Genomic DNA, 883,438 nt, shown 5'->3' with positions numbered 1-883,438 from the left:
AGGTATTTTGAAATTTTTAGAGCATCAAACTTACTACCTAAAAAACTGATGTGTGATAGGGGATGGACACGAGGTAGGTTTTATCTTATCACTCCAGTGAAGAATGGCAATCATTTAGCTACTCTGAGTGGGTAAGGACACATTCTTTGATAGAGCATGGTTCTTGGGTCACAGGTATACCACATAAATTCAAAAGATTACTCCTATATGTAAACCATATGATCACTAATATATAAGCTTATTTTTTTGTTTTCAACAGATAACTGGATTCTCTCAAACATTTATAAATGATAAGCACTGGTGAAGTGAAGACATCTTTTGGAACCCTTGTGAAACCCATTCAAAAAAATAGTCACTTCTCCTACTAAAGATAAATATAAAAGGTGCTGCAAGGATATATGAACATAAATTTTGAAAAGTTCTAATGAGAACGACTGGGGAGGTCAGACTAAAACTTTCTACTAGTCATAATATTGGTAAAATCAGTTACACTAAAACTTTCTATTGACTAGTCATAACATTAGTTATAATATTAGTAAAATATTAGTAAAATGTGAATGAACTCATATTTACGTTCAGGATTATTCAGAAATATTTCTGGCTGGCCTCTTATACTACATGTAACCTGAGCAGCTTTGTAAAGTAACTTAGTACCTATTACAACTGTTCTTGTTTTAATGTATTAGCATGAAGGGTCCCTCTACTGGATTAGATTTAACAACGCAAGAAGAATTCAAACATGACCACTGTTGTTCCCTACCACTGATGTTACACTTGTGAATGTTTCAAAGTACTTCACCATTAAAGACTAGCAGTTATAACTTTCCTAAGGAACACTCTTCTTATTCATTAACACAGGTAAGTAGAAATGGAGGCTGGGAATAAGCAACACACACATAAGCATAATACATTCCGGACCCTCATTTCCCGCATTGGCTTCTGAGTTCTTAATAAGCAGCAGAAAAGTGAAGGATTATAATATTCTCCTTTGCCAGAAACAAAGAAAGTAAAAGGTGGTTCTGGATTAACCAAAAACTGAATTATGTGGCTCTGAAGAATTTATTAAGAAATTATTAAATTTTTTCCAAATAAACATTTTAATATGCCTAACAATTTATTAGTTAAATACTGACTTGTAAAGTATATATACTTACTACTTTAAAATGGGAAGGGCCAAGAAGGGGTATACCTCTTTTTTTATATCAAGCTGAAATCAAAAAAGAAAACAATTCTGAAGTCAGTTCATCTTTAAGTCACTTTAAACTTTATTTCTCTGGAGCAGATTCAAATCATGAATATTAAGATCCTGGGTTGGAAATTACAGTCTTGAGTAATGTAGATTTTATCATCTGAGGAAAACAAAAATCTTCACTAGCAATTCTAATTTGTAGTTTCAAAAACTAGGAAAAAAGATTCTTCAGAATTTTTTTTTTAGCAACTTCCAAGTTATAGGCTACTTGTGTCATCCCTACATTAAAATAAGAAAAGTGCTATAATTTCATTAAATTGCTAAAGTAAGAATGTATTTAGACAACAGTATGTAAATGCCACCACTACTCTCATTAAACAAACAATTCTAGGACATTGTGTAAAATGCTCCTTTCAACTGTTGCTCAGTTTTCTGGCTTTATTCTCTGACCCTCCACCTCCCTTCCCGACGTCCACTCTGCCCAGACTATTTTTAAGTTTCGGGAGTGTAGTGGCCCTTGAACGGTTCCTTTTGCCATGAAAACCTTCCCTTACGTCATCTGTCTTTAGGAATCAGTTCAAATGAAACCTCCTGTGTTTAAGTCCCCCGGTTTCCCACAATGCTTTGTGCATCCATCGCAGCACCCATCAAAGTGCAGCAGTTCCGTGTTAACACGCTTGTCCTTCCCACACCCACACCCGGATACCTTCATCTGTGTGTTCTCAATATCTAAGTGCTCGGTGTTTGTAAAATTATGAAAATAAACGTTTTTGAGGCTATTCGTTTCCTCTTAAACCCATCTGTTAAAGATTTCTTTTAAAAATGTGAGTTGAAGGAAAACACTGCAATGTCTACACAGAGTATCTCACCTCTCACAACCCACGTGTATTAGACATTTGTTTTTCTAACATTAGTATAATTAATTAGATCAAGAAGCCCATTTCTGAGATCTAAGGACAAAGGGCTGTAACAATGCGCAAACCAAATACGGTTAAAAATCTGAAATATGTGGAATTTGCTTTAAAGTAGAAAAGAGCAAAGAAAAAAAAAACATGAACTGCCCTTGAAAGAATGATGGTATGTATGTTTATCAAACACTCAGCTTCATTTAGGCATTTAATTAAGCCGTTTATTGCTTCAAATGTGTCACCATGAACATTTTAATGTACACTTCATAGCAGTAAGGCCTCAATTTTCACCACCTATAAAAATGTGAACCCACATTTGGATTCTTTGTGTCACCAATTATTACATGAGTTTTGTACAACAAAGAGTCTGAATGTGTATTTTGTAATAGCAAAAATGCTTATCACACCCCTTGGCCTAAGCGTCTCAAAGTATATTAATAGTTGGCCACATTTTTCTTTTTTTTTTTTTTTTTGGAGGAGGTAGTTCCACGTTTGGCCCATTTATTCATATACATATATAAAATATCTTAGATACTAACTGGTTCCACCAATTGCTAAATAACCGAACAAAATTTTCATTTGCTTCTTTATAGATGCTTCATAAAATATTCAATGTTTGAGGTTAAGTTTTGTCAAAATGTTTTCTAAATGATTTGGTAACTAGTGGAATTCACACACTGAAAGGGGTTGCAGCAGCTGGAAATGGGGGATGTTCCTGACTCCGACAAGGAACTTTCTCTTAAAATAAGGCTGTACATAAGGCTTTTTCCTTTGACCAATTCCTGGAAAATGAGTAACTTGGAAAAGTCATTATATAGAATTAGGAGATTGAACAATACCACAGAGCATCTCCAGGCAACATGCTAATAAGCTAACTGAATGCTACGTTAATATATTATTTCTTAAAGGTTTATAATATCTCCATGAAAATACTGAGTGTTACGAAATCATGATACTTATGATATCGTGAAATCATGAATACCCACAAATGAACCTACTTTGTTTTAGGGGCTTTCCAGCTATAAAATCACTCTGCAACAGCTCAGAGTTGCTCAGAGTTGAGGATTCGTGAAGCTAAAAGAGACCTTTGAAATCCCCTACCTAATCCATACCCTTTGGGTAGCATTGCATAGATTTTATAGACTTCTGAAAAAGTTCTAAGAGGCTCATAAGTGGTTTTGATTAAAGCAGAAATCTAATGGGCCCATAAGTTTCAACATAAAAGAAATATGATGTAATAAGTACTTTTAAAGTTTTAAGGATTTTTCTACCAACCAGACTTGATATTATACCTGAAATAAAACCTCCACTATGCAAAATTTATAATTTAAATAGCACCTATAGAATAAAACCTTAGGAGTGCTTTACAGACATCCTGCAGCCAGCATCACCCTGGTTTAATAAGGCCCAGAGTGATTCAAAATTTGAATGAACTGTCATACCAATATGTGGTAGTATCCGAAATAGAACTGAATTTTAAGCTCCAATCCAGGAGGTCTCTTTATTTAAATTGGCCACACTGCCTAAAGTCAAAACATCTATAACCATTATTTCTATTTTATCTACTATAATTAGACTGTTTTCATGTCCCTTAGACTGAAGGAAAAGCCAGAGAGATGTTCTAGAAAAATACATTTGCATTTCAAATTTACATTAAAAATGTCTTTCCCTTATTTTTACGTCCCGAATTCCAAGCATTGTTTAAGAAATCACAGATTACATAGCATTCTGTGTCCTGGGCCTCTGTCCTTTTTAGATTAGGAAAACTGGAAGTTAATTGGAATTAAGAAATTTTCCTTATTGAGTGTGTAAAGTATAAATACAAGTAATTTTTTAAAAACTTTATTTTAACACCTAATACAATTCCAATTTTAAGGATTACTTGCACAAAAAAATAAACACATTTGGTATAAAAATGTATCACTTTAACACCCTTTGCCCTTCAGCCCCTCCCCCGCCCCCCCCTCCCCTCCCATGAACTGCACTCTATCTGGATGCAGAAACATATAAAGACTAATGGCACAGATTCGTTTTTACCTACAGGAGTTTCTGTTTATGTACCCAGGTACTCTAGAGGACACCAGCCCACTTTATCACATGAACCATTTCCTTCAGCCTGCTGAATTTAGTTTCACAAAGAAACAAAGCTTATTATAAAGGCATTTTAAAAACCATTATCTTAAATTCTTTTTAGAAGCACTGACTTTTTTTTTTTTTTTTGCAACCATTATATACAGTGTTACATAACAGCTCTGGAGTACAGTACATGCAGCAGAACATACCTGTTGAATATAAAATGCTTTTCTTAAAATCTTCATCGTTGGAATTCTCTGAAGTCTAAATTATAGAATGCCCATTACTTTGAGAAACTGGTTGAGGAGTACAAATGTCTGCATATGTTGGCCACTGAAAGAATCCAAGGCTAACTGGAATAATATTCGTAGCACACCAGGAGTGCATAAATAATTTACTTACATTATTAAAATACAACCCATAAAATTCAAGTTCAAGATCTTACAGGATTGTCTATGTAAATCCTTGAAGTGGTTGCCTGGAAATGCATTGTTTCTCTTTTCTCTTTTCTTCTGTTTTAAAGTCCCATATAAAACATTTAGTTGAAGTTTTTCCTTGCTCACATGAAATGACCACCTTTATTTGTGCCGACTGCCTCTCCTCTTCATAGCGGCGGTGCACTGCGGACAGTACCACTTTCCTTTTGGAGCTTCTGTCAACCCAACGCACCCATAATGGAACCACTCTATAGGGCACTGGAAGGCAAAATTGCAGAGAAATCGTTCAGACCTCTAAAGATTACAGAATACGCTGAAATATGCCCACTAGACTGCGTATTATTAGATTCATGGAAACGGAACTTTTAGATCAAGGAGCCGATTTACAGATCATTGAATCCAATTGGTTAAGTTTCAGAGATGAGGAAATGGAGGCACAGAAAAAGCATGCATCTTTGTTAACTCGGAGGTTTATATAATCCCTTTTCATAATCCCAAGTAACGAACAAAAATTCACTAATTCTCGTTAAACTGGAGGATACCAACTTTCAAGGACAAGAAGTGAGATGGGTCACAAAAAAGGCAAATATATTTTACGGATTTTATTTAATATTCAGCATTATTCACTGCCTTATAAAGTAGAATAAGCTGGTTGCAATGCAAAACATGAAGGGATACCCTGGATTTCCTCTCTGGGTAGATCTATGCCTAGACATGCAGAGGAGAAGTATTCTACTCTGCAGCACATTAGGCACTTGCAAACGGGCACAGGAGATCTGAGCACTCGAAGGGCACGCCTGGGAGTGAGAGGGATCAGAGAGTACAATGGGGCGGTCATGGAAATGCATCATCTTCACTAAGTGCCCCAGGACTTTACAACGCTGTTCTTGAAATGATCGGGCAATACTGTTCTACAATAATCACAAACAGCCCATAAGTGATTCTAAAGAGGGAAGGAGGACAGTCTGTCTCCATCTATGTGAACATGCTGTTGGGGTGACCCTGTCATGTCAGGAAAGTACAAACTTTAATGCACACCAAGCCAACCCTGTTCAATCTTCAGATTGTGTAAACTGTTGATTAACCTCAGGATTCTGACATTATGGATTAGTACTTCTTTAGAATTCAGGGTTCTGTTACCCCTCTGCAGGAAAAGATAAATGGAGGGGGACTGGGAGTTTGAGACAGTAAGGAGGGAATAAAATTACTAGAAGAAATATTCTCAGCATTCAATAAAAACAGATCTCTAACCAGAATTAAGCTTCCTAAAAAAGAAATAGGAATTCTTTTCTTTCAAACCTCTTTTACTTTTTATACCTGAAGTGGCTCTTATCAGCTGACAGCTGCAGAGTACAACAGGAAGTACTATACTGACAGGAGGAAAATATCTTCACATCACAGCCTCAACATTTCCACCCCAACCCCTGGCCGCGGGCTTCCTGACAGAATGCACTGTTTTAAAATTCTAGTTCTTCACCGTAATAGGTGAACTGGATTCTGGTAAACACTGTATTATTTAGCAAAGGGGGTGGAGACTGTTTCTAATTTTCATACAATATAACACTTTTTGAGAATTATAATCTGCACATGAAACCATAAAACTAGCTTTAAAAAAACTTAAATTGGGAACACATTAAGGGACATTACCTGTTTTGCAGGGAAATATTCTAGGATTAATATGTAATTAATATAACTGCAAACCTGTGTTCTTAAACTCAGTGACACAGTAAATAAGAAAAATAGTCAAGTAATAATAATTTGTTATTTTTTTCATTCCCAAACAGAAAAAACTTAATACTTACATCTTGGTTATCACAGCCCACCATCTCACCATAGGATACCTAGTTCAAATAAAAGTAAATATTTTTTATTATGACTTATGACAAGCATCTAAATCCAAATTAATGGTTTATGATACTGTTAGGAAATAGACGGAAATATACCATATACTCAATTGCACTAAAAAATAGGGTATATAACTTTTTTAATAAAGATTTTATATAATTTAGAGCTTTTTACTAAAAGATTTTGGGGGGGCAGAGGGACAGAGAGAAATACACAAATTATGTGCTCTTCGAACGTATGAAAGAACCTCGACAGACTATCTTTGTGAGTGCTTTCTTTTATAGAGTTTACATTTCTTTCTTGGTTACTTACTTAAGGTTTTTACTTTTCCTTGGGTCATTAGGTCATTTATATTTTTGCAGTCAACAGTCGAAACTTCTAAACTTATTATAAACTTACTATCTGCCCTTTCTCATTTTTCTTTTTGCTGTTCATCACCAGTACTTTATAATATAATTTCCTAATTCTTGAGTTAACTTATGTTCTCAATGGACCAAAACATTTTTTCAGACAGGGTTATAACTAGAGGGTATACTGATTCTCTGCACTAGTGAGAGTATCTGTATATGGTTGTACGCACATGAATGACTTCTCTGGGTAACAATTTTGGGGGGGCACCCAGATTTTTCCCTTAGAGCTCTACAGATATATTGCATCAACTTAACTAGTTTCCAGTGTTACAGATAGGCAATCTAGGGTGAATCTGATTTTGTTCTTTTGTAGGTAAGCTACTTTAACTGACAGGATTTTTACACAATTTTCTTTGTTTTATCACTGATATTAAAAAACATTCGGGGTGCCTGGGTGACTCAGTCAGTTAAGAGTCTGACTCTTGATTTTGGCTCAGGTCATGATCTCATGGTTTCGTGAGTTCAAGCCCCACATCAGGCTCTGCACTGACAGTGTGGAGCCTGCTTGGGATTCTGTCTCCCTCTCTCTCTGCCCCTCCCCTACTTGTGCTGTCTCCGTCTCTCTCAAAATTAATAAATAAACTTAAAAAAAAAGTTTGTCAGGTGACAGTACAAAAACTAAGAAACTCTTTAATGGCAAATTCTCAAAAATTAGATTGCCAACTCACACCATTAAACACAATAAATTGTAGATAGATTAAAGATTTAAATGTGAAGAAACTAAACTATATCAAGAGCTAGACAAAGCCATTTGCAAATAAGAAAAAATAAAAGACACATTTATAAGGGGAAAAAAAGCAAAAAGGCCTCCTAAGCATATAACCCATGGCTGACTTCATAAAGACTGAGTCATTACTACATAAAATTGGAATTTCAAAACTAAAAAAATAAATACATAAAAATAAAAAAAATAAAAAAAATAAACCGCAAAGCATTCTTAACGTACAAGACAAAAATGATAGAAAAATCGGCCAACACCATTAAGAGTCAATTCATAAAAGAAGAAATAAAAATGGCCAAAAAGGGTCCAATTTTACTACTAACGTAAATTGAAATGATTGTGTGATATAAAACTATCAAATTGGTACATGGTTTTCAAGACAGAATAATATCCAGTTTTGGACCGGGTTAAGGAAACAGGCATGCTCACCAATTTTTGGTAATGAATTCCAGAAGATAATTTGGTAGTCTATAACAAATATTTTAACTTTATTTCTAAAAGATTATCTTAGAAATACATGTATAAAATGGATAACATTTAAAAAATGTCTACCATAACGTTATTTGTAACTTCAAAAGAATTCAAGCCACTAAAAGACGTATAGCTAACCATTGGTTTAAAAAGTTACACACAGCCTAACAGATAACTGTGAGAAGATTAAAAAAATTACTTAAAAATGATGCTCAGTACATATGACTTAGTGAAAAAGTGTTACATAAAGAATATACTGTGACTCCAACTGGTCAAATTCACACACATATATACACATACACACAAACATATACATGCACATGCGTATCTGCACATCTGTGTGTACATATGTGTATGAGACTGAATGTTTGTGCCTCTCCCCTAAATTCTTGTGTTGTATCCCTTCCCCTCAACTGTATTTGGAGATAGGGTCTGTGAGGCAATGAAGGTGAAAATGAGGCCATATGCGTGGAATCTTAATCCAGTAGGGCTGGTGCCCTTATAGAAGAGGAAGAGACACCAGCGCTCCCTTCACCATGTGAGGCTACAACACGAAGGTGGCCCTTGGCAAGCGAGGAAAAGAGCCTTCACCAGGAATGGAATCGGTCAGCACTTTGACACTGGCCCAGCCCCCAGAACTGTGAGAAGATAGGGTTCTGCTGTTTAAACCGCCCCGTCTGTGGTATTTTGTCACGGCAGCCTGAGCAGACTAAGACAACATGCTTGTGGGGTGTATGGCAGTGATAAATCAAAATGTCTAATTACAGGCTGTATCCGGGGGCTGAGATTATGGGTGACTTACACATTCTATTACATTCCTTATACAAGAAAGCAAAAGTGTTTTAACTGGAGGAAAAGAAGAGCACTTAAAAAATTGAAATAGCTCCCTTTCTTCTATTTGATTCAGATTATGCTTTTACCTGATTACAAATGCAGTATCGTGGTTCATTTGGGTCGTAAGTCCAATCAACCTGACTGTTTGAATCGGATTCTGGTACCACTGTTGTCTGTTGAGACATCTCTTGGACGACGGCTGATGAAGAAGAACACGATGACAGAGAGGAGGAGGAGGAGGAGGAGGAGGAGGACTGCTGATTTGAAGACTTGTTGTTGTTTCTGAAAGAACGGTATCAGATCTATTTGCTCAGCATCCAAAAGAAATTACGTGAGAGTAACTCCTAAGTGAGTGGTATGACATGAAATCACATGAAATGTATAAATTAACATTTAACGCAAAGTTAAACTAACCTGATAAACATATTTGAAAGCATAATTGTTGAGAGCAACAAAGAGCAATTATCTTTCATAACCGTTTTCTTTTTTTTTTTAATATTTTTTTGTTTTCTGGAGAATAAAGGTATTAAAAAACTCAGCATATCTTGGTTTTTAAAATAATTTTTTAATCAGTTACTACGTAGCATTGACTTAAATTATAGGTAATAGTTTTAAGAATTAATATCAGTTATGGCTACCTTAGAGACATTCTTTGTATTTTTTTTTTAATTTTTTTTTTTAACGTTTATTTATTTTTGAGACAGAGAGAGATAGAGCATGAACGGGGGAGGGGCAGAGAGAGAGGGAGACACAGAATCTGAAACAGGCTCCGGGCTCTGAGCCATCAGCCCAGAGCCTGACGCGGGGCTCGAACTCCTGGACCGCGAGATCATGACCTGAGCCGAAGCTGGCCGCTTAACCGACTGAGCCACCCAGGCGCCCCATTCTTTGTATTTTTAAGCCAAGTGAATACTCTTCATCAAAATCTAAAATACAAATACACATCCCAAAAAGTGTCCTTCTTAATGCCCATCACCTGTTTAACCGCCCACCCCCCCCTCCCCTCCAGCAATCCCGTTTGCTCTCACTTTTTGGGATGAGCACTGGGTGGCATATATAAGAGATGAATCACTGGGTTCCACTCCTGAAGCCAGACTGCACTGTATGTTAACTAACTTGAATTTAAATTAAAAAATATATATACAAATACACAAAAGCATTTGATGAAAATGATCATGACTATCTGTCAATATGTGAATACTTACCTGTGTTAGAGAGGAAACAGAGTGTTAAAATTCACAGGCAATTTACTATTATTTATATGCTAAAATTAAATTTTAAAAATAGGGAAATCTATCATCGGCAGTTATAATAAATTTGGGTCACTAAGATGAATTATTTTTTAGGATATCTAGCACTTTTGTGTTGATTCTACATTGATCATTCTTTTAGAGATTTACCCACAGAAAATAGAATACATTTAAAAATAAATTATGATGCAATTACTAGGTAACCTATTCTTCTGGCCTACCATTCAGAACTTCCATGATGGCGGAACACCTACCAAACGCAGACACCTGGGACAGGTGGCGCTGAATGCTGTTAAGTTTTCATATTTAAAATTCAGACAATCTTCCTTAGAGTCTCATACACTCAATCTAGAGATATTTTCATAATTTCAGTTTTGGGGGCATAAGACCAAGAATGAAGGAAGATAATTTACTTTTAATAAAAGTGAATAATTTTATTCAAAAAAACTCCCAGGATAAAATTTGTGTCTTATGCATTAATTTACATTGAAACACATGATAAAATAAGGGATCATAGATGAAAAAAGTTCCATAAAATGGTTTATCCTAGGGAACAAAAGAAAGTAAACAGAAGTCATTTATACCCAATGTAAGACTTTAGAAAGATTAAAGACACTTAACGTCTTCTAAAGACTTTACTCCTCCAAAGTAGGGCAGTGTGGATGAAAATGTCATGTCTCCCCGCTTCCCTAAAGGTCACCCTGATCCTTTATATGCTACCTGTGTTTAATATACGGAAGCCCAGTTGGGTACCAAGTAGCCTGCATACTTAGTAAAGGCATGGGGCTACTGTAATGATCAAACTTACTTGCTCTTTCTCCCGCTCCGTGAGTCGGCTGCTGATGAACCGGCGTTCTGTGTTAATGTAGTCATGAGTGCTGAAGATGATGAATAGCCAGCTGTTTCTCTAGGCATTGAAAATTCTTTTCCCAGCTGAAAGTCATTATTCTTAAACGCTTCATAACTGGCTTTTAGACTTGATGTTCTTCGTCCCTCTTTCATCTTAAATAGACATTCATGGAGAATATTAATAAACATAAGTATGCAGACTTTCTTTTTCAGTCCTACTAGTTATAATATTATGTTGGTTATCCAGTATTATTTTGTTTAAGCCATTATTTTCATCACTGTAATTTAAGCTACTTTATGTAAAGATTTAAAATCAGTTTTTACACAGTTAGGAGGTGACTATAGAGTGGGCAACTTAATTTGGAATATATTAATTTGGCAATTCAAGTCCTGAGGCTATTGAAGAAACCCCGAAACCAGCAGAGAGAACAAAGTGCTCTCCTAGCAGGTGCTGTGGCTCACTGTCAAGACTATGCACATCATGAGCAATTACTGGGTGAAGGGCTCTGCATGAGATTGCACGAAACTATTTTTCACTTTTCATTATCAATCAGGTAAATTAATGCATATTCATTTCATTAAATATTCATATCAGATACCATAAAACCATGATTTAAAAATGGAACTACACAACGTAAAAAAACTCTTTCTGTTCACATCTAGTTGTTTCTATTCAAGTTTGCCAATGAGTCAGACAAAATGTACCTATTTCCAAACCTCTTCCTTTTTACCTGAGCTGTGGCTTGAACGGCTTGAGCTGCGGCCATGGTAATTGCCCCTGCACCAGTTCCTGAAGATAATGAGCCAATGTTATAGGATGCCAGAGGTTGGGAGGAATTCACGTTGTAAGCATTGTTGGAAGAGGCTGTAGAATTGTTATTTCGACACCCTATGTAGAATTAAAGAAGAAATAAGAATGGTTGGAGAGAACATAATGTTAGTGAGCTTAAAATACATTATTTCCCAGTACAGATATAATCGTTAAATTTAACATTTTCATGCCACTATAAAATTTTCATGTTCCATTTTTCCTTTTTCTTCTTTTCCCACATGTGGACTTTAACCAAGTAAAAAATCTGTAAGCTTCGTTAATCCCAAACGCTTTAATTTCCCCTTATTTTAACAGAAACAAAAAGCAAAATTCATATTTAAGATAATAAACTTACCTAGTGTATTTTCCTTAGATGCATCTGATGTAAGAGTAGATAGAAGAGCTTCAGATTTAAACTTCTTTTCAGGAATATGATCTGTTGTTGTATGGTGAGAAGTCAGATTATATTTCCTTTCTGAATATAAAGAAAGAATCTGTGTGTTTTTAAACTTTAAAGAACTATGGACAAGGCATAATACTTCCATCAAGTTATAAACAAGTACAGCTATGTTCTGAGTTCTTCACAGAATACACAACAGTCTGTTTTCTTAGAGGACAGGAAAAGAAGAACTCTCTGTGTCACCTATTTCATTAAGGGTGGACTTCTCACAAAAAAAAAAAAAAAAAAGAGGAGACTTCTCACACAAATCACAAAAAAACCCCACAAAACTTCAGTAGCAAAGTACTGCAGATAACCCACGATTCACCATGGTTTCACATATAACATGAGAGGAACTTTGTTTTCAAAACTCTACAATTTTGAACAGTTTTCAGTCAACCCTTCTTTCATTCAAATTGATCTGTCACAAAATGCACTGATACAGTCTTCTAGCAAGCTAACATCCAACCAAGCATTCATTTACTCACTAGCCCACCAATCATTTGAGACCTTCTTATGTGCCAAAGTAGGCTAAGCACTGGACAAGCAAGGATGAAAAACAAAACAAAACAACAAAAACAAAGAGCCTACCATCAAGTAGTTATCATTTGCCTTGGGTTTTAACACTCTCTAGAGAGAGTCAGGTGTCTGCATATGGAAGTATATACTGCTATTAATACCATACATTTGTCCTCCAAGTATTCCAGGAAAAGCAAACTCTCTACTCCCAAATCAAATATACTTTTTTCCCAAATGAAGAAGGTAAGTCCACCAGGAACTATAATGAAAAAGTAGATCTCACAAAAGAAAAGGAAGGGAATTTTTCCCCCCTCAACTGATGGCATAGAGCCAGTTAAAAAGAATATACAGGTAATATAATGAGTTTTTAATTTTAGCTGCCCTAAACCAAACTTACTTTCCACTGGAGTATGTGAATGAGCGTGGTGATTGTTCACTGGCTGTGAGGGAGTATCTAATTCCAAAGATCCTAAAAAAAAGGCACAGAGATACAACTCCATTAAATGTCAACGCAAAAATGTACAGGTCAGTCAACTAAAGGCACTATGTCAGTCAACTAAAGGCACTATGTACCCTTACCCAGCAAAGGACTGGCAAGTTCTATGCATATGCCTGTATCATTTTAGTTAAGCACATTAGAGAATCACCACTTCCAGTTTCACCCTGAGCCAATTTCATCCTCCCTCTAAACAATACATAATCCACTTCTTAATATTCACCTTAAGTACAAAACAGCTCAAGGCATGCTAATGTCTAATTGGGGAATTCAGGACAGTGGGTACCACATAAGTGGATGAATGGATATCATAAGTCCATTACCGATAAGATCTGAAAAACTCAAACTAATTATACTGGATAGAAGACCTTTCAATGGGAGATCCTACAGTATTAGGTGATGGGGCATTAGTACATGAAAGAAAATTCTTTGATCATTAAAATGACACATGATAGTAAAGACTTCCTGAAAGAAGTTAGGCACAGAATCTCTACTGCCAAGCATTAACATGCTTTTAAAGAAATATTCTGGGTTTATCTTGATCCCTTGAGATGAAATCATGGCAGGGCACAGGGTGGAGCAGATTTTAGAATTTGATCTGGTTTAGTTCCATATGTCTGTGTCCTTACAGAGGATGCATAATTAACCTTCCTGCAGTACTGAATAGGCATGAATTACTGTTATTCACAGCTACTGTCAGCATTTCAAAAAAAAATTAGAGCAGTTACATTTTATTTTGTCTCAAAATACAATTCTCAAATAGGATTTCCTTGGAATAAAAGTATCACAAATAAATCAGACGATCATCTAAAGTGACAGATCTACTTTTGAATACAAAAATGCACTACGGATACCAAGATGGATTCATGACTGGTTGTTTCCCTATTCTAGGGAGCATGTGTATGAAAGAGAGAGAGAGAGAGAGACAGAGAGAGAGAGAGAGTGAGAGTGTGTGTGTGTGTATAATATATATACATACATACATGTATACATACATACATATATAAACACATCACCTAATACCATAAATAAATTTTTCATCAGTGTGTAGAAATAGGTACATGTTCTTGCTGTTGAAATGAACCAAGAAAAAAAAAAAGTAATAAACAGGTAAATTATAGCAGGAGATCAAGTCGAACCTTGCAAAGAAATATTAAAATGGCTTCTTATGAATAAGAAAAAGTTTAAGAAGGACTTACTTGAGAAAGAGGAAGTGTTTTGGAACTAATTAAAATCTTTCTTACTGAGGGAAAAAACCTTAAGGCAGTTCTTAGGAAGAAAAAAGAAAAATTTTCCTCAAAGTTAAAGTGTATCCAATAGGCAGGGCAAAGTCAATACATTTAAAGATAGATGGTTAACCTGTATCTAGATGGTTCTATTTCTTTAAATCTTTGTTCTTACCCCTCAACTTACTAATATATATATGCATATTAAAAAATGGAATGACTTAATATGTGATTTTAATAAAGAGAGAGTGTATGATATCCTGTATCCTCTCTCTCAGCATCCATAACCCAATGTTCTAACTGCTAGAGTCCACGCCTGTCCGACCCAGGTGCCACCATCCACAGAAGCGCGGGATCTGAGAAGTCCCCGTGGGATAAGTGTCTCCTTAGTGATTCGCACATGGACTGTCCAACATTGATGGAAAACTGTAAATTTTACTTACGCCTCTCTAATATTTCTGTAATTCCAGCATTATCAGCTTCCAGCTCCATCTTAAACTTAGCCAGTTCTTGATCCAGCTTTCTCAAGTGTCGATCTACCTGTTTCAAAGAAGATCAAAGATAACCACCAAAATTTGGGACACTATTAAAGTGTCAGCTTAATGAGGAAAACTGAACCTTTTTTCTTTTAGTGAATCCGCTTAGTATCCTTGAGCAAGTCAATCAACCTACACCTCAGCTTTTTAATCTATGAAATGAGGGTGCTAGACAAAATAATCTCTCAAGTCTCCCTTAATAATGTGAAGTTTTAAGAAACTAAAATCACAATTTGTTAGAAAACATTCAGAAGAGGTGGGATATGAAACTAAAGCAAAACTGGTATTTGGGACTTGAGGGGAGAGGAAGTGCAGGAGGGTTGGTAACTTTTTATAGTATCCCCTGGGATTACTTTCAACCTAATCTCCCACTTATAATAAGGTCATCCACACTGCCATCCTATAATAACTGTTATTTAGAATGAAGAATGAAAGATCCTTGTCTATAAACAAAGACGCTCCTATATTCTATACATACATTTCTCGAAGGCAGAAAATTAAACCATTATACTTGTAAACATTGATGTAAAGGGTTGAAACAAAGGGAGTTTTTAGCCAGAAAACTCTATTCCCCAAAGAGCCTGGTTAAAATGGCTTTATTGTAATACTACTGTCCTTGTTAAGGTAGCAAATTTTTTCATTCACCTAGAGATCTTTTGACTGATTTCAGAAAACTATATGATACCTCCAACTAGCAGCAAGTCTTAATTTCTTAAGGTTAATATTAAAAATTTTTCAATACTTTTTCAAATTTACTACTTTGAAGTGAAACAAAGAAAACACAAATTTTTTGAAAAATGCTGTTATATTCTTGACAACACCTTTTTTCAAACTCCAGATTCCCAATGGATCATTGTTAAATAATTTAAGAGTGACTTTCTGACAAGTATCAAGAGGTCTATGATACATCATGAGGGCAAACAAATTAAATAAGAATGAAATAACGTGTACCTAAAATGAAGGAGATGGGGAGAAAAGTAGCAAAAGATAATTTGTTTGTGTCAGACGCCACATAACGTGCTTGGTGCATCAGATGCTCTTCTGTCTTTTCTAGCCCTTGCTCTGATCTTCTGACAGGTTTTTACTGTCTCCATTTCATAAGTGAAGAAACTAAGACTTAGAGGGTTTAAGTAAGATAGCCAAAGGCAACAGTTAATGCCTTATGGAAAAGGAACTTAACTCTGATCTATTTGTAATAAATTGTACTTCACCATCTATACCTAACATTGCCCTCTGAACTTCTGTATGCAGCACCCAACTGTTTATTAACTCAGAATAAGAGAATTCAATTAGAAAAATAAGAATATCTCCTTATTATTTATATTTTGTATATTAGCAGCACCCATTGGGGTATTGGTTAGTGACTTTTCAATATTTTAAAACCCAATTTTTCCCTCCATCTTCACACACAAGTCATTTTTCAGAGCCTGGTAGAGACTGTCCTCGCAATATTTAAAATCCTATAGAGTCTCATATTACAGACAGTTGCTCCTATTCAAAGAACATGCAGGTAATTGAGCATTCTTTAATGGAACCTCCCATCCAATAATAATGTGTGAACACAGACCTCAGTTATTCAAAAATACATCTTACGTTGTCAAAATGTAATCTTAAGGGAAGTCAGAAAAAATACTCATATTTAAATTCCAAGAACACTCAACGCAATGAAAATACTCCACCAACTTTATTAACTACAATCATACTACTAATGAATACTGCATTCCTATTATGTGCTTAGTTAGCACTGGGTTAAATGGCAGACACATGAAAAATGAGAGAGAATCCCTGCCTTCATAGGAATTACAATTTAGCTGACAAATCAAGATTTCTGTAAGATGTTTAACATAATAATGTTTTAAAATATGTATCTCCTAGATGTAGCAAATAAGCAAAAGCTGGAAAAGGATCAGAAGAAATACATTAAAAAAAAACCATATATATATAAAACACTGGGCTGTGGTAGACATAAAGGAGGTATAAATGAGTTAGAGGGTGAAGAATGTATCATCTTTGAAGGGATGGAAAGAATGAATAGACACAGAGAGACAAAGGATTCTAAGAAAAAAAAAAAGTAAAGAACAGTGTGGCCTGTAACAGGTATGTACAGTATAGACAGGTAGAATATTAGAATCTTGGCTGGGAAGATGGCGCCAGAGTGAGATGGCGACGCCATGGACCCTCCCCTAATTCCTTCCACCCCTGCATCTAATAACTGTTTTGATGCATTAAAGATAGTACTGATAAGGGTTATTATACATGAGAACATGGAAAATGATGGAATTTTCCAGTACTAGCAGCTCAGAAAAAGCAGCAGAATCCCACGATTTCATAATTCTAAAACCCAAATACATAATTAAAATAAACAAACACAGAAAAGCCTAAACCACATTGTAGTAGGCAGGCAGCTTTGGAAGATAACTTCCAATCATTCCTACCACCTGAAAGGTAAAAAAAGATTATGAACAGATGAATATTATAAGCAATCAGTAGGCAATGAGAATTAATTTGTCTCAGATTCACCGCTGATGTACTAAATCGAATTAAAGTTAGAAAGTTGACCACAGATTTAACTTAAGCTATAAAGCACCAGAGTACTTAAATAGCCACAGAAAGAACACCGAACTTGACTGAAAGCTGTGGACTGCATGTCCTCTACCCTCACGATTCTGCATGGGTAGAGCACCTGTTCTGGCAGATCACCATAATGGCCCCATAGGTATCAGGCAAAGCAAGAACCTAAATTACCCCACTCCTCCACACACATCTGGCCTCATAAGATTGATTTATAGTAGTAAAGAGGGTCCTACGCCAACTGAGAGACATTTTCCATTAACCACAGCTTTCTAACACAAGGCTGACCATGGAGTCTAATTATTTGATTTGCTCCCCATTTAATGTTAATAACAGCAGCAAAATCTTCCTTCCTATAGCCCAAATCATATCTGATAACCCCAAATATAATTCCTTTAATTTTAAATCAATTACCTTTTTTCTGACTTCTTGAGAGCCAAAGGAAATTCTGTCAACATTATTTGTTAACATATTGATGATCACAAAGATATTTAAGTCACACTTGGCCCCTCTGCATGAAACAAAAAAATCCTCATACTTGAACATTTTTGCATAGAACTGTAATCATTTATTCTTTCTCTTTTGACTCCCAGTTTTCCAATATTCAAATTTTAAGATGTGTCACTGATGGACCCAAACTGAACGAAATACAGCATTTTAAAAAGCTTCTGCGTGATTTATGGCTTCTAATACCATGCCATTCTAAAATTTAAATGTCTAGCTTGCCCTTTTAGAAAGAGCACAAGTTAGTATATAAAGTTCTAAGTTGAAATTCATGACAATGAGAGATAAATTTCTAACTGTGAAAAGATCTGGTAACAGTGAATAAAGAGGGTAAATTGGAGAAGAAAAAGGAGTCGTGATGGCAAATTATTTCTCTGACAAGTCATGAAAATGATTCTCCACATCTCTGAATTTTATTTAAAATAGGTGAAAATTTGACCCATCTTTAGGCTGAATCAAATATTTGAGGCCTAAGCACATAAACTACATCTAATCTTCCTTAAAGACAATGAGGATAGGAGACAAATCAAAAGGTCAAACTTACACAATATATTTCCTTAATTAGAGTATCAGATGAAGAATTCTCAAATTTATAGGTAAAATGTAGACCTGAAATATAATCATCTCAGGAACAGGCCAGGATATAAAAAAGAAGCAAGTTCAAGGGTACTGAGCAATGTTAAGAGACTGCTAAAATCATTCAAGCATTAACTAAAAGCTCAAATTCTATCAGAGTGTACACAAATCAACTTTATTAGGTATTGTAATGTAATACAGCCTTATGACAGTGACATCTGACTGAGAAACACAAATAAGTGTTTAATGACTATGAGCATCAGGATTCTAGAAGGAATTTATTTTAATAGGACAGCTTTTTGTTGTTGTTCATTTCACTAAGACAACTACTGAAATGAATTTTCAGTTTGTTCTACAGAACCTCTAATTCCACCAATCTCTTCATTTGTGGGTATTTATGCAGTCTCGTTTCTTTTCTTAATAAATGAAAGTAACAGTATAGGGCTACTTCTAGGTATTAAAAGTTTACTACTGACTTTAAAAGTAAATAAAGTATCTCAAAAATTAATAATACAATCAAATACCATGCTATATAAAACACTGAGGGGCAAATCAAATACAATTATATACTAAATTATTGTACATTAAAATCTGTAAATATACGCTTACTTGAAATTACCACAATAACACAATGTTTAAGCAAAGGCATGCAGACAATCTCCTCTAAGGTATACCTCACTCCTGTTTAAGGTGGCCTCCTGCTGCTTTCAGAAGAAAAAACACACAGCTTGCATTGGCTTACAGGAGGACCTTGCCTGTGGTGGCTCCTGCCTGCCTCCTCTGAATACCTTTCTTACATACACCAACTACACTGGCCTCTTTCTGACTGGACCGGCCAAGCCCTTTTCCCCCTCAGACTTGACGCGTGGTACATCATCTACATCATCTGCCCGAAATGTGCTTTCTGAAGCTCCCTTCCCATGGCTGGCTCCTTCTCGTTTTCCAAGTACTACCTCAAATGTCACCTACTAAGACTACACTCATCCTGGTGACATTCTTAACAGCCTCCCCTAGTAATTCATTCTTCATCCCTCTTTCCACGATGTTTATTTCCTTCACAGCACTTACCAAAATCTAATCTTTATTTGATACTATGCCTATATTCATTGCTTGTCTGTCATTACTGCCCACTATACCAATGACTGCTCATACAAAGCAGCTCTACAAATATTTGCTGAATGAATCAAAGTTACTCTCTCCCACTATGCAGAAGTGTATAAATAGAGGTACCTCTGTTTACTGGATAAATGATCTATGAATGAAAATTGCTGTAAGTTTACATTTATACTGTGCCCTATCCACTCACCTTTGAAGTATTTAGCTCCCTAAGCTCTCAAGTGTTAAATGTTATAGGAATTTAATTCCTCTTTCCTTTTTTTTTTTTTTCCCTCTTTCCTATTTGTAAAGACTTTCACCTGGATACTTACTGTTGATATTTTGGGGAATATAACCAATTTAAGATAGTAAATTCATTTAATAACTTCCCTATGAACAAGGCAATAATTCCCTTACGTTCAACTGCAATTACCTGCAAAAGTACACTTACCCTCAAGTGTAAAGTGCTCAAATTCCACACGCCACTCTGGCAAAGTGGTGTAGCAACACGGAGCACAAGTATTCCAAGGAGGCTATTGTTTTTTAACATTTTATAATGACTTATTTGTGGTAAGTGATACTCATTTTTTCATTTACATTAATAATATCAGATTACCAAATAAATTTTCCTCTTACACAAATTTCATTTTAAAATTTACTTAGTAAATAGATGTACAGATGATATGAACACTCTAAAAGCCTGGAGGGTAAGATGTGAATATTAAGGTCTGGGAAACACTGGATTAGATCACCTCGGAAGTCTTTGTCCTTGTGCTCACCATTCAACGAATCTATTGTGCCAGGCTCTGAGGGTAGAGAATGACTACAAACCTTATGTACCCTCAAGGGCCCTGGCTAGGAGATCTAATATTTTTTATTTTACGAAAATAATATTGTCATAATTTTCAACTGTCAAGGCCTAATAGTGTTTAATAAATGTTTTCATACTTTAAAAGGAATCTCTTTAAAAGCAAAGGTACTGAAAATAGTCAAAAATTATTAATGTACAACTATAAAGTGAAAGGTACTTAAATAAAACATGTACCTCATAATAAGTTTTTTATATTTTAAAAAAAATGCCCCTTTTGCTGAAGACATATCTATAAATCCTGTTATAGAACTTTCAAAATGAGCTTATGTATCAGAGATAGAAATCTATCTAAACTGAAGACACTAAAAAAATTGAGAGCAATTTAAAGAGAGGGATGCCAAAAAGATGTGAGCAAAAACATAGATCATGAGATTGAATGTGTGGTCTGCTAAACGATTCTATAAAGGAAACTAAACTCACTTGAATTATATTACTTTCATTTCTCTTGGTTTAAAGCCATACTTTGACAAGAGGTGGCTATTTGCCTACCCATGTTTGGCACAGCAGCCTGTGTTTGTCCGTCAAAACCAAGCCAAACTTAGCATATACTAAAATGTGACTCTGTTACCTTCTGAGAAAATGTCACTCAACTGCCGTATCTGATGCAACAAACTGAACACCACTAAACTCTAGCCACTAAACTCATAATGTGGGAGTCACGTTAGTGCCTCTTCGTCTCCATTAAATAATTTAGGCGATCTTGTTCAACAAATGTTTACTGAGAAATAACTACGCTAGAGTCTGAAAACACTAAAAGATTTTTTAAAGACATAGTTCTTGACATTTATAGTAGGGAAGACACACATACAAGTAAAAGGTAAATAAATAATTATTTAATTCAAGTAATAATAAAACCATGGGAATAACAATATTTAGAGGTCAGTATGATTCTGTTGAGGGTAAGGTAAGGCCCAAACTGTTAATTACCTACTCAATAGCCTCCTTCCTTACTGATAGAACCCCAATTGTACTCCAAGGGTCGCAATGTACCTTGTTAAGCAACATTTCTCAGCCTCCCTTGCAGCTAGAAGGAGTCAAGAAGATAAGCAGGAATCAGTAGGTAAGATTTCCAGGCTCCTTTAAAGGAGCTGACTGAATTGCAAAATATGCCCTTTTGAGTAACCCCCACAGCAATTCTTCTACCTGTCCAGAAAAGAGGAGGAACAGATCAGAAGCAGCCTGGGACAACAAAGATGTTGGGGTTGCCACACAGCCCCTGGCCTGCCTCCTCCAACAGTTATTTTACACGAGAGGAAAATAAATCTTTTGTTTAAATCACTCTTGTTGTGGGCTGCCTGGGTGGCTCAGTCAGTTGAGCGTCCGACTTCGGCTCAGGTCATGATCTCACGGTTCATGAGTTTGGGCCCCGCATCAGGCTCTGTGCTGCCCTCTCAGAGCCTGGAGCCTGCTTCGGATTCTGTGTCTCCCTCTCTCTCTGCTCCTCCCCCACACGCGCCCTCTCTCTGCCTCTCAAAAATAAAGAAAACTAATTAAAAAAAAAAATTTTTTTAATCACTCTTGTTGACTTTCCTAAGTGGTCAAATCTCATCTCCTAGATATAAATGACACAGATATCAATATTAAGGCGATTTTAATAAAGAGACTGCATGTGGAGGACTATGAAAGATGGAGAAAGTTTCCTAAGCAAAGACGAAAGGAAAAGCATGCCAGTCATTTGCTGTTGTTAAAGTTCTTGAATGACGGCAGGCTGTAGAACTGGAGAGGAAGGGGTAATGAGAGATGCTTAGAAAATAAAAACGAACACGACATAGCGATCAACTAAATGTGGGGAGGCCAGGGACGAGGAGGAGGCTAGGATAACTTTCGGTATTCCAATGTGAATAACTGGAAGATCAGTGGTTCTTCTGAGAGAAGTTGAAGGGGAGACTAAGAGTTAAGATTGAATACACTGAGCTCCAGGGCCTGGAATTCTCAGGTAAGATGACTAGGCTCAGAAGAGAAGTCTGAGCTTGGGGAATCATTCATGTATAATTGCTAAAACTAAGAGAACACACAGAAAATTAATGGAGAGATTTCTCAACTTGGGTTGTGTGTGGGGCAGGGGATAAAACTGGCATTTGAGAGATCAGTTCTTCACCATGTGTCATGTGGTCTTTCTGGCCTCTGGAGTTGGGCAGAAGGAGGGAAGAGAGTTACCTCTACGTGAGAACTACTTGAATACAGTAAGAAAGAATGCAGGTCAAGGACAGAGTCCTGAGGAACAGCAACCGTTATGAGTGACACCCATGGAGACTGAGGAAGGTCAGAAAGATGGAAGGATGATAATAGACGATTAAGTCTCAAAGAAGAATGGATTTTTATATTAGAGATGTCACAACAGCCTGAAACAGCAATTTAATATGGAGTGCTAAAATAGGAAGGAAGCAAAAGGGGGAGAGGAAAAGAAAAGTCACAAAAAGAAAAGGCAGAAGGAGGACAGAGAAAGGAAGGGGAGAGGAAGGAAAGAAAGAAGAAAAGACAAGACAAAAGGCAGTTCTGGAAATACTGGGAGACTGGAGAAAAACCAGGTGCAACTTGGCAGAACTGAAAGGGAAACAGTGGCTTCAAGAAAGTGCACAATTCCAGTTTGAGGAATAAGATGGAGTGAATCTTTAAAGAAGTGAGCGCCTACTATCTGCCCAGCTAACAGCATTTATATACATATGTGCAAATCTATCTGTAAGGCACAAATTAAGACTGCTATTTTACAGAACAGGAAACCAACGTTCTGGGATTAAATACTTTTTCCAAAGTCCCACTGTCAGTGAAGTGGCTGAACTCACGTCTGTATGGATCCATTATGGGCACTTGCTTTTTATTACATTTTGTTCAGTTTATCACATCACCTTCCATTACCTCACTCCCTACCCTAAATAATCTATCCCCCTCAAAGAATTTACTAGGTTTTATTTTCATTCTTTGTTTATCCATTATCTCTGAGTGAAATGCTTTCCCCTCAATACCACACCTAATCCAGGCCCCTCAGCCTCTGAATAAATTCTGTTCAACACTCATCTCATAACCTCTAAGAAATTAACAATAACTCTACTGTGAGTTAGTTCAGCCCTTTATCAGATATTTATCTTTAACTGCATTAATCTTTATTTGTTACACTGTTTCTATACAGGCTCTTCACTTTAGTTTGTGGGCACATCTTCCCAACTAGTTTACCAACACCTTGAGGACACAAGCCATTTACAGTATTTACTTTTTACTCCTTCGTTATAACCCCAGGTAAAACTCCATTATACGAAGCACAAGAGTAGATAAACAGTGTGGTTCATAAATAATATATAAATACATACACAGAAAAAGACACATATTTAAAAAGAACATATTTATATTATACATATTTTTCTAAGTGTATGAAGTATTTTTTAAACATACAAAAAGTACTAAAATAACAAAATATAAACCAAGAATACAGCCAAAGATCTATATGATTTAAAAAGAAGGTAGTCTCTAAATAAAGACTGACACATATAATCATTAAATATGAGGACGATGTTACTAAACAACTTCCTCTTGGATTCAAATATAAATGTCTTTTTCTATGTCTATATGTATATAATTCAAGACCAAAACAATTAAGAACCTTTTTTTTTTCAATTCCACAGTAAATCAAGCTACCATTTGTTCTACCTTTCTTTAGGCAGTATATCTTTCATGAAATTATTTTCAGAATTATTTTCAGAACTGTACGAACAAAAGAGCCTAGGTTATTTACACCAGTAAAACTTTCTACTATATGAGAACAACAAAACATTTTCTATAGCTTCACAGGACAAATGTTTGCTAGTTTTGCATAAACATTTACAATGTGCACCATGTGTGGTGTGTACCTTTTATCTTGTGTCTTGCTCACCAACAACATTGATGTTTACATACACTTGTTCAGTAATAAGATGGCATCCAGGTAAGATTACAAAAATACGGTGTGAAATCTATATGCTAAAGTAGACCATAAGTGACCACTTATTTCTTTTTAGCTTTAATTTGCTTTGAGGCAGAACCAGAAATGAGTATTTCCTAAAGGATGTATTTTAGAAGCTGCTTAACATAAAAGAGAGCACCATAATTATACCAGTTTGAGAAATACTGCTTCTGTCTTCTTAGTGATTTCAATCTTTCACAAGTGCTGCTACTGCAAAAAAGAACCTTTTTTTAAAGTTTAATTGAGTGTTTCCCATTTCTGCCACCTGAGCCAGTCGTTGAGTGCTATCTATTGACATCACTTAATAGATAGTTGAGGACTATCTGTTAACACTGACTTCAAATGATTCTCTTCTTCATTTAATCAGGCTACCAAAAAGTCTTGTCAGCACAGTAGTCTTACATGTATTTTACCACGGAAACAATCTCAAGAGGATTTACAGGGAAGTAAATACACTACCTTAAAATAAGGATTAGTAAAATAAATTTAAACATCAATTCTTGTTGAAAAAAAAAAAACAAGTTTAACATCGGATAAAACTTATAGCAAAGTAAATTCGGCTAAAATGTAAGGTTCTAGACCTGTTAACTAAAACTGCAGACTCTCTTTTCTGCAAAGAAACCAAAAATGGACACTAAAACCTCAAATTAAATGGGATCAAGAAAACAATACCTCAAATTTAGTCTGCTCTTCCTATTAACATTCAAGCCAATGAAACTTAAAACATAATCCATAATGTAAATACTATAGCACAGCATTCACATTAATTTTACTTACCAAGTCATATATCTGGTTTGCCAGCTGTACCTTCTCATCTGCATCTTCCAAAGCTTTATAGTAATCCTGAATAAAAACATTTTCATTTTAAGAACAAATTAATAACTTAAAAATATGTGCAGTTAGGACATAAAACTGCATTTTCATTATCATACCCTGTATTCAATGTCAGTCAACCTACATTAGCAATAAAAACCCAGTTAAGGATAGGATGGGGATGGGGTAGGATTAGAAATTTTATATAATGGTCAAGAATCAAAGGAAGATGCTAAGCATTCCTAAAAAAGATATAAGTAAAATTAAATACTATTCCAAGTCTAGCCTCTAAACTAGTAAAAGTTATGTGAACTAATGAATACTCTTTTTCTTTCAAAGAAAATGTTACAATTTATCTAATTTATACTCTCCATTTTTAAATTTTTTAAATAAAAGTATAAATATTGAAAATATTCTGACCTGCATGTCTCTATTTTCCAATTGTTCTGGAACTCTCAGGGGTTTTTTTGTTTGTTTTTAATTTGAGAGAGACAGTGAGAGCGCAAGAGTGGGGGAGAAGGGCAGAGGAAGAAAGAGAGACAATCTTAAGCAGCTCAGTGAGGAGCCTGACAAGGGGCTCGATCCCACGACCCTGGGATAATGACCTGAGCAGAAATAGAGAATAGGACACTTAACCGACTGAGCCACCCAGGTGTCTCAGAACTCTCTTAAGCTAAGTATTAATTCCTACAATTCCTACAATGTCAATCTATACTTTAGATTTTTCCTCATATAAAGCAAATCATTTAAAAACATAGAAACCATGGACTTTTAGACTTTTAAGGGTGTATCCAAGCTGCAGTGCACCAAAAACTTAATAGATTAAAGGAATAATAACTGACTTGGTGTTGCCCATTTGACCCTTGAACATGGCGAGGGCTGGGATGCCAACCCCCCTGCAGTTGAAAATCCACATAGAACTTCTGACTCCCCAAAAGCTTACCTACTAACAGTCAACTGTTGACTGGAAGCATTTACTGATAACATAAACAGGAGATTAATGCATGTTTTGCACAAGCATTATATTCTGTATTCCTACAATAAAGTAAACTAGAGGAAAAAATGTTATTCAGAATATACTTTTACGGTACTGTTCTGTATTTGTCAAAAAAAAAAAAAAATCCAGGTATAAAGTGGACCCATCGATACAAACCCATGTTGTTCAAGGGTCAACTGTATATGTGATGTCTATACTCATACACACCTGGGTCTCCAGGTATCCTCCCAGTCAGGACCAATTCTGTTACAGATTCTAATTTATTTTCTCCTAACAGAAATAATCTTCCTCCCATGTGGCAAAATAAATAACACAATACACGAAATTTGTAGCTTTCAAATTTCTTTCTCAGTTGATCTTTGATCAATTCTATGAAGGATGGGGATGAAGGAGCCATTATTATCAGAGATATTAAAGAACCTGTCCAATGTCACACAGCTAAACGGAGGTCACGACAAAACGTGGGTCTTTTATGTAGTTCTTCCAATGTATCCCAAATACACTAGGTCATACATTTAAAGCAAACCTTGGGAGGAGATCTGATACTCATTCTAATCTGGAACAGACCTGAGAGTACTATAAAATTAACAAAAACTCAACGAATTCTGTATTTCTAGGCCCAATTCATACAGAGTTTTAAATAAAAGATTTTTTAAGGATCTTCTCAACTCTTAAAATTCTGTTCTTCTGTGATTCCACCAACTCAGGTACCTAGCAATATGTAAAATATGCTTCAAGGTGTGCTATTTTTCATACCAGTTTGGGGCCAAAATTAGAAGAAAGTATTTTCATCTCTAAAGACAAGGTAACTTTAACTACCCGTGACCAGAATAAAACAAATTAAAAGAAAAAAACTGTACTTTTTATGATTCTGTAACTCTCTAAAAAAAGTTGCTAATTTTTATTGCCAAAAAGTTATTTAAAATTCCTACACCTAGGGGTGCCTGGGTGGCTCAGTCGGTTAAAGCATCTGACTTCGGCTCAGGTCATAATCTCGCAGTCCGTGAGTTGGAGCCCCGTGTCGGGCTCTGTGCTGACAGCTCAGAGCCTGGAGACTGCTTCGGATTCTGTGTCTCCCTCTCTCTCTGCCCCTCCCCTACTCATGCTCTGTCTCTCTCTGTCTCAAAAATAAATAAAAAAATTAAAAAAAAATTCATACACCTAAAGCTCTAAACCATAACAAAATATTTAAATTTTAAAGAGCCACTGGTAACTTTCCCTCATTCTGAGATCCAGAAAACTATTTCATTTTAAAATATCTTTCTCAGAGAGTCCCAATATTTACTGATAAATCATCCAGAGTGTTGAACATACTTTTTTGATGGATGCCATTTGTTCTTCTCTCCACTCCGGTTTATTTTTCTTTGCATTCATAAAGAATTCACTGACTCTTTGTTCTAGTTGATCCATTGCATCTATGACATAATAAAAACATTTCATATTTAGATGACCAAATTCATATACTGAATATACATGCTTTGATTTGGGGAAAGAAAAAAATATCTGACAACATACACTCTTTCACTTGGCCAATAACTTAAATATGTCATGCTTTGATTATGTAAATGCTTTACTTTAGAAAAAAATAACAATTTTCTCTACTGACAATTTATTTTTGTTATTTCAAAAATTTTCCAGTCATCAAAGGAGTCGACTACATAGATAAGTTCTGTACGACAGTATTTCAATAGTACAGCCTTTGGATCAAAAGCTAATGGCATTAAATCAGCCAAATGTGCCAAAACACAATTTCTCATCGTAAGTACCACTAGAGGGGTGCTCGGTGGGTCAGTCGGTTAACCGTCTGTCTTTGCCTCAGGTCACAACCTCACAGGTTTTTGGGTTCGAGCCTTGCGTCAGGCTCAGTGAGACAGCTCAGAGCCTGGAGCCTGTTTCAGGTTCTGTGTCTCCCTCTCTCTGCCCCTCTCCTGCCAGCACTCTCTCTCTCTCTCTCTCTCTCTCTCTCTCTCTCTCTCAAAAATAAACATTAAAAAAATTTTTTAAAAAGCACCAGTAGATAATCCTCCCATTTCTTACTTTCTTTTTAAGTTTATTTATTTTGAGAGAGAGCAAGTGTGTTGGGGAGGGGGGGGGGGAAGGGCAGAGAAAGAAAGAAAGAGAGAGAGAGAGAGAGAGAGAGAGAGAGTGAGTGAGTGTCTCAAGCAGGCCCCACACTGTCAGTGCAGAGCCCGACCAAAGTGGGGCTCGAACTCACAAACTGTGAGATCATAACCTGAGCCGAAACCAAGAGTTGGAGGCTTAACCAACTGAGCCCCCCAAACACCCCTACATTTCTTTTAATAAGAAAAAGTAATAAAAAGATTTTAAACTCTCACTATATGCATTAAGCCCCCGATTGTCTCACATCATTACTGAAATAGAGGGTACAATCATTTATTCACTTCATACACTATATTATTTATTCTAGATGTTTTTCTCTAAGCCTATGCCAAGAATGGTCATCTCATTCCATGTCTGCTAAAAAAGGAAAAGTTAAAAAAAAAAAAAAAGGGAGGGGTGGAATCTGTTGCTATGTAAGTTGAGGAAAACCTTCTGGAGATTTTCAGGGCATAATAGGTTTTTAAAGATTCTAAGAAGTCTTGCAGTTAATTTTTTAAAAGAATTTTCCTTTGTCTAAGTAAGCATTTTCTAACTTCAAGTTAAAATGAATTTTGTGAGCAAGCCAAAGAAATACACAATTCAGACTTCTACACTACAATCCACCAAATAAAAGAAAGCTTCCATATCTTATCACCTTGTATTAAGTGCGGCCACATGAAACTGACAAGAGGCTGAGAAAAGTATATTCATGAACAATGGTGCGGAAGGTGGAGAGGGGCAGAGAAACAAGCGAGGAAAAGTACAGGTCCTTAGCCTGTACTGTTGGTTCTCTGATCTCTTTCCACAATACCCCTTTTCTCCCAATCATATCCCAAAACCCAGGTCTTCCTTCACCTCTACTTTCAAAAAAACAAAAAACATGGGCAACATGAGAAACATTTCATGTGTATAGCCTAAACATCACTGGAATAAAAGGGATCAAGAAACCTATCTTTTGAGGATACACCCCATGAAGGCCAGCCGGCCATTATTATCACTTATACAATTTAATTAAGGAATAGCTGAATTTCTCCAAAGGGGGAGTAACATCCAGCTATAAAGGTACACCTAATTATATACTTTAATTAAGTAACATATAATTCATTTGGCATTCTTAATTTGCAATATAGTATGTCTACAAGATAGTTAGAACAGCTATATTATACGCATTTCATAAAAGGGGAAAGTTCATGAGGTTCATTCAGAGCATGGTGGACATAAATTTGTACTTAAGTGTAATGTTGCTCTAAGTATTTACCTTATCTCCAAAGACACTGATTCTTTACTTTCTTTGAATTGTAAACCCTTTTTTAGAAACTCCAGAGAAAAAAAAAATGATCATATAAACCACATACTGCTCTGTGAAAGAACAAGGTTAATTTTGGGAAAAAGTAACCAGACTACCAAGCTACCACTGATAGAAAAAAAGTCAAAATTTTTATTACAGCAGATAAGAAGCTTTACAGTAAAATCTTATTTCCCTCACTTTGAGAAAATATCATCCTGTTGACAATTGAGAATGTATCCTATAATGTGTAACTTTCCAAAATTTGACATTCCAAGTTCACCAGGGTCACTAAAGAACCACATTATCACCTATGCTTCTGTTTTCCGCTCTTGGAAATTTTTGAATAGAACGAACTTTAACAAAAGTATAAATGCTGAAATCTATGTTCCATACATAAGGGCTCAAGTCAAAATCTTCTCAACATTTACACCGATGTGCATTAAAACAGGTATCTACGTCCTCACTGAAGGTACAGAAGCTTTTATTGCAGAGTCTCGAATTCGAGAAGAAACAGATACACGTGCCCTAATGCCTCCTTCTCTTGTAAAAGCAAGGAGAAAAGTAGCGTGGAAAGCAAGAGGCAAGATTAGGCACTGCCTTTTCTTTTTCACAACTCCTTATCCACTAGCCAGTGAGCCGGAGGAGAGTCAAATAGCGGTGGCGATGAAGTCGATGGCAGGGAAGTCTGGACTGAACGCGCGCGGCGAAGAAGGGCAAACGCGCCGACTTACTCTGCACCTGCAGGTCCATCTCGCGCATCTCAGTGAAGCGGTCCCGCAGGTCCATTGGAAGCTGTTCAATCACTGTCAAAGGGAGAGTCCGTCAGAGGGGCGGGGCCAACGGCGAAAGTACGCGCTGACGTCAGTGCGTGCGTGCGTGCGTGCGGGGGGGTCGAAGGAGCCGGCAGCCCACAGCGAGGCTGCCAGTTACCGTGAGAAAGAAACATCCCCCGCCTCCCCCTCCCTCCCGCCATCCCGCCTGCCCGTCCACTCGCGCTCTTGCCCGCCCGCAGGTCCCATAGACAGCCCCTGCCAGCGCCGCCCACTCACTTTCCAGATAGTCCTCTAGGTACAACATCGCGGCCCTTAGAGCTGGGGGAACGAGGGGGTCCAGGGGTTTATTTGTGTCACTCGCTGTCGCCGGAGTTTTGTCCCTTCCAATATGGCGCCTCCGCTAGCAGCACCCGCTCAGCTTCGGCGGAAAAAAAAAAAAAAAAAGAAAAAAAAAAACCACTTTGGCGCCTGACGGCGCTTGCCTCACTGCCGCCCGGAGCTGTCATTGGTTGGCTGAAGCAATGACGTAAGCCGACCGGAGCCCGCCCCCGTGCCATTGTGGGAAGTGTAGTTTCATTCCCTCCCAGCAGTTATTAACGTGCTGGCAGTTCCTCATGTAGAAACTACAAAAACCAGGCGTCCTTGCGAATGGAGCGCAACAGAATCTGAAATGCGGTGCCTATGTTTATTTGTTGATTTTTTGCACAGGGGATGACGGGAGTTGTATGCGCCTGCAGAACACAACTAGGAACAACTTTTCACCTGTTCTTTACTGCTATGATTCCATACCCTAGCGTTTGTGAGTCATAGATTTCAGATAGTGCTAGGCAAATAGAAAATGTTCCAACGCTAGAATAATCAGCAAAGTTCGGGCGACTTGGATTGTTTAAAACAGAACTCTCTGTTGGAATTTATCCTTAGTATCCACTGCTAAAAATATAAATGGGACTTCTGGTTGGCTTCCATGTAACTAAAATAGTGTACACAAAGAATATGGGGTGAATATGAATTTCCCATATTAAAAGATGCAAAAATAGCCCTTTATAGTCTCCTACACATTTTATTTTGCGGTCTGTCTCACTGTCATGGTAATGTAATTGAACTATACATAGAACCTGCACCCACAGAAAAGAAGAAATAATGAACAGGTAGAAATAACGGATGAAAACTTAATATCTAAGGGGCTGTTCTAATAATCACTTTAGATTACGTTGAATAAACAGCCTGTATTAGATGTCTATAGTCCTGGGCGGTGTCTATTTCTACCTTTTGACTCCTCCCCGCACATGCTCCACCGTGATGTATTTAGTCTTTCACTGCTCAGTTTTCTTTTTCTTAAAAACGTTCGCACTCAATAAAGGTTGGATTTTGTTCTTTTCCACCTGTCTTAGCTCTATCTGTTTTTGAGGGAAATTTGTCTTTAGTTCATAATTTAATGTTCTATTTAAATATTTTTCAGATTGGAGTTGAAACTTTTTATGCATTTAAGTTTCCTGCTTTCCCCCTCCTTTACATTTTCTTATAGTCAAGATTTTCACCGCTCTTAATCAGGATACTTACCTATCATTTTGATGAATGTCAAAGGAAACTTACCTCAGTTCTAATAATTAACTAGTTTACTTTCTGTGCTTTTATCTAAAATCTGGTGCTTTCAGTCTTCCTCCCTCCCACATTCCTTTCCTTCCTTCCTTCCTTCCTTCCTTCCTTCCTTCCTTCCTTCCGGCTGCTTTTAAGATCTCTTAGATATTTTTGCAGATATTTTTGCAGTTTCTCAGGGGTGAATCTAGGTTTGTAGTTTCTTTCTTTCTTTCTTTCTTTCTTTCTTTCTTTCTTTCTTTCTTTCTTTTCTTCTTACCGTTCAAAAAAAATTTAAGCCGTGCTTAGGATTTGAAAGGATTGCTGAATCTCAAGATTAATGTCCTGTAATGATTGTAGAAAATTCTCAACCATTTTCTCTTATGTGTTGCTTGTTTTCCATGTTCTCCATTATCTTTTAGAACATCTATGAGACACCTCTAAGACTTTCTCACTTTATCCTCCATTTTTTGGTCTTTATTTTATATGGTTCATCTCAATATTTTCAGATAACTTTTAATTTTTACAAATTCTATTTGATTCTTTTGGAACCATTTTCTAATTTCTTATACATATTAAACATCACATGAACATCAAACAATCTATATTCTGTATCTGTTACATCCCAAACTGGACGTTTTATGGATCTTTTGTGCTGTTTCTTCTAGCTTTTGCTCATGGTGCCTATTTCTTTGTGGATTGTGATTTTGGATTCTGCACTCATGTTTCTAGGGTTGTAACTGTCAGAATTATCGGAGGCCAGAGTTAAAATTGAGCTTTCCTAGACAGTATTGGAATTTGCTTCTGCAAAAACCTAGGACCAGATTAAAATTTTCACTTAAAGTGTATTGGACTGCACAGATAGATTTCATTTGGCCTCAGGTCCAAATGGCTTGGATTTGATTCTCAGAGGACATTCCCAGAAGAGACTTTGTCTTTCTTTCCTGGATTCCAAGGTCAAGTCAGCCATCAGATTTCTGACAAGTCAGAAATCTGACTTATGCATCAGATTTCTTCCTCATTCACCCTTACACTGGGAATGTAGTCCTTTAGGGCTTCAGATATTTGCCCCTCCCCCCCACCGTTAGACTCCTCCTTTTAGATGGGTTCTTGGCTTTATTTCCTGACATTGGCATGCTGCACAGCTACAAAAGCAGGAGCTGTAGGGGTCCAGAATTTGACAGATAATCTCTTGACAAAATCCCACTTTGGCCCTCACTTATTTTTCAGGATACTCTCATTTTTCTTCTTTTTTTTTCTTTTGTTCCTTTCTGAGTATTCCTTCATTTCCTACCCGTTCATCAATGTATTTGATATATTTTTTTTTAACCTAGCAGTTTTCAGCAGGTGTTTTTTCAGAATAGCTAAAATAGCATGCTATGAGAAACAAGAGAAATAGAAACCGAAGTCTGTCATTTTAGTGAAAACTGAGCTTCTTCAGGGAGTTTTCCATTTTAGGGAAAAATTAAATAATAGGAGGATCCCAGTTCATTCAATATACATACATAATTCAGAAAAACCAAAACATAATAAAACTTACATGCTATGTATTTTAGTTAACGAATGTAATCCTCATTTATGGACCATGTATCACATGCAGAAAATTATACATGTACACACATACGATAGTTTCTTACGTCATTAGACTGTATAGTAGGTGCTACTTGGGGTGCCTGCCCACTCACAACCGCTACCGTGTTTTTTGGCAGTGCTCCTTATATACAGGGGTGACGGTATCAGGACTATGTTATTGTGCTCTCTGATCCTTGCTCATTAATTTACCAGGGATGGATCAAAGCTGGGCCTATTAGATGCACTCTCTTGGGATCTGAAATTGGGAATGAAGAGACTTGGAGACTGAAGGCATCGTGCCAGATCTGCAGCACAATAAATACATGGTCCACAAGCTTCTCCTGCTTCTCCTTGCTTTCTCCCCCCCTTTCTCTGTCACTATCTCACTAGTCACTGGTTGTATGACCTTGAGAAAATTATTTTAACACTCTGTCTCCAATTCCTCATTTGTAAATGGAAATAGCAATAGTAGCTAGTATTAGAGGGAAATAATACTGTCTATGCAAAGCACTTAGGTTGATGCCCAGTGAATGGTATGATGCAATAAATGTCAGCTTCTATCACCGTCCTCAATGAGTCCCCACCTAAGTTACTCAGGTTGTAGATGCTCCTTTGTGCTTCTCTGAATTTTGCCTCGTGCCCCTGTTTATTTTGTGGCTGGGCACCACCTAGAACTCTAGGATTATCTCATCTCCAACTGTTGTAATGCCACTGTCATGTGAAATTCAAAGGAGAAGTGATGTGGGGAGGGTTATATCAGAGTACTACTTAAAAATGGATGCAAGGGGCGCCTGGGTGGCGCAGTCGGTTAAGCGTCCGACTTCAGCCAGGTCACGATCTCGCGGTCCGTGGGTTCGAGCCCTGCGTCGGGCTCTGGGCTGATGGCTCAGAGCCTGGAGCCTGTTTCCGATTCTGTGTCTCCCTCTCTCTCTGCCCCTCCCCCGTTCATGCTCTGTCTCTCTCTGTCCCAAAAATAAATAAACGTTGAAAAAAAAATTTAAAAAAAAATGGATGCAAAATACGACTGTTACCGAGTCTAAGAGAAAGGAAATTTTAAAGCCTTCATATAGCATGTTTTCAGGCAGACCTTTGCCTTATGTCTTAAGATTCTGCTGCTTCTGTATCTTATAAAGAAAACTCCATCCTCAAATCTTCATAGTAAAACTTTGAAATAAAATATTTTCTTAGCTTTGGGCCAAGTAGTGTATCCTCTCTGACAGACTTCTGTAATATGGGAAGAAAGCAACTAAAATTCTGTCTTTACATGAATGACTCTAATTTTACATCTTTTAAAATCCATTGAGTCACTCACTGGATCAGTTATAAGCAGCAGGATAATAGCCTTCACTTTGAGTATCTCTGGATGTTTCCAGCCTTTCCTACTCAAAATACCCACTAAAAAAACTTCTAGGGAAGGTTCTAGTTTCCTGACCTTGCTTGTGGGTGTTTGCGATAGAGAATCTGGAGAAGAAGGGAGAAGGGAAGAAGACAACAGGGGATTAATGGGAGAGTGGGGGTTCAATGGATGGGAGAAGGAAGATATCGAACAGAGTGACGGAGAGATAGATATGAAGCTGTTATAAAACCATTCCCTCCAAACAAAGGGAAGTTTGAGATAAAAAATAAGAAAAAGCTTGAAACTAAGAGAATGAAATCCTCAGGTGCCAGAAGTGAAAAGTAAACTCAAAGTCGCAGTAGTGAACAGGAGTTGGAGCTGAAGGAGTAGAGGGTTTATAGGCCTTAACTGTTGGGTCTTGGGTTCTGACTATAGCAGAATGAAGACACTGCAAATTTTGAAATGAACTTCTAGACCCAGGGTGGAGCTGGGGTGCCATGTTAGCAAACTGAAACTCGGATGATAATTGTCACATCCCTGTAAATGTTGCACTTGATCAGAAATGCATTATCTTCCAATCAGCCAATCCCCAGATGCCAAGTTAATTCTAGGCCTTATACTTACTTTCTTATTCTTTCTCATGTGAAGGAAGGTTGACTCCTTCCTTCCTGAAGGAAGGTTGACTCCTTCCTTCCTGAAGGAAGGTGTGGCTCCAGCTACTCAGATATTTTTATTTTTTTCTTCCTTGTTCTTTATTCTTTATCCTATAAAATCTTCCTGCTTTCTACCCCATTTTGCAGTTCTCTGAAAGGAGACTGTCCACTTTGTTGAAGTGTTACAGTTTTTTTGCTTTTTGATTTTTGTTTTGTATCATCTAAATTACCTTCTTTAATCTTTTTGTAAACACAAGCCTGGGGTCGTATGCTTGAAGGGAAACTAAAGATATCCATCTTGCAAAAAGCCAGCAATCTCAACAGACTGCTTCAGTGAAACTGACTGGGGAAACATCAAAGAAGCCACCCACCCATCTAAAATCAAGGGAGAGAAGGCAGCCCAGAGGAATTTAGTCCCCAGACCTGCACCATGCCTGAATGTGGAGTCCAAATTCATACTCCTGACAAGGTACAGAGACCCTTTACCAAGATAGTAAACATGGGTCTGGCCCATTTGAACCATGAGGGGACCCATAGAGGAGACAAATACGATACCCATTAGGATTGTGCCTCAAGCTAGGACACAAAGAACAACAACTTGTGTTGGAAATAAGCACACGTTCAAATATTACAAACCACTTAGGAAACAAAGACTCTGAGAGACTTCAGCAGATAGAATAAACAGAGAATTCTAAATGTAAGTATCAGAAGTTATCATTGATGAAATCAACCCAGAAAGTAGAACAAACGAACAGAGAAAATCAAAAAGGTATAAAAATTGGAGAGTCAATCTTGAAGTTCCAATATCTGATTAATAGGAGTTCCTGAAAGAGAGAACCGAAAAAAAAAAATGGAGACACTAAAGACTATATGCTCTATCATGACATTGAGATGAAGTTTCTGAATAGATACATGGTGATAGAGGAGAGTGGCCACCTCTGGGGAAATCGGGTGCTTGACTAATCTTAGAACCCTTACTGACAAGAACTGTTTGTTATGCACTGCTCTATTAATAGCTTGCAGAAGGCCCTCAATTCTACTTGTTGCATGAATAAATAGAAGCAGGACTGGCTGGATGAAGCCTTTCAAATCAGACAAACCTGAGTTTGAACACCGTCTCTGTTGTTTGTTCATGTGACCTGAACCAAGTTACTTAATGTCCGTAACATAGTTTCCTCATCTGTGAAATGAGAGTAAGGAAGGGTAACTGGCACTGTCAGAATATGGGGAGGCTCAAAGAAAATAATGAATAAGAGTATCTAGCACCGTGACCTGTGCAGAAATGTAATCATGAAACAATGTTATTTGTAGAAGTGACAGCACCATTAGGTAAATGGTCTAGTAAGTGCCGGTCCAAGGGCATCGCGATGGGAATGTTTGCCCCAGAGCAGACAAATAAGGGAAATCGTTGTCTTTGGGATTTAAAAACAATAATAAAACTGACTTTTACAGTCTGCTTTTATTTTTACTATGTGCCAGCAATTCTAAATAATGTCAGTGATAAAATATTTCTCCCTGAAAAAAAATATTTTGTTGGTTTAAGTTCTAAACTATCTCTGAAGTTGTGGTTGAAGTTAATAAGTGGCACTACATATTCCTGTTAAATAATGGCTTGGACAGAAACGTTGAAAGCACAGTGATTATAAAGACAAAGACACGGAACTTGAGTTATTTCAATTATAGAATACTATATGATCACTTGTTGGAGTTTTTCTTTGTATTTAAAATTTAAAACAGTAAAACTGACTATAAACTACCAAGTATGATATTTTTGCTCATCAAATGCAAATTTTAGTTCATACATGAAACATATTAGTGAATTTAATATCTTGAAAATACAAAATGTATTATTTTCAAATTGTTATTCTTGTTTAACTGGTACTTAATTGCTATTATATTTTAATGTTATTAGTGCAACAAGCCCATATGTTTTTCCTTTTTCAAAAAAATGCTTGAATATAATTAAAAGGAACTAATCTATTACTTTTTTCTTTTTCACTGTAAAATTAATTAATTAATTATTCACTGTAAACATGATTATGTAATGAAGTTTAACAAAAGAAATTTTATACTGTCTGAGTTTCTTTTCTGGCCATTATCATCATTTATTTCATGTAATGATTATTTTTGAAAATAACTTTCTTGTTAAGGAAAGGGGTATATTGGGGCACCTGGGTGAGTCAATCGGTCGATTAACCCGCTCAACTTCAGCTCAGGTCATGATCTTACGGGTTTGTGAGTTCGAGCCCCATGTCATGTTCTGTGCTGACAGCTAGGAGCCTGGAGCCTGCTTCAGATTCTGTGTCTCACCCTCTCTATGCCCCTCCCCCACTCACATTCTGTCTCTTTCTCTCTCTCAAATAAACATTAAAAAAATTTTTTTAGAAGAGAAAAATTTAGAAAGAAGAAAAGGGGTATATTAGGGAAATGATTTGCTTCATGTGTCAGATATGTTAGGTATGCTTATTAAAGGCTTCACACAGAAAGCAAGTGTAAGTTTATTTGTACACAATGGTATCATTGTAACTATTTCCTGTGTTTGATATTGAAAGCCTTAGGCTCACTAACATCCATTTGCATGAGATTAGTAATTAAAGATAAATTATCTTTAAATAAAAAGATGAAAATATTAAAGATAAGTTATCTTCGTTTTGTGACAGGTATGAAAATATTTCAGTGAGTGGGAGGAATTTTAACATTGCTGGAAAACATTTAAAGATTCTTCTTTTCTTATTCTTTTCTCCTTTAATCAGTCAGGTGCTTGATGATATTGACAAGAAGTGGTATTTGGAAACTTCAAGCTTTTAAAAATTTGTATTTAAAACTTCGTTTTTAATAAATCCAAATCATTAAGGGCCGAGGAAGCTTTATTTTGCTAGTAGAGGTAAAGTGCTTTTCTAAACTTGGTTGAGGACATAAGAGTGTGAAAATATGACAATACAGTGCATTTTTACACTCTGTGTATAAATATCTTATGAGACTTACTACATTGTAGGATAGAACCTGCCTCCCCCATTAATTTGGAATTCTTCAAAGGTAGAGACTATGTTTTATTTATCTGTTGATCCACAGATCTGGCAGGTAATATGAGTTCAATAAAGATATAATGAATTATTGAATGAACGAATGCATGAACATCAAGCACATGTTCCTAAGTTTCCAAGTTCAGATCAGAGGGGGCAAGATGAAGTTATCCTGATTGTTAACTACTGAGCTCTGTGAATAAAATAGGTTTCCAGTGGTCATTCAAACAACTGGACTGGAATGCTGAGAAGAATTTTCTAAACAGAAGCCTTTGAAAAACTCTAAAATTCAGGAGTAGATTGACTTCCAAAGTGATTTTTAATTAGGCTTGCCTAGAGGAGGAAGCAGAGGGAAAATGAAAGTAATATGATAATTCATGGTAGTTTATATTTTAAAAAACCCTTTGAAAGTTAGATGTTAATCGAGGCCAATACATAGGCTCCTAGGGAACATGAGTAAGAATATTACTACAGTTCATTTCAGTAAACATTTATTGAACAGGACCTACCACCATTTCAAACATGAGCAAGACACAGTCCCTGTTCTTGCAGGATGCACAGCTTGGTAAGAGAAGCAGAGGTTAGGGATATTATTCAAATACAATGTAGTACGTGCTATATAAGGTGATCAAATTTTGAGGAAGGGACTAAGAGGAATTTATATAAATTTAATGAAGAAATGATGACTTCTTGGGGTGCCTGGGTGGGTCAGTCAGCGGAGTGTCCAACTTCGCTCGGGTCATGATCTCACCGCTCATGAGTCTGAACCCCACGTCGGGCTCTGTGCTGAGAGTTCAGACCCTGGAGCCTGCTTCAGATTCTGTGTCTCCTTCTCTCTCTGCGCCTCCCCTGCTGGCACTCTTTCTTTCTCTCAAAAATAAATAAACATAAAAAAAATGATGATTTCTTTGATGAAGAGTGAACTACAGATTAAACAAAAATATAAAGTGCTGGAGACCAATATAAAGATGCAGTGGATAAAATATCCACGTATGTAAGTACTTTGAAGCCATTAAATATTAGATTTTTGATGACTATCTGAGTAGATATTAAAGTACAACATATTCAGGAATTCTAAGCAGCTGACTTTCACTGATACAACCCTAATTGGTTATTTAAAAATTTAGATAATTTAGATAAAAATTTAGATATTTAAAAATTCGGATAAAATTTAGACACCCTATGTCATCAGGAAACATGGAAATTGAAAGGAGATACCACTACCTACCTGACAGAATGGCCACAATCTGAAACACTGAGAACACCAAATGCTGGCTGGGACGTGGAACAAGAACTCTCATTCGTTGTTGGTAATGCAGAACAATACAACCACTGTGGACAATGGAATATTACTCGGTGCTAAAAAGAAATGAACTATGAAGGCATAAAAAGACATGGAGGAACTTTAAATGCATATTACTAAGTGAAAGAAGCTGATCTGAAAAGACCGCATAGTTAACTCCAACTACATGTCGTTCTGGAAAAGCCAAAACTGTGGAGGCAATAACAAGACCAGTGGTTGCCAGGGGTGGGGAGGGGGATTGGAGGTATGTTAGAGCAGTGAGACTACTCTGTATGATGTTATAATGGTGGATTCATGTCATTATATATTAGTCCAAACCCACAGAGTGTACAACACCAAACACGAGCCATATTCTAACTATGGAGTTAGGGTGATTATGGTGTGTCAACCTAAGTTCATCAACTGTGACAAAAGTACCTATCGGTGGAGGGTACTGATAGTGGGAGAGGCTGTGCATGTGTGGAGGCAGGGATTATGGGGAATCTCTGATCTTCCCCCTCAATTTTACTTAACTGCTCTAAAAAATAAAGTCTTAATAAAAAATAAATAAAACAAAAACTGAGATACGTCCACTCGTTGGTATATAGAAGGTTCTCTGAGTAACCAGAGCGTCTCATACCACCCTGGCTTCCCTGGTCCTTTCTATGGGATTATCTGGGGCTCTTCCATTATGTAACTACTATGGAGTTGACACATAGCACCAGGATCCTGCTCCAGTAATGTCAGCCTCTGAGTTATTAGTTATTTTAAATATCGCTCCTGTATCCACTATAAAGTAAAAAAAAAAAAAAAAGATGACAAATACTGTGTGGAACATGATAGCACTTTGTAAAAAAAAAATGTGTGTGTGGATAGATACTTATTTACATACAGATACATTTCTACTTAGACTGGAATCTATGTAGAAAGTTAACCATAGTTACTTCTGAACGATCACAGAATTATAGGTGACTATATTTTCTTTACAAATTTCTATCTTTTCCAAGCTTCAAAATTATTTTACAATCAGAAATATATATGTAGAAACACAGAGAGAGAAAGAGAGAGACAGAGAATGAGAAATGAAAGCAATCATATTGGTAACCTATGTAGTGAGTTATGTCTGTGCCCCCAAACTGTTCCAAGTTCTACAAAACTGGGCAAATATGTCATAACTCTTCTTAGAATAATCAATTTTGTTCTCAAAAGTGTTTCATGCTGAGCTAATATTGCTGTCAGGATCAAAGTGGTGTCCAACTTTCAAAACACCAAGCCAAGTCATTAAGCAAAATAAGCATTCAGGATTCTAAGTCTCATTATCTAGTCCCATTACCGGCTGTGGGTCAGACACATAAAGGTCAGGATCTGGGGGAAGCAGATACACAAATAGGAAATGAGGTTAAGAACACAAGGAGGAAAGGATTATTTGCCAAGTTAAATCTCAGAACACAGGACAACATACAAAATGCTAAGTTGAGGTCAGCTGAGGTAGTAGAAATGACATGATTTGCATTTTTGGAGCTAAGTAATAAAAAGAGTCTGTTCTGAATGGCAACTTAAGTCCTGCTTCTGCACCTATTTTCACTGTGCTGATGGCTGGAGGTGAAGATACCAAGAGGAAAAGTACCATCAGCGTCATTGGGTTGCTTTCTCATCTAGCTCAACATGTGAGTGTGTTTTTAGGACGGAAATGATGGAGTAAACAAGTACGTCTACATGCCATCCAGACACAGGTTATAAGTGGATCCTTGAGAACAGGTAACATTCATCGTTCTGTACCTCGGGCCTTCATTACTAATCAGACCACATGACAGACATGATTGCTAACCTATGCACCAGTGGTTCTCAACCAGGAGCGATTTTTGCCCCCTTGGGGATATTTGGAAATAACTGGAGACATTTTTAGTAGTCACGACTTGAATACGTACTACTGGCATCTAGTGGATAGAAGCCAGGGCTGCCTTTAAACATCCTGAGATACTCAGGACAGCCCCCTGCAGCAAATAGTTATTGGGTCCAAAGTGTCAATAATGCCAAGGTTGAGAACACCTGCTGCAGACCGACGTTGTGGTTGAAGAGTATCCCAACATTCTTGGGTCAGTGTTCCATGCCTGTTAGTGACATTATCCCCCCTTAACGAAGTAGTATTGGCCTAAGAAAATTGTACAGCAGAGGGCAGTGATAGACACATTTTTAGGTTATATTATCATTTGTCCTCCAATGGTTTTCTTTCTTTTTCTACTTCTCTAATCCTGAAAACAAAAATAATAACAGAAGCAGAATGAAACCAAAGAAAATAAGTGTATTTTTTGAGAAAAAAAATCACCACATTTTATGCGAAGATGTACTAGAAATTTCAAAATAGAAGTTCCACAGAAACAAGAACCATGACTTTTAAATTTTCTTAGTGTATATCCTGAGCACTGAATCTGCAACTTTTACTCATTTAAAAAAATTACAGAGGCACCTGGGTGGCTCAGTCTGCTGAACATCTGACTCTTGATTTCTGCTCAGGTCACGACCTGCTCATGTCACAGTCCTGAGAGCGAGCTCTGCCCAGCATGGATTGTCTCCCCCCCAACCCCTCCCCTTCCCCAATCACGTTTGTGCTCTCTTTGTCTCAGTCTGAAAAATAATTAGCAAACGCATCTAAATATTAGTAAATAAAATATATCACCGAATACCATCGTATAATTGATTGTACTTTTTTTGGTAGACTATTCTATTATTTAATAACTCTTATTTTGTTGAACTACTAAACCAGTGCTCTTTACTATAAATATATGTTCTCTTATAGTTAATTTAATGAAACTCAGAGACATTTACTGTCCTTACATCAAACTCTACCTGCTCAAGAAACTTTCAAAATATATGCTTAGCTTTTTTCCAAACTAAATAAATAATCATGGGGATATAATGTACAGCATGTTGACCATAGTTAATAATACTGCATTGCATATTTGAAAGTTGCTAAGAGTAGATCTCAAAAGTTCTCATCACAAGAAAAAAAACCTGTAACTATGTGTGGTGACAAATGTTCACTACATTTATCATGATGACCATTTAGTGATACAAATATTGAATCATTATGTTGTATACCTGAAATTAATATAAGGCTATATGTCAATTATACTTCAGTAAGGAAAAAAGAAAAAGAAAACTACAGACCAATAAAACTCACGAACATAGACACTAAGAGCCCTTAAAATATTAGTAAATCAAATCTACCAATATATAAAAATTATTACTATAGTATAACCAGGTGAGGTTTATATCAGGAATGTAAAATTAGTTTAATCTTCAAAAATTAATCAGTGTAACTCACCGTTTATCAGAATACAGGAAAAAAATCATACCTAATATCACAGGTTTACATAAAACCTGCATAATAAATAAAATAAAATAAATATAAATAAATAAATAAATAAATAAATAAATAAAATAAAATCTGCAAAATTCAACACCAATTCAGGATTTTGAAAAACAACCTTCAACAAACTTGAATAAATAAAAGGGATCTTTCTCAATTGGATAAATGCTATTTTCAACAGTCTTATAGCTGTCATCATATTTAATGATGAACTATTGAACACTTTCTCCCTAGGACTAAGAATAAAACTGGAAAAATTTCCTTACTACCACTTTTCAACATTATTTTAGAGGTTCTACCCAGTGTAATTGGATACAAAATAGAAAAGAAGTGGTAAAATTGTCCATTTCAGTTTGCTAGGGCTTCTGTAACATAGCTCCACAGCAGAGAGGCTTAAACAATAGCTCTAGCCTTTTTTTTTTTTAATGTTTATTTATTTTTGAGAGAGAGAAAAAGACAGAGCACAAGCTTGGGAGGGGCAGAGACGGAGGGAGGCACAGAATGGAAAGCAGGCTCCAGGCTCTGAGCTGTTAGCACAGAGCCCAATGTGGGGTTCAAACTCAGGGACCTGAGCTTAAGTCAGACGCTTAACCGAATGAGCCACCAGGGCTCCCTGCTCTAGCTTTTGATTTAGCATTTTGGATGTTTTTCTGCTGACATATCAAATATAAGACATAATGTTTCCTGTGAGTACTCCCAGCTAAATTTTCTGCGTGGAAGAAACTGCTTTCTAGGTTGTCGTGAGGATTTTCTCTCTCCCATTCACAATGCTTTCTACTTTAAAGCCATGTAGTGTCATCTGGTAGAAAGAGTTCATGATGATCTATGTGTGTCCACAATGTTTAGAGCTATCTTTTCCTAGTTTATTTGTCATGACTTTGTTATTATTGTCAATATAATAAGTATTAGTATTATTACCAAGGGGAAGAATAATAGCACTGAATCTTGAAAAATGGCTCATCTCAAACTCTCTGACTTTTTTTATGTTGGTTTGGATTTTTGTTGACTTCTTACTTGACTGCCTTGTGGTCACATAATGTGTTCTGTGTTGTTTCTGTATTTTAGAATTTATTGAATTTTTGTGGCTTAATAGGTGATAAATTTTTGTAAGTGCTTACAGGGATTTTTAAAAAGTTGTTTTTGTTTTTGAGGATATTGAATTCAATATCTGTCTATAGGTTCTGAGGTGTTGTTATTTAGGGCCTTATAGCCTTACTTGTTTTTCTATCTACTTGATCTATCATGTGCTGACTTAGGTATTGTTGTTTTTCTATGTCTACTTGTATTTTCTGCAGCTTTGGTTTTTGGAATTTAGAGCTGTTATTTGGTGCATAAAAATCCTCGAGAGATATGATGAATTGCATTCTTAATTGTTTGAAAGTGTTCATTTTTTAACACCTTTTGCTTTGCCTTAATAGTTTTCTAGTTCTAATATTGCAAATCCTACTTTTTCCAACATGATTTGTATTTGTTTGCTCTTTTGCTTTCAACCTTCCTGTCTTTTTATTTCAAATAAGTTTTTCATATCTGGTTGGTTATTATTTTACAGCCAATCTAATAGATTAATGTATTCTATTACACTTAGAATTTGTTAGAAAAAGAGTTCATGATGATCTATATGTGTCCCTAATTTTTAGAACTATCTCTTCCTAGTTGTCTGTTTTTTTTAAGAGTCACTTGCTTAAATGAATCTTCCCTCCCATTCTTTTATTTATTTAAAATTTTTAAAATTGTTTATTTGTTTTTAAGAGAGAGAGAGAGGTGGGGAAAGGCAGAGAGAGAGAGAGAGGGAGGGAGACACAGAATCTGAAGCAGGCTCCAGGCTCTGAGCTGTCGATGCGGGGCTTGAACTCATGAACCGTGACATTATGATCTCAGCCATAGTCAGCTGTTTAACCAACTGAGCCACCCAGGCTCCCCACCTCCCACTCTTGTAAAGCTCAGAGCTTAAAGTCAAGGTTTATTGAATTATTTAGGAAAATCTTCACTTCTCTTAAGTCTTGCCGCTTACATAAACTTACCTCTAATGGGGACTGTGACTCTTTTTTTCTCTCCCCACATTCCCTTTCCAGTCTATGGTATAAACACACACTCATACACAACTTGGTTTTTAGGATTATGCAATCATACCTTCTTGCCTCAACAGTAAGCGTGAGTGTTATCCATCTTCATTATAAACTCTTAGAGATAGCGATGTCAGTAACTACCGTTTGATGATAATAAATACTGAATACATAGTGCTGTACCACAGACATGTCATTCTTGTGAAAAATTATTTTCTTTAAATTATTTGTATATTTTCAACTGAAGGAATAAATTTGGGGTAGGAACTTATCTATTTTAAGATCAAGATGATTAATTACTTGATTTATCAACAGGAAAATGGAATTTCCGTGTATCTTCAAACTTGACTTTTAGCCCAGATTTGGACAAATACATACCTTCTCTTTTTAGTTCATTTCATTTACAGCTGAATTAGTCACAGCTTCCTCACAGTCTGCAAAAACATCAGCAGCTATTAACCATTTTATTTCCATTTTGTCAAAAATTTGTTTGAATTAATTTGTGTCCTCATTACCTATTCCTCTGTCAGCACGAAGATCTCACATCTTTCAAAGTGATTAATCCTTAGACAAATGAAAGTTAAAAAATCTACTTTCACTTAACATTTTATTTGTGTGTGAAGTAAAAACTACAAGTTCTGAAGACCCATCTTTGTAATTGTTTTATATAAATTAAGATATACTAGAATTTTGAAAGGTTGCTTTTCGATCATTAAAACAGTGAAATATCTCTAAGACTGACTCTTATTCAAAGTGGTAGATTAGAGATGGCTTATTGCTTTTAATGCTACGGCAACATTAGAACATTTGTCAACATTAGTCAAAAATACATTTTGACTTTAATTTTTCTTAAACTTCTTATATTGCATTGTCTTAAAAATATACTGTGCTTTTCAAAAATTAATTGTTAATGTATTGATTAGTAGCATGTGCTTAGGAGTTGGACAGAATGGAATTAAATGCCTTCTTTATAACTCACTGCCTGTTATTTAAACTTTCCTTACCTTAGTTTACTTTATAAAATGAGGATAATAACACTTCCTACTTCATAAGGTTGTTGTAAAGATTAAAAGAGTAAATACATGTAAAGTTCTTAAACGAAGGCCTGACATTTATAAGCACTACAATAATGTTAGCTATATTTTTTTCCAACATATAGTTTAGTAATTAAAATCATGGGCACCGGAGCTGGGAAAACTTGGGGACCAATCCCAGTTTTACCACATGTCAGCATGACACTTATTTGTCTCTCTTTCAAGCTTGCATCTTGAGGGTAATAATACATACTTGCCACAGTAGAAGAAAGTGTAAGCATAATGCCTACCATGAGTTAAGCACTCAATTAATGGCCCAGAAATTCCCAATATGTGTTAGAAAGTCTTTCACATATTTTTTTTTTTTCTGACAGAAACCAAAGAGCATCTTTTAATGTTAAGGTAAAGAGAGGCCAAAAGAACAAAAAGAAAAAGATCAGGGAGGAAGAGAGAAAAGAAAAAAAAAAAAAAGACAGGAAAGGAAAAGAATGGAAAGGAAAGGAAAGGAAAGAGAAAAGAAAATAATAGAAACTTATATTCCATGCTATTTTTAGGTGTATAGAGAATATTATTCCCTTAGCTGCCAGTCTGTGGAAGCAGACAGAATGAAAATCCCTTTGACTCTAGTGAACATAACTCTGTGTTCCTCTTTCCTTATTCCAAAGCCCATTTAGCCTATGTCCTCGTTTATCCACATACAAATTCCGTGCTGATCCTGAGTTTTTGCAGGATTAACAAATGTCTATGTGGGGATGTGCAACATCCCCAAGGTAGTTTTTCAACAGACAAGCCACCATTGAGAGTATTGTTCTTTATAAAAATGCCTATTCCTTGGGAATTGTCCTAAAAGATTCTATTTTGTGAAATGGCTTACTTACTATCTTTTACAGCTAAGTGAGGAGTAGGGCACTATAGAATAAAGGTTGAATGAGGTACATGATGAAGACTATTTAAAAAACCCAGTTGATTTTCTGGAGGGTATGATCTGTTTAGCAGACCCTTGGAAGTTCAGAAAGTAACTACCTTTGAAGAATATTAGATGTAATTTTCTTTAAGTCTAAAATATAAAATAAAAATTATTGTTTTTGTAAATGCCTCTGTTTTGTAAGCACAGAAGAAACTCAATTAAACACTCCTTTAGAATTTTTGTCAATTTTTGTTAATTTATTGATCAAGAAATCATAACTTTAAAATAGTTCCCATTTTACAATGGCTAAAAATAACCTCTTGGGGAAAAAAGCCCAAATTCAGGACTAGAGGTCAGTACAAATAGGACCATGACTCACGGAAATCACATTAATGTTCCATCTGAAAAAACAAGAGGAATAATTTGTATTTATATTTATACTATGCACATATTAGATATAGTAAGACTAATTCAGAGCATTAGATTTCTTCTCTATCCAAAATTGGGCCACTTGTTTTTCAATCGTAGATTCCCTTCCCTGTAGTGCCTTAGTTGGAGTGCAGTCTATGTGGGACGTATTTAGGCATTTCTTTCTCAAAGGACTCGCTGCTAATCGAACTCTGACACTACTAAGCCACAGATCTGAGTCACTGTCATGGCAACCCTTGTGCTTTGAATATTGAATGTTCCTGATTTATTGTTATTGTTCTGCCTGCCTCTTTACTGTCTTAATAATGATTGCAGTATGAATTATATATCTGTTGTGTCACAACAAATTAAAACTTAGTGACTTAAAACACCAATAAACTTTTATCATCTCTCACAGTTTCCATGTTGGAATTTGGGAGCTGCATGGCTGGGCAGCAATCCTGACTCAAGGTCTCACAAAAGGATGTAGTCAAAATGCCTGCCAGGACTACAGTCATCTGAAGGCTTGACTGGGACCGGAATATCTGCTTCCCAGGCGGCTCTTTCATGAGGATGGTAAATCGGCACCAGCTTTTAGCAGCAAGCCTCCACTCCTCTCCACATAGATCTTTCCATAAACCTGCTTGAGTGTCCACACTGCACAGTGGCTAGCTTCCCTCAGCACAAGTAATCCAAGAGCAAAACAGAAGCCACAGGGCCTTTTATGACCCAACATCAGTCTTCACAATTTAGCTGATCTAGGACCCAAGAAATCCAAGTCCTACTAGATATACACTTCTCAAAATTAAATTATCCAGGCATTAGTAACCATTTTCACTCCCATCGAACCAGTAGCCAATAAACTCTGGGTATCTTTTCCCTTCCCTGGCTTAATAGCATTATACTAAGCAGGCTAAACCTTTTTTTCTTTTGTCAGCTGGAGTTTTACACAATTTCCTTCTCTTGAATAAAGTATGTATGGAAATAGTAGAAAGAATATTAACTTCATTGAAGCATGCATTGTCTGGTTAACCGTAAATATGGAACTTTTTGTTTTTCCTAACTGTACCACTGCACTTGTTTTCCTGAAAATTACTATTTGTTTGGATCATAGGTTGTGACTCTCTATCCCAAGTTTACTCTAGAGAATAAGATTTTCATGGAAGAAGTTATTGCTTGCTTTTATTAAATTTAAGTTTTCTAGTACCCATTGATTCAAATATAAGTTTTCTTGATAAGAAACAATTTTACCTAACACTAGAATGATTGATGACACATAGCTCTGTAAGTCAAGGCACTTATACAAGAATGTAGCAAAATGATAATCCTATAGCTGATTTCATCAGAGTGCCGTTATTACTGAAAGAATTCTATAAGCATAGAATTCTATAAAAGCAAAGATATTTATACAGAGAATTTGATAACTCATACACTACCATTAGAACAAAACATTGCTTTATTTTGTTTAAGTCTCTAAAATAAGAATTACAATGCAATGCAAGTTATGTAAACTAATTATATTGGATTTAGATTTACAGATTTATTGAGCAGATATTAAATTTTAAAACCTGATGAAAGAGTAATCAATGGCCTAAATTTTTTCTAAATGTATATTTTGGAATAAATGTGTGATAGCTAGTATAAGTTAATTGATTCTTATTATTAATTTTATTTACCGTAATTTCAACTAAAATTTATTACTACACATTATAATGTAGCAAAACAAATTTCTTTAGGAAGTAGTTCCTTGCTTTCAAGTTGGAATCCTTAGAAGATATTATTAAACTATATATCAGTGACACAGTGAAATTCACAGGAGACAGCATTTCCCATTAAAAATTCCTGAAACAGCTCATTGAGCAAGCTATATGAGTTAACTTCTGGTAATTTTTAGAAAGTATTCTTGAAGCTCATAGAATTAAAAATTGAAAATGCTGGGGGAAAGGAACTGAAATACTTTCCCCTTCACTTCCACTAGTCCTAAACTTTCAGTTTGCATCCTGCTGATCGTTTACCCATTTACCCTTTACAGTTAGGAAGGGATAAACAACAACAACAAAATCATATGAAAAGGTGAACAATAAAAGGAAGTGAAGAAGGAGAAGGCAAGAGGCTCTCTTAGAGTAATTAGGACCTGCTTAGAAGCCGTGCTATGGATTGAATGTTTGTGCCCCTCAAAATTCATATGTTGACATTTTATTCTCCAATGTGATATTTGGAGGTGAGGCTTTGGGGTGGTACTCAGATTTAGATGAGGTAATGAGAGTGGGGCCCCATGATAGGATTAATACCTTTATAAGAAGAGGAGACCAGAGGCTCCTAGATGGCTCAGTTGGTTAAGCATCTAATTTTGGCTCAGGTCATGATCTCACGGTTTGTGGGTTGGAGCCCTGGGTCAGGGCTCTCTGCTGTCAGCACAGAGACTGCTTTAGATCCTCGGTCTTCCTCTCTCTCTTCCCCTCCCCAACTCACGCTCGCTCTCTCTCTCTCTCCTCTCAAAAACAAACATTAAAAAAATACTTATATATATAAAAAAAGAAGAGACCAGAGCCTTGTTTCTCCACCATATGTGGACACAGTGAGAAAGTAACCATCTGCATATTAATAACAGAACTCTCACCAGACGCAGAATCTGTAGACACTGACCTCAGACCTCCTAGGCTCCAGAACTGTGAGAAAAAAAATGTTTGTTGTTTAAGATCCCCAGTCTATGGCATTTTTGATATAGTAGCCTAAACTGACTGATATAGGCAGATATCTCGAGGAAGAATGTTCTAGGCAGAGGGAACAAATAGTAAAAATCCCTGAGGGAAGAGCATGCCTGGTGTGTTACGAAACAGAAAGGAGCCTGGTACGAATATAACAGGGTAGAAAAAAGGAGGATACATCAACCAATAAGATATCCTTAAACTTAATCAACCAAAGTGGCATCATTTAATCTATTAAGCCTATTGGCTTAGCATAAACCTATAACCAAGCAAGGGTGTGGCTGTCACTCTGGCAGTAGGAGATTTGGGGATTATCAGGAAAACTCTATCCACACCATTCCAAGACACTTTCCCTAGAGGACATTATATCTTAATAACAACCACAGTAATTTTAACCTTAGAAGTTAATCTGTTTGTGTAATGTCCTCCTCATTCTGAGACTCAACCTACCCTCTTTTCTCTAGAAGAAGAAATCAATCTCCATAATAGTCCAAACAACATACCATGTATGTAGTTATGGGCTCAACAAACTAATAATATCCGTGTGCTTTACTTTCCCTGGACAGACATAATGTGGCCACTTTTAAAATACACTATCAGCACTCATTGGTATTCCTTTAAATAACTCCAAGTTGGCCAACCCATCACAAGTTAACATAAATGCCATGATCGGTTTGCTTTGTGACTTGATGTACCTAAAGTAAATCTCTTGATTGCTTCTTGAACATAAACTACACATCTAGCAAGTCCCATTAGGGAAGTGAGGTTTGTAGAGAGTCTAGTTGAACTTGTGCGTGTCTCTCTCATTCTTGCATCCTGTCAGTGACAAAGTCCAACTGTAAAATTTTAGTCTGTCATCTTATTTTCCCTGATAATTTGGTGAAGACTTGGGGGGATCATCAGATCCTGAGAGGAGCAGAGGAAACCTTAGGTCGAGGATCAGTGTGAAAAGTAAAACTCCCTGCTTTTTCACTTTCATTTCTACCTCCTAGCTTCCCCTTTACTACCCTGGGCTGTTGAAGCTATTTTCATCCAAGATCTGTTTCTTATTCGATTTAAAGTTTCTGAGCCAAAGCAGGTAAAGAAAAATGACAGAGAAGGAAATGCTCTTTTTTTAAATTATCAGATTTTTAAATATAATTTTATTTAAATCCAAGTTAGTTAACATACAGCGTAATAATAGTTTCAGGAGTAGAATTTAGTGATTCATCACTTACATATAACACCCAGAACTCATCCCAACAAATGGCCTCCTTAATGCCCATCACCCATTTTAGCCCATTGCCTCACCCAACACCCCTCCAGCAACCCTCTAGATTTTGTTAAAAGTTTATTTATTTATTTTGAGAGAGAGAGAGAGAGTATGCACATGCACATGCAAGTGGGGGAGGGGCAGAGACAGAAGGAGAGAGAATCCTGAGCTGTCTTTGTGCTGCCAACAGGGCTCAATCTTAAGAACTGTGAGATCATGACCTGAGCCAAAATCAAGAGTTGGAGGCTTAACTGACTGAGTCACCCAGGCACCCCTAGATTTTATTTTTTTATGTTTATTTATTTATTTGAGGGGGAGAGGCAGAGGGACAGGGAGAGAGAGAATCCCAAGCAGGCTCCATGTTGTCAGCATGAGATCATGACCTTAGCCAAAATCAAGAGCTGACACTTAACTGACTGAGCCACCCAAGCATCCAAGGAGGAAAAACTCTTTTGTTTTGTTTTGTTTGTCTGTTTGTTTATTAAATTTACACCCAAGTTAGTTAGCATATAGTGCAATAATGATTTTAGGAGTAGAATCCAGTGATTCATCCCCTATGTTTGGATTTCCACTCTAATCTTTATTATTTCTCATCTTATGCTGGTTTTGGGTTTTATTTCCTATTCTTTTTCCAGCTCTTTTAGGCTTAAGATTAGGTTGTATAACTGAGACCTTTCTTCCTTCTTTAGGAAGGCCTGGATTGCTATATACTTCCCTCTTATGACCACCTTAGCTGCGTCCCAGATTTTGGGCTGTGGCGTTATTATTTTCATTGGCTTCCATGTACTTTCTAATTTCCTCTTTAACTTCTTGGTTAACCCATTCATTCTTTAGTAGGATGTTCTTGTTGTCTTTACAAATTTTTTCTTGTGGTTGATTTTGAGTTTCATAGTGTTGTGGTCTGAAAATATGCACAGTATGATCTTGATTTTTTTGTAGCTGTTGAGGGCTGATATGTGTCCCAGTATGTGACCCCTTACATTCAAACTGAAACTGTCTTTAGATCTAAAATGGGTCTCTTGTAAACAGTATATGGATGGATCTTGTTTTTTTATCCATTCTGTTACCCTATGTCTTTGGTGCTTTTAGTCCACTGACATTTAGAGTGAATACTGAAAGATATGAACTTACTGCCATTGTGTTGCCTGTAGAGTTGGAGTTTCTGGTGGTGTTCTCTGGTCCTTCCTAGTATTTGCTGCTTTTGGGTTTTTTTTGTTTGTTTTTTTGTTTGTTTTTTTGTTTGTTTGTTTTTTTGTTTATTTCTCCCCTCAGAGAGAACCCTTAAGACTTTTTGCAGGACTGGTTTGGTGGTTATAAACTCCTTTAGTTTTTGTTTGCCTGGGAAATTCTTTATCTCTCCTTCTCTTTTGAATGACAGCCTTGCTGGATAAAGAATTATTGGCTGCATATTCATCCAATTCAGCACATTGAATATATGTTACCACTCCTTTCTGGCCTGCCAGGTTTCTGTGGATAGGTCTGCTGTGAACATGAGCTGTCCTCCCTTGTAGGTTAAGGACTCTTTTTCCCTTGCTGCTTTTGGAATTCTTTCCTTGTCTGTGTATTTTGTGAATTTGACTTTGATATGCCTGTTGATGGTCATTTTTTGTTGAATCTAATGGGAGTTTTCTGTGCTTCCTGGATTTTGATGTCTGTGTCTTTCTCCGGGTTAGGAAAGTTTTCTACTATGATTTGCTCATATAAACATTCTACTCCTTTTTCTCTCTTTTCTTCTGGGTCCCCTATGATTCGGATATTATTCCTTTTTAACGAGTCCCTGAGTTCTCTAATTCTTATATTGTGATCTTTTGCCTTAGTTTCCCTCTTTTGTCTACTTTGTTATTCTCTGTAAGTTTGTCTCTATACTGCTGAATCGCTGCTCTGCTTCATCCACCCTTGCCGCCATGGCATCATTTGAGATTGCATCTCGGTTATAGCATTTTTAATTTTGTCCCGACTAGATTTTACTTCTTTTATCTCTATAGAAAGGGATTCTATGCTTTTTCAACCCCAGATGGTATTCCTATTATCATGATCCTAAATTCTGCTTCAGACATCTTGCTTGTATCTGTGTTGATTAAGTCCCTGGCTGTTATTACTTTCTGTTATTTCTTTTGGGGTGAATTCCTTCATTTCATCATTTTGGAGGGAGAAAAACGATTAATAAAAAAATAAAATTAAAAAAATAATCAAATAAAGGAAGCTAGACTCTAGGTGTGTTTTGGTCTGGTTGTTTGAAGAAGCTTGATAGGATACAGAAAAAAGGAAAAGAAAAGAAAACTTAAAAAAGGAAACAAAAGTAGGAAAATGTTAAAAATTTTAAAAGATGTATACAATAAAATAGAATAAAACAAAATGAAGAAACTAAAATAGACTTAAAAATTTATAAAAAATAAATAGATAGTAGAAAAAATTAAAGAAAAATTTTTTTATAAAAAGGGAAGATAAAAATAAATTTTTTCTTGGGGTACTTGGGTGGCTCAGTTGATTAAGTGTCCAACTTTGGCTCAGGTCATGATCTCATGGTTTGTGAGTTCAAGCCCCGCGTTGGGCTCTGTGCTGACAGCTCAGAGCCTGGAGCCTGCTTCAGAATATGTGTCTCCCCCTCTCTCTGTCCCTCCAATGCTCATGCTCTGTTTCTCTCTCTCAATAATAAATAAACGTTAAAAAAATTAAAAAAATAATAATAATTTTTTTTCTTTTTGTATCCAAGAATAAGAAAAAGAAAAAAAATGAATAGATGGACCAGTGAGCAGAATGAAATCTGAATATTACATCCAGTTTCCCCTAGAAGTCAAACTAGGAAGCACTTTATAGTACATAAACTAAGCACTTTATAGTCTGTAAACTAAGAGACTTGTCATGGTCCTCTAGGACTTGATTAGTGTAGTTGGATGGGGATTGGTGTAATGGCTCTGTTATTTACTAGGTGGTGTTGTTTAGCTTACTGGGGCGGATTGTTGTGGTTCGTGAACACGTGTATGTGCATGTGCGGGAGAGGTGAAAATGGTGTCACTCAGCTTCCCAGTCTCTAGCATCAGAACTCTGTACTCTCGCCCAGCGCAATCAAGTGCCTCTTCTTTGTCTCTGGCTCTGTCCACTCCTTGCTTCTACACTGTCAGTGATCCAGGCTGTCAGCCTGCCGAGCGGCACCTCTCTCCTGAATTTTATCTCAGATGGGCCTGTGTTTCCAAATCCCTCACATCTTATTTTTTTTAAGTGCACTTTTTTTTTTGAGACAGAGAGAGAGAGAGACAGAGCTCAAGTGGGGGGAGGGCAGAGAGAGGGAGACACAGAATCCAAAGTAGGCTCCAGGCTCTGAACTGTCCGCACAGAGCCCAACACGGAGCTTGAACTCATGAACTACGAGATCATGACCTGAGCTGAAGTTGGACGTCTAACCAAATGAGCCATCCAGGCTCCCCCAAATCCCTCACTTCTGAGGGCCCTGTGGCGTGGACCTGCTCCAATCCTCTGGGGGAAAGTTTTGCAGAGCAACGGCAGGGTGCTGGCCTGCCCCAGGGGATGCCCATGCTACCACACTACTGCAGAGGCCCAGAAACTGTGGCCAGGTGCCAGTTTGCCCCAGAAAAATTTTGAGTGATCGTGTAGCAGCAGTGGTTCAAGGACTATGATAAATTACAACATGCATCTGGTGCCTTAGCGTCCTTATTCCAACACTAGCAAACGTAGCTGTAATCTGGGGTCCACTGGGACCTCTGCATTTGGGGAGGTTGCATAGCCTCTACCAAATGTCCCCCCAGAAAGGGAACTACTTTTCCCTTTGTGGCCCGAGGACCCCTCGGATCCTGCTGTCTGCTCCTGGGGATTCAGCTTTCCCACCAGAGCACTGCCAGCTTTCAACTCTGCAGAGTTTCTGACTCTGCATTCCCCTGTTTATAGAGTCTTAATGGTACTGAAACCCTCTCCTTTCTCCTTTCCCTTTTCTCCCTTTCTTGTTCAGTTCCTTATGGGTGTTTCCACTATTTCTCTTTCTCTTCAGCTGCTTCTGGGGTGGAGTGGTTTTCCCTCCTGTCTCCATCCTCCCTTCACAAAAAAATACAGCTTCCTACCCTCTGTGGCTTCTTTTTCCCTCAGGTAACCTCTCTGCAGTGTGTACCTGCTGAGTTCTGTGGCTCAAGTTATGCAGATTATTGTGTTAGTCCTCAGATAAATTTTCTAGGTGTTGAAAATGGTTTGGTGCTGATCTAGCTGCAATTCAAGAATGAGAGAAGCAGTGAACTTCCATGCCACTCTGCCATCTTGGCCCCACCTCAGGAGGAAAAACTCTTAAGTAGACTATCAACTATTAAATGTTGAAATAATGATGGAGTTTTAAAGTAACTTTAGCCACAATCAGTTCAGGCAAGAATCATCAAGTGGGTACAAGTGTAATGAGAACTAAGATACAGTATTTACCTAGTCTCAAAGTATCTCCCCCATAGTACTTATTAGTTAAAAGGGAAATATATAATTTTACAATGGAAAAATCTTGCAGATATTACCTAAACACAAGTGATTAATGTTAATATCAACAGAAATGGGGCAAACCAATATCACGTGTCTCCTGACCTGATGCTTTGTAAGAACTCAACATTAATTTTGTAGTATTCTTGCAAAAAATGTAGAACCTGAATCTAATCATGGAGGAATATCAGACAAGTCCAAATTAAGAGTATTCTACAAAATAACTGGCCTATAGTCTTCAAAAATTGTCTAGATCATGCAAGACAGAAGAAAAATAGCACAGAAATTGTTCCATATTAAAAAAGACTAATACATAAGAGCTACACACAACATATGATCCTTGATTATGTTTTTGACTGGAATTTTTTCCTTACAGATGTTATTAGGACAACTGGGAAACATGAAAAGGATCTTTTGATAATGTTATTGAATCATTGTTAATTTTCTGATTTTCATAATTGTACTGTAGACATGTAAGAGTGATGTTTTTTTTTCCGGAAAATAAAGATATCCTGAAGTATCTGGGGCAGAGGGATTCATATCTGTAACTACTTTTAAATTGTTCAAAAAGTATACATATGTATGGTAAGATGTTATCAAATATTAACAATTAGGAAGTCTGAGTGAAGGATAAACTTGAAATATTTCAAAATATAAAGTAATACACAGAAAGTTTGGCTGTCCTATTTTTATTCAAGGCAGAGGAAATTTATTGTCTTGTGGGACCTCTTCGAAGGCCCCAGAAAAGGCTCTTGTGCTGAAATGGTGTGCCATAACAAATTACCAAAATCTTGGTAACTTAAAACCAGAGAAATTTATTGTCTCACCGTCCTGGGGGCCAGAAGTCTGAAATCGAGGTGTTGGCAGGGCCACACTACCTCTGGAGCCTCTCGGGGAGAACGCTTCCTGCCTCTCTGGCTGCCGGTGGATGTCAGCTTCCTCTGCGGCTGCATCCTTCCAGTCTCTGCCTCTCTCTTCACATCATTTTCTTCTCTGTGTCTGGGTCTTCTCTACTCTTAGAAAGATGCTTGTCAGTTGTTTTAGGGCCCACCAGAGTAATCCAGGATGATCTCATCTCGAGATCCTTAATTACATCTGCAAAGACTCTTTTCCCCAGATGAGGTCATATTCACAAGTTTGGGGTTTAGGACACAGCTATATTTTTGGGGAGCCACTAGATGTGGTTACACATTTTTTTATAAAATTTGCAAAAAAAAAAGTTGTTTCAAATGCACTTGGTTAAGACTTATGTCTCTTCCATTTCAGTGTTTGTCATATTTTTTCATGTGTTAGGTGGCTTTGGAGTTGTAAGCAATTCAAGGATCTGATGGGAATTTGAGCTGGACATATATTTAATGTGAATCTAGGAGGATATATTTATGTATTTTGTCACTTTTTAAAAGTTTTTTTTATAATTTTTTGATGTTTTAGTTTATTTTTGAAGTGAGAGAGACAAAGGGCAAGTGGGGGAGGGGCAGAGAGGAGAGACACAGCACCCAAAGCAGGCTCCAGGCTCCAGAGCTGTCAGCACAGAGCCAGAAGCGCAGTTTGAACTCACAGACCCTGAGATCGTGACCCGAGCTAAAGTCAGATGCTTAACCGAGTGAGCCACCCAGGAGCCCCCTTTTGTCACTTGTAAGTACAGTTAAGTTATTGCAAGCATCCAGGTGTAAGGATGGCTTGTGGGAATTCTTTTGTGCCCACTATAGTGACTCACATAGTGTCATGGTACCAAGGTGCAGGGCCATAAGTATGTCATATATGAATGTGTCCGAGAGCAACCAGCACTGGAAGTATGTAAGTCAAGTAAAAGAGGTGGAGTCTTAAATTTGCGAAACAAGAAGTTAATATGTGGAAACTCCTTCCAATCATTGTAGGCAAAAGATTTAGCTCTCATCAAGGCCTTGTCAAAAACAATTTTTTTTACTATCAGGAATATACTTAATAATGCAAAGTTCAGAATTATAAATGCACAATGTATATTTTTCAACATGGAAATTAAGCTTTTACTTATCAGAATGCCTCTGTATTTAGAGCACCCAATTTTAGTAGTACTATATGTGAAGTTACCCATTTTATACTTTCCAACATATTAGATCGTGTTAAGTCACATTAAGTAAATGTGTGCAGTATTAGAGTAATTTGATTACATATTATATAGCTCTATACGTGGCAAGTTTAAAACATGCATTTCATTTAATTTCAGGTTAATTTTTTTTCCAGATTTATTGATTCAAGCAAAATTCAAATATGATTGCCAGGAAGTATTCTAGTTGAAGCAAAAAATATAAATAAATAAATGTAAATTGAAACAAAGAAGAATAGAAGTTTCAAAATGCTAAAAACTCTTTTATTGTCTTACAGTAAGAATCCTGATGGTAAATAAAGTGGATTAAGGGCACACTTATCTTGATGAGCACTGAGAAATTAACAGAATTGTTGAATCATTATCCAGTACACCTGAAATTAATACAACACTGTACATTAATGAACTGAAATAAAAAAAATCCTGATGTTTGAAATCACAAAGATAAGGAAAAGAATCAGAAAAATCCTAGAAAATATGGAAAATGAATAACATTGAAAAGACAAATGATGAGAAACAGTAAATGCTTAAATAGGAACTTAAAACATTGATTTGAGGAATAACGAAAAAGCTATTTGTATAAACATTAGTGGCAAACTGGTTAATGAGTATTGTCAGTATAAATAGCATTTAAGATTAGGAACTACACAGGAAAACGTGAACTTCCCTAAAATCATCAGCTCATTTATGAAATTATAAGCTTGACAGAGGTTTTCTCAAATTTTACAAAAATCCTAAACATTTATATGACATTAGAAATAAAGTGAAGCTATAAGATGTCTATCTATATTAATATTTAAAAAAATAAATTTTGATCAACTTTTCGAGAAGAGATGAAATTATCTTTCTCTTCTTTCTATGGAAACAATATTATAAAATTATCATCGTATAGGGGCGCCTGGGTGGCTCAGTCGGTTAAGCGGCAGACTTCGGCTCAGGTCATGATCTCGCGGTTCATGAGTTCAAGCCCCGCGTCGGGCTCTGTGCTGACAGCTCAGAGCCTGGAGCCTGTTTCAGATTCTGTTTCTCCCTCTCTCTCTGCCCCTCCCCTGCTCATGCTCTGTCTCTCTCTGTCTCAAAAATAAATAAACGTTAAAAAAAAAAAGTTAAAAAAAATTATCATCGTACAAAATGTCAATTAGAACCATATACAGCCAAAAATATAGAGAATAAAGAATAATTCAAAGACAGGTCAGACTAATCAATAGAACACATTAGCCCATCTTTTTGGATTTTGTAATATTTGTGATATTTGTCACTTTTTTAAGAATGTAAACTTAAGACTCTTTATTATGAATAAATACTGATTTTTGTATTGAATTTTTGTATTTCTATTATTTTTCTTAATGAGGGCCTCCAAACTGTATATACCAGCCCAACTACTCTCAGGGGTATTGAATAGCCACTGACATTTGAAGACGTATAAATGTTAGCGATTCTGGTTTAACACATAAAGTTATCTTTATTTTATAGATGCAGGACTTAATCTCTCAAAAGAGCACTCATACAGTATGATTCTTTTTTTTTTAATTTATTTTTTAATGTTTATTTTTGAGAGAGAGAGAGAGACAGAGAGAGAGAGAGAGAGACAACATGAGCAACGGAGGTGCAGAGAGAGAGAGGGAGACACAGAATCCAAAGCAGACTCCAGGCTCTGAGTTGTCAGCACAGACCACTTGATCATGACATGGCTCGAATTCACAGACCACAAGATCATGACATGGGCCAAAGTCAGCTGCTTAACTGACTGAACAACCCAGGAGCCCCCTGCACAGTATGATTCTTACACCATACTTTTTAAAATTAAAATGTTCAGAAATTTCGATTTCTCTAATTGTAATTAATTGAAAATGTGCTCTCCAATCAAGCAATTAAAAAGTACTTGATGTTTGGGATGCACGGGAGACTTAGTTAAACGTCCAACTCTTCATTTCAGCTGGGGTCATGATCTCACGGTGGTGGGATTAAGCCCTGTGTCCAAGCTGTGCTGGGCTTGGGGCCTGCTTGACATTCTCTCTCTCCCTCTCCCACTGCCCCTTCCCCAAGCATGCGCACAGGCACAGGCACGTGCTCTCCCTCTCTCTCAAAAAAAAAAAAAAAGTACTTGATTTAAAAAAAAATTTTTTTTTCAATGTTTATTTATTTTTGGGACAGAGAGAGACAGAGCATGAATGGGGGAGGGGCAGAGAGAGAGGGAGACACAGAATCGGAAACAGGCTCCAGGCTCTGAGCCATCAGCCCAGAGCCTGACGCGGGGCTCGAACTCACAGACCGCGAGAGCGTGACCTGGCTGAAGTCCGACGCTTAACCGACTGCGCCACCCAGGCGCCCCTGTACTTGATTTTTTAAAATGAAACACCTACTTGTAAAAATACAAAAAACTTGACTTTGAATTATTTTTCCTAAATGACCATATGTATACATTTATATGTAGTTAAAATATATATGAATTAAACAGTTTTGATTAAGAACCATATTTTCCAGCATAGTCTTAGCCTCAAAAATAAGATTTAATTTTTGGTTTGATTAAGAACAGGCCACAGGCTAAAGAATAAATGAGTAGCTTAATTATCACAAGTTTTTTTAATCCAAGTATTTTTTTTAAAAATGGCAGTTTTAAATCTTGCCTAATAGCAAAAGCTTTGTATATAAAACAGTAAAAATTATGGGCAGGAGGTTATTCAAACCAACCTTACACCCTTCTTTCCTGCTCCTCTTTATTTTACGTAACAGTTTGGATGCACTTAATGCTCCTAAATTGTACCCTTAAAAATGGTTAAAACAGTAAATTTCGGGTTATGGATATTTACCATAAAAATGCATGGTTAGTATGTAAATACTTCATTTTAAAAAGCTTAAGAGGTTTCTCCAAGTTTTTTATATGTTTGGAAAAATCTTTTCATAAGTCAGTATCAAAGATGGTGCCATGATCAACATGCTTTATGACATAAAATCCATCATCTTTTTGGTGGATATAAATCATAATCCTAGGAAAGCCAGTCAAAGAACCTCACTTTATAAGGCTGCCTCCTTATTCCTTCCTACTTGTAGCCGTAGTAAATGGCAAGGTCTTTTTTGAAATCTTACTGTGTGTGATTTCATTCTCCCTAATGTTTTGCTCCCATTACTTCTGTTACATGGATGTCTGCTTGTTTTTTTTTTTTTTTTTTTACTAACTGCAGCCTCTTTGTTGCATTCATATTCTCAAAAAAGGAGTCATATGATCACAGTTAGTCTCTTTCCAAATCGCAGCTTCTCTAATTAGTAGAGTTCTTAGAATTTGCTGGGCCACATGTCTCCTTTGGGTCAGGAAATGATCTATTCACCATCCAAAATGCTTTGAGCAGGTTTCCAGGCACATTTGACACATGCTATATGATTGAGCATTAAACAACCATTTTGGAAGGTTAGTGTAGTAGTATACGTTGGATACACAGATACATTGCATGTACTGAACTTTTTTATCAGCCACATTAAAATTAAGGCTATCACTAGACACATGCTCAGGCACACATTGTGAAATAATGCACTAACTGAAATAGTCAATCAAAATCCGGTGGGTTGGAAGACAGAGCAGTCTATGATATTGGCTAATATCATATGGCTATGATATTAGATTAGATTCCTAATCCAACTAAAGGCTTGAAGAACGGTGGCAAATTGTGGCCTATCGCATATTTGTGGGATCTCATCTGTCATAATGACTGTATCTTATTCTTAATATATTTCATCGCCATCAATTGGAGTCATACTTTATCTAAAATGACCAGATAATATCACCACTACCAAGACCCTGGACCATAGCCAGTCTTCTGGCGTTTCAGTGATCCTTGATGCAACCCAACACCACTGTGAACGGGATGTTGAAGCAGCTGTTACAGTAGAGCTGAAAGGGGGTATTTGCAATCATTGAGCAGAAAAAACACACAGCAAATTGTACAAAGCAAGTTCAAGTAATGCAATAATGCCTTGAACAAAACATAATCTTCTTGGGTAAGAGTTTGCTTGTAGAAGCTAAAGCAGAGTTGGAAATATAGTAGTCATTCCCCAATAAAAGTTCCTCCCTTGGTAAAATTAGAGAATTAGTTAATTTATGTATGTATACATTTGTGTCAAAAAGTACCCAACTCAGGATTTTAGCGCATGTGCTTTCTCAAAACACTCCTGTCGATTAAAGAGGAAAGAACTAAGCTTAGGAGTAGAAAAGGAAAGTAAATCAAGCAAGAGGGAGACCATTTTTCTTTCTTGGTTAAGGCTTGGAAAGATAAAGAATGTTAAAAGTAGGAAAACCTCATCCTTAGAAGAGGACTGAGTGAGCTGGGTCATGTACAAAATAAAGCTGATGGAGATGAACTGGGAAGATGAGGCATGAAAGCAGGGGGAGGGGTTGGCATGCAGATGTCAGCATCTATAAGTCATTAAATCAGAAAGGCGTTAAGCAAAAAATGTCTTCTGGATGTGAGATGGCAAATTTATTAAACACTGAATGGTGCTGGCTTTTCTCCTCCCCCTGATATACTAAAATAAATTCTGGCTTCATCTAGTCAGTTCCTCGCACCCCCACCCCCCATCCCCACTGATCTCCAAAAAAGGTCCTGTCTTGTTCCACTTGTCTTGGGGCTTTTGTGATGAACTATTAGACGAAGGAATGTGGACTGAATTTGAGTATAAAATGGTTTGAGGATTAAAACTTTCATGGAAGTTTTTCAGAGGAATTTTGAAAAGAGTAGCCCAGAATATGAGAGGAGCTGATGAGTGAGGAAAGAGTTCTAAATATTACATTAGAAATACGCCTCCCTCATGGACTTTAAGAAATACGTGTGAAGGACTTAAATTTTTAAAAATTATCTCTTTGGTTGCATTCTGATGATATCGTGGATCTGAGCCTGGACCTCATGGGCTATGACTCTAGAAACATCCAACAGCTGTGTATATGTCTTGTTAAGGCTGCAGCGAAGAGAAGGAGCCTCTATAGTGACTTAGGTGGTAAATCAAAAATAATAGTAGAGAACAAATTATTAATTGCTTTCATGAGTCAATATTGATCTTATCTTTAACGATAAGAGTTTATTTTCTGCTTTGTGTAGTGACCATAAAGGTGTAACAACTTTAATTGGTTAATTACTGACTTCAGTTATTCTATTCTATTTTTCTCAACTAAATTCTCCCCCACAGGAGTTTTCAAAGACATGACCTCTACAGTTAGGGAGCTACTCTTATAGTTTCAAACCTTTCATTTTTTATACGTTTTATTGCTTACCCAGCCATATAGCTTTGTCTCTCCTTCCACGCATAAATTTCAGATATACCATCAACAAACAAATAGACATGTATATAGATGTGCCTTCATGCCCCAGTCTCTCCCTTTCCCCCCACCACCATCTGTTTTTCTCTCTCTCTTACACACACACACTTCACTTATTTGTTGGCACAGCTATAAAGGTGGAAATAAGAAAGGATTAATAATGCATGTCCCTTGGCCAAAGTCAAATAATTGATGACAGTTCTGTAAGCCTCATAATTTTAGCCATTATAAAAAGCCTCCTGTGGTTTAAAATATAGTTAGTGAAGGCCTAGATGTCCTGGCAAGATGTGACTTGAATATTGCTGTAATCTGAGTTAAGTAAGTTTGACAAGACACCTAGCTATAGCTAAAGAGCCTAGCTTCCAATGCTCTATTTATGGCTACATGGATCTCAAATATATAAAGACGATAAATGCCATAAAATGCTGCCAGGGAACCACAGCATTGAGTTAGCATTGGCTGAGCCCTGCCAGAGAAGCAACCTTTTGGAGGAGCCTGATCAGGTTCGACCCAGAGTTATTTACAAATTCAATACCAACATCTAGTGTAAAACAGCCTTCTCATTAACTAGGTGGTCTTACCAGAGGTAGGATTGTCAAGGAAAAACCAGACTTGGACAATACTTACAGCAGTGAAAGCAGATTTTATTCAGAAAAATTATTGCAATAGGGGAAAGACCTCAGTATAGAACTAGGCTCAATTCTGAGTGTAACAAGAGAAAGCGAGAATTTTTACCCAAGGAGCCAGGCTGAGGGTTGATGCATGGATAATTACCAAAGGAAAGTATCAGGAGTAAGAGAATTTGGGCTAGACTGACCTAGTAGGGCTGTTGGTGAAGGCAGACCAGGGTGATCAGACGTCACTTGTGGAGTGGGTATCAGAGGATAAGGAAACTGATTAGATATTGAAGTCACATGATCAGATATCAAGGATGGGGGATTCTGGCTAAAACAACTTAACAGAAATCTTGCTAAAATTGGACAATGCAGAGATGAACACAAAAACCCAAAAGTCAAGGATGCGTTGAAAAAGGGCTCAGAAGAGCCTGACTGAGGTTTAGACAAGGGCAGAATCTTTCATCAGGATGAACTGGTTGGGTCGTCTGTATCTGCACCCATGTTCTGTGATTCAAGGGTTCAGAAAGGGTCAATATCAAGGGCAGCTTCAGAGCTTGCCCTTTCCATGGTCCCAGACATAATGTCAACCTCTATGAAGTTTTTTTTTAGCTTTTGATAATAGATATAAAATTTTACTCGTATTCTACCTCTAATATATTTATGAACATATAATTTGCTATTTTGAATTTTTGTTTCTTCAATCCTCTAATGAAACAGAACCTAACTGAAGATGGTGATTCTGATTGATTTTCACTATGAGAAGTACTAGGAAAACCTATTCCCCTCAAGTTTTTGTTTTTCTACAAGTGTAAACTAGTCAACTAAGATGAACTCTTTACTCTCCCTGACTATAGTCTTTCTTTACACTCAAATTCCTGCTTCTCCCTCGGAAGTCCTGTAGTAGCCTCCATCAGTAAGCCTCCCCGAGGAAACGCTACAAGTTCAGTTCAATTTTACTCTTCACACACCTTCAAAAATACAATCTTTCGCCTCAGCCTTATTCGTAATGAAAAATCACTTTCAGTAAGGGACATCTGGGTGGCTCAGTCAGTTGAGCGTCTGACTCTTGGTTTCAGCTCAGGTCATGATCTCACAGGTTCATGGGTTCCAGCTCCCCATGGGGCTCTGTCCTGACAGCACGGAACCTGCTTGGGATTCCCTCTCTCTGGTCCTCTTGCACTGGTGCCCTCTCCTCTCTCAAAATAAATGAATAAATACATTAAAAAATCCCTTTGAGGAGGATGATATTCTATCTTGAGAATAGGGACTAGTGGAATCACTTTAGACAGAGTTCTAGTTTTCCAGCCTTGGGCGGAGACACAGGACTGACCCCTGTAATGTGCTTGAAGTACCACTCCAGCACTGCCACAGCTTTGAAACCTTTGATGAGGAAGTGATAGAGTATCACAAATGCTCCTTTCCTTCCCTCCTAAGAGTACACAGTTCAAATCCTAGAGGCTTTAGTTTCTCCCAAAAAACCACTTGTTGCACTGTGTGCACCTTTGTCTAGCTAAACTAGAAGCATAATCTCTGATTCTTTGGTCATTTCTCTAAGAATGTGCGTGTGTCTGGCTTCCCTTCTGAAGGCCACTTCAGCTTTCCATCAGCCTTCTCATTTCCTTCTGTATGTGATATTTCTAGGAAGAAAAAGTAAATGCCACCATGACATTTAACTGTGACTCCCATACCTCCATCCATTAGGGAGCCATGCCACTCAGAGGTTCACAGTGTTATCTTACACTGAATTTTGCTGGCCCGCATCAGTATTCTCCAACTCTTGCAAGGATGCAAGGCCATGATATTCTACTTAAGTGGAGTGGGGCTGAAGTATGAGGGCTAAATCTGATGCATGTGTATCTTCCCTGCACCTCTTGTGTTGAGGCAAAGGCCTTCAGACTTTCTCTGCTGTATTAGGACTCCCAAACACTGAGACTGAGACATTCCATAGATCTTATCTCCTCAAGTGAGCCAGGAATTACTCAGGCCTAAATTTCAGTCACCACTGAGTAAGAGACTGTCTTTTCTGTGATTAACATGGCGTTGATGAGTCACTTACGTATATCCTGTTTTCACTACCGTTGTTAAAACAGTTGCGCAGAAAAGAATATCTGGATCAGCACATTCTCCACTGTCTCCTTAAGAATCATTTCTTAATATTTTACATACCATCCTGTCTTCTCTGCAAAGATTATTACTAAACAAAGATAACTGAATGTAGGCTCAAAAAGTCCTAAAATGAGAATTAACATTCTTTACAAATTTTTTTTAGAGAAACTGAAAATCTCATGAAGTAACTCAATTTATATAAGAAATTTTGTTTTATCACATAGGCTAGGATTTGGTGCAGTTCCCTTCCAATCAACTTGCTAATGGACAAACATTCATAATAATTTAACTTGATCTATATTTATTTGAAATGGAATATAAAATTTTTGATAAATCACAATCAGAAAAAATAAATAAATAAATAAATAAATAAATAAATAAATAAATAAATCTGCATGCCAGCAATATTTTATTTCATTTACCAAGTTAACTCATTGGTAAATTTTTTAAGAACATACACGGAAAAAAAAAAGATAAATGCATGCCTACATGAATATCACTATGAGAAGTTATTAAAGTATTTTTAAGGGTGCTTTGCTAGAAAAAGATTATGCGGGATAGAATTTGTTATTAACTGCTCTATATTTGTAAGGATCGAGGCCCTGGCTAGCAAGGGATCACACAATCAGTTTAAGAAGGAGAGTAACTAGTCAAAAATTCCAGAAATCTAGTGAATGTCTATTCTTGACAGCCTCCTTGTATGTTATCTCTTTTTTCTACAGTAATCCTTATATTTTCTTAACAGATTCATCGAACTGGTGCCTTTTATGTATATATCTTTTGCATCGTGTAGCAATTATTTGTATTTTATAATAATTTCTCCTGAAAGATTTATTTTTATGTCACTAAAATTGACATATATACTTATTTTAAAAACAATTTTTAATTAGTTCCCTTATTTTAAAAACCATGACACAACTTATCTTGGTCTTTCTAGTTTCAAAAATATCACTTAAACTAATGATTTAATGGGGTGCCTGGGTGGCTCAATTGGTTAAGCAGCCAACTTTGGCTCAGGTCATGATCTCATAGTTCGTGAGTTCGAGCCCCGTGTCAGGCTCTGTGCTGACAGCTCAGAGCCTGGAGCGTGCTTCGGATTCTCTGTCTCTCTCTGCCCCTCCCCACTCATGCTCTGTTTGTCTCTCTCTGAAAAATAAACATTAAAAAAATAATAATTATTTAATAAAACTGAAAACTTTTTGCTTCTTCTGACAAAAGAACAGATTTATTTCCCATGTACATCAAATAATGAAAACTGCACAAAAGCTAACAGCTGCAAAGCCATTAACTTTCTGCTTATGCCACACAAAACATACATTTTTAAAGAGGCAGACATATGTATATATAGGCATTTGTGAATTAAATGTCAAAGGAAGTTCTGTGCCAATCTATAGTCATCTCTTTCACCTCAGGGAAATCCATAGAAGTTAATGCATCAGGTTTTGTCAGTTATATATTTCTTTTAACCATAGTATGTTTGTAGTTACTAGAAAATATGTTCCTTTTTGTTAACGGTGGTATTTTTTAATTGATGTATAGTTTACATAGAATGCAAGTCATTCTTTCTGTATTTTGAAAAATGCACCACAATCAAGGTATAGTACAATTTCATTGATTCTCCCAAATTTACTTATGTCTCTTTTGTCATTATCCTTACTCCTACTCATTATCATACTCAGTCCCTGACAAACAAAACCCCTGACTGCATTGTTTCCCATCCTTATAGTTTGCCACTTTCACAAAGTCACACAAACAGAACTGGACACAATGTAACTCTTTGTGTTGGCTGAGCAAATTCTTTTTACTCAGCATAATGCATTTGAGATTCACCGGTGTTGCTGTGTGTATCAGCAGTGTGTTCCTTTGAATGGTTAAGTAGTATTCCACTGATGGATGTACAACTGAAGGTCATGTAACTTGTTCCAATTTTTGGCAATTAGATAAAACTGCTAAAAATAAAATTTTTATCTTATTCTTACTGTATTCTTAAATCCCATTTAAAGTGAGGATAAATTCATGGCAATGAATTACTTATGGAATGGTGTAACAATTCATTCCTATCAAAGCATTAAATATATTTTGGGGGAGATATTTTCCAGACAAAGCAATGTATTACCTTGGATCAAGGTATAGGTAAGCATTTCTTTGTCATCTAGGAATTTTTTCCACTGAGGTTTAGGCCTAGAGTGTAATCCTCATCCATTTCGGACTCTGTTGTCCTCAGATTACGTGTATATAAATTACTAAAATGTGAAGTAGTGTATCTTCCTTTATCCTTGTGTAATTTTTGCTTCAGTCAGTTGCTATCATTAGCATGTGTTAGTGTTCTAATTTATAGACATTTATCAAAATTAAGATCTTAAATTGTTCTCTGGGGAAATATCAGCTTACTATCCCTGCATCTATAGCTCTTCTCCCTGCAGCAAATTCATGATTAATCAAGCAAATGTTCTTAATAGCTGTCTGCCTTTGATAACTTAAGGATCCCCCCTACCTAAAGACACGGAATGAACTAGATGTCCTCTCATGTTCTTTTGACTCTGTGCATATACTTATGTTCATATATTTATTCATCCATACTCAATTATATAAAACTGTGTGACATATTTTAGCCCCCGAAATTGTTATCCCATATAACTCTTTCTCTGTAGCAATAGAGAATATTTTACAATGGAATCAAGTGAATGACAGATTTTCAAGATGTTTCAATTAGAAAAGTCTTACGAACTCATTTATGCACAAATTGAGAATCCTTCATACGTATGTGTATGCATGTATGTTCAAATACCAGAAATATATATATACAATTGAGGTAGAAATAAAGATGATGTGAGAAAATCACATTTTACCATCTTAAAATGCCGTTACCATTTTAAAGCAATATTGTTTGCTAATCTAGCAAGCCATATTTCTAACTATTCAATTGCTCTTTGATCTTATCATTCTGTTCTTTCGGTTATTACATGTAATATTTCCTTTCTACCTCAGAACTTCTAAAGGATTCTAAGCAGCCTCTTTACACTAAAAAATTAATGCTGAGGAAATTAATGGGTTGAGTAATGAATGTCTTCTCTTTCTTTCCTCCTCAGAATGGAATGAGAACAGAAGGCACTAGAGATAATTTTCCATAGCAGTTTTAATTAACTTAAATATGGAACGAAATTAAAATATACAAAGAAAGCTAGAGCTGTGTTCTTCTCTTCTCCATTGTACCAGGTGACCACAGCTATACAACAACAGCAAAAAATCTAGCATATCTTTCAACCATTTTCCCTTCCCAAACTGAGTTTGGAGAGGCAAGGATCAAATCTCTGTATTTCATAAATATTCCTAGTATACTGTCTTCTATACAACCATATTCAATAATCCGATAAATATGGGTTAAAATACCTCCTTGTAAATGTTTTCTGTAAATAATCCAAGAGTTTAATAAACGAATAATTGCTACTTGAGCCCCGAATGACAAAGAGAAAACAAAAGCACCCCCCTCTTCTTCCATTCTTTGATTTCCAGGAAATTTACTGAAACACATATTCTCTATATGTGATATTCTTATACGTACATGTGGGCAATCCATTCATTATGGAGGAATGTGGGATGTGGTCAGTTATTTAGTAGGGACTGAAGGATGGAGCTTGGCATATGAGAAATCAACATAGAACAATCCTGCTAATATACCTCTATAACCACACGACTTAGTAAATTACAGAATGACTTTATGGGCAACACCAATATTGTGATATGGGTACTAGGAATTGGTTAAGGGTGTGGACTTTGCAGCCAAACTTCTTAGGCACCTGCCCTGCTCCACTCATTAGTAGCTAGGGATGTTGATGAGTTAGTTCCTCTAAACTTGGCTTTATCATTCTTGATTGCAGTGTCTACTTCATAGGATCATGAAGATTACATAAAGCGTTGCTTGCCAAATGCTTAGCAAAGTGCCTGGCACATAGTCAGTAGTCTATATATGTTAATGATATTATTTTCTGGGCCATTTCTTGCATTCACAGAACCAGAAAAAAATATTTTCTTTGTATATTTCTGTTATGCTTTCATTTTCCAGGTACTGCAGTAAATTAAAAAAACAAACAAACAAATAAACAAAAACACTCAATATAGACCAAGATAAGAAAAACAGAAATGTAGCTATTCACAGACCAAGTAAGCCAAGGGAAATTGTGACACTGAAGTAAATGTAATGGAAAATACTCTTTGGAACTGCCATGGATCTTGGAAAGTACTTAAAAGTAACAGCATCAGAGGAAGACAATCCAGAGAAGACTACCTTTGCAGCTTCTGGAGGACAAAAATAGCAATTTCAGGTGATCTAACCAATCTTTAAATTCTTTCTTGAGGGGTGCCAGGGTGGCTCAGTAAGTTGAGTGTCTGACTCTTGATTTCGGCTCAGCTCATGACGCCAGGGTCAAGGGATCAAGCCCTGCGTGGGGCTCCATGCTGAGCCTGGAGCCTGCTTGAGATTCTCTCTCTCTCTCTCTCTCTCTCTCTCTGCCTGTCTCTCTGCCCGTCTCCCCTGTGCATGTGCTCTCTTTGTCTAAAATAAGAAAAAAAGTTCTCTTTCTTGATATTACCACTATGAGGAGTGTGGAAATTTTTATAAAATATATGTATATATTTTTACTTCTGCCTGTAATAGCTGGTTGCTGTGACCCAGGGAAAGAGGCAGGAGAGGTGAAAAGATAATAGGAAAGGATGGAAGGGATGAGGAGAAAACTATTACCTTATATTATTGTAAGCTTATGATAGCATGTTCACTTTTTTAAAAGTGGACAAGATTAGAGCAAAAGATAAGGAAAAGAACCAGCATTTATGAATCAACTGATATGTGCTAAGCACTCAGCTAGGTGTCTTATTTATATGATTTTACTTAATCCTTTCATTAATTTCACAGGGATATTCCGTCAGAACAGGAAACAACTGTGGTAACAACTCTCAGTGCTTAAAACAGCAAGATTTTATTTCTTTATCTTTTTAGTGCTTATTTATTTTTGAGAGAGAGACAGAACACGAGTGGGGGAGGGCAGAGAGAAAGAGAGAGACATAGAATCTGAAGCAGGCTCCAGGCTCTGAGCTGTCAGCACAGATGTGGGGCCCGAACTCACGAACCATGAGATCATGACCTGAGCTGAAGCCAGATGCTTAACTGACTGAGCCACCCAGGTTCCCCCCCCCCCGCCCCCCAAACAGCAAGATTTTAGATTTAACTAATTCTCAAAGGCAGCTCTTCTCCATGTGGTGGTTCAGACTTGCAACTCCATATCATATCCATACATATTTCCAAAATTGTCCCAGAAAAGAAATATACTTCTGTAAAGTCTCAGCATGTCAAACAATACTTTTTCCCAGAAGTGACATATTACTTCCCCTCATATTTCTTGGCCAAAGCAAGTTACAGCACCATGCATAATAACCTCAATGGGCGAGAGATTACAACTCCCTCTCGTGCCCCACAAAATTAGAGCCAGAAATTCTGGTGAGGAGCATTGATGTCTATCAAAAAAGAAGTCTTCTTATTTTGAAGATGAGGAATTTGAGGTTCAGAGAGATTAACAACATTGGCAAAATCACTCTGTTCTTATAATGGAGTATTAGAATGTAAGACTCTTAAATCTATATTCTTTCAACTGCATGATGTTGCTTCACATATATTCACATTCATATTTACATTAATATGACACACAGAACATATTTTCCACTTAAATCAATGTAGAAGTGAGCATTGTAAGTTATTAGATAGCCAGCTACATGCTAATTACTGCATCTATTATTATAAACTATAATCATGTACTTCGGAGTGAGTTATTTTTACCCACTGATAATGAAATAAAATAGTTTCAATTTTGCAGCGTTGGTATATTTTTTAGTTGTTTTGTTTTTTTGTTTTCTAAAGTATTTTAGCACTCATGTGTCCTGAAGAAACCTCTGTTGTGCACTTACAGCATAATAAAATCCATGGCACGCAGTTCAAAGAAAGTGCACCAATTAGGCTAAGAACATTTTCCAGATTCAAGGAAGCCTTCTCCACATTTGAGCATGGTCTATGGATCAGTGAAGATATTAGTTCAAAGGCACTAGTCAGTTTAGTAAAATAAGTACCTTGGTTACCCATTAAATTTGCCTTTGTAAATAAAGTACAGCGAGTTTCCCTTTGATCTAATGAAGATAGTTCAGCGTGCTATACATAGCACAGACATGAAACTAGACAAACCTGCTTTAAATGAAATATGCCACCGAGTGATATAAAGCTTTCAAACTCTTTTGAGCAGAAGCAGAAGTAATCCTGTAAGTAATGTCCTTTCTTTGCAATATTTTCTGAGGGCATTTGGCACTAATTTCAGGTTATTTTTGATAAATATGAATCAACAATAGGCACTGCATGGAAAATGTTACAAAACATTAGGCATAACTATGATCGGTGATTTATGATGGACTGCATGTATCTGTTTCCATTTCTTGAAAATTACATCTACCTCTCATATTATTTCATCAAGAATCCCTTGTCACTGTCCTCTCTGGCCAGAACATCAAATGTTTTAAATTTAATAAAAATGCCTCTATAACCTTATATTTTATTTTCCCCTGGCTGGTTGGTATGACTTGTCATTATTGATACAGGATGATGCATTTAAAAAATAGAAAATCGGAAAAGTTAGATTGTTGTATTTTCCATTTCAATGAGCCATTCCTAGTTTCTAGTGGAGTTCTGATGCACTTCCCTCTTCAAATGTCAAGTTTTACCCTAGTTTTTAACAAGCTGAGACCAAGATTTTTGCCAATATTTAGCTTATATTCTGAGAGCTGGCATTATAATAGAGGACTTGAACCCAAAGGAATAAATCCTTCCTGGAAGAATTTTCAGTAAAGGTCATAGATGAGGTGCAAAAAGAGGCCTGAATAGCGTGCAGTAAATGGCTCCCACTGGGATCCTTTTTTAATTTAATTTAATTTTTTATTTTTTTAAGAGATCTCTACAACTAATGTGGGGCTTGCACTCACAGCTCAGAGATCAAGAGTCATGAGCTCTACAGACTGAGCCAGCCAGGTTCCCCTCCCACTGACATTCTTGACACCTGTTTGGGAAGCTGACCCTGGTTGATGTATATATATATATATATATATATATATATATATATATATATGATAATTCCTACTCCTGCTTTGTGGCAGTCTGATTTTATAATCTTTTTAAAAACTTGTTGAAGATACCTTATTTTTTGAAACCCTAAATTATTTATAAGGTTTGGGCTTTCAGTATTTACACGACTGCATTTTTATTTGACAATTTGTAAATGTACCTATTTTTCAACTGAATCATTATCATAAACAATGTTTTCCAGTTTTTGTTCAGAAGTTATTTTCAAAAAATTGAAATCACATTCATATTTGACAATGTGTTTTTTGAAGATTAAAATGAATTTTCCTCTGTATTTTTTAGAGAAAAATTACATGTAGGCAAACACAGATTTGTATTTTTGTATCTTTAAGCCAGACATAGTAGGCGGAATAATAGCCACCCGAAGATGTTTCTGTCCTAATTCTTAGAACCTCTGAACATATTATCTTACATGAATAAAGAGACTTTGAAGATATGACTAATCTTAAAGACTTTGAAATGGGGAAATTAACCTAATCATAGGAGTCCTTAAAAGAACCCTCCCGGCGAAGGAGAGAATCAGAGGGAAGAATGGATAGAAGGGGGCCGTAAGCCTACAAGTATGGATGGCCTCTAGAAGCTGTGAAAGACAAACACACCATCCCCTAGAGGCTCTGGAAAGGAAGCAGTCCCGCAAGCCTCTTGATTTGAACCTAGGGAGACCCGTGCTGGACTTACGAGCTTCAGAACTGTGATAAATGTGTGCCGTTTTAAGTCGCTTCATTTGTGGTAATTTGTTACAGCAGCAATAGAAAAATAATGCTGATTTTGGTACCAGCAGTAAGGTTTGAACCCATGCAGCACACAGGATACTAGGTACCACCTTTCCATTAATTAGAGAAAAATAAGTGCATAGAAATGCAATTGAATAACGAGTTCAAAACACAAAGCTACATATACAATTTCATTTAATAACTTCTTGTGTGCAGCAGTTCTGTTTCTTTCTGGTTTTCAATGAAAATAGCTTTATTGATTTTTCTAATTACATTCATAACATAAGAACATTAATGCCGGAAAAAAAAAAAACCCTCAAACACAAACTAACCAAAACAATCTGAAATCTCATTATCTTGAGAAATCTTCCATTAACATTTTTATGATTGTCATTTCACACGTCTCTATTTTTATACATACATACACACGCATAAAATTTTACATAAATAGAATCATTACACTTGCCATTTTTATCATGGGTGAATTATTTTTTTCTCTGAAATGTATCACTTGTTTACAAACATATGAAGACACATAATTAATGTATATGTGGTAATAATAAACACCTGTGTCCTCACTACTCAGATTAAGGAATAGAACATTCATAGTCCTTAGAAAGGCCCTGTGCTCCTTCCCAATCGCATTTCCCTTCCTCTCTTCCCAGTAGGAACTTCACTTTTTACTTTTATACTAAGCTTCCCTTGCTGAAAAAATAGATGCAGCAACTGTGTATTCATTCTTAAGCAATTATTTGATAGTTTTGAAAAACTGAGCAGCAAACCAGACGTATCCGTAAAAAGAAATCAATTACTGCCATTAAGTGAAGGTTCCCGGGAGGATGTAAACAGAAGAGCATCTCTCCATCTCACAGAGTAGTGTTAGCTCCACAGAATCTATTATGACTTTCCCGGGGACTGGGTCATCCTTCATGAATTTGGAACAGAGAGAATTAAGATTGAGGAATAATGGATCATGGCAGAGACATGCAAAGAGTGTTTAGAAAGGCAGAATAGCTTCCAGGCCCATGGAACTTGACATCAACCTGATTTAATACGTTAACAGAATTTTAAAAACACACACACACACACACACACGCATACCACACCTACTCGCAAATGAGAAAAAGGATTGATCTGCAATGGAAGCAGAGGGAGATGAGAATTCCAGGAGCAGATCCTGGCAGTGCCTTTCTTGCCTCCAACAGGGGCTGAAGCGGTCCTGGTCCTCGTATGCAAACAACCCTTTCCTGGCACTGTGGCAGATCAGATCTCTCCTTCCTGCGGAGATGGTTATCACCAAGGCTCAGGGAGCATTCATTCATTCCCCAGTCTTTATGTGGAAGGATTCTCTAAGGGAAACACTCCCGGCCTCTCTTTCCCCAGTTTACCCCTTTTGGCAGAAGAGATGTCTTATCTAATAAGTGAAATGTGGAAGAGAGAGATGGCACTCTCTCAATCTCTCCCCTCTTTGGAAACCAGTCTTCCCACAGGATGCATGCATTTTGGTCTCTCTCCTCCCTGTAGTCAGGGGTCTGTCTATAAGGGTGACTGGGATTGAGCAGTTGTACTTGTGACAAAGTCAGTTGGTCTAATTCAGTGAAGAAATAGCGCCAAGTGCACTTCGTTGTGTAGCTAAAGCTGTGTCTCTAGCCTTCATTAGTAATAAAGCTGACATTTTGAGCTGTATCTGCTTGACTCCATATTTGCTTTTTAGTTAGTACCAAACTTCTGGGGCAGGAAAGGATGCTATCTATTATGCTCCTTCAAACCCTGGTAGGTAGAGATTATGTCATGCTGAAGTTGTTAATTATCCAAGTCATATTTTTAATTTCTCTTATTCTGATTCATACTCACCAGGCAATCTTCAGGTAATAACTCACCTCTTTATGAGCCTCGATTAAAGGAAGATAATGTGTGCACCAGAAGATATTAAGTGCCTGGCTTCCTTACCAGTCCTACTTCTCCTTGTAATTAACACATTGGCATTTTGTTTTGATAATTTATTTTTGTGAGCCTGGTTAGTGTGCATCTGCCCTTAAAAGATGGGTCTGTCAACAGAGTGATGTTAGAAGTTGTGAGCAAAATTGTCAGACAAAGCTCCAAGACATTTCAGAATTCAATCCAATACGGTTTTAATACCAGGAAGAGTTGGGTAGTTTGATTAGTGTGAGAAAATTCAGGACCTCCTTACATTCAAATGTCTGTATACCTAGAGGTGAATATATTTACTTGTCTTAAGAACTAAGGAAAGCAAAATCCAATTAAGAGGCATGGCCACCTGGGTAGGACTCTAACCTGACTTGAAAATTAGATAATGATGTGATTCATTTCTAATGGTTATGAGCCCCATGAAGTTTCCTTCTTTCACTTAAAGTCCTTATTATTGTCAGCTATATTCTAAAGGGTTCAGTATGTTCCATCCCTGTCAAAGACAGGATCCAGTCTTATCAGGGGACTGGTCTCAATTCATTGAGAAGCTAAGAAGGCAATTTCAAAAGTTGTATAGTGATATAACCCCTAAAATTTTGTGAGATGGTATATGTTTCCTCCGTGGAAAAGAATGTTACACATCTAGGAAGATTTAGAATTAATTGTAGAAATGTTTTAGAGATCCAGAAGCTATTATTAATCTTTTTACATTAATTAATGTATGCATACTTGCTTTATTAAATATTTGTAAAGTAGGGGCACCAGGGTGGCTCAGTTGGTTAAGTGGTAGACTCTTGATTTTGGCTCAGGTCATGATCTCATGGGTTCATGAGTTCCAGCTCTGCATTTGGTTCCTTGCACTGACAGTGTGGAGACTTCTTGGGATTCTCTCTCTCTCTCTCTCTCTCTCTCTCTCTCTCTTTCTCTTTCTCGAATTCTTTCTGCCCCTCCCATGCAATACTGTCTCAAAACAAATAAACTTTTAAAAAATCTGTAATGGGGGCACCTGGGTGGCTCAGTCGGTTAAGCATCCGACTTCGGCTCGGGTCATGATCTCACGGTTTGTGAGTTCGAGCCCTGCGTCGGGCTCTGTGCTGACAGCACAGAGCGTGGAGCCTGCTTCAGATTCTGTGTCTCCCTCTCTCTGACTCTCCCCTGTTCATGCTCTGTCTCTCCCTGTCTCAAAAATAAATAAAACATTAAAAAAAATCTGTAATGTATAGGACACTTTTACACCATTTTAAAATGGCTAATTAAAAACTGATTTGTAAATGTGCATCTAGACTGAATATAATTAATTTCATATACAGTATTTGAGCATTTAAGAGAACTTAAAGGAAACCATTTTCAAAGTTTTATTTGTTAATTTTCTAAGTATTGCTTAAATACTTGAAAAGTGTGTTAGATAATTTATGTATGTGTTGAAAGAATTTGAGTGTGTTAAACGTATTAATCCAGTTTACAATGTTAAAAGTAGTTTAATTAACAAGGTTTATAACCCTTTTTAGATAGTAATTAAAGGCCTCTTTTAAAGTGTGAAAATTTGCTAGCCCTGTACATGGGATAATAAGGTTTATAAAGTGAACTGACAACTGTAAAGAAGAACTAATCTTTTTTTTCCTTATAATGATAATAAATTGAATATTTAAAAAACTAACAACCTATTAATGATTTTTTTCCCCATGTAAAAACCAGTCTGGAGGAACAAAAACTCTCATTTAATAGAAATAACTTCTAGTATCAGACACAAATCAACCTCCTGATATCAAAAAGTTAAAGCCAGTGCCTCAGTTAGGCCATGGTAAATTCACTAGAGAAGGCCAACCTCAGATGTCCCTTTGGGAGATGGGCAACTGACCTCTCCCATACGGCATTCTGACCACATTATTGGTAATTCCTTTCCTTTTTTGAAACTTCAACAACTTTTGTAGTGCTTTATTAAAGTGAGTTATTTCTTTAGAATAATGAATATCTTTTTATTTATTTTTAATTTTTTAAATGTTTTATTTATTTTTGAGAGAGGGAACACAAGCAGGGGAAGGGCAGAGAGACAGGGGGACAAAGGATCCAAAGTGGGCTCCACGTTGACAGCAGTGGCCCAATGTGGGGCTCAAGCCCGCAAACCATGAAATCATGACCTGAGCCAAAGTCAGATGCTCAACCAACTGAGCCACCCAGATGCCCCTAGAATATGAGTATTTAAAATACAATGTATCATTGAGATTAAAGCACACACTTTAAAGTAAACACAGGTTCTTGTGGTTCTCAAGCAAGTCAGCTCTGATAATAAGGAAGATAGGCTTGTAATTTTAATAATAGAATTTACCTAACTTCTTAATGGTTTTTCATGACTTTTCACCTCAAAAAAGCTTTTGTTCTCTCTCCAGGTCCTCTCGTGATGCATGAATAGATCACTAGTTTTTAATGGAAAGAGGGTTTGGGAACCAGACAAATTTTGGTTTGAAATCAGTTAAGCCTTCCACTAGTTCTGAAAACTTGAGCAGATATTCAACCTCTAAGTTCTCATCTGTCCATTGGGAATAGTAATACCTACCTTAGAGGATTGTCGTGAAGCTTAGAGACATTACATGGGAAGAGTTGGCACACAACTGGCCCTCACTGAGTAAAACATGATTCTTATGGGTAGTGTGAAGTCAGGGTATGAATGTATTATTAGGTGAGAAAGGGTTAATTTCTGCAGTGGGTTGAGTGTGTGTGTGTGTGTGTGTGTGTGTGTCCACAGAGGACCAGCTGCCTCAAAAACATGCTGCTGCAGTGAATCATGGCTGGCTGCCAGAGGCTCCAAAGACCCTTGTACAATGTTAGGCAATGATCTTCTTAGTGTAAATGATACCCTGCAGGAACTCTAACTTCAGACTTCATGGGGTTGAAACTCTGGCCTCATACAATCTCCCAGAGATCACATATCCTATATCCATTGGAGTGAGAAGAATCCCTAGGCCCAACAATTACCATACACTAGATTTGGGGCTGCCTACTTAAGTCCTTAAGGTCTCCTACATTCACCAGCCAAATACCCTGGTGTTAGTTTTGTTCATCTAACCAATGGATGCTTGAGTTCTTCTTCTTCTTCTTCTTTTTTTAACCATGATTATTTGCTGCAAAATATGAGACTTTGAAACTCTTGTGGAAACTGTAAAAAACAGTTGTTGTCTACATACTGTTGTGGTTGATGAAATTCTGAAAGTGTCATTTTATATCAGGCACCAACGCTAAACAACATTAAAAGAATCAAATACAATGATCTAGGATTCAGAGAGAGAGAGCTTGCAAAGATGTTGACAATACTTGGATAACAAAAAGTGAGACTTTTTTAGAGAGCTGTATGAAAGGGAAACAATCCCCTCTATTTCAGCCTTTGCTGAAATTCATTATTCTTCAATGAAGTCTTTGTACATCTAAAGACACCTTCTAAATGGAATAACAGAGATGAGATCTAGTGAATTACAGAAGAAAACTGAGGACCAACTCCGTGAACTAAAGAACATTGAAATTAAATACTTTGCCATCATCTGTATACACTTTGTTGATATTTTCTCTTTGGTGTGCTAAGAGCCAAAATTTTCCAACTGACAAACTGTATCCTTAAACCCTTCCCAGTCTGGGAGAGGAAACTGAATCTTTTAGGCATTGAAATATATGTTGATTGACTAACTTTAAATTGCCTTCAAGAGTTAATTATCATGTAGATTTTGATTGGGTGAAACTATTTTTATTATACTATTTTAAAGATGTTCATTAATTTAATTTGAAAAAAAATGTTGATAAAATCCCTACAGACAATTTTTAGACACTGAGGAGATGAACGAGAGAGACTGCCTTTAAGGAGGTTACAATCTAGTGGAGAACATAGACTAACAGGTAATTACGACACACAAGTAATGTGTTAAAAGAAGTTTCACAGGCTGTTATGGAAGCGTCAATGAGGGGCACTTAATTCAGCCTGGAGCTGTCAACAAGTTCAGTTTTAGGTGTATGTTGTTGAAAATGCCAGAGTTGTCAATAGAAGATGGATGTACGATGTTGCAGCTTTGGACAAGTAAAGGTTATAGGTGGAACTCTTGGGACTATTCACAATTATAAAAACAATCAAAGGGCTCTAAGAAGCACTTGTATGTAAACGCTATGCTATTCCTTATGATTACTTCCAAGTGTACGTGAATATGCCTTTCACCTGTAAGTATTTAGAATGGCTTAAGAATTAAAAGAGAAAGACATTTGATGATAGATTTGGTCAGGAAAATACAGGAAGGAAGCAAAGTCTTAAAAAATTATAATTTCTCATTTCAATTGCAAAGAATCTTTTGACCAATCTGTACAATTTATAAAATTAATAAAAATTAATGAAGTCATAAAAGTATGAAAGTAATGAAAATTTGGTCACAAAGTTCATATAAACAGGTCAGATGTTTCAGTTTAATTTAGTTTACTTAAAATCTATATTTTAGCTATATCCAGACCTATTTAAAGCTTTATGGTGATTTTCTGATTATAACAGGTATATGTTATTAGTAGGAAATTTGGGACAATGTAGAAATAGAAAATCATGAAGAAAATTAAGTAATCACAATTTCACCTCTCTGTTACTCCCTTCTTAACATCTCTTAACGTTTTGATATTTTCTACAATATATGTATACACACACACACACACACACACACAGACACACACACATGTGACTTTCCTGGTCCATTTTAATTTGGGAGCCATAAAAAGGAGTCACTACTCCTTTAAATACAGAGGAACAGTATAACTTAGTAAAAAGAACCCAAATTTGAACTAGCTAGATCCAATTTGTAGTTATATGAAATTGAATAAATTGTTGAACCTTGAGCTGCTTCACCTGGCTTAAAATTCTAATGCTATCCTTCACTGCCATGTAAACTTGGCCAAATTTATTTACCATCAGAGACTTCAGTTTTCTTATTTGTAACAATAGGACAAGAATTCCTACTGTTTATGGAGAATGAATTGAGAGCAAATATTAATGTGACAAAAGCTGACAAAGCAGTTCAGTTGAGAGCTTGCCATTTTCTTGACTAGTTTGTTGGCGATGGAGACAGAGAATAAGATGGATTTGAGGTATATTTTGCAATAGAATTAATAGAACTTTCCATCAGAGTGAATGCAATATAGGGATAAGAGAGAAATTTGAATCAAGGATAAAATTTAGGTCTCTGGTTGAAAAATGAATGAATGGTGATTCCACTAATACTTATTGAGAAGTGGTATGGTGTTCCATCACTGGGAGCTCCATTTCGCACACATGAAGCTTGAGATATTCTGCAGCTGGTTGAATACTGGCATCTGGAGTTCCCAGTAGAGACCTGGGCTAGGGAGGTACTTTTAGGTGTCATCAAGGTATAAATGTAATTTAAAGCTTGAGAACTAATTGAGATTGTACATGAGAAGGGAGAGACTGTGGAGGGCAACAAAAGGCAGAGAAATAACTAGAAGGGACAGAATGGCTCAGGAAATGCAGCTGCTTCTCATTCCATCATCTCCCAGTGCCCTGCAGGGAGAAAGAGCTCTTGAAATGAATCCCACTGTCTCTTTCTCGGGTTAATTTGGCTGGGTAGGGAGGGGACAGTAAAGACATATATGAAAGTCTTAAATAGAAGCAGCTGTTGACTTTTCTGGGTAGTAATTTGATGACTATTTAGCTTCAGTGAAATAATTTTGTTGGGTAGATAAAACAGTTTAAAATATTCTTATGCTGATTGTATATACCTATATGTCTTACCAATTTTTTTTAATTGCACCAGTAGATTTACAGCAGGACATTCAGATGTTTTTAAGGTGCAAAAAACTTAGATATGCCATATGTTAAGTTTGAGTTAGCTGAATGAACAACATTTTTGCTAAAATTCTAAAGTACTACTTATCTGTTAATGAATGCTCATTTTTAGTTTTGCCTTCCACATTGTAATTACATAAAATGAAAATATATTGGCAATTTACAAATACCGTGTTGGTGATAGTAAGTGATTTTGGGTTCATATTTAATGAAAACTAGTAATTTAATAAGCCAAAGAGAGTTTAAAATTATTATTTTATGAACTAAGAAACTTTTCTTCATTGAACTTGTAAAATTGGGGACTTTTTCCTCCCCCTTTCTTTTTTTCCCCTGAGGAATGAAAGAGATGAAAATCTAAAGCATCCCTGTTATGGTTCACACCGAAGTTATTCAGGTAAAAAACAAGTTCAGCAAGTTTTAAAGAAAAGACCTGTTAGTTAAGTAGAAGGCAAATATTTTCATTAGTGCTGAGCGGAAAAGAGAAAGTTTCATGTGACACGTTCAATGTTCGATCACTTCTCACCTGAAGCCCTTTTAACTCTGAGAAAAGGCAGAAAACAAAATAATGAAGTTGAAACGAGGAGAGTTTACGTCAGCAAAATATTTTCTTCTCACAAAATGCAGAAAGAAGAGATGGTGCTCTTTTATTTAGCAATTCTGTAGTTTTTCACGTGAAATAGAAACACACAATTATTTTGGATATGTCTTTGACTAGCATGGAACAATTAAAGATAATAACTAAAAAGAAGATGTTAAATGTAGGAAGGAAGATTGGGAAAGGAAGGACATTCTTATAGCCCACTGTGTGTGTGTGTGTGTGTGTGTGTGTGTGTGTGTGTGTGGTGAAGATCCAGACAACATTTTATCTCACGAACCTCATCTCACACCAATGTGGCGCCCCGAAGGTTTCATTTACCTCCTGGAAGAGATGTGAAGTCTGGACATGCCAGCGCTGAAATAAGACTTTTGGGATGAGCCTCTAGAGCAGAGAGGGATTTCTCTCAACAGTGGTCCTAGTCCTGGGGAGCTCAATTTGAAAAAGAGAAAAGTAAAGGTGTTTCATTTTAGACCTGCGAATGTAATTATTAGTGAGAAGAGTTGATTTCTTTTGGTTGTGGTACCCACAACCCAGCTCCAAAGGAAGCTTGCCCCACAAAGATAAATCAAGAACTCGCATAAAAAATGTGTACAGGAAAAACCTGGGGTCCCAAACAACTGTGATCATGAACCTATTAAAAGATCTGTTATGCTGGCTGGAGAAAGACTAGCTCACTCCTCCACATACATATCCTTTTCCTCCTTCACCCAAGAGGGGAGTGGAAAAGACTGTGGGAGGAAAGGAGACACAATGGCAATGCAGTCATGCCATGATTTGCCTACATCTCTAGGGTAGAAATGGGTACTGAAATGGAGATCAACATTGGCAATGGAAGTTGAGCCACTGTATTGGCACCTGTGTCTGTAGAATAAAGTTCTAATGATATCTACAGACTGGGTGAAATAGGCCGGACCATTTCAAAGGAGAGAAGGGTATACAAGCTTACAGTTTAAAAACACAGTAAAAAAAAAAAAACAAAAAAACCCTATGGTAATTATATTACTCCTTCCCCCTGAAAACTTAATTCTCTCATTAGACAAAAACTGGCAACACACATTCCATTCAGAGGTTATATATAAAATATCGAATACCATTATGGTTCAGATACAAACAAAGTAGCATGGATGTTCTTTATAGCCTTGGGACAGAACCTAGAGAGCACATGCTTCCCCAACCTTAATGCTGTATTTTCTAGGCAGAGCAAAGATAATGAGAGGGTGGACAGGGTGGTTGGGGAGTCAAAGGCTCAGAGCTGCAGCTATTTACCAAGTAGTTCAGAGCTTTTAATATGTTAATGACCAGTATGGCCATATCAATGCTTTCCAGATGAATATAAGCTGATGAAATTAAATAACGGTTCTCAAAAGCTTCTCTCCTCTTAAAAACTTGAATCAATGGTATACAGCATATTTTTTGTTTTATTTCAGTGAATGAATCTGAGCATGCTTTCTTAATTATTCATCAAGTATTTATTCTAGTAAACATCAATTTTGATGATAGAAAAGATTTTAGAGCCACTTATTCTGAAACTTTCCTTATACATCAGATCTATAATCAAAGCTGAATATTACCAGATGGCTTTTATAGGCCCAAATCAAGATTTCACTCATGTACTGAAACGTTTTAATGTATACATGCATTTGAAATATCTCAGGACCATTACACATAAAGATTTGGGAAGAACTCATTTAGCACAGTCTTTCCAAGCATGGTTTTTAAAAATTTAATCAGCATAGTAAACAAGCTTTACTGATCATAAATTATAAAAGAAATTACTAGTAGGAAAGATGATTTTCTTTCTTCCATTGATACAAATAGGGGAAGAAAATGACTTGGATACAACTCAATCCTGCCAGCATGTCTAGATGGAGTGCTGCCTTGCCTATCCATAAAAAGGCATGCACATTAGGTTGCTTTCCATCACTGAACTGAAGTTTGTTCCTATCATCTTAGGAGCTCTCTGTTGATTAAGGGGGCAGCAAAAACTTGTGATCCTAAGAATCAAGACTGACTTGGTCCATTTAAGTGGCTGAAAGTTTCCTTGGTTATGGAAGAAATGGAAAAATGTTATTAGGGAACTTGGAGAATTTTCTTTTTTGGAGAATCATAGGCAGAATGTAGTCTTCTCTTCCTGTGCTTTTTCCCAGAGAAAGAAGGATTTTTTTTTTTTAAATCCATTGCCAAGGTAGAAGTGGATAGATAGATAGATAGATAGATAGATGATAGATGATAGGTAGGTAGGTAGATAGATAGATATATAGATAGATAGATAGATAGATAGATAGATAGACAGACAGGTAATTTTTAAAAATCACAATGTGATCACCAATGAGTGATGAGTTCAGTCTTTGCCTTCTTGCTTCTATTTCAGCCACCTCGGTAACCCTTCCTTTTCTGGTTCATCCTTCCTTCTTTATTTCAGTCTTCTCCTTCCCTCCCCTTTCCTGGTGTTCCTTCCTTTGTCAAAATCTCTCTTCCATCTTATCCCTTCCCTTTCCTGCTTTCTCCCCCACCTCATTCTTTCTGCTCCAACTCTAGCCACACAATGCTTCCTTAATCCTTCCCCTCCTCCTGTAGCCCTTCGGCACAAATAACCAAGCACAATGTTGGAAATTTGTCTGAGGAAGTTTTGTGGAGTGTACAAGAAACATTTTATGATGTGGATATTGTAAAAAGTTTAAAGTGGTAGGGTATTCAGCTTTTGTGTAGTTAAGATCCTTGGAACAAAGTATATAAAAAGGATACAGATTAAACTAAATGTGCCTTAGTGCTGCTAACTAATTAAACTAAGTGAATACTCATGATTTGTTTTATCATTTTTGCATTAAGAAAATTTCTCAAATGGAGGATAATTACAGCAAGAGCCTAATTAGATGCTAACAGACCATACTCTTCTGTTCTGATGCATTAATGATTTCTTTTGTGTTATAATTGTTGCATTCATCAGGGCGAGTGAAGTGTTTCTTTTTCAGTATTCATGTAGAGGATGCCTGGTGCAAAGTGGGGAGTCTGACTTCAGAACAAGCCAGTTATATGAAATGAGTTTGATATTTCTAGTCCAATTCACTGCAGTTTTATTATCTGCATTGCAAAAATTTCTAAAACACTTGGCACTACTGTTAGTTTTAGCAGAAAACATGTCTTTTGAAAACCACCTTTCCCCCCATTCTATTCAATTGAGAATCTCAACTGTACTTGTACTGAGCTATCACTGATTACTAATGTACTAATTATTTTGTGATGACTGTCAAGTCATAAAAATCATATCACATTGTCATTTTTTATCCTATACATGAAAGAATGGTAGGTTAAATGCATCATGATTTATGGTCTTGAATCTGAATTAACAGAGGAAATTAGTAGCTACCAATTAACACAGATTTATTAAGTACAATTACGTCTACTATGAATGTCCAATGAACAAAACGTTACAGGACTAAGTATGAATGTGGATACATAATACAACTGTATGGTTCAATCACAGCCATCTTCCAAGTTGAAAGACAAAAGAAGAATAAGAAAAAAAGCAAATTTAACACCCATAAAGCCTAAATACACCTAGAGGAGACGTATTTGGTTTATATAACACAAAGACTGTTTCTAAAGATCTCTTACAAACAGGAGATTATTTTTGTTTTTTTTTAATCAAAAATAGTATGTAAACTAATATCATAAACCTAACTTTGAACCTTAACAACTAGGATGCAATTTGTCATAATAATATCAAATTATGCAACAATTGCTGTCAATAGAATTGAGGGACATCCACCCATATCAGCACTTAGTGTTTAGGTTTAAGAAAGGGATGTAAGGTCATGAATGTTTTGCCTCTAAAAAATTTACTATGGGTAGTAACTTTTGTCAGAAGTAGGAAGGACAGAAATGTGGTTGAACTGTTCAAAGTTGGAACTATGACATTAAAATTAACTAGGTTAAATTTTTTCTTATCTCTCTAGATGGAGAACCATTAAACAACTCTAAGTTTCCTGGCTCAGGAAGAATCTGGATTTGAACCTCAGTCTTCTACTTCCCAGTTCAGTGGTCATTTCACCCACTACATAAGTGTGTAGTAAGCTCAGATACAAAATTAGACTCAGAAATATTGTAATCTGCTAAAAGTAAAATTCCCTTCACATATTTTCCCAGAGTCTTTTTTTTCCCCCAAAAGTTAATGTAGTAGTACTTTCATGACCAGAAGCCACTGATCTTAGAACCTTAACTGTACAGAACACAGATGAGTAAAAACATGAAAATACACAACCATATATACGATGCTTGCATTAAATCCTCATGCAAACACAGACATCACAAAATCCTTACACTTAAGCTCTCAGGGACTTTTCTAGAGTCTCATTGGAGTATATTTCCTCTGATTCTGAGTTCAGTTGCATCATTTTGGTTCTTCTGATTTTCTGCCCAGAGTAAATTAGAAAATTTGTTCCTTTGCTTTTGGTAAGAAAGAGAGCAGGGGATGGGCGGGGGGGAGGGAGGGCTATGCAGCTTGTTGCAGGCACACATTGACTAGCAAAAAATAACAAACGAACCAGCAAAAACCAGTCTGACAGTGAGGCGACAGGAAGTTATGTTACAAACTCACCTAGCAGAGAAGCTAATAACCTGCTTATTTACATAAGCTGTGACATCAGCGCTGAGGACACTTTAGTGCATTCACTGTTAAAAGTCAAAGGTGTTTAGGCAAAACAAATACAGACACAAAAACCATAGCAATCCCTACAGGCCAGTATAGGAAAGGGCTGAGACAGTGCCCCAGCTCTTGGACTTGAGGTACATGTCTGAAGGGTCAGGCAGGAAACTTGCTTCCTGCTGGTTTTTGTAACTAAGAAGCTCCAACATCTTGTGTGTGTGTGTGTGTGTGTGTGTGTGTGTGTGTGTGTGTGTGTGTGTGTCTAAGTATGGAGGGTGGTGGGGTGGGGCTGATGGTGCACAACATCAAGAAAACCCCAAGTTAAGCAGGATGTAACACTGTGATGGTTTAAGGGTCCGATCCCAACAGGTCCCAGAAAAGTAAGAAAGCAAATGAAACATAGGGAGCAAGATCTAGCCTCTGGAAGGAGAGGTTAAGAAGAGTACTAAGGCCTAACCAAGAAGATGGGGTTTGGGGAAGGATTTCTGATTCTAAATATAATTCTAAATTGCAATGTCAGGTAGGAAACGCAGAAGCCAGAACCCGTAGTTAGTACTGGAGCAATAGAGCCAATAAGGATAGGCTGCAACTGGGGGACAGAGGGACTCTTGGAAGCCCTGGCAGCAAATAGGCTCTCCTGTCTTGTTACGGCATCTGGATCGCAGTATCAGGGTTGTCTCTGCACCAGACTTGGGTTGAGCCTACAGAAGAGGGGCATCAGGCATATAGCGAGCATCTGCTAAAGAAGATAGGAGTTGGCATCATTGTCTTTGATGAGGCAGATGGGGAATTCTCTTCTCCCTCTCTCCTTCCCCCCTTCCCTCCCTTCTTCCTTCCTTCCTTCCTTCCTTCCTTCCTTCTTTCCTTCCCTCCTCCCTTTCTTTCTTTCTCTTCCTTTTTCTATTTTATATAATTATTACTTTATCACCTATAGTCATTTTTTGTAGCCCATTATAGCCTTGATCTTACCCACCTCCTTTGTGCTGTCATTGACCAGTATATTACAATTATATGACATTCTGTGTGTTCTAGGCCCAACAATACACTTTACACACATATAATTATACATACTGAATGGTTTTATATATATACATACATACATATAACTGTTTATATAAAATGCTCTTATAAATATAAATTGTGTTATTGGGTCTAGCACATACAGCAACATTGGGTTATTTTTTATAATTTGGATCTTTTTACTCATATTATCTATGTGATGTGATACCGCCATCATGCCTTCCTTTTCTTCTTCAGTCATACTTTCTTCGGTGCTGTGAACATATTCATAAGGTCTACTTTGAACTCTTTTTCTGTGAGATCCGGCATCAGGTCACTGTCAGGCAGCTGCTGTTGTCTGCTTTTTTTTCTGGTATGTGAGTCATACCTTCCGGTTTCTTTTCAGGCCTCAATTTTTTTGGTCGGAAACCAGACATTTTAGATAATATATTGGAGCAACTCTAGGTACCGGCTGCTCCGTCCCACTTTGGGGCATGTTATTGTTATTCGGTTGTTTATTTGTTTAGTGATCGGCTGGATTATTTTGGTGAAATCCCATTTCCCCCACTTGGTGTTAAGCCTCCGATATTATTCCTCAAGGAGGCACAGTGTGGGGTGTGCCACAGCCACCCTGGGGTGACTGTGGCACTGGTAGAGTTCTCTTCTACTCTTTCCCTGACCGCAGCCAGCTGGTAAATTCCACTAAGTGCCTGCCAGTTCTGGTATTGTTTTCAACAATGTCCCTGGGCATATATTCCTCTACAAAGTCATCCAACCAAAATGTGATTTCTTGAAAGGAATAGTTTCTGAGGTCAGTGTTTGATATTTGTTCCGATCCCAAAATGACTCCCCAAAACTGTCATCATCGCGGGTTTTCTTCTGAAAACTAGCTGTCCACAGTCCACTGTATCTTCATTAGATCCATGAATCTCTTCACACTTGCCTCACACCAGAATGTCGCTCAGGGAGAGAATTGTGTGAAAGCTGAGACGTCTGGGGCATAGTTTCAAAGTCGACTGTAAAACAAAATAGATAGCTTTCTCGTCTGCATGAGAAGTTACCAGGAATTTGAGGCTGGAGTATAAGCAGTGAGAGAGAAGAACAGGTAAGAGGAGTATCAGTCAACGTGAAAACTTCAGAGAAAGGCAACAAGGAACAAATAAGTGGTTCTAGAGTAACCAGACAATTGCTAATATTTGTTTTTGAGTTGTACGTGGTGCTCCTACAGAAATCCCTTCCCACTCTCTGAGACTTCAGTCAAAGGCAACTACGAGCGTAGGCTTGTGCTGGCCATACTTTGAGAGGGAAGGAATCTTTTCTTGAAGGCTGCCATCCTTCAGAGAAAAGAATAGCATGCATGGGATGACGAGATGATCCATAAATTGATTCAGAACTCTAGAAGAAGTGTGTCCCCTTCTTTTTCATCCAAATAATCCTCAGAGGGATTGCTCGAGGAGAACAAGTTTATCCACTGCATGTGGGAAGGAGGCTCAACCTGTTCTATTTAAACATCAAAGGACAGTGTGACCCCCGCTAAATTTAGGTCACTCACACCTTACATAATGCTCATGACCATTTTAAGAGGAAGGTACACAGATAAGGAAACTGAGGCTTATGGAGGTAAGGACATCTGCTCATTATCACATTACCAGCATACGGTGAAGGGAGCATTCAAATCCAGGGCTGACTTCAAAACCCCTGAGGTAGGTTCCTTCTGTTGTTCTTCTGCCCATATCAAAATACTTTTGTGGCTGTCATTGCTTCCGAATTAAGTGCAAACTCCTCTGCCCAGCATTTAGGATCTTCCTTAATCTGGAAACCACAAACTTTTCTAATCTTAACATGATGACTCTTAAAACTAGGAACTAGAGGCATTTCTCTGGGACTGTGGTTCTTGCTCTCGAATCTTGCGTTTCTAAGAACTGCATTCATCGGCCTGGACCAGCCTCCCTGCTGGGGCCTTGGCAGAGAAGGATTAAATCACCTTGACAGGGAGGGCAGCTTTCCTTGATTTTGTGAGGCTTTCCATGCTTTTTTGCTGCCCAACTCCTGTGCCCCTGACTTGCGTTTGTCTGCCAGGGCACCTGCCTCTTCCCATTTGCTGGGCTTCTCCGATGCTGCCATCTGTATTCCTGCTAGATTTCCACCTCACGCTTGCCAGCACATTCCCCTCATACTTAGTTCCGCTCGGCTGCCTGAATTTACATTGCCTTTTGATGGGGTCTTCACTCCAGTTCCAGTCACACCCTAATTGATTGCTCTAGTTTTTAGGTTCTGGCCATCCCTGCCCACTCCCATAACTGAATGAGGCACGTTTGTAAGACTGTGGATGTGTGACAAACATGATCAGTTCATGGGATAGCTGGCAACACTGGCCTGAATAGGGAGGTTGTGGAAGGGAGGGAAGAGGGGACGTGATTTATGATGCTGCTGGTATATGTGCAAGTTGGGAACAGTAAAAGAAAGTAAAGATCAAGAAACAGAGTACACCTAAGTAATGTAAGGTTTTGGCTGCTATGGACTCAGCTTTTACGTCTGATCCAAGGAATGGCTGTTGGGACCTAGTTAATTAAGTTAACATATGGTCACCCTTGCAACCTACGTTGGCTGCTGCTATGTTTTAGGCCACCTTCCCTGGAGAGGGAACCAACTTGTCTCCACTTTGGCAGACCTAGAAAGATTCTTCCCCATGACCCAGTGCTAATGTGATGGTGGATCATAAAACACCATCAATGTAAAACTTACACCAAAAAACCCCATATAATTTCATTCCTGCAAGTCATTTGGGAAAATACATGTAAGTTTGCTAAATCAAACATATTATCTTCCGAATCTTTTTTTTAAGTCAGTTGTGATGATAGACTAAGAAAGGCATTAAAATGATAGAGATGCTTGTATGTTTAAAAAACTAACTGTATACGTTATACATGGATGTTTTATGTCCCTGACATGGTATCTCTTCCTTTATTATTACCATGAATAGAAATCATTTAATACTGCTTCTTAAGAAAGAATACTGACAATGCAAATATAATAAAACATAATGGCAATTGTCAGTTCTTTGCAATGAACAAAATGGATCATCATCGAAGCGGAGATATTAGTTTTTTTTTATTATTCATTGGTCAATCCTCTATGCGTTCATGCTATTAAATATGAAATGAAAAATTACTACATCTCTAGTGTGCCATATACAGTTATACCCAATACACATGCATACAAATAATAACATAGGAATAGAAAGTCCTAGTTGCAGTGTAAACCTTTGTAAAAGCTGAATTCTAACCACAAAATCACCTTTTTTTTTTGGTTACATAAAATGGTTGGTCTATACATGGTAGGATGAGGTCATTAGTGAGTTTGGATTAGCTCATTATTTTAGAAAATAATTTCTAAAATTAAACATTTTTACCTCGTGTAAATAAATAAAGGTTTTATTAATGCACTTTTGGGCAAACCTGAAAGCTTTAAAGCACCGCCAGTGGATTAGAAGGGGCAGCAGATGAAGACAAATGTCTAATATTCATGGTAACTATCTTCCTCCTAGTTGTTACATTGTGGGCATTGCCAGGAGCTAATGTGGAACAATAGACTATTTCCTGGGGGATCTTTGTAAGAAAGGTAGGCTTTAGCAGCTGTTTGTAAATGGAACCTGTACAGCGTGTTTCAAAGAACTGTGAATTAAGACTTCTTGCAAAGGGAAAGAGTTCTTAAATTGTATAAATTCTGCTTTCTGAACAGGAAGTATGCTAATGAAGTTGTAAATTCTTTGAGAGTCAAAATTACATTAGGACTCCCATCAGAGTTCTCAGTTTGCAGTAACAATTCAATAAATATTTATCGAATAGGAATGGATTCTTTGCACCAATGCTGGCTGGTGAAATGTATCCAAATCTCTGAACTTTGTACAGAGGCTGGGTTTGGATAAACTTTCAGAGGAAAGTCTTCTAGGGGTTTTTATGAGGGTTCTGACTGAGGCAATCCTTTAATCAATAGTGTGGTGTACAAAGGCAAGTATGGGTGCAGGATGTAAGATTTCGTCATGAGATGGAAATGATGCGATGGAGTTTTCTTAAGATCCTTTGCCGTTGCCGATATGTTCCTGCTTCGGTGGTTCTCTCAGTAGCCAAGGGCTTTGCCGAGTAGTGCCAAGAAACAGTTGGCTGACAGCTGGGTTGTTTTAGTACTGAACAGGAAAGAAGATGGTAGCATCCATTCTTTTCTCCACTCAAAGTTCAGGCAGAAATCTGCCCCTGTTCAGTTATCTGTCCTCTGTTTGGCCATGTGCTTCAGAGAAGAGTTGCCCCAGACACAGGGAGTGCATTGCAACTGCTTTAAATCAGCCACAGCAGATTCATAGACCTTGCCAATAATTGATGTATACATGAGTATGACACGGGGTTCTAGGCAATGAATCACCAGGGATGACCTCCTACAAAATTTTTGGGAGAGGATTTCTTGATCCTAGGGGAGACCCATGGAACGGAATAGTTTCTTCCTCCTCTAGAAGAAGTAGTAACTGAATACAATCCCTGGATTTGCACAGCCATCTTGCAATCATGAGAAAAGGAAGCCAAAGGACAGGAGCTTACACCTTGCGTGGATCAGAAGAGCAAGGTGGAAAAAGAATTTATTCTTTGATATCATTGTCGGGTGGACGATGCTACTTTTGGTCTTACTGTTATGTGAAATAATGAATTTACTTATATCCTTACTCTTGTGGCACTTTTGGTTGAATTTTCTAGCTTGCAGAGGATTGCCAGTTAGCAAATAAAAATGTAGCTTGCAGAGTTAAGTTTGAATTTCAGATAAATGATGAATAATTTTTCAGTATATATATGCTTAATGTGGTATTTGTCCCATGCAATATTTGGGACATCCTTTGTCATGATTTGTTGTTTATCTGAAATTCTGATCTAACTGGACACCTTGTATTTTATTTGTCAACATTAAACTTGCTGCTGAGAGCAGTTTACCTGGTTTGGTGATGAAAGGCTTTCCTTGGGTCCTGTTGGCTATGCTCTTTCAGAGGTAAAAATGTGAAATAGAGTGACGAGTTATACTTTGAGTATACATATTTGGAATTCAGGCTCATATTCTCTAGAACTAGTAAAAGTATCTAAAATACTTTTTTCTTGAGTCTTGTCAATGAAACCTTACCATGATTTGAAATATTATTTTAATGCAGATTAACTGTAGAAAGAGATCCTAAAGTCTCCATTTCTTTACTTACCACCTATTTGGGGCAATAGAAATCTACCATCTGAGTTTCAGTATTTCAGTATGTAGTTATGAAGAATTAATATACATTTTGAGAAGCACCATTCATGTCAGGTACATATTACTTCAAACATATTAACTCTCTTTCTTGTATTGATTGCTAAGAACTCTCTTAGGTGCACTTGTAAGAATATTATACTAAGAAGCAATAGAAACTCATTCATCCAAACAAGTACTGATGCTGCTTCTTCCCTCTGCACAAACCTGAGCAGAGTGAGTGCAGTAAGATGTGGACAAATGAGATGCTTTGTGGTGTGAGAACCTTGTACTGTATGGGTGAGTGGTTTTCTTCAATATATTTTTTAAAAATTTTAATGTTTATTTTTGAGACAGATAGAGACAGACAGACAGACAGAATGTGAGCAGGGGAGAGACAGAGGGAGAAGGAGACAGAATCTGAAGCAGACTGCAAGCTCTGAGCTGTCAGCGCAGAGCCCAATGCGGGGCTCGAACCCACACATCCTGATATCATGACCTGAGCCAAAGTCGGACGCTTAACTGACTGAGCTACCAAGGTGCTGTTAAAATTCTTTTTAAATACTTGTGTTTCTTTTTTTTTGAGAGAGAGAGAGAGCGCGAGCACAAACGCGCGCGCGCGCACACACACACACGCAGGGGTGCGCGCAACTGGGAGAGGGGCAAAGAAAGAGGGAAACAGAGGATCTGAAGCAGGCTCTGTGCTGACAGCAGAGAGCCCAATGTGGGGCTCTAACTAATGCACTGTGAAATCATAACCTGGGCGGAAGTTGAAAGTCGGATGCTTAACAGACTGAGCCACCTAGCTGCCCCTAGCTGAGTTTTACTCCTGACTCTGAAACTGGCACATATTAGATTGTTCATAAATTATAGCTGTTGTTAGTACCTAAACTAAGAAGAATAATTTTGCCTTTCCTTGGAGGATAGAGACCCATCTCTTTTTTAGTATCTTCAGCATGTGGCACAGTGCATTCCACACACCCAAAAGGTATACAATGAGCATAAATGGCCACGGAATTGGGTTCCTACCTCATGGGCAATGCATAGACCATACAATCTTTCTAATGGGTTATTCTGTATTCAAGTCGTCATGCCATTTTGATACTTTTTCTATCTTCCTTTTCGTGCACAAAAGAAGTTATTCTCACAGAGAAAAATATAGAGCCCACAGAATGGCAGCTGTGATGTCCAGTCTTACCGTGCTCCTATAATCCTGATGAAGAAAATATTTGGAGAAGGAGGGAAGAGCCGCTGCCCTTAAGAAGCTGACGGCTGCCAGATGGGAGGACTGCTCATGCTGTGGACACTACAAAGCAGAACTAAAGTTGAGGGATATAAGATAAAGGGAGGTGGGGTCAGGTTTAAACAGTCAGAACTGCCTAGTACTGCAATGCCTCAAAGGTATTGAGGACTCCTCTCCTGAAGTATTGACTCCCAGACTGATGACCATTTACCAGGAATATTATAGCAGCTCTGTTTTCTACCTAACTTGAAAAATGGGGATATTAACCCCAATTTATCAGCTCACAGATGAGGGATTTGGTCCAACGAAACCTGAAGAGACTCCTTTGCTGGTTTTCAGGCATCTGTAAATCACTAGTCGCAATGGTTTTCAAACTTGACTGCAGAGTAAAATTAACTTGGGAACTTTGAAAAGTCTAGATGCTTAGGCCACATCTGCAGAGATTCTGATTTAATTGGTATGGGATAAGGCTTAAGCATTAAGGATTTTTTCAAAGCTCTCCAACTGATTCAAAGGTACAGCACTTTTGAGAATCGCTGAACTAGCGTGCTCAAAAATTATGATTCTGGATTGTAGTTTGGAATTTGATTTAGCCTGAGGTGTAACACTAAGCAGTTTCCTTCTCTTGGTTCCATATTCCTTATTTATCAAAAGGAGGTGGGGTGTATATACTTCTAAGTCACTGTCCTCCAAAATTTTATTATTCTAGGCCCTTAAAAGTTTATGAATTATGAAAAGGCAACCTTACTGCTTTCTCAAAATAGAGGGGGAGCTGTGTTCAGTGACATGGGAATTCTTTGCACTCCTTTTTGTTAGTTATAATGGCAGTCATAGACGCCCCTCAACGTGGGGATGGTTCTGCCTCTCCCAGGAACGTGTGACACCAACAGTGTTCAGATGGCAAGATTCTCAGTAGTCCCCTGCTGAGGACTGGGGTCCATCCTGATTTGCACAGAAACTGCTAGAGGATAAAAAAATAGGTTTCTTTCCTCTTATCCACGATTCCAGGAGATACTTTATTGCCAGAGTAGAGTCATCTGATGGACTACTGCATGTTTTTCTTGGTCTTTTATGTGGATGGCTATTTTGTGCTCTTTTGGGCTTGCTACCTTACATTTGGTTTAGTGACTTGCTTACCAAGAATTTTCCTGACCCTAACCTGGAACTCTCAGCTTCTCTTTTAGTCTTGATTTTACTGCTACCCAAATGAGAGCATGTGCCTCATCGTCACTCTGGTCATGTGGCTACTGACTCCAGACAGGAGATGATAGACACAGCACTGCAAACTTCTTCTTTTTCCCCTAAAGAAATTTAAGGAGGATTTCCTTTATGAGGTTTTCCCCAAAATGTTGCTTGTGTTTCATGGAGTTTGTATTTGTTAGTCTAGTTTTATTTGCCACACAATGTGCACAAAAGTAATCATAGAAATGTGAACTATCATGGGGCACAAAACATCAACGTTTTATATGGAAACTATGATTGAGTGATTTTTTTTTTTTTAAGTGTGAAACTTCTTACTTCCCAAAGGAAAGGTACTTTGGAAAGATAGTCTCCTATTATTACTTTAATACTTCCTGAATTTCTAGTTTAAAAACAAATTTAAAGACCCGTTACTCTGCACACAATTCAAGATAAATCACCCAGGGGCTCCTGGGTGGCTCAGTGGGTTAAGCATCCCACTTTAGCTCAGGTCATGATCTCACAGTCCATGGGTTCAAGCCCCGCATCGGGCTCTGTGCTGACAGCTCAGAGCCTGGATCCTGCTTCAGATTCTGTGTCTCCCTGTCTCTCTGCCCCTCCCCTGCTCATGCTCTGTTTCTCTCTGTCTCAACAATAAATAAAAACATTAAAAAAGTAAATAAAAAGATAAAACACCCGGTTAAAACTCAGACAATCTTATTGGGAGAAAATTTTGGAACCTTTGGCTTACTTGTGAAAGAGTTAAAAATGTTCTTTCTTTCTATTCTGGATATCAGATCCGGACACGTTTACTCTGGTGTTTACATAAATGCTGTCAGTGCACCATGGAAGTTGGAAAGAAGTCTTTTTATTTTTGTCAATTTTATTTTTATTTTTTAAATTTTAAATCAGGAGGGCAACAAAGCAATAAGAAGGATCATAGGGCACCATGTTAGTGACAAATCACAGGAGGTGGTTCCAGAAAGGTTGTGAAAACTAGTTTCTCATTGCAGGAATTGGGTTGGGCCACTCCTTCGCCCCCCCTTCTCAAACACAAATATTTTCATATAATAAAAGCCTGTTTCCCTATGGTTATAACCCAGCCTCCTCTCCTCGGACACCACCATTTTAAAGGGGGTTACTGCGCGGACTTCCCCGCAGTGCATAGGTTTTCTCTCTTTCTGGGCCGCGTCTCATAGAGGTGAGGCGTCCCTTCGAGGGGCTCACGCCGGGTGAAGGGACAAGAAACACCCACTCGGATCCAACCCGGGCAGCCAGCGGCCGGAGCATGCGCTGAGAGTTTGTGCAGCTGGCCCTGGCTGCCGCCGCTGCCTCGTCCGGACTTGGCGAGGACTTGGGAGGGACAGAGGCGCTGGGAGGTGGCTTAACAGAGACTTTCCAGCAACTGCTGCCCAGGACTCTTTTTTTTTTTTTTTTTTTTCTTTTTCCCAGGAGGCGGCGACGGCGGCGGCGGGGGAGAGGAAGAGAAGGAAGCGTCTCCTCCTTGAGCCAATGCAGCCCTCTGGCTCTCCGGGAGGAGCGTCCCTGCCCCGATGAGCCCCCGCAGTGCGTCCGCGACCGTCCCCCGGCGGGAGTGGGGCGCGGAGCCCAGCGCCGACGGTGAGTGGCCGCACGTCTCCCGTCTCCCCAGCCGGCCGTCCCGCCAGCCCGCCGGCGGCTGTCCCCGGCGCTGTGTGCTAAACTACTTAGAGGCTGGCGGTGGGGCTCCCCCGCCGCCGGCGCTCCCCCACCCCCCACCCGCGCCCTGCCGGGGGCGCGCGGACGCGGTGGCGGGGCGGGGGACCGCGCTCGGCTTTGTGCTGCTCCGGCGGCGCGGGGTCGCGGCCGCGGCCGGGGGAGGGGGCCGTGAGTGACTAACCCGGCGTCTGCACAGCTGCACCGGCCCTAATTCCCCCGCGCCCCTCCCCGCCCCCGCCCCCGGCTAATCCATCATTCCGGGCCGGAGCACCATTTCTCACGTTCTCCCCGAGAAACCCTAGTCGCGGGGCGGAATCCCAGCTCAGCGCCTCGCCCCCCCCCCCGCCCCAGTGCCCCCTGTTCACACTCGCGCGGCTGGGTGGGGTGGGGGGTGCGGAGAGCTGGGGGGCCCGGGAGCTGTCCTAATGCGGGGGACGCTCGCACCCGCGGACTCGCCGGCGGCGCCGGTGACGTCTCCCGGGGGTAGTGCGGTTTCCAACCTTCGGGACGGTTCCGAGCTGAGCTGTCCCCCCTGGGGAGGGGCGCTGACTGAGGGACGTTTTCCAGAGCGTCTCATCAGAATGCAGAGGACACCGCCGCGCGTCCCCCGAGAACGGGAGTTTACTGTGTGCCTTCATTCATCCGGGAGTCAATCTTTTCTCTTCTCAGCAGGTGTTATCTGAAGCCGGTTTGGAACTTTAGGGGAGTTGAGGTTACAGTTACAACTTTAACAAATGATTTTCGATGAAGCGATGTCTCAAATGACCTAGGCTTCGGGCCGGACTCGGGACCCAGCTGAGAGCTGCAGAGGAGGGGTGGGCTGCGGGGCGGGGGGGCGGGGGCGAGGAGCGCGGTGATGAGAAGTGCCCTGTTCTCCCCGCCCCCTGCAGACCGCAGCTACTTTGCCGGTGAGAGTAGGATGATGTGGTGAAAGGATGGGGCTTCTCCCATACGGGGCTCACAATGGCCAGAGAAGATTCCGTGAAGTGCCTGCGCTGCCTTCTCTATGCCCTCAATCTGCTCTTTTGGGTAAGTCAAACAGTTCCACTGCACCAACAGGTGGGGACGGCTGGACTCGGTCTCCTCCAGCCACCACCTAATGCGCCAAAGGGCATGGCTAAACATTAATTAATTGCAGAGGATCACACCCTCTATTTTTCAGAGAAGTCCATTTTGACCTTAAAATGCCTTTGATCTAGCTGAAGTGCCATTTGTAATTAGAAAAAAGAAATCGACGCCTGGATACTGGTGGCAGTAAAATTAGACTTGAAGTTAAGCTAGGGATATAAATAAATGCACGTGCTTGTGCTTGTAGATAAGAAAATTATGGCACACTACTTAGGGAACTGCTTGTTTTCAGGAATTTCAGATAACTGTCCAAGCTTTCCTTACGTCATCCTAGCCTATAAAAAATCTGGTTGGCGTAAAGCAGTCTTACTATGTTTTCGTGAGAATTCATACATAGATAGCCTATCGAAAGACTGGGTAGATTTTTCTACCGGTAGAGATTCCATCCAGGCTGAAAAGGTGGTTTTCATGTAACTATTTCTAAGTTGGCAAAGTTTTAAGGAATTTTGTGTATGCTTTTGGAAAATCCCATAACCATTTAAGGAAATAAAATACATAAAATTTAACAAGCTCATGGAAATCTTTATGCTGTATGAGCTAGTGACTTTCTATGCTTTGCGCCCAGGCATAAGTTTTCATTAAGTGTTATTAATAAATCACATTATTATTTATAAAATTTATGAGGAAAATATAAAAATTAAAACTTTTAATGTTGCTTCAAGAAGTTGTCATCCTTAAGCAAGTACATTTTTGCCAATTTTGTATTCTATTAATAACTTATATTCAAAATTTTCTGTTAGAAATTTTACATGGCTGGCTGGCATCGACGAGCCTCCTTTCATAAGGCTAGGGCAAGTGGTCTCTAGAGGATGACATTTTGGTTTCAACTAGTCCCTACGGGTGGCTCCATTTTGAAGTGACAAATTAAGCCTTCCTTCCGTGAGTAATCTGAAAAGATATCTAAATTGGCAACTTTTTTTTTTCTACATGAGAATTAAAAATCATTGCATAGTTAAATTCACCACTTGGGAACGTAAAATCACTAATTGATCTCATTGCAGATGTTAATTCTAAATATGTACGTTTTTTCAATGGATCATTAAATCACCTACTTAGCTATAAAGTTACTAAGATTTTGAACTTTGTGGTTTTTTTTTTAAATGTGTGGTAATTATCACTTCAATTTACTGGTTTTTCACTTTTCTACTTTATGCTTTTTAATTATAGAATCATCACACTTTTATAACTAAAAGGGAATTTAAAGATGACTTGGTTGAACTTCCTTACTTTGTGAATGAGAAAACTAAGTGTAGGTTAGTGACTGGTCAGAGGTCAGGTGGCCTGATGGTGACAGTTCCTGTAGCAGAACTCAGCTTTCTCGCTCCCGGAGAGTGCCTTTATGTGAATGACTACTGTGTTCTCAGTCTTGAAATTACTAGGACTTTTGTTGTTGTCCAAAGAACAATGATTTGGAAATTTTCTTAACAATCTGTATTATGTAGGAGGAAAAAAACCTCAATCATTGAACAAAAATATTGCTCTTCCGACTACTGAATTTGCTTCAAAAAACCTATTTCTTAAATTCCTCCAGGGCTCTTTCTAGCCCCCCAAAATGTAAAATGTCATGTCTTTGCTGTTATCTTGTACCTCATCCTTCTCATTTTATGTGGGTGTATTTTATTTATTTATTGAGATCCCTTCCCCCTTTCTCCAGCCCTCTTCTTCTGCCAACTTCCCCTCCAACAAAATAATTCGTGTTAACCTCTGTATCTTTTAAAATTTTGTACAAAGATGTATTTACTCATACCTGTCCGCATATACCCATTCGTGTACATTTATATGTATATTCACAATATTTTTTTGTTAAAATGGTTTTTTTCTCATGCGGGTTCAAGTGGCAGGAGTGGGATTGCTTTGTGGGAGGATATGCGATACGGTCGACAACAAAAGAGCTAATCTTTATACAGTTCTTCTTCCGTTTGCCAGTCACATTTAGTGCTTCAGTCTCCTAGCCTGTGAAATAGGAACGATAGTTCCTCTTGTCTAGCGTTGTCCTGAGGATTAGAGTTAATGTACACAAGGGGTTTGAACAGTGGTGCCTAAATGTGCTATCTATGTGGTGGCAGTAACAGTAGGTAGTAGTACTTGTGTTTGTTACCGCTGTTACTACAGTAATGACGCTCAAGTAGATTATCAGGAGGTGGAGTGCTCACTCAAAGGAACCCCTGTGGTGGTAATAGCAGCAATTGTTATTCCTGGGATTAATACTGCTATCACTACTACATTTCCTTGACCCAGAAATCCCGCCCGGGGAATTTGTTCCCTAGAAAGAAGAACACCGATACACCCCATTATATGCACACAAATATTTATTGCCATCTTGTTGGTGTTAGGGCACTTTGAAATTTTTGTCGGTTTGAAAGGTTTAAAGTGTTATTTTACTGTTGCTTTGTTTTTTATTTCCTCTCTTCTCCAATGAGCATGAGCATCATTTTCTTTAGACACGTATATATTTCATATATGTTATTTCATTTTATAATTCATATTCAGTAAGTATGTCATATTTACCATTTAGGTTTGTCTTATTGTTTGTCCATTGATTTCATTTATGCTGTTACTATACAACAGTTCAACAAATTTTTATAGGCTGTTTTAAATAAGATTTTATATACTCTTTCTTCTGTTCTTCTGTTCTTTCAAAGCACCTGCCTTTCTTGTTTTAGTCAGGGTTTCTTTTTCCCAGTGGACTTTAAGCTTATTTGATATAATTAAAATTATCTGTTGGGATTTTTGTTGCAATTGTATGCGATGTATATCAACTTTGGGAGAATCGGCATTATTCTTTCAATGCTAAAACAATGTTTGCAGATCTTGTGTTTTCTTACTGAGTCAGATGTAGTTTTCAGCCTTGTGCTGGGCACATTCCTGGGCATTCTTGCACTACTGTCTCATCTAATTCTCACAACGGCTTTGGAAAATTGTTTGTTTCTTTTTTTGGGTAGAGAGAGGCTGTTCAGAGAAGTTCAGTAACTTGCTAGTGAGCGGCAGAACAGGGACTCAGAGTTCAAACTTCTTCTCCAAGTGTGATAGAAGTTGTAGGACTGGACATGGGGGTGAATGTATTTGCAGTGGAGAGGTAAACACCCTCAGTAGGAAGGGATAAGCTATCCAACTCCTAACAAGTCCTCCAGAGCAGCGTTTCTCACCTGCGTGTGCCTACGAATCCCCCCGGCGTCTTGTTAGAATACAGAGTCTGATTGAGTGTGGCAGGGGCTTCACGTATTGAGGAGCAAGGCTTTAGTCCTTGTGTTCAGTGCTCATTGAGATTAGAAGCAGAACAAACCAGTGTAGCATATGAGCCCAACTTCTTACATCACACTTCACATCCTGAGTATGGAGAGGGGATTATTCTTGCCTCTAGTTTTGCAGGATTGAGAAACCTGCCCTCTTTACCTCTGGGCTCAAAGCTGAAGCCTTTTACTCCTCATTTTACATTTTAAATAGTCCCCCCACGCCCCACCTTCCCTATTTCTACTATGTTGCTACCATCTTTCCTTCTGTATCCAGAAGGATTTTAGGGAAAAGAAAACTAAAATCTTAACTGAGGACGTATAGAATTTTGCTTTGCTGTTCTGAGAGTTGGAAATCAGAGTGCTTTGTGTGTGTGTTTTTAAAGTACATCCTGAGTATTTTTCTAAATGTGAGGCAGAGATATGCCTAAGAGGAAACAATGCAAGATCACAAATGCACTGCTTCTCTCCATTGCCATGGATCCAGTGACTTTGATGTGTCATCTGTTGAGTGGCCCTTCCACATTCTGAAGAAGCGCAATCCCGGTATAGCTGTAGGGGAGCTGGCACACAGATATTGGACCTTCTAGGTTTGTCATGAGTGTTGTGGGTTTGTAATGGGAGAGGTCACATGGGACACGGTGCACGTGGGTGAACTGCCCCAAGAGCTCTTTTGAAACCATGATTCACATTCTGGCCACAAAGGAGCAAGGAAATGAGCTATTTTCACTTCAGTTTTATCCCACTTTTACTATTTAAATGGCATATTATTTGAGTAAATGAAAGCTTTCCTCCATTTTAAAGACAACTTCTGTGGCTTTATGATATGAATGCTTGCCATTCATAGATGATAATTTTCTGCTATTACAACTATGGATAAATATGGTTGTCTTTGGAAGTTCTTGAAGTTGGTGAGCACTTAACATTTATCAAGTATGTTTGCTTATTATTTTCTAAAAATATAATTTCCCATCTGTAGTTTTTAAGCCCCATTTCTCACTGGCAGATAAGAGCCATTGTTTTTCACCTACCATTACTAAAGATAGTAGCAACAGAAAGGAACTACTCTAGTGACCTAAGAAAAGAAACTTTTAAAAGAAAACCTTAAAAGTGGACAGGGAATCCAGTTCATACTTTTGGGATATATGCAGGGCAAATGAAATAACAGAAGGTTAATGTCCTGTTTCTTTTTCCTTGGCCATATGTAGTGAACCTTAGGTGTTTGACCCATGGCAGACCCTACAGAGATTCTTGGCAAGTAGACATTTGTATTCACGTGGCATTTATGTAGTCATATAAAAATACAACTTTTTAAATTGTTACCCCTAACTTTATACTCTGAAAGTCCTTGAAGTTTTCTTTAATTCTAGTGACTAGGGGAGAGCTTTCCGACAAACGTTAGTTCTTTTTAAAAATAAATATTAAATAAGCTTTAGTCTCAGGGGCAAAGCTGGTACATGTTTTTCATACAGTGTGGCCCCAACTGAGCAAAGATGAGCCATCGCATGGTTCATAAGGACCACGCTTTGGAGAGGGGTGTGGGGGATTTTTCGGGACATGTCCTTGTGGCAGAGCAGAATAGTACTGACCTTGGCCTGCCAGCATCCAAATAATCAAGACTTGATTTAACTTCATGTTTCAGTAAATAACTATTTCAAACCTTTTTTTAAGACTAAGGCAATTAAAAAAAAATTTAGTGTTTATTTATGTTTGAGAGAGAGAGAGAGAGAGAGAGAGAGAGAGAGAGAGAGACAGAGTGCAAGCAGGTGAGGGGCAGAGGGAAAGGAGACACAGAATCCGAAGCAGGCCCCAGGCTCCGAGCTGTCAGCACAGAGCCCAACACGGAACTTGAATCCACAAGCCGTGAGATTATGACCTGAGCTGAAGTTGGACACTTAACCCACCGGCTGAGCCACCCAGACGCCCCAAGACAAAGGGAATTTTAAAAGCACCTAGTTCAAGTCTCCATTTTCAGGATAAACAAAGGTTCCAGAAGTTTGAATTACTTGTCCAAGTTCTCTGCAGAGATAGAACTATAACTAAATTCCCCATCTCTCTCCTGCATTCTGCTCTTTGCTACCAGATTTGACATAAAAAGTAAAGTTAAGGTAGATGGTTTTAAACATCTGTCAGCCTTAAACTTCTGCAAGAGTGCCTTGAACTGCTCTCTTAAATGAGACTATAGATTATGGATGACAGACAGTTGAAGGAATTAGAAAGTCTGTCTTATGACTAGGCCCTTATTATTTGGTGGAAACCAAAGGCATACATTTCATAATAAGTTTAGGGACTCTGCATACATGTAAAATTCTGATTGAGAAAACAACTTGATTCAATACTTATTTTTACATAATTAGATTTGAACAAACCCAGAATATATCTCCAGCAATAGCAAATTTCATACGTACAAGTATTTGTTGAGAGCTAGCATTTTCTAAATGTTTTTCAAGACAGAATGTGGCAAATGTCCTGCTAAGTAGTAGATCAAGCATATTTCTCTAGAGTAATATTTGGGTTATTTTCTAAGCATTTTCTTCAACTACAAATGATATTTTGCAATATTGGAGAAAATGTAAGGAGCTATATGCCTAGTTACATATGATAATTATAGTGCTCCTAGGAATTTAATCATAATGAATGACAGTTGAAGAATTATTTTATTTTTATTTGGAAACCTAGTAGAAAATGCTGTTATTAGGAAGGGGTCCTGAATTGCTTGCACTATTTGTGCTTGTAGATTTAATAGCACGATTTGTATTGAGGTGACCTCATCTCCTTTTAGCTTTGTTCCTTGCTACAGCATGCACTCTGTGTTGTTCACTGCTATGATTTTCTCAACCCCAGTGAGTAAAATCACTCTTTGAGAATGAAACTGTTTCCAGACATTTAATGCAGCTAGAAATAATGTCATAATAAAAAGCAGTTTTATTCTCAGAGTTGCTTGTTCGCCATAAGATAGGGCTTTGTATTGATATTATTTATTTTGACTAATGTTCTGGGCACAGCTGCAATGCTTGGGTAACTACTGTGCAAAAGAACAGTAGAGTCAAGTAGAAGCTTGTAGTTTAAAGGACGCTTGAGAACACTTAAACCAGCTTCTGACCTGATATATAAATCTTTGATCTTGTAATTCAGCAGGCATCTCTCTACTGGAAAACTTCCAGTGGTAGAAAGCTTAGTTCTTCTTGAAGCATCTCCTAATTTTGCTTAGCTCATCTAGCAAGTTGAAATTGCCTCCCTTTAGTTTAATCATTGTCGCATTCATTTCATCTAATATCTGTTGGGCCTCACTGCTGGGCCTGGTACTCTGCTGTGTGGTTGGGCTCTAGGCAGTGGTCTGTGGAATGAGATGGGTGGGTGAAAATAGGAAACAATAGATAATTGCTCTGTGAAGCCTGTCCCAGAGGGTAAGGAGGGAGTTGGGAGAACATCTTTATATGCTAGCTGTTTGAGCTGGTCTCAAAGGGTAAGGTTGAGTTGCTCTGCTGGGGAGGTTGGGAAGGCTGGGGCAGGGTGCATTGGGAGGGAACTTCATGGGCAAAGACATAGAGGCTTGGGGGGATCTGCATGGTGCATTGCTGGAGAAGTACAGGCAGCTTTTTGTATCTGAGTACAGAATGTGTGTGGGAAGGAGCAGGCAGGGAACGGATTGAAGAGATCCTTTAAAGGTGACTGAAGAGGGCCTCTGTGCCCTGCTGAAGCGTTTAAACTTGACTTTCTAGGAAAGAGCTGGGGGTAGTGGAAGCCAGAGCTGGGAAGGCCCCCCTCAGGGCAGCTGTGGGAGCTGTATAAGCAGAAGAACTCAATCTGTGTTTCCTAAAGCTAACTGAAGGGTGAGTATGAGGTGGACTCTGTGAGCTGGAAAGTTCATTAGAAGGTGATTGTAATTACCTGGCAAGAGATTGAGGCCGTGAACTAGCCAGAAGTGGCAGGAAGGAGGAAGGAATTCACCAGCCGTGGTGCAGGAACTATCTGTAGGACTTGAAAATAATTAGATGGAGAACTGAGGAAGAGGGAGAGGTTCAGGCTGTCTGCCCAGTTGCCAGTTTATGTGATTGAAGCGTTGATTATACCATTTACTGAGATAGGAAACACAGTGGGAGGGACACGCAGGTTTCGAGAGGAATGGAAATGAGTACCTTCTCAGAGATGTCAAAACTGAGAATGGCCATGCAATGCAATAGATAGCTATATCACAGAGCTTTCTTCCTCATCCGTGTGCTAGACCTTCAAATATCTGAAGATTCCATTTCTGAACTCATCTAGGCGTTGCCTTTTCTCTTAAGCTGACTGAGAAAGATTAAGAGAAAGCCCTGAGGTCAAAAGTGACTTGAGATAGTAGTAGGTAATATATATAAGAATCCTAGTCTGTCTTTTCATTGCATAAATCCTCTGTGAAGTCGGTCTTATTTTCCTAGCAGTTTGTATGTGAGGAAATAGGCTTAGGAAAGATTCAGTGACACCCAAAGTCATATAACTGAAAAGGAGCACAGGTGGAATTCAAACCAAAGCTTTTTGATTCAATGGCTTCTTATAGCCATTATGGCCAAGACTATGTGCCTTAAATGGCCTCTGAGACCATGTATTCTGGTCCCTGCTTGGCTTTCCATTCTTACCACATGCCAGTTTCCCTTCCTTGAACATGTCGTGCAGCCTTCCATCCTGGGATCTTCGCTGTTCCTTCTGGCTGGAATGTACTTTCCAACTGCTCTTTCTGTAATGAACTTGTGTAATTCTCCTTCAGATCTCAGCTTTCTGAGAGAAGTCCCTTTGACTCCATGGAATAGGTCAGGCACTACAAATAGGATTCTTATAGCAACCAGTATTATTCCTTCCCAGAATTTATTACAGTTTGCAGCTACACATTTATGTCTTTGATGGGTTGATTAAGGTGTGTTCTCTTAGTAAATTTCACCACAGAATAGAGATGATGCCTTTTCCTGCCCATCCATGTGTCTCTACCACATCACAAAGGACCTGGCCAAGAGCAGTTGATCAATATGTATTTTTGAATGGAAGAATTACTTCAAAACCCATGCACTTAACCAAATCTACCCTGTTAGAAATGTTTTGGAATATGCCACTTAAAAGATATACACATTTTTTGTTATAAATGGAAGAATGTGTATGATGACAACCACTGATGATACACTATACCAAAATGAAGAATCTGATAATTTATTGACACCTGTCTCAGAGCTTAGATACTGAAAATTGGCTAAACAGCCAGTAAGAAATTCGAAGATGGAGAAACCAAGATCAGTTATTACTTTAAAGAATGATAGAGGAGAGAATTATTTGTAATTGCACAAGAATTTGATGTAAATAAACTATCACATTAATAGAATTTTCTGGCTCCCGTGAAATTTACAAGGTATTTAAAAGGCCACATACAAGTCAAGTAGAGGAAGAGCATGCAGCCTTAGATATGATCAAGTAGTCCATGGTGCCCTGCTAGCCCTGTGTGTTTTAATAGGTTCTATTATTATTTAGCTATGGAGAAGTCAAAAGATCAGATGACTACCACTGAAAAGATAGTTTATTATACTTACAGATCCTGAGAGAGTACATGCCTCATCACGAGGGCCAAGGGGGAAGTACTGGGGTCCATCACAAGGCAGAGAGAAAGGGACTGGGCAAGTACTTTCATTGTGGCTACATCAAGAAGAAATGGGCAAGACAAAGTAAGTAGGGTCTGGATTGGCTACTCTAATTTCAGCAGCCTCGGGAGTATAGGGGCTGTCCCTGGTTGTCTGGCACCTGGACCTTGGCATGTTTATGGCAGGTGTAGAGTGGCCCAGAGTGAGAGAGAGAGCAACAAAAGAGGTGTTTGGGGTGTGGGGTCTGGAATGGTTGGTTTTTATTTGAAAATGACAAGTGTGAACCTGGGAGAAGACCTCTTCTCAAGGGTGGTGGAGGGCAGGAGGCCAAGGCAAGGTGGCTCAGGCACATTATCAGTTTGTTCCGACCAAGGTGTGTCTGGCTTGAACATGTAGAACAGATGTTAAAGCATCAAATTCACAGAAGCTAGAAGCATGATTAATAAACTGTGGCTGACCCACGGGGTAACTTTTATTAGTTTTTACTTTTACAGTCTTTTTATTCCTAACAGAAAAGAGGATAGTAATAACTAGCCTCATTCTTTGCTGAGCTGTGGTCCCAGGATTCATAATCTGTTTTAGGCCATGACTCCTGAGACTCTATTCCCCAAAGGATATAGTTAAGACATTCAGACTTAGCCTGTCAAGTACAGACTGACCCCCATGTTATCCCTCCCTTTAAAAAAAAAGATCCCTGCATGCTGTGCAGGCTAGTCTCCTCACTGTGGAAATAGATACATTCATTTTTTAAATGTTTATTTATTTTTGAGAGAGAGAGAGAGAGAGAGTGAGCGCACACATGTGCACACGCACCAGTAAGGAAGGGGCAGAGAGAGAGAAGGAGACAGAGAATCTGAAGCAGCCTCAGGCTGGAACTCAAGAACCGTGAGATCATGACCTGAGCCTATTGGACGCTGAACCCACTGAGCCACCCGGGTGCCCTGATATGGTCATTTCTAAATTTGGAAGGCAGTTGGTGACTAAGCCTTAAGTTCCAAAGACCAATGGCCTGAATTTGAATCTTGGTTCTGCCACTGAGAACCTGTAAGACCTTGAACAGATTACTTCATTTTTCTGTGCTTCATGGTACTCTTTATAGTCTTTATTATCTGCTTTATCTGTTTATTCCTTGTGTCCCACAAGAAGCTTCACAAAGGCTGGGATCTCGCATCTCTTATTTATTGTGGGGTCTCTAAATCTAGCACAAATAGTATGAGGCAGATAGTAGGTATTGAGTCAGTGTTCAGTCACTGAATGTATTCAGTCACTTCAGTATTCAGTCACTGAATGAAGAATGAGCAAATTCACTACCTGATTTTCCGAGCAGGTACCCATACTTCCCTGTACCAGAGGTCATAGAGCTCTACATGTTCTGTTTGCCTTTGAGCCTTTATCCAGAAAGCATTTTCATGACCACTGCTTGACTCAGTCAGTACAGACTCATTCCTGTCTTGTATATTCATTATTTAATGAATTTAAAGCTAAATCTATGATGCATAATGGTAATCGATGTTCACTAAGATGACAGAAATTATTAAAAATCAAATTAAATTAATTTTCACTATATGGTGCTTAAGAACATAAGTAGAAGGCACACTTTAGAAAAATAAATCCATCTAAATAGGAGAGGGTTAGGCGTTAACCTTCAACTTTTTGAAAAGCTGAAGACTTTTCCTAGGAAGACTCGTTTTGAACATGTTCTATATAGTTACTTTAAAAAAAAACCTGTGGACAATTTAAAATATAGACAAAAGTCGAAAACACAATATAAGTAATCCTTAATTACCTATTACCCAATTGTCAACATAATCTCCACTTCCCAACTAAATCCTATGCATTATGATTATTTATTTAACTATTCAGCATATATCTCTAAAAGATAAGGATCCTTTAAAAAATCTTCAGACCACTGTCATATCTAAAACAATAATCTCTTAACATTTTCAAATATCCAGTCAGTGAAAATATCCCCAGCCATCTCATGGATGTCTCTCTGTGATTGTTTTGTTTCAATCAGGATCAGGTCAACATATTGCATTGGGTAATCCCTTAAATTTCTTTTAATTTATAATAGTTTCTCCTTCCTTCTTTTTTTCCACTTGGCCAGTTTTTTTTAATTGAAGAAATTGGATCATTTGTCCTGTGAAATTTCTCATATTCTCAATTTTGCTGATTGCATCCCCATGGTGGTGTTTAACAAATTTAAATCTAGTCCCTGTATTTCCTATAAACTGATAATTAGAGGTGGAGGCTGGGTTAGATTCAGGTTGACTTTTCGGTAAAAATACTTCAAAGTCATCTCTGTGTGCTTCCGATTGTATCACGTTGGGGGACACATTGTCTTTTCTTTATAGCACTAAAACTAAGCAGTGGGGTATGGCATTTTTTTCTTCCACTTGATTTCTTCTTTCTAGAAGCTAGCCTTTCACGTGTCACAGTTTGCACTCCTAACTACATATTAGAACATTTGTGGAACCTTACACATTTCTCGTGCCTCCGCCCCACTTTCAAGAATTTTTCCAGGGTGGTTCTGGGCTCAGTACTTTTTTTTTTTTTTTTTAAGAGTCTTAAGTGATTTTGATGTACAGACAGGACTGAGAACTACTAACCTGATGATTTGGGCAGTTGCTGAGGATCTTTGCCTAGAGATCCATTATTTCAGTGAGGTTGTTAAATAGTGATACTCTATTATGCTTTCTGCATGTATTAGCAGAAATTCTTCTATAAGAACTTTCATGAGGTCTTCAGTTCTTTCCTTTGTACAGGAAAGGTAGGATAAATGTTTAATTCTTACCAGTTTTCTGAATAATGAGTATCCACCATCCTTACAAAGGTGACAGGTGAGTTTTAAGTATTATATGAATTCATAGATTTTAGCATGTGATATTTCAAAGCATTGCATTTATCATTATCATCATCATCATCATTATTATTATTATTATTATTTTGGTGCTCCAATTGTTCGACTTTAGCTAATGGAAGCCCTTTCAAGTTAGCTCCTGTGACTTTCTTGGCAATATCAGTCGTATGGATTTCATTGCTTCCTTGCTATTGCATATGACGTGTTTTAGGCTCATCTTGTACATCTGATAGTTTAGTCATTCAGTGGCCTCTTTATCCTGCCTGTGCAAATCCTGTCTTGAACCCAGAATCAGCCATGTAGGGGAAAAAGCATAATGGTTGTGTAACAAAAAATCCTTAATTTTTAAAATTGTTAATCTTGCAGAGAATGTTGCATAAATCCTTGGTAACCAATTTGGTTTTTTTTTCTTTCCAGTTAATGTCCATCAGTGTGTTGGCAGTTTCTGCTTGGATGAGGGACTACCTAAATAATGTTCTGACGTTAACTGCAGAAACAAGGTAAGCTTTATAATTAATGATTGATTTCTTTCATCAGGTTTTCGTAGACCCTAGTTTCTAAGTAACTTTGCCCCTGTTTAGACGGTAGTACTCTTCCACAATCAATAAACTTTGTTACATCTTCTAGCATTCTCATTAAGGTATGCCACTTGTCCCAGAGAAAACTTCTGGGTATGCTAATATCAGTTTGCTGTCCTCTGGAGAGTGGGTCAGCTGTGTCACATTTGCATGAAAAGGACAGCGTGGCTATTTTCCTGTAGGAAAATCACTGCCAACACCTTCCTACCTTCATATCCCTCAGCTAAGGAAAACCAAACTCAGCATTGCCATTGTCTTCTCAAATTTCAAAAGGTTGATCCAGTAACGTCACAAAAAGCAAGTTACTTAACCTCTCCCAGTCTCCATTTCTTCATCTCTGAATGGGGACTGTCGCGTATACCACTCTGAAATGTCAGAAGGATTAACTGAGATAGATTTTGTGAAGTCCTAAACAAAGTGGAGCTCAGTATACAGTAATGTCTAATTTGTTGTTATTATTACTCTTACTAGTATGGTTCTAGTTAATGATTTTTTTCATAGCAATAAAGTTTTCTAGCAAAAATCATCTTCCTTCCTCTTTCTTTTAATATAGATTAATTTCCTTTTACATAGCAGTGTTTCACATTGGGGGGAAAGATTAGTTGCTGAGCAGAGAAAGTGCTGCATGTGGATTTCCAGATCAGAGAAGAGGAGGGAGATTCTTCTCAGTGGGGCCTGTGTGTTTTCCTCAGGCTAAAGCTTCAGAGCAAATAATAGATTGACTTCTTATTGGGGACCTCTTTTTTTTTTTTTTAAGTAGGCTTCATGCCCACTATAGAACCGAGCGCAAGACTTGAACTCATTACCCTGAGATCAAGACCTGAGCTGAGATCAAGAGTCAGATGCTTAACTGACTGAGCCAACCAAGTGCCCCTGGGGACCCCTATCTTATGTTTTAAATGAGTGGAGGTAGAAGTGCTACCACTTGTATAAAAAACTAAACAAAACATAACAAAAATAAGACAAGCAGGCAAGTCAGTGGTAGTGCAGTGATTTTGAAAATAGCGATACAGTCATCAGCTTTGAGACATGATGATTTAAAGGATTATTAACACGAATCTCAGTTGTGTCTTGTGCTATGTCTTGGGTGCATTTTGGTTCTATTTTATGTATAACGTGGCATTATTGTTCTTCTTTCAGGGTAGAGGAGGCTGTCATCTTGACTTATTTTCCTGTGGTTCATCCAGTCATGATTGCTGTTTGCTGTTTCCTTATCATTGTGGGGATGTTAGGATACTGTGGAACAGTGAAAAGAAATCTGTTACTTCTTGCATGGGTATGGTGTTTATATCTTCTCTTTATTATGGGTAAAAAGACCAACCAGGACTGCATTATTTTTTCATCAGTGTACAAGATTACGTGCTTAGGGAACCGTGATAGCAGTACTCTAATCTGTGGTAATTGTTTAACATCCTGTGAGAAAGGAAGCGTTCTTTCCATGGGGGATGACTTCAGCACAAGTATTTGTTGTCCTCAAATGATGAGGTATGGAAATATGGATGCTATTTAATTATTTCACTCAGGCTAGGTGTTGACATTTTTATTTGAAAGTACGAGTTTTTTTCTTGTGTCATGAGCCTTATTACCACCCAAACAGGCTCCTTGGGACTAGAATGAAGAAGACATGACAAAACTTTGTTTCTCTCTCTCTTCCTTTTTTAAAAACAAACCTGTCAAAAAACCTATGTGGAAATTCAGGTGATGAAGTAGCAGACAGATATTAAAATCCCAGCACTGCCTTTACAGAGGTTAGTGGATAAAAATGAGTCTTCGTTTCCATAATTTTAGTGGCTTTTGTTTTGTTTTGTTTTGATTCTGAAAGAGTTGGACTAGGTGACTTCTCAAATTCCCTTCAGCACGCAAAATCTATGATTCTAAAATCTATGATTAAACTTTTAATTCAAAAAATTAGTCAACTCTCTTTTAACATTAAAAATTTGAGTCAGTTTAAACTATAGCATATATATATATACACACACACACACACACACACATATATATATATATACACACACACATATATATATACACACACATACACACACACACACACACACACACACACAGCTTTTTTTTGAAGCACGTTGCATGTATAAAATATTGCTTGTTAGTGGCACTAGGTAGTGAGGCTGCTAACATGTAATTGCAGACATCTCAGATTTTGGAAGAATTAATTGATTGGATATATGCCCTTCTTTGCAGTAGGATTCAGTATTAGCTGTGCATTAATTTCTTGTAGGGAACTTAAAAAAAAAGTTTTAATGGTGTGTTGCTACGCCAGATATCTGAGGAGAAAAAAGTCCTGATTTGTAGCATTTGAAGATCTCCATGGGTTGAATACTTGCAGCATCGTGGATTTCAGGCCACCAGAGTGGTGTCCCTGAATGCAGAGAGGGGAGAGATGAGCACAAGTGGCTGTCAGGAGCCACTCCCGCACGCCAGGGCTCGACCGGATCCCATCCCAAGCCAATTAAAACAGAATCGTAGTGCAAAACTGAACTAAAGCTTTGAATTTCACAGGAACAACCTGTGTTGATGTGTTAGATAACTCTTGGCTTCATGGATTCTTCAGGTCCATGATTGGAAAACAGAAAATGCTGCAGAAAATAAATTACACTCAGAGAAGGGAAACATGCCCATTACCTTACTTTTCTCTCCTTTCGTATATAGTGAGGAGAATGGTAGAAGGGTTTGGAATCTTACTTTGTCATTTAAGACATTTGGACAATAGTTTAAACATAAATTCAAGGACTTACTTTATATGAAACCCATAGCTTAAAGGACGGAGGAGGTATTTTGAACTTAAAAAAAAAAATCTCAGAATCCTTTTTTAAAACCACAATCTTAGAATGATGTCCCATTACACAACAATTTAAGAATGACTAGTCTTCCCCCTGTCTCCAACTTGTGTGACTCTGGGTGGTCCCTGGACTGTGTGTTTGGGGAGGGTGGGATAGCATATTTCATGGAACCTCAAAGACTTTTAGGAACCCATTTTGAAAACCATTTATGCATTCCATTAGGCTGTTTGAGTGCTCATAAAGCAAGTTGACCAAGAACTAAGTAATTTGGTCGCTACTTGAGGCAGGATGAGTCACAGAGAATTGTGATGAGAGGCTGGAAAGAACCTTATGATGCAAAGGTGACACGGAGGACTGGAATCATAATAATGACAAAGATGCTGATGTTAAAGTAGTTAACATTTCTCAGGTGCTTACAGATGTTGTAGAGGTTTATGTGAATGTTTTTTACATGAAAAGTTTTACATGAATTAATCAATGTCGTCCTCTCCACAATTCTAATGAAATGGATACTGTTATTTCTATAATATGGATGAGGAAATGAGGCACAGATTGGCTGATTTGTCTAGGTTTGCATGGCTAGTAAATGGAGAATCTGCTATATTCAGACCATAGCTGTCCAGTATGACATATATGTGACAACTTCACTATATTACTCTGCTGCCTTTTCCTAAGTGCTTATAAATGTTTCTCACATTCTATAAAATACTTTCTCTATGATCTTTCACTTCTTCAACTTGACAACAATCGTCTAAGGTAGAGAATTATAAATGAGGTTCAGAGTCCAAAGTTACTCAACAATAATGGGTGTTTCTTTGATTCAAACCTCAATCTTTCTGGCTGCCAAGCCCATTCTCATTGGGTCTTTACCGATGTCTCTAGTAGATGTGTCTCAACCTTTGAAGCCCGGCACATTTACCTTATTATAAATTTCCTTGTTTTATAACCAGCCCAAACTACCAGACTACAAACAGCTTGATAATATGAACTGTTCACTTTGCCTATAGCTTCAGTAAATGTTTATCAAATTGAATAATGGACAGGACATTAGAACAGCGCAAGTAGGAGCGGTCAGCACCTCAGAAGGAAGATGGAACCAGGAAGACAATGAGGAGAGTGAGATTTTAAAGGAGGAGTCTGACCCACTAAACTGTAATGATGCTGGAATTTAATCAAAGCAGATCTTCATTTGGGGGCAGCAAATAAACTGCCATCCTCGCCACCTTATCTTTGGATGTTATTTGAACATCGGGGTTGATTCCAAGCAGGTTTATTGCTTAAACTTATATTGTGAAATTGGTAAAACACCATATAAAATGATCATCTTTAAAAAAACAATAATAAAATAAGATCAAATAAAGAAGGAGCCTATTGGATAGGATTCTACTACAAGGGAAATGGCTTCTTAAAGGAGGGGAGGGGTACTAATGCAAAATAGGACAGGATGTTAGGTCTTTGGCAAATATTTGCAAGGCAACTCTCATGTTTTCTTCCTTTGTGCCCTTTAGCTTTTTATCCTAATTAGTATTTAAAGAAGTTGAATGCATTCAACCCAACTCATTCATTTCCCTGTATTCAAAATCTTGTTTCACTTTTAAGAACTGTAAATGAGATTAGTAAGAAGAGGCTTATTTTTATTTATTTATTATTTATTTATTTTAAGACAACCAGTATCTCTGAGAGCTGCCATATCTTTTGAATGATTATCAAAAGAGAAACAAAAAACCAAAAACCAAAAAGAGCTGGCAACTGGGCTACGGTGCTGTTAAGCAAAAGTCAGAATGCCATTACTTATCAGACTGATCAAGAAAAAACGGGAGACTCTCAAAACAGGTCTTTATAACCAACCTGCCCTCTCCTTACACCACCCCCCCTAAAATACCAACAACTGGGCAGGCTAAGAGGCCACCCATAGGAAAACATTTCTGGTGAACTTTAGTCATGAATTTCACCCTTCTATTGAGTTATAGATACAAGTTGTTAAAATACCCTAATTTAGGGTTCCTATATAAAGTGTAGGGCAGCTAAGTAAATTTGGATTTCAGATAAGCAACAAATAATATTTTAGTATAAGTATGTCCCATGCAATATTTGGGATATACATCCACAAAGCATTATTCATTGTTTATCTGGAACTCAGATTTAAATGGGCATCCTGGAATTTCATTTGCTAAATCTGGCAACCCTACTCTAACTAGATTTGTTCTTAATACATGTGAGATTGTCATAGAACAGAAAATTTTATATCTTTGTAAGAATATATTTTGTATATTTATAAAAATAACTAAATTCTAATTACGTTAGGAAAACAAACCAAAAACGACTAGGAAAATAAACTTGCATATGCCATGACTTTCAAAGTGATTTTAGTAACAGAAATTCCTTCTCGTTTTTAAAGAGAAATTGCAGCTACATGGAAATTGGTTTTAAGCCTTAGATGGGTACTCCCAAGGCTTTTAGTTGTAGACTAAATGAAATTCGTTTGTTACTGCAATTCTACCTTGCTATTAACACAGGCATTAGGAAAGCCGTGGCCGCTCAGGGGAATGTAAACAGATTGAGCGGACATGTTTACAGTATCGACAACAGCTGAATGTCACCATCAGGAGATCGTCACTTGTCAGAGCATGATGCTAATATACATCCAACCACCAGCAAATCACAAGTAGTCAGGCACTGGTCAGAACTGAAGTTGGATGCACCTAACTAGTTCAAGACCAAGTACCTTGTGTTTCAAATGGAAGGTTTTCTTTTCTTTTCTTTTTTTTTTCCATTTTTATTACTCCAGAGAATTTGCATAAAGCTAGTGATTATATGGAAGCGCTTGTAAAGCTTTCTTAAAATATACAGTGATTGAACCGGATTTTTAATGATGCCCTTAATGGAAATCAAGTAAATTTCAATCGCCACAAGGTCATTAACCATCCTTGAGTATTTTGTTGGTTGAAATCATAATGCAAAACCAGAATATCTTAAATGGTAATTTTCTACAGACTCTCTGTTTAAGGCCTGCTTTCAAGCAGTTATAAATTTTATAATTATATAGCTAGTCATAAGCCATTAAGTTAAAATTAAACTATTGAGTTAAATATCTTTATTATTTTCTGTTTATGATTTTGGTTGGTAGCCTAGCATCTATGTTTCTCAGTTAAGGTCCATCATATTATTGACCACATATTCAGCATCTGCCCAGTGTTTTACTTTGTTTCCTCAGAAAATACAGCAACTTTTTGTGGTTTGATTTATTGTACAGATGAGGGAAGGAAGGGTGCCCAAAGATTCAGGGCTGCTAGTTGCCATCATTAGCCTTCAAATAGAGTCCTTGCTCAAGCCCATGCAGGGTTCACTAACTACACCACACTACTGTTACAATACATTAATTAATTATTGGCATTATTTCTCTAAGACTTAAATATGCTTCATTTATAATTCCAAGGCATTCAGTGGTCATTTAGCCTTTAAAAACATAATCTTTTAATACCCTTATCATAAAAATTCTACCATAGTTCCCTCTTCTTTTATCACAGAATCCAGCCATTTATCCTTTCCTCTCTCCTCCTTTCCTTCCCACTCCCTGTTTCTTTCCTTTTTCCCTCTTTAGACAGATGTCCTTTGACCAGCGTGTGGTAGACACTTGAGATACAAAGATGAAAGGGGGGAATAGAAAGAAAATAACAAAATTTAATACAATATTAAAGTTAGAAGTAAATAAGTGTGGGAACACAGAATAAGGAGCGACTGGAGACTTATGACAGGTTTCGAAAGAGGGTCTTTATTTGAGCTATTGAAAAGATATTGAATGCATCAGAGTTTTCTGGTGGAGAAGGGGAGGGAGGGGCTCTAGAACAACATGAAAAGTGTGCAAAGACACAGAGGAATAACTTAGAAATTTTGTGTGGCTGTAGTGTCACTGCACTGAGAAAAACACATGAAGTAGCCCAGTTGTGAAGGTCTTTGTAGGAGAGAGTCTGATGTCCCTTGGGCTATGAAGAGCCAGTGGATTTTTCTAGTACTTAGGGTTGGAGGCATTGGGAAGCCCCGTTAGTGATCACACAGTAGTCTTCAAAGCCATGGCTGGGGTCAGAACCAAGACTTTGGGGATGGAAGGTGGATGAATTCAGTAGACCTTGCTGAAGTGGAATTATGAATAAAGAATTGTACATGACAGTACAATTTGTATTACTTGACATCAGGAAATGAGGTTTTATTCTACACTGATGCACTTTTCATATGATCAAAACACATCTCTGCAATACAGGCATATTATTGTGACCTTTCAACTAGAACTCTTTAAAAGCTATAGTTTTCAAACTTAGTTGTTAAACTCACAAAGGGTCTCAGGTCTTTGGAGGAAACTGAAGATGATGTAGGCATTTCTGGATTCAGAGGCTCTCAGTTTGCACAACTTGCTTTTGTATGCACAAAAGCCCAGCACAGAGTTCCGTGACCTCTTCTGTTTCTTAAGTCATGTTGGTTTGACTACCTCTGATTATGCCCCAGAAAAGCACATAAGCAAATGTTTTTAAAAGTAAATGTGTCCAAGACAGGGGCTTGGGACAATTGTGTGATATTCATGCCCTTAGTGTTGGGTCTTTGTGACGGGAGTTTGAGTGCTCATTGGACTTTCTGCTTACTTTGGGGTTTGAAGTGTGAATAGTTTTTATATTTCTGACCTTTGCATAATTTAGGTGTACTCTATCATAGTAAACATTTTAAGCTTTATTGTGTGTTGTTTCTTAATATATATGATGAGATAGCTTTGGCTAAATATAAGCCATGTAAATCTATATCCATTAATTTGGTGAACGTCTTTAGTCTGCGTAGCATTTAAAGCCAGGTATTTCTCTGCCAGCATGTTCCATTGAAAGGTTCGTTCCAGCTGTGAATGCTGGTTACCGGTTCAGCAAATGCTCCCTTGAGGTCAGTTCAGCAATTGTGCTGTGGTTTTGCTTTGTCCTCTGCTTCCACATTGTCAGTCTGTTGGCTTCCTTTGGCAAATGTAAAACAGTAGGCATTTATGTAAAATCATATAGCTGTAAGACTGACTCAGGAATCAGTGTCCCTAGAGTACAGAGTTCAAGCAAGAGGGCAAATGACACACATAAAAGGTGAGAGAATTAAGTCATTTCAGCCATTGAGGAAATAGCTTTCAGATAAACTTGTTAGAAAATGATGCTTAGTATTTACTCTCTATGCAGTGTCTCATGAAGTTAATGATGAAATAATAGCTTATTGATTAAATTTAAGTTTTTTCCCATGAAATTTCATAAATTCAAAACCCTTTGTGATCCATAGAATTTTCCCTTTTTTCAGATAAAGGGTGATAACGGGTCCTGGTTATGTGCTCAGATTAAGATGAATCTTCTCAGTTCACCTGACAAACACTGCTTTAAATTTTGTTTGAAATGGGGCGCCTGGGTGGCGCAGTCGGTTAAGCGTCCGACTTCAGCCAGTTCACGATCTCTCGGTCCGTGAGTTCGAGCCCCGCGTCAGGCTCTGGGCTGATGGCTCAGAGCCTGGAACCTGTTTCTGATTCTGTGTCTCCCTCTCTCTCTGCCCCTCCCCCGTTCATGCTCTGTCTCTCTCTGTCCCAAAAATAAATAAACGTTGAAAAAAAAATTTTAAATTTTGTTTGAAATGTATAAGCATTGTTATATCACTATTTCTGTTGAGTAATATATTTGGGTTATTCTAAAATAAGTGGTTATCCCTGAATTTTCTTTAGATTACCATTCTTTTAGTTTTAGAACTTTAAAATTTTGAAACTACACGTTTCATCAAAGTGATCACAGCTATAAAGACATTGTAGAAATATTGTCCTTAAGAAGATAGCACTTATGAAATTATATTTGCCAGTGTAACAGTTACTTCTCATTAAGTACAAAGATGATTTTTTTTCAGCATCTCTTTGAGGAAACTAGCATTGAAAATATTTTTGGATTTCATGTTCTGTGCAGGCTTTACAAACTGAGTTGAAGGCATGGGCTGACGTTTGTCTTTTATAATTAGAATATTTTAATTCTGTACGTTTTCTCTTTGTGTTATTAAAGTACTTTTCTAAAAGAGCTCTAAGGAACAATAACCTTGTTCTGTTGAGACCGTTTAATACACGTTTAATACACGGACAGGAAAAGGAGATGATGGGAGAATCGGGGGCAGAGGTGGGAGGTGGCTTACAGAAAGGTCCTTGCTGGGGGGGAAGGTACTCTGGAGGAACTGAAAGGCTGGTGGATAGAGCAATTGTAGTTAAACATTTGGAAGCTCCTGGTGTGTGTGGAGAAGGGCATGTGTCAGTCATATGGGAAATGTGGGCCAGATATGCAGGGTAGAGAGGTGGCTCTGTGAGCTTTCAAGCCACATTATGGAGAGTCTTGAATGTTGTGTGTGCTTACTCTGCAGTTGGAAGTTCTGTGAGCCTAAGAGTCATGTGATCTATCTTTTGCAGTGTCCTTTCCTGCTTGCCCTGGGCTTTCTGCTCATTTACCCGGGAGAAAATAGTACCTGGTTTTGCCACTCTGGGATAAGGGGGCTTCACATTTTTTAATGATGAGCCTTCTTTTAATGATACAAGAGAGAATGGAAGACAAACTTTATTCTAACAATGTGCCTTTACTGATGAAGAAATGAAGGTACTGAGGTGGGGAAGTCTAATGTCTTAGAATTTTCTTTTCAGAAGTACATTATAAAAAAAGTTCTGTGAATCTGGGTGTGTTTAGTTCAGGTGTCACAGCAAAAATATGGTTATCAGGTTAAAGTAGTAACCAGGAAACTGGGTGCAGGGCTAAGGTGTTCTTAGGGAGACAAGCCAGGTTCAAGGACTCCTGTGGAAGGGTCAGAACAGTAGTTCTTTGAAGTGCTGCAGCAATTTTCCAGCCTCAGGGGGGAAAAAAAACAGTTCCATAAATAACTAACTGGTGTCAGAGGATTGTTGTAGAACTGCTTAACTTGTTGGAGAATAAACTTTCCAAGCGTGTTAGAAGCATTTACCCATAGATAATGGATATACTCCATTCAAATGATTGTTGGTCTGTTGATAAAAGCAGGTCTTGGAGGATTTCTACTTTTCAACATTGGTGTAGCTCAAATATTTGTTGTGACAAGGGTGCATTTCTTTAAAATAGTTCTGTAATTCATGCTGTTTAATTTTTTTTTTTAACGTTTATTTTTGACACACAGAGAGAGACAGAGCATGAATGGGGGGAGGGTCAGAGAGAGAGGGAGACACAGAATTTGAAACAGGCTCCAGGCTCTGAGCCATCAGCACAGAGCCTGATGTGGGGCTCGAACTCACGGACCGCAAGATCACGACCTGAGCCGAAGTCGGATGCTTAACCGACTGAGCCACCCAGACGCCCCTCATGCTGTTTAATTTACATGATTCCTTTATCACTTAGGCTGAAATATTGATGTTTGAACAACTTTGGTGAGAATTTAATGATTTTTCTCTCCCTGAACATTAAGCATGACTTTCTTCTTTTAAGGAAGAAAGTGCATTTTTGGCTTAGGAAGAATGTTTTTTTGCTTGAATAGATTTATCAAAACAAGAAAGAAAGAAAGAAAGAAAGAAAGAAAGAAAGAAAGAAAGAAAGAAAGAAAGAAAGAAAGAAAACAACCCTCTGTACTTATAATAAATATTTGTAGGTGTAGATGTGTACAATTGAAGGAAACATTTTATTATAATACTCTTTTTAACAAATAGGGTTTGTGGTGTTCTGGAGAATATACAAAAATAAGTTAAAGTGCATATCTTGTCTCAAAATAAGTGTCAAATAATTAAAATAATGTGATTTAGAAGAAGATAACTTTCGCAGACATAGAGTTACAAATAGGTTCAAAAGTTACTGACTGAGGTTAGAGTGTAAGTTCTCTTCCTGCCCAATGAAACATCTTTTAAAATTTCCAGTTTCTTAACCTGTTGTCTCATAAAAGATGCTGTCATAAAAGTGCCTGTGATAATGAACTCCTGCCCCTCGTATGTTCGGGAGGGATCTGACCACCTTTGGATGGGTCTATGTGAGAGGAGCCGTCTGGATGCGAAGCAGGTCTGGTGTTGTTTTGGCTATTGTTGCTTAGAATATTTCTAAAGCTCCTTCCTGTTTGCACTTTTCTGCCCGGGGTCTGGTGATGGGAACCCCTGTCTCAAATTCTGAGAAATGGCCCAATTATATGTAAAGATAGCCTCTTCAGAGACCAGTAACACCCTGTAAATCTTTGGAGATAGGGCTGAGCAGGCAGACTTTCGCTGACCTAGCTTACAAAGCAACAGAAGCCATATATGTGGTAACCTGTCTAGCATGTCCAGCTGCTTTATTGCCTCACCCTTAATGCTTTACTTCTCATGATATAGATCATTGACCCTGAGAACTCGTAGCCCTTGGCTAAGTCCCTCAGATTCTGGTGTAACACATTTCTCAAATAGTTTGAACAGCACATGAAGCAAACACGTACTAATTTGAACTTCACCAACATCCTTGATAAAGAAATCAGCCCAGCAATTACTGGAGAAGATAAAATTGAAAGGGAACATAAATTAAGATGTGCTATTAGAAATATTCCTCTATATTTATTCAAACATAAGCATGAACAAAGGACCATATATATCATGCTCATATTTTCTTACCTTACCCTGAACTTTTGTATGGGCTCAGGAGTTACAAGATTATGTTTCTTCAAAAATTATGTTTCTAAAAAATTATAGTTCTGGTTTTTTCCTAAATTAGACTGATCTCACTCATTTGTGATTCTTAAAAAAAAAAGGATATTTAACGTTGCCTTTTCTTTGAAGAATTTGTAGAGAGACATAGAATGTGGTGAATAATTAGCCGTCAGAAAGTACCAAGCCCATGACATGGTTTTGAGACTAGGCTAACACAGAGGCTTTGTCTGGGTGTATATTTTAAGCAGCAAGTACTCTTGGACTGTTAGTAGTTTAGTCCCAGTGGATTCTTAACAAAATGTCGGCTGTTCCATTATCTTGTACAAATATTTGGCACTGGAATTCTCTTATTTACTAACTATAAGTAATATAATATTTTTAAACCTCCAATCACCAGGAAAGGAAAAATAAACAACTGACATAGAGATACTTAGCACTGAAAGCTTGCAGAGTTTAGTATTTGACAGGGTAGAGACTGGAGTTTATCATTTATCATTTCATGAATGTAGGCTTTTAATCAAACTTTTTGTTTGTTATAAGTGCTGGATATGTAGTGTGTAGATAGGAGTCAGAAGGCACCGTGTTTTAAAAATATTAAGATGTCCAGTAAAGTATGTTATATTTTGAAATTGTTTTCATTTGCAGGGAGGTGAATCTCAGATTGTACTAATTTTCCAAGATAAGCGAATCTGACTTTTCTGGTTTTCAATATTTTGAATGTTTCTTAAGATAAAATGGCCTGAGTTTTTAGTTATAATTTTTTTTAGCTATAAATTAAGAGCATAGCAGGTTAAAATAATTTTTACAGTGTCTATAATTTTTACTTTTCTCTCAGTGAAATATATTCTTACTGAAAGTGTTCTGTGATACTTGGCTGATTATCTGCTTGCTTGCACAGAGAAACTTATATGACAGTGTTCAAGGAAAACATTAGAATTTTGTTTTAATGTAAAAGTTATTTTCTAGTTGGTACTTACGTAGAAAAACAGTTTGGAAAATAAGTGCCTGGTTTATTTGTGGTAGGTTGGATCTAGGGCTTTTGGTTTCCTTTAGATACTGTATATCTCAGAGTCTTCTCTTTAAAGCTGGAAGGAATGAAGATAGAAGTTTTGCAGTAATACAATATATTTTCTATAAGATGCTCTTAGTAATCAAAAATATTTTTTCCTGTATTTCTCAACTGCTTATAAAACTTAAAACTCCCCAGGGGTGCCTGGGTGGCTCAGTTGGTTGAGCGTCGACTTTGTCTCAGGTCATGATCTCGCGGTCTGTGAGTTCCAGCCCCGCGTCGGGCTCTGTGCTGACAGCTCAGAGCCTGGATGGAGCCTGCTTCGGATTCTGTGTCTCCCTCTCTCTCTGCCCCTCCCCCACTCATGCTCTGTCTCTCTCTGTCTCTCAAAAATAAATAAACGTTAGAATAAAATAAAATGTAATACTCTTCAAATTTAAACACTCAATACATTGATTGCTTTTATGTTTTCCTTAGACTGATCAAAGCTGGAAACAAAAATTTAAACATTACTCTCTTTTCCCAAAAGTGAAAATTATTTGATATTTTATACAAAAAATAAATACTACTTTCTTAGAAATTTTATTATTATTGATTGTTAACAGTAAAGAATTAAAGGTATAAAAAATCACTTTCATTTATTAGTGCTTTCATAAAAGTTCCATTTAATGAACAGTGAAGCACCCATTGCCTACATGACACCAGACTTCATTATAAAATTGTAAAATGTGAATAAGAATAAAAATTAATTTTACTATTGGAAAGAAGCTGACCTGACTGACTTAATAGAAGTCCAAAACATAAAAATAAGAGATGGAATTTCTGATATAACTTGTCAAGGATTTTACATAGCCAGTAAAACAGCATTTGTACCTTTAACTAGCCATTATAGATGGACAAAAAAAGGACATTTTTTTTTTTGCCATCTTTAAAATTTTGAAATTATTGGCAGTCTTTTTTTTTTCCAGCTAGGAAAGGTCAAAGATGGGAACATAAGGTTTTTAGGTCATTCCCTATCAGTTCAAAGATAAGAAAAGTTTTATATAAACATATGTGAACATGTCCCTGTGTGTATGTATGTTCATAAGTTGGGGGTCTATTAAATGGTAGATTGTGAGATATTGCTAACACCACCACCAATATCCCTAATATAATAACATGCTATGTGCCAGCCAGTATTGTATGTAAATTCTCCAAACCATACCATGAGGCTTCACTACTGTTATCCGCATTTTACAGATGAGGACATTGAGATCTAGAAAAGTGATTTGCCCAACTATTAAGTAGTAAAGCTGGGATCTGAATCTAGGATGTTTGACTTCAGAGCCTGGGCTCTGAAAAACTTAGTGTTCTATTGCCTCTCACTTATGTGAGAATGTGCCTAGCTCCATTTCCCTTTTTAAAAATAGCATAATGATGCTCTTGCAATATTTTTTGAGAAGTAAATTGTATAGTATAGCATTATATAATTGTATATTACATATTATATAATTATATAAATTATATAGCATGTAAATCTCTGGCACAGTAAATTATTTATGCATGCATATGTGTGTGTGTATGCACTCACATACACATATTTGCATAGCTATAGTAGTATACTTGATTTTTTTACATACATTTAATATACTTTTGTGCACTTACAATGTTATATACTCACGTGACTTGAGTATACAAATATATCTCTCTCCAGCAAGTTAACTAAAACCAGGCCCCTCTCATTGAATGAAATTGCCCACAAAATAGAATTCTAAGCTTCATAATTTTTTGACTGAAATGAAATATCATGGAAAATAATCCAACTCACACTAGTCTGAGAAGACTGTATGTGTGGTTTTAATGAGCAATGTTGCAGGAGAGATCCGAATTGCCCAACAGGATCTAGTAATACAGAGAGACCCCTGGGTTGGGTCTATAAATCACATTTAAGTATACACTTTTGTATTTTGTTGTAGCACTCCTATTTTAAGCTACTGAAGGTGCATTTAGCAAAAAGATGACAGCACCTGAGCATGAAGTTTCCATTTGCCACCCACCGCCTTTAGTTCCAGTAACCGTGAAGTATAATCGGGCCACTTAAAATTCGCAGCCTGTTTGAATAACGTTTTCTATGTAGAACATAGATAATCCTGTCTCCAAGCTTCTTCTCTTTGGTGTCAGGGCTTCAGGGGGACTATTGTTTGTTTTAATTTTGCTTTTATTTGTGTCAGAGTGCTTCATGCACATAATTTACAGTTAATTTCATTCTCAAGGCCTTATGATAAGAAATAGTAGTCTTACGCCATCTTCCACTCCTAAGTGGCAGCTGCTCTCAATTTTGTTTTCACAGATTCCCTTGGAATTTACTTCCCCATCTCTAAATCTCATATTTATGTAAATTCTCATTTTTAAAAATTTTTAGCTGTAAGCACTACCCACTGACTTCTTATGATGAAGAACTTATTAAGATGGAGAACTGGTGCCCTTTCCTGCCCTCATGCCCCAACCTTTCAGGCATACTTCCTATGATACCTCAACCCGGACGTGTCATAACTCTGGATAGATCAGTGCTTAGGATTAGGACTATGTAAATACTATTCACAGCTGGGCCAGGAAAGTACTGGGTTTAATTTTTCTTTCTGGAATAATACTTTGTTTTTCTTGGAATTAATAACTCTATTTTCTATGTATTTCTGTGTAATTCAACTCTAAACTCCCTCTGGTATAACTGTTCTCTTTATATGTCCAAATATTTGGGGCATTCTATCAAATTTTTTTTTTAAGAAATCTCTCTCAGAACATTCTAGACATGCTCCAGTCTAGGCCCACTGAAGCTTTTGCATCATGGGCTATCCCTTTACTACCATTCTGGGATTTACTTTGTCTCTCTCTTATTTTAGATCCCTGTTTTTTGGATTCCAAGTCATTGCCATTTTCTGTTCAGTCTCTCATTTTAGGAAGCACATCTTTCAGTTGTTTGCTGAAGAGGAGACAATTTTTTTGAAGCCTATATGGCTAAAAATGGCTTTATTTGCCTTTTCATGATAATTTTGATTGCTACGGAATTATAGGTTAGAAATCATTTTTTCCCTAGAATGTTGAGGACATTCCTCCACTGCCCTTTCGCTTCCAGTCTTCTACTGAGAAAGCCAATGCTTATTTTGGTTCGACTGGAGTTTTGAACCTTTGTGGAAAAGGTGTGTAAATTTGAACTTCAATTCTCTTTTTTAGTACGGTACTTTATCCTCTACTGTATCCAGTGTCCCTAGTCCTGACACTCTGTTTTACTGTCTCCAGAGAATGAATATCCCCAACTTCCGTATGGGTGGGGTTGGGTAGTCACCCAGCTACCTGGTGTGGGGAAAGGGACCTGAGGGGTCTCACTTCTTCCTAAACAGGTTTGCAACGAGTCATTCTTTAGCTCTACCTTCTTCCACTTTCAGTGGTATCCCAGCTGCCAATATCTGAGCATTTGGGGGACCCTGTTGTTTTCAAATTTCTCCACTAGGTTACGACTCAGCTTTTGGGGGACTGTTGATAAATTTGTACATTTCCAAACTATACTTGTTGCTATCTCCTTTTCCTTTACCTCTGGGAATATACCTTTTTTTAAAAAAATGCCCCCTCCCCCTTTTTTTTAGTGAAATTTCAGGAGGGAGAAGGGATAGGGACATGTATTTATTAATCTGCTTTCTTTAGGAGGAAATCCTGGGGTGGATGGTATCAGGGAACCAAATCATTTTTATAAATAAATGTTTTTTTAGGAAAGGACTTCCTTGAGATTTTACTATTTTGTCTGTATACATATAATGAGATGAAATAACCTTTAATGGGGAGGAATAAATCTCCTTTGTTTCTCTTGGGGGAGGCATTTAGCCACAAGTCACCAAGGGCTTAAATAGGAAGGTGGGATTTCATGTCCTTCTCTTGCTCCTCAAAAATTTCCAGTGGACAAAGGGAGTCGTTAACCCTATGCCATTCTTGCCATATTGTGGATATTGTGGCCAATCTTAGTTTAAAATAACAACTTGATTTCAGTCCTTTTTAAAGAGAAGTTGGGTTCCCCACCCACTACTTCCTCCTTGGCTTCCTAATAGAGATGTTTGGAAAAATACCAGCTATATTCACATTAGATAGGGATTTCAGTAAAGATTTTGTCAAATAGCTTGTAGGATTAGACGTCCTTTAGTGGGAGTGCCGCTGATAAAAGGAAATGAACCATGTTACTCACCATCCTCCTCTGATCCTAGCACATCTACTCAAGAAATAGGCCTTGAGTACGTGCACTATCCCAGTCAGTATGTTAAGTATTTAAGCCAGAATGATACGTCTTGTCCTCATTGAGTTTATACTCTACTAGGTGCTATGATACGGTTACTAATAGCTGCTATTTAGGGAGTGTTTACAACCCAAGAACACTTTACCTGATTGAATCCTTAGCACAACACCGCAAGGTTATTTTTAACATTCTCATTTTACAAATGAGGAAACTGAGGCTTAGTGGTTTGCCCACATTCATCCAATTGATACGTACATGAGCCAGAATCTGGACGCCAAGTCTATTTTATTTCAGATCCCATGTTCTTCTCATTTGTCTCGTTTAAAAAGAGTCAACAAAGCAACTTCACATACAGTGTTTTATTTGATCTTCTTTTATCTAACCTAGGGAGGGCTCTCAGTTCTTAGCTGACAGTAATTACCCTCAGCCTGAGAGACTTGGTTAAAAAAAGTCACTAATTAATTGCATATTTTGGGGTGTGTGTCCTATTGTCCGCTTGCCTTATTTGATGCAGTTTTTTTTCATGAACATATGCTTAGAGATAAAGCTTATCCATAGAACACAAATTTTGGTTGAGTTACAGTAGATGAGCTTAGCTATTTTAAGGAACTCTGTATTGGATCATGTTTAAAGCAAATAAAATAGTTTGTCATGCAAATGATCGCATTCTGAATTTTTTTTTTTTTTGTATAAACACACAGCTTCACATTCTTCATTTGTTGAAAATGTTCAGTTGTCGGTAGCTGAAGAAAGCTCCTTTCATTTAGCTTCATTAAATCGTCCCAATTGTTTAAAGGCACACCGGATTATCATATAGTAACCCACAAAAAAAGACAATAGTAACACAGAAAGGCAACATTTAAAATTTCTTTAAATGTTTAAGCAGAAGTCAAGGGGAGTCAAACGTCAATAGGAAACAGTTCGAATTGGAGAATCTCAAGGAAATCTGAAATTGGTCTTTTTCGTTGGTAAACTATTATTCCCACCAAACATTTATTGACTAGTTGCTGTGTGACAGGTACTGCTCAGGTAGGGGCACTTGGCTGACTCCGTCCATTAAGCGTCCAACGCTTGGTTTCTGCTCAGGTAATGATCTGAGGGTTCGTGGGTTCGAGCCCCATGTTGGGCTCCTTGCTGACAGTGCGGGGCCTGCTTGAGATTCTCTCTTTCCCTCTCTCTCAGTCCCTCACCTGCTTGTGCTCTATCTCCCTCTCAAAATAAACAAACTTAAAAAAACAAAAAAAGAACTAGATCCCTGCCAGGCAGAACCAATAATCAAATAGTTAATGAGCACTGTGTCTTAGGTGTGAAGCACCTCACTGGTTTAAAAGCCAAAGCCTCTGAGGCCTGATGTACCACAGTGGGAACCCTGCCATACATGGAGGGAAAGAGAAAAGCAAAGTGGTAAAGAACGAGAGAGGAAATGCTGGAGAACCATAATGAGGAAAAAAACGGGTCATGTTGTAGGTAATGCACTTCCTCTACGGCAAGGAAGGACAAGTCAATATCGGATTGCATTTCACACACTGGTTCAGAATAACATTTGTATAATGTCTTGCAAATTTAAAATTAAAAAATTTTTCAAACCACCCTCCCATCAACCTTGATGATAATAGCAAAGAAGGCTTTATTGCATCTTGACCATACAGATGAGCAAACTTGAAGCCAGGCCAGTTTAATGATTTGCCAGAGGTCACAGAGTGTGTTCAGATCTGGGTTTGAACTTCAGTCTTCTGACTCCAAATTCTGAGCTCTTCTCAAGTTTCAGGAAGGAGATGAGAGTAGCTGGTTGGTCTGCAAACTAGATTGGCACAGACCACCTCACCCAGGCGTGTGCAGGGGGATGGTAGATGTAGACGTGCAGGAGAGACACAGGCGAACGCCGTCAGGGGAGATATGCACACGTTCCCAATACTGTCGAGGACAATGGAGGGCTTTTTAGTGAAATGTGATACGTATGTGCACTTCATACCATAGCAAAGGTCAGCAGGAGCCATTGCTTTATTCTTTGCTAGCTTTGTTCTGTTGAACTTATGGATTAGCAGATGCCTCACTCAGGTCCAGCCCTTAAACAAAATACTGGCAGAGGGATTCTCTGGTCAATAGTCAATCTGAGGATGACCATCTAAGACCCAGAGCTCACTGAAAAAGAAAAAGTAGGAGTAAATGGGGTTGATCTCTCTTTGTTGTGTTCACAATGGATTTGGCATTTAACATTTTCCTTGGAATTAGAAGACTAGATGTGTGAGGCCAATACAATGACAACAAAGCAAAGGCATCTGACCATGAGACTGCAACATTGTTTGTAAAACAAACAAACAAACAAACATATATATATGTATAATTTGAATTAAATTTTATTTTTTTTTTAAATTTTTTTTTTTTTCAACATTTATTTATTTTTGGGACAGAGAGAGACAGAGCATGAACGGGGGAGGGGCAGAGAGAGAGGGAGACACAGAATCGGAAACAGGCTCCAGGCTCTGAGCCATCAGCCCAGAGCCTGACGCGGGGCTCGAACTCACGGACCGCGAGATCGTGACCTGGCTGAAGTCGGACGCTTAACCGACTGCGCCACCCAGGCGCCCCTTGAATTAAATTTTAGATTTAATTTAGTTCAAGGAGGTTTTACAATGTTGATGAAATGTGCGTTTTCAATCTGAAGCTGAAATAAATCTGTGCTCCCGAGTATAAGTAGAATAAAGACAGAAGTATTGTTTTATATGAAAGAACTTGCATCCAGTGACATCATTGGAAATCTGAAAAGATAAAATAATTTTAGAGTTTTCCCAGAGGTAAAGGAGTGTCCAACTTATGTGGACTTCATCCTTCTCATGATAGGTAATCTCAGTTTTGAGTTTTTAATAAGTGATTGTTTAAGTTCTATAGGCTTTATTTATGTATTCCTGGAGATGCTTAGGTCATGATGTTGCTAGCCCATTGTAATGCTCACCACAAGAAATCAGAGGTGCTGGCGTGTGAGTAGTTACTACACTGTTTGGATCCATAGGCCTGGCACAGTTACCCAGGTATTACAAGTATTGCTTACATCTGGGCACTTTGCCCTGGGTTCTGTGCTTGGGGCCCTTCTGCTGGCCCTTCACTGGCCAGTGACTCCAGGAGGCAAGAAACAAGAGAAGTGACTCAAGTGGAATTTAAAAGGATATAAAATCAATCCAGAAATCTGCCTGGTGATCCTCAAGGCAAAGTAAGGTTTTCTCCTGACAAGCAACAGTGTCCATGTCTATGTTTTATTTTAGAGATGTCTTGCTTTTCAGGGCTGCTTTGGTCTTCATTGTAACCTAACGTCAATTTTGAAAAGAATTTAGATTACGGATTTGAGAAAACAAAAATATCCCATGGTATAATTTTTCTCTAGAGTCTTACTCTCTTGCAGGGTCTTCTAAAATGTAGAAAAAATTGATCTAGTATACAATTATTGAATATTTGCTCTTTGTAACATAAGAGGGGAAATGTAGTATTGTTCATGTCTAGAAATCTCTTAAGTAAGCCGTGAAAGAGAATTTACAGAAAAACTGACTTAGAGTACTGTGTTCACAAACTTTCTTCTCATCATCATTGTAAGGCTAAAATCTTTAAAGTAAGGCAGTGAGATTTGAGTAGATTGATGCTGACCAGGAGTACTGCATATATTGAAAATAAAAGTGCTAAAATGGAATACCTTAAAAAATATCACTTTATCTTTTGAACCAATTCTTATTTTCAAACCATGTTATGATCTACGAGATTATGCAGCTACATATTCTTTATTTTTTTATATGAAAGAAGCAAATTAAAACTAGTAGCAGTGACTGATGTCTTTAAATAATAGGGCTATATCCTGGAAGTAGTAGAAAATCAGCTCAATTTTCTAGATTTCTTATTTCCTCCTCCCCTTTCAAGTTCAAGTTCAGTGTTCAAGTTTTGATGGCTCCCAATCCTGTATCAGCCCATTTCCCTGCTGCCATCCTAGCTCAGCAATTTTTTTATTTAGCAATTTTTTTTAATATCACACCTTTGCTTTCCTGCAGGTCGTTTTTTTACAAAACAGCCAGAATTATGTTTTTATGATGTACGTCAGATCTTGTCACATGCCGCTGGATTTTGATTACACTTTGAATAAAAGCCAAAATCCTTTTTACTGCCCATGAAGACCTGGCTCTTTAAACTCCTCATCGGGGCACCTGGGTGGCTCAGTCGGTTAAGCCTCCGACTTCGGCTCAGGTCACGATCTCTCGGTTCCTGAGTTCGGGCCCCACGTCGGGCTCTGTGCTGACGGCTCGGAGCCTGCAGGCTGCTTTGGATTCTGTGTACCCCCCTCTCTCTGCCCCTCCCTTGCCTGTGCTCTGTCTCTCTCTCAAAAATAAATAAACATTAAAAAAAATAAATAAACTCCTCATCGTGGTCTACTTATAGTCCCTGTACCCACCCTGCCTCCTTCTGTGCTCCAGTTACCAGGGAGTTCTTAACTAATTAGCATGCTCAGATAGGTGACCTTGCACTTAATAGTTCCCCTTCCTGGATTGCTTTTCCACGAATCTTATCAGCATTGCCTTCTCGTTGTCATTACTGACTCTTCCTAAAAATCACCTTCCTAGAGATCACCCAGTCCAAGGCAGCTCCCAGTCTCTTACAGTGATATCACTCTGCTTTGTTTTCATTTATTCTATTAGATAACAAATCTTTATTGAGCACCTTTTTTGTAACAAGGAACACAGTAAAGTTCCTGCCCGTAAAGGAAATGTCATTCCAGTAACGGGGGTTAATCACTAATCATCACTACTGGGGACCCCCACCCTGACCCAGTGCCGTAAAATGCAGAAAGCACTGGTATTGTTTTATTTCTGCTGGAATTTAGTGAAGAAAACTTTTAGAGAGCCCTTTCTTTCTGACACTTTTACCTCCTATTTCTGCAATGGTACCTCCACAATGGGAGAGGTGTGGAGGTATGGTTTAAGGGACACAACTGCGAGGGTCTTAGCCCTCCAGAATTCACTGTACACATTCTTGAGCAAATCGCACTGCCTACTTTCTGCATTAATTTTCTCACTTATAAAATGAGGTAGTCCAATCCATTTCACAAGGTGTTTGCGTGAATTCATCATGAAAGTACTTGATAATACAGAGCACCAGCCAAACGGCCCATGTACGTGAGTTGTTGGACGTTGTCTGCAGATTTCTCTAAATTTGCTGACACGTCTCCCATCTACTTCCAAGGGAGCTTCTTGACTAAATGCCTCTGTTTTCTTGTCCACTGGATAAACAATGCTGAATAATATTTAGCTTGTGTCTAATGACTGCATCTCGTTTTGATTCTATCCTAACAGCATTAACTGTTTGTTCTCCTACAGTACTTTGGAAGTTTGCTCGTCATTTTCTGTGTGGAACTGGCTTGCGGTGTTTGGACCTATGAACAGGAGATTATGGTGAGTTCAAAGTGGCATACAGTTACAATCTGGACAATCTCTAGTGCAGACTTCTAAATCACATACTTTGGAGTTATTTAGGCACATGATTATTAATTTGAATGTTTATACTATATGATAACAATAATGGTCCCAATACCTCTGAAAATTAACATTTTCTTGTCTGTGTCTAAAGCATAGTTCCAAATCATAATTTGTAATGTTTTATTTGTTGTACTATATGTCTTTAATTCCACAGGTTGCTTAAACATGGATACAACAGACTACAAATAATAGGTGTCCTAAAATAATTGTGCCAACTTTTGAGTGTGTAATAGGAAACATTTGTGTTTGCAACAGGATCTGGGAGAGCTTGAAAATCTACATGTAAGCCTCAGAAAATGCCCACTGCAGCTGTATGCTGATGAATAGGAAGCATGCATCTTCTATTCGCAACAAGCTGAGCCATCTTCTACTTTAAGAATTATATTTGAAGAGTTGCTGTGTGTTTACTTTAGCCTAGAAACACTCTGCTAGTTTGAGACTTGGCTACCTGAAAACAGCTCTGAAGCATTTTTTTTCTTTCATTTTATCAACTGAAATAAACTTTTATAGCTATGAATGAGAGAAGGAACAACGGTCAGAGTCTCTCAGTCTTAAGATTTTACCAGTCTTGCTTGGTTTATCACTTGCCCCTCACCCTTGCGCAACACTAGGCATTATTACTTTTTTAACGTTTGCCCACGTCATTGATGAAAATTGGTGCGTTTATCGCCAATGAGGTTGAACATCTCTGCATATTTGATTGCTGGCTGTTTTCATGGTGGCAGGCCAGATTTTTCCACTGCGAGCATCTTGGAGTAATTCTGTTTCAGGAAGATGATGTTTTTCAACAAGTAGTCCTTGGACTGTCTACAGCAGGAGTCACCCAGGGCAGTCTTTAAAATGCACATTATAGGGCACTAGGCCAGAATAGAGGGGAAAGCAGAAGAAGAAACGGCAGGCACCAGGCATCCACATTTGTGACAAGTTCCCCAGGTGAATCCTCAACATTTTAACATTTAAGAGCTTTTAAAAAGAGAGAGGTTATTTTGTATTTATTTCAGAGAGGCATTTCAGCAGTTGTGTAATAAAATAGAAGTGTTTTGGTACCGATACAGTTATTGAAGATTCTGTGGTGAATCTGTTACTGTCCTGTGAGACTGTTTTGAATCCTAAGCGGTAATTAGAGACTAATGGGTCCTTTGCATATGCTAATTTGCATGTAAACGATGCTTTGGCACAGCCACATCTCCGAACCCCTCCGAACAGTAGTGCTTCCCCTGTCTGACAGCTCTTAGTAAGAAGAGAGAATTTATGATGATTTTTTTTTTCTGTTAAAAATTGAAAAGTCAGGGCAGGTTATAACTAATTTTAAGAAAGTTAAAAACTTTCTTTAAAACGAAATCTCCTATTAAAATAGGAATGTTCTTGCTGTCTTTGAGAATCACGTTTTCACTCCATCCCTAGAAACATCGTATATTTAGGGGAGTGAAAGAGTAGTTCTTCCAGACTCAGTTTCTATGCTTTATTGATAAAGAGATGTTCTCTTCTAATTTTTTTCTTTCTTCCCAAGATACATATATCTTCTTGACATTCAAGCAATAGATAGTAGTTGTATAATTAACCTCTGATCCCGTCAGCTCAGCTTTTGATCATGTTCTTTTTGATAATTAGAGGTTTTTAGAAATAAGTTTGCTCTCTATGGATTTTAAAATGGTTTGTATAGTTTTTATGTCATACTGATATTTGATAAATCTCCCAAGTTATAACAAATATGAAGTGAATTAATTTAAGGTATGTGAAAGTAACTGTTTTGATTCTAATATAATCTAATTCTAGAAGATACTTTCTTCTGTTGTGTTAAGGGACAGTCGCCACATATCTTCTTGGTGTCATAGTGGTACTATATGGATGCACACTGCCATTTCAGTTGAGTGCGTACATCACTGTTTGCTTATACAAATCTTCCCCACTAAGTCATCAGGATAGAGCAAGGGCTGTTTGGGCTGTTTAAAAGTGAAACGTGGAAAATGGTTCTTTGGAAAAAAAGTTTGTCAGAATTTTTTTTTATTGCTTTTGCTCTAATAGCAGTGTGAAAGAAAAGTGCCATTAAAGTTTATTAGCTGCCAAATTTTGCAGAACCCAGCCTTTGCATAGAATGGGCTTTGTGCTCTTAGCTGTTCCATGCAAGGAGCCAATAACTGTGTTTTCCTTTATGGCCAAATCACAGTATTTTGTGCCAGAACCTCAGTGATCTCTGTTTCTTGCCATATTTGGTCTCAGATTGATTGTGGTCACAAGAGGGAAACAACTTATATTTATTTTGTAAAATAAAATTTAAAATAAGACTATTCTGATAACCAAATCAAGAGATTTGACGTCAGTCTGTTTCCTTGTTATTGCTGTTGCTTATACATAGTTACCTCCTATTCGTTCTTTCTCTAGAAAAATAAAAAATATTAACTGTTTCAGATTATAAATTTCTAGAGAATTTATTTCCTTTCTATGTATATTATGTTCAAAAGCATATGAAATAATAACTTATAGTGAGTAGCCCAAGTTTTGGTTTAGTTACCTGAACTTTGTCGAAACCGTGCGAACATGGAGTATACCTGGTCAGACCATTTTTCGGGGGGAACAAAGTTGTGTGCCCCAGTGTTGGCATGTTTCCTTTTATATGCACATTTCCAAGTATTAAAAAAGAAAAGTAACAAAGGAAAACAATGAAGAATTTCTGTGGTCAGGAATTTTGAAACTACTTCTATTGGTATTACTGTCTTTTCAAAATAAGATTTCAAAATAGTCCTAATCTTGAGTTAGCGTCAAGCTTGTTTGGCTAAGTTTGGTCCGTATTACCCGATAGATCGGATACGGATATCTGTCCAGTTCCCCAGTTACATATTGTAAACCTAATACCACATGTGTGGTGAGACTATGATGTGTATGCATCAGTTTCTCCCCTGGCATTGTAGATAAAGCACTGCATGATATGCTGACTAGGTTTCTGGCCAACTGTTGGGTTGTGTACCTGAAGCTGTCATGATTAAACACTCTGTTAAGGGAGACTGGGCTAGGTGACTGGGGGCAAGAAGCACAAAAGCGCTTTAATCTGAGAGGTTTTCTTTCTAAAATTCTAGCATGCACCCGAAACCCAATGTTTGGAAAGATATTTACACACTTAATCCGTAGTGAAGCTTGACTTGAGCTGAATTCTTTTCCTTCTTAATTCTTATCCCATTATTTTAGTGCTATAATCTGCAGTCACTTCAAAGACCAACTCCATAGCATTCTGAAATCAAATCAGAGGACTTTTCTGGGCAAAGATCATTTGTTATGAGGAGCTCTTTAGCTGGATCTGTCGGATATACAGTAAACTGCTTGTTTTGTGACTTTCTAATGCTTGATATTAGCATTAAATGATTTGGCTTTTTTTTCCTTTGCTTAATGTAAAGAACTTCCTCATTTACTGCAAACATCTACACATAGAGATTGTTTAATATGTAGCTAATAACCTTGAGCTTAATTTGGGCCACAAATATAAGTTTAAAATAGCATCTGTTAATTGCAGTACATTCCAAGTATGTGTATGAGTCTGTGAGTGATTGTATTTATGAATATGTGAACGTTTGTGTTCCTGTATGTGTGTGTTTGTGTATTCCAGCTGTTGATATTTTGTTTGTTATCTCCAGGTTCCAGTACAGTGGTCAGACATGGTCACTTTGAAAGCCAGAATGACAAATTATGGCTTACCTAGATACCGGTGGCTTACCCACGCTTGGAATTTTTTCCAGAGAGAGGTAAGTGCTATAGTGTCTGAGGCAGAAGGTATGGAATAAATGGCACACTTTCAAAACAAATGTTCAAAGCTTTGGCTTTGTCATTTTCTCTGTGCTGAAAAGTGAAGCCTATGATTCAGTTACCCTGGGTGGACTTCTTTACTGAGAAATACCTTAAGTAACTCCATGCCCTTCTTTTCTTCCTGTGTGTACCATTTTTCCCTTCATTTCACATGCTTCACATATATTTTAAGAATTTCTTAAGAGCCATGTTGCTAACCTACTGTGAAGTTTTATGAGAGTTTCTTGATGTATATCCAAGTTTTATTTGAATACATAATTTTTCACGACCTTTAGGGCTGTCTTTATTTTTAAACAGTTAATTTTTTAAAAAATAATGGTTCTTATTGGGGAATTAAGCATCAGTATATCATTGAGAACATAAGCTTTGGGGCACCTGGGTGGCTCAACCGGTTAATCGTCCGTCTCTTGATTTCAGCTCAGGTCATGATGTTGCAGTTCATGGGAAGGAGCCCTGTGTCAGGCTGTGTGCTGACAGCATGGAGTCTGCTTGGGATTCTCTCTCTCTCTCTCTCTCTCTCTCTCTCTCTCTCTCTCTCCCCCCCCCCCCTCCCTCATGCTCTCTCTCTCTCAAAATAAAGAAATAAACATTTTTTTTTAAGAAGCATGAGCTTTCTAGTCAGATCTTGGTTCAGATTCTGGCTCTGCTCCTTAATATTACATGAGCTTCTCTCATTTACTTAACGTCTTTAGCCTCAGTCTCCTCACCTGTAAAATAGGGATAATAAAATTACCTGCCTCCTTGGATTGTTGAGAAGAATAAATGGGATCTTAAGCTTGATCTCATTTAGCTTAAGGTTATTAACTATAGCATTACAAAGCACAGGCGCTTTCAGCTTTTCTTACCTAACTTCCATAAAGCCCCATGGATATCATCTTCTCAAACACAGCCTATATTTAGATGCTTAAAATTCGGTGACTTGAAGTTAACCGCTGATCTTGCTTCAAACCAAGCTCTCTGCCCAAGCAGTTTTCTTGTGATTGGAGATGCTGGGGTGACCAAGTATGCCTGTTTCCTTTCGTTTCCTTTAGAGCTGGGCCACAACTCATGTGAGAGGCAGCGTCTTCCATGATAGATATCCAGCTTTCTGCTCAGTTCCTCTGTCTGGAATATGGGCAGAGGTTCAAGTTACAGGATAATCTCCAAATTTGGCTCCTTGTGTTACAGTTGTCGAGATGGTGAAAATTATCATAGTGACACAGATTTCCTATTTATTTAAATGCTTCCTGACTTTGTTTGTTTACTGTTCATTTGTACTAAAGGCAACGTGAAGGGAAAAAAGGTGAGGCCTTAGGGAATTTATGGTAAGATGTGTTCAGCTACTGCCCTGGGTGGAAGCTGTCTAGAGCTCCTTATGTCCTGGGATTTCTGATGTAGACCATGATAAAACAGGCTAGAAAGCAAGGTGAGTTTTTTTCCAGTGGCACAAAGAGGGGCTTTACTTAGGTAGACGAAGTACAGCACTGCAAATGATAGTACATGTTTTTAGCCTCGTTGCCTGGTAAGTTCCCTCCTCTGTATCATAGGCCCAGTTCCCCCAAAAGGAGATGGCGAAGATCTCTGGGCACCCCAAAAGAGTCTTTTAAAGCCCCTATGTGTTAGTTTGCTAGGGCTATGGCCATAATAAGTTACCACTGGGGGCTTGAATAACAGAAATGCATTGTCTCACCGTTTGGAAGGCTAGAAGTCTGAGATCGAGGGGTGCAGGGGTGACTTCTTCTGAGGCCTCTCTCCCAGGCTTGTAGACAGCAGTCTTTTCCCTGTTTCTTCACGTCGTCTTCCTTCTGTATGTATCTGTGTTCAGATTTCTCCTTCTTAATATGGATGTAAGTCATATGGGAGTAGATCCCACCTTTATGACCTTCTTTTAATTTAATTACATCTGTAAAGGTCCTATCTCCAAATGTGGTCACATTTTGGGGTGAATTTTGGGAAGGGAGAACACATTTCAGCCCATAACACCCCTCTAGCAAAATAAACTGTAGAGCTAAAAGTGACCTGGTGGGGCCCCAGTTTTTCTGACCCTCATTCAGTGCAGTTCTATGCATGTACCTCCTTTTAGTGGACTCTCACTCAAGCCTTAGTGATCTTTATTTCATATATTTTTTAAAAACTCATTTTTAAAGGTGTATTTACTTATTTATTTTAACTTAATGGTTGGAGTACAGGCTTTGGAATAAATAGGCTCCTGCCACATACTGGTCTCTGCAAGTTACTTGGCCCGTCAGAACCTTTCTTTATATGTAAAGTTGTGGTGGTATTTTCCAGTTTCACAGGATGCTAGCAAGAGTGGCCCTCTCTCAATAATGTGGTTTTAAAGGTGGTGAGAAAACCGTGAGCAGAGGTAGACCACAGTCATGCCTAGTGTCGTGGAGGGACCACTTAGGGGAGTTCTCAGGGAAAATTTCATTACCGATTTAGTATCTCCTGTTGACAAAGAAAAACAACTATGTAAAAAGAAAAAAAATGACTCAGTGACTTATTAATATTAAAAAATATATCTGGCACTGAACATGGTATGCTTCAGTTATTTGGAAAAGTCATTTCTGTGGAGCACCTCATTTCCTGACCAGGCCAGATAAATGGGCTGTTCTATTGTGGATGGAGCTTGAGTTCCAAGAACTGTACTTCTGTCGTCAACATAGAAAAACACATGTCCTTAGGAAACGAGAGAAGTGGGTTTTCTCTGAGTGCAAGAATTGAAAAAGCCTGCCTTGGAAATATAGTAGTTTATGATTTTTAGAAAGTGAAGTCTTTTTACTACATATGTTTTTTATGGATACTCAAGGCCTTTTGTAAAATATATGATGTCAAATTATGTTTGACCTAATTTATGATGTTTATGGTATATCTGTAGCTTTTAGAACAAGTTTATAAAAGGCAAGTAGTAACAATATAAAAAATGTTTCTCAGAAAATTTTAGTATTACTCGTGGCATCAGTAATTCATCATTTACAATAGTCTGAAGATTTTTTTTTAATTAGTTACTTAGGCAAAAGGAAAAGTGTAAAATGGTTTTTAGTATTTTCCTTGTTTCATTTTACATGAGAAGTTCAGAATTCCTCATAGATGATTTTAGTTGGATTTTGAAATGGTGGATTGTGCTAGTTTATGATACGGTGTTAATCCTGCACACAGATTGGTCTGTTGGGCTACATAATTTGCAGAGCCAGTCACTCTTGGCAAAGTTCTTTTCAGTGATTGCCAGGAGTCCTTGTTTTTGACTGTAGGGAAGAGTAACTCCCTCTATCCAAGGGCAGAAAATTATCATAGTTAATTATTCTGAATCTAATCTACATATATCCTTAAGCAGTGTTTCTAAACTTTCACCAGAAAAAGTTTTTGCTAATCCTTGGTGAAATTAGATAAAAAGAAACAAAAGACAACAGTAATTTTCCTTAAATCCAATTTTATTAAAGCTAAAGGCATATCATTTCTTCTGAGATCATGGTGCTAGAATATGATACTTTATTTCAAGATTCTCATTCAATTAAATAAAAATTTGTTGGCCAAACCTGTGTTTATCTTTTGAAAAATTTTTGAAAATTTAGTGGTTAATCAATCCAAGTTGGGTAATCTTTGTGATGTGGACTTTTGGTCAACGACTCTTTCTACAGAGATAATGGAAACTTGTAATTTAATGTCTGAATTTATTAAGCAGTTATATTAGTTAAACTAGGTGATATGCAAATAGATGGATCAACTGTTCTTTAGTAGCTAAAGTTTTAATGGTAAATATAGGATTCTTGCTAATGATTTTGTTACTGTGAATGTTCAGTCTGCTGCTGAATGATCACTTACGGAGGACCATACAGTCGTGGAGAGATTCAGCTATGCCTGATCTGTTTGCATGTGTTATGAGCATTATTGTTCAGAAGTGTTCCATTATAGGGTCCTTGGCTGCATTTTTGTCGTCAACATAGAATGTACACACATCGTTAGGTAATGAGAGAGGTGAGTTTGGCTCTGGGTACAAAAATTTAAGAAATCTAACGTTTAATCTTCTGTAAGTTAAGAAAATATTTTTGTAGTTGCTGAACCTGACCAGTCATTCTTTTGCAGTTTAAATGCTGTGGGGTGGTGTACTTCACCGACTGGCTGGAAATGACAGAGATGGACTGGCCCCCAGATTCCTGTTGTGTTAGGGAATTCCCAGGATGTTCCAAACAGGCCCACCAGGAAGATCTCAGTGACCTTTATCAAGAGGTAAGGCCATACGTTGTGAACCTATCATGCATACAGGTTTTCTTATAATGACTTTTAGGTAAAGAATCAACAATTTGCCAATGAAATTTTCCTCTTCTATCTAAATATAAAGGCCCTTAAAATTCTCTAATTTGTGGAGAAACAGGATAGCACTAAAAATCAGTATAAAATCATCATGTGTTAACAAAGGAAATTGGTGGGGGGTAGGGGGTGCCTGGGTGGCTCAATCAGTTAAGTGTCCAACTTCGGCTCAGGTCATGATCTCGTGGTTTGTGAATTCAAGCCCTGCACCAGGCTCTGCGTTGACAGCTCAGAGCCTGGACCCAGCTTCAGATTCTGTGTCTTCCTCTCTCTCTGCCCCTCCCCTGCTCACACTCTGTCTCTCTCAAAAATAAATAAACGTTAAAAAAGAAGTTAAACAAAAAAGGAATTGGGGAAGACTAGATTTAGAATCAATTGGATTTTAAACTGTATTGTCTAGAACCAAGTTCTCTTGCCTCCTGGGGATTCTTTGGAAACAGGTGCATGCGGAGTGTATAAAGAACTCTGAATATTTCAGAAGACAAGGTTTGGAGTTCTTGAACAGACTATGTATTTTAGGGCCTCCACAGAGACGAAAACATATGTAGGAAAAAAAAATCCCACTCTCCAGGGAAAACGTTGTCCTCTACTCTTCAGTTCCCCCTACTGGCTAATGATCAGCGATGTTAGTTTTAGTTAGCTGATTTAAAGAAATTAGATGCTCACTGGGTTTAAAATCAATCCTCACATGCCCAAGAAAGTTGCCTATTCGCGTTTTCTGGGAAAAATTTTCAGAATAACCAGTTATTCCTTTGTTAGCAGAAGCTTTCCTATTCTTTCCTTTTTAGTGGTGATTTTCAAACTTTGTTAGCAGCAGAATCTAAATTCAAATTAAAATCTAGAACTATACCATCCAGTACAGTCACCAATAGCTACATGTGGCTATTAAAATTAAAATTAAATTAAATTAAAATTTCATTTCGTTAGTTCAAATAGCTACATTTCAAATGCTTAAAAGCCACTTGAGACTTGCAGCTTCAGTATTAGACAATGCAGATATGAGACATTTCCACATTACAGAAAATTTTATTGCAGTCTTGATCTAGAGTGGAAACTCAAAATGTAAATCAGATGACAGGGAGGGTGCTCAGGCTGAGGGGCTGGGATTATTTCCCAATAACATCTCCAGTCAAGCATCTGGGTATCCAAAAGCACCATTGAAAACCTCTGGCTTACCATAAAGCATGGTGATAAAGAGCAAAACTTTTTTTTAAAACAGAACATCCGGATTTATATATGTATTTATGTATTTCAAGACAGTAATCTTAAGAGGCTCTATGTCTTTCCCTAAAAATCCTATTGTTCAAAACATCTTTTAGGCTTCCAAAGTCAATTGTAGAGATGCACAAAAATCAGTTTCATTAGTTTATGGTGTAAATTAACTTATTTGAGAAAAATGGCGGATTACCTCCACAAATGATCCATTGTATTTATAGCTTACGTATAAGTAGCTTTTGGCTGTTAAAGAATTCATCTCAGAGGACAAGACTATGCCACATTAAGCATATCCAAAATAAAGTGCTTTGGGCCCTGAAGTGCCACAAAGAAGTGTGCCAAGGATTTTTTAAGGGATTTAGAATTGTATTTGTTTCCTAGGGCTGCTGTAATAAAGAACCTCAAAGTGAGTGGCTTAAACAGGAGATACTTATTGTTTCATGGTTCTGAAAGCTAGGAAGCTTGAGATCAAGGTGTCAGGAAGGTTGGTTCCTTCTGAGGGGTGTGAGGAAGAATCTGTTCTATGTCCTTCCCTCAGCTTCCGGCAGTTGGATGACAATCTTTTGTGTTCCTTGGTTGTAGAAGCATCACTCCAATCCCTGCCTTCATATTCACATGGAATTCTCCCTGTTTGTGTAGATCTCCAGATTTCACCTTGTTCATAAAGACACAAGTCATGTTGGAGTAGGGGCCCATCCTCTTTCAGTATGACTTCATCTTAACTAATTACATCGGCAATGACTCTATTTCAAAATAAGACCACATTTGAGGTTCTGGGGATTAGGACCTCAACATATGCTTTTGTGGGGAACACAACTCAACTCATAACAAGAATTGTTGAAACCACTGAATTACCTAGGTTGCCTCTTTTAAAAGATAATCAAAGAATCATTCGCTCAGTGTCTCTGAGTTCTTTAGTGATTATGCTACATCTTTTTTTTCCGGGTGAAAGTCTGAAATAAGGATGGCCAGCTAACAAGTTCAATAGTTAAGGTCCTGTTCATGCCATAGAACAGAAAACAATGCTTAATATTTCTAAGATATTATTAAATGCGAACATATTTGGATATTCAAATACATTATAACTTACCACTAGGCTTTAAAAACACAGATGATTACAGTATAGATATTAAGTGTATATGTGAGTTGAAACCTATCAACTTTCCTAGTGTGAACTTAATCCATTTGTTAGTTTTTAGGAGTGGCAAGTCAGTATGGGAAAATATTGGGCTACAGCACTATATATAATCTCTACCCTTTTTAGTGATTAATACTGATAATATGATTATAACCAATGTTGATCATAAGAATGACAAAACACAAATCAATTTGCCAGATCTTCCCATAAAGTCTGAATATGGACAGATTCACTGCACTTGTGCTTTGTTTAGTTGAAAAGCTTTCAATTAAACATTTGATAAGTTTTGTTGTTTTTTTTTTCTGCTGTAAGAATGCCATTCATTTTTACTAGTTTATCTTAGATTATTTCCGCTGGTAGTATTTATAATGGAATACCTTACATTCAGGCTGTCTATAATTACTTGTTCTATGGATTTTGAGATTGATAGAAGCCATATTATTGTGCATGTGCAAGTTGAGAAGCCAGATTATTTTAAAAGCTTTTTCATATTTTCATCAAAAGATTTTCAGTAGCAAGCCGACATTGCCAGTTACAAGATATTCTTTAGATAGACTTCCAGCAGAGATGGAGGTTCATTATATCAGAGTAGCTCTGCTTTTGCATTTTATAATTAATAACAGATGCTGGTATTGGTAATGATACAGTGCATAATTATATGCATAGTTGACTTACAAAAGTGGATCGCTTAGTAGCTTTATGGTACAAATACAATTAAACCCATCATTAAAAATAAGACTCAATTCCACTTTGCCCTGGAGAACATGTTTCCTAATTGAAGAGTGCCCAGAGACTATCCACCTGGAAGATGGAGGGGTCTAACAGGGAGGAACAAGTGAGAGACAGCTGGAGGTATTTATGTTACTTATTCTGAAGTAGCAGATACTAAGGGGGAGATATTTTAGATGTCTTCAAATATTTCAAAGTTCATCATTCAGAACAGGAACTAGACTTGCTCATTGTTGCTCCAAGGGCCAGACATTACAGGAAGGAAATTTTGAATCAATAGAAGGAAGACCTTGCTCATCAAAATCCGTCCAGTTGTGACACAGGTTCTCTTATAAAATAATGAGTGGCTCATCACTAAAAATATTAAAGTCAAGGTCAGATAACCATGTCATTGGCAGATAGAATGGGTTTTTAAATTAAGAGTGGATCTGGACTAGATGAACTTCAAGGTCCCTTTTATCTTTCATATTCTCTAAGCTCAGAGATAAGAACTGGCTTTCTTCCTGCAATCTTTCTTCAGGAGTCTGAAATCAAGGAAATAAATCATTCTCAACCATCTGGTGGCCTGCATGGTCCCTGACCCAATAATGTTTTATGACACGTTTGAAACCTGTGAAAAATGACAGAGCAGAAATAAAGCAACAATTGCACATTTTAGAAACATTCCCATCAGAAGTATTGTTGGATTTGGCACACAGCTCCTCCAATACCTGTAATGAGCTACGCACTTGTATAAAAGTATAGATGCAAAAATCACAGATGAAAATGTTTCTGACCATCAACCTGGTTCCATCACATTCATCAACTCACAATGTTTTGTGAGTGCCAGGTGCTATTGGAAATGCTGAGGATATAACAGAGAAAGTTGCAGACAAAATCTCTCCTCCTGTGTAACTTACATCTAGTTAGGTGTATAGACATTTAGCAAGAAAAAAGCAACAATAAAAATAATCTCAGGTAATGGTAAGCATTTTGAAGGCTCTTAAGTAGGGTTGTGTGCTGGAGAATGGCTTTATTGGTGAGGGAGCTACTTAGGATGGTTAGGAACCCACTCTTTTAGGAAGTGACATTTGAATGATGAGCAGTCGATGAGAAGGCTGCAGCCATGCAAAGATCCACTGAAGGGGCACCTGGGTGGCTCAGTCACTTAAGCATCCGATTCCTGATTTAGGCTCAAGTCTCGATCTCGCAATTCATGAGTTCGAGCCCCACATCAGGCTCCATGCTGACAGCGTGCACCTCGGACTCTGTGTTGACAGTGCAGTGCCTGCTTGGGATTCTCTCTCTCTGCCCCTACCCCATGCATGGAACACCCGTTCCCCGCCTCAAATAAATAAATAAATAAACTTAGAAAAAACAAAAAGATCCACTGGGACACCTGGATGGCTCAGTCGGTTGAGTGACTGACTTCAGCTCCGGTCATTATCTCACGGTTCGTGGGTTCAAGCCCCGCGTCGGGCTCTGTGCTGACAGCTCAGAACCTGGAGCCTGTTGCAGATTCCATCTCCCTCTCTCTCTGCCCCGACCCCACTTGTGCTCTGTATCTCTGTCTCTAAAATAAATAAACATTAAAAGAAAATTAAAAAAAAAAAAAAAGATCCACTGAAGAATTTTTTTTAGCCTGTGAAACTGTGAGTGCCAAAACTCACCCAGAGGTAGACTAGTCAGTGATTACTGACTGCTTACTACCCTGTTCTTTGGGATTATTTGTGTAACCACACTCTCTAAATACCAGGTGTTAGACTTGGCCTCAGCAGAACATCAGACTCAGGGTGTATGTTGGTAGAATACAGGACTGAAGTGTCTCTTCCTTCTCTCATCTGCTGAGTTTTCCACCATGTCATTACTAAAGTTCTCTGTCTAGACTTGATCTGGAGAAGAAAAACAGAGAGACTGAGAAAGAAAAAGCTAGCAAAGTGTGGACTGTCAATCTCTTGCCCGTGGACCTGTGCTCTTCTTGGATGGGCTTCAAGGGAAAGGTGATAGTGCTGAAATTGTTTTCAATATTTTATATGCATTTTTTTCAATGACTAGTATCCTTAGCTTTCATCAGCTTTTCTTGGGGTTTCATACCAAAAAGTGTGAAGAACCGCAGTTGTAGAGATAGTTGCAGTGTTTGCTACCCCTGTTATGAAATGAAGAATAAACATCTTTTCAGAGGGATTGGAATGCAATTTTCTTCCTCCGTACGCCGCCTCAAGAAAAATGAATGCAAGTAAACAAGTTCACAACAGGCCCTCCTTCAAATGGACCAACTCAAAATGTAAAACAAAGAGGAACAGAGAGTAAAGTAAAATGTACCTCCAAAGATACATGCCTTCGTTTTGTAGTTAGGAGAAAGACCACTGTTAAAAGATATTGTTGGCTTCTTCGGAAAAGTAGTATTCACAGCAGTTTATGTGAGGGCTGGATAGAGAGATGGTTTCCGCATGGCTGGGTGCCTTTGAAACACTTTCCCTCTATTTTACTTATCTTATTTATTTTTAATTTTTTTATGTTTATTTATTTTTGAGGGAGACAGAGTGAGAGCAGGTGAAGGGCAGAGAGAGAGAGGGAGACACAGAATCCTAAGCAAGCTCCAGGCTCTGAGCTGACAGTACAGAGCCTGATGTGAGCCTGACCCACAAGCCATGAGATCATGACCTGAGCTGAATTCAGAGCTTAACCGACTGAGCTACTCAGGCACCCTTATTTTTTTTTTTTTTAAGTTTATTTATTTATTTTGAAAGAGAGAGAGCAAGTAGGGGAGGGGCAGGGAGAGAGAGAGAGAGAGAGAGAGAGAGAGAGAGAGAGAATCCCAGGTAGGTCCCACACTGTTGGTGTAGAATCTGATGTGGGGCTCGAACTCACAAACCATGAGATCATGAGCTGAGCCAAAGTCAGACGCTTAACCGACTGAGCCACGCAGGTGCCCCTGGAATACTTTCCCTTTAGACCCTTAGTCTTTATATGTTCCATGTGATGTTGGGTTTGAATAGCAAATATTCTTTATAATTCCCCAAGGAATTTTGCCCCAAACCACTTCTGCCTCTGAGTAACAGAAAACTTGTATGGATAGGGTGATAGAGAAGGCCAGGAAGCATGGAAGTGAAGGGATGTGATCTCTCTGAGCCTCCGTTTACAGCACGAAGAACCCAGATGGTGACAAGCATCTAGAGGTCCATGGTACTCCCAGAAGGTACATGGACATATTAGGGATGCTTCCCCAGGTTAAAGGTGGGCCAGCTCATGATGAACCCATGTGGGATGGTTCGTTCTAAGTTTTTGTTCTCTCGTGTGTTCTCTTCCGTGTGAGCTGAGTCATGAACTCATGCTGTCGTCCCTCACAGATTGGAGGTCCTGTTCCTCCTTATCTCCTTTGTACCCTGTTGTGATCAGCAAATGGTATTTGCTTCATAATCTGTGCATATGTACTTTTCTGGGCAGCATCTTCGCCTTCAACACCTTTGACGAACACTCTTCTGTTAACAGTTAGAAAAGTGAGTCAACTCTGTATATAGTCTGCTTTGACTAATAGAAACAACTTTGATTTTATAATTTTCATACACAACATCCTAAACACAGAAATATTTCCTTAGCAATTCTTTGTGGTGGAGACACGACATACATTGTAGATCCAAAAGGAGATGGTAGGGAATAGGGGTATGACTTTCTGGCAAGTTCTACATAGTTATGAGATTGATTATTTTTCTCCCAGGTAACCCTGCTCTTAAATTACTAGTAATAGGATTCTTTAGGACCAAGTACATCACCACACAAAAAAAAAACAACATGAGGGGCTGATGTTGAAAGATAAGTGTAAGACCAGAAGCCCGAAGTAATAGTTTAGACCCCTGGCTAGGGACTGGCCAGTTGCATTAACATGAAGTTAACCAAGTCTGCATAGTAATGATCCTCATACCAGTGGTTATAATAAGAGATAGGAATTGGTGACTTTAAACTGGAGCACAAGAAGGATCCAGACATGGGTAGGTAATCTTTAATTACCATTTTTTTATATTTGTGAGATATGCATCGGGAACACAGAGGGGCTAGTCTTTCCCTGAGATAAGCAGGTGTTAGCCATGTGGAGAAAATATTTGGGTGGCACGGCCGGAAAGGGGCAAGCAAAGAGGCAATCATGCCAAGTTAGAGCTGGAGCCTGGGGCGAGAGGGCCTTCCTGGCTTGCTGGCCAGGGCAGGCGCTGGATTACGCTGGATTACGAAGAGCCCTGTAAATCCTGCTACCGCATGAATTTTATGCTAAAGTCTGTGAGTAGTTGCCAAGTAGAAAGGCAAGCACATTCACAAATTTGAGGCATTATTATGACAGGAAAGCTTAACGCTGAGTAGTCATGGGATTCTGATTTATTAATAATGAAGCTCCATTCTCAGATAAACACACACAGAACCTCCTGCACAGATAGTAATCGGTAGGCAGCTTTCAGGCTCAGTGGTTATTTAGATGGAATATCCCCAAGAAGTTCCATTCACAAGGTTCTTTTATATGAAGTCAAAGACTCTCCCTCCTGCCTCTCTGCTGACTTCATTATCTCCTCAGCAACTGCCCGCAGGGGTCAGGTTCACTCTGACTTGGGGTGATATCTGTTTTATCATTCAGAGCCCTGCAGGACCAGTTTGGGCTTGGTGGGGGGAACGTCCCTTTTATCTTCAGGCTTTGCTTTATCTAATGGGGCCTTGAACTGTTCTGCTGATTTTGCCTAAGGTATACAAATGCGTTCTTCTTTTCTTTCCCTCTCTTTCTGGCACAGTTCACTTGTAGGTTTCCCGTTACCTAGTCACCGTTCAAATGACTTTTCTTCTTTTGCTTTGTTAATGAAGACTTGCAAGGTTTACCTTTAGAATTTACTCATAAGAAAGCCATTTTAATATTTTGACCTGAAAGAAGTACTTCACAAAGTAACAATTTTAGATTTGTGCCTTGAAATTATTGTGTCGCCCTTGTGAAGAGGAGTGGAGCTAAGGACTAGGTCTTGAGGCCTGGAAGAGAGGTAGGAAACTGTTGCAGGTGATTCATGTGAGTGATGATAAGGGCTGGGATTCAGGTTGTGCCATTGAGGACAGAGGGAAGGGATGAATGTGAGTGATTTGAGGGGGAATAAACAAAATGATGAATTGGTTGTGCAGAGCGAATGACAGGGAAGCTGTAAGGACACTAGCCTTGGATCCTGGTTGGATAAAGAAGCCATTTACTGAGGAGATAGGTTGGATTTGACTGGGTCCTTCTTGGAAATGCTGGGTTTAAGGTTCCTGTCAAGTACTTGGTGTGCAGAAACCAGTAGAAAATATAAACTCAGTAGACCTAATTCAGTCAGAGATGGGGATTTTGTGCGGACCAATCAGGGAAAGAGCTAATTCCATATGCAATGAGTTGAATAAGGTGGGAGTCTATTTTTCTCCCATAAACCAGGCAGGTGGGCCAGACTGCCAGACAGCTCTGCTGCCTTCATCCAGGGACCCAGGATAGTGAGACAATTCCACCTTTTTTTAATACCTGCCTTCCAAAATTGCTCCTGTTTTTCTCCAATTCCGGTCAGAGGGAAGGAAGACATGGGAAGGAGAACATCCAGTGTGTGCAGCTCTACACTCATCACCTCTGCTCACATTCCATTGGCAAGGGCTCACTTGGCCCTGCTTAGTTGCAAGGGAGGCTGGGAAATGTGGCCTCTGGCTAGGAGACTGCATTTCCCATAGACAACACTGATTACTATAAAGAAGTAGAAAACAGCCTGGAGCAGGTGGGGGGGACTAACAGTTTACAGGTGTTATCAGTGTAGATGAGGCAATGAATGCATGGGGAGGAGATCAGGTCCCACAAAGAGATGGTGTGACATATGCGACAGAGGACAAAATTTAGGGAGTGGCACCACTTGGACAGAGGAGGAGCCCCACCTATTGAAGTCAAGGAAGGAGAGGGTTTTAGGAATGAGTTTTCTTGAGTGAGGAAGCATGGCTCAGAGGTGAAGATCAGGCTCTGAAGTCAGACTCTTGAGGTTAAATCTTCACTCTGTGCCTTACTAGCTGTGTGAGCGCGAGCAAGGTGTTCCTGTCTCTGTGTTTCATTCTTTTCTCCTACAAAATGCGGATAACCAAAGTACCCATCTCAGGGTTGTCTGGAGAGTGAATGAACATATTAAAGCCATTAGAACAGTGCCTGTTTGTAGTAAATCCTACCAGTCATAGCTAAGAGTTAAGGTAAATTAGGGATTGGAAAGTCCACCTAGGAATTTTTAAATAAGATACACATTTATATAGCTCTATAAACACGCATTACCTCATTAAAGCCCTAAAATAGTTCCATTAAGGTGCGGTATTATTATCTCCATTTTACAGATGAGAAAAGTGAGACACAAAGAGGCTAAGTGACGTAGTCCTGTGTCATAGCTAGTCAGTGACTGAGCTTAGATCTATTTGATTCCAAAGCCCAGATTTTAGACACTAAAATTTTGAGATATGGAATACATGGTGAGGAATAAGCTGAATGTTTGTAGATTTTTTTTCACTTGTAAACCTCAATGGCTTAATTTTTATAATGAGATAATAATACTACCTACCTCACTCTTGTATTACAAAGATAAATCAAGCTTTGTAATGAGAAACCCTTAGCAAACCACTTGGCATATAATAAACACAAATCTCCAATGCATGGCGGTAGCTAATGACAGTAATGACAATAATAACTGTTAATTTTTAACATTTATTAAAGTAAATAGAATAATTAAAGATCTATAATTAGATCTTTAGCCAAATTGCACCCGGTTTTGCTAGTTAAAGACAGGAAGGGTAAGCATTTTCTGGTTCTATATATCCGTGCTGGCTGAAGGTAGATTTTGAGGTCAAGATTTTGGGGCCTTCATGTGGTTTCTGACTTCACTTGTTTTAACACCTCCCTTCTTCTTATAGATGAAATTTAGGCGGCCAAAGGGCCCAATGAGAGATAACGTTTGAATGAGCAGCTTGTAAATGTGCTTCTGCTCAATCAGGGAGTGCCTGCTGCAGGAGCCGGCCTCACAAGGGAGAACAGCACTGTCTGGGTTTTCTGACTCTGTCGTCTCTTTACAACCACATCTTTCTGTAAAAATTGAAAAATATTCAGTAGATGCAGTCTTTTAAATTTGGTGATTCTGTCTATCCAATGGGGATATTGTGAGAATTAATAGAGATACCAGGGACCGTCATTAAGAAATAGGAAGACTTTTTCTACTGCATTTCCGATGCACGGGTTTGGTTAGCCTTACCCTTAACGAGAACAGAAAGTCCTATGGTGAATTTTATTACTTGCTATTTAATTTTTTTAAAGGAAGGATTCATTTCCCTGCAGCATTTATGATTATCAGTGGAGAACATTTGGTCCAACCTGTGTAAAGATCACAGACTCATGAAGCACATTCACTTTTTTAATTTTAGAAGAAATAAGGCCGAAGATTATATATTTGTACGTGATAATTAACACAGTCATTTCAAACTTGAGAGCCACGTTTATTACCAAACATCAATTAGAAAAATATCAATACTGGCATGTATTGGCACCTAGACTTAATTCGTACTTTATCTTCATAAGCTGATTAGAAGTCTGCCTAATTTTTTTCTCTGTTGCTTGTGAATATTGAATAACAAAAAGCCATGGGGTGCTTCCAATTTTAGAAAATCATTTTGGAGATAGATCAGAGCATAATTTCAAGTGTATCATTTCCTCAAGTAAAATGAGGCATCCTGACATGCCTTCCAATAGATTCTAGGAAACGTAGGGATTAGTGATTTTTTTCTCTAATAAAAAGTTAGTGTTATTATTTATAGTTAATAGTTGACCAGAATTTTAATACTGCAGCAAGTAAAGTAGGTTAGACCACATGCGTATTCATACCTTTGAGTTTTCTGAAGTTATTAATGTAGGACTAACATAGCTTTATGTAGGAAGAAAACACATTCAAGGTGAATAAACTTAGAGTATTTTATTTTGAGAAAAGCAAATAAGTGTAATTGAGTTCTTTCCAATTCTGAATAAAACACCCTTTGTGAAATGGAATGCGGGTTTGAACTCTAACATTTCTGTTTCCTCTTTGACTCACTCAACAGAAATGTTTGTTTATGCAACTAAATCTCTATGAATAGTACAATAGAGTGTACAGAGACACATCTGTATTTTTTTTTTCTTCTCTAGACTTGGTGTCTTGGTTTTCAGCAAAAGCGTCCAAGTCTGCACTGAAAAGTGTAAACCTTATGCATGATTATCTGACTGACTGAAAATAAGCTCACAACTTGTGTTCAGACTGATTTTATTCAATGGCACGGAATGGAAGAGAGCGGCTAAGGAGGACAATGCTTATATAGAAATCCAGAAAAATATTGTCCTCAAGAAGAGGACTATTCTTTTGGAAAATTAATCCTTAACTTTAAGTAGTTGTGTAAATGATTCACAAATATTCAGCACGATGCCTGATGTACTGCAAATTTCTACAATGCCCTCTGAATCATCAAAAAAACATCAAATTGTGTGCAGTATAGAGAGATTTGTATTTAATGAATTCTAATGACAAACTTAAGTATTAAAATTCTGTCTTGCTTGAGGGGTTATCTGTATGCCTTATAAACTAAATGAGGTAGTGATAAGGCTGACATATTGTTACATAAATTGAGGAATCTAAGACCTTTGCCTTGAATAAACAGCCCTTGCCCACCTTGACGTGGAAATAATCTTTAGCGTCCCCAAGATCCAGAAGGAGGCTGGGTCCTTACTATGTGTCATATGATACGATCCCATGTCCACACTTCTGGGGAACTTGACAAAGCTTTTTGCCCAGGATCCAAACTCATTCAAACAGTCTTGGTTGTCCTAATGTAGTATGAGTCACAGAGTCGGGACACCGAGGTTTTTCTTTCCAGGAAGCAGCTTTGTTCGTGTCAGCACGGGCTCAGAGGGCTAAGACCCGAAAGGCTGAGCCCTGGGCGCAGTAAGGGGTTGCCTCTTGTATAGTTTTTGCTCCTTTGTCTCCCATATATGGTAACATACAGTCTGAATGTGCAGTCTGTGTTACAGAGCCATGAGGAATGTCATGCATGCACACATAGCCAGGTTGCCTTCCCATGTCTCGAGATGTTCACCACATTCCTTAGGGAGGTGCTCTGCCACACTAATATTTTACTGCATTTTCTAGTTTTTAAAGTTAAAAATCAGTGTTATTTTCAAAGAAACATGGACCAAATCAGCACAATCCAAAAAGAGCTCAGTAGGCTGATGACATGTATATATCTGGAAAACTTGAGGGAATTGGGAATATTTAGTTTGGAGAAGAGAATAGTTCAAGGGAAAGTGATGGCTCTTCAAATATGACTCTTTACCTTATAGAAGAGTTTGAGAGCAGACCCAGGACCAATGCATCTTATTAAGAAGATAGGTTCCAATAAGGAAAAGCTTAAGTATTAATGTTGTTCAAGCGTGGACAAAACTGTCTAGTGGGGCAGTGAATTCCTCTCATTCGAAGTGCATTTTCGTTGAAGACTTTTTTTTGTTTGTATGGGAGTCATTCTTTCCTGTATCTTTGCACACCTTGTAATTTTTGTTATTGTTGTTGAGAACTGGACATTGTAAATAATATAATGTGGCAACTCTGGAAATCAGATTCTCCTCCCTCCCCAGAGTTTGTTGTTGCTTGTTTATTCATTAGTGACCTTCCTGAATCAATTCTGTAAAATCTTTATTCTTTGTCATGTGTGGCCACTAAAGTCTGCCCTGTTAACTTAGGGACAGTTAATGAATGATCAGAGATTTCCTTAAGATGCCTGGAACCAATAAGCCTCCCGGTCTTTGTCAAGGGTGCGCAGAGCCTCAAAGTTAGCCAGAGTTAAGATTGCAGGGCCTTCTTAGGTCTTCCCTTAGCATGCACACGGCCCTGAACATAAGCACTGCCCTGTTCTTGTGTGTAACTTTGGAAAGTTCCACAAGTATCCCAGAGCTTTGCCAAGGTCCCTGTGGACTTCTCATTCCCCCAGATTTTCTTTTTAAGCTTTTTGACCAGCTCATTGTGTGCAGTTATTATGCACTGCCTCAGGCAGCCTCAGTGTTCCTCTGGGTGCTTTTGACAAATACCCCCAGGGAAAAGGCTGTTGCCCGGTTGAGCTCCAACTCAGGTGCAAATAAAAACAACCTTGCAAATGTGGTCTTCCAGGGTACCGCCAGATAGGACAAATAATGACAGTTATCTGAGACTGGGGCTTTGAAGGAGCTCCAGTCATATTCTGTTGCCTCTGGCTTCCAGGCCACTGGTTTTCACCATAATTATGGGCTGTTGATTTTCAAGGCTGCTGCAGAGCTGGGGAGAGGGGATGGGAGAGGGCTAATTACAATGTGACAGAGCTTGCTGTTCTTACTGAGACTCAGGTACTTCTGAATAATGCTCCTCAGGTGGCTACAAGCTTTGGTTAATTTTCCGAGTTCTAAAAAAGTTGATTGTGACAATTTTTGCTAATGCTTTCATTACTTATGTGGAAGAGAAACTATATAGAGGTCCTTTCTCTGCCAGTTTTGTTGATGTTGTTCTGGAAGTGGTTTTTAGCCATATTTTTAAAGGTTAAAACTTGAACTTATTAACTTACAAGGTCTCCTCCCACTCTAGAACATTCAGTGTTAGCTAGTATATCACATCCCCCAAACCATCCCAGAGGATATAGTTTACTATACCTTTTTTACAAATGTGGTTGTTTAAAATATAATTAGAACAGACTTTCCCCAAAGCCAAAATGTGAAACACAATAGACTGTAGTTTGGTTATCAGTCTCTGCTTGATTTTACTCACTGATTTAAACAAGAAATGTTACTTTCCTGCACAGTTTTTCAAGTTAGAATGAGTTAGTCAAAAGGGGTGGGAGATCTTATGACAATAAGAACTATATATCATGATAATGCTACCCCATTCATAACATGGTGCCACAAAAGAAGAAGGAGAAGAAGAAGAACTATACAGGTAAAATTTAAGTACCAGTGACAACTGAAAAAGTAAAAATCAAATGATAATTGACTTATGGTATTTCACAGGATTGAATCATTAGCGTATGTATTTCTTGAATGGTTTACATTTAATTCTGAAGTTTATTTTAATTACTATTACCAAATTATTGATTTATCTATTCTAACTAATCCTTTATTTACTTATTAAACATCCATTTTTATTCTAAGTACTGATGAATATAGGTAAGGAATTAACTAAACATAATCCGCTGCCATTTTATATCCATTTCTTTTTTCTAAAGATGGATGTGGTGATCTGGTACTGCCTTACTTAGCAATGATGTTAAATAATGTATCTATATAAATTAATTTCCGGTTGTTTGAAGCTAAAGCTTTTAAATTTAACTATCTTTAATGTGACCCTTTCCAAACTATATAAAATGGCTTTTGGGGAGCCTGGGTGGCTCAGTTGGTTAAGCTTCCGATTCTCGGTTTCAGCTCAGGTCATGATCTCATGGTTCGCGGTTCGTGGGTTTGCGCCCCACATCGGGCTGTGCTGATGGTGCAGATCCTGCTTGGGATTCTCTCTGTTCCTTCTCCACTTGTGCATGCTCTCTCTCTCTCTCTCTCAAAAGAAATAAATAAACCAAAAAGAAATTAATACTTCTCTGCTCCATGAGAAAGCTAGTGATCTAATGTATCAGTGGCAAATAATCATTTTAGATAGTTACTTCACTGCCCTGAAAAACAGCATCAGCCACTTTGGCTCCTGTGAGCAAGGGCTGTTGCATCAATACTCAGAGATGGCACAATGCTGTGATTTGGTATTTTCATTCTCTTTTAAAAAATGTTGTACCTTCCTTGTACCTGTTTATTCATACTTGCTTTTTGTAGATTTTCTATCATTTTATTTTTTGATTTTTAATTAAATTTTAATTTAATTTAATTTATTTATTTTATTTTATTTTATTTTTTTTTGAGAAAGAGAGAGTGCCATTGGGGGAGTGCACAGAGAGAGGGAGACACAGAATTCTAAGCAGGCTCCAGGATCGAAGCTGTAAGCACAGAGCTCAACATGGGACTCCAACTCCCCAAACCGAGATCACGACCTGAGAAATGCTTAACTGACTGAGCCACCCAGGCGCCCTAATTTTTTATCTATTTTAATTTGAGCTTTCTAATCCTTAGTGGGCCTTGTGTGGGAAACAAAGACAGAAGGAAATGGCAGATAGAATTTAATTTCCTTATAACCTGCAGCCCATTGACAAATACTTGAGGCTGGCAGAGTAAAGTGTTTCTCCAGGAACTCCCTGCTGTCTTAATGTTAATGCTTTGCTAGAGGGAAAAACAACCTTAGCTTGACAATAGCTAGGCCTCCAGTATCCTAGGAGTCTTCTTTAGCATAGGAAAATCTCACTGGAAACTTCCTCTGGACTTTACTTCCCCCAACCCCATAGTGTAAAACCAGTCTCTCCTCATGGTCCCGGGTAGCTCTTTCTGCCCACCAGTCCTGTCCCCGTGCTTTAATAAAATCACCCTTTTGCACTGAAGACATCTTCAAGAATTCTTTCTTGGCCATTGGCTCCAGACCCCCACAATCACCCCAAAAAACCTCATCAGGTTAGATGAGAAAACTGAAGCACAGAGAGATTAAGTAACTTGTCCAAAGTCACATAGCTTGTAAGTGGAGCAGGGATATGAAACTCAGAATTCTGGCTCTGTGGTTCATGGTCTTAACTATTATTCTATACTGTGTCATGCAAGGATACTTGTTAGAATTACACATAAACATAAGGGTGAGAGGGCTCTGATGAACTAGCTCAATGAAATTCTTTGAAAAGTATTTGAACTTTGGTGAATTTTCTCTGTGACAGCTATTTTGGTTTCCCACAGACTGTGTGTGCATGTGTGTGCATACATGCATTTTGTGTGTGTATTAAAAAGGTAAGATGGCCGAAGAAGTGATTTTATTAAACCCATGTTAAGTAGTATTAAATTATAAATATATTAAGTTCATTTTTGGTGAAATTGATGAAGTTTAGCTAATCTTTTGCTGTTAATTTGCATTACATGATTTACCAGAAAAAGTTCTTGAAGCATGTCTAGGACCCATTTTACATGATTTTGTATTTCTTGAACATAATGACTTATTGGAGTAAAGTTACTGATCAATGCCTTTGGAAATCTAAGAATTATGTATTGTTCATTCTTCTTCTCCAACATAATGCACAGATTCACAACTGATTCAGTAGTCTTGCTTCCCTTGATTTAATTGAGTTCTTTGTGAAATCTAGAGAAGAAAACAAGGAGGCAATTTAAAAAAAATTTTTTGTTTTGTTTATTTTTGAGAGAGAGAAACAACACGAGCAGGGGAGGGACAGAGAGAGAGAGAGAGGGAGACACAGAATCTGAAGCAGGCTCCAGGTTCTGAGCTGTCAGCACAGAGCCCGATGTGGGGCTCGAACTCATGAACCATGAGATCATGACCCGAGCCGAAGTTGGATGCTTATCCAACTTATCCCCAAGGAGGAAATTTTCAATGTAATTATCAATTTCTTTTTATTCAAGTAGCTGCCTCAATAGGGTAAGCAGAATGAATCACTGCACAAACTCAGAACAAAAGTTTTGAAAAGTCAAGTTCTTCTTGTTAGGAGATAATTTCCCATGGGTCGCTTGCATTTCTTCATGTCTTATATGCAGAAGCAATGGATGCCTTTGTTCTGGACTATCTTTTCAAGGGCTTTTGCACAGAAACAGCCTTGAAGATAGAGATGGTGTCTCCCTTCAAAGAAAAGGGCAGGTTTATTTACTGTCCAGTATAATAAAGATGGTATCTTTCTCCGATGCAAAGGACATTTATACTTACTGCCCATTATGAAAGATTAGGGTTCCCTAAACGTCAGGTTTCTCTTTCATAATGCAGTCCACTATGTGCAGGTATCATCTGGTTGTCTCCATGTTGCACTTGGATCTCGAGGAACTGGCACATACTCTGGCTGTTGCTATTGCTATGAGTAATAAAGTCCTTGGCCTCTGTCTTCTGCCAAAGTCCACGAAACTGTGGCAGGCAAATTTGTTCTCTTCCAAGTAGAGCAGAGACTCAGAATCTTCCAAGTCCTTGAAATTTATTATTATAAAATTATTTCCTAGATTTTCACCTTCATTTAGAATCAGCTTCCCTTTGGAAGAGGGAATTATCATTTCTTTGTGGTGGATTCAATAGAGACTTGGCAGGTTCTCTCTGCTTTGTTCACTGGAGAAGTGACTTGGACAGTTGTTGGTTGCATTCTCCCTCCTTTCCTTTGCACCTCCTGCCCCCGCCATTATCTTTAGTCATAGTTTTTCTTTCCCCTTTTTCCCCTCTTCTCTTTTTCTTTCAAAATTCTCTTCTGTCTACCACAAGCACTCCTTAGCCTTTTATACTTAAAATTAAATACAAACAGAAACTTTGCTAATCCTTTCAAGTCAGGTGTCTTTAGCGTGTAGGGAAACTAAACATACTTTTCAAACCCTTACTTGGGGCACCCAGGTGGGTCAGTTAATTAAGCATCCAACTCTTGATTTTGGCTCAGATCAAGATCTCAAAATCGTGAGATTGAGGACTGTGTCGGGCTCCATGCTGGGTGTGGAGCCTGCTTAAGATTCCTTCTCTCCCTCTCCATCTTCTCCTCCCTGGTTTGCTCACGTATGCACTCTCTCTGTCCATAAATAAATAAATAAATAAATCCAACTAAGACTCGATGCCATGCCAGGAACCCCCCTCCCCCCATTTTGTATTTCTTCTCAGGCAGTGGACAGAAGTGTGTGATGGTAGGTGAAAGGGAATAGATTAATTTCCACCTATCAGCAAGTTTCAGCAGCAGACTGGGCAAACGTTCCTGATCCTTGGGGAAAAGTCTGTGACCAAATGAGCTGCCGGAGTCCAGCTCCAGCAGGTCCAGGGGTTCCCGAAGGATGAACGGCGTCGGCGAAAAAGTGAAAATAAAACAAAACAAAAATAAAAATGGACACAGACAACAGCAGTGTGTTGAACTGGCCGATTTATTGCAGTAAACGTGGCATTATATATGCTAGTGATTTCCTTGTAACATACGTTATCTATGTTTTTCTAACATTATCTAATTTTGAAAACGTTCCATTGTATAATTACCCCATAAGGAATAACATGATTGTTTTGCCATAACGTTCCCTCCTGCCCTTTGCTTATTGATTAATTTCTTTTATTGTTTTTATTATGTATCTATGTTTATCTATAATTTATAAAGCATTTGCTTTGCTGTTTTCACGAAAGGTCATTTATCTCTCAACACCTCAAGTGGAACAGTTTCAGGGACATGACCTCTTAGTTGTTTCCCTGAACCATTTGTGGTTTTGAAGAACAAAGTGTTCGCCTGGGTCCAAGGTGCCAGGAAGGGGCCAAGAGGGCCTTAGAAACCCATGCCTTATACATTCTCAGAGAGACAATGCACCTAGGAACCAATGAGCCATTCTGTAGCTTAACCGACTAGGTTCGTCATCATCTGGAATGCCTCCGGGGGCCAAGTGGGCCCAGGGGTCAGAGTGACCTGTGTCCATAGATACACTCCTTAGTTACCGGAGTGGGGCTTTCGGATCTATATGTCTCTCCTTCGTTGGCCGCCTTTGCTGGCAACTGCACGAGGCCATCCTTCCTGCAAGTAGAGGAGTCTCCATAGGGAATGGCAAGGGCTAAACGTAAGGCCGCACAATTTCTTGCGGAACCTTACCTTCTTCCCTAATGGTTCTTTTCCCAGGGGGCCTGCCGAGGGCAATTCCCCAACAGACAATACCCCAGGTACTTTTAAGGCCGAATTACCTAAAAGCAGGAGGACAAGAAGCTTCACTGTCGGCGGGCCACCCTGCAGTCACCAGTCTGTCCACAGCCCAGGCTCTGCCACTCAGGCTAGGTAGCTGGGCTTCCGGCAATGAGCTATAACCTAACAGTGAATACCAACAATAATAAGGAAACATTTTTGCAAAATCTGGATCAGTCTATATCAGCAGTCAGCAATCTATGGCCTGTGCCCCAAATGTGGCCTACTGCTTTTTTGGTTCATGAGGTTTCACTGAAAGGCAGCCAGCCATATGCATTCATTTCCATATTGTCTATGGTGGCTTGCTTGTTACAGTGGCAGAGATGAGTGATTGCAATAGAGACCATATGGCCGGCAAAGATTTGCTTCAAGATTTACTATCTGACCTTTTACAAACAAAGACACAAACAAAAGGTTACCAACCCTGCTCTAGTTGTGTTTTGTGCTGGTGATTCTCAATGTCAGGTGGTGAGGAAGACAGAAAAAGGAGTAAGCTCATCAGAATCACCTGGGCAGGCTTTTCAAAAAGTGCTCCTCTCCATCCCCCCTCCAGTTTCTCATAGGTGTTCCCTGCTGAGAGTCACTGTGTTAAACTGTTAAGATTCAAGTTGTTTGGTTCCATTAACTGGCACAGATTGTTTGTTTTCACTATTGTTTGGTTCCATTAACTGGCACAGATTGTTTGTTTTCACTATTTGACCCTCCGTGACATACCCAAAGTAATACTGACTGTGTTATTTCTTTTACAGGGTTGTGGGAAGAAAATGTATTCCTTTTTGAGGGGAACCAAACAACTGCAGGTGCTAAGGTTTCTGGGGATCTCCATTGGAGTGACACAGATCCTGGCCATGATTCTCACCATTACTCTGCTCTGGGCTCTCTACTATGATCGAAGGGAGCCTGGGACAGACCAAATGATGTCCCTGAAGAATGACACGACTCAGCACCTGTCATGTCACTCAGTAGAACTGTTGAAACCAAGCCTGTCGAGGATCTTTGAACACACATCTATGGCAAACAGCTTTACTACACACTTCGAGATGGAGGAATTATAGAGGATGTCAAAGAAGGAAACTACAAATTTATTTTATTGGACTCGTGCATTCTTGAGCACACACTTATCTGTTTCAGAAATGTGTAGAAGTAAAAATGTTGCCATAAGGAATGCCGGAGCATATAATTTTCTACCCTTTAAAGTGAAGAGGGAAAAATTCCATTTTGTAAGTTACCACCTGGACAACGGTTGATGCCCTTTATAATGCTGAGGACAGATCCAATACCCATTTTATAGCCTGTGTAAGATTTTTACTGAACACAGTTATTCTTTGAGGCTCATGCTTTGGCTTAGTTTGACCAGCATTTCCGCACCCATGTAAACAAGCCATGCTCTGGTGGCATTGGAGCCACAGTAAAGTTTGATTTATTTTCATAAACTTGCTAGTATATCAAGTACCAATGAACTGCTAACACAGGAAGTTAGGCAGTATTAATGAATTGTATTACTTGGTGACATAGTTTTTGGAGAGTGGGTTGATTATACATAAGAAAACTTTGAAGATTGGTTACTGTCTAAATGTGATTTTTTTTCTGGTTACTAAAATATTCTTGTTACTTAACAAGAGCAAATTAACACATTGTCTTAAACTGATCAGGGATCTATGTGTATATAAGAGTCTGTGGTAAGTCTGTATAATTCAGTAGATTTCAGTTCTTATAATGTTAAGAATAACAATTGTGAGTGGAAAGGATAAATTTGTCCTGTATAGCACCATTATTGTTAACCTTTCCTGTAATAGAGCTTTAAAAATCCGTCTTGGGCTTATATTACGTACATAACTGTTAATTTAAATACTTAACCACTAATTTTGAAAGATTGCCAGTGTGATGCATAGGAATCATTTTAAGTCAGAATGTCGTCTGGTCTCTAGGAAATATTCCAAGGAAGTTTGCACATAATGGTAGTTCATTTAGCAAAATCTTGGATGCTGCCTTTCTCCCAAACTAAGGCTCTTTTTGACACTCAACACTTTTTAAAACCTTTGTCTTCTCCAAACAATAGGCAATAGTCCACAAGTTTGAATACAGCTCCATAGAGAATACTGTCCCTTCTCTCCAGCAAAATGCCAAAAGAATCATTAAAATAAGTGACAATTTAGAGATTTTCTTTGCTTTATTTCACTGATTAAGATACTGTGGTGAATTACACAGATTATTAAATTTTTTACAAGAGTAAAATATATTTATTTGAAATGGGGAGAGTGCATTTTACTGTATTTTGTGTATAATGTTTATTAGAAAATGAAAAGAAAATTAAAATGTGTCAATAAATATTTTCTAGAGAGTAATAATTTGTCTGTGTCTAATTTTTATACACGATGAACACTTTTACCTCTCACGATGATTGGCAAGGGGAGAGAAATATAAGAAGAAATGATTAAGTAAAGTAACGATAATGATTGCCAAACTCTGGAACTAATCTATAAGAGGATGTATCCTCAGTGAGAAAAGACAAAAAGATGCCCACTTACTTTTCAGGTTCGTTTTTGAGCTAAATGATAAATAATGTAGTTGTTTGCTAGTACATAAAAATATGCACATTCCTGCTGATTCATCTTCTCAATGTTTTCACATCCCAGTTTCTTCAAGTAACTTTTAGAAGCAAATGAGTCTAAGAAATGCAACATTTGAAATTAACTGCCAGATTTTATCTCTCCCATAGATTCAAATAAAAACTGAGTAAATTCCTTGCTCAGTCAGAACCAAAAGTGTCCTTTTTTATAATTTCCTCAACATCCAGCTCCCCATAACTTCACCTAAAATGCCCATGGAATCGAGACAGCTATGACTATTATTTGAATTATTTGGATAATGGTCAAATTATCTAAATGGCTGCTTTTTGGTTGATGTGTCTCAGTCACAGGAAGAACAAGTACATATTGTGTTGACCTCAGTTGAAAATCTGCAAATTTTAAATAAAAGCCAATTTCCACATTTTTAGACTTTAGATTTTTTTGATATATTACCTGACTTAGTACTCCAGAGGAGTCAACATAAATTTAGACAGACATCTTATATATACTACACTTGCTTAATGGGAACAAATGACATTTATAGCCGTGGTCTACACGGGCCTCTTACGGTGGCAGTGCACCTGGAAAAATAAAACTGCAAGAGACTTTAAAAAGTGTACTTAATATGGTAGAGCTGAGGGAGTTCACTGCGTATACTGCAAAAAAAAAAAAAAAATTTCTTTGGAAGTTTTTAAAAGGTTTTCTTTTATAAAAAAAATCACCACTTTTGGTGAAAATTTAAGATTATTTTCAGCCTAGTTAATAGTCCATTCAAAGTGCCCTGGAGATTCAGAAATGACAGTAGGAGAGAGTCTGTCCTCAAGCACTGTAAAATGTGGTGGAGAGACCCTTGTGCCAGCCACAGATAAAACTCTTAGGAGAACATGCAGTGAGTGGGTTCATGCTGAGGAATGAGAGACTAAGGAGAGTGGAATTGAGGCAGCTACACCAAAAAAAAAAAAGGCCTTCAAGCTGAGTCAGGAAGGAAAGTAGAGTTTAGCTCACTCATGGAGAACATTCCGTGACTCTGAAGTTAATAAGTATGTATTATTTTGGGGGCAGAGCATGTCCTTTGATGTGGTTAGAGCACAGGATGCTGGAAGAGATACCATGAGAAAGGAAATGAGTGAAATTTAGGTTTTGAAATTCATTTTGTAAGCTAAATTGGAAGTCATTGAAGTACTCTCAGAAAGGATTTGCCTCTCAGAAACTTAACTGGATTAGCCAGTGAGCAGCGAGACAGGTATAGTTACTACACATCCTTGTGGGGCGGCCATTCTTTACCTCGTGTAGCTACCAGGTGTCCAGAGTTCTAGAACACTGGAGACTCTGACTCTGGAGGGGGGCTGGGTAGATTGCTGTTGCTGTGGTCCTGGAGAGAGAAGGATCCTCACTAGGGCAATGGAAGTAAATAATAATAATAATAATAATAACAAATAAGGAAAGCATAAAACAGATTACAACAGGGTGAATCCACAAAAATGGGCAGCAAATTGAGTGTGGGTTGAGAAGCAAAAGACCTGAAATGTCTAGAGTTTGTAGCTAGTAAATTGGCAATGGCATTAGCCTAGATAGAAGACTGGAGGGGGAGCTGGTGTGTGGGAGGGTAATCAGTTTGGTTTGGGACATACCAACTGGGCCAGGCCTGAAGGACGTGCAGAGGGAGATGTCTACAGGCAGCTGTAAACTCCAGTCTGGAGCTCAGACAGTTCACTGGGAGCCTGAGAATTTTTATGCATTGCTTTCCCATCTCAGGAGGCCTGACAGAAAATGGGCTGAGAACCAAATCTAATATGAGGAGAATCTTAAGTAGGATGCTACAAGAGCTTCCTTTTGTCTGAACTCCCACTCCTGTGGATGAGTCAAGCGAGGTAAAGAGAGGAGAAACGAATAAACCACTGAATCTTCTGTGGCAAAAGGAGCCACCCCTTTTAAAACAATACTGCCAAGCGCTATGTTGCTCATCCAACCCCACTTCCTGTTATCATCCTGTGATTTACAAGCGGATTCCTCTTTCCTATTAACCGAATTATTTCCTCGCCTCCACACACCTCCTAGAAACATGTTGGGGAGAGTCTCTCGTGCTATTCGATAGTCATTTATTTTCTCTTAGAATGTTACTGCAATCACTCATCTCGTGCATTCGTGGGTGCCCATGAGGTGCCAGGCCACAGGGTGCCAGGTGTATTACACATATTTTCTCTGCTTTCTACAACCGTTTTGCAATCCATAGGCATCATGATCCCTGTGATACAAATGAAGGAGAGAGACCCGGAGATATTGAAGAAATATATCTAACTAGGTAAAGTGGCAGTGCTCTACCCTCCCTGCCTCACCACTTTGTGACACGGTGTCTTCATCAGCCTGTGGTGAAGTGCAGCTGTTGTCTTACACAGAAAAGCCAAGTCCTCCTCCATGGCCATCAGTATCTCTAGGCCCAACTTGCCTCCAAATTCTGTTACTTCTTCCTTCAAAATGACCCTCTTTTCTGATTTCATTTGTCCTACGATTTCCCAGAGCAAGTTCAAATCATCTAAAACTTCGATTGAAGTGCTACATTTCTCTCTTCTCTCTTCTCCTATCTCTGGTCTCCTTCCACTGATCTACCTTGCACATATACACAGCCAAATTAATTTCTTTAATCAACTTTATTGAGGTGATAAACTATATATATTTGTAAGTATTAGTTTTGACAAATCTATAGACTCATGTAACTACAACCACAATCAAGATACAGAACGTTTCATCATCTCAAAAAGTTCCACTACATGCCTTTGCTGTAAATCCCTTACAATCCCCACTCCTAGCCCCAGGTGACACTGTTTACGTCACTCAATTTTTATAAAACACAATTCCTGTCATGTCATTTCTTCGTTCAAACCCTCCCAGGAGTTCTTGGCTTTGATTAAGACAGAGGTGCCCAGCTCATCTGTATATATGGCAATTATGTGGCACATTGGGATAAATGAAGCCAGAGGGGACTGGCCATCCTAGGTTTGCCCTAATAAGTGAGGGCTACAGGAAAGTGATAGCTCAGCACCCAGGTCTGGCTGCAGTCCAGGGCTTTAAACAAAATGGAAGTGATTTTATATTTCATAAAATGTACCTGTGTGAGTAGCCCAAGGTACAGCTGCCTGAAGGAGTCAGGGACTCAAGCCCTTTTCTCCTGCCGCTCTGCTGCATTAAGGCATTTCCCACCCTCACATGGCCCCAAATGGCACACTGTACTCTCACATATATGGCAGCAGGCGGGAGAAAGTGGAAAGTGGATGGGAGGAGATGTGCTTCTTCCCTTTCAGGGCATACCCAGAAACACACATAGCTTCCATTCACGTCTCACAGCTATAAGGGGGCTGGGGGAACAGTCTTTATTCCAGGCACCCATGTATCCAGTTGAACCAGGAAGTTCTATGACCATAGGAGGAGGGGAAACTGGTATAGGTGTCACTTAGCAATCTCTGCCACATTCCTCAGTACTTGCAGAATAAGATCTTCCGCATGAATTTATTTTTCCAAACCCGTCCCTTGCACTTTCCCACAGGTCAATACACACCAGCCACATAGGCCAACCATGGTCTACTAGTTGCCGCTAACATTGTGGGATATATCTGATGCCTCCTTGATTTTGCTCACATCAGGGTGTTCCTCTAATATACCTTCATGTCCACCAGCTCACCCTGCACTCGGCCTTTAAGTCCCGGCTCAGCAGCTACTTCCTATGTGCAGCTTCCCCTGACAACTCCAGCCCACAGAAAAGCTTCCCTCTGTGAGCTCAGCATTTGTTGCCATGATATCTAGTTTGGTCCTTGTATTTTCTGTTTTATAACACTAGTTTTCTTTTTTTTTTTTTTAATTTTTTAACGTTTATTTTTATTTTTGAGACAGAGAGAGACAGAGCATGAACGGGGCAGGGTCAGAGAGAGGGAGACACAGAATCTGAAACAGGCTCCAGTCTCTGAGCTGTCAGCACAGAGCCCGACGTGGGTCTCGAACCCACGGACCATGAGATCATGACCTCAGCCCAAGTCGGACGCTTAACCAACTGAGCCACCTAGGCGCCCCAACACTATTTTTCATTTATATTATTATTTTCTCTTTGTATGTCTGGTGTCTCTTGAGAACAAATATGCTCTTTTGTATCCCACTCAACACTGCCTAGGGCTGGGTAGTGTTTCTTAGGTATCAGTGCATATCTCTTCACTATGTGTATGAATTAATACATGCATGAATTATGAGTTAGTTTAATGAATCAAAAGCTATTATCCAAAATGATTTCAAGAAGGAGAAAGTACTCTAAAGGAGGCCATCTGTTCTTGACTGGGGTTGAGGACACTGGGTTCTCATGGGCTAAGTACTCATTTAGCTGTAAGTGGATGTAGATTAGATCTGTAGAATGCGGTTAGAGCTCAGTCAAAGTCTTATGAATGTCTGAGTGAACTATCAAGTTGTACTTGTGGTCTAATACAATAATAGAGTCTCACATTTATAAAATGCTTTTATGCCTACCCCCAAACCCTTTAACTTTTGAATCTACACTTGTTAAACTAGAAGTGTACACAGTAAAATCTGAGTTCACATTCATCACTGAGAAAAATCTCTGGAGAATTAAAGATTGTAGCAGATCACCACTAATTTTGCAATTTTCATGCAATTCTAGAAAGCAAATTAAAAAAATGTGTGGTGGGGGCACCTGGGCAGCTCAATTGGTTAAGTGACTCTTGATTTTGGCTCAGATCATGATCTCACAGTTCCTAAGATTGAGCCCAGAGTCGGGTTCTACACTAACAGTGCCTGCTTGGGATTCTCTCTTTCTCTCTCTCTCTCTCTCTCTCTCTCTGCCCCTCCCTTGCTTGTGCATGAGTGCACCCTCTCTACCTCTCTCTCAAAATAAATAAATATTTAAATAACATGTGGCATCCAAAAGTTCTGTGCTGAGTTCCTCAAATACAGTTTTCTATTTACTCTTCTCATAATACCAATGAAGTAGGTTTTATAATAAAGAAAATGTACCTATGGATCAGAGATCTTAAGGAACATACCCCAAATTACACAGTAAATAAGTGTGATTTTAACCAGGTTTGTCTAAATTCAAAGTCTTTGCTCTTAACTACTTTACAAGAGAGCTAGTATATTAACAGATTTCCTAGATTATTCTTAATTTCTTGGTCATGACATATTATTTTAATATATTGCTGAGTTTTGCTAATTAATGTTTCTTTAGGAATTTTTTTATATATTCACAAGTTATATTCATTTATTTTGTTAACTCATTTATCTTTGATAGATATTATATCAAGGACAAGCTAGAGCCTAATAAATGTATTTATTTTAAATTTCATTTTAGTCTAAGAATTTAGAAGGTTTAAATACTGTATTTAATTTGTGAGATAAAATTTTGTTTAATATATCTATTATCAACATTAAGAATGCAAAATGAGACTTCCACTTCCAGCCAAGATGGAATAATGGGGATCAAATGTATCTTTATGCCTGAAGTATAACAATAAGAAAAAAATGTTTGAAACAATGATTTTTGTTTAAGACACTGGATATTAGGCAGTAAAGACCATGATGTGTAAGAGGCTGGTAACAAATGAGGTGAGTCCAGTGGTTTCTCCAACTTCCTTAAGAGAGCTTCCAGTATGTGGTGAAGGAGGGAGAATCTAAGTAGAGCCTGGATTTCATTTTTAGAGGAGATTAAGCTCAGAATACAGGGATACCAAGGCAGTTGAGTTTGAGAATGATGGAGAAAAGAAATGCATGGATCAAGAGCTCAACAGATATGTAGAATGGGTATTCAGAAGAGTATTGATCAACACATTCAAAAGGACTAGAGCAAATGGTACCTAGTGTCCCTAGAGGGCTGGCAATAGTGCTATTCTCTCCAGCCAGACCAGAAAACCCATAATTCATAGGGCAGTGAGTGGAGTACAGAAAGTCCCACCTCAGTAGTGAGAAATAATTAATCTTTGAATAAATAGGGCTCTACTGGCACCAAACAAATCATAAAAGTAAGACCATAGATTATTATACTTCTTCCATGTAATATAACTGAATCCAGTACAAAACTGAAGAATATTTAATGATATAAAGAAATAACCAACCCCCAACAAGGGAAAATTTACAATGTTTGACAACCAATCAAAGATTACCAGTTATGCTAAAAAGCAAGAAAACATGACCCATAATGAGGAAAACATCAGTTGAAATACATCCAGAACTGGCACAGATACATTAGCAGACAAAGAATTAAAAGAGCAATTACCTTGGTATTCATGTGTTAGAAAAATTAAATGGAGATAGGGAAGAAATTTTGAAAACAATCAAATTGAAATTTGAGAGATACAAACTTCAAAGCATGACATGAAAAATATGCTGCTTATAACTAACAGCAAGTAAGCCATTGTGGAAGAAAAGATTAACAAGTTTCAAGACATAGCAATATCAATTATACAAAAGAAACCTGAAACAGAAAAATAAATTAGAACCAGTGAAAAATACATCACTGAACTGTGACAATGTCAAGTGGTCTAATACACATGTAATTAGAGTCCTCAAGCAAGAGCAGCAAAAGAAAGATTTGAATAAGTAATGTTAGAAAATTTTCCAAGCTTGATTTTCAAAAGTCCAGGAATATAAAAGGACCCCAACCACAAAAAACTTGAAGAAAATGACACCAAGTCACAGTCAAGTATAATCACTTGACTTAAAACCAGCAATATATAGGAAATCTTTAAAGCAGCCAGAGGGGGGTAGGGGGGAAAGTCATGTTATACAGACAAACAAGCATCAAGGTAACCACTGGAAATGGTTACTGGAAAAAGTAATGCATGCAAGATGACAGTGGGATAATATCTTGAACTGAAAGAAAAAAAAAGTGTCAAATTAGAATTTTCTACCCAGTGAAAATATCTTTTCAATGAAGGTAACATGAAGACTTTTCAAACATACAAAAGCTGAAAAGCACTCCTTGCCAGCAGATTACACTACAGGAAATGTTAAAGGAAAATGGAGGGTCTGCTACGTGGTTAAATATATAAGGCTTTTTTTCCCCCTCATCATATAAGGCAGGGAAAAGAAATAAAAGGCATCCAATCTGTCTGCCTGTCTTTTTTTGCAGAAAATCCAGTAGAATTTACAAAAGTACTACCAGAACTAGTAAGTGATTTTAGTAAAAATGAAAAATACAAAGTCAGTATGAAAAACAAATTGTTTTCTAGCAAAGAACAATCAGAAATTGAAATTACACAGCACCATTTACAATGACATTAAAAATACTAAATACTGAAGGATGTATCCAAGGGGAAAAAAGATGTGCAAGACCTATACATTGAAAATTATAAAATATGGCTGAGAGAGATTAAAGAATACCTAAGTAAATGAAGACTTACAGCATGTTCATGGATCAGAATACTTAATACTGTTAAAATGATAATTCACCCCAAATTGATCTTTGGGTTCAAATTCCAATCAAAATCCCAGCAGAAGTTTTTGTTGAAATTGGCAAGCTAATTCTAAAATTCATATGAAAATGCAAAAAACCTCTGGTAGTTTTAAAAAGCTGAAAAATAAGAACAAAGTCAGAGGGCTAACAATACTACTGGTTTTTAAGACTGTGTGGTACTGATTCAATAGAACAGAGAGTCCAGAAATAAACCTACATATATGGACAACTGATTTCTGACAAAGATGCAAAGACAATGCAGTGGTAAAAGGATAGTCTTTTCATCAAATAGTACTGGAACAATAAAATACCTATATGCAAAACCAAAAAAACAAAACAAAATAAAACCCCAAAACTTGTTCTATATTTTGCACCATTAAATAAATGGTACAAGACAATTACATGAAGATAAAATGGTGTAATCCAAAGTGAATCACAGGCCTAAATGTGGAACTAAAATAAACTTCTAGAAAAAAAAAAAAAGAAAATCTTGGGTTGCCTGGGTGGCTCAGTTGGTTAAGCATCCGACTTCAGCTCAGGTCATGATCTCATGGTTGGTGAGTTTGATCCTCGTGTAGGGCTCTGTGCTGACGGCTCAGAGCCTGAAACCTGCTTCGGATTCTGTGTCTTCCTCACTCTATGTCCCTTCCCTGCTCGTGCTCTGTCTCTCTCTGTCTCTCAAAAATAAATAAATGGTGAAAAAAAAAACCCAGAAAATCGTTACGACCTCAGATTAAACAAAGATTTCTTAGATATGATAGCAAAACATAATCTTCAAAATAATAAATTAATAAATTGGATTTGATCACAATTAAAAACACAGCTCATTGAAAGACACCATTAACAGAATAAAAAGACAAAGAACTGACTGGGAGAAAATATTTACAAAACATATATATGATAAAGATCTTGTATCCTGAATATATAAAAACTCTGAAAACTCAGTCATATGAAAACAAACTCCATTTAAAATGGGTAAAATATTCGAACATTCACTTCACAAAGAATATTTGCAGATGGAGAATAAGCATATGAAAAAAATACTAAATCACATTATTCATTAGGAAACTGTTAGTTAAAACCACAATGTATCACTTGCGAGAAAGGCTAAAATGAAAAGTTTGACAATACTAAGTGTTGTTGAAGATGTGGAGGAACTAGATCTCTCATACATTGAAGGTACAAATGTAAAATGGCAGAATCACAATAGGAAACAGTTTGACATGGGGCGCCTGAGTGGCTCAGTCAGTTGAGCTCCTGACTCTTGCTTTTGGCTCAGGTCATGATTCCAGGGTCAAGGAATCAAGACTCCTGTTGGACTCTGCGTTGAGCATGGAGCCTACTTAATATTCTTTCTCTTTCCCTCTGCCTCTCTCCCCTGCTTGCTTGCTCTGTCTCTCTCTTAAAAAACAAAAAAAAGGGGCGCCTGGGTGGCGCAGTCGGTTAAGCGTCTGACTTCAGCCAGGTCACGATCTCGCGGTCCGTGAGTTCGAGCCCCGCGTCAGGCTCTGGGCTGATGGCTCGGAGCCTGGAGCCTGTTTCTGATTCTGTGTCTCCCTCTCTCTCTGCCCCTCCCCCGTTCATGCTCTGTCTCTCTCTGTCCCAAAAATAAAAAATAAAACGTTGAAAAAAAAAATAAAAAAAAAAACAAAAAAACACATTAGTAAACAGTTTGACAGTTTCTTAAATTGCTAAACATACACTTAGTATATGACTTAGCTGTTCCTCTCCTAGGTACTTATTTATTGAAGAGAGAACAAAGCATATTTCTATACAAAGACTCACACATGAATGTTTATGGCAGCTTTATCAGCAATAGCCCCAAACTGGAAACAAGCCAAATGTCCGTGAGCAGGTGAATGGACAAATTGCATTAAACCCGTATAATAGAATATCACTCAATAATAATATAAAAAGAATGGTCTATTGATACCTGCAACAACATAGGTATATCACAAAGTAATTATGCTTAGAGAAGGGAACTTAGCCAAAAAAAAAAAAAAAAAAAAAAAAAGGAATGACCTATTGATATATACAACAACATGGGTAAAAATCAAAAGAAATGTGCTGAGAGAAGCCAAAGAATAAATAATGCATATTACATGATTCCATTTATATAAAACTCTAGAAAATTCAAATTAATTGACAGTGACAAAAGCAGATCGGTGGTTGCCTCAAGAAAGAAAGGAGGGAGAAAAAATTAAAATAGTCATGGAGATGATAAGTAATTGAAGATGTGTCCCAACCTATGAGCATGCAGAGGATTGGTTAGGTCCCTACTTGCCTATTGGGACTTTCGTCACCTCTGACCTTTCTCTTGCTTGGAGTTCTCAGGCCTGGCCTGAGCTTTGCTGATATCCATTCTTCACTAACCATTTGGGCAATTTACTAAATTTAGTGTTTAGTAGCTGATACTTTATGAGGATGTGGCTAAATTTCTCCTGTTTAGTGTAAGAAAATTTCACCCGGACAGAGATGAACACATTGAGTATTGAGCTCGCTCTTAAAAATGATCCTTTAGAGCCTTGTAACGATTCAGCAAGATAGGCAGTCAGATACAGCATATCTTCCGTTTCTCAGGGACTTCATTCTACTCCAACGCAGGGTATTGCTACTCTGCTTCCAGGACATATTTTTTTCCTATTCTTAAAAGAAGTTTTAACAAAATAGGCCTATAAATAATGACCTTTGATTGATCTAGCAACAAAGATGGAAGGCATCTGTTACTGAGGCAGGAGAGACTTCCCCTTGTTTTATAATTTGTTGTTCAAATGCTTGTCAAAGGGCAGGTTCCTGAAGCTAGAACAGTTAGACAGGGAAAAAAGTTGCATTTTCCAGAATTAAAAACCACACCTCAGACTATTACCTCTTATGGAGAAAGTGTGTGAGAATTTAACTGCCCTTGTGTTGTTAAGTCCTTCACACATGCAAAACTTAAAAATCTATTCCCCTCTGGAAAGCTGTGCTCTGGCAAAATCGGAGAAGAAAATTGTTGTGATGAAGGTATAATGTGCTATATGATTCTGTTTATGGTTCCGTATGAACCAATCTGACAATTGGATTTCTAATGATGGCTCCTAATTCCCTTCTATTCTCTCTTAATTTTCCTTGGAATTCATCTTACTTTCTCTTGCCAAGTTTGAGACCAATTCAATTCAACTTAGTAAGATTCATTGAACATCTGCTATGTAGAATAGGTTGGGCTGGACACTGTGAAGAGCAGCAAATAAATAAATAAGTAAATAAACTAAACTATAATCCCTGCCTCAAGAAACTCATAGTGTAATTGGAGAGATCAGGCAAGTGGACATGGAATAGTTAACCAGTGCCTGGTATAGTTTCTGGCAGCTGAAGGTACTCATTAATGTGTGAATTGAATCAACAACACTGAAAATTTGTATAATGCTGAATGCAAAAGTATGTGGTACAGATATGGGATTTCAGAGAAAGCAAGACATCAAAGCGGGCTGAAGTTTTGGCACATCATGGGAAAATTATACTTGTGGTGGGGCAGATTTTAATGAGAAAAAAATGAGAAGCATATTTCAGGTTAGGGTCATTATAAATAAGCCAAAGAGACAGGCATTAGCCGGGTGTGTGTTCACAGCAGGAAGGAGCCCGTTATGGTTGGAGAAGGTAGGACAGGGTCAGATAGAGGAGGGCTTTCTATGAATTTTGGACTTTATTCTGAGGCCGTGGAGAGCCCCACGTGGGTTTTTATCAGCAGGGCCATATTTTTGAAGTCTACATTTGCATAGCACGGAGAAGAGGCTGAACAATGAAAATACTTGAAGACAGAACTGAACATAGCAATATAAAGAACTGGATCATGACAACTTGAAGTACTATGTTTGCAGCATTGTTGGGAAGAAAGAAACCAAGCATGGAAGTTAAAAAAACAATGAGGTTCACAGATTACAAAGAGGAAATAAAGTCTGACTTCCTGATTTATAAGTCAGAAAGACCATTAAGAATACAGTGCCAGAGACAGAAGAGAAAACTAGAAAGGAGAACTGTTGTAAAGATTTTGTTTTGGATTCAAGTTTGAGATTATCATGGCAAATTCAGGATGCTATAAGTTTTTAAAGGAAAAGCTCAGGTTCAAGATAGTTGTTTGAAAACAGTTGGATTGTTTTCAGTCAACTCAGCAGTATTTTGTATCCTCACTGTCCTATGTTACTTAGGAAAAGAGTCCTCAGAATTTCCTTCTTATATGGTTTCAGGGTAGATCATTCCATTGAGAGCCACTTTCATAAGTTCAGAAGGCTCAGTCCTCACTTCTTCCTATAGCAGCTGTCATCTGGCTTCTCATTGGTGGCCTCACAACTGGGAGAAATCACTTGTAGATTTCTGGCCATCTCCCAGACTTCCTTCTGATTCTTCCAGCTCTAAGGATGTGTATGCTTGTAATTCCCTATATTTCAAAATTTCTACACTGGAGACCTCTTTCCTCATGAATCGTAACACAAAAGCATATTCTGGGTACAGAGATTATGGGCAATGACTTGACTGAGCTTTATTTGTGTGTGTGTTGAAGAAATAGAGTCAGTGAAAGACACAGAGAAGGAATGGTCAGAAAATTAAGAAAAAAAATGAGCACACCTTGTAAGAGAGGCTACATAAGGGAAAATTGAGACATGATTTTTTTTATCAGGTAAAGGGGCAAAACAAAGACAGTGAGATTGCACAAAGAGAAAAAGGTGTAACGTTTGTCAAGGTGAGGGGTGACGTGCAGAAATTCAGCTTCAGTGTAATAGTATTCCCACACATTTCATTCCAGGGTCAGCTGGGACTGTGCTACCAAAATAGTGGGCCAGCGTGATGTCTGGTGGGTTGGTAAGATGATGAAGATCCCTAGAACTTGGTTACCACAAAAGCCAGAGTCTTCAAAGCACAGGGTTAATACAGGGCATCTATAGTACTGCCCCTGCAACAGAAAAGCAAATTGTTTGCTAGTTGGTCTAGAGGAGAAAGTTTTGCCAGATTTAATGATGGCATACTATTAACCACAGCTTGAACAACCATGCAAGTGGCAATGCTACCTGATTACATTTATGATAATCCACATAAATCTACAAACCCATCTGTCCTTGGCATAGACTACATAGGTGAATTAATTGGGAGAGGTGACAGAAACACCCACCCCCCATCTTTGAAATTTGAAAGCGGCACAAATTTCTGAAGTATTATTGGTGATTTTCGATTTTTGAAGGGAGGGAGTATTCCAGCCATTTTCATTTGATCCTTCCTGCCTTATTGTCCTTACTACATAGATAAAAGAGCTGAAGTAGGTAAACTTCCTGTTGTTGAATGTATGATTTGTATTCAGAAACTATGTGTTAAGCACAAGTGAGTTGATAGACCCACTCAGTCCACTGTGAGATGGACTCTGATTTTCATTCCTTCCTCTGCATTATAAGAAAGAATTTCTGGCTTCTCAACTCCATTTAATGTAGGTCACTGACTTCTTGTGTCTTTATTCTGACTACCGGGCCACTGACTTAGAGAATTTCCCTGAATTTTTGTTAGCTCCTACTCAGTCCAATAGTCTGAAAAGTCTAAATATTTCACTTTCTCCACTACACAGCCACACTAGTAAATGATTGCTGGTGCCTTTGGGCAACTCAAGAAGATTTACACAACCTCTAATGGTACTGTGGCAGAAACATGCTAGCTAAACTGGAAGGAATCTGGTCCTTTCATTTAAGGAGCTCGTGTTTACAAACTGGCTCAAGAATGTGAGCCAGTTATGTGACACATTGTGGCTCCATTGAGTCAATTAAAGTCAAGACTGTTCATAAGAATTAAAGATTAATGTGTTTTCCTTAGAATGTAGACCGTGCAAATATATTTCTTTGAGGAGCACCATAATCAATTAGCTACTACCGAAGATCTCCTTAGGTTAAACTCTTTTGATTATGGCTCTAATCCTGCCGTCCACGTTGACAATCACCTCCAGCTGTGCCAAAGGACCCCAGCATCAGGGAGCTCATTTCAGAGGGAGCATCTCTCAACATCATTGAGGGCTTGAAGTACCTTGAGCTTTTTAGGATGTAGGTCCTAAATGTAGGTCCATTCTTTAACAGTGTATTTTTCAATGTAAAAGTGAAGGTAGTGCATTCTGGGTAATTCCTTAAGACAGAGTTCATGGGTGGGTGAGTGGGTCACACATGATAAAACCATTCCAAATTCCTGTCTCCCAGCCTTTGAATCCATTCTTCTACAATAAACCAAAGACATTCTGGTATCTCAACTTTATTTAATCTGCATACTCACATATATAGAACAATGATTAAAACACAAATGAACATTGTAAGGTTTAAATAAATCTCAGGGCAACGTTTGTGTATGGAAAAGCAAGGGTGGAATTGGAATCTGGAAAGTTTTACCTGTTATTTTAATTCTTCATTTTTAAAAATAGTAGAAATATCTGAAACAAACAAGTCAAAATATGAACATTTGTTGGATCTTAGTGGTGAGAATGTAGTGTTTGTTTATTTTTCCTACTTTTCAGTATTTTCAAAACATTTCATATTAAAAATATTTTAACATCTGAAACACTTGAGATGAAGCCAAAAGTGGCAAACAAACATGTTTGTAGTATAGATCGCATTGCAAAACATTTGCTAAAGTTCAGAAAAGTGATTCTTAAAATAAAGGCCCATAAAAAGAATTGATCACAAAAAAATTGACTTCTAAGAAGACAAAGACAAAAATAGATGAAATTTACCTTCTAATTTGAAATTTTTTAATGAAGAGATGCTAATTCTGTATGTTTCTTTGAGTGGTTGGGTAGATCAAACTTGTCAAACTTCTTCATTCACTCCTAGAGACCAGAAGTTTTCCCTAGGAATGCCCTTCTCCTTTATATTAAAGGCTAGGAAAGGCTAAAGCTAAAATAATAGTAATAACAATAAGTCTGATGCCACAGCTCCCTGAAGAACCAACTAGGAGCACATATATTTTGTTTATACACATTTCATCTGTGATGATTTTTCAGAGTGTAGGTTTTACTTATAAATGAACTTTAATATGATTATCTGCTTACATTCAACTGCCATGATTGGTGTGATTCTTTTTAATGATTTCAACTCAGAGAAATAAGTGTAGAAAATTGATGCTAAAAATGCCAGCTAATCCACAGCTATGCCCTGAGATTTTCTGTCTTTAATCTAGATAAAATAGCTCGTAAAGAATAATCAAAAAGGAGAAGGAATAAGCTCCTAATGACCACTTACAGAGGTAAAACAGGAGAATAGCTGAATAGAGTGTATAGGGCTATCTAGGGATACTTAGGTAGAATTGTGTGCTTTGGAGTAAAATGTGCTGAGCTCATACAACATATGAACAATTTGAGAAGAACATTCAAGGTCACCTGAATGTATTCTATCCTCAAACAAACCATTGTTCTCTATCCAGCTATTCCTATCCACATACCAATAGCAGAGGGAGTAGACAGGGATGGCCTGTGTGATCAACCTAAAACCTTGTCATTTAAAAAGTCTTTTCACGCATATTATTTTATTTAACTCTTCATCCGTCTGTGAAGTGGGCACAAGTTCGTTTTAGAGATGCAGACATGAGGCTCAAAAGGCTGGATACATTTCCAAAGCCCACAGCCAGGTGTGGGGAGAGCCTGGCCTTCTGTTCTTTCCTTTAGATCTCACTGACTCTTCATTCTCCTTACTCTCTGTATGTGGTCTTGACCTTTCAATTTCAGGGTGATTGGGGAGGGTTTAAAGTAATTCCTGTTGGGAATACTTTACAAAACCCATAGCATGTTGACACCAACCTCTAGAGATTGTGTTTCATTACCAGGAATACTATTGGAGGTAGACAATTCTTTGACCCAAATAGATGAATAGGGAAGATGTTAACCAGATGGGAGTCCATGCCACATGTTCTCACTTCTTTGTGGAGAAAAGATGATATCGACTCTGGTCTCTCCAAACACATTTAACATGTTTGATTTCTTTTTTTTCCCACTTAGGAGTAAAGTAACAAAACTATTGTAGGGGAAGCTTATTATTCAGAGTTATATAGCATTTGTTGTCTCCATTATGCTGATGAATTAATTATCTATTGCGTCTTAACATTTTACCCCAAAACTTGGTGGTTTAAAACAACAGACAATTATTATCTCATACTTTCTGAGAGCTGCTCTTCCGGGTGGTTCTGGCTCAGGTTCTCTCGTGAAGGCATGAGATGAGGCTTCGGTCATCTGGAGGTGTGACTGGCAACACAGGATCCGCTTCCCAGTTGGTTCTCTCACATGTCTGGCAAGTTGATACTAGCTTTTGACTGGAGTCTCAGTTCTTCTCTGGGCCACTTCGCAATGTGGTAGCCAGCTTGCCTCAGCAGCCGGTGATCCAAGAGAAAGTGAGAAAAAGCAAGAGAGAGCACCCAAGATTAAAGCTGCAAACTTTTTATAATCTCATCTTGAAGTGATAGCCCATCACCATCACGAATTCAATTAATTAGAAGTGAGTCATTAAATGCAGCCCACACACAAGGGGAGGGAAAGTCAGCCCCACTTTATAGAGAGAGAAGTATCAAAGAACTCATGGACACATCTTCAAAAACCACTGCAATGCCTCACTCTAATTCTTAGCTTTGCAGAAGAAAGCACATAAAATAGATTTATTTTTTTCAGCTGGTTCACATGCTGGTAAAACTGATATAAAACTCTCTTGCTATTTCTGACCCTTCAATGATAGTCTCTTCAATTTTCTTTGCTGCCCCTCATCCTCTGCCTGAAAATGTTGGCGAGTCCCAGCTGTTCACGTCTTCTTCATGTATGCGCTTACCTGCTAAGTACCATGGTGTATGAAGCACATTTTTCTGCAAACTTGATCTCTCTCTGCAATTCCAGGGATGCTCCTCGACATCTCCACATGGCTCACAGGCATTCAATATGCCGTGGCTAAGAGAATTTTGATTCCCTGCTTTACTCCTGGGCTTCTCTTTCTTAGTAAGTCCACTCAGTTGTCCAAGCTCTTCCTTGTCTTATGTCTAGTCCACCAGCAGGTCCTGTTGCACTTTCTTCATGATCTTTCCCGCACCTACGGAATTTTCTTCATCCCCTTTGTTAACCATCTAGGTCAGGCTATGTGTCTTCCCATCTGGACTGCTCCAATAGCTACTAATGGGTTTTCTTACCTTTTCTCTGCCCTTGAGAGTATTCTCTGCAGTACAGAGAATATATGGTGGCACTGTGAAAATGAAATCAGTTCCTGTCACTCTTCTGTTTAAAACTCACTGTGGCTTTCTATTTCATTTAGAATAATAAACCCAAACTCTTTGCTCTTATAATTTTTTACAGATTTCTGCCCCTGCCCACTAGCCAGGCACACTGATTACACACACACACTCACACACTCACACACACACACACACACACACACATACACTCAAACGCACTCACTCACATGTAATATATGATTTGGTTAAAAAAGCATGTAACTGGAAATTCTACCTTATTTCAATTGTAACTAAAAAGAACACATGGTTTGAGTAGTAATTATGGGAAAGAATTGAACGAAATAACCCAAAGTCAGGAGTATCACTACAAAAGTGAAAGGGATTTTCTATTTGTGCACGTTATATCAAAAAACCCAAAACCAAACAAAAACAAAAGAACCCTCCCGTCCTCCCAAGAAAAAAACCATGAGGAGGAAGATTGGGATCAGTAAGCTGGGCATACCAGTAGGAAGCTCTAATTCAGTGAATGATAAGCTGATAAAGATGGTAATATAAGGGTTATTAATAAAGGTATATTCCATATTAAAAATGCACAGTACTTAGGTATATTAACACACAATGTATGCACATGGGTAGATACAGTTTGAACGTGTGTGTGTATGTGCATGCTGTGTGGGTGTGTATAATGTACATGTGTCTCAGTGTGTTACTGTATTTGACTATATGCACATGTGTGTGTGTGTGCGGGCTTGTATGTGTATCTTGGTATGTCTCTGTGTAAGCAGGGACACCCTGATTGATAGGTAGATTGGGTAAAAGAGCGTTTTTGAGGGGCGCCTGGATGGCGCAGTCGGTTAAGCATCCGACTTCAGCCAGGTCCCGATCTCGCGGTCCGTGGGTTCGGGCCCCGCGTCGGGCTCTGGGCTGATGGCTCAGAGCCTGGAGCCTGCTTCCGATTCTGTGTCTCCCTCTGTCTCTGCCCCTCCCCCGTTCATGCTCTGTCTCTCTCTGTCCCAAAAATAAATAAACGTTGAAAAGAGCGTTTTTGAGAATACTCAGGGGCCACCGATATTGTCTCTCTCAATATGGATGTTTCTCCAGAGATTCATTAAGTTGAAGTGAGCTCTTTGCAATTGCAAATATCCTGGGAGTTGCATCTGTCATCTGTATCTTCCTACGAGTTATTGCAATTAGACTGTGTTCCTCCTAGCATAGACTGACAATAATCAGAGGTAGGAAGGAGTGCAAGGGGCTCCAAAAAGGAAACCCAGGGGGCACTGTGCTGTGTACACAGAGTTGTGTACAGCTGTATCTAACTGTATGCTTAAAGACCAAAGTGAGAGGTCCCTGGATGTTGAGATATCAGGCTTTGGAGTCAATACCTGGAGATCAATCCCAATTTTGCAACTTATTTGTTGAGTGACCCTATGTACGTTATGTAACGTTTCTGTGCCTCTGCTTCTTTATAAACTGGAGAAGCTGAGTATATATTTTATCGGGTTTTCCTGATGATAAATGAAATAATACATTTAAAGCACTTAAAAACTATGGCATATAGTCGGCATTTAATCAATATTTGCTAATTCTTCATATTGTTGTTATTTTCCCTCTCCTCTGGGATGATTCATGGACATGTTCAAGCAGAACATCTGATCTCCTTGGCAAATGACACTTTCCTCCACTCACCTTGTATCAGAAATTGACAGCTTTCCTAGAATTTTCTCATGCTGCTGTCAATCATTATCGAGTCTCCTAAACTTTAACTCTATGTTCTTTAGGTCATCCAGTCCTTTCAGGTGCCTCTCTCACTCAGCCATACCTTGTTGCTCACTTGAGTTACTGAAAAGGTTCCCTACTTGTTCTCCCAGCTTCCTTTTGTGCTTTTTTTCCAACTCATTAGTCAGCCTAAAGCAACTAGAGTGATTTTTTTTAAAGTTTATTTACTTATTTTGAGAGAGAGAGAGAGAGAGAGAGAGAGAGAGAGAGAATCCCAAGCAGGCTCTGTGCTTTCCACGCACAGCCCGACATGGGGCTCAATCACAAATTGTGAGATCATGACCTGAGCTGAACTCAAGAGTCAGGTGCTTAACTGAGCCACGCAGGCGTCCCTTAAGTAGGGTGATCTTTAAAAAAAATTTTTAACGTTTATTATTGAGAGACAGAGAGAGACAGACTGTGAGCAGGGGAGGGGCAGAGAGAGAGGGAGACACAGAATCTGAAGCAGGCTCCTGGCTCTGAGCTGTCAGCACAGAGCCCGAGGCAGGGCTCAAACCCACAAACTGAGAGATCATGACCTGAGCCAAAGTCGGACGCTTAACCGACTTAGCCACACAGGTGCCCCGAGTAGGATGATCTTTAAAAAGTGTAAGTTTCGGGGCACCTGGGTGGCTCAGTCGGTTGGGTGGCCGACTTCAGCTCAGGTCATGATCTCACGGTCCGTGAGTTCGAGCCCCGCGTCAGGCTCTGTGCTGACAGCTCAGATCCTGGAGCCTGTTTCAGATTCTGTGTCTCCCTCTCTCTGACCCTCCCCTGTTCCTGCCCTGTCTCTCCCTGTCTTAAAAATAAAATGTTAAAAAAAAAAGTTTAAAAAAATTGTAAATTTGATCATGTCACTCCTCTGCTCAAAATTCCTCATGGTTTCTCGTTGGACTGAGGACAAAATCCACAGCCCTTAAGTAGAAGGGTGTCTGAATTCATCCATATCTGCCACATCCATCTTCCCTCTGCAGTCACCCCACCACTCGCTCACCGGGGCTCAACCACTCAGGCCTTCTCACAGGTTTCCAAAAGCTGCAAGAGCTGTTTTATATTGTGGGATGCAATTTTGCTTCTAGGAATGTTTTTCTCCCCTTTGTAGATAATTCCCACTTCTCTGTTGGGCCCCCATAAATGTCACTTCCTCAAAGAGAACTTTGCTGAATTTTGAATCTTGACTGAGGACCTCTCTGTTAGCCCTTTTTTAGTGCCCCATTATTTCCCGTTGCGGCACTGATTTCAATGATCCCATATCTGTGTGTTTATTTGCTTAATGGTAGTCTTATCAACTAGATGCAAACACTGTAATGACAGGGATCATATTTGTCATCTCAGTGATGAAAACACAATAACACAAATGTAAGCAAGTCACAAGATGTTCCTAAACTTTTTACCTCGAAATCCAGAGTTGCATGCTATACTCAGATTTAGTACTATTCAATATTATTGTTGACAAATGGGAGATTCTGTTGGGCTAAATGCCCAGGCCTTGCAGTCAAACGTGGGTCTGAATTCCATCTTAATCGTTTACCAGTCCTGTGGCCTTGGGCAAGTTGCTTAACTTCCCTTGACCTACGTTTCCTCACTTGGAAAGTGGTTATCTTAATAACAACTCTAAAGTTGTTACAGAGAAATTGAAAGGAAGTGAATGGCTCGGCTTGTGTTGATTGCTTAATGAGTAAACGTTAGCGGTCATTTTCACAACAAGATGTTTATTCTGGCACTCAATTATGAAAGGGAAAGGAATAGGAATTAAGAGTGATAAACTGTTAATTTCTTTAAAATATCCAGAAAAATGTGGCCCCAAATCATATAGAGACCTGAGATAACAGAGACTAGAAGGGAAAAATTAAAACCCATGAAGTTTCCTGAAATCCAACTGGCTTTTTACATTCCCAGGGCAAATGTGCATGTGCTTCCCAGCCTGGAATGCTCTTCAAATTACTCTTCCTTCTGCAGGGTCACACATGTCTTTTCCTACAGACTCTTCCTTTACCATCATATTGAGCATTTCCCCTGCTCACCTACTCTATCATCACCATGTCTTTGCTGATCTGAACCCTGTATATTTTTTCCTAGAATACATGTCACTATGAGCTTCATATGCTTAATTATATTTCTACCTGTTTTGGAGTCCAAGTCAACAAGTAGACTATGAACACTTAAGGGTAGCAGAGCCCATCTCCCCAAAATACAGCTGTAGGAGTTCAGGACCCCCCAAATATGCCACTTTGGTATTTTGATTACTTTGAGCTGTAGGTATGTGAATAATAGCTAATGCAGAGAGCCTTCCTCTGATTTCCCCTTATGTGCCTAGAACATCCAGGCAAACTTTGTCACAAATGATCATACTTTCTATCTATTCTTCTTTCCTGAATATCATTTACTGTCTGCTAAGAGACCTATATCACCTTTCTTCTTTTCCTATAAGGTGGTTGTTGAGTCCTGAATTCTAGGCCACCTCGGATGGTTATTCACTTTCCCTGGTATCTCTCACCTATGTTTGAGGTATACATGTGAACGAACATGTTTGCTTTTCTCTTTGTAATCTGTTTTTGTTACGGGGGGGTCTCAGACAAGAACTCAGAAGAATAGAAAATGTTTCTTTCCTCCCTTACAGGACCACCAAGGGCAGGATTTTGTTTTCAGTTTGTCCCCAGCACCCAGCATTATATGCCTAGAGCATATAATGTGCTCACAAAGAAAATGAATGAGAAGAACGGCCATCTCCACAGCCCGAGTTTCATTATGCCCCTTTACAGTCCTGTTTTCATCATAGGCGAGGTATAATGCAAAATCATTCCTTAAAAATGTCTCTTATTAGAAGCTCTCTTGAAATTTGTGTAATCTTAAACTCTGGGCAGGTTGCCTGGGTGGCTCAGTCGGTTGAGCATCCGACTTTGGCTCAGGTCATGATCTTGCAGATCTTGAGTTCGAGCCCCACGTCGGGCTCTGTGCTGACAGCTCAGAGCCTGGAGCCTGCTTTGGATTCTGTGTCTCCCTCTCTCTCTGCCCCTCTCCTGCTTGTGTTCTGTCTCTCTCTCAAAAATATATAAACATTAAAACCAAACTGTGGACACTATTATACAGTCCATTAAGGGAGCTTCAAACAACTTTCTGGAATTGCAACACACTGTTTAATATTCAGGATGCATTAACATCCCCCTTGAATGAGAGAACTTGTTTCCTTCCTCTTGGTGTCCCCAGTTCTCCACAGAGCGTTACATACAATGATTAACATGACCCAGAGAACATAGGCATATGTATACTCTGTGATCCTTACAATTTACGGAATCCAGAGAAAGTGATTTAGCCGCTTAAAATGTAGGAGGAGACAGGGTAGAAGTTCACAGATACATCTTGAAAGCAAGAATTTCAAACTGTTGGTGTCCTTTCTAATGTCATGGCAATAAAATATGGTAGTTTTCCACAATTTCACTATTGGATATAATGACCTTCAAATTTAAAACAACTTTAGCCAAGAAATGGGTTACATTTTAAGGAAACCTGTGTATTGTTTACTTAAAAGTCACCTAAAAGGCACAGATCCTCCCTCCATACATTTGCAAATTTCACGTGTGCTCTCCAGCTCACCCCTAACTTATTTCTTCCCTGTGCTAACGCAGGTTCAGGCAATCACATTAAACTTTAAACAAAAGATAATGCTGTTTGGTAATCCTAAGAATGCTGGGTTTTTTTTTTTTTAAAGCTTATTTATTTACATTGAGAGACAGAGAGTGTGTGAGCACATGTGAGGAAGGGGCAGAGAGAGAGAGAGAGAGAGAGAGAATCTCAAGCTGACTCTGTGCCCGGTGCAGAGCCTGATGAGGGCCCCAAGCAAACAAATTGTGAGATCACATCCTGAGCCAAATCAAGAGTTGGAGGCTTAACCAACTGAGCCACCTGGACACCCCCTAAAAATGCTATTTTTGATCCCTCTTTTCAGAAAAAATTATTTAAAAGGCTAGATGGCTACATTATAATTTTCTACAGTGGAAGAAAAACAGGCCCCAGAAGATACAATGTTACTGGCAAGAAAGTGTCCTTTTAAGAAGTTCCTCTGTTTCATTAGGTAGTGACATAAATGGGACTCCACATTCTGCCTGTTTCCCTGGATGTGTACCCCACCCTCCAACATTTTTCTTCTGAGTTTTATCTGAGACATAAAAGACATTTCATAATAGAACCACTACATAAATTATAGAGTAATCTATGATTAAACACAGAAATGTACATACAAGACATTTCTTTTTTTTTTTTTTAATTTTTTTTTCAACTTTTTTTTTTTTTTTTTTTTTTTTTGGGACAGAGAGAGACAGAGCATGAACGGGGGAGGGTCAGAGAGAGAGGGAGACACAGAACCGGAAACAGGCTCCAGGCTCCGAGCCATCAGCCCAGGGCCCGACGCGGGGCTCGAACTCACGGACCGCAAGATCGTGACCTGGCTGAAGTCGGACGCTTAACCGACTGCGCCACCCAGGCGCCCCCATACAAGACATTTCTTAAGAAATATTTCTATTTTATAGTAGTATTTTATATTATTTTACGTGTTTCTATTATGAAGAATGCATTGGACGCTTACATTCACTTATTTGTTTGGCTTTCTCTCTCTCTTTTAAATGTATTTATTTTTATTTTTGAGAGAGAGAGAGAAAGAGAGAGAGAGAGACAGCACGAACAGGGGAGGAAAGTAAAGGGTGGGAGAGGGAGAGAATCTTAAGCAGGCTCCACATTTGGCACAGAGCCAAAACAGGCTCGCCCATGCCCCTGGGGTCATGACTTGAGCCCAAGTCAAGAGTTTGATGCTCAAAGGGCAACTGAGTCACCCAGGAGCCCATTGTTTGACTCTCTCTGATATTGTAAAAGCCATTTGTTGAGGCTATGCTATAACACATTTTGGACATCAAGTATTTTTTTCTGCTATAAGAAGGGAAATGCAACTACTTAAAAACAAACAATAGTACTTTTAAAGATCATCTGTATTTAAATTTTGACTAGAGTAAGGAATTGTTATAGAAATATATTTAATTAGAATCAGAGATACTCGGACACATAAACTGAGGCATTTATACCCTCACTTTTTGACTGATGGCCTTTACCTTATTCTCCTAAATTGAGTTTATTATAATCATTTTAGCATTCAGTCTAAACGTATGTTGAGATACTTATAATTGGAGGCTCTACGTGATGGGGGAAATGACTTGAATTAATTTCAGATAATCCTAGAAAATTCATAATCTATGTCTTATTAGACAGTAAATAACTGCGGTGTAATCGAACTAAATTCTCAGGATCTTTGCCAGGGAACTGAATAGTAGGTATGATAGCCAGAGAAACAGAGATGATGTTAAATTTGTCTGGTTTTTCAAACTCTGTATCTTCCAAACTCTGTATCAGGTTTCTCTGGTCACAAATGGATCCATTTCTTTTAGTCTCTCATTAATGGGCCCATATATCCTTGGATGAATAAAATATTTTGTTTTGGACACTAGTTGAGCCATCTGATATTATATATATGTCTCTTTTTCAAAATATACTGTGATTTTTTTTTTATATTAGGGTTTACCTGCTGTATATTCCTACTTTGGAAAAAAAACAGACGTGAGAATTTTTACCCTTCATTATCACCTTCACTAGGATTTGACCATGATTAACCATATGTAATATTAAATTTTCATTACATTTCTTTTTAATCATAATTTTGACTTAACTTTTCATGGAAAAGAATGGGCACAATGTTAATACTTATGATGACTAACACATTTACCTATGGAGAAGTAGGAAAGGAAAGAGTGAGATGGACGGTAAAGAGATATTATTAATAGCCCAATGTTATTTTGGAACATAAAACAAGCAAACGATGAAGCCCAAAGAAGAAGTTTTATGACAAGTAGTTATATCCCAAGTACCATTTTAAAAGGTACATTAAATTTTCTACAGTTCTATATAAATCAAATGTCTGTGTTTACACCTTTATTGAAGCTCTGTATTTTATTAGGAGCAAATAAAAACTATCAACGACCTGCAGAAAAATTTTGGAATTCTTTGTGAAGGTGTGAAACTCCAAGGATATTTTAAATTATATCATCTTAATTTGGGATACTGAATTATACAGTTATGTTGCCAATCCAAATCTCTCTGCACCTTATTTCACATGCCAATGGGCACTTCATAGCCATCCTCTGGGATTTTTGCCTACAAGAATCTGAGGAAAATATAAAAGATAATGAAAGATGGGAACTGTGGTTATTGACCTGAATTCCAAAACATTTCTGTTCCATTATTATATGCCTCCGGGAGATGAGTTATGGGCCAATGAGATGCCACAGTCATCACCACAGCCCTGATCAACAACCTTGAACATTTTGGCAGGCCTTGTTCAAAAAGGGAAGCAAGTGAGAGATAATGGATGTCCTAACACATCATTATTTTTGTTACTGGAAAATTATCTCAATGTGTATGCCACGCTATGGGGTTGTTGGAAAAATCTTTGTCAACTAGGACACTGATATATTTCCCAGCTAGGTTTCATTTTTATTTTAATTCACCAATAGTCAATCAGGATTAGCTATTAGTAGCATGCTTTTCAAGATAAGAGAAATTTAGAACAATGAAAATGGGAAGAAACAGTGATTGTCTTTGATAATGACATTGCAACCAACACAGCATGGTTATAACCAGGCTTCTTCCTGCCCCCATTTTCTTTAAGTTCTGTTTTACGCTAGAAAAACAAATGTCATCTATATTTCTACAAAAGGGAACTTTATCCAGAAATACATGATTTAATTCAAAAATTTATATTACCTGAATAGGAATTTTCAGAGCCATCATTTTTCAGTGTTAAAGTTTTCTCAACAGAAATTCGGATAATATAATTACTTAATGGACTGATACATATAAAGTCATGAGCATAGTGCCTGGTATATATTTAGAACACAGTAGAAGTTCGCAGTTATTATTACTGTTGTTATCTTTTCATGGTGGCTATAATCATAATTGTGTACTGTTCATTGTGAACTTACAGAAGAAAGAAACTGTGTATTGGAAAGGACACCTTCGGGTTTAACTTCTGTGGCTTGTCCATTGGTTCCTTACCAGGTGGCTGGGAATAAAAATAATGCTCATGAAGTCCAGATAAGTCGTATGGAAACCTGTGATGAGCATGACATTTTTACTTTTTAAAATTTTATATCCAGTGCCTCTGGTTTGGAAATTTAACAGATTCATCTTGCCAAGGTCAAGGTTCATGCTTTGGCTCTTTCAAATCTCTTTCCCATTTCTCAGTACCAGAATATAGAACTGGTACTACAGAACTGGCTCTTTTAGAGTTTTGTTCTCTGTTGTACAGGGAGCCCAGGAGATCTCTGAGCAATTTGTCTATGCCTGAATAGTAAAAACTGATAATAGATTAAGATAATACCTTTTGGTGTTATGATTTGTAGCTCTAACAAAGCTCTAACTTGATTAAAGTCAAAAAGGCTTTGAATTTAGAATCAAAGCCCAAAGATGCCTCTCTACCACCTTGTAGCCCGTGTCAACACCCACATCTTTGTTCTAGGGTTCCTCTAAATCTCTTTCCACATCTTTGATACTCTTCCTTCAATACCCTTCTTCAGCCCAGCTCATTCCTTGGAACTGACACAGACCACCTGGGCCCACCTTTTTGGTGAGTGCTGCTAATTACAGACTCACCTTCCTTTCTAGACCTGCTGCTCTTATTGTCAGAGTGTCTCTCAGATATTTCAAGGGGATTAAGCGGATGAATGAATTTGGGGAGGGGCAGTAGGATTCACAACAGTGTTATGTGAGACTCTTCCTGCAAAGCTATTTCAATAGTTTTCTTTATAATCTGGGGCGATGGTAGGAAGGGCAGAGTGCAAACTTGGGGAAGTCTAGTTTTTTACCATGCTCACATCATAAATGTGAAGTTCTGCCTCTTTTCTTGTTTTGTTTTGCCTTGCCTTGTTTTCTACTCTCTCTCCAAGCAGGCAGGTAGGGATTCATGTGCCCTTTCCTGCATCCCCATAGAAAGAGGACCATGGCCCACACAAAGATTTTAATCATATGATGGGAGGGTTTTAGAAAGTACTTTGAAGAACACTATCTCAATGTAGCCTCCTTCGAAGACATGTTTTCAGCAGATTGAAGCAGAAAAATGTTATGGCAGAAAGAAAAATACTTGCAGTATAAGACTATGCCTAGCAGCGTAAAGCAGAGAGCATGTTAAGCTGTTTTCCAGTATATATCTCCTTGAGGAGAGGATTTGGTTTGGATTTTTAATCTCTATTTCCCCAACACCTATCACAATGTCTGACCCATGTGATGCACTCAAGAATTTGAATTATATATAGAATGGGCAGTAGTTACCTAGTGGATTTCCATAGAAAAAAAACGGGAAAATGATTAGGGGAAGGGAGATAATCTAGTAAAAGAATGGCTTGAAGAGAAAGGAGGGAAAAGGTAAAGTGGACAGTAAAGAACAAAGAATTAGAAGATATTGATGTAATATTATTTCCACTAAAAACTTTTGCAATAAATACATTTTATAATTCTCTTAAGCAAATGCGCTGTTGTTCAAAAGTAATAATTCCTCACATGTAAAATATCTTACTCTTTTGAGAATGTTTTGCTACCCTAAACACAACCAGCTGATGTATATCCAACTTAAGCTCTTATTTTTTTTTAAAGTACAGTGTGCCTATGCAATTGTGCTGAAAATTCTGATGAAATTTACACAGTGCAGAACAATCATTTTTGTACCTGTGAGTTAATAAAACAAACACCTAATAACACTCCAGGGAAGAGGAGATGCCTTTCTTATGAAACTCTGAGGAGTCATGTATTTGATATGAAGAACCCTTTTTATTCTTTTGAGTAATGGTGCCGGCAGCCACTGATATAACTCCCTGGAGGCTATTTCCAAGCCAACACTGTAACTCAGTTGAAGGAATAGGGAGGTGTGTTAAACCTTTTTAACGCAGGATTGGCATCTCAATAAATCAAAGACTATAAAAGAAAAGAATTAACAGGAACAAAAAGAGACTATCCACCAAGAGCATCACTAGTTATCACTATTCAGAATCACTGTCTGTGATTTACTCCGAATTTTCCCCTCTTCTGACAATCTCTTAAAATTTCCTTGTTTTTTGTTGCCTCCTGAAGAGAAACCGTCAGATGTGCATTAAAAAAAAAGGAATAAAAATCTATGTGTAGGTATATGAATAAATACATATAAATATACATATACACACACATATAGCTAGACAAATATAACACTTTGTTTCCTAAATTGAAAAGAGTCTTTGGCTGGGAATCTGATTGAGTTCTCACCAATGTCATCAACTCAGAGCTTCACTTTGTTTAAGTAGTGATAGTCAAGAAGTATGTAAGGTTCAGGCACCAGCCTTACTTCTCTGTGGACCACGCTATCCAAGAGGCATGTGGGATGTAGGGTACTGGCTAATAAACTGGGCCATACCCTCACAATCGACGGGTTCTTTGAATTTGTACATGTTACAAGGTTCCCCCAAATATGAGTATGATGTAGCCTAGATTTTGGAAAGGGAGGAAGTGTAAGAAAAAAGAGCAACAGTCAACCATGTTGTCCTGTTCAAGCATGCACATGTTTTATTTAAGTATTCTCCAAAGGTCTATTTTTTTCCAGCATAATGCAGGTATTATGCTATCCTTTGAAATAAGATATATGAATTTCAAACAAAATTGCCAAAAACAATGACCTTGGTTACTCCATATGGTACACAGAAATAATTACATTTCACTTACGATACAGATGCACTTAACACAGTCATCAATAGTCATTCACCACCAACACAGTAGATTTTTAAATCACCTAAAACACCAAAAAGTTTTTTTTTCTTTTCCAAAAATCTAAAGAAATTAATAGTTTGGGATAAACGATAAGTTGAAAAGGAGGCAGAATTGTCAACTGAAATCATCTAACTTCGTTTTTTTAAATGTAGTATTAAGAACATGAAAATAGAACTTTTCATTGGGAATCAAAAGACCTAAGTATTCCTGATTGTGGTTTCCTTAGTCTACTTTTTAGGAAGTTTTTCAACCACTGCCATCAAAGAAGTTTCGCTATATATTTTCTCTAGAAGCATAAAGTGACATGAGGCAGGTGTTAATATAATTGTTAATATTCACGCTCCAGGAAGATTAGTAACTTTTTAAAAGACATACTAGGTATAAAGCCAGTTCTTCCCGAGAGATAGTAGAGTTTGCCTTACTTTTATGAAGCAAATGTTTATTAATATCTACTGTGTGCACAGCACTGTTCTAGAAGCTATTCTAGAAATGGGAAGCAAGAATTTCTGGCTTTACTCGAAAATGGTTGGATTAAGTCTTTTTTATGATAAATTATGATAAGCATTTTAAAATCTCTATAGTAGAGGGATAATTATTAATTCTTTCCATGTACAGAAGCTAAACTTTATTTCTTACAGTGGTGGTTTGGAATGAACGAAACTTTTCATTTGACATACAACTTTTTTACACTGTCACGTGCAGACATGTCTGCTGATATAGTTTAAAGGTGAAAAGGTATAAAGACTTTTCACTTCAATGTACATAGAGATCAACTTTGCATCATCAAACTCCTATCCTCCTGATTTAGTGGAGAAAATTGCTCCTTGCAGTCTACAGGAGCCCTTCTCAGATAAATTTGTGCTGCCTTCTCCAACGGCATAGAAAGCGTGCTTTCAACAAATATTGCTACATAAAGCACTCTAGTTTATCTCTGCATTTCAATTCACATTAGCTATTCTCAAAATGTATTTGAGATCTAAAGTAAAATAAATAATACATCAAGTGAGACTCTGGGATCACCGATTTTGTGATATTCATCCCAGCCTACTCTTTGCCTGTAACACAGAACGATATATCCAGTGTCTGGGCTTTTCCCTAACAGCAAAGAAGTTAGAGATCATTCATAGATGTCAACTCCTTTTTCCTAATTTTTGACAAGGGGATTGATGATGGTAATCTACTTACAAGCTAATATGTTGGGGAATACAAAAGTAGGAAAGTCATTTGAGCTACAAAACGTTAGTCCAGTTGATGACGATAAACCCACGAAAAGGTGCTATAGAAATACAAGAACAGATAATGCACTGTCACACGAATACAGAGGACCAAAGAATATTACTGAAAAACATTTATGGCACAATAGTTTTGGATTAAAAAGTTATCTAAAATCTGGCCACACCAGAAGTTTCTCTATGTATGTGGCTCTTACTGTATCTATGAGGATCTGGAAAGTACAACAACAACAAAAATCCTGATTCCTGATACAACAAGTGTACAATGAATTATTGCAGTTGTAACAGTATCTAGGTGCAAGGTAAAATGATAATTAATACTGAGCTATCCGAACGCTTTAGATTTACTAATGAGCATCCCCATGAGAAATACCGCAGCTCTGAAAGGAGTTAATTTGCACAGCCCACCATGGAACATGAGCAATCAGCTTGTTGTAAGTGCACAGAAAGTCCCCCTTTCTACAATTATAATTTATCATGCCTATTCTGAAGACAACATAAGGACACTGAGATCACTGCTCCAAAGAATTCTAGCATGCATTATGATGGTTTCCTTCAGTCAATACAAATGTGTTGTATGAGTTTTTTTTTAATATGTAATAATCTTCATCATAGCCAATGTTCATGGTTTTAACAGGAAAAATTTTTATCAAAATGTTTTCCATATTTTTTTGTTTTGCATTCAACTGGAACATTATGTTCAAAGATTTATTTTATTTATTTTATTAAAAAAGAGTTCAGATCATAAGAAGCATCGCTAGGCGGCATTTCATTGTGCTCAATCACAAAGTCAAAGGGTCACAGACTGCTTCTCTGTAGAACAGGTCAGACTCTGTCTAGAAATGCCATTTGGTGGTTTTATTTCCATCCTCAAGTTTGGAAGCTTTGTTTTTATTTCACTGCCAACCTTCTTGCCTTGCTGTTTTCATCTGCAAAAGGTTTATTGTTTCTTCTTTCTTCCACATTGGAATTCTTTCCACAGCCAGAGCTCAAATTCTCTTAGACCTGGTTCCAATTGTCTTACAAAGCAGATACTCTGACAATATTTCCTCCTGAGTACTCAGGAGATTCTGGCCTGTCATCTCCTTCGGGGGTGGTTACTGGAGGTGTTGGGATGCTTATTATTGCTGTAGTCACATAAGGTTGTTCACAGTTTAGTTTAACACACTCTTCCATTTTGGCATTTAAACTGGATCGGCTGATGAGGAGAAAATAGATTTAAAAAAGTAAGTTGTTTACTTAAAAAAAATTTCCCTGCAACTGAGGAATGTATTTTGTCAGTAACATTTCAAATATCTAATTACAGTCACCATGATTTTTAAAACATGAAGCCCTAAACCTTAATATATGTTGAAGTGAACATTGGTCAGGTCATTAATATTAAATGAGGGTCTAACAGCCAGCTCAATTTGGCTCAGGCAGTGTTTATCAAAGTGTTTTCTACGAAAATGCAAGAAAGAGACTCAGGCCAGTTTTGGAAAGCCAGGGTCAGGCAAAGTAAAATCGCTTTCTTTAAGACAGGACCTCTGAGAGCTTTGAGCTGCTCCTATGAAAGGGATGTACCTCAATTACCTGTGAATGTGTCTCAGTTCTTTTGACCACAGAATCATTTTACTATCTTGTCTCTTTGGGAAAGATGATGCCCTTTAAGCTCTCAAGTTACTGACAGCCAATGTTAAGAACCCTAAAATGTTAGCCATTACCAATAATTCAAGATTTTCCTAAGTAGTATTCTTGCACGACTTTTATACTCTATGTGGATAGAGGGAAAAGGAGAAAGGAACAAGAAGGGTATACATGATATACTTAAATCTAATTATTTTCATGGAAATCTTACTTAAAATGTTTATGTCCGAAAATTTTCTTTCTAAGTACTTCTCTGCTTTCTACTTAATTTTGCCACGCAGAGGTGGAACATTTAGAGACAGAAATCTTTCATTGTTCTAAAATTTAATATTCTGGTCCCAGAGACATCTGATTTATGTAAATCAACACAGCCTGAATTCAGAATCTCATCCAGGTTTTTCACAAAGATTGTTGAATGAGAACAAAGAAGCAGCCCTGAATTAATGGATTGTTAATATAAAAACATAGCTATTTAATTTGAAGAAGAAAGCAAAATTATTTTGGCAGGAATTGATCATTTTAATGAGTTGTATAGTTTAAATGGATTACTTTGTGTTGCACATACATATTTGTGGGAAAAACAGAAAGCAAATAAAGACAAGCAAAGGAAAATACCATCAGAAACATTTCACTTAAGTTGTCCATAAACTAACCACAGGTGAACAATTGTAGCATATCACTTATCTTTTTTTGTGTATTGGATTGATTTTTGTGCTTCTGGCAACTCAAAATATCTTTATGGTCAAAATTATATATTGGTTCAAGAGCCTTGTATAGGCATAGTTTTATTTTTCACTGCTACGTTGAAGGTGTCGATTTCTTTTAGGTGCTGCTGAGTCCTTTCCAATGATACCAGTGTCAATCTAATTGGTCTCCTTTAGTAAGTGTTGAACATCTAACATCTTACTAACATTTAGTAAGTGTTGAACATCATTTAAGGCTATTTGCATTTACATAAGGGGCTCCTGAGTATAAAGGTGTCTGCCGAAATAAGAAAAAGTTGTGGAGGTAAGGAGGGAGAAGTACACTTGTTTGTGCCTGACCATTTTGTCTTCTTTCTACTTTTCACACTGTACAACTGCTACTTTTGACTCAAATGAATATTACAGCATACTTATTACGGTATTAGTTTGTCTCATACTAAACCCTAGGAACTAGGATTTAGATGCCACAGTCCTTCTAAGGTGTATTTACTAAAAATAAGTAAATAAAAATTATTTGCTCCCCCACCACGCCCGCCCCAATACCAAAAAATGCCAAATACACCAAGATAGCGACATGCCTGCAGGTGGAGATACGCTCTGGGAACAGGCACAGGTGTGTGCACCCACACAGATTAACCTCGGGTACCTGTTAGACAGCGGGGTTCTCTCCACACATCTGATCTGGATCGTACTGAGTTCCTGCACACTGCCTCGGTGGCTTCCTGATACATTGGCATTAGGGATGCGGAAGGTTTTTTTGTGTCGTCGTGAACAGCAAGTGCTGGTGACTCCTTGTTGTGACGAGAGAGAAGGGCTGTGACTTGAAGGACGGTTTCCAGTCGCAACTTCCATGCAGCTTTCTTCAAAGACTTGCTCATCCACAAACTCGTGATTCTGTTCCGTAGTCATGAGAACATGCGAAAAAGGCAACAAACACATTGTGATTTTAAGAAAGGAAATGAATGGCTTTATTTTTAAAACCCAAATAGGCCCATACACTTAGACTATCCAGTGGGCAACTAGCCGCTTTCATAAATACTGGAATACCAAAGCCAGCTCACGCTGGCATTTGTGTGAAAATAAAATCTCCCTGTTAGACTTTGAGATGGACAACTGCAGGCTGATTTAGTGTCTCTTTATGGACTAACCTTATCCTGAAATATCATTTATTAATTTAAACATCATTTCTGGAAGTTAAGAGGCAAAGAAAAAAATGGTTGAAAATGCATATAAAATAGTACCCACAGTGAATGTGTAAATTCACATTGACTTTTATTTTTTAAACAGTTTGGAATTATGTTAAAGAGGCTATTTTAATAGAATGTCCCAAATTAGATTGTCTGTTTTACATTAGCAAATATTTTCACATGAGATTGAAAACATTTTTTAATTAGAAAATGAGATAGTTAAAATATTTTCTATTTCTCTTTTCTTTTCCTTTCTTTTTTCTTTCTCTTTCTTTCTTTTTCTTTCTTTCCTTCTTTCTTTGTCTTTCTTTCTTTCTTTCCTTCTTTCTCTTTCTTTCTTTCTCTCTCTCTTTTTCTTTCTTTCTCCTTCCTTCCTTCCTTCCTTCCTTTTTCTTTCTTTCTTCTTTCTTTCTTTCTTTCTTTCTTTCTTTCTGAGAGTGCCAGCAGAGGAGAGGGGCAGAGGGAGAGGGAGGCAGAGAATCTTAAACAGGCTCCACATTCAGTGATTCAGTGCAGAGCCTGATGTGGTGCTCAACTCGGGGCTTCATCTCATGACCCTGAGATCATGATCTGAACCAAAATCAAGAGTTAGACTCTTAACCGACTGAGCCATCCAGGTGCCTCTATACTTTCTGTTTCTTCAGATGTTCCTCTAAAATTTCCAAGTATAGAAAATGACCCATTAGTTAAATAAATAAAATACTGCAAAATGTGCCACTTTATGTTTGATTCAGAAGAGGTTAGCACTGAACTCTGAGGTCTCCTTTCTTTTGTGATACATCACTGGCTGTACTCCTCTTAGCTCTGCTTGTATTCATAGTTCTTCTGGCCAAGAGGCAAACAGTGATGGGCATCATTTTGTATGCCGCATTTTAGACAAAACACAGTGCAAATTTTGTGTTTATAGTATTTAATAAAGAATCGCTTCCTAAAATGCCTATGTAAGATTTTACCTCATAAATGTAAGAGAAAAAATTTTGGTCCGAACTGCTGGAGAATGACTTCAATTACTATTTTTTTTCATTGTGTAGGTGGGAATAATCTTATAATGGAAGGCTTTGCACATGCCAAGTTCCACATAACCATCTCTCATCCTAGAATATTAGTGAAACGATTGAAGCAATTCACTGGCCAATAGCAAATAGACTGTTTTAGTTACTCATTTTGTTATTTCTTTGCTGAGACAAGCATTTTGAGGTAACTGAAATTTAAGAATCTACTGTTTAAAGTCCAGAGAATAATATGACCAGATAAGATGGAATTTCATTAAGAAGTGAATTTCGATGTCAAATTTTATAGAAAAAATATAGCTCACAAAGGATTCACAATCTGTTTTTTTTTTCTTTTACCATGCACAATTCTCACACAAAATACAAGTTTATAATGCATGAGATTCTAATTTTTGACATCAGTGATTGGAAGTGAAGAAGTCATTCTGTTGCTGGTTATTTTTGTAGGTAGCTTGATTTAAACTATGTTAATTGGCGCTAGACAATTTTTATTTGAAAGGTAAAATAGTAAAAATAAAAGGTAAGATAGTAAAAAATGAAAATAAAAGAGAAGAGCATGGGGATAAATAGATTTGATTATTAACGTTACCTTTGAAAGGTACCTTTGAAAGAGTATCCTAACAGTTGTAGACCTTATCCTGTAAGTTATGGCTCTTCAGTTAAAAACGCAAATATAGGGGTGCCTAGGTGGCTCAGTAGGTTGAGCGGCTGACTTCAGCTCAGATCATGATTTCATGCTTCTTTGGATTCTCTATCTTCCTCTGTCTCTGTCCCTTCCTCTCTCGCTTACTCTCTTGCATATACATATGCAAATATAATCATGTAACTACCCTGTTTAAAGTCCTCAAGTAATTTTTCATTTATTATGAGATAAAGATCAAAATTACTCACATGCCTCCAAAGCCTCCATTATCTAGACTTTCTCTGTCTCTGCTTGAGTCTCTGTATGCTCTATCTTCTGATCACCCTCAAGTTCTTTCAGTTCCTCTTAGGCCAACTTCCAGCCGCCACCCCCCACCCTGTCCCCGGGTGCTCACATCACCCCTTAGCTCCTTCATTTCTTTGCCTAACTAGCTCCTAGGCATCCTGTGGGTCTCAATGCAAGTTCTTCCAGGAAAGCCCCTAGTGACTCTGCCCTCTGTGGCACTGCACTGTGGCCTTGTTTTTCCTCTGCAACTCATGACCCTTCTTCCGGTAACATCTGTGTTTTATCCCATATGTGGAAGCTTGATGGAGGCAGAAGCCACACCTGACTTCATGGTGTATCCAGGGTCTGGCTCACTGTCTGCCACATGATAGGCAAGTAATACAAATTTGTTGAATGATTGCATAAGGAAGTGAATAAATGAATGGGGAATATGTTGGAAATGAGAATACAAGTATGTACCTCTGGGGAGTGAGGGAGTAGACTTGATTCAAATATGGTGAGAGTTTTGTTTTGCCTTGTGGTCAAAGACTGTGACCCCTTTTGACAAGCCAGCTAGGGAAAGGGTACATTTGCTAAAGTGGAGATCCGAATGAAAGCTTCTAAGCGAAGAAGTGCTGGCTCAATCCTCAGTTCCAACGGGCTTCAGTGATTAAATGTGTCATTTTTCTTATGGGAACACATAGTTTTTATTACCCATCTTGTTTATTACAACTTGTTTATGGAAAGATGCTTATATTCAGTTACTCTCTTTTTTTTTGTTGTTATTGCTATTGTTTTTCCCTTTACCTAGATGTCAGTAATACATGAACTACATTGTTTTTTGTTTAATTAACATTTTAATTATCCGAGGAAAAATAATATTTTACAGGACCTGCAGTCAGCTGTTGGGAAACGACTTTCCATTGGCATCAAACTGATATTTTAGACTGGAGTTAAGATAATCTCTGAAGATAAAAACATTTTAAATAATTCTCTAAAATACTTTTCAAGTTGAAATGTCACTAGAGTCTTTCAAAGCAATTTCAAATATTGTGGGTTTCTTTCTTTCTTTTTTCATTTTTAGTATATTTTCCAGCAATGTAGACAGTGAAATCATACTTGGAAACGCTCAGTATCCACAAAAGCAAATGGTATTACTGTCTCCGTACAGGGGCGGACAGTCATGCCTTTTCCTTACCGTGGTTTTTTCCAGGCAGTGAAGCAGGTGGTGGTGCTGGGTTTCAAAGCTGGAGCCGGATTTGCTCATGAAGGTCTGCTCATCCTCTGAGGACTGTTAACACACAGAAGACAGAAGTGCTTTCTATTTCATTTGCAAACAATGAGAACCTCAGCTACACATTTCCAGAGAGAGAGCTAGCCTATTTCCCGAGATTAAATGGCAGCATTTTAATTTTCTTTTAACCAAAAAGGGACAAATGTGCAGTTGCTTTTAATTTTGGTAATCAGCATTTATATTTCTGTCAAATTAGCGGTCTGGGCTTTTAGACTTGCCTCCCTGAATTGAAAATTTAAATCGGTTTTACTCATTCAACTACCAGCTACCTTTGAAAGCCTGGGAGCTATTCTTTTTGGATAATAAATTTTAATCTAGTACTTAGATAATCCTGAAATCATGATCGTGCTCACCTACATAAAAGCTATTTTGATTGCAAGATGATTGGAATCCCAAATATTAAAGGAAAGTTTTGAGGTAAAAGTGAAGCTTCTCTTGTATTTGCTACTAGTGAGCTTTAGAACACTGAATGGTGTTCCCCTCCATTAAGAAGTAAAACAAGACATCATAACCCCACACAAATGAATTTTAAGGAACATAAATAATTTTGAAATAAAAATAGGTACTTGAGTCGTTGAGAATTTTTTACCTTTCCCATGTTTCAATAAGGCAGTGAAGAAATATTGCCCAATCGTGAACGGGAGTCATGATTCACTGGCAATATTTCATAGCCCAGGTTCTAATCTGCTACATACAGCCAATGAGACTGTACAGGGCAAGGTTATTTAAAAATGACACTTTTGTTGTTTCAGTAGCCATTTTCATAATTGCCCACAATAAAATTATATGGTTAAATAGAACTAAATCAATATTACACTAATAAATCGAACATTAAAAAAAGTGAAATGCTTGACTGTACCTGTAGTTGATTACTGAGTAAGCCATTCCGTTTGCTCTGCATGTAAGCATTAGCACTTCCGCTTTTGGCTGCCCGGATCCTGGCGAGTCTGGCTTTCTATAAGCCAGAAGAGAAATAAATGTTAATACTCATGAGTTGTTTTCTTAAAACAGCGAAGGCACTCTGGTGTAATGCTAATGTCCGCATATATATTTTTTTCGTGAACTTTTCCAGTGAGATCAATTAACTACTTTGGAGTCGGTGCATTTAAGATTTGTAATTAAGTCGTTTTAGTAAGATCAAGTTATTTCATTGTTGTTTCTGTCAATTGTGTTAAGAGAAAAATGACAGTATTCCTTTATTTATATTTTCACTTATCTCAATCTGAGTAACTTAATGAAATGAAGACTTAACATACGACCTTCCAAATCATTTTCATTTAAACTAATGTCTTTATAAATATTAGTAAATATATTCCAGGAACCAATGGCCTGCTTGCCTCTCTTCCTTTGTTTCTTCTCCTTCCCTCCTTCTTTCCTTCCTTACTTTTTAAAGTTTTTTTTTAAAAGGTTTTTATAAAAATGTATTTTAAAAATACATTTATGATTTGAATTAAACAATGGGGGGTAAATAATAATGCAGTGTATCTGCATTCTCAAATATCAAAAAGCATTTTTTGGAATTATTTTGTTAAATTGGGCAATGTAGACCCCATGCCGAATAACATGTAGTCTCAAAAAAAATCCCTAATTTATCCACTTTTTCTACTGACACTGGCCCATACTGCAGCATGCTTATCTGATTTCTATTTCTCTCTGGAATTTGTTGAGATGAGAACATAATGAGTCCCTCGAAGGAGCTTTATAAAATTATTTTTTAATTTTAAAACATTTATGTGTAGAGAATGTTCTCCAGTTTAGAGACTGAGGGTGGTTACTTCAATTGTTCAGTTACAGTGAGATCACCAAAGTACATTACTAAGCAAACTATTTAGCCAGATATCTGGTATTCCATTCTACTTTAGAACTGATGCTTGTGTATGGAATGAGTCATGGAATGAGTCTGGTTTTCACTTCCTGGAGGGCACTTTTTGATGAACATTCTGTTTGTAAGATGTGTATCTAGCAAGTGTATATAAGAAAGCAACTGGGATGGCTTCCTCAAGTTCTTATAAAATTACCCCATAAAGACTCCTTCTTTTCCCTTTCTAAACAACCCAGATCAATACTATCTGTAGTCTTTAACCCTGAGATTTTTTTAAAATAAAAATTTAAAAATTATCTAGCTTTTTAAAAATGAAAAATGAATACATACATATGACAAAGATTTTATTAATACAAAAGTACATCAAAAACAAGTAAGTCTCTCTGGACCCTGGAGCTACCCTACTGCTATGCTTCAGAGGCAACCACTGGTAATATTTCTAGTGAGTCTTGCCAGAAATTTTCTAGGGAGATAAAAGCGTGTGTGTGTGTGTGTGTGTTCATACATTTATACACACATATTTTTACTCATTTGGGACAATATGCCTCACACTCCTTTGCACTCAGCTGTTTCCATTTATTACATACTGGAACTCCTTCCATATCTAAATATATAGATCCACCTCATTCATTATAAATATATAATATACCAATGAATAAAGCACCATTTATTTAACCAGCCAACTACTATTAATTTTTTAAAGCATCTTTTGCTACTACAAGCAATGGGTCCTGCCTTGAACATCATGATGTGCTTTTCGGCAAGACGGTTTCTAGAAGCAGAAGTATTCCTAGATCAAAGGATGTCTGTGTGTGTGTGTTTTACCAAACTTCCCTCCAAAGTTGTACCAAGATGCCCTTTCACTCACAGCATTTAAGAGTAGCACTGAGACATCTGAAGCTCTCAAAATAGCATTAAGATATCATCTGGCTTCAACTCTACCCCTTCTCTCTTCCTCTCTGAATTTATTCTTCCTGTTTGTTGATTCCAACTTAAAATAATACTTTGTACAAAGATCATATTTATAAATGATGGGAAAAATAGACAAATTTCACTCTTTGTTGGCAGCATACTGTTTAGATCACTCAAAGCACTAGAGAATGAAGTGGGAAGGTAGGAAATTTTTAACTTCAAAAGCTGTGCTGCCCAGACAGGATTTCAGGCCAGAGTTGATAAAACAATGGGAAATGACAAGCATATTTGGAAATGACTTTGAATAGATGTAATAATTCAGAAATAACTAATTTAAATATACATTTGGTTTCCAGAAAGGGATTGTTGTGGAAATTTAAGTCCTAAAATCTCCTTGGTCTCCTGAAACAGTCAATGCCTTTTTTTTGGGGGGGGTATCCCTCTCCCCCCACCTTTTCTCCCTCCCTCCTCCTTCCCTCCCTCCTCCTTCCGCCCTCCCTTCTTTCTTACACCTCTCCTTCCTTCCTTCCTTCTGCAATTAATGCATGCGATTACATTGCCTGTATCTTAGTTCCTAGTCTCACATATGTTATTCTCCAAGCATTCAGCAGCAGTATTAGAAAACATTTTTTTTTTTCACAAATGAGACATTTATTTACATCAGCCAAAAATACTGTCCAGCAAAGGAAAATGACACATATTTTCCACATTGGGAAAACCTACATATGGTGGCATCCACTACTACAGAAGTAGTTCTAAGCTTAGGGGAAAAGAAGCAGTTGTTGCAGGGACAGAAGGGCCATTTTGCTAGGCCGCGTACTATGTTAGAAAAAGCCTCCCGTCTCAAATTTCAGTCACGACTTTTCTTTCATTTTACAACAATAGTATATGAGTTAATTGGTTTAATCGGTCTTGTGGAGCACCACACCAAATGCCTGTTGAATAATGCCAGCTTTTATGACCTGTGATTACATCTTTGCTTTCAGTAGGTAATTGAGGAAATTTCTTTTATGAAGATATTTTAGAAAATCACTTTACTTCTGACCCACTCAGTATGACGATCTTGGCAACTGTGGCTTTGTAGATGAGAGGTTAAAAGAAAATCACCGGCTGGTAAGAGGAAATGTATTCCTTGCAGTCCCCACCCCCATTTTGTAGGAAATACAACTTCTTGGCACAGTCAAGTACCAGCAAATATTATGGCGTGAAAGTAAAGTCTCACTAAATACTTTAGCCTATTTGGAAAATAGGAGGCTTTCAGATTTTTAATTAACCAAAAAGGTTTATATTGTCTATGTAAAAACAAACAAACATAGCTTTGAAGTTATTTTCAAATTCTTGAGAAACACCGATGGTGTTGGTAAAAATAAATTGTCTCATAAGCACATTTTCCCCCAAGCATCTCAATTCTTCATAAATTCAGTTTTCATCTAAATTCTCTAAATTCAGCAGGATTTCTCAAAGTTGGGGTCCAAGGAACTAGTAAGTGTTATGGGTAAAATCCAAACCAACCAAATGAACAAACAACAGGTTCTGTGGTCAAGAGAAGTTTGGAAATGCCCAGAAGTCAAATAGGTTTCTTTGCTGTTGGATTCCTTACAACATATTGTGGATGTTCACTGTGAAGTCAAAAGGGGGATATGGTATATAATTTTCCTCAAACTAATTTGACATGGAACCCTTTTATTGTAGAGTTTTCAGAGGCTAGAATGCAGTGGTTTTTACCAAGTGGATTGTTTTTTAATTGTATCAAATGACATTATATAAACTTTACAATGTATTCCCTGAAACAGCAGGGGACCCAATCAGAGATGGTATAAGCCAAAAACCACTGAGATAGCAATTTTCTTATATGTGATCTACCTTCTAAATGAAGTGGGAGGTAGATTGTGAGGAGTTATTGGACCATGTTGTTGTCGAGTCACAAAATGTTTTCAATACCTTTGAAAAATAAAGGTATCCTAGGTAGCTTTACAAGTCAGGTAGAGAAGACCTTTCTCCTTTGTAATGTGAGGCAATTCCTTACTCTTCAAATACCAGCCCGCATGCTGCATGTACCTTTTATTCTGGAAATTTTACTTAGACTTGTTTCTTTCATTTAAGGTTTAGTAAAATGCCTCATGCGGAGGTAGCAGAGTAAGCGTTAACAGCTTTTACAGATTTAAGGATTTATTGGAACCTTTCCATTTGTTAAGGTAAATAGCTCCCCTAGAAATGAGACAAGTTAGTGCGAAATACTAATAAAAAGAGAGAGAGAAGAAATCAGTTGAAGATAGTGCAAAACTGTCAGCTCTAGAGCTTGGTTAATCCCGGTAATTGCAGGGCTGGGCAGAAACAATGCCGGCAATTGGGTCAGTGGAAGGGACCCTGAAAGAAAGGGTCAGTGAAAGAGAGGGCCACGAGAGTTCTCTAGGTGGGAAGAGGTAAGAACTGAAAGAAGATGTGGGAGGGTACCAAAGACAAAACTCATGCTTCCCAATATTGTTTTCAACTGGCCCTAGGACTGTCCACCCAACCTTAGGAATGGAGGACACTGTCACGGTGAACAAGAGTTCACTGTTCATTCTTTCACTCATTTCACAAATTGTTAAGTGCCTATTTTAGGCTGGGCACCACACTCAGACAAATGGAGGAGAGGGAGAATATGTATACTACCTGATAGTAGAGTCCGCGTAATGTTGTAGAAGGGAAGATGGAGCGATTCATGGTGTCCACATCATTTAGAGAAATCTTCATAAAATGGGTAATGTTTGAGCTGAGTATTGCACCCTGAGTAGGGGTTTGCCAGGTGGTATGAAGATGGAATGGAGACTTAAGAGCAGAACTCAGTAATTCAATAAGACTGAAACATACAGTGGATATCAAGAAGTATGTAACCTCCAGACCCTTACATGTGTTGATAATGGGGGTTCTTAAACTATAGATAAACATCTAGTTATCCACAGAGATGTGGGGTAGGGCCTGAGTGATACTTTTTAATATTGGATAATCTAAGAGAGATCATACTCAGGCTGTATTTATTATTATCTATTTTATTTATTCTAGAATTCTATAAAAATTATTTGATTTGGACATTAATTAATGTACTAGACAATGGTTCTCAAAGTATGGTTTCCAGACCAACAGTATCGCCATCACTTAGGAAATTTTCAGACTGTAATCCCACACTATTGAATCAAATGCTACAGGGGTGGGTCTAACAATCTATATTTTATATTCTATTTCAGATGATTCCAATGAATCTAAAGTTTGGCAACCACCAGAGCAAAGTATGATAAAAGACTGAGTATTGGTAACTTCTTTCTGTATCAGTGCCAACATTTTTATGTGACAAGTAAAAAATTGTACTTACATTGTCCATTGGCTGTACATGGGCTCATTGATTCAAAACTTCTCACTGTATTTAGAGTTATCTATAGGAAAATCCCTAAAATACATAACTCTAATGATACCAGAATTTCTTTGTCTTAGACTTTAATCAGTAGGTGTGCATGCATAAGACAGTCATCTGTAAAATGGAAATAATAACACTTCTGTGTGAGTTGATTGTGAAAATAAAAATAACAGTTATAAAGAACCTGGGATATACTAGAAACTCTGGAGAGGGTTGTTGTTTTTGCTATTAGTACTATTAAATTATAATTATAATTATGATTACTATTATACATGAAAATTACTTACAATTAGCCTTGTAATCACACCTTGATTGACTGGTGTGATTTGTATCTTAAAGCAAGGTAGGCTCCCTACTTCAAAATATCAACCCTACCATCTGTCATTGTATCAATTTAGCTTTATTTTGGCAACTACTTTCTTTTTAAACAATTTTTATGTGTATTTGTTTATTTTGAGGGGGAGAGAAAGAGAGAAAGAGCTCATGCAGGAGAACAGGGGAGGGGCAGACAGAGAGGGAGAGAGAGAGAATCTCAAGCAGGCTCCATCTTGTCAGTGCAGAGCCCAACAGAAGGCTCAAACTCAGTAACCTCACGAACCATGAGATCATGACCTGAGCGGCAATCAAGAGACTGATGCTAACCGACAGAGCCACCCAGATGCCCTGGCAAATATTTTCTAATCAATAAATACCACTGGATAACTGAAATACTATTGAATAAATACATCTATTAAAATACAATTACTAGTGGAGCGCCTGGGTGGCGCAGTCGGTTAGGCGTCCGACTTCAGCCAGGTCACGATCTTGCGGTCCGTGAGTTCGAGCCCCGCGTCGGGCTCTGGGCTGATGGCTTAGAGCCTGGAGCCTGTTTCCGATTCTGTGTCTCCCTCTCTCTCTGCCCCTCCCCCGTTCATGCTCTGTCTCTCTCTGTCCCAAAAATTAAAAAAAAAACAAAAAAACCCCACAAAACGTTAAAATACAATTACTAGTGGTGGGGGTGAAAGGAGACATGCTCCAGTTTAAGTCTATATTGACCCACAGGTTGGTGTTTAGTTAAGAAATGATCAAGGATGGAGTGCCTGGGTGGCTCAGTCGGTTAAGTGACCAACTCTTCATTTTGGCTTAGGTCATGATCTCATTGTTCATGAGTTCAAGCCCTGAGTTGGGCTCCTCGCTGACAGTACAGAGCCTGCTTGGGATTCTTCTCTCCCCCTCTCTCTTTACCCCTCCTCCGTACTCTCTCTCTCTCAAAATAAATAAACTTAAAAAAAATGATCAAGGGTGGCTAGAAATGTGCATTTCTTTTAAGAGTGGAGATAGGTAGTGAAAGCAGGAAGAGTACTTCCTGGGGGGAAGAGCCTAGAAGAGGGAAAGTATCCCTGTGTGCCGAGGAGAGTGTTCTCAAATGTATATTTAAAATTTTTTTAATGTTTATTTTTTTTTAAGAGAGAGAGAGAGACAGTGTGAGCAAGGAGGGGCAGAGAGAGAAGGAGACAGAGAATCTGAAGCAGCCTCCAAGATCTGAGCTCTCAGCACAGAGCCTGACGTGGGGCCTGAACTCATGAATCGTGAGATCATGACCTGAGCTGAAGTCGGATGCTTAACTGATGGAGCCATCCAGGCACCCCTCAGATGCATATTGGATATATTTCACACTTTTGCTTGAGCTTAGAGTTGAAAAATGGACCAAACGCAGAAAAACATGGTCTAAAAAAGTGTTTTGTAATATTCCTTATTATTCAGCCTGACTGATGTTTTTACTAAATGGACTGTTTGCTTGACTGAATTAGTGGCTAATTTTTCATAACTTTGATACTTGTCAAATCACCTCATTCCAGATAAACCTAAACTGCCTTTAACTAAGGAATAAATTCTATATTTATTTATGCAAAAAGGCTTCTAAATTATTCTAAGATTTTCTTTACTGATCTGATTGTTGCAGATGACAAAGTTTGAAGAAAATACAGATATTTTGGTGTTCAATTTATCTGAAAATCAGATTTGTACTTCCTACGTTTTCCATATAGGTAGTTCCCCCCCCCCCCAACCTCCTCCACTGGGAAAATGAATTATAGGTAGCTCTTATGCTCTTATATCAAGGAAGGGATTTCTAGAATGAAGATGGATGAGTCCTGGGCATCTAAGATTTTTGTAGGATTTTTGTCATTTTAAACAATGTACATGTATGCCCAGTTAGAAGGATTGTAACTTGTGGGCAGAGCCACAGTTGTGAGCATGAAAGTCCTGGGGGAGGGGCCAATGGTGGTCACAATTTCTCCATCTCCAAAGATATACCTTATGTGAGACTACAAAACTGCTCAGAAGGTGCCTTTTGCTAGCCTCTGTTTATTGAATTATCAGTTCCAAAATTCATATTAATTGGACTACTCTATTCTTTACAATAATTAAAGGCTAGGTACCTGTCCAAACTTGGGGGAGTCTATAAAGCAAGAAAGGACAAGGCTGAAAAAGTGACTCTTTGCAAAAGGCAGAGGATCTGTGATGTTAGACTTGAACATGTTCTTTGGACAGTATGCTCTGTGACCACACTGATTACCCTGAACTTTCCCGAGAGTTACTTTTTGAGATTTTATACTCGACTAAAAGACCAACATTGTTCAAAAGAATACTTAAAATCCTGTTCTGGAATTAGCTACAAAGCCAGTAGCTTTGAACTGCACCCAGATGTCTCATGATAGTTTAGAGTTATACTACATTACCGGCATTGTGGATCCATTTTAGTCATGGTTGTGGATATTAAAAACTATCTATCCATAAAGGACAACGATGGAGTATCCATGAAGAATACTGGAAATCTAGTGCCATGGTCTTAAAGAAACTACACAAGAGATTTCCAAAATTCCTTCTTTTTTTTTAATGTTTTTATTTATTTTTGAGACAGAGAGAGAGCATGAGCAAGGGAGGGGCCAGAGAGAGAGGGAGACACAGAATCCGAAGCAGGCTCCAGGCTCTGAGCTGTCAGCACAGAGTCCAACGTGGGGCTCGAACCCATGGACTGTGAGATCATGACCTGAGCTGAAGTCGGACGCTCAACTGACTGAGCCACCCAGGCGTCCCTCCAAAATTATTTCTAAGCAGCAAGGGCCCTGACTCTAAAGGTGACTATTTTGACAAAAATTGGAGAAGGGAAGTGTGTTAACATTTAGTCGGATATTTTTGAGAGGCAGTCTACCATAATGTTTATGTGTATGAACCTGGGTGTCAGGTTGGCTTAGATTGAATTTCTCAATTTCTGCCTACTTTAGGATCCTTATCTAAAAAATAGGAATAATAATGTTGACTCACTCCTAGACTCATGAAAACAATATGAATTATTTAAAAAAAACCCACCAAACCAGTACCCGGCACATAGTAAAACCAGAAATAAATGTTAAATAGTTACTATTATGATATACTCATATAGATTTATATAAATTTTTGAGGTAGGTACATTTTCCCCATCTTACAGTTGTGTATACACCCTTACTCTTAGAGGGATTAATAACTGGCACGAAGTTCAGAGAAACAGTAAACTGGGCCAGGAATAAAACTCAGCTATTAATGATCAGATTTCTCCTACTTCCTGGGTCAACTATTTAAAATATCTGAGACATATCTTAGTTCCTTTTAATAGTCCTTGCTTACTGGAACCAGCTTGATCCCTGATGGGCAAAGACGAAATTAATTAGATCTAGAAATCTGATTCTGATAAAATTTGCCAAGAATCTATCTTTGATTTTACTACTATCATTAGTGCTGTTTACTAGATAATTCTTTCTCTCTGCCACTGATTGCACAGTAGGATTATATTCCCCTGCCCACTTTGAAGTTACACACGGCTATGTGACTTACTTTGGCTAGTGCAATAGAAATGGAAGTGACTTGGCCCACTTCCAGGAGGAGGTTTTAGGAGTCAGCGTGATTCATCATGTCCTGTTACCCCGGCTTGAATGATTGCAGAATACCTTGTCAAGATGGAGTTTCTATCACTGGACCAGCAATGGACCCGCAGCATGACTGAGGAATATTCCTTGTTGTTTTAAGCCACTGAGATATTAAGGTTCCTTTTTTACTGTAGTATAACCTAGCTTGTGCTGACTTATGCAACTATCGACCAAAACTGGAGCACTGAATAGCCAGTAAGGGATTTTTAAAGCTCACTATAAAAAGGGGGAGATGTTAAATCATGATTGCACAGAGCTGAATACACACCTTCTGTGCTCTCCGTTTGTCTGCTCGTTGATTTTGGTGGTAGATCCGACTGAAGTTAGATACGATCACTGGAACAGGTAGAGCAATGACCAAGACCCCACTCAGTGAACAGATGGAACCAAATATCTTCCCTGCTATGGTTTTTGGTACCATGTCACCATACCTGGGTTAGAGAAAAAAACATGGTTTTAAGTCACAGAAATTTATTTTCACCTGCTACAAATAGCTTTTTACCCGAAGTCAAATGATTTTTTAGACCAATCTATCTCTACTTCATGACTACCATATACATGGGTTAAGACCTTAATAAACCAGAAATTATGAATATCTGAATATGAAAAAATTATCTTTCAATATTGCAGGAATTGATTCCAATATTTAGATATCTCTTTGATTGGAAAATGTTTTAAGCCAGATGATATAATGATAGCTCTTCAGTTTGTCCTTTATATAATATGGCAAAATTCTTCACATTTACTTAAAAAAAATTTTTTTAATATTTATTTATTTTTGAAACAGAGGAGACAGAGCATGAATGTGGGAGAGTCAGAGAGAGAGAGAGACACAGAACCCAAAGCAGGCTCCAGGCTCTGAGCTGTCAGCACAGAGCCCAAAGCAGGGCTCGAACTCAGGGACCGTGAGATCATGAACTGAACCAAAGTCAGACACTTAACGGACTGAGTCACCCAGGCGCCCCTCTTTACATTTATTTATAGTTAGTATTTCCATGCTGAATTTCATAGTCTAGATAACATCTCTTTCCACTTAATTTTTTTAGCATTAGATTGGTTATGAAATTTAAGTAGAAAAAGTGTTATATCACATTCTTTTTATCAGATATAATCACTTAAAAAAAGCTTTCCAAGGTCTCATTAACTTCCACTTGTTAAATACAATGGTTATTTCTTCATGATGATCTTATTCAATCTCTCATTTGTACTTGATTAGTTTTCTCTCTTCTTGGAACACTTTCCATTGGCTTCAGTATTGGAAAATTCCCTTTGCGGTCCTCCTAACTCAATGGCTGTTCCTCTGTCTTCTTTTCTGGCTCCCCCCTGCCCCTTATCTGATTTTTAAATCTTGGAGTAATTTAGCTCTCAGACTCTTACTGTCTCCATATAAACCCTTTCCTATGTGATATCATCCAATCTCATAGCTTGCAGTTGTTGCTGATACCCTAATTTATGTTGACAACCCTGATGTCTACCTAGAAAATCAGACTCGTGTCTTCAGTGATCTAGTCTGATTTTTCCTACCCCTGGATTTTTAAGAACCAATTAAGAGCCAATTAAAACAAATTAGCCAACAAGGAACTTTTATTTCCCTAGCTTCCTCTGCCACCCTCAAATCTGTTCCTCCCACAGTCTATCACCTCCAATTCCATGGAACTGCAAAACACTCAATTGCTTGCATCAAAATTGAAAGAGTTACCTCAATTCTCAGTCACGCATCTCATTTTTGAGCTAGTCTTGTTATCTCTGACCAAACTGAATTATGTCCTATTATGGTCTCTTTCCTCAACCTCCATTTTACTACAACAACCCAAGCAATCATCATTTCTTGCCAGAGTGATGGATAGATATAGCTTCTTACCCTAACTCTCTCCTTCATATTTACCTCTTTACAATTCATGCCAACATAGCAGTCGGAGTTATGGTTTTAGAATGGAGAGTGCACTGGTGCCACTTTGCTTAAACCTTCTAATAGACTTGGAACTAAAATATATCCAAACTCTTCAGTTTTATCTCCAAGGGCCTATATCATTTAATTACCAGCTGTATCTCATACCACCTTGCACCAAGTCCACTGTCTTCCAGCTATGCGGGCCATCTGGCTTTTTGTCCACAATGTGCAGCCCCCAGATCATCATTATTCAGGTTGAGACTTAAATGTCTCCATTCCAGAAGTTATTTTCTGGCCACCTTATCCATAGTGGTCTTATTCTCTCCCCTAGTCATTCTCTTTAACATTTTCCCATTTAATGACCTTCACAGTACTATTAACACATGATATTTTATAACTTATTAACACATTTATTTTTTGACCACCCACCTGCCCTGCTGACATTAGAATATAACCTTGACAAAGCAAGATCTGCTCTATTTAGTCCGACTAGCACAAAGCTGCCTCAATAAATATTAGTCAAAGAATCCATTTTCTCTACCTTATTGATAAAGAGTTCTTCTAAGAATTCATTTCTGGAGAGGGGGCAAGAAGGATGTCTTTTGATCGTATTACTGCAGAGGCTGCCCGGCTGTGCCTGTAGAGCCCCAACCTCTCCATGTTCACTTGAGGGGTCTGGGGTGCTCAGCACTCTGAGAGGAGCTCAGGTTTTGGAATCCAGACTCAAGGAGGTTTAGGAGGACATGGGGATGCATTACATCTTGAACGGTGGCCCAGGAAATGATCACTCTGATTTTGTTTTGTGGGAAAACATTTGTGTGTCAATGTGGGAGAGGGAAGTTGCAGGGTAATTGGCCCAGGAAAGGCTGGTGGTGACAGCCTATTCGATAACCCATTCCAGGCTCTGGTCCCAGTTACTCATTCTTGTCAGTGTTTGTGGGTGATCAGCAGTTGAGCTAATTCACTGTAACTAAAATTCCCACAGGTTTTGGGATCAGAATGGCAGTATTAATTAATAGTGAGACAAACAGACAGACAAAAGAATAGAATAAATCCAGGAACTGGAATGCTGTGTCCATATGAAACAGGGTATTTTTCTGTAGTCCATCAGGGAAGTTAAGTTATAATCTGAAGTTTATGTTAGTAAGGAAACAGTCACACATAGAAGAATTTATAAGGTGAACGATCAAGTCTTGAGGACTTTTGTCCTATAGGGATCTGTCAGTGGAATTGGAAGATCAATGTTTTATACAATGCTGTGTGCACATGAGCCAATTTCTATGTTTGCCACAGTTTACATTGAGTGCCCAGCCATATTTTAAAGACATCTTTTTTCTCTTTGCACTGATTGTACAGTAGGTCCTGGATAAGTCTGAAACACACAAGCAGCTTTTCAAAAAAAAAAAAAAAGGGTGAGGGGTTGATTTTAATGTCTACCAATCAGGATCTAGAAAGATTTTCTAAAAGGGGAAAATAAATAAAACTCAACTATGTTTGTTGTGGCCAGAATAGATAAGCATTGAGTCCATGCAAATAAAATAAACCTTGTAAGATATAAATACATAAAATAAAATAAATAAAATAGCTAAATGAACACAAAATAAAGTTTTTCCTGTCTTTCTCTAAGAGATTTTTAAAAATTAGTATTTATCAGCTATTTTTGTATCCTAGGCTCACTATATAATAGAGTAGGCAAGGCTAGCACTCTTGTAATTATTAGAGGAAATTAAGGGCTAAACTGTGTGGTATGGACCCAAAGCTCAGTAAGACTTTAAGAAGACAGAAGGTTTGTAAGTTCAAGTAGCAGGCTGTGGTGGTGGCAGGGATGGAGGCTAATCATATGTTCAGAAAGACCTTACCTCAGAGAAGAGGAGAGAAAATAGACTCTGAGGGACTCAGTCAAAGGAATTCTGAGCCAATTGATAAAGCAGGTTTTCCTGGGAAAGCGATTTTTGACAAAGCGCCCAGGATTCAACTAGAGAAATAATCACTGCAAATCCTTTTGAATATAAACAGACATTATAATATAAATAAATACATAAAGCAGAAAGTGAACTTGGTACTCAGAGGGAAAAAAATGGGCAAAGTGAAATTTCTTGTACAGTTTGTAACAAAAGGGTAGAAAGTAAAGATATGAGCCAGCTTGCTGAAAGGCAGAAAATTCAGTCTAGAAGGATCCATAAGAAAAAAGAGATAACAGATAGAATAGGGGTACTTTAATGTCATGAAACTGTGCTAATCTGCATCAAATGCAGTAACATTTATTATTTACCTCCACCGTATTTGTTTTACAATCCAAATTTTCTTCACAATCAAAAGCAAAGGTGACCCTTGAGGTGACTGGCCAGGACTGCAGTGATCACGATGGGAAGCAGAAGGGACCACAAAGTGCTCGTTGGAGGGGGCAGCTTCTCCATCTTTTACTCTTGAGTCAAAGGACAGATCTTTCTCAAGATACAGAAAATGAGGATGGGCCCCAAGTCTCCGCTGTTGTGAAACTAGGGTAGAGGGAGATGGGAGGAGGGCACAGGGAGCAGAGAGGGCAGGGTGCTGCCGTTGGGGCCGGGGGGAGGTGCGGGCTGCCTCTGATTGCTTGCTAGGACACCCTCAGGCTGATTTGCCAAGAAGCACCTGCCATCTCCTTCCACAATCCCCTTGGAACTGTATCTATTGCCCTTTCTGCTCTTCTTCCTGTTCCCCACTTCTTTTCAAGATTGGACTGCTGTTGATATTTGCAATATTTTAAGCATATTTCACTTGTTTGAATATGCTGGAGAATCACCACAAATACACAGTGTGATTTGTATCTATTCTTACATTGTCCGTTGTGTCTCTCTTCTCACTTAGGATAACCTTGAGAATGGAAGTTTTATCTGCAAACTTATAATTGGGCACAGAATCTACTGGGGATAGGAAATAGCTCTCTGGCAAAACCATCTGCTTTCCTTTGTTTAACAAAAGATCTTTTAACTAGTATTCATACTTGTAGTAAGAAGCAAAATAGCATTATACACCTCAGGAATCATACCTCAAACTCGGCGGAGGAAAGGCTTAGAATAGAAAGCTTCATAATGAGAGGTGACACTCTAGCTAACTGATCATGTAGTTTAAGTATTGCCTACAATACTGCCATCTTTTAATGATTATTTCTATCCAAGGCAAGTTGTTTGCTGGTTGGTATTTTATCCTTTTTGTTCCATATAAAAGCACACCTCATTTTTCCTGATTCCCTACTCTTAAATTTATGCTAAGCCCAGCAATATTATATATTCTAGTCTTTCTGTTTTTCTTCAGAATTTAATATTATTTCTCCAGTCTTCAAAAATCCATTTCCCAAGAAGATTTACACTAAAACTTTATGTAGATGTGGTTTTGTTTTCATAGAGACATTTTTTCCTATATTTAAATAAAATTTATTAAAAGATTATAAGGGGCTTCTAAGGTCTGCTAAGATAAATATTGAATTCCTAAAAGATAGAAGAAAACAGGGGAGAAGATAGCATAATATGAAAGGAATCACTCTCCAAAAGTTTTGCATAATAAAAATAAGCAGACTTGAACTCTGTTCATTGAAAGGAAGCTTTCCCCACCTTTCTACTTTCTTCCATTTCTCACTTCCTTCCACTTGTTCCTACATTTACCATGTAGAGCCAGTCCTGTTTCATTCTGCTTTTTTTTTTTACCCTGGACATCTGCCAAACCTGATATTTACTGCTCCTTTCCCTCCTCATATCAGTTAAAAAGGTACAACATGGAATTGTTATTCATGTAAAAATATTAATTCTAAATTTTCACATACTGCCCCAAATACTTGTTTAAAATTATATCATTTGCCATGTGTTAAAGACCATATTGAATGGAAGACCAATTCCCCAGCAAAGATTCAGTTATTGGTTCTTGAACATTTTACTCTTAAATATCATTGAAAAGTTTCTGCAAAGTACTTAAATTGTGCCATGCACTCAATGGTAGAGAAGGGGCTAAATCAGGTTAATTCAGACAAACAGGTAGAATGCATATGTCTTCCATCCATCCATGCATCCATGCATCCACCCATCCATCCATCCATCTATGTATATTTAAACATAATATATTGCAAAGCAAATTTTATTAATTTCCACACAATTTTTCCCTTTTTGGCATTTGTCCAGAAATCCTATGGCTAAAGTGTGCTTGTCTTTAGATCTCAAGTGGAGAAGTAGTTCCTGGAATTTTCTTATGCAGTGTTCAAACACAATACTGTTAGCTTCCTAGTCCTATTCATATAGTTTCTATTTTTTCTTCTCTTTTTATTTGAAGAGTATAAATGTAGGCTCATTTTATAAAAGAGAAATGTTATATAAGCAAACCTCCCCAGCTAAGGAATGACTTTTCATCTGTTAAGCTATTTCCCATGGATACTAAGAAAGAAAACAAAAGCTGTGTGTTTTATAAACACTCATGAAGGTAGGAAAGATCTTCAAATAACAGGAAGGAAATACTTATTTAAATATAAACCTCAATGCTTACTGTAACTCAATCTCTCACTCTCCCTCTTTCTTTTTCACAATGAAAAGGTCTTAAATTGCTAGGTAGAAGGACTCGAGTGAATGGATCCTATGCAGCTGCACAGAACTCTGGGAGCACCCTGTACATTGGGTAGGGCAGGTGCTGGTTCAATAAAGCTGTGCTTCAACTACTACATTAGGGGGAAAAAAATCCCACAACTTCATAGGGGACATGAATCTGTATTTGGAAATGTAAGTATTCGAAAAATAGGTATCTGCCATTATATGTCTGAATGTATCTCCCCCAGATTCATACCTTGACATCCTAATGCTTAATATGATGGTATTAGGAGGTGGGGGTTTGGGGAGGTGATTAGATCATGAAAGCAGAGCCCAAACAAATGGCATTCTTATAAAAAGAGGCCCTACAGAGCTATCTAGCCCCTTTTACTGTGAGTTCACAGCAAGAAGGGCAGTCTATGAACCAGGAAACAACACCTCACCACCACACTGAATCTGTTGGTGACATAATCTTGAACTTCTCAGCCTCCAGAGCTGTGAGAAATACATGTTTGCTCTTTATAAAGTACCAAGTCTGTGGTATTTTGTTACAGCAGCCTGAATGGACTAAGACAGTATCCTTAAGAAATTAGATGAAAGTGATATGTATAATAATAACCTGGTAAAAGATATGAACTGTCCATGTGTGTGTGTGTGTGTGTGCGTGTGTGTGAGTGTATGTGCGTGTGTGTGTGTGTGTGTGTGTGTATTTTACCTACTGATTTTGTGTTTGAATTTTCTCCTAGACATGACCACTGGTCAGAGAAGTCTGTGAACTCCTTTCTTCTGACCTGAAATCTGGATCACTTCTCAACTAATCATTCTATCCTTTAGGGTCTTAGTGGCTAGTTATTTATGGATCTTCTGATATCAGTTTGGCATCCTAGAAGGATCATAGTTTGATGGCTAATTTTTTTTATAGTAGCTGCAATGTTTGCAAATAGCAAATGACTTTTCTTTAAGTGTTGCTATATAACACCTGCTTGTGGTATGCAAATTGTTTGCCAGAGAGGCCCTCATATTACTTTAACAATAGACAGATTTCTCTTCGACATTTTAAAAATCAATATTTGCCTAAAAAGCTGCTTTGATTTTGTTTCCACCTCCCTTGCCTGTAGGATTAATCCTACACTATCCTAGCTGTGTTGAAAACTTGAGAAGCTTTTGGATTATCTCAGGTATCTAGTTATTTAAGATATTCTGTGTTCTCTCCTATTTCTTTAAGTCTAAGCTGAATTTTTAGCTACTGTTCTTTTAAAAATGTATGTTTCCTTTTCCTGTTGTTCAAAACGTTAATAATTATAGCATCTACTAAAAAAAAGGGGGCAGCTAGAGGACACCTCAGCTTCATTAGAGGTTCTTAACCAGGAATCAATGGACTCTTAAGGAATTCATGGATAAAATTCAAGTGGGTTAGAGAACTCCATGACAGTGTGTCTTCATAGGCATTTTCCTAAAAGTTTTCAGAGCTTTTATTAAATTATCAAAAGTTTATGGCTCAAATAATGTTAAACACTTTAGTTTGACTATTTAAGGGCTTATCAGTCAATGTCCTATATTGTTGAGATAAATGTCTGAACACATATGGCACAAAGGAAATGCTGTAAAAATATTATTTTACAACTGCATAAATCCCAAATACCCACTAGAGGGCATAAAAACCTAAATGAAAGTTGGGAAGCCAACCAGGATCTTTTTTGGTTTTCCTAAGCTGAGAGAAAAGTATTTCCAGTAAATTGCCTGTACCAATTCCTTATCTTTGCCTACACGCATCCAATATTTAGGATGTATTTTGGGCATCTTATACCTCTGGAAATAGTTTAACAGGACAAAACCTCACCAATTTCATAGATTATCTATTTTCATGGTGTTTCCAAAAAGATGCAAAATAATTCTGACAGCTTTTTCTACTTCTTTCAGAGAGACAGGGACATTTCTGTAATGTGAGATATCACTAAAGCGTAATTTTAAACACGGAGCCCTTTAACCAAGACCCTCAGTGTGAAAATTAGGGTAAATTAAAGGATTGAGTTTGCATGTAGAAAAGGGGAAAATTGAGGAAAGGGCCAAAATGCTTTTAGCACATCTATGCACATTTATACTCTGAGCTCTCTCAACGTTAGATTTCAGTCGGGCTTGCTAACTGTGTGCCTCTGGCTTGTGCCTTTTTCTAAAGCAAATTCTTTTCTGACTCCTGATTTTTTTCTTTGCTTTTAGCCTATTATATGATCACATGAGGCTTTAAAGGTTATAAATGAAACATGATTATGACCGAATATCCTAATAAAGTGCTTTTTACCTAAATGAATTATCATCAGTAAAAGTCTTTATAGCCTCCTTTAAAGAGTGTTTTCTTATTTTCAAAGCATGCTAATCAGAGCCTAGATTTGTAACATTTACTTTATTCTTCATTTTTAACAAAGCTATAAAAATGCATGTACGACTGATTACTGTGAGGCACACATTATAGAAACACTGGGGGTTGGCTTCCCCAGCTGTAGGACCACCGGAAATGTATTCTCCCGCTTTGGGTTTTGAGTCTTTGTTGCCTGGAGCTATCCTGTCACCCTCACAGAGCTCAGAGTCTGATCCTGTCATTCTCTCTCATGAAAGCCTTCATTGTTGCTCTATCACCTGCAGGAAAAAGCTCCAGCTTTTTAGCATGACACACACAGCTCCTCATGACTTGCCCATCCCATCCTCCACTGCTCACCCACACACACCCTATGTTCCAGTTGGAACAAATCACTTCCAATTACTGGCATGACTTTCCATTCCTGTGTCTTTGTATATGTTGTTCTTTCTAGAATATTCTCCCCTCTCATAAATCCTTTGGGTAAACTCCTAACTTACAGTGATAAAACTCAAGGATCAATTCTTATTTGGAGAACTTCTTGACTACGTTACCTCTGTCCAACCAGAGTAATGTTTTCCCTCTCCAGTGCCTCCAATGCTGCCTGCAACTAATGGAGTACAATTAGTTTCGTACAAGTCTGTTTGCTCCTGCTAAACTAGGAGGTCCAGGAGGTCAAGGATCATGTCATCATTATAAACCCAAGTCTAGCACAGACCTTGTCCAGAGCTGAGCAAACAGTTGAAGCCCAATAAATGTTTATTGCTTAAATAAATCCTCCAGGGAGAGGTCTGATGGTAAACAATAAATATGGGAAGGAGTGAAGGGGAATACACATCCACTGCTCTTTTTCTTTTAACCAGAGTTCCTTTCTTTCTCCAAGCCTGGCACCATCTCATTTCCTCAATATGTCTAAATTCCTCTTTGGATACTTAGATGATATGCCCAGAATAACCTAGTTCTACACTGTCAATTAATCTCACTTTTTATACCCAGAGAAATCATTTTTAACCTACATGATTTTAAATGAACAGAAAAGCCGAGAGAACTGACAGTTTTCCAATGCCTACTTACTTTTCATTGTCACATGCTTAGCCAACACGTACCCTGCTAGAATTTCAAACTACAAATTCTCCCAAATTTGACAGATTTTGCAATCCTCAGATGCCCAGCAACTTGAAGGAACAGGACTTGTGGTTCTCTGAATCTCACATATCATTCTGGGAAATGGCTGGGTCTTCCCATTTCTCTCTAATCTGCTCAAAGATAATGCTAATCTTAGATAGTGAACACTAGCAATTCTCTGAAAATTCCATTGTTTGGTATCCATTTTCTTAACAAGATCCTTTCTGGTTATGCCTTGGTAGTTTATTGGAGGAGGTATGCTTGTCTTCCCTCAAATGAAAGTTAATTCATCAAGCATATCAAGGTCCCAGCAAATGTCTGGCCATGTTGGCTTTGGGCTGATTGCACCAGCTTCCAGAGGATGCCTATCTTGGTTTCACATCCCAGGGGTTTCCTCTTCATCACTATCAGAGCTGCTCTCACACCGGGGGCTTTCTTTAGTTAGCTGCTGCTGTTGCTTCCTCTCTTCCTGTCCTTTGAAAAGTAACTGTTTGAGGAAGCTCCCCACCCTGTGTGAGTCCGGGTCACTGCTTCTGCACTACAGGCGGTCACCCAAGGAGCCAAATCCCAGTGCCATTTAGACAGTTCTGTTTATAAGTTTGTTTTTTTAAAACCAGCCACCCAGCTCACTTGCTGATACCACCAAAATTATTCATTGCCTACGACCCATTCAAAGACTCTTAAGTGCCTTTGCCATGGGAAGAAGAGGGAGCTGGTCCCAAGGGTTACGCTTGCAGGGCCAGTCTTATGGGAGAATTCAGTTTGCAGCCGACAAGCATGAAGTGGAGATGTTTATCCTGCAAGTTTTCATTTCTTTCTACCTGAGTTTACACAGTCTCAAACCTATTAGCTATTATAGGCCTCATGACACCCTTAAGATGTCTTTAAGTATTTACCTATTTTCTTTTGGACTGCACTTTTAAAATTACTTATAGATTATCTAGTAATGACCTAACATGTCTCTTGTTTCTAATTCTGTCCAGGAAGGCCTGATAATTTTGCCACCTCTAGTCTACTTGAGCTTTACTGAAAAGAATGCACAAAATTCTAACTGTACTGGAGGTTAACACTTGACTCTCTATTAGGGCAGGGAATATGGCTCTGTTTTGATAGCGGCAGTGTCTGACTGAGACTCAAAAGCAGGTTGTGTCCCTCCTGCAGATCTGGAGATTGGGAAGTCCAAGGTTAAGGCATTGATAGAGTTAGTGTCTGATGAGAATTTACTTCCTAGTTCATACAGGGTTGTCTTTTCACTGCATTCGCACCTGGTGGCAAGGGGAGGAAGCTCTCCAGACATTAATCCCACTCATGAGGCCTCCACCTCATGACCTGATCACCCCCAAAGGCCCCATTTCCAAATATGATCACATTGAGTGTTAGGATTTAACGTAAGAATTTAGGGGAGATACAAACATTCAGTCTGTAGCATGATCTAATGGCATGAATGTCCCATGAATGTCCTAACACCCTTCACTCAACTGACCACCCTGGGCAGAACCTGGACTTTTCCTGTCTTGTGGTGGAGGTGAGGATCTGGTCTGTAACTCACTATCAAGGGCAGTTTCTCACAAGTCATACAGCCAGGTGGTAGACCTACCTTTTTCCTTCCTCATCTATGCATGGCTCTGCCCAGTCACTGACTAGGGACTTCTTTCCTGCTGAAAGTTCCAAAATTCTTTAGGCATAAATAATTTATTATGATTATCTTCATGTAAAGAATCACAGCTGTTTAAATACAAAAGGAAGGGAGAGCAGAGAAGCTGTGATTTAACTTCCCAAAGACAGCCAGGTATTTCTACTAAAATTCAAGTCTTCAATTTAACCTAGGAAGTTTCTATATCCTTAAACAAACTTTGTTTTTGATGAGAATTCAAGGGACTGTATTTACATTAGAGATGCTTTTGGAGAACAATTCTATTCTGTTCAATGTGAGACAAAGTTATTTCCTAAAATTAAATGAAGGTATTATATGCATTTTATATTTAGATTCTTTTGCCTTTTCTTAGGCAATTAAAACATTGATTGAATGGTCATTCTTTCTATGAACTATGTAAATTAGGGTGTATCCCAAATAAGCATAAATGAAGAGGGTCTTAAATGAATTCATATCTCTACCTCTATAGCTCTAACTGGCCAGATTTCTATATGAAAATGCTCCTGTGGTTGCATTCTGATTGTATCTAATTAAAATATAGTAATAATAAAATAAAATGAAATAAATGAAATAAATGAAATAAATGAAATAAAAAAGTCCATCTGGTTAAACATAAATGAACTGGGGCACCTGGGTGACTCAGTCAGTTAAGCGTCCAACTTTGGCGCAGGTCATGATCTCATGGTTCGTGAGTTCGAGCCCTGCATTAGGCTCTGTGCTAACAGCTCTGAGCCTGGGGCCTCCTTCAGATTCTGTCGCCTCTCTCTCTGCCCATCTCCAGTTTGTGCTGTGTGTCTCTCTCTCAAATATAACTAAACATTAAAAAAAATAAGCATAAATGAATTAAAAAGAACCTGCTATAAAAAATTATTTTGGGGGTGTCTGGCTGGCTCAGCCAGTAGACCATATGATTCTCGATCTCCAGGTTGTAAGTTTGAGCCTCACGTTGAGTGTAGAGATTACTTAAAAATTAAATTAAAAAAAACATTATTTTCCTGATGTATCATTTTAAGGAAAAAGAGGAAACATAGTACTTGAAAACAAGTTGAAAATTAGAAATTAAATTTAGAAAATTGCAGAATATATCCCACACTCCAAGCACATAAAATACATAATTTCTTACCTCTCTCTCTATGTTCCTATCTACCTGTAATTTTTCTGGAAGTGAGATTAGATTATAGAAACAATACCTCACTTTTAAAATAGTATTGTCTGAATTCAGGGTCTAAGCAGGAAAACAGAAAGCACCCCAATTATTTACAGCAGCATGAATTTAATGAAAGGAATGAAGGGGGCTTGGTGTGGTAATGGAGTTGCTGAGAAACCATCACAAGGCTAGAGATGAAGCAGGAGACGGTAGCCCCCACAACCACTGTGGGGCTGGAGAGGCAAAGGAGGAGACAGCTTTCTGAGCCCAAGGCAAAGTTCCAGGTAGAATCTGGATCTTTATCAGATCTTTAGGGAAGGAACTAGAGCCATCGAAGAGGGTCAGCTGCTGCCTTAGAAGATGCAAAGGAGGACAGATACCCTGGCTACTCCTTCCCACCCCTATCCTCCAATCTCCTGCCAATGATTCCATTGTCCAAACTGGCAGAAAATCAGATGACAGGCCAGCCTGGGAAACGCAGCCCATAACCAGACTGGGACCCAGGGTTTTCCCCCAAAGCTGGGCTCTAACTACCTCACTGTAGTTCATTGCTAAGATCCGTTCTGGCCTAAGATGTTATGACCTAGATTCAGAGCTGTTATTTTGTTGACTGACTCCAGTCCTCCCCCTAAAAGCAGAAAATTACATTTGATCAGAATTAGAATCCCAGTAGTGAGACTGATGGGTCCTCTCTGGGTGGCTGCACCGTGTGTCACGTCACCCTGTATTTTGAAACATCACAAGCATATCAACCTTCCTACCTTAAGGATGGAAGGAAAGTTGGATCTTCTTCTAGGGCAGGCTCAAGGCTTTTCAGTTTCTGTGCATTTCAATCCATTGTACATTGAAAATAAGTTAAAGAACCAAAATATCTGTTTTGTCAGAGTGAGGGAAAAATGCTAAATATGAAGCTACATTATAAAGATGTCCAATTAGATTCGATGATTGTAAAATGTTCCACTTGTATGAAATGGGCACAGAGTGTAATAAAAGCTGGTCCCTGGGGCTTCTAAGCCTCGTGGTAACTAAGTGCTAGCGAGAGGCTCTTAATTAGAATAAATCATTTCGGAGTTGTATCCTTCAACAGATCATTGAGAATACCATTAGTAATAAATTAAAGCATATTTTAAGGGCAGGTGAGTATATGTAAAACCAAGTTGCCTTTAAAAATGAACATGGCTCCACAATTAGTGCAGTTGCTCATGACCCTCTAGTTGCAGGAGTTTTTCTTTGTTTCTGTTTTTTGTTGTTGTTCTGTTCTTTGTTTTTTTATTACAGTAATGAAAGTCTATAGCTAAACATGTCGGAGCCTGGCTGCTAGTTATAAATTTAAATAAAGAAAAAAATTCTTATGTTTAAAGGGGAATATAAGATGGCAGATGAGGGTTTGGCAATAAAATGAAAATATACAATGTGTGCTTTGAATTAAACACAAGAAAGAACATAGTCATACCATTATGGATGTCATTAACATGGATAGTTAGACTACTCTTTTAAAATTTGTTTGACAACTTGATGTCCCTAGCACTAATGAGAGCTTATGATAATGGTGTATTTACAGTTGTAGGGTAAAGCCTTCACAACACAGTGTCTTACCCTCTGAGAGCAGTCACTATGGGATCAATGGGGGTTGGTTTTCATTATGAGAAAACAAGGCTTAGACGTGAAAGAGCCGAAGAAACATTCCTTGAAATATCCCTCAAAACATTTGCTGGTTTCATAAATAGAAATAAAATTGTCTGCAGGAATAAAGGTAAAGCCAGTGACAAAAGCTGAAAGCAAAAATTAGTCTTAAATACATTTTCCTTTCTTCTCATCTCCATTCCTTCTTTCTTTCCTCAAAATTTTATCTAGTTCTTCTATTGAGTGAGGTGGTTTCATACCGGGAGTAGATTTAATACTTGGTTCTTTTTTTCCTTCAAAAAGATCTCACAGTTAAGGAAGGAAGTTAGAGTAATAAAGAAATAACTGAACTCTCAGGATCTCAGGTTTCTATATATTTATGTATTTTTTCCCCCTATTTTCAAGATGCCTAAGGTTATCGCTTGTATTGTGCTTTATCTGATCTAACTGCTACTAGAAATAAGTGTTAATTCTCTTGGTCACACCTGTGCTATTCACACTAAGGAGGAACACACCAATGGCTTACTCTCTTCAACCATAAGTGAATCTCCTTTCCTCAGGCCTAATTCTTTCTGAACTATGTCCTAAATTATTTTAAATTTATATACTTTTGAGAGAGAAAGAGAGAGTGTGTGCGTGACAGAGAGCAAGCAGGGAAAGGGGCAGAGAGAGGGAGAGAGAGAATCCCAAGCAGGGTTTGTATTGTCAGCATGGAGCCAGAAGCAAGATTTAAACCCATGAACTGAGAGATCACAGCCTGAGATGAAACCAAGAATCTAATGCTCAACCGACTGAGCCACCCACACGGCCCTCTGAACTATTTTTTTAAGGAGATATAAACAATGTCATTGGGTTACCTTTGTTCCTAAAATGCTCATTTAGAGCACTCTTTTTTAAAAATTTTTAAATGTTTATTTATTTTTGAGAGACTGAGAGAGAACGAGCATGGACAGGGAGGAGGCAGAGAGAGAGGGAGTCAGAATCCAAAGCAGACTCCAGGCTCTGAGCTGTCAGCACAGAGCACCTACACAAGGCTCCAACTCAAAAACCTCGAGATCATGACTCAAGCCCAAGTCGGATGCTTAACCAACTGAGCCACCCAGATGCCCCCCCTTTTTAACATTTATTTATTTTGAGAGAGAGAGAACATGAGCAAGGGAGGGGTAGAGAGAGAGGGAGAGAGAGAATCCCAGGCACTGACAGCACAGAGCTGGATGCAGGGCTCAATCCCAGGAACTGTGAGATCATGACCTGACCTGAAATCAAAAGTTGGATGATTAACTGAGTGAGCCACCCAGGCGCCCCTAGAGCATTCTTTTTATAAAAGGCAAGATGGTAATATTTTAGGCTTTGCAGGCCATATGGCTTCTGGTACAACCACTCAACTTTGTTGTTGTAGTGTAAAAACAGCCCTAGATAATCCAAAATGAATAAAATGACTATAATCCCACAAAAATTCAGTGTTCATAAATAAATAAAAATTATTTATGGACACTGAAATTTGAATTTCATAGAATGTTATTTGTTGAGAAACATTCTTATTTTTTTTTTCCTAACCATTTGAACATGTAAATATTCTTTTAAGATCTCAAACAATATACAAACAGGAGATGCTGTATTTGACCTGTGGGTAATAGTTTGCCAGAGACCATTCAGAGGGACCATTCTTTGTGTAATCAACTCACAGTGTTAACCATTGTTTCCCTGTGGAAGAGTTTGAAGCCATTACCAACACTTTAAAAACAAAACATTACCTCAATACCGTTAAACATATTTCATCACACATTTTGTAATTCTTGACTGTGGGAAATGTACATCCTGGGAAAAAGAGAAGAGGGGAACCTCTGTATCCCAGCTCATCTACCTCTATTTCACTACTGTCCTCTCCACCATTACCAGTTGCCTGGTGTCAGTGGGCATCTAATAGATGGAAGGGGGAGTGAGTTGATTTCCCTGGTTATTGTCTACTATTTACATAATTTTGGAACAGGGGGTGGGGGAAGGATGTATAACATGCCAAACACTGTGCTAAATGTGGGAAGGCAGAGATTAAAGGCAGCGGTCCTTGCTCTTAGTGACTTCTAGGAGGGAGAGAGAAAACACAGGACATAACAATGAAGTGTTATAACTACCATGATAGATACGATTGTGGGATTCCTCGAGAGTTGAGTGTACTTGAGAAATAGTTCCAAAAGGAGGCAAGATTTGAACTGAATCTAGGAGATTAAAAAGGAGTTCACCAAACAATAAAGAGAAAGAATGTGTTGTGAGGAAGCTTTCAGGCAACTCCCAGCACAGAAGTGTTCTTACAAGTAGGTGGGGCCAAGTCCCTGTCTATGATGATATTGGAATAACTTTCTGATAAATGTCTCTCATGCTCTTTGAATGACTTAAATCCCACAATTAGAGGCTAATTCTGCCTAAGATTTCTTGTCTTTGCTAAAATACAACTATTCTTGAGAGTGATAACACATTAAGCCTTTGAACTCATGAGTATCTCTTTGGGATTGAATTTATACATCAAATTATTTTCTTGAAGGCAGGTTTTAATGGGGAGCGGTTGGCAAAGTCACATTCAAAGCAGGGAAGAGGGCCCAGAAATGAAGCCTGCAGCACTGAAATGAAAACTTGGACCGTTTAAAAGTTTTACTCAGGGCTAGGTTGTGCCTAGAAAAAGCTTTCCTCGTGAACTGACTTTTAAAAGGGCATTTGTTTGTCTAGCAAGAGTGAATGGAGCCAGCCATTATGCCTTAGAGACCCTGTATTGATCTTCACAGACAAGCCACTAAATAGGACTTGACTGCTACACCATGGAGGATTAATTCTCTTTTCCACAGAAGCCTACAGTGGGCATGTCAATGCGCATTTATGAAACCTTCCTCTGTGTGGAGAAGGGAGCACAGAATTTAATAAGCAAATTAATGTAGGGAAGTCAAAAGGGGAATGTGACCAACAGGTTTTGTTTTTCTTACATTAAACTCTATTAAATGAAATCAGAAGAAAAACAAGTTTTTATACAACTTTCTAACTTTATTCATTTTTTATTTACTGTGTATGCATAGTATGTTGCTAATTATTTTATATTTTAGAAAGAATAAAATGTAAAAAAAAACACTTTTTTTTGCCTGCGTGAGGCTTTCTTGTTGAAACATCTCAAAAGATTCTAGATTTGAAATGAGTGAATCATTTCAAATATGAGCTCTCTCTATCCTAGAAACATGTTAACTTTGAGTGGAAATTTGCTTAGTCTTACTAAAGTGAGAAAGTAAGAAATTTCTCTTAGCTACTTATTTTTCTGAATGAACACAAACAAATTTCACATTAAAAAAAAAGTAGAGCTTTTTTTTTTTTAAAAAAAACTAGACTGAACTGATTAGGTATGAATACAAGTTTAGCTCCCTAATTATTAATTAATGACAAAAGTCAAATGAATCTACAAGTGGTTTTTAGGAAAGATAGCAAGTAGAGAACATAGATAGAAAGTTACATGTTGAGGGGTGCCTGGGTGGCTCAGTTGGTTAAGCGTCTAACTTCAGCTCAGGTCATGATCTCACGGTTCCTGAGTTCGAGCCTTGCGTGGGGTTCTGTGCTGACCGCTCAGAGCCTGGAGCCTGCTTTGGATTCTGTGTCTCCCTCTCTCTCTACCCCTCCCCCACTTGCACTCTCTCTCTCAAAAATAAATGAACATTAAAAAAAGAAAGTTATATGTTGAATTTAATATAAAGTCAGAATATTTTGGTTCCTATGAAGCACTGTCACTCTACACCTACTGAAATATGGTGCCATTAATGAAAGAGGAGTTTAAGTCCTATCATCAGGGCGCCTGGGTGGCTCAGTCGGTTAAGCGTCGACCTCGGCTCAGGTCATGATCTTGCGGTCTGTGAGTTTGAGCCCCGCGTCGGGCTCTGTGCAGACAGCTCAGAGCCTGGAGCTTGTTTCAGATTCTGTGTCTCCCTCTCTCTCTGCCCCTCCCCTGCTCATGCTCTGTCTCTCTCTCTGTCTCAGAAATAAATAAACGCTAAAAAAAAAAAAAAAGTCCTATGATCATTATCATGATGTGTGCTGTGCTGTTTTAATTTGTTTTCCTTCTCAAAAGCAAAAGTAATCTTGCACTATAATTATAAATCTAGGGTACTAACATTGTAAGTAAGTGACTTTAAGGATAATTTAAGAAAGTTTGTTTTCGCTGTTTTGCACCTTTGTATATAGAACATCCACCCTTCACCTGGCAATGTCTTCTACTGAGAGCAGGAACATCTCACTCTCACAGAGTAAGGGACTCAGATAAGAAATGCAGCCAGCAGTTAAGGTTATTAACTGGAAGCAAAGACAGAAGTATAGAAATATTTTCTATGCTTTCATAACTTAGGTATGTAAAGTCTGAGTAGTTTTAAAGAAGCAAAATCACTCTTCAACAAGTTTGCCCGTTATACAATTATCATTTTTCTTATTTTTTTCAAAAGTAATCTTAACATCTCTAAAACAAAATAAAACAAACAAACCTTGGGGACATCAGAGATGATCTTATTTTAGGCATCCTGCCAAATCCCTGCCATGTGCAAGCCAAGAGATGTGTGTCACCCACAGCAACCCCTCTACCAACAAAGATCCTTTTTAATAAGTCAAGTTTGATCACCAATGATAGTGTCCTATCTCCAATGCCTCAGAGGATGAATGCCAAGGAAAGGCAGGGAAATGTATGGAGGTATATTGGGTATATTTGGTCTGCACTATCTTCAGGCTCTAAACTCTTGGTTCACAATGATCAATTGCTAGTATCTCAATAAGTCTCTAATTATCTCAAGGGCTATTTACTATTTCCAAAAAGCTTTTTCATGATCTAATTTATATTTAATTCACTTGAAAAGTATGTGTGTGTGTGTGTGTGTGTGTGTGTGTATACATATATATATATATGGAATTCTCCTCTCTAATTAAAAATGTGTGCATTTTTATAAAATCAAAACATGCATGCATTTTATAAAATCAAAACATGAAGAGAAGGACGTCTCAATTCCCAAAGGCTAGGGATGGCTACTGTAATGAGATTTTCCATTCTTAAGCTCTATTTCATTATGCCGTATTGCCCCCCATGGGAAGGTAAATGTCATAAATATTAAATGTGAGCAAACAGGATGATACAGAAAGAACAGACAAAATGTATCTGAACATTGCTAAATTCTTATGATACCAGATTAATATACAATTCTGGGAACAAGAGTTCAAAGATCAGAAATAACAACTGGTAAACGACACCCACGTGATCAGTTGTGTCTACAGATAGTTATTTGCAAGCACAATGTTGGCTCATCCTGTGTTGTAGTACAAACAAATCTATGAATTTTAGGCGAACACTTTTTATATGTTAATTACACTGCGTTCTATAACCAACATGTTTTTACTTACATAATCAGATAAAAACAGTAATTTATTTTCTTTGTCAGAACTTCCTTATCAGCTAAAGAAAGCTTTATCTTATCAACTTAAATGGTAAATTAAAATTCTCAATGATTGAACATGTTAGTACCATTCTCAATGGGAGCATGTATGGAAGGAAATGACTTTTTTTAAGGATGAGAACAAGTGAGCTTGTTTAGGGAAACTGAAGGATCATAGGGCTCAGAATTACATATTAAATGTTTCATTTTCTTGTGTTAATTACATATCTATTACCATTAGAGATTAAATAATAATTGATGTGCTCAAGAGAACAGTATAACAGATGTACCACCCCCCTAAATATGAACACAAACCTCTTTTTTATTCTATAGCTTTCCCGGAATAAGCTACTACACAGACAAAAATGCTTGCCATCGAGCCACTATTATTACTGCTATGTCAGAATTTGCTTCTGATTTTCCCAAAACACTAAACCAAACCCAAACAAGAATAGTATGTAACACAATCCAGACCTTCCGAAGTCCTTATCCTCACATTTAAAACTGTGCAGTTCAGATAATTAATAGCATGACAGCAAAACCTCCCAATGACAATGAGGTCTGCAAATCCCCGTGGCACATTAGTGGGTTTCAGAAAAAAAAAATTGATGCAACTAAATTTCAGATTAGCAAGAGATGACAGGACCATTTGAATGAGGGCTTTATGTGGAGGCACTTGTCACTACTCATGTCCATCTTTGATGGCACATTTGCCCAGATTTGTGACCTGCTTAAATAAAAAAAAGGCTACTGTTAGTGATTGTCAAATGCTAATGTATTATACCCCTTGTTCCTGTTTGCTGGTTGATGGCATAATATCTGCAGCAACATGATTGTGAGTTATTTCATTTTAATCTTGGCAAGACATGAAGTCAGAACACCTGCCGTCAAGTTCAGCTCTATGTCCTACCAGCCTTGTGATGTTGAGTAAAGAATCTAACCTGAGACTGTTTACTTATGTATCAAATATGGGATGAGCATAGCCATTCTTTCTACTTCCCAGTTTACCAGGGAGGTTTTTACTCCTAATTGTCTTATTCAGGTGGACTCCTTGCCGTTGAGATGAGTTGGTGCCTGGAGTCCCCTTAGACTCCCAAGGAACTTCCCTTACAAGGGTCTGAGTGTCCATGAGCCTGGTCATTTCTAGTCTACCTTGGCTGAAATAGTCAATTCATTTACTAGACACTATTGTAAGAAACTTATACGGAAAAACCCATTTATAGTGAGCTCATAACCCCACAATGAGGTAGATACCGTGACTCCATCTATTTTACAAATAGGAGAAAGGAGCCTTCATGGGACTAAGTGCCTGGGAGGACAATCACAGGAGAGGCAAGAAGGGCTAGGTGGGCCGAACCTCACATTCTTCAAAGGGTTCACACGTGGTCAAAAGATTTACAAATGATACTGTACAGACAGATGCTGTGCATGATTAACGTCAGAGCCAAAATCTGAGCCCAGGCATCCAGGGCCTTGCAGATGAAATACAAGTCTTCCAAAGAACAAACAGGGATCAATCCTCAATCTTTTCAGGAAATTTAGGTTCAGCCCTCACTTCAGGGACCTGTAGCTGGTTTTTGAACTTCCAATTTAAGATGACTATTTCTTTTAGTTTCCTTCTGTTTTAAAATCAAATTAAATTTATTTTCTTAGATGGAAATGCTTTCCTCTTTTCATTATGGACTTCTGGTAGCTATCCTTACCTAATACCTCTTTTATTCATTTATATTCTTCTTAGACTATAAAGCTAAGTTAAAAAATTCAGAAATCCAAAATTCAAAAGGAAACCACAAAACTGAAGTGTTAAAAAAATAAAAGGCCAAGAAGCATCAGCTGAGCCTGTTCACATCAACTTTTAATCTTTTAAATTGGGAGGAAGTATCTGAGATATCAACTATCACTCAGAGCATAGATACTCAGTCTTCTTAATTTTCCTTAACATTATTTAGAGTCTCTGTTACACAATAAGGTCTTTTACTGTCCACTTGTGTATTTTGATTTGTTCATTTATTGAGTTGCCTGATTATAACCTGGAACTTAAAGAGAATTATGATCCTAACCATAAATACAGACTTTGATGTACCCTCATATTAACATGAACCCAAATAAAAAATAATCTCACTCCTACAAATCTGTACCAGCTGCTTTTGCTGAGGAACCAAAGCCTCAAGGAATAAAACTAGAATATTCTCTGCGCTAACTTTGAACAGAATTTGTACAAAACATAAACACTGTTTGAAATCTTTTACTTATTCCAGAAATACAAAGAATTCATGTCAAATCCTCAGTGACAAGAATGGCTATTTCCTTGGGGCACCTGGGTGGCTCGGTCAGTTAAGTGTCCGACTTTGGCTCAGGTTATGATTTCACAGGTCATGAGTTTGAGCCCCATATTGGACTCTGCTGTCAGCACAGAGCTCACTTCATTTTGGATCCTCTGTCCCCCTCTCTCTGCCCTCCCCTTTCTCTTTCAAAATAAATAAATAAACTTAAAAAAAAAAGAATGGCTATTTCCTTAGTGTGGTCTAACTTAGGGAACCCTACTGGGCTCCTTTTCACGGCATGACCCTCTCTCCACAGCCTATCTGGCTCTGGTTGTTTTCATAAGAGAACATGATTTCCTTCAGTGCAGGTGTTTGATGCCTTTCAAGTTAAGTTTGACAAAGAACGTCTTCATAACCATCAGACATTGAACTGTTTTACGCATCCCAGTAAAGCGAATGCAAGTCCTTCAAATACAATGTTGAATTCACTGCTTTGCGTATACTAACCTTTGATTATATAGAGTAAGTAGTAAATGTTATACAGAATGTGGAACATAAACTTAGAGATCTAAATGTACCCTTGGCAATATAATGATGAGATCATTGTTTTTGAGTCTTTAATCAAATGCCAAAATCAGTCTTTTCTTTTTTTTTGTTTTTTAAAAAAAGTTTATTTATTTTGAGAGAGAGAGACAGCACACATGAGCTAGCAGGGGAGGGGCAGAGAGAGAAGGAGAAAATCCCAAGCAGGTTGGGCACTGTTAGCATGCAGCCTGACGTGGGGCTCGATCTCACAAACCCTTGAGATCATGACCTGAGCTGAAATCAAGAGTCAGATGTCGTAAGACTGAGCCACCCAGAAGTCCCTAAAATCAGTATTTTCGGTGAGAGGGTATGACATCTCTCACACAATTAAGGACTCTACTTTGTCATTTACATTGAATCATTTGTAAATCATATGTAATATGTATTAATGCATATAAATGTGCATATAAATGTGATATATATTCTACATTTTAATATATTTTTGTATGACATATATGAATGACTAAGGAAAAAGTTTAGTACAAAATTTTCGAATTGTAGTGAGGTTTAAGGAGATATGCTGTGTATTTATATCTTCAGATAAATAGTGGCAGAAATGTTTAAAAAAAATGTGCGAGAAACAGTGTAGACAGACAACAAATGTGTACCTCAGGGCATAAGAACGTAACAAAGCCAAGTGATGAATGTAAATGCAAACAGTCAGACAGAGTGGGGGAAAAGGATACAATAGCTCTAGCTCAGGAGAAGCACACAGGTATTATCATCCGGGTATCTCTGATTTTACTGAGCTTTCTGAGAATGAATGGGCTAAGAACGCATGCTCTGCTAGCCCTGGGTACAGATTCTAATGCTGCCATTTACTAGCTGTGTCAATTACTCGACTTTTCTGAGACTACATTTTCTCATCTGCTGAACAGATCAGATAACCTCAGTTTGTTAATTTTCTTGATACGGTCTGAATAATGGCTCCTTAATCCAGGGCAGTCTCAAGTCATGATGGCAAATATGAAAAACTGTCTTTGGTAGGGTTGCTAGAGCACATGGGGTCAGAGCTAGGGTTCATGGCAAGGAAAACTGGGAAAAAATGCAAAATCAGCCCAGACCCAAAGAACTGTGAGGATGGTTGACCTTGTCTGTAATTGGCTCTCTCTTCAACAAACGCTAAAGAGTACCATGTCCTCCTGGCTCAAATACTTGCAATTGCATTATTGTATAATTTAACTTTTATTCAATTTTAATAATGAAGCAGAGGAGAAAATATTGCTGCACTAAATTACCTGCTCCCTGCTCAGATTTGAATATTTAATAGCTCAGTCAATGGCAAAGCAATTATAAATGCCTGCAAATAAAAATAATTCCTTATTCCTGGTGTGCAAGCATATGTATCTGCCTCCTTTACTAGTTACAACAGAAGTCTGAAAAAGACTTGGGAGCTATTTGTCATCCTTCGTTGTCCTCACAGTGCACTGAAATCAGGTATCTTTACCTTATTATTATATGTTTCATTGCTGTAAATTTGGAGTTTGTACATGGCACCATCAGGTACAGAGCAGTGACACACAGTACATTAAGACAGTATACAGGGCGGCCTCATCAGAGTGTGACCTGTGCAGCAGCACAAGACCAAGTGCTCACCAGGGCCCCTTGCCTGTTTTAACGCTCTGCTACTTAAGTTCTCAATAATCCTGTCTTTGATTTTTGTTTTGCAAGTGGAATCCTGTGGGACAATGGTGCACGTGTGTGAGTGGAGGAGATGCACACAACATTTGGGTCAGCTGTTCCTTGCTGCTGCATTTGCATATGGCGCTCCACATGTCATCCGTGCACAGAATTCTGGGGGCTTCTCCATATGCAAGAATTCTGTATACAAGGTGAATGTTCATATTTGAATATAAGACTGTTATTACACCATGTAAAGATAACAGTAAAATTCATGGTAATAATTTAAAGTTTTAAGTTTTCTTTACTTAGAATCACATTCAATAGCAAATAAAAAATATGTCAAGTGAAAGGGAGCTGTGGAAGAAGGGCTAAAGCTTTACAGTTTAATACCATTAATGACACTTCCCTACTGCTTTTTAAATAAGGGATTGCATTAAAAAAATTGTTTGAGAAAGAGAGAGAGACCGAGTGAGAGGGGTAGAGGGAGAGGGAGGATCTCAAGCAGGCTCCCAGCTCAGCACAGAGCCCCATGTGGGGCTTGATCTCACTATGGTGAGATCAGTACCTGAGCCGAAATCAAGAGTCGGACGCTTAACTGACTGAGCCACCTACACCTAGGTGTCCCAGGGCTTGCATTTTAATTTTGCATTGAGCCCTGAAAATAATGCAGCCTGGCTGGCTGGATAGGGTAATGCATTGGTTCATTCCGAAGGCTTTGAAGGTCCTGAGAGCTTGATTGGAATCATATTCTGCTTCTTAGCCATGGCTCCACTTTTCTCATCATTTGGTTATATAGTCAACTTACATTCACTGAGCCCACTGCGTATACTCTGAGGATCACAACAGACTCTCTGCACCATCATGGACCTTACATGGTAAAGTGGAAGATGGAAAGTAAACCAATAAACACAAAATAATTGCATGATTCCACATTATGATAAGTGCTGTGAAGAAAGTCCAGGATATTTGGGGAAAAAAAAGTTGGGGAGGGTGTTGAGACAATGTATTTTGGGTGGTGAAATATTTAAGTGGAGACACAGAAGATGAGTAGGAGATAACTGGGAAGAGAATCGGGAACGGGAAGAAGTGAAAATACCTACCTCACAAGAAGTCTGTGAAGCCTACGTGATCCATATGGAAAACAGCACAGTCCTGGCTAATAATGAATGCGTGAGCAGCTTTTGTCATTACTAGAAGGCTGATATTAGTCAGTCGTAAAGTGAATTTTAGCCTTATCCTCACCATTGTTTCATATTAGGCAATGTGTGTGTAAATATTTTTCTAGAAGGTTCATTAGCAACAAAATCACTCATTTAATGATATTTAGCTGACCTTTAAGTACCTAATACAATTGCATTCTGTTAGTTCTCTTTCCTTGGAAGAGGTCCTTCGTAGACACATACATAAGTTTCTAATAAATTTACCTAGGAAGCCTGTAGTTCATGGTGTGAATGTATATGTTGTCAGACTCAGTCTTATTTCAGTGTATTGTGATCGCACACTTCCCCTTGGGCATAATAGCATTTCACTTAAAAAAGCTAATGAAGGTCTTTGCTTCTCATCTTTAGTTTTTTCTTACTTGTCATTGATTTTTAACAACTGTTATGAAAATGAAAAAAAAATGTCTTTCTTCTCTATGAGTTGTCACTTTCGTCTCTCCCTTTCTGCCAGTCATGGAATTGGTGTCTCCCATAGGCCTCTTTTCTCTGAAAACAGCCTCTTTTGTCATCTTAACTGATGGAATCCCAGGCCTGAGGTCAAGTTAACTAGTTTCTTTTTAGAGCAGAGGCATGTGGGAGATGCTAGCAAATGTAAATCGACCCCTGGGGAAAATACTGTAATCAGTGAAGTTGGTCTTTGCTGTAACTTCATCTACCTGGTCACGAGCTTTCTTACAGCCTTCTTTCCTTGAACACCCAGACCCCTTAAGGTGACTGAACAGTGTCCTTCTACATCAGCCTGGCTTGTTTTCTCCCAGTAGCATCCAAATGCTTGATAATCCCTTGTTTATCCTAACAAATCATCAACTTCAGGCGCTGAGAGGATGTCTGCTAATGTGTTCACAGAGTCATGCATATATATGTTTAATTCTCCAAAGTAAGATATTGTAACCAGTCCAGATTAATGCTGCTGTCTCTTTCCATTTCAACTTTCTCTCTTTCATACACACACACACACACACACACACACACACACACAATTCCACTCATCAGTGGACACTTGTGCTGCTTCTTTATCTTGGCTATTGTAAATATTGCTGCTATAAACATCAGGGTGCATGTATCTTTTTGAATTACTGTTTTTGTATTTTTGAGTAAATACCCAGTAGTGTGATTACTGGATCATAGGGTATTCTGGATTTAGTTCTATTTTTAACTTAATTTTTTTTAATGTTTATTTATTTTTGAGACAGAGAGAGAGAGAGAGAGAGCACAAGTGAGGGAGGGGCAGAGTGATAGGGAGACAGAAGCCGAAACAGGCTCCAGGCTCTGAGCTGTCAGCACAGAGCCTGACATGGGGCTTGAACCCACGAGCTGTGAGATCATGACTTGAGCTGAAGTCAGATGCTTAACCGAAGAACCCCCCAGGCGCCCCTATTTTTAACTTTTTGAGGAACTGCCATACTGTTTTTCACAGTGGCTGCACAAATTTGCATTCCCACCAACAGTGCAAGAAGGTTCCTTTTTCTCCACATCCTTGCCAACACTTGTTGTTTCTTGTAAATAATTATTATTGTTATAGCTTTCCTGGTGTAGGGACTATTTCCAAGAATACACCTACCACCCTCTGTGCCTGTCTCCCTGTACCTGACACAAAGGCACAAGGTTAGAATCTGTATCGATATATAAATGTGTTGGAAATCACCTGGCACTGGAGGTAGGTAGGTTTCTCCCAAACTAGTCAGAAGCTCGTCTGAGGAAAATTCTTGCAATCCTTATCTGTGTAAACTAGTAAGCAAAAAACTTCAGTTCTAATTAATGCCAGGTCAAAAGACAAATTCTCTCCTATCAGGGATAGAATTGATAATTCAGGGTTCACTGCATCATTCACTTTTAATAGAAAATTTAAAGTAGAATTAAACTTAAATACATTCTAGAAAGACAGAATACTTTGTCTTTTAGGAAACAAACCTGTAATTGCACAACAAAAAAATAAGTATGTCTGTTATATGCATCTCAACTATCAATGAGATAAAACCAAATTTCGGTCAACCTTGCAATAGGAAAACTGTTTACATTGTCTCTGAAGAAATGTTTCAAATGTTATTACACAAAGAAGTGATATAAGTAAGTATGCAACCTAAATATGTAGGGGAAAAGTACTAGATATGTGTGATAAGCAATGAATTCATAGAAATATCTTCTGAACTTTGTGACATCTTTGTTACTGTTCAACTTCCTTAAAGTGTATAATTTGTTGTACTTTCTTTTCTAATTCTAAAAAAATTACTTTTCGATACAATTTTGCATTCATAACTTTGCTTTTTTGTCTTAAAGACAGGCCTCATAATGATATTGGCTTCAGGATCCATAAAAGCTATACCCATCCCCAGCTCTAGCTGCGTACATCTTATCAGCAGAAAACAAATGTTAGGGTGGCAATAAGCATTTATGTTGTCCTTTGTGCTAGTGCTACGTTGGGGTACTAGCCTCTGCTATGTACCCATTCCAAAGGGTCTTCCTACAACCTAACTCTGTGAAGTGGACAGGGGACTACATGTCTCCACCCTCTGGTTGTAGCATCTGTCCTAGAGCTGAAAGCGAAGTAGAAGTTAGTAAATCAGGGACCCCGTGTGGGGATGAGAGAGATGGAGGGGGAAGTTCCAGGCAGCTGTGAGCATTAAAGCTGGAAAGAGAAAAATGATCTCCCAGAAGAATATACATCACATGAGCAGAGGGAACTTTATTTCTGTTTGATTCCCACTTCCACACCTTCTGTCTTGAGATCCATGGAACGATCTATAACCTTGTAACCCCATGATTCACATCTTTCATTTATTGGGATTTGAGTGACTCTCTATTCATGGCAATCAAAAATGTCCTGAAAAGTCAACATTACCAATGATGTTGCATTTTACTGGAGGATTCTGGAAAATAGCTATGATTAATTGAATGCTGGCCAAATTAACTGAATAGCTGCACCATCTCTAATCTTTACAACATTGCCAGCAGGTAGCTAACATCAACATTTTGTAAGTGAGAAGACAGCCTCAGTGAAGGTGAGTGGCTTACTAAAGGTCATGTAACTGGAAAACCAACCTGGATTGGAATTCAGTTTTGTCTGATTCCAAAATGTGCATTGTTTCTATTATACCATACTGCCTGCCAATGTCTAAAACCAAAGGAATTATTCTCTGCTGATGGAACTTTATACATGATTTTGAACACATGGTTGTTGGATGTTAGAAGCCGTACCGATAATCTAATCTAATCCCTCAGTTTTGCCTTAAGGTCACTAAGGTTTTATATGCGATGTCGTTCAAGGTTCCTGAGTTAAGTGTCCAAGCTGAACCAAGAACAGGAATCTTGTGGATTCCTTCCATTAAAATTGACCTATTCCAAAAATGAATGAGAATCCTATTCCAAAAATGAATGAGAATAGTCTAATACTATTTCTGCTTGAATAAAACTATTTGCCTTTGGTAGATTCACACCTAATAATTTACATTTTTTTTTATTTCAAAAAAGAACCCTAATAGGCAATATTAAAGGAACTGAAATACTAATTCCTTTAAAAAGGGTTTAAGTTTTATTCCACATGTTTATTCATATTGAAGGCTTTACTCTATATGTCATCTAGTTTATTTAAAAACTAGAACAATGACAATAATATTTGCTATCTATAGCACCTGCTGTATCAATACCTCATAGTGTAGTATTGTAATAAACTTAGATAAATTAACTAATACAGGGCCACCCAAATGGTAAGAGACAAAAGAGGATTTAACCCAGGTCTTAGTTGACTACAAATAACAAATATTTTACCGATTTGTTAAAGTTTAACATATATAAAATTAAAAATATGGGCATTTGGACATGGCTTATAGTATGCCCTTATTATTTTGTGTTTCTTTTCTTGCTATCTGTGAAATGATTATGGCTTGGCATTGAAATCAACGATCTGGTCAATGGCTTTTAAATATTCCTACCACAGAAACCTTGGTGCATAAATATTCAGGGCTGTGAATTTTCTCATTGAGCAGGAATAGCCTTTGCAAAAAAAGATACTTTATAAGAAAAATAACTCACCTGACCAGGGTTTTAAGATTTAAGAATCATTTCTATATTTTAAACTGAAGTTCAAGGATTTAGAAGATTTACTTAAGCCCCTTGAAAAAAATGTGTTGGGAATTCTACTGTCCTGCATAATGCAGCCTCCCAAAATAAATCAGAATTTATTATGAAATTCTGATATTTTAGAAATGCCTCTTCTAAAATTTGCTTCTTGGGTATGTTATGGGTGATTACACTGATATTGATTTTTGTTTTTCTTGAATAAACAGATAGAGGTTATGAAAGGTAATATTCCTTATGTAGACATTTTCACTCAGGATTCTATTAGAAGGAAAGTAGATAGAACTGGATAGTATTCGGCCAATAGCCATTATAATGTGAGATGAAATGAAAATAAATTTAGCATAGTGCCTGGCATACAGTAAAAGCTCAATAAGTGCTAGCTATTGCTATTTTTATTATCGGCTATAGAAAGATGCCAGGGAAACCATCAGAGATGTGGATGACTTCCTAAAATGAACATAGCATTTTGTCAAATGTTTCATGAGACATCTGAGTGTGCTAGGCTAGTGGTGAAATAAAGGGCTTTATGTAGCTACAAGATGGGATTTGGTTTGTACCTGGCTTTGTGCCAGCCACGTCAGAGCCCTTGTCGATTACTGTGGAAGTTTGACCTGACCTGCTGATGTGACATTGCTGACACCACAGTGCGGCCAGTGCCACCTGCAATGTATCAGCAATTTTCCTCCAGAAAGTGCCACAGACCTCTAATAAATATCCAATTTCCCAATTGGATATATTTCCCCAAAATTCCAATCTCCCTCTTCTTGAACTGAGGGCCCCCATTTCGGTTCTAACATGACAACTGTTCTGAACGTTACAGCAGATGAGCAGGCTCATGTCATTTTCCACATGTAGTTATATCAAAGGAGAAATTGGCAGCCAAATACACTCTGTCAACATAGCTCACAATTGCTCTCAACTGCTTTAACTATGAAGGGTGAAAAAATCAGTTCAACATCCAGGTAATTATTCACTACTAGGATTCACAACCTTTGACAAGCAGTTTGCCAAAGGTCTTGAATATCACCATCTGGAGGGTGATGGCTAAATGCTGACTCCTGTCATGAGAGGTAAGAATGGATGAGCACTGACCTTGGGTAATTCCTGAAGGAAGTTGCTAATGAAGGGTAGGGGAAGCTGTGATTTTGTTGTTAATTTAATAGGCAGTTAGTTGCAGCGATGTATCCAGTTGTAGTTGCATCCAGTTAACATGCCAGTGAAAATTGGCATGAGTGAAAATTTGACTCATGTTCAGATACCTTCTGTCTTTTGACAGCAGCCATTTAAGTGTTCCTCAATAATGCCAATTTAGCCCCCCCCCCATATCACTAGACAGATTAGGACATCTAGATTATATATTCCACATTTGAGGCTAAGTTTTCTACTCTTTTCATGGACATATTGGAGTTGTATAAATGGAGCGAAGACATTGAACAATCACGAAGTGAACTAATGCAACTTCCTAGGCAGCTGATTTAGGAAGATGAACAGTCCTTTCAGTCCCTTAGGACATGACCAATAAGTCATCCTAGTTTCCATCCTAAATTCATCTAGAACCTATTTCACTTCTTTTTCCATTCCCTACCAGGCAGAAAGGGAGCTTGGGAAACTTTAAATCTTCATGGTGAATGGAACCCTGTGGCGGAAATTGCTACCATATCTCATAAATTGCTATATACTTGATATAGCGAATATATGTTTTCCTTAGGATAGAACTAGAACCCTAATTTGTAGCTATACATTGCAGTCATCCATCTAGGTATTAATTCAGCTAGGTATTACCATGTGACTAAGATCTGGCCAGTGAAATATACACAGAAATGTTGGAAAGAACTTTGGGAACTTTCCTTAAAAAGGAAAGTTTATTTCCCCCCTTTCTACCATCCATTGCCTGGAACATAAATGTAGTAGGTGGAAGGAACTCTGTCAGCCTTCTTTGTCATGAAGAGAAGGGCCACATTCTAAGAATAGGAGAGCAATGATCTGGAAGGAGTCTAGGTCCCTCAACACTTTGTGAAATGTTCATATTTTAGAGAGAGAGCACGAGCAGGGGAGAAGGGCAGGGGGAGAGAGAGACAGAATCTTAAGCAAGGTCCATGCTCAGTGCAGAGCCTGACGCAGGGCTGGATCCCATGACTCTGGGATCATAACCTGATCTGAAATCAAGAGTTGGACACTCAACTGACTAAACCACCCAGGAACCCCTGTTGTCTTAACTTTTAAAACAAAAATTTTTCTATTTTAAGTGCTCAAAAGTTTGCATGTTGACAGGGATCATAATGTGTTAATTATGATTTATATCATGGTAGTAAGATCACATCTAAATGGAATAGTGACTTGATGTGAAGAAAAAAAACAAGAAACAGCTTATTTATCATGTCATAGTTTCATCTGATGGCCACAAATAAAAATGTGGCTTTGTAAATTGAATAGGCTATCACTCATTTTGAGATGATGTCTCATATAGCTTCAGTAAGGCACAGTGATACTAGATGGAAACTTAATATGGATACAGGTAACATTGCAAGTGTTCTTTTCTAAAGTGTAATTTGCCTTATATGAATTAGCCATTTCTTTTTTTTTTTTTTAAGTTTACTTATTTAGGGGGACATGGATGGCTCAATCGGTTAAGCGTCCAACTTTGGCTCAGGTCATGATCTCATGGTTGGTGGGGTTGGTGGGTTTGAGCCCTGCGTCAGCGCTGTCCGGACAGCTCAGAGCCTGGAGCCTGGAGCCTGGTTGGGATTCTGAGTCTCCCTCTCTCTCTGCAGCTCCTCCTCCCCCACCGTGTCTCTCTGTCTCTCTCTTTCAAGAATAAATAACATTAAAAAACTAAAAAAGAAGTGTACTTATTTATTTTAAAAGAGAGAGGAAATATGAGTGGGGGAGAGGAAAAGAGAGGGGTAAGAGAGGGAATCTCTGCACTGTCATTGCAGAGCCCAATGTGGCGCTCAAACTCACCAACCACAAGATCATGACCTGAGCTGAAATCAAGAGTCGGATGCTTCTATCCGGGTGCCCCAAAGTTTCTCCCTATCTACTGGCTCATTATCTGCAGGAAATATACATGATTAAATTATTTTCATTAAAAAATGACCTTCTTGTTATTAGCCAATATCTATCTATTTTACTGTCCTATTTATCTCCTTTTCTTTAGAGATAAACTTCAGGAAAGATTAGTCTAAACTCACTCTATATTCTCACTTTCATGAAGCTTTTCTGATCTGTTTTTTCTTGACCAACCTTTGGCATTTGCCACTGTTTCACACATCATCACTGAAACTGTCTTGATTCTCAGCTTCCATGGGATTTCTTGTCCTGGATCTCCCAGTTTAGTAGCCACCCCTCATTCTCATTCACTTGTGTCTTTTCTTCCACGATGCCTAAAATATTGGTGTTTTGTTTTCTGTTTTTTTTTAGGATTCTATCTTGAGTTTCTTTCTTTCTCACTTCAAATACCACCTATTTTCTGATGACTCATGAGTGTACATTTTATTTCCTGAAATTTAGAGTTGTATTTCTGTAATCGTTAAAAAGAAATCCACAAATCTAAGGCTGAATTCACCCACCTTAAATGTCAAGCTGTTGCCTCCACCTTCTCATCCAACAGTATTTTCTTTTGGATGATGGCATCATCGTTTTCTTTGTCTATCTCTCTTTGCCTTGGAAAGCTCATTCATCTTTTAAGATTAATTTCAAGTCTCATCTCTGCTTGGAAATTTCCCTGACCTTAATGAGAGTTTTTCCTCTTCTGTGTTCCTGCTCTTTGTCCCTGTAACACCAAGGTCTTGCTTCTGTTTAATATTTTCACCCTGAGTTGTCATTTTTTTTAAAAAAATTAATGTTTATTTATTTTTGAGAGAGAGACAGAGCGTGAGCAGGGGAGGGGCAGAGAGAGAAGAAGACACAGCATCCAAAGCAGGCTCCAGCCTCTGAGCTGTCCACACAGAGACCGATGTGGGGCTTGAACTCATGAGCCATGAGATCATAACGTGAGCAAAGTCGGATGCTTAACCGACTGAGCCACCCAGGTGCCCCTGAGTTGTCATTTTTAAATTACTTATAAATCAACCTCACTTCACTGTTAGTTCCTTTTGAGCTGAGCTTTGAGTTGTTTATCTCTGTGTCTTTAGGATCTACTATAGTGATTCACATAACGAGCTCAAAAATCCTTTTAAATAAATAAATGAATGTTTCCTCAACCTTTGCAAGTAGAGCCATAATTTGGATCCGTTATTCACGGATTTCATCCCATTTTTCATTTGTGAGACTTTAACCATCTCTCATCCCAACTAGTCTTCTTCTTTTTATAAATTAAGTTCTATTAATTTAGAGACATTTTTAAATAAAAAAATACCTATGTGTATAGGAAAGAACTTCAAAAGGATGATATTTGATTTTTTTTTCCTTCCTCATCTTTTGAACCCAGAGAACACGGCCATTTTCTTGGTCGTAAGGGAGAAATACATGTCAGATTCCAATCCCAAATTCCTTCTACAGGGTAATAATTGTGATTAGAAACCTGGCCTACTGATGGGGTCTGACATTGGGATTTACTCTAAACTCTTGTCAATCTATAGCCTGGTACTCACTAATATTTGTTGAATGATTTTATGCACAAATAACTTTATCCACTTTTCAAGTTGAGATATGATATGCACATGGGCTCATACTTCATGTTGATCACGAAAAGTTGACGTTTACTGAGAACACAATATGTGCCAGGCACTCTTTCTTACTGTTTTTTTTTTAATGTATTATCTCATTTAATCCTCATAACTGCCTTATTAGATAGATTTATTATTATTTTATCCTTTAATAAATTGGGAGAGTGAGCTACGGAAAGGTTTAGTAAATTGTTTAGAATATTACTGATAACAAATGGTGGAACTGAAACTAAGCCCAGCAGTGTGGTTGGTTCCAGCCTGCATGCTCTTAAGTATTCCGTAATAGCTGTTCTGCAATAGACAAAGGGGCTCCAAATATATATTTAAAGTAAATTTATATAGCCAGATATGCTTCCCTAAAATATGAGGATTATGGGTAATCTGCATAATTATTCCTTGACATTTTTTCAGGGTATAAATATAACGATATTTAAAAATCCACAACCACAATTGGGTGAACAATAAATAAAGGCTCCTTATTATTTTCTAAAATGTCCAGTAATTTTATTTGAGAGCAGCTGATGTAGGATGTTAAAAATATTTCTTCCATCTGAGGCCCTGCTGAGTGTATTTCATTGTTTAGTGGCAGGCTACTTTCACTTTAACTGTATTTCACAGCTTTGTTGATTGTTGTTCTTGCCATTATCCTGTCATTAGCCTCTCAGCTTCCAGTTTTCACTCTCTTACAGTTGGTCCACTGGGGTAAATCTACTGCTTCCTCACTCTTTTGAATTTTACATGCTCTCACGTTTTTATGAAACCTCTCTGAAGGATAATCTGTATATCCCTGCATGCATGACTTACATATTAGAGTATACAGAAAAATTTATACTCTGCAAAAGCTCTTAAAACCTGTTTAGCATATCAGACTGGGGACTCTTTATTATGAGGTATCTTGGTGTTCTTTTTAAATATCCTCAAGCTCTTCTTTAGCTTCAAAAACAAATAATTATAATAAAAAATTCCTCTCACACCCAGATAAATCTAAAAGGGAATTATTTTACCCATCTAAGCAAAAAAAATATTAACTTTTTAGGGGTTGGCATTCTAAAAATCAACACTAGAAAGATGCTTGGTTAAGTAATGCGAAAATTATCAGCTGCAGTATAAAAAGTTATCCACTGATTACTTTGCCTCTTACTAATCTCATTTGAAAGGAGAAAACACATAAACCATATCTGTAATTAGAATGCTAACTCACTCATTTATCAGGGTTTAGGGAAGACTGATCCCCACAATACACTCTCTTCTTTTTTTTTTTTTTTAATTTTTTTTCAACGTTTATTTATTTTTGGGACAGAGAGACAGCATGAACGGGGGAGGGGCAGAGAGAGAGGGAGACACAGAATCGGAAACAGGCTCCAGGCTCTGAGCCATCAGCCCAGAGCCCGACGCGGGGCTCGAACTCACGGACCGCGAGATCGTGACCTGGCTGAAGTCGGATGCTTAACCGACTGTGCCACCCAGGCGCCCCGCAATACACTCTCTTCTTATGTGAAAATGGTAACACTTTCACTGACTTAGCAGTTCAAAGCTGTATAAAATAGAACGTATTCAAGATTTTAAAAAGGATAATGTTATTTTCAAATGTATGTAACTCTAAGTTTTTCAAACATTTAAGCAATTATATTTGCTTGATAATCTGTAAGGATTTTACTTATTTGGTCAAACAAGGTAATTTAGGGTTTAGGTTCAATTCACACAGTGTTGTAATATGACCACTTAAATACAGAAAGATGACCCAAGAGGTCACAATATACTTCCATCAAAGTAATACATTTTGGGTGGGGTCCTAGCAGGCCACTCCTAATTAGTGATGGGAATGACTAAATTAAACTTGGCTCTGGCATTCTTACAAAATGCCAACGTGGCCTTCAGTTCAGCAAAAATGTTTTTCAGTTAAGAAAAAAATATATATAGTGAAATGATTTCCTTTTACCCATTCAGTACCAACAAAGAATATCTGTAACCTATATGTAAAATAACTTCATACTGGATTGTCCAGGAAAATAAAACCAGATTTTTCTCAAAGTAAATTACAATTGGAGTTAGGTAGCTTTACGCAACAGAAATGTTGCTTGGGATAATGACATTTCTGGCTGGTTGCCTTGTGTGATGCTCCCAGAAGTGGTTTCCATTGAGACTATTAAATAAAAGGATTGATGTGATATGGAACTCCAGTCAGTGGTGCCCCTTGTATGAGGATTAGTTGACTCTTTGATTTATTTTGGCATTTCATTTTACACCTCTTTTTGAAATCAACTCATGGCAGTGTGGCCAATCAATCAACTTCCATCTGCAAACTACTCAGTGTACTTCTACTTTGAGATACTTTATATGTATTCTGATTAGTCTTATATCATCTCAAACTTTACTAAAAATAAATGAATCAAGGGTTCTAAATGCAGAGGGGAAAAAGTGGAGGGTTGTGTGGGTAAGCAGAGGAAAATGAAATTTCCATTTCTACTGTTGTCATCATCATCATCATCAATAAATATATTTATTAAGTTCACACATGCACTTGCCATTTTCTGTTTTTTCTTCATTATAGTTTCACTTGAAGGCATACACATCTGAGAATTATTAAAACATGTTAATTTAGAGAGTGTCATCAATAAATGGCACTGGGAAAATTGGATATTCACATGCAGAAGAATGAAACAAGACCTCTATCTTTTACCACTCAACAAAAATTAACTGAAATGTAAGACCTGAAATCATAAAAACTCTAGAAAAAAACCTTGACAAGCATCTTGGCAGTGATCTTTTTGGATACGACACCTAAAGCATAAGTCACAAAATTAAAAAAAAAGAAACCAAAACAAGTGGGAGTACATAACATTGAAAGCTTCTGCACAGAAAAACAAATAATGGGCAAAATAAAGAGGCAGCGTATGGAATGAGAGAAAATATTTGCAAACTACACATCTCATAAGGGATTAATATCCAGAATATATAAGGAACTCTTACAACTCAATAGCTCAAAGACAAATAATGCAATTAAAAATGGGCAAAGGACCCGAATAGACATTTTTTTCCAAAAATGACAGTCAAATGGCTACCAGGTATATAAAAAGATGCTCAACATCACTAATCACTAAGGACATATAAATCAAAGCCACAAGCTATCACTTCATAACTGTGAGAATGGTTATCATCAAAAAGACAAGATAACAAGTGTTGGTGAAGATGAAGAGGAAACTCCTGTGCTGTGTTGGTTAGAAGGTAGATTGGTACAGCCACGATGGAAAATGGTATAGATGTTCCTCAAAAAACTCAAAATAGAACTATCATATGATCCATCAATTCCACTTCCGAGTGTATAGCCAAAGAAAAGTGAACTCACTATGTCCAAGAGATATCTGCACCCTCATGTTCACTATAGCATTATTTACAATACCCAGGGTATGGAAATAACTTAAGTGTCTATTTATGGATAAGTGGATAAAGAAAATGTTATATATATATATATATATATATATATATATAACACATATATGTACATATAACACATATATATACATATAACACATATATGTATATATATAACACATATATGTATATATGTATATATATACATATATATACACATATATATAACAAATATTATATTTATCATATATAATATTATAACATACAATGTTACTCATATCTATAGTTGAGTACTGTTCAGCCATAATAAAGAAGGAAATCCTGCCATTTGTGACAACATGGATGAAATGTGAGGGAATTATGCAAAATTAAACAAGTCAGAGAAAGACAAATATTGTATGATCTCATTACATGTGGAATCTAAAAAAACCTGAAACTCTTAGAAGCAGAGATCATATTGGTGGTTGCAAGAATCAGGGTATGTGTGTTGGGGATTTGGTTCCAGTTATAAGATAAATAATTTCAGGGATATATTGTACTGCATGATGATTATAGTTAACAACACTGTATTATATCTTTGAAAGTTACTAAGAGTAGATCTTAAAAGCTCTTATCACAACGATAACTTTTGGTAACTATGTGAGATGATGGACGTTAACTAAACTTATCGTGGTAATCATTTCACAATATATACCTATTATCAAATCATTATATTGTACACCTTAAATGTACACAAGGTCATATGTCAATTATATATCAAGAACTCTAGAAAAAGAATTGTTCTTTTTATTACAAATAACTTTAAATGTAAGTATTCAAGAGTATTGTATTTTACCCCTTCCCAGTTATTTCTACCTATAAATGAATATGTACTATCTTGACCAATTTTTATCACTCTGATATCACCAACTTTGAGAGATTTGGATTTCTAGGCAACATATTTTAATTAAACAATCTTCACTGGAAAAGAACGTGCTAATTTAAATCTAGCCTGATTTCTCTCCTAGTTAAGAAGTAGCAGATAGTGTGGTAGACGACACTGTCACTCTCTCATAAAAGATGTGACATAAAGTGGGAAATCTCATTGTCTCATCAACAAAGAAAATAAAAAAAACATTAAATTTAGCATGTTTTCTATTGTCAAATGTTCTTGTCTTTATAATTAGAGTGGAACATACTTTTTCTGCATATGCTTGCTGTTTCTTGAAATCAAAGTAAACCAATAAGGCAGAAAACTTCTAGGATATGTATGGTTTGAACTGATCTTTTTTTTCCCTGTTTTTATTGCTATAAAACAAAATTATGCTTTATCATGTGTTCAGCATCATGGCACTCAATAATAGGTTAAAACTAAATCCCTGAGGAATTTGTAAACACTGTTGAGAAGCAAGAATCTGGTCATCAACCCAGTTTACAATAAATGCTAAAATGTGTTGGGGAGACCAAAAGTGTTATAGAAAATTAGTGGAAAGAAATCAGATTTAGACTAGGCCTTGAAGGTTAAGTAGGGTTTGAGAATGATGACAGAGATCCTAAATGGTATTCTATCCTGGAGGAAAATCTTGAACAAAGGTAGAGAAACACAGTGGAACACAGGCCAGTTGGTATAATTGCAGAAACAGGTGGTTTCGGAGCATTGGTAATCTAGGTCATATATTAAAGCTGTATTTTGTAGAGACTTTCTTACTTGGAATAGTAAGTTATGTGACTTCAGAGCATGCCCAATACTGAGGATTAACTATATGTCATCAATTAACCAGCACAGGGCAAGGGCAGACATCTCAGAACATTGTAGCCATCACAGTGGATAGTAATACCAACATGAAATAGAATTGCAGTGGTACATTTAACTCAGTTTAGATTTAATATTTTTTTTATAATTGGAGACTGCACAACATGGTTAAGGAAAAATTACCCATAGTTCCATGGGAGCAGAGGGCAGCTGAATTTGAACTTGTCATTGTTTGAAAGAATTTGTCATTCTTCAGATAGTTGTCCTTGAGATAGTTGTCCTCCAACTTAAGTATGTATCTGGCCATTTCCAGTAGAAGAAAGGATTTCAAAGTCATACTTATTTACTTCTAGATTGTGCCTGACTTAACTAACCATAAACACCAGACTGTGTAGCCCATATGAACATGACAATGCTTTATAAAGGTCACTTGTGAGTAATAGATGTCCAACGTGAAGGGCTGTTCCCGAAAATAACAAGCTGGGATGGGCCTGCCCCACAAATGTGTAGAGATGGGAAATGGAGACAACGTTTTTAAAGTTTTGAGAAATGTAGACAATAACTGCATCAAGCTAGAGGCACTAGCACAAATGGGCTTGGGAAAGGAAGCGTCAACATGGGTGGCCAAGAGTTGGTTCTGAGTCTACATCCTAGAAAGAAAAATATTCTTCTTCTATTTTAAAATGTTTATATTTTTCATCTTCTTTCAGGCCTTTCTCCACCATAATTGCTACTCTTATTGTCCCAGCATAGTAGGAGGGAAAGGTACAGATACACTGGATATTCAGACTGGATGATGTTCTAGCTGCCATTTGCCAGTTGTATGACCTTAACCTCTCTGAGTGTCATTTTTTTCTCCTGTAAAATAGGAATGATAATACTTAGTTTTTTGGTGAGGATTAATTGAAACAGCAAATATGAAATAGCTACCACAGAGATAGACAGCACATAATCACATACTGGAAGTTATTTTAGTTCCCTACTTCTCTCCTTCATTCCCTCTTCCATTATCTCTCCTTCTCCCCATCCCTCCTTTTTTGCCTCCTTCCTCTCATTCTTTATTGAATATTTATTGAAAATATTTTAACCACTTTCCATTTGCTAAATATTATGTATGGCACCGAGGATAAGTTGGAAAACAATCCCTGTTCTCAGCTTACAATCTAATAAGAGAGACAAACATTAATCAAAGTAGGACATAGTGAATATAAAAAAATTTAACTGTATTAAACAGAAGTATATGGCGCTATGAGAGTGAATAATTGTAATGTTAGTATCTTTTCCTTTTCCCCTTCTACTAGGGGAGATTGGAACACAGAAAATGAATAGCTAATATAAATATCTAGATGTTGATGGATTGATCTTGAAAATGTATGACTGTTGGTACTTCTGTATTTTGATATTCTGGAATAAGGAAGGTAAATAAGAGAGAGCACGACCTAAAATATTTCTATTTCATGTTTGCATCTTATGCTTCTTTTGTTCTTTTTATTTTTGGATGAGTAGTTGTTTTAGTGAACTTCCATAGGTTTATTCTTCCTTTGATTAAATGAGTAGGAATTCCTTTGTTCTTAGGGAGAAAAATGAACTTTGGAATTCAAAACAGTGGGTTTCTCCAAAACTCTATGTTCAATCACATTACAACCACTCAATAGAAAAAAAAGCTTCTTTCCTCATAGGAGTTTGATCATAATGAATAGAGCTGAGACAGCTTCACAGTATGGAATGCCCTGTAGGGCTAAAGCCTCTCCCAAGCCCTGTGGCTTGGACAGAATAGAGAACTCAAAGTCCCCATCTACGTAAGAACTCTTGCCATGAAGAGACAAAAGTCAGCAGTCACAAACAGCAAGACACTCTCTTATTGGATAATAATTCTTTTTCTTGTTAATCCTAGAAGGGATGGGTTCTTTGCAGGGGGCCTTGGAGTCTGGGATAAAATTAACTTTTTATTAAAGGACTTTGCCTGGGAAATCTCCTTTCTTCTCTTGTCCTGCCTGCCAAGGCTGCAGAATTTGGGCCCTGTCAGTGTGTTTATGTCATATAAATATAATCTAGTGTAACATTTCCTGTCATTATAGTAAGTGACTATTTTATGGACAAAACTAGAAGAGAAAAATAGAAGATAGTTACCAACAGTCTGTAATAGAGAATTTGGAGTTAAATGATCCATGAAGTACCATAGTCAAGGACTGTCATTTCAGAAGTGCCAATCAGCGATGGTGATTGTTGCACTTGGAGATGGCCTTCATGTAATATACTACACCACCTGCACGTGCATGCACATGCATGTGCACACACACACACATACACACACACACTCTTGTTATTTCTCCTCCCACTACGCATCACCAAATAAATAAAAACTTTTGATTCCACTTCCTTCTCCAGCTACCTCCTCATTTCTTTCCTCTTCACAGCAACATTCCTCAAAAGAATTGCCATCTTGATCACCTTTCATTGTGTCTCTATCATGTTCCAATTGGAAACTTCACCAAAACTGCTGCTGTGAAGGGCCTCTAAATTGCTATATCTGAAGGTCAATTCACAGTGTTTATGTTACTTGACCCATTTGACATACCTGACAACAAGCTCCTCTTTTACAGATTTTCTTCACTTGGCTTTAGGATCCTGCCTTCCTTGGTGTTCCTCCTACCTAATTGGCCTCTGCTTCTTACTCTCCAGGTTACATCATCCCCTTTGCACTGGAGCCACCCAGTTCTCACTCCCTTGGTGATCATATTCAGTGACTGGCTTTCTAACATTTATACTCAGGTCACACCCAGATGTTTCGCTCCAGGCTAGATCTTTGCCTTGGATTTCAAATTCACATATCCAACTTCCCATGGGTCATGTCCATTCAATGTCTAGTAAGCATCTCAGCATTAACATCACCCAAACTCCACTCCTAATCCTCCCCTCCAGCTCTGTTGCCCCCTATCTCCCTGCAGTTTATTTAAGGGTTCATCATTCCTCAAGTTGTTCAGGCCAAAAACCTCTGAGCCATCATAGACTTCTTTCTCTTACATTCTCTGCCCAATCTGTCAGAAAACTGTATCAGCTCAACATCTGAGATATACTGTCTGTCCAATCTCTTGTCTACATTTCCTCTGCCAACACCATGGTTCCAGCCACAATCTTCTCCTCCTGGATTACTGTAATGGCTTTCTGATTCATATCCCTGCTTGTCTTTGTCCCTCACAGACCCATTTAGTCTAGTAAGAGATCCTAGTAAAGCAGACATTAGAAATGGGGTATAGTTGTTACTTCTTTGCTTAATATCCTGCGTTGGCTTCTAATATTACTGTGGATAAAACCATAGTCACTGAAATGGTCCACAAGGCCATGCACTATCTGATACCCAGCTAACTCCCTCACCTCATTCCATACTAGCACCAATCACAGGCCTCCTTGGTGCCCCTCACAGACCCAGACATGCTCCTGCCTCTGTGCTTTTGTACTTGCCTGGAGTTCTCTTTCCCAAGAAATTTCCCAAGACCTGTAGGTCTTCATTTAAATGTCATCTTCTCAGTGTGGAATTTCCTGATGCCACTACTTAACATTTCAACATCCACACTTCTTTCCAACACTCTTCATATTCATTCGTTTTCTTTTTCTCTATAGCCTGCACCATCCTTTAACATGCCTCATATTTTACTTATTTATTTTGCCTAGATCTGCCTTCACCACCCCCTCCTCCTACTAAAATGTAAGTTCCATGAAGGCAAAGGATTTTGTTTCTTGTATTCACTGCTGTATTCTCATTGCTTATAACAGTGCTTGACCAATACAAGTAGTCAACAAATATTTCTTAATTGGACGAATGTGATTGTCAGAAATAGGATTTATTATTTATGACTCTAAAATTCATCATCACCCTGTTTAATGTATTTGTACTTTCCTATTCTTATCTACTTCTCATGCACTGTTTCAATGACCGCACCCTCACTGGCTAGATGGGTAGGCAAAAGTGATGGTGTGAATGATGCAAACAGGATTATGTCACTGTATGGGGTAGTAGATCTGGTGTCTCTGCATGTCTGTGCAAGCACATGGTTCTCTCTACTACCCTGAGGCCACCTTTTCAATGATACCTGGAAACAATAAATGTTATGTGTCACAAATTCGAAAAGATACATGCATCCTTAGATTATTGGATCATTATTTACAACAGCCAAGATATGAAAGCAATCTGTGTCCATCAATAGATGAATGATAAGGAAAGTGTGAGACACACACACACACACACACACACACACACACTAGAATATTATACAGCCTTAAAAAGATGAGATCATGTCATTTGAGACAACATGGATGGACCTAGAGGGTATTATGCTAAGTGAAATAAGTCAGATTGAGAAACACAAATACCATCTGATTTCACTTATATGTGGAGCTAAAAAAAAGAACATGAATAAACAAACAAAAAGCAGAATCAGACCTATACAGACAGAGAACAAATTCCTGGTTGCCAGAGGGGAGGGAGTTGAGGAGATGGGAAAAATAGGTGAAGGGGAGAGAGAGATACAGACTTTTAGTTATGGAGTGAATAAATTAGGGCAGTAAAAGGCACAACATAAGGAATACAGTCAATGATACCTTAATAGTGATGTAATGGGATAGATGGTAGCTGTATTGTGGTGAACATAACATAGTGTATAAACTTGTCAAATCACTAAGCTGTACACCTGAAACTAATGTGACATTGTGTGTCAACTATACTCAAATATAAACAAATAAATAAATAAATGCTGAGTGTCAAGATCTCTCAAAGTTATTTGTGGATTTTTTTCCATTACAATAATTACTACATGCAAAGGTAATAGAAGTATCTTTGTGAGTATACATGACTTATTTTTATTTTTTACGTATTATTCATTTTTTGAAAGAGAGAGAGAGAGATAGAGTGCTAGTGGAGGAGGGGCAGAGAGAGAGGGAGACACAGAATCCAAAGCAGTCTCCAGGCTCTGAGCTTTCAGCACAGAGCCCGATGTGGGACTAAACCCACAAACCATGAGATCATGACCGGAATTGAAGTCAGATGCTTAACCGAATAAAAAAAGAATAAAAGGAATTTATTCTTTTTAAAAAAGAATAAATCATCTTTCAAAGTCATTTTATTTAAAAAAGAATAAAAAATCTTTCAAAGTCATTTTAAAGAAGGTCCATGCCTTATACCTGCATAATATATTAGCTCTTCATGGTCAAGTTCCAAGGCACATATTTGTTTATTGAATATCTATCACTGACATCATATTTCCATTTTTTACTGAAAAATTATCATTGGAAAAAGAAACCTTTTCTAATGCCAGAATCACATAGAAAGATTTGTGCTATAATTTTTTTTTGTGCTATAATTTATAAGGTGCCAAAGAGAAGATGAGGAAGTATCGAACAGTATTGTTGATTTGATTAGAACTACACACCCCATGGCAGATGGTTACAAGGGTTTAAGAGATGAGTACTCATAAATACCCTCTCAGCTCTCCCATTCTCCTCCACTGCTGCAGAGGCCCAATAACCCTGCTGGTAACCAGAGGATGCTCTGGGGTGTTATGTAATGGAGAATATTCCCAAGACACAAAGTTTTTTAGTCTCCTACCCTCATTTTATTTATTTGTCTCTGAGGAGAAAAAAATAGAATTGCAAAATGAAGTCGACCTACACAAACTCCATGCTACAAAGAAGCACATTATTGCAATTTTCAAGTGTATTATCCAAGTAGTTTTTGAAAGAAGCCTAGGGATGATTTATGACCAAGTTTTTATATAAATCATAATTACTAAAACAGAATATTGATCCAAAAATAAAATGAGGGACAATGTGCATCATAAATTTTATGATTTTGGATTTATTATATATATTTCAAGTAAATATTAGGTCCAAATGATACAGATGGTGACTTTAACTCACTTTTTTTTAAACTTACTCTTTATAAACAAAAATCTAGCAAACTACGAAATTGGATTACTGAGCTGGAAACATTTCAGTTCAAAGAAAAAATTAAACCCCTATTTCAATGTATGTATCTGAAGCATAAACATTTAAAAAATTATTTGCAGTATTATTCACTGTGACTCAAAATTGGTGACAAGAAAAAAGCAAAGAATGCCAATGTTTCCTGGTATTCTGAATGGTGCTTGTTCAGTATTTTACTTTTGTGTCCTGTGTTGCATTTTTCTCTCCCAGAAAGTGAAAATTCAGTGTGATATTGCAAGTTAGGCCATGAGTTAGGCCTACTACTGTGCATTTTTCAACCCATAGTATTATTTTTCATAAGACTGCAACATAGTGACACTATGTATGTATTGTAAGTATGATAAGGTTCTCTAAAACATCTCGAGGGATGGTGAAACAGAGGGGGGCACCAGTTGGAAGAGAGGATTGATTACGTGGAGTCTGCTTTTGGATACATTACTGAGTTATCCCATCTGCAAAAAAAAAAAAAAAACCAAAAAACTTCTTTTCCCCTTCATATTCAGAAGCTAGCTATTGGCATACAGGAGGTAAGACTTCCCTTTCTTGTGTTCAGTCATATATAAAAGATCTTTTTTGAGAGCAGTAACACTGGGAAATAGGGACAAAAGTATTTTCAGAGCAGTGCAGGTAGCTTTATTTTTAAAACCATAACAGGCCTGAGTCTTAGTCTTAAATTTTTTTTTTCAAGGATTATGTTCCAGAATCAAGATGGAGTCTTGAAACAAAGAATGAGGAAGAAAAACATGGTTTTCAGAAGCTCAAAGATGAGGACAATGAATTATTTATTGCTGTGTGTAGCATTTTCAGGATCTAGGAAGACCTCCATCTATACAGCAAGGTTGGGCAAATTGCAGCCCATGGGCAAATTTGGTCTGCCTCATGTTCTTGCCTAGCTTGGAAGCTAAGAATAACTCTTAAAGGTTTTAATGGCTGAAAAAATCAAAAGGATATTTTATGACACATAAAAATGGTATGAAATTCAAATTTCAGTACCTATAAAGAAAGTTTTATTGGAACTCACACATGTTCGTTTGTTTGTATATTTTCTGTGATCGCTTTCACATTACAACAGCAGAGCTGAATAGACAGCCCATGGACTGCAAAGCTGGAAATATTTACTCTCTGGTGCTTTACAGAAAAAGGCTTGTGGACTCCTAGTACAAGTTATACCACTCTTCCCTAAACTGACATGTAGATCATTTGCAATTTTTTACATTAGATATAAACTCAGGGATAAACATATCTGCTACATAGTATATAGCTTTAGTTTTTGCAGTCCTAACTGTTAAGAAAGCCACATTCATCCACATACTTGATTGAATCTGAGATCCAGGAACGTGTTCTCCAGATTACAGTAGGGCTTCAGATGCATAGTCCAGACTAGATGCCGAATGTGCTCCATACTTGCAATATTGCCTTGTCTACCCTTATCTTCCTATTAAAAGTAAAATGGAATAGCTGAACCTCAATAAAAAAAGAGATACTTTTGACAGAAATGAACTTTTTAAAAGGTAGAATGTTTTAAAAGGCAAATTTCAATCCCTATTTCACTAACTGTAAGGATTATGTATTTACGCACCCTTAATCTCATAGGAAACCTTGATTAGAATATGGCTAATTGTGATTCACCATTTAATCTTAATTTAGAATCAAGATATTCCTAAGTGGGGCTCCAGAAATGCAAGCATGTTTGATGTAAAGATCCTCCATATATCCCTCAGGGACCAATGTCCTGACATCTTCTAGAGTTTTCTAATTGCTTTCTGCTTAGTGTACAGAAGAGCATGTGGAGAGAAGGGGAATGATTAATCTTTTCAGTCTCTTGAATATGCTCCCTGAGACCTAGGAATTCTTGCTTCTTTTCCCTATAAAAGATTCAGTGGAGAAGCAGAAACAGATTCTAGTAAAACAACTCCTGATCACCAGGGGAGTGGGGGGAAGCACGAGGTTTTCGTCTCATCGGAATGCTATCAGTTTCTACTTTTTCTTAGTGAGAGAGACTTCTTTAAAAACTGCCTTGACCAGAATGTTCCTTTGAAACTGCTTTTTCAACGTTTATTTATTTTTGGGACAGCGAGAGACAGAGCATGAATGGGGGAGGGGCAGAGAGAGAGGGAGACACAGAATCGGAAACAGGCTCCAGGCTCCGAGCCATCAGCCCAGAGCCCGACGCGGGGCTCGAACTCCCGGACCGCGAGATCGTGACCTGGCTGAAGTCGGACGCTTAACCGACTGCGCCACCCAGGCGCCCTGAAACTGCTTTTTCAAAGAGCTTTCTCTCTTATGCAGAACAAAACCTACTTTATCAGGATTCAAACAAAGCTGTAGCGTAGAAATTTAACTGCTTTTGTGACAGCAGATATGGAGTTGACACTGAAATGCTGAATGGGAACTAGATTCAGCAATGACAAACGGCTCATAGAACAGGTGTTGGCTATGCTTGAATTCGGATATTTCTGTCTTCAGCTGTGTGATCCTGCATTTATCTCAGAATTCCAAATTCTGCCAACCGACACCGTGGCATCTGATATCATCCTATCAACTTGCTAGTAGCACCGTGTTCCTCACACATTGTCAGATGGTTGTCCCTATACAGGTATTCTGATGGAAAAGAAGTATTTGTGAGAACCTGGGCGGATTCCTGGGCCATGACAGGTCTAACAACTCTGTAGAATCCTTGGAGTTTATATGACCTTGGTGCTTAGATAACTACCAAGTCTGTAGGGGGAATCCTCTTTCTCCTAGTCTTGGTGGAGACATACACAGAGACACTACCTTTATGCACTCATCGTCGTCGCTACCTCTGGGCCTTGCTGTAAACTTCTTCTGACTCTGAAGGTCTGCCATATTGTCTATAGGAGTCTACCCAGAGTAATTGCCCTGGGGCACTTGGTCTAACCAGGGTGTGTAACTTCCTTTGTATCTGAAAATAGTCTTGGAGTGCAGACTGACTTAAAATACAAGCTGGTGAGAATAAGATGAACAATATTAACCAATCTGCCATAGTCCTTATTATCTAAGAAGAAATTCACATACCCTATTATCATATTCCAGGAGTGCTTCTTGTAATTTTTTTTTTTTTTATTATTAATCTTTGCCTCCTTGAAAATAACTTCTACTTACATGGAGTTGCTTAAGCCATGAGGCCTGAGGCATTGAAATGCAGTGTGCTAACTTGAACTTCATGAAATGTATTTTAGCAAAGATGAACTTGCTATTTTTGAAGGCCCCAGGTGTAAGGCTACTCCACGCTAGCATGCACACAGAGTTCAGTCCTTTGTACAAAATTAGGCCTTGTCTTGGGAGAGGCTTTCTAGTTGATCAGCAGCATCCCTTTTGCTTTCAGGTGATGATGAAGTACTCCATTTTCTTATTACACCTATTTTACTACATAAAGGCTCTATTTGGAGATGGCCCCTATTATCCCAATGGCTCATGTAGGAAGCCAGAAAAACATTAAAAAGAGAGAGAGAGAGCGAGAGAGAGCGAGAGAGAACAAGATGATTTTATACAAGCTTCAGTGGAATCATCTGTGTTTACTCCACCATACCTACCATTACTCTATCTGTATTTAAGCTCTCAGACCTCAAGTTTTCTGAGTCTCTGAAGCACTATTTCCACTTCTGATTTATTTTTCTCCTTAAGGAAAAATGAAAGGGATTTAACTTTTTGATTATATAGAATTCTCTTCCTCTATTTTACTTAAGTTTCTGAACTAGAACTTGCTTTTGTCATAACTATGCCAATCTGATCTGGTCATTGATTCTAGTGCTGTTTTCATTCTCCCTAATTTTCTTTTCTTCCTGAGCATGAAATTTCCTAATTGTGTTACAATATTCAAGTTGTACATATATTAAATTCTAGTGAAATATTATTTTAATAATTATTCCTTTTGCTAAATATCTTAGAAAATAGAACTTTCACATTTGTTTTGGGTGTTTGCTTCTTGCACTGACTATAAAGATGTGACCAATATCTTTCCAATTAGTTCTTTTGATGTTATCCTTTTTCACAGAGGATAAAGCATTTCTGAGTTTCACTGACAACTTCCAACACTGTACCCTACAGAGTCTCTAGGAAACTCATTATTAGTGTGTCCTCTTTCTGACTTGTTTAAGAAATGTCAACCAGTACGTCACTATGGACTAAAGTTCCTCCTCCATCTCTCCTCACAGTGTCACCATCAGAGAAAGCAAATCAATAATTGTAGGACTTCTTCATTTATTCATCAAACATGCACTGAATGACAGGCACCATGCTTGGTGCTTGGTATAGAGGTTGGCTCCGGTGGCTAGGAGGAGGAAATAATTAACTCTGGATGGCTTCTCTACTATCAGGATTGGTAAAAAGTCAGGATTTAACCAGATTGTTTTGGTGAAAAATTGCACTCCTATTAAATTTTGGGCGTAGTTATTGGTGTTTTCTTTACCCACAGTCATACTCCTTTCTTCTTTCCTAAAAGAAGTCCAATTTTGCTCAGGTGTGGGCTAGTGTTTTCCTCTGAAAAAAATAAGATCCACCCAGTGTTTTGTGAGATAAACCACATGTTGTCCAAGTCCATCATGGCAATCCCATTTGTCTTTGCCAAGGATTGGTTTGACAACGACTGGACATAATGAAGCAGTTTTTGCCAACAGGCCAGTTGGGTAGTCTGCAGGAAGTCCCTGACACAAGGGAAAGCTGACACTCCTTTATTCATTTGGAAGTCGTTCTATGAAGATATGATACAGCTGCTGTAGTCATCCTAAAGCCCAAAGTGGGGATATTACCAACACACCAAATGAAGACAGAGCAGAAAAAATGGAACAAACATTATTAAGCTACTGAATCAACCATGAAACTGCCTAACTCCAGATTTCTTGTTAAGAGAGATAATAAATGACTATTTCTCAAAGTACTTTTAGCTGAGCATTGTGTTATATATAGCTAAAGAATCTTAACTGATATATGTTACCACCATGTTTAGCATTCAAATAATCCAGAGTCATTGCTTCCTTTCTGAAGCCTTCCCTCAGCTTTAGCTGTGTAATGCTGTTATAATAGAGTGCTATGTCTTTCAATAATAATTAGAATGGCTGATCAGTAGGATGGGTTTTTAATACTATTAGTGAAGCCCTGGGGTAATTTTTGGCCGGTTCCATGGAGTCTTTGTGCTTTTTGGATATATTGGTGTCTTATGGAAAGAATAGCGCACCATATGAATCTTAACTCATTTTACATTCAATTTTAATTCACAGTCCTAGATTTTAATTTACTCTGTAGTCTATCAATTAGGAAAAGTGACCATTACTGAAAATGTATTGAAAAGATTGTTGATTTTAATTTTTAAATATTCCAATAATATAATTTATTGTGTGCATCAACAGATGTATTATTGCTCTAATATTTGTTAATATTACCTTTTATTCCTCCACATATCTCTGAGGGAAATAACTGATATAATGAAAACAACCTTCACTTAGAGAAAACATACAGAAATTTTGTGAAATTGTGTTTATGTCCTTAATTTGGAAAAAGGAAAACCAGGAAAGGTTACTATTGCATTGATGAAATGAATTGCTTGAAGTTATGATAACTTATGTTCTAGCAGAGTTTGAGATTGTGTTTTTGAAAATGAGACAATAAACTACAATTAAAGTTAATTTATATTCATTACATTATGTTGGATTTTATCATTTGCTTTTAAGCAGAGTCTTTTCTATTGCACTATTATCTACTTAAAGTTTAACTGTGCCTTTTTGGGAGTTTCATTTAATTATCTCTAAGTCAGTATTATCTGCTTAGTTATTCTAATTATGTTATTATGTGATAAATAACATGCTTGTATATGGACATTCAGCATAGGATATTTCTATGTATGCTATTAAAAATAACTCTCAATCTTTGATATGAAACCAGCATTCACATACTCTGTTTTTTCTTAGAAATATTGCTGACAAGTAGGTTTCTTGATATTCAACAATGAAAATATGAATAATTATGACCAAAAGATAGAGGGAAATTATGAAGCCCAAAACTCATTTATGTAGCCACTCTAGTTTGAATGCAAGTAAATGGAAAGAAGGTTTGTACCTTTCTACCAAAATCATAATGCTTACTCCTTCATTTTATAGAGATGGATATAGAAATTATTTGTTACTGATGCATTTTAAATATTTCTAACAGAAATGTCACCAGATGTCAGCGCAGGTGAAGAATGATGCTTGCAGAATGAATGTGTTTAGTTAGAACATGTTGGTCTTGTTTTTTCCTTCATCTTCCCCATTCCTCTCACTACCAAAACCTTCCTCACTGACGATCATAGAATCTGGAAGCATTACAGCTGGAAGGGATTTTATAATCCATGTACACCACCTCTATACCCCCCATACCTCTATCCAGGGAGGAAGAAACTGAGACACATAAATCCAAGGCTCCTAAATTATTTGGTAGCAGCAGAGGTCCTGAACTCCTAATTTCAGTCCAGTTCTCTGAAATAAATATTCTTGGGCAGTCTCAACTCCTTAGGGGCCATGTATCCCATCCAAATGCCGGTGTGAAATGTCTCTTTTGGATAATTGCTTGTTTATACAGCTTGAGACGCACTACGTATGAATTAGTTGTTCAAAACAACTCAGTGCTTGGATATGAACTATGGGATATCACCTGAAAACACTAATTAGCATGGTATTACGGATAGCCCAATAGCTACACCAACATGTAGTACCACATTAGCCTGTCAGTCAGGGCCCTCAGGACCATAGGAGACTTGCGCCTTTTGATCTGGTGTTGGGTGTTTATTAACTCTACCTGGATGACTTGTCAGTGCCTAAATCCTTTTTATCTAAAATTAAAGTCGTTACCATTTCCTACAACTGTGTTTCTTCATTTCTTTATTCAACAAGTATTTATTGAGTACTTCTTTGTGTTAGGTAGTGCTCTAAAATGAAGGATTTTCACAGCACTGAATAAAATAAACAAATTCCCTTTTCCTTCTTCCCTGGAGCTTACCTAATATTGGATTAGACTAAAAATAAATCAATATTTAATATAATAAAAGGTAGCAATAAAAACTTTGCCCATGAAGAAGTGTGAGTGGTCAGACAGGTGGTGGGCTAGGGAAAAATATGCACTGGGTGGCCAGAGAAGGCCTCTCTAGTATGACAGTTAATTGAAGATCCTATGTATGTGGCACTTGGCATGTGTTGTTTTGCCTTGTAATTTGTTTTATCCCTTCATTATTAGGTATCTTTTTGTTGTGAGGTGAGCTGCTTGGTATTACACTGGATGAAACAGTCACAGGTTGTTGAACTCACGGGGATCACACTCTAGAAACAGAGATATCACATGTGTACACAGGAATAGCTAAAACAAGGAAGATAATGGTAAATGAAGGAGATAAATATTGGTAAAGTGCCAGGGGGTTCAGAAGATGGAAAGAAAATGGAGAGAGTGCTTATTTGTATTAATCTTGTCTTCCCAAACACATATTAAGGAGGTGGGCATGATACATTTTTCTTCTTTTTACTTCACCTTCCTAGCACAGTACCTTCCCCGTTTGTCCTTTGTTTGGACTATAGAAGTTTGTTGTAGGTGATGAGTATCGTTTTAGTGGCTGCTCTCATTTAAATTGTCCTATAGGAGGCAAGTATTCACATGTAAATGAATCATGTCTAAAACGAAAGGCAGCTTTTTCTTTTAATTCTCTTATCTGAGTCTACCCAAATTTAAACCATCTCCTGACTTCTTCCTCTGTCTTAACCTATCAGTAGGTGCAGTGTGAAGAGACTTCTCTGTGTCCTGTCAATCTACGCAGGTATTAGGAGCATATGCGCAACACATGTATAAGTGAATAAATGAAAGGACTTCTTTTTGGGAATTGAGTTCGGCATTATTCAAATAACTTATAAAATGGACTTTTTATGACTGAAGGGAACAGAGAAATGGAGAAAATTTTAAGTCTAAAAAGAAGCTCTTAAAGGCGATACACAACTGGACTCCATGGTTATTTTTATTGGAGCAATAGACATCCGCTTCTAGTGTTTGATTAGGTCACCATTTTTTAAGCAGGTAAAATCATAATAATAATTAAAAGAACATAAGTAAGTATATGCATAAAATATGCTGCCTATGCATTTAAAGACAGCAGGACTGTCTCTTTTGTGATCTCTTTTGAATCCCAAGTGTCTCATTTTAAGAAGGATCATTTTAGTTCCTTTTTCAGTCAAAAAATTAAACCGTTTTAATTTTCTGAGGGAAGAAGCCCCCAAAGCCACATAGAAGTTTTTAATCCTGCCCTAATATAAGCTGAATTCTCCAAAATGCCTGCCTCTGAGGTAAACAGAATCCATTAAAAAGTAGTTATTAAGCCCTGTGAACAGAAAACAATATTAGAAGCCTAAAAATGATAGCTTTGGGGCAATGAAACTCATTGGAAGTAGAGTACAAAGGCAGGAACAGGAAAGGGAGAAGGATCCTTCAGTATAAAAAAAGATTATGATGAAAAATATAACTAATTTGCATTTTCATTGTTTCTTTCAATAAAAATCTCAAGAAACTTTACAGGACAAGTAGGGTGATAAAATGAAGCCTCAGGGTAGGCTACCAGATGGAATAATATAGACAGGAGGGAAATGTATACAAATCTGGAAACTTCACTGCTTATGTAAGCTATGTAACTGCTTAAGCATGTTTTCTGTCTATATTCCCTAGCACATTTAGTGCTTTTCAAGGGCTACTGTTTAACAACAATATACATATTTTAGAAAGAACTGTTACCTTAGAAGTGTAACTCAAAAGTCAAGTACAATTGGGTCAAGTTTCTATGTTGTGAACTAAAACTTACACACATACCAAAAGCTGGACTTTTGTTTCAGAGTATGTCCTTGTTGAGAGAAAATAGAAATATATATAAAATATATAAAATAAGTATGAGAAAATGAAATATATGTATTATACAAACACATACACATATGTGTGTGTGTCTTAAGAGCTCTAGGAAATAATATATATATATGTACACACATATATATATATACACACACACATATATATACACACACACATATATATATACACACACATATATATACACACACATATATACACATATATACACACATATATATATACACACACATATATATACACACACATATACACACACACACACACACATATATATACACACACACACACATATATACACGTTTTTTTTTTTGTGGTACTAAGTCCTATGCAATTGAATACAATACAGAATCAGAAATTCACAATGCTTATTTAGCTTCTGGTATAAATGTAGGTGATGTTCTTGCTAAGGTTAGATTCCCCTAACTGTCTTACGGTTAATATTCAGAAATCATAATGAAGTTAAATGTAACCCATGCTAACACAGTGCATGTGTTCTGTTCAGATAAGGCTTATTTTCAATAAATGGCATAAAGGATCAGCCTCAGTCTCAATTCATTAAAGCCCTCTATTGCACTGACAATTCAACAAAAATGGCTCATAAATTAATGATTATATTTCCAATAAAATATATAGATGGAACACAGATTAAGCTATATGGACTACTGATTAGTTTCATGAACCCTAAAATAACACTTGCTATACATATTCTTACTGACCCAGAAAATAAGCTTTAATCTCCTTTTAAAACATAAGCCAAACTTAGTCAACTTAGAAATTAAAGAACTCATTCATATTGCAATCTTTTTCTACTGAAACTAGTCTTTGGAGTATCTTAGCATTTAGAAAGCAAAAATGAAAGTACTAACATCACATCTAACAATCGGAGATGATGTTTCAAGGACTAAAGAACCTCATCTAATTTATGCTCTTAATGTCTCTGAAAGTAAGTGTCCAACATCCTATCTTCTAGATATTAAAATTTTTGTTACATTTAGATCAGCATTGGATCTTTTATATATACTTGGCCTTCTCACCACCAATTATAGATGGTCATGGAAGTTCAACTCAATAGCAGACCCACCTCTGTCCTTAACTATTTCACAAAAATTAGCTGAATAGGGAGTTTGGGGGACTGGCAAATGGTCTCTCTCATCTTATTTTCATTAGTCTTTCCTAGATCTTATGAGTTTCTTGGCTTATTGGCTTACTCTTCCCTGGAACTGATTCATTCCAAGGTGACTGACTACCACAGGCACTCTGATGTCACTCATGTAAATGTTGTATATTCCCATTTACTCACAGTATCTTTATGGTAGCTCTGTCTCTATTGCCATCAATTCTTAACAAAAGAATAGGCCCATTGGCTATAATTTCTGCCTTTAGTCAGTTTCAAGGGCTTTGTTATAGTCATCCTCTGATCCTGACAGTCTGATCGCTGCCAGGGTCTCCAAGATATGAATAACAGTTTTCACCTTACTGTGATCATGCACTTGTTTGATTTTTCCATAGTGACTGGCCACTGAATCAACAGAATGCTTATTTAATCAGGACCAAACTGCACTATTTATGATTTTATGATCTCAGGTTTCTGTCTTTCAACAACAGAGCAAATTTGATTGCTTCACGTAAGTCTTTTTAAAAAGATACTATTCTTAGTTCTTATGTAGACTGTAGTCGCCCAGATTTCTTTTCTCCTTTCTATCCTGAATCATCAAACAATTGGATTTGTAAGCATTTTAGTCATTGTATTTTGAAACAGCCAGAGACACAGGGGAAGAAATATTGTAAGAAAACTGGAAAATAAGTCTGGTACCATGGTAAATATATGTACAGTATTTCTCAAGAGAGATGTAAATCATTGATCAGGATTTTTGCTCACTTCTTAACTCATCTTTGTTATCTTGAAGTATATCTATCTTCAAATGAATCAGATTATAGTATTCAATGCATTATTAAAGAAATATGAGTTTGTGACCAATATAGAATTCCTGTATTCTAAAATGCATGAATGTAGTGGTAAACAAGAGACAGAAAATATTCCAGGTAATGCTACAACCCATACAATTTAAAGTCATCCAGAAACTAAAGTTAGTGCAGTTAAATTCAATGATGCAGAGCTGATCACAGTAGGACTACATGATGCCTAAACTGCAATTCAACAAAGTGAAATTCATTAAAAATGCATTTTCAGTTAATGATAAAATTCTCTTTAAGTGCGAAAAAGAAAGGGAAGCATTTTTAAAAAGACCACACACACACACACACACACACACACACACACACACACACACAGTCGTAGAAAATCCTTTCAATATTGGCAATTGAAATCTATCTAGCCAAAACAATTCAATACAACAACCATTTATTGAGCATCTCTAAGAGCTAGTGCTTTGGTGCTGGGAATAAAAAAAAAAAATGAGTCAGTGGATACAAACTAGCCAGGGGGTCAACAGCCATATAGCTCATTATTATACTATGATAAGTGAGATCATTGAGGAATAAGCAAAGTGTCATGAGAGCATAATAACATTTGGGGTCATTCTCATTCCTGACATCCACGTTCTGGCTGAATGCATATAGGCCTGAGATGGAAATAGGTATGTGGCAGATGGGTAGTCTCTCTACGATTCATTCTTATACATATTCCAGAAACTCAGACATATGCTGCACATAAGCATGCATTCACCATATAAAAACAGGGGAAACTCAATAAAGAATCATAAAGTTAAAAACCCAGAGTTACTAAACTTCAGTAGTGTGAACAAAGTTCAACAATTTGTATTGATTCTAAATAACTAGATAGATGAATAAGTTGTCATTTGATGAAAGGCTTATAGGAAAAACAGGTAAATAAAGCCATATTTCCAAAAAAAAAAGCTTCAGATAAGAAAAGTTTGTTTTGTTGTTTTTTTTTTAACTTTTTTAAAACAAATTTTATTTTTTTAAGTATTTTTAAAATATTTATTTATTTTTTAGAGAGACACAGAGTGCGAGCAGGGGAGAGGCAGAGAGAGAGGGAGACACAGAATCTGAAGCAGGCTCCAGGCTCTGAGCTGTCAGCACAGAACCCAACATGGGGCTTGAACCCACAAACAGTGAGATCATGACCTGAGCCAAAGTTGGACACTTAACCGACTGAGCCACCCAGGCACCCTGTTTTTTTTAACTTTTAATCAAGGCTGGGATAAGATGAAGTTTTAGTAAACGGTCATCATAAAAATTCTGTAAAAATCAAGGAATTACTTTATAAAGCAATGTATACTGAAGGTATATTTATTTTGAAATCAGTTTTGTTTTAAAGGCATACTTTACTATTTAACTTTTTTTGAGAAAAGAACACTCCCCCCACATATATACTCTGGGTGAAATACAAGTAGAATGCAGCAATATTAATTTGAGGGCCTTGGGCCTTATGGGCATATGTGGTTGACCATGAAGCCAGAAGGTTTACGAAACTGTAGAACTGGGAAGACATACCAATAAATTACTTTTAGAATGTGGCTCTAATTTTTTAATTGGAGAAGGGAAAGTTTAATAACTGGAAGGGTTAGGGTATTTATCTGAAAATATTTATCTACAAAAATTCTCAGACACATAGAATATAACCGGGTCTACTAATGGCTTCCCCTCAGGAAATTCTAGATACAATTTAACATGTCTAAACCTACACCCATTCCTCAATTTATTCTTCCATCAATTTACATTTATTGAACTCCTATGAGACCCTTAGGATGAAAAGACAAGGCTTTTCAAAGACGTTAAATCTAGTGCCTTAGATCCATAGGTAAAGCATCTATTATTGGACTAATGTATATAAAATGCTGTTGGAACTCATTAGAGGTGCACGTAGATTAGGCTGGCCTGCAGTAGGCCATTTAAGTAAGGCTTTTTACAAGGGTCATCTGTGTTGACTTTTGAAAAAAAAAACAGAGTTAGGTAGGTGAAGAAGGGACAACGGCATGGAAGGAGGAGCAGTTAACATGCAAACACTCCATGTTGTTTAGGAAGTCTGGAGTGCAGACTAGGGAGGCCAGTGATATTGATGTGTCCCTAGGTCATGGAGGGCATTTTACGCCATAATGAGAACTTGGATTTTATTTTGTAGGCTATGAGGAAGCATCAGAAGATTTATAGCAAGGTCACGATGTAATAAGATTTGCATATTGGTAAGCTCATTCTGGCTGCAGTGCAAAGGATTGATTAGAGCAGGGCAAGACCAGACAGGAGACCAGTTAAGAGTCTGCTGAAGCATTTAAGTGAAAAATAACGGCATGGATAAGGAGGATGGGCTTGACATCTGCAGGATTAACATGATCTGGTAACTGAATAGGAATGGTGGTGAAGAAACTGAATGTACCAAAGAAGACTCCCAGATTTCTGGTGCAGCAACTGGTTAGATGTAGATGCCTACCATCAGTGTGGGACTAAAAGAAGAGAAGCAGATTTTGAGAGAGATAAAGTGAATTTAATTTTAAACATGTTAGGTTTGGGGAAGTTATGAAGCATACAGTTTGAGATAACTAGAATGCTGTTATATTTATGGATCTGGAGCTGAAGAGAAGAATCTTGTACTAGTTTGCTAGGGTTACCATAATGAAATGCCACAGAGTGGATAATTTAAAGAACACAAATTTGTTTCTCGTAGTTCTGGAGGCTAGAAGTCCAAGATCAAGGGGTTGACAGATTTGGTTTCTTCTGAGGCCAATTCAGCCCATAACAGATCTGATCTACAGATAGATTTGAGACTCACTGACAATTGCTGCTAATTTAAGAACCATAACAATAGATGGATCACCCAGGGAGAATGTAAAAATTATATTTGGCTCTCAGGATTGACCTGGAAGATGAAGTCCAGGGAACTCTATATATAGATCTTGAAAAATGATACAATAGTCCGGATGGAAGAGCAAATTGGAAATTTTTACGTCAAAATGCAATTTTATCTATGACTTTCAAAGCTCCAGAGGCCTATGGCTCTACAGAAATCCTTATATACTATTAACCTATCTTCATTTTTATAGACAGTAGAGTCATCTTTTGAAACAAATTTCATTGAGGGTGTATGTGAACTTTTTCCTTCATATTTCATTATCGTTGCCGTTATTACATGTGTTAGTGTATATGAGACTGGTTACTATGGAAAAACAGATGATTAAAAGGAGACTTAGTATGGGATAAGTATGGGATAAGTTCTGAAAGGTTTCTCTTAGCTTCTTATTAGTGCTGTAGACTTCTTAACTCATGCAAGCCACTGGTGAAAAGACTTTGCTTCTGGCAGTTGCCATTTTTATATTCTAGTTAGAGAGGCTCAGGGTTTGGGAAATCGTGGAATTTTTTTTGGCCTTTTCAAGTTGGAGACAGCAGTCCTAGACAGCGTTCCAATGGGGTGTCTCATGGTATCTCTTTACCTATGCAGAAGCCTAGTAACCAAATGGACTCAAATTGCTTGTTTTCCTTTAGCTGGAGTTCTAAGTTAGCAAACTGTAGAAACAGTGTTTCATCATATCCATTATTTTCTCTTCTAGTTCTCTGAATTTATCTAAAGTCCATTGGCAATGACATTCTAGGAGGTTAGGAAAAAAATCACAGAGTTACTTCAGAAGCCAAATAAATGTAAGTTCTACACTCCTGTTTGTATGATACTTTGGGTGACCTTGGAAAAGGACATGGTTGAAACTCAAGAGATTTGTTTGTACCCTATATAGAATACTACTCTTGGATAATTCATTGCTATTTGGACCTCAGTTTTACACATGGGAGATAATGAGGCTAGACCATCATTATTTTTTTCCTCATGGAAATAAAACTCTGTTTATTAAATCCTGTTCACTTGGTTCTGCTAAGATCCATTTTCAACGTCTTAATATTTTACAATTATTATGGCTTCCCTAAAAGGAAAGAGATTTACCAATCCATTTATGCACTGAATTAGGAAGAATGGACTGTTAAAGTTCCCTGAGAACAGCTGTTTAGAAACAAGATCATCATAAAATACTTCTAGAAGAAACCAATCAAATTTGCAACTGGTCCTGGATAACAAAGAAAAACGTCAATGTAGTGAAAGATAAAAATGAAATGATTTGGTACCTCTATCATCATAAATATCAATGAGCACTGTAATTTTATGTTGCTGAAATTGGCACTAGGGCATTATTGATTTTCTGTATCATCTAATGGTTTCCTGCAAATATCTTTTATAAAAGTGCATTATATGTCTTCTTAATAATCTTTTCTTGAGTCATATACTATCAAATCTTGCAGAATACTATTCATTCAGCAGTAAGTTAAAGCCATCAAACACATTTCTATTAAAATTTTATTAGACTTGAACTAATACCCTGAAACTGATACAATGTAATTTTACTATTCATCCAGCCATCTTGATTATTTTATGTAAGAAACATTTTAAAAATCAGAAACACTTTTTAAAAGGACTATTCAAATTTATTATAATTTTACTTTTTGGCATTTTTAGTGCAGGGATAATTATCTTAAAGGCCTATTATGACACCTTTCTTTTCTCAGGAAAGCCCCCTTCTCTTCCCCCACCGCCCCCAGGGCTTTCACTTGGGCAAAAAAGATATTCTCAGATCATGACCAAAGTGAAATGTGTGTGTTAATTTTGTTCAATCCCCTGCTTTATATCTTGACATAGAAGAATCACTGCATCACACAATGTTAGAAATATAGAAGATAGAAGATAATTACTGAACTTTATGTTACCATTGATGTGTGAAATTTTTCAAGGAAGAAAATCCATTCATTTGGATAACAGGCACACTGGTTAAATGCACAACTTTCTCCCATGAAAAATTTATTCTTAACACTTTTTTTTTCTCTAGTAAGCCATTGTTTGAGAGTGCTTCAGTGAATTTTGATTTCATTTGGAGGATACGAGACATTCATATTTTAACATGTATATTTTTTCAGTCTCTCAGAAATGGTAATAAACTTTTTAGTTGCCGAAGTATTTAAAGGTGCCTTGTGCTTCTATTTGGGGCAGTCAGTGTGCAATCAGTTTACTCTGGTCTTACATGTCGTCTTTACCTTCTTACTCTTGGGAAGAGGATTTGCGTTACTTGTGAGGGAAAGAAGCTGAGGTCAAGTGGAGGGATGTGTCTGGCCCAGTTGTCTCTTTCTTCACTTTTTCTTTCTTTCTCCTTTTTCTGAAGTTCAAGAAAGAGACAAGTTTGGGTATATTCACGTCTGCTGAGTGGAGACAGAAATTGGATTACTAAGAGGAGGTTAGATATATTTAGTTGAAGAACTCTAATATTTTTAGATAAAATGAGAATCATGAGGTATTTCTCATGCTCTCCAGTTTTTCTTAAGACCACTCAGAAACTGAATATGGGGCTGCAGGCCCATTAATCTCATCCATTGTGTAGTTTCTTCCATTCTTATTACATACATGAGTTACTCTGGCCCAGAATATGTTGCTTCTTAGTTTTTGATCTACATACAGCATAAAGTTCACATTTTTCTTCGTCATTACTATAATTAACTAGCAATGCAACTAAGACAATGTGTTAACCCAAACTTGGATTTATGGATGGCTGCATGGATTCTGAGACCACCTTGAAGTTGTATGCAAACGACTTTGTATACATGCACAGAGCCTTTACTAGAATTTTAAATGTCTCCCAAAATTAAGAATCTTTGTAAATGGATCACACTGCTCTAACTAAAAGCCATGCCAGGTTTTCCTTATCAAATTTAAAATGAGAAATCATAGCCTATTCTCTTTGCTATAGTAAGTCTTGCTCTACTAGGGAGAAAGGAGTCTAAGTTTATAGTCTGCTGCTTTTTGCCTAAACCATAGATTGTAGATTGATGTCCAGTTTGCGATATATTTTCTTTTATACAGTCTTTTGTAGGACTTACATAGTCTTCTCTCTTTTTCTCTATTTCTTTCTGTTTTTTCCTCCCTCTCCTCCCACTCTTCTCTCACTTGTCCTTTGTCTCTTCTTCTGTGTAGCAGAAAAGGACAAATTAGAGAACTGAGACCTAGTGTGTAAAAATTTGGCCCTAAAATTTCTTTACTGCTAATGTCTTAAGTGTGGAGGGATTCCCCTCACCCCCTTGAATTGCCTAGAGAACTACCTGTCAGTGGTAGGTAAAAAGGGGCAGGTTGAAGCATTATCCTTTGCTGCAGTTTGGTTTTGGGTGTAGTGGAGGAACCTAGTGGTGAAGGCTAGGCTATCTGTGGTGACTTAGCTTAGCAAACTCTGGGGTGGGTCCAGATGGTATGCATTGGAGATGCTTCTACAAGAACTTACACATATCTCACAATTGGACAAAAAACAAGAAAATGGGGACGTTCTCACTTGCACATATGTTAATTTATCCTTGAATAAATACGGATGCAAAACTCCAATCTGAATTTCCTAAGAGTAACCTACGATAACACATACATTTCATGGCCTGGTTTTATCAGAATTGCACTATTCTAGTGTGTACTAGATTGTACATTCTTTAAGTCAAATAACTGCATCTTTTACAGTAGTATTTTTAGAAACTAGTTGGCGTGGGCACCTGGGTGGCTCAGTTGGTTAAGCATCCAACTCCTGATTTGTGCTCAGGTCATGATCTCGTGGTTCCTGAGTTTGAACCCCGCTGATCTCCCAGTTCATGATTTCGAGCCCCACATTGGGTTCTGCACTGACAGTGCAGAGCCTGCTTGGGATTCTCTTTCTTCTTTTCTCTCTGCCCCTCCCCTGCTTGCATGCATGTGTTCCCCCTCTCTCTCTCTATCTCTCTCTTTCTCAAAAATAAATAAATAAACTTAAAAAAGAAAAAACAAAAAGAAACTATTTGCATACCTGGCACATATTAGGTATTAAAAACTGACTACTTTCTTTTTTGTTTTAACTTTTTTATTAACACTTATTTTTTTGAGAGTCAGAGAGAGACAGAGCACAAGCAGGGGAGGTGCAGAGAGAGGGAGACAGAATTGGAAGCAGGCTCCAGGCTCTGAGCTGTCAGCACAGAGCCCGATGCGGGGCTTGAACCCACAAGCCGTGAGATCATGACCCAAGCCGAAGTCAGTCGCCCAAAGGACTGAGCCACCCAGGTGCCCCTACATTTCTTAATCCTATGTGGTAGGAATTCACTTTTTCTCCTTGCTGATTATGGTTTTTCTGTTCATTCCTGATTTTCAAGGTCATGAATCACAATGTTCTTTAAATCTCATTTGTCCCTCCCCTTTCCCCAAAACTGTTATACTTAGAAAAATGGCTGATAATTTATCAGATTGTTCCAATTAGAAATATTTTACAATATAATGTGGGATGGCATGATGAACTCACGTGTGAATACTTATCAAACCTGCTTGAGTTTTTATTTTTATTTTTTTAATGTTTATCTTTGAGAGAGAGAGGGAGAGAGAGAGAGAGAGAGCGAGCACGAATAGGGGAGGGGCTGAGAGAGAGGGAGACACGGAATCTGAAGCAGGCTCCAGGCTCTGAACTGTCAGCACAGAGCCCCTACACGAGGCTTCAACTCATAACCTGAGATCATGACTTAAGCTGAAGTTGGATGCTTAACTGACTGAGCCACCCAGGCGCCCCAAACCTGCTTGAATTTTTAAAATAAAATCCTTTCAAATGTCTGGAAGACTTGTACTCAATCATAGTTTTCTTAATAATTCTGTTCTCTCCTCCAATATTATCTTCTGATTGATTTGAAATTCTGTCCAATCAAGAACTTAACATTTAGTATGTGCAGGTATTCACAAAAATATGGACCATAATTGAAATACTACCTGTAATTACTAATGGAGCAATTGTAGATTTATCCTTGATTGGGTGTGCATGCTTATGGATAACTTTCCCATTTGTTATCTGAATAACTGTACTTGTAAAATAAAAGATACAACCACAGAAAGATCCAATCTAGTTTGATCATTGCAAAACTATTTGAAGAAAAAGTGATGGGTTGTGTGAGTCAATTATCGTAAAGAGAATGGAAAGTAAATGACTCCAGCGATTTCTTTTAGATTAGTAAAAGCAGTACAGAAAGCCTCCCAATTCCCCGTCTTCCTCCTTAACTAATTTTATGTTGGCTTTATTGCTAGCAAGTCCACAGGCATACACAACACCTCTCCTCCATACCCTGAAGGAATTAAAGCTGTTGACAATATTTGGAAGAAAATAGAGAACTTGAATCTCTTTTGGTGCTATACAGGCATGTGACTCAGTAAAATAAAACTAGCTAATGAGGAATTAACTCAATTTAAGATAATGAAAAGTGCACTGATATATCAAGGAAAGGTGTGCATGTAAAACACATTGAGCTTGGGATTGCCTAAGAGAGAAGTAGATGTGTCTAATTCAACTTAAATATCTGGTGTGTTTTTTAAATGCAGAGCTACAAAAAGACATAAATGATTATCAACTCGTCAACCAACTAACTCATAAAATCAGATTATTTCAGCAATTTCTCAATAGTTTGTTTTATAATGATGTTACACAAAGATTATTTCCCTCCACCTATCATCCCCTTAAATATCTACTTGTTTGCATTATAACCAAGTGGCAATAAGTAATTAAGTTTATAACCTGGAGTGCCACTGCCATCCACACAAAACTCAACTTTTCTGGAAATATTATCAGTATTTGAGTCCCTGGGTTTCAAAATATGGATAATTAAAACAAACATGGCTTCATGGATCTTGTAAAATAAAAAGTAATAATCCAGAACAAATTACATGAAATATTATATTCACTTTCTCTGTAGACAGATACCCTTTTATTTTTCTGGGTATGAGGCCTGGGACTGTAAGATGAAAATTTGGTAAATATTCTGATACTGTTTGGTTTGAAAGTTATGGCAGAGTTTACCTATTTCCAAATACCCTTTATGGGTATCAGATTCTAGTGTTGCTACTTATCTTTGAGGTTTTGTTTTCTATGTGTAAATCAACTCGATTCTGAATTCTACTTTCCTTGGGTACAACTCTCCAAACTTCGAATTTTTTATGACTTTTGACTCAGAATAACTAAGAAAAAAAATTGTCCTTTTCCCGAAGTCCTGCAAACTTACTGTGAATGACTTGATATAAACATCAGAGAAATTGCCACAATAACTCATGTTTAGACAATCTTCATGCTTGTTGCTATGTGGGCTACTCAGAGAATTTGCCTGAATCTTGATGATATTATCAGAGACATTCAAACCACAAAAGATGCTTCAACGCTGATATATAGAAATCTTCACTGGCTGCTCCCTGGGCTCAAAAACTAATTTATGACTTGTTCCAATAATTAACCATCCTTTCCTTCTGTTTTTGTAGAAATGCTTTATTAAATACTTGACTTCTTGTACAATAGAAGCCTAACTTGAAAGGCCAGGTTCATCACCACCTCCTAAAATAAGACACAACTTTTAACTGAACTGACCTATTTTCAAGACTAGCAGACTAATCAGTGAAATAATGGAGCAATCTACCAGCTCAGGTTTTACTATATGAAACTTCTAGGGAAGTTTCAAAGAAGGGAACTGATGGGGTTCAGAGCAGGCTGCCCCATTGCCTGACACTTTGGCATGTGGATTATTTTGAGCTGAAGATAATCAAGGCCAGAAAGACCCAGGAAGAGCTTTTCAGCTCCCCTTTAAGTGCCTAAAAGAATTTAGGTAAAGGGCCTGATCTTGGAAGAGAGCTATCACCAGAGACAGCTACAAACAGTAGGGGCTAGGTGTGGTAGTAAGCTGGGGGAGTTCAGCCTATTTATTCAAATTCCTCTCTGTGTCCAGTTGTCTCTGCATGGCATGCCAAACATTTGCTTACCAAACATTTGGTCTTCCCATTTCCCTGTGATTTATCCTCCTTCCTTTTGATGTCCCAGATTCCTACCTTCTTCTTAGCTCAAGATGGCATACACACTTCAATTGCCTGACTCAAATTTGCTTTTCTTTGGTTAATCTGTCCTATGTCAGTTTAATTAATAGACTAGCCAAAAGAACCTAAAAAGGTAGAGAAAAAATTTTTTCTCCCCTAATATGTAAACATTTTTTTGTGAGCATAGAAAAAAGTGAGGAAATATAAATAATACATAGATTAGTATCAGTTACATCAGGGAAATGAAACTGGAGAATGTTAGGGGTAAATGATTACATTGTTTTCTTTATTCTTTATTGTAATTTTATTGTTATAGCTAGCTGTTTTGCTCTTAGAATAAAAAAACTGAATAATAAAGTAAAAGTTTATAAAAATTTGCAGTCATTCTTAAAGTTTCATTCATCATAAATTAGCAAAATCATTATGAAATTGGAAGACTATCATGGAGTTGTCATCTTTTAAACTGTCCCATTATTTCATAAAATAAAAACATTAAAATATCAAGCATGTAGGGAAGGCATAAAATCACTTAATCAAAAATCACATTTTTATTTTGCACTTCTTATTGCTGATTGATGAAATCTGATCAAAAACTGACCTCGTTTGTATCCTCTCCTTTTTGTTAAAATGGTCAATGTGGACTGAAAGTGGATTCCAATATTAAGAAAAGTGATGTTATTATTTCCCTAAGACAAGTAGTTAGAAAGTTCTCTAAGAAATTAGAAGAGGAAATTAAATTACTTTCAACATACCGTGTACCATCATATGCACAAATTTATCTTCCCCAGTCATTTTACATATTAGGTATCCTGTAGAGGAACCTGCTCTTTCACAAACTGAGGCTAGGCCCAGATTGTTTGGAGCACTCCAAAAGATTTCTGATTACACTAAACCAGTTCTAGTTATATACCTGGGTAGTCATCCTTATAAACAAACAAAGCTGGGCCACATGTTAAAAGTTCTTCCTAGCCTAAAAGCATTCGGATAAATCAGTCAATGTGTTGGCAGTCGCTGCAAGCTAAAAGTCTTTGGAATCCACTGATGAAAATGAATAGGTGTCAGAAATCAGGATCAGGTTCAGATCTTTATTGTACCCTTATCTGCTGGTCTCATATCTTTTCTTGTGGGTCTTTTGTTTTAGTGGATCATCTGGCGCATAGGTGCATTTTATTTAGATGGTTGAGTTATTTGGAGCAGGAAGGTTAAGAGAATTTGAAGGATAATTTCATCTTCATTTAAGAACAAAATAAAAGAACACAGGGTGTCTGGGTGGCTCAGTTGGTTAAGCGTCCAACTCTTCATTTCAGCTCGGGTCATGATCTCACGGTTCATAAGATCAAGCTCTGTGCTAACACCATCTCTGAATTTTAGATTTTCCTAGAGCTCTCTCTCTGCCCTTCCCCTGCTTGTGCTCTCTCTCTCTCTCTCTCTTTGTCGCTCTATCTCAAATTTCTCAAAATAAGAAGTAAACGTTTTTTAAAAAAGAGAACAAAAGAACAAATATTTCTATTTTATATGTCAGCTCAGTTTGCCTCCACTGACATGTTATAAATAGCATCCTTTTTTTTGTAAAGCAATAGAAAAATCCAACAACAGTAAGAGAGAGAGAGAGAGAGAGAGAGAGAGAAAGAGAGAGAAAGAGAGAGAGAGGGAGAAGAAGCCATTACAAATTGTATTGTAAGGAAAGCAATATAATCAGGTCACTGAATCATTCTTTATTTGGGAAGTATGCTGGGATATAGATATAGCTTAGTTATACAGAATTTTCTGATACCCCGAATAATAATTGTTATAACAAGAGTTTTACATGACTAAAAGCAACACTCTTTAAAATGCTTAGAGGTATTTAGAAGATTATAATGCTTATTCGATTAAATTTAATGAAAACAATGTATGAAGTACCCACCAATTCTGTCTAGAGCAAACACTGTAGTAACACAGAATGAACACTCTATAGAAAGTGTCCAAACAACAGGCAAAAGCTTAAAGCCCAGTCATGGGATAGGTTGGCATCAAGAAGCCTTTCATCATATTATTTTACTTTCTCAGGTATCATTCATTATAATAATTGGAAGCGCCATCCACCAACAGCTTGTGTAGATCCATAGACCCTGCTTCCCTCTTTTCTTTTACTTTTCCTGCTTTGTGTTCTTCACTCCAAGCCTCAGCCCCCTGTGGCCATGAGTATCACTACTAATGGCACCTTAGAATATTGTGTGTTTAAAAGAATAACAAACTGCTTCTTGACAGCAAATGTTTAGACGCAAGAGAGGTTTATGCCTCGGCTTCTAGAAGCAGCACAGATGACTCATTTTGGGGTTTAGGAGAGTCAATCCCTCCCCAGTCTTACCATTCAGGTTCAGGTATTTTGAGCCCACTTGCGTTTATAAACTATATTAAGGTTAAAAAGCCTTATCTAAATATCATTTGAGAAAGTTTCCATATAAAATAGGATTTACAGAAAATGATACTCAACGCTCTCAGTTTCTAGGAAAAAGGCTTGTGGGATGGTTCCTTTTTAAATGCTGGGTGGAAAAAAGCTATATGATATGAATACATTTTTTTATAAATACATCATTAAATCAAACTCAAGAGCACTCTAAGTTCTTCATTGGAACTGTTACAACATACTCTTCCTAAAAATCTTTAATGACTATACTAATACCATTGACACTTTGGTATGCAAGCAAGCCTTAGTTCATATTATAACGATCTGTGTTTGCACATTTGCATATAATGGTTTTCCAAGGCCATGCTGGCAGTCTTATTCTAATCAATAATAATGGCACAGTTTGTGTTTTCATAGCAAATTAAGGTTAAACAAACTTAACATAACAGTTTTTTCCATTGAAATCCAACCAACTGGAAAGAAATAGGAGGTCATGATGTATAGGGAAAATAAATGATCCGTTCTTAATTGAAGATTCCTTTTTACATTTACTTTTGTTTTATTTCAGGAAAAGACATTTTTCTTGATTAGGAGCTTTCTTCACATGACCAGTCATTGTTTCCCTTTTGAAAACTAAAAAAAGAAAGGATGTGTACATTTTACTCAGAAGACTGAATGTACAATGGTCAGTGCTTTTAATTGGAAGAAAGACTTCTGAACTGATATCAAAACTTGCTTTCCTCTTGCATACCAGTTACCAAGTTTTTAAAAAGTTAATTGAATCTGAATAATATAAGAAAAGTTATGACATACTCATATGTTGCAGTAGGGGTAAGTATCTATAACAACAGGTTATATTCCTTATAACAGACCAACCACGACCACCCATAATATCTCACTCACATGTAAACCTACAGAATTCTGAAGGGTGGTAATTTTTCCTTGTGATCTCTGAAGGAACAAGAAAATCTCAAAGTAATCTTTCTTGCTATATTTGCCTTGTGGAAATTAGTTTTCTGTTTAAATATAAATGACTCATTGGATTGACGTGTAAGGACAGTTGCAAATTTACTTACTATTTTCTCCTCATGGTATGCAATCAAAACTACAACATCTTAATCAAAGAAAAGTTTCACAATTGCAATTTAAATATATGAGGCAACCATGCATTTGCCAGTCATTTTCCACCATTGTATATATAGAATTTAAATATGTCACATAATCCCACACACAAATACTTCTTTGCAGGTGGTGTCTTTGATATTATTGCCATGTGCGTTGGACTAAGGTCTCTGATCAAGGAAACCACGTGGTTATGTCATCTATATCAGTAGTTGTGACTCAGATTCAAGGTAGTATAGAGTTTTTAAGAGGGAGTTGGCTTGTATCAGCTCTAGTGTAGGATATATGGTAGTTCAGATCCACTCATGCTAGAACTATAGTCCAAAGATATACCATCTACATACCTTTGCACAGATGAAGACATGACAAATTCAGAGTGAAACTGTGAAATCTCTAAAATTTGAATGATCATTTTTCTTTGCTCCCCTCTCCTCCAGGTAGCATATTTTTTTCTCCCTTTCCACCATCTAAATTCACCATCTCTGAATTTTAGGTCTTTCTAGGGTTTTCCTGTTTTATAAAAATCCAATCCTGGTAAGAACTATTGCAAGAGGATGAATGTTTATGTCCGCCGAAAATTCATATGTGGAAACCTAATACCCCATGTGATGGATGGTATTTGGAAGTGGGGCCTGGATGGGGTGATTAGGTTATAAGGGTAAAATCCTCATGAATGGGATTAGTGTTATGACAGAAGACACCCCAGAGGGCTCCCCAGTCTCTTCTGCCATATATGGCAACAGGAAAAGATGGCCATCTATGAAAGAGGAAGGAGCTCTCAGCAGACACCAAATCTGCTGGTGCCTTGATCTTGGACATCTCAGCCTCCAGAACTGCAAGAAATAAATTTCTATTGTTTAGAAGCCATCCAGTTTACTGTATTTTTATTATAGCAGCCTAAATGGACTAAGACACTGCTCATTCTGTTAGTCACACATGTAGGATTTTCTCATACAAAGTCAGGAAGGTTTCAATCCATGCATATATTTTAACTCTCTTACTGGTATTTAGTTTGAAGGAAGGGTTCAGTTGTATTCATCTTTGTATTTTTCTAATACTCAACACATTCTTGCTGGGTCTTATAGACCCATCCCACAATGCCTATCAAGTGCTCTACAACTGTGGAAGGAATGTGTGTAAGAAGCATACCTTAAGTTAAAGCATTTTAGTGAGTAGTTGGACAGTATTTTAATGTGAAGCAGTAAAAAGATTATAATAATGATGAAAAAGAGTGAATACCAGAGCAAAGTCCCTGGGGCTAGGACCCTGTCAAGTAACCACTCTCTGTTTGGAGGTAAGAAATCAGGACTTTTTTTTTTTTTAATTTGAATATTGGGATGCATGATGGTGCTACTGATATGGATAAGGGCATCTTTTTTATACCATATTAGGAAATAAAGCCAAAGTTGAAAAACTCCCCAAAACAGGTCAAAATGAGGGGAAGAATAACACCAAGAAAACCTGAGATGCTTGTTGAAAATAATGCTAATTTCAATCACATATGTGATGAACTGTTTATTACTTATGCCTATCAGCCTGCAGACATTATGCATATGGTGAGTATTGGACAGATTAAATTTGTTTGAATAAAATAATAACATCACTTTTACGATGAGCACTGGGTGTTATATGTAAGTGATGAATCATTAAATTCTACTCCTGAAACCAATATTATACTACATGTTAACTAACTAGAATCTAAATAATAATTTGAAACAAACAAACAAACGCACAAAATAATGAAGTCACTCATATGGCTTCATGTTTCGGGGACCATTCTGCATAGTGGTTGCATCTAAACCATGAAAGAGGACAAATACAGGAAATATTCTAGATGTTGGGAATATAACAGGAACAGAACAGACTCAATTTCTGGCCTGTTTGGAGCTTACACATATCACTACTGATAACTCTTCCTCTTGAAAAAAATTTGTCCCTGTCTAAAATACCAAGAACACATGTGCAATTTCTTTGAGGTTGATTAGGGAGATTGATCCCATTCTGATGGAAATATGGATTAGGTATGAGGTTAACCAGTGTCCAGGCCAGTTATCTTTCTTAGTTCTATAACAAGCTTAAGCATGAATATTAGTAAAATCCTTCAGAATGTGTTTTACTGCTTAGGAGTAAACCCAAGTAACATAAGCCTACATAAATCTGTCCACTACTGAAAATCAGCCACAAGGCAAACACATGCCTGAAGAACATAAATTAAGAATAAAATCTTCCTACCTACCAAGTCAGCTATAGACTCAAATGAGGGACAATATCATAATAGCAGAGAAAATTTGATATATGTGTTTATCAACACCTGTTTGGTATCTGTTATGGGTAGAAACAATCTAATAACATAAGCTCAAATTATTTACTCTTTTTGATGGCAGCTTACTCAATTTTTTCAATGGCCTTTGTATATCAGAATTGGACAATCTTCCCAGAATTAGCACTAAGAATACATGGAATTGAACTCCATCCCTAAGCATATTTGGTCCAGAAAAAATAACTCTCTTGTCACATGGCTATAGCTGCTTATTTCTCTGACATGACAAACTCCCGGAAAACACAATGTTATTTCCCTCTGTGCAAGCTCTGTTAAAGAGCTATTTCCCTCTGCCTTTTTGGCAGAAAGTTTTCTTGGGATGTGAGTTTGCTGCATTTGCATGTGTGGCCCAGAGGTCCCATACAGTCTCAGCTGGATAGGTCCCTTGGAAAGGGAAATAGCTAACATATCACATTTTATGATGAGGCTGCCAGATTGTTGTTCCTCTGTATACACCTTCTAGTTGTTCTGCACGAGAGACTCCCTAGGGTGGATGGGAGAGATAAATGAGGTGTTGAGGGGAATAATAATTTTGCACAAGGTGAAAGGATAAAGGAAAAGTGAAAAACATTCCTGCTTAGCCACAGGATAAGTCATATTAATTAGTCTGCATAGGACACAACTCTACAAGTGGAAATGAAATTTATGAAAAGAGAACTATTAAATGGATACACCTCATAGATAAATATCACTTGAATGCTACACTTCACAGCTTTTCCACATTGTGTAAAATTACTTCATTATTCATGACCTTATTAAAACACATTATAGATACACTTGGATATGAATTCTAAATACTTAATCTCAGTATGCTCTGTGTATTTAAAAATATAATAAACGATCCATTTCTACCATTTCAGATTTAGACACTCGCTTTACAGTGACAAATTATGAAAGGAAATAGTTTTCTATGGTTCATTTGGTTAAATACCTATGAGTCAAGTCTAGTCCACAGTAATGTAAAGAGGCAGTGATGCGCATAATCTAAAAAGCACGAACACACATTTGCCTCTAGAATATACCCTTAAGTACTTTCTGCATGTTCACCTTCTGAATTTTGTTTGGCTTAGGATATTACTAAAATCTGTATTTATAAATGTACCTCAACTGATGACCAGGAAAGCCAGACCATGAAAAGAGATACAGGTTAGTATGGAATGCCATTTAGTATTAAATACATGATACAGATAATCCATAAGAATATTAAAAGTTCTCTTTCTTTATTAGCAAAAGCATGAACTAAATATAATTTTAAACAGAAAACCAAGAAAGTTTCTGGCTTTTAAAATTTTTTTTAATGTTTTTATTTATTTTTTGGCGGGGGGAGAGTGAACATGAGCGGGGGAAGGGCAGAGAGAGACGGAGACACAGAATCTGAAGCAGGCTCCAGCCTCTGAGCTTCAGCACAGAGCCTGACTCGGGGTTTGATCCCAAGGACCTGTAAGATCATGACCTGAGCTGAAGTCCAACACTTAACCGAAGGAGTCACCCAGGCAACCAGGAAAGTTTCAGATTTTAAGTATATGCAATCAAGACATAGCCTTGCTTCATTAATCTTGCTTTGTATAATTATATTGATTAGATTAGATTGACATACCTTTATAGATAACCCCAATTGTAATTGTAGGAAAATAATAATGCTTATGTTTTCAACTTTTTGTAAGTAGAATGTAGATAATTATTCACATTAAAGAGGCAGATTTTTCCTTGCCTTTTTCTTTCTCCTAACCCTCCATTAGTTATTTTTTTAATATTGTGGTTAAAAAACTAACATAAAATTTCCTATCTTAATCATTTTTAAGTGTATAGTTCAGTAGTGTCTTCTCCACTAGTTTGTAAGGAATGTTTGTAAGAAAGCTGATAGGTCATTAACAACCTAGAATTTATTATTAAATTGACTTTATTTATCCACATTTTTCTAGAAATACTTGAGTACAAGTTTACTGGAGATCTGAATGCTCCTTTAAGAGATGTGTTTGGCTATTAATATATTCCCCTTAAAATATTGTATATAAATAAATTTTTCAACAGACTAAAGTTATATTTCTTTAAGATGTGCCTATATCAGCATTGTTTCTCTTGTGTGATGAAAGGAGTAATCACTATAGTATAATAATTATCTTTTTTTTCCAAGCAGTAATTAGGAATGCAACCCTGAATAAGTAATGGTGTGTAAATTACGGCTGGTGTCCCAAGGATCCAGTAGCTCACACATTCTTCTTTTCAGAAGTTTTTTCTTTGATTATTATGCCTCATTTATGCTATTAAATATAGGATTCATCCCTTTTTTATAGCTGACGCTGCTTGTTTTGGAGTAAAGTAATTGAAGTTTATCGACTTCCTGGGGGGGAAAAGTAATTTAAAGATTTTAAAAAATATTCTCCTTCCAGAAAAAATTCAAACTTTCCTCTACATAAATATAAAAGTGGATTAACAAGTATAACTCTTGTGAATTTACAGAGAAAATTCCCAACATGACAGTTATTACAAACATGGTTTGAAGACCTTCTGTGTTTTAGGCATTTTTGTTAACTCATTTAATGCATTGTTAAAAATTGAGGGACAGCTGATGTACAATGTTCTCTTAATTTTCAGGTGTACAACATAGTGATTCAACAATTCTATACACTACACTATGCTCACCACGATTAAGTGTAGCTACCATCTGTCACCACATAACATCATCACAATACAATTAACTATGTTCCCTATGTTGTACTTCTCATCCCTGCGATCTATTTATTTTACAAATGGAAGTTTGTACTTCTTAATCCCCTTCACTTATTTTGCCCAGCCCTGCAACCCCCTCCCCTCTAGCAAGAACCGGTTTATTTTCTGTATGTATGAATGTTTCTGTTCGTTTGTTCATTGGCTTGTTTTATTTTTTAGATTTCACATGTAAGTGAAATCAAAGGATATTTGTCTTTCTCTAATTTGTTTTACTTAGCATAATACTGTTGGGTACTTTGGTTGCTTCCATATCTTAGATATTATAAATAATGCTGCGATAACATAGGGTTGCATGTATCTTTCCAAATTAGAGTTTTTATTTTCTTTGAGTAAATACTCAAAAATGGAACTATTGGGTTGTATGGTACTTATATTTTTAATGTTTTGAGGAACCTCCATACTGTTTTCCACAGTGGTTGCACCAATCTACGTTCTCACCAACGGTGCATGAGGGTTCGCTTTTCTCTACATCCTCACCAACACTTGTTATTTCTTGCCTTTTTGATACTAGCCATTCTGACAAGTGTAAGGTGATATCTCATTGTGGTTTTGATTTACTTTTCCCTGATGGTTAGTGATGTTGAGCATCTTTTCATGTGTCTTTGGCCTGTTTAGTATATTTTTAATAGGAATCCCACATAATATCATGTTCAAAAAGGACAAAGGTGTATGTAATAATAAGTGGATATTTCTATTTCACTCTTTCCTCTGTAACCATTGTGACTATTTCTTGTATATCCTCTTAGGAATATTCATACACAAGATTATATAAATGTATGTGTGTGTATCCATATCCACATCCGAAGCGACATTTATATTTACAACCATATACCTACCTCTTTTTGCACTAATGACTTTATACTACACTTATAATAGGGAACATGGCAGTTTTGCTTATTATATTAGTATATATCGTGCTGTCTCTTTCTTTTTAACCATTGCATAGTATTCCATTGTATAAAACTGAATATATATTACATACAATACCTGAAATTATCTAATAATTCATTAACGCAGTCCCTACTTTGTTGAACATTTATGTGGTTTCTGATATTTTGCTACTATAGCCACTACAGTAAAAATCCCTTTACATATGTCACTTCATAAATGGTCAATATGTCTGCAGAAAACATTCCTAGAATTAGTGTTGTTGAAATATAAATCATGATTGCTATTTTCAAGTCACTCTTCATATTAATTGTACCATTTAACATACCAACCAGCAAAGAATAGGAGTGTCTAATACTCCTCACATTCACTAACAGAGTGTTTTATGTTGGAAGTACAACAAATACCTTCTTAATTCAACATGAATATGATGTTTTGCATTCTGTAAAAAAACTTCTTTCTTATTAAAAATATCAAATATCTTGAATTCTTGGGGTGATCCTAAGATATGGAAGAAACAATCAAGCACAACTTACTATTGAACTCAATAGTAAGTTGAGTTCTGCCTTCTCTGCCTTCCCCTGCCTTCTTTGTAATACAACAATATAATTCAATGTAATGGAAAAGGAAATTAAAATAATTTTTAATAATAAACATCTGTTGAGCACTAACCATACAAGAAGTACTGTAAACAGAACCCAGACGTGGTCATGATCTGCATACACTTAAGCCACAATTTAAAGATGGGTAGAGAGAATGTATACAAAAACACGTCTTTCGTTTGTTTGCTTGCTTCAAGCTTTTATTTTAATTCCAGTTAGTTAACATGCAGTGTAAGATTAGTTTCAGGTGTGAATTTAGTTTTTGAACACTTACATGTGATACTCGGTGCTCATGACAACAAGTGCTCCCCTTAATCTTCCTCATCTATTTCCCCCATGTCCTACCCACCTCCCCTCTGGGAATCATCAATTTGTTCTCTATAGCTAAGAGTCTGTTTCTTGGTTCTCCTCTCTCTCTCTTTTTTTTTTTTTACCCTTTACAAAAACATGTCTTTTTAAAGTCTATTGCTGGGGCGCCTGGGTGGCTCAGTCGGTTAAGCGTCCGACTTCAGCTCAGGTCACGATCTCACGGTCCAGCGTCGGGCTCTGGGCTGATGGCTCAGAGCCTGGAGCCTGCTTCCAATTCTGTGTCTCCCTCTCTCTCTGCCTCTCTCCCATTCATGCTCTGTCTCTCTCTGTCTCAAAAATAAATAAAAACGTTAAAAAAAATTTAAAGTCTATTGCTTGTTAACTTTCCCCAAGCAAAGTTAATGGCTTCTTCTTCTATATTCTCATTGTGTTGTATTTATATGGCTCCTCTTCTCACTGTGTATTGATTGTATTTGTCCATTGACTTCTCAGCACCCTTTCTGGACTCTGAGACATTGAGGCCAGGAATGTGAGTTTTTGTGTATCCTCAATATTTTGCGTAACAGTTGGTACATAGCAGGCCTCTAACTATGGTTTGTTTTATGAGTACATAGACATTGAGCAACATCTCTTTTTATTCTCACAATAAATCTATGATATAAATAATATTCTTGTTTTAGACGAGCTAATTGACATCTATAAAGAATAGCTTGTTCTATGTTACATATTAGGTAGTTGCAAAGGCAGAACTCATGTCTTAAGACTTTCCAATACTAAATTCAGACTTTGGATGAAAGGTGAGATACAGCTTGCTCGGGAACAAATGAATTAATGAAGGCATCTCTTGGGCCAAATTTAGATCACTAAGTGGCCTGTTATTTAGGTTTTACAAAGTCACTGAGATTTGGTCTCAAATCTTTCCTCTAATGAGCTTTGGCTATTCCACTGTCCCTGGGGGTTCTTTTCTATGAAGGAGGATTGTAGAGAAAGTGAGTTTCTCCAGCCATCTCTGTTCTTGCTATCATCAAAAATACATCCTCTATATACTAAAAGTTTTCCTGCTTATCACCAAGAGATAAAAGATGGGGTAAACAACGTGATAACAAAATGAAGAAATTATGAAAGATCTGAAAACCTTAAAAGTTACTTTTCTTTTATGGTATCTAGATATCTCAGGTTCTTTTGTTCTCCAAACTCAACCCATGGCAGATTTCCTCTCTCCAACAGAAGGAACCAAAGTTAGAGCTATGATGGACAAAGGTTTTAAAGAGGTGAGCCTTCCAAGCATCAACTTAAGAGGTAGCTCATGGAACAACAGAGAGAAAGTTCATCTCCATTTACTGCCACCATAATCCATTTAAGATCATTTTCAGAAGTCTTCATAGTTTTCAAGGGCCATACTCCCAGACTACACAAGGAAACCTGAGCTTCTGATCAGTTATGTCCACTCTCACAGTCTCCGCGTTAAAGTTAATTATGGGTCCCTCCATTATTTTTTAGTTTTTACTTTTTTAAGCACTGAAACATACAGACAGCTGAAGTCAAGAAGCATGAAGGCATCTAAAGCAGAATCACATTCTTTCTTTTTTCATATTTTTTAAAATGTTTATTTGTTTTTGAGAGAGAGAGAAAGAGGGTGCGAGTGGGGGAGGGGCAGAGTGAGATGGAGACACAGACTCTGAAGCAGGCTCCAGGCTCTGAGCTGTCAGCACAGAGCTAGATGTGGGGCTCGAACCCACAGCAATGAGATCATTACCTGAACTGAAGTCGGATGCTTAACTGACTGAAACACCCAGGTGCCCCACATTGTCTTTCTACTCTTTTAGTTCTTCTTTTTTCTACTCTGACCCATGTCCCATTACATTTATTGTACTATCTGCGGTAGAGGGCTTTTGGATAATTTGGGCACAGCCAGGCAATTCCCCTTACACTAAAATGAACAGATTTCCATTAGCTTTGATAAGCTGGATTGAAACATATTATTCACCAAAAAATAGGTAGAATTGTTAGTATATTGATAAAGTCAGAAATGTGTAAGGTGTTCATGGGGGACTAAATGCTTTCCTTTTGGGAAGACAAACAAAGATATGCTTGTTTATTTTAAGGTGGAGGATAGTGTGCTTTGAATAATTATCTTAAAATGATTTATGAACTCAAATTTAAAATTTAGAAAAAGGAAATGGGATAACAATGAGAAGAATAATGATGTAAATTTATCACTCATTAATTCAACAAGAACTTTTTAAATACCTACAATGTGCCCAGCAGTTTGGTGGAGATATAGAAGTAATCAAATCAGACAAAAATTCCTGTCATCTTGGGATATATTTTCTTGAGGATGAAAGAAGATCTAAGCTAGGAATTAGGTTAACTGGGTTCTAATCATAACTTCAAGACAGACTCACTATATGAATTTAAGCAAATCACTTCACCTATGTCTAACCTAATTTTAAAACCTGAGATTTATTCTACTTGTCTCACACATTATTGTATAAAAATAGATAGTGAATGTGAAAGCACCATATAAAGCCTATCAAGCTATACCAAAGTAACTGAATGATACTTATTTCGTATTATTCATTATAGGCCTGTACATCACAGCACTATGAGATATTTGAATCAACTACTGATTTGGAATTCTTACCCACATTGGTAATCCATTTTGATCAAAATGTCTAGTTGAGTGACCATCAAAATAATCAAGAAGCCAGATCCACTATGAAATGGTGGTTTTCATCACTCTTTGTAAAATTCATACTCAATGTATGAAACCTTAGGTGTAGTTCTGGTGATCTATTTCTATTTGATTTTTACGAACTCATAAACATGAGACTTAATTCAATCTAAGTCCAGTGTTAATTAATTTCCTTTATTTCTCAATAAAATATTCTTGCCCTGTGGAGAAAAGATAGTTTATTAGGTCTCTCTCTCTCTCTCTCTCTCTCTCTCTCTCTCTTTCTCTCCCTGTCTCATTGTCTCTGTCTCTCTCCTCCTGCCACTTCTTTCTAACTATTTACTTTAAGCAGACATTCTTGAAATATTCTAGTTTTCATCCATGGAACATTATTGTTTTACTTATCTTAGAAAATTCTTTTTTCTTCTCTGTAATGAATTTCAATTTTTCACTATCTCCATATTATAAAAATATGCCGTAGGATTAAAAAAATTCTATCAGTGCTAATGTGCAAGTAATGATGCATTTCTTAGATAATAATATAGACCTACATGAAAAAAAAACCCCACAAGACTACAGGATTATAACTGGGAAAAGAACTGTTATTTTGAATTCTTGTCCATAATTCCGCCACTAATTACTTATATGTCCTTGGGAGTGTCCCTTAACAATTGTAGGCTCACATTCCTCAACATTTAAATGAGAGGTTAGGATTAGTCTATCTTTAAGATCTTTACTTCCAGTGTCAACCAGTCTATGAAATGACTTGCTTTTATAATAGGTGCATTTCAATTTGCTAAGCAAAACCTTCATTAATGTGATTAGATGGCTTATGAGTTTTTAATTACATTAATGTCATATAATAAAAATTGACTTCTGAGAAATCAGAATATAATTTGCAGTGACTTTGTAGTATTACTAAGAGTTATAAGTTATAAGAACTACAGTAACCATTTATAAGAAATGCTATTCCATTTGGAATACACGGAGTGAGTTATGTTTTGGGGGTTCCTTAGTAGACTGTATATACAGTCTGCATGGAAGTCTAATTCTTCAGGGTGTTCAAGTGTCTTGTTTTGTTTGTTTGTTTGTTTGTTTTTGAGAGAGAGAGAGAGAGGGGGTGGGGAGCGCTAGTGGAGGAGAGGCAGAAGGAGAGGGAGAGAGAGAATCTTCAGGCTCCACACTCAGCACTGAGCCTGATTCAGGGCTCAATTCCACGCCAGTGAGATCACAACCTGAGCCGAAATCAAGAATCGGACACTCAAGTGACTGAGCCATCCAGGGGCCCCAGGGTTATCAAGTCTTCTAATCTACATGGATTATTATTTTAAAAAGCTTAAGGAAAATTTAAATTTGAAATTCAAAATCGACCAAAATTCATTAATGCATATGGAGGCACAGAGCTAATACAGTGGTCCAGCTCACCTCCTCTTGCATTGAGATGTTCCTTCCATTTTCCCACTGTTCAGATCCCTCTCTGCCTATGTCTGCTTACCTGTGCTGCTGGGTCTTACCTGCTCTTTTCAGGATCCCTCTTCTTTCTCTCACATCTCGCTACAACTGTGCTCTTCCTTTTTACCTCCTTGTCTATCTTCTCATACTGTTATTCTCTAGTTTGATGTCTTTATATTAACATATATTCCTTCATTTTATTCTCTTTTTCTTCCATTTGCTTACCCTGCATTTACTTTTCACTTCCATTTCTATGACACCCCAGAGTTGGGCCCCTATTTTCCTATTACTATCTTTTTAAAACAATTTTTTTAAAGATTTATTTATTTTGAGAGAGAGACAGAGTGTGAGCAGGGGAAGAGCTGAGGGGAGAGAGACACAGAATCCGAAGCAGGCTCCATGCCCTGAGCTGTCAGCACAGAGCCCGACATGGGGCTTGAACCCACAAACTGTGAGATCATGACCTGAGCTGAAGTCAGATGCTTAACCAACTGAGCCACCCAGGCGCCCCCTATTACTATCTTTTTTTTAAAATTCTTCTTCTACTTTTTTTAAATTTGCACTACATAAAACTCATTCATCCCAATCTGTGATTATCATTACCTTTACTTATTCATTCGTTTACACAATTTTTTTCAATTTTAATTTTTTTTTTATTTTGTGAGACAGAGAGAGCAAGAGCAGAGAAAGAGTCTCAAGCAGGCTCCACACTGTGGAGCCCAATTCAGAGCTCCATCTCATGACTGAGAGATCATGACCTGAGCGGAAACCAAGAGTCAGACACTTAACTGAGGCACCACCGAGATGCTACCCAGGCACCTCTACTTACTCATTCTTTTAATGAAATACTTACTGGGTCTCTGCTATGTGCCGTTAGGCTTTTATGTCTCTCTCCATAGGACTAAATATTAGAGAATAAGACAAGTATTTGTGAGGAAAAAAGAGAGATTAAAAAAATCATATCCTTTGTTATAAGTATGAAACCATTCATCCACTTACTCATTCAATAAAAAATAAAAAGCAATTTCCATTGCTAATATTAAAGCTGAATATTCAAACAAGCGTGGATGTGACTTCATAAGCAAGGCAATACTTTTGTAAGCACCTATATATAAACACACACAAAAGAACCATATCCATATCTATGTGCATAGCTAAGTCTATAAATATACCATATATGCAACAATAAAATCTATATTTTCTGATCGATGTTATCACTAAATTTATTAAAAGTTGTGAGTATATTTCCACATTAAGTGAGCATAAAACTATGAATACCATATAGTGTACATACATACACATACACAAATAAACAAACATGAATGTCAAAACTAATGAAAACTTACAACAAAGTTAATCTGACAGATATTTAATGAAGTACATTAATGTATTATACTGAACAACAATTAGACATAAATGGTAAGCTATTCATGTAAACGAAATGGTTATCTTTCTGGGGCGTCTGAGTGGCTCAGTCAGTTAAGCAGCCGACGCTGGCTTATGTCATGATCTCACGGTTCATGAGTTGGAGCCCTGCATTGGGTTCTGTGCTGCCATTTCAGAGCCTGGAACCTGCTTTGGATTCTGTGTCTCCAGCTTTCTCTGCCCATCTCCTTCTCATGTTATGTCTGTCTCTCTCTCAAAAATAAACATTAAAAAAATTAAAAAGAAATAAAATGATTATCTTTTTTCCCTTACCCAAATCTGTCAACAGTTCTTGCCTTCTTAACTTGACTAGAAACAAAAAAAGTATATTTTCAAAGTGGCAATAAAATAATTACTTTCCTAAAACAATTAATGTGTTTATACAGGAAGAGAGGAAGATGAGAAGAATCTCAGAGTGTAGGATACACAGAAGACAAACGGTTTTATCAGCCATGAGATAAAAATAATGGCATGTGGTCACTGAGTTGTTGTAGAATAGTAGTATAGACAGGGGATGTCCATGGTGATGCATCCTCTACCTCTGCTAAAAGCCATGGCAGCTGTGACTTAACTCCTTGAAGGTACTATCCCCTTACCTCACCAGCCACAGACAGCTGTGTTTAAGGGCAGTCAGGCAGCCTGGGGCTGATCCAGTGAAAGTAAAGTCTATGCTCTGAAGGTTGATATGATGTTTAATGTAAGGCAAATGGTGATCACAAGTCTTTGATTTCGGAAATATTTGATCACTGGGGAGAGTCATTGTACACAAGGGTAGAGCTGAAAACAGAAGAAACTTAAATCACACTGGAAGCCAAGTTCAAGTTGCAGTAGTATAGAGACTATTCCTTCATAATGTTTCAGATGAAATAAATACTCTCAACCTAACATCTTTTTCAGTGAACGCTTTATCGTTTAGGCTGTCTCTTAAAACTTCGTGTATCTGAGAAAAGGAACTGAAACTTTAAGAAAAATATGGCCTTTTGAGTCATTTTTCCGTAAGATCAAACACACGCGTAAATGCAATCACAAGGAAATGTTCAAAAACCAAAGTGAGGCTTGTATTTTGGTTAACAGAAAGTGTATATTTCTTATCGCTGCCTTTTTAAAGGAATGTGAGTAGCCCTAATTCAGTATTGAATCTCTTTGCTAAGATGAAAACAAAATTACTTCTTTTCCCACTGGTAAGATATCTGTAAATTCCCCTGCATTTTGCTTAAAATAGCTTCTTTGTTTAGAAACTGAGCTCTAGGGTTTTTTTCCCTTTCTGCCCTCCCACCCCCCATAAAATGAAAGCTCTGTGGCTCTTTATATAATCTCGGAACGGGAAAGGTCTTTCACTGCATGTTGGTTTGGGCAGAAATCAGAAAGAAGACATCTGAGACATCTGACTACCTACAAAACAAAGGTAAAGATGAGAGTTGAGACAGAAAACAAATCACAAATAACAAGACTGCAAGGCAGATATCTAATTTGAGATAAATAACTATCAACAAAATCACTAACAGAATTTCTGTTTTTCAATGTCTTTGGGCATGATTATATCTAAGAGTAGAACAAGTCCAAGCTATGGGAAAGGGAAAAGAGGGAGCCATCGTCACTGGAAGGAGAGGAATAGACAGGAAACAGGCCCAGGGGAGATCAAGAATGCCAAGGCTGTAGCATGGCTTTTGGGAATGCTTTTCAAGTTTTTTCTCATTGCTCATTCAGAAGGAGTGAGCCACTTCCTGGCCTATGTTAAATGCATCACATATGGTTGGAGGAAGAAAACCTTGGGTCAGATCATCAGAGGGAAATGTCTGAATTGCAAAATAATTCCAGCAGATCTCAGTTCTTAATTTCCTAGTGTCACATTGTCATCCTTCTTAAGTGATCTCATGGTCCAGATCTGCACAAAACATAACAGAGCTACATCCTGGTGGTGGATGCTTACACGATGGTATCTATTTTCTCACCTCACTAAATGTGAAGGCTTCTAATTCTCCCTAAAAGAGAGGGAAAATGGAACTTCATGGCTTTATACAAATGAATGTTAAGATGTCTGGCCATTGGACACATAATCCTAGATTAGCATGCCATTTATCATGTGGCCATCCACTGGAAAGGTAACCCTCTGTAACGTGCCATTATCTCGTGGCCAGCTGATAGGCAGAATTTTATAGCAATGGAGCCCAAGGCTACAGTTCTGTACAATCTCTTCATTTAGTTGTGAGGACTAGAACTATTTCTAAACTTGTATCTGTTTTACTAAACCAATTTCCTGAGTCATTTAACAACATATAACAAATGCCCTACTGAATGGGGATCATTGCAGTAGGCACAAAGAAAGATTAAAGGCAGATAAAAGGACACATACAAAGTTTGCAGAAAGGCAGAACTTCACAGGAAAAAACCCCAGCAACACATTAAAAATAGAATATTTATTCATTGTCTATTACAGTTCAGATACTGTTAGCAGCCATCAGTAAATCATGGCCAAAATACAGTCTGATTCTAGCCTATACACTTAGACAGGATCCAATCCCAACCAGAAAACACAACTATGAGAGTTTGGAAGAATTACTAAGAAAGATTATTTTGAGTTTAGAAGATATTAGGAGAAGGGATAAATATTAAACACATACATAATTTCTGTAGAAGGCCTTGCTCTTAAGTAAAAGTGTTCTTAATTAACTTCCAAAGAGAGGACCCGGCTTCTGATAGTGTTGAGCATTCACCAATAAACAGAACTTAAAGTTATCATGAAATTATTAAGTGAATTTTTGTGATGTGCACTTCCTTATCTTTGTGGAAAAGACAGACATTTTCTACCCACGAGGAACATTTAATCTAGTTGAGATGAAACTGGATGCTGTCATCTTGACCAGAAATAAAATCTTTGCTAATGATTTCTTTGCTTTGATATATTTTATGCTAACATTATTTAGTATTATCGAAATTAAATATGGCCATTTCCTGGTACTCATTCTTTTCTAGAGGTTTGGAAATTGATTTTTAAATCATTTATCCTAGCTGTTTCCTTGGTAGAGTTAACAGGTCTATCATTTATAGTGTTTACCTCTCTAGAATCATCAGATTTTATTTGGTAATATTGTCTGGCTGGAATCTCTAGGCCTCAGAAATGGAACGAGGTTCAAGTATGTGGCTAATATATTTTCCAGTAGACTTGAAAATAGGAATGCCCCTGAAATGGATGGCTCTCCCAAATATAATGATTACTATTTGACACTCTTCTATTTTCTTTCTCTTTATGGAATATTCTGAAATTCCTGTCCTAGTCTTTAAATATTACCCTAAATTCTCAACTGTGGGAGGTTGCATCCCAATAGAGATTTCATTCAGTTTCTTAAGAACTAGGATGTTAACCTTTAAACATATTTCACTTTAAAAACATATATACTTTCACCAAAGTTCATTTTGAGAGGTTTTTTAGTGAGATAGCATGAGGAAATAAGTCTAGATTACTTGTAGTTTTTGGATGATCTGCCTTAAAATAGCTAATAATGAAATAACATATAAAGCTAATAACATTATATTAAAAACCATATAATTATTTTATTATAAATATCAAAATAAATTTTTTAAAAAAGATTATTATGATCCTTATTTGCCAGTCTCCAAGCAAAATTGGTCTTTAAAAGGACACTGGCGGGGCGCCTGGGTGGCACAGTCGGTTAAGCGTCCGACTTCAACCAGGTCACGATCTCGCGGTCTGTGAGTTCGAGCCCCGTGTCGGGCTCTGGGCTGATGGCTCAGAGCCTGGAACCTGTTTCCGATTCTGTGTCTCCCTCTCTCTCTGCCCCTCCCCCGTTCATGCTCTGTCTCTCTCTGTCCCAAAAATAAATAAAAAACGTTGAAAAAAAATAAAAAAAAAAATAAAAGGACACTGGCTTCCAAAGTATTGAAATGATTTCCCCAAAGTCTGAAATAGCGTTGAGTCATTTATTTTCCTAGAACCCCCCATGGAAATTAAAAATGAAACACTATATAGTTTGAGATATAAATATCTATAATTGTGATCAAATCATATGCACTTGGGGCACAGAATATGCTTTTACAATTGAGTATTATATATTTCTAAGTGAATGGTTTTGAGAAATATATGGAAGTTTCAATAGTGAGTGATAAAGTTAATTTCACAAATTAGAGTATTTCTTATTCTATGTTGACCCTCAACAACTGCAGCCTATCACAGGAAGTCTGCTTTTACATTTTATTCTTATTATGTTAATGTGACTCAAAAGATTAAAACTGCATTTCCCACGGCTAATATTCTTATTTCTTGACTTAAGCCAAAAAAAATATTTATATGTGGAATAAAGAATGGCTTTAGAAGACAGAACCTTACTCCATCAGAGATTTCATTATATGCTGGTCTGAATTTGTCATTCATTTAATTAGTGAACACTTTTTCATGTGTACTGTGTGCAAAGCTAGGTATAGTTGCATCTGGAAGAATTTTTGTGATCGATTTTATAGAATAACATGCTTTGGAAGTTGGAGAGTGCCATGCAATGGAAAGTATTATTATTGCAGAGTTGAAACTTTTTTTTAGAGAAATTCTGATCCATACTGTAGAAAAAAGCATGCGACTTTGGTATGACAACATGATTAAAATCCTAGTTATTTTGTTTTCTAGACATGTAATCTTAGCAAATAGCGTGAAGTACTAGTTTTTAAATCTACAATGACTAGTTCAGAGACAATGTTAGATTTAAATAGACAAAGTATGTGAAAATGTTTTGTAAACTCTGATGTAGTTTATAAATGTTCATTAATATGATAAAACATAGTTCTTGCCATAAAGAAGTGGACTTTCTACCGAAAGAGAAAAAAAGTCTGTTAAACTACACTGAAGCATCCTTATTCTTCTTTAAGGTATTTCATTATAGCTATGAGGTATATTTTATATAATAAGAAATGTATATAAAAGACACTTCATATATCGAATACATAGTAAAAATTTGTGTAAGTAACATTATATTTTTTATTATATAAAAAGGCAGACCTGGATATGGATTTCTCTTTGACGGCAAGGTCAATATCTTTGATCCTGAGATGTATTTGTGATATAAATAGGGAAAAGATAAAAAAAAAAATGTGGCGATAGCTCTCATAAGGACATAGAGAAAATGAAGCACCTTACAAAGAGAATCTCAATAGCAAACATCCAGAAATATTTTAATTATATTCTGATTCAATAATATTTTTATTGTCTAAACTTAAACTAGGTATCAAAATCCCAGCAACCGTGAGGTCAAAGGTGCTTATCTCATCAGGAAATGACAATGGCTGGTTTTTCAGGCTACCTGTTAGTAGGTGGGTATGAGAGTGCTGTGCTTTTCTTTCTTTTTCATTATCTTTTATCTTTATGCTCCATAACACAGAATACTGGTTACTATTCCCAGGAACTTTTTATGATTGGATTTTTAAGTATCAAATATGAAAAAAAGGAAGCTGCTCAGAAAAGTTTTAATAAGATTCTCACTTTAAAAGGAATATCCAATTGAGTGATGTAATAATGACATTAATAATGTCTTATTTCATTTCATGTCATTGCATGGATATTAAGCAGAGACACTTTGAAGTTTTATCCATCAGCCCATTGCATCTGGGGGGCATTTCTCCTGGGGTGCCCACGTAGAAGTCCAATTAAAGCCAGTGGGAGTCAGGTACCCAGAGGAAAAGAGAGGCAGGCACTTGGAGAAAATGTCCATTATCAGTGTGATTTACACAAGGTCATGGATTATTTTGGTCTCTAAAAGCATGCCAGTGGGGGGAAAGCTTGGCTGGAAATCTTCTTGCCTGCCTGTCTCCAGGGAATCTGGAGGGCACAGGGTGTTTTTGAGTAGCCATTCCAGAAAGACCATCTCGTTTCATTTTCCCCATGTGTTCTTCTTAGGTTCAACATTACAGGATTAGCTGGGGGCTGCCCAAATGACAGCCCCTGTATGAGCTGATGCCAGATCTACACGGAGTCTAGGTAATTGGAACTGCTGTGTTAACTAAGTAGCTAGCCTAGATGAAGCCCTGAGGACTTCAATCAGATTCCATTTTAATTCTCTGGATAATTAGCCCACACTGGTTTTGGAAATAGCATTCCTCAGCTATCTCTCTTTCCCTTGTCTTCCTTTGGTAATCCTCCTATGAGAAATGTATCCCATGTAGCAAAAAATGCAAATCATATCACCAACTTGGTCCTCAGCTAGATTTCTCCAACAGTTGAACAATATCTTTTGGAGCAAAAAACCAAATGAAGGATTTACACCACGAGCTATTGGTAATAACCAAATTCACGGAACAACTAACATAAAAATTTTCCTCTTATAAGACATTTTTGAAGAATTTGCATTATGATATCAGGCTGTTCTCAATGGAAATATACATTTATACAAATATAAATCATTTAAATATATGGAACTACATAATGCTGATAAAGGAGATTTACAATGCCTTATGTTTAGGATGTATTTTTATGCAACACAACCATTTAATGAAAGGGTTCAAAAAGCCTATTGACATTTACTTTTCTTCTTACCATATATTTATTAAGCCTGAATATAACATTCACATTAACATCAAACACACGTAAAATATGAAATTGCTGGAGAGGAATGATGACATATTTTAGCACTTTGATGGTGGTGCCAACATTTCATTTAGGATATTTATATGTGTCATCTAAAAAGGACAATAAATTTCAGTGAAGGCTCAATATATTACAAGACTTTTCATCAACACACGCCACAGGGTAGGCTAAAACCACAGAGGGAAAGAAGAAATACTGCTGAATAATCAATCTTTGAAAGCATTCGATGTTATTAAAAAAGCTACATTTAAACTATCCATAAGTCTAAAAAATGGATGTGTCGGAAGTAGTGTGATGCATGTGTGTGGATGTGAGGGTTGTAGGGAGCACCTACCTTCCTTTCTATTTTTCAGTATTAAGATTATTGGGTAAACGAAAATATTTTTTTTAATAAACGGGATATTGGTGATGCTAAGGCTTTGACACAAACCCCACCCTTGGGGGGTAGAAGAAATCTCTTTGTGTGAAGTGTTTGTCAGTTTCCAGCACCACCTGCGCTTCCTAGCTGGCACAGAACGATTCCCCACATGACCCAAACGCGTAACAAAACAAGGCAGACAAACTTCTCACTTTTAAGAACGGATGAGTTGGATCAGATACATTCATTACTTATATGTGCTGCCTACATTTTCTGTATCCTAAATTTGCACTGACTTTGTGACTAATATCCCAGTATGATAGGCAAGTACTGACAGGAATCCATAAAAATCCACTATGCCCATGCTGCGGTAAGTGACCAATAGCAATGGGAAGAATGGGAGAAATACAGCTTTTCTCCCCAAGGGTGGAGTTACACTGTTCCCTGCTGGAACTGGGAGTATCATATTTTAAAGTGAAGAAGAGGCCCGTGGGTGTGCCCCTCGTATCCTTTGGAAGGAATCATTTTACTCACTATAAAAAGACCAGCTTTACTGTTTCCTAGGCTTTATTCTCTGGTGCTTACAAATCTATCATACTGAAAGGAGAAATTCCCTAAAATCCCACAGCAAAGAAGACCTGATTTCTGTTCTCTCCTGGAGTTATTCTTTTTCACTTGTATTTGCTCTGTGAATAAAGTCTCAAAAGTTGATAAGATTTTCCCTCTTCTAATGCCAAGAAGATCTCTTCCCCATGATCTCTCCAATACTATCAGAGCTGTTGTAGTATGTCCTTCTCCAGGCTTTAGTCAGTAACACCAAAGTGTGTGTGCCTGCTAGCATCTGAAGCTCTCTCGGGCATATGTGAAGCACCAAAGGAAGACCATCCCAAAAGTCACTCAAGAGGAACCTGGCAAAGGGACAACCTACAAATTTTTGTTTTTCCCTTTTATAAGCCTCTCCCCCTCCACATGCACCCGTGCACGTGCAGGCACACACACACACACACACACACACACACACACACACACCCTCTCTCTCAATGATAGTATGATTTTAAACAATTTATGCATCTTCAACACTTTTAATGGTCTCTTTCATGTCTATACAAGCCCAAAGCATGTATGAAGCACCTGCTGGGCACAAACACACTTTTATGATTTCCAGAGAGCACTTTCCATTTTGAAGTAGAGGGAGGTATGTAAGCTTTCTCATCAGTATGACAGCACTATTTACAAATAGGACTTTTTATTCTCAAAATCTTAAAAAGGAAATTATTTGTCATCAAACTGAGAACCATACATATATCATTTCTACTCCTCTCCTACAGGGTAATATCATATTCTATTCAGAGGACTCTTTTAGGATGAAATTTAATACTCAAGAAAATAAACTTAAGAGTTGGTAAATATCTAGTTATTAGTTAGGTAGGGTATCTAAATCCCTCCCCCAAATCATCTCTTTTGCAACTTAGTTTTCTATGACATCTATTATGGTACTGGCTACATCCCTAGAGGTGCCCTTAGGGGTTCTCTTAAATTTATGATACTGAATATGTCTGTCCTTCAGTCAGATTGTGGTTCAATGTGTCTTACAGATGCCAAATCTCTTGAAGAGTGCTAGTCATGGAAAGCCCACACTGAAGATGTTTTACAACTCTCCATTACTTTGTATTGGGCTTCACACTGGGAAAGATAAAAACAGCTCATGAGCATGAAGGAAATAGCTTCTTTAGCAGCACACAGCTAAGAAATTCTGAGGGAAGACCCTGATCCAAATTTGCCTGCTAAACTTTTTGCTCTGGCCTTGAATTGACTGAAGCCACTTTCTTTCTCTTCTACTGTGTGAGCCAACACAATCTACTATCTCAATTTTGATGCATTTCTTTGGTTTATCTTTAATGTTTCCCATATCAGTTGTGTTTGTGTCTTTGAAGAATGATTATCTTCCAGTGTCTGCTTTTTATACTTTATTTTAGCTCTGAAGCAGACATTCCGCTGGGTCTTCATTTTCAAACTCTCAGCAAAAGCTACCCAGGAGCTAATCTCTTCGAACTGGGTCCGAGAACTCTGTGATGGCTATCGGACTCTTCAGACTATTGATAGGGATAAAACACTTCAAGCACTGCAATCATCTTAAGAAATTTGGAGAACATATTTCCCAACTCTGACTTCATAAAAATTCACCATAGATAGATTTCTTTTGCACTTAAACAGTGATTAAATCACATTAAGCTCCTTATCCACATACAAAATAAGCACTGGAATGGTGAGAGAAATTGTGGCCTTAGGTTAATGCTTATATCAGAAATGGAGAGAAATCGGATCTTCTCTGTGCTTATAGACTATTGTTGATGCTCAATTAAAGTATTACACTACTGTTGTTTCTTATTCCTTAAGTGGACAATTACCCTGAAATACACGAGAGATGCAAAACTTTTGAAGAAAAAATTAAGAAAGAATAGTACTTTCTCAATCCATTACCTATTTTGAGTCTAAGTACAACCTTTTGCCCTGGCAGGACAGGTATTATTATAATCCACGTAATCGGGACTCAAAGTTTTGGATTTATCCGGCAAGTAAGAAGCAGAGGATAAACGTGGTCTTCAGACTTAATGCTGGGATTCTTTTTCTTATGTTCACCAATTTATTTAATACTACTTTTCTTTAGAAGTCTATGAAAAAAAGCTAGATTCCAAGTTATAGATATTCGATTAGAGAACTCCTGAGACTCAAAATTTGGCAAACATTTATTGGCATTTATTACGTATTTTGAAATGTGATGTAACTATGACTCGAAATTAGTTACTCACTTAGTCTGGACTGTATGTTCCTCAAGGGCAGACACCACTTCTTACTCATCTTTGGCTCAGAGAGTAAAGTGCTGGCACAGAATGATACACAATGGATGGCTATTGAATGAAATTACACAGTGGACCTTGTGTTTGGATGAACTGCCTTCTCTCTCTGGTTGGTTTCCATGATGGAGCCACAAAGATGGACTTCGTAAGTTGCCAGTTTTCCTGCTTAGAGTTCTGCAAGTCCCTAACTGTAGAGTATTTGGTTGTCGATTTGTCAGAGGGGACATAGGCATAGGGTAGAAGGACTGAGCTATGATAGATTTGGTGGGTGGTGGAAAAAGAAGTTGCCAATTTAGGGATCCTGCAAAATGCTTATTCTTCTACGTGTGTTTTTAAACCTAAACGACAGTCTTAATAGTTTACTTCACAAGTCTTCATAGCCAGCTCCTCAGCACATGCTTGCATGTCACCAAGACATTTTGTTAAGACTCATCTCATTATATTATTATATGGGCGAAACTTCAGACATGAAGGGAGCTCCATTTCTTCATGGTGAAAAGAATGCAACTTCATTTAGCAAGGAGAATATTGGCAAACACAGAAAAAATCCTAGTTAATCACAAATTTTAACCACTATCTAGTTGACATGTGCCTGCTGTGCTAATTGCTTCATTACTTAATTATGCAAAAAATAATAACATCCACAGCAAATACAGTCCATGAAGCATTATTAAAATACAAAGAAACATGCTCTAGACTCTTTAGTGCAAACATAAATATTTTATAATAAGGAAGAGTGCTTATATAACAGTAATAAGAAATTTGAAGCTAATTTGAGTTCTTCCTTTCAGTAAACCTGAAATACTCTTATGCATTATGACTTCTGCTGTTTGTGGTTATAATTTTGGATCTTGCTTTGACTCCAACCTCACAAGGTAAAATTTTTTTTGACACTGTTAAATATTCCTTCTCTAACACATAATTTCTGATCACTGTGTATTTGTTAAATAAAAGAATAAATGAATACACAAGTGCATCAGTCAGCGAACAAATAAACCAATCAATCAAGAGAATAGCTGTGGAATTAGAGCTGAAGCCCAGGAAGCAGTTAACTCAGACACAAGGTAGTGGTTTCTAGAATAGGAAGGCCTCAACTGTGCTTTAGAGTTTAGCAATAGTGTTCTTGGTCTAGGGATTGTTTAAAAAAAAAAAAAAGCTAATTAATGTTGCCATTTGAGATCTCCCTAATCCATTGCTTTAAATGTTTTGGAAATTCTGGGGCTCTGGGTGGCTCAGTCAGTTGAGTGTCTGACTTCAGCTCAGGTCATGATTTCGTGGTTTGTGAGTTTGAGCCCCATGTCGGGCTCTGTGCTGACAGCTCAGAGCCTGGAGCCTGCTTCAGATTCTGTGTCTCTGCCCCTCCCATGTTCTCCCCCTTTCTCTGCCCCTCCCATGTTCATGCTCTGTCTCTCTCTGTCTCTCAATAATAAATAAAAAAAGTTAAAAAAAAGTAAATGTTTTGGAAATTCTTTAAGAATTTTTTCCTAGAGGGGGGCGCCTGGGTGGCGCAGTCGGTTAAGCGTCGACTTCAGCCAGGTCACGATCTCGCGGTCCGTGAGTTCGAGCCCCGCGTCGGGCTCTGGGCTGATGGCTCGGAGCCTGGAGCCTGTTTCCCTCTCTCTCTGCCCCTCCCCCGTTCATGCTCTGTCTCTCTCTGTCCCAAAAATAAATAAACGTTGAAAAAAAAATTAAAAAAAAATAAATTAAAAAAAAAAAAAGAATTTTTTCCTAGAGAGCTTAAAACTCATCCAAGAAATTTGGTTTCATTATTTTTCTACTTTTTCCCCTCAAACTCTACAACAATATTTTTTCCCTGCAATGATCCTTACCATATGTAGCTTTTAAATTTGGATGGCTTAAGAATTCAAAATTCAAAGGTACACTTGAAAGTCAAATATTTGCAATTGGTGAAGGCATTCCAAAGAAGTTTTATGACCCTGAATATAATTTTTAGGAAAGGATTATCACATATCATAAAGCACAGAGCACCCCCAGAATAAATATATGTGCTGCAAGGAGTCTGTTCTGAAGGAAGTAACAAACATTCATCTGATGACCTCTGTTGTATTTTCAATCTTCTACATTTTAGTAAACAAATTTCAGTCCTTCCCTTATAACTACTAACATTTGTGTAGTTCTTACCATGCTTTCATCATTTTTGCTAGGTCTCCAGGTGGAAAAAAAGTAGTAAGGTATTGTCCCTGCTCTCAAACTTTATACGAAACACTAAAATATTTAACAAGTTACAGTAGCAACCACAGCCAATGCTTAGTTCTACCAAGAGGTCTCAAGATGAAATAGATTCCTATCCTAGTCAACTGAATGGTCAGTACTGTTATTTTATTCATTCACTCACCAGTGACATCAGACAATTTTTGAACATCCATATATGTATGATGACCTGTTATAGATTCTAGGACTACAGCTGTGAAAAGGACAGACAAACTTCTAATATAAGAAACTTAAGTGTCATGACTGTTTTCAGAAGGAAAGTGAAAGGCATTAGATTCTCAGCAACAGGGCGATCGAACTTGGTGAGAAGAACTGGGAAAGGCCTTTTTAAGGAAGTGGTGTCAACAAGTAGATTTTGAGGATCAACAGGAATCACCCAAGGGAAGAAGGGCTAAAAATACTCCAGAAAAAAGGGAGCAGCATGTGATTGTGATATGAAGAAGAGATGGTATGAGATAGTTCCTCAGCAATTTCAAAATTGCTGATGTCTAGTCCTGTAAAGTAGGAGATAGGAGAGTAGCCTGAGAGGAGGATGGAGTAGAGGGAGGTAGAGTCACGCAGCACTTGGGCATTACCTTAAGGCTAATGAGAAGAAATTACGGGATCTTGGGTAGGGAGGTAACATAGTCACGTCTATAATTCTACAACTTTGGCCCCAGAGTGGAGAATAAAGAAGTGGTGGGCAAGAGAAAATGGGATGGGTCCTTCAGAAGTTACTGCAAGTGCCAGGTGAGAGATGACAGTGGCAGCAGTCATGGCAAGAAATGGGTGGCTTTGAGAGCTAACTGGGGTATAATTAACAGACCTGGTGATGGCCAGGATATGGCAGGTGAGTTGAGGGAGGTCACAAGTCTAACACCCAGGATTCTGGATTGAATATTGAGTGCATAGTAGCACCAATTCTTTTGCTAGGCAACACGGTGAATGGACCTAGCATTGGTCTTATTAAATATGAGACATATGCATGGAGACCACAGGGAGCAGGATCTGGAGTTGTCAAATGATACTATCTGATCCTTGGATAGAATTTTAATGTGCTCACAGCACGTTTTCTCACTTAAAACTATAAACCAAATGTTGATGTCAGAAGGTATTATATTAACTATCATTATTAAATTAATATTTGTTGCCTGTTGAATATCCCCGTTTTATGAATAAAGCGATTGAAGCTCAGAGAATTGCAAAGTATTTCTTGGCCAAGTTTGGGATACAAGCTTAGACTTTGTAGCTTCAAACTTTATAGACTATCTATTAGATCAATATTACACTGTCTAAAATGAAAAGATTTTACAAATGCAAGGATCAGGGTGATATTAGATAGTACTCAGCTGACTTTACTTTTATGACCATAGTTTTCACACATTTAACACAATTTGTTTTCTTGAACTCAAATAGCTTCAAAATACCTCCAAGATGTTCATATTTGAAATCCTTGCTATTTTATTGAATTTAAAACAGGATGTATTCGCTAAATGACATAAGGTCAGGCTTATGTATTTAGTTAAGTATAATGCAAAGGTTGCCATTTTGTGATAAGAAACTACTAATCTTTCTCATTTTATACCATGTGATGAATTCAGAGTGGCAAAATAGTTGAGAACATGGCTATGAAAATGAATTCTCTGAGTTCTCATGTTTGGTCCACAGTTTGCAAATAATTTTGATAAAGCTCCTAAACTTTCTTAACTCTAGCTTTCTCATCTGTAATATGGGAAATAAGAACACTCATGAGCCTTTTTTTTTAAGGAGAATTAAATGAAATAATCTTGATAAACATGTGTTTACTTAAGTTTGGCTCTCATTACGGTCTGGACGGGTCAGCATTGCCATAGGAAATGTTCTCTTTCTTCCAAATGTATTGTTCTTTCTTAACCATCCATCAAATTCCAGCATTAGGCTTGATTTCTCTCTCTACAATTCTATTGTAGATTCAGTTTGTGCCTCAATATTGTGATCCACATTTGAAAAGTGATTTTCTCTGTATTGATAAATAGCTACACCAAATGGACTAATCTCTTTGGACTCACCTGCTAAGCCTGCCCTAATGGAAACTTGATAACCAGTAGCACTGTTCTTCTTTAAACAGTTCTAGTGAAACGGTAACCGGTTGTAAAAGCAACATTGAACAAATAGACAATTAATTTAAAATGAAAGGCAGACATTGTTAACCCTACCTCCTCTCAATTCCTCTTTCCTCTGAGAAGGAAAAGAGACCTTTCTCTCAAGGTTCTATTTGTGTGTTTTACAATGGTTAATAAAACCTAGAACTGCGCTGTTACCAATGGAATTATTTTAGTTTGACTACCAGTGTGAGAATTGTTGCAGGGTTTAAAGTCTCTACTTATGCTAAGATTGGAGATTCCACCCTAATCTAGGTTCTTGGTGTCTCTTTGCAAATAGGCTATAGACAGCCAGGTAGATGTCGCCTAGATAACAGCGAGTCCTAAGTTCAAAGGCTATCTCTAATGGTAGCAGAGCAGGGTATTAACCCCAGCTCTTCGCTCTTCACTCTGGGGGCAGGCTGCTTCACCTCTCCAGGCCCATTTTCTCACCTGTGAAATGGTAAAGAACACCTCGTGATGTTTTAAGGATGTTGTGTTAATAATCTATGTAGTGTGTACAGCATTTAGTAAAACTCATGGTTATTATTATTTAGTAAAATCACATGAATAAAATAAAACAAATATAGTACGAGACATTGTGGTCAAGTATGTTTTTTTCTCATTTTGTAATGAAAAGGAAAGACCTCCATATATCAGTAGCAAAAGATATATTCCAAATGCTCTTCTCACAAGTCAAATAATTCCAGAGAGAGCCCTTCTCTTTTTCTGTATGCTGTGTACTACTCTTCTCCAAAGAAAGTAAACTGTCATTTACAGGTTGTAGTCTCTGGCTTTAAAAATTCTTTTCTTTTAACTACTTTCAATTTCTTAGATGTAAGGTGTATACAAATGTAAGACAGAATTACTTATTTTTTGGAAGCATGCCCTTGTTTTCCACTGTTCAGCATGTGTGCATATATACTGCTGAAATTACATCCTAATGATAGCAAATTGCAGAATTATGAGATATTCTGTACCATCTTTTTTTTAGAAATAGAAAATTGAGAGACTTTAATAGCAGATGCTGTATTATGAATACAATTTACTGGAATTGCTCTTCTCTAATCATATAGAAACCATGTTATGTCCCAGAGAGGTTATAAAAATATACAGATATCCATTTATCCTCCAAGAAAATCGGAGTCTTAGTTAGAGTAATGACAAGAACCTGAAATCGAGTTGGGAGCCCTGACATCATGAATTGAGACAGTGTCCTAATGATTTTATTTTGTGAAGCTACAACATACTGAATACATAAATAAAAATAAGGACAATTCTTACTACATAGGATATCGATCATGTTAATCTTTGTCTGTTGTTCCTTAGTAAGAATTTCTCCAACTAGAGTTTGTGCATTTGTACAATGAAGAGCTTATAATCCCCATTTCTAGGCTAAATTGAGAATAATGAAGTACTTGATGCTCTTATTATGGGCTGATAAAATAAATTATGCATACATAAAATTACTTTCCCATATTTTCTATTTATAGAAATAAAATCCAATCTATGCAATGTAATATGTGGCCCAAACAATACTCATTCCTTTCTTATATTGTACAACATTCTAACTCCATAAACTAGTTAAATATGCTGTTTTAGAAAGCATTGCATCAAGTAAACTATGCAATTTTATTTCCTACCAGAGGAAAACTCTAACGCTGATTTCTGTTTATCCTCCTAAAGAGTAAAAAATATCCATATAAAAGCTTGCATTTTTAATGTTGTCTTTTACATTAGTTTAAGTCTTTATTTTAAGCAAAGTAGTAAGTTTTAATAACTTTGGACACTAGTTTTGATTTTAAAAATCACTGAGTCTCAAATAGAAACGCTGTGACTATCTGAATACTGGGCTGCTTCATATGGCATATTCACTTTTTTTTAAAATTTCTAGACAAATACAGAAGCATCTCAGAAAAAAAGAGTTGGATAGGTAATGCCTTAATAGGTAAAGACTGTAAGAATATCATTTACACTTGCAAAACCTGTATTTCATGAAACCCTATGTTTCATTTAATGCCATATGAATTAAAAAAAGGATCAAAATATTACCTTGATAAAATTTTCAGACATTTCTCAAGATAATAGGCATTCATTTCCTTTTCTATCAACAGCTTCGGAAGCAGTTGTTAGAAATACATCTAAGCTCTTAAACTGCACTTCCTTAAGGCTGATGTGATCACTAAACCAATGATTTTCTAATTTACAGATTTACTTAGCAGATGTAGTTAGCACTATTCTCATAACATTAGCAGGCATATATACCTAATTTCAATTTCTTCCTTAAAATATTGTTGTAGTCTGCTTCTGGCAAAAATAATTTTCATATTAGCACAACAACAAATGAAAATGCAAAACTTTAACTAGGATGTTTTAAAACTCAAGTGATTTATCCTAGAAACCCATACTGTGAAAAGTACATATGACTTAATAGCCTTTAAGTGAGATGCCACAGTTATTCTTCTAGTAGCTCGGGAATTCCCTAAATGACATAAACAATAAAAAGAGATTTTGTTAGTATTGGATGAGTATTTTTATTTGCCATGTTTTCCCAACAGTTCATTTATAAAAATATTTATAAGTTGCTATGAACTAAAAAGATCTGAGCTTTTGTTATAACAGTTCCTACCATTCATGTCTGAAAGAATGGACTTGATGAGATCATGGTTAGATATTTCTATAAGTAGAATAATGGAAATAGACACCTAAAATTTTGGGTAGTTTGGAAAAAAAAACCCTTTCTGCACATGACAGAAATGCAATGGCAACTCTGACAATTTGTATCACTGTCTATGCACTAACATTTTGTCTCACATGTCTTTTTTTTTAAGATATTAGAGTGCCTTGATCATTTCCAAAATGTTAATGAATTTGTATTTGTCAGAGAGTAACTGTCCCGGTGTATTGAGGTCAATAATGCATGGGTCTGCCACATCCTAATGAAAGCGACTTGCTAATTGCCTATCTATGAGTGGTTCAATGCTGAGCGGTGCAAGAAAACTAGTTTAATGTCTCTTGAGTTCTTCCCCCTAATGAGAGAAATGCCAAGACTGTCTGCTCATCTTCTTTATTTTCCTTAAATGTCAGTGCTGGGACTTCTTTCCTTTGGCATATTCACTCTTAGGTCTTTAATTATGATATCTATACTAATGACTCCCAAATTTATAATGCCGGCCTCAACTTCTCCCCTAAACTCCAGTCTTGTATATATATCTGCCTAGTTAATATTTCCATTTAGATACTCCATTGGCATCTCAAACTTTGACCTCATTTGCTTCATGTCTTCTCTTTTAACTCAATTCATCCTGTTTTCCTTGCTTTCCCTCCACCAACCACCTGAAACTTCTTTCTGATACTTCTTGCCTTAGAGATCCTTAAACTTATTTTTCTGCCTTGACAATTCTTTTCACAGATATGCACATGGTTCTTTCTTTAGTTTATTTAAACCATTTCTGAAATGACACCTTATCAGACAACTCTTCCATAAGCTCCTGTATAACTCACTCCCTTACCCTGCCCATTTTTCTTAATAGCTTCATCAAATTATTCATCACATACTTGTTGTCTTCATCCTCTGATTAGAATATAAGCCCCTGAGCTCTGGATCTTTCTGTTTTCATAGTGGTTTCATCAGCACATAATAACAGCACAAAGCACAAAGTAGGAATGCAATAAAATTTATTGAATTAATTCAGAAAAGCTGCATGAAGTGATGCTGAGAAGAATGTGGTAAATATGGATTTAATTATAGAAGTTTCCTGGAATGCTATCCATTTATGTAGTGGTTGGAACTGGGCACTTGGGCTTAAAGAATATGCTCTTTCTATAGCCTTTAGAATTCCTAGGCACATAAGGGAAAAAATGTTTTCCCCCTAGAGGCACGGTTAGTGCTGTTTCATTAATGTATTTTTATTCATGACAGATCTCTGCCAAGGGAAATGGCATTCTTAGCCCGTTCAATTTACAGACCTGCAGGTGTACTTCGTCTCCAAATTTGACTTATTCACCTGAAGAAACTATCATTAAAATCTCCTCAGAGGAGATTTCCTGTGGGACAGTCACAGTCATTGGCAGCATCATAGTTAGCATTGCCTCAGTGTCTGGTAATGTACACATTCCTTTGATATTCGGACTGTGGAAAATTTACACTGCTTTGCCCACTCTGTGCTTGATGCGGTAACTAAGAGTACCTGGGCTCCACCTCTCAGGTGACCTTATTGCTGAGAAAATAGTGTAGATTTTGATTGGCAGATTTGTTTGGTCTTACACCTTTAGTTTTTTTTCATCATTGTTTATCATGGTTCCTTATGAAAGGAAACAATCCAGTCATCTTAATTATTTGGGGCCTTTATTTATTTCTTTATAATGAATCAATACCTTATAATCTGGCTTTTCTCCTTCCAATTATCTTGGTGCATTTGCTGCCTTCAGCTCTTCTTAGATTAAAAAGAAATGCTCCCATATTTCCTCAGTGCCAAAGATTCCTGGAACCACCTTGTGCATTTTTTATATCAAACTTCCTGTGCTAGCTTACTTTTTTAATTTCTTAAATTACTCATTATTACAGATTAATTGAAATCTTAACTTTGGATTCTTTAAGGCCTCCCTAGCAAAGGCAATAAAAACAGCATTTATTATGTGTCTGCAAATAATTAGATGCTTGCCCTACCTGTTTATAATAAATTAATATATAGTTTTTAATATCATATGTAATCTATTATAAATGTATCTGCACAGCGACTATGTACAAGTCTATAAGCACGAAAATCTTGGATTAAACTATATCAGCAAGGCTGTAATCTTCCCACTTTAAATGGTGAAATAGTCCAAAACATCACTTAAATTCAATAGAAGGGGTTAGCTCACCAAGAATATTATAAATTTCACTAGTAGTAGGACATTGACAAGAAAGTCAAATTATAGAACAATCCCTTTAGAACTGAAACAAACTATAGTGGGTAACATTTAGGATGAACTTTACTTTTCAAAACAGGTATTTATTTGAAAAATTGACATAAATCAACATTATGAATTGTATTGTAACTTCTTAAATAACCTCATTCCTAAAGTAAATAAAAATGTCTCAGTTATCCATTTTTAAACAATCATATTGAACGTAGGATGGCTATATTATATGTTCATTTGTCTTTCTCCTCAACTGGATGAAACTCCCTGGAAGGTTAGGAACTGTCTTCTCTCTGTTCCAGTGATGAGCACTATGCTGGACACATTGAAGATGCTTAATAAGGGTTTGTGGAAAAGTGAATTCATTTCCAGTTCCATCTAGGTTGCTGCTGTACTGGATACTTGAAGTTATATTGGAATATAATGGCCTTGTCGTGTGTGATGAAAATCGTACTATGCACAAACGGGAGTCAATGTTGACCAACTCTAGATAAAATATTACACAAACTCGACGAGACTGAGACTTTGGTGCGTGTCACAGCGCTGGAAGGGAACACGGGGATCATGAAAAAACAAGCATGATTTTCTTCAGGAGTTTCTTTGTAGCAATATTTCTTTAGTGTACTATGCTTTCCAGAGCATATTTTCTGTGAGCTTTATTTGGACTTCCAAATAACATTATGAGTTGCACTGGGCAGAACCAACATCTCCTTTTTAGAAAATAGGAAGAAAATCTTGCAAACAGAAAGGCGGTGATTTGCCCACCTGAGTCAGCTTTCAAATCTTGAATACAATTGCGTCTTAATGTATAGTGCAGGCTACTGTAACATTTATTTTCAGATAAGTTCCAGTATTCCAGAAGAGACTGGTACCATTAATTATGGACTGACTTAAGCATGTGCTATATATTTTTGTGTTACTACTGGTGGAATCAAATAGCATTGATTGATGATGGACTTAAACTACACCCACCCATCATGTATTCTATGCAAAACATTAACCTCAGGAATCACCTTGGTTAGCACCACCAATGATTACTCTTTTAACTCACATTTCATTAGAAATATATACACTAATTTACACAATGATAATTGGCATCTACTTTTATAAATCCTCGTTATATCTCAAATTGATTATATGATACTTGAAAAAAGAGGCCATGCCCTTTCCTTTACATATCCTCCACTATAATGCTTAATGGCAAAATGTGTTTTCAATAAATTTTTATTACATGTCTAGAACATTAACTTACTCTTCTTAGAGTCCAGTTTTCTATGTAGAAACAAAAATGAATCAGGCAAATTTATAAACTATTTATTTATGAAGCAATAAAACAGAAAATGCAAGAAAAGTAAGTGATTAAATATTAATGCAGATGACACATTCTTAGTACTGATATTAAATTTAAAATAAAAACTATAAGGAGTATAAACAGTGTTAGAACAACTGAAAATAGGTTCTCGTTTTGGATTGTAAAATGTCACAAATTTTAGAGTACCTTATCTACATATGAAGAATTATATTCTCCCAGAGCTATTTTATACAGGTAATTTAAAACTTCTCTTTTCCAACTTGCAAAGTTAGGACAAAATATTGATGATTTTATCATAATCAGTGATAGTAAACTGTAAAACTGGAATCACTAATGAATCCAAAAAGTTTTGTCTGAGACCATAATTCCCTCAACTTTTCCATAAGAAAGTTATTCTCGTGAATTTCTCATTCAGATTTCACAATTTGAAAAACTGACATATGCTTCTGAATATGCTTTATTACAATAATCTTTGGAGTTCTTCATGATTCCTATTGAGTGTCTCACAAGTAAAATAGGTTCTTCTACCTTATATACAGTATGAATTAATGGACCCTTACCTGAGGACTTTTCTTTCTGAATTAAATAAATTACTTTACCTCAGTTCAGAAGAGAGAGGGGAAACAAGAAATCAATCAAAATACTGATATTGGACATGGAATAAGACAACCTAAGTGTGAAACCTATAATAAAGTTCTAAAACCTATTTCTATTTTACATTTGAATTACAGTTACAATTATGTGATAGTAGATAATATTTTTGCAAAGCCAAGAGAAAAATTCAGAGATGTGAAAACTGAAATGGAGACTGCACGCAATGTCTTTAATGAGATCATTACATTTTTCTCTTAATGGCAGTTGCCTTGCTTTGCTATTTTACCATGGTTTTTCTTTTTTTCTGCCAATTACTTACTCTGCTTCATTGGTTCTAAGTGATACAACACACTAAATCACTTGATCTTAGACATCACTTATGAGGGCTACTCTTCGGTTAATTTTATGGCAGCCATATACTATAGTTAGATGTTAATACCATCCAAGATGGGCCAAGTCTCATTCTATTCCCCACCCCTCCCACCCCCCGGAAATGAATCACATAATAGGCAAAATTACAATTAGATGCTTTCAGATATACATTAGTGAGTGATTTTCTCAGCTGTGAACTTCAGAGATTTGATCAAAACTTGTGTTGATTCTTTTACAATATAATCAAAATTGCTTTCCAAAAACATGACTGTTGGCTCCTTCAATCATTAAATGTATTATTAGATAATTGCATATTCTATTTTTATATTTTAATTTTTAGGAAGGATAAATGATTGGCCTACTTCTTCCCTCATGGGTTATTAATAATTTCATGCATTAACTGTTTAATAGCAATATTACTAAATATGGGGAAATAATGACAATACATGCTAAATGCGAGTCTCCCAATAGAATGCAATAAGTTATTTTTGTGCTTTTTTTTCTTTCTGGTGGTAAAGTTGCTAGAGATCTCAAAAGTCTGGAGATGCTCAAATTCAGGAAAGCTGCACCATAATTAATGTGTTGTATTGGTAGAAGAATCCACGAAGCAAATTTATCTTGAGACCAAAATATACTCCTGTCTAACTGCTTTCAGGTTTAGTTAGAATATGATTTGACATAGCCACAGGAATTATATGTATGTTTGTTTTATATCTGATGTCAAATTAAAATCTTGGAAGCTTAACTGAATACACCGCCAGAAGCTAAAGTTAAGAGCTTATTGCGCCTCCCACCTTCTCTTCGCCATCAACCACTTTACACGCCACCACCCAGGATGACTTTCCTAAAACCAGAGTGATCACTTTGCAGATTGCTCAGAAATTCTATGTTTGTTCATTGCCTGTTAGACGCACATATGCATCAACTAACATTTTCTAACTTACTTGAGTCTTATGCTTTGGACACACCAGTTGTACTAATCCCTGAATATTCCTTATGTTTTGCTCTTTCCACAACTTGCCTCATGTTCTTCTACAAGTCTAGAATTGTTTGTCATCCACTCTGACCATTCACATCTTTGTAATTCTTCAGGACCTGAGTAAATTCTCACTTGCTCCCTAAAGTTTTCTGTAATTCCTTCCTCTGAACACCTTAAAAAATGATTGCTTTTGTATTTAATTTGACACTCTATGTGTTTCATGTTACCTTTTAAGCTCAAAAGATATTATTGAATGTATAAATGCTGTAGGGCCTTGATCAGAGGAACCAAAAGCGCTGTTGAAAATGCAGAATCTGAGAACCCTGCCTAGACCTTCTAAGGCAGGATTGAAACACTATGTAACGAGATCTCCAGGCAATTAAAGGTGGAAAAGCACTGCTGGGGAGGATACACACAGGAGCAAATCCTAATACTTGCCCTCGTACAGTTTACTAATAGCACAGCATTAAATAATCAGGGCAGAGTGAAAGTAAGGGTCAGGGGAGAAGCATAAACAAGGTTTCCAGAGCAGGGCGATACTGTAGGGAGAAAAGATCACAACCAAATACAATCATAACTATTAATGCCATGAAGTACTATTAATAATAATTAATACTTATTTGCTGACTCTAGGGTCCAATGCTAGGCTTTTAACATCCTCTGCTTCTCATCATAGTGATGATGTTACAGAGTTATTACACTCTCATTTCACATCTAAACAAAGGGTTCAAGAGATGTTATGCTAGCCAACTACTGTCTTGGTCAGGATTCCGATCCACGTCTATTTTCTCCGTTCTTTTGGGTTTTTTTTTTTGACATTTCCCTGCTTACACTTATTTATATCATTACTCATATTTTGCCTTTCAACTGAATATGTGTTATTTCCCACAGAATTGATTGCAAAGACTTTTAAGTCTTTGTTTATTTATTTATTTTGAGAGAGAGCACAAGCAGGTGAGGTCCAGAGAGAGTGGGACAGAGGATCTGAAGCCAGCTCCATGCTGACAGCAGAGAGCCCAATGAGGGGCTTGAATTCATGAACTGTGAGATCATGACCCAAGCCAAAGTGGACACTTAAATGACTGAGACACCCTGACACCCTTGAGTCTTCCTTATACTTCTTTGCTTCTATATAGTGATTAAAGGTACTGAATAAATATTTCATTGATATCTGAAAATAATTCTCACAAGGAAAATTTTTTTCAGTTTTGGTAATATAGGGTATATACTGGAATGGTTTGCCCAAAAGTGTCTAGATGTAAAGGAAGGAGGTCTACAGTGTGTGTGTGTGTGTGTGTGTGTGTTAGGAAAAGGAAGAGTTATTTTAAAGCCTGAGGGAATAAAATGGCAGTTGTGTGAGCGTCCCAACATTCTGTAAATCCCAGAATATGGTGGGAATTTAGGATATGTTTTATATATTTACTTACTTATTAACAGCAATGGTAAGACTGTATATGTAATAATTTTGTGTGGATGATTTTATTATTAATTAATTTTTTTAAGTTACCTAACAACCCTTGGTAAATAATCTTTGGGTAAAAGCTCCCCTTCCCCGACTCATAGAGAACCTGACATATCTATTTTTTTTTTAATTTTTTTTTTCAACGTTTATTTATTTTTGGGACAGAGAGAGACAGAGCATGAACGGGGGAGGGGCAGAGAGAGAAGGAGACACAGAATTGGAAACAGGCTCCAGGCTCTGAGCCATCAGCCCAGAGCCTGACGCGGGGCTCGAACTCCCGGACCGCGAGATAGTGACCTGGCTGAAGTCGGACGCTTAACCGACTGCGCCACCCAGGCGCCCCCTGACATATCTATTTTGAAGTAGCATCAGGCTTGCTTTCTTAAAAAAGAATCCTATAAACGCAAATATATTGGTCTTCATGAATCTCTAAACTTTGACGTTGATGTCTTAATAATTAAACCATTCTTCTAAGAAAGCTTAACATATGTTGAGCTTTCTTAAAACAAACTCAGACACATCAGTTCTAGGTTATTTAAAATCCAATATAACATGACAATAAGCCATTTGTGTAACTGGAGGATTATTTATTTTTGAGTGAGTGACATTTTTCTTTTGCTTATATTCCAGTACAACATAAATAGTGTGTTTGTTGTAAGACTTTTAGCGATCATTTCAATGGTTAAGTCATAATAAGTTAATGAAAAAAAAAGAACCTTGGAGAAAAGATTCATTGTTTCATTCCACACCCCAAAAAAGATATCCCTTCATTTTTAATATACTTGAATGCCATTGTTCACAGAAGTATCAAGAGTAGCTGGACTCTTTCAGAAATGATGCACAAAAGAGGAAAAAACCCTATTCACACCACTCCTAGGCTTTGTGCCTTCATCAGTCAATAGTGGTTGAAAATAAAGATACTAAAATCTACTCTTTTAATCTTGTTTTCTTCTTGCATTAGGCCATGCAGTGTTTTCCATTTTCTTCTTTTCATTCAGTCACAGAATGTGTTTTTCTATTACCAACTGTCTACCTGTTTTGAATTATTTGTACTTAGTGGCAGCAAAGTTTAGCAACTTCATTTTTTTATTAGGAAAAACAGCCTCACATTTAATATCACCAATATTTTATAAAAGAGATAACATTTTGTAATAAGGAGTAGATCTTAAAATTTAAAAAAAACATTTTAATGAAAAGCTCACTTCACCATCTGTATTATTTAATTTTGTCCCTGTGATAATTAAAGCAGTTATCATAGACTTCAGAATATATTGACCTGTATTTGGGAGTCTCTGAGTTAAATGATACAGGCAGGTGCATTGTCCCCAGAGTCACTGCAAAAATCAGCACCTCATCCTAAAATGTGTTTAACAGAAACACAAAGGTTAAGGGATAACTTGGAAGAACGGGAGAAAGGCCCAAGGTGACAAGATACCTTCAAGGTATGTTAAAAATCATTTTTTAAAAAAATTTTACCCAGGATGAGTCTGGGTTTTCCCAGGATCCAGACCTTTACACATTATGGTTTTTACTTGCCCAGTATCATCTAACTTATTTGGATCAAGACCTTACAACTTAGCAAATCAATTCTTGGTCTTCCTATCAGCAGGAAGAAGTAGATTAATTCTTAAAATTATGAGTTTTTACAAACTCCTGAACAATACGTTGATAAAAATTCACTTAGTTTCCCCAAGAAATCCAAAGTCCTTTGTATTAGGACATTACAGGAAAAAAAAAATGCCTGGTAGAACTGTTCCCATGCATTAAAAAGACAAATGACTTTATCATGTTTAGTTTTCCTGAATTTAGTTTTGTTCCTTCATTTATTCAAAATATAGGAACAAAACATATTAACTCCACTCCCCCTACTAGTACTATCACTAGGTATTGTGCTACAGATACAACAGTGAATAAGATTAACATGCTCCCTGCCCTCCACATTTACTCTGACTCCAAAGTCTACTCTTTCATGGACCACACGTTATGGATGTAAATGAATAAATGACGGGGGGCCCCTTAAGAGTAAGAGAGTTTTTCTGCAGTTAGAATTCTGCCAGTTTTCATATGAGAGACTGAATGACAGCATTTAAATGAAAATCTCACGATATTAATTTTTAAGTACTGCTTAATTGAGATTATTTATATTTTATAATTAACAAACCTATTCTGTATTTATGAAATCATTCTTAAGAACCTCATCATTTGAGTCAATGTAAATAGTTTTTCATAAGTAATTTTTCACGTAATAAGATAGAAAATGTTCATTTCTGAGACATTAGAAGGATACTCATATTGCCTGAATATTACCTATATGAATCAAGCTCCCACTTGATTAAATTTATTCACAAAACAAATCATTTTCAGCTTCCTCTTTACCACATACTATCTTGAATAGGGCAGATATAAATCCTGCCTTTGTCCTTCTGTTTCACAAATTCATAACTTGATGTTCAGTTTTCAAAAGATCAATAATAGGCCAAGAATAGTCATGACAATAAGAAAAATAAAATTAAGGCTTCCTGACTGGTGGGCTAATGCTTTTCAAGGAACCATATCATAAGACTATCTTCTGATTGTTTAGTTTCTGTTGCCATTGTTACAAATTCTATTTCATGCTTGTAAATTATATTTTCTAAGTTTGCATGCATAAAATACTATTTATTACACTGGTGGTTGTTTTCCTGGTTTCTTAAATTCACGCATAAACTGCTAGCTGTTTCATCTCAACTATTCACATTATATATATGAAGTTATGCATCTTAAACATTTATATTTTGAAGCTTGTTAGAGATGTTTACCTTCATGAAAGATCCATGTATATCTAGTCAATAGGCCAGGTAAATTAGAGCAAAAAGCTTAGTTATGTTTTTGTTTCATAATATGATAATTATTTCATTCCTCAGTAATTCAACAAATATTTAAGATAAGAGAAAGTAAATAATGACTTTCAACTTCTGCAATTCCTTTGGCAAATCTTCCTGAAGTCTCTAATGTGAGAACAGAGGACATCATAAAGACATACTTTGTTTATGTGTTTTTTTTAACTGATATGTCTAGCCATGTCCATATGTCTAACTATATTAAGTATTGATAAACTTCTATAATAAATAAGACATTTATAATTAGAGACCATAAAGTTAATGCAATTGTAATTCAGTTTAGAGACTCACTTAGAAACTCTCCATTTTAAAGAGACACTATTTGAGGAAGAAGACAATTAGATCAATTATCATTGAGCAGAGAATTTTGATAATTGTCTACATCATCTACAGATTTTGAGGCTTATGTGAATATAATCTTTGGTTTTTAAAATTCAAATAGAAAATGTTTTAAAGGCAGGATGAAATTGTCTTTTATACAAGAGTCACTTGACTCATGCAGGACCTGTATTTTGATTCTGGTTTTAAGGTAAGAAAATGGATACGTTGGCTTAAAGCAGTTTCATTATGGAAATCTGGAACACACACTTATTATAATTTCAGTATAAGACATCATGTGATAGCACAAAGCCTGGCATGGAATTGGTACTTTGGATATTTTCCAGAAGAATGTAATTACTAGAAGCACTTGACTCTACCTGTTTCATGTATAACATGCTCCAGGTCATAGCCAAAGGGCAGTATGACAACAAAACTCTGGAATATAAGTCATCCACATGGCACATCTGGAATTCAGATGCATACATCTTGTCTTCTGAACGTGACATTTATGTTGCTGGTGGGGTTAATATGCAATGATTAATGTGATCATCAGAGTTACTTAGTTCATTTTTTTAATGATTAACCCTGTGGTCTGTTGCATGTGCAAACATTGCTGTTGTGCCCAAATGTTTGGGAAACCAAGCAGACAAGGTAGAATTAAAACCAGAAAGGGCTGAGAATCAAAGACACTGGGTAGAACTAAAAACGGGAAGGGCTAAGGAGACAACGAGGCATTAGGTTCTGAAGGATGCTCAAGTGTGACCCATCTTGAGAAAGGTAAGTTACAGTATAACCTAACACACATATATGCACGAAATAAAGTTTCACAAAACTTCTACCTTTAATAACCCTAATTAAATGAGATGCAAGGTGTATTCAATTTTCTATTTTGTTCTATTCTTTTTGATTAAAAAACATTACCAGTCCCTACAAAACTAAGTAGATTTCACTTCACTAATAATGAGTTGTGATGTGTAGCTGGAGGGAAAAGTGACTAATTTTAGTGAATGGTTCTTAATATGCTGTACATGGATAGGTTTCAAGAGCTTACTTATTAAAGACATAAAATTATTCGAGGCGAGCGTCCATTTCCATCAAATTCTCAAATGGATTCATGATATCCTCTCAAGATAATAAATAAAAGCTAATATATATAGAGATATTTATAGTTCAAATAGTACATAATACACAAATATACTAACACCTTTGTATGTGTTATTTGGTCCTTACAAACAGCCTTTTAAACATTTTTGTTTTGTGTTGTATTTTGTTTGTTTTTTTTTTTTTTTTTTTTGAGAGAGAGAGAGAGAGAGCATGGGCATGGGAGAGGCAGAGGGAGAGGGAGAGAGAGAATCTTAGGCAGGCTCCACACTCAGTGGGGAGCCCAATGTGGGGCTCCATCCCATGACCTGACCTGACCTGAGCTGAAATCAAGAGCCAGATGCTTAACCAACTGAGCCACCCAGGCACCCCAAAAACAGCCTTTTTAGATTGGTACAAATTTGTATCTAGATTTTCTAGTTGAGGAAATTAATGCTTAATGGGAGAAAATAATTTTCCTTACATTATTAGTAAATGTCAAAGAGGACTTTAATACCATTACCATCAATTTGACTCCAGATCGTATATTTAAGCCTGTGAAATCCAGTAAATTTTCCTTCCTCCCTCCCACCCTCTTTCCCTCCTCCCTCCCTCCCTTCTTCTCTTCTCTTCTCTTCTCTTCTCTTCTCTTCTCTTCTCTTCTCTCCTCTCCTCTCCTCTCCCCTCCCCTCCTCTCCTCTTCCTTCTTTCCTTCCTTCCTTCCTTCCTTCCTTCCTTCCTTCCTTCCTACAAAAAGATTTATTTATGACTTGCTCTGTACCATACACTGAGAACATATAAGTAGTTGACTTCCCTGATACCCCTTATAGTCAAGTGAAAGATAAACAGAAGTCAAGTCTGAGGGACATTTTACACCTACAGTAAGAGACAGAAAAGCAGAAATAGACACAGGTTGACCATGAGATGAAGGCAATTTTTTCTTTAGACAAGAAGTTTTTTGTAAACTTCATGATAAAGCAGGAAATAAGGCTAGATTTGTCAGTTTCAAAATATGCAATCTATGAACCTGCCACATTTTTCTTATCTCAAAATTTTTGGTATTAGGCTGTACATGGCATGCTGGGTCACTCTGGACTGTTCTTGGTTGGGACTAAGGTTCATTCCTTGAGCATTCACATGTTCATTCTAGAGTTACTGCTTGCAGTAGTTGCAACCCATGCTGAAAACTGAACGAACAGTCACTGGTAGTTATCTTGGTTGTGGGGAAAGGGCTCAGGTGGTGAACTGCTGCAATTCTTTACGATGGAACTAGTTCTAACAAAGGTCAAGTTCTCCAGGTCTGAATGTAGCTTGTGAAATTCATAATGTGCCTGCTGACTTCTCTGACAATATGTTTAATATAGTTTCATAATTATGGCAAAACAGAGAACTCCACACAGAGCCATTCAAGGTTAAATTGCTTATTACAATGGACAAGAAAACTCAACCTATTAGCTAAAGACTTATCTTCCATTATCCATTTCCCATAAATTTAAATGGAAACATTTTTGCAGTAGACGGTGGTTAACACTGGTGGTAACTGTTAGGAACACATGGAATGTAGGTAAAGAATCTCACAGTAATTGATTCAAATTGGTGTTATCTGTTGAACATTTGGTGTGATTTTAAAGTTTTAAGATGGTAAGAAAATGTCCAATGTGAAAAATGTCCAATGTAGAAATTAAGAGTCAATTTGGGAAGCTACAACTAGTTTCAATCATTCTGTAATTATTCTTTAAGGATTATTTTTTTAGCCAGTGATGAGTCATATGGGAAAATACATCTACTTGGTTTATAGTCCCTCTGTAACCTTTGTCTAATTTTGATCCTCAATAAAATCACTATACTTTGCTTACTGAAAATTTGGTTAGTTATGAAAAATAATTAATCTTCAGGGAAGAAAACTTTTCATCATTTAAAAATATCCTATAAACTCTGGAAGGTAATTCCAAGAGAAGTTTCCAAAAGCACTGTCAATAAAGCTAGCATTTCTGGGGAAAATATGCAGTCTCCTAAGGGGATTGTTTTGAATGGAAAAAGCACTTGTTTGGACATGTAAGTTCTGATAATGTTGATAAAATTTCTGCTATGAAAACATTACAGTGTAAAAACACTTAACAGTAACAGTAACTTAAAGGAAAGAAAGAAACCTTCATACCCCTTGGGCTATATTCCTAATGCTTCTGTACTGTTCATTTTTGCAGAGTTGATATGACATTTAAAATAGTATCTAAACATCAAGTGGGACCCCAGGTGTGAACACTTCTCTCACACCGAACAGAGGAACAGAGAGAATTGTTTGGGTGAAGGTTTGGATGACTGTCTACCAACTCTGAGATTGGGATGGGATCTCTTAGCCCCTTGGTCATCACATGAGTGATGATGCTTCTCATACTATGGGTATCTTCAGACACCTCAAATTTGATATGGGCAAAGCATAATCTTATCTTTCCCATTCTTTTTCTTTTCAGTAAATATACCCAGTTGCTGAAGCCAGAAATCTGAGATTACTCCCTTTTTCTAACCATAGAACTCTGAATTGTCAGAAATTTCTCTATAAAATATAATCTTAAATCCAGAAATTTCTTTCCATGTCTATTTTTATCAGCCTACCTCAGATCATACATCAGTTACCTCCTAGCAATTTCTCCTTTTCCTTCTCCTTTCCACAAACCATTCTTTTTTTAATTTTTTTGTTTAACGTTTATTTATTTTTGAGACAGAGAGAGACAGAGCATGAACGGGGGAGGGTCAGAGAGAGAGAGGGAGACACAGAATCTGAAACAGGCTCCGGGCTCTGAGCTGTCAGCACAGAGCCCGACGCAGGGCTCGAACTCACGGAACGCGAGATCGTGACCTGAGCCGAAGTCGGCCGCCTAACCGACTGAGCCACCCAGGCGCCCCTTCCACAAACCATTCTTTACACAGCAAAAGGATCCTCTTAACAGAAAAATCTAAGCATGGGGTTCTCTTTCTGCTGAAGTTTATTTCACTCAGAACAAACTCTGGTCTTTGTCATGCCTTATATAGCTGTGAATGATTCTCTCCAACCCTCTCATCCCATTCTTGTTTTTCTCTCCACATCATTTGAGTCCCAATTGCACTGGTCTTCTCTGAGTTCTTTGAACAAGCAATGCTTCTTGATCCTTTGAATGTGCTCTTTTCATTGGTTGTGTTGAGATTCCCACTCTTCACTTTAGCTGAAATACCAACTTCTTAGAAAGCCCGTTCTTTACCAACCTATTGAAGGCATATTCTCCTAGGTTACCCTGTATCCTGTTTGTTTATTTTCTTTCCAGCATTTATTAGATTTTCTTTGTTATATATTCTTCAGGAGCAGAAAGTAAACTTCATTAGGACAAGCATCATACGAGTCTATTTTATCACGCTATAACCCAAACACAGAATCTGACATGATATCAGATCGGATACCAGTTGGATATGAAAATTGGATATTGAATGAATATCATTGTTTCTTGGTGATATTACTGTAGTGGCTAAATGTCCCCCTCTTCTGTGCTACTACAACCCCTCCACCCTTTTCCTGTCACCAGGCTCATCTTCATGAAGCCGACTAGAGAGTATTACAACTTTGTTTTCTCCAAAATATTTATGGTTCTCCTAACTTATAGAATAAAATCAGAGGTACTTAAATGAGAGTGACATTCAAGATTCTCCAAAATTCCCTGGGACTGTCTCCATTATATTGTATCTCCTCAACAATCACGCACCTTGTGTTCCAGCCCTACTGACCTACCTAACTCACTTGTTATCCAATATAATAATAATGTCCCAGATATTTCTCACCAGTAACCCTGAATGTGTGTTTATTGCAACTCAGTGGAAAATACAACCTACCTAATTGACGTAGAACCATATTCTATGAAATAAGAACTCCCTGGATTTTTCAAGTCAGTGTGATGCCAGTCATTCTAATATGTCATCACTGAACATCAAGTAGCTCCAAGGCAAAGCATTCAGTCTTGAAAGCAGGAGATGTTCCTTCAGAAAAGGAGCCCATACAGTTTGATGCAGTTCCAGATCATGTGTTGAAACTATAATATGAGGAAATCCAAGCCCTGGAGAAGCAATTATTTGTTACATTTTACTCTCTCCTATTTTCTAGTACAAATAGCAGGCAGTTAAAACAGTGATTTATATAGAACTAAATTCTGGTAACCACAGGCAGGATTTACAGGAGAAATGCTGAAGGAAACAGCAATAAACAACATGGAAGAGATCTTGACTATGGGGAAGAAACAGCAGCACTTTAACATCTTGTCACTCTGAGACAGGGTTGCCCCTTATCAAATAAGAATGCACCCAGGAAAGCTACAACAAGTGTCAGCCTCCAGGAAGACAATGGGCACATTACCTTGGAAGGGAGCATGTCTCTCATTATTTATTTGTCCTTTAAAAGAGTAACACATTGGACCTCTACACTAATATTACCTTCTCAGGATAGGCTAGCCAATTCTCTCCGCATAAGAACATCTTATAATGAGACCATTTGGCCTTCAGAAACTGAGCCCCTCTCAGTGGGGTTTGTAACCTTTCTGCCAACTCAAATTTTGTTCGTAAATAATCTTGGAGCCAGGCTCCAGGTGATGATTATCAATGGCAATGCCACTTTCTATCAATATTGTTGATTCTAGTAAGTCCTCCTTCTGTTTACAGATTTCTGAAGCAGAATCAGAGAACAATGAACATGTCCAAGTTTTTAGGGCCTCCAATTCTTCATGTGCACATGAAGTCTTATTTACATATCACACACGTTCTTTCTTGCTCTGAATTCTATGAGTCTATGGTCAAGCATCTAAATTTTTAGTGTGTGCCATTTGAAAAGAAAAAGTCAAGGTATAGCATAATAACCTAACACTTATTAAAGGTTTCTACTCTGTTTTCTCCTAGACAAAGAATGGTAAATATCTCCTTCTGAAAATGTCTTTGAAGTCCCTTGTTTCATCCTAAAAGTTATGCAACATTGTATTCTACTCCTACCTTATCCTTGTTCATTTTAATACAAAGTGATAAATATAAGTAGGAAAACATCAGGACAAAAACATTTGCACCATGCCTGTCTTGTGACATTGACTATCCCCTTGGCACACATCAGGTGAGCAAATGAAGTTTCAATCCAATGTTCATCACATTTTAATTGAGTTTAGCTGGGGAACATATAAATATAAGTGGGAAAGGAAGATGTGTGTATGGGGAGAGAGTGTTGGGAGGTGAAATCCAGATTTTTGGCAAAGGAATTGAATGAAGCAGTGTATTTCTACAAATGCAGATAAAACTGGAAGAGGTAAATTTTTAGATCTATAGACTTTATTACACATGAAGGGGCCCTGAGGTTCAAATCAAGCAAACCTCAAAATGATTCTCTATTGGGGCACTTTGTGCTGATTGTTTCTTTCGAGCACTGAGCTCTGCGTGTAATCTTTTCAAATGATTCCAAAAAAGGTTAAAATGCTTTATTAGAGATTTGTCTAAAAGGCATTTTATATACAAATGATATTTAGACTCCAACAACAACAAAAAAAGTAGCATACCTCTTATAGTTTAAATGTACTAGGATGTGAAATGTGGAATTCAATTTTGGTTAGTCTCTTGATAGGGATGTAGGAGGTGACTTTTAGGAATTTTAACCATCAAGAAAATGTAGTGAGGGCTGTAATTCTAGCCCTGAAAATGACAAAGGACCTCATAAGGAAAATGAAGGACCTCCTTCCTCAGCCAGAATTTCCCTTCCACACCAGGGATAAATTACACCATGGTATAACTCAAGGAACAATTCAAGGAGCAGGAATTTGTTCATTGTGGAGGAGAAAAAGAAACAAATGCTGAATCATAACTGTCTTTAATTATGTAAATGGTTGCAATCTTTCTCCTTGAGGTTTTTAGTCGTCCAGCTGTCTGCAGGCACAGAGTTAGACCAATTGACCTTTTGAGTGTCTGTAGTATGCTGTTTTTCTGAATCACTGTATAGTAGCTGGTAGATGTCCCCCAAACCCAGCCCATTCCAGAAAAAAAAAACCAAACATCCAGTTTTCTGCTGTACAGAGTGCTGAGTACCTCTCTCTACTTTTGTGGCTATCTTTGCACCTTTCCTAAATTCATATGCATACTATTCTATAATAAAGTTTATTTGAACAAGTTTTTACTTTATAATTTGAATTTATAAAATGATTTATGATACAAGATCTGAGAACAACATGCCATCCTTTTCAATTAATCAATTGGAATTCAGCTATTTTAATATGTTTCTTCAAATGCTTAAAAGAGTAACTGAATGACACCCATGTAATGGTAATACTCATGAGTTTATCAAACTTGTTATATATAAGAAAGGATAAGGGCTAGTTACTAGAATAATTAAGGATACAATAAGAAGGGCCTCATTCTTTTCAAAATTAACCTATAGGATCAAAATGCATGTTCTTTAGGTTTATAGATCACCCATGAACTACGGATGACTGGAATCTTGGTGAGTCCATACAGTAAATATTCTGAGTATTCACAGCCACACTATAAAAAAGGGCCAAACTTAGTTATTTGAAAAATAATGTGAAAAAATGTAAAAGAAATATGCATGTCTCCCATGAAATGCAGCAAAACAGACGTGGCTGTATTACTTTTCGACATATTCCACCACAATTTATTTAGTACCTTAGCAGCACACCTTATGTGTTATTACCTCCACTGCTGAATAATTCTTAATCACTTTATTTAATGGGAAACACTACTTTACACAAAATAAGTGTTGTGAGGGGACATAGCTATGGAACCAAAGTGCAACATTAGCACTTTATTTCGTGAACTAGAAGTTTAAGTGTTTGGGCAGAGGGGATTTGAAAGACGAGTTACATTTTTTTTTTCAGATACAGTTGCTTGTTCAAATTCAGCCTGAGATGTTTATCAATGCTTTATATACAAATTCAGGGACAAATTAGCAACTGTGCAACAGCTCTCTATCTGCTCATTAGTAGTAAACAATTCACGAAAGACACATCTTGGGTAGAGAGAGATGTTGGCTAAATGTGCTGTCGAGTGGATGGGGAAAGCCATAAGAACCAAGTTTCTGCATTCACTGTGAATAAGGCACATTTAAGAGTTTAGAGAACCCGGATTGGTTGTGCATAAACATACTTTTGCTGGTAAGAGAAAATTGCACAGAGCTATTACTGCACAGCTCTACCTATGGAGTCTAGAACCATGGGCCAAAGACTTCTTCCTATAAAACATCCTTTTTCTCTTCTAATCTCTTTTAATGGTCTTTCCCAAGGAAGCACAGGCAGCAGTCCTGTGATGATCCCAGGGTTTTGTGACCTTTGATGAAATTTTAAATATGATTACAAGGATGTCCAGAAAGGTCATTTGATCAGGAGACTTGCTTGGAACAGAGTCTGTTTTGCTTTTTGTTGTGGAGAACAGGAAACGAAATCTTTTTAGATTGGTATCTCTCAGGTTTTAGTCTCCACCTCCTTACTCATCTGTTTCTTTCTAATCGCACCAGCTCAATTAGGGTTTTCTGGACAGAGTAGAGCCGTAAGAACAATTCTCTCCCACTGCCCCTTTAACATCCTTTACCCCAACTCTAATCAAATTAATATCACAAAACCCACTCAGCTCCTTTCATCAAAAGTTCATTTCTGTGCTAACCTACACCCCCAGAAAACAGGGGGCACCAAATCACAAATCTTCTTATGGCTGGGCCAGAGGAAGTCTACAGCCTGCTGCGAGTTACCAGTGAGAGGTCATGTCCAATTATTGTAGCTTTCTTTAGGATTCTATTTCTTAATACAAACTTTTGCATTTATAACAGAACTGCTTTCAGCTTCACATTTTAGGAAAGCACAAGATATGATGACAAACGACATATATAATAATTAAGCACTATCTGCAAACTGTCCAGAGTTTGCTAAATAACAGCAAAGAGGAACCAGGCATTAGTCATCAGGGCGGTCTTGTCTATTACTAACTTTTATTTAATGGCCTGGTTCAGTACTTATAGAGGGCTGCTGTAGGCTGTAGGACATTGTATTTAGTAAGCAATTATCCTCCCTTAATGATGGAAGAAAGACTTAGATCATTTGTGACTTCTTTGGGGTAGCAAGATGGGCGTTTTCAGAACTGATGTGAGGGATGACTTTTGATAGATGCAAGGGTGGAGTTGTTCTAAGAACAACAGCTGAGTGGGTGAAGAGACTAAAAGGGCAGAGTAGTTCGTAATCCTGAAAATACACATTTGCCCACATAACCAAGTGATAAAACAAGGTCAGCAGATGAGCAGCACGCTGTTAATGTTCCCCTTCAGTATGAAGGTACATATTTTTTTAAGAAGAGAGAATGCACCTTCTTTAAAGATGATATAACCGTGGAATGACTATACAAAGCTCTGAAAGTAATTAGTTTCCTCATGAATAGTGATTACATAGTGTATCTATGCTGTGCTTATTTCAGGGCAGGTGATTGAATGTTTCCTCTAGAGCCTTGCCTCTCAAGCATGGTCTGCAGACCCGCAGTACAGGCGCCTCTCGAAACCTTGTTTGGAAATTCAGAATCTCTGGTCTTAACACACAGTGGAATCAGATTCTGCATTTTATTGAGCTCCTCAGTGATTCATGTGCATATTAGAGTAGGACAAACACTCATTCAGGAGATTCTTTACTTTTCCTTCATTTGCGGATGGAGGTGGTTAAACCCAGCTGCCCTGCATAAAACACTTGGCTCCAAGACTGTGAGCTTTTCAGTTATTGTGGAGGGATCTGGCTTCTTACTTTTAAAATGTTTCAAAGATGGTTCTGTAATCCTCAGGGAGCCCAAGAAGTGCAGCTGGTTCACCTAAGAGGTGGCTACTGAAGCCTGCCTCACTTACTTTCAATATTTCTGTACCTTCAAGTTAAAGGCATTACAGTTAGACCTCTGTAGTTTAATCACACATGCCATTGAGTATTTGGGGGTTTTATAAAGAGTAAATATGATAACATATCTGAAAGCACTCAGCACCTAGTAGGCACTGCAATAGATATGTGTTATTTGTGGGATAATACTATACTCTTTCCAAATTACTGCCAAATTGAATTGCATACTTAAATACTCAGTGTTTCTGCTTATATGAGCAGGATGTGAACTTCATTAAGTCCAAGAAGGATGACGTTCATACTGTTCTTCATTTATAGTTATTGAAAGAAGAGCGGCTCTCTGGAGGTGGGACCTGTGCACCTGTGCAGGGCCCTGTGCTTAGAAAAGCCCCACATGTCTTCTGCCCATTTCTTCACTGCATTATTTGTTTTTCGGGTGTGAAGTTTGGTGGGTACTTTATAGATTTTGGATACTAGCCCTTTGTCCGATATGTCATTTGCAAATATCTTTTCCTATTCCGTCGGTTGCCTTTTAGTTTTGTTGATTGTTTCCTTTGCAGTGCAGAAGCTTTTTATCTTCATGAGGTCCCAATAGTTCATTTTTGCTTTTACTTCCTTTGCCTTTGGAGATGTGTCAAGTAAGAAATTGCTGCGGCTGAGGTCAGAGAGGTTTTTTCCTGCTTTCTCCTCTAGGGTTTTGATGGTTTCCTGTCTCACATTCAGGTCCTTTATCCATTTTGAGTTTATTTTTGTGAATGGTGTAAGAAAGTGGTCTAGTTTCATTCTTCTGTATGTTACTGTCCAGTTTTCCCAGCACCATTTGTTAAAGAGACTGTCTTTTTTCCATTGGATATTCTTTCCTGCTTTGTCAAAGATTAGTTGGCCATACTTTTGTGGGTCCAATTCTGGAGTCTCTATTCTATTCCATTGGTCTATGTGTCTGTTTTTGTGCCAATACCATGCTGTCTTGAATAGACACTTCTCTAAAGAAGACATCCAGATGGCCAACAGGCACATGAAAAGATGCTCAACATCACTCCTCATCAGAGAAATACAAATCAAAACCACACTCAGATATCACCTCACATCAGTCAGAGTGACTAAAATGAACAAATCAGGAAACTATAGATGCTGGAGAGGATGTGGAGAAACGGGAACCCTCTTGCACTATTGGTGGGAATGCAAACTGGTGCAGTCACTCTGGAAAACAGTGTGGAGGTTCCTCAAAAAATTAAAAATAGATCTACCCTATGACCCAGCAATAGCACTGCTAGGAACTTACCCGAGGGAAACAGGAGTGCTGATGCATAGGGGCACTTGTACCCCAATGTTTATAGCAACCCTTTCAACAATAGCCAAGTTATGGAAAGAGCCTACATGTCCATCAACTGATGAATGGATAAAGAAGTTGTGGTTTATATATACAATGGAATACTATGTGGCAATGAGAAAGAATGAAATATGGCCTTTTGTAGCAACGTGGATGGAACTGGAGAGTGTTATGCTAAGTGAAATAAGTCATACAGAGAAAGACAGATGCCATATGTGTTCACTCTTATGTGGATCCTGAGAAACTTAACAGAAGACTATGGGGGAGGGGAAGGGGGAAAATGTTACAGAGAGGGAAGGAGCCAAACTATAAGAGACTCTTAAATACTGAGAATAAACTGAGGATTGATGGAGGGTGGGGGAGAGGGGAAAGTGGGTGATGGGCATTGAGGAGGCCACCTGTTGGGATGAGCACTGGGTGTTGTATGGAAACCAATTTGACAATAAATTTCGTACTAAACAAAAGAAAAAGAAAAGCCCCACAATTGGTTTAAAGCTCAACAGTAGGGGTGCCTGGGTGGCTTAGTCGGTTGAGTGTCTGACTTTGGCTCAGGTCATGATTTCACGGCTCGTGAGTTCAAGCCCCGCGTAGGGCTCTGTGCTGCCAGCTCAGAGCCTGGAGCCTACTTTGGACTCCATATCTGCCTCTCTCTCTGCCCCTCCCCCACTCTCCTCTCTCTCTCTCTCTCTCTCTCTCTCTCTCTCTCTCTTTAAAAGAAACAAACATTAAAAAAAATTAAGACTCAACTGTGGCGACCTTGAAATTTTCAAATAATTTTTGTAAAATGGGAACTGCATTTTCATTTTGAAAACTATGCAGCTAGACTTGTGTGGAAGAGAGCTAGTGGTAAGCAGAGCCAGCTTCTAAAATTCAAACCACATATTCTGTCCTTAAATTCTCTCGCTGCAAACACTTTAGATGGGAGTATTCTTCAAAAATGGTTTTTGTCCTACAAAATCAGCATCACCTTTAAGTTTCAAAAGTTCACAAAACTCAAACACAAAATGTTTTTTGTTTTCCATGACAATTGTAGGCAAATAGTGGGTAAGGTCAAAATATCCATACTACTTCTGACCTTGAACAATATGGATTTAAACTGTGTGGATCCACATAGATGCAGATTTGTTCAATAAATACAGTACTGTAACGTATTTTCTCTTATGATTTTCTTTTCTCTGACTTATTTATAAGAAGATAGTATGCAATACATATAATGTGCAGGATATGTGTTAATTGGTTGTTTTTATGTTGTTGGTAAGGCTTCTAGTCAACAGTAGGCTATTGGTAGTTAAGTTTTGGGGGATTCAAAAGTTATCTGTGGGTTTTTCACTGCGTGGTGGGTTGGTGACCCTCACCTCCACATTGTTCAAGGGTCAGCTGTATATGCACACGTCTCTAATTCACCATATATTGATGCATACACAGCAATGGATCAGTTTCTGGCCAAGTCTCAGTAACTCTTATTGCTAAGAAATATTTAGTCAGTGCCCAGGACTGCTTCAAAATAGTGTGAACAGTTATGTCAGAGTTGACAGAGTGCTATGCCACCCTCTCCCTCTCATCAACGAAGTGAAAAATGTTGGTTAGCAATTTCAGCCAATCTATGTTCTAAGATATCACAGGGGAAATGGAAGCTTTTTTAATTATACAATCTTAGTCTCCCTCAACTTAATAGGCTATGGACATTATCAAAGTTCTCAAGACAGTGATTTAGTAGCTGCTGCAGTATTGCATTCTTAACTGTGCAAGAAAAAAGTCCAGAATATTATGAACGGCCTGACACTACCAGTGCTGTGAAAGATGATTCACCTACTGAAAACCAAGGTCATATCCCAGCCTAAGTAGGAAACAAATCCCACAAAGACCCAGATGTTCTTTGTGTAACAGGCAACTGAGCCGTGTAAGTGTGACTCCTTAGAAGGCACCACATCTAAATGGTCAGTTACTTTTTTTTTTTTCCTTTTTGAAAGGAGGCAATTTGATCAAGAAAGCCAACCGGGCCTTTGGAAGTCTGGCAGATTGACTGTGCTGTATCAGCCACTAGTGCAAACTGGGAAGGATTTTCTCAACTTCAGGTGTTTTGAGGAATTGGTGGCCATATTTAACTTTAACTGTTAAAGATCACTAGTCCTCCCAATGCTGTGGTAGAGTGAAGAAGGTACTGGAAATCATGTAATTCTGGAGACTTGAGAGTAAAGAATAGATGACTGTGGGAAGCTCAAACAGGTGAAGTGAGACGACAGAGGAAAACAAAGAAAAAGGACTTTGAAGACTACAGTGAAGCTCAACTTTGAACTTCTGGAAACAGAACAAGGAGAGGCAAATTAGTCCACTGTGCTGGGATTAGAGGTATTAGAAGTTAGGCTTTAAAACCAGAAGGCACCATAACCAAGGACTCTGTGAATGAATAACATGGTAACACCATTAATAACCCTTTTATATACTTGCAAATGGAAGACATAGCTGGATAATTTTATGTCTGCCACGGTATCCTATTGCCTGGGACTTTCACTTGTGCTCGCACATGCAATATATGATTACTGGTGCTAAGAACCTCTGAAAAGCAAATAAATCTAAAACAAAAAAAGTCATAAAATAATCAGAAGGCTAAGGCCTTCATCCCTTCTTCATCCTGCATTCCATGCTATTGCTATTTTGGATTTCAATTTATAATTCTCCATCTTTTTTATACTGCTTTTACCCTGATGCTGGATTACATTGATCACAGTATATCCTTCAACTACATTTCTCAAATATTTATATGAAAATTAATTTTTCTGGAGTATAGGTCTAATCATGTGATCTTCAACAATTCTATGCCTCCTGCAGAAAAAAAAAAAACCATACCCACACTCATTAGACTGGCATTAAATGTACTCTTTAGTCTAGGCTTAATCTTTATGTAACCATTATTTGTCAATACTCTTTCAAGACAGTTACAGCAGAACAGACTTACTTCCCCCTTCCTTGTTAGAACTAGAGTTTTCTTCATATCCATGCCATTGTTTCTACTGTTTCCTCTGTCTGAAGCTCTCTTCCTCCATTTTGCATATTCCCAATCCTGCTCATGCTTTTCCCAAAACAAATGGGCCCAGACTCTGTGTAGCCTCTCACACTTAAGGAGAGCAATTATTCTCTAAAAATAGAGCAATATCCCTTTATTCTTTTTTTGAAAATTCATTATCTGTCTCTTTTTTTGTATATATCATGTTTAACATGTATTTTAGTTACACACATATCTTACTTTATCCCCCTGGGAATAATTTGTATTTGTTAATTTTGTATCCACTGAAAAGTTTATCACTGTGCCTTAAGCTTAGAAGGCACTGCATAAATATTTGAAGCAGTGAATATAATGAATGACTATTTGGCTGGGATAAAGGGATAAACAGAGGTAAATAGTAATATGAGAATAGATAGCACCAGAAAATAAAATTGAGAGTGTGTAGGTTCCTTTCCCTACAAATGCGTTAAACTGAATATTCAGGAGCATTCAGCGTCATCCTTAAGACTGCTTTAATGGACTGACGTCAGTGGAATGGCAAAGTAGGACCTCTGAAAACCTTATCTCCTTAAAAACAACAATTACACTGATACAAACTGTCAAAATACATTTTTCAAAAGTCTGGAAATTAAGCAAAGGCTTGCAACAACCTAGGAAGCATTTATTACAAAAATATGACTGAATCTCCATAAGAAAAGTGAGCTTTGTCATATTTTAACCAGCCCTATTCTCATTTCCTTCTTCCTGGCTCCATAGGACTCTTTAAAACCATTAGCTCTATAACCACAATGAAAGCTAACAGCCTGACAGGAATACAGGGTCAGTTTAATATCTGAAAACCAATCACTATAACACAATATTAATAAATAAGGGATAAAAACACATAATCATCTCAATATATGCAGAAAAACTTCTGACAAAATCCAACACTATTTCATGGTAAAAACACTCACCAAACCAGGAATAATAGAAGGGAATTTGCTCAGCTTAATAAAGGGAATTTATGAAAAACCCACAGCTCACATCATCCTTAATAGTAGAATATTGAAAGCTTCCTCCTAAGGTCAGGAAGAAGAGATTTTACTGGAGTTTCTAGCCAGGGCAATTAGATAGGAAAAAGAAATAAAAGACATCCAAGATTGGAAAGGAAGAAGCAAAGCTATCTCTATGTGCAGATGACATAATTCTGCATATGGAAAACCCTAAGTAATACACACACACACACACACACACACACACACACACACAATTAAAGCCAGTAAACAAGCTCAGTATGATCACAAAAAACAAAATCAATAGACAAAAATCAATTATATTCCTATATAATAACAGTAAACAATCCAAAACCAAAATTAAGAAAGCAATCTCATTTACAATAGCTTCAAAAAGAATAAAATGCTTAGGAATAAATTTAACAAAAGAAGTGCAAGCCTTGTATACTGAAAACTACAAAACATCATAGAAAGAAATTAAATACCTATGTGAATGGAAAAACCTCCTGTGTTTGAATAGCTATGGCCATACTTCCCAAATCTATAGATTCAACAAACTCTCTCTCAAAATCCCCACTGCCTTCTTTGCAGAAACTGACAAGATACCCTAAATTTCATCTGGAAATTCAAGAGACCTGGAATAGCCAAAAGAGTCTTGAAAATGAAAAACAAAGTAGTAGGACTCACACTTTCTGATTTCAAAGCTTACTACAAATCTACACTAATCAAGACAGTTTGATGCTGGCATAAAGATAAATATACATAGATCAATGGAATAGAATTAAGAGTTCAGAAATAAACCCTCACATTTACAGTCAATTGATTTTCTATAAGAATGCCACATGGCAATTCAACTGAAAAACAATAGTTTTTTCAACGAATAGTACTACTTTTCAAGTAGTAGTAATAGGACAGCTATGTATCCTATGCAAAGTTGGACCCTGTGCACATTACATACAAAACTTAACTCAATGTGCATAATATCTAAATGTAAGAGTTAGAAGTACAAAATTCACAGAAAAAAGATTTAAGTGTAGATCTTCATGATCTTAGATTAAGTAAAAGATTTTTCTAGATACAACACCAAAAGCACAGGCAATAACAACAATAGATAAATTAGATTTCATCAAAGTTAAAAATTTTTGTGCTTCACTGTCAAGAAAGTGAAAAGATAGCTATGTAATGGGAGAAAAAAATTACGTCATATATCTGAACAGGAACGTGCATCTAGAATATATGAAGAACTCTTACAAATACAAGACAAATAACTCAATTGACAATACACAAAGGATGTGTATAGACATTTCTTTGAGAAAGACACACAAATGGCCAGTAAGTATGTAAAAAAGATGCTCAACATCATTAACCATAGGAAAATGAAAATCAAAACCACAACACTACTTCACATCTACTAGGATGGGTATAATAAAAAAGATAAATAAATGTTGGAGAGGTTTTGTGGATTTGGAACTCTTACACATTGCTAGTAAAAATGTAAAATATTGCAGCCAGTTTGAAAAATAATTTGGCAGTCCCTCAAAAAGCTTAACATTAAGTTACCATATGACACATCAATTCTACTCCTAGTTAAATACCCAAGAGAACTGAAAGGATATGTTCACACAAAACCTTATATGTGAATATTAGTTAGTAGCAGAATTAATCATAAAAGCCAAAATGTGGAAACAAGCCAAATGTCTATCAACTGATGAATGGATAAACAGAATGTAGTATATCCACATAATAGAATATTATTCAGCCACAAAGCTGACTGATACATTAATATATGCTAAAATATGGATAAACCTTGAAAACATTATGCTCGTTGAAAGATGCTGGATACAAAAGGCCACATATGGTATGACTCCATTAACATGAAATGTCCAGGATAGGAAAATTCACAGAGACAGAAAGTAGAAGATTAGTTGCCAGGAACTTGGGGAAGGGAAGAGTAAGGAGTGACTACTAATGCATATGGGGTTTCTTTTGGGAGTGATGAAGATGTTCTGGAACTAGATAGTGTCACGGTTGTGTAACTGTTCCAGACACTGCCAAATATAGCGTGTGGATCAAATTTGCCCTACTGAGAACCACTGAACAGACCTATACATATTGTTGTGGAAAGATCTCAGAGTTGTGTTATTAAATAATTATAATAATAACAAATGTAAGACAACAAAAGACTGTATTAATGTTCATTTCAAAGTTAGATCGCACTTCAGGAAAGAAGCAAATTTCAACTGGATAGGATAGGGGTAATGTGAAAAATAATTTTCTTATATATATAATAGGTAGTAATATTCTGACCACATCAAAGGTATGCCATAATGATTAAGATGTCACATGTATGAGTATTTTTCTTTTTATAATTGTTAGATGAAAGATGATTGCATCATAAAAATATTTTTTCCTGTTACATTCTGTACCTAACACAGTTCTGCAAAATATTCAGTCTGTTTTCCACAATGATTAAAGTATAATTATATAAAGAAAAATAAATCAAGCATTTGCATATTTGAGACAAGAGAATGCAAGGAGCACCTGTTTTCAACTTTAATTGCCAGAGAGAACATTGACTCTAAATTGGCTTCTCTAAAAGAAGAGACATCACCTTAGTTTAAAAATACTAAGGCAAAAAGAGAGAAAACCCAGAGCTTCTTTATCAAAGTTGACCTAATAAGAATAATAATAGAGAATATAGGAATCACTAACACTGAATAGTGCAGAATAATAGTAATCATCTACATTTTAGAATTCATTGGAGGGCTTTGATCGTGTACTGCTTATATTAAATTACATTTAATTTCATGATCCTATTAAGTATGGCTCAAGGGATCATTCCCATTTTATAGCTAAGGACACTGAGGTTTAATAAGATTCAGGACACACAGGCAACAAGTGGCGAGACTGGGTCTTGAATTTCAAAGCCCCTATATTATACCAACCTCCCACTATTTTTTTAAAAAGATGTTCTTAAATCTTATGAAGAATTACTGAAGGGGATTGACAGTACACTTATCATGATGAGCACTGAGTAATTATAGAATTGTTGAATCACTATATTATACATCTGAAACTAATATAACACTGTAGACTAACTATACTGGAATTAGAAGAAGAAGAAGAAGAAGAAGAAGAAGAAGAAGAAGAGGAGGAGGAGGAGGAGAGGGGGAGGGGGAGGAGGAGGAGGGGGAGGGGGAGGAGAAGGAGAAGAATCATTAGTATAGGAAAAAGTATATAACTTATATTGCATTCTTATTACATAGAGCTGAATTTTCATGCTACCTTTGCCAGTAGAGATAAAAATCACTATGGTAAGCATCTTGCAAATATATTTTCATGAAACCAGGACCAAAGACAATTTCAACACAGGAATTGTGGTGGGCCCAGAGAAGCTCAATATGATAGCTGGCTCAATTCAAAGAGAGCAGGAAGTCAAAGCCAGAGATGCTTAATAAGTGTGGGGCCAAGATTGGAACCTATGTCTTTCTCACTACTGACCTTGTGCTCTTTCTGTAGCACCATGCTGCTTCCCATAATCCCGCAAAGCAGATAATACACATCAAACACAGGGCTCGGCACCAGCCCCAGACCCCAACTGTGCACACAGAGTACAGACAGAGAACTCAGCACCGCATTTACCAACTGCTCAGAAAAGCTGAAAGCCTCACTCCAGGAAATGATCTGGTCTGGGGCCCTGATACAGGTGCAGCCCACTTGGGACACTTGAGAAGTTACTCTTTGGAAGGAGGAATCATAGATTCCTTCTAGGTGGAGGAGTTATACACGGTGTGTCTATATTTATTATTATATTTGAGCTTTATGCCAACCCATTAAACAGTAATCAAGAGTCTATTATGGTTTTATTTTATATATGAAGGGATGGAGAGTCAGAGAATTTAAGTGACTTCTAGTAGGTCACATGTCAATGAATGGGGAAACATGCATCTTTTCATTCCATAGGTAGTGTTCTTTTTATTACACCAGGCTCCTTATGTAGTCCTCATAATTTTTTCCTAGAACATGTTTTGCTCGAATAAAGTATATCAGTCTAGGCTAATAATATGTGCATCCTTCACACAATTTGTGTTGAGTTCCTTCTTGTCTTTCTCTTAGGAGTAGAAAGGAACATTTCAATAGATTTCTAAAAGCAATATTTACTCTCACAAACTGCTTCTGAATTGGAGTCTTTATTTCTGTCTGCTCTACTCTATTTCGAGAATTCCTTTAAAATGTTTCCATAGAAACACCTGGAGAAGAAAATGATGAGCTATATAACATTCTCAGTGGATGTCTTTCTGAATTTGGACATTCATTCCTCAAGAGAGTTGAGGTGGGTTTTTTTGACGCAAAATACATTTCTAAAGGGGATTCTCTTCACATGTCTCCTGAACACTTTAGGTTATAGACTCATACTCTATCATTTTAATGAAGTATTCTAAAAGTTGAGAAACATTCAAGTTTTATTAGGGTAGCTGAAGGGGGTGACCTCACCCATGTTACCTGCATTAATGACTCTCTCTGCTTAGCATCTCCACAACTTCCTAACGACCCTTCCTAACAACCTTAGGGTTGGGTCATGGAGCACTGCAAAGCACGTAGCTCTGCCCAGGCCTATTGGACAGATGACTGCGGGAAGCCTATGCGGCTGAGCTGGATGACAAAGAAGAAAACAAACAAGAAAAATGTGCACTAGAGCTCAGTGGTGTACTTGTAGAAGAAAAGAAGAAACAGACAGATTAATCTTGATACTGGGAATTTTGCCACACTTACAAATCCTTGAGACCCAACATTTTCCCTTAATAACACATTTAACACCCAATGAATTCTCTAAAATGAGGAAATCTGATAAATGTAGAGGATTTGAAATTTCACTTATTGCTGTTTACATGACTTTATTATTTACATCTGTACCACAAAAGGCTTGAAGTGGAGGTCATAATTCTGTCAGTAGGTATGGAACTCTCAGCTTTTGTTCAGCGTATAGGGAAGAGCAATAACTAATGCTGTCTACTGCTGCATGTCCTAAATTATATGCTCTTATCTTCACTGGACAGTTTTATATTTGAAGATTTCCCTTATCCCCCTCTCGAGCTGATCAAATTGCAAAAATCACTGAATGGAATTCTATGTTGGCCTCTCACATGACTAGCAGACCTATAAATTAGCTAAGTGAGAAGGGGTTATGTATTCCAAGGGATACTATAGCTCGCTGTTGGTGAGAAGCTTTAACGCTTTTAGTCGTGGACTCTTACAGGGACTGTTGTGAAGAAAGGTAAAAAAGGACTGAACAGGGTGGTTTTGCAGCACAAAGGACTGTTCTACAACTCTTGAACTGCACATTACTAGCTTAACATGTTGCATGCTATACAACATAATGCAGAGTTAGATTTCTTTAGCTGTCACGTGTATTTCCTACAGAGAAATGGATCCTAAGCAAGACAGCTAAATCTCTGTTCCCTGTCCTTAGATTACCTCTTATTAACAAGAGCCAGTTTCTGCAACCATTGTACTACATGGTAGAGTCACCTGTGTCTTGGAAACCACTTTATCTAGCACCAGGGCACCTTTGCTTATGCTGTTCTGCTTTGAACTCTCTTTCTCCGTCCCTTCCTCTTCCCCTCCCCCTCTCCCTTCCTCCCTCCTTCCTTCCCTCCGTTCCATCCTCCTTCCCTCTATTCCTTCTTTCCTTCCTTCCTTCCTTCCTTCCTTCCTTCCTTCCTTCCTTCCTTCTTCTTTCTTTCTATGGGATTCAGTTCAAATGTCATCTCCTTAAACAGACTGCTCTAGGAAGAACTGGTCAGTGGATCCTCTGTGCCCCTTCCACATTTTTTTTAGAGTTCTACTACTGCGGTATCAGGCATGTAAATGCATCCTATGTGGCAAACATTGTTTTAACACAACGGCCACAAATATGAGTAAATACAATGTATTCCTTCTCTGGGATTCATAAGATTTGCATACTAGCTATGCATCTGATTCACCCAGTAGAATAGCATATAAAGTGGAGAAGGTAGACATTGTGTTTCATTGATGTTTGCAATCTCAGCACCTCACACAAGGATTTGCACAGGAAAAAAAATGTTTAAACTGCTTATTGACTGAATTTATAGTACTAAAAACATATATTTTATTTATCAGATAAAAGGTGAATCTTAATAAAAATGTACAAATACAAAAACTTAAAAAAAATTGAACCAAAATTAGGAAATTATACATGATAGACTATTTAAATTTTTAGTGAAAAATAATACATGACTCATTGATCCATTGATTCATTCAGTTGTTCAGTTAACTTTCATTGAGATAATACACAAACCACATTAAGATATTTTCCCATTTCTGCATATTATATTGAATTTGAAAATCACATAGTAAGTTTTTTAGAATTAGGAATAAAGAGAATTTAGAATCAATTTTCCCAAATGTCTAATAAATAATGGAAAATAATGTTTTAATATAAGCAATGGCACTCATCTGGTTATTAGACATATTATTATTGTTAGTCCCTTCTATTTTGAAAAATTAGTTTACAATTTACTTTCATAGTCTGTTGGTTTTCTTTTGAATGAACACTTAGTGGATTATATGAAATTAAAAGCTGATGAAATTTGAGCTCCACTTGCAAATGTTGGCATTCTTAAGTAGCTACCACTCTGTCCACAGAAGAACTCAGTAGAAGTGCCAATGGCCTGGGGTTGATGCATTCTTTCTGGAGGAAAATTAGCTTGTTGTTCTGGATGGGGCAGGGTGGGGCTAAATATTTTTGTGGAGGCAGTTTTTAGCATCTGTAAACAAATCTCCCACACCAAGTGCAGATGGTCCTCTGGACTAAAAGAAGAGTCCTCTAGAGACAGAGGCTGATGCTTTCTTACTTAAATCACAGTTTATGGCAATTTAGCACAGACTGTCTTCTAAGACAAAAAGGCAACTCATGAAACAAGAATGACCAGGCACTGACTCTCATCAAATTTAAAAGTATTTACATTTCCCAAATAGCCTTCTTCAGCATGCAAATGTAAAAGAAATAGAATGTTTAGCTTTGGAGATACTCTCCCAGGATCTTCAGGACAGAAACTGTTTATGTTGTCTCACTTTCCCAGAAGATGGTTCCCAGGTCTTTGTCAGTCAGGGTGTAATGAAAACTGCAAAGCTCTTTAAGGTCCAGAATGTGCTGCACCCCCAAGAGTGTAAGACCCCAGTAAGGAATGGACTTGACTGCGAGATGCGGTTTAATTAAGGGACACTAAACAACACGTGAGTCTTTTCATACATGATAAATAGCATTTTTATCAGCTGACTTTCCGCCATGAATGTTTTTTGAGTCATTTTTATTCCTAAGTCTTAACTGATTAGAAACCTTATTACACCTATGAAATCTCTTCCTTAAACTCAACATGTCAAAACTTAAACCCATTTCTCCTCCTCACAAATCTCTCTCGATTCTATATTTTCTACTTTTGTTAAAGATATATATCATTCTTCTCTTCATCTGGGCCAGAGCCCTTGATCTTTGACCCCTCCTTGTATCTTATCAACACTCCTCCTGCCTCCTCTACCTCTGATCAGGCATCAAGTGCCCTCTTTTCTCTCTATCAAGTATCTCCTGTGTACTTCCTTCCCAATTCCCCTGCTGCCATGCTAGTTCAGGTCCTTAACATCTTTCATGTGGATTACTGCAGTGACCTAACTGATCTCTCTTATTCCAGTCTCTCCTTCACTTTCTAACCTGAGAAAAATATAGAATAGTAATTAAATGTAAGAGTGCCAGAAATAGACTGCCTGATTTGAACTTCATTCCTGGATAAGTCACTTTGTGTCTCTAAGCTTCCACTTTTCGGGTTTCCTGTGAGGCTGACATATAATTGGTGCAGTTGCTAGACACAGGTTAACTATGACTATTTACCTCCTTTTCGGGTCTTAACACAAAATAGTATGATAGCTTGTGCACTGTTTTACCCTTCCGTGGAGGCCATGAACTTCTTTAGGGTGGATGTCAGATCCTACTGGGTTTTGATTAAGCAACAATTGCATGTGAGCTAACACACAGTAAACATAGTAGGATGGATTTTATTTATCAGGCATATGAAAATCCTGATCCAGATTATAATAATATTTACCTGAAAAGAATGTAAGCTTTGATGTCAAACACACTGAGTTCAAAATCTGACAACATACAGAGGCTTCTTGAAGATTCAGGACCTTTCTGTGCCTCCTTCTTTACGAGAAAAAAAAATGGCATGACATTCTCTGCAACATAGCTTTTTGTCATTTTTACTAACATAAAATGTTATTTTCTCTCTTAATATATAAATCCCTACTACAAATATGCATATAAATCCCTCATGTTTTAGGAACCAATGCATTTCTGCTTTTTTACTCTCTAAGCATATATTGGTTGGTATCATCATTTCCATACATGAACAGCAATCTGGCAATAGTTTGGCTAAATGCTTAATTCATTAAAAAGTCTAAAAATTAACATAATTATAAAAGAGTTCTCCAGGGAAAGGTGGATGGATACATGTTGCCTTGCATTCTTGAGAAATACAGCAAATCCAAGTAAATAAAACAGAGACATTGTTATACTTATGAAAAAAGAGACTATCTGGAAAAATTCACTGAACATCGTAATAATGAAGAGGGTAAAATATTTTACCTTCTCATTTCATAAAGGTTAGCAAAGGCAAATATATGTCTATGTTAACAAAAGCCATTCATTCATTCATTCATTCATACATTGACTTAACTTATTCCCTCTGTCCCTCAGCCCCTCCAACTCCCTGCCTCCTTTCTTTCCTTCCTCCCAGATTACATGATTTGAGTGCCTTTTATGTGTTAAAAATGCTATAAATACAAAGCTTTACCTTTTAAGGAACTCAGACTGTAGTTTTAAGGGAAACTTACTTGATCATTTTAAGTAACCTCTACACCCAACATGGGTTCCAACTTAAGACTCCAAGATCAAGAGTTGCATACTCTACTGGCTGAGCCAGTCTGATGCCCCTACATTTGATCATTTTAAAATTCAGTTCTTTTTACACTGTGGCCTCTCAAAAGTGGGATAAAGAAGTATCATTAATATTGTTTTTACTTAGCTATTTCCAAGACCAAATGTATTCTTTGAGATATTGGCAATGACAGGACAATTTCTTTAAGAGGCATTCTTTTAAGCACTGATTTCTATTACGGGTTTTAGTGGGGATTGAAGAGGGACTGTTACAGTTGGAATACAGGAGACTCAGGCAACATCTCTCTGAAGAGGGACACTGTATACTTCTGACATATGACCTCCTGTCTGTTACTGAATGTTAAAGGACCTCTTTAACTGTCTCTCTATGTTCAAAACAATGAAGTAGGTGTTCTACCACAGGAAGAGAAGGACTGTGGTGTAAGCTCTGATTTCTAAGTGCTAATCTGTGTATTAGGGTTCTATATCTGCCTAGGAAGTAATTCAATAACTATTTTTTGCACCTTTACTATATGCTCTTATTGTGGGGAACTTCTTGAAAGTACAGATTTCATGAGATCTACTCCTAGAACTTCACATTAGGTTGGTCAGAGATGATATCTCCAGGTAGGGTTTACCAGATAATTCTGATGTTCCATGAGGTTTGGGACTCCCTGAGAGGGTTTGTGGGTTCCACATACCTTTATGGACCAGAGCTGCCCGGTGTGGGCAGCCAGTTCAGAGGCAGCAGGCAATGGTGCCCAATGGAACATTCAAGTAAGGGGGCTGCACTGCTCTAATGATATGTGAGAAAATGTTCCCTTCTCTCTCCTTGAGGAATATTTGGTTTGAGAGGCAAGACTACAGGCAGGGTTTCATTTCCTTCCAATGAACTAGGCAAGGGATCAGAGAACCAACATTTGGTTTCTGTTGGTGTCACATTTTTCCTTTGGGTGTGGCTAATGGTCTGGTTACACCTTTGCTAACTTATGTCTGGTCATTTGTATATATTTCAGCATTCTTTTCTATTACTTTTCTATTACTATAACTCTATTGCTACAGAATACCATTAACATGGCCCATAAGAGAAAGATCTTTTGCTCCCAAAATTGTTTGGATGAATTTTTCCTACCTGGTTGTTGGTGAGGATATTTGTGACTAGGAAGTGGCTTTCTTATCACAATCAACTGCTTGGTCTGGTTGTGATAATAGTGAGAAGTGACAGGGAGTTTGTATTTGAAAAGATTCTGTGACATTCTGCTCAGTATATAAAAGGACAGTGCCTATGGACCTCATTTGGTAGAGAAATTTACTTAGCTCCTTGCTTGTGCATTTTAAGTTAATTCTGTTTGGAGAATCAATCAGAAGGTTGTTCTATCCCAAATCAAGTATTCCTTAGGAGCAATGAAGAGATAAATTAGTATGTGAATGGATCAGCTGTCAGGTATTACATCTTATGTGGGTTCCAGTGCATGCTCTGGGAAGGAATATTTGAGAGGTTTGAGTTCTTCTTTCATTTCATCTTAGTACTAAACTAAACAAGGTTTTCACAGGATTTTTTGAAACAATGTTATGTTTGTTCTTATACTGTCAAACTGTTTTTGCTGCTATTTGCGATGGTGAATTTTCTGTGAACATTTGAACAAAAACTGTTTGCTTGTAATGTCTGATATTTCTCGGTGCATACTGGCAACAAATAACTTCACTCTCCCAGAGAGTATGAGCATTAAGAGCGTTTATCAGGATCACGTTGTAATCCAAGCAGACATTTCCTTCTCCTTTTAAAATGCATAAATATATCTACAGCTGCATTGATAGGACATGGACTCTAGTGAATAAATTTTGAGTAGCCCTTCAAGGAGTCTAATGATTTTGCATCTTGATTTTCTTCAGATCAGATTGAACTTATTTTTATTAGACTTAGACTCACTAATATTTTCTAGTCATTGCAATTTGTATAATTGTTTCCAATTAGATTTAATGTATAATAAAGGGATTGTGAGCAAAGGCTGTGGCGCGCCTACTGAATCGGATGTTACCAACATGTCCTTGTGATTTTCCAAGGAAATTTGGTCACTCTCTCTGAAATTGCGTATGCAACTAAAACCGTAACACAGCATTCTATTCCGTTTGCTTCTGTAGGTAAGGAGGGGACTCTGGCACTGTTTCTGCAGGGCTGTGTTTTGTCAGAGATGTATACAGCTGGACTATGTGCTTGGGGACTGAACACACCTGACGGCACAATCATGTCAGCAGCTGCCTCATTAAAGTCCCTCCACTGTACCCATTGCCGTTAAACTAAAATTGGGTGACTGGGATACTCTGAACAGCAATTGTTAAATTAAAACTTTTTCCATTACATTTTAGTGCCTAAAATCTCATTAATTATTGTTTATAAAATCTCCTCAGTCACCAATTGCTGTAATAGGGAACAATTTACACATATATATCTTAGCTTAATAAAATGGGCTGAAATTTCATTTTGTAATGCCTACTAACTAAGGACAAAGCAAAGGAATTACATGTTAATAACAAGGGCTAATGTCTATTGAATTTCACATATAGTGCAAATACTGAACTAAAGGGTTTTACTGTATTATCTCATTTATTCCTTTTGACAACCTGCGAGAAGCCTGAGGAACAAGCACGCTCCAAAACTTGCCCAAGATCATGCAACGAATAGGTGGTGAAGGCAGACTAAATAACAGACTAAATAAATTTATGACTTGAAAATTTCATAGCCACAGGTTCAAAGTACAAGGTTGAGCATGGCTCCGACTCTTTATTAAGCAGGGTAGTTGGGGAAATCGACTTTTTCATTCTCTTTCTCTTTCACTCTCACTTCTCTCTCTGTGATCAGGGCTCCCTTCCCATCAGCAGCACCTGCAGCTCTTTTCTCCCCCAAATCATCTCTCTGCATTTCCTACCTTCCAGCTCTTTTCTTCCCCAAATCAACTCTCTGCAACTCCTACCCTCCATTGTATGACCATTTTTCTATCTCCACATGTGCAGTTTGTTCTCTCAGTCCTCAATTCGATTTCTTGGGTGTTCAGAGTGATTTGACATTTATCTAGCTGTGTTCCAGGGATGAGGCAAGCCTATGGTTCCCCTACTCTTCTGCCATCTTAACTCCTCTTATCTAAGTCAACTTTTTCAAAGTGTGGGTTTTGTCAATACTTCGTATTTCTATACCATTTTCCACTGTACTATTTACCCTAGCACCCCAATCTTATGAGGTATATAGGTATAGTAGTATTGTCTCCTACGTATGGAAAGGACTTCTGCCTGAAGCTGCTGAGTGTGGGCTAGAATCAATCTTCTAAGTCCATGAGTTGGGGAGGGGAGGGCCACTTTCTATTGAATCATATTGTCTCCCTCTGTAGGCCAATCCAGTCTTTTGCTAACTGTGACATTCAGTGGGCAATAATTCAGAAAAAAGCAAGCTACCAAGAGTACATTTTAATACCGCTACATGTTAACCCCAAATTTCCAAATATCTCATAAGCGTTCACTAAATTTATAAAGAAATGCCTTATTTGTAATCATAACCAAATGGGTGGAAATTTGAGATGTAACCTTTCAAAATTATTTTTTAATGTTTATTTCTTTATTTTGAGAGAGAGGGGGAGAGAGAGGGAATCCCAAGCAGGCCTGACATGTGGATGGGTGGTGTGGTGGTGAGGGGAACCCTCGAGATCATGTCATGAGCTGAAATCAAGAGTTGCACACTTAACCAACTGAGTCGCCCGGGCGTCTGAGATGTAACTTTACTGAAAGACACTGAACATGAGTGGTGGTATACACTGGGAAAAGTATGTTCGGTTTCTACTGCTTCAAATAAAATATGTGAGAAACCCAGATAAAGCAAAACCATCATAGCAAAACACTCAATCCATAGTAAAATTTTCTATGTATATGAATTGTCTATGAATTGCAGTATAGATATTCTAGCAGTCCAAAGAGAAAACGTTTACCTGTCTATAAGGTAAACACAACCCTTCAGAACTTTTCATGACACTAAGGTATAAGTAAAATTTATTTTGTCAAGTCCTCACAACAAGACTATTGGAAAACGTATTGTAAAGGTAGTGCTAGACAATGACCTACGGAAGAAACCAGATGGCAATGAAATGGTGCCAAAACTTCATTCAGTAAAAAATCCTACCACAAGGAACACCGCTACAGTTCCCATATACAATTTTACGAAGGCCTGAATTGATCTGAATATTAGAAGACTCAGAAAATCGTACCACAAATGTGTCTGTGGGGCCACCTATACTTTTGAGAATCAGATGACAGCTATGATTGGAAGTTCTCTCTCCTAAAACAGACACAAAATTACAGCTGCAATGTATTTAATGAAAAAAAAATTACATGTAGAACTAAACACTTAGTGGCATTCTTTATTCCCAGAAACCCATTCCTCACATCCCTCCAATAAATAAATGGAGAGTTTAATGTCCCATTAATATTTGCCACAAGCAGACTTTTGGTAAGAATTAATAAGGATTTGAAGGCTGAAGTCTGACAAAACTCTGTATTTTTTTGGTGACTGATCAAAGGGAGATAGAATCCACTGTGAAGGGGAAGAAGTTAAGAGCCTTTATGAAAATTAAGGAGCACAACCAACACATGAACTTTGGGCCTCTCTCAGACTACAAGTGTATGAAATGGCAGTAATAAGAAGAACAATAATACCATTATTGAACACTTAGATGCTCCCAACTCAGGTTTCCATTCAACTTCATAACATTAATTATTAGCTACTAACATATTCATTCTACATAGAAATAAACTGGAGAACAGTGAGGGCAAGTAACTCGCCCAAGGTCTGACTCCAGATATGATACCTGAATTAACACAATTCATTTTGAAAGATTTCACATCTACATTTAACAAAATGTGCATTTATTTTCCCTAGAGAACAAATTGTTTTAAAACAGATTGAACTCATAAAAGACAAACTTTTGTATTAAAATGGATGTCAAAATAAAAAAGTAACAATCATAAACTTTATTTTACTGCCTGCTGCCTTGTCCTACTACTCAAGGATTTTTAGGCTCAGTGAGCTGGAAAGCACTTCAATAGTGACTCTGTCCCCTTGCAAATGCTTTGACTTAGAGTAAATGGTTGTCAAACGTTCTTGGTCCCATGGTTTTAAAAAATCTATAGCCTAATCTCACAAAACAGTCTACCAAGTTCTTCAATATATTTATGTATATTGTATATTATATGTACATTTTGGTGACGGTGGTAATTAAAATTTAAAGTCTAAGTTTCTATTTATTCATGTGCTATGCATATTCATCATTCATGTCAGATACTTATTTTGTGCCATGAATTTATCATATCCTAGTGAGTATTCCAGTATGTACTTATAATTCTATTATTCATTATTTATGTTAAATAATTAAATTCTAATCTCAGAAAGAAGATTCTCTAACTATTGTGTGACTGAGTTCAGCTTTGTTCAAATAAGCATTGCCTGCACACCTGTGCTAGCTCCTAATTTTAGGGTTAAATAATATGTGTCAGTTTGGGCCTGTGTCCTCAGAAGAATGCTTCCGGGCTGGCTTATGAGAAGGTGTCTTTTGATGAATGTTTTATTGCCTTGCTTTATGATAGCACACATTTTGTTTTTCTTTAAGATAGCACACATTTCAATTTTGGTTTTTCAAAGTTAGCACAAGAGATAATGCTCTGAAACCCGAGGCATTGCTATGTGAAGCATTATTGAGTAAAATACTGCCAGACAGGCAGGTGGATAATTATGTCCCAAACCCAAAGAAATTAAATAAGGAAAATGTTAAAATATACATTAGGCAATGGTATAAAATTAATTCAGCCCTCTTCCTGTTCCTGTCTCTTTTGTCACTCCTTCCTCCACCCCCTTATAAAGTTTTCATTGTAATTGGTGAGCGAGTGCAGTTTTCTTCACAAGCTTGCGTTCCTGTCGCCCATGTTGTCAGGAGGAGGTGGGAGCAGATGCAGCTGTGAAACAGAATCAAGTCCCATCTTCCCCGATAAATAATGGGGTGAACAGTGCTCTGCTTTCTATAAGCAGCTTCCTTTTAGATTCAGTTTTAAGATAATGGGCCCAAACCAAGTTTCGATCCTGGATTCTAGTCTGAGGGACACGCTGAGGAGAAAGACGCTCATCATTGTTGCCACAAGGGCCCTGGGTATAAATCCTGGGGCATCCAAGAACTAAACTAGCCCCTGAGGACCTTTGCCTCTGGATGTAGAATCCAGTCCCTTGCCATACAGGCTTCATTTGGACCACTTTAGGTTTTTTTCATTTTTATTTTTCTTAATTTTTTTAAATTTATTTTTTGAGAGACGAAGCCACAGCATGAGCGGGAATGGGGCGGAGAGAGACACAGAATGGACCACTTTGTTTTTAACATACTGACAGATCAGGAATCAGAGGGCGCCATTCCCAACAACCCTGCTGTGTTCCCTCCTGGTCGTCTCCATCCATCCAAGGAAAATCACTGCCTGATTCCTAATCTCAAACATTCAAACCTGAAGTTAAAAAAAAAGTTTTTGAAACACATACATCAAGAAATCTGCATTTCTGCCATCTTTTGAGAATCAACTAGGGCAACTCTGAACACTGGGTGTGTGTTCTCTGGAGGCAGCAGCCGCTAAAGGTGGGGAGGCTGTCCCCTTGGAGAGGCCTGGACTCTCCTGGTCCACCTGCTCCACACCCTTATGTTGTCACCTGCCTGGCCCACTGGTAGAACATCTCCCAACATTTGCCTTTTTCCATCTTTCAATCCCAATTTCAATGTCTTTGTAGTTTTGGCCACTCTGAGCCTTCTGTACAAAAGGTGGTATTAGGTAAATAAATAAGGAAATCAAAAAGAAGAAAAATATAACACACACACACACACACACTTGCATAGTTATTTCCCTTTATTTTTATTCCTAGATGCAATAAAAATAAACTATCATTGTATATGCCCTTCAAAGGGATGCAATTCATTCATAACATTTTAATTCTGGTATTTAGGATTACAAAATGTGAGTTATAATGAGACAGGGACATTTAAATTACCTTCCATACACCTGTTAGAATATAATGAAATAATAGTAACATCACTTAAAGTCAGAAATGTCACTAATTCCTCACTTTACTTGGGTAAAAGTCTAATTAATTTTAATGTGAATTTTTATTACATAAAGAGCATAGGATCATGTAAATCATAACTGTATAAACATTCAGCTGAGCAGAGGGGAGCGTTGATAAATAAAAATAGATAGTTCTGCTATTTTACTGGGCAAAGAGGTGGAGAGGTTGTCCTTTCTCTGACTGACATTTTTGTACTCATAAATGAACAGGAGTACAAACATACATTGTAAAAGTATATGCCACATACCCTTAGCTTCTAAACACAGGTCTTGGCCTTCAGGATCTATCACAAAATCTATAGGAGGTATCTATAGATTAGCGTTTGTGAATCTTACTAAATTATTTTTCCTATTATTTGAAACACTAAAAAATTAAAGTGACAAGAATAAATGGGACCTGTAGTTTGGACCACATGCATAATTATAAAGGCAGGGTTATGCTTCATGAAAATGGGGCTTTGTGAAGATAGAAGCTGTATAAAATTGAAAGTGGTTGTTTTTCATCATTACATAGCAAGCACAGAGTGACTGATGTTACAAAAAGAAATGTTGAAAGAGAAAGGTTATCTCATCTCTGATTCACTTAATTTTCTTCCTTTCTCTCTTTCTTTCTTTCTCTTTCTTTCTTTCTTTCCTTTTCTTTCTTTCTTCCTTCCTTCCTTCCTTCCTTCCTTTCCTTTCCTTTCCTTTCCTTTCGATTCCTTTCCTTTCCTTTCCTTTCCTTTCTTTTTCTTTCTTTCATCCAAAAGACAGATATGTCTGTTAAGAAATCTGTTCACCTGGAAAAAAATCCTGTAAGTCATTAGAATATGCATTTCCTTGTCACTTATAACCACATGAATAAACCATTGTTACTGATCGTGAAACAGATCAAGAAGAATAGTATATAGCTGCCTTCAGGCTAAAATTTTGAAAAATTATGACACCTTTGAAAAAAAATTAGTATTCTTGGTGTCTACTTGGCTAGGTTAGAAATGGAATCTGGGAAAGATTTCTATTTCCGGTTTTCCCTTTCTGAATCTCTGACTCAATATATTTCTCAGCTAGATTTGGTGCATTTTAAAGAAATATCTGTGGCCTGAATTAGAGGTCTTGGAAACTTTAAGAAAAATACCATACTCATCACTAGTCTTTTAAAAGATGTTTGACTAAAATTGCAAAAATAGATGCCGGCTTCCTGTTTGCCCTTGTAGAAAATGTTTACAGCAGTCAGGCATCAAACATGCTTAATTTATAGAACTAAAATAGTGGATATATTATATATATATATATATGTACGCAGATAATATCCCTTATCTCCTGAAAAAAACTATTAATAATCCATGTTTGTATTTCAAGTAGAAATGTAAAGTTAATTTAATAATGTGGTATAATATTGGATCTATTCCAAAAACAAAGAAATCATCTATATTTAGTTACTTTGGGGGCCTGCTTAGGAAGTTGTGCCTGCTTCTTTAATGAAAACAGAGTGTTATTTCATCATGATAAAGATCTTGAAGAAACTTGAAAAGTAAGGGTAGGCCTAGTCTAAATGAAACCATTCAAGCAGGGCTATGAATGTGCCTTTGGCAGAGATTTATAACATCTACTTAAAATGCTACCCTGGTAGGAAATGAGAAGAAAAAGAAGAAAAAAAAATCCTCTGAAAGTCAGGAAACCATTGAGAAAGCACTGAAAATCTTAACAATAAAATACTGCAAATCACTAATAATTTATCTTTAGCTGTTTGACAGTTGGTCTGCAAAATGCACAATTGTGTATACTTTTACAGAATAGAAAAGAGAGAATTATTAAAAGTAACAGAGTAATTTTATGCCTTACAATTTCTGATATAGGTTCAGTTTATAGTAATTCTGATAATAACACTATATCTTACAAGTTCAATTATGGATAAGGATTTTGGTGAATGTCAAGTGTAACTAAAAATCTCTTTTGTCCTTTGACAAAAACAAAGGCCAAAAAAAATAATGGTGAGAATTTCAGGATTTAAATAGCAAAAATGAGAATTGAAAAGCCTTCAGTAAAAGATAATGAGGGTCCATATCACTAGTTTAACTTCAGAATATTTTTCTTTTAAAAAAATTTTACGTGATTATGGCTGACACAGAGATATTATATTCGTTTCAGGTATATAGCATAGTGATTCAACATCTTGATACATTAAGCTATGCTTACAAGTGTAGTTATCTACATGTGTGATTTTCATAGGAAATGGGTACAATGTCTTTATTTTGTAATTACCTGGATTTTATGCATGTGCACATACATGTTTGTATGTACTTGTTTATAGGCAGTGTAGGTTTTGTATTGTATGATATATAAAATACTTAGGATTCTGATAGTATAATACTTACAATGGAAAAATAATTTCATATAGACATCAAAAAGAATAGTCCTGGCATTTTTCTTAAGAAATGATTATAAGAGTGAGTTCAGAATTTATAGACTCAGCTGGACTGACCCATATGACTATTAAAAGATCAATCTTAAAACGCTACCAATTCAACCCAGTGAAACCTGAGTAATTTTCTCATTAATGTGGAAGAAATGAATAGACAGTGATGGCTCATAGACAACAGGAAAGATGATCTATTTTACCAGAGATGAATTTACAAGAGATTAAGACACATTCCTATTGCTTTCAAACATCACTTTTGGTACATGGGTCCAAATATAGCTTCATGTATCACTGACTATGTTTTGTCTATAGTCCCCTGATCCAGCTTCTTCATTCCCTGCCTTACTTCCTGTAATTCATTCTTTATCTACTTGTAAGGATGGCACCTGCCCTCTATTTGTTTCCTACCTTCCACTCTCCTCTTAGTCCCTAGTGTGTGATTTCTTCTCTCCTTAATATATGGTGCAAACAAATCCTCCTCCAGTCTACCTGAATTTCAGGCCTTGGCTTCCTCTACAAAGTCCTGACATGGTATATTTCTCTGCATTCTTTCCTCTATTTATTCTGTCTGCCCAAGACGTGCCTGCCAAGTGAACAAACTCACAAACTTCCACTTTCACATGTTTTAAGAGTTTCAGGGGTGCCTGGGTGACTCAGATGGTTAAGCATCCAACTCTTGGTTTTGGATCAGGTCCTGATCTCACGGTCATGAGATCGAGCCCTGACGCAGGCTCCACACTGGGCATAGAGCCTGCTTAACATTCTTTCTCTCCCCCTTCCACTCTGGCCCTCCTCTCCCTGTTGCTCCCTCTCTCTCTCAAAATAAATTAAAATTGGACCACATTAACCCCCGTGTTAACTATGATGCCTTTCTTTACCTTTCACCTGTTGTCCCCCCTTCTCTGCCTGTGCTCTTCCATCAATGTTTCCCTGTGAATCCAAGGGACAGATAGGTGAATTTTATACTACCATACTATTTCCCAGCATGTTTTCTTTTTTATGTCCCCACACTTCATGTACACAAAAAGCAAGCATTAGTAATGTCACTATTATACTTGGCCATTCCCAAGAAGGAGAGGCACACCATGTAGGTATCAGGAACTCAGAAGTAAATCTATAGTTTGACAAAGCCCTGTCTAACACAAATTTTCTCACTTGCTGTCATCCGAAAGAGGGTATGCTCACCTAGGTGAAAAAAGTCATTGCTCTCATTCATACAAATATACAAAAAAAAATCCTGTCTCCGTATAATTTCCTTCTTTTTCTACCATTGAATTTTTTTCATATCAGTGATGAGCATTACAATAAGTGTTTTTAACAAGCCCAATACAAATGCACGTTTTCAGCTTTTTCTTTGTTCATCTCTTGTAGCTAATATTTCATCTTTTACCCAAAGTGTGCATGTACATGTGCATGTTATACATGGAGATGTGCAAAAAAGTGAGTCCATGTACTTAGGATTCCCAGTAAGGGTTAGAATTGCTGAGAGTCATATTGTGTTTCTGTGATTTGGGGGAAACTGGGGGAGTGTCTTTCCAACACAAGGATGTTTTGCAGGCAGCTAATGTCTAAATGGGTCCCTTTATATTGCTCCCAATATACTTGTTTCAAATACTAACATGTTCAGTTTTTTTCACTGATAGTTTAGAATGGCACCAAACATAAAATCCATCTTAGTGGAGTGAATGCTTTTCTTCTTACTGTTAAGAGAGTCGGTTTGGAAAATTACAACATGAGTCATCTAAGAAATAACAGCAGGGATACCAGCAAGGAAACTTTAAAATGTGCTGAAAGAGCCACCAAAATGTGAGAGTAAAAATGATCAGTAAAAGCCATGACCGAACACAATCAATAAATGACCCAGGTCCAGGGACAGTTTTGGGAAATGGATCTGCATGGAATGCTAAACTAGTGATACACAAGGGCAGCATATGTGCTATGAGGTAATTCAAAATACAACTTATGCTCCCGAAGAGGATAGAAAGCTTATTTATATTATTAAAGCATGCACTCCATATGTCTCTGTCGATTGTGCATTCCAGATATTTACCTCAGTTTCACAAGAATTTCTCAAGGGAATAAAAATTGATATGATTAACACCTTCTGAAATTCTACTGGGTATATTAGCTACTTCCTTTTCCTTCCCAAGACAGTGTTGGATCCAACGACCTCCCTGATGTCCTGTGGTTTCTTCCCAGTTGAATTCTTCAGACATTAGCCTGAATGGTTAACTAAATTTTTGCATGGTTCTTTTTCTTCTGCAAAGCTTAATGTATTCCTATAGTTTCTTGTCTTTAGGAAGGTATTTTTTCGTGGTGGGAGGGGGGCGCCTGGGTGGCTCAGTTGTTTAAGTGTCCATCTTTGGCTCAGGTAATGATCTCCCAGTTCATGGGTTTGAGCCCCGCGTCGGTTGCTGTGCTGACAGCTCAGAACCTGGATGGAGCCTGCTTCGGATTCTGTGTCTCCCTATCTCTCTCTGCCCCTCCCCCATTCATGCTCGTGTCTCTCTGTCTCTCAAAAATGAATAAACATTAAAAAAATGTTAAGGTATTTTTTTTACTTGACTTTCTTTCACTACACACACACACACACACACACGGTGATTATGGACTGAACTCTATTCTCAGTATTTCAGAATGTGACCATTCGGAGATAGGGTCTATAAAAAAGTAATTCATTTAAAATGAAGCAATTATGGTGGGCCCTAATCCAATATGACTGTTGTCCTTATAAGAAGAAATCTGGACACAGTGAGGTACAAAAGGAAGACCATTTGAAAACATAGAAGAAGACAGTCACCTACAAGCCAAGGACAGAGACGTCAGAAAAAATTAACACTGCCAACACCTTGACCTTGGACTTCTAACCTCCAGAATTGTGAGAAAATAAATTTCTGGTGTTCAAGCCATTCAGTCTCTAGTACTTTGTTATGGTACAACTAGCAAAATTATACAATATATAACACACACATGTAACTGTGTGTGGGTTTGCTCCAAATCAACGATCTGTAGTTCAGTTTCAAAAATTAAATAACATTATTACATACTATAAAACTCATAAGGAAAAAAATATTTTTATTACATCTGTGGGAAATTCGTGAAAATAATCAAGAAGAAGAGAAAATGTTGGTGAACATGGAAAGGATTCTGCATTGTGGAGCACATTGGTCAGAGTAGGGTCTGAAATAAGGCAGGAAAATGTACACTATATTCCTTTATCCATGCTCCTAACATGGATTGAGTTCTTATCAATTACCATCATGATTACTAGTATCTATTCAACAGTGACTAGGGGTAAGTCACTCTTCTGGGTCTATAGGTTGTACTGCAAATATGTTATATGTTTTCTGCCTTGCAGCAGTATACAGTGAAGCTAGGAAGAAGATATGCACATGTTACACATGCACACAGATACAGAGAGAGCTCCAGCGATGGAAACCAGGTAAGAGAGATTAGAGTTAAAAGCTAAGAAAACTATAGGAAGCCATTTGAAAGTTCCCTGGGTTATATACTGGCTGAAAGCAAACTTGGAAAGGAAGGAAAGAAAATGAACACTATAGAGAACAAAACACTGCCAGGCCAGCACTGAGGCCAAAGATAAGACAAAAGTTGGCCAAAAGATGAAGAGATGTTTTCAGGGAAAAATTATTTACTTACATATATTTTTATTATTCTTTAAAGATTTGCCGGCCCATCAATTTAATCCTTGGGAGTCTGGAAGTGGATAGGATCTCTGAGGATGAAGGTGAAAGGGAAAAAATGAGGACAAAAGTAAAGATCTTGAGGGAAAAGCACACTTTATGGAAGGGGTAGGTAGAGAAATACTCATGAAAGAGACAGAGGAGAAGCAGTCTGAAAGCCTAGAAGAGAATCAAGACCTTGGGCATGACAGAGGAGCCTGGGTGGGCTCAGTCGATTGAGCATCTGACTTTGGTTGAAGTTGTGAACTCACAGTATATGAGTTCAAGCCCCATATCTGTTCATGAGTTTGAGCCCCTTATTGGTTTGTGAGTTCAATCCCTGTATCAGGCTCTTGTTGTCAGTGCAGAGCCCACTTTAGATCCTCTGTCCTCCCCTCGCCCATCTCTCTCTCTCTCAAAAAACAAACAAACAAACCATAAACGTTAAGGAAAAAAAAGACCTTGGATGTGACAGAATCTAAGGCATGGGAGAAGCCAGGAGTGGCTAAGAATAGAAAATGCAGTCAAAAGTGAAGGAAACCACAGACTACTTTAAGGAGCAGGTGATCACTTTAAGAGCAGATGATCATTTGTGACTTTAAAACAATATTAATACAGGATGAGGACAGAAACATAATTGCAGAATATTAGAATGTGGGGGTCAATGTGATAGCAAAAAAACAAAAGTTTAGGTCTGCTAGAATTAAAAAATGGAAGAGGAGCTATTAGGAGAAGGGTCACATGATTTTTTTTATCACAATGGAGAGGTGTTTGGATCTCTGAGGGGGTAGCCAGGAGGAAGTGATGAACACTAGTACTCTAGTACTGGGGCTAGAAGAGGTCATGGACAAAGGTTTCAAAAAATCCAATGAGAAAAGGTCAGGAGCAATGACACTGCATTTTCCAGATGAAGAGTGATGTATATTATCCTTAAATATTAAGAGGGTCAAGGGCTTTCTTTTCTTTTTCTGTTACATTTTGGTAAGTTGTAAAGATCTACCAATTTTGGATTCCAGGCCAATAGTTTGCTGCTTCTCCATCTTACCCACTCTCTGTTTCAGCAGAATACTAAAGTTACAGGCCACATTTTTCTTCTGTGAGGAAAAAATGTAGGTGGAGGATTGCTTCTCTCCACACAGAAAGGAACTGAATTGCTACTATTTCTGGTCCTTGTTGTATTTTATTCGTCTTTTATGGTCTAATTAGATCTCCATCAGGATACATTTTTTACTCCTTAGCAAAAAATAAGACATTTTAAGGTAGGATTGGATAAGGACTTTCTGTCTTAAGCTCTTCAATTCAATCCACACCCTTCTGTGTAGTACCTACTGGGTGCAAGGCACTGTCTGTGTTAAGGGCTGACTATGATAGAACTTTACAAGAGCCAGAAATTAAGTATTTTCTATGGGGCTTCTATAGGCAAGTGAGAAACAAACTATAAACTTGCTTTTAGAAAAAGGAACATTATACTGGCTCTAAAAACTACAATCTGCTGACACTGCCACTAACTTAGAAATCTGGTCAGAACAGAATGGATAAGTGAGTATTCCTTACTATTTCATTTTCTAATTAAGTATTACATTAGGAATCATTTAATCTTGAGTTCCCAGAAGTTTCAGTTTCAAATTCCAGTTCAGCAGACTTATAGTATATATTTTATTTATGTCATCTCAATAATTTGGGAAATAGTTGTCATATATGAATTCTTAGGGTTGAAATGCAATGTAGACATTATTTCATCCAGTCTTCTACTGAATTTAGGAATCCATGCTCAACCATCCTCACATGAAGGTCAATTCGCCTTTTGTGTGTGTGTGTGTGTGCGTTTAGAGATGGGGAGCTCACTACCTTTTCAGGTTGATCATTGTGTCAGAATAAAAACAAGCCCACATACTAGAGTGATACAAGTTATTTTGGGCTGCATATTACAAAGCAGAGAGTATAAGATATTAAAGTACTTTGTCAGACATAAAAAAAAATGGCTTCCTATTATTTGACCATGTCTTTCTCATTAGTAGAACACAAGTTGTAACAAAAGGTGAATTTTGTAAATGCGTTCAAGAATCAAAAGAAACCATTAGACATTTGAAACAGGGGTAGGTGTTCATCAACAACACAGGACGGTCTGCATAATTATCATTTTGGGGATTCAGTGTCCTAATTCTGATTAGTGGGTTCTGCTAGGTCCCAAGTTTGGGTCTGCTTTGCTGACTACATGGGGATCAGAAGGAAGGCGGGGGGAGGGGAAGGGGTAAAAAGGGTGATGCTGAGAAGGGACAGTTCATCGGTCTTCTGTATCATCTCACCCTGTCTTCCTTTTCTCTTTAGGTTTGCTTTGCCCTACTGAGAAGGGTTAAGCCCTATTGAAACACAAACCCTGATGGAGATAGTAGGACTGCCTAGTATCTGTGAGAAGTGGGATTTTCATGTGAAATGTTATCCATGGGCATGACTATAATCAAGGGAACACTGGCATATCTAAGACTCAGTCCTAAACCACATACTTCTCAGTATCCAAGATGGAGCCAGGGTGTCCAGCCTTAGGTCACCTTGCTGGCACAGCGCATATGTAGGTCCTCTCCTCCATTCTCTCAGTGATTAACTTGTCTTCAGCCTTAGCGTACTTAGCCACAGGGAAACTTGCCCAGTTTTATACTATACTCTTTCTATAGTTTATTTTTGGTATATAATGGTTAAAACAAATGCTTTTTATTTAACTTGAAGTAAAATTAGAAATATATGAACACTGTACATCTTTGGAAAAACATCTTTATTAAAGTGCTCATTTAGGAGTGGATCTCTAGGGGTAGTTTTCATTTTATAAGAAGAATAAATGTAGACTTTATAAACTTTATTTCTTGAGTGGTATATCTTATTACTCACCTTGTTCAGGATAGAAAATAATTATGAAGCAATTATTGGCTAACAGTAGGCCTGTGGGGCTACCATAAGTGATAAGATTTAATGTGTTAGATTATCATTTTTTATGGCAATATAAAACGTGTTGAATTTTAAGTTGGTGCTTCATTGCTTTGCAAGAGGATATTTTTTGAATGAATAAAATTTTAACTGGATTGTTTTTTTCTTAAAAATACCAATTTTTTTTTAAGTCCAGGAAGGCATAGTTAACTTAGTGTTGCTTAACACAGGTTGTAATGGCGGGCAGGTGGGTCTCCATTCTTATTTCTGCAGCCATGAGAAAGTCACTTAACGGAATTGTAGAAATGATGTATGTTCCAGGGAAGACATATTTCACAATTGGCACTTTCATAATAACTTATGAACAAAAAACTTGTATAAATCAAAAGGGAAAAATCTGATGACCTTCCAGCTTTACTATTTCTGCTCTTTTTTACCTTCTCAGGTTTATCATTTGGTTTTTCTTAAACTGCAAAATTGATCATTTAAGATCTCCAAATGTTAAAATAAAAAAAAACCATTCTTTTGTTTATTCTTCATAAGTATATTGGGACCAAAGCCCTTTAAGAAATAGTAAGACCTTATGCCATAAGCACATCTTTATTTGGCTGTAATCATCTGTGGTTTCTTCTCAGTTTCTACTGCTGGCCTGACTGGAGGAGACTATTTCTTGGGAGAATGAAGAAAACAGGTTTAGAAGTAAATCTTTCATTCATGTATACAATTGAACAAAAAAGTGATACCATTTTAGTGAGAGTGTGGCACCTAAGGCTCTTTCACGTGCTGTTAGAGGAAGTTTAAATTTATTAAAAAAAAAAACCCACAACCTGAAAACTAGTTTGGCAATATGAACAAAGAACTCCAAAATATTCATACTCTTTGAACTCGCAAACCCAAAACTCTAGCCCAAGGAAATAGTGAGAGGTAATTAAAGGCACACAGTTGTTTCTTATAACATTATTTATGGCTACAAAAGCATTGAAAGCAACTGAAATGTTTAAGAGTAGGGTAAGAACTAAATAAATTTATAAGATGGAACATTTTGCATTGGTTAAAATATAGTATAGTAAAAGTGCAGGGTACTGGAACATATTTTTGTTATAACTATTAAAGAAGAAAGAAGTCCTCAAAATATTTGGTTGTTAGTGGTAAGATTATTTGTGATTTATCAATTTCAGTCAATTTTTTAATGCAATCTTATATTATGAATATTAATTTTTGTACCTACAACTATATACACACACAATCTAGATAATTCTCTGAGAAATGATTGGACGCTCCTCATCAGGGAAATACAAATCAAAACCACACTCAGATACCACCTCACGCCAGTCAGAGTGCCCAAAATGAACAAATCAGGAGACTATAGATGCTGGAGAGGATGTGGAGAAACGGGAACCCTCTTGCACTGTTGGTGGGAATGCAAACTGGTGCAGCCACTCTGGAAAACAGTGTGGAGGTTCCTCAAAAAATTAAAAATAGATCTACCCTATGACCCAGCAGTAGCACTGCTAGGAATTTACCCAAGGGATACAGGAGTACTGATGCATAGGGGCACTTGTACCCCAATGTTTATAGCAGCACTCTCAACAATAGCCAAATCATGGAAAGAGCCTAAAGGTCCATCCACTGATGAATGGATAAAGAAATTGTGGTTTATATACACAATGGGGTACTACGTGACAATGAGAAAGAATGAAATATGGCCCTTTGTAGCAGCGTGGGTGAAATTGGACAGTATGATGCTAAGTGAAATAAGCCATACAGAGAAAGACAGATACCATATGTGTTCACTCTTATGTGGATCCTGAGAAACTTAACAGGAACCCATGGGGGAGGGGAAGGAAAAAAAAAAAGAGGTTAGAGTGGGAGAGAGCCAAAGCATAGGAGACTCTTAAAAACTGAGAACAAACTGAGGGTTGGTGGGGGGTGGGAGGGAGGGGAGGGTAGGCGATGGGCATTGAAGAGGGCATCTTTTGGGATGAGCACTGGGTGTTGTATGGAAACTAATTTGACAACAAATTTCATATATAAAAAAAAGAAAAATGATTGGAAAAGAGTATGCTAAAATGTTGGTGGTGAAACAAAATACATCATTGACTTTTTCCATAACTTTTTCTATTCTCCACAATGAGCATGATGTGTTCACCATCAGCCAAAGATGTGAAAAGAAAATGGAATGGACAATCTGAGCATTGTTAAAAACATTAATTCTGACTTTGTCAAAGCTCATTTATTTTAGAGATGAGAAACCTGAAGTAAGAGATGAAAAAATTCTTCTAAGGGCATGTGAATTAGAAGTGCACTTGCCCGTTTAGTGATGCCAGGGTCACCAGCTTGCTTCTGGTCCAACCAAACACAGCTTGAGAATCAGGGCTGGATAAAAGCAGCTTCTCCTGGTTTGTAAGCCTCCAAAAGTCTCAGCACCAGAGCCAGGTGTACAGACTCGAGGTAGCCAGAACCGTTTTGTAAGGAAACTATTATATGAGTAGTTATTTATTCATTTGTTTTTTTATGTTTATTATTTTTATTTTTTGAGAGAGAGAGACAGCAGTGTGAGTGGGAGAGTGGCAGAGACAGAGGGAGACACAGAACCCAAAGCAGGATCCAGGCTCCAGGCTGTCAGCACAGACCCCGACGCGGGGCCCAAATTCACAAACCGTGAGATCATGACCTGAGCCAAAGTCAGATGCTTAAGCGACTGAGCCACCCAGGGGTCCCTCCTTTGTTTAATATATCTCTTTGTAAAGAGCGAGAGTGGAATTCAAGTTCATAGTATGGGTCAGCTTTATTTATGGGTAAGGAAATTCTGGACACTTCAGAGGAAACAGCTACAGAAAACCATCATATAGTTCCCCCAAAGGCCAAACTACTGCTCTTTGTTTTGTTGAAGTCGCAATGGAACAGTCCAATCAGAACAATCTCTGAGAGTAGAATTCAGGCATTGGTATTTGTTATTTTTTTAAAGCTCCCCAGGTGATTTTAAATTTCAGCCAAGTTTGAGAACCGCCAGTCTAGTAGTTTCTGATAATGTCTTTCAATTCTTTGATACTTTGTCTTTTGCAGCAATAGCCTCTCACTAAACACCCAGGTTCTCTCTTTTAAACGTTTGGGTCCTTTGTCAGGTAGTGTAACCAAGGGCACATTTACTACTATTTTTACTTTCATTTGTTTCTCCTCAAGTATCGTCATTGCTGTTTTTAATCATTTTTTATTTTTATTTTCACATATGACATGTGGAACTTGACTAAGTGGCAAGAATTTCTGTTCGTATGCATGGTCACAAGACTCTTGACAGTGACTGAGTTCAAGCTACCCTGGTCAATTTATACCTAAAATCAACTCCTTTTGGAGGCAATTTAAAGGATGTCCTTCAGCTTTTCAAACTGAGTACATTTAACCACATTATTATAACTAACTGTCAGCAGTGTCATTTCTATTCACATTCCGGATTAAACTCTGTGATGGAAAAACACAAATACTATCTTCTTTTTGTGTGTGTGTGTGAAAGGGCAAAGACAGAGATCTTACACCTTAATGTTTCCTAGGATTCACTTAAGTTCATTCTATTATTTCTTCATTCTATAAAGATCTTTAACTTAACCTCTCTTCAAGTAACTAATACTAGCACAAGAATAAAAGTGCAGAGATTTTTAAGTGTTAAACAACATACATATATTTGTAATGCCCAAGTTTAAGTTCTTTGAAGATGAGAACGGTTTACAGAACAGTGAAGATAGACAGGACTTGCTACAGGATTCTAAATGCCAACTGATAATGCATTTTCCATTCCCTTTATTTCTTAGGAAAAATGTCGTTAGGTGCCTTGGAGTAGTAGGAGAAGCAGTCCACACATGGTGAGGAGAAGACAATAATTGGGAAATAAGCTGAAGGGGGAGAAAAGCAAGTTGCAGAACAATTGTTCCAGGAAAAACCTCGTTTCAGTTTGTAGTGCTGTGGTAACTTCAGATGGGCTAAATTTGGAACTGTGTTTCCGCATTTCTGGTAGAGATGTTCAACATTTTAGTCAAACCTTGAGGGCAATAATTGCTGATAGCTTCCAGTGTGCTCTGTACAACTGCATCTGAAGTCTGACTGATAATGTGTAACGAAGGACAAAAAAATGGAAAAAAGCGAAGCATTACAACACGAGTTACAGTTATTTTTCTCATATATGCAATGTAAGTGTTGTGAGAGATTAAAGCACTCCAGTTTTGCTGCTCTAGTAGAAATTTTTTTTTAACTTAAAAATTTTTTTTTAGTGTTTATTCATTTTTGAGAGACAGAGCATGAGTGGGGGAGGGATATAGAGAAAAGAGAGGGAGACACAGAATCCGAAACAGGCTCCAGGCTCTGAACTGTCAGCACAGAGCCCGACGAGGGGCTCAAACTCACTGACTGTGAGATCATGACCTGAGCTGGTCGGACGCTTAACCAACTGAGCCACCCAGAAGCCCCTTAATTTTTTTTAATGTTTATTTATTTTTGAGAGAGAGAGAGAGAGAGAGAGAGAGAGAGAATGAGTGGGGGAGGGGCAGAGAGAGAGGGAGACACAGAATCCCAAGCAGGCTCCAGGATCTGATCTGTCAGCACAGAGCCCGACTTGGGGCTTGAACCCATGAGCCATGATAGCATGACCTGAGTTGAAATCAGATGCTTAACCAACTGAGCCACCCAGGTGCCCCTCTAGTAGAGTTTTTAAAGGTAAAAGATAAAATTTAAAGAATTATAACTGAGAAGAAAATACCATAATATTTCAGATAGAATATTTTGACGGATGCATAATCTGAAAAGAATTCTTACAGTCTAATAAATTGTTTTGCATCAAAACCTGGAAGTATTTCATGTTAAACATGTAAATGTTTTATAAATCAAAAGGATAATAGTATTTTAAAAAACAAAAGACCTCGTGTGTTTGGTGTTTGTGTTTATGTGTTTATGTGAATGTGTATATGCTATATAATTGTTAATCTATGTCTCCTTAGTTCTCATTTGAGACTATTTTATTAGACTGGTTGCATAGATTATGTTCACATTTTCCTAAACTGCCAAACTGTAATAAACCATCTCAAAATGTCATACTGATTGAGGCAATGTATTACCTGATATATACATAAAGCGTTTGAGTAAGGAATAAACCATATAGAAATTATATATGTATACAAATTATGGAAAATTATATATTATAATATTATATATATAGAAAATTATATTCGGAGTACATGTATCTAACTTTGAGGAAGACCAGGCAGGTGAACCATATTATTGGCAAATCCTGGTTTAGTTTTTAATAGTATAATTGGTTTCATTTAGCCAGATGTTTAGTGATGTATATTGTACATGGTGGTTCATTGAGAAAGACTTACATAGTTTTTAAAGGGAAGACAGATGTTGAACATGTGAAGGGACCCTCAGGAGTAATTTCTTGCCATGATGTTTTAGCAAACCTAAATTGTTTCCTGCACATTTTTTAAGGACATAGTGAGAGAGGCATGAATATCTAGTCTATCCTCAGTCCAGGAACCAATTCCAAGAATAGCCAGGCTGTCTTAATTTTCACTGTTTTCTTTCTCTCCTTCTCTCCTTCCCTTCCACAAACCCACTATATAGAATAACTTTTGTGCAATACTTAGAGCTTAAAGACTGTGCCCAACTTAGGCCAAGATTCTTGGCATATTACTTTTTCTGATTTAAGTTTTAATTCATTTATTAAACCTAATAAGGTTTTCCTTATAAATCCTTTTCTTTTTCTCTCTTTTTTAAGTAGGCTTCATGCCAAGTGCAGATCCCATTGTGGAGGCTTGAACTCACGACCCTGAGATCAAGACCTGAGCTGAGATCAAGATAGACGCTTAACCCACTGAGGCACCCAAGTGCCCCTATCCTTTTTTCTCTTTTATTCATATTTCAGCTTCTCTCTTTAATTCAAATCTATAAAGCTAGCTACATATATTAATCACAAATAAAGGCTAAATATAGTAAATGCTGAGCTAGGAAAAAGATGGTTGGGGACACATAGTCCATATATCAACTATGTCATAAATACCTGAATGTGGGTAGCCTCGGAGAAGAACTCAGAAGCTCTGTTTTGGTGAATGGTGGGGTGCAGGCAGTGGTTATAAACACAGGAAAAGAAAAGAGGTAAAGATATGAAGAATATGGCCAAAGTCCTGTGAATTGACAAAATTGCAGTGGTATTTGTATCCTGGTGACACTTTTTATTTTTCAGACCTTCTTAACATGACCAATTTAGGACATATGTAAGAAATAACAACTGTTTACACCACTTCAGATATTAGCCGGGAAAGGAAAAACTACACTTAGTTTTAAGAACAAGACTGGTGTTGTTATATTTGTGAAAGAAATACTGCTTTGTGATTGGAATTTTAAGAAATGTGAAGATGAAGGTAACACTGGAAGAAAACTGTAATAGAAATAAAACTAAAATAAAAGAATGGTCAAATCCTTCATGATAAGCATCGTTAGTGAGAAAGGTAGTATTTATACATGGATATAGCAGAGAATAGCCAGAGAGTTAGTAAAAATTAACTGTTTTTGAGAGAACAAAAGAGAAAAATGCAAGGTTTACACAAAGATTACCTGAAATAGAAAAATTAAAGGAAAGGGGAATCTCAAATATCACTAGAATTCAATTGTTAATTTCCAAGAATCTAATTTCCTTATAGTATGCAGATATTCTGAAATAATGCTCTAACAAACACAGATTATTTACAAAATGTTAAGAGGTAAGAGGAACATCAATTAAAACAAGTAGTATTTACACAAACAGACTGACATTTCTGTAAATACCCTTAATGCATTACCTAACAGGGACAAGGCTCGGAGCATTTCAGGTATCTTTTTTCAACCATCATTAATTAGCATTTGTGAAATAAAAATCAATCCCCATCTGAAAGGTCCCCTGTCTCCATTACAGCTCAATCAACCTGTCACTCTTGTGGCCCTGTGAAGGCTGCTCTCCAATAACAAATCAACCTCAACTGTCCTCTATCTTAGAATCTCAATTTATAAACAAGGCTTCACAGAATCATCTTACAGAGATATTATACTATGTTTTACAGAAAAATAATTTAAGCTAAAAATTATTTTTCTATTTTCCAAACTAGATTTTCTTTAAGCAACACCTGCTAAGTATATAGTTGGCAGACATAGGGAAACTTTCCCTCATGACAATGCTTTATATTTATTGATGCAAAGTCAGTTTTGTTTTTTTAGAATATTGATTGGATTTCTTTTTGGTGATGCAAGAGCATTATGTGTGGGGGTGAGCGGGAAGGTGGCAGGCTGGCTTGTAATACAATAAGCAGAAGACCAAAGGCTTTTTTACTCCAGTCTGAGTTCTTAATTTTGTTCTTATTGAAGTATAGTTGACATACAATAATATATTAACTTCAGGCATACAATATAGTGAGTCAGCATTTATATAAATAATGAAATATTCACACTAAGTCTAGTTATCACCTGTCACCATACAAAGTTATTCCAGTATTATTGACTACATTCTCTAGTGCTGTATTTTACATCCCTTTGACTTACTTATTTTACAATTGGAAATTTGCACATTTTAATTCCTTTCACCTATTTTGCCCAGCCCCCAGCCCCCTCTGGCAACCACCTGTTTTTGTATTCGTGAACCTCCCTTTTATTTTGTCTGTTCATTTGTTTTGTTTCATAGATTCCACACATAAGTGAAATCAAAGGGTATTTGTCTTTCTCTTTCTGACTTACTTCATTTAGCATAATACCCTCTGGGGCCATCCATATTGTCACAAATAGGAAGATCTCATTCTTTTTCAATAGCTGGTTAATATTCTATTGTATATATATGTACATACATACATATATATACATAGAATGCACATCTATTCTATTGTATATATATATATATGCATGTATATATATATGCATATATATATATATATCATATTTTTATCTATTGATGGACATTTAGGTTGCTTCCATATCTTGGCCATTGTAAATAACACTGCAGTGAACATCATAAGGTGCAGATATCTTTTCAAGTTAGTGTTCTTGTTTTCTTCAGGCAAATATCCAGAAGTGGAATTACTGGGTAGTATGGTATTTTAATTTTTAATTTTTAATTTTTTGAGGAATCTCCATACTGTTTTCCACAGTGGTTGCACCCAATTTACATTCCCATCAACCGTGCATGATGGTTCTCTTTCTGTCACATCCTTGTTAACACTAGTTATTTCTTGTCTTTTTCACACTAGCCATCTGACAAGTGTAAGACAATATCTCATGGCGGTTTTGATTTGTATTTTTCTTTCTTTTTTTTTTTTAATTTTTTTTTCAACGTTTATTTATTTTTGGGACAGAGAGAGACAGAGCATGAACGGGGGAGGGGCAGAGAGAGAGGGAGACACAGAATCGGAAACAGGCTCCAGGCTCCGAGCCATCAGCCCAGAGCCCGACGCGGGGCTCGAACTCACGGACCGCGAGATCGTGACCTGGCTGAAGTCGGACGCTTAACCGACTGCGCCACCCAGGCGCCCCTGATTTGTATTTTTCTGATGATTAGTGTTAAGCATCTTTTCATGTGTCTGTGGCCCTCTGTATGTTTTCTTTGGAAAAATGTCTATTTGGGTTCTTTGCCCATTTTTAAATCAAGTTGTTGTTGTTGTTGTTGTTGGGTCTTAAGAGTTTTTTTTATAAATTTTGCATATTAACCCCTTATTAGATCTATCATTTGCAAGCATCTTCTCCCATTCAGTAAGCTGACTTTTGACTTTGTTGATGGTTTCCTTAGCTGATGGCAAATAAAAAAAAAAGTAGTCCAGTTTCAGTCTTTCTACATGTTTTTCCAATTTTTCTAACGACCATTTATTGAAGATACTGTCTTCCCCGCATTGTATATTCTTGTGTCCTTTGCTGTAGATTAATTGACCATATGAACTGTGAGTTTATTTCTGGGCTCACTGTTCCATTAATCTATGTGTCTGTTTTTGTAATTTGTACTAATAATAATATGCCCCAAAGTTAAATAAATAATTTGGGATATTAAGTTTTATTTATAAATAAGGGGTTGCAATCAGGAAATAATTAGGTAAATAATTCTCAGAGTGAACAATTAACAGTTAAAAATTGTGCTATTAGGAATATAGCACTTGAAGGGTATTTTCATTCTCTTATCATTAATTGAGGAATGAGATTAATCAAGGAATTAAGTCTGGACTTAGAGCATTCACTTATTGGTAAAGATTCTTTTGTAATGCTGTGGTTAAAAAGATACTACCTAGGACATACATACAGTATGGTCACCTCAGAAATATCTTTATGTAGATGGGATGAGCACAGCATCAGTAAATTGAAAAATAAATGTACGTATTAATGCAATCTTCCTTCTGGTTCAACTTGAAATCAGAACTACGCCCAAAGTTAACATTTTATTTGTTATACTACTCCTATGTGCTCTCCCTTTCCATCTGCTGGTGGTGCTAGTGAGAAATAGGGTGACTGCAAGTGAAAGATCTTCTACTTACTCAGCCAAAGTTATTAAGCGTTTATCTAGAAAGTGTGAGGGAAAACAATTTTAAAAATCAGATAGGTCCCACCCACGGATAGATGAATGCTCAATTCCAAAATACCAAATAATTCATAATGATCCTTATCATCTTTATCATAGCCAGCACTTTCACAGCCTGTACTAAATTAACTCATTTGGTCCTCATAAAAACCCTAAGAAGTGGATCCTCTTACTATCTTCATTTTACTGATTAGAGAACTGACGATACAGAGAGGTTTAGTAACAGTGCTGAAGGTAACAAAGAAATGTTAGAGACCAAGCAGTCTGGCCCAGAATCCATGCACTAATTTCTCTCTCAATACCAAGTGTAATCCTGATTGTTCTAATCCTGATCGTTAATTGTACTTCAAAATCATATTTCAATGATTGGAACATTTGCCACATAATCTTAAGGAACTCTTTTGAAAGTCCTGGGGTTTCATTTTAATAAAATTTTTGCCCTAGAGTAAGGCAGAAATGTGTTTTGAAAAGAAGTGTAATCCCTTAATTTTTCATTCATTTACAGTCATTTGAGTTATTTGAAGTTCAGTAAGCCTTTTTCTTTGATTAGTATTTTATCCCAATCCTGGGAATGTACATTTTGGTAACAATACATAGGAATCTGGTCAGTCTTGTTAGAAACTCACTAGCTCTAGAGTCAAATGATTTTTAATTCATCACAAAATATTTACAGAGATTTAGACCTGAGGTTTTTAGTTTAATATATAGCAGTCTTATGCAACCCCACTGAATTTTCTACATTAATCTTCAGGGTTAGAAAAGGGTTTATTTGCTGCCTGCCTCAAAGTCATTAAACCTTAGTTCCTCCACTTATGTTGAGAAAAAGACTTATGTAAATGCTCCTGGATATTTTTGCAATGCTTTAAATTGAAAACTGATTTGTGTCAACCATTTTTCTTGTAGGTCTATTACCAAAAACATACATAAGAAAGTGCTAAATTAATCCTTTATGCATATATTGGCTAAATTCAAAAGTACTCCATGCATCATTGATGCAACATACACGTAACTACAAAGGTACAAAAAAAAAAATAAGCGCTTACCTAGTTTAGTGCTACAGATTGTGATCTTCTCTACAAATATTTAATTTTATTCCCTAAACCTTGGTTTTCTTTACTAGCACGATGGCATGCATGATGTTGGGGTGCAAGATTTAAAATCTGCGGATTTTCTGCAGGCAGAAATATAAATCTTAATGAAAATGTTATACTGCATAAATATCATGTTGGGAAGCAATTATAAGCCAGGCTTTATATTGGGAAGAGAAAGTCATTTATTCATGTAGGATATTTGTGTTTCTCTGAAACTGTTCGCATATAAAAAAAAGTGATTGCAGAAGTTTATGAGATGTTCTCACCTTGGGAGCTGAAATTCTGCAAGTTCTCCACCATATTGCTCTCTGAAATAGAGAATTGGAGCTCAAGATTCCTAGGTATACCCGAGTGAGAATTAGCTTCTGAGTTCTAAAGCATGGCAGATGTATTTTCTTCTCAGATCCTGGGCTATTTTCAGATGACAGATACATGGATTTCAAAACAATGAATATACCTGAGGCAGTGATGTGTATCAAGTGGAGGGAATAATATAACAAATATAAACTGAATAACATTTGTATTGCAATTTTGGATTACCAGGGAATTATATTAAGTATACACAATTATATATGGCTGTTCATGAATTGAGTAGCTAGAGCAGAGCACAGTTATATTTATTATAGAATTTTTCAAAAGGAGAACATTCATATTGTATGCAAAATGTGGCAATCATTGCAGTTACTGAAGAGATAATAAAAGGTTTGATTCCTAGGTTTTTGAACCTAGTTCAGTACAACAGGAGCAAGAACATGGGGATTCTTTTGTAGGATATTTTCCCCATAGAAATAAGTCTGAAATGGGTGTTCTGATGAAAGATAATTTCTTATTTCTAAAAATGCAAAGCAGGTTTATATACGAACAAAATGGTATTGTTCAATGCTCTCTTTAGTAAGCATAATCATAAACTTTGTAAGTGAGCCAGCAACTTAGCTTATTGCTTAAGATTTAGGTATGAATGTAAATATATTTAAATTTATTTGGGGTGCCTGGGTGGCCAAGTTGGGCATTCCACCCTTGGTTTTGGCTGTCATGATCTTGCAGTTCATGAGTTTGAGCCTGGTGTCAGGTTCTGCACGGACAGTACAGAGCCTGCTTGGGATTGTCTCTCTCTCCTTCTCTCTCTGCCCCTCCCATGCTCCTGCTCTCGTGCTCTCTCTCTCAAGACAAAATGAAATGAAATTAAATTAAAAAAAATTTTTAAATAAGTATGTAAATAAATTTATTTCTATAAGGTTCTCTATGAAAATCATGTATGAAGAAAGATATAAACATTAAGAATAGGCACTGTCTTAATATATGTATATAAATATATATATATACATATATATATATACATATATATATACACACATATTCTGCTGTTATGCTGATTTTTTGGACTTCTATGAGCCTCATTATGTCTGATAAAATAGTAAATGGAAATTCTTGCTAAGGAGGTGACAAATAGTTTAAAGATATATTAATATCTAGACTATTTTACCTCAAGTTTCCCTTAGTTTTTCTCCTTTACCCTCATCTATGCATTGCTCTGCTCTTTCAGCATGGAAAAATACAAATGCGAAAGTGGCACTTTCAACATGCATGTCAGCAAGAAAAAACATGGTAAGTTCCTGAGCAAGAGCAACTTTTAATAGGACCAGAAATTCTCAGGGTCTCTTCCTATCCACAACAACCTTCTGTCATCCCCTATGGATAGCTGTTATGGTCTGCGCGCCCTCAGTATTAGGTCCCTTAAATTTGCTTTGATGAATGGGATGACGTGTACACTCAGGAATTAGAGAATAATTGTGTAATCTTTGTGTTAGATCACTGGGAAATAGACTAATCATCCTCATTTTCACGGAACTTCTGAAAGTTAAAATATTTGTCAACAATGCAGACTTTGATTTCCTAACTAGGACAGATGCAGAGTCTTGCAAATTTCCTCTCAGGTATTCTCCAAGGATAGACAGCTATAATTTTATCTCTCAAAGAAGAAACACTGTAGGAAGAGAATCCCAAACCTCTTTTTCCTGACATAACAGACCTATACTTCATTTTAAAAATCATGGAATCTCAGGAACCCTCATTCTTATCCAGAGAACCCTCTGTCACATCACACCTGTGCAGAATAATTTTTACAAACATAATTCCCTAAACCAACGGTGTTAGGACTTACTGGATGTGTAATGCAGCGGTACTTTTGAAAATATCCTATATTTCCTCCTGAAATTCCAATTAGCAACCACTCTCAGATGTAAAAAATTTGCTTCTGTAAATTAAAATGATTTAATATGCAAGAGAATGTCATAGCCTTCCATCTGGAAAGCATTTGGAGCAGTATTTAGTACAGGCTCCTTGCCCCAATATGGACCTCGATGTCTACAACCATTAGATATCCTGTCCGAGGTCGCAGAAGTGGCAGGACAGATCTCCTGAAGTCCACTGCAGATCTCTGCTCTCCATTTTCCAATATAATGCCAGTAATAAAAAATAGCCACATAGAAACAATATTATCTTTGTCTATTATGTGGGTACCTATTCATAATATATAGAGTCCTATTTAGAATGTAAGAGAAATATATTATTTATATTATTGTACTTGAGTATGAGTGAATACAAGATTTGAAAACGAGACTCACCCCCATTACAAACGTCTACAAATGTTACTTTATGTGAACAGACATGTTCAGTAATCTATTAAATATGATTTAAAAATACAGTATCTTTTGTAAGAAAATAAGAACGAAGACAGGCACATTTCGTAGAGAGGATTCTAAAGAGTGAACTGATTAAAACCTGTATCAGAATCATTTGAGGTTCTCATTAAAATGCAAATTCCTCAGCCCTGAACTAGAGTACTGAATCAGAATTTCCAGCAGTGGGAACATTAATTATATATTTTATTATCAGTCTTAGGTGAGAATTAGGCTCAGAAAAATTGCGAGTCAGATGTTTAAGGCTTGTATGACTACATAAGGATTATTAGAGAAATTCTTGACATTTCTCATGCTTCCCAGAAAACAAATTTGTTCCCTTGATTTTTATATATTTTTCTCGAGTGTATGTAAAACCTTCCAAGTTAAAACTTCTAACCCACTGTAATTCTATGGAGAAAACCCCAAAGAGTTAATGAATTCTCATGGTTTTGAGGTTAAGTCTGATTTTATTACACTCTTTTAAGAACTGTATTGCAGAAGTATATGCATTTATATCCTTGTTGAGTAATGTCTTTATTAACCAAACAGCTGTAATTTATTGAAGCAAATGCTTAGTAACCAGTCATTAATTCGTGGGCTACTATTGTGGTTTTCTCCAGGGAATCCTTTGACTGATAGATTGCCAAAATGTGGATGGGAGAGCCCAGATCTGCAGTATGGAGTTCTGCACAAGAAGAATAGAGCTGGATCAGGCTGCTTGAAAAGCGGCTGTATCTATGGCACCATTTCACAAGGAATCATGAACAAGAAAAAAACTACAACAATATAACATATATTATATATTTGCATCATTATTAATAGGTTCTAGCTTGCTTATCCCTTTTGATCTTTTCAGTAATCCTGTGCTTTTATGCATGACAAAATAGAGCATCACAGAAAGTTGTTTATCCAAATGTTTTGTGTATTATACACAAAGGTAAGGTTTTTCCCCATTTGTTTATTCATTTATTTTTTTTCCTTCTAGGTAACACACCTAACGTAAGGAAAGACACACTCTTGATCCTTAAGCAGCTTCAAATAGAAACATAGAGGCAATGTCAGTGTAGTCTTATAAATGTTCAGATGTGGTAAGTATAGGCTGTAATGTGTGCATATGATAGATGCCTAACTCATCTTCGGGCACTGCAGGGGGAGGCCTGAAGGAGAAGATACCTATGGAGACAAATTAAAGAGTAACAACCCGGTAAAAAAGTGGGAAAAACAAAGTTAGGGTATTCCAGGTGGAGTGAACACTGTATGTTCACTACGGCCTGGACGTAGTGGTGGAGAAAACCATGAGTCAGATCATTAAGGATCATGCACATCAGGTTGAGATATTTGGACTTCAATCTGCTGGTAAGCACAAGACATTGAAGATATTAGATTTACATTTTGGAATGATCCCTGTGAAATGTGGAAAAGGGACTGGGAAGGAGCAGAATTGAAAGCAATGTGACCAGTTTGAGGGCTTAAAAAATAACTCAAATCTAGGTAAGGACAGTGGGGCTACAGGTGACAGATAGGTTTAACATATAGAAAGGGAGTAGAATTGAAAGGGCTTAGTGATAGATGTGGGTGACAGGGAAATAAAGAGTACAGAAAGGTATCTCATATGCTGGGTGATTAAATGAACAGTTTTGAAATCTGAGATAGGAAATACAAGAGGAAAGGCTTTCATGGTAAGAATAAAGTCCTTCACTACTTCAATATTTTTCTTCTAAATTATTCTTGAACTTTGTATGTGCATATTCTTCCTAACAGTGGAAAAGGTGGAAAGTTTAATTCTATTTCTAAGGGTGATCTGACTGTAACATGTTATAGCATTCTTCAGCCAGCTCTTGATTGAAAGCATCGAACCAGACAAGCACTCCTTTTATTTCTTTATCACAACACATATATCCTTAAAGAATAATGTTCAACTTTTAAGAGATGGCATTTTCTTACAAAGGAGAGTGGTGTAACATCCTTTGGTTACTAGGGAAAATAGTTATATTGAGCCTTCTCATAGATACGCCAGGATTCTATTTTAGAAGAAACACTAATTACAACCTCTAATTATGGTAAACAATAAATGGTTTGATCGGGATCTAAGATAAACCAAGGATATAAAAATTTCGTATTGTTTGACATTTGAAATTCAAATTTGTTTGTATCACAGACAGTTGAAGGTTTTTCCTGAACATTATCATAGCTTTCAAATAACTCTACACAGATCTACTTTATCTCATAGAATTTATTAATGGCATAGAGTATCTTTCATTACTGTACATATTTGCTCATTACTGATGTACATATTTGCTCATTACTGATGTTTAGAGTGAAGTGTAGTTCATGGTATTAAGTACATTTACTATAATACATCTGAGTTTTATTTTATGCAATTATCTTGGTTTGCAGCACATTTTTTTATGTCTCAAATGATGGCAAAGTCGTCTTTTCAAAAACTATTTCATTTTGGGAAAGTAGCTCACCCTTTCTGGGTCTGTTTCCTCATCTGTCAAATAAAGATGGGACTAGTTCTACTTTATAGTGTTGGTTTGAGGGTAAATTTTTATAAATGTATATATATATAATTATATATGTATATTTATATATATAAATGTATATGTTTATATACAATACATAATATATACAATATTTATATATATACATTTATATATAAGTGATTATTCATCTTCACCCTCTCCACCTTCTCTTGTGTGCCTTAAATCCAGTCTTGCAATTTTATTAATTGTGTTTCCTATTCACCCTTCCTTTTGTCCATCTTCGTGTGTACTGCTATCCCTGAGAGCAAGGACATAGTGGCTTTTACTTCTTTACTTGCAGTGCCGTACCCATAGTAGGCTCTCAGTCACTATTAAGTAATAACTAAGTCAATGCATCTACGTTGTAAAATCTGACTCTGAACCAGGGGCCCCCAAACTCTTTTTGTCAATCACTGGACTGTTTGTAGATCCTCTTAAAGTAATAGCTTAGAAAGATTGATCATTTGGACATAAGCACATTGGCGTATTTGTTAATAGTCCCACCGTTTGTAAAACTGCTATGATGTCACAGTACTAATGGCCAGTTCACCGGCTAATCAACATCTAGGGTAGCAACTGAACATTTTGCTCCCTATTTCTGTGGCACTGGGCAAGTCACATACAGCTTCTCTTGAGTTCCATTTTCTTTTCCTCTAAAATTAGTAAGTTGGACTAGAATTATCTTAATGATCCTTTAACATTTATGATTTCAGTGGATTTGAGCAATTATTCAATATTTGAAATAGAAGACACTGAGAAAAACACATCATGTAGAACATTTCAGGCAGGGGGATATTAAACTAATGACCTTGATTTCTCAGCCTGTTGCTCAGTTCAATGAGACAGGCTGGTAGACAGGATTTTCTAAAAGACAGTTTTTAAATTTAATTATGCAAGATCTCCCCTGTCTTAGCATTCATTTACATCTCTTTCAAACACCAAACCCTTCTCTCCAAAAAGTGCAAAAGATTTTAGCTTAAGCTGGTTACCACATTAAAGTTTTGACCTTGAGCCCAGAAAGGGCTCTATAGAAACTGAATCCCTATCATTTAAGATTATATTGGCTCTTAAAAATGACTAGTTCCAATATTTTATTGTCACTTTTCTCCCCAATTATTTGATTGGAGGTTTTTCAAAAGACAAAATATTTTAAATCAAATTTAACTCATCATTCCACTTCAAGGAGCAAGTCTTAAATGTAGTCTTTAAAAACTACTGAATACCTAAAATTTCTTCTGCTGATTAATGTATGGGAAGCTTTCTGTGTAGGAAAAATGGACTGCAAAAATGGTTTCTGGGACCTGGGAAAAAGATTTTCCTAGGGAAACCAGCAGTGTTTATATCAATGTTGAATTATTTATGAGTCAGTCATATTAATGCTAAATTTTAACTGAGAACAACCCAACAATTTTGGCCCACATGCACTGTTTGCTTAAAATTGTTATTTTATGAAAGGCAGTCACGTTATGATTTCAGTAGAGAAATAAGAAAGTCATTCCAATTCTATCATGGTCCATAGAAAGTTGTTTTGAATGCACCATTAAATCATTAATTTTACGTGAGTGTTGTCCTTCATCTGACAACGTTCTGCTCCAAAGGACTGTGGATATTTCACAATGCATCCTGAGGAGATCAGCGTTACTATTTATTAAGGCCTTGATTAATCATCTGATGGCTATCATTAGGAAATTAATTTGTGAACTCATATTTTGATGTGAAAGATGAACATATCGAGTTTCATAAGCACACTTAACTAGAGCCCGATGCTGATGTAGGGCAGCTCAGCTGCATCATGGACCACACTGAATGGCATACTCTAAAACACAAGCTATATCACAGGGATAACTTTCCAACAGAATCTCAAGTTCAAACATACTGCCCTGCTTTCTCCTGAATATACTTTTTTTTTCCTATCAGACTGTTTGCCTAAATGTTTTCATTTAGAAAATGTTGCCATAACTAGATAGATAATAATTAAATGGTAATCTCTAGAGTAAATCTTTAAGGGTGGTGGCTAATATTTAGCCCTGTGTCCCTGGTCTTCCCCTTTCTACTTTGATGATCTTGAGACGATTCTGTTGTCTGCCTAAGCCTTTGTGCCCTCACTGTAAAATGGGAGAACTTGATTACTCTTCATTACTGCTTACCATTGGGATTGTTTGTCAGATCAAATGTGAGAAGGTATGTGCAGGATGCCTGGCAAGTAAAAAGCAGGCAGATAATTCTAGTTAATATCATTAGTAGTAGTACTACTATGGTTATTATCATGAAATTGAATTTAAAAATATCAGAAAATATGTAATTTTGTTAATGGTAGCACTATGGCTATCATTTAATCAAGGACTAAAGTTATGCAATTAAGGTTAATGATGTTCTCATAAAAGGTGACTCGATTTCTGAGGGATATATTAACATTTACAGTTTTAAACCAATATTTATGTCTACATGTCAGTAATGCAAAAAAAAATGTGTTTACTCTGTGAACTCTGGCTATCTCACTTATCAATCATTCATCTACTCAGAGAATTTATAAACCAAAGGGTCTTGGCATGATGTTTTGGACTACCTACCTCCTTCTGTCCTATTGTGCCCTGTTGGAATAATGATTTTCTAGATATTTGCATTTGTTTCTTGCCAGACTAGGCTGAGTCTACATAGACAAAAGGAATAGATATTTCGAGGGACCAGACAATTATAAAAAAAAATAGGAATTTAAGATCCAAATTATCCTGCAAATAAAGGATAAATTCATCCGCTCATCACTTGAAAAGCTCAGGGAACAGCTGACTCAATCTGTTTCACCATAGGACACAGACCATTATTTTCAATGAAAGAATCATTCAAGTGAAGATATTATAAGAAACAGGGTGGCTAATTAGTTGTTCACATATATCCTACAGATCCCATTTAGTTCTTCCCAGAATCCCAAGCTATGCACAGATAAAATTAAATAATTCTGAGCTGAAAAGAAGGTGTTAATGTCCCCCCTCTATCTCTGAGGGTGAGCAGTTACGGGGAGGGTGTGTCTGTGTGGGGGAGGAATAGGTTTCCAGAACTGTTAATGTCACCAAGTAAGCTATAGTTTAAGGGTGTGATGGTTGTCCTTCTCTGACTGTCTTATCCCAATACCTCTGATTGCAATGCCCCTCCTTTTGTGATTCATCAGGGCCATTTATATTCTCTCCCTTGTACAGTTTTCTAGCTACTGTTATTATTTAAGTCTGGAATAAAATCTTCCCTTATGAGAATCAGATCATAATTTTTTAGAGGTGTACCCTTTTGTTGAGTTCTAAACTATATGGAAACATAATTAAATATGCTTTGAAAATCTATGTGATAATTTTCTAAAGGCCTCTGGATATTTTGTAGAGTTACGAAAAGAAAATTAATAATAAAGGCATCAGGGGGAAACATTAGTAAAATTTTAAGAGGCCTATATTGTTAATTTTCTCAGCCAGTTCACAGGAAGTTAGCCAATTAAGGCAATTGTGAATATTCAAATCTTCTATTTCTTCAGTAGTTTGGTACTTGAAAACCACAATACAAGAATGATTCTTTTTTAATTGCTCATTATTTCTTAGGTGTCTCTACAACTGCCACAAAACTAGGATTAAGCTGGGCATTGATATGAAATTTAATACAAACGATTTTTACTGAGCACTTATTAAGTGTATTAATATTCATTAAGTGAAATTCAGGAACAATAGAAAACAAAATCCTGAACTTCTATGCAAACCAACTAAAATATGGATATGTTTTAGTAGGAAACCTGGAAGTATGTTATTAGTATACTAAGTGGGTTATTAGTCATAAAAATGTAGAAAAATTATAGAAAAAATGTAGGTGTTGAGGAGTTAGGAAGCACTACTTGGAAAAGGTGGGCTTCGTACTGGAAGAGGGAAATAAAGGGGTATTTCAGGTGGGCCCAACAGCATGATTAAAGGCATGGAAGAGAATCTGAGATATTACTTATACAAATTGTTTTTCACCATCATTTATTATGTTTTCAAGATATGTGTATACAATCTTTTTAAGGTGACACAAAATATTCTGGAAAGTATTTCTCATTGGTAGGAGCAAGCACTATGTTATCGTACATAGGCAAAAGGAAACACCAGCAGCCAGATGTCAAGATTCAGAAACGAAAGTCTGGATTACAAACCTCAAGAGGTGGGACCCCTTACAGATTAACACACTTGTTTTAACAATGTGCATGGTAACACCTGTAAAATGTTAGTGCAAAATGTCCACCTGGGATGAAGGTAATAGATTCCCTACCCATGATAACTCTGCGCTATGCAATGTTAATATGTCACAAATTCCTTAGAGTGATTTATATTACATGTCTATTATACAGGTAAATCTGTTTTATTAATATTGTAAGTCTAGGTCGTTTGCCAGCACATATTTTTTTTCAGGTAATACTGTTTCTCTGTGCATGTGTGCAATAAATCTTCTCTCTTCCAAATCTGGGCTTTAGTAGCAAGTCCTCATTCTGCATCCCAATAAAATGAAATGTCATAGTGAATAAAGCACTAAAGCTACATTTCTGATGAGATCCTAAAAGAACCTGCCAGAAAAAAAGACTTTGAAATAGTGATAAAAAAAAAAAAAAAGCAAATTCCTAGCTAGCGATCTGTCTGTTCTAAGGGGAGAAGCTTCAATGTGGAAACAGTGTCCACACAGTGGGACCTTGTGCTCTCCTTGAGCAGACTTCTGTGCTTCTTGAAGAGAGGATCCTCATTCTATTGTCTTCTTCTTTCTAGTGATACATACAGAATAGCTGGGTCACCTTAATCTGGTTGAAATCAGAGGCTCTCTGTATATGCACTCTGGGCAGTTAGGCTTGCAGTTGATTTAAAGATTATTCACTGTGAAGAAGATTCCTTCTCAATGGCTCACCAGAAGAATTTATCCATTTTAGTGTTCTTTATATCCTTCATTTTTGAAGCATTGAGGGATAGAAAGACAACAGTGTTGGAGGTTTTTGGGATTTTTTGTCATTGTTTTTCACTTAATACCAATCTTTTTTTTCTTTTAATGTTTTAAATGTTTATTTGAGAGAGAGAGAGAGAGAGAGACAGAGAGAGAGAGAGACAGAGAGAGAGTGAGAAAAAACGAGCTGGGGAGGGACAGAGAGAGAAGGAGACACAGAATTCTGAAGCAGGCTCCAGGCTCTGAGCTGTCAGCACAGAGCCTGACATGGGGCTCATACGCATGAACTGCGAGATCATGAACTGAGCCAAAGTCGGACACTTAAACGACCGAGTCACCCAGGTGCCCCTATCAATCTCTTTGGAGGCAGCTTCAAGATGATGGTGTAAAAGAGTTTGTATAAGTAATCAATACTCTACTGTATCTCATGCATGCTAATTCAAGTTTGCCTTTAATTCACAAATTGCTGAAGAGCCAGTAATTTCTAATACTGCTCTCAGTTTTAAACTCCCCCTTGTTTAAACATCAAGAACTACAATCCTTTAATACAGACAATATAGTATATTTAATGTATTTTAATCTATTTTCTTTGAATCATTTTGGTCTGTAAGGAAAAGCATCTCCGAATTTTGTTTATGGATATACTGATTTAGAAACTACATACTGTACTAAAGCCAGAAAGTTTTCTGGTGGATCTGCTCATATTCAGGGACATTGAGCAACTCAATTGGAAACTTAATCTGACTTAAAGGTTCCCTGAAATAACTGTCATTACCTTCGCATTTGATTTACACTGTATACCTGTTTAAATATATCTTTAAATTACAATTCTTTGGAACCACAGACAGCCTCCTTTACACCCAGATTTTAATCTCTACAGTTATAGGACACTAAATCCTGGGCAAACAGCTGGATTTGGTAGGGAGCTCTCTGTCTTAAATTTGTAAGAAGTTGGCCTGATAGATCTGATTTTCATGGAGAAGACTTTGCCAATCATTTTACTTTTTTTCCAAGAAAGTACAAAAGAGGAAAAAAATTGTATGTCTATGTTTGCCCCCCAATTTGAAAATGATGGTCAGTATGATGAATTATTCATTATTACCATCTCTCCAACCCTAAATTAGTTTACAGTTTGTAAAAATCGACATAGGAGTAGGGGATGGCATCTCGAGCCACTAGGGGTCAGCAGACACCAGGAATGTGTGGCATCATTGTCACTGTGAGGGAATCAGAAGATAAAGGACCTACAGATTTCTCGGTGGGGGTACAGCCATGTCCTTCCCTGGCACACACTTCAACTTTAATTCAGATAGATATAATGAAAGAAAGGTACCACACATCTTAATGTGGGATCTATCAGAACTTTATAGATTCTCAATGTTCCATCCTTAGATTCACTGCCTTTGATTATGTAAATGAATAAATGGAGGAAGAAGATTAGAAGAAATCAAGAAAACCAGGCAACTGCAAGAAAAGAAAGGTGGAACCTGCTATATTGGAAGCACAGCTAGCTACGTTTCATTCTGCGCCTAACTCCAAAGATCTATGGGATCTTCTTTTGTAATCCAGAGGATCTCAATGTATGGTACCAGGACCCGAAGCATCAGTATCTCCTGGATAGGTAAGAAATGTAAATTCTTGGCATCACCCCAAAAGTACTAAGCCAGAGACTGGGGGACTAAATACTGGCAATCTGTGATGAATGAGACCTCCAAGTGATTCTGTTGCCAGTTAATGTTCGAGAACCACGACTCAAATTTATAAGTTGAGATGATATGAAACTGGCCAGGAGTAGCAGGAAGGACATATCGTATTTACTTTAAAAGATCTAATTGAGTTGATTCTTTTAACTACTATGTGAGTGACTGCTTCTTGGGTCCTAAGTGACTCTTTACTATTTGATATGTACTTGTGGCCAAGATGGATATATGAATTATTTCCAGTTCAGCTGGAAAGTAGGCTAACCCTGTTGGGAGTAGTAACAAAACACTAGTCATTCCCACATGAAGCACATTAAATGTAAAGGCCTATGGGGATGTGAGCTGCTTATCAAGGTCAGTAAGTCACAGAATGAGATGGTCCCAGAAGACCTCCAGCTTTTGCCTAAGCAGTCTGCTTAATAATTTTTTTTTTTTCTTGAGGGAAGAGCAGAAAAATTAGCAATGCCCAGGATGGGAGCCTCAAGGATAGCAAGCCCAGGATGGTTCACACCTGTTCTGAACCACGTGACACAATCCAAAAAGCTGCCAGACTCTTGTTTTCTCCTGTACTTAATTCCAGCCCATCTCTTTAAAATCTCACTCTGGCCAATATGCCCAGTGATCTAATCTCTGTGCTCACAGGTTGGCCTAAAATCATCCCGAACAGATGCAGACCGTTTCTCTATTTAGAGATGGATCAAGATGATAATTTATCAACCTTATCATTAGCAGCTGTAGCAGCAGGAATGGCATACTGAATACCCAGTATGCGGAATATTTTGTATGAGTGCAGGGGCCAAAAAATTTAGGGACCTACTACAGAGTTGTAAAAGCAAAGCAGCACTTAAAAAAATTTACAGACAGCAGTGTAATGTGTTCAAAGGAATGGTAAATGGCAGGAATAGGTGGCATGAACTTGTAAAAAGTGTGGATTTTAACAATTTTCTCCTACCATGAGTTACTCCTTCACAGCCAATACATAAACAAACTGCCCGTTCTCTTAGTCCAATAGAAAGTAACTTCTGTGAATTCTTTTGGTCCAGTATAATTGGAATTTTAATACACTCGGATCTCACTGTAATTTACATATATGCTATTATAAGAAAACATTCCATTCTAGGATTTGCATATCCTTACAGGAAACTTTAATTTCTCTTGCGAGGGGACAGTTACTGCAATCTATAGTCTTAGAGTCTATATGCCATTTGGTTTCTGGTATCCTGTGTCTCAATCCCTGAAGAAGGTAGATGGCAATGCATTATAACCAGTACTACCATTCTGTCTCTGGCTATCCATTATCTTCCAGGAAGTGCTATAACTCGAGAGGCTACTTGAGCACAAGGCTTTTGTCTCATTCACCTTCATTTTTTCAGTACCTGAGAACACAGTGAGTGTCTGGCTCATAGTAATCCATGAATATTAGATGAATGAATGGATCCACAGATTATGCACAATGGCTATCATACATTGCTATCTTTTTTAGAGTAGACACAGTGTGATAGGAGGAAAAGTAAGAATGCCTTTAAAAATCTGGATTTCTTACAGTTTAGCTAATGAGGAATCATGTGGCTTTTACAAGAATATTCTGCAGCAAATTTTTTTTAAGTGTGAAAGCAAGCTAACTTTCAATAAAACAAATGTGATGGCATGTCCTTCTGTGCACTGAGAAGATGTGATGAGCTCTATCCAGTGAAAAACCTGACTCACAGGTACAATGTTATCACCAGATAGAAATGCAATTTCACCTTGCATCATCATTCCGCTTTCTATCTCCAACACCGAGTACTGTGCCTGGCACAGGAAGGTACATAATAACTATTGATGAATGAGTAAATATATATGAACAAATAAAGGAAACTCAGGAGGTATGTGCCCATGTGTTGAACATTTTTACTACTAGGGGCTCTCGGGAATCTGCCTTTAATAGATAAGAATGATTTATAATTATGTCGTAATTTATTTTAGCAGATTTTTTATATGCTTACAGACAGTGGGAATAAGTTTTTTCTTAAATTGTTCCAATATTTCCAAGTAACAATCTGTTCCCTTTCTTTCTTAGAGTCCATCTTTTAAAAATAGTATGAAGAAGAACTCTATTAGAGTCCTAAAAGTTTATTAAAAATTCTGAATGAATATAAGAGACACTTAGGAGCTTTCATTGTCCTTAAATGTTGATTGACATTTTTCAATTTTCGGTTCTCTACAATAAAGAATTGCAAAGTCTCTTTATTCTTTGCTCCTCTTTCCTTGTGGGTTTCCAACATAACACAATCCTCTTCTGGGGCTGGCCAACCCCGTGCTGATCATAATGCCCCAATTTAATCTTTTTAAATGAGGTATTTCCATTTGAGAACTGCAATGTAAAGTTTGCTCCTCCACCTCCATTCATATGTTTATTTGACCGGGAAAGTCCATAAGAAGATGATTTATTACTTTGCCTCTTTCCTCAAAATTTGTTCTCTCTCAAACTGATAGGAAGATTCCACAAACATCAAGGTAAATCGTTCTTACCCTAGAGGCAGGGAGTTAAGGCATGTTTTATCCTCAAAGGGCTCCCTGGAGACCTTGAAGAGCATGTGTGAATACAAACAGCACGAGCTTCCTGTGGTTGACTACAAAGTGCTTGGTTGCAAAACCATTTCCTGTTTCTTAACATAAAATGGAATCAAGTACAGTCAAGTACCATTTGGAAATTCTGCAGATACATCAGCCCACAGTGAGATTTGGTCAACTGAATATTATTTACTCTGTGTCTTTAGTTTGGCCACATCTTGCGGGTCTCCCAGTTTTAAGTAAAATATGAAATAGACTGATGAACCATTTCATTCTGATCACTGGGCTATGAGATAACAATCTCTGGTCAACGTGTCATTGAATCTCGTGTTACCTCATTTTTTTTTTCCATTTGTAAAACGGGAATAATAATCCTATTAGTTGTATGTCTTCACTAAATCATCTTGATAACATACTTTACTTTTTAGAGGTATTTACATTTTAAAGAAGAGAAAAAATTAACTCCAATTTTAATACATCCCCACCCAAAGGCAATAGAGCAAGCAGAAGCTGTGAACGCTGTGTCTGGGGGGCGCCGAGCAGACCTCAATTCCCTGCGCAGAGGCATCTTCTGACTCCAACTATGTGTGAGATTGGCTCTCACTCAGGGGAGATTGCTAAATTATCCATGCTTTGATCTATTCCTCCCAACTATCCTTTATTGTCTTTATGCCCTTTATTATAATCGCTTTTGATATGGCTAGCTTCATTTTGTTTTGCCAATACGATATGGAAAAAAACCCCAAACCTGACAGTACGACAAATGATGTGACACTAGGAATAGCTGAGGTTAAGAAAAGAATTCTCTCTGAAAGAAAATATTTCCCCCAAAAGCAGCCCGAGAAGATGATATTCGCACTACTTCATGGAGTACTTGTTCAGGCAACTCCCATTAATGATAATGGGAGCTAATCGGTGAGAGAATAAACACCTTATAACACATTACATTTAAAACTCAGCATGAACCGAAAAACAGCTATTTTACTCAGTTAGCAGGATGGATGCTTTTAGAGTAAAGGGAAAACCTGCTGTTGAGTTCACAATTCCTCTAGGTATCCAGGAAAGAAATTATTTTAAATGTTATTTGTATCTGTAACCCACAACAGCGCTCCAGCTATAATTTGCAGCAACACGTCAGTTAAGTAATAACAGATACACTATAACGCTGTTAATCAACACGCAAACACCAAATGTGCCAAGGCTGACGCCGCGGCAGGGGCACACCATTCCTGAGAGAAAACGACTCTATTCTCCATCTCTTTGCTTTCTCTTACGCCCTCTCCCCATTTAACTTTTCTCCACATCTCGCTGTGTCCTCAATAGAAGACGGCTAATTTCTTCTGCAAATCGTGACTGATCTGTAGAAGAGACAGGCATGTTTTATTCAATGACCTAGCAGGATAGAGGCTCCCTTTAAAATGGCATGCCTTCTGATTTCCACCCTTTCCCAATTACGGTGTAGTATGAAGATGCCCTCCTTTCTGGATCTCCATGTCTAAAGTTGACGTGCTGCTTCTGATTTCGCTTCAAAAGGACCACCCCTTGCTCTCTGGCTTTTTTGACCTCTTAATGGATGTCAGATCAGTTTTTCCTGAGATACTAACCTTGTTAAAGTTCAATGCCTGCAATTGAAGTATGTCTTTTGAGTCTAAAATCTAGTGAAAAGATCACATAAGAATTCCCCAACCGAACAAAAATGGTCACTGAAACAAAATGTTGCCCTAGGGTCCATGAACTCAAAGCCCTTTTGGGGCAGTGCTCTGCGGTGGATCCCTCACTTACCCTCCTGTCCTGTGCTCAACACGTCCCTTGCCAGCTTTTCCGGTTCCCCCTTTTTACAGTCTTCATCAGCAACATGTAGCCATGGAACTGGTACTGATATGATCCCCTGCTTCTTCCCCAACTCACTGCACCGTAACCTCTGTACCAGAGCACCTCCATCAGGCTCTGCTTCCTTCCTGAGGGAAAGCTACAAGAGCTCCATTCTTTCTTTTTAATCCATTCACTCAACACATATTTAATGAGCATGCACTGCTAAGGTACTGTTGTGGAACCTTCCTTACACACTAAGAGCTTTATGGAGGCAAGACCTCCCTTGTTTGATTGAGAAAAAAAAAAATGAGTCTCTTTGAGGGATATGGGCTTGCCAAGAGGAGAAAGAATCTGGAAGGGAAGTAATTTTAGAGGAAATAGGGCTTTCAGATTCTCCTAGTTCAACCCGCACAGACACTGAAGACACCATTTTAAACTAAGGAAAAATCCTGTTTACTGTCCTAGTAAAATAAAGGAAGCAGGGTTCAGCAGTACTTTTAATTAGTTCATTTAGTTATAGATAAAATTACCTCCTCCCTCCATTTCTTCTTCTCCACCTAACACTGTGATTTGGGCTGGTTTCATTCTGACACAATATAAGGCAGACTATGAAGACTTTACAAATGAGGCAGACTTCAACAAAAGTGAGAGCTTGGTTGTTCTGAATGAGTCTCCAGACTCCTCCTATGGTTCCTGAAGTGGGTCTTGATTACCCAGGTAAATGGGTGCTCTGTTGGAAATCCTGCCAGCTACTTCTTTCAGACAGTTCTCTGGAGCACCCAGTTCCTACTTAGGGAAACATTTTTTTTTCCCTTTATAGCACTGAGGGAACTACAAAATGCTTTAAGGTCATATAGTAGGAAAAACTGTTTCAATATACAAATGTGGAAACTGAGTCCCCAAGAGTTTAGATCTCTTAGTTGCTGTCACCTAACTTATTTGTGACAGAGTCTGAGGCCAAAGCTCTGTCTGAAATACTATTGCTTCCCTTCATCCTGGATAAGGCTGAATCTAAAAATCTCTAGGGCACATAAAGGTGAACAAAGCTGACTGCCTCACATTCTCAGTATATTACTCAAGTCCGAAGTCAGTATTAATGTAGCATCAATCATGTGATGATACTCTACACCACTGACAATGCAAACAGCATTCAGGAAGCACCTGTTAGTCCTCTTTGCACTTAAAATTAAACATGGAAGAACAGCATAATTCTTAGTTGCCTAGAGTTATTTTAAGTAAAGTACTTTTTTAAGATGAGTGAATAATTTATTCACATCCTCAGGCTGACTGTGAAATCCATATCACCCCTAGATGTACTGGACCCTTTAATAGTAACAACAGAGACAGCAGAGGTAACTGTGAGTTCTAATAGCTTCTACAGAACTGCAACAAACATATCCTTGAGTCTCTGCTTGTCATTTTGCCAGAGCAATAGGGGAAGAAAAAATTCTTTTGCAGTAAGAAATGAAAAGAAAATGGAGGCTCAGGGACAACATGACCCACAAAAATCCACTTCCCTAGAAAGGGAAATTGGAGGCAGAACTTCTTCAGTTACCATTAGAAATGGAGAATGATTTCAGTCACTGGCCTCTTATTGAAGGTCATGATGCAAGCCCAAGGGATTTGGGCCAAGTAATTCCAAGGCTGGCCAGACTTGAGTCATTCACAATTTGCCTGTCTTGGACATTCTAATAGTCATTTTAATTGAACAGAATGAAGACTCGTATATAAGTAACTAGTGGGGACTCAAGTGAATTTCTTGTAACTCTGTGTATACTATGTACTTTATTTTCAATTAATTGTTTTGATAATAGTGCCAGTGCTTATAGTTTATAGTTGGTAAAGGACAGTGATTCTAAGGTGGTTGTTAACATTTCCGATTTTGATAACAAAATCTAGATTTCGTGAGAAGAATGAGTTAGAGGATACAGATGGAAAAATATAAATATTATTTTATTTTGACTGAGAATCCATAACATGAAAGTGTGAACAATTAAAACATGATATTTACACTTAAGAGTACATCATAGATTGCATGAAATACATATTATACGAGATTCTAATGTACAGAAGGGATAATGTCTCTTAAGTGGTAAATGCAGCTTAAAATCTGTATTGCATTCCTAGCCACATAGACAATTACTTTTTGAGCATTCGATGAATTATTTATCGTTCAAGAGTTATCAACCCAACTCTCCCACTCATAATTTGGATTCATTTGTGGAAGATGTTTTCTAGGAAGCAGAATAATTTAAAACAAAAGGCCATTAACTTACAGTCAGAAGTTCTGGTGGATTCTAGCTTTGCTTCTCCGACTTAATAGTCATATGATTTGGAGAAAATCATTCGAATGTCGTGAGTTTTGGAATTATAATTTCAAAAACAGTAATAGATAGATCTTTTTTCTCTTAACTCACAGGGTCATTAGGAGGACTATGTAAAATAATAGGATATAAACCACTTTGAAAATTGCCATATAACATGATTTCTCTCAAATGGCTATGTAGATCCCTTCTCTGAAATTGAAAGAAAGATGAATGTTATTGTTGATGTCCTTATTCTACATATCTTCTCCTTTTCAACCCCCACACACTGTTGCATTGAAAGGGCTAGAACTGGATTCAATAAACAAGTATTGAGACCCACCAATAAATTTGATTTTCAAAATAGAGAAGATCATTACTTTGCTGAGTTATTGGGCCCCATTGGGCCAGAGACAGAGGTCAGATGATCACCATTTGATGTTTATCTCACCAAAATATTGGGAGGAAAATCAAACATTTACATTTATTGTGCATAAGCTATTATATATTTTTAGCTTTGCATGTTTTCCTTTAAATTTCTTAAGCAATTTCTCCTTGTAGACTATGATCTTCCCCTTTTGTTTTAGTATATTTCTTAGTATATGGTCAACTCGAAGTCAAGAAGCTAACCCTGGATTTGAATTCCATGATCTTTGAGCTCTAACAGCTTGCTAAGAAAGGTTTATTTCAAATTTGACTTTTACTTATTTTTTATTTTTTTTGATAAAAAGAGTTCCTGAATGAGAGGTTAGAACATGTTCATCATTTATTTTCAGGATGATATTTTTCTGTAACTCTGAGTATTTTTTTAAAACTGCTTTGACAACAATTATTTCTATCTTGTTTTCAAAGTCATGCTTGCTAAACCCTACATTTCATTTCATAGTGTATCAGTTCTATATTGGCTGTTGATCTATTATTTGCAAACTGCAGGTACAAAGAGACTCTACACAGCTTATATCTGAAGTTTAAATTAGATCAACGAGAAAAATTAAAAACAGAAAAACAAATTTCTGCCTAAAAGGTTAATTTATCATAGAAATTGTTCTGATTCTTTCCTTTAATAACTTTCAAAGATGACTTGGTAAATAGTAAAGAGTAAAGCTCTATGGAATCAGGAAAGGATGTTTTGCTCATGTAATTTACATAATTAAAGTCTTTCTGCAGGTATTTACTCCCCATTTTCTTATTTATGTAACACCTGTAAGACATAATTTAGTACTAAATGTGCAAATAATCTTATATTAATCCACTTTTTTCTATGAGACCTGGTTTATCTTCAGTGAAGGTAGATTAGGAAAATGGACATCTGCCTTGTTATTTGATTGTACTCATTCTCAGTGCCTAACTACTGCAGTGGTAGAAATGCAGAGACGTATGGGTGGGAAGTAAAAGTAATTTCCACATATAATGACAACATGAATCAAGTTACACTTGCAAGACATTTTTCCTTTCAAAGATATGTCTAGGACTAGAATCTAAATATTTAGTTTACACCTATGGCAATGTTTGGTTTGATATATATGGGAGGGAAGGACGGAATACGTTTATAGAAATATGAAAAGATCTCTAAAATAGGTTGCAAAGCCATGAAAGGACTACTAGTATTGACTATTTTAGGAGGCTTTCTCTTAAGTAGGAGTTATCTAGATTTTCTTACATTCAGGCTTGTTCTTATTTTCAAGGTAACTTATGGAATTCTCAGCAAACTTAGACCCAGTTGCTCTTATCTCTTATCACCTGACTTCCCAAGATAACTAGATGATTTTGAACTCCTACTTTGCTTAATGAATTAGCTTTAGCAGTTATTGAGGAATTAAGCGAAGGTCATTAAAAATGACTTTTTTGTGGGTACATGTATAATTCTTATTAAGGACAGAAATGCAGAAGAACAAAATCTCTCCTGAGGATCTGATCCTGCTATTGTTGAATTGATGTTTGCAGGTGCAGCCATGATTCCTAGATTTTTTTTTTTTTTTTTTTGGTAAGGATCAACCAATGGCAAAGCTAAAGTCAAGACACCACTGCTAACTTTAGGTTGATTGTAATCTTTCATGACATTGTTTCCAGAATCTTGTGAATGGTAACAAATTTTAAAATGTTTCCTTAGGTAAATTTCACTTTGGGATAAAACAAATAAGATATTTTAATGATGACCCTACTTTTTATAATTCTATCATTAAGAAAAATATTAAAGCATACATGTAAATTAAATTACATCATTGCTCTCAATTGTGCATGAGATAAGGTTTGTGCCTATATTATACAACAGAATCCAAGCATGAACCGTTTCTTACAATTCCTGCTAATCCTCCCAGCTGTATCCTGCTTTGTTTCCTACTGCTCATAACCTATTTTAATTTGCCTTAACATAGAACATTATACCTTTCATGAAATTGATTTTCCACAATATACTCTTGCCTCAATTAAAACCTACCTTTTTTGGGAGTAGCCAGTTCAGGGAGGAATAAACATTTCCATATGAATTCTAATCTTTTGTAACTGTCAAACCCATAATTCAAATTTGTCATGGAGTAGAAGCATGCTTTCTTGGGAGTCATGTGATCATCGCTTCCTTGTTTATACTTTGTCAGTTTCTCTGAATGACTGGTAACTGTGGTGGTCTATTCCAACTACACATTATAACCAGGAAGCTCCTATAAAGTGACACTTTTTTAAGGAGATTATAGTTGCCTAAAATGCAGGCGTCCATCAGAAATGGATAAGAGTTGGCTGCATTCAATATTATCTATCATTCAGAGGGCAGATTGGCTGAGAAAAAAAATTCCAAGCTTCTTTGCAAATTAGATGTTCAGATGGGCAATGCAACATTTGCTTAAAAAGAAAGATAAAATACAAGGGATAGATAGATTTTTGAGAAGCAATAGGAGTTTCAAATAAAAAGACACATCCTGTATGTAAGACAACTATGTTTGACTCTTAAATTTCACTGATTTAGATGTAATTTCTACCACAATAAGATGATGTTACATAGTGGGAAAAACACATAATTAAAAAAAATTAGCTACTTTATTCAAATGCTTATTAAAATACCCACTAATACTACTAAAATGGTTAGTAGTATTTTAACACATACTTAGTAGTATTTTAACTACGTAAGCACCTGAACAAGCTACCTCACCTATCAGAACCTCATTTTTAACTTCATTTTTCTTATCTGTGATATGGCAATGTGACAAAGAATTTTAGAAGAGAAGAGTTGCATCCTCTCCTTCTTCTCCCATCTTTGAAGCAGAAAGTTGCTAGTCCTTTGTTGAATTGGAAAGGGATAGGAAAGGCTTGCTCTCCTTGGGAAAACTGAGGAAATCCTGGAGGGTATGAAAGTGGACTGAGGAGGAGACGGTGGAAGCAGCCAGAGAGGGTAGTGGACAGAACAGAGCAAAGCCAGAGGGACTGATGCTGGAAAAATAAAGAAAGAGCCTGGAAGTTTTGGAGATAAAATTGGTTAGATTTTTTTTTAGAAGAATTTTTGTGACACAGTGCATTGGAAATATCTATAATCTGCACAAAAACTATAATAAACATCTACACTGTTTTTCAATACTTTTAGAGACCAGGATGAGTGGTGTGCATGTTTGTGTGTGTGTGTGTGTGTGTGTGCGCGCGCGCGCGCGCGTGCGCGCGCAAAAGCGTGGGTATATTATCTTTTATCAGATGCAAAATTGTCAAAGTTGACTTTGTGAGGTGCAAGTAGGATCAAATGGTCAATTAACAGGGATAACCCTTCCCTTGCAGGACTGTTATAACAACTAGAATTATTTATTACATTGCCTGACACATTGCAAGTGAGCAATAAATAGTAGCTATTTACTGCAACCGAATGCAAAGAGTTGTTACAACAGACATTTCAATATTAGTCATGCTTCTCAAGCCATGTGCTCAGGCTTCCAAATTGTATAGGATGCTATCAATAGACTATCAGAAAGGTCAAGATGTCACTCCTCTTATTTAGGAATACATCCCACTGGGTTTTGGAGGGGTCAGACACTTACAGGATGTATTTCATTAAACAACAACAACAAAAAAGGAAAGATGCTGAAGTGAAAAGAATAGAACATGGAGGAAATGGTTAGGGCATTTCAACTAGAACGATGTTAGCATTAGGTCTGATTCACTAAATGCCGTTGCTGTGCTGGAAGTTGGGACTCTTATCAGGGTAATTTTATTATTTTCCTCATACTATGCAGAAGCAGTCCCTTAGAAATCCTGTGTTATTTGGGAAGAAATAAAATGAGTAATTTCTTTTAAAACCGTGTTATCCTAATAACACAACATGATCATTAGCCAAGTGAACAGAGTCAAGTGCTGTGACGGTTTCTCCCAAAGCCAGTTATAAAACTGATTTTAAAACACTTAAAAGGTGTTGACCTTTGAAAATGAAATAAAATTACCCAGTGTATGGTAAGTGCTTACTGTAATGAATTTGAGTCTAATCCAATATATTGATATTGTTGTTTGATGGCTGAGACTGACACGGTTACCTTTCAAACTGGAGAGCAGAGTCTTGAGGATTTGAAATTTTGGGATCTATTTCTAGCTCCATTAATTCACCAAGTTGTATTAAGCAAATAATTACCCATGTTCCTGATACTAAAGCATTAAGAAAGTATTTAATAAATAGGTCATGGATACATTACATTGAACAAATAAATGATTGTAAAATGGTGTATGAGTTTAAGGACAACTTTATAATGATCTATTTCTTCATCATAAAGAAAGATGCTAAAAAAAAGACCTAATGTGACATTGATTATTAAATACTTTCTAAAGAATTTCTCTGGATGCATGTGGATTTATTTTCAATTATACACATGTACATAAAATTTTCATGATTAATGGTATAATATGGTCCATTTCTCTTTCTTCCTGACCAGAAGAATTATTACAAAATGTTTATGCAGCCCACTAAGGCCAAGATCCTCCTCCTGCTCTCATATCATCTCGTTCTTCCAGGCTTGTGGCCAAAGACAGCTGGAAAGTAAGTGGACAATGACCTGTCTTGGTGACCGCCAAATGAAAGGACTTATATGCTTAGATGATGCAAGCCTCATTCATGAGTGCAGAAAAAACTCTTCCAGACTGAGGATTCTGGAATTTGGACTTGTGAGCTCTGTGATCTTCCTATACTTCAAGAGGTATTATTGCAGCTACTTTTGGTGTGGGTAGATGATGCATTCCCCACCCTAGTCCATAAGGGAAATTATTCCAATCTCTTCTACCTTCTGAATAAATTTTCTCAGTCAGAATATCTCCTTCTTAGAAAGCTTCCCAGTGGTGATTCTGCTGTTCGGCCAGATTTGAGAACAATGAATCTACTCTCTATCAGTGGTACTCAAAGGAGCTAGGGTTCTCCCCTTCCCCTTCTCTTGCATTTAAGTTGAGAAAAGGATAGAAACGGAGATACAGGTTTAAACATTTAATAGCACTTTGATGAATGCTTTTATGATTATTGAATCTAATAATTGGTAGCATTCTAGATGTCTTTGTTTATTTTTCTAGTAATTTTTTCACTACGTTTAAAAACGTATTGGGGGAAAATACTGAAATAGAGCATAGGCCAGGGTAGAGAGAAGTTAAATGAACAATATTGTTGTAAGTTCTGCCATCCCAAATTATTTTAATAAAAATAATTTTCAATAAATTGGACATGTTACAAAGGAATAGTCGGACCAATTTGAAACTATCAAGTTAGTAAATTAACCATTTTTCTCCTACAGAATATTTTTGAGCTATGTGGACAGAGACTAACCCATTCAGCCATTCATCAGTGAAAGCTGTTAATGTTTCTTTTCTGGTGAAGCAGAACCAATCCCATTGAGGGAAATCATTCAAGAAACTCAACATATTCTTTTGATGACTTTGATCATTATTTTGACTGACTTATCTACTACAGTAGTTGAGAACCACTTGTGTAGGTAAGTCATCCTCCTAGAAGGCAGCTTTACTGGGTATAACTTCTTCTGTAGTTGGCCTACTTAAGAAGTGCGTGAAATTTGAGCATTATTCTGTATATGAGTATTTACCTAAGTCTTTGGCATCATTCAAATGTCTGAGACTCTAATTAAGAAAAATTGTGGGGCTCCTGGCTGGCTTAGTCAGTTAAGTGTCCGACTTTGGCTCAGGTCATGATCTCAGAGCTTGTGGGTTCGAGCCCCACATTGGGCTCTGTACTGACAGCTCAGAGCTTAGATCCCGCTTCAGATTCTGTGTCTCCCTCTCGCTCTCTGCGCCTCCCACACTCATTCTCTCTCTCTCTCTCTCTCTCTCTCTCTCAAATAAATAAACATGTTAAAAAATTAAAAAAATAAAAATTGTAATGTCACTCTTAAATTTTGACATGTTTTAAAACACAGTCAGAACTAGTGTTATCAACAAGGTATGACAAAAAGTTTCTATATATGGCTCTTTTCAAACCAGATAGAGAATATTTAAGTAACTATATTAGGACATGATACTAAGCCTATATGAAAAATATATCATAAATTTGTAGATCTATCAAGGTCTGTAAACTCATATTAAAATTTTGATAAAAATTTATACCGAAAGCCTTAAAGAGACTGACGATTTTGTATCACAAGGTAAGGTTAAATAGCATTTTACTTGTTACAGAACATCTACTACCTACTGCTAAAACATTTTAAAAGCACATCTTATTTTATTTGATGTCTTAGCTGTTTCATTTTCTAATTCTCATACTATCGGGTTCACCATGGTGAAGGCTTGCCCTTCTTGTAGAAGAAAATTTTCTTCAAGAAAGAAGCAACCTTTTCTTATTTTCATCTCTGTAGTGCTACATATCATTGCAGTTGTGATACTAAGACTTCAGAGTTAAAGGGATGTCTAGCTGCTTTAGATATTATCTCAGGTTAAGACTTAACACCCAAAGCTGGTTTCTATGTCTCCATCAGTGGGCTCCATTTTGGGTGATGCTTCAGTCATATCCTCAGGAAATACATGGGGGATACCACTTAGTGTCTCTAAGAGCCTCTTTTCCAATCTTCCTTCCATGGTTCTGCTGCCCTGTGCTCACTGTTTCTTAGCAAACTCAGAGTGAGCACCCTGCTTTTTTTTATCAAATGCACTGCAGACATTGATACCCCTGTGAGGAATCAGCAAACTGATCATAAGTCCCAAAGCTTTCTTCAGAGCTTTCTCTTCAGTGACTTCGGTTCCATGACTTTGAAAGCTTTTGGCAACCAAATCCAGAGAATTGTCATAAATGTCCCTGAACTCCTAAGGCAAATATGCAAATTAACTGAAACAGACAGTGATGCTAGGATTTAATTGCTTCTGAGGAAGACTAAAGATAAAAGTATATGTATAAGCATCTGTAATATATATCAATTGATAATCTATTTTACTTTTTGGTAATAATCTCCCCTTTTTTTCTTGCCTATAAGATATATTATGTATTGATTTATCTACCTATAATATATAACTAATATATATTATATTAATATATTAATATACAATGCATAATTAATATATATAATTATTTTCTGTTAAAAAATAATTTAAATGGATGACTACTTAACTAGTGACCACATTACCTGTAGGCTTCTAGCACAAAAATGAATAAAAGACAAGAATTCATAGACTATATTTTCTTTTCGATTATCTTTCAGCTGTGCCACACACACACACACACACACACACACACACACACATTCACCCACACATAAGTAATTCAGCACTACAGACCGTGCTGAAGGGCCTTGTGGGGATCATGGACTATCCTCCAGTTGGATCCCTTTATCCTGCTACAGATAGTACATTAATTTCCTTCTTACTATCATCCACAAATGATACAGTATAATTTTAAGATGGTTGCTCCATTTGTCAAAACATTAACACCAAATATTCTGTTGGAAATTATGAGAGTTAGAAATCCAAATAATTTTTCTGAAATCCAAAACATTGGGAAAATAATTCTTGTAAACACTACTTTGTGAGAAGTGTGTTAGATTAGTCAGAGTCAGGTGCCCAGGACCTACTTTGCAATTAATGTGTGCTCTTAGGTAAATGATTTAACTCTCTCTGCCTCAGTTTATTCCTTTGAAGAATGAAGATTTTGTAGCAAGTGAAGTCTACATTACCTTCCAGTTCCAAAATAAACTTCACTAGTAATAAAGAAAATGTTCTCATCTAGTTGTTGCACAAAACACTCATTAAATAAAAGTCTGTACGATAGTCTACAATAGTTTTTTTTTTCAAAAAGAAATCAGAAACTGTAATGTAACAGTAGAGAGGAAGATAATATTAAACAGTTGATGACTAAAAGTGTACAACTCAACAGAAGTAAACTTGCATTGTTGATCTGTGTACATCAAATGAGAAAAGCCCACAGAATGTGTATATATTGTTATTTGTGAAAGAGAATAATAACAGAAGTATGTCATACTTTAGCTACAGCAGAATGAAGACATCCAAAGGATATAGAATAGCCCATAATTCTCCAGAAGATTACTATAATAGTAAGGTTTTACTGAGATTCATCCACTTTCCCTCTTATTTATTGAGACATGTATTTCAACTGTATTTGTAGCAGTTACAGCTCTTTAAAACCAAAGACTATACATAAAACACAATCTTGCTGGAATGATAGAATGACTTTCTAGAATACATTCTTCTTTAACCAGCACACTGTTCATTTAAAGAATATTACATATCAAAGATCAAAAATTATTTCTTTTGCCACTCTATTTGATGTGGTATGTGGAGTATTTTTTATAAATGTTAAAATATTATTTTATACTGGACAGTATAAGAGACCTTTTAAACTTAAATAACGCTTAGATTTTGATTTAAAATAGATTTAGATTTATAGAAAGTTGCAATGATAGCACAGAGTTCCTATCTACCCCTTACCCAGTTTCTACTGTTGTTAACACCCTACATTACTATAGTACGTTGTTACAATTAAGAAACCAACCTTCGTGCGTCGCTAGTAACTAAAATCCACACCTTGTTCAGATATAATCAATTTTACCCTAATGTCTGTTTTATGTTCCAGAATATACCACCTCACATGTAGTCACCATGTATCCTTAGGCTCCTCCAGGCAGAAGCACGTTCTCAGATTTTCCTTGCTTGGATGACCTTGACAGTTTTCAGGAATATTAACTGAGTATTTAGTAGAGTGTCCCTCAATTTGGGTTTGTCTGTTGTTTTTCTTGTGGTTAGACTGAAGTTAGGGCTTTTGGGAATAAGACCACTGAGGTAAAATGCCATCCTTATCTCATCATAAAATGGCACATGCTATCGGTAGGACCTATATTGATGATGTTAACCTTGATCACATAGCCGAAGCAGTGTTTTTCAGGTTTCTCCGAATGTAGTTATTCCCTGCTTCTTCTGCTCCTTCCACAGTCTAGGCCAGATAATAGCTCATCAAACACAGCTACACTCAAGGAGTGGGAGTTATATTTCACTTTTTGTGTAGAGAGTGTCTACATAAATTATTTGGTCATCTTCTGTATAGGAGATTCATACAATAGACATTTATAATATCCATTTTCCAGACTACCATGAAATGCTATAAAACAAAACAAAGATTTATTTTCAAAATCCTTGAGCTATGGTTCACATAGTGAATCAGGGAGTTGGAGAATTTTTCTTGGTCTTATCATTCCACTTTTATTACCGGGGAACTGTCAATTCTTTAAACTGGTCACTTTCATTGCTTATTCTGTACCAATTATTATTCATCCAGAGTCGTATTATGTAATTGATATTCAAGGTATTAACTCCCGTTACTTACTGTGGCTAAAAGAGCACAAAGAGAGGTCTGTGAAAACATTTATATGTCAAGATGGAGGGAACCATGGACAGATCTTGGCAAGATGAAGTAGGAGTGGGATATTGTAGATCCAGTTATCCAATTCATATGAGCTATGCTAATTTTCCCACTAACCAACATATTTCTCATTAATCTGAGATTAAACATATACATGATTTAGTTGAACAGAAATTATTTTCAAATATTAGTAATGGATTTATGTTAGTTCATATATATGCCATCATTACTAAGAGCAATACCAAAATTTGTTAAGGACCTTTGTAGGTAGAGCTCTGAGTTAGATGCAGGGTATTTTCCATTTTTAAAACCATAGCTCTTATACTTAGGAAAAAAAATTACTGAAATTAAAAACTAGGCCAGAAATACTTTGTCAAAGTGTGAGATAACCAATACAGAAAGTGCGATGAGAATCTATGGAAAGAGAAATTTCCAAAAGGTAGGCTGATTTCAAAGACCTCCTGGAGGAAATAATATGTGAGCAGGACCCTGAGGGCTTTGGCTAAAGGTAAGAATGTGCACAGTGCCTAAATATCAGAAGGTAGACCTCTTTGGTTGGAATAGTTTTAAGAAAACAGAGAGGGCAGAAAAATGATTGAAAAGTTGGTAAGTGGAATAGACTTCAGAAGTTTTTAAATTCAAGGTGAAATAAATTGTAAAAGGGTTGGGACTAAAGGTTGTAAAGATAACTGGTGATTTATTTAAATAATATATTGACATTAACTTTTGCTGGTATTAAAATCAAGAATATTGACTGAAAAAAATATAAAAGATAGAGAAGCATGGAGAAGAGAGTAAAATCACTTGTCAATGTTCCATCACAGAACTACTGAAAACATTTACTTTATATCTTCCCAGGGGAGTGTGTGTGTATGCTGTGTGTGTTTACATATGCATATATTCTTAACACATTGTAATGTGACTATATAGTACTTTATCCTATGTCTTCGTTTTATATTGCCCTGTGAGCATTTCCTCTGTCATGACTTCTTATAATTAAAGTTATTTTGTCTTAAATAAGACTTGTGTAAAAGGTATATATTTTCAGTTGGGCATTTTATTCTATTTGTTTATTTCATAGCTGATATAGTCCATTTTACTTTGTCGTCTTGTTTTTTTCTATTCTACTGCATTTCTGTATCATTCCTCCATTAAGCTTTAGTACTTTTACTTACCTTTTGTTTTGCAGTGTATTAAGAGGAACATATGATTTTTTTTTTTATTTCAGGCTGGGTATACTTCATTTTCTGTAGTTAGTACTTAATCCTGATTTTCTCAAATCCTGATTTTCTCAAATGTCACAATTAACTTTGTGAATATCTTTTAAACTAAAATACAGGATTTTAGAATCAGGATATAACAATTTTAATACTATATCATTTATTTTATTAGAATATTAAAAACAACTATTTACCTTAGGTTTAAGTAATTTTGAGGTTTACTGCCTATACTTTAAAACTCGTTTAGCTGTGAACTTATTTATTGATTTATTTCTCTGTAGCCTTGTCACATGTTAACAGGTATTGATACTTGATATTTTTAAAGAATATTGGCATAGATTTAATTTTTAACTTAAAAGAAATAATGATGATGGATTCAAATCACAGGGAAAATTTCAGCATATAATCGATATGGTATAACCACTGCATACGTTTAACAAGAGTCAACTTTTTCTTTGATTTGGTTTTTAAAAATAAAATTTAAAATTATGACTTAATCCCCACACATCATACATACATCAAGAGTTCTGTTTGATATGCCTACTGGACAGCAGAGCAGAAGTCAGAGGAGAATTTGAAGCTGGAGGTCCGAACATTTATGCAATATTTAAAGCCATAAGACTGGATAAGATCACCTACAGAGTAAGTGTAGATTAAAGAGAGATGAGGACCAAGGTCATACAGCTGCAGAACTCCAACATTTCTTGGAAATAGGAAAAAAAAGAACCAAGAAACAAGATTAAAAGAGAAGCTATTCAAATAGAATGAAAACCGGAAAGGTGTTGTGGCATGGAAGCCATGTATAAAAAGTCTTCTGTAAAGAAGGTGGTAATTAACTGTGTCAAAAGGAGCCATCAAGTAAAATGGAGCTTGAGATTTGGCTACTAGAGTGAGCAGCCTTGATGTCACTGGTGACCCAGAGAAGAGACCTTTCAAGAGGATAGTGGGCTTGAAAGCCTGATTGTAAAAAACTGTCAAGAAAGAACGTGACAGAAACAACTCTTTTGACAAGTTTTTTTCCATAAAGGGTGACGGCTGGAGAGGAATATTTGATAAAGAGGTTTTTTTTTTTTTTCTAAGGTGGGGGTATTACAGAAAGTGTATATGCTGATGGGAATGATCAATCAGCACAGAAGAAAGATAAAATTAATTACAAGAGCAAGGACTGAGTGCATGAGAAAGGGTGGGATGCCATTTAAGTGACAATTAAATCAAGACAGCTGATCCATTGAAACAGGAGTAAAAAGAAGTATACGGGTAAAGGTAAAGTGGGTTGGTAGATTTGGTGGTGAAAGAATTAGAAAGTTATCATCTGATTTTTTTAAAAATCAAGGTAATCAGCCGAGAGAGTCAGGATGGGGGAGGAAACACTTCAAGTTCGAGGACATAAGAGAAGGTATCAAATAGTTATTTGAGTATGAGAGCATGAGTTGACCACAGAATTCCAGTAGGATTTCTGGGCAATGTGGAGTCAAAAATCTGTGGCCATAAATGTAACATCAGTCAGTATGACCGTTAGTTTCCTCCAACTTGGTCAGGGTTAGATGTAGGCTGGTAGTAGGAGGAGAGCTCAATTTGTAATCAAAGCTGGGGTCTGACAAGTGAGTTTGATAAGGGAAAAACAGGCAAAGGCCATGAAGAAGTATGCAAAGGAGTGATAATTATAATGATGAATCATGTAATCCAAGTTATGTAAAAGGGCAGTGACTGAGGTGAAATGGGGTGAGGGATAGTAAAAAAAATTGGTAGCATCCACGAATTGCAGGACCTGTGGAATCAAATAATATTTGAAATTGGGCTAGTGGAAGTGAGGTGGTGGGGTAAATAGGTGGTGATCAGACAATGGAATATTTGAAATTGAGATCTTAGAGATGTTGGCTCTGATGACAGGTATTGACCAGGTCTGGGGAGACCCTGGGAATGGGTGTAGAATGTGGGATGGAAGACAAGTTAGTTACAAGAGACGACTTAGTATCTAAGCATTAGATGGAAGACCTTCGTGGACTCACCAAGCATGATGAAAAAGTAGAGCAGGTATTAGCTTTTCAAAGAGCTGCCTTTGTAGGTGGAAACTATGTCACCTAGCTACCACACACCAGCGTGGTGGGTGTAATCATCAGCAACCACATGCTTGGAATAATGTGCTTCAGAAGAGAAAGGAATGCATTTCTGAGTGAAGCCGAAGTAATTGAGGATGTATGACATGGTAGATTTAGTCCTGATCACTTGTTAGGAATAGTCTCCTTTTGAGGCTAGTCTCCAGCAGTTCATAGTGCTGAATACAGTAGTGCTGGTCATACTGGAAGCAGAAGGAATCTGCTCCTTAACTGCTGCTGTGAACTGTGCCTGGTCCAAGGAGACAGGCGGGTCATTTAAACTGAGTTTCAATTTGAATTAAACACTGAATGCCTATGCACAAGAAAATGACTGTATTCATTAAAACTGACTATGAAATAATCCTGGTGGTAGGGTGTCTCTTCTCATATTGGGGGTTAGCAGTCTATTTATTTAGGAAAGGCACTTTTGCTACTAGCTTGATTTGCTCTTTGGGATTTTACTGACATAGTTGAAATTTAGCCAAGGTAATAGAGCATTTCAAATTCAACTGGAAGAAAAGCAGCTGGAGGGCTGCCATGAAAAGCTTTCTAGAATAGAAGAGGGTGAAGGTGAAATGGCCCAAGTTATATCTGAAATCCTGGCATCTTTTACATTCTAATAATTCAGATACTTAGTTTCATCGCTGAAAAAGCCACTAGGAGAGTATCTTTCTCATTTAAACTTAGACACTTGTCTAATGTCAAACCTTAATACAACTGGCATTATGGGAACCTAAGAGGGACAGGGAAGAAAGGAGGCAGGACCTTGGTTTCCAAATGGGTCCAGTTCTCCCAGCTAAGCATTCACCACACACATTTGCTGTATGCTACCTTCACTAGAGTTCCTTAGTAGTGAAAGATACCAACAACCACAGAGGAAAAATATAAAGCAGAAAAGTTTTCCAAATGTTTTTAGGAGACATCAACTCATAATATCTACCTTTCCTATATTGAATCCTGTATTAGTTGCTAGTAGAAAAAAATTATAGGAAGTAATTAGTTATAGAGGTTTATAAACAGGTTTGTTAATTTGGAAGTTCCCCAAATGCCACGGCTTTAGTGCCCCATAGGTAAATGCATTGGAGTTAAGAGACAGTGAAGCTGAGAACAGTGGTCAAATTGACTGGTGGTATGACTAGGAAAGAGTTAACTTCAGGATGGGGTTGAAAATTATTTTTTTAATTTCTAAAAATTTATGTATTTATTTTGATAGAGACAGCAAGTGGGGGAGGAGCAGAGAGAGAGGGAGAGAGAGAATTACACTAATAGTGTGGAACCTGACGTGGGGATCAAATTCAGAACTGTGAGATCATGAACTGAGCTGAAACCAAGAGTCGGACGCTTAACCAACTGAGCCACCCAGGTACTCCCGGAGTTGAAAAATATTGTGATACTATAACCATGGTTATAAAGACTGTAATCGTTGCAGTGAAGTTTGTCTCACCTTTGTGTTTCATTTACTTATTGTGGGTTATTTCTGTAAGTCAGTCAATTTCTGTCCCATGATCTGGAAGGTGCTGGCCAGTCCGTGTATATTAAGATGGAGAGAGTCCAAAACTATGGAAAATATTTTACCGCTGTCTTCATTTAGTTTACTTTAAATGATATATAATACCTTACATGACCATGAATTAACATTTTGTCTAAATTGTATATTTAATTAGATTGATTCAAGAACCTCAAACTAGAATAGCTCATTGCAAAGTGACCTTCTAAAATGTCATCAATTTAGTTTTTTTAAAATAATGAATCACTTTCAAAACCTCTTCTACACATGTAACAACTTCTCCTTTGCAATCTAACCTCTAAATCATTCCCCACAGCTAGGAAAAACTGAAAATTTAATTTTATATTGCAATTGAGAGTCTAAATTCTATGACTGCTGTCATTTTTAAAGAAGCTTTCTTGATCCAATTTAAAAGCAGTGTTTGTATAAACTACTGTGAAAATCATTCTTCTTTCCCTGAGGGTCTGAGAGTATCAGAACAATGTTTGTCTTAGTAGCAGAAAAGTAATAAAATCACAGGGAAAAAGTTAGTATATCAGAATTGTTGTAATACATTATTGTGTAGCACAATAACAAAAATCACAGCTACATTTAAAAAATGTATTTATCACTTTCCACAATTAGGTCACAGACACTCTTTGTGATCAAAACAGATGGATATCCCTACTCTACAACCTGTCTGCTCCTTAGGTATACATTCATCCATTAATTCACTTAATACATATTTCCTTATACTTCCTGTGTGCATATATTTCCATATAAAGATGGATTTCATTGTCCTGATCTTTAATTAAACAAGGGTTCAGTGTGGGGAAAAGACACATTATAAAAAATGCAGGCTACAATAAATGCTGTGTAGAAGTTTAAGCAAAGAACTATGCGAACACAAAGGAAAAAGTAAATATGACCTGGAGGAATATTAAAAAGTACCTTAGCAGCAGGTGACTGGCTTCCTAAACTGGGTCTTAAAGGATGCATAGAATCCTTTAAAGTTTTTATAGCTTATATTGATTATAAAGGTAATACAAGCTACTGGCTCAAGATGGCTGATTGAACATCTTTCCTCTCAAAATCTCTGAAGAGGCAGAAGAAATATAAAAGTAAGTCCATAGAAGAACTGTTATGGTTTATCTTTGTTGTGTTGGCTAATTTTTTCTTAATTTCTGTTAGGATGGGGAAGATGTGCTTTCAACAAGGGAGTCTGTGAGGGATTTCTGGAAGACAACATACCGGTGGGAAGAAATGGACTACTAAGTCCATCAGAGTTAAGAAACCTGCAGCTCCATACAGAGGAAAATCAAGACTCTCAACATTTTGAGTTCCCTTGAAGAAATTGAAGTTCATTGCCTGGAGGAGGGGGGTTGGGCGCCATTGACAGAAAAAGAAAGTGAATGGACTATGGGCTTTTTAAATGTGTTAAAATACTGAAGTAGGCTAATGCCAAGACAACCTCATTGCATACACGAAAAATGTCTGTTAAAAAATGTAAACTTAGGATAATCTATACTAGGGAATTATAGATAAATTATGTACAATCTTGGGATTAAAAAAATAATGAAACCACTCACCAAAAAACAGTGGTTAAATACATTAGTGTATTCATTCTAGGCCACAAAATGGCACTTTCATAAGAATGTGGTCTATATATCATTAAATTAAAAAAGACCCATCAGAATAGTAAGTATAATAGAATCCCAGAAAATGGTGAATACATATGTGGTGGCATAGAATATGTATACATTCTCTCTCTACATAAGTCAACAGACATATTTCTAGAAGAACACATAATAAACTGTAAACAGTAATTACCTGAGAGGGTAGAGTTGAAAAAGGAGGTTGGGGGAGTGTGGGAGCAGTGAAGACATTATATTTGAGTTTTTGCTTTGCTTAAAATGTGCATGAATTTATTTTGTAATGGCAATTAAAAACATACAGTTGTTTTAGAAGTTGATAAAATACGTAAATGTTTATTATTTAGGGAACACAAAAGGTTTCCGGAGTTTGACCACTCCGCATGCATTTCCTACCAATGATATGTTAAATTCACATCACTGGCTGTAAAGCTTTCTCAGGACCAAGTTAATATATAGGGCTAATGCATACGGAGCAACCTCATTAGAAATGTGATGTCCCTGAAGTCAGGAGTCTTCAGGTGTTTGGCAGTTTTAGGGATGCCCTTGAGCTGAGTCCAACTAACATGCAAGAAGTTATAAAAAATATGACCCTTCAAATGTTTTATTGATTTCCAGGAATGAGGTCCCTAATCACCACTATACTTCGCTTGCAACATGTTTTATAGATGTTTTTATTAAAGTTGATTTAATTTCCCTCAGTTCACGTGTTCTTGCTAATTGAATCATTTCCCTCAGTTCCCAGAAGACCATAAAATAGAGAATTTATTATATACTGTTCAACAATATACATTAGGGTAAATATATCGATGTGACTCCACAGCCAGCACATTGTACCGATCTGATAAAGTGCCACCATAATTACTCAGTGAATCTGATGTACTTCATTATATTATCATGAGCTCTATTGGTTGCAAAAGTTAAAATGATCCATTGTTGTTATTATTGAATTCAAGTCAAATATTTCATGTGCTCTCAGGTATAGGAAAGACATATTATCCTCTTCTCTGCTTATTTGGGGGTTCAGCTTATGGTCCTTCAGATAATGAATAAAATATCAATAGAAATTGCAAGATTGAAAAACATCAGAATTCTCTATATTGAAAACAGGTATATCCAGTATGAATATCCTGACATTTAAAAAATAAGTATTAGAACAATTACAAATTTTAGATAAATGTTTTATATCATGGGTAATTACCAAAACTTGATATTTAAGGATTAAATTAATTTCTCCCAATAAGTTTCATTTATCAGTTATTTTGTTGGATTTTTAGACACTTGATATGTGTCAAAAATGAACAAATCAACAAAATATCAGGCTCCAACGAATGCAGTCTGTTTTCTTTGGGGGTACATGGGTTACTGAGTACTATCTTTGAAGTTTTTGCTAGGTACAACTGAAACCAAAAAAGGTAATAAACTTCCTTAAGACATGTATTGTGGGGCGCCTGGGTGGCTCAGTCGGTTAAGCGGCCGACTTCGGCTCAGGTCATGATCTCGCAGTCCGTGAGTTCGAGCCCCGCGTTGGGCTCTGTGCTGACAGCTCAGAGCCTGGAGCCTGTTTCCGATTCTGTGTCTCCCTCTCTCTGACCCTCCCCTGTTCATGCTCTGTCTCTCCCTGTCTAAAAAATAAATAAAACATTAAAAAAAAAAAAGACATGTGTTGTAAGTAGCACTTACATCCTTACATTTTTACCTTCAAGTATAATCTTACTTCTCAATATAAGGAGACAACCTCAGGAAAGTTTAATGGAATTATTTTCCCCTAAAGCCACATAAATTTTCATACTTGGGTTTCATCCCAAACCATTTGATTTAAGATCCATTTCTCCTTCTTCTACACTCTACCATCTTTCCAAAATGTTCAATTAATATCGATTAGTTAAATTCTGAATTGAGTCAGGATCAAAAAGTAATGTCTGATGAATTGCACATAAAAATTCATAAAAGAGAATGTGCAGAACACTCTCCTATGTCAGCATGGTAAAAGAATGTGATTGGCAAGAATGCTTTGCATCAAAGTAAAAGGCAGTGACTTCCATCCTCCTGTAGAGAAGATTTTAGAGAAGGAGGGAAATCCCATGATTATGGAGGGAAATTATCATTTGTTAAAGGAAAAGAGAAACATGCTTGGCCAGACTGTGAGCATTAGAAATACACATTAAACATTTAGGCTACAATGAGGTTATTACTATGGGGAAATTGAATATATTTCTAAAGGAGAATTCAGACAGGACTGTGTGCATAGTAACAAATACAAGAAGTCCCAGTTTGGCCTTGCTGAGGTAGTGTGAGTCAACTGGGCATTTATGATAGGTTTTCTTTTTTCACTCATTAATTTTGCAAATGATTACTGAATGAATAAATAGCATTACAGAGGCATATGGTATTCCCTTGCATTGCTGAGTAAAAGACTGTATAATGTTAAATTTTGGAAAGTTATATGAAGGGTGTAGAAAGATTTGTGAGTCCTTTCCATTCTTGTAAAGGCATGAATTCACCAAGTATGTAGCCACCTGGGGAAAGACTGGGATTTCCTGCTAGATACTTTAATTGTGCCCTCAGAATAGTAAGCAGGAAGTCTGAATTTATTTCACTTACACCCGCTTCTATTATGCTGATTTAAGACTATACAGTCATAGCATTCTGAATATAAGTTAGTGCCCCAAAATAAAATAAAAACATTCCCAGAAAGCAGTAATGTAAGTATTCAGAAACTAAAATTCCAGAGACTCAGAGGGGGTACATTTCATGCCTCGGTACATTTTATGACTCAGGTTCAGAATCCAAAAATCTCAGTCTTCATTCTGGAGCTCTAAATTTTAAAACTTCTTCCTCAAATCATCGTTTGTAGATATAACTAAAAAAAATTTTTTCCAAGTGGTTGACACTTGAATTTGTACAGAATAGCAAAGCAACATTTGGGGAAAGAATGAGTGGACACCACAGACTCTGGGAATCTATCCTGAAACCAACAGTAATAATAACAGTAACTAATATAAGATAGAAGCCGTTTAGCCTAAAGCATAGTTCAAGATCAATTATAATACTTCATTAACTTGGAATGACTAAAGAAAGGAATCAGGAATAAATGAAGATTGTTAAGTATTTAAAAAGGAATACAACGTTCAAGTCACACTGTACAGGTAGAGTGCACAACAGCTTTGCTATCCTAATGTTGAATACACTCCCAAGAAAGTAAACCTTATTAATTATCCCTTAGGATAATTTGGTATTCTAAACTAGCTAACCCAAGCAATTTGTTGGCAAAAAAGCATCTCTTGTGAGTATTTTAAGTTTCACAGAATATGCATTAGGATATTGACTAGTCCCAGCATTATCAGAATAATTAAGAGCTAAACTAAAATTGTCAAAATAAATGAATAAAGTACATCCTGAGATAAAATATCCGTGACTTTTATTGTATTTGTTCACATACTTAGTAATTTGCAAAATTCAGCAATTGTCTCCCTGTCATTAGCGTGAATTAACAAAGCCCTACCGTAATAGCAGTTAGGATGGTAATTATGGAAAATGAAATTACATTTCTAAACAAATGAAGGTTATGTTCATATTTAGTACTGCCTGAAGACTAAGTGCCAAAGGAAAAGCATTTTAGGTTATATTTTAAAAGCTAGCATGAAATTAAAGCAAAAACTTTAAAAAGCAATGTAATAGTTGCACATTTTATTTTACTCTCAGGCTCTATTCCTACTTCTCAGCCCCTATTCCCTTCTTATTCTTAATACAAGTCATTAGTTCTTTCTGACTCTGGCCTTTTTAGGACATTAGTTGACTCTCAGGTTTGTAATTCAAGAAGTATTGATTTTCAGAAATTCTCTCATGAAATGTCTATACTTTTGATATTTCACTTCTCTTGATCCAGCACTTTTTGTTTTGTTTTGTTTTGTTTGTTTGTTTGTTTGGCTTGCCAAGAATTGCAATATTTCTACTTCTCATTGAGATATTACAAAATGCTGAATTGGTACATTCTGGCTTATGATTACTTTTGTGTACAAATCATGTCAACCCCAAAAAATTTGTTTTAATGTTTATTTACTTTTGAGAGAGACAGAGTGTGTGTGGGGGGGAGGGGCAGACAGAGAAGGAGACACAGAATCTGAAGCAGGGTCCAGGCTCTGACTTGTCAGAGGGGCTGGAACTCAAGAACCATGAGATCACGACCTGAGCCTCAGTCAGACGCTTAACTGACTGAGCCACCCAGGCACCCCGTATCACGTCAGCGTTAAAAAGAAATCCATGTAAACCCCAAGTTGCTTGTCCATGTAAAGACATACAAACATACACAGACTGCTACACATAAATAAAATCGTAAGCAGTGTAAATATTCATTTACTTTATGAAATGATAAAACTGAAAACTGAGAACTGAGGGTTGATGGGGGTGGGAGGGAGGGGTGGGTGGATGATGGGTATTGAGGAGGGCACCTGTTGGGATGGGCACCTGGGTGTTGTATGGAAACCAATTTGACAATAAATTTCATATTAAAAAATAAAATAAAATAAAATAAAACAAAATAAAATGATAAAACTAACTTGTTCTGCAATGTCTGGAAGTTTGCTTCATTATTTAGGGCACACATAGATTTTTGCCTCCATGGATTTTTATACAACACCTTTTCATGACAGGAAGCACAGTTAGAATAGAGTGGTCATGTTAAAGAACATATAGCTTCCAGTAATCGAAGGTAGAACCTAAATGTGGGTAGTAGAAACAACACAAGCACAATACTGTTTACCACACCTGAAATGTGAAGGTGCTCTACCACATCCTCTACCAACTGAGCCAGGCAGGTGCCCCACATTGCTTATCTTTTAATTATTAAACATTATTGGTGAGTCAAGATATAAAAGTCATGCATTGGTCACCTTTTTTAATTTTTGTTGTTTTTGGTTTTGTTTGTATTTTGTTTTCTTTTGTTTTGTTTTTTGGTCACTTTGAAAACAGAAAATTTGAGGCCAGATTTGATGCCATATAATTTTATGTTCTGGTTCTGTGTTCAGACCAGAATGTAATGTTTGGGCTCAGTTTGGATTAGTTACTCTTCCAAAATAATTCTTTCACTGAACACCTTAATTAGTTATATACTTACAATAGACCAAATACTTTTTTGAGAAAAAAAAAATGATCAGAACCTGCACACAATCCTGCAGGGCTGAGGCTTTCTTTCTCTGAATGTTGAAGAAAGGATTATGGAGAACTGCTCTTTCGGCTGAGATTTGGGCAGAGTTTTAGACATGAAGGAAATTGTCACACTTGTGGGTACTTCAAATAATTTAGCCTGGCTAATTTAGCTCAGTGTGGGTAGGAGGGCCTGATGGAAAGTGAGGCTGGAAACTGAGGCAATGGTCAAATCATGACAAGTCTGTGTAAGTGTAAAAACCATACATTCCAGTTTGCCTAGGACAATAGCTGTCTATGCCTATTGTCACAAAAGTAATTAGCAACATGCCTTACTTTAAAGGGTAAGATAATTACTCTGTCCTCTCTACTTAGTAGCTGTAGACTTGGTTGTTATCCTATATAGAGTAGGAAGCAAAATTCTGGTTTCTGAGTCAGAGATGAATAAATCATAACACTGAACTTTTAGAACCTTGTACACCAGTGGAAGATTAGATACATACACAATAACTGTAACAGGAAATGGGAAGTCGGTTGTTTCATAGGAGAATTATAGCAGTTCTAAGCAAGCCATTTCTTCCCCTGGATGAATCAGGGACATCTTTATTCGAGATCTGGCATTTGAGGTGATCTTCAATGAGAGCTAGGGGGTTAGACCTACAGTCTCTTTGTACCCAGGGGTGCAGCCAGGTCAAATTTACATATAGGGCTAACTTACTAATCCTCTTGGTTACTTATTATAAACGTTTAAATATCAGTATAAAGCTAGAAGGCATAGAGTGCATTAGTATCCTGAAAGATTTAAGAGCTGAAAATAAAGAAGACTTTAAAGCTACACTTTAACCATAGTATCCTTGATTAGACAGATCTGTGAAATCCACACATACCCAAATCACTTTCAGTGTCAAGACTTAGAAAAGTGCAGCTGTGTAGGCAGGGGAAGTAAATTAGCATAAATGATTAGGTTTATGATCCCCCCAACCTAGCTGATGAAGAGGGGAGAAACAGATAGTAGCAAACCTTCTGAACTGTGTATCTGTTGCAAGATTTACAAGTGTTCTTGACATCTCCAAGGTAATGAGGGGTTGTTCTCCACCCTTTGTACTGTCCCTGCCAATAAGTTATGTTTTCATAGTCCAGTCTGATATTGTATGTGAAAATGTTCCAGGTTTAGCTGATGGTTTGTAGCACCATGACTCTAAGGCTTGCCAGATCACGGTAGGGACAATTTGGCTTCCCTCAGCTTTGCATGTGGCTTTATGTTTTAAATTCATTTATGCACACAGCCTGCATTTAGAAAGCATTTCCTCATACTACAGAATCTGATGAATTGAAGACACTGTTACCTTCTTCCTCTGTTTCATTCATATACTCAGGCTCTGGGTTTGCTATCTCTGGCGCTACAATTTAGGAAGAATCCAGTGGAAAAAAAAGTCTATGAATTCAAAATAAGAGTAAAAAAGACAGGTATGTCTAAGTAAAAAGGGAAGAAGCATTATGGAAATTGGCAGAATACAAGGATTCCCTATGTTATTTAGTATTTCCATAAAATGAGCACTTTACAGAGATTTGCTTTATTATTCATGAAACCAGCACTAAATTTATCAGCTTTTGGAGACACAGAACCTGAGACCTGTCACATTGTGATTTTCCTAACATTATTAAAAAACTCTATCAAATTGAGTATTTAAAACATAAAGAATCTAAATATTCACAACTTTTATTTAGCCTTTCTGGTCTATCTGGGATGATTCTTAGTATTGTTGTTATAACATGCTGAAGGATCCTTTTCCCAGGATTTGTAGCAGTATTTGAAAGTGAACAACTCACCTGGCGATCATAACAAAGCATATTAGAATGGCTCATTTCTAAAAGCAAGGAGAGAACGTGAAGAAGTCTTGTTTATCCTTCTGCTTCCTTCCAAAGACCACTTTGCATATATTATCCCATTGATCTTTCAATATCTCTATCTTGGAGTGAGTAACTAATGTAATTCCCTTAGCTAAAGCCTGATGAGATTAAGCGCTTCACTCAGGGTCACGCCATAAGTCCTTGGTTGAGAAGTCAGTCTTTGTGTATCCCGTTTTAATGCTGTACTCTGTGTCCAACTGGGTAGATTAACTTAGATTTTTGAATAGTGCTTACACAAGGCCTTTTCTAGAAAGCCCAAATGAAAGCTAACATGGAGAACCACAGCAAAAAAAAAAAAAAAAAAAAAAAATTTCACTTCTCAACAAAAGGCTGAGGACAAGAAAGGCAAATGTAGGTATACAAGAGAATGATTAGGAAGAGAGGCAGGGAACATAAATGGAAGTGCAGAACCAAGGCTGAAGAAATAGAAGCTGAGACTAGAAAGGGTGAGTTGCAGCTTTGTGTGTGAAATGCAATTCCCTATCATTTTGATTGTACTTTTACACCAAATAATAGAGGTTGATGGCACCCTGAGAGATCACCGGGTGCAATACTTGCCTTTAGGCAACTACACAGCTGATGATACAGAACAGAGGGATGTCAAGACTCAGGAAAAAAAAAGGCCTTTCTTCCAATTTACCTAATAGATTCTTCTGCTAGTTTTCATTATAGGTATTTTTGGTATGCCTGTGGTATGTTTGTGTATGTATACAAACTCCACACACACACACACATGCACACGCACGCACACACACACACACACACACCAACACAGATGGATGACAGATAGATGTTGTATTTACAAAGCATTTTCTAAGTAAACCCTCTGCCCAGTGTGGGGTTCGAACTCATGACCCTGAGATCAAGAGTCACATGCTCTACTGACTCAGCCTGCCAGGTGTCTCTGAAGTATTTTTAATGTCCTAACAACTCGCATATCTTTTCCTTCATTTGAATCTTGCAACAAAAACCCTATGAGATAAGTAAGGTGTATATTGTTATTATGCTCAGTTTAGAAGTTGGAGAATAAATTCCCCCCAAGTGTTAACTGAATATACTTAAAAATTCAATTTTATCTATTCCTTTGCTAAATGTTACCCAGTATCCAGATTTAAATATTGTCAATGTTTAATCAAAACCAATGCATTGATGTTTTTGAAAGTCCACAGATGATAAAAATATTCTACATATTTAAGATGATCTGATTATGCTTATAAAATAAATCTGATACGGTAAAAGATGCTTGCTCAATTGATTTAGAAATGACTCCCTTGATTTGTAATTTAGAGTTACGAGTCAAAATTAAAAGAAACATTTGAGGGGCACCTGGGTGGTTCAGTCAGTTTAAGTGTCTGACTCTTGATTTTGGCTCAGGTCATGCACGATCTCACAGTTCATGAGATTGAGCCCTGCAGTGGGCTCTGTGCTGGTGGTACAGAACTGCTTTGGATTCTCTCTCTCTCTCTCTCTCTCTCTCTCTCTGCCCTTGCCCTGCTCTCTCTCTCTCTCAAAATAAATAAATAAACCTTAAAAAAACATAAGTGACTATCCATTGTTTGGAAATGACCGGTTGACCATCCTCAATAAGAAGGTGGTGTAAGTTACCTTTGTTCAGTAAATTTTTCACCAATTTATATAGGTAAATTCAGAAAACCCCAAAACTTAATTTTGTCACAATTTTGAAAGGGCCACACCTCTTAAGGTTATATTCACAGTAACTAACATATATTATACATATATATGTATATATACAATCAGAGTACTAACAGTAGCTTACATGATGAACTGCCAAACTAACAATTGAGAGCCAGCATATTCATATTTTTATAGCCATTACATTTTCTTCCTATAAACCTGGTCGCTTCAAAAGTTACCTTGGAATCAAAAGGTTTATTGAAAGAACATGAAAAGTAACAACTTGTTAATTCAAATATTTAATGGATTAGACTAAGGTAACCTGGTGAACCCAATTATGCAACAATGCTAACCCTACCAGTGAAGTCCATTAGTACCTCATTTGCCATATTGTACTAGGAATTTGATTTTTATATAAAGGAGCTTTTGTTTTATGTGTGAGTTAATTTATAGTATAACTTTCCTTCCCTTATTCACTCATTCATTCATCCAAAAATATTTATTAAATTCCTATGTTAGGTTGCTGTTGCAAGCACTAACACAGGTAACAAAGACAGAGCTGTCTTCCCAAGGTTTGCAATACATTAATTATCATGTTAATCAAATAATCACAAACATGAAAGTATAATTACAGACTGATTTAAATAAGTGCCCCTAAGGAATGAGCATTATGTGAGTGAATATACAACACAGTAGACCCTGAACTATAACGAAGGTGTCAAGCTGCTATCTGAAGGATAACTGGGTCCTAACGTGACAGATGCAGCAGTGGTGCAGAGAGAACAGCGAGAGCAACAGCATGTCATGTTCGGGACACTGATCGAAGGACGATGAAGCTGAAGAAAAGAGAGTGAGGATGTGAGAGCCCTGAAAAGCAGCTGGAAAGTCTGGTGGGGTATGTAGGTCATGCTCAACCTTGTTAGCCAAGTTAAGAATTTTATCCTCTAACCTCAGAGCTAAATAGAGCTATTAGAAGGTTTAAGCAAGGCAATGTGGGCAGATCTCCTACTGAAATCCGTCATTCTGACCACAGTGGGGTGTGAGGAATGGGCTGGAGGGAAAGGGGGTGACTGTTGCTGTCGTGCATAAGAGAACTGAAGCAGCTTGGATGAGCGCTGGTAAAATGAACTGCAGAGAATGGATCTCTTAGTGATTTCTATGAGCAAAATCTCAAAGGCGAGTGTGCTTTCTTCCTCACTTTCAAGTTTTTGTCTGTTTGTTTGTTTTTTATATTTTACTGTGAGCATAACGCAACACCTATTCCTGTCCAAGTTTAGACTCCATCAAGTTACTGAATTATGTGAGTTGAAAGACTATAATAAAAAAATTTTTTTAATGTTTATTATTTTTGAGAGAGAGAGAGAGAGAGAGAGAGAGAGAGAGAGACAGACAGAGACAGAGAGCAAGCAGGGGAGGGGCAGAGAGAGAGGGAGGTACAGAATCTGAAGCAGGATCCAGGCTCTGGGCTGTCAGCATAGTGCCCGACTCGAGGCTTGAACTCAAGAACCGTGAGATCATGACCTGAGCCAAAGTCAGACACTTAACTGACTGAGCCACCCAGGCACCCCAAAAGATGGCAATCAGACTTAAAGGGTTTAAGAAATAGTCATGATGATGAGATATTTATTTTTAATGCGTCTCAAATAAAATCATACAAATTATATAACTACAAATTATTTGAAGACACAAACAAAAGAGCAATCACCATAATTCCAATATTCAAAAGAACTATTCATATGTGTATATATTCTCTTCCTTTTCAAATCTTACATATTTAAAATAATTATAACCTTAATAAACTGTATTTTTATATATTTTCACTAAGATCATAATCTTATGAGTTGCTATACACTCCCAACAATCTTTTATGTAGGTGCATTATATTTTCTTGAGTCTGTATCCCAGGACTTGGGTAAGCATTTCCCTATTGTCTAGTTTATTTCAGTATTTTTGTTACCATACATGACACTGTAATGAATATCCTTATGCATAAGTTCTTCATATTCAGAAGTGTTTCATTCAAGTAGGTTCTCAGAATTAGGATTATTGAAATAACAATGTTCATTACATACCACATCCTCTGCTAATTCATATTATGCATAAATAACAGACAAAACTATTTAAAACAGGAAATTTTCCACCCATATTTTAATTATTTTTATTCTTATATGGTAATTATTATTTATTCATTAGAAAGAACTATTATTAATATATTCATTGTGGAAGTGTGCTCACTAAATTAATGAGAACAACCATTAGTTTTGAAAAAATAGTTTCACCATGCAAATATTGTGATCTTAAATAATTATGATAATTTGTAATTTATATTCATGGCTTACCTGATAAAATCATTATATGTCTTAACATTAACTTTGATTGCATAAATATTACATTAACTTCAATCACATAAGAATTTTAGAAACTATTTTAAATAAGTATGAAGGTAATGAGTCAGGCTTGAGTGTAAAAACCCTAACTATGCGAGTAGATTTTTTTTTTAAGTTTTATTTTGCCTGATGATTTTGTTAATGAAGTAACACTTTCATAAGAAAGAGAACTGAGGAAAGATACATACTCGTTTTCTATTGATTCCATTGTAAATTAGCATAAATTAAGTGGCTTAAAATAGCATAAGTGTATTATTTCAGTATTCTAGCTCAGAAGTCCCCGTAGAAGTTGCTGGTTTCTCTGCTCCTGGTCTCACAAAATTGAAATCAGAGTGTCAGTTGGTGGAGGTTCTTATGTGGGATCATGAAGTAAAATTCTCGAGAAGAAACCATTTCCAAGCTTATCCAGGTAATTGGCTCAATTTAATTCCTGGTTGCAGGGCTGAGGTCCCTCCTTCCTTGCTGGCTGTCGGCCAAGAGCCACACTCAGTTCCTTAAGGCCACCTGTATTCCTTGTCACCTTTTTTTGAGTATACATGCTACTAAAATGAACACTGTTTGTCACCTTATCTCTGTTTTCAAACTAGCATGTCCAGCCCTGGTCAGGCTTCAAATTTCTAAGACACTCTCTTCTGTGGCATTTCTTCTTCCAGTCAGAGAACGTTCTTTGCTTTAAAAAGGTCATGTGATTAAACTGGAACTACATGGAACATTCATGATATTTAATACTCCTACTCTTAATGACATCTGCAAAATCCCTTTTGCCAGGTTAAGAAATGTATTTACAAGTTCCAGGGATTAGAGCGCTGACATCTTTGGGAACCATTACCCATTCTATGGCAAAACGCTATCATATTGAAACAAATTGTTGTTTCAGTGCTTCAGTTCTCATCTATTTACTAATTTAGCTCAGATTCCATATTTCTTACCTATATAACAAATATAATGAAATTTAGATTCATTCCAAAAATATTTTCTACATCATTTCCACATGTTTATAGAATGAATTAATATAATCTGTGTATATGTCTTCATTTTTAAACTTTATTCTAGCAGATGGTTTAGTGTATTGATGAGTTTTAGGGATAAAATTGGATTCCAGTGAAGTTAAGAATTGTGATGGAGTGCCTGGGTGGCTTAGTCGGTTAAGCGTCTGACTTTGGCTCGGGTCATTATCTTGCAGTCTGTGAATTCGAGCTCTGTGTCGGCCTCTGTGCTAACAGCTCAGGTTCTGCTTCCGATTCTGTGTCTCCCTCCCTCTCTCTGCCCCTTTCCCTCTTGCACTCTGTCTTTCTCTCTCTCAAAAATAAGTAAACATTAAGAAAATTTGAGAAGAATTGTGATAATTTTCCAGATGACTCAAAGGGAAAAATCGTAAGAAGTTACTTGTTGATTTAATATATTATCCTTTGTCTGATACCTAAGATATTTGCTTCATTTTGTTCCTTAGTTTATTTTTTATGTTTATATATTCATTTTGAGAGAGAGAGAGAGAGAGAGAGTGCACAAGTAGGGGAGGGGCAGAGAGAGAGAATCCCAACCAGGTTCTGCACTGTCAATGTGGAGCCAGATGGGGGGCTTGAACTCATGAGCCACGTGACTATGACCTGAGCTGAAATCGAACGCTTAATTGACTGAGCCACCCAGGTGCCCCAGTTCTTTAGGTTATTTTAAAGTAGTGAACATTTGTCTCAACCTCTCAACTGAATTTTTTAAAAAATGTTTTTATAATGAAAACCATTGAGAGTTGACACTATATACTCAAATTTCTTTTGCTAGGAAAGACTCCTTAGATAGACAGAATAAGGATAGATTTGCCTTAGAAAAATGTTACAGCAGAATCTTTCTGACTATGAGGTCACACATAAAGGGTCAAGTATGTTACACAGGTGCAATTTCCCATCCATTTTTTTAAAATTTCCAGACCTGGTGCTTCTTTTTTATAGAAACAAAACCACAGATCCCTATTTAACACATCTTTCTTCAGGCACAGATGACTGTATAGTCTCTAGCCATGAAGAAGCTATAGAATATGCTGCTAATAAATGGCCGAAATTAGTATACCCCAGAGAAGAACTGTATAGGAGATGCAGGGGACAAAATGGTTTCTTGAGTCTTTTAAGAAGGCCTGTGGCAACAGTAGTGTAAAAAATTTAAATCTGTGCTATTTAACTAGCACAAGAGGTTTTAGATTAAGAGTAGTAGGAGATTGGAAACTGGTTATGATACGCAAGAGGATTTATATTTAAATGACTCCTGAAATGAATATACTTATAAGTTATTCACATTACATATATATCGAAGACAGATAGAAATGATTAAACTTGACAGGCATAGTGTATTCATAATAACTACCCTTCACTGAAGGTATGTGCTAAGCATTTGACCTCTTAGTTTTTTAATAGACATAACAAATTTAAGAGGTGGATATTAGTCTCCTAATTTTGTATACTGACAGGTTTGGATAAGTTAAATAATTTATCTAAGGTTACATGGCTAGTATGTTAAGGAGACCGTAATCTTTAACCCAAATCCTGTGCTTTTTTACTGTTAGGCTACACTGCTTCTTTTAGAAATCAGACACTGAATAATGACTGTGGTGACACTTCACAGCTTACTGATATTAATTATAACTTGAACTTCAGCTACGGATAGTATTAATAAGCAACAGTTACAAAAATAGTTACAGAAGATGCGATTCTGACTCAACAACTATACTGAGAATAACATTCTCCCTACTTTCTTCAAAAAGGATATTGAATACATCATTAACAAAGTCTAACTCTCATCAGTTTTAACTATGATTGTGCCTCATGCAATACAGATCAATTCACACACCAAAAATCATTACTTGTAAAATTGTGTGCAAATCCAATTTTGATAAGTGGAATTGCTTTTTAAATATGCAATGGGGTTACTTTAATAAAAGCAATCGTGTTGTCAATAACTTGTAAAATGAATAATCAATTCCTAGTTTACCTCTGTTTCATTGATTAGAACCTGACATGCTGTACATAAAATTATTTCACTGGAACAAATGATTTCCTTTGGAGCAAATGAAATTTTGACAACAAGTTATAATGCTGATTTCATACTTTTCAGAAAAATCTCTAGAGTTTTATTTAGAATTCTAGGCAACACTGTTTAGGGCCTATCCAAATTAGTTGTTGGAGAAAGACCACACTGTGAAACCTTTCCATCCATTAAAAAGTCTTCCTATAGCTCTGAAATGTAGCAAAAAAGGCCCTACCTGCTTGAATCTATACATGTGTATTTTGTATGTATGGCTATGTATTTGTGGGTCCCATCTTCTGTCAAGCTAAACACAGGCCATTTATATTAATGAAGTTCAGCTTATTCACCCTCATGAGCTCAACTTACAGCACTTGGAGAGTCAGGCAGTACATACACTGACTTATGCCAGTAAATCACTTCTGGATGTGAGCAGCATAAAGATCTTCATCCTGAACCTCAGTTTCTTCCCCAGCTTTTGCTTGCACTGGCCTACACAACTGCTTCCTTCAGGGGGCTCAGCTTTGGAATACCATCAGGGGCTCTTTTCTGGGATTCTGTTCTCACTTTCCCTTAGTGAAGAAAAGGGTAAACCTGGCTAAGAAATAATAAATCTTTAAAAAATTGAAGCAAAATTTGCATAATTATATAGACTACTAAAAGATTAATTTTAAGAACACTCTTCTGTGTGTATTTGTTTGGATACATGTGTTATCATAAGCATACTCAATAAAATCCCAGAAAAATTATTTGAAGTGTCAAGTAAAAGAGAAACTAATTTTCTAATGATCTTCTTTTATAATAAAATATTCAGTCCTTATAATTGAAAAGGAAAGGGCTTTGATTTGGGGGAACTTATATATTCATTTATTCAACAATATTAATTGAAATTTGGATCACATGAATCATATCCAGATATTATTCTCAAGGATCGTAGAGACTGATAGAGGATAAGATAATACAGAACACTACATTAGAAGGAAGAAAATGCTAAGTACCTGAAAAAGGCTTAATTAAAATGCCAAGGTGCTGGTTATTAAGTTATCATCTCTCAGCGTCGCACGCACCCTTCTATGGTGTTTTGCGATGCTGGAGTTGGCTTCTCTTCCGCCATCTGGCTCCCTCTTAGTTTTTGCCCACCAAAAGAGTAGACGGTTGAAGGAGAGAGAAGGCATGTGCCCCTCTACCGTTCTGCTTCTTGCTCCTATCAATGTCACCCCAGCAATGGACTCTTCACCTTCACGTCATCAGTTAGTTCCACCTGCCATTTCCCTCGCGGTGCCTGAAGCAGATAATAGCCCCAGAGAGCCTGGATGCCTCATTCTCAGAATTCCAAGTCCTCATTCTGTGGGGGGACCTCCTCTGGGTTCCTGCAGCAGCAGCACAGCGATGGGACATGTTCCTTTCTAGACGTGGAAATCCCAGCCCCACAGGGACCTTCCTCCGAGCTTCTAGGTTCTTATAATCCCAACCTCTTTCCTGGCTGTTCTCCCAGCCCTAGAGATAATATCTCCTTCCATGTGATTATTGTCTTCTTATAACCTCAAGGTTCCCCTCTCCTTTTGCCCTAATATACCTGTTTAATTCTTAATTAAATTCTCTCCGGTAAGCAAGTGGCCTGCGTTGTTGTTCTGACTGGATCCGGAGTGACACGGCCATAAAAACTCAGAAAGGAGGGGCGCCTGGGTGGCTCAGTCGGTTGAGCGGCCGACTTCGGCCCAGGTCATGATCTCACGGTCCGTGAGTTCGAGCCCCGCGTCAGGCTCTGTGCTGACAGCTCAGAGCCTGGAGCCTTGTTTCGGATTCTGTGTCTCCCTCTCTCTCTGACCCTCCCCCGTTCATGCTCTGTTTCTCTCTGTCTCAAAAATAAATAAACATTAAACAACAGAAATTTGTTAAAAAAAAAAAAAAACTCAGAAAGGAATATACACTTCGGGATGCAGCGATCAGGAGAGGCTTTACAAAAAATCTGCATTTCCACTGGGCTGTGACAGATAACTGATGTTTGCAGTGAGATTGAAGGTCAGGAAAATAGAAGAGGAGATGGCAGAGGCAGGAAAGCAGGAGTGCACAGAGGGACGATGAGCAGGTCAACCGGGCTGCGGGGAGGGTACATGAACAGGAAGAGTAAGAACAATTCAGAACTACTTGTGGTTTTACTTGTGTGCAAATAACACAAAGTACAGGTTGGAGACCTTTTCATCTTATAAAATAATACGAGAGAAGAATAGGTTTAAAAATGGAATAAAATAAAAATGCAATTTAAGTAGGAGTGAACTTCCTGATTTCCAAATTCATTCGGAAGTACACATTCCCTATCTAATTTGTTGCAATAAAAAAAAAAAAAAACAAAAAACAAAAACACTGTATAAATAAGTAAGAACAAAACAAAACAAAAAAAACAAAGAAAGCAAGAAAGAATAAACCCACAATTTTACATGATTGCATACTGGAATGTCCTGTTTAAATATACTTTATAAGCATTTATATTAGATAAGGATATACATTGTAATTGAATAAATGTGATGTTTGATTTAATCCATAAGAACTAGATATGAATCCTCTGGGCATAGTGTGACATGTATTTGTAGGGTGCTTATAACATGGGCGTTTGCAATTTATATACTGTCTTTGAAAAAACTGAACCATGACTTCTGCTTCACAACTGATTTCATGTCCTTTTGACAGTTTTTTCATATTTTTGACAGTTACAAAGCATTCTTTGCCTTCTGGGTTTTTGGTGTGGACAGGTAAGAATATGGGCAGGTCATCGGTCATGAGCTAAACCTTCAATCATACCAGTTTTTTAATGTGAGAATCAGATTTAACTTATATCATTTATATTTGCAACATCTTTTCCAGGAAACTGTAGGTATGAGTACACTGTAGATTAAAAAAATGAATCATTATGTCAATTGCCTAGTCCTTCCAGTGTATGTTTCATTGACCTAAATGGAAGCAACATGTACACATCCAAGGCCAGAATTTGGGCCATTACTGTTAACGAATTCACATTTAAATGCTCATTAATACGTTTAAATTCTTATTAATAACACATTGAATGTTAGTCTGTGTGTTTTGTTAAACATGGTTTAAATTCACACTGTCTTCAAAACAATTATTCAAGTATACAGTAGTTTTAAGACCTTTGGTTGGATATTTTAAATCACATTATTAGTTTCTTAAAATAAATCTTTTCATATTAAATGTGATCTTTATCTTAATGATATATTTTGCTACACTTACATATGCAAACAGATAAACAAATGATTGGCAATTAGGAAAAAAAATAACACCAAGTGTTACAACTATTTAAAATAGAACAAGGTTTTTCTGTATCTTTATCTGCATCTATTTACATGTATCTATCTAAACCAAAGCAACTGGTTAATTCCATTAATTTAATATAATGAGAAGATCACTTCAGTGAAAAATATCAGTCCAATAATTTGTTTCTAAAAATGGAGTACCTTAGTCAATGAAAATGTTAACCTCACACAGATACAACCTAAATCTGTATCATAAGTGGCAAAGAGAATTTAAAAGCTAAATGAATAGATAATAAAAAACAATTTTTTTGTGAAAAGAAAAGAAAAATAGTGATGTAACGTGACTATTGATTGCCTATATCAGTTGGCCTCAAAGTCTTAAGAGGTTAAACCTTACAAATGTACATTTCTCAAAAGATGCTTCAGAATGTGTGTGCAGTCATTAGAAATTTGTGAGTTGCTCAGGTTAATAGATTAAGATATCTCCATTGGGTTTCATTAGAAAATTGCTCTATTTACCCATTTTGAAGAAACTTCAAACACATCTCAAAATTGCAATTCTTAGTTGTTTTAGAAAGTCTCTATCTTTCCTCCCTTTATAAAAAAGGACAAAAAACCCCCCCTCTAATTTGTTATAATTGATCCTAACATGCATGTATTATATACAAATAACCTCATCAACATTCAGAAAGGACTATCTAGATGAACCTGTCTACATATTGCTCCTTATAATGAGACCCCACAAGACTAATGACTTATTAGTGTCATGGGCAATGAATGATTAATTAGTTGATTCTAAAAATATATCTAAAATTAGTTGATACTCTAAACAATTAGCAAATTGTTAAGAGTATAATTGCTACCTTTTCTTAATTTCTGAAGGCTAGAAGAAATTAATGTGATGCTAATAATATAGCCCAATAGATTCAATGAAATTTTTTATCAGCAAACTCAAAAAATGATTTGAAAAACTAACCCCAATATAATAAGAACTTTAATATTTATATTGAATTAATATTAATTAATAATGTTCAATATCTAGTATTTATTAAAAATAAAGTATATATTCAAAATATTTCTTACTATTGTACCAGTTATTTATTTTTAATATATATTTTTCATCAATATCATTATCAATTTTCAATGTAGATGTATTTTTGTACTTGCATTGTATTTTTTGAAATGGATTAATTCTTCTTTATTCTTTTGAAGGTTGGCAAATTCTGTGCTTTGAAAAGTGAATTGAACCACGGATTGTTGATCTTCCTAAACACAATCAACTCTCAATTATTCAATGTCAATGAAGGGAAGCATTGGTATGAATAAATAATACAGGTTGGTAATTCACAAAATCTGGACTCAGGCAAAGGCAATTTATCTCAGGTTGCTCGAATCATCTGAATGAAACAGAAGCGTAACTGGAGAAACTCCATTTCTGCCAGGCTTGGGAAGTGGTAGACAGGGGGGGTTGTTATCATATAATACAAATGGGCTGGTCTGGGATCCTATTCTGTCAGGGGCATGCATGCTCTCAGTGATGAAAGTTGTATATTAGCCTGACATTTCCTATAACTTTAATTTAATATCTTCAAGGTATTGCTCTTCACTGAAATCTGCAAGATATGTGTTATCATCCCCACGTTACAGTTGAGAACACAATCTCAAAAGGTAAAGAAAAAAAAAACACAACAAAACCCTCACACATAGTCCCACAGATAAAAAAAAAAAAAATGACACTATCAGAATTTAAAGCCAACTGCCTCTGCCGTGCACAAAATGAGATAGTAACAATTTACTGCATTCAAACAATGTAGAAATCCTTCTTGGGATGAATAAATTACCAAGGAAGAAAGGAAATATTATTGATAAATGTATCCCAGTACACACTGCATCCCACTACACACTTCATAAGTTATACAACACTTTTTAGATTCACTGATTCATTCAACAAATACCTATTGAATGCCTGTACTAAACCAAGTGCTAGAAATACGCAATAAACAAAACTCGTCTCTGCCCTCAAGAAGATCACATACTTGGGGAACAGGACACAGAAAAATTAAAGTACTAAGAGCATAATAATTTCAAATGGTGATACGTTTTTGAGGGGAAAACAAAGCATGGTAACAAGGGTTTGTGTTTATAGGGTCAAGGAAGATCGGTGAGGTATCCTTGATTAGGTGATTTTTTCAGAAGAGGTGTGGAAAAAGTGAGAATGAACCATTGGAGCGCTCCAGGTGAAAGCATGCTCCAGAGAGACTAACCGTAATGCTCTGAGTTGGAGTGTTCTTGACATGTTCATGGAATAGTAAGGAGACTACAGTAGGTGGGAACGAGCGTACAAGGGAGTCAGTAGTTAGAAAAGAATTCAGTGCTCATTAGGTATTTTCAAAACCTATGGAGGACTGTTAAAAGACACATGTCAAATAATTCCCACCCCCTAGACAATCTTCAGGAAATTGGAATCTAGAAAAATTGTACACATTTATTAATAACTTGAGATGCAGTGCCGCGAGGACTTCTGGCTAAAGGTGGGCTGGAACTTAAGTCTTCAAGTTCCCCAAGCAACGCTTTCCTTGATATGTTCACACATGGACAAGCTTCTGGGAAGCAATATGTGATGAGAATTTGGATCCACACTACCTGGATTCAAAACCTGGCCCCAACACTTAGTAGTCGGTTATCTTGGACAAGTGAATTAAAATTTCTGGCCTCAGTTTCCTCTTCTTTACAATCAAGTTAATAACAATGCTAGCCTCAGAGGGTTTGTTAAACATGAACTTTAATACTTGTAAAGTACTTATAACCTTAGCTGGATGCCTCTGACAACTAGAACATGCTGCATTTCATATGCTGCCATCAACCTGTTTCAGTGACAAGCGGTCTTTGAGGTTATTCTGAACATTAGTGCTGGCGATGCATGCACTAGGAAATTTGTGTCATGTAGGAAAAGCATAAACATTACTTTGAATACTAAAGCTCAAAACTCATAGGGTGAAAGGGACTGACTTCCCATAGGATTTAATGATTCGATGGTTCAACACAGGAGAGAGTATTTTCACTGCACCAGTTACCATAAAGCTCCTGTTATTTGGCAAGTGTTTGGCTAGAAAGAAGCAGCAAAATTTACCCTACATCAAGTCAAAACATTGAGTCCTAAGTATTTTATATCTTACTGATGGCATTGTGGGACTTACTTTCTTAATTAGAGGTAAAATCCATTCCAAGTATATGACCGTAAGTTGGCAAATATTTTTGCAACTAGATTGTTTTATGTCACATTGAAATAAACAATAAAATTATTGCCATTGTAGCGACCTGTCAGTACGTTAGGGTGCACTCTCCATTCCATGAACAGATAGAAGGAACATGAAAACATCAAGATGCCGTTGTGACTGTTAACAAGCTATCCGGTTCTTCTAGCACGTTGCCAAACGAGGTAGAAACCTTGATCTTTGTGAAGCTTGTGAACTGAAGTGACCATTCCAACCCTGGATAAGAGATTATTTATGAATATTTAACTCTGGGTAACAAATGTTAACGTATTTTTTTACATGTACTTTTCATTGTGGAACTGTTTTAAATCTCCAGAAAAACTTTAGAGACCATAGAATTCCCAAATACCCCATGCTCAATTTCCCCTGTTATTAATATCTTACATTAGTGTGGCACATTTGTTATAATTAATGAAGCAATATTGATACATTATTAACTAAAGTCCATCATTTATTCAGATTTCCGTAGTTTTATTTAATGTCCTTTTTCTGTTCCAGGATCCCATTTAGGATACCAATTTATATTAGGTAGTCATTTTTTCTTAGACTTTTCTCGGCTGTGACAGCTACCATAATATTTTTACATTAAAAATATAATTACCAGTAAAATAAAAATCTTAATTGATACATTCCGTATGCTGATTTGAAAACTTCTTGGCAGAAATATCGCTTCCCTGTTTGCCAGTTTATGTCACATGCATATTCACAAATGTGTTTTGTTTCTAATATTTTATCAGTGTGTTGTATTTCATCAGTATCCCGTATTTCATTTACGACTTAATCTGTGCCAGTCTCTGGAAAGAGTGGGGCTGGGGGCAAAGCCAGGGGAACTACTGAAGGAAAAAATAAACCATAAAAGGCAATTTCTAAACTGAGAGTGTGTATTTGGAGGAGGGTAAAGTAGATTCACCTATTTTGCTTCGGTGATAGATAACAAGTGGATGCCATAAGGTCAGCAGAAAAGATACATAATTCCTCTGACAGAATAGGATTTCTATCATTCAGAACAATGGCATGTACTGTTGGGGCCAATTTTTAAGGTGATTAATAGAATCTAGGGAACAGCGAAAATATGCATTTTTGAAACTTGCATTTGTGTTTTTTTTTGCATTGATTTGACTTTGGCTTCCTTTTAGACCGTTAGTGAAAGACCATTAGAAAAGGATTACTAGAGCAATCATTTTGGAAGACATAATTTAATTTTTAAAATGCCACTTGCTTTCTTTACACCCTGCTGTGAATAAGTAGTGTATTGTAGCCAGAGGGTAGAATGAGTGGAGGAATCATATTCACAGCTACCTTCCTTGAAACCATTTTCCTAGCCACTTCCTTTGAGCATGGAATCTTCAAAATCTCTCAGTCCATTTTGGACGTTATAAACAATAATAGAGTTCTTGTTTAGACTTTCAAATAATGTTTAAATACTCTTTTCTGACTGAAATTCTCAGATAACAGAAATATACTGAATTTTTTTAACAGTCCAGCTTTCTATGTAAAACTGGATATCAGCAGAGGACATGATAGTCATAACAGAGAAAGTGATTTTTAGATTATAAGTAACAATTTTTGATTTGTTCTAAAAATATTAAGAAATCAATTTTAAACAAAGAGGAAAAAAACCCAACCAATTCTTCCTGTTGATATTTTTTTAATGTTTATTTATTTTTCGGAGACAGAATCCGAGGCAGGCTCCAGGCTCCAACCTGTCAGCACAGAGCCGGACACAGGGCTCGAACCCATGAAGCACGGGATCACAACCTGGGCTGAAGTCAGACACTCAACCAACTGAGCCACCCAAGTGCCCCAGATAATTTTTGTTTTTTAATAAAAGATTAATTAAAATTTTGTAAATGTGCCTTAGTTTGAAATGGTGGCTAATAATGAACAAAACTCCAAATTTCATTCAAACGATCAAAGTGGCAATATAGACTCCTGATACCTCTTAACAACTCTAAAGAGAACAAGCTTATCATTAAACTAAGGACAATACAGTTTCAAAATACACTTTCAAATATTTCACATTTACCACCAGTGGGCTTATTTTTATGAAATGTTACCATGAAAATCAACTTACAGATATATAATCCTACTACCATGTCATATCAAATGTGCTTTTTTATATGTTGCTTAAGTATAATTTGGAATGCACATTAAAAGAATCTTAAGGGGCGCCTGGGTGGTGCAGTCGGTTAAGCGTCCGACTTCAGCCAGGTCAGGATCTCGCGGTCCGTGAGTTCGAGCCCCGCGTCAGGCTCTGGGCTGATGGCTCAGAGCCTGGAGCCTGTTTCCGATTCTGTGTCTCCCTCTCTCTCTGCCCCTCCCCCGTTCATGCTCTGTCTCTCTCTGTCCCAAAAATAAATAAACGTTGAAAAAAAAATTAAAAATAAAAGAATCTTAAAAAAAAACAGTGACTTATGTAAGATAAAAGCACATTTCTTTTTTATCAGAAAGTCCACAATTAAGAAGTATAGGGCTGATAGGAGTCCCAGGGTCTAAGGGACCCAGACACATTCTATCCTGATATTCCATAACACCTAGGCTCCCCTTCTCAAGGTCACTTCATATTTCAAGACAACTCATGAAGTGTTAGTCATCAGGTATGCATTCCAACCTACAGGGAAGAGGAAAGAGAATGAACATGCCCTCTCCTATAAGGGAAATTTCATATAAAATGCACACTCAAGAATTCTTACATCTTACATTCTTACATCTCACTGATGAATTCTTACATCAGACTTCATCTTTTGGTCACACTTAACTGCGAGAAAGGTTGAAAGACATAGTCTTTATCGTATGTGATCATATACCCAGCAAAAAAATTAGGGCAATAGCAGTAATGAAGAAGGAAAGGACAGATATCCTGAGGATAACTGGAAATTTCTGCTACATCTGTTAGTACAGAGAGATCAACAAATACCCCCATTCTCAACAAATTTGATAAGTGACCATAAATCCTGTTCATAAAAGATCTGTTATAGATACAACATCTCCATGCTGCTATCCTTTTCAAGTCCCTGTTCTTGAAGAACAAAACCAAGAAAAACTATTTTTCTAAAATGTTTAATATAATTGATTAAAAGATGAAGACAATGGTCTATGATCACATACGTGCTTACTAAATAATGTAAAATAACCAGTTTGGGGGCGCCTGGGTGGCTCAGTCAACTGAGCGTCCAACTTCGGCTCAGGTCATGATCACAAAGGTCCTGAGTTCGAGCCCTGCGTCAGGCTCTGTGCTGACAGCTCAGAGCCTGGAGCCTGCTTCGGATTCTGTGTCTCCCTTTCTCTCTGCCCCTAACCCACCTGTATTCTGTCTCTGTCTCTCTCAAAAATAAATAAACATTAAAAAAAATTTTTAAGTAACCAGTTTGGATGTTTAACTGAACCAATTAAATCAACTGGTTACTTTATCATTATAAAACAATGCATGTGCCATATATATTATAGATATAAATACATAAATGCAGCTTATGATATTTAGTCAGAAATGCGATCCTTAGTTTCTTGTTGTTTATTTCCCCAGAAAATGAATAAATAAAATGATGATTATGAATCTGACACCAATTAAAGACTTATGCAAATAACATAGCTAGTAATTAAATAAGAAACTTAAAGAGGACTTAACTGATAATTTTATGGTGGGAAATTTTGTCTACAGATAGTTCAGCTGCAACCAAGGAATCTCTCTACTGCACAAATTATTATCTTTGTATATTTGTGTCTTTTATTCTAAATTTAAATTCTATATTTAGAGCATGATATCTAATAAATGCATTAGGGACTTTATTAAATTTCCTTACTCTATTAAAATCATTTTACAGTTTTAAATATTTTCCACATTACTGAATTAATCAACAATTTTGTTTTCAATGAGTTTCATAGGCTTAATACAAATAAACTTTTTGAATGTTTGAATGATCTTATGAAATACAGTCTCAAAAAACCTTTTCCATTATCTTCCACTGAGTTTTTGTACTCTATAGACCTTTGCTGTATGCTCGTTCAAATTCCTTTTGGCAAGAGATAGAGTACAAATGCACAAACCCATGAAAGTATCTAATCTGTATGCAATCTATGGCTATAGAACAAAGACGAACTAATTGGTCCATAAGTGGAATCTATGATCTTGGCATCATTTAGTATGCTGCTCTAATCCAATTAACCAGGCACTGCCCTTGTCTATATGCAGCTCAAGGGTATGAATCATATTATTTTTGTGTACCCAGCATCTAGCACATCTCTTGGCACAAGAAGTGAAACTCAGTATTTATTAAATAAAACTGTAATGCCATACTATCCACTTTAAAAACTGTCTGCTGTTTTCACGTATTTCTTCTTATTTCCAAATTTTAGGTGGGGAGGAAATTAAAAAATAGAGAAGGCAAGATTGCCATTTTTCCTTGTGAGGGCATCAAATCAACAATTAGCTCACATTACTGAATGCAAATATAATGTAGAAATGACTTTTAAAATTCTTTTATTAATATCAAAGAATGAAAATATCAAAAATATTTTATTTGCTTTCCTTGATAGGAAGATAAATTCGAATGTCAGATGTGCTTTTTTTCATTACAAGATCAAACAAGGAGTTAGAGGTATGGGCAAGTAGCACCTAACTACTGAGCGGTGGGTAAAATCAGATGGGAGTAAGTAGGTCTGGTTCTTGTGACCCTACTGTTCTTTATCAGTTCTTTTGTCTCCTTTATCTTTTGTATGGACTCTGAGTGGAGAATTTTTCCCACTTCACTAGCTATTTGTGCATCATTCTAATATCTTTCTGGGTTTAGGTAAGCCCAGGGAGAGCTGCCAAAGCTAGAAAGTGTGTAAGCTGATATAGGTCCAGGGGCAAGAGACTTCACTGAAAGTTAGATTTTTGATTGACTTGATAAAATTTGATTTTAGAAAAAAAATATTGTTTTATTTGGTTATTTTATTATAAACATGCAGTTTCTCTGTACTTTCCTAATTTTTACTCTATAAGAATATTGCTCTTGGGGTGCCTGAGTAGCTCAGTCACTTAAGCCTCTGACTTTGGCTCAGGTCATGATCTCCCAGTCCATGAGTTAGAGCCCCACATCAGGCTCTGTGCTGACAGCTCAGAGCCTGGAGCCTGCTTCAGATTCTGTGTCTCCCCCTCTGTCTCTCTAACCCTCCCGCAGGCGCTCTCTCTCTCTCTCTCTCTCAAAAATAAATAAACATGAAGAAAAAAGAATATTGCTTTGCCATAACACTAAAATAAAAACAATTGATTTTGTTTTTTAGAGTTGTATTTGCAGCTGAAAGCTTTACTTTAGCAGATACAAAGTTCCATTTTTGTCTTGGTTTGTTTCTTTTGCTCTCTGCCCTGAGATTTGTTTTTGAAGATTCCTAAGATAGATGTCAAAGGGAAGAAGGAGAGAGAAGACAGGTCTTTTATTTCAAAAGGGTGCATAGTTTTTTTTGTTTTTGTTTTTGTTTTCTCTTTTGCCAGTTCACGCTCGTCTTTGCTTGACATATTTTTACTGAATTTCAAAAATAAAAGAATAAAAATAAGATAATGCTTAATGATGTTACTCAATGGTAGCTAGCAGAGCAGTTGTTTTATATTCTGTAGGAATGAATTTATGACTCTAAATACTGCCCAAGCATTTTTTATTATTTTTTAAATTGGGTAAAATGTTATCTTTAAGTGAAGAAAATATTAACCAGAATTTGGGCCCTTTATTTTAAAAGCTAAAGTGCTTTATATTGTGTAATAGGACAATATTTCTTAGCGTCTTATCCAATATCCAGATGTTAACAATATTTACCCACCAACTCACCTGCTAATAAAGAGTATATCAATATTCATGAGTGATCTAGAATTCTACCAGCAGAAGAAGCATTCATCAAAGTCCTACCACAGGTACACAATGTATACCTGTGTATTGTAATGGTATTTAGAAATTAGGCCTTTGGCTGAACTCAAACTTTAGTAATACTTTGCAGAGCCTTCCATAATTTATACAACCACCACCCATCCTTAATTCAAACGTGTATACCAATATTTTTCTAATTTTAATGACAATTGTACCACATGGTCTTTCAGTATGGCAGTTTGCCTAGAAACTGTTTCAGTAAATTACACACCAAGATGATCTACTCTTTGGATTGTCTCCAGAACAAAGACTATGATGTATAATGAAAACCAACTAACAATTAACTGTCATCAAAGATAACATGAGGGACAAGCATTATAAATTTAGTTATTTACAATAAGAACCAACATAAAGCCTTTCAATGAATGATAAAAGTAGATCCATATTCTTGAAGTTACAATTTTAAGGTTTATATAAAATAATAATGAAACAATAGAAAGCTACCGTTCCACATTTCATTGTGTTGAAGTAATTTTGTTAGCATAATAAGGAACTGTCTAAGAACTCAAAAATTATTCTATTTATTGCATGTTTTGAACTAAAGCATTATTTTAAGAGACATAGTAATATTACTTTGGCATCATTATTAGTTATATAAGTGCGAGGATGGTGAATGAGCCAAAATTCTGTTTTTGTACACTATAATATATCTGTGCATACCAAAAAGAGTTACTTAATTACTGTGATGTAGCTTTTATATTTAACACCCACTTAAGAATCAGATCTTGAAGATCTGAACTAACAAGCTTCTTTCATTATTTATTCTTATATAACCTAGGGGAAAGACATAGAGAAGCAGCTCTCTAATTATGACTGTTTTAGAAAGATAGAAGAGAGGAGTAAAACATTTTTCAAAGCTTTTTATATGTGGATGCAGAGGCGGATTTGCTGGGGAGCTCATGAAGCTTCAGTGCCCCTGTCTTGCAAGGGTCCCTTCCAAGGTCTTGAACTTAATTTTATATTCATTAGTTCGTATTCTATTTCTATTGCTTAACATGTCTTCCTCCCGTGCACCGCACTCTTCAAGTTGTATAAGGCTGCAGGCTTCATACCACGTGGACCCACCAGCATGTATGCATGAACAGCTGAAGGTCTTTTGCAGTCTTGAATCATTGGGGACCTCAGGATTGAGAAGGGACTAAATGCAGAAAATACTGAAGAATTAGGAGAATTTTTGGCAGGTTTTCATTGTTGTCAGAAAAAATAACGAAGAGGAACAAAGGAAAGAATGCAGGAAGTTGAAGGAAATGGAAGGAATGGTGGAGGAAAGGAAAGAGTAAGAGAGAGGATTTTCTGCAGAAAGAGCAGAAAATCTGACACACATATGTGAGTCTTGGGGACTAAGAGTCCCCAGTCTCACATGTAGTTCTTGTCCACAGCTTCCAGCTCTCTCACTTAAGACATGAATTTGTAATCTCCAGCTTTAAATCATAACCTTTGTACTATTTTTACATGGGTTATTGTTACTTTTATCCTGGATATGCCATTTGATTCTATTTCATAAATAAAATATGAATTGATGAGAAATCACACAGTATGCATTCAACATCTGACCCTCATCTTCCTCCTCCTTCTTTTTCTCTTTAAATTTCATCCATTTGAGGATGCTTGCAAAAAAAACTAAGTGACTGAAAAGAAGTAGATTAGATGAACTTTAACAAGATGTTAAAATAGAGTTCAGCCTACACCCTAAAGCAATAGGTAGCAGATAAGTAAGGGGGTATATACCCTGTAAGAATTTCAAAAAAATCAGCAGAACCTGAAAAACCAGCTTTGCCTTGCCTACTTTGAGCCTGCAATTTGGTTGGGAAAGTAGATAGGAAATGTGAGATTTGCACAGGAGATTTCCTTTTATAATTTTTTAAAATTTATTTACTTATGAGAGAGAGAGAGAGAGAGAGAGAGAGAGAGAGAGAGAGAGAGAGCATGTGCGTGCAAGTGGAGGAGGGGCAGAGAAAGGGAGAGAAAGAATCCCACGCAGGCTCTGAGCTGTCAGTACAGAGCCCAGCACAGGCCTTGATCCCAAGAGCTGGGAGATCACGACCTAAGCCTAAATCAAGAGTCAGATACTCAACTGATTGAGCCACCCAGGCACCCCAGCAGAGCAGATTTCTTGGAGACAGCTGTGCTGGGAGCCTTCCCGTTTCCACCTAGAGGGAAGGGAATGTGTTTCTACTGTACTGCATGTTGGGAGACAACATTTAATGGGACCACTTGGAAAACTTTTATACATTTCCCTGCTTTGGGAGACCCAGAGAACCAGAGTCCAACTTCTACTCAGGAAACCTAACAGGAATGAAGCTTGCTGTTTTGGTGCTGAACTGAAGGAGAGTGGCTGTTCTGTTGGGATTAGCTTGCATTCAAGAAAAAGAACAGAGTCCTGATTGATAAGGCCACCTGAGGGGGCAATGGACACTCAGCAGACCAAAACTGGAAGTGGACTGGTGAATTTCTAGTTCTGCTGAAGCAGTTAGTAACCAGCTAGGGTAAAGAAACTTTCATCCAGACTGAGGGAATTTTAGGTGACAGACCCTCATTAAGTGGCCCATGAGAGAGCTTAACTATCTGCTAGGCTCAGGAAGGCAAAGCCGTCCTAGCAGTTGGCGGTCCTTACTGTTTTCTCCGTGTGCCTCTCTTTATCTTTCTGCAAGTATTTGGGGTCGGAAATCTTAGCTCACATGATGATGGAAGAGGGGGTAAAAGCTTGGGACAGGGGAAAAAAGATAGGAAAGGCAATACCTAAATTATCTGAGTTAGTAGCCAGCCTTTTGCAGGCCCCAGCTCTGGAAGCTTTGGAAGCTTTGAAGGTGAAAAAATTGACCCTTAAATCAGAGTTTTGATTGTTATATGGAACGGAATGTTACATGGGACTGTTTGCTACTAAACAAGATAGCAGCTATGGTCTTCCTACATTTTTAACCCTTGGCTAGAGAACTACCACCCCCCATGAGGAAATTTTAAACGGGTTGTAGGGACAAAAATAAAAATGTTTTTGGATTACATCACATTTGTCCAGCTTATTTGGAGTACGGCTTACACTTTATAGTTTTACAGATTGTTTTCTGTGAATATGCTTTCCTTAATTTCCTTGATAAAAACATTTTTAAAGTATATGTTCCTGAAAAACTTTAACTTTGTCAAGACATTCTACTTCTAGCCACCCAAAAGCAAATGTTTAATGGCAAATTAAATCTTAAAAGTGAATGTTTTTTAAAAATCTGAAACACCTCAGGAAATACAGAAAGCCATGGAAGGAAATATATGGTCTCATGAACCAACAGTTGGGATTCTCTAAAGCAGAATTGTTAGTATAGGCTGAATTTCTCATGTTTGTGTGCCTACGTAGGTCTGCAATTCCCAGACTGGAAATATTTCAGAGAATGTGTTCAGTTTAGAATCTCAATAATTCAAGTAGATTTTTATTTAAATATATTCTTCACCTTTTCAATAATTACTTTCCTTCAAAATCATATGTATATGTATTTTTACATATATATATAAATATGTATATGTATGTATGTATGTATGTATGTATGTATGTATTTGCAAAGGTAATCCTCTGAAAAAGCAGAGGATATTTCCTTAAGTGGCATTTGTTTCTATTGCATGGGCAAATGCGCAGGTTTTAGCCTGGGCATGAAAGAAATATGATAATTAAGTTCATTGCTCAAGAACCTGAATCACAACTCGTTTCTTTTCTGTAGGCAGTTATTCTCTCCTACAATGTACAAAACCTTAAGGGACCTGTCATATAAATATTTCTAAAGATCAGTCAATACCTGCAGCATTGTCATCCATCATTGCTGAACAAGTTCTGTTTTACACAGTAATCACATAAATCGAGTTATAAGAGATTATAATTCTTTAAGACACACCTCTTGGTCCTTGGCAAGGTCATTACTGTGCTGTGGGTCTGTTCCCCAATATGACATGTGTCAAAGTATACACAATGGTGCAACTAAGTAACAAAGAGTATGAATTAACAGATTCTAGAGTCAGTAATCTACTTACAAACAAAACAAAACAAAACAAAAACAAAAACCAAAAAAACTCAAAACATAGCTTTAGGGTTTAAGCTAACACTCAATGAGTTCTTATAAAACCTAGTGAATTTAGCATTGCACAGCTCACACAAAGAGAACAAACTCTAGCCAGAAGTCAAATACAAGATTTAACCCATCATTTGTGGTACAACAGAATGGAAAGTGAATCAAACGTCATATTATTTATTCTCAGGCTTTGGCATTTGGCATTATAGGTAGAAAAATTATCAATAATGATACCTAAACCCATATCAATCATAACTGTGGAGGTATATGTGTTTTAGAAAAGCAACGTTTAGGGTGCTTGGGTGGTCCAGTCATCTCACCTAATTTTGGCTCAGGTTATGATCCCAGGGTTGTGGGATCCAGCCTGTATTAGGCTCTGCCCTGATGTGGAGCCTGCCTAAGTTTTTCCCCCATCTCTCTCCCTTTGCTCCCTCCCCCTTCTCACACACTCTCCCTCTCTAAAATAAATTTATAAAAAGAAAGAAAGAAAAGAAAAGTTTATCTCTGAAACAAGGGAAATATCAAGTTATGTAACTGGATGAAATTTTGCTTCCCTTTGGAAAGTTGCATAACATAAATAGTTTCAGGTTATTTTGCTGTTGTTATTGTTTGTTGGATTTGATGGTTTTGTTGGTGGTATTTATTTATTTTGGGGTTGAATTACCCCCCAGATATTGCAGTTTTAAACACTTGGTCCTGAAAGTGTTTATTTGGAAGAATTTCAAAAAGGTATAAGCACCTGGGACTTTGTAACATGGAGATTGTGAAGACCCTCACAAATTTTGTAAGAACGCTTCAATAGTGAGGGCTCAAGTTAGATGGCCTCAGGATACACAATGCACTTTATTATCAGATAGGAGAGAAAGTAATAAGCACTATTAAAATAGTTATGGAAATCCAAAGTGCTTAGGGGACAAGAAGCATTCACTTATGTTTAAGATGACTGGTGAAGACGGTGGAGACCGCACCTATCTGGGCCCTTCTGTGTGGGGGTTTAGTAAACCATAGAATTATCAGTCACTTCTCATCTCCAGATTGTGCCGTTGGTCCAAATAACATCTTCTTGACTCACACCAGAAGCTGCCAAAAATGCAAGTTAGAGACCTTTTCCGATCTCTGAGAGAAGTTTCTAATTTAGTAAAATGATTATAAGTGAACACAGTGCAAATCGGCTCTTTGGAACTAAGAAAGACCACTTGCAAAACATAATGTTATGAATATGCCAACATAATCTAGGATGTCTTTAAATGTTGCTCTCTTTTGTATCCATCACTTTTGCATTTTTTGAAGGTTCACTATGTGTTGGGTACCCTGTGCTACATGGGGGCCGTGGTGGTACGAAAATTAATCAGATGGGGGTTTGTGCTCAACAAGTAAGTCATCTAGTGCTGGAAATAAGATGAAGGCAAAGTACTGTGACAAAACAGTATGCACTGTATGGTATCAGAAAAGCACACGTGTAACGGAAAAGAGGAAGCCTTGGCTTCCAGATGGGGACAGCACCAAACATTTCTGTGACCGCGTGTAAGCTGGGTCTTGAAAGTTAAGTAAAATTTGCTCTAAAGAAGCATATGTGATGGGGAGGATACATGGGCAGAGGGGAGTGGAGCAAATTGATGAACCTTCTAGATAAAAAGAACAATACAATTAAAAGCACCACACCATTTATAAGATTTTCTGTGATGAAAATTATTTTTTTTTAATGGTTTTAAGTTCCTGGAAAGTAAGGCTGTACCTCTTTTAATGTGCTTTGTATAGATTCCAAATACAGCCTACAAAAATCAGAAACAAAATGTCTTTTTGCTACCAATGGTGAAAATAAGGAAATATGTGTAGTTTTTCCTTTATTTTGGAAATTTAAATATAAAACAAATGGGCTGATAAAGATTATTTTGTATTTGTTTTTTAGTTCAGTTATAATTTATTTACAATAAAATATACAAACATATTTTGAACACTCATTAATTTCCATAAGCCTGTAGAAGCTGGCTTTGTAAAATTTCCCTTATCAGAGAATCCATTTAAATACAGCTCAGTATATAATGAGGTTTTCTTCCCTTTGCTTCAGCTGAATATTTAGCAGTATAGAAACTTGACAGGTTAGGCAATTAGAATATAATTTATGATATAAGGCTCATGCGGATGAACTGTTTCCTGCCTATAATTTTGAATGCAAGGCAAATCACAGATTTCTTATGTTAGTCTCAAAGAAAAATTTTCCTATGAACTGAATTGTATAATATATTAATAGTTTTACTTATATCTTAAGTGACTATGCTGGAACAGTATCTAGTGCAATTCATTTGGCTTCTTTAAAAGAAATTAAAAAAAGATAAAAAATGTACACTAAGCCTCAGGCTAAGCCTCATGGACAACATTTATTTCCCATGGGTAGAGCTAATACGCTCAGGTTTCTACGGTGCTTTTTAATATCTTGTTCTCACTTGGTTTATCAAATGCTCTTCTAACAGCCCTTGTGAGCTACTGTGCCTTATGATGTGCCTATCTTGATGAAAGTGACATCTGACACTTAAAAATTGTTGGTAAATGGGGATCTGTTTGAAGAGAGATTAAATAAGGACCAGTACGGCAAATTGGAAAAATTATTAAGACCTTGTTTCTTCCTCTACTCTTGTTTCATTAATTTATTTCTCTAAATACCTCCATGGTGATCTGTATTGTTTTGTAGCAGAGGCTCATAGGCGTTTTCTAGTACCGATAATCCTCTTTATCTACCATAGAAAAACATCTGAGTTTTACCTGAGTACATATACTCATTTGAAGTAAAACTATTCTCCCAGGCTCTTTTAAGACTATGTGAGTAATTTAGGTCAATAAAATCCAACTAGAAATGTCCTATGCCTCTGGGCTTCTGGAACACTTCTTAAAAAACACTAGTGCTCTAACCTTTGCCATTTTTTCCATCATCGTGGATCTTGAATGTAATAGCTCCATTTGCCATCTTGGATCATGAGACCAATGGCTACATCCTTGGATGGTTGGAAGGTACCTGGGTCTCTGAGGACTTGTGAAGCAGAGCCACACTTACTTATGACATGAAGGAAATATAAATCTTTTTTAAAAAAAACTATTAACATAATCCTAATTTAAATAACATGTAAACCTAATCTTATAAATTACCACTTCTCTCTTATCTTTTTAAGCATTCTGAGAACTCACTTTCTTCAAAGGGTTTTCCAAGATTGAGGAAATTCACATACATGCCCTTATGAATATTTCACTTTCCATGTGGCTATACTGATTCTCCAAAGGATCTGTAAGGGCAAGATGAGCTCTTAAAATATATGTCACATGAAGGGGATCTGGGATCTTTCTGGCAACTGATAATAATACAATTAAAGAGCTCTTGGTAGCATTGGATGCTGGTACATGCTTGTTATTTTTATCTCTAAATGTTAGCAGCATCCTTTATTTTTCAGTCTAGTTAACAAAGAGAATGATTAATCAGTATTTTTACATGCTACACATAACACTTAGTAGAGAAAGGATATTATTATAGTCTCAGATATATGACAGTTCTTGTAAATTATCTTTATCTTAAAAAGAACCTAGACAAATTCAAATGCCATCATCATCATCATTAAGCCAGATTAATATCTTTTCATGGGGTTGGGTAATAAAATTTGTTCAGCTCAACAAGTGATTGTACTAGGGAGTACATGGTTTGTATACAAATTACCCATAAATCCAACTCTTAGGGAGGTTAGTCTCTTATAGGAAAAGTAAGACAAAAATAATTATTACACAAAGTAGAGCATGATACCTGCTGTAAATTACAACAGAGATATGTAAAAGAGAAAGGTCACAGCCAAAGAACAGGGATTAGGAAACGCATCAAGAAGCAGGTGGCGGTAACACATTGTGCAACTAGCTGCATGTCCATTTACAATAAAATACATGGCCTTCTCATCTGACACTAACTGTGGCCTCAACCAAAACCAACAGTGACACAAAAGGGCTACAGAAAGAGGTTAGAATCCACCAAGTCAGTCTGAGGCCTGGAGATCTAAGTTCTCCAACCTCAGAGTCTATCAAGGCAACTTCCTCAGGTGGAGTGATATAGGTTCATGGGACAGCTTTTGCCCAAGGAGATTTCAGAGCTAGAGCAGATCCCTTTTCCTGTTCTTAAACTTTTTCATCAAACAGCCACTGGTCTTGTCCCCTTGATTTCCATAACTTTTAATCATTAATTTTGAAGCTACCCGTCTACATCAACCTGTTTTTTATTTGATTTTGCCTGTTTCTTGTATTAATTCAACCTCCTTCTAGCATTTCTTGGCTATGTCACATGCCTGCTGCCTGCCACTGATATGCTTCCTGTTACCAATATGGTAAATGAATATTTTACTTTTCCAGAGCCTAAGAAATATTTATCCTTCTTTTTGCTTTAAAGACACAATTATTGTTGGAGCACGTGGGTTGCTCAGTCAGTTAAGTGTCCAACTTTTCATTTTGGCTCAGGTCATGATCTCATGGTTCCTGGGATCTAGTGCCACATCAGGCTCTGTGCTGACAACGTGGAGCCTGCTTGGATTCTCTCTCTCCCTCTCTCTCTGCTCCTCCCCAACTCGTGCTTGTTCTCTCTCTCTCTCTCTCTCTCTCTCTCTCTCTCAAAATAAATAAATAAACTTAAAAAAAATACAGAGTTACCATTTTAACACATTGCATTTACCTAAACTCAGAGATTAGCCCTAAGGTGTGCAGAATAGAGCATAGGTAGAACACTTTAATTATTGTCTTCACTTTTCTTTATAGTAATCCACTTTTCAGTCTTGACCTCCACCAGAATAAGTGAATTTAGTTTCTCTATAAATGACTTTTAGCGTATGAAATTTAGGAAAAAAGAATCTCAACTGAAGGTCTACATTTTCTTTGTTTTCTGGGTATGGGGAAAAGTTAATGGCATTAAAATGCATTAAGTTGATTGGCCATTATGCTAATATACAATCTACATAGTTCTGGGTCAATAAAACTACAGCCCCAACTATCTTGATTGAAAGGGACACAGTGACCTGGGCAAGTTGGTTTGACAGGCTTGTTTCTTATCACACAATGATAAAGTAGGTCTCATTGAAGAGCTGAATCAATTGAACTGGGTTCAAAAAAAAAGTTGTCATTCTATCCCGCTTTAAAATATCAAAGAGTGGGCTGCTGATATCTTTGGTTCTTTTTAATGAAATGTTTGATCTCATTAATCTTCAAAACAACACTAACACTGTGCTTAAAAACAACCCACATTATCTACTGCTTGTAGAATAGGTTTGAATGTTAGCTTTTATAAGCATAAACATGAAGGGTTTCCAGGTTAGTATGCTAGTGAGAAAAAATAAATTAAAAAGACTAACATGTTTCAAAGATTTGATTATATTTCCAAAGCATCTATTTATTTCAGCAGCTTTATTATTACTAATGCACATGATTTCAGGGGAGTAGAAAGAAGCTGAATTTAAATAACTACTTGTGGCAACACAGCACCAATTATACACTCCATGGCTATTTATGTCCTCTGGTGATCAACTAGCAGTGGGAAATAAAATTGACAACACACTGTTACAATCACAATTATGGGTCAAACTTCAACAAGCCTGTTTAAATGGTTCCATTAGGTCCTACTTGAAATACTGATTTACATATATTTTGACAATTTTCAGACATGTTATCCACTTTAACATGCAGTGATATAATCATTTCCTATAAGGATGCATTCGTCTAGAGCCCTGGAAAATAAAATAGCATGCCATGCACACAAATTTCTGTAGAACTTAAATTGTATTAGAATACATCCCCAACCATAGTTTAGAAGATTAAAATATCATTTGGAATCCACAGCAGGTCTATTTAGTAGGGGATTCGGATATCCTTAGAATTGTTTAAATGGGCTTTTTCTTAGAGCACAAATGTATTTCTAAGGTAAACAAAAACTGTCCAAAAGACAGGAGATGTCTTCTTATGAAGACACATGACTTACCTAATTTTTATTATCTTTTACATTAGTCTGATGTAAACATAGCTCTTCAAAGTGATTTTTTCCTCCATTACAAATGCAACTTCTCTGCAATGCTTTCTAAATATTGCTTTTTTATTTTTATTTATTTTTCTAAATGCCTGTTTATTTATTTTAAGAGAAAGAGAGAGTGCACGTGCAAGCAGGGAAGGGGCAGAGAGACGGGGAGAGAGAATTCGCAAGGAGGTTCCGTGCCCGTGCTGTCAGTGAAAACCCCGATGTGGGACTCGAACCCAGGAACTGTGAGATCATGACCTGAGCCCAACTCAAGAGCCGGATACTCAACTGACTGAGCCATCCAGGCGCCCCTTAATAGTGCTCTTTTAGAAACACGTTTTAATGTACCACAGATATCTTGATTATTTCCTTTTACATACAATGTCATAATATGTAGAAAAAAATACTGTTTTACATATGTACATTTGTATGTAATGCATACAAAATTTTATGCATAGAAAACTATAGGGAAAATGATGAAAGGTACAAAGTAAAACCCATTAATTAACTTCTTATCTAGATATCACTGCTATTGAAACTATCTGATTGCTCCTTCTGGATTCCAACTTTATTATTATTTTTTAAATGTTTATTTATTTCTGAGAAGGAGAGAGGCAGAGCATGAGTTGGGAAGGGGCAGAGAGAGAGGGAGACACAGAATCCAAAGCAGGCTCCAGGCTCTGGGCTGTCAGCTCAAAGCCCAACATGGGGTTTGAACTCAAGAACTGCAAGGTCATGGGGCGCCTGGGTGGCGCAGTCGGTTAAGCGTCCGACTTCAGCCAGGTCACGATCTCGCGCTCCGTGAGTTCGAGCCCCGCGTCGGGCTCTGGGCTAATGGCTCGGAGCCTGTTTCCGATTCTGTGTCTCCCTCTCTCTCTCTGCCCCTCCCCCGTTCATGCTCTGTCTCTCTCTGTCCCAAAAATAAATAAACGTTGAAAAAAAAAAAATTAAAAAAAAAAAATAAATAAAAAAAAAAGAACTGCAAGGTCATGACCTGAGCTGAAGTCAGACACTCAACCACTGAACCACCCAGGTGCCCCTGGATGCCATCTTCCATCTTACTCCACTCCCCAAAGAAACGTGCTAAGCTTTTCCTTATGATTTTATTTCTTTAAAATATAGTTTGTACCCCACATACATGTTTTCCTAATAGTATATTTTTCAGTTTGGCGATTTTAAAATTTTCTAAAAATGATATTGTTCTATATATAGTCAAATGACACTTTTTGCTTATTAACATTTTTACTATTTTATGATTCATTCATTTTGAATGTAATTACTTGTGGGTCAGTAATTTTTACTGCTTACTTAATATTCCAGTGTATTAACACATCATGATTTATTTACCAATTGGATATTTGAGATATTTCCAGTTTAACACTATTCTGGCTTGTGCTCCTGTGAACACTCTGGATCATTTCTCATGATACAAACACGCAAGAATTTTAAAAGTGTTGGTATCAATATCTACTCCCATGAGGAATATATGAATTTGCATTGTTTCACATCTTCACCAACACTTGGACTTGTTAAAATTCTTAATTTTTGCAAATATAGTGGGTGTGAAATGTTATCCTGTTACAGTTTTAATTTGTATTCTTATTACTTATAATATTGAGAATATTTTTATTATTTCTGGTGTTTTTGTGTTTGCTTTGCTCTGAAAAGGAAATGCCTATTTATATCCTTTATCAATTTTCTATTTGGCCATTTGCTTTTTTCTTTTGTATTTGCAAGAATTCTTTATGAAACCATACGTTGTTTCTTCAGATGTGTGTGCCCATTGATTAAACTTAAAATCCTGGAGGGGAAGGACTGCACCTTTTTTATTCTTATCTCTCCAGGGATCAGCATTGTGATTCAATTAGGTAGTTTTGTCTTTTGCAGATACTAACATGCTACTTTTGCTAAAAATTTCTTCTTAAATCATTAAGGAAAGAAGGAAAGTATTAATCATTGGTCTATAAGATACTTCTGAGATGATAGAATAGGACAGAGTTGTAGGAAGGAAACAAGTTTCATACACACACACACACACACACACACACACAATGATTCAGTGGAATGATAGCATCAAATGTTGGTGTAATAAAAAAGCTTGTCTACAAAGTGACTTCAAGAAATCCACCTACCTTAAGACTTTCTTTATATATCACACATTTTGTTACAGTTTTAGGTTACAGAGAATACATAATTTTTTTGTGTGTGCATCTTTTACTTTTTACTAGATTCTCATTCCACAAGAATGACTAGAGATGGGAATTGAAGTCTTCCAAGATCTAGGAAAATAAATTACTTCTTATTTGATTGATAGCTATGAAATAGTGTGGTCAGGAAAATTCTAATGTCTGGAATAAATTTATGAAGGCATAAAGAAGACATCTTTTCACTTGAAAACATGAAATTGTAACTGCTATTTTGCACAGTATTATTAATAAAAAGTGTGATTAGACATGATTTAAATGGCCAAAGATTTAAATTAAAATTTCTACTGTTACATGAAATCTTTCAACGTTATAGATATTTTATTAAAAGATAACAAATCATAATTGCTAGGTTGCAATTATTTACATTAATTACATAATTGCACTAATCACACAAATGGGTAGTAGTAGCACTTTCAAGCAGCCCCTAATTGCTTCTAAAATTTCAAATGCATGAAATGAGATTTAAAGCTAAAATGAAAATAAAGAGATGGAAGAATTCTGAGAATTTATTTTTTAAAAAGTAAGTTGATGTGTTTTCAGTTCTTAAAACAAATCCACACATATTTTGCTAAGATTGCTATTATTCCTACGTCATTAACACTGAAAGACATGCCTATTTCCTATGGATCTCTGCACAGAACTTGCTCTGCTATATACTAGGAATCTAGACTCCTATTCCCACCTGTCTTGGGTCAGACTTTTTACCATAGTTCCAAGAAACTTGAAAAATAGTTACCTTTAATTATGAATCACATGCTATCAAATATGTTTAAGGAAAGCCTTCCTATAGGAAGCCTTCAGTAGGAAGGAAAGCCTTTCTATACTATTAGAAAACCCTTCTTCGTGATTCCAGAATGTCTATAATCATACATCTGTTCTGTTGCTGTAGGAATGACACAGCGCCTCACCCATAGTGGGCACCCGGTAATGACTTGTCTCATTATTAACTGATATACGTAGATTTCAGGGAACATAGTCTTACCCAATAAAAAATTTTCTTTCTCCTCTGTGGTATCTTCAACCCAGCGAACTCAACGCAATGTACATGTTCATGTTTCTTAAATGCGATTTAGAATCTGATTGTGATAAAGCTGTATCATAAAAATTATCTGCTTATTTTTGAGTGTTGGGAGGTACTGCATCACTCCTGTATTAGAAGTACGAATGGTAGTCTTCTTTCCTATGTCTTATCAACGTGAAAGCCCAGGACAGGTTGCTTAGTCGTTTGGTCTCTAGCATTCATTAAGCATTCACTAAGTCCCTCATCTTGGCTTGTTTCTAAGTGTGGCCTGTGGGGCAGGTACTTTATCCAATCATCCTCTGAATTTCAGTATCATTTCAGCAATGAGATGACAGATTTACTTGCTTGAGCAGAAATTTTATACCAGATGGTGATGACTAATGCTGAATATGGAGAAAAATATTATTTTCCAAGCTATCCATATTTTTTTGGTAAAGAATTCTTTTGTTCAATCACTCCAAATCCCTTTGTGACTATTTAGCACTTTTGCAATGTCCCAGGGAGTGCTTGAATATAGACGAGAGCCACGCAGGCATGGCATAAAGATCACTCTACACCTTAGACTTGTAGTGTGATGCCGCTGCTTAACCTGTACTCTGCATCCTGATCATTCTTAGCAATTTATGTGTCGTGAGCTCCTTTGGCATTTTGGTGAAATATATGGATTCCTTTTCTGAATAGATTTCTAAAATGCATGAAATGAAATGTATAAGATTAAAATAAAAACCATTAACACTAAAGTTCAGTTAGAAATTTATTAAAAACCCAAATGATGATACCCTTTTTATCAAGAAATCATATAAAATAATAGCTAGGTTTGAGTCTAATAACTACTCAGTTCACAAAGCTATGACAAGTTGAAATGTATATGAGAGCAACTACTATAACACAATAAGATACCATGACAGGATAGTGGTATTACTTACTGGGTCTATTTCTTATATTCATCACTAAGAGAAAAGCTAAATAAATACCAGTGAGATTTGGGGGAAAATTAGGTTGTAATTTTGTTTCCTCCCAAGTTCACAGACACTAGATATTATTGAAATCTCTGATTCTTGTGAGTAATATGCTTCAGGCCAGGTCAGATTGCCCTCTGTCCAAGTGAGCTGAGGAAACAGTCATTCCCCTTGGTATCCACCCCCAGGGTTTTTAGTCTTCCAAGTCACCCTGGGAAAGCCTACATTTTACACCTAGCTTAACTTAAGTGCTTCTTTGTTTAGAGTGACATGACTCTCCTGGTTCTCCCTTTTCTCTTTGTTCATCTGGCTGACCCACCTGTGGGGGTGGGTTATGGACTGAGTTACCATCTGAAGTGTTTTCAGATAGCCTCTGTATTTCTGCCAAAATTATCATAGAGCACTCATAATAGAAATGTAGGTAATCTTTACTAATTTCTTAAATTTACAGGATCTACAGTATTTACTACTTCAGATCTCAGATGGTCCTTCTATGTCCCTTTGGGATGGGACATGAAGCCTAGTGCTTTCTTTAAGTACATAAAATGCCACTTCAAGATTAACACTGCTTCTGATAAGGCTGTGACTGAGTGAATAGTAGCAATTGAAATGAAAGCATTTTCATCTCTATTGGAATCACTGTGAATGTAACATGGAAAAATAACTGTAGAATATGCTTCCATCAGCATGTTGAATGATCCATCAGGGAGAGAGGGTGAGGAACTTTGTAATGGATGTGTAATTCTTGTGAAAATTATTTATTTAGAGAATATTATGATGACTTTTCTTTCAGTTGGAGGTTTGTAGCTTAAGTTGCATAACTGCGTCAGTTGAATGGATGTTTATCTTTCACCAGGAAAAAAGAGAAATTCACTAATCAAATAATAGAACTAATTTTCTATTAAAGTTACTTATATTTAATTTCTATACTATATATGTAAAATATGTACATTTATATCTGTACCTGACTCATTCACATACAGTTGAATAGAACTAACTTGCACAGAGTTATCATAATAACAGAATGATCTATAGATACATAGGTCATTTATATATGAATTAATTACTACTTATGCTAAATGTTTTAGATATGATGTATTAGTTACACAAACATAAACTATTCTAGATGGAAATATAGGATTATTTTGGCTTATGTTTAATATACAGAATATGAATATATACGTATAAAGATTGAATTTATTTCTAGCAGGGTGGTAATTTTAATCAGGATACTTGTTAACATTTAACTATAATTGTCAATTTATCTGAATGATCTAACATTCTATACTTTCAAATGGTAGAGGAAAATTGGACAGATTATTTAGAGGAGCTTATTGAATATGTGCTTATTTTTTTTAGTCTGGAAAATATACTTGCATTTAATCAGCATGCTAGATACTCAAAATAAATCACAACTCATTATGTTGGTTTTCCTATGTATATACTACTTCTATTTAAAGGATAATAATAAGGTTTTTAAAAATTTGTTTGTAAGTACAGATAAATGGACCAAGATGACAATTCATAAAAGGTGATACAAAATTCATGAATGAACATGAAATAAATTAAATAAAAACAATGAGACTAACATTTTTTCCAAGTAAAAGAATTTATTTTACATTAACAAATGTTATTTTAATTTTTAAGTAATATAAGTAAATGATAAAATATACTCTTAAAACTTCCCAGAAAATAAAGCCACTGGTATATTACTTTCCTGACTTCCCCTCCTTTTTCAATTGCATATCATTTGCATGGGGTTCCCAAAATCAATAATTTCCAACCTGTTTTTTACATCTTGTGTAAAATCTTGAGATTCTTTCTATATTATTTGAAATAAGGTCTTACATAAGGTGAAGTGTAGGCATTTGAGGTGAGGTGTGGTTCCAATATTTCATTGTTATGCCCTTCCAAGAAGTGATAGTGATGCTGTCCAAACATGGAGTCTTTCTACACAACCCCAAGGAAGGGGAGAGTTTGGAGAGACCACACACAGCGCTGCAATTGGCCCTTGTGGAAGTTCTTTGTAATTCACTGACTTTGGGGATAGTTGATGACATTCTTTTTTTTTCCCTCTCTCTTTTCTGTATTCTGCCTCACTGTTTCCACTTCCTTCATTTTCCCCAATATTCCATATTTTAAGTAGTGTTCAATTTCCTCTACCTTGGACTTCGGTGTGTAATTGTACCTAGAAGAGTGTCTTAGCTGTTTCTGATACTGAAAGCTAAATTGTTGCTTGCTCTAGTATTAAGGGCATCTTTTTTTTCTCCCCCTTTACTTAAAGAACATGCCTTATTTCTAGTAAAAGCTGTAAGCCTATTTGGCGAGAAAGCCAAACCTGTTGACATTTAATTTATAGAATTGTGATGCCAGGCGTTGGTGGGAGCCAGACTGGATCACTGGAGTGCTCCTGTGCTGTGCTTCTCACATTGGCTTCCAGTAGCTTAGCATATTGATTTTACAATTTATGGCTTTCAAAGCCATTTGCAGTCTTGATCCTTCTCATAGTTCCAATTTGCTTATGTCAGTCAAGAACACTGAAATTGTTCCGTGGCAGCATGTTTCCTTTGTAGCTCTGATTTTTTAATAGTTCAATTCATTTAAATTGGGATTGAAAGTTAACATTGATTTTCTTTTTTAATGTCTAGCATTCCTCAAGTTCTTGTCCCATATATTTCGGGCTTATTATATATATGCTTAAAAGGACAGCATTTGTAGGTAGTAGTATTTTACAAATTCCCTTTGCATTGTCTCAATTACTATAACTGACTCAGATAATTGGTGAGCTACACAAACCAGGATAAGGACAAAAAATAAATGAGCCAGACACAGGAAGAATCCCAGACTTTCTTACCATTCAGCATGGAAATTTTCACTCATTCTTTTTGTTTGAATTTTGATGCACTACCTGCATCCAGAATCCATGAATCCACATATGAGTTTTCTGGTTTTTTGTTTTTGTTTTTGTTTTATTTTGTTTTAAGTAGGCTCCATACCCAATGTAGGGCTTGGACTCACAATCTTGAGATCAAGAATCACATTCTCTACCAACTGAGGCAGCCAGGTGCCCCTTCATACTGCTTTTCTTATTCTACTTTTATAAAAAGCAAACCTCTGCCCCTTTCCTCATACCTTGGTTGGCTGGCTAACCACTCCCTATCTTAACCTGCTATCAATCTCCCTTACCTTCCCCATTCACCTTCAGAAAAATTTCGTCCCTGCAATTCCTAAGTGTTTCTAGAGTTCTGCAGCATTAATTACCATACATCCTCTTGGCTTCTATTCCTTGCAGGCTCAAGTTCCATTTTTTTCTGGTCTGCTAAGTCAATTACCACTCCTCCATTTGTTCTTCGTTTCCAAATTTTCTATGATATTCCTCATTCGGCATTTTTCCTATCACTAAAACTAATTTGAAAGGATATAGGTGCTTTTATATTTATTGCAGAATTATTTATAATAAGCCAGATATGGAATCAACCTAAGTGTCCATCAATAATAGATGAACGGTTAAAGATGTGTAGCACATCTATAAATGGAATATTACTCAGCCATAAAAAAGAATGAGATCTTTCTGTTTACAACAACATGGATAGAGTCAAGAGGATATTATGCTAAATGAAATAAGTCAGATAGAGAAAGACAAATATTGTGTGTTTTCACATTTATGTGGAACAAAAATGAGCAAGCAAACAAAAAAACAGAAACAGACTCATAAATACTAAGAACTGGTGGACAAAATGGACAAAACAAAATGGACAAACAAAATGGACAAAATATAGGTGAAGGGGATTAAGAGGTACAAATTTCCAGTTATAAAATAAAATCCACAGAGATGGAAAGTACAACATAGGGAATATAATCAATATTGCAATAATGTCATACAGTGAACATTAAGTAATGTATAGAATTGTTGAATCACTATGTTGTACACATGAAACTAATATAACATTGTTTGTCAACTATACTCCAATTTTTAAAAATACATTAATTCTTGAGTGAATGAGTTCTAATAGCTCAGTTCTGTTCATTAATTAATTTATGCATTAAAAATTATATATTGGACACATATATACATTAGGTGCTCATCATACATACAGGAATACCAACAAGCTCCTTTTTCTCACATAGCTTACTTTCTAGAAAAGGGAGATAGAAAATACAAAAACAAAAAAAGTACATGTGGTGTTAACAAATGCTAGGAAAAATAATAAAACATTGTAAAGGGTCTGCAAATTATTCTTTTTAAAAAAAAATTTAGGGGCCCCTGGGTGGCTCAGTCAGTTAAGCATCCAACTCTTGGTTTCAGCTTAGGTCATGATCTCATGGTTCATGGGTTCAAGCCCCACATCGAGCCCCACATTGGGCCCTGCACTGACAGTGAGTCCCTGCTTGGTATTCTCTCTCTCCCTCTCTCTCTGCCCATTCCCTGCTTGTGCTCTAAATAAATAAATAAATAAATAACCAAATATTATTGAGAAGTGGGCAGAGAGAACAGGGGAGAGAGAATCCCAAGCAGGCTCCGTGCTGCCAGTGCAGAGCCCAACACAGGGCTCAAACTCACAAACTGTGAGATCATGACCTGAACCAAAATCAAGTGAAACGTTTAACCAACTTAAACACCTAGGCACCCCTGCAAATTACTCTTTTAGAAAGAATGGTCAGGGCAGCCTCTAGGAGGAGGTAGCAATTGTTCTGAATTTTCTTTTATATTTCCTGTTTCACACAAAAAAATTCTCTAGTGTCTTCCACATATATAGTACATGGTTTTATCCATAGAGAATCCAGTGGATGTAGGACTTCTGTGAAACATCTCAAGGTCAATCTTTTTTTGAGCAAATCGAGGACTTCTGTTATCCTCTTTTGTGTTTTTCAAAAAGCTATGGTCATGTCTTTGTCCTTTTTCTTGGGCAGGCACTGTATTTCCATTCCCACACTTTGATATTTCATGTTGCCATGGAGTTAAGTCCTTCTTGCCATGATTTGAGGGGACAATAGAGATTTTCTTACCCTCGGATAATAAACTATTGGCATTCTAAGATTTGATATTTAGATGAGAGCTTTATAAGCTGAAGAAATAATGTCTAAAATACAACCTCGGTAATTTCATCATTAATATAATACCAACATACCAGTTAATGTTAATGGTTGTATTACATTAAATAAAAGATTACATTCTAGTTCAACCTAAGTTAAAAATAAGAACATTGACAAATTAGAAGTTTTCACAATATTGATTAAAATGCTAGTAAAACTTATGAAAAGATCCTCAATATCACTCATCATCAGGGAAATACAGATCAAAACCACAATGAGATACCACCTCATACCTCAGAATGGCTAAAATTAACAACTCAGGCAACAACAAATGTTGGCAAGGATGTGGAGAAAGAGTACTGCTTTTGCACTGCTGGTGGCAATGCAAACTGGTTCAGCCACTCTCGAATAAGTTATGGAGGTTCCTCAAAAAGTTAAAAATAGAACTGCTCTGTAACCCAGCAATTGCAGTACTAGGTATTTATCCAAAGGATACAAAAATGCTGATTTGAAGGGGCATATGTTTATAGCAGCACTATCAACAATAGCCAAAGTATGGAAAGAGCCCAAATGTCCATCGACTGATGAATGGATAAAGAAGATGTGGTATGTATGTGTGTGTGTATATATATATGTATGTGTATATATATATACACATACATATATATATACACACATATATATATACACATATATATACACATACACACATACATATATATATATATATATACACATACATACACACACACACACACACACAAACACACACACACATATATACACACACACACACACACACACTCAATGGAATACTACTCAGAGATCAAAAAGAATGAAATCTTGCCATTTGCAACAATATGGATGGAACTAGAGTGTATTATCCTAGGCAAATAAGTCAGTCGGAGAAAGACAAATATATGATTTCACTCATATGTGGAATTTCAGAAACAAAACAGATGAACATAGGGGAAGGTAAGCAAAAATAAGATAAAAACAGAGAGGAAGACAAACCATAAGACCCTCTTAAATACAGAAAACGGGCCCTGTGTTTCTGGTGGGGTGTTGAGTCTGGGGATGGGTTAAATGGGTGATGGGCATTAAGGAGTGCACTTGTTGGGATGAACACTTGGTGTTATATGTAAGTGATGAATCACTAAATTCTATTCCTGAAATTATTGTTACACTATATGTTAACTAACTTGGATTTAAATTTAAAAAAAATGTTAGTAAAACTTATTTTAATTTTTTGCATATATAAAAATATATATTATTGTATAAACATATGTGTGTGTATATATAATGCATATAAGCCTAGATCTTAGAAATAGGGTATGTATATGTGTGTGTATAATTTATTTTATTACAAAGAAAAAAAACCAAAGTTATAAAGCCCTCATCTTGGCAGATTTTTTTTGTTGAACACTAAAAACTTGATAAATTTTTAAAATAAAATGAAGGGTTTCATAAATGGTAGATTCCATCTCTTAATTGGAGGTTCTGCAAGAACTTTGTATTATATATTTGATATGTTACATAAATAGCAGTTAACAAAAATAAAAATACTCAGAATAGAAACAGTATTAAAAGGTATAATAAGCAAGTTTAAGTGGGAATGTCGAAAACAACCCTTTTAATCTTAGGAAAAAAATGTATTTGTTAAAATGTATTTCAGTGTTTGTTGAAATACATTCCATATGAGAAATTTGTTGCTTTTTGGAAATGGATATTCCTCCTCTTATCTGTGTAATGAAATAAATTCCATAGCTGCATAACAGAAAGTAGATGTAATGCCTTTATATAATTACAGAAAATAACTCCAAAATGGGAGACATCAAGAATCAAGAAGACAAGACACCTGTCCACCACCCTGAAATCTTGCGTTAGCTATTTCTGAAGCCCTTTCTAAACCTGGAAGAAGAAATGAAGGATTAGGTGACAGTAACAATAGCTACTCAATAGGAAATAGATTTGTTAGGGTCACATCAATGTGTCCTTCACACTTACTAACCCTGCTTCATTTCCTGTCTCCAAGGCAGTATTTCCTTCCCATTTCTAAAACTCATCTCTCCTGATGTTTACTAAAAGGTTTTCTTTTCCTATGTCTCTCTCCTAGGATCTTATTCTCATGAATCTCTTATTTGTCTTTATCTTCACGTTCCTTTTTTTTTTTTTTTGCCTAGTTTTATTTCTCTTCTGCTATCACATACTCAAGTTTTGCCACGTTAAATTTTATGAAGCAAAGCAAAACAACTACAAAAGAATCTTCTCTGATTCTTCCCACTCAGGTACATGCACATACCCATTCTCCCCTCCCCTGTCAAACTTCTAGAAACAATATTTTATACTCGGTGTGTCTAATTCTTCATCTCATATTTACTTATCAACCTAACACAGCCAGCCTTTCATTATGTTAGTTGTCTGAAATTGCTTTCTTCAGGGTTAGCATCCCTTTCTAATTTTCAATTTCTGGATCCTTGCCCTATCAAATATATCTGTAACATTTTTCTACTACTGCTTCTTTCTTCCGTTTCTAACTGTTGCTTGCCTTAACCCTGCAGGCTCCTGGTTTTCCTCTCTCACTGGGATGAATCTTCTCAATTACCACTGCTACATTCTTTATTTCCCCCTCTCACTAAATGCAGATATTTTCAAGAATCCTTCACTGGTCTTATTTTTTAGCTTCCCATTTCTCTTTGCAGATAATATCACCTATTTCTGTTTTACCTATCACTTCCATGCAAATAACTTGCAAATCTCTGTGTCTAGTTGTGCCTTTTTAAAAAGCTGAAGGATCCAGACCTGTGTTCCAGTTGTCTGTTGAGTATGTCCTCCTGGTTATCATACTGGCCTCTCAAACACAATAGTGCAAATTCTAAATCATCATATTTGCTTTTCTTGTGTTTCTCTCCTCAACACTCCCTTGGTTGAAAACCACACACCTTTCAAGACATGGTACTAATACTACATTCTTCTTAAACTCTCTGATAGTGTCGGTAGAAAAGGCTAATTAAGTATTTTTTTTTAATCAATCCTTAAGGTATACAGCCTTACAGCCCAGTGGTTAAGAATCTAAGCTTTCATATTAGGCAGTCCTAGGCTTGCATCTCAGGTCTACCTCTTAGTAACTGTGAACTTTCTCAAGCCCCTTAACCTTACCAACCCTTGTTGTTGTTGTTGTTGTTGTTTTTCACCTATTAAATGAAGATAACAAATATTCAATAAATGCTAACAAATATTATTATTATAAATAAAGTATAATTCTTATAGTATAGTATATGATCCTTGATGGCAGTTGGAGCTGGAGGCATCTGGTCTATCTTCTAAGCAGCAGGAAAAGAATAAAGAGAAGAGCACCCTCTCTCTCTTTAAAAATACTTCTTGGATGTTGCCTAACTTTTGTTTCTCAAAACACAGCTGCAAGGGAGTCTGTGAAAGGTATTCTTTACTTGGGTATAAGGCCATTGTGAATAAGGTAAGGAGAAAGAAGAATGGATTTTCAAGTAGGCAACTAGGCTTGACTGCCCCAAGGACTACGGTAGTTTCAAGTTTAGCAAGATTAACTGATTAGACTTAATTATACTAGCTGTATAGCATAATTAATGCAATTAATTTATCCAGTGATTACTTCTGGGAGAAGAGCAGTTACAGGTAAGTTTTTAGATAAACACGAAAGATATGATGAGAGTCTGATTTCAAGGCTCCCTAGCCTCACATTTGAACTAATTTGAGTAGAGTATGGACTGCAAGTTTGGACGCTGTGAGGAATGGGAAATGTATGTGAATGTGAAAAAAAAATCAATTTGGCCTTTAAAAGTAAGAAGAAAAGATTTTTCACCTTATAGATTTCTAAGAGCTTTCAAGACAATTTTTCAGGCATCTAAAAAATGTCACAAAAAGTTTATTTTAATGACCGGAAAGAACTCAAGACATATTTTCCTCATATAATTCTGGAGCTAGTAATATTAGAAATAGCACAGAGATAAGAGAATTAAATCTGATGTAAAATATGACAAATGCTTGCATGTTATCAATTTATGAATTTTAATGGCAACTTAGATCTTCTCAAAAAACTTTATTATGAAAAAAACTAAACATAGAAATGGAGAGAGAAAAATAAACCAAACCCTTCTAAAATCATCACATTCAACAGTTTTTATGATTTTGCCCCATTTGCTTTAACTACTCTCTCCCAATTTTTCTTAAGTATTTTATAGTAACCACTTAGATTCTTTTTTCTTTAATGATTATTTATTTTTGAGAGACGGAGAGAAAGAGTGCACATTCACGCATGCGTGCAAGTTGGGGAGGGGCACAGAGAGATGGAGACCAAGACTCCAAAGCTGGCTCCCACAGACAACAGACAGCAGACAGCAGGATGTGATGCGGGGCTCAAACTGAGGAGCTGAGCTATGAGATCATGACCTGAGCTGGACCAATTGAGCCACACAGGCGCCCCTGAAGTATTTTAAAACAAATTCCTAGATCATGTCATTTTACCAAAAGCTATCTTTTAAAAGAGCTATTCAATCATTATTCAATCATTCATTGACAAACAATGTGTTTCTACCCTATGCCTCTTAGAAGTTTGGCAACTTATGTCCAAAGTTCTCAAATGATGCCTTTATCAGAAAGGTAGAACATTTTGCATTTACAAATGCTTTGTAATCTCTATTATGTAGCTTTTCCTGTATTGCAGTTATCCACAGATCATGGTGTTAAAATACTATTTCTTCTGGACAGTGGAAGAAGAGAATTTAGCATATGCACAGACGCAGTTACAGTCAATATTCACTTATTCTAATTGCCATATGAAAGCTGATCTATATGGTCAAAGAAGAGTCTAATAGAAGATGTGCTAATTGTATCATTTTAAACCTTAAAGTCTTTTTTATGAATAAAACTCTTGATCACTGAACACAGAAGTTAATGTTTTTAAAAAGTTTTTTTTTCAATGTTTATTTCTTTTTGAGAGAAAGAGAGAGAGACAGCATGAGCAGGGGAGGGGTAGAGAGGGAGCGGGCACAGAATCCAAAGCAGGCTCCAGGCTCTGAGCTGTCAGCACACAGCCCAACCTGGCGCTCAAACCCACGAACTGGGAGATCATGACCTGAGCTGAAGTCGGACGCTTAACCAACTGAGCCACGCAGGCACCCCAGAAGTTTATGCTTTGAGCAGGTATCAGCCTTCATCACCATTCTGTCACTACCATGTAATAGTGGGATACATCCCTTCTATATTTGAGTATTCTGATTCTTTCTCCCTTTGGAGAAGTATTTAAACATATCAGATATAAAATACATGCTGTGAATTACCAGAATAAACATTTTAGAAATCTCTGGAAAAACACCAGAATGTATTTTTTAAATATTTCTTGAAATTTTTCTCCCATAAAAAGAAACTACTGTTGAAAATAATGATATATATTTTGAAGTTCATTACAGGTTCATTTTAAGGAGTACAATGTGGTTATAAACATTTCTTCTAGTCCTTTTGTAACTCCAAATGCTTACACTCCTTTCTTGTCTTTTCAGTTCACAAGTTAGTAAAAGTAAAAAGTATTTCAAAGTAAAGCTTTAAAACATAGTTTTTTCATTAGTTGATACAACAGAGATTTGGATGTCTGATAACATACCTCTTTTTAAAATATTAGGTTAGTCTTATTATACAAGAGAGCTGATATTTTATGAATACCCAGTATAATTTTTGCCTTCACCTTATTGTTATACAGATGATTATGATCAAAATATTCTATTCAAATACATATGTTGGTAAAATTTGAGTAGATCGACTAAATCTGTATTTAAAATTGAAGTATTACTTTATTTTACATCTGAGTATGTTCTGTGTTTGAAATGAAAACAAACAGGGATCTGTCACATATATCTGTCTCATAAACAAACACCAATATAGCTTCACGTTGGATGTAGCTTAAGCTTCTTAGAAAAAAGTTATGAGGTCTTGCTTTTCTTTTGTTTCTCCTTGATGAAATTGTATGCAAGAAACCTCACGACACATCTGCAACACTACAACCTTGAATTTTAAGTTGATATTGCCTGTAGTCAAGTGTGAGTCATGAATTTCAATACATTTGTTTCAATTGTTCCCTACAGCTAAAATGCAGAAAATACTTATTTCCCTGGTTAGTATCAAATTCAAATGAATTTTATCATTTGAACCATGGAGAAGACTCTAAGGTACTATCCTTCTTACAAAAAAATGCATAATGAGAAAGAAAAATATTAATGGTTTAATACATTATTAAATTAGAGAGGATCAAGTTTCCTTCTATTTTACTTGGATATAATTATAAAATCGCCAGTATGGTTATTTTCCCCGCTTGTCTGAGAAAGAGATAAAAGATTCTGTCTCTCGAGTCTGATAGAAAACATGATAGCCAGAGGCCAGTACAAGAAATTGTTACTGAGTCAGAAATATGAATTGTTAGTAATGCTTTTTTAATTCAGTTATTTTCTTACAGCTATAATTATACTATTCAAAAACATTTAAACCAATCTTCACCGAGATCATTAGAGAGTTAAATTTTTTTTAGCAGTTCTTTATTTTTCATATTACATCAGGAAAGTATATTTTTTTCATGATTCATTATCTAAGTTGAGGATAAATTAATTTCCACTCTTTCCATGGGCCTCTGGCATAAAGAAAAAATGAAGACAGTAGCAGAACTTGGTTCCAGTGACAACCTTATTGTAAAGTGAAAATGTTACTTCACTTGTTGGTAAGTTTTTTTTCCCCCTGAAAAATCATCAGAACTTATTGATATCAATGGGGGGTTGCTAGTGTGTCCCAGTGAGAATTTATGAGTGATGTAAGATCATTTAAATGTGTAACAGAGTGAAAATCCATGAGTGACAAGAGCACAGTTAAGAAGTGCCATATGGGCAAGCCCCAAGATGGAGGGCAGCTTCCGCCTTGCTGCTCAGGGCCCGCACCTGCTGACCCGGAAGCTGTTGACTTCCCCGCCACCCCGCTCTGCCTCTACCGCAGGAAGACTGTTAATCATTATGAAAATCCTAGAAATGTGGGGACTCTTGACAAGACATAAAAAATGTTGGCACTGGATTGGTGGGGGCTCCAGCTTGGGGTGACGTAATGAAATGCTGGGTTCAAGTGGATGGAAAGGAGAAGACTGTGGTTGCCAGGTTTAAAACTTTTTTTGTTTGTTTGTTTGTTTTGTTTTTTTTTTATGATTTGCCCAAAGTCATGTGGGCTTTTTTTTTTTAAGTTTATTTATTTTTGAGACAGAGAGACAGAGCATGAACGGGGGAGGGGCAGAGAGAGAGGGAGACACAGAATCAGAAGCAGGCTCCAGACTCTGAGCCATCAGCCCAGAGCCCGACGCCGCGGGGCTCGAACTCATGTATGGCGAGATCGTGACCTGAGCTGAAGTCGGATGCTTAACCGACTGAGCCACCCAAGCTAAAACATTTGGCTGTGGTTCTGCAAGTGCCTCTAGCTTGTTAGCCACTGGAACAACCATGGAGGAAACCTTGACCGTCAAGAACACACATATCGCCAAGGAAATTTGCCTCCGCCACCCCCGTGAAACTGCACTGCTCCATGCTGACTGAAGATGCAATCAAGGCCGCCCTGGCTGATTACAAACTGAAACAAGAACCCAAGAAAGAAGTAGGGAAGAAGACATGAAGCCTCTGCAAAGCGTCCAGCAGGCCATATCACTGTTTGCTCACTCGCCATCCAATCACCATAGATGTTTATTTAGAAGCTCCTCACACTACAATAAAAGAACTCTGAGACAAGCACAGCTTTTGTTGGTCACGTTGTGGCTCTAATGCAAGCAAAATACAATTTACTTGTTCCAAATCCCGTCCTTTCTTTCAGCCCACTTTTATCACCTTAACCCACTTGGTGTGTATGTTGAATTGTGTGCATGGCCTCCAGACTGAAATCAATAACGAAGTCTCAAGTGTGGTAGTCCACAAAGTGCACAAATATTTACTTTCACCTAATTCTATTTTGGGGAAGATTACAAGTAGAAAGCCCTGCTATGATTACTTGACAGAAGCAATTATTATATCATAAATAAAAGATAGGAAGACCAAAAAAAAAAAAAAAGCTATATGTAATAGGACTGTATCTTTTATGTTTGTAGCATGCTTTTTTTAATTTTAAAATTTTTATATTCTTAGAACATTTTTTAAAGTAATCTCTACACCCAACATGGTCCTCAAACTCACCATCCAGGGGTCAAGAATCACATGGGCTACTTACTAAGGCAGCCAGGCACCCCTGTAGCATCCTTTAAGTAGTACAAGTGCTTTAGGACATATTTTCCATTTGGGCTACATTTAAGGGTGATCCTAAGAGTTAGCATAAAGATTATAATGTAATTGACTTTATAAGGTCAGTTTCTTATTAATTTTTGCTATAAATTGTTGACAAATTAATGCGATGCATGATGAATGAGTGATTAAAAGATTATTATTATTATTATTATTATTATTATATTGTTAGCATATAAAAGAGAGTCCACTCTGAGCACTTGAAAGGAAATTCTGGTGATGTGAGATAAAATTGAGAGTTTTGTGACCTATATTTTGAAAAAGAAAGCAACTCATTAGTTTTAGCTCCAATTTGTGTGTCTTGTAATAATTATAGGTGTTCATGCTGATCTTAAAATATGGAATCCAAACATCCACCAACTGTTGCTGAATTATTCTGTTGGCCCTATATGACTCTAATTTACTCAACTCCATATAAACCCCCAATTTGTCTAGCATGCTTGACTACAATGCCTTACTCAGACCACCTGCCTTAGTAGACAGTTCTGTGCAATTCTATACTTCCTCTTAAAATTATATATTTCAGTGCTTCACTGTTCAAAATGCCCATCTCAGATTCTTAGTACATAGTAAGATTGTCAGCATATACGAAGCTAGGTAGCTTACAGTAAAGCGGCTATATATAATAAGAGCTCTTCTAAACAAATTTAAGCTATTCTGTTGCTGCTGTTACATCTGTATCTTAACTTCAGATACTTGATGCTAAGCCAGAGGGAGAAATATGCTAGGGTCATGGAACAATCTAACTACTTCTCAAAAATGTCCTGTGGTGATAGCTACCTAATTTAACACTTCAGTCATGAGATGAGGCCAGCCCTGCTGGTTGGCATTTGGAAAGGTTAAGGGCTGTGCAAAAATGTAGAGCCCCTTGTGATGCTCAAACCCAGCAATTACTCTTATGGTTTAGATATTGCTTTCTTTTCCTTTTATTGGTTGTAACTTTCTATCTCTATTTTATTAGGTTGTATTGTCCTCTAACAAGTCAGCACATACCTCTTTTGAAAAGAGAGAGGGTATAATGGATTTTTTGAAAGGTGTAAATATAAAATTAGTGAGGTCATGTACAAAAGCACTATTTCCTCCTACCCCCTCTCTTTCTTCCCACACATGCACATGCAAACACACCATATAGCAGAAAAACACAATTTAATATGAATAAGGACAGCTCAAGCCTAAAGTATTAATTGAGTTAGAGGGCTCATTAGATGGATAGAGTGAGGTGGGCTGGTTGGCTTCATGTTGTCTAGTTTGCTTATTTGGTTAAATAGTAAGTATTCAATTAGTTGACATGTATTTGAAAGTAGCTTTCTAGGTCAAGTGATGATATAGACTCTGGAATTATAATAGTGAAGAAAACAGACAAGAATCTCTTGTTTCAGGAGCTTACACTCTAGTAATGCTTGGAAATTTCTTTTTCCGTACCAGACACTGGGTAAGTTGGCCTATGTGTTTTAAGCCTCACAACAACCCCATCAGATAGGAACGATTTACACAGTGAGAAAACTGAGGTACTGAAGGTTAAGTGGCTTGCCTGTGGTCATGCAAGTGGGAAATGGTACTGGGATTTGAACTGGGTTATTATCTCCCCAGGGTCTGTGCAGTCATAGCCAAGGCCTCATGGAAGCTTTAAAAGGTTACCATTAATAAAGCAACTGTTTCCTCAAAATGAATACATTCTTCTCTAATGGAATGAAGAAGAGTTTCTTAGGATTGTTTACAATGATGAGCAATCACCTTTGAAACCTGGTGCACTTTCCATCTTCCCATTACCATTTTCTGGCAATTTTCAGTATATGATTTGAGGCACCGCGGTTTGATTTAGCGGGAACTTTATCATATTTTGTCTCTTTGTCCTTAATTTTAACCAAATTTAACTGAATCAGCCAGATTTCTGTTAACATAGCATTCAGCATTGTCACAGCTTACACAATTTACTGTAATGCTATGTGGCCAAATGATCATTGTTAACATGAGGAAACCCAGAAGAGTAGAGCATAGTGACATTTCCTCCATGCATGTTATTTGTCCCTTCACCATGCTTTTTTATTTGACCCTGTAGCCAGTCATTTGAGCTCTGGGAACCTCAGTTTCCACCTCTAAAATAGTTACTAATGACCTTCCTCCACAACAACAGGGCTGGTATGATGATCTGATATAGAAAATGTAAATAAAAAGGCTTTGTAATTTTGAAAAATTATGCAAATTTTAAGTTGCATTTAGCCTTCTGCATAGCAAGCATTATGCAAGATCATTATGAAGATCCTTATTTAAGGGAGGAGGAAATAAAATGATAAAGAGAAGTACTTTGCACATGGCAGTCACTCCACAACTGTTAGTTAACTTTATCTTTTCCCTTGATATAAACTGGAACATATTCCTATCTATTTATCTATCCCAACTTTAAGAGCTAAATTAAAGGAGAAAAATTGAGTTACCTCCTGATTCTTGAGGGTATAATGTTTAAAAATGTTAAATCCCCTTTTTCCTTTGCCTTTCTGAACGTAAGAGTTTCCTGAACAAAAATGTCTAAAAGGGATTGGCATTTATTATAGCAACAGTTCCCCTGAAGTGCAACGCACAATACTCAGTTTTGGTATCTAAATCTAGGTCCTCAATGGTCAGAAACAAAGGTCTTGAGGAGAACAGATAGATGATTGAGGTCCTGCTTCTCAAAGACTAGAATGAGAATATGGTGAGAAACACATGACCTCAACATCCTCTACCCTCCTTTCCTGGAGAAACTAGATGAAGATCATGGGTGTTGAGGTGGGGAGATGGTGGTCAGGGCGGTAGGACAGCTGAGGAAAGCAGCAAGGACACAGAACGCTTCTGTTTCTATTCCTCATCAAGGATTCTGAAAAGAAGTCACCATTCATGATCCCACGTGCACCTCTGATATCTTCCCATGAACTTGGCAGAGCAGAATGGCCAGGCACTGGGGAACTTGAGTTCCCATGTGGATGGAGTCCATGGCCCCCATCTAGAAGCTGTGGCTAGGAAATTTCTGAGAGGTGGTCACTACAGAAAAGAGTTGGGGTAGGTGGCTTTGTAAAAAGGATTGTGCATTGCTCAAGCTGACAAGAAAATGTGGCAATCATGGAGTGACACAGGATTAAGTAAGACACAGGCAAGGGACAGAATTAGGCCACATCACAAGTTATAGGACTTCAGATTTCAGTCAAGAAGAACAACGGGACAAGTAGCAACTGGTTGGATAAACAGTACTACCCTATACTCCCAAGGGGCAGAGGACACCTCCCAGGGATCCTGAATCTCCCTTCTCAGCAAAAGGTTGCACAGCCTCTTCCCTCCCCCAAGATACTAGGTGACTAACGTAGGGAGGGAAAGAAGATGAGAGGAAAATAGCTGAGAGAGTACACATTTCATCCATGGAAGCTAAATATTCCTCCACACTGTTAAAATTATTAAATTAAAAAAAAAACACTTTTGATTGGATTAAAAGTTTTCATTTTTTCTTGTTAACCAGTGCACAGAGTGTACACGAAGGAGGCTGGGCTAATTATAGACATAATAAAGAAGTTATTTTACCTCCAAGCATGAGTTGGTGTTTGAGTGACATGTGCTCTCCTGATACAAACATAACAGGGCAGAAGAAAGTAGAAGTACTGGATGGGTGATGGGAGGAGGCCTTTTGGAAGACATGGTACTTGAGCAGCATTCTCAACAATTAGAAAGACTCAGCCAAATGATCACAGTGGAAAGTCTTTCAGTCGGAAAATGTGCAGAGCCCCTGAGTGATGAAACCTGACCTGGATGCCTTCCCATAATGATGCTTTCTGTTGCTGTCACCAGACACTTTAGAGTGGCCATGTGCATTGAAGTTAAGTCCTTTAAATTAAGTATAACCCATGGTTGCCCTGGATCACATTCCATCAACCACCAGTGTGACCACAAGCTCCATACCCAGCTCTCTCACATGGACCTCAGAACCAGGGACACTTCCATCTCTGGGTACTGCAGCTGATCCTCAGCATTTCCTCCACACCTAACACTGTGGCTGTGCGCTGGCCCTGTGCAGGCTCCCAGGGCTGGTCATGACCAGAAGACTCCATATTCTGGGATTAGTCTGCAGCCATCCTGGCTATTAGTACACTCCTAACCATCACTGTCCATCACAGCTGGATTTCATGTTGGTTTTGTTTCTGAATCCTGATTTATTAACTATTCACAACTCTTTATCATCTCTTACCAACCTTTTTGTGGTTTTCAGCTTCGTGTGGATTTCCAGGTCCATGGCTACAGCTGTTCCTAAATATCTTCCCAAGTGTCACCACTTGTCCTTACAAATCTACCATTATTGTCAGTTTTTCCCCATTGTTCACAGCATTCTGTATCTGAGTAATTTCTGTTTTAAGAGTCTAGTTTACTGAGTCTAATTATGGCCACTCCAAAGCTTGAACTTTTCACAAGACTCCAGGTTCCCTCTATAAAGTTAAAAAACCAACTAACTAACTAATCAACCAATCTACCAACTAAAATAACCTCAAACAAATTGTGTGTGTGTGTGTGTGTGTGTGTGTGTGTGTGTGTGTGTGTGTGCACGTGCATGTGTTTGTAATTCAAGCCTCACAACAATCTTAGGAAAACAATATTGCATCACTATTTTACATGAACTTGAGGGTAGGTAAATTGCCATAATCATGAGCTGATGACAAGGATTTGGCACTAACACAATGTTATTTTAAAGCCCATGCGCTTTCCACCATGGTACAATAAAGGTTTCTACTCCAGCTACTCTTCCAGCATTTTCTTAGTTTGCTGTTCACTCATTCCAGAGTTTACACTATCTTGGCATATTCCTTGTAGTAAGCTCCCCCATGCCCTCATCACTTGGTAGCAATATAACCTCAGATAAATTGCATCATTTTCTTGAATTTTGTTTACCTTATATCTAATATGGAGATAATAACAGCAATAGTTATAGTGAGGTAATACTAGGCACATTAACAATGTTTACTTTTATAGTCTAGTTGTTGTTTTATCATTGGGCACATGTTCTTTGAAGATTTTACCATCCATGATGCCCCTACATCTCTAAAGGTATGTGATTCCTTTCCCTATTTGCTTTATTGAATGTTACCTTATTATTACAGTTCACTCCAACACTTTATGCTACTCAATAAGTACTGCAAAAAACAGTGGATGTTCACTCTGATATTTTGTAACTGAGGGTAGAATTGAGTGTCCTGTCCAACAGGGTTAATTTTCAAAGGAATAATGTTGTCTTGTTATCATCAGTCTCCTCATAACATAGATCCTGATGGCGGTGATTGTGAGGTGATAGCGAATTAAAGTCTTAGATTAAATAGCTTGACTATGAGTGAAGCAGATAGATAGTGACAGTAAAGGGGTCAAGTTTCTGGACACCCATTATGGGAATGCTACTCAAGTCAATAAAGGTATACTTTGCAGTATCAAATGTGAGTGATTCCAGATCCATGGTGTCAACATTTCATCATGTATTTTCTATTTAGAGATAATTTGGAGATATTTGTAAAATAATCTTTTCCTCAATTACACATTTGGAGGAATGTATAATTCTAGTCAAAATAACCATAAATTACTACTATTTATACATCTGTCACAATTATCTTTGTTTAAGGATTTATAATATGAAACCATTAATGACATCTTTAATTTGAGGACACATAGGCAATAAAGATAGTGACTTTACATTTGATTCTCAAGAAGTAATACTAATAAAAAAGAAGTGTAATCTATTCTGTCATATTAAAGCACAGTAGCTGACTCAAAAACATCCTTATTAACATTTTATATAATGGTTAGGTATGGTTTGCATATAATTTGGTGTGATGGCTGATTACATGGAATCTCAATCAACACGTTAACTCCAGTATCTTCCATGTCTATTAATGGTTCACTTATAATTTCTAGTGGTTTTAATATTACACACATACAAACACATTTTTTTTATTTTTTCTTATTTAAGTTAATGGGATGTGTATGGGGAATTATTAAGCTCTATGACCAATTCACACACTGGCTTAACTGTGGAGCCTTACCAAGAACATCATTCAATAAATGGGTATTGGATGCATTTGCCGATATTATATATTACATATATAATGTCAAATAATAATGCATGTATAATATTATGACAAATGTATTGAGTTACAGGGGGTATTTATCTAGTCCTCTCTATTCCCCTTTGTCTACTATGATAGTTCCCATTCTACGCCTTTCTAGACTGGTTTTAATTCTTACAGAATTATAAACTCTTTAAGCTTTGAAAGGGAAGTTAAAGGTCACCTAGTTCCTTCTCATTTAAATTTATCATTTTTTTCCTGAAAACAAAACCAACCAAATAACAACAGCAACAAAAGCATATCCTCTAGCTAACAAGTTTATGGAAATTGGATGAGGAATTGGGGGAGGGGAGTCTATGAAGGGAACAATAGCCTTTGCATGGTTACCTTTAAAAAATGTTATTAAGGTTTGTGATCTGGGACATAAAGCATCTGACCTGCATAAAAAAAAAGAGGTTGACATTAGCTGACCTAGAGAAGAGATAAATAGGCAGGGCACATATAATCACTTATGTTAAAGTGCTTGATGGTAGAGTGGAAGATGAAGTAGGAGTCTGCAGAAATACATGTCCCAGACTTACGGACATTACTAGTTGGAAAATAACAGTGCACAATTCATTTAACAAAGTGAGTACGTTTTATCCCTTTCTTCTGAACAGATACAGCTCATGGCTTTAGTAGTGGTGCCTGGTGTTCTGTAAAACTTGAACTTTCTTAATTTGTTATATCATCAGTGTTTCTTAGGAAGAGAGGTACTCTGTGTACTAATTTTCATACACAAATTTGGAAGAAATGTTAATATTGTTACTATTAAAAGGAAAACAATTTTAGATCTTATGCCACTCTAGAATTCTATGCTTAATATTAAGAATACGAAATGAAATTCTACTATATACCCCTACTATCGAAGGTAAATTACTAGCCACAATCTCAAATGTCAAAATATAACTCAAACAATATTCTTAATTTGTGTAAGGAACCAATAAACCAAGTGTGACATTTTATGCTACTAATAGGACTTTAAAGTTCAGTCTTCTTATTTTTTTTCCTTATGAACCAAAAGATAGATTTTGAGTCCCTAATTTGAGTAACACCAATGGTAGTATGATGTTGGGTAGTTTTCAACTGAGCAGACTCATACCAGATTTATAATTATTTCAATCAGAAAAACACTCACAATTGGTGTAACAGAAAAGATGGGGGAAATTTGTGCTGATCTGTATTTCACCCCTGTTCATGGCCAGAGTCCAGGGCTGCTAATTTGGCTTTTCACTCTGTCATATTCCACTTGAACCTTTCTGAGGGAATATCCTATGCATCTGGCAGATAAAAACAGACAGGGATGAAACTAGGACTTGAACTCCCAGTTCTCCACTACTGAAACAGAGCATTGGCTGATAATGACTTTCTAACAATATTAGTGTTGTTAGACTCTCCTGCATCCTTTTGTTGAAGTTTTCTGGCACCAGGGAGCTAAGAATGAACACACAGGACACATTTAATGCTAAAAAGCTATGCATCCACTAAAGATATTTAAAATTCCAAAATGGAATTATATGTTGCACTTCTCTGTGAAACAGAATTTAAATATGCCACTCATGGACAAAATCATGAATTCCATTTTACTTTCAAATACACATCTTTATAAAATTACATTCGGCTAATAACTAAACCTCTTCCATTACAGAGGTATGAAAAAGATGAAGTGCTGGGCTTCACAAATGAGAGGATCCAATTCATCTATGTTTTGTGAATTACTCATGCTTGACATTTGAGGAATTTATACCAATAAAATGCATAATGGATCAAAAGTTAGTAAGTTTTCAATTTAATTTTTAAATACAGGGGTTTTAAAGTGGGGAGTGGCACTTTGAGGATGAGAGGCATTCTGTGTGTGTGTGTGTGTGTGTGTGTGTGTGTGTGTGTGTGTGTCTATCTATATGTATTATATCCATAAAGATCTTTCTAGAATCTGCTATTATTATCCAGGACCATGCTTCCTTAGTAAGTTCTAACATGGAAACAAGCGGGATTTCACGGTCAGCAGTATCCCTGTTTTCAGTCAGGGATCAATGAAGAATAAGCCTGAAGCTGGGCCTATATCCTGTGCAATCTCATTATGACATGTTTCTAGGAAATCAATCTGTCTGCTGTTTATTGCACATTTCTCAGATAGATCACATTGAAATTCAGCCCTAAAGTTCTTCAACCCTCATTCCATAGAAAACAGCAACACTGGAACCAATTCCCTGTTAAAAAAAATACATAAATATGTAAATAAAACTGTAGCATATAGATAGGCTTGTTGTTGCTATGGATTCTAAAATATCCATAGAAGAATTCAATTTTCTAAAAATATCCTATAGAAAATTAAGTTCCTAACTAGAAGTCACTTTATTTTTTTCCAAAAAAGAATGTTACAAGTATAAATTTGGCAGGTTTTGTGCAAATTATCAGCAGAAAGAACCATTACTGCAGTACTGTCTGGAGGATGCCACAGATCTGTACTGTGGGTGACATAATGACATTAAGGACACTCCTTACGACAGTGTTCAGACAAAGCCATCCTCATTTCCCTATCTGCTTTAGACAAAATCATATTACAGCAAAGGGACTCCAATTGTTATTTACTTTAAAGCTGCAAATAATACTAATGCTCTATCTCTTATTCATATGTCTGTGAAATGAGAATGCAAGAGAGAGTTAAGTAAAGTATTTAGTTAATATTTACGAGGGATTTAAATGGAAAACAAAGAGAAAAGTCCTAATATATGAATGCTGTTTTCTGCACTTAAAATACTTAAAAATGTGGAATTAAAAATTTTCACATCCCATTTACTAAACCAGCTGCATGCATTCTCCCAGATACTGATTACTTTAGGGTGTGCTTTTTCTTTAACAGAGGCCTGAAGCTTCTAGAGCCTACCTTGATGAATGCAAGTTTGTATATATATGCATAATTGTCATTTATCAACACTAATGTTAACAGTGAACTTCGTAAGTGGCCATTAAAAATTCTCAGTAAGGCCTGATTTTTCATTGCAAAAATACTACCAAAGTACCTTTATGGATTTATGTTCCAGATGGTAGTACCATCTGGGAGCTAACTTTCATTGTCTAATAGTTTCTTGCTACATTTACATGTATTAGGCATCAACACCCACTTCTGGTTACAATTGTTTTCTTTCCTGAATCAGAGCTTAGTAGAATGTGTTGTGTATAGCTTATTATGCACTGATCTCAGGTGACAAAAAGAAGTAAACAGACTGGAAATTTCATACTGCTAATAATAGAATGCATAGCAATAAAGCGACCTCCATTGACCATTTCCAGACTTGAGATCAGTAGCATTTGTGCCTCACACATTTGCATGAAATGTGTATCCTTAGCAGGTTGGGTCTGCCACTCTGTTCCCTTGTGAATGTAGGCTTGCCAGATGGTTCTGGTGAAACTTTATTTTCTTGAGAGGCTGCATTTAAAGAACACCTGATGGCCTCCAAATGTACCAGAAATTAAACTGCTAGATTTTCTAGTAGATTGATAAAAACGAGAATAAAATGGAGTGAACAGGAACTACCACAGTGCATTACCCTTTTCTTAGGAACACTGACCCTATTCTAGTTCAGTCTCGAGAATTAAGGAACTGATGGGTAGGCCTAGCTCTCTTATTCCACGTATCATGACTAAAGTTTGACTTATTTTTAGTCAAAATGTCTATTAGATGTAATTTTTCCTCCCCGGTCCAATGGATCTAACTTCCATAATTCTCATCATATTGTCATAGTCTGCCTTTTACAATACTATGGTAGCCACCACCACCCCCCTCCCCCAAGAGATGTCCACATTGCATTCCTTGGAACCTCTTTTTTATGTTTATTTACTTATTTTGAGAGAGAGAGGGAGAGCGTGTGTGCACTAGTGGGGGAGGGGCAGAGAGAGAGAGAATCCCAAGCAGGCTCTATACTGTCAGCACAAAGCTGGACACAGGGCTCCATGCCACAAACTGTGAGAGTGAGATCATGGCCTGAGCCAAAATCAAGTGTCAGACACCTAACTGACTGAGTCACTTAGGTGCCCCTCCTTGGTACCTCTTCATTTGTTACGTTATATGGCAAACAGGAATTTGGAGATGTGATAGAGTAATCACAATGGTCATTCTAAGATGAAGACAAAAAAGTCAAAGTCATGAAAAGGAAACAGGATGATGGAAGCTGAAGTTGGAACTGTGTGCTTTAAAGATGGACAAGGGACCACGAGCCAAGGGGTGTGGGCAGACTCAAGAAGTTGGAAATGACAAGGGGATGGATTCTCTCCCGGAGCCTCAGAAGGAAAACAGTACTGCAGGCAGCTTGATTCCAGATACTTAAGAATCATTTGGGACTTCTGGCCTCTAGAACTGTGAGGCAGTAAGTTTGTGTTATTTTAAGCCCAAAGTTTGGGCTAATTTGTCACAACGGCAACAGGAAAGTAAGGCACATAACCTTAGAGTCTGTGGGCTTGAGCACTGTTTTCACAGAATTATTGAATCATTTTACTATAGGAATACTCTCTAGAGAGGGACAATTTGTTACTGAGGGAGAGTAAAGGGAACATTGCCAGAATAATAATCTTGGGAAAGTAAGAACGGCTGGGAGCCAGGACACAAGTGGGAGGACTGTATTCAGCTAGGAACAGAGACAGTTGGCTTCATTTTTTTTTATCTCTAATGATAAGAATATCATAGACTGTGATATCATTGGCTGACAAGCTCTCTTAGTTTTCTTCCAAGCCCTGAGAATGGTACTACTCTCCATCTTTTTCCTAGGTTCATTTTCCTCCATCTTTGAATGTTTCCTATTCCCAATGATCCCATCAACAGACTGCTTCTCCTTCCTCATTAGATGTCTCAATACTCAGTCTTACCCTCTTCTAATTGCAGTTACCTTTGTTGATTGCTTAATTAAAATGAACACCTTCTACAGCAGTGGTTCTCCACTGGGGACAATTCTGCCCCGCAGAAGGCATTGGGCAATGCTTGGAGACATTCTGGTTGTCACAGCTTGCGGGGGGCGAGGGGGGTGGGGGGTGGAAAGGAGGTGTGCTGCTGGCATCCAGTGGGTAGGACTCAGGGATGGCTGCTAAATATCTTATAATGCACAGAACAGTCCCCCAAGCAAAGAAGTATCCAGGCCCGAATGCTAATCATGCCACGGTTGGCTGTTGCAAAACCCTGTTTTAGACAATACACTATTCTTTATGCTATAGCGTGGATTTTCCTTTAAGTCAAGCTTCTGGAAAGGGTAGACTCCACGCATACTGTCTGCTCTCCTTACTTCCTATTGTCCCTTTACTATACCATACTGATTTCAACTGCTATATCCTTATGCTCTCATTTGGGACGACTTTTTCAAGCTCATGAGTTTAAAATATACTACCAATATGCAAATTAGGCTCACATCTTCTTATTTGTTCCAGTGTAACCTCCAAACCTTAGACAAATTGGTCTGTCTGACTGCTAGGCACCCCTACTTCTTTGTTTCAAACACCCTGATGGACGTACACAAACTGATCTCATCAGTTATCACTGAAACTTATTCTTCCTCCTGCATTTGCCACTTTCTTCCCCTCTAATTTTTTCAAGTATTTGACAGTGTTTTTCTTTTTGTGCTCCACTCATTGCCCCATTCAGTCACTTGCCAAATATGCTTATTCTTTAAAATTCTGTTCAAGTTTCTTTGTGTAAACCCCTCCTGACCTCTCCAATTACTAAGAGCTGAATCAGATATCTCTTCCTCTGCTCCTTCTTTATGGTCTTGTAGCATCCTCCTGTGATACATCATCTACACAATTTGCCATATGGTATTAGCAATTAGCCACACAGAAATAAAAAGTCTATGAAATTGCATAATATTTCCCCATAAGAACCCAAATTGGATATCTCTTGCTTGTTTTGATACAACCATGTGGGACTTCCCCAACTTCCTTCACAATGTGACCTAAACTTTAATGCCTCACTGTCTCTGTAACTTTATCTCCAAAATACTGAGGTTCAACCTTAGCTCTGTTAAAAACAAAAAACAAAAAACAAAACAAAACAAAAAACCTCCTTAAGTGTACTGTGTAAAATTCCAAAGAGACCCCTATGACCTTTGCTCCCTGGTGTTACTCCTGTGATCATGTTACCTTACTTAGCAAAAGGGATTTTGCAGCTGCAGTTAAGATTACTACTTAGTTAATTTTAAAATAAAAAGATTATCTAAGTAGACTTAATCTAATCATGTGAGCTCTTAAAAAGGGCCAAGTTTCCTCTGGCTGATAGCAGAAGGAGATGTCAGAGATGAAGCATGAGGGCTTCAAGTGCCATTGACGAAGGAGTGAGGAGGGACCAAGAGAAAGAAGGCAGGTGGCCTCTAAGAGAAGACAGCGGCCCCAGCCCCCAAGGAAACTGGGACCTCAGACCTATAGCCACAAAGAACTGGATTCTGCGAAGGACCTGGATGAGTGTGAAAGATTCTTCCCCAGAGCCTCTAGACAAGAACTGAACTTTGCTGACATCTTGATTTCAGCCTTGAGTGACCCAGTCAAATTCAGACTTCTGATCTAGAGAACTGTGAGATAATAAATGGTTGTTGCTGTAAATTGCTAATTTTGTGGTAATTTGATAGGCAGCACTGAAAAAAAAAAAAAACAAGGAAGGCCCGTCTCCATCCTCCTCTGCAAACGAATCAGTTCTTTTTCTACACTGTCGTTCAAATAGCTATTATGATCTTGACACAGACTTCTTCTTTAACCTCTAGCTTTTAAGTCCCCTAAAGGTAGGCAGTGTGTATTATTTACATAACATCTAAGGAATAAGTAAACAAATGAGATTAAAAGAATTCATGTGACAAATAATTAGTCATACTTTGGTTTGGCTCTCTGGATATAAATGTTTTATAACCTTTAGCAGTCAAATCAAACTATCCAACTAGCCTGCAAGAATGGACTCAGCCAGAGGCAGGACCCCTGACAACCTACTTTGATATAGCAGTATAGTCTAATTGGCAGCTAGGGGAAAACCAGGCAGTTCTATAATATGCCATGGGGTACATGCTCTTCTTGAAAGAAAAAAAATCTCAACTACAAGAGAAAGATGAGAAATGTTTGCCTTATCTAAAGCATTCAGTCAGGACATTCTACTGCAATATATGTACCAGAATTATTATCCTTCAAGAATGGACTGTATTGTTTTCTACATGCGAAGATTTTGCTTGCGTGGTAAAGAGCCCAATCCATGATCAGCAGTCCACTTCTAAGAGTAATATAATTTGCAGTGTCCCCTTCAGTTTTGATACCCCAGGATATAAATTGTAAAAGATGTAGGAATCAAAGATGCCTCCTTTATTTCTTTCTGCGTATCAAATACTCAGGCTACTAGTCAATTCAACCTGTAATTTACAACTCAATAGTGAAAACAAAAGACTAACAGCTGAATGATTTTGTTTTAACTACACAGATTCAGCACATTAAAGAATCTCTCATTTTACACTAGGTCATAGCAAAATGTGAAAGAACCAGATGGAGTGACCCAAGTGTACAGAAGAATTCTGCTTGACACAGTGTATTACTTGCAATTCTTTATATAATACAACGTGATTTGCAAAATAAAAATAAAAGCTTAATGTTCGGTTACACACCTATGTGTCTGACTCTATAGATTACAAACGTGAAAAACCAAACTTGGTAAAGTAACTTTAAAGGAAAGCACTGGGCACCTGGGTGGCGCAGTCGGTTAAGCGTCCAAATTCAGCCAGGTCACGAACTCGCGGTCCGAGAGTTCAAGCCCCCCCCCCCCCCCGTCAGGCTCTGGGCTGATGGCTCATAGCCTGGAGCCTGTTTCCGATTCTGTGTCTCCCTCTCTCTCTGCCCCTCCCCCATTCATGCTCTGTCTCTCTCTGTCCCAAAAATAAATAAACGTTGAAAAAAAAAAATTAAAAATAAATAAATAAATAAATAAAGGAAAGCACTTTAAGAATAGCATTGATTGCACTTACTTTGAGAGATTAATTATTATATTCTTCCAAATTATATGAGTAAAGTTGAAAGAGAAAGGCATAATTCCTCCATCTTGAAGGGTACAATCTATGTGCCAAAGTTTAAAGTTAACTCATGATTTAATTATCTTAGCCTATGTAAGAGGAAGATTACATTAAAAAAAAGTAGATATCACAACAAACCAGTAAGTTATGTGCTTCCTTTACCAATCTCCACAGGATTTCACAAGAGCATAAATAAGCTTATGTTGTGCTAAGCTTTGAGATTTGGTGATTTGTTACTTGTAGCAGCATGCTTGATCTAAAGATGGTTGAGAAAGTAATCATGAGTAAATAAGTAAACGAAAAAGAAGATTAAAGCAGAACAACAAACTAGTGCTCTCACTATTGCTCTTGTTTTTTATATTTGGTATTTGTGTACTCCATTGAAAATATGAAAATCAATGGCAGTGCTATGGTTTTGTCTCATGGTTCTTATTTGAAAAGTTCATTTCTTCATCTCTGGTGCCTTTCTAGTAGTTATATTCTTGTTTTATTTCTTTATGTAGAAACGGGATGTACCTCTTCTGATAAAATACTTAACAAATGACAAAGTAACAAAGTAGATGATTATTTTGGCTCAGGGCAGAGTGTACATTTTCTTTAAAGGCATATCTTCAAAACCATTTTAAGGGTTTATATACTTGTAAGTATTATTCTATTAAAAGAACATTATTTGAAATAGTAATATTTCTTCCTGGCCAGAGACCCATTACAATTTGGTCTTCACTCTTTAAAATGCTCACTTACCTGCTAATTGAATCTCAACAAGGCAAAGCTAAATGAATCTCAGAATCCAGAATTTAAACAAAAGAGTGGCAAATAAACCTTCTTTTAAATCTTCTTTTAAAAGGTTGATACTGGGGCACCTGGGTGGCACAGTCGGTTAAGCGTCCGACTTCAGCCAGGTCACGATCTCGCGGTCTGTGAGTTCGAGCCCCATGTCAGGCTCTGGGCTGATGGCTCAGAGCTTGGAGCCTGTTTCCGATTCTGTGTCTCCATCTCTCTCTGCCCCTCCCCCGTTCATGTTCTGTCTCTCTCTGTCCCAAAAATAAATAAACGTTGAAAAAAAAAAATAAAAGGTTGATACTCTATTTGCATTAGTTTTCTCAAGTTTAATAACCTTGTTTATTGGATGCTACTTCAGATATCGAGTTGTAAGTATCTGTGGAAGGCCCTAACTCTTTAGACTCTTTAGAAGGCATACCACCACCACCACCAACAACAAAAATCCATTTTTTTTTCCTTGGGCTTTGGACAATGCATTTTGAAGTCCACTAAGGAAACAACAATAAAATTACTTACATAGAGAGCAATCGATACTAAAAATCTTATACATCCTATGGTATTGTGAAAGTAATTTAACCTTATTTTCTTTCTGACATATCTTATATCTAAGCGACTTAATTCCCATTCAGATTGATGAAAATGATTGTCTTTTTGGTTATTTTTAAAGACGACACATGTTAAGGATTCAACTTTCTCGAGTATATTTTAAAATTCCTTGAATTTACTAAGCGTACCCACTGATTTGTTAGATCTGCAATGGAAAGCTACAAGTACAGGAGTGGGCAGATTATGATTTTAGAAAGGTGACAAAAGCAGAATTAAATGAGGGCAGAAATCTGTTTTATTTTTAAAGCAAAAATAGCATTATATATTGCAAAAATAACACAATTTCCATTAATCTACATACATATTTATAGTCTTCTTTGAAAAAGCATGCTGCACACACCTCTTAGAAAACTCTGACAGCAGAAGACTGTCAATTATGTAATTTCAAATAGCAGCTCAAATATTTTGCAACCTAAAGCCATACGCATGGTGAAAAGAATAACATGAATGAAAAGGAAACTAGAAAACAGAGCCATGGAGGTTTGAACAGGGCAGTGATGTAAGACTCTGTGGGTCTTCAAATCAAATTGGAGAGGGGGGCAAAATATGTGAAATAGTTGTATCCACCTGCTTGAAGACACATTAGTGATGGAAGAAATGTTTTGTTGATATGGGGAAGAAAAAAAAAGTAATTATAATTTGCTCTAGGAATCCTAGTGAAAACGTGCCTGCTTTTGTGAATATTTTCTATGAAGAGGACAGAAGCAGAGTGACCTCAGTGGCAGCCCTGACAAGTCACCAAGGCTAATTAGCTGCTATCCTGTCAGTAGGTACAAATCATAGCAGGAGCTGGGGGCTACAATAGAAAGTTCCTTCAGCCAGGTTGCCTGGGGCAGAAGGTGCTAATGACACCATAACCACATCCAAGGAGGCCTTCAAACAGCACATGGTCTCATGAGAATTTTGGCATCCAGGAACACGGAAGGTGCTGGGTGACAGCAGAATAAAAATTACACAGTAGGTTTAACAATAAAGCATGAAGTAGAAACAAGGGACACATTTTCCCTTTTGTCCAAGTCATATATCAAAGAAGCAGGGAAAAAAAGGCTTTCTTAACTATCTGGAAGGTATTCATTTTTTCTAATAGTCTATACGAAGAATTACTTATCTTGGTTGAATTTGTAAAGAAGAGTGTCAAGCCTCTTAAATTTCTTTTGTCTTCTATGTGCTTCTTTTTGTTTAGATTGAAAGAAAGTGGTCTTTCTTTGAAAGAGGCAATCACCCTAATTTGAGGGTTCAGCCTGCCCCTAGTTTCTCTTTAGCCTGTAAAATATAATCAGCATCAGCGTGTAAATGTCCCTGATACTCCCACAGACTTTTTAGATTGTTTTGTAACTTACCTCCTTATATGTGTTCAAAGTGGATAATATTTCTATGGTTTATATTCTAGATTCAAATTTCAAATGTTAAACAAAGGGGGAGGGGTCTTGGTGATGACACATTCTCTCAAGTTTTTTAGCAACTTAAGGAGCCTTAGGCGGCTGAGAACAAAACTGCAATGATGAAAGAGGAGACAGGATGCATGAAGAGGTATTTGCAATCAGGATGTAAGGAAGTGGAAGGAGAACCATTTTCAGAGTCAGGCCAATGTGAGTTTGGATACAAGTTCCTCCCCTAGACAGCTGAGTTTGGGCACATTGCCTATTTTTGTCCAGCTTCCATTTTCAAAACTGTAATGTGGGGTTAATAATTTAGATCTCTAATATTGTTTTTTGAATAAAATTACACTACAGCTTTGCAAGCTCCTACTGCCTGGACTACCGTACTCATTTGATAAAATTCTCTAAAGGGATCTCCACTTACTCTACAAAAGAGATAATAATGTTATGCTTAGTTATGGAGGAAGTTGGTGACCTAGGACACAGATAAGAAAAGAATTTTCTTCTTCCCGAGTTTGAACAAGGGAAATATTCCCTCCTAATTGGGAGCATTTATGTTTCTGCCTAGATTAAATTCTAAGATGAAACTCATTAGCAGAAAGAAGCAAAAGGAAGAAAGCATTGAGAAAGAAACACGTAGAAGATGCAGTTCAAGTTATTAAGATGCTCTTTCCTTGTTCTTTTTAAAGGACAAGAAAAACGTCTTTATGCTGGCATTTATTTGGGGGAGAAGGAGGATTCCTGGACTGTATTCACAAGAGTGATGATGAAAATAGGATGCTGAAATAATAGATTCTAAAATTAAATTACTAGGAAAATAAATTCTGAGGCACAAGGCGAAAAAGTAAGGCAGAAAAAGAAATCTCTATGTGTTTCTATCCTTCAGTTGGGGTTTTTATTCAAACATTTATTTGACAAAAATTTATTGAGTGTTTACTATATGGCAGGAACTGCTGTTTTAGGCACTGTGGATACAGCACTAACCAGAGAGATAAAAATTCTTGCTCAGATGGAGCTTACATCCTCAGGGAAGAGGGATACAAACAATGAATAAAATAAATAAACAAATGATATAAAATATCAGATAGTGATAACCGCTCTGAAAAAAATGTAAAGCAAGGAAGGGATGGGGAATGCCATGCTGGGGGTGGGAGCAATCATTGAAATTTTTAATAGAATGATCAGAGAAGGGTTCACTAATAAGGTACGGTTGAGTAAAGACTAAAGGAGGTGAAGGAACATGCTATGCAGATCATTTATGGGTGAACTTTCTAGGCAGGGGGAACAGACAACAAATTAAGATCAAGTACTGTAGACAGAAACACACCTCCTATGCTGGAAGAACAGACAAGAGGCAAGCTGTGGTCAGAGCAGTCAATGAAGATGGAAGTGGCCAGAGCAGTAGTGATGGAGGCGGAAGGCCAGGCCTTGTTGGGCTTTTAGGTCACTCTAAGTAGTTGGGCTTTTTTGTTGTTGTTATTTTGTTTTGTTTTGTTTCTGTGAGTAATTTAGAACTATTGGAAGGTTCTGAGACACATGCTCTGACTTCCATTTTAATTGGTTAATATTGGCTGCTTTGTTTTGCAGACAGTAGGAATTAGGAAGTAGTAATAATGATGATGATGATGATGATACTTTACTAGATACAAACTGAAGAAGAGTCAACAGGATTTGCTGGTGGATCAGATAGAGTTGTGAGAGAAAGAGAAGAGTCAACAAAATCCAAGGATTTTCTATGTAGGAAGAACATTCGATTCATTATCTTCATTTAAAGTTAATAACTAGACAGTTCTCCAATAATTATGGTATATATTTCATCCTCTCAATTTTATGTTCCCATACCTCCTATTACACAATTTCAAAATTTCATTTAACCATTACCCTAACTAGGCTTTGTTCTTCTTGAAAACAAAGAGTGTGAATTATTCATTTTCATTTTCTTGGGACCTGATACACACTGTGTGGTTATGGTAGACATAGAATCAATAACACTTTTATTCATTTTGCCCATCCACCATCTGAATCCATTTTTAGGTTGTTGGAATACTCTCATCTAATGAGTCCTGGTTGACCTCAGAGACTGTCTGACTTACAGAAGGTAGAAATGTTAAATATTTGTTTCCACAAACTCCGTTGTGTCTTGGGCCCAGACTCTTGTTCTGGGGTCCTCCTTACAGAGGTATCCACAAAGAGCATATCCCAGAGAGTCAGTGCACAAATGCAGGGAACGTTGGAATTTTCTTCTCTCAGCTGCCCTTTATCAGATTAATGGTGAGGTATGGTTTCAGGTGTAATTTTGGCTGCCTAGGCCAATGCTTGGTTCTCTAAAATTGTCATCTGTTCTGTGAATTACCTAATATCCTTTTATGAACTTCCTTTTTGCCTAAATAAGCCATACTTAGCTTTGTTACTTGGAATAAAGAACCATCACCAATGCAATGCTCAATAATCATTTAATGAAAGCATGAATATTACAATCTACTTTAAGAAATGCATTACCTTACCCTGAGATAGAACAGAATAAAGGGGCTGCAACCCCTACTTCTTTCTTCCTGTTTGTCATTTGCAAAATATGGAGGAATATACTGAAGAATAAAAACAGGTCAGGTGAGATTTGATAGGAAGCATATGAGAGGTAATAGAAACAGTTTCTGATTTTTGGGTCACTGACAATTGAGAACCTGCTAAATAGTATGGATTCTTTCCATATGAAATTGCACATAAGCAAAAACTCAGACATTTTTCATGAAATTTTAATGAGATCAAATGCTTTGGCATCTTCTCTCTGTGATACAATTTTATATAGTTTCCAATAACACATTCCAAAAGGTGATATACTACACTGAATGTATTCTTAATGTGCTACTTTACACGTTATTAACATGACTATAATTTCAAATTTGTAGCAAATACAATAATCAGTTTCATAATAATGAAATTGCCTTTACATATTGTGATATTCCTAGAGAGAAAGTAAGCCAGGAAAACAGAAACAGTTGAATTTCTCTGGGTACTATATGGATACAAAGATATTAATATTGTAAAAACCCAAAGATAAGCACAAAGTTTGAAGTGCTAAAGTAAGGCCAAATAATTAATACCAATTAAAAATGGATTTTAAGAATTATACAGATTATTAAAGATCATCCAAACCGATGTCATTATTTTATACAAGTGGGTTTCGGAGAACTTAGGTAGATTGCCCAATGTCACCACCTAGTCATTACTTACAGAGGAATATCCTTTCATCACATCAGTTGTTTTAAACCAGAAAGCATCATATTACTCGTTGTTCAGAATGAAATGTTTTAGCCAAACCCATGCCAATCTTCTCTAAGAGGAACATGGCTTGAAGCAGTCTTTTGTTATTAATCTGCAATAATAGATTTAACATTTTTTAATTTTATTTTTTGAGAGGGACAGAGTACAAGCAGGGGAGGGGCAGAGAGAGAGGAAGATAACAGGATCCAAAGTAGGCTGCAGGCTCTGAGCTGTCAGCACAGAGCCCGACGTGGAGCTTGAAGTCACAAACCTTGAGATCATGACCTGAGCTGAAGTCAGGGCTTAACCAACTGAGCCACCCAGGTGCCCCTGCAATAATAGATTTAAAAAATAGTCTCTATGTGTTCAGGTCTAAGTGTTTTCAGATACCTTTTCCCACTCAATCTTTCCATCGAGGCCCTGCTGAAAGTACTACTGAATAACTCTATTTTACAAAGGGACAAATCAAGGAGTGGAGCTGTAAGTAACTTGCACAAGAAAATAGAATGGCAGAGCCAGAACTTGAACCCAGAGATTTTTGACAACAAAGCTTGCATTCTAAGTCACTATACTCAAAAACCTTTCAATTTTAAAATGTTATATAGTTTAATAGATTTTATGCTCTATTCTATTTTCATATTTTTCTTGCCTCTTTTCTATAAAATGAGCTCTTAGATAAGAAGAAAGTGATTGAATTAAAAAGCCTTTTGTCAGTAAAACATCTTTTACTGACTTCTGTTATAGTTTGGTTAATCACAGACATAAATACTATGCAAACAGTTCACAAAACAGAAAAACTACTCAAGATGGCTGTCTTGACTTATCAGTACACATGGGCTTAGCCTGTGACTGGCTATTTAGAAAATTCATCTAAGCTACTGAGATTTCTAGAATTTTAAGTGACATGGAAGCATAGCAAATCAAGAGTTTAGATCCTTCTGGGGTTATGCTGGCATCAGAATGGTGAATAGACTTCATTTCTCTGGGTCAATGCAGATTGATTGGTTGTGATTGTGTTGTGCTTGATTAGCAAAGTCTAAAATGGGCACAGAAGGGGAGGTGACATCACCAGAGTCATGTGTTTACTATTATGTATAAACCTTGTGTCAGTCATTTGGGCTTTACCCGTCTACAGCAAAACTGTAGTCCTTATGTGGTAATAGGAACTTGTCAATCTGTAGTTTGAAGGTGTTTGAAATAATTGGTGTGATAAATGTATATAGCACATGGTACAGTACCTGACCTATAATAATATATTCGATGAATACCTATTATTATTTTCATTATTTTAATTTTTTAAGAAACATTTAAGTAAGGTATAAAACTTTATTGATTTCTAACTTTTTTATTGATTTCTTACTTTTTTATTGATTTCTTATTTCTACACTTCTTATATAACAAAAGTGTCTGCCATTCAAATTCCCCACTCTGTCCACAGAGGAGTACTAAATGTATTTTTTTTCTTAAGAACTGATGCTCCCCAGAATCTAGTGATTTATGGGACATTAAAGTAAGCCAAGCAGTTGACCAGTTTCCTCCTATAGATTCCAACCAATTGCAAGCAGACACAGAGCACCACATAACAATCTAGATACAGTATTGACTTTTTATTGGTACATGCAATAATGGAAAACTTGGGCCTCCTACCTCCATCCCCAAATGGACTACTGCAATGGAAAAGTTCTGTCTGAGCCACAGGCAGACAGGGAGCAAAGGGAAAGGCAATGCTTTGAGGAAGACGCAAGAGAGAGCAGGAAAGAGGGAATGAGAAAAGAGAGGGAATTAGAATGAGAATTATAGAGGACTACTTTTTTACTTTTAGTCAAAGGAAATTCCACTGATTTTGGGGGCCTGGCCCAGTGGTTGCCAGCTTCCTCCATATTGCCAACAAGTAGTAAATCCCTCTATCTCTCCTTCAGGGAATGCTAAGTAGTAGAATTATTAGTAACATTCACCTTAATATCATTCCCTTCTGGACAGTGGATGAAATGTCTCCTTCCCTTATGGAAATATGAGATGAAGGAAATGTGCTCTATCCCAAACATAGCCCACAGCCTACAACTTTAGATATCTGTATACTTACCCTAAGCCAAATCCTATTTCCTTAGTCTCTTCTCTTAATACCTCTAAATCAAATCACATGGCACAGACTACAGAATGCACACGGCAGCTGACCGAGAGTTCCAGTCTGTGTTCATGCGTCACTGCTGACTCCGCTTCCCATAAATCCACAAAGAGCTTTTCACCACTGTCTTTGGGAGCCTAGTCCTCCTTCTGTTGCTGTTTTTGCCTTTATTACTCTATCCCCTCTCCTTATGCACCACCCCCTCCTCAAGCATTCAAATCACCGAACTTTTATTGCACTCCCCATTACACACTTGGGTGGAGAATGGGTACTTTTCTTTACTTGAGTCAAACACGTGTATTTAAATAACACATGTAATAAGATCTTCAGAGGACATTAGAGGATGTCTCCCTGTAGGAATTCTTACTAATTTGGATGTTTTTTCGCAAAATTTTATATTATAGAGGGTGACTGTAGTGACATAACTAAACCTCTGAGTTTTGCTCAATGGTTTTATTTACAGAAGGCTGAAACTGGCACTTTGTCATTACAGATTCACATTCGAAATAGGCTGAGCAAGCTGTAGTGTTATGTGCTTTGACGTCACAGTTGTCAATGCACTGCAGGTAAATTATAGAGTGAATGGCAGCCTTAACTAAAAACTTTCTTTTTTTTTTTTTTTGCTTTCTCCCCAGGAAGTGATAGTCTTATCTTAATGGTTCAAAAATTATTTATTTGCTCCTATTAATGTAAATAAATCTACGTCTTCATTTCCTAGCTTATCACAATGAAATTAAAACTCAGCTTTTTTTTTTTTTTAATTTTTTTTTAGCGTTTATTTATTTTTGAGACAGAGAGAGACAGAGCATGAACAGGGGAGGGGCAGAGAGAGAGGGAGACCCAGAATCCAAAACAGGCTCCAGGCTCTGAGCTGTCAGCACAGAGCCCACGTGGGGCTCGAACTCACTGACCATGAGATCATGACTTGAGCCGAAGTCGGACGCTTAACCGACCAAGCCACCCAGGCGCCCCAAAACTCAGCTTTTAATAAAAACCAAAACTCTTAGCTTTAAATGAAGAGCATTTTTCCAATATTAAAAATGCTCAGTGCCTAATGAACCAATGTTTTATTAAAACAAAACAAAAAAATAAAACAACCTGGGAACATATACTCTCTTACGTAGAATCTAAAATCTCCTTAAAGGGTGGTTAATTCTCATCTTCAATCTGATGAGGGAAAAGCTAGTAGGACAATGTGGGCAAGTATGGTGCTGTTTGAAAACCCAGATTTTTAAATTTGGAGGAAAGATTTACATTTTCTCATGTATGATTGTTTAGGTGAGAAGGGGCTGGTGAAATCTGTATGACAGATGTACTGACATACTAACACAAATTTAAGTTTAATTTAAATATAAAACCGGTGGGGCATCTAGGTGGCTCAGTGTCCTTTAAGCCTCTGATTCTTGATTTCCACTCAGGTCGTGATCTCATGGTTTGTGAGTTCAAGCTCCATGTCAGGCTCTGTGCTAAGAGTGTGAGACTGCTTGGGTCTCTCTCTCTCTCTCTCTCTCTCTCTCTCTCTCTCTCTCTCTCTGCCCCTGCCCTGCTCGTGCTCTCTTTCTCTCTCTCTCCCTCAAAATAAATAAATAAACTTTAAAAAAATACAAAAAAGGGAATAAAATGGAAATGTACTTTCATTTGCCTGATTATTATATAAGAATGTCAAATAATTCAAATGGATCTATATTTTTAAAAATAAGGTTTTCTTTGTCAAATCTGCCAATGCAATTTATAACATATGCTGCAACTAACAATTCATGAATCAAAGTGGTGATCTAATCTAATAATTAGTGATGCTTATAAATATTCAATGGGAACACTAATTTTGCTAACTGGAAGAAGCAAAAGGTTATATTTTATGACAAGATATAAGAGTTGACTAAGTTTTAGAAGTTTATATTTTAGAAATTTTAGAAATTTATAAATATAAATTTATATTTTATATAAAAATAATTTATATATTTATAAACTTAGAAATTTATATATCAAAACCTATATATAAAATATATATATTTTATATATATATATATATAGGTTTTGAGCTATAGGTAACAATATCCAACAAAAAAGGTTAAGCAATAAAGATTATTATTCTCGAATAAAAAAAATGCATATAAAAGGAGGTACAGGGTCAGTCCAAAAGCTTAAAAATACACATCCTCTAAATAGTTTTTTCTGTAATTCTTTTGACTTTTTTTTTCTTTTTTCAGTTGCAAACTGGCTACAGAAGCTCCAAGCATCGCATCCTCACATATCAATATCTAAAATTAGGGACAAAACTGGGCCTCTTTTAATGCATCTTTCTATTTTTCCCCCCAGGGTACAAAATTAAAGACCCAGAATGCATTTCTGCTACTCCTGTTGGCCAGATCTAGACTGCGTCCTCCATCCTTTCCTTCAAGGAAACCAGGAAAACAACTGTTATGCAAACAGGCTCTCAGAAAGGAAATGGGTGTCAGGTTTATGCAAACTATGGGGTCCACCAGAGGTAAACTATGGTAGTTATGAATGTAGTCTGGTCAGACTTCCTGGGTTTGAATCTGGCTCATCCATTTCTAACCTGTATGATCTTGAGTAATTATTTAACTTCCTGGAATTTCAATTTCCTCACCTATATAAAATGGGGATAAAATATTGTCTCTTTCAATTAATGTGAACTATTACTTACAAAATATTTGGTGATAATTTATGTAGTAAAATCTACTCTACTAAAATTTTGAATCTCTTTAAGTGACTCTTTAGAGAATTAGAAAACGAAGTACACTAATTTTTTAGAAATGCAAAATACATTAAAATAGCAAGTGAAATTATATTGGTTGGTACTTAATGGTCTCCATAACTGATTAATAGCTGTGTTAGACTCAGGAAACTCCAAGGCATTTGCTCTGTCATCCTCCACCCCTTATAACAACAGAATCTGGATATAGGACCAACTGACTTAGTCTCCACTTGGCCTATGAGTACAAAGAAAATACGTACTCATTCAGTGTCCCTGAGTCAGAAGCTAGAATCCTGCCCCAATTTCCCAACTTCATATGATGTGTGTGTGTGTGTGTGTGTGTGTGTGTGTGTGTGTGACATACAACATGCAATATTACAGATCTTCCTTCAACATTGAAATAATTCCACTCCAACACTGGAACAAAAAGCAAATAATTAAAGTAGAGAGATTAATTCAGCAGGGAAAGAATCCTAGTGTGGGTGTTGGTAGTTATCAAATAATATTTATTTGTTGAGGGCCAACTGTGAGATGTTACCAAGAAGTATAAATTGACTTCTGCCCCCAAACTGCACCTGGTCTAGTTGAAGATTCAAATTTGATATGCAACTAAATCAATGTAGTGCTAAATTCTATTGTGCTGAATCTGGTTGCAGGAAGTTTGAGGAGGCAGAGATTAGGGTGAACTAGAAGCGCTGTACAGGAGGAGGTGAGGGAGCTCCAACTCTTTCTCAGATGGGAAAGACGAAAAGATCAAAGTCCCCAGAGCATGGTTAAGGATGGCTGGGTTCATTGGCTAGGTGGAGAAACAAAGTGGAATGTTTATTTTGAGAAAGGCTGGATTGAATTAATTTTTACTGAGTGCCTACTATGTGCCAAGACAGTGTTAGGTAATAAAGATGAAGGATCCAGTTGGAAATGGTCCCTCCTATCCTCAAGCAGGTAGACTGAATGGCTGTGTTGGAGTAAAGGAGGGGGGAGGAGGTAGATAAAAACATTTCATGGGGATTAGTGAGTAAGTCCTATCATTGCTTATTTATTGATATTTATGAATTAAGAGTCCTCTAAAATAGTTATAGAACATATGTGTTACATTTATATATTTTCCCCTAATATACAGTGAAACAGACTAATCAGAGCAAATATACTTTGAAAGAGCATCATAATAAAACCCACGTGATAATTGGCTTAGTTGATGTTTATTTTCCATTAGAATATCTATCATATTAATAATAAATGTCAATATGCTAATGAACATTTTTTTGTACATCACCATGTGCTAAGCACTCTCAAAAGTGATTTAGGGGTACCTGGGTGGTTCAGTGGGTTAAGCGTCCGACTTCAGCTCAGGCCATGACCTCATGGTTCGTGAGTTCGAGCCCCACATGTACAGAGCCTGCTTGGGATTCTCTTTCTCCCTCTCTCTCTGCCCCTCCCCACTTGTGTTACATGTTCTCTCTCTCTCTCTCTCTCTCTCTCTCTCAAAATAAATAAATAAGCTTACAAAAAAGTGATCTAAACTTATTATTTTAACTTTGCAAGAATTTTATGGAGTAGGAATTCCAGTACTTTTAATTAATCGATAAGGAAACTGAAGTTCGGCAATGTTATATAATTCACCTAAGGTGACAGAGCTGGTAAACAGTAGAACCAGTGTGTGAACAGTCTGGTTCCAGAGACTGTCCTTTTAACCACTACTCTGTTTTTGAGCTATAAAATTTATTTTTTCAAGTTCATTTACTTATTTAAGTAATCTCTACACGGAACATGAAGCTTGAACTATGACCCTGAGATCAAGAGTTGCATGCTCCTCCTATTGAGCCAGCCATGTGTCCCGGATCTATAACTTTAAAATGAACACACAATCCAAGTATTGCATCTTTTCTGATATATAGTTCATCCTGAAATTTTAGAGAACACAGTTAATACGTGACTGTTTTTCAATAATGTTTTTTCTCATTTGTTTAACTAAAATTTGTTTTTTTTTAATTTCACATTTTAAGATGTTTTATAAGTATGTCTATAACTTGTGTCCAAAATCTTATTTTCAAAGTGAGTATATATCAAAGTATATTGCAGTTTTTGCCTTCATTGGGTGATATCAAGGATAACAGAATCAATTTTACTGTAAATACAATGTGTGAAGAAAGATGTTCAACATCAATGCTCCAGTCATTCAGCCTGACATTTCTTTGTGAAGTGGGCAGAAAATTAAATTGCCTCAAATTAGAGAAGAAAATCACACACCATGAAGAGTAACATGTCCAATGACAGTTGAGGTCATGCTTCCACTGAAGTGTGTGTGAATTTTACCATATGAGTTTCATTGATGGTAATGGGAATTGTGCAATTGCCCTTCTTAATGTGCTCTGAATCATTACCCCTTAACATCCCCAAAATATCAAAAATTTCCTGGCATTTTATGTTGGTTTTATAGTATGACATTGTTATTATATATTTGTTTGAAAAACTGAAGTTGACCTCTTAAGTTTCGTTAGTTTTAATTTTTAAGCTATTCTCATCTAACCACCCCTACCCCCAAGCAATGTTCTGATATTCTAGATCTTGACTCTTTTGAACTCCTCTAGGTTTTAAAGTGAGCACTAAACATTGGAATACATTAGTCATTATTTTCACTATACAAATTTTCACAGCAAATATTTTTTGAGACCTATTTGAGAGCCCAGTGTACTCTGCTGGGGTACTTAGTAAAAAAGAAGATAAATTAGATGCCTTGACTTTAAGCAGTTACTAGTCTAGTATACAAGGTAAGAAATGTATGGCAAGTCTAGGAAATAACTAAGTCAATATATTGCCTTCATGAAAATTAATAAAAGGGCTTTGTACTTGGGATAGAAATAGGTGAATGCTCAAGGTCTAATAAGATTAGAGAATTTAGATTTCACCTCTAACTTGCCCTTTGGTGGGAGGAAGAGGGAAAAGGTAAATAAAGGTGGCCTTTGCAAACTCAGTAAGTTTCAATACCACTCACTATGAGCAAGGAAGCACAACGTTAACTGGAAAAAATACACGTAAAGCAAGTAACAAGACTGCCTGGCATGTGGTAGGTGCTTGATTATGAATTGCCTTGGGAATTTAGGAGGAAGGAGAAATCTCTTTGAACCAGAGATAGAGGTAATTTCATTAAGGCATCATAAGGTAGGATGTTAAGATATGAGGGAAAGACATTTCAAGTCAAGGAAGCAGAGTAATAAGGAATGAAGGCAGGAAAACAAGTAAAGTTCAAGAACAGATCTTGAACGGGAATACAGTATTACCACTGGGGGTTTAGAAATGGGTGCGGGCATTTTTGGTTGTCACAATGATGGAGAGGTGCCATTGGAGTTTTCTGTGCTAAAGTCAAGGATTCTATAATCAGTGTCATCACACGGAAAAATGTCACCCCTCCAAAAATGCTAAAAGCACTCTAGTTGAGAAAAAACTGGAGGATACAGTTTACAAAAGGAAGCAGTGATAAAGGAAGTTGGAAAAGTGGGCTCCAATATCACACTGGACATCAAATGCCATGCAAATAAATGTGTCTTAATAGGCAATGGGAAGTCTTTGAAAATTTTGGAATTGAAGAATGATATGATCAATCTTTGACAGTGTTGAGAATGAGTATTATGATTCAACAAAATAAATTCAGTATTCCTTGGCAAGGTGATTGAGTTGGGGGAAAACTGGCAATGGGGAGGGAGGGAGACCAGTCAGGAGGACTTTATAGACAGAACAGATAGGAGAGAAATGATGGCAATGTCAATTTCTCCATGGAAGGAGGCTGGGACCCCAATACTTTATTTATATTCTTTTCTTCTGTAGGACAACTCTTTTCTCTTTTCCTTGGAAATCATTAGCTAGTGAAACTTTCAAGTTTTTCTGAGGGTTTAGTGCCTGGGAAAAGTAGAAAATTCTATCTAATCTTTCAAAGCCAGAATTTCTTCTACCCCAGTCTTCAGTCTGTCACAGTAACATTGCCTTGGGGGAGATAGTGGGAAAGCAAGCATCAGAAATGTAATTTCAGCAGCACACCTCACCCTGATTATCAGTAAAAAGCAAGCACACTGAACTGCTTCTCTGGGTCTACCTACCTGAGGTTGTCCGTCAAAACTGACAACACTCCAGTTCATGATTATGAGCCGCTAGCCCAGAAATACTAGGAAGTGATAGAATGGCAAGCACACACACTCGCACACATATGCAAACATGCATGTACCCACACACCTACTCTTGTTACACCTGTCTTCCCCTAGAGCAAAATATAGGGAGGTAGCCGATTTATGATCTTGAGAACATTCAAAGATCTTATATTTCTTCTTTTATTTATCTTTAGGTAAAAACCCAAATAGATGAAGACTGTTTTTTTTTTTTTTCCTGAGCTTGCTTTAAAGCCAGAGCTGGAAATGATGGACACACATGGGCAACCACACTGGCCAGCTCTGTATAGAGGACACTGATGGCTATGCAGAGAGCATGCTGTCAGAACCAGTCACATAGCCATTTCACATTCTTGAAAATGCTGTTGTGTAACTTCTCAGATGGGTGTCTGTAAAAATCACTTGATGTGTGTCATGTTAAACACACTCAGCAATTAATTGCTGTCCAACTATGTAAATCACAATGTTCAATAGGTTAATTACACATTGTTTCAAAAAGGATTTGCTATTTTCTCTTTTCACTCTGCTAACTTTTAGGTCCCCACTTACTTTTGTGTGGCCTTTTGTCCTTTATAGAATTCTGTAGTCTCTACTTATTATTTTCCTTCTCAATTAAAGAAAGGCTGTTCTACATCAAAAGTTGCAGACTCAAATCGACAAACTTAAGATAACAGGTCACAGAGGAGGCTGTAGTATACTAGGCAGAGCATGCCTAACTAAAAATATTCACAATTTAACAATCTCCATTCTGGACACACACCATGTATGTGCTGACTGTACTGGGCCCACAGATTGCAAGCTTGAGATCCCAGACCATAATGCTTCCTTCAGTCCGTTACCTCTTAGGGAGACTCTCCACAGCACAGTCAATGGAGGGTTCTCTTTGTTGGTTATACATAGTGTCCCCTGATGCTGGAACTTCTAAACTTCTTTTGTAAATTGTGGGGGTGATATGGTTCTTATTTCAATAGGAAGGAAGCACATGCTGGTGTCCGTAGTACTTTTTACCAAGAACTGGGCTTTGTTCTGGATTCTGAATGGGCTTCCTTGTCTGTCAGATAACCAAAGGGAAAGAAAGGATAAGGAGTAGAGACTGGGGAAACTTCTTGCATATCAGCTGGCTGTCAACTTGCTGGCAGCTTACACAAACCCACAACAATAGCCAATGTGCTAGAAAGAAATTTACAGCCATGGGCAGAGTATGGTAACCATAATCTTGAGCACATACATTATTTTCTGATAAACTTATTCCCTGAAGCATAGTGATATTTCCCTTAATTAATTTTAGTTCCATATCTAGCCATTTGTTAAACTCATTCTGCAATTAGTTGTTGTCTAACTAGGTGTAGGAAAATCTTCTACAGGTTAATTACGTGTTGTATAAAAGAGGATTTTCTATGTCCCATTTTCTCTGGGTTGCCTGTTAGATACCCATTTATTTGACCAGTCATTTATTATTTTATAAACTATCATTAAGTGCATACTCATTCTTTACATAAAGAAAAAGTAAATAAAACCCACCCTGCCACTCATTCCCAGTATTAAGAATAATCTCTGACTTTGATAAACGAGGCTCAAAACCAAAGAGCTGTTTACTAAAGAGTAATAAGAATAGGATTGTGCCCACTTGCTGCTATACCACATAAAGAAAATATATATTAAAATCTTCCATGTGCCAGGTACTCCTCTATCTCTCATAAACTGCATAGTAATTCTCTTAACAACTTTTAGGCATATTTTCTTAATACAGGTGAACAAAATCTGTAACAGGGAAGTTATATAACTTCTGCAATTTTACAAAACTGCAAAGAAAAGACTCAAGACTAAAACACAGATCCCTCTGGTTCTACAGAACACTGTTCAGTTTCAAAATATCCATAAATTATGGATTCTCTCATTAACTAGTTTTGTCTTTCCAAAGCCAGGCAACTGGTCTGATCTACTTTGTCTTCCATGAAATTGCTGGTTGTAGTGTTATGACAGGTGCTCTTGTATTATTTTATTTCCATGTACCCATGCCATCAGCGTGGGTAACTGGAAATGGAATCAACAGCAAGAAGGCTCTGACTGCTTCTCACTCAACTGAATTATTGCTAAACACACAGAAAATGGTACCCTCACAATTTGAGCATTTTGGGTTATTTGCTTATTGAAAAACAACCTTGGTATTAAAGACATTCTTTCTGCAAGAATAGAATAATTGAAGATATATTCAGAGATGAGCAATCCTGGAAAGATAAAACCTAAGAATACACAAAAGCTCACCAAGATCAGAGACCCTGGGATTCAGAGCATCTGTATGGGCGCACTGCAGGAGGAGGTATATATAAGTACAATTCAGTGTGTCAGAGGTTGGTTCAGGTAGGGAGCTGGTTATGCACAGAAGTTCTGGAAGTGCCTCTCTGGGAGGGAAATGAATGGAATAAATGAGATACAGAAGTTCTAAGTACACATTTTTGGTCAACTACTCTTCTTTTAAAACAATTTGTTAGTATCTCATTACCTGACTTCATTCCCTCAGACAATTTCTGAACAGTGAAGTGAATTCACAAACTTAAAATAACTGAAGAAAATCTTGCTTTATATCTACATGAATAAAATGAAATAAATTCTTGCATTCTTGAAAACTGTTCATCATCCTTCATCTGAAAACGTTAGCCATCTGCTTTAATTTTGTAAACAACCTCATCTAAAAGTCAAAGATTAAATTATATTTCATTCCTGTTACTTTTCCTTCCCTAGAACATGAATATAAAATACAATATTTGTTTACACCAATTCTTTAAGGAGAGCTAACTGAGATCACGGAGCTAGCTTAAGAATTTCTTTACTGGGTCCTGATTAATATAATTCTATAATAAAAGTAAACACAATTCAAGAAATCCTAGACTTCACTTATAATCTAGTAGGGCTTATTTGATGATACATCAAATGTAATTAGTTACTATCTAATATCACTATATCTACAGGAGATTGAAAAATAATGTTTCATAATGATGAAGTCATCACTATAAAATCCTCTGTGCCTTCTGAATCTTCAAACATTGGATTATATTTAAAATAGCTTGAATTGTGACTGTTATTTATGACTTTCTAGCTTCTGGTTTTAGCAGACATTCTAAGAGGTAAATACAAGCATCTGACACGTACACAGGCAGCCATACGAGAGAACAGGAAAGAGGTTACTTAGGAACTAGGTACATTCGAATCTTATGACCAATTTTGTATTTTCTCTAAAACTCTATAATGTAGAAAATGCCTAATGAACCAATGATGCAGACAAATTTTTATGGTATAATTTCAGGAGAGAGATTGTGTGAAACACAGGCGCATATATAAACCAAAATTATAAATTCTGAAGAGAGGCCTTGTCATTTCAGTTTACTGCTGTACCCAGGCTTAATACCCTGAATGACACAGAATAAGGATTCAGTTAATATTTAGTATTTAGTGGTGATGAATACATGATTTAACTGATGCTGGAGAATGGGAATCCAAGTACTTCTCAGAGTTTTGGATTCATGCTTTTTATAGAGACAAGATGCCTCTGTGTTTAGAGCTCAATTATTCCTTCCAACACTACTATTTTGATTAAATATTTCAAAACAAAGTGCTAAGAGAAGATCCTTTGACCTAAAACCCATTTAAACTCTATTCTAATTGGTAGGCTCTAGAATCTGGAAAAAAATCCATTTCAATTATTTTCTTAAACATGGCACCTGCAACATATATTTGAAACACAGTGTACCCTAATTTCCCCTAAAATGCAATTCAAAGTTCAATTTATTTAAAAATATAATGTCTGCTTTCTTAATAAAGTGGAGGCTTGATTCTCCCAGTCTGATATTTCATTTATCGAGCAAAGGAACATCAGGCATGATATTCACTATTAACCTTCCCTAACTAAGACCTAGCCCAAATGAACAACAATACAGTTTCTAGAACAAGGTTCTGGCATGAATAAGAAGGTTGATATATAACTGTGAATTGAGGAGTACATGAATAGTATAGAAAAAATCTGTTTAAAACAATATAATGTGGCTTATAATTTCAATAACTATATATAAAATATATAATATATATATGAATTACAAATGAATAAAAGCAAGCTATGAGTCCAGCTGAATGAACACAATATCTGATTTACTTAGGGCTACAAGAATCAAAGCCGACAGAGAGATATTCTGGCAGACCACTTCCCATTCTCACTATATGTTTTTTAATGTTTGATGTTAGGATTTCAGATCATTTTAGATTTAATTGGACCATAGGAATTCTCTTTATGCATACTATATGGTTTTATTACTCTTATTATCATGAAGTAACTACAATAAAAACAAACCGGCTTTAGTGCCTATAAATGTCCTTCGTAAATATCTATATGCATCCATCTATCTATCTCTTTCTCTACCTAATTATTGTTGTTATGTTTGGAATACATTAAATTGACCTATATGAAATGATTCCATTTAAGGCTGAATGAAGTAAACACAATATTATAAAGTGGCTACACCAAGAATCTTACCAATGAGTATAAGATGTTCCAGGAGAGCAGCAGGAAATTATTCTATCACTGTGACCAACCCCTGATAACATCTGGATTGAATTTTTCTCAATTACTACTTTATCTATGAAGTGAGATTCTGGATACCAAATTAAGCACTTGATCAAATGCTGTTGCACATCCAAAATTGTTTTCTGGAGAAATGAGGCTGCCTATTGACACCCTTGTTTTGAGGTGGACTAGTCCTCTATAAAGTGTCTTCAGTTTCATGCTTGCCAAGCATGGCAGTTGTTCATCTGGTTTCCAAAGCATGTACCTTATCTTCTATGAGCAAAATGAAGGCCAAACCTTCTAGACTTTCATTATGTAGTACAATCCAGAATCTCTGCTCTTCAATTTCTAATTCTTCAAGTCAGAGAAGTGATTTTTAGGGAGCATTATCTAAGAGGCACACAGTCCCAGAAGCACTCAAAAATTTATTATCAGATAAAGTTGGATCACATTTGCTTAGCCATTCAGAATTTAACTACATAGAGCTGCATTCTAATGTGATAGCTTCAGTTTGTTTCCAATGGTTACTACAAGAAAAAAAAAGTTTCAAATCTAGAAATGTATTTGCTATAATTACTCAGTATCTGATATGGAAATAGGTAAAATAAATATATCACTATATTGTTACTATCATATATACAAATACGTAATATAGGATTAATTTTATTCGATAACTTGAAAATTATCTCTAGGAGGTTAGTATATTATTATATTACCAATGTGAATTCTGTGAGTAGTATTTTTTTTTTAATCTTATGCCTCTTCCCCTAACTCAGGTGGTTAGAATGTTCCATACTCATTGTATCAAGTAGTTACCGACATTAGAAATAAGATTTAGCTATTAGATTTTGAGTTTCAAAACCCAAAAGATATGGAAGATTGCACAATGAGTAAAAGAAATTGTTCTTCCTATCTCAGCTCCCTCTCCAGGGCAAAATTTCAAAGGGCTAGGAAGAGAAAGAAAAGTAGACACAAAAAGATGAATCTAAATGTTTTTGACATCATTGAGAAAGGGTGCTTGCTTTACGGATGCCCACAGAACAAGCCCCATTGTTGGGAGAGAATGACAAAATTTTCAGATGAATTGAGGATCTCTAAAAGCAAGATCTGACGGGGCATGTGGGCTGAGAGCAGCTCACAGAGTTCTCCTTAGCCTAAAGCAGTACAGGGAAAGCAAAATTCCTCCAGTGAAAAATTCACAGAGAGCCTGCAGGCTTAATGCGTCCTTGCCATGAGGACAAGGAGGCTGCAGTGACAACCTGCAGGGACCAGTGACCACAGACCAGACAGAAAGAAGGAAGTCTCTGTGGGTACCGGCAGGGATAGCTGATGACACTAAGGGCCAGATGGCCCCCCACCTGGCATTTTGTAGACATAGTCCTGGAGGAGAGTCGGTTAGGGCTGATTGAGATTGAGTTTCTGCCACTTGATGGAACTGGGGCCCCAAATACAAATTAAATTCAGCTAGAACAAAATGCAGAAAACTGGGTTTCTTGCATACTTGAATACCTGTGCTTAGACACTGAGATTTCTCTCTGCTGTGTGTCTACAAATGACATATAGGCCAATTCCTATTGATCAAATATTGCATTCTAACTACTGTATTTACATAATATACCTAATTATTTTAGTTACCTACTACTCTGTTTCTTAACTAAACTACACATCATAATTACTTTATTCATAGATTACCCTTCATTCCACAATCATGGTATATATTAAAATCTACTATGAGAATATTTGTCTACTCTATCCTGTGTTTCCTTTCTGCTTTTTTTTTTTTTCTTATCCTCCCCTTAAGCTTGTCAACAATGATGGCGAATTTTTACTGGAAATAATGTATTCTTTTTCTATATGATAACAGTAGTTTATCAATCTCAAAAGTATATTCAGTTAATGGCCTTCCCTTCTCTTACTGTTCGTGTGTCTCTTTATTTTGGTTTTAGTCACTATAATTCTCAAGTCTGTAGTTATATTGTAATTGATTCTGATCAACATTTCAGCCTTCCCAATCCACTCTTAGACCTATTTCTTAACATTTTTTATCTGATTAGACCAGATACCACATGGCTGCAGATTCTAAATTCTGAACCCTAATTTTCCTTAATATAGTGCAGAGTACCTTAATGGTGCAGCCAACTCTGCTGGGGGCAGGGGGGCAGGCCTAAGAAAACCTATCCATTGCCCAAATACTCAAACAAACAAACATATGGCAGTGGAAAGGAAAGAGAGGAAGAGCAGAGGATGGGCTGCAATGAGGCTGGCTATTCATACATACAATGGTTATATATGCCAGAACAAATTATAGTTCAGTTTAGTGGTTTAGATCCATTTTAAAATTATATAACAATTATTATTATCATTATAAATTATTATTAATGTTCAAACTGAGTTTTGATTAGTCCTAAATTGTATGAATGCATACTTAATTTTTAAGTAAGTTTCTTCATTTATTATAACCATCATTACATTATGCATTATACTATTTGCTATAAAAATGATGAGATAATTTCCTTACTTTGTATCTAGTTACTTTTAAATTTTAAGAAACATTGGCTTTCTAAAGCATAATGCAAACGAGAAGGAATGAGAGGGTTAGCTAGTCTAAAATTTATTTTTTCTATTCTACACATAAATTTTAATATTTGCAAGATAAATTATTCATGTTTCCCCCTACAGATTAGATGTGAATAGTTTTCTACCATGCAAATATATCACATTCCTTTAAAAAAAATAGTTTGTCAGTCCTGTGAGTCTTGAATAGAAGACAATGTGTCCTCTGACATCTACTAATGGACAATGATCACAGACTAGTGCAGGTGGGAAATGCTATTTCAGGGTAATAGCTCACACCTGGAAAGGTCTATTTTTTCTCTAAGATCTTTTTACACAGCAGTGAAAATAAACTAATTAGGTCAAAGCGTCACATTGGGACCCATGAGCTTTCATGGTCTCTCTCTGTTGTATCCCCACAAGAGGCAACTGTCCAAAGGCAAATAAGCAATAAATTGCAGCCAGAACAGGAGCTCTTGATTCAACCATTTCCCCTTTTAGTGTAGCCGCCACTGTGTTTCATTGCATTTGAATTCATGCATTTTTCACAAGGGAGAGAATAGGTATAGAGGAATAAAGAAGATGAGAGAAAGAAAAGAGAAATCAGGAAGCAATGGTGATTTCTACAACTATAGCCTCGGTTCAGAATCAAGTACCATGAGACCCTGCTTAGGAGAGAAGGTTTTCACAACCAGGGCTCAGGAGCTAGATTCTTTGGCTGCCCCAGGCATCTATGGAAACTATGCTCAAGGCAATGGGAAGTCCAGACGAGGACACACCTGCTTTTATTCCTTTGATAATTTCACCCACAGAACAAAAGGGAGGAAAAAAAAAAAAAAAAAGACCAGCAAGGACTTATCATCTTTCCTCTGGTAGATCCTTTCTGTGGTTTAGTCAGACTCTCCCTGGAGGCTCAGCCTCACAACCACCTACCCTTAGAATAGACCTGGGGGATCTGAGAGAGTTAAGACATCCAATAGTATTGGACTAATTTTTACATGTTTCACCAGTGCTTCTTAATGCAATGAAGCAAGTTAGGCTTTGATTCATTGAGGTCCCTTAACAAAATATTTTCTGGCTATTATTTCCCATACTTATAATTTAGGCACTTAAATTTTCCATTCACTTAACAGATGGGTTATTGATCATCTATGGCACACATACACTGTATAAAATGTAAGGAGATGCAAGATTGTAAGATGATTGATTGTAAGATGTAAGATTGTAAATGTAAGATTTAAGACATTCTATGCCCTCAACAGTGAGTAAATAGTAGGACACACACTTACCCTACATTTAACACAGGCTTAAAAATACATTTCTTTAAAAAATATTAAGTTAATAAAACATAATTTTAAAATTACATAGTCAATCTCATCACTCACTCTAACATGTCTTATATTCATGCTTCTTGACATATTTTACGTGTTTACAAAAACTATGCTCTTATATTTTAAACTTGTTATACTGCATAATTTCACATTTGCTCATGTGCTTAATACTGACCTTATTTTTGATGATTGTAAAAGTGCCATCATTCTTCTATTGTTTAGAAGTAGGTTAACTGTTTTTTATTAATCATCATTTCATTCAATAGTCATTTACTGAGCACTTAGTACATGTCAGGCAATAGTGCTGATTGTCAGGGATACATTGTGGTTTCTACTCCTAAGGAATAATCTAAGTAGGAGACAGACTTATAAACAAAGGATTAAGTACAGTGAGATGTGTGCTCATAGATCTACAAGTAAACCACAAGGAGTTTACTTAGGACTAAGAAGACCAAATAATAGCCTATTTGATATAGTTCAAACCAATATAATGTATATGGAGCCCCTGATGATAGGAGACAGGCAGGGCTGGAGAGAAGACATAATATTTGGGCAGAATTCTGAAAGAAGCTTTGGATTCATACAGTACATGGGCAAGGAGGGCAGTACTGCTCCACCTTTGTCTATTTTACTTCAACTAGGGTCATGATATCCTCTCAGCATTAACAATGACTCATCCCTGTAATCACACTCAATAAGTGGTCCCCACTCCCAATGAGGAAATGCGAACATCTCTAGGAAGGGGGAGGAAAACACTTTAATTTGAAGCCTCTAGATGATAGTGATCACTATCCCCTCCTCTTCCTACCCAAATCCCCTTTCTACTATCTCTGAAAAGTCACAGCTAGAGGTGGGAGACCTACTCATCTAGTGTGATTGAAGCCCAGAGCAGCAACATGGGGAGTGGTAGGAGACTGAAGTGGAAACACAGGTAGGATCCAGACTGGGAAGGGCAATGAGAGTCAGGTTAGGAGGTTTGGCCTTGCAATTGATGGGGGACCATAAAAGGTTTTCAAGTAGCATAGTGCAATGATTACATTTGTACTTAGAAGAGGACTGACAAGGAAGGGATTGCATATGAGACAAATAACTCTCCAACAGAGAGACAATGATGTTCAAGCTAAGGCAAGCGTAGAGGTGTTTTCCTTTGTTAAAATGATCAGGAATGGTGTTGCTTGGAAAAAAGTTATGACTATTTTCATTTCTCTTAAAATATATTTTCAATTTACTTACTTCAAGTGCTGTGAGTATAACACACATATATGTATGTGTACAATACACACATATAAAAGGTATGAATAGTACTCTATTTTATGACACGCCTCTCTAAAACCGAGTATTACCCATGCCATACTAGCCAAATAAGCCCACTGATATGATATATACACTGATAGGACGCTTTCTTAGGTTATCAAGAAAAATGTAGTGTCTATGTCAATAGTTCTAATGTACATATATAGTTGCAAACACATCTGAAAATGCAGTATGCAATTCTTGGCAGTCTTTATAGAGTCATTAGTATACCAGGATATATCTTGAGAGGAGCTATCAGGATGAGTGAAGTATGAAAATACCTTCTCACCTGGTAACAAGTTGGAAAAAATCCTGGTATTTATACTGGGGGACAAAATACTAAAGGAACAAGTATAGACTATCTTCAAATATTTGAGGGTCTGTCAGAGTGAAAATGTTAATGTTTGGTTGATTCATAAGACATATATAGGATGAATGAGCATACGTTTATTGCAGTTAAATGTAGATTCATCCTGAGGCCATGTATTTTAGGAATTAGAACTGAGCAACAGAGATTTATTCTGTTGTATGAAGTAATAACCCTCTTAACACTGCATATATCTAAGCTCTCAGGAACAGTTGGGAACAGAAGACTGTGTGTGTGTGTATGTGTGTGTGTGTGTGTGTGTGTGTGTGAGAGAGAGAGAGAGAGAGAGAGAGAGAGAGAGAGAGAGATTGTTAAAGTGATCTATCTTTGATATCTATCAACAGACATAATTCAAATGCAGTGCCAGATAACATCAAAGTACAAGTCCTGGTTATTTATGGTAAATATGAAACTTAGGGTTATGGGCAACAAAAATAATGATGAGGCAAAATAAGCCAGAAGGTTTCCTTCCCCCTAAGTCACTGGAGGACTCTTCTTTCTCATCTGAGATAAGGACTGGAAAATGATCCATTCCCTGATTTTGAAAAGGCAGAAAAGCTTCCTGTTCTTGCACTCATTCCTTGCCCACTGCAGTCCACTGACTATGTTCAACAAGTTCACCATAAGCAACCTCCTTGATGGAAGGGAGTACCTTTCTGTCCTTACCTAATTGGATCCTCTGCAGTCACTGACACTTACCACTCCCTTCTAAAAACTAGTTTCCCTGGATTTTCAAAAAAAGTTGTTTTTCCACTCTCTTCCACTGGACTCTAAGCTCAGTGAAGGCATGGGTCACGTTTATTTCGTTTATTTCTGTGTACCTAGCTTTCAGCATAGCATGGAACAAAAAGTAGGCTTTCCTTGTCATTCTCCTTTGTCAGTCCATCCTTCTCTATCTGGCCTATAAATACAGGTTTTCCTAAAGCTTGCTTTTTTTTTTTCTCTTAAATCAGATAGTGATTTCTTCTTATTTGTTCTTTGACTTGATGAATCATCTTCAGGATGAACACATATCCACATATCCACACATCCAATAATATATCCACATATCTAAACACATATCCAATATCCAAGCTGATATTCTAAAGCTTTAGATGTTAAACTTTTTGCTCTTTATAACCTTTTGGACACTTAAATGAATGAGGAACAAAGAGTTTTTATTTGTGTGTGTTGTATTTATTAATACTTAGTATATTAGCTATTAAGCCAGAAATTTAATTCCTTAAAAATAATAGTAAAAAATGTAATTGGTAATTGCCTATTTAAAAATGTTTTTATGATAAATATCTTAGAAAATAAAAAATTAGTGTAAGGTCGTGGTACACTTTTGTACATTGTTGTACATATTTGTAAATGTGTGGCTTAATAGAAGACAGATGGATACTCATACCCACATTCAACCTCTTATGATATGCTGTTTTGGTTGAAGTATATTAAGGAAATAGATGGGAAAGGGATTAATATTTCAATAACCTTAGTAGGAATTATGGATACTTGTCTTCGATATTACACTAAAATTTGGCAGGCAGTAGAGGACTAAAAGTTGATTTCAATGTGAAATCTGAAAACAGATTGTTATGGACTGAATTGTATCCTCCAAAATTCATATGTTGAAGCTCTAACCCTAACCCCCAATGGGACTGCCTTTGGAAACAGAGCTTTGAAAAGGCAATTAAGATTGAATGACTCACAAGGGCGCAGCCCTAATCTAACATGATTGGTGTCTTTATAAGAACAGGAAAGATACCAGGGTTGTATATGCACACAGAGAAAAGGCTGTGTGAAGACACAGTGGCTAATTGTAAGCCAGGGAAAGACGATTCAGGAGAAATCCTATCTGCCGGAACCTTGATCTTAAACTTCCAGCCTTTGGTTCTATGAGAAGATAAATTTCTGTTGTTTAAGCCATACAGCCTGTGGCATTTTTGTTATGACAGCACTATCAAACTAATACATAGATCAATGAAATTTTAGAACTCTGTAATGTTAAAACCCTTTCTATCTTTCTCTTTGAGTGGATCATATATCCATGCATAATTTTGAAAAATCATCCACAGGTCATTTGGAAAATATTGATTGAGATACAGATTTTCCAAATTTTGACATAATTCTTTATAATAAATCAAAAGTCATATTTTTTAAAATTATCATTATAATCTCATGAAGGCTGTCTTTATTGGATATCAAGCTTACAGTGGCAGATGCTAGTTTTCCAACTTTTTTACATTTATCTGAAAACTTGAATTTTACTATTGTCCACAAATGCTGTCACTGGTTTTCCTTGAAGTGAGGGACTGATTGCATTCAATTTCAACATGTCAGCCAGATAACGAGCAATCATGATTTGTCTAGTGGTTGTTCTCTCAGATAAAAATGGTGCACCTTGAAAAAATTGGCTAGTTCAGCTTGCAACTGAGATAATCACATAAGTATTTTTGTTTTCTTTTTTCCTGAATACAATCTGTATGTGTGGCAAGTTCTTTTTGTGTACTTCCCATTTGCTCACAAGATTATTAAAAAGATAAGTACCCAAGGATTGACATTTGACATTCAATAAAATTAGTATTTTATTGGCTTTTAGAAGTTTTGTTTTGTTTTGTTTTTCTTTTTGTAAGTGAAGAATATAATTACAACTGACTACAGCTAAACTGCCAAGAGTCGTCGCTGGCATGGCGTGTGCACTGTGAGCAAAAAGACCAATGCAGTGGAAAACAGAAAATAACACCTTAGTAATGTTATGAAATTAGAGTTGATCGTGTAGATTCTCAGAAACATTCTGGGAGCCTTAGAGGTCTGTGGACCACACCTTGAATTTGGTTCTTCCATAGAAATCCCACATTCAAAAGATCCAACATTGAGCTAATTTTCTTCCCACTTAGGTCTGAGCCTCTTATTCTCACCTTGTTGGTAGGTACTCCCACGTACCTATTTACTTAAGACTGTAATCTAGCATTGTCTCAATTCCCTATTCTGGGGTTTTGTGATGGGGAATCAGGATAAACAGAGGGTAACAACAGTAGAGGCAAATCAGAGGATTTATATTTAACTCCACCTAACTGTTCATTCTTTGTCATTTTCACATATACATCAAACTTTACGATAAAGCAAAATAAATATTCACTTTCTTAAGTATGCTATTCTTTCTCTTTAGATTCCTAGTCAATGCTTATGTTATCCTCTCTGAGTGAAGCATTCTTTTCTCCTCATATTCATTTCCCACTCCTGCCCTTTTCATGCTATGGTCTCACCATAGGTAACACTTCATCATTGTCTGATTCTGCTCCCATAGCATCTTTTATCACAGCATTTATTACAGTATATTGGAATTGACTGTTCCATTGTATGTGGCCTCTGTTGTATCTTAAGCAATATGAGGGCAAGTACTGTTAGAAGTTGTCACACAATCACCTAAGGCAGTTAGCTGTTGGTGTGGTTTTATAGAATTTTAATTGTAGAATAGATTTGTAAAAACTGAGTTGATATACATAATATAAAATGTCAAGTTGAGGATGATAAATATGCTTTGTTTTAATGCCCTTTGTTCAAGTGTTTATAGTATTCAAATTGAAAATATAGCTCTGAGAATTTAATAGGAGTTGTTTTATAATTACACTGTTTCCATTCCCTAAGCTTTCAAATAAGATATAAACCAATTAAAATACCTAAAGCTTGTCAGATCTACCTTATAATGTAGCTCATTGTTATACAAAATAGAAACAGGAACAATTTTATGATCATACAAAAGGATACTATTGCCACAGAAATGTATAGTCTTGAAAGACTTTCAGACATGTCAAGGAGTGAAAGGAGAGCTAGATATAGGGATCGTTCTCAATTATTAGATAACTGTGTTATCTCTGCTGAGAAAACAGTAGAAGCAGCAGTGGAGTAAAAGAATACTCTAGTAGCAAACAACAGTTGGATTTTTTAATTAAAATACATCAATATTATCTTTTTACTAGAGTTAAGCAATTACTTGATATAAACTTTCTTATAAATATGGATAAACATTTCTCACATTTTTTTTATATTCTTAGATTTTAATTTTTGTTTCTCATATCAAAATATACATTTGCTTTCAGCTTTCAATACTCCAGTCACAATTCACTGCACTTGATACCAGAGCTTTGGCATTGCCATAGTAGTAGGTGAGTCCTACTACTATGTCCTTCCCATTTGTAATGGTTAATGGTCTGAAGAGCTTTCTCATGTGGAGACCAAACGTGGTTAGTCCAAAGCTCAGGCTAAACTTCATCAAGAGGTCCTGGTGGGCTGAATTATACTTGAGTGTGCAGTGTGGTCCAAGGGGCAGACTGACGTGGCTCTGCTCACAGAAGGACATTTCTGAACATGGCAGGGGCTGTGAGAGAAGGGGTGGAGAAATGAATCATGTCCCATGCGTTAGGAACTCTGGATCCACATGGGGTTTAAATTTGTACGAAATATTGACAGATGCTGGTTGATGACCAAAACAGTAAAATGACACTGACTTAGGAAAAGGAAACAGGAAAGAAACTATTAGAAATACACTTGGGGATTTGCCCCAAGACCATTCTCTATGGCAGAGAGAGACTCTGAAGACTTGAAAAAAAAACATGATGAGCTTAATATACCAATCTGGGCTTTTTCCGTATCCTTTAGGTGCACTTGACAATGAAGACAATTCCTTTGAAGATTTTGTCACTGGCAGAAGTAATATGTAATAAAAATACAAGGAAGACTTGCAAACAAAGAGTAGACCACCCCTTACAATATTCTCTAAAGGGAGTCAGTCATGCATTCTAAAGTGGCAGGAAGTATGATGAAAGCATTTTAATTTAGCTTTGTTACTTTTTAAGAGTCAAACCCAAAACTGACCATCAGAATTTTAAACCATATTCCAATGTTATGTAAGTCTCTTAAAATACGGAGAAATCCTAAATTGTTTCTTCCATCTGATCTGTGTGAAATGAACATCTCTGTCTTTTAAACATAAGAGAATGTTATGAAAATTAAATTTGGACAGTATTTTATATTTTTGAGTTAAAATTTAAAAAAATACATTAAGTTTAAGGAAAGATATGTCTAGGCAACAGAATTTAATTTTTATTTCTTCCTTTTATTTAGTGAAGCATTATCATTGCACACAAATTTAAATATGTGCTCTGCTCCTTTCAGATGTAGGAGGTATCTTCTTATTCATTTTTTTAAAATATGGTTGATTTCTTTTCACCGTATCTAATGATTTATTGTTGCTTATAGTTCAGAAGATCACATTCAAAACAAAGTTCCTCATAAGAACCACACAGATTGGTCTGCAAGTAAAATATGATTTACACAAACAAAACCCACAAAAAACCCACACAGCTGGCTGTCCCAGAGAGGTGCAGAGATGGGACAGAGGCTGCAGGCTGCCACGGTTTCTGAAAAGAAGTAGGAGGAGGGCCCAGGTGGTGACTAAACCACAGACTTGTAACAAGCAGTTCAAGAGTGCCTCCAATATGATGCAGGGAGACCTGCAGGGTCGGGTGGTCCCTGTCCTCCTCCGGGATGCTCCGGGTATCCTTAAACTTACTGGTCAAGAGCAGGAACTGACCCAGCAAGTCACCGGACATCAAACTTGCAGAGTTTCCGAAACTCGTGATACACTTGCTGCATGCTGACCCCAGGCCATCTCCGGACACTGAAGAGGAGGACGAAAGGTTGGATCCTGGGGTAGTCTGGACCAGAAAAATTAATGTTAGGGACCCGGGCTCGGATAAGATTCACCTGGTTCACACAGGGAGCCAGCTCATGGATACAGCAGAAAGGAGACCTCAGTCATGGCACGAGCACCCTGCACCCTCCATAAGAGCAAGTGTGTCGCTTTCAAAAGAACTGATTCAAATCTATCGATCACAGCCTTACAGGGGTACTCAGTCTCAGTGTACAAGTTTCACACTTGCTTGCATGAATAATCATTGACCCAAAATTTTTGGTAGGATTCAAGTCATTGTTTAGGACTTCATAAACTTATAAAAGATTTGACACCCTTGGGAAATTCACTTCCTTCCATATATCCTTTGTCACATTGTCCATGTCGATGAGAACAGGTTGTGGATATTCAGCTTGAATTGATCACGTTGTGGTTTCCTCACTTTTCCCACTATTATTCCTTGGTCTCTCAGTCCTGTCCAGATGTCAGGGATGGCCTGCCTCAGCACCAGCTGGACCTCAAATGCCTGGAAGCCAGCAATACCAGGGAGAGTCATCCAGTCACCCTCCTCCACCAGGTCCAGCCACCATGTCACCTCATCAATCACCACCTTGATCCAGTCTTTATCCAGAGAATTGCAAACTCTCCAGTTCCCAATGAGGATGTTGTGTTTAATGTTCTTCTTCTGTTCTTCATTCATATAAGGGATCCCATTTTTGAGAAACTTGTAGTCGAAGCCATACTGATTTATATATAACAGTTATATATAAACAAAGAAGTTCACAAGTATTATTTTTAGGACATTCCCTTACTTCTAAAAGAAAATTGACAAGTTCTAAAATACACTAAGAGGACAGGAATGGAGAATGTAGAAGAGAGAGGAAAGTAGAAGTTGTTGAAATTTAGAGGAAATTTTTTAAAATTTTTTAAATTTTTAAAAAAGAAAAGTATCAGTTGAACTGATTGAGAAGATAAATCTGCCTATTCCCCCACAAACCAGGTATAAACATAATCTGGCATGGCACCAGGGCCAGGATTAATGTGCTTCCTGTATGTCTATGAAAAGAATAATGTAACTTTGGTGAGGATATAGTGTAGAAAGCATTCCCATTCTGGGATTTTGTAGCATGCTCCTGGCACAGTGTTGTTATGCTAAACAAGGGGAGAAGTTGAATAGAATTGCGTTACAGAGGAAACCCTGTGACAGAGCATCAGAATGGAAAATTGGCTCAGTATGAAGGTAGCTAGATGGACATCAGTGGTAGCTGCCTATTATATAGGTGATGTTGGCACTGGAGTCACCATGAAGGCAGGATTCATGTGTTTATTTCACTTAACCGACTGAGCCACCCAGGCGCCCCTTTCATGTGTTTATTTCAAATACTTCATCACTGAATGTCACATTCCTTAACATATTAATTCCTCAAAAATAGTTACTGATTGAATAATGTTGAGAAACACTGTCTCAGCCAAGCATCACATAATCTGTGGCTGTGGCAAGGTGTGTGTGTGTGTGTGTGTGTGTGTGTGTGTGTGTGTGTGTTATATCTTGTGTATTCATTCCAATATCCCTTTGCTAAGTGGCAAGATGTTCTGTATAATGGGAGTGAGTAGGGCAAGACATACTTCTAGTAACCTAGATAGAGGGGGCGAGCTAAGAAATTACTGTTTATTACTGCATTTTTTACTCCATTATATGCTCAGTTTGTACCTGTTATATAAATATAAAGATAGCAGAGAAGAACACAAATAAGAGGAAAAGGCATATACAGATTTGCAATACAAAAAAACCTAATTATGTAAACCTTTAAAAAACAACAGAGAGGGAGAAATGATTCTGAAGTTTCACTATAAAGATGGAATCAATTTGTTCCCCTTTTTAGTCAACTCTGCCTTGAAATATTTTTTTCAGGCCAAATCTGTGATAGCAGCAGATATTAACTGTGGAAATAAACTAGAAAAATGCATGTTGCACTAAAGGACAAATATAGCTTGCTCTGTCTCAAAGCTGTGGAGAAAAAATGTCCTTCACTAATTTGTCTCTAGATTAAGGGGTAGATTAAACTTGATTTCACATCTATTGTCAAGTAAGTTAGCAATTTAGTTGTAACTTCATTTATTTTTATGCCTTTTCTTATTTTCAGAATTTTTACATGGGGCTGATTTGTGGACTGTGCCCATTAAGTAGAAGATGAGGTCAAATCCATCTGTAGGAAGACATTATTTATTAGAAAAGGGATCTATTTCAGGAGACATTGTAGGAAACTGTATAGCTCCAGATTAAATATATCTTTCTTTCTATGGAGTCTCTTCTTGGCTTCCAGAACTTGGCTGATAGCCATTAATAGAAATGAATGTGACCAAAATACCTCACCACTTTAATTTGTTGTGATTGATCTGTATGGCAGTGCTGATAACACCATCTTAATTAGCTGCAGCAAATTGTATCTGACGAACCATTAGATAACATATTCATTCTTTCCATAGAGGTCTTAATGCTGAACCAGATTCTTTACATTCTTTATCTCATGTATTCTTCATTCAGTTTTGCCAAGTAGTAAATATTATCTGCAATGTGTGGATGATAACCTTAGAGAAATTATTGACATGCATGGGATCACAATCCCAGCAGTGGCAGTGTTGGGACTTGAATTCCAAGGATCTTTCTGAAGCTCCTCTTCTTAGCCACCAAGCTACAGATAGTCAAGTGTATGTTGAAATAATACCAATTTGTCATCAATATTAACATAAGCTGTAACAGTTTCTCACATCATAGCTAGAGCCAGAATTTAGAGGAAATAGAGTAATTAACCATTTGCTGAGTAGTCTATAACATAACATAGCTTTTCAGTATTTTTTTCAAGTGAGAAGAATTGGGGAAATGTTTTATAGTTAAGCCTAATACGAGCAGGCAAACTGGGTTTAAAAGGTTGTGAGAATTTATATATCCAAAATTGTTATATCTTATTTTGTTCAAGTTGGGTTAAAATGCTCTGGTAGGAATGAAGAGTAAAATCACTAAAAGAAGCAGTTTGGTTTTGATAGAAAGTCAAATTTTAAAATGCCAGCAATATGTACCAGAACAGGAAGGGTTAGTAAACAAGGCAATAAAATGTATCATTTTGTTATAAGAGCCAGTAATGCAGCCTGAGTGTAATAATGGGTTCTTCCAGAGAGAGAAATATTCCCTGCCTGTCATGGAGGGTAAAGGAAGACAAGTTAGCCCGGTTTCAACTGTGTCCCATCTTAAATAGGGTGATTCTTGTGTTCAGACCATGTGGAAAATCTACAAGCAGCATTATGGGAGAAATACAAACAAACCCAGGCATCAATTTCACTGTGATCTATGAGATTGATCTTTAGGAGGGTAGTATGTTCTTATTTTTGCGGTAAAGCTGAAGGTTTGGTCTGACAATCTACATCTGACATCTCCAAAGAACTGCCTACCCCAGAGCCTTGCATGAAATCCAATTTAAAAGGAAAACCTTTTAGATGGTACTGAGCCAATGAGTAAATCCTATTCACCTGCAACCCTCCCAGTGGTATGCCCCCATGTTAGAAAGAAGCACTCATAGGATAGTTGGAGGGGCCAATGAGACTGATAGGGAGAATTTTCTAAGACAGGAAGGTAAGTAAATGACTACCCTTCTGGTGGAGGGGAAGTACTTGGGGGCAGAGCAAGTCAGAAGTCAGACATCAAGGTCTCCATTTAGAATCAAAACAATAAGGTGGTGAAAACTGACCAGATGAGTTTGGGAAAGTCTCACTGCAAGGATTTGTTTCTTTCTTCTCCTCTAGGTGTAACCCATAATGACTGCAAGTTGCTGAGGGAAGTCCCATATTCAGCAGGGCTCGGACATTACGTGGCAGCAGTTTAGAAATGGGTGAGGAAAGTTATCAGTGCAGAATGGAGGCTGGGACAAAGACTGCCTTGCAGAGTGCTCTTTTGCAAACATGGAACATTCTGAGCAGAAGGAAAATAGCAATTAGGTGAATTTACTCTGATATTCTATCTTGACTCCTGACATAGAAGACATCCTCCAAATCTTGCAGAGTCCCAATAGGTATGGGGGAAAATCTGTGTTGAGAGCCAGATGACAGCCTTGGAGCTACCTTCAAAACAAACAGAGCAATGAAGTAGCCAAGACTATGAGCTAGAAAGCCCAAAGCAGGGGCCAAACAGAAGAAAGGTCTCAGCCTTAGGTTTTGCCTCATCTGTAAAAGAAGAGGTGAAATACAGAGAACTGGCTAGGAAGGATGGGAACATAATGATTCTCCCCTTGGTTAGTTTCAGCATTAGGGGCTGCAAACACAGAGTATTCAAGAACCAAAGCAGGGTCAAAAATGCATTAGCAGTTACCAACAGATGCCTACAGAAGAGATGAGACCCGCTGTACCACATGAGGGTGGGGCAGCATAAACCTAGGAGATAGCCCAAGCCAAATGGATCCTTCTCCAATCTCAAAGAATAATTGCATAAATGAAGGAGGGAGAACATGGGAAAATAGTTCTGAGGGTGACTTGGGATTTGAATTGATTGCATATTGCCTTGAGACTGTTTTGACAGGTTTTGAAGAAGAATAACAAAGGTTTTAAATAAGAAAAGTTTGAAAACCTTATATTCGTTTTCTACCAGCCAGAATGGTAAGGCTCATGAGGATATTTAGATCACTTATAGAACATAAAGAGAGTACAGATTTTGGCTTATCTGCATTAGAGTGCAAAATTTCAACCATGCTACATATGTCAGACCCAGATGAGAGGATCCACCCCTTCACTCTTTTTCCACATTTAGCATTTCATAAACTTAGTAATTTTCCTAAAGATTTTGTAAGGAAGATGCACTAAACAGCCTTCTGCTATTCTGCCATCCTGCTGGATCTCTACAGTAAATCTCCCAGCAGCCACGCCTCTGACATGTGGTCCCCCAACCATGCACAACTTTCGAAAAAGTGACCACCAGTCCACCAGCTCCCACTGCTTTTCCTGAGGGGAGCAGTTTTGTCAGTCTAGCTGGTACTAAGATTGTGGATAGAAAGGTTCTATCTTGCTATCTAAGCTTTAAGTACAATAGTCTACCATTTTGAAACTTGATACCTCGATAAAAGGACACAGCCTGAAATGATAACTTGCTATTTGTACAGCTGTCACTAAAAATGGAATGCTGTATGAACTGAGGTATAGGAATACAGGAGGTTGACTGGTTCGGGCCAGATTCATGTCAAATAGTGTTTCCAAATGATGAGCTTTCAATGTGGCTGAAAATTAACAATCACCCATGGATCTTTGGAAAAAACATTCCTAATGCCATCATAGAAATCTGGTCCAATAACATAGTAAAAGGTTTATAACACTTGCACATTGTTTTTCTCACAAAATAGCACTGGATGAACATGCTGAGGTCTCCATTATTCAAAACAGAAACTTGAGTTTCGAGGAGGTTGTCATGTATGCAGGTAGGTCACTTGACTGGAAATGCTGATGTATCCTAGCCACAGACAAGGGCTTTGTCCTGTACTTTTATTTCTAGGTAAACTGTCTAACCTTTCTGAGCCACAATTTTATCATCTCTAGGATAGAGGTAATTATCTACATTTAGAATTACCATGACAATAGTGATAACAGTGCTCAAGTCACATATAAAGGACATTGACATTATTGTTGTTGTTGAGGGATGATCATCACCTCTCAGCCATATCTGACATTAATGAAAATGGCAGGCACTTGAATTGCATAAGCTACAATTAGGATATCTAACAATGTCAAGTATAATCTCATAACTTAAAATGTATTTCGGTGACATATTCATTACTGTTATTGATAGTTTTCTGATAGGTTTGAATACCTGTCACATTATTAGTGATCATAATTATAATTGTAATTGTAACAATTATAATACACTGTTATTGTTATAGCAATATCACCCAGCACTCCAATTTGTTCTCATGTTTCTGCTCTTACATAGTTCATGATTTTATGTATGCCAAATGATACAGTAAATGCTTGATTCCTATGTTTTTAGTTTTCAGAGGTGTATATTTGCAGCAATCAGCTGGAACACGTTTTTCTCTTCCTTTGATTTTTATAGTTTTTTTTTTCAAATTGAATTCAATTTTTCCCCTCTTACCTATACTCAGGCAATGAAAATTTATCTGGTCTCCTTAGTCATCAAGAGACAAGGTGACAACATTATGGATTTTGCTTCACTGTCTACTGTGAAGGTTGACCAGATACCTCTTTGAGATACTACCCCTCTCTCCCTCTTCATTCCAGGTGGATATGTACCTCCTTTGCTCATATTGTAAGCATGCAGTGTCTCCCTGTTGTTCTGAGGTATGACTGTCTCCCAACTAGTTATCTGAAGCCAAACCCATAAAGTATCCTGGAAACTGCTGTTTCAAGAGGAACCACTGTCCACCTCTTCCTCTTTCCCCTCTTTAATTTCTCATTAATTCTGCAAATAATTGTTGAGCACCCACAACCTACCAGGCAATGTTATATTGAGTGTCTTCTATTTACCCACTAACTATAGGAGGTAGTAGGTTCTTGTTTATGAATTCTTTGTTTCTCTCCGTTTTCTGTAAGTTTTAACTTCTGAATAGATATAAAAATAAGATAGCTATAATATCTACTTATAAAAATATCTTTCTTGCAGTGCAGTATTAATCATTACTAATTACAGAGTAATTATTCTAAACTATGCACTAACTAAAGGCTTTGCATGAATTGATCATATATAGTTCTCCTAACAACACTAATGCATATCTTTTGCCATAATTTTTAGAAAAGAACCAGATTTAGAGAAATTAGTTAATTCCTTAAGGTCAAACTGTAAGAACCCAGTAAAAAACAGAAATCAAATTCAGAGAACTGGACTTTTAACTATTATGCAAAACTGATGGCTCTTCAGTTCTTGATGCTCTTCCCAGAGTTCAATTAGTAGCACTCAGGGAGAAGCAAAAAATAATAATAATAATAATAATAATAATAATGATAATAATAAAATTTAAAAAGCATGCTTCCATTTTTTTTCCTACAAGCAGTGAGAGGCACTGGGACTGAAGTCTATTTAAGCCAACAAAGTTTATTTTTCCCAATTCAGTTTCAAAAGCCTGATAATTAGTGAAATTAATTCTTAGGTTCTGACCATAGGTTGCAAACATCGGTTTTTGATGGTGTTTTTGGTTTTAACTTTTTCTGTGTCCTAATGGGAGAGGATCTATTGGGTTAGATAGACAGAAATACAGTCACAGGTATACACACATAATTCTATGCCTATATATGTGTATGTGCGTTCCCAGGCACATGAGCACACAGAATTGGCATAGGAGAGCATCTTCATCACTGCGGAGTTTTCCAAGTCCCACTCCTAGATACATTAAAATGCCACCTGATGACTAATGTACACATGGAATACCAGGCCTGTGTGTGTGTGTGTATGTGTATTATATATACTCATAAATCTCCCCCTACAGCCATTCCCCACATTGTCAATTAAGGTGCTCCAGTAGTTATGGACCCATTGTGGATTGGCTTCTAGAGCGGCTTCATATTGGATCCTCCTGCTAGTCAGCTGGATTCAAGGGAGATTCCTTTGTACATACAAATGCCTGTAACACGTTGCCAAGACAAATGGGATTTGTCTATATTCTAAATATACTTAAATCTCACAGAAATCATTTATAAAGGGTTTTCTTTTCTTTGACCATTTAAATTTTATTTCCTAAAAATTGCAGAAACCATGGGAGATTCACAGCGGCCCCTTCAGTAATGCATAGCAGATGGGAATCAGAAGCTTTAATAGATGCAGGAGGATAAAGTTGCCCCTCCCTAGTAGTAGACCTTTTATTTCAGGATAGACAGTGATCCAGGTTTAAAAATGACTTGTGGGTGATATATATAGGAAGTACAATATGTTCCAATTTGACAACAGGAACAGTACTTTTTTAGAAGAAAATATAATGCAGGGATTCACTCATATTCAATTATATATTTTTAAAAAGGCAGAGGGATTCAGTGGTACAGTGATGAATTATTTCACCAACGGAGGATTTGGGGAAGGGCTATCTGACTGAATATTCAGGAGAGAACAAGTGTCAATGTAGCCAAGCAAGTGATTTAACTCATGACTTTTTTCCCACTGAATTTCCTGCCTGCTGGAATAAGTTAATGCCTTATTTTAGCAATGGGTAGGATATTAAATCAATGGGATATGTTTAATGGAACAATTAAGTGAAAAAAAGAGTACAATCGCTGGTGGGGGGTGTGGGTGAGAGACCAGATGGCATTCTCAGTTAAGTTTCAGATTCTCTAGGCCACTGCTTTTACCTGAGTGCCCCTCCTCACTTAATTCATACAGTGGTGAGGTGGGGTCAAGCATCTAGCCAGGCTAAATATAAGCCTGGTTAAATGTAAGCATAGACTGGGGAACTAATAAAAAATACCCATGTCAGGGCCCATTCTAAGACCAATTTCAGCAGAAACTCAGTGGGGAGCAGGTGATGAATGGGTATTTCTAAAAGCCACTCTGTCCAGGGTGATGCTAATAAGTAGCATGGGTTGAGATCTGTTGGTGCACTGGATGTGAAGGTGGACCTTGGTTGCTGAAAGTTGTCTGTTCTTAAGCTACATTTTTCTAAATCACAAGCTAATCTCTCCTCAGCTTTTCTCATTTTCAGGTTGCAAAAATAATAAAACGTGCTTATAAATCTTACCAAACACTCCATTTTGTGAAATCATGGCAATTAATGTATGAGCCCCTTTTTTCATTATCACAATGAAGATATAACCTTCTGAAAGGCATCCTTGTTTATATCTCGACAAATGCTTGCTGAGATCTTGGCATTAAGATGATAAAGTTAAGCTTCTACTCTCTCTTAATAGGATTTAGAAAGAAATAGAGAGATTAATATCACAACTGAGATAGAAAGTAGAATTGACCTTTTGTATTAAATGAAGGGCAATCTAAAAAAGTTGTTCTATCTTAAAACAAGTAAAATACTTCATAATCCAACAAAAATAATTTCTTAGATCAGTTTTTACCAAGTGGCTTTTTAGTGGTTTCTTTGAAGTGAATATTTTATCATATTTCTGAAATTTGTGAAAGGCCATTAAAAGAAGTCTAGAATGCCCAGTGTTATATCTACACAGCAGGACCTAGATACCTGGTTCAAAGAAATTAAGTTTATATCCACCATAAGCCAGATCTTTTTCTCTCTTTGAACTTTGGATTCTGTGTTGTGCTATTCCCACTGACACCGTAAATTAAAGGATAAAATGGTGACTTTTCACTCTGCTTCCCATAATGATGTATTCTTAGCTGAGCTTAGGTGAGAAATTTGAATGTTTCAGAAAACCAGATTGCTTTCTTTCCTGCCTCAGGGACCAAACTGGCACAACACAGGATCATATATCATTCCAAAAAATTTATACTTGCTTACAGTATTAGATTTTGTTTTAGCCTTTTATTTCTTCTCAACAGATTTTTCACAGCCACAATACTGGAGGCTGTTTCTGAAAACTGCTAATTTTTAAAAATAGACCAGTCAACCAAATTAGCAGGATGACTGAGGGAGAACTTTATTAGGGAGTGAACAGCCGTAAGGTTTCAATAAATCTTTTCAGTCATCTGAAAAAATGAAAAGCTTGGAGGGAGGAGGGGGGTGGGGCATGATTAGCTCAGATTTATTTAAACAACCAAGAAAGTAAATGCATGATTTGGTATAAGTCCCTTTGAAATTTCATTTCCATAGACTATTTCTTGCCTGAGGGGCACAATCATTTTATGTGATACTATAGATTTAGCAAGTAGATGTCCAATCTATTAGGGATTATTTATTTTAAAATACTTATCAGGCTCACTCAACCTTTCCCTCATCTGCAAGCTTTCTAAACACCTGCATTATATATAGCTCATTGCGTTATAGTTTTTTAAAAGTTTTAAAAGTTTTCCTTGCTAGTTGAGTCCCTCCAGTACAGGGCTTATGTCTTTCCTTTATGCCTGGCATATGGTAGGGAATTGAAAAAACATTCACTCAATTGAAATAAGGGCTGCGTTACTCTTTGAAAGTACAATTTCGCTTATTTTTTTAATGTGGATGACTTCCTTGATAGATTGTGAGATTTTCAAGAGCATAGACTGAGTCTAGCATTATAGTAGGCACTCAGTAAATGCTTATTTCTCACAAAATTGTATCATTATTTTGATATATACTTCGAATTGTTAAACCAGCTTTTATGGGAAACATTTATAGGGTATTGTAAATTTATAGTATACTTCCAAAGTCAATTGCAGGAGACTAATCTTATTTGGAGTGTCAAGGGAGATTTCTTTGAAGAAGTGATATTTGAGCCAAGATCATAAAAACAGATCAGCAAGAGTGGTGGAGAGGGATGTATGTGTGTTGGAGGTGAGGAAGCACAGATGAAATAGAGGCAAGAGTATGTGCAAAGGTCCTGACGTAAATAGAAGGTTGACACATTAAAGAAACTGATAAAAGACAGTGTTGCTGGAGCACAAAGTAGGGAAGGATGGTTTTAAGCAAAAAAAGGTTAATAATAATACTTGCCTTTCCAACTCCATTATGTATACAAAGAGAGAGCCCTAAGAAAAGATGTGGCCAGATAGGACACTACTGAAGCAGTCCAGGCAAGAGAAAATGGTGGCTTAAACTTGGGTGTGATAATGGTGGTGATGTTGAGAAATGCAGTGCCTCAAACATAGTCGAAGGTAAAATCACCAAGGCTTGCTAACGAATTGAATTAAGCGTGAAAAGAAAGAAGATGGTCAGGATGTCTCCTCTTTCTGGCTTTGTAAACAGATGGATGGTTGTACTTTTCATTAAGGAATGAAACACAAGAGGAAGGCAGGAGTGCAATATTGTGAAACTCGGTACATATTGACATTGACATGCTTCTGAACTTCAAGTGGTAATATCTGGAAGACAAATGATGTACTTCTCCAGAGATGAGTAGAGAACTGGGCTAGAAATATAATCAGAGTCATTGGCATGAATGACTGGTTTTGAGCTGAAGCCATACACTGGGCTGAATGGCCTGGGATGAAGTATAGGATGGAAAGGAAAGGGGAGGCCTTTCACTGAGCCTGCACTACCCCAACACTTACCAGAAAGAGAAAAATGGGCAAGCAAAGAAAATTGAGAAGGTGGGTGCAGAGACGTAGGAGGAAAAGGATTAAAAAAAATTATGATGGTATAGGCAAAAGAACACTACAGTGCTGCAAGAAGGAAGGTGTGGTCAGCTAAGCAGAAGACCCAAAAACTTCAAGTATACTTAATAACATGCTGGGATAGAGTGGATGGTGCTGATGAGAAAGTCACTATTGAATAGCTCCCTATACCTGTTCACTTCTCTGTATCCCATGTCAAATAGAAAACTTTTACACGTAAGAGGATTTTGTTTTATCTTGCCTAGGTTAGGTTATGTATGGGGAATAAATGGAGGAAGAGGGAAGTTGGGGTTTTATAGAGAATAGAGAAGGCTTGAAATAATCTTTTCAGAGGGTGGGAGACACAAAATGTGGTGGCAATGATAGTCTAGCTGAGGTTAATAAATATATAATAATTACAGTGGCACTAATTTTATGTGCATTGTTATTGTGTCAAGCTGAGCCCAGCTGCACACATGCAGACCAGATAAAGCAAATAGTTGGCTTCATCAGTGGTTGATGATTTTCATGATCAAAAAGTCAAAGCCATTGGGGCAAGGGACTTTTGGATATTGACATAAACTTATTGACATAATGATCCATCCAATTTAAGCTGGTTAGAAGAAGATAAAAACAGAAGGAAAGAGCAGGAGCAGCTAATGAATAAGGTGAAGCCTATGATAGTGATATGAAGCTGCCTGATATCATGAGAGTATGGCAGAATGATCTTATGGGGAAACTTCAAACATCAATCTGATGAATAAAGAGAGGCCAATAATAGAGGTATCAAGGAAATGGAGGTCACAATGAAGTAGAAAAATAATCATATAGGGAATACTTCAACAATAAAAGTTAAACTCTTCAAAGTATGATGCTTAATTAGTGATTTCTGGAGGAGACAGATTTTGGGGGGACACCTGTAGAGCATGGCTGTGCAACTGGTTGCCCAAAGTGTAGCAAAGAATGTTACAGGATGTGAGGAGGTCAAAACGAACACTAAGCTCTAGTAACTAGAGTATTGAAGGGTCATCATATGAACGTGTGCCAATGAACATGGTAGGAAGGAGATTGCAGATGAAAATTGAAATAAGTACACTCAACACATCTTTTTTTAAAAACATTTTTTTAATGTTTATTTATTTTTGAGAGAGAGAGAGACAGAGCTTGAACAGGGGAGGGTCAGAGAGAGAGGGAGACACAGAATATGAAACAGGCTCTGGGCTCTGAGCTGTCAGCACAGAGCCCGACGCGGGGCTCGAACTCACGGACCGCGAGATCATGACCTGAGCCGAAGTCAGACGCTAAAACCGACTGAGCCACCCAGGCACTCCAACACATCTTAATTAAATGATCCATGATAGCAAAATAGTCAGGGTAAGGGTAATTGAAAAATTGGTAATTATTTTTTCAATATTCACTGGAGACTTTCTGGAATAATCCCAAATGGCTTTTCATCTAGGTGAACACAGAATCATCTGTTTAAACTATTAAAAAACATAATATCTTAAGTTCTCTGTCTCTGGAACCAAATTTTCTATATAAATTAGCTATTAAAGGGATTCTTTGTTATTATTATTTTTGAAAGCATAGTACAATTCTCAAAATAAAATTTTTGAAAATACCAGTAATGATAGAGGATGAGAAGTTTTCCTAATAGAGGCTTTTATTCTGTATTGTCTATTTCTTCTCTGGCAGAAAAGAATTATAACCTCATCATCAGATTTAGCACAAGAGGGAAAAATTGAACTTCAGTCTAATAGATTAACTTACTGTACATGTTCTAAAAAAAAAAAAGGAAATTGCTTTAGGAGATATCTGAAACATAATAAATCAGTTTGAGGAATAAAACAGTACTATATATTGTAATGCCAAAAAAACATCCTAGAAACATTGATTTGTCTAAGTCTTCCATAGTAAAAAGAAAAAGAAAAAGTAGCTAGCCAATGTCAATCACCTAACATGAAACATTTATTTAATATACTCAGATAGGAAATATCAAGTAACAGACAGTAACATGAATTTCTTTTCCTATCAACTTGAAGAAATTTTTTGGTATTTTATTATAAACCATCGTACAATGCTACTTCAGAATTCCAAGGATAACTTACATTAAACAGGATCAATTGCTACTAATATATAATTTTGATATGTTGTACATGACAGTTTGAAATTATTCTTTCTCTAGATGTGTGTGTGTGTGTGTGTGTGTGTGTGTGTGTGTGTTAGTGCTATATACATATTTTGGAAAATTGAATTAGTGATGACATTATATATCAAAGAAATGTCAAAAAGTAAGCACACATTCTTTTTCTTTCTTTCTTCTATGAGAGAGAGAGAGAGAGAGAGAGAGAGAGAGTTGGGGAGAGGGGCAGAGGGACAGAGAGAGAAAATCCCAACCAAGCTCCATGCTTATCACAGAGCCCCACGCAAAGCTCCATCCCACGACCCTGGGATCATGACCTGAGCTGAAATCAAGAGTTGGTCGCTCAACCAACAGAGCCATCCAGACACCCCACACATTTTTTTTTCTAAAATAATATGCAAGGGGCACCTGGGTGGCTCAGTCAGTTAAGCTTCTGACTTCGGCTCAGATCATGATCTCCTGCTTTGTGAGTTCGAGCCCCGAATCAGATTCTCCATTTTCAGTGCAGAGCCCGCTTGGGATCCTTTCTCCCTCTCTCTCTGCCCAACGCCCCCCCCCCCCCCCCCCCCGACTCTCTCTCTAAAAAACAAACATTAAAAAATATGCAAATGTAGACATATTTTTACAGACAAATTAACCCAGAAAAAAAATGATGGTTTATTTAGTACCTGATAACTCTTTTGCTCTTTGCTATTTTCCAATAGAAAAAATAATTTATCTAGGGATACCAGGGTGGCTGGGTCGGTTAAGGGTGTGACTCTTGATTTCAGCTCAGGTCATGATCTCACAATTTGTGGGATCCAGCCCTACATCAGGCTCTGTGCTGATGGCACAGAACCTGCTTAGGATTTTCTCTCCCTCTCTATACACCTCCCCAGCTTGTGCCTATGCTCATGCTCGCTCTCTCTCAAAATTAATAAATATTAAAAAAATAATAATAATTTAGGGGTGCCTGGGTGGCTCAGTTGGTTGGGCATCCAACTTCAGCTCAGGTCATGATCTCACAATTGGTGGGTTTGAGCCCTGAGTCAGGCTCTGTGCTGACAGCTCAGAGCCTGAAGCCTGCTTCAGATTCTGTGCCTCCTCCTCTCTCTGTCCCTCACATGCTCATGCTCTGTCTCACTGTGTCTCTTGATAATAAAATAAACGTTAAAAAATTAAAAAATAATAATAATTTATCTAAATAAAATATTAATGTTTGATGCTGTAGATAGCTTAACCAGAGTTAACCATATATATCGTTTCAGTAATTCTTGAAAATTTTATTAGGCTCAAATAGTACTTTACCATTTCATTGGATTGTTCAGCAGATTGCTCTTAATTACCCACTATCAACTACATCAATGTTGTGAATGTTGAATCTTCCATTAAATATCTTACATTTTAAATAAATATTCTTCATAATTATAGTAATGGGAGGTTGGTGCTAGTAATCACAATTCCTACTTTACCTGTATCACATCAAATTTCTTCCGCAGGCATTTTCATGCTTTTTCATTGGTTGAGATTTCATGGAACTAACAAAAAGCAGGGAATTTATGTTTAACATATGAATGCAGAACACATGATCTGGTGTAAAGAAATACTGGCAAAGCTTCTGGAGAAGTTGTAGATTTCAAAGGGCTGCTGTTTTAGTGTGACCTAAAGAATCTTAAGATAGAAGCATTAGGAGGTTGGGCTGACATTCCACGATATTATTTTCTGCCAGGAAGCTAAACTGATGGAGTTTTCTGAGAACACTCATTGTGTGTAGAAAGCACAATGAAATATATTTCAAACACTACAGCTTCAGTGAATGCATTGTTTTAGAGAAGACTAGCAACACAAAAAGGTTTGGTGAACACACAGGTGGAGACAGGGTGCAGAGCTCAGGGATAGAGCAACATGAGCCATATAATTATTTTAAGGCATAAAGGAGAAAACCAGAAACTATAGAGAAGGAAACTACGTAAGAGACAAGAGGGGTGGTGCAGGGCATATATCATATGTAAATTTTTTTAAAGGAGCAAGAAAAGATGAGAGACCCAAGGTGAATCCAAATAAGAAAGTAAAGCCTTGGTAACAGATTGACTGCAAACTATAAAGTATAGTGGGATTCATAAGCTCTATGCCACACATATGAAAAGGAAATGGTACACTAAGACTTTAAAAACAAACAAAAAAAAAACAGCAAGAGCAGAACTGGGAATAACCCAGTAAAAAAACAACTATTATTTATTTCCAAGAGAAAGAGATCCAGTATTAAAACTAAGCTCTTATTGGGGTGCCTGGGTGGCTCAGTCCTTTAAGTGCCCGACTTCAGCTCAAGTCATGGTTGCATGGTTAATAAATTCGAGCCCTGCATTGGGCTCTGTGCTGTCAGCTCAAAGCCTAGAGCCTGCTGCAGATTCTGTGTCTTCCTCTCTCTCTCTGCCCCTCCCCTGCTCATGCTTGCTCTCTCTCTCTCCCTCTCAAAAATAAATAAACATTAAACAAATTTAAAACTAAGCTCTTGCCAATTCAAGAATTCTGGATTTAATCATTTATTTGTTGAGCTAAATGTGTAACTTCTTAGTGATTCAATAATAAAGTTTAGCCATAATGAGATTAAGTATTCATAAGTCAATACATTTTCACTTGTCTCATGATTGAGCAATCTTACTGAAACATTCCTGCGAAGATCCTTGAGGACCACATAGAGCAAAATAAAAATAAAATATAGTATAATATTGTTAGAAGTAAAACACATTAATCCAGGTTTACCAAATAACTGTTTGGCTACTACATAGTACTCAGGCAGGGATAATTATGTCTATGTATATCTGTTCAAAGATGCAATTAGTTACATGATTTCAAAAAGCCTGTCTAGGTAACTTAGGAGGCAACCAGTAAATGAAAAAGAGATAGGAGTCACAAGGCCCAAGCAATGATACATCTTTTGCTACTTACTACTTCCATAACATTGGGAGAGATACTATATTTCTAATCCTCAATTTCTTCATCTTTAAAATAATAATTAATATAACCTGTATAATACATAATACAAAAATATTTAAAAACAAATATTAAATGTAATTTTCTTGCCAGTATATTTTCAAATACTGCCTAGATGTCTTGATTCTCTTCTTTATTTTTCTACAGGGACTTTTCTTTCTGTATACTTCACCCAACTTTTTTTTCTTACACATATACAGAGTCACACCCAAAAGTGGATCTGATGAGGCTCTCATTGCCTACTTTCCAATTTATTTTCCAAACTTGATAGAAAATTGTACTGATAACAGAAAGCTTTCTTATTTTTAACTTCTTTTAGTATTGTTAAATTTGAACTATAAAGCATGTGTTAAAGTCACCAATATCTGTGTCTGAGGAAAAGTTAGGAAAAGTTCTTGAAAACAGTGATGGCAAAAAGACAGGTTAAGCTAGTCAACAAATACCCAGGTTTCAAGTAAAACAAAAACCAAGAGATATGTGCTTTTCCCTATGGATATTGTCTTGACAGTCTTCAAGGATAATGGGCAACTAGAAATCTGAATTAAAAAATGCCACATAGAGGAGCCAAAATGGTGGAACACCATGGAAGTTTTTTTTTTGTGTGTTTTGCGTCCATGAAATAAATGCAGCCAGACCAACACTAAACCATCCTGCACACCTAGAAAACTGATTTGAGGATGGACACAACAATCTGCACAACCTAAACCACAGAACTCAGCAGGTACATGGCGCGGAGAGGTGAACTGGGGGAGACAGAAGCTGCAGAGGACAGGCAGCTGCTTTATCTTGGAGAGAGAGGATGGAGACAGGGGGAGAATTCAGGAAAACACCCCCCTGCCACCAAAAGCAGATGGAAAGAAAGTGGAAAAGTGGAAACAGCTGCAGGGACTGAGTGAAAAAGGGAGAAAGTAAAATGATGGGTTGAAATTCCACTAAGACTCTATAAACAGGGACAGCACAGAGTCTGAAACTCTGCAGCTTGATACCGGGTGGTGCTCTGGTGGGAAGGGCGTATCCCCAGGAGCAAAGTGAGGTCTGGAGGTCCATGGGCCACAGGAGAGAGGTGGTTCCCAGCTGGGAGGACATTTGGTAGCGGCCCTGTGGCCCCCCAACAGGCAAAGGTGCCAGCAGACAGCAGAGAATAACCATATTCGCTGGTGCTGGAACAACATAATTAAGGGTGAAGCCTGGAACCAGATGTGTGTTGAGATTTTCCATAATCCCTGAAACACTGCTGCTACATGATCGCATGAACTTTTTCTGGGTTGGGCTGGCACCCAGCTGCAGTCTCTGGTCATCAGCAGCAGCACGGTCCTGTGAACATTCCTGGGTGCGGCCAGGACCTGGCCATGACTCAGTGAGGACTTCTCCAGGAGGATGTGAGCAGGAAAAAGTCACAGTCTCTCAGAAGTGAAGGGTCTGGAAACACAGTCACATCTGAGATAAAACTCAGGAGGAAGGTACTGCCTGGCAACCTGATGGCTTGGTCACAGACAGTGTAAAAGAGGAGAGTAGACAGAAGCTGGAGACAAAAGACAGGTGCGTGATTGCTCATTGGGGAGAACAGAGTCCCAATACTAGAGACTGGTAAGTGGGAGACACTGTTTTCACCCCTCCAGCAAATGCACATACACACCTACAAGCGCCACGTCAATCCACCCCAGTAAGCTAAGCAGTGCCATTGAGTGGCAAATAGAGCCGTTATAGTAAGCCCTGCCCAACTGTGCAAACCTCACTCTTCAGGAACACAAATCCTCCGTCTGCTTAGTTTATGGACTATAAAGTGCTTCACAGTTTGACTTTTAGAGGCAAATGATGTAATTTCAATCATATTTCAGTCTGTTCGCTGGTCAAACTATTCAATATTCTTTTTTTCCCTCTTTTTCTTGAATACAAAAAGAAGAAAAACGTTATTTTTATTTTTAATTTTTATTAAAAATATTTAATTTTTCAATACTGTATTATTACTTTTTTGTGCATCTGTCAAATTCTATTTTACTTCCTTCATTTCATTTTATTCTATTTCATTGTATTCATATTTTCAACTTTTCAAACATTTTCTTTTTCCCTTTTTTTCTCTAATCTATCAAGCTCCTTTCAACAACCAGACCAAAACACGCCTAGCATCTAGCAACATTTATTTGATTCTTGTGTGTGTGTGTGTATGTTGATTTAATTCTTTAATTTTAATTTTTTTTTCTTATTAATTCCTTTTCTTCCTTCAAAATGACAAAACGAAGGAATTCACCCCAAAAGAAAAAGCAGGAAGAAATGAAAGCCAGGAACTTAATCAATACAGATACAAGCAAGATTTCTGAACCAGAATTTAGAATCACAATAATAAGAATACTAGCTGGGGCCGAAATAGATTAGAATCCCTCTCTGCAGAGATAAAAGAAGTAAAACCTAGTCAGGATGAAATAAAAAATGCTATAACTAAGCTGCAATCTCAAATGCAGGCCACGGCAGCAAGGATGGATGAGGAAGAGCAGTCAATCCGCAATACAGAAGACAAATGTATGGAGAATAATTAAGCAGAGAAAAAGAGGGAGACTAAGGCAAAAGAGCACGATTTAAGAATTAGAGAAATCAGTGACCCATTAAAAAGGAACAACATCAAAATCATAGGGGTCCCAGAGGATGAAGAGAGAGAAAAGGGGTAGAAGGGTTATATGAGCAAATCATAGCAGAAAACTTTCCTAACCTGGGGAAAGACACAGACATCAAAATCCAGGAAGCACAGAGGACTCCCATTAGTCTCAATAAAAACCAGGCATCAACAAAGCATATCATAGTCTAATTCACAGAATGCTCAGGCAAGTAGAGAATCATGAAAGCAACAAGGGAAAAAAAGTCCTTAACCTACAAGGGAAGACAAGACAGATCAGATTTGCAGCAGACCTATCCACAGAAACTTGGCAGGCCAGAAAGGAGTGGCAGGATATATCCAATGTGCTGAGTTGGAAAAATATGCAGCCAACAATTCTTTATCCAGTAAGGTTGTCATTCAAAAAGAAGGAGAGATTAAAAGATTCTCAGAACAAAAATTAAAGGAGTTCGTGACCACCAAACCAGCCCTGCAAGAAATATTAAGGGGGATTCTCTGAGGGGAGAAAAAACAAAAACAAACAAACAAACAAAAGCAACAAAGACTAGAAAGGACCAGAGAACACCACCAGAAATTCCAATTCTACAAGAAACATAATGCCAATAAATTCATACCTTTCAGTATTTACTCTAACCATCAATGGACTCAATGCTTGAATCAAAAGACATAGGGCAACAGAATGGATAAGAAAACAAGATCCATCTATATGCTGTTTACAAGAGACCCACTTTAGACCTAAAGACACCTTCAGATTGAAAGTAATGGGATGGAGAACCATCTATCATGCTAATGGTCAACAAAAGAAAGCTGGAGTAGCCATACTTATATCAGACAATCTAGACTTTAAAATAAAGACTGTATCAAGAGATGAAGAAGGGCATTATATCATAATTAAGGGGTCTATCCCAGGAAGACCTAACAATTGTAAACATTTATGTGCCAAATGTGAAAGCATCCAAATATATAAATCAATTAATCACAAACATAAAGAAACTCATTGATACTAATACCATAATAGTAGGAGACTTCAACACCCCACTGACAGCAATGGACAGATCATCTAATCAAAAAATCAACAAGGAAACAATGGATTTGAATGACACACTGGACCAGATGGATTCAACAGATATATTCAGAACATTTCATCCTAAAGCAGCAGAATCTTCATTCTTCTCCAGTGCACATAGAATATTCTCCAGATAGACCACATACTGGGACACAAATCAGCTCTCAGCAAGTACAAAAAGATCAAGATGATACCATGCATATTTTCAGACGACAATGCTATGAAACTTGAAATCAGCCGCAAGAAAAAATTTGGAAAGGTAACAAATACTTGGAGACTAAAGAACATCCTACTAAAGAATGAATGGGCTAACCAAGAAGTTAAAGAGGAAATTAAAAAGTATATGGAAGTCAATGAAAATGATAACATAACAACCCAAAACCTCTGGGACAGAGCAAAGACAGTCAAAAGAGGAAAGTATATAGCCATCCAGGCCTTCCTAAAGAAGGAAGAAAGATCTCAGATACACAATCTAACCTAATGGCTTAAAGAGCTAGACAAAGAACAGCAAATAAAACCCAAAGCCAGCAGAAGACAGGAAATAATAAAGATTAGAGCAGAAATTAATGCTATCAAAACCAAAAAAAAATGGTAGAACAGATCAATGAAACCAGAAGTTGGTTCTTTGAAAGATTTAACAAAATTGATAAACCACTAGCCAGTTTGATAAAAAAAAAAAAGAAAGGACCCAAATAAATAAAATCAAGAATGAAACAGGAGAGATCACAACCAACACAACAGAAATAAAAACAAAAATAAGAGAATATTATGAGCAATTAAATGCCAGTAAAAAGGACAATCTGGAAGAAACGGACAAATTCCTAGAAACATATACACTACCAAAACTGAAACAGCAAGAAATAGAACATTTGAACAGACCCATAACCAGTAAAGAAATCAAAATAGTAATCAAAAATCTCCCAAAAAACAAGAGTCCAGGGCCATATGGCTTTCCAGGGAAAATTCTACCAAACATTTAAGGAAGAATTAACACCTATTATCTTAAAGCTGTTTGAAAAAATAGATATGGAAGGAAAATTTCCAAATTCTTTCTATGAGGCCAGCATTACCTTGATTCCAAAACCAGACAGAGACCCCACTAAAAAGGAGAACTAGAGACCAATTTCCCTGATGAACATGGGTGCAAATATCCTCAACAAGATATTAGCTGACTAGATACAACAATACATTAAAAAAATTATTCACCATGACCAAGTCGGATTTATACCTGGGATGCAGGACTGGTTCAATATCCACAAAACAATTAACATGACTTATCACATCAATAAAAGAAAGGACAAGAACCATATGATCCTCTCAATAGATGCAGAGAAAGCATTTGACAAAATACAACATCCTTTCTTGAAAAAACCCCTCAAGAAAGTAGGGACAGAAGGATCATACCTCAAGATCATAAAAGTCATATATGAACAACCCAAAGTTAATAACATCCTCAATGGGGAAAAAACTGAGAGCTTTCCCCCTAAGGTCAGGAACAAGACAGGGATGACCACTCTTGCCACTGTTATTCAACATAGTATTGGAAGTTTTAGCCTCTGCAATTAGACAACACAAAGAAATAAAAGGCAAACAAATTGTCCAGGAGGAGGCCAAATTTTCACTCTTTGCAGATGACATGATAGTCTATATGGAAAACCCAAAAGTTCCACCAAAAACTGCTAGAACTGATTCATGAATTCAGCAAAGCTGCAGGATATAAAATCAATGCACTGCAATTGGTTGCATTCCTATTCACCAACAATGAAGCAACAGAAAGAGAAATCAAGGAATTGATCCCACTTACAATTGCACCAAAACCCATAAAATACCTAAGAATAAATCTAACCAAAGAGGTGAAAAATCTGTACACTGGAAACTATAGAAAGCTGATGAAAGAAATGGAAGAAGACACAAAAAAATGGAAAAAGATTCCATGCTCCTGGATAGGAAGAACAAATATTGTTAAAATGTTGATATTACCCAAAGCAATCTGTATATTCAATGTGATCCCTATCAAAGTAACACCAGCATTCTTCACAGAGCTAGAACAAATAATCCCAAAATTTGTATGGAACCAGAAAAGACCCCGAATAGCCAAAGCAATCTTGAAAAAGAAAACCAAAGCAGGAGGCATCACAATCCCGGACTTCAAGCTATACTACAAAGCTGTAATCATCAAGACAGTATGGTACTAGCACAAAAACAGGCAGATCAATGGGACAGAATAAAGAATCCAGAAATAGACCCACAAATGTATGGCCAACTAATCTTTGACAAAGCAGGAAAGAATATCCAATGGAATAAAGACAGTCTCTTCAGCAAGTGGTGCTGGGAAATCTGGACAGTGACATGCAGAAGAACGAACCTGGACCACTTTCTTACATTATACACAAACATAAACTCAAAATGCATTAAAGACCTCAATGTAAGACAGGAAGCCATCAAAATCCTCAAGGAGAAAGCAGGCAAAAACCTCTTTGATCTTGGCTGCAGCAACTTCTTACTCAACATGTCTCTGGAGGCAAGGGAAACAAAAGCAAAAATGAACTACTGGGACCTCATCAAAATAAAGAGCTCTGCACAGTGAAGGAAACAATCAGCAAAACTAAAAGGCAACCGACAGAATGGGAGAAGATATTTCCAAATGACATATAAGACAAAGGATTAATATCCAAAATCTATAAAGAACTTATCAAACTCAACACCCAAAAAACAAATAATCCAGTGAGGAATGTGCAAAAGATATGAATAGACACACTTCTCCAAAGAAGACATCCAGATGGCCAACCAACACATGAGAAAATGCTCAACATCACTCATCATCAGGGAAATACAAATCAATACCACAATGAAATACCACCTTACACCTGTCAGAAGGGCTAACATTAACAGCTCAGGCAACAACAGATGTTGGCGAGGATGTAGAGAAAGAGGACCTCTTTTGCATTGTTGGTGGCAATGCAAGCTGGTGCAGCCACTCTGGAAAACAGTATGGAGGTTCCTCAAAAAATTAAAAATAGAACTACCCTATGGCCCAGCAATTGCACTACTAGGTATTTATCCAAGGGATACAGGTGTGCTGTTTTGAAGGGACACATGCACCCCCATGTTTATAGCAGCACTATCAACAATAGCCAAAGTATGGAAAGAGCCCAAATGTCCATTGATGGATGAATGGATAAAGCAGATGTGGTATACATATATACAATGGAGTATTACTGGGCAATCAAAATAAGGAAATCTTGCCATTTGCAACTATGTGGATGCAACTATTGGTTATTATGCTATGTGAGATTAGTCAGAGAAAGACAAATATATGAATTCACTCATATGAGGACTTTAAGATACAAAAGAGATGAACATAAGGGAAGGGAAGCAAAAATAATATAAAAACAGGGAGGGGGACAAAATATAAGAGACTCTTTTTTTAAATTTTTTTTAAATGTTTATTTATTTTTGAGACAGAAAGAGAGCATAAACGGGGGACGGTCAAAGAGAGAGGGAGACACAGAATCCAAAACAGGCTCCAGGCCCTGAGCTGTCAGCACAGAGCCCAACCTGGGGCTCGAACTCACACACTGCGAGATCATGACCTGAGCCGAAGTCAGACATTTAACTGACTGAGCCACCCAGGAGCCCCCATAAGAGACTCTTAAATATGGAGGACAAATAGTGGGTTACTGTAGGAATTGTGGGAGGGGGGATGGGATAAACGGTAAGGGGCATTAAGGAATCTACTCCTGAAATCACTGTTGCACTATATGCTAACTAACTTGGATATAAATTTAAAAAAAAATTAATTAAAAAATGTCATATATGGTAGCATCTAAAACATGAAATGTATAAGAATAAACTTATCAAAATATGCTCAAGATATTTACATTGAAGAATATAGAATATTGCCAAGAGAAAGTAAAAATGACATAAATAAGTGTTGGGGTATACCATTTTCATGGACTGGAAAACATAGTATTGTGAAGATGCCAATATTCCCTAAATTGATCTATATAATTAATGCAATATCAAAACTTCAGAAGAAATTTTCATAAAAAGTGACAAACTTAATCTAACATTTACATGGAAATACAAAGGGTCTATAATAGGCAAAATAGTTTTCATGAACATTTTGAAAGAATTACATTATTTCATTTAAAAATATAACATAATGCTGTAGTATGAAAAACAGCATAATGATGGCATAAATACAGGCATATACATTAACGGAACAGAATAGGGAGTCTAAAAATGGACTGATAAACATTGGTCCATTGATTTTCAACAAAGAGCAAAAAAGATAATTCAATGAGAAAGGGTGGTATTTCCAACAAACAACACTATAACAGCCAGATATCCATATTCAAATAAATAAATAAACCTTGACTATTTACCTCATGCCATATAAAAATAACTAGAAATGGGGGCACCTGGGTGGCTCAGTTGGTTAAGCATCTGACACATGATTTAGGCTGAGGTCATGATCTCAGCGTTCATGAGATCAAACCCCATGTCAGAATCAGTGCTGACAACACATTGTTTGCTTGGAGTTCCCTCTCCCTCTCTCTCCACCCTTTTCCCCCCATGCTCTCTCTCTCAAAATAAATAAATAAACTTCAAAGAAAACTATAAATGGATATTAAACATAAGAGCCAAAAGCATAAAATTTCTATAAAAATATATGATATCTATGAGACTTCATGTTAGGCAAGTATTTCTAAAATAGGACAAAAGCAAAAGTTTTTATTTAAAATTTTTTTTAACTTTTAAAAAGTTTTTATTTATTTTTGAGAGAGAGAGAGAGGGAGAGAGCACAAGCTGGAGAGGGGAAGAAAGAAAAAGGGAGACACAGAATCTAAAGCAGGCTCCAAACTGCAAGCTGTTAGCATAGAGCCTGATGACCCGTGGGATCACGACCTGAGCTGAAGTTGGACACTCAAGTGACTGAGCCACCCAGGTGCCCCAAAAAGTAAAAGTTTTTAAAGAAAAAAATGATAAACTGTAGTTGATCAATATCTTAAAACTTTGCTCTTAGAAAGATTATTAAGAAGATAAAAAGGCAAGCACAGACTGAGAGAAAATATTTGCATACCATATATATGGTGAAAAAATAAGAAAACAAAACACAACAAAAAAACTTGTTTCTAGATTGTATAAAGAGTTCTTACAACTGAATAACTCGAAGACAAACGACCCAGTCAAATTAATGGGTAAAGATCAGAATGTCATTTCAACAAAATACAATATACATAGCTAACAAAAAAACAGAAACCAAACAAACTGTGATAAGATGCTTAAAATGGTGAGTCTTTACAGGGATGAAAATTAAAGCCACAGTGAAACACTACTTCACACCCATTAAAAAGAATACAATCACAAAGGTTGGCAATGCCAAGTTTGGTTAAGGGTAACTATGTTATAACAACTGGATCTTAATACACTGTTGGTAAATATGCAAAATGACAAAAAATTGGAAAAGTGGTTTGACAACTTCTTAGGCAGTTAAACATAAATTTATCATATCCAACAATCCTAAACTTAGATATTTTCTGAATGGAAGTGAAAACATGTGTTCACAAAAAATGTGTTTACACATGTTCATAGCAGTACAGTACGTTAGTATTGACAATCCAATGACTATCAGCTGGTGAATGAATAAACAAATTGTGGCATATCCATTCAATGGGAACAAACTATTGACACAACAGCATGAATATGTGTTAAAAACATTATTCTAAATTAGCGAAGCCAAACACAGATGATTACATACTGTATGATTCCATTTATATTAAATTCCAGAAAATTCTATAATGATAGAAAGCCAATCAGTGGTCACCTGGGTGTGGGTTTGGTGGAAGGAACACAAAGGAACTCTGGAAGATTATACAAATACTCTCTATCATGACTGTGGTAGTAGTTAAAAGACTATATACATTTGTCAAATCTCAACAAAGTTTATCCCTAAAATGAATGAATTTTACTGTTTTTACCTCAATAAAGTTGATTTCTTTCAAATCTACATAGCAGGATATAGAGCAGGAGGACTAATTATAAAAAGTTCTAGTGTTAGTCACCAGAAGAATTCCAGGTTAGTAGTTGCTCTAAAAATTTCAAAATTAAACATAATTGGAAATTACGTTTATTGAACACCTACTCAAAACTGGTAGTGTATAACTGTTTAAGTTACCATAAATTAAAAAAAAATTATTCATTTGATTTTAGCTTTTTTATGTTGTGGCACTGATAGGAAATAATATTTTATGTTCCAATAGGGTAAATGGATAAGGCTACTAAAACTAATTGTAACAGATTTGTGGACTATAGACCCCCTAGTCCCCACATGGATTAGCCCTAAAGCTTGGGAGTTCCTACCTCAGCATACCTATACCAATGACTACCACATACTATTGGGACAAGAATTACTTAATATAAGTCATCATAAGTTGGTTTTGTTTTTAATTTTTTTTAAAGTTTATTTATTTTTGAGAGTGAGCGAGAGAGACAGTACAAGTAGGGGAGTGACAGAGAGAGAGGGAGACACAGAATCTGAAACAGGCTCCAGGCTCTGAGCTGTCAGCACAGAGCCTGACACAGGATTCAAACTCAGGAATGGCAAGATCATGACCTGGGCTGAAGTCGGATGCTTAACCAACTGAGCCACCCAGGCGTCCCCATCATGGGTTTTTTTAAGTGCTTTCCCTATACTGTTTTATCATCCATATTATCCCATGAGGTAGCTTTTATTTTGTAAGATACTTCATATGAGAAAACAGAGACTCATAGAGGTTAAATATCTTGTTTCAAGTTCCTTCCCAAGAATGAGGCCACACTATAAATACAACTTAGACCTATCTAAACCCAACATTTCATTCCACTCTGTCACAGTACTTCCCAGCAGTAATATGTCTTCTAAATTGGACTAAGTCATGTATATTGCCTCAGTCTTGATTAAAATATGTAGCAATGATTCTCAGACATATGTAAAAAAAGGAGCAGATGTATTTGCTCTTAGCACGGTTTCCCAGGCTTTTCCCTCTCAGGAAACATGTATAAGGTAGGTCTGACATATCATTATCTTTTTTTCTTCCCCTAACACTTTCTTGCTCTTGTGTTTTTGGGCTCAGTTCATGTGATTTAAAGAATCCACTTAGTGTACATTAAAGGCAATGTGTTTTATGGACAGCAATCTTCAAATACGTATTAGGGAATTATTTGGGAAAAGAAACCCATAAAATAATGTCAGTAAGAGAAAAATAGAGCACTCTATACATGATTGTGCTTCTCAGTGAACAAGGACACCTAAGTTCCTATGTGTGTGCAGGCTAGGGGCAATGGTCACAACTAACTTGTGAAGAAATGAGAAAGCCCCATTTTGAGTAGAACAATGATAGGGTATGTACAACAATTTCTTTTTTTTTTTTAATGTTTTTATTTTTGAAAGAGAGACAGAGCATGAGCAGGGAAGGGCAAAGTGAGAGGGAGACACAGAATCCAAAGCAGGCTCCAGGCTCTGAGCTGTCAGCACAGAGCCCAACACATGGCTTGAACCCACTAACCGCGAGATCGTGACCTGAGCCGAAGTCGGACACTTAACCAACTGAGCCACCCAGGTGTCCCTTTATAACAATTTCTAACAACACATTTGGATAATGCTAATTTTGATATCTTTCTGTTGTATATTCATTATTTTTCCCAGATTATGTCCTTGGTGGTCCTTTGTTTTCACTATAAGGTCTGTGTAAGTGTTATCATTCCTCATGTCTTTGCATGCTATGTTGTTACATAGCAGTGAGTTTCAAACCTTTACCTCTAGATCAGATCTCTCTTCTGGGTTCCAGATATATGTTTAAGTGTCTTCTAGATATATCACTCTGTATGTACCTTTGGGATCTCAAACCCCAAACCACCACAGTTTGATTTCACTATTTGTCTTCTTGCACTATTCCTACCCCTTCCCCGTTTTGCCCTTCCTTTTGTTCCGTAAATTGATTAGTGATGTTGCTTTTCTCTCAGTTTCCATAGCTACATACTCATCATCCATTCTCGACTCCTTTTTATCACGTCAATCATCAAGAATTGAGGATTATATTTCTTTTTTTGTTTATTTTTGAGAGAGAGAGAGAGAGGGAGGGTGCACACAAGTAGGGGAGGGGCAGAGGGAGAGGGAGACACAGAATCTGAAGTAGGCTCTAGTCTCTGAGCAGTCAGCACAGGGCCTGACCTGGGGCTCAAACCCACGGATCACGAGATCATGACCTGAGCTGAAGTCAGAGGCTTATCCAACTGAGCCACCCAGGCACCCCAAGGATTATATTTCTTAAATATTTTTGAGGTAGACCTTTTTTGTCCATTTCTGCTGCCATTGCCTTGGTTCAGGCCCCCATTTCTTAAATGACAGATTACAGGAGTCTCTTGGATTGTCACTGGGATGACCTTTCAAAAATATAAATCTGAATATGACAACTTTCTTCCTGTAATTCCTGTAACCTTTCCTTGGCCTCCCATCACCTACACAATAAAAAATATGCACACACTGGAAAGTCTTCAGTATGACTCTCTAGCTTCATCTTTTATCTCTTACACCGTCATATAGTGTCCTTCAATAACATCAAATTACCTAAGCTTCTAGAATACACGAAGGTGTTTCATATACCTGTGCCTCTATCAGGCCTTCCTGGAAGGCCTTAGTCCTTATGCTTCTTTCTTTACCTTTCACTTCATGAACTTCTGCCTTTCCTTTCAAAGGTAGCTTGGACATCACTACTCTGTTAATGCTCTTACTTTATATGCTAACTATGAATATTTACATAGGACTTAATATGTACCAAGTACTCCCAAAATGCTTTATATACATTAGCACTTAATCTTAATCTTAGCTAGCTGAAGTTGGTTATTACTTTCTCCATTTTATGGATGAAAACATTTAGGTACAGGATGAGCAAGTACTTTATCCAAGGACACATAACTGGTTAGTAGTGAATCCAGAATTCAAAGCCTAAAGATTCAAATCCAAAGTCCATGTGCATAAACTCTATAGTCTTATTTTTGCATAATCTTATTATTGCATTCATCTGAAGGATGTTACACTAATTTTTGGATTTGTTTATGAATACACTCTGAGCTCTGTGAAGACAATGTCTATTTGTACTTATCTCTATATCCTTATGCTTCCAGCTAGTGTTGGTATACAGTAGAGTTGAATAAACTTTCAGTTAATCAAACATTTGTTTCCTTCCTATTCAACAGCAATCAACACTGGTGTTTCCTAAATTTTGTTCCATGTACATTTATGCTGTAGGATGCTCCACAGAACAAGTATTTTATAATCAAATGAACCTGGGGGCTCATCTAGCCTATATCCTCCTCTTGGGATTTCACAATGCATATTAATAGATTAAGGGCTCTATGAAGGCCTAGTATAAGGAAATTTGTTTGCTTTTTTTTAAATTAAGAATTTACCAAATATACTGAACTTCCAAATTTCACTCCTATCCTTACCTACCCCCAGGTATAGCTATCACATCTGCTGGAACTTTTTGAAGTTTTGAAGACCGGGTTCTGGGAAATACTGCTTTTAAAGAATAAAGTCAAAATCACTTAGCCAGACATTCAAAAGCCATTATACCCTGACTCTAAGCTGATCTAGTCAATCTACTCCCTACATATACCCTTCATATATCCATACTCACTCTTATCTAAGAAATCATTCTACTTTCTTATCTCTCCACCTTAGCTTTGGGCATTTCTTAAGCCTAGAATGACTCTCTGGCCCTAACTCCAGCTTTCATTACTTGGCTCAGTTCTAATCTTTGGATTAATATGTAGCTCATCTCTGCAGTGAAGTAATCTTCTCCTATATACTCTTTTAGCAATTATTCCCTAACCCATTAATTTTGCTATTAATCATGTACTACTTTGTCACATATTTCTATTTTTGATTAGAAAGTTATTTAAATTTTTAGCATGCATATGTTTTGGCTTCAAAATAAAATCTATAAACTCTAACCCATCCCTGAATTCTCTCCCTGTTCACTCAGTGCGGTACATATAAGCAGGCATATCATAAATGGTTGATCTTTTGCTACTGCTTCCAAACCAGCAGAAAAGATTGACTAAAATCATAAGTTTTATCATATGTTAATGCAGTGAAAGAGAACCTCAAATGATGGGGGTTTACATATTTTATATTGTACAAACTAAGTTGATTTTGAGATTCCTAGAAGAAATAATGTATATCTTAAAGATATCACTTTGAATTTTATTTGAAATGATTATCCTTTACCAGGAAAATAGAACTGTATTTAAGAAGTAAAAGTAAATTTCATCTATTATGATTAACTATTGATGCAATAGTTACTTCAGCAGATACCTTAAACCTCTCTGATTCACTGGAGAGAAAACAAATTACATTACAATATTCTGTCTGTGATTAGAACTGAATTCTAACGTAGCTCCTTTCTACCTCCTCCACAAGACAAATGTACCTACTAGAAAGCACATAGCTGAAAAATTAAAGCTACAAACAAATTTTCCTTCATTTTTATCACTGACCAATACCTACCATACCATGACAGAAACCAATAAACACTCAATGCAATTGGTAGTCTCAACTAGCATATGGTATTTTCCCAGGAACTTTCTGAATGTCTAAACCACTACCGTGAAAAATATCGACTACTCCTACTTCTATTCTACATTTAATATGTGTCATGATTCTGCCTTTAGGAAGACAAATTAGTCATATGATGACAAGTAGTTCAGTAACTACCTGACAAATCAGATGGCTTTTTAAAAAATTTTTTCTCTTAATTTTGATTCTGAGGTGACATTTAATGTTAGGAATCTGGCAGATATAACCTTATAAATGCATGCATGCATTTTGGTGCTTATTTTTTTATTTGAAATATTTATGTAAATATTATGGAAATGTGTTATTTCTTTAATCTCACATAAAATTATTATGTATTTTTGGTAAGTCAACAGAATAAGATGCCATCTTTAAGTGAGATGTATTTTCCATCACTCTCTCTTATTTCTAAACCTTAGTTATATCTGTATCAATCCACACCACTCTGTAAATCTGGACCTGCCCAGTGATCAGTCACTCTTGAGGAAATGTCAGGAGAAGACATTAGGGACTCACCTGGGATTCACCACGCTAGATATCTAGAGTGACAGGCTTTGTAAAGTTGGCTTGAGGTAGCGCATGGGAAATGTTAACTTCAAAATTGAAAATAACAAATGATATACTGGAATCACTTTTACACAATTTTATTACTTGCTTTGGCCTTTAAAATACAAAAGCTTTACTAGGTATTTTTATTTCCAGTCTTTTTGAAAAATGTGGATGCTTTGCTTTCTCAAGACGATTTATGAAATTTAGAGAGGTATTTAAATTCGAAAGCCAGCAGCTCTTCTTCAAAAGCTTTTTTAAGTGCATCTTTTTAACTGAAACTAAACAACATTCAGATTTTGTTAAATTCTTTCCCAAGGGGGTTTTCTATACAATCAAATATGTATTGGGAGTGAGTGAGTTCACTTACATAGAGTTACAATATTATCTCATCTTTACACATAGAGAATGAAATTCCTGATTGTATCTGCAGTTCCTATCACTATGCTTGGCATTTGTTACTTGCTCATTCAATGTTTTTGAGTAAGAAGGAAGGGAGGGAAGAAGGAAAGAAAGGAGGGGGATACAAGAGAGGAAACATTCAAAAAGGGTTCTGAGAAAATGAATGCTAATAAAAAAAGAATCCTAGAATTCTTTTCCTATACCACACATGTCAAAAATGAAACTAAGAAAGGTTAAGAGTAACACAAATTCTTATTGGCTGTGCTGTCTAGAACCCCAGCCTGAGTCACAGGTTCTTTCCCTTCCTCATCAGATATTGCTTCCCTAGGATATAAGGATTGACAGGGAACAAGTACTTCTTCCCATTCAATGTATTAGCATACTTTTTCTTTCTTTTTTTTCCCCCTACAAAGTCCATGAATTTTTCTCATTTTCCTTGCTTTACACTATTTCCTCATCTTTAAAACATGTTTAGAAAATTTTACAAGCTATAAACAATTTTTTTTTATTAAGAGATGCAACAAATGTAGAGATATTCAATGTGTGCTGTATTCTACCAGCAATGCTGTAAAGGTTAGAAAACTGACATGTGCTAATAAGACCCATGGCACTAATGAGAGGCTCTGGTGCCATCTAGTATCTTAAAATCCTCCCCAGGGTTCATTACTATGCCATGTTGATCATGTCATTTTTAGTAAATTCAAGAGTGACTCATTCCTGGCTGACAGGTAAGTGCAGATACTGTTATGCTACCTCTGAAGCCCTGTCAGTGAACCTGTCAGAAAATAAAGCAGAGCATACTTATTAGAAAAACATAAAGGTCCCAACTTTCTAGTTTTTTTGTCTTAAGATACTGAAATTTCCTGTATGCTCTGCTGAAATAAGTAATAATCAGGGTCTGAACAAACAAGCTTTACAGAAAAAAAAATTATCTTTGTAGCTTCACACAAAGGTTATATTATCTTTTTTGTTTATCTTGGAAATAGATATTTTTACTTTAGTTTCAAAGATATGCAAAAACATCTTAGAGACTCTTGTAAAAAGATACTGATGTTTTCATTTATTTGTAGAAGAAAAATTAAATTTTCTATTTTCCTAGACAGAAAACAATCATTGTTTATATCTGCACAAAACTATTCTAAAATGTCCCTTTGGTAAATAAAATCTGCAATGTAAGCATTGCTATGTAATTATTAAGCATAAGTTGATATGTAAAAGATGGTATTATTTTATGTTGCTTTCAGAAAATTAAAATTCTGCATATGGCATTGTTTTCTATCACAAATCTTACTTAAAAAATAATTTATTCCATGTTAGTGACTAGATTATTTGGGTAAATTTCTGAACCAATCTGTGGCTGTAATCTCTTGAGGCATCTTCTTACCTAGAAGCTAGAAGTATCCTCCACATACCCATGGCTACAAATCTCTCTCGCAGGGATGTGAAACTGGGATTCAGATATGATAGTTCAGTTTGGGTTAATCTCTGGAAGGAAAAGCTTGTAAACTCTTGGGTGTTTGGCTCAGCCATCTTGCCATATGGACAATGCAATAGACAAAGCCAATGGGTAGATAGAAAGAAACATGGAAAATGTGAAAGAGACAGAGATGAAAGAAGGGTGCACACCATTCCCTGAGCCCTGAGGTCCTGGCCACTTCCCAGTTGCTGCAAACAATCACAATGCCATTCTGTATGCCTTGCTTTTCTGAGATAGTTTATTTCTAATCAAAATTACTCCCCCCCCCTTTTTTTTTTTTGCTTTGCCTTGCTTTTCTACTTCAGCATTCTTGAATTAGTTTCTGTTACTTATAAATAGAGTCTTACTGGGTACTCAGGTCTCAATTGTTATTGGTGGTAAGGTGTGTGTTTACATGTGAAATAAGAATCAGTACCAATTAAGTTTTTGTTGTTATTGTTGTTTTTAAACAAATTTGACTGTCAGAAATGAGGGTCCAATAGAATGGGACAGACTACAGATTAGCAGATTAGATGAGCAGATCCAACAGGTTAGGCCTATCAGGGAAGATGTCTCCAGATGTCAGTGGATAAAATCCTGCAAGGTAGAATATTTATTCAGGGAGTTTTTTTTTTCAACGTTTATTTATTTTTGGGACAGAGAGAGACAGAGCATGAACGGGGGAGGGGAAGAGAGAGAGGGAGACACAGAATCGGAAACAGGCTCCAGGCTCTGAGCCATCAGCCCAGAGCCTGACGCGGGGCTCGAACTCCCGGACCGCGAGATCGTGACCTGGCTGAAGTCGGACGCTCAACCGACTGCGCCACCCAGGCGCCCCTATTCAGGGAGTTTTACACACAGCTGGTTCATGAAAAGAGAGGAGGAAGAGAGGATATTCTGCAATATCACAGCAGAGATCCTACCATGGTGATTAAGGTCTAGAGAAAATATAGTATTTAAATTTGGGGCTTCTCTGAGGTAATTTTTGGATACAATTGCAGGTATTTTAATAGGGGCTGTCAAAGTAAATCAAGCTACTCAAAGTCGGTTATAAAACAGAATCTTAGTTTCAAGAAAAAAGTTAAGTTCTCATGTACCGTAACCCAGTGTTCCCAATCAGAAGTGACTTTGCCCCACTGGAAACCATTTGGCAATATCTGGAAACCATTTGGCAATATCTGGAAACCATTTGGCAATATCTGAAAACTTTGGAGAATTGGAAAACATTTCAATTGGAGTAGGGGTTTGTTAATGACATCCAGTGGGCAGAGGCCATGGATACTTCTAAACATCCCGGACTTCACAGGACAGCCCCCCACGATAAAGAAAAATTTGGTCCTAATGTCAATAATGCCAAGGTTGAGAATCTCTGCTTAACCAGTAAATACGCTCAAAGTGGAATTTTTAGATACGTCATAGTGAATCTCCAAACTCCATGGATCTAGATCATCCATGGAATTAAATTAGTTTCAGATTAATGAATACAGGTTGTGGAAAGAGGAGCTTATCTCTGATTGAGTCAAGGTCAACGTCCCAACTGGCACATTCATTCACTGTAGTTATTTTTATAAACTATATTCTTGCCATGCATCTAGCCTACATATGTGGCACCCAACCTAACTGTACTTCAGTAGCCTCAGAAGCTTTTCAGGACTGTGCTTCTTGAAGGCTTAAAGCAATTTTACCATGACATACTAAGCCAAAATACAGGCTAGGCACCATGATCTGTTTAACTGTATGGCAGAGCAGAAGGACTAACATAGGAGCACCATATATACATTATAACAAGAATATTGCAGTAAAAGCAAAAGCTTGTAGGATTTCTAATTTGTTACCTAATAACATGTGAGGAGTGACTATAAACTGAAATAAGCAAATGGATCTATATAATTTCGCTTTTAAAAGGAAATGCAGGAAAACATTGCTATGTCAGTATAGAAGTATTTTATCTACCCTATCTCTGCATTAGGCCTCAGACTGGGTAGCTATTTATACTTCCCAACAATTCTGAATGATGCAAAGTTACAGAGAAGCACGCTTCCACACATTCACCCACATACGGGAATTCAGCAATGTTGTTTGACTGACTTTCTATGAAACATTGTAAGAATGCCTCTCTTTGACTCTAGTATTAACTGTTTCAGTTTCCTATTGCTGCTGTAGCAAATCACCAAAACATAGCTTAAAAAAACACCAATTTATCACCTCATACTTCTGAGAGTCAGAAATCTGAAATGAGTCTCATTGGGCTGCATTCCTTCCTGGGGCTCCAGGGAGAACCTGTTGTCTTTCACTTTCCAGATTCTAGAGGCTTCTCATAATCCATGACCCTCTTCTATTACCCAAACCAACAATGATGTGTCTTTCTCAGGATGCTATCTCTCTGTTTCTGATTCTTCTGCCTCCTCTTTCCCATGTAAGGACCATTGGTCCAACAGGATAATACATATAATCTCCTTATCTTAAGATCTTCTCTTTTCCGTGTAACAGAGCATACTCACAGATTTTGGAGATTGGAATATAGACATCTTTAGGGAACATTATTCTTTCCACTACACTGTCTAAAAGAGCATTTTACAAATAAGTAGATACAGCTTATTAAGCTGTATTAGTCACAGAATTGAGGTATGGCATTTGAAAGGGAATAATTACATTAGACATTTAAACAAAGATTGTAAGCAAAAACTTGAGGCTTTAGAAGAGTTTCATGAATCTTGTAGAAGATTCATTTATTAATAGAATCTATCTCCTAGAATATTCACAAAACCATCGAAATTGTAATTTAGGAATGAAGGAATCTCAAGATAACATTACAGTATCAAATAGCTATTAATTTTATTGTTATCATAAGATTAAGTGTGGGATTTCTAATTTTATTAATCTTTGGTATGTCACAAAATGCTCCCTACACTCCAGCTTGCCACTCTTAAGAATGCAATTCTCTATCAAAAACTGCAAAAGGTAAAAATACTCCTTCCTACATTGGGAACAAAATCAAAGCGAGGGCTCTAAAGGAGAGGGTGAATACTGTGATACTGTAGGTGATCCTTCATATTGGCAATGAAGAGTTCTGAGATTACATTTCAAAGATACGGACAAACTCAGGATCATCAATATCAATAATAAAGATGATCATTTTATAAATTGAAGTTACCCCTTGGAAGAAGCATGCCTTCGCCTTTGACCCACATATTAATTTATTAGTAATTTAGCAGAAAGTGCATAAAAAAAGCACCTAACTGCTTCACACATATTTAGGAGAAAAAATTAAAAATGGCCTAAGAGTAGGTCAGTAATGCATTTTTTCCACGAAACCAAGGGATTTCCATCATATCCATTCTATATTGACATTTTCATTTTGAGAATATCACAAACACTGATGCACATAACGATGCCTCTGAATAGATTAAAAACACAATTTATTTCTTTTAAGAAGTCAGAGAAATAAACCGCATATAAAAATGCTTATATCCTAAAATAACAAAATGATAATTAGGAATACAATGCATCTTTTATCCCTGAAAAGGATTTTCTTTTATTCACAGTACCTAGTTATTTTAGAGAACAAATATCAAACAAACAAAAACAAGTGAACAAATCTTCTCTGAGGTACAAAGAGCTCATGAATTTAAATAACAATTTAAAGCTACAGAACAGGCGATATTATATGGTATAAATAATTGTAAACTCAATTGTTAAAAAATAGGGAATGTGAGATGTGCATTATTGAAAAATAAATGCAATATATCTTATCTATGTATCCATATATATATAGGTGTCCTGTGTGTGTGTGTGTGTGTGTGTGTGTGTGTGTGTGTGTGTGTGTGTTTGTATTCCTGATCTAACCAAACGTACTTTGAGGTTTTGGAAGGCTGAGAGCATATCTACATTTCTTACATCCCTCACAATGCCCCAACAGTTACTTGATCTTTATAGCAAGCAACATGGTTTTCTGTTTACTGCATTCCCTAGTACTGAATATTGACATTATCAGATATAACAAAGTGATGAAAGGACAAAGAACTCTAACACAAATTTTTTAAGCTACAAATCCACTCCTATCTGAGTTAGGCATATTCTATATTTCAAGTAATGCTTCCCAACTTTATTTACACATTCATCTAATTAAACACTGTGGGCCTAGAGGAGTGAGCACTGATTCCCTAACTCAACAATCATATCCTAAGAAGATTTTACAAAGCACTTCAATGAGATTAAACCTCATCCACTGCAAGCTCATTAGTCTAATAATTTAAAATATGTACATTATATAAATAAACTCCTTGACAAAAGATAAAGTACCTAAAATTTTTTAAACTGCGGGTACATTGTGAGTCCCTGGGAGCATTAAAAAAAATGCTGAGATTTATTTATCGAAGTTTCCCTTTTAAGCAACAAAATGAATCATCTTTGGTTGAAAATGAACAATTTCACTCTCAGGTACAGTAGCATGTGACTAATAGCTTTAAAATAGCAACCAGCTTTGCAATAACCAAAGAAAGAAATTACTGCAGTATTAATTCACATAATGTAGCTGATTTGATACTGCCTTCTCCAATCTCTCACATCTTAACATAAAATCCACCATACCCTGTTACAATTGAGGGAATTGAGGGAAAAAGAAACTATTAATAAAACGAACCCTCAGTACATAGAAAATAAACATTCATGGTTCTTGAAAGCTGGACTGCATTAGGTTGCTAAGATCACCAGGCTGTCCTAGCTATTCCTTGCTTCCTGTGTTCTAGCAGCATCCATTTTGTGGGGATGGGATGCACTCGGGAAGCTTCCTTAATTTAGTTCCTTTCATCTGAAGATTTCAAAAGCTTTGCTGATGGCTATTATTTACAGTCGCTGAATAAATGGGAGCACTGAGCCAATGGGAGGCTATAACCATTCTATAAATGAATTACAAAGCAGTAGAATCTTGTTAAAACAAGTCGGGATGTAAAACATCTTAGGCTTTCTGCTCTATTCTGAACCCATCGTCCATTTTTTAAGGCAACTTTCTCAATTTTTTTTTAACTTTTCTCTTACATCCTTAGATGAATAATGACCTTGCTTGCTTATTCAGACACAGAGTCACAGGACCCTAATTATTTAAAAAATCTAGGCCTGCTGGTGTGCTACCTATGTGGGTATAGAGAAAAAGGTGGGAGGGATGTGCATGACACTATGACATGCAATTTGAATATGTGGTAGGGTATAAATTGTACAAAGGGGAAAAAAGAGAACAGAAAAATAAGTCTTTAGACTGAAAACTGACAGAAAGGGGAATAAAGGAAATCATTATAGTTAGAAAGTTAGACTATCTAAAGCAGCAAGTCTGTAACAAAATAATTTTGGACAGAAGGCTACTAAGAGACAGATGAGGAGAGATGTGTGCAAGAGGCAGAAACGTGTGGTTAAAGATGGGAACTGGGGAATATGGCTCCTTATAAATACAGTAACATTTTTCATTAATGAAATATCTATGAAGGCTTTTCAAAGTCATGGCTCCCATAACCAGGCCAATCATTTACATCCCCTAAAGAGCATTCATAAATCAACTCCCATTGTGTGCTTCCTCAGATACTGATTTATTCCATCTGGCTTTGATCAATCTAAACAATATTTTTCAAAGATTCTGTGCTGAATCTGAAAGTATAACTGCTTTAGAAGATCTAAACTTCCACCATGGCCAGTACCTAAAGAAGCAAATCCACTCTGGGAACAGAACATACTTTACTAGTTCCCATCCACTGACACTGAGAAAGTTACCTTTTTTTTTAAGTTTATTTATTTATTTTGAGAGAGGAAGAGAGAAAGCGCACATGCATGCAAGAGAGCACATAAGAGAGAGAGAGAGAGGGAGAGAGAGAATCCCATGCAGGCTCTGCACTCAGCACAGAGCCTGATGTGGGGCTCAAACGCATGAACTGCTAGATCATGACCTGAGCAGAAATCAAGAGTCAGATGCTTAACCAACTGAGCACAAAGGCGCCCTGAGAAAGCCAACTTAAAATAGGAACTGAGGAAGCAAAGGGTCTGTCCAGGTATCTGAAGTCACATTCAAGACTGTTTCTGCTGTCAGTGTGCCTGCATGGTCTGTATGTTGAGATGCCATTCCATTACTGGCCTAGATTTTGCCCCCTGCTTTTTTCTTGGTTTGAACTCTTGGAGTGTGAACCTAGTTGCAGCCCAGCTGGAACCCTGCATCCTTTATCTGTATCCTTAGGTTGTCCCATAGTCTGCCCACATTGCCAAGTTTGTCCTTCTATTAATATTGACCTCACGACTCTAACAGGCACAGAATCCGAAGAAGTTTGAGTAAAGCTTTCACCAGTATGTCTCAGGCTTTCTCTTACAGAGCCACCCTCCTCATTCACTCTGGCTCTGTCAACTCAGAACCAGTGAACAAAGGTTAGTGATGTTGCTGAAGTTTACATCAATCAAGAAGAATTCTTAATAACATTGATGACATTCTATTCATGTTTTTAAAGAATTATCTTTGCCCCTGAATCAGAAACACTGATGTCCTTGTTAAGACGCACATTCTCAGGTTGCATAACCTATTGAGTTAGAATCTATGTGTGTAGTAGTAGTAAGGGATCTGCATTTTAAAACTAAGTTCTGGAAGGTAATTATTATGCACATTCAAGTTTGAAAGTCATTGAAAAACACAGGGGCCATTTAATTAAATAATTATTTACTTAATTAATTGATTCCATAAACAGTTTATCACCTTACATGTGCTAGATACTCAATAGGCTCTGGGAGCATAGAGATGGTTTGAAAAAAATTATTTCATTCTATTTTTTTAATGTTTACTTATTTTGAGAGACAGAACAGGAGAAGGAGAGAGGCAGAGCCAGAGAGAGAGGGAGAAAGAGTTCCAAGCAGGGTCTGCACTCAAAGTGCAGAGTTGGATGCAGGGCTCAATCCCATGAACCATGAGATCACAACCTGAGCCTGAAACCAAGAGTAGGACACTCCACCGACTGAGCCACCCAGGTGCCCCAAGAATGTATTTCATTCTGATAGGAAAGACAGACAAGTCAGAAGATGATTGCAATAAAGCCTGATAGGTGCTATGATAAATAAACACAGGGCTCTCTAAACTCATGGAAGGGTTGCCCCACTTGGTTGTGGTGACTCTGGAAAGTTGTTGTTTGACAGCTGTGTGCTTGGATGACACAAGTTTGCTTGATTGAAGTGTCAGTTGCTTGCTGTGTGTTTTATAAAATGTTTCTTAAACACGGCCTTATTAAATTTTTAATTTATGTAATTACCTAGGGATAAATTACCCTAGTGGCAAAATACACACAAAAATTATTATGTGAATAAGAGGAATTATAAAAACCAAATCTTTGAACTATATATACACTGTTTGTTGCTAAGTTTTTCCAGATGTTGAGTTACATAAGGTTTTAGCAAATATGGGCTATTTTAATACAATACATACAACATTATACAAAGAGTTAGGTTTTATGTCATATCACATAAGTGACAAGACATCTAATATTTAAAGAGTAAAAGTAAAACCCAAGTTTTTTTTCAAGCGTCAGAAGCCCATAGTCATTGATTCAAATAATATATACATTTTTTATCCAATGTAAACACTATGAATATACCATAGACTCTGCCCTGAATCCACTGTGTTATAAGGGAGACAATATGGTGTGATAAGTGCTTGATAGTTACCACTGAACCAAACGTGCTATTAAAATATCAAATATCATGTGATATATAAATATTTAAAATATTGTGCTTGGGGCACGTGGGGTGCTCAAAGTGTCAGATCTTGATTTTGGCTCAGGTCATGATCTCACATTCTGTGGGTCTGAGCCCCAAGTCAGGCTCTGAGCTGAACTGTATAGAGCCTGCTTGGGATTTTTCTCCCTTTATCTCTCTCTCTCTCTCTCTCTCTCTCTCTCTCTCTCTGCCCCTCCCTCATGTGCTCTCTCTCTCTCTCTCTCTGCTCCTCCCTCATGTGCTCTCTCTCTCTCTCTCTCTCTCTCTCAAAATAAACAAATGAACCTAAAAAAGTTTAAAATATTGTGCTTATACTACTACATATAAAATGTAGTATAGCCAACACTAAAGGGAATACAAGATGAATACCCCTATGTTGAGGAAGCTGGATGAGACAAAAGCATTTGCATTATAATTTTGGTTAAAGTAAGGTAGATATCAAAAGGAAGTACAAACAAAGAGCTCAAAATCCAAAGACAATCCAAAGACTCACTTTGGATAGAGTCATAAGTGAAGGCATCATGGAGGGGAGGAGACTGAGATGACTTTATCACTGCCATTTATTAAATGTAACCATAATAACAACAATCTTCATTACTGCTATCACTTATTGAGTGCCTTCTATTAAGCAGCCATTTTACTAACCGCTGGGATAAGTTCTTATTTAATATCCCCGTATTTGAACTAGATGTTACTCTTCCTGTTTTACAAGTGAAGAAACTGAAGTTAAAAAAGTTTAAACAATTTCGCCAATTTTGCCACGTATTTTCTGCCATATTGCCCTGCAGCCCTGCCCTAAGGACTGGACCTCAGTACAGACAAATCTGTGAAAATAAAAAGCATATTCAGATAGATTATGGTTTTCAGATATTTGGTGTTATAATCTACTAAAAGGATCTAATGAAAGCATGTAGTCTTTCTCCCTAGAAAAGTGCTTATAAACATTATCGGCTTATAGTTTTTAAAAGTATCCAGGAATCTGAGATGACAATCTGCTGAAAACTATAGATCCTCATCTCTGAATTGTTGTCCATGAAATCAGGGCATTCATGGGTTCTCTGAGGTCTCTGGAATCTTTTTACCTCAGGATTGGGGTCTCAGCAGAGGACAGGACACTAGACACATAAAATCAATTGGGAAAGGAGGTTATTCTGTGATGTTTCTTTGCAACCTCAGACCTTTACCCTCCTCCTACCTCTTGAAGCAGCACATCCAGTGGACATGATTGTGCTCCTTTCCACGTCCACTGCCACTAAGACTTGGCTGATATCACGTGGCATATTTCGTTGTTTTCTTTCCACCAGTTTCTCTTTCACTCTGCTCCATACTCTACTCTGCCATAAAAGTATTTTTCTTACATAAGCAGTTTGCCGCTCCTTTATTTAAAAGCCTCTTCTGGGGTGCCTGGGTGGCTCAGTGGGTTGAGCGTCTGACTTCGGCTCAGGTCATGATCTCACGGTTCTTGAGCTCGAACCCCGTGTGGGCTCTGTGGAACCTGCTTTGGATTCTGTGTCTCCCTCTCCCTGTGCCCCTTCCCTGCTCATGCTCTGTCTTTCTCTCTCTCAAAATAAAGAAACATTAAAAAAAATGTTTTAATTAAAAATCTGTTTGATTTTTACACTAATTTCCAGCACTTCTTAACAAGGTATGGGTTCACTTCACATTCCATAAGATGGACCTCAACCTCACTTCTCTTTCATTTAAAAAACAAATAAGCAAATACCTGTTCATTGTCTTCATTATATAAATTTGTATTGCTTTATTTATATTTCTTCCCTCACTTTTCTATAAACTCCTGCTCATACTACTAGAGTTAGCTCAAGTATGATCTTCTCTGTGAAGCTCCACCAACTTCTCCACTGACTAACTCGTATAACACTTTGTTTAGGCATCTCTGGCGGTGACATTTGACAGAAATGGACCTCCTTTATGTAAGTATGTTCTGCACAGGTGCAAGGCTGAGGCCATGGCTCACTGACCCTTGTATCCCAGTCATCCAACACAGTGTCTAGAACATACTGTGTGTTCAGTAAACAAATTTTTACAAATGTGAATGACTGATGAATGAATGATCATAGAAGTTTCATATTACTTCTAGAACAGTTTTCACTGTATATGTTTTCTCCTTTGCTTTTACAAAAAATTATTAGTGTTCACTTTCAATAATCACTTCCATCATGTTACTGCAATTATTTTATTGTTAAAGGAATACACACACACATACACACACACACACACACATACACACAGTGTGTGGATATATATGTATATATACATACATATGTATATGTATATATGTATATAAGCTGTTCAACCTCTTGGAAGCAGCAGTTCAGTTTTTAGAAATTTGTCCATCATGAATAATTGTATTTAATTATTCAGCTCTAATATTGTTTAGTACAGCAATTTTTAAATAGATAAAGACTTAAGATATCTATAATTTCTAACCAGCATGACAATATAGAATACTTAATCATATGGGGAAATGTTAATTACACATGGTTAAGTGAACACTGAATTACAAAACGATATAGATACGAGGAATGACAGATATTTGACTAATATACACATTGTAAAGTCTAGGAAGACAGTCAAAAGGAAGTAACACTGGGGAAAAAATTAGAAAAATAAAAGAAAAATGAAGGAAATCTTTTAAAATTAAAATATATCACATAATTAAAACTGGTGTTAGATATCATTCATATATTTGATAATAAAATCAATTTAACATCACTTTAAGTAGATATTTTAAGGATACACAGAAGTGTAAGCACTAATATAAGATTTCCACTACATACAAAGCTCTTAGAAATAATGTCATGCTTCATGTTTTCCCTGATCTCAGCTGAATAATTTAATAATTTTAAAAAATGAAGGGTAAAAGTATCATTGTATTCCTTCCCATGTATCATATTTTAAGGTCAAAATATACCTAACAGCTTATAATGCAAGGACTGTCTGCAAATATTTAAGAATCATTACAATGTGTAATAAGTACGGGAAAGATGTAAAGGTGGCCCCTATGCTTGCCAAAATAGTTTCCTTTATATGTTCCAAAGCAAATCATGTTTTTTAATGTTAGAGATTTAAAATCGGTTATTATTTTCCCAAGCACAGTATATAAAATGTGTGTCTGTGTGTGAAAGTTTAATGAAAACATGCCCCACATGCTAACATGCTATAAAATAATTATCAACGTATGCTAAATGATTTTTATGAGAGCTCCCAGGCAACTTCAATTACTAATAAAAACACATTAATACCATTTTATTCATTCATTCTTCCATTTATTCATTCAGTAACGTGTGAATAAGGGCCTAATATGTGTCAATAATGTGCTAAGCTTGCTAGCGGCCAAGATACTTTCACTACCCTAAGGATCCCCAATTGTAGCTGATAAGCAGTGCCAAAGAAAATATAATCATATATATTTATAAGGTATTAAGGAAACTTATGTGGGTGGGAGGATGAGTTAGAGAACTTGAAATGAGCTGGACCTTAAATTTTGAATTAGGCTGAGCTGATGGAGAAGAAAACAAGTGGACCCAAAATAGGGAGCAAGAGCAGAGGCGGTAGATGCCAAGTAAATAGATCAACAGAAGTGATGACTTAGCTGTTGATGAGCACATTTTAAAGAAACTGAAGAGCACTGTTAAACTTGGCAAAATATAGAAACTACTTGCAATACTAGAGTTGAGAGCTTCAAAGTCCTTAATTTGGACAGGACCATTATAGAGGAGAAAGAGACACATCCTTCGGGATTTCTAATTTTTATTCTGTATTTTGTAGTTATGGTCCAAATACCTTAAATACAGCAGTGGAACAGGGAAGAAATACTGACTACTGACCGGGTAAATGGACAGTATGTTGAAAACACGTAGTCATATCTACCAGGGACAGTAATAATATTCTTGGATCTGTTTTGCATCTTATTAAAATGACATTTTCTACTTTGGTGAATAAGTTTAATAATAAAACTACAAATTCAACTTGACTTTGCCAATATTAGCTGTTAAATGGGCACTCATATTGGCTAAGGCGTATTCTCTCTCATGATAGTGCAGAGTTAAGGTGATACTTTGTTTTTTCTTCTATGGAGAATTAAATGTACATGTAGATATAAGGCCTTCATTCCTAGGAACATGTAGATAAACTAAGAAAGAAAATCAGATAAGCAATGCAGGAACAACTCAGGAAGATTAACTTAAAGGAAATTGAAAATAATTAAATGTCGATAGCTTGGATTTCCAAGCGCCTGGAGGGACATGCTAAATTCTGATAAAATAAGACAGTGAGGTCATTTAGCAAGACAAGTAACTCAGAAAAATAACAGCAACAATAGCCACTCATTTCTGATCTGCTGTATAATATGATCATGATATTCTATGGTATGTCGGACATGAACTTAGAGGGTTCTTGTGTTACCATTCTGCCTCCCTATGTATGACCAATGGCTCACATTTATTAAACATAAAGAAATCATTTAAAGAGTTCTATCAGGGGACGCACACACACACATGCGCGCATACACACACACATTAACTTAAACTACTAAACACTGAGTAGTATTAACTGAATTGGCTGTAAGTCACAAGTTTCCTGATGTTAACAAGAACTCACAAATGATAATCAACTAACTAGTTAAAAACACAAATGCAGTGAAAAATATAAACTCAACTCAGTTGACTATTGTTCTATTTAAATGAAATCATAGAATAAAGTCTTATTATTAATGCTAACATATAACTATTACATTCAGTCCAAAAAAGTAAATCATCTTGAGTTGTTCCAAGCCAAGTTAGTAGGGTGCCACGAGCATTAAATCTAAAATATGCTTCTTGACCCTGAGGATAAAAATCAGTAAACTGTTAGTTAAGGCACACCAGTTGATTCTGTGAAGCTTCACAGTCTCACATAATGTCCTCAACAATTAGGAGGAAAAAGCAATTGATCTTATGATTAATTTGAGCAACACAGAATGCACATTTAGGTTAAAGAGTGAATACTGGGTTTGACATTGACCAATTTAGCTATTTACATGGATCAAATTAAACAAGTAATTGCCAGCATGTGGATATCTCAGACTGTGGACTTCTATCTATTAATCTGACTTTATTTGGAAGTTCAGCAATTAAATTTCAGGAAAATATCTATTTTCCATTTTCCTCAATATATGGATAAAATTGTAGGATTTGCTTTGCTGGAAGTCCTAAGTGAACATAAAAGGTAGCTCAAAGTAAAAGGCAATTTACTTATATAGAGAGTGTGGTGAAGAAGGAAAAAGTGCAATTTCTATGTCATTGGAAAAATTGCTTATTCAATACTCCAAGTCAATGTCAATGTTTTTACCTTGAAAATGAAATAAAGAGTCAAAGAACTGGAACCATTTTACTAGTTAACATTTACTTACATTGAGTTGTATTGAGTTTGAAATTAAATATTAGAATAGTTACTGAAAACTGCTTCAAATATATTTACTATGTACAATGTAAAATTGTAACTAAAGAACATGGGGTAATCTTTTAGACTACATTAAAGATTTTTAAAGAATACAAAGAGTCATATTCTTTCAGAGATAATGTCTCCCTCATTGATATGTGAAACAAGAAGTCTCCAAGAATAAACTCATCAATAGCTAAATATGTAATATATAAAGATTTGAGGAGTTGCCCTAAAAGAGTTTCAACAATAAGGAATCTAAACTTAGCATCGTTAATTTGAATAGCAAAGAATAGCACCTTTCTGACAACCAAATAGCCAAAGAAGAATCTATCTGCTTCCAGCAACGTTAAAAGAAACTCCTTTTCTTCTCATTCAGCCAAAGGCAGGTAAAAGCAACATTAATCTTTGAACATATATGACCATTTATTTGATTTCGGTGGTTTAAGTGGTGACTTGACCACAGGAAGTTCAGATAATCACAAGTTCCTTCCATTTCCGATTATTTTTTCCTAATATAAATTCATTATAGCATAAACTTAGAATAATTATTTATGCTCTAATAATATAATGGATGATCTACCTATGTTAACATTACTTACTCTCTCTTACGAAGTCATATTTTTTGAGTAGTTTAAAAAAAGTTGCTTCCCTTCCAAAAATGTCACCACTTTGAAGTGTAGAGTGATTAGAGAATTTTATATCTTTGGTTATTAAACATAACAGAATTGCAAGAAATTTCTCAGAACAAATTTCAAAAAAATGTAAAAATAGAAAGTAATTGCCCTTAATTCAGCCAGGTTGCTTAATGGCTTTATCTGGAGATGTTTCAATGAGGTGCTGAGAAAATCATCACACGAAACAATTTGTAAGTAACCTAAGCACCAAAACAAAGTAATTGGCCTGAAATTTCTAAATCTTAAAACTTTATACATTTTCATAATCAAATATCATAGGATGTATGATGTTTAAACAAACTACAGTTTACTAAGAATACATTGGTACATGATAAAGAGGGAAGAAACTACACAAAACATTGCAGACAGCATGTAAAACTTTTTAACAATACATATGTGCATTTTGCCTGCTTAAAAAGGAATGAAAAGTCAATGCATTGCTAGAAGATACTAAGAAATTCTCTTTCTGAAGGTATCTAAGAGTTGAAGGTAAAGAATTTTGAATGACTTTTTGATGTCAAGTAGATAGAAGAAACTAATACAGTGTTTCTTCTGAGCCTGGCACTATGCTAGGCAATTAATAAATTGGTATCTGGTAAATAAATTTAGTAATGTCCCAATATACAAAGTCAATGTACAGAAATCCACTGCATTCTTATACACTAATAATGAAGCAAGAGAAAGAAAAATTAAGAAAGCAATCCCATTTACAACTGCATCAAAAATAATAAAGTACCTAGGAATGAACTTAACGAAGGAGGTGAAAGACCCCTACTCTGAAAACTATAACACACTGATGAAAGAAATTTAAAACAACACATACAAAGGGAAAAATATTCCATGCTCATGGACTGGAAGAACAAATATTGTTAAGATGTCCATACTACCCAAAACAACCTACAGATTTAATGCAAACCCTATCAAAACACCAAAAGCATTCTTCACAGAACTAGTACAAATAATTCTAAAATTTGTATGGAACCACAAAAGACCCTGAAGAGCCAAAACAATCTTGAAAAAGAAAAACAAAGCTGGAGATATCACAATTCCACATTTCAAGTTATATTACAAACTATAGTAATCAAAACAGTATGGTACTGACTCAAAAACAGATACACTGATCCAATAGAACAGTATAGAAAGCTCAGGAACAAACTCAAGATTATATGGTCAATTAAAAGAGACAAAAATATGCAATGGGAAAAAAACCAGTCTCTTCAACAAATGGTATTGGGAAAATTGGATGGTTCCATGCAAAAGAAGGAAACTGGACCACTTTCTTATGCCATACACAAAAAGAAACTCAAAATAGATTAAGGGCCTAAATGTGAGAACTGAAATCATAAAAAAGCTAAAAGAGAGCTATAGACAGTCATTTCCCTGACACTGGCTAAAGCAACATTTTTCTATATATGTCTCCTGGGCAAGAGAAATAAAAGCAAAAATAAACTATTGGGATTACATGAAAATAAAAAGCTTCTACACAACAAAGGAACCAATCAACAAAACTAAAAGACAACCTACTGAATTGGAGAAGATATCTGCCCATGATATATACAATAATGGATTGGTATCCAAAATATAAGAATAACTTGTAAAACACACAAACAAAAACAAATAATCCAGTTAAAAAATGGGCAGATGACATGAACAGATATTTCTCCAAAAAACACAGATAGATGGCCAAGAGACACATGAAAAGATGTTCGACTTCACTCATCATCAGGGAGATGCAAATCAAAACTACAATGAGATATCACTTCATACCTGTCTGAATGGCTAAAATCCAAAACACAAAAAACACCAAGTGTTGGCAAGAATATGGACAAAAAGGAAAGCTTGTGCACTGTTGGTGGGAATACAAACTGGTGCAGCCACTGTGGAAGGCAGTATGGAGGCTCCTCAGAAAATTAAAAACAAAAGTACCCTGTCACCTAGTAATTGTACCACTGGGTATTTACCCAAAGAATATGAAAACACTAATCCAAAAGGATATATACACCCCTATGTTTATTGCAGCATTATTTATAATAGCCAGATTATGCAAGTACTCCAAGTGTCCACTGATAGCTGAATGGATAAAGAAGAAGAGATATATGCATAATGGGATATTATTCAACCATAAAAAAAGAATGAAATCTTGCCATTTGCAACACCATGGATGGAGCTAGAGAATATAATGCTAAGTAAAATAAGTCAGTCAAAGAGAGACCATATGATTTCACTCATATGTAGAATCTAAGAAACAAACAAAAATGAACAAAGTAAAAAAAAAAGACACAAACTGAAAAGCAGACTCTTAAACTATAAGGAACAAATTTGTGGTACCAGAGGGGAGGTAAGTGGGGGTATAGGTGAAATAGGCGAGGGGATAAAGAGTCCACTTTTGATGAGCACTGAGTAATATATAGAATTGTTGAATCACTATATTATACACCTGAAACTAATATAATGCTGCATGTTAACAATACTGGAATTAAAATAAAAAGCTTAATAAAAAGTTTTAATAAATAACATGTTTTTTTTTCTGATTTATTTCTCCCAACAAGTTTTATAGTTGCATGCCATTATCCTGGTTTCTTAAATATATGTAGACTAAAGCTTATAGAAATTAAATATGGTGCAAGGGCACATAGTTAATAAATGCCATTAGGTGGGATAAGAACTCATTAATTCAAAAGGTCTATATATTTTGGGCAGTTCAGAAAACAAAGGAAGAGAAAATGAAGCTATCAAATTTATATCAACTTTTATTTTTCATATTGAGTGTCAAACATCCCCTTTACACTATTTGAGGAAAAAAAAAGTGAAAGCAATATAGTATGGCAATAAATATGTAATTTTATATGATAAGTGTTTGCTTTAAACATACATTCTGACCACTGGACTTTATATAGAACAAGAAAGTCTGTACGGCAAATAGTTTAGGATTAATAAGGTCTTGCTAAATTTTATGATATTGATATTTATCATTTTAGTATCCTAATACCACAGTTATGTTAAATAAAGACAATCTGCTCTGTGCCTATGAATTAACTGCTTGTAACACAAACACCACAAAAGCAAAAATGATGTTATGATATTCAGGTAGAGCCATTCTGGAATAGTGGAAGAACCACTTCAGTGAAGAAACAGTTTTGTAAGTCATTAATGCTTTGGTGAAAAATAACTTTTTACATAAAATAACCAAAGAAAAAGTTAGCAAATACAAGGACAAAATTACTCATAACATTCAAATAATGAATCTGGAACCTAACTATTAATAGGTCTGACTTTGAGGAGATTTCCTCTTTTAAAATATTGTGTCATAACCAAGGTTTCCATATTTGATATTTTGGATATTTCATATTTGGATGCATTTGGTGAAAAGGGAAGAAAAGCAAACCAACACCTTTCACTTCTAATCGACACAAATTTTGAATCTGGATTATCCAGGGAGTGATGAATGATACATAGATATCGTGCTTGTCTATTGTTGAATACTTTTAAAAAATTAACAAAGATATACTTATGTATTGATAAACATAATGAAGAAAACTAAAAATCATAATTATCTCTTGTGGTAACATTATTTAATACTATATCTTAAGCATAAATATACTTTAATCTAATTTTTTAAACAATGAACTCTTTTTTATTTGCGAGAGTGTGTGCGCAAGCAGGGTTGGGGCAGAGGGAGAGGGAAAGAGAATCTTAGGCAGGCTCCATGCTGATAGATCAGGGATCTACACAGGGAGGGATCCCACAATCCTGGGATCAAAAACTGAGCCGAAATTTAGAATCATACACTCAACTCACTGAGCCACCCAGAGGCCCTAATCTAACTTTTGAGGGGAAGTATACAGTACAGGAATTAAATGGAATCCGCATCCAGTTCCACTGTGTGAGAACTGTGTGACCTTAGAAGACTCTGTTTACTTGAATACTCAGTTTACTTATCTGTGAAACAGGAATAATAAGCAAACCTCTCTCATAGGGCTACTGTGAGGGTCAAGTCAGTTAACATGTGAGTGCCAACCACATACCACACGCCATATGACTGGCATGTGTCAAGTTCTATGTAAGTGACAGAAATCATCATTATCATCATGATTAGAATCATCATCCCAAAATTGATCCCCATAACCAGGGAGTGTGTCATTTTTAAACTAATTGAGTCTTATGCATTTTTATATTTCCATTAGTAGTTAATGTAACATCTTATATTTAGGAAACCAAGTAAAAGAAAAGCAACTCAGAAAGTATTTGGTTTAAGAAATTACTAAAAATATGTGTTTATTTTCCCCTCATTAGTTAATGTAACCTTAAAGATTCTAATAGAAAATAATAATTTCCACAAATTATCCAATAAGGACCATGAACATGAATTTATAATGAGATAAAAAGTCCCAACTAGCTCTCTTTCCTTAATAGCTGACCAAGGGAATTTCTCATGATTCCACTTCTTGAACTTGAGAAATGCCCAGAGCTCTAAATAAAGGTTTGAAAAGAGCTCTACATAAAGGCTGCAACAACCCAGAACAGGCTTGACTTATTTCTATATTGTATAACTGTATTTAAACATAAACATAAACATACGTTAAACACTCCTCGTGCTTACAATTGTGATAAACCTAAAGTAACTAAAATGCTACAGTTTAAATGCAACAAAACTATAAAGCCAATAAAAATCAGTTTAACATTCTAAATTAAATTAATATAAAGAATGATTTCTAAATGAAATGATCTTTAACAATTTAAAATGTGAGTAATTGCTAAATGATGACCTTTGGAATTCAGCAAGCCCATCCTAACAAATATGCTAAATGAAGATGATTCTCCCACTACTCTCCCTACTGGGCAATGTAAAATCTTTCAATGGTGTGGCTTAAAGAAATTTGGCATCTCTTTAGCGAAGATGCATTATTTGTGTATTGTGTACTTCTCTCTTTTCTCAGTAGCCCTAGACAATTAAATACAACATGGCACCAAAATGTTTATACATACAAATTCCAAAGCAAGAAGTAAAATCTTGCAGCAGAATATATACATATACAAAAAAAGAGGCTTATATTAACTTATTTCAGATGATCAGCAAAGATATCACTCATTGCAAAACAAAATTATTGTAGTGAATACACACATCCATGAGAATATACGCATGGAAAGCCCATACATATAGCTTTGTTCTAGTTCGTCTGGACTGGTTTCCATAGAAAAACCTTCACTGGGGTAGGAGTCTTGCTTTCAGTTCATTCTCATTGCTTTAAAGCTTTCTACTTGTCCTTTTATTTCCAAACTTCCTTGTTTGGGACTCTAGCTCTGGTTCCCTTTGGTCTCCTTCCTAAAACTACAAACCAGTATCATCCACACCCTTATTACACCCTCTTTGATCCCAGTGTGAGTCAGAGATCCAGGCCTCTGGCTGGCTGAGCAGAGACTTATGCACACGTTATTCATTCAGCATACACTTACTGGGAATCTACTTTGTACAGAACCACATGCTGGTGCTAGGGGAAGGCCAATGGATTACGCAGATACTGCTGGGCCCAAAGGTCTCCTACTAAACTCTCATTTGCATCAGCAGGTATATTTCCCCAATTACAGAGTACTCTACACAGTTGAATTTAAAAGTTGGCTTTTATTCAATTATAGAAAAATACTTCCCTGTGGGAAGAGGTTAATTTCTAAATCACCATAAAATTTTCTACATCGTCAATAATTTAAAATAGGTATCAGACACATTAAATTTCCATTTTTCCCAGAAATAATTAGTAAACACCCAAACTGTAACCTACTTAATGAAAATATTAAGTAGGGGCGCCTGGGTGGCTCAGTCAGTTGAGGGTCCGACTTCAGCTCAGGTCATGATCTCACAGGCCGTGAGTTTGAGCCCTACTCAGGATCTGTGCTGACAGCTCAGAGCTGGAGCCTGCTTCGGATTCTGTCTCCTTCTCTCTCTGCCCCTCCCCTGCTCATGCTCTCTCTCTGTCTCAAAAATAAATTCATGCTCTCTCTCTGTCTCAAAAATAAATTCATGCTCTCTCTCTGTCTCAAAAATAAATTAAAAAAAATTAAATATATCACAACTTTAAAAATTTAAACACATTTATGATAATCTATTTTTGTGGAAAACAGACAACAGTTAACACGTAACTATTAATACATCAGAATTCCATGAATATATGTTGGTGACTGATATTCATTTGTAATGATGACCAAGAGACACAGTAAAATTCATATTAATGTAAAAATAATAACCTTTTATCACCAGCATTTTATTAAGAAGGGGTACAGCACTAATTCAGAAGATGTTTAGTTTTGCACCGTAAAACTAAAACAAATAGAAGTTTCACTACTACTGAAAAAGTAAATCCTCAATTGTAAAAGAAAAACAGTTAAGAGAGAATATCCATTTAGTCCAACTGTCTGATGACCCAAGTTTTCCTATCTCTGTCATTCACAAAAAGACATTTGAAGAATTATTTTCCAAATCAATTAATAAAATACAATTTGGATTTCATGCTGCTTTCTTAATAGCTTCCATAATGAAAAGACACAGGAGTATAGCTATAAGGAGTACCATGTGCTTAGAAATTCACTGCAAAAGTCTCTATTTGGTTTATGGAATGACATATAGGTAATAATACAGCCACTCAAATGCAAAAAATGATTTAAAAAATACTCCTCATAAAACCATTTATTAGAATAGAAAAACAATTATAACTTTTGCCATTTGGGGCAATTTTTCCAAGTCATCATCTTTACTTCTTTTAACAGACAAAATGAAGTAACATAAAGTTCAATTTATACCAAAATATTTTGACAATAATTGAGAAAAATCTCATAAATAACATGGCATATTAAACAAATATCACATGTATATTCATTCACTATGTCACTTAACTGTTTGTTTAACACATTTATTAAGAGTCTGCTATGTGGCAGACATAATTTTACCACCTGGTGAGAATTCAGTAGTCATCAAAACAGATTAAAGTTCCTATCTTCAAGGAGCTTACCTTCGAATGGGGAAAGACAAATGATAAACAAGACAACAAAAAAAAGTACATAGTATGTTAGACAGTGAAAAATACCCAGAAGAAAAATAAAGCAAGTGATGATGGACACGGTGATTTAGTTAACTTAGTTAGAATGGCCTCAGCACTGAATTCAGCACTGAATAAAGAAATGAAGTTGATGAGGACAGAAACATCCTTTAATTATTGTCATAATTTGATTGTAGATGCTTATTAAAATCATGTATCAAAAAGTAATTCTTCAATATTTTCCCCTCCATTTCCTTCAAAACAAGACTTCTGGAGAGTAGCTGTAACATAAAGAATGTTAAGACAACATTGATAATATTAAGACAGGTCTCTTTATGAGGGGTGAAGAAAAATCAAATGTTTCATGGAACAGTGAAATATGTGCAACTGTCAGAAATTGCTGGTAGAATATAAATGTAAATGGTTTTTAGTTTTTACATTAAAAAGCTAAGAATGACATGATCCCATAAAGATTTCTAGTATAGAAGAATTTCTAAATATAGAAGAAAGGGATGTCAATTCTGACTCTTTGGGCTTTTGAAGAATTGCTAAATGATTACCAAAGAATATTGAGGGGCCCGGATGGCTCAGTCAGTTAGGCATACCACTGTGGCTTAGGTTATGATCTCACTGTCTGTGAGTTCAAGCCCCGTGGCAGGCTCTGGGCTGACAGTTCAGAACCTGGAACTTGCTTGGGATTCTGTGTCTCCCTCTCTCTCTCTCTCTCTCTCTCTCTCTCTCTCTCTCTCTCTGCCCCTCCCCCATTTGGCCTCTGTCTTTTTCTTTCTCTCTCAAAAATAAATAAACATTAAAAAAAAAAACACAACTCTATTTAACACTTTGTTTTGGCCATTCTCATGGACCCCTTCAGGGCTACTTCCTGTGGTTCCCATCCAGCACTGAAATACCTACTGACTTTCAACACAACCCTGTGTTTGAAAAGCCACTGAGGAGGAGGCAAGGAGATGGAAAACAGTCAGAGGAGAAAAGTGTGGGCAAAAGAAACTATTAACTTTGTGATGCATCAATTACACCTGATCATGTAAAACTGGTCTCACAAGTGGATATGGAATAAACATAAAAATAAATATAGTTTTTATTCTTGAGAAGTGTTTCCATACCCTGAAATATTCTACTGTCTTCTTCCAAGCTAAAATCGGAGTGGAGTGACTCCTGAGGTAAGCCCTGTACAAGTGCTTCTGACTTTGTCCAACCATCAAACCTACATTTTAATGGCTGTGTCATTCTGACAGACTCCTGAGGCTAGACAGAAAAGGTGAGGCTTGCACTGAATTCTTAGGATCAATACAAAGGAGTGTCAAACCAAAAATAATGTGTGCTCAGTCTTAGAATACAAAGAAGGCTAGATGGAATCAGTATCATCAGGTGGGCACTGAACTCATTTCCAGTTGAGACTGAAAATAACTATGTGCTGGAATGAAAATAGCTCAATGCAGAATGACTGGAAACCAGTGTATACGCCAACTGAGCTATAATTGTGAAGAAAAGGAGAAACATATGAAAACACTGGTATACGACTGATAAAACTGTGTATATCAAGAACATTTTTCTTTCCTCAAAATCTTTAATGTTGCCTTTGGCTAGGCATAGCTCACAGTTCAGCTATTTCTAGAACATTAATGAGTCTACAAATGAAAACATCATATCCTTTGGAACCGTGCATTTTTTTTGCTGCATAAATTATTGGCTTTGGTGGCTGTTCCTTAACTGACTAAGAATTTGGAAGAACTGAGTAATCTTTCCTGTGCCAAATAAGAAGTTAAAGTTGCCCCTTCTCAGTATTCATCTATTTGCTAATTCTCCTTGCTCTAGAGGTAAATATGATTGGTGATGACTTGGATATTTCAAAAGTTGGAAAATCTGTCCTATTAACATTTACTAAGTACCTACTTTTTTTTTGGCCAGGCACTGATCCCAGTATGGGATATTCAGAGACACATTAGGGGATTCTCAGGTTGAAGAAACTCATTATTAACAAAATGGTAAGATTCCTGCTTTAAGTAAAGTTGTGTATAAATGGCTTTGTTTACACAAAGAAAAGAGTAAACAGCCTGGGAAGGTATGAGAGGCGACTAGTTTTTCCTAAATATCCTTTCTTTCTTTTGTAAAAATCAGAGTTTGGGCTATATGTAAGTCCCCACACTTAAGGTACATTACCCACCATCTCTGCAGCGAGCTATGGCCACTCTGGCCATGTGATTAAATTCTGACTACCTGATTGTGATCCAGTCCTAATTTTGCTCTCAGAATGGCCGAGAGTGTTATTTTCAAGCTAAGATTCACTGAGCCTGTTACCTATATCCTTTCTAATATCTTTCAGACAGAAAAAGAAAAGATTTTGTGTGTCTCTGTAAAAGTGATTTAGATTAAGTCATCTAGAGGATGTAGGTTCCAGTGGTACATAGTATTCAGCATACCTGAACCAGTCTACCAGCCACATGAGTGCACCATCTTGGATGTGGCCTCTTTAGCCCCCAAGGGGAGATACCCCAGCTGGTGCAGCATGGAGTGGACCAGCTACACCCGCTGAATCCTGCCTGAACTGTACATCAATGAACAAAAGGAAGTGATTGTTGTTTTGAGCTATGAAGTTTTGGGGCAGTTTGTTATGTAGCAATAGACAACTGATAGACATGCCCAGTTTAAAAAACAACAGTCCCATAAAAATTAATTTAAAAACTTTAAAATGTATTATTCAGCCATATTCAGCAGTTTATAAAATGAAGGGTGAAGTGTACTTCATCTTAATAATTAAATATTATTTAATACTGTCAGAAATGTCCTTTTTATTAAGTTTTGCATTACGGTGTTTTTCTTATGAGTTGAGATATACAGGGGTAATATGGCACATACAGCAATGTGTGTGGGTGCATGTGTACACATACACGCATATATACAAGTAATGTATTTTATACACCACACATCAAATGTGGGGTCAAATGCTGCTTATCTATTTTTATATATTCAATAATGTACTGAAGTCAAGTCCTGTCACTTATTTTACCATTGTATATGAACAGGACTTGACGTTATATAAGATGTATATTGTTTGTATTTTTTATAGTTTGATATATATATTTGAATTTATATATATATTATAGTTGATATATAGATAGATATTTGAATTTTAGAGCATATCAGTGCTAAACTTTATGAGTGGACTGTGCATTTTCTCATACTTTTTTAAAGGCTCCCAACAGTTTACATAATTACTATTTGCTAAACAAAAAGAAGAAAACTTAACTTTAATATTATTCACAATGTTTATTTTCTTTAATTAAGTAAACTATTCAGGTAAATTAATGACCATAATGTGCTGCCACGATAGTAAGACAGTAAAGAATTAATGCAAGTATAGAAGCAATCTTTGTAGCTTGTATTCTGTTGGCTGATACAGAAGTAGATAAGACAGAAGGGAAATCTGGCTAGAGGGTAAAAAGAAAAGGAAGAAAGGAAAAGATAGAGAGGTAGTAGCTTAAATAATACATTGAGAATCCAAGGGAAAGTGACTTTATTGAAAGAACAGTGGTTAGATACCATTCAAAATTAATTTCAGAACAATTCTGTAATATCTAAACATTTAAACTCACTTAAAACATTTTCTTCAAGAGAAACAATAAAGTCAAATATATGCCTTAGAATCATGTGAGTCCCAGGTCAAAGTTGCAAACTTAGATGTGACTAAGGGTTCAAAGGGTTCAATGTCATGTAAGATAATAGGAATGGTGTGCTCAGCAAACACATCTACTGAGTGACACCATTAATTTTTAAACTCCGAACAGGAATAAAGAAGAAAGATCATGGGTAACATGCACTGCTTATCAAAACCAAAATATATTCTTTAATAACACAGAAAGATGATCTAAAACATAATTAAAGAGTAATCCTTAGCATTTCTCCTTAGGATTTCTTTTCAGGAAGGAGCCCCAAAGTCTTTGTAATATTGCAATAGAATTCAATTTGACTATTACTTAGCTGAGGCTACTTTTTAGTTACATGAAAGTTAGAATTCATAGATGAGAAAAATATACCCATGGACAGACACTTAAATTAATCTTTGCATGTTAATGCTGATCATTGACTCAGAGTAGCAAAAGGTAAGACGTTAACAGGAGTAATGAACACACGTTTCTGTTCCAAAGTGAAATTTCAGCAACATGTTGCAGTGGGACTTAAAAAACAATCACCAAGTCATTACCTTTGTATTTGAATTCTAATAAGGGTAAACATTATTAGTTCATTTGGGACCAAAAACATATGCATTATAATTATTTGAGGTTGAAAAGAATGCTTTCCTGTTTGCACTCTTCCAGTAGCTTAACAAAATTTACCATGTTCATGTTCCCAGCATGGAAATCTGTGCTATATAAATTTTTCATTTGTGCTTTTAAATGCCCTAATCAATATTTGACTAATTAGGATCTCCATCTTATATTCAGTCTTTAAACAATGAGAAGATTATGTGGGGAGAGTAAAAGAAATCCTATTTCAGATTCTGAACATTTCTCTGCTTTCTTGACTTAAAAAAGAAACAAAAAAACAATATACTTTCTACTAGTTGGAATATGCTTCATAATCAGCCACATATTCTTTGAACTCCTCAAGGAAAGATAAAAATATGTTCTGCATGACAAGGTTGACTGAACTCTAAATTACCTATAAAATCAAGTAAATAAATCACATAAAACTACAAACTATCCTAACTCTTAAATCTATAAATACAAAATGATTTGTCAAATGCATTTGACTTTTAAGTTTTATCATTGTTTGGACAGTTTTCTGTTTAACCTAATGAGAAATTACCAGTTCCCTTCTTTCTCTTTCTAAAAATTAAATGGCATAGTCATGCTTAAATATAAATTGTTTTTGCATACCTAAAAATACTTTTCACCAGAAATAAAATTTTAATCTAATTAAACCTTACAATAATACATCACAGAAACTTTTCACTCACAGTTTTGGCATACTTTGTTTCTTCATAATTTTTACCTTTTTTTTTGCTAATATTTGGGAAGATCCTATCTCTGAGGATAATTGAATCTTCCTCAGTTATACCTGAAATTATTAACAACATTTCTATGTATTATTCTATCCCATTAATTTACAACTTATTTTTCCATGTAGCACTAGAAAGGCCTCTTTCATCCCTCTCATTAGATGAAATTAAAAAGATAATGAAGAATTTGGCAGAATGTAGCAACAGATAAATCTGTCATGTTTTATTTTCGTCGTGTATCATATTATTATCAATAAAACTTGAAACCACTTCCCTTAAGCAAAAAACAATTATAATATATAATTACCTTTTACAAAATAAGATTTTTATTATGTGTAATATATTGTTATCTGATTTCTTTAACAATATACTGTAAAAATATTTCCTACTTTTAAGCTTTGTGTAAATAACACCTTGGAATTTTTGATGTGTTTGACACTCCTTAAGAAATCATTTTGTGAATTTAAAATAATTTATTTAACTCACAGTTGTTGGTAAGTTGTCACTGCTCTTGGGATAAATACATCTAAGATAATTTTTTTTTAATTTTTTTTTAACATTTATTTTTGAGACAGAGAGAGACAGAGCATGAACGGGGGAGGGTCACAGAGAGAGGGAGACACAGAATCTGAAACAGGCTCCAGGCTCTGAGCTGTCAGCACAGAGCCCAACGCGGGGCTCGAACCCACGGACTGTGAGATCATGACCTGAGCCGAAGTCGGATGCTTAACCGACCGAGCCACCCAGGTGCCCCTAAAATAACTTTTAAGAACATATAAATATGTATACTTAAATTCTGCAAAACTGATAATATAGCAGGATTCTGTCTCAGTTTAGGTTTGGGGAACGGGCTTATATCTATCTTTCTTTATCAGCGTTTTCTATATATTGTGGCCCATGATTTGTCCCTAAAATAGTCAATGTTTGCATAACGACTGGATAGTTTCCTTACAAAAATATTTAATGTGGTATCATTAGTAAGTTGGTAGCTCTAAAATTTGTTCATAACAAAACCACAAAAAACAGTAAAATTTATTAAATATTATCCATCTAATGATGATTTAGATTTGAAAATCTATTAACTATTTCAATTTCTATGTATTGTCCTTAACTTTTATTTTTTTATTTCCCAAAGTCATGCTACTTAGGAATTTGTGCTATGTCAGAAGCCATTGTAGGTCCTGAGCCATCAAGCTCCAATTCATCATCCACACACTCTCTGACCTAGACCCTACTTACTTCACAACAAATGCAGTGCTTTATAAATGGAAGAGGAAAGACACAGATGAATGGACAAAGACAATGCCATCCTACAACACACAGTCACATAAATGCAGTCCTGATTGGGTCTTTTTCTAGGATTATTAATGATGATATTGGTAAAACAATACTGGAAAGGTTTTATACTATTCCCATAAAAATACTTATGACCACAAATGTCCTTTTCTTTGTGCAGTAGGTACTTCTGAAAGTTTTCTACAATTTGAACTGGCACTATGATGTTTGCAATACTTCTATTTTCTATAAATTCATATTTTTGCATACTAGATATATTTAATGCAGTCATAGGTCCTTCAGGGAAAAAAAGAAAAAAGAAACAAAAATATACATCAGGACAGAATAGGTTATGTTATGCTGCCAAACCCCAAAGTTCAGTATCATATAATAACATTAGAATTAGTATCAATGAGAATTTAAACTTCATTGACATATAAAGTATTTTAGTGTCTGTAATACTCCAAGGCAGATACTGTGCATATGATACCCTCAGTGATCCAAGCCAACATGACTTTGTGTCTCTACCATCTGGACATGCGTCTCAGTTTGCAGCTACAGGGCAGAGAGAAACTGAATAACTAAGGTTATCTCCCTGACTCTGCCCACATGTCACATGTACTTCCCCAAATCACATTTGAATACTGAAATCACATTTCAACATAATGTAGTCTGATTAACTCAAGACATTTGGAAAGTCTCCTTTCATGTGTACTCAACAAAGACTACTAATGTTTTAGAAAAAATTCTTTTAGAACAATTTCCAGGCCACAGACAGAAATAGGCAGTGCAGGCATTTTAAGAATGACTTTATGAAAGGCAAATTTGAAATTTCCCTGGAAGTCACCCACAGACATTTGTGTATATTTTATTAAAATAAACAATGTTCAACATATCATTTCTCAAAGTAGTATAGTCAACAGGCAAGAAAGGTAGGGTCATGAAATTTAAGATGAAATTAATCAGCTGTGACCTTAAAGCATGACACATTATCTAATTTTTTTTGTGCCACCATTCCATCAACCAAAGTTTAGTAATAATAATTCAGTAATCATTTCTATTTCCCTGACATATGTTATTACATATGGATGAGGAACTTCTTCCATGGCTGCATGCCAATAACCAAAATATTATCAGTGGTATTTTCAAACTCAACTACATTACCAAGATTGGAAATTCCATGGTTCATAGAAGAAACACTGTCTTAGTTTCCTGGCTTATGCTATACGTCAGAATCATTTTATTCCATTCTTAAGAAAGAGTTAACCTTGAAGAAAAAACACACTGAACATTTTTTATATAAAAAACTTGCATGGGTAAAGATCTGTCTGCTTTTAAATAACTATTAAAATTTTCTGGCCGCTTATTCCAGTTTTATTGTATTTTCAGTTACAAATGAGTTCTCCTCTTAAACATGCATATAAATTCCCAGCATAGATTAAAGTAGAAGACACGAACCATTTGCTACTGAGAAAAGTAATATTACAACTAAGATTTTTATCACCCTCTCAGTCCCTAGAATAGTTCTATATATGAGGTTCTATATTTTTAAAAAGTAAGAGTCTTAAACAAAAAAGCAAATTATTCAAGGAAACTTTCTATTTCTTGATACATTTTTGAGATGTTGGCAGTTTTGAGCTATTACTTAACAAGGACCTCTTAAAATTATGTTGAAAGCAGAAATTATCCCTAAAGATTTATATGGATAGGTAATCCAGTACAAAAAAAAAATCACATTCTTGTGAGCCTGCTTTGCATGTAGTTTTGTCCTAAGAATATCTATTATTCTAAATCTTATAGAGCTAAAAAAAAGGGGCTTATATTTTATATAATTATTATATTGTATTATATTATATTCTGTTAAATTACTATACTCACTTAAAACTCTAGGTATTATGTGTCACTAGAGAAAATACATGGAAACTAAAGGAGTTCTTTAGCTTATTCTTAATTCCCACAAAATATTCCATGGAAAAAACCTTCCCTCCACTTTGTTTGGGTGAGTTTGCAGAAGAGATCTGCAAACCTTGCGACTACTGGTCTAAAGTCTGTACTCTAAATGTCTTTGCCAAGATTTATACCGATTGAAATAAAGCAATAGTTTAATTCTTAGATTTTGATATATTTTTGCACTTTTAATGAGTCAACTTTTTATCCCTTGAAATGTTAATTATGGCATGTGGCAATCATATGGTAAATTTTTAAATACTGCATATACAAATACCTTAAAAATCATTTTAAAATAAGGATTATATACTTATATATCATATATCATTTTATATGTATATAATTTTAACCACAGATACACAGCATATATATAAACTGCTCACGTATATGTTTTTTCCTTTTTTTTAATAATATATTTTTTTTGTTTTTATTTTAGAGAGAGTCTGTGCACAAGGAGGGGAGAGGTAGAGGGAGAGACAGAGAGAATCTCAAGCTGGCTCTAAGTTCTGCATGGAGCCCAAGATGGGGCTCCATCCAATGACGCTGGGATCATGACCTGAGCCAAAGTCAAGAGTCTGAGGCCTAACCGTCTGAGCCACTCAGGTGCCCCTGCTTTTTCTTTTTTTTAACAAAAGGGGAAAGAAAAGACAAAAGAACATTTTTGTTTGCCTTAAATGTTAGGCTTTGGTGTTTTCTATATTCATTCATTCACTAAGTAGGAAGCTAGTACTTGCTACGCATCACTCTCTTTCTTCTAAAAGCATGCCATCCAGTTGGGAAAGGATTAGCAAACAAAAAGCTGTAAATAATTTAATTGCTTCATTGGGAGTTACATTACAGATGTAGTGTAAACATATGAAGGGGGACACTTAAGCTGGTTGACTGTATCACAGAAGACATTATTAATGATATCCTACATTCCATGATAAAACTGAAAGGATGTACTGAAGTTTTCTAGGTGGATAGATTGCATAAGAGTATTCCAGGCAGAAAGGACAGCATGTGCAAAGCCATGGAAATATAATAAAACAACCTAAGTTCCTAGAATATTTGCCATAGTAAGGAACAGTACAAAATAAATATACTGGCTCCCACTCTTACAAAAAAGGCAGGGTTTAGGAATCTAAGTGACAAGGCTAAATATACATTTATGTCTGCCCAACCCCTTAAACAACTGTCTTGACACTATATCTTTTTTTTATTAGGATAAGGGGGTAGAGAATGACACATAAACAAAATTGGAATCTTTAAAAACTCCGTCATATTGAGGAAAACTACTACCACATTACTCATAGATTTTAAAAATAGAATATGCTTAAGAAAATTAGTCAATGGGGTGAGAGAATCAAATTTTAATAACCCTAGCATAAACTCTTTCTGGATTTGAGGGCTTGAGCCCACTACACTTCTAGTTGCTTGCCTTCTCTGCATGTAGTTTTCATGCCTTAAATTAAAAAGTAAACTCTAATATCCTGAGGCAAATGTTTCACCTATATATTATAATTTGCTTTTATTTTTTTATTTTTACTTTTAAACATTTTTAGAGAGAAAGAGCGTGCATGCAAGTGGGGGGAGAGGGGCCAAAGGGGAGAGACAGAGAGAGACAGAGAGACAGAGAGAGACAGAGAAAGAGACACAGAGAGAGAGACAGAGAGAGAGAGAGAGAGAGAGAGAGAGAGAGACAATTTTAAGTAGGCTCCAGGCTTAGCATGGAGCCAGACATGGGGCTCAATCCCACAACCCCAGGATCATGACCTGAGCCAAAATCAAGAGTCTGACACTCAACCGACTGAGCCACCGATGCAACCCCAAAATTTGCTTTTAAAATTAAATCTGTATCCTATAGTTCTCCGATCCCTCTAAAAAATTATCAGAGGGACCTAAGAATCAATAGTATTACTTTCAGTGGTAGGAAGACAAAGTTAACTTTTATAAAAGTTAAGTAACCTGTCTAAAATCATGCAGCTGTTATATGACTGAGCCAGAACTTGAACCCAATTTTTCAGATTTCCATATCAGCACTTTCTTCAATACCACATCTAATGTTAAACCAAAAATCCAATGCTTATTTGAAAATGTCCTATCTTCATTTGAGTCAAAACATTAGGAGACATTGTGTGAATAAAAGACCTACACAAAAAGCGTATCTCCTATGTGAGAGGAAAAACCTGAGCCATAGTTTCTGTCAATACAATATCAGAACAGCTGATCAAAAACAAATATTGGTGAGTCATATACATGCTTTACAAGAGATAATAAACATGTAGAAATTTGAAAAAGAAAAAAAAGCTCCGTATGGATAAAATTTTAATGCTGTCATTTTATTTTAAGTTTTATTTACTTATTTTGAGAAACAGAGAGGAAGGAGCAGAGGGAGAGAGAGAATTTTGAAGCACACCCACAATGTGAAGTTGGAGCCCTACACAGGGCTCAATCTCAGTAACCTGAGATCATGACCTGAACCAAAATTAAATGTTGGACCCTTAACCAACTGAGCCACCCAAGTGCCCCAATGCTGTCATTTTAATATCCAGTTGAGCCTAAGTTTTTTATGATTCTTGAAAGGTAGAACTAACGCGCTGAAATACAAGGAGTCAATGAGCAATGGCTAACTCAATATCATCATTCAGTTCAATACTTCAAAGAGGTAAGTTCAGGTCTAGGGATTCTAATAAAATGCACATATATATATATACACACATGATAATATTTTATATTTGTATTCATATTAAAAATTATTTTATATTTACATTTTATATTTAAATAAATTTATGTTATTTTTATGTAAAATAAAAATAAGAAAAAATCTTTAAAAATAAAAGTAGGGGTATATCAATTACTGTTAAGTGAAGATATGTAAGATCTTTCAATAACTTTATAATAAGGCAAAAAAAAATCTGGAGTTAGTTCTTTGAAAGTTGCTTAAAGGTTTTTGCAAGGATTATCTATTCCTAACTGGGTTATTGTCTCACAATGTAAATGTGGTCTCCCCCCACTCAACAGCACCCTTCTTATGATAACTGGAATTCATCTAAAATTTAACAGAATTTTAGGAAAGGGAGTAGAGTACAGATTAAAAGTCACTGGGAGTTTTTGATTTCCCTTTTTTTTTAGTTTGTTATTTGAGAAACAAGGAAGACGTATCAAATATTAATGTACTTCTACTTAAAGTAGAAATATACTAAGGGTGTGGTAGGGTCTGTGCTCGCTTGGGACTGGATAATTAAAAAATAAATAAATAGATAAATAAGTAAGTAAGTAAATAAATAAAATTTTAAGCCAAATATACAACTTGGATTCCAATAAGACATGTTTGCTATGATAAATAATTTTCCTTATAGAATTATTTTTCCCCTTAAAGCCCTACATATCTTACTTTGATTAAATGAATATGACTGTGTCTTTTTGTAGGTCGTGCTAGCCTTAAATGGGGGCAGAATGGGGTTATTTTAAAATGTTGAGAAATCATGTCATGATCATTACAACACCCACACAAACAGACTTAATTCATTTATAAACTTGAACTTCATCAGGAAAACACTATATTAACTGGCTTTTCAAATGCCAGAGAATGGTTCATTAGCTTTAACTGTAATATTATGATGACAATTCATGTAATATAATGGGGAACCACATCTTTTTATCTACATAAAAAAATGTAGTCTCTGATGAATTTAGGATTTCTGACAGTTCAGCCATCAAGCCTTGATATACATTCATGTAGCATATTGAAAAGGCATATTTCCACTGTTATGCTACATTTAAACTGACAAGGAATAGAACTGAACAATGATTCTTTGATTTAAAAGACTATTTATGGTATATAATAAGCATTAGGCCATGCATCATTTACATATAGGAGACTGAAAGGAATCTAAATTTCCAAGTATATTCTGATTAGAAGTGACATGGACAGAAGTTCTCAGTTAATAACTTTTTAAATAAGCTATTATTTTTAATAATGGTTCATGAAGAAAAGGGTAGGTATTTCACTTATTCTTTTAAAAATGTATGTTCCTCTGGAAACAAAACATATCTACACAAATCATAAACACCAGAGTCTAAGAGATTGCAGCGATTTAAAATCAGCCGTTGTGGAATACTCATTAAACGACTACAACAAAGTAAAAAAAAAGAGAGAGAAACAAAAACAAAACCACGTATTCTGTATCTAATAGGTTCCCGGCATGATGCAGACTGTAGGGCAGGAGGCAAGACGCTTCTCTTCTAAGCAAGCTCAGGTTCCAATGTGAGAGATGATTACAAGGCAGAGATACGGTGAGTTCCTTTTCAAGGAAGGCTCAAGAGATGTGTAAACACTGGAAAGAGAAGTATTTTGGCTTGAAGAGATGAACAGTGGTGAAGTTTATCAGAACAAATATGATCAGATTTACATCTTAAAGGACTATTAGTATAATAGGGAGGGTAGATGGTGAGATGCTCTAGTAGGAAAAAGTAAAGGTATGGATATGCCAAAAGGCAAAGTGTATTTGGGAAAAGTACTTTAGTAATTTACAACAAGCCCTACAGGCTTTGAGGATGGAAGAAAAGGTGGGGCCCTATAAGAAAGGACTAGATTTGTTCATTAAAGATTCTACATTTTTATCTTGAAAACAATGTGCAATCTTTAAAGAAAGTCTCTTAATTAAGATCAAAGTATATATTAAGAAGCTTAACTTGTTGGCAGTTTGGGAGATGGAATTGACATAGGACAAGGCAGAGAGAGACCTATATGGAGGAATTTACAGCCATTCAACTAATACTTATTTTAAAACAGGCATAGCAAATATAATTAATTCACCTAACCTTTAGCTCACACCTACCTGCTGTTTTGCCTCCTATAATAAACTGGATTATACAGGGATGTAAGCCAATTAAGAATTGTAAAATGTTCATTTAAAATCCTTGTCTTTGAGTGATTACCAATAAATACCTTTTAGTTCCCTTCAAATTTTTTAAAAATATTTTTTTACTTGCGTATCTACTAAGGGGTAAACCTTGTTAAAAAGAAAACCACAGGTCCAATATGGCCTCAGGCCAACTCATCCAACTGTACCCAATACCTTACTGATATGCAGTTCCAACCTACTCCAGAAATGTAGTCTTAATTGGTCAGTCAGAATTTTTCCAAGAAGCATCTATGAAGTAATCTGTCACAAGGGTCCTCTCCATTCCCCAAAGAAAAATGAGGTAATCTGAGTAAGATCCCCCTCCCCCGTGCCTCGCTAAAAGGGAAGGTGATCCTACCTGAAACAACCCTTTCTTTTCTTTTGCTAATAACTTCTTGCCCTAGTTACCTTCCTATAAGAACCTTCCATTTGCTACAGCACCTTGGAGCTCCCCTCTACTTGCTAGATGGGATGCTGCCTGATTCATGAATACCTTCCTAAAGCCAACTGGATTTTCAAATTTACTCCTTTGAACTTTTGTTTTTTAATAGCATTGTAGTGGGGCGCCTGGGTGGCTCAGTCAGTTAAACATACAACTTTGGCTCAGGTCATGATCTTGCAGTTCTTGAGTTCGAGCCTCCATTGGGCTCTGTGCTGATAGCCTGGTGCCTGCTTCGGATTCTGTACCTCCCTCTCGCTATGACCCTCCCCTGCTCTCTCTCTCTCTCTCTCAAAAATTAAAAAATATGGCACAAAAACAGACACATAGACAAATGGAATAGAATAGAAACCCCAGAACTAGACCCACAAACGTATGGCCAACTCATCTTTGACAAAGCAGGAAAGAACATCCAATGGAAAAAAGACAGTCTCTTTAACAAATGGTGCTGGGAGAACTGGACAGCAACATGCAGAAGGTTGAATCTAGACCACTTTCTCACACCATTCACAAAAATAAACTCAAAATGGATAAAGGACCTGAATGTGAGACAGGAAACAATCAAAACCTTAGAGGAGAAAGCAGGAAAAGACCTCTCTGACCTCAGCCGTAGCAATCTCTTACTTGACACATCCCCAAAGGCAAGGGAATTAAAAGCAAAAGTGAATTACTGGGACCTCATGAAGATAAAAAGCTTCTGCACAGCAAAGGAAACAACCAACAAAACTAAAAGGCAACCAACGGAATGGGAAAAGATATTTGCAAATGACATATCGGACAAAGGGCTAGTATCCAAAATCTATAAAGAGCTCACCAAACTCCACACCCAAAAAACAAATAACCCAGTGAAGAAATGCGCAGAAAACATGAATAGACACTTCTCTAAATAAGACATCTGGATGGCCAACAGGCACATGAAAAGATGTTCGATGTCACTCCTTATCAGGGAAATACAAATCAAAACCACACTCAGATATCACCTCACGCCAGTCAGAGTGGCCAAAATGAACAAATCAGGAGACTATAGATGCTGGAGAGGATGTGGAGAAACGGGAACCCTCTTGCACTGTTGGTGGGAATGCAAATTGGTACAGCCGCTCTGGAAAGCAGTGTGGAGGTTCCTCAGAAAATTAAAAATAGACCTACCCTATGACCCAGCAATAGCACTGCTAGGAATTTATCCAAGGGATACAGGAGTACTGATGCATAGGGGCACTTGTACCCCAATGTTCATAGCAGCACTCTCAACAATAGCCAAATTATGGAAAGAGCCTAAATGTCCATCAACTGATGAATGGATAAAGAAATTGTGGTTTATATACACAATGGAGTACTACGTGGCAATGAGAAAGAACGAAATATGGCCCTTTGTAGCAACATGGATGGAAGTGGAGAGTGTGATGCTAAGTGAAATAAGCCATAGAGAGAAAGACAGAAATAAGCCATACAGAGAAAGACAGATATGGTTTCACTCTTATGTGGATCCTGAGAAACTTAACAGAAACCCATGGGGGAGGGGAAGGAAAAAAAAAAAAAAGAGGTTAGAGTGGGAGAGAGCCAAAGCATAAGAGACTCTTAAAAACTGAGAACAAACTGAGGGTTGATGGGGGGTGGGAGGGAGGGGAGGGTGGGTGATGGGTATTGAGGAGGGCACCTTTTGGGATGAGCACTGGGTGTTTTATGGAAACCAATTTGACAATAAATTTCATATATTAAAAAAAATTAAAAAATAAAAAAGAATTTAACAGCATTGTAGTAAGGATGAACATATATAAAGGTTGAATAATTCCACGATAATCATGTGGATTAAATGCTAAAAATCACATTTAATCAAAATATGAGTAATCCAAATCTAGATTAAAATGAAGCTTCTTTTTAGGATAGATGAAATAAGGTAAAACTTATTGGAAAAAGGCAATCTTACACAATATTTTTAAGTACTTTCAATTTATACTTTAAAAAAATTATGCTAACTATAAAACCAACTTTTTCAAACAGAAATAAACTAGTAGTAGGATCAAATATTTCAATTGTTTAAATTTCTGGGTTTATTAACTAGCCAGAAAACATACAATTATAGAATATGAAATTACTGTCTATATTTTTCACGTGACTTCAAATCTTACTGAAAAAATCAGTATGGAGGGGCACCTGGGTAGTTCAGTTGGTTAAGCATACAACTCTTGATTTGGCTCAGATAGTGATCATGTGGAGGTGAGATCAAGTCCCATGCAGAGCCTGCTTAGGATTCTCTCTCCCTCTCTCTCTCTGCCTCTCCCCCACTTGAGTGCAAGCTCTCTCTCCCTCTCTCTCTTTCAAAATAAATAAATAAACTTTAAAAAAATCAGAATGGAAATAGAAAAACTTCAGAGTTGTTTAATTTAAATGACACTGCCTTAGTTCTTCAGCAGTGGATAGGAAAACTTGTCAGCAAATTTCCTGTGGTATTTTTCACAGCTCAAACATGATATTGAAGGGGAGCAGAATTTTCCACCCGAATATTTCTCTTTGGAAGAAGGATTATTGTGAACTGATTATTTTTAAGAAAGCAGATACAGGAGAAGCTCTGAAAACCCAGCAGAAGTTACCCTCCTGTAAGACACATTTACATTTATAAAAGAAATCTCCATTTGTAAGGGTCCTTTCTGCTTTGTCAGGAAGAGTAAGAAAACTAAATCCCTAGAAACCATTTTCAATTAATGGACACAGACTTAAATCTGCATAACAACCTTACCTTTGTTTACTCTGGTTTGCCTGATAACCTTCCATAACTGCCCCACCCTCACACATCTATTGTCTTTAGCTGGAGAAGGTATTTAAGGTGATGGTTTGAGCCAGTTCAGGGAGTTGCTCATTTTTCCTGGATATCTCAGATATACAGGAGGTACACATGCTACTAAACTTTTGTTTTTCTCCTGTTAACCTGTCTTTTATTACCTGAGTGGCTCAGCCAAGAACCTAGAAGGGTAGAAGAAAAAGTTGAAAAAGGAAATAGATGGTTAAGCTGGCCAAATAAATTTTGATAACAAATAGACTTTTAATTTTGTCTACTGCCTAATTTATCCATAGATCTAAATGTTGAAATGTTAAGTGTTTATATTCATGACCACTTTCTTCCCTGTGTGGAGATGGGTTTTTTTTACAAATTCCTAAAACTATGGAAGGTCCCTCCTTACAGTAGCACAGATATGCCAGAAGAACAAGTTCATCATTACTTTCAAAACTGAAAAAGCAACTCAAATCTGAGTCAATTCTAAGGAAGAGGCAAAGAGCTTTTCAGATTTGCATATGAATCACGTCTTATAAAAGAGTTTCCTGCTTTCTAAGGTGACATGATAAATGACACCAGTTATTCTGGATTGAAATGTGCCAGTTAATACAGGTTAGAGAGAAGGTGGGGCTTAGGTGCAGGTTCTGGTCCTCAACCCAAAAAGACCAGTTATTGTATTTGTCTACTTTCTTCATGGGAGAAAAAGGAAGTAAGTCAATGTCATAATTAAAACTCTAGTACTAGATCAGAGGAAAGCAAAAATAAGATGAAAACCTGCCAGTATAGAAATAATCTCTAAAAAAATTAAATAAATTACACCCAGAATTTTATAATTAGTTAGATACAGAAGGAAGAAAGTACTAGAGCATTGGCAACTAATATAAAAATTCTGATAGGACTCAGGGAGAAGTCACTGAAAGGTATCATTTTCCAGAGAATATTCTAGTGAAGTTATAGGAACCCTGAGGGGAAATGAAGCTAAGGGCACCTATCTGAAGTAAAACTTTATAAAGGGAATTCAATTGACAGACTTCTAACTTGGGTCCAAAAAGTCCAGGTTCATAAAGACTTGTAGTTGAAAGGCTGGTGGTAGGTATTCCATTTTGGAGACTGAGCAGAGAGCTTTGATCCTGGAGTATTTGACAGAGCTAAACTTAGTCTTGTTCCCCTATGGAAAAAGACACCTATCAGGAAAGAAGTTTATTAGTAAAATAAAAAGACAAATTTCTATTCATAGTTTTGACTATTTGGGCGGAAGTTCTAGAATTACAATTTCAAAAAAGGTAAAGAAATGAGACTTGTTATAAAATAAGCCTACATTTCAATAAGATGGTTTTTCCCTTGTGAAAAATTGAAACTCATTTAAAATTTTGTGATTTTGTGTGTGTGTGTGACATACAAAAGTTACGTGTTTTCATCTTAAAACAAAATGAAACCAAAAAAATAGTTCACATATATATTGAAGTAAATTATTTTGCAAAAATAAAATCAATTCAGATTTTAAAAACTGGCCTTTATGGTATAATGGAATAACAACACTAATGTTAAATTTTGAAAGCAACTATTCCTGACAGAATTCCATATTTTTCCCCTTTCAGATCAAATGATTTATAGCAAATTAAGATATACATGAAAGTCGTTGGGGGGACACGTAATTTAAACATAAATTAGATCCAATACTTCGGACACTGGAGAATCTTTAGCAAAGTGAGTACTTCAAGAAATAAATGGGGTAAATTACTCTCATAAAAGTATCATAAAATTATTTTAAATCTCAAAAGAATTTCTACTATACAGCTCGTAACTTATAAAACTTATAAAACAACTTATAAAACTTATAACTTATAATTATAATTCAAAAGAATTTCTACTATACAACTCGTAACTTATAAAACTTATAAAACTTATAAAACTTATAAAACAAAACTAGAGCCTCCTTGAGGAGTGAACTAAACAAAACAAACAAACAAAACTACATATTTTCTGACATATAAAAAAACTTCTCTTTTATGACATGCAAAACTTGCCACTTTCCACCAAACAGCCCATTCCTAGGAAGGCCTTGGAAAAAAATCATTTCCATTGATCCAATTTATCCATTTATAAAGATTTTCTAGAGTGAAGCAAAAAGAGCCAAAATTAAAGTATTAGAGTCACTGACATATACCACTTGCTTTCAGGACAACCTTGATTAAATGAAGTCAGCTGGTTTTGAGGTAGCTGTTCATTCATTCACTCACTTATTCATTCTGTGAGTTTTGACTGCTTTTCTTTCTTTCTTTTCTTTCTTTCTTTCTTTCTTTCTTTCTTTCTTTCTTTCTTTCTTCTTTCTTTCTTTCTTTCTCCCTTTTATATTCTATTTTTTAGGTCATCTCTACATCCAACATGAGGTTGAACTCACAAACCCGAGATCAAGGGTCACATGCTCTGCTGACTGAGCCAGCTAGGAACTCCTTGACTGCTTTCTATTTGCCAAACACTATGGTGAGTAGTAAAGAGAAAATGCTTAGAATACGTAGCCCTTGTTTTCAATTCTATGGGAGAAATGTGCAAAGTGATACAACTTTACAGATGTCCTCTAATAAAAGCAGAAAGGTATAATAGTGAAATAATAGTTTACTTAGGTCCTACCAATTCTCCCCTTCATGAGATACATACAGCTAGCTGAAGTTCAGATTACCCACCAATATTATAGAGTATGGCACTTTATTTTCCTTCAGAAGAAATGGGTTTCATGGAATGTTAGAATGCATTTGCTAAGAAAAATTCAGAGGAACACCCCTCCCCTTCATCTCCCCGCACTGGGCCCCAGTCAGAAAACCTATCAATCAAAATTTTGAAGGGTTCTCTGTCTTGGTACTAGGTGAGATAGTGTAAGCCATCTCCCAACTCAAGGAATGAATCAGCTATGCTGTGTGTTGCTTTATTTATAGGTGGTTCCAACCCAGGAAAATGCCAACAGATTAGCACCTGCAAAGTATGTAAGCATGAATGTAGTGTCATTGTGGTGGATTAGAATCTACTTACAATTTCATGTTCTTCTCTATGTGTGTATACCATGGCTGTGTTAAACAACAGTGGTCACATGACTTGCTTTGGCCAATTAAAGGTACACGGAGGCAATGTGTGTCTCTACTCAACAGAAGATTTAAGAGGCAGCCTATGGCTTGGCATATTCTCTTTCTCATTTATGATACAGACATGCCCCAGATAATGGTTGCTCCATTGGCCTGAGTTCCAGAATGAAGACAGTATGAAGTAACGTGCAGTTGGCTCTTGAGAGACTTGTGACACCAGGGAGAAATGAACCTTTGTCGACAGACTGTGGTCACTCTCCCAGCATAAACGTAAGATATTACTATCTGAGGTAATATAATCATTCCCCTTCAGCACTGTCAACATTTCCCATATTTATTATGTTTTCCTTATGAAGAAGTAAAAGAAGATTTATTCTAAGAGGTATCAGTTACTCTTTCTTATTTTGGATTTTTCCTATAAATAATTTTGGTTCACTGTATGAACTTTTCAGGTTATGAGCACATACTCTGAAATGCCCCAAATTAAATTCCACTCTGTCCCTTACAGCTGTGTGATCTTGGGCAAAGAACTTCATTTTCTGTGCCTCATATTCCTCTTCCATAAAATGGAAAAAGTAATAGTTTACCACCAAGAGGATGTTGTAAGGATTACCTGAGTTAGCACAGGCAAAACAGAGAAGTATCTGGCACATGGCAATGCTTTGGTTATTAATATCTACTATGAGTATTACTATTATTTGCCATAAATATTATTTGACAAGATATTTATGGTTTCCATAGGTAATACGTGCAGTTTTAAATTTTACATCTTTCTGAACTCAATTCTAATCCATTAAAAAATCCGGTTGACTCTACATTCAAAATGTATCCAGAGTCTAAAGAAACCAAATGATATCACTTCTGCACTCAAAATTTGCAGTGGCTTCCCAATATTCCCAGAGTAAACTGAGTCCTAACAACAGCCAATTATGCCCTCCAAGTTCTGCATAAGGCCAAAAGCCTCTGACCCATCTCTAATCTCATCTCCTGCAGCTACCTCTTCACTCAATCTACTCCAGACAACTGTCCTTCGCCTCTTCCTTAAACACTCCAGGAAATGCTTTTGCTCTTGAGTATTTGCTCTAGTACCTTCCTCTGCCTGGAACGCTCTTCTTCCAAGCATCTGCACTACCAAGTTCCTCACCTTCTCCACAGCTTTGTCCAAATGTCACCTTCTTAATAAGGCAAACAGATCATCGTTTTGAAATTGTTAACTCTCCTCCCCACACCCCAAAACACTTGACACTTGTGACTCCCCTTAATCTTGTTTACATTTTCTCTTTTTATTTTTGCTAAGGCGCCTATCACCTTCTGTCATACCATGTGATTTGCTTATGATACACATTTATAATTAATACCTTTTATTTCTATAAAAATGTAAGCTTCATTGGGTAGAGTCTGTAGGGGAGCAAAATTTGCCACCCCAAAATAGGTCTCTTTGGCGTGTGAATTATTGTAGGCCAATTATTTTTAAGAAACAGAAAACTCAAGAAGTTTTTCCTTTTGCTTCCCCACTAACTGCCTAAAAGAATTTAGACAGAGGATCTGTTCCAGGATAGGAGCTATCATCATAGATAACTACAGTATAAAACGAACTACCTGTGGTAGACAGAGAGAAACCTAGCAAAGTCCTCCCTCTGTGGCAGTTTCCTTATGGCCCAGCACACATTTGTTTACCAAACATTTGCTCTTTTCATATTCCTATGAATTGCGTTCCTCCTTTTTGAAGTCTCTGACTCCATCCTCTTCTGCCTAGCTCTAGACAGCATAGAAGCCTCAGCTGCCTGTGGGCCTCATATTCTTCTGGAGTACCTGCATGTACGTAATTAAATCCGATTTTCTCCTGTTAATCTGTCACATGTCATTTAATTCTTAGACCAGCCAAAAGAATCTTAAAGGCTGAATGAAAATCTTTCCTCTCCAACAGGTCCTTTGTTTTATTCACTGATTTCAAGCAATTAGAGTAGTGCCTGGCACATGATAGATGGTAAATAAATATTGTTAGTTGAGTGAACCCACAAGTTGAGCAAATGTGTAAATTTCCTTTTTACAAACAAAATGTTTATTTAGCAGTTAACTATGCCATCATAAAAAGTTAACTTCGAAGAAATTGTGCCTATTAAAAGAGATAAAGTGCTAACAAGTAAATAAAGCCCAAATGATGAGGTGTAGAGACAGAATGAGTGATTTTGTATTCATGCAGATTCTACATTTGGATTGAAGAAGGTCAGTTATTTCAGGCTAATAAGGAAATCATGCGCTCAGAAGCCCTGAGACTGTAGCACTGTTTAGATCTGTACTTTAATATTTAATTTCATATATTTCCTGAAGGAAACTGATTAATAATTGCAGCCAGTGAAGCATATACTTTAAAAGATTGACCCCCGCAAGCTGTTGTTTTTTGAAGATTAAAATAGTACCTTTTTTCTTATAAAACAAGTCACTGATGTGACATCTTTCTAACTTCACAGAACTGAAAATAAACGGAGGAAAATATGAAAGATAGCTAATTAGCCACATGCTTTGCAGCATTTTTTGTTTTTATTTTTGTTTTGAGACAGCAACAAAGTGGATTGGTGCACATTTGGAAACTTTGAGTTGATCTTATAAATATTAATGTGAAATTATTATGCTTTTCAAAATTCCTTTCTATTTTAACCAATTTGCCTCAACCCCAAGAACATTGTTAACTCTCAAACTCTAGCTCATATACATTTATCAAAGAAGAAGGATCGAGGATAATAAAACCAGCACCAAATACAGTTTCTACTGCGCAGCCCATCAGCATCCTCATATGTGTGTCCAATCAGTGGCTCCAGCTTAGTTTAGGAAATGAACAGCTGGAGGCTATCCACAGAAAGTATAATCTTTTAAGGACGATGAATAAATGAAATCTGATGCAGTAAATTGTTTGAGGAGAAACACAGTGGTTCTATTTCTCCTCAGTGCCCTTTTAATTTAAGCTTGTCCTTCATCTTCCATGAAAGCCTTCTGTGTCTTCGTTATAGCCCTCTTCCCTCTTCAATTTTTAAATTCTTAATGGAAACCAATAATTACTTCCAAGAGATTTGGCTTATAGTCAAATTTCCTATAAACACCTTCATATTATTAATCAAACTGCAAACGATAAAAGAGAATTAGTAGATATGAATGCTTCTGAAAAGTTAAATGGAATGTACAGAGGGCTTATGCACTTTGGGTTAGCTACATTTGTATGCTTTATTAGAAATAAAAATGCTGTCAAATATTCTTAAACTTACAATCAGATTTCTACTAGCAGGCAGAATTAACTGTTAGAATAAAAGAAAAAAGATAACTGGTCTTTTCCATGCTTACTGAGGGACACTTCAAATAGAATTTAAAAAATTTATATTAAGGATACTGAATTGTTTTCTTTCAATGTAGTAGTTTGGCTTCCACACAAAAAATACTCAAACTGTCCAAAAAAAAGTACCCTGAAACCCAAGAAACCTACACTGAAAATAAAAACTCTCTACCCTATTGACAACTTGCAATTAGCAGTTTCATCCTTAATGAGAAAAAATGTCTCTGGATCTGCAAGAAGAATCTGAAGAGGAATATAATAGAATTATCAAAGGTTAAGGAATTCTCAGGCTTTACATCAGGAAATTTCTTTCATTGGTGCCAGTGAGAGGTAAAATCTAGAGTTGAAATGCTTTGGATCAAATGAACCTTGACATAGTACTATAATCTGAGACCAATCACAGTAGAAGATGAGCAGTGCGTTCAGACATTTAGATGTGACACTCCTGGTTATGGCTTGCCCAGCTGAATTAGTATCAAATAAAACAACTATCCCAGGCCTTTTTACACTCTGGCAACAAAGATCCCAAAGGAACTTAAAGCTTTAAAGCAGATATTTGTCAGGGTTGATGCAGCCCTTCCCTAGTCACCTTGCTAGGACAATGAAAAAGAAAAAATTAGCTATTAACAGCTGTGTCCTGATTGCTACTTCTTCCTTTTGAAACAATTATGAATTGGGCACTATTTTCTGAAATTAATTGATACTACAGACTGAGTCTCCAGGCTTTCTTTTGAGAAGCAAACCCATAGCTATTTAGTAATTAGAATGACAGTTCTAAAATTTTGCAAGGAAATCCCTCTATCCCCCCATCCCCATTTTTAGTGCTTTAAATCACAGAATAGTTCTCACTGGGAGGAAGCCTGTTTAAAATAATCTGTGGGGCTTTTAAAAATTATGCATGTCCTGAAATTCCCCATATAGGTGCTTCCTCCTCAACACCTACTTTTTAACAATTATTAGAACTTCAGGATCCTAGTATGAGCTGTTACAGTGATGCAAATATTACAATGGAAAAGAAACACCATTCTCGAAATTATCTCCCAGGTCTACCCCACAGAAGTAGCTATTCAGACCCTTTCTTCAAAGGGAACATAAGAGTAGCCATTATATTCACTCAAAACAGAATAGGAAAACCCAGCTGCCTTACCCTTTTGGTTCACCTCATGGATCTGATTCTCTTAAAGCCACAGGAAATAAGCTTGACAGAATGGCATCAGGCAGGCCTGGGTTTGAATCCTAAATTCTGCTATTTAAGTTTTGACCTTTAACGTATCCCTTTACTTCCATGAATCCCAGGTTTCTCATCTGTAGCAAAGGTCTGACAACCACCTTGTCGGTTTACTATGTGTATGTGAGGCGACATATTAAAAACACACAGCACCATGCTTGGTGCAGAATGTGCATTCAATACCTGTTAACCTATACTCCCTTGGAAATTGAAATAATACCTCGCAGTTATATGCCACATTTTGAATTCCTGAAGTGTTTTCACAAGTGTTATCTCATTCACTTCTTAGAAGAAAGAAGGAAAGGAGGCAGTGATGGGTGAGGTTAACAACTACTATCCCACTTAAAGAAACAGTATGGAAAAGTTGGTAGGGTATCCAAGGTCACACAGAATCTGACAATGTTTCAGATTCTGGAAATAATTTGGCTCAACCTATTCTTTTAACAAATGAATAGATACAAGTTCAGAGAACTTCAGGAGAAAGTTAAAACCAAACTGTTCTGTTTTCTAGTACAGTTGTCTTCTAACTATACCCCTGTCTTTCCTCACATGTTGGGTTCCAGCCAGACAGCAAGGTTGGTAGGAGAAGACAGTGCATCTATTTCCCCCAGACCTTGGGAGAAAAAAAGTATTTACATTATTCTAGAATAGTCAGGAACTTCTCCCAAAATCCTGACCCTTGGCTACTTTCCATATCCACATCTGGGGTAGTATTATCAGCCTGAAAAATCAAAAAAGCGATAATATGAGTAAGCCCACATGTATAATTATGTTTTGTAATTCTATATTCTAAAATAGTATTAAGCCCTAAAATAAAATAAGGCTAAGAAGACCAACACAGTTAGAACTTTCCCCATGTTGACACTTTTAACATTTGCAAATTTAAAATGCAAAATTAATTTAATATATATTGTTTAATAATCTCTGCTTTACTGGTGTCCTAATCACTGGTGCCCAGTTGGCCAACTGGATAATCCAGCACTTTCTATACATTTGTCTTCAGCTCCTGAACACCCTGACTAGGGCTGAGTCCCTTCTCCAATCCTTTTTTTCTCCTTAGTCCCACTATTTGTTCCATGTATACCTTCTGCCTCGGATTCCATAGAGATAAGGACTCCCTGCCTTAGCAGCCCCAAGGCTAAATCCGGACTGATGAATTTGCTGTATCACTGAAAGAGCATTTTAAAAGATAATATCTTGATGGTATAAAGTTATCTATGGTGCATCAAAATACTGCAGCTGGAGGTAAACATTACATTGTAAATCCTCAGTCACAGAATTTAACTTTGGGACAGCAAGTGGCCTCTTGGTTTTGGAAGTCTGGATTCAGTGCAGAAAAATTACACGAGAAAGGAATATAAAAGCTAGTTAGATGGAGATAAATTTAATAGGTCATCATCCCTTTGCTTCCACCCCTCAAAAGTTGTAATGCAATCTAAATAAAAACCTCCTTGCTTCCTGGCCTGATGTTCCTCATACACATTACCCTGCCTGTGTTTGGTCATCAAACTCATAGATCTCTCATCTATCAAGATGAAGCTTACTTTTCCATTGGACTATTTGATTCACCATGATGCCCTCTGCTAACTGCAATCATTTCCACTTGTATTCATAATTATCTATAATTACTTACAAGTAAGGGTGCAGCCATTGGCCTCCTACAAGCTTTCCTTCTCTAAGCATTTTAAATTAATTTGGGGATAATAATTTTAAACTTCTATTAAACATTCTTAATTTATTCTTATTTAAATTAGCACAGGTTCTACCCCTTATGTTTTTAATCATATTTACAAGTTATTTTTAACATGATATATGATTCTTTACCTAAATATCCATTTATCATATTTCTGATTATTTACATTGATACTATAAATACAGTTCTATTTAGAACATGTGTGTCCTGTTCGAAAAAGCTCGTGTATCTTTTCTTACAGGTCCATTTTCCATTTCTTCCTTTTCTGTAGCCCTAACCATGTGCGTCAAAAAGTATTAAGTAATTGCACAATTGACATGCTGGTATTTTTCTCATCTCTGCGTTCATTCCCCACAGGCCCAGCACCTCTGCCCTCACCTTAATCAGGAGAAGGCAGGATTGTTTAGGGCACTGACTAAATCTCGGCTGCAATAAAGGCAAATACATTTCTGTCTTGAGTAAACACTGAAAAAGGAAATTGGAGCTCCAACAGAGACACCGACCTTTTGCCTAACTTGTGCCTGGACTTTCAGTCTCTCTAATCCTGCAGGTCGTCACCCCATATGCAACCTGCTGGATGGCTACTGTCTGACAAAATGCCCAGTCTTGTCTCCTCTACCCAGCCTTGAACTTTTGCTGCCCATATCTAAGAGTGATTGCTTGGCTCAAAACACATTTCCAAAGCAGACTTTTTCAATTAGTACACTTGAATTCCTTCCTTCCTTCCTTCCTTCCTTCCTTCCTTCCTTCCCTCCCTCCCTCCCTCCCTCCCTCCCTTCGTTTCCTTTTTCTCCATCCTATTTCAAAGCAAAATATAAAGAGATAAGTAACAGCTGTGAACTTCACCTTGACTATGTCATAACATCACCATCTTATATTTTTAAATGCTTCTTTTTTTTTTTAAACATTTTTTTTCAACGTTTATTTATCTTTGGGACAGAGAGAGACAGAGCATGAACGGGGAAGGAGCAGAGAGAGAGGGAGACACAGAATCGGAAACAGGCTCCAGGCTCTGAGCCATCAGCCCAGAGCCCGACGCGGGGCTCGAACTCACGGACCGTGAGATCGTGACCTGGCTGAAGTCGGATGCTTAACTGACTGCGCCACCCAGGCGCCCCTAAATGCTTCTTTCTAGACCTTTTTCTACAATATCAATTTCATATTCCAATATATCCTTTTTGCCATTTATAACTCTTCGTTTTGCTTCTTACAGTCTTTGTTCTCCTCCTGTCATCATCTTAGTTTATCTTGTCCTTAAGGCATGTCTCCTAGTCTGTGGATGGTTTTGCTTTGAAAGGTGACCTACTCACTTCACTGTTTTTCTCCAAAGAAACCTGGGTATCAAAAATGCCTCCATTTACTACACCAGGCTTTCTTCTGAAGAACACTTAGTACAGAGCTGTTGATAGCACATAGAACAATGGTAAGGTCCTCCTAAGAGTACTTGGCAAAATGAAATACAAAGCTGACGTCAGGGTTGAATTTATAAACTAGGCACACTATGAATGCGATTAGCAACTGAGCAAGCAAGACAAATCCCAGTGGGAGAAATATATCATCTAAGATTAATACAGTTGATTCTTGAACAACATGAGGGTTAGGGGCACCAATTCCCATACAGTTGAAATCTGCATATAATTTTTGACTTCCCCAAAACGTAGCTAGCCTAAAACAGTAGTAGCCTACTGGAAGTCTTGTCAATAACATACACAGTTCATTACCACATATTTTGTATGTTATATGTGCTATATATTATGTTCTTATAAAGAAGTGAGCTAGAGTAAAAAATGTTAATAAGAAAATCATAAAGAAGAGAAAATATATTTGCAGTGCTGTACTGTATTTATTGAAAACAATCTGCATATAAGTGAACCTGTGCAGTTCAAATCCTTATTGTTCAAGGGCCAACTGTACATTCAGCAAATATTTACTGAACAGTTGTTCAGTATGTGCTAGGCACTGTTCTAGATGCTTGGGATGCATCAGTGAACAAAACAGACAAAGGTACAGGATTCAATAACATGGTAATGCAAAAACCGGAAAAGGTGATGAAGTTAGCCAACTGGATATCTAGAAAAAAAGTGTTCCAAGTAAAGAAAAACAAAAACAAAAACAAAAAGGCAGTAAGAAGGAAGGTGGGGCTGGAGTGGAATGAGCAACACAAATGGTGCTGGGGATATATCAGAGGAGCTGAAAGGTAAGGAGATATCAGAGAAGAGTGTCAGGATGGGAAATCATAGAGGGCCATGTTGACTATTATAAAAACTTGGGGTTTCATTCTGTTTCAAATTCTAAACTACTGCACAACTCTGTGCAGAGAAGTAACACAACCAAACTCAGGTTTGGGCAGGATAACTCTGGCCACTGAAATGGCACAAGGATCAAGCAGGGATTCTGGTTAAGCAGCTGGTACCATGATGCAGGTGAGCGATGACAATGGCTTTGACCAGTGTGGCAGCAATGAGAAATGGTTGCCCTCTGACTACATTTTGAACATAAAGTCATAGATTACAGGTATGGGAGAAAGAGACTGAAATCAAGGATGACTCCAAGATGTTTCATCTGGAAACTGGAAGAATGTGCTTTTCATCATCTGAGCGAGTTAAGATATCTGAGACAGCCTAGAGGAGAGTGTGGGGGGAAGATAAGAAGTTTTATTTTGGGCATATGGACTTTGAAACTTTATTAGACATCCAAGAATTTAGACCATAGTCATCCTAAAAGACAAATCTCTCTCTTCTCCCCTTTAAGTCCTCCCTTTCCCAGTTACTGTTCCTCTCTAGGTCCAAGTTAGTAATTTCCTACAGAAAATACTCTGCTTGGAGCTTCCTGGTTTTGTTCATCCTTGGTCCAACCTATAGTCATGTTCAATAGAAAGGCAGGATATATTGTATGATTTCCAAGATAAAACATATTTCATTGTTGAACTGATTTTGCTAGTAAGCCATAATATATAGACTATGTCATGGAATTATAGGCTTTTAGGAATCTCAGGAGGAATCTACAGGAAGCTCCTTTTTTTACACTGAAAGAAGCTAAAGTCTGGCAAGGATAAATGACTTTGAAAGGGTCATTCATATAGTTATTACAGAGCTAGAGGTAGAACCCAGGAATCATGCAATCTACTTGAGCATATGGCCCCTTAGTTGATCACATGCTTTTGCTGTTATGCATATGCTACAATATTCACATTCTATCTCCATGTTTTTATTTGGAAATATAATTAAATGCCAGACTGTTAGCATAAGGTTACCACTTTCCTGGCCTTGAAAACCAAACTTTTTTCTTTTCCTTCCTTTTCTAACTAAATGCATTTTAGGATCTTTGGTTAACCTCAAGATGAATAGAAGTATAGATTGTAAAACGTCAAGTAGATAAATGATCTGCCCCAATAAGATGGTCTGGGATTTAAACCAGAGAAAATGTAACTTCTAACTTTTAAAGACATTTAAATGAGTAGAGCTGGGCTATATAAAAACCATGACATTACAATAGTTCCGAAAAATCATTTATGGAAACAGTGCCGGACTATTGCAATTTTGAAAAAGAATTTACAGCAGCATTTTTTTTTTCTACTACACATCTAGTTATAATTTCAGACTGAAAAGTTTCGGGTCAAATGAGAACAAATAATGGATTAAATCCCACCCAGTTAGGTAATACTGAATAGCTTTCATTATAACCATCTATAGTTACATGAAATGGAAGATTATTGGTTTGGTTATCATTTTTAAGCTCTACTTTCTGTATCTTCTTCAGGAAATCCTCATAAGGCCTGATGTTTATTGGACTCACAAAGAAGGCATTAGATTTATCGAGAACTGCAAATCCTTCTATTTAGCTCTGACAGTATAGAAATAGCCTAGACTTCTTTACAGTGATTAGTCAGCTGCACAATAATCTTTAAATAGAATTATAACTTACTTTGGAACTTCCTCTCAACCAGGTTCTCTCATTACATTAATGAGCCAAATAGGGATTAATGGCGATTATAGCAAATCAGTATGTGAAATTGTTGAAGCTGTGTTTTTAAGCACTTCCGCTTTTGCCTTTCTGCTTCTCAATCTTCAGTCGTGGCTCTCTCCTTTGCATGCAACGTGTTCAACATGCAACTCACTCACCAAGCCGTGTTGTTGCTCATTCTTCTCGCCTGCCCTGAACGCCTCAAATCACAATTCTCCATCCTCAAATCAATGACTTTTACAAATTATCCTTTTCAGCTCAGTAAAGTGATTTATTAAAAATTTAATGTAGGCAGATAATCTACTGAGAAATTAATTTGTTTTATTTCAAAGTTGTAGTCATTAAGGAAAAAAAAGAGGGAAAATTGTGTCTCTAAGACTACAACAAGAAATTATTCCTAAAGACAGAGCTCTGCTTAGAGCAAGAAGTGGGAAACAGAATTTTTGTGTGTGTTTCAGAACCAGCAAGGAGAATTTTTAGGCTGGGATGGGCTAAAGGCAATTCATTAAGCAGCCCTTGGTTTCAAGGCTTAGGTCATTGTATACATGGGTCACATAGTAACTTGCAGCTTGCAGAAATAGAGACTTTTGACAGTCAAAACAGAAGGGCCACTTCTGAGATTATGTAATCACCATCCAACTTGTGTGGAGGCAGAGAGAGGGGTTCTCTTGCAACAACAAATGACCAATACTGAAAGTCCTGCCATATGTGTGTCTGTAGGGAAAGGATGGGTGTTTGAGCTGAACTTAATTTGACTTAAACAAAGATATATGTTAGTGCCTGCACCAATGTTTTAAAAGAATCCTACTTGTTGTTTACAGATAATAGGCCCATAAATAACACAAAGTAGAAAAAGAAAAAACCAAAAATGATCACATCATTTTAAGTCTTTGATGAAGTAAAATGAGTCCAACACCTTTTCCATTTTTTGAACTTTGTGAATTTCTTAAAGGGTTCCAGTGTTTTCTTGTATCTAAAATTTTATTTTTGTTTAAATTGAAATGTATGTGATAATGGATCAAGATTTAGAGATAAAAACCAAATCACATTTCTATTAATAAAGAAAGGCTATAGAAAAAAGCGTCTGTGACAGGGAAAAATAAAATGTCACTGTGTCCCCAACCATCTAAACCAAATGCTTAATTAAAAACTTAGTTGGAGCCACTCAGCCCACTCATTCTGCTTTCCAAAGTGCATGTTATAGAGCCAAACAATATTGATACAAAGGCATCATCTTTGTACAGAATTTATATATATTTTGTTAAATTTTTGCAGCTTTTAAATTTGATAGTTTTCCAAAGCTTGCAGATCAAAGGCTGGAGTGTGATATGATGTATTAAGCATATTGCACGTGCAATAAGATGAAGGGTAGCAGAGAGAGTTTTGATAAGCTTTATCAATCACAGAGGGCTTTGGAAATCTTTGATCAGAAAAGTTATTAGGCCAAAAGATAACTCTATACAGCTACTTGAGATGAATACATGTACCTCTCTGCCCTCTCCCTGAAAAATATATCAGTCTTGGTACATAATAAAGGTCTAAAAATCTGTTGTACTGAATTATAGTGAAAATGAGTTGAAGTAATCATCAGCATCATTCTCAGTAGCCTAACTGCAATTCTGCATGAAGAGTTATCCTGCCCCCAAAGGAAAAGGCCATATTTATCTAATTTCCACACCTGTTAATTTTCTGGTTAAGAAGATACAGAAACTTGTTACCACATTAAAGCAATTTTCATTATCAAGGAGAAGTGTCTAAAGTCCACCTGCCTTGTTTATAATTGACCATTCCTTTTTGGAAAAGATAAGGGAACAAGGAGGAACAGAATTTATCTTATCATTTATAAAAAATACATAACTTTTTGTTTATTTCATTTTAGTTGTAGGTGTACTAAACATCGTGAAGACACCTAAGATCTTAAAATATCATGAGGTTTCATTTAAAATATCATGAGGTTTCATAATATCTGAAATGCTTAGAGGTCTAGCATTCTGTGGCCTATAAAAGTGTTGGTACAAACCACGGTATGTTCAAAAGGTCACCAGAGAGGCAAATATAAAACAGTTTCCCTTCCTTCCACATATTACCTTAATAATTTTTAATGTACAGAATGTGTCTTGTTATAGAGAGAAGGAATACCTTCACTGGCAGAACATTCAAGAAAATGTTTAAGCACATGACATAAGTTCTTTCCCAAAGTTGCCATTTATAAGCAGGCTTCAGAGAGAGCTCAATCTATTGCCATTAAAGGAAGCACTGAAAACCATAACCTGACTTATTCCAATCTGTAAAGTACCACTACTACTAGTCCCTCGTGAAGAACAGGAAGGATTAAACACTCAGGATCAATGAATGCCTCCTATGGCTTGTGAGGGTCTTTCTTTTTCTCTCTTTTAAAATATCTGGGGGTGCCTAGGTGGCTCAGTCAGTTAAGCATCCGACTTCGGCTCAGGTTATGATCTCATGGTTGGTGGGTTCGGGCCCCTCATCAGGCTCTGCGCTGATAGCTCAGAGCCTGGAGCCTGCTTCAGATTCTGTGTCTCCCTCACGGGGTGTCTCCCCTACTTGTGTGTGCACGCTCTCTCGCTCTCTGTCTCCCTCTCTCAAAAATAAATAAACATTAAAATAAAATAATAAAATAAAATAAAATAAAATAAAATAAAATAAAATAAAATAAAATAAAATGAGATTAAATTAAATTAAAATAAAATAAAATAATAAAATATCTGATCTATATGCTGCAGAATCGTCCCTGTTATTATAGTCAACAAAAGTTTACAATGTATCTATCATAATCCCACAATGCAATGTAGGAAGTAGCAAATAAAATCCCTAGCTTTAATCATGAAGACAAAATTTATCTGCACAAAATATCCAAAGATCTATGAAAGACAGCATATAATCAAATCCTTTACTGAAGAGTATAGTTTATAATTTAGATTAGTAAATTTACAGATAACAAACCTCAAGGAAGACTGACCCCTATAGAAACTAAACTTGAAGGTAGCCTTTCCAAAACAATTAATGAAGAAGGGTTGGATAGAGCACTTCAGACAAGATAAATCCATGAACAAATGCATAAGACTTTACATGTAGACTTACATGCAGGGTCTTACATTAGGGATACTGCTGTTATTGAGCTAGTAGAAATGGGTTAGGCCAGGAGAAAGGATGAGATAAGGTTGGATAGGCAAAACATAACAAACTGAAGGCATTAAATCACTAAAATGAAAAGTCTGAACGCAATGCAACAGACCATGGCAACTGTTTACCTCATGTACCAGCAAGAGATTGTTTTAGTTTTTATCAATCTGATTAAAATTTATGTATTGATTTTCAAGCCAACACAACACTTTTAAGTCTCTGTTAGATTCTGTTGTGGATAAAGAAGGAGGGAGGGAAACATTTCTAACTTCAAGGACTATCCTAATACCAACTTTGAGAGAATCTTTGAAAGCATCACTATTTGTAGTAACACAACTTGCCAACCTGTTATATACACCAGTTACACACACCTTGCTAATTCCTATACAAGTACCTTTGCTCTTAGTTTCCGTCATAAGAAATACTCTTTCTCTTGTGTCAAAATTTTTTCCAGATTACAGTCATCCATGAAGTTCTAGTTTACATCTCTTTTTCTCCAGCATATGTGTTAGAATCACTTCCAGCTATACTATACTCAACTCTCAAATTTGTAACACCTACAGTAACTTTTTTTTTTTTTTTACCTCACTGGAAATAATTGTCATATTTGCGGTCTATTATGCACTCAACTATGTCCTCCCAAAATTCATGTTGTAGCCCTTCCACCCTGTGTGACTATATTTAGAAATAGGATCTTTAAAAAGGTAACTGATGTTAAATGAGATCAAAAGGGTAAGGCCTTAATCCACAGCAGTGGTGTCCTCACACTAAGGCAAAGAAACACCAAGAGTACAAGCACAGAGAAAAGCCCATGTGAGGACACAGCAAGAAGGAAGCTATCTGTAAGTCAAGGAGAAACCCACCTGCACACACCCTGATCTTGGACTTCAGCCTCAATTACTATGAGGAATAATTTCTGTTGTTTAAGGCACCCAATTTGTGGTATTTTTTTGTGGGAGCTCTGAAAAACTAATATACCACTTGTATTTAATTAATACTTATCTCCCTGTGTTGACTGACATGGAGGACAGGAAATAAAATTATCTAATTAAAAAAAAAATCTCTCATAATGCTTGATATACTTATTTGTTGCAATAATATTATAAGATTATGTACCTGCATACATAAAGGAGTGAATTTCAGATTCTTACAGAGGAAAATACTTTTTAGGAAGATTTAAAATACTATAAGGATAGAAAAGTGAAAACACACTTAAGAATCCCAGGATAAAACAGGAAAAGCACATTGGAATGGAAATGATTTTGACGTGGGAGTCATAAAACCCTGACTTTGAATCCTGGCTCCTCAGTTAATAACTGTGCAGGCTGTTTTTCAGTTTCATCATTTTATAAATTGGATAATAATAATACTTAATTTCCAGTATTATTATAATTAGAAGAAACTGCTAGGTCTGGACTCTAATTTCTGACACTTGCTTAACAAATGTTGGCTGTTTTGACAATTTTACATAGTACAATTAGAAAGGATATAGATTAGGGAAAGAATAAATCTGGGAAAAGGGGTAAATGTATTACAAGAGCCATGAGAGGCGGCGATGAAGCACAGAGAACAGGAAAAGAAAAAGCTTACTTAAGGGCAGAACAGCACTGCCAAGTGCAGTGCAGTCTAAAACCCTAACTTTTTAAACATATCTATCCACAGGGTCATGCACTTTTTTCCAGCAATGCTAACTAGCCTGGAAATAACAAGAGAAGAGAATGGTTGGACTTACACTGAGTTTGAGATTAGTCTGCAGAATAAGACCAAAATCAAAGAATGTATAGAAAGGATGAGAGTCCTATGAAATATTAGATACTTAGTCCATGTTGGATAAGGAAATATGGCAAGACAAGAAGGAACATAGCAAGAGACAGCATGGACAGGGAAGACGTAATTCTTCCTGTTCCCATTTCAGTTGTTTCTGACTTCACTATGGCTTTTCAAAACTCCACACTTGATTACACCCAAACAGTGAATCAAACCAGGGTCCTCTACTCTGATCAATTATTTTCACAGCAATGGGATTTTGACTTTATGATCATCTTATTTCTTACCTATTGTCATGATACACAACAGTGAGACCTGTGGTCATTCAAAATATTCATCTACGATTTAAAATTCCCATTAAAATACTTTAGATTTTATGTGTATAAAGACAAAGCCTACTAATTGCTCTTATCCTTAAAGTAGCTATATTCTCAGCAGTGTAGAGTTTATATGATGTTAAATGCCTATGTAGGAAAGCACACATTATGTCATGACATTGTGAAAAATGTTCTAATTATACAATCACCAAGGATGGCATTCCATCTTCTCAGGGAGCATATAACATCCCAGTAGTTTTCCATTACAGCATCACTGATATGGGGTTGGCATAAAGAATTAGGTGCCCTCCCTTGATTCAAGGTTAACACACAGGAATCACAGAATTCATACTCCCATTGAGACTGGTTTGTCCTTTCTCATAACTTTTCCTCATCTAAATGAGTTATTTGATACCCTAGGAGCTCTTACCTTTAAATTATGACACCTTAAATATTCCTTTCTATAAGAATTTAGAAAAAACAGAAATACAATCAATGTTCTCTGTGTATCTAGGTAGAAGTTAATCATGCGAATTTGCTCAAGTGATTAGAGAGATTTTGATTTGTAAGAAATTTTCATGGAGGATTTAGAAATACTAAGTAAAAGTTCCACAGAAATGATAAATAATGATAAAAATGATGAATATGTGATTTCTGCTGCATGAATTTTCTACTAGAAGCATGTTCGCTAGCTAGTGAGGTTCAATAAAAAAGCAAGCAAGGGAGAGAAGGTCACTTCTTGCTTCTTTAGACTGATAATAGCTTAAGAAAGAAAAATGATGTTTACCAGGATATTGACTTGATGACTTCCTCATTCCTTGCAAAAACATGTGCCTTAATATTATTCAACTGAACATATTTTTTGGATACTTAACAAAACTGAAGAATATTATAATTTACATAATGAATATCTCACATGTAAAATGTTTGTGAAATTTTCTTTAGAGAATTTCTAACTGAACTTGCTAAAGTAAAATAAATAATCCCTCAAAGCATCTTTGCCTGTATCAAGTAAGGGTCTCCTTAGTCACATGATTCTTTATGTGCATGTATCCATTTATGCAATGGATGTCTCATATCAAAGACCACAAGATTAGTTAAAATAAATCTCAATGAATGCCAAATGGCTGAGACTTTTCCCTAGAACTGAGGCTGAAGCCACTTCCACATCAACTAACACAGTTTAATTTTTTTAATTTAAACTTTTTATTAATTACTTTAAAAAGAACAATATTAACCTCATTACTTGTTCACATAAATAACATCTTTATCATGAAAAATAACTATGTTTTCTAAAATAAATTAGAAAAGTGGCTTTTTTTTGCATTTTTAAAAAATCTCTTTAATGATTGGCTTGACAGAAGAGAGTGGGATTTTCATATCTGCTACTGTATTCATCTGTTGAGATATGCTATCTTGGCTGAAATATATGAAGACAATCCTGACTCACACAGATAAATATTTGGGAAGGAATGGTATATTTTAATAGCATTTTCAGATAACTGTGGATATTCTATTTTGATACTATACCAAATCTTGACAAGTGGCAGTTTCTAAAAGATTAGTTACAAGGTGGAATCTGAAACCATATCAATGAATTTTTCACTTTCTCTTACATTAATTGGGTTGAATGGGTTTTTTACCCATGCATAATTTTACAACCTCCTGCATTGGACATCTACACAATATTAGTTACCTGAGTTATATTCATTTTTCAAATGTTGATAGATTTCTACATGGCAGTACCATATTATATATATAAACATATGTACATATAGTACATACATAAAAAATGTTCAACACCACCACTAATCATATCAGAAAATTCTTCAAGTATTGGGAAGTTGTTAAACTCATAGTAGTGGTTATGACAGGCTCAGTTAATGAATTTTTGAGAAAACGTCTGCCAAACACCTGAATAACCACAGTTGGCATGTCAGTTGTTCTTTCAAAAAAAAAAAAAAGTATTGTATGAAAAAAGTGGCTACTTTAGTTTGCCACTTGAATAAGTGTACAAGTGTTTCTTCTTGAGACAGCCAGAGTGTTTTAAGAAATGCATATGCATATTTAGCATTTCATCACACAACATATTTAAATATTAAAAATTTCAAAAGTTCAGAGCTAATGAAATTAATAGCTTTTCACTGCTTCCACATTAAGAGAAACTGATTTTTAATTTTATTTTTTTAAATTTTTTAATGTTTGTTTTTTTGAGAGAGAGAGAGAGAGTCAGAGCACCAGTGGGGGAGGGGAAGAGAGAGAGGGAAACACAGAATCTGAAGCAGGCTCCAGATTTTGAGTTGTCAGCATAGAGCCTGATGTGGGGCTCAGACCCACTACCTGTGAGATCATGACCTGAGCCGAAATCAGATGCTTAACAGATTGAGCCACCCAGACGCCCAATGGTTTTTAATTTTAAACACCAAAATGTGGCAATGAGGAATATGACAATCTGGTGCCACTGCCTTCATTTGTGTTAAGGTACCTTTACTCACTGCTTTGGCAGCATCAGTGCAAATATCAATACAGTGAAAAAGGCAAATAATATCCTAGAATATTATTTAAATAGTTTGACTCTCTGAATTCCCCCAAAACATTTCAAAAACTCCCAGGGGTCTGTGGAGCACAATTTGAGTAGCTCTGTAATCAAAACTCTGTCTTGAGGTCTAGACCCAAATGTTCAATGGTCTATCAGATGTCCTATAGGCACTGCTATTTCAAGAATCTTAATTGATTAACGGTCATATGATCATTGTCATTCCTCTTACCCCAAGCTGTTCTTCTTTCACTTGCTATCTTAGGTAGCATCTTTATACAAGTCATTGAAGTCGGAAATCTAGGAGTCACTCTTGATTTTTCTTTCTCCTCAAACCCTTGCATCCAATTAGTCACTATGTCCCATCTCTTACATATATTCATTTCTGTCCAACACTATTAAGATTGGATTCGTTCAAGCTTTCAGCGCCTCAAAAAATTGTCCTGTATTTAGTTTTCTTTGCTCAATCTCCTTCTCCTCCTACTCATACTTCACTCATTTCTAAAGTTAGCTTCTGAAAAAGCAAATTTAAATGATGCAATATTGAGAGATGAGGCTTTTGTCACACAGCACTGGCCTTAATTCCTTACTCTCTCACTTCCCAGCTGGGCAACGTTAGCAGTTACTCAGGCTCTGTGTGTTATACTGCTTGCCTTTATAAGAAAAAAAAAAGTAAAGATATTATCATATATGGTTGCAAAGGTAGAGATAATTCCTATAAAGCATTATTTAGGTGAATACACAGAAAGTATTATCACATATCCTGATGTCTCCAAGCTGTTGATAAATGTTAACAATTATTGTCTGTTCTTTCCTTAAAATTCTTCTCACTGTGTTGTAAAAATTATCTGATTATGCTTTTCCCGCTCCTGGACTATGTCCTCCTTTAAATTGGAAACTTAACTTCTCCTCACTTTATGCCTAGGGCATGGCACATCATTTGAAACATAATTGGTACTTTTTAAATATCAGTTAATGAATCTAAGTTTTCTCTGAATTATCTACAATGGGACTTAGTTTATTACTATTTGAAATTTTTAAGTCTCAATTCTTTAAGATTCTACCTAATTACTAGAGGAAAATATATTGTAATATGTAAACACACACAGTAGCTAAATTATATACTAGGATTAATCTGCCAACATATTACCCCGATTGGCAAAGTCCTGAGCCATTTTTAAACACGTGTCTTCCAAAGACTTGGAAGGACAAAAGTCAACTTGTCCAAGGGTTGGCTGGAAGATACATGAATACTCTGTATACATTTGGTGGGGGGAAGAATGTCTATTGCTTTCTTCGTATTCTCAAAAGAGGTCTGTGACCCAGACAAGGCTAATAACCGTTGTTGTAGAAGATGGCAGAGAATATAATACCAGGAGTTGGCAGAGTCCATGACAAACTGATGTGTATGTTTTAGCATGCAAACATTTTGGAACATGTCAAATCACAAAGTGAAGACAATTACCTACTAGGTCTATATTTATTTGAACTTTGCAAATAAATCATAGGAAGTCCACAACGCTGAACCCAAGTACCTGACTGCTGAACAAGAGCCACTAAATAATATCATTAAATCACCATGCCAGTTTTATTGCACACTTCTTTACAGTGTATTTTGTATTTGTTGCCAACACTGCTGGGGGCTTGGAGAGACGCTGTGCTGATTATAACCTTGATTTTTTGTTTGTGTATATTCTCTTGGATTTTATAAGTGACCCGATATAAACAAATAAGTAAATTGAAAAACATATATATGATACATAATATATAACATATAATAGAATAGGTACTATGAATACACCTTACAATAAAACAACATATATAATATAAAATGTGAACTATAATACACAATATGAAGTATATGTGATATATAATGCATAATACGTAACAATGCTTTCAATAATTAAAGTCCATTATTTTTCTTATTATACTTAAATATCTTTACAACATTTAATAGGGATATATCAGCTAAAGGTCTATTTTTCTTTGGACTCATTTTTCTGTTATTACAGTTCATATGTGATTTATTGTTTAAATACACAAAGTGGACCTGAGTGTATATTGTTTAAATCAGTATTTATCAAAATACAAGTATGATTGGAACCATAATTTATAACTTGGTAATTAATTTTACTTGCAGTATATGTTAAAAGGTGTTCAATTACAGGCAAACATGTGAATAGAAATTGGCCCCTAAGTTCAATTTTTTTAGGTAGAAATACTATGGATATGTTATAAGCATTAACATCCTGAATCAAACACACTGATTAAAAATTCACAGGATTGCCTCTAAATTCACTAATGAAATAGTCATCATACTGAAATAATCATTATCAACTTTTCCACCTTTATTATCTGTGCTTGTCTGCTTCATAAAAATTAGAAAATTAAATGCAAAATCTTTCCATTAGTGCACTGTTAAAGCTGTAAATTTAAAAACAAATCAGAGAATATGAAAGTTAAGATCCTCTTAGTAACATTACCTTGTCCAACACTGATTATATATAATTCCTGAATTGCTGGTTAGTGTTCTAAATGTACACTTTATTACAAGGCATAAGAAATGTAAGGAAATTGATGTTGTTATGAAAACTCTAACTTTTTACTTTCTTGAGTTATGAAGGTTAAAATTTGCAATCCTAACATTGTATTAGCATGGGACTCTGTGATTTAATAAAATAAACTGGTTGAAAAAATGAACTATGCTCACTCGATAAAAATGATGTCTGTTTTCGTGAATGGAACACTCACAGCACCTGCATTTAAAGGCAACGGATGAAAACTTTAATAATTTACTAGTTTTTATAAACACTGATAAAGTTACTTCATAAAATGGTATTATTTTATATGCCTGCAAAATCCGCAAAACTTTATTTATGCAATGTTTTATAACATTATCAAAATTCTTAACCACTAATGTAGACAAATTCATAGAGTGTATATACATATGAAATATATAGTTAATGCAATTACTGTTTGTTACATTTGTAAAGGTACCAAAAAATACTATACGAAGAAACAGTAAATAAAATTAAGATTTCATTGTCATCATGATATTTGTAATGGACCACAGACTAAAAGGAGACAAGAAGGGAAAACAACATAAATGATAAATAAAAATAAAATTGAAGCCCCAATGGGGCCAGTCTTTGTATGTAAACGTTTGGTGATTAAAGTATCTAGAACATTATCTGGATAATAATATCTGCTTAAAAATATCTTTTGGGTAAATAAACTTGCATAGTATCTTCAATAATGTAAAAATTGGAAGCTTCCCTTTTAATCGATAGGTTCCCTGGAAAAGATTTAGCAGCATATGGCATACCCGAGGAACCAGCATAGGAGCTACACACTCCAGGAGGTTAGGGTGGGGGGAAGAAAAGCCCATCAAATATGTCTACAATGATCCACCTAAAGATATTATTTGAGACTTGTGGCTGTACATCAGGCCATTTTACTCAAGCTTATCTCACTAGGTTAAACAGCAAAGACAGATGCATTAATTCCAGAAAGACAGTATTAAAATGTCCACATTCCCTGGGAAAACATTGTGTGTGTGCATGCGCATGCTCGCACACTTGGGGTTGGGGGTGTAGCTTAGACGTGGTAGAGATGGTCGTGGTGATGGCCTTATGCTTCTCATACAACCTCAGATGTCCATCTAATTAGTCCCATGAGAGGCATCAGGAAAGCATGGTAGATCTTCCTTAATTGGATGAGGAAGAACAAGAGTAAATTTCTCTGGAGAATTGAGAAAGATACTATGACAAAAATGGGAGACATAGTGAGATATTAAAGAAGTGGAATGATACCCATTCTTGTATGGGTCAATTAAAATTATTCTTCAAAACTTATAGAGCAGATACATATGCCAACATGTTCCTTCACATATTCAACAAATAGTTATTGAGTATTAGGCAGGCTATTTATGTTCAAATCCTGCTGAGGGATATGCTGAGGAGGAAGGCATGACACCCTTCTTCCAAGCACATTATAATAATAAACTATAAGAACTAAGTAGTAACAGTAAAACAAGTGTATATATATATATATATATATATATATATATATACACATTTAGAAGTACACAATCTTATATTTCTAAAAAGCAGAGATATGAATAATCCCTAAACATATCTTTGATAATGGCTAAAGCAGCATTTCCTAAGGTGCAGCAGGATAAAACCTTTCTTTTTGGTCTCTCATGTCACTTGTTAGAGAAAATGCCTCATCTGAGAAAATGCACTTATTCACAGTAAGATTGTAGGTATGTCTCATGGAGGATAGAGCAGGCTGGCTCCTCTGATCTCGTTTCGTATCAGAGGAACTGCGTCTTAGCTACCTTGCAGGTACAAAATTAGTTAGTGCTAAAATCCTGCTTTGATAAGATCTGGGCTTTATCAAGGTATACATTATCTTGGCACATGGGCCACATTTGTTTGGTTCTAAATCAACTGCCTTTTCAATCTTTAAATATCGTTTGAGGGGCGCCTGGGTGGCGCAGTCGGTTAAGCGTCCGACTTCAGCCAGGTCACGATCTCGCGGTCCGTGAGTTCAAGCCCCGCGTCAGGCTCTGGGCTGATGGCTCAGAGCCTGGAGCCTGTTTCCGATTCTGTGTCTCCCTCTCTCTCTGCCCCTCCCCCGTTCATGCTCTGTCTCTCTCTGTCCCAAAAATAAACAAACGTTGAAAAAAAAATTAAAAAAAAATATCGTTTGAATGATAACATAATTATGAGAGGCTTTAATAACATGATCAGAAATGGCTTCTTAACGTTCTGTCAGAGAAAGGCCACCAAAGAAAGTCAGTGTCCCCAGAAGCCATGCCTCTATTAACCTTCTTAGGCAGATGTCTTAGTCTGTTTGGGCTTCTATAACAAAATACCATAGATTGGGTGGCTGATGATAACAAAATTTATTTCTCACAGTACTGGAGTCTGGGAAGTCCAAGATCAAGGCATAGCACATTCAGGGGCTGGTGAGGGCCTGCTTTCTGGTTCTCAGACAGCACCTTCCAGCTGTAATCTAGTACAGCAAAAGTGAGCCAGCTCCCTGGGGCCTTTTTTCACAAGGTCACTAATCTTGCAGACTATTGATGGAGATATAAAATGATGCAGCTGCTATAGAAAATAGTAAATCAGATTTTAGGTCGGAAGATGGCGGCATAGGAGGACGCTGGGCTCACTGTGCGTCCTGCTGATCACTTAGATTCCACCTACACCTGCCTAACTAACCCAAAAAACCACCAGAAGACTAGCAGAACGGAGTCTCCGGAGCCAAGCACAGACGAGAGGCCCACGGAAGAGGATGACATGATATTATACATGGAAAATCCGATAGACTCCACTAGAAGTCTGTTAGAACTGATACATGAATTTAGCAAAGTTGCAGGATACAAAATCAATGTACAGAAATCAGTTGCATTCTTATACACTAACAATGAAGCAACAGAAAGACAAATAAAGAAACTGATCCCATTCACAATTGCACCAAGAAGTATAAAATACCTAGGAATAAATCTAACCAAAGATGTAAAAGATCTGTATGCTGAAAACTATAGAAAGCTTATGAAGGAACTTGAAGAAGATATAAAGAAATGGAAAAACATTCCGTGCTCATGGATTGGAAGAATAAATATTGTCAAAATGTCAATACTACCCAAAGCTATCTACAAATTCAATGCAATCCCAATCAAAATTGCACCAGCATTCTTCTCGAAACTAGAACAAGCAATCCTAAAATTCATATGGAACCACAAAAGGCCCCGAATATCCAAAGTAATTTTGAAGATGAACACCAAAGCAGGAGGCATCACAATCCCAGACTTTAGCCTCTACTACAAAGCTGTCATCATCAAGACAGCATGGTATTGCAACAAAAACAGACACATAGACCAATGGAATAGAATAGAAACCCCAGAACTAGACCCACAAACGTATGGCCAACTCATCTTTGACAAAGCAGGAAAGAACATCCAATGGAAAAAAGACAGTCTCTTTAACAAATGGTGCTGGGAGAACTGGACAGAAACATGCAGAAGGTTGAATCTAGACCACTTTCTCACACCATTCACAAAAATAAACTCAAAATGGATAAAGGACCTGAATGTGAGACAGGAAACCATCAAAACCCTAGAGGAGAAAGCAGGAAAAGACCTCTCTGACCTCAGCTGTAGCAATCTCTTACTGGACACATCCCCAAAGGCAAGGGAATTAAAAGCAAAAATGAACTACTGGGACCTTATGAAGATAAAAAGCTTCTGCACAGCAAAGGAAACAACCAACAAAACTAAAAGGCAACCAACGGAATGGGAAAAGATATTTGCAAATGACATATTGGACAAAGGGCTAGTATCCAAAATCTATAAAGAGCTCACCAAACTCCACACCCAAAAAACAAATAACCCCGTGAAGAAATGCACAGAAAACATGAATAGACACTTCTCTAAAGAAGACACACGGATGGCCAACAGGCACATGAAAAGATGCTCAATGTCGCTCCTCATCAGGGAAATACAAATCAAAACCACACTCAGATATCACCTCACGCCAGTCAGAGTGGCCAAAATGAACAAATCAGGAGACTATAGATGCTGGAGAGGATGTGGAGAAACGGGAACCCTCTTGCACTGTTGGTGGGAATGCAAATTGGTGCAGCCACTCTGGAAAACACTGTGGAGGTTCCTCAGAAAATTAAAAATAGACCTACCCTATGACCCAGCAATAGCACTGCTAGGAATTTACCCAAGGGATACAGGAGTACTGATGCATAGGGCCACTTGTACCCCCAATGTTATAGCCGCACTCTCAACAATAGCCAAATTATGGAAAGAGCCTAAATGTCCATCCACTGATGAATGGATAAAGAAATTGTGGTTTATATACACAATGGAGTACTACATGGCAATGAGAAAGAACGAAATATGGCCGTTTGTAGCAACATGGATGGAAGTGGAGAGTGTGATGCTAAGTGAAATAAGCCATACAGAGAAAGACAGATACCATATGGTTTCACTCTTATGTGGATCCTGAGAAACTTAACAGAAACCCATGGGGGAGGGGAAGGAAAAAAAAAAAGAGGTTAGAGTGGGAGAGAGCCAAAGCATAAGAGACTCTTAAAAACTGAGAACAAACTGAGGGTTGATGGGGGGTGGGAGGGAGGGGAGGGTGGGTGATGGGTATTGAGGAGGGCACCTTTTGGGATGAGCACTGGGTGTTGTATGGAAACGAATTTGACAATAAATTTCATATATGAAAAAAAAAAGAAAATAGTCATTCCTCAAAAAATTAAACAGAATTACCATATGATCCAGCAATTCCACTTCTGGGAATATATATGCAAAAAAATTGAGAGCAGTGTCTCTAAGGGATAGTTGTATCCTCGTGTTCCTAGAAACATTATCACAATAATTAAAAGGTGGAAATGTCCATCAATGGATGAACAGTTAAATAAAAGGTGGTATATACATACAATAGAATATTATTCAGCCTTAAAAAGGAAGGAAATTCTGACACATGCTAAAACATACATAAACCGGGAGGACATTATGTTAAGTTAAATAAGGCAATCACAAAAAGACCATCACTGTACGACTGCACTTATTTAAGAGATCTATAGCAGTTAAATTCATAGAAACAGAAAATACAATGGTGGTTGCCAGGGGATGGAAGGAGGGGGAAATGAGGATTTGTTTAATGGGTATCAAGTTTCAGCTTTGCAAGATGACAAATTTCTGGAGATTGGCTGAACAATATAAACATATTTAGCAATACTGAACTATATATGTAAAATGGTTAAGAGAGTAAATTTTGTTGCGTGTATTTTGCCACAATTAAAAACAATCCAGACTTTGGTGTATAAAAAAATGAGATGTCTTCATCCTACTAGTTATGCTGTGGAAAAGCATACCACCAGGCGAAAAATTATTGATAATAATATGATCAATTATTTTCAAATAGGGTTGAAGCAATCAGCCAACAACTCATTCCTCAAATTTTAGCACTTTTCATCCAGATGGTTCTCCTAAATTTTAGGCATCTGAACTATATTGTTTTGGTTCTTCAAAGAAATTCTCTCTCAGATATCTGCATAAAACTATGCATTGCAGTTTTTTTTTTGAGATAAGAGAAAGTTCTGCTCATTTGTCTTTTAATCTTGACCTATTCATACTTTCAGATCAATTCAACATTTCTCCCCCTGTGAGGTCTTCTCTCTTTGACTGTGCTGACACTCTTTCCTTTGGGCTACCATTATGTCTTGCAAGTGACTCATTTATTGCATTTACTGCCCAATTAGATTTATACTAGCTGTGAGCTCCTTAAGGGTAAGGATGCTTCATATTCATCTGTGTGTCCCAAGAACTCAGCAGAGAGCCAAGCAAGAAATAGAAGTTCAGTATTTATTTATAGGTTGCTGCTGAAGCCATCTCTTGTAAAAACTGCCTTATTAAATAACTGTGAAATAAGTTCCTCTTAGAGATCAGGACTATGGCAGAATAAAAGCCCACCTGCTCTTTTTCACTAAATAATATATGATTTTAGCAAATAATATAATATAGCTCTGTTTTTCTTTTTTGACTTGGGTGCCAGGAAGCTAAATGCCAAACGTTTGTCCTAAATTAAAGTTTACCCCTAGCATTAGTAATCTAGTATGAGTAATCTGGTTTTATTCCACCACTACCCCGTCTTGTCTTGTCCTTACGTCTATGCTCTCGTAACATTATCTTGTTATAAACTGCCTCAAGTCTATTTTGGAAGAAAGTGAGATATGATTAAAATATGTAAAATATGCAATATGAGGCTAAATATGAAGGTGCTGTTTTAAAGCTGTTCTCTTTAGTTTCCTTTCTTTGTTCCATGAATAATGTTTCCTACATTTCAGTATAATCCTAAACAGCTGTGCTCTCATTACTGCAATATCTGTTCTTATACACTTTATGTTGTCTGGTTCAGTTCTGAGTAGGTGGTATAGTCTGTTCTCCACAATTTGTTTTCCAATGTATATCCACTTGTGTGTCATATTAGTTATTCTATTTTTCCTTAAACTATGGCTAAATTAAGCTCCTTTTCAAAGTAATAAGACAATCTAGTCAAGACCCTTTCTATGTAAAAAATGCACGCTTTAGTTGCTATAATTAAGAGAATAGGAAATATGATTTCCTTCATAGCAATCTTAAACCACAAAATTTATTAGACCTGTATCTAGATGTAGACTTAGGGTAACTGTGTCTCCTTAGAAAAGTCGTTTGACTACTTAGGATTAGAATACCTCAAAAGTTCTTTCAAACCCTAAAATCTCATGGGTCTATCAGTAATGTCCAGAATGATAGTTGAAGGGCTAAACCCTTACCTAGCACTAAGCATAAATACTCTATTGCTTGTGCACATGCATATGTTTATACATGGCTCTCTGTAAAAAGAAGCTACCCTGAATATAAGATAAGAATATTTCTCCACATTAATATAAAATAAAAAAGTCAAATTGTAGATCTCAATACTATACTTGAGTTTGTTAAAAACTTCTTACATAAATACACTGTCAACATCCTGTTTCTTATGGTTTAAAATAACATGGCAGCAAATGTAGCTTCTAAATAATCACACAGTCCCCATCTTGGTATCCACTATAGACTTCAGTATGGTCCAACTTATCTATCTTATCTATATATGAGAGTTTCTTATGCTTTAGTAATTAATGCCAATTTCCCACTCAGCCTAATTTCACCACTGAAATGTATTGCAAGTTCATTCCTACCCTCACTGCTATTCACTCCCTGAAAAACATATTCACCCAAATTTCCCATCTTGCAAGGCATACCATACCACAATAGTTCATCCCTCCTGTGAAATATCACTTGCCTATCTAGTACCCAGATAGCTTAAAATGATCCATCCATTTTCTACATTTTTATAATACCACAGAGTTCATACTTTGACAACTAGGAGTACATCAGCTCTGGAATAGACCAACTAGTTCATCTATAAGCACTTCTTCTCCTTGGTGCACATTTAGACTGCATTTCCCAGTCTCTTTGCATCTGGGTGTATCATTTGACTGGTTCTGGCCAGTGGCAAGTAGGCAAACATAATGTTCACCATCCTGAGGCTGACCTATAAAATGTTTTAAGTGCTTCATGCACTCTCCTTCTTTGTACTCTTCTACTGGCCACATGAAGAGGATTCAACAAGGACTACAAGATTCTAGGGAATGGCAGAGCTCCTGGGTGCCTCAATGACTGCATGGATGAAGCTTCACCCTCCACCCCTTGTTTTTCTTGGGTCATTTTTCACTTCCCTCATTGATCGTAAAAGACTAGAAATATATCTCAATGCTTTTTAAAATTCTCTATATAACCAACTACAATTATTTAATAACATTCTTTCAACATCAGTATATTTTTAAGAGAAGATACATACTGTCTTCCAACTTGTCACAGTATCATTCAATTATATGCATTTCAATACTCATAAAATATTCTAACCATTATTTAATATATGTATATGCTATCCAATGATAACGCTAATTATATATCCACATAATTTTAAAATGTAAAACAAAAAATTAATGCTTGCTTAGTATTCACTAAAAAGAAAATGATAATGTCCAGATTTTCTTCTTTTGACTGTTGTTCCCACTGGTGTTAAATAAGTAATATGAAGCCAGAAATTGAGAAAAAGAAACTCAAAGTCCACAAGCACAATCTTAAGTCACTGAAATAGCACACATTTGGTGTATGAATGAATTCATGAATCATTTATCATTGGTGATAGAAATAGACATTATTTACCTCAGAAGTCTATCTTTGTTGCAGTACCCTGTAAAGATGTTCAATATTTGAATCTCTCTTTTAAGGGAGGGAACTAACATTCATTGGATGCTTATTCTATGCCAGGTGCTTTACATACACCATTGTTCTTAGTCCTCACAACAACTGTGAAGTACTGTTTTCTCCCCATTGCAGAGATGAAACAGCTTAATGAAGAAGTCAGCTCATAAATGGCAGAGCAGTGAGTGGAACCCAACACCTGTCTTATTCTTTCATGTTTTTTTCTTTCTAACACACAACTCTCTCTAGCATTGCTCATTACATATGTTTTTGTGACACTTTTGTTTGAAGCACTTTGCTTCTCTATTTTAAATATCAACACTTAAGTCAATTAGCTATTATTATTTCATGAGTTTCTACATTATGTTAGCCATAATAAATTTTTAAAAACCACATAAGAGACTGCCTTTTATCAAAGTGGTCACATTAAAAGATGGCTGCTTCCATTCTTATGATTATTTCTATACTATTTTTCTTCCCTGTTCCCTATAAATTCTAGCTTTTACTCTACTGGAATCAGATTATATTGTTCATTACCTTCATTATTGCAGTCACTGGATGATCCTTCGTGTTTCTCAAGTATTTTAGCTCCTGTCTCTCTTTGCAACATGACTCTTGATTTAATGATAGACAATTTCAATATATGATCTTCCTTGAAATTTGGCCTTTTGATCGCTTGCTCTTTTTTCCCCTAAATACCTTGTCCTCCATGTTATTTCAACCAATCAATGCCCTGGTCATTTCTAGACCTATTCATTACAAGCAATGCCCAAACTTCCATAATCTCTGTTTCATGCATCCAGTTCTCTGATCATCATCTGCTATATTTTCAGCTCATTTGTTCTAGTGTCTCAACTCTAACAATCATTTGATCCCACTGGGACCTGTCATCAATTAAACTTAATAAACACCTCAATGCCCTTCAACAACCTTTTCTAGACCAAATTACAATCCTACTTAAATCTAACTCTTCGCCTCTTCAACACCTGCACTTGTGCAGCTAAATATGTGTGCAGAAATAAATAGCTCTGAAAGATCTCACTTTAAATTCAACTTGACAAACTGTTAGAGGACCCCTAAGGCTGCCGACAATCAACTATATTTCACTAGTTCATGAACTTTCTACTATCCTGGAGAACTATTTCATATCTTCTCCTTTCTTCGTAAATTTCTAACACCTCCATCCTAATACTCCAATTTGATGACTTTGCTTTTTTTTTCACTGAGAAAATTAAAGCAACTAGAAATTAATGCCACATATGTAAACCCACAACTGAACCCATATCTCAAATGCTCTCTCTCAAATTTCTGGAAATAAATGATACTTACTTCTTTCTAAAACCTACTTTTGTGCACTAAATACAATTCCCTATCACCTATCCAAGAACCACATAATGTAATTTATTCCCCTTTATCTGCATTGTTTTCTTATGTAGTAGGGATAAACACCACTAGCAAAAAAATGTTGTTTTTCACCCATCTTAAAATTAATCCTCATTTAAGCCTCATTTCACCTAAAAACTATAACTGATTATCTTTTCCCTTTTTCAGCAAAACATCTTATGATATTTGACTATACTCAGTAATACTGAATTCGATTACTCCTATTCTTCTTTAATCCTTGTCAATTAGATTTTCCTCCTGATTATTACACCAGAAATGTTCCTGTCAAGACCACCAACTATATCCAAACTCCTAAATTCAGTGGTCACTTTTCAGTTGTTATCACAGTTGACTTATCAACATCAAGTGTACTACCTGTGATATATTTTCTTTACTTGGCTTCCATCACCACACTGTTGTTTCTCTTGTAACAACATTTTTGTTCCATCTCAATCTCCTTTGTTGGTTTCTCTTCCTCTTCCAGACCTCTTAACATTGGGGTTTCCTAGATCTCAGTTCTTTATCCATTCCTCCCTTTTAGTTGCTTAGGCAAAATTCTTGACTTCATTCCAGATTTTTCTATTCTCATATTCATGTCCAATTTGTTGGGACTCCTGTTATACTATCTTAAAATATAGCCAGAACTCAGTCCTCAAAATTTCCATTGCTATTACCTTGATACTAACCATCGTTACTACTCCAATGATCACTATAATTATCTCTTGACTGGTTCTTACTTCAATCTATGTGCAAACTTTTGCAACACAACAGCCAGACTGACATTTGTAAAATCCAAATCAGATCAAATCTTTCCTCTACTTCAAACTGTCTACTAGTTCCTCTTTTCAGAGTAAAACTCAAGTCACAACAAGACACATCAAGATCAGGCTCCTCTTCCTTTCAGATCTAACCATTTACTCATTCATTCACCTCCAACCACCTGACTTTACTATCCAGTGAACAGAGTTGGCATATGTATGCTTTATAGGCTTGTGCAAGTATAACTCCTTCTTTAAATATTGTCCTCTGGATATATGATTATTCTCTTGAAGTATTTCAAGTCTTTGCCAGATGCTACGTTCTCAATGAAGCCAAAATTGACTGCCTAAGTAAAAAATGCAACCTGATTCCCTTTTCTTTTCCTCTGTTCTACATTTTCATTAGCACTTATAACCTTCTGCTGCCTAAATAATTTGTGTGTATATGTTCCCCTAATGTAACCCTAGTGCCTAGAACAGTGCCAGACACATGGTATTTGTCCAATAAATCTATAAAATAATAAATGTATAAAATAATATAGTGTAATCTTGGTCAAACCCACACGTGTGTGTGTGTGTGTGTGTGCGCGCGCGTGCACACGCACACAGCTCTAAAAAGAACTGGAAATTTGTCCTTGATAAGTGAAATATGATGATCCACATCTAAGGGATAATTAATAATTTTGTATATAAAACAATAGACTCTCAAAACTGTGAAGAACTTTAAAGGTTATATAATTCAGTCATGTGTGTAATGTTTATTTCTTCTACATGTTTTCCCATACTAATTTTCTAGTCTATTCTTGAATACTGCAGTAACAGGGGGCCTTTTACATGGTCTGCAGTGAGAAAATTGGAAAGTCAAGATTATTTAATGTTGCCTAAGATTACACAGCAATTAAAGAAAATAGCAATGTTAGAATCAGAAACCAGTTCTTTTGCCTGCTAGACTAGTACCCATCAGACCATATTCTATTGGGTACACAAAACCTTTAATGCATTTAAATATGTCTGCTGAATAAACCAAGTGACTATTTTAATCACTGATGATTTAAAAATATTAATACAACTAAAGTCAAATTTAAAACTTTATTAAGAGTTTGTATATGTAGACAAACCTCAAAAGAACTTGAAAAACATTCACTCATTTTGAAATTTAAATTATTTTGGAAGTTTTGTCATGATAAATCAATGACACTGATAAAATAGTACCAGCAAGAGATGCTATGCCTGAAGAAAGATAATTCATGAAAAATCTGAGGTAGAGAATTCCACTGGTAAGTTCAAAACACTATTATGCTATGCTCCAGTAAATCCACCTCACGTTGGAAAGATGAAAACAAGAAAAAAATAATGGACATAATTTAGGCGAAATAAAGACTTTGAAAAGTTTCCCTCCCAAAATAATTTAGGCAAAGACTGATTATGTCACTTAGAGAAATCACCGTAATTTCTACTACTAGAGGAGTTGAAAGAGGTACTAAAAAGAAAGAAAAGCTGAAATCTTGCCATTTGCAACTATGTGGATGGAACTGGAGGGTATTATGTTAAGTGAAAGTAGTCAGAGAAAGACAAAAATCATATGACTTCACTCATATGAGGACTTTAAGAGACAAAAGAGATGAACATAAAGGAAGGGAAACAAAAATAATATAAAAACAGGGAGGGGGACAAAACAGAAGAGACTCATAAATATGGAGAACAAACTGAGGGTCACTGGAGGGATTGTGGGAAGGGGGATGGACTAAATGGGTAAGGGGCATGAAGGAATCTACTCCTGAAATCATTGTTGCACTACATGCTTACTAATTTGGATGTAAATTTAAAAAAATAATAAATAAAATTAAAAAAGAAAGAAAGAAAAGCTAAACACCATGTCTGAATTATGAACGTTTCACATTTTAATTATGTTTTGTATTTCTGCTCAGTGTAGCACACTGTGATTCAAATAAGTTTAAAAGAAACTATAAAATTATAAGAGACAATGAAATATTCATAATTAGGATGCCTAAATACAACACAGAAATAAATAACAACTTGAAGTACTCAGTGATATCATTAAACTCTTCAAATTTCTAAAGATCTTCATACCAGAATTCTCTTGTGTAAAGATGTTATATTTAATGGATTAAAGGACAATTTTTATTACTGTGAAACTCTGAAATGTAAAACAGCTTGACATTTTTGATTCACCATGTCAGCTTATCATGTTCAAATAGACTTTATTCTGTGCAGCTCAATAAAAACTTTTAAAGCTTCAAACGAACAAAGTGTCTTAGAATCATTTCTCAGAGGAGCAAGTTCTTGACACTATGTCAGAAAATAGAAAAACTTTGTTTTCAAAACAACAAATACACCTCATTAAAATTTCTGTAAACTGATTCTCATGAGTACTTTTCCTCCAAAGACTTCCTAAACTTGTGTTCTTGTTTTATCATTATATATATATATATATATACTTTACGTGCATATGTTTGATTGAATGTACTTTTATACACACATGCATATTAGCTTCTTGAAACACGCAAGTTATGGAAATACAACTTAAGAATGGGAGGGAGGGCAGACTTCAAGCTATAATACAAAACTCTAATCATCAAGACAGTATGGTACTGGCACAAAAACAGACACTCAGATCAATGGAACAGAATAGAGAACCCAGAAATGAACCCACAAACGTATGGCCAACTAATCTCTGACAAAGCAGGAAAGAATATCCAATGGAATAAGAACAGTCTCTTCAGCAAGTGGTGCTGGGAAAACTGGACAGCGACATGCAGAAGAATGAACCTGGACCATTTTCTTACACCATACACAAACATAAACTCAAAATGGATGAAAGACCTCAGTGTAAGACAGGAAGCTGTCAAAATCCTCGAGGAGAAAGTAGGCCAAAACCTCTTTGATCTTGCCCGCAGCAACTTCTTACTCAACACGTCTCCAGAAGCAAGGGAAACAAAAGCAAAAATGAACTACTGGGACCTCATCAAAATAAAAAGCTTCTGCACAGTGAAGGAGAAACAATCAGCAAAACTAAAAGGCAACCGACAGAATGGAGGAAGATCGTTGCAAACGACATATCAGTATCCAAAATCTATAAAGAACTGATCAAACTCAACACCCAAAAAAACAATAATCCAGTGAAGAAATGGGCAAAAGACATGAATAGACACTTCTCCAAAGACGACATCCAGATGGCCAACTGACACATGAAAAAATGCTCAACATCATTCATCATCAGGGATATACAAATCAAAACCACAATGAGATACCACCTCACACCTGTCAGAATGGTTAACATTAACAACTCAGGCAACAACAGATGTTGGCGAGGATGTGGAGAAAGAGGATCTCTTTTGCACTGTTGGTGGGAATGCAAACTGGTGCTGCCACTCTGGAAGACAGCATGGAGGTTCCTCAAATATTAAAAAATAGAACTACCTTTGACCCAGCAATTGCACTACTAGGTATTTATCCAAGGGATACAGGTATGCTGTTTTGAAGGGACACATGAGTCCCAATGTTTATAGCAGTACTATCAACAATAGACAAAGTATAGAAACAGCCCAAATGTCCATCAATGGATGAATGGATAAAGATGTGGAATATATATACAATGGAGTATTACTCGGCAATCAAAAAGAACGAAACCTTGCCATTTGCAACTATGTGAATGGAACTGGAGGGTATTATGCTAAGCAAAATTAGTCAGTCAGAGAAAGACAAGTAACATATGACTTCATTCATATGAGGACTTTAAGATACAAAACAGAAGAATGAACATAAGGGAAAGGAAGCAAAAATAATATAAAAACAGGGAGGGTGACAAAACATAAGAGACTCTTAAATATGGAGAACTAACAGAGGGTTACTGGAGGCGTTGTGGAGCTGGGGGATGGGCTAAATGGGTAAGGGGCATTAAAGAATCTACTCCTGAAATCATTGTTGTACTATATGCTAACTAACTTGTATGTAAATTAAAAAAAAAAAAAAGAATGGGAGGTAGGGGTACATGAGTGGCTCAGTCAGTTAACCCTCGTACTTCAGCTCATGAGGTTATGGTCTCATGGTTCTTGAGTTCAAGCCCTGTGTAGGGCTCTGTGTTGACAGCTCCTACTTCCTGGGGCCTGCTTCCTATTCTGTGTCTTCTTCTCTCTCTGCCCCTCCCCCACTCACGCTCTGTCTCTCTGTCTCTCTCTCTCGAAAATAAGTAAACATTAAAAAAAGGAATAGGAAGGGAATTTACCAGGAATCTATTCAATCCTCCTAATTTTACTGATGGAGGAACAAAAATGAAAGATATTTAAAAAACCACTTCTCAACAGAATTCAGGTCTGCTTCATCTTACTGCAGTGTTCTTTCTAGTATTCCACATTGCTTCACTGTATACACTAAGCTGATAGAGTCTTGCTACAGAGTCTTTGCTAGACTCTGATATTTTTTTTTCAATGTTTATTTATTTTTGGGACAGAGAGAGGCAGAGCATGAATGGGGGAGGGGCAGAGAGAGAGGGAGACACAGAATCGGAAACAGGCTCCAGGCTCTGAGCCATCAGCCCAGAGCCTGACGCGGGGCTCGAACTCACGGACCGCGAGATCGTGACCTGGCTGAAATCGGACGCTTAACCGACTGTGCCACCCAGGCGCCCCTAGACTCTGATATTTTATGTCATATACACATTAAGTTTGATAACCTTTGCTTGAATAGATTTAAAATGACATCAACTTCAAGTGCAAAAATTGCTACCTGGACGAAAATTCATTCACAATATCCTTCATGTTTTAAGTTACCTGTATGCAAAAGCTAAATAAATGAAAGAACTGCAGCTGTTTTTCCAGGAGAAGGAAAATAATATTATATAGTTATTCTTGTTTCAAAACTAAAAAAACAATATTTCAAAGATATGGATCATATCATGCAGTGTGATAAATATAAATATGTGTAAAGTGTAAATGGACATCTATTATTTTTCTGTTTTCCATATATAAGTTCCACCAAGAAAAAAAGGGAGCTCAAACCAAATGCTTACTAAATACTTGCAATGCATAGTCAATCTTCTCATTTCAAGTGGGAACACAGAGTTTAGGGATGTTAACAAATCATCACTGGAGAGAAAAGAACTTCTTGAACCAGTGTTAATTTTAATTTTAATGACCCTTTGAAAATATATAGAACCTTTCAAAAAGACCTCAATATAATAAAGGCCATATATGAAAAACTCACAGCTAACATCATAATCATAGCAATCAAAGAAGAAAAAGGAAAAAAAGGTATCCAATTTGGTAAGGAAGGAGTAAAACTTTCACTATTTGCAGATGATGTAATACTATATATAGAAAACACTAAGATTCCACCAAAAAACTACTAAAACTGATAAATGAATTTAGCAAAGTGCTGGCTATAAAATTCATACACAGAAATCTGCTGCATATCTGTACACTAATAATGAAGTCACAGAAAGAGAAATTTAAAAAACAATTCCATTTAAAATTGCACCAAAAATAATAAAGTACCTAGGAAAAAACTTCATGAAGGAGGTGAAAGAGTTGTAGTCTGAAAACTATAAAATATTGGTGACAGAAATTACAAATGACACAAAGAAATGGGAAAAAAATGTCAAACTCATGGGTTTGAAGAACCAATATTGCTAAAAATGTCCATACCAGGGCGCCTGGATGGTTCAGTTGGTTAAACATCGACTCTTGGTTACAGATCAAGTCGTGATGTCACAGTTCTTGAGTTTGAGCCCTGCATTCACCTCTGTGCTGGCAGCAGGGAACTTGCTTAGGATTCTGTCTCTCCCCCCTCTCTCCCCCTCCCCTGCTTGCACACTTACTCTTTTTCTGTCTCAAAAATAAAGAAACAATTTTTTTAAATGTCCATACTACTCAAAGAAATCTACAAATTTAATGTAATTCCTATCAAAATATCAACAGCATTTTTCACAACCAGAATAATCTTAAAATTTGTATGCAAATGCAAATGACCCCCAAAAGTGAAAGTAATCTTGAGCTGGAGTTATCACAATCCCAAATTTCAAGACACACTACAAATCTGTAGTAATCAAAAGAGTCTGGAACCGGCACAAAAATAGACACATAGATCAATGGAACAGAATAGAAAGCCCAGAAATAAACCCACAATTGTGTGATCAATTAATCTTCCACAAAGGAGGCAAAACCTTCCCACCACTATACTGTAGCAGACACAATTCTGATTAAAACTCATTTATATAAAATTAAAATGATTGTATTTACATGACATTTTAAAATGAAAAGAATTTAAACATACTAACAAGACCTGAAATGCCAACAGATGTTTGGAAAATATTTTGGAGGGGCCCCTGGGTCGCTCAATCCGTTCGTGGGTCTAAGCCTCACATCAGGCTCTGCGCTGACAGTATGGAGCTTGTTTGGTATTCCGTCTCTCTCTCTCTCTCTCTCTCTCTCTCTCTCTCTCTGCCCCTTCCCCACTTGTGCGCGCGCGCGTGTGTGCGTGTGTGCGCGCGCGCACAAGCATTCTCCCACTCTCTCAAATTAAATAAAAAAACATTTTCTAAAAGTACTTAAAGTAGGGGCGCCTGGGTGGCTCAGTTGGTTGAGCATCAGACTTCAGCTCAGGTCATGATCTCCCCAGTCCATGAGTTTTAGCCCCCCATTGGGCTCTGTGCTGATAGCTCAGAGCCTGGGGCCTGCTTCAGATTTGTGTCTCCCTCTCTCTGCCCCTCTCCCACTCATGTTCTGTATCTCTCTCTCTCTCTCTCTCTCTCTCTCTCTCTCTCTCTCTAACATAGACATTAAAAAGATCTTTTAAAAAAAGTACTTAAAATATATTTTGGAAAATGGCCCTCAGAAATTGTCTAGACATGCATGAAATGAAATAGTAGTTTGGCAACAGTAATTCATTTTTATTAATGCTAATAGTTAATTCTACTGAATCTAGTACCAGTATTATTATGGATGAAATGGCTAGTTAGAGTATCTGTGTTGATCTAAATAAAAAAATTATAATATGATCAGTTAAAATTCAGAGAGCAAAAATTTGTATAATCAGTGGACTGTATTTTGGAAAAAAAAATATTTAGATTCTTCCCACAAATTTTTTTTCTTGTATTTTTCTTACCCTTCAAACTGTGCCATATGGCAAAGGTCCTAAAATGCTTTCTTGGAAACTGTCTGTTGGTTTAAGATTTGGGTTGCTTTTCAATAAATGGGGTAGAATTTCTAAGAATCTGTCTATGTTTTATCATCCATTTCTTCCAGGATTAACAGCAACCATCTTCAAGTGTAGAAAGAAACCAACCTTTCATGGGACCCAGCCAAGCAGTGAAGTCTCATTTGAATACAATTACATCAATTAATCTGTAGTTATAATCTTTTGTTTGTTTGGAAACAAATAATATTTCATGTATTACTTGCAATAAACCTATGAAAAAGTCAAGGAATAAATTATTAATCTCTTTTCCAGATAACTGAATCCTCCCCAGCCTCAATTTTCTTAACACATCAGAATTAACTTACATAAGGGACTCAAACAGAATCAGACCCAGTTCTCTATTCTTCTAGCCCCATGCACCTCCAATGGACAGAGGATACTGTATGGAATGCTTGTCATAAAGATTAATTTCAGAAGATATGGAAAACACTGAAGACTGTTCATAGCAACTGTGGATGAGTATATTGATTTACATAATTTAAAACAGTATGTGAAGTAAAGCAATTTTGAGTGTGTTAAAAAAGCTGTCTTTATTATCTTGGCTAAATTTTTGTTTGCTTAATTTCAAAAGACTGTGTACTTCTCTTTTTACTTAATAAAATGATCTTATGTGAAACTTTATATAAAATTTTCAACTATTTAGCCTCTATAACCTAAAGTAGGTCAGTGATTAATCCCATTTTTTTCTTGTAAAAAAGAAAGAGGGAAAGAGAAATTTTAAGCAACCAAGTAACACTAAGCTTTTATAATTTGTTTCTCTTTTGTACAACTCTCCATGTGGTCCTCTACAGCGGGTTTCTGTCCCAAGTTTTATGAAAGACTCCTTTAAAGGAAGCTACAAACTGGGATGCCAGAGTATTAAACATTCAGCGAAGCATTTAAGAAAAGTACGGGATATAATGACTTCAATAGCCATTCATTTGTACTGGAAACACGACTTGATTAAATGAAAACCTAACTGCATTTGGATTTCTTACTTTTAATAAAGAACCTTCCAAGAAATGTCAGCCACATGTACCTACTTTTTCTTACTTGACATAATTAGTACCCTCAATCCTGTTTCATAAACAGATTTATAAGCACAGATAAAATACATGTGACATATTGCTTTATGCCTTATATTTGACAATGTTGAAAATAAGCTTTAATATGCCACAATCGGAGCTGATAATTGGCTTAAAGTTAGGAGCATTTTATTTTACTATTTATTTATTTTTATTTTTTAATGTTTATTTATGTTTGAAAGACAGAGAGACAGAGTGCAAGCAGAGGAGGGGCAGAGAGAGAGGGAGACACAGAATCCAAAGCAGGATCCAGACGCCGAGCTGTCAGCACAGAGACTGATGTGGGGCTCAAACGCCTGAACTGTGAGATCATGACCTGAGCAGAAATCAGATGCTTAACTGAGCCATCCAGGCGCCCCAAAGTTAGGAGCATTTTGAAGATGATTCCACAAGTCGCTATCTGGTCTTGAGGAGTAACTATTTTATTATTGTTTCAATTAGGTGGAAGATGAAGATCTGCTTCTGTGTTTGCTTGCTTACTTTACATTCTACTAATAATCACCGCTGTGGATGTTGGAGATAATCAGTCATACCAACTTAAATTCAATGGGGCTACAGGTGGAGGAGGTGCTGGCATTTAAAATGTTAAAAGCAACAGAAAGATCAGGTAAGACGAGCATACAGAAGGCCTTCACAATATCCCTGCTTCCAAAGAGGACATGATTAATGGGATAAAATAACTGAAAGCAAAGAAGAATGGGACACAAGTGAAATTTTAAAAGGAGACACAAAAAGGTGGGAGGGGGGCCTCTGGCTAGAGAGAATGGGATAAAATAAAGGATATCTTACAATCTTAGAACTGAGATCCTTGGCTAACCAGTCAGTAGAGCATGCAACTCTTGATCTTGGGGTTGTGAGTTCAAGCTCCACACTGGATGTAGAGTTTACTTAAAAGAGAGAGAGAGAGAGAGAGAGAGAGAGAGAGAGAGAGAGAGAGAGAGAGAGAGAGAGAGAGAGAATCTTAGAATATTGTACTTAAATGCACAGTCAAAACATCAGGGTGACTTTTGAGAGTTCTTTGGATTCTTTCACTTACTTCAGAAGAGCTACAAGATAACTTATTATGGTTGTATTTTTCTTTTAATGACAAATACTTATATGTTGTTTCAGAAGATAAATTTAAGTATAGTTACTATGTTATATTCATTGTTAATTTCTTCAGTTACTTGTGGTGTTATGAAAGCTAAAACAAAGCAAAAACTCTTACCTGATTATTTCTATAAGTTAAATGCCAGTAAAATGCCTTTCTACACACATCTTCCTCTCTCTCAACTTCTTTCTTCCTTTCTTTTCCTCCTTCCCCATCTCCTTCCTTCCTTCCTTTCTTTTCCCTCTCCTTCCTCGTTCCCACTCTCCTTTTCCTCATTGTGTTTTCTCTGTCTCTCTCTCTTTCTCTCTGTCTCTCTCTTTCCCTCTTTCTGTCTTATGAAAATCACTCCCAGGATCCCAGGTCAAGGAAAAAATAATTTTGAAAACTACCAAAAGTTTATAACCATTAAAAACATAATATTTTTAAAGAATAAAAAAAAATGATCCTTTTTCATTACAAATTACAATCATTAAAAGATTAAATTATAATTAAATATATTAATTTATTGAATATTACTCTTTATTTCTACTAATAAAACTGAGGAAGTTCAATAAGACATATGATTAGAATTTAAATCTGGAAAAATGTAGTTTCCTTAAATGTTTCATGCTATTATGGCTGTTAAAGTCTAATAGTGTAAAAAGCTAAAACAGGAAAATAACACTGTTTAGAAATCTTAAAAAAATGATAAAGAAGAGAAAAGTCACAACGTGATTTTTGTTAGAAGGTTATTTTCAACTTAATTTTATCTTCAGATCAGTTGTAACCTGTTTCTTCCCTCATTTCAATTTCAGTTACATTAGTATGTGGATTTTACATAGTTACATTGATGCTTTATGCTTTATTTTTAAAATCCTTTCTGAGGTGTTGAAAGCATCATGCTTTATTTAGAAACAGTAGCATAAAAATAATGAAATACCCAAATATCTACATTTATTAATTTCTCTGCACCTGCACGATTGTTCTATCATTTTTCACATTCTAAAATGGAACTCATCCATCACTTTGATATAAGTGCACAAGTACAGCTTCTTGCGCCTTTTTCTAATTTCATCAGCTTTTGTGTTGGAGCTTGATAAAAAGAATTACTGGCTTTTTTTTTTCTTAATGTGCCAGGCACTTTTCTAAGTATTTAAAATAAATAGACTCGTTTTGTCCTTAAAACATCCATCTAGAGTAAGTATTTTATGATCTTAATTTTACAGAGGAAGAAACTGACACATGAAAAGTTTAAGTAGGGACACCTGGGTGGCTCAGTTGGTTAAGCATCTGACTCTCGATTTTGGCTCAGGTCATGATCTCACAGTTCATGGAATCAAACTCCCCACCCCTCCACTATCATCACAAAGCCTGCTTGGATTCTCACTCTCCCTCTCTGCCCCTCCCCTACTTGCACTCATGCCTTCTCTCAAAAGAAATAAATAAACTAAAAAAAAAAAAAGTTTAAGCAAACTTGCCCAAGTTTTACATATCTAGTGAATGGAAAGCTGGGTTCTAACCCAGGCTGTATAGTTCTAGAGACAGAATCAATACGCTCCCTCTATAGATCTTGTTTTTTTTAGAGCAAAACAAAATACAGATGAAAAATACTCCTAAATGGTGAATATTAATGGAGCACTCTATTAATCTACAGATATTCTACAGAAATACAATAAATTATAGTATATGCTACTTTTAAAATTATGAATAAACAGTGTGGGGCCTGGACAAATCTGCAGCATAATCAGCAAGCATTTTTCCCATTTTTATAAAATCAGAAATTCATTGGACTCTGTAAAACTCTTAATTGTGTGGATAATAGCAGAAGTAACTTCCTCCACTGCCTACACAGAATCAGTTATTTAACATGTAGAATGCTCAGTTTAAGGACAGTTTGGAAGATTTTTATCAAATCACTGCAAATACCAGAGCTCAGAATAGAGTTCATTCATTGTCAAAAAGGACTTGAGAAAGGCGTGCTAGCATTCAGAAAAGACAAAATGACCAGAAAAAGGTATGTGTCCTCATTTTATTGGCCAAGAATCCTCCATTTTCAATGCAGAAAAGCAAGAATTCTCTCATTTAAAATTCATTCAATTTTGTATTTTCATGAAAACAGCATCTGAATAAACTCTTGGGAGATGTAACTTAATTTTTGAAATGGCAAGGAAAATTCATATTAAGGTTCTGAATCAGAAACTATGCATGGGCAGAAAACCATAATAAGGTAGTTATATTTTCATTATCTTGTAGTGTCATCTTACCACATGATAATATTTTATTTCCATGAGAGTACATATCAGTAGCTGCCCATTAGCTTGGTTAAGGGGATTCATAACTGAATTAAGACAGGCCAAATAAGTAACCAATTGAACAATTTATAGTTAGATATTTTTATGGCATTTCCCAGATGACTTTAGTGAGATATAAACATAATATGTTAAAAAGCACTGAAAGCTGAGTTTTCACAAATATTAAATATATAAGTATTAAAATATCATCTGTTAACTAATATAATTTATATGATAAAGAACCTATCATTGCAACATTTGAATGTATATTAGACTCCTCATACTTCAGGGAAAATAAAGGCTATAGTATGCCTATGCTTCTCATACACAAGCTCAAAAAAATATTTGCTATTTTGAAGCTAAGAACCAAAATGTAAAAATCAAAGGTAAGCAACCTATGGATCAGAAAATATTCCCCATTTCGTGATACTACTTTCCTGACTTTCTTTAGTCTTGAGATATATTTTATGTACTAATTCACCCTCTCATTTATTCATTCATTAAGATAAAATATCTCCTCTTGAGGTTGTAATTCAACATATCTCTCTATTCATAGCACAGACCTTAAGCATGCTTAAACTGAAATAATCCTGGTTAGATTTTAAGCTTTACTATTTACCAGCTATATTGTCTATTGCCAAATTACTTTAGAACCACCAAGTTCTTCACTTAGAAAGTGAGAATAATAATAGTACCTACCCAGCAGGGTGGTTCTAAAAATTAAATGAGGTAAGGCAGAGAGTCTACTATGAAGTTAATACTCAATAAGTATTATCGGGGGCACCTGGGTGGCTCAGTTGGTTAAGCGCCTGACTTCAGCTCAGGTCATGATCTCATGGTTTCGTGGGTTCGAGCCCCACGTTCAGGCTCTGTGCTGACAGCTCAGAGCCTGGAGCCTGCTTCAGATTCTGTGTCCCCCTCTGTCTCTGCCCCACCCCTGCTTGTGCTCTGTCTCTCTCTGTCTTTCAAAAATGAGTAAACAGTAAAAAAAAAAACATTCAATAAGTATTATCAGATATTGAATAAAAAAAATTAATAATGAATTTGACTCACTGAAATGGGGAACAACACCATATCTGTAGACTCAGGGATACAATTGTAGTGGCACACTTTCAAACTCAACCAAAGAAGAAAGCACTCAGTGGGATATTAATCATATTATGTAACAGGTATTTTCACAAAGTTTTTTATGTAACTCAATTAAAAAATAAATCCCAAAAACTTTCAAATGATCTTGGGCAGTTTTTTTTTAAAAGAAGTTATGTTTAGGGGCACATGGGTGGCTCAGTCGGTTAAGCATCTGACTCTTGGTCTGTTCGGGTCTTCATCTCACATCTTGTGGGTTAGAGCCCAGTGTTGGGCTCTATGCTGACAGAGCAGATCCTGCTTAGGATTCTCTCTCTGCCCCTCTCCCACTCATGCACTCTCAAGATAAACAAACAAAACTTTAAAAAAATTGAAAAGGTTATGTTTATAAATGTCTAAAGGAAGTCACTTTCTACAGAGGGAGTGATTATCTCTGTGCTTCTTTCAAAAATCTGAGTTTGCATTTTTTCCATTCCTTCATGATGAAACAGGGTCGAGTAAATACAACAAAAACTACAATGGTGTCAAACAGTATATTATGGGTCTTATATTAGAATTTATTATTTCCTATAATTTTATTAATTTATAAGTTTCTTTAGTTGCTGAAACTGGGATTGATTTTAGCAAACAAAATTTTGTCTACAGTCTTGTGACGGTGAATCCTATTTAACTTTTCAGGAGAGTAACTCTTGATTCAGGAGGAGAGGGAGATAAAATTCTAAACATTCACTAGTTTATATGAGAAATGTTTTAGATAAATGTGGAAATGAAAACATTTACAAACACATTCTGAAGTTAGTGATCATTAAGGTTTCCTCCTACAGCTGTGTCTGACAACGCATGTTGGGACATCTACATCTTAAGGGTTTAATGGAGCTCCTGGGTAATACTACCTGTAATCTCTAAAGGCCTCTTACGCTAATAGGTCACCATAAGTAACTATATACAAATTCACACCCTTAATTCTGGAATATAAACTGCCAGGAATTCTTAGGCTACATTTTCTTTACCTTCCTCCTTTTGAGCTTAAACTTAAGTCATTTGGTGATCTTTATAGACTGCATATTTTATTGCAATGTGGAAGATTGATTACCAACCAACAGTAACATTTTCACATCTGAAAAAAAAATGTCATTGTTTTCCTACCTATCATGGTGCACAATTGTTATTAAATATTTATTGATGTAAGTATTTGATTTTTTATCCTACCCTCACCCTCTCAGCTAGACATTAAGATAGCAGGCTACACTTATTTTGGTCAACAGCATATATCTAACACACAGTTCAGTAATTGGCATTCATTCATTCATCAATGTTTATTGAATGCCTATGACTGTGTAGGCATAGCTCATAGTGCAGAGTATAAGGCAGTAATCAAGGCAGGCCATGTCACAGCTTTCTTGCAGTTTATATTCTTGTGGGTAAGAGAGAAGATTAACAAATAGGCTCTCTATACATATTTGCAAAACGTGAAAGAACGAATTGAATAAATATTTGATATATTTTTTTATATCTCTATTCTGGTAGGATTTGATTATCTGTATGACTTCCTTGAAGAGTTCTTGTAATTCTCCAATTTGAAGGCAAAATAAATTTCTGCTACAATAGTAGGCTACCATTTATTCTTCATTTTAGTTCCATATCCATAAATATACATCGATGTTTATGCACATTTATGCATATTATTGTCATTGAACAAGTCATTTAAAAGGTAGATTAATGCAAATATTATATGCAATCACTTTTCCTTTTGAAGCTTTTGGAGGTAAGTCAGAAATTTCCACTTTTTTTTTTTTTTTTTGGCCAGATGTCCATGATCAAAGTATAAAACAAATGTCATTTTTCTTTTCCACTCTGTCATAGGGTAATTAAACATTTATCATTGAGCTATATTAAAAAGGTTACATTCAATTTATGAGAGTGCTCTTCTCAGGCAACTCCAAAGAAAAGTAAGCAACATCAGTGTATACTGTTCTGTATCAGTCTTTCCCAATCAAGGAATTACACATTCAATACATTAATTGACAGCCATGTATTTACTCAACATAAATATTGAAATTTATATACAAATGATAGTCTAACAATATATTAACTTAAGAAAAATAGAATGTGCCCAGAGATGCTTTCATTTGTAAGTTTTCATGTGAGCCCAACCACACGTCATTTATCAAACTCGTGTTTTTAAAGAAATCAGTTTGTACAATTAAGAAAAACTTTAAAAACCAGGTTTCCTAATTTCACTGGTAATTGAACTATTATTCTCTTGCTTTCTTTTTGATGTCAGCTTTCTTTTCCTACTGTGAGTACTGGGAACCTTTACGACCAAAGGTCGACCACACGTTGAAGCACCTGTCAGCACCACTGCATCAATATTAACCTCCAAAGATCTCACAGCAAGCCGACAGTGTTATTTTCCAATGGCTGATTCTACTTGGAAATACTAACAAGTTTTCTTCCAGGTCATTATTTTAACCTATTAATGAAAGCCAATAGACTGACACATGACCTTGTTTAAGAATGGTTTTATTTTTTTATTACATATCAGAAATTTACCTTTATAGTAAAGGATTACTTTTGGTAATATCTAGAATTTAGTTTAAAATGGCCCTAGGGAGGGGCGCCTGGGTGGCTCAGTCGGTTAAGTGGCCGACTTCGGACCAGGTCACGATCTCGCGGTCCGTGAGTTCGAGCCCCGCATCGGGCTCTGTGCTGACAGCTCAGAGCCTGGAGCCTGTTTCAGATTCTGTGTCTCCCTCTCTCTGACCCTCCCCCGTTCATGCTTTGTCTCTCTCTGTCTCAAAAATAAATAAACACTAAAAAAAAAAAAATTAAAAAAAAATAATAAAATAAAATGGCCCTAGGGAAAACAAAAGCCATGTATTTATTGATCTAACACCTAAAAGCCATTTATGGGTACAAATTATCTGTTACCAAAAGACAAAGCTATTATGTGTCTTGCCAATAATGCTACTTTTACTCGTCATAGAAAATATTAATAACGAATGAGCTAACAAAGAGAGGATGCCATCTTTTACTCTCACAGTGACTGAATACCCAGGTACCAGGATATGAAAATTTTCTAAATGTTAGATTATGTCAGTGGCAAAATTAAAATATGTATTTCTTTCCTTAAATGGATAAATTGTTGGAATATACATAATATCTTATTTAACCTATGCAAGACTAGAATAACAATCTCAAGACAAGTTATGTTATAATAATTAAAAATCATTTTGTTTGCTTTATGAACTGTTTCCTTTAAAAACCTCTCAAGTTGGGGCACCTGGGTGGCTCAGTCCACCAGGTTGGGGCACCTGGGTGGCTCAGTTATGTGTCCAACTCTTGTCTTTGGCTCAGGTCATGATCTCACTGTTTGTGAGTTCGAGACCCATGTATGGCTCTGCATTGACAGTGCGGAGCTTGCCTGGGATTCTGTCCCCTTCTCTCTGCCCCTCCCCAGCTTGTTCTCTATCTCTCTCTCAAAATAAATAAAAAAACTAAATAAATAAATAAATAAATTACTCAAGTCTAACATATGACATACATATCAATGCTGCATAACAGAAAGAAATATGGATAAGGGCAGGGAGTTGGATTTTGTCCCTACCTCATAGGAAGCATTAAATATCCTTGGATCTCAGTTTCCTCATCTGCAAAATAAGGAATCTAGAACAACTGAACATTAAATTTCCTTACATTTCTAAAACTTATAAGCCTATTAAATAAAAATAACTTCTGATTGACATAAAATGTATTATGAATTAGACAATTTTATGTACTGAATTGATATCAATTTTTTGTTTGTTTGTTTTTTGTAAACTCTACCCCCAATATGGGTCTTGAACTCATGACCCCAAGTTCAAGAGTTTCATGCTCCACCAACTGAGCCGGCCAGGTGCTGGTATGTCAATTTTTTTAAAGTAATTTTTTCACAGAAATACTAATTTATTTCACCGGAAATTACATTTCTTTAACTTAGTCAAAAAAGTTAAACAAAGGCAAAATGGAGGTTTTAGACTGTTTCTCATGCAGGTTTGTTTACAATAAAACCTGAAGTTGGTTCTCAGAGAAGTCAAGCTTCTTTGTGACATTACTACGTTGAAAAATGTAAGAATGACCAAATAAATAATATAGGGACAATTAATCTCAGCTATCAACCTTAATTATGAACCTCCTCCTCTTGCTTCTAATTCCCTTTCAAGTAAATTATGACTTCACAGATACACTGGATGTTTCACGATAGCTTCTCTTTAGGACCTTATAGAAACTTCATGTAATGGAGTGGGTTCCAAAACTTTTAGAGTGTGGATTAAATCATTCTGTCAGTGTCTTCTTTTTTTGTTTTGTTTTATTATTCAAATTGCCTTTTTCCCACTATTTAATCGTTCACCCTATACTTGTAGCTTCGTCAGTTCAACAGATATTCTTAAAAGATTTCTTATACTCATTTTTTCAAAATCATCTTGTCATTTACATTTCTGAAAAAAATATATCTCACAAGAAGCATATTTGGCATGCCCCAAATGAAAATATAAAACTCCACAATTGTTCGTGCTGCTTGATGAATATTTGTTTTTTGCTTTGTTTTACTTTTACTCATTGATTCTTAGATCTATAGGCAGTGTGCACTTTACTAATCCCAGTATGTTTTCTAGTTTTAAAACATACATTTCAGTGACCACATCTACTTTAATTCATCTTCCACATTATTTAACACGCTGCTAGTAATTATCTTTCAATAATACTGATAACAATGAAAGACAAACAAACAAACATGGTTGTTAAAATAGACTTACTGACTTCTGGAGATAAATTAATCTCCCCATTCCTCTTTAGCAGATGTCCTAGTCTCAATACTCAATAATCATTTTCCACGAACACAGATAAGTACTAACCTGTCCCAATTCAGAATACTTTCCATAAAAGTTCTTGTTGTCAAATACCCTATATGCCTCCCTGTAAAACATACATATTCAATGTGCATTTTTTTGAAACTACACACAAGCACGTGTACACACACCACACATGAATAAAATAGAGGTTAATAATTCCATTAAATACTAAAATAACTATGTGCTAATATGTTCAACATCTCTTCTCTTCAGTTCATCATGTCTTATATGAAAAGAGGCAACTTTTTTTTAATGTTTATTTATTTTGAGAGAGAGAGAAAGAAAAAAAAAACAGAGAAAGAATGCTCTGCATGTGCAAGTGGAGGAAGGGCAGAGAGAGGGAGAGAGAATTCCAAGTAGGCTCTGTGCTGTCCACCCCACAGGGCACACTTTCTCATAAACCATGAGAACATGACCTGGGCAGAAATCAAGAGTTGGAGGCTTACCCGACTGAGCCACCACCCAGGTGCCCCAAAAAGTGGCACCTTTTAAAACTGTGTGCCCGTATCATTCTGTTTAAAATAATTGGCATCTCTGAATGTCTAACAAATAAACAAAACAAAAACAAAAACAAAATCCTTAAATTTCTTGCTATGACACAACAAACCCTTCACCATGGGACATGGTCACCTTTCTCAGCCTACATGACCTTTCTTCTATGTGTGCAGTTCTCTGTCCACACAGAACCATCTACCGCCTCCAATATACTTACCACTTTATGCCTATGAGTCTTTGAACTTCTTCTCTCTGCTTGTAATATTGTTACCCACCTTTAATGGGCATTTTTGAGCAATTTCATGCTCATATTTTCTCATTACTATAAATGTCACCTCTTCTGAGTTTCTGTAATGCACTTAAGGCATATGTTATATACCTCAGCATCTCCTGAATATTATAGCTTTGGGTACTCAATAAATGCTTATTGTGTAAATGATTAATAATGATAGGGATTGATGAGGACAGAAATAAATCCTAAATTTGGTTTCCTTCTCTCAAAGATTTAATGATGACGTATGGAACAGTGAGTGTGTTGGATATAACTAGACCATTAGACAACAGATGTGAGAGGGCTAAAAAGGAAAGTAAAAAACATGGAAAACAACGTGTTGATTGCATATTCTCTGCTAGGCACAAAGTAATGTACTTTCACATATGTAATCTCCATTTCTGAGATATTTTTCAATTTAAAGTATAACCACATTATTATAGTTTTAATAATGGACTACAAACAACAAATACCATTTAAATAGAAAATGTGAAGGACAAAATTTTCAATAAGCAAAGATTATTAATATCACAAAAATAAACACCTTAGACAAACTGTGGTTAAAATCATTAGTTTTCTAATAGACAAATATTCCAGTGATGTACACAGGAAAAGCATAGATAGAAATACAACTATGTAATAATTATCTAAATGTTTGTCCTAATAGTTATATAAATGCAAGTTAAACAATAAACTCCTGGTTTTGAATGCAGTCAATCTGCACTTACCACACAGTACTCTGATCGGTAGTTTACTTGTTAGTATTCTCTGCTAAGTTAAAACAGTGGAGGGGCACCTAGGTGGCTCAGTGAGTTAGTCAGTTGAGCCTCTGACTCTTGATTTTGGCTCAGGTCATGATCCGAGGGTCATAGAATGGAGACCCACACTGGGCTCCACTCTGAGTGTGGACTCTCTCTCTCTCTCCCTCTATCCCTCTCCTCCTGCCTCTCTCTCAAATAAATAAATAAATAAATAAATAAATAAAATAGTGGAATGTTGGATTGTGGTCTTTAATGATGCATCCTTGTGCCTACCTAGCAAAATCTACAAACATCTGCCGAATGAATTTACTAACGAATGCACGAATACATGAATGGAAATGATAGCACTGAAAGCTAGGAAAGTATCATGGATTGAGTACTCTGAAACAACGTACTTTGAACATGGATTCCAAGCATAGCAACATAGGCACACTGAATAATCTTTCGTTCATTCATAAAGTATTTTGTTGTAGGTCCAAACATCTCCACCTATATTAAGGTACTTTAGCCTTAATACAAAACAAAAAGGAACTCCTTTTCTTTAACAAAACTGCTGTTCTTGCATTCTCTGTCTTGTTCTACCCTGAGTCTATCAACCAGGTTAGAGAGAGCAATCACCTTCCTCCTGCCAACTCCCATTTTCAATAAGTCACTCTATCCTTTTGCTTCTACTTTCTAAAGGTGGCATCTCTCTCCTTTACTACATCTTCATTCGCATTTTCTTCCTTTTAAGCCATTACAATAAACTCTTAATTGGCTTTTCTACTTTCAATTTCAAACCACTTCAATCAATTTTCCAAAGTGCAGCCACATTGTTGCTTCTTGACTTGAAATTCCTTAGCCTGTCCCTGTCTTTGACAGGATAAAGTAAAGGTCCTTTTGTAGAATGACAGGCATTTCCTTAATTTGCCACCCACGTGGCTATGCGCGGGCTGAATGATAAACTTCACATTCACACTGAACCACAAAGACATACCAAATTCTCACACTTACAGGTTTTGCATCTGTTAGTCCCTGGACACTTTCCAATCTTGAACACCTGGCAGTGTCATATCCATTCTATCAGGGACCCTTCTTTTGTGAATGTTCCTTTAATTCCCCTCTGCAGATATGATCGCTCTTTCCCTTATAACACCCCTGTGCCACCATATAATGAATCAGTGCACAGCCCTACTCAGGGCTCAATCCCATGACATTGGGATCATGACCTGAGCCAAAAGTCAAGAGGCAGATGCCAACCGAGTCATCCAGGCACCACTGAAAGATATTTTTTAAATGAATCCAAAATGATTTGGACATGATTTTTCTGTTTCAATGTCTTAATGCATGAAGAAGACATAAAAACATGACACATCTTAGGCTAATTAACTATAGCATTATTTATTGTGACCTACCTTTAGAAGCAAGAAAGAATTTGATTCTATATTCCATTTTCCTTCTATTTCATAGCTCTGTTGATAAGCTTATCTACCTTATGAGGAAATTTAAATGCCCAGAACCTATGCCTAATGTTAATAAAAAAGTCTATTGTAATATATGAAGTATATGGAATAGAATAGTGAATGTAAAATCTGTGTCCTATTTTGGGGTTAGAGTTTTGTTTAAGAAAAGAGTAATTTGGTACAGTGTATTACTATTCTACAATTTCTCCTTTAAAAATAAAAAGCTCTACAGCTACTCCCCTGTTACTTCATGGCAATTTTGGAGGAATGCCTGAGATTATATTTAGAGCCCTGTAAGAAATAGGGAAAAAAATGAATAGCAAACTTAGGGTTCATTCAGAAGAAAGGTATTAGAATCATCTCTAATAACGAGGTTAATGGAAGGGAACCACGGCTCAGAAAATATAAAACTAAATGCTCTAATGCTTCCATGCAGTAATGCTATAAGGAAGGAGAGGGTGAAAAACAGTAGGAGAAAGGGAAACTGCTCATCTATTGAGCAGTGATGATAACAATAGCATAAATTGTCGTAAATTACAAGTGAATAATTTAAAAATGCAAATAATCTTTCTTTTATATGAAATTTATTGTCAGGTTGGTTTCCATACAACACCCAGTGCTCATCCCAACAGATGCCCTCCTCAATGCCCATCACCCACTTTCCCCTCCCTCCCAGCCCCCATCAACCCTCAGTTTATTCTCAGTTTTTAAGAGTCTCTTATGGTTTGGCTCCTTCCCTCTCTGTAACATTTTTCCCCCTTCTCCCTCCCCCATGGTCTTCTGTTAAGTTTCTCAGGATCCACATAAGAGTGAAAACATATGGTATCTGTCTTTCTCTGTATGACTTATTTCACTTAGCATAACACTCTCCAGTTCCATCCACGTTGCTACAAAGGGCCATATTTCATTCTTTCTCATTGCCACATGGTATTCCATTGTATATATAAACCACAACTTCTTTACCCATTCATCAGTTGATGGACATTTAGGTCCTTTCCATGATTTGGCTATTGTTGAAAGTGTTGCTGTAACATTGGGGTACAAGTGCCCCTATGCATCAGCACTCCATTTATCCCTTGGTAAATTCCTAGCAGTGCTATTCCTAGGTCATAGGGTAGACCTATTTTTAATTTTTTGAGGAAACTCCACACTGTTTTCCAGAGTGGCTGCACCAGTTTGCGTTCCCACCAACAGTGCAAGAGGGTTCCCATTTCTCCACACCCTCTCCAGCATCTATAGTCTCCTGATTTGTTCTAAAATGCAAATCATCTTTAAAAATTTGAAGTCCACTATATGCTGACATAGGGTTAGTTTGTTTAGTTTCTAGAATCCTATGAGATATATCAATGATCCTTTGTTTATTTATTTATAAATGTTTAAGGCATTGTCTCAGAGCAATACAAATTTGTTGAAAGCCATCTTTTGAATCTGGTATGCTAGCATTATCAGTGAATTTTATTTGTTTAGATTGACAAAATGTGTTTCCTCGTTCTTCACGATGTGAAGCCTGGAAGAGAGTCTTCAAGTGCTAAAAATGTTACCTATGCCATTGAAGGAAGAACTTTCTCATCAGCTTTTGTTTGGTTCCCAACCTCTGGATTTAATCACGAAGGAGTTATTTCAAGGTTTGTTCAAGGCCAAATGAGCTTAGTAAGCATTACCATTAGAGCAAACAGATATATTGCATATACATATAAAAGCTGTGTTGATGTTATGATTAAATGTAAAGTATTATAAAAAGTATTAATTCAGCACGTTTTCAGTCATTATGAATGACCTTAATCAACAGAGAATTCATCTTTCATATGGAATCAGTAAAAGTGATTGACATTATTTCTGAAAAAGCTGATGACTATGATCTAGATATAACAATGAGATCAAATTTTATATTTAATCATTCCTTGACTTTCCTTCCTATGTCATCACTGTGAATTTGTACGGTTACACTTTCCTATCTTTAGGCAACTCAACACGTACACTGAGCTCTTAGGTTCACTCGTTTTAATTGTGTTTTTTCTTGTATGTTCTAATTCGAGTACTGATGCTAATTTTAGATGTGAGAACTTAAACCATTCGTATTTTCTAGGTCTCAACAATAAGTAGGAAAATTGGACCAAGATCTACTCTAAAGTTCTTTCCAAATCTAACATCCCATAACTCCCCTACACCTTAGAGTACATGGTGGCAAATACACAGCAGGTGCTTAATGAATGCTTGTTTAATTAATATGGGATAGCTTTTATTACTTCATACTTCTAGGCCGACTGCAGGAATATTGTTTCTTAAAGTTTTTCACAAAACTAATGGTTGGAACATCTCAGAACCCTCTGCAACTGATTGATTTGAAATCATTGGGTTTATATTCTTCCCATAAAACTGCAGGTTTTTACAGCTTTATAGACAATAATGAGTACACTTAATTACATATGCACAGTAGCAATAATCTCCAAAGACAATTTAATTTCTGAAGCCCTATACTGTAATCTCAGCCAAATCACAGATTCACACAAATCAAACTGGGATGAAGTTTAAGAATGAAAACAATCTGTCTCACTAAACCTTTCTTTAAATCTTTGGTAACTTGTAACTTGTGACTCATATTAGGACCAACATGAGTATTTTTAATTAAAGTAAGATATTCTCAGTAAAAGACACATAACTCACAGGATGCACGGCCGCATTAAGAAAGCATAGCTTTTATGAGAGAAGAAAGTAATTATAGAAAGGACACAAACTTGGGATGCCTGGGTGGCTCAGTTGGCTGGGTGACCAACTTTGGCTCAGGTCATGATCTCGCAGTTTGTGAGTTCAAGCCCCGTGTCGGGCTCTGTGCTGACAGCTCGGAGCCTGGAGCCTGCTTCGGATTCTGTGTCTCCCTCTCTCCCTGCCTGCCCCTCCCCTGCTCCTGCTCTGTCTCTATCTGTCTCAAAAATAAATAAAACATTAAAAAGAAATTTAAAAAAAAAGGACACAAACTTACTAAGTGTTAGATACATATGACCTATGTACATTGTGGTTGAAATATCTTAAAAAATTAATGAAATATATTAATATAAAAACTATCTAGGGGTACCTGGGTGGTTCAGTCAGCTAAGGAGCCAACTCTTGGTTTTGGCTCAGATTGTGATCTCATGGTTCACGGGATCAAGCCCCACATCAGTCTTCATACTGACAATGTAGAGCCTGCTTGGGATTCTCTCTGTCCCTTTCTCTCTGCCCCTCCCCCACTCACACCCTTTGTCTTTCTCTCAAAATAAATAAATAAACTTTATCTAATTATCTAATCTGAATTATATAAATTATCTAATTTAAAATTAATGCATCATTTAGAGGATCTGATGCCATGTTTTGATGGTTTTATTTTTTCTAAGACCATTTATCATTCAGCATAACAGATTGGTATACAAAGTGTTCCTAATAGTTTCTTGAAGAAGTCTGAAATATATTTATGTTCAATAAAGCACTGAATACACAAATGATTTACAAAAAATGATCTGCAATTAATGTCATATTCTGATTTCTAAAAATCCTGAACATCAAATACAATAAATGAGTACAATAAAAAGCTGTACCATTTCATTGTCAAATGAAAAGCACTAGCCTTAGGCTGGTTTTGTTTTGTTTTGTTTTGTTTTGTTTTACCAACACTTAACGTGAAAGTTACCATCTTAACAAAACTTTTAAGTGTACATTAAAATTTTGTTAACTTTAGGCACCATGTTGTAAAGCAGATCTCCAGGAAATACTTACCTCATATGACTGAAACTTTGCTGTTTTGATGTTTGCTTAGTAACAGAATAAGTAGCCAATATGTCAACATGGCTTTAAAATAGCCTGTTAAATATAAATCTAAAATTTACATTAATAACTTTAGCTGTAGCTTAGTAAACCCATTGGAATAAAAAGAAAATCTTTGCACCAAACTTCAATACGTAGAAACAGGAACGCTACACAAGTGTGATGTTGAAAGCTTCAAAAGTCTAAGAGAAATAAGTTATTTCAAAAATGAGTTTTGATTTAAATGTAAGCTTGAGGTAGTTATGAAAAACATTAGGGGAAATTGGAAAGACCTTGTTAAAATAATTGAGCTTACAGCAGCAGTGATAAGAATGCAAATCTGAAAATTGCCTCTGCCTCACATAGCTAGCTAAATAATCCTAGAAGTGGAATCATTTTTCTTTCTCTCAAAGCAAAATTGGAACTTTAATAGGTGCAAAGAAAAGTGGTATGGAACCAGAAGCATCTGGATTTCCACCTCTTGTGAGACACGGTAAAGCAGATGAAAAATGGTTTTACCTTTTAAATTTCTAAAACTGGAGATACTTTTAGTTTTCTCTAATAGTGTATTATGACTTTACAACCACAGATATATTTAAATTTGGGGAATAAATAAAAAAATATTTCCAACTTTTCCCCCTTGGAACTACATAAACTCTTTGTTGATGGATTTATGCACTTTTTTCCTTCCTTATGTTTCAAGGTGTGCCTACTTCTTTCAGATGGCTGGAATTCGGATGCACCTACAAAAACTCCACTTTGGCAATGCCATCTAGTGATTTAATCATATACAATTTTCATCGGTCAGCAATAGATAAGTTTCTTCTTAGTGCGATGCTGAACAATTGATTGGACAGCCTGGTTCACCAACTATAATAATTGTGACAGCAATGGAAGAAGTGACACAAAAATATCAGTAAGGCTATGTGACATCTGCTAGGTTTCTTTGAATGCAGAAAGCCAACATAAACATTAAGTATTGCTCATAGGAGCTAGGTGAAAGCACTTAAGAAAAATAAACAGAGAGTAGTTGCTTAGAGTAGTTGATTAGAAAAGGACTCATGTCATCAAGCATGCATGCATCATGCATGAAGTAAATGACTACTAGTCTTAGAGGGGGGACCAGAATTCTGGACAGCTCTAGAAAAAAATGTGTTATTATTTTTCCCAAATCATTCTAGGAGGTGACATTAGCAGATTCTGTGCTATGTATTTGGTCTTCCCCACTTCCTATGATGAACCTGCTCAGAACTGAGTGAGCACCACACATTGTCTTCTGACTAATACTTTGCCAAGAGGTCTCACTGCTGCGGAGATCTGTTGGCATTCTTCATCCCATTACCTTCTTTGATTTTGCAGTCCTAGATCTTAATATTTCAGGTCTTGTTGAACCTATCTTAATTTGCAATATGTTGAGGAAAACTCTCAAAATCCATGCTAAATATGGCAAAATCCCAACATCTGCTAATCTGCCATCCCTCCAGAACTCTACATTAATATGTACAGTCTAGCAAACACTGCTGCCAGAATTCCCCTGAGGGAAACACCCACACCCCTCACCCCAGAGCTATATACAATTTTTAAGCATGAAATTAATTCACATAGTTCATTTTCTCCAACTATGAGTCATCAAAAGTCCATCTTTGCTATGGTCACTTCTCAGCAATGAATTGCTATGTAGTTCGGTCCAAATAAAAAGTAACAATGTCCTGAGCTCCATCTCACTTTTTGTAATCTTAAACTTCTTACAACATCAAAAGCCAAAAATCGATTAAAATTGTTGCCATTGTAAAAAGTCCAATGACATAGCATTAAGAGAAAGTAAATTTATCTTGTGTTTTATTTTTATTTATTTTTTACAGTTTGTTTATTTAGAGGCAGAGAGAGAATCCCACACAGGCTCCATGCTGTCAGAGCCGAGCCCAATGCGGCACTCAAACTCATGAACAGTGAGATCATGCCCTGGGCTGAAATTAAGAGGTGGACACTTAACCGACAGAGCCATCTAGGCACCCATCTTGTGTTTTAAAACTGTAATTGTCCTGATAACTTCTTTTTCCTAGTGGTTTGATTTCTACTTTTAGGGAAAGGAGTCATAGCTAAGAATATGTGTCAATATTATCTATCAACATACTCATTTTTCTTAGATATGAAAGCCCAGACAACAGTACCTAGGTTAGAATTCTGAAAATCTTTTTCTTCCAATTAATTAGGGAGAAAGTATCATGAAATTCATTGGTCACAGGAATTCCAATAAAATGAAATTACTTTAACTATAGCTCTTCATCAAAATTTGTTGTTTCTCAGTCACCTACAAATTAGAATAGGCTATGTTGGTGGTTATGAATGCCACTTAGTAATAGGGAAAAACTTTAAGAAGATGTAAGAATTCTCAGAGAGTCTGGAGACTAAAAAACTAGTTTAGATTGATAAATCCATTTGTTTTCCAGTTGTGTACTATATCACACAGATAAAAATTATAAACTTATTGCTATACTTCCTAAATTGTGGAGTGTTACATAGTCCACAAGCTACTTATGATTAAAAAAACCTAAGAATTATTATTTTGAAAGAAAGTTGAGGTTTTATTCATTCTTTTAGTGACTATTGAAACATAATTTTTAAGCATTCACTGAAGAGATCATTTTAACTTGGAAATTCACCCAAAATATTTTAAATTTGTTTTTTACCTAAAATACTTAATAAGATAATAATTATCTAATTTTTAAGGTGAATATAGGTATAATTTTAAATTTTAACTAATAATATATAATATGATAATGTATACCTAACAAGGTAATTCTTGTGAACATGTAAGGGGAAAAGAGAATTATAATTATTAAATATAGTCACTGCCATTTAAAATATTAAAATTACATATTATTGGATCTTCACAACTAGAAATACTTCTAGAGTTAAATACGATATGTGTAAAAAGTACATAACACATAAACAGAAGCCATTGGTTCAACACAAATTCAACATCTATGAGATGCCAAAGACTCATGGTTTATTGCATGTTTTCCTTTAATTTAAAGATCTGTGCATTCTAAAATATACAGCATCATTGCATTTCAGTTATCTGCTTACTCTCAAGTTGAAGCTAGTCATTAACCCTTAAAATTATTAAGTAGTAGAAAGAAAAAAAAAAGAAAAAACAGCACTCATGGAAAACCACAAGGCACTGCATGACTTGAGCTGCATGTTGCACTGCATGACTTTCCTTACCTTTTGCAACATGGGTTTAGGACAATGAAATTTACAACATGGTGATATAGGGAACATTATCAAAGCCAGAGTAACTCTTATATTGTGAGGCTTCAGGGATTATTCCATAAGAGTGCTGCCAGATTGTCAAATATTTCACTGACATTAAATATGTGATTTTCTATGTCTAGCAAAGGAATTTATGCTGAGAATCAGCATCCTACCTATTGTAGGAATAGATAATTTCAGGTATCATTTTGCTTCTGAGTCTTCCACTTCACTGCAGAAAACTCAGGTCCTACAGGCATCCGATGTTTCTGGTTCTGCCACGTCACCCTAAAATAACTTAGCAAGGTTGAAACTCCTAGAAACCCTGAGAGGCATCTACACTATGTATCCCCAGGACTTTTCAGATTAAAGGATAATTGTTAACTCAATTGCATTTCCTGTGAATGCACCAATTTCTACAGGAAATTCTGGGTCTGCTCAAACTCTGCTTTTGTGAGTGGGAGTCAAGGGTATATATGTGGTGGTGGTGGGGATGGCGGGAAGCAGCAGAGGCCCTAATGAAATACTGAGCAAGGTTCATTCTTTCAAGGTTGCATGGATACGAAATAAATCATATTAATAGGCGCTTTTTCCCACTCCCTTCACAAAGCAATTTACACTGTACTAAGCTTTAATCAATTGGTAAATTGATAATTTACTTCAATATATCTTTCAATAATTGTACCTTTCATATTCACAGATTATGTGTATCAGTACATGTATATTTGTATTTGTGTGTGTGTGTTCCATTAAAAGTCTCAGTGGTGATAACTTTCTTCAGCAAAGAAAAACCTCTATGACTTAATCTTCCAATGTAGCTAATGGGCATATGCTATTTAACACAACTGACATTTTATAATATGTCATTATTTTTTATATTTAATGTAGATTTCCCTGCTTGTATTCTATGTAGAGATTATTATGAATTTCAAGCCACATAACATATATCTTGGTTATTGGTTATAATTACATACTGGTTTGCATTGTAATATATACAGGCAACAAATTTGTAATTATTCAGGCATTCTTTATGACCCATTGCTCATGCCAGTCCTGATACGCATTAGATGAATGAATGGCCAGTCAAGCCTCTAAAGTCTGTTTCACTATGCATAAAATGGGATTTATAATTTCTTCTTTATGGTACTGAGGGATAGTCAGAATAAAATATATGAAATGCCAAAGAATTACTAAGGACTAATTTGATTATGCAATTTATTCTTCCATATTGCTTATAAATTATCTATTTTACCAATTAGTCTCTTAAACCAAGAGTTAGAGAAAAAGAAGTCCATATTGCCTTTGTCTTACTTGCTTGACCTTAAAGAATCAAATGAAACAACAAATGCATTTGGAAAATAAATACATACATGTCCCACATTACTTATAATCTGCTTTCATAAAAGTAATTTCAAAAAATATTAAGTTCACTCAATCTGAATAGTTCTCTTTCCACCTGCATTTGTTCTTTTTTAAATCCTCATATAGGGGTCTTTTTGAAGTGAGAAGAAGATCAAACTATGTTTTGTTTGTTTGTTTGTTTGTATTTATACAGAATAAATAAGAGTGTCCTACTGGAGGATTAAAATAGAGATTTAAATTCCCAAGATTACTTATTATTCAGCTTCCTGGACAGGGATGTGTAAACTGTTGGCTTATGTCTTACAGTATAATATCATAGGATTCTAGAAATATTGCATGTTTCTAAAGAAGGACACTTCTCTTTAAAATTACAAAAAAAAAACTTTGTAGACCTCTTGAGCAGAGTTTCTAAAATACAACAAATCTTATGCACTCCACCAGCAAGGGGAGTCCTAGAAGCAATCTGGAAGCTACCAGCAGAGCATGCTATGGGCATTCAACAAAGACCCAGCTGCTTACCACTTCACGAAGTCTTCCTATCTTTGCCATCTACATCTTGTAATTACTAATGAAAGGAAAAACAGAAGGGACAGAAAATGTCCAGCTAGAGCTATGCTTTATCTATTTAACACTATTGCAATGTGCTTTTAAACTTTTAGTAAGAAAACGTTTACTAACAAATGCTTTCCGTCCCTCAAAGTCCTCACCTTAACAATGAAACAGGCTGCCCACTATCTATTTAATTTTCATATATAAATTTATATGTGTACAATAGAAATAATGTATCTGTTAGGATATTAGCATGAACAGCTGTCTTTATTCAATTCATTTGCTTAAGATAATTTTCTCTAGTTAGCAGTAATAGAAGCTAAATTTCTATTCTACAAGCATCTCTATGTATCCTTCAATTCAACCTTCTACTGAATCAGATAAAGAATATTTCTGATGAAATTTTCATGAGATAACAAATTAAAGTGGAAGTATATAAGTAAGTAGACAGTTCTGGCCCAATGGATGCAGAAGCAATTAATAAAGTTCTAAATGGACCAACAAACTGTCACAAGTAAATTTCCTTTTTCAAACTTCGGCAATGGAAAAGTCTTCAGAAGATCTTTAATACCCTGTGTCATATTAGGTGCTTCCAGACCAGACATACTATCAGAGCTGAAAGCCTAAGGTTTGTGTGGACATGTTGGAAAGGATCTAATCAGACTTAAAAAAATAATAATAATAAAATAAAACAAAACCAAAACTCCTTTCTGATTCTATTGAAAAATTAGCAGAGAACTATCCATTCATACATCCATTTCCTCAACTTTATTCTGTGGTTATTATCCTATTATCAATTGTCACTATTATCACCATATCTATTTATTTGAGGATTTATTTTCTATAATCCCAATAATCATAATGCTTCCTCATGCTTATCCATTAAAAACTATGCTAGAAATATCATTGAATGAGTTAGGCACAGAACAACACCTGGGGAAATTAGTTAAAGAGTTTAAGTAGTCCTTTTGAGGCTGGACATGTGGATGTTTACTGCCATAGCCATGAAAGCAAGTTTTTGAATACCCACAACTAAATCAAGGATCTTCTACACAATCACTTTCTAGCTGCATGAACTTAGTAAGTACTTACACAATTTCACATCAGTTTACTTACCCAAAAAAATGTGCATAAAAGCATTATCTGTAGCTTAGTATTCTAAGAATATGAGGAGATAGTCCACTCAGGATAGTTACTGAAATACTGTAGGTGCTCAATAAATATTAGCCCTTGCTATTACTAAAAGGAGTTTAGAAACTTTGGATTTATTCCCAAGTCTTCCTCAAATTAAAATGTCACATTCTATCCCAATTGCCTCTACAATTAAAGTCTTCACTATCATTGGAATGGAAAAGTCTACCAGATATTTAAAATATTTATATTGTAGTTCCTGATTTTATCTTATAACAAAGGGCATTTGAATAATTATCTACAAAACCCTTCAAAAAAATCTTTAAAATATGCAGTCTTATTAAGATACCACTCAGCTTCTTGAGACTTCTATCAAGAAGTATGGGTAAGGGTGCCTGGGTGGCTCAGTTGGTTGAGCGTCGGACTTCGGCTCAGGTCATGATCTCACGGTTCCTGAGTTCGAGCCCCACGTCGGGCTCTGTGCTGACAGCTCGGGGCCTGGAGCCTGCCTCGGATTCTGCGTCACCCTCTCTGTTCCTCCCCTGCTCACACTCTGTCTCTCTCTCTCAAAAATAAATAAAGATTAAAAAAAATAAAAAGAAGTATGGGTATGTCAGCAAAAATTACCAAAGAGCACAGTTTTGCTTACAAGAGGATGTGGCACATGTCTAAGCTCTATTTGTCAGAAACCTAAATAAAAAAGTGGGGGGAAATTTGTACGTGCTGTGAAAGAATATAATGAGGCTAAGGTACCCACCAACTCAATGAAATATAAACTACAATATATATTTTAACTTCTTATAATATACATTAGCATTTCTTTAGTCACATTATTTAAACACTATTTTATTTACTAGTAATTCTATAGCAGAAAATAAAGGCACAGAAACAGACTCAATCCTCTGTGTCATTCTGCATATCTTAAGGCAGAAACTGATGTGAGCTCTTTGTAAATAATAGTTGACAGGTGTTAATTATCTATGGATAAGAAAAACGTTTCTTTTAAAGAAAAACATAATGCAGGATAAATCAAGTTAAATTGTTCTTCATTGTCCTTAAAAACTGTAAATACTATGTACCATGCTACTAAACTGAAAGAAAATTACAAGTTCCATAAATTTATTTGTTGAGATTACAAATATATATAATTTTTAAAATTTTAGCTTAACACAAGTGACTTAGTTTCTGATAAGTCATTTATTCTTTATTTACACATTTTAAAGCTCTTCTTAATCCTAAAATTAACATTGTGTGTTATTAATGGAACACTCTCTTTTTCTCCTTTTCCCTTCCTCTCCCCATACTATAATAGAAGAATGTTCCGTGAGCTCTGCAAACATGGTGAAAAACCAAGACAGTGGTTCCTCTTGGGAAGAAAGTCAGGAAAGGAGTCACAGGAGAAGTAACAATTGAAATAAGATTTAAAGAAACAGTAGAAAGTCTTCAAGGGGTAGATGTGTGAAGGCAAATACATGTGAGGGGATTTTTGCTGGTGGCAAAGAATTTCCCATGCCTGGTGTGCAGACAACAAAGAGTCTTTCTCATATACCAAAATAGAAAAGTTTGAATTTTTGTGTATAGAGAGTTGTTACTGAACTGTTTTAATCTAGAGAGTGAGAAGATCAGAGATTGGATTAAAGGGACGAGGGGAATCTGAAGGTAGGAGACCAATCAGTAACACCACCTCACATGGCCCTACCAGGAAGTCCATGAGCTACTATTTGAGAAGTACTTGGAACAGAGCCTCGCACACAATGATCTATGTAAGAGTTAAATACTTCATATTTCATTCTAACTATTCACTCCAGAAATTCTCCCATTCTTACGGACATTACTGTCTTCTTCCTCTAGGGATGTATCCAGTTACATATAAAATAGTATGTCAACCTTCTGTAAACACTCTTATTTTTAATATGATGCCTCACCTCTATTCTCTGTTGTACAAAGCTTCCCTTTCTTCAAAGGCTTTCTGGTTGAATTTCATGAAGAATAAATATCTTATTTTTTTGCCAGGGTCAGGAGAGTAGTTCTTTGGATGTACAGAGTGAAACACTGGGACTGAGTTCTAATCATTCTCCGTTAAAAACATTGAACTCATTCTCCACCCATATCTTCCAAAGCATCGAGTACTTCCACTTCCTGAGCCTTCATGGTTTCCTCCTGCACATACTGGCTTGTTTTCTGTTGGTGTTCCCTGTAGAAAACACTTAGGTCTTAGCCTATTTAATTTATTGAGTCATTTACCCCATCCACATATTTCCCATCTCTTAAACACTTATGAGAAACATTCATTTGTTATCACCTAGCTTTTGCTTTCAATTCAATGAGGTCTCAGAAAAGACTAGAGATAAATGTATCCAAGTTTACTTGTAAACTAGAAACTCCAATTTGATTTACTCAGGTAAGGAAACAGAGTCTCTCAGTCACATAACATACCATTTACACAAGGCAACTTTCTCCTACCTCCTATTTCTTAGGACAAAACAAATATGATTTCTTGATAAGGAAACCAAAATTATCATATCCAAGACATGTTTAGTAATCCGTAACAACTGAAAACAATACTTCAACCAACAAGTCATATCGACCAATATTAATTTGAGATCATTGTGACGATAAAACTACAGCTCCAGTGCCCCTTGAAACCTTAATTCTATTATTTTACCTTTACTTGAGTTTTTGTTCACTTAGTGTTAAAAAAATAATTGTAAATTTTGCTAAGCCCTGAAAGGACAAACAGAAAGAGCTCTCTTGCTGATAGCAGGAAGAATGGTAATGTATCATCTCGGCGTGGTACTGCTTGGAACTATTTCAGTAAACAGAATAAAGCTATGTTGGACTAGAAAAGCTGGTGCCCTCCTATCACCTTTATAGGCGCCACACAGTGATTATGAGAAGTATGGACATAAAACCACCTTTATAATCATAAAAGGTTTTACATCATTTTTAGCTGGACTATGGATAAGGCTAAAGGATCTTTTTTTCCCCCTCTCTTTAGTAAAGCCCTTCAGCAAGTGATATTCTAGGAAAAAGTACCAGAAGAAGTTCTGGGTTTAAGGTGGTTGCTTTTCAGCAGCTGCGATGTTAAACTGGTAATTGTTCACATAAACAACTCAAATATATCTGTTTACTTTACATGTGCTCATGGAAAAAGAAAAAAAAGAGGCTTGCATCATAAAATTCTAAAACCCACAAGTTTTAGCTCTTCTGTCACATCTCAGTGCATTTAATATCCTTCTGCCGTATTATTTACGACTTCACAAAGAAAGTAGTTATTTCCTATTATCTGTTCAATAAATAAGTAGAGAAATGCAGGCTGCAGAGATACAATTTGTTAATGAAATAGCCCAGAGAATCTTCACGGTGTCTAGTCGCGGAAGCTTGCGCAGCATCTATTAAAGCTTGCTTCGGTTTTAAAGAGTAACTGCAATTTTTACACATTGATATGTTCCGCTCAGATGGCTGAGGCATGCTTTCTCAGTAGATTATGCAACATGAGTAATGCATGCTGTGATACAACATATATCTGACCACACAGGCATGTTTAAATACTTTTCCCTACTTGTTCAACCTTTTTCTATTACTGGGAAGGCTGTCTCATTTCAGAAACAAGGTGGATGTAGAATTTCCAGTTCTTGGAATGATCTTCAAGAGACAGAAGTCTTGCTTGTTGTAGTTCATACCCCAGTATCATGGCACTATGAATGCTCTATGTTAAAGAGACAATACAAGTTACTGGAAGCCTATAAGGTAGGCATAGAGTACATAGGTACATCACTATTCCCTTATTTGTAAACTTTACCATCTTGTGAAACAACAAAAATTCTCATATGTTTCTAAAAGCATTCAACTTGTAGTGATAATCCCCTTTGATGAAAGAGGAAATAAAGACTAGGGAAAGAAAACAAATCTAGAGGAAAGAAACATAAAAGACACGAAAACTTCTAATCTTAAACACAACATGGATTTTAAAGGCAAACTTAAGAAAAATAGACTTTGATTTTAATCAAAACCTTAGAGTGACCAAACGTTGCTTAGGTCTGATACTCTTTCTTTTTCACTATTTAAAGTACAGCTTAATTTTGCCTAAAAATAAATATCTTTTGCTAGGGCTGGGGTAGAGTAGTGGCTCACCTTCACAATTTGCATGACAGACTACAGTGAAAACCTCTGGAGACATTCAGTACAAACACGTGTCACTAATCTTGATACTGAATATTATTTGTGAACTAATAATATTCCCTTGGAATTAATTTTTTTAATGTTTTTATTTTTTAATGTTTTTTAATGTTTTATTTTTAATGTTTTAATGTATTTATTTAATGTTATTAATGTTTTAATGCATTTTATTTTAATATTTTTATTGAATGTTTTAATGTATTTATTTAATTTTTTTTTAATGTTAAGAGAGACAGAGCATGAGTGGGGGAGGGGTAGGGGGAGAGAGAGAGAGAGGGACACAGAAGCTGAAGCTGGCTCCAGAGCCTGACGCAGGCCTTGAACACAAAGCCTGATGCAGGGCTCGAACCCACGAACTGCGAGATCATGACCTGAGCCAAAGTCGGATGCTTAACCTACTGAGCCACCTAGGCGTCCCTCCCTTGGATTTAAAACAAATACTCAATTGTATTAATATGTAGTTAGGTAATGTCCAAACCCCTAAAACAATTTTTCATCAATTATATAAGAAATACATACTTTATTTTAATGGCAGTAAACATAGACTTCAGCAATTGTGAAAATACATATTTCTTATCAGTGGATATATGATAATAGCCATTAACATAAAGATTGCCTTGACTAAGACTTTCATTAAGAGTGGTCATTAATATTTTTGTATAGTTTCTGTCCTAGAAATAGTAACATTTTACGTAACTTACTTTGAAATTCAGCTACTGATACACCTAATGATTTTGTATAGAATGGCTTATATATTACAACATGTTATTTTATGTTCTTCAGAGAGTCCCCAATTCATATTTAAATAATTGAGTTAAACACGATTAAATTCCCTTAATTCATTTTAAAAAGCACTTTTGAAACTTCCTTCACAAAATTCTCTTCTCTTTCAGATACTACCTCAGATAGCTAGAAATAACAAGAGCCATAAGTTCTTAGTTTGAAATAGAAATACCTGCGGGCTATTCCATGCCCAAGAATCACCGGGAACTTCTCCACTGTGCACTTATTTGGGAGGAAGATTTGTGTTTTTCATTGTGAGAGTTTGGTCTTCCCTATTTACTGGAGTTATTATCAATTTGACAGGAAAGACGAAGTTTCTAAAATATGATTGCTTAAAAAATACACACACATAGATACACACACACACACACACACACACACACACACACATATATATATATCCCTGATTTTAATAGTTGCTACTCATATATGACTTGTGATTTAATATTTTTATCAGTCTCTGTGCAATTCTCACTTTTAGTCACTTTTATTAATCTGTAGAATACTCTATGATAATACAATGCCCTGGAAGGTAAAGCATTCAGTTATCAATCTAAAGAGTGGTGTAAATATTCTCTATTTCTCTGCTTTACCCCATTCCTAGATTTATCTCTCCTTTTCTTTCCCCTGTCTGTAGCTATACCTGGAGATTTTTCATGGCTTGCCATACTTTTGAGTTACTGGAAATAAAACATATTTGGGCTGAAGGAGAGAAGAAATATGCAGAAGGTGTAGAAGTCAATATTTGAAAAAGTTCTATATGTGCAACATACACAAACCACCCCCACCACACACAAACACACACATAAACATGCAGTTTTACAGAGAAGGTTTTTAAGGAAACTAGCAATTATTAGGTGATGAAGAACATGGCCTCATAAAGTGAGAGAGTTTTTGCAAAAAAAAAATCTGTTTTCTACAATGGTAGGAAGAAACATAACTAATGACTGTACATTAAATATTGTTTATAGCACAGTGGGACAAGAAATTTTCTGTAGTATTTCAACTTGTCTTACAGTCTCCTAAATTGTATTGAATTTTTAAAATTTAAAACTAAATTCACCAAAGATTATTGAATATTTTTTATAAACAAGATATCATAAAGAGCTCAAAAACAATAACTAAACAACTGTTCAAAAATATTAATTTTTAACATAAAATCATGGATAGATTTAAGAAAAGAACATAATGGACAACCAATAAGTCATAAAAGATCTGTAAATTTTGTGAGGCCATGTCTAAGTGGTGTTTTATGGAGGAGGAGACATTGAAGACAGACCATAAAGCAATACGAGGTTTCCAAAGCTAAGGGAAGGTCCATAAAATTCTTGGAGGAACCAGTCTGGGCCCACTATCTGCTAGCCACTTTGCGTATACCATTGCAACAAATCCTCAAAACCTCTACCCTAAAGGTATTTTTGTCCACATATTAAGTTTAGTACCATCCTTACAGATGTTAAGAACCTTGCCAAAAGTGAAAGCCAGGTATATTTGAAGATTCTCACAAACTGCAGTGGTTGGGCCATTAAAACAAAACAAAACAAAACAAAACCTTCAAATTCAGAATTTAAAACATTGCTCATGAAGTCAAAATTAAATTAGCAGTAAAAAAAGAGCTTATACTAAGAGCTATTACTAAGAGCTTATAAGTCCTTTAACTCCACAGAAGGGTCCCAGAAAACGGCGTAGACTTGGGGCAGACAAGTTCGGCTTCATTTAGGGAGTAGTGGAGTTTAAAGACAGAAATACAGGGAGGAAATATTTCAAGGGGTGAACCTGTAGATCTGCAAAGTCACTGAGGATTTTGAGTTGGAAAATGCAAGTGGAACTGTGTCTTGAGAAAAATGAGTTCATGGTTAAAGGAAACTAACTAAAGACAGAAGCAGAAAACCAGGAAAGGCTTTATTGTGACTTTATTAAGATTTAAGAAAAAGTCTCTTACTGTCTCTGGATTGAAGGTATGTCACCTACTTAATTTCCTTTATTGCAGGTTGTCTACTTTTTTAACTTTACCTTAAATCGAGTCATCTCCTCATGAAGCCTTCAGGGTGAGATAAAATGTCATAGCACCATAGTAAGGGCCACAGAGGGGAGAAAAGAAGGAAGGAAGGAAGGAAGGAAGGAGAGAAAGAAAGAAAGAAAGAAAGAAAGAAAGAAAGAAAGAAAGAGAAAGAAAGAAAGAAAGAAAGAAAGAAAGAAAGAAAAGAAAGAAAGAAAGAAAGAAAGAAAGAAAGAAAGTGAATTTATGTCGGGCTTGGACACATTTTCAACTGAATAGTTTGAACCTACAGCCTCATAATTTTCATGCTCTTGAAAAAGACACTTGTAAAATTATTTTCTTGCTACTTTTCAAAGCTCTGGTTCAGAAAATTACTACCCTTTTGATGTGAAAGCTGATGTAACTAATTATAGCTAGGAAGACACAATTCCTCCTTTAATAATAAAGAAACAGCAATCTTTCACCTAGAATATAACACAGTGTCTGGATTTGAAGCATGAAAGATTAAATCAGTAAGCTTTGAAATTCTATTATATTCAAAGAGGCAATGTCTCCAATGACAATAATATCGACGATAGGAGGAGGTTTCTCAAGAGCATTTCTGCCTATTAGCAGACTGCCGTACAGCAGAAAGAATGCCGGGCTAAAGGCGAAGGAGACATGCATTCCTGTTCAGGCTCATCTAATAGTCAGTGAGTATTTAGGTCAAATTAGTCAACTTCTGTAGTTTAACAATAATGCAATGACTAGCTTCAACCACCAATTTCTAGCAGGAGGAACAGAAAGGGAAGGATGAAGAGAGAAAGAGGGATACGGAAGGAGAGAAAAAGAGATGGTGCAAAAGAGAAGGGAGACCCAAAGACAGGCAGTGAAGGAAGAAGAGAGCGAGACAGGTCAAGTTATGTATTAGTGGTTCTTAACTGTAACTGGCAACAGAATAAGTTGGAAGGCCCAGATTAATGGGCCCAACCCCAGAGCTTTTGATGCAGCCTAGGAGGGTGGGAGGAGGGGTGGGATGTGAGTTAGCATCTGTAAATTCCCAGGTGAGGCCGGGGCTGCTGGTGTGGGAGCCACACTTTCGGAATACTATGATAACTCTCCATCTATATGGAGTCGTGCCTAGAAAAAAACAGGTGTAGTTCAGTTCTTAAAATTTAAGAAACCTGTTCCAATTGCCACCTTTGTAAAAGTCATTATCATTTGTATAAGCTGTGTTATTTTGTTTCAAGACACTGAACTTCTCTTACCTAGGCATATGATAGAATCTTTACTTCTTATATTTGTGCTATGATTAAATGGATTTTATATTTCACTACATATCAGAGATGGGAGAAAAAACCCAAGGTAACAGTACACATTTATGCTGATGGGGTAGTGAGAGATCAAATGGGTGTTCTCATTCACTGTTGGTGCAAGTATAATTTGGCCTACTTGTTTCAGATTATCTTCTGGTGCCATGTGAAAAAAGCCTTATTAACTCAACAGCTAAAGGCACCACTGCAACCACCATTATTAACAACAGTAATTGAACATTACTCTGTGGGAGGCATCTGGTTAGTGTTTTTCACATGTTAACGACTGATATTTAACCCTCCCAAGAACCCTAAGGGGGAAAAATAAAAAAGAATCCCAGTACGTTTTTCTTAGATCAGTATTTTAGTTATTCATCAGTGCAGGCATTATTTTAAAAGTGACACTGACACAGAAAAAAATGGAGGTGTACACATAGTAAGAATGAGGGTAGAAAGGTACGTTCTCTATTTCACCCATCTAAGGATGCTCAGGAGGGCAGGAACTAAACTTATTTTCTCCTGCTCTGGATGAATATCCATGAACATAGTTCTCATTCTTGGAATGTCTAAAGTGATGTCAAAGTTGTAAGAGGGATTCCCCTAATCTGGCCAAAATCAAAACTTTGTCCCTGGCAGAACACTGAGGTGAAAAGAAAGGAAACTCATTTTTAAAGCTTTACTCTGCATGCTAAAAATGACTTAAGATGATGCATTTAAGAAAAAGCACAAATGCTATATCATGTCTTTTCTGAGTCTGCAAGGACAAGTATTTATCTTATTGTTAACATCTTAAACCTCCTATTCCAAAAAAAGGAAATAATAGATCTGTTTGCAAATGCACTTCTCTACTTCTTTGGGAAAAGATCACCAATTTTGTTTCATAATCTATAGACGTAAGACTAGCTGTGTTTTTCACAATTATAGGTGACTTTGATCATAGATCTCCAGGAATAAACCTCATTATCTGCTCTTTCTTGAAAACTGCAGTATCTCTCTTCATAAAGTAATTGTCTCATCTCTCCCTGCTGTAATCTATGAAAACTTTATTGCCAATTTTATTGACTTGACAGTTTTCAAGTCATTTTGACTTGTAATATCCATCTCCCATCTTTTCTTTATAACAAGTGTCTGCCAAAGTAAAACATATTAGCAATAGAACTTTGAATTGTATAACATGTAGCACAGGTAACAATGTGTATTATAAAGGATGGGAAAGAGGATTGAGGATCTAATATCTTGTTTTTACTTCTACTCCCTCTCTGCCTCTATATAGCTGCATGACCTTGTAAAGATCACTTCACCTTTATGCCTCTCATTTCTCTCGTATATAAAATGAGTGCATTAGACTAGGTAACTTTAAATTCAACTCAAGCTCTCCAAATTTATAATTTATTCTGGTAAACAGTAGTCCTGAGATGGTTACAGGTTAAAAGACGTTATGGATAACAAACAAAGTTCTTAGTTCAGAAATAGGCTTTTAAATAGTTTTGTCCATGAGTTCTAACAAGAAGACATTATATTCTCTGCTGGAAATGAAATTAATAAGCCCTTTTTATATTACTCTTTTAGATTCAAACATTCAGCCATACATAAAACATTTTTAGGACTCCTTTTATTTTTTAAATATTTTTTAATTTTTTTAATGTTTATTATTTATTTTTAAGAGAGAGAAAGACAGACGGTCTTTCTGTGAGTGGGGGAGGGTTAGAGAGAGAGGAAGACACAGATTTCGAAGCAGGCTCCAAGACTCTGAGGTGTCAGCACAGAGCCCAACGCAGCGCTTGAACTCACACACCGTGAGATCATGACCTGAGCTGAAGTTGGACGCTCAAATGACTGAGCCACCCAGGTACCCCTAGGACTCCTTTTATATAGTACCTTAGGGTACTGATTAATATTACTTAAAATACAGGGGCGCTGAGGTTGCTCAGTAGGTTGAGCGTCCGACTTTGGCTCAGGTCATGATCTCATGAACCCCCACATGGGGCTCTGTGCTGACAGCTCAGAGCCTGGAGCCTGCTTCAGATTCTGGGTCTCCCTCTCTCTCTGCCCCTCTCCCACTTGTGCTCTGTCTCTGTCTCTCAAAAATAAATAAATTAAAAAAAATTTTATATTACCTAAAGCACATAGTATATACAATAATTCACCCATTCGATTACAGTAAAAAACACAGCCAGTTAGGGAACTGGTTTGAATTTTTAGGGAGTCTTCACTAGTGATATCGGTTATTGCGGATGAATCAGCTAGGTAAATAGTTCTCTGTATCATACATATTGTATATATAAATACATAAGATACACAGAATCTTACAGCAACATATGAAAATAGTAACATATGTGTGGCTTGGTGTTCTAATTTCTAACAAGTAAACTAAAGCTATGTATCTAGACATGAAACACATGATGTAGAGACGTTGATATCAAACCTATGATTCTGGCAAAATGGGTCTTGGTAAAAAAAAAAAAATGTCATCTCGTTACCTACTTTAATTCTCTATGTTTTCTTCTTCAAGTAAGCATTATGGTTATGCAGCTACAGCCATGGCAATCCGATGGCAGCACATGTTTTTTATTATTTTTGTTAATTAATTAAAGACATATTCAATTTATGTTCTCTATTTTAATCTTAACTTACAGAAATGCTACCTTTACGTACATAACTCTAAGTGCATAACATAAGCAGGTACCTCTAAAATTTTTACATTGAAAAACTTAAATACTATTTCCAGCAAAGATAACATTGGCATAATAACATTTCAGAGGTGGCCATGTTTCATTCCTCTGAAGAACTGTGCTGCCATCGGATTGGACCCAGTGTGGTGGCAATTTTCATAGTACTCGTTATGAAGAAAGTTGGCGATTCCACAACTTAATAAGTTGGCAGAAATCATTCTTGCATTCCATTAAGCTTAGAAAAAACATCACCGACAAAAAATCCCGTAAAGCTTGTTAAAGCTTTTGGATGGCAATCCCCCCAAAATAAGATATCTGGTAAGTGTGGCCGCAGAAATTCAACATCACCCGATTCTAATTCCGCTGCACTGCTTTCCACTGAGGAGACAATGATCTAGCGCTTGCAGCATTTTCACGTTTACCGCTCAGAAGCAGGTATTTCCATGATCTCGCCTGGAAGTGGAAGATGGTAGAGACTCCCTAAGAGGGGAAGGATGATAATAATAATAATACTCGCCTCTAAAGTTTGTTGCAAGAATCAAATTAGTTAATTTACATAAAACACTAATGACAGCATTTGCTCCACAGGTACTAATACAGAAGTTTCCGGTACTGTTTGCTATACGATACTGTTTGATTATTACATGTAATTCAACATGCCAAACGGAGGTATTTGCTCAGATTCTTCTTTGGACATTCAGGGGTATACTACAAATTCTGTGGGCTCCAGAGACTTTTGCCTTTGTGGGCCTCTTCCTCCCCCCTCCAAAATTTTAAATTACATTTTATAACTGTGTTGGTGCAAATATAAATATATTAATAATAAATATTCATACACAATTATGAAGTTTACTTTTACTTCTTACTTTAAAAGTAAATAAGCCATTTTCATGGGCCCCCTAGAAGTAATGTGGGTCACAGGCACCGTGCCTACTGTGCTTCATACGAAGTTGGCTTACGTATCAGAATCTTAGTGAACTTGAGAGTGTGTGGAGGAAAATAGTTGTTAGTTAAGTTTTTAGATGATAATAAAGGCTTTCACTTAATTGCAATTATGTTTTTTTGCTTAAATTTATGAGAATATTTTATAATGCATCAGTAACTCCACAAATAACCTCATCAAAAAAGAAAATACAATTTTCGCACATATTCACCACTCAGTGTTGTTTCCTGAGTAGTACCCACATTCATTATATATTTTAAAGATAAACAATATGCTTCAGATGGTTCTGAAATGAAAACAACACATACCAGTATTCTTAAATAGCAATCTAAATGCTCTTAGTTGATTCTCTAAGTCTTTCTGCCAAGTCAGCAATCAGAATGCAAATCCAGTACTCAAGGACATCATATGAATTTATGATTTATTCTTGTGGAAACACCATTTAGTTCTTTCATCTATTTCTTGCAAGGAGTTCGCTATGAGTTTTCAGTTTTATCACCTGCCTCTTTTCTGGACAAGACACAATGGATTTATAAAATTATAAATAAATTTCCTATGAACATGAATTACTACATTCTTAGTTAAGTCAATCTAGTGAAGTGAGTCTTTTCCAAATTATTCTGTAAGAAGAGTTTGTCCTTGGGACACCTGGTTGAACGTCTGACTCTTAATTTCATCTCAGGCCGTGATCCCAGGATTGTGGGATCAAGCCCCGTGTAGTACTCTGTGCTCAGCATGTAGCCTTCTTGGGATTCTCTCCCTCTCTCTCCCTCTCTCCCTCTCTCTCTCCCTCTCTCCCTCTTCCCTCCTCTCCCTCTGCCCCTTTCTGCTACTCATGCACATGCTCTTTCTAAAAAAAAGAAAAAAATTAGTTAAAAAAATAAAAGAATAGTTTGTCCTTTATCAGGTATATTTTTTGATTAGGGCCTGGCCTCATTGTTTCCATCTATGGGACCAACCTTTTTACACTGGATATTTCTTAATGCTAACTTTGCTACAACCCAGCACATATATTCTTGGCCAGTTCTGTAGTTTTATTTGCAGAGCTTTGTATATATCATAAATAGTTCTAATATATGCCAAATAATAGTCTATTTCTACAGTAAGCCAGGAAAGTCATTCTAGTTCAACATTATTCTCCAAAAGGAAACATTACTGGGACCTAAATATTTCATCTCTTCTATCAAAAAAACCCCTGGATCAGCTACCTTACAGGGAGGCATGACCGTATTTAGACTTATGAACAAAAATTTTCACATAGAAACTACCCAGAAATCTCTTCAGAGACATGTAGCACAAGGATTTGCCCCTTTCTTTCCTTTTCTTCTCACTCTCCAGAATGCAGATGTGATATCTAAACCTCAATTAACTGTATTTATCATAAGGTAGAAGCTATGTGTTTAATTTGGTGGAGAACTTGATAAAAGAAGTCTGAATCTCTGATGCAGAATTAGCGAAAACAGCTTTGGAATACTGACGTTATTTATTTAGAAATAAAGACATTGTTCTCTTGTTTAAGCCATTTTAATTTCAAGTTTTCCCTTATTTATAGCTGAATCTAAGTCTAAACTTCATGTATGTGGCATTTGAAAATGCGTACTAGTTGGGACGCCTGGGTGGCTCAGTTGCTTAAGTGTCTGATGCTTGGTTTCACCTCAGGTCATGATCTCATGGTTCATGAGCTCAAGCCCCACATCAGGCTCTGTGCTGACAGTGTGGAATTAGTCCACACTGGAATTAGAGCCTACTTGGGATTCTCTCTCTCCCTCTCTCTCTGCCCCTCCCTTGCTCACTCTTTCTCTTTCAAAATAAATAAATTAATTAAAATAATTAAAAATGAGTATTAGTTAAATAGTAAGATAGTGAAAAACACAGACATCCAGGAGATTTTGACATGCAAAAGCTCATTTTCCCTCTCTCTCTCTCTCTCTCTCTCTCTCTCTCTCTCTCTCTCACACACACACACACACACACACACACACACACACACACACAGAATGTGAAACTGTGATAGCTATGACCAGTTCCCTCCTTATCAAGATCCTTGTGACTCATGTATTTAATGGCATTTGGTTTTTTCTTTTACCTATAGTACAAAATACCACTAAGAAAATAAGACAAAACAGAACCATCAGTAATAAAGTGAGGCTAAATGATATATCTTGCATCGACTAGCAAATGTGTCCTCCACTCTTTCACTTGCATGGGTAATTCATCAAGAGCCAATGGTTATATCAGATATAGCTTAAGAGCTACACTTTCTAACAATGGTGCTCAATCATTATTAACTTGTACAAGCAGAATAAAAATGGATCTTAATTCTGTGTGTGTTTTTTTCCAAGATTAGGCATTAAGAGGTACATTTCCTACTTCACTTCCTACATATTGTTTTGAATTCATTAAAGCAGAAACTAAAATCAAGGCTTACATCAACATCCTCATCTCAGAAAACCTTTTTGTGACTAGTTCTCAACACTTATTTTTAGAGCTTATTAGCAGGAGCACCAGAAATGTATGGCTGAATAGGAAGTGCTCTCAATCATCCATCGTCCAGATCATACTTAATATTCAATTTTAATCAGGAACTCATCAATCACTAAATAGCCAGACTGAAGAGGTATTAAGTGGCCAGAAAATTTTAGTCAGTGGCCTGGTATATTTCATATTTCTGGTTGTTCTGATTGTAAAAACATTTTAATTTTTTTTAAACATTTTAATTTTTTTATTTTATTTTTTTTTATTTTTTTTTTCAACGTTTATTTATTTGTGGGACAGAGAGAGACAGAGCATGAACGGGGGAGGGGCAGAGAGAGAGGGAGACACAGAATCGGAAACAGGCTCCAGGCTCTGAGCCATCCCAGAGCCTGACGCGGGGCTTGAACCCACGGACTGCGAGATCGTGACCTGGCTGAAGTCGGACGCTTAACCGACTGCGCCACCCAGGCGCCCCTAAACATTTTAATTTTTAATAGCACCACAGCACAATGACATGGCTGGGGTATTCTAGTTGAATGAGTTCCGTTTTTTGGTGGTTGTTCCAATTTTACAATGAAATTACCTGGGGACAGGATAGCCCACGTAGAAGCCTCCAATATGTATGTATATGGAGACCTTTCTTACAATTGCACGCATGTTGAAGTTACTATCCCAATGATGCATCTTTAGAAATACAGAACTTCACTAGCCACACAGTTAAAATACATTAACTACCACTGCTCTATCCAACAAGGTAGCTGCTAGCTGCATGTGACTATATAAATATTAAATAATTAATATTAAATGATATTAGAAATTAAATTTCCTCGTCACCCTGGCCATATTACAAGTGCTCAACATCCACAGGTAGCCAGTGGCCACTGTATTAAACATAACAGATACAGAACATTTCTATCATCACAGAATGTTCAATGGGATAATGCTGAACTAGAATTTCATGTATCAACACACTTTGAAAGAGTATTAACTTAAAACTGAAAAGTTAATGTGTTCACAGTGACTTTTACTCAAATGAACAAACTAAAATACCAAAACAGTCTCCAAGAGATTTCAGTTAGAGGCCAGGAGGCTTGAAACTCCATGAGAAATGACAGCTATTCATCAAACAGCCAAGAGTAGAAATGTTTAAAAAAGAGTTTCTAAAAAATAACAATGATACAGAGAAGCTATTTAAAAATAATCTGATTTAAAAGAGGCATCATGGAAATATAAATGCGAAGTAAGAGCTTTCAACTAATAAAAAGGACAATGGAATCATGTCTCCTTATCATATCAAAATTGCAATTCTTAAAAACCAATAGCTTAAAAAATTCTTAGAAAATAATTGCTAAACTGGATAAAAGGTTTATTGTTTGGGTATTCTAATTGTTCTTTCTTGGCTCCTTTTATTGATGTCTCATTTCCAAGTCTGGCTCTGGTTTCTTTCACCCTAGCCAACAAATCCAAAGACTATTTCAAATGTTTGATTCTTCATTTCTCTAAGTATTAGAAAACTGCTTCTCTCAGTAACTATGTATAGTACAGCAGTGCATTTAAATTATTATTCCAAATTTATGTAATGAGCACCACCCAGATAATTACAATAACTATAAAGAATTCATTCATAGTCTATTTTACTATGGACTAAAAGAGGCTTTTTCAAATAAACAATTAGTACTCCCGTATGATCACACTATAGGCACATCTTGAGTTCTGGTTTTGTAAAAATGAAGGATAATATGAAGCTAATTATTAGCACTAAGTCTTTCTCAGGAGAATTATTTGAAATAGGAAATTCACTTTAAGAGATTAAATTGAAATAGAGATTTCCTCTCTCCATGGTCCTAGGAATTAAACTTAATGAGATCCAGTACTTTGAATCCTTTTGAAAATTTGTGGGACAACAGTCACAATTAGAAGCATGACCTCAAACACTTCTTCAGTTAGAAGAACTGGTGTGTAAAACACAGCTTTCTAGAACTGGAAAAAAATGTCATCCTCAAATGCAACACTTACACTTTTTACATTGTACATGAATGCAAACCTGACCCTACCAAAATGAGACTGAATGACTATATATAAATCCTCCATCACTAGCAAGATATATGCCAACCTTTTCAATGTGTGAAAACAGAATTAAATCTTTAGTACTATACATTAGAGAAAAAAAATTGCTTAAGGTTATCCTTGAGTATTCAGTGTTTACCTCAAAAATCTCCATGAACCCTTGCTGTGGGGTTCCAGTCCAATTGTTGTGAATCTTTCCTTGGGGAATAGTTTATAGCTGCTCTAAATTATTGGGAATATCCCAACCCCAAATTCAAGAGTGTATAGGAAAGCTTAATAGCAGGGATTCTGAAGTCAGAGGCCTACATCTGAATCCATGCTTTCCTACAACTGGACTCTGAGTTTGCATTACATCATCTGCAAAGCAGTGATAAAAGTTGCACTTATCTAAAAGTTGTTGTAAGGCAAAAACAAGAGAATCCATGTCAAACCATCATCACACTTGCTAGTCCAAAGTAAATATTAAATCCATAATACCTAATATTTGTATTGTTGCTAAAATATTCCACTTATCCCTTTGTTTTTATTATTCCCTCAATCTGTAATGACCTTCCCAATCTCCATCCCAATATTTTTTGATACCCCATATGCATTCTTAAATATTGCATTCAAGACTCACCCTCAGCAAGCCTTCTATGAGATTCCCAGCTAGATTAGGTGTGTCTCTTTAGGGATTCCATAATTACCTGGTATAACCTTATTACTATACTCTTTGTACTTTAAGGTAGAATTTTGTGTGTTTGTGTATGTGTGTGTGAGTGTGTGTGTACATGTGCATAGGTGCATGTAAGACTACACTATGGCCATTGCCTTCAAAAGGCAGAAAGTATGTCTCATTAATTTTTATCCTTAACACTTAGCAAGAGCATGCCCAGAGAAGGTACTCAAATATTTGCTGAATAAATGAAAGAAAAGAATCTTGATATTTTCTAATAGCTCCTGAAACAGAACATTATAATATTCTTGCAGCCAAAGCTGAACTAAACTGATGTTTTATTGAGTTTGCTTCCTTGCCATCAATATGAATTCTTAGTGCTACATATTGAAAATCATTATCTCCAAGCCAATTTCCCTTTATAAATAGAATACTGCATATTTTTATCAAGACCAACATAACCGTCAGCAAAATAATATATTCAATGCCCAGAGTATTAGATCAAATTAAGTTAGATACAGGTCTTGACCTCCAAGAATTCATAATAGGAGAAAGAGAGTATGAAATGAATAAATATAGATATTTTCCAAATATATTTTGTATGTATTTGTGTGTATATATATCTACAAACCTATCTATGATATGCATATAATAGAAACTTAGATAATTTAATGTACAATAGGCCTGAGTGTTTACTTAAGAAGCATATCTTTCTTGCAATTTGCCACATTAATGTTAAAATATTATTTCATAAAAAATAAAATAAAAATAAAACATTATTTCATTATAGGAATGACTTTTAGTCAAGTCCTAATTAATTTTAGGTAAATTCTGACACCATTCTAAGATGCTTATTATATCCTATATATATGTCTTCTCTAAATTTTAAGTCAGATGAAAATGTCTTTAGAAGTATGTATTTTGTAATCACATCTTTTTATTTTCTAGGGCATTAATTATAATAAGATTTTGTAAATTAGAGATAATGCAAATAAATAAAATTACTTCCAGGAAGAAAAATGAAATTACGATTGTTAAAAATATTGCTTGTCTGTATATCAAGCTGACATCATTTTCTGACTTAATATACGCCCATTATTGCTGACCTGGCTTAAGTCAGATAAGGGTTCACAACTAACTTCTCCTTGTGTTCAATACAAACCTTATTTCGAAAGTTGTGACCTAATCAATCCTCTCTGCTATAATGAATGCATATTTGATCTGGTCATGTATTATTTCAAATATGCTGGGATGATGACTTCAGTTAGAAGATGATAGAAAACATATTAGAGAATTTATTCCTCCTGCATCAAGATAGCTCCACCACCTACCTACTTTTGAGTAAACTATTTTAGAATGGCTGTGTTGAGGACTGGGTTTCATCTTGAGTGACCTCAATTAGGAAACCCACAAATCACAAACCAACACATGCCCAGAATACTCTATTACCACAGTCTTGGTAAATATACTTTGAGAGTAGAAAATTTAGTTTTGTCATTGCTGGTCCTGACACACTTTGAACCAAGCCTTTTCTATAGCACTTCTACCTCCAGACGGACAGTTACATTCCTACTGCTATTTATTTAACATAACTTATGAGCCTACATGTTTCTGTGGACAATGCACATGTTTCAGAGACAGAATTGACACCAATTCTAAGTCACATTTTGCTTACCTATGAAGTAAAAGCAATGTCTTATGTTGTAGAATCACATGTGATAAGAGATAATGTATGTAAAGCATAGCTGAGCAGAGTGCCTGACCCAGGGTAATTACTCATTAAATGAGAGCTTCTGTCATGATGATGATGATGACTGCCATTTCATCCCTTGGAATGAATTTGATCAAATAAAAGGGAACAGGAAAGCTGCATGTGTCTGACCCTTTTCCTCTATCCATCCCAGTTGTCTTAATAGGCTCATTATTGATGATCCTCCTAGGGACTGAAGGGAAAAATCATCAGAAACCTGAATGAACCTCAGCCTCTGGTCAGACAGAATCAGAATATCCCATGGGTCCCCGAACAATTCAGTTAGGATTTTTAATATACTCTTTCTTTCTCTTCTCCCTCACCTACTGGATTTTAAATGTCTACATAGATGCACTCAGGTACAATGATCTAGATAAACACCTCCATTGATGAAAGGACTCCTTTATAGGTTTTCCAGAAGAACATCATCTATTATGTGTTCTGTTTCATTTTTATAACACAATTAAACAGACTCATAGAGAAGTTTGAGCCATGTAGCTAGGTAACACTCAAACAATGCATTTTTATTAGCTCATAGAATGAAATTTAACAAAGATTTTAAAAATCTGACAGAATTTATCCTTAAGTAGTAAATAGTATAAGTAAAGAGAAGAAAGAAAAGGTTTTATAGTATTTCAAGTAAAAATAAAAGACCTGTTATTTTACCACAAGATCGATAAAAGTCATTGCATTTAGGCCCTATTCAGAGATACATAGTGTTAGTGTCATGGCAGGTCATGATCTCAATGTACTTTCTTCCAATAGGATCAACTTCAGAGGATTTGAGATCAAGGCAATGAGGGGGGTCCAGAAAACACATTACATGGCAAAGTTTAAATGACTTAGGAAAGTTCACCCCAGCAGAGAAAAGCCCAAGGAGGGACATGATAGCTCTCTTCAAGTACAGTTCTAGAAAGGATGTGAAAAAGAAAATATATTGTGTTCAATCTCTAAAGCCTAATTTGGATAAATGGGTGATAGAGGAAGGTGTACTTGTCAGCATAATCTTTAAAAAAACTTTATAAAAATTTGATTCTTGCTGCAAAGAAATGGACTGTCTTAAACTTCCAATTACACAACATTCAAAAAGTTCATAGAAGGCCATATAAATATAGAGAATATACTAGAGTCTTTCAACTGGTAGAAGATTGAACTAGGTGACCTACGGGAAAACTGTTACTTTCAGGATTCTATGGTTGTAAGAATAGAAAGAACTACTGTTTGAAAAACCCCACCTAAATGTCTGTATCTATGAACATGCTGCTGAATTTATTTAAGTATCATGGTTATGATGGCATAAACGACCAAAACGAAATCAAAAGGGATTTGGATACCATTGCAAATGAGTGAAAATTGGGACACAGGGAGCAAAAGCACTAAGAAAATTGAGAAATAATATTTAATTTCTTTCTTGTCATAGAAATGTGTCTTTAAAAAAAACAACTAGAATAGGGAAGCCTGGCTGGCTCTGTCCATGGAGCATATGACTCTTTATCTTAGGGTTGTAAATTTGAGCCCCATATTAGGTGTAGAGATAACTTAAAAATAAAATCTTTTTTTTTAATGTTTATTTGTTAATTTGAGAGAGAGAGAGAGAGAGAGAGGCGCGAGCATGTGCAAGAGGGGGAGGGACAGAGAGAGAGGGAGAGGAAGAATCCCAAGCAGGCCAGGCACTGTCAGCATAGAGTCCCACATGGGGCTTGATCTCAACAAACCTTGAGACCATGAACTGAGCCGAAATCAAGAGTCGGATGCTTAACCAACTGAGCCACCCAGGAGCCCGGAAAAATAAAATCTTAAAAAAACAAACAAAAACCAAAATATACCTAGAACATTTACAATAAAGACTTGTTTCATGTGTTTCAAGGTAATTATCTCTGAAACAACATATTTCTATTAGAGAGCAAATATAACATTCTCAATAGTAACACTGCATCATTTATCCATTTGCTGTGCATCATTTAAAACTACAGTAGATATATATGATCTTAAACTATTTGGAAAAAAGCAAATATCAATTATGTTTAACCAACAAAAAATAAGAGAAAAACAACTGGTATAGTAATCAGCTCAAAAGTTAGCTTACATGCATGAATTTAAATAAAAACTTAAAAACAAAATAAATAAAAATTCATAATTAAAGGCTAAAATAAAAGCTTACATGCATCCATTTTTTCCTATTTACTAGGATGGGCCTAAAAGGAGGAAAGGAGGTACTGAAAGGACAAAAACCATGTTCAAATATCCTGGCAATTTCATATGCTCCATGGACTTTTAACTTCACTACAAGAATTGATGGCTGACTTTTGTTCCTTCCAACTCAGGCAAACGATCGCTCATTTCAGAGCATTAAAAAGTTCCTCACACATTTTATATCATACAAACACAAATATATTTTTAAACTGCATCCAGGCTCTGCAGAGTCAGCCAGTGAGAAGAGCCAGGATTTAAAATCCCAGCTTTGCACAGAACATACTCTCTCATACTTATATCGTTTCTTCATAGTGCCAAGTATATTTTCTGGCACATAGGAACAGTCAATAAGTTGAGTTAAATGAAATCTGGATTCTGTGTTTACTTGCTAGGTTTGTATATGACTGTGCATTTGTTTTTCTGTGTTTCTGGGTATCATATTTGTTTCTGTTAAACAACAGTGTTCTGGTATGTTAGACTGTGTGCAACATCTAATGTACATCAATTTCATAGATTATTACTAAATACCAATCTTAAGGTGATGGTGAGAGATAGTTACAGAGAACCTTATTATAGTGAGGTAAAGTAGGTAAATCTGTCATGTCACGGATTATTTGGGGGTCTCAAGTGTTAAGACCATAAAACAAGATTCAAATGTCATCTAAGTCAATCTCTGCTCCATCCTCCTGCTAAAATTATTTCTCCCATTTCATAAATACGAATCAAATTTTTATGTGCTCAGAAAGACATTTGTAACTTATTATTTCATGCATTCCATGGATAATTATTGATCACTTATGAAAGTAAAAACACATTAGAAAGGTAAAAGCACAAATACGAGTACAAATATAATTGTTAAGTGCAGAGATCATTATTTATGTTATAATGATTACTTTCAAATCCACTCATAGCAGAATTTATTAAGATTTAAAAAGTGACAAGTGACCCCAATTTTTGTTCGGTCAACATTCAACAGACATTTTAGTGCCAAATTAATCTACACACTGTGCCCAGAATATGCCCTGAATTTTTTTTGCCACTGAGACTTTGCTTAAGTCAGGTAAGGAAACTCTCCTCTATCCCCTACTATGACTGTCATCACTAATTGGTCACGGCACCCATTACTGGTGACCCTGGACATGCCTGAGAATTTTTCTCATCAGTCGCACAGGAAACATCCAAATTCTAACAGAGTTAGCATATAAGAAAAACTTCTAATATTTATATTTTCATAGTTCTTAATAATATGGGATAGTGAGCAATGTGCCAGCTAGACAATACTCTATGTCTAATGGTTTTGCATTAGATTTAGAAATATTCTCTATATGGCCATTACTTATGCTGATTGTCCATAAAAACTAAGGGCATAATATTTCCTGATGGCATAAATCAGGAAATTATTGTCTGAAGCTCGGAAGCATGGCCCAGGGTAGATATGTATAGCTATGAGCCAACAGCATAGAGGTGAAAGAAATAGCACAGAAATTTAGGGGAATTCTTTTAATGGTTAAGGAAAATGAATAAGGATTTGGAAAACAGTTTTATAGAGGAACCAATTAGCATATTTTGAAAAGTGTCTATGAATAAAAAAAAAGTATCAAAACTCTAATAGTTTATTTCACATATCATTTTTTTTAAATGTATGTTTGAGCTGAAGACTTTGCACTTGTGGAAATTTTACTTCTGTATGCAGATACTGTTGTGTCCAAGGATGTGTAATTGAGAGAGAAGTAGCTAGAAAGTACAGGTGACTCTTGAACAACATGGCTCTGAACTTTGAAGGTCCACTTAACATGGATTTTCTTTGATAAAAACAGTAGAGTATCTTAAATGCATTTTTTCTTCCAAATGGTTTTCTTAAAAACATTTTCTTTTCTCTAGCTTACTTTATTGTAAGAATATAGTATATAATACATACAACATACAAAATATGTGTTCACGGACTGTCCATGTGTTCATAGACTGCTCATGTTACTGGTAAGGCCTTCAGTCAACAGTAGGCTATTAGTAGTAGTTAAGTTTTAGAGGAGTCAAAAGTTATATGCAGATATTCAACTGTGCATGAGGGGGGCATCGGCACCCCTAAACCCCACATGGGGTTCAACGGTCAACTGTATTATGAATGATGTAAGTTCCCAAGATGAATTGGACCTTTAACTCTACAGTAAAAAGAAAAAAAAATAAAATAAATCTTTATTCAGCATCTGTGATCTACAAAGCAATGTTCTAGATATTGTTATAAACCTGTGGGGGAGAATTCAGCTCAAGTCTGAGGTTCTTGGAAGAGAGAACTTTTGTCAGCAGGCATATTGAGGCACTTTAAACACAAGTCTACAGGTAGAGCATTATAGATCCATGGATTTCTTTTTTTCCTTATTTGGCTCCTAGAGATACTACAAATAAACAGAAATACAATGCAAGCTATGCCTAGCTCTTCAGTAAAACCAATTCCTCTTAACTAAAATACAGATGAACAGGAATTATAGGTCCAATTAAAATGTATCTTGGATTGAAAGTGAAAACAAAACAAAACATTTGTTTCCAATATTCCAGATTCCACTAGCAGGTCACAACTTGCAAGCATGGTATGTGTGGCATTTGGCTGATGTTTAAGTCTGGCCTGAGGTGCAGGGAAGGGACAGCTAGTGCTGTTGGCCAATCCACTGATCTTTTCTGCAGGAAGATAAGAGAACTTATTTATTTTGTGGCTCAAGGCTCAAATCTTTGGTAGAAGCATAAAAGTTCTTTTACTGGGATACCTGATCAGGGACATTAATTTTCTGCTGAATCTTTTCTGATATTCTCCCAGAAGAACTTCATATATCAAAATTCAGACTTGTTTCTCAGAACATGTTCTATTATGTTTGGCTCTAGCTTTTTATTTTAGCTAAAAGGGTTTGCCTGATTTTTAAAAGTTACTTCTAGCTGTTTGAACTTAAACATGTTTTTACTAGAGTAGTCCAATTTTGGTGTCATGTCTTCCATTTTATTGGGTAATTATTTAGCATATTTTCATTTATGTCTTGCCAGTAGGGATCAAAATGTGGTAAAGCAAGGGAGACAGTTGATGCATGGTATGAAAAAATAATACTGTTTATGTCTATACATATGGTGTCTACCACAGAGTAGGGGCCCCCTTCCTTGCTCCATTGTAACAGTCAGATTATCTACTTACACATCTTTCTCCATTTCCCTCTCCCTCTCCATGAATATTCTGTTCAGGAAGAGGCATTACAGAGGGATTGTAAGACTTTCCCTCCTATTTATCTGATTTGGGATAAACATGCATCATCTAAATTATCTCACTGCAAACCAAAATTTCAAAATGTCATCTCAGACCTTCTTACCTTAATACTAAGCAACATCTGAATTTGCATGACATTATATTTATCAGAACTTTATAACTGAATTACAACTTTTGACTATAGTCTTCTTCTTTTTACGAATGATGATGACCAGAAATCCTGTAACCATAGCTAATCAGATGGCATCCTCCAAGGCAAAAAGTGAATTTCAATTCCTGGCCATATTAATCTTCAATCAGCCTTTCACAAGGTAGTTCTCTCTGCACCTAGGTCTTGTGAGAGAACACTTATTGCATACTTTCCTAGATCAACACAAAGTAGTTTTGGTCAGGCTAACATCATGAAGAGTCAATTAAAAAGCTCAACATCAAATCAGCCATTCAGTAGGTTTTTACATAAAATCTCCTTCTATGCTCCATTATGATCTAAGAATCCACCAGTAATTCGATTTCTATCTTTTTAAAAAATGTTTATTTATTTATTCTGTGAGAAAGAGAGAGAGAATATGCACAGGTGGGGATGGGGGCAGGGTGGGAATGCCAAGCAGGGCTTGAACTCACCAACTTTGAGATCATGATCAAGGGCTGGATGCTTAGTCCACTAAGCCACTCAGGTGCCCCTATTTTCTATCTTTAGACCCTCCAGGTTGAAATTTTTAGTATGTGATTAAAAATTATCCTCTTTGGAAAGAAAATCCTTGCAAATCAACTTTATGGTTATATATAAGGCAAAAGAGAAAAAAAGGGGAGAAAAAAGAACTTAACTGAAGAAAATCCTCATCTCATGAGATTTAGATTATCTTTATGAATGGTGTTGTTTTGTTCCTCATAAGCTCTTCCCTTCTTCTGAGTCTCTGATCCAAGACACCACATACTTTACTTTCATTATGATCAATTGGTCAGTTAACTTGGGCCTCCACTCATCCCTGCCAGTTAAGAAATCAATAACTTTAAAAGGTTACAACTTTAAATTCCCCAAAGGAAGCAGCTGTGTCTTCTTTATTCCAGTTGTTCTCCAGAATACTAGTACTAATGGTTATTATCCATGGAACCTTACTTCTTAGCACAAAATAAAACAGGGCTTTTGCAATAAATAGTTTATCACCTATATTGAAGATTATTGAATTTCTATCAATGTTTCTCTCGATACATGTCTATTAAGTAATACTGAAAACCATCACTTTAGCTACTTTGTCGGGAACATTATTTTACATGGTTTGTTTTTTTTACCTCATTTGAAAATTCTAACTCAAGGTCAGTAATATTCCAGGATGATAACAGTAGAGATAGGCTCAAGATACATTCTTCCAGATCAGTGGTTCTTAAAATTTGATGTGAGAAGCAAAAATCCAGTCATCATGGTTCCTATCCCCAGAGATGATTTGTTTTAGGTGAATGCTAACAATATGCATTTTTAATAAGTGACTGAGTTGATCCTAATTCTGGTGGCCTTTGGTCCACAGTAAGAAACATCACTCAAAATTTGCTCAGCTCTACATATGAATCTTGTTATGTGGAATTTATATACATTTTGATCATGTCATTTATATTTCCTATGGAAATGCCTTTATCTTCTTACAATATCATGTACCTTGCATAAAAAGGCCAAATCAAAAATAGTTCTAAATATTTTGTGAAAATATTGGTGCAGACACTGTTCACTAGGTTGGTAAATAACCAGCTTACAAGGATCCACATGACTGGATTATCTTAGACTCTACCTCTTCTAAAAAAATAAAAACAAAAACAAAAAACCTCATCAGGAAGTAAGATACTTTCTTTATTTGGATAAACAGAGCTGTGAAACATGCTACACTTTCCCTCTTTTCTTTGGCTGCCAGGAAATTCAGAGCTGATTTTATGCTCACTAATGCTTTATTTAACATAATTGCTTTTCCCCATCATTTCCGCTTCATCTTTAATACTTGGCACTTATTTAATCTTTTGGTTCATTTGACAGTAAATTGTTGCATACCCTCTCTGAAAATTGGCAGATATAAAATTAATAAAGGAATTATTAAGCATATAATTTTAAAACAAGTTTGCCAGAGATGTAAAATTTTTATCATTTGGTAACCCAAACTCATTAACTATTGAATTTTCAACAGCAACAAAAAGTTTTATAGGATGACTCAGAATTCCAGTTTCTAAATAGGAAATACCTTTTCACTTAAGGTGTATGTTCAGTCAGTATCTCTTCATTGTCAAAAATCTTCTCCTGCCTAATTGTCCATTGAGTGATCCACTAGGAACTTTTTTCCCTTCTATTCTTAGTTTCCTCCCTCTCTTCCTTCCTTCTTTCCTTCCTTCCTTCCAAGCTGTACATACTTAATGACTACAATTTGAGGAGTTTGGGGATAACTATACACCCATGAAACTATCACCACCATCAAGGCCACAGACATATCCATCACCTCCCAAAGTTTCTTCCTACTCCCTTACTACTTTGTCTTATGCAAAAAGAAAGAAAAAGTACTACATTTAATATTATCATATATTTAATAATAACAATGTAATAGTAATCCTTCATATAGCACCTATGTAGAAGGTACTGTTCTAACAAGTTTGCATATTTACATTTAATTTCCATTGATGTCCTATGAGATAGGTATTGTTAATCTATTTTTAAAAATAGGGAATCTCAAGTAAACAGAATTTTAAGTAATTTAACCAATATCATGGAGCTGGTATTTAAATCCAGGCCATTTCTAATATATTACCATCTATATTTAAGACCTTCTTGCATGAATCATCAAAAGGGTTATTGTAGGAGAAAAGATCTAATTTTAAGTAACATCTGGTAAGATTTTTATATAGAAAATATATGAAGGGAAAGGCCTCAAATGTCACCAAAGAGTCTTTTTTCAACAGAAGTTCTGTAGGCTATTGGAAAGAAAAAAAATACAAAAAGTTACAAAATGAAGTATAAAATTGTTGTTCCCCCACTTCATAAAAGTATTATCACCAATAGTTCATTTTGTGTCCTCCCAGAAAAATAAAAAGAAAGAGTATGTGTGTATCAACTTATGTACATGTATGTAATATTTATTTACATATTCATACATTTTGTAATCATGTATGTGTTTGTGCCTTTAAAAAGTATATCTGAGTATATATTATACATTAACACATATTTTAGTAATATTTAAAATAACAAATATAGATCCAGTAACTGGATGCTGTCTAATTGTGGAAAATAATGAAGAGACAGAAGTAAAATAATGTGAATTATGTAAAGTGACTTTTTAGTTTATTCAATGTTTGGCTTCAAATAGTATATTTCAGAACACATTGCTAAAATTTGCTACCTGACTAAAAAACAACTCTCTTTAATTTTGAAATAAAATAATCTTACTTTTCATTTAGGTGATTATGAAGGTATTTGGGCCTTTCACATGAAAATAATGAAGTTCTCTGTGAAATCAATAGGCACTTTAGTTTTTAGTGCTCTAAAACCATGCCAATCCTGAATAAAGAAAGTGTCTTTTTCCATAGAGAAGAGTTTATAGCCATTTTGTAAATCACATTCTTTTCTTTTTTATGAGAATATTTACTATTATCTTCTGACATTGTATATCAACTTCATGTAATTTTTAAAGCCAAAAGCACAAATACTACATTTTTTAAAAAGAAATGGGTCAACATATATACACTGTAAGTTATCTATGCATTTTCAAAACACTTGCCTTCTATTGCAAACAAAAAAATGCAAGGTCATCCATGAAGAACTGGAAATAATATTCATTTTAATTTCCATAATTAAGAATTTCCTGAAATGGAGGTAATTTCCTCTTGACATTTATTCATACATCCTGTTTCACAGTAATGTATCTCCTTCTAAATGTCTATGAGATGCCTTGAAATTAGCACAATTTTTTCTAACTGCAGTAATATTGTGATAAATTAGACAATATCAATGGAGAGATATGAATAGTTTCTTGATTGTACACACTTGTAGAAAGTTATATGTAACATTTTATAAGGTACTATGAAGTGTCAGAAAACCAACTGAATATCAATTTCAATCCTCATTCTTAATTTCAGATGAATGAGTAAGCCAAGCTTTGCAAGATATTTTCAGGTTTGATGTTTTCATAATACTGGCCTTGAGTTCAAACACAAAGTTGAAGTTAACCAAATTTTTTCACATTGTGAAAATATAAATGCAGTGTTGACCAAAGTAAATCTTTTTGGGTTGAAAGAAAAAGAAAAATCCAACTACAAACCATGGAGTTAAATACAGTGCAAGTTAGGATCACTACAATTATATTACATTCTCATTTCAAAGAGATCAAGGTAAAAATAGTGCCAATATAAAAACCATTCTTAATTTCTTCACAGTAACTTCTATCTAACCATATGCACTTCCTCTTCCCATTGCATCCCACTGCCTCATAAAAATCATCTTTTTCGAAATTCTCTGTATTTATTTGTAGCTCATGGAAGTGTCAACTGATGTCAACTTTGGGAAAACCGACTATATCTCCGAAGTTGAACATTCACACCTATGACCCACCAATTTCATTCCAGGTTATATATGTAAGAGAAACATTTGCACATGCCAACAATTTGCATATAAGCACTCTTCAAAAAAATCTAGAACCAACTTGAAAGTCATCATCAAGAGAGTGGCTGAATAAACTGTAGAATAATCACATAATGGAATGAGATATTATGTAGCAGCCAAAAAATAAATTACAATGCATAGAAACCTTGATGATGTATTATATGAAAGAGCCCAAAAGGCTGTGTACGCCATGATATACTTTCATAAGGTTAACAAAATCTCCCAATTAAAAGTATCATTTTAAGAATGATAAATATAGGATACAGGATGATGGTTATCTCCAGCAGAGAAAGACAGCGGGACACAACGGAAAAAGAGGTGCTAATGGTTAGCAACCACTGTAAGTTAATACCAATGATATAGCTTTAGTTTGGGGATAAGTTCACTTGTCCATATTACATTACCAAAATTTATTAAATAAAATGATAGAGGACTATGAATGAATGAATGATAGAAGTGTATTATGAAAAAGGATAATAATTAATTAAATTCTATGTATGTGGAATTAAACAAAAGCAACTTGGTTTACCTCTTTAAGCTCACAGTATCAAAGGCTTAGCTCTTTTAAATACACTCTATTGAAATGTAAGGTATTCTCTTATGATTTATCAATTAGGCTTCATCTTGAAGATTTCTCCTAAAGTACTGGAGGTATCTGCTTATTACCTAATTTTTTCAGAATATTAACTTGTTCAAAAATTCAAAGGAATTAAAGAAGGAATTGCTTTCCCTATAGTAATTCCATGGATATAAAAATGACATATAAATGTATATAAAAATGACATTTTATATGTTTTTCAAATTGGAAATGTATTATTGAAGCAAGCTTGAGACAATCTCCTCAAAATATATTCTTTATTATGGTGTTTAAATGAAAAATATTTTAAGATATTCTTTCATTTGAACCTTAACATGTCTTTTCATTTAATGAAGAAAACATAACGTGATCTTTGGGATCAAATTAGGAACACATCTGATATTCCAAAATTTGAATTCCAACTTTTCACACAAATGATTTGACACTGATTTCACACCCTGCTTTCAACACCACTGATAATAAAATTAACAAATCATAACTTTAGATAATTGTCTAAAACTCAGAGTTGAGGGGCGCCTAGGTGGCTCAGTTGGTTGTGTCTGACTCTTGATCTGGGTTCGGATCATGAATCCATGGCTTGTTAGTTCGAACCCCACATCAAGCCCTGCACTGACAGCACGGAGCCTGCTTGGGATTCTCTTTCACTTTCTCTCTCTGCCCCTCCCTTACTTGTGTGTCCTCTCTCTCTTTCAAAACAAACAAATAAACATTTTAAATAAATAAATAATAAAATAAAATTCAGAGTTGAAACTTCAATTTAATAAGTAATTCTCTTTAGTTTGAACAAGATTTAATAAGTAGCAGATGACCTAGGGAAAAATGACAGGATAAGATTGTATGAATTTATTAATCTGCATTACTAGCTCAAAGTCTCCATTAGACAATAAGTTTTATGTATATAATTTATTGTCTAATGGGGAGATTATATATATATATGTATATATACACACATATATATATATAAAAGGAGGACTACGACCTAGTTATATATACGTATATGTGCACTAGTTTTACTACTTTATTTTGTTTAATGATGAAAATAGGTTATACAATAAAGAAAGAAATATGGAGAAAAAAGATTTCCAGTGACTTGTGCTCTAAAGAGCATTAGACTTCAAAAGATCCCCCAGAAATCAAGCTTTTGTTTTTCCACTAACTAGCTCTGTGATTTTGTTTCCTAGCATTTTCCAAGCATAAATTGATAAGTTTCCACAAGATGATTTCTAAAGATCCTTGCAAATCAATATTCCATGATTTTAATACCTTTAGACTAAAACAAAAAATCAAATATTAGTGAAATCCATAAGATACATTCTTTTCTGATCCAGTAGTGTCCAATGTGCATTACTAAGTTGATCTAAGTTAAGAAGAATACAAATACATGTGTTTGCTTTTCATTCCCAAACACCACATTTGGGAAGAATTGAGAACAAAAGTTCCACAGTGTGATCTAAAACAACATGCATAAGGATTTTCCTTTTCCAAAATGTGTTAGAATGGTGTAGGGTTATATAGTTCCAACTTCCACAATGAGATGAAAACAAACTAGCTCCCCGTTCAAAAAAAAAAAAAAAAGTCTAGTAGTTTGACAATGTAATTGTCATTATCAACTTCACGTGCAAAGAACAGAGAATACCAGGACTTTTTCCTTTGTTATGACCCTCATGAATCCCAGCTTACAACCATCCGAAGTCAGGTCTCCAAATAGAAGTACTGGTCGGGATGCAGAATGATGTGTAGGACAGATGTTTTAATGGAAGCAGAATGCCACGGTGAGATGGCATGCTGAGTGCCCTTAGAGTCAGGTACTATTTCCATAAGTTGCTTGTCTAGGAAACACACTTTTTTTTTTTTTAATTTTTATGTTGGCGATCCAATTCTTGTTCTTCCAAACCCAAGTTCTCTCCATGATTATGTTTTATCTCCAGCGTGGTGACTCTTACCAAAGCACTGAAACTCTATAAGTTTCATTACGTATACACATCTGCTACATGCATGGTTCCAATTTGATTTGGGCTTAAAAATACATATCCTCTGGCAATTTTTAAGACGTGTAAACTATTTTTTCTTTCAAACTCACAACAAAACCCCTGAACATGGACACATGTACCTACTGCAAAGTGAGAAAAAAAGAAATGGAAATATTCTTGTAGTACCAATGCAGATATGATATTCTTGAAAATTAACATTAGAACTGATAATTGTAAGCCGGAAAATCTATATTCAAAATAAATAATACTCCCTAGTCACTTCCTAGATAGCTCCACATCTATTGAGAAACACTTTTGTCCTTTCAGCTCAAGTGTGGAATTCATTTTCTCATTTGAACTAGTTTTATTTTTGTCTGTTGGGAATACTTTAATCATGCATTCTTATAAAATACTTCATTTTTTCTGGAAAATCTCATGAGTAACGATATAAATTTTAACTTAAGGTAAGTATAATGAATCTAACTAAGGATGAGAATTTATGCATGTGAAGAAATTAATGTTAAAATGACCACTTAAAAAAATGTTAAATGTTTCGGAGCTTGTGCACATTTTAATACAAAAATCATATCCTATCTTTACCATACTCATAGTTCTCTAATGTGTCCCCGTTATGTCTTAAATAAAACCAGAAGTCTTTACTATGGTCTACAATGTCCTGAGCTATCTTGTCCCTACTACTTTTCAGACAGCCTTTACTACCAAGCCCCTCCCTCCCTTTGTTTTAATTACCATGGCCTTAGGTGGAATACAACAAGTCTCCTCCCTCCTTGAGGTCTTTTTACTTATTTCCTCTCTTCACCAAAAGCTCTTTATCCAGATATTCACAGAACTCACTCCATCCTTCCAGTTAGCCATTCCCTTTACAAAGGTCTTTGTCTCAAATATTCCCTTTACAAAGGTCTTTGTCTCTTATCCAGAACAATACATTTCTTAACCCATGCTTATTTTATTTGTAGCACCCACCAGTACTTGGTGTGGTTTTCTTTCTGCCTTTGTCACTAGAAAACACAATTCTTAAGGTTAGGAAATTGGCAGTTATGTTTACTGCTGTGGCCAGTGACAAGTAGTAAGTGATCAACAAAAGTCTATTAAATTGAAACCAACTCTATGAGTCATATTTTGATTTCCTGAGAGTATATGCTACTGGTAAAACTTTGGGTTTCCAAAAGCACTATTATTGTTATTCTTAAAAGCAAAGGGAATGAGGAAGATGGCAGAATCATGCCCACATGAGAGCAAAAAGACAAGACCTTTCACTTTTTAGAACAAAACCTTCCCATTCTATTTGACATTATTTCAACAGTCATCCTACTCTTTCAATGTTATTTTTTCTCATTAGCAACTTCTGATAATTCACTGCCTATTCTCCCCACACTTTATATAATTCAGATCTTCTTTACATAACAGACATGTCAAAATTCCCAATGCAAAATGCAGCCCACCATGCCAGAATGTGGATCCACATATATGTGTACATTTTACATATCTGCCTTTTAATCACTTCAAATAGGAACTTCTCTCTGATAGACTACATTTATTGTGTATTGTGTATGTCATTTATAAATAACACTTCACTATTTTTAAACATTTCCATTTTATGCATTAATGAGTGGGCTTAGATAAAGAAAAAAAAGGGCCAGCTCATGTTTACTGGGGGAACTGAGGTTGAAAGAGAAGGCAGTAAGTACATTTCTGTGCTGATTCATTTGCATTATAAGATATCTCCATATGCTTCCCAGAGGATTTTCAATTTACCAGCCTTCACCAGAAAGCACACTGATTAAGGAAATAACCATCGACAGCCATTAATTCTAACTTTTGAAGAAAATCAGTTACAGATCAAAGAGTGGAAGAGTCTCATAGCCCTCCCAAGTCCAAAAAGAAAAATAACAAAGGCAGATTATAGTACAAAGACAAAATGTTCAAATAAATAATAAATTCCAGTTTTCCCTAACATTGAACAAAGCAAAAGATTACATTAGTAGATGATGGCTGATGTCAAGATGGCACTGTTCCAAAATGAAGGAGCTCTCCATGGTGTGCAGGTATCACCTCACACCATGATTTTGCAAAGCCTTAATGTAGATTTTTCTACATTTAGACACTGCACTAATAGGTAATAAGTCCCCAAAAGGTATGGGCCCATACTAAAAGCCTTTCAATCTGGTTAGGAAGGCAAGAAGTAGAACTGTAACATATATAAAATAACATTACTAATGTCAAATGTAATTCCAACTATAGATGGTATAGGCATGGGAGGTCGAGAAGGCTTCATGGAGAAAATCACTGTAAAGATTGGTTCTCAAAGGAGAAAACTAAAGGGTAAAAATTCCAATGGAATCTACTGAAGCAAGAAGCAGTGTCAATGTGCACAGAAATGTAGAGATGCTATTGCAGTACTGGGTTTCTTTTCAATATCACACTATATCCCACATTGCCAAAACTAGCTGCTGAAGCCAGTGGTAGAACAATGGTGATACACACACACACACACACACACACACACACACACACCCATATATATGTAATCAGAAAACAGTATAAGACATATGGAGAATGGGGGGGGGGGAGTAAAATCATTATTATAGCTCTGAAGGATAAATAATACTTCCTTCTCAGTGAATATTCTTTTTACCATTCCTGCTCTTTCAATGAAATAGAAGTTAAATTGTATAGTTTTAACAACTCTCAGGCCAACTCTTTTTAGGTAATTCAAGCAAAATTATTTATTTTCTTCTTTATTAGGCCAGGTAAAATACTTACCACCATATAGTTTGCTTCCAAATGGGCTAAGAGTTCACTGAACAGGAACACATGGTTTTGTTATGTCAACTGGGCACCATCATGCTAAAACCCAGTACTATGTAAATAAATGCAGGACTAACAGCAATGCTGAGAAATGTACTGTGAGTCACAGAAAGCAGAACTAGGAGAGAAATAAAGAGAAAGTTTATTCCTTTTCTTACTCTGTAGTATCAGCAGTAATCTCCAGGTAGCTACTATTACATATTCCTAGATAATGTTTTATGGTCTTGAGAGAAAAAAAAAAAAGAGTGAAAAATGAAATAAAAAAAAATGCTGCTGCTAATTGTGTAACTATCAGTAAGCCCCCAAAAGTCTTACATGTAGAAAATGATGGACTGTAAATGAGTAACAGCTAAGTTTCTTTCCACCAGAAGTTTAGAAATTAGGTAATAAGACATTTGAAGTTCATTAACTCATTTTCAAAGATGAGTATTGGGACATGACATCAGAATTAAATGAAGTAACTCTACAAATAAAATAAGACCAAGCTAATCTGTAGTCTAAAGGGAAATCCTGAAAGGATAAAAAGTATCCGTATCATAACAGACCCACTGAAAATTAGAACACAATCCCACTCTAGTATGCTGTGCTGACAGAACACATATTATCTCTTCCCGACATACCTCTGTTTGGCAACCAAGTAAATACTTGTAAAAAAGAAAAGGAAAAATGCTAGGTAAATACACACGTTTAAAAGATACATCTGTATGTCATGTCAAATACTGTCTATATTTAAATGATGACTAAAACAAAATAAAGACAGTTAAAGTTTGGTGACCTTAATGCTAAAAGAAGAATACATATTACATGTCTACATTTCTTTAAAAGTTCATTTTCAACTCCCAACAATTAACACACTCTATAAAGAATTTAATAAGAATATATATCATGGTATGCTAAAATAAAAATGGATGTTACCCATAGTATGGCTCTTTCATTTGAAAGAGAAATATTTGGTACTTCCCACATTGTAAAGATATTTGATTAACATGATAGCAATATTTTGGGCAGAAGCTAGTGCAGGGGAAAATAATTCTACCCATTTTTAGTAATAACTGCGTAAATGAAAAGTTTCTATTTATTTAAATGATTCTGCAAGATATACTCCCAACATTCCCCAAAGCTATGTAGTCAGGATAGTGATGGCTAGCAGGAAAATATTTAAAAGCTCCTTCTTGGGGCGCCTGGGTGGCGCAGTCGGTTAAGCGTCCGACTTCAGCCAGGTCACGATCTCGCGGTCCGGGAGTTCGAGCCCCGCGTCAGGCTCTGGGCTGATGGCTCAGAGCCTGGAGCCTGTTTCCGATTCTGTGTCTCCCTCTCTCTCTGCCCCTCCCCCATTCATGCTCTGTCTCTCTCTGTCCCAAAAATGAATAAACGTTGAGAAAAAAAAAAAATTTTAAAAGCTCCTTCTTCTTTTTAATCATGTATACTTAACAACATATATGTGTTATGTAAGGTATATGTTCTATATTATATGATATATAAAATGTAATACTTTTAATATATTTATATATTGTATTTGACATATATAACACATTTGTATGCACATAAAATATAACATATGTGGCATATTTCTATATATAATCCCTCTCCAATCATGCCACTCCAAAAAGAGGATACACAGATACTGGCACAGTGTTAGGAAAACTGCAGTGAAAAAAACTATTTTGCTTCTTTGTTTCACAAAACAGCAATTTAGTAAACCTATTAAAATTGAAATATTATAGTGCTAGTTTTTTTAGAGTTATAAATGGACAACTACACTAAGTTTTCTGGGAGTACAGATGTAATTCTACCATATTTGTCTCTGATGACAGCACCCTTCTTGTTTTCCTAGATTGGTTCAGAAATCAGCATATAATTTATGTAGTTAAAATCATAAAGTTGCATGTTAAACAAAAACTTTACAGAAATGCCATGTAGTAGCTTTCTTTCCCAAGTGAAAACTTTGATAAAAGCAACTTTGTTTTAAAATTAAAGAAGTGGTGGACCACAGAAATTAAGAAATAAGAAATTTCTCAAGTTCTTAAGTTGTATGTCATGAGTAATACAATGTTTTTTTTTTTTTGTATTAAATGTATTTATTATTTGAGAGAGAGCGAGGGAGAGAACGCGTGCACACACAGGGGGAGGGCAGAAGGAGAGAGGGAGAAAGAGAATCCCAAGCAGCCTCCCCCAATACGGGGCTGGATCTCACTGAGATCATACCCTGAGCTAAAATCAAGTCACACGCTTAACTGACTGAGCCACCCAGGTGCCCCACAATCTGTTTAAAAACAAGGGTCTAAGTGGTTAGTGATCATGACCAAAAACGCAGGTGTTGCTACCATACAAGCTCCTCAGATTATTTAATGTGCCACCTGGTACCACTTCTAACTCACAAGTCATGAACCGGAGGTTCAATAAATGGTAAACTGATGCTGGACCTTGTTAAATATTGTTTTTACAAAATCTTTTTTGATCACTGATAAACATTTGAAAATTTCCTAAACTTGGTACCATTTGAGTACTACCACCTGGAAGAAACACCACTACTGGATGCTACCTGCCAAGGGTCATTAGGACAAAAGAGGAGTTCCAGGTTCTTTTTCTCCCAAGGCTGTTTAAGGCAGCAATTAGAGTTTACGTTATGGAAAGGAGGGAGGTGGGGGGAGTAAAAGGGCACTGAGGGCCAGTGAAGGCCTATGAATATGCTCCGAAGGAAAAGATGAAGTGAAAAAACAGATACACTTGACCACTCAATCTAAACACTTTTCTAAAAATTCTTTCTGATACTCTTTCTTTCACTGATTTTTTTAAATTGTGCTTTTAATGTTTCTTACTTTAATAGGAAATGGGTAGGCTTAAAATTATACTTCAAAGCATTAATTTTAGCAGCAAATAATTGGTTATGTAAAAGCATGGTTAAGTTATGGTATAGTGATATATTTGAGATTTCAGGGAGCATAAGAATGATTCGATGAACACACAACAGTTCTAAGACAGACCCACTCATTTCTTCAGCCCAAAACCGGACTGAAATTGTTTCAAAGGACCCGAGAAGTAGATAATTCTGTCAGTCCTAAATTACAAAGGTTTTGCCTTTACTTCTCATGTAGATAATGTTTATATGAGCTAGGTTTTCTATAACCACTGTTTAGGATTCTGTTTTCACTTCTATTATCATTAATTGATGAATATTAGCTCCATCAAAAATAACAGCCAAGTAAAAAGAGTTCAGAAAATGTACGGGGAAATTCTTGGTCATCTATCAGACACAGCTTGATCTTAACTCAGACTATTGCATATTTTCCAGAAAGTTTATACCTAACACTTCAGCCTGTAAGTATAAAACTAGAGTGAAAAAATAAATTCAGACAATGGCTTTTGCTGAATATTTTCTGTTCTTAAATAAAGCTGTTGAATCACAGTGCAACCACAGACACCAAACAGGCAGGATTTAAAACAAAATCTATTTCTCCAGGAAAATAAAATACATTATAAATATGTTTTGATGAGAAACTGAAGACATCTTTCTAAGAAGCTTTCTATATCATAAAGCATATACTTTCTTAAATGTTCATATACATTTTTCAATACATGGATTGTATTTTGATTGCATCCACATTTCTACATCTTAAAAGTATGACTGCTATATTTCATCAGGATCATTAACTTAATTTCTTGAAAATTAAAATTTTCAACTTCAGTGAAACTTAAGTCTTAAAAGTAACTTCCATTTTGCTTCCAAGTTTTGAGAAAGTATATATAATTAATTCTTCTAATCTACTTACATACAGAACATATGAACTAATAAATCCATGTCATAGATTTGACTCGGGCATTATGATTCAATTTCCTAAATGATTTCAAAAATATGCTTATAAGTATTTTATTTACATAATAAAGAAAATGTCATTAATGGTTAAAACTTCCTCTTTTTTCCCCTGAATTCAATAAAAATAAACTTCAAAAAAAAAGTCATTTCAGGAAACAAATTTTAAAATAATAGTAACTTCTCATGTCTAGAACTTATAGCCAGATGAAATTAGCATCTCATCAATATTCATTATAATAATAATACCGATATTCAACCATATAGACAGTATATGGTATTAAAATGATTCACTGATACTTCATGAAAAACACTACCATAGACACCAAGTTTTATATATATATGCATATATATGTATATATATATGTGTGTGTGCGTGTATATATATATATATATATATGTAACCTTTTAATGTTTCTTTAATTTCCTCTTAAAACAGAATTCTTTTTATTCATATACATTTCTGATTTGACGTCCTGATAGTGATTTGCACTATCCAGTTGTCCTTAACAAAGATTTCAAATGATAAAAAGACAATAAGCCCCCAAACCACACACATATATATAATTCTCTTTGATAAGAAATAAGCACCTTCACTGCTAAGGTATTCTGTTATCACCTTCAAAATTTGTCACAAAACTACCAACACGATAAAAAGGACATAGAAGCAGTAGGATATGGATTTTCACTGATTCATTTTTCTAGTGCACCAGCAGGTCTTAAAAAATATGTGAGACAAATCAAAATCATACTATGGTATTTTAGCTTAGTATAAATTCTTAATTAACTTCGCCAGAAATTCTTCACATATAAGATATTCCATTAGTTGGCCATATGACAACATGAGACTTTCTGCTGAACACAATATGGCTAATAAAATTAAGTTGACTTTTACCACATGGTCATTTAAAGAAGACAATTAGATTAGCCAGACACAAAACTTAAAAAAGCAGCCTTGGGAATAACTTTTTTCCTACAGCCATTACCAAAGCCTTATTGAACTGATTAACTATGCAAGAAAAGCAGCAAAGAAAAGCTGAAGAAAGGGCACTAACATCACTACTTGGCTTACCTAAGAACTCATAAAAGTAAAAGACTCTAACCATTTTATTTTATTAGGTCCTATAATATATAAATTCTACTACTTTTCTGCAGCTTGATTAACATTAATCATTTCATACTTTTCCTTTTTTGTACCATCTAAAGAAACCTTAATTCTAGCTTCATATTTATTTAAAAAAAAAACCACATTAATTTGGAATATGCCCATTGGGTTGCAAAACACCATTATCCCCAAATAAAAGAACACACAGAAGAATTCTAGAAGGAAATTACAATGCACAAAATTCTATAATACGATCAGCCCCTGATGACCATCAATCTCACCAGATAGTGTTCTACCTTCTAAGTATATTTAATGGTCATAGGCCCATTGCCTGATGGGATCTGTAGTTTCTAAAAACTGTGTGATAGTTACTGACTTTTTTCTAAAACTATGAACTTATAGTGTAAGATATGTTGCAAATATCATTCTACTTCATTTTGTAGGGTTGATCAGTTTCAGCCCTGATATTCTAAAACCGCATAACCTATCATCCAAAATGAAAATGCATGTATATGAATATGTATATATATATTACAAAATCCTTGGATAATGATACGTATAATCTGTGTTTTACAATGTTGTAAAATAAGAATTATGGTTCTTAGAAGGAAAATGCATGCCAAAAGTATCTATTTATATGAAAATAATACTTCAAATATACATGAAAACTTTTCATTTGAATACACTGGAACTCTCTCTAGGCACTTCAATATATATTATGCATATTCATACCTTTACTGGGCACCAATTTTGTGTTTTTCACTGTCATATCTTTATGTATTGATATATATATATATATTATCCTTCCCTATATTCAGGAATTCTAAAATTTCTTTGTGTATTTATCACCTTCAGGCATCCATACTCAACACCGGCCAGCAAATCCCTAAATGACTTCAACCTCTGTATCATACCCATTTCGTGGATAAAGAGTTACTCAGAGCCACTTGGATAATGCTTTCCTAAACCCACTTAGAAGAGAAAAAAGCATTTCCTCTGAACTGTAGAACCTTATTGGGTCCACGATCACCTCACAGATATCCAACCTCCACCCCATTTCCCTTGACGGCACCTACCCTAGTGTTGTCATGGTGACGATGGTATACCAGAAGGCAGCAGGGATGCTGGTGAACTTGCTGGCCGAAGACCCCTTCTCTGCGTAGAACATGACTGTAGCAAAAATGATGATAGCCATGGTGAGCGAGAAGAGCAAGAAGCCCAACTCTGAGGCACAGCTCTTCAGCGTGTACCCCAGGATGCGCAGGCCTTGAGAGTGGCGGGAAAACTTAAAGATCCGGAAGACCCGGAAGACCCGGAGCGTGACAAAGGCTCCACTGACATCCTCATTGTCTGTCATCACCAGCCCAATGTAGTAAGGCAGGATGGCCACCACGTCGATGATGCTCATGACACTACGCACAAAACGGTAACGACTGGGTGCCGCGGCCAGGCGAAGCAAGTACTCAACTGTGAAGATCATGACGCAGGCTGTATCCAAGCAAAAGAAGGCCACCGCATACCGCTCCCCGCAAGGCAGTTCTTTAATGTGCCCGGGACTAGAGCCGCAGGGCACTGTCTCTACCACGTTAGCGATGACTGAGACGGCAATGAAGAAGCCTGTCACGTAGTAGAACACCAGGGCCATTGTGCTGGTGTGGGGGTTCTCAAACGCCCGCCACACCCTCTGCCGGGCGGTCATAGTGGGCAGCGTGCTCTCTCCCGTGTTGTCGGTATCGGCGTCGTCCTGCAGACGCTCCGCGTTCTCCCGCCTGCGATCCTTGTACTCCTCGTAACAGCAGTCCCCGATAATCTCCGGGATGAGGCCAAAGAAGGCCAGTTCCTCATCATACGCAGAGATGCACTCATGGCGAGGGTAGTGCAGCTTCCCGGTGCGGTAGAAATTCAAGATATGGCGGAAGATGTCTGGGTCACGGTCAAAAAAGTACTGCTGAGTTTCCGGGTGGTAGAAAAAGTCCCTCTCCGAACTGCCCAGCAGAGTGTCCGGGTAGCGTTCCAGGGTGTCCTGCCACGTCTGGAAACGAGTGCCACTCACATTGAGCACAATCAGGGCATCTTGGGTCCTTTTTCTCTCCTGCCTTGGGGGAGCCGGCATGGGCCCCGAGGCCACGGGCATCCAGCCAATGGCTGCTGCCCTAGCAAAGGGCAGCCACGCGGCCACACCCGCCGCCATGGTTCCTCGAAGCGGAGGCACGAAGGGCGATCAGGCGTCTACAGCGGGTCACAGTCGCCACACTCACTCGCTTCCTGCCGTCGAACCCAATACTGAGAGCTGCGGTCTGGAGGTATCACTCCTACTCCAAGGCGGGGCTCCTGGTGAAGTCACAGTTCTCGGAAAGGTAAGTTTCCCTCCAACGCGGGGATTTGTAAGAAGAAAAAATATGTGTATATGTACAACGTCCTTACAATCACACCCAGCAGAACCTCACCAGATCTCTTCCAGCAGCTGGGCCAGGCCACTCCTGGCACGAATAAGTACACAGGTGACTTTAGGCGCAGCAATTTCTTCAGACAGGTGTCTGATTTCTCCCCTGACACAGTCCGGATAATGTAGGGCCAGTACGCGTCGTGTAGGACAGAGAAAACGAGGGACAGTCACTCAGTGGTGTTCTTCTGATGAATCGAGAACCCTACCACCTTCCCTTGCAGCTCTTCCAAACCTCCCCTTTCCAAGTGGCCCTTCCCGCCAAAGGAGTCTCAGAAAGGCGACCTGTTGTTGTAGCTTCCGAGATGCGGTCACAGCCGCTGCCCCATATCTCTTTGGGAGTCCGGTGGCCGCCTCCACTCCTCGGGCCGTATTTGCAGAGATGGAGGTGCTGTGGCGGTGGGCACGGTGGGGGGCGTGAAGACAGATCCGCCTCCCCCTCGTCTGCAAGCACCCCTTGTATCTGCCAAAAGCGTTCGCCCAATGGCCCCTTCACTCTCTTTTCAAGTTCAGCCCAGGTGCAGTGTGACAGTCACAGAAGCCGGGAGCTGGCAGCCGCCGCCGCCGCGGCGGCAGCAGCAGCAGCAGCAGCAGCAGCACCTGCCTCCGCGCAGAACGCGCCTCGCTCGCGGTACATACCTGGCAAAGTGCGCGCCGGGGCTGAGTTGCATAGAGACTTTCTCCTCGCCGTGCACCCGGAAAGGGAAAAGCCGAGAAAGCAGCTCCCGAGCAGCCGAATCCGATGCGCCCAGAGGGCATAAATAAAGCTCAGGCGAGCTCTTCTTCCCCTTCCCCCATTCCTCTGTGCTTCCCTCCTCCTTTTCACCTTCCAAAAGCCAGGCGCAGGCGAGCCGAGCAGCAGCAACAAGTTCAAAAGGTGCGGGGGAGGCGAGAACGGAGGGGACTCGCTCCTGCCAACTTACTGCGCCGCCGCGGTCGCCGGGGCCCGAGCGGGGCGGTGCGGGGCTGCGAGGCTGCGGGGCTGCGGGGCGGCCGGGCGGGCGGCGGCGGCGGCGGCGGCGGCGCGGCGGGGCCGGAGCCGGGGCCGGGGCCGGGGCCGGGGCCGGGGCCGGCGAGGGCAATCGCCGGAGCGCAGAGGCAGGAGGCGCTCGGCAGCGCGGGGGCGCGGGAGGGCGGCTGGCTGCTTCCCCGCCAGTGGGTGGTCCTGCATCTCCCCCGGCTCCCCGCGCCGCTCTGCTCGTGCGATCAATAAATAAGGAGAAAATAAATAAATAACCGCGCGCACGCCCCGCCACGCAGGTTATGAAAGGCGTCTCCTGCCTTTCCCTCGGCTTGACCTTTCTCCGCCCCCGCCCCCTCCGGCTCCTCTCGCTCCACCCCAGCCACCCACCAGCCCCGGCGCAAAATGTCACCGAGGGAGAGCATCCAGGTGGATCTGCCGGGGAGGAAAGCAGCCTGGATGAACAAAGGGAAGCTTCACGCGCTCTGCTGCGGTGGTTTGGTTGAGGAGAGGAGGAAGGGGACCGGTGCCTTGCTTCTGCCTCCCTGGGACTCGGTTCACGGCGAGCGTGGGAAAAAAAGGGAAAAAAAAAAAAGAGAGAGAGAGAGAGAGAGAGAAGGTGGGAAGGAGGGTGAGCGGAGCGGAACGCGCAGGAATTGGTTGTCTTCTGGGGGCTACTGGGTAGCAAGACCTGCAGAGCCCCGCGGCGGAATTTTTTAAGTGTTTTTCCCTCTTTCTTTCTCTTTTTATTTGTTCAAACCAGATGTGAACGTTGCAGGAGCTAATATGTCATCTGTCCAACTTGCTGAAAAGTCAGACAGTCTCCTCGCACTAGGTCTTGCCACAACTCCTTTTCCCGTCCTTTGAGAATGACAGGAAGGATTTAGAATCCTTTTCTAAATGTCAGCGTCAAGGGGCGTGAGGCTCTTGTGAGTGTGCGTCCCCTTCCTTCTCTCTGCGCATCTCAAAAATGGTTAAAGCAGTTAAAGGTGTCCGTGTGATGGCTAAATGATGGGGTGAGCGACTAGGAAATTGTCGCGGCCAACCGTTTTGTTTTTCGTGTACCCCGCCCCCCTCCCCCCCCCCCCCCCCCCCGCGTCATTAGGAATATTTCTTAAAACCAAACCTATACCACTTAAAACCACTAGATGGCGGGAATGGAGAGAAGTTAAATCTACACCTAAGGTTCAGATGCTTTGTAAAGGTGAAGGATCAAAATGAAGTGACCCAGCAGAAGAGCAGATCACAAAAACATCCTCAATCCCCCACTCTCCATCCACCTTTTTTAGTATTTATATGAGATATACTACTCAGGTTTGAGTCTGAATTTCCATGGCTATGGGAAGATGTGGAGAGTCCCCTGTTGAAATACCTTTGAAAATTAAACTTAGATTACTGAGTAACAGCGATTAATAAAGGCCCTTAGAAATAGTGAGGTTTTGGGGCGCCTGGGTGGCGCAGTCGGTTAAGCTTCCGACTTCAGCCAGGTTACGATCTCGCGGTCCGTGAGTTCGAGCCCCGCGTCGGGCTCTGGGCTGATGGCTCAGAGCCTGGAGCCTGTTTCTGATTCTGTGTCTCCCTCTCTCTCTGCCCCTCCCCCATTCATGCTCTGTCTCTCTCTGTCCCAAAAATAAATAAACGTTGAAAAAAAAAAAGAAATAGTGAGGTTTTATCTATACTGATTAGGGGAGAAGTCTAATTTTTACCTAAAAGTTACATTTTCAAGGCTTACTTTGTTCCTAGTTTGTAAAGTAAGAGGACTGTGATGTATAGTCTTGAATTGACTTTAAAGACTTAGAGTTCTTAGGGATGATGTGTTAACCTTAAAAATCTGAAATGGAATACCTCAAATAAAAGATATTAACAAGAAATAGAGGATACAGAAACTTACTAGAGAAGGAGAAAAACAAACCTTCTAATGTGCAGGGGTTTTTGTTTGTTTGCTTTTTTTTTTTTTTTTGTAGAGATGGAAAGGTATTTTTGTTTACTTATTTACTGGTATAGAGGTTTAGGGAATCCCATGTTAGTAGTTAATGAAGTCAGAGCCAATGCACCATGAAAGTTTGGAAACACAGAACTGAAAACACCTGCTGTTTATCTGTTTGTATTAGTTGCAGTGAAAGATGCTTGTTAACAAATCTGTATAGCCTACATACACGAAAAAAATGTTAACTGGAAAATAAAAAGGAGGGCACTACTTAACAATTACTATAAGAAAATTAACCCCGTTCTAATCCAGACAATAAGGTACAAGCATGACAGGTGTCTCTAGAGAATGAAGAGCCACGAATATTCAATTGATGCCAAACGGGCATGACCTCCCATAGAGATGGGGCAGGTGAACTAAACAGAGCCTTTAAAACTTCCCAGCAGGAAAGTGAACACTTGCAAATATAAACATAGACGTATAACTTTACAAAAACCCCTTAATTAGTAAGAATATAAAACCTGCAACTTCTTTTTTTTTTTTTTTAAAAGTAGTTTTCATGCCCAGCATGGAGCCGAGGCCAGGGCTTCAGCTCATGACCTGGAGAACAAGATCCAAGCAGAGATTAAGAGAAACTTAACAAACTGAGCCACCCAGGTGCCCCTAATATCCACAATTTTTAAGAAGACTTTGATATCTACTCTCCCCCACTCTCCACAAGCTTCTTGATACAGTAGAAAGAATGTGGCCTTAGAAGATAAACACATGGGGCGCCTGGGTGGCTCAGTCCGGTTGAGCGGTCCGGCTTCGGCTCAGGTCATGATCTCATGGTCTGTGAGTTCCAGCCCTGCGTTGGGCTCTGTGCTGACAGCTCAGAGACTGGAGCCTGTTTCGGATTCTGTGTCTGCCTATCTCTCTCTGCTCCTCCCCCACTCGTGCTCTGTCTCTCTCTCTCTCTCAAAAATAAAAACATTAAAAAAAAAAGAAGAAGATAAACACATCTCGGGCGCCTAGGTGGCTCATTTGGGTAAGCATCCAACTTCCACTCAGGTCATGGTCTCATGGTTCGTGGGTTTGGGCCCACATGGGGCTTCGCACTGACAGCTCAGAGCCTGTAGCCAACTTCAGATTCTGTGCCCCCTCCTCTCTCTGCCCCTCCTCCACTCACATTCTGTTTCTCTCTCTCTCTCTCCCTCAATCAAAAATAAACATTAAAAAAATAAGAAAAAAAGAAGATAAACACATCTAGAATTAAATTGTAGCCCAAGAAATTAGTCATAGGCTGTTTCATCTCGCAAATTACTTAACTTCTGTTCAGAAATTGCAGATAACAGGGGCACCTGGGTGGCTCAGTTGATTAAGCATCTGACTTTGACTCAGGTCATGTCTCATGATTCGTGGGTTTGGGGCCTGCATCGGGTTCTGTGCTGACATCTCAGAGCCTGGAGCCTGCTTTGGATACTGTGTGTGTCTCTCTCTCTCCCCCTCCCCTGCTCACGCTGTCTCTCTGTCTCTCTCTCTCTCTCGGAAACAAATAAACATTAAGAAGAATTAGAAATTGCAGATAAAATTTAACTTTTTAGGGCTATTGTGAGGATTACATGGGATAATACTTCTGAACACCAATGTAGAACGTAGTACACACAAATGGTACTCAGTATCAATTCCTTTTTGCTTTAATGTCTAATGGAAATGCAAATTATTTTATCCCTCCTGTATCTGATATTCTCACAGATAGTTTTGCTATGTTTACTCTTGCTTCTGAGTTCAAAAATTCCCTTGTTGTGATATACTGGTGACTCTGATATTTTAGTCTTCATTCATGTACTGAAACACTATGTGAGGAGTATAATATACAAAATCCAGCTGAACATTCTCACTCTAAGGTTTTCTTACCCAGGGATTCCTGTTCTTCCTTCTTGTATTCTCATTTTATATACTCTGCCTGGTTGATGGAAAACAAACTCAGCAAGATCAAAATTGAATTCACCACCTCTTTTTTTCTTTACTCAGGTAGAAACCTGATGGTCATTCACAGACCCTGTCCTGTTCTTCACTACTTCCCCTACCCCCCAAAAACACACACACTCATCCAGTGATCCAATAAGCTGGTATAGTCTACCCTCATTTCCCATCTATCTTTATACTGCAACAACAGTGATTTTTTTTTATTTTTTTATGTTTTATTTATTTTTGAGAGGCAGAATACGAATGCGGGGAGGGACAGAGAGAGAGAGACACAGAATCCAAAGAAGGCTCCAGGCTCTGAGCTGCCAGCACACAGCCTGACGTGGAGCTCGAACTCACAAACCGCAAGATCATGACCTGAGCTGAAGTCAGATGCTTAACAGACTGAGCTACCCAGGCACCCCATTTACAGTGATTTTTTAAAAACTATTTTAAGATAATTATTGATTCATGGGGTGCCTGGGTGGCTCAGCCAGTTAAGCGTCTGACTTCGGCTCAGGTCATGATCTCACGGTTTGTGAGTTCGAGCCCCGCGTCGGGCTCTGTGCTGACAGCTTGGAGCCTGCTTCAGATTGTGTCTCCCTCTTTCTCTGTCCCTCCCCCACTCACTCTCTCTCTTTCTCTCTCTCTCTCTCTCAAAAATAAATAAACATTTAAAAAAAAGATAATTATTGATTCACATGCAATTGTGAGAAATAAGAGATCCCTTATACTAATCACCTAGTTTCCCCCAGAGGTAACATTTTTCATATTACAGTACAATATCACAACCAGGAAGTTGACATTGATGCAATCCACTGACATTATTCGGATTTCACCAGTTTACATACACTAATTTTTGCATGTTTATATTTTGTTCTAATTTTATCACACATACAGATTTGTGCGACCACCATCACAGTAAACACATAGAAGATTTCCATCATAAGGGTCCTCTTTTATAGACACAACTGTCTCCCTCCCTCTTCCTTCCCTATTCCTTGTCAACCATCGATCTCTTCTCCTCTATAGTTTATCAATTCAAGAATATTGTGTAGAAGGAATCATGCAATATCAATTTTTGAGACTGTCTTATTTTACTCAGTAGAATTAGTTGAGATCCATCCACATTGTTGCATGTATCAACAATTCTTTTTTTTAATTGCTGACTAATACCACACTTTGATTAAGCATTCACCCCCTGAAGGACATTTGGAGAGGTTCCAGTTTTGGTCTTTTATTAATAAAGCTACTATAAGCATTCATGTACTGATTATTGGGTGAACGTAAATTTTCATTTCTTTTAGATAAATACCTAAGAGTGCAATTGGTAGGTTGTATGATAAGTGTATGTTTAGTTTTATGAGAAGCTGCAGTAATCTTTTCCGGAATGGCTATATATCCCACCAGTAAACTATATGTTATCTGGTTTCTCAGCATTTGTCAGTATCATTTTTTTTTATTCTGTGTTAGCCTTTTTGATAGTGTGTTGTGACTTCGCATGGTGGCTTTAATTAGTATTTCCCTAATGGCTACTTTTGTTGAACATATCTTTATGCACATATTTACCATCTGTATATTCTTCCGCAAAATACATGTTCCTATCTTTGATCATTTTTTAATTGAACTTGAGTTGTTTGTTTTTTCTTTACTGTTGACTTTTGAGAGCTCTTTATATATTCTAAATAATGGTCCTTTGTCAGATATGTCCATTGCAAATATTTTTTCCAAGTTTATAGCTTGTCTTTTCATCCTCCTCACAGGATTTTTTTTTGTAAAGTCAAAGGGTTTAATTCTGATGAGGTTCAATTTGTCAATTCTTCCTTTTATGGATCATGGTGTGGGTGTCAACTATAACAACTCTGCCTAGCTCTTTGTCCCAAAGATTTCGCCTGTTTTTTTTTCCTAAATGTTTTATAGTTTTACATTTTAAATATAAGTCCACGATCTATTTTAAGTTACTTTTTGTATAAGGTATGAGGCTTAGGTCAAAGTCCATTTTATATATATTTTTTGGCCTATGATATCCAGTTGCTTTAGCACCATTTGTGGAAAAGCCTAGCCCAGTTGTATTGAATTTTTTTGGCATCATTGTCAAAAATCAGTTGGGTATATTTTGGTGGTCTATTTTTAAGTTCTCTATTTTTTGTTTCAATAAAACCATAGTTTCTTGATTGCTGACGTTGTATAGTAACACTTAACATCAACTAAAGTTATTCCTTCTACTTTATTATTCTTTTTCAAAACCAATTTAGCTATTCTAGGTCCTTGTCTTTCTATATACATTTTAGAATAAGCATATCCATGTCTACAAAAAATCCTGCTGGGGTTTAAATAGACATTGCATTATACCTACAAATCAGTTTGGGGGGAATGGACATGTTTACTATGCAGAGTCTTTGAATCCATGATCACGTGATGGTCTCTCCATCTACTTAGCTCTTTTTTAAAAAATTATTTCATCAGCATTTTGCAATTTTCAGGATACAGATCCCATGCGTGTTTTGTTAGATGTATACTAAGTATTTCATTTTCTCTGGGGCAATTATAAATATATAGTATTTTGTGTTTTTCTAAAATCTCAGTTTCCGTATGTTCATATTCAAAATACAGAAATACAATTTGTTTTTGTGTATTGATCATGTACCTGCAATTTTGTTGAACCTCCTTATTAGTTCTTAGATTTTTCTATGCAGATAATCATGTCACTCAAAGACAGGGCTGGTTTTATTTCTTCCTTTGAAATCTGTATGCCTTTTATTTAGAGTGTGTTTTTAAAAAATGCACTTACAATCATATCACTACCCCTTTTGATAGTCTTACATCTTTTTCAGAAATCAGTCCTCAGCAGACCTTTCAGGATCTCAGTTCCCTCTACCCTTTAAGCCTCATCTCATGCTGTCTTGATATTAGCTTACTTCACTGTCTTATTCAACTATTTTTAGTTTGCAGAATTTGGTGTGTTTTATCTTGATTCAGGATCTTGGTTCACACACTTCTTTCTCAGGGCTCTCAGGCACTCAGCTTGAGTCCCAATCACTAGGAACCACTGCCTAACCTCTTCTAAATTACGTCCATCTCCCATGCTCCATCAGAAACCAGAATAGCTCAGAAGAGATGTGTGTGTTTTCATTTTCTTAGGCAATAGACTATAACCTCTTTGAAGAGAAGGCAATGGTCTTTTATCTGTATATCCTTGGGATCTACCATTGTAATTGGCACATAGTAGAAATAAAGTGAATATTTGTTAAAGGTCTGGATGCTCTTATTAGATAGTTAATATGCACTTTTTCCCCCATTATAGATTACTATTGCAACTCCAAAAGATTCACAGAGAATCAAGCTGATTTTTCTACCAAGATGTACAAGGGAAAACAAATTACCTTAACAATAAGACAAATGATCCACATTTATATAGCTGTGTAAAAATGCTTTCTCAATATACCTACTATAGTTGGCTCTCATTTTACCCAAAAAAGAACAAAATTTAAGAAGGTTAAAAGATTTCCCAAGATTATATCATATAACTAAGTTGCAGACAGATGCATCCCCTGTGGCACATCTCTGAGAGGTCTCTGGCCAGCACAGGAAATCAGACTGTGTCATACAGAAGGGGAGTACCTCATCTGTTCACCCCATATTTTAACCAATTATGCTAACTGCCCAGAGTGATAAACAAATTTTAATATCTCAATTATATATTTCATATAAGAGAAGTTTAGTATTTCTAACTACATTCTTAGAACCTCTTCTAAGACACTTCTTTCTAAAGGTCTGTATTAGGTTATTTCATTTTATTTTTACCTATTTTTTAATTTAGATATAATTGACATATAACACTGTATTAGTTTAGGTGTATAGATTAATGACTTGCTGTATGTGTACATTGCTAATTGATTACTACAATAAATTTAGTTAAAGCCCATCACCACACGTAATGACACATTTTTTTCTTGTGATGAGAACTTTTAAGATCTACATTCTTAATAATTCAGTATTGTATATTTGAAAGTTGCTACTGCTAGGAATTTACCCAAGGGATACAGGAGTGCTGATGCATAGGGGCACTTGTACCCCAATGTTTATAGCAGCACTCTCAACAATAACCAAATTATGGAAAAAGCCTAAATGTCCATCAACTGATGAAGGGAGAAAGAAATTGTGGTTTATATACACAATGGAGTACTACGTGGCAATTAGAAAGAATGAAATATGGCCCTTTGTAGCAACATGGATGGAAGTGGAGAGTGTGATGCTAAGTGAAATAAGCCATACAGAGAAAGACAGATACCATATGGTTTCACTCTTATGTGGATCCTGAGAAACTTAACAGAAACCCATGGGGGAGGGGAAGGAAAAAAAAAAGGGGGGGGGTTAGAGTGGAAGAGGGCCAAAGCATAAGAGACTCTTAAAAACTGAGAACAAACTGAGGGTTGATGGGGGTGGGAGGGAGGGGAGGGTGGGTGATGGGTATTGAGGAGGGCACCTTCTGGGATGAGCACTGGGTGTTGTATGGAAACCAATTTGACAATAAACTTCATATATTGAAAAAAAAAGAAAGTTGCTAACTATAATCATCATGTTATGCATTACATCCCCATAATTAGTATACCTCATAACTGGAAGTTTGTATCTTTTGAACACTTCAACCTATTTCCTAATAACTCTTTATTATGTTTTTTAAAACACAGTATCTTCTTTATTAAAGAAAAAAATTCCTACATTAAGAAAGAATTTAATCAACTTGTGAAATGAACAAAAGTTTTATCCAGTAATTGAAATTATATGTATTAAATCTTGATTAACTTCTAGCAACTTCAATTTTTTTGTAAAGTAACATATTTGCTTATACTGTTAAATATTCAGAAAAAAGATCAACATTTTTACCCTAGAATATTTGATCAAATTTCTGATCAATTTCAAATTATAAAGAAAGAAGTATATAGTTTATTTTTATTCACTTTCTAGGTTCCATATTATTTGAGTTTAGCAAATGTACTTTATCCAAAGGTAATTTTGGTTTGGTTTTGATTCTCTATTCATTAGAAAAAGTACACAGCTGTCCCATTTTTATTTATTTTGCTCCCCAGGGAAATAAAAATAAAACCTGACACACTAGTTAAGATATGGAGGACGTTAGAAAGTCATAGCATAGGTAAGGCTAGATAAATGCTTAAAACATACTTGAGATTTCAAATACCTCACAGTATCCCTAGAATATGGTCATCAGGGAAAGGGCAATGACCTGTGTCTTTTTTTGGACTACTATTAAAAAGATAGGTTGGCAACCTGCGCTTAACTTTTTTCTAACTTCTTTTTTTTCCTTTTATTAATACTGCAAAGTCCTTTTCAAAGTCCTCTTCAAAGGATCTTCCCTTTTTAAAGTTTCAGACCTTGAACATCTCCTATTAAAAATAACCCATTTTCAGGGACTTTATTCCTCATATCCAGAACATCTTAAATATATTTTATACAATGAAATGAACTTGACTTTCTAAGTTCCCACAATGCTGTTCTGAGCCCCTGTCCAATTCTGTGTGGTTGGAACTCTGTCAGCTAAACACATTTTGTAAATAGATGTACAAAATCTAACCATCACGTTACAACTCCAATCCTGCCTCATGGCATGGCTATCATTACGAAGAAGCAGAGTGGTTATTTTTAATATAAATAATATATTTTTGTTGTAAAAATTTTCATGAAATTACAGATGGTAATGCACATGTTGTTCCTATGATCTAACAAGGCAGGGGACAAATTAGAGGGAAAAATCAGTTTTGAACACACTGTTATTATCAACCACCTACAACATGCAAAGCATGAAGTTGGACATTAGCATGACCCAAGTTATTGAAGAACAGCGGCCCTCAGGGAATTTGACACCGGGGATGAAAATAAGAAAGAGCATGGTAATCTCTTTTAATCCAAAAGCAACCTTGCTTGTGAGTTTCACTTCAGAGTATCTTCCCTAAGTGTTTTGTCCTGAGGAACCATTTATTCGTTAGAAATGGAAAAAAGAGGGAAGATAAGAGGGAACATATAAATTTGCTTCTTAGACTCATTATCATATTTATAACTTTGGGATTAATTGCCGTGGAATAATTCCAGTGCCATAAACTGAGAATTGTAACCACAAACAGGAAAGCAGCAGCAAGAGTTCCAAAGAAATAAAATCCTGCTTTTTCTAAAACTGGAGAAAAGTAAATTCTTGCATATGTTACTGATGTTGGCAAAAAAGATAAATTACCCCAAATGGTTTATGGTCATTGAAAATCTTGAAGAAGTCTATAAAGTTTTCATCATTTAAAAAGCCACATTCTGTGTGAAAATTGGCAATTAATTTGCTTGTTTACTTTCTTTAAAACTGCTTGATATGCTCTAGCAAGCCACTTTGATACACAAGTATATTTGCGTCATTATTTCTATACATAATTATGTAGTTGACTTTAATAAATCACTCAAAATAGTGGAGTATACAGAAAAGCAGCATAATACAATACTTTAAAATATTTGGTTCATAGAAGATCCCTGCATTACCCCACTTTTAGAAATTGATATTATGTAAATCTTGCTTGTTTACAATTTAACCTGCATTGGATTTTAATTTAAATAAAGAAAATTATTTAATAGAGGGTTATTAAACAGGTTTTACATTGCAGCTGTTCCAGTCCCTCAGGTAAATACTTATTGAGAGAGCTTAATAAAGTTTGTTCTACTTATTTATGTTTAAATTATTTTTCTTCTCCTCTCATGTGAAACCTTTGTGGGCCAGAACTCCCACTGATTTTAAAAAGAGTCCTGTGCATATAGATTTGGGAAGAGTAACATGCTTGGAATGCTTACCAAGTGACTGCATTTGATGTTTTAGTCTATATGTGTCTAATTTTCTACATCATTTCTTTTTGGGAAACAGGAATTGTACTATGAATAAAGAAATTTGGAAACCTCAGCTTTTCTACCCTAACAAAGAATTCACAGTAAGAAGGGGGAATAAAGAATTATATAAACATTTTAAAGATACTTAAAACATTTTATAACATTTAATTATTTGTTTATTTATTCATTCATTCATTCATTTATGAGATGAGTGGGTGAAGGGCAGAGGGAGACGGAGAGAAAGAACCTTATTTAGTAGGCCCCACACCCAGCATGGAGCCTGATGCAGAGCTCGATCTCACAACCGTGAGATCACAACCTGAGCCAAAATCAATAGTGGGATGCTTAACTGACTGAGCCACCCAGGCATCCCTATAACATATAAACATTTAAAACATCTGAAACATGAAAAGACAAGTTTGGACAATGTGTGATATGAGGTGAAGCTAGCCTAGGTGGAGCAGCTATTGTATGTATGGAAAAATAAATTGTGAAGGTATAGGGGAGAGAAGTTGGAAACGGTACTCTAACACTGCTCTTACTCCCTCTCTATAACTGACTTAAAGAGGAAATAACAAATATGCTTTGTTTTGTGATAGCCATGTGTAGGAGAAAGCTAAAAGAGAAGAAACTGACAGGAAAAAAAGGCTACTCCAAATAAAGGTTATAATAAAAAAGCAAATGAAGGATGGACATAATAAGACAGCTTTTGAGGAAAAAAAAACAAAATTAGTATGTGTTATTATTTGACAGGGAAGTCTAAGGGAAAAAAAAAAGGCGGCACCAATTTTGAGCCCAGTGACTGAGAGTATGGATAAAAAACAGGAAAATCAAAGGAAACATTTAGAGAAAGAAGATGCTACCTTCCATACTGGTATGTTAAGATAGAGGTTACAGTAAGTTTTATATGCAGGAGATAGAATGGTTTAGTGGAATACCTGAGTTTACAGTTCCCCATCATCTGGAAATTTTTTTTGATATTAAACATTTGGATATTAGTATCTTGTTCCCAATCTGCAATTTCACTTCCAGTTCTCTTACATACAATAAATTAATCTTGAAAGGGTGAAAATGAAAACCTTTGAGAACTTGTTAGAGATCAAGAGAAATAATGTCTTTCACTGGTGCTCATATTCTATTTACTTAATAACTTTCCTCTTCCTAATGAAGGAATATATTTTTATCAAAATAACCAATGGACTATTTGGTTAGAGTATTTAAAATTATTTACAATTCTCTTATATATTAGGACCACTAAGAATAGCAACATATATGTAGCCTACTAAATTGTAAATATCTAGTTTAAATATTTATGCAAATATTTATCTATCTATCTACCTATCTATCTTTCTATGTCGGTTTATGTTTCTGTTTTCCTGTCTGTCTCTCTAAGAACCATGAGTTTACCCTTTACTCCCAACCCAACCTTATTATCTTCCTTTCCATAGTTGTAGTACCCTTCTGACAGTGAAAGTCCTGTTTCTAATTATCCTACACAAGTTCACTTAGTTTATTGATCTTCTTTTATCAACCAATCTCCCATGGCTGCCTCCAATACTTTCTGCAGGACACTGTCCACCACTGTGTGGTCACCCCACCTCCCTTCCCCAAAATCCAAAATCCTGCCTTTCCCTGTGTGGCTTCCCCCATTACCCTCTAGGCTCTGACACAACATGCTGGGTTGTCTTCCCGTAGGGATGCCTTCCTCATCATACTTGGGCTTCAACATCTTGTGCTATTCTACTCCTACCCTGTGCAGTTCTATTCCTACTTCCTTATCTCACATAGCTCTGAGACCCTGCCTTGGTCCACCACAACTCAACCTGCTTCCTTTCCACCTCATGTGTGAACACATACTTTGCTCTGCCTTATTTAATGATATTATGAATACATTGCTCAGGAAAGAAGAGATGGGAAAAGGGGTGAACTATATAGATTTTAAACCTTAAAGAAAAGGGACTTGATTCATTATTTAACTTTTTACAAGCTTTTTCTAAGTGCCTACTATTTTTCAAGTTTTCTTTCCTCTTTCTTTCTTTCTTTCTTTTTTTTTGGTGCAAAAAGGTGATTTTTTTAAAGCACGGGGACAGGACCCATGGGCAGGAAGAGCTGCACTGGGGTCCTGATGGGTAACTCATTTTTTTAAAAATATAATTTATTGCCAAGTTGGCTAACATACAGTGTATCCAAGTTTCATGTAAAAAACAGGAGTAATATGGGAGAGAAGCTAGATATACTGGTAATGGTACTCCAAAGTAGAAAGTACTATAAGATATATAGGCATGGGGTCACTGAAGATCAGTAGCTACCACTCCAGTAATCAAGAGACAGAGTCCTTAGGGGGCTGCTTTTTGTGCAGGGGGAAAAAAAGTTACCATAGCAGGCCTGAGACTGCTATCTATAAAAGGACCTGCTTGAACCATTGGCCCTTGGCTTCATCTGGAAACTTGGCCCCCAATACATAGTTAACTGATGAAGGTTCACTATGCCTAGACTGTGCAACCAATAAGCTTTATGCTAAACGCCTTCTTCCCTTCTCGAAGTCTGGAATTCATACATGCTAGGCAGAGGGTCCTGCATCATCTGCTCCCGGCTAGGTCCCTAATGGGCTTCCCTGGGCAGAAATGTTGCACACAGGTCACTGCATTTCATTACTGAAAGAACAGGACACCCTATGTGACACCTCATGGGATGGAGAGAGCATAAGAAAACCACCACATAAATTCTTCCAGACACTGCACCTCTTTTGCATATGATCCAGCCATGTGTCCTCATGACATCACTGTATAAGTCTTTGTGGTGAGTACACCTATGTGCTGACTCCTATGAGTTTTTCTAGCCTGTCTCTGAAAGTGGGAGTGGTCCTGGGGACATCAAACACACTCCTGAACTGAGTTTTAAGTCCACTGAACCAACTTTGTAAAGTGAAATGGCAATTTAGGGCATTTCTGGACAGAAGAAACACCTTAAACAAACCATAAGTGGGAATCAACACATCATTGAGCAGAGGGGGATCTGTAACCAATTCATTGTTACCTCAGCAATAAAGTTCAAGGAAAGCCTTGTCCAAAAATATAAGAGAAGGCAGATCTCAAAAGCTCTTCTATTAAATGTTACATCTTAATAGTTTAGGAAGTATTCAGAATGGGGAAGAACTAAAATTGAGTGTTTCAATGGATATCTTGGACAGAAAAGAATGATAGGTTTTTATCCTTATTATTCACACCTTTGACTAAAAATCTATGTGCTATTATCAGTAAATTATTAATACTCTGAAAAATTATTAACCAATTAGCTATTTTGTATTATATATTTTCAAAGACAGAATCACATAGAAGTTCTCTTCAACTTAATAACTTTCTTGCAATAGACTATGATACATTTTTCCCTTATTCATAAATTCTGATAAATATCAGAAGAGGCAATAAATTTGACATTCTTTACTCAGTGATATTACCATTTTGTTTTATATGTTTTGGGGTGTTTGTCAGTTTTAGAACCACCTTATAAGTTTCAAAATATAATACATCTACAAAATGAAATTTATCACTTATGTATTGTATGCAATATGAAATACTCTGTCAACAACTTAAAATACAGTGTCTGTAAAATATAGTGTCTGTATGGATGAGGCTGTTAAATGTTTGCCTTTGAAAAACAAGGCTGTTCATCTTCATTCTTTGCTAGACCACCTTGAGAAAAAACATTGAGAGCAGTCAGTTAGATCTAAATACATTTGTGGTAGGTTTTGGTGTTATTTTATTTAATTATTCTTAGTTTTTTTTTTTTTCATTTCAAGAATTTCTCATAGGAGATAATTTCAGAGTGAAACCGGACTAACTGCAATTTCACATTAACCATAGAGTATTTCTGGTTTTAAAAACACAGATCTTTTAATAGACTTTAAGGTATTTATTGCATTAGATAATTATTTGAATAAAATAAAACACAAAATATTATTTTAATGAAATTTTATATTATTTCATAAATATTTCTTTTTGTTTGACATAGCATTTCCATAAATAGGCCAGTATTATCATTTTTAATGTTTATTTATTTTTTAGAGAGAGAGAAAACATGTAGGGGAGGGGCAGAGAGAGACAGGGAGAGAGAGAGAGAGTCCCAAGCAGGCTCTACACTGTTAGCACAGAGCCCCATGTGGGGCTCAAACTCACAAACCATGAGATTGTGACCTGAGCTAAAATCAAGAGTTGAACGCTTGACCGACTGAGCCACTCAGGTGCCCCAATAGGGCAATATTCTGATAATTTAATAAATTTAAGTTTAAAAAAATTTAAATTACAGTTGAATTTACTGAGCCACTGATTATAAACGACAATAATCAATGGATGGTTTTGCTATTTTTTAGAACATATTTGAATATCTTTGTGGGAGGCTTCTCAGATTCATCTTAGATAATTTTCTAGTACAGACATAAAAAATGGCTAATAGTATCATATTCAGTGACTTTTTATCCCATAATTTTTCTCACACTGATTTTTATGTGCCTCTGCCTATTTAATGTTCCTCCTTGTCAATCACACTTGGAATGAGCTCTGCATCACAATGCAGAGTAAATAATAAAACATGTTTCTTAGTTATGGAATCTTTCCCCAAAGCCTTATGCATTGCTGAGAGAGAATATGCTTTGCTTCAAGTCGATAAGATGGAAAACACATGGCTGAATCTGAATCTCTGGATTGATATTGTCTGCAGGGACCTTTTCATCTAGGAGAAAACATTAAGACATGCCTAGTTTGCAGCCTACATTATAAATGAAGAAATCAGAAGGATCGTTGCTTTGGGGGAGATAACATAGCACATTTTAAATCAAAATTTCATGATATTTGAAACAACACATAAAAATACATTTTTGAGATATTTAAATCAATTCCTATATCTCAGGAACTAGTAAATAAATAAACCAAATACAGACTATTAAATCAAAACTTGGTATGTAAAACTCAGCAATATTGTTGAGGGTCAACATAAGTAATATATATTTGAAATGAAACATGAACTGAATGTGACATAATGGTATGCATTATATTTTGAGAGTCTCATAGCTTTAAATGTACAAAAATGGTTTTTGCTAATTCTTATGTATACTAACATTTTCATCAATTTGGGTAACGTTCTGAAAAATTTTAATTTGCAAGCACTTTTGATTGCATAAGTTTTTCAACGTTTATTTATTTTTGGGACAGAGAGAGACAGAGCATGAACGGGGGAGGGGCAGAGAGAGAGGGAGACACAGAATCGGAAGCAGGCTCCAGGCTCTGAGCCATCAGCCCAGAGCCCGACGCGGGGCTCGAACTCCCGGACCGCGAGATCGTGACCTGGCCGAAGTCGGACGCTTAACCGACTGCGCCACCCAGGAGCCCCTGCATAAGTTTTTCAAAAGATTTGATTATCATTTATATATATATGTATATGTATATGTGTATATATATATATATATATCATTATAAATTCATCATTACTTTATGTACTGAATACTATGGGCCACCCCCTGTACTAAGGACCAAAAAGACAGAAGGGAACCAAACAGCAGTGCTGCTGTTCTGGAGGTCACATTTGCATTATAAAGAAATACTCTATAATGCAAAATATATCTCTTATTAATGCTTTGTTTACTTTCGTCCAGGTTACTATTGCCTTTTACCAAACCACCTTGGGGTGCCTGGGTGGCTTAGTTGGTTAAGCGTCTGACTCTTGGTTTAGGCTCAGGTCATGATCTCATGGTTCATGATCAAGCCCCTTGTGCTGTGGTCTGTGCTAACAGTGCAGAGCCTGCTTGGGATTCTCTCTCTCCCTCCATCTCTCTCTGCCCCTGCCCTGCTTGCTCTCTATCTGTCTCTCTCTCAAAATAAATAACAACCTTAAAAAAATACACCTCAATACCACGAGGGCTCAAACAACAATCATTTCATTTTGCTTGTAAATGTGTAATATGGTTAAGGTTTGGCAGGGAAGGCTCACCTTTAAACTCACATAGCTGACAATTGGCGATAGTTGTTGGATGGAGGCTCAGACAGAACTGAGGGCATGTGGCCACAGTTCCTTTCTATGTAGAGCTCTCCACGTGGCCAAGGCTTCCTCACAGCATGATGGCATTCAGACTGAGAGCAAGACAGCTCTACCACTTACATGACTAACCTCAATCATCACAGAGTGCCACTTCTACTTCCTTATTGCCCCAAGAGGCCCACCCAAGATCAAGAGGAGTGGACGCAGACTTCGTCCTGTGATGGAGGAGAGGCAAGATTCTAGAAGATCACATAGGACTAGAAATATTGCTGTAGGCATTTTTTAAAAGTACACTCTATCACAACTACAATGAATGGGAAAATATTACCATGTATCTGAGGTATAAACTATCATATTTATGAAATAATGAATGACACATGCTAGAGACTTGATTTTTTTTTTTTTAAATAAAGGTCTCAAGTTAAAATAGCCTTTATAATCAAGGCATAGTTACAGTAAGTTCTCAGAACTCCATACTCAAAGCCTTATTAATAAACTATGGTACAATTAGGTATATACTTTTTTTCTAGTGTTCTGTCATTGACATGATGTTGTTTAAATGTAGTAATACTCTATATGACCAATAGTTTGCTCTTAGTAGCAATGATGACTTGAATAAGTCAGGTTAAATATTAGATATGATAAAACTCTTCATAATCAAAATTATAATAAAGTAAATATGAAAGACTTTACATGAAGATATTTGAGAACAAGAGAGAATTCTCACATTGATGAATGGGACTTAAAGGCATGATTATTTTTTGTATACAGATAGGATTAAAGATGAATAAAAATCATACACTAGGGATTCTGTGTTAGATTGTACCACAGATAAAACTTGGCAACTTCTTATCACTTGGAAATAACATTATGAAATAGGTTGAGTATGAATCAATTATTATTCTTTTCAGTAATATTTATCAAGTATTTACAATAAAAGATCTGTCACAGATTGTCAAACATGTCAGGGTCCCTACCCTTAAGGATCCTTTAAGATAGTAAATATAGCAAAGAAAACAAAAGCTAGAATAGAAGGTATAGGCAATATGGAACACGGGAGCAAAGAAGGAAAATAAATAAATTCTGACCTGGGTGGAATGATGAAGAGAATCAGAATGATGTATTAGGATATGTAAGTGATTTAACAATATGAGTCATTTTTGGATAATGAGGTAGAAAGTTTGGATGAGGAAAAAAAAAGTGGGACTTCTTCCCAAAGTAACAGTGTGACCCTTGGCTGTATAAGAAAAGTTTGATTGAATAGGGTAAAATAAGAATTTGAACTGAAATACTTGTAACATTTTCTGTGTTGAGTCAACAAAAAGTTTACAGACTACTTTTGTAAGTAAATGCAAAGTACTTTTAAAAAGATATAGGGGCACCTGGGTGGCTCAGTCTGTTAAGCATCTGACTCTTGATTTCATCTCAGGTCATGATCTCATGGTTTGTGGGTTTGAGCCCTGCATCTGTCTCTGTGCTGTCAGTGTGGAGCCTGCTTAGGATTCTTTCTCTCTCTACCTCTCTCTCTGCTCCTCCCCCACTTATACTGCCTCTGTCTCTCTCAAAATAAATAAATAAACTTAAAAAAAAGGTATAAAGTTACTCTCAAATCTGCCCATTCCTTTTCATTCCCATTCCTTCTGTAAACTCTCTTCCATGTGGTTTATGACCATAATCTCCTAACTAGCCTCCTGCAACAGGTTCTCTTTCTACCCAGGCAAGATCTACAGTGCAGAGTGATAGATTAGAAATTAAAAATTACACAAAAGGAAAACAGATTCACTTCATTCCTCTGCTGAATCTTGAAGAGCTTATAATTATCTGGAGCATAAAGTTACCATGCTCTCTGCAATGACCCCATTTCATTTCCTGCAATCTGCTCATCTCCCTCCCCTCCTCATACCCCCGAAATGGTTACTAACACATGCATACTGTAATATAGCCATGTCAGAATACTTGTAAATTTCAAGATTTTTCTATTTATGTCTTTTGGCATGTTGTGTCTGTATCCTCTGATTTAAATGCTATTTCTCCCCTTCTCTATCTGGCAACTTCTTACTCAAATACATCTTACTCTTTAAAATTTTTCTTCAAAGCCGTAAGTTGCATGGTTCCTCCTCTTTACTCCTATAGAACTTATGTCGTATAATGATATCTATCATGTTTTAAATTCTGCACAGATGGAATGGTATTCAATTATCTTCACATCTTGCTTGGCAAACCCATAGTTGGTGCTATCTTCTGACCCTAAATACAGTGAATTTTTTTTTACTGTTCCATTACACATTACTTCTTGAGAAAAGGAAACCATGAGAAGCATTTACCAAGTTACTAAACATAATTTAAAACACACTAAGTTATGAAAAGGTAATAAAACACCACCTTAAAAGAACTTTGACTCTATCCATCATTTTAGAGGCATGTTTATAGGCAGAGATATTAATGAGAGATTGCAGAATTGATTGAAGGAACTAAATAGCACCATAAAAATATTTACCAGTATAAATTTAAAGCTAACATTGCTTATATATGGATTTCTGCTATATAATTACCATATTAGTTGGAACTGGTATTAGGATTTAGGTACATGGTGATGCTATATTTTTCCAAATTCATTAAACTACATGTACCTCTCCTTCCTCAATGCTTTGGTGGCATTAATCCTATCAGTGAATAGAGTATTGTTAGTAGATTGCCACTCATAGTCAAGAAATGTATTTTATGAAAGAAAATAAAATTTGACTTCAAGTCACAAGCTGCAAAGTGTCTAGACTCTACACAGATCTATTCTCTCATCAATTTCAGTTTACAAAACATGCTCGTTGTTGAATTTTTATGTCTAGGCAAACTTTTATAATCTTTAGAAGGATTACATTAAGCTGTTGAGCCTATTCATATGTATAGTCAATAGGGATATCTCCATCCGCATGCGAGTTTATACTGATTTGAACAAAATAAAAAATCTGCAGGCAATTTATAATGTCCAAACGGCCATGTTAGAGTCTGAATAATTTAACACATATTATATGAGTCATAATGTAGATTTAAAAAATATGTGACAAGAAAATCATGATTAATGCTCAATTTATCAAAGATTTTTGAATTGGATATATAAACAGACACAGCAGATTACAAGCCAGCCAGTCCAACATGGTCTGTTTGGTCAGTTTAAGGTGTGCATCATGGTCACATGGTCAATTTAAGGTGTGCATCATTAAGCTGGGCATCACGAATAAACCGTCTGGATAACATATGAAAGAGTGAAGGTAGCCAGCACCACACACAATGTGGTTCTCACTTTTATTGGATGAAAAGCTGGATATGTTCTGCTTTCATTCCTGAATTATTTTCTGATGGAGTATCAGTGAAACATATCTGCATTTTGACTTTTACAATAATGTGAAAACATTTCTAATAAGAACAAACATGAGCATTAAAAAATACTATGGTGTCTTTAAATTGGTGGAAATAAGGTAAAAGTTATCGTATTCTATTGGAAATTGAATAATAATTATATGACTTGTCTAGTCTAGACTCTGTGGCCATAGTTACTGCCTCATGATTAATTCCATGTTTATGGACCCAGCAAAGGAGGTAATTTCTGGAAACAGAAAGAAGCAGGGTGGAGGGTGGGGAACATTTGGAAGTAATTCAAATTTAAATATATTTCTGATAGAATTTGCTTAAAAATCTCCATAAATCCCTTTAAAAATGTATTTCAGGTTGGACAGAATATAATCACTGATTACTTGTGGAGTTCTAAGCATTAACAATTTTTAAAAATATTCAAACAGATAATTATCATTTGAAATATAGTATAATGCATGAATAGCTTAAACAAAGTATACATTTTAAGTACAAACTTTAATATCATTAAATTTATTTCCAGAGGAGAAATGACAGCAGGATTATGGATATATGTACATAGATTTTTCCTCCACTAAGTTTGAGGTGTCCATTGTGAGGTATCTTGGAATCTTGGTAGAGACAAGGATATTGCTTATGAATGTTGGCTCAGATCTTCAGGGCTCACCTAGGTGAATTCATACCATAGAATATAAAAAGATGTGGTAATTTGGACATGATTAGTTGATTTCAATTAAGGTCATATGCAAAAAACAACACCTGAGATAAATGTGACATTGAATGTCACCTATATTTCAATTAAAAAACAAAAAACAAAAAAACCTCTAGGGGTGCCTGGGTGGTTCCATCGGTTAAGCATCCAACTTGGGCTCAGGTCATGATCTCATGGTTGGTAGGTTTCAGCCCCACATCATGCTCTCTGCTGTCAGCGCAGAGCACACATTGGATCCTCTGTCTCCCTCTCTCTGCTCCTCCCTTGCACTCTTTCTCAAAATAAATATTAAAAAAAATTTCCCTGAAACTTTTTGAAATAAAGTTCAGTTTGATTTACATACAATATAATGTCTCATTTAAATACACCTTATGAGTAGTGTATATTTTATTATTGTTTAAAGTTTATTTATTTATTTTGAGAGAGAGAAAGAAAGAGCACACGTGAAGGAGGGGCAAAGAGAGAGGGAGACAGAGAATCCCAAGCAGGCTCCATGCTGTCTGCTCAGAGCCTGATGTGGGGCTTAATCCCACAAACGGTGAGATCATGACATGAGCCAAATCAAGAGTTGGATGTTCAGCCAACTGAGCCACCCACCACCTCGAGTTAGTGTATATTTTAAATTTTTATTTTTGAGAGAGAGAGGGAGAGAGAGAGAGAGAATGAACGAGGGGGCAGAGAGAGAGGGGGGAAGAGGATCTGAACCAGGCTCTGCGTTGTCAGCACAGAGCCTGATGCGGGGCTCGAACCCACAAACCATAAGATCATGACCAGAGCTGAAGTTGGACACTTAACCTACTGAGCCACCTAGGTGCCCCGAGTAGTGTGTATTTTAATGAGTAGCCAAAAGCAAACTGGAATACCAGTATCACCCAAAAATATGCCCAATGTCCCTTCCCAGTCAATTTAAGCCCCTGCAATCAACCCCAGGCAATCACTCCTCAGTTTGTTTTCATTATGAATTTAGATTTCTCCCTTCTAGAGTTTCATATAAAAGCAATCATAGAATATATCCCTTATGTCTGCAAAAAGGTCCTAGAAAGATTTGTTTACAAGTCTTTCTGGGACATATACAATGCTTTGATTTCCCTAAGTAAATATCTAGGATTGAAACTTCTAGGTTTTATATATATATATAAATATATTTAGTTACTTAATAAATAGCTAAAAAAGTTTTGGAAGGTGGTTGTAGAATTTATATTACCCTCAGCAAGGAATCTCACCAATAGTCGGCATGGTCAATCATTACACATTTAGCTATTTTAATACCATGTGTGTAGCAATATCTAATTGTGAATTTACTTTACATTTCCCTGATATGTTGAGTATTTTCATATACATTTTGTTCACATATAAAACTTTTTTATAAGCCATCTGTTTAAATCTCTTGGCTATTTTGTATTAGGTTATTTACTTATTTTTGAGTCACAACTTTTAAAAAAATATTCATCACACAAATTCAAAGTTTGATACATGTAATGTGAATATTTTCTTTTGGTTAATGGCTTGCTTTTACATTTAATTATAGATTCTGTTGAATTTTAAATTTAGGTCTGTGACTCATTTTGAGTCAACCTGTACATATGACAAGAACTAAGGGTTGAAGTTGTTGGTTTTTTTCCCCCATATGAATATGTAGATTTTTCCCAGGACCATTTTATTAAAAACTTTTTTCTTCCATTGAAGCACCTTGGTAACTTTTGAAAAGTAATTTGAAAAGTACAAATGCAGGTGTATCCCTAGATTCTGTGTTCTGCTCCACTCATCCATAGCTGTATTTTTGGACTACAGTAGTAGCTTTATACTGGGTGACTTCATACGTTTTGAAAGCAGCTAGTCTACGTCCTCCTACTGTGTTCACATTTTCAAAATTGTTTTGCTTATGCCAGGCCTGTTGTATATCTATATAAACTGCAGAATCATTTTCTTAATTTCTACATAAAAAGCCTATGGAAGTTTTGTTGGAGCTGCAATAAATGTATAGATCAGTTGGTGATAATTGTCAATTTATGATGAGTAAAAATAGTATAGTCCTCCATTTATTTAGTTCTTTAATTTCACTCAGCAGTGTTTTTTTAATTGGCAGAGCATTTTGTGAATTCATACCTAATTACTTTGTATTTTTGAATGCTATTGTAAAGTATTTTTAAAGATTTTCCATTTCCAACTGTTCCTACCTAGGATATAGAAACACAATCATATTGGTATTGATCTTGTATTATGCAAACTTACTGACAAATCTAGTAGGTTTTTTTGTAGCTTGTTTGCTTGCTTTTTTCAGTGCACATGGGCCACAGTATACATATAAAGATAATATTAATTCTTTACAATTTATAAAACTTTGACTTATTTTTCAGGGGCTTGGGTCTCTAACACAATGTTTAATTGAAGTGGTGACAATGGGCATTCTTGCCATGTGGCTGATCTTAGAGAAAAAGCATTCAGTCTTTTATCCTTATGTACGATGTTAGTGGTATAGTTTTTCTAGATTACCATTACCAGGTTGAGGAAATTCCCTTTTATTCTTAAAATGTTGAGCATTCAAAAAAACTTTTTTAATGTTTATTTATTTTTGATGGGGATGGGGGGGTAGAGCCTGAGTGGGGGAGGGGCAGAAAGAGAGGGAGACAGAATCCGGAGGAGGCTCCAGGCTCTGAGCTGTCAGCGCAGAGCCTGATGCAGGGCTTGAACTCACGAGTTGTGAGATCATGTCCTGAGCTAAAGTTGGTTGCCCAACCCACTGAGCCACCCAGGTGCCCCAATATGTTGAGCATTTTTATCATGAATGGGTATTCAATTTGTGAAATTATTTTTCTGCATCTTTGAAATATTAAGATGTTTTTTTCTTTATACTCATAATATGGCAAAATACACTTTGATTTTTTAATATGAAACCAACATACCATGCCCAAATAAACTTGATGGTTTTACTTTTTACATGATGCTGGATTAGACTTGCTAATATTAGATTTGCTAATAAGGATTTATGCATCCATGACCAAAAAAAAAATGGTCTTCAACTTTCTTATAACTGTCTGGTTTTACTATCAAAGTAAACCTGGCCTAATAAAAATGAAGTTCCTCTTCATTTGTTTTCTATAAGAGTTGAATAAATTGATGAAGAAATAAATATTAAGATAACTTTTCTAAGGGATGCCTGGGTGGCTCAGTGGGTTAAGCATCTGACTTTAGCTCAGGTCATGATCTCGTGGTTCGTGGGTTCTGAGCCCCACATTGAGCTCTGTGCTGACAGCTCAGAGCCTGGAGCCTGCTTCAGATTCTGTCTGTCTGTCTCTCTCTCTCTCTCTGCCCGTCCCTCCCCTGCTGACACACTGACTCTCTCTCTCAAATAAATAAATAAATAAATAAACATTTAAAAACATGAAAAAAACAAGATAATTTTTCTAAGATTATACAATTTGTAAGTAGGTGGCAAAGCTGGATTGTTAAACCAGGAAGTCTGGCTCCAGAACCTATATTCTAAATTGTAGTCTACCCTAACTTAAGAGAGCTAGAAATACAATTCCATGTGAGTTCAGAAGAGACAAACCGGCTTCTGTGCTGACCTTAGAAGCAAAGGTCAAGACTTGCCAGAGACAATTAGGAAAGAATAGAGGCAGGGGAAATTATCCATTTGTCATTTTACTGACATATAACTTAGGAGCTGGAAAGAAACGTAGTTGTTATCTAGTGCAAGACACTCTTTTAAATTAAGAACATGGGACATAGGAATGATAATTGATTCTAAAAAGGTCACCCAGCTAATTAGAGAGAAGTCTGGGAATAGAACCTAGGTTTCCTGACTTCTGGTTCAGAGCTCTTTCTACAAAACCTCCTACTTTGCCTACATACTGAACACATTGTTCTAATATGTGCTATTTGCACAAGTCTTTCTTTTTTAACAGGGATATTCATCATTCTGAGGGCAGGGGCTACAGCATATAGAGCCTAGTTCCAAGCACAAATATAAATGATACCCAACAAAAACACAAGGAAATATTACCTTCATATATATATATATATATATTTATATATATATAAATATACCTTCATATATATATATATATTACCTTCATATATATATATATATATATTTTTTTTTTAAACTAACATGTATGGTATGATCACTTAAATTAATGAAATGTAATGTATTTCCAATAATATTTTAATAAGTATATAGTATTTTTTGGAAAGGTGATGGAAATATAAACTGTGAAAAGATAATTAAATATACAATTGATTAGACATGTCATCCTACCTCATTGTTTGATGAGTTTGCTTGGAATGCTCTCCCCCATAATATCCATACCATTGCAAATGTTTTCTCCTCCAAGCCATCCTTAACTACAAAACCCAGTTGGGTAGAGTTTAAAATTATACTCTTTTTATTCTCTACCCACTTTGTCCCCACCTCTATTACACCACTTAGCACACCATATCACATTCTGTTGTGTAAAATGTCGTTCCTATGAGACTTGGAAGACTTGGAAATCACATTCTAATTTCCTTATTCACATTTGTATCCTCATTCCAACAAAATCTGACCAAACTCCAACACAATAATTGACACATGGTAGGAACTATATAAACTAGACAATGTTGAATAAATAGTAATCTGCTTTTGCATTAAAGATAGATGGGCTTAATAATCAATTTGGAGAAAGTGTTTTCTAAAGTCCATATGAATTAAATCAACGATAATAAAAAGCTGACCATTTATTCACTTGGTTCTTATATCTCCTTCCACTTTCAGATATCAATAAATTATAATATTTACATAGAGTAAATTAATAGAAACTGGTTTTACCTTAATTTAAGTTTGAAACATTTCCAACATTCACTTCTGAAATTGATCATTAGGTGTGCAAGATCTCTCACTTGGATAATACAACACAAATTTATTGAATGCTCTCATATTTACTGATCTGGGATTTCAGTGACATACAGATGACCCAGAATAGAGTTACTAAGAAAGCCAAGAAAGTGAAAATCTTGAGAGATAATTTAAAGGAAGAAATAGTAAGACTGGCATACTGCATGAAGCAAAAAGATGAAGGAAACAGGAAAAATCTATGTCTAACCTCAGCAATAAGAATGCTTGTTTCTTAAAGGAAAATTGAGGGGTAGAGAAAAAATACATATCCTGGGGAGGAAAGGAGATTTTATGTATGGACATATTTATTTTGAAAAAGAAGAGAGGAAAAAATGGTCAACAAGATACTTTTTTTAAAAGTCCTAAAACTAAAGGAAATGTTGCCAAGCAGAAAGGTTATAAATACTCAGCGCCTAACAAGACAGATGAAACAAACTGAGGAAGACAAATCATTAAAAAAATTAAGTAAACAGGAAATCAAGAGAAAATTATACAAGTTTTCAAAGAGAGAAAAGCATAAAACACAGACACAAAGTCTCAATGAAGTCTGGCTTCAGACATCTAGGCAACACCGTTAGAATTTAGAAGGCAATAAAAGAAATGTCCTTAAAATTCAGAAGGGTAATTCTTCCCAACTAGAATTCTATTTCAGCCATGTGTGAAGTTAGGATATGTGAAGAAAGATCTAAGAGACCCTAATTGAAAAGAGGCAAGAAAAATACTCACAGTGTTGGTAAATGGAGATCCCAGAACATTACTACACATCAGGAGCAGATGACATGCCTGGAACAGGTCAGAAGGCTCAGGGAAGGTTACCCCAGGAAGATAAAATCTATGAAATTCATATGCTTCTGAATGTCTTGATAGGATATTTTACAGGTTTTTTTGGTTTGTTTTCTTTTTCATTTATTTTTAGAGACAGAGTGTGTGTGTGTGTGAGCAGGGGAGGGGAAGAGAGAGAGAGAGAGAGGTGGAGAGAGGGCAGAAGGGAGAGAGAGAGAAAGAGAGAGAGAGAGAGAGACAGAGAGAATCCTAAGCAGGCTCCATGCTGCCAGAGCACAGCCCAACACGGGGCTCGAACCCATGAACTATGAGATCATGACCTGAACTGAAACCAAGAGTCAGACCCTTAAATGACTGAGCCACCCAGGTGCCCGGATAGGATATTTTTTTAATTTATTTTTTTTTCAACGTTTATTTATTTTTGGGACAGAGAGAGACAGAGCATGAACGGGGGAGGGGCAGAGAGAGAGGGAGACACAGAATCGGAAACAGGCTCCAGGCTCTGAGCCATCAGCCCAGAGCCCGACGCGGGGCTCGAATTCACGGACCGCGAGATCGTGACCTGGCTGAAGTCGGACGCTTAACCGACTGCACCACCCAGGCGCCCCTAGGATATTTTTTTAAAATAGCAAACAGTTTGGGGTTAAAATAATATAATTGCATAGAAAACTAAGCAAAAACAATAGTTTTGCTAACTCTAGGGAAAGTGAAAAAATTTTCAGGATAAAGTGAAAGTAAATTTAGCACTCACTATGAATTGGTTTACATATGGTTAATAATGTGAACATTAAATATTGACTTAAGCATAGTAACTATAATGAATACATGAGAAGATGGAAAGCATGCTTGTGTGGTGCTACTGGGTAAATTACAAATAGCCTTTTATATCACCTTTCTAGTAAGATGTCAATAGACAATACCTATTTAGGGCTGGAATTGTGTCTGCTCAAAGTTCATACGTTGAACTCTTAATCTCTAGTACCTCAGAATGAGGCTATATCTGAGATTTGGCTTATAAAGAGGCAATTGGGGGCACCTGGATGGCTCAGTTGGTTAAGCATCTGACTTTGGCTCAAGGTCATGATCTCATGGCTTGTGGGTTCAAGCCCCACATCGGGCTCTGTGCTGACAGCTTGGAGCCTGCTTCAGATTCTGTGTCTCCCTCTCTCCATTACTCCCCTGCTTGTGCTCTCTCTCTCAAAAATAAACAGTAAAATAAAAAATACAAAAAACATAATAATAAAGAGGCAATTGGTAGAATGTGGTAACGTGGGTGGACCCTAACCCAATATGGCTGATGAGGTCACGATCTCATGGCTTGTGGATTCAAGCCCTGCTTTGGGTTCTGTGCTGATAGCTCAGAGCCTGCTTCGGATTCTGTGTCTCCCTCTCTCCACCATTCCCCTGCTCATGCTCTCTCTCTCTCTCTCTCTCTCTCTCTCTCTCTCTCAAAAATAAACAGTAAAAAAAATTTAAAAAAAATAATAAAGAGGCAATTGGTAGAATGGGGTAATTTGGGTGGACCCTAACCCAATATGGCTGATGTCCTTATGAGAAGAGGAAATGAGGACACAGACACACATGGCCTGAGAGGCAACCATGTGAGGACATGGTGAGAAGCTGGTTATGTGCAGGCCACGGAGAGAATCCCTAGAGGAAACCAAACCTAAAAACACCTTGGTCTTAGACTTGTAGCCTTCAGCCTTCAGCCTTTCTATGAGAAAATAAATTTGTGTTGTTGAAGCTACCTGGTCTGTGATATTTTGTTACGGCAGCCCTAGCACACTAATAAATACCTGAAACTGAACAATCAAGAAGTCACAATACAAGAATGTTATGAGCAAAAAAGATCAATTAATGCTAAAAGAGAGAGATAACCAAGGAGAGTAGAGGCGTGAACTATTATTTTCCACAACAAACCTTATATAACTGACTTGTTAAAACAGAAACATGAATAATTTTGACAGCAATTAAAACTAAACCTTGAAACTATGCACTTTTCTTGACTGGTTAAATAAATGCATCATGTAGAGCAAACATTTTTTTTTCTCTGACTTTACTTTTAAAAATCTAGAAGGCTTTGAATTAGTGAGCCCCCAGAAAGCTAAACCACTCTGGATACCATGTCACATTGAAGCAGATGAAAACACCATAAAAAGCTAGTATGAATGCTATAAAAAATACATGTAAATTGACCAAAGATCTACCCAAATGTAAACTGTTACTCTTATTGTTATTATCATTATATTTTTATATTCAAGTTGGACAAAAAGGCCTCCAATTATGTGGAATGTTTTCCTTTTGTCCCTCCAGGTACATGTTTCATCTTTTCGCTGGCCCTGTGCCCTGACAAACTGAACATATGGAATATGTCTATGAGCATCCATGCCTTCTCTATCAGATTGGATTTTGAAAATGGGCAACCGCTGTAAGAAATCAGAGGGAAGGAGGAGAGTGAGGTCAGGGTATTTTATGTGGCTTTACTCCTGCTAGGATGCCTTGGTTTGGCTACACCTCTCAAGTGAAGATTACTGTTCTTCCCAAGGCTTTTGATTCTCCAGGACTCTCTTCTCCCAGATTCTAGCAACAAATCTTTGTCCTTCTCCCTCTGATCTCCAGCTCACTAACTCCAGGTGATTGCACTATCCAAGGCTCCTCTACTCCTGGTCCATAAACAGTCCTTGAAGTATACCCTATTTTGAGTGTGCTAATGGATTTCTGTTGGGAATCTGACCGGTATAGTAAAATATGATTAAATATATCAGACATTAAACAACCACTTCCTTACCTTCTCATTTTATGGCTTATTTTTTTTATAAAGTTTATTTATATTTTGAGAGAGAGCAAGTGAGAGAGAGCATCGGGGAGGGTCAGGGAAGAGAGAGAGGGAGACAGAGAATCCCAAGGAGGCTTGCTTGGGACTGTCAGCACAGAGCCCAACACAGGGCTCGATCTCAAGAACTATGAGATAGTGACCTGAGCTGAACTCGAGAATCAGCAGCTGAACTGACTGAGTCACTCAGGCACCCCTTTATGGCTTATTTTAATACGGATAGTAATTTCAAAGCTACTTTGAACCTTAATGTGGTTATTCAAAGAACAAATACTATTTATTAGTATATCAAGATTTTCAACTAAACAATAAGCAAAGAAACTGTAATAATTAATTTCATGTAAGTCATGAGGTAAAGCAGGAAATGATCGGGCACTGTGATGAAGCTACTACAAAGTATCATTGCATAAAAAGCAGATGTATATAATTATCATGCATCATGTCCAATGCCTGCCCTTCCTCCCTCCCTCCCTCCCTCTCTCTCTCTCTCTTTCTCTCTTTCTTTCTGCCAATTGTTATAGAACCCAAGGGAATAGCTTTGTTTTTAACATAGCTGTATCACTTGGGCAAAATACAAAATAAAGGCAAAAACTAAAGTGGCTAAGTAATGTATCGCCTGATTTAAGTCCTTATTTCTTATTATATACCATGGTGTTGCTTTTAACTTCTTAATTGACAAAAAAATGCGACAAATACTCATTTCCGCTCTATTGGTAAACTAACACAGAAGGATTGGGAGGAGATTGAAGGAAGTAACATCAAGCCTTAGAAGCAATTTCTGCTTAAATTTGACCTAGTGTACTCGTGTGTAATTTGCAAATCCTAATGGGCTCCCCCCCCTTCTTTTTCAAGCAAATTTTATTCCCTGGAGAACAACTTTGCTAGCATTCATTTAGGAGGAATATTATTTACTTCAATTCACCTAGAGATTATAGAAATAATGCTCAAAAAAGAAACAACATTTCAAAAAATGCCTTTAAAATGTACACAGGAGATCTTGGGTAGGGCTTTACATCATTTAACTTGCGGTTTTCTTTTTTGCATTCTTTCTTGCTTACTTTTCCTTATTCTTGTCTTACTATAGCTCTTGTTTTCAGATTTAAAAATTATAAGATTGTATGAAAAATATGGAAAAGTATAAAAGAGAAATAAAATGCACACTAAATTGTATCATATTCTGGTTAATATCCAGTGATTATGTGTTTATAAATGAGGCCATGCTATACAGTTTATATATATATTTTTTTACATAATTTTATATAGCGATATTCATCTCATGCTGTTATGAACTTTAAAAAACAAAATGAAAAATGTATTCATTTTTAATAATGGCAGAGATCAAACTTATTCATAAATTATATGCACATTTAGTATTAACTAATCAGAACTTGATTACTTTTTTCAACCTCAGTACATAATTTGGAAGGAAAGGTAATGGGATGAGCATGGAAGAGTGGTAGTGCTAGAATGTGATGTCTAAGGAGATCAAGACCAATCCAGCTAAATATGGTGGATAGCCCATTGGACTAAACACCAAACATCATGTGTTACAGATCTGATGCTACAACGTACTAACCACAATTGGGTAAATCAGTCAACAACAACAAAAATTTAAATAGTTGCATGCTCATGCATCATGTATTTATTACATAGTTTGTATAATTAATTCCCTTATGATGGACATTTGGTTGATTTCAGTTTGTTAATATTAAAAAAAAATATGTGAATGTTGTTGTATACAAATGAGGCCCTAAAGTGCATTCTTGACCACCTATTCCTGAGAGACTATTTTTGCTGTTCTTCCTGTTTGTTCAGCCCTTTGATCTAGGAGCAAATATGAAAAGGTAGTGAATCTCAGTGGAAAGAAAAATGGTAAGTCAACAAGATCAAGATTGAAATTCTTAGTCTTCTTTCAAGGTATTTCGACATTGGAGATTTATTTAATTTTTCCTCAAAATAATTAGGAAAGCATTTGATGAGATTACAAATAGGTTTTTCACTCCTCTTCCCATGCACTGTTCCTGGACATATATATTCTACCCCCTGAGGATACAGCATGTTAAGAGCTGCTGGGAGGTGTGGTATCTGGCAAGATCACGGGCTTCAATGATCATGTGCCTCTTACTGCACCCCTTTGCTATATAATGGTTTCTTAGTCCAAAACAATGACAATGGTAAAAACAATGTCATGCTGGGTCTATCAGATGATTAAATACTTTCAAAGTTTTTAAACAGTGGTGCAGAAAAGGCAAACATATACCTCAAATATGAGTTCTTTCTGTTCAAAGTTAACTATTGACTGTTTCAGGGTAGAGGGAGTCAAATGTAATCAATGTGCCACCAAGTGGCTGATTTGTTTTCTTTAGTTAGGTAGGGTGCCATATCAGGACTGAAATGCTGATATTTATGGCTGGGAAGCTGGATGTTTAGCAACAGCAGTGGCTAAATCAGCTTTGTTGAGTGGGAGCTCATTTCCCATGTACATCTTCCATCCTTACTGCCTTACTTCCATCCTTATTGAGTCTTCCTGAATCTATTATGCCTGCAGTGGGGTGGACAATGACAGAAGCCAGCTGATCAAGTCAGAATTATTGTTCAAGTAATTCTATCTTCTTGGCTGTTTAGTGTATTTTTGTAGTGGATGCTTTTTGGTGAGGGTTAATAAGAAATACAAAGACCCTCATCCTTAGTGCCCATTTTGATAATGCTATCAGCATGCCTTTTTGTTGTACTTTCTTATCCCTGATCTTCAGAGTTTTCTCTTTCCAGGCCTGGACCAATTAGCCACGCCAACTGACCCTACATGTGTCTTTAAATATTCTTACCTTGGGCACTTCTCTTTTTGCATAAAGCAAGACTGAGCATGCCACCTGAAACTTTGCTCGCTGAAATAATTCCCCTTACTGTTCTCTTCATTGGGACAGAAGTACAGCAGTGGACCATTTCATCCTACATTCACAGAGCCAAACCATCTCTGAACAAAGTTTTCTCTTTTTCTTCCTCTGGCATCTAGTGATATAAGACTGCATTCCATCCCATGTGGCCATAGGTGAAAGGCAGAGAAAGGCATTAGTGAAACTGTAAATGCAGCAGGGATCTGGGCCACATGCTTCTGATGTGGTATTGCAGGTTTACTCCATCTAAGTACCAGCTATCTCCTTTAGTCAATGGGATCAGGGTCTGGAAATAGGCTCAGATCCATAAACTTGGTGCAGGATCATGACTGAGACAGTGGGCTTCCGTTTCCTGATAATTCTCTCCCTTTTCTCTCCTTGTTCCTTCTTTGCCCCCTCCTCTGCCTCTCTTCCTCTTCCCCTCTCTCTCCCTTCTACTCCTCCTCACCCCTTGGTTGTGCAAACTGAACAATGACCTCATTGGCTGACAACTGTCTTGACCCTAGAGATGCTGTGTTCTATTAACTATATCCATACCTCTTTGCAATCAAGCTTTCTTGGCTTTCATGACAACCTTGTCTCTCACTAGGATTATTGTAACTCTACTTGCTTCTGACAATGAAATGCTTCTACTTGGCCTCTATTCTGGGGATGGGGGAATGTGCAATCTCCATTGCTATCAGTGAGCTTAATTATAAAAAAATACCTATTATCATCAGCCCCTGTTTTAGAGGACAGTGACCATTGAGGTTTCCTGTAATATTAGTGTTCCTCTCATTAGTGTATTCTGTGCCATTTTGGGGTGCTCTTCATTGAGGTCCTTCTGCAGAACATAGCTAACTAGCAGACTTTTCAGTCTTACATAGTATATCCACCCTAAACTACTTCTCTGAGCCTTTTGATCTTTTCTTTAGGCATCTGCCATAGGTGTTTCTATTTAACATAGCATGGACCATTACTTTCTCCATATTTCCAAGAGCAGCGTGTTAATATTGTTTCCTGAGATCCTTGCCAGAGTGTTATATCCTGTATCATAAGAGAATGCCCAGAACTTCCCTGGGCATATTGTGACTTGGCTTTAGTAACTGGTGGTTGGCAATGAGGGCAGGTATGGGTTGATCCCAAAGGGTATACATGTTTCTTGAAAGGCAGAAGCTTCTGCTATAGCTTTTAGAAAGAAGGTAGCCTTACCCTCTAAGAGTAAGGAGTGGGCCACGTCTGCAGGTCCACAGAGAGTTCAGTGGAGTCTGGAGTCCCAAGGTTTTTGAGTGCAGCGGAACAGATATCCTCAAGCCAGGTATCAATATCCCACTCTTTTCAACCATGCTTGGCACAGCACATGTGGAACATGTAGAGGGAGCTAAGAATTAACCTTCTGTCAACTTTGCTACTCATATAATTAGGTCCTGGTCCAATTCATTAGATTTCTCTCTCCTCTCTCCCCTGGAAATCTACTACTCTTTCTAATTAAGTCACAGACTTCTTCCTTAGGTTTTTCTGCCCTCTGGCTGTAGGAGATGAGTCTCTTTTTATGCTGCCAAGGAAGACTTCTTCCTTAGACACTTACTTTCATTCAGTGATTAATCACCTTCTACTTGTAATGTCTTTCTCCAGTACATAAATGGCACCTAGCAAGAGTTATCAGAATACAATTGTTCTTATAATTTGCACTTCTAAGGAACTTTAAAAAATATTATACCACCAGTGCATATTTATCTTATCTCAAAAATATTAACTATTGGCAAAATTTCACAGTTGCAATGCAACTGCCTGCAACCAATGGGGTCTCATTTTGCACCTGGGTGTTACGTGGTCCAGTTCCAAAACCCTGTTTTAGAGTCTGCTTCCTTGGACCATTCTTGTAACAACAGTTTTATAATTGTTTGACTGGGAAAGAGATTATGCGGCAGAGATTTTTATGCCAAAAATTTATAAGGGACTACCCTCAGGGTCAACATCTGTAGAAGAATAAAGGAAAGAAGATTGGACAGACAGAAGAACCAAACTATTGATGTATTTGCACCAAAGGTCTCAGTCAATCTAATGGGGACTCTAGAGATGGGATAATGCTTTGGGATTGCTCCAGTTTGAGGCAAGAGTACCAAGTGTTTATATCTCAGTATCAGCTACTCATTGCATGCTGACCTCCACGAAGATGTGACCTCAGACAAGGGTATTCTTTTCAGCCAAAGACAATTTCCTGAGAGGGAATCAGCAAAGAGCTATTCGTAGCCAACACTCCCAGCAGCTGGGGAAAGGTGAGTCTCAATCTAGGAGGGGAATCTAAGTGGCACATGCCACCACTCTAGTAAATAAACACATATTTTAAGTCAGATTAATATAAATAAGATTTGTTTCACATACTTTGTCAATCTTTCTAGTAAATATTGCTAGTATTAGTATAAAATGTCACTAACAACAAGTGAATGCACCATTGTACATGGATACACACACACACACACACACACACACACACACACACATATAGCCAACATAAATTAGATGAGCCTTATACATTTATTTGTTTCAAATAGCCTAGAAATATACAGATAATTATGACAAACTGTTCTATTAAGTCATTAGTATGATCCTATAAAAATCTGAGTATGGTTCTATTTTCTATTATAATAAAAAACTGATATTGAAAGTAGAAAAAAAAGAAGGAAAGAAGAAACAACAAAGATATGTTGTATTATTTGTAGTTTTCAGTACAAGGGGGGAAAAAGCAGAAATAATTCATGGTAGCCAAAGGGTTTGAAGAGAATAGAATTTTACAAATACTTTGGAGAAAAGGGAGCATAAGATGTAAGGAAGGGGCATTAATAAATAAAGACTAGTAAGTTAATGATGATTCTGAAGGGTCTGAGCTATTGAGCTCATTTTTAAAAATTCATACTGGAAAGAAATAAAGGAATGGAAAGCTTTGGATTATTTAGCAATAATCAGATAGACCTTGGAGAATTATGGAATGAAAAGAAAATATGGTTTACAGAAGAAATTAGTGTTAACTTAAATAAAAATATTAATAACTGGCCTTAGGTTTCTCTCTTTCACTCTCTTAGTTTAAATAATTTATAAATTGATAGCCTCTACCTCTCATTTCCTCATTCTTTGGTCCTCGATTTTGATCCTTAGGCTGTTTCTTTTCAGCAGTGATTTCCACTCCTCTTCACTGGAGGGTACACTATTCTCCCCAGACAAGTGACTTCTTTCCTGTGGTAGGCAGTATAGCAGTTGACTCTTCCATTACAAAAATGTCAGAGATCCTCTCTCTCTCCAGTGACCTGTGTTTGTCCAGCCCTGGCACAGTCTTCAGACAGAGGTTGCAGGCAAATATAACACTAAGCTCTCTAGAACTATGACATGATATATATGTAAACAAAATAATCTTGATCTAGTAATTTTCTTTCCAGTAATCTTACCTGTTTGCAAGAGCTCTACATTTTATAAAGTAAATATCATCGCTGTAAGAGTTCAGTGTATTTTCTACTCTGAATTTGAAATTAAAGTAAAACAAATCCTTGCCTGAGGAAAAGGTGAAATAGTCATACTATCCTCAACTAATATTCTCAAGTGCACAGAATAAGTTCTTTCAGCTCTCCCTCACATCCTGGGTAGAATGACCAGTGCCTGCTTTAATATATATTACTGCTACCAGTGTTGAATATCACTGAGATATTTTACTATAAGATATATTTTTAAATTATTTTAAACCTATTTTTTATTAAAGAATATGACATGAACAAATTTCATTCATGACCATTCTTACTTGCTCACTCTCATTTGTCCAAGAAGTGCCCACTAGAGTTTTCCTTTACCAGAGTGACTCCGGGGCCATTTTTATACACATCACAATAAAGAGTAACAAGCAAAAGTTGTGAGACCAGCCAGCACACTGGAAAGAGTAGAGAGCCTCTAAAAAGAACAGAGAACATCTAGTAAATGGTAGCTACAGGACCAGTAAAGGTATTAAGGGCTGACTTGTGTCCCCTCCAAATTCAGATGTTGAATTCCTAACCCCTGTACCTTAGAATGTGACCATATTTGGAGCTAGGGCCTTTAAGGAGGCAATTAAGTTAAAATGAGATAATTAGGGTTGTTCCTAATCCCCCCAAGACTATCCAGAAAGTGGAGATTAGGATGTAGACACATACAGAGGAAATACCAAGTAAAGAAAGGTAGTAGACAGCCAACTCCAAGCCAGAAAAGAGGCCTCAGAAGAAACCAACACCTTGACTGATATTAGACTTCCAGCCTCCAGAATTGCGAGACGATAAACTTTTGCTGTTTAGGCTGCCCAGTTTGTGGTCCTTTGCTATAGTAGCTCTAGCAAACTAATACAAAAGGAAAAATTCAAGATGGCTTAATATAGGCTGTGTTCTGAGAGACAGCTTGTGGTAGTCTAGAAGGAGGAAGAACTGAAACTTTAGAGACAGCTGCCTTGTGGTTTAGAGTTTAGGACAGGGTTTACAAATGAAGACTGTAAAGCAATTTGACAGGTACTAGCTATGTGATCCCTACTGGACTCTTTTTTTTTTTTTTTTTTTTGAGAGGTTATAGCAAAACATACTTTCAAATTATTTTAATTTGCTTTTGTATATTGAATAAATTTGTTCTTTGAATTGGCAGAGTTTTAAAAAGCCACCAAGTGCTTGATTTTGTACGTATTACTAACCCTGATTAGCTATTGGGTACCTACTATGTGGCAAAGCTTTAAATACATTACTACCTCTAGTCATCACAAAAAAATGTTTCTAGGCCAATAGATGCGAAACAATTTGTCCAAATTAACCCAGAAATTATACTCAAGAGCTAGAATTTAACCTAGATTAATCCTATTGTAACAATCAAGGTCTTACTAAATTATACTGCACGGTTTCTCAAAACTCTTTTATGTAGGTTTTGGAAGCAAGTTGGTGGTTGTGGTAGGCTGTTGTTGCCTTACCAAGATCCCTTTACTGGTCTGAGGTCACCCATCTCCCAGTTTCTGAGAGTGGTGGCTGCTAAAAGCTGAGTTCCATTCCTCCTTATAATTACCCTCAGGGTATGGGAGATACTTTGCTTCAGGGTAGAATGGCTCTGTGGACATTCCTGTGCGAGAACTCCCCATGGGATCAGACTGAAGCTGGAGTTTTATCTATACACACAGGTTTACAAACCTTCCCCTCACCTATTTTTCTCCCTTATATGTTTCATCTGAGAATAGCACCTTAATAACTCACCGGCTCAAGAATCCCCATCCAGAAACTAAGCTTCTAGAGAATCTAAGATAAGGTTGTAATAACTAGCTAAATAGCAATATGATTCAAGTTCATTACAGGCTAACAACAACAAACAAACAAACAAACATAGTTTTTGACATATAAGTATGTATGTGTCACATCTCAGTGAAATGATAAATGAAAAGACACAATCTGGAAAAATTGCTTAGTAGGGTCTATAATACTATAAAGAAATTAAAGGCATTATTTTTTAGCATAGACCAGTGCAGTTTTTGCCAAAATATATTGCATAGTACATAAATTTCACAGGTTTTTATGTGTCAGGACTATTTTGGATGACCAGTGATACAATTTCAATTCAAATTAACTTAGTCCAAAAGAAAATTCATTGTCCTTTGTGTCTGTGGAACTCAAGGGTAAATTTCCTTTATAGTTGGACCTAAGGGTCCATCCTTCAAATTTATTTAACTTTATTCTTCATACATATAAAGATGCTTCTGTAAAGGTAAGTTTTCTTTCCTATTTCCCAGGAAAGATTCTAAGGAGCCATGCCCATAATTTTGAAATAATTTTTATTTTTTAAATTTTGAAATAATTACTGGGTCCTACAGTATGTGGGACTCTCATTGAACAACCAGGGTAGTGCATCTACCATTGCAATGGGAAAAGGCAGATACATAATTGATAATTACTGTGGCCATACACAGCAGGGAGTCCCCAGCGAAGCCATGAAAAGGGAAAAGTGAATGCCTAGTAGGCAGACAAAAAATACTTTTACAATAGTCTTCTAGCAATAGTGTATTAGTGGAACATGAAAAAGATAGTGAGGTCCAATAAGTTTGGAAAACGCTGGAGTAATCATGTTGGAATGCATTTATTACTATACAACTGTTAAGTTCCCTAAAATGCTACTGGGAACTTTGAATTTCTACGATAGATATATATTTCTACATTATTTTCAAAACTTATTTGACCTTGGGACCTATTTTTCATGATGTATTTTATGGAATCCAGGCTTGGGTTCAAAAATAGATGGCTCCATTTATTAGCTATATAGCTTTGGAAAATTAGTTAAATTCTCTGGGCCTCAGTTTCTTCAGCTGTAAAACTGGAATAACTGAATGTGCTTAAGAAGTTTATTATGAACATTAGGGAATATGCATTACAAATGCTTGACTTTATAAAATTAGTTTGTATTGGACCAGCTAGTATCAATTTAGAGACCTTGAATGACTCCCAAAAGTATTAAAATGTTCTCTTAAAATTAAGTACTTTTTGTTTTTGTTTTTCAAAAGCTGCTGACCAGAGAAGACGGTGTTTATGAGGATTAATTTATGGATTGGGTGTAGTTTGGATTGGGTTTGGGGTGACAAGAAAGAAAGGAGCCACCAGAGATATGGAGGACAGTCGAGAGGTTATTGTAATAAATTCTGAATTGATGGGTACCTGAACCAAGGGAACATAAGGCAATACTGTACAACTATTAAGAATAAACCATAAAAATGATTAGAAGACTTTCAGAATGACCCAATTCAGCAGTTTACCGTGAGAATTTTATTTTTCAAATAGTCTATTTAATTTAATAATGATGGGTGCTAAAAGATGTGCAAGGTGTCCTCTTCTCTCCAGGTTAATAAAATAATACCCTGTGAAACACAATAAAATTTCAGAAACTTAATCATCATCAGTAAAATCTTCCTTTATACACAATTACTTATTTTGTATAGTCCACATTTCTGTTAATAGAGTAAGATATAAAATAGGGATTTTACTTCATATGGTGATCATTTAAGAATAGTCCTATTTTAAAGTATGCACTTAGATAAAATGCCATATGCAATAATGATATTTGAGATAATGCTGTAAAATTAAGTAGTCTATTTTCAAATATGTTAGCTGAGTAATAACCATACAAAAACTCAAGCTTCGTCAAACATAGGAATGCAGTTCTAATCTAAGCAGTAGAAATTAAGAAAAGAAAAAAATTGAATTAAATATCTGAAAAACACTGCATTGATTTATTTAATAGGCTTTACAAAAATTTAATTTTACCTGCATTTAGATCATTTCTAATTGTTTTAAAAATACACTAGAAATTGGGCCCCTGGGTGGCTCAGTTGGTTGAGTGCCTGGCTTGGGCTCAGGTCATGATCTCGTGGCTCGTGGGTTCAAGCCCCGTGTGGGGCTCTGTGCTGATAGCTCAGAGCCTGGAGCCTGCTTCAAATTCTGTGTCTCCCTCACTCTGCTCCTTCCTCTTTCTCTCCCCAAAAATAAATAAATGTTAAAATTAAAAAAAATACACTAGAAACAAATAAAGAGTTTGTATTGCTTTCATAAATAGATTTTTAAGTTACTGCTCTCTTAAGTAAGATATTGTTGGTTTCAAAAGAGGAAAACCAAAAGCTTGACTTAAGCAATAAAAGAGAATGTCATGGAATCAAAGGAAATATCAAAAAATAAAGGTTTCATAATGGACAGAAAATGGGACAGTTTTATAGTTTATTGTGGCTATACTATCAATATGACAGCTTCCAGATATAACTTGCTGTACCTGGTTTTTACATGTGCAAAGTAATGAAACTAGCCCAACTTGGGTTAGATGCCAGTCTATTCAATTGGCTATGGCCAAGAATCTTGGTTCTGTCATCAAGGGATCCATGTTCCCTTCTCAACAAAGAGCTACTGAAGCTAGTGCAGAATTCTAGCAGGTTAATAGGACATTTGCTGTATCTAATCAATGAGTTTATAATTTTATCTTTAAACAAGGTTAACAGAGAAAAGATATACATAAATTGTTAGCTTAAAAACATCCTGACCTCGAGGTGCCTCATTGGCTCATTTGGTGAAGCGTCCGGCTCTTGATCTTGACTCAGTCATGATCTCATTTCATTTAATAGTGATGGGTGCTAAAAGATATGTGATGTGCCCTCTTCTCTCCAGGTCCAAGGCATAGGGCCTTCCTATGGGACTGTGCTGACAGAGTGGGGCCTGCTTGGGATTCTCTCCCTCTCTCTCTGCCCCTCCCCCACTCGGGCGTGCTTTCCCTCTCTCTCCAAATAAATAAATAAATAAATAAGCATTTAAAAATAAAACTGCTGAACTTATAATTCCTGTGCTTTTTAAGGCAAATTTAGAGCTGCCCCTTAGTGCAGCCAGCTGTTCATTAATCTTATTATCTAAAGGTCTTGAGTTCCAGGATGGTTGATGAGTGTACTTTGTACCTAGGAATCACTTTTAGTAGTCTCTATTTGGAAAAAAACAAAACATAGTACTATATTTTGTACTGAAAACCTATTGTTACTGTTGTTTAGTTATTGGAACTAGTTTTAAAATTGTTTTTTATTTATTTAAAAAAAATTTTTTAGTGTTTATTTTTGGGAGAGACAGACAGACAGACAGACAGAACACAAATGGGGGAAGGGCAGAGAGAGAGGGAGACACAGAATCTGAAGCAGGCTTCAGGCTCCAAACTGTCAGCACAGAGCCCTATGTGCGGCCTGAACTCATGAACCATGAGATCATGACCTGAATCAAAGTCGGATGCTCAACCGAGGCACCAAGGCACCCCAAAATTTTTCAAATGTAATCTTAACATCAAATCCCAATTTCAGTATCAATAAAAATGGGGTTGTTTTGAGGCAATAGCGTGGCTCAGTTAGTTAAGTATCTGACTCTTGATTTTAGCTCAGGTCATCATTTCCTGGCAGTGGGATGGAACCCTATGTCGGGCTCAGTGCTGATAGGGTGGAGCCTGTTTGGGATTCTCTCTCTCCCTCCCTATTTCCCTCTCTCTCTCTCTCTCTCTCTCTCTGCCCTAACCGTGTGTACACAGGCTCATGCATCCTCTCCTTCTCTCTCTCAAAAATAAATAAACATTTAAAAGGTAGTGTTGCTTTGACTGAAGTAAGAGGAGACATTGGATATTGGATATTGGATATTGGCATTCCTACTTGCTTTGATTCTATGCTTTCCCCTATAGTAATCCCAAAATTCATTTCCAGAGACCCATATCATTGCAAAATACAATCTGAAAATCACTATTGTAGTTTTAAAAAGAAAAGTAAAGAAAGAAAGAAAATGAGAAAACAAAGATATAAGATTTTGAATCATAGGATTGAAGTTTTATAAAATGCTGATTCTGGCACATATTACTTGAAGACAGACTAAATCACTTAAATTCTGCAAATCTTCATTTCTTCAGCTGTTAACTGTAAATAATACCTGTGCTATATAATTAACACCTGAATGAGACGTCACCCACAGGAAACCATGCAATGCTCTACACCATTGTACTTGACATTGATTTCCCTATATTCTGAGATAAGAATCCAGACTGCTAGTTCTTCTAAGGGTTTCCCTAGTCCCATTGACCACTACTCACAATTTCAACAGTTTCTTCTCCTTTTAAGTAATTATACTGGTTTCCAAGGATATACTACTCAGTGACATGTATATCCTAAGAGAACATCAATTATTCAATTATTTTGATATCATGTAGCTCCCTCCAAAATTTGCTACTGGTTATTTCTCTTCTTCTGTGGTCCTAGAAAAGTGGGAAGAATAAGCATGAGCAGAGAGAAGGCTGCTGAGTCATTGATTGGACCCCATCCCTGGAGCTCATGCAATCCAAATGTGAATAGCAAACTCAGTCACCCTCTAAGGTTCCTCTGGGGATTGTTCATGGGGATACAGAAAAGTACCTAGGGGAAATGGAGCCTGAGGAGATAAAAGTACCTTCTTAATAATATTCACTTGAGAATGATTCTAAACCAGGAGATGAGTGACAGACAAAAACTGCTTGAGTTGAGGCATACATTTTCACTCTATTTTGGATTCTGGTACTCTGACAATGTATTTTGAGCTCAGCATTTTTTTTTTTTAATTCTCATTCAGCTGTGTGAAAGCCATTCTTCTCAAGACCGAAGCTTTTCTGTAGTAATGTTGTCTGTTCATATTTGAAGTCACTAGGGCCCTGGCACATATGGCAAGAATACTCTATTTTTAAAGATATATTGTGTCTGTTAATACAAAGGTCATGATGTAGATTTTTGCACTTAGAATCAGCATGAGAAAGTGGGACTGTTCTTGCAGATCTTGGCTCCATCAGCAAATAAATTAAAATAAACTGGAGGCTTGAAATAGAAATAATCCTCCTTCCAAGTGTTTCATTTAGAGAATGACATCCTGTTTTCTTCAGAATATCATGGCAATTCTGCATATGAATGAATTTGGGAATAGAAAAGGCCCAGCAAATGAAGTACACGCAAAATAACTTTTAGAATTTCAGGCTCCAGTAATAAAAATAAGTGATGATGCTTTTCCGTTCAAAGTGTGAAGGGAAAAAGGAAACCTGAAACTTACGTAAGTTTTAGAATTTTATACCAACTTGTGATTGCATGGTAAGCTCAATTCTCCCTATAAGAGAATAGAGTACATCTTTAGTACAATTAACCATTTATCTTGTAAGGAAAATTTTGACACAGTTGCTTATTAACTTCTAATTAAAGAAGTCAGACAGCTTTCTGATTATAGTCATAACTGGAAAAGGTATATTTCAAAAATGACTGGACTCAAGCATCATTCACCTGAAAATACCTTGATTAGGCTCCCAACCGAGTCTGGAAGAGCTTTAACTGAAGTCCAAAATAACTATTGTTGAAGTTGTAGAAAACCTTAGTTGTCAATGAAACCTCATCACTATAAAAAAAAAAGTATTGTGACAAAATATATTAATTAAGAAATAAATTTGAATTTGTAACCTTAAATACAAATGTCTTCCATTATGTCACTACTAAAACTGACCCAGCAGTTGTAGCAATCTTGGCCCATGTCTATACCTCATGCCTTTATGTTTGATTTTATTACTATTCTCCATTTAAAAGGATAGGGAGATGAATCCCTGTCTTGAGTAAAGAAAAAGATTAAGAGGGTTATTATATATGTTTTCATTGCCTAGAATCAAACATGATATCTTTTCAAAAAATAGTATTAAAGCTTACACTGGAAATGGCATGGCAAGTTTTGTATCAGGATGATACTGACAATGGTAAACAATAAGTCTGTGGAAAAAGCTGAGTCTGTAAAACCCATGAGCTTATGTGAAATTTATGTAAAATGTTGGGCAGATGCTCACTAAACTTTTCCCCTTCTTGTGAGTGTAGTTAAACAGTTTTCTCATCCCTTTGATTATAGTTGGATTTGTATGACTGGTTGATACCAATGATATGTCACTTCTGGTATAAGGCAGTTAGAAGCTGCTTCGCAATCTCTTTTTACCCTGTTCTATTTAATGAATTTATTTGAAGCCATGTATTAGAAATGGCCAAGCTTTCATTATACTGGTGTTCTGAATTTCTCCACATAGAAGAACTTTTTCTCCCCATTCTTGGGGACCATGCTGTACTTTGACATCAATGAACAATAAACGTTTATATTGTTAATCTTCCGAGATTTGAGAGTAGTTTATTACTCAGCTAACATTATTTACCCTGACTGGTATCCTCAAAATCGAAAGAGATAATAAAAGGAAATCAAAAGTTATTGGGATATAAAAGTTGGGTATAAAAAAAGTAGGATGTAGGCAGGAATTAGTAAGCATGAAGAACAAACAATAATGTCAGGTATTTCAGAAGCAATCACACTTGTTACAGGGAAAGGAAGAACATGATAAGTAATGGTAATATCAGTTAGATAAGACAGATTATCCTGGGGCCCAACAGTTAATCAGCATTACTTGTCACAAACAATGAGCAAAGAGGGACATCTGGGTGGCTCAGTTGGTTGGGTGTCCAACTCCTGATTTTGGCATAGGTCATGATCTCACGGTTCATGAGATGAAGCTGACAGCATGGAGCCTGCTCAGGATTCTCTCTCTCTTTCTCTCTCTCTGCGCATCTCTGCTTGTGCATATGTGTGCACATGCAAGCATTTTCTCTATCTCTCAAAATAAATAAACATTAAAAAAAACAATGAGCAAAGAGAAAAAAAAAAGTTTAAATTTTGTGATTTAAGTGTTTTCTTGGCCAAATGTGTCAAAAAAAGAAGAATTGGTAGGGAAGACACAAGTCCTCATCTCCTAGGAGACACATTTTCTAAATGATACTATTAATTATAAAATACTAATGAGGCATGTATATTTATTTATTTATTTATTTATTTCATACATTTTTAATAGTGCTGGCAGGACAGGTCAAGATATCATGGTATTAAGGTAATGGATTTCATATTACTGGTAAAACAAAATTTCAAATAGATGGTATATGTTTTGAAACTCAAAGTAGGCTTTGAAAATAAAACTTCTATAAATCATTAAGCAAAAAGTGCCAATTAACAAATTAATACATTTAACAAATATGTGCTTGTTAATTGAGCACTCACTACTTTTCAGACTCTGCTCTCCAAGTTTGGGATATGGGTACCTACACCCTACATTTTAGTAAGTTTAACTGTTAAACGCTAAACTCAGCCTGATGGTGAGTATCTCACGTTCGAATCTCCAAAGTAAAATAATCCTAATCCTGTATTCAGACAAGAATCAGTAGAGGGATAACTCAAATCCCTAGCTAGTTTGATTTGGTATTCTTTTACCTTCACTTCTAGAATAATGTAAACTTCTTATAAAGTATCAAAGCTATATTACAAGAAGAATCATAAGGGATATCAAGCAATTAAAGCTGTAAGCAAAGTTATAAACAAAATATTAGATATAATGAACACATATACTTCCCATGATGGTTATATGTTAAGTGATATAATATTTTAAGTTTTTAATATTAGTTGTTTTTGAAATTGTTTACCTGCTGTTTAGGATGTTCAAAGGTACTGTAATGAAAAATTATATTCACTTTAAATTTAATCAATACAACCAATAGGTAATCTGTAAAATCTGTAGGTAATGCTTAAAGAGTTAAGGAAATTTGGTTTTCGGTGTTTCATTCATTTGGTCTGAACTCCAGGGAGATCTGGTTATATGATTCTGGATTTGCCTTCTTAAATTTTTTTAATTTTTTTAATTTTTGAGAGAGACAGAGAACGAGTCAGGGAGGGGCATAGAAAGAGAGGGAGACACAGAATCTGAAGCAGGCTCCAGGCTCTGAGCTTCCGCACAGAGGCTGACACAGGGCTAAACTCACCAACCCTGAGATCATGACCTAAGCTGAAGTCAGAAGCTTAACTGGCAGAGCCACCCAGGCGTCCCTGGATTTGCCTTCTTACAACTCTGCCTTCTGAAGAGTACTGAGTTAAGATAATGTGGAATGTTGATTAGTTCATGCGGTATCAAGTAGCTTGTATTCAGGTATCAGAAGTGTTCATTGTTAAACCTCTGATTGGTGGGTTCGGCTGCACTCAAGTGGCACTTTCTCCAAGAAGTGTAACTTGCAATAATGCAAAAGTTATTTGATGAATGATAGAGGCTCATAAACTGAAGTGGTCCATACATGCTTCAGTTTCATCTCTTGCAATAGAATGCCTCTTCTGAGGCAGAGGGCCTAGAATCTGCACCTGAGATGTTGCAAGAACTCCTGATACAATTGCTGTTTGTCTGAATGCTATATCACCTTGTTTGTGTATTTTGAATTTAAATAAACTGGGTATGTTTTGTGTCCTGGGAATCTTCTAATTCCTAAAGCAAGGCAAATTGAAATGGAGTCAATGACTGTATATCACACAGAGTTTACATTTAATGTATTTAACAAAGTAAAAATAATGCATGTATGAGTATATTATATATATCTATGAGTATATAATATATATATATTATGAGTAATATATATATAATATGAGTATTTCCTGTGGAAAATAATCATTGGCCATAACCAAATCCATATATAACTGTATGCTGTTTTCCCAATTAAAAGTAATCCCAAGGTTTCTACTATACTTGAGGTTAGCAATAAGAAACAAAGATAACTTATTCCTACTAACCCCTAGCCCATGATTGATTGTGGAAGCTGTGGTCTATGATGTTTGCACCTAACATTAAACTCTCCCTCTCCCTTCCCCTTTCTTTCTCTCCTTTTTGTCTCCTTCACCTTCTCCCTCTCACCTGTCTCCCTCAATCTGTCTTTCTTTTGTTTTCTCTTCTGTTTCTATCGAGGCCACCAGAAATAAAGGATTTAGCTGGACTCTTTTATCAAAGGCAAACTCTATTACATACCACCCCCTACTCATGTATAGATTCCTGGTAAATATTAACTGGACTACATTTCACTCTACAAAGAAATGCTAGTTCTATGGAATAGGAAAGTCCACCTCAGTAGTTTACACATAGTCCTCTAAATTAATTTTATAATTTAAATTCTTTCTGCTTCAACAATAGGGTTTGAGTTAACTTGAACTTCTATAATTGCAATAAAAAAATGTAAAATATGTGAAAGGGAAAGATCATATAAGGATTCTAGATGAATATGGTTTAAAATGAATATCTTTTTTCCCACATATCAAACTGAAAAAAGGATATAATCCTATTGCATGTTAAAGGAAGTATATATCCTTTTGTCGAGAGAGAAAAAAATTGCTACTATTCAATTATTGAAGAATCATGCATATCATTACATAAGGGCATGCCTATGCAATCTTCTTTATTACCCATTTCTTCTACTGAGCTATATAAGTATTGAAATACAGAAAAATGTCAGAGTGTTAAAATAATATGGTTCAGTTAGGAAGATAAAAACAGGAATAAAACTTAGGGAAGATAGAATAATATGTACTTATCCTTTTTTTTTATCTTTCTCAAATAATGATTATTTGAGTCAGTTTTTCACAAGAGCTGCTTATAGCACACTCAAAATTGGTGTCTTGGCTAATACTAATATTCTGAATGAATATTATTCATTATACATTATTTTGACTTTCTATTTTACAATAATCCAATGAAATAAAACAGCTTATTAGCCCCTTTTGTAAAAATCAAGGTATTGAGACACGGAGCAGTTATGCAATTTGCCCAGAGTAACGTAAACATGAAGGGGCAAAGCTGAGATTTGGTCTCAGGTAGTCTGACTCCAGCACTTTCACCTCAGATTACTGTGCTATCATGAACCATTAGGACCTGGGTAAGGGCATGTTCTGGTTACTGGTAGGTGATCCTGTGCTTTCACAGAACCACTATAAATTAAGTCATAAAAGAGTAAGCCAGCATCTGCTTCCCAGAATTGCCATCACCTCTCAATCTGAAGAACTATTTATAAGGAGGTCATAGGCTAGGCCAAAGCTGTCCTAAAAGGTATCTTTATATTTATTCAAATAATGGGCTGAAGCCCTCAATTTCAATGTCATAGATTGAAGAGATAATTTAGTATTTAAAATTTTAAAGTTAGGTATTAGACATTAGACACTTTAATTGAAATAGAAATTATTAAGCCTATCAACATAGGGCCTGTCACGAAATGTTAGCTATAAACAGTTCCACCCCCATTCCTAGGTTATTAAATAACTGACCTGTCTGAATGAAATTATTTAGCATACTCTTTTCCAAGACTGCAGTCAAAATTATTATGTGGAGTTTTGGTACAAGTGATAATGCTAGGCTATTTTTCCATTATTAATTTTCTTGTCAAGCAATTACATTAACCAATTATTATCTGTAATCGGCGCACAACCGAACAGAAATGGCTTTACTTTCTCCAATCACTGCCTTGTACTATGCTGGTGAATTTCCTTTTTTTTTTTTTCTTTTGTCGTTCCTAAATGATACCTCTGGAAAATCCAAAGATTTTAATCTCTTTTTCATAAACTTCAGTCTAGTCTATTTTTAAGTGGTTTTTAAAAATTGTTTGTTTGTTTTTCAGAAAGAGAGAGGGAAAGCCGGGGAGGGACAGAGAAAGAAGGAGAGAGAAATCCCAAACAGGCTCCACACTGTCAGCACAGAGCCCAATACAGGACTTGAACTCACAAACTGTGTGATGTTGACCGGAGCTGAAACCAAGAGTCAGATGCTTAACGGAGCCACCCAGGCACCCCTAGTCTAGTCTATTTAAAAGTTCCAATTCCATACCCAGTTTAAAGCTTTGTGACCTCTTCCTTTCTCATCCACACTAGTTTAGACTTATGCTCAAATGACCCAGAATGCAAAAAAGTCCTCCTGAAGTAGTTTAATGCCTTTTCTCCTTCCTCTTCTTGTAGTCTACTGCTCTAGCAGGCTGGGGTGAAGAAGGGGAATGGCAGAGAACATTATACTAACAATGGCTGTCTGACAACAGACTCTGTGGGGCAGCTTTCCAACTACTGAGCCATATATATGATTGCTATGGGAGCACAGCAGGGAACCTGCAACTGAACAATTCATTGTCCTTGAACATTATCTGTGATCAAACTTCTTCACCCTAAACTCCATACCCATCTCCCACTACCGCAGTTGCCTACACTTCACCCACAGGAAACTTGTATGTACTTGTCTTACCAGTGGGGGTACGGTAGACTGTTCTGTGGATGCCTCACTAACCCATTTTTCTCCCAGTCTCTTCAGACTTTGTTCAAATGAGTACAGAAGGCAAAGCACAATTTACTATATAAAAAGATGTCCAGCTATCAACTAAGACGGCACATTCCCTTTCATGTTCGCACCCCCACTCACTCCCCACCCATCAGTCCCTATGAGTGGTTCTCTTGGATTCTCTTTATTTTCCTTGAAAGGATCCCCTTTATTTGACTCATGTTTAGAAAGGGAAAAGATATTAGTCATCCTCTTCCTTAGTTAACATCTTCTTAGAGTCATGCACACATATATGAAAGGGAAGATAAAAAGGAGAAGGTTAGAAGAGTAATTTGAATTCATCCATATCCTTGTAAATTCTGTAAAACATGTTTGAGCCTCTTCTCTGCATTTACTATCCTGAATTAATTGGTATTTGATATTTTGACCTCATGGTATAGAAATGTAACTTATTTTTCTATGTTGATTTTTTTTACCCTGCAACTTTACTGAATTCATGTAGTAGTTCTAACAATTTGTTTTTGTGGAGTCTTTATGGTTATATATGTATATTATATATAATATACTTATATATATTATATGTATAATCATGTTATCTGCAAACAGAGACAAGTTTACGTCTTCCTTTGTATAGATATCAATTTGGATATCTTTTATTTATTTATTTTTTCCTAATTGCTCTGGCTAGGACTTCCAGTACTATGTTGAATACAAAAGGTGAAAGTAGCATCCTTCTCTTTTTCCTGATCTTAGAGGAAAAGCTTTCATCTTTTCACCACTACAAATGATGAGAGCTGTGGTCCTGTCATATATGCCCTTTATTATACTGAGATGCATTCCATTTATATCTAATCTGTTGAGTTTTATCATAAAAAGATGTTGTATTTGTCAAATGCTTTTTCTGCATCTATTGAGATGAGCATATAATTCTTATCCTTCATTTTGTTAGCATGGTGTGTGATATTTATTCATTTATGAATGTTGAACCATCTTTGCATTCCAGGAATAAATCTCACTTAATCCTGGTGTACAATTCTTTCAATATGCTGTTAAATTCAGCTTGCTAATATTTTGTTCAGGATTTTTGCATCTAAATTCATCAGGGATATTCTTATAGTGTTCTTGTCTGGTTTTCATATGAGGATAATGTTGGGCTAGTAAAATGTGTTTGGATGTGTTCCCTATTCTTAAAATTATTAGAAGAGTTTGAGAAAGAATGACATTAATTTTTCTTTAAATATTTGATAGAATTCACTAACAAAGCCATCTGGTCCTGGATTTTTCTTTGTTGGGAGTTGTTTGTTTGATGATTCAGTAGCCTTAGTCATAATTGGTCTTTTCATATTTTCTATTTCTTTATGACTTAGTCCTGGTAGGTTGTATAGTTCCAGAGATTTATTCTTCTTCTTCCTGAGAAATACCTATAATTTTTTACTTAGAAGTGTTTTTGTTGGTTTTTTTTGTTTTGTTTTGTTTTTGACATATCTATCCCATACAATCCTTGCATTTTATCTTCTTTTTCATTTTCCTTTTCATGCTACAGAAATCCACAAATTTGTTATCCATCATATTGATTAAAGCATCTCCCAATTCAATTAAAATTTTTGTTATTTACCTATCAATATCATTTACTTACAATGCAGATTTCAGATATAGTGTATAAAATAGCACATTGTGTGCAAATGTGTAGGAATGCGCATATTTGTGTATGTGTGTGCATATTTCAAATGGATGGCTATCTTTTACTCTAGCCAACATAGAGCTCTCTAGTCTAATATTAATCCAACTAAAGATCATCACCCAGTTTTATGTTGATATATAATTTGAATCTTGATAGCAGCAGCAGTCAGCAAGGAAGAACACTCATATATCCTTTTCGATAGCTACTTGACCATAGTAAGGTTTGTTCCTATGGTATTTTATGTTCCCTCTAAATTATCTATGAAGATTTAGCAAAAAGTCAAAGCACTCAGAATTAAAGATTAAATTCCAAACTACTGCCAGACTTTCAACAAAATTGCCATCTCATGTAATTGACATGGGAATTGCAATCTGGAGCTAATGTAGACTCATGTTAACTCCAAAAATATTGATTGCTAGCCAGACATCATATAAAACTGGAATCTGCTCAGCCTTCTGTTGCCCTAATGTTATACAATAGTAGTACACACATATCCTGTACAATTTCTTCTCTCTTGTACTCATTAAGATACACCATGCAGGGATACCAGGGCCTAAATAGCAAATCAAATTGCTTATAGAAAGGTCCCCAGAAAAGAAAATCACTGTACTGTCTTCTTTATCACAAGCGTCCAAAATGTGGTGAGGCTGTACAAAGGGCCAGGATGAAGTACAACCTAGAGGTGATAGATGGTTAGGCTCTTTCCTGAGTCTATTAACAATTAAGATGATAAAAACCATGTAAGCAGCATTAAATATGTTATTTTACATTATGGCAGGAGGGCAAACGTCCAGCACATTTAAAATATGTATATTAATTTAATTGCTTCGTAAAATAAGGCAAAGTGATAATTTAGCACTAAATTACACAATTTGAAATTGGAATTTCATTTATCAGGAACTATTTTCTCTTTATTCTTATGATGAAACAACACCAGAATACTGTATATAAAGGTAAGTCAATAACTTGATGTGTGAGTCATCTTATTTAACTAATAGATGTTCTTGGCCATTTAATCAAATGCTGTGACACTTAGATCGATAAATTATATATAATCTATATTTACAAATACTTAACCATATATACATAGAGTAGGGTAAAAGTTGTATATAAAGCTTTTTAACTCTCAATCTAAGAAACGGGATTTGTGGAATATCCTTGAGAAGAAAATAAAGCACAGTGTGTTGAATAAATATTAAACAACCTAAAGTGTCTACATTTTATTTATTTTTGTTTTACTTATTTTATTTTATTTATTTTATTTACTTCAATCATGATAAGTGTACTCTTTAATTCCCATCCCTTATTTCCCCCATCCTCCCCACCCAGTACCTGCTCTTATTTCTTGGTTGCCTCTCTCTTTTTTGTTTGTTTGTTTAATTCCACATATAAGTGAGATGGTATGGTATTTGTCTTTCTCTGATTGACTTATTTTGCTTGGCATTATACATCTAGCTCTATTTATGTTGTTGCAAATGGAAAGATTTCATTCTTTTCTTATGACTGAATAACATTCCATTGTATATATATGCCAAATCTTTATCCACTCATCAATGGATGGACAATTGATCTGCTTCAATAGTTTGGCTATTGTAAATAATGGTGCAATAAACATAGGAGTGCATGTTTCACTTTGAATTAGTGTTGGCTTTTTTTTTTTTGTAAATTCCCAGTAATGTGATTCCTGGGTCACAGGATAGTTCTATTTTTAATTTTGGGGGGAACATCCATAGTGTGTTCCACATTGGCTTCATGAATTTACACTCTTAAGAGTGCACCAACAGTGCAGGAGGATTCCTTTTTCTCCGCATCCTTGCCAGTACCTCTTGTTTTGATTTTAGCCATTCTAACAGGTATGAGGTGATATCTCATTGTAGTTTTGCTTTACATTTTCCTGATAATGAATGATGTTGAGTATCTTTTCATGTGTCTGTTGACCATCTGGATATCTTCTTGAAGAAATGTCTGTTAATGTCTTCTGCCAATTTTTTAATTGATTATTTGGGGGAGGGGTATTGAGTTGTATAAAACCCTCTGCAAAGTAGACCTAGAGGGAACACATCTCAATATAATAAAGGCTTTATATGAAAAACCCACAGCCAATATCATACTCAATATTGAAAAACTGGGAGCTTTTTCCCTAAGGTCAGGGACAAGACAAGGATGTACACTCTCACTACCTCTATCCAACACAGTACTGAAATCCTAGCCATAGCAATTAGACAACATAAAGAAATGAAACACATCCAAATTGGTAAGGGGGAGGTAAAACTGTCCCTATATGCAGATGACATGTTACTATAAAGTGTCTACATTTTAGAGAAATAGGGAGCTGCTTCTCTTGATAACTCTTCAAACAACTCTTTCATATTGATTCTAGAGTTACTGTAACTGAATGCTTAAGATTTAAACAAATTTGGGTCATATTTAAAAGTTGATTGTATATGTGTATTTTATTGCTTAGGGTTACAAAATTACAATTAGATGTTTCCAAAGGAACACTTTAGGAAAATAATTCTGGGTCTTTAAACACAGAGATATCTTCATCAGTGGAAAATTTTGCTCCTCCAATTCCTTTCTCTATATTAATTATATATTATTGTATTAATTATATATCAATTGATTCAATTGCCTTTCCATGGTTTCAACTGTACTAACTATATTTGTATTAGTACAAACATACAGCTACAAATATATTCTATTAATTATACATTGATATTAACTATAAAATTAATACACAATATCACAGCCAAAAATTCTTTACTTTAAAAAAATTTTTTTAACGTTTATTTATTTTTGAGAGACAGAAAAAGACAGAGCACGAGTGGGGAAGGGGCAGAAAGACGGGGAGACAGAGAATATGAAGCAGGCTCTGGGCTCTGAGCTGTCAGCACAGAGCCTAACGTGGGGCTTGAACCCACGAACCATGAGATCATGACCTGAGCCAAGTGGGCCGCTTAACATACTGACCCACACAGGTGCCCCTCAGCCAAAATTTCTTTTATGAAATCCAGTTTATTCTTGCTAAGTTACACATAAGATATTTAACATTAATAAGGTATCCTCTGACTTGGAGTCTACTTGCTGACATTTCCTGATTTTTAATAAATGGCCTATAAATATTTTAAGAAGAAATGTCCAGTATTAACAGTCATCTTAGGAAGGAAGGGGCAAGAGTTCCAGATGCTTAGCCATGGGGTAAAGAAAGCCAAATTCAGCCTGTCTTAATTCTATTCATGTAGTTAGTGAGGAAGCCTTTCTTGAAAGTAACCTTAGAGTAGAGTGACTGCTGACACTGAGTGCACATGTGCTTCCTTTTTGCCTTCTTAATGATCCTACCTCCTCATATAAACTTACACTAAAGGAGGAAAGAATACTGATAATTAAAGTAAATGTTTAAGGTGAGGTTTCACTTTTAATGACATAAAAGCAAATTTTTCATTATGAAGATATAAAGTGACTAATATTTGAACAGTCAACTGCAATAATTTCATGACTAATAATACTGAATTAGGAGTGAAACAAGTTTTCAAATACTCTTATGATTTGCTTTATTAATGCAGTGATATTGTAGATTTAAGGACAAAGGTTTGGAGAAGATGCAAGAGATTGTTATTACAATGTTGTTGCAAAGGCCACAGAAATGCATAAAGACTAAACAAGTTGAAATGATAGCACATGAGTATAGTTCGATACATTTTGCCCCAAATTTATGAGCATTGTTTTCTGTATGTCTCTTGGGTGGATTTCTTTCCTTTATAACACATAGATTAGAGAACTGAAAACACTCTCATCTGCAGAGGGGAGAATGGCACATCAACTCTATGTAAGGAGTCCATGGAGGTTGTATTTTGTACTGAGAATTCTAGGTATTACCTGTGTCTTCAGTGCATTAGAGGAGAACTTTCATTTTTTTTCCAAGAAAAAAAATGTAAAACATTTATTGTGCAAATATAATTTTTTGCCATCATATATTCTATGACACTTTCTGTAGTTTTCCAATTGTACTTTAAATTATTTAAATTTAGATTGAAGATGTTTCTTTTTTCAGTCACTACTAATACAGTGTCTTAAACTTATATAAAACACATAAAAATAATTAAAATATAATCTGTGAAAAAATTTAGGTTATAAGGTAACATTGGTGACATAGAAATGAATTATTTGGAATGGCATACTGTAAAGATGTGGGATAGATATCTCATCTCTCCTTTTTTGTTTGTCTTCTAAAGTATCCCAAGACTAGAGTAATTGGTCCAATAGTAAATCTAACAGGAATGGTTTTATAGATTGTGAAATTGAGGTCCAACAGTGTCAAGACAAAAGGTCATAGAACAAATCAATGGATCAGAAAGGACAAGAACTTGGTAATTTCTCTAACTCTCACTATTACTCAATGAAAACATGTTGAAAAATGAGGTTAAAAGCTGGAAGTTGTTTGATGAGTTAAGATTGTGCAGATGGTCAATATACAAAATTTTGGACATGCAGTACTTCCATCTTTTTGTTTTTTTAATTCGGCAGTTTCTCTTGATTATATATTTATATTTGGTTTCTATTTGACAATTTCCCATTTTCCTCAATTGTTTAAAAAAGCCTTAGGCTCACATATCTCTTTGAGTTGGACTTATCAAAAACAGAAATAAACAATAGGCAGAGGCAATTACAATGAAGCAGGAAAACAGGCCAATAAACAGAACTCAGTACCATATTTGTTGCAATTATCTGGAATTACTGGCATTTTATGTTTTAAAGAGAAAGAGTAAACTATTTCATGCTAAGTAATCACGTATCTCTTCAAAGAGTATAATAAAGAATCCTTTAGCTACCAAAGATACACACACACACACACACACACACACACATTTCCATGTGCATGTATATATTTATATGAATCTCCATATTTGTGTTTTGTTTCTATATTTCATTTCCCAGTACAGTTATAAAAAGTTAAACTTTGACACCATAAAAATGGGGGAAGTAATTGAAATCCCAGGTCTTCTTGCAAAGATTTCTACTTCTGAATGATTTGTTTCACCCTTTTACCTTAAAGCTTCTGGACACTCTCAGAACAAGATCAACTAACTAAATTGCCTACTCTTTAGTGAAGTCCATCCTGATACAACAAGTACACATCCAAACTTGGAATCAGAATGGAAAGCAATATTGGGTTCTAGAAGACAATGGAGTCATGACTTCAAGTTTCTGAAAGCATTTAATTTTCAACCTTGGATAGTAAATTGGAGACGGACAAAATTGACGATAAAGTATACTAAATAAATTCAACTTAACACAGTATTTTATAAGTATGCTAACAATATGAAAAAAAAAAAGATGGCTTGAATTTAAAAATGGAGCCCAAAGTACAGAGAGTAGGAAAAAAAACCAAACAGACCGATTCTGTTTAATACCAACTGTTATCTATAAGGTATTAAGAAAAAGAATGTACTGTTTCTCCACAAAGATTTTAAAGAGATACATAGTAAAACAAAACAAAACAAAACAAAAACAAACAAACAAAAAACTGTTGAAGCATGAAAAATACAGCCCAAACCTCAGTTCACTTGGTATATTATAATGGCATTATGTGTAAGCAGTCTGATTTGGGGCGGGGGGAGAAGTGAGCAGATCTGTGGCTCTACCCTGAGAAAGATATTGGGTGGAAAGTTAGGTGAGGTCAAAAGGTGGATCAAAAATAATTAGTTGTACAGTTAAATCCCAGCTTGTACTTTTGGGAACTTGTGGGTACTGTAGACCTTTTGTTTCTCTCATGGCATGGAGGATGATGAGCCTCTCTACATTGCTTTGTCTGCTACCTGTCTGTATTCCTTCAAGGACAGGACTTATGTGGGAAGGCATTGGGTTTCTTGCCTTTGGCGGTACTTGTCAGCTGAATCAAGACTATAGCTCTCAATGGCCCACTGTTCCCTATGGCCTCTGAAGAGGGAGAAAATCCACTGATTGTGGGGAGATAGATATCTATGGTTGGACAAATTTACTCAAATGAGAGGATACAATATAACATTTTTAAACACGCAAGGAATCAGAAAATAGTAATTCTTTTGTAATCCTTTTTAGAAGAGACTGGAGAATATGTTAAGGAAGAAACATAAACAAAAATAGATGACATTTGGGGCATCTGGGTGGCTCAGTTAAGCATCGGACTCTTCATTTCGGCCCAGGTCATGATCTCACAGTTCATGAGTTCCAGCCCCACACTGGGCTCTGCGCTGATGGTGTGGAGCCTGCTTGGGATTCTTTCTCTCTCCCTTACTCTCTGCCTCTCCCCCACTTGTGCTCTTTTCCTCTCTCCCTCTCTCCAAATAAATAAATAACATAAATAGATAAACTTAAAAAAAGAGAGATGACATTCATGAAACAATAGATTCCCAAATGTGAATGATGGAAGGCATTCCCAATAACAGCTGCACAGTCAAAATTAGCATAGGAAGATAGCTATGGAAGGGTGATGTGCAAGGAAAAAAAAGGAACCTGATGGCCTAGGTATTTAGAACAATTGTTGTGCTTTGATAGATCTGTTAGAGAAAATTAAAAATTCACTACAGATAACCAAAATAAGTAATTAATAAATCCAGGGGAAAGAATTTTACAAGAATGGAAACTTAATCCTAGCACATTACACAGTTAATAGTAATGCAACCATCCAACAATTTCAATATTGATGCAATGGGTAGAGTAGGGGGTTTGAGATTCAAGATGGAGCAAAAAGTTTGAAAGAGCTAAATAACTCATAATAGGATATCAATCTTTGAAAGTATGTGCTTATCTTATTAAACAAAATAATTTTTTAAAGTAAAACATGAATGATCTATATATCTTAAGGATGCATTTATTTCACAGTGCTTTCTTGTCCATCCTCAATTCTAGTAACTCAGTTATTAGTTCATAAGGTTTGGCAGCGTGTATCTCTTATCCAGTTTTCAGATAGGAGTCTGAGCATCGAAGAGGCTCAAATAAATAACTTGCCTAGGGTTACATTTTCATAAATGGTACAAGAAAAACCTGAGCCTTCGGAGTTAGTGTTCTATTGACATACACTGCTGCTAAGATGTTGGTTGCTAGTTTAATGTGGTTTCCACACAAGGGATATATTTTATTGGAAATGTCTATATACAATGTTTTATCTCCACTGTGAAGTACTTGTATAATATGATATGTCAAAACAGAGGAAAAAATTTATCCACTTAGCAATTCTTATTTAAATTGTCAAAAACACAGGGACTTTTGAGTGGGTCTAATCAAGTTTAATAAATTTATAAGTACTCTATATCAATTTTCAGCTGCGGAGAACTTAATCTTGATTTTTTAAAACATTGTGTTCTAGGAAAAATGTGTTTTATGGCAAGTTAGAAAACAAAAGAAAACAAAAAGAAAATGAGCTGTCCCTGTGGAGATCTGTACTGTGTACAAGGATAGATCTCTCTTGTCCTGTGGTGTTAACATCAAGGATGCTCTAGACACCTACTATATGTACTATCAACTGTGCTCAGCAGCTCCTAGAATTCAGTGTTTTCGAATTCAGTGAAGTTATGGAAACGAGTGGGCTTAACAAAAGACAATTTAGGTTCTTGGATTATATATCTGATTATGTCACAGTCCTTTTGTTCAAGCTTGATTTAAAGTGATAAATTGTGGGATGCAGAGCTGAGAGCTACTGCATATGTTCAATACATGAATGGAAGAGGGGATTTTTCTTTTTTACAGAAGAGCAAAACCAAGGAAATAAAAAGCACACACAGTAGATTTAGCTGATCTCTTCTCCCTGTTTTTGGTGTTGCGAGTTTTATTTTCTCTTGCCTGATGAGAAAACAGTTTTACCCACTACAGAGAGATGTGTTATGAAAGACACATTATTTAAAAAAAACTATTTAAGTATAAATATCAAGACAAAAAAATATATAACATATAGATATATCTGAAGGTGGAGTTGTGAAATTAATTACCAAACTAAGGGCATTAGGGATATTCTTTAAGAAGCCAGTTCCAAATCAGTTCACATTTTTCCAGGTAGATACTTGAATAACAGTAATATCATGACTACAAAGAATTCTGTACTTTGCACTTGTTTAAAGTTAAGATATTAATATGCAGAAACTTTATCAACTTATATTGGAATAGTTTTATTTTGCCATTCTTACTGTTATTGAGATTTTGGAGGTACTGGAAACAACTTCTATCTAAGTGCAGATACTTCTGGTAATAACTTCTCTTGTAACTGAGATGGGGCAATCTCAGAATTATTGTCTCAAATCATGCATCCCATTCTTACCTTGCCACTTTGGCAAGTATTCTTTCAAGAGGCAGTAGCTGTGAGTAAAAATGATGGAGTTTAGTTCTTTACCCATTTCATCACATTTATATGTTTTTTTGTATACATAAAAGGTCAGTGACATAGGACCCATATTTGCTCCAAATATTTTGCCAAAATTTTATTAAGACTTTCTACTAGTCAGCTTTTCTATACATATACTCTGAGTTTCAATGATGAATTCTGCCAATGCTTTGTTAAAGAATTTCTCCCCAAAACATAGCAACACTTGGAATATTCTGTGTTGAATGCTTGAGTTCAGCTATATAGGTGGGGGAAGAGCAGTCAAATGAGGCAATAGGCAAAATCAATTTAAAAATTGTGATTGGTAATTATTTTCGTTGTGATTTTGAGGAAATACAAATTCTAAAGTATCCTCTAAATTATTACAAGATATTTATTTCCAGTAGCACTGTGACAAGCAAATTATAACTTCTTTGTTAATTGACTTTTTCTTAGTTTCCTAGGATTGTCTACAAAATATTACAAATTTGGTGGCTTAAAATAACAGATATTTACCCTTTTAAGTTCTGGAGGCTAGAAGTCTGAAATCAAAACGTCAGAAGGGCCATGTTTCTTCTGAGAGTTGTAGGGAAAAATGGCTCCCTGCCTGTCCTGGCTTCTAGTGGTTGCTGGGAATCCTCAGATGCCTTGGCTTGTTGCTGCAACATTTCAGTCTCTTCCTCTGTTTCCATATGGTCTTCTTCCCTGTATGTGCACCTATGTCTCTGTGTCTTCACATGACCTTTGCATAAGGGCATTAGTCATTGTATTTAAGGCCAACTCTAATCCAGTATGAACTCATCTTAACTAATTATATCCGCAATAACTCTATTTCCAAACAAGGTCACATTCTGAAGTTCTGGGTGGACATGGATTTTTGTAGGAAACTATTCAATCCACTACATTATTTGTAGCTTAGAATACTAAATAGATGCTTCGTGTTAGTAGAAATTATCATTTATTAGAACAAGAAAAAGCTTTGAAATTAAAGACGTGGGTTGAAATTCCTTCCTTCCCATTTGACCTTGGGCCAGTGATCCACTGTTCTTTGTAAAATCTGGATAAGAGGTATCTCAGATGATTTCAGATAAACTAATTTATTTAAAGCCAAGATGGCGCCAAGTAGATGTCATCTCCTCCCTCCCTGTATCTGCATTTCCAAAGTAAGAGAGAATATAACAAAACTATCCAGAGATAAAGAAGTGATTCTTGTGCCAAATTGGGGAAGGTAATGCAGAGGTTAATTGGACTGAGTCCATACATTAAGAGAATGTAAATTTTTAATAGGGTAAATCATATTTAAGGAAATCCCTTACCTTTAAAGTGGGAGAATAATTGCTATGCAGAAAAGGCTTGTTCTCCTAAGCATTGGCCTAAGACCTGAAGTTGTCAGGACTCTGCTAAAAATCCCCATTGCTGAGACTTTGACCTCATCCTCCAGAGATGAATCAAGCATCAATAATGCAGTTAATATTCATTTTTTATTTGTCTGGAATGAGGACATGATGTAATATAGACAGGGATTTTTAGGGAAACTTCAAGTAACTTGCTAATGGACGACTCACCATTGCTTGTATGTCTCCTTGCAGTAATATCCTAGTGGACTTAACCTTATGTTGCTCTAAGTTATTACCCCATCCACTTTCTTTGACTTTTTTTTTTTAGCACTTCTTACCCCAAATGCCCCTGTCAATCCAGTCAGCCCCATCATACCAGATTGATGAGGATTCTCTGCCTATGCCCCTTGTCATCAGTTTAACCAATGATAAGAGCTATCTGATTTATACTTTTATTTCTGTATGCAACTTTTAAAATAACATTTTGTTTGACTTAATAGAAAAACTTTCTTCAATATTATCTTTACCTTTTCTTTTTTTTTTTTTTTTTAAATTTTTTTTTTCAACATTTATTTATTTTTGGGACAGAGAGAGACAGAGCATGAACGGGGGAGGGGCAGAGAGAGAGGGAGTCACAGAATCGGAAACAGGCTCCAGGCTCTGAGCCATCATCATCAGCCCAGAGCCCGACGCGGGGCTCGAACTCCCGGACCGCGAGATCGTGACCTGGCTGAAGTCGGACGCTTAACCGACTGCGCCACCCAGGCGCCCCATTACCTTTTAAAAAATTCCTATAACTTGACTTTATTGCCTAAGTTCTTTTTTTTCACAAGTCCAGTAAGATACACATGTTCACTGTCATCTGGGACAACATAAAGGGTGGGGCGAAGGGGCAAGAGTATGAATCTACCTTTTCCAATTCCTAAATTCCTTTCCTGGGGTGAGGGTGGGCTATAATACATGAAAATTTTAAAAATATTTAATGTCTTTTATTAAACTGGTCTTTTTTGCAAATATTTATATACATGGGAAATATACGATCACTAGGATATTCTATTTACCAAAATATATAATCAAATAAGCATTCATACCAAGAAATTATGTTTTTGGTAGGAAATTCAGGAGTTATAGCTTACATATTCATAATCAACTTTTTATTTGAAAAAGAGATCCTCATTTTTATATTTTTATATTTGTGTTTTCAGACTTAATTGATGATTTTGGTATCTGTAAGCAAGTAAAATACAACCCTTTACAAGAACTCATGCCTCAGTAATGCTACAACTCTTTCATATGGTGCTTTCAGTAATAAAACTCTTGAAAGCCATAAAAATATAATGCCAAATATACAAGTTTTGTATATTATGCCAGAACTAGTTTGGCCATGCTGAGGTCCCAATGTATGCATAATGAATATAAAATATATCTTCTTGAAATACTAGAAATGCATCCTAGTAAGGAGCACTTAAATGTGACATGATCAAGGTGAGAAGAGTTGCGTAGAAAAATCATACAGGGGCGCCTGGGTGGCGGAGTTGGTTAAGCGTCCGACTTCAGCCAGGTCACGATCTCGCAGTCCGTGAGTTCGAGCCCCGCGCCGGGCTCTGGGCTGATGGCTCAGAGCCTGGAGCCTGTTTCCGATTCTGTGTCTCCCTCTCTCTCTGCCCCTCCCCCGTTCATGCTCTGTCTCTCTCTGTCCCAAAAATAAATAAAAAACATTAATAAAAAAAAAATTAAAAAAAAAAGAAAAATCATACAATTTCATTTTTGTTATACACGATGTATTTGTGGCCCATGTGTTATTTTATTAATTGCTTTTTCTACTCATTCATGAAAGATGAATAAATGGAAAGCAGAAGCAGATCATCTACTATAACTTAGTTTAAGTTTATTGTTGGAATATCATTGTTTTTGGTGAGAATATTTAATTAAAAAGGTGAAGTTATGTAATCATTGTTGTAAAACCACTTTCATGTAAATAGTAAGTCATACTGTGTAAAATTAAAATATGGCATCTTTATTCTTTGCTCACATTACACTACTTGAAAATGATGTATTTAGATTACGTTAACTGTTTTACAGGGCCCTCAAATAGCAATGTCTATCATTTTTAACTACTTGGTGTAAGAAAATGTTCATGAAAAAGGATGCTTTTGCAATTTTTTTTAAACTCCCAATCAGATGGGATGTTTTAAACTCCCAATAAGATGGTACCTTAAATGTTCTTTCTATGATAGCTTATATTAAAAAAAAATTATAGGAACATCGTGTTTAATACTGGAAGGAGCTTACTAGAAATAAAACATTTATCTCATCTGGTCTGCTTTTCTTTGATAATTAATATTATATAATCTTTTATATTGTTCATTTTGTCTTGGCTGCCAAGAACCTCAGAAGAGTCACAGGAGTAGAATGATTAATTGTAAGAATTATTTTATCTTGGCTCTAGTATAGTTACTGTATTTGTTGTTGTTTTTTAATTTTTTTAAATGTTTATTTATTTTTGAGAGAGAAAGACAGAGCATGAGCAGGGAAGGGGCAGAGAGAGAGGCAGACACAGAATCTGAAGCAGGCTCCAGGCTCCAAACTGTCAGCACAGAGCCTGACACAGAGCTTGAAGCTTGAACCACAAGCTCATGACCTGAGCTGAATTTGAACCAAATGAACCACCCAGGCACCCCTGTATTTTTTTTAACCTAAATTATCATTTAATTACCCAGGTTGAATATGTAAAAAATATATTTTTAATTAAAAAAAATTACAGATAAAATATTATCCACAAAGCCTACACTAATCTCACATGGTGACCAAAGTTGTATCTTTAAGTTATCTTTCTCGAACTTACCTCTTGTTTCATTTGTACTAGTGTTTCTTTAATTTAGATTCTGAGATATGGAATCAAGTATTTTAAATGCCAATAACTGCTTCCAAATTGCCTTCAGAGTAACTGCAACAATATATATGGCAATATCCATGCATCTGCTAATTCAAATACATATATATATATATATATATATATATATATATTCATGTATTCTTCAGTGCTATACCAGTTATAACATCTTTTTTTGCTTTCCAGATACATCATATCTTTTGTGCCCTGTTCTCCGCTCCAGGAGGATCATCTATTTAACTGTAGGAATGGGCTTCTTTACTCTCTGGCCTCAAATTGGGTTCAGCCTCAAAGATGTGACAAAAAAAGGCAGAAGGAGGGAGGAAAGTAAAGTTAAGGCTCCCTTTCTGTTTGGCTTCCTTGAGATGAGTATGACTCTTGTCTTGTAAGGAATATACAGCTTCTCTCTTCCAAATTTCAGTAATCACTCTATTCTGTTTGATACTTTGGGTATGAATGTTAGCGCCACTAGACCTAGGCACTGAGATATTCCTTAGGATCCCCTCCTCTACCTTATCACACCTATTTTCCCTTCATTAAACATTCCTTGAATTATATTAGCCTAAATAGAGTATGCCATCTATTTCATGCTGAGACTCTAACTGATCCAAGAACATTTTAATTACAAAAGTCTACTTTAACTGCTGGAAATATAGTGGAGCATGGGGGCTGGGGGGTGGTGCATACACACACTCACACAGAATACATTCTCCCTCAAAGAACATCCCAGGGCCCATGGTGTCACTGGTGAATTCTACCAAATATTTAAAAATGAAAAAAAGAGAAAATATGAAAGACAAAGGTAGACAAGTAGAGAGATCATTTTATAGAAAACAGATGGTTTAAAAATAATTTATTTCATTTACAATTCTGAGTAAACTATTTGTGCTAGGCTCTGATGGGTGCTTTTTTTGGTCTTGGCTGAGCTCGCATATGTATTTTCAGTCAGCAACTGGCTGACTGAACTTGGGCTGGTCTCTGATGGGCTCAAGTGGGAAAGATCACTCTTTTCCATGTGGTGTCTCAATCCCCAACAGGCTAGCATGGACCCGTTTACATAGCAACCAGGCAAGATTACATACAAGTTTCCCAGATCCATGAGGTTGGAAATGGCATGTCATAATTATTCCACATTCTCCTGGCCAACGGAAGTCACAATACCAGCCCCTCTCAATGGGAGAAATTGTAAAGTCATATTGTACCAGTTGGCTCTCTGGTTGTTCTGGGTATGATACTCTATTGGGATCTCAGAGACAGTTGCTGATGTCAACATACTGGATGCTTAGGAGTGGTTGTATCCAGTTCAAACATGGTGAGAATTCCATGTTAAAGTGAAGTATAAACGGTAATTGTTATCATAGCTATTTGTTCATAAACCTATTGATCAACGTTGGTGTACCTGAATAAAAAAAATGGCTGATTGATATGAAGTGGATCATACTGTCCACATGAGACTCTTATTCAGAAGAAGATTTGGTGAGTTTTAAATAAGACACAGCATTTCTTGCAATATGAGCAATTTCCTTGCCTCTAATCCTTCAGTCATATTTCTTTCAATTTATGAACATCTGACCAACCTCTTAGCTATTGCCCATGAATTCATGCTTCTCTTTTTCTGGACTAAGTAGATTGTGAGGTAAACAAGTTGAATTTGTAACTATTGGTAGGATTTTCATTCTGCCCTACTCTTGAATAAAGTTGCCTAACTGCAGGACTATCAATCCAGGTGATCTAAGCATATTGCCAAGAACCTTTTGTCAAGCAAGACCCTATTTTTTCCTCCTTAATAACTTGGATATTGTAATAAGCAATACTCATGAGGCTGTACGTGTGATTTGAGGACAGTGTGGCAGAATAGCATGAATAAGTATACAGGAAGTATACAAATACAACTGTGTTTTTTGGTGGAGGGTGCTAAATGTCAGGATTTGTCATCCTATAAAATGATGTTATAAATAAAACATGGGAGATAGAATGCATTGGTTTGGGCATACTTACAAAGTATACATGACACACCAAGAAACCCTGGGAATTCACTTTTAGTTCAGGCTAACTATTGAGCCTATATACCAACCAACTAACAAAACCAGAAATTATATCACACACTTTTTTGAATTCAGAATCCCTGGCACATGTATCCAGATTAATAAATTTAGCCCTCCGGTCTATAATCTTAGAATACATTCCCACGCATTCCAAGGTTTTTCTCAATATTAATTAGCATATCTTGAGATGTGAGTTCATACCTTCTTGGGCTTAAACTTATATCTTCCTTTGGGGAATACTGGACTCTGACTCTAGAATTCTAGAAGGGTGTTTGCAAGTAAGTGATGAAAAAAAATTGTGTTTCCCTTTGCCAATAAATACCTTAGAGACATCATAGTAGTATCTTCTGGGAAGCTATCGAGACCCTCATAAAATAGGAGAAGAAAAACTTTTCCTGTTTCCAGTGGAGACCCTGATTTCTCTGTTATGCCTCCCCCTCACTTCATAGGCACTTTTCTTTTCACAGATGAGTCTGGTCATGACTCTGAATTTAGTTGATGTTGTAGTTTAGTAAACTATAGATTAAATGTTACGGCTACAATAAATTCTTTTACAAAACCAGAGAAACTTCATATGTGCTGGTTAGATTTTGAGCTGAGAATTTTGGATTTTAAGTTTAAAATTCACTTGCTTTAAAAAATTTCAGTGCAGTTAGAGACAATCAGCCCACTAACTTTTTCTTGAATTACTCATTGCCGTACATTAAAAAAATTTTTTTTTCGGGGCGCCTGGGTGGCTCAGTTGGCTAAGCGTCCGACTTCGGCTCAGGTCACGATCTCACAGCCCGTGAGTTCGAGCCCCGCGTCAGGCTCTGGGCTGATGGCTCAGAGCCTGGAGCCTGCTTCCGATTCTGTGTCTCCCTCTCTCTCTGCCCTTCCCCCGTTCATGCTCTGTCTCTCTGTGTCTCAAAAATAAATAAACGTTAAAAAAAATTTAAAAAAAAAAAAAAAATTTTTTTTCAATGTTTATTTTTGAGAGACAGAGAGAGACAGAGCATGAGTGGGGAAGGGGAAGAGAGAGAAGGAGACACAGAATCCAAAGCAGGCTCCAGGCTCTGAGCCATCAGCACAGAGCCTGATGCTGGCCTCAAACCCACAGACCGCAAAATCGTGACCTGAGCTGAAGTTGGATGCCCAACCGACTGAGCCACCCAGGTGCCCCTGTCACACATTTTTTAAAATATTGGCTTATTGGTCCTTCAAAGACTTGCTTTCAATAATCTCTTCATTCCAGATGGCCAAAGGTTATTTCTTACAATGCAGAGATGTAATGGAGGTCACATTCTCATTGTTAAAAACCAATAAACACATTTTACTATGAGGCAGGAATACATGAGATTTTGAGTTCAAAAGTAAGTAACTTGATTTAATTTTTAGGATGCTCATTCTAGACATTCTGCTAAGACTAGATGGTAGGAATAAAGATAAAAGCAGAGAAGCCTGTAAGGCATCTATTAGAATGATACACTGACAGTTAATCGTGAATTGTACAAGCTACAGTAGAGATAGATAAATTTGAAGGTAGAGTGAACAGGATTTGATGAGTAATTGTGGGTGGGATATGAGAGAGAAGAGTCAACAGAAAGGATATTGTTGCTATTTATTAATATGGAGAAGACTGGATGAGCAGCAAGATGAGAAAGGAGTAGGGGGATGGGAAGTTCCACTCTGACACATTAAGTTTGAGATATCTATCAGATATTCAAATTTAGATGTCAAGGAAGTGGTTGAATATTTGAGTCTAGAATCCAGGATGCGGTTTAGGCCGGATATACTTCTAAAAATTGACAGGATATAGATGCTGTCAATTCATTTCATCATTCATTCTTGATAAAATCATATGGGATCCCCTAAGAAATCACATAGACAAAGAACTTTAAGCACTAAATCTAGGAGCACTACAACCTTTATAGCTGCTAGCACGGGAAAGATTAATTGAAATGTTAAAAACTTGCAAGCCATAAAGGCAAAGAAAAATGGAAAGACATTGATGTCCTCTGAGAGGAAAGTAAGTCTTGCCAGGAGGAGGGTAATCTGAGTGTCAAATGCTAAAGATAAAGAAAATAAGATGCAGGCTGAGAAATGACCACTCGGTATGGTAACATGGAGTTCAGAAAAGCAGTTTCTGGAGAGCAGGATGAAGGACTGACTGTATCAACTTTAGGAGAGAAACACAGAGAGCGAACATAGCCATTCACAGTTTTGCTCTAAATGGGTATCAGAGATGTTGAAGTCATTCCTTTTTCTTTTTAAAACTCTGTTTCTTTTTTTAATAGTTAAGATATTATTTGTATAATAGTTCTATTAAAATATTTCTATACTAATTATTATTATTATTAACTCCCTGCTAGGAAAGATGAAATTATTTGCACTATAACTTTCACTGCAATGATTCCCTTCCTACAAATTCCGAGTTTTTAAAATAGATTTAATTAGTCAGAGTTTGTAGTAGTCACATTTCTGGTGTGTATCTACAATTCTCCTTATTTTAAAATCTTAGTTTTATATTTATAGGATTTCAATATACACCATCAGTCCTTCTAAATGGCATCTTCATTTCCAAAGTGTGTATTTTGACTATCGGTTAGCGAAATTTCAGTTCTTCCAAATAGTTTTTCCAAAAAGTACTAGGGAATGCTTCTTCTTTGAGGTTTTTCATAATTGAGTCTATCTTCCTTTTGTGTTTATACTTGAATGAAAATTAGGCTAAATATAATTTTCTTGGTAATAATATTTCCTCAGTCTTTTAAAATTTTGCTGAACTATTCTTGGTTTTGTGAATAAGTCTGAGTTCAGCTCAATTTTCCCTCTGCAGGTGACTCTCATATTCTACCTGGATGAACCAAGTACACTTTAAAGCGAGTCGACCTCTACAACATTCAGCATATAACTCAATGCTGATTTTTATCTTTTAATTCATTTTTGTATAATTGGCATAATTTAATCTACTTATGCAATTTTTCACTTCAGGGAAATTTTGCTGTGTCATTTCTCTGAATACATTTTTAAGGTTTCAATTGATGCATTCTCCATTTTAGGAAACCACTGTGAGGTCATCAGTCTCTTTGTACCTATTATCTCATTCTTATCACTTTAGTCTCTTTGTCCTTTTCCTCTGTGTCTTTCTTCCTTGCTGTTTCTGATTTATTAGATAAGCTATTGTACTGTTTCAGTGTGTAACTTGTTTCCTTTGCTCTGTAATCTTTTTCCATCACTGTTAAGCAAACAACACATATGCACCAATGGGTTTGCATTTCTGTACACGCTTGTGAAATTTTTAATATCAAAGTGGTTTTCTGAGAGCGTTTGTATCATAAGAGACTTTTTCCCTTTTAATCTAGTTGTGTGCCTTTCATCACTCAGTTTTGCTTTTTTTTTTTTTTACAAAAAAAGAAAAATCTCAGAAAAATCAGTTTAAGTTATTTTAGTCAATATGTAGATTGACATTAGAACCTGAGTCTCCTGGGGCACCTGGGTGGCTCAGTCGTTTGGACATCTGACTTCGGCTCAGGTCATGATCTCGTGGTCCATGAGTTGGAGCCCTGTGTGGGGGCTCTGTACTGACAGCTTGGACCCTAGAGTCTGGTTCAGATTCTGTGTCTCCCTCTCTCTGCCCCTCCCTTGCTTGTGCTCTCTCTCTCTCTCTCTCAAAAATAAAACATTTTAATTAAAAAAAAAAAGAAACACAGTCTCCTTCTTTTCCTAGTCTAGGTATTATTCTACGATTTTTATGCTCCTTTTTAAATTTTTTTTATTTTTTAATTTAATTTAATTTATTTTTTTATTTTTTTTATGCTCCTTTTTTAAAAAAAACTAATCTCTAAGCCCAACATGGGGCTCAAACTCACAACCCCAAGATCAACCTTGGTGCACCTATTATTTTATGTTCTTTTTAAAAAAATGTGTGTGTGTGTGTGTATGACACACACACACACACACGCACACACACATTTTTTTTTTTTTGAAAGAGAGAGAGAGTGAGAGAGAGAAAGAGAAAGAAGGAGGAGGGGAGGAGCAGAGAGAGAGAATCCCAAGCAGGCTCTGCACTGACAGCATGGAGCCTCACTCCGGGGATCTCAAGAACTGTGAGATCATGACTTGAGCCGAAATCAAAAGTTGGGTGCTCAACCGGTTGAATCACCCAGGCGCCCCTATTTTATGTTCTTATCAGAGCTTGGATCATTCAAAATGTATAAACTTTCAAAAATTATACCATTCCTCAAGTTTTGTCATTGTAGTCTGTGAAAAATAGCTAGATAGGCTAGGTAGGTTCAGCAGGTTACTACTTCTGTTTGAGGTATATGAGTTAAAGTTTCTTCTTTCTTCTTTTTGACCTGGTCTTCTCTATCATGTTTCAGAAGTCAAAGCGACTACAAGCCATGGGAAATACATTTAAATAAGCATTATCTGAACTCGGGTATTTCCTTACATAGTCTGACAAATTTATGATTAATCTGCCTAATTTCCATCTGCAGCATCTCCTAAGGGCTACTTCACGAACATGGATGGATGGATGAAAAATACATGTGGGAAGGAGGAATGAGGCCGGGGCAACAGAGATGGGTCAACTAGGAAGCTAGAAAACTTACATTGCAGGGCCCCTAGTTTGGCTGGATCTCTGCAGAAACAACAACAACAACAACAACAACAAAACCCCCATGTTTCATTTTTGAAAAAAAAATTTTTTTTTCAACGTTTATTTATTTTTGGACAGAGAGAGACAGAGCATGAACGGGGGAGGGGCAGAGAGAGAGGGAGACACAGAATCGGAAACAGGCTCCAGGCTCTGAGCCATCAGCCCAGAGCCTGACGCGGGGCTCGAACTCACGGACTGCGAGATCGTGACCTGGCTGAAGTCGGACGCTTCACCGACTGAGCCACCCAGGCGCCCCCCCATGTTTCATTTTTGTAACAACAGGAGTTCTAGCAATGTTTTCTTGGATCAGCTCCTTTTGTCAAGTTTTCAACTAGAAGATATGTGATCCTTAGTCGCCCCTCACAACTTACCAGTCTGGGTTCCCCTTGAGACTCCCTCTTGTCAAATGGCATCACAGTGGCTACTGAGATTTTTGGGGACGTGAGTTGGGGATATGTTTAGTTTGGATGTACATGAGATTTGTGATTGCATCTGTTTTTGCTAGGAAAAAACAATGATACTACTTATCTGCAACAATTTTATTAACTTTGAAGCTTCCACCCTAATGTGCTCACAGCCTGGTGTGGACTCAAGGGTTCATTTCCAGATCTTAGCCTCTCTTTGGCATTTGACCCAAGGTGAAGCAATTGTTTGCATTGATTAAACCAATCAATGCAGCTTATATTTTGCTTATTTATTTTGTTCCTCCTGGTGTTTATTTTTTCCCATAACCCAGAAATGCTATAAGAGGTATGCTTGTAGAAATTCAAAGCTATTAGCATTGTATATAGTCTTTAAGAATCAGAAGTCTCTTAGCATTTGATATTTTGCACACATATTTTAACCTATGTTGTCCAAGTATGTATAAAATTAATCAGTATCTATATTCTATGTCTCAGAAAAACAAACAACTAACACCTTTTTATTGTCTTAGATATCTTCAAACTGGTCAAGGAGAGAGTGCCATTTCCTTATCATCATCAGTGTTCACTTCCCCTAATGATTTTTTCTGGCAATTTATTTCCAGATTTATTAATTTTTTCCCATTTGTATGTACTTATATGTATAACATTTAGCATTTTGCTTTACAAATTTCATTGTTCCTACTATCTTCCTGAAACCTAATTCTTGGATTAAAGAACTGTTTACTCTAGAAATTCTTCCACTGGGAATTCACAGGTGATATACTCTCTTGAGAATTATCATGTTTGAATAATTTTTACCTCAACATCCTACCTGCTTAGGTATAGAATCTGTTAATTCTCCTTTGAAAATGCTATTCACTGTTTCCTAGATTCTATTTTGATGAGAAGTCTGATGTCTGTTTGATTCTGGTTTACTATAATTAATAATATGAGATTTTTTTGTTAATGTTATAAGTTTTGCCAGATATATATTTATTTATGTGTTTATTTTATTGATTGTATCTTATTATTTTATTTAATTTTTTCCCCTGTACCGTCACGTCTTTTTAATTTGTGTATGCCACTCCTTCTCAGTTTTGGAGGATATTTCTCCTTTTTTCTTTAAAGAGAACCTTTTTTCCAATCTCTTTTCTCTCCTTCATTCTCCATTAGATTTAGAATGTCTGCTTCAATTTCCTATTTCTCTTGTCTTTCTTTTCCATATTTTGCATTATCAACCCCTTTGTGCTGCATTTTGGAAAGATTCCATTGCTAGATCTTTTAGAAAAGTAATATTTTATTCAGCTTTAAAAAATAAACCCAGCATAACTACTCTTTTACTATTTAACATTTAAATATTTTAAAACAATTTCAACAACCACTTAAAATTTTCAACTGTATTTATCTACTTTTTCTTTGACGAGCTGTCTTGTTGATTTTATTTGCACTTAATTTAAAATTGCGTTCATTTTAGAATCCCATAGGTACTTCTCTTTCAGGCTTTAAAGTTACAAACAGTTATTTATTAAAAATCAAAATTTATCAGGGTGCCTGGTTGTCTTAGTTGGTTAAGCATCCAACTTCAACTTAATTCATGATCTCACGAGTTGTGGGTGTGAGCCCCCCATTGGGCTCTGTGCTGACACCTCAGGGCCTGGAGCCTGCTTCAGATTCTGTGTCTTCCTCTCTCTCTGCCCCTCTCGTACTTGTGCTCGGTTCTGTCTCTCAAAAATAAATAAAGGTTAAAAAAATTTTATTTTAATCAAAATTTATCTAAGCCCCTGGAGAGACCACGTAAATGCATGGATGCATTATTTTCTGGCCCTACTCCGGAAGTCAAACATATACATAGTATGAAAAAATAATAACAGTGAAGGAAAGTTCTAACATAGGGTCAACATAGAAGGTCTAAATTGAAACTTTGAGATTATAATATGTAGGGGTTGATTTAACTGTTTCCTCATGTTAGATTTTTATACTAGTTTATGCAATTATAATTACTTTCATTTGTCACTATTGGCCTTTTATGTTATTGGCTTTCCTCATATGTTTGTTGAGTCTCGATTGTACTTTCTTTGTATCTGAATTTTCTGTTCTATATGCTTTTGTGTCTGTTTCCACAGTTTATCTGTTTGGATAGTGCTACAAGTTATTGATGCTTTTTTTCTGCCTATCCTTCATGAGGAGAAGGGTAGGAAGTTATGCAGAGAGGCAAGATCTGCAGGTAACTTCTGGATGGGGTCTTCCTATTCCTCTTGTAAATTACCAGTCACTTGAGACACTGTTTTGGCTTGTTATTTGTAGGTGCATCCTGTACAGGAGGGAAGTGCTTCCAGACAGAAACTCCATGATGCCAAAAGGAATGAACAGCACCATAAGTGACAAATATGTAAGCAAATATGAAAAGTATTCTGAATAGGCAAAAAGAAAAAAAATTAACTATGGTGTGTGTTTTAAAAGAATTAAGTAAAACCTATAATAATAGCACAAAGTTGAGGAATGGGGTAGACAGCATTGAACTGTTGTAAGGTTCTCAAGTTGTTTGAGACATGTTAAGAGTGCTTATTTAAGGTAGACTATAAGCACCAAAAGTTGCATATTATAATCTCTACATTACTAACCAGTAAAAGAGTAATACAAAATAGCATAAATAATGTGTTCATAAAGGAGATAGAACCAAATAATAAAAGGTAATTATTCAAAGGGAGGCTAAAAAAGAATAAAGAAATAAATCATACATGGAATAATTATCAAATAAATAGCAAGATGGTGATTTAAATCTCCCTATATCAGTGGTTAAATTAAACATTAAAAAAATACCCCTCCTAATTAAATGAAAAGACCCGATTATTTTATTACAAAAGTCACACTGTAGATGAGAACATAAATAGATTTGAAGGAATGGTGACTGAAAAAAAAGATACTGTGAAATATGCAAATCTAACCAGAAAAATCATTTAATATAACTAATAATAATATAAAATACTTTAATGTAGGAAATATTATTAGGGGCAAGGAAAAACATTGTATCTGGGAAAATTGTCCTTATAAAAATGGAGGTATAACAATCCTAAGTCTGTTTCAAAATGCAAAAAGCCAAAATTTGAAGATATAAGAAAAATAGGTAAATTTATAATACAAATGAATATCTGAACACAAATGTTAGTAACTATTAGAAAAAACTGACACGAGGGAGCCTGTGTGGCTCAGTCAATTAAGCCTCCAACTTCAGTTCAGGTCGTGATCTTGTGGTTGGTGAGTTCCAGGGCCGTGTCAGGCTCTGTGCTGACAGCTCTGAGCCTGGAGTCTGCTTCAGATTCTGTGTCTCCCTCTCTCTCTGCCCCTCCCCCAGTTGTGCTCTGTCTCTCTCCCTCTCTCTCTCTCTCACTATAATTAAACAATATATTTTTTTTAATTTTAAGAAAAAGCTGACACAAATTTTAAAAATATATAATGTTTGAACAACACATTTATCCAACTTGTCCTATTTGACATTTATATAACCCTACACTCAAAGAGAAGTAGAATGCATATCATTTGTGATAAAGATGTGACAATTCTCAAAATAATTTCTAGACACTTAAGTATAAAGAAATTTCAAATTATTAAAATAATACATAAGACTTTTGATTAAAGTGGAATTAAATTGGAATTTACTCAGTGTAATAATAGAATAGTTATGAAATCCTCCAAAGGTTAGCCATTAACCATAAACTTCAAAACAACCCATGGGTCAAAAAAGAAATTGCAATGGCAATGATAAAATACTTGGAACTGAAAAACAAATAATATGGCTTATCAAAACTTGTGAGATGCAGCTGAAGCAGAGCATATGGAGACAATTACAGCTTTAAATGCATATGTTGGAAAAAGAAGAAAGAATGAAACATTTCAGGAAGATACAAGTTGAATAGTCATGAAATTTCCTGTGTTCCAGTCTCATTCCACATACAGAATAGTTACTCTCAGCAAGGATCATAGTTTTGTTTATAATTTATATATTTTCTATTGTCACAATGATTTCAACTGTCTTAAAATGAAGAAAATCTATACACACAGCAAGGAAAGTTAATCACTATTATGATAAACGTGTGATATGTATATAATATTAAAACTACATAAAAATTCATTTTTTTTCAGTGAAGATTATCTATTGTTTGTCAGCTCTAAATTAAACCTTCCCTAGTCTAGTCTGCTTGAGTCTCTTGGCGTTCATTTTGTTGTGAGCTGGCTTCAATTTAGGTTAGATAGTAGGCACTAGAGAAATCCTGGGAAGTAGGAGTTGTGGAGAAGGTATTTACTTCCTGTTTCCCATTTTTAGCTGTTGCCCTAGAAGCAGCAGCAGGCAAATCTCCATATTTCCATTATTTGTCATTTTCAGAGCCAACCTGACTGTGTTCCCCATAGGTTACAGAAGCATTGAGAAGTATCCCCTCCATAAAGACTTGAAAATCAGCTCTATTGGGTCCCTTCCTCAGTGCTACTAGGTTCTTATAACTCGACCTCCTCCTTTTTTCCCTTAGACTTAGAAGTGGTAGCTGCTTCCTACAATTGTTAATTTTTATTTTCTCTTAATCCCTTTTTCAACTCTTTATGTCATGCAACAAGCATGTAACCAATATTCCTTTTTAGAACGACAAGAGTGGTTTCCAATTTATTAATGGATCTTGACTGATTCAATTCCTGTTAAAAGAGGAAAATGAAGACTAATCTAAAATCTTCCCTACAAGTTTACAGAATTAATGCTAATATTTGCTGATGTCCATAAGTTTGCTACAGAGCAATAAGTAAGTATTCTCATCATATCTCATGGTATTAAATAAGGCCCACAGATGGGATGAATGAAAAAAAAAACAGTCTATAATTTGAGCTGGTGAAAGTTATAGCAAAATGGTGATAACACCGAAGGCAGATGCACAAGAGCAAATAACTAGGTGATTCTTCAGGCAACAGAGTTCTCTGAAAATATTTTGTGAACTGAGTTACAAAATATTAAGATGGCATCCTATGCCATGAGTTTTTATTCAACAATAACACATAAACTATAATGATTAATTTAAAATATTATTTATTAATATGATATACAATGTAGGTAAATAGAAAATGAATAAAGTGAATGGTTTTTGGATTGGATACTGTATGAAATCATGTCCAGAAAAGGCATCTGTTTTAACACTTTTTAAAAAATAAAGATGATGCAATTTATCCCAAGTAAAAGGAATTTACTATAATGATTAACATGCAGCAACTCTCCCCCCCCTATCTCCCCCCCCCCCCCAACACACACAAGTCAAATAACAGGACTTGAAGAGTAGAAAACATAGGCTGGAATTTTGCTATAGCTTTGATAATCACTGGACACGGGCATGACTCCATTGCTCTATGGTGATTTCTTTCTATCCTGTCACCACTGGTTTATTCTCTGCTCTAATATCTTTTCTCAGTTTCATAACAGTATATGCACATTTTCTGATTTGTGTTTTCACAAAACTTAGTTGAAAGAGAATACATTATGTCTGTCAAGTTTTTCTCTATATTGTGATTTTGCGGTTTTGTTTTGTTTATTTTAAAATTTATTTTGAGAGAGAGAGAGAGAGAGAGAGAGAGAGAGAGAGAGAGAGAGAATATCCCAAATAGGCTCTGCTCTGTCAGCACAGAACCCAGCGCTGGGCTCCATCTCACAAACAATGAGATCAGGACCTGAGCTGAAATCAAGAGTCGGATGCTTAACCGACTGAGCCACCCAGGCGCCCCCTGACTCTGTAGTTTTTGATCCTACTTGTACCTACTCACTCTTTTTGTGTTTTCTAGTTCCCATTATTAAGAGAACGATGTTTACTTTTTTTCTCTTAGATTACATTTCAGTCCACAATATTGGTTATCATTGGTGTTAATTCAGGTACCCAACATCGTTTCAATTAACAATGACTAGGGTGGGGGTTAGTTTTCAGTAGCTATTGGAGAGTAAAGTTTTAGACTCCAAGATGGATAATATTTAGCAAAACCTTGTTTGAGACAATATTTAACAAAAGCTCTATTTAAAAAAAAAAGTTTGATTCTAAACTTATAACAGTGTCTCCTAGGTAAGGTTCATGGATATTTGAGTCAGAATATTCTGTGGCTCTTGTTGAAGATACATATACTGGATTCTACTCCAGATCAATTTTATCTGTATTTTTGTGGCTAGAGTTGGAAAAGCATTTTTACCATTTTTATAGCAAAATTTAAGTACTGAAACACTCAGAAACACTTCTAAAAAAATAGTTAACAAAATGCTATTCTAGACCATTTTGAGTGCAATGTGTAACACCCACTCCAAATACTCTAAAAGGTCACCCCAATGAAAGATCTGTGTTTGGGTTCTTTTTGGGATAAAAACTGCACACCTAGTACTACAGATTCTTAAATATTTGAAATACAAACACAAATGTCAGACTGGCATCAAAGTAACAGTTTTCTTGGGGCGCCTCACTGGCCCGGTCAGTGAAGCATGCCGTTCTTGATCTTGGGGTTGTGAATTCCAGCCCCACGTTGGATGTACAGATTACTTAAAAATAAAATCTTAAAAAAAGTTTTAGTTATGGGAAAGACTAGATTAGACTAAAAGCTGCAAAAATAAAGATTTCTGCCACCTTTCCCAAAATCCAGATCTGTGACCCATGCATAAGGAAATTTGTCTGCAGTTGGGAAATTTACTCAGACAGCCTAAGATAAATCACTCTTGTATACTCATCTTGTCCTGAGAGTGGGGATAAAGTAGGCTGCAATTCAAACTTGCTTCTAAAAGGCAGACCCTAGACTTGTACCCAGATGTGCATATTTCATGAAACCTACATTCAGTGAAGAATGATCTATTGCCATAAGCTAGCCTAAAAGTGAAAAGAGAAAACAACATTGAAACAGTCATCTTTAACATCTCTGCCCTTCATAATAGAGAAAGGGATCCCACTAGCTGTGAGATTCTTGTCATTCTACAAATCAGAGAAATCACTCCACCTGAGTAACAATAATCACAAGAGTTAAAGGAGAGGAAGAAATAGCTTTCCTGATAATCCCCGAAGGGAGGAAGTTTCCATTATAATAATCCAAAGAATTTGAAAAAAAATTATTCACAGCCCAACCCTCCAAGTTGTCTATCCGGACGATATACTTTTGGAAACCTTCAAATTTGTTTTACTTAACTATATTTAAATATTATTTTTTTGACTATGTAGAAGAATATATAAGAAATGACCAAAGAAATTCGTTATGTTATTAATTACAAAGACATTGTTGAGAAAGTTGCTCAGTGTGTCATAACTGTCTTAAAGAAGACCATGGGGGAAAGTTCACTCTTTCCTTAGTTCCAGAAATCATTGTATTTCTCCCAAGCAGCCTCCAACCCCATTTGTCCAAAATGTAACTCTCTTCTCCTTCTTCCAAACATACTCCTCCCGCCTGTTTATTAATCTTGGAGAATGGTGCAATCAACTAAAGATGCGGATGCGGTACTATCCTTTCTTGGTTCCTCTTCTTTCTTCATATTCCATAAACAAGCAATGACTAAATTTTATAAATTCTACCTTTTTTATATCTTTCTCTTCCCACTGCAACTCCTCAGTTGACTGGATCACTTTGACAGCATTCCAACATGTTTCACTGCTTCCTATCTTGAACTATGATAGGCCACATGTTCAACCAATTTATCACAATATTTAGACAGTGGATTGAAATTGTCTCCATATTTGTCCAACAAATTAGATTGTAAGTACTAAGAAGGTAGGTATTATGTCATAGACCCTTTAATTAATATAATTATTGTCCCTTCTTATGGTAGACATTTGTGAACTCATCCTAATCTGTGTCAATTCTAACAATGATGGAAGACCTCATGTGTTATTTTAAGTAATAACATCTCCATAGATGTACCATATTTTGTCAACTTCTGGGTATAAGCTAAGCTATTTACTCAATTATTCCTCTTGAATGTATTTTAAGTCCAAATCACTTTTGGAATTATGCAGGATATAAATAAATTAAATACTTTAACATTAATTCAGCAGAGACACCTGGGCTGGCAGACAACCTGTGATGTCCTTGGGGACCACCAGTCTCCTGTAAATCACATTTGGAGAACTATAAATCCTGTCCAGTGCATGTCTGTGAGCTTCTATGTCCTTCTTACCAGTAGTCTCAGTGATAACATGCTTCAATCCAACTCTGCTCCTAACTGTAAGGTATTAATACATGTAGCCATAGAATGCTATATTACTTCATGCTTCACATGCTCTATGTTTTTGACCTTTTAAACATTATTAAAAAATGTCACAACTCTGTTTGACCTCATCCTCTTTAAGAGACACGTCTAAAAGCACTGCTGAGAGGCATAATATTGAACAAAAGAATTGGAAAAAAAAATGCTGCTGATGACCTATAGGCATACAAAAAAATGAAAAGTACTTTCTCAATTCTGTTACCCAGAATCTTTGGATTATTTGGAGATTATTGGGGGCTACTGTGAGAGAGGAAAGAGCAGATAATTGGCTAGTAGGGTATTTCTCCTTTCCTTGAGTTCCTGCTTCAGTCATAGTATTCCACTCTCTGGAAATTGGTGGTGGGGAGTTTTAAAAAAAAATGTTTTAAAAAGGACTAAAAATTTCAGATCTATTTAATTTTTAAAAGCATTTTTTGTTCATTTAACAAATTTACTGTTTGTATTTATTTTCCAAGTAAACATGCAACCTAAATTCATCTTCATAATGCTAACACAATGAAACAAAAGCATTTTTACTTAATCAAGGACTTCTCCCTCTTGGTTTTTCCTTAGAAATCTTACCCACATATACCCAACTCACTGACTGTAGTCTTTATTATTTTCATCTCCTCCCCAAGGCCCTCATTCAAAGTATGCTTATGTTTTAGTTAATTACAAATGGGCCTCAGTTTTTACTTAGTGTGTAGTAGGATGAATCACTCCATTCAAAAACATATCCATCATCTATATACCTGCAGAAGGGCCAGAATCTTGATATATAATTCTTTGAAAAAGCTATGGATTGGTCTTATATCACTGATTTTATATATGTTGAAGAGAATCACATCATATTAAAGCAAAGTTAAAGAGGGGAAATATTAAGTACACAAGAATTTGAAAAAGAAGGCATGAAAATGAACATTTTTTAGCAGTTAACTCTAATTCAATCTGTGTTGCAGATCAATCTGGAACTGAGAGGAGTATAAATTGCATTCTAAGTGCTTTTGATTCACTTAATCAGGAAAACTTCAAAAAGAAAATATCTCAGGATAAATTGCACTGGAGAACAGTTGTTACCAAGCATCTGGCAAAATACCTAAAGAGGATTATTCTCATTAACAAGATTTTTTTAATCTACATTTTAAGACCATTAAACGAACTTAATCTTAAACTGCATGATCACTACTACTCCATTATCTATTTAAGAAGATAAAATACAAGAACCAGTGTTTCCTAGATGAACCAGAACATTTCCAGAATGATGAAAAGTATTCCAGCCCACTGAGTATAAAATTAGATTGCTGAATGACTGTGGCTGGCTCAGATTCTGAGGTCATGATGACTCTTCCTTATGCTAAGCAGATGAAATGTCAGAATAAAATCATAGCCTGGCTTTAGTTATGAATCTTAAATTAAGTGAGATAAAAAACCTTTTGAAGTGTCATGTACTATGATTAAGTTTTATCTCTTGATTCTTATCCAGGGTATGGGAAACCTTATTATGTACCATGAAGACAACTTGCTAGCTAAAATGACTTTAAATGAGCTTGTACTCACCTTCTGAGACTAAGGCAGCATCTTCTCAGTGCAGTTAGTTTACAATCAAACGCAAGCTACTAGATTCACATCTTGTTTTACTTTCTTTGTTAATATCACAATTGGTAGGCAGCAAAACATTCAAAACCCAGAACATCATGTGGTACATAATCAACTACAGTTTTATTTCCTCCTTCCTGTCTCCCCCAGTGGCAATATACATTAAAGTACACTTTGCTTTTGTTTTAGGCACTCTTTGTTGACCAAGAGTCTCTAAATGTTTTAGTCAAGGCTACCCCCATTATACCCTCATTGTATTTGGATATAAGAAATTATTACTATCATGGAATCTCTAGTGTTGGTAAGATTTTCATAGATTGGTGTCCCACTGACATCTGTTACTGAGGCTTCTGAAATTTGCATATTAATATTTTAGCAGTACCGAACTTTCATTTTAAATTTTCCTTTATCCATGTCAACATTTGGGGACAAGTAGCACTCTCTGTAGGACTAAGAATTTCAGAGCTAAAAACAGGAACAGTGCCCTCCAGGTTTATCTCTTCCATTAAGCTTTGCCTGGAAGAAAATAAAAAACTAGGCTTTTCAAGCACACAGCTTCCTAACTTTCTCTTTTCTCTCTTTCTGCTTGTCTCTGCAAATATTATATTCTTTTCCCCTGATGGAAAAGTATGTATGTCAACATATAACTACAATATATGTGCACATACACATATATAGTACTTAAAACAATAAACAAAATTTATATCAAATATGAGGTTCAGTTTTGAGGTTTATTTCATCAAACACTCCAGGGTTCTACTCATATGTTTAGTGTTGTATTATATAGAGACAGATCAAGTGTACTCTGGGATCTGAATTAATTGTCTTTAAATTTTCTTTTTAGTTTATTTATTTTGAGAGAGCACAAGCATGGGAGCAGCAGAGAGAAAGGGAGAGAGAATCCCAGACAGGCTTTGCACTGTCATCACAAAGCCTGATGTGGGGCTCAATCTCACAAAGTGTGAGCTGAAATCAAGAGTCAGATGTTCAACTGATTGAGCTACCCAGGTGCCCCTGAATTAATTTTTATATTAATAGAATATTAAGAATATTAGCAAATAGAATATTAAGCAACTTTACTTTATATATCAAATTTTTTAACCCCCTAATTATATCTTCCTAATTATTTTTCATCATTTTTTACTATAGAATTCTAAATGTACTTGTGGGTATTCCCTTCCTGAATTGAATGGGTTGCTTCTATCATTTTAAATAAATTGATTAATACTTCCATGTATCATCTTTTGAAAGTCTTTCTAGAATTTTAACAGATACCTTGATTCCAGTCAAATGTGACCCAATATGCGACCTTAAGCCTGAGACAAATTGATGATAACCATAAGTTTGATTACAGTAGTCTATGGGACCAAATTATTAAAGAAATATAAAAAAATAGATCATAGTAACTGTTGTAAAATAAGTTAAGCTGTATGTTAGACATTAGAAGTAGAAAACAGAGAATAATGAATTGATAGCACCTCTCAAAAATAACGTTTATTTTCTAGAATATTAGTTTCCATAACCTGGTTGCACAACAGAATCACCAAGGGCAGTTTATAACAATACTGGTGTCTAGATCACAACATTTCTGAAAGGGAATCTCTAGAAATTTGTTTTTCTAAGAAGCTTCCTAAATGGTATTTTCATAGTCATTCTGATTTTTAAAAAATGTAAAAAAGCTAGGCCTTTGGAAACCACTAGTTAAGTATTTTATGCTTAAAAGCACTTAGTTACACTTTGAGGTTCATTTCTTAATTTAAAGAACTTAAAAGTCATCACATCATCCTTACAATAAGAACAAGATCGAAAAGTGAAAGTCAGCAATCCAGGACAAATCAGAGAATTGAGGGTACAGAGTTTCAAATCTGTAGAAACAGATGCAACCTGTCTAGCCAAGAGGTCTATTTACCTGAAGTAAGTGGCATGGGAACCATAAACTGGCAGGAATTACTTACCGTGTAATTTCAATGCATTGCTGAATGTGCACTAGTGCGAGAGGGAGAAAGTCCTCAGGACCACAGGCTTACCTCTAAAAAATCTCATTAATTTCTCACTGTGAGGATCCAAGAAAGATACCTTCATGTCTCTGGTAGAGAGAAGGAAAGAGTATCAGTATACAATATATTCAGAGCCTTCACCATAATAAAGGCATACTCTCAAGGAAAGAACTTAAGCACAATTCTGACCCTAATCTTAGCCCCATACAGCCTTCCTGTTTTAACTGAAGAGAGAAAAACAGAACCCGGAGGGCTCTAGAACACTGTAGCTAGAGAAGGAAATAGGTGGCTGGGGGATTGGTTGTGGGTGTGGTGGGGGCTATATCACTGAAGAAACAGATGTGAAGGTCATAGTTCTAAGAAATAAGCTCTTAAAATAATGAGATTTACGGGGCACCTGGGGGGTTCAGTTGGTTAAGCGTCTGACCTCAGCTCGGGTCATGATCTCACGGTTCACAAGTTCAAGCCCTGTGTCAGGGTCTGACAGCTCGGAGCCTGGAGTCTGTTTCAGATTTTGTGTTTCCCTCTCTCTCTGCCCCTCCCCTGCTCATACTCTGTCTCTCAAAAATAAATAAAACATTAACAATTTTTTTAAATAAAGAGATTTAATTGGAAGACTATTCTCACCCTCCTCACACCTCATTAACCTACTGAAATGAAATACAAAGAAAAAAAAAAGAATGAGGAAAGGTAGAACAGAGTATCTAAGAACTTCGGGACAATTTCAAAAGTATAAAATATGTGTAATGAATGACAGGAGAGAAAAGGGAGAAAGAATCAGGATTAAAAAAAAGTATTTGAAGTAGCAATGGTTAAGAAGTAGCCATTGATCCAAAAGTCCTGACAGATATGAAACAACAGAACCAGGAAGCTCAGACAACAGCAAACACAATGAATATTAAGACCAACATAAACAAACAAATAATAACAGAGTCTAAACTAAAACAAATAAACCTGCTAGAGCTAAATATATCATATTCCAATGGAAGACAAGACAAAGAGAAATTATAAAATAAGCCAAATGAAGGGTGCCTGGCTGGCTCAGTCAGTAGAGCATATGACATGTGACTCTTGATCTCAAGTTCGAGCCCACAGTGGGCGTAGAGATTACTTAAAAAATAAAATAGAATAAGCCAGATGAAAAAAATCACCTTACTCACTGAGGAACAAATATAAAATTGCAGTGGACTTCTTATAAGAAACCTTTGAAGAAAGAAGGTGAAATATTTAATAATATTTATATACATATTGAGACCTTGAAAAAAGAATGTATGTCTATTGAAACTATCCTTCAAAAGTGAAGGAAAAATAAAGATTTTTCTCATGAAAAACAAACTGAGGGATTCATTGCTAAACAGACTTGCCCTGCAACTCTTAAAATGTATGCTAAACACAGAAAGAAAAATGTATAGGCCAGAAACTTGAATCAATGTAAAGAGAAAGAACACGAAGAAAGGGTAAATGAAGGTGAAATACCTTATTTTAAAATTATTAATCTTAGAGGCAATTGCTTGCTTTAATATAGTAGCAATGTTTTGGGGATTCTATCATATGGATAAGTAAAATGAATGACAGTGACATTACAAGAAGTGAGAGAAAAAAATTAGGAATTCTCTATTTTAAGTACTTGTACTACTTGCAAAGCAGTATACTGTTATTTGAAGGTAGATTTAGAGTAGTTAAATGGGTTATTGAATATTCTAGAGAAAAAAAGAAATTTCTAGAGCAACAAATAAATTTTTTAAAAAAGCAGTATAATTGATGTGCTAAGAGAGATAATCTTATAAAATGTTCAAATAAAAAACAAACAAAAAAAGAAGGGGTGCGTGGGTAGCTCAGTCAGTTAAGTGTCTGATTTTTTATTTTTGCTCAAGTCATGATCTCATGGTTGTGAGATTGAGCCCCGTGTCGGGCTTCACACTGGGTATGGAACCTGCTTAGGATTCTCTCTCTCCCTCTCTCTCTCTCTCTCTGCCCCACCCCCCTCTTTCTACCTCAAAAACAAAACACAGTAAATGTAAAGAGGGGGAAATGAAACAAAGAACAAATGCAAAACATAGTTATAAATATGGTATATGGTATATATTTATTAAATTATATCAATAATTAAATATAAATTATATTAAATACATCAATTCAAAGATAAATTGTCAGACTTGATAAATATAAAACAAGCTCCTATGTTGTCTAAAAGTAACTCATATTTTATTTTGTTTTATTTTATTTTATTTTAGAGAGCAAGAAGGAGAACATGAGCAGGAGACAGGGGTAGAGGGAGAAATAGAGAGAGAGAGAGAGAGAGAGAAATAAAGAGAATGAGAGAGAGAATCTTAAGCAGGCATGGAGCCTGACAAGGGGCTCGATCCCAGAACCCTGGGACTATGACCTGATCCAAAATCAAGAGTCAGATGCTCTACTGACTGAGCACCCGGGCACCCCTAAAAGTAACTCATTTTAAATATGAGGAAACAGATATAAGGAAAGCAAAGAGATGGAGAAAAATATTTTATGCTCACACTAATCAAAATAAATCTGAATTAGCTATATCAATTACAGACAAAGCAGACATGAGCAAGGACAACTATCAAGGATAAAGAGGTGCATTGAATAATGATAAAAGGGCAATCCTCCAAGAAAATAAAACCCCCCAAATAATATAAACCCAACAGTAGGATGTCAAAACACATGAGAAAACAAACAAACAAACAAACAAACAAATAAACAAAATGGATAGAACTAAAAATAAAATAGGGGCACCTGGGTTGCTAAGTAGGTGAAGTGCCCAACTTTGGCTCAGGTTATGATCTTACAGCCAATGAGTTCACGCCCCACACTTTGGGCTCTGTGCTGACAGCTCAGAGCCTGGAGCCTGCTTCAGATTCTGTGTCTCCCTCTCTCTCTGCACCTCCCCCCCACCCCATGCTCTAGCTATCAAAAATATACAGAACATTTAAAATTTTTTTTAAAAAAGAACTAAAAGTAAAATAGATAAATTCACTATTTTAGTTGGAGGCTTTGGCACTTTTTATTCAGTAAGTGACAAGTCAAACAAAAAGAGTATCAGTAGGATATAGTTGACCAAAACATCAATATAAATATACTGTTCTAAGCGGCATTTATAGAATGCTCAATCTAACCACAGCAGAATATACAATATTTGCATTATTCTCAAGTTATATAAAATACTAACCAAGATTTACCACCTTTGGGGCCATAAAACATACTTTCATAAATTTAAAAACAGAAAGTATACAACTTTTATACAAATTATACAAATTGGAAATTATTCCAATCTGTTTGTTCTCAGAAGAAAGTGGAATTAAACTAGACTCAAAAACAGAGATAACTAGAAAACCTCCAAATAATTAGTAATTAATGAGTCAGAGAAAAATGTATAATACAAATTAAAATATTTTGACATAAGTGAATATAAAAATGCATTGTATAAAAATCCATGGGATGCAAGAGCAGTGGTTAAAAGAAAATTTATAGCATGAAACAAATATATTGGAAAAGAAGGTTGATCTAAAATTAGAAACCTAAGCTTTCACCTTAGGAAACCAGAGAAATAAGAATAATTTAAGCCTAAAACAAGTGGAAGAAAAGAAACATAAAAAAATAGCATATAAATCAATTAAATTTAAAACAAAAAAAATAAGAAAAAGAAATTTAACAAAGCCAAAAGCTAGTTGTCTGAAAATTACAATAAAATTGATAAACTAGCTAGGCTAACAAAAGTAATTTTCATCTAGAAAAGATTAATTTTAGAACATATTTAGATTTACAGAAAATTTGTGAAGATATTACAGTTTCCATATGCGCAAGCCATTTCCTCTATTACCAATATCTTACATTAGTAATATAAATTTATCAAAATTAATAAAATATTACAGACATGTTATTATTAACTAAAGTTCATACTTAACATTAATATTTTCTTAGTTTTTCCCTAAGACCTTTTGTTATTCCAGGATCCACTCCAGAATTCCACATTCATTTAACAAAAGCAATTAGGAACTATGTGATTGTTCTACCTCTGAAATTCACTGTCAACCTCAATTTTGATTAACAAACTTATTATTTTCTCATGTATACTTGTTTTAATGTTTTTTCTATACCATTTACTTAAAGAGCTTTCTTAGTTTATACTCTATTGTTAGTTTTAGATATTTTAAGCATATATGTTTATTTTATTAAAAATTGCACTTGAATTTATAATTCAATTTCTTTTGATTAAGGCACAATTATAAACTTAATTTAGGGGGCGCCTGGGTGGCTCAGTCTGTTGAGTGCCTGATTCTGGATTTTGGCTCAGGTTATGATCTCACAGTTCATTAGTTTGAGGCCCATGTCGGGGATCCCTACTTGGGATCCTCTCTCTCACCCTCTCTCTCTGCCCCTGCCCTGCTCACTCACTCTCTAAATAAATAAACTTAAAAAGAAACAAAACTTAATTTAGCACAGAGATTGTCCTTAGACATGACACTATAAGCTCCTTGTTTTAGAGATAGTAAGATTGAATGCATACTTAAGTGAACTGCCTTGCAAGGATATCAGACCGAGTAGTGGCAGAGACCAGACTAACACACAGATATCTGAACTCACTTCTGTGCTTTTTTCTCTTTCCAATATCGCTAATTTTCCATCTTCATTTCTGGTCTTGTTCTTCCATCCTCAGATATAAATTAGGACAATCCCTCCAGTTCCCATATAATGTTCCCATATAATGGAATAAATTATATTCCATTCCCATATAATGGAATAAATTAGAATAGCATCTGAGTAATCTCTAAATATAAATATATCTTTCTAAAAAATTTATGGCTGCAAAATATTTTTTGAAATATAATACTTTAAAAATGTTTGGAGATTAAATTTTTTCAAACATCTCACAAGTGATTTCTTCTTGAAAATGTATGCATTTTATTTTTATGGCATCTTTTATAGTAAATCATTGCAGTGCCAGCTTGATATTTTTATCTTTGAGATATTAAAAGCCATTTTAACCAACAGATGGCCCATACTTACACCTGTACTGACCTAATAGACAGTAATGACTCATTTGTAAGTTTTATAACCTAAGGGTTTAATATTTCACTGGAAAGACTCTAATAGGCTTTGGCAAGAGAAAAATCTATGGAGGAGTCAGATGACTCTTCATAGATTATTAAGTAAATAACAGTAATTTGAAACAATATACACTTCAGTACCAGGAGATTATGTAAATGTTACAGAGATCTTTTTCTTTTTTTTTCCTAACCAACTGCTTAAATTTCTACTACATTTAAAGTTTTCTATCACAGTTTTCATTTATAAGAGGTGGATATGCATATTATAAATGATTGTGGAGCACATTCGCTTAAGAGAAGGAACACTGAGATCATTTAAGCCCCGTTACATCATCACTGTCTCTATTTCATTTAAATTACATTCATTATAACAAATGTTTCATTATAAAACATAAAGTGGTGATTTCAAATATTGGTTTTTATAATTAGCATATAATAAAGTGTGTGCTTAATTCGAGTAATTTTTTTCTAATTATTCTGCCGCTCTGCAGTTTATCAACACATTTTATTGAACTTTTATTTTATACACTTAGCCCATAGTTACACTATTTATTCACAAATTTTTTGAAATATTTTTACTTTAAGATGTTTTTTAGAAAATTATTCCTATTAATGTCAAGCAATTTTTATGTAAGTGGCCCCACATAACAAAACTCTATGAAAGATCTGACTAACCACAGCATACTGACCTACTTATCATTGTGGATGTCAGACAATCCTGTAGAATCAACAGGATCTGCCATACTCAAAAGAGAGGAGTATTCTCTGAAAAACCCATCATATCTTATTTGAGACAACAGATACATGTGCATGGTCTGGAATGATTCCATTTAATTTCAAAAGATTATAAAGATAAGCAAAAGAGATAATGTTTATTGAGGAATTATATACATAAGCAATTTTGAGGGAATCAATCTCTCAATGAGGCAAGGAGGTAGGGGTGATGAAAGAGACAACAGGGTGAATAGCCATATAGTTGCTGATCTTCGTTGGTTCAAAGGAAGCAGAGAAGAAAACAACTCACTCAACTCATTCCTACAGGAAATTCTTGCTTTCTCAACACGACATTTATGGAAAGCTCCAACCAACAACAGCAAAGAACACATTATTCTCAAGTTCATATGGAATATCCACCATGATAGACCACATTCTGCACCATAAAACATAGTTCAATGAATTTAAAAGAAATGATACAAAGTATATTCTCAGAACACACTGGATTAAACTATAAATCAATAACAGAAAGATCACTGGAAAATTCCATAATATTTGGAGATTAAACAACATATTTCTAATAGAATACATGATTCAATGAAAAGTTCTCATAAAAATAAAGTATTTTGAATGTATTAAACATATAAAGGTAACTTATAAACCTTTGTGCAATGCAGCCAAAGCAGTGCTTAGAGGGAATTTTATATCATTGAATGTATATATGAAAAAAAAAGAAAGATCCAAAATCAATAACCTAAACCTTCCCCCTCAGGAAATTAGAGCAAAAGAGCAATTTTAAATCTAAAGTAAACAGAAGGAAAGATATAATAAAAATTATAGAAGTAATACATAAAATTGAAAACAAGAAAATGATGAAAATCAACAAAACCAAAGCTAGCTCTTTGAAAAGATTAATAAAATTGAAAAACCCATAGTCAATCTAACAAAGGTGAAGGAGAGAAGACATAAATCACAAATATCAGAAGTGAGAGAGTGTCACCACTTCTGATCTCATGGATCTTAAAAGGATTATAATAAAATAATACTAATAGCTCCATGACCTTAAATTTAATAATGTAGATGAAATAGAATAATTGAAAAGCACAAACTACCAAAACTCAAATAAGGAGATATCAATGATATGAATGGACCTATATGTATTAAATAATTTGATGAATAATTAATAACCAGAGTAGATAAATACATTACAAAATAGAAAAACTACAGGTCAATATCTTTCTTTAATATAGATGTAGAAGCTCTCAATAAAATATTATCAAATAAAATCCAATAAATGTTAAAGAATAATACTCTACAACTGAGTAGGACATTCTCGTTATGGAAGGCAGGTTTAATATTCAAAAATCAATTAATGTAATGTACCATGATAGGCTAAAGATAAAAAATCACATCTTGGTATCAATAGTTAAAAAAAAAACTTTTTACAATCACATGTAAATCTACAGTTGTCTTAACTACAAAAATACAAAACAAAAAAGACAAAAAATGGTATCCTGGGATACAAATTACATAAAAAATTTGAAAAACACGCCATGATTTTTGGTCAACTCCTTAACATCCTAAACAGTTTAATTTTTCATAAGTTTAGATATAAATTATATATAAGTTTTCTGTGGCTCAATAAAATACCAAAAAGCAATTTTTGGACTTAGAAACACACATATGGATATATATGCCAAGCCATTAAATAAACTTCAAAAAAAGAAGAGATTATGTGGCTTATCAGAGTTCAATATAAAATATAATGCCATTAAAATATGTTTAGAAGTATTTTATTGGTAAATAAATAGAGTAGAAAGGCCAAAAAAAATGCCACAATTTTGAATTTAGTATATTATGTCAGCGGAGAAATACTTGATAAATAATGTTGGGACAACATGAGTGTCATCATTAAAAGCAAAGTTCCATCCTCTTCTGCCACCTGATACATTTCAAATTTCCAAATTGATCTAAAATTTAAATATGAGAAATTAAACCAGAAAAGTTCCAAAAATATGGGATAATTTTATAATATTGGAGTAAATAAGTCTGACACAATATCTAGGCATCATAAAATAAAAGTGATACCTTCATATACTTTTTGAAGACCTGCATGAAGAAAGAAAGTGCATAAAAATGACAAGAGGAAAGATGAGAATATATTTGTAATTCATATCACATAAAAAGGGCTAAATTCTCTCATTGTTAAATGCATTTGAAAGGTGAACATGATATATCCATGAACACAATAAAAAACACAAAGGATATGAACAGAGAATTCAATTAAAAGCCAATACAAATAGCTTTCAAATATATAGAAGTGTTTGATCTTACTCATAATAAAAAAAAATCAAAATCACATTATGCCACTGCTCACAGTTTCATTAGGTATAATCATATTTTGATAACATACTTAGAGAAAGTAAGACGATAGGCACTGTTGTACTTGGATGTTTGGAATACAACTATAATGCAGTTAGAAATATTTATCAAAATTAATTTTGCATACCCTCTGATATAGTAATTGTATCATTTGACCTGTATTATTGTAAGATGTGATGATATTTAACCCTGATACAGCTATACACAGGTGTACATAAATATGCCTACAAGTGTAGCTGTTAAAAAGTATATAGAAGCTGCATACGTATTTACACAAAAATTTCAAGATATATCACTTATTAATAAATCAATGTATAGACTACTGTGTAGAGTGGGCTATATTTTGGTGTATAAAGGTGCCTATGTGTATAAATGTTTGTGCATATATGGCTATATGTACCTAAAATAATTTGAAACCTTCTTTGAAAGCACTACCAAGGACAGATAACAGTGGCTGCCTCTGGGAGAATAATAAAAAAAAGAACTAGAGGCAGTGTTAAGACAGAATTTTGTTTTTCTATATTGCATGTATTACTGTTGCCAATGGAAAAATAAATAAAATATTAAAAGAATTATACCCTTTTTTTGCTATCATTAGTAGAAAATCTATTTTATTTACTTTCAAATACAGTATTCCTGCTTTATTTTGGTTATCTCCTCCTAAACACAAAATGTATCTTTTTTTTTTAAGTTTACTTCTTTAAGAGAGAGAGAGAGAGAGACCATGCACACACATGAGCAAGGGAGGGGCAGAGAGAGAGAGAGGGAGAGAGAGAATCCCAAGCAGGTTCCATGCCATCAGCACAGAGCCTGATGCGGGGCTCCATTGAACGGTGAAGCCAAGAGTCAAACGTATAACTGACTAAGCCACGTGGTGACCCAAAATATATCTTAAAGGAGTTTCCTCTGTTTTATACTCTAGAAGTACTATTTATTTATTTATTTATTTGAGAGAGCTTGTGAGCATGAGTGGGGGAGGGGAAAAGGAGAGAGAGAGGGAGAGAGAGAGAGAAAGATAGGGAAGGAGAGAGAATCCCATGCTCAGCACAACACAAAGCCTGATGCAGGGCTAGATCCCACAATGGTGAGATCATGACCTGAGCCAAAATCAAGAGTCAGAAGGTTAACCAACCGAATCACCAAGGTGTCCTGAGAAATACATCTTTGAACTAACTACCTTTGTCCTGATTGTTCTTTCCTATTTCCATGTTAGCAGATCTAAATTTCACATTATTATGTAGCTATGAATTCATATGGTCTACTTTTATTCTTTTTCCTATTCTATATAAACATTTAGAAAATACAGCTGTAATTATTTCTGAAAGTTGGCAGTGTGATTTCCTGGACTCATTTACCTTTTGAACTTACTTTCCTGAGAACATTTCTATTTATTATCATTAGTAAAAATCAATCTCTTGAAGCTCGCTTCTTTAACGAAGTAATTTCCCCCGTTCTGTTTATATTTAGAGGGTCTTCATTCAAACTTGCCTCTCTCCACCCTTGAATAATGCCTTATATGCCTTTAATTAATCCCGTGTTATATATACAACTTCTACTCTATAGCTAATGTTTTTATCCTTATTTGATTCAAAAGAAATGGGTATCACTAGCCATTTCTAAACAATTTCTTTATTATTTATTATTCATGTAAAAAGTCAGGAGTGTATAAAGACATTGGCTTAGTAGTAAGGAAACAATTTGTTCTGTTTGAAGGCTTTTTTTTTCATCTGCCTCCTTGATAGCTGGAGGAAGATTTAGTTATATAAGCATAACACTCGATTCATAATTCTAAACTGAAAAGCAGGTATTTTCAAAGGACTAATTAAAAAAATCCTCTTTTTTAAAAATGGGGTGTCACCCTTATTGTGTTTCATTCCCATTATTTCTCAAGTTACCTTTCATATCTTGCATTTTTTACATATTTACCATAAAATAATTGGTTTCTTGAACATTCTTTTTGACTTATTTGAAATACTAGGATAGAGGCTACTGAATGGATAGTTTTTCTTTCTCATTATTAAATATAGTTCCTAACTGATATAGAAAATTATCATCCTAACTAATACAGAAAATGGCTTTTTGAAGCAGGATTCTGCCTTAGCAAAACCCAAAAATATGTGGCATTGACTTAACAGCTGCATGGCAAAAAGTGAGAAAACTAATATTGGAGATTTTAAAAAGAGTAATCCATGTTTGTAACAGCAAAAGATTTACTTAATCATCATCTGCGATAAGGAAGGAAAAAAACCCATGTATTTGCTGGGTCAGCTGCTCCAGGGGAGAAGCTAGAAACGGGACTTAGAATACCAAACCTTGTTAGGTTGTGTTGACTTCCTGTGGGCTGGATTTAAAACACTTGTCATTAGAGATGGGTTAACACATGAACAAACTGGCCAGTTGGCAGTCAGAGATGAAGGGATAAAGGGTCTTTCAAGCTGAAGCCACTGGTTCTAACTCCAAACAAAGGGATAGGAAAACCAAAGTTTTGGTAAAATATCTCTATTGAACAATGTGTAAGAAAGAGAGATAAGAGAGGCAGAGAGCACAAGGAAGTGCTCAAATTTGAGAAATTAGTTGAAGATGGGGCGCATGGAAGCAAAGTGGCAGAAAATAATGCAGATTTGAGACCTATGATTTTGAAAACCTTGGTGGGTGGTTAGTGACGAATGTGATACTAGTAAATCTGTAAGGGATATTATTAGTAAAATAACCGTAATGTTGAACTAAAATCACCACTGAATTTTAGAATCATTTAGATCCCTAGTCTTCCATGAGTAGTAGGCTTTAAAGAGGGTACAGTAACAAGGATGGAGTGCCCCAAATATTCATTCATGTCCACTGTGGTCAAAGAGCATAATGGATAAGGAGGAGTTTCTCAAACTGTAGAGCTAGGGCTCATGACAAACAATGGGCAAGACAGTTCCACCCAGAGAAAAGATTCAGGGTTTAATAAATGCTGGTGTTGATCTTTATTGTTACAGCCCAGTATGGGCTCTTGTTAGAAACCTGAGTTTTAATTATGGTCAAATTAAAAAACAGTTGACTTGATTCACTTAAATTTGAGAAGGGAAGTCATTTCAAAAATGAACCCAAAGGCCCATATCACTGTTATTTCTTTATCATTTGTACTCTAACAGAGCCTGGATTGTCTATACAAGGCATACCTTTCTCCCTCTCTTTTACTAATATGAATATGTTGACAAACTCACACATGCACATACCCATACATATTCATATTTAATTCTCTAAGAATATAGCTACAAATATAAGTGTTGAGGATTGTAACCTGTATGTGTACAAATACATACTGGTCTCCTTTGCATAAGTTAGTACCAGAATATTTTGTCTACCCCACATAGGCAGTGCTAAGTATGAAAAGAAAACTACTTTTAAGAATAAATAAGACTTTGGGAAACAATATTGGTGATTACACAGGGATGAGATGGGAATTTCTCAGTGAGGTGGAAATAAACATTTATATGATACTTATTATGTACTAGATACTCTGTTTTGTGTTAAGAAATTGTACTCCCAATTACTAAATGAGATATTATTATCCACATTTAAATGAGGAAATAAGGCACAAATGAATTTTTTCACTTTGCACAACTAATAGGTAACAGTTTGAGATTTATAGCTAATATTTTATAAGTGAAAGAGGAACTGAATTGACCCAATTTAAGGATGACACAAGAACAAAATCACCTTCAGGAAAATCAGTTTCTCAAAATGGATACATAAGTTATTTAGGGGTCATTTTACAAAAAAGAGTTGAAACAAGTAGGGAAGCTAAAGAGACTCCATTTTAGAAAGGCCCCATCTCTGCTGTTTTTCTGCAAGGCCTCATTGACTCTTGTTCCATATTTTGCCTCTGAATAAGCCAAAGAAGCTATGTTCCTACTTCAAAGGTGAAGCAAGAAAGCTAATGATTCTGTGAGTTTTGTCTTAGCCTCCCAATACCTGACAACACCTAACAAGAGTCAGATCCCAAACATGTTCCAGGACATCAGCTTCAAGCAAACCTTGGCTGACACTGGCATCAACACCCTTACCTTTGATTATTTGTGGAAGAACACCTGTTTTCACTTGAGGCTTGCCTCGATTGGACCCTACCCTGGATTCCTGGAGGAACACATACCCTCTCCTAATATAAACCCCTAGCCACAAGCAATGATGAGGCTCATTCTCCTTTCCTTTCTGAGTCTTCCAGACACAGCATCCAATGTTCTCTACCTGTCACTTAACACTATTCAATAACCTCTGTTTTCAGTTTCTCTGGCTCGTGTTTGATTTTTATCCTCAGTGAAGCCAAGGACCCTCTTGTTGGATTTTCCCCCAGGTTCTTGGACTCAGCTGGCCTGCATCAAAACTATTACTATATTCTCTTCTCCTTATTACCAACTTTGTGTGTGTGTGTGTGTGTGTGTGTGTGTGTGTAGCCTGAAATTTAGATCAAAATACTGCATATTAGCTACAAATACATTCATTTTTGAAATAAATTTACCTTTTAATCATCATGGAAATTATGATTTAGTATACAATGTTTTATTTGTTTGGAGAGTTATCGATGCATATAACTGATTGCAGTAGCTTTTAAAACCCTGTAATTTAAACCCTGTCTAAAATATGGACATTAGACAAATTATTGAAGGAATCTTTTATAGACAATGACTGATTTTGTGAATGATTTTGTAACTCATTAGTCCAAACTCTTTTAGACAGTGACTGCTAAAACATTGTCTCTAGGTAAATTATTGATGTGTGTCTTTAATGAGAATGTTATATGCAATTCAGACACCAGCTCATTTAGCAGAAATTATTTTTTTAAATTGGCTCAACCAATGATTGAAACCGACAATTAATTTTTTCTTTCAAGAATCTAAAATGAGGGGTGCCTGGATGGCTCAGTTGGTTAAGCATCAGACTCAATATTGGCTAAGGTTGTGATCTTGCAGTCAAGAGATCGAGCCCCATGTCGGGCTCCATTCTGAGCACGGAGCCTGCTTGAGATTCTCTCTCTCCCTCTCTCTCTGCCCCTCCCCTGTTAGTGGTCTATCTCAAAATAAATAAATAAACATTAAAAAAAATAATCTAGGGGTGCCTGGGTGGCTCAGTCGGTTAAGCGTCCGACTTTGGCCCAGGTCATGACCTCACAGTTTGTGAGTTCGAGCCCCGCATCAGGCTCTGTGCTGACAGTTTGGAGCCTGCTTCGGATTCTGTGTCTCCCTCTCTCCCTCTGCACCTCCCCAGCTCGTGCTCGCACTCTGTCTCTGTCAAAAGTAAATAAACTTAAAAAAAAATTAAAAAAGAATCTAGAGTGAAATCCCAGACATATCCATTAGGCAAATAATACTTAAAAAATATGTACTAATCTATTTGAAGATTCTAAAATATAGGCAGCAATGTAATACAAAATTATAAAAGGGTAAACATTTAGATGGATTACAGATACAGCCATTTCATTATACTGTACAATATTATCTTAGAAAAAAATATTTGTTTTCAAGATATTTTAATAACAAAATATTTCTGGCAAGAAAAGTGAAATTTTAATTATCTATATCTGCCATGCCATATATGTATAATAACTGACCTTGAAACACAATGAGTTACAGCAACAAATGTTTGTTAATCACTCACAGATCTATGTATGTTTGGCTGCTTACTGTGATTTGCTGAGATTATTTCTGCTAGATTTGTCTGTGATTGGCCACAGACTCAGTGTTAGGATTAGTCTGTGCCACATGTCTCCCCATTCTAGGACACAAATCGAAGGAGCCCGTCTCCTCTGGGACATGGAGTTTCATGAGAGAGGGAGAATGCAAGAGAAGTAAATAGAAACATGCAATGCCTTTTAATGTCTCTACTCACAATTCGCATAGATCACCTCAGCTCGAGATACCTCCTTGCCCTCATTCAGGAATTCATTGGGAGCATTTCTACCCTGAAGTTATTTCAGATTACAGTTTTATCAACTGTTGTTCCACTATTATACATGGGTTGAATATTTTCTGTCCTCAGTGGCTGACTACCGTGTATCTCCAATGCCAATGTCACACAGCTAAGGTTTTGTTACGGCGACATTCTACATCTGGTGTCCCCTTCTGTATTAGTATGGTTTTGTTATAATTATGCACAACATTCTACTGACAACTCTGATGTTTACAATGCTCTGAATTTATGTCTTACTTCAGTGTCTTAGAGTTTATTGTGACTGTTCAGAACTCTTCTGGGTTTATCTTTGGTGGACGTGGATGCAGGATGCAAGTTGGGTGAAACACTGCTGCATGTGTCTCCTTGCTTTGGGAACCATCTTTTTTTTTTTAACGTTTATTCATTTTTTGAGAGACAGAGACAGAGCGTGAGTGAGGGAAGGGCAGAGAGAGAGGGAGACACAGAATCCGAAGCAGGCTTCAGGCTCTGAGCTGTCAGCACAGAGCCCGACGTGGGGCTCGAACTCACAGACCGTGAGACCAAGACCTGAGCCAAAGTTGGATACTTAACCGACTGAGCCACCCAGGCACCCCGCTTTGGGAACCATCTTACGTGAGATGTGTTATCATGTGGAAGAGAAAAAAACCAGAGTGGTGAATGAAACACACAGTGTCTCTAAAAATCTCTCCTCAGTAGTGGCAAATTCTGTTCTATTCACATTCCACTGATCAAAAATAAAATCACCTGGCCAAGGAAAAAGTTAGTGGGAAAATAGATTTTTTTCCTACCCTAAACCATGGCAAAAGTGAGAAAGAGAGAAAGTATCATAAATAAATAATACAATCTACACATACAGTAAACTAGATAAACCTTTGCATTTTTATATCCTATTAGGTCTACTTTATTTCAGAAATAAGTACCATTGAAAAAGTATTTCATGAAGTTCGATAAAACCATTATGAAGTTGATTCATTTGACTTTCTGTTTTGTAAAATTAATGTTATAGTCTTGGATACAAATTATCCATTTTAAATATATAGTTTTCAGGGAACCTGGGTGGCTCAGATGGTTAAGACTTCAGTGCAGGTCATGCGTGAGTTCAAGCCCCATGTCGGGGTCTGTGCTGACAGCTCAGAGCCTGAAGCATCTTCCGATTTTGTGTCTCCCTCTCTCTCTGCCCTACCCCCGCTCATGCTCTGTCTCTGTCTCTCTACCTCTTAAAAAACAAATAAATAAAAACATTTAAAAAATAAAAAAATAAAAATATAGTTTTCAATCTCTATATAATAGAAGCTTGATATTTCTGAAACAAAAGACTAAGACAATTACTATTAATTTATTATAATTATAGTGGTAAATATTTAAAGTGTAAATATTTCCTAACTAGGTTGTGTGTTTGGATAACCAATTTCTCCGACGATATGTTAGGATGTGTTGGAAGATAAAATTACTGATATTTTCAGCTCTCTAAGGGGTTGGAATAGAAGGGGGTTTGAGGATTCTTTGTTTGCTATATTATTAAATTACACATAAGCTTACTGAAAATAAATGAAGGTGTCCTTGCCTACATGCTCAGCTTCATGAATTTTATCACCCAGGAAGAATGTGTACAATGATTGCTATTTCTATATTTCAGCTTTGACAAAAATCTAGCAATGTTATAACTTAAAATGATTCTGTAATAATTTTGAAATGAATCTATGCTCAAGCAGTTAGACATGACTACATGAGACATCTTGCTTCTAAACTTCTTTGAATGTGACAAGTTACTAATTGCTTTACATTAACATTTTATTAAAACATGTCATACACTAGATTTAATTTATATATTGGAAACTAAGTTCCTTGTTCATAAGACTAGTCAACATTTGTTAAGAAACACAGTGGGAATGAATACTACACATATTGCCTTTTAAACTTATGCCAATCTCAAGAATTCTAACATTACATGAAATTTTTTAAACCTATTAGTAACTAAGCCCTAATCATTTGCTTATGGAACAGTGAGTGGTCCCCCAAAATGTGTCTTTCCTTCTTTCTGGTAACATGGTAATAGTTTACTTCCCACTTCCTTGCAGTGAGGTGTGTCTATGTAAGTGATTATCAATGGAATGTGAACAGAAGTGATGTTTTCCACTTCTGTGTTTAGTCTTCAAGATAGTGGCCTTATTCTTTCCATTGACAGAACAGTCAGGACCCACAGTGATTCCGCTTTGAGAAAATGGAAATGCTTTATGGGATGTGGCTGCACCATGAAGTGGAGGATATTCAAGTTTTTGAATGTTCATGCAGAGCAAAATTGTCTTGTAAACACTGACTATTAATTTAGAACTATTACATAAAATGAAATAAACTTGTCTGTTTTTTCAAACACTGTAATTATGAGGCTTCTATAAACACCAAGGAACTCATTATGGTCATTTCATTTAGAAACAAAGCATAGTAATTTTAATACTACCTTCTTATATAGCACATGCACAAAGAGATGTTAAGATCGAATCCTCTCATCAAATATAGAGTCCCTCTCTTTTTTTTTTCACTTCTTCCTCACATGGTTTAACTAGTAATATGGTTTTGATAATGAAAAGCATAGATCTCATTTTACATTATTTGGCTAAATCACACAAAATAAATATGCCAAACATCAAAATAAATATGCCAATTATATGTATGTAACTTAGTAGTTACATACATATAAAAGCACATCAGTTTTGGTATTTCTCATTTTAAAAAAATTTTTAATGTTTATTTTATTTTTGAGAGAGAGAGACAGACAGCGTGAGTTGGGGAGGGGCAGAGAGAGAGGAAGACAGAATCCAAAGCAGGCTCCGGGCTCTGAGCTGTCAGCACAGAGCCTGATGCAGGGCTCCAACTTATGAACTCTGAGATCATGATCTGAGCTAAAGTCGGACGCTTAACCGACTGAGCCACCCACGTGCCCTTTGATATTTCTTATTTAAAGTTAAAGTAAGTTATTTCAAATTTCTTTTCAACTTCATTTTTAAAATTTATCTTTTCAAAATGAGGTGTTTTAAAATGGAATGTAGTAGAAAATTCACTAGAAAACAAGTAATATTCCAACTGACATTTGGAAGTATAAGGATTATACACAAAGTCTAAAAATTCTTATTGATAATATACAAAGAATTTTGTCCTTTTATGTTTTACCTACTTGCCTTGAAGTGTAATTCTTTAAGCTCTAGGGAAGATAATTGTTAAACATGAAATGAGATGATCTATGCTGTACAAAGGTTGGGTTCTTTTCTACAACTTAAATCTAGAAGGGTACTTAGGAGCAGCAGGGAGGTAGGCACTGACATAAAGCACAAGGATGAATACACACTTTTGCACAAGACATATTTGAAATCTATTAGTACTTTTAAAGTATTGACCCAGTTACTTTAATGAATAATTTTAATGGCTCCCAACTTTTTCTTTTTTCCCTAATGCTGATGCATAACAAAATAAATAAAGTTAATTTTTATGGACTTGGTCATTACCTTTAATATGATGAAATAATAAGCATTGATTGCCCAGAGGAAATATCATCATCGATGACTTTTAAGTCTCCATAGTTTGGGTTCTCCAAAGTGTAGTCCTGAGAAGCACAGGCAAAGAAGTGGGGAAAGTAGGACAGAGAAAAAGCTAACAGAGTGTATTAACGAGGAAGTTGCTCCTAAGAGCAACTATGGCTCAATCCTGCCTGGGTGCAGGACCCTCTGAGAAACATTGTGGAATCAACCTCAGGACTGTCTTATCAGAAGGCAGACAGGTTCTAGCACTTGTCTACTCACTCCCATCCTGCTTTGCTGGAGCATTGCCCTCAAGGGGGAGCACAGGATAGAATTGCATCAGATGGTGGGGAGTAAGCTCTCAAGCAGAGAAGGGAAACAGACGCAGGGCATCTAAATTAAGAAGCATTTACCAAGTTGGAAACTGTCTGTAGCTATAGGTGACCTCAGATAGCCCAAGGCAAATGTGCTGGTTCATCAATAGCATCTGCCACTCTCTATTATTATTACCTTGTATTTGTTTATTCATCAAATATTTATGGAACACCTTTTATTGGGAAAGAGATGTTCTAACTGCTCAGGAAACAATAGTCAACAAAACAAAATCCCCACCCAAGTGGAAATCACATTCCAGTGGGGAAGACAGAATTTAGAAAAAAATGAATATATAATTAAGTGGTATAGACAGAATTGTTAAGATTTTTTTTTAATTTTTAAAACATTTTATTTTTGAGAGAGACAGAGCACAAGCAGGGCAGGGGCACAGAGAGGGGGACAGAGGATCCAAAGTGGGCTCTGCACTGACAGCAGAGGCCAATGTGGGGATCAAACTCACGAACTGTGAGATCATGACCTGAGCCAAAGTTGGTTGCTTAACTGAGTCACTCAGGTGCCCCTAGAATTGTTAAGATTTAGATAGTAAAACTATCTATATACTCTTCCCCCACTCCTCCAAGCACCTGAGAAGGACACCCAGCAGGTTTGGGTTCATTACAAGTAAATATCTTGCTCTGCAGGTACCCAAAAACAATGAAACAGACTGCCTCTTGAATGAATTTTTTTTATTTTATTTTATTTTTTATTTATTTTTGGGACAGAGAGAGACAGAGCATGAACGGGGGAGGGGCAGAGAGAGAGGGAGACACAGAATCAGAAACAGGCTCCAGGCTCCGAGCCATCAGCCCAGAGCCTGACACAGGGCTCGAACTCCCGGACCGCGAGATCGTGACCTGGCTGAAGTCGGACGCCCAACTGACTGCGCCACCCAGGCACCCAATGAATTTTTATTCATCAAAGGTAACATAGAACAATTACTAGATTATATGAGATGTTTGATTAAATGATAAATTCTTTTATATCTTTGAGAGAAATAGTGATTTAATTTTAAAATTTGTTTAGATAATTGATTTAACCTGCAAAAATTCTTACTATGTTTCACAGTTAAAGAATGATATTTGAAATAGTTCATGTTACCAAAGAATATGCTTTGATTCAAGTTGGATATACCTTTTCTTGCAGGAAATCTCTTTAACTCTGTCCAGAGCATATACATTTACTATTAAATCTCCATCTCCCAGCATAGCACCTGACATGTAATACATGCTACATTATCTGTCCAAAGTACATATGCATGGACTTATTTTAAGCATCAATTTAAATATCTTGAAATTATTATTATATAAGCATTTTAATTTCCATATTTGTTATCAAGCTATGTCTGCATACATTTTTCTTCCGCAAATATTTAAATTTTGAAAGTTAGCAGCAAGAGTTGAAAGAGAAAAAAAATTATCCCAAAATTTAATTGAGAGTGTTCTGCAATAGAAACTGTTCAAGTAAACTTTTCATTACAGTGATATTTAATTTCTTTTGAAACTGGTGGTTGATAGTGAAAAGCATACCCCAAATACATAGTTCCTAAAATTTCCTATATAAAATGACTTTTACATGTAAATACTAGAAACTTTAGGAGAAGATTAGATTTATGAGATGCATATATAATAAGTTAAAGAAGTTGCTGTCTTCTTTTGATTATTTTTCTATGAACCAGAAAATAATATTAAAAAATCATAAGCCTCTAAATAAATAGTGGAGATTCTTGCCTCCAGGAATACTTTTAATAAAACAATAGTGCTATAAAAATATAGCCTCTCTTGTTTCTTCTTCTTTGAAAAATATGGTGTAGATTACCTTAAGTAAACATTTTAAACAACTGAGAAGGCACATATATTATAATGCTAATAAAGCTTCAGACATTCCAAGATACTTACTATATATACCACATATATACCCACATACACACATATGCACACATACACACACATTTAAACACATGATGCAGAGGCGTTAAGTTCTCCAGTAGTTAACAAAGTTTGTATAAAAGCACTATAATTCAATACTTTCAAATTAAGTTTTTCAAAATATTTACATATATATTATAATTGATATAATAAACTGACAAACAACTTCAAAATATGGTCATGGAAACATTAATTACTTTCCAGAAATCATTTCTATTAAATATAAAACTTTATAATAGTATTTGTCAAGCTACATTTTTTAGATTTGCATAAACCTTTGATATGTATGTTCTAAAAATTTATCTACATATATATTATATCATACATTATAAAAGAGAATTATTATAAAATTAGAGATTATATATTTCTTAATCTACATTCAGAAGGTATTCTTCGTGTTTAATTGAGGATTTCTTTGGATCTCCAATATAGCTCTGTGTAGATTTGTTTTTAATGACTTGAGATTCTGTGAATGGCCTTCCTTATGATGACATTTTCATTCCAGATTCCTAAAATAGAAGCCTGGAAGCAAGTCACATTTCTGCTACACAAATGGGTAGTGTCATGCTATTGGGCAATGGTGGCTTGGTGTTGAATAAGCCTTATGATGAATATGAGAAACTGTGCATTATGAGGAAAAAAGTCTAATTCTAAATAGAAGTGTGATGTTTACTGAACATATGTTAATACTTACCTACTTGTCTTAGACATATCCTCAACCACGTTTGCAATAATTTATCAAGAAAGTGAAAAAGGACCTTATGCCCATTCTCAAATATCTAATTATTTTAATAATTTTACTTTACTTAGATCATATCTACAAAGGTGATGTAATCTGGTACATTTAATATAAAAATAAAGCCAAACCATGCGATCCATTCATTATATCCCAATCTAGTCAAATGTTTATATTAAATTATCTTTTCTTTCATTTAGCTTGGGTTTAATATGTACACAGTTCCTAGCATTGTGTCAAATACTGAAAAGGAATGGGATAAGTAAATGAAACCAATAATTCTTCCCTTCTAGTAGTTAATAACAGCTTAACATGTTTTACCTGAGGATAGCCACCATGGCAATAAACCTTATTTTGTATTGATGGATACTTGGTAGGACACAATTTATTTGGGTTTGAGATAAAGAAAGTCACTAGAAGAAGTGTTTCCTTCCTCCACCTTTTTTTCATTATCTTTGCATTCTTCCTCTTCCTGCCTACCTCCCCCCAACATGTTTTCAGCTTTCCCCTTCTTGTCTCCTTCCTTGCTCACCTCCTTCCCTCCTTTTCTCCCTTGCCTAATTGCGTTCTATTATGGTCAGGAAAACAAATAAGAAAACCCTGCTATTTTTCTCTACACATTATGATCTATCACTTTCAATTTCACTAGCTCTGTCTTTGCTGTCTTTCCCACCAATGTGTTCTACAAAGGATAAAGCAGTTGATGGGCTCAAAGAGATTAGGCTTCAGTCCATCATCCACTGGCAATTTGTTTTTCATTTATAATTCCAAAATAACATTTGGTTAACCTACTTCTGAATACATGGTGCTTATGCCATATTGTTTCTTAGAGAGAAATTATCTTCTTCAACTTTTACCACATGATACTTAAATGTTTCGAAACTCAGGCTCGAATTCACTCTGTAACACAGACTGTATGAAGACAGAGGACAGGGGGAGAGACGTGCTTGCAAGCACACATACACAGAACAGGGAATATGTGGTCGCTGTATTAATATGTGAATTCCTGTCTGCCAAGTGCTGAAATTGAGCTGAAAACACAGATGGAACAGAAGTGAAGGATATTAAATATTCCATAAGTTGTTATTAAACACTGAATACATATTATTGAGTCCTAAAGTGTATAAAAGAATGCCACAAATTATTTAATTCTCCCTTAACTGAGAGTTGGAGTGTATTCTTATTCCTTTGAATCTGGGCTGGCTCAAAACCATTTTGACCAACAAAGGTGACAGTCTGTGTGTAAGCTCTAAAATATGCAGCAACTTCTAAGCCTTTTGGAATCTGAGTTACCATGAAAGATATCCAATTGCTTAGGTGGAGACATCATTTGGAAAGGCCCTTAACCTATATGGAAGAAGGGTCCAGCTGAGCTCAGCCTTCAGTCTTTCCTTCCCAAGGTGCCAGACAGATGAGTGAAGCCATCTTGAACCATCTAGATCAGTCTGCCAGCAAAATACTATCCCTGGGGCACTGCTGCCACATGAAAAAGAAAAATCACCCCATATTTATACCTTACAAAACAGTGAAGCATATTAAAGTGGTTGTTGTTTAAAGCATTTAGTAGTCTATGGCTCATCAATAAATATAAAGATCATGCCCTATGAACATGAGAGATATCTACTTAGGCTTCTTTTAGTTATTTATATGACTACTGCGTATCTTTCACATTATCAATAACATTTCATATCTATATATTGTAGTTGTGACTTGGACTGGGTATGAGTTGAGGAAAGAGGAGGGGATAGCACTGAATGGTTTCTTCCATCAAAAACCTTGATATATTCCCTTGTTCCCTTCCTTTGAGATTCCAGAAAAGGAACAGGCCTAGGGCAGGAGTGCACATGTAAAAATAGGACAACCTTACAAGAAAGGGTCAAAAGCTAGCAAGTTGTTGTCAACTAACTTTAGCACAGAACTAAAGGCTAGACACTTCCTCAACTAGGGTTCGAAGGTGTGTTTTAGTGAATGTATCACTGCTCATAACTCTCCCAAGAGTTACTGGAGAAGTCATGATCCATTCAGGCAGCTCACCATAAGTCTGAAAACATTTTCTATGTTTCAACAACTCCCAGCTCTGTGACACAGTTTCAAATTTTGCTTCAGTTTTCCTTTGAAGCTTTTTTTTTCTTTCTTTCTTTTTTGCCTAGTCTGCTGCTTATAAAGACCCTCTTTCAGCTTTTAAAAAAGATAAAAGGATTGCATGAAAGTCAATTATTTTCAAAAGAGTGATATGGAAAACAGTAATAGGAAGTGGGAAGTTGGGTGAGACGCAGTTTTATGACCTACTTAAAACAGGTCAAAACATTTGAGACTTCTTGATGTCAACTGTTCAAAATGAGTTTAATAACATGTAGTCTCCTAGTCCATGTACCATATAGAATTCTGTTCTGTAGTTACATTGCACTGGGAAAATATCACCGAAATAAAACACATTCTGTGGATATTCACATCATTATCTGTCGGCTTATGCTGGCTTACTACTGACTCATAACTATAGAGGACTGCTCCCCTGAACAGTGTGACAAAACGGTATTTCAAAAATATCTTCTGTACTGTGATCAAATAATTTGAAAACATATGGAAAGATTAGTTGGTTTATTTTGTGATCATGAAAAATAAAAAGTAAAAATCAGAATTTAAGATGTCACTAGACATTGCACTACCCAGTTTTCACAAAATATTTCAAATACCTGAGAAAATACTAAAGAGGACCCCAAATTTCTTCCTTTGTAAGAAAGGCAAACAGTCAATCTATTGCCAAAATCTTAGATGATTTTCTACTTTGTATTGGTTTGATAAAATATACAACAAAAATAAAGAAATTCTACTACAATTTGATATAATGACTTCTAGGAAGGGCTATTCAGTTCCAATTGAAATACCCATGAGAACACAGATAGAGATACAACATTGTAAAACTACTAAAAACTGAATCACTTGTCAAGAATTTTCCAGGTCCTAAAGAAACTGTCACTAATCATAGCACAAGTAAGGACCCTAATACAAAAATGAAAAATATTGAGAAGATGATGGCAGATTTCCATCCAATCACAGAGAAACGAATCTTCCAAGACTAGAAAGGAAAAAAAAAATCTAATCCTTTTTCTAGTTGAAACATACATGCATATACCTGACAGGAGTAGCCTTTGTTTGTTTGTGTGTTTGTTTGTTTGTTTTCCCCAAGAATGTGTCCCTCTAGTTCTCATCCACTTCCGTTTCAGAGCTGAGTTGAACATTCAATGACCTGTTGCAGTCTAGGATGTGAAATCCATCACAGGGAGGGCAAACATGGAAAAACCTGGAGTGTTGGTATGTGAGGGGCTACAGTGGCTCATGTACTGTTTCTGAAAAGGAAAGAACTGTAGCCTGCTTCAGATATTACAATAATAAATCCCTGTCATTGAAAAAAGGAAAGCCCTTTCATTTCAATAGAATGTTAGTTGAGGACACATTTTACAATCCAGATTCTTTTCTGACTCAAAGAATTAGAAAAGCAGAAACAATTTACCCGTTCTGTTTATGTCAAAACCTAAGCCAAGTCGGAGCTCTCTCCATTTAATAGTTGAGAAACAAAGAACTCCTGAATTCCTTACTAAAATCAATGAAAAAAGCCAGCATAAAAACTGAAATAGAAACAAAGGTAAATATGAAAAATATAATTGAGTATTCTTAAAAATTCAACAAAACGCTAACTATCTAAAATAGATAAAAGATGAGATGATAACAATTAATTCAAATGAAAAAGGTAAGTAATAGAAACAAAGCCCAGGGGAGTGGATAGGGAGAAAGGGTGGGAGAATATCACTGGGATATGAAAATATTATATGATAAATTTTTAAGTTAATAAAACTTGACCTATTTTTGAATGAAAACATCAAATTTAATGAGTGATGCAGATGAGAATCGCAAGGATGTCCTTTTAGTCCGGAGAATAAAGACACATAATTAGAATGGGAGAACATTAGTATATTAAGTATGGGGTGCTGATCATGCAACAATAACTGACACATAAAGGACAGGGAATAACATGCAACTAAAGGATAACATGGATCCTTGAAAAGAAAAGAAAAAATGACATAAATAATATAAACATGGATATGAGTAAGAAATGTAGCAAAAATAATTCCTGAGAGGGCCCAAACATAATAAAAGTATTCACTAACAATAATCTGGCTATAAAAGCTATCATTTTTATCAATTGAGTCAAACAGAAGGTAGAATCAAATGTATATATGTTAAAGCATTCCTAATCAAAACTCCAATGGTGATTTAAATTTGAAAGAATGAGGAAGAATAAATGAATAAGGATATCTAAGAACACATTTTTAAAAAAGACCATATGAGTACATTTTACACCAAAGATTAATATGTATTATAAAAATATAATAAATAACCTGATTTGAGTGAATGAAATAAAATAGGGGGTAACTGGATAAAAATCAGAATTTATCACTTAATTCCTGCTTGGCACTATCCTTAGTGTTTCACACAAATATACTCATTTAGCATGCATGATAATTTTTTCATGTATGCACTTGTGTTAGTCTTCTGTTGCTGCCATTTGGGGGAGCAAGAATTCCTGCCCCTTCAAAAGTCTTCCTACTGGAGTGAGCATCAAATTGACATGAGACAGATTAATAGGAGAAAATCAAATTTAACAGGTGTACTTACAGGGAGTCCACACAGACATGGAGATTCCAAAGACAATTAGGCAAAATGAGGTATATGTCATTCTGAATTAAGGAGAAGGGGAAAAGGGTCTGAGATTTCAGAGAGAGGAATACATTTCACAGGGTGATAAGAAGAACAGATGTCTGGTAATTAGATGTTTGCCCTACCATACAGATGGGTTACTCAGATAAAATTTATCTCTGTTAATAACCCTTATTCTAGGAAGGACCCCCAATTTAGATTCTTTTGTGCAGTTAAGGGAGGGACAGAAGTTTCTCTTGAGCCCACAGGGCCTCAAGTGCCTTCAACTCAAAATGATCTACATGCCAAAGCAGCACATTGGCAGGGTGGGCAGGGGAGCTTTCTTTAAACCCTTCACTGCCATGACAAATTACCTCAAATTTAGGGACTTAAAACAACAAACTTACTATTCATAGTTTCTGGAGGTTATTCATTCATAGTTTCTCGAGATGTTCAACAAGATTTCTGCCAGTCTAAAATCAAGGTGTTTCAGGGCTGTGTTCCTTATTGGTGGCTCTGGGGAAGAATCGACCTCCAAACTCATTTAGATTGATGTCTGAATTAACTTCCTGTGGTTGTAGAACTGAGGTCCCCATTTCCTTGCTAGCTCTCAGCCAAGTACCACTTCCAGCTTTTATTTTATTTATTTTATTTTATTATTTAATTTTAATTTTAATTTTATTAGAGTGAGCAAGTAAGGGGGAGGGAGAGAGGGAGAGGGAGAGAGAATCTTAAGCAGGCTCTATGTGGAGCCTGATGCAGAGCTGGATCTCATGACCATGAGATCATGACCTGAGCTGAAATCAAGAGTTGGATGCTTAACCAACTGAGCCACTCAGGTGCCCCACATTTCAGCTTTTAGAGGTTACCCACATTCCTTGACATGTTCAGAGCCAGCAACTGTGGGATGAGTCTTTCTTATATATGGAATCCCTCTCCTGCTTTCTACTTTAGCCAAATATCTCTGGCTGTGTTCTTCTTTCCTCTTCTGAATTGAAGGGCTTATGCAATTACATTGAGCCCACCTGGATAATTCAAGACACTTTCTCTATTTCATCTGCAAAGCCCTATGACAGTAGTACCTAGGTTTGCATTTGATGGAATAACCAGAAGGTGAGACTCTTGAAGGAACATCATTACAATATTTCCTGCCATAGTACTATTTTTACCTCAGTTTTACACATGAGTAAACTAGGCACTAAGTGGTTAAATATCCATCAAGGACATAAAGCCAAGGTAGAGAAGCTGGATCCTGAACGTGAGTATTCTGTCTCTGGAGTCTGCGATATCTGTCATTATATCATAAAGAATTGTGCCAAGGAACAAATCCTAGCATAACACCATGTTAGTGATAATTCTAATGACATCACAAATGAGGACAATTACTGGAGCCCTGTGACAAGGCATTCACTAACATTAATTCCAGAGGCATTAAATATTTAAGTATAAAAGATAATATTCCAAAAGTACTAGAAAAAAGTGCCAGTGAATTTGTAGGTCATCTTGAAATGAAAAAAATGCATAAATAACTAAAAGAAAAAAACACACAGAATAAAACATTGATATCTTTGACTATATTAAATTTGTATTACATTTCCTAACCTATAACAAAAGGAGAAATTCAATCCCTAGGGAAAAGCTTTTAATAAAATAAAAACATAAAGGCATTGCCTGTTTCTATAGAATCCTCCTAAAAATCTTACATCAGATTTCATACTTAAAGGTGAGATACAAGTAGCATTCTCTTTTAAGTCAGGCAGAAGGAAAGAATGCCTTTCATTACTGTATATACTGAACATTGTAAAGGAGGTTCTAGTGGGCACAGAAAGTAAAGAAGAAAAAGAGAAAGATTAATCAGAAACAAAACTTTCATAATTTGCTGGAAAAATAATTGTTTATATACAAAACCAAGCAGATTTTACAAAAAAAAAACCACATTATAATAAAAAAAGGAGTTCCACAAGTTTTCTGGAATAATACAAAAATCAATTTACAAAAATTATTTGTATTCCTAAACACCAGCATAAACAATTAGAAAAAGTTACAGATGAAAAAGGAATTTTCCTGTTGTCCATAAATTTTGTCTACGGCACAAGACAGAGGACAGCAATGTGCACCCATTGAACAAGATGGCCTTAACCTTCCCCTAGGTACAACTAAACTCTAGACAGGCTTCTTCCTGACTGGAGGCCCTGACCTCCCTTTGTTTAGAACATTTACTTTAGAAAAAAGTGTACTTGTAAATTCTTTCTCAGCCCTGTTGACATGTAAATCTTTTTAAAAGCCTCTTGCCAGTTTTACAACCTAAAATGTTATTCTAGAGGACCTGAGAGCCATCCTTTGAAATGTACTCATCAAGGAAGACAGAGCACCTATCAGGAACCAAACTTTGGTGGGAGCCTTGCTCCAAGTTGTAAAACTACTTCCTTCTGTGAAGAAAGAGAATGTCTACTTTTCCTATGGGCAAAGCCAATTACCAAACATAGATGGCCTAAGACCCACCCACTCCGGCTCTTAAAAACTCTCCAATCCTTTACTAAGCTCTGGCCACTCTGCCCTACTGCAACAGTCTTGAATAAATACTCCTTTCCTGTTCAACGTTGCTCACTGCCATCTTTTCTTTCACATCACACTTACATTAGAGAAGGAAGGGGAACCCAGAAGTTGTTGACTGGCTGGGGAAGGAATGAGGAAGGAAGAAAGAAGTTTCTACTCCAGGCATCCTGGGCTTAAGTTAGCCCTGAACCACGGAAAGGGAAAATCTATGAACTTGACTGGACATTTAAATTTTTAATTGGATTCTACACTGGAGCCATCATTTTAATACCTCAAAGTGAGTTATAATTACGGAGATAAAATTTGTTTCTATAACTAAAAGTGTTCCTGAAAGTGATGGCTTCTATCTTAGCAGTCATTTATGGCAGGGAAGAAAGATTAAACAATTTATTTAAAGGCACTTGTTAGATAAAAACAGAGATATTTCTTGAAGTACGTTTCTAATTTCAGTGCATTTAATCAGATATTTAAATTCCTTTTGAAAAAGTACACCATTTCCAGTATTAACACAGGAAATTAAGTACCTATAATAACTCTAGCAAAATATGTATAGGACTTTATTGGAAACAAAAAGTAAACTAAAATAAATGAAAAAAGTATACTCTAATTCATTATTAGAAGACAAAGTAAACTACAAACAAAAAAAGATAGTATGTGAATTCTCTCCAAATACATCTTTAATTTTTGAAATTCAAATTAGACTGCTCATGTTTTTCTACCTTTTACAATTTTTACTCCAAAATAATGCAATCCACATGGATTAATGGATTATATATAAAAAGTAAAATTTATAGGGGCACCTGGGTGTCTCAGTGGGTTAAGTGTCTGGCTCTTGGTTTTGGCTTAGGTCATGACCTCACGGTTCACTGAGTTTGAGCCTTATGTCAGGCTCTGCACTGTTAGTGCAGAGCCTGCTTGGGATTCTCTCTCTCTCTCCCCTGTGTACTTTCTCTCTCTCTCTCTCTCTCTCTCTCTCTCTCTCTCTCTCTCTCAAAATAAATAAATAAACTTTTAAAGAAAGTAAAACTTATAGAATAAAATATGAGGATTTATTTTAATCATTTCAAGTAAGGGAAGACTTGTTTCTTGGTTTTTTGGTTTTTAAGTAAGCTCCATGCCCAATGTGTGCCTTGAGATTGAGAGTGAAGAATTGCATGCTCTACTGACTGAGCCTGCCAGGTGCCCCGAGAGAAGACTTTTTAATGAAAGATATGAAAACTACAAAGCCTGTGGGAAAAAACTGGTGAAACTGACTATATCAAAAACTAGAATATTTGTTTAAGAAGTGTATGAAGTAGGTAAAACACGGATACATTTTATATACTAGGAAAATGGCAGTGAAAAAGACAGGTCTAGTCTGTGTGCTGGGGAATGTCAACATTGATGGAGCCTGGATTCAAGACTGTCTTCTTTAACACCAAGCTCATGTTTCTTCACTACACCAAAGTAAACATTTGTGCTTTATTTTTTTCCTTATAGGTCTCTGTTTGCCCTCTTATAAAGTAGTTCATCAAAATCTCCACCTTGCAAAAGAAACTCAAACTTCATATACTTTGCTAATAATCCAATTCAAATCTAAATTATCTGGATGAAATACTTCTCTTCTATGTATCAGTTAGCTGATGGCCACCTGTTTACACTGTACTTAGAAAGGTGCCAAACAAATCTATCCTTTCCACTTGGTAATAGGAAACAATTTCCAGGCCATCACCATCCACATTATGTTTTATCTTGGCATTAATTTTAATGAAATAATAATGTACTTGGCACCAGTATATCATCTACCATCCAAGGATCTCCAAGTATGTAACAAACATTAATTAAGTAGCACAATAGCTCTGTAAGAGAAAACATCATTATCACAATCCTGGAATTGAATAGATTGTTGAATGGGGAAATAACGATGAGGAACCCATTTTGAACTAATCAGAAGGGGGCACATTGCCAATCTGAATACTTTCAGTTCATTACCTTACTCAAAGAAATAGAAAAAAGGTTGGGGATGAGTGGGGCTGAGTTCATAAGACAAGGAAACCCAATTCTGACACTGAGGTTCCTCACATCTCACTCCTTCACTTAGTTAAGTATATGAATATCATGTAATAATTAATTTAAAAAGATACTCGGTTAACAATTTAAGAAACCTAAAAATTTTATGTTTAAAATCACAAGAAGCCCCTGATTGAAACCTAGTCCTTAAAAGATGGTTTGTAACTGAGGCAACTAGTTGAAAGCCAGGCTTATACAAATCAATTAGTTTAAAAAAAAAATCATTGAGGCTGATGAAAAGGACTCAAAATTCAGTCTTCTGAGATGAATTAAGAGATATTTGCTTAGGAAACACAACATATGTTTAAAACTAATGTATAAAGTTAACACTATTGTCAAGGGAAAACACTTATCTTTAAATGAAAAACGTTAAATTGAAGGGCTTTTTAAATAAAAATGTTCTATGTTATATGAGGCTTTTAATTGCTGGGTAAAGAAATCATTTGATCATTTTCCATTTGTCATGGTAACATGTGATTCCTCTGTATCCAAAGGCCAAAGATAGTCCCTATCCCAGAAGAAAGGGTCAAATAAGAATGTCACTAACATGTTATCTGCACCCAATAGATTTACTTATAAGAAAAGATGTCTCATTCTCTTTATCAAGCAGCTTTGTTGTATTTAACTCTATCTAACTTTAATGTTTGCTGGATTTGGGGGCACGTCCACTATAAAAAGATTTCACACATTTGGCTGATTTGTAATTGGTAGTACCTCTCAAAGGAAAAGCTGTGAATATCAGAGTTAAGGGGCTCATGTTTTGCTCAGGTAATATATTACATTTGCATTCCCTGTAGCTCTTGTAATTTGCAGAGGTGTTTTGTGTTTGTATGAAAGATGATCTTAGAATTACTTTCATCCTTTTAAGCACGAGGACTTGAAAAATGCTGAATGAAGATGAGATTGGTCATTAAGCTATGGAATATGCAGATGATGTTCGAATGCATTTCTGCATTTGGATTATGTCATCCATAAAAAAGTTTCTCAGTTATTTTGATTGCCTTTTCAAAAAATACTTGACAGCTGCATGCTGTTAATATATGAGTTCTTGGGAATATGTATGTTTGCTTAGTTATAATGTAATAAAGTTAAGATCACTCTATAAAATACTAATTAAATAGCTTATTGGGAATTCAAAACTGTTTAATATGAGTTAATTTAATCTCCTAAAAAGAGAACTGTTAATGTTTTAAGTGTCGCACTTAAAAACAGAAAGGTATGGCACAAGAACAGACACTCAGATCAATGGAACAGAGAACCCGGAAATGGACCCCCAAATGTATGGCCAACTAATCTTTGACAAAACAGGAAAGAATATCCAATGGAATAAACACAGTCTCTTCAGCAAGTGGTGCTGGGAAAACTGGACAGCGACATGCAGAAGAATGAACCTGAACCATTTTCTTACACCACACACAAAAACAAACTCAAAATAGATGAAAGACCTAAATGTAAGACAGGAAGCTATCAAAATCCTACAGGAGAAAGCAGCGAAAACCTCTTTGACCTTGGCCACAGCAAATTCTTACTCAACATGTCTCTGGAGGTGAAGAAAACAAAGGCAAAAATGAACTACTGGGACCTCATCAAAATAAAAAGCTTCTGCGCAGTGAAGGAGACAATCAGCAAAACTAAAAGGCAACCGACAGAATGGGAGAAGATATTTGCAAATGATATATCAGATAAAGGGTTAGTATCCAAAATCTATAAAGAACTTATCAAACTCAACACACAAAAAACAAATAATCCAGTGAAGAAATGGGTAAAAGACATTAATAGACATTTCTGCAAAGAAGACATCCAGATGGCCAACTGACACATGAAAATATGCTCCACATCACTCATCATCAGGGAAATACAAATCAAAACCACAGTGAGATACGACCTTACACCTGTCAGAATGGCTAACATTAACAACTCAGACAACAACAGATGTTGGCGAGGATGTGGAGAAAGAGGATCTCTTTTGCACTGCTGGTGGGAATGCAAACTTGTGCAGCCCCTCTGGAAAACAGTATGGAGGTTCCTCAAAAAATTGAAAATAGAACTACCCTACGACCCAGCAATTGCACTACTAGGCATTTACCCACGGGATACAGGTGTGCTGTTTCTAAGGGGCACATGCACCCCCATGTTTATAGCAGCACTATCAACAATAGCCAAAGTATGGAAAGAGCCCAAATGTCCATCGACGGATGAATGGATAAAGAAGATGTGATATATATATACAATGGAGTATTACTTGGCAATCAAAAAGAATGAAATCTTGCCATTTGCAACTATGTGGATGGAACTGGAGGGTATTATGCTAAGTGAAATTTAGTCAGTCAAGAAAGACAAGTATCAGTCAGTCAGAGAAAGACAAGTATCATATGACTTCACTCATATGAGGACTTTAAGAGACAAAACAGATGAACATAAGGGAAACAAAAAAATATATAAAAACAGGGAGGGGGACAAAACAGAAGAGCCTCTTAAATATGGAGAACAAACCGAGGGTTACTGGAGGAGTTGTGGGAGGGGGAATGGGCTAAATGGGTAAGGGGCACTAAGGAATATACTCCTGAAATCATTGTTGCACTATATGCTAACTAATTTGGCTGTAAATTTTAAAAAATAAAAAAATTAAATTAAAAAATAAAAAATAAAAAATAAAAATAGAAAGGTAAATTGATTCTTAAGAGTTAGATTACTGGATGCCTGGGTGGCTCAGTCAGTTGAGCATCCGACTTCGGCTCAGGTTGTGATCTCACAGGTCATGAGTTTGCACCCCACGTCAGGCTCTGTGCTGCCGGCTCAGAGCCTAGAACCTACTTCCAGTTCTGTGTCTCCCTCTTTCTCTGCCCCTTCCCCGCTCAGACTGTCTCTCTCTCAGATATAAACATTCAAAAAATTCAAAAAAAATTTTAAAAGAGTTACATTATTTAAAATACATCATAAGACTGCTTTTTGAGATCTTCTACCTGAAATTTACCTTACTATATTTATTGTTATTTCATCATCCTTAATTTAGCTAGAACAGTACACATATAAGCCTATTACTTTAAGAGACTATTACTTAGGAATCAGGAGTTTTGTGGAAAGAATATTGGGAAAAAGGAATTAATTTTTTTTGCTTAAAATATTAGTCATAATATGTACTGCCTATTAAACAAGCTTTTATTAGGCATGTGGCAAATGGTTTTTAAGCATTTGCTCATTTAGTCCTTATAGAATCTTGTGACATAAGCATTATACTATAGTTAACATTGTTTTATGTATGTATTTGGGTACTAGGCACAAAGTAGTGATGTAATTTATCCACAGCTACAACAAGTGGCAGATCTATACTTTGAGCACAATACTGTGTGTGTCTTGCTAAGTAAGTGGGATCCACAGGGGATTTCAGCCCCCTGTAGGATAGATTAGGGAGCATGGGTAGTTCTAGTTTCCTGAGATTTACGGATTGAAGTAGTGAAACAGGACTTTGGTTTTCAAAATTCGGTAAGAAAATCTTAAGTCTAGATTTTAAGGCACCAGCGATAGTGTCTATATCTGAAAGGGCTGATAAGTGTTGAAAACATTATGACTGGTATTTTGTATTAGTAATTATATTTTCCAATGTTATTTATACATTATTAAGCAAGTATCTCTTTCTGTTTCTATGTTCCCGGGAAGGAACATTTTCCAGAATTAGAGCATGAAATCTCTTTCTGTTCTTATAGATGATCACATATGTCTTCTATAAGCAGACCTGGATAAATGGATCCCTGTGACTGCTTGCGCTGAAATAACTGTAACTAGTAATCTCAACTACAAATTATGGTCACAATGACAATCTGCACAGTGTGAGGTAAAAAATTCTAGGCTACTGATGCTAAGTTTCAAGTATATTGCAACTCACTTTCAGGTTATAGCTATAATTCAATAGTCAAACGCCATGCAATACTTATGAACCTTACAGGAAAACTCTAGAGCATTTAAACTAGTAATAAATGCTTCCACAGAATAGTATTGTAAACTAAAGCAATATTGTGACAATCAGGGCAAATTGGACAACTTGCCTGTGTGTCAGCATATTGAGCAGAACTACTCTGCTATGATTGGTGCCCAAAGCTAGTGCATTCTGGTTGCAACAAAGTCTTTTAGTAGTTGCACACACCTTGTCACACATAATATTTTCTGGTTGGTACTTAGAGCGGCTTTTCTTGTTTGGGGCCTAACTCTTACCCCCGTTTTTCCTTTCTCTTATTTGAAAAAAAAAATGTTTTGCAAGTAGTATCTACAGGTTTGATTCATGTAGAGCAGATAGACATTTATTGGAAAAAACCTAAATTGCACAAAGCAAAATGTTGCTTGGCAATATAGTTTTCTTAATTTAATTGAGATACTGTCATTAAATATAATTAATATTTTTCAACATTGCTGCATTTGAAAGAGAGTAAGGACATAATTATGATAAAAAATCTTGGTCCTAAATTTTAGTTTCTATTGTTCATGTACCCAGCAGACAGGGTAGCTTTTTAAAAAGAATACAATCATGGTATTTAAACTTTGCCATATACAACCACTACTCAAGAGTGTAATCTAACAAAATAATATTGTATTAATTAACACATCAGTAAAGTTCTTATTTCACTGGTCAGTTTATTTCATAATTTCACAAATCATGTTCTGTTAATGCTTCCCACAATAAACAATGGTAATTATGCACAGCATTTCCTAAAATTAGGAAAATGAAAAAGAAAATAGGAGGATGAGGAGGTAAAGGAGAGGAATATTTTGTGATGTATCCTATATGAGATAGTTGCACAGAGAGGTATGTAATCACACAGGTAGTGGAACTGAGATCTGAACCCCCATGATCTGGCTTCAGGATGTATGTTCTTAACTACTATATTACACCACCCTTTCTATAACTTTGGAAAATGCTGTTTCCCTAATACTATGTAGTTCTGTGAACTGTTTTTGGACACAGGAATCTACTGATTCAGGGATGGAATATTGTTCTAAATTATTTTTTTTAATTATAGTGATGGAATCACATTGTCCATTCACATGCTTGTAATCACTTATGGTGAAAACATATACTAGCAAGATAATCTATGGTATCCCATAGCCTTGACTATATTTATAAGTACATATATATTTATATATATGATCTATATATAGACATACACACACACACACACACACACATATACATACACACATATTATGCTTGGCCCACTAAGATAAACAACATAGGAAACACCTCATTTTAGAATCAATCAGAATAACTTTAACTCTGAGGCCTATAGATTTTCTGAAATTAGCATTAGAAATGCTAAGGTTAAAATAAATTGCTTCAAGTATTTATATGTGAATGACTGCCTATAGTAAAGGTTGGATAATATATGCTATACATTGAAAAATATATATATATGTATTATTTTTTTCATCTGATAACTATTTTATTGGCAGCTACTGTTGCCACAGACTGTGTTCTGTTCTAAGCAATGCATTGCAGATACTCCTCTCTTTGTCCTCAGGGAGTTTACAATTTAATAGGGGAAGTCAATCATTTAACAGATCACTGTAAGTGTAGTGTCTGTCTAAATGGTAAAGTACAGATTGCTGAGGGAGCAATCTCTACTTGGGAGACCTAATTCAGTCTAGGATGCTCAGAAATCAAGAGCATTGAGATCTGAAGAGCACAATTATCGACTCAAAAGATTTGAGGGGATGGTAGGGGTAGAAAAAGGAGGAGAATGGTCCAAACAAGTGATACAATACTTTAAGGAATTGCAAAACAGAACAGCATGGAAGGAAGATTCTTCAAAATGTGTGAGGATTCTTGAATGATAATCCAGGACTAGATGGTTAACGGCTTGAGGGACTCTAACTGCTGTCAGTCAGAAGTCTTTGTGTTTCATTTACACTTATGCAAAGGATAGAGAAGCTTTTGCAGCAGGCCCTAAAGAAGGCCATGGTTGTAAGAGGGCAGAATTCTTCTTGCCTGTTTTACTCCGCCTTGGGCTCCAAACTCGCCAACAGAATTTCATTGTCCCAACTATTTGCCCTCATAAAGCACACCCTTTTTCATAAGAGGGGAGAGCTGCCAGAGCTGTGCCCACTTCTTACAGTACAAGTGACTTCCTCCTTCCCGCTGCCACATCTCCCACTCATAGGCACTCTCTGCCTCCATGTCTTTCCTTGGATGATGTAGTAGAGATGACTGTTCAAGGTAAAATCAAACCAGTACCTGGGGTCAGAAAGATTAGCTTTCAATTTCTTCTTTTTCTTCCAGTACAGAATCATTTTCTGTGTGTGTGTGTGTATGTGTGTGTGTGTGTGTGTGTGTGTGTGTGTGTGTGTCTGCGTCTGTGTCTATGTCTTTGTGTGTGTAAGAGAGCCATACGGCTGTGCTCTGCCTAGGTTATGTTGTAGAGTATTCTAAAAAGAAGGAACAGATCATGTTTATGAGGAAACCAGTCTCTTAAAATATTTAAGATCCTTGGACATAAAGAAAACAAACTTGAATCTAGAAATTAGTAATGTACACTGGCTTGCATGGCAAAAGCTACAAGCTATCTACCAAAATATTTTTTCTTGTTTTTCGCCCGGGCAATGTTTATTGCTGTCAGATATGGCTATAAAATTCAGCTATAATTGAAGTGATGTAAAGGGAGTGATACGTGCTAACTCTAGCACAGACACTTAAATTTTTCTATGTTCATTCCTCCATGATCTTTTCCCTTTTGTTGCCTAGAATTAGAGAAACTATATATGAAGATGGAAGAGTTCCTATCGGTCTGGGATTCTGAATGAATGCTTGGAGCAAGACTTCCCCACTCCTTGCCACTTCCCTAATCGCCACACACACACACACACACACACACACACACACTATTCTCACTGACCTGGAATACCAGCACTACACTATTAAGATTAGAGAGAAATATGTTTTTCTTTCTGTGAGTCTTTAACATTTTATATATTAGCCTCTGTAACTTAGCCTACCCTAACAGACACAGAATCTCTAAGTTCTCATTCTACATTTGTGAAGCATTCTATGTTGCAGATAAATAAAACTTTATAGCCTATTAATATGATTCACTTAACCTCTTTATCAATTAAACTCCTTTGATAATATAAAAAAATAGTTCTTTGTACATTTACTTTACTTTTACAGCTAATATTTTAAATTCATACAAGCAAAACCTAGAAAAGAACATTCTTCACCCAAGAAAAATATTTTAAAGGAAAGTTCTTTTATAGGACACTTTTTGTTTGAAGTGTCCTACTAGTCTTAATCACGTATTCCGAATATATGAAATTGAGTTCTTATAATGTTTCTCTATAACCATCAAAATAATGATTCTAAATGATAAAGCTTTACTTTGGATCTGAAATTTTCTCTCTTATATTTCAACACATATCATATAAGTGTGCTGGACTTTAGTGTGTTCTTCTGAAGCACAGTTATCAAAGTTTTTTTACATAAAAATTTAAACATTTTAAAAATGTAAAACCTATTAATAAGCCATAGTGCTGTATATTATTAAAATATCTTTGCACCTAATTGGAAAATTATTAATACTGGTCATGATTCTAAAGTTGCTAAAATTTCCCAAGATGTTCCAGAGGAGCTCTGATTTATCAAGCTGTACATATTATGCCATGAACATTGAAGGTCAAGGTCCCTGGCAGCCCTTGGTCTACAGCCATGCATATGAAGGAGTCCCATGGGCTTCCATTATATATGCCAAGGCAAATTTCTTCCCATTGCATTTATCTTACTTTTTGTACAGATAAGCAAAAACAAAACAAAGCAAAAAACCAAAAAGCAAAATAACACAAACAAACTCCCAAAAATCCCTTCTTTGGGTAGTCATGATCCAAATACTAAAATACCTACAAATATCTTTTACCAGGACTTTCATTAAGGCTCAGTTTCCTGGGGCAGGGGGTGGGGGGAAGACTTGTGCATTATTTAGCTTGAAATAAAATTTAAAAATTGGAACTTGGTTTTCATATTGAGTAAATTCATTGTTTCTTTTTTTCTCTTAAATCAGAGATTTCTTGTTTGTTTAGTGTTAACTTGTTATAACTTAGTTAAGTCGACTTTAATGCCATCCAGACAAGTTACCAGTTTCCTCTTGTATCCTGAACTGAAATTAGGAGAAGAAGTTTGTTGCCTATATATTCTTTCTGGGAGCCTGAAAAAAAGACTAAAGCAACCTTAAAATATATAAATGTATGACAGAGATGAGAAAGAAAATTAAAGATTTTTCTTACCCCAATAAACCGTAGGAGACTATTTTGATATATAAGTGCCTGAGAATGAGCAGTTAATTGCTGGTTCTTCAACTTGGCCACTCATTGGAATTACTTGGAAGTTTTATAGAAACTATGGACGCCTGGGTCCCATTTTCAGAGGCCAATTGGACGAGGGTATCACCTGGGCATCAGGAGTGTTGAATGCCTCACAGGTGAGGAACTGACAATTTGAGGAACCAACAATTAATCATTCTTGGTTGATCTGAAGCCAGAGGAATGAAACTCACTTACTTAAACTAAGATGGCTTTAGAAGCATTTGATGTATTTCAGATTGCTGAATAGATGCTGTTGACATAGATAAATGATTTAACACACAAACCATTAAAAGGTGGGTGTGAGGATCCATCTTTTAATGCTGCTTAACTAAATGATATGAGATTTGCTAAAGAAGCTACATTTCTTAAGATGAATGAAGATTACCACTTCTCCTCAATCAATAGATTTGTTCTCATTCTGTCTTAGCTCTCTCTTGTATTATCTTCTCTGACACAAAGATATTTATAGGGATATTAACTAAAACAGAGTATATGACTTTTTAGACACTTCTTCCAGATACACTGTTCTGAATCTCGTATCAGGACTGAAGTACAAAAATGGAACAGAAGAATACTTGCTGACCATGTCTGAAATGGTCCTCTGGTAACCAACCTCACACTAACATCCAAATATGACAGAGTTCTGGATGATGGTTGGGCATTCTCCCCAGAAACGCTATTAAGAAACAGTCCTCCAACTCCAGGGACCAGTTAACAATGAAGAGATACGTAGAAAAGCATGTTTGATGACCAACTCTTAATCTTCTCCAAGGGATGGGGGCTGATTCCAATTACTGAGCCAGAATGAGCCCTATTTTCGCTTGTTCTCTAGCCAACATTTCTGTGTGCCCAATCATAATGATTTATACCCATGATGGAAGGACTAAACTCACAGGGGTAAGATAATCTTATCATGTGAAAGCCAAATGCAGATAAGCTGATTATCATGGAGGGTTTGAAGCAAGAGAAACTGGATACAGAGCTCTAAACATTTCTTATTATCAGCAAATGTGCACAGCAGCTGCTGGTAATCACCAATCACAACAAGCAGATAAACAGAAAAGGGGAAAATATTGTGGATGCACCCAAATTCCAAATCTTGGCACCTAACTGAATTTAGCACAGAGCATCAGCATGAATTCAAATATGTGTGAATCACAGTAATCATGTGAAGTGCTAAATCATACATTTCATGATTTATCCAAGCTATCAAAAACATTATATTCCATGTACCACAAGTTCTAAGCTTTTAAGGGTCAAACTTCTAGAGTCACATCAAATACACACACACACACACACACACACTTTACAACATGATTTGTTATAGTATTATATAGAAATTATTACACAAAAGGAAACATTTGGACATATAAAACAGAAATACTGACTAGAACTGTAATCAAAATTAACCTAACAAAATACCAATTCAAAGAACTGTATATGCATATATATGTATACATACATATGTCTATCTATCCATCTATTCACATACACACACACAGCCATACACGTGTGTGTGTGTATGATCAGAAAATTTACTATTGAATATTGATTAAACTTACCAATTGGCCATATAAACTCATGGAGTTTATTATACAGGGAAAGTTAACAATAAAGGTCAAACTGAGAAATCCTTGCAGCAATAGGATTGTTCTGTTTTTTGCCCAGATGGCATTACACAAACTTACTTGTGTTAAAATTGCATAAAACTAAATACACACACACACATACAAAGTTCACATAAGTCTGAGTGGATCTAGGTAAGATCTTTAGATTATAACAATGTCAATATCCTGGTTGGGATACTGTGCTTTTACAAGATATTGCCACAGGGGGAAACTGGATAAAGGATACGTGGGATCTCTCTGTACTATCTCTTTCCACTGCATATGACTCTACAATGATCTCAAAACAAAAAGTTTAATTACAACTGAAATGCAAAGTGATAAGTGCAAAGATAAAAGAAAGCATGAGTTGTTACAGGGCACATAGTAGGGCTATAATAATCAAGACTGGCAGGTTAAAGAGTTTGAGTAGAAAGAAATTAGCCAATTAGCAAGTAAAATTAAAGCAGTCCAGGCTTAAAGATCAGTTTATGCAAACAATGTAGTTTAGTCTAGAACATACTATTTCTGAGTATTGTTAAGTAATTTTGAATATCCTCTAGGCAAGAAAAAAGATTCTGTTGGAGAAAGAGTTACTGGCCAATTCTTTAAGTAATATGTAATTCCACTCATGCTTATGGATCCAAACTTTAAAGGATATGTGAAGCCCTTTAAAATTCGTATCTAGATGCTGGAGAGGATGTGGAGAAATGGAACCCTCTTGCACTGTTGGTGGGAATGCAAACTGGTGCAGCCACTCTGGAAAACAGTGTGGAGGTTCCTCAAAAAATTAAAAATAGATCTACCTTATGACCCAGCAATAGCACTGTTAGGAATTTACCCAAGGGATAAATGGAGTGCTGCTGATGCATAGGGGCACTTGTACCCCAATGTTTATAGCAGCGCTTTCAACAACAGCCAAATTATGGAAAGAGCCTAAATGTCCATCAACTGACAAATGGATAAAGATGATGTGGTTTGTATACATAATGGAATACTACTTGGCAATGAGAAAGAATGAAATCTGGCCTTTTGTAGCAACGTAGATGGAACTGGAGAGCGTTATGCTAAGTGAAATGAATCATACAGAGAAAGACAGATACCATATGTTTTCACTCTTATGTGGATCCTGAGAGACTTGACAGAAGACCATGGGGGAGGGTAAGGGGGAAAAAAAAGTTAGAGGGGGGGGGAGCCAAACCATAAAAGACTCTTAAAAACTGAGAATAAACTGAGGGTTGATGGGGGGTGGGAGGGAGGGGAGGGTAGGTGATGGGCATTGAGGAGGGTACCTGTTGGGATGAGCACTGGGTGTTGTATGGAAACCAACTTGACAATAAATTTCATATTAAAAAAATTTGTATCTAGAGACGTTAAGTGATCTAATGGCTGTATAGCGAATGTTATGGATGAGGCTAATAAGATGGAGGCACGAGCAACATAAAATTGCAAAAATCAAGGTGAAATTCAAAACATAGTGCCTATCATAAACTGGGAACTGTACAAATATTTGCTAAATGAAAAGGAGACAGTGGTTGTAGAGATGGTAAGAAGGGGATGCATAGCCTTGCATATCCAAAGTAATCAAGATAACTCTGAGATTTCTCCTTGGGATAATTCAGAAGGAAATGATTCCAGGGTTACAGATATGCATCTTAAGTGTTTAATCATACCCTTTACCTCCATATAAACACAAGTGTTACCTCGTAACTCCTTTTCTCCTTTCTTTCTCCTTTCTCTAACAAAATGTTGTGATTCACCCTGTGTTGGACAAATTGAGTGGACATCAAAGATTACCAGGCAACAAGATAAGCAATTCAGTTCTTTGTGTTTAGAGTATCTCAAACCATGCTAAGCCCTCCAAACACTGTAAGGTTGCATTACATTTTTCGTTTCACTTTGGAAATAAGTGTATACTACACATTTTGTTCCAAGTATTCGAATGATATGTTCCTCCTGGAAATCAAAAGTGTAACAGTCACCTGGACTATATAAGCAATGACCCTCAGTAATTTGTAATGCTTTGAAAACTGCCAAATAGGTGGCAAAAACACTTATTTTAACTTCAAGATAACATATTGTATTTCTTTTATGATATCCCTGCAGTGGTGAAAATGGAAATTATTGACTCTGGGAACCAGGCCTACAGTGCTGTTAATCACTATATTGCTATTAATTGATTTCTTTAGGAGTAAGGCAGACCCAGGACATTACTTACTAGACCTCTCTCCCACTCATAATACAGCGATTTTGATATGGCTTACAGAGTTTTTAGAGGAAAATGTTTGGTTTCCAGAGCAGAGATGCCTTTGTATGAAACAAATAAGAACCAATCAATTTAAACTACACAGTAATGGGTTGACTCTTTGAATGAGACTTGAATTGTTCTTTCCTCTTTTTCAGTGTTATCACAAGTAAACCATTTGAGAGTATGCATTCAGTTCAGTTACCTTGCATGTGTGTGCACAAACCTCAAGACCTTTTGTTATTTTGAAATAACATCTGGGGACCTTGCTACTTTGTCCATGTATCTAGAGAAATCATTCCATTTTGTCAAACAAAGCACCCACATTTCCAAAAGCTAGCAGCTAAAAGCCACTACTTTATTTATTTTCTTTTTTTTCCCAAAATCCGTAACTGGCAATGGAAAGCATGAGATTAGATATAAACAAAACTATAATTCATAAGAATATATGATGGTATATTCAAAATAATAGAACGCCTATGCTAACATGAATATATTTATGGATGTATTTAAATAATGAACATATGTCTATCTTTACTGGGCAAAATGGGAGGACTATTATCCAACACATTAGAAAGTTTGATTGATTGATCATTTTGCCCTTATTCTTAATAGACTATTACAGTAGTAGACAAAGGAAGAAATAAAGTGCCCAGCCAATTGATCTGTATCATATTGGAAAGGTCAAAATCGAATTGTACATTATGACTGTCAGAAATACATAAAACATTAACATTTCCATACTATACTCTCATCACAGACATTATAATGGGGACTGAAAAAGACACAATATCTCTCCATTCCTATGATCAAAATAGCTATTAAGTTGAAAATAGAATGACATAAATCTAATGACAAGAAAGGTGCTGACTAGAAGAAAATACTATGGATTCATTCCTTTCTGAGATCTCATGCAAGCTATCCTACATGAACTTGGATATCTTTCCTACAAGAAACACGCAAATTGACACATGTGTAATCATGACCTCCAAAGTAACATCTCTGTTAGAATTAGTTCCAGGCATGGGGCACCTGGGTGGCTTAGTAGGTTAAGCATATGACTCCTGGTTTCAACTCAAGTCATGATCTCACGATTTGTGTGTTTGAGCCCCATGTCAGGCTCTGCGCTGATAGCACAGGGCCTTCTTGGTGCCCATCCCCTGCTTGTGTGCTCGTGCTCTCTCTCTCTTTCTCTGAAAATAAATAAACAAAAATAAAAAAAATAGGCCAAAGCATAACAAAATGCTAATAATAAATATAATAAATATGACAAAAATAAATATAATTAAATACGTCAGCTAAGAATTACATTTTGCATCTTAAAATGATGAAGTATAGGACCTTGAAAAGAACTATACATAAATGTAAATATTCTATAAATAGCTTCAAATCTAATAATGACATTTTGAAACATTCTTTGTAATTGTTAGCTACATAGTTGTGTTATTCACAAAGGATTGTATAAAATACAGTATTATTAAACTCTGTATTAACACAACATAGACTTTGTATTGTATTATGTGGGATTTCTTAAAAATAAGAGTGTCAGCATGAGTTGTACGCACATACACACATACATCAAACCATGAATTACATTACTTATTTAATATGCCTAGCAGGACAAAACTATTGGATTCACAGAGCATATTTTTTTAGAGATATGAATTCTAGGAAGTATTGAAAACTTGAGGTCCTTCTTAACTTGAAGGCAATTTGTATTCTTTTTCTGCCTCCTGGCAATTCAGTTTAAGCTGAAATTTATGTAGGAAACATCTTATCATAATTCCTACCTCTGAAGAAACTCAGTAATGATACCTGCACTGGAGGCCTCATTGTTATTTTAAAATACCCTTACTTTGAAAAAAAAATAGATATTACATTCTGGGTAACTGCTGAAGACACAATATTTATGAAAATGAAAACTTCCAGCAAAGGTTTTGTTTTAGAAAAAAAATTAACTTGAATATAAATATAAATCAGTAAATATTTGAATGCCTAGAAAGTACAGCACTAATGTATTATGAAATACACACATGATAAAAAATGGGGGGGGGATGTTCCCAAGGAGTTTATAATCTAGTACAGATAAAATAAAAAGGCTGAATACCATCAATGCTACAAAAGACATTAAAATATTCAGAAGGGAAAGTTTGAGGAAAAGAAGGTAATATGGGTGAATATATCAGAAAATGCTTCATGAAGGAAGTGAATAGGGCTTAACAAGCAGAAATGTCAGAGGAGAAAGCTTGAGGTAAAGAAAATGAAGAAATAAGAAAGTGTGCAAAATAAATGGGGCTAGTGTACGAAGTAACTGTGAGCAATCCAGGTACATTAGATGATGGTTTAAGCATCTAAAGAGGTACTGGAATATGGAAGCTGAAAAGTATGGTTGAGTCATATTGCTAATATCTTGAAAGTCAAGCTAAATGTGCCAGGTTTTACTTGATAGGAAATGGAGAAACTAAAACTGTTCAAATAAGGATAGGAAGAAGAAAGTTTAACACAGTAATTGTGTGTAGAATGAATTGCATGAGCCATTTGTCCAAGTCATTTATCTTTCAAAGGCTTTTATGTGGATTAAAGAATAATCCTCCCATATAGGAAAATGTATTCCTAAATCTGAGTTCATCATTTTACTCTTTCCATATCTATATATGCCTCATATGACACCTTGAATGCACTTATTTACAGATTTTGGTATAGCCTTTCACAACCAAAATAAATGCAAAACAGTGTTTGCTAATGATTGAGAATAAATTGTACAGAAATGATTAAAGTTGTTTGAAGACCACTATAATTCTCTAAACAACTAAAAGTTAAGGCATGATGGAGATAAGAGAACCCTCTTACACCGTTGGTGGGAGTGCAAACTCATGCTGTTCCTCAAAAAGTTAAAAACAGACCTACCCTACCATCCAGCAATTGCACTACTGGTATTTACTCAAAAGGTACAAAAATACTAATTTGAAGGGACACGTGCACCCTGATGTTTATAGCAGCACTATCAACAACAGCCAAATTATGGAAAGAGTCCAAATGTCCTTAGAGTGATGAGTGAACAAAGAAGATTTGGTATATACATAAAATGGAATATTACTCATACATAAAAAAGAATGAAATATTGCCATTTGCAATGACATGGATGGAGCTAAAGAGTATTTTGCTATGTGAAATAAGTCAGAGAATGACAAATACCATATTATTCCACTCATATGTGGAATTGAAGAAAGAAAACAAACAACAAACCTGGGGGCAGGGGGAAGAGAGGAAAAACAAGAAATAGACTCTTACCTATAGAGAACAATCTGATGGTTACCAGAGGGACAGTAGGTGGGGTAATGGGTTAAATAGGTGATGAGGATTAAGAAGGGCACTTGTGATGAGTTGTGTGTTAGTGATAAATCACTAAATTCTACACCTGAAACTAATATTACACTGTATGCTAACTAACTGGAATTTAAATTTAAAGCTTGGGGAAAAAATGAAATTAAGGCATGAAATAGGATAGGGCAGTGGTAATAAATACAAATACTGAAATTTAAGATAAAAAAAGGAAATCAAAGGTTTGATCCCAAGGGTTTGATCAGGAGGACTTAAAAGAATGGAAAACAAGTCATCAAAATACAAACTAAAACACTGTAAGAACAGTAGAGTCATTGGTGTTTCAGAACCTGCTAAATTCCAACTACACAGGAAAGACTGAGGGGAAGCTAAGTAGGATAAAGTTGTAATCAAAAGACAGGGTTTCTAGAAAAAGGAAATTTCTAGAAGTGAAGTTTTATTGATAGTCAACACTACAGAAATGATTGAAACAATGGAAGTAAATGCTACTCAAAGGATAGAAACTATAAAAAAGAAATTCAAAGATGTTACTGCTTAGAATGCCTAGTTTAAATGAAAGGGGGTAAGCAAAAGAAAGAAGCCAGGCTGAAGAACAAAGATATTGGACTGGTGATGCACAGAACTTAGATGATATTGCTGACAATGAAGATGGAGATCACATTACATGCTAACCATGGTGCCAGTTATTTCTTTTTGTGCCAATCATTTTTAAAGCTTTTTCAGATGTAACTCCCAGAACATATCTATGAGGTCTAGATTATTATTTTTCCTTTTTCTTTCTAAGTATTAAGGAAGCGATGTCCAGAGAGTTTAATGGAAGAAACAGCCTTAGGATTCACAATAAAGGGTATTTTTGAACATAAGGACCTTAGATCTTAACCTTAAAAATATTTCCTTTACGGGCACCTGGGTAGCACAGTTGGTTAAGCATCTGACTCTTGATTTCAGCTCAGGTCATGATCTCAGAGTTTTGGGATTGAGCCCCGCATTGGGCTCTGTGCTGACAGCATGGAGCCTGCTTGGGATTCTCTCTCTCTCTCTCTCTCTCTCTCTCTCTCTCTCTCTGCCGCTAGGGAGAGTGCACATGTGCGTGTGCTCTCTCTCTTCCAAAATAAATAAACACTTAAAATATTTCCTTTAATAGTAAGAAAATCAAAAAAAGGAAAAAAACAACAACAATAAACCTAAGGCTATACCATCACAAAACCAATCCTCAATGAAAGTAGGATAAACCTGCAAGCCCAGCACATAGTATTTAAATACATGAGACAGAAAAATGCATAATAAATGACTTAGGAAAGAGGAACAAGTCATACCTAATTGCTTTCAAGTTGGGGTAGAGGAGAAAAACCTAGCATAACCTTTGGAGAGCTTCAGGAACTGATGTATCAAGTGCTGTGAGAGTATGGGCAGCAGTACAGAAAATGAGAGCATGATGGGAAGTTGGCTAAACCAAAAAAGGCAGTTGAATTTTGTCCCTTATGTCCTATATGTGACACAGGTGCACAATATGGAAGTCTGCTTTTTGCATTAGGTCACTCTCTGCCTATCCACTCTTTTTCCTAAGCAGATCCAGAAAAGCAGCAGCCAGATTTATACCACACACGCAAGAGGTCTGATGGCCTTACAGTAAATTCAGTGCACATAGAGCTTCCAATCAATTTTTAGTGCCTCATTGGTAAATATAAATGGGCTGCCAACATTTAAGGATGAATGATCCAGACAGAAGCAAGCAAAGAGGAAAAATGGTGACAATGATGGAAGGGAAAAATATATCAGTGATATCTTCAGAGCTAGCGGAGAAGATACAGCAGCTATTAAACAATATTTTAAAAATCATTCCGAGAAAAAGAAAAGAAACTTTGGAAATTTCAAATAGCTGTAAAATTGTAAAATGGTTGGAAGAAAAGTCAAATCTTACCTCTCAGGGAAAGAAAAAAGATGATGATTTTCAGTAAGAGAAAATAGAAAAGGAAATTGGTATAGAAATTGAAGTAATCCAAAATCTGGCTAACAGAACTTCAACAAAAGGAGAAAAGTGAAACTAAAGGAAAGGAACTCTTGAAAGCAATCATTAAAGCAAACAAACTTGGAAGCAGGGGCAGGGGATTCCACAGAGACAGGGTCCAAAACATGCTCAGCGCAGAGAACGAGAAGTAGACCCTTATTTAAAGTGTATTATCATGCACTTACAGAACACAAAAAGTAAGGGGAAGGTCGCACATAGTGGAGAAGTCCTAAAATAAATAACATTTGCTTCCTTGACATTTGGTAGAACTGGGGTTGCCTCGAATGTCCTACAGTGCCAGTCCCTTCTCACCCCATTCTGCTGCTACACCCTTAACAAAGGGAGCAGGCACAGCTCCTGCTTATTCTTGAGTAGTGGGTTTCAGTTCATGGATTATTTAGGCCCATGGTGTTATTCAAACAAGATAATCACGTCCTTTAATAGGAATGAAGGGAACCCTAACCTCCTGGTCCTGAAAAGCCTGCCTCCCACAGCTTCTTGTCCTTTACTCTGTTCCAAAATGTACCCCTCTGTGGCCCTGCAGTACCCTCCTCCCCCTGCACTGTAAGCACATGTGCCTTATAAAATGCTGTGAATCTCCTCTGCTCACTGTCAGGTGCCACAAGTTCAGACATCCCTGTAACCACAGAGTGAGTCCTCCCCTCACTAATGGGGTGAATAAGGTGAACAACTGAAACACTAAAATATTTCAAAGAACAGAAAAGTCAAATAAAGGGGTGCCTGGATGGCTCAGTTGCTTATGTGACCGACTCTTGATTTCGGCTCAGGTCGGATCTCACAGTTCATGAAATTGAGCCCTGCAATCAGGCTTTGTGCTGACAGTGTGGGGCCTGCTTGGGATTCTCTCTCTCCCTCTCTCTCTTTGCCCCTCCCCAACTTGTGCACGTACACGCCTGCACACGCTCTCTCTCTCTCAAAATAACTGAATAAAAACTTTAAAACAGTCAAATACAAATGATGATAAATCAGAATATCAGATTTTTCAGATGCAGCAGTAGCAACAGGAAGAAGTTTGAGCCAGTTTTCCAAATTCTGAGGCAAAATATATTTACAACCTAAAATTCTTTTTCCATTAGATATTCTAACACATATCAGAGAATAAAAGTCCTTGAGACTTTCCAAGTATAGAACATTTGACTCTCTGTACCTTTTTAAAGGAAGCTATGTGAGGATGATTTCTGCCAAAGCAAGAAAATAAACCAACATAGAATTGTGATCCAGGGAACAGGGGACTCAACACAGTAGAGAGATGAAAAAAATTCCCGAGATCATAGCAAAAAGGAAGTATCCATGTGGTAGTTGTAGAGTAGGAGAAGAGTGCACAGGGTCATATTTTAGCAGGAAGTCAGACGTCTCCATTAGGCATGTGTTCAGCAAAATAAAGTATGCTTGAAAATGAGATGAAAGCTGTGACCATATGGAAAATTTTATAATGAGGCATTTTACAGACCTTTGGAGTGTTTGGAGTGACTTATTCATAAGTTCAAAGAAAACCAAATCAAAGCTGGGTGGGGGTTGTCAATTTTTAACTTCTGTAACAAAATCAATGTAGAGGAAGGAAATGTAATCAGAACACATTTCTTGTTCACAGTGAACAATATCTGAAAAGTCATCATGGAAATACAATGTTTTTAAGAAAAATTAAGGTATACTTATATTGAGAGGAAAATATAAGGTATAAGTGAGACAAAGACCTCAGCTGAAGTCAGACATCCAACCGACTAAGCCACCCAAGTGCCCCCCAAATAGTTCAGTATTAAATGTGTTTGCCTTTGAGGTATAGGAGAGGTCTTAAAGAGTCAAGGAAACTTTTGGGGATAGTAATCATTTTGGGGATAGTTAATTATTTTTTTAAGGTTTTTTTTCAAAGTTTATTTATTTATTTTGAGAAAGAGAGAAAGCATGAGTGGGGGAGGAACAGAGAAAGAGAGGGAGAGAATCCCAAGCAGGCTCAGATCTGTCAGTGCACAGCCCAATACCAGGTTCGATCCCACGAACCTTGAGACCATGGTCTGAGCTGAAATCAAGAGGTGGACACTCAACCAACTGAGCCACCCAGGGGCCCTGGGGATAGTTTACTTTAAACCCGTTTTATCTAATACATTTGTTGAAAATAAATTAATTTTTAAAACCAATCTGGCTTTTATTTCTGATTATTGAAAATGTGCCCCATAGTTATACCCACTGACAGATGACTTGGTGTTTTCCACTATTTTTTCTGGTGAAAATATAAGTGTAATTGCCTTCACCAAGACAATTTTTGTTATGTTAATTCTCCTTCTTCCCTCCCTCCTTTTCTTCCTTCCTTCCTTGTAGTGCTTCAATTTATTCCCTTGTAGCCACATGGTAAATTAACTGGAATCTTCTTAAGAATCATTACGATGCTCTCATTAAGATTACCCTTTTGGGGGGTTCCTGGGTGGCTCAGTTGATTAAGTTTCTGACTTCAGCTCAGGCATGTTCTCACAGTTCGTGAGTTCGAGCCCCGCGTCTAGCTCTGTGCTGACAGCTCAGAGCCTGGAGCCTGCTTCAGATTCTGTGTCTCCCTCTCTTCTGCCCCTCCCCCGTTCATGCTCTGTCTCACTCTCTCTCTCAAAAATAAACATTAAAAAAAAAACTAAGATTACCCTTTTGGGATCAAATTATGTTTAAAATAAAATGATTCTTGAGTTTTAATTTATCTCTAGTTTATGACAATTGGGAACCTAATTTATCTAATGATTATCACCCTGAATTGCTAGGCCATGGGTGGCAATGAGTGCCTAATCAGTTTTTAGGATATTTTATTTCTGAAGATTCTAGTTGTAACTTGAGATATAAAAAACCAAGTTGATGATTCATTAAAAATATATAGCAAAGTTACACTTACAAGCTACTCTTACAGAAAAGCCTTTTATTATTTTTTTGAGGTATAACTGACATACAACAATATATTATTTCAAGTGTAAAACAATGAATCCATATTGTATATACTGCAAAATGATCACCCTGATAAGTCTAGTTAATATTCTTTACCACATATGGTTGCTTATTTTTTCTTATGAAAAATTGTTAAGATTTACTTTATTAGGAACTTTCAAATATGCACTACATAATTATTAATTATAGTTGCCATGCTGTACCTTATATCCCCATGACTTATTTTATAACTGGACATTTGTACCTTTTGACCACCTTCACCCATTTTGCCCACCCCCTACCCTCTGCCTTTGGCAACCCCCAATCTGTTCTCTGTAACTATGAGTTTGTGTTTTTGTTTGTTTAAATTCCACATATAAATGAGATCACATGGTACTTGTCTTTTCTGACTTATTTCACTAGCATAATGTCCATTAAATTTCACTGTAGAAAGCTTTTTAAATGTCTGATAATTCACTTCAAGTCTAAGTGATAAAGTGATATAATGATATAATGAGAGGCCGTTATTAGACTTGAGTCTGTAAGTCTACATTTAGAAACTAAACATTACCTAGTATTACCCTGGATCCTAATGTGCATCCAAAAATTATATTCAAATCCTTTTTTTTTGGCTATTCAAAGATAATACTAATATTAAATATGGCTTTACTTGTCAAAAAAATCATCCTTATATTTTAAGAATATGTATATGCTGTTTGGTTCTAAAGTGATGGTCACATGAAGATCTACATAGAAGTGAGTTTAGTTATTGCGGTTACATTTAACAGAAATCTGCAATTTGCCACTGTGGTTAAGGAATGAGGGGGTCTCTATCTAACAGCACCTATACTCATAACTGTTGGTGGAATATAAGCCATGAGAAACTCCAGAGAGCTGTGCCCCACTTGAGAGTATAACAGAAAGAGGATATACTTCTTTAAGTGTATCAAGGGGTATGAAATAGGATTGCACACTTGAGGTGAGGCCAGGCCAGGGTAATGAACATGTCAAAAATGAATACTTAAATTCATGTCTTATTTTATGCAGAAAACTTTTTAATCTAATTTTTAAAAATTATCTTGTGAATTTAGATAAATCTAAAATATTTTATAATTTGAGAAAACTAACAATTTAGTAGTGAACACTTACATGTGAACTATAGAACAGTTCTTTGATTTTGAAATTAATATTTGCTAAGCTAAATGGATTGAATTTTTCTTTTACACTCACAAAATAGGCTATAGATAAAATATCAGATCTGAGAGGAACCTCCAGTAAAGTAAATTACATGAGTAAAACGAATACCTTAAATATTTAAGGTATTTGTTTCAGACTCATTTTACCCTTCAAATAAGGCAAACATCTAAAAAACAATGCCTGGATGGCTCAGTAGGTAGAGCATGTGACTCTTGGTCTCAGAGTTGGGAGTTTAAGCCCTACGTTGGGCCTAGAGCTTACTTAAAAAAAAAAAAAGTAGTTTAAAAAAGGGGGCGGGGCACCTGGGTGGCCCAGTCAGTTTAACATCCAACCTTTTGTTTCAGCTCAGGTCATGATCTCACAGTTTTGTGAGTTCCAGCCCCACATCTGGCTCTGCGCTGATAGTGAAGAACCTGCTTGGGATTCTCTCTCTTCTCTCTCTCTTTCTCTGCCCCTCCCCTGCTCATGCTGTCTCTCTCTCAAAATAAATAAACTTAAAAAAAAGGTAAAATAAATAAATAAACAGGATAAAAAAACAACAATTCTAGTGCTACCTCGTATACCAAACCAACTTACAGAAAAAATTGAAAAAAGTCATACGGATGCATACAATAACTTACATACATGTATGTAAATAATATTTATCTGGTATAATTGAATTATGATTCTACTTAAATATCAAAAAATACTACAATATCATATCAAGTACCAACAGAATAAAATACACATCAAATGATTCCAATTCCAAAATAGCCAATTAAAACTGACAAGGTATGGCAAAGAAATAGCACATGTATTTTACAGCTATTTCAAATTATTCCAAGATCTATAGGACCCAATAAACTAGTTTCAGGGGCTTCTGTAATCTAAATGGCAATTCTCATCACTTCAAATAAGATATCTAGGCACATAAATTTCGTTTTATAAATGGCTAGGAATATTTTTCTTAAAACCTAGTCATAATTATACGAATCATTACTTATGATTTTTCCTTGTTTAGCTTCATCTCTACCGAAGGTTTACTAAATTCTGACAAGCTATAGTACAAAATAATTGGCACTTTGTCATAACACATAGAAATAATATATACAGGGAAGACTGGTAATTTAAAATTGACAGCTGAAATCTGAAGTTAATATAGTAATCATCATAAAACCTATTGACTCTCAATCAAGGAATCTGATAGGAGTAATATCTCCTTTATGTTATCACGCCTATACTTCTGCAATGTGTGAACTGCCCAAGGACAGTGTCTCAGGGCATGGGAGTGTCCAAGTGTAAGGAAGAGTCAAGTCTTCCTGATAAAGAAAAAACAAATAAACAAAGCATACATATGGCATACAATGCTATATGTAACCAGAAAAAAATTAAGTGAAAAGTTGAAGTCCCTATCCAGATAACTTATTGATACTTATCATTGGAAACTGATAAAGGCACATGTAGCAGTCATGCTCCTTCTAGTGGTCCTCTGCTTTTTATTTGGGTTCTGGTGAGGCTTTAGAAAGTGAATTTTAACCCTCACATGTATAGGACTATGACTAACAGATGATGTGTCCCTTCCTTCAAAAAAAACCAAAAAACCAAAAAAAAAAAACAAACCGAGCTCATTCTTTATTTCTAAAACTGTAAAACTCCTTTCTCTGCTAGGGCTCATGCCCACACCGGCTGTCATCTCACTGCAGGAACAGGCCTGTTCGTCCCTGCCTGGAGGGATAAATAGAATACCTTGGTTTGTCCTTCTGATACATCAGTCACTATCACTCAGAAAACACCACAATAGCAAATTGACACATACTGGCATTGTGACACTCTGTCTTACACTAAAGCTTTCCCTCTGAAATTAAATATTAATTTTTTGTAGATGGGAAATTGTCTGCAAAATAATAATGCCTTGAATTATCATTCCACGAACAGATATGGAGTTTATTCATAGTTTCAATTGATGTGGTCTGAGAGGTTTTGCAAAATGAATAATAAAGGCCAAGGGTAGTGAGAGGACATTTGAGCATAACTCACAGAGTTGCCATGTTCATTTCAGACAAAGAGTCCATAGAAGTGGATTTCTGAAGACAGTGGTGGCTGGGCCCTTATGGAACACCTGACTATCCCTAGACAGGCAAGATTTTGAGCATAATGACATCCTCATAATGATGTGATTATTTTGTTTTACAATCGACTGCTACCAAAGAAGCTTTGACACTCTTCAGAAAACACTGGAGAGATGCCAAAAACAAGAAGAAGGGGAAACTTATATTATGAGTTAATGCGGGTTGAGGGGGGGGGGATTGGTAAACATAACCCAAAACCTGACATTCATCTTCAAGAAAATTTCATCATACCTATGCATTAAAATGTGTATAAACAACAGTTTTCCTTATAGTACAAAATCTCATTGTGCAACTATACTGAAAATTACTATGAGCTAAATTACTCTGTATTGTGTGTTACTAATTTAATAAGCACTTCAAGAGTAAAATTCTATCTTGGTAATGAATTGTACTAAATTAGTAGAGCTAAAGATGTAATCTATCCTTTTCCTAGTGATTCATGCTATCATTTTCTTGGGGAACCAAACCTAGAAGATTTATCTTATTGCTCAAAAATATGTAAATGTTCAGACCCCAAAGGGAACTTAAATATATTTAACTGAAATTTCTAATTTCTCAAATGAGGTAATTATAGCCCATATGGATGATGCTCATGCTCAATGGCATGGAACAAACCACTAACATCAAACTTCCTACTCGTACCTGACACTCTGTTCTGCTGTATCACATGTTGCCAGTGCTTGTGTGAAGCTGAGAAAATGTCTAATGTGATGTCATGTGATCTCATAATACTGGTTAATGAGCATTATGAAAGCTCAGTCCCATATTTAATTTCTTTTATTCCTTTTTTTTTTGAGAGAGAGAGAGAGAGAAAGAGAGAGACAGTATGTGTGTGCATGCATACACACACAGGGGAGGGGCAGAGGGGGAGAAAGAGAGAGAATCCCAAGCAGACTCCATGCTCAGTGTGGAGCCCCACATGGGGCTCAATCCCATGACCGTAGGATCATGACCTGAGGCGAAATCAAGAGTCAGACACTCAACCAACTGAGCCACCCAGGGGCCCCAGTTCCATATTTCATGTTGTCTGAATATCTGATGCTAGATACCTTTAAGTTTTTCCAAAGCAGAAATTAGTTCTTTATCAAATATGATATTCCTATTCTCATCCTAGTGATTTTGTTTACATGAAATGTTTGGGTGAAGAAGATAAAAAGGCCACCATTTCAAAACAGTACAGTAGGGAATTGTGATAAATAGCTTTTCAAAGACATGCTGACAGATGCCATTAAAAACCACAAGCTATTAAACCTAGAGTCTCATGTATGCTTTGTTCTTGATTTCTAAATTTATCCCAGGTTGTTTTCAGAACTTAAAACACAGTCATGGGAGGTTGGTGATTAGAGAAACTATTTGAAGTTTCACAATCAGAACAGCTGGTCCAGAGATGACAGAAGATGATGCTGAGTTGTATGAAGCAAATGCAAAATAGTAAGTGGAGGATGTTTTGGCAAGTAATGAGAGAAACCATCAGAGACTTATTGCAGGTGTCAAATCGCATTTAGGTTATATGTGTTTTCCAGACCTAGTGTTTCCATTGGCCCTCTTACCTCTAAATGAAAAAGCTTTATGATGATTTGAGAAATATAAAAGGAATAGAGTTTTGATTTCAAAAAAGCATAAAACAAATATATGGCATTAGTATTAAAAGGGCAAGTCACAAGTTCTAAGGGCATAAAATTGTCATCATCTCTCACCTAAACTACTATAATTACTCCCTAACTGGCCTCCCTAAATAAATCTTCCTCCCTTAGAGTTTAGTCTACATAGACAATACAGAGTGGCCAATTTTTGATTCAGGCCATCTAATTATTCTACCCCAAATCTCCCAAGGCCTTTCATCACATTTAGAATAAAATTCAAATCCTTTCCCTTTGCCTGCATAGCCCTGAGATTTGGCTCCTGACCAATCCTCTATCAGCCTATTTCTGTCCCATATGTAGAACACAGGGGACTCCTTGCTGTTTATCCAACTTGCCAATTACCAATCAATTTCAAAACCTTTGCTCTTGATGTTTCTTTCCTCTGGATTGGTCTTCCCCCAGGTTCTTGTATGCTTGGCTTTTAAACTTCACTCAAGTTCATGTTCTAATGTCACCTTCTCACCACCCTATCTGAAATAATTTCCATGGACTCCATCTCCTTTATCCTACTTTTCCTTCAAAGGATATAACATTACATGTATTTTGTTATGCATCTATTTGTTTTATGTACTCATTATCTGTCTTGTAAACTTGAATGTAAACTCCATTAGATCAGATTATTGTCTGTTTCATTTATCTTATATCCTTAGTGCCCCAAACAATGCCTTGCACACAATAGCATTCAATAAATATCCAACGGAGTAAAAATGAATAAAGACACTTTTATATTATATAAGGTTTCCAATGTATTCCACATGCTTCTAAAGTAGTTAAAGCTCAACTTAACCCAAATATAATAAGACTTTTAAAGGCTTGGGGAGGAGTCCCATTTTATTCCTCTTAGTATCATGATAGACTATACTTATGGCCTAGGATTTATCTTCTGACTTGGATGTGGCTCTGATATATTCATACTAATGTCTGTTATTAATGTCTTCTTTTGGACTATTACTTATTATCTTGGTATACCATTTGAAATTATATTCATTTCCCAGTGTTTCTTGTGGAAAATGATAGATTTCCAGTTGCCTCTCAAACATCATCTGTTTCAACAAGCAAAATATATACACTAGTCCTCCTTTCCCCAAAGCTTTCTCCTAATTTTTGTCCACACCACACCAGCCCTGCACCCTGATTTGGATAAAATCTGCAACTCTGACTGGTAAAGCAGAACTACCCCCAGCGGGATCACATCTCTGATTAGATCAGAAACAGGGCTATACCCTTCTAAGATATGCTCTAAAAAGCAGGAAATTATATTATTGTCATAATGTTTAATTTATTTAAAGTGACAACATGTATTACTACTTAGCAGTTAAAACATTTCTTACTCCCTTAAACCAATTTGTATGCTATCTCAAATTCATTGCATATTCTAAACAACATAATACTCAAATCAAAATTGATGAAGTCTATATGACACTTCTTTAAAAAGGAAGGCAGCTGCTACCATTCTGGCAGATATAGGCGGTTCCTATAGCTGCAGGAAGAAAGTTAGCCTGAGGATAACAATTGCCTCTCCCTAGGCATTTATGTTGCAAGATCTTGATCGGAGGTCATATTTTTGTTATCACATTGTGTTTCCTCAGGGTAAGTAGAAAAGTATGCTTAAATGGCCTAATTGAGTGTAAATCTATTTCACTAAGAGGCTAAGATATTTCTAAAGGTGGTTTGCCAAAAGGGCTGAATACAATTGAAAATATCAATGTTTTATATCTCGTTCAGTATCATCAATGTCCTCACTACCCTCTCTTTTACTGAGGCACTGGAATGCTCTCTCAAAGATGAAGAATTATTATATAGGCCAGTCAATTCTGAGGCTTAGTATTAAGGCCAAAACCCATTTTCCATGTTTGTATCTTTCTTCATCATATGTGAGCTACATTTATTTTGCCTGTCCTTCCAGATACATGTTCACTCTTCCCTATTCTGCTTTATGCCCTGGGAGATTGACCTCTATGGATTTCACTAATGGGATCCTTTGTGCTACAGTTAAGACTGGAGAATAAAGAGTACTAGTAGAAATACCAGAAGAGTTAGGAGAATAAGGTAAATCCTGGTTCTCTTCTGTAGGGTCTGCTTTGGCTGGCTATATCTCATGACTGACTCTCTCTCTCTCTCTCTCTCTCTCTCTCTCTCTCTGCATTATTCTGCGAATCCCTCTGCTCACCACTTAGGCTTCAGTCTATTGTTGGTGGACTACTGCTAGCACAAGGACAGTCCATTACTACCTGCATTTTCCTTATTTGGCTTCTTGCACATATTTTGGTAAAATAGTATATTTATTAAACTCTCTTGCAATTACTCAATATGAGGGTCATGTTGGAAACCTGACATCATCATCCAAGGCTAGTCATGGGGAAAAGACATTTGTCTTTGTAAAAGACAAATCCTCTGCCTGCTGCAGAGCCTTAAAGAACCATTTCTGCAGGGCACCTGGGTGGCTCAGTTGGTTAGGCATCTGACTTTGGCTCAGGTCATGATCTCACGGCTTGGGTGTTCGAGCCCCGCATCAGTCTCTGTGCTGACAGCTCAGAGCATAGATCCTGCTTCAGATTCTGTGTCTCCCTGTCTCTCTGCCCCTCCCCTGCTCATACTCTGTCTCTGTCTCTCTCTCTCAAAAATAAATAAACATTAAAAAGAAATAAAAAAAGAACCATTTCTGATCATAACTTTCCCCTAGGAGTCCACACTTGACTCTGAAGCAGGAATGTTTTCACATATATATCACAAATAAAAATCAGGCTTATGGAAGTACATATGAGTAACAAAGTTATTAAAATACTCTTTGGTGAGATATGTCCTTTGACTAATTTTAGCCCGTTTAATTTTCAATCATCGTTTTGAGATTCTATTGCCTTGCTAATTTTAAGAAAGTCTGGGAGAGTGACCTTAAACATAGTAACTTTAAGGTATACCCCTCCTCTTCCCTCTCTTCTTTAGGACATTGAGTTTAAGACGATTTGTTATATGAATTGTGTGAAAAAAAATCAGAGTACTTGAGATGTATAGGTTAGTCTGGAAATGACAAAGTTTGCTGTTTTAAAAATATTTTTTTAAAGATTTTATTTTTTAAGCGATCTCTATATCCAACATGGGGCTCAAACCAACAACCTGAGACCAAAGGTCAGATGCTCCACTGACTAAGCCAGCCAGGAGCTCCTAAAAATATTTTTATTCACTGATTCAAATAAGCTATAATCTGCTCAGCTATGATAAACTCATATATGTATTTTTCAAAAATAATGTTTTTATATTTAGTAAAATTATTTTGTTATTTAAAACGTTTTCTTTGGTGTGTTTTAATTTTAAACTTTTAAAAAACTATTCCAATTTTGCTATTAAAAACAATGCAACAAGCATATATGTATAAATATCCTCATGCATTTTGATCAATATAAACTTGGCAGACTTAGTAATTCACTCTTCACAGATGTATTAGGACTTCTGTATGTATAATGTTTTGAATCTTTAGTTTTTAGATAAATAGATAGACATAGATATACATATCCACATAGATATACATATCCATATGTTATCTCTGGTATTTCTCATTGCCTTTTATGATATATCGTCACTTGACTGCTTCAATTTATGAAAGAGAAGGCATCAAACTTATTAATATTCACACTTACCCCTGTGTGGAAACCAGTCTACCTCTATTCATTGCATTGAAATATGAGATTTAATTATTTATTTTAATTCATTTTTTTAAGAAAGAGAGAGAGCGAGCTAGGGAGGGGCAGAGAGAGAGGGAGAGAGGGAATACCAAGCAGGCTCCACACTGTCAACGCAGAGCCCGATGTGGGGCTTGAGCCCATGAACTGTGAGATCATGACCTGAGTCAACACCAAGAGTCGGACCCTTAAGCGACTGAGTCACCCAAGCACCCTAGCATTGAAACAAGAGATTTCAGGTTAACAAAACCATGTCTACATCATGGCTATTTTTTTCGTGTGTGTGTGACAACAGAGTTCTTCATAAGAACTCATAATGATCTGTTTCCAATTATAAACTTTTTTTCCTGAGAATTCTCAGATTTCAACACATTCTTATATAAGAGAATGAAAATAAATATTCTTAGGAATTTCTTCATAGTTTTAAAGAATGGTCAAATACCCCTGAGTCATCCCCCAAAATGCTGAATTTAAAAATGAAAGACGTTCTTCAAATTTCAGCATCTGTTTCCATATTCTTTATACTGTAGGTACAGGATGAAAGGAATCCTTGGTCTCCCTCCCATTTCAGGGCTCTTGTTTATTTAATTCTGCTCTCCCCAGTGGCATGTTTCCTCAGGCTCACCTCAGATTATGTTCCTGTTCTGCCCGTAACCGTTTGCACTCTCTCCTTTCTCTCAGAAAAGACCACTTTTTCTTTGATGGATATTATGACAGTAATTTTTGTTTTTGTGAAAATTTATGTTTTTGTTGGGGACTTATAATTTATCAGAAGCTTATTACAAACAGTAGAGTATTTAGTTCATATTCTTTATTTAAGGAGGGGGAAATTTAAGTTTAGTGAAGTTGAGTAACTTTGTCCAGTGTCCCTATAGCCTCTCTTTTAATCACAAATTCCAACCCACAAATGACCCACTGCCATGTATTAACAGTGGGTGGTAAGACAGAAGACCTCTAAGTTCATTTCTAGAGATTCTTAGAGGCACCACTCTCACTTGACTCCCTGGAAGTGGTCAATTATGGGCAACTATGCTGTTTCCTGAATATTCTCTGTTTCTGTTTGGAGAACAAAGAAACTCTTAATTTTCAATCCCAGATGGTGATAGTAAATTGTCTCTGCTCACAGCAAAGGAACTAATTCCATATGTAGACCTGTGTGAGGAACAAGACGAGCCCCATGTTTCAGTCTCCATTTGTCTGGATGAGCTAGTTTTGAGAAAATGTAATTCATGAAGTATATGTTTTCCCTGAAATACAATAACTATTTCTTTATGCATGCCATGCAAATTAAGCATATATACATATGCGTGTGTGTCCATATACAGGCTTTGTAAATATGAATACATTGACAGGTAGATAAAACCATAGATATAGATAATGGGAATGGGCTTAGATAGTACAGAACAATAGTTCAGCATGGCGTCTGAGTCAGACTGCTTGGTTTTGAATCTCAACTCTCTAACATGTTTCATATTTTTGAATTGAGTTGATAACCCATCTGAAGTACAGTCTAAAGGCAGAAATAAACAATACAATGCAATACAACAAAACAAACAAACAAACAAACAAAAAAGGAGAGAAAACAAAACTTTGAAGGCTAATAGCCTGGATTCAGATCAGAGTCCCACTACTTACCAGAAATAAGATATTGGATAACTTTTTTCACTTCTTTGTTCTTCACTTTTTGAATCTGTAAAGAAAGAATAAAATTCCAGTCACCTCAACTAGCTCTGAGGAATGAATAAGAGTATAATTTAGAAGTTTACCTGGTACATTATAAGAACATTAGAAATGTTAGCTATTAATTGCCATCAATCTATTCAGAAACCAGGAGACAGAAAGAGCTACTGTTCATTGAGGGCTTCAGGTTTAGCATATGCTTTGCAAAAAACGCAGTCTCCACTGGAAGTGTTTTCTACTTGAGTATGAATGAATATGTAAGGAGGGCTTAAACTGAAGGTCTCTGACAATGACAACGCTAAAATTCTAGTAGTGAACAGTGATACAAGTACTCATAAAACAAAAACAAAAGAAGATGTGATTGAATTATAATACCAGCTGAAAACACAAGAACTAGGTTATATGACTGACAAACTAAAGTTCAGTTTCTACAAGATAGTGGAGTCAAATACTAAAAGCGGATGGGAGTTTATATCCACCTCTTGGACCAGCTAGGCTGGCTTTGAAAATTAAGGTTAGTTCAAGATCCTAGACAGTCCCACTCTCTCAAACGTGATATCCTATGGAAGCAGTAATATGGGTTCCACTTGGTAAGTTGTTGTCAGAAATAAATGTTATCTGGTAAAAATGTGATTATCAGACATGACTTAAGAGCATCTGGTTTTATCTAAGTGATTACCTTGGGACTCCAGTCAACTACCACTGATAAGAATTCATAGTAAACTCTAACATTTATAAGAATTTGTAGTAAATTATAACAACTTTTTAATCATTTCCCCCAAAGTGATCAATTCAAAATAAACTTCTAAAATTTTCATCTTCACAGCATAAAAATTGTAAGGACATGATATAATTTTACAAAGAAATATCTAATAAAAGTAACTCAATACTGTTATTTCCCCGTCACTGAAATTTTTAAAAATATAACTTTATATAAATGTTTAGTCCAAATAAAATTGCTATCCTAAAATAAATTAGGGGATAATTTTGATGTCAACCTTTAATATTTTGTCTCTTTCAGAAGTAAAACAATGTAAGCAAACTAACAGTACATCAATGTATTCTGATTTAATTCTCTCAACACCCTATAGGTGACAATTATAAAAAATATGATATGAATGTGCAAAATATTTTTGTACATTTGCTTATATGTGTAGACACAAGTGTATATATTTGTTTTTAATACATTTGGGATGACATATACTTTCTTATATGTAACTTTGCAACTTGCTATATTACTTTTAAAAAAATCTTGCATCCTAAGCATACTTTTAGATCTCTTTGCTCCTGGTAATTATATTTAATGATTTTATAATTTTCTCTTATATGAATAATTCACAGTTTATTTAAACATTCCCTACTAAGTGGATATGGATGTCATTATATTATATTGTAATATGTGTCCATTATAAACAATGTTACAGGGAACATTCATATATATGCAAAAATTTTGAATATTTCTGTAGGAATCAACTTTTCAGATAAAATATCACCCTAGTATCAATACTTCTGTGTATTAACAATCTTATATTTTCAAATATACTAACATATGGACAATTTAAACTTTTAATTTTCACTAATATTTGGTAGTTTTGTTGGGCATCTGTGTTGACAAATTATAGTTTATTTCTTAAAATCAACTGCTTATATCTTTCCTTTGTCCTGCTAATTTTCTGTACTTCTGGAAATCTTTATATATTGATATTTTTCCTTCTATATTTTTTGTGAATATTTTCCCCCTAAATGTTGCTTGTCTATTAGCCATATTTAAATACAGAGAATATCTTCATGTTTATGTAAGGAAATCTGTTGGCCTTTTTGTTGATAGTTTCTGACTTTCATTTTGGCTTTCCTAACCAAAATAAAATTGAGCAGCAAGAACTCTGGCTGAAAAACTCAATGTGAACACTTTCATAAAGCAACTATAAATTAGTAAGTGGGATTATAATTTTTGTAACATTAGTATTATACCAAAGGCATATTAGCTAGGAACGATGTGTAGGCTGAGATTGTGTTCTCACTGCTGATCAGACACTGCCATTTGAAGATCTCACAAGGGCTCTACTTTACCACTTTAGACTAATAATTAGCAAATGCTTTACATATAAATCTTGTTCTTTCACATTTAAACCAATTCACCTTTTGATGTGCTAATGTTTGCCAGAACTACATTCAAACTCTAATAAGAACATATCTTAGTATATTTTTTTCTTAGAGGTATCGATTCACAAAATATTATAATTTTCAGACCAAATTTAGGCATGCTCCTGGTTAATTATTCCTACACTGTGCCATCTCTATGTCTGTCCTTTTGAAGGAAAACAAAAATGGATCTGGTGATGCTAAATTAATATAAGGTGCTATCTTAGCCCAGTTGGGCTACTATAACAAAAGACTGGGTGGTTTACACATGGAAATTTCTTCAGTCTGAAGGCTGGGAAATCCAAGATTAAGGTACCAGCAGACTTAGTGCCTGGTGAGAATCCACTTTGGATGGTTTTCTTCTTGCTGTGCCCTCACAGAGCACAAGGGGTAAGATAGTTCTCTGGGGTCTCTTTTATAAGGGTAATAATTCCATTCACAAAGACTCTACCTTCATGGCCTAATTACCTTCCAAAGGTCCCACTCCAAGTATCATCACAGTGGGGATTAGGTTTCAATATAAGAATTGGGAAGGGGGTGGTGAGCACAAACATTCAGTCTATGGAAAGTGCTAGGAAATTCATTTATCTCTTCTTTAGTGTGTTGCTAATGTTTACTTGATGATCACAGGAAGAAATATGAACTATATCCTTTAAATATTTGCAAATGGAGAAAATGAACTCAAATCCAGGTTATCTTATTCATGGTCAGGTATTTTTATTTATTTTGCTTTTTTCCCCACTGTATAAAATAAGTTCATAAATTACCAACATAATTTGGACACTGATTATGTGAAGGCAAAAAATTACACTGGACAAAGTTAGTCAGGCAAGGAAGATTTTAAAGGCTATCGTGATGGGGGAAGAGAGGTTGGAACTGAGTCTAAACTTAATTCCTCTGAAGTAGAGGGAGGGAGTATTCCTTAGGGCTGGAGTGAGCTTGTGGAAATTTATGGGAGAATGTTTTAGGTCATCTGTGTTTGCTCAATTGGCTTATCCAGAGGAAAAATAAGCTTGTCATATCTTTACAACAGAAGGTAGTTTCACAACTTGGAGCAAGGCACCTGCCGAAGTTAGGTCCCCATTCTCTCACAAAACTGAGAGATAAGAGTACTGTCACCTTTGATGATTACATTTCAAATAAATGCATCTCACTTCCTTGAGAAAACCATTCCTGGGGTGTAAAACTTGCAAGAGGCTTTTAAAAAGATTTACATCTCAACATGGCTGAGAAAGAATTTACAATTACAAGTTTCCTAAAGTAAATGCTCTATGAAAGGGGAGGTCAGGGGCCTAGAATCAGGAAGAAGCTTTCATTAAAGTGTAGTGATGATGACCGGGACCATTAAAGGCATCTTGATTGATACAAACTGAAAATCTCAAACAAAAAGATCTTCCAAATGATGCCCCTGTAACCTCAGCATGAGATTTAAACCCCTCTCAGTGAGGGATGTTTAAGTATCAGCTACATTCAGAGATATGCATATCGACTTTCAGTCATTGGAAGGGTGTAGATTTTTGTTTTTTTGATTGAGTGAACATGTGTGGTTGCAATTCATCTTTCACAGAGTGTAGAACTCTAAATAGTAAAAAACAATTTATCCTTCTAAATTAAATAATTTATTCTTCTAATTTAATAATAATTTAGATAAACAATTCATTCTAAATTGTTTTTATTCTCTACTAAACAGTAAAAATTATAGTTCACTAAGGCTTTTGATATTTTAAATGACACAAGCTGTGTCATTTGTATTTACTTTGAAAAACCAGGTGGCTGTGGTATTATTGTACTTTTAATCATCTTAGTCGTTTTTTTCCCTCAAAATTGCTTTTCAACCAAGTAAAATTATTTGGTTTTATCTTGAGATGTTTTACAGCCACAAATGTTAATATCTAACTCTCCACATTTTTTACTAGATTGTAACTTAGATATATGACTTGTAATGATAATTTTTCAATTGATTATGGATGATTTAATAAACAATAACTAGAAATATATATTAAATTATAAATTTGGCATTTGCTGGAAAATGTCTAAGAGATGTGGTATCAAAAATAATGTGTTAGAAATGACACCTCTCTAGGGCACCGTGTAGCAATAGACTGAAAGTTCGCAGCATTCATTGCCGCAATTATCACACTTGCTATGCCTTTAAATGTGTCTTCACTTATAAATCTTGGGCAATTAACGTAAACAACACCGACATATTTTCTCCTATCAAACACCCCCACATTTTTCTAAGCTATTATAAAATTCAAGCACCTTACAGTGAAAAAAAATACACGTTAAAACTAGAAAGAAAGAACAATAAGTGGACATATTTATATTCTGTAATGTAAAAGAGACAGAGGTAGTTAAAGGATTAAAAACATTAACAACTAATATTTGTCAAGGAAGCCAAGATAATTCCATGAAGAAATGACAATAATTAGGGCTGGGAAAACTGAAACAGGATCCCTATCTTATTCCATTAAAAAAAAATTAACTCAGTGATGCCTGGCTGGCTGCTAGTGGAATGTGTAACTCTTGATATTGGGGTTGTGGGTTTGAGCCCCACGTTGGGTGTAGAGATTACTTAAAAATAAAATCTTTAAAATAAATAAAAATAATATAAATCTTTTTAAAAAATCTTAAAAAAGGTTAACTCAGTACAAAGACTTAAATGTAAGAAGTGAAACCAGAGAGATCCTAGAAGAAACACAGGGAAAAATCTTTTTGACATGGGTTCTGACAATGATTTTTTTTTGATATGACATCTAAAACACAAGCAACCAAATTAAAAATTAAAAAATGAAACTATCAGACTAAAAAGCTTTTGAACAGCAAAACAGATGATTAATAAAATGAAAAACAATAAAATGGGAAAAAATATTTGCAAACCATACATCTGATAAGGAGTTTAAAAAAAAAAGCAAGAAAATGATTTGGTCAAGTAATGGGCAAAAGACCTAAAGAGACATTTTTCCAAAGAGGATATTCAAATGGCCAACAGGGAGTTAAGGAGTATGCTCAACATCACCAATTATTAGGAAATGTATATCAAAACCACAATGAGATATCACTTCACACCTGTTAGAATGGTTATCATCAAAAAGAGAAAAGAAAACAAATGCTGGTGAGGATATAGATTCTGGTTATGCACAAGTTCTGAGATCACTCTCTGTAACCCAAAGTATGACCTACAACCTAGTAGTTTTCCTACAGATTCTAAGAAAACACAGCAAATATGATCCCATATTCCTAAAAGTGTTTAAATTAAAAGGCATATTTAAAGAAAATTAATGGCTTTCAAAACATGGTTTAGTGATGTGGGGTCCAAAGACAAAAGAAACTTAGAACAAAATAAACTTCTTTACTACTTAGCCCATTGACAAGTACTTGGGACAGAGTGACCTTCTTCAAGGAGCTCAACTTCTTCAATGTTGATATTTTGCTACAGGCAAAAAGAAACTCTAGCTTGACATTGGCCTGATCTCCAGATCCTATAAGTCTTTTTTAACATACAAAAATTCCTTTGGAGACTTCCTTTATCTGTACCCCCCAATATATATGTTAGCAATCATCCCCCAAACATATGACCCACTGATATACATCCGAAGGGTCTCATAAGTAAGAGGTCATTACTACTAGACAGTAGTAAATAACCTTATCCTAACAACAGCTAGTCCCTCAAAGTCCTGGAAAACTGGCTTACAAATTCTTTGGAGACATATATTATACCTAACCCCATCTCAACTTGAAAGTGTATAATTAGTTACTCCTCACAATCCCAGTGCAATTCTTTCTGCCCACAAGTCCTGCCTCTGTGCTTTAATAAAACTACCCTTTTGCACCAAAGATGTCTCAAGAAATCTTGACCATTTGCTGCTGAACCCCAACGTTTCACATCATTTATTAGATGAAGAAGTTACTGTACAATTTAAGATATCAGCAAATTTGAAAATGTGTCCTTATTCCTGAACTTTTTAAAGTAGAGTGTAAATTAGATTCCTAATTAAACAGATGAAATTCTGAATCTTCTGATACAGATAATATTAATAGGTAATAAAGAAAATACTAAAAGAAGCACCAACCTTGTACTAACACTGTACTAACCATTTAGAATGTATCACAGATTAAATATGTAAAAATATGCATTAAATAAAACTATCATACAAATAAGATAATGTTGATATATGATAGGATAAAAGAATGCCAGAGTACATATTATTGCTTTAAAGATCTTGGCCAACATCTGAGCTGAACAGTAATGTAAAAATGGCAGAACTTGGAGGAGGGGCCAAGATGGTGGAACAGATTGGAAGGTTTTTTTTGCATCTCTCATCCTTGAAATACAGCCAGATCAACACTTAATCAGCCAGCACACTAGAAAACTCATTTGAGGATTAACACAACAATCTGCACAACCTGAACCAGAGAACTCAGCAGGTACCTGGTGTGGAGAGGTGAACTGGGGAAGAAAGTTGAGGAGGGAGGGGAACTGTTTTTGCTTTCAGAGAGAGGACAGAGACAGGGGACGAGTACAGAAAGCATCCCCCGTTCCCCCTCCCAAAAGCAGCTGGAGAGAAAAGAAAGAGTACAAAGGACTGAACAAAAAAAGGAGGAAGGAGAAAGAAGAGGGCTTAAATTCCATTAAGACTCTAAACAGGGGGGGTGCAGAGTCTGAAACTCTGCAGCTCGATATCTGGCATGCTCTGGTAGGAAGGGCAAATCTTTAGGAGCAGAGAGTGAGGTCTGTAGGACACATGGGAGAGGTGGTTTCCCTGCTGGGAGGACATTTGGTAGACACAGGCTGTGCTGCCTCCCCACAGGCAAAGGTCCCAGTGGACCCTGGAGAACAATCACATTCACTGGTGCTGGACAAGGTCCTTAAGGGTGAAGCCTGGCACCAGAAGTGTGTTGTGATTTTCCATATCCCTGAAACGCTGCTGCTACACTATCATGGGAACTTTTTCTGTAGCAGGCTGGGACCCAGCTGCAGTCTCTGGGCATTGGCAGCAGTGTGGTCTCCCGATCGTTCCTGGGGGTGGGGCGGCATCTGGCCATTGCTTAGTGAAACCCTCCCTCAAAAGGTCCCAGTGGGTCAAAGTCACAGTCCTTCAGAAGTGAGGGGTTGGGAAACACAGCCACATCTGAGATAAAACTCAGGAGGGAGGTGCTGCCTGGCAAACTGATGGCTTGTTCATGGACAATGTAAAAACAAGGAGTGGACAGAAGCCAGAGACAAAAAGGGTGTGCAACTGCTGGTCAGGGAGAACATAGAGTTCTGATACTAGAGACTGGGTAGCTAGGTGATGCCATTTTCACCCCTCCTGTGCATGCGCATACACAACTACAGGTGCCACAACAATCCATCCCAGTAAGCTAAGCAGCACCATCTAGTGGTGAATGGAGTCGTTACACTAAGCCCCGCCCAACTGGGCCAACCTCGCTCTTCAGGAGCAACATAAATGTCTCTGCCTGCTTAGTTTATGGACTATAAAGTGCATCACAGTTCACCTTCTAGGAGAAACCGATGTAATTTCAATCGTACTTCAGTCTGTTTGCTAGTGCATTGATTCAATTTTTTTTCTTTTCTTAGTCTTAACTACAGAAAGAGAAAAAATTATTTTTATTTTCCATTACTATTAAAATATTTTTCTTTAAATTTTTTTCTACTATACTTATTACTTTTGATAAATTTTTGAAATTCTACTTTTTACTCCCATCATTTAATTTTATTCTATTTCATTCATTGTATTCATTTTTTCAAATTTCCAAACATTTTCTTTTTTATTTCCTTATCTTTCCCTTTTTTCTCTAATCTATCAAGTTCCTTTAACAACCAGACCAGAACAAGCCTAGGATCTAGCATCCTTTATTTGATTTTTTTGTGTTGTTTTACATTTTTTAATTTTAATTTTTTCTTTTATCTTATTAGTTCCTTTTCTTCCTTAAAATGGCAAAAAGAAGGAATTCATGCCAAGAGAAAAAAAACAGGAAGAAATGACAGTCAGGGACTTAATCAACACAGCTATAAGCAAGATGTCTGAACCAGAATTTAGAATCACAATGACAAGAATACTAGCTGGGGTTGAAAACAGATTAAAATCCCTTTCTGCAGAGATAAAATCTAGTCAGGATGAAATAAAAAATGTTATAATTGAGCTACAATCTTGATAGATGCCACAGTGGCAAGAATGGATGAAGCAGAGCAGTGAATCAGCAATATAGATGACAAACTTAAGGAGAACAATGAAGCAGAAAAAAAGAGGGAGACTAAGGCAAAAGAGCACAATTTAAGAATTAGAAAAATCAGTGACTCATTAAAAAGGAACACATCAGAATCATAGGTGTCTCAGAAGATGAAGAGAGAGAAAAAGGGGTAGAAAGGTTATGTGAGTAAATCATAGCAGAAAACTTTCCTAACCTGGGGAAAGACACAGACATCAAAATAAGGAAACACAGAAGACTCCCATTAGATTCAACAAACGCCAACCATCAACAAGGCATGTCATAGTCAAATTCACAAAATACTCAGGCAAGAAAAGAATCATGAAAGCTGCAAGGGAAAAACAGTCCTTAACCTACAAGGGAAAACAGATCAGGTTTGCAGCAGACCTACCCAGAAACTTGGCAGGCCAGAAAGGAGTGGCAGGATATATTAAATGTGCTGAATTGGAAAAATATACAGCCAAGAATTCTTTATCCAGCAAGGCTATCATTCAAAAAGAAGGAGAGATTAAAGGTTTCCCACACAAAAATCAAAGGAGTTCATGACCACTAAACCAGCCCTGCAAGAAATTTTAAGGAGGACTCTCTGAGGGGAGAAAAGACACACACACACACACACACACACACACACACACACACACAAAACACCTAAAGCAACAAAGACTAGAAAGGACCAGAGAATACCACCAGAAACTCCTACTCTACAGGCAACATAATGGCAATAAATTCATATCTTTCAGTACTCACTCTAAACATCAATGGACTAAATGCTCCAATCAAAAGACATAGGATAACAGAATGGATAAGAAAACAAGATGCATCCCTTCAGATTCAATGTAAGGGGATGGAGAACCATCTATCATGCTAATGGTGGACAAAAGAAAGCTGGAGTAGCCATACTTATATCAGACAATCTAGACATTAAAATAAAGACTATAACAAGAGATGAAGAGGGAATTATATCATAATTAAGGGGTCTATCCACCAAGAAAACCAATAATTGTAAACATTTATGCTCCAAATGTGGAAGAATTCAAATATATAAATCGATTAATCACAAACATAAAGAAACTCATTATTAATAATACCATAATAGTAGGGAACTTCAACACCCCACGTACCACAATGGACAGATCATCTAAACAGAAAATTAACAAGGACACAATGGCTTTGAATGACACACTGGACCAGATGGACTTAAAAGATATATTCAGAACATTTCATCCTAAAGCAGCAGAATACACATTTAACCAAGAAGTTAAAGAAGAAATTAAAAAGTACATAGAAGTCAATTAAAATGATAACACCACAGCCCAAAACCTCTGGGATGCAGCAAAGGCAGTCATAAGAGGGAAGTATATAGCAATCCAGGCCTTCCTAAAGAAAGAAAAAAGGTCACAGATACACAACCTCCTTACACCTTAAAGAGCTGGAAAAAGAACAGCAAATAAAACCCCAAACCAGCAGAAGTCAGTAAATAATAAAGATTAGAGCAGAAATCAATGCTATCGAAACAACAACAACAACAACAACAAAACTGTAGAAGAGACCAATGAAACCAGAAGCTGGTTTTTTGAAAGAATTAACAAAACTGAAAAACCCCTAGCCAGTTTGATCAAAAAGAAAAAGGAAAGATCCCAAATAAACAAAATCAAGAATGAAGGAGAAGAGATCACAACCAACACAGCAGAAATACAAACAATAAGAGAATATTATGAGCAATTATGCACCAATAAAATGGGCAATCTGGAAGAAATGGACAAATTCCTAGAAATGTATAAACTACCAAAACTGAAAAAGGAAGAAATAGAAATTTGAACAGATCCATAACCAGTAAATAAATTGAATTAGTAATCTAAAATCTCCCAAAAAACAAGAGTCCAGAGCCAGATGGCTCTCCAGGGGAATTCTACCAAACATTTAAAGAAGAGTTAACACCTATTCTCTTGAAACTATTCCAAAAAATAGAAATGGAAGGAAAACTTCAAAAATCTTCCTATGAAGCCAGCATTACCTTGATTCCAAAACCAGACAAAGACCCCACTAAAATGGAGAACTAGAGACCAATTTCCCTGATGAACATGGACGTAAAAATCCTCAAGAAGATACTAGCCAACCGATACAACAATATATTACAAACATTATTCACCATGACCAAGTGGGATTTATACCTGGGATGCAGGGCTGGTTCAATATCCGCAAAACAATTAACGTGATTATCACATCAATAAAAGAAAGGACAAGAACCACATGATCCTCTCAATAAATGCAGAGAAAGTATTTGACAAAATACAGCATCCTTTCTTGATAAAAACTCTCAAGAATAGGGATAAAAGGATCATACCTTGAGATCATAAAAGCCATATACAAAAAAAACACCAATAATATCATCAATGGGGAAAAACTGAGTGCTTTTCCCCTAAGTTCAGGAATAAGACAGGGATGCCCACTCTCACCACTGTTATTCAACATAGGATTGGAAGTCTTAGCCTCAGCAATCAGACAACACAATGACATAAAAGGCATCCAAATCGGCCAGAAGGAGGTCAAACTTTCATTCTTAGCAGATGACATAATACTCTGTATGGAAAACCCAAAAGATTCCACTAAAAAAACCTGCTAGAACTGATTCATGAATTCAGCAAAGTTGCAGGATATAAAATCAATGCACAGAAGTTGGTTTCATTCCTATACACCAATAATGAAGCAACAGAAAGAGAAATCAAGGAATTGATCCCACTTACGATTGCATCAAAAACCATAAAATACCTAGGAATAAATCTAACCCAAAGAGGTGAAAAATCTATACACTGAAAACTATAGAAAGCTTAAGAAAGAAACTGAAGAAGACACACGCAAAAAATGGAAAAATATTCCATGCTCCTGGATATGAAAAATAGTTGTTAAAATGTCAATACTACCCAAAGCAATCTACATATTCAATGCAACACCTATCAAATAACACCAGCATTCTTCACAGAGATAGAACAATCCTAAAATCTGTATGGAACCAGAAAAAACCTCGAATAGCCAAAGCAGTCTTAAAAAAGTACACCAAAGCTGGAGGCATCACAATCCCGGATTTCAAGCTGTATTACAAAGCTGTAATCATCAAGACAGCATGGTACTAGCACAAAAACAGGCAGATCAATGGGAGAGAATAGAGAACCCAGAAATGGACCTGCAAATGTATGGCCAACTAATCTTTGACAAAGCAGGAAAGATTATCCAATGGAATAAAGACAGTCTCTTCAGCAAGTGGTGTTGGGAAAACTGGACAGCAACATGCAGAAACATGAACCTGAACCATTTTCTTATACCATACACAAAAATAAACTCAAAATGGATGAAAGACCTCAATGTAGGACAGGAAGCCATCAAAATCCAGAGAAGAAAGCTGGCAAAAACCTCTTTGACCTCGGCCACAGCAACTTTTTACTCAACACGTCTCTGGAGGCAAGGGAAACAAAAGCAAAAATAAACTATTGGGTCCTCATCAAAATAAAAAAGCTTCTGCACAGTGAAGGAAACAATTAGCAAAACTAAAAGGCAACCAACATAATGGGAGAAGATAGTTGCAAATGACACATCAGATAAAGGGTTAGTATCCAATATTTATAAAGAACTTATCAAACTCAGCACCCAAAAAACAAATAATCCAGTGAAGAAATGGAAAAAAGACATGAATAGATGCTTCTCCAAAGAAGATATACAGATAGCCAACCGACACTTGAAAAAATGCTCATCACTCATCATCAGGGAAATACAAATCAAAACTACAATGAGATACCACCTCACACCTGTCAGGATGGCTACCATTACCAACTCAGGCAACAACAGATGTTGGTGAGGATTTCTTTTGCACTGCTGGTGGGAATGCAAGCTGGTGCAGCCACTCTGGAAAACAGTATGGAGGTTCCTCAAAAAATTTAAAAATAGAACTACCCTATGACCCAGCAATTGCACTACTAGGTATTTATCCAAGGGATACAGGTATGCTGTTTCAAACGGGCACATGCACTCCAATGTTTATAGCAGCACTATCAACAATAGCCAAAGTATGGAAAGAGCCCAAATGTCCATCGATGGATGAATCGATAAAGAAGAAGTGGTATAGATATACAATGGAGTATTACTTGGCAATCAAAAAGAATGAAATCTTGCCATTTGCAACTACGTGGATGGAACTGGAGAGTATTATGCTATGTGAAATTAGTCAGAGAAAGACAAATATTATATGTCTTCATTCACATGAGGACTTTAAGATACAAAACAAATGAATATAAGGGAAGGGAAGCAAAAATAATATAAAAATAGGGAGAGGGACAAAACATAAGAGCCTCTTAAATATAGGGAAGAAACAGAGGGTTGCTGGAGGGATGGTTGGAGGGGGCATGGGCTAAATGGGTAGGGGCTTAAGGAAATTATTCCCGAAATCATTGTGCACCATGTGCTAAGTTGGATGTAAATTATAAAAAATAAACAAATTATAGAAAACAATGGAAGAACTCAACTGCAACACTCATTTTCTTTAAAGATTAAAATAAACATTATAAATATAAAACTTAAAAATGGCTACTAACAAATTAACATGATTCTAGAAACTAGAAAAACTGCCAACAGTATTGGCAGTCACAATTATTGAAGCCTACAAACCCAGGGGAACACAGCATAGGCAAACAGAGGCCAGGAAATTCTTAATATTAACTTCAAATATAAAGAATAAAAATCTGAAGTTTGTCATCTTACATTTATTAAGAATGTTTAGTTCCAGAAAAGCCTGGCTACATAAGTAAATACCTGTTCCCATTGGTATTTCTAGTACTTCTCTGAGGACAGCAGATGTATGTCTTACCCAGTAGCAGGTTCAATCCTATGTCTTGCTTAAACTAATAAAATATAAATGAATGCAGTGTGCCAATTCCAGTTTTATGTAGCATTGCGTGAGTTTGCTCATTCAATTTGAAGTGTGAATTTCAAAGTACATAATGAATAGAAGAAACATCGGATAGCAGAAAGGTAATAAACACACAATTAGGTGTTCTTGTCTAAGATAGTTATTCTTTGTTTTATTTAATAATCATTTGTTGAGACCTACAGTGTGCCAATATGGCAGGCACTGAGGACATAGCGTGTGGGCATTAAGCATCATAACAGAAACCAAAGCATACCCTGGGTTTTCTAACAACACTTGCATACTGCTTCACTCAAGCTTTTTCCTTTACCTGTCATGCTTTCAGGCTATAGAAATGTGGTTAAAACAGAAAATTACTTGGTATTCAATAGTAACAAAGTAGGAAAAACAAGCAACATGGTTATGGTGAGAACATTGTCAAAACATGTCAAGGAGCGGGGCGCCTGGGTGGCGCAGTCGGTTAAGCGTCCGACTTCAGCCAGGTCACGATCTCGCGGTCCGTGAGTTCGAGCCCCGCGTCAGGCTCTGGGCTGATGGCTCAGAGCCTGGAGCCTGTTTCCGATTCTGTGTCTCCCTCTCTCTCTGCCCCTCCCCCATTCATGCTCTGTCTCTCTCTGTCCCAAAAATAAATAAACGTTGAAAAAAAAATTAAAAAAAAAACATGTCAAGGAGCAAAGAAAAGATCTGGACAAAGTTACCCAAGTGGGAAAAAAGTGACAAGATATGGAACAGTAGCAGTGCCAACCAATATATGCACATGACACAAAGGATTTTATCATGTACAAAGCATATTAGTTTATGCTGACACAGAAGACAAATTTTCCATAAATGATATGAACACTGTAAATAGTGTAATAATATATCCAATAAAACAGTACCTCTACAACAGAATTTACAGAGGGAAAAAGATGGGATTTAAATGTAACTTGCAGGTTAAAAAAAAGTCAAAGACAAAAATAACATTTGAAAAAATAAAATTAATTAAAAATATCAAGAAACAGAAGGGACAAGGCAACTAGCATAATCACATAGACTCTTTATGTCCTTTATATTATAAAGAAACATTACAGAAATTCAAGTTTGAGGAAAAAATTATTGTAGCTACCAAATAGGGGAAAATACTTGCATAAAGGGGAACAATTCAACATAGCTTGAAACTTCTAACACCAGACACTGCACTGATGAAAACCTTGGGTGCAACCTAGGAATACTGCACTCTTTAAAGAATGAAGAATATGCAAACCTTAAGTCTGCATCTTATCAGGTATTTTCAAAAATTTGTTGACATTATTTGTGTCCAATAATTAGACTGTGTTATATGAAATACCAGGCCCTTTTCAAGTTGAAATATTTCTTTTTTTTCCAACTTGAAATATTTCCAACCATACTTAGCTGATACTTAAATAATACTACCTTAACCAGTTAATGAAAGCGTGGTTGTATAATATCAATTGATTGACAGGGTAATGTTCCTGCAAAAGGCTGTCTTGCCCTAGGTAGTTCTCAGTTCATAAAATTATGTAGTCTATTTGTTATAGGTCACAATTATTTTTATTTATGGAAAAAAATCAACTCAAGTTTTGTAAGTCTTGATGTATAAAAAATTATAGAAAATGAATATATGCATCATCAGGGAGAGGACTACTGACACAGATCAAACCAAGAAACCAACCATTTTGTTAAATTTTTTCTCTTCCTTTTCTTCTTTCCTATTCCTCTCTTAAACATACACACACAAAACTTACAACTTCAATGGTCCCTCTTTCTCTGCCACATACATGCACATCCACCCACTCATTTCAAGTTTTAACATTTTCTTGTAGTTCAGAAACAGAATGATTGAATCTTGTAGATTAAAACAGTATTCAAGAACCCCTAATATAACATCTTCTACCACTCCACTAAAATATCTATTAAAAAAAGTGAGGAAAACCCACAAATGTAAATACCAGAAAAACAGCAGCACACAATTCCAGAATCTTGTTATATGAGTCCATATCCGAACCCTAGCAATTTCATCATGAAGAATTTATCTAGCTTCCCTTCATTACATAGGATGTTTCTTTTGTTTCTTTTGTTACTTCTCTGTCTCCCTTTCTCTGCCCACGTCTTTTCCTCTCACCCTTTCTCTTTCTCTCACTCTCATTAAACAGCAGCTGCCTGGAAAATGATAGAAGAAGCTTTAAATTTTTCTTATGGCCTATCTACCACATCAAAGAATCAGTCTTTGATGACATGAAAACTGAGCAGCTAAATATATTTTGGCTGTTTGCTGATTCTTTTCCTAGACAAAGTATTGACCTTTCAGTTACCTACCATTTTTCACGTGCATTCAAAGGTAGTGATTCTCAGGAGAGAAAAGAAATCACAGAGGATAAAAGAAGAGTGTGTGTGTGTGTTTGAGGGGGTGGTGGTGCTAACGATGGCATTTTAAATTCTCAGCTATACAGTCCCCACAAATAAAGCTCTAGAAAAGAGGAGTTGACAGAAAAAAACAGTTCATGCTTGTTTTGAAAAATCTTTCTCATGTCAAGAGTTACAGATGATCAGATAGTAGGGTCACAAGAGGGTGCTGCCTCATTCAAGGAGAGATGTACAAGGTGAGATTTTTGAGGCAAATTATGGATTGTACTTGGAGCTCTCGATGATAAATTGTCCTTTAAAATGAAAACAAAAAGCGAAATGTACAAGTGGGTAGAAAGCAAAGTGCAATAATGGCTACTCATGTAGTAATAATTATTATAACTATTATAATAACAGCAACCACTAAAGTTACTAAATATTCCTCAATTCTAAAGCATTGTTTTAAGTACTTTGAACATATTATTTAATTCTCAAAATAATCAAGAAGCACTGACTGTTACTAACCTCATTTTATAGATCAGGAAACAGACACACAGCGTTCAATCAATTCACTAGAGTCACACCACTGGTAAACAAGCAGAGACCTTGAACTACAGGACAATTCTAGATTACTCATAGAAGATGTGATTTTAACAACAACAAAATACCCACTGTATAAAATTTAAATACAATCTTTATTAGGAATAATAAATACTATATAGCCATGTATTGTTTGGATATGAACTATATTCCAACCTTGAAAACTGCAGAAATTTGTTTCATTCTTTCATTCTTTTTTGAATTCTGTATTCTTTTTCTTAATATTTTATTTTAACTGTTCTAAGAAATTGTCTAATTCTTTGCAATCCCAGGTCTTAATTTATTTCATCTTTAAATACAGAACTGTTAATGAGCTTTTTTTCCCCTGAGAGCTCTCTAACCGGAAACCCAAGAATACCATAACCTTTTTGAAAGTGTTTCTAATTGATTAGCAATTACAAGTAATTCAATTAAATGAGCTCATTTTTATTTTTAATGAAGTTGTTACTGTAATAATTATTTTATGAGCACTGTACTTCAAGAATCTAAACATACTTCTTCTATTTGCCCTTGTGAAATTTAAAACAATGCCTCTTTCAATCCTTAATCTTTCCCTCAATAAATAATCCTTTTGGTAACCACAACATTCAGACAGTCATGATGTTTTCAGATAAAAACAACTGTTACATGGCTTTATTAAATTATATAAAAATAGAATATTTAAACAGGGGTGTGGAGAATCACATGGCTGCTATTTTTTTTCCAGTATTGAAAGATTGTCTGTAATGATAACTCTTGCCATAGACAGAAGATCTGCAGAGCAATTGAAGTGTTAATTGTATACTTGTTTCCTATATTAAATGTAATTAAGGACTAAAGGAAGAAAGAAAACATGCCTTTAGTAGTAGTAGTAGTAGTAGTAGTAATAATAATAATAGGAAGCAAGGGAAAAAGACTAGAAAATTTTAAAAATGAGAATACTTCCAAGTTGCAAATGTACGGTTAATAATTTAATTTACATGTTTTCTCTGAGAGGGGGTGATTTCTAATAAAAGGGAAGGAATGAAACACATCTGAGAGTTAGAACAGAGCTTAGAGAAATTAGGTTATGTGTAATCTTTTCTACATGTATCTGTATCTCTAAAATATAATCACATGGAACACAAATACACTCAGCAATGCATGCTAGTACATAGAGGCTCAGTATGAAGAGAATCCAGAAGACACTGTATGAACTAAGAGAAGCTAAAGAAATGAATGATATGCTTATCCCAGACCAAAGATATATTGTATAAGAGGTGTAGGCATTTCCAGGGGCTGTAAAATGAACTGGTGATTTGGGTGACTGAAACAAGGTCAATTTCCTCCATTTGTTGAACCAGGTAGACAAGGGATAGTGATTAATGAACTAACTTTTGCAGACACAGGCAACTGAGAAATGGTATTGATGGGACAAGGGATGGAAGGTGATTAACTCAGTTTCCTCAGCTTCTTATTTTTTTAGGGGATGAAGACAAGAGCAGTTATCATTCAAGAAAGGGCACTAATATCAGAAGCAAAAGAAAAACATTTTCTGACCCTTTAACTCCTTCAGAAGAAATTAATTTCCTAGCACTTTTTGTACAAAGAGAAATAGTTCAGTGAAGTGTACATTATTATGGAAATTTATTCAGTACATTGGGTGTGTCTCATAATGTAAGATTGGATGATAGCAAAAAGATGGAATATTTCCTTATTTGAATATTTTCCTAAACTATGAATGACAAAATACTTCATTGAAACATTCTCAATACTTTAGTTTACTCCAAATGTGAAGGTAACTCCTGTAAAAAGGGAAAGATTTGTGATTAATTATTGGAGTAAAGCCGTATTGCATCTTGAGAACAAGAAAGGAAAGTCTTTATGGAGTACAAAAGATCTGCAAACAAAAATAGAAAAGAAATGTGTGTATGTGTGTGTGTGTGTGTGTGTGTGTGCGCGCGCGTGTGCGTGTGTGTGCGTGTGTGTGTGCACGCATGTGTTTATAGATAACCTTCAAGGATTAGATTGGCTACAATGGAATAACAGTCTGTCTTTCATTAGAAAAATAAATGTACTTTGCAAACTCTCAGGGGATAAGTGCATTCCAGAAAGAAAATTAAAAAGCATCAGAGAATAAAGCAATGAGCTACAAGGAGAACAGGTAAGCAAGTAAATCAGTTAAGTATATTGCTAATCCATATAGCTATATTTTTAAACATGGCAATTAGAATAATCCAACTTGATGTTTTTAAGAGCTAGCTGGAATTAAAAATTTAGATATTGATCATATAGAAATTAGCAAAGAGAAACTTGAAAATTAAAGTAAGCTTTTAATTTATGGATATATACATAATGATATATATGTATTTTTTGGTTAAAATTTAAAGAAAAAGAAAACCCCTGAAAGTATATGTAGAGGTATATATTATCCAAACCAATAAATTAAGAAAGATGAAAGTTAAATCTAATAAGTGTTAGAGAAATCAAGAAAGGTGAATGAAGCAAGCAAAATAAAATTTAAAATACAAAACACAAAATAGTATATTTCAAGTAATCCCACATAAATCAGCAACTATAATAATTATGCATAGATTAAATGTTCCTTTAAAAAGCAGAGGCTCCTTTTGGATTAAAAAACTATCAAGTAACTCCAAATAAATCAGTAATCATAAAAAATGAAAATGTTATAGACCTCTCAATAAGCACAGGTTACTTCTGATTAAAAACTCACAAATGTCTTAGATCAAGTGGTTTAAAACGAATAGAGATACTTTGACTAGAAAGGCAGAAATTAGAGAAAATGAGTATAATCAACTTCTTCAAAGGAGATTTGCTGCAAATACGAAACACAGTAGCTGGTGGGAAAAGCGGGGATAAGAACAGTACTTTTTAAAGGACTGTGTGTTTGTTTATGGAAATGATCCAATAAAAAGGGGGAAAAATTGAGGATGGAGGGAAAATGTAGATAACTGTGTTTGCTCATGGAAATAATCCAATAAAAAGTGAAAAAAAAAATAAGGATGGAGAAAAAAATGTAGATAATTCCTGGAGCAATTTTACATTTATACAGGCAACAGTGTCTACTAACAGTCTATAAATTAAGAAATCAAGCTTTAATATAAGATTTAAATCATAAAAATAACCCTTATAAGAGGAAATAAAAAAATCCTCATAAAAAATATCCTCAGTGATATATATGGGCAGAGTAAGGAATAACAGTTAAGATGCAACTGTTCTAATTCATGATGGCACATCAATAAATACGCTTAGGAAATAATAAATTATAAAATAGGCTCAAGATAGGCAAAATATTCTACATACATATGCACATATAATATACACATATATACATATATACAGAAATTAGAAGAGCTAAAAACAACAACTTTTAGCACTGGTTGCCTTTGTGAGTGAGAAAGATGAAAGGTGCTTTTATTTTGAATTCTATATTCTTCTGGGCCACTTGAAAATTATTACCATTTGTATACATCATCACTATATTGGAAAAAATAAGTTATTTTTATGCTAATGAATTATAATGCATTTTATCAATGGGATGTAAAGATGCAATTACATAGAATAAATCTATATATGTTGACCAAGAAAGATATTCCAATATATTATCATGTGAAAAAATTCCAGTTGCAGAAAAATATGTATTAAATTCTAAATACATACATTTATTTGAGTACAGGATTGAACCGGGTGGGGGAAATCTACTTTCAAGTTGGATTTTTTAAAAACCATGAGCATGGATTACTTAATTATGCTTTTAACTCGTAAGGCTTAGTAACTAATACAAATTCTAGAAATCAGGAGTTTATGAGAAATATTTGAATCCTAGTGTAAGGATATATATATATATATACATATATATATGTGTATATATATATATATACACACACACACACACACACACACACACACACACCATTTTGGAGTATAAAACACTTTCTTCCTTTGAAAGAATAAGGGATAAGGTCATGAAGACTCCATTAACTTATATAAATTTGATCACTTTTAGTGAAATCAATTACTGACCACTGAGAAATGAGAACCTATCTTTCATTCTGAATTACTAAAGAGATGAGAACAGGTCAGAGCTATCTTTTCTGCCTTGACTCTCTATAACCTTGAATCCCTACATGTAAATTATGAGAATAATTTCAATTATTTCACAGGGCCATCAGATGTTTTTAAATTACATTTGTTTGTAAATTAAACACAAACTGAACATTTTTATTATACAAGGTAAATGTTTTAGACATACCAAATTAAGGTTGTATTAATCATTGCAATGTTATAAAGTTGTTCCATCTGTGTTTTGAAGCTAAGTCTAGCTGTATATTTCAGAGTTTAAATCTATAGACTGATAAGCCAGAGAGTACCTAAAATCAAATCTTCCTGGTTCTAGGGGCGCCTGGGTGGCAGAGTCGGTTGAGCGTCTGACTTCAGCCAGGTCACGATCTCGCGGTTCGTGAGTTCGAGCCCCGCGTCAGGCTCTGGGCTGATGGCTCGGAGCCTGGAGCCTGTTTCCGATTCTGTGTCTCCCTCTCTCTCTGCCCCTACCCCGTTCATGCTCTGTCTCTCTCTGTCCCAAAAATAAATAAAAAACGTTGAAAAAAAATTAAAAAAAAATCTTCTTGGTTCTAATATTTATCAGCTGTGTGATTTGTTAAAGCAAACAAATGATGAAACACCACTAACACATCTGTGTGCTTCGGTTTCCTCATCTATAAATAAGAATTAAAAGAAAAACAATTTATAACACTGTATTGAAAATTATATTAGTATTTGTAAAAGTACTAGGAAAACAGCTTGGCGGGTAGTACATGCTATATGAAGTGCTTGTTAAATCTATTAAAATATAAATTAATAGGAAAAGGATTAAAGTCTGGCAATGTAATATGCTCTATCAGACATGGTCCAAATTTTTCTCTTGTCCATTTCCAGTTATAAATTTCAAATTTTTGAGAAATTAAGTTTTTGAAAGTAGATATTAAATGAATGGACACACACCATGTATATAGTATTATGTATTTACTTCCTTGTATTTTTATAAATTAAACAGCCATCATATTATCTCATGTTAGAACAATACTGATGAAGTTATGCTGCAAGGCAATTTCTGCCAAATGAGAAAAGAAATCTAGTATATTAAAAATATCAAAGGCATCTACTGAATAAACCAAAGAATCATGTTAACTGGTTAAGAGTTGGCTTCAAAATGTGTTCCAAACCTAGATAGTCACAGGGATCACATGAGCAATTTTAAAAACAGATATTCAGACTGCCACAGATACATGATCCAGAATCTCTAGATGTCTAGGGCCAGGACTTCAGCTTCCTTCTTTAAAAAAAGCAAAATAAAACAAAATCTTCTCCAGGTGTAATTATAAGCACCTATGGGAACCTCTGGTTAAAACAAAAACAAAAACAAAAATAAAAACAGAACACATTTCTTAAAGAATTCTTTCAAATATTTACTTCTATCATTGTTTTATGTAAGACTGTGAATCTGTGTATGACCTAACCTCCAAGTACTAGTTTAGGGCCAAAAACCTTAAGCTATGCTTTCCTTGTTTTATCTGTGCTGCCCATTCAACCCTTAATGATCCAAACGCCACCAAGTTCAAATCAACATACGCACCTGCCATCAGTTCCCATGTGCTCCATTTGTATCGTATGGGCAATATGACTTACACGGAAACAGGGGGCTCATGAAGGTAAATAAAAGACTTTTCATTGTTGTTAAAAACTAAAAGTATATCGGGGTGCCTGGGTAGCTCAGTTGATTAAGCGTCCGACTTTGGCTCAGGTCATGATCTCACAGTCCGTGGGTTCGAGCTCCCCATCAGACTCTGTGCTGACAGCTCAGAGCCTGGAGCCTGCTTCAGATTCTGTGTCTCCCTCTATCTCTGACCCTCCCCCGTTCATGCTCTGTCTCTTTCTGTCTCAAAAATAAACATTGAAAACAAACAAACAAAAAAACCTAAAAGTATAGGTGCTACTGAAATAGGATCTTGCATTCAAAAATCACCATCAGGGGGCGCCTGGGTGGCGCAGTCGGTTAAGCGTCCGACTTCAGCCAGGTCATGGTCTCGCGGTCCGTGAGTTCGAGCCCCGCGTCAGGCTCTGGGCTGATGGCTCAGGGCCTGGAGCCTGTTTCCGATTCTGTGTCTCCCTCTCTCTCTGCCCCTCCCCCGTTCATGCTCTGTCTCTCTCTGTCCCAAAAAATAAATAAATGTTGAAAAAAAAAATTAAAAAAAAAAAAATCACCATCAGATGATTAGGTCATTACCCAGTGATTCACTGAACTTGAATATAGCAACTATAGAATATTTAATTTTTTGTTTAAGGACATGGGTAGGGGAGATTGCCATTCTAGTTCAGAATGGGTCAGCTGACAAAGCTCAAATGTATTTGGGGATCACGCAGGGAAAAGTGGAAAAGAATATAGACTTTTATATGATTTGGCAAATCATGATTTCATAGTGCGGTGCTATTTATTTTCTAGATGAAGAAGACTTAGCTACATCGTTAATAAAAATAAGGTATGTGACTATCAAGAGATGATTTGTTTAAGAAATATGAGGTACAAGATCTCAGTAGGCAGATCACATAAATTCTCTTGCTTTTTGTACCAATTTGGTACAAGTTGCTGGTAATGGGACTCAAGTAAATTGTAAGCAGATGGTTTATTGGGAGAAGTTCACACTGAAGTGTTGACAAACATTCCAAAAAGACTGTAAGGGGTTCCATTTCATAGTCAAATTGGCTATAGTTGTCTATCTTTCATTAACCTTTAATAAGGAGATGCATTTTAATAAGGTATAATTGGTTTCAGATTTCCATGCCTTTCATCTCTTTTCCATAAAGGTTCTGGAAATATCCTGGAAAGGTACAGATAATTCCTTCTTTCCTTTGGTCTTCATTCAGTGATATTTAACATTAACTCTACTGCAATTGGTTTCTATGGGAATACTGTTTTTGCTAAAATGAGGGAATATACAGAAGGACTTAAGAGTCTTTCATCTGCTGTCCTAACATGTTTGACAAGCACAATGAATTGCTGTTTCTACCTGCATGGTATTTTACCAGTACTTCCTTCTGTGGCTCAGTATTTTTCCCGATTAGGATTCCCCAAATTTTATTTTTGTTCAGTTCTGTGATTTCCTTGCCTTCCATTTAACTTTTATATTAGGAAAATATATTTTTTAAGTCAAAGTGCTGCTCATTTTATGTTTTCTTTTCCAAAATCACCAAGAGTAAGCAATAAGAATAAGAAAATCAAAGAGATTCAAGCTAGTCTTTCCAGACTGGATCAAAAAAGTGATGTGATTAGGTTTTCACACCTCACATTGTTGGTCTGTCTCTGTCTCTGTCTCTCTCTCTGTATATATATATATATATATATATATATATATATATACATATATATATGTATATATATATGTATATATATATATATATATATGGAATCACAAAGGCACAACTTATTTATTTATTTTTTTTACAAAGGCAAAAATTATATGGACATTTTATGCTATCAGACCCCATTTCACTTGTTTTGATATGTAGGTTTGAAATTGCCTTTTTCATAGGACAGCAGGGAAAATAGTGCTATTCTAAATCCTCCAGTAAGCACCCTGCTGGGTTTATTTAACCTTGCTCAGGCTAAATAAGTCTCGTAGTCTCAACTAGGCAGATAGGGATCTGGTGCCACTAGGCTCTCAGAAATCATTCTTTTTATTTCACTTCGATTCTTTTGAAGTAATCTCTACGTACAATGTGGGGCTTGCACTTGAGATCAAGAATGCATACTCCGATAACTAAGCAAGCCAGGTGTCCCGCAAAAATCACTCTCATAAAATTTTATTTTATTAATAAACATTCAATTTCCTAAAGGTTTAAATAGTAAAATGTTAGAAGATAATGGAGAGCCATTATGACTGTCGCATGTCTTCTTTAGCAGAAGACATGTATCTGTTCCAATACTGATGGACTGTGAACTGTGGACATACCTCTTATAAAATCAAGAAATGGTAAGTATATAATTCATGAGAGAACAAACTTGACATGATTCTATACCTGTTGTAATGAGTAAAGAAGCCATTCAGGCAAACCTTAGGCAATCCTCTTCTTTGAAAGGCCCTGTTATTTGAGCACCAGACCGTTCATTAAATCTCTATTTTATAAAAGGAATTTAGAGAAAATACTTTGCAAAATGTTTTTATTCTGAATTAACTAGTAGCTTTGGTAAATCAAATGACCAATAATTTATACAATATTTCAGTAATATAAAAGTACTTTACAATTACATAATTTAATTGTGATCATATATATGTCAGTAATATAATAATACCATCTCCTGTTAAATTTTCTACCTGCAGTCTTCCATTCTTTCCTTTCCTTCCTTCCTCTCTCTCTCTTCTTTCTTTCTTTCATTCATTTTTGTGTCTTTGATGATTTGCCAAAAGTGGATTAGTGTGTAAAAACTATATAATTGTTTGTAATTGTGTTGTTAGCTATTCATGCTTTTTAAAATTCCTGTGATGATAAAGTCTCCCTGGCAAGTACATTCTATGTTATACACATGAGAAGAGAAACCATACTGTAGAACACTATAAATTATACCAGCTGAGCTTTAAATGCTATACAAATGTAGCTGATGAGTAGGTTGAACTCCCACCTGCTGTATGAGCACAATACTAGATATGAAAACTGTTCTCGAATTCTAAAGATGAACAAACATGGAAAGAATATAGAACACCAGCTAAAAATGAACTGAAGGAAGCACATCTCCCTTTTTCCCAAAATAGTTTAAGTGCAATTATTCAGTGGCATCTATGATGATGAATACATAAGTAGTTTAATAAGAAGAACAATAAAAATCCAATTAATTATTTTATATAACAAAATATATTTTTCTCATAAAAATGGCTACTTTCCTGGAAACTATCAATTTCAATCTAGTATTTCTTGATATTTACTATGATTTAAAATGTCCTAAAGATATAATTTTAGTCCACAATATAAATGAGAGCCATATTCCAAAGTAAAACATACACAGATAAAAAAGTAAATAAGAATGCTAAGAATAGACAATAAACTGAATGTTATGAAAACCTAATGATTTACAATCAGTAACATCAGTACTTATCAGTCAGTGTCTGAAAACAGACATTTCATCTCAACAAAGGAAAACATACATTATTTTTGAAAAGGAATAAGGTATCTAGAATATGGGAAGAGTAGGTGGCAAAGCAGCATGATGTATATTTTGGTACTATGGATAGAAGAAAACTGAAAATTCAGTAGCAGATAGGTATAGTTTCTTCATTTTGGCCCAAATCCCTAGAAATAAGTAAAAGTTGTAAAAAAAAACAAGACATATTCATAAGAAGAGATACTTGGACTTGAATGAAGGAGGAAACCACAACTCCAAATGAGCAGGAGCATTTATCTAATACAAAAGATAAAAGACATGATTTGCTAGTCACCAGAGTCAACATTTGAATCAACCTTTGGAGTGTTGCTGTAGAATCTGCCAAGGAAATAAACATTTTGTTAATAATGTCGAAAAGGATAGCAGAGATATTGACCCCCAACCAGGATCAGTGAGTGTGAGAACCAGGGAAAGAGGCAGAGCTGGCTGAACAGCTGATGAATCCAGGAGTATGGAAAAGCCCTCTAAGTCAGAGAACAGGTATTGCCACAGAGGACCTAGCAATAGGAGCTAAAAATTGCAAAGCAAGAAAGACTAAAGAAAAAAAATTAGTAAGCCCAGGAATTCATTTAAGTTATAGTGTGCATTATGTGACTGTTGCTTTGAAACTATTACTCGTACCCTCTATTTCTTGTGATAACATCTTCATTTTCTTTTGAAAATCTACCCCTCCTTCACTCTCAGTTCCTGAGTCTCATAAGGTCTGGAGTTGCTCCTGCTGTCCTCTTAGAGACCACAAGGAGAAATATTTTCTGAAAACAAAGGCAACAGTCTGAAAAGCTTAGTTAAGAGACATGAAGAACCAAGTTATGCGACTTTGAAAGTGCATCAGGTCCATTTGTAGTCAGTATTACTCTTGACTTTCCATTTAGATGAGCTTATGAATTCCTTTTCAGATTGAAGAAGTTTAAGTGATTATTTGCCATGTGCAACAGACAGACTCTAATATGTAGTATAAAAGTCAATAGATGAAAAGAAATAAAAGTTCAAGAGATTGGGGCATTGATATGGAGGTACAAAATTTCTAACTTGCTTTCTCATAGGAACTCTTGGAAAACAAAGTTTTTAAAGTGATAATAGAGAAAATCAAAATTGGCAAAATGCAGGGAAAAGAATCAGGGTCAACTAAGTGCTAAGCAGGATGAATAAATGAAGACACAACATCTAGATGTTTCACAATGATAGTTTAAACTGGCTAGAATTTAAAAATTCCAAATTTCCAAATGTAGAAATGTGCTTGCTCTGCCTAACTCCATTCAAACCTACCATTCTCTCTGAGGATAGAGATGTTGGGCTTCTGAACCCAATGCAATACCTATCACAACCCTCTTCTAAAATTCTTTAAAGTTTTTGTTTGATGTCCTGTTTGAGAATCTTCTCTTCATGTGCATCACCTTGCCTCATATATTTGTGAAATCAGGATTCAAGTTCTAAATATCTTTCTAGTTTAATCTACTTGTTTAGATTAACAAACTCAGTCTACACATTTGATTTCCATCTGCCACCTTCCAGTTTCAGACCCTTACTGCTTTGGGTAAACTCTGCATTCCATTCAAATTTCTTAGCCCAGGCTATCGGAGCTATATTGTGGTCAGTGCATTCTTTGGATGTGGACAATTTCATTTTCTAAGAGATTCACATTGTTTTGTGATTTAAACATTTTGATCTACTGGAGCATATAACAACTGGCTTCTGAATATCAGAGTAATGAAAAGTTATTGCAGTTCCTTAGTTTACTAGCAACATGTACATCAAATGTACTTATAAGCATTTTAAGAAATTTTAAAGTTATATTCTGCAAGAAAACTCTAGGAATTCTGCCAAATACTCCATGATTTGGCTGATATTCAAGAAGAGCTTTATGGGACACACTTTTATTACCCCATTCTACATGACATTGATTTGCCTTTAAACTCAACTGAAGTCCGTTACTCCATAACTTAAGTTAATGGGTATATGTATAGGAAATTTCCTTACCACAGCAGTATGTCTCTCAATATTTTTTATTTATTTAATTTACTGAGTGCTCAAACTCCATCAATGTCTAGTTGAAGTCAAAGTATAATAAAGTATGATACCGAAATGTGTACATCACTGAAAGCCTACTATAAAATAGAGTACCAGAGGAGTTTTCCATATAATGTAGATCACAGGTTTTTTTTTTTATCTTGTTTGTCTGGTTGCACAATTTTTAATTACCTAATATTATATTTTGTTCAAAATATTCAATAATTTCAAAATAAAGCAATGACAGATAACTGGTCTATAAATGGTTGAATGCCCATAATCATATACATTCATTTGTAATTTTGGCTATTTTATGATGCACCAACTTTTCAATGAACTATCTAAAAGCAATACATTTAACAAAGGAGATTTAATCCTAGACCTGAGTAATGCTAATAATAATTGAGAGCTTTAAAATGGCTCCTTTAATATCCATTTGTGAATGGCCACTAATGAAAGCACAGATTCTGAGAATGAACTGCATTACATAAGACAATCAGAGCTGATATCCCAAAGGATCTGCAAACTGTTCTCTAAGGCCAACTGATCAACTTCCAGATAATGTGCCTGATGTCCAAATGCTCTATAAGAAATCTAAATTGCATTTTGTTCTATACTGCACAAAACATTAAATTTTAGCTAACAGAAGAAGTTGGAGGAAGAGGAGAAAGAGGAGATCCATTTTCATAGTTGAACACATTCATATAATCATCCTTTACATTAATAAATAGAATATTCCTGGGGTTCCTGGTTGGCTCAGTTGGAGGAGCATGCAACTCTTGATTTCTAGGTTGTAAGTTTGAGCCCCGCGTCAGGTGTAGAGGTTACTTAAAAATAAAATCTTTAAACAAAACATAAACAGAACATCCCCATCACTCAAGAAAAACCTTCTTGAGTGCTTCCTTCCCTCACTACCACCTCCAAGGGTAACCACTTTGCTGACTTCATACAGCACTGAATAGTTTTAACACTGTGTTGCACCTGGCTTCTTTCACTCAACATTATTCTTATGAGATTCAACTCTATTGCCACACATAGATGTTTCATTCTGTTTGCTATATATCATTCTATTGTGTGAATTTGCTAGAGTTTAATTTCATTCTACGGGTGATAGCCTTTTTGATTTCTACAGGTGGTGTTGCTACAAAGATTGTTCTATTTTACCTGACTATTCTATTTTTATTTTGGTATTTCCTTTGAGTATATACCTACAATGGAATTCTAGGTCATAGAGTATGTATATGTTCAATTCTACCTGATATTGACTAACACTTAAACAAACTGTTTATATTCCTACCAGCAATATATGAAAATTTAGGTTGTTCTCTATCATAAGCAACGTTTAGATTTTACTATTTTTTAATATTTTAAATTAATTAATTTATTTTGAGAGAGAGAGAGAGAGAGAGAGAGAGAGAACGTGAGCAGAGGAAGAGCAGAGAGAGAGGGAGAGAAAATACCCCAAGCAGATTCTACATCATCAGTGCAGATCCTAACATGGGCTCAGACTCATAAATTGTGAGATCATACTTGAGCCAAAATCAAGAGTGGGATGCTTAACTAAGCCATCCAGGTGCACCTAGATTTTACTATTTTTAAATTTGGCCATTTTGGTGGGTATGTAGTGGTATCACCATAAAGTTTTAATTTGCATTTTTTTGACAACTATATGAAGTGGAACATCTTTTCATGCTATTTGGTCTCTTGAATATCCTTTTGTATGAAAAGCTTTTAAACCATATCCTTTGCACATTATTTCTAGTAGGTATACTCTTTGAATTATTGATCTGAGGGAGTTTAAGATACATTATAAATACTAGTTATATGTTAGATACATTATTAATGTATCTTTCCCACACTGTTCTTATATTTCATTCTTAATGCTATTATTTGATGAACATAAGTTCTTAACTTTAATTTGTTTCAGACCCATCTATATGCTGTTTACAATAGACCCACTTTAGACCTAAAAACACCTACAGATTGAAAATAAGGTGATGGAGAATCATCTATCATGCTAATGGTCAACAAAAGAAAGCCTGAGTAGCCATATTTATATCAGACAATCTAGACGTTAAAATAAAGAGTTTAAAATATCATAATCAAGGGGTCTATAGACCAAGAAGACCTAACAATTGTAAACATTTATGCACCAAATGTGGAAGCACCCAAATATATAAATCAATTAACCACAAACATCAAGAAACTCATCGATAGTAATACCATAATAGTAGGAGACTTCAACACCCCACTCACAGCAATGGACAGATCATCCAATAAAAAAATCAACAAGGAAATAATGGCTTTGAATGACACATTGAACCAGATGGACTCAATAGATATATTCAGAACATTTCATCCTAAAGCAGGAGAATATACATTCTTCTCCAGTGCACATGCAACATTCTCCAGAATAGACCATATACTGGGACACAAATCAGCCCTAAGTAAGTACAAAAAGATCAAGATCATACTGTGCATATTTTCAGACAACAATACTATGAAACTCAAAATCAACCCCAAGAAAAAATTTGGAAAGGTAACAAATACTTGGAGACTGAAGAACATCCTACTAAAGAATGAACGGGCTAACCAAGCAGTTAAAGAAGAATTTAAAAAGTATATGGAAGTCCATGAAAATGATAGCACCACAACCCAAAACCTCTGGGACACAGCACAGGCGGTCATAGGAGGAAAGTATATAGCAATCCAGGCCTTCCTAAAGAAGAAAGATCTCAGATACACAACCTAACCTTCCGCCTTAAGGAGCTGGAAAAAGAACAGCAAATAAAACCCAAAACCAGCAGAAGACAGGAAATAATAAAGATTAGAGCATAAATTAATGCTATCGAAACCAGAAAAACAGTAGAACAGATCAATGAAACCAGAAGCTGGTTCTTTGAAAGAATTAACAAAATTGATAAACCACTAGCCAGTTTGATCAAGAATAAAAAAGAAAGGACCCAAATAAGTAAAATCAAGAATGAAAGAGAGACATCACAACCAACACAACAGAAATAAAAATAATAACAAGAGAATATTATAAGCAATTATATGCCAATAAAATGGGCATTCTGGAGGAAATGGACAAATTCCTAGAAACATATACACTACCAAAACTGAAACAGGAAGAAATAGAAAATTTGAACAGACCCATAACCAGTAAGGAAATGGAATTAGTAATAAAAAACCTGCCGAAAAACAAGAGTCCAAGGCCAGATGGCTCTCCAGGGGAATTCTACCAAACATTTAAGGAAGGGTTAACACCTATTCTCTTGAAACTGTTCCAAAAAATAGAAATGGAAGGAAAACTTCCAAACTCTTTCTATGAAGCCAGCATTACACTGATTCCAAAACCAGAGACCTCACTAAAAAGGAGAATTATAGACCAATTTTCCTGAAGAACATGGATGCAAAAACCCTCAACAAGATACTAGCCAACTGGATCCAACAATACATTAAAAAATTATTTACCACGACCAAGTGGGATTTATACCTGGGATGCAGGGCTGGTTCAATATCCGCAAAACAATTAACATGATTCATCACATCAATAAAAGGAAGGACAAGAACCATATGATCCTCTCAATAGATGCAGAGAGCATTTGACAAAATACAGCATCCTTACTTGATAAAAACCCCTCAAGAAAGTACGGATAGAAGGAGCATACCTTGAGATGATAAAAACCATATATGAGTGCCCCAACGCTAATATCATCCTCTATTGGGAAAAACTGAGAGCTTTCCCCCTAAGGTCAGGAACAAGATGGGGATGTCCACTCTCGCCACTGTTATTCAACATAGGATTGGAAGTCTTAGCCTCTGCAATCAGACAACACAAAGAAATAAAAGGCATCCAAATTGTCCAGGAGGAGTTCAAACTTTCATCCTTCACAGATGACATGATACTCTATATGGAAAACTCAAAAGATTCCACCAAAAAACTGCTAGAACTGATTCATGAATTCAGCAAAGTTGAAGGATATAAAATCAATGCACAGAAATCGGTTGCATTCCTACACACCAACAATGAAGCGACAGAAAAAGAAATCAAGGAATCGATCCCATTTACAGTTGCACCAAAACCCATAAAATACCTAGGAATAAATCTAACCAAAGAAGTGAAAAATCTATACACTGAAAACTATAGAAAGCTGATGAAAGAAATTGAAGAAGACACAAAGAAATGGAAAAAGATTCCATGCTCCTGGATAGGAAGAACAAATATTGTTAAAATGTTGATACTACCCAAAGCAATCTGTATATTCAATGTGATCCCTATCAAAGTAACACCAGCATTCTTCACAGAGCTAGAACAAATAATCCTAAAATGTGTATGGAACCAGAAAAGACCCCGAACAGCCAAAGCAATCTTGAAAAAGAAAACCAAAGCAGGAGGCATCACAATCCCAGACTTTATCCTCTACTACAAAGCTGTAATTATCAAGACAGCATGGTACTGGCACAAGAATAGACACTCAGATCAATGGAACAGAATAGAGAACCCAGAAATGGACCCACAAACGTATGGCCAACTAATCTTTGACAAAGCAGGAAAGAATATCCACTGGAATAAAGACAGTCTCTTCAGCAAGTGGTGCTGGGAAAACTGGACAGCGACATGCAGAAGAATAAACCTGGACCACTTTCTTACACCATACACAAAAATAAACTCAAAGTATATGAAAGACCTCAATGTAAGACAGGAAGCCATCAAAATCCTTGAGGAGAAAGCAGGCAAAAACCTCTTTGATCTTGCCCGCAACAATTTCTTACTCAACATGTCTCTGGAGGCAAGGAAAACAAAAGCAAAAATGAACTACTGGGTCCCCATCAAAATAAAAAGCTTCTGCACAGCAAAGGAAACAATCAGCAAAACTAAAAGGCAACCGACAGAACGGGAGAAGATATTTGCAAATGACATATCAGATAAAGGGTTAGTATCCAAAATCTACAAAGAACTTATCAAACTCAACACCCAAAAAAAAAATAATCCAGTGAAGAAATGGGCAAAAGACACGAATAGACACTTCTCCAAAGAAGACATCCAGATGGCCAACTGACACATGAAAAAATGCTCAACATCACTCATCATCAGGGAAATACAAATCAAAACCACAATGAGATACCACCTTACACCTGTCAGAATGGCTAACATTAACAACTCAGGCAACAGCAGATGTTGGCGAGGATGCGGAGAAAGAGGATCTCTTTTGCATTGTTGGTGGGAATGCAAGCTGGTACAGCCACTCTGGAAAACAGTATGGAGATTTCTCAAAAAACTAAAAATAGAACTACCCTATGACCCAGCAATTGCACTACTAGGCATTTATCCAAGGGATACAGGTGTGCTGTTTCTAAGGGGCACATGCACCCCCATGTTTATAGCAGCACTATCAACAATAGCCAAAGTATGGAAAGAGCCCAAATGTCCATCGATAGATGACTGGATAAAGAAGATGTGGTATATACATACAATGGAGTATTACTCAGCAATCAAAAAGAATGAAATCTTGCCATTTGCAATCACGTGGATGGAACTGGAGGGTATTATGCTAAGTGAAATTAGTCAGAGAAAGACAAAAATCATATGGCTTCACTCATATGAGGACTTTAAAAGACAAAACAGAAGAACATAAGGGAAGGGAAACAAAAATAATATAAAAACAGGGAGGGGGAACAAAACAAAAGAGACTCATAAATATGGAGAACAAACAGAGGGTTGCTGGAGGGATTGTGGGAGGGGGGATGGGCTAAATGGGTAAGAGGCATTAAGGAATCTACTGAAATCATTGCTTCACTATATACTAACTAATTTGGATGTAAATTTTAAAAAATAAAAAATAAAGTTAAATAAAAAAAAAAGGTTGTATTCCTGAAACTAATATTACATTATATGTTAATTATACTTTAATAAAAAATAAAGAGCTTTAAAAAAAACAAAAACAAAAAAGACAATATTAATTTGTTTAAACACTTTTTCTTTTATACTTAGAACCTTGTCTTGTTTAAGAAACCTATTTCTATCTGAGGTCATGAAGGCAAATTCATTGTTTTTTTCTGTAAATGTTTTGTTTATATTTAATATTTAGATATTAAATCTACCTATAATTTATTTTTTACAATGTGTGAATAGTAAAAAGTGTGAATAGTGTAGGGGCCAGGATTCATTTTTATCCCATTGGTATTTCCAATTGACATAGCGTCTTTGTTGAAAAGAACCTTTTTATACCTACTACGCTGATGTGCTTCCTTTGTTACAAATTATTGCAATATGCAATAATGCACATTATTGCAAATGTGTTTGTTTCCTGACTCTATTCTGTTCTACCCTTGTGAAAATATTTTTATAGCTTAGGCTAGATATCTGGTAATATAATCCTCCAACTTTGGTATTTCCCTCAAATTACCTAGGCTATTTCTGGCCCTTGTGAAATGAATTCCTATATGAATTTTACAAATAGCATTTGCCAACTTCACCCCATCCCCCTCTCCCCCAAAAAAACCTGCTGAGATTTTGAGAATGTGTTAAATATTTTAAATTGGAGATAATTTAGCATGTATGTCTACTTGAGTTTTTCAATCCATGAATATGGTATATCTATTCATCCATTGTTTTCAATTTCACTCATCAATATTTTGCAGTTTTTAAGGAAGAAATTTTGCATATTGTCCTTAATTTTTTTAAGAATTATTTTTAAACAATCTCTACATCCAATGTGGGACTCAAACTCAAAACCCCAAGATCAGGAATCTCATGCTTTACTGATGGAGACAGCCAGGTACCCTCCTTACATTTATTAGATATTTGATAATGTATTTTTGTTTCTTGTTTGATGACACTGTATATGGTATTTTTCCCCATATGTTTTTGCTGGTATATAGAAATGCAATTTTTCATACCAATTTTGTGTGCAGTGACTGTGCTAAATTGACTATTATTTCTACTAGTTTATATTTGATGGCATAACCACAGGAAAAGATTCTGAATGTTATTATTCATTAGAGACATGCAATTTTTTACCATAACGGCATGCCACTATACACCCACTAGAAAACTAAAATGAAACTGTACCAAATATTGGTAAAGATTTAGAGCAACTGGAACTCTCAAACTTCTGGTGAGAATGTAAAAATATAGTTCATTGGGAAAACAGTTTGGAGGTTCCTTAAAAAGTGAGACATAAACCTACACTATTACTCAGCCATATCACTCCCACATATTACCCAACAGATATGTACACATACGCAGAAGTAAAATATATGATGACAATGACACAAGCAACAAATAAGGGGAAAAGGAAGTATACATTTGTATACTTACTCCGTATGTGAAGTGGCACATGTTATCTAAACACTGAATATGTCTGTCTTCTATCACTGTGAATAATGCATCTATGATGTAATACACATTAAAGCTAAATCCGTATTTTGCATTTATTGCTGAGTGGTATTTTATTGTATGAGTGTAATATTATTATCATTTAGAGGACATTTTTATTGTTTCCATTCCCAAATGGAATGGAAGGTTATATATAAAAACACTAAACAACTGCAAACAGGTTTTTTGATAAGCATGTTTTAAATCCTCCTCTGTAACTAGCTAGTGGTGAGATTGCTGGGTCAAATGAGAAGTGTATGTTTAACTTGATAAGAACCTGCTAAATTTTCCAAAGTGCATCAGTTTGTGCTCCCATCAATCATACATGATTATTTCAATTACTTCACATCTCCATCATAACTGGTACTTGCAAGAATTTTTTTTTATTTCTAATAACTATGTAGTGATATCACTTTGTAATTGAATCTGCATATCCTTAAGAATTAATGTTGTTGAGTATTTTTTAAATGTGCTGCTTTGCTATAACAATAGTTTCCTGGTAAATTGAATATTCACGTGTTTTGATTATTATTAGTGATAGTTATTTGATTATGATTAGTATTAGTGATTCATCACTTATATATAACAACTAGTGCTGATCACAACAAATTTCTCCTTAATACTTATCACCATTGGGTGATATGCCATTGAATTTAGCCCATCCCACCTCTTCTCAAGCAATGCTGAGTTTGTTCTCGATAGTTAAGAGTCTCTTTTATGGTTTTCCTCTTCTCTTCTGTCTTTTTTTTCCTTTTCCCTATGTTCATCTGTTTTATTTCTTTAATTCCACATGAGTGAAATCAGATGGCATTTGTCTTTCTCTGACTTATTTTGCTTAGCCTAATTCACTCTAGATCCATCCATATCATTGCAAAAGGCAAGATTTCATTCTTTTTGATGGCTGAGTAATATTCATATATATATATACATATATACATATATATATATATATATATAATGTCACATCTTCTTTATTCATCAGATGATGGAAATTTGGACTCTTTCCATAATTTATCTATCGTTGATAATCTGCTGTAAACGTTGGGGTGCATATGCCCCTTTAAATCTGTATTTTTGTATCCTTTGGGAAAATACCTAGTAGCACAATTGCTGGGTCTTAGGGTAATTCTATTTTTAACTTTTTGAGGAACCTCCATACTGTTTTCCAGATTGGCTGCACCAGTTTGCATTCCCACCAACAGTGTAAGAGGGTTTCTCTTTGCATCCTCACCAACATCTATTGTTTTTATTGTGTTAATTTTAGCCATTCTGACAGGTATGAGGTAGTATCTCATTGTACTTTTGATTTTTATTTCCCTGAAAATGAATGATGCTGAGCATCTTTTCATGTGTATGTTAGCCATCTGGAGATGTTCTCTGGAAAAATGTCAGTTCATGTATTCTGTTTTTTGGGTATTGAGTTTGATATGTTATTTATAGATTTTGGATAACCCTTTGTTGGATATGCCATTTGCAAATATCTTCTCCCTTTCTGTAGGCTGCCTCTTAGTTTTGCTCATTGGTTCCTTTGCTGTGCAGAAGCTTTTTATTTTGATCAAATCCCAGTAGTTCATTTTTGCTTTTATTTCACTTGCCTCTAGAGACATGTCTAGTAAGAAGTTGCTATGGCCAATGTCAAAGAGATCCTGTGTTCTCCTCTAGGATTTTGATGCTTTCTTATCTCACATTTACGTCTTTTATCCATTTTGAGTTTGTGTGTGTGTGCATGCTTGTATGGTGTAAGGAAGTGGCCCAATTTCATTCTGCATGTTGCTGTCCAGTTTTCCCAACATCATTTGCTGAAGTGACTGTTTTTTTCCCATTGGATATTCTTTCCTCCTTTGTTGAAAATTAGTCGACCATCTAGTTGTAGGTCTATTTCTGGGATTTTTACTCTATTTCATTGACATGCATCTGGTTTTGTGCCAGTTCTGTACTATCTTGATGATAACAAGATAAACTTGACATCCAGAACTGTGATGCCTCCAGCTTTGCTTTTCTCCTTCTAGGTTTCTTTGGCTATTTGGTGTCTTTTGTGGTTCCCTTTGTTCTAGCTCTGTGAAAAGTGCTGGCCATATTTTTATATGGACTGCATTAAATGTGTACATTGCTTTGGACAGTATACATGTTTTTAAAAATATTTATTCTTCAAATCCACAAGCATGGAATGTTTTTCCATTTCTTTGTGTCCTCTTTCAATTTCTTTCATAAGTATTCTATAGTTTTCAGAGTACAAATCTTCTACTTCTGTGGTTAGGTTTAGTCTGAGGTATCTTATGACTTTTGGTGCAATTGTAAATGGGGCAAATTCATTGATTTCTCCTTCTGCTGCTTCATTATTGGTGTATAGAAATGCAACAAATCTCTATATGTTGATTTTGTATCCTGCAACTTCACTGAATCTGTGTATCAGTTCTAACAGTTTTTTTAGTGAGTCTTTCAGGTTTTCTACATAGAGTATCATGCCATCTACGATAGTTAAAGTTCGACTTCTTCCTCTCCAATTTGGCTGTCTTTTATTCCTTTCTGTTGTCTGATTGCTGAGGCTAGGACTTCCAGTACTATGTTAAATAACAATGGTGAGAGCGAACATCACTGTCTTGTTCCTGACTGCAGAGGAAAAGCTCTCAGTTTTTTCCCTTTGAGGAAGATATTAGCTGTGGGTCTTTCACATATGGCCTCTATGATGTTGAGGGATTTTTCCCTCTATCCCTATTTAGTTGAGGGCTTTTAACAAGAATGGGTGATGTACTTTGTCAAATGCTTTTTCTGCATCTATTGAGAGGATCATATGGTTTTTATCCTTTCTTTAGTTGATGTGGTGAATCAGGTTGATTTGAAAATACTGAACCACCCACTGAAGCCCAGGAATAAATCCCAGTTGATCATGGTGAATGACTCGTTTAATGTACTGTTGGATTCAGTTTACTCGTATTTTGTTCAGAATTTTTGCATTCATTTTCATCAGGGATGTTGGCCTGTAATTCTCCTTTGGTGGGGTCTTTGTTTTTTGTTTGTTTTTTTAAATTTTTTTAACGTTTATTTATTTTTGAGACAGAGAGAGACAGAGCATGAATGGGGGAGGGTCAGAGAGAGAGGGAGACACAGAATCCGACACAGGCTCCAGGCTCTGAGCGGTCAGCACAGAGCCCGACGCGGGGTTCGAACTCACTGACCGCGAGATCATGACCTGAGCTGAAGTCGGAGGCTTAACCGACTGAGCCACCCAGGTGCCCCAGGGGTTCTTTGTTTTTTGAATCAAGGTAATGCTGGTATCATAAAATGAGTTTGAAAGTTTTCCTTCCATTTCTATTTTTTGGAATAGTTTGAAAGGAATAGTTATTAACTATTCTCTAAATGTCTGGTAGAATTGCCCTAGGAAGCCATCTGGCCTTGGACTTGTGTTTGTTGAGAGATTTTGGATTACTGATATAACTTCTTTGCTGGTTATCATCTGTTTAAATTTTATATTTCTTCCTGGTTCAGATTTAGTTGTATGTGTGTGTGTGTGTGTGTGTGTGTGTGTGTGTGTATTCTATGTTTTTAGGAATTTATCCATTTCTTCCAGATTGCCCAATTTGTTGGCATATAATTTTTCATAATATTCTCTTATAATTGTTTGAAATTCTGTAGTGTTAGTTGTGATCTCTCCACTTTCACTCATGATTTTACCTATTTTGGGCTTTTTCTCTTTGCTTTGTGATAAGTCTGGCTAGGGGTTTACCAATTTTATTAATTCTTTCAAAGAACCAGCTCCTAGTTTCATTACTCTGTTCTATAGGTTTTATTTGTTTCTATCATTTATTTCTCCTCTACTCTTTCCCTTCTTATGCTGGCTTTAGGCTTCATTTGTTGTTCTTTTTCTAGCTCCTTTAGGTATAAAGTTACGTTGCATATTTGAAATCTTTCTTGTGTTTTTTTTTTTTTGAGATTTTTCTTGATTCTTGAGGTAGGCCTGTATTGCCATATACTTACCTCTTCTGACTGCTTTTGCTACATCTCAAACGTTTTTGACAATCGTGTTTTCATTTTCATTTGTTTGCATATTTTTAAAATCCCTTCTTTAATTTCCTGGTTAACCCATAATTCTTTAGCAGGATGTTCTTTAACCTTCATGTATTTGTTCTCTTTCCAAGTTTTTTCTTGTGGATGACTTCAAGTTTCATAGAATTGTGGGCAGAAAATATGCATGGTAGGATCTCAATCTTTATTTGAGACCTAAATCATGATCCAATATATGATCTATTCTGGAGAACATCCCACGTGCACTCGAAGAGAATTTATTCTGCTGCTTTAGGATAAAATGTTCTGAATATATCTGGTAAGTCCATCTGGTCCAGGGTGTCATTGTTTCCTTGTTGTACTTCTGCTTAGATGATCTTTCCATTACTGTAAGTGGAGTGTTAAGCTCCCTACTATTAATGTATTATTATCAATGAGTTCCTTTATGTTTGTTATTAGTTTATATATTTGGGTGCTTCCAAGTTGTGATCATAAATATTTATGGTTGTTAGATTTTCTTGTTGGATAGACCCTTTTATTATGATATAGTTCCCTTCTTCATCTCTTGTTATGGTCTTTTGTTTAAAAGCTCATTTGTCTTGGGGCGCCTGGGTGGCACAGTCGGTTAAGCGTCCGACTTCAGCCAGGTCACGATCTCGCGGTCCGTGAGTTCGAGCCCCGCGTCGGGCTCTGGGCTGACGGCTCAGAGCCTGGAGCCTGTTTCCGATTCTGTGTCTCCTTCTCTCTCTCTGCCCCTCCCCCGTTCGTGCTCTGTCTCTCTCTGTCCCAAAAATAAGTAAACGTTGAAAAAAAATTTAAAAAAATAAAAAATAAAAAATAAAAGCTCATTTGTCTGATATAAGTATGGCTACTCCAGCTTTCTTTGAAGTCCATTAGATTGATAGATGGTTCTCCATCCCCTCACTTTCAATCTGCAGGTGTCTTTAGGTCTAAATGGATCTCTTGTAGGTAGCATATTGATGGGTCTTGTTTTTTAACCCCATGTCTTTTGATTGGAACATTCAGTCCTTTTACATTCAGAGTTATTATTGATAAATAAGAATTTAGTGCCATGGCATTACCTGTTAAGTTGTTGTTTCTGGAGACTTTCTATTCTTTGTTGTTTGTGGCCTTTCCCATTCACAGAATTCTCTTTAATATTTCTTGCATAGCTAGTTTAGTTGTCATGACCTCCTATAGTTTTTATTTGTCTGGGAAATTCTTTCTCTCTCCTTCTATTCTGAATGACACTCTTGCTGGATGAAATATCTTTGGTTGTATATTTTTCCCATTTAGCACGTTGACTATATAATGGCACTCCCTTCTGTCCTGATAAATTTCTGTGGAGAATTCTGCTGCTAACTTATTTGTCTTGCCTTGAAAGTTATGGACTTCTTCTCCCTTGCTGCTTTTAGGATTCTTGTTCCCTATCTCTGTATTTTGAAAATTTTGCTATGGTATGTCTTGGTGTTGGCCTCCCATTGTTGATTTTGATGGCAGTTCTCTGTGCCTCCTGGATTTGGATGTCTGTTTCTTTCCCCAGATTAGGGAAGCGTTCAGCTATAATTAGCTCAAATAAACCTTCTGCCTCTTTAACCCTCTCTTCTTCTGGGACTCCTATGATACAAATGGTATTATGCTTTATGGAGTCACTGAGTTCCCTAAGTCTATATTCATGATCGAATATTTTTCTTTCCCTCTTCTTTTCAGTTTCATTATTTTCCATAATTTTATCTTCTGTATCACCTATTAATTCTTGCTTTTTCTGTCCTTATGGTCATTACATCCAGTCAGTTTTCCATCCCAGTTATAGCATTTTATAGTTTGTCTTGATTACCTTTAGGTCTTTTATCTCTGTGGTAAGGGACTCCCTGGTGCCTTCTATGATTTTCTCAAGTCTAACTGGTATCTTAATCATTGTTGTTTTAAATTCTGGATCAGCCTTATTATTGATATCTGTTGTGATTAGATCTTTGGCCATGAGTTTTTTATTTTTTATTTTTTGGATTTCCTCTTTTGGGATGAATTCTTTTGTCTTGGCCTTTTGTCTAGGTCTGTCTTCTTCTCTGTGTTAGGAAAGCCTGTTATGTTTCCTCCTCCTGAAAGTAATAGCTTTACTAAGAAGAGGTCATATATGGCTGGTCTTTCCCTCAGGCTAGGCCTCTGTAGTTTCTCACTTGCAATGGGGAATCTTTTGACCTTGGCCAGAGTGTGGTGAGTTTTAACTAGGTGTGCTCTGGTCTGCTTGTTAAAAGAGGTCTGGCCCAATTTCCACTAGAACTGAAGCTTTGCAGCACTCTATGATCAATAGACTTGGTGCATGTGAGGGAGGGGGATTGTGCTTTTCTTTTTGGGGAAGGGCCTGCTGCTCTGGTTCCCAGGTACTTGTCCTACTAAAGAAGCACCTGCAGAGCACATGTGGGTGGAGTTTGCTGTAAGTAGCTCAGGCCTCTACTGTTGGAACTGTGGTGCCCACTGAAGTCTCTCTGATGGGTGGGGGATAAAAATGGTGCTAGCCCTCTCCCTCTTCTCTGGAGAGGGGAAATTCACATCTGCTGCTGACTGGAAAGCCCTCAAAGAAGAGCAAACAATCCCCCCCATGTGTCCCAGGTGCCCCTCAGATTGCTGTCTTCACCCTGTCTGCATCAGGGCTGTCGGCCCACCCAGCAGCACAGCACACCTGTGTTTTTTCTCAGGCACACTGGCTGAATTTCAAAACTCCAAACTTTAGGGACCCAGCGTGTTGTGGACCTTCACTGGTCCTCTGGGGGAGGGTCTTGCCACAGTGGTGCTATTTCTGGTCTGTCCTAAAAAGGCAGTCGCACCAATGTGCAGGAGCTTGGAGTTTAGAATCAAGCACAGCAAAAAGCCTGATTCCAGGTTAGCCACACTCAGTAAGTGTCTCTGACCCTCTGTTTAGGGGTAGGAAAGCTTAATGGTGCCTGCTGGCTTCTTTTGTGCCCTGGGAGGCAATGCCCAGATGTGTTCCAAGAAGGGAAACGTCTCTCCCAGTGTGTCCCAGGGGATCCTCAAATCATGCCCTCAGCTCCAGGCTTCTGGTCTCCTTCTCCACAGAAGCACCACAGCATCTGCCTGGGCTCCACACTGGCCAGACAGACTTCTAAAACTCCGGTCTTTGAGTTCCATTGGTTATAAAAACTTACAATACTCAGCCGCTCTCATTTTCCTAGTCAATGGTTTTGGGGAAGTGTTTTCTCTGTGTGATCCCCTGTGCGCTGCTCTCTCTCCTCTCTCCCTGACCAGGGCTCTCTCCCCTCTGCAGCACCTGTGATCCTTTTCTCTCCCAAATCAAACCTTTGCACCTCCTACCTCCCATGATGTGGCCTCTTCTCTCCCTCTAATTGTGAAGTTTGTTCTCCCAGTCATCAGATCGATTTCTTGGGTGTTCAGAATAACTTGATTATTTATGTAGCTGTGTTCGAGGAACGAGACAGGCATAATGTCCTCCTACTGCTCTGCCATCTTAACTCCCTGATTCTTGCCCATATATTTAAAAATTATTTTCTTACTACTGACCTTGAAAGTTCTCTATATAATCTAGATGCAAATATTTTATCAAATATGTTTTTGAAATATTTTCTCTTAATCTGTGTCCAGTCTTTTAATTATCCTAACATTGCCTCTTGAAGAACAGGCATTAAAAAACGTATTTAATATTTCTTAGGTAGGTAGTAATGCCTTCTCACAGATATTCATTATCTGTGATTTTTCTTTATTATCTCTTTTATTATTAATCAGCCTGAAAAGTAGAAACATTCTTATCAATCCACTAATTATGTCATTTTTAAACAAAATGATGCTCTTAAGCACAAAACCTTTGGTACCTTTTCTCTAGCTAGGACCATGCATAAACAGAAAGAAACTTCTCCATAAGAATTAAGTGTATCTAATGACGAATAATTTCAGCGACTACTGAAAATTTTTATAAATGTTGAAGCTTACAGTCCTGTGCGAAGTCACCAAAATTTTCTCTTATTCTATTCAAAAGCCCGACTGCTGTTATATCTGAGATTCAGTATTATTTGCTTCAGGTTGTTGGGCTTTGTAAATGAACAACCACTAGCTTTCCGGGATCTCATAAATAATTCCCTTTGCTCTATTGCTATTCTTACAGCCCCCTCAGCCAAACTGTGTTCCTTCAACACATTCCAAAATATATCTCAGTGAGTCTGTAAACACACTCCTCTCCATCACTTAAATTATCACACTTGGGTGGTTTATATCCTCCACTTCACTCCTTATTTTTTCTTTCATTCCCAGCCAGTAATCCAAAAGATCTGTGTGGTCCAAAATGGTCTGGCATCATCTGATAAGAATCTGGTGTGTTAAATACTTTGGAAACACTGGCCAAATTATACTTGGGCATTGAGATTGAGCAATACTGGGGACTATTTCTTTTGATAATTTCAAATGTCTGCATCTGAATGATGCAAAATTTAGATGGTATTCTTCAAAATAGGAGGAGTTTATACTTTGGAGAGCTGTTTTGTTCCTACAAAGTGAAGCTAAGAGCAGTTATGAATGCAGAAGGATCACAGCAAAAATGAGAAAAAAACTTGAAGTATTCTCATTAAATATAAAAATAGAGGTAATAAAGCCTATTACTGTTGCCATCATTTAATTTTTTATAGAAGTTATTAAAAGTTAAATGATTCATATTAAAGAAGACTATTATAGAAGGAGGGAAAAATAAAGTACAAGGAATTTGATAAATATAAATGAATAATTAACATCTTTCCTTATACTAGCAATAATAAACTAGAGAAAATATTTGGGGTACCATTTTTTTAAAAGGAACAAAAATGTGGCTAGTTTACACATAAAAAAGGTATTGAGAAATTTAAAAATACGTATTTTAGTAATTTAGAGATGCAAACCATGTCTCTTCCTTACACATATCAATTTATATGTTTCATCATTCCCAAGATAACTTAATATGATTTTTTAAGTCAAATTAGCCATTCACAGAAACACCCACAAAAACATTCAGGTTTTAATAAAATTCAAAATGTTAATTGTGATAAATATAGGATATGATTGATGGATATAAAAATACTCAAAACTATAGTACTTAAACTTGAACACAGCATCTAGAGTCAGAATAATGAAACAGATGTGTGTATATTAGATTATTCCACAGAAAATTAGCAAAAAAGTTCCATTCTATGGAGATGGAATATGCTTATGCTAATAATTGAGTTTTCTCACATACTTAATTATGTAGTCCTATCAATTCTAAACCTCAAAAAGGTCTTCAGTCTTTCAATTCCTTCCCATCTACACTGTCTCTACTCCAATGAAAACAACCATCATGTATAACAAATTATTACAATAGCCTTGCAAAAATCTCAAATGCAAAAGAGTGATCATGAGTCTTGGTAAGTCAAATAAAATAAAGATTCAAGCATAACAGGACACACAGTAAGCTTTAAGAGACAGTTAATATTCTCACCTTAAAAGTCTGTTAAAAAAATAAGTCTGTTTTAGACTAGATTTAAAAAAAACACACCAATTTTTGCAACTCTCCTTATCAATGCAAAATGGAGAGCCAGAAAACCTAAAACATTTAAGGCAATGGAATAGAGAGAAAGAGGAACATCTAAGGTAGTAGCATTGATGATAAGCAAACTAAGAATAAACTAAATGACCACTCAACCATATTCTAGACTTCATATTTTAGCTTAATAAACCAGCATTTAGCTATCCTTTTTAGAAATGGACTATACTTTCTTGTCCCTGCAACCATTAAAAACAAAGTGATGTGTTAAATATACACCTTAAGGGTATACTCAAAACAAAATAATAAGACAAATTTTATATTAAAAAATGAATCTTTTATAGGATGACCTTAGAAAGATCTTTGCTTTTTAAAGTTTCTCATTGAAGAATAAAAAAAGGTGCACATAAGAAAGTAGAAAGGAAGATTGGATGAGCAGTATGTCTTCTTTTTGCCTTCCGTTATCTTCTTCCTCAGTTTTAAACTTGTATCACTATAATAAAATGTTATCACTTTAATTCATGCCTCAAGTTCTGTTTCCTAGAGGACCAGAACTAAGAAAATAACCTTTCTGAAAGTATAATGAAGATAAAACAAGAACATTTATTCTTGTGTTCTGTAACCCAAGATTGCTTAATTCAACCTGAAAGCTGGTAGGGTTGGACAAGACCAATTCCAGAAACCGAGACTGTATTATTAAAAGACAAGTCTGGGCAGGTTATAAGATAACAATATGAAAGAAGATGGATTTTCCTGCACTTTTTTAATGCAGCTCCTTCCATAAGCTCCCTAACACTGTCAGAGAGATGCAGCCTGTACTCCTTTATAACCCAGCAGGCCATTATTTCGAATTTCCCAAGACAGAGGTTAAAATGGATATAGAGAACAAGAAGGAGCCAGTGATGTAAATGAAAACTATAACGTGAATACTAATAGGATAAACAGGGCATAGAAGACTGTTGATTAGAGAGAGAACTTTGTAGACAAAGAATTAGATCTAAGGAGTATAAGTAAATAATATCTTCAACATTGCTTAATACCAATGGATGTCAATCGAAATAAACCAAGAAGGTGATAAACAGACACACACACACACAAAACCAAAACTAACAACAAAAAACACTTTTAAAATCTAAGGAAATTGTTATTCTGCAGACTGGTATACAAAATATCTGTACCAGCAAAACCCTTAGGCTACTATGTCTGCCCACCTAACCATTCTTAGAAGATACTGGCTCCTAAGAATCACACTTTGCAGAATGGAAGGCCATCTGTATGTTTATGTTAGATATGTTCAAGATGGATCAGAAAAGGAGAGTACAAATGTAAAATGCAGATGATGTAAAACACACACACACACACACACACACACACACACACACACACCAAAATAACAGCAACAATAACAAAACTTAGGTCATTGTCAGTTTAGGAAGTCCTTTTTATTTTATATTTTAGGATATATGTGCTATGAATTAGTAACAACGATGTCATGTTTTCTATCCTCTCTTCTCAAAAAGTTATCTTTATCTCCAAGATGTTTACTACATATTGCGGCTGATTAAGTAACTTAATTATAGGTTATCAAATATTGATGATTTATAATCTGAGCTTAACATCACTCAAAAATCCTGGATTTGAAGCTAGATGTTATGACTAGATAAGATTATTATAAGTGCTTTTAGAACCATGAATATGTGATATACATACATGTACACCTATTATATATGTGAATGTGGTCAGTCAAAAGTATGAAACTACATACTTCATTGTTAAAACTTTTGTATTTATTGGTTGCATTGAGGAATATAAAATGCAGGGTATCTTGAAGAATCTGAGTGTACAGCCAATTGAACAGAAGTGTCAAAGAATCAGGAAAACTGGTGTCAGGTATTTGAGCAAAGAACTCAGCTCTACTTGAACCAATATTATCTCTAGATTTCTTAGGTAAGGAAGGTAATGAATTCTGTTATTGATCTAACTAGTGTGAACCAGATGTGTTGCCACTAGCAAGCAGAGAGATATTAGTAACAACAACAACAAAAACAATAAAAAAACAAACAGAAAAGAGCAAGGAAAATGATTTGGTACATCAGTTTATTTGTGTTGTTGGTGATTAATCTCTTTAGTTACTGAGACTTCTAAAGAGGCGTGTATATTACAACATTCTAGAAATAACGTCATTTAACTTGTGGCCTCACTCATCACTTCAATAGTAAATAAACATATACCATGACTCCTCAAAATATATAATACATACATTTTCAATGATATTGTAAAAATCACAAAGATGTTTTGCTCTCCTCTTATTACATAGAATTAATACTCTAGGAGGACAAATTATATTTTTTCTTTAACTTTCACAGGGGACTTATGATAATGACGTATTTAAATATTCAATATATTCAGGTGATTAACTTTTATACTAGAACAGAAGGCTCTGTTGAATAGATGCTGTTGAAGGCCAAAAAAAAAAAAAAAGTGGAAAAAAAAAACTATTTCAGATGTGCTCGTTATAATTGTGTCCACTTCAGCCAGGTAATGGCTACGGCTAAAACTGTAATGCTTACCTTCAAACTCACTGGCTTTCGATTTGTTTTACAGTGAATGGAGTTTCAATATCTTTGTGTTTACAATAAACAACTTGCAATACATTCTATAATTTGGGAATTATCCTTGGTCCATGAGCCAGAAATACTATACTTTTTGGCAGTCCACTAGCCCCCGGGACTTCAGTTAAATAAGAAACAGTTTGAGAGAATATAGAATTCTAGGGTGAGAAAGCCCAAGAATTTAAATGATTTGGTTGTTGCAAATGTCTTCTCTGGGAAAGCTGGAAGAATGCAAATTTGATTTTTGTTTTTTGAGCACTTCCATTGCATTTGCTATCACACACAAGCACGCGCACCAGACTGTTTTATAAGAATTTATCACTTTAATGGCTTCACTCAAACTCATCTCAGGATGTATTGTGAAGACCTTATTTTATTTGATTGAACCTTAGACATCATTCTGTTTATGAACTAAGGGCAAAGTTGCTATAATCAACTAGAAAATCTGGCCAGGCAGTACGTAATAAGTATGGAAGAAGTAAAGGTTTTACACTGGCAATTAGTTCAGAAATTCAATGGGCAGGAGGTCAAGAACTATCGATTATCATCTCATATTTGAAGACCTTTGTTCCAAAGCATAAGAAACACATAGGGACTTATCTAATAGACAAATATCTGTATGCTATTTTGGTTATAGCTGTTCTTTAAGTCAGGGGGAGACACTCAGGATTGCCAGAGCAAACAGTATATTTGACTGTTTTTACTCTACTGCAAAATAGCTATTTCTTCCCAAGATTAACTTGTCAGATATCTAATGGATTCTATATTTCCTCATAAAATTAGCTATGTATAGATAGTTAAATAAAGCTTTATGTTGAGAAATATCTATAAAGACATGACACAGTAATGCATGATCCGGGTGAAATTTATTAGAATTTATGTTAAAAAACCCTGAAATTCTGGGGCACCTGGGTGGCCCAGTAAGTTGAGCATCCGGCTCTTGATTTTGGCTCAGGTCATATCCCAGGGTCGTGGGATTGAGCCCCATGTTGGGTTCTGAACTGAGCATGGAGCCTGCTTGGGATTCTTTCTCTCTCTCCCTCTGCCCATCTCCCCTGCTCAGGCTTTCTCTCTCTGTCTCTCATTCTCCTAAAAAAAGAAAAAAAGGCTAACCTTCAAAGCTGATGTACATTTTTAAAAAATCTGAAATTCTACGGTTATAAGTTTTATAAATGATTTGAAATTTTTTTAAATAGTGACATTTCTAACATTAACAATAAATATATCTGTGATTCCCTTAATTAAATAGAATGAGATGTGTACACATATGAACTGGGCTCTCATCTTGAATGACAAATTGATTTTTTAAATATCATCTGAAAAGACAGATTTTTAAAATTTATATAAATATTTCCAAATGTAGTTTTGAATGTAAATGATTTTCAATATGATATTAACTACACACACACATACACACACACAGATACATATATACATAAGCATGACAAGCAAAGTGGTGAATAAGTTAGCCATTAGCTTAAAAATTTTTGGTCAAGTGCATCTATTTTTAACTAGGCCATGAAACTCTGTCTGCATAATAATAGGAAGCTTTCTTAAGTCTCTTATTTATCAAGTGTGGTCATATATTTAGTTTTTCTTCTGTGCCTTCACAATTATATATCAACCTATGTCACAAATGTTTGAATAGTCATTTTAGCATTATTAAAGTTCAACATTCAAATATAATCAAAATAATTAATATTTATATGAATCACATTTATAATTAATTTGGGCTGAGGGGGGGACTGGGGATGCTAGCAGCCATAATTTAAGAAAACTTGCCTCTGACTTACTAGATTTTTAGCCATGGCAAGCTATTTAACCTCTCTAATCCTCAGTTTCCTTACTTGTAAATCTGGACTTAAAAATGGTCATCCCTACCTCTTCAAATTTTATGTATAGCTTGCATGAAACCATGAAAGTATACTTTATAAACTGAAAATATATAAAAGTGAGTTGCTAACTTAGAGGCAGAATACTATATTAGGCAGTAAGTACTAGGCATTAGTAAGCCCTCAGAACACTTTTGCTAATTAATTAGATTATACTTCACAGACTGAAATAGAAATATTAAAGTTGGGAGTATTTTCCTTCCTTCCTTCCTTCCTTCCTTCCTTCCTTCCTTCCTTCCTTCCTCACTTTCCCCTTCCTTTCTAGCTGGTACCCTTAAATGAAGGGGATGGTCTTTTTTTCCTAAGGCAAACCATGAGGAGTCTACAAACATTTTCCATAGATTTTGAGGATGCCTACAAAGTTTCAGGCATAAGTGATAAGGGTAGATTTCAGCAAATCTTTTCCATCCTGTCTTAAAGAATAAAAAAAATACAATCTAATAATTTAAGAGTTCTTAAAGTATTTAAACAAGGAGGCCACTGGAATGAATGGCTCTATATAATGCCTTGGGAGCCTATGCAAGCAAACCAAAACCTAAGCCAGAGTCAATGCACTTGAATCCAAACAATGAAACTTAAGAAAACCGAGGGAAAAACAACCAACTAGTTTTCCCAAATAAGGCAACTGTTTAAGCCATAGCCAACTGAATAACTTCTTTGCTTTACTTCCAGGTCTTCTTTATAAAAATCCCTCCCATAGCTCCTATCTATAGAAGGTCCCTAATCATCTCCAGTTTGGCAGTGCCAGCCTGGAATGGATGTATACACGAATAAAACCTTGGAGATTTTAATGTGCCTCAGTTTACATTTTCATAGCATATCTCTAAATATAGATATGTATTTCAAAAAGACCTGTTTAAAACTTCAAAAAGTTTTAAATTTTAAAACTGTCATATTTTCTAGAAATCTTAAACTCTAAATCTGGAATATTTACATGTTAATTTTATAAATACAAGTTTTCAAGTACAACATGCTTTTACATTATAAAAAACTAATACAATAAAGTAACTTCTTTATATATATGTAATGTTATGTGAAGCAGCTATATATTTACTATCATGCACATATCAGTATTATTTTCTGTTCAGAAATTATATTTTTAACACGTGGCATTTTGCCAAGATTCTTACTCATTTGTCATATCTAATCATGATTGAATTTATATCTATAAAATTGTTTTTCTTTCACGTTATGGATTATATTCAAATGTTATTATGAATTAAAATATTAATGATAATAGACATTAGTGGAGTGCCTATCACTCATATCAAAATAAAGTATTTTGGTCCTGCCATATCAGCATTGAATCTTATTCAAAACCATTATCCTTTTTTTCTCCTATTAAAATTGATTACTTTGAAATTGAACAGGGGCGCCTGGGTGGCACAGTCGGTTAAGCCTCCGACTTCAGCCAGGTCACGATCTCGCGGTCCGTGAGTTCGAGCCCTGCGTCAGGCTCTGGGCTGATGGCTCAGAGCCTGGAGCCTGTTTCCGATTCTGTGTCTCCCTCTCTCTCTGCCCCTCCCCCGTTCATGCTCTGTCTCTCTCTGTCCCAAAAATAAAATAAACGTTGAAAAAAAAAATTGAACATTTGAAGTCATGAAAAGGAAGGACAATAACATTCTTGATTATGTCTCAGGGTCAGGGGTTCAATCCTGAAGGAAAATACTGAGGTTACTCTATAAGGTAATGTTCCACAGTGAAAAGTGAAAGCACTTGAATTTTTTGGAACAGAACACAAAGATATACAAAACATTTGGCAAAGATATAAGCAGAACTTATTGCAAGGTTGGGTTCATTGATAGTAGTCACATTAATTTCTGCTGCAGAAAATAAAAGAGTGTCTTGAGAGCAAGGGCAAAGTTGCTTCATAAGGAATTTTCCTTTTATTGTGTGAAAACTGCTTCAATACTCAAAGCTTAAGGGCATTTTATGCTGGCATCACTTGCAAAATGCCTCCTTCTGCTTCAGTTACCAGAGGAAGCCTAAGCTGATCTCAAAAGTGTTTATAGACATTGTTTTTATGTTCACAATCTATCAAATGCTCCTGGTGCATTATTACAGATCTAGGCATTCTCTTGGCATAAAATACCATGGAATTTCTCTTTACTGAAGCTAAATTTTCAGTTTCATTATTTCTACTTAATATTTGCATAACAAAAAACATTTACAAAATAAACCATGAAGTGACCTAATTGATCATTTAAATTAGTATGTCAGAGTTTATGGATTCAACTGGAGATCATGATTTTGCCAGTAACTTACAAAAAAATTTTGCAGTGGCCTTCAAATCATATTGAATATCCTTTTGCCTATCTTCAACAGAGATAAATATATAACTTTGCTTTCTGTAAACAGTTGATCTTAATTTGGAGTCAAACTAGTAAATGAGGGATTAATGAAACTAATCATATTTCAGTGATAAAATGAAATGGACTAGAAGCTAAAACTTGCTTCTCTCTTTTAATACAAACCTTTTTTTTTAAGTTTATTTATTTTTGAGAGAGAGAGAGACACAGAGCACGAATGGGGGAAGGAGCAGAGAGAGAGGGAGACACAGAATCCAGGGCAGGCTCCAGGCTCTGAGCTGTCAGCACAGAGCCCAACGCCGGGCTCAGACTCACAGACCATGAGATCATGACCCGAGCCCAAGTCAGATGCTCAACCGACTGAGCCACCCAGGCACCCCCAAAACTTTCTTCTCTTTATTAGTTGTATATCTATGCCCTGTGATAGGCAGAATAAGAAAAATTTAAATAATCCTGGATCATACAGCTCAACTGTGTCAAAAGAAGAATATGTCCTCTGGAACTTGGTGGTCTAAATCACAACGCAAATGAGACCTGGCTCCTCCAAGAGCTAAAAAAAAGGAGTAGCCTATGTTGGTTTGCCAAGTCATTTGTCAAACTCATAGAAAATATACTAAGTAGTTGTTGTATTGAAATAAATTGGACTGAGATGAAACAGAGGGTTTTCTCTCCAGAGAGGGTATTAGTTGGTATTTGATTAAATTTCTCCTTTATTTCCTATTAACAAATTTATAGGCAAATAGGAAGAACTATCTCTTCTACTTCTGAAATACTTAAAACTCACCACCTATGTGAATACTAAGGGAATATTTAAGAATTGGTTATTCTTAATCTCTAGGTTTCCATGGTTTTCAGCTGAGTATATTCATTAGTTTTATTAGAGGACAATTTTTTTTTCACTAAAAGTCCAAATACTAAATGACGCTTAGAGGTTCTGTAAAGAACACCACAAGATGGCAGTATTTCAGAAATTAATCCTTGGAGAGAACATTTCTATATAGTACCTAAAATAATATAATATATTTGGGCTGTATTTTTAGTAACTAAAAATATTTGAAGTCATCACTACAAGTGATTAAGAATTAATGACACTAGGATATCTGTTTAGTAGTAAACAAGTTGTTTCCTTTAAATAATATAACTGTCAGTTTGATTGTTCCAAACATTAGTGAGCTTCATCAACATATAAATGAGTTGATGGTAAAGGATTGTCAGTGGATTCATAAATCTCATAATTGCTTACATATTGGTCTATAACTATAAACATATTTTAAAAATTGTTTGAAAAAATAAGATTCTAATAAGACATCAATTATATTTTATTTCTCCATGATTGTTTAATAACCAGTTTTAGAACAATAAATTGAAATTAGCAATTATACATATTAAACACATCATTTATATTTTTCAAAACTGTTCAGGATTGGGGATCAGCAAGTTTTTATTGTAACTACTCTCATAAAAGTCTAAATTACTGCCTGTAAAAAAAATATACGGTTTTAACAAAAAAAGCAGCCTAAAAAAAACAATGTGGAATATTTTATCATAGAAATTATATTTTTGCACTGTCAATTTTCTTATACAGGGGACTGCTCTTCCTGTTATCATCTTTACAGGAATCACATATAACTTCTGTCCTTTAATCCATTGTTTAACTATATTAAGTGGACCTAATTCCCTCACTTTCCCTCCCCACCCCAACTTTTAAGGTGGAGTCATCCCAGAAAGATATGGGGAATAGCCATCAATTAAAGAAGGTAAATTTATGCTTTTTTGTTTTCTTAATTATTCAACTGAAATCTGGCAGTACTTAATACCAATTTTCCATCAATTCATTTTGAAGCTACGTGTATTTTTCTTTTTATCTGTTTTTAATAGTCCACTCCACTTCTCTACTCTTTGAGTTAGAGGTTTGGTACAAGTTCCATATAATATTGACGTGGAAATGTTGGGGTTCCAACCTGAGAACCAAGAAAGAATTCTCCAGATGTTTTTGGTACAAAAAGCTGGTTTTATGAAAGTACAAGGACAGGACCCATGGGCAGAAAGAGCTGCACTGGGGTTATGATGGGTGACAGATTATACACTTTCAGGTTGGGGGGAGTTAGGGATAATATAAGTCTCTAAGGTATTTTGGAAACAAGGTTTCCAGGACCTTGAGGGGGCTAGCTATTGTTAGAAAAAGGTCATTTATCACTGTTTAGTAAAACCTCAGTCATGAGACCCTTCAGTTATATATCATTGGACCAGAAGTTTGGAGTATGATTGCCAACATATACCTTGGGAAGGAGAGGTAGAGATAAAGGAAGTTTCCAAAGGAATTCTTATATGTTAAAGTAGATGTACTGGATCCTGGAGGTTGGGATGTTAAGCTACGATTGCCTTTTGCCCTGAGTAAAGTGTCCACATCAAGACAGCTGAGCTTCTAGAGGAATGTCAATCACGCTGTCTGTCTCAAGGACTTGTCAATGGGCTGTAAATTGTAAGGAAATTTTTTTCTTTTGCCTTTGTTTCCCACATCAATATTATTTCTGCTACTTCAATTCTGAACTACTTAGCTGTGAAATAAATTCCTGGATCTGACTCAGTGATTGGAGATCTTCAATTTCATCTAATGATGACTTCCAAATTATTAATTCCTTTAATGTTGATTCTGCATCCTTCATAGAGAGTAGGTAGAGCATCCCTACTGAGAACATGTCCACTTTACTTATTGTTTCCTTTTAGATTTTGGTGATATTCCTTGTTGTGTTTTTAATATTAATCCTATTCATTTTAACCTGAACATACACATAAGGTGCTCTGTATCAGAGACAATACCATGGTTATCCTTATAAAAAGCAAATAATGACAATGTGTTTCTCTATATCCCTATTCTTAACATTAGGTTGACAAAATGAAAACCAAGTCAAATACCTTACTGATACAAAGTCTGTAATATAGGCAACAAATAGGAAAATGGGCTTTCTGTGCTTACATACAAAAGAAAGAGATAGCTGCCTCCCACTACCCGCCTGAAAAGAGAAAAACCTTTGTTCCTTGGAGACAAAATGGTTAAGATCCTGAGTTCTCACTCTAATCCTCAAGAAAAGAAATACATCTCTCCAAGGGGTAGATAAACCTGGGCATATCCAATCTGTAAGACTTAAGAAGTTTTTCATGGTCCTGCCCTCATTTTCTCTTGAAATGGAAACATACACATCTGGAGTTAAGTAAACCTCCCCAATTCTCCATGTAGTTGTAAATTAATTTGTCAAGATTTGATCTTAAGAATTTAATCATATTTTGTATCAACTATATGTGTATTTGTACTATACATTTTCTATGTTGCATCCAGGAAATTATCATCTCTTTATTTCTCAATTACCAATTACTTATCCCCCGGCCATGATGATATTATCAAAACAGTCTATTATTGATCCATGGGAGGGCAGAATTTGCCATCCTGAAATAAATCTTTTTGGCATAAGAATTACTGTAGGCTGATTATTTTTAAAAGATAGAGGAAAAGCTCCTAAAACAAAGTAGAAGTTGCCTTACTGTAAGAAATACTTACATTTGCAAGGAAAATCACCATTTGTAAGGGTGTCTCCCTCCTTTATTAGGAAGAAAATTCTCTAGAAACTCTGATCCCTGGAGAAGGCAACAGCTTCCATTTGTACAACAACCTTATCCTTGTTCAGTGTATTTTTTCCTGATAGCCCCCCTGAACTGGCTACCCCTTCCAACATCTTTTTGTTTTTCTTTTTTTTGGTGTTGTTGCTTTGTTTTGTTTTGTTTTTATCTGGAGATAATATTTAATGTGGTGGCTTGTGCCTTTTGGGGGAGTTGCTCAGTTTTACTGGGCTTCTCCCATGTATACAAGAACTATACATGTTACTAAGCTCATGTTTTTCTCCTGTTAATCTGGCTTTTTCTTACAAAAGGTTATCAGCCAAGAACCTGGAAGGGTGGAGGAAACATTTTTCCCCCTAGAACTTCTTTTAAATTCTGACTTAAATTCTGTTTATATAGCTTGTTATTACCAAACTATGCACCCTTTTGTTCATCTAGTAATTGTATACAGGGCCCCTTTCCTTGTGAAAACAAAGTGGGCATAATTCCCTTATGCTACTAGTATTGCAAAATTTACATTGCTCAAATGTATAATTGACATGCATTTTTCGGGGCTGTTTGAAATCTGATCTTCTAATTATCCTTTGTTGTGAAGTAAGCCTGTTATTTCAGCGACATTTTCTACTTAATACCTTTAGTCTCCTTTCTCCCCATTTGAACCATGAAGTTTCCAATAATTTTTGCCCCCCATCCCTGACTTTTTGGGGGGTTTGTTAAAATTTAGAGGAAATAAAAGAAAAAAATTCTAAGAAAAATAGAAAAACCAAAACTCCTCTATTTCCCAAAGGTTTTCTTTACTAGCCAAATGGAGAAGTATATGGACAATTGTTTAATCAGAAATTTTTCTAAAACATTATATCTTCCAATCCTCCTGACATTGTATTGATGAGTATTTATAGTTTGGTCTGATCTTAGGTGGTCAAGATAGCATTTAGTTTTATATATTTTATGTGCTGTTGTGTTTTGTTTCTAATTTTCCTGAGTTTTTTTTTCCTTCCCCAAATAGTATCCCTCCCTATTATACACCCATAAATTAGTGATTTTACAACTTAATATTTTCTTAATAGCCATCCTGAAAACAATCTCCATTGTTCCATCTCTTGTCATTTGGTCACTGCTCTTCAGGAAACTGCATTTTTACCTCTTTTCTCTCCCAATGACTAACTTGTTCTAGAATTAGTTACTTTGAGTCTTATCTACCAATCATATTGATTTTTTAATCATTTTTTTTACCCCTGTGTTTTTGTTTTGTTATTTAATCTACACCTTGGTTTTATAGAAGACCCTTGTTTTTCTAACAGGGCTTTCACAACCTTTTCTGATTGTCTGGATTATACTAGTGTTTATATATTATTAGCATAAAATATTTTCAGTTAATGGCATTTTCTTGTTTTCATTCCCCTCTTTTGTCCACTAAATTACTGTTTTTTGTTATATACATTCTTTCATGCTATCCATAGGTAAAACACATTTTGTTTTTAGGGATACTCCTATTATGAATTTCAAGATTTTTTTTCTTGACATTCATAGATAATGGCTGAACATACACGTGCAAGCACATTTGTGTATGTGTATGTAGGCATAAACATTGTTTTCTTTTTATATTTAATTTTTAAAGTATATGTATATTGTGCATTTATTCACTCATTAAGGCATCCACCCATCCTTCAACTTTTGTTTTCTATAGCAGCTATAATAATACTACTTTAGTTTTGCTCTGTTGGTGATACAGATCTCATTATTATCTTTCTAATTTGTGCTGTTCCATCTACATTCAGAGGTCAGTCCTCTATACATCTCCAGTTTTTATTAGTATATCCACTTGATTCTTCCATAATGGTTACTAATTCAATGACCTGTTAAGGTTTCTGCTGACTTTATTCAGTTCGGACTATTTATATTTCCATTCTTTGAACACCCACTTCAGTTGAGACTTGACAGTGTTTTAATGCATGGCTATTGCTTTTAACTTTTTGTTATATCTGTCATCTCTAGATTTACCTTGTTTTACATTGGAGTATAGTTGACACACAGCATTACATTAGTTTCAGTTGTATGCCGTAGTGATGCGACAGCTCTATATGTTACACTATGCTCATTGCAAGTGGAGCTACCACGTGTAGCACCAGCATTGCATGGTGACACATCTAGCTTTACTTCTCGATCTGCCATTAAAACCAGTGTTTTTTCTTTAAATAAGTAGAAGCCGTGGAACTTTTGATTTTCCTGACTCATAGCGGAATCCTTTCTTCATATTTTGTAGCTCTACACTGATGTAAGAAACAAAGGTAAATAAAAAATTAAATCTCCTTACTGCCTACAGCCATTGACAAGTCCTTGAAACAGGGACAGTGACGTTCTTCCAGAAGCTCACCTGCCTCGATGATGACACTTTGCTCAGGGCCAAAGGCAATCTTAACATTGTCCCAACCTCCAGAATCTTGTAAGTCTACTTTAACATGTAAAAATTCCATTGGAAACTTCCTTTATGCCTACCCCACCCCCCCACCAAGGTATATGTGGGCAATCATACTCCAAGCTTATGGTCCACTGATACACGTCTGAAGGGTTTCATGGCTGAGGTTTTACTAACCAGTAATAAATGACCTTTTCCTAACAATACCTAGCCCTTCAAGGTTCTGGAAACCTTGTTCCCAAAATACCTTAGAGACTTACACTATCCCTAACCCCTGGCAACCTGAAGGTATAAAATTTCTCACCTGTCATAACCCCAGTGCAGCTCTTTCTGCCCATGGGTCCTGACCCCTGTGCTTTAATAAAACCATCTTTTTGCACCAAAGGCATCTCAAGAATTCTTTCTCTGCCCTCGGCTCCAAACCCCAAAACTTCAAACCACATCATTTGGCGCCTTACCATGGGGCTGAGCCTTCTCACCTGGACTTTGAGCTTTTGTACAAATTTGGTGAGTAATTTCTCTTCCCTTCCTTTCATTTCAGGGGCTTTTCAAAAAGAATGGTCTTACTGGAAACTTTCATGTTGATTGCTCAGGCTGTAATTCTCTAGCCTTTGGTTACTCTATGAGGAGAAAGCCTGCCTTTCGGCTGGAAGTTAGTACCATAGCTGGAATGGTAATAAGACCCAGAACCGTTTTGCCCTCTCTATATTCCTGTCCTTATACCAAGTTATCTCTCTTGGGCCATGGACAGCCACCTAAGTCACCAGGACAACTGTCAATCTTAAGACTCTTCTTAAGTGAAGCTTCCTCCTTATTGGTCTAATGTGATCCCTTTCACATCTCTGGTCTAGCTGCTTCTGGCCATGAGAACTCTGCTTGGAGCAGGCCAAAACAAGTACCCGATTGAAATAAAATGCAACCGGGACAATTTCCTACAGAAATTGGCTGTAAAGACTACATGTGTTGGAAATTTGCTTCTAGTTTTACTGTTTCCATTAATGTCCTCTACTAACTACTTTAACTACAGAACTGGGTAATTTCCCCTTGTAAAACTTTTCTACTGTTTTCCACGGGTTAAAAAAAGCAGCACAACCTTCCGAGCAAGGTAATAGCGTGGCTTTTGTGGGAATGCTTAGACATGGTAGGTATGGTATTTCAGTCCATTCACTAGGCACCCATCTTTAGACCCATCTTTAGAGTTATCAGCATTACATATGAAATTGTTATTCTACCAAGGTTTACTAAAGGTCAAATAAGCTCATGTTATCTCTGTTGCAATTTGTCAGCAAAAAGATGACTTAAAATGATGGTTAATTTTGTCTGTCCCAAAGTTTTCGTGTGTAATTAAGATGGTTCTCAAAACCTTTGGTAACCTGAAAATCATGGGGTGCCTGGGTGGCTCAGTTGGTTAAGCATCTGACTCTTGATATCAGTTCAGGTCATAATCTCATGGTTCATGAGATCGAGGCCCACATCAGGCTCAGTGCTGACAGCATGGAGCCTGCTTGGGATTCTCTCTCTCGCTCTCACTGCCTCTTCCCTGATCACATGCATAGTCTCTGTCACTCAAAAAAAAAAAAAAAGGTAATTTTGTCTGTCTCAAAGTTCTCATGGATAATTAAGATAGTTCTCAAAGTCTTTGGAAACCTGAAACTTTACAATTTTGCTTGGCCAATAAATTAGATTGAGTTTGTTGGACATCTAGGTCTTTTCCAAATAGGATAAAATATTACAGCACTGAATACTAAATAAAAGGTTTATCTGCTTTTGATTTCTTATTGCAGAGAAACTAAGGATATATGGGTCTGTTGGAAAACATGATGCTTTGTGCTTGATTCATGAATTTGCCATCTAAAGACTTCTGGTGTAACAGTTTACAGTTGGTTACTACTTAGTTTCCACTGTAGACTGTTTCTAAGAGTTAAGACTGATGGAAATAAGGGATGCAACTCTGTATGTAGAAAAGTAGGAAATGTGTAAGAAAGATATAAGGAATGGAAATACATTTTTTTGAAGGTAAAAGAAAGTAATTTTGTTCTAAGTGAGACTGGTTGCTTGGGGAAAAATGGCTTGGAACAAAATGTGAATGTACAGGAAAGTTGTAGAAGGTTTGTGACAAGAGATCCTTGGAAAGGATGTGTGGTCAGGACGGACTAAAGTTGAAATGAATGGATTTTTAAAAGTGCACTGGTACTCTGTTTTCTCTCTTTTAAAAAGACAAAGTCTCTTGAATTGTTGGCCTGCTCCTGGTAAGAAATGTAAACAAAGTTGTTTTCTCTTTGCCCGCCCAGAAAAAAACAGTTTCTAGGTTTTGTCTTTATCCTTTGGTGAGCTGTAATCCTATTTAGGCACACTCTTTAAAGCTTTCTAAGGTTTTAACAAACATCCCCAAGATTTAAATTGTAAATGAAGTCTTTTTGACTAATTAGGCCTGTTTACTTGGTACATTACATTCTGCTATAAAGTCATTACTCAGTATTCTTATTACTGAAGTGTTCTGTGTCACAGAAATAACTGAATTTCCTTGTCAACTGCATCCTAATAACCTATCATATCAGATCATTAACAATGTCCATTTCTGAATTTTTTTGTCATTTATGATTGTTCTTATGCTCTTACAAAACATGTTTCATCTTCAAGGAGATTCATAAAAAGGACTTTTAGGATAAATACAAGTATTCAGTATCTTTAAGATCATAAACTAAAATGGGTAATAATTTCCAGAACTAACTAAAAACCTGCATTCAAACTCAACAAGAATTAGTAATATGGGACTAAATGAACTGAAAAAAGATTATTATAGTTTTTGTGACTCTTGTTTGAAACACTGCTGGTTCTCTAATGTTTGCTCTTCCAGAGTAAAGAAACTTTCTCTTACTGTATCTGTATCTTACAGGAATGTGATAAATTATTTGTTTGTGAATAAACTGAAGCATTTAACTTTTCTCTCTACCTGAACCCTCTGAAATTCAAAAGTCTCAGTGAGTATTCTTCCTTCCATAGCAATCATAATTATTTGCATAAGTTCAATAAGAATTTGTTCTCCTTGTAGTGAGACACCACTGGGAACATTGGTTATTTTACCAACGCTTTCCCTGGAAATGTCATATTTGAGAAAGACATGCATAGACTCAGATATGACCAGACAGCCTTAAGGAACGAAGATTTACTTTAAAGCCCCTTGGAAATGCTGGCTTGATACCCTGCTTACAGAGTTCCCAGAAGCCTTCCCAGGTGAGTAAAGAATGTCACTTCTTGGCACATGCTGGAACCTCAGGAGACTTTGGGGACCTCGTGAAGAGGAATTCATCCAAAGCTACAGGTACTGCAGCTATGACTGATGGCAAG

The 883,438-nt window shown here is 36.4% G+C and overlaps 3 protein-coding genes across 6 annotated transcripts; 1 reads left to right on the top strand and 2 right to left on the bottom strand.

Annotated features, from left to right (window-relative positions):
- Nucleotides 1–4,076: 4,076 nt before the first annotated feature.
- On the bottom strand, nt 4,077–30,953 carry ING3 (inhibitor of growth family member 3). Of its 2 annotated transcripts, none has more exons than XM_047850423.1 (12): nt 30,813–30,953; nt 30,495–30,566; nt 27,690–27,790; nt 25,343–25,408; nt 14,922–15,018; nt 13,154–13,225; nt 12,154–12,273; nt 11,719–11,876; nt 10,947–11,140; nt 8,975–9,170; nt 6,410–6,448; nt 4,077–4,865 (listed from the first exon to the last, which is right to left on the bottom strand). In XM_047850423.1, the coding sequence occupies exons 1-12, from the start codon at nt 30,838–30,840 to the stop codon at nt 4,749–4,751; spliced, it is 1,260 nt and encodes a 419-aa protein (XP_047706379.1). In that variant the 5' UTR covers nt 30,841–30,953; the 3' UTR covers nt 4,077–4,748. The 2 variants fall into 2 exon arrangements, with proteins under 2 accessions (XP_047706379.1, XP_047706380.1); XM_047850424.1 differs by having other exon boundaries at nt 12,154–12,234.
- A 65,958-nt stretch (nt 30,954–96,911) lies between these two features.
- On the top strand, nt 96,912–162,453 carry TSPAN12 (tetraspanin 12). 3 transcript variants are annotated; one of them, XM_047847412.1, is made up of 10 exons: nt 96,912–97,052; nt 97,304–97,471; nt 98,117–98,221; nt 98,440–98,578; nt 110,785–110,867; nt 112,086–112,221; nt 133,021–133,095; nt 136,806–136,913; nt 141,037–141,180; nt 160,870–162,453. In XM_047847412.1, the coding sequence occupies exons 4-10, from the start codon at nt 98,513–98,515 to the stop codon at nt 161,173–161,175; spliced, it is 918 nt and encodes a 305-aa protein (XP_047703368.1). In that variant the 5' UTR covers nt 96,912–97,052; nt 97,304–97,471; nt 98,117–98,221; nt 98,440–98,512; the 3' UTR covers nt 161,176–162,453. The 3 variants fall into 3 exon arrangements, with proteins under 3 accessions (XP_047703368.1, XP_047703379.1, XP_047703360.1); XM_047847423.1 differs by having other exon boundaries at nt 98,117–98,251; XM_047847404.1 differs by lacking the exon at nt 98,117–98,221.
- Nucleotides 162,454–190,719: 28,266 nt separating this feature from the next.
- KCND2 (potassium voltage-gated channel subfamily D member 2) lies at nt 190,720–680,056 on the bottom strand. The gene is made up of 6 exons (XM_047850897.1): nt 677,847–680,056; nt 209,219–209,381; nt 199,738–199,833; nt 198,783–198,875; nt 195,127–195,374; nt 190,720–193,348 (listed from the first exon to the last, which is right to left on the bottom strand). Exons 1-6 carry the CDS (start codon nt 678,959–678,961, stop codon nt 193,171–193,173), a joined length of 1,893 nt encoding a protein of 630 aa, XP_047706853.1. The 5' UTR covers nt 678,962–680,056; the 3' UTR covers nt 190,720–193,170.
- Nucleotides 680,057–883,438: the final 203,382 nt, after the last annotated feature.

This window comes from Prionailurus viverrinus, chromosome A2, assembly GCF_022837055.1.
Source record: "Prionailurus viverrinus isolate Anna chromosome A2, UM_Priviv_1.0, whole genome shotgun sequence".
NCBI lineage: Eukaryota > Metazoa > Chordata > Mammalia > Carnivora > Felidae > Prionailurus > Prionailurus viverrinus.
The sequence above is the reverse complement of the archived record's forward strand: the minus strand, read 5'-3'. Positions and strand labels throughout refer to the sequence as shown.

What these genes read in the sequence shown, in the direction of transcription:
- TSPAN12 (XM_047847404.1), top strand. Translation starts at nt 98,513, where the DNA reads ATGGCCAGAGAAGATTCCGTGAAGTGCCTGCGCTGCCTTCTCTATGCC. An exon ending in CCCTCAATCTGCTCTTTTGG is followed by an intron (nt 98,579 to 110,784) that starts GTAAGTCAAACA and finishes TTTTCTTTCCAG; the next exon opens with TTAATGTCCATCAGTGTGTT. An exon ending in ACGTTAACTGCAGAAACAAG is followed by an intron (nt 110,868 to 112,085) that starts GTAAGCTTTATA and finishes TTCTTCTTTCAG; the next exon opens with GGTAGAGGAGGCTGTCATCT.
- KCND2 (XM_047850897.1), bottom strand. Translation starts at nt 678,961, where the DNA reads ATGGCGGCGGGTGTGGCCGCGTGGCTGCCCTTTGCTAGGGCAGCAGCC. An exon ending in ACAAACGGAGAGCACAGAAG is followed by an intron (nt 199,834 to 209,218) that starts GTGTGTATTCAG and finishes TCTGGCTTATAG; the next exon opens with AAAGCCAGACTCGCCAGGAT. An exon ending in ACTGCCTGGAAAAAACCACG is followed by an intron (nt 195,375 to 198,782) that starts GTAAGGAAAAGG and finishes ACTACGGAACAG; the next exon opens with AATCACGAGTTTGTGGATGA.
- ING3 (XM_047850423.1), bottom strand. Translation starts at nt 30,840, where the DNA reads ATGTTGTACCTAGAGGACTATCTGGAAA. An exon ending in AAATGGCATCCATCAAAAAA is followed by an intron (nt 25,409 to 27,689) that starts GTATGTTCAACA and finishes GTTTTTATTCAG; the next exon opens with GATTACTATAAAGCTTTGGA. An exon ending in CCGTTCAAGCCACAGCTCAG is followed by an intron (nt 11,141 to 11,718) that starts GTAAAAAGGAAG and finishes TGTCTATTTAAG; the next exon opens with ATGAAAGAGGGACGAAGAAC.